Consider the following 1,153,433-nt stretch of genomic DNA (forward strand, 5'->3'; position numbering starts at 1 on the left):
GAAGGCAGCACTGCAGACTGGAGGTGGGAGTCCAGCACACCAGGAGGCCCTGGACCACATGGAGGAGATGGTCACAGCCGTCATCCCTGAGGAGATCGTCACAGGGATTCAAGGACAGGACAGCACAGACTACCACGAGACAACGCACATGCAGGGTAAGTCGCATGGGGAATTAAAATGCAATAATGTCAACTGTGAGCAGGGGTGGGAAATACCTACTACACATTGCCTGTAAGTCATCATATACATGGACTGGCATGGGTAAAGGGGTACTGCAGGGGGGCGTGGCCTGCACAAACAGAAGCTGGGGCACAACATTACACTACACCAACAACAGTCCCATGGGGGCATCCTGTCATGCCAACAATGGAGCAAAGGGAAAGCCTCAACAGGAGGGAAGGCCACTACGTCAAACTTACATCCTGGCACTCGTCAGCCAACATATCTCCTACATTAATTAGGGCCCTATCAGCATTCCTCTAGCCAAAACAACAACTGCAATGTAACTGCAACAACAGTTGACACTACCACCTCTGATCTCTGTGCAGCTATAGTAGCCAATGGCAGTAACCTCCCCATGGAATATACCTACCTAAATTAGGGGGTGAGGATGACATCTGCAACAATCTCCTGAAACAAGACAAAGCCCCCAGTACACTCAAATGTCAATGTCCATAGGTGTCACAAATATCAGCCAATGTAAACAACAATAGGAGTGGCACAGCACTAAGGACACACCCATGCTGCATATGTCAGGGTCCATCCTATGCCTGGCAAACAAGGCAACATCACAAATGTCATACTGCTCAGACAACAGCATTGAGGAGGGGACACATGGAACTGGTCACAGAAATACACCTGCACAGTCAGAGGGGGAAATAGGACACTGATACGATTATCAGGGCAATACAATGTAACACACATTACCCAACATCAGCAGGACACATTAACAATGTCAACATCCATATCAGATCATAACATTGCCATGCATAGGATATGCTACATGTCAATTACATTTAAGTCAATGTGAACAATCAGGGATTGGTGCAGGTCCTGAGAGGCAATTGTGCTGCCAGGACCATCAGAACACCCACAGCCAGTGAAAGATCTCACCATGAGAATGGATATACACGGAGGGTCGAGGAGGACAAAAAGGTGGCTATTCTCTATTTGGTATAAAGCAACACCTAGAGGCAAGTAGGCAGACAAGTCTGATAACTCAATAACATACATGTGACACACAGGTGGGCCATAGGCCTATAACAATGTCCATATGAAGGACAGCAGATACCAATACCAAACAAGATCATAAAGTGAATTCATCAAAAGGCAGGCATGTTACGTCAAAATTGTCACAACACAGACACACTAATTGTACCCTGTTTCATTGCAGAGGAAGATGGATCTCCTGCCGATATGCCTGTCCCAGATTTACCTGACGACATGGATGACGAGCCCATAAACATTCCCCAGGAGACCATCCAAAAGGTCCTAGAAACCCTCCAGACCCCACCTTCAGTCACAAGGAGGAGCACAGAACAAGCAGCCATCAGAGAAGATCCACCCACCACCCCAATTGCAAGACCTGCCAGCTCCAATACAGCTGAGGACTCTGACGACACTGGCACCAGCTTTGAAAGAACTGTAGTTGGAGTACAGCGGGAGCTGGCCAAGGAGGTGCGGGTGGGGATGCAAACTATGGCAGCCAGCCTTGAGGGGGTGCGCTCGTGCATGATGTCATCTGCAGATCAGGCAGCAGCTATGCAAGCCCTAACATCCATACTGCAAGGACTACAAGAAACTGTCAAAGAATTCACCACTGCAGTACGGGAGTTGCCACAACACCTCGCACCCCAAACTTTCCAATGCATGCTCGAATGCAATTATGACTCCCTCAGGGCTGACCTGGCTGCCTACCATCGTGATGTGGCTGCTATTCTCAGGAACCAGCAGATCCTCCTTGCTGCAGTACTGCCCTTAAGAACTTCACACGGAGCAGCCACCGGGATGTCTGACTCCATGTCTTCTAACACTGAGGTGTGTGTTGCCCCTTCACAACCAACAACAACAAGGACGAAGCAGGCAACACACACATCAGAAGATGAAGACATAGAACAGATCACATTCACAAGGAAGAGTACCCGGAAGCACTAGTCCCTGCACCATGGCCTACTTCGACCAAGGTCCTACGTATTGTCAAATGCTAGTCTCACTACAACTATACTCAATGACTGTTCTGCTAACCATCTGTATAACTTGTCAGCATTGCCAGTGAATGTCTCTCTCCTACTAATTGGCAAATCCTGTCCCTCTGCACTGTCGGTAACATCACCCCAGCATGTCAGGAGCATTATCCACATCCCCTCTGTAGGATCACCATGTAAGATTTCACTAGAACGGACTCAGCAAACATGTACATATTGCACTACAGCAACTATCAATAAATAGCACTTGCACACCTAATATGTCTCTGTGTAATTTGACACATCAACTGTGCAGTAGATAACACAAAAGTGCCAAAGTGCCTGTGTGACAACCATGTAGCTTGTCAATACAACTGTCCTGACATCATGTAGTCAGATACATCTGTGCAGTGGCCAGGATTGCATCATAGCCTGCCCATCCTGAGGAGAATAACTGATGAAGGGAGAAACCACACACAATCATGCTGTGTTGGACAGAATAATGCTTCATCAAGAGAAATCAAAGTCTACTAATAGTGGCTGATAAATGTTGTCACCATGCAATACTAATACTTTGAATTATGCAGTCTAATCTAAGCAAACACAACTAAACACAGCAACAATCAACCTTTCTGAGTAAACTTCCAAACAGGTAATCATGCTGATTTTTTGCACACATGATCTATGCCAGTAATGTAGACAAGAAGACAAGAGTGTTAACAACACCTCATCTTCAAAGATGTCCCTGAACATCACACTGCAGTCCGACCTAAAAAATTCCCCACAATACCAAGTCTGGAAGCACACTTTGTGATGCACAAAACATACTCATCGACACAAATCCTTTGTGATCCATGTAAACTCCGAATGGTGGTTCTATCAAATGGTGGATACTTACCAAGTTAGCACAGGGGTAGCTGCCATTTTAATCCTCTTTTTTCTTTGGTTTGTAGCATAGGACACAAATGTCATAGAACAACAATCACTTACACTGATGGCAAGGCCATGATCTAGTAGCAGTTAACACATAATGCAAAGGGTTAACTATATATTTATTCATAAGTGATCACACCAGAGGCAACTAAGGGAAAAGTTATACCTACACTAATCTAACCTGACTACTCCTTACCCACAACTGTCCCTAACTAACCTAATCTAAACTTATTCTACACATATAACGAATCGATCTAAACATCAACCCCCCACCCACCATTATGAGACAGGACACATGCAGGACAACACATACTAACCTACACACATACTATACTATCCTAAACAATCATATATTTCTTTTTTTTTTTTAATTTCTTTTTTTCTATACACACAGGAACCCCAACATTGACCCCCACCCACCCACACACTTAATAATGAAAAGTAGAAAGAATAAGGACCCCCCATCCTCATCCCTAACACTAACTAAGCTAACAACCTATACTAACCTAACACTAATCACCCAAGCCCACTAATCATGATAAAAAGGAAAGAGGAGGGAGGGGAGGGATTAATGTAAATTGACAATATCAGTCCTAGAGGTTGGCCCTCCGGAGGGTCCGCCTGATGGACCTGACCCGCTTCTTTATGTAGGCCACATCCTGGCTCAGCTTGTCCACCTTCCTTATACATTTGTCCATTTTGCGGTCTAAAGCCTGGAATGCCGCAGGGTCAATTGGAGGTGCTGCTGCTGTCTGGGTCCCGGCAGAGGTGCTCTGTGTGGGTGTTGAGCCTAGCCCACTGGACTGTCCTGCAGCTCTCATAATTATGGGTCCTGGTTGTGCTGCAGAGGCAGGGACAACTGTCCCCGCCGTGGCTGGGGCCACTTGGGGAGAACCGGTGGTTGTGGTGGTGGTTGCTGTAATGGGCAACGTTGGGCCACCCTGTGGTGAAGCCCACCATGCTCCGGAGGCCCGATCCGCCTGGTATTTGCGGGCCATACGTCGGAACCCCGACTGCACCTGCAGGATGTGTTGGTACCTCATGGCCCGCCTCTCAAATTCATGCCTCTGTGCGGCACTCATGTTTGCAGCTGTGAAGAGAAAGGGCAACTATTTACCATATGAACTGCATTGTGTGGAATAGCACAAGTGGTCAATCGGAAATTACATTTACTGTAGTTGTAACAGCTCATATCACCATATAGATCATTGAAAGTCTCAGAGGAAGTACATGGGAAGCCTGCATACAAAGGTCATCTCACACATAGCATATACAATAATCTACATGATGGGTAACATCAGCCAAAACTTGTCATCATAAAAATTACAAATGCAGCCAACAATGATGCTGCACCTCCTCCGCCTATTGCCTGGACTACATATGTCAGTGTATGTGATAACAATCACAAACCTCAAGATCTGCAATTTGTAACGGGATTCGCTAGTATAGAAATCATGTGCCATAACCGAGTGTGTACACTAGGTTCAAAACAAAGTTTCAAATGGTCACAAGTATGTGTAACATACTGGTTGCTTCAGTCCTAGGTACCCTATTCCCAAACACATGCCTGTCTTTGAGGGGGGGTGGGAAGAACAACCAACAATCCCAAAATAGATGTACACCCAGGAGTGTATAGAAAGATCAACATGTCTTTGCCTCCACAAACACACCACCAGTGAAGGGCTGTCAACAAATTGGAGTCAGCTAAACCTTGTCCTATCCAAGGTCCACACATGTCAAAATGTACTGACCTAGGCCAACATCACATACTTCCAGTGAGGCATATTTTTCCACAGACACAGAGGAGCAAGAACACCCATGATCATGAATAGCATGCACACCTAGGCTGTTGCACTCTAGTCCCACACACTTCTAGTACAACTTGTGGAAGTACATGCCCCCGGAAGATCCAACCTTCAGTGTACTCAGTACATCGGTTACTAGGGAAGCAGCAGATTTCAGACAAGCCATTTGCAGAAGCTATCTGGGAGAATGTCAGTCTGACATGCAGACTCAGTCCGAGACGAGTCCCAGTGCAACTCTTACATTAACTAGTGTATTCAACATGACTCACCCCATTTCCCATAGCGGGCCTTACAGGAATGGCCTACAGACCCAAAATCAGACAAATGGATAAGCATAGGTCAACTCAAAATGAAGTGATAACTGAAATCCCACTAATGGAACAAGACTAATGATTGGGCAGCGCATCAAACCTTGCAATGTGTTCAACACACAGTAGTCCATCACGCATCAACAGCAAACACAAAAAATACCACACATGCAACACTCACTGTAGGTGTCGGGGTCCTCAAAATGAGCCACCTCTCCCACTGTTTACGGTGCAGGTCCACCTGTAAAGCATGGAAGGAAGAATATACTCAGAATCCGTGCATTGACAAACAATTGCAAATACAAACACAATGTGATAATATTAGATGAGTAATGAAACACTTTCACACATGATCATACTGCATGGAATTATTCATGCGCAACATTTACATCGGATGAGTCTCCTGCTACAGTTACACACAGTTCTACACACATGCAGTGGCCCAGACTGTCATGTGGTGGCAAAGATGCACCTTCATTAGTATGCAGCAACAATATAGGTGTGCATTCATCTCTTCATGTGCATCCAAGAGAGACATCCAAAAGCTGGTTACTTGAGGACTGCCTGACCTGTCAAACAGCCTATGTGGTCATGACACATATGTGACAGATAGGTACATGGTACAGAGGGCCAGGTACTTTGATAATACCTCATGTTGTTACAGTTTCATACATTGATGTGTCCAAACAATGGTGATTGGCACCAAACATAGATGTTTGTACCCTTGTCCATACCTTTGGACTGCCATCCCTATTCTGATTTGTGCACAAGTGACAATAAATACCTGTCTAATATGTTAGCTGAGGGCACCTGAGTCCTTTACAAATATGTTTCATGCTCAGATCTGGCATGTAACAATTAAATGTGAAGGAGCACATTTATCACGACAAGGCATGGCACTTCCGTGAACCTTTTCCCTACACACCAACCAGACACACATGTGACATATGTGCAAGCCACATTGCTAACTTCAATTGACGTGAAGGCAGCACTCTTTTTCAGCATTATGTAGGGTTTACAAATGTCAGTCTAGCTATAGCGTCAACATATGTAGGTATGATGTTTCTACATCCATACTTCACTGGCTATTGTGACCTGTAGAGTCCTGATTGCATCATGAATGTGTCGCTTGTCTGACACAAAGGTGGCACTACATTACATTCTGCTACAAGCAACCTGTATGTGTTGAAAACATGAGCTACCTGACTGCTAGCATTTGTCATCCTTCACATAGTGCATCAATTACCTTGTTTTTTTCCCTTCCATTACACACAGTCAGCTACTTATCTGGCAGATTGGGTAACAATCATCACATGTCACAACACTGCTTTAAATTGTGCACATTTACATGATCTGTACTCACCAACATGGCCACCAGTCCTAATTCCCAGGTGGTCCAGCAGATCTTGCTCCCTGGAGATCAGATCAGCCAAGCGGTTCTTCAATTGATGGTCATTCCGTTGGCTACCATATAGACGCACCAAGTGATGGCGCACCTTCCCCCACCGGGCTTTTCGGGCCTCCGTGTGATACCCCTGTATCACCCTACCCCCAGCCTCCAGCATAAGTGGGAGGAAATGGCAAACAAGCAATATAAACCCCCCCAGTTCCTCCTCACCCATCCTGGAAAGCCATGGCCTACCAGACATTTCAGCACTGAAAAAGGGGAAAAAGTAGTAGAAAAAAGGAAAAGGGGGAAATGGGGAAAGTTAGAGTGGGGAAATACAAAGAAAACTTAACAAAAAGAAAAGCCCAACTATCCCCTATATCACAGTACCCACAACAGACTCCCACAGACAATATATACAACACTGGACTTGACAAATTTATACAACACAGACTCAGACAGTATTCTACAACAAGATAATGATGACAAAAGAACAAGTGAGATGGCACACTGGACACAAAAGCACTAATACACAGGACAACACTTTGCACACAGCCACACAGTCTAGAATAATCAGAGACTGCAAAGTGAAAGTGAAAGTACACCCACTGTACAGAATCTGTAAACAGGATATCCTATTACATCACATCCTGCATAAAATGGCTGCAGTTTTTTTCCATTATGCGTCATATTTTCACGCATACAGCTTGTGCGTCATATTTTTTGACGCACGGGAGTGCAAATAATGCAGAGTCAAAATATTTTTCATAATTGGGATATAATATTTGTTTGAGGCATATTTTACAGTTCTAGAGGTGAAAATTAAGCCGCAGCAAATTATGATATCTATTTATTAAAATTATTTTTGACTCAGCATTATCTGCACTCCTGTGCGTCAAAAAGTATGACGCACAAGCTGTATGCGTGGAAATATGACGCATAATGGAAAAAAACGGCGACCATGTTATGCAGGATATTATGATATCTATTTATCAAATATATTCTTGACTCTTCATTATCTGCACTCCTGTGCGTAAAAAAATTTGACGCACAAGCTGTATGCGTGAAAATATGACGCATTATGACAAACATATATTTCATTGGTCCAAATGAGAAATGAATTTTGGCATGACCAAACGGTGCTAAGTGAAAAACTTTGGGGTTAGCTATAGCAAATGTCCCTTATAGGATGTATAGAAGGTATTCGCAGTGCAATAGTAATGATTGGCCAGAATGGATATTGCTCATAATTGTGCACATATGTAGGTAATTTTTTATTGCTAATTTCAAAATATGAAAGAGATACCAGGATGTATTCCTTAGCAAAATTCTGTCCACATGTATCAAGCTATTCCAAATTGCATAAAGGCCAATTAGGTAGTGCAATTGTCGCCTAAACCTTTTTTGGGGGTAACCATGTCCTAATTACGAGCTAATGTATCTAAAATGTGTTTCACTATTGACATGTAGGGCACACATGCGCCTTATGCATGTGTGTGCTTCACATGTGCATAAAAAAAGGATATTTGGGGTGCAGCAGAGGGGGACTTAGGCCCCCAGCACCCTGGGGTTTGCTGTTCCTGACTTGCAACTTTATCCAACGTTTTCCTAAATTCAGTAATGTCAAACCATTGGCAGCAGGCCCATGGAAGCAAATTGGGTATGATTCCCTGTTTGGTAATCTGTAATCCCATTTGACCATTTGACGTTTGCCCTATTGATTCTTTAGAGAATTCTGACATACCATTTAGCATTGATTTAATAGCAAAATCTCAACGTTCCTTATGTCATGATAGCAAATAGGTTGTTGATGTATGTGGCCCTTTATGCATTACCTGGTTTAGTGGCATATTTCATTCTTCCTGCTAGGTTACAACTGGGACACTACTGTGATAGGCTGCTTGCAAACATTTTGTTTATTGGATGGTACATGTACATGTGTGTGGTCCATATTTGATCCAGTATCAACTGTTAAGGTGTATGTTGTCACTGTAACGTCCACCTCTCCTCATGAGTTAGTGGTAGCTAATCGTGTATCTAATGAGTATCGTTTGTAGCTAAATGTGAGAAAAGTCATTGAGGACATGGTAACCTACACCTGGATGGTCCCACCCTGTCACTGAAGACGTGTAATGAGATTTTCAACTGGGCAACCTTGGTGTGCTGAGTGAGAGAATGTCTCAGGTGTCTGGATCCGGCATGTGTCATTGCAACATTTGTACTCAAGTTGGCCTCTGTGGATGGTAATGTATCAAGAGACATCATAGCCTCTGTGCAGAAGTAAATGGCTGGTATTCAGCACACACGACTCATCTCTATTATTTGAACAATGTAACTCAGCGTGTGAACTGTCAGGGTCCTCATATGTGTTGACTTTTCATGCACATTATCTGAGTTTGCTGGTTCGGCTGGAGGCCACGTACACCATCAAACGCTATGGTCCAGGTACACTGTCACACTTTGTAGTTTAGGCATTAATGAGGGCCAGACAACGGAAGGGCCATGATTTAGCTATTCAAGGGCACTGTCACAAATATGATAGAAATAACAGTGAGATGATGCTATACTATGTATTTGAGTATACACTGATGAGGCAAATGACAAATTAGTCTCTGAGGTACAAGAGGTTTTGGACAGCACGTGTGGTCCATAGGTCGAGGCCAGGTATCTTTAGGGTGACCCACGGACAGGTGCCAGTCAGGCTGACAGGATGCTGGGTCAATCAGGAGCCAGCTCTTTCACAAATCACATGATCAGTGGTCTGACTAGGACTGGTCAGAGGGAGGAGTAGACAGTTGACATGTCACACTGTGTATGTCCTGTGTTGTCTTGAAGGTGACACATGAAGCCTGATAAAGTGTTACACGGCAACATTAGTAGCAATGGTTAATGATGTAATTGCCCAAATGCCAACATCTATGCTGTAGGAGGCATCAGCAGGGACGGGGCATGTACATTTGGGTGGTGTGCATGGAGGGGATCACTGGTGTGGCCTCCATCAGTGTCTCACTAGTCCTGTAGGATGAGATTTGCTGAAAATTAGCCTACAGTCCCTTTCACACAAGAATCAATCTACAGGTGATACCAGGCCTTAAAAACTGCAAGCCAGGGAATTATATGAGCTGTGTTCCATGCAGTGAGATGGTTCTATGACAATGGTATACCATAGGAAAGGGTGTGGCACACTGGATGACTCTTGTGAGTGTGTGTGTGTAGATGAGGGAATCTCAGTGTACACATATCAGTATTCCAGGGACCTCTTCAGACAGGTGTGGTGTGACCAGCCGCATGTGTGTGTAATGTTTTTAGAAAAGGTCTGACATGTAGATGGGATGTGATGTGCTGGATGCTTGTCATATGTGTGGCACTTGTGCTGTGTATGTTCTGCTTATGTGTAACTCTAGTGACAGATAGTCATTCCAAAGATTGTAAGTAGTTGGAATTACTGCTGCCAAGAGTCTGGTAATACATTCCTGTTCCTGAGGCATAAGCATGTCAACTGCCTGATGTATGAGGCCTGTTTTCCCCTAGTTGAGTGAGGTGTTTTAGTTGTGTGCCATCTGCTGCGATGAACCATGTTTCCTACATGTATGTGTGTAATGGGTGTGGTCCTCAGCTATTGCCCTTCAAAGGTGAACTTTACAGGATGTCAGTCATTTACATTGTGTGTGTATGTGACCATTGTATGATGGGCATTACATGTGTTGTGTGTTGTTCTGTGTCCTGATTGTTATATCATTATTGCTCCATGAGACGACATTCTTCTTCTGATATTTAATGGTAAAGGTGGGCAGAAATGAATAGGCCAAACCATGATGTGGTGTTTGTTATCAGTGTTTATTTACAATAGTGCATTAAGTGGTGATGGTGATAATTGTGAAAAGAAATTATTTACAATCTGTTGGCGCCTACGCACTCCAGCAGCCGTGTTTGGTTGTTCCCCCTCCTGTTGCAGGGCAGCATCCTCCTCTTCCTCGTCTTCAGGCATGTATGGGTCTGGTTCGAGGAGGGGAATGTTCCCTTTGACACAAATGTTGTGCAACATTGCACATGTTAGTATGATCCTACAGACCATCTCGGGGGAATATAGTAGGCTACCACCAGTGATGTCGAGGCAGCGGAACCTTGACTTGAGTATGCCGAAGGTCCGCTCGACAATGCTGCATGTCCTCTTATGGGTGTCGTTGTATGCCCGCTCTGCAGCAGTACTCGGGTTCCCAAATGGTGTCATTAGCCATGGCTGGATGCCATACCCCTGATCAGCTGCAAGAAAAAAAACAATGGGATCATGTTGATCTAGCTTGCATTATTAAAAAGACCGTTCATGGCAGTAGCTGTCTTGTGTTGTCTGTGACTCTTTTGTGTACTGATGTGACATCCTATACTTGTAGGTTATACCATCTGCATTGTGTTTTTACGTTGGCTGAGCACATGTTTGTCTGCTAACCGTTTGTCATCAGTATGTTTTGTGATTTTCAGTGCAGTGTGCCCTCCATAACATTGTGACTTGTGATACAGGTGTCCTTGTGTCTTCACTTGGGGTGAGTAGATAGTTCAATGTAGAGTTTAAGTTATAAGTGTTGTTAGCACGTTCATATGAAGGTACTCTGGACATCCCATACCTTTAGACTTAGGCAGTGTATTAATGTAAAGGTCATTGTGACACTTACAATTTGCAAGGTGACATTTCGGCTACCACACTCATTAATGTCTTCACATTAGGCTGTACAGTAAATTCCAATGTGTGACAGGTTCAATGGTGACTTAAGAAACATGGCTAGTGATGTCAGGACCTTAGTGTGTTCCTGTTGACATGTTGCTGTTGTGGTGTATGTGTTGTGTGTTCTAGAGCGTTGCTGTGCAGTGTGTGAATAAGTAGGTTTTAGCACTTACCAACAAGTAGTCCATTGCCATACCGTCCATCCTGGAAGTGTTGGTTGATGGTGCAGTGACGGAAGATGAATGAGTCATGTACACTCCCAGGATATTTAGCCACGATGTTTGTGAACATTCCTTGGTGATCAACTATGGCCTGCACGTTGATTGAATGTGTGTGCTTCCTGTTGCGGTAGAGGTGTTCAGTCGCAGCAGGTGGCACAAGGCGTACATGTGTGCAGTCGATTGCACCAAGGACGTGTGGGAAGCCACTGATTGCGTAGAACCCCTGTTTAGTTTAATGCTGCTTCTGCAGTGTGTTAGGGAAGCAGATGTGGCGGGATGTCAGGCAAATTATGGCATCCAGTACTTTTGGCAGAAATGCGGAGAATGATGGTTGTGATATTCCGCCAACCAGGGCACCAGTTGTTTGAAATGAGCCACTTGCCAGCATGTGAAGTACGGCAAGCAGCTTTGTTTCTGTTGGTATGGTGCGGGGTGTCACCAAAGTGGGGGCCAACTGCTGTTCAATGTTTCGCAGCTGCTGCTGGATGGCCTGCCAGTTCAACCGGTACCTCTGTATGATGTTGTGTTCCCTGAGGCCCTGAAGGGTTGTTCTTGGGCGGAATATCCTCTCCTGCCTTCTGCGCCGCCTTTGGGGTCCCTGCTGGTGTTGTGGTAGCTGCTGTTGTTGCTGCTGGGCTCTGCGTCTGCGTGCACGCTGGATAAGAATCACCTCCATGGCTCCCTGTTGCTGCTCTGCTGCTCTGCTGTTTGTTCTGTGTGTTCTGATTAAATACAGGTGTGTTTGCCCCATTTTAATTCCTGCCCTGAACCAGGCGTTAAATTTTGACGCAAATCGGGCTGTGCGTCATTTTCTGGCTCCGCCTCCAGGCCGTGCGTCATTTTTGCCCAGAAGCATAAATACGACGCACGGCCGTGTGCGTCGTTTTTTGGACGGGAATGCCTACCCTGCATATCATTAACGCAGGGTGGGTTGCCGCATCCAAGAAATGACGCACACGGCGGAATTTTATCGTCCGCGGGCTCGGGCGTCAGAGTTTAAATATGGGGCAACGTTTGCGCTGATTGTGCGTCAAATTTTTTGACGCACAATCGCCGAAAACGGAGTATAAATATGCCCCTTAATTTTTTCAATCCTTCATTTTGTCATAATTTTTCATATCACTTTCGGGACACTAGCATATTTTTTTTGCTCACTATAGTAGGGGGGAGGAACTCATAATTTACAGAGGGAGAATTGACAGTCATGGTGGATGAATTTATTATGGTAGAGTCACAAATGTTTGGAGCGCAAGTACAAAATACTACCATATCTCAGAAAAGGTAAATTTCGGACAGAATAATCAACTGACTGAATGTTATATCTATCAACCTACGCACATATGAGGAAATTAGTAAGAGGTTGAATGACCTGCAGGGGAGAGTCCATTCCCTGGCTTCTAAGCATCACCTGGATCCCAGAGGACTGGTCATGGTTCTCTCAGCTCCCCATTACACCTCTTTCCCTGGGAGGGAAAACGTCTTGCAAATCCTACATCCTGAAGGCTTGACAGGAATCCCTGGTGGAGTGGAGACTGTTAAGTAACACCTATGCATGTCTCACTAATCACAAATAGAATCATTGTCCTTAACTTAGCTGTTCAGAATGTTTCTAGACACCTATTAAAACATAAATATTTAAACTTCATTTTCCAGAATTCCTTGTGTTATCCAAATTAGTTGCATGATGGCTGTTTCTATCTATTTAAAAATGAACAATCTCTATTGTCAGATTGCGTGATGTTCTCCATGGATCATCCCTTGCTTTTGCCTAGTCCTTTGCTGCATCTCAATGTGGAATATTGTCCCTCATAAAATAGGTTCTAAACTCCATCCATATGCACATGAAGGTATTGTGCTTGTAAGTATTCTCTGAACATATTCACAGTATACACAAATGTGTACATATCATAAATGTGTGTTTATTTTCACTGCATTTATATCGGTATGTGTTACTCATTTTTAACAAGTATTAGCAATGTTGTTTACAAATCACTACAACTACCATGATGTCCTACCTTTGTCTCTGTAAAGCGATAGTTCAATGTGATGTTGACAAACCTCTCTTTCCTTCCACGTATGCACAAAAGTAAAAGCTTTATGTAGTTGTCATTCACCATTTAATGATCTGTATCAAACATCATATGCTGTGTTGATCCAGTCTGTCACCTTTCAGTTACTCCATTGAACTATTCTACTTGTTCTAGTTGCTTGCATAAATCAAAGTTTGTGTATTCAAAGATGTCCAACCGTATTCTGTGGCATGCTGATTACAAGTAACATTGATATACAATTTATTCTGCAGTGTTCCTATGATGACCAATCCCATTTAATCCAATAAGGTGTACCATGGTTTGCTTTTGAGGCTACAAAGCAATGAAATGACTCAGCGCTCAAATCACCTCTCTACTGTGTTGAGTTGCATGTCTGGCACATGTAATGCACACATTCTAAATAAGAGTTTACATGTCATGACATCTCTCCATCATTGTTATTGAAGTGTGCACCTGTGTACATTACCCTGCATGAATAAAAAGTTAAAAATCACAAAAAGGCCTAAACATTCTATTAATTATATATTTATTTTTAGCTTGCTTCAGTTGTAGCTGAAGACACTGAGGTACAATACATACCTTTAATGTCCCTTTTTTGTAATTCATGTTAGGACCATCACTCAGGGCCAGTGTACCATTATATGCAACTGAAGAAACCTCCACTCCAGGCCATGATCAAGTATTCAGTGAAGACGCCACTCCTGACTGTCTGGATGATGAGGGGATGTCTGGCCCATCTGGTCTGTCTGAGAAGACAGCCCCAGTGAGTCGCTCTAGGCACAGACCTATACTTCCCATCCCAGCTGCTACAGCAACTCTGTCTTTGGAAACCTCTATTTCCTGTGTCTAGAGAAATACAACTCCCATCTTGTGTCCCCAAATCCTGGCTACTGTTGAGCACCCACCACCAAGTCACAAAAGAGAGTACGGGGTTTTTTGGAATTACAAAAGGGTTGATAGTGTGCTAATTGCGTCACTATACCAATCCTGAATCTCGACTAGAGATGACACGAGGGGTGGTAGGTTTTTGGTCTGTGGAGGGGGATTTCCTTTACGGACTAGGTGGTCCTACACACTATGGCCCTCATTCTGACCTTGGCGGGCGGCGGAGGCCGCCCGCCAAAGTCCCGCCGTCAGGTTACCGTTCCGCGGTCGAAAGACCGCGGCGGTAATTCTGACTTTCCCGCTGGGCTGGCGGGCGGTCTCGTTCAGACCGCCAGCCAGCCCAGCGGGAAAGACGCTTCCACGATGAAGCCGGCTCGGAATCGAGCCGGCGGAGTGGAAGCTGTGCGACGGGTGCAGTTGCACCCGTCGCGTATTTCACTGTCTGCGCAGCAGACAGTGAAATACATGTAGGGGCCCTCTTACGGGGGCCCCTGCAATGCCCATGCCAGTGGCATGGGCACTGCAGGGGCCCCCAGGGGCCCCGCGACCCCCCCTACCGCCATCCGGATCTCGGCGGTCCGACCGCCGGGATCTGGATGGCGGTAGGGGGGGTCAGAATCCCCGCGGCGGTGCAGCAAGCTGCGCCGCCGCGGAGGATTCAATGGGGCCGCGGTACACTGGCGGGACCCCGCCAGTGGTGCCGGTCCGACCGCGGCTTTACCGCCGCGGTCGGAATCCCCATTGAAGCACCGCCGGCTTGTCGGCGGTGCTCCCGCGGTCCTCCGCCCTGGCGGTCAAAGACCGCCAGGGTCAGAATGAGGGCCTATATAGTGTCATGCATCATCATATGACCACCTAGCCCCACCCAGGTAGGACAGTACCACCTGGGCGGACTCAACCTCGCTGTTAAAGGAACAGGAGGGAGTGCGTAAATTAGTTTGATTTCTGGAAAGTAGGGATCCAGCTAAGCTATGGGAATAAAAACACCTACACAGATACCAAGGTGAATTTAATAGGAGGTTCTGTGTGGCGTGATTAAAGGAAGTGGGAGACCAATGTGAGAACAATGACTCACAAGGTCACCTATCTAGCCGACATGTTTCTGCCCTTGTGATTGAGCTATGGAGGGTCTCTGGGCATTCTTCAGGGCGTTGGATCCCTGTTGCAGAAGCTTATAGCGCGCTGCAGTTTAAATCGCAGTAGGAGAAAAACGTGGGAAGGGATGGAAGGGCCTACCTTAGCCAAGGGAATACCTGGGGAGGACCTATGATAAAATACAATAACATAAACAGACCAAAAATGGCGGTGAGAAGATAATTCACGGCAAACCACAGCACACGTGACACAATTTCATGCATAACACAGTGGTACTGATTGCAGATAAAACGTTTCGCAGCAATGCAGGTTATGCGCGGCGAGTGGTAGGTAGGGAAGACAATTCCTTACCCTAACAATCAAGGCTACTAGCCTCTGGTATCCTGGAGAGGGAGCGTCCCCTTATAGTCAGACTCTAGGGTTAGAAGGAAGAGACCAGAAAAGGAGTGAAGATAAAGAAGGGAAGAGGAAGATGAAGAGGAAGAAGACGAAGAAGAAAAAGGGAACGAAGAAGAAAGGAGGGGAAAACAAGGGGGAGAAAAAAGGGAAAGAGAAGAGGGAGGGGGCCAAGAAATGGAGAGGGAATATTTCAGACATAAGAAAGAGAAGGAAAGAAAGAAAGATAGGAAGAAAACAATGAAACAAAGTCAAAGAAAAGGAAAAAGAAAAAGAAAAAAGAAAAAAGAGGAAGAAAAAAGAAAAAAGAGAAAAGGGAAGAAAAAGAAAGAGAAAAAGAAGAAAAAAGAAAAAAGAAAAAAGAAAAAAGAAAAAAGAAAAAAGAGAAAAGGGAAGAAAAAGAAAGAAAAAAAGGGAAGAAAAGGAAGCAAAAGAAGAAAAAAAGGAAAAAGAAAGAGAGGGAGGCAGCTGGGAAAAAAAGGGGGAGGTTGGCAAAGTAAAGCAAAGAGAAAAGAGAAAAAGGGAAGAGAGAAGAGAGGTTTTCTTATCTGTGTATCCATCGATGGTAGACTCACTGCATCAAAGGTGGGCGCTCACTGTGCGCCTATACCGACCTCTCTATCAGGACCGCTTGGGTAAAGTGACCTGAGAGCCCTTGGTTTATATAGTATTGTTGGTGAGAAGGATTGCCTGCAGCTGTAGTTAATCATCGCCGCGGCCCGGGGGCCGGAAGTAACACGAGTAGTCAACGTTGGATGCCCCGGTTTGTGGTCCGGAAATGGCCAAACATGTCCCAAAGTGGGTGTGGCCGCCACATAATCAGCCCCCACCGCGAGGGCCGATGCATCCGCGGTGCGCGACTGCGGCTTTTGCGGGCGGGAGGCGCGGGCTCGCGCGTGCTGCCGGGAAACGTAGTTCCCGGGCAGCCAAGCGTGTAGCCTGCACTCGCGGCCGGGAAACTTGGTATCCCGGCCGCGAATGAGAAAAAAGCCGCTAGGAAGAAGGACATAGGTAACGGGCGCTCACAGTAAGTCCATGCAGTCGAGTTCACAGATTATTTATGTCATGGTGCTCATGACAGGAGGATCTTCCTAACTCCTCCAATGTTTCAAAGGAAACTGACAGTAACAACAAACAGCTGTCAGAGCACTCACAAGAGTAAAGTTTTAAGAGTATGGTGATGTAATAAATCCTCTGTGTGAAAGGCAATCACGCCAGGCTCTGGTTCAGGATAAATTTATTTCTTGAAGTAGTTCAATCATAATAGGGAAATGTCCTTGAAATCATGTACAATTAGCCTCCACAGCCAACACGTGTTTCGTCCAATGAGAGATCCCTCTCACGGACTTCATCAGGGCTTAAAGTCAGGTACGGCCTGTGTTCAACGGTACTATTATCGTGGTCTAGGAAATCTCGTGTGATGAACGCAGTTAATTATCACATCCCAGTTTAGTACTGCAGGAATCCTAATATGTTATCTTAATCAAATATGCTAGTACCTTTATGGGAACATCGTAGCCGTGGTCAGATCATTGCACGGCGTTCCCTGTGACCGAGATCTATCCGCCACATAATCAGCCCCCACCGCGAGGGCCGATGCATCCGCGGTGCGCGACTGCGGCTTTTGCGGGCGGGAGGCGCGGGCTCGCGCGTGCTGCCGGGAAACGTAGTTCCCGGGCAGCCAAGCGTGTAGCCTGCACTCGCGGCCGGGAAACTTGGTATCCCGGCCGCGAATGAGGCTAGAAAGAAGCCAGGGAAAGGGGTAGGGAGTAGAGGGGGCGAGTGGCAGCGGCTCGGGGCGGGGGGAAAAAAAGAAAGAAAGGGAAAAAGGGAGGGGAAAAAAACAAGGAAGGGAGGGGGGCGAGGGGAAGAAAAGGAGAAAACAGGGGAAGCGGGGACAAAGAGATGAAAAGGGAGAAAAATGGAGAAAATTTAAAAATGTGACAAAAGTGAATAAAATAATTACAAGGAAAATAACCATCTAAAACAAAATAAATACTGATAAGAAAGGGGGGGGAGGAAAAAAGGAAAGAATCGAGGTGGGGGTGTTTAGAAAGAAGGCAATGAACAAAATAAATACTGATAAGAAAGGGGGGGAGGAGAAAAGGAGTGGAGGTGGGGGTGTTTGGAAAGAAGGGATTGAGGAGGGCAGATCTGGGAAAGGAGGAGTCAGTAAGGGAAAGGGTGAAGAAAGAACCAGCAGAAAGGGGGAAACAAAAAGGAGAAAGGGGGGGAAAAAAGGGGGAGGGGGAAAAGACAAGGGGGGAAAAGGGGAAAAGGGGGGAGGGTGGAAAAAGAGAGGGGCGGGGCAGGGAAGGGGATGTTGAGAAAGGACCAAGGAAAAAGGAAGGTTCAAGGAGAGACTGCAGGGGAGAGGAAAAGAAAGGAAAGGAATAGCCTCCAGTTGTGCTAGGACTCACTGGGATGGGTCATACTGCCTCAATGGCACAGGGTCATGCAAGGAGATCAGTGAGCCAGAGAAGTGAGGCCACTAGCATCATTAACACCCAGACCACCATTGACCAAGTCTTGGGAGAACTATAACAGTCCCAAGATGTGTTGGGCCAGGTTCTAACAGAGATCCGGAACCTTAAACAGGTGCAGCGGGAGCAAATTCTTGAGCTGCAGAATCATAACTCCAATATGTGCTCCTTGATTGGGGTGATGTTTGGCATTTATCATCACATGTGTAGGGTTTTGTCCTGTACCATCCACCCCTGTCCTTGGTCTTTCAATGTCAGGTCACAATACACCTTCCTGAGCCACAGACAGGGAAGCCCTGCCACAACAGGAAAATGCTCCACCCACCCCAGTTGCTGCACCTGTGCCACCTACCCCCTAGAAGGGGACATTTATCCAGACCACCAGGAGAGGATAGCAAGACCTCCACCACCACCTCCAAGGGATGGCAAACCTAATTTCCTCCAGTGTGTGCTTACCAATCTATGTGAACTATTTCATGAACACAATTACCTTTTTGAGGAGAGTTGTATTTTGTAATTTGGACTCTAAACAATTTGTGTTCAACAAGCACAGTTTCATCAATAATGATGGACTTTAGTTTTTAATTCTTGTTCTTTTTCACACTGGTACTTTGTTCAAAATAAATGCACATAAAACAAAGTCAAAGACTGGTGTATTTATTGTGGTAATTAATTTTCTCTGTCTTCTATACACCATATATTTTTTTAAACTGTCAAACATTATGATTCTAAAACAAATAATGGATACCAACTTGGTAACGTGTTCCCAATGTAAAAATAAGAGAAATAATGAAATTACAATGTATAGGTGTCATACATTTGTAGGTACCAAGTCTGAGACACAATCAAATAAGTTTTTCACAAACCAAACAGAGACCAAACAGGCTGTGCCATTTATGAAGATGACACTCCAGAACATTGACACCATGGAGGAATAATTCATAAAACCAAAATAATTAGGCAAACTATTATTGATTCATGACTTCAGCTGGAGCAGGCATCCTCCCCTTGTAATAGGAATCCCATATCAAGAACACCAATAGTCTACATCATGGCAGTAACAAATATTGAGGCCACATGACAATTACAGGACACTGTGGCCAATATGAAGGGAGACCAGTAGTCTATGGCTTGACATATACATGTGGTTAGAGCAAGTTAAGCTATACATATTGCATTGGTGGCAACATCAAACAGAAAACAGGTCTGAAACAATCTAAAAAATGTCCATGTAATGCAATGAAAGTTGTCTATGTGGTTGTCTATCACAGAATCAACCCATGCTCCCTTTGTGCTCTCCAACAGCAACATATCACTGCCAATGTCACAACTTTGAAATGTCTAAATGAATACGCATGGTGAAAGATCCTAAAAAAAGAATACCAAGGGAAAATTATTGATTTCACATATTAAATTTGACATGTGATAAGTTAGGAGAAAACATATACTTAGCACAAGCAAATATAATCTATGCCAATAAATATAGTAATCAATGTATCTACAAACATCCTTGCCTTGGAATTTCCTGAACTGACCATTCCTACAAAATTACCTTCACAGACTGATATGTTCAGTATGTCACAAGTTGTTCTGACATTGGATGTTCCAATATGTAAGAGTAGACTTACACTCAGGTGAAGGAGTGGTCAATGACATCTTGACATAGCTCAATTCCTTCCTCTTCACCACATTCATCTTCATTCGGCATTTCAACATTTTCACCCGGTGGCTCTCCATGGTCTCCATCCTGTGCTATGCTTGTGATGTTTCATTGCATGGTGATGTTGTGCAACATCTAGCAGGCAACTGTGATTTGACACACCTTATTAGATGAGTGGAAAAGGGCTCCACTGCTCTTGTCAAGTCACCAACATGTGGCCTTCAGGAGCCCAAAAGCCGTTCCACTGGCCTTTGTGTTCTTCCTTTGCCTTCCTTGAAGCATATGTCACCTGAAATTGTTGGATTCTTCTGTGGTGTCAACAACCATGGTCAGTTAGGATAAACTGAGGCCCTCATTAGGATATTGGCAGTAATGACAGCCTACCGCCGCAGCGACAGCCGCCAAAACACAGAGGAGGACGGCATTAGTCCACCGCAGACCGTATCATGATCTATGATACGGCCTGGCGGTGTTCTGCTGGAGGACGCTGCTGCTGGCAGCAGTGCCACGTCCCGTCTCCTGCCGGAGGACCCCCTGCAAGCAGATAATTTGGGTGCTCTGAGAGGGGAGGGGGTGGGGGATGTTGTGTGTGTGTGGAGGTGTGGGTATATGTGTTTGTGTGCGTGCATGCGAGTGTGTGGTGTGTGGAATGAGTGTGTACATGAATGCGTGTGTGTGCATGTATGCTGTGTGGAGAATATGTGTGTGTGCTAGAATGTATGTCAGTGTGTGTGGATGTGTGTTTGAATGAATGTTTGCTTGTGTGGGCGAATGTGGGTATGAGTGTGTGTAAGCGGGTGTATGTTGGTGGGTGAATGTGTCTGTATGTCGGGGTTGGGAGGGGGATGGGGAGGATGGGGGAGGACTCTGGGGAGGGAGATGGTGGTGAGGGAGACCCCTATCAGTGTCAGGGAGGGAATTCGAATTCCCTGGCACTGATAGGTCCTACAGCCATGATTTTCGTGGTGGTAATATTGACACGAAAACCATGGCAGTAGGCGGGGTCATAATCCCGCCGGTGGGACAGTGAACGCCGCCTGGCTGAAGACTGAAGTCTCCAGCCCGACGGCTGTTACCGCCCTGGCTGACAGAGTGGTACATTGGCGGTTTGGCCTGAGCCAAACCGCCAATGTCATATTTTGGGGAAAGTTACCACCAGCCTGTTGGCAGTACCTTTCTCCAAAATACTGCCTTCCGCCAAGGTCATAATGAGGGCCTGAGTCTCTTACATAGAAGTAACAAATTGACAGATTAAAATCATATCAAGCCATTGAACATTCCTAAACTAGGATTAAAGCAAATGATCATCAAGTCATATTGTACTCACCAACAAGCCAGGCCCTCCCAGGTCCAAGTTGTGACATTTGTAGGAATCATGTGTTTTCCCAGGAAAGCGGGAACACAAATTTGAAATGTATAAATCAGGAATGCAGACAACTTGTACATTTTGTAATGGAAGTTCTTCCGATTGTAGTAGACCTGTTCCCTGGTGTGTGGTGACACCAAGGCAGCATGTGTGCCATCATGTGCTTCATCCACATGTGGTAGGCCACTCATATCATAACATCTTCCCTTCACATTGTCTAAATCTTGAGCTCTTGGAACCTGGAAGCTGTTGATGTGTCTCAAGCACTGAAGCACACCATTTAAGGTTGGCTGTGACATGCCTCCTGACACTGCCACAGTGTATTGAAAGGATCCAGAGGTCACAAAATAAAGTACTGCCATGAGTTTCACTATTGGTGTTATTGTTGTTGTAGTCCTATTGTGAGGCAGGAGATCAGGCTCCGGTTAATGGCGAAAATCCAGATGTTTGGCTATTTAATCAGAACTTTTTTATGATGTCACTTTCCTCCATGCTGGCAAGGTCTGGAAATGGTCTGCAGACTTTAGGATGCCTTCTTCTAACTATCCCTGGGTTTATATTTCTGCATGTAAGAAAACCAGAAAACTATCACTTAAAGTTGTCACACAATACTTTCACAATCAACACATATCTTATGTCTTGGTTAGATTAGTGATCTTACTGTGTCATATTTGCTTCTATAATTTTAAAACATTTTTGCCACTACAAATCTGTATTTGAATAAATAATGTGTAAATAATACATTTGACATTTATTATTTTCACATTATTGTTTTTACAATGACTGTCAATGTAAGTATAACATACACACAGCTCCAGCAATGTCAAACACAGTACAGTAACAGTTTACCTCTTTTATGTGTCATATTTTAGCAAAAACAGTGTTGTATGTATCTGAGATAAGTATACATAGTAGCTACCATTTTGAGTGCTGGTGATGCGCAAACAACTTAAAAATATACAGCTTCACATCCTAAAATGGAGGCTTCCTGATGTTACTACCAAGACATTGGCTGTGTGATAGCAGTTGGTGGAAGTTGACAGCGTAGTAGGTGGAACATTCCACGAAAGCGCTGCTTTAGGCTAACCTTTGTGATAGTTCCATGAAAGAGTCAATGGCTGTGTCTGTCTCCACTGCAGAGTCTAAACCGTGTTTTTGAACCTAGCATCTGGAAAAACACTCACTTGCCACCTAACACTGTACCCAACAACACCGTCTCAACTTTTGCTGCTGTTACTGACCTCTGGGAGCCAGGATGCCAGGTACAGTCGGTGACAGGGCCCCTGCATTTTCCTCTAAAGTGTTGGAGCTCCTCATAGGTAACTGTCCGAGTGGGAAATGCAGGCCCCATTCTTCCAGTGGCCAGTATATACTGTACCATTAGTATAAGTGAAAACATACGCCCCTTTTGAAATGAGTGAAATGTAAAGTGCAAGAATCTTCAAAGTTGTAGACTTGTCTGATGCTGTTCTGTCAAGTGAAATTACATCCCATTATTTACAATAGGAGTGTCTGTATGTTTCAAACATGTCATGGCACCACATATGGGGAAAGCTATTTCCTGGGCTGCAAGTCTAAATGGCACAGGCTCTCAATCATAAATACAAGTATGTCCTATGACTACACACACTTGTTCATACATTACCCAAAACCATGGTCTCACTGACACAAGGCAGCCCTTCCATACTGTCATTAGTCACTATATGTGGTGCAACCATAGTATCTGGCGCCTAGAAGCTTATACATAATGTCAATGTAGCGGTGCATGAGGTTATGCACAAATATTGTACAGGTTGTTTGGACTTTAATAGCTCACAATGACTTAGAATAATCAGAGTGTCTCTCACTACACCTAAGGTTTCATACTCCTGGTCTAGATGATGTTTGTGGCCTAGATTGGAAACAATAGGAGATAGACAGTGTTGAGGGTTCTCAACAGATCAATGCAGATTAGTATTTCTGTGGAACTTTTACATGTTTGAAAATAATCTGTACTGTTTTGGGAATGCATGTGAGGGGTTGCAAAATTGTGTCACAACACTACAGACAAGCAAATTCACTCAAAACCTCTTTTGTTGCTATTTTTCTCATCCATATAGGTCAATACTCATCAAATTTGGACATATGAAAGCCCATCTCAAAGAAGGTATAGACCCTGGGGGTCCATAAGAGACACTGCCTGCATTGCAGGAAGAGGTAGGGGCACCTCCGATGCTGGGCCAGAAAGTCAGGCAGAGTCCAGCTCATCTAGGCCTCCCAAAGAGACAAGCAGGTGCTGCACCTGAACCCCCTAATCATTCCGGTGGCCTACACACAGCTTGATGGGCAGTTGAGGGGCCAAAAGCAGCATCAAGGGAGTGAGGTATTTATCATATGTAGCTATTCTTGTTGTTTAATGTTTTAGTTTACAGCAATGTTGCTTGGCATCAACATAAAGGCTGATACACATCCATTGAAGACGAGTATTTCTGGAGGTGTAAGTTTTTCAGACAGTGTCTGATGCTGTGTTTTGTGAATTACTTTGTGCTAAAGATTGTCACTAGATTCCTCATCACAAGTCAAGTACTGTTTTCAGCAGACCATATACTATACGTGCCCCATTTGAGGACTGGGTCAGGTGTGGTACTCCATCACAAATGTTAGTAGGTAATGTAGGCCCTATTACTGCTGACCTGGGATAGTAAGCACCTATGATACAGTTGATTTTTCAGATTTTACATTGGGAAGTTGGTGCAATGACAATATGAGCATGAGTATCTGCACCAAAAGTAATGGAAACATGCGTACAATGTCATCAATCTTTATCTGAACAATTTTAGAAATATATTTCAACAGCAAGATTCAAGTCAGGCATGAAGACAGTAGCAGGTTGTCATGAAGCCTTAGTCCTTCACAATTGTGCATTTAAGCTAGTCTGTGTAAACCAACATGAACTCTTCTTCCAAACTTTATTGAGTGAAACAGACAAGAATGTGTTCACATTGGTGACTATTGGAAAGTAGATTATTGGTAAGGGCAGGTAGGTACATACACTTAGAAATAAGCCACAACTCCCCCACATAGGTCCAGTCAGGGTCTCAATAAATTAATCCAGGTTCAACCCTTGGTTAGTTTGGTAATCAGCAAGAAGGCTTCATTTAGCAGACAAAGGGCCTGATTATGACCTTGGCAGATGGGATACTCCATCCCAATGTGAATGCTATCCCGTCCGCCATAATATAAGTTCCATTATATCCTATGGAACTTGAAAAACAGCGGCCAGGATATCCGTCATGTTTGTGACTGAGTGTCCCATCCGCCAAGGTTGTAATCAGGCCCAAAGTGTGAACAGCATTCAAAAATCGCAAAACAGTAATTAAATAAAACCCAGGAAACAGTTTAAAAATCCAAAACCACTTTGCCAAATTAGATTATATTTTTATCTTTAATTTGACACTAAAACAATAAAATTGGACAGGGGAACAAGAGATATGAATTTTGAAATATGAAGGCCCTCATTATGACATTGGTGGTAAATCCCACTTACCGCCACGCTGACTGCCGCCAACTTACCGCCACTGTGTCGGATATCCCTTCACCATATTATGACACACATACACCAATCCGTCACTCTTCAGCCATATACACAATTCCCCCAGCCCAAAGGTCAGTGATAAACTGGTGGAATCAAAACCCATACCGTTACGCCAACAGAACAACGCCCACAACATTATGACCAACGAATCACCAAGACGGACATTCAGTGGCAGTAAACCATTGGCGGTACATACCGCTGTGCTCAAAATATACATGCACACAAAAAAAACACCACCACATTGGGCAAATCAAATAACACACACCTGACACCCATACACACAACACACCCACACACTCACACCACTATAAAACACACACACATTACCCACAGCCCTTTACAAACATGAAAGAAAGCAAAGAGACAGACACCAAGACCACAGACCAAACCATAGACCAAGACCACAGACAAAACCAGAACCACACACCACATACAAATATACACCACCCACGCACCCCACATCACACAGCCCAACACATTACCCAACACACCCTCACCTACACACCTCACACAACAACCATGGCACCACAAAGAAACCCCCGATTCACAGGAGAGGAGCTAAGGGTCATGGTGGAGGAAATCATCAGGGTAGAGCCACAGCTCTTTGGAGCACAGGTGCAGCAGATATCGATAGCTAGAAAGATTGAGCTATGGTGGAGAATCGTGGACAGGGTCAACGCCGTGGGACAACACCCAAGCTATAGGGATGACATCAGGAAGAGGTGGAATGACCTACGGGGGAAGGTACGTTCCATTGCAGCAAGACACCAACTCGCTGTACAGAGGACTGGCGGTAGACCCCCACCTCCTCACCCACAACTCACACAACATGGGAGGAGCAAGTCTTGGCAATTATGCATCCTGAGGGTCTGGCTGGAGTAGGAGGAGAACTGGACTCTGGTAAGTCAACTCTCCACTATTATCACCTCCCTACCTGCATGCCATCACATACCCTCACCCTCACTCCCATCACTCCACCACCTCCCACACACACACCCCACCATCACATCTCACTTATCCCAATGCCAAGCCCTGCATGCCATACCAATGCATGGACACCACTCACAGCCCTGCATTGATACATATCACTAAAGCATGCACACTAGGGAGAATCAGCTATCCCACCATATACCAACTTCTACAAGTGAAAGCTGCCAGGGCAAATACAAACAAAGAGGGCAAGCCACGGATGCACAATATGTCAGCCACAGAAACAATAACACATCTTTTACATCCACAGAGGTACCCCAGCCAATGTCACCAGAAAGGAGGTGCCAGAACTATCCCGTTCCCTAACAGAAGAGTTCTACAGTGATGACAGCAATTCTGGTCTTCTGGATCTGGATGACCAACCTGGCCCAACAGCGACCTCTGGACAGCCTGTTACCCGGGCGCAGTCACACACCTTCACAGAGGCTCCCCATTCAGGAAACACCACCGCAGCACCCACCCAGTGCACCCACACCTCTGTCCCCAAGACACGTCAATCAGCAGTGTGTCCACCTCTACAGGGTCCCCAGGATACACCTCATACCCAATACAATCAGGGACCTGGGGTCAGTGTCAGTGGACACATGGTTCAGGGGACAGAGGCAAAGGCCAACAGGAAAACTGGGAGGACTGCTGTGTGTCAAAGGGAGGACAGGCCCAGGGAACTGACTCTCCAGGAGCCACTTGCAGAGATCCTGGGAGCCTATCAACATTCCCAGGACACAATGGGCCAGATACTGGACAATGTGCAGGAGAACAGGTGGCTGCAGGAGGGACAGTACCAGGGGATCAGGGAGGACTTGCAGGCCATCAACACTACCCTGGTATCCATAGCAGGGGTGCTGGTAAGACATGGCCAATATTATGAGGGAGGCAGTAACACAACAGTGGGCCCCTGAAACTAGCCAGACATCTGAAAAGCCTTCCACCTCCACTGCCGCTAGTGGACAGGAGGGTCCGCCACAGGATGAACAGGCCACCAGCACCCCTCCCCCTGCAGAAGATGAACCACCGCGCAAATGTTCCTTGCGAGCCAGACAGAAGCCAGAGACACTTGCCAAGACCCCAGCCAGGAAATGAGACTCTCCTGATTGTCACCCTTGTGTCCCACCCTGTCACCCTATCCACCTTGAACTGCCATTGCTCCCCTTCCAATGTCCCCTTGGACAATGCACCTGTGCTACAAATAGACTGGAACAGTACCCTGCACTTTCCTCCATCATCACCCCAGCCCATTGCACTTGCCCCTCTGTATTTTAGCCCTTCAATAAATACCCTTGGAAAAAAAAAAGAAGTATGGAGTATGTCATGTGTTTCAATTATGTATTTATTGAAACAGGTACAAACATTGGAATTCAACTGTGCAGAAAATGAGCATAGATTAATGACCTGTAACTGGCTGCAGTGATCACACCAGGAGTGTAAGTGACGTCACCAACATCTGAGACAAGATTTGCCAGAGGGAACAGTAAGTGGGCATAGAAGTGGGAAATATCAGCATGCCAGTGCCACAGAAATACAAACAAATGTCACTGATGTTCCGCTGTCCTCATCCTCATCCTCTGCCTCCTAATCCTCACTGTCCACAGGGTCCACTGTTGCCACACAGGCATCTCCAGCCTCCTCCCCCTGCAGAAAAGGCACATGGCGTCTCAGGGCAACGTTATACAACATGCAGCATGCCACTATTATCTGGCAGACCTTCTTAGGTGAGTAGCACAGGGATCCACCTGTTTGATGGAGGCACCTGAACCTGGCCTTCAGGAGGCCAAAGGACCCTTCTATTATCCTTCTAGTTCTCCCATGTGCCTCATTTTAATGTTCTTCTGCCCTTGTCCTGGCATTCCTCACATGGGTCAGCAGCCATGAGAGGTTTGGGTAACCAGAGTCACCTGCAATATTGAGGGACAACATGTAGCCACACACCATACCCGTACACCAACATATGCTGGGTGGGGACCAGGGCTCACCTATTAGCCACACCCTGTGCCTCTGTAGTTGGCCCATCACATTTCGGATGCTGCTATTCCTCAGGACAAGGCATCAGGCACCGACCCAGTATACTTAGCATTGACGTGGGAGATGTCCGCCAAGCACACCATCTGTACATTCATACAGTGGAAACTCTTGTGATTTCTGAGCACCTATTCATTTTGTTGGGGGGACCAATGAAATGTGTGTTCCATTAATCACCCCAATTATGTTAGGGATATGACCCATTGCATAGAACTCGGTCTTCACTGTGGCCAAATCTTCAACCTGGGTAGGTAGAAAAAATATTTTATTAGTTAATGAAAAACATAAAAAAGGAACACATCTAGAGAATACATCAAATACAGTTGAAGAATGACCTAAAACAGTGTACAATAAAATATAGACAACATTAAAAAATAAATAATAAAACTGGAGTGAACCCCTCTTGGTAACCACAGGTGTGCCCATGTGCAATTAGGCCCCAAAAACATATACTTTTTGGGCAGGTAGACGAAATGAGCTAAACTAACACTAGACAGGGCCGCCTATTCACCAGAGGATGCATTCAGGGTTGGCCGAGCCCCTCACATCACCGATAGCTGGTATCCACGGGGTGAGTTCTAGTATTATAGGACTGAACAATTGTCTTTTACTAAACTGGATTTACTGGGACCCTTCAAGGGAGTGACGATTCTCAGAAACTGGATTAGTCTGGTATTTAGTTTCCCATTGCTTGGGTCAAGGGCTGTTATAACGGACGACCTGCATGACCGGACTCCTAAGATGTTGAATTCATTCTTCAACAGTTCCCTTCTCTGGCGTCCCAAGGCTTGGCAGATGCAACCCACATGGTTTAGGGACTCCCTGGTCTGATGACATAGTCTGCAAACCTTTGTTTGCCATCCTGCCTCACTTTTCCATTTCGGGGGGAAGTCCAAAGTTGGTAGATCTCCCAACCTCATCCGTAGGAGGGCCAGCCTGGTTTCCTGTGCTAATGTGGTGGATAGGATACGGGGTTCCTTATCCCGCACACATGAATCAAGGACTAGCCATCCATGCAATCAGTTTGATAGCGCCTCCATATCTTCTAGACGGCTTAAAATCTTAGCCGATTTGTTTGCTCCTTTTCTGAAGGCTCGTGCTGGTAATGTGCTGTCCCACAAATCACTCAGTTTAAGCTGGGCTATGCTTTTATCTATGTGGACCTTAAAATTATTGTTACCCCTCCCAAGGGTGCTTTCGTGCCAGACTAGGTTTGCTAAAGTCCCCATGGGAACGGAATAGAGTTTATAGCAGCCATTACCAAAAGCTGCCAACCTTGCCAATGATTGCTTTGTTAGGGAAAACTCCAGTCTGACCTGGGCTGGAGATGACTATCTAGGTAGCTGGAAGACTTGCTTATAGGATTTCACTGATAACTTGTCCAGTATGATTACCTCCGCCCTCCTAATTATCTCTGTCCATATGCAAGGGTTGGCAATATTTTTGCTCACATGATCATGGTCATTGGCTTTAGGGGCCGCCCTAGAGTGGATTTTGCCAGGATACCAAAAGCCCGGCTCAGAGCTTGTGCCTTCTCTCTTATTGCTTCTTTGTGAGATGAGAATGTGCTCCTGGAGTCAAACCTGACCCCTACATATATATACCGCTACCACTTCAATGTACTGCCTATTTAGCCACCACATACGGTGCGAGGTTAGTTTACGGTAAAGGGAGATTATTTTAGACTTCCCATAGTTAATTTCTAAGTCGTTAGCTAGCGCATAACCTCCTAGGCAGTTCAGGAGTTTCTGTAAGCCTACCCTGCTGTTGCTAAGCAACAGCAGGTCATCTGCGTAGAGTAGGTTAGACACTTGACGACCCCCTAAGCTTGGTGGTTGGGCTGACTGCTTGTCCAATGCTGGGGATAGGTCTGATATATACAGATTAAAGAAAAGCGGTGTTAATACACAACCCGGTTTCAGGCCAACAGTAGTTTTGAAGGGCCTAGATAGAAAGTTTGATTTTAACCCAAGTGTCAGAGTAGAGCATGATGACAGCATTCAATAAATTAATCAGCAGCCCCCACTGCTGTAGTTTTAACCATAGTTTTTCTCTACAAACGCAATCAAATACAGCCTTAAAATCCACAAAGCACATATAAAGGGGTGTTCCTGTGGCCCTTGCCCTATTATGGTGGCACTGACTATGGGACCAGTGTTAAACATTCTGTCTACGTTGACGCCAACCGGTACGGCGGAGAACACTGCCACCAGCACCGCCACCTGCACCGCCACATGCACCGCCACCAGCACCGCAGTCCCTGAGCCCGCTACCAGCACCACAGTCACAGAGCCCGCCACCAGCATCGCCGCCACTGAGCCCGCCGCCAGCACCGATGCCACAGAGGCCGCTGCAAGCACCGCTGCCACAGAGACCGTCACCAGCACCGATGCCACAGAGGCCGCCGCAAGCACCGCTGCCACAGAGTCCCCCGCCAGCACCAATGCCACAGAGGCCGCCGCAAGCACCGCCACTACTGACACCACCGCAAGCACCACCAGCGGCCCCGCGAATTCCTGAGCCAGTGGCACAACCGCAGACATGGTTGCCATACCCAGTGGTCAGTCGACCGACCCTGGTGGTCAGTTCCAGGAGCCTGGGCAGCTTCCATGATGCAACACCTTCAGTGGAGAAAGGCATCCACTACCTCAGTCCTTGGCAGGATGAAGCACTCTGAGCACAAAGCCCCCTCCAGAACCAGTGGAGTATCAGATCCACTAACTCAGTCCTTGGCAGGATGAAGCACTCTGGGCACAAAGCTCCTTCCAGAACCAGTGGAGAAAGATATCCACTACCTCAGTCCTTGGCAGGATGAAGCACTCTGGGCACAAAGCCCCCTCCAGAACCAGTGGAGTATCACATCCACTACCTCAGTCCTTGGCAGGATGAAGCATTCTGGGCACAAAGCTCCCTCCAGAACCAGTGGAGAAAGGCATCCACTACCTCAGTCCTTGGCAGGATGAACCAGTGGAGACTGTTATCCAATTGAGAGACTCCCCAGGATGAAGCAGTGGGCAAACCACCCACTGGAGAGACTTGAGAGACTGTGGCTTTGCACTCCCCTGGATAAAGCAGTGGGCAACCCACCCACTGGAGAGACTTGAGAGATTGTGGCTCTGCACTCCCCAGGATAAAGCAGTGGGCAAACCACCCACTGGAGAGACTTGAGAGACTGTGGCTTTGCACTCCCCAGGATAAAGCAGTGGGCAAACCACCCACTGGAGGGACTTGAAAGACTGTGGCTTTGCACTACCCAGGATACAGCAGTGGGCATGGAGCCCCCTCGTGGAGCAGTGGCATCGTGCACTCATCAGGCTGAGGTGCCCCCCTTCCCTTCCCCCTGAGGTGCCTGTTTCATTTCAATCTGATGCCCCTGCAGTGTTCTCTCCGTTTGTTGTCCGGTATCGAGTGTGGGCCTCGCCCATGCATTTTGGGCCCAGTGGTCCACGGACAATAATTAGTGCACTATCCAGACTTGTGTAGTTGGTGTACATAATTGTATATACTGTATTTCGAGTTTTGACTACTGGATTTTTCATGATGACAATCGTTCAACTCATTTCCTTTTGTCCTTGCGTTCTTGAAGGGGGTGAGGGGTTTTTCAATTTAATGTTGCATCATGTATTTGTGTGTATGTTGTAGTGGGTGAGGGTGGGGGTGGGGGTGTTGCGTGTTGCGTGTGTGTGTCACTCTCTTTTCCCTCCCCCTCCCTTGTGTTGTAGGTGCAGTACTCACCGTGGTGGTTGCCGCCTTCTTTGTTGCTCCTGATAGAGGAGCAGGAATACCATCCCAGGGAGTATTTGAAGATCTGGCTCCATGGCGTCCTGGTTCCTCATGGGGTGTGGAGAGGTGAGTGTTTTCCCTGTTCCCGCCATGTTTTTGTTCGCGTTGGTTCCACCCCGGAAAAGGTGTCGGATTGGCCTCTCATAATAGTGTGGGCGGTACATTGTCTTCCGCCTGTCTGTTGGCGGTGACCGCCGCGCTGTTTGTTTGTACCGCCGTGGCAGTCAGAGTGTAAAGCAGCTGTCTATGTTGGCAGTTTCCGCCACGGTCGTGATTCCCTTTTTTTTCCGCCGGCTTGTTGGCGGTATTACCGCTGCTTTAACACCGACCGCCAAGGTTGTAATGAGGGCCTAAGTCTCTTGTGATGGAATACTGCCATACAATTCTTTCTGACATCAAAAATTGGTCTAAAATTCCTTCTTTTAGCACTTGAAATGGCTTTATACTGTACCTAGAATGTACACAACAGTGTGTTTCAAAAAAAATAATGGGCACAGCATCTCAAGTTCTGCCCAATGCTTCTGTTACCCAATAATATCACACTTATAATTGTATGTGTACCACTACACACAAGTCACAAAAATGATTGAAATTCATGATTCTGTTTATCACTAGCCATGCCCTCTAGGGACTAAGTATGTGCACTTCTGCTTCTATAGCCGTTCCACAGTAAGGATTCCAAAGGTTTCAGCTGGAAATAACCCAATTCACAAGGAGAGCAAGTATACAGAGCGACCTTCAATGCTATGTTGTCTGAAGAATATTGTAGGACAGTGAGCAATGCAGACAGGATGTGTTCGCCTTTCACAGCAGTCACATTTGTTTTTTTTAAAAGGGACTTACCTTTGTGGCTGATGAGACTGAAAGAGTTAACACGTGTGAGTTGTACTCAAAAGTCAGAATCTGGACATTTTTACTAGACATGCTAGTCAGCAAAGTCTCCCAGCCACAACCGAGCAAAGGAGATCATAGTAATGCCCCAGGCCTGTGACATTGATCCTACCTGTTGTACTAGGACCTTTCTGAGGGTCATCCCCAAACATTATGCCTCCAACCTCCTGTTCTCTGAATCCATTTTTGTTGGCTTTAAGGACGCTGTACACAAGGGAAACTAGTGCTGAAGTGCTTTTGTTCTCTCCTTTAAACAGGGCGATAGTGGTACACACTCCCTTTTGGCACATTTAATTTACTTGTATGTCCCTAGTAAAGTGCTACTATGTGTAACCAAGGCCTGTACTTTAATGCCTCTAGTGGGGCTGCCTCACTTTGCGACACCCACTTAAGGAGATTTTTAAACATGTCTCAGGCCTGCCATTGTAGCCTGTGTGTGCAGTTTCACCTGCCATTTCAACCTGGCAAAATAAAACATTTGCTAGACCTAAAACTTCCTTTTTAATGCATATGACAACCCTAGGGTAGGCTTAAACAGCCTATAGGGCGGAGGTCAGTGTTTTTAGAAGCTGGACATGTACATTTACCTTTTACATGTCCTGGTAGTGAAAACCTCTTACATTTGTGTTTCACTACTGTAAGACCTACTATTCCCTTTGGATAGCATTGGGTTTGCTTATTACATTTAGTAAGTAACAACTTTCAATTGGAAGAAGGTAGGAATGTCAAGTTTGCTGTTCAGAGAATTGTAATTTAAAACCCTTGTGTAATGGCAAAGCCGGATTCTGTGTCACAATTCTAAAAATACTACTTTTTTTAAGTTTTTTTATTTTTTACTTTTCTTTTATTGTTAATAACACAATATGATACAGAGTCAGTGGGATCAGGGTCCCGTCAATCGGGAGTAATTACACATCAGTGATATTAGGAAACCGAAGGAGAAGAAAAAACTCGTAAGGCACAAACAAGGTATCAGTCATAATATAAAAACTTGAGGTAGAGTTCACTTCCAACATATTTTAGGCTATGTGGGGGGGTTTAAAGAGGGTAAAGATATGAGGGTAAAGGGTAGGTTGTGCCTGTTCAGACGAAAGGACCGGGGAGTGCCACCCTGGGAAGCGAGGGATGTTGCTGCACGGATAATGGGTGTTGCAGCTCATGTCAACTCTGTGGTCAATTTCGGTTGGGACCAGGTGACTAGCAGACGACATAGGAAAAAGGATCTACCATGGAGGTCTGTTTGGAGCGTTGCTGGAAGGCGATGTTCGGACTCTAGTGGGTATTTTAAAAAGAGACGTGGGGATAAGGGGCGAGAGGAAGAGAGAGAGAGAGAGAGAGGAAAGAAAGTAAGAAAGAGGGGAAAGGAGAAAAGAAGAAGAAACAGTAGGAAAAGGGAGAGGGAGAGGGGGAAGAAGAGGAAAAAAAAGGAAGAGTGGGAGAGGAGAAAAGAATAGAAAAGAGAGGAAGAGAAGGGGAGATAAGGAGGGGGAGAGGGGGGAAAATACAGAGGGAGGGGGAGGTACGGGAGCGAGGGGGAGAGGGGGGAAGAGACGCATGTGGGGGAGGGTGGGGAAAGGGAAGGGAGAAGGGAACAGTGGTGGTTCCGGGTAGGGCACTATTGCCCCCTTGTGAGGAAGGGAGCCCATACCTGTAGGAATAATTGAGCTTGGTCTTGTAAGTTATAGATGATCCGTTCATGCATAGCAGTGCGGATCATGGCTGTAATCCATTCCTCCGGGCTTGGGGGGGTCTCTGACCGCCAGTGTCTGAGTATGCAAATTTTTGCAGTAGCTAACGCTGTGTGCAACAGTCTCTTGTGTGGTCTAGGGAGGTCTGGTAGGGAGGTCGTATCTTGCAGAAGTATAAGGGCAGGAGGAAGTGGTGATGGAAGTGACATTACTTCAGCCAGAGTGGAGCTCACAGCATCCCAGAGTGGTCGTACTGTTCTACAGTTTACTAAGATATGTATCAGGTCACAGGATGTTTCTGGACATCGCCAGCAGTTCGCATGCAGGAGGAGTCCGGTCCTATGCAGTTTCGCTGGGGACCAGTGCCATTCATGTAAGATTTTGAAGAGGCAGAATTTCAAGCGTGCTTCCCGGGTGCCTCTGTCTAGTGTCTCTAGGGTAGCTTCCCAATCATCTGGGTCTAGATCCTGATGCAGCCTGGTTTGCCACCGTAGACGTAGTTTGTCCATTAGCGGTTGGGAGTAAAGCCGTCGAATAATTAGATCATATAGACCCGACATTACTCCCTTGCATTGTCCCCATTGCTACAGGTAAGCCACTATCGGTGAGGGCAGGGATCCCCGCTGTGGAGGTGTACTCCCTTGGGAGAGACAATGCTTGAGTTGTATGTATCTCCATTCCTGGTTCGGGTGTAGGCCGAACTCCTCCCGTAGCTTGGGGAAGGGTTTGTTCTCCAGGACCTGTGAGAGGGTGAGGATGCCTGCCTGTTTCCATTGCGGCCAATGGAGTACCTCGCCACCTATGCGTAGGCCACTGTTGTGCCACAGGGGCGCTTGGGCATGTATGAGGGGGTGGACCCCAAACAGTCGGTGGGCCCTTTGCCAGGATGCCCTGGTCGCCGCCAGGATAGGATTCACTGAGTTAGTGGCTGGGAGGTCTGCACGGTAGGGTCCACTGAGTCCTTCGTTCGCAGTCAGGAGTCGTTTTTCCACTGCTATCCACAAGGGGGGATCTGGTATATTCTATAGTGTATTGGATAACTGAGACATTTGGAGGGGTAAAGAGTAGTGTTCCACTGATGGGAGTCCCATTCCCCCGTTTATGCGGCGGGCCAAAAGCTTGGCTGGTGATAGCCGCGGCCGCATTGTGCCCCACACGAATGATCTAATTAGTGCATCAATGCCTCTTAGTATGGAGAGGGGCACTTGTAAGGGCAGGAGACCTAGGATATAGGTGAAACAGGGTACCGTCACCATTCTAACCGCTTGTACTCTGCCCCACATGGAAAGGCCTAACTGGGTCCATTTCGCAAAGTCCAGTTTCATCCGCGTGATGAGAGGGTCAATGTTGTCCGCAACCATGTGTGCCAGTCCAGGGTTAACAAGCACTCCTAGGTATTTAAGATGTTTTGGCGTCCACCAGAATGGGTAGCCTAGGAGTGCCGCTTTTGTGGTTACTCGCAATAGCGGAAGTGCCTCGCTTTTGTCCCAGTTAATACGGTATCCTGATAGGGCTGCAAAGTCCTCGATTACCTCTAATAGGGCCGGTATGAATCTTTCCAGGTCCGTGAGTGTTAAGAGGATATCGTCAGCATAGAGGTATATCTTGGAGGTGCCTTCGGGTAGTGGTAGGCCGGTTAAGGAGGGGGAGGACCGGATGGCTGCCGCCAAGTGCTCCATCACCAAAAGGAACAGGAGAGGTGAAAGGGGGCACCCCTGCCGTGTACCCCTTCGGATAGGGAAAGGGTCTGAGAGGAAGCCTCTACAGTTGACTCTGGCCGCGGGTTGATCATAGAGCAGTCTTACCATGGAGATAAATTTGTTGCCTAGGCCAAATCTCTCTAAGGCTGCAAATAGGTAGGGCCATTCTATGCGGTCAAACGCTTTTTCGGCGTCTAATGACAGGGCCAGCGCCGACTCCGGGGAGTCTCTGGCCGCCCATAAGGAATGGCATAGGGTTCGTAGGTGGTTCCTAGACGTGCGACCCGGTAAAAACCCCACCTGTGTATAGTGTATTAAGGACGGGATTACTTTACGTAGTCTGTTTGCCAGGACGCTTGCTAGAATTTTGATGTCCCCGTTTAGTAGAGAGATGGGTCGGTAGCTGCCGCATAATAAAGGATCTCTCCCAGGCTTCGGTATGACAGCTATTGTGGCATTGTTGGATATGGCCCCTAATGTCTGTGTTTCGCAGGCTTCATTGAGGGCTTCGCATAGGATATCAATTGTCTCTGCCCCTACCCATTTGTAAAATTCTGCAGGGTATCCATCCTCTCCGGGTGATTTGTGGTACGGGAGGTCAGAGATGACTTTATCTATCTCCTGTCTGCTTATTTCCCCTTCTAATAGGCTACGGCCCTCGTCTGTTAGGGAGGGGAGGTCTAGCTTCTTTAAAAAGGTGGTAGCTTGCGCTAGGTTAGTCGTGGTTTCCGGCGTGTAAAGGTGTATATAGAATTGGGCAAATTTGTTTGCAATGGCCTACGGGTGGGTCAGTATGTCCCCGGAGGGAGAGCGAATGGCTGGGATGGCTAGGGCGGCTGCTCTTTGACGGAGTTGGGCTGCGAGCAGTCGTCCCGCCTTCTCACCCTGTTCATAGTGTCTCCCTTGGAGTCTCTGTAATGCGAATTCGGCCTGGGTGGTGTATAGCTCATTAAGGGCCATTTGTGCTTGCTCTAAACTTTGGCGGCCTGGAAGGGAGGGGTGTGCCTTATATTGTCTGGTTAGTCGGCGTATGTCGAGTTCCAGAGCCGCTTGTTGCTCTTTTCTGTCTTTGTTCGCTATCGCTGCATCCCGCATGAGCTGTCCCCGTATCGAGGCTTTGGCTGCAGCCCACATAGTTCGACCCGAATCAACCGTACCAAGGTTGTCTTGGGCGAAAGTGGTCGCATGATCCTGTAGCTGCAACTTACCTTGGGGGGATCAATATCGATGGATCGCTAATCTCCAGGGTTTTCGGCCCGGGGATAGCAGGCCTAAGCGGATGGCTATAAGGAATGGGGAGTGGTCTGATAGGCCTCTCTCCAGTATATCGTCCTCCAAGGTGTGGGCCATAAGATTGTGGGATAGGAGAAAGTAATCGATCCGTGATTGGGTACCGTGCACCGGCGAGAGAAAGGTAAATTCTCTGTCCGTTAGGTGAGTCAGCCTCCAGTGGTCAACCAAACCGTTATCCGCGAGTATATCAGACTGGATGGCCCTGTCTGCGTTGTTACTCGTGTCTAGAGGCCCCATCCTGTCCAATGCTGCGTCCCTTGCTAGGTTCCAGTCTCCTCCTATAACGTAACGGGATGCCCCTATCTCGGTTAGAAGTCGATTGAGCTGGAGAAAGAAGAGGCGTTTGGGAGCTGTTGGTGCATAGACTGATCCCACACACAATGTTGAGTCCCCGATTTTCAGTTTGGTAAATATGTATCGGCCCTCGGGGTCTGTCCACGATTTGACGACCGTGAAAGGGAGGGTTTTGCGTAAGAGGATCGCCACCCCGCTATTTCTTGGGACATTCTCCGTATCGGGAGTGGGTGGGGTGCAACTAAACAACACGGTTCCCACCCAGTCACGTCGTAATCTATCAGATTCAAGACTGTCTAGGTGTGTCTCTTGTAATAAGGCGATGTCTGCCTGCTTAGAATTAAGGTAGGATAGGACTTTCTTCCGTTTGATAAAGTGGGTAAGGCCGTTTACGTTCCATGATATCACCCTGAGGGGAACTACTGGTGCTCCCATCTGGTTGGGTATCCTTGTTTCCTGTGTCCGCCCACCCGGGGGTATGAGCTCGGGGGAGTGGGGTGGACTCTGTGAACTGAAGAGGATGTCGGGGAGAGGGAAGGGGGGGAAGGGTGGGTGGCGGGCGCGTTGGATACGAAGAGGAGTTGAAAAGAGAATGAAGAGAAGACAGTGGGGGGGAGAAAAAAAAAAAAGAAGGTAAAGAGGGGAGACCGGGATACAAATCCCGAAGTACACGAACTTTGACCGGCGGGTCTAAAACCTAGGCCGAATGAGCTTCGACGCCCGGCCAGCGGGCCCCGCGCCGGGGGGGGCGGGGGTGGGCTTCTCCCACGAGGCGCCCCAGACCTCCGCGTGGGTGCATCCAATTATGTCCGGGGGGTGTGGAATGTATTTGTGACCAGAGGATGGGGGGGAGGAGGGGAGGTTGCATGTTGGCCGCGTCCCTTTGCAGGGGGGATGGGGGAAGCACGAGGAAAGGACAGGGGCAAGTATTGTTGTTACTGAGGTCGCTTCCCCTTGGTTATTCTGAGGGGTTGTGGTATGTATATGCTCTGGGACTTGGCATCTGTGGTCTGTTCTGCTTTGCACCAACGCCCATCATTATGTCACTATTGCGTTTGTTAGTAGATTGGGGTCTAGAGCTCAAAATCCAGTTCAGAATCGTTTTGCCCCAACCCTGCCAGGGAAAGCCAGTAGTGTGCAAGGGTATTGCGTCAGTTCCCATATTTTCCAGAGGACGTTATGGATCCTGATTCTAGAAGGGAGAAGTGATACAGGACATGGAAAGTGTTACCCGGCATGAAAGGGAGGGACGATGAGAAACAAAAGTAATCGGGGGCCAACAAAAACTATCGCACAATCCGAACAGTCTAAGCAGTCCGAGGCGGTTAAAGCCTTCTGGGGGGGGGGTCCTCCGTGGTTCCATGTCTGAGGAGTGTATATTAAAGTAGAGTACTCATCATGTCTCTGTGTCTGGGCTTTTTCATGAAAGTTCCTATGTTTCCTGCAACTTTCTATGGCAGTCTGTGGTTGTAGATATCGAGGGCTTGTAGGAAAACTGTGTCCATGTTGGTTTCAGGTAGTAGGCACCTAGGGTTTCAAAGGGGATCGGGACTTGTCTCTGTCCGGCAGTTGTGTGTGCATCGCCACCGCCTGTAGGACTTGGCCCCTGTCATCAAAACTTTTTGTTAACCTCTCCAGGTCTCTGCCCCTGGTTTGGGGGTCTGTAGTAGGTCTTCCGTCGGTGTCCAGAGCAATTTCCGATTGGCCCATTCCCCTGGTTTGGTTTTGTGTGTCTTGGGGGGGTTGGGTTGTTAATTCCATGGATTGTGTCGGATCATGCAGCCCCTCTAGGAATGACTTCAAATCCTCTGGGTCATAGAAGGTTCGTGACTCTCCGTTCTTAGTTATCCACATCCTGGCTGGCTCGAAGAGGCCGAATTTAACGTCCAGATGGCGAAGGCGAGGGCGGAAGGAGAGAAAGGCTCTTCTTCGATCTGCTGTTTGTTTGGAGAAGTCTGCTGAAAAGCGGATTTCGAGGGGGCCGAGCCGGAGTGGGCCTTGCCTTCGGGACAGCTGTAGCAATTGGCGGACCTGCCCGTGCCGGAGGAAGCAGGCTATGATTGGACGAGGACAATCTTGTCCGTTTTGTGTCTTGAGACCAAGTCTATGCGCTCTTTGAAATTCCAGAGGGGGGTCAAATGTTATGTCGGCTAGTTTGGGAAGCCTGTCTCGCAGGTAAGAGAGGATATCTGTACCCTCAATGCCTTCCGGAAATCCAAGGAAGCGGATGTTGTTTCTGCGGCTTCGGTCCTCAAGGTCGGTTAACTTGCTGCAAAGGTACAAGAGTTCCTGATCTCTGTCAGTCTGTGAGACCACTTGACTTTCCACGGCCACTACTCGATGGTCCAGTCCGGAGATTTGTGACTGGAAGCCCGCTATTTCCAAGCGCATGGATCTCGTTTCCGCTGTTAATGCTGACATGGCAGTGTCCATACCTTCCAGTTTGCGGCCTACTGCCGATATCTCCTGCAGTATACGATCCATCGATGCTCCTTGAGTATTGTCTGACATGGTGTCGTGTGAGGGGGCGGAGAGGCTGCGGGAGCAGGATGTTTCTGTTGACGCAGGGCTTCAGAGAAGAGTAGTTGGCGAGCGGGTTTACACGGTGCTTTACCTGCCGTCTTGCCTCTGGGCATTGCGGGTTTCTCCCTGCAGGTGAGGATCCAAGGGGGTGCCTGTCCGTGTCTCAATGAGGGCGATCAGCGTGGGTGGCAGAGGAGAGAGGGTGGCGGGTGGGGTTCAGAGTTCAGAGGGGTACCTCTCTAAGTGGCCTCCTGTGGAGGGCTGTCGTTGGTGTATATGTACGAGGGGAAGGATCACGGTGTTGGCTCTATAGCGTTCAGCGTCCCGCAGGGCTGTTCCGTGGAGAGAGGGGTTGTTTTGGAGCCGAGCCGAGGTCCGATGTTACTCCTGGCCCTCTTTGCTCTTCATGCCTCGTTAGTTCCTGTTAGTGTGGTATTGCTTCTTTTGTTGTTGTGTTTGTGTTGATCGTTTTCCTTTCTCTTTTTTTTTTCTTCTTTTTCTCCTCTCTTTTTTTTTGTTTTCTTACTCTTTGCCCCCTCTTGTGCTTGCCCCTCTTTTTATTAGGTAGTTTGCTCCTTTACTCTTTGCCTTCTCCTCTTCCTTTCGTCCTCCTCCTCTCTCCGCTCGTTGTTATATTCCTCTCTCTCTCTCCCCACTCCCGGCCCCTCTCTCACTCATCCACCACCCTCATCTCCGTACGTCTCTCATCCTCTCTGACTCACCGGCTCTCACCTCTCCATCCTCTTCGGGACCTCTGTCGTTTCTCAGGGGGTATTCTCTGGAGCAGGTAAGGCTGGGGGAGTGGGGGTAGCCGTCCGCTGCGCTCCGCTGGTGGTGAGGCCTCTTGTCGCCGATCCCGTCACCCCCGGCAGAAAGGGGGAGGGTGGAGAGGCACTGGGAGACGCCTCCTCAGCATCGGGCCACCTCCTGTTGTTGTTCCGGGCCCTGATGGTGGTCGGCTCCGTTCTCCCCCTTCGGCAGCTATCGATCAGGAGGGAGGGAGGGGTCAGGCGGCGTCCCGGCCTGTTGCCGGCTCCGGGAGCCGCAGTTGAGCCGCTGTCAAGGCGCGGGTAGGGACGAAGGGCACACTCTCTCCCACTTCAGGCTTCAGCGAGGGACGCGTCTCTCCGCGTCGGGGTGATTCCACACTCGAGGCCGCGGCTCAGAGGCCTGCCGTAGGCCTCAGGCCTGCTCCCCTCGCTCCGTTCGGCACCTCCGGGGAGGGTGCTCCCCCCGCGTCACGGACGTCGGTCGTTCACTGTCTCCAACTCCTATGTCGGCCCCCGCTGCATTCGAGGGTCCCGTGGAGCGCCTCCAGAGCCGCCGCCACCGCCGCGTGGCCCGCCGCCGTGCGGAGCTCGGCTCTCAGGTGGCCATCATGGATCGCGGCCAGACCACGCCCCCCCAAGTTGTATTTTCTTATCCCAACCATTTGGAGTCTGCAGCCTGTTTCCTTGGTCATATGAAGAGGTGTACTGGGCAATCGGTCTTTGTATATTGCTCCCAGACAGTGGGGGTATAGGTGTTGGCAGGATGGACCATCATTGACTTAATGAGGGGGAAAAACTGTCACCTACCACAGTTGCACATCACAAGGGCACTGCCTGAGCATACTCACAAAGGGTTTGGCACTAGTCTATTGTGAGCCCCAGACAAGCAGGGGCCAAGGCAGGGAGGCAGAACCTTTTCCTACTTCACAGTGCACATCAGGTATAAATAATGGATCTCCAGGCCCAACTCTTCAATATATCTCTGTGCCTTTGAAAGTTTCAGGAGGACTCTTGGACTACTCTGCAAGAAGGACTGCTACTCTGTTGCCCTGCTGCCCAAGCAAAGGGAATGGACCTGCTTCTTCAACCTAGAACCACCAAAGTGATTATATAGGCTGATTGGCTGGCCTCCGAATCAGAGTCTGAGAGACCCAAAAGGCTCCAATCACCTTAAACCCACTGCTGGACTCAGACTGCTGTGAGTCATGCCGCCCACCCAGGTGGTAGCACTCCATTCCTAGATCCTTTGAAGTGGGGCTGAAGATGATCTGCCAGATCAGCTGTGGTGCTGTTGGCAGAACCAATGCAGCACAACACATCTACTCTCAGGTCTGCTCACAGTTACTGCTGTAAGGTCTATCCTCGATGCAGGCCTTCGCGTTGCAAGCCTCTCATCTACAGAATCCTGGACAATGATGCAGGACTCCACATTGTAGCCCAGCAGGTTCTTCAGAACTGCAGGTGCACAATGCATCTTTGACACAGGACCTTGCATTGCAAGTGCCTTGCAACGGCATCCTCAATGACAACACAAGACCTTACATTGCAGCCTCACAGCTCCTCGTAACTGCTGCTTAGCAACACATCCTCAACTCGGGATCACGCAGTGCTCAGCAATCAAGTGATAGTTACTTCATTCAGTAGACCTAACTTAATCCATGTGTCCAGCCTGTGCTCCTTTGCCATCGGCCTGAACTTGTGACTTTGTCCTGGTCCAGCATTATTAAATAGCCACAGATAGCTATTTCTGCTTTTCTGCTCTAATTTTACTGACATTTTTAAAAGCTGCATATCTCCAGTTCTACTGATTAAAATTTTGTTGTTTTGGTCTCAATTAATTTATTAAATTTTACTCTATCTTTCGAAATTGGTGTGGGGTGTTTTTTTGTGTTGTGTTATCACTATCACTGTTTGAAGTGCTACATAAAATTTTTACACATTGCCTCTGATTTAAGCCAGACTGCTTTGTGCCAGCCAATCAAAGGGTTGAGCTCAGGTTAATTTATGGTTTCCTTTTGAATTCACCCTGACAGAAATTGTGGTTGCTACTTGTTGTTTTATCCCCTCCCCCCCCCCCCCCACCCAACGAATAACCCAATTTCCAAAGCTGCCAAAGGGACCTGACCTCAGGAGGTGAGAGGGTCTGGCACCATAGTCAGGGCAATGTCAGTTGAGATGAGCCTAGAAAAAACCTACGTTCAAAATCATCAGCTCACATTTTCCTTTAATCTGTGGTGTAAATCCAAAACTTAGCACTGAACAACCGTGGTACTTTGTAATTTGCAATAACATATATGTATTGATTTTGTCTCCATCACATTCCTTCCTCAAAATAATATTTTTCAAAGACAAGACCACAGCACGACTGATATAATGTAAAGAATGCTGGGGTTCATACCATACTCATGTTTTATACAAATTACTATTAATATGACTAGCTTGCACAAGTGAAAATAAAACAGTTGATTTTAACACGATTCCTGTGTAGGACGCCGTTTAATTTCAGAACACTTCCTAGTGAATCATGAGCTCATGATGCTATTCATAAAATAAATGAATTGCATCATGAGCTCATGATTTACTAGGAAGTGAAACAAAAATGTTTATTGAAGCATAACCAAAACGATAGTATCATAAGCTATTTAATTCTTGCCACTTTGAAATGAAAGAGAAAGAAAGACTCATCCTCTTAAAACTTCTAACACGATAGTTAACAAACAAACAGAAAAATGATTGCCTCGTTCTTTTTAAGAACAGGAAAAGTACATGTCAATGGGACTTTCTTTTATTATTCCGACACTCATGAATTATTCACATTATTTCTTTATGTAAATCGGGACGGGAATACCACAATGACCTGAAAGCTGCTTAATTGTGAATGCACTCTAACATAATCTGCCGGTAGTCCAATTATCTCGTTAATAATGTAATGGGCTTTACCTATTAGAAGAACACAGCCAGGAAGAACACAATTATTTATAATAGTGGTAGCAGAAGGCCTTTTCTATAAGGGGCTCCTCAAAAGTAGAGTGTTCTACATTCGACACCACAACCAATGATTATCTGACATAGAGAAATATATTTGCTTCGGCCTAAGCGCAGTTATCTGAGGACTTTGTAACGCAAATGATTTTAGGAGTTTCTAAGTTACAAATTACAGATTGAGAAGTATGTATAGGTATCTAATGCACTAAAAGGCCCAGGGGGCTTGGTGATTGTTTATCTTTCAAAGAAATAGAACGGGGCAAGTAATTTTAATTTAAAAATGTAAGTCAAATGCCTTAAAATGCAACGAGAATGGCATCTCTGGCAAAGAAAGGGGGTTGTACACCTGAATTAAAAGCAATAAGATGTGCACGTATTAATTCAGCTCGAGATATTTGGTTCACTGAGATAAAAAAAAAAATACATGATGTGAAATAAAATAGGCAGTGGCTATTTACCGAGGCCCTGAATTTTCTCTGCTATTTCCCGGGCCTCTGGCTAAATATAAAAACATTTTTAGTGTTTGGCCAGCGGCCTTAAACATAGTAGAGAAATGTTACTGTTTACCTCATAGCTGGCTACATAAAAGAGACTCTGCACTGTTTGTCCGGGGGGCGTGCAAATAGAAAAACAACTTCACCATTTACCCATTAGGTGGCTAAAAGGTAGAAGTTCTGCATTGTTTAGCAGGCGGTTGTGCAAATAGAAAAATAACTTACTATTTACTAGACCACTAGCCTAAATAGTCAAGATTCTGCACTCTTCGGCTGGCGGCCGTGCAAATAGCAGAAAAACTGGTCTATTTACCTTGCTAAATGGTAGAGATTCTGGACTCTTTGGCCAGCAGTTGCACAAATAACAAGGACACTTCACTATTTACCTGGCCACTGGCTAAATAGCCAAGGTTTTGTACTATTTACCCAGCAATCAAGTAAACAAATAAAAATTCATTCATTTCCCAGCTGCTGGAAAAACTGCAGATATGTACAATTAGACCAGCAGCCATGCAAAAAGTAAATAATCCAAAATATTTATGTGGCTGCTTGTTAAATAACAGACCATTTATAATATTCGACCAGTAGCCAGGCAAGTAGCAAAGAAATGTAAGTATTTACCCAGAGCTGGCTAAATAGCAGACATGGGGTAATGCATGGTTATGGCTTTGCAAATACCTTGAAAATAAACCTCATCGTTTATCTGGTGGTTGGCTAGAGAGTACACAGTGTGCAAAACCTGGCAAGTGACCATGTTAATAGAAGAGGACGTTCAATATTTAACATTCTGCTGTCTAAACAGCTTACATTTTATTTTAATACGCCTAGTGCAGATTTGAACAGATACTTATACCAGGTAGGACAATTGGCATCAAACTCCTTATGAAATTTAGGGTCATGATGTGTTATTATATGTTTGCAAAAACTGGTCACAAATGCCACACATACGTGTTGCAAATGGAATAGTAATTTATAAATGGACATATGTACAGTTAGGTCGGTTTATAAAATAATGAATCACATGGGATGCAGAATGACCTGCTTAATTAAAATTCACTTAGGAAGGTTCCAATTTGCAACCCTCTTTGATTGGCTGTAGTCACAGAGATGGGGGCCTGCAACAGACAGCACATCACCATCTCTATCATTGTATTCTAAAACAGAAAACATTTTGTTTCTAATCAGCACATGCTCCTTAAAAGAACCAGTGCTGATTTTTCAGTTTGGGAAAACTTGCCCCCCTGAAGCTGCCAACATGATTTCCCAAAAGGAACGTGGTCTTAAGGGGACCCCTTCCCTTTTAAAATGTTCTTTGAAAAACAAAAAATGCTAATTGTCCCTTGCACACGTTGAAGGTTATCTCCCAGAGGGAAGGGGTCATTATTTATTTTCGTGTCCCTTACAGCCAGGTTTTACTCTAAATAGGGTGGACAGTATAAACTCCTTCTTTCAACAGCCCCTACTCTATTTGGACATCATAGGAAGTATTCTGTCAAGGAGCCAGCAGCAAAGGAATGGGCTATAAATGATTAAACTTAATGTTATTGGAATATTAATGAATTTTACCAGTAAACATAGAAAGATTCATAAGCATCAAATCCCCAAAAGAAAAAAAAAAACAGTGATTGTTACTCATTGACGTTATCACAAATATTGTCAGAAATATGACATTGAATAAACAGAGACATTTTGTTACCTCCTATCTTGCGACCTATGGATCAATCATTTCACAGATCCACTTTAATCCAGACAGAGGATGTTGATCTACAATAGAGGTTTCAAAATTATTTTGGGGTGATTCTCTTCAAGTATCATTTTTTAGTTGTAGCTCAGAAACAGCCTAGGTGGTATGTGATGGCACTCACAACAGCAGCAACGGTGCTGCCTTCAAGCAAAAGTATCAAAAACAATAACACAATGAAGCAAGAGATCTCAGCAGCTGGCTGTCACTATCGTTCCTGAACAGTCATCAGGCACAGACAAAAGAGCTGCCCTTATTAGAAACTGTGACACCTTTAACAAGAGAAACGTATGACCTACCCATAATTCTGTCCATCTGCTATATGTAGTCACTTAGGAAGAATTAATCAGCATCCCTTTTCTTACAAGGCCATCAAATAATTCCTTTGGGTAGCCTTTTCTGCACTCTCGGTCACTTCAATTCTGTGTCCCCAACCTCCATTCATAGGGATGCAGTCAATAAACAACCAATGTGTAGGGAAGCAGCATCTACTCTCCATCATTTTATACATGGTCCATGCACCTAGACTTACATCACACAAGGATTCTTGAGACCTCCTACTTACTGCATACTCACTGCACACACAGGTGAATGGAATGTCAGTGCAAAGATTTAGGAACCACACAAAATCCCTCTTTGAACCATCTGCGGTGAGCCATCTGGATCCTCCATCAACCTCTATTCTGCTCATCAGAGCTTTCTTATGATCCTGAGCTCCCCTTTGCTGATCGCCATAGCCCTTTGTCCCCTTTGTTAGACATTAACCATTTTTCCTGACTTTAACCATCTGAGTTTCTCAAACCCTATCTGCCATCCTTCACGGACAACACTCATTTTCACGCATCCACCTTTAAACTCTTCTGCCAAATTTAAGTCCCAATGCCCTCAGACCTACCCTCAGACTACTGTGCCTGTATCAGACAGCTTCTTCTATCACTCAGAGATAAGAGTGTGACAGTCTTGGCTTTTTATTTGCTTGAATGAATTTTCAGCAAATGCGTACCAATTGTATACTTGGGCTGACAAGGTGAGGGTTTCTCAGGATTGGTAGCATAGGAAATATGAATAAGAACTATTTATAAAAGGGACCTCTTCGGCTGTGCATGGTCATTTTGGTATTTCCGTCCTGATCTGGTCCTATTGATCCTTGGGGCTCTGGTTGTCCTGTTTCCCCTGATCCTTGGCAGACTGTTCTAATACTCCAATTCCTTTTCCTTCACCTGGAACGTCAGGTCCTGGTTTCTGTGGTTCTGAAATCCATGGTCCTCCGAGATCTTTTCCTGCTTTTTCAGGCCCTTCTAGTCCACCTAAACATCCCTCATCGGATCTCTAGTCTTAATGGCCCTAGTCCACCTGCATCTGTCCTACAAGGTTTTCCTGGTCCTCCTCCAACATGTCACAATACTCCTAAACCTTGTCCTTCTACTCATTGCCATCCTGGACTAACTTGTCCACTTTCTCCTGATCTTTCCTGTTCGGGCCATATTGTTCTTAGCCACCCAGCTTGGTCATCATGGCTTCTGTCATCCTGACAATTCTTATCCCGGTTCTCCTTTTCCCCCTCGTTCTGGTCCTCCTTCTCTTGGTATGGCAGGTCCTGATACCCTTGGGTCTCTATGACTTGAGCCTTCTGTTCTCCTCTGGTTGCAGTCCCACTGGTCCTTCTTGCCCTGGTCCTTTTAGTTATTGTAATTTTGGCTCTTATTGTCTGACCATCTCCTCTTGATTCAACAGGTCCTGCTGTCCTAGTCTTCCTCAATCTCAGTCTGGTTTGACTAGCAATGGTCTTCCTATTCCAGGTCCTCAAGGCCTGTATTCTATGATTTATTTTGTGACCCCTAGACTTTATCCTTTGTGTCTAGTCCTCCTTGTTTGGGTTTTTGTATGCCTAATCCTCTTGGTTCTGGTCCTTCTGGACATCTTGGTCCTTTTAGTCTCCTTTCTCCTTATTCTACCTTTTCTTTCTTGATCCTATAGACCCCCATCCATTTGACCTGGGTATTCTGATTCTTCTAACTCTGCTCCTCTGATTGCTAGTACATCAATTTCTGGTCCCTCTGGACCCTTCCATCTACCTGGTATCCTGTGCACTTGACCTCATAGGTCTTCCCTTTTAGACCTTGTCTTCCTGGTTTGTATCATCCTTGTCCTCCTGGCCCTGAGCCTTGTCCTCATTGTCCTCACTCCACAGAATGGTGTGAGCCCTCTTATTCAAGGTTCTCTTTGTGTCCATCAGATCCTTGTCTTTTTGGTCCTGAACTTCCTGGACATTCAGGCCCAGTCCATTTAGTCTTGCTGATCTGGTCCTCCTGATCCTCCTCATCCTGTTTCTGCTACCACCAGGCCTTTGTCTTTCCACTCCACTTGGTACTATGGGTCTGGGTCCTCTGCCCATGATCCCCCTAGCACTCCTAGAACTGTTCCAAGTCCTTTTGGTGGTTATCATTTTAATTTTCCTTGCTCTGGACCTATTCCTTGTGGCTCTGGTCCTCCTGGAATTTTTGGTACTGTTCCCCTCATTTTACTTGATTATTCTGGCCCCTCGATCATATTTGCATCATTCTGGTCTTCCTGGATTTGGTCCTGATACTCCTGGCCCTATTCTTCCTGCTCCTTATTCCGTGAGTCTACACAAACTCATCATGATTCCTGTTTATATGGTTCTCCTGTGCCTGGACATCTTGGTACACATCTTCCTGGCCATCCTGTTTCTAGCCCTGTGGCCTGAACCTCCTGTCTTTGATCATCCTGGTCCCAATGACCCTGGTCCTGATCCTCGTTAACTGGTCCTCCAGGTCCTGGTACTAAGGTCCTTATTCTTTTCCCTTGATCTTCCTACTACCTTAGCACTTTGTGTCCTGGTTGTAGGAAATGGGGTTTCTGCTTGAGGGGATTAAACCCTACTCAGGCACCAATCACAGTTCTTTATTAGGGTAAAGTAACAAGGAAACCCTAAATTAACCTGGGCTCAACCCTTTGGTAGCTTAGTACATAGTCGGGTGTAACCTAGAGACAATGTGTAAAGTATTTATGGAGCAATTCACACAGTAATAAAGTGAAACACACCATCTTAGACAACTAGTTAAGACAGAAACAGCAAAAATCCAATCAGTAGAACTGCAGATACGCAGTTTTATAAATTTAGGTGAAAATAGCACCAAAAAATCAATAGCAGCAAAAACACAAAGCACCAACAGTTCAGGCCAACTGTAATGGTGAGTGGGCCAGCTACAGGGACATCATTAGGCCCACTGAGCAAAGGTACCTTAAATCCTGGTTGCAAAGCGCTATGAACTCCTGCATAGAGGATGTGTAGCACAGCAGTATTTCCTAGGAACTGCAAAACTGCAATATGATGTCCTGCATCATCATCGAGGATGCCTCAAACAAGGAGCTTGCTAGCCAAAGTCCTGTTTCTGTCATAGTTTGGACCCTTGCTCTAGGCAAGACTGCTGATTAAAGGATGACAGTACTTTTGTTTGTAGGCGACTATGCCTATCCTACAACAAGTCGCAACTGTTGTCCCAACCTTACCGGCTCACTAGCGACACCTCACCAGAAACACAATAGTAAAAGGTGATTTGTGGCAGCCTTTATGCATGGACTCAAGAATAAGACATCTCAGGGAGTGTCGTGGTTACCCCTTTCTCACAGATTTATCATGTCTCATATAAACACAGGCAATGGCAAAGATGCAGTAAAGTGTCAATAGCTTTATTTAACATAACTGCAATTTGCGATAACTTGCATGGGCTGCAATGATTAGGATAATGAATAATGCAAGGAACAGAATTGTGAAGACGAGAGTCATTATTACAAAGACCCCCACCATCTTGCAATGCATAAGAAAGACATACAAGATGTAATATGCCCTATTACCCTAATGTGAGAGGCCTAACCTCCTACCTAAAGGAGAGCTGGGTTTGCTAAACCTAATCTGCCAATGCCATGTCCATGAGAGGAGCCCCCAACCCTCGTTACCTTGGAATGAGGTCTCTATCTGAGACTCCGCAGGGTCACGAAGACTGGGTCAGCGTCAAGATGACGTGCAGCATCGATATCAGTGATGGTGGCGATGCCCTCTGGTCGGAATCCCTGTGATTATCTGTCTAAAGTGCAATGTATTTATACAGATCTGCCAGGACCCCTGACATAGGTGTGTTCCCAAACAATAGATAACAGACATGCTTGGTACAGCAATTAATATAAACAATCCCTCGAAAGTATAGAGAGGGAAAAATCCCTAAGTGTGAACACCTACTGTTTGTTTGTCTTTGTTGCTTGATCTTGACGCCTTAACGCGGTGACACTGATAATGCAAAGCATAACAAGTGGCCTAACTATAAACAAGGCAGCAATCTTAGAAGAATTAAATAATTAAATGAGCTAAGACAGAGCAAGCTAAGTAGGTTAAAAGTCACTAGGTGACGGGGGCACACGCCTGTAAGCCAGTGGCCAAGCTAACTCCTGTTATCCCACTAAAAAGAACTAGGATTCACTACATTTCAAGATGTGTCAAGCACTGGCTGGTTCAAAGGAAGCTGCAGGGTTTGCAATGTGAAGTCCAATGTCATCGCAAATGATTCCGTTGACAAGGTGTTTACGATGCAAAGGCCTGTGTCAATGATGCGTTGTGCAGCAGCGATTCCAGGAAGTCTGCGGATGCTGATGCGATTTTCTGTACTGTGGACATTGTGCTCCGGATCTAATGTATCAGTTCTGCTGTGACAACAGTTGGGGATGGTAGAGTACCTACAGGCCCACTTCCAAGGGTCCAGGACTGGGGTGGCACCACTTGGGAGAGTAGGACTCACACCTGACAGAGTCTAGGTGCTAAGTAGAAGATGGGGGAAGCCTGTTCTGTCCTTGAGGCTTCTGATAAGGAGGCGAGGAATTTAGGGGCATATTTATACTCCGTTTGCGCCGAAATTGCGATGTTTTTTTTGACGCAATTTCGACGCAAAACTAACTCCATATTTATACTTTGGCGTTAGACGCGTCTAGCGCCAAAGTCCATGGAGTTAGCGTCATTTTTTAGCGTGGACACCTACTTTGCGTTAATTATATGCAAGGTAGGCGTTCCCGTCTAAAAAATCGACTCCGAGGCATGTGCGTGGGATTTATACTCCCGGGCAAAAATCACGCCGGGAGTGGGCGGGTCAAAAAAAATGACGTATGGCCGCTTTTGCGCCGTTTTTTAGCGCCTGCAAAAGGCAGGCGTTAAGGGACCTGTGGGCTCTGAAGGAGCCCAGAGGTGCCCCCCCATGCCCCCAGGGACACCCCCTGTCACCCATGCCCACCCCAGGAGGACACCCAAGGCTGGAGGGACCCATACCAGGGACATTAAGGTAAGTTCAGGTAAGTGTTTTTTTTTTTTTTTTTTGTGGCATAGGGGGGCCTGATTTGTGCCCCCCTACATGCCACTATGCCCAATGACCATGCCCAGGGGACAGAAGTCCCCTGGGCATGGCCATTGGGCAAGGGGGTATGACTCCTGTCTTTGCTAAGACAGGAGTCATTTCTATGGGGGTTGGGAGTGAAAAAAAATGGCGCAAATCGGGTTGAGGCGAAAAAATTGCCTCAACCTGACTTGCCCCATTTCTTGACGCCCAAGCTCCATATCCCCCTACGCCGGCGCTGCCTGGTGTACGTCGTTTTTTTTAACGCACACCAGACGGCGCCGGCGGCTAACGCCGGCTAACGTCATTCAATAAATACTGCGCCCGCATGGCGCTTCAGAATGGCGTTAGCCGGCGCTAATTTTTTTGACGCAAAACTGCGTTGGCGCAGTTTTGCGTCAAAAAGTATAAATATGGGCCTTAGTCCATTGAGTCACTCTGGTGCTCCTGGGTTCAAGATGCAAGTCTAGTCCTTCACTGAGGTAGGAGGACTATAGGACAGCACTCCAGGGCAGCAGAGGGGCAGTCATTCTTGCAACAGAAAAGCACAATAATCCTTCAGAGTCTTTCTCTGCTCCAGATTTGTGCGGAAGTGCTGGGTTCTGAGGACCAATATTTATTCCTTTTGCCCACTTTGATGTAGGAGAAATGCTCCTCCATCCAGAGGTACTTGGAATTTCCTGTCCTGGCCCCAGATTTTCTGGGGTCACAATAGACTAGGGCCAAACCCTTTGTTGAAGTGGCCATACAGGGCCTCTTTGATGTGCAACTGTGGTAGGTGACAGCCCCTCCATCTTAATAACTCAGAGTTTCCCATTATACCAACACCTAGCTTCTCTTTGTCTCACTGCCTGGAAGCACTACACAAAAACTAACTGCCAACGACACCTAGTCATGTGACCCAGGAGCCAGACGACAAGTTGTTGGGCCAAGAAAATCAAACTTTCTAAATGTGTCATTTTTGGCATTGGGGCTAAAATTCTGACTTTAACCTTTTTTAATTACAATTCTTTAGATAGCAAACTCAACCTGTCTACACAATGGCTCCCAGTTGAAAGTTAGCAATTACTAAATGTAATAAGATAACTCAACGTGATCCTATGGGAAGAGAAGGCCTTACAGTAGTGAAAAATGAATGTGGGAATGTTTTACTACCAGCACATGTAAAACTCAAAAGTACATGTCCCACTTTTTAAATACACTGTACCATGCATCCTGGGCTGTGTAAGGCCTAACTCAGGGGTGACATGTATGAAAAAGGTATGTTTGGGCTTGGCAAGACTTTTATCTTGCCAGGTCGAAATGGCAGTTTAAAACTGCACACATAGGCTGCACTATTTTGAAGGGCTACTTAAGTAGGTGGCACAATCAGTACTTCAGGCATGCTGGTAGCATTTCATTTACAGGCCCTGGGTGCATGTAGTACCAATTTACTAGGGACGTATAAGTAAATTCTATTTGCCAATCAGGTATGAGTCAATCTCACCACTCAACACCAATGTTTTGCATTGTGCAGCAGCGGCTCGGGGAACTTCAAATTTCTGTGTTGTTGTCAAGGATGACATAGATGGGGTTTGCGATACGAAGGTCTGTGACAAGGATGCATAGATCAGTAGCACTTCTGAGAAAGCTGCCGTCTGTGTGGCGAAGCCTTGGCCAGGACATGTTGCACAGCTGCAATTAAGATGAGACTGCAAGATGTGTCTCATTGTATCAGTTCTGCTCACAGCACCACAAGGGAAGGGTTGTATGTGGAATTTCATTATTTTTACTTGGTGACCACTTTGAAATAGGGCAAGGTTCTGGAGAGTTCATCCCTCAGAAATGTGTGTTTTATAATGCTCACCTGCCCTTGCTTCTGTGTGTCTGGGAGTCACAATACACTAGTGTCAAACACTTTTTTTTCTCAGACAGATCCTTTGTGATGTGTAAGTGAGGCCGATGACAACTCCTCCCCCTCGTTAGGTCAGTGTTGGCCCATCCTGCCAACACCAATGCTCCTTGGTCTCGCTGTCTGGGAGCAAGCGGTTGGGATAAGAAAATGAGAACTTTTAAAAAGTGGCATTTTTAGATCTGTGACATGAAATCTGGCTTTACCACTACACAAGGGCTTTAAATTACAATTCTTTAAACGCCAAACTTAAGATCCCTACCTGCTCCCAGTTGAAAGATGCTACATACTAAATGTAATAAGTTAATCGAATGTTATCCTATGGGAGAGGTAGGCCTTGCAGTAATTTGTAAGAGTGTTTCACTACTAGGACAGGTACAAGTTGAAAACATTGTCCAACTTTTTAAGTCCAATACACCCTGTACTATGGGCTATTTTGGGCCTACCCTAGGGATGACTATTATGTATTGAAAAGGAATAGTTAGGGCTGATAAAAAGGTTTAATTTGCCAGGTCAAAATGGCAGTTAAAACAGCACACAGAGGCTTCAATGGTAGGCCCGAGACATGGTTAAAACAGGTACTTAATTGTCTGGCACAATAAGTTCTGCAGGTCCACTAGTACCATTTAATTGAAAGACCCTGGCTACATGTTCTACCACTTTACTAGGGGCTTACAAGAACATTAAATGTGACAATTGGTGGTAAGGCAATTGTATCATGTTTGAAGAGAGAGCACAATGCACTTTTGTAACTGTGGTGAAGTGTGCAAACTCCTAAGGCCAACAAAAATAAGTTCAACAAAGATTGAAGGAGTAAGGCAAAAAGTCTAGGGGAAGACTACCCAAAGGCTGAATTGTCTAACAACTATTAATCACCATTTGCCGGCATGCAATAATAACATTCAATAAATGGTTGTCTAATCTGAGCTTTTACTTTAGAAAAGAAATAGTATATTTATGACATGTCCACTACTACATGCAATGCATTAATTTACAAATACCTGCATAAGGCTAATTTATACATGCTGGCTAATTAGAAGACCTCAAATAACATTAACAAGGAAGGCAGTGAATGTTAAGCAATGGGGGTCTGCAAGCCACTTGTTGTATACAAAATCTCTTGCAAACAAAAGCAACTCTATGGTATGATACTGAGTAACGATCTATGGATGAATAACATTGGTGTACGTGTACTGGGGATTTTGAAAATATTTTCTATAATCAGTGGATTCTTTTCATTTTCTTTTCATGTAATCTTTTTTCTGTCTCCTATGTCTTTTCTTTCTTTTTTAGTATTTTCTAACTTATTTCTCTGAAAGGTTAAATTAGTAGCCCCTATCCCTTGTTTTGTTTGGTTAATATCATTTGCTATATAGGGGGACATTCTGACCCTGGCGGTCCATGACCGCCATGGTGGAGGGCGGCGGAAGCACCGCCAACAGGCTGGCGGTGCTTCCTGGGCGATTCTGACCGCGGCGGTAAAGCCGCGGTCAGAAAAGGGGAGCTGGCGGTTTCCCGCCGGTTTCCCGCTGGCCCAGGGAATCGGCCATGGCGGCGCTGCTTGCAGCACCGCCATGGGGATTCCGACCGCCTTCCCGCCAGCCTGTTTCTGCCGGTGTCCACCGCCAGAACCAGGATGGCGGGAACGGGTGCTGTGGGGCCCCCTATTAGGGCCCCACAAAGATTTTCACTGTCTGCTATGCAGACAGTGAAAATCGCGACGGGTGCCACTGCACCCGTCGCACCCCTTCAACTCCGCCGGCTCCATTCGGAGCCGGCTTCATTGTTGAAGGGGCTTTCCCGCTGGGCCGGCCGGCGGTCTTCTGGCGGTCGCCCGCCGGCCCAGCGGGAAAGCCGGAATGGCCGCTGCGGTCTTTGGGCGGGAACCGCTTGGCGGGCGGCGACCGCCGACCGCCGTGGTCAGAATGACCGTCATAGTCTGGCCTATGAATCAGAAACAGTTTATTTGCTGTAAGTGATAGGAATAGTTTAATCTATGTACAATATTATTATGTTTGTAATGTTGTTGGATTCATTTAAAACATATTGGGGACATGAGTGTGTGACACCATTACCACAATATGAGTTTTGTACAAATTTCCTATATGATTTGTGTTACACTTGTTCCTTTTTGCCAATTCTGCTGGACAGTTAAATGATGAAGACTATGAAAGTTGTGTTTGCTATTTCTGTTTTAGTTATGAAACCTGCGATTTTGGGTCCCCCTTCACATGTCATGCTTTTTTTAGATTTTTGATGATGTTATTACTTCTTTTCATGTGTAATGATGTAGGTGGTCATTATGGCGTTGGTAGTGACTATTAAAGTGGTGGTAATACCACCAACAGGCTGGCGGTAATTACTACCAAATTAAGACCAGGGCGGTGATAACTCCCATAGACATCCAATGACCACACCATCCGCCAGGATGTTAACACCACTCTCCACGGCGGTAGCCATCAACAGCCAGGCAGAAGACAAGGCACCGCCCTCCATATCATGACACAGCAAACTGCCACGATTTCTGGGGCGGTACTAATATTATCAAACACGTGGTGGAAAAACAACACAGAAGACCAAAGACTCACTATCAGAGACACGGAGAACATCAATGCCGCCATGGAACCGGAACTGCAAGTCTTCCCAATGCTTTTCTATGCCATGCTCCACCTGGAACACCAATGGCAATGAAGACGATAACGGTGAGTAAAGCTGCCTAGCACACAAGGGAGGGAGGGAGGAAATGGAGAGTGTCACACACAAGCACAACACACCATACACACAACAAGCTGCAGACAAAAAAACAATGTCATAGGACACATCTCATAATAATGCAAGGACAACAGTAAGGCAAAATTGAAAATGTGCTTGCATGCCAACAACCATAAGTACCGAAGTAACAAATAATATACATGAACAATTGTCCTGAAAGGGCCAGTGCCCAGTCCAAAGTACAAAATGCCCATATAGCCACAGGGCACCGTCCAAACCCCAACTTGATCTTTACATTTTCCGTACCAAACTGTGCAGGGCAACATGGTGGAAGTGGGCAGGCACCTCAGCTGAAGTGGAGAACTTGCCCACTAGTTCTGGTGGGGGCTCCATGCCCGTTTCCCAATGCTGGGGAGTGCAAGGTCACAGTCTCTGAGGTGGGGAACTCGTCCACTGCTTCTGGAGGGGGATCCTTGTTCAACAGTCCCTGGAGGTTAGCCTACATGCCCTCTGCTTGAGGTGATGGCTGCATTGTCTCTGCTGGGGGAGGTGTCCCCTGGGCATCCTCTGCTGGAGGTGAGGGTTGTGTTGTCTCTGTTGGGGGAGGTGTCCTCTGGGCAGCCTCTGCTGGAGGTGAGGGCTGCATATTGTCTCAGCTGGAAGAGGTGTCCCACTGGGCAGCCTCTGCTGGAGGTGAGGGCTGCTGTGTCTCAGCTGGAGGTGAGGGCTTCTTGCCTTTCATTAGTGGTTGAGTGGGAACCATTCTTGTCATTGTTGGTTGAGTGGGAACCTCTCCTGTCATTGGTGGTTGAGTGGGAACCTCTCCTGTCAATGGTGGTTGAGCGGGAACGGCTCCTGCCATTGGTGGTTAAGTGGGAACCTTTCCCTTCCTGGCTGGTGGAGTGGGATCATTCCTTTTCCTGGCTGGTAGAGTGGGATCTTTCCCTTTTCTGGCTGGTGGAGTGGGATCCTTCCCTTTCCTGGCTGGTGGAGTGGGATCCTTCACTTTCTTGTCTCCATGACTAGGAGGTGCCTCGACTGTCCCTGTGGACTCTTTGGCTGAGGTGCTGGGCTGGGACATTGGGAACCTGCTCTTATGGGCAGGACGGGGAAGTCAAGTTGGGCAAGGAAAAGCTTCTTAGGGATGGTGGGATGGGATGAGGGAGGAGGGGGGAGTGGAGCATGAGGGAGTGATTGTTGGAGGGGTATGCCTGTTGGACTTGGGTGCAGGTGCATGGGCAGTGTGCTGATGTGAGGTGGATGGCTGTTGGGTGTCTGAGTGCCTGCATTTGTGTTGCATGGATGGATGTTCTGGAGGTGTCTGCTAGTGAGGCGAGTGTGCTGCTTGGTGTGGTGATGGTGGTGCTGGCTGTTGAAGCAGTGCATGCAGGTGTGAATATGGATGTGACTGTGAAGGAGGAAGAGGAGGGGAGACAGTGCAGCCAGTGGATGTTGTTTTGTGTGTCACTGTCTGTTTGTGAGAGTGGTTGTGGCCTGAAGTGTGCTGCCAGCATTTGACTGTGCTACTCTTGTCTAATGTTTTGTGTGCATGCTTGTCTGTATGTGTGCATGGGATGGATTGGGATTGAGGAGACTGGGACTGGGAAGTGGTAGTTGGAGGGGGGACGGTAGGAACAGGGACAATGTCTGCCATCAGAGAGGAAGCCAGAGCTTGGGACGATCTCTGTTGGGCCGCCAGTCCACTGTGGATGCCCTCCAGGAATCCATTGCATTGCTGCATCTGGGATGCCAGCCCCTGGATGGCATTCACTATGGTTGACTGCCTTACAACGATGGTTCTCAGGAGATCAATAGCCTCCTCACTCAGGGCTGAAGGGCTCACTGGGGCAAGGCCTGAAGTGCCTGGGGCAAAGGAGATGCCCACCCTCTTGGGTGAGCAGGCACATGCAACTAGGTGAGGGGCAACTGGGAGGGCGGTGCTGGTACAGTGGTTGGCGGCTGTACCTGTAGCTGGGGTGGTCCCAGTGGATTCCACCACCACCAGGGAGCTCCCATGAGAGGAGATATCAGAGTCTGTATTGTCCCCTCCAGTTTCCGCCGTGGTGCTCTCCTTGCCCTCTGTCCCACTGGTGCTCTCAGCATCGGTGGACTCTGTCTCCAGGGTCTTTTGGGATTTAGCTCCCTCCGTCACTGGTGCCTCTGCTCCTCTGCCAGATGATGCTAATGCACATAAGGACAGGATGACAAAACAAGAAAGGGGATAGAGAGACAAAGGATACACTGGGTCAGTGACTGCAACAACACTACCATTGGTGTACACAGCACCCTCACACACGGGGTACAGGCCTACGCTATGCATTGCACTACCAGTGATATTGCTCGCCACCAAGGCATGAGAGGCACACACTGCCAACTGCAGTACACCTGGGACCCATGCAGCCTCGACCAGTAGAGGATGATAACAAGTTAAGTAGGCAGTATTTCCCCTGCAGACCGTTAGCCACCAGAGGACCTATGCTGCTATGTCTGGCCTGGCCTAGGGGTACACACTGACACACAACCACCACCTGAACATCACCCCACCAGGCGTAAGTTGTAATGATAGCCACTGTACTCAACCCCCTTGTGGCTGCTGTATTGCCCTTAAGCGCCCATTCAGCTCTGGATAGGCCACTGTCAGTATGCAGGCCATCGGGGGTCAGGGTTCGACGAGCACCTCTTCCTCATTGGGAGGCCATCCCCAGCTGGGCCTCAGCAGACTTCCGTGCCCAGCGTCTCAGGTCCTCTCACCGTTTGCGACAGTGGGTATTCAGCCTGCCCTAGACCCCCAGGGTCCACACCTCCTTGGTCGATGGCACACCATGTACCCTTCTTCTGATGGGTGCTGACCAGCAGAGGCAATACAGACAGAACACTATTAGCCAAACAGTCCAGACAGTTATACAAACGGCCCACCACACTCATTTACATCACTATTGGCACACAAATAGCCCAGCACTCAATATGTACCCAGCCAGGAGGACATCCCTCCCCCCTTACACGATGCCTTCACACACACCTCCACATATGCATGCCACATGCATCGTGCCCACAGTGTACTCACCTGTTGGGCTGGAGGCCTTTACAGCAGTCTGTACTGGGGTAGGACCCCCTCCACCAGTCTCTCCAATTCCTCTGAAGTGAAGGCTGGGGCCCTTTCCCCAGTCACATGGGCCATTGTAGGTTCCAGACACAAGTCACAGCTGCACATGCAGTCTAGGTAATCTCCTATGGAAGGTCAGGAAACAAGTGAGGAATCAGACAGAAAATGGTGGTCACGTCCATGGTGGTGCATACCGTCACCGCTGGCGTAGATCCCCATTGGCCACTGTAGCCCAGAGGGCCCAGTATTAACCAATGAGGAACTGCACAGCAGTTCCCGACCGCCTCCCATCACGGCGGCCAACGTCAGCAGCATTACCTCACTTCCACCTGTCCCTCCACACATGACAGGCGGACACCATTTCAGAGGGGGCAACAGGCCTACGGAATAACGCTGCATCACAGGAGAAATAGGCACATACTGTACAGATCACACTGACCCATTTCATGTATACCGCTTGCAAACTCCTGTTGTGGCTACATTGTTCAGTTTGTGACAGGCTCCTCACTCTTTTGTCCCTTAGATTCCTACCGCTGCAGAAGAATCGAAGAATGAGACATATCCCTGTGTACAGATCTCTTGTGGACTTGGCTACACTGGAGGACAGGCACATAATGTTCACCTATAAACTGTACAGGGCCACAATCACAGAGCTGTGTGCACAATTGTAGCCAGACCTGATATCTGCTATCTGTCACCCCACTGGGATCCCCCCTCTTGTGCAAGTTCTATCAGTGCTCCATTTTCTGGCAACTGGTTCTTTCCAAGTGACAGTGGGCTTGGCAGCCGCAATGTCACAGCCAGTGTTCCTAATAGTGCTGACAAGAGTGGTGTCTGCCATGATAAAACACATTTACAGCTACATTACATTCCCCCAGGTTGAGGATTTGGCCACTGTGAAGGCCGAGTTGTATGCAATGGGATATATCCCCAATATATTTGGGGTGATTGACGGAACACATATTGCATTTGTACCCCCACCAGAATGAACGGGTGTTCAGGAATCGTAAAAGTTTCCACTCTATGAATGTATAGATGGTGTGCTTGGCGGACCAGTATATCTCCCGCATCAGTGCTACATATGCTGGGTCAGTGCAGGATGCCTTTGTCCTGAGGAATAGCAGCATCCCAAATGTAATGGCCTACTATAGAGGCATAGGGTGTGTCTAATAGGTGAGCCTTGGGTCACAACCAGTATATGTTGGTGTATGGGTATGGTGTTGGCCATATAGGATAGTGTATTTAAATGTTGTCCCTCAATATTTTCAGGTGACTCTGGTTACACCAACCTATCATGGCTTCTAACCCCTGGGAGGAACGCAGGGACAAGGGCAGAAAGATGTTATAATGAAGCACATGGGTGAACCAGAAGAATAATTGAGAGAACCTTTGGCCTCCTGAAGGCCAGGTTCTGGTGCCTCCATCTAACAGGTGGATCCCTGTACTACTCACCAAGAAGGTCTGCCAGATAGTAGTGGCATGCTGCATGTTGCACAACCTGGCCTTCAGATGCCATATCCCTTTTCTGCAGGAGGAGGAGAATAGAGATGCCCCTGTGGCAGCAGTTGATCCTGTGGACAGTAAGGATGAGGAGGCAGAGGATGAGGATGAAGACAACAGACAACTGTAATCCATCAGTACGTCTAATGACACACAGGTGAGACAGTGTAACTTTACATTTCAATGACTTTGGTTGTATTCTGTGTGGCATTAGCATGCTGGTATTTCCCACTTCTATGCCAACTTACTGTTTTCTCTGGCCATTCATTTTGCAGATGTTATTGATATGACAATTACTCCTGGTGTGATCACAACAGCCAGCTGCAGGTCATTAATTATATACTCATTCTATGTACAGTTAATTTGCACTGGGTGTACTTGTTTCAATAATTACATATTTGAAATACATGACATACTCGAAATCGGTTTTTATCAAAGGGTGTTTATTGAAATGCTACCATATAGGGGAAAAGTGCAATAGGATGGGGTGATGATGCAGGAACATCCAGACTGTTGTCTGTTTGTAGCACAGGTGCATTGTCCAAAGAGACATCGGAAGGGAGCAATTGCAGTTCAAGGTGGACAGGGTGACTGTGTGGGACACAATGGGGACAATCAGGAGAGTCTCATTTCCTTGGGGCGTTCTTGGCAAGTGTCTCTGGCTTCTGTCTGGATCGCAGGGAACGTTTTTGGGGTGGTTCACCTTCTGCAGGTGGAGGGGTGCTGGTGGCCTGTGAGTCATGTGGCAGGTCCTCCTGGCCACTAGCGGCAGTGGAAATGGAAGGCTGTTCAGTTGACTGATCAGTGTGTTGTTGATGGACTGCAAGTCCTCCCTGATCCCCTGGGACTGTCCCACCTGCAGCCACCTGGTCTCCTGCACGTTGTCCGGAATTTGGCCCATCATGTCCTGTTAATATTGGTAGGCTCCCAGGATCTTGAACAGTGCCTACTGGAGAGTCGGTTCCCTGGGCCTTTCCTCCCCCTGGTGCACAGCAGTCCTCCCAGTGTCCCCTTTGGCCTGTGCCTCTGTCCCCTGACCCGTGTGCCCACTACCACTGACCCCAGGAGCCTGATTGTCTTGGGTGCGAAGTGTATCCTGGGGTCCCTGTACAGGTGAGAACACTGCTGATTGACGTGTCCTGGGGAAAGAGGTTTGGGTATGCTGGGTGGGTGCTGTGGTTTTGCTTCCTGATGAGGGATGCTCTGTGGTGGTCTGTGACTGGGCCTGGGTAACTGACTGTCCAGTGGTCCCTGATAGGCCAGCTAGATCATCCTGATCCTGAAGACCAGACTTATTGTCATCACTGTGGTCTTCTTCAGTTGGGGGGCTGGATAGTGCTGGTCCCTCCTCTCTGGTGACATTGGCTGGGGTACATGTGGGGATGCAAATGATGTGTTATGGTTAATGTGAATGACATATTGTACATTCCTGACTTCCCCTCTATGGATGGAGTTGCCCTGCCAGCTTTTACTTGTGTATGTTGGTATATGGTGGGATTGTTAGTTCTCTATGCTATGCATGCTTTAGTGATCGGTGTCCATGCAGGGCTGTGAGAGGTGTCCATGCATTGTTACATCATGCAGACCTTGGCATTGGGATTTGAGAGATGTGATGGTGGAGTGTGTGGGATGTAGTGGAGTGGTGGGAGTGAGGGTGAGGGTATGTGACGGCATGCAGGTAGGGGGTGATAATTGTTGAAAGTTGTCTTACCAGAGTTCAGTCCTTCTCCGGCCAGGCCCTCAGGATGTGGTATTGCCAAGACTTGCTCCTCCCATGGTGTGAGTTGTGGGGAAGAAGGTGGGAGTCCACCGCCAGTCCTCTGGATAGCGGGCTGGAGTCTTGCTGCTATGGAACGTACCTTCCCCGTAGGTTGTTTCACCTCTTCCTGATGTTGTCCCTTGTTCTTGGGTGCTTTCCCACGGCGTTGACCCTGTCCATCATTCTCCCCCATAGCTAAATCTTCCTTGCAATGGATATCTGCTGCACCTCTGCTCCAAATAGCTGTGGCTCTACCCTGACGATTTCCTCCACCATGACCCTTAACTCCTCCTCTGTGAAACGGGGGTGTCTTTGTGGTGCCATGGGTGTTATGTGAGGTGTGTTGGTATGGGTGTGTTGGGTTATGTTTTGGGGTGTGTGATGTGTAGTGCGTGAGTGGTGAATGGGTGTGAGTGGTGTGTAGCTCTAGTTGGCTAGGTGGTCTTAGTGTCAGTCTCGTACCAATGAATTGTGATCCTAAAGGGTTGTGGGTAATGTGTGTGTGTGTTTTATATGTAGTGGTGTGTGGGTGTGGTGTGTGTGTATGTGTGTGCGCGTTGTTTGAATTGTCCAATGTGGTGTTGTTTTGTCTGTGGGTGTCCATTGTGAGTGCGGCAGGATGTACCGCCAATGGTTTATAGTCGTTGAATGTCCACCGTGGTGATTTGTAGGTCATAATGTGATAGGTGTTGTTCTGTTGGCCTAACAGTGTGGGTTTTGATACCGCCAGTTTATCACTGACCTTTGGTCTGGCGGATTTGTGTATGTGGTTGAATTCGGTCAGATTGGTGTATGTGTGTCATAATATGGTGAAAGGATATCAGCTGCAGTAAGTTGGCGCCGGTCAGCGTGGCAGTAAGCAGGATTTACTGCCAATGTCATAATGAGGGCCAAAATGTTGCCACTTACACCGTCGGACACACAAAACACCGAATGTCTATCTTGTGGGCTGATACAGGTTGTGAGTGACACTGGCAACAAAGTTAATAGCTGAAGCCGCTGACCCCGTCTAAGGCCTAAATAATGAGTTGGGCATATGTAAGTGGAGAGATTCCATGTTATTGGAGAGCCCCTGTTTTTCCAGGCAGAAATCCACATAGATATTTGCATGAAATTCCCAATTCAATGGGATTTTCCACTGACATTTACCACCTACCCAGTCTATCAGGTGGACAATACTTTAGTTACATAGGGAGGATGGTCAAATAAAGGGAGGATGTTACACTGGTGGAGGGTCAGGTGAGGAAGAGGAATTGACAATTTCAGTGCAATTTTACCATCAACGGGGGTTAACATCAACCCACTTATAATTGACTGGAGTGGGATTCCACATGGGTACTCCGCTCCACTCAACTCAGACTCATGTATGTTAACTGTGGCAGAACTAATATTTGAATTACATTTTCAGCCAGCAATGACTCAATTGTCTAACTCAAAGAGCCATTCATCCATCTATCCATCTATCCATCCGTCCAGGATAATATAATAATAAGATTATTTTAGTAGTAGCCCTGTTGTAATTTAATAGCGATTAGATTAAGCATTAGCAGAAGACATCTTGTATTTAGCAACTATTGTGAACATTTGGCGGAATCTATTTTGTATTCATGGCAGCCATTTTCTCTGCCATGTGCTCACCATGTTCTCTGTCCTACCTTTCTGTTAACTACTCTTGAAAATCTGTCTAGTGACAAGTTATATTTAGCATCTCCCACTTTCGCACACGCCCAGTAAGATCTGCAGCTGTTAGTAATCAGTAACAGACAGTAATGTGTCAACTAGTCCTTGAAACTGTTAGCCCCTCCTACCTGTCGACTGTGCATTTCCATATGACCTTACATGTATGTAAGTCTTGCTTCTATAATGTACCACCTTCTTTTAGCCCATGCGTGGGTATAAAAGGACCATGCTCTCTTAGTTCAGTGTGCTACTTCAAACATTACCAAAGGGTGCTGTTTGAAATGTAGTACCACATCATGAGGTTGAATAAACGTCTTTTATTTCAGTTTCTGTGCCAACTACTTCCTATATGGTCTGAAGACTTTGTGCAGAGAAGGGTGAACCCCTTGCACTAGTAGGCCTTGCTGAGGCTTACTTCAACAAATTGGCGCCCGAACAGGGACTCATCGGCGACTCGGACGCCCGACGGATTGGTCGCAACGAAGGATTGGGATCTCGCTGCGTACGATGAATGCCTGAGGAGACCCGAGTGTTCATTCGTCATGCAGTGACCATTTGGTCGATTTTAGAACTTGGCAGATGGAACCTGGACACCCTGTGATTGGTAAGAGCTGTTTTACAGCACTTGCTGTGGGTTTTGATGCCTTTGTTTGGTAATGAAGTTTAGCACTACTTACTGTGGCTCTCGTGTTTTGGGTGACTAGTCAATTTGTGTCCTTTGAATTGATATATAAATTGCAATTTATATAGGCAGGTAATGAGGAGAATTTTCTCCAATTTAATTTTGATTTGAACGGCACCTTAAGTGCTACTTTGATTATAATATTGCATATTCAGCACTATTTTTGGCATGCCTGTTTTTAGCGCACTTCGTAGTGTGTTGCTTTTGTAATCGTACCAATTTGAAACTGGAAGAATCGCAACTGGCACCCCCAGAGGGGACGCCCAATAGAGATATGTATGTTAAACATGGTCTTTCTTCTATAATGTACAGCACATTATGGAATAAATACACTCGTGTGGATCCTAAGTTATGTTGGCCTATGCATGGGTCATTTGATTTGCGAAAGATTGAGTATGTGGAACAATGTATGTGTAAGCGAAGGTCTAGGCAAGATATGTTTGACTGTGTACGAATGTGGGAGAAAGAAGTGCGTGGACGAGTGAAGCGTGAGCAAGCCTTGCTTGAGAAAGAGCAGCAGAAGAATGTATATGTGAAAGCATTGGAAATGAGAAAGAAAGAAACAAATGACTTAAAGGAGCTAGAAGAAAAAGAACGTAAATTACAGGTAACTGGCCAATACACTGTTAGGCAACCTCTCTATCCTATCCTTAATAAACCACACAATGATTTTTTGTTACTATATCGCCCTCCACCTCCGTATGTCGTTCCTTCTGCCCCTCATGAGTTAGCTAAGGTCTCCAGTTCGGAGCAACAGAAGATACGAGACAGTCGCTCTATGTTGCCTGCTGACCGTGCGTCTGAGCTTAGATCTATTGCTCATAAAACAATTCATAGCGTTGTCTCTGCTTCTGAACTTTTAGACAACATGAAAGGGTGGACGGGAAAGGAGCAGCTATATTTTACTGAGGCATTTGGCACAGAAGTTATTGAACTATATCGGAAATATTCTGATGAGTTAGAGCCCTATGATGCAGCAGCTGATCATAAGCGAATGCGTGATGGTCTTTTTGTTTTCTCCCAGGTGTCTGATGCAATCAGGCGTTTGGGGAAATTATGTGTTGTAGCAGTCTGTTTGCAGGAGGAGAAAAGGGCCGTGGACGTAGTTGCACGTACATCTCAGACCGGCGGGGTGCAAGCTTCCATCTTCGGAACAGATAAGACTATGATAGTTCACGCGAAACCAATGCGGGAGGCCGCGCCTTTGTATGTTCCTCCTAAAGGATCGGGTACAAGTGATGATAAAACTTCTATTGATGCTAAGGGTTATTTTATTTATAATTGGGTGTATACTCCTTGGAATAGGGCAGATGTAATGGCACTTAAAACAGCATTACCTGACCCGCGGAAAAATCCAGCCGCCTTTTATGAGGAAGTTGACGGAGCAATTAGTTCTTGTACTATGACTTTGGCTGACATTGATTTATTTTTCGGATTGATATTACCGCCAGATATGTGGAGAACTGTTCGTAAAGTTGATGATCGTGTAGTTTTTGGGGCGTCATGGAAAGAATTAGAACAAATGGACGGGGATAGGGAACCAGCGAAAAAGCCATATCAGTTGATTCTATATCTTTCCGCAGCCATATTAGTTAAGTTAAAAACTATTATTCCCCCTAAAAAGATAGATTGGACTGTTTTAGCGTCTTGTGAGCAAAAGGCAGATTAATCGGTCTCGGATTTCTTTACACGCTTTGAAGAAGCATTTCATGATTTTAGCGGCCAGTTATTGTCAGATGATACGGGCAGACATTTGTTTGTCGATAAATATGTCGCAAATCTTTTACCAGGAATAGCTAGTCGTCTAAAAGCTAGTGAAAGTTCATGGACTACCTCTACTCCGGTTTCTCTTTTGACTATGGCTCAGTATTATGAACGTCAGGAATTAGAAGCCAAAGGTAGCGAGGATAAAAAGATTCAAGAATTAAAGACGAAGATTATGTTGGCTCAAGCTTATGGTCCGCCTTTTAGAGGTAGTGATAGAGGTGGACGTGGATCTAATGGTTCTTCTTACACTCGTTTGAATTTGTCTGTTTATCAGTGTGCGTATTGTAAGAAATTTGGGCATTGGGCTGCAGATTGTCGAGCACTACGTGTTCAGCAGTGTTCACATGGTCGGGGACAAATGAGAAATCGCTCAGGATATTCAGGGCCTAGAAGAAGCACGAATGATCATGCTAGGGTTGATGCTAATGTACGAGGGCAGGATGGGTTTAACACTTTTGATAGACGGAACCAATACCAGATGTCTAACTATGTGCAGCCTGATTTCCAAGATTCTGCTTATGCATAGGATTGCCTAGGATGGGGTAAGGAATCAGTTGAAGTTCCAGTAGATTAGAGGGGTCCCTATGTTACAGCACATGTTTTGGGTTCTACTGATCAGTTTCTGGTTGATACAGGAGCTACTTGTAGTGCCTTGTCTAAACAATTGATTCCAAGGGCACACTGTCTGGCTTAATCTTTACTTCGATAGGTTTCGATGGAACACCTTCCCCTAGCCCATTGTCACAACCACTTGCATTCCATGTTGGTAAATTTACTGCTCCATGTCCATTTTTGCTTTCTCCAAATACACCAGACAATATTGTGGGTCTTGATATGCTCAAGTATTTCAGGGCTACAATACGATGCTCTCCTGAAGGGGTGCATGTTATTTTAAATGATAATCATCCTGTGATGGAAAGAGTTTGTCTTGTTAAAGAGGATATTGCATTAGCTTCACTCTCTAGTACTTTGTGGGCTACTTCAGATACTGATGTGGGATAAATGATTATTCTACAAGTACATATTAGTGTCAAGGAGGGAGCTGTATTGCCACGTTTGCCTCAATACAAAATTTCACAGGATGGCAAAGAAGCACTCATACGAATTGTGCATGATCTTATTGCAGTTGGAGTTGTTGAGGAAGTTCTGTATAATGTTTGTAACAGTCCGATTCTTCCTATTCTGAAAAAGGATACTGATACTAGGATTTACCAATTCATTATTGATTTACGAGAAGTCATTAAGATTGTGATACCACAATATCCTGTGGTATCTGACATCACAACACTTCTTACTTTGGTTCCCCCGACAGAAACGACTTTCTCTATGATAGACTTGAAGAATGCTTTCTTTTTGATCCCTATTCATCCTGATAGCCGATATTTGTTTGGTTTTACTTTGAATAAACGATCATTTAGATTTTGCAGAGTTCCTCAAGGCTATACTGAGAGTCCTAGTATTTATAGTCAAGCGTTAAAACAACAACTTGATTCTTATGTTCTGCCTGAAGGTGTGGCTCTCATACAATATGTTGATGATATTTTGTTGGCAGCTGATACCCCTGAGCAATGTGAAAAGTGCACTTTGTCCTTACTTTCTTTTGTTGCTTCACACCATCATAAAGTGTCACAAAAGAAATTGAAATATTGTAGACCAAAGGTAACCTATTTAGGTCACCTTTTGTCTAAGGAGGGCCGTGCACTTACATCAGATCGTATTCAAGCAATTTTAGACACACCAGTACCCTCTACTCAGGAAGATGTTTGTGCATTCCTTGGTCTTACTTCTTTTTGTAGGCAATGGATATTAGGGTTTTCACACATTGTCAAACCTTTGCTAGCACTTTTGACTAAAGATACTCCAATGCCCCTCCCATGGACAGATGAATGTGAGAATGCTTTCCGGCAGCTACAACAAGCCCTTTGTTCAGCACCAGTGTTAGGTACTCCAGATTACATGAAGCCTTTTGCACTTTACGTACATGAGAAAGATGGATGTGCATTGTCAGTTTTAGTACAGACACATGGCGATAAGCAGCGTCCCTGTGCATATTTTTCAGCAGTACTTGATCCTGTCGCTCGAGCGTTGCCTGGGTGTTTTCGTTAAGTTGCCACAACAGCTGTGTCAATACGTCAGAGTGAAGGGATAGTTTCACATAAGCTGTTGGTGTTTGTACCCCATGCAGTTGATGCTCTTTTAAATCAAACGAAGACACAACATTTAACTAGCGCTCGCCTGACAGGATATGAATTGACATTACTGGCTCCTCACATTACACTGAAGAGATGTGCAACACTAAATCCAGCCACTTTGTTGCCATATCCAGTGACTCAGCCTCAGTCACAAGAAACACATGATTGTATATTCCTTACCGAAGAACAGACAAAGGGTCATATTGATTTATAAGATACGCACCTTCCAGATGTAGACGGGGAATGGTGGGTTGATGGGTCTTGTTTGAAGTTGCCAGACGGTACGACCTCAGCTGCATATGCAATCTCCAAAATACACACGGTAGTGGAGACAGCTCGTATACCACAGAAGTCAGCTCAAGCAGCTGAACTTATAGCTTTGACACGAGCATGTGAGCTTAGTACTGACTTATGTGTGAACATTTATACAGACAGCCGCTATGCTTTTGGAGTGGCTCATGATTTTGGTTTGCTTTGGAAGGAGAGAGGCTTTCTCACATCCCACAGGATGGAGATAATGCCCAGAGAATTAGTGCATAACCTCTTGACTGCATTGACATATCCAAAGAAACTAGCTATTGTGAAATGTAGTGCACACAAGAAAGTGACCGATAAGATAGGGCAAGGTAATGCCCTTGCGGACCGCGTAGCACGTGATACTGCGATGCAGCAAAGTACTACTTCTATGTATGTAGTGAAGTCACAAGCTGAACGTTGGCGTAATGCTAGACAAGACGTATTAGATATACTGAAATCTGCTTCTGTGAAAGAACGTGAGCAATGGTCTGAAGAAGGAGAATTGGATGATGAGGGCTGTTGGCGGAATAAGCAGATGGATGAATGGAAATTGCCTATAGCTTTTGTACAACCTATGGTTCAAATGTCACATGGGCTGGCACATGTTGGAGCTTCAACAATAACGAAGTTGCTTACGCAAAGATACAGTCTTCAACATTCTTAACTTGGCCGGATGCATTACCGTTGGCATTATTGTCTATTAGGTAAGTGCCACACTCTCGAATCGGCCTTACTCCTTACGAAATAGTGTTTGGAAGGCCAATGAACATTTGGGGAGTTCCTAAGCCAAATTCGGTATATGATGTACCTTGTGTCCTGATGAATGATTATTTGGCACAGTTAACCGACAATTTGGTTTCTATTCATCAACAGGTTCGAGAAGCACTTCCTGACAGATCTACAGGTGAAGGCCATGAACTCCGACCTGGTGACCAGGTGATGATTAAGTCCTTTGAAAGATCAAGCAGCTTGGAACCAAGGTGGCGAGGCCCAGAACATGTGCTCCTTGCGACAAGGACAGCAGTTCGAGTGACGAACCGAAAGAATTGGGTCCATAGTACTCACTGCAAGAGAGTGCTACCTACCTTGGTGGAACCTGCTATGCTGACCGATCATCGAGAGATTTTGACTACGGAGAAAGGCCGTGCTATATCACCTGACGAATCTGCGCAGTTCTTCCCCGACCATACAATTTCTGGAGTGTCGCGATATAATTTGAGACCGAGGAAAGACCCCGTAGTGCTGGAGAAAATTGGTTGAGCTACCGCCCTGGGTTAGTGAAACGGAGAGCCAATGTGGCAAGGGGGGGGATCAGACATGCATTAGAGTAGTGACACCCGTCTTGGCCCGTGGTGAAGAAATCAGTGGCTGCCCAGGGATAAGAGCTCCAACAAATGCTTTTAATTAATTTCGGAAAGGGTTGATCGTCACTTTTGCTAAAATGAATAACAAACTGATCATTAGTACTATGGGGTTTGTTGTTGTTTTGGTGGTTATAGCAATAATCACCTGGTTTGTTGAAAAGAAGGCTCCTGCTCGTGAGTTTTTTGTTGCCACTACTCCAGTACCAGAGGATCACTATTACTTTACGCTTCCCTATCAGGAGCAGAAGCACCGTCAATCATACTTCAATAATACTTTCATTCAGATGTTGCATCATACTCATAATGGTACAAATACTACTAACTGTTGGGTATGTGGAATGATACCTTTGCATCAAAAGAAAGGAGAAACACCTTTCATTCCTCCTCCTTTTTCACACAATGGTTCTTGTCAAGCTTGTTATAAGCTTTTGTTTGCATCTGGAAAACGTAAAGAGGGTGGACTTCTCTTACGCCTTAATAAAGACAAAGATGGGTATCCCCAAGCTAAAGGAACTAAATGGGAATGGGAAGAGTATCAACCGGTCAATGTTTCAATACCATATGTCTTCACAAATATAAGAGACTCTGACAAGAAAGAACAATTTGTGATTTCTGTTACAAAAACTAAAGCAGATTTATGTATACGTAGCACTGGGCGAATTCCAGTAGGGATAAGTGATTGTACCTTGATTTTAACTATTGAGGGTGTAAATAATAGTAGTTTTACAGCTTCACATAATACATATTTTGTTTGTGGTAACTATGGATATTACCAACTACCTGTTGGGTGGTCAGGTGTGTGTTATGTATCTTTTCTATCACCCCCTGTGTTTTTGGCTCCTGCATCATATCAGCGAGATTTTAAACTGTTCAATGACATCATTATCAATAGATATAAAAGGGAAATAAGTACAAATGAGGTAGACCAAACGGATACTAGCCTACAACAATATGTTGATTTTAATTTAGGGTTGTTCTCCTTTGTGGGTGCTGCGTTAAACAGTAGGAAAGTGAGACAATTGACTAGGGTTGTGGAAGCTGTTACCAATCAGGAAGCTCTGGCACTTGGGAATATTACTGAGGAGCTCCAAATTGCAAGGATTGTATCGCTCCAAAATCGTATGGTACTAGATGTGATATTAGCTGATCGAGGTGGTGCATGTCACATCATCTGTAGTAGTTGCTGTGTTTTTATTCCAGATCACTCACCTTCAGTATATGATGCAATATCTAAATTGTATAAAATTGCTGCAGAAATCCACACAGAGACAGGTACTTGGACTTTTTCTGGATGGTTTTGGGCTCTTGTTTCCGCTTGGGGCTGGAAACTACTGACTATCCTGTGTGTAATGATTGCAATATTTTTCACATGCTGTATCTGTGTTCAGTGTGTTCCAATGTTCTGCTCCATGTGTATTACTGCTTGTATGCCTACCAAAATAAATATTACAGAAATGAAAGCACAACACATGTTAGATAAGGAAATAGCTGAAATGATGAGCATAAATATACATGATGAATATTTAGATTATCCCAGAAAGACGAATGTCTTCAGCTAATGCTGAAAGGGGCATCTCTTGTAATTTAATAGCAATTAGATTAAGCATTAGCAGAAGACATCTTGTATTTAGCAACTATTTTGAACATTTGGCGGAATCCATTTTGTATCCATGGCAGCCATTTTCTCTGCCATGTGCTCGCCATGTGCTCTGTCCTACCTTTCTGTTAACTACTCTTGAAAATCTGTCTAGTGACAAGTTATATTTAGCATCTCCCACTTTCGCACATGCCCATTAAGATCTGCAGCTGTTAGTAATCAGTAACAGACAGTAATGTGTCAACTAGTCCTTGAAACTGTCAGCCCCTCCTACCTGTTGACTGTGCATTTCCATATGACCTTACATGTATGTAAGTCTTGCTTCTATGATTGTACCACCTTCTTTTAGCCCCTGCGTGGGTATAAAAGGACCATGCTGTCTTAGTTCAGTGTTCTACTTCAAACATTACCGAAGGGTGCTGTTTGAACTGTAGTACCACCTCATGAGGTTTAATAAACTTTGTCTTTTATTTCAGTTTATGTGCCAATTTCTTCCTATATGGTCTGAGGACTTTGTGGAGAGAAGGCAAACCCCTTGCACTAGTAGGCCTTGCTGAGGCTTACTTCAACAGCCCTAGCAGTGGTATTAGTAGCAATATTGTTCATGTTTCAAACACATCTAGTAATACAGCTAATGCTGTCCTGTATACCATGAATAAATAGAAACTGCAGATCAGCATAAATGTAATGAATATAATGCTGCTAGCAAATTCATTGCTACTTTATAACACAAAACAGGTGGACAAATAACCTTTCAAAATAATAGCAGACACCAATTACACTATGTCTGATGTGGCCACATTCATTCAATTTGGCAGGGCAAGCCAAAGAGAAATAATTGCTGAAGAAAGGAATAGTTACATAGACTCATCATAAAGCAACAGCATACCTAAGAAAGTGTGTTAAAGTTGTATCCCATAGGATGGGCCCTACTCATCAAAGGCATTTTGGATTTATAAAGTCTACTCCAGACATACTACTTAAAATACTACACAAAACTTTGGCCAGAGATTTCTGTCTTCCCCTCTCCTCTTTTTTTTAATGGAGATCACAGCCTAATTGGACGAGATCTCCATACACATACGTATAGGATTCAGCGGTAAATGAGGATTTGTCCAGAGGGATGGAGGAGAATGTGGAATAATTAATACTAAATGAGATGGGTTAAACAAAGTTTGAAAGAAAGTTTAAAGACAGGTTTAGAAAGGTGAATGCTAATACTAAACACACAACCATAGATGTAGGACAGTTGCAATTCACAACATGCACTTCTAATTCTACGTCATTATAGTGACAAAACTGGCTCTAACCCATTCAAAAGTCTTTATTCTGGGAGATTTCAATATGTGGGCAGAGGGGGACCTATTGCTCCAATTCAAGGAACTGTAAGACTCCTATGAAATCTTAGGAGTGCAGCAGTTAGTACACGGCCCCAGGCACCAAAGTGGTTAGGCCCTGGATCTTATTTTTTCACCAGAGGAACTCATTATAGTAGATAACATTATGTCCATGTGCTGGACCGACTACACGTTAGTGGCCTTCCATATTAATATAAAGAAGTTAAATTGGCCAAAATGAGCCAAAAAAGAGCCTGGCATAAAGTGAATAGACTGACAAACGGAAAACTGTTCCATCTAGGCACATTGTATGATCATAGGGAAACAGTAGAAGACATTTATGAAACGGTAGTGGTAATAATTGGAAAACACTAGTGTTAACGCGTCCCTCTATGATAATTTATTACACATCAGGACTCGTTTTAGGCCAATGAATCTTTTGACCCAGTTGAGAGACACCTTAGGACGAGATAGCTAATCAACAAGTCAATCAATATGTCAATAATGTCATCAATATGTATCACAACAATGCATTTCACTTTAGTCAATGACATTTACTTAAGACAAGACAACACCATGACCTTTCAGTCATGAATAACCACACCAGTTTAAGATAATTTTAGTAATATTTATTACCTATTAATTACAATACTACTAGCATGTTTATTAATCTCAAAACCAATAAGCACAATAGCATAGTCACGATATGGCAACTCTGGTAAGATTTCATCAAAGCAAGAATCACAAACATCAGAACATAACAGAGTGTGAACATAGGCTATCCTTAGCAGAGTATCGTCAACAAAGCATTGATTCAGTCATTTTTCTATTTGCGTCAGTTTAGTGAACCCCTCTCAACTAACCTCTAATTAGCATTGGCATGTTGGACTTCATGCAAAACAATTTAGAACACCAATTTGGAAAACATCTAGCTATGGTCTCTGTCAAAAGAGAAGCAGTTTGTACCTAGAAAGGAAAAGCAAACAGACAATCACAATTTCATTGTCATATAGTTACCCCTCAAGGTTTGGGTCAGCACTCAGGTTCGGTCTTCGTGTTCAGGACATCAGTTGATTCGCCATCAGTCAGGAGCTCAGCTCTCAGGTAAGTAAGGGGCACTTCCCTCATAAGGAGGTAAAGTGTAAATGGGCAATCTAAGGACAAGTATGGTTCTAGATAAGTCGTAGTTTGGACTCTTGCTCTGGGCAAGTCTGCTGGTTTAAGGATGACAGTACTTTTGTTTGTAGGCAACTGCGTCTTTCCTACAACAAGTCGCAACTGTTATCCCAACCTTACCGGCTCACTAGCAGCACCTCACCAGAAACAAAATAGTAAAAGGTGATTTATGGCAGCCATTTACGCATGGACTCAAAAATACGACATCTCAGGGAGTGTCGTGGTTAAACGGAGATTACCCTTTTCTCACAGATATATTTTGTCTCATACAAACACAGGCAATGACACAGATGCAGTAAAGTTGTAATAGCTTTTTATTTAAGATAACTGCAATTTGCGATAAGTTGCATGGACTGCAATGATTAGGATAATGAATATAGCAAGTAACAGTATTGTGAAGACAAGAGTCATTGTTACGAAGACCCCCACCATTTTGCAATACATAGAAAAGATATATTGTAATTGTATTGTAATAGTATTTATATAGCGCTTACTACCCCTGACGAGGCGCCGAAGTGCTTTTCGGCGAGTAGAACGCTACTCCGGAACCCAAAAGGAATTAGTGCTGGATTAGTATAAGGAAATATGAGTAGTTTTAGTATTATTATGAGTTAATTTGAGCCGCGGATATGAGAGTTTGTTACTTAGATTGACTGGAGTAATGGAGGGGTGGAGGAGGGAAGAATCCAGAAGTGTTAATTGGGAGTTTATGGTAATAGGGTTTAGGCTCGGGATGAGTAAAGGGGGGATGGAGGTGGGAAGAGTCTGTGGAAAGGGTTAGGGAGATCATAGTAGCAGGGTGATATAAATGAGGGAGAATATATCTAATAACATTTTATCTCATTAGACAAACGTTTCTTTTTTATTGTACTCGCAACAGGTGGAACTGAAAGTTTTACATGCAAGGCTTTGAATTGCCGCACATAAGTAAGCTGAGAACCTGGAGGTCAGGTGACCCTGCTAACAAACAGGAGCTCTAAGCATGTGCCCTCAGTCGAGTTCCACACTTGGCACAGCGCTGCCTGCTCATTTCAATTCACTTTAGACAGGAGTCGTCAGGCAATCTCAGAAAGTAACTTTCCCATTCAAAATGGGCTGGGCGCCCCCTTCTATCTCTCGACGCTCTTTATTACTGCCACGCCCCAACTTAACAGCCCGCCTACTGATAACATTTCCTCTCACCATCTTTCCCTACCCTGCACCCCCCAACGCTCTGCCTCCTTTGAGAATATACCACTTCCCTCACTCCCCTCCCCTCTCCTCCCCTCTCCTCTCCTCCACCCCTGCATTCACCCACAGCCCAAGCAGGAGCTCGGTCTTCCACAGCAACTGCCTAATTCACTAGTTACCTCCCATTTACTTATACAACAAACACGTGCTCACATGTACCAATAAGTCTTTTCACCAAATTCCAAACAGTAGTGGGTCGGAACCCTCATCAATATTCGTGAGGTAGTTCATACATCAAGACTAACTACACTTGATAGCCATGGCAGGGATGGTTACCTGCTGGGGTAGGCAGAACAGATCTCTTTTTATGAATGTATTTATTTGTTAAATGCATCTCGTTTTCCTTAAAGGACACCAGGCTGCTTAAAAAAAATGCATACTTTAAAAGAAAATACGTTTGTGATCACTGCCTTCTCCCAAACAAACTTTATTTTACATTCACAAAAAGAAAGGGGTGTCAAGTGCCCCATACCCTTATGCTAATGGCATACCACTAGTCGCAAAATACTGATATATATATTCTAAAACCAGTTTATGATCCCATAACCGGTTAAAGAATTTCAAAATAGGTTTAGTACATTTCAAAAAGCCATTTGGCATTCACAACCCTTGTGATTGGGCAAATAGCAGGATTTGTGATCACTAACGAGCTTCTAAATCTGACCCAATGCTCCTTATTCCATTCAACTGTTGCAATGGGTCAGAAAAAAAACTTACTACAGGACTGCATGAATGTGCCTCGAGCACTGATGACTCTTCCCCACCACAACCCCACATCACGCCCGTCCTCAGTGTTGTCAGTAGAAAGACACCACTTCCACCATAACCTTACAACATACAGTAATTGGGAGCTTTACCATAAATTGCCATTTCCTAATTAAATTATAATGGTTTATGTATGGAGCATCAATTTAGTGACGACAAACTTTGAAAGGTCTGAGCCAGTTTTACCAGGATGAAACCGTCAGCCTGTAAAATAAATGTAGCCAGTGTTCAACCAATTACACTACCTGAGCACACAGGCAAAGAATATGGCAATGTCGGCATATGGCATATAGCTGGGAAAGTTTAATTTGAAATGCACTCAGATTGAAACTTTTAATTAAAAAAATAAGGTGGAAACGTGTTTTTCGGAAACTCAAACTTTAACAATTGCCACAATTTATCAAGCTCTAATCTAGCGCACAAACTGTGAATGCCTGGTGTTAGAATAGTTGCAATTATGACACAAAAAAGAAAACGACAAGAACAAAGTCATGGCCAGCTTGGAGTTGAAAGAAAACTAAAATCTATTTCACAAATGAACATAGAAAACATCCTTCTCTGGTTGTTTGGTCCAAGACATTTCGCTGTTCTTCCCACCCAACTGTCCTAGTCTGTGCCACAACTCGGTGGAGGGTATCAAATAGGGATTCGCCATCATTTCTCAGGAGAAAGTAAAAATTAAATAGATTCACGCTGCCATTTTCTATATTGTGAATGCAGCACTCTGAAAACAGACAATAGCCAACACTTTCTCTTATGTAAATCGGTAATCTACAAACCTCTTGTAACAAACAGAGGACGATAGGTTTAAAAAAAATTCAACTGCTAAATATCCAAAGTCATTGTTTGGAGTTAAACATGAGTGACCTGATTTAATGGCAGAAAAAGGGCAGGCGGAAGGGTCCCAATTGGTGGCACTATCCACTAACTGAATCAGGATACAGTTGATGACCCTCCTGCACAGTAGGGTGTGTTTTAGATTTCTTTACTAGTAATGACAGGGCTATTAAAGATCTCAAAGTTAACAGACTGCACTTGATGTCTCCATCAATGACCTCTTGGAAAAAGCCACCAGCAATTAATATAAGGTCATCCTCATAATTAGTTTAAACCTGAAGAAGCAGGAACCTGAATAACCTTACTTTGGAAAACATTCATCCTTTGCTGAATGCCGACTTGGCTTTCACCTACAAAAAACAAAGAAAATTGGCAATTTCAATAAAGAAATGAACAATATTACCAACCTTCTAGAGATGAGTGTTTTTGTTTTTATCTCTCGCTCTTTCTTTAAAGAGAGCACACCAGATGACATCCATTTAGGGTTTGATGTACAAAATGAAAGCCTGAGATATTGCAAGTTCTCTTTAGTGGTCTGTTTCGTAATCCTCATCTCCTCTGCAGTTTCATATTGCATTAAAAAGTCAAATATAAATATATTTTTGATCAGTGTATATTCTGCTCGTTTTTACCTCGGATACCCACGGTCTTTTAAGAGCGCCATCCCTTCTTCGTGCCCTTTTGTTTCCTTGCTACTTCTTTTTTGGTTTCAGACACAAATGAGGCTGCAGTCCCAATAACCCCCAATTACAAAATCCTTCCCAGATTCACAGGATTATATATTTTCTTTTATCTATGAGAACCCTAGCTCTGCTCCTGGCAACCCCTCTTCAAACTGCTGGGATGGGTTGAAACCACAACATCTGCTCTGGAATGAGGTGAAGAACTAAGCCTATGGGGTAAGATGTATGTAGCTGGAAACCAAGTTTGCAAAAACGTCTGACTAAAGTGGCTCCAGTTTAACTTCTTGCATGGAACACATTCAACGTCAGTAGAGCTGCATAGGACAAGCGTTGATCTCACACTTTCCGGTGGTAGCAAAAAGCAGAATACATAAAACCATATGGGGAAGTGAGTTATAGTACAAAGATTTTACCACTCGATAAAATGGAACAAAAAAGGGAGAAAACATGCTCGCCTTGAGGATTCCAAGAGAAAGCTTTGGAAGAAGATTATGCTCATAGATTATAGCGGGTGCTGGCTGAAGACATACAAATGGCCCAAGTGTTCCTGATGGATTCTTGAAATCCAAGATGCACAAATGACCTAAGCAACTGAATGGCTGCTGAACTGTTAGCTTTGAAAGCGGACATAGATATTGGTACCATTCAAGTGGCAGCAGCTGACTGGAGGAGAGGATTCCGACAACAATTTTATTTCATAGATGAACTGGGTTCATTAACCCCATCTCCCACACACTACAGGGGATAAGTGGATAATGGGAGATGGAAAGCGAATGGGTCCTCCTCCTATTCCTGGCATACTTTGTTCTCGGACTGTAGGTGTGAGGAATGATGACCAATCCGTAGCACGTAGCAACTCTGTGACTGCTCTTCAACATTAGGTTGCCAATCAGGCCTGAGGTATGTTATACAACGGTATACAATAAAGATATACGAAACATAAAAATTGGAAACAGAGTTTAGAAAGTTGGTGCAAATACTCAGAGCATCTAGCTCACACTGTAAAATAGTCTGATTCCACACAGGATTCTCAAAGCCAAGGGCTCTTTTGTTGCTACCTGTTGGAATGGGAATGTCCGTGGCATGGTGCAGGAGTATGGTCTCCTGTTCCAAGTGCCTGGCTGAGTGTTTCTCTGCTAGCCTGACCTTTATCTTGGCCCTGACATTGTGCATGCACTAATCTAGCATGTGCACGAAGGATCAGGTCTGTCCCAGACAATGCCAGGTCCAGGATCTGGCCTGTGACCGGGATTGGAGTGCTGGGGATACACCAGGTATTCCGTCATAGTGGGCAGAGGAATGTGGTAGGGGCTGAGGGTAATACTTCAGTTCTCCTTTCAAGATGAGGAACTTTCTAGGATAGGCTTGTTCTTTTGTTGTGCCAGATTACTGCTTTTAAAAGGCTGTAGACATCCAAGTGCAGAGAACTCACACTTCCCTGTGTCTATGTGGTGGGTGCTGTGCTCTGTGTGATGCATCGCTTAACATACAGGATGTGTCTGGGAACAGCTTAAGTCCTGTCTCAAGTTCTTCTTGATCAAGTAAGGCAGTGCTCCACAACCCATCTGAAAAGCTGCTGTATAACAAGGGTTGTTGTCGGTCTTGACAGTCAGTCTCCCCGAGGAGAGGGACAGCTTTAAAAGCCTTCATTTTTTGCTGGAGGGGCCAGGGTCTACCTGGTGTCTAGAAGTCCGCCTCCTGGCTAAGACAGGGAAGGAGCGTGCCTGATCATGCAGGAGTAGAGACTGTCTAGGAGGAGACGTCCATCGTTTTCCTAGAGAAAGCAAACACTATCAGAGCAAAGCCAAGAATAAGCCATATTGAGAGTGGGTCCCACAGTACCACTGTCTGGTACATAACTGAGAACTGCTCCAAAGACTACACCACATCAAACGTGTGTCAGCCTGAGATTAGCGTCTCAGCAACCGATGCTAGAAGATCAAGTAGGCATCTTGCCGCTGTGAGGCTGATTGACCTGGGAGGCCACAACTGCACCTTTCCAATGTGCATCTGATAGGCCCAGTAGGTAGCCCCTGCATCTCACTACTGTGAACCTAATTGACTGGGAGGCTGAAACTCCACATCAGTGCTGTAAGCCTGGTCAGTCTGAGAGGGCACAACTGCTGGAGGATCCATACAGGAGTTTTGGAGCAGCTGTGCTGCCTTCACCCAATGATGCTGCCACCAAAGAAAGGCTAGTACAAAGACAGAAGGCAAAGGCAGTGCGAGCTCACCATTCGATCTGTGAGAATAGATGCTCAGGCATCGCGAGGATTCCCTGTAGCAAAAGGACTGATGTGCTCCATCAAAGTCAGCCGTGTAGACCTGAGATTTTCTGCCTAAAATAAACAAAGGACAAGAACAGGTGACCGAGTTGCTGTCTAAGCCCCATGGGGGTAACAGTGAAAATATGTGCCTGTGCCTAATACACGTCTCTGCCACCAGATATTGGAGACTTCAGATACTAACCCGGGTGGGGAGAGGATACTGGAAAGGGATGGTGTAGAATCATCTCTAGAATCCATTCAGGAATAAGCCTATTAATTTACTTACCATAAATGGAAAAGTATATTATTTAGTTTTGTTGTGTGATTAAAGTTCTTGCTTTAAAAAAAAAAAAAAAAAGGACAAGCACAGGGCTGGGCAGTCAGTTGGTGTCTACTGGTTGACTGTTGAGTTCTGAGCTCTTGTCTTACACACTACCTCCCTTGGAAGTATGTGACTGAACGTCCTCAGAGAGTCAAGTTCAGAAAGGGCTAAACTTTGTACAATCTGCAGAGCCATAGCAGGATAGACACCAGTGGCAAAGAACTTCAACCACCACTGTTAGGGCCCAGTATCCCCTATCCTCCCTATGGCTCCCATGAACGGAGTCTGGCAACCCCCTTAAACTCCACAATTAGAGTGTGTAAAGTCTAATAAACACTGCCCTTTCTTTGTGAAATTTCATCAAATACCCAGAAGCAGTAGTAGGCAGATCTACTTTAAACTTCTGATTATACATGCCTTCTGAAATAACATCTCTCTTATTTCCACATAAAGATGAATCCTTGGGCGACTCCCCCCACCTTTCTGTAATTTACAATATGTTGCTGGTTTGCAATCAATTTTTGAGTGACCTTCAATAATCTATAGCCCATCCATAAATATAGAGGGAGGTACTGTGAACTATTCAACAAAAAGGTTGTTAAAACCCTCATCAAATTATACACAGTGGGCAAAAGAACCCATGTCTCTTGAGGGAAAATCTATTGGTCTCACAGAGAATATTTTGAGAGAAAAAAGGAGCAAAAGATACATTTCACAACACATTATAGTAATAGCCTCTAAGAAAATGCATGGAAATCTAGGCATTGACATGGAATTCTGAAGGAGTCTGAAGAACAAACTCAGGATGTAATAAGATCAGCCACAACAAAACAGAACTGCATGGTGCATTTTACTGCACAATATCCCAATTATACCGGCTGCAAAGTTGAAATTTTACACAAAACTCCTACAATTTCTTAAAGTATGTAAAGCACATTGTATCCAATTATTTACTTCGACCACCCGTTTAACACTTTCACACATTTTCCCTTCCAAGTAAACTACCAGTCATATAGTATGAACAAGAATATCATCGGAAGGGAAAGGATGGGGAAAATTAATAGTTTCATAGATGCCATAATAAAATGCTTTGAACAGCAGACATGGTATATGTTCATGCAGGAAAGCTAAAGAGCATTAATCCCTATCTCAGAGTCTCAGACTTCAGCTAGAGAGTAGTAGGGTTCTATGAAAACTACCTAGGTAAATCGCGCAATGCTGTCAGGAAAGTTCAGAAATTATAGATGTGGCAGCAAAAAGTGCCCTATGTGATTAAAGAAATAATGCCACCCCAATCACTACGTATTACCAGTCCACCATCAACTTGAAATATTTTAATATTCACTTAAACATACTACGTTGTCTTTTTCAATAAATGCACTCATTTTGTTAAGATAGCATTCTTTACATTTTGAGAGGTGTGTGAATAAATAACACCTAATATCTGATATTCTAAATGCTGCAAATACCAGATGCTATTACCATAATTCATCATACTCCATTATTCAACCTTAATGAATGAAAGTATAAAGACTTGCAATCCAGACTACATGCCAACACAGTGCTTAACACCCTAAGACAGCATATCGGGTTTGCTATTGTGTTCCCAATCCATGCAACTAATTACCATCATATGTTTGTGTAGCCCCTCACCTAGTAGGCATTACCATTCTAGGTCTTGATAACTTCTACCAAATGACAGCTTTCAAAGGCACCTTGTACCCCAAACCGTATGCTTGTCAATGGAACTGCATCTAGGTTCTTGTCAGATATGAGTGAAAGCCAACATGTACCACTGCTTTTTTACATATGCTGCTCAATGCCCAGGTGTGGACTCCATCCCACATAAGCTAGTTAAAATTATATGATGCGCCGTAGCTATCAATCCAAATAACGCTGTCCCTAGTTATCCCATATTTTCCAATCAATGCACTGACACACCATTGCTATACTCAGTATGTCGGCCAGTACTACAAGGTACACCCTTTAGCACATTACAGTTAATGCTTGTTGGAAAATGGGTTATTGGTAGGGCAGGTAGGTACCTACACCTAGCAACAAGCCACTAACCTCCACATAGGTACAGTTAGGTCTCAGTAAATTAATCCCAGCTCAACCCTTGGTAGCTTGGCAACGAGCGTCAAGGCTTAACTTAGGAGACAAAGTGTAAAGCATTCAAATATCACAAAACAGTAATTAAATAAAACACAAGAAACAGTTTAAAAATCCAAAACCAATTTATAAAAATAGTTTATATTTTTATCTTTAAAATGACACAAAAACGATTAAAATCGGTTCAGGGGAACCGGAGATATGAATTTTTAAAGAATTATTACTTTTCTAGCGCTTAGAAACAAAAAGCGCCAATCGGGTCATCTGGTTGCACCTCGACCGGGGCAAAGTCAAACTTTCAGGCCGACCGCGATGAAGCCCTGCTCGGCTACAGGTCGCGGGAGGCCTCGGTTAAAAAGTTACCTTCTGACTTAGTCTTTATTTAGAAGTTTTTCTTCACTGGGACGAACCTGCCAGTTGAATCCGACCTCCTGGAGCCCTTGTCCGGATACGCGATATGGGTTTCCTCGGTGGAGACTTTTACCTTCGGACTTAGTCGTTTTTTCGAGATGAAAATCCTTCGACCGGGGTAAACCTGGATCTTGATCCAACGTCCATGGAGCCCTTCTCTGATACGATGGCTGGGAGGTCCCGGTCAACTTTTTACGTTCGGACTTAGTCTCTTTTTTTGGATGTTTTTCTTTACCGGGACGAACCACGAAGTCAGGCCGGGTCGCGGTTGAGGCAAGCAGGCTAGAATTTCCGCGGCGGGTCGGTCCCTCTCTGGAGCTTTTTTAAAAAAATTCTCAAATCTTTTCCAAACTTCTGGGGCTTCACCCAGATGTTCTTTTAAGGTTCTTTTGGGGTCCACAGCTCACCCCAAGGGTCCAGAAGTTCTGTGATGGTCCTTGGGGGGTGCGGACTTCAACTCCCAGAATGCACCTGGCGCAAACTCCTTTTTGGCCACTGGACAGTGGTCAGCTGGTCGCTTTCTTCAGGAGTTGGTGCAGGGGACTCTGGTTTAGCAATTTTTCACCTGTAGCAAACAGGGAGTCCCTCCTTGAACCAGTTGAAGCCAGGCAAAGTCCTTCTTGTGGTGAAGCCCAAGTGTGCAGCTGGTGCAGTCCTTCTGAGTGCAGGGTCCAGGTGCAGGCCAGGGGTCCAGCAGGGCAGTCCTTCTTCTTCTTTAGTTCCTTTCTTGTTGAATTCTGGAGGGGATCTGAGGCGTGGGTGCAGGTCTGCCAGTTTTATCCTTGCTCCTGGGTGAAAAGCAGGGGGGCCCTGGTTCTCCAATCAGGGACAGGGTCGTCCCCCTGTGATGACCACTTCCTGGGAAGTGTGGCAAAAATCCATCCCAGAAGGCAACAGTCTCTAAAAATCCAACATGGATGAATCTGATTTTTGGAGGTTACATCTGGCTGAGCCCACCCACTGGTGTGGCTAAAAATCATAAACACACCCCTCTCCTGCCCTCTCCTAATCTAATCAAGGGGGCACCTAATTGTCTGGGGTTGCAGGATGTGGGGGTGTTGCTGGGTGCTCCAAATGTCCTTCTCTGCCTTTGAAGACCAGTTTGGCAGCCCTCCCCCTTCCTGCCTCACCATCTGCTGAGGGGAGATTCTCTCCCCCAAGCACATTCCTTTGTGTGAAGCCAGGCCACTTCACACCTAATCAAGGCAGCCTGGCAGAAGCTGCTGCAGGCTGGCCAATCAGATCACAGCAGCAAAAACAATGCAGAGCTGAAATTGGCAACTTTTTAGGTAAAGTCTAAACTTTTTACCTGAACAAGTTATATTAAATCCAACAACTGGAAGTTGTGGGATTTATTACAACAATCAATTTGATACCAAATTCTTGGTATGTAACATTTAAGGAGACTTTAAAATTTAAAATAAAGTCTACCCATTCTAGCCTATGAAGGCCATTTACTTCAATGAGGGAAAAACAAATTTGGCTGTTTTTACCTCACCAGGGCTTATAAATCTATTTTTATAAAGTCCCTGCTTATAGTTACATGGCACCCAGCCCTAGGGGCACATAGGGCACACCTTAGGGGTGACTTATATGTAAAAATAAGGTAGTTTAAGACTTTGGAAGTACCTTTAATTCCAAAGTCGAATTTGCATATAACTTTAATTTAAAAGCAGCCAGCAAGGCAGGCTTGCTTTTAAAATGACACTGGGCACCTCAGCAGTGCACCTAGGTGTGCACCACCTATGCTGTGGTCCCTAAACCTACATGCCCTACCATATACTAGGGACTTATAGGTAGGTTAACTTAGCCAATTATAATTAGCCTAATTTGCATATCCATTTTACACAGAGCACAGGCCCTGGGACTGGTTAGCAGTACCCATGGCACCATCAAAGTCAGGAAAACACCAGCAAAAAGAGGAAAATGGGGGCAAAAAGTTATGGGGCCTCTGCAATCAGCCCTGTTTTCTCACACAACCCACCCCCAGCCCACACGCCCAGGAGACTCAGCCCAACCCTGGGAGAGTCTTCCTGACTTGTTAGGCGAGGAAGACAGTGAAGAAAACTGGCTGTCCCTTTGCAGGGCCTACTCTGCCTTATATCCTCCTGTCAGGGTCACTCCCTATGGGTAGTGAAGCCATCCCAACAGTAAAAGGACCCAACTCAAACTGAAACTTTCCTCTAGGGGGGTCTTCCTCCTTTCTCTCTGCCAACTTGGGTAGTGAGGTGCCCACCTCCCCTACTCCAAACTTTGCTAGGGCAACACCTAGCTTACCCAAAGAGGTCACCCAACACTTGAGCAACCCCACCATGACCAACAGGGTCAGGGGGCCTACTTTGCTATTGGCCCTGGGGTCTGCCTCCCAGGCCAAGTACAGTGCTGCCAGGAAGGTTAGCACCCAGCAGAGGCTACTGACAGCTGTCAGTACCCAGAACCACACCCTAAGCTCTCCACTGACAGGTGGCTGAGCTGCTTTAGGGGCAATTGTGAGGTCCTGGCACCCCTCTTGCTGTCTAGAGTGGGGGGCTACCACTTCCTGTGGCAGACACCCTCCTTCCACTCTCCCTTCTGTCAGTGCAGGGGCAACACCTTGCATCTGGACAGCTGCCTGACTACTCAGGACTTCTTTGGGGTCAGGTGAGGCCTCACCAGTGCCAACTCTGGGCTTCCCCCCTACTGGGGCAGAAGGCCTTTGGCTCCCTGGAACTCTCTTTAAGAGTGGCCCACCCTTCCTTTTTTTCTTTCCTTTTCTTGGGGACCCCTGTCTCCTAACTGTAGGGACTGACTCCCCAGGACTTTGGGTTGGGGGGGCGCCCTGGGCGACCACCCCATCTGTGACCAGACTCACCTCTGGGAGGTCATTGCCCAGGATACAATCTAGGGGAAGGTCAGCACTGACTACCACCCTAATCCAGTCAAGGATACCCTCCCTCTCTAGGGGCACTATGGCTACAGGTTTGGAGGTGACCTCCCCTGTGGCTATCCTGACTTTCTTTGTCTTTCCTGGGACATACATGTCTGGGGTCACTAACCGGTCACTCACTATAGTGTGACTGGCACAGGTGTCTCTCAGGCCAGTGGTAGGGATCCCATTCACTTGAATGTGGTGGAAGTGCCTACTCCCACCCTCAGGGATCACCAGCTTACCATCTGGTCCTGTCTCCCAGCTAAATGCTAGGAGGACTTCATCATCTGAGGAATCCTCCTCTATGGCTACACTGGACAGCCCAGTGCTAACCACCTTCTTTGGACAGGCTGCATCTCCTCTGAAGTGACCTGTCTGCTGACAGTCAAAGCAAGCCCTACTGTCCAAGAGCTTTTTTAACCCTGGGTCTAACTGTCTCTGCTGGTCAGAGTGGGATTTACTAACCTCCTTCTTAGGGTTCTGGGGTACAGAGGGAGTCTCTGTGGTGGGCTTACCACCTCCCTCCTTAGGTTTTTGGGGACCTGTCCCCCCCTTCTTGGAGTCTCCCCCCTGGGACTTGACAACCACCCTGGTTCTCAACCACTCATCAGCTGCCTCCCCTAGCACTCTAGGGTTGGTCTGCTTAGAGTCCACTAGATGCTGGCGTAACCTTTCTTGGGTACAATTGGTCAAGATGTGCCCTCTCATGATCAGATTGTATAACCCCTCATAAGTATCTACTTTGTTACCAATAATCCAGCCCTCTAGTGCCTTTAGTGAAATGTCCACAAAGTCAACCCAAGACTGGGTACTGACCTTCTGGGTGTCCCTGAACTTCATTCTATATTGCTCTGGGGTCAGACCAAACTTCTTGGCTAAGCACCTCTTCATACTAGGGAATGAATCTGCCTCCTCCCCCCTTAAGGTCAGAAGCCTATCCCTCCCTGAGTTGGGGACCAACTCCCACAAAAGGGAACCCCAGTATTGAGGCCTAACCCTTCTCATTTGCAGTGCCCTCTCAAAGGCCCCTAGCCACTTATCTATGTCATCCTCCTCTACATAGGCAGGAACCACCCCTTTGGGTAATCTGGGGCAAACTCCCCCACCCATGGACACTTCAGCTTCTTTATCGCTGCTTCCATCTCTTTTCTCTTTGTATGCCCACTTTTTCTTTTCTAGGGCCAGCTTCTCTGCTTCCAAAGCTATGTATGCTAGCTGGGCCTCCAGCTCTCTTTCTCTGATGGATGGGTTCTCTCCTCCTGAAAGGACCCCCTTCCCACCACTAGCTTTGGATCTGCCCCTAGTGACTGTATTTACTGAGGACCGTTCTTCCTCATCCTCACTTGGGCTCAGATGCCTTCCCTCCCCTGAGTGGTTAGAGCTTGCATCCTCCCTTCTTTCTCCCTCCTCTGGAGCTTCTTCTGACTCTACCTCTTGGGCCTCAGCCTATGCTGTCAGGGATGTGATCAGGATTTGCTTCCTGAGATCAGTGGTTGCAGGCAACCCTCTTTCAATACACAACCCCCTAAGCTGGACTACTGTCAGTGTGGGTAGGCTAGCCAGATCAAGCTCCATGGTTCCCTAGTTTTGTGTCAACAAAAACTTTTTGCACAAATTGGAAACAAGAATTTAGAAAAATTACAAAAATTCAATAATTGAAATTAATCCAAATTAAAAATTAAAATCAATTTTTGCACTAGGACAATTTAAAGGATTTTTAATTTGTTTTACCTAAAACTGTAACGTGATATTGAACACAAGTACAGGATCCCGTCGCTGCTTCCAATTATGTTGGAAAATGGGTTATTGGTAGGGCAGGTAGGTACCTACACCTAGCAACAAGCCACTAACCTCCACATAGGTACAGTTAGGTCTCAGTAAATTAATCCCAGCTCAACCCTTGGTAGCTTGGCAACGAGCGTCAAGGCTTAACTTAGGAGACAAAGTGTAAAGCATTCAAATATCACAAAACAGTAATTAAATAAAACACAAGAAACAGTTTAAAAATCCAAAACCAATTTATAAAAATAGTTTATATTTTTATCTTTAAAATGACACAAAAACGATTAAAATCGGTTCAGGGGAACCGGAGATATGAATTTTTAAAGAATTATTACTTTTCTAGCGCTTAGAAACAAAAAGCGCCAATCGGGTCATCTGGTTGCACCTCGACCGGGACAAAGTCAAACTTTCAGGCCGACCGCGATGGAGCCCTGCTCGGCTACAGGTCGCGGGAGGCCTCGGTTAAAAAGTTACCTTCTGACTTAGGGCCTGATTCTGATTCTGGCGGGCGGCGGAGGCCGCCGGCAGAATTCCGCCCTCCAAAATACCGCGCCGCGGTCAAAAGACCGCGGCGGGTATTTCAAGTTTTCCCCTGGGCTGGCGGACGGACGCCAAAAGGCCGCCCGCCAGCCCAGGGGAAAACGACCTTCCCACGAGGATGCCGGCTCGTAATCGAGCCGGCGGAGTGGGAAGGTGCGACGGGTGCATTTGCACCCGTCGCGTATTTCACTGTCTCCCAAGCAGACAGTGAAATACTTGTAGGGGCCCTCTTACGGGGGCCCCTGCCGTGCCCATGCCATTGGCATGGGCACGGCAGGGGCCCCCAGGGGCCCCGCGGCACCCCCTACCGCCATCCTGTTCATGGCGGGTTTCCCGCCATGAACAGGATGGCGGTAGGGGCTGTCAGAATCCTCCTCCGCCGCCATGAAGGATTCCCCCGAGCAGCGGTAAGTCGGCGGGAGCCCGCCGACTTGCCGCTTCTGACCGCGGCTGAACCGCCGCGGTCAGAATGCTCGTGGGAGCACCGCCAGCCTGTTGGCGGTGCTCCCGTGGTCGGTGGCCCTGGCGGCCACCGGCCGCCAGGGTCAGAATGACCCCCTTAGTCTTTATTTAGAAGTTTTTCTTCACCGGGACGAACCTGCCAGTTGAATCCGACCTCCTGGAGCCCTTGTCCGGATACGCGATGTGGGTTTCCTCGGTGGAGACTTTTACCTTCGGACTTAGTCGTTTTTTCAAGATGAAAATCCTTCGACCGGGGTAAACCTGGATCTTGATCCGACGTCCATGGAGCCCTTCTCGGATACGATGGCTGGGAGGTCCCGGTCAACTTTTTATGTTCGGACTTAGTCTCTTTTTTTGGATGTTTTTCTTTACCGGGACGAACCACGAAGTCAGGCCGGGTCGCGGTTGAGGCAAGCCGGCTAGAATTTCCGCGGCGGGTCGGTCCCTCTCTGGAGCTTTTTTCCAAAAATTCTCAAATCTTTTCCAAACTTCTGGGGCTTCACCCAGATGTTCTTTTAAGGTTCTTTTGGGGTCCACAGCTCACCCCAAGGGTCCAGAAGTTCTGCGATGGTCCTTGGGGGTGCGGACTTCAACTCCCAGAATGCACCTGGCGCAAACTCCTTTTTGGCCACTGGACAGTGGTCAGCTGGTCGCTTTCTTCAGGAGTTGGTGCAAGGGACTCTGGTTTAGCAATTTTTCACCTGTAGCAAACAGGGAGTCCCTTCTTGAACCAGTTGAAGCCAGGCAAAGTCCTTCTTGTGGTGAAGCCCAAGTGTGCAGCTGGTGCAGTCCTTCTGAGTGCAGGGTCCAGGTGCAGGCCAGGGGTCCAGCAGTGCAGTCCTTCTTCTTCTTTAGTTCCTTTCTTGTTGAATTCTGGAGGGGATCTGAGGCGTGGGTGCAGGTCTGCCAGTTTTATCCTTGCTCCTGGGTGAAAAGCAGGGGGGCCCTGGTTCTCCAATCAGGGACAGGGTCGTCCCCCTGTGATGACCACTTCCTGGGAAGTGTGGCAAAAATCCATCCCAGAAGGCAACAGTCTCTAAAAATCCAACATGGATGAATCTGATTTTTGGAGGTTACATCTGGCTGAGCCCACCCACTGGTGTGGCTAAAAATCATAAACACACCCCTCTCCTGCCCTCTCCTAATCTAATCAAGGGGGCACCTAATTGTCTGGGGTTGCAGGATGTGGGGGTGTTGCTGGGTGCTGCAAATGTCCTTCTCTGCCTTTGAAGACCAGTTTGGCAGCCCTCCCCCTTCCTGCCTCACCATCTGCTGAGGGGAGATTCTCTCCCCCAAGCACATTCCTTTGTGTGAAGCCAGGCCACTTCACACCTAATCAAGGCAGCCTGGCAGAAGCTGCTGCAGGCTGGCCAATCAGAGCACAGCAGCAAAAACAATGCAGAGCTGAAATTGGCAACTTTTTAGGTAAAGTCTAAACTTTTTACCTGAACAAGTTATATTAAATCCAACAACTGGAAGTTGTGGGATTTATTACAACAATCAATTTGATACCAAATTCTTGGTATGTAACATTTAAGGAGACTTTAAAATTTAAAATAAAGTCTACCCATTCTAGCCTATGAAGGCCATTTACTTCAATGAGGGAAAAACGAATTTGGCTGTTTTTACCTCACCAGGGCCTATAAATCTATTTTTATAAAGTCCCTGCTTATAGTTACATGGCACCCAGCCCTAGGGGCACATAGGGCACACCTTAGGGGTGACTTATATGTAAAAATAAGGTAGTTTAAGACTTTGGAAGTACCTTTAATTCCAAAGTCGAATTTGCATATAACTTTAATTTAAAAGCAGCCAGCAAGGCAGGCTTGCTTTTAAAATGACACTGGGCACCTCAGCAGTGCACCTAGGTGTGCACCACCTATGCTGTGGTCCCTAAACCTACATGCCCTACCATATACTAGGGACTTATAGGTAGGTTAACTTAGCCAATTATAATTAGCCTAATTTGCATATCCATTTTACACAGAGCACAGGCCCTGGGACTGGTTAGCAGTACCCATGGCACCATCAAAGTCAGGAAAACACCAGCAAAAAGAGGAAAATGGGGGCAAAAAGTTATTGGGCCTCTGCAATCAGCCCTGTTTTCTCACAATGCTACAATATACAAGTTTTCATTTAGGTCAGTCCAAGATGGGATGCACTTGCATTCCACTCTATCTGTCAATGCCACCAAGAAATCCCATTCCCACATACAAATGCATAGACACAGAATCACGTACACTACTCAGGCTCCTCCCAACCCTGAGATTCCCATCGCACTGATGCATCTCATTAGCCTTGTGTTTTGGCATGGACCATTCACTGTAGGATGGGGAGAGTTGAGGAAACAGGTCAGGGACATTGTGTGGCACTGTATGGCGTTCCGGGCCCTGCAGGAAGAGAATTACAAACCTATGTTCTCCTTAAGTGGGTACTTCTAGTCTACAATTGTAACACGTGCATTTAATAGCAGTTAATGTGAACACTCCTCAGTATCATTAACAAAATAGACGTCTGAACTAGCTACTATTGATAGACGATAAAAAGAACACAAATTCTAAATTCATATTGATTCAATCTATGTACCTAGGTATTCACTGAAAAAATGTAAAAGAAAAAAAAAACAGGCATTTGTTAAAATTAAAGATTCAAAACCACTCTCACTTGAGCTGCTAATACCATCATAATACAACAGGCTTGTTGGGGTGTGTGGCCAAGATGGCAGCCGCATCTGACGCTTAACTAAGAGCTCCGCTGCTGGCCCAATCAAAATCCTTTGGTTCTCGCACCCATCCAGCCATATTGCACCTACACCGGTTGCCAAGTTCCTCTCCGGCATGCCAGGCTGCCACATGTTCCTGAATCGCTGAGCCATCACGCTGCAACACTGACCAACTGAAGGTGCAACCAGGATAGTAAACCTTGTGGGTGGTCTGGGCCGCGGAACACGGACACCCACCAGCATCCTTCATGACTGGGAGGCTGGCGTTGGAAGCTTAGAGCCCTGGACTACCTGACGCTGCATTTGGGACACTGCAGTGGTCCTACTGGACCAAGGACGAAGTCCTCAGTTCCTTCCAAGAGGGTAAAGCAGACTAATTTGCACTGCCCGCCGCACTACTGCACTACTCCCCTGAGAGCCTCCCACCTTCCAGGTGAGAAACGTGCTGCTTCACGCTCCCTGCACTCATGCATGATTTAAGCAAAGACAGCCTCATTTACGTCTGCTGCAGCTCGAGCCGGGGAAGTGGCGTGAGCTGGCAGCCTGGCGTGCATAAGCGGCACCAAGATTCCCTGCTACTTGCTGCACTCTGACACACCCTTGGAAGGGTTGTGCGCGGCTCCATATGACAATTTAGGAAAGGGGCTGGGAGGAGAACTAAGCCCTGAGCTCCACAATTATTAATCTGTCCGCATTACTGGTGCGGAGCATCTTTGCGCCTCCAGCTGCACTCAGCTAATTCAGCTCTGCCGGGAGGACGCGTTTCCACTACAAGGCACCCAAACATAATTGAGCATGTTGGGACCTCTCAGACGGATCCAACCACATTGCTTATGGTCCTCCATCTCACTGTGACCCACATGAGGAGCGGCACTGGAAAGAGGGGGGCGCGATCTGTGCCTTTTCTGTCCCGTGACTAAGTTTGGAGGTGCAGTTTTCACCTTCTGTGTCGGCCTGGTCTGTTCACTCTTCTGCTTTCCTTGTATATCCAGCAAACTGGGAATGACACAGCGCTTCTTTCCCTGATATACTGACAAACTGGAGTGGGGACTGAGCGGACATGGAGGGATGCAGACCTCCACTGGAACCACTGGGTTGCCCCCGACTGTACTCCCCGAACGCAATATTTATAATTCTCCCTGTTCACACCAGAGGCCCTACCATACTCAGTCATGGTGGTGAATCATGTCTTTACTGAGGCTCACTCAACCAGACAGCTACCAGACACCATGTGGGGAGCAATAACTGTGGTCCTCCCTAAACTTGGGCATGACCCATTGGATGTGGACTCCTACTGTCCACTATCCCTCCTTAACCTGGACTGCAAAGTACTGGGAAAAGTTCTTGCCAACAGACTGCTTCCTCTAATCACGACCCTGATACATGCTAATCAATCAGGTTTTATACCTCGAAATAGCACCTTCCTTAATATCAGATGTTTACTGAAGCGAATACATGCTAAACCACTGTAAGCACATGACCAGGTGGTGATATTCAGAAGGCTTTCAACACCCTCATTTGGACCTTTTTTTAAGCCACACTTAAAAACACATGTTTTCTGGGATGGCTGTGTACACTGTACTCCAGCCAAACCATCTAGGCAAAAATGGGTCAGATGGTGTCCGATAGCTTTCTCATCCAACGGACCACTCATCAGGGACGTCCTCTCTCACCAATACTCTTCACCATAGCTATGGATCCGCTGGCCTGCCATCTGCGCCTTTGTTCCCAGAACTGGACGTTAAACATGTAGTATCTTTATACATGTATTGACACCCTGGTCTGTATGTGTGAGGTCAGGACGTCGCTCCCAGCCTTGATTCAACTGCTGGATGACTGCTGCCTGGGCTCTGAGTCAAGTGGTCTGAATCTTGTTTGTTACCGCTAGCTCCCACACTTGAGCCTCGTACAGACACAGGTCTGGTGCTTCGTCTCCAGTGGTGCCACAACACCATTAAATATCTAGGCATCCACATATACTGCTCCAACACAGTCCTAGAAGAGGGCAACATGGTCAGAGCCTTGAGTTTGGTCTGTGGATCCCTCCCCTCATGGTGCTCCCTATCCCTCTGCGCCAACGAGACGAGTAGCAGTTGCTAAGATGTTAATCTTATCCAGACTACTACTGTACTTCTTTGAGCACTCTCACTAGTACATTCCAAAACCTTCTTTGGAGAACTCAATGGAATTCTATTGGACTTAATCTGGGGGTTAGGCCAGCGCCAGTTCACCTCGACTATTGCACTGCTGCCACTGTTGAAGGAAGGACTGGGCACCTCCAACTTTGAACTGTATTACACTGCCTCTCAGCTCAAATTGGCGATGCGCTGGCTGGCTGACACTCCCAGCCCTCAGTGGGCTGCAGTCTGGAGTGTCCAGTGTGACACCAGTATCTAATGCTAGCTTGTGGGTTTAGTCTGTCGTCTGCCACATGTCCCGCACCAGATGGCAATGGCGCACACATGCTGGCGCTGCTATGTTCAGGGCAAGGGCACCTTTGCCCCATACTCACCACTGGGGCAGATTCCGGGCATCTGTCAACTGGCACGAGGTCATGATCGATCACCTTGGCAGGAAGCAGGGATTGCTCACTTGGGTTATCCTGGTATTACATGTGGATCATACTTTTACATCTGTAATGTTCTAAAAAAACAAGAAAACTCAATATATATATGAGATGTAAGATTCCCTACTATCCTAAGAAAAAGGCCTAACCTCCTACCTAAAGGAGAGCTGGGTTTGTTAAACCTAATCTGCCAATGCCGTGTCCATGAGAGGAGCCCCCCAACCCTCGTTACCTTGGAATGAGGTCTCTATCTCAGACTCCGCAGGGACACGAAGACTGGGTCAGCGTCAAGACGACTGCAGCATTGGTATCAGCGATGGTGGCGATGCCCTCTGGTCGGAATCCCTCTGATTATCTGTCTAAAGTGTGATGCATTTATACAGATCTAGAAGGTCCCCTGACGTAGGTGTGTTCCTAAACAATAGATAACAGGCATGCTTGGGACGGCAATTAATATCAACAATCCCTCGAAAGTAACACCTACTGTTTGTTTGTCTTTGGTGCTTGATCTTGACGCCTTGGCACGGTGACACTGATAATGTAACTCATAACAAGTGGCCTAACTATAAACAAGGCAGCCATCTTAGAAGCCATCTTAGAAGAAATAAATAATTAATAATAATAATAATTAAATGGGCTAAGACAGAGCAAGCTAAGTAGGTTAAAAGTCCCTAGGTGACGGGGGCACAAGTCTACAAGCCAGAGGCTAAGCTAACTCCTGTTATCCCATTAAAACGACTAGGATTCACTACAGTTTCTGGATCATAAAATATAGCATCAGCATTTCCCCCTCTCCTAGTCTCTTACTACCTAGTTCTAATTTACTTCCTGGTGACATGGGTTTTTATCTCCTTTTCGTTGTACATTCCCCTAAAATTTGGTTGGACAAAAGTTGCACCCCACTATCTTTAACCAATTAGAAAACTCATTATGTCATTAAATCTTTCACCCCGCATTAGTTCTCAAGCATTTTATTGTTCCATATGATTGACGTCTTCAAAGGTAGAATGTCCGGTATGATTTCATCCTTTTGTAATTCTTTGCGCATCTTCGGTCAGTGGCTCCATTGTCTGTACCAGTTTGGTCGACCTTGTATTTAACATTAGTCTACACTGTTGCATTTAGCTAGTACATTTCTACAAGTAATATGAATTTCATGAGAACGGATCTACTATAGTTACATTCAGCTTCTGATTTGAAGAAAAAAAAACAAGAGTTAATGTCCTTTAGCGAGTCAGCACACTGCACGTTTAGAAAAACATATTTAATATGAGAGCCGGGCAACTAGGCTTCGACTCATGCTAACTGAAGGCCTACAAGCTTTATTAGCAAACTTTAATAACATAATTATTAATAAGTAGTACAAAACCATTTAAATACAATAATTCATAAACATTAGTCTCTTTCATTAATCCCCGTATACATTGGCGGCCACTCCCCGTGGTCACATTTCAAGTGCACGTTTTAGTAAAACATGTCAATACATTTTCTATGCGGCATTATTACACATTAGTTCATAAACATTTCATGTTAATATAGATTATATAAGCCACGCTCTCTCACTAGATAGAGAAATACCTGTGACAAATAATAAAACAAGACCTTCAGCCCCATGGTACAATACCGTATTAAAAATTCTAAACAAGCCCACAAGAAATTGGAAAGACAGTGGTGCAGGTACTAAATGGACAGGGACAAACACAACCTAAAGAACACACTAAGGGGGTCATTCTGACCTCGGCGGTAAAAGGCCCTTACCGCCGGTCAGAAGTCCGCCATTCTACCGCCGCGGCTGCGGTAAACCGCCACGGTCATTCTGACCACCAACTGTGAAACCGCCAACAATCCGACATCTAAGGAAGGCCGCCTCATCAGCGGGCCGCGGAAAACTGGAGATGACCAAACCTCCACCGTCACGCCAACACAAACACGCCCATGCCATTCTGACCCACGAATCCACGCGGCGGTCTTTCAACCACGGTATTCCATTGGCGATACACACCGCCGCGCTCAAAATACACACACAGCTCCAAAACACAGACACATTGGACAATTTGAAATACACACACCTGACACACATACAAACAACACTCCCACACATCCAATCAACTATAAAACACACACCCACATCACCCACAAACCCCCACTAGTTGGAAATCGGAGAGAAGGCGATAGAGATAGAGATAGAGAGAGCGAGCACAGCAATAGAAAACCCCAACACACACAGGAACCCAACTTCATCACCCACACCACATCTACGCACACATCACCACATATCACCACGCACATCACCACAAACACCACCCCACACCTCATCCACACCACCCAATGGCACCCCAAAGACACCCCAGGTTCTCGGACCAAGAACTCAGGGTCATGATGGAGGAAATTATAAAAGTTGAGCCCCAGCTCTTCGGCACACAGGTGCAGCACACCACTATAGCAAGGAAGGCTGAGCTATGGCAAAGGATCGTAGACAGGGTCAACGCTGTGGGACAGCATCCCAGAAATCGGGAAGATATCAGAAAGCGATGGAACGACCTACGGGGGAAGGTGCGCTCGATGATCTCAAGGCACAACATCGCTGTGCAGAAGACTGGCGGCGGACCCCCACCCACTCCACCCCAATTCACAGCATGGGAGCAAGAGGTGGTAAACATCCTGCATCCTGATGGCCTTGCTGGAGTACACGGAGGAATGGACTCTGGTAAGTCGAATCTCAACTACTTCACCCCCCCAACCACCAGCATGCCAACCCCCAATCTCAACCCCCCAGCACACAACCTCCCTGCCAATGTCTCACCAGCACAACCCACCCTAAACAACACCAACCCCTGAATGGCAACACAAACCATAGACAGCCACCACCAAAGCATGACCATTGCACATACCCATACACCCCCCCCACCACCCTCACAACACCTCCCACAAGGGAATGCCAGCACTGGGGGACAAGGGCACTCAAAATGCACGCCATGGCACACACAGAAACAATAACCATACTCCTTTACCCCTGCAGGGCCCGAACGCCAACACACCGCCACGGAGGGTCCAGATTTGTCCATCCCACCCCCAGAACAGGCCCCCAGCGAGGACAGCAGCTCTGTCGACCTAGAACCTGATGACCAGCCCGGACCATCGGGGACCTCTGGACAGTCGGTTCCCCACACACAGACACAGGCCACAGCAGACCCAACCCCCTCTGGGAACACCAGCACAGCTCCCACCCAGCGGGCCCATGCCTCTGTCTCGCGGTCGCGTCAATCAGCGGTGTGTCTGCCACTACAGGGCACCCAGGCTGACCCAACACCCCAACAACAACAGGGACCTGGGGGCAGTGGTAGTGGGCACACCGTCCAGGGGACAGAGGCCCGGGGAAACAGGGCAACTGGGAGGGCTGCTGTGCGAGAGGGGGGGAGGACAGGCCCAGGGAACCGACTCTCCAAGAGGCCCTCACCACCATCATGGGAGCATACCATCACTCCCAGGAGACGATGGCGACGGTACTGGCCAGGTTCACCGAGATCCAGGCACAGCAGGAGGAACGGTACATGGGGTTCAGCAATGAACTCAGGAACATCGCTACCGCTATGGGGACCATAGTCCAGGCCCTCAACCGGATAGAAACCACATTGCGGGACCATGTGGCACCACAAAGGGCCCCTGTCACTAGCCAGGAACAGCCTACCACCTCCGCCGGCGCTAGTGGTCAGGAGGCCCCCACAGAACGACGGCCCACCAGAACTCCACCTCCTGCTGAAGAACAACCACCCCGCAAGAGGAACCTGAGATCTCAAAGGAAGACAGAGTAGGATGCCAAGACCCCCGCCAGCCTAATATCCCCCCGGATGTCATTCCACTGTCCCACAGTGTCACCCTGTCCAACCTTGAACTGCCCCTGCTCCATCCTTCCACAGGCATATGGACAATGCACCTGTGCGACCGAGAACTGGACTCTGCCATGGACATAACTCCACCCTCACCCATCACCGTTTTAATATCATGTACCAATATCTAGCACTAAAAATAAATCACTCATTGCACTGAAATCATTCAGGAGTCAGCCTGTATTATTTACAAATGTATAACACATTACTGATCAATAATGTTCTGTTATTTTTGTGATGACAGCATACCGATGTCAATAAGCATTAGTCCATGGGCTAACCAAGCAGAAGTCACGCAGTGGGTCATACAGCACTGAAAAGGGAAGGGAAAATCAAACATCAGTTTAAAAGAACTGGGGGGAAATACACAAAGTAAAGATGCAGGGGGCTTTCAGTAAATGTTAAATGGCGTGGGTGATTCTTACCTGTGTGCTACTGAAAATACTGTTGGATAACTCTGTCCCTGTTGTCTGGGTCGTCCTCTTCGTCTTCCTCCTCTTCACTCTCCGCAGGCTCCACAGCTGCTTCAGCACCACCATCTGGACCATCCTCCTGCAGTAAAGGCACCTGACGTCGCAATGCCAGATTGTGAAGCATACAGCAGGCCACGATGATCTGGCACACCTTCTTTGGTTAGTACATCAGGGATCCCCCTGTCATATGCAGGCACCTAAACCTGGCCTTCAGGAGGCCAAAGGTTCTTTCTATGATCCTCCTAGTTCGCCCATGGGCCTCACTGTACCGTTCCTCTGCCCTGGTCCGGGGATTCCTCACTGGGGTCAATAGCCAAGGCAGGTTGGGGTAACCAGAGTCACCAATTAGCCACACACGGTGTCTCTGTAGCTGTTCCATCACATAAGGGATGCTGCTATTTCGCATCACATACGCGTCATGCACTGACCCAGGGAACTTGGCATTCACATGGGAGATGTACTGGTCAGCCAAACAGACCACCTGGACGTTCATAGAATGGTAACTTTTCCTGTTTCTGTACACCTGCTCATCGTCTTTTGGGGGTACTAAAGCCACATGGGTCCCATCAATGGCACCAATTGTGTTGGGGATATGTCCAAGGGCATAAAAATCACCCTTCACAGTGGCCAAATCAACCTCCTCAGGGAATACAATGTAGCTCCGCATGTGTTTCGTCAGGGCAGACAACACTCTAGACAATATTTTTGAAAACATAGGCTGAGACATTCCAGATGACATGGCCACTGTTGTCTGGAATGAGCCACTTGCCAAAAAATGGAGGACTGACAGAACCTGCACTAGAGGGGGAATTCCTGTGGGTTGGCGAATGGGGGACATCAGGGCTGGCTCCATTTGGGCACACAGTTCATGTATAGTGGCTCGGTCAAGTCGGTATCGTAGTATGATATGGCGTTCTTCCATTGTCGACAGGTCCACCAGCGGTCGGTACACGCGAGGATTCATCCTTCTCCTCGCAAGTCCCAGCGGACGGTGCCTAGGAAGGACAACATGGAGCACGGAGTCAAGCAAATCACAGGTACGTTCACCACAGCATGCATAGCACACGATTATCTATGTATTGAAAGGCGTGTATGTGTGGCAATGCAAGGCCTAGGCCTGTGTGACGCAGTACAAATTATGCCATGTGGGCCCTTGAAATGGCGGCTGCCTGACCTGTGAAGTGGGACAATGGGATCTGAGGTCAATGCGCTGGCGTGGCACACCGTGGCGGTAGGCGGTCGAAGACCGCTATACGAAGCCGCATTGGCTAACATTGAAGCCTATGGGTTTCAGGAGCCAATGACGAGGTGCGCCGGCGGTCGCTGTACGCACTGCCGCGGTACGCACCGCCGTGGCCGTGACCGCCATTTTCTATCTGCTTAATCACTCGAGACCTGATCATCCACAGGAGAGGACCTATACTGCAAGTGCTGCTGTGACCTCGGTCTGGAAGTGACAATGGCTGCTGTGACTGGGGAAAGGGCCCCTGCCTTCACGTCTGAGGAGTTGGAGAAACTTGTGGATGGGGTCCTCCCCCAGTATGCGTTACTCTACGGTCCTCCAGACCAACAGGTAAGTACACTGGGTGCACATTGAATGGGCTATGCCTGTGTGGAGTGGGGTGGATGTAAGTTGGTGGGGTGGGGGGCGAATGAGGAGTGCAACGCACGACAGATGAGAGCATGTGCCATATGGCAAGGTTGGGGAGGGGGGCCAATCGCATCTAACATGCAGAAAATTGATGAATTTTTCCTTCCCACCATGTACATGTCAAATAGGTCAGCGCCCATCAGAAAATGGACATTTGGTGTGCCATTGCCAAGGAAGTCCGGGCCCTGGGGGTCCACGTCAGACGGGGCACCCACTGCCGCAAGAGGTGGGAGGACATCCGCCGCGGGACCAGGAAGACCGCCGAGTCACTGCTGGGGATGGCCTCCCAACCTAGGAGGGGTGCCAGTCGTACCCTGACCCCCCTGATGTCCCGGATCCTGGCGGTGGCCTACCCTGATTTGGATGGGCGCTTGAGGACATCACAGCAGACACAAGGGGGTGAGTATCAGCACATTCTGCTATCTCTCTGCGCAGTGGAGGCGTCTGGGTGGGGGAGGAGGGTTGTGGGTGACATTAGGCCAGGGCGCTTTCTGTAGTGTAGTCCTCTCCTTTAGGCATGGCCCTGTGCTCCCGGCCCCCACCTCTGTAGGGTGACAAGTACAGCTATCGATGGTCCAGCATCACACATGTGCGCGTTTGTCGTCTCTAGACCTGTTGTCCTAGTCAGAAGTACTGAGTAGTGTACCCCGAATGCGCGGCTTAGTGCATGAGGCTCCTGTGTCTGTCCTCTCCGCCAACGGTGTTGACATTGCATGCACTCAACCTGGTCTTCGTTTTTCTCCCCCCACCCTTCTTCTTCATCTTCTTGTGCATGTGTGCATTAGCATCATCAGGCGGAGGAGAATTGGCATCGGAGCACGAGGGAGCTGCAAGTCACAAGGCCCCGGTGGGACCAGGAACAGACACCGAGGGCACCAGTGATCCGGAGGGCGAGGGGAGCACCACAACGGGGACCGGTGGTGACACCAGCGACACCGACACGTCCTCGGATGGGAGCTCCCTAGCGGTGGTGGCAACATCCGGGCCCCCCGCCTCTACAGGTACAGCCGCCACCCAGCACACCAGCCCCGCCCTCCCAGCAGCCCCTCAGCCTACGCTCCGTGCCCGCTTGCCCAGGAAGGCGGGCGTCTCCCTCGCCCCAGGCACCTCAGCCCCTGCCCCTGTTACCCCTGCTGCCCTCAGTGAGGAGGTCATTGACCTCCTTCAGACCATCATTGTTGGGCAGACTACACTTTTGAATGCCAGGGGGTAGAAAGGGAGGTGCATCGGAGCAATGCCTACCTGGAGGGCATTCATTCGGGTCAGGCTGCCCATCAACGATCGTTCAATGCTCTGGCCTCAGCACTGACGGCAGCCATTGTCCCTGTTTCCAGCCTCCCTCTTCTGACTGCCTCCACCCTGTCTCTGTCTCCTGTTCCGCAGCCTATCCCATCCACACCATCAGACCAGCCTGCACACACCTCAACACCCAAGGGCAGCTCATCCAGACACAAGCACCACAGAACCCACAAGCATTCACGCAAGCAACACCCAGATGCAGACATTCCAACAGTCACTACCACCTCTGTGTCCCCCTCCTCCTCGTCTCCCTCCTCCCTCCCTGTGACGTCTACACTCACACCTGCATGCACACCACCATCAGCCAGTGCTTCCATCACCAGCACACCCTCCAGTACAGTCCGCACACGTGCAGTCACCACCCCCACTACCATTTACAAGTCCCCTGTGTCCTCTCCCACTGTGTCTGTCACCCCCTCTTCCAAGACACACAAACGCAGGCAGACACCCACCCAACAGCCATCCACCTCACGACAGCCTCCAGCACAAGCACCTGCACCCAAAGACAGCACACCTGACTCTCCTACAACCACATCCTCTTCCTCCACTCCCATCACCACTTCTCCTACCTTTTACCTTGGTCCTAAGAAAGTTTTCCTCGCTAATCTTGACCTCTTTCCCTCCACTGACCCACCCCCTCCATCTGCAAAGAGTCCCAAGAGCACCTCAGCCACCACCAGCCCAGCTTCGAGTGTCACTGTGGTGCATGGGTTCTGGAGTCCACCCTTTGCCAGCAGTGACACTTCAATCAGCAGCAAGGGGACAGCCAGCCCCCCACCAGGCAAGAGGACCAGGAAACTAAAGGGCCGCCGTGAGAGGACTGACACGGCTGCCCCCAAGGAGCAAAGTTCGCCCACTTCACCAGCCACAACATCTAGGGGAGGCAAGGGCCCGAGAGCCCCATCTAAGGAGCCAAAGGCCAGCAGGGCGGAGAAGTCAGCCAGCAGGAGCGCGGAGCAGGAGGGGCCCACAAGCCCCATCCCGGGTGTTAGGGAGGACACCAAAGGGCCCAGGGCTCTGTCACCGAAGGGTCCAGCAACAGCACGGTCGGAGGGCGACTGAGCAGGGAGTCCAGGCCAGGTCTGGCTCCCTTGACTTACTGGACGAGCACCGCTGAACAGGGCCCCGCCGTGCACAAGAGCACCGCTGAAGAGGGCCCCGCCGTGCAGAAGAGCACCGCTGAAGAGGGCCCCGCCGTGCAGAAGAGCACGCTGAAGAGGGCCCCGCCGTGCAGAAGAGCACCGCTGAACAGGGCCCCGCCGTGCAGAAGAGCACCGCTGAAGAGGGCCCCGCCGTGCAGAAGAGCACCGCTGAAGAGGGCCCCGCCGTGCAGAAGAGCACCGCTGAACAGGGCCCCGCCGTGCAGAAGAGCACTGTTGAAGAGGGCCCGCCGTGCAGAGGAGCACCGCTCCGCTGGGCCCCGCCGTCTCAAGCACCGCTCCGCTGGGCCCCGCCGTCTCAAGCACCGCTCCGCTGGGCCCTTCCTGTCAAGCACCGCTCCGCTGGGCCCTTCCTGTCAAGCACCGCTCCACTGGGCCCCGCCGTCTCGAGCACCGCTCCGCTGGGCCCCGCCGTCTCGAGCACCGCTCCGCTGGGCCCCGCCGTCTCGAGCACCGCTCCGCTGGGCCCCGCCGTCTCATGCACCGCTCCGCTGGGCCCCGCCGTCTCAAGCACCGCTCCGCTGGGCCCCGCCGTCTCATGCACCGCTCCGCTGGGCCCCGCCGACTCAAGCACCGCTCCTCTGGGCCCCGCCGTCTCAAGCACCGCCCCGCTGGGCCTCACCGTCTCATGCACCGCTCCGCTGGGCCCCGCCTTCTCAAGCACCGCTCCGCTGGGCCCCGCCGTCTCAAGCACCGCTCTGCTGGGCCCCGCCGTCTCATGCACCACTCCGCTGGGCCCCGCCGACTCAAGCACCGCTCCGCTGGGCCCCGCCGTCTCAAGCACCGCCCCGCTGGGCCCCGCCGTCTCATGCACCGCTCCGCTGGGCCCCGCCGTCTCATGCACCGCTCCGCTGGGCCCCGCCGTCTCAAGCACCGCTCCGCTGGGCCCTTCCTGTCAAGCACCGCTCCGCTGGGCCCCGCTGTCTCAAGCACCGCTCCGCTGGGCCCTTCCTGCATGCACTGTTAACGGTTCACTGTGCCCACCATGCCTCCTCCTCGACCAGTGGAGACTGTAATCCACCTGATGGACTGTGGCTTTGCACTCCCCAGGATGGAACAGTGGGCAACCCACCAACTGTAGAGACTTGAGAGACTGTGGCTTTGCACTCCCCAGGATGGCACAGTAGGCATGGTGGCCCCTTCGTGGATCTGGCGTCGTGGACTCATGTGGCTGTGGTGCACCCCCCTTCCCTTCCCCCCGAGGTGCCTGTAGTTTTTTCATCAGATGCCCCTGCAGTGTTCTCTCCAGAGGACTCAGGTCTCCTGTGTGGGTTTTGCCCTTGTGTTGTTACACTTTGGCCCACGGACACTTCGATTTTCTTTTGATGTGCCGGACTAATTGCCTCGGTTATCCATTGCACTGTATATGGAATTATTTTGATATTGATTATTTGGCTAGTTGACCATTACTTTTCAGAGCCTATTTTGTACATACATTTTTATTCACAATTTAATTATGTCTTTGCATTTTTCTGGGGGGTTTGGGTGGTGTCACTGTGACTTGTTGCTCTGCATTCGTGTGTACATAGTTTGGGGGGGTGGGGGTCGCATATGTGTGTGCCGTAAGCTTTCCTCCTCCCCCCTCCCGTGTGTCGTAGGTGCAGTACTCACCGTTGTCGTCTTCGCCGGCGTTCGTACTCGTGGTAGATGAGCAGGTAGACGAGAGCAGGTAGGATGTTTAATTCGGGTTCCATGCTGTCCTCCTTCCTCGTGGAGTGTGTAGAGGTGAGCGTTTTCCCGTTCGTAGTCTGTTTCCGCCGTGTTTTTATCGGCGGTGCTCCCGCCCCGGAAAAGGTGGCGGATTGGCCGGTCATAATAGTGTGGGCGGTACATTGTCTGCCGCCTGTCTGTTGGCGGTGACCGCCGCGCTGTTTGTTTGTACCGCCGTGGCGGTCGGAGTGTTAATGTGGCGGGCTGTGTTGGCGGTTCCTGCCAGGGTCAGAATTCCATTTTTTGGACCGCCGGCCTGTTGGCGGGTTGGCCTCTGCTTTATCACCGACCGCCAGGGTTAGAATCACCCCCTAAGTAAATATAAGAACAAGGTCTGTAACTATTTTGTGAATGCAATTCATCAAGCCCCTAAAAGTGTTAAAAGAGTGTTTGATATCATGCACAAACGAACTAACCTAGAGTGTACGAAGCATGCAATGAACTCTCACAGGTATTACGTAATAATCTTGCAGAATTCTTTGATAGTAAGATCAAAAAGCTAATTGAAGACATTGAGCCTGCTAAACAAATTATCGATCCTGGCCCCAAAGACTTTCCTGCCAGCCATATCAATAAGTTAGATTCTTGAACCTTTGACTGATGAGTGCTTTAAAGCATTAGCATTGTCGACAACATCTGGGTCGCCCCTAGATCCAGTACCCCACAGAGTTTGGAAAGACATGACAGATGAACTGCTCCCCCAGTATTAAAGATATGCAGTCAATCATTGGAATCTGGTATTGCTCCACAGGAATGTAAAAAAAAACATAGTCACCTGCCTCCTGAAGAAACCCTCCTCGGACCCTTTGATCCTTAGTAAATATAGGCCAACATCATTATTTCCCTGTCTTGCAAAAATCCTAGAATGCATCTTCAATAAAAATCTGGAAGTCTAAAATCTCCTGTAGTGAGAACAACTTGGATTCAGACCAGGGCATGGTACAGAGTCTGATCTGCTCTGCCCATGGCCATAGATGAGTTGCAGATGAGGGTGGCCAGTCAGCAGTATTGATATTACTTGATCTATCAATCAGTTTCGATATAGTGAATCACAACTACTGGTAAGATTAGTCAGGTTTGAGATCAGCAATACAGTACTGAGCTGGATGTGCTCCTACCGGTCAGATCGATGTAAAGCAGTTTTATGGTCTCCTTACTGCTGACTTCAAAACCATTCGAGCATGAATTCCCACAGGGATCAGCACTAAGCCCAATTTTATTTTACATTTACAAGAGGCCTCTAATAACACTTATTAAGTCCCACAACATCAGGCTGGTGAGTCACGCTGATGATACACATTTGATCTTGTCCATTGAAAGCAACAAGTTGGGTACTCTAATCTCCTTTTATAACTGCATAATTGACATTGTCAATTGGCTAGACAGAAATTCTTTAAAATTCAATGGGGACAAAACCGAGGTTCTGTTTCTGTGCTGCCCAGCAACCAAACTCGCCATGTCTCTCCCCCTAAACGTCTGGCCACTGACTAAGGAAAATGAACTAAAACAACCAGACACAATGTGTAATTTGGAAGTCAACTTTGATAACAAACTATCCTTGGAAAGCCATCTAAATAAGTTATTAAGAATTTGCTATGCCCATGTCAGAGGCTTCAGGAAACGTTTTACAGTGCTGCTCTTTCATTCCAAAACCCTGATCATATGAAATGTGATATTAAGCAGGCTTGACTATCGTACCCACTGTTAATTAGAGTACCGGAATACTAATAAAGAAACTGTATTGAGTCCAAGCTTCAGCTGTAAAGCTGGCATTAAACAGGACAAGGAGCTCCTCTTCCTCAAGTGCTAAGAAGGAACTGAATTGGCTCCCGCTAAATCAGAGGATAGCCTTTAATTCTCATAATTTTCAAAGCACTTCAGGAAAGGGGCCCCCTGCACCTCCAAATAAGATTACAAAGATATGTGCCAGGGAGATGCTTCATTCAGCAACTGCGAAACTTATTTTGCATTGCAAAATTCAGTTAAAAAAAGACAGGGCATCAAGTCTTTAGTGTGAAAGCGGCTCAACTGTGAAATAATATTCGATCCACTCTAAGATCTGCAACTGACCTATTATACTTCAGAAAAGCCTTAAGAACCTGGGCCCATATTTATACTTTTTGATGCAAAACTGCGCCAACGCAGTTTTGCGTCAAAAAAGATAGCGCCGGCTAACGCCATTCTGAAGCGCCATGCGGGCGCCGTATTTATTGAATGACGTTAGCCGGCGTTAGCCGCCGGCGCTGTCTGGTGTGCATTAAAAAAAACGACTTACACCAGGCAGCGCCGGCGTAGTGGGAAAATGGCGTATGGGTGTCCACAAATGGTGCAAGTCAGGCTGAGGCCAAAAAATCGCCACAACCCGATTTGCGCCATTTTTTTACGACGCCCATCCCCCATTGAAATGACTCCTGTCTTAGCAAAGACAGGAGTCATGCCCCCTTGCCCAATGGCCATGCCCAGGGGACTTATGTCCCCTGGACATGGTCATTGGGCATAGTGGCATGTAGGGGGGCACAAATCAGGCCCCCCTATGCCACAAAAAAAATACTTACATGGACTTACCTTAATGTCCCTGGGGTGGGTCCCTCCATCCTTGGGTGTCCTCCTGGGGTGGGCAAGGGTGGCAGGGGGTGTCCCTGGGGGCAGGGGAGGGCACCTCTGGGCTCATTCTGAGCCCACAGGTCCCTTAACGCCTGCCCTGACCCAGGCGCTAAAATCCGGCGCTAATGCGGGTTTTTTAGACCCGCCCACTCCCGGGCGTCATTTTTGCCCGGGAGTATAAATCCGACGCATATGCATCAGAGTCATTTTTTAAGACGGGAATGCCTACCTTGCATATCATTAACGCAAGGAAGGTATTCACGCAAAAAAATGACGCTAACTCCATAAACTTTGGCGCTAGACGCGTCTAACGCCAAAGTATAAATATGGAGTTAGTTTTGCGTCTAATTTGCGTCGAAAAAAACGACGCCAATTTGGCGCAAACGGAGTATAAATATGCCCCCTGGTTCTTCTCTGTCTAACTCTATGGTCACTGATTATGTTCCCTTGATAGCAATATGCACCTTATCTAGGCATAGGCCTTCAGTGCCAGGATACCACTGAGCTGATAGTGCACTTTGTAAGTGTTATAAATTAAGCTCCGGGTTTTATGGTATTTATTTTTATAATTTCCATCTGTATTTATCCATATTTAATATTTGTTTATCTTATTGGTATTTTTCCAAATGTAGTTTGTGTTTTGAGAATAAATGGAGATGAAAATGCTATATTGCTGCATTTATTTAACCATAAACATGCCCTCATACTTCAATGTCTATCATGTTTTAGTTAATTAAGCAGCCAAAGAAAACAAAACATTACACCAACAGGTACATTTTATCATTACATATTAATATTTGTCAACAAAGCCCGTATTTAACCCCTTTGCTGCCAGGCCTTCTCCCCCTCAGGTGCCAGGGTTTTTTTTTGGCTATTTGGGGCAGTTTCATGCTTAGGCCCTCATAACTTTTTTATCCACATAAGTTACTCACGCCAAATTTGCATCCTTTTTTTTCCAACATCCTAAGGCTTCTAGAGGTACCCAGAGATTGTGGGTTCCCCTTGAGGAGACCAAGAAATTAGCAAAAATACAACAAAATTCATTTTTTTTTTAAAAGGGTAAAAAGGGCTACAGAAGAATGCTGGTGTTTTTTTCCCTGAAAACGGCATCAAGTTCCTAGCTGTGGATTTTGGCCTCTAGCTCAGCCACCACGTAGGGAAACCTACCAAACCTACACATTTTTTAAAAACACACTTAGTGGAATTCAGAATGGGGAGACTTGCGGGGCTCTCACCAGGTTCTGTTACCCAGTACCCTTTGAAAACCTCAAAATCTGTAAAAAAAAAAAACTTTTTCCTCACGTTTCGGTAACAGAAAGTGATGGAATCTGAGAGGAACCACAAATTTCCATCCACCTAGCACTCCCCCAAGTCTCCCATAAAAAAGGTACCTCAATTGTGTGGGTAGGCCTTGTTCCCGTGACAGGAAATGCACCAAAACACAACATGGACACATCACATTTTCACAAAGAAAACTGACCTGTTTTTTTTTGCAAATTGCCTAGCTGTAGATTTTGAGCTCTAGCTCCACCGGCACCTAGGGAAACTTACCAAACATGTGCATTTTTGAAAACTAGACACCATGGGGAATCCAGGATGGGGTAACTTGTGGCGCTCTCACCAGGTTCTGTTACCCGGAATCCTTAGCAAACCTCAAAATTTGGCAAAAAAAACAGTTTTTCCTCAAATTTTGGTGCTGCAAAATTCTGGAATCTGAGGAGTGCCACAAACTTCCATCTACACAGCGTTCTCCCAATAAAAATGGTATCTCACTTGTGAAGGTAGACCTAGTGCCTGCGACAGGAAATGCCCCAAAACATACCTTTTTTTACGGGAGTCACCTGCGTTTTTGGTCCTGGGCTCAGCAGCCATCTAGGGAAAACTACCAAAACCAAGCATTGGTGCAAACTAGACATCTGAGGGAGTCCAGTGAGGTGTGACTTGCATGTATCCCCTAGTGTTTTCTTTCCCAGAATCCTCCGCAAATCTCAAATTTAGCTAAAAAATCACATTTCCCCAGATTTCAGTGTGGGATCACCACACCGGCACAATTTTCCTACCACCCAATGTTCCCCTCAGTCTCCCGGTAAAAATTATACCTCACTTGCATAGGTGGCCCAATTACCTGTGACAGGGAAGAGCTAAAAACATGTTGATAATAAGGGGGAACCAAAGCGGGTCCTAAAGGGCAGTGTGAAAAAAAAAAAATTTAGGCTGACAAATGGGGCAGAATTGTTATTGCTATAGATGCGACAATGCTGAATGGTAGGAATTTTGTGGATTTCTGCAGATTCCGGAAGGTTCCATCACAAAAAAAGTGGGAAAAATGTGTGATTTCAAGCAAATTTGGAGGTTTGCAGGGCATTGTGGGTAAGAAAATGGTGAGAGGTGCCTGTGAAACACACCACTCTGGACTCACCCAAATGTTTAGTTCTCAGATGTGTCTATCTCTCGTAGATTTGTCTACATGGCAACATCCCATTGTCCAAAAACTGCAGCCCTAGCTACTCCAAGTGGGATGATTTTGAGAGACAATCTCTCATCGCCCAAATGTAAAACCAAAACTCAGAGTAATCAAATGTCCTCTTGCTTGCTGTGGGATAAGATGTTTTAGGTTTTGGGGGAGAGCTGAAAGACTATTACCCCCTTTAGTTGGGGTGGGGGTATAACCATGCTCATACTGGTTGGTAGCCACCACCCCACTATTTTTTATTTATTTCCTGGCATCTAGTAGGCTTTCTCCCGCCCCCGGGAGTGCATCAGGGGTAATTGCCCCATCTGCCTACTGGTGGGCAGAACAACTTTGTCATCATTTATTTGGGGTGGGGGTATGGTCAGACCCGACCCTATTTTTTTAAAAAAATCTTCACTGGTCCCTGGTGGGCTTCGTGCCACCCCTTGAGGGTAGATCGGCCTTACAGAAATACGGCAATCTGCCCCCAAGTCAGGCAGAAATGGCCTAAAATAAATTTTGCCTCACAGGAAAGAGACCCTTGCGTAGGGGTTGCTCCCCATGTGTGAAATTGTCACAAAAAATCCCTGGTGTCCAGTGGTTTCTGCCTCCCCTTGGGGGCAGATTGGCCTAAGTAAAATAGCCCGATCAGACCCCAAGGTGGGCAGAAATGGCCTAAAATAAAATTGCTCCCCACTTGCCTAAGAAGTCTCTCCCTATCTGTAAAAAAAGAAAAAAAGAATCCCTGGCGCCTAGTGGTTTCTTCCCCCCTTGGGAGCAGATCGGCTTAACAGTCTAATCAACATAGGCTGATCTGCCTCTGTGGGGGGCAGAAAAGGCCTAATAAAAAAAATTGCCCCCTGGGGAGCGACCCTTGCTAAAGGGTCACTCCCCTTATCAATGTAAACAAAAACAAAAAATCAATCCCTGGTGTTTAGTAGTTACTCCCACCCGGGGGCAGATCGGCCTAATTAATATAGGCCAGTCTGCCCCATAGGGGGGGAAGAAAAGGCCTAATAAACAAATTTACCCCCTGGGATGCGACCCTTGCTTAAGGGGTCGCTCCCCTTACCAATATAAACAAAAAAAATATCCCTGGTGTGTAGTGGCTTCTGCCCCCCCCGGAGGCAGATCGGCCTAATTAATGTAGGCCGATCTACCCCCGGAGGGGAGAAATGGCCTTAGAAAAGATGCCTCCCTTGCGGAGAGACCTTGGGGAGTGATTCCCCTTCCATCCCTGCCCATGGGAGGGGTGTATGAGGCCCTCAGGGGGAGTGCTAGCGCTTCCCATGAGGGCTGGTACCAGGACAAGGTGGTCTCGTCCTCAGCACATGGCAACTGTGGCCGAGACCACCTAGTCCTTGGTACCCTAGGGGTTAAGATAATTTAATCCTGTTTTTCTATCTCTACATGATCTCTATCTGCTCAAGAGTTGACCTAGAATTCATGAAAAACAGCATTGAAAGTCACTCACAAGTAGCACAATCTTCTGCATTTTTCCACTTTCAAAAATAAATACAGACAGGAATTGTTGTTTTCTGCATGTATTTATTGGTAAAAACAGTATAAATGTAAGACTGGGAGCCTTCGCTACAAATTAATAAAATAAATAAATGAATGTACCAAAGCACAACCATGGAGTAATTCAATCACTACACCTGGCCAACCACTGCACTGCAAAACACTCTCATAGAAAATAATGGAGGCAGGCAGTTATACTGTGATAGATGGCTTATGTGATCTCAGCAGGAGTAGAATGCTCACAATGCTTTGCCTCAGGCTGAGGTCACATATGATCTCATGATAGAATGTAGAATGTTGGTGCGGGCTGGAGGAGACCAGAGAGGAGAGCTGGTTGTACAGGGCTGTTGGTGGATGGGATGCTTCAATAAAGAACCTACAATATTCTTGAAGAATTTGGAGATCTCTTTTTCACATATACTAATATCCCGTAAGAAATAATCTCAAATAAATTAAATGATTTCAAAATATTATGTTTATTCACTGAAAAAAACAATAGTTAAAGTGTCGTGATATGTGAGGAGATTTTGAGAAATTAAGGTTAAAAATATTTGTACATCTGGAATGTTTGGTACGTGAGAGGCTCAAGATACACTTGAGGAGCACAGAGCACTCATATTGACCCAGTGAGCTTTTTAACCATGGGCCATCTTGCTCCTGCCAAAGTCATACTCACATTGGCAATCCGGGTGGTCCTACCACTCAATAACCCGCAGTGGACCACCGTTCCTGCCAGGAACAGTGTTCTCGATGGGCTGATGGTGGTCTTGGTTGTAGTAAGACAAGGCAGCGCTGTACTCAGCGCCGTCTGGCTGATTACACCCTTGTTCTCTGTCAGCCTTTCCATGGCGTTTTCCCCATCATGAAAAGGCTGGCGCAGAACAAGTGCAGGGGACCACAGGGAGGCCTGCAGAGTGTGTGTGAGTATAAGCATGAGCGTGTGAGTGACAATAAAGGTCAAATGGCATGTGATGTCACTAGTTCAGCCACTGGCATTTTGGTGAATTGACACCCATGGGCCCAGAGCCATGTGGTTTAAATAAGGGGAGGGGGCATGCAGCCACCCTCCTCAAGCCATTGTAGGCCCAGGGAAGCCAGCATTGATGAGAGGAGGGGGTACATGCTTCCTCTTCCTGAGCCATGATAAGCCCAGGGAGCCCACCCCCAGGACCGCATTTTATAAATGGAGGCAGGTGTGTGACCCTGCTCCTTGAACTATTATAGGCCCCAGGGAGCCCACCCCAGGACCAAAATGTGTCAGAAAGGAAATAGGGCCACACAATCTTACTTCCAGTGCCCTGGAGACCTAATCCCCTGGGCCACTATATACATTAAAAGGGAGGGGACTTCCAAGGGCCTTTTAAAAGCCTCTAATGCCATACTAATTAAAAGAGTAATGTGTACAAAAGAAGCTTGGATAATGACATCAGTGATGACACCAATGAAGTAATTTGGGATGTCATCAGCGAAGTCATAATTGATATGATAGATATTTTACCCCTACAATGATCACCTATACCTTATGTTTTTGTTATTTTCAGGACACATTGACCTAGTCCCCATGGACTGTAATGTCAGTTGCAACACGTCTCTTTCTATAGTTGCCAGCCAAGCAGAGGTTGAGCTCTTGTGGAAGTGAAACAGGTGATGGGAAAAAAGCCCCCCTCGACAAATCAGATCACTCTAATATATGAGGATGACTGTCTGTGGGACTCCTGTAGGAGTTCTACATATTAAGTAGTTAAGATGTCCATACATTTTGAACCTTCATTTCCCAAAGACTGCTGAATAGATTTACACTGAATCATAAAAAGCACAATTTCTGGTAAAGTTGTAAAGATCTATCTTTCTGACAACTTTGGTGTAATTCTGTTCAGATCTTTTGGCTGTAGTGGTGTTAAAAAATCCCCATAGAGATTGCATGGAGAAATTATGTTTTGAGATTTTCACCCCCCACCTTTTTTTAAGGCTTCGACTTGACAGACCACCCCAATGTTCCAGAAAGGAGCTGAGGTGAAAGAACTTGTGGTGAAATATGTCAGTGATATTCTGTCCCACAGATCACTGCATCTTTTTCTATGGGTTTAGTAGGTCATCTCAGTCTAGTCCACATCAACTTTGAGGTCAGTGACAAAGGAGGTCTAATTTTTCAATTCCGCAATGTTCACTTTTCAGTACACAGATGTCAGTATTATTAAAAACTAAGCAGAATTGCAGAATTTGCAGTATCACTCCTCCATGAGAACCCACAAACTCTGGGTACAGTTAGAATCCCAAGGATGTTGGCAAATTTGGAGTGGATATCATATGTAGACAAAAAGTTATGAAAGCCTAAGCACGAACTACCCCAAATAGCTAAAAAAGGGCTCAGCATTGGGGGGGGGGGAGGCCCAGCAGCTAAGGGATTAAAGATATGATGACCCTCTCTCTCTCTCTTTCTCTGCATCATCCCCGGCGGGTGAAAGAGATGGGGCACAGCCGAGTGGGGAAGCTGCTGGTCATGGGACCCGGAGTGCTGATACCACCAACACCGAGGAATCCGGTAGCCCAGAGGGCAAGCGGAGTGCCACATGGAGAATGGATCCAGTTCTTTATCATCAGAAACCACCTCCACTGGACACTCCTCGGTAGTGACAGACTCATTACTACTACCCCCCTCATTGTAGCCCTGCGGATGCTCAGCCAACAGAGTGGGTGTCTCCTTTGCTGCAGCCCCTGCCCCTGTCAGCCCTGCTGCACTCAGTGAAGAGGCTATTTACTTCCTGAGGTCCATATCTGTGGATCAGTCGACCATCATTAATGTCATCCAAGGACTTGCAACTCATGTTCAACAGAGTAATACGTTCCTGGAGGTTATTCACGGTGCACTGGCTGGCCTACAGAGATCCTTTCAGACTCAAACCGCCACACTGATGGCATCCAGTCATCCTTTGTCTCCCGTCCTCCCTACCTTCCTCTTCCTAATCCCAAACCCCTCTTCCCTGGCCCAGCCAAAGCACACAGACAGACAAGCATGCATCCACATCAACATTCAAGGGTACCTCTGACAAACACAAACACCACAAGACACACCACCGGCATTCACAGAAGGAACATACACCTGTACACTCAGCAACAGTCACAACCTGTCCTGACACCCCCACCATCCCCAGCATCACTGACTACACACCTAACACACCTGCAGACACCACACTAGCATTCACAGATCCAGTCACTACACTTATCTTACCTTCAGACATCCACCTCAATCACTACACCCACAGACACCAAAACAACATACACACCTACGTTCAGCACATCTACCATAACTATAGTCACCACCCAAATAGACACTGACCCACCCACCAAAGCTTCCCCAGCACCTCTACCCCCTTCTCCCAAGACACATAAACACCCAAGCTCACCCACCCACCAGACACCCACCACCCACAAGCATACCTCGCAGAAACATGCACCCAAGACATCCACACCAACACCTCAGACAACCACTCCCCCTTCCTCCAGACCCAAACCATTTTGCCATGACAGTCTCTGTGTATCTAAATCAGCTTTCCTTTCAGAGATTGCCCTTCTCCCTACTCTTCTCCTATCCTGTGATACCCCTAAAAGGTCTGTGTCCCTCCCCAAGTCCGACCCTTCTACCTCCAAGACCTCCCCTGACCCCCTGAAAGTTCCCATGCACCTTTTCCTGTTAAGAAGTCTATCCCTCTACGTAAGAGCCAATCCTCCCTGAAACCTAAGTCCAAGCCCAAACCCCCTTCCCAAGCCAAATCCCAAAGGCCCCTTCCAAGACCTAAACCCAATCCCTCTATGCCCTCCAGATAACTACTGAGGAGCCTGTCTGCCCCATAGATGCTCCTTCCTGTGGACGTTGCATGACATTCAAGAGTCATGTTTGGGACATACATACGTGCAACGTGTGCAGTGTGACATTGGACTAAAAGACTGTCCAAGGGCCTTTACTTTTATTATTTCATGCCTAAAAAAATTACTTGAACCAACCAATTGGTGGTTTTCTGGTTACAGCTTTGTCACACATTCCTTTACCTAGTATGGAGTTGTTTCTGGCTGACATTAGTTGTGTGTCTGTTTGTGTGTGTGTGTGTCCTGCTTGGGCTACATGTGTTGTGTAGGCAGTATGTGAGGTTGTGTCCAGTGATTTTGTCAGAAAGTGGTAGGATATGTGTTGTGTGATGTACATTTGTGTGTTCAAGGGGTTTTGTTGTGTTGGTATTGTATGTTGTTTGTGTTGTGATGTGTTTGTTGGTGTGTTGTATGGCTTTGTGCGCATTGACTGTGTGCGTGTTATGTGTATGAAATGTTGGACACAGAGCTCATTGTAGGTTGATCGGTAAGTTGTATGATTATGTATTTGCATATGTTTTTTGCCTGTTGGTGTTATGTTGTGCAGTATGTGTGATGTGTCCTGGGTAGTGTCTCTTGTGGGTCCGTGCCAATTGATTGGAGATGGTGATGTTGTCTTGTGTTTGAGATGTGTTGTAGGATTGTGTGATACTGTGTGAGTGTGGCCTGTGCAGTGTTTCTGTGTGTACCTGTTTGTGTTAGTGACGTGTGTATGTGTGTGGTGGGGTGTTTGTTGTGTATATGTGAGTGTGTGTGTGGCTGTGAGTGTGCATGTTAGTGTGTACTTATATGTGAGTGTCACCCTCGCATTCCGTTCCCAAATGTATGTTGTATGTGCATGTGCACAACATTTGACAATATACAACAATAACAGGTAAGAATGTGTACTCATGGATGCTGTCTTTGTCGTCGTCACAGATTCTAAAGTCTTTGGGCAAGCAGGAGCAGGGGTAAGGCATGTAGTTCTGGTTCCATAGCTGCTCTGGAAGAGTATGGGTTCATGAAGGTTTTATGCAGTTGGTTTCCACCTGGGTTTCCATGCTGGAGCAACCGCTGCGGAAACTTTGGCGGTGTGCAACCTCATAATCTGTCTGGTGAAAACATGGTCTCCGCCGGCCTGCAGGTGGCTACCATTGTCCATGACGGCCAGATCTCAGTGACAGGACTGGCGGTACTTTGGTTTTATTCCATTGGAAATAACATAATGGTCATAATTTCGTGGTCTTCTCCATCAGACTGTTGGTGGTAAGACCACCACTGTCAACATGGCGGCCCTGGGACTGCCAAACTCATAATGACTCCTTTTGTGTTCTTATTTTGGGTTGATGCAAGGTTGCTAAATAGGCCAATGCAGAGCAAATATTGTCATACTGTGTAAAAGCAGAAGGCAATGAAAAAGCCAAAGAGAAGGGGCCCCTGATGCAAGAGAGAAAAAAGGTTTGCATCTGTAATTTAGCACGCCAAATGTCTGTTGTTGTGTTCCAGATTGTAAAGAAGATCTAAACTTTTTTGAACACGTATTATTTAGTTGTGGGTCTTGCAGAGAGCTAAGTCAAAAAACGTACAGACTAAAAGCCACACTGCATCCAACATTCTTGTCAACCATGCAGTCCACAAGGGTGCCCAGAATCACAATGCAAATCAGAGTACATCACGTATTTCCCAGTGTATTAAGCAATGTATAAATAAGAGAGGACCAAACAACCACATCCCTGTTTCCACTCGATAGCCCATACAAGTGGTGAGGTGTAGATGGGGGCTTCTTAGTGGTGGCAAGGGTTATGGCACCTGGCCTGGCCAAGGCCATCTGCCCCATTACATTGTGAGGTTTCTAGAGGAGGTTAGACAAGTGGGGAAGAAGAGATAGTGAATGCTACCCTTCACTGTGATGTTAACAGATGAATTTAGTCAAGGGCATAGCTATTTTTGCTACATCAAGTGCAAAGACATTGCGGTGAGAGGAAAGTTTGCAATATGTCTAACCACTGGCAATTATTCAGGGTTGCATTCCAACTCATTGTTCTTCCCCCTACCATGCCCCCTCAGTTGAACCCAGTCATATGGAAATCAGTTTTGACCCTACTCCAATATGAACATTCCAGGAACAGTCTAGTCTGAACTACCAGGCCAGGTCCTCCTTGAATCGAAACACAAACAATCCAAGACCAGTTTTTCCCTGATTGGGGCTCTTCAATCGTGTGTAGCTTGGGTCTAGTGGGAAGGTGAGCAAGAAGCCATATCTTGACACATTCCTGGCCTCTTAGTGCATTACATCAAACACACAAAAGGAGATGGGAGGAAAACTTGCAATAGGTCTAACCACTGACAATCACTCAGGGTTGAATTTTAAACCATCATTCTTTTCTTTAACATGCCAACTCAACTGGGACCCATGAATATGCAAATCATCCTTGACCCTGCTCTAATAGGAACAGTCCAACCAAACTGCCAGGCTGTATGTTCCCTGAACCAGAACAGAGCAACCGAAGTCCAATTTCACCCTAGTTTTCTTAAGAATATTTGAAGTGTTTCCCTGAGTTTATCTCAGTGTGGTCTCTTCTCGTGAGAGGTAGGGGGAGAGTCATTGAAACAGAGAGTGAAAGCGGTCCTGGCAGCCACTGGTAAATTTTAGAACAGAGGAGACAGTGGATCAGAGGTCAAACATTCCTTCAATGGGTCATTCAGGAGCATGCCATAAGGTAGAAAAGAAGACAAGGAGACAGGGTGGACTGTGATTGATGAGGCAAAATGGCAGTAGAAATGAAGAATAACAGGAGGGTGAAATGAAATAGAGGTGGCTAGAAAGAGGTTAGGAGGAGGAGGTCAACTGTGGAGGCAAGATATTAAGAATAGAGGTGGTGAGACTGGCATGAGAAGTAGAGAGAATAAAGAAAGAGCAGAGCGAGCATCAGAAAAAGGAGATAATAGAGAGGGAAGGGAAATAAAGACGGGAGAGTAGAGCAAAGATTAAAAGATAAGAATTGGGATTAGAAAGAAGGAAAGGGTACTGGAAATGAAAGGAGAACAATAATAGGAAGGAGGGGAGGAAAGCAGATTTGGGAGTGTGAGGGAGAGTGAAGATTTAACTGTAGAGAGCAAAGGAAGCATGCATGAAGATGATGAGCTATGGAAGTGAGACAGAAAAAGGAAAAAGTTAAAAAGCAATAAATGAAGAGGAAATAAAAGAAAGGTGAGTTAAATATAGACAGGACACAAAAAGGGCGGGAGAAATATGTAAGGAAAGGATGACAAAGCAATCAAAAGGGAATAAGTAGACCAAGAGGTGACAAACAAGGAGCTGGAGACAAGAAGAGTAACGAGATGAATGAAAGAGAATCGTGGTCAAGATATTGATTTCATGGAGTAATTTTGGAATGAGAGAGAAAATAGATATTAAAGAGAGTTTGTGGGAGAGAAAAGTATCTGAAGAAGACTGAAGAGAGGAGACAGGATGAGGGAGAAGTGGAGCAGAGGAGAAATAGACAACGGTAATTGGGTAAGGTAAGGAGGGACCAGAAGAAAAGAAAAAAACTATAAAAGGGAAGAAGTAGATGAGGAAAAACAATTTAGATTGAGTATAAGTAGATAGGCATAAGAACACGTGTGAGGAGGAGATAAAAGTGGCTGGTTGATAGCAAATATTGAGGGATTGTAGGTAGAATGATGAGGGTGCAAGATGCAGTGGCGTCCATGGAGAGGGGTGCAAGGAGCCCACTGCGCCCCTGTTATGGGTGTCTTTTAATACGAACCCAGAGGTGAGGGGAGCATTTATTTTCTGATTTGCATTAGGGCCATGGCACCTTTACTATGCCACTGATTTTGGTAGTTTGCAGACCACAAACGCTTGAATATTAAGTTGTTGCTTGGCTTCAGTGCATGGTGCCTTAGCTGCAGTCCACAGAGCACTACCAGCCAAGGAGGAAAACAATTAGAAGGGACATTTGTCTGACACCAGGGCTAGGATGAAAGGGGGACCTGTGCAGTTCAAGGAATACTTTGAAGTTTCCCCCACTGCAAAGGCACTTTGGGTACAAGTACTAGGGCTCTGTCCCCCTTAAATCAGATCACTACTGCAATTAGGAAGACCTATGCTGGAGTAAAGAATGCTGTGCTGTAAGGAATGCCACTCTGACTGGACTGACTGTTCACAGGAACCGCTTCTCTCCTTTTGTTCCCTGGTGGTCTCTGCTCTGCTGAGGACAAGAACTGGACCCATCATGATGACCCAGATGAATGAAATTCACTTTTTGAATTTAGAGACTTTTGCACTTTTGCTATAAGCCGTTTTGAAGGTGTTTCTAAACTTAAGTGATGCAGGACTCACTAGTTACTTTGTTTCTTTAACATCAATTAACCTTTAAATAAATACTTGCCAGTTTATTGTACATTTTTTTATGTTTAGTGCTTAGTCCCGTAAATAGCAGATCGGTGCTGCAGTGGACCAGGGGGCCATATATAAAGATCAGGAGGGCTTGATATGGCCCCTGGGATGTACTTTGAGTATCAATGGTTTAGAGTGATGCCCTTTGGCTTGAAGAAGACCTCTGCCACCTTCCAGATTTTGGTGAACCAGGTCCTTGGTGAGCTGGTGGCCTTTTCAGCTGCCTATCTAGATGACATAGTTGTCTTCAGTAGCAGCTCGGAAGGCCATCTGTTTCAGCTGTGGGAAGTGTGTCAGGCTCTGCAACAGGCAGTTCTTACTATCTGCACCAGTAAATGCAAGATAGGGCAGCTGCCAGTGTTATGAAACTGTCATGGCCTGGAAGCCCTCCCAAAATGATGTCTGAGGTTAGAGAATTCTTTGGCCTCACTGGGTACAATAGGAGGTTTGTCAATGGTGCCATATGGCACCATTGTTGCCTCCATGACTGAGCTGACTTCCAAGAAGCAGTCCAGAAATGTGATTTGGTCAGGGCATACCAAAAAGCATTTGACTCCCTGAAGTAATCCATGTGCACAGCCTTTGTGCTCAAGGCCCCTGACTTCACCAAGAAGTTTATTGATGCCTCAGATCATGGCATAGGGGCAGTTTTATCACAGCTCAATAAAGAATGCCTGGACCAACCTGTAGCCTTCATCTCTTGGAGGTTACTTTACCGGGAACAGAGGTGGAGTCCTATTGAGGGAGAAGCTTTTGCTTATTTGGGCCTTGATGAAGTTGTGGCTATACCTGTTTGGCACTTGTTTCTGGATTAAGACTGAACAGAGGCCCCTCAAGTGGCTCATGCAAATGGAGAGAAAATCCCAAACAGTTGAGATAGTCCATTTTCCCACAGGGGAATCACAGACCTGGGGTTGGTCACACCAATGTTGATGGTCTAGCTAGGTTTTGCTACGTTGGCGATCAGAACTCCCTACAGGCTGGGTAGCTCTCCCCACTTTCAGTTGGATGGACACATTCAGACATGGCATCCTTAGGGTGGTCTGACCCCGGACGTTTTTGCCTTTTACCTCCTGTTTTGCTATAACATTTTGTTGACCTTAGGACTCTGAACACTTCACCCCTGCTAACCAGTGCTAAAGTGCATGTGCTTCTCTACTAAACAGAGTAACATTGGTGCTTCCACAACTAGATTTATTTTATTTTTAAGTCCCTTGTAAAGTGGCATACCATATACCCAGGGTCTGTAAATTAAATGTTACTACTGGGCATGCAGTACAGACTGCACCACCCATTCAAGTCACCCTATAAACATGTCTCAGGCCTGCCATTGCAGAGCCTGTGTGTGCAGTTTTCAGACTGTTTCAAGCCTTAAACTCACATTTTATTACATATAAGCCACCTCTAAGGTTTGCCCTAGGTAACCCATTGGGCAGGCCAATACATAAGTTAAAGGCAGGAAATGTTCCTTTGCGTTTTACATGTCCTGGTAATGAAATAATTCCCAAAGTTGTTTTTCATTACTGTGAGCCCTACTCCTCTCATAGGCGAGCATTGGGTGTTGCTTAATATACTTTTAAGATGTAATGCCTGATCAGAAAGGAATAGCTACAACATGTGACTTATTGTTGGAATGGTAATAACAAATCCTTTTTAAAGGTAAAGTCGGATATAACATTGCTATTTTAGAAATGCCACTTTTAGAAAGTGGGCTTTGTGCCTTGCAGCCTGTTGCTGATACACACCTGGGCTACGGGACAGCTACACTTTGTGCATTCCTCTTAGACAGCCACAAACACAGGAAAAGTGGGTGTGACAAATGAGTCATCTGCATTCATGTGCATTCTGATGGGTCCTCCTAGGCTGAAGTAGGAAAGTGCCTGTTCCCACACAAAGGGCTGATTACCCCCTACTGATTGTCTGGAGCCAGGTCTGGAATGTAAGGGGGGGCCTGTGTACTTCAATGAACTGCTTTGAAGACACCCCCACTTCAAAGGCACTTTTGGGTATAAGCAATGAGGCTCTCCTTCCCTGGAATTAGATTACTACTGGACTTGGGAATGACTCTGCTGAAGTAAAGACTGCTGTGTTGTAAGGATTGCCACTCTGCCTAGACTGACTGTTACATGGAACTGTTACTCTGCTTTGCTTTGCTGCCCTACTGCCTGCTGATCTCTGTCCTGCTGAGGACAAAGACTGGATCCACTCCTGCTGACCCAGATTGACTCCAAGGTCTTGATGGCTTGCCCCCATGTTCTCCTACAGTCTCAGGGACATTAGAAATTGTCTGCAGCTTTCCTGGTGCTTCTGGACTCTTCTATTTGTGAGTCCGACCCTTATCTGATATGCTCCTTTGCAGTCCTGGACCTCAGAAGCGGGCTCTGCAGCTGATTCCTGCAAAAACAAATACCGCCTCAAGAGCATGTAAACGTTTGCTGCATTGCCCTTTGACACATAGGCTGCTCAACGACAGTGGATTCACAACCTGTGTGGATGAATGGCTACTCATCACATTCGCGTCAGTAGAGTTTGATGACAACCCAATGACCTGTCTACATGGAAAGTACTGCCAAATCAAGCCCTCGACATTGATACTTAGCTCCATAATATGCACAGTTTCAGAGAACCCTGCATGGGTTCTGTAGCCGGCCTACTGTCCATCGCCATTGTCCTGAACTTTGGATTTACACCGGTCCCTTGCAATCTAACCTTTTGACCACTAGTGATTTCCAAGCTCTATTTCTGATTTAATATTTTAAAAATCATATCTAAACCTCCACTGATTAAATTTTTGTCTATTTGGTCTTGTCTTACTAAGCAAATTTCTGTATTTTCTAAACCTGTGTAGAGTTTTTTGCGATGTTTTCATTTTGTTATGGTGTATATGTGTGTTGCACAAATATTTTACTCATTGCTTCTAAGGTAAGCCAGCCTGCTTTGTGCAGAGCTGCAGGAGGGTGAGCACAGGTTAAAGTGTGTATCTGACTAACCTGACTAGGATTGTAATCTCTACTTGGACAGGGTGCATACCTCTGCCAACTAGATACCCACTTTCTAACACTAATATTTCTAAATCATGTTTAATTGTGCATTTTCTACAACATTTCTGTGTTGTGTCTATGTCTATGTCCAAATCAGAGTTTGTGATTAGAAAGATTTATTTCCAATTTACATATCCCAAAAAGCTTAAAATGGGGTTGCAAATCAATACTTTAAGGGGCATGTTGTAGGCTTCCCCTGAAATAGTGAATCAGTATGTGATGTATCAGTGTTTTCTGAATGCAATCAGGTTGCAAAACATTGAAAAATAACTGACTCTGGAGATGGGGCTGTAGCATACTTCCCAGCCCAGGAGCATGTAAATGATCTTGCCAGACACAGGGATCTGCAACAGACGTCTTTATTCTCCATCATACTATGGCATGTTCTTCACACATCGCATCATAACTTTTATATTCACACCTTAATACCTCCCATCCAATTAATTAATTCCAATTTAGAGTCCATCCAGGACCTCAAGGACCTTAGTGTGTATGATATAAAAGACACTACATGGCATATTTACAAGAAAGGGATGCATCCGTCCCCATGCACCATTTTTGTTGCGTCACCCCGGCCCCACCTAACAACACCATGCCTGTGCCATATTTAAAATATTGCACACCATGGTGGTCATTAGGACAAAAGCATCAATATTTTTTATGCTATTCTGGTGCTTTGCTGCACTAGTGTAAAAAATGTTGACATTAGTGCAGCAAAGCGCAGCACAGGGAGGCCCATTGATCACAATGGGTGTGTCATTTTACTGCATGCTCTGAGCAGCCATTAAAAATGATGGAAAAAATAGGCCACTGAAATTTTGTAAATTTCACTGCACCTTTTTTACAGGCCTCCCTGAGTCGGAATGCCCCCCCTGCATACGTATGCCTGGTGCAGGCATAATGTGGCATAAGGGTTTACAAAGTAGCGCAATGTAAGCATTGTGCCTCTTTGTAAATAAGGTACAGGAGAAAGGCCTCCTTAAGGCCACCTTAGCATCCAAAAAAATTAATCTTGAAAGGTGCAAGGTGGCGGTTGGGGCTTGTAAATATGCCCCAACATATCCCCATTAAATTAAAAGTATAAACAACAGTAGCATCATATTTCCTCAATGAGTCATTGAGTCGCTTGCACTGGTCTGCGATATCGGGTGCTATGATGTAGTTGAGTTGCACTGTCATCATTCATCGAGGGCATAGGCTCAGGTGTGTGACCTGGGTATTGAGGCAGTGTCTCCTTGCTTGTGATTTCAGAAGCTGAGAACCAGTAAAGTAGGTGTTTGAAGTATGATCAGTCCTGTATGATGGATTTTCCGGGATGATGCACTGTCACCATGTGTCACGTTACAACCCTCAAATGGGTGACAGCAAACGCAGTATCTGTTTTACATTTCTGTTTGACCAGCACCAAGTCCCCTTTCTCAAAGACTGCTTCCTGGGCACATCAGCACTGACCAATATATGTTTTCATTTTGCACTTTTGAGAAGCGTCCGTGATAAGAACCTTATTCACATTCACTGCTTGGCTGTATTTCCATTGCTGTAGTTTGGTTCTGATGGCGCACCGAAACAACAAGGTAGCAGGGCCATCACCAGGTGTGGAGTGGTGAGTTGATCGATAAGCAGAAAGTGCTTGGCACAGGGCTTGATTTAGATTGGTTCCTCCATCAATGCTCACTGAATTACCCTCTTGATGGTGCCCATAAATTGTTTAACAATACCATTTGTACCATTTTGGTTCTTAACATTGAGTCAATCAAGAAACTCCTTGAATTCTTTGTTATTGAAAGGCAGGCCATTGTAAGATCTGACAATACCAGGGATGCCCCATGCTGCAAAGATGTCATCAAACCTCTCAATGACTTTATCATGGGTTGCTGATGATAAGTCTTCCACCAAAGGAAAATGCAATTATTCATCAATGACTACTATGAGGTGATGTCCATTTCCTAGAGGCCCACAGAAATCAACTACAACTCTCTCACAGGCATGCACAAGGAGGTCAGACACTGTCACTGGGTCCTGTGTCACCTTGAGGGATAAACAGTTACAAAGATGGCATGCTTTTAGCTCTCTCTCAACTCGATTGTCTAAGCAAGGGAACCACAACCAATGATGTCCTTCGTGGGCTGGCTCAATAACTTGCTACCTCAAGCTCTCAAGTATGATGATTCTCAAGCTTCTCCATATGATACCATCTTGAGTGTTGAATAGTTCAGTCCGAATATTTTTGAACTTTTAGAATTCAACATCATCAGGAAATAGTCGCACACTTGTCTTCTAAGATTAGATTGTAATGAGGTCTTTGAGAGTGAGCATATCTTTATCTGCTCTTGTAGCAAAAATAATCTGTTCAATGGATAGAGCTGTTGGTGTGGTGGACCTCACAATGAAATTGAGATACTCTCCAGCCACTTTGGATGTCAAACTGTGGCGATGTAGCTGCACTCACGAAAAGTAGTATGCAGGGATTTTGCCCTTTTCCAGATTGTGTGCAGTCACGTAATCATACTCTTACATTTGTAACCCCCATCTCTTGATGCAAGGAGTTATCTTAGTGCTTTTGAGTTTCCAAAGATAGTGAGCAATACTTGGTGGTCAGTGATGATAGTGAAATACATGAAAATGTTCACCGGCCCACACTACAGCCAGAATCTCCTTATGCGACTGAGAGAAGGCACATTAAAAATGTAATAACCTACAGTTCTCTTCCAGCTTGAGTTAATGGTATCCTTTGTTCAGGTCGAGATGTGAAAACTTTGGCTCCGTTCAGCTGAATGCTCATGCCCGCTATGTGGGGACCAAGATGTATTTCTCTCTTGATTGCTTTGTTGGCCTAGCGCATATATGCACACCCACCTCCACTGTCCTTTTTTGGCACCACAACTGTGGGTGAAACCCGCGCCATAGGACCAGTGGAGCTTTCAATTATGTCATGTTTCAACAGTATTTCTAGTTCTTTCACATCATCTGGTTGTAAGTGAAAAGCAACTCAGCAGTGCTATTGGGCAACAGGTCGAATGTCCTCATTAATATTAAGGTGCACTTTTTAAGTCTTCCCAGGCCATAAAACAGTGACAGGAACTGAGCATGGATGTTGTTGTTGAAAGATATCAGTCCAATGTCAGCAGCAGTGGCCAAACTTAGCAGACATGCATTAGATAAAATTCCTTTAAGGACATGCATTGGCTCTTGCAATGACATAATTTTGTGTCAGAAAGTTGCTATGAATGGAACCTGTCTCTGTAATGAATAAAGCAGCCCATGTGTGTAGCTTCCTGTTTGGCAGAGTAAGGTGTGACACAGGAGGCAAGTTCTTGAGCTTCTCTTTTGGCATGATGTTAATTAAAGCACCATGATCTATAATGAATGTCATGATGCAACCGTTCACTTTTGATGTGATTTTAGGACAATGTCCAAATACATTTTGTTGCTATGGTTTGTGACTTTCTTTTGATTTTGATCTTATTTGCAAGTGTCCCCCTTCCTAATTGCGAGTTGCAAAGCAATCGCAGTTTGCACCCATTTGAAATGGGTGGTAACCCATTCGCAGAAGAGAAGGGGTCCCCATGGGACCCTTCCCCGTTGTGAATGGAACTGCAAACATTTATTCAGAGCAGGCAGTGGTCCTATGGACCACTGCCTGCTCTGAAAAAGTGAAACAAAAATATTTCATTCTTCGTTTTTGTAATGCATCTCATTTTCCTTTAAGGAAAACGGGCTGCATTACAAAAAAATAAAAACTGATTTATTAAAAAGCACTCACAGACATGGTGGTCTGCTGTCCACCCAGGCCACCATCCATGTGAATGCCGCCACTCGCAAGGGGGTCACAAATTGCGACCCACCTCATGGATGTTAATGAGGTGGGCTTTTGCGACCCCCTTGCGAGTCGCACATGGTGTCAGGGACACCATCTTACATTCCGATTTGCGAGTCGCACATTGAGAGTCGCTCTGACTCACAATTTGCAAGTCGCAATTCCGAACCTACCTACATGTGGCCCTAAGATCCTTGCAAGCTGTATAAACAATGAAGTGAGAAAATAATTGGTTATACTGTTGATAGTCTTTCACCTGTACAATAGGGTGGTTATTTTATAATAGAGTTCATGAAAGCATCTGGTCTGTCAAAAGTTCTGAGGGTCCATTTTTAAGAATGTATTTATTTAGCAACTGTATGTGGCACAGCATCACCGAAAATGTATTACCACACTTTGAATGAGAACAATCACATGCAAACCGATCAGCTGTATCAGATTTGAGTTTCCAAAGGATGGATACCACAAGTTAGATCCATCAGTCAAAATAAAATCTGTGAGTCAATCAATTAATCAGTCAATCAAACAGACTGTACTTGTAAAGCGTTTATTGTCATCCAAGAGGTTGTCAAAGCCCTTGCTGATGGTGTTCATTTGAAGAGCCATGCTTTTAGCTCCTTTCTAAATTGGGTCAATGCTGGTGCAGTGTGAAGGTGGAGAGGGGAGGTCGCTCCAGGCCTTGGAGGTGCAGTGTGAGTGAATGTGTTTTTGTTTAAAACAAACCTGGAGGCCTCACCTGAGTATGTGCTTCAGTAGAACAGATGTTTAAACTCACATTGCCGGTGTAGAGAGATGAATGCTGCTCTTATATTCTGTTTTATCAAACAGGCTCACTGATCTGACTTTCAAAGCCTGATTTACCTGCTCCAAATATGCGTTCCTAGTTCAATTGGGTTTCTCTAAATAAAATTTTAATTATTTGTAAAGTCAGGTTTCCCTTTTATAAACTTCAGGAATTATTAAGGAAAAGTTTGGGATGATAAGGTCCACTGGGGGTTAAGTTATGTTCCAATATAGGCATTCCAGCCACACAACTCATTTAACCCTTGCAAGATAGTTCCAGTACACTTCAAGATGCAAACACTCCACGTAACGAGGGATTAGGTAATCTTTTTTTATCTCTCTACCTGAATTCCATTTTCTCAGGAAGCCGTTAGGTCCATTAATATCATTCAGCCGGATTTATAAAGAATTAATTATGCACAAGTATTACTTTCTGTTTAATAAGTATCACATTTTAATTTCTTATAAACCTTTAAATAAAGAGAACATCAACATCTGATTGTCCGTGGACATATTAGTTTGTGGTGTTACTGAGGTTATCAAGGATGTTAATGGTGATGTGATATATGTGGCTACCAGAGAGCTATCACTTGTGACCCATGAGTGAGTTTCTCAGCAGTACTCTTGGGAATTAACGGTTTTGAAAATACCTCAGTCTAACATTCCAGAGGGTCTTATGCTCTAAATTATAATCATAATGTCCCTTTTATGAACAATAATGTCCCTTTTTTAAGGCAATGTGTTTGACTTTTGATTAGACATATAGGGCCTTATTGAGGAGGCCAGTGGCACAGGGCAGCCCAGCAAGTGCCGTGCTGCATCACCCTCCACCACCGGGAAAGGGCAGAAATGCACCTTATCTACCAAATACCACATATTTATGTCCTCTCCCCCTGCACTGGCAAACAAATTGCTGCTTCACACCAATGCAGGCACCCTTGTACCATGGTGTGAGGATGCCTGAATTGCAGGGATGATTGTTTTGTAGAAGAAGGAACACCTTTCTACACAAAAACAATCACAAGAAGTGTTTTCCTCCTTCTATGTGTTGGCATAGGAATCTGCTGCATACTTAGATTTGTAAATCTGGGAATGTATCCGATTTCTTCCGGTTTCATTGGTGCTGCATGGGAACACCCCAAGCAATGGAGCATCAAATAAAATGATGCCCCTCTGGCACAGTGTGCCGTAGGGGCCAGTAAATGAGGCCCATAGAATGTAGCTACTGACCATAACTTTCCTTTTTCTAGGAGTTTTCAGTGAATTTAAAATTCTTCAGAAAGCAGATTTCCTTTTGGAAGAATCTATGGCAAATCCTGTCTGTGCAGGGGATCCTTGCACCCCTGAAAGCTTCTTGAATTTGGAAGACACCATCCAGAATCATTGCTAGGTTTGATCAGTTTTGCCTCTCAGCCTGGTCATTGTACCTATGGCTCAGAGCAGGGTTTTGAAATTTCGGTCTTATAGAAACCTATGGGCTTCCATGCACTTTGCTACAGTTGCGTCAACATTTTTGATGCTAGTGTAGCAAAGCGCTGCAATAGCATGAAAAATTTTGACGCTATTGTGCTAATGGCCACTATGGTGCACCGTATTATAAATACGGTGCCACCATGGTGTCATTGGATGATGGTAGGGGGTACAGAAAAAGTGGCACATCAGCTCTGTTGTGCCACCTTTTCTTTAAATGTGTAAAAAACAGACATGTTAGTGGCCCGTGGGATCTATATTGTCGACATACTGGCTATGTCAACTAACACCATGCCCTGTGCCAACTTCTGTTTTGAAGACCTTAAGTATCATGATCGATAGACCTTTGAAACTATCAACTACTGACAATCTGATCTTGATGATCGTGTCATTCTCCTATTACCACTTTATCATTCAACTATAGTCCTACCTCTTTCAACAGAGCAGGGGAAAACATTAGGAGTGTCAGCTATTGTTAGGAAAGTACCATCTTGCCTGGCATGTTACCCCCATTTTTACTAGTATGTATGTTTGTTTTTGCCTGTGTCACTGGGATCCTGCTAGCCAGGACCCCAGTGCTCATAAAGTATGCCCTGTATGTGTTCCCTGTGTGGTGCCTAACTGTATCACTGAGGCTCTGCTAACCAGAACCTCAGTGTTTATGCTCTCTCTGCTTTTAAAATTGAAACTGCAGACTAGTGACTAATTTTACCAATTCTGATTGGCACACTGGAACACCCTTATAATTCCCTAGTATATAGTACCTAGGTGCCCAAGGTATTGGGGTTCCAAGAGATCACTATGGGCTGCAGCATTTCTTTTGCCACCGATAGGGAGCTCAGACAATTCTTACACAGGACTGCCACTGCAGCCTTAGTGATAAATGTGCACGTTATTTAACAGCCATTTTACACTGCACTTAAGTAGCTTATAAGTCACCTATATGTCTAACCCTCACTTAGTGAAGGTTGGGTGCAAAGTTACTTAGTGTGAGGGCACCCTGGCACTAGCCAAGGTGCCTCCACATTGTTCAGGGCAATTTCCCCGGACTTTGTGAGCGCAGGGACACCATTACACGTGTGCACTACATGTAGGTCAATACCTATATGTAGCGTCACCATGGTAACTCCGAACATGGCCATGTAACATGTCTAGGTTCATGGAATTGTCACCCCAATAACATTCTGGTATTGGGGGGGACAATTCCATGCATCCCCGGGTCTCCAGCATAGAGCCCGGGTACTGGCAAACTAACTTTCTGGGGTTTTCTCAGCAGCTACCGCTGCTGCCAACCCTCAGACAAGTTTCTGCCTCCCTGGGGTCTGGGCAGCCCAGTCCCAGGAAGGCAGAACAAAGGATTTCCTCTGAGAGAGGGTGTTACACCCTCTCCCTTTGAAAATAGGTGTGAAGGGCCTGAGAGGGGTAGCCTCTCCTAGCCTCTGGAAATGCTTTGAAGGGCACAGATGGTGCCCTCCTTGCATACGTCAGTCTACACCGGTTCAGGGATCCCCGCCAGCCCTGCTCTGGCGTGAAACTAGACATAGGAAAGGGGAGTGACCACTCCCCTGACCAGCACCTCCCAGGGGAGGTGCCCAGAGCTCCTCTATTGTGTCCCAGACCTCTGTCATCTTGGATGCAGAGGTGTGACGGCACAATGGACAACTCTGAGTGGCCAGTGCCACCAGGTGACGTCAGAGACCCCTCCTGATAGGTGCTTACCTTTCTCTGTAGCCAATCCTCTTCTGAAGGTTATTTAGGGTCTCTCCTGTGGGTATCTCAGCAGATAACGAATGCAAGAGCTCACCAGAGTTCCTCTGCACTTCCCTCTTCGACTTCTGCCAAGGATCGACCGCTGACTGCTCCAGGACACCTGCAAAACTGCAACAAAGTAGCAAGAAGACTACCAGTAACATTGTAGTGCCTCCTCCTGATGGCTTTCTCAACTGTTTCCTGGTGGTGCATGCTCTGAGGGCTGTCTGCCTTCACCCTGCACTGGAAGCCAAGAAGAAATCTCCTACTGGTTGACTGAATCTTCCCCCTGCCAATGCAGGCACCAAACGTCTGCATCACCGGTCCTCTGGGTCCCCTCTTATCTTGATGAGCATGGTCCCTGGAACCCTGGAGGTAAGTCCTTGCCTTCACATGCCAGACAGTAAACCTGTGTACTGCGTGAACTGCAGCTGCTCGGGCTTCTGTGCACTTTTGCAAGACTTCCTTTGTGCACAGCCTAGCCCAGGTCCCCAGCACTCCATCCTGCATTACCCAACTCGCTGAGTTGGACTCCGACTTAGTGGGACCCTCTTTTGTTGTGCTTCCGCATGAGCTCTCCGTGTTGCTGAGCGCCCTCTTTGTCTCCTCCTCCAAAGGGCGACCTCCTGGTCCTTCCTGGGCCCTGGCAGCACCCAAAAACCTTAACCATGACTCTTGCAGCTAGCAAGGCTTGTTTGCGGTCTCTCTGCGTGGAAATAACTCTGCATCCTCCAGCACGCCGAGGGACATCTTCTTAACAAGGAGAAGTTCCTGGCACCTTCCGTTGTTGCAGAATCCTTGGCTTCTTCCACCCAAAGGCAGCCCTTTTGCACCTTTATCCCGGGTTTAGTGGGCTCCTGCCCCCCCTGGACACTTGCGTTTTTCTTGGACTTGGTCCCCTTCATTTACAGGTACTCATGTCCAGGAATCCGTCTTCAGTGCTTTGCAGTCAGTTGTTGTCCTTGCAGAATCCTCTGTCTCAACTTTATTGTCTTTCTGGGGTAGTAGGGTAACTTTACTCCCACTTTTCAGGGTCTTGGGAGGGGTATCTTGGACACCCTTATGTTTTCTTACACTCCTAGGGACCCTCTACACACTACCCTAGGCCTGGGGTCCATTTGTGGTTCGCATTCCACTTTTGGAGTATATGGTTTGTGTTGCCCCTAGGCCTATTGTCTCCTATTGCATTCTATTGTGTTCTACACTGTTTGCACTACTTTTCTAACTGTTTACTTACCTGATTTTGGTTGTGTGTGTATATTTTGTGTATATTACTTACCTCCTAAGGGAGTATATCCTCTGAGATACTTTTGGCATATTGTCAATAAAATAAAAGTACCTTTATTTTTAGTAACTCAGAGTATTGTGTTTTTTTATGATTTAGTACTAAGTGATATCAGTGGTATAGCAGGAGCTTTGCATGTCTCCTAGTTCAGCCTAAGCTGCTCTGCTATAGCTACCTCTATCAGCCTAAACTGCTAGAACACTTCTAATCTACTAATAAGGGATCACTGGACCTGGCACAAGGTGTAAGTACCACAAGGTACCCACTATAAGCCAAGCCAGCCTCCTACAGCAACAGCCCTGCCAAGGTTAGAATATGCCCATGAGTTACATCTTGGATTCACACAAAACTGTCTTAAGAAATTGTAAGTTGTTCAAACAGCAGTGACTAAACTAACCTTAACAATCAACAAAAAAGAGAGGGGGGCTTAACAGAGGTGGGACGTTCAGAAAAAAATCCTGGTCCTGTGTGTACTTCTCCCTACAAAGTTTTAATCAAAAAGATGTACACAGTTCCATACAAAGTGTCTCTGAAGATGACAGGTAGCCTGAAATATGAAATATTTGGAGCAAGAGCCCTCACTCACCTTGTGGTGACATGCTTCATCATAGGGCTATGCTCCTCGTCAGGCCGGCACTGCAATGCCTTATGGGCCCCACGCCATTCCAAAGCGCCATGCGGGCGCCTTATTTATGGAATAACGTTAGCCGGCGGAGCTGACTGGTGTGCGTAAAAAAAAATGACCCACACCAGGCAGCGCCGGCGTAGGGGAAAATGGAGCTTGGGCGTCAAAGAATGGGGCAAGTCGGTCTGAGGCAAAAAATCTGCCTCAACCCGATTAGCGCCATTTTTTTTGACTCCCACCCTCCATTGACATGACTCCTGTCTTAGCACAGACAGGAGTCATGCCCCATTGCCCAATGGCCATGCCCAGGGGACTTCTGTCCCCTGGGCATGGTCATTGGGCATAGTGGCATGTAGGGGGGCACAAATCAGGCCCCCCTATGCCACACAAAAAAAACAAAAAAAATACTTACCTGAACTTACCTTAAGTTCCCTGGGATGGGTCCCTCCATCCTTGGGCGTCCTCCTGGGGTGGGCAAGGGTGGCAGGGGGTGTCCCTGGGGGCATGGGAGGGCACCTCTGGGCTCCTTCCGAGCCCACAGGTCCCTTAACGCCTGCCCTGACCAGTCGTTAAGAAATGACGCAAAAGCGGCTGGACGTCATTTTTTTAACCCGCCCACTCCCGGGCGTCATTTTTGCCCGGGAGTATAAATACGGCGCACATGCCTCGGAGTCATTTTTTAGAAGGGAACGCCTACCTTGCATATCATTAACGCAAGGAAGGTGTGCACGCTAAAAAATGACGCAAACTTCAAGATCTTTGGCGCTAGACGGGTCTAACGCCAAAGTATAAATATGGAGTTAGGTTTGCGTCGGATTTGCGTAAAAAAAAACAACGCAATTCCGGCGCAAACAGTGTATAAATATGCCCCTTAGGGCCTTTTTTTATACTTTTTGGTGCAAAACTGCACTAAGGCAGTTTTGCCCCAAAAAGTTTTGCACCGGCTTGCACCATTTTTTAGCACCAGCTGGGCACCATATTTATGGAATGGTGCAAGCCGGTGCAAAGGGTAGGCTAGATTTTTTTAAAATGACTTTAGTCGGGTGGGGCTGCCAGTATCCCCTGTGCTACTTCTAGAGCAGTCAAGTCTAGTTTTTCTACTGCAGCTCCTATCCAAATGTATAAACTTAAAGATATTTTGGCCCTCATTACAAGATTTGAGGCAAACCGCCTATCGCCACAGCAACAGCCACCAACATACCATCACTGTGGCTACTGACTGTCCATCTTATTAGGAGCGTAGCCGGAATTCTGCCAGAAGGCTGGTGGAATTCCAGCTATGGTCATGGTGGCGGACGGCGGTAAGGTGGCACTGCTGCCAGCAGCAGCGCCACGCCAGCGCCACGCCGCCTACCGTATCATGTCCCATGATACGGCCTGGCAGTGTTTTGCTGGTGGACGCTGCTGTTAGCAGCAGCGCCATGTCTCGTCTCCTGCTGGAGGACCCCTTGCAAGCAGGTAAGTCAGGTTCTCTGACAGGAGAGTGGGGAGTTGTGTGTGTGTGTGTCACAAGGTTTGAATGTGTGCATGTGTGTGCAATGTGTGTGTGCAAGAGTGGGTGGGTGTGTACGCACATGTTGTGTTGTGTGATTGTGTGTGTGCCTGGATGTATATTTGTGAGAGTTGCTCTGAGTGTTTATGAATGTATGCATGCGTGGGTGAATGTGTGTAGGTGTGTGTATAGGTGTGTATGTATGCACATGTATGTGGGGGGTCAGGAGTGGGAGGGGGAGGGTAGGGGAGGGTAGGGGAGGTCTCTGGGGAGGGGAGAGGGACAGGGGAGACCCCTATCAGTGCCAGGGAACAAATTCCCTGGCACTGAAAGTGCCTACCGCCATGGTTTCCGTGGCGGTACAGAAACCATGTAAACCATGGTGGTGGGTGGGGTGAAAATGCCATGGGAGGCCTAGTGTCGCCCGCCGGGCTGGAGACGGTTGTTACCCGTGGAGGTCAGTGTGTTAACTTGGCAGTTTGGCTTTGTAATAATAGTGGAGGTATGTACCACCAGCCTATTACACCGACCGCCGGGGTCAAAATGACCCCCTTTGTTTCCAGTGGTGTAACACAAAATGGCACCCTCCCAGCAGAATGTGATGAAAAGCTTGTGAGTCTCCCACATCTCACAGTTATTCATTGGCTTTGGCTGAATAAGGCTCCCCCTGAAAAATTAGGGCCCCCTGTAGGCTTGTTTCCCCCTGCACTGCAAGGGCTGCAAGGGCCTGCACTATGCCCTTTTTTTTGTCACCCTTAAAGTTCTTTACAAACAATCCTTGAGATTTCTTAGGAAGAGGATAAAGAGATAATATTGCAGTCATATATGGCAAACATCTGTAAAGAACTTGCTGAAAGTTCCTAACCGTAGAAAGCTAAAATGGGATGTTGACGTTTTTCATTTGGTGCTCCTAAAATCTGGGATGAGTTGACAGATTCCCTAAAGGCAAATTCTGACGACATGTGTTTTCAAAAGAGAGCTGAAAACTTGGCTCTTCAAATAGGGAATCCTTGCTTACTATATGTTCCTAATCTTTCTTACTGGTCAATTCCATGAAACCATTTGGATTACGAGTCCCCATTCCACCAGCCTTCGCATGGCGGTAGCCCCGCAATGCAAAGGATGGCGGAAAGGGGGTACCGGGAGCCGCAGGGGGCCCCTGTACTGCCCAGGCACTTGGCATGGGCAAAGCAGGGGCCCCCATGGACAGCCCAGTTGCGCTTTCCACTGACAGAATCACGGGCAGTGGAAAGCTTGACAGGTTGCTGCTGCACCTGCTGCACCGCCACAATGACACCGTCAATGTTAAGGCCCTGTTCACTGCAGGACCAGCAGCTGAAACGCTGTTTCCGCCCGCTGGAACTGCAGTGAACTTTTTATAGGGCTGGCGATGTTCAGCCTGCACAGGCGGCCTAATGGTGGAATGAGTTTGGCAGGCAGCCTCCGCCACCTGCCAAACTTCTAATGGGGGCCTTAGTGTACAGGCTCTGTATAAATAGTAATAACATTAATAGATTTTGCTCATACCTGTGCCAAACCACTCCTGCTTCCAGATTTGTCCACACATGGCATTAGCCTTGTCCAATTGCCACAAGAAATTGAGCTTGGTCTTTGAGCGCACCCTGCTCCCAAATTCTGGCCATGCCATGCAACCCGACATTAGCTACATTTATGATCCTACTTCCCTGAGCACATTTTTCTCAGACTTTGTCCATGCACAATAATCTCAATGTATTTCCTATGACCACCTTATGTCTACTCTTTCTCTAAAGACCGTTTGCCTGCCTTGCAACTAAGCACAGTGGGTCAAAGAACATGGTGTGCACTTTGGCTATGCCAACACCCAACCCATCTGGTCTCATAGCATCCTGCAATGATTAACAGCTATGTGCAGTGGTCAAAAGGCACTATCTTTAGCCACTGCTTGTTCACATAGCCTTGTGCTTTAGACCACGTATAGGCCCGTATTTATACTTTTTGACGCTAAACTGCGCTAACGCAGTTTAGCGGCAAAAAATCTTGCGCCGGCTAACGCCATTCTGAAGCGCCATGCGGGCGCCGTATTTATTGAATGGCGTTAGCCGGCGCAAGCAGACCGGCGCTGCCTGGTGTGCGTGGAAAAAAAACACGTACACCAGGCAGCGCCGGCGTAGGGAAAAATGGCGTTAGGGCGTCTTAAAAATGGCGCAAGTCAGGTTGACGCTAAAAAATCGTCTTAACCCGATTTGCGCCATTTTAAACGACGCCCAGACGCCATTTACATGACTCCTGTCTTAGTAAAGACAGGAGTCATGCCCCCTTGCCCAATGGCCATGCCCAGGGGACTTATGTCCCCTGGGCATGGTCATTGGGCATTGTGGCATGTAGGGGGGCACAAATCAGGCCCCCCTATGCCAAAAAAAATATATATAAAAAAAATGTTTATACTTACCTGAACTTACCTGAATGTCCCTGGGGTGGGTCCCTCCATCCTTGGGTGTCCTCCTGGGGTGGGCAAGGGTGGCAGGGGGGGTCCCTGGGGGCATGGGAGGGCAGCTGTGGGCTCATTTTGAGCCCACAGGTCCCTTAACGCCTGCCCTGACCCAGGCGTTAAAAAGTGGCGCAAATGCGGGGTTTTCGGCCCCGCCAACTCCCGGGCGTGATTTTTGCCCAGGAGTATAAATACGACGCATTTGCGTCGCCGTCATTTTTTTAGACGGGAACGCCTTCCTTGCATCTCATTAACGCAAGGAAGGCGTTCACGCTAAAAAATGACGCTATTTGCCCATACTTTGGCGCTAGACGCGTCTAACGCCAAAGTATAAATATGGCGTTAGTTTTGCGCCGAATTTGCGTCGAAAAAAACGACGCACATTCGGCGCAAACGGAGTATAAATATGCCCCATAGTGTCATGTTCTGTAGTTCCACAGAGCTGATAACAGATTGTGAACACTCCCTCTCCTCAGCACCCTGGACTGCATGGCAGAGCACATGACATTAGACTGTCTGCTGTTACACAAAATACGGGTTGTATCATTCAACCATAGCCTGTTCCTCTCCCATGTAGTCCTAATTAGCTGTACATCATCCACTCTAGACTCAGAATATAGGGCATAGCTAAAGGCCAAGTCCTGCACCCAGTAATTTAGTCCCACATAAGAGTGCACACTGTCATCAATTATACTAGTATGCTTCCACCATAGGACATGGCTAGCAGCCATCCCCTGTGCCTAGACCTCTTGCTATGATGCTCAAATAAATTCAGTGTGGACTTTTCTGAGTATTGCTTGATGTTGTTGACAATTTTACAGGTATTATCACCTTTTTCAGTAACCACATTTGCAGCTCACAAGCCGCATGCTCTACTTATGGGTGTTTATTTTAAAGGCCTTATCTCCCTCTTCACTGACCAGTTGTACATTTTTCATCTTTTCACCTGTCATAGTTTTTTTTTGTAACATGGATTTAACAAATGTTTTGAAAGCTGCCATGCATTGTGTGATATCAGAGAAAAAAAACATTTTAAGGTTGCAACAGCAAATCAGATGAGGTTTTTATAAATATGGTTGAGGTTTGTGACCACCATAATGTATGTCAGGGAAAACATTCTTGTGCAATCAGATCATTTAGCATTTTTAAAAGGTGTTTTGCAATCTGATAGCAAATGGTTTGCAAATTTAAAAGACATATATTCATAAAATGAACCATTTTAAAGGGAATAAAGTATGTAGACCTGGCTTGTGAGACTGGTACAAATACAGCTACTGCTTGATTTACACAATTAAAGTATGTTTCCAAAAAAAGAGGGCTAGAGCTTGAAAAACGTGCACAATGTCCATCTGTATTCAAAAGCTAACCTCTTATTAGGGCTGTGTAGAAATCACAAGGCACAGGAAAGGTGTAAACAAGTTTATTAAATTTTTCTGTCACCTATCAGTAACATAGAACTGACCTTTTTCTACCCTATACCTTCAACATTTCACAGTGAGCACAAGGTTTAACACTCACTGACATAATGGAAATGAATAAAGGGCTATCACAATACATATCGATATATCTTAATAACATGTATATATATATATATATATATAGAGAGAGAGAGAGATAGAGAGAGAGAGAGAGAGAGAGAGAAAGAGAGAGAGAGATTATAGATACTACATCATCTCTGTTTCTTTAAAGACATTACAATATTGCAAAATCCATTAGATCCTTGGATAATGGAGGAAAACATGGTTCCATTACCATACCTGTGGGAACATAATGCAGCATTAGACACATGTGATTGTACTTCATAAGCAACACTAACTTGGTCACTATCCAGGGCTTCCCTTATACTTTCAGCAATACTAGAAGAAACATGTGTTCCATGTGCCATGCTCCACCACCATCCATTCTCCAGCCAGATGGCTGACCCAGATTTTCTGACAATTTTAAGAGGCTCTCCAAATGTTGTTATACGTGCTTTATTTCTAGGGCATCTGATCCTAGCATTATCACTATCATTAATGATAGTTTGTGTCACAGCCTTTCTCATGTCATAATATTTCTTCATTTTGCTTTGTTTACTTTCTACCACTTCAGGTACCTTATTTTTCTTATTTTTAATGTTTTCAGTTCAAGTGCTTTTTGGTTTGACTACATTATGTGCACTTAACTTAGTTGTAGGCTTCCTTACACTCAGTACTTTAAAGAGAGTAACACCTGTAAGGCTTTGAGAAGTGGAATGCTAACCCCATACGCGGTTTTGTAAGGCATCCCGCAGTGGCATCTTATTTCTCAAAGCCAGTTGAATGGTTTCCTTAATGATACAGTTAGGATTGTTCTACTTGGCCATTGCCTTGTAGATTATATAAAGAAGACTTATAATGAAAGATACCTGAAATTTGTAAAAATGCATCAATTTCTGCTGATAGGAATTGTGATCCATTGTCATTTACTAAACAGTGTGGTATACCTTCTCTAGCAAAAACTGTTTTTAGAAATATAATGACATTACTGGTTGTAGGATTATCCATAAACTCTAATTCAATCAATTCACTGTAGTAATATATGCCTACAATAGCAAATTTAATTTCATTCAGCAATTTGTACATTGGACCAATGACGTAAATTCCACGGTCCATCAGGTAATGGTACCGGCATTGATGGACATGACCATGACAATTCTGTAGCAATTTCCCAGGATAATGGTCCATACAGGGCCACCAGTAGATAGATATTAATCTTTTCTTTGTTCCAGTCATACTTATGTGACCCTCATGAGCTAACCTAAGAGGTTATCTATGATGTTGGAAGGAGGGGCTAATTTTATTTCTTAGAATAATGGTTACATTCAGGGTTAACTCATCATTAATTTTCCAATAAGTTTGCAGGGAATCCCTCAACATATTTTCTTTAGGCTATCGTTTAACAACATAATCAGACACAAGATGATATTCAACAGTATGACTGATAGCTTCAAGCCATTACTATTTACTGATTGCACAAATATCGTCCAAACCATCTGACAAGTAAGCAACAACCAAACAATCATCATTTCATCCATGTCATCTTTATCATCAACATTACAATCAGCTGTAACATTGGATTTTCTCGTAAAATACTCAACATCAATTACATATTCATGGAATTTGCATGCCAGCTGGGTGATACGTGGTGATACTTTATCTGTTCTACATTTACTTAATATGCTTACTAATGGGCTTATGATGAGTACAAATCAAAAATGTTTGCCCCACAAAAAAAATTGAACTTTGCCTCTACCCCCACACAGGTCAGTATCTCTCTCTCTCGCTTACAGAGTATCTTGTCTCCGGTTCTGTCAGTTTGTGTGATGCAAAGGCAATCAATTGACTTCCTTGGTGTTTTTGTGGACTCAAAACATTTAAAAGACCTACTTAACTTGCATCAACAGTGACTATTCACACTTGTCCCACTCATTACTCCAATTGAAATCAACATCTTTTTTAGTTAATTTGTGCATCCACTCAATTTTGTCAGAGTAATTCTGAATACATTTTGCATAAAATTCACATAGACCTAAGAATGATCTCAGCTCATCCTTATCATAGGTTTTGGAGTATTGATTATTGATGCAACCAGACTTGGTTTTGGTTTGACACTTTCAGCACTTATGGTGTGGCCTAAATAAACCACCTCATTCTCACAAGGTTTACACTTGTTTTTATGAACAGTTAGACCACAAAGTTGTATGCATTTGAGCACCTCCTTTAAAATTACATTTCGTCCTTTGAAAAGATCTAAATGTCATCTTGGAATCCCTTTACTTCTGACATTCTATCAAACAACTTCTTCATTATCTTTTTGAATACAGCAAATGCAGAACATAGTCCAAAAGGCATACAACAGAATCTAAAGGACCCCATTAACCTTATGAATTAAGTGAGATCAATTAAGTCTGGGTGTAATAACACTTGGTGGTAGGCTGTTTTGAAAGGTAGAGAATACCATGGCATCACCAAGGGTTGCCATTAATTCATTAATATTTGGTAAAGGTTGATTCTCCACCATCACTTGTTGATTTAACTGTCTCAAACCGATGCATAACCTAATGTCATCAGACAATAGGAGATAACCAAGATGATGCATCTATTGGCTCAATTCTCCCTTTTTTCTGCTACTTATCTAGAATGATCTTCACTTCTTCTCAGGTAAAAAGGTATTTTGCATACTTTTTGCTTTACAGGAGTGGAGCCCTGGGGTGGTGACGAGAGTTCCTCCAGTGTGTGCTTGGTGTTAGCCATCTTGTTTCCAAACAAGTGGGGACACTCTGGAGATCTCTGAGTGGCCAGTGCCAGCAGATGACATCAGAGACCCCTCCTGATATGTGCATGCCTGGATAGGTAGCCTATCCCCTCTCAGAGCTATTTAGGGTCTCTCCTGCTGCTTCCTCTTCAGATTCACATTGCAAGACTCCTACAGGAACCCTCTGCATCCTCTGCTTCAGCTTCTGACTGTCAGATCAACTGCAGACTGCTCCAGGAACTGCTGTAACTGCAACAAAGTATCCAGGACGACTCCTGTGACCTGCAACTTCAGCTCCAGACAGTTTCCATGGTGTACACACTCTGAGGACTCCCTGTCTTCACCCTGCACCAGAAGAATCTTCTATGGAGTGACAGAGTCACTTCCCTGCTCCTGCAGGCACCTTCCAAGATGAAGACTGGTTCTCTGGGACTCCTCTACTGACAATGAGCGTACTCCCTGGAAAACAGGTGGTGGACCAACCCAGACTGTCCTAAGGTCCAGCTGTCCAAGTTTGGTGGAGGTAAGAGCTTGCCTTCCTGGTTTGCGACAGTACCCCTGGCACTGCAACATCTCCAGCTCCTTAGGCTCCTGTGTACTTCTTCCAAAAATCCTTTGTGCACAGTGTAGTCGAGGTTCCCAGCACTCTGTCCTATGATTCACAGCTCATTGAGTTGTTCTCCCGCAGCGTGGAACCTTCTTTTGTTGTGCTGCACCAACCACAATTTGCACCTTCTTTGTCCCCATGTCCTGGGACTCCCGTGAGTGCTGCATGGTAATATATGGGCTCTCTCCAGTGTTGGGAGCCCCATCTGTCTCCTCAGTCTGAGTTGAGGCCCCCAGGTCCCTCCTGGGTCCAGGCAGCACCATTTTGACGCAAACCACAACCTTTTTGAACCAAGGCTTGTTGGACGAATCCAGCCTGCATCCAACTTCTTGACGTGGGACATCTCCTGCACCATGCAGGAACCCGCAGCCATCTTCTTTGTTTCTCTTCTGCAGACTTCTTCTAACTGGAGAATCCTCTTTTGCACCATCTTCTAGGTTGGCAGAGGATCCTGTCCTTCCTGGAATCTTCTGTGACGTCTGGACTTGGTCTCCTCTCTTCACAAGTCTTCAGGTTGAGGAATCCACTATTTGTTGCTTGCAGTCTTGCTTGGTTCTTGCAATAACTCTTATCACAACTTGTAGTGTGGCCTGAGGAGGCTTGCAGTACTTTATTCCTAATTTCCTGAGCCCTGGGGTGGGGTAGTTTACTTACCTTTGGTGCTCTCTTACACTCCCAGCTCCCCTCTTTACACTACATTTTCCTAGGGGGGAATTCATGATTCATATTCCTCTTTCTTAGTATATGGTTTATATTGCCCCTAAGCCTATTGCATTCTATTGAATTTTCTTCTATTTACACTATTCTATGACTATTTACTTACCTGATTGTGTTCTCTAGTGGACATATTATGTATAATACTTACCTCCAGAAGGGGTATTGCTTCTAAGATATGTTTGGACTTGTGTCACTAAAATAAAGTACCTTTGTTTTTGGTAACACTGAGTATTGTCTTTTTTTGTGTAAAAGTACAGTGTAACTATACTGGTATTGCAGGGGCTTTGCATGTCTCCTAGTTTAGCATAAGCTGCTCTGCTTCAGCTACCTCTAGACAGCCTAAGCTGCTAGAACACTGCCTACATTTCACTAATAAGGGATAGCTGGACCTGGTATAAGGTTTAAGTACCTGAGGTACCCACTACAAACCAGGCCAGCCTCCTACAACTTCTTTGTGGTGTACTTCTGTTAATACAAACACTTAAGGTGCCTTACAAGGATTTATCACCATGCACAATTGCTTTTGTTCAGATCAACCCAGAATAATCACAACTTGATTTACCACACATACATTTTTGTTTTGGTGATTCTACCTTGGAAGTCAATGTTGGCTTCAAAGACTCCTTTGAGATTAATTTTATGCCCTCCATATTCTCCTGGCACATTTCTACTGGGTTGTAAAGGTGCCTTGTAAAGGTGACTTGTCTTGTATTTGGTCATAATCCTTTCCAGATATAATTGTTATACGTGATCCTCAATCCACCTAAATCCCCAACATATGATCATCCACTCGAACCATGCACTGATGTTTGTCTGGCTGATCTAGTTCATTGATGGAACTCACCATCAATATCAAGACTTCTAGATGTTTCTCCAACTCATTATCTTCACAATACTCCTTTTGTATACTCATCACCTTCTTGAAACTTGACCCTGCCCAACACACTTTAGCAAAATGATCTTTTTTGCCACATTTTCAACATACTTTGCCAAAGGCATGCAACTTCCACATGAAGCCACATGGTTGATTGATCTAAATTTGTAATACTCAGTCTTTGTGCATTCATTGCGTTTTTGCACAGGCATGTCTGCTTTGTTTTTTGCTCTTAGTGTAGCATCTTTATCATTCTTCGTTTATCCACTAAATTAACTTCATTAGGAGCCACATTAGATTTATGTAACATTTTGATTCCTTTTGCTGATCTTTCTTAATTGTGCTTATCGCTGTATCCATGCAGGATTTTCATAACATAATGAGTTCTCCTGTGCCTTGGCACATGTAGTGCGCATTACCAATGATCCCAGATTATGTTGTCGGGACTAGGAAAGACACGTAATGATGCAAGCATGCGTAATGTACCTTCATAATACTCCGCTGATTCACCAGGTGCTTGATATCTATAATAGAAGTTGAGTCTCTCTATTGAATGCTAATAGTCACACATCCTACTTTGTGTTTCAATGTATGCATCCCAGTTTTTTTCTCATTCAGGTTTAACAGTTGGTCTGACATTATCACAAATATGGTTCTGAATTAAATGGAAATCAATATATTCGAAGCAAGAGCCCTCACTCACCTTCCGGTGACATGCTTCTTCATAGGGCTATGCTCCTCGTCAGGCCGGCGCTGCAATACCTGACGGGGCCTACAAGGGGGCTCTTTGCCGGAGATCTTTTGAGAATAATGCACAACCAATCAAAAGTAATTTGAGGATTGGTATCAGGGTGCTTAAAAATGCCTAGGGGTAAAAAATGCTATTTATTATGGTACTAATACCTCTGACATGATTAAAAACGACAAAAGGGGATATGGTAAAATAATGTCTACACTCCCCAAGTGAAAACAAATAATGTAATCACTAAATCCCACAGTGGAGAATAATAAAGGTAAACCCAGGATCCCCTGTGTTACTCTGTATAATAGGTCAACATGTTTCTCGCTATTCAGTCAATAAATGATCTTGTGCGATTCGTCAGGACCTTGTGACGTACTAAATCCTTTAAGCAATTAGAAACCCATACTAGGGAAATCAGAAACCTAAAAAATACAGAAGAAAAAAACAATCATCAAAGAATTTCTTTGTCATTTTAAGTTACGTGTACACAGTGTCCTAAGTCACTAACCCATACACTCGTGAGAAGTCCCATAGGTGCCATGTGACAAAGGTACAAAAAGTGAATTTAAAAGTGAAAAGAGAGGACCAACTTGACGAATGTACCACAATGCTTACCCTCTAAATATTAAAGGTAGGGCCTCATCAGGGAAATCATCAGGCTTGAGAAATCCACTCAGGTCTAAATACATATACAGAGAGAGCCTTCAATAACAAATTACTTTGATTGGTTATTTTACTGTATAGAATATGCATGAAGACCTAGATGTAACGTTACAGCCAAGGTGCGGTATCAAGACACAGACTCATATCTATAATAGCAAGGAATATATCAGGAAAGTCCTGCTGTAATGACGAAATTAGAGCTAAATAAAAAGGTTGGTGAGGCTGACTGTAGAACTCACAATGTGGTATAGTGCAGGACATTAAAGGTGGTAAACTCAGGCCAGGAAAGGGAATGGGAAAAATACACACTGCTCATGGACAGATAAATAAGCAGTGTCCTAAAGGAACATTGGTCTGAAAAATAACATTTAGCTCTAATTTCGTCATTACAGCATGACTTTCCTGATATATTCCTTGTCACCGGAAGGTGAGTGAGGGCTCTTGCTTCGAATATATTGATTTACATTTAATTCAGAACCATTATTTTGAAAGAAACCCTCTTGTGTTTTGGAACTGTGTGTATACTATTTTTTGATTTGTTAACTATTGGGAGCCATACACACAGGACCAGGAGATTTTCCCTCCGAATCCCCCACTTATACCCCTCCCTGGTGCTGTTTGATGATTATCACAAATATGTCTGCCCTCTGTTCCCAGACTTTCATACAGCAAAGAAGTTTTATGATGAATGCTGAACTCTAGACCATCAGTAGCCACCAATCCTTATCTATTGTCCCCACCATTCTTTGGGCACTCCAGGCACATCCAAAACATTTGCTGGCATAGAAATGGCATTCATCACACCTGCCATTGTATTAGGGTATGCTACACTGTCTTTCTATTATCAGAATCTGCTTGAAGGAATCACAATTTTTAAAAAATCCACAATAACTGAAGAGATTACTATTTTTTCACTCTTGTTTAACTTTGGTTTTGTTGAATTGTAGTGGTGTGGTGAATCAGCACTCATTTATTTGATTTTCATTAACTCCTTTAATTTGGTTTGGAATCATCTTATACAAATTAGAAGTTTGCCACCATGGAACGAAGAACATAACACATGCCTAACAGGCTGAATGAGTCATCAACATTGTTTGCCGGGCAAGGTACGCCCTGCTGACAGGAATTTGGTGCCTCACACAAGAATGATGACAGGGCTCAGCAGGCCAGCCCTCTCCCACAACTAGGGTTGCAGACGGGGAACTGAAGGAAGGTGAGCACACACATGTGGAGACACCCCTTACATCAGGTGTTTATATTCAGACTTAACAAGCAACGGCACAAGGATCCACAGAGCGCGGTAAAAACAAAACCATTATATATACATTTTTCCAAAAGAGTGTCAGCTTGATACTTGTTGCACACAGAAAGTTGGGGTGGTCTAAAAAGTTGTGTTTCCCATGTGAGTTTGAATAGGACATTTAGACATGTCTATAGCCCAAACCACTGGACGGAATTAGACCAAATTTGGTTGAAAACTAGCTTTAGGTACGTAGATTGGTCTTTTGCTTATTTGGTGTAAATCATTTCAGTAATACCTGAGAAATTAAGGGGATACAAATTTGTATGTATCTGGCCGCAAAGTAATCGTGAAAAAAGATGAGTTTGTGCAAGGAATTGCACAACTTTGATAGGCTGTCAACACTTCAAACCAGGAAGTGTTTTTGAGCTGAGTTCCAGTAAAAAAGAAAAAAAGTTAAAAGGGAAAAAAAAAGGAAAAGGGGCCAGGGTATAGATCCTGACCCCTTAGCTCTGGTGGTGGGGTCCCAGAAAGACAACACAGAGCAAAAAAAAATATTTGTAATTTTATTGCTGCAAAATCATGATATTCGCAAACTTGCAGCCCAAAAAAAGTGTGGCTCCCTCACTTGTTTTTTGATAAGCCCTCGGGTGCGCCAGGTCCCAGGGGCATTTATACATTTATATGTTGAGATACCTCATGGGCCCCCCAGAGCCCTGGGGACCACTATCTCCCCAGAGACAATTTTGTGATATATGGTGAGGGTCCATGGCACTTGCACGGTGGTGACCACCACCTTTCCGGGACAAAATGCGTAATTGTGTGGGGGAGGCCCGTTGAATTTTCCCTCAGTCCCGGGGACCACAACTTCCCCAGGACAAATTTTTATATTCTGTGCGGTGGTTCCATACAGCCCCCCACTGCCCTGGGGACTGCCACCTTCCCAGGGCATATAATATATTCCGTGCAGGAGGGCTGCATAGCTACCCCGCAGCCCCGGGAACCATCACCTCCCCAGGGCATATATTATATTTTATTTTGTGAGGGGGTGCATGCTACCCCCACTGCGCCAGGGACAACTACCTCCCTGGGGCTTTTGTGTAATATGGTGCAAGGGGCCAAGTTGTTCCCTGCAGCACCCGGGACCACCATGCCCCTGGGGCAAATAGTAAACAAAGTGAAGGAGATTTGTTTTAGACCTCCAAGCCCCGGGAACCATCACCTCCCTGGGATAATGTCCATGCTGGAGGGCGGGCTGCCTGGCCTCCTTTAAGGAGCCACTGATGGTCCTGGGTACCACGACCCGCTAGGGCTGGCTCTTGCTATGTTCGGGGTTGCCTCCCCGGGACATAGCTGTTTGCTGTGGCTTGGCTGCAGCTTTGAAGCTTTTTAAAAGTACAAATGTTCAAAGGTCAAATAAAAGGTGATTTTACATTTTTTTAAATAACAAATATACTTTTCTTTTTAAATTGTCCAAAAATATCTCATTTTAGTCATACATCAAAGCCTGAAAACGTCTCTATCCCTCCCTCTCTCTCTCTCTCCCTCTCTCTCTCACTCTCGCTCTCTTTCAATCTCTTTCACCCACTCCCACTTCCACTCAGACACTTAAACACCCACTCAGAAATCCACTCAGACACTCACACACCCACTCATAGACCGACTGAGATCGTTGTGCATCCACTCAAAGCCCCGGTCAGACCCATACCCACCCACACACAGACCTACTCAGACAGTTATGCACCCACACTAAGACCCACTCAGACTCTCACACACCCACTCACAGACTCACTGACGCCCTCATGCACCCACTCACAGACCTGCGCACGCACTAACATACCCACTAAAACACTGTGGACTCTCTGTCTTTTCAGGCAGCCTAGCCTCTTTTAAAGTGGTGTTTGTTTCAAAATCGTTTTTGCTGTGACTGTGTGAATTCCCTTGCTAGTTTGTGGCTCCACCCCCCCCCCCTTTTTTTCCCCCCCTCTGCCTCCCTTTTTTCACCCCTATTCTTAGTAAAAAGACTACATAGATCTTTCAGAGTGTGGTTTTAGGAGACTGTTTTTAATCTGTTTGTGTGATTTAAATTGTGCTTAAAAGCTGTCTGCCCCCCTGTATTTTTTGCCTTAAAAAAGCCCGATTTTAGAGTGTGCGCCCAGAACTATTGCAGTGTTTGTCTCTTAAACAATCTCCCCCTTACCTGAAAAGTAGACTCTGCTAGCTTGGAAGTGTGGATTCAGCCTGTCTGTATCCAAGGAGATACTGAATAGAGCAGCAGTAGCCTCCCCCCAGGCCACAGGGACTGGACTTTTAGTTAACTTGCTCCTTATATAGGTTCCTCGTGGTTGTTGCATATACTGTTGTGATTGGTTTTTGGAAGATGGTGTTTCATTGGTTGCTAGCTCCAGGGATGCATTTATGATTGGTGGATAGGGCTAGGATTCTGATTGGCTGTTGGTTTCTAGGGCTGTGATTGGTGGATAGGGCTAGGATTCTGATTGGCTGTTGGTTCTAGGGCTATGATTGGTGGATAGGGCTGGGATTCTGATTGGCTGTTGGTTCTAGGGCTATGATTGGTGGATAGGGCTAGGATTCTGATTGGCTGTTGGTTCTAGGGCTATGATTGGTGGATAGGGCTGGGATTCTGATTGGCTGTTGGTTCTAGGGCTATGATTGGTGGATAGGGCTGGGATTCTGATTGGCTGTTGGTTCTAGGGCTATGATTGGTGGATAGGGCTGGGATTCTGATTGGCTGTTAGTTCTAGGGCTATGATTGGTGGATAGGGCTGGGATTCTGATTGGCTGTTGGTTCTAGGGCTATGATTGGTGGATAGGGCTGGGTTTCTGATTGGCTGTTGGTTGTAGGGCTGGGGCTGTGATTGGGGGTCAGGAAATAGGGCTGTGACTGGTGATTAGGGCTGGGTCTCCCATTAGTTGGCTAAATCAGGGTTTAAAATCGGATTGGCTAGGGTTAGGACCAGCTTCTTAGTGGCCAGTAGGGCTATAAAAGGCTAGGATTCAGGGCGTCTGAGCCCGGGCGTCGAGGCAAAGGGCGGAGAGGACAAGGGCAGTTGCCTGTTTGGGCCTGTTCGGGACAGGTAGGGACTAGGGACTAGGACCAAAAATGCTGCCCGAATCTCATTCCACCAGGAATGGTTTCTACCCCAACACATCCCTCAACATGCAAACACATTGGCCCTCATTCTGACCTTGGCGGTCTTTTCGCAAGACCGCCGAGTTACCGCCGCGGTGAAGACCGCCGACCGCGGCGGTATGCCGCTGTGCGCATTCTGACCGCTGGGAGCGTTCCGCCGGAAAACCGCCAGCAGCCACACTGGCGGTCGGCGGGAAAGTGGAGACTGGTCAACCTCCACCGCCACGCCAGCAGAACACCGCCCACAGAATTACGACCCACATTTCTGTGTGGCGGTCTTCTGTTGGCGGTCTTCTGTTGGCGGTCACCTCCCCATGGCTCCCGTCGCCTCCCGGAGGACCAACGCACAAGGTAAGTTGACCGTCCGTGAGGGGAGGGGGTGGGGGGGTGTTGTGTGATGTGGGCGCGCATGGGGGTGTGCGTGTGAGTGTGTAGAGGGGGTGTGTGAGTGCGTGTATGCGGGCGGGGGGTGCTGCTGTGTCTATGGGTAATGTGTGCTGTTCGGCAGGTGCGCATGTCTGCATGTATGTGTGCGGGTATGTGTCCCCGTTGTGTATGTGTGTGTAGGGGGTGTGTATATGTGCATGTTGGGGGTGTGTGCATGTCGGGGTGCATGTATGTGCATGTCGGGGTGGGGGTGGGGAGGGGGTTCGTACCACCTCTGGGGGGTGGCAGGGGGGTGGAGGGTGTGGGGGGAGGACTCGGGTGGGTAGTGGGGGGTGGGGGAGACCCCTATCAGTGCCAGGGAAGGAATTCCCTGGCCCCGATAGTGCTTACCGCCATGGTTCGCACGGCGGTTCCCGCCCGCAAGAAACCGCGGCGGTAGGCAGGGTCATAATACCCTTGGCGGTCTTGGGACGACCGCCGGGCCGGAGTGCGCAAACTCCAGCCCCGCGGTCATGACCGCCGTGGCGGTCGGAGTGGAGAAGTGGCGGTCGGTCGCGGCGGGGACCGCCGCGGTCAGAATGCCATTTTTAATACCGCCGGTCTGTTCGCGGTCCGACCGCCGTCTCTCCGCCGACCGCCAGGGTCAGAATGAGGGCCATTATCTGCAAAGATATCCAACTCATGCATCACAAACTGACCACAGACATATTGCATTGCCCCACCACCCAACACAATACCCTACATACAACACATATACACATACACCCCATAACTACTACAGTCAAACACCTTCATACTCACAGCAAACACTCCTCTGTCCCCTCCCACTAACACTACCTGCCACCGCCCACACAATACAAAACTACAACATACAATTCTCTCAGTTTCAGTCTCCCAGATACACACTCTCTACACATACTAACCAAAAACACTATCCGCTGTTCGCTTCACACAGACCGCCTGAACTCATAACAATGCCAAAACCCTGCCTTCATAAACATCATCTACACACACTCTTCCCCCCTGCTCACCAATTACACACAACCATACAATCCCCACATTTCACTCCACCACACATATTACCTCTTCCAGTCATCTCAACTAATACTTATCTCCCTGACACACATCCATCACCTCATATACACCTCATACATTCATCTCCAAAACACATCAACACCCCATCTAACACTCAAATTCCACTTAACAGCACTAACTCACATACAAATCCCTCACCAAAAACAACTACACCAATAGCCCCTCTCATTATTCCAAAAAAACAATACCAACCACAAACATCAGCACATCAAAGCAACACAAACTTACATTACACTCATCATCATACCCACTCTCACCCCCAAGACTACACAAAGGATACAAATTCCACCCTATCTCCACCCCTACCCCCCCACTCTTCACAAACACCTACCACAAGCACCCCATCACAGCAACCTTCATTCAGTCGCCTCTCCTCCATTGCACAATTTAGAGCCTTACATCATGATCCACATGCTCCTCCACCACCCCTAACCCATACTCCATCCACACTAAACAAACGCAAACAAAATAAAAAACATGCCACTCAGAGCAACCTCGCATCCCCTTGTTTGTTTCATAATAAAACTACCCTACAAAAAACACTACACTCCTCATGGCTCTCTCAGCCACCAAGTTCACCACCCACACACACAGACCCAACAAAATGCCTCCTTAACCTGCTGGAAGAGGAACACTATGTTGAAAAGCAAGACTATTGTGAGCCTCAAACAGTTAACACAACTAGCAACACTCCTGCTTCAAGCTCACATTATACTACTTACCCTTCTACTAAACAAAACAACACTACCACTAACACACCCTATCTAAACTGCCAGCTCATAAATGCTTGATCACTCTAAAAAAACAAGCACCACATCTACGACCTTCTCACAGACACACAACCTGACTTACTATTCATTACGGAAACCTGGTTGGGAGATGACATGGCACCAGTATTGCACGAAGCCCTTCCTCCAGGCTATCAAACCATCACACAAAACCGTATAGGCAAGAGAGGAGGTGGACTAGCTATTATATTCAAACAGGCAATAAACCTCAGTAAAACAGACAACATCTCCATACAAGGTTGTGAAGCCCTCCTTACCAGATGCCACCCTACTCCAACTTCCACCTGTAACTTTCTCCTCCTTTACAGACCTCCACCTAACAACTCCACTTTCCCAGATGCCTTTCTTGACATAGTCTCAAACCTTATTACACTATACTCCAATCTATGCATTCTTGGGGATCTAAACATTTGGTTTGACAAACCCAATATGCCCCATCCAAAAGCTATCACCACTGGCCTACTCGCATTGAATCTACATCAGATTGTACACAATCCCACACACATCGCTGGTCACATCCTAGATGTAATTTTTGCTAAGCCTGAACTTGTTACTATTCATAGCATCACACCAACCACCTGGTCAGACCACCATCTGATAACTTTCCGACAGATAACTCCACAAATCAACACACCCCACAACCACTTACATACATACACCTATCGACCATGGAGAAAACTCAATTTGGATCACTTAGAAACACAACTAACAGCAAACACAGATCTAGATACAATCAATTCTGTACCTAAACTTTATGAGTGGCTACAGGAAGCTTTTGATGTCCTAATACCACTCAGAAAAACTAAACATGACAAAAGAAAACCAACACCTTGGAGAAACACAGAACTTAAAAAGATAAAGAAACAAATCAGAAAGTTGCAGCGGACCTGGCTCAAAACAAACAACAGTCAAGACAAACTGCAGCTACACAAACTTAACAGGATATACAAATCATCAATCAAAAAAGCTAAAAAATGATACTACTCAGACAGAATTCTAAATGCTCAATCTACAACCAAGGAATTTTACAAAATTCTCAATGAATTTCGAAAACCCACATGCATGGAAGGAAGTCATCCCACCACTCAAGATTTCACAAACAAATTGGCAACTCACTACACAACCAAGGCAGACACATTGGACTCCTATTTAAAACAGAAGAAAACCATCAGCACCAACCCCTTTACTAAAATACCCTTTAAGAATAAACCATCCCAACCTCTACAGTCCTTCAAACAAATATTCCAGGATGAATTTATGGATTTGGTCAAAGCAAGCAGACCTTCTGGTTGCCCTTCTGACTCTTGCCCACCACAGATCTTCAAGAACATCCTGCTATCTACTTCCACTGCCACACCTGTAAGAAGAATCATCAACAACTCTTTAACTTCAGGAACTTTTCCTACAGACCTGAAAAAGGCATACATACGACCATTATTAAAGAAAACAAATCTAGACCCGCAAGACCCCAACAACTACAGACCTATCACAAATGGACCTTTCCTGGGCAAATTGATAGAAAGAGCAGCATTCGCCCAGATGTTACAATTCATTGAAGACAATTCTATACTTTCAGACTTCCAAACTGGATTCCACCCAGGAAGAAGCACTGAATCGGCACTCATGGCAATCTGGGACGATCTTAAAAACACAGTTGACCGAAATGGAGTTGCTGCACTACTTCTCTTGGACCTCTCAGCTGCCTTTGATACGGTTGACCATGACACCCTAACTCAAAGACTCCACGAAGCCGGCATACAAGGGATTGCGCTCGACTGGATTACTTCCTATCTCCAAAAAAGAGCAAATATCATCCACTCACCCCCCTTCTCATCCGAACCCTACCTCACAAAAACCGGGGTCCCCCAAGGGTCAATACTCTCACCTTTGCTTTTTAACATCTACATGATATCATTACCAGAACTGATCAATGATTTCCATGCTACAACTATGCAGATGACACACAAATACTACTTCAATTAGAAGACCCCAAAAACATTGAAAACTCTCAAATCTTCAGTTGCCTCAGAGCCGTTGATCAGTGGATGACCTGGAGCCATCTCAAACTAAATACCTCCAAAACTGAAATACTCATATGTGGAGACTGGAAACATTATGACCCTCTGTGCGTCTGGCCTGACGATCTGGGACCACCTCCTCAATTATCCAAGGAAGTGAAAAACCTCGGAATCACCATGGATTCCAAACTAACTATGAATGCCCAAGTAGACAAATTAGCACGCACAAGCTTCATCACCTTAAAGACTTTACGACGCATTTTCCCTCACCTCGGATTTCCACACAAGGTGCAAGCTACTATCTCACTTGTATTATCCAAACTGGATTATGCCAATAGCCTCTACCATGGATCATCTCTATCTGTTATGAAAAAACTACAACGTATCCAGAATTCCGCAGCCAGGCTACTATAACATATAAAGCCGCAAGCCCACATCTCCCCTGCCTTAAGAGCACTACACTGGTTATCCGTTGCCAGAAGATGCACTTTCAAGCTGCTTTGTATCACCCACAAAGCTATACATGGAACAGGACCGCTTTTCATCAGAAAGAAAATTACCAAATACATCCAACAAAGAACCCTCCGCTCAAGACTGGCACCCCGCCTCAGAACACCACCATACAAGAAAAAGAATGTAGGTGGTACATCCTTCTCCGTCCAAGCAGCCAAACTATGGAATTCATTACCCCCAACCATAAGAGCCACAGATAACTTTCTTGTTTTCAGGAAACTACTCAAGAGTTGGCTCTTTCCTTCATAACCACCTTTTTCAAACAACTATGAACTGCATATGCCTATGTGGATAATTTTTTTTTTTCAGATTATATGTATATTTCTATTTATTTATAGTTTCTTTGGAAACTAAAGCAAGGCTGTGCGCTCAGAGATCCCATAGCAGAAAAAAATCTAGAATCCATCCTGGAGGTGAACTGATGATGTACTGGAGCGTAATCAGTATCTGACTGAGACGGGCGGGTTCTATCTTCCTCTGCTGGAGACACAGAGTAGAAGGTTCTCCCTTTATAAAGCACCTGTAAGCTCCGCCCGCTGAGCCACGCCCTGTCCACCCTCGAAGTAGGTAAAGGAATCCCGCCTTTTTACCAGGATGATGGACAGCTTTCCAAAACGACCCCAATGCGTTTACCGCCGATTCCGGTGGTGCGTTGTTGATGCTCAGAAGCACAAGGACATCTCCACAAAGACGCACTAGTAACAATCACATTGCCAAAGGCACACAAGGTTGCTGGAGACGTTTACCCAGTGGCCCAACACGTACCCTTAGTGTACAATATAAACGGGGGGTATAAAAACATGCTAGGTAACGCTTACTGACATACTCGTAGAAAATACTCCGGTTGGGTAGGCCACGATGCTCATTTTACAGAAACTAAACCTCAAAGGAAGCACTTCCAAATATAAACGTAGCAGGTGCCGCAGTTGAAGCTCAGCTTCTGGAAAGGACAAGCCACCCTAACTCTTGGGCTTGGCAAAGATAAAGCAAGGCTGTGCGCTCAGAGATCCCATAGCAGAAAAGATCTAGAATCCTTCCTGGAGGTGAACTGATGATGTACTGGAGCGTAATCTGTATCTGACTGTGACGCGCGGGTTCTATCTTCCTCTGCTGGAGACACAGAGTAGAAGGTTCGCCCTTTATAAAGCACCTGTAAGCTCCGCCCGCTGAGCCACGCCCGTCCACCCTCGAAGTAGGTAAAGGAATTCCCGCCTTTTACCACGATGATGGACAGCTTTCCAAAACGACCCCACTGCGTTTACCGCCGATTCTCGTGGTGCGTTGTTGATGCGCAGAAGCACGAGGACATCTCCACAAAGACGCACTAGTAACAATAACATTGCCAAAGGCACACAAGGTTGCTGGAGACGTTTACCTCGTGGCCCATCACGTACCCCTAGTGTACAATATAAACGTAGCAGGTGCCGCAGTTGAAGCTCAGCTTCTGGAAAGGACAAGCCACCCTAACTCTTGGGCTTGGCATAGATAAAGCACGGCTGTGCGCTCAGAGATCCCATATCAGAAAAGATCTAGAAACCTTCCTGGAGGTGAACTGATGATGTACTGGAGCGCAATCTGTATCTGACTGTGACGCGTGGGTTCTATCTTCCTCTCCTGGAGACACAGAGTAGAAGGTTCTCCCTTCATGAAGCACCTGTAAGCTCCGCCCGCTGAGCCACGCCCCGTCCACCCTCGAAGTAGGTAAAGGAATTCCCGCCTTTTACCAGGATGATGGACAGCTTTCCAAAACGACCCCACTGCATTTACCGCCGATTCACGTGGTGCGTTGTTGATGCGCAGAAGCACGAGGACATCTCCACAAAGACGCACTAGTAACAATAACATTGCCAAAGGCACACAAGTTTGCTGGAGACGTTTACCCCGTGGCCCATCACGTACCCCTAGTGTACAATATAAACGTAGCAGGTGCCGCAGTTAAAGCCCAGCTTCTGGAAAGGACAAGCCACCCTAACTCTTGGGCTTGGCAAAGATAAAGCACGGCTGTGCGCTCAGAGATCCCATATCAGAAAAGATCTAGAATCCTTCCTGGAGGTGAACTGATGATGTACTGGAGCGTAATCTGTATCTGACTGTGACGCGCAGGTTCTATCTTCCTCTCCTGGAGACACAGAATAGAAGGTTCTCCCTTCATAAAGCACCTGTAAGCTCCACCCGCTGAGCCACGCCCCGTCCACCCTCGAAGTAGGTAAAGGAATTCCCGCCTCTTACCAGGATGATGGACAGCTTTCCAAAACGACCCCACTGCGTTTACCGCCGATTCAGGTGGTGCGTTGTTGATGCGCAGAAGCACGAGGACATCTCCACAAAGACGCACTAGTAACAATGACATTGCCAAAGGCACACAAGGTTGCTGGAGACGTTTACCCCGTGGCCCATCACGTACCCCTAGAGTACAATATAAACAGGGCGTATAAAACATGATAGGTAACGCTTACTGACATACTCGTAGAAAATACTCCGGTTGGGTAGACCACGATGCTCATTTTACAGAAACTAAACCTCAACAGAAAGCACTTAGAAATATAAACGTAGCAGGTGCCGCAGTTGAAGCTCAGCTTCTGGAAAGGACAAGCCACCCTAACTCTTGGCCTTGGCAAAGATAAAGCAAGGCTGTGCGCTCAGAGATCCCATAGCAGAAAAAGATATAGAATCCTTCCTGGAGGTGAACTGATGATGTACTGGAGCGTAATCTGTATCTGACTTTCGACGCTCGGGTTCTATCTTCCTCTGCTGGAGACACAGAGTAGAAGGTTCTCCCTTTATAAAGCCCCTGTAAGCTCCGCCCGCTGAGCCACGCCCCGTCCACCCTCGAAGTAGGTAAAGGAATTCCCGCCTTTTACCAGGATGATGGACAGCTTTCCAAAACGACCCCAATGCGTTTACCGCCGATTCCGGTGGTGCGTTGTTAATGCTCAGAAGCACGAGGACATCTCCACAAAGACGCACTAGTAACAATCATATTGCCAAAGGAACACAAGGTTGCTGGAGACGTTTACCCCGTGGCCCATCACGTACCCTTAGTGTACAATATAAACGGGGCGTATAAAACCTGCTAGGTTACGCTTACTGACATACTCGTAGAAAATACTCCGGTTGGGTAGGCCACAATGCTCTTTTTACAGAAACTAAACCTCAAAGGAAGCACTTACAAATATAATCGTAGCAGGTGCCGCAGTTGAAGCTCAGCTTCTGGAAAGGACAAGCCACCCTAACTCTTGGGCTTGGCAAAGATAAAGCAAGGCTGTGCGCTCAGAGATCCCATAGCAGAAAAAGATCTAGAATCCATCCTGGAGGTGAACTGATGATCTACTGGAGCGTAATCTGTATCTGACTGTGACGCGCGGGTTCTATCTTCCTCTGCTGGAGACACAGAGTAGAAGGTTCTCCCTTTATAAAGCACCTGTAAGCTCCGCCCACTGAACCACGCCCCGTCCACCCTCGAAGTAGGTAAAGGAATTCCCGCCTTTTACCACGATGATGGACAGCTTTCCAAAACGACCCCACTGCGTTTACCGCCGATTCAGGTGGTGCGTTGTTGATGCGCAGAAGCACGAGGACATCTCCACAAAGACGCACTAGTAACAATCACATTGCCAAAGGCACACAAGGTTGCTGGAGACGTTTTTACCCCGTGGCCCATCACGTACCCTTAGCGTACAATATAAACGGGGTATATAAAACATGCTAGGTAACGCCTACTGACATACTCGTAGAAAATACTCCGGTTGGGTAGACCACGATGCTCATTTTACAGAAACTAAACCTCAAAGGAAGCACTTAGAAATATAAACGTAGCAGGTGCCGCAGTTGAAGCTCAGCTTCTGGAAAGGACAAGCCACCCTAACTCTTGGGCTTGGCAAAGATAAAGCAAGCCTGTGCGCTCAGAGATCCCATAGCAGAAAAAGATCTAGAATCCTTCCTGGAGGTGAACTGATTATGTACTGGAGCGTAATCTGTATCTGACTGTGACGCGCGGGTTCTATCTTCCTCTGCTGGAGACACAGAGTAGAAGGTTCTCCCTTTATAAAGCACCTGTAAGCTCCACCCGCTGAGCCACGCCCCGTCCACCCTCGAAGTAGGTAAAGGAATTCCCGCCTTTTACCAGGATGATGGACAGCTTTCCAAAACAACCCCAATGCGTTTACCGCCGATTCCGGTGGTGCGTTGTTGATGCTCAGAAGCACAAGGACATCTCCACAAAGACGCACTAGTAACAATCACATTGCCAAAGGCACACAAGGTTGCTGGAGACGTTTTTACCCCGTGGCCCATCATGTACCCTTAGTGTACAATATAAACGGGACGTATAAAACATGCTAGGTTACGCTTACTGACATACTCGTAGAAAATACTCCGGTTGGGTAGACCACGATGCTCATTTTACAGAAACTAAACCTCAAAGGAAGCACTTACAAATATAATCGTAGCAGGTGCCGCAGTTGAAGCTCAGCTTCTGGAAAGGACAAGCCACCCTAACTCTTGGGCTTGGCAAAGATAAAGCAAGCCTGTGCGCTCAGAGATCCCATAGCAGAAAAAGATCTAGAATCCATCCGGGAGGTGAACTGATGATGTACTGGAGCGTAATCTGTATCTGACTGAGACGCGCGGGTTCTATCTTCCTCTGCTGGAGACACAGAGTAGAAGGTTCTCCCTTTATAAAGCACCTGTAAGCTCCGCCCGCTGAGCCACGCCCCGTCCACCCTCGAAGTAGGTAAAGGAATTCCCGCCTTTTACCAGAATGATGGACAGCTTTCCAAAACGACCCCAATGCGTTTACCGCCGATTCCGGTGGTGCGTTGTTGATGCTCAGAAGCACAAGGACATCTCCACAAAGACGCACTAGTAACAATCACATTGCCAAAGGCACACAAGGTTGCTGGAGATGTTTACCCCGTGGCCCATCACGTACCCTTAGTGTACAATATAAACGGGGCGTATAAAACATGCTAGGTAACGCTTACTGACATACTCGTAGAAAGTACTCCGGTTGGGTAGGCCACGATGCTCATTTTACACAAACTAAACCAATAACAATAAAATACACACACACTCTTTTAAACCTGTCTGACTAAGTATTTTTTACCCATGATTCCAATTATGTATTGTATGTGCATATGTGTGTGTATTCATGTGTGTGTGTGTATAAATATATATATATATGTGTATGTATGTGTATATGTTGTTTCTGTGCCTGGCATGTTTGTGGATCATTGCATGGCTCCTGGGTTTTTTGGGTTGTTATACTAGATATCTATGAATTTCTGCTCTCTTTTTATCACACTTATCTACTCATCACTCTTATGTCATGTCTCTATCAAACTATCCTCCATTCTCACTCGGACTCATCCCAAATCCCTTCGACCACTTTCATCTCCTAAATATCTCTGCCTAAGCTCTTCCCTCCACCTCCACATCTAACTCACCAAACCTCACTCTACCTCTGTGACCTCCCACACAACCCTACTAAATTTTCCTGCATTCATCTCACCCTGCTACAATGCTCTCCCTAACCCTTCCACATCCTCTTTCCCCTCCGCTCCCCTTTTATTCATCTCAAGCCTCTGGATTGAGTAAATGAAGGATAAACTCCCAATTAACACTTCTGGATTTCTTTCCTCCTCCACCCCTCCATTACTCCAGTCAATCTAACTAACAAACTCTCATATCCGCAACTCAAATTAACTCATAATAATACTAAAACTGTACTCCTTATTAAATTATACTAATCCATCACTAATTCTTGTTGGGTACCGGAGTAGCGTGCTACTCATCGAAAAGCGCTTCGACGCCTCGTCAGGGGTAGTAAGCGCTATATAAATACGATTACAATTACAATTACAATTTGACCTTATATGTATATAAGTCTTGCTTCTATAATTGTACCACCTTCTTTTTAGCCCCTGCGTGGGTATAAAAGGACCATGCTCTCTTAGTTCAGTGTGCTACTTCAAACATTACCGAAGGGTGCTGTTTGAACTGTAGTACCACCTCTTGAGGTTTAATAAACTTTGTCTTTTTATTTCAGTTTCTGTGCCAACTTCTTCCTATATGGTCTGAGGACTTTGTGCAGAGAAGGGCGAACCCCTTGCACTAGTAGGCCTTGCTGAGGCTTACTTCGACAGAGTGGAATGGCGTGTTCTACAGTAGAGTGCATTGAAGTACAGTAGAGTGGAGAAGCATAGTGTAAAGTTGAGTCAAGTGTCAAAAATGTGAGTGTTGACTTGTGCAGTGCAGTAGGGTGGGGTGTTGTGGAGTGCTGTACAGTGGAGTGTATGAGCATAGAGTGGACTAAAGGGTTTTACAGTATAGTGTAGGGACATAGAGTTGAGTGCAATGTGGTACACTGAAATAGGTTACAGTGGAGTGGAGTTCATGAGAGTGAATTAGATTGAAGTGGCATACAGTGGAATAGTGTAGCATGGCGCACAGTATAATAGCGTAGAGTGAGGTAGTGTACAGTGGAGTTACATACAGTAGGTGGCAACGACTGGAATGGCATAGAGTGGAGTAGTGTAGATTGTAATAGCAAATATTAGAGTGGCATAGAATATAGAATATAATTGTATACAGTGGAATAGTATACAGTGGCAGTGGAGTGGTAGAGACTGCAGTAGTATACAGCAGAGTGGTGTAGAATGGAAAAGCATAGAGTGGATGGAGTACAATGGAGTGGGGTTCAGTGGACTGTCATGCAGTTGAATAGCATAGATGGGGGGTTACGTGCAGTAGAGTGGCATTGAGTGAAGTGGAATAGAGTGGAATAACATAGAGTGGGTGGCATAGAATACAGTTGCATATCGTGAAATAGCTTACAGTGGAGTGATGTAGAGCATAGTGGTGTACAAAGGAGTACCGTAGACTGAAGTGGCATACAGTGGAGTGGTGTATAGAGTAATAGCATACATTGGAGTGGTGTAGAGTAGAGTGTGCTGAGGTGGAGTGGTGTACAGTGGAATAGAGTAGAGTGGAGTGGCATTGAGTGGAGTGGCATTGAGTGGAGTGGCATAGAGTCAATTGACAGAGTGGAATAGCATGAAAAACAGTGGCATTGAGTGTGCTGGCATAGATTGGAGTGAGGTGGCATAGGGTGTAGTGAGGTATACAGTGTAGTGGAGCACAGTGGAATGACACAAACTGAAGTGGGTAGAGGTGAGTGGAAAAAAACTGGAGTGGAGTAGAGCGGTGTGGCATAGAGTGAAATAGAGTACAGCTGTGGTGTGTTCAAAATGGCCCTTTCTGCAGGGTTATGCCCAAACTTTTGCTTTCCTCCTCCTATTGCTCAGACCCTCTTTTTGGTTGGCTTTAGGACTCTGGGAACTTTATCACTGCTAATCAGTGCTAAAGTGCAGGTGCTCTCTCCCCTAAAACTTGGTATAGTTGGATTACACATATTTGGCTTATTTAATTTAGCTGTAAGTCTCTTGTAAAGTGGCATACCATATACCCAGGGCCTATAAATTAAATTCTACCAGTGGACTGCAGCGCTGATTGCACCACTCACAGAAGTAGCCTTTCAATCTTGTGTCAGGCCTACCACTGCAGTGCCTGTGTGTGCAGTTTATTGTCACATTGACTTGCCAAGTCAAACTACATGCCAAGGTCTGCACTTCCTTATTACTACACCTAAGTCACTCCTAAGGTATGCTCTAGGCAGCCCTATGGGCAGGGTGCTGTTTATGTAAAAAAGTAAGACAAATATATTTATGTGTTACTGTTTTGCTTTCACTAATGACCGAGCTGCCAAAAATCTCTGGAATGCACTTCTTAGTTTAAAGAAGAAATGTATTATTACTTCACCACGAGGTTCCTGAGAGAGATTAGTAGGTTGGAGGCACACGTTTAAAAATAGTCACAGCAATGAAAGCAAAATATATCAAAATGATTCTCAACTGCAATGTACAAATCAAATATATGTGATTATATTATAGCATAACTGCCAAGCAAAGAATAAAGTCAAAATTCATCACTGTAGGGCCTATCACTGCTCTTCATCTTTATTGTGCCAGCAAGTTGATGACCCCTGTTCAACTGCTAGAAAGAGTTTTTCCACCCTCACGGCAGGTCAGGCGGTTGACGTCCACTCCTGACTGAAGTCTCTGAAGATTCCCCTCGGTGCTGCCCAGGGACACCTTTTATAGATTAATTATTCAAAAATGCTGGCTTATTTAGGTAAACCTTGACAGGAATGTGTTTAAAGCTAGCCACCATTTTGAGACACAACCCTCAAGGTCAGACTGTTTTCTGCACTAAAGAAAAACACTAAAATATGCGCTTAGATATCATGCTATCGTGTTCGGTGAGAGAAAATACGAAAAACACAAGCTTAGTTTGCCATGTGGAAAAACACAGCTCATCTGCAATGTCTAACACCACGATAAAGCCAATAGGCAGCTAAACTGAATACAAAATGTAATGTCTAACACCACGATAACGCCAATAAGCAGCTAAACTGAATACAAAATGTAATGTCTAACACCACATTAAAGCCAATAGGCAGCTAAACTGAATACAAAATATAATATGCTACTGGTGAACATTGAACAACTAATATGCACAGTGATGAAACACAAAGTCAGTGGTCAAACATACTTATTTTCACTACAGTTACATGTCCTAGTAGTCACAAACTGCCTATTTCATTTTTCACTGCTGTGAATGCTGTTCCTCTGATAGGTAAGCATTGGGAATTCCTGTAAAGGTATTTAAGTAGTTATTTCTGATCTGTGAGGAGTAGTATTGGCATGTTTGTAATGGTAGTAAGAAATGCTGCTTATTGGTTTAGTTGGATTTATTATTACTATTTTGGAAATGTAACTTTTAGAAAGTGGCCATTTCACTGTGCTTATAACTATGCAGCTTTGCAGCATGACTCCAATCCATATCTAGGGTACAGTGACAGCTAGGCTTTTTGCCTACTTTCCAGACAGCCATCACACAGAGAGGGTGGAGATGTAACTGGATTACAACTGCATACTGAATGGTCTTCCTGGGCTGGGAGAGAGGGAGGCGGGCACATTTACATTTGTATTGGGTGTGTCATGCCCTCGCACACAAAAGGCTTGTTTAGCCCCCCTGATATCTGGAGCCATGTCTGGGATTGCAAGGGGGTGTTGTTCACTTCTAAAGTTCTTTTGAAGTATCCCCCAAATCAAATACATTTTGAATATAAATACAATGGTTGTGTCCCATGTTTTTCGACACTGCATGGACTTGTAACCTGATGCTGTTGGTTCTGCACACTGCCTGAAAGAACTGTTATGCTGCTGGGAGGTACCACCATTAGAACTGACCTGCTTGTGCTGCTGACCTGTGGCCTACTGGGTCACAAGAGCTACTGCCTCTTCACCCCAAGGACCCTGATGTGCTGGCCTGCTGTTGGTACCTTGTTTCTGTGTTCCCCCAGTGATCTCCCAGGAGCCAGTATAGGATTACTCAGTTACAAATGCTGCCCCTGACCCTGCTGTTATAGCACACTGGGAGTGGTGTAGTTCTTATTGGAGCACATGTTGAGCACTTTGTTTTTTTTTCTTTGCAAGACCTCCTGTGGCAATGGGACAGCACCAGGGGAGCACTGCTGATTGCCTTGCATGGTACAGGATGAGCTTACCTCTGTTCACTGAGTGGCAGGTGTTTCTCTGTTTGAGCCCATGATGTGTGGAACAGGTTGCTGGTGGTGCTGACGAAGCATGCACCACTTAGTGTCCCTGGGACACAAGCAGGCATCCGCTTTGGGCACTGGAGGACTGAGGGCTGTAGCACCCCACTCAGCTGTTTCCTGGATGCTCTCACCGCCGGGGCTGAAGACACAGGAAGAAGGAGTCCCGATGGAGACAGCCAATAAGGCACCTCAATGGAGATACCATGGGGCTCCTGTGGCTGGATCGCCTCACAGGGATTAAGACAGTAGTCTGGGAGACACTGGAGGGCTCCAAGTGTGCTGTTGGCCCAAGGCAGATTGGGAGACAGAGGTTGTCAGCCACACCACGCAGATGCAGTTGGTTGTTTCTTGTTCTGCCACATGAAGTGGGGACCTTGATGAGGTTTCCCCACTGTTTGGGACATCTGTGTGCCCCCCTCCTTCCTGTGGCATTCATTCATGACAAGGCTGGCAGGACGGAAGGGAATCCTCAATGCAGGCCTCATTCCTACTGAGCCCATTGGGACGATAATTATGGTTGTAGGCGTGCAGGAATCTCTGTGTCTTACGCTGTGGAGTCCAAGCTACTGTATTGAACCTAGTAGGCCAACAGGTTATTAGGCAGTTGATTCATGTGTATACTCTCCCTCACCTAATTGCTACATTTCATGACCTCATGTTATGGCGTATGTTGTTTTTGCCCTGTGAGAATAATGAGTATATTTCAGGATCTGCCTTTTATGCACAGGGAGGGTGTTTCTCAAGATGAGTGCAACCTATAAGTCTTTTTGCACTACCTATGATGGTTTGGCAATAGCCTAATTAGTAAAGAATTCATTGTTTTATGATCTCTTGGTCTACAGTTTTTGTATTATATATTTTTATATATCATTGCGTGGAGTCGCATTTGGGGTGTATTTATAATGTCACTGGTGTATGGTTCTCATTACAACCCTGGCGGTCGGTGATAAAGCAGTGGTAATACTGCCAACAGGCTGGCGGTAACAAAAATTTAATTATGACCACAGCAGAAACGCTCAGACAGACAGCCACTTTAACATACCGACCGCCACGGCAGTAGCAACAAGCACCACGGCAGTAACTGCCAACAGCCAGGCGGAAGACAATGTACCGTCCACTGTTTTACAACAGGTCTATCCACCACCTTTTCCAGGGCGGTACCAACGACATCAAAAGCACAGTGGAAACAGTGCACAGAAGGCAAAGGACTCAACTCTGGAGACTCAAGGAAGATCCATGACACCATGGAGCCCGAGATTCACAATTTCCCCATGATTGTATACCTTCTCATTCACTACGAAAAGCAACGCTGGTGAAGAGGACCACGGTGAGTACTGCCGCCTAGCACACAAGAGAGCGGGGAAGAAAAAGAGAGTGACACACACACAACATGCAACACCCCCATCCCTAACACCCTACACACAAACAGATGCAGTGACATTACATATACACCCCATACCCCTCAGGAATAATGCAAGGACAAAAGGACTTGATTAAAGTGAGTGTAATAAGATAAAGTTATAGAAAATTGTGATTCAAAATCAAAACAGTATAAACATATATACAAATGGAGGAACCCTGCCCAGTCCTCAATGTCCGTGGATCACAAGGCCACATCACATAGGCCAAGGCCCCACTTGACTCCTGCAACAACACAGAGAGAACACTGCAGGGGCATCAGTTCAAAAATACAGAGGCACCTTAGGGGGACTGGGAATGGGGGGGGAACCTCAGCCGGAAGATGGTATAACACCATTAGTCCTGGAGGGGGATACATGCCCTGTGCGATGTCCTGGGGAGTGCAAAGCCACAGTCTCTCAAGTGGGAGGTTTCCCCACTGCTTTGTCCTGGGGAGTGCAAAGCCACAGTCTCTCAAGTGGGTGGTTTGCCCATTGCTTGGTCCTGGGAGTGCAAAGCCACAGTCCCTCAAGTGGGTGGTTTGCCCACTGCTTGGTCCTGGGGAGTGAAAAGCCACAGTCTCTCTAGTGGTTCTGAGGGGGCATTGTGCCCTGTGATGCAGCACCTGGGGAGTGCAAGGTGACAGTCAGTCACAGGGTGTCACACCTACAGGATTTGCATGCTCCAGGACGCACTACAGCCCGTGTAGACACGACTACACACTGCCCGCTGGCGGTAGCAGCTGCTAAGTGATGGCAGTGGCAGTGCTGGTTTCGGTGCTGGAAGTGGTGGGGGATGCTCCAGCCATTCCCCTGTAGCCGCGGACGGCTGCCCACTGGGGATGCTGCTGCTGGCAGTGGTGCTGGTAACGGTGCTGGCAGTGGTGGGGGGAGGATCAAGCCCTTCCCCTGCAGCCTGGGATGGCTGCCCACTGGGGCTGCTGCTGCTGGCAGTGGTGCTGGTGGCAGTGCTGGTGGCGGTGCTGTTTTTGGGGATGCCAGTTGTGGGAGGAGGCTCCAGCCCTTCCCCTGCAGCCTCGGACGGCTGAACTGCCATGGTTAGTGGTGGGGGCTCAGTATCATTGCCAGCACCAGGCCTCCTGTCCTTCCTGCCTGCAGGCCCTTTGCCCTTCCCCTTGGCAGCTGGTGGTGCCTCCTTGCCCTTCCCCTTGGCAGGTGATGGTGCCTTCTTGTCCTTCCCCTTGGCAGGTGATGGTGCCTCCTTACCCTTCCCCTTGGCAGGTGGTGGCACCTCCTTGCCCTTCCCCTTAGCAGCTAGTGCAGGCACACTGTCAGTGCTGATGGTTGGTTCCCTGGATCCTCTCCCACCTGCAGTAGCTGCCAACACTACTGTGGTTGTGGACTGGGTGGCTGAGGTGCTAGCCTGGGTTTTGACCTCCCTGGCCCGACGTGAAGGATGGGGGGGTAGGGAAAAGGTCAACGGCGGAGAGGAAAAGCTTGTTAGGACACTGGGGTGGGAAGAGTGTGAAGGTTTGGGAGTGGAGGAAGAGGGAGTGGTTGTTGGAGGTGTCTGTCTGCTGTGTTTGGGCTGGATGCTGTTGTGGGGTGGATGGCTTTTTGGTGTCTGAGGGCTTGGGAGGGGGCACAGACACAGTGGGTGAGTACACAGGGGACGTGTGCATGGAAGTGGGGGTGGTGACTGCCAGTGAGGGGTGTGTAGTGATAGGTGTGATGGTGTTGGGGGCAGTGGATGAGGATGTAGTGCATGCAGGTGTGAGTGGAGACGCTACTGGGAAGGCGGTGGACGAGGAGGAGGAGGGGGACACAGTGGAGACAGTGGATGTTGTTATGTCGGCATCTGGATGGTGTTTGTGTGAATGCCTGTGGGATGATGTGTGGTGCTTGTGTTTGCCTGAGCCACTCCTGTGTGTTGTTTTGGGTGCATGGTGGTCTGAATGTGTGCTTGGGATAGGTTGGGGTTGAGGTGAATGGTACTGGGTAGAGGAAGTTGGAGGTGGGAGGCTAGAGACAGGGACAATGGCTGCCTTTAGGGAGGAGGCCAGAGCCTGGATTGATCACTGTTGGGCCGCCATGCCAGAGTAAATGCCCTCCAGGAATGCATTTGTTTGTTGCAAATGGGCTGCCAGCCCCTGGATGGCATTCACTATGGTTGACTGGCCAACAGAGAAGGATCACAGGAGGCCTCTACACTCAGGGCAGCAGGGCTAACTGGGGCAGGGCCTGAGGTGGCTGGGGCGAAGGAGATGTCCACCCTCCTGGGTGAGCGGGCACAGGAAACATGCTGAGGGGCTGCTGGGAGGGTAGTGCTGGTATGTGGGGTGGCAGCTGTACCTGTAGTTGGGGTGGGCACAAAGGTGTCCGCCACCACCAGGGAGCTTCCATCGGAGGAGGTATCACTGTCAGAACTGTACCCTCCTGTCTCCGCCGTGGTGGTTCCCTCAACCTCCGTCCCACTGGTGCCCTCACCGTCGGTGGATTCGGCTTCCAGGGCCATGTTGGATGCAGCTCCCTCCGTATCCGGTGCCTCTTCTCCTGCCTAATGCACATAAGGAGACGGTGAAAAACAAAAAGGGGGGGGAAGAGATAAAGGACACACACACATAGGGAACAGCCCTACGCACTAGGCAATGCACTACCAGTCACAATGCTAGTCACCAGACAATGGACAAGAATACCTAATGCCAATAGCAGCATACCAGGCACTCACAGACCCCTGCCCTGTAGTTGATGCCTATTAACTTGTTAGGAGGTGGTGTTCATCAGCCCCTGCCCAACATGGAATCTACCCTGCAATGTCCGGCCTGGCCTAGGGGAACCCACAGGCCCACATCCCCCACCCTGAGACCACTACACCACGCGCAAGTAGTATATTGTGAAACTGTACTCACCCCCTTGTGGCTGGTGTGATGCCCTCAAGTGCCCATCTAGCTCCGGATAGGCCACCACCAGTATGCAGGCCATCAGGGGGGTCAGGGTTCGACGGGCACCCCTTCCTCATTGGGAGGCCATCCCCAGCTGGGCCTCTGCCGTCTTCCTTTACCAGCGTCTCAGGTCCTCCAACCATTTGCGACAATGGGTGTTCCACCTGCCGTAGACCCCCAGGGTCTGCACGTCCTTGGTGATGGCACGCCATATACCCTTTTTCTGATGGTCACTGACCTGCAGAAAAAGATACATAGAAAAAGATATTAGTCATACCGTCCGGCCTGTTACAGTCATGGTCCACCATAACCCTCACATCCCCTTACTCACAGACATTGCCCACCATACATGCATCACACTGCCCAGAACCCTTCCACCAACCCCCCCACATGAGGCCCTCACACACAGCACTTCATGCATCTGAGCCCCTTTCATTGTGCTCACAGTGTACTCACCTGTTGGTCTGGAGGCCCATAAAGCATTCGGTACTGGGGTAGGAGCCCATCAACCAGTTTCTCAAACTCCACAGTGGCCCCATCCCCAGTGACACGAGCCATGGTTGATTCCAGACACAGGTCACAGCAGCACTTGCAGTGTAGGTCTTCTCCTGTTAAAGGTCAGGTAGAAAGTGAGTTAACAGATAGGAAATGGCTGTCACGTCCGCGGCGGTGAATACAGTCACCGCCAGTGTACATCACCATTGGCCACTGTAACCCATAGGGCCCAATGATAACCAATGAGGAGTTGCACAGAGGAACTCTACCGCCTCCCACAACAATACACATATGCACCATTTGGGCCTATCCAACAACATACTGTTATTGTCACAACATGCAATGCAGTGTAGTGTTTGGAAATGTGGAATACGGACAAGCTGCTCCCCATTTTGCCCCCTAAATTACAACCGCTGTGGATGAATAGGAGATGGAGACATCACACCGTGTACAGGCCGCTGGTGGACTTGGGACAGGCACATTATCCTCACCTACAAACTTGACAGGGCCACAATCATATAGCTGTGTGCCCAATTGGAGCCTGACCTGATCTCTGCTATCCATCACCCCACCAGGATCCCCCTCTTGTGAAAGTCCTCTCTGTGCTCCATTTTTTGGCAACTGGCTCCTTCCAAGTGACAGTGGGCTTGGCAGCAGGAATGTCGCAGTCAATGTTCTCAATAGTGCCAACCAGAGTGTTGTCTGCCCTGATTAAACACATGCGCATCTACATAGTTTTCCCCCAGGTGGAGGATTTGGCCACAATAAAAGCTGACTTCTATGCAATGGGACATATCCCCAACATTATTGGGGCAATTGACGGTATACATATTGCATTTGTCCTCCCCCAGACAAATGAACAGGTGTTCAGAAATTGAAAGAGCTTTCACTCCATGAATTTGCAGATAATGTGTCTGGCGGACCAATACATCTCCCATGTCAATGCAAAGTATTCTGGCTCTGTGCATGATGCCTATATCCTGAGGAATAGCAGCATTCTATATGTGGTGGCTCAACTCCAGAGGCACCAGGTGTTGCTAATAGGTGAGCCCTGGTTCTCACCCAGTGCATGTTGGTGTATGGTTATGTTGTGGTCCCTAAGGCTTAATGTGTAGCTAACAGTTGTCCCTCTATATTTGCAGGTGACTCTGGTTACCCCAACCTCTCATGGCTACTGACCCCTGTGAGGAATCCCGGCACAGCAGCAGAGGAACGTTACAATGAGGAACATGGGCAAACAAGGAAAAATAATAGAGAGGACATTCGGCCTCCTGAAAGCCAGGTTTCGTGCCTGCATCTAACAGGTGGATCCCTGTGCTACTCACCCAAAAAGGTGTGCCAGATAATCATGGCATGCTGCATGTTGCATAACCTTGCCTTGAGACACCAGGTGCCTTTTTTGCAGGAGGATGAGGCTGGAGATGGGCATGTGGCAGTAGTAGAACCTGTGGACATTGAAGATGAGGAGGCAGAGGATGAGGATGAGGACAACAGAACAGCTATTATACAACAGTACTTCCAGTGACACACAGGTAAGTCAATGTGACTTCACTTTTCATTGACAGTTTTGTATTTTACATTGTACATGGCATGCAGATTCTCCAAATTCTATGGCCACTTACTGTACCCTTTGGCATCTCCATTTTCAGATATCTGTGACCCAATCCGGCACCTGGTGTGTTGACTGCAGCCAACTACAGGTCATTACTACGTATACATTACTGTTCAGTTGTATTGCAGTTTTCAAACCTTGTTAAACTAATACATAGTTAAATCATTTGACATACTCCTTACTCTGTTTTCAAAGGGTGTTTAGTTAAGTTCTAAGAGGTAGAAGAGGATGTACAATGGGCTGGGGGGATGATGGAGGTAAGTCCAGAATAGAGTCCAGTCTATGTGTATCACAGATGCATTGTCCAACGGGGTACAGGAAGGGAAGAAATGGCAGTTCAAGGTGGACAGGGTGACAGAGTGGGACAAAAGGATGACAATCAGGAGAGTCTTATTTCCTGGCGGGGGTCTTGGCAATGTTCTCTGGCTTCTGCCCGGACCGCAGGGACTGTTTGCAGGGTGGCTCTCCTTCTGCAGGGTGAGGGGTGCTGGTGGCCTGTTGTTCCTGTGGCGGGGCCTCCTGTCCTCTAGCAGCAGCGAAGGTGAAGGGCTGTTCATCGATGTTTCTATTGTCAGGGGCCTAGTGGTGTGACACTGCCTCCGTAATGGTGTTGGCCATGTCTGCCAGCACCCCTGCAATGGTGACCAGGGTGGTGTGGATGTCCTTCAGGTCCTCCCTGATCCCCAGGTATTGTCACTCCTGTAGCCGCTGGTTCTCCTGCAACTTGTCCAGTATCTGGCCCATCGTCAACTGGGAATGGTTGTATGCTCCCAGGATGTTGGTGAGTGCCTTGTGGAGAGTTGGTTCACTGGGCCTGTCCTCCCCCTGTCGCACAGCAGTCCTCCCAGCTTCCCTGTTGTCCTGTGACTATGTTCCGTGTGCCCACTGCCACTGACCGCAGGTCCCTGATCGTCCTATGTTTGTGGGGTGTCCTGGTGTCCCTGTAGAGGTGGACACACTTCTGATTGACGTGTCCTGGGGACAGAGGTGTGGGCCTGCTGGGTGGGTGTTGTGCTGGTATTTCCTAAGGGGGAGGCTCTGTGGTTTTATGGGACTGTGCTTGGGTAATCGACTGTCCGGAGATCATGATGGGACAGGTTGTTCATCCTGTTCTAGGCAAGCAGAGCTACTGTCATCACTCTGGGCCTCTTCTGGGGGGGGGGGGAACTGGATGTTGCTGGTACCTCCTCTCCGGTGACGTTGGGTGGGGGACCCGTGGGGATGTAAATGATGGTATGTAAATGAGGTGTAATAGTTTCTGCATGTGACATCTTGTGCATGGGTGTGTTGCCCTGTATGGTTAAGATTGCCCTGACAGCTTTGCCTTGTGTGAGTAGTGATTTTGTGGGCTAGTTGATTCTCTCTAATATGCATGCTTTAGTGATGGGTGTCCATGCAGGTCTGTGATGGGGGCCCATGCAAAGAGTTGACTTACCAGAGTCCAGTCCTCCTGCTACTCCTTCCAGGCCCTCAGGATGCCGTATTGCCAAGACTTACTCCTCCCATGTTGCTAGTTGTGGGGAAGGAGGTGGGGGTCCACCGCCAGTCCTCTGTACAGCTATCTGGTGTCTTGAAACCACAGAAAGTACTTTCCCCCATAGGTTGTTGCACCTCTTCCAGATGTCCTCCCTTGTTCTGGGGTGCTGTCCACAATTCTTCGTCATAGCTCTATCTTCCTGGAAATGGACGTCTGCTGCACCTGTGCTCCAAATAGCTGTGGCTGTACCCATATGATTTCCTCCACCATGATCCTTGGCTCCCCCTCTGAGAACCTGGGGTGTCTTTGTGGTGCCATGGGTGTAGTGTAAGTGGTGTATGTGAGGGTGTGTGGGATGATGTATTGGGGTGTGTGCTGTGTGTTGAGTGGATGGTGTATGGGTCATGGTGTTCTGTGGATCTGGTTCTGTGGGTGCTCTTGGTGTGTCTCTCTCTCTCAGTTGTCAATTTTTTTGAGTTGAGAGTTGTGGGTAATGTGTGTTTTATAGTGGTGTGGGTGTGCGGTTGTAGTGTGTGTATGTGTGTCAGGTGTGTGTAGTTTGAATTGTCTAATGCAGTGTTGTTTTGTATGTGTGTGTGTATTTTGAACGTGGCGGTATGTACCGCCACTGGTTTACCGCGGTTGAATGTCCGCTGTAGTGATTCGTGGGTCATAATGTTGTGGCTGTCGTTCTGTTGACGTAACGGTGTGGGTTTTGCTACTACCAGTTTATCACTGACCTTTGAGCTGGCGGACTTGTGTGTGTGTCTGTATAGTGATGGATTGCTCTGTGTGTGCTGGCGGTATGTTGGCAGCAGTCGGCATGGCAGTAAGCGGTGCTTACCGCCAATGTCATAATGAGGGCCTATGTGTGTTTTACAAGCACTTTGCACATTGCCTCTCCGATACGCCTGACTCCTCTGGCTAAGATATAAAGGAGGTGAGCAGGGGTTATCTTGGGTGCGTAGCCTCCTTAGCCTGACTAGAGTGGTTGGGTCTGCTTGGCTTAGGTGCATACCCTAGCTAATCGGAAACCCCATTTCTAACAAAGTGGCATTGAGTGAAGTGTGGTAGATTAGAATGGGGTACAGTGGAGTAGTGTTCAGTGGAATGCCAAAGACTGGAGTGTTGTAGAGTGCAATAGCACAAGAAGAGTAGCATAGTGGAGTGAAATAATGTTGAGTGGAGTGGTATAAAGTGGAGTGGCATAGAGTCAAATAGTATACGTTTGAGTGGCATAACTTGGAGGGACGTAGAGTGAAATAGTGTAGAGCAAAGTGGAATATAGTAGAGTTGTGCACAGTGAAAATGCACAAAATATAATAGCATAGAGTGTAGTGGTGCACAGTGTAGTGGCATAGATTGGAGTGGCATGCAGAGGAATATGGTAGAGTGTAATTGGGTAGAGGTGAGTGAAGTCTAATGGAGTGGGGTAGAGTGGAGTGGCTTTGGGTGGAGAGGCATACAGTGGAGTGGCCTACAGTGGAATAGCATACTGCGTAATGGCATCAGTTGAGTTACATAGAGTGGATCAGCATGGATTGTAGTGACATAGAGCAGAGTTGAAGAGTGTAAATGGCAGAGTGGAGTGTCGTTGAGTGGAGTGGTATACACTGTAGTGACATGGACTGGAGTGGCAAAGAACGGAGTGTTGGAAAGTGGAGTGGCGGGTGCAGAGTGGAATAACATAGAATGGAGTTTTGTTGAGTGGAGTGCGGAGGAGTGGAGTGAGGTTACATGGAGTGGGGTAGAGTGTAATGGCATACAGTGTAAAAGCACTGAGAGGAGTGGATTAGAGTGGAGTAGTGTAGATTGTAGTGGTAGGGAATGTACTAGTGTAGGAAGTAGGGGCATAGAATGGAGTGACATAGAGTGGAATAGCATAGAGTGGACTAGCATAGAGTGGAGAGCAGAATGGTGTAGAGTGGAATAGCTTTGAATGTAGTGTCATTCAGTGAAGTGATAAAGAGTGAAGTGACATGTAGTGGAATAGCATAGAGTGGCATATATTGTAGTGGCATAGAGTGAAGAGCCTTAGAGTGGAGTGACATAGTGGAGCACCTTAGACTGGAGTGCCCTGAGTGGAGTGGCATTGAGTGAATGGGGTACATTGTAGTGGTGTACAGTGGATTAGCATAGAGTGGAGTGCTATAGAGTGGAGGGGCATACATGGGAGTGGTATAGATTGGAGTATCATATGCTGGAGCAGCGAACAGTGGATTAACATAGAGTGGAGTGACGTAGGGAAGAGTGGTGTAGAGTGGAATAAAATATAGTGGATTGGCATAGAGTGGAGTGGCATATTATAGAGTGGCATAGAGACATGGCTTGAACGTAGTGAATGGATGTAGATGTAATGTGGCAGGACTATAGATTATGGAGTGTAAATGTTAATTTTTTTGTTAAGAGTGTAAACAGTTTAAGAAGTGTTAAAATTAAAAGCCTCAAAATATGTATTTATATATTGTGCAGCGGTATACCATGTTAACTTCTTGGTATACCACAGTACATGCTGATGCCAGGCAACATGATTGGCGGATTTTTTTCTTTACAAAACGTAAAAGGCAGCCTTGCAGTTTTCAGCACACTTTGGTTACATTCTGGGTTAGGGACTTAGATATCGGTAAGCAGTCAATTGTATTGTTGTTCCCTTCCTATTTCCACTTTGTTTCAGTGGTAATAGGTAGTGAAATGTATTTATATATATTTTTTAAACCGTTTACAGAGAACAGACTAGTACCTACAAAATACTGTGGTAGTTACAGGAAAACTAAGGAAATAATTAGTGAAAACTAAAAGTACACTGAAGTGCACTATATTTGTGAAATATATTGTAGTACAGTGAATTTTTCATTTTAATGTTCTCAGTTGTACAGCAGTACTCTGTAAAATCTTTTTAAAATATATAGAAATGTATAAATAATTTCTCTACCTATTGCCACTCTAATAAAGTGGTAATAAGTTGGGAAAAATATATAACCTAATAATTACCTATATCTAAGCTCCTAATGCAGAACATAGCTAGTGCACTTATAACAACATTCCATACTACCCAATAGCAGTAGCAGAACAAAAGCAATTTTTTGCTGGCTTAGAAGATTGGCACCATTTTTTAATCTTGACGAAACCTTCTCAAAAGAAAAGTTCTTCTACCTCAGCTCCAGCTCGAACATTTTTGGAGTGATCCATCAAACAGGGGCCAAGAAAAAGGAGGAGGGGTACCAAAATGCATTTTCTCTGTTCATTTTTCAATGAACAATATAGACACAGGTTCATCCCAAATGGCTGATCAAATTATACCAAATTTGACAGAAAGCTAAATCTTATTCTAGAAAGGTTACTTTTAGTGATTTGGTGCAAATCTGTTCAGTAGTTTTAGTGGTATTAAGGCTCAAAACATATTTCAAGCCTCAGTAGGTCCTAAGATACACTAGGTGTAATGGATGAGGATCTGATGATGAAGCATGCGACAGGTGGTACCTGTGGGTGTGGATCCTTAAAAATAATCTAATGAATACCTAGGGTCCCTATTATAACCGCAAGTCAGGGGGCGTACAATATAGGATAACCCTCTCATTTTGATGGGACCAGTAAATACTGGGAAGTAGAAGGCTTTCTTAGTTCTACTACGTCTCTACCCCCCACACCCCCTGGTGCACCTTTACATTTGAGAAAATCATTTTTTCAAGTAGGCAGTCATAGGAGCAGATAAAGCAGGCAGTGTGACTAATATCACTCTAACGAGAATGTAACCTTTCCTAATTTCCGCAAATACCAGGTAGCACAGAAATGACAAGCTTGAATCACTACAAACCGAGATAGCTATTTATTTGCTTAAAACCAAACATCGAAATGCTGAAGTAGCAAAATATAAAACAGACACAGCCCAATTGTTACACTCATTAAAAAAGTGTTCCTAAATAAAAATGTCAGATCGTGCCTCCAAAAGAAAAATGATGTTGTCCTCACTAGTCAGTAAATTAATATACTGATTTTGACCATTAACAAGAGCATAAGAGTGTTTTTTTATAAAATACCCTGAACTGCTTCTGCTAGTAGATCATCACAGCTAGCTTATGACCAAACAAATAATGCCAGCAGCCTGAATTGTCCATCGTACTGTGAGATCTTCTTAATAGGAAACCACAGTTCGTCCCTGTGCAGCAGCTGGTGAAGGAACACCATGTAATGCATCCAAAGAAATCTGTGCTAAATGCCTCTTAAATTTAATTGGCATACTTGGCAAAAGGGAATAGCTGCCATTTTAAAGGTAACTTGTTCAGAGTTTAGCATCTGTGGATGTTTTAGTTTCTGCAGAAAATGACTATCAAAGCGGTAGCTTTTTCATTTTGCGTTTTCTAAATAAATTATTCAATATAGTCTAACCTAACAAAAATAAAATATTCATGCGCCATAACAAATGGGTCGTTTTTTAGTGGTAAACACGGAATCGGTAATCCTAGGGGTCGGTGGGGAAAATTGCTCCTCGTTGCTGTGTAGTGATAACCACCAAATGGGACTCTCCCTAAAACTCCCACTTCCGTGCATTTTTATAAATTTTACGAAGAATTCCACGCCAACATTTCAACTGTATTGGGCTGGCGAATGGACAGGCAAGAAAACAGACACCAACTACCACCGGACAGGTAAATAGAGATAACAGAAGAGAAATAATGAATGTCTTTTTTTATTTAAGAGAGATATACATGGAGTACAGGAGGGACAGAGAAGTATTATTACTAGGATGAATACACGTACACATGTGAGGTTTAGAAAAGCACTGAAACTATACATCCGCTTATATTGTGGACCTTCAGAAAAAATGCGCTGTGGTAGATCGTTACTCAAATGTTCTCTATAGAACAGAAACCTATTTGTATTACTCAATTGAACACTACAGAGATGACAGATTTATACAATTCAATAAAGTAAAAGAGGAAATAGCAAAAAGCTGTTTTGTAACACAGCAATGCCTGATGAAAATTAAGAGCAAACAACAATTACTGTGCTTGACATCTAGTTTAAATAATAGACCTATTCATTCAGGGTAATCGTGACTTTTAAGATGTGATTGTTTTGGTGATCGATTCATTTTCCTTTTTTTACATGCCCCTTTCAACAAAAAACAAAGAATGACTGTCAAGTAAGACGGGTACGGACATTTTTGAATGATGCTATTTGATGTCCTTGGTGGTATTTTAAGTCAGTGCTTAGTGTAAACCCCCTTTAACTAAAATATTGTAAAAATAGGTTTCTGCAGGTAGTGATTATTTTTGTCCATGTGTTTTTTGTGGCTTTTTAACATAGTGGTGATAGTTTCCGTTGTTTTTGTGCTGCTGTGTTTTTGTGTAACGTTATTGAAGTTATTGCAATATAATGTTGCTGTCTTTTACTGTAGCTGTTGTGCTGGGTTCAGTTTTCAATGCTTTATTGTAATTTGTGGCCTTAATTATCACTCCAGTGTTTATGTACTATTGCTCAAATGTATTGGTCTTTTTCTATGCTTTTAAGCCATTGGGTCACCGGACTGTCAATTCCCATTTTTGTGAGGCAGCCTGGTGGAATGAAATGCTTGTCTACAGAGGAAGTATGGGACAAACGCTCAACTGCAGGGCCAAATCTATGGGTGTGGGAGTTGGTCCTGAAGCAGTGCTATAACAATCAAATGTTTCATTGAACAAGTTTCTAATTCTGACCTAACGTGGTGTTTTGACTGAGTCCTTTCCGCTGGATTAAAAGTATTCCACAGAAATGGGCACTGTACGCTGATGGATGCCGCTACCTCCATACCGATTCTGAAAAAACCTTTTCTTGGAGGATTGTGTGACAGAATGTTCTTTTTTCAGATTTAAGAGGGATTAGTTTCTGTAATTATTTCCTTGAGTAACATGTATCCTTTCGTCAGAAGACCTATGCACCATGCTTGTATACTGAGTATTATACTTTATATTTATATTTCAAAAATATATTGGTGGTTTTGCATTTTTAGGTTAAGGTAAAATATGGAGCCTTAATGTGAACACAACGAAAGATCAATAACAAAAGCTGCCTCAAAATGGTAAGTAATAGGAAAATCCCTACCCAGTTGTTTCATAATATAAAAAGGAGAGCTATAGTAGCAATATACAAAGCAGAGAAACACACAAACTATTACTTACAAATCCTTTCATTTTTTTTACATTTACATTTTTTTCCTAAATTAATACAAAATAAAGAATCACAGTATAGGAGTCACACTATGTGATCTGGGTCACAGCACACCGTCACTCTTAACATACTGAAGAATACACAAACATCCGTACCAATCATAACACACCTCTTCAACACACCAATCATACATTGTCACATACAAATTACAGAATTACATTAAACATGCGACGATAAATGCCCTAGTGAGGTCACTCCTTCTTGACAGGGGGCCACATGCATGTTTCTTCGGGTCAAAACTACATATACATTTTAATAAACTTTATCATCACACAAATATACAATTAGCTATTAAATGTTATTTGCTCTTGCTAATACCCTCGTCAAATGTCCTAATATTGGGACAGTCCTTATTAATAAGTATCAAATGGTCTCCAATACACCTGTACTCTACAAGGAAGATGATCTCACTAATGTCCCACAAAGCGCTAACTAATCCTTGACAGATTGTAGATCTTTTTTCTCTGCAGCTAATAGAGATGATATTGGAATTGCCTCTCTGACTATAACATAACAAGTACAATCAGGGTGATCATATGATTTCAAGCTTAATCTGAAGCTCAAACCCCTCCTGTTATACCGATATGTTCACTCTTTTGTTGTGTTGGGTTGTATTGTATTTTGCAAGACTAGAAGGTATTAAGTTTAAGTGTAAATCTAGAGCTGTTCAGATAATTATGAAGTCCATAGCACATTCATCATGTGTGTGCTGTGGACGCAGGTGATATTTTTGTGGGAACGCAGTGTTACATTAGTTTGTAGGTATTTGAACTACCTGCTTTAATTGAAACAAACCTATTTGCAAAAAATTCCAACCATCCTCAATCATCAAATCTTAAACTTCAAGATAATTGGACCCAAGCTGGCCACTATGAATGCCTCACAGATGGTTTCCAAACTGTAAAAGCAGGCTCACTAAATAAATAAATCGGGATTGGACGAAGTTTCCAAAAGCATCTGGCCAACACAATAACATCTCTGGGTGCAAAATTTGACTTTTCCTGCGCTGAGTGATTTCAACAAAACCAATGACTTCAGTGGAACCTCACTCACATCTTATCCGAATTTGATGAAACCTTGCTGAGAGATTTTGATTTCCATTTTGCAGACTTATTGCCTGATTTAGATATTGGTCAATAAGTTACTCCATCACAAAGGTGAAAGATGTCTTGTCTGCTGAAATCTAAAACCCATGGATATAATGAAATTTAGATATCAGCAGACGGGAAATCCGTCACCGTTGTAATGCAGTAACTTCTCTGCCAATATCTAAATCAGACCCTATGTCAGGAGATAAAATCATTGACCAGTCTTCCTGTTTGGTGCATCCAACCTTGGGATCGATTGACCTCAAAGTGCCCCTAGGTCCCACTGTAACCAATCGCTTAGAGCTCTTTGGAACCATTTTCACTTAAAGGTAAAAAAAAAAAAAAAAAAAAAAATATATATATATATATATATATATATATATATATATATATATATATATATGTGTATATATATGTGTATATATATAAAAATTATATGGTTATATGGTGCCAGTTACTTTGTTGTTTTGGTGTCATTTTGTTTTTTTAAATTTACTCTAGTTTTCTAATATGTTTTGTGATTAATATTTTCTTGTGTTTTGAATTTATTACTCTTTTGGAACTTCATAAATACTTTGCAAATTGCTTTAAGTTAGCCTATCTGCTGTGTGCAATAGTTAACTGGTAGTTGAGCTCAGTTTAATTTAGTAACTTTTGGGTAAACCCTGAGAAAGTAGCTCCATTATTCTCTGCAGAGGCGACTGTCCACCCCACATAATAATCCACTTTCTTTTAATATTCACTTGCCAAATAATACTGCCTCACAATATAAGCATGTTTTGTTACTCCAACTGCGTTAATAGATAAACCAACTCACTATTCATCCATAGTCTATTAAGGACCGGAAAATCTTTCAAAGAAAGATTAAAACTGATTTGTTCATGAAGTCTGTCTTGAATTTTTTTTTTTGTGTTGTAATTTTTTATTCAAAAATAACACCCTTACATAAGTACAGAACACATTATACCCCTTCATTTCACATATAGAGAGAAAAGGAAAGAACAGTGAAGGGGAATCACCCCAGTTAATCCCCAGCTCAGAGAAGAGAGAGACAGAGAAAGGGAAATTTAAGAAAAGAAGGGAGGGGAAAGAGGAGCAGCAAGAAGGGAGAAGCAATTCATGAGGACTATGAATCAAAAGGCAGTATTGACATACGAAGAGGAGGGTGTCCTAGGTTCTGGTAGTTAGCCCCAGATAGTTACACATGTGTTCACATTTGTTCTGGCTTTCGAGGCAGGCTGAAGCAGCTGTCCTCTCGCTGATAGCTGGAGAGGGGGAAAGGAAGGGGCATCGTTGCCTCCTTTGTTGCCAGGCCTCGCAATGATCTCTATGGAGGTAGGATGGGAGGGGATATGGGTGGAGACCAGAAGGTAGGGAGTGCGCAGGTTTAGAAGAGTAGTTACTAGAATACCAGAATAGAACAGCAAAGCACGAGGATAGGCAGAGAGAATCTATTGTAAAAAGAAGAATGATAGAGGTCAATTGGAGGGGAAAAGAGGAGGTAAAGGGAGAGGAAGGAGAAGGTGTAGTGATGCACCCAGCAATGAATGGAGTGGGGGAGGAGTGGAGGTGAGGGATATGGATGAAAACACTTACGGTGTAGTAGCGTAAACAGTCTTAGCATTGAGGGTCGTAATCAGGATTACGGTGAGAGTGTTGAAGTGATCAATGGGGCATTAGATGGGTCCCCAGGAAGGAAGGGTGCCCAGATCTGAGTGAATAGGGCATATTGATCCTGTAGGTTATAGATGACACGTTCATGGGCAGCCATATGTATCATCGGCAGTAGCCACTCCTCCGAGGTAGGTGGGGCAGTAGATCTCCAGTGATGGAGGATACAGATCTTTGCCGTCCCCAGAGCAGTGTGTAGCAATCAGCACTGCGGTCTAGACAAGTCGGACAAATTTCTGAAGTCATGAAAAAGGATAAGAGAAGGGGGGAGCGGCTGGCTAATGCCGATGGAGCCCCCAAGGGTATTTCCCAACTCCTCCCACAAGGGCTGTATTGTGGGGCAGTCACATAGAATATGGGTGAGATCGCACATGTCTCCGTACACCTCCAACAGTTCTTATGAGGTAGGATACCAGTTCTGTGCAGTTTTGCAGGGGTCCAATACCAGTCTTGCATTATTTTGAAAAGACAGAACTTCAGACGAGCTTCCCTGGTTCCCTTGTCTAAGGCTGTCATAATATCAGCCTAGTCCTCCTCTTCAATTTCCATTCAGAGGCAGAATTGCCGCGTAGAGCGTAAGTTGTCCAGGACGGGTCATGAGTATAACTGCTGTGTGAGCACTTCATAAAGACCAGACATCACTCCTTTGAATCTACCCCACATCACTAGATAGGATAAATCTGGGTAGGGCTGGAGGTTCCCTGGATGGGCACACTTAATGCACCGGAGGCAGTGCTGAAGTTGTAAGTACCTCCATGCTTGGTCTGGTGGCAGGCCGTATGCCTCACGTAGTGTCTCAAATGACTTGAGTTCACCTTTTTTGATAACCTGGTCTAGGAGTTCTATGCCAGCTCTCTTCCATTGTGCCCAATGCATGGTAACCCCACCTATGCGAGTGCTTTCATTGTCCCATAGAGGGGCCTTTATGTGAAGATAAGGGTGGGAACTGAGTAGGCGATGAGCCCAGCACCAGGACGCTTGTGTTGCCTCCAGCCCGGGATTATTAGTATGGAGCCTATAGGCACTGGGTCGGTAAAGTGAACTAAGACCGCCATGGCTGGCGAGCATCATATGTTCTGCCCGAACCTATTGTGGCGGGTCTGGCGCTTCAGGTATCAAATGTGCCAGTTGAGATAAATGAAGAGCTAGAGCATATTGCTCCATTGATGGGAGCCCAATGCCACCGCATGAGTGACAGGCCATGGGTTTAGCAGACAAATGGCGGGGGGAGCCCCACACGAAAGTTCAAACCTTTGCGTCAATTTATCTAATGGTCAATAGGGGTACCGTCATAGGTAACATACCCAACATATAGGTGAAGCGCAGCAGTGTGACCATCCTCACTGTCTGGACTCTACCCCACATAGAAAGTCCCAAGTGGGTCCATTTCTCGAAATCGCGTGACATGCACATTGTAAGATGGTCCAGATTGTCTGACACCATACCATCTAGTCCCCGGTTTACAAGGATCCCCAAATATTTGAGACGGGATGGCATCCAGCGGAAGGTGAAACTGTGGATCGCCACCCTTGTGGTTTGAGTGGAAAGGGGTAGGGCATCACTCTTGTCCCAGTTCACTCTGTACCCTGGTATAGCCACAAATCCATCAATGCTGTCTAGCAAAGCCGGGTTGGAGTGATCCAAGTTCGTTAGAGTGAGTAGAATATCTTTACATTAAAGGTATATCTTGGCCTCCGTCCCTTGCATGTGGGGTCCAGTAATGAGCTGAGATTGATGAATGGTGGCCGCTGACGGTTCCATGGCTAAGAGGAATAGGAGAGGTGAGAGCGGACATCCCTGTCTCGTCCCTCTACGGATCGGAAAAGGCTCAGATATGAAGCTGCCGCAATTAACCTGTGCTGTGGGACAATCATTGAGTAATCGAACCGAGACTATGAAAGGGTCACCTAGTCCATATTTCTGTAACATTGCGAACAAGTAGTCCCACTCAGTAGGGTCAAACGCTTTTTCAGCGTCAAGGCACAGTGTTAGAGATTCCTCTGGCTTGTCCCTGGTTTTCCATAAGACATGGGAAAGGAGACGGGGAAGATTTCTGGAGGTGCGTCCGTGGGATGAATTAAGACAGGCAGGACTCTTCGTAGGCGGGATGCCAGGATGCTGGCGAGAATTTTGACATCACTATTTAAGAGTGAAATAGGGCGGTAGCTGCGCACAAGAGAGGGTCTCGTCCTGGCTTAGGGAGGACCACTATCACTGCTCTGTTGGAGAGAGAGCCAATAGACCTCTCATTTCATTAAAGTCTCTCTATGTTTGCCTATGGAGTCCATTCACTACAATGGTGAAAAACAAATTTGACTATTTTGCCCTCACCAGGGCTTTTAAAACATTGTTTATAAAGTCTCTGCTTATAATTACTCTGCAACCACACTGGGGGCACTTAGGGCATGCCTTACGGGTGACATATGTAAAAATAATGTAGTTTAGGGCTTTGGGAGCACTATTCATTCCAAAGTTAAAATTGGGGTTAACTTTAACTTAAAAGCAGTCAGCAATGCAGGCCTGCTTTTAAAATGACACTTGGCACCACAGCAGTGCACCTATGGGTGTACTATCTATTCTGGGGTTCCTCAATCTACATGCCCTACCATATACTAGGAATTTATAGCAAGGTTGGGGTTGCCAATTATCATTAGCCTAATTTGCATACATAATTTTAATCAGAGCACATGCCCTGGGACTATTTAACTGTGCCCAGGGCACCATCAGAGTCAGGAAAATACCAGTAGGAGTGAAAAATAGGGGCAAAAAGTGAGGGGGCTTCTGCAATCTGGCAGGTTTTCCCACATTATTTCATTTATTCATTTATTCTTTTTGGAGCGGGTGTGACTTTTCAGAACTCCTCCATCCTTTCACAGTTATCGATAGGGGTTCATATTTAGCTGTCCAGTAGTGTAGTTAAGCTTCTTCATTGCCTTGCTCTGAGAGAAAGGTTTCTAGAAAATTATCCCTTTTCACTGCCATGGAGATTTTCCTAAATACTCATGACTATTCTCTATGTAGGGATGAGCTTTCCACTTTTACCCATTTTTATACCCAGTTTTTCCACAGTGGAAAGGAGGGGACAGTGGCAGACTTCCACAACATAGCTAATGCTCTTTTTGTAATAAGAAGTGCCAGGTCTAAAAATCTAGTGTCTTCTTTCTATTACTTGGTTTGTGAGAAACAACCCAGTAAGCAACTTTCTGGTGTGTCTAGACCTGATCTATCTGTTAGTATTTCAAGTATTTTTGCTATGTCCTTCCAATATTGCTTAAGGAGTGGACAACTTCATACCATAGGGAAGAAACCATCTTCATTTTGTGATTAACTTAGACACGTGAAGGGAATACGATTAGCTAACCTGAGTAGTTTTCATGAGGTTAAGTATGTCCTACTAATGAATGTGAGCAACTTAACCTTGGACACCTTCCTTTGTGTCTGCGTAGTATATTTGCATTCCCATGTATTTGACATTCTCAGCTCTTGTTCTGTCCTGCTTCAGAGGGGTTTCATTGAATATGTTGCTGTGGGCATGAAAATATGTTTTGACTAGTTCACCCTTAGACTAGTTAAATTGCCCACTTTTTTCATCAGTCAGTCTATGGCATCTATCTCTTGACCACCATCCTGTGTCAATAATATTGGATTTCTTGCATATAATGTATCATGTTCAATTTGACCTTCAGTAATATGCTGTTTATGTCACTAATATGTCTAATCTGTTCATTTAGGGATTCCATTGCAAGGGAAATAACACAGGGGACGGAGGCTCCCCCAGTCTGGCATCCCTGTGTATGCTAAATGTCTAGAATATCAATGGTCAGGTGCATACTATGGCAGTGAGAGAGGTATCTAAGAGTTGAACCCACCGTATCTGGCATTGGATTGTTTGGAGGTAGGCCCAGTGTAAAGTATCAAACCCTTTTCGAGGTCTATTGATTTAATTGTTGGATTATCAAAATCATCAGGGGTTCGATTTATAATTCTGGTAGTTCTCATGTTCAGATCAGTGTTGCATTCAAGATGAACCCATTTTGGTCTTGATGGATTGCAATAGGTAGAAATCTATAGACTCTCTTAGCTAATACTTTTATAGTCTGAATTTAGCAGGGTCTTGTCTGGTTTTAGGCAGGAGAACTATTACAGTGTCTTGGATTAATTCTGAATGTTGTTTCTCTTCTAATGTCATCACATACATTTTCTGGAGTTTTGGAGCTAGTATGTAGTATAATTCAGTGGGGACTCCCTTTGCTCATGGGGTTAAACCAGCTGCCATGCTTCATGTAGCGTCTTTTGCTTAGTTTTCAGTGATAGGGAGGTTGATTATATCTAGTTGTTCCTTTTGTAGTCTAGTTAGTGGTATGTAGTCCAAACACTTGTATAAGTCCATTTTATTGTTTTTCCAGGGGCTTTGCATACTGTAGTGTAACATTTCATGGATGTTTTATTTATTTCCTTTGGGTGTATGCTGGTCTTTTAAAGTTTTTTCTTAGTACTACTGTGGGAGAACCTCTTAGTTCTAGTCTGGACTTCTAGACCAGCAAGTACCCAGTTTTAGCACCTTCCAGTGTTTACAAGGCAGTCTTTATAGTTCAAACATCTCAGGCTTTGTAGGACCACCACATACCTTTCTTTCTCAGGTAATGTTTATTCAAATGTATGTGGATTAATTTTTGGATTGTTTGACACCTATCTTCATTTAATGGTGGCTGGGGCACACAGCTGAAAGTGCTCCACCGCAGGACACATTTGCTGTTCATACCTCATTGTGGAGCTTTTATAAATCTTTTTAAAGATTGGGTGTTCATTTTTACATTTATATTTTTGTTAAGTTTCACTCTGACTTTTTAATTAATTTTAACTTTTGAAATGCTTACAATGGAGGAAGAGTGGGGAATCATTGATTCTAACTGACCCCACTTTCCTAAGAGTTTGTAGAAGGTTGGTGCTCCAATGGTTCAGCGCCTATTTTCATTTAATGGCAGCAGGGTGGGTGGGGTGCACTGGTGAGTGCGCTGCTCCATGGAGCACAGTTGTTCTTCGTACCTTATTGTGGAGCATTTTTAAATCTTTTTAAACATCGGGTGTTAATTTTTAAGTTTAGATTTTTGCCAAGCTTCACTGTGAAATTTTATTTACTTTTAACTTTTGAATTGCTTACAAAGTAGGGAGGGTGAGGAATCATTGAGTCTACCTGACCTCACTTACCACAGAGTGGCTGGAAGGTTGGGGCTTTAGTGGTTCAATGCCTATCTTCATTAAGTGGCAGCTGGGGCATGGGCACACCACTGGCATGCTGAAGGTGCACCAAAGGCAAGCCTATCTGCACTCGTCCATGCTGGAGCAGGTCCAGCGACCAGGAACCCTATAAGATACTCAGCACAACAACTCCTTTCACTTAGACCATTACCTATCACTCTGTTATGGGCCCTTATTATTTTGGATAATGGTGAAACTCAGTGCTGTACCTGCAGCTACCCTTGGAAAGTTAAGGAAATCCCCAATGAGGCAATTGCACATCCATTGACGGGGAGGGACAGATGGAAGATGGGCCTACTTAACTGCAAGTCTTTACAATGCCTTAAAATAGAGATTAGACTTCTACTAGAGGAAAAACGAATGTATCTTTTGTTCTTCACTGAAACCTATCTTTTTGAGAGCACAAATCCTGACATTTTGATGCCTCTACCACTGGGTTACCATATTTCTAGACTTGATGGTATTGGCAGATCAGGGAACAGAATTGCAATCATTCTCAAAGATAAACATAGATGTCTAACCACTCCTTTACTAATCTCTGAGTGTGAACATCTCCAGTTTGATATTACTTTATCTCCTACCTACACATTTTCTTTTGTTATACGTTATAAACTGCCAGGCTCATGCACTAAATTAACAGATGCTTTCCCAGATGCATTAGTTAGCCTGTTGGAAAAAGTTTTCTCACAATCTCAGGATATCTCAGTATACACTTAGATGAGATTAATAACTCTGTGGCAGCAAGATTAATTCAGGACCTGGAGGCCATTCGGCTACTACTAAAAATAGATTCCCTGACACATGAGAAAAGACATCTTTTGATCCGATCTTTAGCAATGACCCAAAGAGTCAGTTACATCTGGCAGCTTCTTTTTCTTTTACAGATTACTTTTTTATCCTAATCATTGTGGAGAATTCGTCAGTTGGAGAAGCAAGCAATTCTTTCTTGAGATTGGAGCGTAGATGAGCCAAACTATCTCCCAATGATTGGATGTTGGCCTTACAAGCCACATTACCTTTTCATGGCTGCATTCCAATATCGGAGATACCCTGAAAAGCAAACTCTAAAACTGCTCCATGGTTCAACAGCAATCTTACAAAATTACTACACCTCTGCCATCAGGCACTATCACAATCAAATTAAAAAGGGACAGGCATCTTACAATACGAAGAAAATGAATCACGCCTCAAACTCCCTAGAGGAACTGTTCAAGATTGCCAAATCACTGATCAATGTTGATCAGGGGAGTCCTCTTCTGCCATCCACTGGGGCCTGCTGAAATGAACAAGAGGCCTTTTGTCAGAAAAAGGTCACAGACATCTATGATTCAATGTTAGGCAACCTAGCCCAACCCTCTATTAGTATTAACTCCTCACCAAACTGCAGTCACAATGGAACTGGTGTCTTTTCCAGTGGTTAATGAGGAGAAAGTTCATACATCCATAGAAAAGGTTATATCAAGTTTGCCTCAGTAAGTAATTATTTATTTGTTGTGGTCTACAGTGCTAAAAACAATTTCCAAATAGCATGCTGCTCACACTCAGAGGTATGTTAAGTGCTATCTAATCGTACTTGGCGGCAGAAATTTTCTCTTGCGCTGATTATTTAAGAAGTCATACAGACTCTGTCCTGTCACTGAGATAGTGGTAGTTGTGATGTTAGTGAGTTAGCATTTTCTGTGCCTTTCCTTATGTAGCTCATACAGTGTTAATCTTCCAGTGATGTGTGGTATGCCTCTATGCATTGAAAAGAGGGACTGAGTTGGCCAATCAAACAGGGTTGAGAATCAAACATCATTTGTTGCAAATGCAAGGCATTAGTAATTCCAAATGTAGATTAGGAAATTAGCAACATTGCTTAGGTTAAGGTAATTAGGAATAGATCAACACAATATTAATACTGAAGGTGATCTGATTTAGAAAAGTATAATGTTACTGCATTTACCTTTCCCAGTCAAAATAGCTTTTAGGAGTGTAACGGGGTTGGTGCCAGAAAACCAGAACAAGTCAGCTGCACGCATCGCGACTCCTCGAGTTGCCCCGGGGGCACTGTGAAGAGTATGCGCATCAGAAGCAAGTAGGAGTGCTTCCAGGGGAGGAGAGGCAAAAAAGAGGAAAAGAAGAACGACAATGGTGTGAGCGGAGAAGAAGAAGACATGGGAGACAAGGTCAAAATGCAAAAGAGCTGACGAAAAAGACACGGGACCCGTGATGCTGGAAGGTGATATAAACAGCCAGGAAGACATGGACGCTGAGAGGAGGAAGGCAGTGATACCCCATGAGAAAGACCCTGGAGCAGAAAGGACCATACCCTGGAGCAGAAAGGACCATACCATACATACCATACCATACCGGAGCGAGATGCCGGAGCGGAAGAGCTGAGAATGGTCAGGAAAGTGAGAGGAGGAGGAATGGCCCACAGACCCAGCCACGTTCCTGGAGGAGCGTGGCTAAACAAGGTACGGTCATACCTAAAGAAGGGCATGTGCACAGAGGGCAAAGAGAGGGTGGTGAGTGAGAGATAGAGAAGGGGATGTTGGATGGTTAATGGCACATTTTGAATCAGGGAGGTGAAGACTTAACATACGCTGGTAATACAGTAGCAATGCATGCTGGCCATATTCAATAACCAATCAACCCAGATGGTAGGCCCCCTCTTTCCCTCACAAGCACCCCTATTTTCCACCCAAGATTCCCTGGAATAAATACCTACCTGATTCTGAATATTTTTCATTTCGTTCGAGGTGGGCTGACGGCGGGTCAGCAGACCAAGCGAGGAGACGACAAACCTGTGGGGAAAAATAAACAGCAGAAGGAAAGAAATTACTAGAGAGGAACACCAAGAGAAGAAAAGCCAATGTCATACAGACAGTTAAGTGACAAGAGTAAAAGACAAGGAAAAGAAATAAAGAAATTAATGACAACCCTAAATCAGTCTTTTAACCCTTCTTCTACAAGATAAGCCACCACAGTGGTGGTAGAAGAGGAATGTAATCATTCCTTTATTGATATCTGAACCCGGAAACACTTATTCAATACTGCGATGGAGGATTTGATACTCCAATTGGCAGAGGGCCGGAGACACTTACAACTGGTGATAGAGGACCAAGCGAAAATGGCTGAAAGAGCCAGAGAACAGTTATAGGAGATCATAAAAAGTCAGGCTACTATAATAGCCAATAACCAATTGGTTCATGAAACTGCCCTTCAGAGGTTGACAGAGACAATTGCAAGTACCAAAGTTCACCCTAACGTACAGAGTTTGGTATTACAGAAATATCAGCAGGGGAAGATCCCGACACATTTTTAATTAATTGTGAGATGGTAGCTATTTTAGCCACCTGGCCCAAGGAACAGTGGGGTCAATATATTACACCTCTGTTAACAGGTGAACTGCAGTCGGCCTATCGAGCTGCAAATCCAGGAGGGACAAACCCGTACGATGAGATAAAGCAAGTGATATTAGAGAGGCTCAGATTTAACGAGGAGCATTATAGGCTGAAATTCAAGAAATAAAAATGGGAAGTCACAATAATCCATGGGTGCTATTTTACAGAATCCAGGACCTTGATCTGCGGTGGTTAAAACCAGAAGAGACCACAAAGGAAGGACAGATCAATAAAATATTATTGGAGTGGCATCTGGAAGCTCTTCCGAACTCCACCCAACATTGGATCTGACAACATCCAAAGGTCACAGTACAGGAAGCAATTGAGTTAGCCAGTGCTTTTCATCAGACAACAGAGAGTAGAGGTTACTTGTCTCGAGGATCTCTGGTTCCATCGTCCGGAGAAAGAACCATCACTGGGGAACTACCACAGAGGGGAGTTCTAGAAACCCCAAACTACCATTACAGCAGGGAAAGGAACCAATACACCAACCACAGTGTTATAATTGTGCGGAATGGGGGCGCATTGCTCGAAATTGCCCTCGTCGGGCCCAAAGTCCTGAACCTATGGAAGTAGGCTCGGTAAAAGGGAAAGTAGTCTGTACCACCAGTGGAATCTCTAAATATGTTGTTTGAATGAAAATCAATGGGCAACCTGCCCAAGCCTTGATAGATTCAAGCTGTCGACAGTCTGTTATTTCGGCAGAAAAGGTTTTTCCCCAACAGTGGAGAAAAGGTGAAAAGATAGCCATCACATGCTTCCACTGGGAAACCAAAACCCATCCAATAGTGCAAGTGAAGGTGGACTGGAGAGGGCATGGGGAGTTCCTTAATGTAGGTGGTATACCCGACCTAACTGAAGACCTTGTTATAGGGACTGATTATAGCAACTTCTCACTCCTGTTAAATAAAGTAATCAAACAGGAGGGTACCCCGAGTTGGCTTTCATAGGCCCCCTCTCATGGGGAAGAGGTAGAAACCAGTAAAGAAAGGAGGATAATGAGTTGTAGAGAGAAAAGAGAAAATAGGAAGAACTATGGAATGTCTTCTGTACCACATATATTTCTTCCTCTTCCACAGTATCCAATGGCGAGACTCCCCCGGGGAATTTTTGAGCCTGTCACCCTCAAAAACGGCTGTGCCCAGGTTGTCACAGAGATCCCGGATAAGGTAGTACAGGAACATAAAACGTTCCAACAACTCAGAAACCCAACTTTTAGTTCCTACTCTATATAGATCACAAGTCCTACACCTAGCCCATAGTCACATGGGGGACGACGTTAGGGCTGGAAAAAGACAGAAACCTATATACTAAGCCCTTTTTATTGGCCAGGTGTCTATGTAGACATTCAAGACATTCGAAGATTTTGTTCAGCTTGTACACGCTGTCAACTAACCAATACTCCCCAAGTTCCAAAAGCCCCATTATTACCCCTTCCAATAATCGGCATCCCCTTTTCTAGGGAAGGTATGGATCTAGTAGGATCCTTACTCCCATCTTTCAGAGGTTATTGATATATTTTAGTACTGATCAATTATGCCACCCGATGCCCCTATGCTATACCCTTTAAAAACATGACCACTCGACTGGTGGTGCAAGCCATGATTGACTTCTTTTTTAGAGCAGGTTATCCTAAGGAATTACTTAATAATCAGCGTACCCCTTTCATGTAAAAATGAATGAGTCAAATATGTAGCCTCCTTGGTATCAAACAGTTAAACACGTCTGTCTACCATCCTCAGACAGATGGCCTTGTGGAAAGATACATTAGAACCATTAAATCGCTATTAAAGAAAAACATTTCTGACTTTGCTCAAGGTTTGGACAACAAATTACCACTTGATTTATCTGCTATTTGCACCCATACTCAGTCATTCACCGGCCACAGTCCGTTCAAACTGGTCTTCGGACGACAATCTAGAACTCTCTTAGACATGGCTGTGGAACCGTGGGAGAAGGAAGAAGACAAGGGAAAGGACTTACTAGAATATGCCTGCAACCTTAGAGAAAACTTACAATCTTTATGGGCAGAGGTACGAAATAAGATGGAAAGAGCCCAAGAGAAACAGAAATGCTGCTATGACCAGAGTAGTAAATTGAGAGAGCTCTGAGTGGTATTAAAGTACTCATACTACTTCCCAGCTCGGATAATAAGCTCCTCGCAAAATGTTAAGGACCCTGTGTAGTGCCATAAAAAGTTCCCCTGTCACCTACAATGTAGCTATTCCACATGTTGGAAAAAATGAGCAAATATACCACATCAATTTGCTAAAAGAATGGAAGGAGCCGGAGACAAACCCCTCAGTACCCTCTCTGGTGTCACTTATAACCAACAATCTCCCTACTGAAATACATCTAAATCCCCCATGTCTAGAATCGAAAGGAAATATACCGGAAATAAGTAATACACTTACTGGAAAACAGAGGAGAAAATTATTGGACTTGTTAGATCAACATAGAGATGTCTTTTCCCCTATCCCAGGATATTGGCAAATACCTTTATCCCTACGCGATCATGAAAAAATCACATTCTCCACCCCATCTGGTCTCTATCATTTCAGGGTAATGCCTTTTGGACTACATTTGGCACCCGCTATATTCCAAAGATTGATGGACAGACTTCTCAAGAACCATAAAACACATGTCAACGCCTAACTTGATGATATTGTCATTGTTAGTCTTCATGGGAGACTCACCTCCAACACCTGAAAGCACTTTTAAATGCCAGGTGGCCCAAGAGTCCATACAATATCTGGGTTAAGATATCAGGAGTGGTAGACAAAGTAAAATTAATTAAGGTATACTCAGAACCCACCACAAAAAAAAAACAAATCTGATCCTTTTTAGGGCCAGTTGGATACTCTTGTAGCTTCATTCCCCACTTTTCGGATAAGGCAGCCCCTCTTAGTGATCTGATACAGAACAAAAGCTTCAACAAAATAACATTGCTAACAACCCCACAAAGGAAGAGTTTCAACATTCTCAAAGACGCTTTATGTACTGATCCTGTTCTCTGTTGCCCGGATTTCTCCAAACACTTTATTTTGCAGGCAGACGCATCTAGTTTAGGATTGGAGGGTGTACTGCTACAACCAGACAACTTAAGTGACTTACACCCAATAGTGTTTATAAGTCATAAACTGTTACCCCGAGAACAAAACTACCCAACCATAGAGAAGGAGTGTTCATGCATTAAATTTGACATGGCTTTCACTAATTCCAGAATCTTACTCTGGTTCTTAGCATTGCAACCCTTCCTCTTTCAGACAATCCATCTCCCAGGGAGAAAACAAATCACAGCTGACTTCCTGTCCTGAACACCTGGCCCCTCATGGTCCGATCGGCCATGCCTGGAAGGGGGGTCATGAAACGGGGTTGGTGCCAGAAAAATGGGAGCGAGTTGGCTGCGCGCATCGCAACTCCTTGAGTTTCTCCAGGTGCACTGTGAAGAGCATGCGCGACGGAAGCAAGGAGGAGTGCTTCCGGGGGACAAGAGGCAGAAAAGAGGAAGAGGAAAATGATGACAGTGGGAGCTAAGAACACGCAGGAGACTAAATTGAAAGGAAAAGAGCAGACAAAGAAGACGCAGGACCAGTGACGCTGGAAGTTGATAGAAACAGCCAGGAAGACGTGGATTCTGAGAGGAGTAAGGCAGGGAGATCCCACAGGGAGCCTAATTGTACCACTTATCTATATTTTTATCTTTTTTTATTTCATACATCAGCACCCAAGGGCAAGAAGAGTGTTGGGTGTGCCGTGTATACTGCTTCCCAGCTGAGTAGTCACTTTAAGAAGGCGGAACACGTAGACTTTAAGGAATGACTGCTCATTGTTTAGGAAGTTTTCCCTGCCAGCAGTACTCACCTTTATCCTGTTACTGGCACAGGGGACCGCATCCCTAAGTTTTGCCTTTCTCTGCATCTCTCTTCTGTCTGGTTGCTATTGTGTTCATTTTATCTGCTGTGTTCGTGTCGGCAACCTCTACGATTTGATAGTGCTCTGTCAGGACTTTTGGGAAAATACTGCAATTGGGATTTTTGACATTCTGCATTACACCTATCAAAAAAAGGAGAAGGAATTTTAGGTAAATCTATGAAGTAACTGTATCATAATAACCCTTATAATACAAGCAGTCAGCAGTACTAAATGGTGATTATTATCTTGTAGAAGCTGAGAAGAGGTCAGACAATCCAAAAGAAGTGATTGGCAGCCTGGTGTTAATCAGTTATCATCCCTTCATCTCGGTAGGCCAGGCTGAGTTCTTACTTTCAGGTCTGCTTGGTCTGCGAGAAAGTAGGAAATGTTTATCATGCCCATTTCACTCCTGTAAGCAGGTATGAACCTGACAAAGAGGGCATCATCAACAGCACGTCAGGATGGGGCTGTCACCATCAGTGACACAGCCAGTTAAAGTACCACCACTACCAGCGCCGCGGTCGATGGCTCTGCTGGCCCCAGTGAGTTCTCCTGGTATTATTATTATTATTATTATTATTATTATTATTATAGTTGTTGTTGTTATTAATATTATGTTGTTGTTATTATCATTATTTTTATTATTGTTATTGTTTCTGTTGTTATTATTATTATTTCCCTAATGTTTACCTCTCCCCACTATTCAACTAATTTTGCCCTGTTTATTCTTTTTACACTGTCTCCTTTTTTTAACTCCTCTCCTATCTAATGTTTGTTAAATTCTTCTTATCCATCCATTATCTTTTTTTTTCTCTGTTTCATGTTTCTGTAGCTGATTTCCTCCTGTCTGTACTAGTAGTCTGTAGCTTTATTCTGCTTTTTTAGTAAAGTTTATGTTTCCCTTTAATCATGTGGACTGGTACTGTAAGACTAGGAAACAGATTTTAGGTACTCTACTGTGAAGTACAGGCCCAAGTAAACTATTTTTCTCTATGCATGTTTGTTGAGAAGGCTTTCTATTTTTTTTCTCATGCTCAAACAGTAAAATGAGAAAGCGCCCATGGTCATGGTGTACACCCCATATGTTGTGTTGTGTTATTGTTCACTTTATACCAGCAGTTTCCATGGCAGTGCAGCATGGCAAGAAAGTAGTATGAGGTCCAATTGCATTTGCCAACCAAGACCATATGTCCTTCATTGACCACTTTATTCCACCTCTTCATTGCTCTCTAATGACTCAGAGTCATCGTAGTTCTGCCTCTCTATTGTGAAAAGATTTTGCTTGACATGACTACCTGACTTTTCTAACATTGTCAACCAACAAAATGCCCAAATTGATATTTGCAATAGAAGATACTGCTAACCAAATTGTAGTGATGTATTGCAGTCATATTTGGTTAAAAATAAATAATAAGAGGTGGCACATTTTGCATCTTAAATGTGTAATATTTTTCTGGCTACACAGACCACCAGTACCTGGGCTAGCGGCAAAGCCAGTATAAGAAACGCAGAGGTGGTTGGAGGGGAGTACCAGATAGGTCAGGGACTAGTGGTGGTAAGTCACATTGCTTGCTTATTGACAAATTACTAGTTTACTCACTGTATTTGTTAAGTGAGGCAGATATGTATCCCTTCTATCATCAATCATTACCCCTCTGCCCATAATATTTCGCCACCCATGACTTAACTGCCACTTGGTTCAAACTGGCACTGCAGTGCTGGCTGTGTAATGTGCATCTACTTCAGTTAATGCACCATTTACAAAGTTTCAGTGCAATGTAAACTGAAAACTGGATGTGTTTCCCTTCCCTCCTAGTGCCCACTCAGTAACCTCCTGGTACTTCACTCATTTATTCTTTCCCATGTTTTGTACTAGCCTACCAAAAAATTGAAAAATCCATTCTTGGCATGTGCAACATTTTTCTGGCCAAGTTATTCATATATTTCATGGCTTCCATTATGGATTTTCAGCTGTTTAAATGTTTCCGTTCTGACATTTGTCAACTAAAGTGACTGACTGAGCCAAAGCTTAGGCACGTGATGGTGATCAGTGACACCCCACTATTCTATAGCTACAACCTCTATCTGCCCAGCCCAATGCCTCTAACTTAACTTAAAGTAGATAATATTTCATTTGCTTACTGCAAAGTGAATATATTTGTAAAGGGAGTTAAGTGGGACTAAGTGCCTGATTTTGAGATTCGCAGATGGGATACTCTGTGAAAAATATTCTGATACTTTATGCCTGAAGTCATTTTTTGTGTTTTACTTTTACTTTGCACTGCTACTTTTTTACGCAGCCTGTTTTTTAGCCAGCTTATCAAAGTGTATACCAGTTAGTTATAGTTAGCTATATTCTTGTCCTGCTACCATCTGTAACGGTATTGTTCATTGGAGGGTATGCTGCCATTGTCCATATTGCGACAACAACCTAGATAAACAAGACATTACTTATCTGCAGTATAAGTGAGTAATTTACTAACTAAAGTAGTTAACTTCACTCCATAGTTCTCTTGCTTCAATAGATGAAGTGATGGCGGTTACCTCTCTTAGGGGGTCATTCTGACTCCCGCCGGCCGCGGTAACCGCAGGGCCGGCGGGAGCCGCCAGAATACCGCTGTGCGGTCAGAAGACCGCCGCGGTTATTCTGAGTTTCCCGCCGGGCGGGCGGGCGACCGCCAGAAGGCCGCCCGCCCGCCCAGCGGGAAACCCCCTTCCACGAGGATGCCGGCTCCGAATGGAGCCGGCGGAGTGGGAAGGGTGCGACGGGTGCAGTGGCACCCGTCGCGATTTTCAGTGTCTGCAAAGCAGACACTGAAAATCTTTGTGGGGCCCTGTTAGGGGGCCCCTGCAGTGCCCATGCCATTGGAATGGGCACTGCAGGGGCCCCCAGGGGCCCCACGACACCCCTTACTGCCATCCTGTTCCTGACGGCCAAAACTGCCAGGAACAGGATGGCGGTAAGGGGGTCGGAATGACCCCCTTAATCTTCTAAAACCTTGCTGCAGGGGTTCCAAAGATACCTTCATAATGGTGGTGTTAGTAGTAGCTGGGTAGTGCACTAACAGGGAAGGCATCATAAGCAAGGTCCCATTCCCACCGAGGTCATCTCCAACTGTAGAATTAATCAAAAGGGATACCCTAATAGGCAACTACATCAAAAGAAAAACAGAGGATTCATGGGTTATATTCATATCATACCTTTACAAAGACTGAGACCAGTCTACTACTACCAATACACAACAAAAAGAATGTCTGGTATTTTAACAAAAAACTAGCAATAGTAACTTCTTCTGAGCAATGGAGAGCAAGTATTTAACTGAAACTGAAGCTACGGAATCCTCAAGTCAGGAGAAATTTACTCAGGTTCAGGAGTGGACAGGGTTAAGCATTTACACAACACAAGGTCCGAATGATGACATTGTCAAACAATGTTCTATATCTAAAATATGGATTCCGTTTATGCGTGGGTGGGAAAGTGGGGCTGGTGTGGGCAATGCTCAGTTAATAGAAGATCCTGCAGTGACTTGGTCTCACTTTCACCACATCCACCCCACCAAGTGTATGATCAATTTATGGTGTAAATTAAATCACACCTAAACAAATCACACAGCCGGGGCAAGAGGGTTAGGGTTTTGATTAACAATGGGAAAAAGGATTTGGGAAAATGTGTGACAAAGACAAACACTACACAACAGCTAAATTCATCAGGGTCTCCATCATCAATCTGCTGTAGAAGGAAATGAAAGGATGGTATAGTTCAGTTAAATGCATTGCAAACAGCCCTTCAGCCCCAGAGACACAAATTATTATATATCTGAATGTTCTGTCATCTAGGTATGAAAAATACAAATTTAAGAGTGAAGTGAACCTACACAGTTCTTAAAAGTATAACTGTTAAAAGAAAAATGATACTGTATTGACTGGCTGAACTGGTGCAGTAAGCTGAGCAGGAGCTTTATGGAGCTTTTGCCTTTTTTGCAGAAGAAGAGAAGGCCTGCGGACTGTAAAACAGGAATGATATTGTAGAGTCAAGGAGAAGGTAAGCTTCATAAGGAATGTACCAAAAAGACTTAAAGGCAGAGCAAGAGCATATGCTGCAGCAGTCATTCATTTTATGACTCATGTGGGATTGATTAACTGAGAAGTGAGAGCAATTTACAACCACTCATGGACAAGTAGCTGCATGTAACGGGCTGGTCAATCTCACAACAGTCATTATACAATCTAGCCCAATGTGTGCATCATGTGATGATGTGGCATCTCAGGTTTGCCTCCATTTTCAAGCAACAGGCCCCCCATCACAATCACATTGAGGAGTTTCATATTTGAACCAGCACACACACACTCAGCAACATTTCCTAAATCAACATACCTGTCTCCAGTCCACAGAGCTTAGTGGGCATCATCATGTGGGTTTGCCTTTGAAGTCGATAACTTACTTCTTCTGGCTGTTGAGGTAGTCCCACCCTGAATGCTGCCATTTTCCTGCTGTAATGAATCAACAACAAATCAGTCCAACTCCATCCCAACCAGAGCTAGATAGACCTGTAGTGCACTGTTGTTAAAGGACAAGAAAAGAAACAGAATTTGAGTATTTTGCGTAAACTTTGTCTTAGTTAAATAAAGCAACTGTTCTTGCCTCTGAAGAACCAGAAAAAAAGGAGTTGACCCTCCAATTAAATCTCACTAAGTGTGAAAAGTCCAATCATGTTCAGGAAAAATGAGAACACCTTACCTCACTGTCTGCCATCACATGAGCAGTCATCACTCAATAATTTGCACTCATTGGTGCAAATGTTACCTGTTTCAATCTAAGCATGGTGGTAGGTACTCAATTGTATCTCCTTAAAAGCAGCACATTGGAATTTGTTAGCCCTATAAAAAATAGCTTTACTGGGGCAACCCTGCTATTTGATGGAAAAAAGAAGGATAGACATGGGAGTGAGGGAGGCGGACACTGTCTCCAATGCTCTGAAGGGAATGATGAGGCTTCTTCACTGCACAGTCTTCCAACTCCAATCCGGCCATTACACATGCCTTAAAATGATAGGGTTACAAAAGTCAGACATAAACAAAATACATAATGTTCCTGTAGCAAAATCCATTATTTTGGCAAAGCACTAAGCAGTTTGATAATGAATAATTCAAAAATTATATGGTGGCCTACTCAGTCAGGGAAGCGATGTTTATTCTCAAACTCAGGGGTTCACCCAGAAGTTGGTCAGCTAACACACTTGAGTCTGACCAATCAACCTCATCTTCTTCCTCTTTCTGTAGTGTTTGAGGAACAGTGTAATTGTGTTATATGCAGTGTGATATGCAGTGTTGGTTCATTTTGATCATAGATAATCATGGTCAATGTCTCCACTTTTTGAGGGGAAAGAACTGTCCTTCTGACAGTGACAACTGCCCCAGCAGCGCTGAAATGAAACTGAACAGAAACAATGTCTATGAGACAAGCCAGATACTTTATTGCCAACCTGCTGAGCTCTAGCCATTGGTGCATCTTCCCTTAGCAATAGACCAATGGGTTTTGATCCACGTACACCTCTTTTGGATCCTCCAGATAGTCCTGGAACATACTCTGAATGGTCATTTGTGCTGCCACTTGCTCACCCTCTTTTGCCTTTCCCTCTGCATTTGACTTAAGTCCTCCCACTTGAAACTAAGCCATTACAGATGTCGGATCCAATTATTCTGTTTCTCTTGTTGCTGGTGTTCTTGTTGCTGGGAGATAACAGCAGTACCTGCTCTGTAGGTTGAAGGCTACATTGCAGAACTTCTCCCCAGCCTCTTTCTGTCCTGCTATTTTTCTTCCAGGTCTCTCGCTTGCTCAGCATTCCACATCTTGAATAGTAAAACATTCCCTTCCGAAAAAGGAATGAAAGTGGCCAGTATTTTTTGGTACTCTGGATCAGGTATTGTGGCACAGATGCATGCTCAAGAGGACACAATGGGGGTCATTCTAACTCTGGCGGGCGGCGGAGGCCGCCCGCCAGAGTTCCCCCTCCAGAACACCGCTCCGCGGTCCGAAGACCGCCGCGGTGATTCTGTGTTTCCCGCTTGGCTGGCGGGCGACCGCCAGCCCAGCGGGAAACCCCTTCCCACGAGGAAGCCGGCTCCGAATGGAGCCGGCGGAGTGGGAAGGGTGCGATGGGTGCAGTTGCACTGTCGCGAATTTCAGTGTCTGCTAAGCAGACACTGAAATTCTTTGTGGGGCCCTCTTACGGGGGGCCCCCCAGGGGCCCCACGACACCCCATACCGCCATCCTGTTCCTGGCGGCCGAACCGCCAGGAACAGGATGGCGGTATGGGGTGTCGGAATCCCCATGGAGGATTCCTAAGGGCAGCGGAAAACCGGCGGGAGACCGCCGGTTTTCCCTTTCTGACCGCGGTCAAACCGCCGCGGTCAGAATGCCCTTGAGAGCACCGCCAGCCTGTTGGCGGTGCTCTCGCGGTCATTGACACTGGCGGTCAATGACCGCCAGGGTCAGAATGACCCCCAATGTCTCCTTGCAGTTTAGGATTATCAGTGAAGAGAAGGATTATGCTCTCAACCAACTCATGCACTGCTTTGTTGCTGTTCACACTGGTGAACATTTGCAACACCTTTTGTAACTGGTCCTGTAGCAAATGCAGCAATGTGATTGATTAACTCATAGTACAGTCCTCCTTGCTGACTTCCCCTGTGAAAACCTCAAAAGGAAGTAGCATCTGTGGCAGGTATTTGAGTAGGCTCCAATTATCCCCATCCACAGTCATGCTTTAACTATTGCATCCCCCCCTCAATGAATGACATAATCATTGATCGGTCTCTACTGCTCAAACAAATGTCACAAAATGGAATAGGTTGAATTCTAATGTTTAGGCACATTCTGTATGAGGGCTTTAATTGATACTCTATTAGTACACTGAATGATCCTCAAATGCTTCCAAGCTTAAGAAGAATGGCTGAAATGAGTACAGATTCTTCTGCAGATGGTCAGTATATTGCTGACTATGGCCCTCATCGGTCAAAACAGTTGACCGCCAAAGGTATGACAGCCAGTAGACTGCCAGTGATTGCGGTTTTGAGACCACCATATTATAACTCCTAGCAGCTCTCTGCCATAGATTGGGCGGAGAGCAGCCAGCAGCCATACTAGCAGTCAGTGGCCTAATAGAGGTTGCTCCGCTGGCACCGCCACGTCATAACAACACCGCCCACCGTATTACAACCTTGTAATCGGCGTGGTGGTGTTGTGGTGAGAGGGTGGTGCCAGTGGAGCAGGCACCATGGACCCCATTCCCTCCCGTGAGCAGGTAAGGTGATCGTCCGAGAGGGGAGGAGGGGTTAGTAGAGGGGTGTTGAGTGTTGTGTGCGTGAATAGGGGTGTGAGTGTTTGTGAATGAAGGGGAGGGTGTTTGTGTGCGTGTATGTGCATGTATCTGTGTGAATGTGTGAATGCGTGTCAGCAGGGGGTGTTGTGAATGTGGTGTGTGCATGTATGAGTGAATGGTGTGTGCATGTATGGATCGGGGTGGGGAGCTGCATGTGTGCATGAATGCGGGGGTGTGGGGACTGTCATGGATGCATGTATGTGTGAGTGTGTGTGTGTTTGTGGTGTGTGCATGCATGGATGGGAGGCAGGGGTATGTATGGGCTTCGGGGATGATGTCTATGGGGTTCAGGGGGTTGGAGGGGGCTTCAAGGGGGTGGGGAAGTCACATACTGATGACAGGAATGTTAATTTCTGTCACCAGTATCCTTTCCGCCAGGGAATTCTTGGCGGGGTTACTGCCAGAAAATCCCAGGCGGAAAGGAGACTCATAATACCATTGGTGAGATAAGGTGGCCCGCCGGGCCTAATGTGGTACACTTTCGGGCTGGCGGTCCCACCTCCATGGCGGTACAGGTGGTGAACTGGCTGCTCTGTAGCCCATTCACAGCCGTGATCATAATTTGGTGGTCCTGCTCCGCCACACTGTCAGCGGTGTTACCGTCACCACCGGTGTGGCGGAGCAGAACCGCTACACTCATAATGACTACCTCTGTCTTCTTTTTTAAGAAAGACCTGCAGAACCAGGTTCATGCAATGTGCCAGCCACAGGACCCTGAAATAGCCACCATCTGCTATGGTCTTAACTATATTAATGCCATTGTCTGTGGCAACAAACCAAATTGTAAGACCTCTGGATTGCAGGCTTGCAGATAAAGGGGGTGATTCTAACCCTGGCAGTCGGTGATAAAGCGGCGGCCAAACCGCCAACAGGCCGGCGGTCCAAAAAATGGAATTCTGACCCTGGCGGGAACCGCCAACACAGCCCGCCACTTTAACACTCCGACCGCCACGGCGGGACGGACAAACAGCGCGGCGGTCATCGCCAACAGCCAGGCGGCAGACAATGTACCGCCCACACTATCACAACTCACCAATCCACCACCTTTTCCGGGGCGGGAGCACCGCCGATAAAAACACGGCGGAAACAGACTACAAACGGGAAAACGCTCACCTCTACGCACTCCACGAGTACGGAGGACAGCATGGAACCCGAATTAAACATCCTACCTGCTCTCGTCTACCTTCTCATCTACCACGAGTACGAAGTCCGGCGCAGACGACAACGGTGAGTACTGCACCTACGACACACGGGAGGGGGGAGGAGGAAAGGTTACGGGCACACACATATGCGACACACCCACCCCCCCCAAGATGTACACACCAATGCAGAGCAACAACTCACAGTGACACCACCCAAACACCCGTAAAAAATCCAATGACATAACCAAATTGAGAACAAATATTTATGTACAAAATAGCTTCAGAAAAGTCTTATTCAACCATCAAAAAATATTTCATTAAAAAAAAGTATTTACACAGCAGTGGATAACTGAAGCAAGTAGTCCTGCACATCTTACGAATTCATCATGTCCGTGGGCCAAAGTGTAGCGAAACAAGGGCAAAGCCCACACAGGAGACCTAAGTCCTTTGGAGAGAACACTGCAGGGGCATCTGGTGACAAAACTACAGGCACCTCAGGGGGAAGGGAAAGGGGGGGCACCACAGCCACATGAGTCCACGACGCCAGATCCACAAAGGGCCCACCATGCCCACTGACATATCCTGGGGAGTGCAAAGCCACAGTCTCTCAAAGTCTCTACAGTGGGTGGGTTGCCCACTGTGCCATCCTGGGGAGTGCAAAGCCACAGTCCATCAGGTGGATAACAGAGTCCACTGGGTATGGAGGATGCATGGTGGGCACAGTGAACCGTGAACAGTGCTTGACAGGAAGGGCCCAGCTGAGCGGTGCTTGAGACGGCGGGGCCCAGCAGAGCGGTGCTTGACAGGAAGGGCCCAGCGGAGCGGTGCTTGAGACGGCGGGGCCCAGCAGAGCGGTGCTTGACAGGAAGGGCCCAGCGGAGCGGTGCTTGAGACGGCGGGGCCCAGCGGAGCGGTGCTTGACAGGAAGGGCCCAGCGGAGCGGTGCTTGACAGGAAGGGCCCAGCGGAGCATTGCGTGAGACGGCGGGGCCCAGCGGAGCGGTGCTTGACAGGAAGGGCCCAGAGGAGCGGTGCTTGAGACAGCGGGGCCCAGCGGAGCGGTGCTTGACAGGAAGGGCCCAGCGGAGCGGTGCTTGAGACGGCGGGGCCCAGCGGAGCGGTGCTTGACAGGAAGGGCCCAGCGGAGCGGTGCTTGACAGGAAGGGCCCAGCGGAGCGGTGCTTGACAGGAAGGGCGGAGCGGTGCGTGAGACGGCGGGGCCCAGCGGAGCGGTGCTTGAGACGGCGGGGCCCAGCGGAGCGGTGCTTGACAGGAAGGGCCCAGCGGAGCGGTGCTTGAGATGGCTGGGCCCAGCGGAGCGGTGTTTGACAGGAAGGGCCCAGCGGAGCGGTGCTTGACAGGAAGGGCCCAGCGGAGCGGTGCGTGAGACGGCGGGGCCCAGCGGAGCGGTGCTTGACAGGAAGGGCCCAGCGGAGCGGTGCTTGACAGGAAGGGCCCAGCGGAGCGGTGCTTGACAGGAAGGGCCCAGCGGAGCGGTGCGTGAGACGGCGGGGCCCAGCGGAGCGGTGCTTGACAGGAAGGGCCCAGCGGAGCGGTGCTTGAGACGGCGGGGCCCAGCTGAGCGGTGCTTAACAGGAAGGGTCCAGCGGAGCGGTGCTTGAGACGGCGGGGCCCAGCAGAGCGGTGCTTGACAGGAAGGGCCCAGCGGAGCGGTGCTTGAGACGGCGGGGCCCAGCGGAGCGGTGCTTGACAGGAAGGGCCCAGCGGAGCGGTGCTTGACAGGAAGGGCCCAGCGGAGCGGTGCTTGAGATGGCGGGGCCCAGCGGAGCGGTGCTTGACAGGAAGGGCCCAGCGGAGCGGTGCTTGAGACGGCGGGGCCCAGCGGAGCGGTGCTTGACAGGAAGGGCCCAGCGGAGCGGTGCTTGACAGGAAGGGCCCAGCGGAGCGGTGCGTGAGACGGCGGGGCCCTGTTCAGCGGTGCTCCTCTGCACGGCGGGGCCCTGTTCAGCGGTGCTTGTCTTCATGGCGGGGCCCTGTTCAGCGGTGCTTGTCTTCATGGCGGGGCCCTGTTCAGCGGTGCTCTTCTGCACGGCGGGGCCCTGTTCAGCGGTGCTTGTCTTCATGGCGGGGCCCTGTTCAGCGGTGCTCTTCCAGTCAGTGTAGGGAGTCAGACCTGGCCTTGACAACCTGCTCACTCGCCCTCCGAACGTGCAGTGTCAGGCCCCTTCGGAGACGGAGTCCTGGGCCCTTTGGTGTCGTCCCTTGCAGGCGGGATGGGGCGTGTGGGGCCCTCCTGCTCCGCGCTCCTGCTGGCTGGCCTCTCCGCCCTGCTGCCCTTCCGCTCCTTAGATGGGGCTCTCGGGCCCTTGCCTCCCCTGGCTATTGTGGCAGGTGAAGTGGCCGGAGTTACCTCCTTGGGGGCAGCCGTCTCAGTCCGCTCACTGCGGCCCTTCACTTTCCAGGTCCTCTTGCCTGGGGGGGGGCTGGCAGTCCCCTTGCTGCTCAGTGAAGTGTCACTGCCGCCAAAGGGTGGGCTCCATAATCCATGCACCACTTGTACCTTAGCAGCTGGGCTGGTGGTGGCTGAGGTGCCTTTGGGACTTTTCCCAGATGGAGGGGGTGGGTCAGGGGAGGGAAAGAGGTTAAGATTGGAGAGGTAATATTTCTTTGGACCAAGGTAAAGGGTAGGAGTAGTGGTGATAGAAGTGGAGGAAGAGGATCTGGTTGTAGGAGAGTCAGGTGTGCTGTCCTTGGGTGCAGGTGACTGGGACGTAGGCTGTCGCGAGGTGGTTGGCTGTTGCTTGGGTGGCTGCCTGCGTTTGAGTGTCTTGGAAGAGGGGGTGACAGACACAGTGGGAGAGGACACAGGGGACGTGTAGATGGCAGTGGGGGTGGTGACTGCACGTGTGAGGACTGTAGTGGAGGGTGTGCTGGTGATGGAAGAACTGGCTGATGTTGGTGTGCACGCAGGTGTGAGTGTAGACGTCACAGGGAGGGAGGAGGGAGACGAGGAGGTGGGGGACACAGAGGCGGTAGTGAATGCTGGTGTGTCTGCATCTGGGTGTTGCTTGGGTGAATGCTTGTGTGTTCTGTGGTGCTTATGTTTGGATGAGCTGGCCTTGGGTGTTGAGGTGTGTGCAGGCTGGTCTGATGGTGTGGATGGGATAGGCTGAGGAACAGGAGACAGAGAAAGGGTGGGGGCAGTTAGAAGAGGGAGACTGGAGACAGGGACAATGGCTGCCGTCAGTGCTGAGGCCAGAGAAGTGAACGCTCGTTGATGGGCAGCCTGACCCGAATGAATGCCCTCCAGGTAGGCATTGCTCTGTTGCACCTCCCTTTGCACCCCCTGGATGGCATTCAAAAGGGTAGTCTGCCCAACAATGAGCGTCCTCACCAGGTCAATGAGCTCCGCACTGAGGGCAGCAGGGGTAACAGAGGCAGGGGCTGAGGTGCCTGGGGCGAAGGAGACGCGCGCCTTCCTGGGCGAACGGGCACGGAGCGAAGACTGAGGGGCTGCTGGGAGGGTGGTGCTGGTGCGCTGGGTGGCGGCTGTACCTGTTGTTGTGGGGGGCACAGATGTTGCCGCCCCCGCTAGGGAGCTCCCAAACGAGGACGTGTCCGTGTCGCTGGTGTCTCCACCGGCCCCCGTTGTGGTGCTCCCCTCGCCCTCCGGATCACTGGTGCCCTCGGTGTCTGTGTCAGTGCCCACCGGGGCCTGGTGACCTGCAGCTCCCTCGTGCTCCGATGCCAATTCTCCTCCGCCTGATGATGCTAATGCACAAGAAAACAAAGAATAAGGGTGGGGGGAGAAATAAAACAACGTTGAGTGTATGCCTTGTCAATACCCTTGGCGGAGAGGACAGACACAGGTGCCTCGTGCACTAAGCCGCGAACTTGGGGTATACTACTCAGTACTTCTGACTAGGCCAACAGGTCTAGGGACAACAGACGCGCACATGGGTGATGGAGGACCATGGATAGCTGCACTTGGCACCCTACAGAGGTGGGGGCGGGGGCACAGGGCCATGTCTAAGGGAGGGGACTACACTACGGAAAGCGCCCTGGCCTACTGTCACACACAGGCCTCCTCCCCCACCCAGACGCCTCAACTGCGCGTAAGGATAGCAGAATGTGCTGATACTCACCCCCTTGTGTCTGCTGTGCTGTCCTCAAGCGCCCATCCAACTCAGGGTAGGCCACCGCCAGGATCCGGGACATCAGGGGGGTCAGGGTACGACTGGCTCGGGTCGGGAGGCCATCCCCAGCAGTGTCTTTGCGGTCTTACGGGTTCCGCGGCGGATGTCCTCCCACCTCTTCCGACAGTGGGTGCCCCGTCTGGTGTAGACCCCCAGGGCCCGGACTTCCTTGGCGATGGCACGCCAAATATCGATTTTCTGATGGGCGCTCACCTGTTTGACATGTACAGGGTGGGAAAGAGAAAACGTCACATTTCTGCATGTATGGAGTAAATGCCCCCCCCTCCCCAACCTTGCCATGTGGCCCATTCTCACATCTGTTGTGCGTTGCACTCCTCATTTTCTCCCCACCCCACCAACTGACAGCCACCCCACTCCACACAGGCATAGACCATTCAAGGAGCACTCAGTGTACTCACCTGTTGGTCTGGAGGACCGTAGAGTAGCGCATACTGGGGGAGGACCCCATCCACAAGTTTCTCCAACTCTTCAGACGTGAAGGCAGGGGCCCTTTCCCCAGTCGCAGCAGCCATTGTCACTTCCAGACCGAGTTCACAGCAGCACTTGCAGTATAGGTCCTCTCCTGTGGATGATCAGGTCTCGAGTGATTAATCAGATAGAAAATGGCGGTCACGCCCGCGGCGGTGCGTACCGCGGCGGTGCGTACCGCGACCGCCGGCGCACATCGTCATTGGCTCCTGAATCCCATAGGGTTCAATGTTAACCAATACGACTCCGTACAGCGGTCTTCGACCGCCTACCGCCACGGTGTGCCACGCCAGCGCATTGACCTCACATCCCATTGTCCCACTTCACAGGTCAGGCAGCCGCCATTTCAAGGGCCCACATGGCTTAAAATTGACTGCGTCACACAGGCCTAGTCCTTGCATTGCCACACATACACGCCTTTCAATGCATTGCGATTCTTTAACTGTGCAAGCTGTGTGAACGTACCTGTGGTTTGCCTGACTCGGTGCTCCATGTTGTCCTTCCTAGGCACCGTCCACTGGGACTTCCGAGGAGAAGGATGAATCCTCGCGTGTACCGTCCGCTGGTGGACCTGTCGACAATGGAAGAACGCCATATAATACTACGCTACAGACTTGACCGTGCCACTATACATGAACTGTGTGCCCAGCTGGAGCCAGCCCTGATGTCCCCCATCCGCCAACCCACAGGCATTCCCCCTCTGGTGCAGGTTCTGTCAGTCCTCCATTTTTTGGCAAGTGGGTCATTCCAGACAACAGTGGCCATGTCATCTGGAATGTCTCAGCCTATGTTTTCCAAGATTTTGTCCAGAGTGTTGTCTGCCCTGATGAAACTCATGCGGAGCTACATCATTTTCCCAGAGGAGGGTGATTTGCCTACAGTGAAGGGTGATTTCTATGCCCTTGGACATATCCCCAACATCATTGGTGCCATTGATGGGACCCATGTGGCTTTGGTGCCCCCAAAAGACGATGAGCAGGTGTACAGAAACAGGAAAAGTTACCATTCGATGAATGTCCAGGTGGTCTGTTTGGCTGACCAGTACATATCCCATGTAAATGCCAAGTTCCCTGGGTCAGTCCATGACGCGTATGTTATGCAAAATAGCAGCATCCCCTATGTGATGGAGCAGCTACAGAGACAACGTGTGTGGCTAATAGGTGACTCTGGTTACCCCAACCTGCCTTGGCTACTGACCCCAGTGAGGAATCCCCGGACAAGGACAGAGGAACGGTACAATGAGGCCCATGGGTGAACTAGGAGGATCATAGAAAGGACATTTGGCCTCCTGAAGGCCAGGTTTAGGTGCCTGCATATGACAGGGGGATCCCTGATGTACTCACCAAAGAAGGTGTGCCATATCATCGTGGCCTGCTGTATGCTTCACAATCTGGAATTGCGACGTCAGGTTCCTTTCCTGCAGGAGTATGGTGCAGATGGTGGTGTTGAAGCAGCTGTGGAGCCTGCGGAGAGTGAAGAGGAGGAAGACTCAGAAGACGACACAGACAACAGGGACAGAGTAATAGAACAGTATTTTCAGTAGCACACAGGTAAGAATCACCCATGCCATTTTACATTTCCTTAAAGCCTCCTGCATCTCAACTTTGTCTATTTCCCCCCAGAACTTTAAAACTGATGTTTGATTTTCCGTTCCCTTTTCAGTGCTGTATGACCCACTGCGTGACTTCTGCTTGGTTAGACCATGGACTAATGCTAAGTGACCTCAGTATGTGTTCAGCACAAAGTTAACAGAATGTAATTGATATGTAATGTGTTATACATTTGTAAATAATACAGGCTGAGTCCTGATTGATTTCAGGGCAATGAGTGATTTATTTTTAGTGCAAGATGATGGTACATTCTAGTCAAACGGTGATGGGTGGGGGTGGAGTGATGTCCATGGCGGAGTCCAGTTCTCAGTCTCACAGGTGCATTGTCCATATGCCTGTGGAAGGATGGAGCAGGGGCAGTTCAAGGTTTGACAGGGTGGCAATGTGGGACAGTGGGAGGACTTCAGGGGGTATCTGATGCTGGCGGGGGTGTTGACATCCTACTCTGTCGATTTTTTGGATCTCAGGCTCCTCTTGCGGGGTGGTTGTTGTTCAGCAGGAGGTGGGGTTCTGGTGGCCTGTCGGTGTGGTGGGGCCTCCTGTCCACTAGCGCCGGCGGAGGTGGTAGGCTGTTCCTGTTCCGGGCTAGTGACAGGGGCCCTGTGTGATGCCACATGGTCCCGAAACGTGTCCTCTTTACGGTTGAGGGCCTGGACTATGCTCCCCATAGCGGTAGAGATGTTGGTTAGTTGGTCGCTGAACCCCATGTAGCGTTCCTCCTGCTGTGCCTGGATCTCCTGGAACCTGGCCAGTACCGTCGCCATCGTCTCTTGTGAGTGGTGGTAGGCTGCCATGATGGTGGTGAGGGCCTCTTGGAGAGTGGGTTCCCTGGGCCTCTCCTCCCCCCCCTGTCGCACAGCAGCCCTCCGAGTTGCCCGGTTTCCCTCGGCCTCTGTCCCCTGGACGGTGTGCCCACTACCACTGCCCCCAGGTCCCTGTTGTTGTTGGGGTGGTGGGTTACCCTGGGTGCCCTGTAGTGCAGACACACCGCTGATTGACCTGTCCTAGAGACAGAGGCATGGGCCCGCTGGGTGGGAGCTGTGCTGTTGTTCCCAGAGGGGGTTGGGTCTGCAGTGGCCTGTGGCTGCCTGAGGGGAACCAACTGTCCAGAGGTCCCCGATGGTCCGGGCTGGTCATCAGGGTCCAGGTCGACAGAGCTGCTGTCATCACTAGGGGCCTCTTCCGGGGGTGGGATGGACATTTCTGGTCCCTCCTGACCGGTGTGTTGTCGTTCGGGTCCTGCATGGGGTAAGAGAGTATGGTTATTGTTTCTGTGTGTGCAATTGCGTGCGATTTATGGGTGCCCTTGTCCCCCAGTGCTGGCATTCCCTTGGGGGAGGTGTTGTGTGGGTGTTTTGGGGGGGGGGGATAGGTATGTGCAGTGGTCATGCTTAGGTGATGGGTGTCCATAGTTTGTGGTGGCATGCAGGGGTTGGTGTTGGGTGGGTTGTGCTGGAGAGACATTCTCAGGGAGGATGTGTGATGGGGGGTTGGGTGTGAGGGTGGGGGTGGTGGTTAGCATGCTGGGGGGGGAGAAGTAGTTGAGCTTGTACTTACCAGAGTCCATTCCTCTGGATACTCCAGCGAGGCCATCAGGATGCAGGATGTTTAGTACCTCTTGCTCCCATGCTGTGAATTCGGGTGGTGTGGGTGGTGGTCCTCCGCCAGTCTTCTGCACTGCGATGTTGTGTCGCGAGACCATCGAGCGCACCTTCCCCCGTAGGTCGTTCCAGCGTTTGCGGATGTCGTCCCTATTTCTGGGATGCTGTCCCACCGCGTTGACCCTGTCCACGATCCGCTGCCATAGCTCCGCCTTCCTGGCTATGGTGGTGTGCTGCACCTGTGAGCCGAAGAGCTGCGGTTCAACTCTTATAATTTCCTCCACCATGACCCGGAGTTCTTGGTCCGAAAAGCGTGGGTGCCTTTGGGGTGCCATGGGGTGGTGTGTATGAGGTGTGGGGTGTTGTATGTGGTGATGTGTGTGTTGGTGTGTGGTGCTTTGTGCTTCTATGTGGTGTGTGTGATGGTGTAGTGTGCCTCGGTGTGATGTAGCTCTCTATTCTGTGATGTTTCTCTCTCTCCTTCGTCTCTGATTTTTGTTAGTAGGGGTTTGTGGGTGATGTGGGTGTGTGTTTTATATTTTATTGGGTGTGTGGGTGTGGTGTGTGTATGTGTTTCAGGTGTGTGCCTTTCACATTGTCCAATGTGGTAGAGTTTTGTAAAGGTGTGTGTATTTTGAGCGCGGCGGTGTGTACCGCCAATGGACTCCCGCGTTTGAAAGACCGCCGCGTGGATTTGCGGGTCGTAATGGCATGGGCGTATTTCTGTTGGCGTGGCGGTGGAGGTTTGGTCATCTCCAGTTTACCACTGCCCGCTGATGTGGCAGACTGCAGTGGAGGTCGGATTTTTGGAGGTTTTGAAGTTGTGGGTCAGAATGTCCGTAGCGGCTAACCGCGGCCGCGGCGGTACTGTATTGTGGCGGCCTTCTGACCGGCGGTAAACGCCTTTTACCGCCAAGGTCAGAATGACCCCCAAAGTCTTTTAAGGTGTTTGCAGCTGTATGGGATTTCTCCATGGTGAACATGGCTACTGTTGCATGCCACCAAAGGCCATTAACATTTTCTTCAGTACTGAGACCTGTAGATAGCTGTTGCCTAACCCTTGGAAAAGAAATACAGTGTGCAGTCATAAACACGTAATCAGTTGCTTGACAACTGGTTTACATGTCTGTCATCAGGTGGATAGTGTGAACAGCACTCTGTTGCAAAGCTGGTAAAAGTAATTGCAGCTGGAATAGCAACTCTGACAAAATAGGTCCAACTGGGAGCCTTCCGTTTTGGGCAGATGGCCACACAGATTCTAAAAATCCCACTCCTTCTACAAAAGAAAATGGTAGGAGGTGCAGGGCTAACTTTTAATCCAGCTTCCCATGGTACAAATGTGCCATTAAGTGTTTGCATTTGTAGGGGCCTCCTGCCTAAACATGCCTGTAATAGTAGCCTGGATTTTTTTTCCTATTCTGGTGTCACTAACGCAGGTGGCGTCAGAGAACTAAAAGGTGGTAGATTAATGTGCATCTTGGGGCAGTCTCTGTATGCTGTGGTGTCTCCTTCTGACCCTTGTGCCATTTTGACGTAGATGAGGTAGGTGATACTGGCACACTGCTAGGGACAAGGCTGCTTTGTACAAAGTCACTGTCTTCTTGCTCATAACTTTCATCTCCCAACATGATTACAGCTGATTCTCCTGCAGCAGTTCTTTTAAGGTGCTCGTCCCACCAGGTTACGTGATATTTGTTCACATGGGTCGTTTGACCGCCAGTACCATAGTGTGAACCAGTCTTACCTGGATGAACGCTCACATTACAAATAGAGCTTATTACAATGTCATTGTCCTGCTTGTTAATTGTAAAGAAGTCCCAAATTGAGAAGGAGAACTTGTTTACTGGACCATTGGTGTCACTGCCAAGGCCTGAAGAACTGAAAGTAGGTGAGTGTGTGACGATTGCCTCTCAGCAGGGTGTACTTCGACTAAGCTAGTGGTATATGGAGGTCTCAGCGGGGCCCTTACTAATATGGAGGCTGGTGGTGGTGATGGTTGTGATACCAGTGCCACATCCCTTAGAGCAGATTGAATAGGAAGTGTAATGCCTGTGTGTCCTAAGCCAGCGTCTATGACAATGACTGGCTTGTCCTCCTCATCCCCTTCCATAATTTTAAAGCTTTCAAGAACTTTCCTTTTCCCTTGTCAGTTGTGGCGGGTCTCAGACTCACCCCGTATTCAATCCATGTCCAGATCATCAGAAGGGGTGCTTGGAGAAGATGGTAGAGTACCCTTCTTTGTTCTTCCTTGAGATCGCAAAGCTAATAGTTCAAGAAGAGATCAGCAGGAAGCCTAACCTATTCTGCTCCTACTTCAGGAAGATCTACTGTTGCTGGATGTGGCTCCTATTGTCCACTTTGCTCAGTTTCTTGAGACGATTGGGTACTAGTTTGTGGCTCCAGTTCAGACTCACTGCTTGTTGCCATGATTGCAATGGCTGTCTTACTGAGAGACATAGCTCTGGGTTCTGGTTGGGGTGGTGCAGTTGATGCAGGAGTGCTACTCCCAGCTTGCTGACAGGAGGATGGTGCAGCAGATACACGCTTCCTGAAAAAGGTTTGCAGTGGCACGCCAGTTTGGAAATAGACTTCTACTCTTCCTCCCTGGCCACTTTCTTGGCAGCACCATTCTTTGGGGCCATCTTCAATCTCTGTCTATTGGCAGTGGCACTTAGCTACACAAGTGGAAGAGACTGGAGGAATGATGTGCTGTGGTCATGTCCCTTTGTGTCAGCCTTCTGTCTGGCAGTAGGAAAATGAGCAATGCCAATTTTTAAAAATGAAAGCTGGTGTGCAAAAGGCGCGTATGGCATGCAAGGGGTGGATAGAGGAAAAATGTTTTTAAAGCATTAAAAAATAAAGTAAATGAAAAAATGAAAGTATTGCTGGTGTACTAGAGGGCAATGAGGAACCCATTAGAATTTGGGAAGGAAGAAGGTGCAGGTGAAAAATATAAAGAAATTGCATATAATATTAAACATTGTTCATTCATATACTATAGTGATCCTCGCTCATATTAACTAAACTGATATAAAAGAACACACGCAGGCCAATTTAAAAGTACACTGACTTGCTGAACAGAATGAGCACTGGTCACATGGTCAAACAACAACAATAGGAAGGAAGTAGGCACTGCAGAACAAAGGATACATGCAGGCCTTCGGAAAAAGCACACTGGCTGGCTGCACAAAATGGTCGGTGCCTACATGGCCAAACAAGAACAACAGCAAGCAAGGAGGCATAGATAACAAAAAACACATGCAGGCCTATGGACACTGACTAAACAGAATGCCCCCCAGACACATGGCGTGGAGAACAAAATGGTGGCCTATGGCAAAGACACACACAGGGCAGACAAAGGAGGCACGGTAACAATGAAGAAAACACTACAATTAATTTAGAATTGCCAAAAAAATGAAAGCTAAGCGACCTAAAAAACCTGCATTCTCCCTATCAAATATTACCCCACCAAAATAGACTTTTTGCAGAAAAAAGTGACATACAAAAAAACTCACATCCTTGGTTTAAATGATGTTTTAAAACAACGCATACCGCAGAAACAGATGTTTTGTATACCCTTGACAAGTACTTGCTAGATTGTCCCTGGGCATATTAGCCCACAATCCACAAAGTGAATAAAATGAATGGTGCAAATTTGACAAACATGGTGAAAATGTACTGAACTGTGCAATATTTTTCCCTTACAAAAGATTTAAAAAATTTAATGCAAAATAATACCTAGGCCCCTACTGAAAACCCAGGCCACCCACTACAAACACAATCAAATTTGAATAAAAGTACAAATAAATATTGGTGCATCCCCTCTAATAAACAATCAACACCATAATGCAAAGGTTTTTTAATTTACAATATCACAAAAACAAAGGGGCATATTTATACTATGTTTGTACCGAATGTGCATCAAACATTTTGACGGACATTTGATGCACACCTTGCCCCATATTGAAACTTTGACACCCGCGAACGCCAAAATTCTGCCGTGTGCATCATTTTCTGGATGCGGGAAACTGTCTTGCGTTAATTACATGCAAGGTTTCCTGTCCAAAAAATGACATAAACACCTGTGCGCCATATTTATCCAACTGTGCAAAAATCCTGCACGGCTGGGAGGCGGAAAATGATAGACGGCCCGGTTTGCGTCAAAAAATAACACTTGGGTCAGGGAAGGCGTTAAAATGGGGCAAACGCACCAGTACTTAAGGAAAAAACACAGAAGCAACAACAGTGCTCCAAAAGGAAGACATGGAGGTCCTTTTCATCCAGCATGCACGCAGACGCAGAGCACAGGACCAACAACAGCAGCTTCTACCAAACCAGCAGGGACCCCAAAGGCAACACAGAAGGCAGGAGAGGATATTCCGCACCAGGACAACCCTTCTGGGACTCCGACAACAAGACATCATCCAGAGGTACAGGCTCAACTGGCAAGCCATTCAGCAGCTGCTGCGCAACATTGAGCCACAGTTGCCACCCAGCTTGCAGACACCCCACACCATTCCACCAGAAAACAAGCTGCTAGCTGTACTCCACATGTTGGCAAGCGGCTCCTTTCAAACTACACGTGTCCTGGTTGCCGGGATCTCACATCCCTCATTCTCTGTCTTCATAGCTAAGGTACTGGATGCCATCATCTCCCTCAAACCCCACCACATCAGCTTCCCCAAAACACAGCAGAAGCAGCAGGAGACCAAACAGGGCTTCTATCAAATCAACAGCTTCCCACACATGCTTGGTGCCATTGACTGCACACATGTATGCCTTGTGCCACCTGCTGCAACCGAACATCTATACCGCAACAGGAAGGACACACACTCCATCAATGTGCAGGACATTGTCAATCACTGAGGATTGATCGCCAACATCGTGGCAAAGTATCCTGGGAGTGTACATGATTCATTCATCTTCGGCCACTGCACCATTAATCAACACCTCCAGTATGGACAATATGGAAATGGCCTACTTGTTGGTAAGTACAGAAACCTACTTATATACACACAGCACAGCAACCCTGTAAGACACACAGCACATACAGCACTACATTGACATGTGGCCAAGAAGACAATGAGGTTGTGACAGTGCGAGGCATGTGTGATATCCTGACCCATTTGGATACACACCTATGGACAAATGACAGAACCAAATAACAACAGATGCCACTCCACAGACAAAAGGGAACAATTAAAAAAAAACACAATGACAATGACATGGCCTCAACTGGCAGTACAACTTGGAAGGTTAATCTTTCAATATCACATCAATAACACTCAATCAAACACCCTTACAACCAATACGTACTGTGTAAGGGGTATGTAATGTGTTTTGCTGCAGGTCAAACACCATGACACACATAGCATGATGATGATTACAATGAAGGTGGCATGGAATCATTGAGGCTGTACCAATATCTCACATCACTCATGCTCTCACATTACCCACTACCAATAAGCAAGTGGACTGTGTGAAGAACACATATTGATGTGTCAATATTGAAAGTGCACATTCCTACACATATGGATTGAGACAATTTCACACACACACAACAGATGTACAGGCATACGGACCTTCTGACACTCCAAATGACAACCTCACAACCAAGTTAGCCAGCTGAACTAGAATATGTTCAGTAGTATAGCTACACGTTAGAATCGGAGTCAACTTTGCAAGGGAAGAGAAATAGGTCTGCAGAGAATTTGTCACACATGTGAAATTTGTGCATAGTCAGTTGTCAACACGTCAGTGCTGACAACGTATGGAGATGTGTTGTACATTGTCCCCTAGCCAAATCTAAGGTTCTCAAGGATGTTTAACTAATTCTATTGCATATGTGAAATTGGATGGGATGTCCAGGGTACATAGATGCCACCACTGTGGAATTGATTCTGTGTATGGAAGTATCATGTCACCCCCAGTTAAGACACATGGACACTTCTTTCACATGACATAATGCAAGGGAGTACACAAAGTAATGCAAGTCTACAAAATTACTGCTGGCATCCTATCAATCAGCCCAACACCCGTTCAGATAAGGAAACAACCCAATGTTGATGGTACATCCTAGAGGCCTAGGATTCCACACAATAACACAAACACAGATGACTCACAGACAACACAAGAGAACAACTGCCATGCAAAGGGATAATCATGGTGCAAGCAACATCAACATGTTCTCACTCATTTTCTCTTTCAGCTGATCAGGGGTATGGGATCCAGCCATGGATCATGACCCCATTTGCAAACCCAAGCACAGCATCAGAGCGTGCCTATAATGAGGCACATTGGAGGACATGCACCACAGTCGAGAGGATATTTGGCACCCTGATGTCAAGATTCAGGTGCCTCGACATCACTGGAGGCAGCGTCCTATACTCACCTGAAATTGTGTGTAAAATCATTTTGACCTGTGCCATCCTGCATAACAGATGTGTAAGAAGAAACATTCCCCTATATGAACCCGACCCACAAATGCCTGAAGAAGAGGAAGAGGAGGATGCTGTCCATCAACATGAGGGGGACCATCCAAACACAGCTGCAGGATTGTGTCGGAGACAACATATTGTCCAAACTTTCTTTTAACTGTACTCATCCATCACCACTGTCTTACCATATGTCAATAAACATGTATAATATTCACTATATCATGGTCTCAGTAATCATTTTTGCATTACATTATCCCTAACGATCAGAATCAGAGTGTAGCCTCATGGAGCATTGCAGAATTACAGATTAGGATACCGAAAAATCCACATCATTTTTGATGGGTATGAATATACACCCACCTTCACACACATTGCAAATGACATATATCCTGTTCACATTTGAAGGGCAATATCAGAGGAGCACAGCTATTTCACACATACATGTTTGCAACATGGTTCATTTCGGCATATGGCACACAACTAAGACACCATCAGTCAATAAGGTAACAAAATGCCCCACACATGAGGCAGTGGATGTGCTATTGCATTGGTGACAAGAAGGTAGGACCAGACCCTTGACTTCAGTAAGTGTTACATCAGCTATCTTTGCAAGAAGTATGTGTGACAAGAATTCCATATAAGCAACAAATGGCTAGTACGAGTGCCCCAGGTATGACTAGCGTTGCTCACAAGACATCCCCTGCACATGCCAGCCCAGGTCTTAATTCCCGCCACTGCCATGTTCCCTGTCTCACCCCCCCCCTTCTTCAGAGTGCCCTTGAAATGGAATATGTGTACCCAGATAATCCATAATCTACACACACCCAGACTCCGATTCTGAATCCAGTGTGCTTCCCTCTTTAGTATGGTATGCCATAGTCATTGTTCTTCTGTCTGCATGGACGTCTGGTTGAATAATGCACTGCCTTGTAGTCTGTAGGACCTGTAATCACCTGTACATTGCTTCCCATGTGAAATGTACTATTGGCCCTTTGAACTTGATTCTCACCTACAGGACTTGTGAAAGACTGAAGCTGCACACACCTGTGAACACCTCCATGCAGACCAACCATTTGAACATGCATTGCCGTATAAATCACTTGTGTAACACAGGCCTTGGGTTATTGTGCTACGTTCCAACACACAGGACAAGCACAGTTTTCATTTTCCACAGTGTTGTTCCAGCTTTGACCAGTCTCAGTTTGCTCACTGTGTATTTGCCTTCTTAAATGTTTGTTCCTGATTGAGCCTGCATCCTGTTAGCCTGACTGATTCCAGTCTTTGCGTTACCATAAAGGTTCCATGTGGCTATATTTGTCTCATAGTTGCTTTCCAAGCCCTCACTTTCCTCCTGGGGTATTGTGTCAGGTAGGTCTACAATGAATACTCAAATACATTGTATAGTATAATCAGTTTATTTATCGTCTCATGGGGTGGAACTTATCTTCAAATAGCCTAATCATGGCCCACCCTTGTCTGGGTTTCATGTATGCATGAGTGACAAATAGTGACAGTGTACCATGGCTGTATGCATGGACTGGGTATGGTGCCTCCAGCACAACACACAACATCAGATAATGTGCATGAAAGGTCTACACATGTTAGGACCCTGACAGTCCACACGTTGATTCCAATTGCCCCCAACATATTGATTGGGCTTCGCATGGCGAATAGCTGTGGGATTAATCAGCACAGAGGCACTGATATTCCCAGCTGCAGTGGGAATTTTTGTGGCCATCCTGTGTACAAATGTTGTGAGTAAACCTGCCGGTTTAAAATTCCTGATCCATTAACTTTGTCAGCACACCAAGGTTGCCCTGTTGTCAGTCTCATAACAAGTCTGCAGTGCCATAGCTGTACTATCCCCATGTGTGTTCTCAATTCCTCTTCGGCTTTCCTTCAATTCAGCTGTGAAGGATACTTTGTAAATGCAGGAAATGGCTCCACCGACTCATGACTAGACCTGCACGTAACTGTGACAACATGGACCCCAATAACGACTCAGGCTACACATGGTCCCACACACTTGAACCGGACACCTTTGTGCAATTAACCACTGGAAATATGTGCACACATGCTGCTTGGTCTCCTGGCCCTCCACTGCCACAGGAGAAACATGGCTCATATATATAACTCCAACTGTGGCGTGACATGACATTTGTGGATTGTATTTGGGACTCGGTGTCACAAACACTGTACCCACATAGCATTATCCAATGCCTGACTCCTGTGTAGTATACAAACAAGTGCATAGGAAGTAGTATCCAACATTCTAGGACATGTGATGGCTTAGTCTTGGAACATTGCCATGATCAACTGTCTTCTATCTATTCTATGCATGGCTTGTCATTCATGATGCTCATGTTCCAAAACACATAGGAAGTTCACACAGCATTTGTTGCTACGTGTATTACAAACACATTTCCTTTCTTATTTCCACACTGAATATCATCTGATGGTTGGACACATTGGTGGTCATTCTGACCCTGGCGGTCTTTGACCGCCAGGGCGGAGGACCGCGGGAGCACCGCCGACAGGCCGGCGGTGCTCCAATGGGGATTCCGACCGCGGCGGTAAAGCCGCGGTCGGACCGGCACCACTGGCGGGGTCCCGCCAGTGTACCGCGGCCCCATTGAATCCTCCGCGGCGGCGCAGCTTGCTGCACCGCCGCGGGGATTCCGACCCCCCCTACCGCCATCCAGATCCCGGCGGTCGGACCGCCGAGATCCGGATGGCGGTAGGGGGGGTCGCGGGGCCCCTGGGGGCCCCTGCAGTGCCCATGCCACTGGCATGGGCATTGCAGGGGCCCCCGTAAGAGGGCCCCTAAATGTATTTCACTGTCTGCTGCGCAGACAGTGAAATACGCGACGGGTGCAACTGCACCCGTCGCACAGCTTCCACTCCGCCGGCTCGATTCCGAGCCGGCTTCATCGTGGAAGCCTCTTTCCCGCTGGGCTGGCTGGCGGTCTGAAGGCGACCGCCCGCCAGCCCAGCGGGAAAGTCAGAATTACCGCCGCGGTCTTTCGACCGCGGAACGGTAACCTGACGGCGGGACTTTGGCGGTCGGCCTCCGCCGCCCGCCAAGGTCAGAATGAGGGCCATTGACTCCACATGCATGCAAGCAGATTTGAGAAAACGCGTATTGTGATGTTCACACAGTGGGACAACTACATTAGTAAGAGCAAATTCACACACATTGACACATAGGCATTGAGTTACTGTATTGAGTTGCGTAGCCTTGTTATCGCACAACATGCCCAAACTAGGTAATACCTATTTGTATTCCACACGTTTGGCCATCTACTGCGTCAGTGAAGAGTGCAAATTCGGTACAACAACTAGAGGATCATGGTCCGCAGTAGTATGATCTGTCACATGTGCCCATACACCGGAATGCACAATGTAAGTGCAATAAAAAATGATGCATATGCATCGAAAAATGACACTCATTGCCATGACACATCCATTGACCCTGAGCGGTAATTCCCACACTGTACTCCATGAAATTGGTTAAGTATGAAACATAATTAAAAATATGGATGTTGGGTTATTTCTAAGCATGTGCGTAAAAAAAACAAATGCCGCACAGACTGTAAGCGTTTTAATATTTTGACACATAAGAATAAAAACGCCCCACATTTGAGAGAGGAAGTGATGTAAAAGGATATCCTGTTTACAGAATTGGTACAGTGGGTGTACTTTCACTTTCACTTTGCAGTTTGTAATATTTCCTGACTGTGTGGCTGTGTTTTGACTTGTCTCTCTGTGCATTTTGTAATTTTATCTCCTGTGTGGTCTTTAATTTGTCTTTTTGTGTTTCCTAAGTGTCTGTGGCATCCTGTGTAAGTGTATTTTTTGTCATTTCTGGTGTATAAATTTGTCTTTGTACTGTTGGGAGTCTGTTGTGGGTAGTGTTAGTTTGGGGATAGTTAGGCTGTTTTCTGTTATTTTTATTTTCATTTCCCTCTCCTACTTTTCCTTCATTCTCCTCTGTACCCCTTTGTTCTCTTTGTTTTTTGCAAGCATGTTGGGAAGGCCTCGTCTTGGCAGGATGGGAGAGGAGGAGCTGGGGGGATTTATTTGGCTGGTGTGCCACTTCCTACCCTTAATGATAGAAGCAGGTGGGTGTGTGATACAGGGGTATCACACAGAGGTAAGGAGCCTCCGGTGGGCAAAGGTCCTGTACCATCTCAAGCAAATCTACAACACACCACGCAACGACCACCAACTGAAACACCGTTGGGCTGACCTGGTTGCCAGGGAGCAAGACCTGCTGGACCACCTGGGGATTGTGATTGGTGGCCCTGTTGGTGAGTACAATTCAGAGTAATGTGCACGTTTAAATGCTCTGTTTTGACAGAAGCAGATTTGTTCATATGCTGCAGGCAATGTTTTTGGACATGTAGATTGTAAGTTAAACATACAGTTGCCATGAGTTATACAATAATTCCTACACATTACCATCATTTGTTGACGCAACAGCTGCACTAACTTACAAAACACACCAGGAGCCTGTTAATTAGTGCTGCCTTCATGTCAATAGATGATGCAAATGTGGCTCTAACATATGTTTTATGCATGGTCTGTGAGTGTACCAGGAAAGACATGTTTTTAATCCAGATATTTTCAAGAAATAATGAACCTCATTACAACCCTGGCGGTCGGTGTTCAAGCGGCGGTAACACCGCCAACAGGCCGGCGAAAAAAAAAATGGAATCACGACCATGGCGGAAATCGCCAACATATTCAACCACTTTAACACTCCGACCGCCACGGCGGTAGAAACAAACACAGCGGCGGTCACCACCAACAGACAGGCGGAAGACAAAGTACCGCCCATTGTATTTTAAGACGCCTATCGCCACCTTTTCCGGGGCGGTACCAACGCGATCAAAAGCACAGTGAAAATGGTAAACAGAAGGGAAAACACTCACCTCTCGACACCCAATGAGGAACAAGGACACCATGGAGCCCGAGTTACACGTACTGCCCATGCCGGTGTATCTTCTCATCTACCAGGAGTACGAACGGGGCGCGACGACCACAGTGAGTACTGCACCTACAACACAGGGAAGGGGGGGAGGAAAGAGAGTGACAGACACACGCAACACGCAATACCCCCAACCCCACCCTCACCCACAACAACATATACACAAATACATGCAACAACATTACATATACATCCCCCCCCGGAAGAATGCAAGAACAAAAGGAAATTATTGTAACCAGTGTAATCATGAAAAATCAGTATATACAAATATGTACACCAACTACACAAGTCTGGCTAGTGTACCAATCATTGTCCGTGGACCACTGGGCCCAAAATGCATGGGTGAAGCCCACCATGATACTTGACTCGAGACGGAGAGAACACTGCTGGGGCATCAGACTGAAAATATACAGGTACCTCAGGGGGAGGGGGGGGAACCTCAGCCAGATGAAATCACGATGCCACTGCTGCACGAGGGGGCTCCATGCCTGCCACAGTTTCTCAAGTCTCTCCAGTGGGTGGTTTGCCCACTGTTTTATCCTGGGGAGTGCAAAGCCACAGTCTCTCAAGTCTTTCCAGCGGGTGGTTTGCCCACTGCTTTATCCTGGGGAGTGCAAAGCCACAGTCTCTCAAGTCTTTCCAGTGGCACAGGTCCTTCCTTCGTTTACAGCAGTGGGTGCTCCGTCTGTGGTAGACCCGAGGGTCAGGACGTCCTTGACGATGGCATGCCAAATACCCTTCTTCTGGTGGGCGCTGACCTAGAGGAATGGTACAGGGGGAAAGTAAGTTACTCAGCCGTCCGGACTGTCATAGTCATTGCCCACCAGTTCCCACCCATGCTCTGACGGATATACACTCACCATCCGCACATGCAGGCCTCAGATCCTCCCCCCATGTATCTACCATTCAAAGCAGGCATTGCATATGCAGCATGATCACAGTGTACTCACCTGTTTGTCTGGAGGACCGTACAGTTGCATGTTCTGGGGGAGGACACCATCCACTAGTTTCTCCAACTCCGCTGAAGTGAAGGCAGGGGTCCTTTCCCCAGGCACTGTAGCCATCGTCGCTTCCAGACACAGGGAACAGCAGCACTTGCAGTGTAGGTCCTCTCCTGTTAAAGGTCAGGTATCAAGTGAGTGAAAAGACAGAAAATGGCAGTCACGTCCACGGCGGTGTATACCGTCACCACTGGCGTACATCGTCATTGGCTCCTGAGACCCATAGGGCCCGATGTTAACCAATGCAGAATTACGCTGCAGTCTTCGACCGCCCACCGCGATGGTATACAACGCCAGCGCAGTTACCTCATATCCCCTTGTCCCACCTTACAGGTCAGGCAGCCACCATTTCAGGGGGCCACATGGCATGGAAATAAACTGCGTCACACCTATCTAGGCCGGGAACACAGACAGATACCGGGATATAGCAGATTACTAACATTTCTGCAAATAACACATTGTGATACCTCAGTGTTGGATGACTCTCTGCTCGCTGTTCTCCTCCATAGGGCACATCTGCTGGGGCAGGTGATGAGATGGCGGCATCCTCCGGTGTACACACCGCTAGTGGACCTGTCGACAATGGAAGAGAGACACATAATTATCACATACAGACTTGATCGTGCAACAATCCAGGAACTGTGTGCCCAGTTGGAGCCAGACCTGATGTCAGCTATCCGCCATCCCGTAGCGATACCCCATGTAGTGCAGGTCCTGTCTGTACTCCAATTCCTGGCCAGTTGGTCTCTTCAAACAACAGTGGCCATGGCATCAGGGATGTCACAGCCAATGTTCTCTAACGTGTTGTCCAGAGTGTTGTCTGCCCTGCTGAAACACATGCGCAGCTTCATCATTTTTCCCCCAGGTGGAGGATTTGCCCAGAGTGAAAGGTGACTTCTATGCTCTGGGACATATCCCTAACATCATTGGTGCCATTGATGGGACACATGTGGCATTTTTTCCCCCGCAGGAATGAACAGGTGTACAGAAACCAGAAGAGCTACCATTCGATGAATGTGCAGATGGTGTGTTTGGCAGACCACTACATCTCCCATGTCAATGCCAAGTATCCTGGCTCTGTGCATGACGCTTACATTTTGAGGAATAGCAGCATCCCTTATGTGATGGGGCAACTCCAGAGGCACCGTGTGTGGCTAATAGGTGAGCCCAAGGTCCCAATACAGTTCACATAGGTGTCTGGGTTTGGGGTTGTTCCTAAGGGTTAGTGTGTGTCTAACAGTTGTCCCTCCACATTTGCAGGTGACTCTGGTTACCCCAACCTGTCATGGCTACTGACCCCAGTGAGGAATCCCTGGACAAGGGCAGAGGAACGCTACAATGAGGCACATGGGCAAACTAGGAGGATAATCGAACGCACCTTCGACCTCTTGAAGGCCAGATTCCGGTGACTCCATCTGACAGGTGGTTCCCTATACTACTCACCGAAGAAGGTGTGCCAGATAATCGTAGCCTGCTGTATGCTGCACAACCTGGCTTTGTGACGCCAGGTGCCTTTTGTGCAGGAGGATGGGCCAGATGGCGGTCTTGTGGCAGCGGTGGAGCCTGTGGACAGTGAAGTAGAGGAGGCAGAAAAAGAGGATATCAACAACTGAAGCAACATCATCATGCAATACTTCCAGTGAGACACAGGTAAGAAGATGTTACTGCTTCCCACAACTCATACTATTGGTGGAGCTAGCATACGTCTGTCATATTCACTCAGTGTATGGATCCTGACTTGTCACTTTGACTTTCCATTTCACAGAACTGGGTCCCACTTTGTGCCCTCTGCTATGTTTACTTCTGGCCTACAGCTGTGTTACATTGGTATGTGAACAAGTAAATTGACATTGCTATATTCCATAGATAGTGCAATTACACATTTGTGAAAGCACAGACTGACTCCAGATTGTTTTGTGATTGAAGTGTGTTTATTCCTGTGCAAATAAGTGGAGGGGTTGTAAAATGGGCTTGGGTGATGGTGGAGGTATGTCCATGGTAGAGTCCAGTCTATTTGTATCACAGGTGCATTGTCCAAAGGGGCATAGTAAGTGGAGCAATGGCAGTTTAAGGATGGACAGGGTGACATAGTAGGACAGAAGGGGGACATTTAGGGGGTCATTATTTCCTGGCGGGGGTCTTGGTAATGTTCTCTGTCTTGTTCCTGGATCTCAGGGACCGTTTGCGGGGTGGTTCTCCATCTGCAGGGGGTGGGGTGCTGGTGGCCTGTTGTTCCTGTGGTGGTGCCTCCTGTCCACTAGCGCCGGTGGAGGTGGAGGGCTGTTTATCATCCAGGCTAGTGTCAAGGGCCCGTTGGTGTGCCACTGTGTCCCTCATGGTGTTGACAAGGTCTGCCTGCACCCCTGCAATGATGACCAGGGTGGTGTTGATGGACTTCAAGTCCTCCCTGATCCCCAGGTAGTGTTCCTCCTGCAGCTGCTGGGTCTCCTGAAACTTGGCCAGTACCGTGCCCATGGTCTCCTGGGAATGGTGGTAAGCTCCCATGATACTGGAGAGTGCCTCATGGAGAGTGGGCTCCCAGGGCCTGTCCTCCCCCTGTCGCACAGCAGTCCTCCCAGCTTCCCTGTTATCCTGTGCCTCTGTACCCTGAACCGTGTGCCCACTGCCACTGCCCCCAGGTCACAGATCATCCTGTGTTAGTGGGGTTGCCTGGGTTCCCTGTAGTGGTGGACACACTGCTGATTGACGTGTCCTGGGGACAGAGGGATGGGACCGCTGGGTAGGTGCTGTGCTGTTGTTTCCTGAGGGGGGAGGCTCTGTGGTGGTTTGTGACTGTGTCGGGGGAACCAACTGTCCCAAGGTACCTGATGGGGCGGGCTGGTCATCTTGATCCAGGCGTGCAGAGCTGCTGTCATCACTGTGGGTCTCTTCTGTGGGGGGACTGGATGTTGCTTGCACCTCCTGTCCGGTGACGTTGGGTATGGGTCCTGTTGGTGTGTAAATGCATAGTTATTGTATCTGTGTGTGCCATCTTGTGCAATGCGTGAGTGACACTCTACTCCTGGATTGCTTTATTGGCTTGGTCCTTGTGTGACTGGTGAGTTTGGGGCATGAGTGAGTCTCTGTAGTGGAATGCTTTGGTGATGGGTGTCCATGCATTGGTGTTACATGCAGGGCTTGGTTTTGGGATGTGTGGGTTGTGTTAGTGGGGTATCTGTGGGTTGTTGGGGTGATGGGTGTGAGGGTAAGGGTAGGGGTGGGGGTATGTGATGGCATGCAGGTGAGGTGTGGGGGATAAAGTAGTAAAGATATGTCTTACCCGAGTCCAGTCCTCCTGCTACTCCTGCGAGGCACTTAGGATGCATAATTGCCAAGACTTGCTCCTCCCATGTTGTTAGTTGTGGGGGAGGAGGTGGGGGTCCACCGCCAGTCCTCCGTACGGCAATCTGGTGTCTGGATACCATGGAACGTACCTTCCCCCGTAGGTCGTTACACCTGTTCCTGATGTCATCCCGTGTTCTTGGATGCTGCCCCACTGCGTTCACCCTGTCGACGATTCTCCGCCATAGCTCCATCCCTAGTCATGGATGCCTGCTGCACCTGTGATCCGAATAGCTGTGGCTCTACCCAGATGATTTCCTCCACGATGACCCTGATATCCTCCTCAGAAAACCTGGGGTGTCGTTGAGGTGCCATGATGTGGTGTCTGTGATGTGTGAGGTGGTGTCTGTTATGATGTGTGAGGGGATGTGTTGGTGTGTGTTGTTTGAGGTCCGTGGATATTGTGTAAGTGATGGTGTTGTGTGTCTGTGGGTGCTGGTGTTGTTTTAGGTAGTGTCTCTCTCTGGCTTTCTTTCTAAAATTTTGTAGTAAGGGTTTGTGGGTGATGTGGGTGTGTGTTTTATATTGGATTGGGTGTGTGGGAGTGGTGTGTGTATGTGTATCAGGTGTGTGTATTTTGAATTGTGCAATGTGGTTGTGTTTTGTAAATGTGTGTGTATTTTGAGCATGGCGGTGTGTACCGCCAATGGAATACCGCAGTTGAAAGACCGCCACGTTGATTCGTGCGTCGTGATACTGTGGGCGTATTCCTGTTGGCATGACGGTGTCGGTTTTGTGATCGCCAGTTTATCACTGACCTTTGGTGTGGCGGACTTGTGTGGGTGTCTGTATTGTGACGGAATATGGGATGTGGGTCGTAATACCTATAGCAGAATTCCTCGGCTGCTGCTGTATGTTAGCAGTCTTCTACACGGCAGAAAGTGGGATTTACCGCCAGGGTTGTAATGAGGGCCAATGTGCCCCTCAATTTTTTGGGATACATGACTGAACTGGATTCTGACACATACGTAATAAGTTATGGCTGACCTCAGGTAACCTCTTAGACTGATATTTGGACTTTGTTGTGCCACAATTAAATTAGGGATGGATGCCAAAAGTAATGCACACGGGTTCATATCTCAATGTTTGGTGAAACTTACCATAGCTGTGGCACATAAAATGAAGCAAATTATACAAATTGAGGGATAACAACTGTCCATGGCCCTCTGTAAATTGTACCTGTGTGTTTTATATTGGTCTTAGTCACAATAGCTGGGTGACTGGTATTACAGTCCTCCAGGAAAGTTGTGTTGCATGTCTCTCATGGATACACATGATGAGAGGAATACACTCCAGGAATGAGTCTGCAAACAAATGATGGAGCATGTTTGTCACCACATGATAGTTAGGGCCACTGCATGTGTGCATATATGTGTGTATAACTCAAAGGTGTGCCCGGGTCTGTACATGTTTGCAGTGGTATGTCGGATGCAGTATCATCATGTCTGAGAGGTTTGACTTTCTGATTTAATCTTACACATAGTATTTGTATTTGGAAGTGTTGTACAGTGCACAGACATTGAGCACGTTTCTCCCTTCCATGCTTTACAGGTGGACCTGCCCCCTACAGCATCGGAGAGGTGGCTCGATTTGTAGACCTAGACACCTACAGTAAGTGTTGATATTTCTGTTCTGTGTTGTGTTTGCTGCTGTTGTGTGATTAACTCTTGTGTGTTGGACACATAGCAAGGTGTGATGCGCTGGTCAATGATCGGATATGTTCCTTGAATGGAGTATCATTTTTTTCCCATCTTTGAGTTGGGCAATCATTAGCGTTTAGTCATAATTTGGGATTATAGGGCAGTCCTGTAGGCATGGCCATGTGAATAGGGTAACTTTTGTGGATAAAACTTAAATTCAGAAAATGTAGCAGAGGACCATATTTGTGATTTAGTCAGCAAGTCAGACCCTGATTCCCACAGAATAGGGATGCCAAACTCTTACCCACAGACTTCAGCTTCGCTATTCACTAATGAACATGTTTGACTGTATGTTTGACTTCCTAGTAGCATGTAGCTCCACATGGTGTGCTACGTGTATGAGGCACTTGAGTACAATGGACTAGGTATGCATGCAGCTCATGGCCAGATGTGTGGTTGCATCTATCTGCTTGTTGTAAGTCTTGTGTTACTGGTAGGAAATGATGTTGACAATTGTCTGCATATCCAAACATAAGTGTGGATGGAATAGTCCAAGGTTTGGGTGTATCCTAGTTTGACATCCTCCTTACCTGTGGTGGACTGTCCAAATCCATGTACAGCTGTCTAAAGCTTCCTGGGTGTCCTTAATGTTTGAAAGTATTTGTTGCTTGTCCACCCCCTCTCAGGCAAAGGCGTAGGGTTGTGAAAAGTGTACCTAGGACTGATGATCCAAGTTTCATACACAGACATGCAAATCTGTAAGTCACTTGTCCAAATGTAGGATACCCACTCATGATTAGCAACTGCATTCTATCCTGGCAATTCCACTTACAACACACAGATCTTGTGGCCCTTGATTGTCATCCAGAAGATCGTCATTAGTTGGCCTGTCACTGGTGGAGGACTTGCAACATTTTTTTTACGTGACAAATGGCTGAACAATGATGCATAGGTCATTCAAGTTGTTACCCATCTTTTAGAGTATTGCTGTGCTGTTTGATGGGACATGTGTAGGCTGCATTGGCATGTACTTCCTCATGGACAATCAGTGATCTGTATGATGATATGGGCTGTTTCTGGTACATTAGATGTATTGTCTTATTTACTTCTGGAGCCACATCACACAATGAAGTACCTAAAGTTTAGTTTTATATTTGTTTTAACAGCTGCCAATATGAATCCCATCCAGACTCGGGTGTTTCAGCGCAGGGCGATGCGTTACTGCCACATTCTGGATGTGGAGTCTGGGTTCCGCAACATGGCAAGGCTTTATCGCCATGAAAGAGCCTCCGGAGTGTGGAGGGCATTTGCCCAAGGAGGCCCTTCTGTGTCAACCACATCCCCCACCACCAGCACCACCACTACCCCTCAGATGGCACCAACTTTAGCAGGAACCTTTGCATGACCGTCAACCTCCACTGCTCCAGGACCTGTCACAGCACCACCTTCACCTCCTCCTACAGGCATGGCACCTACAAGGGTACAAACTTCTTGAAATGGCACCCAGACCATCCCTGCTGCATTCATTGACCCAGCAGAGATTCAGCGGATGCAACAGAACTTGGACCGCATGTTGAGGGAAATGACGAGGCTGCAACAGGAGGTGGCACAAGTGAATAGGAGGGTGCGTGCCATAAAAAAGCCCCTGCAGAGAGTGAACTTGTAAACAATATACCCTCAGCCATGATTCCCTCCCTCCTCTTTCCTGGTACCTTTCATTAGTGCGTTAAAGGGGCTTAGTGATAGGTTAGAATAGGCTGTTAGTTTAGTTTGTAGTAGTGGGTGGGGGTTGGGGGTATGATACTTTTAATGTCTGTTTTTAATATGTGTGTGGGTGGGTGGGTAGTTGGGGGATGATGCTGGGTTTTTGTGTTTTAAAAACAAAAACAAAACATATATATATATATACATAAAATATAAAAATACAAAAAAATATATATTTGTTCAGTATAAGATAGTATGTGTTTAGGTTAGTATATGTTGTCCTCCATGTGTCCCGTCTTATAAGGGGGTGGGGGGGTTGATGTTTAGAGCATTTCGTTAAATGTGATAAGTAAGTTTAGCTTAGGTTAGTTAGGGCCAGTTGTGGGTAATATGTAGTTAGGATAGGTTAGGTTAGGAAAGGTGTTTCCCCTGCTTTTAGCTTATGTTTTTACTGTTTAATACATATTTAGGTAACCCCTTACAGTATGTGTCACATGCTTGGGGATCAGGGCCTTGACATGAGTGGACAGTGTCTCTTTAGTATTAGCTTTTGTGTCCCATCTTGCAACCAAATCCCAACTGAGCAGTTACATTGGCAGCTACACCAAAGCTACTTTGCTATGATTCTGCCATCCATTGCACCCACCACTCAAGGTTACTATGGATCCAAAAGTGTTGTTAAATTTTGATGTATGTTTTCAATGTCACATACTTTGCTACCAGAACTGGTATTGAGGACACTGTGTTAAGTCTGCCTGCAGCCTGATGTCCAAGCCAATCCTTATAAGGTGAGTGGTAGTATACTCTCATGTAGTATGGCATACATAACTCACACCTATCATTTGTTACAATGTTCAGCCCAGTTATATATTTGTACGTAAACTCATATACATCCATTCATGCAGTATGGTGTGTGTTAGGTAAAATTTAGGTCAAATGTCACATACGTAAGTTCAGGCATGAAGAAATAGTTGAAGGCAATAATTTGTGGCTTAGACATCCCTTGAGGAAGAGTTAATCTGTCTAACACAGCATAATGGTGTATAGTTTTTATTTCCCTCAGTATTAACCCTCAGGAAGGGCAGATGATGGTACAATCCAGGCCACTGTGCATAGTTATCAGCCAATATTCTTTCAGGTCTGGTGTAGTGACAATCTACAATCATTGACCTGCGGTAAACATCACTGATCTCCCTCACGGTTGATGTGTCACATTACAGAGACAAAGTTGTTGTGTAAGTGCTATTTATTTGAAAGTGTCTTAGTGCTATCTGTACATTGTCCATGCTTGTGAGTCCATTAGTGTGACACCTTCCATTGTGATCCTACACAAGTGCAAAAGGACATGTCATTGGACATGCTGGGGTGAAGTTTCAGACAGTGCAGAGGGACAGGATTTGACAATGAGTTAGTGAGAGACAATCACAGGGCAGGGTGACAAGGTAAACAGTGGGCTGAAAAACGGTGCTTGAGTACAGTTGTTGCTAAACTGGCATGTTACAAAGCACAAGACCTTGGCAATAGGTGGCCATGTGGCAGGGACTAGTGCTACTAGGTACTCTTACGGGTGAAGCGGATCTGTTCCACGTCTTCATCTTCTGATGTGTGTGTTGTCGCCTCTGCCCTTGGTGGTGGTGGTTGTGAAGGGGCAACACACACCTCAGTGTTTGAAGACGTGGAGTCAGACATCCCGGTAGCTGCTAACTGTGGGGCTATGAAGGGCAGTACTGCAGCAAGGAGGAGCTGCTGGATCTTAAGTATAGTACTCTGCAAACCAAGATTTGAGATACTTTGGGGCAGATTTAAGAGCTCCTTGCTCCCTCTAACAACACAGCATCATTAGCATCATTTTTTCTGCTAATGTGGTGTTACATGGCCAAATACACTGCACCAGATCTACAAAGTGACGCAATGCATGCATTGCACCACTTTGTAACCCTTTGTGCTACATCATGCATGTGCCATGCATAATGTATGCAAATGGGACGTTCCTCAATTGGGGGGGCAGAAAATGGTGTAAAGAAGTCTAAGTGATCTCTTTATCATTTAATTCGGCACTTTTAACACCTTCTCAGAGCAGGCACTAAAAGGAGGCACACCATTATTCATAATGGGCCTAAATGGGCTTTGCAGGGTTAGCATCAACGTTTTTGATGCTAATCCTGAAAAGCTCCAAACTAGTGTCAAAAATGTTGACGCTAGTTCTCTAACTACTGCCATGGTGCACCATATCTCAGATTGAGAGCACACATGGTGGCCTTAGGGGGCTGCTAAGGGGCACAAGAAAAGTAGTGCTGCACTATGTGTAGCGCCACTTTTCTTAAATCTGGCCCTTTGATCATCGGGCCTAAGTGAGGCACTGTAGCTTGCCCGTGCTCCATCACTGTTGGCCTAAAAATGAGACTTTTCCCCAATCCGGCATGACCAGACTCCACAGTTGGCATTGTGTGCTTTTTGGTGCTATCTCACAAAAAAATAAAAATAAAAACTTGAATTTCTCAGGTTCTAGTGATTGGAATTTTGTTAATTTGATCTGGTTTTATTTATTGGAAATTACTCTCTTTCTCTATACTGGTGTGAGTTGCTTTTGAATGAAGAAATAATGAATGAATGGATGAATGAATAAATGAGAGGGAGTTGTAGAGAATGCAGCTACTCAAAAGGGTATGGTGGAGCTAACAGACAGTGCCTAGATACTCAACCCCAGAGAACTTACTGCCCCCAGGAAAAAAAACAGGTTTTGAGTTTTTTTTAGAAAGTGAGCTCAGAAAAGATCAGGAGCAATTTGCAAGTGAGCTCTTTCCAAGTCTTAGCCGCAAGGAAGGAAAAGGCTTTACAGCCTCTTCAGGCATGTTTGAAGCACAGGATTACCAGAAGTGAGGTAAAAGAGGAATGCAGTGCTCTAGCAGGAATATAGTGGGCGAATCTCACAGCCGCGTACCCGGGACAAGATGGATGAACTGCTCTGTGAACCAAAGCTTAGAGCTCTTAGAGCAGCTGTGAATGAAGAGACAAAGAGGACTGATCAGTGGCACATATCTCCTAATTTGAGCACTATAACACACCTGTTGCCATGATATTCAAGACTGAAACCCGGAGACTGCCCAGGCCAGTTAATCACAGAGAATACTAAATAGTGGAGCACTCACCATGTACATTTCTACATATCCATTGGTACATCATGCTACGTACAACATTTGAAATTTAGATAATGTAGAAATTATGTCTTACAAATTACTTCAAACAATCAGAGAATGAATATCTTCTTTAACTTAACCCCAATGTCACAAAAAAAATTATACATAATGGGCTTGATTCACAAAGGTAAACTTATACCAAAAGTATAAGTTATCAAAAGTGTAAGTTTACACCTAAAGTCTAACTTTACTCTTAGTAAAGTTAGACTTTTGGTCTAAGTTTAGACTTTTGGGCCAAGTTTAGACTTTTGGGCCAAGTTTAGACCAAGTGTAAAGTTAGACCAATGGTCTAACTTTACTATGAGTAAGGTTAGACATTTGGTCTAAATTTACACTTTTGGTGTGAACTTGGACTTTTGGTCTAAGTTTACCTTTGTGAATCAGGACCATTATCTTCATCTCATACTTGATTATATGATCTGTCCCTTAGGTATAAATACAAATGTTTGCTAATAATTAACAAACATATTGTAATGTACTCCTAAATACAAATATAGCGTGGAGATGTTGCTGTTAATTTCTCATGGATGATCTCAGCCTACATGTTTTTCATCCTTAATAGGACTTTCCCCAAGACTAATTAAAGTAATATATAAGCACACAAGAACATTAAAATGTAATATTCAATAAATGCAAATATTGAAAAGTTACCATGGTATGGTGTAGTATAATATTCATAAAGTACATGTGTTTCTTAGGATATTGTGATGAATCCCAAATAGAAGGAAAGAAAGTTAGTATAGTTCTTCCACCAATTCCAACCATCCATTAGGGTACACAGATAATCATAAAATAACCCATCCCTTAAAACATGGCAACATTTGCATAGGTAACATATTGTGCAAAAAACACGTAAATGTACAAATCTATTCGAAAATTCACCTTACAACTTTAGCAGATGATCACCTAGCACAGTATTTCTGACTAAAATCGACAGCTGATGAGCAACTAACATTAACGCTATGTAATAAAGTGATGCAGTAGACATAACATTATTTCAAATATAAATATGCTTTAAAAAGTAATTACTAGAACTTCTTCCTTCATTATGTTGACCACATATATAATAGCATCGCCCCTGAAGCCCCAAGGTTCATAGTTATGTTTTATAGCAACAAATATATAACTTATGAACATTAAACGTATTGAGGCTGAACCTACAAGGAGATCGACAGTGGAAGATGCCTCCCACGCTCAGGCAGACTGCATCACTGATGCAGTTTAGGAAGGACCTCAAGACCTGGCTCTTCGACTGAACAGTACACCCACAAACAGCGGCCTGAGACCCTATGGGTGATTAGCCACGCTTTACAAATCCATGATTGATTGATTCATTGAGCAATTCTATGCATGCCTTCCCATTCAAACACAATGCAACCATAGCACAATGTAGGTTAATAGAAAAAAGTCCAGAAATAAGTCTCTTCGGCTGATCCCAATGGTATTATCAAGTCTTCTGTGTTTCAAAAAAATTATACCATTTGTATTCAGTCCATATATAATTATCTTGTTTTATTCAGAGGAAAATAAAGTTTCAGTTCATATTTTACATACATATCTTCATTCCAGATGTTTATATGGACAGCCAACACATGTTTCGTCACCAATGTGACTTTGTCAAGGCTGTAAGATATACAAATCTTCAAATGTATATGCAATAAATGTATAGAATATGACAAACTGGCTAAATGTGAAGTTCATTGTTGATGATATTTAATAGGCCACCACTCACTGTGGAGGAGAAGATGGCAAAAAATAATTATAAATAAGAAGAAGAGAAGAAAGAAGAAGAGAGTGAGAAAAAAGGGGAATATGTATCACCCAAACGTGTATATAAGTATTAGTATGCGAGATGTAGTACATGCATAAAAAAGGATATATGAATATGTGTAAAGACGTAACTATCCTCATGTAGTGCATCAGAGAAAAAAGAGTAGGGCCGTAAGTGCGTCAGAAATGAATATTTACAAAAAATATGAGTCCTGATATAAGAAGGAGAGAAAGATTATGAACAGCAGAATTAGTAAGATTCTCGAAGCCAGCGCTTTTCTGTATAGCACGTCTGGTCAACAAAGTAAAAAGTTCCAAGTAAATGAGGGAATTCCGCCTGTCCAGTAATAATTGCGCAGCAGAGTAAATGAGATAAATCTTCTCAAGGGTACGTATGAAGAAATACAAATTAGTAGGGTTTAGTTTGCATGGGCCATGGTAAGCCGTGCAAAAATGGCAATATCTTATAAGTCAAGTCATAACAGCTAACATTCAGATTGCACAGATAAACATTTGGCCATGGCCCAGCATACCAACATATTGTTACACTGCATATTTAACCATTTCAAATCTCTAAAACGGCATCCCTGAAACTTATTAAACACTGGTAATAACATACTACATTTTATATTGCTAAAGGAGAGACAGAAGACAAGAATATGCACCAATGAGAGTGTTTCCAGCTGACAGAAAGGACATGGATCTCAAGCTGACCCCACCTGGCTAATTCTCTTCCACCTAAGAAAGGAGGGGACTTGGCCCAGCCTGACTTTCAAGGTCCACAGCCGGACCAACCTGCTCTTAATATCCTTCAGATACGGCTGTAAATGAACCCTGTATTATTCCTCCCAAGTGTTGCGACTTAATTCTCTTGTAGATGTCAGCTACATCGCTATTATAAACCCATGCTTTTATTATTCCTTTTTAATAATTTAATGCATGTTTTTCGATGGAACACTGACATATTCAAGGGAGTATACTTTTCTGGCAGATTAAGAGATGTCTCAATGGACTGTACATTATTTACCAATTCACACAGATGTTTCTCTTGTAGATGCAATTTTTATTAAAAACCTTAGAGTCCCTTCTTCGGCTGTCAGGAACCCAGTCCAATAGTTAAGGACCCTTTTTCTATATTTGAATAATATGTCAGATGATTCATCTGGGTTTCCACTGCTCCAAAATAGAGGGCATTCACCTACTCTAAATGCGAAGTGATGAAACCATGGATCACAGCTCATCTTCCCTTCAAAGGCAGGTTGTGTTTTCACTTTGTTACTGTTTGACAATTTGCACAAATGTTTACACATTGCCTCTGAGTTAAGACTGACTGCTGTATGTCCAGTTACCTGAGCACAGTACACCTTAGGGTCTGCTTGTGCCTCACCCTGACAATGAGTGTGGCTCCTGCTTGAATAGGGTTTCACTCCTACAACCAGTAACCCAATTTCTTAGTCAATTCTATAAGAAATAAAATGTATCAATGTAAACTGTAAATGAAATATTAAAGCTGTAAAACCTCAGAAAACACATTCACTAAAAATAACATAAACATTAAAATAAAATGAAAAAAACAAATAATATAAAATTTAAAAAACAGAAACAAGTAATGCTGTAAAATCTATTATACCAATATTATGAAAATTATTGAAGCCTAAAAATAATAAATATACTATTCGTACTTATGTAAGTGTTGAACTTCAGAGGTGTTAAATTTACTATTCCCACTCCAGCCCAAGCAACTACATCGGAGTGTTGTGCTTCACAGGGGAGACATTTGCTATCACCACTCCATTCTAAAAACAATAGAGAAAGTGTTGGACTTCAGAGGGGTTAAATTTACTATTCCAACTCCAAACAGTGTAACAATAGAGAAAGTGTTTGATTTCAGAGAGGTAAACAGCAGGGAAATTGTTGAACTGCGTAGAGGTTGACTTTGAAATTGCTACGGCAGTCTACAAAAGAGTAGGGAAAGGTACTTCATTTCAAACATATTACATATATAGGTATGTCCATGAATCAGAGAAAAAATACTAAACTTTTAATATAAAAAAATTAATTAACATGAAAAATATATATTAAAAACTACAAACAATTAATGTACATAATTTATATTCAATTATCAATTAAATAATACTTCTTATTCCCATACAAACCTACCATTTCACAACTAAAACAGAAGTAAAAAATAAGTTACATAATTAAAATAGATTACATAATTAATTAACAATGAAAGATGGATTTTAAATTCATTATTTTTTAAGTTCCCACCATAGACCTTTACAAACTTAGCAGCCTACAAGTAAAATACATAAGTATTCAGTGAAATGCATAAAAATGTATTGAAAAATGAATGCCAAAATAGTAATAGTTAATTAATTATTACCTAATAAACTCACCACCCTATCTCCCTACACATCCACCATCCTGCTCCAACACTATACATTAAAAACAACTTCTAAATCACTCAAAATTACAAGCTATATTAAAAAAAAAATACCATTTATATAAACAATAGTAACAAATACAATTAATATATTAACTAAAACACATTCAAATTAATAAAAACTAATTTCTTGCCATTATATTATTGAAAATTACATTAAGAACATCAAGATTATTTAAAATGATATTCTTGTCTCCCGATTTTTTAGCTGAAAAGTTTGTTCAAACACCCATTCAAAACACTACTGCTTGCTTTTGGATTTGTGTTTTGCACTCCAAAATTACCCAACTAGTTTGACTGGATAAAACAATCTACTTGAATCCCACTTGCATTAAAAAATTACAGAATGGTACTCTTTGCTGGAAACCTTTTCCTCAAAATTACACAATGTAGCTTATGACACAATCTCTATAAATGTGCATAATTTTCATTAGGTGAATTTACCAAAATTACACTAGCATAATTACATTTTCACCCAGACTAATTCACTAGCTTCCAGTAAATTGTATTAGTGAGTAGTGGTGTGGTTTATCACCCCACCCATAGGTTCTTTAGTAGCTTATCAGGTAATTGTTACTGGTGCAGATTCATGGTCTGTTCCATGTTCAAAAACAAAGAGGGAGAAGGAGGTTGTGGGGCTGGGTCTGTCCTCCTTATAGCCTATATAACATTACAAAAGAGGCTTAGCTAAAAGAATTACCACAGAATGGACAGGAAGAAGGAGTTTCCTGTTAGAAAAACCCTCACCCACCAGGGTTACCCCTTGCTGGCATGCTTCATCATTGGGTTTCGTCCCGTTCTGCTATGGAGTGGGCGTGTTACAACCTACGGGTTACAAGGGAGCACTGATGTAGTTTCGTCAATGTGAATCACAGGAGGGATAGGAGTGGTGGGGTCTTGGGTGAGTTAAAAATACCTCTCTCCTAGTAATTCTAAGGTGGACTCCATGGTGCCACTCATTCTTTGACTACCGCTAATGAAAGCATAAATAATACATGCTCTGTGATATGGTGCAATTCACCTTACTAATGTGGTGTCATAAGATGATACCTATCATTTATGGTGTCTGTCATTGATACTTGGTAGTATTTGGATTCTCATATCGTAGCTCCTCTGGGAGTGGGGTGTGCTTGTAGCCACTCTTTCCTCAAAGTGACACTCCTGCTCTGTACCTAATGCTCGCCTCCCTGGGGTCTGTTCTGTGTTCATCATCTCTGGGGAAACAATGGTTCTCCTACTGAAGTTGTTGTGACAGAATAGGTTTTTATGTGCATCATGGAGTGAGCAATGAAGCAATGCCATGTTCTCAGGGACGTAACACAGATTAGATGAGGTCCCAGAAATTACACATTCCTATGGCTTTGCTGTCCCTCTCTGGAATGGTCTTGGGCCCTCAGGGGCAGGCTGGTAGTTTTCCTTTCAAGAACGGGTGTCCTCAGTAAGGAGAACCCTAATGAGAGTACTTTCATTGTACGTTTACTCTCATTTACTCTCTTGCTGTGGATCCCCAATGGGCCCACCATCCTGGGCACTTGGCCTAAGCTCTTTCAGTAGTGTGTTGTACCCAGGGCCAATTACACTCTGTGTCTTCCCCGCATTTCCTATCGTGTGCCGGTGGTTAAGAACCCCCCAGACTGCTGTCCTGTCTCCTTTGTATCCCTCCCTTTGCACAGTGACAGGTCTCATAAACCAGTCACTACCACATTGAGTAGCAGTGAAGCCCGAACATCCATATTTATTTGTAGTTACAATTAATCAATGTTGGATTCTCTGGGGACAGTCGTGTGGCATATATTCACTCTATAGCAGCTGCTGCAGTAGCAAAACCTGTTTTGAGAACACCTTTGTCAGCAGCTTGCTGACATGCCATAGGAACTTTACCATATTTGCCTCAGGCTGTTACTTGATTACTTCCAGCTTATGTCCAGGAGTACAAAATTCTCACCCTCTCCCCATGGTCATCGTATGCCAGCAATCAGGCCTTGCTCAGTTGCCATGCTGTTTTCTTTTTGCTACCCATTTCATTTGAGGCCAGTTCTCCTGTTCTGGTCACCACCACCATAAGATAAAACCAGGCTTGAGTGACTGATCTCAGTCTGGCAGAATCTTCTCACTGCTCCTGTCAACTTGTCTTTTTGCTTCTTTCTGGTAAAGAAGAGTAACATAAGCAGATTTGTGTGCTTGTGGTCTTTTTTCATCAGAATTAATTGATTTATTCCTGCAGTAGCTGGGGAGGCTTGACCAAATCCTTCCTTCCAAGAAGGCAAAGTTGACCGCTGTGAACTGTACCCAGCACGATCTCTGACTGGAGAGAGTACTGGTGTCTGGAAGCCTCCTCTGTGGACCTGCGGTGAGACAGGAGTGGCAATAAATGTTTTTTCCAGCACCAGGAACTGATTGGAAGTTAGTCATTTTTCCAGCCTTTGAGAACAGGGCAAGGAACAGTGGCTATCCCAGAGGTGATATATTTTTCTCAGGCAATATATTCAGGTTTATCCTACTTGGATATTTTGCCACCAAAAATATGGTTCAGGTGGGACCTCGCATAACTGCATCTGTCGGAGTCCTGCCAGTTTACAGTTTCAACCCTTGACCCCTGGGGGATTTTTAGAACAAAAAAGTACCTAAGCGGCATATTTACAAGCCTCTTGTGCCCCTTAGCACTGCTGTATTGTTAATTTATTTACCCTTCGGCAAGGGCTAAACAGGCCCTCACCCTGGGCTGTATTTACAAAGTTGTGCAATGATACCATTGCACCACTTTATAAACCCTTGTGCCACATTATACCTGCACCAGGTATAATGTATACAAGGGAGGCGTACCCACGCAGGGAGGCCAAAATAATGGTGCAGTAAAATCTATAAGATTTTACTGTGCCATTCCATGGTAATTATTTTAATGCCTGCCCAGAACAAGTGTTAAACTGATGCTAGTTCTATATTCTATGAGCCTCTCTGAGCTTTGCTGGATTAGCCCCACAATTATTGATGCTAGTCTAGCAAAGCACCACAACTGCACCACAAATGTTGGCACAGTTGTCCTAACGAGCTCCAATGTGAACTGTATTGTAAATACAGCACTGCCATGGTGTCGTTAGGGGGGTGCAGGGCAGTGCAAGGAAAATGGTGCATCAGAGCCAATGTGCCAGTTCCTTGTAAATATGCCCCTTAGTCTGATGGAAACCCCATGAAAAACAAGACAGCAAATATACTGTAGATACAAAGCTATGAAATCCTTCTTTGTACCTTCCAATCTTTTTGCATCAATACTGTGGCTTCAAAAAGAGCTTGCAATGACATATCACCTTCAAGGGACCCATGTGACTTTAGCTTCATTTTTGTTTCACCGAAAGATTCAGAATTGAAGAAAAACTTTTAAGTCAGAAGGTAAAAACCTCGATAGGTGTCACCTGCATTACTTATGTGACCGCCATTCCATCACAGTCAGCCTGAAATTGTGACTCTGGCCGAGTCCAACGAAGCTGTTACTTGAAATTGCTGGCCTGTGTTCTCTTAGCACTTTTTTGTCTTAAAACATTTTTCTTATTTTTATTAAAAGGTTTGGAAATTGTATTGTGTTATTACTTCACTTTAAAATTGCTATGTGTAGCTATGTACTGCTTGAATATACCTCACATTTCTCTGGAGAATTGTCTGCTGTGTGTGCTACTGCTTCAAGTTCTTTTAGAAGTTTGAAGTGATTTAACTGGGTTGGTGATATTAATTTATTAGGGATACCCCCTTCAAGATTACCCTTATTTCTTGGGATGTGCTTTCACCTCCTATGCCCTGGGACTTTCATACCTTCATGACTAATGGACTTTCTGAAGGGTGGAAACCCAGAACACAGCAATAAATAAAATAATGTTCAATAAATGATTGTCCAGGTAGTGTTTGGTCTTTAAATAATACACTCATAATGTATAATATGCACAAATGTACTAATATGTACAATCTTGTAGGTGCAATTACCAATTGGAACCTAATATAAAGAGGCCCCACAGAACAGTATGAGTTTAACTTGTATACTCTGAACAAACATCATGGGGTAGCTACTCCCCTTAATCTAGTCTGTTCATGTTATCCTCAAGGTACCATATTGCACGTTGTGCACCAGCCAGCCTTGCAGAAAAAACAATAATAACTATATATGCTTGGGTCAAAGATATATGCAATACTTTTTTACTATTGAAAAGGCAGTCCTACTACCCTTTTAAAAGTATTCAAATACAAAACATCAGTCCAGCTGTTTTAGACAATGAATATTTCACTTTAGACCATATACTTATTGGCATTATCATAACATACAAAACCTTTTGTCACAGCATGCACAAATCAAGCCTAGTGGCTTTCAAATTAGTTTTTACATATTAATATGAGGTCTAAATAATTTAACATGAGTATTCATGTGATACACAGGTTACATAGTAACCCCTCCCTGTCCCCCAACAATGAGGCCACAATTAAGAGTTAGACCTAGTTATAATTTATAATGGCAAGGTAAATATTGCATTAATTTACCAACCTGTCTGATCACAAGGCTAAAAATTTTACTCTCTGATTATCGCATTAACTTTCAACTTCATTTCTGTGGTCCATGTGCACTATTTTTATCCTTTTCTATTTACCACAGTTAACATTTACCACATGTGAAAAGTGATTAAAACCCAATTGCAAATATGAGAGGTCACTGAAAATCACTGGACAATATTGTCTTAAATACCTCCAGGCAAAAGAAGGTAGTAAATGTTCCTGAAGAGGAGGTGTTGGACTTTGGGTCTCTAGTTGGCAGAAGTACACACCCTGTCCAAGTAGGGACCACAATCCTAGCCAGTGTAGGTCAGATAGATGCCCTAACTAACCCAATGCACACCCTCTTGTAGCTTGGCACAGAGCCGTTAGGCTTAACGTAAGAGGCTATGTGTAAATTATTTGTGCAACACTGAAATCACAGGAACACAGTGAAAACACTGCTAAAAGACTCCAGACAAGTTTAAAGAAAAATAGAGAATATTTATCTGAGTAAAACAAGAACAAAACAGCAAAAATCCAAGAAGTAGAACCCACATATTAATTTGTAAAGAATAGATTGCAATTTGGTGATTAGGAGACATTAGCCAAAATGTTATTTGAGGTTGTGCTAAACCAGGATTAATCCAATGCTCAGGCCAAATGCAATGGAGGGCAGGCCAACTACATGACCCATGGAGGGCACACTCAATAGTACCTTGAATGGAGGATAGCTTTGACTTCGAGGAGGCAATGCTGAGGAAATACATCAGTTTCAATCCAGTCAGACCGAGGGATGCATCACCATTAAGCCACATATTGGATGAAGCGCCGTCCTTCAAGTGCAGCACCGAACCCTGGGGGATGAAAGAGATCATCATTGAGCCATGCAGGAAAGGCGATGAGATAGAGCTGGTGGTGACATCAGTGGTGATGGGTCAGCGTTAAGGGAGGATGCAGCAGTTGTGATTAGTGCAACAGTGTTGATGCATCTTGTTTTTGCAGAAAACAGCAGCAGAATCCTCTTTCAAAGCCCAGGGCTTGTTTGGCACCTCTTGACAGGGCAGGACTCACAGTTGGCAGAGACAAGCAGCTGAAGAGGAGTTGGAGGAAGTCTTTGATGGCCCTGAGACTTCAAAACAGGAGGCAAGCCAGCACGTCCTTGGAGTCACTTAGTTCTGGGGATGAAGAGATGCAGGTCAAGTCCTTCTCACTCCAAGGATAGGAGGGTAGCAGGCAGAAGGACAGGCACAGCAAAGCAGGAGTTGAGCAAAGTCTAGCAGAGTTCTGCTGAGGGTACTCACTGAGATACTTTTGGCGTATTGTCATAAAAATAAAGTACCTTTATTTTTAGTATATCTGTGTATTGTGTTTTCTTATGATATTGTGCATATGACACAAGTGGTACTGTAGGAGCTTCACTCGTCTCCTAGTTCAGCCTAAGCTGCTCTGCTAAGCTACCATTATCTATCATCCTAAGCTGCTAGACACCCTATACACTAATAAGGGATACCTGGGCCTGGTGCAAGGTGTAAGTACCCCTTGGTACTCACTACAAGCCAGTCCAGCCTCCTAGAGTCACCCCACCCAGTCCTGTATTGGAGGCAGGCAGCAGGCACATAGGGGGTCATTACAACATTGGTGGTAAATCCTACTTACTGCCATGCAGAAGACTGCCAACACACCGCCGCGGAATTATGCCACAGCTATTATGACCCACAGCTTGGAATCTGCCAAAATCTAGCCACCCACACAAGTCCGCTACACCAAAGGTCAGTGATAACCTGGCGAGAACGAAACTTCCACCGTCACGCGAACAGGAATACGCCCACACTATCATGACCCACGAATCCACGTGGCGGTCTTTCAATCGCGGTAAACCATTCGCGGTAGACACCGCTGCGCTCAAAATACACACACATTTACAAAACAATACCACATTGGACAATTCCAAATACACACACCTGATACACATACACACACCACTCAAACACACACACCACTATAAAACACCCGCCCACATCACCCACAAACCCTTACTACCTATAATATTGACGAAGGCCAGAGAGACAGCACAGCAAAGACAACACCACCATACAGAGGCACACAACACCATCACACATACACATCCACGCACAAAACACCACACACCCCTAAACATTACCCCACACATCACAACACACACCACCTCACACATCACCCACACCACCCCATGGCACCGCAAATACACTCCAGGTTTTCTGAGGATGAGCTTAGGGTCATGGTGGAGGAAATCATCTGGGTAGAGCCACAGCTGTTCGGATCACAGGTGCAGCACACCACCATAGCTAGGAAGATGGAGCTATGGTGCAGAATCGTGGACAGGGTCAATGCTGTGGGACAGCACCCAAGATCAGGAAGAGGTGGAACGACCTACGGGGGAAGGTGCATTCCGTGGTATCCAGAAACTACATCGCGGTTCAGAGGACTGGCGGCAGACCCCTACCTCCTCCCCCACAACTAACAATATGGGAGGAGCTGGTCTTGGCTGTACTGCATCCTGAGGGCCTCGCAGGAGTAGCAGGAGGAATGGACTCTGGTAAGTCAACTCTTAACTATTACATCCCCCACCCCACCTGCATGCTAACACATCCCCCCACCCTCACCCTCACCCATCACTAAAACTCCTCACAAATGTCCCACTATCACAAACCACACATCCCAACACCAAGCCCTGCATGCAACACCAAAGAATGGACACCCATCACCAATGCATGTCCACTGCACATACCCACACAGACCACTAAACAATTAGCACACAAGGTCCTACACAGGAATGCAAGCACTGGGGCACAGGGTCACCCAGCCATTGCACACCATGCCACACACATATACTAAAACTATGCCTTTACACCCCTGCAGGACCCCTACCCAACATCACCGGACAGGAGGTTCCAGACATGTCCACTCCCCCCACAGAAGAGGCCCACAGTGATGACAGCAGCTCTGTCCAGCTGGATCGAGATGACCAGCCCGGCCCATCTGGGACCTCGGGACAGTCGGTTTCCCTCACACTGGCACAAGCCACAACAGAGCCTCCCCCCTCTGGAAACACCAGCACAGCACTCACCCAGCGGGCCCATACCTCTGTCCCCAGGACACGTCAAGCAGCAGTGTGTCCACCACTACAGGGAACCCAGGCTAACCCACAAACCCAAGAACAGCAGGGGACAGAGGCCCAGGAATACAGGGGAACTGGGAGGGCTGCTGTGTGACAGGGTGAGGACAGGCCCAGGGAACCCACTCTCCACAACTCCCTCTCCAACTTCATGGGACCCTACCACCATTCCCAGGAGACAATGGCAACGGTACTGACCAAGTTTCAGGAGACCCAGCGGCTGCAGGAGGATCAGTATTTGGGGTTCAGGGAGGAACTCAAATCCATCAATACCACCCTGGGCACCATTGTAGGGGTGCTGAAGGAACTCGTGAACACCAGGAGGGACACTGTGGCATCACAAGGGGCCCCTGACACCAGCCTGGACGATTAACTGCCCACCACCTCCACCGGCGCTAGTGGACAGGAGACACCGCCACAGGACCACAACACCAGCATCCCACCCCCTGCAGATGGAGAACCACCCCGCAAGCAGTTCCTGAGATCCAGGACAAGGACAGAGAACAATGCCAAGACCCCCGTCAGGAAATGAGACCACCCTGATTGTCATCCTTCTGTCCCACTTTGTCACCCTGTCCATCCATCAACTGCCCCAGCTCCACTTCCTATGCCCCTTTGGACAATGCACCTGTGAGACAAATAGACTGGACTCTGCCATGGACATTCCTCCACCATCACCCCTGCCCATTTTACAACCCCCTCCACTATTTAGCACTTAAATAAACACCCTTAAATTACAAAACTATCTGGAGTCAGTCTGTGCATTCACAAATGTGTATTTGCAATAACTGAGGGAAATAGCAATATCCATTGTATTTTCAACATACCTATGTCACACAGCTCTAGTACATGAGGAAACATAGCAGAGGTCACACAGTGGGTCCCACATCTGTGAAATGGAAAGGGAAAGTGACAAATCAGGGTCCATACACTGGGTGAAAGTGACAGACAGATGAGAGGCAGAACAAGTGTATCAGATGTAGCAGGCAGTGATGTCTTCTTACCTGTGTCTCAATGGAAGTATGGCTGAATCACGGTGTTTCTGTTGTCGATATCCTCTTCTTCTGCTTCCTCTTGTTTACTGTCCACAGGCTCCACAGCTGCCACAACACCTCCTTTAGGACCATCCTCCTGCAGAAAAGGCACCTGTCGTCGCAAAGCCAAGTTGTGGAGCATACAGCAGGGCACGATGCTCTGGCACACCTTCTTTGGTGAGTAGAATTGGGAACCACCTGTCATATGGAGGAACCTGAACCTGGCCTTCAGGAGGCCGAAGGTCCTCTCTATAACCCTCCTAGTTCGCCCATGTGCCTCATTGTAGCATTCCTCTACCCTTGTCCTGGGATTCCTCACTGGGGTCAGTAGCCATGACAGGTTGGGGTAGCCAGAGTCACCTGCAAATGTGGAGGGACAACTGTTAGACACACACTAACCCTTGGGGACAACCCCAGACACCTATTCACACTGTATAGGGTCCATGTCCTAATAGCCACACACAGTGCCTCTGTAGTTGCCCCATCACATAAGGGATGCTGCTATTCCTCAGAATGTAAGCGTCATGCACTGAGCCAGGAAATTTGGCATTCACACGGGAGATGTACTGGTCGGCCAAACACACCATCTGCACATTCATAGAATGGTAACTCTTCCGGTTTCTGTACACCTGTTCACTCCTGCGGGGGGGACCAAGGCCACATGTGTCCCATCAATGGCACCTGTGATGTTGGGGATATGTCCCAAAGCATAGAAGTCACCTTTCACTGTAGGCAAATCCTCCACCTGAGGGAACACGATGTAGCTGCGCATGTGTTTCAGCAGGGCAGACATCACTCTGAACAACACGTTGGAGAACATAGGCTGGGACATCCCTGATGCTTTGGCCACTGTCGTCTGAAAAGTCTCACTTGCCAGGAAATGGAGTACTGACAACACCTGTACTAGAGGGGGTTTCCCTGTGGGATGGCAGATAGCTGACATCAGGTCCTGCTCCAACTGGGCACACAGTTCATGGATTGTGGCACAGTCCAGTCTGTAGGTGACAATTACATGTCGCTCTTCCATTGTGGACAGGTCCACCAGCGGTCTGTACACCGGAGGATGTCGCCATCTCCTCACCTGCCCCAGCAGACGTGCTGTATGGAGGAGAAAAGCGAGCAGAGTGTCAGCCAACCCTGAGGTACGAAAACACAACTTAATTGCACACATTTTTCAATCCGCTATTGGCCTGTCTTAGTGTGTATGCAAGGCCTAGATATGTGTGACGCAATTCAAAATTATGCCATGTGGCCCCCTGAAATGGCGGCTGCCCGACCTGTAAGGTGGGACAATGGGATCTGAGGTAACTGCACTGGCATTTTACACCGTCCCGGTAGGCGGTCAAAGACTGCAGCGCAATCCTGCATTGGTTAACATTGGGGCCTATGGGACCGAGGAGCCAATGACTATGTACGACGGCGGTGACGGTACGCACCGCCATGGACGTGACCGCCACTTTCTATCTGTTCACTCACTTCATACCTGATCTTCGACAGGAGAGGACCTACACTGCAAGTGCTGCTGTGACCTCAGTCTGGAAGCGACAATGGCTCATGTGTCTGGGGAAAGGGCCCCTGCCTTCACCACGGAGGAGTTGTAGAAACTAGTGGATGGGGTCCTCCGCCAGTACACGCTACTCTACGGTCCTCCAGACAAACAGGTTAGTACACTGTGAGCATGCTGCATGGGCACTGCCTGTGTGGAGTGGTGTGGATGTAAGATACGGGGGGAGAATGAGGCATGCATGAAACAACGGTGAGTGTATGTGCATCATGGCAAGGGTAGGAATGCAGGCCAATGACTGTGACGGTCCGGACGGTTATATCTTCTCCTTTTCCCCTGTACTATTCCTGTAGGTCAGCGCCCACCAGAAGAAGGATATTTGGCATGCCATCGCCAAGGCAGTCTGGACCCTGGGGGTCCACCACAGACAGAGCACCCACTGCTGTAAAAGATGGGAGGACATTCGCGGCTGGAGCAAGAAGACGGCGGAGGCCCAGCTGGGGATGGCCTCCCAACGTGGGAGGGGTGCCTGTCGCACCATGACCCCCCTGATGTTCCGGATCCTGGCGGTGGCGTACCCGGAGTTGGATGGGCGCTTGAGAGCATCACAGCAGCCACAAGGGGGTGAGTACACTCTCATTCAGCTGAATCAGCGTGCATTGGAGGTGTCTGGGTGGGGGAGGTGGGCTGTGGGTACCCCTAGGCCAGGGCGAGTTTTGTAGGTAAGGTCCCTTTGTAAGGCAGGCCATGTGGCACCCCACCCCACCAGTGTTAAGAGCCAACTACACCTAGTCAGGATCCTGTGATGTCCATGTGTACAGCAATCGGGCATAGGCCTTGTACCCCATGGCCCTGTGATTAATGAGGGAACTCTAGGTGCATGGCGTAGTGCAGAGGGCTGCTGTGTCTGCAGTGTCCGCCAACGGTAGCGGTATTGCTTGCACTGAACATGTCTTTCTTCTGTCTCCCCCCCCCCTTATGTGGTCTCCCTGTTCTTGTGTGCAATAGCATCATCAGGCGGAGGAGCTGTGGCACCGTATCAGGAGGGAGCTGCATCCCACATGGCCCTGGAGGGTGAGACAACGAACTCTGAATTCACCAGTGGGACGGAGGGCGAGGGGAGCTCCACGGCGGGGACAGGAGCTGAGACCAGCGACATGGACTCCTCCTCTGATGGGAGCTCCCTTGCAGTGGTGGGTCCCTCTGTGCCCCCCGCATCTACAGGTACAGCTACCACATCCCCTACCAGCACCACCCTCCCAGAACCCCCTTAGCGTGTGCCAGGTGGCCTCTCACACAGGAGGGTGGGCATCTCCTTCGCCCCAGGCACCTCAGCCCCTGCCCCTGTCAGCCCTGCTGCCCTCAGTGAGGAGGCCATTGACCTCCTCAGATCCCTCACTGATAGCCAGTCTACCATTCTGAATACCATCCAGAGTGTAGAGAGGCAGATGCAACAGACGAATGCATACCTGGAGGGCATTAATTCTTGTCAGGCAGCCCAACAGCGAGCTTTTCAGACTCTGGCCTCAGCACTGATGGCAGCCATTGTCCCTGTGTCTAGCCTCCCCACTCCAACTTCCTCCACCCAGCCCCAATCCCCTGTACCTCAGCCTATCCCAAGCACACCATCAGACCAGCATGCACACACCTCAACACACAAGGGTAACTCTGGCAAACATAAGCACCACACATCCCACAGGCACTCATACAAGCATCTTACCCATGCACACATACCAACATCCACTGCCTCCACTGTGTCCCCCTCCTCCTCGTCTCCCTCCTCCCTCCCTGTCACTTCTCCACCCACACCTGCATGCACTACATCTTCAGCCACAGCAAGCCCATCGCCACACACCGCTCATGTGCACTTACCACCCACACTACCATTCACACATCCCCTGTGTCCTCTCCCAGTGTGTCTGTGAGCCCACCTCCCAAAGTACACAAACGCAGTCACACACCCACCCAACAGCCATCCACCTCACGGCAGCCTCCAGCCCATGCACCTTCACCAAAATTCAGCAAATGTACACCTCATACAACCACTACCTCTTCCTCCACTCCCAAACCCCCTCCATCTACCCATTCCAGTGTGTCTAAAAAACGTTTCCTCTTATATGTTGACCTCTTCCCTACACCTCCCCCACCCCTTCCGTCCCATAGGGCACGCTTTTCCAGGTCACAACCCAGCACCTCAGCCACCACATCACCGGGAAAAGTGGTGCCAGCAGTAACCGGCTTCTGGAGTGCGCCAAGCAGCAGGGCAGCCAGTGTGCCACGGAGCCAGACCACGGACAGTCCCCCACCTCAGAAACATAAGAAGTTGGCCACAGCCCGGAGGGAGAAGGGCAAAACACCTGCCACCAAGGGCTCTTCCAGGACTACAGTTGGGAGTGGCAAGACAGCTGCGCCACCATCCAAGGTGGGGAAGGGGCAGAGAAAGAAAGGGAAGTCGCCGCCAACCTGCACGGTGGACAAGACCGCCATCAGCACCGCTACCAAGGACACCGCCACCACCAGCACCGCTGCCAAGGACACCGCCGCCACCAGCACTGCTGCCAAGCACACCACCACCAGCAGAACCTCTGCCAAGGACACCACCACCACCAGCACGCTCACTGAGCCACCCACCAGCACCGCAGGCCTATGAGTGCAGTAAGAACCGCTGCTACTGAGGCCGCCGCAAGCACTGCCAGCAGCCACACCACATCATGTGCCAGTGGCACCACCACAGACATGGCTGCCATCCCCAGTGGTCAGTACGAAGCTGGTGGTCAGTTTCAGGGGCCTGGATATGTTCCATGTAGGTCCACAGTCAGTGGAGAAAGGCATCCACTACCTCAGTCCTTGCCAGGATAAAGCACTCTGGGCACAAGTACCCCTCCAGAAACAGTGGAGAAAGGCATCCACTACCTCAGTCCTTGGCAGGATGAAGCACTCTGGGCACAAAGCACCCTCCAGAACCAGTGGAGAGTTACATCCACTACCTCAGTCCTTGGCATGATGAAGCATTCTGGGCACAAAGCCCCCTCTAGAACCAGTGGAGAAAGGCATCCACTACCTCTGTCCTTGGCAGGATGAAGCACTCTGGGCACAAAGCCCCCTCCAGAACCAGTGGAGAAAGGCATCCACTACCTCCGTCCTTGGCAGGATGAAGCACTCTGGGCACAAAGCCCCCTCCAGAACCAGTGGAGAAAGGCATCCAATACCTCAGTCCTTGGCAGGACGAAGCACTCTGGGCACAAAGCCCCCTCCAGAACCAGTGGAGAGTTACATCCACTACCTCAGTCCTTGGCAGGATGAAGCACTCTGGGCACAAACTCCCCTCCAGAACCAGTGGAGAAAGGTATCCACTACCTCAGTCCTTGGCAGGATGAAGCACTCTGGACACAAAGCCCCCTCCAGAACCAGTAGAGAGTTACATCCACTACCTCAGTCCTTGGCAGGATGAAGCACTCTCGGCACAAAGCCCCCTCCAGAACCAGTGAAGAAAGGCATCCACTACCTCAGTCCTTGGCAGGATGAAGCACTCTGGGCACAAATCCCCCTCCAGAACCAGTGGAGAGTTACATCCACTACCTCGGTCCTTGGCAGGATGAAGCACTCTGGGCACAAAGCCCCCTCCAGAACCAGTGGAGAAAGGGATCCACTACCTCTGTCCTTGGCAGGATGAAGCACTCTGGGCACAAAGCCCCCTCCACTACCAGTGGAGAAAGGCATCCACTTGAGAGACTGTGGCTTTGCACTACCCAGGATGCAGCAGTGGGCAACCCACCCACTGTAAAGACTTGTGAGACTGTGGCTTTGCACTCCCCAGGATACAGCAGTGGGCAACCCACCCACTGTAAAGACTTGTGAGACTGTGGCTTTGCACTCCCCAGGATGCAGCAGTGGGCAACCCACCCACTGTAAAGGCTTGTGAGACTGTGGCTTTGCACTCCCCAGGATAAAGCAGTGGGCAACCCACCCACTGTAAATACTTGTGAGACTGTGGCTTTGCACTCCCCAGGATGCAGCAGTGGGCAACCCACCCACTATAAAGACTTGTGAGACTGTGGCTTTGCACTCCCCAGGATGCAGCAGTGGGCAAACCACCCACTGTAAAGACTTGTAAGACTGTGGCTTTGTACTCCCCAGGATAAAGCAGTAGGCAAACCACCAACTGTAAAGACTTGTGAGACTGTGGCTTTGCACTCCCAAGGATGCAGCAGTGGGCAACCCACCCACTGTAAAGACTTGTGAGACTGTGGCTTTGCACTCCCCAGGATGCAGCAGTGGGCAACCCACCCACTGTAAAGACTTGTGAGACTGTGGCTTTGCACTCCCCAGGATGCAGCAGTGGGCAACCCACCCACTGTAAAGGCTTGTGAAACTGTGGCTTTGCACTCCCCAGGATAAAGCAGTGGGCAACCCACCCACTGTAAAGACTTGTGAGACTGTGGCTTTGCACTCCCCAGGATACATCAATGGGCATGGAGCCCCCTCATGGATCTGGCTTTGTGCACTCATCCGGATGAGGTACCCCCCCTTCCCTTCCCCCTGAGGTGCCTGTTTTATTTAGATCTGATGCCCCTGCAGTGTTCTCTCCGTTTTGGTCGGGTACCTTGTATGGGCCTCGCCCATGCATTTTGGGCCCAGTGGTCCATGGACTATGTATGTGCAGTACATGGACTTGAATTCTTTGTGTATATATTTGTTAATAGTGTATATATATTTTATGAGTACTGGATTTTTATTGATTACAATCGTTCAACTCATTTCCTTTTGTCATTGTGTTCTTCCAGGGAGGGTTGGGGGGTGTGAATGTAATGTTTCAGCATGTATTGGTGTGTGTGTTGTTGTAGGTGAGGGTGGGGGTGTTGCGTGCTGCATGTGTGTGTCACTCTCTTTTCCCTCCCCCCTCCCCTGTGTCATAGGTGCAGTACTTACTGTGGTCTTCGCCGCCGGCGTTCGTGCTCCTGGTAGAGGAGGAGGAAAACAATTGCAGGGAGTATTTGGAGTTCAGGCTCCATGGCGTCCTGGTTCCATGTGGAATGTGTAGAGGTGATTGTTCTCCCTTCCAAGTCCTGTTTCCGCCGTGTTTTTGTTCGCGTTGAATCCACCCCTGAAAAGGTGGGCGATTGGCCTGCTATAATAGTGTGGGCGGTACATTGTCTTCCGCCTGTCTGTTGGCGGTGACCGCCATGCTGTTTGTTTGTACTGCCGCAGCAGTCGGAGTGTTAAAGTGGTTGTCTATGTTGGCAGTTTCCGCCATTGTCATAGTTCCATTTTTTTTACCGTCGGCCTGTTGGCGGTATGACCGCCGCTTTACCACCAACCGCCAGGGTTGCAATGAGGGACAATGTTACTATGTTTAAGAGAGAGAGCATGTGCACTCCAGAAGTGATAATCAGTGGTAAAGAGTGCAGAGTCCTAGTGCCAGCAAAAATGAGGTCAGAAAAAGGGAAGGAGGAAGGCAAAAAGTTTGGGGGTGCCCCTGTAGAGAGCCCATTTCCAACAACAACTTTCTAAAAGTGGCTTTATAAAAGTTGTAACCATAAATCGAACTTTACCATTAAAGATAATTTATTATTACAAGTTCATTGTTACAGAACACAACAGTACTACTCCTTCTCCATGAGCATAGTAGACAGCCATAGGCCCTCATTACGACTCTGGCAGTCAGTGATAAAGTGGCAGTACAATTATGACAATGGCAGTGATATCACTGAAAGACAGCCAATGTACCACGCCAACCGCTAGGGCGGAAACAATAGTCACCACAGCAGTAGCCACCTACAGCCAGGTGGAAGACAAAATTCCGCCCACCATATTATGACATGCCAAACCACCACCTTTTCTGGGGTGGTACCAACGCCATCAAAAGCCTGGCAGAAACAGAGCTCAGAAGTGAAAGGATTCACTGCTGGAGACTCAGGGAAGAACCACGCCTCCATGGAACCAGAACTGCAAGTCTTTCCAATGATCGTCTACATTATGCTCCACCACGAACACCAACGCTGGTGAAGATGACCATGGTGAGTACAGCTGCCTAGCACACAAGGGAGGGGGGAGAAAAAAAAGAGTGACACACACACATGCACACGTGATTGTAATAACATCCAAAATAATAAGTCGATAATGCAATGTAACAGATATGTACAAATGTACAAAAAAGGGACACTGCCCAGGCCATAGTTCACAGGGGCCACATGGCCACAGGGAAAAGTCCAATGTCCCACCCGATCCCTGCACCAATATGAAGAGAACACGGCAGGGGAATCAGTTGACAAATAGGCAGGCACCTCAGGAGGAGAGGGGGGCATCTCAGCCAGATGAGGAAACAAGACCGCTGGTTCTGGAGGGGGCAACATGCCCTGTGCTTGGTCCTGGGGAGTGCAAGGTTACAGTCTCTCAGATGGGTGACTTGCCCACTGGTTCTGGCGGGGGCAATATGCCCTGTATTGGTCCTGGGGAGTGATGGGCCACAGTTTCTGGAATGGTTGACTTGACCACTAGTTCTGGAGGGGGAAACATGCCCTGAGTTTGGTCCTGGGGAGTGCAAGGTGCATTCTTTCAGGTGGGTGAATACCCCACTGGTTCTGGAGGGGGCAACATGCCCTGTGCTTGGTCCTGGGGAGTGATGGGCCACAGACTTTCAGGTGGTTGACTTGCCCACTGGTTCTGGAGGGGGCAACATGCCCTGTGCTTGGTCCTAAGGAGCGATGGGCCACAGTCTCTCAGGTGGGTGAATACCCCACTGGTTCTGGTGGGGGCAGGCTGCACAGCAGCCCATGGAGGCTGGATTATATGGCGTCCATTGGCGGTGACGGCTGCACTGTGGTGGTGGTAGTGGGAGGCTCCTGCTCAGCCCCTGCACCCTCTGATGGCTGCACTGTGGTGGTGGTAGTTGGAGGCTCCTGCTCAGCCCCTGCACGCTACGATGGCTTCACTGTAGTGGTGGTAGTGGGAGGCCCCTGCTCAACCCCTGCACCCGCCGATGGCTGCACTGTGCTGGTGGTTGTGGGAGGCTCATGCTCAGCCCCTGCACTCACTGATGGCTGCACAACCACAGCTGGCGGTGGGGGCTCTGTGACAGCTTTCCCTTATTGCTGACTGGTGCAGGCCCCTTCCCCTTCTTGCGGGCTGTTGCAGGCTCCTTCCACTTTTTGCTGGCTGGTACAGGCTCCTTCCCCTTCTTGTTGGCTGGTGTAGGCTCCTTCCCCTTCTTGCTGGCTGGTGCAGGCTCCTTCCCCTTTTTGCTGGGTGGTGCAGGCTCCTTCCCATTCTTGCTGGCTGGTACAGGCTCCTTCCGCTTCTTACTGGCTGGTGCATGCTCCTTCACCTTTTTGCTGGCTGGTGCATGCTCCTTTCCCTTCAGTATTTGTGGCCTGGAATCCTTTCCACCACGAGAAGGTGCTGATAAAACTGGGCCCGTGGACTGTTTGGCTGAGGTGCTTGGCTGGGTTCTTGATACCCTAGCCATACATGCAGGACACGGGGTCGAGAAGAGGTCAATCTGGGAAAGGAAAAGCTTTTTAGGGACATTGGGGTGGGAAGAGGGAGAAGTAATGGGAGTGGAGGATGAGGGAGTGGTTGTTGGAGGTGTTTGTCTGCTGGATTTGGGTGCAGGTGCATGGGATGTATGCTGTTGTCAGGTGGATGGCTGTTAGGTGTCTCAGTGCTTGCATTTGTGTACTTTAGGGGGGGCAGACAGGTTGGGAGAGGACACAGGAGATGTGTGCATGGATGTTGTGGAAGTGTCTGCCAGTGGGACAGTCCAGCCTGTAGCACGAATGACCCACCATACCCGTTTTCATCACTATTGGCACACACATAGCCCAGCACTCAACGTGTTCCCAAGCCAAGAGGACAGCCCCCCCCCTTACACGAAGCCTTCACACACATCTCTATACTTTCATGCCACATGCATCGTGCCCACAGTGTACTCACCTGTTGGTCTGGAGGCCCATACAGCAGTCCGTACTGGGGTAGGACTCCATCCACCAGTCTCTCCAATTCCTCTGAAGTGAAGGCTGGGGCCCTTTCCCTGGTCACACAGGCCATGGTAGGTTCCTGATACAGGTCACAGCAGCACATGCAGTGTAGGTCCTCTCCTATGGAAGGTAAGGAAACAAATGAGGAATCTGATGGAAAATGGCAGTCACGTCCGGGGCGGTGCAAACCGTCACCGCCGGCGTAGATCACCATTGGCCACTGTACCCCATAGTGCCCAATATTAACCAAGGAGGAATTGCACGGCGGTTCAGGACCGACTACAGCCATGGCGCACAATGTCAGCGGCATTACCTCACTTTCACCTGTCCCTCCACACAGGAACGGCGGACGTCATTTCAGTGGGTGGGGGGCAGGCCTAAGGAATAATGCTGCATCACAGGATGAATAGGCACATACTTGACAAATCACACTGTCCCAAAACATGTTTACAGATTGCAGACTACTGTTGTGGCTCCATTGTTCAGTTTGAGACAGCCTCCACACTTTTTTGTCACTTAAATTCCTACCTCTGTGCATGAATAGGAGATGGAGACATACCGCCGGGTACAGACCCCTGGTGGACTTGGCTACACTGGAGGACAGGCACATAATACTCACTTATAAACTGGACAGGGCCACAATCACAGAGCTGTGTACCCAATTGGAGCCTGACCTAATATCTGCTACCTGTCAACCCACTGGGATCCCGCCTCTTGTGCAAGTGCTATCAGTTCTCAATTTCCTGGCAACTGGCAACTGGTTCTTTCCAAGTGGCAGCAGGAATGTCACAGCCAATGTTCTCAGTAGTGCTGACAAGAGTGTTGTCTGCCTTGATAAAACACATGTGCAGCTACATTGCATTCCCCCAGGTTGAGGATTTGGCCAATGTGAAGGCCGGGTTTTATGCAATGGGACGTATCCCTAATATAATCAATGCGATTACCGGAACACATGATGCATTTATCCCCCCGCCAGAATGAACAGGTGTTCAGGAATCGTAAGCGTTTCCACTCTATGAATGTGCAGTATCTTGGGTCGGTGCATGATGCCTTTGTCCTAAGGATTAGCAGCATTCCAAATGTGATGGCCCAACTACAGAGGCATAGGGTGTGGCTAACAGGTGAACCCTGGCTCCCATCCAGTATATGTTATATGGCTATGGTGTTGGCTATATGGGATAGTGTGTGGCTAAATGTTGTCCCTCAATATTTGCAGGTGACTCTGGTTACCCAAACCTATCATGGCTGCTGACTCCTATGAGGAATGCCAGGACAAGGGCAGAAGAACGTTATAATGAGGCACATGGGCAAACCAGAAGGATCTTTAAAAGGACCTTTGGCATCCTGAAGGTCAGGTTCCGGTGCCTCCATCTACCAGGTAGATCCCTGAGCTACTCACCCAAGAAGATCTGCCAGTTAGTGGTGGCATGCTTCATGTTACACAACCTGGCCCTCAGATGCCATGTCCCTTTTCTGCAGGAGGAGGAGACTGGAGATGCCCCTGTGGCAGCAGTGGACCCTGTGGATGGGGAGGACGAGGAGGGAGAGGATGAGGATATGGACAACAGAACATCTGTAATCTGTCAGTACTTCCAATGACACAGGTGAGACAGTACAACTTTACATTTCAATGACTTTGGTTGTATTCTGTGTGGCATTGGCATGCTGGTATTTCCCACTTCTATGACCACTTGCTGTTCCCTCTTGCTATTCTTTTTGAAGATGTTGGTGATATGACAAATACTCCTGGTGTGATCACAACACCCAGCTACAGGTCAGTAATTCTATGCTCATTCTATGTACCGTTCATTTGCAATGGTTCTACCTGTTTCAATCAATACATGTGTGAAATACATGACATAGTTTAAATCGATTTTCATCAAGGGGTGTTTATTATAGTGCTAATATATAGAGGGGAAAGTGCAATGGGATAGGGTGATGATGGCAGAAAGTTCAGGGTATTGTTCCAGTCTGTTTGTAGCACTGGTGCATTGTCCATGGGGACATAGGAAGGAGATCAATGGTAGTTCAAGGTGGAGAGGCCGACTGAGTGGAAAACAAGGGGGACAATCAGGAGAGTCTCATTTCCTTGCGGGGTCTTGGCAAGTGTCTCTGGTGTCTGTCTAGATCACAGGGAACATTTGCGGGGTGGTTCACCTTCTGCAGGGGGGCTGGTGCTGGTGGCCTGTAAGTCCTGTGGCAGGGCCTCCTGGCCACTAGCAGCAGCGGAAGTGGAAGGCTGTTCAGATGACTGGCTAGTGGCAGGGGCCCACTGGTATGACAATGACTCCCTCATAATGTTGGCCATCTCTGCCAGCACCCCTGCTAGGGAGATCAGGGTGTTGTTGATGGCCTGCAAGTCCTCGGGTACTGTCCCTCCTGCAGCCACCTGTTCTCCTGCACGTTGTCTAGGATCTGGCCCATCGTGTCCTTGGAATGTTGATAGGCTCCCAGGATCTCAAAGAGTGCCTCCTAGAGAGTCAGTTCACTGGCCCTGTCCTCCCCCTGGCGCACAGCAGTCCTCCCAGTGTCCCTGGTGGCATGTGCTTTTGTCCCCTGAACCGTGTGCTCACTGCCACTGACCCCCAGGTCCCTGATTATCTTGTGTGCGAGGTGTGGCCTGGGGTCCCTGTACAGGTGGACATATTGCTTATTGACATGTCCTGGGGACAGAGGTTTGGGGATGCTGGGTGGGTGCTGTGATGTTGGTTCCTGATGGGGGAGGCTCTGTGGTGGTCTTTGACTGGCCTTGGGTAACCAGCTGTCCAGTGGTCCCTGATGGGCCAAGTAGATCATCCAGATCCTGAAGACCAGAGTTAGTGTCATCACTGTGGGCGTCTTCAGTTGGGGAACTGGATAGTGCTGACACCTCCTCTCCGATGACATTGGCTAGGGTACCTGTGGGGATGTAAACAATGTATTTTAGTTAATTTGTATGACATATTGTACACGCCTGGCTTCCCCTCTATGGTTGGTGTTGCCCTGCCAGCTTTTACCGGTGTATGTTGGTGTATAGTGGGATTGTTAGTTCTCTATGCTATGTATGCTTTAGTAATGAGTGTCCATGCAGGGCTGTGAGTGGTGTCAATGCATTGGTACAGCATGCAGGGCTTAGCACTGGGATTGAAGATATGTGATGGTGGAGTGTGTGGTATGTAGTGGAGTGATGGGAGTGAGGGTGTGGGTAAGTGATGGCATGCAGGTAGGGGCATGATAATAGTAGAGAGTTGACTTACCAGAGTCCAGTCCTCCTCTGACTCCAGCCAGGCCCTCAGAATGCAGTATTGACAAGACTTGCTCCTCCCATGCTGTGAGTTGTAGGGGAGGAGGTGGGGGTTCACCACCAGTCCTCTAGATAGTGAGCTGGTGTCTTGCTGCTATGGAACATATCTTCCCCTCAGGTCGTTCCACCTCTTCCTGATGTCGTCCCTTGTCCTGGGGTGCTGTCCCACGGCATTGACCCTGTCCACTATTCTCCACCATAGGTCCATCTTCCTGGCTATTGATATCTGCTGCACCTGTGCTCCAAATAGCTGTAGCTCTACCCTGACAATTTCTTCCACCATGACCCTTAACTCCTCCTCTGTGAAATGAGGGTGCCTTTGTGGTGCATGGGTGTTATGTGATGTGTGTTGGTGAGGGTGTACTGGGTAATGTGTTTCAGTGTGTGAAGTGGGGTACATGAGGGATGTATGGATGTATGTGGTGTCTAAATGTAGTTGTGTCAGTGGTCTTGGTGTCAGTCTCGTGCCAATGATTTGTAATCGTAAAAGGTTGTGGGTAATGTGGTGTTATGCTATTAATTGTGTTTGACCAATGACTTTGTGTTTCACCACTGTGCATATTAGTTGTTCAATGTTCACCAGCAGCACATTACATGTTGTTTTCAGTTTGCTGCCTATTGGCTTTAACATGGCATTAGACATTACATTTGGTATTTAGGTTAGCTGCCTATTGGCTTTAACATGGCATTAGACATTACATTCTGTATTTAGGCTAGCTGCCTCTTAGCTTTAACGTGGAGTTAGACATTGCAGTTGAGACATTGCAGATGAGCCTTGTTTTTTAAAGCTGTGTTTTTCCACATGGTAAACCAAGCTGTGTTTTTCAAATTGAATTCACACGAACCCTAACGTGATAAGAGAGTGTATATTTGGTGTTTTCCTTTCTCCTCAGCCTTGGGAAGACGAGTGGCCTAGGAGATCTGGCCAGTCTCCAATGGCTTGTTTTCCTTTTCCCGAGTCTGAGAGGAAGGGGGAACGATGGCCCTGGGCAGCAGCAAGGAGAGATCTTTCAGGACTTCAGACAGGAGCGGACGTCAGCTGTCTGTCTCCCTTTTGGGTGGAAAGTCTCTTTCTCGCAGTTGAACCGGAGTCATCAACTTGAGGCTAGGAGAAGGATGACAAGCAGAGATAGGACCTACGGTGATGCAATTTTGACTTTTATGCTTTGCTTTGAAGTTATGCTGTAATAATATCACATGTATTTGCTGTGTACATTGCAACTGAGAAGTACTTTTTTTATATTTTGCTTTCATTGCTGCGACTACTTTTAAACGTGTGCTTCCAACCTACTAATCTCGTCTTTCAGGAACCTCGTAGTGAAGTAATAATAACAATAAATGTCTTCTTTAAACTAAGAAGTGCATTGCAGAGAAGTTTTGTAAGCTCGGTCATAAGATAAGAGAAGGAAAGCAAAACATGTGGGTGTGTGTTTTATAGTGGTGTGGGTGTGGTGTGTGTATGGTTGTCAGGTGTGTGTTGTTTGAATTGTCCAATGTGGTGTTGTTTTGTCTGTGGGTGTCTATTGTGAGCGCAGCTGTAAGTACCGCCAATGGTTTACTGCCGTTGAATGTCCGCTGTGGTGATTCGTGGGTCATAATGTGATAGGCGTTATTCTGTTGGTGTAACAGTGTGGGTTTTGACACCCCCACTTTATCACTGACCTTTGGTCTGGTGGACTTGTGTCTGTGGCTGAATTCTGTTGGATTGGTGTGTGTGGGTCATAATATGCAGAATGGATATCGGCCATTGCAGCAGTAAGTTGGCAGCCGTCAGCATGGCGGTAAGTGGGATTTACCGCCAATGTCATAATGAGGGCCATAGTGTCTTACCACCTCCTTGGCTAGTGATGATGCTCTGAGCCCATATTTTTATTTCTCTTCTTCCGATAGACCTTTCTAGAATGCTTGAGAGATAAAGGAGAGTTAAAATCAACATTTTGATTCAATACACAGTGCAACCTAATTGGTCACACGTTAAAATTCAGGAAAGGGTTTAAAGGTTTAAAAGCTTATCAAAAATTAGGAGCCAAACTGATGTAAATGAATCCCAAAAGCATGCTATATATTTACAAAATCATCAAAGGTGAGGTAAAGCATTGAATGAAGTTAAATCATATAAGCATGACACACGCAAGAATTTTAGTTGAGGCAGCACAAAAGATGAGGAACATCTATTCCACCTGTGCTATCTCTATCTATTTCAGATTTAGACTCTATATCCCTCCTTCGTTCTTCCACTGAATTCAAAAATAATTTTTTCTCTACTTCTTTCATTTCACATGTCAAATTATGTCTATGTCTATATGCAGTGTCTAGTGTTGTGACTAGTACATAATATTTACTTGATATTTCTGTGCCTTTAAAACAAGGATTTTTATTCAAATGTTTAAAAAAGTAACTTAGGGAAGAACTAAATCATAATTTGAGAAGTAATATTGAAAGCTATTCTGGCCATAAAATCTACTCAATAAAAGGCCCTAAGAAACTCCTTAGGTCAAAGGAATGTGGTGATATGTGTTAACTTCTGAAACTGAAGCAGGTAATTGCATAAAAACATAGCAATCACTTGCATTCGTAGTGTCAATATTCTCATAAAGCAATTTAAAATACACATTTGCAGAATAGTATCCTCTAGAATCATCTATGTCCAAAGCCTTATCATCTTATGTGTATGAGCAATTATCTATAGGACTCAGTGTTTGCGGGAGAACACTAGACTGAAACTCATTTACTACAGAAGGTATATGGGAAACAATCTTACCAATAAAGCAATGAATACAAATTATACAAAACAAACATCCAGCACTGCACCTAATAAGTATTTGTATCCACAGGTTTTGATAGTTTCCATAAATTCTCCAAAATCAGGTCATGTGGTGGAATATAGCAGCAGCAGAGTGTTCTGTATCAAGTTCAACCTGTGCAAAGTAGCAAAACAAAGTCCAAGCGCTATACCAAGAAATTATTTACAAGGTCTTCATGAGTCTTCCCTAGCCCTACTCTAAGTTCTTCTAAATAACACCCTCATGCCCCTTCTGTAATGCCTCTGGACTGGGTACTCATCTTAATTATTTTATTTCACAAAGTCTGTTTTTTTCTAAAAAAAAAAAAGTCAATTTCAGTTGAAATGATCAGGATTTTTTAAATTGAAATGTTTAAGAGAAGTGCAACATGGGACTCAGTTCAGGTTCAGGTTCACTGGGGCACAATTGAGTTTGCAGCGTTATCCCAAAACTCCCAGAATTTTCTCTCCCAGTCTTTTACAGCAAAGTGTGTCAGGTAAAGGTCTTCTGACAGGGCACTCTAGTTCTTTTAGATCTCCCCAGTGCCAATCCTTTGTTTTCTCATTGAATAAGCTCAGAGTTCTCAGTGTACTCTGGAATTGTTTGAGACACACACTCCTTGGGTAGATTGAGTTTCTCTCTTTCATGCCCTTTGGGCCAAAGGTCTCTAGCTTTTCTTTACTTTCTCACAGCACTCGGTCCTTAGGGTCTAAATCTGAACTTTACTCATTGACCACTATAGGACAAGACTCTTCTGTCTCAGCTTTAATGGCTGATCTCTCCGGACCCCCCTCAGACGGAACATGTGCGGTTTCAGGCTCTCTTTGATCCAAAACAGCGTGACTAACCCGCCCCGTTGTTCCTCTGCCACCACCGGTATTTCTGGCATAGGTGCTGTCACATCAATGGGACACTCAAATCTGCGAGTATGGGAAGAGTGTATCCAGTTAGGAAGACCTCTACATTTAACAGCTGTCATTTTTACAACAATGACTTAATATGACCCACCCCAATGAGGCTCTACTCACGTCTTCCTTGCGTGTTTCTTCATCAAAACCCAGTCATTGGTACTGAAGTCATGGCACTCATCCTGGGTCTGGGTCTGCTCTGATCTGATGAGGCACAGAACATACCACGTCAGCTAGACCTTTGCAGTCATCAAGCATCATATCATCTGTAAAGATCACAAGTGTATTCACAAGTATAGCAGGCAATCTCATAGCTTTGCACATGATTATTTCATTAGGAGACAGTTTCTGTCCTCAGATCAGGTACACTATGAAGACTCATCAACACAAGGGCAAAACATCAGGCCTTTTCAAAGATATAGAAGCACACACTTTTGCCAATCTGGATTTCAGTGTCCCACTCACCTCTTTGACAAGGCCTGAAGTATCAGGTCAATAGCTGAATGTAGTCCCTGTTTCACTTGCAGTGCTGTGCACAAGAATCTCAGGGCCTCATTATTAAAATTAGGTCCTCTGTCTGATCCTAGAGAGATCGGGAAACCAAATCTAGGAATGTGTCCTCTTAGCAACAATTTAGCTACCATGAGACTGTCATTTCTACTGGTTGGGTAAGATTCGTACCAATTGGAGAAGATGCTCTCAAGTATCAGGACATATCTAAGTCCCTTACACATAGGCAACCCAATAAAGCTCAGCTGAACCCTATTAAAGGGACCTCCTGCTCTTCCTATGCAACATAGGGCTGAATTTAAGAAAAGTAGAGCTGCATTCAATGCAGCTCCACTTTTCTTGAGCCCCTTGCCCTCCTCCAATGCCACCAAGTGCGTGCTGTATTTATGATATAGTGCACTCTGGCAGTAGGACAATAGCTTCAACATTTTTGACACAATTGTGGCGCTTTGCTACACTAGAGTCAAAAAATGTTTACACTACTATAGCAAAGTGCATGGAGGTCCATTCATTTAAATGAGTGTGTCATAAGGCAATAAAATGAACGAAACAATGGTGCAGCAAATCCTTTTAAGTTTCACTGTGCCATTTTTTTGAGCATCTTAACAAGGGAACGCCCCCTTGAATACATTATGCCTGACTCAGGCATAATGTGGCGCAAGGGTTTACAAAGTGGCACAATGCATGCACTGGGCCACTTTGTAAATATGGTGTGGCATTTTTGCCAAACTAATGCCACATTAGCATAAAAAATGAACAAATGTTGTGCAAGATGGCTCAAGGGGCTCATAAATATCCCCCCTAGTGTTACTGCAGTTCTCATGACAACATTGTCCTGCTGGCATGCAAGACATAAAGATTAAGAAATGTTTATTTAAACAATCCTACCATGCCATCTCTCCAGACTCAAGCTGGATGTTGGAAATGCCGGGTCATTGGAGACAACAGTCTATTTGACAACACAGGTCTTCCATCCATTGAAACCCAAATTTTGTCCTCTCTACCTACTCTGACCTAATCCTGCTGTTCTTCCTCTGTCGTCTTTTCCTGAAGCCTCTTTAGCTCATCCCATGCCTCTGCCAAAGGTTGTAACTGGTCCTATCCATTCCCTCATTTGTCTATTCTCCATTAAAGGTACAGCCATTGTGGACACAGTACTTTGTGACTTTATGAGCATATTGTTTGCCCAAAGGTACATGATCATCTCCACTACAATATTCAGGGCACTTGGTCACTGCAACTTGAGCAGGCATCTGTAATGCCTCTAGAAGATTCCTCACTTGTTCACCATTCTGGAGAGGTGATCTGGAAGAGTTCATGAACCTCCTCTGGGACCAAAGCTGTCTGAAGTCATGCACAACACCAAAGCCTTACTGCCTGTCAGATAAAATTATCTCCTTCAGCTGTTCTGAAACACAGAAGGCTCTAATAAGAGCAATCAATTTAGCCACTTGTGCAGAAAATATTCCCTGAAGCCAGGAAGCTTGAACAACTGAAATTGTGCAGACTGCATAGGCAGCTCTCAGACTTCCTCCATTGTCTTGTAAACCTGAGCCATCCACATATAATACATAGGGACAGATTTATGAAATGTGGTGCTGCAACTAGTGCAGTGCCACTTTTCTTGTACCCCTTGGTGCCCCCCTAATGCTACCATCTGTGCAATGTATATAAAATATGGTGCACCATGGCGGAAGTTAGGGAACTAACATCATAATGTTTTACACTAGTTTGGCGCTTTGCAGGACTAGTGTCAAAAATGTTGAGGCTAATCCTGCAAAGCACTCAGAGGCCTAATGAAACCAATGGGAGCCTCCTTTTAATGCCTGCTCTGAGCAGGAGTTAAAAATCCCAGAAAAAAATGAGGCAAAAAAATATTTTAGATTTCTTTGTGACATTTTTTCGGCCCCCCTAACTGACACAGGCATAATGTGGGACATGAGGTTACAGAGTGGTGCAATGCATGCAGTACACCACTTTATAAATATGGCACAGCGTTTTTGGTCTCCCAACACCACTATAGCATAAAAAACAAAAGATGCTAATGTGATGTTGGAATGGCGCTAGGCCTCTTAAATCTGAGCAATGATCAGAAAGGGGTAGAGGCTCATCTTGTATATCTGGTGTCCGATGTGGCATCCTTGGTGTGGTCTCCCCTGTCATTTTTGCCTCTGCTGTTTTGACTGTGTGCTGGACTCTGTTTTTGCTGGTTTTGTTACTCAGGGCACTTTACCACTGCTGACCAGTGCTAAAGTACAAGTGATCCCTGTTTAAATTGTATTTGTAATTGGCTTTTTTGTGATTGGCACATTTTATTTACTAGTAAGTCCCTGGTAAAGTGCACTAGAGGTGCCAGGGCCTGTACATAAAATGCTACTAGTGGGCATGTAGCACTGGTTGTGCCACCCACATGAGTATCCTTGTAAACATGGCTCAGACCTGCCACTGCAGTGTCTGTGTGTGTGCAGTTTTAAACTACTAATTCGACCTGGCAAATGTACCCACTCATCAGGCCCAAACCTATCCTTTTGGTACATGTAAGCACCCCTAAGGTAGGCCCTAGATAGCCCCTTGGGCAAGGTGAAGTATATATTAAAGGTGGGACATGTACTGATGTGCTTTATCTGTCCTAACAGTGAAATACTGCCAAATTCGGTTTTCACTGTTGCAAGGCTTATCTCTCTCGTAGGTTAACATGGGGGCTGCCTTAAAATATCTTTTAAATGTAGATTCTCTTTGGGAGTAGATAGAGATATGGAGTCTCAGGTCTCTGAACTTACAATTTAAAAACGCATCTTTTGGTAAAGTTGTTTTTTAAATTGTCAGTTTGAAAATGCCACTTGTAGAAAATGGGAATTTTCTTGCTTAAATCATTCTGTGACTCTGCCTGCTTGTGTATTCCCTGTCTGGGTCAGACTGACAGTTAAGCTGTTTGTGAATCTCCACTAGACAGTGACACAGAGGGCGCTGGGGTGTATCCTGCATATCCTGATGAGCCATCTTGGCTACAGTGAGGGAGGAGTGGTCACTTACACCTAAGTAAGCTATTCCTGCCCTCACACGATGTAGTCTCCAACCCCCTGGTGTGAGTCTGGAGCCAGGCCTAGGCAAGGCAGGATCTTGTGAACAACATAGACTTCCCTTTAAAGTTTGCCTACTTCAAAGGCAGAAAAGGATATAAGTAGTGGATCCAAAACCACAGATTTTCAGATTACTTCTGGAACCAAGAGGAACCTCTGCCTAGAAGAAGAGCTGAAGAGATAGAGGAGGAGTACTGCCCCTTTGTCTGTGACTGTGCTTGGGTGGGTTGGCCTGCCGTTGCTGCTTCTGCCTGAAAGAGGACAAAGACTGGACTTTGTGGTATATTCCTGCTTGTGAAGTGTCTCCAAGGGCTTGGACTGAGCTTGCCTCCTGTTTTGAAGTCTCAGGGCCTTCAAAGACTTCCTCTGGCAGCATGTGGATTCCTTGCTGAGACTCCTGCCCTGCCAAGTGGTGCCCTATCCAGTCCCTGGGCCCTTGAAAGGTGAAGCTTGTAGAATATGGACCAAAATCCATGCACCGGAAGCTGTGTGGGGAAAATGCTGACACACCACCTGCAAAGCGGCTTTAAAAATGACGTGCCACCTGCCTTGCGATTGAAATTGACGCACCACCTGCATCGCAGCTTGGAAATCAACGCATCACCTGTATCGCTGTTGGAGAAACGACACAACACCCGCTTACGGCTGCTAAAATTGAGGCAAACCCCACATAGCCTGGGTTTTCATCACAGTGCAGCCTGATTTCGCATGCATCATCATTAGGCATCAAAATCAACGTGAACCTGCACAGATCCCAAGTGCCCATAAATTGATGCATCACTGACTTTGCCGACGCACGCTCGCCTGTGGAGCTTAATTTTTTATGCAGACTAGGTACTTTGTGTAACAACAATGCTTCCATTGTTTTCTATGCAGTAAGACTCTTTTTACTTTAAAAAAATCATATGTTGACTTGTGTATGTTGGATCTTTGTTGTTTTGGTCTCGTTTGATTTTGATAAATATTGGCCATTTTTTTCTAAAGTGGTGTGGTGTCTATTTTGTATTGTTGTCACTGTATCACTGTGTGTTTTTGTACAAATAATTCATACCTTGCCTTTGAGATAAGCCTGACTGCTTGTGCCAAGCTACCAAGGGGGTGAGCAGGGGTTATCTGAAGTAAGTATCTCCCTTGCCCTGACTAGAGAAATTATCTCTGCCTCAACAGAGTTCAAACTGACTGCCAACCAAAGACCCCATTTCTAACATCTAGTCTTGGTGCATAGCTCACTGATATCCAGACAGTCATGCTCCACTTCACAATCATAATTTTCATTATCTGGTATGGGCAACAAAGTAACAGGACTTAGAACAGCACAGTGCTTGACAATCACATTTTCAGCCACAAGCATGGTTTGTTCATACTTAAGGCCTGATTTAGATCTTGGTGGAGGTGAATACCCCAATCATAAATGTGACAGATATCCCGTTCCCTGTATTACAATCCATTACATCCTATGGAGATTGTAATACTGCGGATGGGATATCCGTCACATTTGTGAAAGAGTATTCCATCCCCCTAGATCTACATCACGCCCTTAGTAAGGCAGCTACTTGCCAAGTGATTGGCTTCAGTCCTTGTTAACAACAACTCAACAGAATGAGGAACATTAACAATTAATGGGGGACCCATGACTATGTTTTCACATCTCTCTATCCTGACACTGATTGCCGCCACCACTTTAAGGCAACCTGGCAGAGCAAATGCTATGAGATAAAGAGTAGCAGAAAAGTAGACCACAGGCGTACTGCCATTTCTTTGTAACTGTGTAAGCACTGAGAGGGTACAACGCTCCTTCTCACTACAGAAAAGTACAAATGCTTTATCGTGATCAGGCGTTCCCAGTGCTGGGGCATGACAGACTTTCTCTCAGCTCTAGGAAGGCAATCACGCAATCATTAGCCCAAGGTACCACATCAGATACATCCTTGTGTGTTTGCCTCTGTAAAGCCTTGGCCATTATGGAAAAGTTGAGTATCCACTGGCCCACTATTCCCAAAAACATCCTGATTTAACTCTGGGTAGTTGGCGGATTCATTTTCACAATTGCTGAAATCCTCTCTTGTGTCACTTTCCTTGCACCTTTCTCAATGTGATGTCCAATACATTGGACCTCTTTCTTACAGTATTGGAATTTGATAGAGGGCACTTAGGGGCATATTTATACTCTGTTTGCGCCGGATTTGCGTCTTTTTTTTTACGCAAATCCGACGCAAAGCTAACACCATATTTATACTTTGGCGTTAGACCCGTCTAGCGCCAAAGATCTTGGAGTTTGCGTCATTTTTTAGCGTGGACACCTACCTTGCGTTAATGATATGCAAGGTAGGCGTTCCTTTCTAAAAAATGACTCTAAGGCATGTGCGCCTTATTTAAACTCCCGTGCAAAAATGACGCACAGGAGTGGACGGGCCTTAAAAAATGATGTCCAGCCGCTTTTGCGTCATTTTTTAACGCCTGGTCAGGGCAGGCGTTAAGGGACCTGTGGGCTCGGAAGGAGCCCAGAGGTGCCCTCCCATGCCCCCAGGGACACCCCCTGCCACCCTTGCCCACCCCAGGAGGACGCCCAAGGATGGAGGGACCCATCCCAGGGAACTTAAGGTAAGGTCAGGTAAGTATTTTTTTTGTTTTTTTTTGTGGCATTGGGGGGCCTGATTTGTGCCCCCCTACATGCCACTATGCCCAATGACCATGCCCAGGGGACATAAGTCCCCTGGGCATGGCCATTGGGCAAGGGGGCATGACTCCTGTCTGTGCTAAGACAGGAGTCATTTCAATGGGGGTTGGGAGTAAAAAAAAATGGCGCAAATCGGGTGGAGGCCAATATTTTGCCTCAGACCTGACTTGCCCCATTTTTTGACGCCCAAGCTCCATTTTCCCCTACGCCGGCGCTGCCTGGTGTGGGTCATTTTTTTTTACGCACACCAGTCAGCTGCGCCGGCTAACGTCATTCAATAAATAAGGCGCCCGCATGGCGCTTTGGAATGGCGTTAGCCGGCGTTAACATTTTTGACGCACAACTGCATTGGCGCAGTTGTGCGTCAAAAAGTATAAATATGGCCCCTAATGTCAATCCTCAGTCAGGTGATCTAGCAATGGATTACTATCTTATTTACAGGCTTACCGAATTGCAAGGCAGGACCAGGAAGGTCTTCTTCAGAATCTGGTCAAGGTTGGAGATCCTCTCAGTGTACCCTTGTGGGAGTCGACACTATGCCAAAACAAGACTGCAGAGCCAAAAAACAAAGCGGAACGGACTGTCCTCATGCAGCAGTATGGAAAAGAAAGCCTGGCACAAATCCTAAACAGTGAACCACTTAGCCTCACAGTGAATCTGAAACAAAATCATAGCTGGATTCAGTACGAAGGGACAACATGGAACAACAATGTTGTTAACTTTTCTCAAATCTTGAATAATAGAATACTTACCTTTAACCCCTTCACTGCTAGAGCTTTTCCCCTCCTGTGCTGAGCCCTTTTTTTTGGCTATTTGAGGAAGTTCGCGCTAAGGCCCTCATAACTTTTTCTCCACATAAGCTACCCATGCCAAATTTGCGTCCTCGTTTTCCAACATCCTAGGGATTTTGGAGGTACCCAGACTGTGTGGGTTTCTCTGAAGGAGACAAAGAAATTAGCCAAAATACAGCCACTATTTCATTTTTTTCAAAAAAATTAGAAAAAAGCGCTTCAGAAGAAGGCCCGTGGATTTTTCCTTGAAAATGACATCAACAAAGGGTTTGCAGTGGTAAAATCACCATCTTCCCAGCTTTCAGGAACAGGCAGACTTGAATTAGAAAACCCAATTTCAACACAATTTTGACATTTTACTGGTCCATACCCCATTTTTACTATTTTTTGTGCTTTCAGCCTCCTTACAGTTAGTAACAGAAATTTGGTGAGAAACCAATGCTGGATCCCAGAAAGCTAAACATTTCTGAAAAGTAGTCAAAATTCTAAATTCAGCAAAGTATCATTTATATAGATCCTACAAGTGTTTCCTACACAAAATAACAGCTGACTAAAAGAATATTGAAATCATGGTGAAAAAAAGCAGCCATTTTTCTCCACTGTTTGCTCTGTAACTTTTTCCTGCAATGTCAGATTTTGAAAGCAATATACCGTTACGTCAGCTGGACTCTTCTGGTTGCGGGGATATATAGGGCTTGTAGGTTCATCAAGAACTCTAGGTACGCAGAGCCAATAAATGAGCTGCACCTTACAATGGCTTTTCATTCTATACCGAGTATACAGCAATTCATTTGCTGAAATATAAAAAGTGAAAATAGGTATCAAGAAAACCTTTCTATTTCCGAAATGGCCACAAGATAAGGTGTTCAGAAGCAGTGGTTCTTTGGACATCTCTAAATTCTGGGGTGCCCATACTAGCATGTGAATTACAGGGCATTTCTCAAATAGACGTCTTTTTTACACGCTGTCTTACACTTGGGAGGAAAAAATGTAGAAAAAGACAAAGGGCAATAAAACTTGTTTTGCTATTCTGTGTTCCCCCAACTTTCCCAATATAAATGGTACCTCAGTTGCATGGGTAGGCCTAGCGCCCGAGGCAGGAAATGCCCCAAAACACAACGTGGACACATCACATTTTCACAAAGAAAACAGAGCTGTTTTTTGCAAAGTGCCTAGCTATGAATTTTGGCCTCCAGCTCAGCCGCCACCTAGGGAAACCTAGCAAACCTGCACAGTTTAGAAAATTAGACACCTAGGGGAATCCAAGATGGGGTGACTTGTGGGGCTCTGCCCAGGTTATGGCACCCAGAATTCTTTGCAAACCTCGAAATTTGGCCAAAAAAATGCTTTTTCCTCTCATTTCAGTGACAGAAAGTTCTGGAATCAGAGAGAAGCCACAAATTCCCTTCCACCCAGCGTTCCCCTAAGTCTCCCGATAAAAATGGTACCTCACTTGCGGGGGTAGGCCTAGCGCCCGAGACAGGAAATGCCCCAAAACACAACGTGGACACATCACATTCCCACAAAGAAAACAGAGCTGTTTTTGCAAAGTGCCTAGCTGTGGATTTTGGCCTCTACTTCAGCCGGCACCTAGGGAAACCTAGCAAACCTGCGCAGTTTTAAAAACTAGACACCTAGTGGAATCCAAGATGGGGTGGCTTGTGGGTCTCTGACCAGGTTCTGTTAGCCAGAATCCTTTGCAAACCTCAAAATGTGGCCAAAAAAACACTTTTTTCCTCTCATTTCGGTGACAGAAAGTTCTGGAATCAGGGAGGAGCCACAACTTTCCTTCCACTGAGATTTCCCCCAAGTCTCCCAATAAAAATGGTACCTAACTTTTGTGGGTAGGCCTACTGTCAGCGAAAGGAAATGCCTCAAAACACTATCTGGACAAATCAAAATTATCAAATACAAAACTACCTGTTTTTGCGGGGGCGGCACCTGTGTTTTTGGTTCTGGGCTCAGGAGCCATCTAGGGAAACCTACAAAACCCAGACATTTCTGAAAACTAGACACCCGAGGGAGGTGTGACCTGCGTGGATCCCCCAATGTTTTCTTACCCAGAATCCTCACCAAACCTCAAATTTAACTAAAAAATCACAATTTTCCCACATTTCTGTGTGGGATCACCGCACTGGGACAAATTTCATACCACCCAACGTTCCCCTCAGTCTCTCTGTAAAAATGATACCTCATTTGTGTAGATGGGCACAGTGCTTATGACAGGGAAGAACCAAAAACATGTTGAAATTGAGGGGGAACCAAAGCGGGTCCAAAAGGGCAGTTTGGAAAAAATAAATTTTTAGGCTGACAAGTGTAGCAGAATTTTTATTGGTATAGATGAGACAATGTTGGGTGGTAGAAATTTTGTGGATTCCTGCAGATTCCGGAAGGTTCCATCACAAAAACATGGGAAAAATGTGTGATTTCCAGCAAAGTTGGAGGTTTGCAGGGCATTGTGGGTAAGAAAATGGTGTGGGGTGCATGTGAAACACACCACCCTAGAATCACCCAGATGTTTAGTTTTCAGATGTGTCTAGGTCTTGTGGATTTTTCTATATGGCAGCATCCCAAAGTCCATAAAGTGGAGCCCTCACCATTCCAAGTAGGACGATTTTGAGAATTAGCCAAGCTCTCATGGTCCAAATGTATAACCAAAAGCCAAAATAATTAAATGTCTTCTTGCTTGCTGTGGGATAAGATGTTTTTTAGAGTGTGGGGGAGAGCTGAAAGACTGTTACCCCTTCAGTTGGGGTGGGGGCATTATCAGGCCCATACTGGTTTGTAGCCACCACCCCACTATTTATTTTATTTTATTTTTAATTTCCTGGTATTTAGTAGACTTTCTACCGCCCCGGGGTTTGGATCAGGGGTAATTGTCCCATCTGCCCACTGGTGGGCAGAACAACTTTGGCCCCATTTATTTGAGGTGGGGGTATGAAAAAAAAGCTTCCCTGGTCTCTGCTGGGCTTTCTGCCCAGATATGGCCAACAGAAATGTGCCCCCATGGGGAGCGACCCTTACCCAAGGGGCTGCCCCCCTAAAGAAAACACACACACCAATCCCTGGTGCCTAAGTGGTTGCTGCCCACCCTGGGGGTAGATCGGCCTAATAGAAATAGGCCGATCTGCCCCCAAGGCAAGCAGAAATTACCAAAAATAAACGTGCCTCCTCAGTGGAGCGACCCTTGCCTAAGAGGTTGCTCCCCACCTCTAAAAAACAAAAAAAGAATATAAATTATCCCTGGGGCCTAGAGGTTTCTGCCCCCCCCCCGGGGGCAGATCGGCCTAATAACAATAGACTGAAATGCCCCGGGGGGGCAGAAATGGCCTAAAATAAATTTGCTCCCCTTGGGGAGTGATCCGTGCCTAAGGGGTCGCTCCGCTAGCATTAAATTGGTGCAAAAACAAATCACCGGTGCCTAGTGGTTTCTGCGCCCCTTGGGGGCAGATTGGCATAACAAAAATCGTCTGATCTGCCCCCAAGGGGGGTAGAAATGGTCTAAGTACAATTTGCCCCCCACCTCTAAAAAACAAAAAACAAAACAAAACAAAAAAAAATGATCCCTGGCGCCTAGAGGTTTCCCCCCCCCGGGGGCAGATCGGCCTAATAACAATAGGCTGATCTGCCCTGGGGGGGCAGAAATGGTCTAAAATAAATTTGCCCCCCCCTGGGCAGCGACCCTTGCCTAAGTAGTCGCTCCCCTTACGTGAATTCGCCATTAAAAAAAAAATCTCCCTAGTGTCTAGTGGTTTTTGCCCCCCTTGGGGGCAGACTGGCCTCATATAAATAGGCCGATCTGCCCCCAAGGGGGGCATAAATGGCTTAAACAGAATTTGCCCTTGCCTAAGGGGTCACTTCCCAACTCTAAAAAAGAAAAAGAAAAAAAAATGTACCCCTGGTGCCTACTGGTTTCTGCTGAGCTTCCAGCGTGATGGGGAAGTGGCCTCTGATGAATGCGCTGATGTCATCAGACGTCACTGGGGAGATCGGGGGGTCACAGGTGGAAGGGGAATGGCTTCCCCTTCCATCCCTGCCTTTTAAGCCCACAGAGGGAGAGCTAGCGCTCCCTCTGAGCTCCATGCCGAGGACATAATGGTTACGTCCTCGGCACAGGAACACTGTGCTGGTGGACGTAACCATTACATCCCCGGCACAAGAGGGGTTAAGTTTCTGTAAGCCCATAAGGAGTGAATTGCATGGGCTCCCCATAATCTCTTTCAGAATACCTTATGAATCATAGACTAATTTTCCGGGGTACTTTCAGCAATCACCTCAGGTGCCACATTACATTGGGGTGCTCCCGGATATTCAGCACTGGGCTTCACTGTCATTTGAACAGGTTCAACACCTTTGATCAAACCTATGTCCTTTCTTGAAAAACTCGCAAACCTCAGACCTGACTGAGTTTTTAAGTACTGACATCAAGTCATCAATGGTCACCATGGTAAACAAATCAACATAAGAACCGTCATTCACCAGTTTGAAGGCGACATCCACATCATGAGCCTGCGTTTCTACAACTTTTGGTGTACAACAGATTACACAGTTGAGCATGCAAAGAAGTTCTCTCCCCAAGAGACTCACTAGACTAGAATCACATCACATACTACCAAAAATTGGCAATGTTCCTCAAAACACTCTATTTTCACAGTCACTTCTGTTGTTTCTAGGATTGTTATTTGTTTATTCGCAGCTCCTGTGACTTGGATCATTTTTCCCAAGAGGGGTAGATTTGGAGCTTCTACTGTTCTCAGAGTAGAACGGTTAGCACGAGTGTCAACCAAGAACGACACAGGGTGGCCATTCACTTCACCTTCCAAGAATGGACCACTCTGGTTTACTTCCAAAACTGCACCAAGTACACAATCTTCCTCCCACCTCAGGCACCATCAGGCTGACCAGAGCTATAGCTGATCAGCAGAGCTGTTCAGTGCTATAGTTCTCATAAGTCTCGAACACAGGATCATGTTGCAAGGGATTATCATCTTGAAGTGCATTCAAATTCATGTTTTTAACTTGAATAGAATTCAATCTAGGGCCATTTGCATTTTGCTGTGATATCGTGCTCTGTGGAACCTGCATCATTGTAACTTGTTGTACATTTAAATTCTGCCCTCTCTATCGCTGCACATTTTGAATCAGTATGGGGTTGGAAGCTGTGAAAACCCTTTATTCTGGAGTTGATTAGCTGGATCAAGATGTCATTCCCTCTTCCAATGCCCCAATCCTTTATTCTGGAGTTGATTAGCTGGATCAAGATGTCATTCCCTCTTCCAATGCCCCAACTTGTTGTAATAATGACAAGGGTCTGTCTTCTTCAGACTACCCACATCCATCCCTATCCTGGGACCATTTAGGCCACCTCGACTAGTAGTCTGCATTGCAGCAGTTCCCTGCTAATACACCTCTTGCATAGTACCAACGTTCCCTACAAAATACTCGATCTTACTACTTCTCTGAGCAACCTTCATATGAGAAACCATTAACTTTTCCTTCCGGTTCTTCTGTTTCATCTCTATTTCATTACTACAGTACTTCCATATCTCAGAATTTTGTCAACTGATTTGCTCTGCCAACAAATCAAATGCTGCTGAATCATCATGCTAATTTGAGGACACAATCCTGTCACAAACCTCAACACAAAATGTCCCATATACTTTGATTCAAGCGTCCATTCCATTTTACTACTTGAACGCTTGCAACAATCTCTCATAGTAAACATGAATTGACTTCTTGTGTTCCTGAGTCATCCTGTCAATCTTAACCCAATCAATATCTTTGTCATCACCTGCTGATACCTTTTCTTCACCAATGGCGAAGGGCCTTTTTTCACTGGGTTCCTTATTACTTCTTTTTCAGGCAATTTAATGGTTATCCTACACATTGCTCACAAGTCGCTTGGAACCACAATGTCAAACAGACTATTCAAACTGACCCACAATACTTGTGAAATCTTCAAAGCTTGCTAAAGCAACTTGTACTACTCTACTGGATTTCCCTTCTGCTCCGGAAAGTTGTTAGTGAATGATGCAAGATCACTTCTATTCCAAGGCACATGAACATAGCCTCCACTTGGCACTTCTCTGAACAGGAAATTTGATCTGCTCATCTCCCCTTCTATAAGAAGAGATGGTTCACCTGTCTGTCCTTTTGGTTCATTCTTTCTCACCAATTGACTTCTCATTTGTCTAACTCATTCAGTTTCCGAATGTTCTGCATTAGCTCTTTAATTTGTATGTTCATCCCTGAGGTTCTTATACAGACTACGCCTTACTCATTAAAGCATACACGATAACTCTTCTGCATGGCTTTGGTCTTGTTAAAGTCTATCTCATATTTTTGATAGTTTGTCATATACTTGCCCCACACATCTGGTAACATTCTTACACATAAATATGAGCTCATTCTCTTTATAAGAGTCTAAGGGGCACATGTGTGTACCATTTTTCCTGTTGCAAACGTCCCGATTCGCATAATCGGACCGTTTGTGATAGGAAAAAAACATTTTGGTATGTACAGACCCTATTTTATGATTTGGTAATCTATTTACCGAATAGCAAAATAGGTTTGCGAATCGCAATTAGGAAGGGGCGTTCCCTTCATAATTGCGAGTCGCAGCGTGTTGTAGCATTGTTTTGTGACTGTGACTGCAGTCACAAAACAATCACAGTTAACACCAGTTTCAAACTGGTGCTAACCCATTCGCAAATGGGAAGGTGTTCCCACGAGACCCCTTCCCCTTTGTGAATGGCAGTGAACATATTTTTGTGGTCCCAGGGACCACTGCCTGCTCTGAAAAAATGAAAAGAAAATTTTTCATTTTTGTTTTTGAAATGTATCTAGTTTTTCAGGAAGGAAAACGGGCTGCATTTTATTTTACAAAACAGCTTTATTTAAAAGCAGTCACAGACATGGTGGTCTGCTGACCCTTGCAGGCCACCATCCCTGTGATTCCCTGACTCAACTCAGAGCTCCTGCTATCACTCAAAGGACTATTAAAAGCTTTCACAAACTCATTAATTTCCTTAGCACTAAGACTCTGTGTGAGAACGTAGGCCCATATTTATAATTTTTTAGTGCCACATTTGTGCCGCTTTTTGATGCAAAAGTGTCAGAAACTAACAAAATAGAAATGTATTTTGTAAGTTTGCGCCACTTTTACATCAAAAAATGACGCAAATGCGGGGCTAAAAAAGTATAAATATGGGCCTTAAGGCAGTTGGTGAACTGGGATATGAGCCGTGGTCAAGCAATAGCCACAAAAAGTCACTAATTTGACCTGTGCTTAACCCTGGGTAACTTGGCACAAAAACAGTCTAGCTAAACTTAGTGACAATGTGTTAAGTGTTTATGCAGTACACAAACAGCAATACAGTGACAACATAACACAATACACATCTATAAAAACTTAGGAAAATAGAGAACATTTTAATAAATTGTTTGACACCAAAGCAATCAAAATCCAATTAGTAGAACCAGAGTTATGAATGTTTAAAGTTTAAGGTTAAAAATATCAAGACCTCAGTTTTGAAAAATGCCCACCTCTGCACCTTTAGCACCACGACCAAGGGTCCAGGAGTGGATGAAAACCTCTTGGGGGTTCAAGACTCACTCAGGCTGGGCCCAGGTGTGGGTTAAAGATGAAGGGAGCCTATTATGTCCCTGTGGCTCTGAACAGGAGGCCAGCTAAACTAGCCTTTGGAGTCACTCCCGAAGTCCTGGGTGCAGGCAAACATGCACGGCTCCACAGCAGGGCTGGCCTCTTAACATTCAAGGCAGGCTCCAGGCAGCAAAGCAGTCCTTCCAGGTACAGAAGCAGTCTGGTAGAATGCACAGCAGGTCACAGCAGCATGCAGTCCTCTGAGAGTCCTTCCGCAGGTCCAGAAGTAAACTGAACAGTGGGTCTGAGAGCCCTATTTTGATCCTTTGGTGCCCTGATCCTAGAAGTTGGGAGGAGTTTCCAGAAGGATTTGCTGAAGTTGCAGGAGCTTCTGGGCTCTCCTGCCATGGCTCCTAGCTGACTGCACTGACAATAGAGGGTTGTTAAGCCTATTGTGTGGCAGCAGAGCTCAGCCTATTCAAGTGTAAGTGGGGCTGTGCTTGACTACCCCCACCCATTCTGCCAGTGGAAAGACATTTCAGGCCCTGCTAATCCCATTTTTGTGTGACTGTCTGGGGTGAATTCACAAAGTCTCAACTGTCAGTTACACCCAGTCATGTTACCGAAGGCAGGTTGCAGGCACAGAGGGTTAAGGACAAGAAAATACCAACTTTTTAAAGTGGCATTTTCAAATTTGTGATACTTAAACCGACTTTACCATGAAAGAGGGCTATCATCACAAGTTCATAGGTACCAAACATGACATATATGCTACCTCTGGTTTAGGAATTTCAATGTGTTAAATCTAGTAATGAATCTCCAATGTTATCCTATGGGAGGGGTAGGCCTCACAGTAGTGGCAAAACACATTTGGGAGTTTTTCACTACTAGGACACGAAAAATGAAAAAAGTACATGTTCTACATTTTAATTACACAGCATCCTGCCCTATGGCCTACCTAAGGCCTAGCTTTGGGGTGATTTGTATGTAATAAATGGGGAGATTACGGCTTGGCAAGGGGTTTTAAATGCTAAGTCAACCTGGCAGTGGGATACAGGCCTGGGACAAGTTGTAAGGTGCTACATAAGTGCTTAAGTGGACGGCACAACATTTGCTGCAAGACCACTGGCAGCATTTAATTTTCAGGCCCTGGGTATGTACTATACCGCTCTACAAGGGACTTATATGTAAATGAAATATGACAGTCAGGTACATGTCAGTCAAATAATGTTTAAGCGAAACAGCACAAGCACTTTAGCACTGGTTAGCAGTGATAAAGTGCACAGGTGAACATGCAGGAAACCAGCACAAAGTAGGAAGAGGAAGGCAAAATGTTTGGGGGGTAACCCTATAGAGAGAGACATTTTCAACACTCTGTGACACCAAAGGGACATTAACTATATTCCCATGTCCATGGGTATTGCTACTTGAATTTAAAGGCAGCTCCAGTACTAGTGTACCAGAAGTTGCCATTTTCTGAAGTGTACCTATGGAACTGCAGCAGTATGATTCAAAGTCGAATCAGCACTTGCCACCCATTAAGAGCTAGTGTTTGTTGGGACTAAAGAAACACATCTTCTTGTATTGGGACTTACAGCAGCATTACCTGAAGCACCTGCTGCACCGGGGACAACCAAGTTATAAGTTATTTTTCCTTGGATATCAGGCTTATACATGGGACCACAGGACCAATAGTAACTGGGACAGTAGAAGCATCAGCAGTGTTTGGGGTAGTAAAGTTAGCAAGAACACAATATCCTGAACCTTCTCCCTTCGGTTCACAATTTACAATCATCGGAGTAACCCTCACTGAACTAAGGGGCATATTTATACTCAGTTTGTGCCGAATGTGCGTCAAAATGTTTGACGCACATTTGGCGCAAACCTTGCTCCATATTTAAACTTTAATGCCGAGCCCGCGGACGTCAAAATTCCTCCGTGTGAGTCATTTTTGGGATGCGGGAAACTACCTTGCGTTAATGACATGCAAGGTAGGCGTTCCCACCCAAAAAATTACTTTATGGCCTGTGCGCCTTATTTATACTCCTGCGTCATTTTGACGCACAGGAGAGGGCGGACCTTTAAAAACGGCGGCACAGCCTGATGTGCGCTGTTTTTTAACCCCTGGGTCAGGGCAGGCGTTAAGGGATCTGTGGCCTCACTTCCATGGTCTCTGACCATGGAAGGAGTCCAGAGGTGCCCTTCCCTGACCCCAGTGGCACCCCCTGCCACCCTCGCCCACCCCTGGAGGACACCATGGATGGTGGGACCCATCCCAGGTAAGTTCAGGTAAGTTGAGGTAAGTTGAGGTAAGTTGAGGTAAGTTGAGGTAAGTATATTTTTTTTATTTTTTTTAAGTGGCATATGGGGGCCTATTTTGGGCCCCCTACATGCCTTTGCGCCCAATGGCCATGCCCAGGGGACAGACGTGCCCTGGGCATGGCCATTGGGCAAGGGGGCATGACTCCTGTCTTTGCTAAGACAGGAGTCATCTCAATGGGGTTTGTGCATCAAAAAATGGCGCAAGTCCGGTTTGAGGCATGATTTTTGACTCACACCTGACTTGCACCTTTTTTCTACGAACAACCCCCATTTTCCCCTACGCCGGCACTGCCTGGTTTGAGTCTTTTTGTTTTTACTCTTACCAGTCCGCAGCACCGGCTAACGTAATTCGTTAAATAAGGTGCCCGCATGGCGCGTAGGAATGGCATTAGTTGGCGGTAATATTTTTGACGCAAACCAGCGCTGGTGCTGGTTTGCGTCAAAAAGTATAAATATGGGCCTATGACTTACGTTTATTGGGGCACCATTAGTGCTATCTCCAACCTCCACTCATCTCATTATAAGGAGGCGGACATTCTGACAATAATGCGTTTAAAAGGCTATCACCAGAATCACTGTCACTGATCTCACTCACATCATCTGCCTCCTTTCGCTTTCCATTTTTTGCTTTCTTGTCCTTTTTCTTTGACTTCTCTCTCTCTCTAATGCTTCACTTGTTAAGGCTGTGTAGAATCTAACTCCCTCTTTCATGTCAGTTCTCCACTTTTTTTGTTCAGCATCCCATCCAGCATTGACATAAGTACACACTATGTTTTGAGCTCTTCCCTGATACTTCTCTTTCTCTCTAGCAAGAGCAGCACGTTCCCATGATTTTAGCACCTCAAAAGGTGCAGGTCTAGGAGGTGGTTTCATCTCAAATAATACCCTCTTCAAGTTTTCAATAATTCTCAGATTAAATGTGCCATAACATGGAAACTTCAATGCACCATCCTTTTCTGTGATCTTGTGCCTTTGACCAAGCCAAATACATGTGTGGAACCCTACATTGCCATATAATGATCTGGGGTATTTTCAGTCAGTGCCTCTTCTCCCTCTCTAATAGGTACAGCTACAATTCCTCTAAACAAGTCTAATTTCCCTTTAAAATATCAATCATCACAGATAGAGTTTTGTTCCAAACTAGAAAATAACTCTTTGTCCACAGTTCTTGTTCAGCTGCAACAACCAATCACAGTGGGCCCCCTTGTGATGTAACCAACCAGTAACAGTTCAGCACTACACAAACCGACCAATATCAATGCAGTATGATGTGACGCCAATCTCACTCCTTGCAGTGGTTCACCCTCTTTTACAATCTGCAAACATACATGAAATCTTCTCAGTAACAAACAAACATACCAAAATACAATACAAATACATTTTGTCTGCTCCACAACAAATTTGACAGTATTCAGTCACATAAGAGTCACGCACTTTGAATGAGCAGTCGACCTTCGGGGTATCAGTCAGGTTGATACAGATGCACCCAGCGTATTAGGATCCACACTTCACATTCATGCAAAGGCAAATATCTCTATCTCAACTGTGCCGCCACCAATGTCTCATGACAAGCACCACCAAACTTAGCAGACAATTACAATATAGGCCCTCATTATGACTTTGGCGGTCGATTCTGTAGACCACAGAAGTCACCGCCGCCATACAACAGCCAGTATTGGTGGTCTTCAGACTGCCATATTATGGGCGCTGGCTGCGCTCTTCCACTATTTGGTGGGGAAGCCGCCAGCAGCCTTACTGGTCGTCAGCAGTCTAGTGGAGCTTGGTCCGTTGCCACTGCCACATCAACACAACACCGCCTGCTGTATTACTACACCAGGTAAGGTGATCATCCGACAGGGGAGGGGGGATGTTGAGTGTTGTGTGCGTGAATGGGGGTATGTGTGCGTGTGAATGGAGGGGTTGAGAGGTGTTGTGTGTGTTTGTGTGCATGTGTGTGCAAGTGTCTGTGTGCTTGTCTGAATGCGTGTATGTTGGGGTGTGGGGTGTTGTGGCCGTGTGTTCATGTGTGTGAATGAGTGAGCGTTGATGTGTGCGTGTATGTATGTAAGTGTGTGAGTGCATGGATCAGGTGTGTGGGGGGATTGGGATCAGTAGGGGGAAGGAGGGTGGAGGGTCAGTACGGTGATGGGGAGGGGGCATTACTGTTTAGGTGGGTGGGGGGCTTCTGATGGGTTCAGGGCTCTCCTATATGGAGGGGGGTTGGGGAGTCCTATTGTGGCTACAGGAATTAATATTCCTGTCGCCAGTATCCTTACTGCCAGGGATTTCGTGGCAGGCTGCTTCCACGGAATCCCCAGTGGTAAGGATACTCATTATACCGCGGGCAGTGTTAGTGGACCGCCGGATTGATGGTGGTCAAATTGATATTTTCTACTCCCTTGGCACAACTCCCTCCATTTTCCAGTGTCTGGTACACAAACAGGAATGTTTTCTTCCCAGTACATTTGCGCCCCTTGTCCTTGCCAAAGTATCCTCCCATACCCCAATATCTTCAACACACAATATGCCTTTCCTTAACTGTAGAATCGCACAAAAGCACCTGCAAATAAAGAATATTGCAACATAAGCAAAAATCCATGTGGAAGGTTAAACACAAGGGACCAAGGCCTATATTATACTTTTATTGCGCCGCATTTGTATAATTTTTTGACGCAGAAGTGGCACAAACTTACACAATTTAATGGTATTTTGTAAGTGTGCACCGATTTTGCATAAAAAAATGATGCAAATGCGGCGCAAAAACGTATAAATATGGGCCCAAATCTTTCAGGTCTTTTATTATGTTAACTTAAAAGAAAATTCATATTGGAATAATCATTGTTGATGCACACAATGGTACATTCATATATAAGTAAAAAATCACATCACAATTATTAAATTCCCCCGTCTTGAACTCTCCCTCAGCCCCAACTCCAAAGTACGTGGTCAGACAGGCTCTGAGACCTAGGCCTCTGGTTACTGGCTGACATGTCACAGGTCGAGTGGTGGGTGGCTGACAGACAAATGCACAAACAGGAATCTTAAATAAATCCAACAGATAGATGCAGCAACACCACAATGACCCAGGGAAATTGGCCCCAATAAAACACACATAGTCAGAGGGGTGCGCACATTACCAACAAATCATAAAGTCAGATGCCAAATGAATTTAGGAACATACGTCCAATCAGAGCACAGCACCCACCGTAACACGCAGTGATCACGTGCCGCTCAGGCCGGATAGATGAACACATTACCCGCTGGCCCACTTTGTGTCTACACAAGGTCGAGGCCCACCTGCATTTGTTATCGGGAACTTATGTATGACTCCAAGAGTACTGCACACATTCTTTACCCAAAAAGGAATGTTTTAATTGTTTTACTCAAGTGGAGTGTACTATGAGACAGTCCTCAGACCCCGATTCTATAACAGTTCTCTCAGCCAAACTGTTTAATTAAACAAACTTTCCTGTTTTGCCAAACATCTCTTCCTTTCATTTTTTCAAGTTAAATTCACATTTGAGCAACAAAAACACCCAATGCACCTTTGAAATACGTGATCATACGTGCATCTTGCAATTAGAAATGAAAGCAGGAATTCTAAATGGAATGTGATTATATGAAATTCATCATAGCAATAGAAATCAAAATAAATGAATATATATTTGCATGAGTACTGCAATGCAGCATGGTAAAGTCAAACTTTAGAACACACATATATATAATCAACTTTCCCTCTACTATGGATGCATCTTCAATAACACAATGAAGATGCTGAACTTCACATTAGTAATGTTAATGCATACGATAAATGATTTTTTTAATTATGTTATTGTGTCACTCTTATAACCATGATGGCACAACCAAATTATGGGGCAGATTTAAGAAAAGTGGTGCTGTACCCAGTGCAGCGTCACTTTTCTTGTGCCCCTCAGCACCCCACTCCTGCCACCATGTGTGTGCTATATTTAAAACATGGTGCACCATGGCACAAGGAAGGGGGCAATACCATCAACATTTTTGACGCTATTGATGTACTGTCCAGGATTAGCACCAAACTTTTGGCCCTAACCCTGAACAGTACGTAGGGGCCCATAGTAACCAATGGTGTGTCCCCTTTTAATGCCTGCTCTGAGCAGGTGTTAAAAGTAGCCACAAAAGTGACGCAGTGGAATCTCTTAGATTCCACTGCACCATTTTTGCAGTCCCTCTAATAGGGGAACCTCCTATTTGCACACATTCTGCATGGCACATGCATAATGTGGTGTAAAGAGTTACAACATGGCAAAATGATTTTTGAAGCTTATCACCACATTAGCATCAGAAAATGATGTTAATGAGGTGCTAGTGCTTCTTAAATATGGGCCTATGTGTCAGCACCAGAACCTCTGACTCACACATTCATAAACTTGTACTTTCTTTTCTCGCTAGGTATAAAGCTGATGGAAGAGTTTGGCAGGTTTCTGCTTGTGATAATTGAGTGATCACAGATGATGAAAATGTAATCTGCTTGTCTTGCTTTAAGGTATTCTGAACCTGGGCAATTAGTGATGTTTTGTGCATCTTTTATTTATAGGCTCAGTATTTACCACACCCAGTAAACAACATACATTCAGTATTTAACACATGCAGTAATTATTGATTCCGTAGGACACAGTAAAACACATGATCACTGTTTCTGAGTGCACCCTTTATCGAACCCAGCAGAAATTGAATTTACGTAATGAGGTAGGTTGGTAGTTTTTTTAGTATGGCAGTTGCACTAACAGAAGACTGTGAGCAGTGCTGCTGGCACTGCCAGGTAGGACAGGCCACTGTGGTCATGAGGAAGCACAAACAGACCTGCGGAGCCTGTGTTGCTGACAGACTAATTACGAGTTTGTACACCGCCAGTGTGACTGTAATGGTCCAACCACCACTTATCAGAAGATGGAAATGGAAAGTATAAAGGGAGACACTCACCTGCAGGTAGACTTACAAGTCTGGTACTGCCATGGAGACCTTCACGAACATTATGCTGCTTCTCCTGCTCATCCAAAGACAACAACATCCATATCACCGTGGACACCACCAATCGTAAGTACACACACCTACCTGTATCATTGACCTTTAAAACATTGTTTTGTGCGTGCTTACACATAGGGAGGGGGATGCCACGGGCAGCAGGTACACATTGCAAACCACACCCACCTACAAACATACATCAACACAGACACACGCCCAGTCACTATAGGCCCCCTTTGGCCAGCACACACACACACTTAACCTCAACATTATATATATCGAAGTGGCATTGGAACACAAACAACATCACCATGGAAACCACCCTGCAATGGGCACACACATCACACAACAATGGGAGTGCAATTGCATGCACTAAACACAAATAGACAAAGAAAACATGACAACTGTACCTGCACAAATAGGGGGGCATCTGGCACACCCAGAGAAGGGTACTGCACTGGGGCATACATGACCTCAAACAGGCCTCTCAAATAACATGTGTACAGGAAATAGCCCTACATGGGTCCTGGGGACAAAAATAGTAAACCCAATTGTCATGCATATGTGCACAATGGGGAGGGGCAAGTCAACAAAGCACATACAACTGCTACCGCATGGGACATACCCCTATAGGAACTAGCTGCAAGAGACACACACTTAAATGGACACATGCACAGAGAAAATTCAAACACACCAAGCTCAACTGAACACACTCCATGTCTGCACAAACAAAACTCAAGATGACACAGATCAGATACATACAGAAGCCTTATCAGGGGGACACGTTGAACACCATACACGCCCACACAGCACAACACAAAAAGAAATACTTACCATACCAAATACTACACAATGCTATGACACCAACATTGCAATCATACACACATACCTATACAAACAACATATACTCTTCTAATGGAGACACCAGCACTGCCCATAAAATCACATACTGCAAACAACAGCACATGGAGCAGCGAGCAGTTCCAAACACACACAATTGCAGGCACACAACATAAATTAAGCAGGAGCAACACAATGGTATTAAAGGAAGTGCAGGACAAATGTGTACCCAAAAAAAAAGAATTGTTTGAGTTTATTAAGTTAAAAAGTTCCTTAAGTTCAAAGTCCATTGGCCACTCCAAAATCTTTCAAATACAGCACAATGGTGTTCATAAACTTGACTCCCAACTGCCAGGGACCCTTCACAGAAAGGGGCATCAAGGATGCAAGCAGGCACCTCAGGGATTATCTGGGGGATGGTGTTTTTTCTTGGGAGGGGTGGACTTCTTTTTGGTGGGGTGGGGTATGGGTACTTGCATGGAGGGCAGAGGTGGCCTTGGAGGGGGAAGGGATGGAATTGGAGCTTGGTAAGGTCCTTCTGGGTATGGTCTGGGGGACAGTGGTAAGGTAAAGTTCACAGAGGAGTGTTTGTTCAGACACACAGGGACGGTCATCATAGGGGGTCGGGATTTAGAAGTTGAGGGATAGGTTGTCTAATGGTAGGGGTGGATGTCATGCGTGTGTGAATATGCAAGGTATGCTTGTGTATGGTGGGTGTCTATTGAGTGGGTGAGTGAGGGTTTTTATGTGTCTTATGAGTATGAGGGGCTGGAGGTGCTTGGGGATGTTATGGATGTCTGTTGGGGTGGTGACTACATGTATGGTGGATGTATGTGTGTCTGTAGCTATGATGTCTGTGGGTGTGGTGCTTGTGGTGGATGTCTGCAAGTCTGCTGTGGTGGTATCTGCATGTAGGATGAGTGTAGTGGTTGTGTTAGTGATTGTTATAGTCCTGTCTGTTGTTATGTTTGATGGATGCCATGTGTGTGATGCTGTGGGTGGTGGGGGTATCAAGGCAAGTTGTTACTGTTGTTTGTGTCTATAAGTAGATGTTGTTTGTATACATGCCAGTGTGTCTTGTGGTGCTAGTGTTTGTGTGCACTTGTCTGTTGAGGTGGATGTCTGCAGATCTGGTTGTGTGCTTTGCGTAGGTAGGGGCAGGGGGGATTTGGACTTGGAAGAGGCAGGTGGAGGGTTCGGAAGATAAGGGTGACAGGCTGCCATCAGTGTGGAGACAAGCGCTTGAAAAGATCTCTGAAGGCCGGCCATTGCACCATGAAAGCCTTAAAGGAACGTGTTAGTTTGTTGCAGTTGGGTCACTAGTCCCTGGGCAGCGCTCACAATGTCTGAGAGACCCACAGAGATACTTCTCAGGAAATCAATAGACTCTTCATTGAGGGCAGCAGGGGGAACAGGGGCTGGAGTGGAGGTGCCGGTGTCGAAGGAGATGCCCACCCCCTTGGGTGAGTGGGCACGGCCAACTGGGTGAGGACCACCAGGGAGGGCAGTGACAGAACGGGCGGTGGGGACAAAGATGGTACTGGGGATACCCCGATGGGCCCACCACCACTAGGGAGTGGCCACTGAAGGAGGAATCCAAGGATGATTGTGCAGATCCGGTCTCCTCAGTGGCACTCCCTTTGCTCTCCAGGACACTGGGTCCCTCTGTGTCACTAGTCTCCTGACGCGAAGTTCCCTGCCAGATGCGTCGCAACTTGGCTCGGCCCCATTTCCTCCTCTTGTCTATGCTGATGCTGCAAGGACAAAGAGGAATATGGTCATCACATGTCCATGAAAACAACTGAACCACAATTCAGATTGACTAACAATGCCATCAATTCTAGTAGGCCCCAGCAAAACTACTCATCTAAGTGGTACACACATGTGCCATGACATATGCATGCATGCCCATCAGGATGTTCTACAGTGGCCCACAGAAAAATCAGGACCACGGACAACTACTATTGCATGGGTGAAGTCTTGGAACCACACTAACCATACAACAACTAGGAGTTCTCTTAATCCTCTAAGTTGCCCCATATGCAGCAGACCTCAGTCAACTAATGGCAAACAACAGTATCCCATTGTAAATTCCATTCCCACATATCCAACACAAGGCCATGCACACATCTATTTGGCACATACATAATGAACCTACAATTAGAAATGAGGCTCTGAAATCCTCCTGTGTGGATACCAAAAGATCTATATCCTGGAGTATGTGACATGGAAATAACCATGTCACACAGGAAACATTTCAGCAATGTACACTTCAATAAGTGACATCTGTTACAATAGATTGAAGGAGGTAGTATCAATGTACCTCAGATAGGCTTCACATGTGGCATTGAAAGGAATATGGTTGATCACAGGTAAAATATGTCAGGGATAGATGTCCCCAGAATAAACAAAACAACGATTTTGCAAAACCCAGGATAGTCATTATTAATGTCTGACACCCATAAAAATGACATCCTGTAAGGGTTTCTGTAGCAGACATCTGTCCTTTGCATGTTGGGGAGACACAGAACTTTAACATAACATTAGAAGATCCTCAACCTGTTGCCCACTAAGCACCAACATCACTAACCACATCGTGGACATCCCAATCCTGGTGTCTGTCTGTGGATGAATGCCTGTACCCAAACACATGATGTAAACATCACTGCAACTCATTCCATGATGCATGGCCACAGTCAGGACACTATCCTCAATAATTACTCATGTGCAGTGCACTTTTACACATGATTCCACATCAAGGACATAGATAAACACAAAGTGGTTCCACACTCTGGGCCTACCTGTCACCTCCCTCATAGCTACTGCAGTTCAACATGCTAAATGACATACTATAACACATGAAGGTATATGTCAGACAATGAACAATGGTGACACACTCTTGTCTGTGGCACCACATGAAATGGACGCCCATTGCAGATTCACCATGCCACTAACAGTTTTCCATGTATATATATATATATATATATATATATATATGTGAGACATCATCCCATCAATATAGGTAGAACATGCATGGAACTGTAGCATGATAGATGCTAAGATGTAGGCACAAGTAATGCTGGTAACAGTGATGACACATCATTCATGTCAATAGACATTCTCCACTTACAAAGGAAACATAGTTTGCTACGGCTGCAAGCACATAGCAATGTAAGCCATGTACATGCACAGAAGATAACTAGCTCCTGGGTGGCAGAAGTCTACATACACATAGACCCAGACACATGGCAGAGTACAGTGATCCACAACCTACTTACCTTAGGCCTGTAACCGGTAGACAGAGTGATCTGTGGAAAAGAAATTAGACACACTAGAATAAAAATCTGTAAATTAATGATTAATGAATGATGATCACTGTTCACAGCCAATTGTGTTCCCTTCTGAGCAAATGGTCTGAGTTTTGTCCTAGGTCTGAGGTCCAAAAGACAAGGCACACCAGTTTGTTGTATATGATATGTCACCACAAGAATCTCCCATTTACTACGTGACACATGGCTCATCCCTTATTGTTAGGGGGAGCAAACAGTACCTCACTCAATCACCTGGCAATGGGACATGTAGGGATTTTCTGTGTACTCACGCCCTTGTGGCGGCTGTGCTGCCCCCAAACGCCCATCCACCTCCACGTAGGCTACCATCAGAATGCGGGCCATTAGGGGGGGTCATAGTCTGAAGAGCATCCCGTCCCCATTGGGATGACACCCCCTGCTGGGTCTCTGCAATCTCTGAGCCCAATATCTCAGGTCCTCCCACTGTGTGTGGCAGTGGGCTCTCCGCCGGCTGTGAATCCCCAGGGTCCGCACCTTCTGGGCAATGGCTCTCCAAACCTCTTTCTTCTAATGGACGTTGACTTGCATGGATGCAAAAGACAGGACAAGAAATTAGGTCAAGAAGTCCTAACCAAAATCACATACATTTCAGTATACCAAGATAAGAACATCCGGGCTTGACCATACTGCCCAAGTGTGGCATATAGCAGTCTTTGAATACAGGGAGACGACTACAAACACTTCCTGATATGCAGCCCTACCCACCTCTCAGCCCAGGCCCTGCACTAACTAGGTAGGTCAACTGACATCTTGTGGGACATGATCTAGCAATCTGACAGAGATTAGAAACACTATTAGACACATTATTCCTATGTGGCTTCTAGAAGGTAAACTCGTCAGCCATGAATGCATTAAAACACTCATAATCTGTGAGAATGATCCTCTGCATACAGTCTCCACAGGCTGCTGCCATGGTACAAACATTTACATAACACATGGGTAACAAAGAAGGGATTGGCATGGCGGGCACAGAAAAGGTCTAGCCTGTTCTTGTGTGGACATGTGCAAATACGGATGCAGACTCATGCACTTCAGGGAGCAGGAGTCTGTATTTCTCTTCATCAACACAAAACACACTTTCTTTTTTTACATATGTGTACATAATACATAGATTACCTTCAAAATAACATAGGTACGCATTGTATATTTTCTGCAATGTGACCAGAGAACTGAGTCACATATCATGGGTTATCAGTAAACAACACACTGTTTGCACTTATGCAATGTCAGAAATGCAATGAGCCTGCACAGGACACATGTGACATTCTGGGCAATGGCTCTCCAAACGCCTTTCTTCTAATGGCCATTGACTTGCATGGATGCAAAAGACAGGACAAGAAATTAGGTCAAGAAGTCCTAACCAAAGTCACATACATTTCAGTATACCAAGATAAGAACATCCCGGCTTGCCCATACTGCCCAAGTGTGGCACATAGCAGTCTTTGAATACAGGGGACGACTACAAACACTTCATGATATGCAGCCCTACCCACCTCTCAGCCCAGGCCCTGCACTGACTAGGTAAGTCAACTGACATCTTGTGCGACATGATCTAGCAATCTGACAGAGATCAGAAACACTGTTAGACACATTACTCCTATGTGGCTTCTAGAAGGTAAACTCGTCAGCCATGAATACATCAAAACACTCACAATCTGGGAGAATGATCCTCTGCATACCGTCTCTACAGGCTACTGCCATGGTACAAACATTTATACAACACCTGGGTAACAAAGAAGGGATTGGCATGGCGGGAACAGAAAGAGTCTGTGTTGACATGTGCAAATACGGATGCAGACTCATGCACTTCAGGGAGCGGAAGTCTGTTTCTCTTCATCAACAGAAAACACACTCTTTTTATATATGTGTACATAATACATAGATTACCTTTAAAATAACATAGGCATGCATTGTATATTTTCTGCAATGTGACCAGAGAACTGAGTCACATATCATGGGTTATCAGTAAACAACACACTGTTTGCACTTATGCAATGTCAGAAATGCAATGAGCCTGCACAGGACATATGTGACCTGTATGAAGGTGAGAACTGCTGTGGCATAAAGTGACCTGTCAAGGCTCTGAAACACACATTGACAGAGATACCAAGTCACAGATCATCAACTCTCCCCTAATATCGTGTACATTCACATCAGAGGATAGGGCCTCAATATGTTGCATATTAGCTCTGAGGCCAGATTTGACCTCATAACATGTTTTGCTTGGTGTTAGACCTAACAGTCTTAGAGTGGTTACCCCTAACTTTTTGCCGGCCTCCCTTCATTTTTTACACAGTTTTTGCTGGTTTTAGGACTCTGTGTACTTTACCACTGCTATCCAGTGCTAAAGTGAATATGCTCTCTCCCTTAAAACATGGTGACATTGGCTCATACCCAATTGCCATATTTAATTTACTTGTAAATCCCTAGTCAAGTACATTACATGTGTCCAGGGCCTGTAAATTAAATGTAACTAGTGGGCCTGCAGCACTGATTGTGCCACCCACCTAAGTAGCCCTTAACCATGTCGCAGGCCTGCTATTTCAAGGCCTGTGTTTGCAGTTTCACTGCCACTTCGACTTGGCATTTAAAAGTACTTGCCAAGCCTTAAACTCCCCTTTTTCTACATAATAATTACCCCAAAGGAAGGTCCCAGATAACCCAGAGGGCAGGGTGCTGTGTATGTAAAAGGCAGGACATATATCTGTGTGTTTTATATGTCTTTGTAGTGGAAAACTACTGACTTAGGGGGTCATTACGACCTCAGCGGTAAAAGGCGCATACCGCCAGACAGAAGACCGCCATAACACCGCCGCGGTCGCGGTAAACCGCCACGGTCATTCTGACCCACAACAGGCAAACCGCCAAAATACCCACATCCACAAAAGTCCGCCACACCAAAGGTCAGCGATAAACTGGCGATGACCAAACCTCCACCGTCACGCCAACAGAAATACGCCCATGCCATTACATTACGACCCACGAATCCACGCGGCGGTCTTTCAACCGCGGTATTCTATTGGCGGTACACACCGCCGCGGTCGAAATACACATACTCGTACAAAACACTACCACATTGGCCAATTCGAAATACACACACCTGATACACATACACACACCACTCCCACACACCCAATACAATATAAAACACACACCCACATCATCCACAAACCCCTACGACCAAAAATCCCGAACGAAGACCAGAGAGAGACACCACAGTCAACTACCAACAGGCACAGGCACACAATACCAATACCCACAGAACTTCCACGCACCTCACACAACACACCACTAAATAGTACCCCACCTATCACTACACACTCCAACCCACACATCATCAACACCACCCCATGGCACCCCAAAGACTCCCCAGGTTCTCAGATGATGAACTCAGGGTCATGGTGGAGGAAATCGTACGAGTAGAGCCCCAGCTGTTCGGGACACAGGTGCAGCACACCACCATTGCCAGGAAGATGGAGCTATGGAGCAGAATAGTTGACAGGGTCAACGCTGTGGGACAGCACCCAAGAAATAGGGACGACATCAGGAAGAGGTGGAACGACCTATGGGGGAAGGTGCGTTCCATGGTATCAAGGCACAACATCGCGGTACAGCGGACTGGCGGCAGACCCCCACCTCCTCCCCCAGAATTTACAACATGGGAGGAGCAAGTCTTGAACATCCTGCATCCTGAGGGCCTCGCAGAGTCGGTGGAGGAATGGACTCTGGTAAGTCTCATCTTCACTACTTCATCCCCCCCACCCCACCTGCATGCCAACTCATACCCCCACCTTCAACCCCACCCCCATCACAACTACCCCTTGCAAATGTCTCACCATCACAACCCACCCATCTCAAAACTTAGCCCTGCATGCGGCCCCAAAGCATGGACACCAATCACCAAAGCATGCCCAATGCACATACCCATCACCCCCCCCCAAAACACTGTCACAACAGCCCCCACAAAGGAATGCCAGCACTGGGGTACACGGGCACCCACCCATTGCACGCCATTGGCACACACAGAAGCAATAACCATACTTTTATACCCCTGCAGGACCCGAACGCCAGGTCACCGCGCAGGAGGGTCCACAAATGTCCACTCCACCCCAGAAGAGGCCCACAGTGATGACAGCAGCTCTGTCTCCCTGGATCTAGATGACCAGCCCGGTCCATCGGGGACCTCGGGACAGTCGGTTCCCCTCAGACAGTCACAGGCCACAGCAGACCTTCCCCCCTCTGGGAACACCAGCACAGCACCCACCCGGCGGGCCCATACCTCTGTCCCCAGGACACGTCAATCAGCGGTGTGTCCACCACTACAGGGAACCCAGGTTAACCCACCACCCCAACAACAACAGGGACCTGGGGGCAGTGGTAGTGGGCACACGGTCCAAGGGACGGAGGCCCAGGGAAACAGGGGAACTGTGAGGGCTGCTGTGCGACAGGTGGGGGACAGGCCAAGGGAACCCACTCTCCATGAGGCCCTCTCCTCCATCATGGGAGCATACCACCGCTCCCAGGAGACGATGGTCACGGTCCTGGCCAGGTTTCAGGAAATCCAGCTTCTGCACGAGCAACAGTATATGGGGTTCAGGGAGGAACTAAGAAACATCAGTTCCGCCATGGGTACCATCGGAGTGGCCCTGAATGAGTTAATCACCACATTGCGGAACACTGTGGCACCTCAAAGGGCCCCTGTCACTAGCATGGACCAAGAACTGGCTACCACCTCCGCCGGCGCTAGTGGACAGGAGGCCCGACACAAGACCAACAGGCCACCAGAACCCCACCCCCTGCAGAAGGAGAACCACCCCGCAAGCGGGCCCTGAGATCCAGGAAGAAGACAGAGTAACATGTCAAGACCCCCGCCAGCAAAGGATACAGCCCTGATTGTCAGCCCACTGTCCCACATTGTCACCCTGTCCAACTTTAAACTGCCCCTGCTCCACTTTCCACAGGCATTTGGACAATGCACCTGTGAACCTGATAGTCTGGACTCTGCCATGGACAATCCTCCACCATCACCCCTCACCGTTTTGCAACCACCCATCCAAATTAGAGCACTTGAATAAACACACATTGCACATAAACAATCTGGAGTCTGTCTGTGATTTTAACAAATGTATTAGACATGACAGTGCCAACATTTTTATTCACATTGTGATGCCAACAAACCGCTGTCACACAGCTGTAGTCCATGGGGAAACAAAGCAGATGTCACGCAGTGGGGCCCACAGCTCTGAAAACAGAAGGGAAAGTCACAACACAGTTACCATACACTGGGGGAAAAAGTCAGACAGTAGAGAGGTAGGAGTCTTTAAGTAAATGTAATATGCCGGTGTGTACTCTTACCTGTGTGTCATTGAAAATATTGCTCTATTACTGTGTTCCTGTTGTCTATGTCATTCTCTTCGGCTTCCTCTTCTTCACTCTCCACAGGCTCCACAGCTGCTACAACACCACCATCTGGACCATACTCCTGCAGAAAAGGCACCTGGCGGCGCAAAGCCAGGTTGTGAAGCATACAGCAGGCCACGATGATCTGGCACACCTTCTTTGGTGAGTACATTAGGGATCCACCTGTCATATGGAGGCACCTGAACCTGGCCTTCAGGAGGCCAAAGGTGCGTTCGATCACCCTCCTAGTCCGCCCATGGGCCTCATTGTAGCGTTCCTCTGCCCTGGTCCTGGGATTCCTCACTGGGGTCAGTAGCCAGGACAGGTTGGGGTAACCAGAGTCCCCTAATAGCCACACCCAGTGCCTCTGGAGTTGACCCATCACATACGGGATGCTGTTATTCCGCAGGATGTAGGCGTCATGCAATGAGCCAGTGAACTTGGCATTAACATGGGAGATGTACTGGTCTGCCAAACAGACCATCTGTACATTCATCGAATGATAACTTTTCCTGTTCCTGTACACCTGTTCACTCCTGCTGGGGGGTACCAAAGCCACATGTGTCCCATCAATGGCACCTATGATGTTGGGGATATGTCCAAGGGCATAGAAATCACCCTTCACTGTAGGCAAATCCCCCACCTCAGGGAAAACGATGTAGCTCTGCATGTGTTTGAGCAGGGCAGACAACACTCTGGACAACACCTTGGAAAACATAGGTTGAGACATCCCTGATGATATTGCCACTGTTGTTTGAAATGACCCACTTGCTAAGAAATGGAGTACTGACAGCACCTGCACTAGAGGGGGGATCCCTGTGGGTTGGCGGATGGGTGACATCAGGTCTGCCTCCAGCTGGGCACACAGTTCATGTATAGTGGCTCGGTCAAGCCTGTATGTCAGAATGACATGTCGTTCCTCCATTGTCGACAGGTCCACCAGCGGTCTGTACACGGGAAGATTCCTCCATCTCCTCGCATTGCCCAGCGGACGGTGCCTAGGAAGGACAACAGCGAGCACAGAGTCAATCAACCCACAGGTACGTTCCCACAGCTTGCACACAACACGATTCACTATGCATTGAATGGTTTGTATGAGTGTTGAGGAAAGGCCTAGGTATGTGTGACGCAGTAGAAATTAAGCCATGTGGGCCCTTGAAATGGCGGCTGCCTGACCTGTGAAGTGTGACAATGGGATGTGAGGTCAATGCGCTGGCGTGGCACACCATTGCGGTATGCGGTCGAAGACCGCAGCGCAAAGCTGCATTGGTTAACATTGAACCCTATGGGTTTCACGAGCCAATGACGATGTGCGCCGGCGGTCGCCGTACGCACCACCGCGGGCGTGACCGCCATTTTCTATCTACTTAATCACTCGATACCTGATCTTCCACAGGAGAGGACCTACACTGCAAGTGCTGCTGTGACCTCGGTCTGGAAGAGACAATGGCTGCTGCGACTGGGGAAAGGGCCCCTGCCTTCACTTCTGAAGAATTGGAGAAACTCGTGGATGGGGTCCTCCCCCAGTATGCGCTACTCTACGGTCCTCCAGACCAACAGGTAAGTACACTGGGACCATGCTTTGTGGGCAATGCCTGGGTTGAGTTGGGTGGATGAAAGATGGTAGGGAGGGGAGCGATTGAGGCATGCATCAGACGACAGATGAGAGCATTGGCCACATGGCAAGGGTGGGGATGGGGGGCCACTCACATCAAGCATGCAGAAGGTGATCATTTTTTTTCTCCCCCTGTACATGTCACATAGGTCAGTGCCCACCAGAAAGTCGCTATTTGGCGTGCCATCGCCAAGGACGGCCGGACCCTGAGGGTCCTCAACAGACGGGGCACCCACTGCCGGAAGAGGTGGGAGGACATCCGACGCTGGAGCAGGAAGACGGCAGAGGCTCAGCTGGGGATGGCCTCCCAACGTAGGAGGGGCCTACACCGATTTGGATGGGCGCGTGAGGACATCACAGCAGACACAAGGGGGTGAGTACACTCTCATTCTGGTGACTTTGCGCGCAGTGGAGGTGTCTGGGTGGGGGAGGTGGGCTGTGGGTATCCCTAGGCCAGGGCGATTTCTGTAGGCTAGGCCCCTCCGTAAGGCATGGCCCTGTGCCCCCGCCCCCCACCTCTGTAGGGTGCCAAGTACAGCTATTCATGGCCCTGTGTCATCTATGTGTGCAGTTGTCGTCCATAGGCTTGTAGGCCATGTCCCACTGATTGAGTAGTGGACCCCAAGTGCGCAGCGTAGTGCAGGGGGCTTCTTTGTCTGTCCTCTCCGCCAACGGTGTCGCCTATGCATGCACTCAACATGTCTTTCTTTCTCCCCCGCCCTTTTTTGTGGTATTCCTGTTCATGTGTGCATTAGCATCATCAGGCGGAGGAGAAGTGGCATCGGAGCACGAGGGAGCTGCATCCCACATGGCCCTGGAGGGCCATGCAACGGACTCTGAGTACACCAGTGGGACGGAGGGCGAGGGGAGCTCCACAGCGGGGACTCGTGCTGATGTCAGTGGCAGCGACTCGTCCTCTGAATGGAGCTCCCTTGTGGTGGCGGCAACATCCGTGCCCCCCGCAACAACAGGTACAGCCGCCACCCAGCGCACCAGAAGCGCCCTCCCAGCAGCCCCTCAGCATTTGCCCTGTGCCCGCTCACCCAGGAAGGGGGGCATCTCCTTCGCCCCAGGCACCTCAGGCCCTGCCCCTGTCACCCCTGCTGCCCTCAGTGAGGAGGTCATTGACCTCCTGAGGACCATCATTGTTTGGCAGTCTACCCTTTTGAATGCCTTCCAGGGTGTAGAAAGGGAGGTGCACCGGAGTAATGCATACCTGGAGGGCATTCATTCGGGTCAGGCTGCCCATCAGCGATCGTTCAACGCTCTGGCCTCAGCACTGATGGCAGCAATTGTCCCTGTCTCTAGCCTCCCCCCTCCAACTTCCTCCACCCAGACCCAATCCCCTGTACCTCTGCCTATCCCAGACACACCTACAGACCAGCCTGCACACACCTCAACACCTAAGGGAAGCTCATCCAGACATAAGCACCACACATCACACAAGCATTCACACAAGCAACATCCACATGCAGACACACCAACACCCACTGCCTCCACTGTGTCCCCCTCCTCCTCTTCTCCCTCCTCCCTCCCTGTGACGTCTCCACTCACACTTGCATGCACAACATCTTCAGCCACTACGTCCATCACCAGCACACCCACCAGAACACTCCGCACACGTGCAGTCACCACCCCCACTACCATTTACACGTCCCCTGTGTCCTCTCCCAGTGTGTCTGTCACCCCCTCTTCCAAACCACACAAACGCAGGCAGCCACCCACCCAACAGCCATCCACCTCACGACAGCCTCCAGCCCAAGCACCTGCACCCAAAGACACCAGACTTCACACTCCTACAACCACATCCTCTTCCTCCACTCCCATACCCACTACACCTAGCCGTCCCTCTCTTTCCAAATTGATTTTCCTTTCCAAACTTGACCTCTTTCCAACAACTCCCCCACCCCATCCATCTCATAAGACTGCAATCAGCACCTCAGCCACCACCAAACCAGGACCGATCAAGACTGTTGTCCAAGGACTGTGGAGTCCCCCACCCTCAAGGGCAACTAGTTCTGCTAGGAGCCAAGGCACGGCCAGCCCACCCCCGGAAAAACACCCAAAGATTACCAGTGCCCGGCGCGAGAGGCCAAGGACACCAGGGACCAAAATCCCTACCCTGGCTCCGGCTGGAAGTTTGGTGCCACCTGGCACACCGCCAAAGGTGGGAAAGGGCCACAGACGACCAGGGAAGGGTGGGAAGGGCAGCACGCCTGACAAGTCCGGCAGCAGGCCAGCTGCCCAGGAGGGCCCCACCAGCCCCATCCCAGGTGTGCAGGAGGACACCCAGAGGCCCGGTACGGCAGGCCAGGAGGGCCCCGGAAGCCAACAGACAGATGGGCAGGAAGGCCCCGCCAGCCACATGTCAGGTGGCGAGTGACATCCATGCCTGGGCCGGAACCGCTGCACTGGACACTCATCTCAAGCACCGCTGAACTGGGCCCTTTCACTCAAGCACCGCTCTGCTGGGCACCGCCGTCTCAAGCACCGCTGAACAGGGCACCGCCGTCTCAAGCACCGCTGCACTGGGCCCTTCATCTCAAGCACCGCTGCACTGGGCCCTTTCACTCAAGCACCGCTCCGCTGGGCACCGCCGTCTCAAGCACCGCTGAACAGGGCACCGCCGTCTCAAGCACCCCTGCACTGGGCCCTTCATCTCAAGAACCGCTGCACTGGGCCCTTCACCTCAAGCACCGCTGCACTCGGCCCTTCATCTCAAGCACCGCTCCGCTGGGCACCGCCGTCTCAAGCACCGCTGAACAGGGCACCGCCGTCTCAAGCACCGCTGCACTGGGCCCTTCATCTCAAGCACCGCTCCGCTGGGCACCGCCGTCTCAAGCACCGCTGCACTGGGCCCTTCATCTCAAGAACCGCTGCACTGGGCCCTTCACCTCAAGCACCGCTGCACTCGGCCCTTCATCTCAAGCACCGCTCCGCTGGGCACCGCCGTCTCAAGCACCGCTGAACAGGGCACCGCCGTCCCAAGCACCGCTGCACTGGGCCCTTCATCTCAAGCACCGCTGCACTGGGCCCTTCATCTCAAGCACCGCTGCACTGGGCCCTTTCACTCAAGCACCGCTCCGCTGGGCACCGCCGTTTCAAGCACCGCTGAACAGGGCACCGCTGTCTCAAGCACCGCTGCACTGGGCCCTTCATCTCAAGCACCGCTGCACTGGGCACCGCCGTCTCAAGCACCGCTGAACAGGGCACCGCCGTCTCAAGCACCGCTGCACTGGGCCCTTCATCTCAAGCACCGCTGCACTGGGCCCTTTCACTCAAGCACCGCTCCGCTGGGCACCGCCGTCTCAAGCACCGCTGAACAGGGCACCGCCGTCTCAAGCACCGCTGCACTGGGCCCTTCATCTCAACCACCGCTGCACTGGGCCCTTTCACTCAAGCACCGCTCCGCTGGGCACCGCCGTCTTTAAGCACCGCTGAACAGGGCACCGCCGTCTCAAGCACCGCTGAACAGGGCACCGCCGTCTCAAGCACCGCTGCACTGGTCCCTTCATCTCAAGCACCGCTGCACTGGGCCCTTCATCTCAAGCACCGCTGCACTGGGCCCTTCATCTCAAGCACCGCTGCACTGGGCCCTTTCACTCAAGCACCGCTCCGCTGGGCACCGCCATCTCAAGCACCGCTGAACAGGTCACCGCCGTCTCAAGCACCGCTGCACTGGGCCCTTCATCTCAAGCACCGCTCCGCTGGGCACCGCCGTCTCAAGCACCGCTGAACAGGGCACTGCTGTCTCAAGCACCGCTGCACTGGGCCCTTCATCTCAAGCACCGCTGCACTGGGCCCTTTCACTCAAGCACCGCTCCGCTGGGCACTGCCGTCTCAAGCACCGCTGAACAGGGCACCGCCGTCTCAAGCACCGCTGCACTGGGCCCTTCATCTCATGCACCGCTCCGCTGGGCACCGCCGTCTCAAGCACCGCTGAACAGGGCACCGCCGTCTCAAGCACCGCTGCCCTGGGCCCTTCATCTCAAGCACCGCTGCACTGGGCACCGCCGTCTCAAGCACCGCTGAACAGTGCACCGCCGTCTCAAGCACCGCTGAACTGGGCCCTTTCACTCAAGCACCGCTCCGCTGGGCACTGCCGTCTCAAGCACCGCTGAACAGGGCACCGCCGTCTCAAGCACCGCTGCACTGGGCCCTTCATCTCAAGCACCGCTGCACTGGGCCCTTCATCTAAAGCACCGCTGCACTGGGCCCTTCATCTCAAGCACCGCTCCGCTGGGCACCGCCGTCTCAAGCACCGCTGAACAGGGCACTGCCATCTCAAGCACCGCTGCACTGGGCCCTTCATCTCAAGCACCGCTCCGCTGGGCACCGCCGTCTCAAGCACCGCTGCACTGGGCCCTTCATCTCAAGCACCGCTGGCCCATTGGCGGAAGGGGCAGTGCCGCATCTGTGTCGGGCTGTGCTGCACGAAGCACTCTGGGCACCAGTCCCCCTCCAGAACCAGTGGACACTGTCATCCACTTGAGAGACTGTGGCTTTGCACTCCCCAGGATGGTACAGTGGGCAAGCCACCCACTGTATGGACTTGTGAGACTGTGGCTTTGCACTCCCCAGGATGGTACAGTGGGCAAGCCACCCACTGTATGGACTTGAGAGACTGTGGCTTTGCACTCCCCAGAATGGGACAGTGGCCATGGAGGCCCCTCGTGGATCTGGCGTCGTGCACTCATGTGGCTGAGGTGCCCCCCCTTCCCCCTGAGGTGCCTGTAGTTTTTCTATCTGATGCCCCTGCAGAGTTCTCTCCGTTGGTGTCAGGTATCCTGTGTGGGCCTTGCCCATGTGATTTGGGCCCAGTGGTCCACGGACAATGACTGCTAAAAGTATCGGACTTTTAATATTTATGTATATATTAGTTTTAAATGTGTGATATTTTTAGATGCCAATAATACAATATATTTGATTGTTTATGATCATTTCATTTTGTCTTTGCATTCTTCCGGGGGTTTGGGGGTTGTAACAGTGATGTATTGCTATTCATTGATGTGTGTGTTGTAGTGGGTGAGGGTGGTGGTGGGTGTGTAGCGTATGTGTGCCCGTAATATTTTCTCCTCCCCCCTCCCCTGTGTCGTAGGTGCAGTACTCACGTAGTCTTCTGCACCGGCGTTTGTGCTCCTGGTAGAGGAGCAGGAATACAATAGCTGGTAGGATGTGTAGTTCGGGTTCCATGCTGTCCAGATTCCTCGTGGGGTGTATGGAGGTGAGCGTTTTCCGTTTGAAATGTCTGTTTCCGCCGTGTTTTTATCGGCGGGGCTACCACCCCAGAAAAGGTGGCGGATTGGTGGGTTGTGATAGGGTGGGCAGTACATTGACTCCCGCCTGTCTGTTGGCGGTGACCGCCGCGCTATTTGTTTGCCCCGCCGTGGCGGTCGGAGTGTTAATGTGGCGGTCTCTGTTGGCGGTTTCCGCCAGTGTCAGAATTCCATTTTTTTAACCGCCAGCCTGTTGGCGGGTTAGCCGCCGCTTTAACACCGACCGCCAGGGTTGGAATGACCCCCTTAATTTTCACTGCTGTGAGGCCTGCTCCTTTCATAGGCTGACATTAGGGCTACCCTCATAAACTGTTTGATCGGTAGATTCTGATTTTAAAGGGGTAAATATGTCATATTTATTATGGCCAGAATGGTAATACCAAATCCTGCTGACTGGTGAGGTTGGATTTAATATTACTATTTTAGAAATGCCACTTTTAGAAAGTGAGCATTTCGCTGCACTAAAAATCCTTCGGTGCCTTACAGCCGGTTTCCAATCCACGACATGGCTGGGCTTGTTGACAGCTCCCTTGTGTATTTCACCTGGACAACCAAAAACACAAGATGCTCAGTCACTGCTGCACACATCTGCATACTAATTGGGTCTTCTTGGGCTGGAAGGGTGGAGGGCCTGACACTTCCATTTCAAAGGACAGTGGCCTGCCCTCACGCAATGGACTGCCAACCCCCCTTCAAGGGACCCTGGCAGATAGGATTGTCCTGAAAGGGGACCTTGTACACTTCTAAGCCACTCTTTGAGGCCTCCTCCACTTCAAAGGAACATTTGGGTGTATAAACTGGTTCCCTGATCCTATCAAACAAGACACTTCTTGGCACAGACACTCTGGCTCTGCTGAGAAGTGCTCTCCAAGGGCTTGGATTGAGGTTGCTTCCTTTTCCTGAAGTCTCAGGGCCAAAAAGACTTCAACCCTGCAAAGAAACTCCTTGTGTGGCAAAAATTGATGCACAGCCTGCCAGAATTGATGCACAGCCTGACCAGTGGTGAGAAAATCACTGCATCACCGAAGCAGAATGAGGCAGCCTGGCTCCCCAAGTGGAGATCGAGGCAGTGCCAATGTTGAGACTGGAACAGCCGCATTGCTTAGCCAGAATGATACAGCCCAACTTCCTACAAGAGGAATTGATGTAGTGCCAGCCGTGTGGCAGAAACTTCCCTGCTTCGCCCACTGGATCGACGCAGCACCTGAGATTTAGTCCAGCTTGCTGAGGATTTCTCCGCATCATCCCTGGGTGTCAAAAGACCACGCATTGCAAAGAGGATTCAAGCCTGCACGTCGGAATTCGACACAAAGCACTTGCCGTGGAGAAAGAAATCCATGCATCTTCTGTGTGTGCCCGGAAATCTGACGCACACCCTTAATTTCCATGCATCGCCTCCTCTGCAGACTTCATGCGTGTAATTTTGACGCAAACCAGGTACTTTGTGCTTGCAAGAGACCATTGTTGCTTTTAAGAACTAAAGACTCTTCTTATCATTTCAAAAGTGATATTTTAATGTGTACTTCAGATAAATATCCTATATTTTTTTAGACCTGTGTGGTGTCTTTCTGTGGTGTTTTCACTGTGTTATTGCATGATTTATTGCACAAATACTTTACACATTGTCTTCTAAGTTAAGCCTGACTGCTCAGTGCCAAGCTACCAGAGGGTGGGCACAGGATAATTTGGACAGTGTGTGACTTACCCTGACTAATATTGTGATCCCTATTTGGACAAGGGTGTATACCTCTGCCAGCTAGAGACCCCATTGTTAACACTGGGATATAGGGCATGGCACAGTGCCACAGTTGCATAAAAAAAAGTGATTCAGACCATATAATTTGACAGGCTCGGTCTCTGCAGGCTGAGGAAATAAACTACATGAAACTTCTTTCCCAACATTTCCATGCATGACAGTAAATCTTGTAACCAACAGCCAACTGGCATGTGGTGTTTTTGTACCAATTTGACTGGCAGAGTAAACGGGATATGCCTTCCAAACAACAGATTAGCAAAAGAAGATGTGGTTTAAAATGTCTGTGGCACTATACACATAGCTCACATTGCACACAAACAACACATACAACATGCATACAAGCCTTATGCTGTCATTCAAATACATGTGCCCTCACATTGATGACATCCATGAAGTAAGAGATGTCTGGGGATGGCTGTTATGTCACCTCACATAGTTATGTGCTCCAAACACAAGGTGGATCAGGGTACACTCAATACACACACACACCACAATGTATAAGAACTCAACACCTGGCACTAAACACAAATATATGCACATTGACTCCTCCATTGATGCATACTGACCTATGCACCTACTAGGCTTAGGGTTCACATTCTGTCACATATAACCATATGAGGTCTAGCCTGTGAGGAGGGAATATATGTTGAAGTACAGAGAATGTTGTGCACATGAGGCACTTACCTACTTCTCTGGTGCACCATAGAGCTGTTCATAAAGGGGTGGACCCTCAGACACTAGTTTTTCCAACTCCTCTGGTGAGAAGCCTGGGGCTCTATCTCCTGCTGGATGTGGTATGATTGCTCCCAGAGGTATGGAGGTCTTGCTGGCAGCAGTGTCAGGAGTCACATGAGGGATTTTGCAGAAACATAGCAGTCATATCCACCATGTACACCGCCGGAAGAAACAGCTATTGGCCTCTTTCTGACACTGGCATCAATATTAGCCTATGGCCGTGGTTGCAACCATCTACCGCCATGACAACTACCGCCGGCGGTCGCTGGCGGTTCCTAATGTCCTGCGGAGTAGGTCAGGCATCCACCATCTTTGAGGCCTGAAATGTGTTATATGGATCTGACAAATGAGTCACACCTCTGAAATTGTTGGATTTTGCAACATTAACTGCTTGGCTTTTCCAGTCATGTAGCTCCTACTACTCAAACACCATTGGTGTATATTGCTAGGCATATATGGCGACAAAGGTAATTTTAATGGTTGGGACATCAAGTCGCAGTCCAAGAGGCATAATTTGTTGCACAATTGTTGATGACCATTCACATGATGTGTAAACATGCATGGCAAAGTAAGGGGGTGACATGTGACTGCTGTGTCATTATCAGTTATGAGATGGCACTGCGTATCATGTCCAAACGTCAATATATGCCTTTTCACACTTTAACATTGAGATGCATCCCGTATGTTGCAAGGCAACACATTGAATAATGGCAATACTCATGTCTTGTCATACCTAGGTAACCAGGGAGGTAAGGATCAGACAATCTCCTGTCTAATGTCTACTGCCAGACCACCAGACCATGGAAGAATGCCACATCCTCCAGATCGACCGTCTGAATTGGCTAAGAGTTGTGGACCTATGTCGTCTGTTGGAGCCAGATGTGATGCCTGCCATTCGTCATCCAAATAGCATTCCACCATTGCACAAGTTATGGCAGTTTTGCACTTCCTGGCACGTGGTCCTTCCAAAATACAGTGGCCCTATCTGGTGGAATGTCAAAGCCTATGTTCAGTCTTCTTTTGAAGGATGTACTCTCAGTAATGTTGAAACACCTGGATAGATATATTCGCCTTCCTCAACATGAGGATTTGACCCATGTGAAGGCTGACTGCGGTAGTTTGGCACACATCCCACATGTGGTGGGATCCATTGATGGCATACATGTTACCTTGGTCCTACTGCATGTCAATGAGCAAGGGTAACACAACAGAGCTACCATTCCATCAATGTCCAAGTGGTTTGTTTGGGAGATCGCTACATTTCAGAGAGGGAATGGCTGGTTGGTAAGTCAAATTTGTCCTGTTTGTGTGTTTGCAATGTCTGCTGCTTTAAATCCAATGAGAGGGGCTCATAGTTGCACATATGTTCCATTCCATAACAGGGGACTCTGCAAACCCGAACCGTCCATGGTTGTTGACGCCAGTAAGGAACCCAATTACGCCAGGGGAAGTCTGTTTCAACGATGCCCATGGAAGAACTTGGTGTTTCTTGGAGTGGGCTTTTGGGCTCCTGCAGGCCAGATTTAGGTGTCTGGACAAGACAGGTGGAACACTCCTCTACTCACCATAAAAAGTGTGTAAGATCATGTGGGCCTTGCTGCATGTTCCACAATATTGCCCTGCGAAGGAATATCCCAAATATTCCAGATGAGGGGGAGCCAGCAGTGCCCCTGGGTGAGAATCCTGAAACCAAGTGAGCATGACAGTGATGAAGAGGAAGGTGAAGACTTGCAGGCAGATCTCATCAATCACTACTTTACCTTAGTGTAAGTATTGTTATGTTGCATTGACTCTATATGTGGAACTGTAATTGTCAGGATGTGTGGACTAGGGTGTTTTACCTACAGATTGTGGATATAGGCCTTCATTATGACATTGGGGGTCAGCTGACCGCCACGCCAGCAATGGTAGTAGTACCCTAGCCAGGCTGGCGGTGAAGATCGCCAAATTATGACCATGGTGGTGATCCCTCCCATAGACAGCCAATGTTCCACCCGAACCGCCAGTGCGGTCTGTCCATTGACCACGGCAGTCGGCACCTTCAGGCTGGAGGAAGACAATGACCCGCTCACCATATTATGGCATAGCAGACAGCCAGAATTTCTGGGGGGGACCACTGACCACCAAACGCCTATGGGAAAGACATCATATATAATATAAAAGGAGACACTCACATCCAGGGACACAGAGCAGTCTGTGGCCACCATGGAATCCGAACTGGAAGTCCTGCCGGTGCTGTACCACGCAATTGCAGTCCAGGAGCAGCAACGTTGAAGAAGACGACAGTGAGTACAGTCACCTAGCACACATGGGAGGTAGGGGAGAGTGACACACCCACACACACAACACAGACCATACACACATACCCCACACCGAGAACCATCTGCAGAGTTAATCAACAACAACATAACCCAGAAGCAAAGAAAGCAACAACACATACCTCTGTTCCAACCACTGTAATTATGTGGGAACAGAGACCTAAAAAAAAAAATATATATATATATATATACCAGTCCATTGTCAATAAATGGTCATAGGGCAACGTCCAAGGCCCAACTTAACTCCTGAAAGCCCAAGTCACTCCACTGGGCAGGGGCATCATGGTGATGTTAGGTAGGCACCTCAGGGGACAGGGGGGTGGGGCATTTCTTCTTGGGAGGGGAGTCCTTGCACTTGGGTTTGGGAGGGGGTGGTTCTTTACTCTTTTGCTTAGGGGGTGGAGGAGTGGGCTTGGGGCAGGGGGCCGGAGTGCCACTCTTGTGGCCCTTAGTGGCAGTGTAGCTTGAGGAGGAGGATCAGGAGTTTACTGGGTGCTGGAAGTACTGGGCTGTGGGAGAGGGATCTTTCTCTTATGAGCAGGATGGGGGAGAAGGGAAGAGGTCAAGGTGTAAAAGTAAAAGTTTCTTAGGACCAATGTGGCGGGTTGTGGGAGGAGGTTTGGGAGTGGAGGTAGAGGGAGTGGTTGTAGGAGAAGTAGGTGTACTGGACTTAAATGCAGGTGCATGGACAGTGTGCATGTGTGAGGTGGATGGTTGTTGAGTGTCTGTTTGGGAGTGTTTATGTTATGTGTAAATGGAGGGGGGCAGACAGGGTAGGAGAAGATAAACAGAGCATGTGTATGTATGTTGTGGTGGTTTCTGCAAGTGAGGTGGGTGTACTGCATGAGGTTGTGATGGTGGTAATAGTGACTGCGCATGTGGTGTGTGAAGTGCTTGTCTGCATGTCTGCTGTTGTGGTGACAGTAGGCAAGGCTGTACAGGTGGCAGGATCTGAGACTGATGATGCAGTTCATGCAGGTGTGAGTGTTGATGTGACTGTGACAGAGGAGGAAGAGGGGGTGACAGTGGAGGCAGTGGCTGTTGTTGTATGTGCATCTGTATGTTGACTGTGTGGGTGCATGTGGAGTGAAGTGTGCTGCCTGCGATTGTCAATCAATCAGGGGATTTGTAAAGCGCACTACTCACCCGTGAGTGTCTCAAGGTGCTGAGGGGGGCTGCTACTGCTCGAACAGCCATGTCTTGAGATGTCTCCTGAAGGGAAGGAGGCCCTTAGTCTGACAGAGGTGGGTGGGAAGAGTGGTACACGTCTTGGAGGTGAGGTGAGAGAATGATCGTCTGACACAGGTTGTTCTGCAGATGCGTGGGACGGTGGTGAGGGCAAGGTCGACAGAGCGAAGCTGTCAGGTTGGGATGTAGAAGGAGATCCGTCAGTTGAGGTATTCCTGTCCGGTGTTGTGTAGTGCCTTGTGAGCGTGGGTGAGGAGTTTGAAGGTGATTCTCTAATTGATGGGAAACAATCAGGGGATTTGTAGGCACACTACTCACCCGTGAGTGTCTCAAGATGCTGAGGGGGGCTGCTACTGCTCGAACAGCCATGTCTTGAGATATCTCCTGAAGGGAAGGAGGTCCTTAGTCTGACAGAGGTGGGTGGGAAGAGTGTTACACGTCTTGGAGGTGAGGTGCGAGAATGATCAGCTGACACAGGTTGTTCTGCAGATGCGTGGGACAGTGGTGAGGGCAAGGTCGGCAGAGCAAAGCTGTCTGGTCGGGGTGTAGAAGGAGATCCGTCAGTTGAGGTATTCTTGTCCGGTGTTGTGTAGTGCCTTGTGAGCGTGGGTGAGGAGTTTGAAGGTGATTCTCTAATTGACGGGAAACAAATGCAGGTCACTCAGGTGGGCTGTGATGTGGCAGTGGCAGGGGATGTCCAGGATGAGGTGTGCGGAGGTGTTCTGGATGCATTGCAGTAGTTTCTGGAGTTTGGCCGCAGTTCCTGCCTAGAGGGCAATGCCGTAGTCCAGTTTGCTGCTTATGAGGGATGGATGACTGTTCTTCTAGTTTCAGTTGGGATCCATTTGTAGATCTTCTGGAGCATGCGGAGGGTGCTGAAGCAGGACGAGGAGATGGCATTGACTTGCTGGGTCACGGATAGTGAAGAGTCCAGGATGAATCCCAGGTTGCGTCCGTGGTCGGTGGGTGTCTGTGCGGTTCCCAGTGTGGCAGGCCACAGGAGTTATCCCATGTGGACTGGGTGGAGCCAAAGATGGCTCTCAGGTCAATAGCCTCCTCAGTGAGGGCAGCAGAGCTGACTACGGCAGGGCCTGAGGTGCCGGGGGCAAAGGAGATGCCCACCCTCTGGGGTGAGCGGGCACAGGCAAATGGGTGGGGGGCTACTGGGAGGGCGGTGCTGGTACAGGGTGGCATAAGATCTTGTAGCTGGGCTGGTCCCATAGGGGTCCACCACCAACAGGAGGCTTCCATTGGCGGAGGAATCTGAGTCAGTTGTCATTGCTCCTGTCTCCCCCCTCGGTGGCTCCCCTTGTCCTCCAACCCACTGGTCCCCTCTGCATTGGTGGACTCTGCCTCCCAGGTCCCATGGGCTGCAGCTCTCCACTCACCAGTGCCCCTGCTCCTTCACCAGATGATGCTAATGCACACAAGGACAGGACAGCAAAAGGAGAGAGGGTGAGGGAGAACAAAAGTGAGCACAGGGTCAATCACAGCACCAACAGCACAAATGGCATACACATCACAATCACTCCATGGGACTTACATTACACAGTATGGACCACAGTGACAAACCATTTCCTAGGTACCACAGCAGGCAGGGACCCAAACACTACCATCTGCACAACTACTGGGACCAACTAAGCCCTGTCTGCCATGGTATGCTAGCTACTTACCAATACCAAATATACATACCTCCCCACATTGCTAAGCAGGACCACACAAGAATAGGTAAACCATCATACTGGGGCATCCACTGAATAGAACCTTGCATCCAAACCCCATGACAGGCAACAAAAACAAAATACTGCACAGTCTCTACTCACCCCTTTGTGGCTGCTGTGCTTCCCTCAAGCACTCATCCAACTCAGGATTGGCCACCGTCAGTATGCGGGCCATTAGGGGGGAGTCAGGGTCCAAAAGGGATCCCTCCCTCATTGGTAGGCCGTCCCCAGCTGGGCCTCCGCTGTCTTCCGGGCCCACTGTCTCAGGTCCTCCTACCGTTTCCTGCAGTGGGTGCTCCGCCGGCTATGGACTCTCAGGGTCCGCATGTCCTTGGCGACGGCATGCCACAACCCTTTCTTTTGATGGGTGCTGACCTCCAAAGGAGACACAGACAGAAGGAAACCATGAACTTAACACTCCATTCTGTAAGACAATTGGCTCACATACTGCATAAGACCAACATTTTACACACACACATGACCCATACCTCTGCATCCACATCGCATGCAGACAAACCCCCCAAATGACACACTTCCAGCACACATACATCTTCATGCAGCCATGTTGCATCCATCGTACCCATGATGTACTCACCTGTTGGTCTGGAGGCCCATAGAACCGCCCATACAGGGGTAGGACCCCATCCAGAAGCTTCTCTAACTCCTCGGATGTGAAGGCTTTGGCCCTTTTCCCTGCAACATAGGCCATCGCAGGTTCCAGACAGAGGACACCGCAGCACACGCAGTGGAGATGTTGAACCGGAGAGACTCAGGAATCAAGTGAAGTGGTACAGAGAAAATGGTGATCAAGTCCGCAGCGGTCAACACCGTCACTGCCAGTGTTGATCATCATTGGTTCCTGTACTCCATAGAGCTCCATGTTAACCAATGAGGAGTTGCACAGCGGTGCAGACACCTTCTGCCATGATGCCAAACGCCAGCGGAGTGAGGTCATTTCCACCTGTCCCTGCATACAGGACATGCCGTTGTAACTTCCTGATACTGGTACTTATGTCGGACACATTTATGTGCATCATAGGTTTTGAATGTACACACCAAGACAATTTCAGTCTTCTACATAGATACATGTGCTGTGTACTGTGATATTATGTAACCAAACTTCCTGTAGTTACACACATCTCATGTTTGTCTCACTTAGATACCAACCACAGGGGGAGGAGGAGGAGGCAAACACCCATGTACAGACCCCTAGGGGGCTAGGCAGGTGATGGCATGAATACAGAGGAACAGAGGGTGGCTCATAGGTGAGCTTGAGCCTTCACACAGTGTATGTCATTGTATGCCAACTGGAGTTGTACTCCATGACATTGTACATGAGTAATGTGTGTCCCTGACTACTTCCACATGACTCCGGATACCCAAAGCTAGCCTGGCTGTTGACCCCTGTGAGGAATCCATGAACAGGGGCTGAAAATTGGTACAATGAAGGACATGGCCGTACCAGGAGGGCTGTAGAAGGCACATTTGGTCTACTGAAAGCCAGGTTCCGGTGCCTCCATTTAACAGGTGGATCCCTATGCTATACCCCTAAGAAGGTCTGCCAGATAGTGGTTGCTTGCTGCATGGTGCACAATTTGGCTCTCTGACATCATGTGCCCTACCTGCAGGAGGAGGGGGGAGACAATGCACGTGTGGCAGCAGAGGACACTGAAGACAGTGATGAGAAGGAGGATGTAGACAACAGGACACATATCACACAACACTACTTCAAATGACACTCAGGTAAGACTGTAATTCTGTTCCTATCTCCATTTCAGTTAAGTGCTGTGTTCCAGTTGTGTTGTGCTAATCACTACCTTTTCATCTCAATCGACTGTCACTTATGCCTTCTCTTTTTGCAGATGTTGGTGTTGTCACAACTGTGTACTGATGTGATGACTACAGACTGCTTAAACACATTTGTTGGATGGATTCACACCTTACAGGACATTTGCACAGGATGATAGAGTCCAATACATTGCAATTTTCTGTATGATGAAGCACAAATACTCCAGTTGTGTTCAAGGGTGTTTATTGAAGTGACAAAAAGGAAGGAATAGTGCAGTAGAGTAGGGTGATGGTGGATGAAAATTTTAGTGTGGTGGCCCAGTTGCTTTGTGGCACAGGTCCAGTGTCCATGGGGCCACAGGAAAAGGAGCAATGGCTGTCCAAAGTTAACAGGGTGATTCAGTGGCACACAAGGGGGACATTCTGGAGGGGCTCATTTCCTGGTGGTCTTAGTCTTGGCAAGTGTCTCTGGTGTCTCTCTGGGTTGCAGGAAATGTTTAAGGGATGGTTCACCTTCTGCAGGGGGGAGGTGCTGTTGACCTGTGGGTGGGGATTAAGGTTTTCCTGTCCACTAGCTGAAGCAGATGTTGATGGCTTGTGAGTAGACTGGCTAGTGGAAGTGGACCGCTGGCGTGCTTTGTTCTTCCGCATGGTGATGGCCATGTCACCCAGCACACCTACAGTGGAGGCCATGTTAGCATTTAGGCCCTGAAATTGCTGCAAGACCTCCTGGTGATGTTCTCCCTGCAGCCGCTGGTTCTCCTGCAAGATAGTGATCACACGGCCCATCCTGTTCTGGGATATTTGGTATGCCCCCAGGACATGTGTGAGTGCCTCCTGGGAAGTCAGTTTCCTGGGCCTGGCCTCCCCCTGTGCACAGCTGACCTCCCACTGTCCCTGGCCCCTGTGTCTATGTTCCCTGAATTGTGTGCTGTTAGAAATGGGATCTTTGGTTGACAGTCAGGATACCCCCATTCAAGCAAGGACCCTCACTCTAATCAGGGTAAAAAGAGAATCACCCTCAGCTAACCCCTGCTTCACCCCCTTGGTAGCAGGGCAGAGCAGTAGGCGTAACTTCAGAGTGCTAGGTGTAAAGTATTTGTACCAACACACACAGTAACTTAATGAAAACACTACAAAATGACACAACACAGGTTTAGAAAAATAGGAAATATTTATCTAAACAAAACAAGACCAAAACAACAAAAATCTACAATACACAAGTCAAGTTATGAGTTAAAAAGCAAAAAGAGTCTTTACAAAGTTTCAAACGCACACTAACACTATTAGCGTGAAAATGTACCTTAGGTGCATCACAAATAACCCCTCACGGGCGAGTGTGCATCAAAAAGGGCTTGCTATGCATCGATTCCACTCACGAGCGGGACCTTGCATCATTTCTCCTTTTGTCGGGTCGGGGCGCGTACTCCCTTCTCTCTGCAGGAAAGTGATGCGTCGATCTGGTCAGCACTCTTGGGTCAGGGCAGGCCTTGAGTTGTTTTTATACGCCCAGCGGTACTTGCATCGGAAATCCAGCCACACAATGATTAAAAAACCACACACTGCGGGTTTCGATCTCCGAGTCTCCGTCAGCGATCGTTTCTCCTGCTCCGTGCTTCGATCTCTTACTCTGGCAAAAGCAGCAACTGCAGGATAGCTTCAAAAAGCACAGTCACAGGCAGGTCAGCTCTTCTTCCTAAGCTCCTCAGCTGTTCTCAGGCAGAGGTTCCTCTTGTTTCCAGAAGTGTTTCTAAAGTCTGTGGTTTTGGGTGCCCTTCTTATACCCAATTTCGCCTTTGAAGTAGGCCTACTTCAAAGTAAAGTCTCTTTTGAATGTGAAATCCTACCTTGCCCAGGCCAGGGCCCAGACACTCAACAGGGGGTTGGAGACTGCATTGTGTGAGGACAGGCACAGCCCTTTCAGGTGTGAGTGACCACTGCTCCCCAACCTCCTAGCACATATGGCTCATCAGGATATGCAGGCTACACCACAGCTCCCTTTGTGTCACTGTCTAGTGTGAGGTGCAACCAGCACAACTGTCAAACTGACCCAGACAGGGAATCCACAAACAGGCAGAGTCACAGAAGTGGTATAAGCAAAAAAAGGCTCACTTTCTAAAAGTGGCATTTTCAAACACACAATCGTAAAATCAACTTTACTAAAAGATGTATTTTTAAATTGTGAGCTCAGAGACCCCAAACTCCACATATCCATCTGCTCCCAAGGGGAATCTACACTTTAATCAGATTTAAAGGTAGCCCCCATTTTAACCTATGAGAGGGACATGCCTTGCAACAGTGAAAAACGAATTTTTCATTGTCAGGACATATAAAATATATTACTATGGTGGTAAATCCTGCTTACCGCCGTGCAGAAGACCGCCAATACACTGCTGCGGCGGCGGAATTCCGCTAAAGCTATTATGACCCACAGCCTGGAATCCGCCAAAATCCAGACACCTACACAAGTCCGCCACACCAAAGGTCAGTGAAAAACTGGCAATAGCAAAACCAACACCGTCACGCCACACGGAATACGCCCACACTATCACAACCCACAAATCCACATGGCGGTCTTTCAACCACGGTAAACCATTGGTGGTACACACCGCTGCGCTCAAAATACACACACATTTACAAAACACAACCACATTGAACAATTCGAAATACACACACCTGATACACATACGCACACCACTCCCACACACCCAATCCAATATAAAACACACACCCACAAACCCTTACGACCAAAATTGAGAAAGAAGCCCAGAGAGAGACACCACCAGAAACAACACTAGAAATCCACAGGCACACAACACCATCACACACACAGGGGCATATTTATACTCCGTTTGCGCCGAATTTGCGTCATTTTTTTCGACGCAAATTCGACGCAAAACTAACTCCATATTTATACTTTGGCATTAGACGCGTCTAGCGCCAAAGTTCATGGAGTTAGCGTCATTTTTTGGCGTGAACACCTTCCTTGCGTTAATGAGATGCAAGGTAGGCGTTCCCGTCTTAAAAAATGACTCCCAGGCATGTGCGTGGTATTTATACTCCCGGGCAAAAATCACGCCCGGGAGTGGGCGGGGCAAAAAACCCTGCATTTGCGCCTCTTTTTAACGCCTGGGTCAGGGCAGGCGTTAAGGGACCTGTGGGCTCAGAATGAGCCCAGAGGTGCCCTCCCCTGCCCCCAGGGACACCCCCTGCCACCCTTGCTCACCCCAGGAGGACACCCAAGGATGGAGGGACCCATCCCAGGGAAGAAAAGGTAAGTTGTGGTAAGTATTATTTTTTTTTTTTTTTTGTGGCATAGGGGGGCCTGATTTGTGCCCCCCTACATGCCACTATGCCCAATGACAATGCCCAGGGGACAGAAGTCCCCTGGGCATGGCCATTGGGCAAGGGGGCATGACTCCTGTCTTTGCTAAGACAGGAGTCATGTTAATGGCATCTGGGAGGCAAAAAAAAAATGGCGCAAATCGGGTTAAGACGATTTTTTTGCCTCAGCCTGACTTGCCCCATTTTTGGATGCCCAAACGCCATTTTTCCCTACGCCGGCGCTGCCTGGTGTACGTGTTTTTTTTTCACGCACACCAGGCAGCACCGGTCGGCTAACGCCGGCTAACGCCATTCAATAAATACGGCGCCCGCATGGCGCTTCAGAATGGCGTTAGCCGGCGCTAATTTTTTTAGCGCAAAACTGCGTTAGTGCAGTTTTGCGTCAAAAAGTATAAATATGGCCCACAATATCCACACACCTCAGACAACACACACAAACACATCCCCTCACACAACTCAACCGACACCACCTCACGCATCAACCACACCACATCATGTCACCTCAATGACACCCCAGGTTCTCTGAGGAGGAGCTCAGGTTCATGGTGGAGGAAATTGTCCGGGTAGAGCCAGAGCTATTCGGATCACAGGTGCAGCACACCTCCATTGCTATGAAGATGGAGCTATGGCGCAGAATCGTAGACAGGGTCAACGCAGTGGGACAGCATCCAAGAACACGGGATGACATCAGGAAGAGGTGGCACGACCTACGGGGAAGGTGCGTTCCGTGGTCTCAAGACACCAGATTGAAGTACAGAGGACTGGCTGCGGACCCCCACCTCCTCCCCACCAACTAACAACATGGGAGGAGCAAGTCTTGGCTATACTGCATCCTGAGGGCCTCGCAGGGGTAGCAGGAGGAATGGACTCTGGGAAGTCAGATCTTAACTATTACATCCCCCACCCTACCTGCATGCCATCACATACCCCTCCCTCACCCTCACCCCATCACTCCAACACCTCACATATACCCCACTATCACAACCCACCCATCCCAACACCAGGCCCTGCATGCAACACCAAAGCATGGACACCCATCACTAAAGCATGTCCACTACAGATACCCACACAGACCCCAAACCAATTATCACACAAGGTCCTAGACAAGAATGCAAGCACTGGAGTACAGGGTCACCCACCCATTGCACACGATGGCACACACAGATGCAATAATCATGCCTTTACAGCCCTGCAGGACCCTTACCCAACGTCACCAGACAGGAGGTTCCAGACATGTCCACTCCCCCCACAGAAGAGGCCCACAGTGATGACAGCAGCTCTGTTCAACTGGATCAAGATGACCAGCTCAGCCCATCTGGGACATCGGGACAGTTGGTTCCCCTGACACTGCACATGCCACCATAGAGCCTCCCCCTCAGGAAACACCAGCACAGCACCCACCCAGTGGACCCATCCCTCTGTCCCAGGACACGTCAAGCAGCAGTGTGTCCACCACTACAGGGAACCCAGACAAACCCACCACCCCAAGAAAATCAGGGACCTGGGGGCAGTGGCACTGGGCACACGGTTCAGGGGACAGAGGCACAGGAAAACAGGGGAACTGTGAGGACTGCTGTGCGACAGGGGAACCCACTCTTCACGAGGCCCTCTCCAACATCATGGGAGCATACCATCATTCCCAGGAGACAATGGCAACGGAACAGGCCAACTTTCAGGAGACCCAGCAGCTGCAGGAGGAACAGTATCTGGGGATAAGGGAGGAACTCAAGTCCATCAACACCAACCTGGACACCATTGTAGGGGTGCTGAAGGACCTTGTGAACACCAGGAGGGACACTGTGGCGCAACAAGGGGCCCCTGACACTAGCCTGGATGACGAACAGCCCACCACCTCCGCCGGCACTAGTGGACAGGAGGCACCGCCACAAGTCCACAACACCAGCAGCCCACCCCCTGCAGATGGAGAAGCACCCTGCAAACGGTCCCTGAGATCCAGGGCAAAGACAGAGAACAATGACAAGACCCCCGCCAGGAAATGAGACCGCCCTGAATGTCATCCATCTGTCCCACTTTGTCACCCTGTCCATCCATCAACTGCCCTAGCTCCACTTCTTATGCCCCTTTGGACAATGCACCTGTGAAACAAATAGACTGGACTCTGCCATGGACATTTCTACACCATCACCCCTGCCCATTTTACAACCCCCTCCACTAATTAGCACTGAAATAAACACCCTTGAATCACAAAACAATCTGGAGTCAGTCTGTGCTTTCACAAATGTGCATTTGCAATAACTATGGAATATAGGAATGTCAATTGTATAGTCAACATACCGATGTAACACAGCTCTAGTCCATGAGGTAATATAGCAGAGGTCACAAAGTGGGACCCACATCTATGAAATGGAAAGGCAAAGTGACAAGTCAGGGTCCATACAGTGGGTTAAAGTGACAGATTATGCTAGCTCAAACAATAGTATGAGATGTGTGAGGCAGTGACATCTTCTTACCTGTGTCTCACTGGAAGTATTGCTGGATAACATTGTTTCTTTTGTCGATATCCTCTTCTTCTGCCTCCTCTTCTTCACTGTCCACAGCCTCCACAGCTGCCACAAGACCTCCTTCTGGACCATCCTCCTGCAGAAAAGGCACCTATCGTCGCAATGCCAGGTTGTGTAGCATACAGCAGGCCACGATGATCTGGCACACCTTATTTGGTGAGTAGTAGAGAGAACCACCTGTCATATGAAGGCACCAGAACCTGGCCTTCAGGAGGCCAAAGGTCCTTTCGATCACTCTCCTATTTCGCCAATGTGCCTCATTATAGCGTTCCTCTGCCCTTTTCCTGGGATTTCTCCCTGGGGTCAGTAGCCATGACAGGTTGGGGTAACCAGAGTCACCTGCAAATGTCGAGGGACAACAGTTAGACACACACTAACCCTTAGGGACAACCCCAGACCCAGACAATTATTGACAGGGTATGGGGTCCTTCTCCTCACCTATTAGCCACACACGGTGCCTCTGGAGTTGCCCCATCACATAAGGGAGGCTGCTATTCCTCAGAATGTAAGCGTCATGCACAGAGCCAGGAAACTTGGAATTCACATGGGAGATGTACTGGTTGGCCAAACACACCATCTGCACATTCATTGAATGGTAGCTCTTCCGGTTTCTGTACACCTGTTCACTCCTGCGGGGGGTACCAAGGCCACATGTGTCCCATCAGTGGCACCTATGATGTTGGGGATATGTCACAGGGCATAGAAGTCACAGTTCACTGTTGGCTAATCCTTCACCTGAGGGAAAACGATGTAGCTGTGCATATGTTTCAGCAGGGCAGACAACATTCTGGACAACACATTTGAGAACATAGGCTGGGACATCCCTGATGCAATGGCCACTGTTGTTTGAAAAGACCCACTTTCCAGGAAATGGAGTACTGACAGGACCTGCACTAGAGGGGGGATTCCTGTGGGATGGCGGATTGCTGACATCAGGTCTGGCTCCAACTGGGTACACAGTTCATGGATTGTTGCACGATCAAGTCTGTAGGTGACTATTACGTGTCTCTCTTCCATTGTCGACAGGTCCACCAGCGGTCTCTACACCGGAGGATGCCGCCACCTCACCACCTGCCCCAGCAGACGTGTCCTATGGAGGAGAACAGCAACCAGAGAGTCAGCCAACACCGAGGTATAACTAAATGTCATTAGCAAACACTTGTAAATCCTCAATGTGCCTGTTACTGTGTGTATGCAAGGCGTAGATAGGTGTGACGCAGTTATTATTAATGCCATGTGACCCCCTGGAATGGCGGCTACCTGACCTGTAAGGTGGGACAAGCGGATATGAGGTAACTGCGCTGGCGTTGCACACCATCGAGGTAGGCGGTCGAAGACTGCAGTGCAATCCTGCATTGGTTAACATTGGACCCTATGGGTCCCAGGAGCCAATGACGATGTATGCCAGCGGTGACGATACGCACCGCCGCGGACGTGACTGCCATTTTCTGTCTGTTCACTCACTTGATACCTGACCTTTGACAGGAGAGGACCTACACTGCATGTGCTGCTGTGACCTCAGTCTGGAAGTGGCGATGGCTCATGTGTGTGGGGAAAGGGCCCCTGCCTTCACTTCGGAGGAGTTGCAGAAGTTAGTGGATGGGGTCATCCCCTAGTACATGCTACTCTACGGTCCTCCAGACAAACAGGTGAGTACATTGTGAGCATGCTGCATGGGCAATGCCTGTTTGGAGTGGTGTGGAAGGAAGATACATGCAGGGGACTGAGGCCTGCATGTGCGTCAGGGCAAGGGTGGGAATGTGGGCCAATGACTATGAAGGTCCGAACAGTTAAAGTTTTTCCTTTTCCCCTGTACTATTCCTGTAGGTCAGCGCCCACCAGAAGAAGGATATTTGGCGTGCCATCACCAAGGACGTTCGGTCCCTGGGGGTCCACCGCAGACGTAGCACCCACTGCCATAAAATATGGGAGGACATTTGCAGCTGGAGCAATAAGACGGCGGAGGCCCAGCTGGAGATGGCCTCCCAACGTGGGAGGGGTGCCCGTCGCACCATGACCCCCCTGATGTTCCGGATCCTGGCGGTGGCATATCCGGAGTTGGATGGGAGCTTGAGGGCATCACAACAGCCACAAGGGGGTGAGTACTGTCACATCCATCTGACTCTGCGCGCATTACGAGGTGCCTGGGTGGGGGAGGTGGCCTGTGGGTTACCCTATGCCATGGCGAGCTTTGTAGGCAAGGCCCCTTTGTGAGGCAGGCTATGTGGCACCCCAACCCCACCAGTGGGGAGAGCCATCTACACCTAGTCAGGCTCCTGTGACTTCCATGTGTGCAGCAATTGGGCATAGGCCTTGTACCCCATGGCCCTGTGATTACTCTAGGAACCCTAAGTGCATGGCGTAGTGCAGAGGGCTGCTGTGTTTGTAGTGTCTGCCAACGGTAGTGGTATTGCATGCACTGAACATGTCTTTCTTCTGTCTTTCCCCCACCCTTTTTTTGGTCTCCCTGTTCTTGTGTGCAATAGCATCATCAGGCGGAGGAGCAGTGGCACCGGAGCAGGAGGGAGCTGCATCCCACTTGGCCCTGGAGTGCGAGACAACGGAGTGTGAAGCCACCAGTGGGACAGAGGGTGAGGGGAGCTCCCCGGCAGGGACAGGAGGTGACTTCAGTGACAGCCACTCCTCCTCTGATGGGAGCTCGCTTGCAGTGGCGGGCCCCTCTGTGCCCACCGCATCAACAGGTACAGCCGCCACCCCCCCTACCAGCACCACCCTCCTAGCAGCACCTCAGGGTGTGTCCCGTGGCCGCTCACCCAGAAGGGTGGGCATCTCCTTCGCCCCAGGCACCTCAGGCCCTGCCCTAGTCAGCCCTGCTGCCCTCAGTGAGGAGGCTATTGACCTCCAGAGATCCCTCACTGTTGGGCAATCTACCATTGTGAATGCCATCCAGGGTGTCGAGAGGCATTTGCAACAAACAAATGCATACCTGGAGGGCATTCATTCTGGCCAGGCAGCCCAAGAGAGAATTTCAGGCTCTGACCTCAGCACTGATGGCAGCCATTGTCCCTGTGCCCAGCCTCCCCCCTTCAACTTCCTCCACCCAGAGCCAATCCCCTGTACCTCAGCCTTCAGACCATCATGCACACTCATCAACACACAAGAGTGGACATGACAAACATAAGCACCACACATTCCACAGGCACTCACACAGGCATCATTCCCATGCAGACATACAATCATCCACTGCCTCCACTGTGTCCATCCCCTCCACGTCGTCCTCCTCCCTCCCTGTCTCGTCTCCCCTCACACCTGCATGCACTACATCCTCAGCCACTACCTCCATCACCAGCACGCCCATCACCACACACCGCTCACGTGCACTCACCATCCCCACTACCATTTACCCATCCCCTGTGTCCTCTACCAGTGTGCCTGTGAGCCCACATCTTAAAGTACAAAAATGCAGGCACACACCCACTTAACAACCATCCACCTCACAACAGCCTCCGGCCCATGCACCTTCACCCAAATTCAGCATTCCTACACCTCCTACAACCACTACCCCTTCCTCCACTCCCAAACCCACTCCATCTACCCGTCCCAGTGTGTCTAAAAAACATTTCCTGTCTAACATTGACCTCTTCCCTACACCTCCCCCCGTCCGTCCCCTAGGGCCAGGCTTTCCAGGTCCCAACCCAGCACCTCAGCCACCACATCACCGTGCACAGTGGTCCCAGCAACAGTGGGCTTTTGGAGTGCGCCAAGCATCAGGGCAGCCAGTGTACCACGTAGAGAGGGCAAGGACATTCCGCCACCTGCGAAAGTAAAAAAGTTTGCCACATCCTGGAGGGAGAAGGCGAAAACACCTGCCACCAAGGGCTCAGGGAACACAAAAGGGGATGGTGGCAAGACAGCTGCGCCACCATCCAAGGAGAGGAAGGGCCAGAAAATCAAGGGCAGGTCAGAAGAGGGCATGGTGGCACCGACTATGGGACCAGTGTCACACCTTCTGTCCATGTCGATGCCAACTGGTACGGCCTGCACCACCACATGCACCGCCACCAGCACCGCAGTCACTGAGCCCGCCACCAGCACCGCAGTCACTGAGCCCCGCCACCAGCACCGCCACCACAGAGCCCGCCACCAGCACCGCCGCCACAGAGTCCACCACCAGCATCGCCGCCACAAAGTCCGCCACCAGCACCGATGCCACAGAGGCCGCCGCAAGCACCGCTGCCACAGAGTCCGCTGCCAGCACCAATGCCACAGGGGCCGCCACCAGCACCCATGCCACAGAGGCCAAAGCAAGCACCACTGCCACAGAGTCTTCCGCCAGCACCGATGCCACAGAGGCTGCCGCAAGCACCGCTGCCACAGAGTCCGCCGCCAGCACAGATGCCACAGAGGTGGACGCCATCACTGCCGCTACTTACACCGCCGCAAGCACCGCCAGCGGCCCCGTGACATCCTGAGCCAGTGGCACCACCGCAGACATGGCTGCCATCCCCAGTGGTCAGTTGACCGAGCCTGGTGGTCAGTTCCAGGAGCTTCCATGATGCACCACCTTCAGTGGAGAAAGGCATCCACTACCTCTGTCCTTGGCAGGATGAAGCACTCTGGGCACAAAGCCCCCTCCAGAACCAGTGGAGTATCACATCCACTACCTCTGTCCTTGGCAGGATGAAGCACTCTGGGCACAAAGCCCCCTCCGAGAACCAGTGGAGTATCACATCCACTACCTCAGTCCTTGGCAGGATGAAGCCCTCTAGGCACAAAGTCCCCTCCAGAACCAGTGGAGTATCACATCCACTACCTCTGTCCTTGTCAGGATGAAGCACTCTGGGCACAAAGCCCCCTTCATAACCAGTGGAGTTGTCAACACCAGAGCAGTACGCGCTCTATTGGCGACCAAAATGCAAAAACCCAGCACTCTAAAAACAACGTAATTTATGCATTGTGCTGATATGTTGTGGTTTAACCTTTTGCATTGCAGGGTTCAATCCTGAAAACTTATTTTTAATATGTTTACAAATACTGTTCCTTTGCAATGTATTGCTGCAGGTTTTCAGAGTGTGTTCTGGACTGGGCCAAGACTCTATAAAAGAGAGCCAGCCCAACTCCCAGTGCTCACTATTCAGAGGTCCCGGTGCAGGGCAGCAGTTTCTTCCTGAGCTCCTGTCCCGGCGGCCTATTTGGATCTTTCAGTCTTCTGCCCTTCATCCTTCATTGGTGATCATTGTTCCAGGCGGTAAGACGGTGGTTGGACTGTTCCGACACCGTTATTGATCATTTTCATATTCTTGGTTTAATTCTTAAATGAGTAACAGATTACTTGCGCGCTACCATTTCTTGACATTTATATAGTAGTTTACAAATAGGCAAGACACGCAATTTGTTTCATAAAGGTTTGACTTTGCTATTCATTGCGTGCTACCATTTCTTGACATTGGCTTGTTGGCTTAAGAATCGGCAAGACGCGCAATTCGTTTTATGGTGTTTAAACATTGTTGTCCATTGCGCGCTACTATTTCTTGACATTTACATGATGTTTTACGAATTGGCAAGACGCTCAACTCGTTTCATGAGGATTTAACTTTGTTTTTCATTGCGCGCTACCATTTCTTGACATTTACATGGTGGCTTAAGAATTGGCAAAAGAAGCACGATTCGTTTAATTGTAGTTTGATCTTGTTATTTATTGTGAGCTGTTATTTCTTGACATTTACATCGTGTTTTACGAATCGGCAAGACGCGTGATTCGATTAATGATGATTTGACTTTGATATTCACTGCATGCTACCATTTCTTGGTATTTTACATGGTGACACTTGAATCGGCAAGACGCACAATTCTCTCCTCAAGTTTATTTCATGTTGTTTATTGTATGCCACTATTCTAAGATATTTATTATGTAATATTTGAGTTGACAAGTTATGTGATTTGTTTCCTGAATCCATATTGTGTTATTCCTGGTGCACAATCCTTTTATGGTGTTTACTATATATATATATATATATATATATATATATATATATATATATATATATATATATATGCAATATGCGCAATTTGTGTTGAAACATTTTAAGAGTACACAGAAGGCCAGAGTTTCTAGATGCAATATTGTATGGTCCTAGTATACATTCTCAAAACAGGATTTATATGACTGGTTTAAAATTTAGTCAGAATGTTTTTTCTGATTCTCATGTAAAGGAAAGTACTTGAATAAGAAAGTTTTCATTTAATTCATTTTGATTCCCTTACAGGTATCCGGCCATCTTGAAACTTAGTCATTTTAAACTTAACTTTAGATTGTTCATGTTTTCAGAGTGACTAGGCTTAGAATCATAGTCTAGTATTGATTTCAGGAGATATAATTTTCATATCGTGTGTTCTAACCTTTTTCTTACTACAGGTCTCCTTCCCAGCTGTTCCCTTCCTAATTACCATCTTCCCCTCTTGAACTCTCTCAGTCTCTGTGTTTTATCTATCAGAGTCTTGGAGCTGTTCAGTGGTGGACGTGTTGGGAACGTGCACAGACCCCGAGGATCTGGTGACTCTGACAGGAGTATCACATCCACTACCTCTGTCCTTGATACTCTGGGCACAAAGCCCCCTCCAGAACCAGTGGAGTATCACATCCACTACCTCTGTCCTTGGCAGGATGAAGCTCTCTGGGCACAAAGCCCCGTCCAGAACCAGTGGAGAAAGGCATTCACATGAGAGACTGTGGCTTTGCACTCCCCAGGATGAAGCAGTGGAAAACCACCCAGTGGAGAGACTTGAGAGACTGTGGCTTTGCACTCCCCAGGATAAAGCAGTGGGCAAACCACCCACTTGAGAGACTTGAGACACTGTGTCTTTGCACTCCCCAGGATAAAGCAGTGGGCAAACCACCAAGTTGAGAGACTTGAGAGACTGTGGCTTTGCACTCCCCAGGATAAAGCAGTGGGCAAACCACCCACTGGAAAGACTTGAGAGACTGTGGCTTTGCACTCCCCAGGATAAAGCAGTGGGCAAATCACCCACTGGAGAGACTTGAGAGACTGTGGCTTTGAACTCCCCAGGATACATCAATGGGCATGGAGCCCCCTCGTGGAGCAGTGGCGTCGTGCACTCATCCGGCTGAGGTGCCCCCCTTTCCCTTTCCCCTGAGGTGCCTGTTTCTTTTCAATCTGATGCCCCTGCAGTGTTCTCTCCTTTTAAAGTCTGGTATCGAGTGTGGGCCTCGCCCATGCATTTTGGGCCCAGTGGTCCACGGACAATAATTGGTTCACTATACGGACTTGTGTAGTTGGTATACATAATTGTATATACTGTATTTCGAGTTTTGACTACTGTTTTTTTCATGACTACAATCGTTCAACTCATTTTGTTCTGTCCTTGCGTTCTTGTAGGGGGGGTGTAAATGTAATGTTGCAGCATGTATTTGTGTGTATGTTGTAGTGGGTGAGGGTCGGGTGAGGATGTTGCGTGTTGCATGTGTGTGTCACTCTCTTTTCCCTCCCTTTCCCCTGTGTTGTAGGTGCAGTACTCACCGTGGTTGTTGCAGCCATCTTTGTTGCTCCTGATAGAGGAGCAGGAATACCATTGCAGGGAGTATTTGGAGTTCTGGATCCATGGGGTCCTGGTTCCTCATGGGGTGTGGAGAGGTGTGTGTTTTCCCTTCCAAGTCCTGTTTCCGCCGTGTTTTTGTTCGCGTTGGTTTCGCCCTGGAAAAGGTGGCGGATTGGTCTCTCATAATAGTGTGGGCGGTACATTGTCTTCCGCCTGTCTGTTGGTGGTGACCACCAAGCTGTTTGTTTGTACCGCAGTAGTGGTCGGAGTGTTAAAGTGGCTGTCTATGTTGGCGGTTTCCGCCATGGTCGTGATTCCATTTTTTTTCCGCCGGTCTGTTGGCGGTATTACCGTTGCTTCGACCGCCAAGGTTGTAATGAGGGCCTTTATGTGTATGTTGGCCCGGGACAAAGTCAAAGTTTTAGGTCAACCACAATTGTGCGCAGGTTGGATAGGTTGAATGTGAGGTCCTAGTCAAAAGTTTACCATTGGACCTAGGGCCTAATTACGAGTTTGCCGGACTTGCGACCGGCAAACTTCAGGTGACTGCACTTCTGACGATCTGACTGCCGGATTACAACCAAACCATCACCACCACCAGGATTAGTGATCCCGACAGGCTGGAGGAGGTTGAAGTCATGGTCAGCCATGGCGGCACTAACTTCTGCACCGCCATGCTGATCACAACTTCCCTTTCCACCATCCTTTTCATGCCGGGGTCCTGGCCATGAAAAGGTTGGTGAAAAGGGGCAGTGCTGGGGACCACGGGGGCCCCTGCACTGCCCATGTCTATATCAAGGGAAGTGCAGGGGCTCCCCTGCTCAGCACCCTCTTAATATCAACTTTCTGCTATGGCAGACTGTGCACATTTCAAGGGTGCTGAGGGCACCCTTGTGAGATGGTATTGGCCTCCGATCCCTGAGGAGTCGAGGCCAATGCCGCTGCACGGTTTCCACTGGGCTGACCATCAGAAACCTTCTTAAATTGTTTTGTGCTGGTGGAGACGTCCAGCTCTGGTTTGCCTCTTGAGGGCTGGGTGGGACTCACTCTCCCACAGTGCACCTATGCAGTCCAGGAAAATCCTGTGTATCTGGTCAGCTGGGGTAGTTCTCTCTTTAACTCATGCAGGTGATGTCTTCCAGCACTTCTGTACCTGTTAATGCTCAGAGAGTCCACTCCTTTCCTTTGAGTCAGGCACATCCTTTCCTTGATGAGCCTTGAGAGAGCATCAGGTGGAGTCCTTCTGAGTGCAAGCCTTCTATGGTGCAGTCCAAGGGTCCAGCAGGGCAGTTCCTCTCCCTCTGATGTTCCAGGCAGTGATATGAGGAGCTCCTGCTGCTCTGCCATATTTATCCTTCATTCTGGGCTGGCAGGAGTGGGGCACCCCAAACAGTAATGGTACAGCTACCGCCCTCTTGTATGATCACTTCCTGCGAAGTGCAGCATATTTTTTTGACCCATAATGCACTGTTCTCCAAAAAATCAAGAAGGTGTATGTAACTGTGTAGCCCAACCCAGAGATGTGACTAACGTCTCACTACAATCCCCTTTCATCCCCACTACTAATTTAATTAGGGGGTCTGTCCTCTATCTGGCTGGCGATCAAGAAGGTGGAGGCTGGCTTGGGTCCTATGACATCTGTTCTCCTGCCTTTGAGGTCTAGATAATCCCCCCAGGCCACTTCCTCTCCCTGGGTTTTCCAGGAAGCAAACCACCTAATGGCTGCATTATTTCAACCACAGCCCTCTTCACACCTACTCAAGTAACAGCTTGGTTCAGGCTATAAAATGCTGACCATTCAGAAGAGACTGCTACATGACTGCTTTAGGTAACTTCAGAATACTAAATTCTATATTCCTGCAATAGTTATAATAAATCTGACCTTGCCAAGTTGTTGTATTTATTATAACCATTATTTTGATACTTTGAATGATATGTTTAGCTAGCTCCAATCAAACGTTAGACGCTATTAAGTTTAGTAAAGTCTTCCCACGTTAGCCTATGAGATTAGCAGCACCACAATTGGGAAAACAACTTTAGCTATTTTTCCTCACCAGAGCTTATAAAAACATATTTTATACTGTCCCTGCTTTTCAGAACAATGTGTCCTACCCTTGGGGCACCTAGGGCAGACTTTAGGGGTGATTTACAAGCTATAAACCTTGGAAGTAATTTCCTTTCCAAAGTTAAATGAGGGCAGTTTTATTTTAAATCCAGCCTGCAAGGCAGGCCTGGCAAATGGATGAAGAATGTTTCACTGCATGGGGCTATTTTGCATGTCTCTTTGCAGGAGAATATAATTAACTGTTTTCTGAGACCTCTGGGCCAGATGTATCAAAAGGCTGGCTGACAAAAGTGGTCACAAATTGTGCGCTGACATTTTGTAGTGAGTGTTTAGTTTTGTGTTGCGACTACTGTAATAATAGGTTGCATCTCAAAATAACCAGTGGTCAGGGGTGCAGGATCTGGTAATGAATACTGATCAAAGAGGTTGTTATTTGTAACCCCTGGTGACTGGTGACCACCAGATGGATGTTATGTATCAAGGAACAGCAGGCCACCTTCCATGTGTTTGTATTCCTGAATGGAAAAGATCTTCTTTAAAGACACCGTCATTTTTTAAGGAATCCATGCAGATTGGAAAAAAACAAAGTTGCCTGTTTGGAAAAACGTTTGGGGGAGCAGGTTGTGATTCCCTGTATAAGTACCTGAACCCTCTAGGACTGCTGACACCATTCTCAAAAAAGAAAAGTTTCTCAATGGACACCTACTACTTTGTGATCAGTTACTACCTTCTCTGAGTTGTTGATAACTGATTAGTGGTTGATCAATGCCTACATGCAATCTTAAATCGCAGTTGGGAAGAAATGCCCCTTTCTTACCTCTTCCTAACTGTGATTCAGCACTGGTCAGAAGGCACATTTTGCTATTAGTAAAAGATTTTCCCCTAAAATGGGTTTCAAACATACCCAAAAAGAAAGTTGTGCCGGCACACCCTGTGCTTTTGTGTATCGGAGGGTTACGATCATTAAATAGATTAGTACATCTGCTCCCATATCTTCTGCAAGATCATTTAAATGACGATGTTTGCCACATATATTGCCCCAAAATTCAGGATTTGCAGGCACGTGATTTAAACCAAGAACTGTGACAAGACTGTCAGAGGTGCAAACTTTTACAAATACTTTCATAAAGAATGAAATAGCTATGTAACGTGTGCATACTTAATTGAATCATTTCAGATAATGCTATACAATCGACAGTACGTCTCTAGTGTTCCTGTAAAAATACGAACGTGAGCCACGTGATTCAAATTTATAGTTTATGGATAAATTAGCTATTTATGTAAAAAAAAGTAAGTTTATGAACATGCAAATTCTTGCATTTTTTTGGTTTAAAAAGCTTTACATATGTTACCTTGAATTTATTTTGTGAGGTCTGGCTACCGAACAAAGAAACAGTCAATAAAACGACATTGTTTGTGCACAAATAGTGTGGACGCTGTGATTTCGACTTAAATCAGAAATGGCAACAATTCAGTTTTATCATTTTTTTATGTGTGAAATATCGGCTGCAAAGTTGTTACTATCTAACAATACCCACCTGAATGTAATCCATGGGGAAAGGATACACAATTGCATATAAAAATTGAAATAAGCAATGCAGCCTCCTTTTGTGGACCCTTGTTTTATTGTATTATGAAAAGGTTTCTTTTTTGCTTCACGCCTTACTGTCCAATTAATAAGCAGAACTGTGAGCCCTTTGTCATTGCGTACAAAACCACGCAGCAGTTGGCTTTGGAACACAATGAAAGCTTTGAACTTCCTGCCTCAATCTGCAGATAAGGAAGTGTTAAGTAAGGATATTGAAAATAATACTTACATGTATGCCAGAGCCATATGAAAATAAACGTTCATACCATACAAATATTTTTGAAAACATTTTACTTAAGGTGATATAGCAAACTTTCAATAAATAAAATACTTATATGTTTTATGTATTTTAATGAAAGGCTGTTAGTTAACGAACAAAATGAGTGGGAAGGAGCACACGAATGTACGGACACAAAAAAAGGGACAGTTATTCCAAGTAAGGAAATCGTTGGACAGAAAAACAATATCTATTGAAACGCAGCCAAAACCTAGCAGTGAACACATGCAGCTGAAGGGATCACGGGCTTCTTTCTGAAAAATGTGGGATTTACTGTCTTGACAAAAATGAGGGCCCAAATGATGGGGAGGTTAAAACGTGTATAGTTTCCCTAATATATCAAATGATATTATAGCAAATCCATATACACAGATAGCCATTGCCTCTGTAACAGTTATGAGAAGGGGCGTTGGTCAGCAACATCAATTCACTGAAGAATTTGGGGCCTATTTACACACTGCATTATTTAGTACATTTAGTAGTACTAAATTAGTGCTACTAACATACTCCAAAATGCCAATCACAGACCTACGTGCCAAGGTTCTGCTTCCAACTCTCCTAGATTTTTCTGTGTGGAGAACTCTGCCCTGACTGCAGTGTCTCTTCACATGTAAATATACATTTAAGTAGTAAATGTGAGAGAGAGTGGCTGGAAAGTGGGGAATACTTACTACAAAAGTAGGAGTTAGGTGATGGTCGGGGAGTGCAACCACCCACAGAAGGGTAACCCATTCGTAATCAAACTACTCTTCTTAAGAAACTTCAGCCAAAATAACCCAAAACAGTCATAGATGTGCTCCAACTTGGCCTGGAGTCAGTCCAGCACCACACATGGCCAACCACTAGTACCGCAAAACCGTCTTATGGAAAATATTGGTGGTAGGGACTTGAAATAATACCCTATAGGAAATTATGTCAACTTAAAATAAATCATTTAAAGTACTCAAGATTATTCATAAATTTAATTTAATGTTCAAAAGTTATGTAAAAATAAAATATGTTTTAATTTTAATTCTAAATATTACAAGTTAATTTAACTATAATTTGCATTACAGTATAATTAAATTACATGTAATCAATTGAAATATTAAGTAATTTTTAACACAAAATGTCAGAACTCTTTTTTACATTAGATTTTTTTTTAGTAATTTAAAATGCAGATTTTATTTTACATTTAAGCTAATACATTCAGAATTTTTATGTTTTAAATTTACATTTTTATGAACGCTGTAACATTTATATTTCTCTAAAATTAAAATAAATATATAAAACAAATTAATATTATTAATATCATAGGGAGGTATATTTCTTAAATAGAATTTTACACTTTTACTATAATTTACAACACAAAAATCCCCACCAGGTGACAGAGACCTCTGCCCATGTGTGAAACAGTAATAGTAGCAACTTTCAACTATTTTTTAAATACATATTATATTACTTTAACTATAATACATGAAATATAATAAATACAAATATTTATTTTAAAAGATCCCACATGAAGTACAATGTTTGTATTTATTAACTATGTATTATTAAATAAAAAATATACAGAATTAATTTAAATTCATTTTATGTTCAATAAAGTTATACTTATGTTTCACCACAAAACGTTATCAAGACAATATTAAAATAACTAATAGTTAATTTTAAATATGTATGATTGTTGGCTTTCTATGAGAAGGTTTTATAGTAGAGGTGGTTGGTCGTGTGTGGTGCTGGGCTGACTACTGTTCCTTTTTGGCTGTAGTAAATTTACACTTGTGAATTAGGCTCCACTATCTGTTCAAGAGGTGGAGACTTGTAATCCTGCACTTTTGAGCCATTTTAGACTCGTAAATGGTGAATAGCCAAACCAAAATTACTCAAAACTGTAAGACTAAAGCAACACGTAAATATTTACTCACATATACTCACATATCTTAGTGAATAAGACCCATAGAGTTGTGAAAAATCAAAGGAGACTAATGGGTACATGTATCTATTGAGGGATTTCTAGTTAGTACAATGGGGAGAAGTGCGAGGTCCGGTAGTGCATTTTGGAGCACATGTTGACATACGCACATCTCAAATGTGTCATGTAGGTTATTTACTTGAAATTTGTGCTTGGATTAAGATTACAGTTTATGTGATAATAATACAACACTATTTCACAGCACACGTTTTGTTAGATAAAACCTGGCATAATTTGAATGGGGGGATTGAGCAAAAATGTGAGTTTTGCAATTCAGAACAGGGTAAAATATGTTTTTACCATGTTTTCTCGCATTCAGAGGTGTAGAACCTGGAATGTATAGGTAATACCACATCACAGATTTATGTACTGGATGTGGTATTAGCCCCTCAAATAGTGCAGTCCTCATAACAAGCTCAGTTGTGTTTCAGTGTTATTTTTAATATTTAAAAAGATCCATTTTTCAAAAAAGATGATATTTGAATCATGGTATAAGATAGAAATGCCACAGTCTTCTACTTTCAAACTCTCCTGTACACCAGTGAGAGTGTGACTAAGGCCTTCAATTTTAAGTTAAAGTAAAGAAGATACACAATGTTTTAAAGAATTATCAGATGCTGGCTAGAAGAAGGTGCCTGATAGCTGACTGTTATTGAATATGTTGATTGTTGTAAGACAAACATGTAAAGGCATCTTTGTTTTTAATTTTCAATTTGAACTCATTCAAGGTATTCTAGGGTCCTTGAGCACACTCTGTTTGCCTAGTTCCAGCCACCATGGCAGCTAGCCATTTTAACCAGCTGCTGCATTGTCAGGATAGTTTATTCAACATATCAAATGAGCACCAGCAGTCTGGACCATTTGCAGATATTCCATGTGTAGCTGTTGTAAGTACAGCAAATGATGAGTAATAGCAGTCTATTTGGACAATCACTACTGTGCCCACCTCATTTATTTTCCTTCTGTGTGCCAGAGCCTAGTTAATATTATGCGAGAAACTTCCTTTCTTGAAAAGTCCTTTACTTAAAAATATGTAATACAACTTTCTGACTACAGTAAAGTATTAGGATATTGCACATTAAAAGAAAATTAAAGGCATACGTAAAACACTTTCACCAACACACTAAGCACTCTGCACCTCACAATTATTTTACTCCCGGGAAATACTTCCATTCAGCTCTTGTGGGGATGTTGTAGTGGAAACCAAAAGCAACACTTTCATTTCATAGAGTCATCAAGCTTACTTGAGATGGCTCTGTCAAGCCTGAAACACGTTTCAGCTGCTAAATGATATGCAGCAAGATTTTGACTTCTGCATTTTCTGCTGTAAGATGTTTCCATGAAACAAGAGCATGGACTAAAGATGTAAAGTATTATGGATTTTTGACAATGTAAGAAATTGCCACAATCCCTTGCAGGGTGAACAGTAAAAAGTCACTAGATTAGTCTCATCTTAACCTCGGGTAGCTGGGCACAAAAAGCAGTCAGACTTAGCTTCGAGGCAATGTGTGAAGTATTTATGCAGCACATAATCTAATAAAGTGAAAACACATCATAAGAAAAATCCTAAACCAATTTTAAAAAAATATAGTCAATTTTAATTAACTTTTTGACACGAAAATGGCAAAACATAGAATCCATAGAACCTGAGATATGAATTTTTAAAGTTTATGGTTCAAAATAGCACCTAAAAAATATTATTAGCGCCAACTATGGCCATTTGGTCATGCAGGACAGGGTTAATGGCGAAAGTTAAATTCGACCTTGATGGAGCATTATTTGGATACAAGGAGTGAATTGGCCTCAGTTGGTACTTATCTTCTGACTTTGAATAATTTTGGAAGTAAATGTCTGAAAAGGTAGAAGTTTAGCAGGGAAGGCTGCAAGAGTGTGCAAGGAAGGAACGTCATCGTCCCATGGCCATGAAGAGAAGCTTCAATAAAGATTTTTACCTTCAAACTTAGTCATCGAAATGTAAGTTGAAAATCTCTAGCAGGACAAAGCAGAGGGCTGTAGCTGAAGACAGTTCCATGAGGTCAGACAACCGTTTGGAAAAGGACCACTGAAACAAATTTGCTGCTGCAGAGAAAGATGTATTGGGAGAAGCTGTGAAGTCAATCCAACTAGTGATACACTTCAGGCGAGCAAGTTGGTCCTGGTCATCTCCTGGTTCTCACAACACTTTTGGCCAAATATTGTTCTCATTTTTAGAAATGGGTCACCTGGACACCTTTAGCACACCGACGGAGGGGCCTTGATTAATGGGACACCTATTGTGGGTTCAAGACTCACTCAGGCTAGATCTATGTGGAGGCGCAAGGTGGTGGAAGCCTGTTATGTCCCTGTGGTTCTAAACAAGAGGCCAGCAAACTAGCCCTTGGAGTCACTTCTGGTAGCGTTGGGTAGATATGTCAATGTGGCACTCAACAGCAGGGCTGGTCTCTGAAGGTTCAAAGCAAGCTACAGTCAGGAAAGCAGTCATTCCAGGTTCATCAGCAGTCTGACAGAGTGCACAGCATGTCACAGCAGCAGGCAATCCTCTGAGTTTCCTTCTGCAGGCCTTGAAGTGAAGTGAAGTGAAGAGTAGGTCTAAAAGTCTTATTTTTATAACCTGGTACCCTTCTGATAGACGGTGGTAGGAGTTTCTAGAAAGGTTCTTTGAGGTTCTTGGAATTTCCTGACTCCCCTGCCCTGACTCCCAGCTGGCTGCATTGACAGTACAGGGTTGTTAGGCCTATTGTGAAGAGACAGGACACAGCTTATTCAGATGCAAGTGGGGGTGTGTTCTGTTCCACCCCCCTCCCCATTCTGCTAGGTGATGGCCCATTGAGGCACACCTACTCCCTCTATTGTGTGATGGTCTTGGGGACACAAAGGCTAAGGAAAGGAAAATGCTAACTTTCTAAAAGAGGAATTGTCAAAATTGTAATAAAAAATCGAAATCTGCCTTTTTCTTTAAAGAGGGCTTATCATTACTACTCCATAAGAACCAAACATGAGATATCGACCTCCTCTCAATAACAGCTTATAAAATGTAATAAGGAATCCCCAATGTTATCCTATGGGAGGGATAGGCCTCCTAGCACTGTAAAAAATGAATTTGGGACTTTTTCACCACCAGAACATGTAAAACTTGAAACTACATGTCCTACTTTTTAATTGTACAGCACTGGGCTACCTGGGGCCTACCTTAGGGGTGACATATATCCAATAAAAGGGGAGATTAAGGCTTGATGAGGGGTTTAAATTCCAAGTCTACATGGCAGTGAGACACTGGAGTCAGGTTGCATTGGCAGGCCTGGGACAAGTTTTAGAGTGCTACTTTGCTGGGTGGCAAAATAAAGCCTGAACTTTATGACTGATTCACACCCAGTGGGAGTTTATGTATCTGTGTTAAAATTGCATTGTCCTTTTTTTTATACGGGAGTAACTGACTAGCATTGGATGTGCTGAATGAAAAGGACTAAGCAGTGCTTTTCTAACAGGTTGATGTTGAAAGCAACAATTATTGTGATTCAATCCACTTTGACACATTGTCCTGAGGATAGTCTCATGGACGGTGTGAGCCTTGGGAGACCAAAACGTTTACCTTGCACTCTGCATGATGCAATTCATTGCATGATCAGCTGGAGTCCATCAGGAGAGATCTCTGATTGTTTGAAAGACTACATATAGGACTGAAAACTTTTGTGGTTGGAGAGTCAGGAGGGTTGTTGATCTCCTTCTGTCCCTTGAATGTAAAGGGATTGGGGACTAGAGGGGTCACCAGTGCGTTTGTATAAAAATGATAATAATTCTCTTTGTTGCTTTGCTTTATTGATGACTATATTATTAGTGACACTCTAGGGGGATGGACACTGTATTGTGTGAGGGCATGCACAGCCCTTTCAAGTGCATGTATAAGCTCCTCTATCCCACTCTAGCTCAGGAAGTCTCATCAGGACATGCAGGACACATTTCAGCTCAATTTGTGTCATGGTCTAGAGTGAATTCATAAACAGAACAACTGTCAGTCTGACCCAGGCATGTATTACGCAGCCAGATAGAGGCACAGAACGGTTAAGAAAGAAAATGCCCACTTTCTAAAAGTGGCATTTTGTAACTTACAATCTAAAAACAAACTTCACAAAAGATGGATTTTTCAATGGTGAGTTCAGAGACCCCAAACTCCAGTCTAGATCTGCTTTCAATAGGAAACTGCACTTAGAAGATATTCCAAGGCAATCCCCATGCTAACCTATGGGAGAGATAGGTCTTGCAAAAGTGAAAAACGAATTTGGCAGTCTTTCACTATCAGGACATGTAAAACACACAAGTACATGTCCTACCTTTTTAAATAGACTGCATCCTGCTCATGGGGCTGCCTTGGGCCTAGCTTAGGGTGGCCTTACATATAGTAAAAAGGAAGGTTTGGGCCTGGCAAGTGGGTACTCTTTCCAGGTCGAAAAGGCCATTTAAAACTTCACACACAGACAATGCAGTGAGATGTTTCCAGGGCTACTCATATGGGTGGCACAATCAGTGCTGCAGGCCCACTAGTAGCATTTGATTTACAGCCCCTGGGCACCTCTTGTGCACTTTACTAGGGATTTACTAGCACAGCAGGTATGCCAATCAGGGATAACCAATCATAATCACCATTTACGCATGCATTGTGCCACTTTGTAACCCTTTGCACTGCATTAAGCCTGACCCAGGCATAATGTATGCAAAGAGGGTGTTGCCCCATTGGGGGGGCCTAAAAATGGTGCAAAGAAATTTAAGAGATTTCTTTGCATCATTTTTTTCACCACTTTTAATGACTCAGAGCAGGCTTTAAAAGGAGGCACACCATTGTTTAGAATGGGTCTCAAAGTGCTCTGCAGGATTAGTGTCAACATTTTTGAATTTAAAGAATTTCTATGCTTATTTTTTAATTCTTTTTCCTACCTATAACATCCCTGTAACCCTTGTTTTTTTCAGTGAAATTTTATTGTTTTTTTAACATATAGTAATTTTCTTTATTATACGTTAATCCAACCACTCCCTTTGGCCAGGCCCTGGGGCCCCCTATTAACACCCAACCTTGCACCATTCACGGCTTTTGCCTGTGTTCAGTGGAGGTTGTCTGTAAAACCTGGCATGAAGCCTGACCCTAAGCCAACCTCCCCTAACCAGCTAACCACATGCTGTGCACAGCCCTTTGGCCGTGAACAGTGGAAGATGGCTGCAGCACCTCTGTGTGTCAGAATAGATGTGGGAGGGTATGTTTGTGGGTGAGAGTGGCTATGAGAGTGTCTGTATGGGTGTGAGAATTCATTCATTAGTAATTTAGTGGGTGTGACAATGTATGCACAGGTCAGTGAGTGGGTGCATAAGACTGTCAGTGGGTCTGAGAGTGAGTGTGAGAGTCTGAGTGGGTCTGTGAGTCTGTGCGCAACTGTCTGAGTGGGTCTGTGAGTGGGTGTATGAGAGTCTGACTGGGGCTGTGAGTAGGTTCAAGAGGGTCTGAGTGGGTGCATGAGTGTCTGAGTGTGTCTGTGAGTGGCTGCGTAAGTGTCTGAGTGGGTGTGTGAGTGGGAGAAATTGATTGAAAGAGATGCAGAGAGAGAAACAAAGTGAGGAGACACATAGAGTGTATTTTAGGCTTTGATATATGATTTACTTACAATGAGAAGTTTCTCTACAATTTAAAATGAAAAATGTATTTGTCATTTTCAAAAATAAAACTAATGTGTTTAAAAAAAAAAAAAAAAAAAAAAAAAAGCAAAACATGTTTGGTTTCAACCCTGACTGCTCAGTGTGAAGGTATAGCGACCTTCACACTGAGCTATAGGTTATTATTGTTTTTAATTATTTTCTGAGCCCTTTATGGGCTAATTGGGATCACAGGAAAGTCCTCAAGCAACCCCCTGTGGCCCCTCCATATTTATTTATTTGAATATATTTTATAAAAATGTCCTTACAGGCTATCTGGCAGCATGAGGGAAGACGTAAGGCTAGGCTTCAGCAGGCATCTAGCTGCTTTCACAGTTACTTACTCAAAGTGATTTACTGTGGCATGAAAATATAATCCCTTAACGCATAGTGTCTGAATATGTGTGTTTTAGGGCCTTTGCAAACACTCAGGGGCATATTTAAGAGTCCCAAGAGCCACTTTAGCACCGCCGTAGTGTCATTTTATTTATGATAAGGCAGCATTGAGTGGCTTATTCCCGGCAGCAAATTTACAAAGTAGCACAATGCATGCATTGCACCACTTTGTAAACCTTGCGCTACATTATGTCTGCACCAGGCATAACGTATGCAAGGGGTTGTTCCTGCTCCAGGAGGCCCTAACAAATGGTGCAGTGAAATTTAACATATATCACTGTGCCATTTTTGGCACCATTTAAGGTCTGCTCAGCAGGCGTTAAAATGATGCTCCCAGAGAAATCTATGGGCTTCCTTGCACTTTGCTACAATAGCGTCTCCATTTTTGATGGTAGTGTAGCAAAGCTCCAAAATAGCATTAAAAAGTTTGACAGAATTCTGCTAACAACCACCATGGTGCATCATTTTATAAATACAGTACAACTATGGTGTAGGGGCGCAGAAAGTGGCGCAACAGCTCTGATGCTCCACTTTTTCTTACAAACGGGCCTATGAATTTTACGTGGTAACAAGTTCTCATTGAATGTGTTCAAATTCTGTGCATTTGAAGTGCTTGAGAGTTTTCAATTTTCTTTTCATGGGAAGCATTGATGGTTTCCACCATAAATGACATCAGAGCACATATTTAAAAAATACTTTGCATTGTCCTTACACCAAGCAAGGTGATGCAAGGACAACACAAATGCTTCAGTAATATTTACAAAGGCATGCATGGCCTAATTTATGTGGCTTTGTGTGGCTTTGTAAAGAAATGTAATGCAATGCAGCTGCTTGTGCTGCAGGACATTTTTCCTTGGGAGGCATTCTATGAGTAGGATATGGGTGTTCCAATGCATCCACCTATGGATGCAACAGAGCACAGACATTTTTCTTGCTGCTCTGCATTGTGTGAAAGTTTGTTTAATGAGCCCCCAGGATTTTAACCTCCTCCATTAAATCCTTTAATGTAAGTGGTGTTGGTGTTTGAGAAGGATGATATACAGTTATTATTAGATCCCCTTAAATAGTTTTTCCGACCCATCATTGTGGCTGTAATGGAGCCGCTATGAATAGGGATATTTGAACCTTGACTGTCCTATTTATAGGTATTAGAAATAGGATTCTGCAATTCATGTTAAAAAAATGAAGGAGATGTGTAGCATAGGGGCACTCTTCTGGTTCTAGTCTTGACTTTCCATGTTTTTCCATTAATATTTATTAAACATGTGACAGTAATTATACTTTTCTCGTAACTACATTCAAGTAATATCAGAATCACAGCAACTAAATGGTACATCATCTATACAGTCAGGAATAAGATCAAACATCCTTCATATTGGCTCAGCAATTTGAACTGACAAATAAATATTCAAAAGTACTACAAGTGCACTTTTGAAGAACTAAGGGCCAGACTTATGAGATGTGGTGCAGAGCTGAATTGCAGCAGTGTGGCATCAAAAAAGTGGGCTTTTTTGAGCCATATCCTAGCAACAAGAATGTGCCATATCTATGAAATGGCGCGCCATGTTATACGGTCTGAAGCTGCAACAAAATTTATGATGCATCATGGCATAAGGCAACTGGCCCTTACATCATGCATAGCTGATTGGCGTGTCTTGTAAAGCACAAGAGTCGCAAATCAGCATTACGATGTGTAGGAGCGCTTTGCATTCAGGGATGAGTAAGCAAATCAAAAAAAATGCAGAGAATGGAGGTAACAGAATCTACAAGTCAGGAAGACAACAATCCCAACCCTTGCCAAGATGACAAGGTAGCAGTCCAGGGGAGGAGGGAGAATAAGGGCAATTTCAATGAGAAAGTGAAACAAATATTAACAGCTGAGGTAAGAAAAAATGTAAAAAATAAACATCTTCTCTTTGTTACCTCTAAATTGCCATTAGGGAAGAATGAAGGCATTTGACCGTCCATTATGGAAAAGACCAACAGTGTTGGTCAAGCAAAAAGGACAGTGTCAGAGCTGAAAAAACGTGGCATGGCTATAAGTGCAGAACCAAGCCAAGAACATACAGACTGGAGGACCAAGAGAAGCTTGACCCATTGGAGGAGCAGGTGGCATCACTCATCCCAACAGAGTTGGTGGCAGAAGTAGCTAGACAGGACAGTGCTGTGGTTGACAACCAGGAAGATCTACAGAAAAAGGCCCATACTTATACTTCTGTTGTGCCAAATTTGCGTCATCTCTTTCACGCAAATCGGTACAAACCTAACTCCATATTTATAGTTTGATGTTAGACACGTCTAACGTCAAAATAATGGAGTTTACAACATTTTTTGGATTTGTGCACCTACCTTGCCTCAAGAGAAGCAAGGTAGGCATTCCCATCTAAAAAATGGTGTATCACCATAGCCCCATATTTATCCCCCCTGCTAAAATGACCCACAGATGGAAGGAGGGGTAAATAATGGTGCAAACCTTGCTTCGCACCATTATTTAACGCCTGGGTCAGACCAGGCGTTAGGGGACCTGTGGACCCATTTCCATATTAAACACCATGGAATGGGTCCACAGGTGCCCTCCCCAAGCCCCAGGAACACCCACTCCCCCACCAGAGGGACACCTGAGGATGGGGGACCCCATCCCAGGTAAGTAGGGTAAGTATTTTAATTATTATTATTATTTTGTTTTGCCATCAGGGGCCCTAACTTAGGGCAATGGTCATGCCCAGGCGACACTTGTCCCTTGTGCTAGCCATTAGAGTGGTGGGCATGACTCCTGTTTTTTGTGGTTGTGTGCCAGGAAATGACGCCAGTCTGGTTAGAGGCATTTTTTGCCTCTAACCAGGCTAGCATCATTTTCTGACAACCTCTTCCTTCCCTACTGCCACCCCCACATGGCTAGTGTCTTCTTCTGAGAAGTTAGCCCAAGTTTAGCACCGGCTTGCACCATTCAATAACTACAGCACCTGGCTGGCATTATTAAATGATGCAAGCTGGCACTCAACTTTTTGCTGCAAAACTCTGTTGCGCACTTTTGAGGCAAAAAGCATAAATATAGGCCTAAGTGTTATCAATTCACAATGCGATTAAACGTGTCATACAGTGCAGTGCGGCAACAAACTTTTCTGTGCTGTGTGCAAGGGGAAGGGTAGAAACACCTAACATGTCAACCCATACATCATATAAATGTAAGTTTTTTGCCCAGCAACAATTTGTCCAGGCCAGTTCAGTTCCTCATGTCCCTGAGTGATATGCTGCCCTGTCCATGTTGTCCTTTAAATACTGCAACTTGTGGTCTAATGTTTCAAATGAGTGACCAGGACTGCAAGTTCCATAGTACAAAGCAAAAAATCAGGACTGGAGCAGCACATCATGCATGGTTAATAAGAAACCTATCCAACCTTACTGTGACAATTAAGGCCCCTTGCACCATGAGGCAAATGTGTTTGTCTTGAGGCTGCACAGTCAAAGTGTAGTGTGAACTAATGGAATAGAATTGGGTTGCCAGAGGATCACCTTTTCATCTTAGAGGGGATTCTGGGCTTTAGTATGTGGAGTAACTCCAAGTAGGATCATGTGAAGAGCCATGTGTACAGTCACTAGCATGAAACCACATTGTTTGCAGCTGTCCTGATATGCTAGATTAGATCTCACAGATATTGTCTGCCACTACATCCTGTTTTGTACAAAAGGATATTGTGGATGGGGTGAATTCAAGTGATGCACACTAGAGGTCCATGAGTGTATGTCTGGAGCATAGATAGTGCATGAGCTCTAGTGCACCCGCTATGGTCTCCATCCCCTCCTCCACCTCATCAACACTCTGCAGCTGGACGCCCATCTCTTGCCGTTGGAAGACAAGTAGGGAGTCCTCAGAGTCCACAGCTAGGCTTGGACTGGCAAATGGTGCATGCTCTGTAGGTGGTGGTTCCTCTGGAGACCTGAAGTGCTGTGATCCCTTGTCATGTCCAGGGAAGGAGATACAATGAAGTCCAGGCGTTGCTGGATGGTACAATTCTCCATGGGGAGCAGAATGTCATTTGGTTGCGTCCCTAGCTGCCATTGCTGGTTTCATGAGGCAGAGACAAAAAACAGTCTGTGACACCTGACACCAGTGATGTTGCCACCAAGCTGGCAACCATCATTTACATCATGGCTTCTATGGAGCTCAAGTTGGACCCTTACATAGCAACAACGAGTGCCTTCCATAGAGACAATGTTGCATTGCTGAGAAGCCATCAGATCCTTGTCAGCACTGTCATGCCTTCCTTGCTGATACATACAAATTCTGCCAGGGACAGGGGAGCTACATCTTTGGTCCCTGATATGTGTTTGTCTCAGATGCCTCACACACAAATACCACCAACTTCAGATGAGGCACAACACTCACCTGAGGAGGAAGATATGGACCTTTCCAAATTCCATCAGAGAACTCCCTGGTAACATTTGTCTATGCCACCTGTACAGCTCCCCAGTAGTCCTGTGTCTATCATCCTGACACATATTTGTAGCTCAATGAACATGACAAGGTGATGAATGAAGCACATATGATAGTCTCAATGCTTACACTGAAGGGACCCCAAGGAAGTTAAACTATGCTTGCAATGATAATATGCAGATAATCAAGCCAAGACTCCTTCTGAATTAGCATTATACCTTTGTTGCACAAGGATGTACTGGGCCAGCCCAACACTTTGGATGTCAGTAAGTATAAAATGCAACTAAATATTTGTGCAGTCCAATTTCAAATGATAAATTGTTTTGAAAGGTCTACTGGCATACATATGCTAAATACGTTCCTCTGTCTCTGAGAGGAGTCAGAGGACAGGCACTGGAACAAAGTAACACATCCCAAGGTGAGAGGAAATGGGAGGCCTATGGTTTTCAAACTTTGCAAGTAGTTCCATAAAGTTACATGCAGCTATTTCATGCTGATCAAGTACTCAATGCCGAGGACAAATGAGGTTTTCAAGGCAGGTGGGGGTCACAGTCATGACTAGTAAGCAACTAAAAACAATGACCTATTTGCATACTAGTGCAAGGGTGTGTGCGCTAGTGGCAGACACCAGTGTGTGTCTCTGCACAGCCCGGAGTATGTAATGTGTTGTGACTAAACCATCCAAATTATACATGCTGTATCTCTTATACACATTGTGTTACAGTAACTGACTATCTATGTTGGACTGCATGTCAACTCACACTAAGATGACCATTTACAATGCATTAAGAATGTCAATTAATCCTTAAGTGACTCAAATGAGAGATACATTAACTATTGACCATAAGCTTTTCACAAGCCAACATATACCTATACAGACATCAGGGCAATAGCTACTTCATGTACTAAACTCAACATTCCCAATGTTAGAATCTTGCAACAATCATGATGTTATGAAAGCATAAAAAGTTTTACTAATTACAAATCTATTAAAACAAATGACCTATCCTACACTTACCAACCTAAATACTACCTTCTACTATTTAAACGTATCCTAAACTACCTACATCTACTATCCTAAACTAACCAACCTCAACCATACCCTACACTAACTTAACATATTCTAACCTATCTTAACATCTAAAAACAAATTGCATGTTAAACATCAACCCCCAACAGCCGCTACACCTAATCATAAATGAACTACACATGTAAACCTAAACAAATATAGATTTTTTGGGTATTTTAATTTTTATATTTTTTTGTTTTTTAAACAAATACTAAGCATCAACCCACACCCACTGAAAACCTTAAAAAGAGAGAAAAAGATATAAAACATTTACCTATAAAAACTATTAAAAGCCAAAGCCTAGCTAAACTAAACCTATCCTAAACCTAACTAACTACATGCCTAACTATTAAATTACAAAACTATAAATGTAAAAAAAAGACATTGTCTAATATAATGTGTATAATAGTTGGGAGACCTGCACCAGGACCTCCTTCATATTGTCCACTTGGTGTGCAGGCTCACCTGCCCCCCTCTGAAAACCATCAGGTTTCGCTTTCTATGTTCTACATCTTCTGGGCCCCCTGGCCCCTGGGGTTATTGGCTGGGTGGTTGCAGCTGTAGCTAGTAGTATCTGGAGCTGGAATAGCTTTTGCTGTCTTTGATCCTGTTGTGGTTTGGGTCGTATAGCAAGGGGTTGCCCTTATATTTACTATTTCTTTGAGGCAAGAAATGTTTCCTAACAAAACAAGAAGGTGAGAAACAGGACCAATCACTTCATAAATCATTCCTCAAACAAACACCATAAAAATGTGTTTGCAAAAAGCAACAGTCAATTTACATTAAGAATTAATCACATGTTTCAGCTACATAAGTTCCAAAATCCAGCAATAGTGCACTTTGTATTAAGTTTTGTATTTCTAAACTGGATAGAGTAAATATATATTTTTGCTTATTCGTTCACCTTCCTCATAGATTTAAAGGAAGTGGTTGTTTTGCTTTGCCCGATACAAATAAGGATGAACACAGGTACCATCAGGTCATTTTCTTGGTGTCGGCCAGAAAAATACACAGTTCTGAAAATGTAGAAATTCTAAGGGATATCAATCTGTGTACCTGCACAGCACAATCTAGCACACATTGAGTATTTCACATAAATGGAGTTGGGACACAGATCTCCTGCATAGCCCTCAGCAGTGGGTGCTCAGGCAATTGAGAAGCATCCCCTGGTCATGCATGGATGTTAACTAAGAAAACACTCAAAATTCTATGCATTTTCATTTATAAATACCACCCACTAACTATTGTAACAACCCCTTGTAGGTATGGGAATGGAGCAAAAGGCCATTTTGTTTGCTTTATGTTTGATGAATGTAGGTAGTCTGAAGCACACAAAGTTTGCTTATTTTTCCTCATTTCTTTGTATGGATTTTTCTGATATCTTGCATTCTGCAATGTGAAGAAAAAAAACTACATAAATGATATACAATCCATTTTTATGTTTGGCATTACTGATAAAGCTACAGAACAAAATGCAGAAGGAACATACACACTTAGCTAAGGTTCCGCCAATCACCAGCCGAAGGAAATCAATGACATTAGCCTTCTATGCAACCACATCAGCCGATCTATGCTTAATCTGGGCAGTGTTCTGAGCAACCTTAAATGTCTTCTGATGGTGTCAGCGCACATGCTTCCAACAATCCTTTTTATGCTAGGCGGGTTAGCCCTGGCTCACCCTCCCCCTAGCTGCCAGCATCCAGGGCAGGTAATGGACATTTAGCCATATAAGCCTTACCAACTCAGCCTCTCAAAGGTTTTTCCCCCTCCCAGACATGTCCCTATCATTCCCAAACACACACATCAAACTAAAAAAAACTCCCAAACTACCCCTAGAAACTGTAACTACTCCCAACAGAATAAACTCAAAAGACAAACTCCCAACAAGAGAATGACAAATGTTTAGACAAAACAATAAAACAGACAAAAATGTTGACAAAGGCACGAGACAGTGACAGAGGACACATTGGCAAAACCAAAATACTCTACAGTCACTCAGACACTCTAAAAGACCTGCAGCACAAACTAACAGAGAGTAAGAGAAAATGATAACATCACACTTCCTAGTTTACAGCCTGCCACACCCACTACATCACTTCCTGATGTATCCCGCCTGTTTTTGAGAAATATGTTGTTTTTTATGATGCATCAGTAATGAAATTGCAATTGAGTGATGAACGCACAGCGCATTAGCACTTATGCAGTTTTTTCCCCGCATTGGCGTCAATGCGCAGCTTATGACTGGCATAATGGGTGCAATGGGCCAAGCACTGGGTCAATGAGTGTGTTCATGCCCATACAACAGGCCTGTTGAATGGGATTCATTGTACAGGATTGTACAATGCCAGAAAACACCCTTTTATTAGTCCTGATTTTTTACCAGACAAGATTAATATTTGCTGATGTGTGACTTTTCAGAGGTCATAGTGTGCTTATGTGTGCCATTTTACCTTGTTAAATGTGACATACTGAGGGACAGTTTATTGTGATGGAAAACATAGCATAAACACAATATTGTAATGTATCAAGACATTTACAAATGCATCATGCTTTTGTGGTTTGTTGTAGGCTTGGGTGGATGTAGGTGGCAGGAGTGAAGACAGACGAATGTCATATATACATTTCTTTACTACACCTATGTGCAATGTTTTCATATTCCCTATACTGCTCAATGTAAGTATTCAGTCAATCTGCCAGGATTCCTGTCATAACATGTGCTACTGATGCAACACACACTTAGGGAAGCACAGAGACAGGCTGGATCACCCATTCTATAGTGTATGTGCCAGCCAGTTTACAGACTTACTTGATAAATAGAAACAATATGGTGCAATTCCAACATGGCACACGTGATTGTCAGGCAACCATGTATTTACACACAAAGCTAGGCAAGTTCCACCATGTAATGATGTGGTTTACACACTTCTGCACTCAGGGCCATAAGTCTGAACCAATATGTGTGGCACTTGACAATGCACCAGGGCAAATGCGCTTGGCAAATCTGTTTGTCTATTGTTTGAGCCTAGCAAGGCCAGCTTGAGTGACCCAGATAAGTGTCATTAATCACAAGTGACACAGTATATAGCAAATCACTGCATGTCATTGCTGTGCACCAGAGAGTGGCTTCTTGATTCTTGCATGTGGGTAGCCATTCACATCTGATGGTTATATGTGCATTAACAAACTTACAACACTAGCCAAACCTTGATATGTGCCAGTAAGTTCCTAACTCCCAGGAGTTTTTATCTATGTGTCCTGTGTTCAGCAGCACAATAGATGGTTGAATATGGCTCACAGGATATCTTAGTTAGAAGTACACTGCACCATCATGCTTGTGTTCGTTGCATCCTTGCACCATGGTGCAAGTGTGCCTGTGTTGGGCCTACGCAGCCAAAACAGCTCCAGCACTGGGGAAAAGGCATGATGTTTACAAATTAAGTTAGTTACAGAACATTACGTACAATTTACTTTCACACATAGCCATGCAGTAGGGATCTATCTGTGCTGCACAGAGTGGCCGTGATCAATATATGCCAATTTGTTTACAGTCACAGGACATTGTGGAAACTATACTGTGATCCACATAAGTAGGACAGAAAAGAACATCATGATGTGCAGTACACACACTCAATCATTGCATACTGTTTGGAGCTACACACCCTTCGGAATGTGCTAGAGGTTCTGAAGGTGAACATACTCTTGCAGCACGCACACTATCAGAATGTGCACACTCGTCCACATTGGAACCTTTCTGTTCTGTATCTCTTGCACATGCACATGTGTTCTGTACATGGTGTTCTCATGCACATATTTTTAACCACATGATGTTTGGTAGGGGTGAGTGTGACAGAAAGTAACAGACCTTTGAAATAGGTGGGAGACCATTAGGCCTCATTGCAGTGGACCTGGGTCACATAGTCATTATCACTACTGAGGTTTAATTAAGATAACACTGCCAAACACACATGATCTCTGTCTTGTCCCCATCAATGTTAATAGCAGTACTTCTACTGTGATAGCAGGGCTATGTATGGCCCGCTGGACTAGGGAGACCGGATTCCCTGATATAGGCATATGAAATGGGACACAGTTAATTCATATTTCTCCTTTCCTCAACTATGCACTGGTACGCTCAGGTCTGAGGTAAATTACTCTTGCCATGAAGAGGTAAGTTCATATCCAAATACCTACATCATACCATGTTTAAAGAGTTAGGCCCATATTTATACTTTTTTTGCGCCGCATTTGCGTCGTTTTTTTACGCAAAAACGGCGCAAACTTGCAAAATGCCATTGTATTTTGTAGGTTTGCGCCGTTTTGCGTCAAAAAGTGGCGCAAATGCGGCGCTAAAAAAAGTATAAATACGGGCCTTAGTATGTGTACACTTAGAGTTTTGTGTATATTTTGACATGTACACTTCACACTCTTGACATCTCTGTATTCTTCAGTTGAAATTCTCAGGGAAATTCCTCACACTGTAGCATCATCTGCTCAAAATGTTGTGTTATAGAACTCTAAGGCCCTCATTATAACCATGGTGGTCCAAAGACTGCCAGGGCTGCGGTGGCGGTCTCACCGCTGATGGGTCGGCGGTGAATACCACCAAATTAGGAGTTTGGCTGTATGGCTGAGCCTCCACCCTTCCCACTAGATTTCAACATTCCGCTGATCTAGAGTGACCACCTCCACCACGGTGGATGGCGTGATACCACTATTGGTATCACGAGGCTGGAGACTGCCAGCATTTTTCTGTCAGTCACACTGCTGGCGGTCTTGTACCCTGGCAATGGGAATAAGCATTCCTGTCGCCAGGATACACTCGCACACACGTCCACATACCTGCACACATGCACCCACATACTCCCAAACATAAACAAACACATCCCCACTCACCTATGTACTTGCATCATACACCCACATTCACACTAACATACAGAAATACCACACTCACTTATGCATTCACATCTGCTTTCCCTTCCCCCAGAGCATACATATATTCACCCCTCCTCCCTAGTGCATACATACATTCACACACCCTCCCCGCACCACATATGTGCACTCACCCACTCTCCCCGTCCACTGACACACACGCACCTGCTCTCCCCATTCACTCACACAAACATGCACCCCCTCCCCTGTTCACTCACCCAAACATGCACCCCACTCCCATGTTTACTCACACAAACATGCACCCTTTCCCCATCCACTTACATACACATGCACACGCATACACTCATTCACCCCTTCCACCCCTTCAATGGCACTCGCACTCAATAGCCCACACCCGCACACACACACTCATGCACTCACCTCCTCCCAATGGACAAACAATCACTCACCCCCTTCGCCCCGTCCACAATCACACATGCATACACTCATTCACCCCTTCCACCTCTTCAATGGCACTCGCACTCAATCGCCCACACCCGCACACACACACTCATGCACTCACCTCCTCCCAATCCACAAACACTTACTCACCACCTTCACCCCGTCCACAATCACACACGCAGACACGCACCCACAAACACCCTCTCTCCCTCCCCCCACAAAAAGCTGGCGGTCTTGTACCCTGGCGACAGGAATGCTCATTCCTGTCGCCAGGATACACTCGCACACACATCCACATACCTTCACACATGCAGCCACATACTCCCAAACATAAACAAACACATCCCCACTCACCCAAGCACTTGCGTCATACACCCCCATTCACATTAACATACAGAAATACTGCACTCACTTATGCATTGAGGAGGTCGTCCGGGAGGGGATGGGCCCTGGAGTTTCTATTGCCAGCAGAGCCTCGCCATCTGGACATTGCCACACCTTGGTATGGGTTGTAATACGGTGTGCGGTCTCTTTTTGGCATGGTGGTACCGGTGGTGGTATTGCCTCTGCACTGCCGACCACCAGCACGACTGTTCTCAGAATTCCACCCGATGTCCGGGTGGTCTTAAGACTGCAGCGGTTTCGGCGGCCTGCTTAAAATACAGCTGAAGCCGTAATGAGGCCCTAAATCTCATCGGTGTGCAATGTCTTTGTAATGTGTACTTTGACGACTGTGGCCTGAAGTGGTTTATATGACAATGTGTCCAGGAATTGACTCACATTTGTAGTGTTTTGAAGATCCACAGACATGCATTCTAAGCATACAACATTTTAACTTGTACACCATATACTTGCCCTCTGTCCATGGCAACTGACAATCATGATCTGTGAAGTTATGTGCTACAACATTTGCTCCAGCAATGTGCTGACATTCTGTATCCTACCACATTGGGGAGACACAGAGTTTGTCAGAGATAAGCATTTATTAGGTGATTTATTTTACAATACACATTGAGTACCATAAGAAACACACTTTGGTGCTGCAGAACACAACAAGACTGCTAATTGTGCAGCACTACTTTGCTGAAGAGCGTGAGAATAAAAATGTACAATTTAAATGGGAATTTGTCGCAAGCCTGCCCTAACCCTTAGATGGAGTACACCTCATTTTATTGCAACTAAGAGTAAGTCTAAACATGTATCAATCAAGTTGTGTAACTAACTATATGTATACATTGACTGTGACATACAAACAACACAATGAATGAGTTCAAACATTTATTTCCATGTTGTACATTGAACATTTTTCAGGCATTTTGTCCATTGTGGAAAATGTTTAGGAGAAGAAATTTGACACAATGTTGCTTCACTGACATCTTGCCATAGTGTGTTGGAAGTCTCTAACATTTTCATCCTCCTGCTCCATTGTCTCACTCTCCTCTGGATCAAAGTCCCATGACACACTTCTCTGGACACAAATGTTGTGTAATATGGCATATACTGAGATGTTCTAGCATGCCATAGGGGTGAGTAACCTGACTTATCCAGGCACTGGCACCTGGACTTCCACACGCTGAATGTACGTTCCACAAAATTACAAGTTCTGGTCAGTGCATGGTTGTATCTTTTTTCTGCCTCTGTCTGGGGAATGGGGTCATGGCCCATGGCTTCAAACCATAGCCTTGGTGTTAGAAATGGGGTCTCTAGTTGGCAGTCGGTTTGCACCCTGTCCAAGTTGGGACCCTCCCTCTAGTCAGGATAAGGGAGATACCCACTCAGATAACCCCTGCTCAGCCCCTTGGTAGCTTGGCATGAGCAGTCAGGCTTATCTCAGAAGCAATGTGTGAAGCATTTGCACTTAAAACACAGTAACACAGTGAAAACACTACAAAAGGACACCACACCAGTTTTAGAAAAAGAGCCTATATTTATCAATATAAAACAAGACCAAATATGATACAAATCCAAAATACAGTAATACATATTAGAATTTTGTGAAATTTAGCTTGAAAATACAGTTCCTTCAAGTCGATAGCTCCACTTGGGGGTGTCACGGTGTTGTGATCAATAAAACCAACAGTTCAGGCCAGCCGTGGTGTCGCGGGCCAATTACGGTGTCGGGCAGACCTGCAAATAGTATCTTTGGAATTACAGGGCATTGTGATCCTCGCAGTGGGATCCAGAGAGCGTCGTCTCTGGCATTGCGGTGTCGGTTCCGGAGTCAGCGCAGGGGTCGTTGAGCCCTTGAAGTCACACGTCTTGCGGATTGAACTTTGGACTGGTGAAGTCAGGATCGATGGCATGGATGTAGTTGGGGCTTCGGTGCGAAGCAGGACAATGCAGCGCGCAGTGCCCACAAGCTGCTTGGTGATGGTGTCCAGCGGTGTCGGTGAGACCAGGGTTGTGGTGTGAAGTGGGGCGGTGCGATGTGAGGTGTCACCAGGTCACAGTGCAGGCAGTGGTGTTGTCGCTGCTGTAGCACTGTCGCTGGTAGGCCCAAGTTGGTGGTTTGGCATGGGACGGCACTGGGTGGCATCTACGGGTCGCGGGGCAGACATAGACACCTGTTGATGACACTGGAGTCAATGGTGCTGGCGTTGGTGAACCGGGGCTGCTGTGCAGGATGAGACGGTGCTTCGTGTACCTCATGAGCAGTGTTCACAGGCCCCGTTGCAGGCAGCGGCATCAATGTCAGCAGGAGCGACAGTGTCGAGGATGCCCCGGCTGCAGTGTGAGCACGGCGATGCCGGAGTGCAGGGCCCACAGGTCGCGTGCGAGCAGCGGCTCGGTGAAGTCATCCGAAGATAGCGTCGGTGAGACCAGGGTCATGGTGCCAAAACGGGGCAGTGTGGCTCTGTGCAGCATCGGCAGGTCACAGTGCAGGCCAGCGGTGTTGTTGATGGCATTGCAGTGGTTTTTCTCCTTGAACAATACAAAACACACAGTTCCCAGTGCTGTAGGCAAGCTCTACTCCAAGCCCTTAGAGAAATTTCACAAGCAAGATACATAGCAAAGTTCACCGTTTTCTGTCATTTAAGACAGAAGCAGCAACTGTAGGCCAATCCAGCAAAGCAACACAGGAAAGGGACAGTATTCCTCCTCCAGCTCTTCAGCTCTTCTCCTTGGCAGAGGCTCCTCTTCACTCCAGAAAAATTCTAAAAGTCTGTGGCTTTGAGTCCACTACTTATTCCCAGTTCTGCCTTTGAAGTATGCAAACTTCAAAGGAACGTCTCTGTTGTTTACAAGATCCTGCCTTGCCCAAGTCTGGCCCCAGACACACTCCAGGGAGTCAGAGACTGCATTGTGAGAGGGCAGACACAGCACTTTCAAGTGTAAGTAACCACACCTCTCTTCACTCTAGCCCAGATGGGTCATCAGGATATGCAGGCTACCCACAGCACCCTTTGTGTCACTGTCTAGAAGGAATGCACAAACAGCCCAACTGTCAAACTGACCCAGACAGGGAATCCACAAACAGGCAGAGTCACAGAATGGTTTAAACAGGAAAATGCCCACTTTCTAAAAGTGCAGTTTTCAAAATAACAATCTAAAAACCAACTTTGCTATGAGATGTATTTTTAAATTATGAGTTTAGACACCCAAAACTCTCTCCTTCTATCTGTTCTCAAAGGGAATCATCACCTTAACGCTATTTAAAGCCAGCACCCATGTAACTTATGAGAGAGATAGGCCTTGCAACAGTGAAAACCAAATTTGGCAGTATTTCACTGTTAGGACATGTAAACAACATCAGTACATGCCCCACCTTTAATATACATTGCATCCTGCCCATGGGGCTAACTAGGGTCTACCGTAGGGGTATCTTACATGTAGTAAAAGGGAAGGTTTGAACCTGGCAAGTGGGAACACTTGCCAGGTCGAATTGGCAGTTTAAAACTGTACACACAGACACTACAATGGCAGGTCTGAGACATGTTCACAGGGCTACTTAGTGGGTGGCACAATTAGTGTTCCAAGCCCACTAGTAGCATTTTATTTACAAGCCCTGGGCACCTCTAGTGCACTTTACTAGGGATTTACTAGTAAATCAAATGTGCCGACCATGGATAAACCAATCAACAATACAATTTACACAGAGAGCCTATGAATTTTAGCACTGGTTAGAGTCCTAAAGCCAACAAAAAATGGTCAGAAAAAATAGGAGGAAGGAGGCAAAAAGTTTAGGAATGACCCTGCAAAAAGGGCCACTTCTAAACATTGGTCAGTTGAAATTAGAAAAAATGTGTTAGTTATCATATCATTGTTACAAAGACATATGCGAGTTATGTATATTGACAAACTCATTGATATTTCCTACTGTATGGAACTTCATGGGTTATAGATATAATTGGCAATGATTTGTCACATGTATCTACCAGTTATCTGTGCCAACACTAATGTTGTCCATGTCATGATACTTTAGGCAATAACACAAAATAAAATGATGGACAGAGTGTTGAAACTTTTCAAACACTCACCCCCAGTCACAGATCTGGGCTTAATCCATTGTTATTTTGCTTGCCATGTCACCCCAGTTTGGACCACGCTTTATGCAAATCAGGCTTGACCCCGCTCCTAATGGTAGAAGTTCAGCCCAAACTAACAAACCAGGTCCTCCCTGGGCAGAATTCAAGCAATCTGGGACTGGTCTCAGAGTATCACCCTTCATCAGCCAGGCTGACTTGAATCCAGTGGCACAGCAAGCAAGGCATGTTGGCATGTTGCGTACTTCAAATTTACTTACCATCAAGTAGGCCATTCCTGCTGGAAAATGTAGGCATCATGAGCACTTCCAGTGTACTTGGCCAGCACATTGGTGAAGATCCCCAGATGGTCCATGATGGCCTAGATGTTGATAGACAATGTATGTTTTCTATTCCGGAACAGGTGTGCTGTTTCTGCTGGGGGAACCAATTTCACATGTGTGCAATCCATAGCACCCAAGATATGTGGAAACCCTGCAGTGGCATAGAAGCCTTGCTTAATCTCCAGCTGTTGTTGGTGGGGTTTAGGTAAGAGAAGGTACTGGCCTGTGAGGAGTATGATATCACCCAGGACAGTGGGCTAGAAGGCAGAAAATGATGCCTGGGATATTCTTCCCACACTTATGACCTGGAATGACCCAGAAACCAGCATGTGGAGCACATCCATCACTTTTACATGGGGAGGAATATTGGCGGGCCTCACAGTTGGTGGTAGCAGACTTGGCTGAATGCTCTGGAGAATTTCCATTATGGACTCCCTCCTGAGCCTATAGAATTTCATCACCTCATCCTCACTAGGTGATGAGGGAGATGCGCTGCTGGAATCCACACTCCCTCCTCCTTTACTGCCTATGTGGTAGCAGTGGTGGTCTCCTTGCGACAATGAGCTGCAGGATCACAACATCCGTGGTGTAGGTGAGCTTGACAATGTGGTTTTGGATGTTTGGATTTTCATACCAAAGCTACTGCAGGATTCCTACCTCCTGGGCTACTGATTAGCAGTTCAGGCTTTGTGAGCCGCATCCATATGATGCATCACACTTTGCCAAATCCATCAAAATCACTGTGTTCGTTTTGCATGATATTGTACGGGAACTCCTACTTTGCATATTTTAATTTGTGTGTGGCACAGCTGGTTTAGGCAAAATTGCCCAATGCAAGCCTTAAAAAATGACACATTTGGGCAAATGTGTCATCTCATAGATATAGAGTAATGCTTGCTCTGCCTTTGCATTAAAACGTTTGCCACAACGGGGACACAATCATCTCATAAATATACCCCTATTTTTCTACCTTTCTTTAATTCTGTAAGAGGGTAATTTGGGGCTAGTTCTCTAATATGATTAGCAATGGCATCACAAATATGAATACAATGCTTAAACACAAACTAACATATTTTAAGCTCTTCTGTAGTAGCCCTCTTCCTCAAAGAAATAGTTCTACAACTTTCTATGAATAAACCATTGTTTATTTCCTGTCTTCTAAAGTAGAATACACTCACCTTAAATGGCAGCCATATACAAGGAATATCAAGGCATCTCAATTTTGCCCCAGAGAGGTAATTTCTGCCTCTGAAAAACATGCAAATGGTTTCTTTAGCCACTCTGTCATTATGCCCTTTCTACACTGTTTCTTGCAAAACATGTGCCTCCCTTTTTGATAAATGGAACAGCTGCTCAGCACTAATATTTAGTGGCCGTAGTCAGGGGCCTTCAATCTATGACCCCATCAAATAACTTTATTATCAGGTTATGCATCTTGGCATTCAAATGTGGTGAAAGGTACTGTCACACAATTGTATTGATAGACAATGTTGAAATGTATACTGAAAATAAGAAAATGTGCACACTGCAGATGGATGACATTGTATATATTTTTTCAAACATGTCACAGAGTACTTATTGAAGATGACTTCATTTTTTAATAATCTCAGAACTAATGTTACTTTGAGCTCTACAAATCCAGTGGGGGTCTGACTGTCCCTTTTATATTTATATAATGCTTGAACCTTATTCATATTTACCGATCTTGTTTCTTTCCAAAACACTTGTTTTCAAGCATTTTTAATTTTCTAATGTTGTGTCTGAAATACACATTAGGAATTGTGCTTGCCTAAATTAAAAGTATGTGTCCTGTTCCCATAAACAGGTGAGCATTTTTGCCAAACAAAAAAGATGTATACAGAATAAATCCTTTATAGGTTTATTGTAGACCTTATTTAATATGAAAAACGCACCAACTATATATGGATTGCACACACAGAGGTAAGTGAGGAATGACAAAGAGAGACAGAGTGTGAAAGAGACATGTAAACCTGGGCTCATATTTAGGTGATTTTGGCGCAGGCCAGTGCAGCAAGTCACCTTGGTGCACTGCCCTGCCTACAAGGGAAAGGACAGAAATGCACTGTATCTATGGTATATGGCACATTTCTGTCCTTTCCACCTGTGCAGGTGCCATTTTGGCAGCCTAGCATCAACACAGGTACCCTTGTACTATGGTGCAAGGGTGCCTGCATTGCATGCAGGACAAAAACAGTCCAGGGAGGCTTTTTCCTCTTTCTATGTGTGCTGCATTTGTATGTGTGCACCTCTAATGGGGATGTGTAAGGTGCATCCCCAGGTTTACAAGGTGTCGTATATCTGGGGATGCATCAAAATCCACCCACCGCCACGCCCATGGAACGCCTCTCCAACAAAGAGCAAGGCAACGTAGCGATTTGCACTGCCTTGCCATTCTCCATATCTATGAGGCCATTCAAAGGGGAAAGATCTGGAACAACACGTCCGGAACCACACCTGTGTTGTTCATGCAAGTGGAACAACGCTTGCCTGAACAACGCAGGCCTTTTTCTCTCCCTTAACCATGCACGTGATGAACAACGCATATGCATGGTAAAGGAAGAGAAAAAGAAGATCCATCGGGAGAGGACGCGGTCAGGTAAATGGGGCATGGGTGGGGTATTTTTTAGGGGTGGGGCGGGAGTGAAGGTTTTTTTTTAAGGGGCGGTGGTATAGGTTTTTAGGGCGGGATGGGGGTCTGGTTATTTTGTTTTTAGTGGCGGAGTGGGGGGCCGGGGTAATTTTGTATTTGGTGGGAAGGGGTAATTATGTTTTTAGTGTGGGTGGGTTTTTAGGGGTGGGGATCGGGGGTAATTTTGTATTTAGGGCGGGTGCGGGGTTGGATCGTTAGGGGTGGGGTGGGGTTTTTGGATAATTTTGTATTTAGGGTGGGTGGAATGCGGGTTATTAGGGGTGGTGGTTGGGGTAATTTTGTATTTAGGGCAGAGGCAGGTTTTTAGTGGTGGGTGTCAGGGTAATTTTGTACTCAGGGTGGGTGGGGGGATGGGTTTTTAGGGGCGGGGTGGTGGGTTGGGTTCATTTTGTATTTAGGGCGGGGCGGTGGGTTATTAGGGGTGAGGGGGTCAGGGTAATTTTGTATTGAGGGCAAGCTGGGGGTCAGGTTTTTAGGGGTGGGAGTGGGGAGTCAGGGTAATTTTGTTTTTAGGGGTTGGGTAGTTTTCTTTTTGAGGGGGTGGGGGTCGGTTGTAGGGTTCAGGGTGGTTTGGGGATATCAGGGTAATTTTTGAAGGTGGGGGCTGCGGTACTTCTGTTTATAGGGGAGGGGTGGGGTAATTTTGTTTTTAGGTTTTGGGTTTGTTTTATTTTTGGGGGTGGGGGTTGGTTTTAGGGCTCAAGGTGGGTGGGGGTATCTGGGTAGTTTTTAATGGAGGTGGTTCGTGGTACTTCTGTTTTTAGGGGTGGGGCGGGGGTTGGGGTAATTTTGTTTTTAGGGGTTGGGTTGTTTTATTTTTGTGGTTGGGTGTCGGCTTTAAGGCTCAGGGTGGGTGTGAGGGCATTGGGTTAGGTTTTAAGGGTGGGGGGTTGAGGTACTTCTGTTTTTAGGGTGAGGGGTGGCATGCAACAACCACGTATGCCGTTTCCACACATGCCTTTACTAGGCATGCCTTTTCAATGAAAAATCATTGTAAAGGCATGTATGGTAAAGGCATGTGTGGAAACAATGTGGTCATTGTTCCGACCGTGTTGTTCAGGCCTGCGTGGTTGCCGCATGTGTGGTTCCATCATACAACCCATTTAAAGCCATGCAAAGTTGCTTTGCACGGACTCATAGATATGATTTAAAGGTTTGCACCACCTATATATCACAAAAAGTGACATATTGGCAGCGCAAGGGGCTCGTAGACATGCCCCAAAGAGAGAACGAAAAACAGAAACAGAGAACAGTAATATGTCAATAACAGAGACTTCAAAGTGAAGCTCTACAGAACGGCCTTTTCATAATATCTTTGCATAAACCACCTTAGGTTTTTATCAGTTATCAGCTACTGCCTATATTAAATCAAGTCCTATCATCGACTATTTGATAAACTGTGCTCTATTCACAAATCAGGTTGTCTGAGGAAACATTAATCAGTAAAACACTAATTTTAAGTATAATAGATGTTGTTTTCTTTTTTTTTTATCCAACATGACAAATTATTACAAAAAATATTGAGAAAGAAGAAGAAAGAGTTAGTGAGAAAGAGAGAGGGAGCAACTCCAAGGCAAAACAGGTTGAGATTGCAGAACAACAGCGGGCAAAGTTCAAAAGTGTGGTAAGCGTAGTAAGTAAAACAGTGAGATGAAAATAGAGATGCAAAGAGACAGCGTGACACAGAGAAGGAAACAGGTGAATGTTTACAGATTGCAAAAGGAAGAGAATAGAGAGAAGATAGGGAAGGTGAATGATAGCCGCAGTGTCACGGTTTCGGGTGGGTCTGATCAGGACTCTGGTTGGGACACCCCTTGAGGTCACCGAATATCCTAAAGAGGTAGTGTACTGGGGCAGAAGAGCAGCTAAAGGCATACACAGAAAGGACAGCTATGGACAGACACAGAAAACAGGAAAGTAAAAGCAGAGCAACCCTTGTGTGAACAAATAGGAAACGGATTACTAGTGGACAAACACACTGGGGTTGTACACAGAGTAAGGCGCAGAACCTCCCACAGTGACAGGGAATCTCAATGCCTCTGTGTAGTTTGCTCTTACAGATAGTCACTCTGCCAGCCCCATAGAAAGGTGGCAGCAGACGTGATTGTGTCTCTGGACCCTAGAGCACAAACAAGGATAGTACTTACATACACAGGACACACTCTTGTGGGTCCAGCTGGAAACACAATGGCGATTCCTGAGAAAAAAGCAATAGCACACTGTCACTGTTAGGCACGAAAGACAACATATAACAATAAACAAGGATGGGGGCTGGAATTGCCTCCTGGAAACCAGGAGCCAACCCCAGTACAAAGGAGGACACTTATACACTGGTGAAGACTGATAGAACACTTACCAGACACAAAGAACCAAGAAGAAACAGAAACAGAAGGGAACAAACAAAGAGGCATAGCCAAGAACTAGGAAGAGGCTCAGGCTGAAGCAAAGGCCGGACTAGAACTTGAAAACAGGGTGCAAACTTCTGGCTGGAACAAACAGAGATAGGACTGGGAAACTGAGAGCAGGTTCTGGCTGGAACAGGCAAGGACAGGACTGGCATACAGGGAGTAGGAATGAGTAATAAACAGTCCTGGGAAACAGAGAGCAGGTTCAGGCCGAAACAAGGCAGGAGCAGGGCAGAGAAACAGGGAGCAGGCTCTGGAAGAAACAAACAGGTACAAGGCTAAGAGATAGGGGGTAGACTCTGGCTGGAACAATCAGGAGCAGGGGAGAGAAACAGCAAACAGGATCAAGCTGAAATAGAACAGGAACAAAACTGGAACACCAGCCGATAAGGGGTCTGTAACACAAAGGAATCAAACTCCAATGCATGACGGGGATCTTGAGGAAATGGCTGCTTAAAAGCAGTTCCAAGCTGGGCTGCACAGGAGAGGTCTCAGGTGTGTATAATTTCAGACACTTGCAAGTCCTGGAGGAGATGATCCGGTGAAAAGGAGCAAATGGACTTCTCCCATAGAAAACAATGGGAAACAGAATCCAGGTTTTCCTGACTACCAGGCTGTGCATTATGGGATTTGCAGTCCCAGGAAGCAAATGTAGGACTACGCAAGTGTACCATGGAAAAAAGAGAAAAAACAGGAGTCAGCAAGGGACTCTAGATAAGTGTTCAAGGTGATTCCCATGCTACCAAGAGTCCCCTTACAGCACCCCCTAGAAATGGGACGACAGAGTCGTAACACGCAGAGGGAGGTTTAGGTAGGAGATGCACAAACAAAGGATTGTGGAGACAGAAATGAAGTGTGAGAATGGGACAAACACCAAGGAGAGATTCTGTTTTTAAAATAAAAAAGAGAAATTGAAGAACGTCTGTTTAAACTTTTTACATTGTCATATTCCATGGTTTAGCGTCTGTACTGGAAAGCAGGAAGAGAGAGAGCCTCAGAGATTCAGAAAATGAGCGCAAGCAAAGGAATGAGCACTGAAGACATTGAATTAAAAGAGAAATAGAGAGCCGGAGCCAATCAACTGGGAGTAATGGAGATAGACATAGAGATATGTGGACAAACTAAAGGGAAATGAAAGCACCTTTTTGCAGAGTAAATTACAGTTTCTCTTACCTTTTACGATAACTATTGAAAGTAGCAACTTGTAAATGTCTGCCCCTCACCAACAGCTTTTGCCTCGAATATTTAAGGATGTGTGTTGAAATCGAATGAATAAAGAAGCACTTGCCTTATAGTTACCTTTTCAGACAAGCAAAGAAGCCAAGTTCCTTCACTAAACTTGGCATGACATTCATAACTCCATTCAATAGTTGAAGCGGGCCGTTTTATTTACAACTATATTAAATGGTATATGATATGTCCTATGTGCACTACCTGTATTTAGGCGAAAGTGTCAGTTTAACTTATCACTTTGAAATAGAGACATATTTCAAATAGATTGGCCATGTTGGACATACACTCGATGACACCATAACATAGGTGAGTTCCACTGTTTTGAATGATGATATAGGGGGTCATTCGCCAAACTTACCCCGCCGAATGACGGCTCCGCGGTCATAAGACCGCGGGGGCCATTCAGACTTTCCCGCTGGGCCGGCGGGCGCCCGCCAAGGGAGCGCCCGCCGGCCCAGCGGGAAAGGCCCTTGCAACATTGAAGCCGGCTCCGTATGGAGCCGGCGGTGTTGCAGGGGTACGACAGGTGCAGTTGCACCCGTCACGATTTTCACTGTCTGCAATGCAGACAGTGAAAATCTTGCAAGGGCCCTGTTAGGGGGCCCCTGCACTGCCCATGCCAGTGGAATGGGCAGTGCAGGGGCCCCCAGGGGCCCCACGACACCCGTTCCCGCCATCCTGTTTCTGGCGGTGAAAACCGCCAGAAACAGGCTGGCGGGAAGGGGGTCGGAATCCCCATGGCAGCACTGCTTGCAGGGCCGCCATGGAGGATTCTCCCAGCCGGGGGTAATCCGGCGGGAAACCACCGGACCCGGCTGGGCGACCGCGGCTGTCGGAATGCCATATGAAGCACCGCCAGCCTGTTGGCGGTGCTTCCGGCGACCTCCACCCTGGCGGTCATAGACCGCCAGGGTTGGAATGAGGCCCATAGTGTGTTGAATATTTCAAAGCAACCTTCTAGTGATCCCTTTTTTACGTGAAAAGTCAACTAGTTTGTTGTTAAAAAGTATGAAAGGAAATTGTTTTGTTTGAACTACATTTGGCCTTTTAACTCCTTCCAAGAAGAGTATCTTTCTGCAAACCACTTTCCCTCTGGGATGACGGGCGGAAACCAAGGTTAAAACCCATCAGCCCGGCGGTAGAGTGGTAGCAGCATTGTGGCTGGCTCCTAATCGAGTCAGCAGCAATGCTGCTGCCTCCGCAGGGCTCACTAGAACCCTTGTAATGCACACTGTTTGAACAGCAGATAATGCACATTACAAGGGTGCTGTTCCGGGGTACTGCTGCACTGGCCATGCCATGGGCTTGGTCAGTACAGGGGCCCTCGTATGGCCCCCTGCACCTGTTCTCGGGCAGCTTTTTCGAGGCAGTGAAGCCGCCATAAAAAGGCTGGCGAAGAACCAGGTCATAATCAGCAGGGCGGCGCTGACTTCAGTGCCACCCTGGCTGATTAAGACCTACACAACGGGCAGCCCGTTTGGAACATTGGAACATTGTTCCTGGCGGAGACGGCAGTCGTTGGTGCTCCAACCGCCAAAGTCTTAGGCCCAAATTTATGAGGGGCCTAGCGCAAACTATTGCCACATTAGCATGATTTGTTTGATGCTAATGTTGCAATAGTGTGGCAAAAACACTGCACCATATTTGCAAAGTGGCACAATGCACACATTGGGCCACATTGTAAAAACTTGTGCCACATCATGCCTACACAAGGCATAATGTTTGCAAGGGGGGCATTTTTAACAACTGCACAGACCAGGACTTAAAAAGAGGCACACCATTATTTTTAATGGGCCTCTATGTACTTTGCAGGGTTAGTGCCAGCATTTTTGGCGTTAATCCTGTAAAGTACAACAATAGCGTAAAAAATTATGACACTATTGTCCGTAACCTGCGACATAGTGCGCTGTATGTTAAATACAGTACACACATGGTGGCGTTAGGAGGGTGCAATATGCCACAAGAAAAGTGGCGCTGAAGCAATTAATTTAGCGGCTGGAGTGTTAACAATGAACTGTAGGCTTTACCTCTTGAGTTGAATTAACCATGATATTAACATAACATTTGAAAACCTGGTCCTCTCCTGTTGAAGGTCAGGTAGCAAGTGAGTGAACAGATAGAAAATGGCAGTCACGTCCGCGGCGGTACGAACCATCACTGCCGGCGTACATCGCCTTTGGCTCCTGGAACCCATAGGGCCCAATGATAACCAATGTGAAATTGCACTGCAGCCATCGACCGCCTACCGCGACGGCGCACAACACCAGCACAATTATCTCATTTCCACTTGTCCCTCCTCACAGGTCAGGCAGCCCCCATTTCAGGTGTGCACAGGGTATGGCACCTAACTGCGTCACAGCACACATTGGCACAGCAACTGACTCTCGAGTTCACATACTGTTTCTGTAAAGTAAAAAAATACAGATTGTTTTCTACGCTTCTCTTCTGTTTCTCAATACTTGGCAAAGACAAAGACGCAAATATTTCAACTGCTTCTGCCACAGATAAAGAAAGCAAATAAAAAGGTTAGCAAGGCAATTTGAGCAGACCAATGAAACTGTTGGCAGTTATTCTAAGAAATCAGCAACTCTAATTTCAATATGAAATATGTCTTTCCTAAAGCGGGACACGTAAAAAACTTCAAAGAATTAGAGTTGCTTCCGCAAAATATTCACAAATGTATTAAACATTTGCTCTGAGTCATTTTTATTTTAACATTAAGGTAGCTGCCCTTTTCATGCCTTATCCTCTCTAATGAATGTGATATATACTTTTTCCTTGCAAATATTTTTGGTGCCATTTGATTCAGAATCCTCTGTGATTTCCATTGTTAATTTTAAATTAATATATGGTCTTTGGTGTTCACCCGAGCACCCAAGAATCTAGCAAGATAATTTGAAACTTCTCTATAAAAGTAACAAGTCAATATACTTTTTAAATACTTCCCTACATCACTCCCAATGGTAAATTTGCCTCCTTTTGTATGATTTTTGGGAAAATCTAACGTGTGCAATTGCTCCCCAGAACTGAAATTATGTTGGAACCCTGGTTCTATTTTGGAACTGAAGCTCCTTCATGTTCTTGGAAGCACTCGTTTCATTATAAATGCCAAAATTAATCCGTCATTTCACATGGAGCCTCATGTGAACTGTGTTTTTTTCTGAAAGAACATGTTTCTCTTTTTGCAAATACAAGGGCGCATATTTAACTGAAAATGACAGAGCTCGACGCTGCGCAAAAATTGGCAGCGCTGCACTCATTTTCAGAATGCAGGGATGCACTGTATTCAATTGAAGACGGCGCACCCCTGTGTTGTCCCCTGCACTGGCACTAAATAAAAATGCCAGTGCCAACGCAGACATCCTTGCACCGTGCAAGGATGTCTGCATAGAGAAGTGTGATTGTTTATGTGTGGGAAGGTGTCCCTTCCTGCGCATAAAGAATCATTAATGTTATTTGGCACTTCTATATGTGCTGCAGAAAGCAGCACACACAGAAGTGCCAAAGTGTAATTTTGAAGTGATTGTTTAAGTGCAGGAAGGGACATCTTCCCACACATAAACAGTGGAATAAAAGTATTCCTCCTAGCTGGGCCTTGCTTACACCACCCTTGGAGTGGCATTAGATTTTGGTGCTGCTTCAGGTTTATGAAAACTCAAAAATCTGAGGCAGCATCAAAATGCAATGGGTGTTGCTGTGGCACGCCCACAGCAACACCCATTGCACACCCCTTCCATGCAAAAGGCTGCGTGTGAAGGGGTCGTATTTACAAGGTGGCATAAAGCTACAAAATTGGCTTAACGCCACCTTACAAACACGGCGCAGGGCATATCGCCACTAGAGCATCATGAAAAGTGATGCTCCAGTGACGGTAGGGGCTCATAAATGTGCCCCCAAATTTGAAGTGACTAGAATTTTGGATTCTTTCATGATGCTCTGTCGTCTCAGTAAGCATGAGTTGAGTTGACCTTCATGACCTTCACGAATCTGCACAATCATGTTTTATGCATAAAAGATACAGGGCACAGAGTACATGCAAATTACAGTGGAACCAACCCCCACTATGTATCGCACAGTGAGGTTGAGACCCTATTCCCATTCAACAATAGGTGCACACCCCCAGTTTTTATGGCCTTCAGATGGATTGAGTGCCTGTACTTAAAGCTCTGCTCAGAAATCTATGGCCTATGCCTTTTAACATCTGCGCATCAAATACCATGAATTTATAGTCTTGAATTGACCTCATGGCTCTTCCTTCCACTATTAGACAAAACTTGCTAATCCACCTCGCTTGCAGATGTCTTCTTTCTCCCTCTGCGATGGTTTTCCAGTCTTTCTCTTACTAGTTCTTTCCCCTTCAAGTGTTTTCACTGTCTTGCTCACAGTCAATGTCAGATGAGAAAAATTAGTGTCTGACCCCTAACAGGAGTGCTGGTGTGCCCCACCTGCAACTAGCAGCTCAGTTTAAGCACTGAGCATAATGCCTGCCTGAAGGCTTCAGCTTTCAGGGGTGAAGCACCGTCACAACCATGCACAGGTCAGAAAGGGCATAGGGTACATGCAACCTAACGTGGGATCAACTCGCACTGTGTGTAGCGAAAGGCCATGACACAGTGGAGTTGGCTCCAAGCCCTAGCTTACAGCCAGACCATATTCCAATTAAGCCACACGTGCAAAACCCACTATTCATGGTCTTAAGTCAGGCACTAAGAAATTTTGCAAAGGCCATGCCTAAAGGCCTGAAGGAACCCGCCTCTATCTCAACGATAGAAATAAAGAGAATAGTACTCTCTCTTTCTCTTCTTTCCCTCCATATCTCTCTATAGTTATAAAAAGATTAATAATATAAAATAACAAACATAACATCAAACACACTTTCGCATAATGATTGACCAATAAATGGACCCGTACCCTAGTAAAACGTTTTATAGAGCCTGAGCTGCATCCAAAAACTAAAAGAAGAACAACAGAGAAAGCAAACACAGAGAAAGATAAAAAAAAGATAAAACATATGTTATCACTACAATGGGACTATTCACAAACTTACTTTTGTAGTAAGTTTTTGTAGTACTACTATAGTACAACTTGCTATTCACTAACCCATATGTGGAACTCTCAACCTCTGCTTCTCATATTTTAAAAAATGCAGTGATCTCTGCCTCAACTGCTGAGATCGCTACACAGTTACACATACGTTTTTACAGTAAATGTGAGAAGAGATGGGGAAGTGGCAGGAAATTGGGAAATACTGCAAAATGGGAAAGGTTTAAGGAGAGCTAATGAGTGAATGAAAGGACACCCACCCAACCACAAATGAGTACGCCTATTCCTTTTCACAAACTGCTTTACTAAAGTTACTACTGCCAAAAAGACCCCAAATATTTGTAAATAGACTTCAGCTCTGTCCTGGAGTACATCCAGTGCTACACTTGAACAACTACTGGTACTGCAATACCCTCCGATAGAAACTAATGGAGGCAGGCATTTATAATAACAACACATAGGAAATAATGGAAATAATGTTGAAATATATATATATATATATATATATATATATATATATATATATATTGACTTTTGAAAAATATATACATTTAATGGTATGTTAAATAATATATATGATTTTTTTTATTGTAAACAAGTTCAATAACAATTTTAAATTTAAAAATAATGTTACTATTTGCTTAATATAATTTATTCCATACATACCTTTTAGTAAATTTTACTGCTTAGTAAAAAAATATAAACATTTTACTAGACGTGTAATATTTTTAATAGTGTTTTAACATATATTTTAAACTAAACTGTTATATTTAAATTAAGTTAGTAGTGTTGGAGTTCTTTTTATTTTGTTCTAGATATCAAATAAATGTATAACTTTACATTACATTAATAACTAGTATGGGACATTTTTACTTTAAAAAAAAAAGTTTGTTAAACTTTTTTAAATTTCCCAATACTATTGGAATATCTTATCCCAGTGAGAAAGAACTCTGCCTACATTTAAAAAATTACTATTATTAATATTATATTTGGCTCCACCCCCGTGATTCAGCGGGTGAGGGGCATGTAAGTCTCCACCCAATGTAAGTTTACATTTGGAAATGGTAAATAACCAAAATAGTACATTTAATACAAAGTGTAAGAGTGAATTTGCATACTAGTAGATTTATTCACATGTGAATTCAACTTTATGAATAGGTCCCTTCTTTTATTTTAATCATATCCTATGCTCCATCAACTGCATGGGGAAGCAGGGATGTTAAACTGTACGTTTGTCATCTGGGCAATGAACATGCTGATGTAGCACAAAGAGCACTTTTGCTTAGTGAGCTCAGATAAACATGTTAAATATAAGAGGATGTGTTAGACCTGGCATCCTTGGCATGGTCTCCCAGGTCTCCCATGTCTTTTTGCTTTTGCTTCCTGCATTTTTGAATATGTACTGGATTTCATTTTTGCTGGTTTTGGTACTCTGGGTACTTTACAACTGCTGACCACTGTGAAGTCCAAGTGCTCTCTATCTAAATTGTGACTATGACTGTGTATCCCTGATTGGCATATTTGAGTTGCTAGTAAGTCCCTAGTAAAGTGCCCTAGAGGTGCCCAGGGCACGTAAATCAAATGCTACTAGTGGACCTACAGCACTGATTGTGCCACCCACATGAGTAGCCCTGTAAACATGTTTCAGACCTGCCATTGCAGTGTCTGTATGTGCAGTCTTAAACTGCCATGTCGACCTGGCAAGTGCGAACACTTGCCAGGCCCAAACCTTCCCTATTAGTACCTATAAGTCACCCCTAAGGTAGGCCCTAGATAGCCTTGAACTGGGTGCAGTGTATTTAAAAGGTAGGTCATGCACTGATGTGTTTTACATGTCCTGATAGTGAAATACTGCCAAATTCATTTTTCACTATTACACGGCCTATCTCTGCCATTGGCTAACATGGGGATTGCCTTTAAATATTTTTACATTTATTTTCCTAATGGGAGCAGATAGAGATTTGGAGTTTGGAGTCCATAAACTCACAATTTCAAAATACATATTTTGGTAAAGTTGGTTTTTAGATTGTCTGTTTGAAAATGCCACTTTTAGAAAGTAGGCATTTTCTTGTGTAACACTTCTGTTCTTCTGCTTGGCTGATGAATCCATGTCTGGGTCAGAATGACAGTTGGGCTGTTTGTGAACTCACTCTAGATTGTGAGACAAAGGGAGCTGAGTTGTGTCCTGCATATCCTGATGAGTGTTCCTGGGACAAAGTGGGAGGGAGAAGCTGACACCTGCACTTGAAAGGGCTGAGTCTGACTTACACAATAGAGTCTCCAACCCCCTAGAGTGTGGTTGGGGCAGGGCAAGGAAGAGGCAGGGACTTGTGCACTACAAAGACTTTCCTTTGAAGTTTGCCTACTTTGAAGGCAGAAAAGGGTACAAGTATTAGACTGTTGATCTCACAACTTTAGAACACTTCTGGATCAAAAGGAACCTCTGCAAAGGAGAATAGCTGAAAGGAGGAGGAGTACTGCCCCTTTCCTGTGTGTGCTTTGCTGGGTTGTCCTGCAGTTGCTGCTTCTGCCTTAGAGAGGACAAAGTGTAGACTTTTCTGTATATCCTGCATGTCAAGATTCTCCAGGGGCTTGGACTGAGCTTTCCTCCTGTTAAGAAGTCGCATGGGCCTCAAAGATTTCACCTGCCAGCACCTGGGCTCCCTTGCTGAGACCCCGACTTGCTAATTGGTGCCACATGCAGTCTATGGGTCCTTGGAAGGAGAAGCTGGTAGAACCTAAAAGACAATCCATGCACCAGAGCCGAGCAACAGTAAAATTGACTCAACACCTGCACCACAGCTGGAAAATCTGTGCAGTGCTGGTAAAATGGACACATCACCCGCTGAGCACAGGTTTATCATTGGATACATCTGGATTTTTGATGCATCATCAGTGGGCATCAAATCTTCAATATCACCACTTGTGAGTAAGGAATCAATGCATCACTTGTTTTCTGATGCACCCTCACCCATGCTGCTTTATTTTTGACACATACCAGGTACTTTGTGCTAAAGCAAGGTATCAATTGATCCTTATGGATTCAGACTCTTTTTATTTTAACATTTGATATCTTTACTTGTATATGTTGGATTTTTATCATTTTAGTATTGTTTGACTTAGATTAATATTGGCTATATTTCTAAACTGGTGTGGAGTCCTTTTGTGGTCTTTTCACTGTGTTACTTTATGTGTTTGTGCAAATACTTTACACATTCCCTTTGAGATAAGCCTAACTGCTTGTGCCAAGCTACCAAGGTGGTGATCAGGGATTATCTGAGCAGTGTATCTCCCTTATCCTGACTAGAGTGAGTGTCCCTACATGGACAGGGTATAATCTGACTGCCAACTAGAGACCCCATTTCTAACAGTGGGGACAATGGTTGCAGGAGTATTTCTGTCTCTGTCAACAGTCCAATATTCTAACAACATTGTCTATGCTGAATTGATATAGAACAGAATAAAATAGAAGAATAGAATAGAATAGAATAGAATAGAGTAGAATAGAATAGAAAAGAACAGAATAGAATTGATAGATGACTTTATAAAGAATTCATGGTGTGGGGTAAGGGATACAGTTATTCCAAGTAATGTGGATATTGTTAGAAAGTGGTGAAAGACCCACTCAAGTAGCAACCACAATTCTTGTCTTAGTTAACAACAAAAGTCGCTAAATTAACCTGTGTTTAACCCTTTGTTGGCTTGGCACAAAAGCAGTCAGGCTTAGCTTAGATGTAATGTGTAAAATATGTTTGCATCATACCAACAGTAATAAAGTGAAAACACAACACAAAACAAAACCCCCCAGAAACAGGTAAAATGTAGAGTAGATTATATTGGAACAAATGACACTAAAATGATGAAAATCCAATCAGGAGAACTGAGGATATGAGTTTTTAAAGATTTAAATTTAAATTAAAATAACTCTAAATGACGTGCCACACCAAGTGTGGGTATCTAGCCATGCTGGAGAGGGAACAAAGTCACAAGTTCAAGCTGACTGTGTTGGAATGCAGGTCAGGTACAGGACCATGTTTGTCCCACTGGAAATGTTACCTTAGGTCCTAGATGTGAGGTCTGTGATACAGTTCTATTCCTAGGTCTGATAAATCTTTATTTTCTCTGTTCAAGGGTATGAGGAGACATATTCACTCTTCCAATATGACTCTCTTCTGAATCACCATGATTCTGCTGATCTTCCAAATCTTGATACGAGCATCTAAATTGGACATTTGGGACTGACTGTTCTAGAGCCTAGTTCCAGTTCTCCTCACTGCAGAAAGAGATCCATCCTTGTTGTTACCATCTGATCCAACTCTGGGCTCCGTTTTAAATCTTAGGTCTGATTAACCTTTCTTTTCTCTGCTCTAAGAGGTGAGAAGGCATACTTTAAAACTTTCTCTGCAAATTACAGTATAACACAAAGCCACACATTAAAACTAGGGAACACAATAAAGTTCCAAGTTTTGCATTTAGACTAAAAGTCAAACTTAAATATATGAGTCTCAAAATCATAGTATAAATGTACAAAATCAGAAAAGGAGCATTAAAACATTGCACAATATGACATTTGACTAACATATAAAACACCACCAAAATTCAATAGCGATAATGGAGAAAATAAAAAAAAATGTTTGATGCATTAAATTCAAATCCAAGTTTTCCTGCCTAACAATTTACTCTAAAATTCTAACCATCCTAATATCTGTGGGGTTCAGAAAGAAAATTGGCCAACTTGACAGAACTTCTGTAGAAGTTTCCATGAAGAGGTGTATGGCACATGATGCCTCATAAGAATTAAAGTTAAATTGATGTATCTCAATAAAGTCCGCTCTCAGCAAAGGACAGAGGGAATCTGAATCTTACTGCTAACTAATCCATACTTAAATTTTGATTTTTCCAAGGGTTATCTCATAGGCAAATACATTTCCCAGTCCAAAAACAACCACAGATCACAAGTTGCTAATTGACATTTTAGCCTTCTGAAGACTTTGTCGTTTGACCTTGGTGCACACTTGTGCTTTGGAATTTCACAAGAGCTACAGCTGCCAGTCAGGATAGCCCTCCTGTCCTTGATAAGCGTTCCTCTGGATCTTCTTAACTTCCTGCACAATGAGCTCCCTATTTCCTTGATCTCAGATTCTGACACCAGCAGCTTTAGGAAAACATGCAAAAAACAAACTTCACATTGAAGGTTGAAACACATGAAAAATACGAGCCTTCAGTCCGGCCAAGCTAATTAAACACAAATACACTTTTCAGGTTAGATTACTTCTATATGCCTCTCATGTCAAAATATAAATCAATTACAAAGAATAATGTTGCTAAAATACTATAACATAAACATTCTTTCAAAAGTATGAAAAAATATAACGTACATGAAACATTACATTCTTCTGTGCACTTTACTCATATGTATTGCTGTGCACCACTATTAAATGAAGTGTTTTTAACGTTGTACAGAAAAAAACACCCCTTCATTTCATGTTTTAAGGGATATAATGGCACAGTCAAGTTACACTCATTCAACTTCCCTCTATTGACTTTTAGAGTCATCATTAATCCCTTTAATTCTTGAATGAGACTCTCTAAAACATGGTACATAATATTTACACTGCCTATTTTCCAGTTCAACCTCTGCTCTCTTTCTCTGCTGACCTCTCTGAACATTCCTTCTATGAAAGATGTTGTATACATTCAGCAGAACTATTCCCACAACTGAAATAAGCAAGAATGTCACTAACACAAAACGTATAATTCCACTCTCTAAATTCCTAAACCATCTGCCTATAGGAGAAAATCCATTTTCAATAGTTTCCCATGCACCAGTCACTTACAACTCCTTCAAATCATTTGTCAAACCTGGAATGTTCTGAATATACTTCTGCAAATGCTTGCTCTTATCCAGAATGAATGTACAACACTGTTGGACCTTCAGCATCCAACAGACTCTTATCTGTGTGGCATTGTTTTGCAGGGTTACGCGTCTCTTGTCTTCCGTTCAGATTAATCTTTCAGCTGGGCTTCAAGGCATTATGGGGGTTCGCATTGCTAAAAGTTGAATCAGATGATGCCTTCAGGTAGGAATGGCACAGTTCTGTGGGCCATAGTGTTGCTCTGCCTTTGATCCAGTGAAGCTTTCAGACTGGCTCTGTCCTGCATTGATCTGTGATGTTTTGCATTGCTCAGCAGAAAATTCTGTGAAGCCTTCACTTGTGAACTCTGTGGCCTTGAAGGACCCTTCTCTGCTTTGTGCTGGATCTGATGGAACACACAGTTAGAGAGGAGTTCTCTCTGATGCCAACCAAGGGTCCAGGGCAGGGAGGGGGCACTTCTCAGAGATCAAGGCTCACACCAGTAGGGGCCAGAAGCAGGACTCAGGCAGGTACAGACAGTTCCAGTTGGTGCTGGTCAACTGGGCAATTGCACGGCATGTCTCTGGAAGCTTGCTGTGACTTTGTTGCTCAAGCAGGAAGTCAGTTATTTGACCCGTAGAGTCACTCTTGGTAGTCTGGTATCTAGGCAAGCAGGTATAATCTATTTTATGATGACATGGCAGTTCTTCGCGTAGCAGGGCAGTCTGTCCCATAGTTAGACAATCCTTCTTCCACAGATCCAGGAGTGTTCTGATTAGTGGTTTTGAAGGTCATAATTTTATGCCTGCTGATCCCAGTCTTTATGTGGGAGAATTCCCTGACCTAAACCAAACATGCTTCTGGTCAGTTCATCAACTACTCCTGGTCCCAACCTCCCTGGGTGACAAAAGGCATAGAAGGCTTGGTGTCAGGTCATTTTGTGTGTGCTGCAAGAAGAGTTCTTGGAAATGTAATCAGGGCAAGGGGACATCGCTTCCCCAGCCATCTTGTTCGGAAGACCCTCTCCTCTTGCTCCTAGGTTTCGTTTGCCTCACTGTCTGGAAGCAATCAACAAACTCTGACAGCAGAGCCATGCATAGTCATGTGACCCAGGACACTGGCTGAAAGGTACACTTGGTTGGGGAAACAAATGTAAACTTTCTGAATGTTTCATTTTCAAAATTGTAAATTTAAATCTGACCAGAATAAAATAGTATTTTACAAATATTTTGAGTGTAAACAGCATATCTCTATTGTCTCCCAATCTGAGGTTAGCACATATTCAATATAATAAAGTATCCCAGTGTTAGCCTATGGGAGTGAAAGGCCTTGCAACATTAGAAAACAATGTTTGGAGTGTTTCACTGTCAAGGTATGTAAAATGTAAACACACATGTCCTACTTTTAAAATATCATGCACCACATTCTTTAATCCTTCTAAAAAAGGAAGGTTTAGGCCTGGCAAAGGTTTATTTTGCCAGGTCGGAATGGCAGTTCAAAAATGCACTACAGGCTGCAGTGGCAGGCCTGAGGCATGTTTTAAAAGCTACTTTAGTGGGTGCCACAATCAGTAGCACTTAAATACAGGCTTTCTGTACATGTTGTACAACTTACTAGGCTCTTACAAGTAAATCAAATGTGCTGATTAGAAGTAGGCCAGTTTTACCAGTTTTTAAGGAGAGCACAAGACATTTACAAATGATTAGCAGGAAAACAGTGCACAGAGTCATAAAAGCCAACAAAAATGAGTTCATCAAAGAAAGGAGGTGGAAGACAAAAATCTGGTGCGACCCAACAGAGGTGGCCTGGTCCAACAGTTATATTAATACCTAAAATGTTAATTTCCAAGCTTTTTAGTTTTAATGTTGTACCAACTATTATCATACTGTCAATCTGAACTGAGCTATTTTTATATCAATAGACGCTATTTCAAATTCGCAAAATGTAGTCAAAGAACCCATCCACCCCACCCCTGAGCAGCTACTGTGCACAGTGTGCAAATGTGCCTAGTCCTCATTTCTGCAAAGCAAGTGAGCACAGCATTTAGCTACATGTAGAAAGCTTTAGGCATGAATGTTGGCTTATAGTCATACCGTGGATCTGGTTATCAAGCCCCAAAAGGCACTGCTTATGACATTTTACCATGAACAATGGCAATTGGGTCAGGGTGTGTCATTCCATCATGCCATGCATCTTCCTCTTTTTCTCACTGACAAGTTAGACAGACGATTTCCACATTAATACCAAACTGGCAATTGCACTACTGAAATCAAAGTGCAGGTAGAGAACAAACATAATTTTAATGTGCTCATAACAAATTTAAAATAGTGTTGCACCTCAAATCAGTTTGAGAACTCCTGCCATCTTAAGATTTTTGCAAATACTTTTAAGTTGTGGATGTAGTACAAATATATGGTACAACAAGCTGAAATTGTGTGGTATTGTTGATTTTTTTTTAAACTCTATACAGTGTGTATTTAAGGTGTCTTTGTTGTGTGGCTAGCAGAACAATTATGCTCGCTCCATTGTTGTATCTCTATGACATATCTATTTATGACTGTTGTGCATTTCACCTTCTAGAATTGGTCTCTCCATGAAATGTATTTATACCTCTCTCCAGGCAGTTGATTCTGGACATTTGTAGTGACAGCTGGCTGGTGTGGGCTCTGTTGATTAACATTCATTTCTGTGTACCTCCTGCTCCTTCACTTCTTTTTAACAATTGGAAATTTCAGTGGTTTAGTGGAGAGGATGAACAAATTTCTCAGGGAGGGTATCGAAACAGGTCTGGTGATGTTAAACGTTTTTTTAAGGGAGAAAGTTTGGGCTTTATCGGTCACCCCACATATCTCCACTGCATTTCACCTTTGAAAATTCTTTGGAACAGGACTCCTTGATCCAAGGTCAGCCCTGATGGGATCATGGATCTGATCAAAAGTACCATTGGTCCTATTGAGCAGGCCAAATTTGTAATTGTCATCCACTCTGCACAGCAGAAAAATAATGTCAAGTGTAATATTGACAAAACACATCATATCAAAGCTGTGAACCTGGCCATGGGTGATTGGGTCTTCATTAAGAAACCCAACAGAGGAAAAACAGGTGAATCAAGTGTTATGAATCCTGTGCAGGTTGTGAGGTTGTCAAATGGTTCTGTATTCATTTCCAGTTGGGGATGGTGGCGTATAAGAAGCGTAGTCAATCTCCCTCAAGAACAGGCACAAAAAAAGCTTGGCGGCTAAAGTGAGTAATGTTGCGGTAAGTAATTCTGGGTCTACTATTGTCGATTTATGGTGGCTCAAGCCCCATTGTTCAGTTTCTCACTTGCCCAATGTATCTTCAAAGCAATCTCATCACCTGTCACTTCACGTTTTGGTCCAGCTACCTCCAATTTGGCTAATCATTTAATTTCCAGTCCACCAAGAATTTTGTCCACCTCGGAAAATGATCCTGACGGAGCTGGATTTTCTATATCTCAATTTTCAAGTGCAATCATTAAATAACCACTGGCCACCGACAGGTGTAATCATTAAATAACCACTGTTCATTGACAAGGAGAAGTAAACGGAGCACTCATCTTCATTAACCATATAGTAATGAATAGTTAAAAGGATTTCAGTACAGTCAATAAAGAGAGTTTGTGTGAGTTTAAGGATTTTATTTTCAACTCTTTTTTAAGATTTCATTTTTTTATTCAGTAATAGTTTAATCTTGAGTTTTAAGCATTAAACATTAATGCAATCCAATTATCGGTATTTCAATGGAAGGAAAATGCAATATTGGTTAGGATAGCATTAATATTGTAATAGTGCAGCACGTGTGTTCCACAATGGAAGTTCCCTAGTCTAAATTAAAACGGAATGAGGTAGAATAAAGTGTCAGTTCACATAGTCAATAAATAGTTCCGATCTGAGAATCAATGCATAAGCATAAATTCTTTGTAAGTCAAGCTGAGAAGTATTCTCAGCTATAAATCAGCAGACATCAAAGAATTTGGCTAAGTAACCTATAATTTGGAGAGATTTAAGAAACTTAAAAGATAAATCCACAGCCCGTGCGAGTGAGAAAAGCTTGAGGAAAAAAACCTAACCTGCCGTAAGCCAGAGAGTCAGCTAACCAGCCGTAAGCCAGAGAGTCAGGAAAGGAATCCAGCTCCTGCTCTAGGAACACACACTAATATAAACACATAATATTCTGGGTGGCGACGTGTTGTCTTTTGTTTTTTGCTTCTTCCAATAAGATTTCAATAAACTCATGGGAATAAGCAAACCCCCCATTTTCTCAACTATTTGCAATGGTCTATAGAAGATAGAGCTTTGAAAGATACATTGTCTACAGTTTGTGGTCCAGAAAACTCTTTTCATCAGTCATCCTTCCTCTCACCTCCTCTGCTCCCTGTCAGTTTTCTAATACAAAACAAGTGCCTATTCCCTAACTAACAGAAGGCTTGTGGAAAGTTACAACATCTGCAGCAAAAGAGAAACATCTTGTGGAAAATAAAGGTTCAATATGGAAACGAATGAAATGAATGTTAATGTATACATTTCAGATAACATGGTATCGGCAACTAGGCTAACTTAAATCAACACTTTTTTACTTCACTTGCAGGATTATAGCATTTAAATAGGGCTACCTACTACAAAATGTGCATTTAGTTTATGCTCTTATTTCAGCTGTCCCATGGCATTCCCATCCAACTTAAACAAAATACAAGGAAAACGAACAGCTTTTCCCTACACACAGAATAGAACAGTTTTTTTATTTATTTTTTTGTTTTCTTAATAGTAGTGTCATCATCACATTATGCGATAATGCAGCCTTCTCGCTATATTTGCTGATTCCCCGGGCAGTATCATAGCTTGTGATTTAAACATATAAAAGGAAAAATATGTTATTATCAGTGCTTAATTTGTAAATAGTAAAGGTGCCGGTGCCCAAAGCCCTCCTCTTAAACACGCAGTGTGGAACACGGAAAACTGAGGCAGCGTAATCCCAAAGACATCTCAGGCCTCTTCAATTCATTTAGGGCCAGATTTAGCAAAGGTTTTTACCCATTCTGTGTCTATGGGAAAAAGCGTTCGTACATATGGCCCTTAAAACCACTCCCGGCCCCTTCAGCTCACAGCTGCTGCTTTTTGCTCTCATGTGACGCTTTTTCTTTTTTGTTTTCCTCCGTCTTTCCCAAACGTGTCTTTTGCTCTCAGTAAATGCATGAGGCAGAAGACTAAGCGCCGGCCCTCAAAAACAACAATCACAAATTAAGCACTGGTTATTATATGTATTTAACAATTTGCCTATTTGGACAGTTCTGCTAGGTGAGGATTACCCGAAGCACAGACTTCCCGAGGGCAGCAGAAGATTGCTTTTGGCCCTGACCCACCCCATAATTAAAGTTGCATTTTGGCTTCATTGAAGGGCTTGGAAGAATTCACAGTGTCCTTAAAATTACTCCACTTCCATCCAGCTTGTGCTATGTCTGGGGCCAGATGTGCTTCACAGCTGGTCAATCTTCACTTATGCCACATAGATTTTCATAATAGAGCAATTGTTCTATTGTTAGAAGTGTGTCTTCTCTCCCCATATTGTTTTATGGGGAAGGTGGACTGGGCAGCAGAGAGTTGCCACAAAGTATGTTCACAGTTCCGAAAATGCACTGACGCCACTGCCAGTGGTCCTATATACATTAAAAGAGCAGGCTGGATGCTGGATTGGGAAAAACGCCTTTACCACATATGAATAGATTCTGATTTGCATGTCGTGTATCACTAATAAGCCAGATTAAGTATTATACTAGGGGTGTGTATCACTTTACAAAGATGCCACAACATGCAATAATTATACTACCTAACAGAGGCCAGCACTATACCACTTGTGGACATCATCACTCTATGGATGCTCACAAAATGCATGAAATATCAGTATTAAACCAGAGATAGAATTACCGCAACAGTAGGAATTATGATGTACTACATGGCCATGGCATGCGAAGAAAAATTATCATTGCATAAGGGTAAGCATGGTACCAGCAGTGGCCACCATAGTTGCATTAAGGCTCACACTATTCTAAGTATTATCACTGTTATGTCCGGACTACATTAGGGGTCAGTACAAAATCTATAACATACGTGGAGAACATTATTGTTGGAAAATGGGTCATTGGTAAGGGCAGGTAGGTACCTACACTTAGCAATAGGCCACTAACCTCCACTAAGGTCCAGTTAGGTCTCAGTAAATTATCCCCAGCTCAACCCTTGGTAGCTTGGCAACGAGCGTCAAAGCTTAACTTAGGAGACAGAGTGTAAAGCATTCAAATATCACAAAACAGAATTTAAATAAAACACAGGAAACAGTTTAAAAATCCAAAACCAATTTATAAACATAGATTATATTTTTATCTTTAAAATGACACCAAGACGAATAAAATCGGATAAGGGGAACCGGAGATATGAATTTTTAAAGAATTATTATTTTTTAGTGCCTAGAAACAAAAAACGCCAATCGGGTCATCTGGTTGCACCTCAACCGGGTCAAAGTCAAAGTTTAAGGCCAACCGGGATGGAGCCCTGCTAGGCTACAGGCCGCAGGAGGCCTTGGTTAAAAGTTTACCTTCACACTTTGTCTCTTTTTTGATGCTTTTCTTCAGCAGGACTAACCTGCCAGTCCAATCCGACCTCCTGGAGCCCTTCTCCGGATACGCGATGCGGGAATCCTCGGTGGAGGTTTTAACCTTCGGACCTAGTCGTTTTTTTGAGGTGAAAATCCTTCAACCGGGGTAAACCTGGATCTTGATCCGACGTCCCTGGAGCCCTCCTCGGATATGCTGGCTGGGAGGTCCCGGTCAACTTTTTACCTTCGGACTTAGTCTCTTTTTCAGAGATTTTCTTTACCGGGACAAACCAGCAAATAAGGCCGGGTCGCGGTTGAGGCAAGCCGGCTAGAGTTGCCGTGGTGGGTCGGTCCCTCTATGGAGCTTTTTTTCAAAAGTTCTCCAAACTTCTCCAAACTTCTGGGACTTCTCCCAGATGTCCTTTTAAGGTTCTTTTGAAGTCCACAGCTCACTCCAAGGGTCCAGAAGTTCTGAGATGGTCCTTGGGGGGTGTGGACTACAACTCCCAGAATGCACCTGGCACAAACTTATTTTTGGTCACTGGACAGTGGTCAGCTGGTCGCTTTCTGCAGGAGTTGGTGCAGGGGACTCTGGTTAGCAATTTTTCACCTGTAGCAAACAGGGAGTCCCTTCTTGAACCAGTTGAAGCCAGGCAAAGTCCTTCTTGTGGTGAAGCCCAAGTGTGCAGCTGCTGCAGTCCTTCTGAGTCCAGGTTCCAGGTGCAGGCCAGGGGTCCAGCAGGGCAGTCCTTCTTCTCCTTTAATTCTTCCTTGTTGGAATCTGATGGGGATCTGAGGTGTTGGTGCAGGTCTGCCAGTTTTATCCTTGCTCCTGGGTGAAAAGCAGGGGGGTCCTGGTTCTCCAATCAGGTGCACAGTCCTTCCCCCTGTGATGACCACTTCCTGGGAAGTGTGGCAAAAATCAATCCCAGGAGGCAACATTCTCCAAAAATCCATCATGGCTGAATCTGATTTTTGGAAGTTACATCTGGCTGAGCCCACCCACTGGTGTGGCTAAAAATCATAAACACACCCCTCTCCTGCCCTCTCCTAATCTAATCAAGGGGACACCTAGTTGTCTAGGGTTGCAGGATGTGGGGGTGTTGCTGGTTGCTGCAAATGTCCTTCTCTGCCTTTGAAGACCAGGTTGGCAGCCCTCCCCCTTCCTGCCTCACCATCTGCTGAGGGGAGATTCCCTCCCACAGGCACATTCCTTTGTGTGAAGCCAGGCCACTTCACGCCTCATCAAGGCAGCCTGGCCAGGCTGCTAGGGGCTGGCCAATCAGAGCACAGCAGCAAAACCAATGCAGGGCTGAAATTGTCAACTTTTCAGGTAAAGTTTAAAACTCTTTACCTGAACAAGTTATATTAAATCCCACAACTGGAAAATGTGGGATTTATTACAACAATTAATTTAATACCAAACTCTTGGTATCCATCATTTAAGGAGACTTTAAAAATAAAAATAAAGTTTCCCCATTCTAGCCTATGAAGCCCATTTACTACAATGAGGGAAAAACAAATTTGGCTGTTTGTACCTCACCAGGGCTTATAAAACTATTTTTATAAGGTCCCTGCTTATAGGTATATGGCACCCAGCCCTAGGGGCACATAGGGCACACCTTAGGGGTGACTTATATGTAAAAATAAGGTAGTTTAAGACTTTGAAACTACTTTTAATTCCAAAGTCGAATTTGCATATAACTTTAATTTAAAAGCAGCCAGCAAGGCAGGCCTGCCTTTAAAATGACATTGGGCATCTCAGCAGTGCACCTATGGGTGCACTACCTATGCTGTGGTCCCTAAACCTACATGCCCTACCATATACTAGGGACTTATAGGTAGGTTAATTATAATTAGTATAATTTGCCTATCCATTTTACACAGAGCACAGGCCCTGGGACTGGTTAGCAGTACCCAGGGCACCATCAGAGTCAGGAAAACACCAGCAAAAAGTGGAAAATGGGGGCAAAAAGTTAGGGGGCCTCTGCAATCAGCCCAGTTTTTTCACACATATCATCAATACACACAATATGTCACGGATTGCTAGCATTATACCACGGTCAGCATTATCCTAAGAGATTTTGCCATTATGGCAGGAATGTCCATACTATGCTAAGAATAAAAAGTGTTATGCCAGGACCAATATTTATAGCAAGTGTCAGCCGTATGCACATTAACCTTACACACACACACAAAAGCACATACACTTGCACATACAGACAGATATACACAGGAGCAGCACATTGTTTTGTATTTACCTGCACCCCATTCATTCTATCTCTATATCAGACTTTAAGCTTGTCTCTAAGTTCCCACCTACTTTGCTTCTGTCCATGGCTACATATATTCTCAATGCATGCCAGCCCTATCTCATAAAGGTTTATTGATAGTACAGGCTAGAATAGAGACACTAAACTTTGAATAACTCTGCATAGGCGACACAGGGCCTTCTATTGCATTCTGATATCTGACATTAACAAGTATGCCTGATTGGTTGAGCATGTACTCCTGGTCCATCAGACATTAGCATGTTACTTACTCAAAGAGAAACTGGAGCTGTGACGCAGAGAAATACGCTGTTCCTTTAGACTATCAGGAAAACATGTGAAAAGATAATGTTCAAGCGCTGTCTGAACATCTGAAAGGGTGAGCACCGCTTACTCCATTTGATTAATCATGCATCAGTAAAATCCTCCAAGATGTGGCTGCCAAACCATGCAACAAAGCCTCTGCCTCCGTTGTCTCTGGTTTCACTTGCAGAAGTGGCTAGACACCCTCATGCGTATGCAGTTCCGGTTTCCTGCTGTCTTTTCACTAAGAATACCACCGACACACTAATCATTCTCACATTAGCTCTTGTTTGTTGCATGAACTCCCCCTTTTCTAGATTGTGGCACCCGCTGGAGCTAGTACCAACATGGGTAGTCAGAGGAGTTGATGTTGGGGGCAGCTCGGCGGGAAGTAGAGTAACAGTGTACATACTCGCTTCTGCTGTAGAAACAGGCGTGGAGGTGGCATCTGGTGGCATCTGGTGTAGCTCGTTGTCTCTGGTCTGATTGCCTCTGACAGCTTCTGCGAGTGCCAGTTTGCTTGTTTGTATTGTTCCGCTTATTGGCTTGATAAATATTTACTGGACACAGCAGCTATATATCAAGAGTCTTTTGGGAATTGCTGGATGGCTCCATTGGTCAGACTAAAAAAGAGATCAGTGCAATATCTGAAATTGCTAAAGACTGTAGATATTTGCTGCTCGGTCTAGTGGCAAATGCACAGATGCCTGCTAGAGGCTGCCTCTAGAAGCTGCTCACAGTGAGACATTCTGTTTGGTTATTCTAAAGAGAATACATTACATCATATTATACATTGTCTTAATTTGAATCTGATCTGTTACTGGCTGATAAATGTAAACATTTCAGATATCTAGGTGTATGGGCGTTATTGAATGCTTCAACTTTAAACCATTTAATCTAAATAAATGCCTCTAGTGTGGGCTGTCTCTTGACCATGATGACCTTAAAAACACAGCATCCCAACAATTGTTATAGTACCCTCAGATGAGACTACTGAGTCAAATCTAACATAATTATACTGCCCAATAAAGCATTTAAGGGCAAATTTAAATCTAAGGGGCATATTTATACTGTTTGCGCCGAATGTGCGTAAAAAAAATTGACGCACAATCGGCGCAAACCCTGCCCCATATTTATACTTTGACGTCCGACCCCGCGGGCGTCAAAATTCCACCATGTGCGTCATTTTTTGGAAGGGGGAACCAGCCTTGCGTTAATTATATGCAAGGTAGGCGTTCCCTTCCCAAAAATGACTTTAAGGCCTGTGCCCCATATTTATACTCTGACGTCATTTTGACGCACAGGAGAGGGTGGGCCTTAAAAAACGATGCACAGCCTGATGGGCGCTGTTTTTTAACGCCTGGGTCAGGGCAGGCGTTAAGGGACCTATGGGCTCGGAAGGAGCACAGAGGTGCCCTCCCCTGCCCCAGGGACACCCCCTGCCACCCTTGCCCACCCCAGTAGGACACCCAAGGATGGAGGGACCCATCCCAGGAAGGAAAGGTAAGTTTGGGTAAGTATTTTTTTCCGAATTTTTTTGTGGCATAGGGGGCCTGATTTGGGGCCCCCTACATGCCAATATGCCCAATTACCATGCCCAGGGGACATAAGTCCCCTGGGCATGGCCATTGGGCAAGGGGGCATGACTCCTGTCTTTGCTAAGACAGGAGTCATGTCAATGGAGGTTGGGCGTCAAAAGAAATTGCGCAAATCCGGTTTGAGGCCTGAATTTTGCCTCAGACCTGACTTGCCCCATTTTTTTACGCACAACCCCCATTTTCACATACACCGGCGCTGCCTGGTGTGAGTCATTTTTTTTTATGCACACCAGTCCACAGCGCCGGCTAACGTCATTCCATAAATAAGGCGCCCGCATGGTGCGTTGGAATGGCGTTAGCCGGCGGTAAACTTTTTGACACACAACTGCGTTGGCGCAGTTGTGCGTCAAAAAGTATAAATATGGGCCTAAATGCTGCTCACTTTCTACCACCTACCAGGCATACAGTGGCTCATTCCCCTTCTGGATAAACAAGTTAACAGCAAAAAACAACTTCCCAAGAGGCTTCGGACACAGGAAGGAAGGAGTTGGGGACAAGTAGTATGAAGTCCTAATCGAAAGAAAAAAAATAAGAGGCATCAGTTGAGAACAGATGAAGAAATATTTACTAAAACTGAGCAACTAAGGGGCATATTTATACTTTTTGGTGTAAAACTGCACTAACGCAGTTTTGCACCAAAAAGTTTAGCACCGACTTGCACCATTCCTGAGCGAAAGCCGGTGCAAAGCGTGAGCTAGCATTAAAAACAAATGACGTTAGATGGGTGGGAGTGCCGGTTTGGAAGAAGGGGGTTTTGCAACAGAAAATGACGTTAGGCTGGTTATAGTAAAAAAAGATGACTCTAGCCAGCCTAGCATAATTTTCTGTCGCAAAACCATCCATACCATTGACCCCTGTCTTAGAAAAGAAAGGAGTAATGCCCAGCATCCCAAAGGCCAGCACAGGGGACCAGTGTCCCCTGGGCATGGTAATTGCACTCTGTGCCATGCAGGGGGCCCCAAGTTGGGCCCGATGGCACTTGAATTTTTTTTTAATTACTTACCTATACTTACCCTACTTACCTGGGATGGGGTCCCCCATCCTCCGGTGTCCCTCTGGTGTGGAGCGGGGGTGTTTCTGGGGGTTGAGGAAGGCATCTGTGGACCCATTCCATGGTGTTTAACCATGGAAATGGGTCCACAGGTCCCTTAACACCTGGCCTGATCCAGGCATTAAATAATGGTGCAAAGCAAGATTAGCATAATTATTTAGCCCCTCCTCCCACCCGTGCATCATTTTAGCATGGGGGATAAACATGGGGATATAAGGTTAGCACCTTTTTTTAGATGGGAACGCCTACCTTGCATCTCATTGACGCAAGGTAGGTGCGCTCATCAAAAAATGGTACAAACTCCAATATTGACGCTAGACGGGTCTAATGTCAAAATATAAATATGGAGTTCGTTTTTGACCTGAATTTGCGTTAAAAAAATGATAATTTGGCACAAATGGGGTATAAATATGCCCCTAAATTCCCAAGTCATTCATTTATGTACTGCAGTTTTATAGTATAAACTCAATCCAATAATATTTGAGCACTTTCCATGAACACCAGCTACATTAAACAATATCACAATATTTTCGTTTCTGTTTTTTTAGGGAAAAGAAGATCAAGCAATTTGCCCAGAATCACAGGATGCTTAGCTGATGCTGAGTTTAGAACCTGGATTCCTACTTCCAAAGTCAGCAGCTCTGGCCATAGTACCACATCCTCCCCAGAACCAGTCATTATTAATATGAAGCAAGAGACATAGGTGGTCATTCTGACCTCGGCGGTAAAAGGCGCTTACCGCCGGTCAGAAATCCTCCATAATTCCGCCGCGGTCGCGGTAATCCGCCACGGTCATTCTGACCCACAGCAGCCAAACCGCCGAAAATCCGACAGCCACAACAGACCGCCAGACCAGCGGTCGGCGGAAAAGTGGAGGTGACCAAACCTCCACCGTCACGCCAACAGAAATACGCCCATGCCATTCTGACCCACGAATCCACGCGGCGGTCTTTCAAACGCGGTTTTCCATTGGCGGTACACACCGCCGCGGTCAGAATACACACAAACGAACAAAACTCAGCAACATTGGACGATTTGAATTCCACACACCTGATACACATACACACACCACTCCCACACACACAATACAATATAAAACACACACCCACATCACCCACAAACCCCTTCGACCAAAATCCAAAAAGAAGCACTGAGAGACACAGCAGCGATCATAGAACACCATCACACAGAGGCACACTACACCATCACCCACACAATATCCACACACAAAACAACACACACCACCACACTCAACACACTTAACTACACATACTCCACCCCACACATCATACACACCACTCCATGGCACCCCAAAGACACCCCCGCTTCTCAGACGAAGAACTCAGGGTCATGGTGGAGGAAATCGTTCGGGTAGAGCCCCAGCTCTTCGGCACACAGGTCCAATACACCAGCATTGCCCGGAGGACGGAGCTATGGCAGAGGATTGTCGACAGGGTCAACGCTGTGGGACAGCACCCCAGAAATCGGGAAGACATCAGGAAGCGATGGAACGACCTACGGGGGAAGGTGCGTTCCATGGTATCCAGGCACAACATCGCCGTGCAGAAGACTGGCGGAGGACCCCCACCTCAACCCCCACAATTTACAACATGGGAGGAGGAAGTCTTGAACATCCTGCATCCTGACGGCCTCGCAGGAGTCGGCGGAGGAATGGATTCTGGTAAGTTGAAGCTTCAATACTGCTTCCCCCCCACCTGCATGCCAAATCATACCCCAACCCTCACCCCCATCCTCGAACCCCACCCTCACCCCCAACCCCATCCTCACCCCCACCCTCACCCCCACCATCCACCATCCTCACCCCCACCCCCAGCACACCTATTCCCTGCCAATGTCTCACCATCACAACCCACACATCCCAAAACCTTGTCCTGCATGCGTCCACTAAGCATGGACACCCATCACCAAAGCATGCCCAATGCATATACACATCCCCCCCACAAGCCACCCTCACCAAAGCCCTCACACACGAATGCCAGCACTTGGGGACACGGGAACCCACAGATACACCCATATGGCACACATTGAAACTATAACCATACCTCTATACCCCTGCAGGACCCGACCGCCAACACACCGCCACGGAGGGCCCAGAATTCTCCACACCCCCCACCCAAGAGGCCGTCAGCGATGACAGCAGCTCTGTCGACCTGGACACTGATGACCAGCCCGGACCATCGGGGACCTCTGGACAGTCGGTTCCCCTCAGACAGCCACAGGCCACTACAGACCCAAACCCCTCTGGGAACACCAGCACAGCTCCCACCCAGCGGGCCCATGCCTCTGTCTCCAGGGCGCGTCAATCAGCGGTGTGTCTACCACTACAGGGCACCCAGGATAACCCACCACCCCAACAACAACAGGGACCTGGGGGCAGTGGTAGTGGGCACACCGGCCAGGGGGCAGAGGCCCAGGGAAACAGGGGAACTGGGAGGGCAGCTGTGTGACAGGGGGGGGACGGGCCCAGGGAACCCACTCTCCACGAGGCCCTCACCACCATCATGGGAGCATACAACCGCTCCCAGGAGACGATGGCGATGGTACTGGCCAGGTTCCAGGAGATCCAGGTACTGCAGGAGGAACACTATTGGGGGTACAGGGAGGACATCAGAGCCCTCACCTCCACCCTGGTTACCATGGTAGGGCTGCTGCAGGAACTCATCAACACCAGGACGGACACTCAACAACAACAAAGGGCCCCTGCCACTAGCCTGGACCAAGAACAGCCAACCACCTCCGCCGGCGCTAGTGGACAGGAGGCCCCCGCACAACAGCAGCCCACCAGACCCCCACCTCCTGCAGGAGAAGAACCACCCCGCAAGAGGGCCCTGAGATCTCGCAAGAAGACAGAGTAGGATGTCAAGACCCCCGCCAGCAAAGGATACCACCTGATGTCATCCCATTGTCCCACATTGTCACCCTGTCCATCCTTGAACTGCCCATGCTCCATCTCTCCACAGGCCTATGGACAATGCACCTGTGTGACTGTTACTCTGGACTCTGCCATGGACATTCCTTCACCATAGCCCCCACCCACTTGAAACCACCCATCCCATTTTGAGCACTGAAATAAACACCTATTTTGCACAAAACTATCTGGAGTCTGGCTGTGATTTCAAAATATTGTAATTGACATGACAGTGCAAATATGTCCTTGTACATAGTGAAGTCAACAAACAGCTGCCACAAAGCTGTAGTCCATGGGGAAACGAAGCACAGGACTCGTAGTGGGGACCCCAGATCTGAAATAGGGAGGGAAAAGCCACAACTCAGTCATCATACACTGGGGCAAATAGACAGGCAGCAGAGATGCAGGAGAGTAGTTTACATTTACTAAATTATGTTTGAATTGTTACCTGTGTCCTATTGGAAGTACTGTGCAATGATTCTGTCCCTGTTGTCTGTTTCAGCCCCGTCGTCTTCCTCCTCGTCACTCTCCACAGGTTCCACAGCTGCCACAACACCACCGTCTCGACCATCCTCCTGCAGGAAAGGCACCTGGCGGCGCAAAGCCAGGTTGTGAAGCATGCAGCAGGCCACGATGATGTGACACACCTTCTTAGGTGAGTACATTAGGGATCCACCTGTCATATGCAGGCACCGAAACCTGGCCTTTAGGAGGCCGAAGGTGCGTTCGATCACCCTCCTAGTACTCCCATGGGCCTCATTGTACCGTTCCTCTGCCCTGGTCCGGGGATTCCTTACTGGGGTCAGTAGCCACGACAGGTTGGGGTACCCAGAGTCCCCCAATAGCCATACACGGTGTCTCTCTAGCTGTTCCATCACGTAAGGGATGCTGCTATTCCTTAGGATGTAGGCGTCATGCACTGACCCAGGGAATTTGGCATTTACATGCGAGATGTACTGGTCAGCCAAACACACCACCTGGATGTTCATGGAATGGTAACTTTTTATGTTCCTGTACACCTGCTCACTGTCTCTTGGGGGAACCAAAGCTACATGGGTCCCATCAATGGCACAAATGACGTTGGGAATATGTCCAAGGGCATAGAAATCACCCTTCACTGTAGCCAATTCGCCCACCTCAGGGAAAAGGATGTAGCTCCTCATGTATTTCATCAGGGCAGACAACACTCTGGATAACACCTTCGAAAACATGGGCTGAGACATCCCAGAAGCAATTCCCACTGTTGTCTGAAATGACCCACTTGCCAAGAAATGGAGTACTGACAGGACCTGCACCAGAGGGGTAATCCCTGTGGGTTGGCGGATGGGAGGACATCAGGTCGGGCTCCAGCTGGGCACACAGTTCATGTATAGTGGCACGGTCAAGCCGGTAGGTCAGGATAATGTGGCGTGCTTCCATTGTCGACAGGTCCACCAGCGGTCTGTACACAGGAGGATTCCTCCTTCTCCTCGCCAAACCCAGCGGACGGTGCCTAGGAAGGACAACATGGAGCACACAGTCAAGCAACCCACAGGTACGTACTCACAGCTTGCACAGTAAACGATTCTCTATGCAGTGAATGGCGTGTATGAGTGGCTATGCAAGGCCTAGGCCTGTGTGACGCAGTTGAAATTGAGCCATGTGGACCCTCGAAATGGCGGCTGCCTGACCTGTGAAGTGTGACAATGGGATGTGAGGTCAATGCGCTGGCGTGGCACACCGCGGCGGTCGGCGGTCGAAGACCGCGGCGCGAAGCCGCATTGGTTAACATTGAAGCCTATGGGTTTCAGGAGCCAATGGCGAAGGGCGCCGGCGGTGGCGGTACGCACCGCCGCGGTACGCACCGCCGCGGGCGTGACCGCCATTTTCTATCTACTTATTCACTCGCGACTTGAACTTTCACAGGAGAGGACCTATACTGCAAGTGTTGCTGTGACCTCGGTCTGGAAGGGACAATGGCTGCTGCGCCTGGGGAAAGGGCCCCTGCCTTCACTGGAGAAGAGTTGGAGAAACTTGTGGATGGGGTCCTCCCCCAGGATGCGCTACTCTACGGTCCTCCAGACCAACAAGTGAGTTTAATTCAATATGGATTTGGGGCCACTGGCTGGCTTGGGGGCCTGGCGGGGGGCCTGGCGGGGATGGGGGGCATGTTGGGCCTGGCGGGGGGCCTGGCGGGGGGCATGGCGGGGATGGGGGGCATGTTGGGCCTGGCGGGGGGCCTGGCGGGGGGCCTGGCGGGGATGGGGGCATGTTGGGCCTGGCGGGGGGCATGGCGGGGGGCCTGGCGGGGATGGGGGGCGTTGGGCCACTGGCAACGAAAATGCAGACAAACTTGAACGTGGTATTTCTCCCTCCCTGTACGTGTCACATAGGTCCGCGCCCATGAGAAGATCGGGATTTGGCGTGCCATCGCCAAGGAAGTCCGGACCCTGGGGGTCCACCAGCGACGGGGCACCCACTGCCGCAAGAGGTGGGAGGACATCCGCCGCGGGACCAAGAAGACGGCTGAGTCTCTGCTGGGGATGGCCTCCCAACGTAGGCGGGGTGCCTGCCGTCAACTGACCCCCCTGATGTTCCGGATCCTGGCGGTGGCCTACCCTGATTTGGATGGGCGCGTGAGGGCAGCACAGCAGACACAAGGGGGTGAGTACAAGCATAATCTACTCTGTTGTCGCGCAGTGGAGGTGTCTGGGTGGGGGAGGAGGGCTGTGGGTCCCCCTAGGCCAGGGCGATATCTGTAGGCTGGGCACCCCCATAAGCCCCTGTGTCCCCAGCCACCACCCTCAGTAGTGTGCCAGTACAGCCATCCCTGGGCCGTGTCATCCATGGGTGCAGTTGTCAACTCTAGGCGTGTAGGGCATGTTCCACGGAATGCGTAGCGGACCCCAAGTGCGCAACTTAGTGCAGGGGGCATCTGTGTTTGTCATGTCCGCTAACTGTACCGGTGATCCATGTACTCAAAATCTCTTTATTTCTCTCTCCCCCCCCCTTTTTGTTTGTCTTTCTGTGCTTGTGTGCATCAGCATCATCAGGCGGAGGAGAAGTGGCATTGGGGCAGGAGGGAGCTGCATCTCACATGGCCCAGGAGGGCCATGCCACAGAGTCTGACTGGACCAGTGAGACGGAGGGCGAGGGGAGCTCCACAACGGGGACGACTGGAGCCTGCAGCGACACGGACACGTCCTCGGAAGGGAGCTCCCTTGCGGGGGTGGCACCATCCGTGCCCCCCTCCATTACAGGTACAGCCGCCACCCAGCGCACCATCTCCGCCCTCCCAGCAGCCCCTCAGCATTCGCCCCGTGCCCGCTCTGCCAGAAAGCCGGGCATCTCCTTCGCCCCAGGCACCTCAGGCCCTGCCCCTGTTACCCCCGCTGCCCTCAGTGAGGAGGTCATTGACCTCCTCCGAACGCTCATTGTTGGGCAGTCTACCCTTTTGAATGCCATCCAGGGGGTGGAGAGGGAGGTTCATCGCAGCAATGCGTACCTGGAGGGCATTCATTCGGGTCAGGCTGCCCATCAGCGATCGTTCCAGGCTCTGGCCTCAGCACTGACGGCAGCCATTGTCCCTGTCTCCTGCCTCCCTCTACTAACTCCCTCCTCCCAGTCTCCTGTTCCTCTGCCTGTCCCACCCACACCATCAGACCAGCCTGCACACACCTCAACACCCAAGAGCAGCTCATCCAAACATAAGCACCACAGATCACGCAGACATTCACACGAGCAACATTCCGATGCAGACATGCCAGCAGTCACTACCACCTCTGTGACCCACACCTTCTCGTCTCCCTCCTCCCTCCCTGTGACGTCTACACTCACACCTTCATTCACCTCACCATCAGCCAGTGTTTCCATCACCAGCACACCCTCCAGTACAGTCCGCACACGTGCAGTCACCACCCACACTGCCATTTACACGTCCCCTGTGTCCTCTCCCACTGTGTCTGTCACCCCCTCTTCCACACCACACAAACGCAGCCACCCACCCACCCAACAGCCATCCACCTCACGACAGCCTATCCCTCCTGCACCTGCACCCAAAGACAGCAAACGTGACTCACCTACAACCACATCCTCTCCCTCCACTCCCATTCCCACTGTACCTACCACTCTCCATTGTCCCAAGAAAATCTTTCTCGCTACTGCTAACTTCTTTCCTGACCCTGAGCCCCCCCCTCCTTCTCGTCGGGGTAAGAAGAGCACCTCAGCCACCACCAGCCCTGCAGCCCCCTTGACAAGGGTGCAGGGGTATTGGAGCCCACCAGCCGCATGTCTGGATCTTCGCCCAGCAGCAAGGGGACAGGCAGCCCACCCCCTGGGAAGAGGAGCAGAAGGCGGAAGGGCCGTCGCAGGAGCCCGGGTTCTATATCCCCCCAGGACACTAGCCAGCCACCGTCAACAGCCACAGCTCCAAAGGGAGGAAAGGGCCACAGACTCCCGACTAAGGAGGGCAAGGGCAGCAAGGCGGAGAAGTCAGGCAGCAGGCCTGCTGCCCATGGAGGACCCGTCACAGCTGCCCAGGAGGAGCCCACAACCCCCATAGCCGCTGCCCAGGGAGGAACCGTCACAGCTGCCCAGGGAGAGCCCACCACCCCCATAGCCGCTGCCCAGGGAGGACCCAGCCCAGCTGGCCAGGAGGGCCCCACCACCCACAGCCCAGGTGGGCATTGAAGGAGCACCATCCCCGCTGCCCAGGAGGGCACCACCAGGCAATGAGCAGTTGGCCATAGAATGGCCGCCGTCTCCAGCACCGCTCCGCTGGGGACCGCCGTCTCAAGAACCGCTGAACTGGGCCCTTCAAGGCAAGAACCGCTGAACTGGGCCCCGCCGTCTCCAGCACCGCTCCGCTGGGGACCGCCGTCTCAAGAACCGCTGAACTGGGCCCTTCAAGGCAAGAACCGCTGAACTGGGCCCTTCAAGGCAAGAACCGCTGAACTGGGCCCTTCAAGGCAAGAACCGCTGAACTGGGCCCTTCAAGGCAAGAACCGCTGAACTGGGCCCCGCCGTCTCCAGCACCGCTCCGCTGGGGACCGCCGTCTCAAGAACCGCTGAACTGGGCCCTTCAAGGCAAGAACCGCTGAACTGGGCCCTTCAAGGCAAGAACCGCTGAACTGGGCCCCGCCGTCTCCAGCACCACTCCGCTGGGGACCGCCGTCTCAAGAACCGCTGAACTGGGCCCTTCAAGGCAAGAACCGCTGAACTGGGCCCTTCAAGGCAAGAACCGCTGAACTGGGCCCTTCAAGGCAAGAACCGCTGAACTGGGCCCCGCCGTCTCCAGCACCGCTCCGCTGGGGACCGCCGTCTCAAGAACCGCTGAACTGGGCCCTTCAAGGCAAGAACCGCTGAACTGGGCCCTTCAAGGCAAGAACCGCTGAACTGGGCCCTTCAAGGCAAGAACCGCTGAACTGGGCCCCGCCGTCTCCAGCACCGCTCCGCTGGGGACCGCCGTCTCAAGAACCGCTGAACTGGGCCCTTCAAGGCAAGAACCGCTGAACTGGGCCCTTCAAGGCAAGAACCGCTGAACTGGGCCCCGCCGTCTCCAGCACCGCTCCGCTGGGGACCGCCGTCTCAAGAACCGCTGAACTGGGCCCTTCAAGGCAAGAACCGCTGAACTGGGCCCTTCAAGGCAAGAACCGCTGAACTGGGCCCCGCCGTCTCCAGCACCGCTCCGCTGGAGACCGCCGTCTCAAGAACCGCTGAACTGGGCCCTTCAAGGCAAGAACCGCTGAACTGGGCCCTTCAAGGCAAGAACCGCTGAACTGGGCCCCGCCGTCTCCAGCACCGCTCCGCTGGGGACCGCCGTCTCAAGAACCGCTGAACTGGGCCCTTCAAGGCAAGAACCGCTGAACTGGGCCCTTCAAGGCAAGAGCCGCTGAACTGGGCCCTTCAAGGCAAGAACCGCTGGCCATTTGGCAGACGTGGCAGGGCAGGATCTGTCTCGGGCAGGGCTGCAGGATGTCCTCTGGCCAACATGCCTCCTCCAGTGGCAGTGGAGTCTGTTATGGACTGTTTGGACTGTGGCTTTGCACTCCCCAGGATGGCCCAGTGGGCAGGCCCCCCACTGTATGGACTGTATGGACTGTGGCTTTGCACTCCCCAGGATGGCCCAGTGGGCAGGCCACCCACTGTATGGACTGTTTGGACTGTGGCATTGCACTCCCCAGGATGGCCCAGTGGGCAGGCCACCCACTGTATGGACTGTATGGACTGTGGCTTTGCACTCCCCAGGATGGCCCAGTGGGCAGGCCACCCACTGTATGGACTGTATGGACTGTGGCTTTGCTCTCCCCAGGATGGCCCAGTGGGCAGGCCACCCACTGTATGGACTGTATGGACTGTGGCTTTGCACTCCCCAGGATGGCCCAGTGGGCAGGCCACCCACTGTATGGACTGTATGGACTGTGGCTTTGCTCTCCCCAGGATGGCCCAATGGGCAGGCCACCCACTGTATGGACTGTATGGACTGTGGCTTTGCACTCCCCAGGATGGCCCAGTGGGCAGGCCACCCACTGTATGGACTGTATGGACTGTGGCTTTGCTCTCCCCAGGATGGCCCAGTCGGCAGGCCACCCACTGTATGGACTGTATGGACTGTGGCTTTGCACTCCCCAGGATGGCCCAGTGGGCAGGCCACCCACTGTATGGACTGTATGGACTGTGGCTTTGCACTCCCCAGGATGGCCCAGTGGGCAGGCCACCCACTGTATGGACTGTATGGACTGTGGCTTTGCACTCCCCAGGATGGCCCAGTGGGCAGGCCACCCACTGTATGGACTGTGGCTTTGCTCTCCCCAGGATGGGCCAGTGGTCATGGAGTCCCCTCGTGGATCTGGCGTCGTGTACTCAAGTGGCTGAGGTGCCCCCCCTTCCCTTCCCCCTGAGGTGCCTGTCCTTTTTTCTTTCTGATGCCCCTGCAGTGTTCTCTCCGTGGAGTTCTTGTCGTGGGACTGGGCCTTGCCCCTTTGCTCAGGACCCCTGTGGTCCACGGACAGTTGTTGGACTACATATAGTAGATGTATATATTTTGTACATAGTTTATTTATTTATTTGGATTACTGCTGTCCATTTTTCAATATATCTGCCCGTTTAAGATTTCTTCTTTTGGTCTTTGCATTATTTCGGAGGGGGGGGTTTGTGGGTTGTGACAGTGATCTGTGGGAATGCATTGATGTGTGTGTTGTAGTGGGTGTGGGTGGGTGGGTGTGTGCCGGTAATCTTTTCCCTCCCCTGTGTCGTAGGTGCAGTACTCACCGATGTCTTCCGCGCCGCCAGGCGTGCTCCTGGTACAGGAGCAGGTATAGGAGTGTGGGGATGACCTGTAACTCGGGTTCCATACTGCCGGAATCTCGCGTGGAGTATGTGGAGGTGAGCGTTTTCCCGTTCGTAGTCTGTTTCTGCCGTGTTTTTATCGGCGGGGCTCCCGCCCCGGAAAAGGTGGCGGATTGGTGGGTCGTTATCGGGTAGGCGGTACATTGTCTCCCGCCGGGCTGTTGGCGGTGACCGCCAGGCTGTTTGTTTGTACCGCCGTGGCGGTCGGAGTGTTGAAGCGGCGGTCTCTGTTGGCGGTAACCGCCAGGGTCAGAATTCCATTTTTTGGACCGCCAGCCTGTCGGCGGTATGGTCGCGGCTTTAACACCGACCGCCAGGGTTGGAATGAGGGCCATAGTTAATAGACCTGATATAAATGGGCATATAAACAACACATGTATAAAGATTTTTTAAAAAAATTATATTAGCCTTATTTAGTCATGTACAGTCTGAAACGATGTGTCTTTATTAGTTGGAGAAAATACTTTAGTAACTGACAGCAGTATGTAAATCCTGCTCAGTCCAGAAAGAAGTAAATTAAATTGTTGAGGGAATCATGACATATACAAACGCCATATAAATATTAAGCTGATGAAAAACAGTTCCGGTGTGCATTACACGAGCCCTCATCCAAAAAGTCATATAAGAGATTCTGGGATTGATAGCTCAAAAAGTGGGATCTAAGATCACATGCTCTAATACTGCTTTCCCAAAAGGGTATAAACGGAATGTGAAGGAGGTGTTGGGCTGCTCCAAATGTCCTTCCTTCCCTTTAAAGACCAGTTTGGCCACCCTCCCCCATTCCTGCTTCCCCATATGCTGAGGCAGATCTCTTACACCAAGCACATCCTTTGTGTTCAGCCCAGGCCACTTCAAGCCTCATCAAGGCAGCATGGCCAGGCTGCCAGAGACTGGCCAATCAGAGAAGGACACTACAGAGCTGAAGTTGGAAAATTTCAGGTGGAGTTTTAAAACTCTTTACCTGAACTAGTTATATTAAATCCAACAATTATAAGTTGTGGGATTTATTATAATAATTACTATGATACCAAACTCAAGGTATTTGACACTTAAGGGGAATGTATTAATTAAAATAAATTCTCCCTATTTTAGCCTATGGAGGCCATTCACTACGGTGAGGGAAAAATGAATTTGGCTATTTTACCTCACCAAGGCTTATAAAACTATTTTTATTAGGTCCCTGCTTATAGTTACATGGCACCCAACCCTAGGAGCACAAAGGGCACACCTAAGGGGTGACATATATGTAAGAATAAGGTTGACTTGGGAAGTACTTAAAATTCTAAAGTCGAATTTGCACATAACTTTAGTTTAAATAGGTGCACTACTTATGCAGAGAGGTCCCTAAACCTAAATGCTCTACAATATATCAGGGACTTATAGGTAGGTTGACATAGCCAATTATAATTAGCCTGATTTGCATACTCATTTTACCCAGAGCACATGACATGGGACTGGTTAGCAGTACTCAGGGCACCACTAGAGTCAGGAAACATCCAGCAAAAAGTGAAAAATTGGGGCAAAAAGCTAGGGGGGCCCGCAATTAGTCCTGTTTTCTCACAATTCAATCCTTTGTGAAGAGACCATCATATGTGGAAATTCTTTCTAGATCTGTGTGTTGAAGGTTTATCGCTTAGAATTAACAATAGCAACATTTATGGTAACAAGGCAAACAGTTGTATCTGTTCGCAGTGCTTCACATTGTGCATGATACATACATGTAAAGATTGTTGTTGCGTCATTGTTTTTTTTAAAATATCTTTTTAAGGAATGGGATATGCAGCATGCAGATCGCTCTAAAGTGGATTTATGTTCCTCCTACAATAATAGACTGTTACAGGATTTACAAATATTTTAGCCCGTTGTGGATTAGTACTAAATTAAATATTTTTTTAGAAATGTATCTATAGATATATTTGTATTTCCTAGTGTAATTGCCATACATTTTACTTGTTGATAATTATAGCATTGCATTGTTTGCCAACCTTCTTGGGAGATTTTATCAAATAAAATACAAAAAAAATTTTTTTGCCATGAAACAGTGGGACATTGCAGTTCCTGACAAACGCAGAGTAATGAATTCAGATGTTCGACCAGCATACTTTTATGAAGTTCAGAATAATTACCAAGTTGTTGAACATAGCTTGGGCTGTAGAAAAATATAGGGGCTTATTTACAAGGCTCTTTCACCACCAATGTGACAAATGTTTTGATGCATTGGCAGCACAGTCAATACTCCATATTTACAAGGTGACACATCTAGGAAGATGTGTCATTTTTAATCGTCCTGCATCAAAAGTGTTCTGCGCCTGATCCTGCTAAGTATTAATGTAAGGAAGGTGTTCCTACATATGTTTTACAGCAAAACTGATTCATGGATATGTATAAGGAAAATGAAAAGTGGCGCATTGGATTGAATTTTACAGCACATGCGTCAAAATTCTGTGCATCAGTAACCGAGGCATAGGAAATGATGCATTGGCAGTGGAACTTAAAGAGAACACAGACAGAACAGTCTGGTAAGCCCAGTGACAACATGGAGCTCCTCATCTTGCAGCTGAAAGTTTAATGGAGAAGACTACAACTTGTGTACCACCAACCACATGCACTTCCACCCACCCCCTCACCACAAAGGGTGTGCAGGAGATGGGAGTGTGTATATTGTCAGCGGGTTAGCATCCTTGACCTAAAGGAGGATGAGGTAATCACCCACTACCAGCTACAGAGGCAATCAATTGTCTATTTGTTACACCAGATAGCACCTAGGTTCCAAACAAGAACAGCCTGGGTCACCAATATCCAGCCACAGGTGGAGATCATGGCCGTGCTCTACATGTTGGTATTGGGGTGTTCCAACCCACCACAGCCAGAAAGACAGGTATCTCCCAGTCATGATTCTCCACGTGCTTCCCTCAATATTGTCCTGGATGCCATTGTATCCTTAACACCATAGTACCTCATATTCCTCAACACAACAAATGCAGCTGGAGGCAAAACAAAGATTATGCACCATTGCTGCCTTTCCACATGTGCTGGGTGCCAGGGATGCACAAAGGTGCAACTTGCTCCTTCAGCAGCTACGGCACACAAATACCACAACAGGAAACATATGCTGTCCATGAATGACCAGGGCATTGTGGATCATTGTGGCTTATTTACCAACATCCTGCCCAAATATCCGGGAAGTGTGCATGATGTATAAGTCTTCCGCCACTCATTCATCAACAAGGGATTTCAGAATGGCCAATATGGGAATGGCCTACTGGTTGGTAAGCACATAGTAAGCAACAACAGCAAATGTGGAATGGCCCAATGGACACATCTGTGTTTGATAACCCACACAGGTCATCCTATCCAACATAGTTTGTGCAGGGCAGTGCTGCAGGGCCTAATACAGCACTACATTCCCTTACAAATTAAGGACAGGAATGTGCCACATCAGTTAGATATTGATGCAGTCGTGTCCCTACTGCATGTGCAGGTGCATACATTGGTGGCTAGTGCCAACACAGACACATGTGCACCATGGTGCAAGGGTGTCTGCATTGTTGGTACGATTGTCTTTGTGCAGGACCAGACATTTTCCTGCATAAAAACATCTATTTGAGGGCCCATCATCTTCGTATGTGTGCTGCAGAAAGCAGCACACATGGAAAGAGTTTAAAACAAGGGGTAAAACAGATAGTCCGCTATGCTCCATCTCCCTGAGGGGCGACAATTTACAGAAGCTTAAACAGGTCTACAGATAATTGAACATCTGATAATGCATCAAAAACCATGAGTGTTTCATCGGAAAAACCCCTGCAACACCCATGCAAGGACACGTGTGATGTAGTTTAAGGTAACTCAGCAACTTAAGGTGTCCAGCCATACTCCATAAATACAAGATCAGGAAAAGCTGTGTAAAGTAGATTTGCTTGGCTATGTACAGATGGCTCCGCCTCATGAGCTGCAGGTGCCTCCCAAAAAGTCAAGCACCAGTGATGCCAGTTGCTTTGAAATAAGCCCCACAGTCCACAGGTAGGAGGTGTGTACTTTATACTGGTACCATATATCAGGACATACCTCGAATGCATGCATCAATTATACATATCACAAGACATGCAAAACCAAGTGCCCTTAACTGCCCCACCACCCTTGCCACTTCATGTAGTCCATACTATACTTGGGTCTGGCAGAAATGCAGTGCAGAACAATATTGACATTTACCGGAGGCTGGCAGGCCTAGAACTACACGTTGCCACTGTGTTCGCTAAACTGGACAGACTGACAAAAGTCAGTAGACACTATTGTGGCCCAACTGTAGTGAACCTGAACATGTTGACCATTCCCTGTTTTGTTGTTTTCTTATGTTATTCTGATGTGCGCATAGTATAGTGTAGGGATTAGAATAGTATTAGATTAGGTAGTTTTTGAGGGTAATTAGTTTTTAATATTTCCTAATTGTTACGTTTGGAATTAGGTTGTTAGTTTATTTAGTCGGTGGGGGGGTTGATGTCTAGTGTGTGTATATTAGAAAAACAAACAAAATTCTAAAATGTTAAAAAAACTATACAAAATACAAATTTGTCTAGGCGTCTATGTTTAGTCAGTTTAAGTGTAGGTTTAGTGTAGGTTTAGTATATATGTGCCACTTTTCCTATTGTGTATTAAGGTGGGGGGGTTGAAGTTTAATAGGTCTGGTGTGCTTATGTGTAGGTAGGCATAAATTAATGATAGTTAGTTTAGGTTGTTTGTAGGTTAAGATTGGATAGAATAGTTAGCATAGATATAGATATGGGGGCATATTTATACTCTGGTTGTGCCGGAATTGCGTCGTTTTTTTTTACGCAAATCCGACGCAAAACTAACTCCATATTTATACTTTGGTGTTAGATCCGTCTAGCGCCAAAGATCTTGGAGTTTGCGTCATTTTTTAGCGTGGACACCTTCCTTGCGTTAATGATATGCAAGGTAGGCGTTCCCGTCTAAAAAATGACTCCGAGGCATTTGCGCCGTATTTATACTCCTGGGCAAAAATGACGCCCGGGAGTGGGCGGGTCAAAAAAAATGACGTCCGGCCGCTTTTGCGCCGTTTTTTAGCGCCTGGTCAGGGCAGGCGTTAAGGGATCTGTGGGCTCGGAAGGAGGACACCCCCTGCCACCCTTGCCCACCCCAGGAGGACACCCAAGGCTGGAGGGACCCATCCCAGGGACATTAAGGTAAGTTCAGGTAAGTTTTTATTTTTATTTTTTTGTGGCATAGGGGGGCCTGATTTGTGCCCCCCTACATGCCACTATGCCCAATGACCATGCCCAGGGGACCGAAGTCCCCTGGGCATGGCCATTGGGCAAGGGGGCATGACTCCTGTCTTTGCTAAGACAGGAGTCATGTCAATGGAGGGTGGGAGTCAAAATAAATGGCGCAACTCGGGTTGAGGCAGATTTTTTGCCTCAGACCGACTTGCCCCATTTTTTGACGCCCAAGCTCCATTTTCCCCTACGCCGGCGCTGCCTGGTGTAAGTCATTTTTTTTTACGCACACCAGGCAGCTCCGCCGGCTAACGTCATTCCATAAATAAGGCGCCCGCATGGCGCTTTGGAATGGCGTTAGCCGGCGTTAAATTTTTTGACGCACAACTGCGATAGCGCAGTTGTGCGCCAAAAAGTATAAATACGGCCCATGGTGTATCTCTTCCCTTTCCCTGTGTTGCGCGGCGGTGCAGCATGGCACTTACTCTGCCTTCGTGCACCTCAGGCCTTGTAAATGAGACCCTTAAAATGTAAGCCTGTTGCGAAGTGTCATTTGAATGCGATCTGAAGTTACTAGGCCTCTTTTATTAGCCTCTGCCTGCTGAATCTCAGATCTTCTGACTACATGAGTATGAGTGACTGCCTTCTGTAGTAAACTGAAAGTCAAAACAAATTTACTGTCCTGTAGTAACACTTTCGAGAGCCGGTTATTCCTCGAGTCTTGTTCTCCCTGCCTTTGAATCCCATGTGACAATCTCAGCACCACTTTGCATTGCACTGAATTTCAAATGTACATTATCCATGTTCTTTATATTAATTGAACGAAAGGATTTTATATTAATGTGTAATTATTAGTGTGGGAAATCTAAAAAAAGTATGTTTGAATTAATTCAATTGTTTTGATTTAAATAGGTGGGAAACGAGGTTGGCAAGTCGTTGAATCTCCATAAGATTGTTACAATAACTGTGCATCAATTTTGATCCACCGCACTTTTGAATTTTAGAGCTGAGATGCCTTGCTCCTCGCTATTTCCTAATATAATGTTCTCTGAAAAGTAGTAATGGAAACATATAAATGCTCAGTTACTCTCAGCCACTCTTTATCTGTCGGCGCCTGGTTGTTGGAAACCAGCAGACATATGGACACTTCTACCAATGGAAAATGTGCTGATAATGTGTGAATATATTTTTCCTATAATGCCATCCACACGTCTTACAGGAACTTTTTAAACTTTGGAGTAGTTAAGTATTTAACACCCTGTCATTACATCTAATTGCACAAAGACTGATGCTATTTATATTGCTTCGATGTAGTCCTTTTGTAATATCTTTCTGTATTTTATTACGTTGACCTCAAGGTACACGAAGCAGCGACACTCTTTTCTGATTCATGAATGTAAGTATCATTGGTTGTTAAATATGTTATTAAGGATATTCAAGAAAACAAGACATTTAGGCCCATATTTATACTTTTTTGCAGTTTTGCGTCAAAAAAATTAGCGCCGGCTAACGCCATTCTGAAGCGCCATGCGGGCGCCGTATTTATTGAATGACGTTAGCCGGCGTTAGCCGCTGGCGCCGTCTGGTGTGCGTTAAAAAAAACGACGTACACCAGGCAGCGCCGGCGTAGGGGGATATGGGGCTTGGGCGTCAAGAAATGGGGCAAGTCAGGTTGAGGCAATGTTTTCGCCTCAACCCGATTTGCGCCATTTTTTTTCACTCCCAACCCCCATAGAAATGACTCCTGTCTTAGCAAAGACAGGAGTCATGGCGCCTTGCCCAATGGCCATGCCCAGGGGACTTCTGTCCCCTGGGCATGGTCATTGGGCATAGTGGCATGTAGGGGGGCACAAATCAGGCCCCCCTATGCCACAAAAAAATTAAAAATAAAATACTTACCTTAATGTCCCTGGGATGGGTCCCTCCAGCCTTGGGTGTCCTCCTGGGGTGGGCAAGGGTGACAGGGGGTGTCCCTGGGGGCATGGGAGGGCACCTCTGGGCTCCTTCAGAGCCCACAGGTCCCTTAACGCCTGCCTTTTGCAGGCGCTAAAAAACGGCGCAAAAGCGGCCGTACGTCATTTTTTTTGACCCGCCCACTCCCAGGCGTGAATTTTGCCCGGGAGTATAAATCCGACGCACATGCCTCGGAGTCGATTTTTTAGACGGGAACGCCTACCTTGCATATAATTAACGCAAAGTAGGTGTCCACGCTAAAAAATGACGCTAACTCCATGGACTTTGGCGCTAGACGCGTCTAACGCCAAAGTATAAATATGGAGTTAGTTTTGCGTCAAAATTGCGTCAAAAAAAACGACGCAATTCCAGCGCAAACGGAGTATAAATATGCCCCTTAACTCTTATGGAGCCAGAATGTCTGACTCTTAAGCAAACGGTGTGGAATGTTGGAATTACTTGGAATGCTTTACCATCAGATTACTTGTATTCTCACATGCTGAATATAATTTGCAATTTGACGAACTCAAATACAAGCACTGTGGTTGTGCTTTTTCCATCATGTTTCATTGCTGTAGCTTTTTTTCCCGTTTATTAAATATTTGCAATGCTTTTGGGGACCTTACCTTTTGGAAACCACTGAAACGTGACAGGAGTGTATACCTTTGACAACTAGAGACACCATTTCTAACCCTGTGCTTCCCAGGGATACCCTTTGGGTACCGTTTGTGTACCCTGTGAATGAGGAGAACCGTCATTGTGGTCTCAAAAGTAACTCACCCTTTGCATGCCTTAGTTAGTGGCTCCTGATTACCAATTTTAGATTGCCCTACTGTACCCAGAAGAAGTACCTATTGACATTTCCGTTTATCTTTGGGTTCATATTTTTCATTCATATGGCTGGTAAGCCTGGACTTCGGCACAGCGTGAGTGTTAATTTCTTAATCAGATCTGAATGGTTGTGTACAAGTAGGAAATATTCTTGGTCGTCGTCTGTTTGGCTGTGAACCTCAGTGTGTAGAAATAGTTGGAAAAGTTTACGAAGATACATATAAAACACGTAGCTCCCTGACAGAGGAACCTCAATTTAGACTATTGGAACGCATGGTAAATTATAATGTGTGAACGTTTTAAATGTAAATAATTGACTTTTTGGTGAAGTAAACAACCCCCTGCAAATAAAATTGTGAGTACAATTATCTCGGAGAAATACAGAACATCATTTTTAGGGCTTGCATAGATAGGGCATGCACTATCTCTTCCAGACATTTTGTTTACACTTTAGTGGGCTACAGCCAGCTTACCATTGGCTATCTGTAGTGCTGCTTTCAATTGCTTCTTTTCTAGTTGTTTCTGCCATGCGTGTGTGGTGTCATCTCTTGAATTTGTCCATCTGTTTGGAGCAAAGACCAAGTTCTTGTGTCTTTCGCTGTTCCAGTTTTTAGAGGTACTTTTTTTTTTGGTTTTCAAGCGCTCCATATGAATGCTTGTGTTTTCAGGCCCACCCTTTACTTCTCCACGACCGCCCACCCTCCTTGTTTCATCTCAGCCCCCCAGGCGCCCTGTCTCTGTTTCTTCTCTCTCCATAAGCCAATAAGCTCCTTCTAAAAGCGTTTTAATAGTTCAAGCCAAGCCATGCTTTATTGACACGAGGTGTGTCCATCTAAATGCAAACAGTTAACAATGAATTAGATAAGATACTAACCTGGTCACAGCAACTCGCTACTTCCTGACTCGTAGCGCCACTAACCTGGTGGGCATAACAGCTATTCGAGTGTACCACAACAGCTTTCCAAGGGTAACAGTAATTCATGGTGATTATTATAAGTGATATAATCAACCTGTGAATATTAAGATGACTGTAATGTATAAACCCAGCGGAAGCGCAATTGGAAGTTATCTGTATTAACTTCCTCCGAGGTACATCAAAAACAAATAGAATGTTGCAATGCTGTTAGTGCTCCAGTATATACATTAAGAACTTTACAAATAAACGTGCAGCACAAGTTGATCTGCAAAATAATTATGTTCTGCAGTCTTGCAGACCACTCATTAAACAAAATGTTTGTGAATTATATCCCTTATCGAATTAATCAATGCTATGCCAGATGCATAGAATTACTCTTCTATCTTTTTATGTGTGCCAGCTGTAAATTGTCCATATTAGTAAAGTCTCGTTGGTTAGAAACATATCAGATGTGAGGAATGCTCTCTAATTCTTATTTTGAACCCGGTTTCCATTGCAGGTAAATTGAATGCCTGCTATTTTCCGATGGCGATCTCTTCCGCAAGTTTCAGTCATGGTCGTTTCACACTAGTATTGTCAACTCGGCAGCTCCGCCCTTTATAAAGCAGACAGTGCTTGAAATAAAAGAGGTGCATAAAGCTTGCTCTCTTTTGCTCAGGACGCATGTCAACTAAAACTTCTGTCCCAGCAGTAACTAACTTCCACAAATTCTTGCGCCGCTGACTCAGGGCACAGGAAGTTCGAGTTTTCAAAATAAAGTAGTCATTTGTTATTTATGAGCAGCTATTTTCCTAACGCATTTTGCCGATCTAGGAGCTGCACCAGCATCATTTTTAGAACATTTCCTGAACTTCTGTTTTGTCCGCATTCAATGCTCTAGTTCGAACTCACTATGCTATGCGTTTTCATTGTTCTATCCAAATGTCAGCCTTACTTTGTGAACAGCATAAATCACACCATTCTTTTAGGATTCCCGCATCTCTGTGCTAAAACCCTCATCTTGCAATCAATCTATATGGTTGTCATGTTACATTAAAAAGCTGGACAGGTTTTGGGGCATATTTAAGGAAAGTGATGCTGCACCTAGTGCCGGACCACTTTCTTTGCGCCCCTTAGCGCTCCCCTACCACCACCATGTGTGCGCCTTATCTAAGATTTGACGCACCATGGCGCAGGGCAGGGGGCAATAGCGTCATTTTTATTGATGCTATAAATGTAATCTGAATGAGTAGTGCCAGAATATTGGCACTACTCCTGCAGAGTACTTTGGGGCCCATTATAAATAATGCAAGCCCCCTTTTAGCACCTGCTCTGAGCAGGCGTTAAAAGTGCCACACAAAATGACGCAAGGAAATCTGTTAGGTTTCCTTGTGCCTTTTTCGGCCCCCCAACAGGGGAATGACCCCTTTACATACATTATGCCTGGGGCAGGCATAAGGTAGTGCATAGGATTACAAAGTGGTGCAATGCATGCATTGTGCCACTTTGTAAATATGGCGTGAGGAGTTTGGCCTTGTTAGGCCACATTAGCATCAAATAAAATAACGCTAATGTGGCTCAAGGTGGCGCTAGGGGCTTATAAATATGCCCCTTGGTCTTATTTTCAAGAACTATCCTAATAAATCTCTTTTAAAGTGCTCCAAACAGGCTAGTTGCTGAGTATCTGCTCAATTGGATAACATCAAAGTAGCTAGTGAGGTAATCAGTGGGGTTTTAGTCGATAAATGAGTTTAATAGGCTAATTACAAAGATTTGTACCATACATGCATATGTTCTCATGCCCTAAGGCTTATCATGGTCGTATGGGCTATCTAGTCCACAGAACGGATGTCTACGAACATATTCTCCATATTGTTAAGGTTTTTTCTTCGCACTAGAACCATCTATTTTACCTACAATATAACCTGGACATTATGGGGGTCATTCCAACCCTGGCGGTCGGTGTTAAAGCGGCGGCCAACCCGCCAACAGGCAGGCGGTAAAAAAAATGGAATTCTGACCCTGGCGGGAACCGCCAACAGAGACCGCCACTTTAACACTCCGACCGCCACGGCGGGACAAACAAACAGCGCGGCGGTCACCGCCAACAGACAGGCGGGAGACAATGTACCGCCCACCCTATCACAACCCACCAATCCGCCACCTTTTCCGTGGCAGTAGCCCCGCCGATAAAAACACGGCGGAAACAGACATTACGAATGGAAAACGCTCACCTCTACACACTCCACGAGGAATCTGGACAGCATGGAACCCGAACTACACATCCTACCAGCTATTGTCTTCCTGCTCCTCTACCAGGAGCACGAACGCCGGCGCAGAAGACACCGGTGAGTACTGCACCTACGACACAGGGGAGGGGGGAGGCAAAAAATTACGGGCGCACACATATGCGACACACCCACCCTCACCCTCACCCACAACTACATACACATCAATGCAGAGCAACAACTCAGAGTGACACCCCCCAAACCCCCCGGAAGAATGCAAAGACAAAATAAAATGTTCATGAATTTTGAAGTATATTGAACGGCTAAGTAAAAAAATATATCCAACATCTATAACTATATATACAAATGTAAATTGTCCTGTGCAAATTGGGTATCAGTCATTGTTCGTGGGCCAATGGGCCTAAACACATGGGCAAAGCCCACACACGATACCCGAATCCATTGGAGAGAACACTGCAGGGGAATCAGATAGCAAAACTAAAGGCACCTCAGGCGGAAGGGAAGGGTGGGCACCTCAGCCAGATGAGTCCACGACGCCAGATCCACGAGGGGCCTCCATGCCCACTGTTCAATCCTGGGGAGTGCAAAGCCACAGTCTCACAAGTCCAGACAGTGGGTGGATTGCCCACTGTGTCATCCTGGGGAGTGCAAAGCCACAGTCTCACAAGTCCAGACAGTGGGTGGATTGCCCACTGTGCCATCCTGGGGAGTGCAAAGCCACAGTCTCACAAGTCCAGACAGTGGGTGGATTGCCCACTGTGCCATCCTGGGGAGTGCAAATCCACAGTCTTTCAAGTCTCTACAGTGGTTGGATTGCCCACTGTGCCATCCTGGGGAGTGCAAAGCCACAGTCTCACAAGTCTCTACAGTGGGTGGATTGCCCACTGTGCCATCCTGGGGAGTGCAAAGCCACAGTCTCACAAGTCCAGACAGTGGGTGGATTGCCCACTGTGCCATCCTGGGGAGTGCAAAGCCACAGTCAATCAAGTGGATTACAGACTCCACTGGTTCTGGAGGAGGCATGGTGCCCAGAGTGCTTCGTGCAGCCCTGCCCGACACAGATCCGGCCCTGCCCCTTTTGCCAATGGGCCAGCGGTGCATGGGACTGCGGTGCCCTGCCAAGCGGTGCTTGACTTGAAGGGCCCAGCGGAGCGGTGCAGAGACGGCGATGCCCAGCGGCGCGGTGCTTGACTTGAAGGGCCCAGCGGAGCGGTGCTTGACTTGAAGGGCCCAGCGGAGCGGTGCAGAGACGGCGGTGCCCAGTGGAGCGGTGCTTGACTTGAAGGGCCCAGCGGAGCGGTGCTTCACTTGAAGGGCCGGGCGGAGCAGTGCAGAGACGGCGGTGCCCAGCGGAGCGGTGCTTGACTTGAAGGGCCCTGTTCAGCGGTTCTTGAGACGGCGGTGCCCTGTTCAGCGGTGCTTGTCTTGAAGGGCCCTGTTCAGCGGTTCTTGAGACGGCGGTGCCCTGTTCAGCGGTGCTTGTCTTGGAGGGCCCTGTTCAGCGGTTCTTGAGACGGCGGTGCCCTGTTCAGCGGTGCTTGTCTCGAAGGGCCCTGTTCAGCGGTTCTTGAGACGGCGGTGCCCTGTTCAGCGGTGCTTGTCTTGGAGGGCCCTGTTCAGAGGTTCTTGAGACGGCGGTGCCCTGTTCAGCGGTGCTTGTCTTGGAGGGCCCTGTTCAGCGGTTCTTGAGACGGCGGTGCCCTGTTCAGCGGTGCTTGTCTTGGAGGGCCCTGTTCAGCGGTTCTTGAGACGGCGGTGCCCTGTTCAGCGGTGCTTGTCTTGGAGGGCCCTGTTCAGCGGTTCTTGAGACGGCGGTGCCCTGTTCAGCGGTGCTTGTCTTGAAGGGCCCTGTTCAGCGGTTCTTGAGACGGCGGTGCCCTGTTCAGCGGTGCTTGTCTTGAAGGGCCCTGTTCAGCGATTCTTGAGACGGCGGTGCCCTGTCCAGCGGTGCTTGACTTGAAGGGCCCTGTTCAGCGGTGCTTGACATGTGTCTCCAGGGCACCAGATCCGGCCATGACATGGATCTCACTCGCCACCCGACATGTGGCTGCCGTGCCCTTCGTGCACATCTGTCTTCTCGCTTGCGGGGCCCTCCTGTGCTGCCGTCCCAGGCCCGTGGGTGTCCTCCTTCACCCCTGGAATGGGGCTGGTGGGGCCCTCCTGGGCAGCTCGCCTGCTGCCGGACTTGTCAGGCGTGCTGCCCTTGCCACCCTTCCCTGCTCCTCTGTGGCCCTTTCCTCCCTTTGTCGGTGTGCCAGGTGGCACCCCACTTCCTGACGGTGCCAGGGTAGTGCCCTTGGAGCCTGCTGTCTCTGGCCTCTCGTGCCGGGCACTGGCTTTTTTGGCTTTCTTTCCAGGGGGTGGGCTGGCTGTATCTTTACTGCTAGCCGAAGTAGCTGGCCTTGAAGGTGTTGGACTCCAAAGTCCTTGGACTATTGTCCTTGTAGGTCCAGGTTTTGTGGTGGCTGAGGTGCTGGTTGGAGTCTTATGAGATGGAGGGGGTGGGTCAGGTGATGGAAAGAGATTAATTATGGACAGGAAAAACTTTTTGGGAGCAGTGGGAAGGGTAGGTGTAGTGGGTATGGGAGTGGAGGAAGAGGATGTGGTTGTAGGTGAGTCAAGTCTGGTGTCTTTGGGTGCAGGTGCTTGTGCTGGAGGCTGTCATGAGGTGGATGGCTGTTGGGTGGGTGGCTGCCTGCGTTTGTGTGGTTTGGAAGAGGGGTTGACAGACACACTGGGAGAGGACACAGGGGATGTGTAAATGGTAGTGGGGGTGGTGACTGCACGTGTGCGGAGTGTTCTGGTGGGTGTGCTGGTGATGGACGTAGTGCTTGATGATGTTGTGCATGCAAGTGTGAGTGGAGACGTCACAAGGAGGGAGGAGGGAGACGAGGAGGAGGGGGACACAGAGGAGGCAGTGGCAGTTGGCATGTCTGCATGTGGCTGTTGCTTGGGTGAATGCTTGTGTGATGTGTGGTGCTTATGTCTGGATGAGCTTCCCTTGGGTGTTGAGGTGTGTGCAGGCTGGTCTGTAGGTGTGTCTGGGATAGGCAGAGGTACAGGGGAGTGGGACTGGGTTGAGGAAGTTGGAGGAGGGAGGCAGGAGACAGGGACAATTGCTGCCGTCAGTGCTGAGGCCAGAGCATTGAACGATCGCTGATGGGCAGCCTGACCCGAATGAATGCCCTCCAGGTATGCATTACTCCGGTGCACCTCCCTTTCTACACCCTGGATGGCATTCAAAAGGGTAGACTGCCCAACAATGAGCATCCTCAGGAGGTCAATGACCTCCTCACTGAGGGCAGCAGGGGTAACTGGGGCAGGGCCTGAGGTGCCTGGGGCGAAGGAGATGCCCACCTTCCTGGGTGAGCGGGCACGGGGCGAAGGCTGAGGGGCTGCTGGGAGGCCAGAGCTGGTGCGCTGGGTGGCGGCTGTACCTGTTGTTGCGGTGGGCACGGATCTTGCCGCCACCACAAGGGAGCTCCCTTCCGAGGACGTGTCTGTGTCGCTGGTGTCACCACGTGTCCCCACTGTGGAGGTCCCCTCGCCCTCCATCTCACTGGTGAACTCCGAGTCGGTTGCATGGCCCTCCATGGCCATGTGAGATGCAGCTCCCTCGTGCTCCGATGCCACTTCTCCTCTGCCTGATGATGCTAATGCACACATGAACAGGAAGACCACCAAAAAAAGGGGGGGGGGATAAATAAAGACATGTTGAGTGCATGCATTGGCGACACAGTTGGCGGAGAGGACAGACACAGAAGCCCCCTGCACTACACCGCGCACTTGGGGTACACTACTCAATCCGTGGGACATGGCCTACAAGCCTATGGACGACAAATCCACACATAGGTGACACAGGGCCATGATTAGCTGTACTAGGCAACCTACAGAGGTGGGGGGTGGGGGCACAGGGCCATGCCTAACGGAGGGGCCTAGCCTACGGAAATCGCCCTGGCCTAGGGTTAGCCACAGCCCTCCTCCCCCACCCAGACACCTCCACTGCGCGCAAAGTCAGCAGAATGTATTTGTACTCACCCCCTTGTGTCTGCTGTGATGTCCTCACGTGCCCATCCAAATCGGGGTAGGCCACCGCCAGGATCCGGGACATCAGGGGGGTCAATTGACGAGGTCCACCCCTCCTACGTTGGGAGGCCATCCCCAGCAGAGCCTCCGCGGTCTTCCTGCTCCCGCGGCGGATGTCCTCCCACCTCTTGCGGCAGTGGGTGCCCCGTCTGTTGTGGACCCCCAGGGTCCGGACGTCCTTGGCGATGGCACGCCAAATGTCGATTTTCTGATGGGCGCTGACCTATGTGACATGTACAGGGGGAGAAAAATAAACAATCATTTTCTGCATGCTCAATGTGAGTGGCCCCCCATCCCCACCCTTGCCATGTGGCACATGCTCTCATCTGTCGTTTGATGCATGCCTCATTCACTCCCCTCCCCACCATCGTTCATTCACCCCACTCAACCCAGGCATTGGCCACAAAGCATGGTCCCAGTGTACTTACCTGTTGGTCTGGAGGACTGTAGAGTAGCGCATACTGGGGGAGGACCCCATCCACGAGTTTCTCCAATTCTTCAGAAGTGAAGGCAGGGGCCCTTTCCCCAGTCGCAGCAGCCATTGTCTCTTCCAGACCGAGGTCACAGCAGCACTTGCAGTATAGGTCCTCTCCTGTGGATGATCAGGTATTGAGTGATTAAGCAGATAGAAAATGGCGGTCACGCCCGCGGCGGTGCGTACCGCGACCGCCGGCGCACATCGTCATTGGCTCCTGAGACCCATAGGGTTCAATGTTAACCAATGCGGCTTTGCGCCGCGGTCTTCGACCGCCTCCCGCCACGGTGTGCCACGCCAGCGCATTGACCTTACGTCCCACTGTCGCACTTCACAGGTCAGGCAGCCGCCATTTCAAGGGCCCACATGGCTTAAAATCTACTGCGTCACACATTCCTAGGCCTTGCATCAACACTCATACAAGCCATTTAATGCATTGAGAATCGTGTACTGTGCAAGCTGTGGGAACGTACCTGTGGGTTGATTGACTCTGTGCTCCATGTTGTCCTTCCTAGCCACCGTCCGCTGGGACTTGCGAGGAGATGGAGGAATCTTCCCGTGTACAGACCGCTGGTGGACCTGTCGACAATGGAAGAAAGACATGTCATACTGACATACAGGCTTGACAGAGCCACTATACAGGAACTGTGTGCCCAACTGGAGCCAGACCTGATGTCACCCATCCGCCAACCCACAGGGATTCCCCCTCTAGTGCAGGTTCTGTCAGTACTCCATTTCTTGGCAAGTGGGTCATTCCAAACTACAGTGGCCATTTCATCAGGGATGTCACAGCCTATGTTTTCCAAGTTGTTGTCCAGAGTGTTGTCTGCCCTGTTGAAATACATGCGGAGCTACATTGTTTTCCCTGAGGTGGGCTATTTGGCTACGGTGAAGGGTGATTTCTATGCGCTTGGACATATTCCCAACATCATTGGTGCAATTGATGGGACACATGTTGCTTTGGTCCCCCCCAGCACGAGTGAACAGGTGTACAGGAACAGAAAAAGTTATCATTCCATGAATGTCCAGGTGGTCTGTTTGGCTCACCAGTACATCTCCCATGTAAATGGCAAGTTCCCTGGGTCAGTGCATGACGCGTACATCATGCGAAATAGCAGCATCCCTTACCTGATGGAACTACTTCAGAGACACCGTGTGTGGCTAATTGGTGACTCTGGTTACCCTAACCTGTCATGGCTACTGACCCCAGTGAGGAATCCTAGGACAAGGGCAGAGGAACGGTACAATGAGGCCCATGGGCGTACTAGGAGCGTGATCGAGCGGACCTTCGGCCTCCTGAAGGCCAGGTTTAGGTGCCTCCATATGACAGGTGGATCCCTAATGTACTCACCAAAGAAGGTGTGCTATATCATCGTGGCCTGCTGTATGCTTCACAACCTGGCTTTGCGCCGCCAGGTGCTTTTCCTGCAGGAGGATGGTCCAGATGGTGGTGTTGTGGCAGCTGTGGAGCCTGCGGAGAGTGAAGAGGAGGAAGACGAAGAGGACGACACAGACAACAGGGACAGAGTAATACAGCAGTATTTTCAATAATATACAGGTAAGAATCAACACTGGAATTTACATTTACTTAAAGTCTCCTGCCTCTCTACTGTCTGAGTTTCCACCCAGTGTATGTTCACTGAGTTGTGTCTTTCCCTTCCAATTTCAGAGATGTGGGCCCCACTCCGTGACCTCTGCTTTGTTTCCCCATGGACTACAGCTGCGTGACAGTGGTATGTTGTTATCACAATGTAACTGGACATTTTGGCACGGTTCTGTGTAATACATTTGTTCAAAAATACAGGCAGACTCCTGATTATTTTTGTGCAATAAGTGTGTTTATTAAAGTGCTCAAATTTGGGTAATGGTTGCAATTCGGTGATGGGTGATGGTGGAGGAATGTCCATGGCAGAGTCCAGATTTTGAGTCTCACAGGTGCATTGTCCATATGCCTGTGGAAGGTGGAGCAGGGGCAGTTTAAGGTTGGACAGGGTGACAGTGTGGGACAGTGGGATGACAATCAGGGGGTATCCTTTCCTGGCGGGGGTTTTGGCATCCTACTCTGTCTTCTTCCTAGATCTCAGGCACCGCTTGCGGGGTGGTTCTCCTTCTGCAGGGGGTGGGGTTCTGGTGGCCTGTTGTTCTTGTGTCGGGGCCTCCTGTCCACTAGCGCCGGCGGAGGTGGTAGCCTGTTCTTGGTCCATGCTAGTGACAGGGGCCCTTTGTGGTGCCACATGGTCCCGCAATGTGCTGACAATCTGATTGAGAGCCACAACGATGGTGCCCATTGCGGAACTGATATTTCTGAGTTCATCCCTGAACCCCATAAACTGTTCCTCCTGCAGTACCTGGATCTCCTGGAACCTGGCCAGGACCGTCGCCATCGTCTCCTGGGAGCAGTGGTATGCTCCCTTGATGGAGGATAGGGCCTCGTGGAGAGTGGGTTCCCTTGGCCTGTCCTCCCCCTGTCGCACAGTAGCCCTCCCAGTTGCCCTGTTTCCCTGGGCCTCTGTCCCCTGGACCGTGTGCCCACTACCACTGCCCCCTGGTCCCTGTTGTTGTTGGGGTGGTGGGTTAACCTGGGTGCCCTGTAGTGGTGGACACACCTCTGATTGACGTTTCCTGGAGACAGAGGCATGGGCCCGCTGGGTGGGTGCTGTGCTGGTGTTCCCAGAGGGGGGTAGGTCTGCTGTGGCCTGTGGCTGTCTGAGGGGAACCGACTGTCCCGAGGTCCCCGATGGGCCGGGCTGGTCATCTGGGTCCAGGGAGACAGAGCTGCTGTCATCACTGTGGGCCTCTGCTGGGGGTGGAATGGACATTTCTGGACCCTCCTGGGCGGTGTTGTGGCGTTTGGGTCCTGCAGGGGTATAAGAGTATGGTTATTGCTTCTGTGTGTGCCATAGCGTGCAATGGGTGGGTGCCCGTGTACCCCAGTGCTGGCATTCCCTTTTGGGGGCTGTTGTGATGGTGGTTTGGGGGGGATGGGTATGTGCAGTGGGCATGCTTAGGTGAGGGGTGTCCATGGTTTGTGGTCGCATGCAGGGCTTGGTGTTGGGATGGGTGGGTTGTGATGGTGAGACATTAGCAAGGAGGATGTGTGATGGGGTGGGGGGGGAGGGTGGGTCTATGATTTGGCATGCCGGTGGGTGGGGGGGGATGAAGTAGTTGAGATTAAACTTACCAGAGTCCATTCCTCTGCATACTCCAGCGAGGCCCTCAGGATGCAGTATCGCCAAGACCTGTTCCTCTCATGTTGTGAATTCTGGGGGTTGAGGTGGGGGTCCGCCGCCAGTCTTCTGCACCGCAATGTTGTGTCTGGATACCATGGAACGCACCTTCCCCCGTAGGTCGTTCCACCGCTTCCTGATGTCGTCCCGATTTCGTGGATGCTGTCCCACAGCGTTGACCCTGTCGATTATTCTTTGCCATAGCTCCATCTTCCTGGCAATGGTGGTGTGCTGCACCTGTGCCCCGAAGAGCTGGTGCTCTACCCGAACTATTTCCTCCACCATGACCCTGAGTTTAGCATCTGAAAACCTGGGGTGTCTTTGGGGTGCCATGGGGTGGTGTGGATGAGGTGTGGGGTGGCGTTTGTGGTGATGAGTGTGGTGAGTGTGGTGGTGTGTGGTGTTTTGTGCGTGGATGTTGTGTGAGTGATGGTGTTATGTGCCTGTGAATGCTCTGTACTAGCTGGTGGTGTCTCTCTCTGGCCTTAGTCAATAAAAGGTGGTCGTAGGGGTTTGTGGGTGATGTGGGTGTGTGTTTTATATTGGGTTGGGTGTGTGGGAGTGGTGTTAGTATGTGTATCAGGTGTGTGTGTTTCAAAATGACCAATGTGACAGTGTTTTGGAGATGTGTGTGTATTTTGACCGCGGCGGTGTGTACCGCCAATGGAATACCGCGGTTGAAAGACCGCCGCGTGGATTCGTGGGTCGGAATGGAATGAGCATATTTCTGTTGGCGTGACGGTGGAGGTTTGGTCATCGCCAGTTTCTCGCTGGCCGTTGGTGTGGCGGACTTTTGTGGATGTCAGGTTTTTGGCGGTTTGCCTGTTGCGGGTCAGAATGACCGTGGCGGTTTCCCGCGGCCGCGGCGGTGTTATGGCGGTCTTCTGACCGGCAGTAAGCGCCTTTTACCGCCGAGGTCAGAAAGACCCCCTATGTATGCATGTCTATGCTCGGGCCTTGAAAAAGTCTTGTTGACGAAACATGTGTTGGCTGTTGCATTCCTGCACTTATGATGTCTGTTTTCCTCATGAACTATTGGAAGGAACAATAAAGAATTGCTATCTTATACTTACCTCGAACTACTGTTTTTTGACATCTGCAAGAAGGAATGGACTTTCATGGTGTGCCCTGGTTTGACAATATTGAGTTTAATAGGCTACGTGCCTGCTGAGGAGCTCGAAGGTCGCATATTTGAATCCCAATATGGATAACTTACAATCTAGTACTTTTTAAATAACTTTTATTGCTTTTTTTTAAAATAACTTTTAGTAATGCTGCACAGCAACCATGCTGCTCTACAACAAGGCTAAAAGATATTGAGAAAAGCCAAGAGCACTCCCATAAGCGAGACCTATTGGCTTTGCCAATGCTTGTTACACATACTTTCAACTTATCTATTGGAAGTTAATATCGTATGAAAATGTGGAGCATTGTGCCAAACATGCAAATATTTACTTTTGCGTTGTTTTCAAATGTAAAAGATTATTGATAAATGTTTTGAATAGATGAAGAAGTCTCAATAATGCCAAAGGATGCATCATCGTTCTCACAGACTTTGTAAAATGGATTGTAGCTCTGTTAGTTAAAGGATGCAAACCCAACACTATAACCAACTTTATCAAACCCACAAATAATAATGATGTTTGAAGTGCCAAAAAGCATCCAGCCTAATTCACTGAGCATTTTGCGACACCTAAGTCCAATGTGAAGGTGCAAAATATAATTTCCAAAGGATAAATCACAATTCTATCAATGCAAATAGCATTTAAATATTGAAGTACTGTCATGACAGTGAGGTTCATGCAATGAAAGTATTGGGGATGGTTGGTTTGTGAGCATTCCTAGGTGAATCTGACTAAGGCAACAAATAACCACAAACATGTAGGTTTCTGATTTTTCACTTATCAATAGAATAGGTTGGAGCATAGAATTCTCATTAAGATTAATAAAATATGCCTTTATCATTCTGATGCAATATTACACATCCCAAACCTTATTATAAATGGACTGAGTTACATAAAGTGACTTTCCCACATAACGAAAGCCTTGAATGACCAGATCTATCTCTCGATATACCAGTTGAGTTTTTAGAATCAGTTTAGTTGTGTCATTGCACATAGAGATGGATGGTAACAAAACCTTACACAGGCCAGCATCACAAGTGGTCGGGACTTACCACACAGTAAAGTATCCTGCGGGTAAATTCCCCATGCACTATTATTTAAGGGACATTTTACCCTGAGATTGTGACGTAAAGGGATGTAATGTATACTAACATACAGATGCTTTTTCAACGTACCTCCTAAATGAACAGTTAACGCATTAAAAAACTTAATTTGCTCATATAAATTCCCCCAGGTAACACCTAGAGGAATTTATGTGGCGAGAAACCAAAGAGTACTGCCCTGAATTTGATTTAGCACCCCATTTGTGCTGAGGGCCAGGGTATGTGACACAGCAGGAGGGTATGCAGACAAAATGGATCGGGGAAGAGAAAGCCCTACCTCCAATGAGGGACACATTACACCGATAGAAGGGGCATGGGGTTAAATCTGTAATTCTTCATTTGCTTCAATGAGAAAAACAAATGACAATGGTCAGCTACATTTAAGCTAAGAAAGCAGACTCAGCAACAGTCGGGTGTGTTAAACAAAATGGTTTTCTAGCAAATATAAACGTTGTGACAGACTCATGTACAGTGAGTGATAGACCAGGAGGGAGTAATGAGAACAGGATGAGGATGAGAATAAATGAGTGATGATGCATAGGGAAAAGTGTGCTTGACACCATCACAGTCAAGTCTTGTACCTTTCTTAGCCACAGAGTTTAAGTAAGGGCAAGTTCACCAGCAGTGTGGAACCCCATTTCCAGGTAAAAGGGCCTTTGTGACAGTCCATTATTCCAATGGGGAAGCAGAGAAAGCTGAGTGACAGACCAGATGTTGATTGCAGACAGACTTTAAGGAACAGATCTTAAGTGCAGAGAAGTGTTCACCTTCTAAAAGTGGCATTTCTAAAATAGTAATATAAAATCCAACCTCTCCAACAAGCACGATTTTCCATTACTTCTCTTGCCATACTAAATATGGCCTGGCTATCCCGTTCAGATCAGAATCTACCACTCAAAAGGTATACGAGGGCAGAGATAATGCTAGTCTATGAAAGGAGCCGGCCTCACAGTAGTGGAAAATGAATTTAGGAGTTTTTCACTACCAGGATATCTAAACACATATGTACATGTCCTGCCTTTTACCTACATAGCACCCTGCCCTATGGGTTACCCAAGGCCTTTCTTAGGGGTGACTGATATGTAGGAAAAGGGGAGTTTCAAGGCTTGGTAAGTACTTTCAAATGCTGAGTCGAAGTGGCAGTGAAACTGCACACACAGGCCTTGCAATGGCAAATCTGAGACATGGTTATGGGGCTACTTATGTGGGTGCCGGCACATTAGTAGCATTTAATTTACAGGCCCTGGGCACATGTAGTGCACTTTGTTGGGGACTTATAAGTACATCAAATATGCCAACTGGGGATGAACCAATGTTTCCATGTTTAAGGGAGAGAGCATATACACTTTGGCACTGGTTAGCAGTGGTAAAGTGTCAAGAATCCTAAAGCCAGCAAAAATAAGGTCAGGAAAATGAGAGGAGGAAGGCAAACGTTTTATGCTGTCCCTTCAGTGAGGCCATTTTCAAACAACCATTCATTCTCTCAATTTGCTATGGAAACAACTCGATTACCTAGAAATAGCTCATGTACTTTGGAAGGTTGTATGATGGAACCATGCATGCGGCAACCACGCATGCATGCAACAACCATGTTGTTTTCACGCATGCCTTTATCACGCATGCCTTTACAATGGTTTTTCGTTGTAAAGGCATGCCATGTGTGGAAATGACATGTGTGCTTGTTGCATGCCACCCCCAACCCTAAAAACAAAAGTACCCCAACCCTGACCCTTAAAAACTACTCTGATACCCCCACCCACTCTGAGCCCTCAAACCAACCCCCACTCCAAAAATAAAACAACCCAACCCCTAAAAACAAAATGACCCCGATCCCCCACCCCTGAAAACAGAAATACCCTGACCTCCCACCTTTAAAAACTACCCTGATACCCCCACCCACCCTGAGACCAAAAATCGACCCCCACCCCCAAAAATAAAACAACTCAACCCCTAAAAACAAAACTACCCCAACCCCCACCCGTGCCCCTAAAAACAGAAGTACCCCGACCCCCCACCTTTAAAAACTACCCCGATACCCCCGCACCCTGAGCCCTAAAACCGATCCCCACCCCCAAAAATAAAACCTACCCAACCCCTAAAAACAAAATTACCAAGACCCCCCACCTCCCTAAAAACCTGACCCCCGTCTGCCCAGAATATAAAATACACCAACCTCCCACCCCTGCTCCTAAAAACCTGACTCCCGAACCGCCCTAAATACAAAATTACCCCGACCCCCACCCCTAAACTCCTGCACCCACCATAAATAGAAAATTACCCGACCAACCCACCCCTAATAACCCACCCCCACCCACCTTAAACACAAAATTTACCAAACCCACACCCCTGCCCCTAAAAACCCAACCCCCCACATGCCCTGAATACAAAATTATCCCACCCCTAAAAACCCTCTTCCGCCCTAAATACAAAATTACACCTAGCCCCCACCCCTAATAAAGCCCCACCCACCCTAAATAAAAAATTATACAAACCCCCACCTTGCCACTAAAAACCCGACCCCCCACCCACCCTAAATACAAAATTACCCAGACCTCAACCCCTAAAGACCCGCCCCCACCCACCCTAAAATCATAATTACCACAACCTCTCCAAATACAAAATTTCCCTGAACCCCTACCCGCCCCTCAAAACCCAACACTCCACCTGCCCTAAATACAAAATTACCCTGATCCACCGATCCTAAAAATCCAACACCCCCACTCCCTAAATACAAAAGTACCCTGTCCCCCACCCCGCCCCTAAAAGCAAAATGACCCCGACACCCCCACCCCTCCCCCTTAAAAAAAAAAAAAAAACCTAACCACCACAACCCCTTCAAACTTCGGCCCTACACCCACCCCTGAAAACGACATCCAACCCTACCCAAGCCCCACTTACCTGACCACGTCCTCTCCCAATGGGTCTTCCTTTTTCTCTGCCTTTACCACGCATGTGCGTTGTTCAGCACATGCGTGGTTAAGGCAAAGAAAATGGCCTGCGTTGTTCAGGCAAGCGTTGTTCCGCTTGAGTGAACAACGCAGACATGGTTCTGGATACGTTGTTTCAGCTCTTTCCCACTGTGGAAAGAGTGTCCTTATTCAGAAAAATATATGAGAAAACACCTTTATGAAGTAGCCTTTCCTCAAAAGGAATATTGATGATCAGCAATTTGGGGAACAATTAGCATACAGGCCCTGATTTATAGTTTTTGGTGCAAAGCTGCACCAAAGCAGTATTGCACCAAACCATTTAGCACCAGCTTGCACCATTTCTGAGCACCAGCCGGGCACCATATTTAAGGAATGGTGCAAGCTGGTGCAAAAGGTAGGCTAGCGTAAAAAAAAATAATGACGTCATCCGGTTGTGGCTTGTGGTATGGAAGAAAGGGGTTTTGCACCAAAAAATGATGTTAGGCAGGTTAGAGTCAGAAAAAAAGGCTCTAACCAGCTTAGCATCATTTTCTGACGCAAAACCATCCATACCACAGGACTCCTGTCTTAGAAAAGACAGGAGTCATGCCCACCACCCCAATGGCCAGCACAGGGGACCATGGTCCCCTGGCATGGCCATTGCACCCAGTGACATATAGGAGGGCCCACGTCAGGGCACCCAATGGCACTTTAAAAAGAAATACTTACCTGTACATTTCCTTTACTTACTTGGGATGGGGTCACCCATCCTCTGCTGTCCCACTGGTGTGGGTGAGGCTGTCCCTGGGGCCTGGAGAGGGCACCTGTGGCCTTATTCCATCGTGTTCGACCATGGAAATAGGCCCACAGTTCCCTAACACCTGACCTGACTCAGGCGTTAAATAATGGTGCAAAGCAAGCTCCTGCACTCTTCATTTATTTTGCCTATGGGTGGGCTAGGTCCCGTGCCATTGCTGGCTCATAAAAGGAGGGGGAGTACATGGGCTCCCTCTCCTCTGGTCTTTTAGTTGCCCCTGGGACTACCACCTCTTTGGGCTATTATTCCAAAACATGGAGCGCAACAAAGCCCTTCTCACCCCAGGGACAAAGCCCAAAAATGCAGGGGGAAGCAGGCCCCCCATGCCATGGGGACTGCCACCTCGCGGGGGCAATAAATAAATATGCGGAAAGTGCTGCTCTGGGGCCTGCTCACCAGGTACCACCACCTCCCAGGGGCCGAAAACTTTTACCTTCATAGGGGGAGGTCATGCTGACCCCCTGGGTCCCAGGGACATCCACCTCCTTGGGGCTTACTTTTGATAGTATGCAGGGTGGATGTGTGCACTCCTCCCCACACCTGGGACCACCACCTCCCCAAGGCAAAATAGTATTATCTTAAAAGAAGGGTCCTGTGGCTAGCCACCTCTGTGGGTCTCAAATAAGTTTAAGGGAGGGCATCTGGTGTGGACCCCCAGCCCCGGGGACCAGCATCATCTCAGGGCACAATTGAAATGAAGAAGTGGGGTGCATTATCCCCCTTGTAGAGCCATACATGGCCCAGCGACCATCAACCCCCAGGATCAACTGCTCCTACCTTCCAAGTTGTCCAACCTCAGGAGGTAACTGTTTACTTTTGCTTGGAGGGACTGACAGCCCCCACTAGTCTAAAACAAACATAACTCCACTTTCAACAAGTGGGACCTGTCAGCTCCTACTTACTGAAAGCAGAATTTTCATCTCTTTCCCTGTACGCAAACGTGCTCAGGGAAAGAGGTGAAAACATTGCTCCCGCAAGCGGGGATCTTCTATTTAAAGCAGCTCCTTATTTGCAGGTGCAATGCTGCTTCCCACAGGAGATGGAATCCAGCTGGGACTGCAAGGACCTCAAGGGCCTTGAGGCTCCCACTGCGGTCCTGTAACTTTATTTCTGGAATAGAAAGAGAGAGAGAAAGAGAGAGAGAGAGAGAGAGAGAGAGAGAGAGAGAGAGATTGTTATTTCAATTGCCTCTCCATACAATGATTTCAAAGCGTCACATTAGCAAGATGTTTGGTTGAAATGTTTTAGTTACATTCTCATGGAGGGCAGAGCAGAGTCACCTCTGGCCTACTGGCTCTTGGACTGTCACTCAGTAGGTTGAAGGTTCAAATCCTGGTATCTCATGGCAGCGTGCATGTTTATTTACTCGTGTTTTGAATGTTAAATATTCCTAGTGATGGAACATTTACATTTTGTTCCTATCAGCATGTCGTGAGGAGTCACTTGTGTCCTAGTGGTTAAGTTGTCGGACCCTCACAAAGACGGTTGAGGGTTCCAGTCAAGTTGTATCAGTAGTCATTTGTGAGCTTTAAATTCTTTTCAACTTCAAATATTTAAGGTGCATACAGAAAGACGATCTCACTCTTTCTACTTGTCAAATACATTTTTTGTTTAATTTGAAAGAACATTTCTCATCCTAAGTGGCACAGGGTTGGACGGTTGTAAAGGATTGGCTTCAGGGCCTGGCAACAGGCCAGGCCCTGCGGCCCACCCTGCTGCACATGGCCAAAGGCTGTGTATGGCACTGGGTTGGGTAGTTTAGGGAGTTGGCCGCAGGGCCTGGTCATAGACCATTTCCTGCTGCACACGGCCAAAGGTCGTACGTGTCACGGGGTTGGGTAGTTGTAGGACCATGTGCAGCAGAGGTTGAATTAACGTATAGTAGTTGAAATTACTTTACATTAAAAAACAGAGAATTTCACTGAAAAAAAACAAAGGCTCCAGGGACAATATAGTTAAGAAATACAATTTTTAAAAACATAGAAATTCACTTGAAACAACCAAAGTTTATAGGAACGTTATAGCTAGACTCACATTTTAAACATTCAAAACCATAGAAATTCAGTGGTTATAACTGGAGTTATTTCAATTAACTATAACTTGTGCCCTAAGGTAACTATATCTCGCACCCTCACTGTAAACTGCTAATTACCCCACATAATGCAACACTCGAGACATCTTTGATAACATCATTGATCATATCAACGTAATATTTGCAGTAAACTGCTGAGGAGGAAACTGTGCATGGCGCGGGTGCAAGTTATATTTAACTTAGGACACAAATTATAGTTACTTGAAATACCTCTAACTATAACTGCTGAATTTCTATATTTTTACACGGGGAAGTCTGTACAAGAATAATACTATTTCCTAAAATAAAGTTACATGTAACAGAAGTCACAAGATAATTTTTTATGTTAATGTTACTGCTGATTCACCTAATTTAATGAGATCAAGTTTAGATGAAGCTCAGCTCATCAATTGTAACAATTAAATTATTAACAACAATAAGAGGTGTTAGTGCTGCAGTACTTACATCTCCTTGAGTTATAATTTTTCAAGGAGAAATATGGGATGTGAATCACCGCTTCAGACAGCCAAGTTCTATGACTGTTATTGACCTTCAGTTTCTGTGGAACCATTCCAACAAGAATAACACATCCTTTTAATTTATAGTGTCTGTTGGATAAGTGAATTTATTCAATTTCTTGTACTAAAATTCAAATTCATGAAACAATGGAACTCAAAGCATTGACCTTTGATACTAAACAGAAGAGAAAAGGATATAATCCGACAGAGGCCGAACTGCACAATTTACAACCAGGCTATTCGACCTCAAAACCCAGCTTCTCCATTTGACCAAAGGGTGTAATCCATGGCACATCACTTTAAATAACTTTGTATCATTTTCCTTATATAACCAGTTTAAGAGTTCTTTGCATTAATTCAGTTCAGAATCTTCACTATTATAAAGGCAATATAAAATTATTTTACTACACATTTAATAAACATATAGGCCTTATAACTTATTACTATGGCAAATTGAAAAATTATTCGTGACTTTTGGCAATGTCTTCAAAGCATAGATGGATTTCTGAATGCTTCATGGCTAGAACAATGTTGCTTTCAATAAATGTAACTCAATATTGTTACTGTAACTGATATAGTAATGGGTAAACATAAAGGTTGGAAAACATATATGTTATTATTAATTTAGAGAGTCTTTTTCGCACTTTGTCATGACATTTGCTGCCTGATTTAAATCTTTAGATGGCTTGTCTTGTGCTTTAGCTCTTAGAGCTGAGTCACTTCCCTAAGGCTGTCTGCGTCTCCCCCAGACATTTAGGGGCAGATGTAAGGAAAGTTGCGCTGCACCCAGTAAAGTGACACTATCCGTGCACCCCTCAGTGCCCCCTACCGCCATCATGTGTGCTCCGTATTTAAAATATGGTGCACCATGGCGCAGGGTAGGGGCAATAGTATCATTTTATGTGACACTACTGAGGTACTCTGCAGGAGTAATGCAAAACTTTTGGCACTACTCCTGCACTGTACATAGAGGCCCATTCTAAATGATGGTATGCCCTCTTTCAACGCCTGCCCTGAGCAGGCGTTAAAAGTGCCGAAAAAAATGGCACAAAGAAATCTCATAGATTCCCACATGCCATTTTTTCAGGCCCCTAACAGGAGAATGCCCCCCTTGCAAACCTAATGTGCTGCAAGTGTTTACAAAGTGGTGCAATGCAAGCATTGCATCACCTTGTAAATATGGTGCATGAGGAATCCCACCTTAATGTCACATTTGCATCTAAACAAATGCCACAAATGTGGTGCCAGGTGGTGTTAGGGCCTTGCAAATATGCCACTAATTGTATTCCTATGCCCGTGTCTCATCCATACAAAGCAGGTACCGCCTGAAAAAAATAATTTTCTGAAAGGTCCCCCCTACACCATTACAAATGGTCTGCTATTGTGTGGAATTACATGTTGCAACCATTTTAGTAACATTTGATAAGTTTGGGCTGGTAATAGTTTAGTGCAGGAAAGCCATAGTTTTGAAGACAATTCCAGTGTCACAGAAAGACACAGTGTCAGTGGCCCTGTGTATATTAATGTCAGATAGTTTCGGGTGATTCCTTGCCACTGGCCACTGGCCTACGATGACATAATTTTTTTCTAAACTTGTAAGAGGTCTGGACAGGTTGTTAGTTTCTAGGCTCTCTTTACTTCTACGTGTGATGATGAAGGGGAGAAATTCTACAATGCTCAATTAGGTCAAGCGATTTTAGCAAGTTACAATTTTACAATTGTGTCACACTTGCATTACGCTTGCCATCCTTGCCATTTTCCATACAGGAAATGGTCTTTGTTGAAAGCTATGCCAATCCATAATGTCCACATGAAGTATGGTTCACCTTGTCAGAGTAGGCACTAGGGGTCTAACGGGAGCTACTTACAAGAAGGAATGTGCCACATCTTGGGTATTTGAAAATTGTAACACGTATTTTATAGCACTTAGAAATGACAGAAATGTCATATGTTGCATGAAGGAGAATATAGGCCAGACTTTGTGTACAGTTGTGTAACTGGCCTGCATTTACATATCTTCCTGGTGACTAAGAATAAAGAAGATGTGTTGAAACAGGTAAGGACTTCAGTTCAAATCTTTTGGAACCAGCTATGATGAATGAGTTATTAATTTAAAGAAATGTACACAACCCTTGGTTAGATTCCTGGAGATGCAGGTCACTCACACACACCCATTTCGCACCTTGACATCCATATCTCAATCCATCTTGTTAATGTGCCTCAGACAGTCAGATGATTGAAGACATGTGCAATGGTAGAAAATATTGTCTGAAATGTCTACAATGGTGCTGTGAGAGGGGCATGATATTTGTAATGCATAGTCATGTTTGCTGGCTCTATGGTTAGTACGTACTCTTTAAAGTTGTAAGACTGTAGATAATAAGTAAAACCTGAGTATAAGGGGAAAAACAGGCAAGTTGGGTCCCTTATTTGGTCCCCTGGGCCCAGGTACATTCATCTGTTCTTTCTCATCTTCTCAGTGACGCAGTTCTTGAAGCTCCAGGCACAAGAATGCCTTCTGCATAGTCTATGCTTCTGATAACTTGCCCCTTATGATCATCCCAGTTCACAGACTTTTTATTGATCTGGGTCATCATTCCCTCTTCTCTGGTCTTGGTTCCAATTCATGTGAGAGACAACAGGATTCCCTTCCGATGATGAAATCTTCCAGCTACCCGGCAATCATAACCATACCTGCTCCAAAGCTCCATACTTTCCAAAGCACTTTGCTTGAATTCCACTCCTTCTACTTTGTATTCAATTGTGGTGAGTTTTTTCTTTCATACAAAGTGGGTATATCTTAATTTCCTCAAGCTATCTTCATAACAGACAGAATGTAAACTGGAAATTGAAGCACTCTAGACAAACTTGTTCTGTTAATGTGTAAGGAAGAGTCCACTATCGCTGCCCCTGCAGAATCTGTTTAGCACATGTACAAGGGATGTTTGCCTGCCGATACCCTACTGGTGATTGGTGTGTTTTTTGTGTGTTTGTGTGTTTGTGTGTGTGTGCGTCTATATGGACGCATGTGAATCTTGAACAGCCAATGTCCATATAGTTATTCCTAACTGGCAGACTGAGTATCCACTCCACAAGGACCACAGTACCTGTCCTCCATAAGTGTGAGGGAAGCTTACACTGCCAATGTCATACCTATTCTGTCAGTGCAATGGAAATGTGTACTGGTGTTTCACATGTGTTAAGTTATGTTGATTTGTATAGTGCACTAATCACCTAGGAGGGTATCCAGGTGCCTGAACAGGTGAATAGGTATGTGGTCCCAATAGAGTTATTCAAAGGGCCAGGTCTTCAGCTTCTTGCAGAACTCCAGAAGTGATGAGGATGCTCTGATGTGTTTTGGGAAGTTCCATGTTTTGGGTGTAATGTAGGAGAATGAATAACATCCTGCTCTGCTTTTTGAATGTGTGTGGGAAGGAACAAGCGAGAGTGAGGCTGAGTGTATGTGTCTGGCAGGTTGGCAAAAGGGTATATGACATGTGGGCTCCTTTTCTCTCTGTATTCGTGGGAGGAAATCTTCCACTGCTCATGTCCGAGTGGTGCCTGTTTTCATTGCAGTTCAGGTAAATGTTGCATTTATGCTGCCAGTGTGGTACCTGGCTTCTCTATCTGTTGCAATCTGGATGTCTGTGAAGGATCTCTTCTACGTATTTAATGGAAGCTAGCTCTGTTGATGTCTCGATGGTATCTGCTGCCTATGTACCTTTTTTGTGTGTGCAAAACTTGCACTAAGGTTGTTTTCTGTATACTACACAGCTGATGATTTATTGGTATCAATTTGCGTGTGTGTAAATAAGCTTGAACCCTGCACTCCCCTTTAAACAATGCCCCACTGGAATCCATCTCCCTTTGCAATGATAGTTCTGTTGGTGTTTGTGTAGTGGAATGCTAGTAGCAAAAACTTCACTATCACACAACAAATTTACTGTATATGCAGCTGCAATAATATTTTCCTTAACACAATGGACATTTGAAGGACATATGGTAGTAATGTATCTCTCTCTCTTTCTCTTTCTCTTTCTCTCTCTCTCTCTCTCTCTCTCTCTCTCTCTCTCGCTCTCTCCCTTTCTGTCTCTCTCTCTTTCTATCTCTAATTCTTCCACACTCAAAAAAGAGACACACAGACACACATGAAAAAGCTAGAAATGTGACAAATAATTATTTACTATTGAACACAAGGGCTACCTCCTATATGGTAATGAAGTTTACCACTATATTTTCATTATGGAAAAAATAATTTGTTAATTCCAATCTTTATGTTGTTCTCCCTTTGTATTTTGAGCAGCACTGTAATGCTGCCACCTTCACAACAGCCCTCCATGCGATCATAGTATGTGTTTCTGGTAAGTAATGCTAACTATACAAGTACTGAAACATATCAGTATTACTGGAGCAATGTTTATGATGTGTGGCATCAGAGCAGCACATTTAGAGCTCATCAGCACAGAGTATCATATTGACTGTATCTGTATAACTTCCCATTTACTTTCTTCACATAGAAAACATCCTTGTCACTGTTGCAGGAGCAAAAAGATACCTAAAAATGTAGACACCCCTACATTTTACCTAAATCAAATCTCCCTCATTTATTGGATTGTAGGCAGTGTTAAACCACAATTTCATGAGCCAATATGCGCCTGTGTTAAGGCATTTCCCAAAACAGCAAAACTAGCAACGTAAAAAAAAAAATCTAATAATGACATCTACCTAATAACTGTGCTAGATCAATGAAAATCTAAAGGGATGTATTATAAAAAAAAACAAAATTAAGTGGTTCAGGGCCAATGCAAGAAAGGCTGTCAGCTGTAAAGATTTACAGAGTATGTAAACATCAGAAAATATTCTAAGTCCTAAAGGGCAGCATCCCGAATAGAACAGGAATCTTCGCACTCACCCCATAAAAATCAAAGGTTTTTATACACAATTCTTGCTAATGAAATCAACAGTTTTGCAGTATCATGGTGGTGTGAGAAAATGATTTATGTCTTCAGCAAATCAGAGCACATAGAAAATAAGTGGCATATTGCCTTAGTACCTAAGCACTAACCAGTGTTATTAATAATAATTTAACACCCTGTATGCTAAAGTCATCCAGAGATATTCAAACAAAATATAAAACACTGACAATGAGACTTTCTTCGAGTGAATAGGTCCAGTGAAGAAACAGAAGATGTAGTTACAAGAAACAATTTTAAGTCCCATGGAAAGTCTTTTGTGAGCAATGCAATACAGCAATGAAAATAAACTAATATGTCCTCAGGTTCACTGTGGTCTGTGGAGCCTGTCGTGAGAGGATGTGCACAAGGGAGTCAGCCTGAGTGAATGACAGAAATAGCTTCCATCATGTTCAAGAAGGCTTCAAACAGAAATGTGACATAACCTACAACATTATTGTTAGACCTGACAGCTTTACAATGGTCTTCCCACAAACATTTCGCCTGTTTGCCTCACATTTGTGCTGAGTTCTTTTATTTGGCCTTAAGACTCTGAGCACTTTACCACTGCTGACCAATCCTAAAGTGCATGTGTTCTCTTACCTAAACATGGTTTGATTGGTACATCCAAACTGGCATGTTTAATTTAATTATAAGTCCCTAGTATAGTTCAATACATGTGCCAGGGGCCTGCAAATTGACTGCAGCATTGCATGTGCCAACCATTCAAGTAGTCCTTAAACATGTATCAGGCCTGCCATTGTTACACTGCCACGTCGACTTGGCTTTTAAAACTTCCTGCCCAGCCTTAAACTCTCCTTTTATTATACATAAATCAAACCTAATGAAGGCCCTAGGTAGCCCAAAGGCCAGGGTCCCATGTAATTACAAGGCAGGACATATACATTTAAGTTTTACATGTCTTGGTAGTGAAGAACTCCAAAATGTATTTACACTACTGTGCGGCCTACTCCCTGTCATAGGTTAGTTTTAGGGATTCCTTATTGTCCGTTATAAGCTGTAATTCCTAATTTAGAAGTAGACATGTTATGTTTAGTTCCTATGGAGTTGAAATAATAAATCCTCTTTAATGGTAGAGTTGGAATAATTGTTACAATTTTGAAAATGCCATGTTTAGAAAGTTGGTATTTTCATGTTTTTAGCTCTTTGTACCTGCACTCTGCCTCCAAAACATGTCTGGGCTGGGTGACATGTGGACATTGTATATTCCCTCTAGAAAGCCACACAGAAAGGGAGCTTAGGTAAACTGATGGGCCATCAACATCCAGATAGCCCATCCTGGGCAGGATGGCAGGGCGTAGCTGGTACTCACACCTGAATGTGCAGTGTCATGCTCCAATACAAAGGGCTGCACAACACCCTGTAGTATGTCTGGAGCGAGGGCAGGAATAAATGGAATTTGTGTACTCCAAAGAACCTTCTTTGAAGTCACCCCTACTTCAAAGTCACAATTGAGCATAAGTACTGGACCTCTGACCCTACCATCTCAGTACACTACTGGACCAGTGAAGACCTTTGCCAGGAAGGACTGCTGTGCTGCTACAATGACTGTCACTATGGACTGCTGCTCTGTAAGACCTGCTGCCCTCTGCCCTTCTGAGGAAAGACTGAACCAATCTCAGTAGAACCCAGTGTGACTACAAGGACTTGCTGGCTTGCCTCGTGTTCTTCTGGAGTCTCAGGAACACAAATGACTTCCAACTCATAATCAAAGCAAAAGCACCTGGACTTTTCTTGCTGCAAGTCTTGCCCTGCCAAGTGGTGCAAATCCAGTCCTAAGCCCTTAGAAGTGGGTATAAAATACTGCAAGTGCCAGAACTGTGCATTAACGTAATTGTGCCAATCCAAACTGGTGCACCTTCATCAACACTGATGCACCACCACTGTTGTGAGGGTCAGGAGCACCGAATTGTTGACTGCGCAACACATGGCCTCCATTTCCAGTGCACTTCCTATTTTGCGTGGCTCAGACCCCATATACCCCATACTTCTTCGGGACTGACGCCAAAGCAATGCCTCCCTTGCTCTTAACATCTTGTTCTTGAGGTTGATGCATCTCCAAACCAAGGTAGTGTTTCAGCGCAACAAGACTGGTCCTTGTATCAGACCTGCGCTCAATCATGGTAGTCCTGACTTTTCAGATCTGCCCCAGTCTAGCGTGACCAGACAGCCCCATTTGGCTCTTTATGCTTCTAACCACTCCAACTAAGTTTATTCTTCAAAAAGTCATATCTTGACTTCTACTTATTATTTTTTGTTGTTTTGGTCCTGGGCTGTTCATAAAAAATGCAATCCATCTTTCTAATCTGGTGTGGTGTTTTTACTGAGTTACTGGTTGCAGTACTCCACAAATAATTTACACATTGCCTCTTAAGTGAAGCCTTCTGACTCTGCCAAGCTACCAGAGGGTGAGCACGGGTTAATTTATGGTGTGCATCTGACTTTCCCTGACTAGGAGTGTGGATCCTGCTTGGACAGGGTGCATACCTTTGCCAACCAGAAATCCAATTTCTAACTATTATTAAATACAATTCAATGTATCATAGGAAATCAGGACCTGATTCCCAGAGGTAGACTTAGACCCAAAGTAGAAGTTTACAACTTTCAATATTCACAAAGGTAAGTTATGAGTAGTATATTTCTGTCTGCACTCAGGGCAGAGTTTCCATACTCTGCGTAGAATCACCTCACTGGGGACAGAGACACCTCACTCAGAACGGAAACGCCTCGCTCAGGGCAGAGACTCTGCATTTGGGCTGGAACACAAACAATTTAGATGTAGAAAAAAAGTAGCACAAAATACACCACTGAAAATGTGAAAGCTACATATAGTCACTGGGCAGTTACTTATGTGGATGCATAGGTTGTGTATTGCATTGGTAACTGTTATGTCAAAAATGCACGCTATTAGAAGAATTCTGAAAAACATCAGAAGTTCAAAAATATATTTTCTACACTTTCACAACTAACCCACATGCAAGGGTCATGTAAAATATCCACAAACAGTCAAATCAGAAAAGTAATATATCCCTCTAAATCCACGAACAAACATCACATTCCTAAGTTTCTCCCAAACATACCACACACACCTGTGTCAATACTTACCATCCCTCAGCCCAACTGGAAGTTGTTAGCCTGTCACAGACTGGCTGAGATATAGAATTTGAGCTGCCACACACAAACCCTTTTAGACCTTGTTACATCATTGAATGTGTCTGTCGGATCCCCTTGTCATGCAACAGAATGATGTGAGGAGAAGGAGGAGGAGGGCAGAGAGGATCTTCAGACAAAGGATTAACCTCTTTAGGATGTCCATCCAGGAAATCAGGTACAGATTCCGTTATCTCCTTTATGTCAGCTAGTAAATGGTTTTTAAGTGAGAGCAAGATCTTGACTCTGTGACCTGCCTCTCCTACGCCATCCCAGTCTATGCCAAGATCATAGCAGCTCTCCATTTTTTTGCCACTGGCTCCAGTGACATTTTGACCATTTCCCAGGCAAGCCAGCCCTGATGCTTGCATCAGGTTCTTAGCTGCATAAATGGGGGAGTGCTACAGTACATATGTGTTTGAAATGGTGTCTCTAGTTGGTAGAGGTATACACCCTTGACCAAATGGGGACCACAATCCTAGTCAGGGTAAGTCACACACAATCCAAATTATCCTTTGCTCACCCTCTGGTAGCTTGCCACTGAGCAGTCAGGCTTAACTTAGAAGGCAATGTGTGAAGTATTTATGCAAATAATCATGCAATAACACAGTGAGAACACTACAAAAAGACACCACACAAGTTTAACAAAATATAAGGTCAAATAAAGTTGAAATGTTACTTTTGTAATGATAAGAAGAGTCTTTAGTTCTTAGAAGCAACAATTGTCTCTTGCACGCACAAAGTACCTGGTTTGTGAAAAAATTACACACACGAAGACCGCATAGGAGGAGATGCGTGGAAAAAGGTAGATGTGTGTCAGGGGCAAACAGATGATGCGTTGGTTCATTTCCACTCAACAAGGACTTTGCGTCAAATTCCAGCACGCAGGCTTGAATCATCTTTGTAATGCAGAGTTTTTGACACCCAGGAACGATGCTTGGAAATCCTGGGTGTGTGGGACGAAGTCACAGTGGTTGCATCAATCCGGTGGTCAAGCGGAGGAGTTTCTGTTTCATGTCTGGTGTTGATTGCTCTTGCAGGAGGCCAGGCTGCGTCGTTCCGGCTCAGTAATGCGTTGATCCTGTGGGCTGTGCATCAAAGTTCTGTTCACAACGCTGGCGGGGAGCCTGGCTGCATCATTCCGGTTCAGCGGTGCAGTGATTTTCTCACTGCTGGAGAGGCTGTGCATCGACTCCAGCAGGTGGTGCATTGATTTGTACCACAAAAGGAGCTTCTTTGCAGAGATTAAGGGGGTCATTACAACCCTGGCGGACGGTGTTAAAGGTGCGGTAATACCGCAAACAGGCCGGCGGACAAAAAAAGGGAATCTTGACCGTGGCGGAAACCGCCAACAAAGACAGCCACTTAAACACACCGCCCGCCACGGCAGTACAGACAAGCAGCGCGGCGGTCACCGCCATCAGACAGGCAGCAGACAATGTACCGCCCATAGTATCACAACCCGCCAATCCGCAACCTTTTCCGGGGCGGATTCACCATGGATAAAAACACGGCGGAAACAGTTTCTGCAATGGGAAAACGCTCACCTTAACACATCCCACGAGGAAGGACGACACCATGGAGCCGGAATTACAAATCCTACCTGCCCTTGTATTCCTACTCATCAGCAGCGGCGGCAGCGGCGGCAGCTGCGGCTGCGGCGGCGGCGAAGACAACAGTGAGTACTGCACCTATGACATAGGGGAGGGGGGATGCAAAAGTTAGGGGGACACACATGCAACACCCCCACCCCCACCCTCGCATATTACAACACACACACCAATGCATTTACAAACAGCACTGTAACAACCCACAACCCCCCGGAAGAAAGCAAGGACAAAACGAAATCAGTGCAAACACTGTAATGTATTAAAATACATGCGTCAAATATATACAGATATATATAAACTCATACAAAGGTATATACATTACGAGAAGTAGTGCAGATATGCACATCTCAATGTCCGTGCACCACTAGGCCAAAAATGCATGGGCGAGGCCCACACAAGATACCTGTCCACAAATGGAGAGAACTCTGCCGGGGCATCAGAGAGAAAAACAACAGGCACCTCAGGGGGAAGGGAAGGGGGGGGCACCTCAGCCGGATTACAGCACCACGCCACATCCACGACGAGGCTCCATGCCCATTGATGTATCCTGGGGAGTGCAAAGCCACAGTCTCACAAGTCACTACAGTGGTTGGTTTGGCCACTGTTCAATCCTGGGGAGTGCAAAGCCACAGTCTCACAAGTCTCTACAGAGGTTGGTTTGGCCACTGTACAATTCTGGGGAGTGCAAAGCCGCAGTCTCACAAGTCTCTACAGTGGTTGGTTTGCCCACTGTTCAATCCTGGGGAGTGCAAAGCCACAGTCTCACAAGTAGATAACTGGTTCTGGAGGGGGACTGGTGGCCAGAGTGATACATCCTGTGAAGGACAGAGGTAGTGGATGGATCTCTCCACTGGTCTCGGAGGGGGACTGGTGCCCAGAGTGCTACATCCTGTGAAGGACAGAGGTAGTGGATGGATCTCTCCACTGGTTCTGGAGGGGGACTGGTGCCTAGACTGGAATAGTCTCCCCGTGACAGTTCATGTCCAGTCACTGTCCCAGCTGCACATGGGATAACGATGCTTGATGTGGCGGTCTTTTCCTTCTTCAGCGGTGCATGACCTGTTTAGTGGTGCTTGTCCATGGCGGTCTCTGGACTGTTCAGCGGTGCTTCGCCATGGCAGTCTCAGGACTGTTCAGCGGTGCTTACCCTGTTCAGTGGTGCTTCGCCATGGCAGTCTCAGGACTGTTCAGCGGTGCTTACCCTGTTCAGTGGTGCTTTGGCATGGCGGTCTCAGGACTGTTCAGCGGTGCTTGCCCTGTTCAGCGGTGCTTTGACATGGCGGTCTCAGGACTGTTTAGCGGTGCTTCGCCATGGCGGTCTCTGGACTGTTCAGCGGTGCTTGCCCTATTCAGCGGTGTTTTGGCATGGCGGTCTCTGGACTGTTCAGCGGTGCTTGCCCTGTTCAGCAGTGCTTTGGCATGGCGGTCTCTGGACTGTTCAGCGGTGCTTCGCCATGGCGGTCTCTGGACTGTTCAGCAGTGCTTTGGCATGGCGGTCTCTGGACTGTTCAGCGGTGCTTGCCCTGTTCAGCGGTGCTTTGGCATGGTGGTCTCAGGACTGTTCAGCGGTGCTTGCCTTGTTCAGCAGTGCTTTGGCATGGCGGTCTCTTGACTGTTCAGCCGTGCTTCGCCATGGCGGTCTCTGGACTGTTCAGCAGTGCTTGCCCTGTTCAGCGGTGCTTTGGCATGGCGGTCTCTGGACTGTTCAGCGGTGCTTCGCCATGGCGGTCTCTGGACTGTTCAGCGGTGCTTGCCCTGTTCAGCGGTGCTTTGGCATGGCGGTCTCAGGACTGTTCAGCAGTGCTTGCCCTGTTCAGCGGTGAATTGGCATGGCGGTCTCAGGACTGTTCAGCGGTGCTTGCCCTGTTCAGCGGTGCTTTGGCATGGCGGTCTCTGGACTGTTCAGCGGTGCTTCGCCATGGCGGTCTCTGGACTGTTCAGTGGTGCTTGCCCTGTTCAGCGGTGCTTTGGCATGGCGGTCTCAGGACTGTTCAGCGGTGCTTGCCCTGTTCAGCGGTGCTTTGGCATGGCGGTCTCAGGATTGTTCAGTGGTGCTTGCTCTGTTCAGCGGTGCTTTGGCTTGGCGGTCTCTGGACTGTTCAGCGGTGCTTCGCCATGGCGGTCTCAGGACTGTTCAGCGGTGCTTCACCATGGCGGTCTCAGGACTGTTCAGCGGTGCTTGCCCTGTTCAGCGGTGCTTCGCCATGGTGGTCTCAGGACTGTTCAGCGGTGCTTGCCCTGTTCAGCGTTGCTTTGGCATGGCGGTCTCAGGACTGTTCAGCAGTGCTTGCCCTGTTCAGCGGTGCTTTGCCATGGCGGTCTCTGACCTGTGCATTGGTGTGTGGCATGACGGTCCCTCATTGCCCAGCGGGGCTGTGGCTGCCGGGGCCCTCCTGGGCACTGACTCCGGCGGTGGTCTCCTGACCAGTGACGATACTTGTGCCCTCCTGGGCAATGACTCTGGCAGTGGTCTCCTGACCAGTGACGATACTTGTGCCCTCCTGGGCACTGGCTCCGGCGGTGGTCTCCTGACCAGTGACAATACTTGTGCCCTCCTAGGCAATGACTCTGGCTGTGGTCTCCTGACCAGTGACGATACTTGTGCCCTCCTGGGCAATGACTCTGGCGGTGGTCTCCTGACCAGTGACGACGGTGCTGGTGGTGGCGTCCCGGCCGCCGGAAAGGATGCCGCCCTTCTCCACCGTGATGCTCACACCAGGCTGTGCAGACTTCTTCGGGCCCTTCCCCACCTTTGGAGGAGTCACAGCTGACTCTGCAATCCCCCTGGGACCCCTGTGAGTTGTTTTGCCTCCAGGAGACTTCACCCGGTCCCGTCGGCCACTTTCCAACTTCAGAGCCTTTACAGGGGGTGGACTGGCAGTGCCTTGGCTCCGTGTCACACTGTCTGCCGTGGTGGCCGGTGCACTCCACACACCTGTAACACGCACCACTGGTACGGGAGGCTTTTTGGCTGAGGCGCTACGACCGGACTGATGAATTGGAGGGGTGGGGGCAAAAAGGTCAGCTTTGCAGGGGGACAGTTTCTGAGGAACACTGGGATGGGTAGCTGGAGGGGGTCTGGGAGTGGAGGAAGAGGAGGTGGTTGTAGGAGGTGTCACTTTAGGTGTTTTGGGTGCAGGTGCAGGTACTGGAGGATGTCGTGAGGTGGATGGATGTTGGGTGTGTGGGTGCCCGCGTTTGTGTACTATGGGAGGGGGCTTCACAGACACACTGGGAAAGGACACAGGGGACGTGTAAATGGTAGTGGGGGTGGTGAGTGCAGGTGAGCGGGGTGTGGTGCTGGGTGTTCTGGTGCGAGTCCTGGTACCTGTAGATGTAGTGCATGCAGGTGAGAGTGTACACAAGACTTGGAGGGAGGAGGCAGATGACGACGAGGGGGACACAGTGGAGGCAGTGGATGTTGCTGTGTCTGCATGTGGGTGATGCTTGTGTGTGTGCCTGTGGGTTGTGTGGTGCCTATGTTTGCCTGAGCTACTTTTGTGTGTTGAGGTGTATGCATGCTTGTCTGATGGTGTGCTTGGGACAGGCTGGGGTACAGGGGATTGGGTCTGGGTGGAGGGAGTTGGAAGGGGGAGGCTAGAGACCGGGACAATGGCTGCAATCAGTGCTGAGGCCAGAGATTGCAGGGTTCGATGATGGGCAGCCTGACCAGAATGAATGCCCTCCAGGAATACAATAGTGTGTTGCAACTGCCTTTCTACACCCTGCATGGCATTCACAATGGTAGACTGCCCAACAGTGAGTGACCTGAGGAGGCCAATGGCCTCCTCACTGAGGGCAGCAGGGGTGACTGGGGCAGGGCCTGAGGTGCCTGGGGCGAAGGTGATGCCCACCCTCCTGGGTGAGCGGGCACGGGGCAAACGCTGAGGGGCTGCTGGGAGGGTGGTGCTGGTAGGAGAGGTGGCGGCTGTACCTGTAGAAGTGGGGTGCACAGATGGTGCCGCCACCACAAGGGAGCTCCCATCGGCGGACGAGTTTGTGTTGCTGCTTGGTGATCCGGTGACCGACGTGTAGCTCCCCTCGCCCTCCGTCCCACTGGTGCATTCTGAGTCCGTGGTGTGGCCCTCCATGGCCATGTGGGATGCAGCTCCCTCGTGCTCCGGTGCCACTGTACGTCCGCCTCATGATGCTGATGCACACAAGAACAGGGAGACCACAAAAAGGGGGAGGGGACGACAGAAGAAAGACAGGTTGAGTCCATGGCTTACCGCTACCGTTGGCGGACAATACAGACACAGCAGCACCCTGCACTATGCCGTGCTCTTGGCCTCTACCGAAGCAAATCCTGGGATCTGGCCTACATGGCTATGGTGGACATCTGCACACATGGATGCCACAGGGGCATCTATACCTGTACTTGGCCCACTACTGAGGTGGGGTGGAGTGCCACATGCCCTGCATTACGGAGGGACCTAGCCTACGTATTTCTGCCTGGCCTAGGTACACCCACAGCCCTCCTCCCTCAGCCAGCCCCTCAACTGCGCGCCAAGTACCCAGAATGAGGTTGTACTCACCCCCTTGTGTCTGCTGTGATGCCCTCAAGCGCCCATCCAACTCAGGGTAGGCCACCGCCAGGATCCAGAACATCAGGGGGGTCATGGTGCGACGGGCACCCCTCCCACGTTAGGAGGCCATCCCCAGCTGAGCCTCCGCCATCTTCTTGCTCCAGTGGCGAATGTCTTCCCATCTTTTTCAGCAGTGGGTGCCCTGTCTCTGGTGGACCCCCAGGGTCCGTACATCCTGGACGATGGCACGCCAAATGTCCTTCTTCTGGTGGGCGCTGACCTACATGACAAGCACAAGGGAAGAAGAGACGTCATTACCAAATGCACCGTCGATGTGAGTGTCCCCCCTCCCTACCCTAGCCATGTGCCACATTCATTCACATGCATTCATGTTCCCTGAATTCTGCCCCCTTCCCTCTTACAACCAGCCCTCTCCACCCAGGTGTAGCCCATACAACGTGCTCCCTGTGTACTAGCCTGTTGGTCTGGAGGACCGTAGAGTAGCGTGTACTGGGGGAGGACCCCGTCTACTAGTTTCTCCAACTCCTAAGCAGTGAAGGCAGGGGTCCTTTCCCCAGACCCAGTAGCCATCGTCCCTTCCAGACCGAGGTCACAGCAGCACTTGCAGTGTAGGTCCTCTCCTGTCGAAGATCAGGTATCTAGTGATTGAACAGATAGAAAATGGTGGTGATGTCCGCGGCGGTGACGTCCGCGGTGGTGCGTATCATCACCGGCAGCGCACTTCTTCATTGGCTCCTGGGACCCATAGGGTCCAATGTTAACCAATGCAGCATTGCGCCGCGGTCTACGACCACCTATCGCGACGGTGTGCAACACCAGCGCAGTTACCTCACAATTCCATTGTCCCAGTTTAGAGGTCAGACAGCCGCAATTTCAGGGGCCCACATGGCTTCATTTACTTCTGCGTCACACATAGCTAGGCCTACACTCAACACACATACAGGAAGGTTTTTGTGTTTGGTGTCGTGTTCTGTGTATCTGTGGGTACATACCTGGAAAAAAGTTGACTCTGTGGTCGCTGCTGTCCTTCCTAGGCACCGTCAGCTGGGACAATTGAGAAGATGGCGGAATCCTCCGGTGTACCGACCGCTGGTGGACCTGTTGACAATGGAGGAGCGACATTTAATCATCACCTACAGGTCTGACCGTGCCACTATCCAGGAACTCTGTACCCAGTTGGAGCCAGACCTGATGTCACCAATCCGCCATCCCACTGGAATCCCCCCTGACGTGCAGGTGCTGTCAGTGCTGCATTTCCTTGCAAGTGGGTCTTTTCAGACAACAGTAGCCATGGCATCAGGGATGTCCCAGCCTATGTTTTCCAACGTACTGTCCAGAGTGTTGGCTGCCCTGCTGAAACACGTAAGGAGATACATCATTTTCCCTGAGGTGGAAGATTTGGCTACAGTTAAAGGTGACTTCTATGCCCTTGGACATATCCCCAACATCATAGATGCTATTGATGGAACCCATGTAGCTCTGGTCCCCCCGCACAGGAGTGAACAGGTGTACAGGAACCGGAAGAGTTATCATTCTATAAACGTACAGATGGTATGTTTGGCAGACCAGTACATCTCTCAGGTAAATGCTATGTTTCCTGGCTCAGTGCATGACGCCTACATCCTGCGGAATAGCAGCATCCCTGATATGATGGGTCAAATCCAGAGGCACCGTGTGTGGCTATTAGGAGACTCTGGTTACCCCAACCTGTCCTGGCTATTGACCCCAGTGAGGAATCCCAGGACCAGGGCAGAGGAACGCTACAATGAGGCCCATGGGCGGACTAGGAGGGTGATCGAACGGGCCATCGGCCTCCTGAAGGCCAGGTTCAGGTGCCTCCATATGACAGGTGGTTCCCTATTCTACTCACCGAAGAAGGTGTGCCAGATCATCATCGCCTGCTCGATTCTTCACAATCTTGCATTGCGACGCCAGGTGCCTTTTCTGCAGGAGGATGGTCCAGATGACGGTGTTGTGGCAGCTGTGGAGCCTGTGGAGCCTGTGGACAGTGATGACGAGGAAGCTGAAGAAGAAGACATCGACAACAGGGAGTCAGTCATACAGCAATATTTCCAGTGACACACAGGTGAGAACATTTTAATTTTTACCATTACATTCACTGTCACACGTCTTCCTCTATCCTGTGTGTAATTTCATAGCATTATTTGGTAACTGAGTTGTACCTTTCCATTACGGTTTCACAGGTGTGGTTACCAACGTGTGTCATCTGCATGCATCCTTCAAGGACTTGTGATGTGTGACATAGGTATGTTGGCTTTACAACTAGAAACGCATTTTGACAGTGTCATTGATAATACATTTTACCAAATCACAGACTGACTCCAGATTGTTTTGTGGTTCAAGGGTGTTTATTTAAGTGCTAAAAAAAGGAGGGGGGTTGTAATATGGTGATAGGTGACGGTGGAGGAATGTCCATGGCAGAGTCCAGTCTATTGGTCACACAGGTGCACTGCCCATATGGGCAAAGGAAGTGGAGCTGGGGCAGTTAAAGTATGGACAGGGTAACAAAGTGGGACAGTGGGAGAACAATCTGGGTAGTCTCATTTCCTGGCGGGGGTATTGCCATTTTGCTCTGTCCTGTTCCTGGATCTCAGGGACCGCTTGCGTGGTGGTTGTCCGTCTGCAGGGGGTGGGGTGCTGGTGTGGTGGTCCTGTGGCGGGGCGTCCTGTCCACTAGCACTGGCGGAGGTGGTGGGCAGTTCATCATCCAGGCTAGTGTCCGGAGCCCCTTGGAGTGCCACGGTGTCCCTCAAGGTCTGCTGTATGTCCTTTAGCACCCATACAATGGTGCGCAGGGCGGAGCTGATGGTCCTGAGCTCCTCTCTGAACCCCAAATACTGGTCCTCCTGCAGGCGCTGGGTCTCCTGAAACTAGTCCAGGACCGTCGCCATCGTCTCCTGGGAGTGGTGGTATGCTCCCATGATGGAGGAGAGGGCCTTGTGGAGAGTGGGTTCCCTTGGCCTGTCCGCCCCCTGTCGCACAGCAGCCCTCCCAGTTCCCCTGTGTTCCTGTGCCTCCGTCCCCTGACCGTGTGCCCACTACCACTGCCCCCAGGTCCCTGTTGTTGTTGGGGTGGTGGGTTATCCTGGGTTCTCTGTAGTGGTGGACACACCTCTGAGTGACCTGTCCTGGGTACGGAGGTTTGGGCCCGCTGGGGGGTGCTGTGCTGGTGATACCAGAGGGTGGAAGGTCAGTGTTGGGCTGTGCCTATGCAAGGGGAACCAACTGTCCCGAGGCCCACGATGGTCCGGGATGGTCATCAGGATCCAGTAGGGCAGAGCTGCTATCGTCACTGTGGGCCTCTTCTGTGGGTGGAGTGGAGTTGTCTGGACCCTCCGGAGTGGTGACGGTCCTTCGTGATCCTGCAGGGGCATTAGAGCATGATTATTGCATGTGTGTGTCTCATGGTGTTGGGATGTGTGGTTTGTGTTATTAGTACATTAGTGAGGAGTTTGAGTGATAGGGGAGGGGGTGAGGGTGGGGGTTTGTGATAACATGCAGGTAGGGTGGGGGATATGATAGTGAAGATTTGACTTACCAGTGTCCATTCCTCCACCAACTCCTCCGAGGCCCTCTGGATGCATGATGGTCAAGACTTGCTCCCATGTTGTTAGTTGTGGGGGAGGAGGTGGGGGTCCGCCGCCAGTCCGCTGAACCGCGATGTTGTGCCTGGAGACCGCTGCACGCACCTTCCCCCGTAGGTCGTTCGACCTCTTCCTGATGTCCTCCCGATTTCTTGGATGCTGTCCCACAGCGTTGACCCTGTCCACTATTCTGCGCCATGGCTCCATCTTCCTGGCTATGGATGTGTGCTGCACCTGTGAGCAAAATAGCTGTGGCTCTACACGTAGGATTTCCTCCACCATGACCCGGAGCTCCTCCTCCGAAAACCGGGGTTGTCTTTGGCGTGACATGGGGTGGTGTGGGTGATGTGTGGGGTGGTGTCAGTGTTGATGTGTGTGGTGATGTGTAGTGGTGTGTGCTGTTTTGTGCGTGGATGTTGTGTGGGTGATGGTGTTGTGAGCCTCTGTGTGGTGGGATTGTCTATTCTGTGCTCTCACTCTGGCCTTCGTGATTCATTTTTGGCCGTAGGGGTTTGTGGGTGATGTGGGTGTGTGTTTTATATTGTGTTGGGTGTGTGGGAGTGGTGTGTGTATGTGTATCAGGTGTGTGTATTTGGAATTGTCCAATGTGGCAGTGTTTTGGAGATGTGTGTGTATTTTGAGCGCGGCGGTGTGCACCGCCAATGGAATACCGCGGTTGAAAGACCGCCGCGTGGATTTGTGGGTCGTAATAGCATGGCCGTGTTTCTGTTGGCGTGGAGGTAGAGGATTTGTTTTCGCCAGTTTAAAACTGACCTTTGGTGTGGTGGACTTGTGTGGGTGTCTGAATTTCGGCGGATTCCGAGATGTGTGTCATAATAGCTGTGGCGGAGTTCCGCGGCAGCAGCGGTGTATTGGCGGTCTTCTGCACGGCGGTATGCGCCTTTTACCGCCAATGTTGTAATGACCACCTAAGTCTTTTGGCCCTGAGACTTCAGGAAACAGGAGGCAAGCTCAATTCAAGCCCTTGGAGATCACTTCTCAGCAGAGCCAGAAGCCAGCAAGGCAGCAGGGCAACAGGAAGGCAGCAGTCCTTTACAGCAAAGCAGTCCAGGTGAGTCATTTGGGCAGCCAGGCAGCTTCTCTTGGTAGGTTGCAGGTTCTGGTGCAGAATGTCTTCCCAAGAAGTGTCTGATTTGGTAGGGTCAGGGACCCAGTTTATATACCCAAAAGTGCTTTTGAAGTGGGGGAGACTTCAAAGAGTGGTTTTGAAGTGCACAAGATACCCTTTCAGTACAACCCTGTCTGCAAGGGTCTCAGTAGGGGGTTTGACAGTCCTTTGTGTGGAAGCAGACCACTGTCCTTTGAAATGTAAGTGTCAGGCCCTCCACCCTTCCAGCCCAGGAAGACCCATTCAGTATGGAGATGTGTGCAGGTGTGACTGAGCATCCTGTGCTTGTGGTTTTCTGGGTGAAATGCATAAGGGTGCAGTCAACCAGCACAGATCAGACATGGATTGGAGACAGGCTGTAAGGCACAGAAGGATTTAAGGGCCAGATGTAGCAAAAAAGCATTTTGCGAGTTGCAAATTTTGAGTAATAGCGACTCGCAATTTGCAACTCGCAAAATGTTATGCAGAAAGGTGTCTCAGACACCTTCTGCGACTCACTATTCGGTCACAAAGACCCACCTCATGAATATTAATGAGGTCGGTCGCAGTTTGCAACCCCATTGCGAGTCCAGGCACTCACAGGGATGGTGGCCTGCTGGAGACAGCAGACCACAATGTCCGTGACTGCTTTTTGAATAAAGCAGTTTTTTTCTTTTCTTTTTGCAGCCCGTTTTCCTTAAAGGAAAACGAGCTGCAAAAAGAAAGAATTTCGAAACCATTTAGTTTCGGTTTTTTCAGAGTAGGCAGTGGTCCATGGGACCACTGCCTGCTCTGAAAAAATATTTTTAGTGGCATTCACAAATGGGAAGGGGTCCCTTGGGGACCCCTTCCCTTTTGCGAATGAGTTACCATCCACTTTAAGTGGATGGTAACTGCAAATTGGTTTGCGACCGCATTCGCGGTCCCAAAGCAACTCAGCATGGCGATGCGGTCGCAAATAGGAAGGGAACACCCCTTACCATTTGCGAGTCGCAGCCTCAAATTGCGAGTCGGTACCGACTCGCAATTTGCAGTTGTGCATCGCGTTTGGCCTTTTGCGCCTCGCAAACTGCGTTTTTCGCAGTTTGCGAGGTGCAAAAGGCTTCCTACATCTGGCCCTAAGTGCAGAGAAATGCTCACTCTCTAAAAGTAGCATTTCTAAAACAGTAATATAAAATCCAACCTCACCAGTCATCGGGATTTTGTATTACCATTCTGGCCATACTAAATATGACCTGTTTACCCCTTTCTAATCGGAATCTTCCACTCAAACAATCAATGAGGGTAGCCCTAATGTTAGCCTATGAAAGGAGCAGGCCTCACTGCAGTGGAAAATGAATTTAGGAGTTTTCCACTACCAGTGTCGAAGTAAGCCTCAGCAAGGCCTACTAGTGCAAGGAGTTCGCCCTTCTCTGCACAAAGTCCTCAGACCATATAGGAAGAAGTTGGCACAGAAACTGAAATAAAAGACAAAGTTTATTAAACCTCATGAGGTGGTACCACAGTTCAAACAGCACCCTTCGGTAATGTTTGAAGTAGCACACTGAACTAAGAGAGCATGGTCCTTTTTATACCCACGCAGGGGCTAAAAGAAGATGGTACAGTTATAGAAGCAAGACTTATGTACATATAAGGTCATATGGAAATGCACAGTTGACAGGTAGGAGGGGCTAACAGTTTTCAAGGACTAGTAGACACATTACTGTTGGTTACTAATTACTAACAGCTGCAGACCTTACTGGGCATGTGCAAAGTGGGAGATGCTAAATATAACTTGTCACTAAACAGATTTTCAAGAGTAGTTAACAGGAAGGTAGGACAGAGCACAAGGCGAGCACATGGCAGCATGTGAGAGAGATAATGGCTGCCATGAATACAAAATGGATTCCGCAAAATGTTCACAATAGTTGCTAAATACAAGATGTCTTCTGCTAATGCTTAATCTAATCGCTACTAAATTACAACACCAGGACATATAAAACAAACAGATATATGTCCTGCCTTTTACTTACTCAGCACCCTGCCCTGTGGGTTAACTAGGGCGTACCTTAGGGGTGATTCATATGTAGAGAAAGGGGAGTTTAAGGCTTGACAAATACTTTTAAATGCCAAGTCGAAGTGGCAGTGAAACCGCACACAGAGGCCATGCAATGGCAGGCCTGATACATTGTTAAGGGGCTACTTATGTGGGTGGCACAACCAGTGCTGCAGGCCCACTAGTAGCATTCGATATACAAGCCCGGGTACATGTAGTGTACTTTACTAGGGACTTACAAGTAGATTAAATATGCCAATTGGGTATGAACCAATGCTACCATGTTTTAAGGGAGAGATCATATGCACTTTAGCACTGGTTAGCAGTAGTAAAGTGTGCATAGTCCTAAAACCAGCAAAAACAGTGTCACAAAGTGGAGGGAGGCAGGCACAAAGTTGGGGGTGACCACCCTAAGGCTGTCTGGTCAAACAGCACCCCTAGAGCAGCGATTCAGATACGAAGAAGACCCAAGGATTGAGAACTGAAGTCCTGCTGCATCAAGAAAAAGGTACCAAACACTACCTGGTGCACCCAGGACATGGGGTTGCTCAAAAATTGGACAGAATCTCAAAACCCCCAGAGGACCTCTACTCTTCTGAAAATCACTGGCATCCCTTTTTTGCATCAAGGACCCAAAAGCCAGTGAAGTCCAGTTCACTGACTGGCTGGTGACCAAGGAACCGGACACTGCAGCCAGACCAAGTTTCACCCAGCAGACTCGGAGGATGAAACCTGTAAGTGTGCCAAGTTTGGTGGCATTGAATTATCCAGTGGCTGAACCGCACAATAGCCAGTGGTACTGGAATCCCATCATTGAAAATTCATAATTTAAAAAGTACTTACCTGATTTTGATTATCTTGATCTTAAAAATGTTATAAAAATCTGACTTTTTTTGTAAATTGGTCTTGAGTTATTAGGTGCTCTAGTTTTTACCTCTGTGAACCAAAATGTGGTTGCCCGGACCTTCTGCACAGTGTACAGCGTTTTGCATGCTGCACACCCTACAATACCCTTTTCCATAAAAGAGAGGCCTGTGTCACAGGATGCCTCCAGTGGGAAGATGAAGCAGGGATGAGCTGCACTGGCAGAGTTTGATGTAGGCTTGACAGTCTGCTACATGAAGGGAGAATAAGTGCAGCAATCCCCGAAGCAGGCTCTTTACTACTGAGTTGTCGATGTCGGCTCACAGCAGTAATTTGGCTCTAGAGGGCAGACTACATTGATGCTTTGACACTGACGAAGCTCCCGTTATCAAGGCAAACCCACTGGGCTGCATTGGAAAGGTTTCCTTCGGCACTGTGGCATCCCTTAGTAAATCAGGGAGCTTGCACTGTGGTGTCCCTCAGTACAGCAGAGAGTTTGATCTTGGAGGAGAAAAAGCACTTGTTCTCTTCTCCACGCAAAGTGCTTACTATACAGTAGCAAAAGCTGGCAACCTGGCACAATGAGTTCCTTTACAAGTATAGTTGCCGGACTTATGAATGTAAGAGTCCCACAGCAGAAGCAGCGCAGCGAAGTCTTTCACACAGAACAGTAAGAGCAGAGAAATTACCACTTTCTAAAAGTGGCATTTCTAAAATAGTAATGTTAAGTCTGACTTTACCGCTAAATAGGATGTATCACTATCAGGACATGTAAAACTCAAAAGTACCTGTTGTGCCGTTTACTTACATAGCAGCATGCCCTATGGGCTACATTGTGTCTACGTTAGGGTTGGCATATGTAATAGGTGGGGAGTTTAATGCTTGGAAAGAGGTGTTAAATGCCAAGTTGAAGTGGCAGTGAAACTGCAAATAAAGGTTACATAGTGGCAGGCCTGAGACATGTCCAAAGAGCTACTTAAGTGGGTGACACAATCAGTGCTGCAGGCCGAATAGTAGCATTTAATTTACAGGCCCTGGTTATAAGGTATACTACTTTACAAGGGGTTTATGAGTAGAATACATATGCCAATTGTTCACACACCAATGTCACCATGTTTAGAAGAGAGGCACATGTACTTTAGCACTGGTCAGCAGTGGTAAAGTGCTCAGAGTCCTAAGGCCAACAAAAAAGATACAGCAAAAATGTGAGGTGAAAGGCAAAACGTTGATGGAAGGTCACCCTATGGCTGTCAGATCTAACAGCAAAATCTTCCACAACTTCATCTCATTTGCCAGTGATCCTGGAAAGCACTGGTTTCAACAGGCTCCATAATGCACACTTTGCATTTAGTTGCAAAGAGCGAGCATGTAGCTGACCACATCCTGGGGTTGCATCCTGAGAGATTGCACCCACCCCTCTTTTACCAGGCTAAGAGGTCCCCTGACAGGATGGCCATAAAGGACTTTAATGGGGCTAACCCCCAATCCTTTCTGTGGTACCTCCCTGTAGGCAAAAAAGGCATGACAGCAGGACACCCCACTTATGCCTCGTGAGCTCTGGTAGGCCAATTATTATGTCCTTCAAGGTCTTGATCAATCTCTCCAAAAGATCATTTGTTTGGGGGTGATAGGGTACGGTGAACTTATAAGTTATACCACACTCATCCTACATATAGATGAACACAGGCATGATATTAGTGTCAAATACTACCTCTTTAGGGAGCCCCACACAGGTAAAAATACCCATCAGTGCCCTGGCCACAGTAGGTGCAGTCACTGACATCAGGCAGGTTGACTCTGGATAGCAAGATCATTTGTTTGGGGGTGATAGGATACAGAGAACTTATAAGTTATGCCACACTCATCCTACATAGACTTCATGTACGCAGGTATGACATTAGCGCCTCTGTCAGACACTACCTCTTTAGGGAACCCTACACAGGAAATCCCCATCAGTGCTCTGGCCATGGTAGGTGCAGTCATGGACCTCAGACAGATGGACTCTGGTTATAAAGTTGTGTGGTTCTCCAAGGACAGAACAAATCTGTTGACTAAAGCTGCCTTGGGGACCAAGCGTCCAATGATGTTGATGCCTACCCTCTTAAACTTAAAGGGTGCACCTATGACAAGTAATGAGGTTAGGGGAGCCTTGAGCTTCTTCTCTGACTTCCCACTGGCCTGGCAGTTGGGACCGGCCCTACAGAATGCATCTGGGCTGTTTTCCTGCAGGGCCAATAGAAGTGGATAGCAAGCCTTACAAAGGTCTTGTCTTGCCCTAGATGTCCTACCAGGGATATACCATGAGCCATACCCAATAATACTGGGGACCACCATCCCACAGGCTGCCCTAAAGCCAGGTACTTTAGGGTCATTATATTGAAGGCCATTCTTCCAGTAGATCAGGTGATCCCCCGAGTTGTCATCAACTGCCTGGGCCTCAGCTTGCCGTCTTAAAATCTCTTGAGCGTGCACTCTTTCCATGCCTTTCAGTACTCCTCTCTCGTGGACTCACCCTCAACTCTCCAACCAGCAATCTCAGGCTGGTTAACTAGGGTGACAATGTCCTCCCCTGTTGGCTAATGGGGCATCCTAATTCGGTGTCCCATCAACCCTGGACTATGGGAACTTCATTGTCTGATTTCCTGTGCCCCCTGCTTTTTGGTGTTTTCTGGGCCATTGTTCCAGATTCCAGCCATCTTCATAGAAACCCATTCATCAATCCCAACATCTCAAAGTGTAACCTGAGCTCTACCTCCTTCCAGATAGTGTGCCCCAGGCCATTGCCCAACAGACAATCTACAATCATGGTATGGGTCACAGCTACTTTTAGAGAATCGCAGACCCCCTCTCTCAAAGGGACCCAGAGTCACCAATTGAAGGCTCTCAGGATTGTCAACAACTGACTGGGTGGAATATGTTTGGGAAGACCTGCTATAAAGACACCAGCTGACACTTCTCAATAGTCATGCTGGTTCTTGTGCCTTTCAAAGCCTCCACCAGGTGCTCATTGATGATGACCCACTGCCTGTACTTAGATATACTGGCAGGCACATGGGCTTTTAGCACGATCTCCTTATCCCCAAGGGAAACCCAGGTGTCCATTCACCAGTGGAGGGCTGTGACCTCTTGGGACATTTGGAGTTGTCCTTAGAGAACATATACTAGTAGCACTCAGTATGTTGGGGTACAAACCTACCTGTCTGCTTATCAAAGAGCCTCTTCTTCTTAGGCTCAGACTGGGACTTACCTCTACCCCCTTATGATTTATTTTGGGGGCCTAATGAGAACTCCTTATTTTTAAGTTTTTCTCCCCACTCTTTCTTCTGGTGGGATCCCTGACAACCCTTGTGGAAATCCCCCTAGATACCTTTTTGGAAACCCTGGTACAGGCCCAGATGTCAGCCTCCTCAGCAACATCCTGGGGTCAGTCAACTTGCTGTTAACTAGTTGCTGGTGTCTCTCTGGCACAACTCTGCAAATCAAATTCTACAACCCAGCTTAATCAGTAATGTTGGTGCCTCAAACCTTTCATTCAGTGCCTTGCTGGAGTAATCAGTATTGGTTGGGTAGCTTCTGGCTGTCCCTGAACCTTTGACAATACTTTTTTTAGGGTCAGCCCAAACTTAACAATCAAGATGGCTTTCATTGCAGTGTACCTGGTTTGGTCACCAACATCTATGGTGAGAAGTATGTCCCATTCTACAGTAAACAAGTGCTTCCAAAGGCTACCTCCCAGTGCTCTCCTGGGATCTTGTGAACCCTCAGGATGATCTCATAGGCAGAAAAACATTTGCCTATATCATCATCCACCACACAACTGGACACCCGACCCTTGGGAAAGCAAACTCTTTATTCTCCTTCAGACAATGTAAGCATGCTGCCTATGTCACTACTAGACTCTGCCTGCCTGCCCTTGATGTCCATCTCTTTCAGAGTTAGTTCATGATCCAAAAATATTTTCTTTTCCTCAAGAGTCTTTTTGACTTTATCTCCTCCATCTTTAATTTGGCCATTTGCAAAATTCCAGTTTTGGTAAGAAGACAGCTGTATTTTGTGCGGCACCACCCAGCATGGGGGACTGAGTTTAATCTCACACGATGTGACAGCTGTCAGCTTAACCATTTCTGGCTAGTTAGCAGGACCTCACAAGTACCAGAGTTTGGAGTCATGTGTGGCAGTTTATCACATGGCACTCACACTCCTCAGGGAAGTCATATTGGAGCAGATCTCATCCTTTTCTCTCAGTTATACAAATCTTGTACATGCAAAGACACATCAGAAGCAGAATCTTCATTCAATAGTTTTTATTGAAACAACTGTCTTCTATATTGAAAGGCATTAATTGTGATTATGATGATAATGAAACACATTATTAGGACAGCAATGACCAAAAGAGTGAAACCCAAGAAAAGTCCCACCATATTGTCATAATAGAGTGATTAGCATTCCTACCTACACTACTAAATTTCTACATGAGAGCAAGAAAAAGTGGTAGCCCTAATCTGCCTTTCTGGTCCTGTGAAGGAAGCCCAACCCCCATACCTGTGCTGAGGTAGAGAAGAGGTCTGCCAGTTTGCTGAGAGGTCTCACCACATAGGCAAAGAGGAACCAATTCAGCAGAAACTTCAACAACATCCAGCATAAGATGGCAAACTGGCTACAATGTTTCCTCTCGAGTGGATGTTCCTGCTTGTACAGGATGCATACTCTGCCAGCCAGAACCCCCATTTCTAACAGGAGTCCTCATACTTAGTGGATCAGAAGACCCCTAGAAACCCCTTAAGGGTGCTCCACGTGTAATGCTTCAAGCCACACTTTGAGAGGTCTGAAGCGTTAGAAATTGGGTTGTTGGTTGACTAGGGTGGAGTCCTGGTCAAGCAGCAACCACAGTTCTAGTCAGAGTTATGCACTAGCAAACACTAAATTAACCAATGCTAATCCTCTGATAGCTTGGCACAAGACAGTCAGGCTTAATTTAGAGGCAATGTGTAAAGTATTTGTGCAACACTTCAAACAGTAAAACATGATAAACACAATACAAAAATATTCTACACCAAGTTAGAGAAAAATAACTTAATTTAATAAGTAAAAGAAGATCAAAATGATAGAAATTCAATCATTAGAACTTGAGTTTTGAATTTAAAAAAAAATAAACTGTAAAATAGTGCTTTGAAGCAAGAACTACCATCCAGGCATATCTGGTCACACCAGATTGGGACAAAGTCAAAACTTCATGCAAACAACAATGGTTTGACCCCGGCTACAGGAAACCAGTAAACCCAGCTGAACCAAAGTATATTTAATTCTTATTTGTGTGGATCCAAAACAGAAATGTGTTGTGCAGCTGAGGCAATGCGTTGGTTCTGAGATGCAGCGAGGCTGTGGTGCAAGACCCTGATGCATTAAAGTCAAGGATCCTGTTGACAGGGTTTGTGATGTAAAGACCAATATTGTGGATGCATGGTGCAGTCAAGATAATGCATTGGTTCTGATCCACACAGTAGTGGCAATGCAGAGGTACAGGTTCATCCTCAAGGTTGCTGTCAACAAGGGATGCGAGGAGCTTGCGCCAGCGAAAGTGTTGCACATTGGCAGTTCCAAATGTGATGTGCTGGTGGCAAGATGCAGAGATAGTGGTGCATCAGTTCTGCTTGTGCAACAGCAGTGATGTATCAGTTCTGCTTCTGAAGCAGAGGATGCGTTGGTTCTGCTGGAGCAAACAACTTAGGTCCACTTCCAAGGGTTCAGGGCACCACTTGTCAGGATAGAATCACTGGGGGCAGAGTCCAGGTCCAGTAGCAGGATGGTTGGCAGTCTCCTATGTACCTGAGACTTCAGATCAGGAGCCAGACTACTAGCCCTTGAAGTCAATCTGGATCCTGAGTGGAGAGATGCAGGTCTAGTCCTTCTCACTCCCAGGATAGAGCGGAGCAGGCACATGCCAGAACAGCAGAGGGGGAGTCCAGCAAAACAGCAGTCAGACAGAGTGCAGGCCTTTAGCAGCACAGCATTCATTCCTACTAGCAGAGCATCCACAGGGCCAGAAGTGTACTGAAGTGGTTGTGTCTGAGGTTCAGTATTGATACTTTGGTGCCTTGGTTCTGGAATGTGCAAAAAGCTTCTAGACAGTGACTTTGAAGTGCAAGACATCCCATTTATCACCCGCCCTCCCTCCAAGCTGGGTGGAGTGACAACACAGGGTTGTTAAATGCCCTTTGTGGGTGGACAGGACACTGCCTATTCTTGTGTAAGTGAGGCTTTGTCTAGATCCTCCCATTCATCCTGCCCAGGATGGTCCATTAAGTCAGACCCAAGCTCCCATGTGACTGCATGTAGTCGGCTGCTGGACTTTGTGTATTCCTCCTAGAAAGCCACACACAATGGGAGATTAGGTGTAATTTGATTGGCCATTCTGGGCAGAATGGGAGGGAGGAGCTTGGCATAGCCTTATTTACACCTGAACACTCTGGGGGTCATTCTGACCCTGGCGGCCGGTGACCGCCAGGGTCACCGACCACGGGAGCACCGCCAACAGGCTGGCGGTGCTCCCTCGAGCATTCTGACCTCGGCGGTTCAGCCGCGGTCAGAAACGGAAAGTCAGTGGTCTCCCGCCGACTTTCCGCTGCTCGGATGAATCCTCCATGGCTGCGGAGCGCGCTCCGCAGCCATGGGGATTCTGACACCCCCTACCGCCAGAGACCCGCCAGGAACAGGATGGCAGTAGGGGGTGCCGCGTGGCCCCTGGGGGCCCCTGCAGTGCCCATGCCCATGGCATGGGCACTGCAGGGGCCCCCGTAAGAGGGCCCCACTGTGTATTTCAGTGTCTGCAAAGCAGTCACTGAAATACGCGACGGGTGCAACTGCACCCGTCGCACCTTCCCACTACGCCGGCTCCATTCGGAGCTGGCGTCCTCGTGGGAAGGTAGATTTGCCCTGGGCTAGCGGGCGGCCTTTTGGCGGCCGCCCGCCAGCCCAGGGCAAATCTCAAAATACCCTCAGCGGTCTTGTGACCGCGGAGCGGTATTTTGACGGGGGAACATTGGCGGGCGGCCTCCGCCGCCCGCCAATGTTAGAATGACCCCCTCTGTGTCCTGTCCCCACGCAAAGGCTGCATACCCATTGTAGTTAGTCTGGAGCCAAGGCAGGGACACCAGGACATCTAGGCTTTTTAAAGGCATGTCATTGAATTCTCCCCCACTTTAAAGGCACCATTAAGCCTAATAAGTGGACTTCAGTACTCTTTGGTACCTGTTTGAAGTGTTGTACAAATACTTTAATGCTCAATGCCAAGCTACCAGTAGTTGAGCGCAGGTAAATGTGGGGATTGCTTGTTTCTTATTCTGACAAGGATTGTGGTTGCTGCTTAATAAGGGTTCAGACCCCAGTCAATCAACAACCCAATTTCATACAGTGATACGGCCCAATGTGGCAACAGAAAGTGGAGAAAATTATCATAGCTGCGAGTAGCCCAGAGCAACTGATTAAATAAGTGATGAGATTCCATTTATTAAGAGGATATTTTAAACAGGGCTTGATTAGCCAAAATCATGCTTGACCACGATGACAGCATTCTTTGATCCATCAATGTTCAGCTGGAGGATTTGAAGCCTTGACCATTGAGTGTCCTGAATTGAAATACGCTATATTTCACTCTATGAATGATGATGATGAAGGGCTAAATAGATAAAAGCTCACATTAGTGCCATATTTCCAGACAATGTAGGTGTTCCCAGAGGCAGACAAGACATGACATGACATTATATTAATGGCTGAGCACAACTACAATAACCTAAATTAAACCAAACCTAACTTAATTAAACCTCAGTAAGCATAACTAAATAGAACTAAATATAACAAAAAATATTTAGGAATGGTGTTTATTCATTTTTGCTTTCAGAAAAATAATGTTATTGTAATGCTTAAGTGCAAATATTGAAACCAACATGATGCATTAACACCACTACCATTAATACTACTAAAAGTACGCAAACGCATTTGCACATTGGCAGTTCTAAATTTAACATCTGGGATTGTGGCAAAATTACATAGCCCAATCCTGTTCTCTTTTAAATAACGTTACGTTTCATTACCGACCGTAATCAAGTCATCTTTATCTTTACAGAGTAGTTCAAAAAGGCTAATATAGCATTTGAGTGTTGTGCCATTGGCTTGATAAGACTGCGCTTTCGTGTACAGCTGAAATATTTCAAATGTTCAGGAGTTCAGCATTGTGTGTAAGTCTGAATCAATTTACAAAGAGATGTTTATTTATAAATTATTAAATCCCAGGTGCTTTAGAAATAGAAACTTAAAAAATTGCCTGTTCCAGGGTTAATCTATTACATACTTTTATGTGGTGTGTGTTTACCAAGCTATCAGAAAAGGTGAAAATGACTTAACGCGCAGTACAAGGACACTTCTTTATGTTGAGGAGAGTAATTGCCACTTGAATTCATATGAATTTTAGAGTTCATGTCCTATTTTTGAAATATGTTATTTTGTAAAGAGTGACAATTCACTGCGAGAACGTTCTGCGTCTGTCTGAATTATTTTCAGACATCCCAAGGCAGTTTGTATAATGACTTAATGACGACTTAATAATGGTAGTGGCGAAGGAGAGAGATTGTTTAGTCAAAAATGTAATGTTTAAATGTTATTACTAAATAAGATCACATTAAAAGGGGTTCGCCTAGAGATTAAACAGATAATTTGGGAGCCTTAAATCCTGGGTCACATTACTGGCTTCACCGTTTCACCAACTATCGTGATTCTAAATACATCTCTTCACTGGTCTGTGCAAGATACTGTAAAAATGTATTATTTCTAATGTGCATTGAAAACAAAAATGTGCATGCTCAACTTTATTTATTCAATGCCTTTCCAGATCTTATTGTGGGTTCTTCTTAGGTTCACCAGCTCCCAGACGAAATTAGAATCCATGTACATAGTCTCAAAATGCAGATGTTCCTAATACTGTAAAATGTTCAATTTCGAAGCATTGATGACCTTACTGGCTATGCTCTCGGGACAAATGGTTCTAACTAAAATGTTCTAATTTTTAATAAAATATCATGTATTTTAACAAAGAAGACTATATATAATCGGTGCTTAAATTCAGATCTCTTTTATACCCTGCTAAATTTAAAGTTATACAGTGTCTGAATTCCTTAGGAGCTTAACTGTTTCTCCATCAAACTCATAAAAATCAATTCATAGCAGTACTTATAACACAGAAAATCTTGATGTTGTTCTCAAAGCTTCCCTTTGTGCTTAATGGCAACTGCTCTTTCTCTAATGTCTCTGTATTAAAAGTAGGCCTCGAGCATGTGCTTGGAGTATCTGATCAAGGGAAAAAGTCTTTAGTGTGTTCATGAATCAGCTACCCTGCTTATTCCGCTGGGGCCATGGCGTATAAATATTTCAAATAGAGCATTCAGGTCTCAAGTAGGTCTGACGTAACATGCAACAAGTTCTCTTTGAAAGGATTGATTACGGACTTTTGTACTTTAAAGAACAGAGCTCAGCAGGAGTCTATGCTACGAAAGGAATTCTGTATCGCCTTAGACATGGCAAACAATTTACACTTAAACAAGCGAAAGAGAAAACAACAGCTCCAAATAGCAAAGGATTGATTGGTGTCTTTTACATGCGTAAACACGGATGAACTTTGAGCAGCAACCTCAGACAAGGTATGGTCAGGAAATTCATGATTCAGTGGCATTTACAAGCAGAATATATTTAGGTGTTTTGTGGTGCTTATCACTGGTGGCATGTGATTTTTACTGGGCAGCAAGTCATTTTACGAGGGCACTTTACTTTACCAGGGCCTGTTAGAGCCCATGGCCATCTTCCTGGCAGCCATTTTGTGGTGCCATTACACTTGTTCACTAAATCAAGGGACATGCTCTAGTGTTGGCACTCCCTTGGTTTTGGATGAGCTGCACATTGACATTTAAACACACTTATGCACAGATGTGCGCAGTGGGTGCGCCACTTGTGCGCCGAAGACACACCCAGTGCAAGCCCGTCTATGCCTGTCCACATCTAGATGGAGCCAGGGATGCTGCTGGTGTAAACATAGATATACAGAGAGTGAATTACTCAAGAGAGTCCCTTTTGAAGCTCCAGCAGAAGGAGAGGTGTGGGAGAGGGGTGGAGGGGAAAAAGAAAATGATGGACCTTTGGGTAGAGGGAGGCTGGTGTTGTACCTTACGCAAGTGGTCGTCTGGGAGGACAGAGCAGAATGGGGGGGGCTCTCCCTGGAGAGTATGCCTCCATGGAATCCGAGGAAAGAGCACACAGGGAGGGCATTAAGGTAGGGGTAAGTCCTGTGCTGTGCTTTGGTCAATGTGTGCTCTCTTATTCAACACAGCCCGGAAATTTCTGAGTTGATTGAGTCTGCTCAGCTTGATTGTGTTGACACAGATATGCTAATTAGAAATTATTAATGAATGTTTATGTGTTTTGATTAATGAACAGTTTGTAGAGAAATTAATCGTAGAGAAAATAATGTGCACATTTGAAAATGTGCCCACGAAAAATGGTAGATACCTATACGAAAGTTGTAGTAAAAATTAACTAAAAATGAATGAAATACTGAAAATATATAAGAATAATGAAGTAATATGTCATATTGAGATGTATAACCTATGTTTTGCCTTAATTTGTAGAATTAACTTAGGTGAAGTTGTGGCCTATTTGCCAGGCCTCTTACAGAAGCTGATTTAGTAGAACATGTTGGAGGAAAGCAACAATGCTGACCTGACCCTGAAGCACCCCATGTTAAAGTTGTTCAGCTAGAATTTTCTGTAATGTACTGATGGAAAGAAGATTATGAAGTCAATTTGATACAATTATGTGTAGAGTAGGCTAAATGTACTTTCCCAGGACTTCAACAAAGAGAGAACTGACTGAAGAGGAACATGCAACATTTTCGATACCTGAAGAGCCGGATGATGAAGACATTGTACAGTGGACCAATTCATGAACTGAAAAAGAAGAAATATTAGAATTCATAGATTTGTAAAATTAATAATATAGGTTAGAGTCATATCTGCTGATTGACTGACCAATTAGGAATTAGGGGGATGGACTGAAAACTCTTGACAAAGGGCTAAAACTTCAGATGCAAGGGCATATTCGTGATTCTAGGGACATTTGATGACACCAAGAGACGCAGTTCGGGATTCTTTCGTTGGGCTCATACTCTTGAGAGCTTAGTGGGTTGCTGATATATTGATGAGCTGAAGACGAAGACTGACTTTGTTGTTGATCCATTCCATGGATAGGTAGCTATGACAATGTGACTGATTAGCTTTTGTGCCTTTTCTTCTAGGTACCAATTGCGCTATTTTATAGTTTCCCTCTTAGCTACTTGTTTTTTTTTTTCAAATTCCTGTTTCCCACATTGTTTTAGCATGAAGTTCCTAATGCTAATCTGGGTTAGGTAAGATTATCTTGGGTGACGCTGACAGTGACAAATTATGACAAATTGATTGCTGAACTCTGCTATTAATGATTACTTATTCATCTTTGCTAGCTTATGTTGAAGCTTTAGAGCAAATGTTTTCACAAGTATTGATTAGATTATGTTATTGGGGGTCACTAATGAACTGTTATTGAGCTGATTAATTAAAGTTTGAATTAACGACATGCCTTAGTATTGTAAAAATTGTTAAAAGCTATATTGAGTTGTGGTTATTTATGAAATGTTGGTTATAATTGTCTCTTTATTAATGATTCTCTTAGTGGTTATTGATTGTATATTGATTACACTGGTCACTACATGGCTAGGATACAAGAGGTTTATCTGCCTATATGCGTCCTCTTGTAAGTTTACTTACTAATGACCAGGCGAGCTAACAATTGTCTATTTCTTTGAGAGACCTGGGTGAAGGAGGATTCAGGTCCAGATTTTGTTGCTGCTATGCCACCAGGGCACATGGTGGCGAAACTCGACAGAGGCACACGCAGTGAGGGAGGACTCGCAGTTATTTTTAGAGCAGTTGAACTGTATTCTAGAGGCAATCAATACCATAGTAGAAAGCAGCAAGTTGGGCTTGTTTCAAATTAAAAACAAACATTCAGTAGTTTTAGCAGGTCTACTGATTTATCACCCACCAGGAACTAAAAAACAATTCAACTCAAAATGGTACTACATACTAAAAACACACATTACACGGGACAAACTTACCATTTTTGGGGGGACTTTAAACTCCATTTGGAGGAGATGACAAACAGTGACACCAGGACGTTTTTATGATCAATTTTAGCCTCTGCCAGCTTGTCAAGTCCCTTACCCATAGAGCTAGACACACGCCAGATGGGATTTTTGTCAATTCAGCTACTTTGACAGTTGATGAGTGTACATCACTCAGCTGGTTAGACCACAGTGTGGTGACGTTTAGGTGCACATAATACATAGGGTAGAAAGCACATTGAGCTTGGTGAGGAGCTTCAGCAAATGGGGAAAATTTCAGACAGATAATTTTGCAGAGGCCCTAGAGCACTGTTAAGATAAAGACTCTAGAGACCTGGGCTCTGTGGTAGAGAACTTTATTAATTTGGTGAACTCAGCAATTGAGGTGGTTGCCCCTTTGCAAAGGGGCAGCTGGAAGGGAAAGAAGAAGCCATCTGCCCCTTGGTTCTCTGAGGAACTTAGGGGCAGATTTAAGAGCCCCTCACACTTTTTTATGTTAATGTGGGCCAATGAGGCCAAAAACACAGTGCCAAATTTACAAAGTGGAGCAATGCATGCATTGTGCCACTTTGCAACTCTTGGCACCACATTATTCCTGCACCAGGCATAATGTATGGAAAGGGGGCATCCCTCCATTAGGGGAACCTAACAAATGACGCAAAGAAATCTAAGAGATTTAATTGCACCATTTGTTTGTCACGTTTAACACCTGCTCAGAGCAGGCATTAAAAGGAGGCACACCATTATTAACAATGGGCCTCAATGGACTTTCCAGGATTAGCATCAACATTTTTTACACTACTCCTGCAAAGCTCCGAACTAGCATCAAAAAGTTTGATGCATGTGCAGTTTTAACTGTGAATTCGACTTGGCAAGTGTACCCACTTGCCAGGTCTAAACCTTCCCTTTTCTTACATGTCAGACAGCCCTAAGGTAGGCCCTAGGTAGCCCCAAGGGCAGGGTGCAGTGTATGGTTAATGTAGGACATCTAGTTATGTGTTTTATATGTGCTGACAGTGAAATATTGTTAAATTTGTTTTTCAATGTGGCAAGGCCTGTCCCTCTCCTAGGTTAACATGGGGGCTACCTTTAAATCTGATTAAAGTGTAGATTCCCTTTGGGAGCGGATGGATATGTTGAGTTCGGGGTCTCTGAGCTCACAATTTAAAAATACATATTTTAATAAAGTTGATTTTAAGATTGTGTGTTTGAAAATGCCACTTTTAGAAAGTGAGCATTTTCTTGCTTATACCATTTCTGGGATTCTGCCTGTTTGTGGAATTTCCTGTCTGGGTCAGTTTGACGGTTGGGGTGGCTGCACCTCACACTAGAAAGTGACACAAAGGGAGATGGGTGTAGTCTGCATTTCCTAATGAGCCATCTGTGCTAGGAGGGAGGGGAGGAGTGGTCACTCACACCTGAAACGGCTGTGCCTGCCCTCACACAATACAGTCTCCAACCCCCTGGTGAGTGTCTGGGGCCTGGAATGACCAGGGCAGGTTTTCACATTCAAAACAGACTTTACTTTGAAGTAGGCCTACTTCAAAAGAGAAATTGGGTATAAGAAGGACACCCAAAACCACGGACTTTAGAACACTTCTGTAAACAAGAGGAACCTCTGCCTGGAGGAAAGCTGAAGAGCTGAGGAAGAAGAGCTGCCCTGCCTGTGACTGTGCTTTGTGGAGTTACCCTCCAGTTGCTGCTTCTGACAGAGTAAGAGGGCAAAGACTGGACTTTGTGTGCCTTCCTTCTTGTGAAGAAATCTCCAAGGGCTTCATTTAGAGCTTGCCTCCTGTTGTTTGAAGCCTCAGGGACCGCAAAGTCTTCTGGAGGGACTCCTGCTCTTCCCTGTGGTGCCCATCCAGTTCCTGGGACCCTGAAAGGAGAAGCTGGCAGTCTAATAGGAGGAAATCCACGCATAGAATGTCGTACGGGGAAAAGATTGATGCAACTCCAATCTGCGGCTGAAGAAATCACGCACCACCTGCTCCACAGATGAAATTCGATGCTCGCCGGAAATGCAACCAAAGAATCAACGCATGGAGCTGGTGAAATGTCGCGCAGCATCGCTGACGGAGACTATAAGATCGAAACCCATGCTGCATGGTTTTGGATCATCGTGTGGCTGGATTTCCGACGCAAACACCACTGGAAATGTAAAAACAATGCAAGGCCTGCCAGGCACAGAGAGTGCTGACCAGATCGACGCATCACTCTCCTGCAGAGAGAAGCAATGATGCACCCGACCCGACGAAAGGAGAAACGACGCATGGTCTTTTGAGTGAGTGAAATCGATGCATCGCAAGCCCTTTTTGATGCCCATGCAGGGGTTATTTTTGACACACCCAAGCTACATTTGTGTGCTTACAGTGTTAGTGTGTGTTTTAAACTACATAAAGACTCTTTTTGCTTTTTAATAGATAACTTGACTTGTGTATTTTGGATCTTTGTCATTTTGGTCTTGTTTTGTTTCGATACATACTTCCTATTTTCTAAACCTGTGTTGTGTCATTTTGTAGTGTTTTCACTAAGTTACTGTGTGTGTTGGTACACATACTTTACACCTAGCACTCTGAAGTTAAGCCTACTGCTCTCCCAAGCTACCAAGGGGGTAAGCAGGGGTTAGCTGAGGGTGATTCTCTTTTACCCTGACTAGAGTGAGGGTCCTTGCTTGAACAGGGGTAAGCTGACTGTCAACCAAAGACCCCATTTCTAACAGTGCCGTTAGGGGACGCTAAGGGGGCAAAAAAAGTGATGCTGCACTGGGTGCAGCACAATTTTTCTTAAATCTAGCCCTTAAGGACTTGCAAAGGCAGTGCAGGAGACAAGAGAGTTAATGGAAACTGTCCCTTAAGATGGAGGAGAAAAATTTGCATAGGATGCTTATTCTTAACTATAAAAGCATGATCAGGTAAGCTAAATATGTGTACTTTTCCCCAAAAATGAATTCTGCCATCAATGCTCCTAAAGAACTGTTTATTACAGTACACACTGTAGGTATGCCACACATACACCAGGCACTAGAAAATGTTCAAGATTTCTGCAACAAGAAAAAATTATGAAAATTTACACACACTTTCCTGAATAATCCCAGGATTCCAACAAGTTTAGAATAGCAGAAGGAGTGGGGGGTCTCTGGTGTCTGTGAAAGCCATCCTCAGAGGTCTTTCCTGTTTTTCCCCTTTACTGGCAGCTAAAATTAAAAAATTATGAGATAAATCCATTGCAGGTTCTTCAAATGAACCCTGTCCTTCCAGGATCTTGCAGCTAGTACCAGACCTAATGGCAGAGTCCTTGGGGAAAGTACACTTCCAGATCCTGGTGTCAGGAGTGTGGCCGCAGGGGTGAAAGGAGCCAGAGATCATCCCTTTGGGAAAAAAAGGCAAATGGAAGCTAAAGATCCTGGAGAAGCACATGAATCATGAGTTGGCCCAGTATACCTCAGATCATGATCTTTTAGACACTTCATTGAATGCTTTTATGAAGAATCATAGTACCGAATCAGCACTTATAGCAACTACTGATTCTATTCACATGCAAGTTGATAAGGGAGGGGTGCTATTTTTGAATTATTAGATCTCTCTAAAGATACCATTTCTCTATATGTATTGGTGAAAAAGCTGAAGCAAGCAGGCCTGAGGGATTCAGCTCTGAACCTACTGGAGTCCTTTCTGAGGTATAGAACTCTCATAGCTGTGGAAATTTCAGATCCAACACTTTCCAGCTCTCCTGTGGCGTTCCAAAGGCGTCTTCCCTCAGTCCTACTTTATTTACCTTATATGTGGTGACCCTAGAAAAATTGGTGCAATCCTTTAGGTTCCAAGTGTCCTGTATGCAGATGACACTCAGATCATTGTGTCCTTCAATAATGATTGGAGAGAGTTGGCACATAGATTCAGGAAGTGCATGTTAGAAGTCAGCAAGTGGATGAAAGAGAACTGGCTCAAGATGAATCAGGAGAAAATAGAGGTTTTGGTCTTTAATATGAACAAAGCAATGTGGTCTATCTGCTGGTGGCTAGCTTCCTGTGGCACGCTACTAGTTCAGGAATTCATAGTCAAAGATTTGGTTGAGATGTTTGATGACACACTGACTTTCAACACCAAGGTCAATAAGACACTGCACTCCTTTTTCTGGATTATTAAGACCCAAGGAAAAATTAGCCTTTTCTCCCTTGAGAACTTAGGGTAGCGGTTGTCATTGCATTGATTACATCCTGTTTAGATGCCTCTTTCTTAATGCCAGTAAACATTCACTGAACAAGCTCCAAACTATTTAGAATGTGGCTTCATGTCTGGTTTTGCCTTGGTCCTAATTTTGTTCATTCAGAGAAGGTTTGAGATCCCTTCACTGGCTGCTGGTGCAGAAACTGGTGTTTTTTAAAGCGCTTAGTCTGACATATAGGGCTCTCTACCTTCAAGGGTTGCTCCATTTGAGAATGGCCTTTAATTGGTATGTTCCTAGAAGTGCCTTGTGACTGGTAGGATGCATAAAGGTGGAAATACCAGGAAGTTGGAAAATTAGGTGGAAGGATTGGGTCTTTCCTGTGGCAACAGCCAGGCTTTGGAACTCCCTCCCAGAAAACTTAGGAGAATAAATTCATAACTGATGTTCCGGAGACAGGTAAAATCCTGATTACTCTCAACTTAGCCACCGAGATCTTGGCTTTTCCTGCTAGGGTCAGTATCTTCATTATAGTCTTCTTCCTGCTTCAATGCCAATGTCTATGGCAGTGGTTCCTAGCCTTTTTACTTCTCTGAGCCCAAACTTTATCATTACTTGAACCCTGGGACCCCCACTGTATCATTATTCGAATCCGGGAGTTCCCCCACTGGTTGTGAACGAATGGTCTATGGGATTTATGTGCTCTATAAATGCCACAGATACAAATAGACAGAATAATTTGCTGCACTAGGTCCGAAGCTGTTTATTAGTATTTGTTTTAGGGACATCAAGGTTTCGTCCAACATACCATATCGAAGTGATGAAGTTGGTGAACATAATGCACAACTAGAACAGAGAAACATGCACTGTATCTTGAATTTGAAAGAACCATTGTCTGTATTGCCAGTAGGTGTGCTTGGATAGAGCCGAGCTTTACTCCTTTCTTAAAAATGTTACTCTGTCCAAACCAAAAAACATTTATCTGATACATTTTCCTAGTTAGTGCATGAGCCAATCTGAACCCTGTTGGTTCTAAGGGGATAACAAAAACAGATGCAGATAACATCATCTTGCTTTTGGCCTTGGAAGAGGACAAGTTCTCCACTTGCAACAAAGGACAGGAAGTGACTTCCAAGGATCACTTGTCTGGACCTTGGCATTGGCTCAGGGACAAACAAAGGCTAAAGAAGTACTCCATGCTTCTGAGAAAGAACCAGCTTTCCAACTGGGAATGTTTTGCACCTGTTCCTTTTTAAGCCCCAGCTGGACAGAGACATGAACTCTAACTGCCATTCTTGGAAGCCTGGGTGCTGAATGTGTGCAGCAGACCCAGGGGTAAGTGTGCTAACATAATAAAACGTTTGTTACTCATGACTGTAGTCCAAAGTGAGGTGGAAAAGGTATGTCTCACCTTTGAACTGTGACTGGAGTTCCTTAGATGACCAGCAGAAAGAATGAAAGCTTTTGTGTATACAAGCCTGAAAGTTATCGGACACTGCCCTGACACTGCATTCGGACACAACAGTTTCCTGGTAAATGTAAACGTTTCTGGTGGCAGATTTTGTCAATGCATACAGAGTTACAGTGACTGTTACATTTTTATTGTTTATTTTTGACACGTTCTTCAGAAACCCCTATATTTGGTTCACTTAAGATTTCTCAACCATGTTCATGTAATTTTGCAACTTTTTGTCTTCTTGATGTTGATTGGGTCTGTAATTTTGCTTAGTTCTGCTTAAGACTATCAAGTAGTTCTCTGGGAGAATAGCCTCCTACTTGGGTTGTGCCGTAGATATAGACTAAGCAGAGTTTTTTTTAGCAATTTGTTGTAACCTAACACAACTATGTTTTATCAGGCTAATAAGCCACAATTATTAGTTCTATTACACCCAGTGGCATCATTCCTGATAACTGCATACTTTTAGCCTTTAATGTGGAAAGGGCACTAAAGAGAATAGTTTGAGAATCTGGATATGTATGTCATCCAGATTATGTAGGCATGGATTGGAAATATGATAAAGAAAATAGAAGTGCATAAAAGGTTTTTTCACCTGTCAGGTTACACAATAATCATCATTATTAGACTTTTTGACTTGTAAGTTACAAAGAATTGCATTCTTGAAAATGTATATTTATTTTATAGGATGCCCACCACAAGAGAAACACCTTTGATGTGAATGTGTTCTTTACTTCCTTGGGATGTGCGAACATAATGATGTTTGCTTTCAGACCTTTTGTTGAAGAGCTGAATTCATGTATGTTCAATCCTGTGTAAGGACCTGGTAGAAGGGCAGATGTGTTAGATACTCTGGATACAATGGGAGGATTGCACTCTTCCACCTCTCACTGCCACTACCAATGATTTTATACACTGAGAACACAAGGACAGAGCAGAAATCTGAAAAGGAGAATGGGTTAAAAGAGAAAATGGGGAGAAAAAATCCCTCTGGTTCCTCACATTCGCAGGGCAGTGATTGCTCTATGTCAAAGCGGGTATTTAAAGCTAACAAGAGATATCTTAGTTATTTGCCCTGAAAGTTCTGCATCTATGCATAGCAGCTAAAATAATATAACTTCTGTGAAACTCTATGTAACCAATTCTCACTGTTATGATATGAAGACTGCTATTGCTGAAACAGAGGCATAACCAGAGATTAGTGCTTTAGACATATTTCTCAACAATTATCCCCCATTTGGAAAAAAAACCTACCTCAACATTTGTAAATATGTGTATTCTCATAAAGATAAGCTTAGTTTCTATTTGACTCTTGTGCCACTGCAAAGGAAATTAAGAGAGTTGTTAATGGCCTGTTGTCATATTAGTACTAGTACATATATCAGTTGTTAAATCCTAATAACATCAGCATTATCATATGTACTATATACATGTGGATCATTTTTCATTTTCATTTGTGCAGACCCTACTCATGTATGTTGACTTTTTACAGACACACCACATATTGTATGGTCATCTTAGATTTGTAATATTCGTATACATCGATTAAACATGTGGATGGCCTGAAGGTATCTGAGCACTACCTCAGGGTCAGACTAATTAATTTATTTGAACACACTGGGATGATTTTACAAATGTTTGAATTCTGCCTATAAAACAATGTATCTGTGAGAGTGTAGTTTATATACAATTACAAGGAAGAGCCATTGGCACCTGTTTCACCCTGAGCTATGCAAACTTACTGTTGGGCTAGTAGGACGACCAGGTGTCCTCAGACTCAGGTCTGGCACCTTATATGCAAGATAGTTTTCAGACTGCAACATATTGATGGTTTGTTTTGGATTTGGAAGGGAAGTGTGGATCAGTTAACAGAGTTTCTTAAGCACTTAAACCAAAGTTCAGTAGGTCTAGCCTTTTCTACCACAACATACAAAGTCCAAATACCATTATTTTGGATTTGGAATTAATACTACAAAATGACATGCTAACCATTCGTCTACATAGAAAGTTGACAGTGGGAAACAGCATTTTATATGTTTTCAATAGCCATCCTGCGCATATGAAGAGGAGTATACTATGCAGAGAATCATAAAGCACAAGTTCAGTTGATGGAGCGCAGGCTAGATACGGCGACCACCGCAAAAATGTATCTTAAATTCTGGTTGCAAAGCACTGGGAGATCCCACATTGAGGAAATGTCCTGTAAGGACTGCTACTGGGCAACAATGCTAAAATGCTGGGTCCTGCATCATTGGCAGTTGTGCTCAAAGGACCACAGTTGGGCTGGCAAATCACCAGCAGGCCCACTTCCAAGGCTCCATAACTGAAGTGGCACCACCTGGGGGGGGGTAGTAATCACAGCAGACAGAGTACAGATGCTGAGTTCAAGGATAGGTGGAGCTCTTTCTGTCCCTGAGGCTCTGATCAGGGGGCCAGCAAGCCAGCCCTTGGGGTCACTCTAGTAGTCCTGGGTTCAAGATGCAAGTACAGCCATTCTCACTCAGGCAGCAGCAGAATGGAGCCCTCCTTGCAGAGCAGCACAGCAGAGCTTCTGAGCATTCCATGGGTCCAGAGGTGTACTGATGACCTGATAGTTATACCTGGTGCCAGCTTTGAAGTAGAAGAGGGTTATGGAGGTTTCCGCCCTTAGAGGTGTTTGGAATCTCCTGTCTAACTTCCCCAGCCCAAAGTTGTTTGGGGCACAAAAGACTAGTGTCAGTCCCTTTGTGAGTGTATTCAGGTTGAGGGTTTGTAAAGTGCAAGTGGGGTAGGCGACAGCCCATTCTCTCTATCAAGTCAGAGCTGGCCCATCCAACCAACACCCATTCTGTCACATCTCACTCGCTAGGAGCAATACATAGAGACCAACTGCCAGCTATCTGGTCATGTGAACCAGGATACAAGCTGTATGCACCAAATGCCACATTCTAAAACTGTTGTTTTATGAATTGTGAAGTAAAATCCAATTTTACCATTAAAGAGGGTTTTAAATTGCAATTCTTTAGATAACAAACAGAACATTCCTCCTTACTCCAAATTAAAAGCTAGCAATTATTAAATTCTATGAGAGAGGTAGGCATTGCAGGAATAACACATTAATGTAATAGTTTTCTCTACCAGGACATTTAAAACCTAACAGTACATGTCCAACGTTTCAAATGAACCGCACCCTGTGCTCTGGGCTGTTTAGAGACTACCGTAAGGGTAATTTATATATTAAAACATAAGGTTTAGGCATGGCAAAGGTTCATTTTGCTAGGTTGAAACAGGCTGCACAAACAGACTGTCTGTGACTGCTTTTTAAATAACACAGTTCACCATCACATAAGATTTATTCGGTCATATTTAACCATCAAAGAAAAATAAAATCACAATAAATAAAATAGTAAAATACACATAAATACAGAGCTAAAAGGAAAATAAAATCAACAATCATACAAATATACTGGCCAGCTGTGAGGGAAAAGGAAACTGCCTCGCACCAGCTTCCTATTTACACTTTCAGTATCTCATATAACTTTTCCCCCATCAGCCAGAGAAAGGTCATAATGGTCATAATCTTAGGTAAATAGTTAATAAATAATAAGTTAAGAACAATGATCATTTAAGGGCAAGTCGTTTTGATTTTTTTTAAAACAAGTACGTATACACCATGCGGCAGCAAGGAACTTGCTGACCGCACAGATTAAAAAGGGAGAAGTGTCTCTCGTCAGCAGCCTTAGTGCAACTTTACAGTGTCTCAAACCAATATTCCTACAAGCTGGGTGAATCCACTTCCTACGAGCAATCCCATAAGCTGGGCAAATAAACATAAAATGTACTGTATTTTCCGGGGTGCAATTACAACTAGGGCATAAATCTGTGATCGGGGCAGGTCACCAGATGCTTGTTAGTGATTTCAATGGTAAGCACCCATACCTGAAGCTGGCATACAGGCTTTTGCCAGAAATTGTGTTGTCAATCGACCATACGACGTGCATATCAATTGCTTATTCATAACATAAGACCAATAGACTGACTTCTGGTGTTGCTTCTGGGCCCTCCTTAAATGATGAGGTTGTCTCCAGAAATCCCCAAATCCCAAGGGGTGAAACCATCCAGAGACATGCTTAAGCCAGGGAATAGAAAGCGCATTTGATCTATCTAAGATGTCTTGTAAAGATTCCTTATATTAAACTAGCTCAGGGGTAGTCCAAATGCGTACTCAAAAAAGCAATGGTCTCAAAGCTATTACATCTGAAATGCGGGAAAACCTGAGATCCAGGAACACTGGAATCAATGGGGTGTTACGAGGACATGCAAGGAGAGAGATTGTAAAATAATTTTCCCCTACAGATAGTTTGCTGACATTCGAGAATCCCCAAATCTCGACACCATAAAACGCCGCTCCCAGAGCCTTTGCTAAAAAAAATTTAATGGCTGGAGAAACAGCTTTCATAGTAGTAGAATTATAAAAACGTAGAATAGCCCCAGATCTATGCTGTGAAAGTGCACTGCTCTTATTGATCTGGGCCTCCCATTGAATATATTATTGTTAATTCTTATCCCCAGGTAATCAATAGAGCATACCTTGCTTAAAGGAGCCTCATTAAGTGAAATAGTGCATCCTCTGGTGGGGCCTCTACTAAAAATCATGAACTTCGTTTTACTAGAATTAAGCTCTAGTCCATGGTATGCACAAAAAGCACTAAACCTATTCACTAAGACGTGAAGGCCCATAGGGGTTTTGGAGATCAAAAGAGAATCATCAGCAAATAATAAAATCTGAATTATTTGACCATTCAAAGAAGGGGCATCGTTTTGGCTATCAGATATAACTTGCACCACTTCATTGATAAACAAGGAGAAAAGAGTAGGGGCGAGGACGCAGCCATGACGTACCCCCACCTAATGTCTATTCAATCAGTGAGTTCACCCTGATGGCCCCATCTCACTCGTGCATAGATATTCTCATGCATCCTCTGGACTAGATTAACTAAATTCTCCGGGGCACCTATTTTATGCAAGACTTCCCATAACTTCCCTCTAGGGACTAGGTCAAAGGCAGATCTTAAATCCACAAAAGCAACATACAATTTCTGTTTTGCTAAGGTGACATATTTCCAGAATAGCAGGAGTAGCCTAAACACCTGATCTATGGCACTGTTTTTTGGGCGAAACCCGGCCTGAAGAGGGGATAATACCTGGTTGTCTTGAACCTATTCCATAAGCCTGTCTAAGACTTGCTTAGCAAAAATTTTTTGCAAATTGTCAATAAGACTGATTGGTCTGTAATTAACAGGTGAACCCACGTCACCTTTTTTATATATAGGAATTATATCCGCCTGAACCACGTATCCGGGATAGGACCACCTGCTGCTATGGCATTCGCTGATGTGTTTATATACCAAGCCCAGATGATTGGTTCAGATTTAAACAAATCCCCCGATATCTTATCTGGACCCGGTACCTTGGCAGATCTCAAAGAATTGATGGCAGCTGTGATTTCACCTATAGTGAAGACAATGTCCTCCACAGAGCCATCAGCAGAAATTCTATAGTCATCGTCCCCATAGCACACAGGATCCTGTTGTGCAGGTGAGGCATAAATCTCAGAGAAATGGGCCACTCATTTTTCAGGCTGGATATGCGCACTAATGGTGTCATTACCCTCTCTATATCTACTGGCCATCAGCTTCCACAAGGACCTGTTATCATGGTTCTTAATTGCATCAAGCATCCTCTGCCAAATATTGTGTTCCCAATCTTTCTTCGCTAGTTTCAGGGCCTTGTTGTAAATGAGTCTAGAATTCCTAATCTCCCCCTGGGAGTGCGTTTTGAGAGCTAATTTAAGATTGGACTTCGCAAGAATACAGTCCTTATTAAACCATTCCTTGGATTGAGTGTTATCAGGGGATGGCCTGGAAGTGGTTTCCTTATAAAAAATACCCCGTAAAATACATGCCATTTCTGCATGAATGCTCAGGATTGGAATATTACCAACCTCTGGCTCATTGAAGCTGGAAAAAAAGTTTTAAAAAGATTGAATACATTTCCTTGACCAGATATGGGTTTGACATTACTTTAGGCCAGCTAACACGGGTTTGTCTATGATTCAGAAGAGGACTCGGAAAATCAGTGGTCTCAGCATTCTGAACTCTCCTAAATGCTTGACTAGTTAAAGTGAGACACAAGGGGTTGTGATCACTATCATCACGAGGTTCTACCTTCATATCCACGGAACTTGACCAAAGCCTTATATGCACCAGGAAATAATCAATAGTACTGGACGAGGACCCACACTTGAAGGTGGGAACATGATTTAAATCGGTTCTAGTACGGCCATTGCATGCTCTTAGTCCAAATCTAAAACAGAGGGAAGCAACTGCGAGGCAGCGCAAGAGCCAATACAATGGGGATTTTCTTCTGGTTGCGGAATACCCCAAAGTTCATCCTCCTCAGTTATCAAATTATTAGTAAAATTGTTGGTTGCAAGAGTACAATTCATGTCTCCCGCAAACACCAGGAAACCTGATGGATGCAGGTGCTCCATGTATTCAGCTAAATGGGCAAGTACCCTGGACTCTATATCTCGTGAGACAGACCTTGCGTACACATTGATCAAAATCACTTGAAAACCAGGTTGAAATATAAGTTGAACACCCAGTAAGTCAAGTGAATTAAAGCATAGTGCTGAGTTATTGCATTTAAATTTTTTATTCAACAGGATCAAAAGACCCCCTTTCGGTCTACCAAAACCCCCTGATGCGGGTTGGGCCGAAGAGAAATATGTTGTGAACCCATCTAGATAGATCACCTCTTCAACACAGTTAATTACGAATTGCAATCCCTATTTTGTGAGTAGGTATTTACATGCCGGCATGCAAAATATTGATGGTACTTTGGAAAAGGCTATTTCGTTGTCTCAGAGGTGAAATTCATATTTCGCGACCACAACATTACATTGTACATCGGGCTCATGGTATCCATTTTGGAGTTGTATAATCACAAGTTAAATATGAGGAGATCCTTATCCAATGTGAATGTGTTGAGATTTGTTTTTAATCCTTATAGATTCAAAGAGAATTCTGCTCCCAGATGTACATACACAGTCAGTCAACAGGGTACGAATTCAAGCACATATTAATTTGCAATTTCATGGAACATGCAGGTTTATGTATGTTGATGTACTTACAATATCTTTTTATGCATAATTAATTGTGCGCTCACCTTGAAATATGGAAATGTACTGCATTAGTGCAATTGATTAACCCTTAGATGTTCATATTTTGTTTTAATATTGTCTTGCATTGAAAGAAAGACTTTGATGATCGACAATGTTAATCACATGATATTTATAGAGGTTACAGCAAGATGGTGCCATTCCATGAGAAACTCTCCTTAAGAGCCATAGGGGCATATTTAGACTCTGTTTGTGCTGAGTTTGCGTCACAATTTTTTACGCAAATTTGGCGCAAACCTAACACCATATTTATACTTTGACGCCCTGAGCCCGCAAACATCAAAATTCAGCATTGTGCATCATTTTCTGGATGCGGGAAACCGCCTTGCGTTAATGACCTGCAAGGTAGACTTTCCCATCCAAAAAATGACTTAAACACCAGTGCGCCTTCTTTATACTCCTGCGTCATTTTGACACACAGGAGGGTGCGGGCCTTAAAAAATGGTGCACATCTTGATGTGCACCGTTTTTTAACGCCTGGGTCAGGGCAGGAGTTAAGGGACCTGTGGGCTCAATTCTATGGTCTCTGACCATGGAAGCAGTCCACAGGTGCCCTTCCCTGCCCTCAGGGACACCCCCAGCCACCCCCACCCACCTCTGGAGAACACCCATGGATGGGGGGACCCATCCCAGGTAAGTACAGGTAAGTTGAGGTAACAGTTTTTTTTTTTTTAAGTGCCATATGGGGGCCTAACCTGGGCCCCCTACATGCCACTGTCCCCAGTGGCCATGTCCAGGGGACAGAAGTCCCCTGGACATGGCCATTGGGCAGGGGGGCATGACTCCTGTCTTTGCTAAGACAGGAGTTATTTCAATGGGGGTTGTGCATCAAAAAATGGCGCAAGTCCGGTTAGAGCCATCATTTTTTACTCTAACCTGACCTGCACCATTTTTTGATGCACAACCCCCATTCTTCCCTATGCCGGCGCTGCCTGGTTAGGGTCATTTTTTTTTTACTCTGACCAGCCCGCAGCGCCGGCTAACGTCAATCCGTAAAATAAGGCACCCGTCTGGCGCGTTGGAATGGCGTTAGCTGTCGGTAAATTTTTTGACGCAAACCAGCGCCGCCGCTGGTTTGCGTCAAAAAGTATAAATATGGGCCATAATGTGTTAGGTCCATTACCTGCAATAGAAAAAAAGCAACATCCATCACTGGCACCTGGGCATTGTGGTCTTTTTGTTACGGAGGAGAAAGAGTGAAATAATGCTTGCAGACTTCCCCGAATCCACGTCCATGCATCATTTCATAAGGGCATAGTCTGTTAGTAATCTTTGGGTCTTTGCCACTCAATGATCATATATACATATCATGTGTAACATTACTTGTGCACAAGACTTCTTCCTGATCCATCACAAGATCAAACCCAAACTTTAAACAGAACAATTCCTTAAGCTTTAGCAGTGCTCAAAGTCAATTATTCAAAATAGGTAAACGTTTGTTTTGTAACATGATTCAATTTTCAGAATACTTCTTTATATTCATCAATATCCTTAAAGAAACTCGCAAAGAAACAACTCTTCTTTGCAAAATTAAAGACTGAATGCTAGTAGCAAGGTCCTGGCTGCAGAAACAGTGTAGCACAGTTGCTTAGCAAAGGACTATGTGAATCATGAGGCAAGTTACACCCAGTAATCCAGATCACTGCTGCCATATCCAAACAACTTGAAAGTGCAGGCAAAATGCAGTTCATTGTTGGATTGCCATCAGTTTGTGCATTCTCCAAACGTATGATGGCTCACAAAAGTCAATGGCAACACTCTGATCCCTACAAGCCCTTCCTTATCAGAAATGGATTTGATATGAGCGGTTTTGGAGCCTTTACTTCCCGGATTCCACTGAGCCATAATATTTAAGCCATACTTCCTGACATGCATCGTGACAGAGAACATTTTTCATGCTGAATAATCTTCTTTTGCATCATTGTGAGCCGCATTACATATTATTTATTTTTTAATTCAGATTTCTATGTCAAGTCTGGAGAGCTTGAGCAGTACTTTATTTTCAAAATATAGATTCCAATTTCAATAAAATGCAAGTCTTAAGAGGAGGCCTAGGGATAACCCAGGAACTGTGTGACTTAAACATTTTGAGAATTCTTTAGCGTGTGTTTGGGTTTGGGTTTAATTTGACACAAGCTTTATTCGATAAAATAGATCATCAAAGCGAACATACAATAAATAATAAAATCAAAAAAGTATAAAATGCAATTCAATAAAACCCATACAAGCAATACACAATAAAAGGACTTATCCACTCATATTTAAAACTCATTGCTGATAGCAGAGTTACGCATGCGCCATGCTGCTAGCAAATACTTGTAACAGCATGTATTAAAACTGTAGAATGATGACTTTTTAAGATCCTCAGAGCAGAGGCGCAGTCTCTAATTCCCAATTCCCGACACATGTTACGGATCCACTTTGACCTGGGAGAAGAATAGGCAGGGCAGAAAAACATGAAATGTTCGACTGTTTCAGATGTTGTGCCACATACGGGACATGTATCAGTTACTTTTTTTGTACCCCAACTACACATCAAAGACTTCAGTGGCAACGACCCGAAGCGGAATCTGGCATATAGACTTTTGCCTAAGATATCGGGTATAGTGTCTAAATATGATTCAAATTGTGGGTGCCACTTAAGATCTAAGAAGAGATTTGTTAGACAGACGTGGGATCTACGAATAATGTAATCATTCCATACATAGGACCAGTATACGCGCTTCAACACTTTGGAATGGGCTTTCTCAAGTTTGTGGGTTTTTTCCCAGAAATCTCCAAGGCCCAGGTTGCTAAACCATCTGGATACATGTTTTACCCAGGAAATAGAAGTTGAGTTGGGGCACTTTAGCAGATCTAAAAGTGAGGACTTTTAAACATCCAGTTCTGGTACAGTCCATAGCCTAACCTAATATAGAAGTGGTCTTAAAATGATTAGGTCAGCTATCCGTCTCAGGCCCAGATCTAAAAACAATGGAATCAGTGGAGTGCTTGGAGGGCAGGCACATAGAGCCCTCGCAAAGATATTCTCTCCAATAGTTAACCTATTGCAGTCACAAAAGCCCCAGACCTTCGCTCCATAGACGGCAGCTCCCTGTGCTCTGGCAATATAGATCTTAATTGCCATGGACAGTTTTTGCTGTTGTACCCCCAAAAAAACGCAGGATAGATGCTGCGTCATGTTGCAAGCGGCCAGCACTTTTGTTGACCTGATCTGCCCAGTGCATATTATCGGTGATCCTCACACCCAAGTAATCAATGGAGCTGACCTTATCCAAGGGGTTGCTTTCTAGGCTGATAGTACATTTCTTCCGCACTCCAAAACGGAGTGCCATTAACTTGGTTTTCTTGTGATTCAACTCTAGGCCGTACTCATGGCAGAAGGAATTAAGGGCCAGATGTATCAAAGGGTTTTTCCCATTCTGTGTCAATGGGAAAATGTGTTCGTACATATGGCCCTAAGTCTATTGATAAGAATTTGTAGGCCCATTGGGGATTTAGAAATGAGAAGGGAATCATCTGCAAAAAGAAGAATCGGGATTTTCTGAGCACACAGGTTGGGAGCATCATTCTGGCATGCCATTAAAACCTGTACCACCTTATTAATAAAAATTAAAAATAAAAACGGTGCCAGTACACAACCCTGGCGAACGCCTCTATTTATGGTGATTTTTTCTGTTAGTTCGCCTAGGTTGCCCCATCTCACTTGCGCATAAGTGTCTTCATGCAGTCTCTTCAAAAGTTGGATAATATTAGCTGGAGTCCCTATTCTGTGTAGCACCTCCCATAACTTCTCCCTTGGAACCAGGTCGAAGGCTGATCTCAAATCAACAAAGGCAATGTATATAGGTTGTTTTGCAAGAGCTGTATATTTCCAGTACAACACGGACAGCCTAAAGAACTGATCCACTGTGCTGATCCTAGATCGAAACCCTGCTTGGAGTGGAGAAAGGATCTGATGATCCGTGGCCCGATTAGTTAATCTGCGTAAAAGTTGCTTGGCAAAAATCTTTTGAAGGTTGTCTATGAGACTAATCGGCCTATAGTTTGTTGGGAGGTTTGCATTGCCCTTTTTGTGGATGGGAATAATTTCGGCACCCTTCCATGTCGTAGGGATCTGCCCCCATTCAGTGATTTTATTGGAAAGTGCATTGATATACCAGGTCCAAATAGCTGGCTCAGATATATAGAGATCCCCCAAAATTTTGTCTGGACCTGGTGCATTTCCAGATTTTAGCGAGCGGATAGCCTCGGCAGTTTCTTCAGTGGAAAAACGGATGTGGCCCTCAAAAATCTGTGAGCCCCCTTCTATAGGAACGAGGCTGGGGGTCGCATCCGGGATGGAGGGAAGATCTTGCCCCATTTCCCTGCTAGTGGGGGTCATGGAGGTATCAATTTTATCATAAAGGCATGAGAAGTGTTCAACCCATTTTTCTGGCTGTATATGATTTCTTAGGCTAGTTCTACCCTCTTTCCCTCGCTTGCTCAACAGTTCCCAGAAAAACTTGATATTGTTGGATTGTGTGGCGTCCAGGAGCTCCTGCCAGATTGTTTCTTCCCAAGATTTTTTAGCTCGAGAGATGGATTCCTTATAAGTGTGTCTAGCTAGTTGTATCTCCCCGGAGTTCCCTTTCATAATGGCATTTTTTAATCCTGTCTTGGCCCTATAGCAGGATTCATCAAACCATGAATTACTGGCCGAGGTGCCTCCTTGCTGTCTTACTCCAACCTTCATGTAAAAGATACTTTGCAGTCTGGTAACCATGTTTTCATGTATGGATAAAAGTGGGATATCATTAAAATCACAATTATAGTATGGGGCCAAATTGTCAATAAAAGCTAAATAAATCTCACGTAACAAATAAGGATTCAACTGCACCCTCGGCCACCTGACCTTCGTGGACAGATTGTTCAAGATGGGAGTGGGGACTATAGTAACTTGGTTGTTTGAAGTTCTACCAAAGACGTCCCCTGATATGGAAAGTAACAAAGGATAATGGTCACTTTCACTTCTTACATCCACCTTCATATCTCTCAACAGGGGCCACAGTCTTACGTCCACTAAAAAATAGTCTATTACACTAGTGGATGGTTTGTGTTTGTGTAGGGTGTTTGATGAACTGATTTTGTGCATTTCATGATGCCATCTTATTTAGCAACGTAAAAATGCAAACTGTTTTGATGGGTTATGTTTTTTTTGCTATTCCTCTCATCTAATGAATAGCAGGGATCTTCTTCCAGTTTCTTATGATGTCAGGGATATTTAGGGAGCATAAATTTAAGTGGGAGATATTCGGGCATTAGAAAGTAGAATTCTCATATTTTATGCAGACTACTCAATTCTCGCACTGTCTGTAGATGAAGAACCAGTATCAGCATATCGGCTGTCCCATAACTGCAATTATTACTTTGTCTCTTGCTGTTAACATGAATTTATGATTTTTTCGGAGATCGTTGGGCCTGGTCAGTCCTTTTTCAATTAAGGTTCTGAAGTCATACAGTGAAAGTGGCTAGTGCAGCACATGCAACCGTGACACACAGCCAGATATAGCGTTCCCTACTAAATAATTTCCACTCCAACATGTCTTCTATTGTTGGAAAGTATACATAAGAAGTAACCAGGTGAAACTATTTACACAAAATATGCATCCGTCAAAAAATGGGAACTATGTAAGATTGGATGCAATTGCATACAAAATTAGCACAGATATGAAGCTGACTGCAGCCTTATTAGTTGGCACATGCAAAAGAAAACAATGATGTGCTTTGATTGCACATTGAGTTTTTGCCTGTGACGACCCTTTGTTGCATAACAGTATTCTCTGTAAGGATTTAGAATACTGCTCTTTCTTTTCTCTATGGGGCTAAAGCAAGGACCTGATGAATCTCTGTTCATCTGCCTATCAGCTGCTGCTCTCTTTGAAGAAAGTGGATGTCCACACAACCCTAAAAAAACGTGCACAAGAGAAAGCATGTAATTACCATACTTTGTTGGATCCTTCAAAACAAATAGAGGTAGGTGTAAATTCATCCTCGTACTCATTGGACACAAGTGGCCAGAAACTGATCGCTTCACTCCCAGATAAGTGATTGAAATAGGATTCTGAGAAATCAACCCAATAACTGTATTTAAGATTGGGATGACTCACCTTGTCTAGCACACTACTTTCTGCACCATATTTGTTTTTGAATTTTATGCATTTCTTTACTGTCTTCCTTTGACCCTCTGTGTGTGGCATCCAACAACCATTTTACTAGTCAGCTAGATAGACCCAGAGAACTTGGGGGCAGATTTAAGGAAAGTGGCGCTGCACCCAGTGCAGCGTGACTTTCCTTGTGCCCTTTAGCGCCCCCTAGCCACCACCATGCGTACGCCACATTTAAAATATGGTGCACCAGGGCGCTGGGAAGGGGTAATAGCATCATTTTTTGTGACGCTATTGATGTACTCTGAAGGAGTAGCACCAAAATGTTGCTGCTACTCCTGCAGAGTACCTGGAGGGCCCATTATAAACAATGGTAAGCCCCCTTTCAATGCCTGCTCTGAGTGGGAGTTAAAAGTGCCGAAATAAATGGTGCAAGGAAATGTCTTAGATTTCCTTGCAACATTTTTTCAGCCCCTCTTGCCTACATCATGCCTGGTGCATGCATAATGTGACACAAGGATTTACAAAGTGGAGCAATGCAAGCATTGCACACTTTGTAAATATGGTGCATGGGAAATGCCACCTTCATGCCACCTTTGCGTCAAATTAAATGCTGCATTTGCGTCAAAATAAGTGCTGCAAATGTGGTGCAAGGTTGTGCTAGCGGCTTACAAATATGACCATGGGTGTTGCACTCTAAGCCTCATGAACACATCAGAAGTTACTTCTGTTTGACCATTGGCAGTTCTTCTGTTGGTGTACTTCCACAGTAACCAACTGCATATGTCTGAACTCTGATCTACTATCTCCTTGCCTTACAGGTAGCAGTGATGCGGTTACTGCTGTGTTTGCTGTTTTAGCCTTGTTAAAATGATAGCAAAGCATTGGGATAGCATGCACTGTTTAAAAGAGATTGAGGTTCAAAGTATCCCATTTTGATGGAAATGTTTTACAGACCTCCATTTTGTTGAACAGTGTCTTCATGATACTATATCTATACCGCATTGTAGCATGGTACTTTTAGGTTTCAAGTTATTTCATGTATGTAACGGAGTTAGCAATCACTAGAGTATTGCACACATTGGAAATCTGCGAATATAAGAGTTTCTATTCACAGAATAGTGTATTTAGCCAGCAGTGATTAGTTTCAGAACTTTCGTTTTTCCAAGCGTGCTAATTGTGTCCAGTGCCCTTTCTAGAGTTCTATCCCTCTGATAGCATCATCACTGTTTCACTCTAGTGTTGCTGCGTATAGTATTGTTGTGTTTTTCTACTTGTTGTTTGTTCTGAACTCTGTATACTGTGAACAAAATTCATAAAATTTTTATTATTGAAAGCATTGTATATGCAAACATTGGTTGAACATTGTTATTGCTTTGAGTACTGTGGTACACTGAACCTAGGCTCACTTCCACACTCTCTCTTGAGTGAAATTTTGGACTGCTTTCACTTTAGAGCAATTATTTGACAATATTTTCTGTTGTGGAATTACCCCCTCATTTAGGTTTTGGCAGACGGACCCCCATCAGCCGGGGTAGCATAAATAATAACCTCCACAATGCTGGTGGACTATCACCCACCATATTTAGAGATCTCTTAGTGGAGCTCTCTGTGCCTTCACAGGAACAATCACCATGGTGGCTTCTCTGAAGGCAGCAAGGCTCAGATTTAAGAGGACCTAGCTTCTCCTTGCTCCACATTAGGGTAATTTTTTTATGTCAATGTGGTTCCTACAAGACCAAAATCGCTGTGCCAGATTTACAAAGTGGCTGTAGTCGGGTGCCGGAACTCATGGCTACATACCCTGCCGATTCGCAGACCAATAAGTGCCCCGGGGGTCCCACAGAGAGAGACGTTGCAGAAGCCGGGAACCCGGATATCCGGGTTCCCACAAGCCTGAAAAAAGAAGACGGACAACATGCGCGCAGCGCACATACAGAGGAAGAAGCGGAGGAGAAAGACGTCGGGATACACAAGGAGAACAAGAACGAAGAGGACGCGAACAAGAGCAATTTAAACATCGAGGAAGGAGAACCAGAGAACCGAGGTCTGTTGACCTCCAGAGACGGTCCCGCAGAGGGACAAGAAGGTCCCAGAAGGCAGCAGCTCCGCCACGTCCCTGGAGTGGCGTGGCTCCAGCAGGTACGGTCCTGTCTGAAGGACAGAATAAGGGATATAGTGGGAAGGGAGGAGGGTGGAGAGGGCGAGTAGAGGGAGGTTGGGAAGGGATTTGGGGAAAGCCAAAGTATCAGCACGAGGGGAGCACTAACCACCTAACACAGAACAAAAGTGGTTCTATTGTTGAGAAGGAAGTTTTGGGAACCACAGGGGTGAAGGAACGGCCCTTTAAACTATAGCCATCCTTTTTATATATTTTTATCTTTTCTTCTCCCATGGACTGGAGTCTTACACTAGATAACCACCACTCACTCCCCCCCTCTCTCTCTCTCTCTCTCTGCACCCTCTCCTCACACTAACTCATACAAACCAGTCACCCAGGCATACAACTTACCTACCTTTCGTTCCTTTTTCCGGTCTAACTGACACCATCACCGCTGGGGAAACACCGCCAACTACCGGGAACCCTGAGAAAGAAGAGAATAAAGGAGATCACCAACACATAAGGAGGAAAGACAGTGACTGTTACAAGTACATCTGTACTTTACAAATAAAACCACTTCTATTCAATCATCCACCTGAGTGTCTCATTAATCCCTATCGCTATACCCACTTCCACAGTGGTGTCAGAAGTGGGATTAGAAGTAGCGATAGAGGACAGCCCACCGAGAACATCATGGAAGTGAAGCCCACCATAGAGGATATGATCCAACAACTCGCCGAAGGCCAACGTCATCTTCAAATGGTATGGGAGGCCCAACAAAGGGAAGCCAAGGAGGATAGAGAGGCCCTCCAGAATGCACTAAAAAGCCAGGCCACCATTATGGCAAATAATCAGTTGGTGCACGAGACAGCCCTACAAAAGTTAACGGACACCATTGCCGCCAGTAATGTTCACCCCAACGTACCAAGTTCGGTCCTCCAAAAGTTTCAAGAAGGGGAGGACTCCGATGCGTTCTTTACAAACTTTAAAAGGGTGGCTTCCTCCGCCCAATGGCCCGAAGAGCGATGGGGTCAGTACGTGGCTCCCTTATTAACGGGCATGTTACAAACTGCATATCAGGCAGCCAATCCGGATGGGACCACACCATACAACAAAATCAAGAAGAGTATCCTGGAACGTGTGGGGCACGACACGGAGTACTACCGCCTAAGATTCCGTAAAATAAAGTGGGCCCCTACCGAAGACCCCAGGACATTGTATTATAAGGTAAAGGACCTAGGACTTAAATGGCTAGGGCCCATAGGAACGGAAAGGGAAGACATCATAAAAGCAGTCCTTCTGGAACAGTATTTAGAATCCCTTCCCCCTCTCACACATAGCTGGATCCGACAGCACCCTAAAGTCGATACCACCATGGCAGTTGACCTGGCCTGCGCCTACCATCGGTCGACTGAATTTAAGTGTGGACCCTCCAAAATGACAAGCCCTTCTACCCAACCTCAAACAGAATCTGCTCGACCCCTTTTTCGAAAGACTGTCGAAGACGCTTCATTTCCCAGAGCAGGTGAAAAGCCTCCTATGCAGCAACCCCAATGCTACAATTGTGGCGAATGGGGGCACATAGCACGGGCATGCCCTCGCAAGGAGGACAAGACAGAGCCTATGGAGATCGGGATAACACGGGGATGAGTCCTATGCACAGGGAGAGGCAACCCTAGATATATGCAGGAGATAAGGGTCAATGGCAAAACCATTAAAGCCCTAGTAGACTCAGGATGTAGTCAGTCAGTCCTTAGAACCGGTTTGGTTGAACTACCGGAACACCAGCCACAACAATGGGTTTCCATATGCTGTATCCACGGAGACAAGAGGGACTACCCCCTGACCTTAGTTCTCCTCGAGTGGGAAGGGAAACTGGCTGAGGTCCCAATGGGGATTATGGACCGCCTGGTCGAAGAGTGTATCCTAGGTACAGATTATATACATTTTCCTGAACTATTACAGAAGGTAAAAACAAGAATCCAGTTAGACTTGTGGTGGGCAGAGGCTCCCTTTTGGGACATCCAAATAGAAAGTGAACTTCTTCATTATAAACCTACTAAACGGGAAAAGAGGCGCGAGAAACAACTATATTGGACACAGGAGAAGGAAGAGAACTCAAGGAAGGTTTTGGGCACTACCCCCTCCCCCTTACCCTCCTTCCGTAGCAGTCAACGGGAAGACCCATCCCTTCAACATGTATGGAGAGGAGCCAAAACAGAAAGTACAGGCGAGGTGGGTCCATATTTTCTTATATGCAAAAACCTCCTGTACCGAATCACCAAACACGACAATCACGAAAAAAGACAATTAGTATTACCCAAGCCCTACCGAACACAGGTGCTCTACCTTGCTCACAACCAACCGTGGGGGGGACATTATGGTAGAGAGAAAACGGAGGAATACTTATTACGTCGATTTTATTGGCTGGGAGTTTATGCTCACATCCGACGGTTTTGTACCCAATGTCCCAAATGCCAACTAGTAGACCCCGGACCCCAGAGGAAAGTATCCTTACACCCCTTGCCAATAATAGACATTCCCTTTTCCAGAGTTGGAATGGACTTGATAGGCCCCCTCCTCCCATCCACCAAAGGACATACCTACATACTAGTCCTTGTCGATTACGCCACCAGATATCCAGAAGCCATACCTCTCACCAGTATGACAATCAGGAATGTAGCCCAGGCCATGATTGGCTTCTTTTCCCGAGTCGGGTTCCCTAGTGAAATCTTAACTGATCAGGGTACCCCATTCATGTCAGCCTTAATGGCACACATCTGTAAAATATTGGGAGTCAAACAACTTAAAACATCGGTATACCATCCACAAACTGAAGGCCTCGTCGAAAGGTATAATCATACCATAAAATCATAGTTGAAGAAAACCGTCTCGGAATCAGGGCGAGACTGGGATAGGAAGCTCCCACTGGTCCTCTATGCCATAGGGGCCCACGAAGAAGCCTCTACGGTGTAGTGTGGTCAGTTTTACGTATCCTTTGCGCATTAGCTTCAGGCTTTAGGCCGTTGTGCATTTTGCCCTGGATGTATTTTATTCCTTTGCTCGTAGCTTAGAGCCTTCGTGCACTTTGCTCTAAATGCTGTTTATTCGGCTTCGTACTGTTATTTTTCAAATAGCCAGTTCTACGGTCTTGTTTTATATTTCATATCACACTGTTTAGCCTACTTCAGCACTGGAGTTCTCCATAACGCATTACTCTGTGCTTCAGTCAAGGATACAGTCTGGTACATTGCCGATAGACGTGGTAGGAGTTTAGTCTTTGGCATTCCTGCGTAGGGACATTTTGTGATCACGCTGACATGTTACTTATAAAAATACTTCCTTGTCCCAATACACGCAAGAGGGAGATTCCGACCAGGGAACCACAACTAGATGCTGACTGCCTCGTTGCAGATGCTGAACCTGATCACAGGCCTTTGCTCAGGTATGAGGGCTTATGTCTCCCGAGGGATACAGAAAGGCAAGTTAGTAGCTTAACATGCTGTGCTCGAAATAGAACTAGCTGAGAGAGAGAGAGTAGAAATTGTTAAACACCATGATAGCGTTATTCTTATGTTTCACTCTCCTCGTGACTATTTCAATCCTACTGTGTTGTATGGTTCTGGTTCTGGTTACTGCGGCTCACGCCTTACTATCTAAAATGCAGTCGTTTTATTAAAACATTATATAAAACTTATACTGCCTTTGTCATTTGTATATGAGATCATACTGTAAATGAGAGAGTTGGTTTGGATCTGAGTGACCACGATTTCCCTGAGAAGTTCCAAAGATGTCATGCGCTCGGCTGCCCAATCATCTCTTCCCTTTGGGAGAAATGAGGCACTGCTAGTTAGCCGGAGCAAACCCGGATTTAGGGTGACAGAGGTCCTTCCAAGTGGGTCAGACTCAGTCCCCCACACCGTGAAAGATCCTGCTGCCTAGAAATCCAGTAGTCTCATTTAGGATAATGAGAGCCCACGCGACATGGCGCCGCCAACGATTGGTCTGGCTCTAATTTTTGGGGTCCGGCTGACTCTCTCGGTCTCATATATATTTTGACTCCTCGGTTCCGTAAGCTGAGACATCCGTGGGGCTGAGGATTTCCGCCGCCATGGGATAGGTACATCCTATTGCTTAGTGGTCGGTTGTTCAAGCTTGAACTTTGAAAGGAAAAACCCCGTTATTGGTGTGCCTTCTCTACCCAGGTGCTGTTTTTCTCTAGATGGCGAATCCTCAGGTGGTGCACGTAGCGCTTAATATGCGCCAACCGCTCACAGGACATCTGTTAGCACATGGCCTGACGGTCCAGGGGGGTCCGGTCACTTTTGTGGTGGACGCCCATGCAGCCTATAGAACTGAACTTTTTTATTCTTGGGTCGTATTTCCAGCAGTTGTACAAACACTTTTCACGAATACACTGTTGCGAATGTCCCTGGACAGTACAGGGCATATGCATACTTAGAGATACCTTTATCTTATCAAGAATACCATAATTGGCTTGATGGTGCCCTCCAACACACAGTAGCACAAGTAAGGTTAGGTCCACTGAGTAATGATGGTCCGACCTGGCCTTTCTTGGCTACTTACACACCATATACTGCGGTTGCTAACTTGGCAGTGGCTTACATTCGTCGTTTATATATAGACTTAGCAACTACATACAGAAGACTGGTTCAGTTTGTAATGCAGGCATTAAATACTAATGCAGTGCATGCTGCTCCGGCGCACCCACAGGCGGTGGTTCCGGGTATCAATCCGGCCACCGTACACTCAGTTATGGGTAAGGTACCGGCTAAACGTGAGGAAATTCCATTTTGGCTCGCGCAAAAAATTAATACGCTGGAAGCAGTATTTCCCCATACGGGACCTCAGGATAAACATAGGATATTGACAATGTGTTTGCCGTATGGAATGGTTCCTCCAGTGGACCTTTGTAATACCTGGGGCACGGTGTTTGCCGCGCTCTACACTACAGCACATGGTACACCAACATTAGCTAATTTACCGGAAGTGCTTAAACAAATTCAAGATGAATATGGGGCTGCCCCCGCCTTAGATTTAGGCATGCAGCTGATGGGCAATTTTGCCGCAGTTTCTTCTATTATTTTGAGTAATCTCAAGGGAGAGGCAGTGGCGCTAGCCATGCGTATGCGTCTTCGAGACATTCCGCAGATTAATCAGGAGCGGGAACTCCCGAGAATAATAGCAGAAACATATTCCAGTATTGGTCGAGATAGCCTAAGGGCTAGACCACAAAAACCCCAATTACAGGGTAAAAATAGTAAAGATAATGCTAAACAACAGCAGCCTGAGGGTACTAAGAAGCGCTGGGAAAAGAAACAGCAAACACCTAAGAAAGATGGGGGACAGTCTCCGCAACCAGAGACCCCGCAGAATAGGTACAATCTCAGGCATAGGGATAATTTGAAGACGCCTGATAGATATCAATATACTGATACACGCCAATCTCGTTCCTTTCAGGACTCCTCGGACAAGAGAAGTGAGAGAGGTGGGCGGTCAGAGCGGAGAACAGAGTACGTGAAACTGAGACAGGAATCACAACTCTCAACGGAGGTTTCTGTTAAACCGGAAGAGAAACAGCTCCAACAAAAGCAACAACTTAAAAAGAAGAAAGTGGCAGCAGTCTCAGTTAGACATGCCGCAGTCTCAGTTAGACATGCCGCTCAAGAAGAGAGTTCTCTTGGCGAACAAGACATGGGCGTTAGCACTGTTAGACAGCGCGGCAGAGGTCACAATAGTTCGCCGGAGTCTTCTAGAGCATCTGGAGGTGAAAGCAACTGATGACTTCATACAAGTCGAAACGGTAGATATGCGTGTCTCTGATCCCGATAGAGTATATAAAGTAACTTTGCAATTAGAAGGGGACATTGACCGCATTGTACACGCCATCTTTTGGGACCATGTGGTAATATCATATGACGATCTGCTGGCCGAACAAGATTGGCCACCTGACTTTGTTCGCGACTGTCCGGTTGGGGAGGAGGTTATTACACCTTCGTTCTCACCACTTGTTCCGAGAGAACTAGCGGAGTCCTATAGTAAATCATGGGCTCTAGCACAGGCCCCCGCCCTATATAGAAATAACGTGGGGTGGGATAGACAATCACCTTATCATGTAATTCCAATGAAAGGGCGAACCTCAGCTGCAACCGCAGTATCCTATCAAATTTGAGGCAAGGGCATCGGTTAGGAAGATTCTTACACAATTGGAGTACCAGGGTGTAATTGAACCCTGTGTCTCGCCGATGAATAATCCCTTATTTCCAGTTGCTAAACCGGACCATTCATATAGGATAGTGGTGGATTACAGACACTTAAATGGACATACACGCACATATGCAATACAGAATTCACACAGCGCAGCGCTTATGAATAATATAGTGCGTAAAAAATACAAAACAACATTAGATATCTCGAATGGATTTTTCTGCCAAAATATAGTTCCCGAAAGTCGGGACTATACCAGTTTCAGTGCGTTTGGCTCTCAGAAAAAGTTTTGTCGTTTGCCTCAGGGGTATAAGAATAGCCCAGGACTATTTTCGGCTCGTGTAACTATAATTCTGCACGAGTTGGACCCTAAAGCGTTATCATATGTTGATGACATATATTTGACAGACAATGAGATTCTGCAACATCTAAGGCGTGTAGCACGCATTGTTGTGGGGTTTGCTGAAATTGGCTATAAGTTTAATTTTAAGAAATCGAAGATTGCCTTCCTCAGCGTCATTTTCCTGGGATATGAGTTGTCGAATGAGGGCAAGAGCTTAGCGCCACATTTTTTGGAGTAATTTGCTCAATTGCAGCCTCCTAATACGGTTCGGAAGCTCCAGTCATTGTTGGGGTTTCTGAATTTTGGCAGAACTTACATTCCTGATTATGCTATGCGTATAAAACCCTTATACGAGTTGATTCGTCCAAATTTTTCGAGTAGATTTTGGACGATTGAGCATAGACATATTCTTCGAGATCTACAAACTGATCTCTTAGCAGTTAAACATTTACACACTAGGGACAATAAAACACATCTGGTCATCAGGGTAATACCTGGTGCCGTTGGGTTTACATATGTCACCTTTAATGAGGGTGAGACAGTCCCAATAGCATACAAGTCCCACTTGTATTCTGCTACAGAACAACGATTTGCACAGACTGAGAAGATACTCACTGCTGTACAGATGGCTGTAATTAAAGAAAGACCTCTTGCCCAGGGCCAACGCATTATTGTTGTTTCCCCGATTCCAGCCTTAGAGGCTGTTACAAAAGCGAGTGTTCCTAATTCGAAAGCTTTACACCCGCAATGGATACAATGGGCTACGTCTTTGACAGCCACTAATGTATATTACATATTTGACCCTAAACTGCAGACTCAAGAATTTCTTCAATATGAAATGGAGTACCCAGTTCCCGCTGGCACATTGCCTATATCAGGTGGTCATGTACACCGATGGCTCTGTGCAACCAGTGGTTGGGACTAAACAACAGTATTCTGCTGCATGTGCGGTGGTGAGCGGCACTATGGAGGGGGAAGTGTTCTTCCCCCGACATACTTATACGCAGACCTTGGGAGATGGTACAGCACAGTTGGCTGAGCTCAAAGCTCTATTGTTAGCCTTGGAGCACGCGGATCCGGCTATATTAACCTTGCTGGTCTGTGACTCCTACTACTGTGTTCAGTCTTTCAATGAATATTTACACTACTGGAGGTTGAATGGGTTCAGAGATTCTAAAGGCAACACCATTAAACACAAATTGCTGTGGGGGAAGTTTGCGAATCTGAAGGAGACGCTTCCTAAAGTCCATGTTGTACATACACTAGGACACCAGCACGTTGGAATACACGTTGCTGGAAATACTTTGGCTGATGAAGCCGCGAAGTCGGCAGTGGCAGTTGCCACTGTGACTGCTGTGACTCGTTCGAGTTCCAAACCAGACACAGAGATTTCGGCTGCCATAAAAGCTACGGCTGATGGCATGCCATTTCCTAAAGGATTCCCTTCTAAATATAGTTACTGCTTGGGTAGTATGCTAAATGCTGTTGTTAAAATTCCAGGCGTTGGTGTACGTGAAATGCCCAATAAAGTTGAGAGACCTCGATTAATATCTGCAGCACATGAGGGGGCGGCATCTGCACATGCTGGTGTGGCTGCCACGATTTCACTTTTACAGGCACGTTACTGGTGGCCTGGTCTCTATAAGGAGACAAAGCAGTATGTCCTTTGTTGTGACGTCTGTCAACAAATTAAAGCATCGACGGCTAGACGCCCGCAGCAGACGCCCCTTCTGATTTCTAATAAGCCTTTACAGTGTGTGTACTTGGATCATTGTGGTCCTCTGACGCCTGATAGTGCATACAAATATATTTTGGTTGCTGTAGATTCGTGCTCCAGATTTGTGTGGGTCTGGCCACAGTGCTCGGCTGACGCTCAGACTGTTATTAAAGATTTGCGCATTTTTGTCGATACATTTGCAGTTGCGGCTTTTCATTCAGACCAGGGCCCTGCTTTTGCCTCTAAGGCATTCAGGGACACCATGGCTTCATTGGGAGTCCAACTCCAATTCTCGTCTACATTTCATCCTGAGGGAAATTCTGTCGTGGAGCGTTTAAATCGTGATTTAAAGCAATCCTTAACGGCCAGAGTTATAGGTATGGGTCATAGTTGGCTAGCCCACCTGTATGGAGTACAGAGAGCACTTAGGCCCATATTTATACTTTTTGACGCTAAACTGCGCTAACGCAGTTTAGCGTCAAAAAGTTTTGCGCCGGCTAACGCCATTCTGAAGCGCCATGCGGGTGCCGTATTTATTGAATGGCGTTAGCCGGCGCAAGCAGACCGGCGCTGCCTGGTGTGCGCGAGAAAAACCACGTACACCAGGCAGCGCCGGCGTAGGGGGAAAATGGCGCATGGGCGTCTTAAAATGGGGCAAGTCAGGTTACGTCGAAAAAATCGTCGTAACCCGACTTGCGCCATTTATTTTCGACGCCCATCCCCCATCAACATGACTCCTATCATTGTAAAGATAGGAGTCATGCCCCCTTGCCCAATGGCCATGCCCAGGGGACTTCTGTCCCCTGGGCATGGTCATTGGGCATTGTGGCATGTAGGGGGGCACAAATCAGGCCCCCCTATGCCAAAAAAAATTATTAAAAAAAAAAAAAAAAATACTTACCTGAATTTCCCTGGGGTGGGTCCCTCCAGCCTTGGGTGTCCTCCTGGGGTGGCCAAGGGTGGCAGGGGGGGTCCCTGGGAGCAGGGGAGGGCACTGTGGGCTCATTTTGAGCCCACTTGTCCCTTAACGCCATGCCTGACCCAGGCGTTAAAAAGCGGCGCAAATGCGCCGTTTTTAGCCACGCCCACTCCCGGGCGTCTCTTTTGCCCGGGAGTATAAATACCACGTAAAGGCCTGGGAGTCATTTTTTAGACGGGAACGCCTCCCTTGCATATCATTAACGCAAGGAAGGGGTTCACGCTAAAAAATGACGCACATTCCGGGAACTTTGGCGCTATTCGCCTCTAACGCCATAGTATAAATATGGCGTTAGTTGGCGTTAGTTTAGCGTCGAATTTGCGTCGAAAAAAACGACGCAAATTCGGCGCAACCAGAGTATAAATACGGCCCTTAATAACTTGCCTAGAAGGTCCCTGGGGGGTCGTACTTCATATGAGTGCCTGTTTGGAACACAAATGTAAGTTCCTGATCTAGATGGTCCTGGTGTGGAGGCGGCAGATACGCCCTTTGACATAAATGATCGTGTCACTGTTTTGCAGGATTTACAACAATTCTGTGAAGATAACTCTTCTGCAAGTGCTGCCTCCACAGGAATTAAGGATGAGACAGTAACACCTACTGGTTGGATACCCAGGATTGGGGATCTAGTGCGTGAAAAGGTCACAGTAAAGAAAGAATTTGGTCCTTCTTATCGAGCACCAGTCCTTGTGTTAGAGGTTAGTGGCACGAGAACTGTAATTTTACTGCCGCTGCACGGGGCCAAAGGAAATCGCTTTGTTTCCATTGATAATGTCAAGTTACAACATGTGGCCGATTCTGCACAGCAGACCAAGGGGGACACCCAGTAGTTCCAGAATCCCTCTCACTACTGGGGAAGAAGTCCCGCTGCAGGTGATTTGCACCAATGCTGTTTCCTCTCCGAGCTTGGGGAGGGTGGAAGATGATCTTGTGATTGTTCCACAGACGACGATTAGTTTGGAGTCTTTTGATCAAGTTGCTGTACGTTCTACTGATATTGCTGAACATGTGGTTTATAGCGTGCCAAGGCGAGAGCCACCATCTGCTTCTTTGTTTACGGTTGCACCTTTTGCAAGAACTGCCTCTGGCTGCTTCAACGACACTGATGATGCCGTGTCAGACTCCTCGTCCTCACTATCTTCAATCCGACATCCACGTAAGCTGCTGTATTGGATTAAACACACATATTTTGTTTTTCCTTGGAACTATTTGTGGCTTTTTATGGCTGTAATGACTGTTTTCTTGTGTTTAGGATTTGTGGTTACCTTTTTCTTGGTGATACATGGTCATTTTCTTCCTGAACGATCTGACATTGAGCACGTGGAGACGGTGTTGAAACCACATTTTTTGTCTCATATGGTTCGAAGAGACTTGTCCAATGTGAACATTTCTGCAATACCGATTCCGGATGGGATTGTGTGGGATAAAGTGATGTCTGATATATATGGTCTCACTGAATTGATTCAAATACCGTATGTTCTAAAGTTATCGATGAATGATATTGTTATACCAGGCATTGTTTCTGATGATTGGGATGTGAAGACAGTAGATTCTATGCTGACAGATTTACAATATTATACTGTCTACGATGATGAAGATGCTTACCTGTTTAGAGATAATCATGGTGACATGTTTTGCTACAATTATTATGGACACCACTTTATTCATAAAGCAAGTAGCCCTAAGTCGATATTTGATTATGTGCAATGGGAACATTGCCCGACTCCTCCACAGGGGAGTTCTAAAACGTATTATGATAAATTTGCGTATTTTTCTGCGCATAATCAACAGAATGCCAAGTCCTATTATTTTAAAGTTACTCCATATGCTAATAAGCAAATGTTATTGACCAGTACTAAATTACTGTATTCAAATTTATTTGTATCTAAACTTTCGGTTGAGGGGTATGACTATTGGTTTAAGACTGTTGATTTAAAAAGTGTCTGGGGAACGAAAAATTGGCAAATGCAAGGCAGGGACACATTATTTAGGGCATGTATTATCCCTGTGCAGATGATTTTCCTCAACGACACGGTACAACAGACTAGCTGTTTGGGCTTAGCAACGATTAGAGAGTTGAATTTGCCTGGTATACCTGTCCCTTCCAAATTGAACAATTGGCAGCGATACGTGAATGCCACGTTTAGTGAGTTTACACACTGGGTCCAGAATGGTACGCTTAACACTTCATTGATACATCCAGGCGGGTGGTTATTATGGCCCATAGACACTAATAAGTGTCATCAACGTTTTGTCACCTCTTCAGGGGGGTTCAGGACTAGTAGGGCGGACCCTCGCTACATATCACCAGAACATGCTGATATCATAACTACATACAGCGTGGCAAAGCTTTGTCAGCAATGATTAAAATCATCCACGCTGGATGCAGTTAAATCACATCTCACGTTGCTGTCTAATGATACTGACTTGCAAGATTTTTTGTCAGGACCAAAGATGCCACGGAAGAAACGTTTTTTATATGAAGTATATAATGAGATTTGGAAGCTTTCACAACAGGAGGCGGCGGCCCGGTTGAGACAAATTGATTGGAAAATCTGATACAGGCTTTGTCTGTTGTGGATAATGGGAATCATACCCTTTCAGACCAGGTTTACACAATTGACAACATCGTTTCCTCTGCTATAGACATTATTAAATCAGATATGTCTTCTTTATATCATGGGCAGAGTCAGACGCGGTCTATCATGCAGCTGGGTTGAACTCTACAGACCTTAAAGGCAGGTCGCGTCCCGTGGCAGCACATTCGTGCCAGGGAGATCTTTGTTTCTTTTAATTTGACTCGTCAACAGCAGCTGATGGCTAAAAAGGAAGCAACGTATGTTATGTTAAATATTGAAAAATTTGAGAAACTGCCTTTTACGGTTGCTGAGATTCCGTCAGCTGAGTGGTTGATTCATGGGGTTATTAATCTGCCTATTTCCACTCTGCAATTTACTTCTTGTTTGAAGCACATTCCAGTGGGTAGATACGAACGGTTGGGAGAGAGTTACATACACGAGGTGTGGAAGCTTCCCTTTCTATGCAGATGTATTAATGGTTAGAGGGAGGTTTTTCTTAGCGGTAGCGAATGCGAAACTTCTGTCAGCCATTCCATGGTTTGAAAACAGCTGTCCTTGCACGGGACGTGTAATGCTTCGATTGCTAACTTAGCTTGTTATCTGAAGGGAGTTCCAGTCCCAGTTATTAAAAACACTTTCCAGGTGCTTTCTAATGGCAGTTACATTATTCTTAACAGCGAACACTGTTGTGGCATGCGTGCCGGAATAGTTTACGTAGTCGTTGTCACCAAGGCCGTTACGTGCTGCGGGAATGTGTTGTTTCCCCCCACTCAAATTAGGGAGGTAGCGGACATCTGGCCTCATATTGCTACTTCCAAGGTAAATTTCGACAAGTTGAGTCGATTAAAGGCTCTATTGTTTCAAAAGCATGTGGCCCTTACATCTGCTAGCGAGACCTACGCACTTCAGGTGGCAAGGTCATCGGCGGAAATACAGTCCCTTTTGAATACTAACTTTCCGGGCACTTTGGTGAACTTGTGGGACGTATATTTAATGCATCCAGCACTACTGGAATTGCACATTTTTTCAAAGCCGTTGGTGTTGGTTTTGCTCATACCTTCTCTTCCATATTCGGTTTAATACCTTCGGCTATTCACTCTATTTTCGGAAGCATTTTTGGGGGTTTCCCGATTACTTTGGCTTTATTAGCTGGGGTCTTGCTATTACTGCTGTTCTTCCGCAATGGCTGTCCTGCCACGACGAGATCCCATATTGATGCTCCCGTCGGCGCAGCTGTGTCGTGAACACATGATGCAGCATTTTGGAGCAACACTCCTGGGACATTTGGAGTGTGACTGGTCTCTGACATTCCGGCCGGTTTTGGATTGTGTGCAACCCGTGTTTCGGTGCCTCCGGTGCTCGTTTGAACATTCACTGTCTCTCTGTCTCTCACTGCAGCGCTCTCCAGTGGTTGATGCTGATCTGTTGATGTTCCCGATTAGGGCTCATTCCCAGACTTGTGCACTACGGTTGCGTTTGCTTCGTGAGGCAGTTTATGAGATTCCCTTCCTGGAGGAAGATGGTATTGTCTCATTCATAGGCCCTGCACGGGGTACCGCCCTGAATGGTTTTGGGGCTTTGGAACACACCTGCTCCATGGTACTTTTTGGCGTGGATCTTCCGATATTGACATATATCGAAGTGGAGGAACTCCTGCTTTCCATTGCTTCTGTCTGACAATTAGATTTTTTCTTCTCAATGAAGCAGAAATTGACATTACATTGAATTTGGCTTTATCGTTGCATGCTTCCCAAATTTATGACTTTGTTGTCCTCTGACCTTGTCGAAATGTATCTTGTTCTGTTTTGTTTATATCTGGGGCATATTTTTATTTTCATTAGAACCACTTGCTACCGACAACGGGAGGGTGTAGTGTGGTCAGTTTTACGTATCCTTTGCGCATTAGCTTCAGGCTTTAGGCCTTTGTGCATTTTGCCCTGGATGTATTTTATTCCTTTGCTCGTAGCTTAGAGCCTTCGTGCACTTTGCTCTAAATGCTGTTTATTCGGCTTCGTACTGTTATTTTTCAAATAGCCAGTTCTACGGTCTTGTTTTATATTTCATATCACACTGTTTAGCCTACTTCAGCACTGGAGTTCTCCATAACACATTACTCTGTGCTTCAGTCAAGGATACAGTCTGGTACATTGCCGATAGACGTGGTAGGAGTTTAGTCTTTGGCATTCCTGCGTAGGGACATTTTGTGATCACATTGACATGTTAGTTATAAAAACACTTCCTTGTCCCAATACACGCAAGAGGGAGTTTCCGACAAGGGAACCACAACTAGATGCTGACTGCCTCGTTGCAGATGCTGAACCAGATCACTGACCTTTGCTCAGGTATGAGGGCTTATGTCTCCCGTGGGATACAGAAAGGCAAGTTAGTAGCTTAACATGCTGTGCTCGAATTAGAGCTAGCTGAGAGAGAGAGTAGAAATTGTTAAACACCATGATAGCGTTATTCTTATGTTTCACTCCCCTCGTGACTATTTCAATCCTACTGTGTTGTATGGTTCTGGTTATTGCGGCTCACGCCTTATTATCTAAAATGCAGTCGTTTTATTAAAACATTATATAAAACTTATACTGCCTTTGTCATTTGTATATGAGATCATACTGTAAATGAGAGAGTTGGTTTGGATCTGAGTGACCACGATTTCCCTGAGAAGTTCCAAAGATGTCATACGCTCGGCTGCCCAATCATCTCTTCCCTTTGGGAGAAATGAGGCACTGCTAGTTAGCTGGAGCAACCCCGGATTTAGGGTGACAGAGGTCCTTCCAAGTGGGTCAGACTCAGTCCCCCACACCGTGAAAGATCCTGCTGCCTAGAAATCCAGTAGTCTCATTTAGGATAATGAAGGCCCACGCGACAACGGGACATAATCCTTTCAAGCTGGTCTTCGGGCGACAGCCCTGTAGTTTATTAGATATGGCGGCCGAGACATGGGAAGAAGAAGAAGGGGGCGAAAAACCCTTATTAGAATACATCCAAGATCTCAAATCTCAACTGCAAACGGCATAGGAAGATGTTCGCAATCACATGGAAAGGGCCCAGGGCATGCAAAGGAATTATTACAATCAGGGAGCGAAAGCAAGACAACTCCAGCCCAACGATAAAGTCCTCATATTACATCCCAGTTCCGACAACAAGTTATTAGCCAAATGGCAAGGCCCCTATAAAGTTGAAAAACCAGTCTCCCCTGTTACATATCTCATAAAATTATCTCAGAACCCAAAAAGAGTACAGATTTATCATATCAACTTGCTAAAGAAGTGGGAAGAACCCACTATTCTCTTACCCCCTGTAGTGACGGGTTTTATGATAACACCCGAGAAACCCTTAGATATTGAGTTATGCCCCACAACCCCAGATACATCCTCGGAACGTCCCCAGATCAATCCTAATATACCAAAAACCCAACAAAGACAGGTGAATTGCCTCCTGGCGCAGCATACCAGCTTCTTTTTAGGAAAGCCCGGTAAGACAACATTAATACAACATCATATCGAAACCCCAGAGGGTCAAACCGTACATCTCCGACCCTACCGTATCCCAGAGCCCCGATGGCATCTAATTGAGCAAGAAGTACAAACCATGCTATGAATGAAAGTAATAGAACCATCCGTCAGCCCCTGGTTTTCACTGATCGTATTAGTATGGAAACCGGACGGCTCGATCCATTTCTGTATTGACTTTCGCTGGTTAAATGCCATATCCCAATTTGATACATACCCAATTCCCAGAGTCGACGATCTACTTGAAAAATTAGGCAAGGCCCGATATATTTTAATCCTCGATCTAACCAAGGGATACTGGCAAATACCGCTGGCCCCAGCGGACTGAGAAAAGACGGCTTTCTCGACACCCTGAGGGCTTTACCAGTTCACAGTGCTTCTGTTTGGCCTGCATGGTGCTCCTGCTACCTTCCAGAGGTTAATGGACCACCTTCTAAGACCCCTCCAACATTGTGCGGCCGCCTATTTAGATGATATAGTGGTCTTTAGCGAGTCTTGGGAAGCCCATCTCGACCATCTAGTCCGCGTTTTCCATATCCTAAGTGCGGCAGGCCTTACAGCTAACCCGGCAAAGTGTCACTTAGCCCATGACCACATTGCATACCTCGGGTATTTTATAGGGAAGGGACAACTGCGGCCTCAGAAAAATCAAGTGGAGGCTATCCAGCGGGGCCCAGTTCCAACAACAAAAAAAGAACTCTGTTCCTTTTTAGGGTTAATAGGCTATTACAGGCGGTTCATACCCAATTATTCCACATTGGCAACACCCCTTACCGACCTCCTACAGAAAAGCCAACCATCCAAACTATCAGTCTTGAATGCGCACCAACTCTCTAGTTTTCAACATTTAAAATCCCGCCTTATGACTGAACCGGTCTTGAGATGTCCCGACATTACTAAACCCTATCACCTACAAACCAATGCCTCGGACGTAGGGTTAGGGGCAGTATTATCCCAAACAGACGATAACGGACATAATCACCCTAAAGTGTTCATTAGTAGAAAGCTGTTGCCCCGGGAACGGCATTATCCAATAATCGAGAGGGAGTATCTAGCCATTAAGTGGGCCATTGAGAATCTACAGTATTACCTTCTGGGTCATCCCTTTATTCTGTATACCGACCATGCTCCTCTCACCTGGTTGGCCTCCCACAAGAATACGAACTCTCGCATCCTACGGTGGTTTATGGAACTCTAACCCTTTTCATTTCAGGTTTGTCACATCCCAGGGAATCACCAATATACTGTAGTCTATCTATCCCGTTATCCTTGGACCACGTGACTCCATCAGTCCCGTTCTTGGGAAGGGAGATGTAACCGGGTGCCGGAACTCCCGGCTACATACCCTGCCGATTCGCAGACCGATAAGTGACCCGGGGGTCCCACAGAAAGAGACGTCGCAGAAGCCGGGAACCCGTTCCCGCAAGCCTGAAAAAGGAAGATGGACAACGCACGCACAGCGCACAGACAGGGGAAGACGTGGAGGAGAAAGACGCCGGGACACACAAGGAGAACAAGAACGAAGAGGACGCAAATGAGAGAAATTTAAACATCGAGGAAGGAGAACCAGAGAACCGAGGTCTGTTGACCTCCAGAGATGACCCCACGGAGGGACAAGGAGGTCCCAGAAGGCAGCAGCTCCACCACGTCCCTGGAGGGGCGTGGCTCCAGCAGGTACGGTCCTGCCTGAAGGACAGAATAAGGGCTATAGTGGGAAGGGAGGAGGGTGGAGAGGGCGAGTAGAGGGAGGTTGGGAAGGGATTTTGGGAAAGCCAAAGTATCAGCACGAGGGGAGCACTAACCACCTAACACAGAACAAAAGTGGTTCTATTGTTGAGAAGAAAGTTTTGGGAACCACAGAGGTGAAGGAATGGGGCCCTATAAACTATACCAATCCTTTTTATATATTTGTATCTTTTCCTCTCCCTTGGACTGGAGTCTTACACTAGATCACCACCACTCACTGCCCCCCTCTCTCTCTCTCTCTGCACCCTCTCCTCACACTAACTCATACAAACCAGTCACCCAGGCATACAACTTACCTACCTTTTGTTCCTTTTTCCGGTATACCTGACAACATCACCGCCGGGGAAACACCTCCAACTACCGGGAACCCTGAGAAAGAAGAGAATAAAGGAGATCACCAACACATAAGGAGGAAAGACAGTGACTGTTACAAGGACATCTGTACTTTACAAAAAAAAAACACTTCTATTCAATCATCCACCTGAGTGTCTCATTAATCCCTATCGCTATACCCACTGCCACAGTAGCCCAATGCATGCATTGCGCTAATTTGTAACCCCTAGCACCATATTATGCCTGCGCCAGATATAATGTTTGCAAGGGGGGGTGTTCTCCGTTAGGGGTGCCAAACAAATGGTGCAAAGAAACCTAAAAGATTTCTTTGCGCCATTTTTTCAGCATTTTTAGTGCGTGCTCAGAGCAGGCATTAAAAGGCGGGACACCATTGGTTACAATGGGCCCCCATGTACTGTTCAGGGTTAGCGCCAAAATGTTGGCACTAACCCTGATCAGTACATCAATAGCATAAAAAATAATGATGCTGTTTACCCCCTATACTGCGCCATGATGCGCCGTATTTTAAATATGGTGCACACATGGTGGTGGTAGGAGGGTGCTAAGGGGTGCAAAGAAAGTGGCGCAGCACTGGGTGCAGTACCACTTTTCTTAATTCTGCCCCCAGATGTTTACTGAGTGGCTACTATGCTTCATCTAGCCACTCAGAAAACTTTTTTGTTTTACAAAAACAAACTGCCATAGTGGGATATTGTTTTTGTAAAACAAAATATTAATGGCCACTATGGGAGTTTTCACCCAGGGTGATGGGTTTATTATTTTTTCTGTTTGGGACTGCCATGATTTTCCGGGTGGCCCAGGCAGTAAAAAGTATATCAGAACGTTTGCCCTTCAAAGAGTGGACAGTCTAATGTACTTACACAGATGCCCCAAGGCCGTCAGACCATTGATGTAAGGTTTCTCTGGCTGAGCCAGTTTGGGCATGACCAGCGTTAGCACGACGGTCCAACCAACCCTTTGAACAGCAGATGAGCTGTTTTTTTGGGCTGGCAGGGTATTCCCACAGGTTTGTAGAAAAGTAAGCTGAGTGCCAATTTGTAAATACCCCCATAGTACCGTAAGCTCTAAGTACGCTTGACTCCTCCTTTAGAAAGTTCAATGGTCTCTGTAACTGACAACTCCACAGAACTCAGCTTGAGACAAGGTGAGTGAATTAGTTTTTTACATCACCGTTTTACATTTAGAAAAGCATATTAAATAAAGTAAAGAAGTAAGGTCCAGATGTAGGAAAGGTTTAGCGACTCACAAACGGCGAAAAACGCCGTTTGCGAGTCACTAAACCCCATCTAGTATGTAGAAATGCATTATGCAATTCCATTTGCGAACGCGTTAACAAAAGGTTTCCGTTTATTTTTCAAAGTGCAGCTCCTTTAAGGAAAACGGGTTGCACTTTGAATAAAAAAACTGCTTTATTTAAAAGCAGTCACGGACATGGAGGTCTGCTGTTCCCAAATTGCGACCCACCTCATTAATATTAATGAGGTGGGTCTTTGCGACCCCATAGCGACTCGCAGAAGGTGTCTGAGACACCTTTCTGCATCCCAAATTGCGACTTGCAATTTGCGAGTCGCAGGGACTCGCAAATTCCAAGTCGCAATTTGGGAGTTTCCTACATCTGGCCATAGATTCCCATACCTCCAGGGATCTCATTTTGTGTTCGCCAATCACTGTTATTGCTTCAAATGCAACGTGTGGAATTGAAATCAGTGGTGGTTCAACATGCCTGTGTAGCTCCATCCATATTCAGCATAAGCACAGCTGCACAGTTTTAATTTTAACACATCTGAAAGTTTTAAAGAACAATACTGAATCACCTTATGCAGTTTTGACATCCTCATTGACATACTGACCTGAGCAGACCATGGGCTATCCATTGGAAGTCAATGAAAATTCAGGATCGTGCCACACACTTAACAAGATATTTCCAATACTCGGATCTATGCTCAAAATCCTTTGAATAATTTCATAGATCACTGAGTTTACATTCAGATAGCTACAGTAAATGAGATATGGCTACCGTAGATCATACTATCATGGTCCTCGTGTTGCGGCCTTAGTGGTTGTGCAAATAAAAGACAGTGAATATCAGCAGTGTACCGTATGAAATGAGTAATCAACTGTATTCATGTTCTGCATAAGCAGAACTGTGTAATATTCATTTTTACTACGTTGAAATGGAAAACAACGGTATTAGCACCATTTGTGAAATTAGGAATTAAGAAATAATAATTACTATGCCGTGGCTAACTCCAATAGGTATGAACTCTGACCTGCTGTGTCCAGCCAGACACAGTGGCATAGCTAGTGTGTCAAGGGCCTTCCTCCAAAGCAGGAACTAGCCCCCTGGCCGATGTTTCAATTATGAAATACAGCAGTAATCAGGACCCAGTGGGCTTCAGGGACCTGCCGCACCAATGGAAGATACGACCCTGACACCATCTACCCAATGAGATGAAATGAATATTCAGGATCTGGTATTCATGTTGTTCCTGTAAATTAATTAAGGACCTGGTAGTACAGCACATGTCTTGGTTGTCTTGCCATTCCAAAAAGCATGTAGTATAGTCAATTACTTTATTTGCACCTGAGGTGCCAGTGCAAATCTGTGCAGCATGCTTTCAGATACCTTAGTCTTCATATGTTGTCTCTTTCCTCAAGGACCAAAGCATAAAGATAATAATACAGTTTACAATGTGCCCAATAAAGAGATTTTACCTTATGAACGTACATAATGGAAATGTCTCTGCGTTTAAATCAGAAATTGTAAATGATGTAAAATAATTTAAAATTCAAGCATTATTATGCTGAGGGTCATATTTACAAGCTCCTTGTGCCACCGATGCCTCAATTTTTTGGATGCACCAGATGTGCACACTGCAAACCCATATCTACTAGGCCAGGCAAAGCCACTTTGTGTAACTTTTCGTGACCTTGTAGATATGGAGTAAAGCACGGCAGCGCAAGTCGCTGAGGTGCCTTACTGTGCATCAGGAGGGCCTGCCATGGGCATTGCAGTTGGTTTTCCCATGAAAAAAAAGCAGGGAGTTTGGTGCATTCCCAGATGTACAATGCATTGTGAACCTGGGAATTCATTCAAACCTTCCCAGGGAAGGAGCAACAGGGAGAAATATCTTTATTTCTCCTTGTTTTTCCTGTTTCCATGTTTGTTGCATTCAGCGGCACACACAGAATGAGCAAAAAGCCTCCATGGAATATTTTTGTGCAGGAATGTGTCCCTTCCTGCACAGAAACAATTCTGTCTGCACACGGGCATCCTTGCACCATGGTGCAAGGGTGTCTGCTTTAGCGCTAGGCAACCCATTGTGCAGCAGCTCAAGGGGAAAGGATAGAAATGTGATGCATCTTGTAGATGCAGGGCATTTCTGCCCTTTCCCTGTTGCGCAGGGCAGCACATCAAGATCACTTGCTGCATTGCCCTGCGGCAAGGGTCTTGTAAATAAGCCCCTTAGAGTAGAATGCAGACACTGTATATACTCATGTGCTTGCGGGGGAAAGTACCACTTGGAAGGGCACTAGAAGTAGCATTGAATGTAAAGGGCTGCAATGCTGTTTATAGATGCTAGTTGCCATTAATTTGCACCATACTGTAAAAGAGGAGCAACTAATATCATTGCCCAGGCTCATTGCAAGGTGGGCACTAAAAGGTTGCCAAAGTCTGATGGCAAGAAGCTCTCTCACGAAATTACTTTTAAAATTAAAGATATTATGACAAAGATTTACCCTTCATTCTTTACCAGCAAGTACAGTTTCATCTCTTTTCCTTTAAGTCATTCGGCATGTTTTTATTGCAATGATTTAAGTATAGATAGAAATACTCTGCGTTCCCCAGTTCTGACAGTGCAGATTACAGAGCTGATGGACTTTAACTTTTATTAGCTTGCAGTGGTGTACTGTAGTACAGCTCTGCTGGGGATTGTTAAATGGCATTACTGCAGAGAGCTTGAGTGCATATGATGAGCTACTTCAAGTGTCCTTCTGAGTGCTCATTCAGATTTCAAGCTAAAATCACTTAAACTAATGCACTAGAAATGTGAAAAATAGCCGCAGAAACTCCACTTCAAAGTTGCATTTTGGATTGTAAAATAATATAATAGCTACCGTGTCAGGCAAATGCAATTTTATTCCTTCTCAGAACATCTTCAGAATCTGTTTCACAATAGTGAACTATTTGTTATAGTTTTTAATGGAGTCTAATGGCTGTAGAAATGTATCATTCAGTTAACGCGCTGAGAAATCGCACATTAGCTTCACATTGGATAAAAGCTGGCCAGTGCACGCAAATCTATTTTCATATGAAACCTAGACAGAAGAAGAATGGGTTATTGTATTACTACCTATATAGAATAACAGTGTAACTGTAATCATTTTTAGTATCCAAATATATGATATTTACATATCTATTTCTGCTGTGTGAATATTGATTTGCTATAAGTATTTAAGCTATTCACATAAAGGAAACCGGGCATTAAAGAGTTGAGGTATGTGTGAGTTTTAAGGAGTACACAAAGTCGCGTTCTGCATTAGATAAATGACCTGATTACGAGTTTGGTGGTGGGACTGCCAGACCACCATAGTGGTGGCTGACAAGAGACCGCCATTTTGGCGGTCATACAGACTGCTGTATTACGAGTTACAAAGCCAGTTCCACCAAAAGCCAGCCAAAGAAATGACACCACCAGTATGTTGGAGGGTGGGAAATAGGCGGCCTGACCACCAGCACCGACAGCCCATTAACCAACCATTGAACCTATTAAGTTCAAAATTGCAGTGGCGGTCATGCCATGGGTCCTCCAATGGTGGTCTGAACCACAGCCGTTAGTGGCCACCATAATAATACACAACATCACATTGGATGAATTTAAAAACAACACAGCTGAAACCCCTGCAAACCACACTACAAAACACCCCCTTCCCACACCACAGTCCTTTGCAACTTCCACACAAAATACACCATCCAGAGTGCCCCAAAAAAAGAAAAATTCCACCTTAATTGGCACCCTTCTATCTCTCACTGAGCAAATGTCTCACACCCTCAACACACCCACATCAAACCCATTTGCACCCATTCATTTACTCCCTGTCACCTTCTCATTTCCCAGCACCTAGGTTTATTGTTGAAAAATCCCTGTTTCAAAGAGGATGAGTTAAGAGTCATGGTGGATGAAATCATTAGAGTAGAGCCACATCTATTTGGAGCCCAAGTCCAGCACACTACTATCAGCCTGAAAATAGAAGTGTGGCAAAGATTAGTCAAAAGAGTGAATTCTGTAGACCCCACCGCGCGCACAAGGGACGACATCAGGGAGAAGTGGGATGACCTCAGTGGGAAGGTCCGTTCCCTGACATCCAGGCACAAATTTCACCTCCAAAAGCCTAGAGGTGGTCCCCCTCCTCCCCCCTTACAGCTCACATCATGGGAGGAGAAGGTCTTGGCCGTCCTGCATCCAGAGGGCTTGACAGGAATAGCTGGGGAAGTGGAGTCGGGTAAGTCACAACAATAAAAATGACACCAAAATGTATTGACATGCATGTTCACTGCTTAACTCTTGCCACCTTTATTGTCACCCCACTCAACAGTCCAGTGTCCTCCTGCCCATAGACCCCTGTCTGGCCTCCAACATGTGAAGTAGACTCAACTGGGGGAACTACATTTCTGTATATTGTGTGTAGTACAGGGATTAACAGCACTACAATTCCCAGCAGGCACTGTTCCAACATTACTAAAACCAGAACAGTGTAGTATACTCAAAATTAACACTTATTACATGCAGTGGCAATCGTGGGTCAATGGCTGTGTCTGCCAGCGGTAGTGGCCGCATATGTGGGGGATGTGACTGCCATGCTCTGAAAAATCCCTCGCTTGACTCCTGACACTGCTGCCAGCAAGACCTCCATGACCTGAGCTGCTGTGTACAGCCTCTGGGAGCAATTGTGCTATGTCCAACAGGTGATAGGGCCTCTGCCTTTTCCTGGAGGAGTTGGAATAGCTGGTAGAGGGGGTCCTACCTCTGTATGAACATCTTTATGGTGCACCAGAGGAGCAGTTAGGTGCCTCATTTCCACTTTTCCCCTGTACTTCACCATATATTCCCTCCTCACAGGCTAGATTGTGCCCATGTGTGCCAACATTTGTAGTAAAGGACATGGAGATGCAGCCGCTGTGGCATCGGAAGCACAGAGTTGTGTCCCATAGTTTCTTAAATCTCTGTCAGAATGCCAGGGCATATCCCATAAGATGTCAGTTAATCAACCTAGTTAGTGGTGGGTTGAGCAGGGTGGAGGTTTGGTCTGCATACTGGGAAATGTTTATAGTCTTGTCCATGTACTCAGTGACTGGTATGTGCCCCATTTGGGCATTTTGAGCAAAACAGACTGGTCATTGCAGTGTGAACTGACATGTATGTGACTCTGCCATTTTGTATGTGATATGGGGACATAATTTCTTGTCTTGTGCTTGTGCATCCATGCAGGTCAATGCCCATCAAAAGAAAGGGTTTTGGAGAGCCATTGCTAAGAAACTGCAGACCCTGGGGATGCACAGCGGGCAGAGCGCCCACTGTAGAAAGAGATGGGAGGACCAGAGACGCTGGGCCCAGAAGGTCACAGAGGCCCAGCTGGGGCTGGCCTCCCAACGGTGGCCGGGTACCCGTCAGTCCATGGCCCACATTTCAGCGGTGGCCTACCCAGAGTTGAATGGGCATTTGAGGGGAGCTGAGCAGCAAAAAGATTATTACACAGATAATTCCTACTTGTCCATTGCAGGTGATTGTGTGGGAGTACTGACTGCTCCCCCCTGTGAAGGGTTCAAAAATGGCTGTGTCCACTCTTCATTCATGTACCATTTGTTGTTCTAGTGGGTGTTATTTGTGAGTCAAAAATCACTTCCCCTGAATGTCACAGACTAAAGCGAATTGTATTATGGATCACTGTCCTCTGACATATGTCTGGGCATATGTCTATGTAGACATCTGATACTCTAAAGCAAGTTATCCTCAGTATATGATGGGTACTGATGCCTCACTGCAGTCTGTGGTGTGTTGGTGCCCATCATATATGTGACATGGCTTACCTGGATAATTGTTTGCAGATGTAGCAAACAAATTTCCCTTTGTAAGAGGAGAATGTCCACTGCTAGTGAAAGACACAACACTGGCATGGACATGTTGCGTAGGTTCTCATTATCCTAATGAGACTGCTGGATTCGGGTGGCAGAATCACTTGCATTGCTGGGGACTAAGTCTGAACCCACACCAGGTCACACCTGTTGGCCCAATCCAGGTTTTCTTCTGGCTAACTGGCAGTGCCTCATCTCCACCCAAGACCAGGGATGATTGGGCAACCAGGCGCATGACACAAATGACTACACAAGAAATTGTGGTCACTCAGATCTCATCCGTTTCTCTCAGTCACATTGGTCTCACATATGCAAGGACAATCAGAGGCAGAATATAGTTCAATAAGGGTTTTATTGAAGTGACTGCATCTTAGATGGTAAAGCATGTATTGCAATAACTAGGACAATGAAGCATGACAAGATTAAAATTGTGACGAGGAGAGTAAAACACAAAAATAACACTACCATGTTGTCACTACAGTTTTTAAGAATAGTTCCTACTTTAACTATGTTAGAGCATAGCATTTTAAGCATTTTAAGCTCTAATTCTGCCCTTCAGGTCCCCCTTGGAAGACATCATCCCTCATACCTGAGCAAGAGGCCTGTCTACATAAGCAGCTGCAGTGAAGCACTCAGCAATCAGCGAACAGCCGTGGTCATCTGGCTGGAATCTCCCTCTAATGTACATGGGTCAAAGGAGTGTTTTTATAATGAAACAGCTTATGTTCCAATAAATGATCCACACGTAAGAGTGTGTATGTTTCTATGAACATTGGAGACAAAGCGTACCACTTTTGCTGGCAACCTATCTCACTGCAGCCTTGAGAAAGTGCAGAGTGAAATAAATGTCTTTATTTAAGAATGCAATGCTGACCTAGGCAAGGAACAGAAAATAAAACAAGACCGCAAATGTAGCTATTATTAAAATAATATAACAAAGCTAGAATAAAACATATCTAGATTAAAGTGCACAGCGACGGGCCTAGTTTGCTAAAATAACGTGTAGAAAGCTATAGCTAAAATGGCTACACAACAGACACAAACAACAACAACCTGCAGACAGACCAGCAGTGACTACTTTCCCTGACATTCCTACCACCTCCAGCATCAGACACACAACATCATGCATACGTACAGACAGCACCACAACAGTCACAGATACAGCCACCACACCCATTCTACCCAGACACCACCCCAGCACACCTGCAAACATCCACCCCAAACATCACACCCGTAGACACCACAACTACTGACACACCTACATCCAGCACATCCACCATACCTGCAGTTTCCACTCCAACAGACAAACACCCACCCACCACGGTATTCCTCAGCACCTCTATCCCCCAAAGCCCAAGATGCATAAACCCCTGACCCCCTTCTAATGTCTGTCCCCATGTGTCCAAAAAACTTTTTCTTTGTGACCTAGACCTTATCCCTGTTCTTCTCCTCCACACCATACTCAAAAGGTCCTCAACCATCTCCAAGGCCATCCCTTCCAACTCGAAGGCCTCCCCTGCATAACCCATACCCCTCCCCCAAGAAGAGGCCTACCCCTCCCAAAAAGGAGCACCCCTCCCAAGCCCAAACCCAATGCCCCCCCAATCTGATTCCTCCATACCCCCACCCCGGATAATCCTTGAAGTGCCTGCCTGCCCTCTTGATGCCCTTTCCTAAGGTTGCATGGCAGTTAGGAGCCAAGTTTGGGCACAACAATGCCATGTTTTGGACAATAATTGGACCGGCCAATTGCCTCATTGTTGTTGGCATTAAACCCAAAGAGTTGATTTACCTTTGTCCTGCAATTCCTTTCCTAACTTTATGTTGTTCCTGAGTGGCTTTTGACGTGTGCCTCCAGTTCTGTGTGTGTGTGTGCCTGTTTGCTGCTCCATGTGCTGATGTCTGCAGAATGTGAGTTTGTGTGCAGTGCTGTTGTCACCCAATAGAAGGGTATATGATGTGTGTTAGGTATGTGTGTGCATATGCAATGTTGGTTTCATGGCATTGTGCACTTTTAGGTATGGTATTTCTTTTTGTGTTGTCCAATGTGAGCATGTATGTAGTTAGACTTGTCACCCTGATATGGCTATTCTATACATGTGATGTGTGCATCCTTGAATTGTTTTAGTGCAGACATGGAGTGTGTTCAGTTATGCTAGGTTGCTTTGCATTTGGATGTGCATGTGTCCATTTATGATGTCCATAGAGTGTGTCCCTTGCTGCTAGTTCATGTAGAGGTATGTCTCATAGTGTAAGAGTTGTATGTGCTTTGTTGACTTGCCCTTTCTCATTGTGTAGCTTTGCATGACAATTGGTTTTGGTATTGTTTGTCCCTGGGATCCAGGTAGGACCATTTCCTGTACGCATGTTGTTTGAGGGGCCTGTTCAATGTGACAGGTGTCCCACTGCAGCCTCCTTCCATGTATGCTCCAGATGCTACCATCCCAACTGTGCAGGTATTGTTGCTATGGTGCTCTTTGTCTATTTTGTCTATTTGTCTATGTGTCTATTGTGTATACCACATTGCTTCCATTGTTGTGTGATGTGTGTGTCCATTGCAGGGTTGTTTCATCGTGGTGTAGTATGTATTCCAAGCCACATCGATGGATATGTGGCTGTATGTGTGAACACTCTCTAGCAAGTGTTGAATGTGAGTGTGATTTGTATTTGTATATGTGCTGAGGGTGTGTTGTTGTTGCTGTGTGTGACAATGCTGTGTAGCCGTTAGTGTCCCTGTGTCTGAGCTGTGTGGTCATATGTATTTGTGTATTGTTGCAGTTCAGTGTGAGTGTGGTGGCCAAAGTGTGTGTATTGTGAGTGTGTAGGTGTCCATGTTGCTGTATGTCACTGAATGTATATAGTTTGAGATGCGTACCTGCTACCTGTGGTGTACCCCCTGTGATGCCAGCACTACAAGCTGTTTTTTAAGGTTAATGATACAGGTAGGTGTGTACTTACAGTTGCTGTCATCCATGGCAGTGTTGATTTCGTTATCTTTCATTGAGCAAGAGCAGTGGCATGATGTTTGTGAAGGGCTCCATGGCACTCCGGACATGTGAAGCTGTCTGCAGGTGAATGTCTCCCTTTATACTGTCCATTTCTGACAGCTTCTCCCTGGTGGTTGGACTGCCATGGTCAAATTAACGGTGTGCAACCTAGTAATGGATCCAGCCGAAACACATGCTCCACTGGCCTGTTTGTGCTTCCGGGTGACCGTGGAAGTCTGTGTTGGCTGGTGGTGCAGGTGGACCACTGGTGGTCTTCTGTTTCTATGACCACCAAACTTGCAATACAGCGTCTGCTCCTCTAGATCATTGGCGGTCGGACCACCACTGGCAATATGGCGGTCACATGAACACCAAACTCATAATGAGGCCCAAAGTATTAACACTTCTTCATTCTCCTAATTTGTATTTGCCTGAAGAGGGCTAACCACCTCTGCAATAGGCACCATGTTGTCATAAATTTGTTCAATAGTTGTTCCCCATAACAGATTGTAGGGAACATGCCTTTTCTGCATCGTCAGAACTTAACTTTTGCTACAACCTATTTATGTTGCTGGTTCGTACCGATCAGTCACAAATTGCACCTAAGTCCCAGTCTACCGCAACCATTTACTAACACTGGTGCTTTGTGCTTTATGACACTATTGCTACTTAAAACTTTACAGATTCATGGCTCTGGATCCCCGTATTGCATTTTTGTCATTTATTAAATACATTTTACTCTATTTATCTCATTCAGTTTAGGATTTTGTTTGCTTTGTTTTTTTACTTTCTTACAGTTTTGTTCTGCATAAATACTTTCAACATTGTCCTGAGTTAAGCCTTTCTGGTGAGTGCCTGTTAAACTTGGCATCCTTGGTGTGGTCTCCGCTAACTTTTTGCATCTGTTTCCCATGTTGTTGATGTATGCTGGACTCTGTTTTTGCTGTTTTTGTTACTCTGGGCACTTTATCACTGCTATCCAGTGATAAAGTGCAAGTGTTTCTATATCAAATGTATGTGTAATTGACTTTCCATGATTGGCATATTGATTTACTAGTAAGTCCCTAGTACAGTGCACTAGAGGTGCCCAGGGCCTCTAAATCAAATGCTACTAGTGGGCCTGCAGCACTAGTTGTGCCACCCACCTTAGCAGCCCTGTAAACATGGCTCAGACCTGCTGCAGCAGTGTCTGTATGTGCAGTATTAAACTACAAATTCGACTTGGCAAGTATACCCACTTGCCAGGCCTAAACGTTCCCTTTTTATACATATAAGGCACCCCTAGGGTAGGCCCTAGGTAGCCCCAATGGAAGGGTGCTGTGTATGTTAAAGGTGGGACATGTACTTATGTGTTTTACATGTTCTGACAGTGAAATACTGCCAAATTAATTTTTTACTGTTGCAAGACCTATCTCTCTCATAGGTTAACATGGGGGCTACCTTTAAATAAATATTAAAGTGCAGATTCCCTTTGGGAGCAGATAGAAATATGGAGTTTAGGGTGTCTGAGCTCACAATTTAAAAATACATCCTTTAGTGAAGTTGGTTTTTAGATTGTGTGTTTGAAAATGTCACTTTTAGAAAGCAGGCATGTTCTTGCTTAAACCATTCTGTGATTCTGCCTGTTTGTGGATTCAATGTCTGTGTCAGTTTGACAGTTGGGCTGTTTGCACTTCTCTCTAGACAGTGACACAAAGGGAGCTGGGGTGTAACCTGCATATCCTGATAAGCCATCTGTGCTGGGAGGGAGGGGAGGAGTGGTCACTTATACCTGAAAGGGCTGTGCCTGCCCTCACACAATGCACTCTCCAACCCCCTGGTGTGTGTCTGGGGCTTGGCCTCGGCAAGGCAGGATCTTGAAAACAACAGAGACTTCTCTCTGAACTAGGCCTACTTAAAAGGCAGAAAGGGGTATAAGAAGGGCACCCAAAACTTCTGAAAATTAAAACGCTTCTGGAATCAAGAGGAACCTTTGCCAAGGAGAAGATCTGAAGAGCTGAAGTGAAGTCTTGCCCCTGCCCTGTGACTGTGCTTTGTTGGGCTAACCTGCAGTTGCTGTTTCTGCCTGTGAAAGGGGACAAAGAGTAGACTTTGTTGTGCATTCCTGCTTGAGAGGAATCTCCAAGGGCTTGAACTGAGCTTGCCTCCTGTTGTTGGAGTCTAAGGGCCATCAAAGACATCCCCTGCCAGCACCTGGACTCTCTGCTGAGACTCCTGCCCTGCCAAGTGGTGCCCTATCCAGTCCCTGGGCCCTTGAGAGGTGACGCTGGCAGCTATGAACTGAAAATCCACGCAAAGACCTCCGTGTAGGGAAACTTTCGATGCACCACCCGCCTCGTGGCTGATAAACAATGCGCCACCAGCCTCGCAGCCAAAATCGACACTCCACCTCCATTGCGGCTGGTAGATCGATGCAACACGGCTGGAGAAACAACACGCAACACCCGCAGCAGCTGCTGTTAATGACGCATTCCCAACACAGCATGGTTTCTTGACACCATGCAACCGGATTTCATTACAACATCTCTGAGTGTGGAAAATCAAAGCAAAGCCTGCCCAGACCCGAGGTGTCCATCCGGATCAACTCATCGATCTTTTGCAGGACAGAAGAAATGACGCACACTGACCCGACTGAAGGAGGAACTACGCATGTTCTCGCTTGTTGGTGAGAAACTGACGCATCGCTGGCCTTTTTCAATGCACCCTCGCGGCTTTATTTTGATGCTAACCAGGTATTTTGTGTAACAACAGCATTCTCATTGTTTTCTGAGGAATAAGACTCTTAGGGCCTCATTATGACCCTGGCGGGCGGCGGAGGCCGCCCGCCAGGATCCCGCCCGCCAGGATCCCGCCCTCCAAATTACCGCGCCGCGGTCAAAAGACCGCGGCGGGTATTACGAGTTTTCCCCTGGGCTGGCGGGCGGTTCCAGTTAAACCGCCCGCCAGCCCAGGGGAAAACGACCTTCCCACGAGGATGCCGGCTCGTAATCGAGCCGGCGGAGTGGGAAGGTGCGACGGGTGCTACTGCACCCGTCGCGTATTTCACTGTCTGCAAGGCAGACAGTGAAATACATTTTGGGGCCCTCTTACGGGGGCCCCTGCCGTGCCCATGCCATTGGCATGGGCACGGCAGGGGCCCCCAGGGGCCCCGCGACCCCCCCTACCGCCATCCTGTTCATGGCGGCTTTCCCGCCATGAACTGGATGGCGGTAGGGGGGTCAGAATCCTCATGGCTGCGGAGTGCACTCCGCAGCCATGGAGGATTCCAATGAGCAGCGGAAAGTCAGCGGGAGACCGCTGACTTTCCGCTTCTGACCGCGGCTGAACCGCCGCGGTCAGAATGCTCATTGGAGCACCGCCAGCCTGTCGGCGGTGCTCCCGTGGTCGGTGGCCCTGGCGGCCACCGGCCGCCAGGGTCAGAATGACCCTCTTATTCTTTTGAAATTCATATCTTGACTCGTGTACATTGGATTTTTGTTGTTTTGGTCTTGTTTTGTTTAGATAAATATTGTCTATTTTTCTAAACCTGTGTTGTGTCATTTTGTAGTGTTTTCACTGAGTTACTGCGTGTGTTGATACATATACTTTACACATTGCTTCTGAAGTTAAGCCTGCCTTCTCGTGCCAAGCTACCAAGGGGGTGAGCAGGGTTAACCGAGTGTGATTCTCCTTTACCCAGGCTAGGACAGGGGGTAACCTGATTGCCAACCAAAGACCCCATTTCTAACACTGCCATAGCTAGTGGAGAGGCTGACCTTAGATTAATTTAGTAACTTTTAGGGTTCATCCTGATAAGGGCTGTGATTATACTTGAGCTAGGTAGTTAATTATTCCAAATAATATTCCAAATTCTTTCATAGATAATAAAGGACCCTCTTCCGAGAGGTCTTACTCATCACTTTCTAGTCAAAGACAGATATTGGGGGGTTGTTTTGACTGAAGCTGTGAACACTTCAATGCACTCCCATTCCCAGTGGGTAAAGAATGGGTTCCTTCTGGGAATGCCCTGCTGACTGTTAGGTCTAGTTATAGTCTTGACAGGAAGGGTCTGCTCATCAAAACATCCCAATATATATGCAGGGCTTATGATTGGTGGTTTTCTTACCATGCTTGTGTGCCTGGAGTCATAAGAAGTGTGCCACAAATGTCATGCTAGCCAAAGCAGGGTTGTTGATGGACAGACTTTAAGGTTTAGAGTCCCAGTAGTGCAGGTGATTTCTTGAGTGATAACCTAAAAAGGTGCAAACTGCAACTCTCTTGAGAGATAAAAGAAGTCCCGGGCACATTTACATCAAGAACACACTTTGAGGCCATTTTGAACGGAACTGTGGACTCTACTTTCTTCCACTCTGCTTCATGTGCATTTACTACAAAGAGCTGACCATGGACCAGGTAGAAATATTCGTCTTGTACACCCTAGATAGTGATATTTAAAGACACCAAGAATTAAGGAAGGATGAGTAGGAGGTCTATCACTGTTTGTATATTGATTGATCAGAATGGAGGGTGACAAATGAAAGGTTTGAAAGAGAAGTTCCTGTCATAATTGTAATAAATACCCAAACTGGGAGTCTAATTGAAGGATGCAATGATAGTAGGTCAAAGAAGACAAAATCTCACCTTACCTTTATTTGTTCATTAAACAGGGACTACCAGATTAAATTATTTTACATTCATCCTGCATCTGATGTAATCTTAACTATCTATTCAGTATGAATGACTGGATCATAATACCTGTAGGTATGCATTGGACATATATGGCCTCATTACGAGTTTGGCACTCTGACTGCAAGACAGCTGCAGTGGCAGCTGTCAAAAGACCACCATGTTGGAAGTCACACAGACCGCTGTACTACGAGTTACACAGTCAGGACCGCCAAAACCCAGCCACAAAACCGACACCGTAGTACTCGGTAGGGCAAGAAATAGGTGGTCCAACCCCCAGCACTCTCAGACCATCAACCTACCACTGAACCTATTACGAGTCACAAATCACAATGGCAGTACTTCAATTGTGGTCCTCCAATGGTGCTTTGAACCATGGCAGTCCACGGTCATTCCCATACAATACAACACCACATTGAATGGATTTGAAAACAACACAGCTGTCACACATACACACCCGATACCTACAAACTGCACTATAAAACACACCCCTTCACAAACCACAGTCCTATGCAACTATTACACCACACGGAAACAGATAGAGGCTAGAAACAATACCGAAAACAAAGAATAGGCACCCCTCTGACTTTCTCAACCACATATCCCATCCCACAGAATACACCCACCACACACAATAGTACCAGGTCATAGCCATTAGCCCCTCACCACACAGCACCTACACCTCTTAACATTTGTCTGGTGTCCCACTACCATGTCACCACAAACACATCCCCCTTTCGCAAGTGATGAGTTAAGAGTCATGGTGGATGAAATTATCAAAGTAAAACCACAACTCTTTGGAGCACAAATCCAGCAGACCACTATGTAAGGAAATGCCTCCTTGGCATGGTTACCCCCTGACTTTTTGCCTTTGCTGATGCCAAGTTATGATTTGAAAGTGTGCTGAGGCCTGCTAACCAGGCCCCAGCACCAGTGTTCTTTCCCTAATCTGTACTTTTGTTTCCACAATTGGCACACCCTGGCATCCAGGTAAGTCCCTTGTAACTGGTACCCCTGGTACCAAGGTCCCTGATGCCAGGGAAGGTCTCTAAGGGCTGCAACATGTCTTATGCCACCCTGGGGACCCCTCACTTAGCACAGACACACTGTTTGCCAGCTTGTGTGTGCTGGTGGGGAGAAAATGACTAAGTCGACATGGCACTCCGCCTCAGGGTGCCATGCCAACCTCACACTGCCTATAGGTATAGATAAGTCACCCCTCTAGCAGGCCTTACAGCCCTAAGGCAGGGTGCACTATGCCATAGGTGAGGGCATAAGTGCATGAGCACTATGCCCCTACAGTGTCTAAGGAAAACCTTAGACATTGTAAGTGCAGGGTAGCCATAAGAGTATATGGTCTGGGAGTCTGTCATGCACGAACTCCACAGCACCATAATGGCTACACTGAAAACTGGGAAGTTTGGTATCAAACTTCTCAGCACAATAAATGCACACTGATGCCAGTGTACATTTTATTGTGAAATGCCCCACAGAGGGCATCTTAGAGATGCCCCCTGAAACCTTACCCGACTACCAGTGTGGGCTGACTAGTTTTAGCAGCCTGCCACACACCAGACATGTTGCTGGCCACATGGGGAGAGTGCCTTTGTCACTCTGTGGCTAGTAACAAAGCCTGTACTGGGTGTAGGTGCTTCTCACCTCCCCCTGCAGGAAATGTAACACCTGCCGGTGAGCCTCAAAGGCTCACCCCCTTTGTTACAGCACCCCAGGGCACTCCAGCTAGTGGAGTTGCCCGCCCCCTCTGCCACGGCCCCACTTTTGGCGGCAAGGCCGGAGGAGATAATGAGAAAAACAAGGAGGAGTCACTGGCCAGTCAGGACAGCCCCTAAAGTGTCCTGAGCTGAGGTGACTCTGACTTTTAGAAATCCTCCATATGTTCCCCCAATAGGATTAGGGATGGGCCCCCCTCCCCTCAGGGAAGAGGCACAAAGAGGGTGTAGCCACCCTCAGGGCTAGTAGGCATTGGCTGCTAACCCCCCAGACCTAAACACCCCCCTAAATCGAGTATTTAGGGGCTCCCAGAACCTAGGTAACTAGATTGCTGCAACCTAAGACGAAGAAGGACTGCTCAGCTGAAAAACCTGCAGAGAAGACGGAGACACCAACTGCTTTGGCTTTAGCTCTACCGGCCTGTCTCCCCACTTCAAAAGAACTGCTCCAGCTACGCGTTCCACAGGGTCCAGCAACCTCTGAAGCCTCAGAGGACTACCCTGCATCTAAAAGGACCAAGAACTCCCGAGGACAGCAGCTCTGCTCCAAGGAAGAAGCATCTTTTGCAACAAAGAAGCAACTTTGAAAGAACACACATTTCCTGCCGGAAGCGTGAGACTTTGCACTCTGCACCCGACGCCCCGGCTCGACTTGTGGAGAACCAACGCTACAGGGAGGACTCCCCGGCGACTGCAAGCCCGTGAGTAGCCAGAGTTGACCCCCCCTGCCCCTCACAGCGACGCCTGCAGAGAGAATCCAGAGGCTCCCCCTGACCGCGACTGCCTGCTTCTAAGAACCCGACGCCTGGTAAGGACACTGCACCCGCAGCCCCCAGGACGTGAAGGATCCGACCTCCAGTGCAGGAGCGACCCCCAGGTGGCCCTCTCCCTTGCCCAGGTGGTGGCTACCCCGAGGAGCCCCCCCTATCCTGCCTGCATCACTGAAGAGACCCCTAGGTCTCCCATTGAACTACATTGCAAACCTGACGCCTGTTTGCACACTGCCCCCGGCCGCCCCGTGCCGCTGAGGGTGTACCTTTTGTGCTGACTTGTGTCCCCCCCGGTGCCCTACAAAACCCCCCTGGTCTGCCCTCCGAAGACGCGGGTACTTACCTGCTGGCAGACTGGAACCGGGGCACCCCCTTCTCCATTGAAGCCTATGCGTTTTGGGCACCACTTTGACCTCTGCACCTGACCGGCCCTGAGCTGCTGGTGTGGTAACTTAGGGGTTGCCCTGAACCCCCAATGGTGGGCTACCTTGGACCCAACTTTGAACCCTGTAGGTGGTTTACTTACCTGCAAAACTAACAAACACTTACCTCCCCCAGGAACTGTTGAAAATTGCACTGTGTCCAGTTTTAAAATAGCTTATTGCCATTTGTGTGAAAACTGTATATGCAATTTTGCTAATTCAAAGTTCCTAAAGTTCCTAAGTGAAATACCTTTCATTTAAAGTATTGTTTGTAAATCTTGAACCTGTGGTTCTCAAAATAAACTGAGAAAATATATTTTTCTATATAAAAACCTATCGGCCTGGAATTGTCTTTGAGTGAGTGTTCCCCATTTATTGCCTGTATGTGTACAACACATGCTTAACACTACCCTCTGATAAGCCTACTGCTCGACCACACTACCACAAAATAGAGCATTAGAATTATCTCTTTTTGACACTATCTTACCTCTAAGGGGAACCCTTCGACTCTGTGCATGCAATTTCTTACTTTGAAATAGTACATACAGAGCCAACTTCCTACATTGGTGGATCAGCAGTGGGGTACAAGACTTTGCATTTGCTGGACTACTCAGCCAATACCTGATCACACGACTAAATTCAAAAAATTGTCATTAGAAACTGATTTTTTAAATTTGAGCTATTTTTCTAAATTTGTAAAAGTCCTGCTAGGGCCTTGTGTTAGTCCCTGTTAGCATTTCTTTTACAGTTTAACAGTTTTGTAAAAGTTTGAATTAAGTTCTAGAGATAGTTTTAGATTCTTAAAAAGTATTCCAACTTTTAGAAACATAGGCCCTCATTCTTTCCCTGGCGGTTTGAAACCGCCAGGGCAGAGGAAGCACCGCCAACAGGCTGGCGGTGCTTCTTGGGCCATTCTGACCGCGGCGGTAAAGCTGCGGTCAGAAAAGGGGAACCGGCGGTTTCCCGCCGGTTTACCCCTGGCCCAGGGAATCCTCCATGGCGGCGCTGCTTGCAGCGCCTCCATGGGGATTCCGACCCCCTTCCCGCCATCCTGTTCCTGGCGGTTTTTACCGCCAGGAACAGGATGGTGGGAACAGGTGTCGTGGGGCCCCTGGGGGCCCCTGCACTGCCCATGCCACTGGCATGGGCAGTGCAGGGGCCCCCTAACAGGGCCCCATAATGATTTTCAGTGTCTGCTTTGCAGACACTGAAAATCGCAACGGGTGCCAGTGCACCCGTCGCACCCCTACAACTCCGCCGGCTCCATTCGGAGCCGGCTTCATTGTTGAGGGGGGTTTCCCGCTGGGCCGGCGGACGGCCTTCTGGCGGTCGCCCGCCAGCCCAGCGGGAAAGCCAGAATGGCCGCCGCGGTCTTTTGACGGAACTCAACCTCACCCCTTACCTGCATCTTAGGATGTCAGAGCTAAGGTCTCTCTGCAAAATCAAAAAGATTAAAACTGGTTCAAACCCTACCAAAGTACAGCTCCAGGAGCTTTTGGCAGAGTTTGCTAAAAACAACCCCTCTGATGATACCTTCCCAGAGGGGGAAGCTAGTGATGTGGAGGATTTCCCACCCCCCACTCCTAGTTAGGGAGAACAGGGTCCATCAAACCCTGTCTCCACAAGTGATAGTCAGAGATGCTGCTTCTCTCACAGGAGAGTCCAACAACTCTGGAAGCATTGAGGGCAGCCTCAATGAAGAGGACCTCCTGCTAGCCAGGATGGCCAAAAGATTGGCTTTAGAGAGACAGCTCCTAGCCATAGAAAGGGAAAGACAAAAGATGGGTTTTGGTCCCATCAATGGTGGCAGCAACATAAATAGGGTCAGAGATTCTCCTGACATGTTGAAAATCCCAAAAGGGATTGTAACTAAATATGAAGATGGTGATGACATCACCAAATGGTTCACAGCTTTTGAGAGGGCTTGTGCAACCAGAAAAGTAAACAGATCTCACTGGGGTGCTCTCCTTTGGGAAATGTTCACTGAGAAAGTGTAGGGATAGACTCCTCACACTCTCTGGAAAAGATGCAGAATCCTATGACCTCATGAAGGCTGCCATGTTTAAGGGCTTTGGATTCTCCACTGAGGAGTATAGAATTAGGTTCATGGGGGCTCAAAAATCCTCGAGTCAGACCTGGGTTTATTTTGTTGACTACTCAGTGAAAACACTGGATGGTTGGATTCATGGCAGTGGTATAAATGATTATGATGGGCTGTACAAATTATTTGTGAAAGAACACCTGTTAAGTAATTGTTTCAATGATAAACTGCATCAGCATCTGGTAGACCTAGGACCAATTTCTCCCCAAGAATAGGGAAAGAAGGCGGACCATTGGGTCAAGACTAGGGTGACCAAGACTTCCACAGGGGGTGACCAAAAGAAAGGGGTCACAAAGACCCCCCAGGGGAAGAGTGTTGAGACATCCAAGTGAAAAAGTAAAGAGTCTTCTATAGGGCCCCAAAAACCTGCTCAGGAGGGAGGGCCCACAGCCTCTTCACAATCCAATTTTGGGTACAAGGGTAAAAACTTTGATCCCAAAAAGGCCTGGTGTTGTAGCTGTAATCAGCAAGGACACCAAACTGGAGACAAGGCCTGTCCCAAGAAAGGTTCCACTTCTAACTCTACTCCAGCTAACACTGGAATGACCAGTCTCCAAGTGGGATCACAGTGTGCCCAGAGCAAATCAGGGTTCACACTGAAGCTACATTAGTCTCTGAGGGTGGGGTGGACCTGACGGGTACATAGCGCGCTTTATAAATACTATGATTGATTGATTGATTGATTGATTGATTTAGCCACACTGGCTGCCTGGCCCCCTAACATGCAGAAATACAGGCAGCAACTCTTAATTAATGGGACAAGTGTAGAAGGCCTGAGGGATACAGGTGCCAGTGTCACCATGGTGACAGAGAAACTGGTTTCCCCTGGTCAATACCTGGCTGGACAAACTTATCCAGTCACCAACGCTGACAATCAGACTAAAGTACATCCCATGGCTATGGTAACTTTAGAGTGGGGAGGGGTCAATGGCCTGAAACAGGTGGTTGTCTCCTCAAATATCCCTGTAGACTGTTTGCTTGGAAATTACCTGGAGTCCTCAGCATGGACTGCAGTAGAACTCAAAACCCATGCAGCCATGCTGGGTATCCCTGAACTGGTGTGTGTCAAGACAAGGGCACAGTGCAAAGCTCAGGGTGAAAAAGTGGTGTTGGAGCCTGGTAAAAGGGCCCAACCCTCCAAGAGAAAAGGAAAGAAGACTGGGGAACCAGCTTCAACACAACAAGAGAAAGAGAACCTCTCTTCCCAGGAAGAAGTTCTGTCCTCTGAGGGAACTGAGCCCATGGAGTTAGAACCTTATCAGGTTGAGCTCCTAGGCCCAGGGGGACCCTCAAGGGAACAGTTGTGTAAGGGGCAAGAAACCTGTCCCTCTCTTGAAGGCCTTAGGCAGCAAGCTGCTGAAGATTCCAAAGGAAAAATAACAGGAACACATAGAGTCAATTGGGAAGATGGACTCCTTTACACTGAGGCAAGAGATCCCAAACCTGGTGCCACTAGGAGAGTGGTAGTGCCTCAGGAGTTTAGGGAGTTCATTCTGACCTTAGCTCATGATATTCCTCTTGCTGGGCATTTGGGACAGACCAAGATGTGGGAGAGATTAGTCAACCACTTCTATTGGCCCAACATGTCCCAGAAGGTCAAGGAGTTTTGTGTCTCCTGTGCCACCGGTCAAGCCAGTGGTAAGACAGGTGGACACCCAAAGGGCCCCCTCATTCCACTTCCAGTGGTGGGGGTCCCCTTTGAAAGAGTGGGAGTGGACATAGTGGGTCCACTTGAACCTTCCACAGCCTCAGGGAACCAATACATACTAGTAGTAGTGGATCATGCTGCTAGATACCCTGAAGCAATTCCCCTTAGGTCGACTACTGCCCCTGCAGTAGCCAAAGCACTCATTGGTATTTTTACCAGAGTGGGATTTCCTAAGGAGGTGGTGTCTGACAGAGGTACCAACTTCATGTTAGCATACCTGAAACATATGTGGAATGAGTGTGGGGTGACTTACAAATTCACCACACCATACCACCCACAAACCAATGGTCTTGTTGAAAGATTAAACAAGACATTGAAAGGCATGATCATGGGGCACCCTGAAAAACTCAAAAGGAGATGGGATGTCCTCTTGCCATGTCTGCTTTTAGCCTACAGAGAGGTGCCTCAGAAGGGAGTAGGGTTTTCCCCCTTTGAACTTCTGTTTGGCCATCCTGTAAGGGGACCACTAGCTCTTGTAAAAGAAGGCTGGGAGAGACCTCTTCATGAGCCTAAACAAGATATAGTGGACTATGTACTAGGCCTACGTTCAAGGATGGCAGAGTATATGGAAAAGGCAAGTAAAAACCTTGAGGCCAGCCAACAACTCCAGAAGATGTGGTATGACCAAAAGGCTGGTATGGTTGAGTTTCAGCCAGGGCAGAAAGTCTGGGTTCTGGAGCCTGTGGCTCATAGGCCACTTCAGGAAAGATGGAGTGGCCCTTACCCAGTGCTAGAGAGGAAAAGTCAGGTCACCTACCTGGTAGACCTAGGCACTAGCAGGACCCCCAAAAGGGTGATCCATGTGAACCGCCTCAAACTCTTCCATGACAGGGCAGATGTGAATCTGTTGATGGTAACAGATGAGGACCAGGAAGCTGAGAGTGAACCTCTCCCTGATCTCCTCTTCACAGACCCAAAAGATGGTTCAGTAGATGGAGTGATCTATTCCGACACCCTCTCTGGCCAACAACAATCTGACTGTAGGAAGGTCCTGCAACAGTTTGCTGAGCTCTTTTCCCTAAGCCCTGGTCAGACACACCTGTGTACCCATGATCTGGACACAGGAGACAGCATGCCTGTCAAAAACAAAATTTTCAGACAGTCTGACCAAGTTAAGGAAAGCATCAAAGTGGAAGTCCACAGGATGCTGGAATTGGGAGTCATTGAGCACTCTGACAGCACCTGGGCTAGCCCAGTGGTCTTAGTCCCCAAACCTCACACCAAAGATGGAAAGAGAGAGATGAGGTTTTGTGTGGACTACAGAGGACTTAATTCTATCACCAAGACAGATGCCCATCCCATTCCAAGAGCTGATGAATTGATTGATAAGCTAGGTGCTGCCAGATACTTAAGTCCCTTTGACTTGACAGCAGGGTACTGGCAAATCAAAATGGCACCAGGAGCAAAAGAAAAGACAGCATTCTCCACACCTGATGGACACTATCAGTTCACTGTGATGCCCTTTGGTTTAAAGAATGCCCCTGCCACCTTCCAAAGGTTGGTGAATCAAGTCCTTGCTGGCTTGGAGTCCTTTAGTGCAGCTTATCTTGGCGATATTGCTGTCTTTAGCTCCAGCTGGCAGGATCACCTGGTCCACCTGAAGAAGGTTTTGAAGGCTCTGCAAGCAGCAGGCCTCTCTATCAAGGCATCCAAATGCCAGATAGGGCAGGGAACTGTGGTTTACTTGGGACACCTAGTAGGTGGAGGCCAAGTTCAGCCACTCCATCCCAAGATCCAGACTATTCTGGACTGGGCAGCTCCAAAAACCCAGACTCAAGTCAGGGCATTCCTTGGCTTGACTGGGTACTACAGGAGGTTTGTGAAGGGATATGGATCCATAGTGACACCCCTCACAGAACTTACCTCCAAGAAAATGCCCAAGAAGGTAAACTGGACTGTAGAATGCCAACAGGCCTTTGACACCCTGAAACAAGCAATGTGCACAGCACCAGTTCTCAAAGCTCCAGATTACTCCAAGCAGTTCATTGTGCAGACTGATGCTTCTGAACATGGGATAGGGGCAGTTTTGTCCCAAACAAATGATGATGGCCTTGACCAGCCTGTTGGAGTGCCATTGGGAGGGAGGCCTTTGCTGTGGTTTGGTCCCTGAAGAAGCTGACACCATACCTCTTTGGTACTCACTTTGTAGTTCAAACTGACCACAGACCTCTCAGATGGCTAATGCAAATGAAAGGTGAAAATCCAAAACTGTTGAAGTGGTCCATCTCCCTACAGGGAATGGACTTTATAGTGGAACACAGACCTGGGACTGCCCATGCCAATGCAGATGGCCTTTCCAGGTTCTTCCACTAAGAAAATGAAGACTATCTTGGGAAAGGTTAGTCTCATCCTCTTTCGTTTGGGGGGGGGTGTAAGGAAATGTCTCCTTGGCATGGTTACCCCCTGACTTTTTGCCTTTGCTGATGCCAAGTTATGATTTGAAAGTGTGCTGAGGCCTGCTAACCAGGCCCCAGCACCAGTGTTCTTTCCCTAACCTGTACTTTTGTTTCCACAATTGGCACACCCTGGCATCCAGGTAAGTCCCTTGTAACTGGTACCCCTGGTACCAAGGGCCCTGATGCCAGGGAAGGTCTCTAAGGGCTGCAGCATGTCTTATGCCACCCTGCAGACCCCTCACTCAGCACCAACATACTGCTTGCCAGCTTGTGTGTGCTGGTGGGGAGAAAATGACTAAGTCGACATGGCACTCCCCTCAGGGTGCCATGCCAACCTCACACTGCCTATAGGTATAGATAAGTCACCCCTCTAGCAGGCCTTACAGCCCTAAGGCAGGGTACACTATACCATAGGTGAGGGCATAAGTGCATGAGCACTATGCCCCTACAGTGTCTAAGCAAAACCTTAGACATTGTAAGTGCAGGGTAGCCATAGGAGTATATGGTCTGGGAGTCTGTCATGCACGAACTCCACAGCACCATAATGGCTACACTGAAAACTGGAAAGTTTGGTATCAAACTTCTCAGCACAATAAATGCACACTGATGCCAGTGTACATTTTATTGTGAAATGCACTACAGAGGGCATCTTAGAGATGCCCCCTGAAACCATACCCGACTACCAGTGTGGGCTGACTAGTTTTAGCAGCCTGCCACACACCAGACATGTTGCTGGCCACATGGGGAGAGTGCCTTTGTCACTCTGTGGCTAGTAACAAAGCCTGTACTGAGTGGAGGTGCTTCTCACCTCCCCCTGCAGGAACTGTAAAACCTGGCGGTGAGCCTCAAAGGCTCACCCCCTTTGTTACAGCACCCCAGGGCACTCCAGCTAGTGGAGTTGCCCGCCCCCTCCGGCCACAGCCCCACTTTTGGCGGCAAGGCCGGAGGAGATAATGAGAAAAACAAGGAGGAGTCACTGGCCAGTCAGGACAGCCCCTAAGGTGTCCTGAGCTAAGGTGACTCTGACTTTTAGAAATCTTCCATCTTGCAGATGGAGGATTCCCCCAATAGGATTAGGGATGGGCCCCCCTCCCCTCAGGGAGGTAGTACAAAGAGGGTGTAGCCACCCTCGGGGCTAGTAGCCATTGGCTACTGACCCCCCAGACCTAAACACACCCCTAAATTGAGTATTTAGAGGCTCCCAGAACCTAGGTAACTAGATTCCTGCAACCTAAGACGAAGAAGGACTGCTGAGCTGAAAAACCTGCAGAGAAGACGGAGACACCAACTGCTTTGGCCCCAGCTCTACTGGCCTGTCTCCCCACTTCAAAAGAACTGCTCCAGCGACGCATTCCACAGGATCCAGCAACCTCTGAAGCCTCAGAGGACTACCCTGCATTTAAAAGGACCAAGAACTCCAAATGACAGCGGCTCTGCTCCAAGGAAGAAGCATCTTTTGCAACAAAAAAGCAACTTTGAAAGAACACACGTTTCCCGCCGGAAGCGTGAGACTTTGCACTCTGCACCCGACGCCCCGGCTCGACTTGTGGAGAACCAACGGTACAGGGAGGACTCCCCGGCGACTGCGAGCCCGTGAGTAGCCAGAGTTGACACCCCTGAGCCCCCACAGCGATGCCTGCAGAGGGAATTCAGAAGCTCCCCCTGACCGCGACTGCCTGCTTCTAAGAACCCGACGCCTGGTAAGGACACTGTACCCGCAGCCCCCAGGACCTGAAGGATCCGACCTCCAGTGCAGGAGCGACCCCCAGGTGGCCCTCTCCCTTGCCCAGGTGGTGGCTACCCCAAGGAGCACCCCCCTTGCCTGCCTGCATCGCTGACTTGTGTCCCCCCCGGAGCCATACAAAACCCCCCTGGTCTGCCCTCCGAAGACGCGGGTACTTACCTGCTGGCAGACAGGAACCGGGGCATCCCCTTCTCCATTGAAGCCTATGCGTTTTGGGCACCACTTTGACCTCTGCACCTGACCGGCCCTGAGCTGCTGGTGTGGTAACTTTGGGGTTGCCCTGAACCCCCAACGGTGGGCTACCTTGGACCCAACTTTGAACCCTGTAGGTGGTTTACTTACCTGCAAAACTAACAAACACTTACCTCCCCCAGGAACTGTTGAAAATTGCAGTGTCCAGTCTTAAAATAGCTTATTGCCATTTGTGTGAAAACTGTATATGCTATTTTGTTAATTCAAAGTTCCTGAAGTTCCTAAGTGAAATACCTTTCATTTAAAGTATTGTTTGTAAATCTTGAACCTGTGGTTCATAAAATAAACTAAGAAAATATATTTTTCTATATAAAAACCTATTGGCCTGGAAATGTCTTTGAGTGTGTGTTCCCCATTTATTGCCTGTATGTGTACAACAAATGCTTCACACTACCCTCTGATAAGCCTACTGCTCGACCACACTACCACAAAATAGAGCATTAGAATTATCTCTTTTTGCCACTATCTTACCTCTAAGGGAACCCTTGGACTCTGTGCATGCTATTTCTTACTTTGAAATAGTACATACAGAGCCAACTTCCTACACACTATTGCTAGGAAAATGGAAATGTGCAAAGGATAGTTGACAGGGTAAATTCTGCAGGCAGCTACCCAAGTACAAGTGAGGACATCAGGAAGAGGTGGGACGTCCCCAGGGGGAAGGTGCCCCTGGCACCTGCTGACAGTACACAAGACTGGCGGTTTTCCCTCACCTCCTCCCCCACAGTTCACAGAATGGAAGGAGAAGGTCTTAGACATCCTGCATCCTGAGGGACTGACAGGAATACCTGGGGGAATGGAGGCATGTAAGTCCATATACCAACAATGTCACCTAAATGTATTTGCATGCATGCTCACTGATCACCGTTTGCCAACTTCACTGTCACACCACTCACCACCCCTGTGTACAACTGTCCAATGACTCTTGTCTGTCATCTCACATGTGGAGAGAACTCACTTAGGGACACAGTGTCTTGGTGTGGTGTAGGTATTGCAAGGACTGATAGCACTGCAACTTCCAGCAGGCTATGTTTCACCATAACCAAAATCACAACTGTGTACCAATTTGTAATAGGCATGCTCAGAAACTTAATAATGGAGAATACTCAAATGAATTGTTCATATCAGTATACACTGTGGGTACAGCACAGGCAATGTCAACAATGCAATGGACAGCTGCCTATACAAAAACACTTACACACTGCTACAGCTGTGTCCTGTGCTACTCTGTCCCTTCTACCTTTTATCACCCATAGAGCTGTACTCACCGGGGGGGGGGATAATTGTATAGTCTGTGGGCAGAGAACACCTAATGACAGGAATGCTAAGGACAGCTGCCACTGGGATACTACTTACACCCTGCTACTACTGTGTCCAGTGATACACTGTGTAGGAAAGTACCCTCTTTCTGGCATGGTTACCCCCACTTTTGACCATTTGTCAGTATGTTTTGACTGTGTTCACTGGGATCATGATTACCACAAACCGAGTGACTATGCTCTCTTCCTTTAAACTTGGTGGCTTGAACCACATACACCTCACATTTAGCATGCTGGTGTCCCCTTGTAAGCCCCTAGTATATGGTACCAAGGTACCCAGGGCTTTAGGATACCAGGGGTCCCCCATAGGCTGCAGCATGTATTGTGCCACCCATGAGGATCCCATGCAAAGTATATCTGCAGGCCTGCCATTGCAGCCTGCCTAAAAGGGTGCATGCACCCTTTTCACTACAGGTCACTGCACCAGGTCACTGTAAGTCACCCCCATGGAAGCTCCCCCTAGCCCAGAGGGCAGGGTTCAAGTACCTGAGTGTGAGGGCACCCCTGCATAAGCAGTGGTGCCCCCACAAACTCCAGCTCCATTTTCATGTACTGCGTGAGTGTGGGGATGTCATTTTACACATGTAATGGACATAGGTCACTACCTATGTCCAGCCACTTAATGGTAACTCTGAACCTAGGCATGTTTGGTATCAAACATGTCAGAATCATGCCTCAATACTGTTGCCAGTATTGGAAGTATGATTCCATGCACTCTGGGGGCTTCTTAGAGGCTCCTACCAGCTCTCTGGGTTTTTTCTGTGCTCCCATCCCTCAGACAGGTTTCTGCCCTCCTGCTGTTTGACCAGCTCAAGCCCAGGAAGGTAGAACAAAGGATTTCCTTTGGGAGAGGGGGATAACACCCTCTCCCTTTGGAAATAGGTGTTGCATGACTTGGGAGGGGTGGCCTCCCCAAGCCACTGGTATGCTTTGAAGGGCCCATTTGGTGCCCTCCTTGCATAGACCAGTCTGCAGTGCTTCAGGGACCTCCAGTTCCTGCTCTGGCGTGAAACTGGACAATGGAAAGGGGAGTGACCACTCCCCTGTCTATTAGCAATCCAGGGGTGGTGCCCAGATCTCCTCCAGAGGGTCCCTTGGTTCTGCCATCTTGAATCAAAGGTGAGCAGAGGCCTCTGGAAGCATCTGAGTGGCCAGGTCAGGCAGATGATGTCAGAGCCCCCTCCTGAAAGGTGGTTACCTGGCTATGTGACCAATCCCCCTTCCAAGGCTATTTAGGGTCTCCCTTTTGGATGGGTCCTTAGATTTGGCTTACAAGATTCCAGCAGGAATCCTCTGTAACGTCTACTTTGACTTCTAGCCACTGGGTCTGCAACTTGACCCTAGAGGAACCGACAATCTGCATCATCACTGCTTGCAGCATTGTTTCCACGGCTCCTTCCAGCTTCTGCAACATTTCCCTGGCTGTGCAACCTCTGAGGGCAGAAAGTCTTCAGTCTGCATGAAAAGGAAGAAGGAATTTCCCTTGGAGTGAAGGAGTCATTCCAATGCATCTGCAGGCACAAACAGCATTAATGTACTGCATCACAGGTGGTGGTCTGGAGAAGTCATCTTGGTCCTCTCTGCCCGCTGAACAACTTTGGTGAAAGTAAGCCCTTGCCCTCCCATGTAAGACTGTACCCCCGTTCACTGCATCTTTTGCAGCTACCCAGGCTTATTGGCATATCTTCCTAGGGATCTTCAGGCATCATGTAGCCCTAGCCCCCAGCACTCTTTCCTGTGACACACAGCCCTCTGTGTGCTTCTCCAGCTTTGTGAGACCCTTCTTCAGTAGCGCTGCATGGGTTTCTCTGCGACTCCTGGGTCATCATTCAGTGGGTCTCCTGTGGGGACTGCCTTTTCTTCTGTGGACTCTCTGCATTGCTGAGGGTCCCCTGAGACAACTCCCCCTGTGGGTTGAGTAATCCTGGGCCTTGCTGGTCTCTGTGAGCTCCACTTATGTTCTACTGGGAGTCTTGATTTTGTCAAACCTTGTCCATGCCACAGACAGACTGCAATCTTCCATCCGGCGTGGGACGTCGACTGACTCCTCCAGGAACTCTTCACTGACTCCAGGGCTGCATTGATGACCGTGTTGTTCCTACTGTCATCCAACTCATGCAATCATTGACTGGTGGGAAGCATCGCAACTTCACTATCTGTTTTCAGCATCAGCACGGGTAGGCGAAGGAGACTGGGCACAGTGGAGTGTGGAAGCTTCTGGCACGGGACCTCTGGTCAAGACACCACAGACCAAGAGGGACCCAGTGGACCAGCGGGCAAAGAGAATGCCACAGAGAAGACCAGATCTTCCACTTCAATTTCGGAATCCTCCTCCAGTGGCCACTCCCTAGTGGTGGCGGACCCGTCGGGGACCGTCCCAGTACTATCTCTGTCCACCACCCCATTCTATCACTGCCCTCCCAGTAGCTCCCCACCCAGTTGTCCGTGCCAGCTCACAGAAGAGGGTGGGAATCTCCTTTGCTTCAGGCACCTCTGCTCCTGCCACTTTTAGCCCTGCTGCCCTCAGTGAGGAGGTTATTGACCTTGTTGGAAATGAGGTCTTTAGTTGGCAGTCAGGTTGCCCTCTGTCCAAACAAGGACCCTCACTCTAGCCAGGGTAAAGGAGAATCTGACTTGGTAGCTTGGCACGAACAGGCAGGCTTAACTCAGAGGCAATGTGTTAAGTATTTGTACCAACCTACACAGAATTACAGCGAACCGCTACAAAATAACACAACACAGGTTTAGAAAAATGGTACATATTGTATCTAAATAAACAAGACCAAATATGATAAAAATCCACAATACACCATTAACATTTTTATTTTAGCACTTAAGAACACAAAAATAGAGCCTAGAAGCAGAAATGCTTCAATTTGATATTAAGCGGCGTTGTGATGGAATTGTTTCCTACAATGCAATGCCACTGGCACCGTTTCTGGAGTTGTACAGGGCAGAGGAGCAGAGGCGTTATTCAGCGGCTTCAGGTCCTTACTGCAGAGCAGTGGAAGTGCCCTTGGATCAGGCAGATATGATGTCTGATGAAGTCACGATGCTGCAGAGCGACCTCACGGAGTCGCGATGATGTCACAGGGCCACAGGCACTGCGATGACATCAGGTGTCACATACGTTGGGCTTACGACACTCGATCTCAGCGAATTTGTGCGGGGTTAGCGGGGACCCGAAGCCTGCGGAGTTGTTGGTTCATCACGCTTCTGCAAGGTCAACAGCGTCGCGGTTTCCATGCAGTGGCATCCTTAGCAAATTCACATGAAGTCGAGAAGTGGATGGTGAAACCTTTGCTGTCCCTGAGGCTTCAAAAGAGGAGGCAAGCTCCACTCCAAGCCCTTTGGGATACCTCTCAAGCAGGAATGCACAACAAAGTCCAGTCTTTGTCCCCTTGCACAGGCAGAAGCAGCAACTTCAGGATTGCCCAACAAAGCACAGTCACAGGCCAGGGAAGCACTTCTCCTCAGCTTTTCAGCTCTTCTTCTTGGCAGAGGTTCCTCTTGAATCCTTGAAGTAATCTAAAGTGTGGGGTGTTAGGTCTAATGCTTATACCCAGTTCTGCCTTTGAAGTTCCCCAACTTCAAAGAAAAGTCACAGTTGTTCACCAGATCCTGCCTTTGCCAGAGCAGGCCCCCGACATACACCAGGGGGTTGGAGACTGCATTGTGTGAGGGCAGGTGCAGCTCTTTCAGGTGTGAGTGACCACTTCTCCGTCCACTCTAGCACAGATGGCTCATCAGGATATGCAGGCTACACCCCAGCACCCTTTGTATCACTGTTGAGAGGAGATGCACAAGCAGCCCAACTACCAAACTGACCCAGACAGGGAATCAACAGACAGGCAGTTACAGAATGGTTTAAGCAAGAAAATGCCTACTTTCTAAAAGTGGCATTTTCAAACCAACCAACTTCACTAAAAGATGTATTTTTAAATTGTGAGTTCAGAAACCCCAAACTCCACATTTTTATCTGCTCTCAGAGGAAATCTTCACTTTAATAATATTTAAAGGCAACCCCAATGTTAACCTTTGAGAGAGATAGTCCTTGCACAGTGATAACCGAATTTGCAGTATTTCACTGTCAGGACATGCAAAACACATCAGTACATGTCCCACGTTTAACATACACTGCACCCTGCCCATGGGGTTACCCAGGGCCTAACTTAGGGGTGCCTTACATGTGTAAAAAGGGAACTTTTGGGCCTGGCAAGTTGGTACACCTACCAAGTCGAACTGGCAGCTTAAACTGCACACAAAGACACTGCAGTGGCAGGTTTGAGCCATGTCTACAAGGTTATTCAAGTGCTGCAGGCCCAATAGTAGGATTTGACTTGCAGGCTCTCAGCACTTCTAGTGCACTTTACTAGGGACATATTAGTAAATGAAATATGCTAATTATGGAAAAGCCAATTACACATATAATTTCACATAGGGAGCACTTGCACTTTAGCACTGGTCAGCAGTGGTAAAGTGCCCAGAGTAACAAAAACAGCAAAAACAGAGTCCAGCACACAGAAACAACCTGGGAAGTAGAGGCAAAAAGTTAGTGGAGACCATGCCAAGGATGCCATGTCTAACAGGTCGAACTCTGTGGGTCAGTCCACCATTGTGAATGCCATCCAAAGACAGGCAAGCCAGATCCAACAGAGCAATGCGTTCCTGGAGGGCACTCATGGTGCAATGGCTGGACCACAGAGATCATTTCAGGCTTTGTCCTCCACGCTGAAGCAACCAGTCACCCCTTGTCTTCCGCCCCCTCCACCCTCCTTTTCCCAGTCCCAGTCGCACCCAAACTCTATCATGCCATCAACCACTCCTTCAAAACTGTCACCTTCCCAGAGCGTTGGAAACACGCAGAGATCAAACCTCTACTGAAGAAACCCACCGCCGACCAGACATACCTCAAGAACTACTGGCCAATCTCCCTGCTCCCCTTTCTGTCCAAAGTCATTGAGAAGGCAGTCAACAAACAAGTCACTGCCTTCCTGGAAGCCAACAACATCCTGGACCCCTCTCAGTCAGGATTCAGAAGTAACCATAGCACCAGGACCACCCTCCTCGCCGCAACAGATGTCATCCACACCCTCCTCAACCGAGGTGAGACCGTCCCCTCATCTTCCTGAACCTTTCGGACACCTTCGACACAGTCTCACACGACACACTACACACCTAACTCCACAACACTGGCATCTGTGACTCAGCAGTGCAATGGCTCTCATTGTTCCTCACCGGCAGAACACAGAAGGTCTGCCTTCTCCCCTTTCTCTCGGAAGCCACCAAGATCACCTGCGGCGTCCCCCAAGGAACCTCGCTGAGTCCCACCCTTTTCAAACTCTACATGACCCCACTAGCCTCCGTCGTCAGAAGCAACGCACTCAACGACTTCTCCTATGCCGAGGACACCCAACTGATAGTCTCCTTTACCAACAACCGACCACCGCCAAAAACAAAGTTTATGAAGGAATGAAAGCAGTTGCCGTCTGGATGAAAGATAGTTGCCTCTAAACTGAGCTCGGACAAAACAAAAGTCCTCATCCTCAGCTCCACACCCTTCACCTGGAACGAGTCCTGGTGGTCCACCACCCTTGGAAACGCCCCCAACCCCACCGACCATGCTGGCAACCTCAGCGTCATCTTAGTTTCATTGAGTTGCTTCTACACCCTGCGCATGCTTTAAAAAATCTACAAGGGGATCCCCACCAAAGCCAGAAGGGCAGTCACCTAGGTCCTTGTCAGCAGCCGCCTCGACTACGGTAATTCACTCTACACCGGAACCACTGCCAAGACCCAGAAAAGACTACAATGCCTCCAGAACACCTCCGCCCATCTCATCAAGAATGCTTCACAACACAGCCACACCTCCGCCCTTCTAAGAGACCTACACTGTCTGCCTACCAACAAGAGAATCACCTTCAAGCTCCTGACCCACTCTTACTAGGCCCTATACAACGCCGGACCAGCCTACCTCAACCACAGACCTGGCTCTTCGACTGATCATCAGCCCCTCCATTCTCCCCCTGCACCTTGAGACCCTCATGGGTGAGTAGCCACGCTTTACAAATCCCTGATTGATTGATTGATTGGTTGATTAAAATCCCCTCTTTCCTGACCCAACCAAAACACAAAGACAGATTTGCAATCATCCACCTCAACAGACAAGAGAACTGCCTGCAAGCACCACAAGATGCACCACAGGCATGCACACAAACAACATCCACCTGCAGACACATCAACAGTCACAACCTTCTCTGACACCCCAGCATCACAGACACATAACACCAGGAACACCTACAGACACCACACCAACATTCACTGATCCAGCCACCACACCCATCCCAACAGACCCTCAGACATACACCCCAGTCACTGCACCAGCAGATACCACAACCACAAATACTCCTACATGCAGCACATTCACCATACCTGCAGTCACCACCCCAACAGACAGCCACCCACCCACCACAGCATCCTTTAGCACCTCTCACCCCTCAGTCCAAGACACATAAACTCCCTCACTCACCCACCCAAAAGACACCCACCACACACAAGCACACCTCCCATAAACAAGCACCCAAAACATCCACACCTACGCATGAAACAACCACTCTCTCATCCTCCACACCCAAACCCCCTTGTGATGACCGTCCCTGTATGTCCAAGAAAGTCTTACTAAGTAATCTTGACCCTTTCCCTACTCTGCCCCCGTGTCACCCCCAAAAGATCGATCACCCTCCCAAAGGCCATCCCATCCACCTCTAAGGCCTCTGCATCCCTCCTGCTGCTAGACAACTTTGTTTTCTGGTTGTAAAAAAAATGCTTGTTGATTGACTGGAGTCTGAGCCCTGGTCTAGCATAAATCACAATCCTTGTAATGTTGAGGAACAAGCCAACCCTAAATTAACATGTGCTCAACCCTCTGGCAGCTTGGCACAGAGCAGTCAGTCTTAATTTAGAGACAATATGTAAAGCATTTGTGCAACACTTCAAACAGTAATACAGTAAAAACACCACATTAAAGGATCTCAGACCAGGTTAGAAAAATGCAGGTATTTATAATAAATAAAACAAGAACAAAACAACAAAAATCGAATCAGAACTGGATATGTACAATTTTAAAGCTTTCAATGGAAATAGCCCTTAATAGCATAAAGCGCCAACTGTGGATATCTGGGCACACTGAATGAGGACAAAGATACAAATTTAGGTTGAACACAATGGATCAAGGACAGGCTACAGAAACCCTGTTAGGCTTACTGCACAAAGTATCTAAAATCCTGGTTTGTCGTGTCCACTTCGAAAATGTGTCATGCAGCCAAAGCAATGCATCAATTCTGAGTCGTAGGCATGCTGCAATTTGAAGGCCTGCATCACTGGTGAGGATCATGTTGACGGGGTTTGCGATGTGAAGTCCAGGGCTGAGGATGAGTTGTGCAGTCAGGAAGATGCACAGGTTCTGAGGAACTGCGAAGCCGTTTTGCTGACTACTGTATCATCACTGAGACCACAGTCAATGAGGGATGGGAGGGCCTGCACCAATGACGCATTGTGGTGCAGCGGTTCTGATGAGGTGGTAGGCAGAGGTTTCTGCTATGGGACACATTCCACATGTGGTTGGAGCGGTGGGTAGCACCCATGTAGTGTTGGTTCTCTCCAGTGACAATGAATAGGTGTATAGGAACAGGAAAAACTACCACTCCATAAATGTTCAGGTGGTGTATCTGCTAGACAAGTCCGTTTCACAAGTCAGTGCCAAGTACCCAGGATCAGTCCTGCCATTATGATTTCTTCATAATGCAGAACAGCAATGTCCCACTGCTGATGACATGACTGCACACAGAAATGGCCTGGCTGGTTGGTAAGTTACTATGGAAATTTGTGTTTACAATGTATGTCTCCTGCCATCACATTGTTGCATGTCCCACATATATTTGTGTGCCATTCTAACAAATTGTTTACAGGTGACTCTGACTATCTAAACCATCCTTGGTTGTTGACACCAGTGTGGTACCCAACCACACCAGGGGAAGTCTGGTACAATGAGGCCCACGGGAGGACAAGACATGTCATTGAGCAGAATTTTGGGCTCCTGAAGGCAAGATTTAGACGCTTGGACATATCAAGAGGAACCCTCCTCTGCTCACCCACCAGGGATGTCAAATAATAGTTGCCTGCTAAATGCTCTACAATCTTTCCCTGAGACGACAGATACAATTTATACCAGATGAGGTGGAGCCAGCAGAATCTGTGGGTGGAAATGCAGATTTGACAAGTGATGAAGAGCCAGAGGAAGATGAAGTAGGAAAATCTAGGGCTGATCTCATCAATCAGTACTTCAACTGACTAAAAGGTATGTGAAGTAGATGTAAAGTTCTGGTTCAAATTTGCAACCTGAAGTAGATGGGTAACATGTCACCTCCTATCTTGCATCCTCTGTGGGGGTGTAGATAGCTTCAAAGCCTATGAGTGAGCTATGCATGCAAACTGTAATTTGTATTGTGTACAGAACAGAGTGGTCAACAGTCTCATTTACTGAAATAGCCGATGTCAAATTACTTTTCTAAATATGGCTTCTCTGATTTAAGGAGTGTATTCTGCTCTGACTCACCCCTCTTCTCTTACAAACACAGATTTACCTAGATCCTGTTTGGCTGATCAACCTTGGCAAACTACTGACAGTGCCAGAATCGGATGGGAATTGCAGACAGACATGAGAAGTGGACGTGGGTAATACCAGGTATATGAGGTTGGCCAAAGCTGTTATTTGTATCTGAATACGTGTCTTACTCATGTGTATATGTAGTACCATAGCCTCTTCTTGCATATTGGTAACAGTTTTATGTAGCCTAACTTGAATCTAGGTGTCAGTGTGTTCCTACTTTGCAGACCAATGTGCATGTCACTTTGGACTGACATAGGTGAGTGACAAATCTACAGGTATATGACCAATGCAAGTGAAAGTTTCCAGGTATCGGTAGATTAGTACTGATCTCTGTCTGTACAAAGGGATATGTACATTTGGAAGCTATGGTATGGGTATGTGATAAGGCTTTGCCAGGTGATACAAAGAACCAATGTTTGTACCTCCTGCCTTGTTGGTATAGTGGCATGGTCCTAACTTCTGTATCGTGTAGTTAAGCTTTGTGTTCAACCTATGCAGACATCCAAATGCTACTCTCAGTCATGCTCTTAATGTGCTAGCATATATTTCACTGATTGATTGTGTGTAGCTTTAGTTTACAACCTAATTGTCATCTGTCCTGTTACAATCGTATTGACATGAGTCTCCTGCTGATGATTCGATGTATGGGGTCGATAACAATGGGTATACAATACAGAGGGACATGATCAGTCTAGCGTTACATGCTTAAATATTGTGTATATTTGACAAATGAAACATGGAGAGGACCTGTGTTAAAGTGTGATTTATTGTGGAAATTTAAAAAAATATGTCACCATGAACATTCAACACACACAAACAAATGGTAATAGGTTTAGTCATGGTGGATGACATCAACAGGGTAGCTGCTACACCATTTGGGAACACAGATTGGTTACAGAATAGTCAACAAGGTGTATCTGTGGCTAACAAGGGGAACAGTTCAGGAGAGGTTTACTTCCTGGCAATGGGTTTGGTCTTGGCATATGCTCCAGCTGGATGTCTGGGTGGACATCCACGTTTGTGTGTGTGAGGGTTTCTTCAGCTACAGAGGGTTGGGTGACTGAGGCATGTCCTTACCCTGGCGGGGCCTCCATTCCACTAGCAGCCGCAGATGTAGGAGGGCCTGATGTGTCATTGCTAGTGGAAGGGGCCAGATGTTGGGTGCAAGCCCGACTCAGTGTGATATAAAAGTCTCTCAACACCCCTGTAATAGAAGCAGGCATTTTGTGCCTGCCACTGCTGCATGATTTCCTGGTGGTTGTCCCTCTGCAGCTTTTGGATTTCCCCAGACATGGTGATAGCTTGGCCCATCATGCCTTGGGAATTTTGGTAGGCTCCCAAGACTTGGGAAATAGTTTCCTGGTCAGTAGTGTCACTTTGAGCCTGCATCCTCTGGCCCACAAAATCCCTCCCACACACCCTGCCCCCTTGTGCAGGTGCCCCTGGCATAGTATGCCCAGTCCCAGTGGTTGCAGGTCTATCATTGTCAGGGGTTGCAAGGTGAAACTCAGGTACCTGTACTGTGGGGCACACAATGGATGGTACAGTCCTTGGGAAACAGGTTGGGGGTAAATGGTTACCTGGGATGTAGAAGTAAAAGGGCTGGCAGCAGTTGATATGGGCAGAATGAGCTAACAGTTGTTGACTGACCAGTTGTCCCAGATGGGCCAGGTTCTTTGTCAGTGTCCAGACATCCAGGGGTGTTGTCCTCACTGGGCCTTCATCCAGAGGCGTAGTGGCAGTCTCTGGTATCCTCTCCATGTTGACAATGGCAAGGTAACCTGTGGAGGGAGTGGAACACAGAGTTCAGGTTACAAAGGGGGTATTGTAGCAGTTGTGTGAGATGCAGATAGTGCTTTGACATCATCCCCTGCAATGATATTGACAGCTGATGCACTATGTAACTTGGTGCAACATGAAACTCTGTAACTTCAATTCCATACACCATGTTTTATGCTATTAAACTACGCTATTTGCACCTGATATTGTCTGATAATCAACATGGCTGTTCACCTCTGTTACCTAGGGAACTGTCTGGCATGATTGCTGGAACAGATAAGAGCTGTAGAATGCCCACTGGTGTCCTTGTAGGAACACAGTATGTGATTTTACAATGGACATTGACCTGTATCTTGTTGTAATGCATGTGCATCCACTCAGCCATCTGACGTTCGAAATCAGGGGGGTATATTTGTAGCTTGGGATCTTTGATCTGTGGCCTTTATATATGGGCACTGAGCTATAGCTGTGTTTTGCTTGGGATGTTAGTGTGTGTGGGCCATTGCATTGCTGTCATCGTCATGTACTATTTCACACAAGCACAATCAAGATGGGTTAGATTGGATATTGGTTTGACATGCATGATATTTGGTGCAGTGTACTGGTGTTGAATATGTTGGGATTTTGCATTCTGGGAGTTGTAGTGCAATCATTAGCAAGTGCTTCATGTGCCATTTCCAAGGGTTGTGGGGCTCGATATGTTTAGCGGACATGTGGCATTCCAGGGAGGAGTATTAGGTGATTAGGAGAGACTTGTAGAGGGTGGAGTGTTATTTAGGTTGGGTATGGGTGGTGAGGGAGCATGCAGGACAAGACAATTGTGTGACATGAATGTTGTTGGTACTTACCAGACTCCACTCCCCCAGATATTCATGTCAGGCCTTCAGAATGCAGGATGTTCGAGACCTTCTCCTCCCAAGATGTGATAGTAGGGGAAGGAGGTGGGGGCCCACCACCAGTCTTCAGCACCGCAAGTTGGTACCTAGATCCCATGGAACAGACCTTCCCCCTGAGGTTGTTCTACCTCTTCCTGATGTCCTCCCTTTTGTGAGGAAAACTGGATAACTACCTACAGAATTCATCCTGTCGACTATCATTTCCCACAACTTCACTTTCCTGGCAATAGATGTTTGTTGTACCTGTGCTCCGAACAGGTGTGGCTCTACCCTTACAATTTCATTCACCGTGACCCTCAACTCCTCATCCATGAAACGTGGGTGTTTTTGTTGGGACACTGTAGTGGTTGTGCAGACAGTGTGTTTGTGTGCAAAGTGTATGGGTGCAGAGTTTGGAAAATTGTGAGGTGTAGGTGCTGTGATGTGAGTGTGTGTCAGGTGTTGTGGATTGTGTGTGGTATTGATGTGTGAGTTAAGTATGTTGTGTAGGTGCGTGATGTGAGCATAGTGAAGTGTCATTTGGTACCTATTCTTGCTATTTTGAACTCTCAGGGATGTTGGTTGTGTGTGGTTGTGTGGCGTTTTGTTTGCAAAGGATTGTGGGTTGTGTTGGGGTGTGTTATATAGTGCAGTAAGTAGGTGTGTCTGGTGTGTGGATGTGTATTAGGTGTGCAGTATTCAAACTATCCATGGTGGTGTGGTTATCTTACAGAAGTGAGTTGAGACCGCCGCGGTTCGCACCACCAATGGTTTTCCCCCATGGAAGAACTGCTCTCATCATTTTTGCATCATAATCTGATGGGTGGATTTTTGTCGGGCTGGTGGTGCTGGTGGTGGAACCGTCTCTTTTCTGTCCTCCAGTGTCCTGGTGGTTTCGGGAATTTGGCTGTTTTTTGGCAAACCTCACCGTGTGACTCTTAATACAGTGGTCAGATTACCACCAAACTTGCGGTCTTTTGGCAGTCACCACTGCAGTAGTCTTGACGAAAGACCACCAAAGTCAGAATGAAGCCCCTGTGTTCTGCATTTTCAGAAAGATAGCTAAGTGTAAGTTCTGGCAGCATCTCTTCTACAGGGGCAGTTAGTAATATTCAGGGTGTATTATTTAATCATGGTTGGTTCGTCATTGATAGAAGGGCATGACATTAACCAACCCAGGGTACTACACTTGGCATTGTGGCAGTTAAGACTTGAAGTAGTCTTGAAGACCACTCATGAGACTTAACATTAGCATCAATCATTTAAAGTTCTGGAGAGTTTTTGCCTCTCTACTGTCCAATGTTACCCAACATATTTTTGCTCAAATCTGGTTCCTGATTTATGCAAACTGATTCATCTTTTACTTTTGATTTCTTATGGGTAAGAAGATTGTTTTCTTTCCTCTCAAATTTATTTTAAAATAACACCTAACTTTTACACAATGTTGATGTCAGAATAGTGCTGGTGATTTATATGGAGTGCAATGATACAGACTTTTTATAGGCAGACTGGGTTTGAGATATTCTGAGGCCTATTCAAATAGGCATTTTTGAAATGCATAAAGTAGTAGTAGTAAAAGTAGTAGTCACTTTGCTGCACAAAACAAAAGATTCATACTCATACAGACATGCAGAAAGCATCTGTAAGGGATTTCTCTATCTATCTATCTATCTATCTATCTATCTATCTATCTATCTATCTATTGGAGTTCCATGTGGAGCATGGCGTAGAAGAGCATCGGGATGACTTGCAGTTCCGGTTCCATGGCGGCGTTGGTCTTCTCTGTGTGTCTGTAGGTGAGTCTTTCGTCTTCTGTGTTCTGTTTCCGCTTGGGTTTTGATGGTGTTAGTTCCGCCCCGGAAATTGTGGCGGCGTGCTGTATTGTGATATGGTGGGTGGTACTTTGTCTTTTGCCTAGTTGTTGATGGCTACCGCCGTGGTGCGTGCTGTTAACATCCTGGCGGATGGTGTGGTACATTGGCTGTCTATGGGAGTTCTCACCGCAATGGTCATAATTTGGCGGTAATTACCGCTGGCCTGCTGGCGGTATTCCTGCCACTTTATCACTGACCGCCAATGTCATGATGAGGGCCATAATGTTGCATCACAATATTTTCAAACAATATTATAATCATTGACCCTATCAATGTTAATGGCTGCCTGATACAGTGGAGCTAAATTCAAAGGAATTTTGGAGTATGTGAAGCAGTAATCAGGTAGTATTTTTATATTCTCTTACATGTGTATTTGAATAGGCGCCAAAACATGTAAAATAGGAATGAATTGGGATATTCAAGAAATATTCAAATACAATTGGCACAACTTATAGACCACTTCTATAGTACTACTTTTTGTAATAATAATAGCAGTAGTAGTAATACTAATAATCCTAATAAGACTAACAATGTTATTATTAATAATAATAATAATAATAATAATAATAATAACAATAATAATAATTTATTTACATTAATATGTCCGTAAATAATACACCTTGTGAATATACAAGTTCAAACAATTATTCTATATACTTAGGCAGTAACACAACAATGTAAAAGCAGTAACATTTCATACAGTGATATGTTTTAAAAGATAATGAAAGAGACATGCAAAGCTTTTTACATGTATTAAAAAACAGAGCAACCACAATATCCACAACATCTGCCAATGAGTGTCTGTTGGACCCCGCTTCTTAGAACAAGGAATGGATGCAATATTACCTGTGCTTTGTGTGTGAGCTATTTAATATTTCTTTTGAGATGGGCCAGGTCCCTCAGCCCTAGAAACATGCCACCATAGGTCCACTCCTTAAAAAAAGTAAATAGATCCCAAAACGGAAAATTTTAGGCCCATCTCATTGCTTCCCTTTTTCTCTAAAGTAGCAGATAAACATATTAATCAACAGGTGTTGTCCTTTATTGAGAGAAAAGAGCTTCTTCATAGTACCGAGTCAGACTTTCTCCCTCTGTACAACCCAGAGGGCCTCATTACGAGTTTGGTGGTCTTTTGGCAAGACCGTCATGGTGGCGGCCCGCAAAAGACTAACATGTTGTTGGTGATCTGACCGCCGTATTGAGTCACACAGCAAACTCTGCCAAAATACATCTAAAATACCAAAACCACCAGGACACTCCCAGGCAGGAAAAAGGCGGTCCCACCACCAGCACCTCAAGCCCGCCAAAAAACCTCAGATCCTATTACGATCCACAGATCATGAGAGTGGTTCTTCCTTGGCACAAATTAATTGGCGGTATGAATGGCAGCAGTTGGCATTCACCACAGTAATACACCACATTGAATAGTTTGAAAAGTCCACACCTACACACATTTACACACACGAAACACCTACTAACTACACTATAAAACACATACCTTCACATCCCACAATCCTTTGAAGCTAAAATGCAAAACACAGTCAGGGAGAAGCCAAAGTAGAAAACATTTTAAACCACACAATAGGTACCCCTACACATTTCACTCAGCACTATCCCACACCTGCACAACACAACATACACAATTTAGTTCCACACACAATACACAATAACCGTTAACCACTCACAAAACAGTACCAGCACCTCAACACCTATTCATGTTTCTCCCCATTTTTCACTAGCTCGCTGTCTCGTCCACCACTACCATGTCCCCACAAAAACTTCCATGTTCCAATGATGATGAGTTGAGAGTCATGGTGGACGCAATTACCAGAGTAGAGCCATATATCTTTGGAGCATAGGTCCAGCAAATATCAATAGCCAGGAAAATGGAGTTGTGGCAACGGATAGTCGATACGGTGAATTCAGTTGGTAGTTACCCACGCATATGGGAGGACATCAGGAAGAGGTGGAAGGACCTCAGGGAGAAGGTCTATTTCATGGCTGCCAGGTACTAGCTGATGGTCCTCAAGACTGGTGGTGGGCCCCCATCTCCTCCCCCTACTTTCACATCATGGGAGGAGAAGGTCTTGGACATCCTGCATCCTGAGGGCTTGACAGTAATTCCTGGGGGAGTGGAGTCAGATAAGTCACTACACCATTTATTTTACCAACATTTTACCCTGTGAGGAAAAGTTACAAGTCAAACATAAATCTTGGACATCCACATATCTGGTATCAGGTAAAGGTTACAGACACACATGACATATATGACTTACCATGCAGTCAGGCCCTCTCTGTGTATTGTCATGTCTTTAGCAGTGGGATATTGCTGTTCCACATAATGAAGGAATCATGAACTGACCCAGGATACTTTGCACAAACTTGTGATATGTAGAGGTCAGCCAAACAGACCACTTGGACAGTGATGGAGTGGAAGTTTTTCCTGTTCCTATACACCCGTTCATTGGCATTTGTGGGGACCTAGACTATATGGGTGCCATCTATGGCTCCAGCCACATGTGGAATGTGTCCCAAAGCAGAAAAATCAGCCTTTACATGGGCCAAATCTTCACGATGTGGAAAATGGATGTAGCTGTCCAGTTGTTTCAACAATGCAACCAGTACAGCCTTTAGTACGAGACTGAACATAGGCTGAGACCTTCCTGCAGTTAGGGCCACTGTATTTTGAAAGGACACAGTGGCCAAGAAGTGTAGCACTGACATGACTTGTACAATGGGAAGTATGTTATTGGGATTAAGAATGGCAGGCATCAGATCCGGCTCCATCTGACGACAAAGATCCAGATTGTCTGCCTATCCAGGTGGTATATTTGATTCCCAGGTCGCTCCTCCATGGTCTGCAGGGCTGCTAGTGGACGGTACAATGGAGGTTGTATTTCTCTTCTCATGCCAGGGTAACTATGTGGGACAACACCAGAATGTATGTATATCACTCAATCTATACAGCATAAGTTTGATCATACCTACCTCACATATAATGCTACATTTATATTCAGCACATACCATTTGAGTAATAACTGCATTCAGATCCCCAAAACCCCTATCATATTCTTTAAATGGAGAGACATGTCACTGACAGTAAATTTGACATTAACTTACGTAACATGGTGAACATATTTGATACACCAATACTATTTTCAGATTGTCATTATTTTGTTGATAATACTATTTCATGCACATAACTCAAAATACATCATTGTAACCTCCACTTATGATACATGCACATTTCTACATGTTTGCATAAAGCCAGCAGTTAACACACTGTGGTACATGCATTTCACAGTTAGTGACGCACCTTTCAGAATCTTAGCGTTCATACATGAGCATTAAAATGGCAGTTGCCTGACCTTTGGCCTACTGGACATTAGGAAGTGGTCTAACTCCGCTGGGGGATGTCGTTATGGCGGTAGGCGGATACTACTGCGGTGGATATTGCCATTGGAACACATTGCTGCCTTTGGTGGACTTAAACTAATGGCGACGTCCACCGGCGGTGATGGTACTGTACGTGGCGGACATGACTGCCATCTCATACTTAATTCCTCATTTGAATCCTGACACTACTGCCAGCAATATGTCCACGACCTGAGGTGCTGTGTACTGCCTCTAGGAACAATCATGCCACGTCCTACAGATGATAGGGTCCCTGCCAATGAGCTGAACAAGCTACCCCTGTATGGACAGCTCTATGGTCCACCAGAGGAGCAGGTAAGTGCAATGCAATGCCAATGTTTGAAATACTGAGTGTATGATGATATTCAGGAAATATGGTTGAATGAAGGGTTGGTTAATATGTGTGGCATAGCTAGATTCTGAGTCCTAGTACATACTAGGGAGAGTGTGATATATGTACCTTGACCCACCTACAGACTGTATAACATGTTAATTGAAGGTGGTTTAAAAAATACTTGGAGAGATATACCATGTTTAAAGATATGATTGTGGTCTGGTCATATGTTTCTAGCTGACACCTGGTGCTGGATATGCATGTTGTCTGCCTGACTCAACTTCACACTTGGTCTGACTACAGATGGTCATTCCACATAGAAGGGGATGTTGGAAGAAGTGTGTGAATGACTACTTGCACCAACCTTTATTTTCCCCCTTCTTGTTTTGGTATCGTACATGTGTACATTACTTTTTCCTTTTGCCTGTGTCATCCATGCGGGCCAACGCCCATCAGAAAAAGGGAATTTGGCAAGCCATTACCAAGAAAGTGTGGACCCTAGGGGTCCACAGCTGTCAGGGCACCCACTGTAGGAAGCGGTGGGAGGACCTGAGGTGCTGGGCCTGGAAGACCGCAGAGGCCCAGCTGGGGATGTCCTCCCAAGGAGGACGGGGTGCCTTTCGGACCTTGACCCCCCCTAATGGCCTGCATATTGGTGATGACCTACCCTGAGTTGGATGAGCATTTGAGGGGAACACAGCAGCCACAAGGGGGTAAGTACAGACTTCACACATTTCATCCCTCTGCCAGGTCTGTGTATTAAGTGATATAATCTAAGCTGTGAGAATGTGGTAAGTGCAAAGGGTCAATGAACTCCAAGGAACATATAGATGTACAGTCCTCAAGACTGGTACACTGGTGTGCACATTCTACTGTGCATAGGGACATAATACCCATATATGTTATCCCCTCTGTACAGGTGCATATGATGATGCACATATGACAGTGTCATATGTGTACCACTATCAATCAATCAAAAAAATGTATAGAGCGCGCGACTCACCCGTGAGGGTCTCAAGGCGCTGGGCGGGGGTGAACAGGAGGGGGACAGGGAGGGTCACTGATCGAACAACCATGTCTTGAGCTTCTTTCTGAAGACCAGGAGGACTTTGGTTTTGCGAAGGTCGTGGGGAGAGAGTTCCAGATTTTGGGGGCGAGGTAGGAGAAGTACCTGCCTCCTGTGGTGGTGCGTTGGATGCGGGGGACTGTGGCTAGGGCGAGGTCGGCTGATCGGAGGTTGCGAGTGGGAGGGTTGAAGTTAACTCTTTCGTTGAGGTAGATTGGGCCAGTGTTATGGAGGGATTTGTGTGCGTGGATGAGGATCTTGAATGTGATTCTCTTGTCTATGGGGAGCCAGTAAAGGGATTTTAGGTGTGGTGAGATTCGTTTGTGGCGGGGGAGGCCAAGGACGAGGCGTGCGGCTGTGTTCTGGATTCTCTGGAGTTTCCGTTTGAGTTTGAGTGTGGTGCCGGCGTAGAGGGCGTTACTATAGCCCAGTCTGCTGCTGATGAGTGCGTGGGTGACTCTCTTTCTGGTTTCTAGGGGAATCCATTTGAAGGATTTTTTTAGAGTGCGGAGTGTGTGGAAGCAGGAGGAGGTTAGAGCTTTGATTTGCTGTGTCATGGAGAGGGAGGGGTCTAGGATGATGCCGAGGTTGCGTGTGTGGTTTGCGGGGGTGGGTGCGGGGCCTAGGGCGGTGGGCCACCAGGAGTCGTCCCATGTGGTTTTGTTGGGGCAGAAGATGATGATCTCGGTTTTGTTTGAGTTGAGCTTGATGTGGTTGGTGGTCATCCAGTTGGCGGTGTCGAGGAGAGTGGCGTGTAGGTTGGTTTTGGCGGTGGTGGGGTTGCGGGTGAGGGAGAGGATGAGTTGGGTGTCATCTGCATAGGAGAGGATAGTGATTCCGTGTGCTCGGAGAATGCTAGCTAGGGGGGTCATGTAGATGTTGAAGAGTGTGGGGCTGAGGGAGGACCCTTGGGGGACTTCGCAGGTGATCTTGGTAGTGTTGGAGTGGAAGGGTGGAAGGCGGACTCTCTGGGTCCGGTCGGTGAGGAAGGACGTGAGCCAGTCTAAGGCTTTGTGGCCAATTCCTATGTTGTGGAGGCGTGTGCGGAGTGTGTGGTGGCAGACGGTGTCAAAGGCTGTGGAGAGGTCTACAAGGATGAGTGCGACAGTCTCGCCCTTGTCGACTTTGGTCCTGATGTGTCAGAGAATGCGATGAGGGCGGTTTCCGTACTGTGGTTTTTGCGGAACCCGGATTGTGAGGGGTGAAGAGTGTTGCTTTCTCTGCAACCTTGGCGGGGAAAGGGAGGAGGGAGATGGGGCGGTAGTTGGAGAGGATCTCTGGGTCGGCTTGTTATTTTTTAGGAGGGCGGTGTTTTCCATTTGCTTCCAGGGGTCTGGGTAGGTGGTGGAGTTGAAAGAGGAGTTGATTATGTTGTAGTGTATGGGGGCGATGGTTGGGCTAGCTTTGTTGTAGATGCGGTGTGGGCAGGGGTCGGAGGGGGAACCGGAGTGGATGGAGTTCATGGTTTTTTCGGTTTCTTTGTGTGTGGTGGGGGTCCATGTGGAGAGTGTGGTGGGGGGTCATGAGTGGGGGTTGGGTTGGGTGAGTGAGGGGTGTGTGTGGTGGGTGTGTGTGGTATGAAGCTGTTGTGGATGTCCAGGATTTTGTGGAGGAAGTGTTTGGAAAGGGCGTCACATAGGGGCTGTGTGTGTGTGGAGTCTATGGGGGTGATTCCATATGGCCGCTCCGCCAGCCCAGCGGGAAACCCCTCCCCACGAGGAAGCCGGCTCCGAATGGATCCGGCGGAGTGGGTATGTGCGACAGGTGCAGTTTGCACCCGTCGCGTATTTCAGTGTCTGCATTGCAGACACTGAAATACACAGTGGGGCCCTCTTACGGGGGCCCCGCAGCACCCCCTACCGCCATCCTGTTCCTGGCGGGAGACCCGCCAGGAACAGGATGGCGGTAGGGGGTGTCAGAATCCCCATAGGATTCTCCCGAGCAGCGGAAAGTCGGCGGGAGACCGCCGACTTTCCGTTTCTGACCGCGGCTGAACCGCCGCGGTCAGAATGCTCGACGGAGCACCGCCACCCTGTTGGCGGTGCTCCCGTGGTCGGTGACCGCCAGGGATCAGAATGACCCCCTATGTTGCTGGCTTTGGGTTTGACAAGTTCATTGATGATGGTGAAGAGTTCTTTGCTGTTTTGAAAGTTGTTGTAGAGGCGTGCCTTGTAGTGATCTCTTTTGGTGGTGCGCATGAGTTGGTGATGGGTGCCAATGGTGGTTTTGAGGGTGGAGAAGTTGGTTGTGGAAGGTTCTAGTCGCCATATTTTCTCAGCTTGGTGGCATTTGTGCTTGGAGTCTTGGAGTTCAGGGGTGAGCCATGGGGCGTTCTTGATGTTGCGGGTGGCGATGTGTTTTCTGAGGGGGGCTAGTGTGTCTGCACAGGTAGTGATCCATTTGGAGAGGTTGTGTGCTCCTGTGTTGGGGTCGTTGGCGTGGGGGGGGGTGTTATAGGCCAGTTGGGAGTTTAGTCGTTCTGTGGGGATCTTGTGCCACATGCGGTAGGGGGTGGTGTGTTGTTGGTAGTGTGTGGGCGGTTTGGTGAAGAAGAAGTGGACGCAGTGGTGGTTAGTCCAGAGGAGTTCGGTGGTGTGGGTGTAGGCTATGTGTTGGCTTGCGGTGAAAATTGCGTCAAGCGTGTGTCCTGCTGAGTGGGTGGGTGCAGTGACCAGTTGTTTGAGTCCGAGGTTGGTGAGGTTGTCTATGAGGGAGGTGGTGTTGTGGACTTGTAGGTTTTCTATGTGAAAGTTGAAATCACTGAGGATGATGTAGTCTGTGGAGGTGCGGGCGTGCGAGCTGATGCTGTCGGCGATGGTGTCGCAGAAGACGGGGCATGGTCCCGGTGGTCTGTAGATTAGTGTTCATCTGAGGGTGGAGTTGTTGTTAATGTGGAGGAGGAAGTGCATGTGTTCAGTGTTGTCGATAGTGTCTTGGGAGCTGGTGGTGACTTTGATGGTGTCTCGGTGTAGGATGGCGATGCCACCGCCTGGCCTGTTGAGGCGGTCTTTGTGTTGGAGTTTGTATCCCTTGGGGGTGGCGATGGCTATGTCGGGTTCTGAGGAGGGGTTGGTCTAGGTTTCCGTGAGAAAGGCAATGTCAGGTGATTGTGATGTGATGAGGTCCCAGAGTTCTATGGCATGTTTGTGAAGGGAGCGGATGTTGAGGATCAGGCAGTTGAGGTGGTTGTGGGGGGTGGCGTTGGTGTGGTGCGTGAGGGTTTTGTTGCGGGGTGTGTTCTGGTTGTGGGCTGGTATGTGGCGGGGTTGGCTGGTTGGCTTCGCGGGACGTGCATTGAGGACGTCGGCTGCGGCTGGGGGCGGGACCTTGGCCCCTTTAAACTTGTTTTGCGTGCCCGCTGGCCCGTCCTGCGCCCGTCATCGACCGTTAGACGCTGGGCTGGGCCACCCCCCTTTCATCTTGCCAGGGATGGTGAGGTTTTTTTTCTTTGGTGACTACCTATTGTTTTAGTGCCTGGAGACTTTTCTGCACAAAGCCCTTGCTCAAAGTGTGTATTCTGCTGCTGCCCTTGGTGAGGAGCTATTGCTTTCTAAATGGGGTGGAAAAAGGGCCAACTATCTGGAGCCATGAGTGGTGGAGGTGGCAGGCAGGGGAATGTAAATACAACTCTGGACTCCTTTCTTGCGAGATCGGTTGGGGTCGTGACCAAGGAAATTGACTTGGCGGAGAGGAGGCTATCTATGGAGATAGAGGATTGGGGTCATGTCTCGTTAGTCAGTGATCCCTCAGTGGTTTTGGAGGAGGAGGAGAGCTGTGTGCTGCATCAGAGCGTGACCATGCAGAGAAATTAGGGGACTCTGCCGACCCAGGGCCTTCGAGAAGAAGCAAAAGACTTCTGTTGTCTTCTCCTGTGGCCTGTTCTATGGATAAGTGCAGCCCCTCGCCAAGGAAAAAAAAGACACTGAAGAAATCTGTCCCTAAACCGAAAGCTTCTCTTGTGGACAGTTCCAAGGAGTTATATGGTGATATAAAATCCAGCGAGCCAATGGGCTGTGATACAACCATTCTTTTGCTAAAGCTTAAGGAAATGATTGAGGGTATCTTGACACCTGTGATGGCAAAATTATCAGTGATAGAAAAAACAGTTGCTCGGCTAGGTGATTTGAGAAGCCAAGGGAGCCATCTTATGGGGGGGGTGTAAGGTCCTGTGTTGTGTATCTCATCCTAGCGTGGATGAGAATCAACAGGAGGAAAATGCTGGGCCCTTGGGAAGTTTGCTTCAGCATCCAGTTAACTTGTTGAGTGCTGGGGGTCAAGGTGCATGCATTCAGTCTGTGTCGGCCCCAACTACCGCCCCACCAATGGGCAGTGGGGCCTTGAATGGTCTTAGCCTTGGAAGTCAGTCTGACCGTGGTTCTGCTGTGGTTGGGGGGGCCTGCCCACAGCTGGTTGGGAAGCCCAATCAGAATCAGTTGAGTAAAAAGTCGTCATTGGCCCATCTGGATCTCCCCCCGGCATGTGCCCCATATGTGGTAGTACTGACAAATGTTCCTGCTCTTGCCCGTGGGATAACAGAATCTACGGCCCAACTAAAAAATAAAACTGGCCATTGGCTGAGTAAAAACTGAAATTTTTTGTGTAAGGATCTTGAGGATGTCTTGTTTGTTCGAAGAATTGACTGGATTGGGCCAAGGGAAAAAGAAGGGGGTGAGGATTGTGTTATTATAAATGTCAGATACCCGTGCCTAGCCCAACAGCTTCTCTCCTTATATAGTCAGGCCTATCTAAGGGCAGATTCAATTGGTATGGCCCCCCTGGGATACTTTTACAACCATATGCGACTGGGCGCTGATCCCTCTCCTGACCCTGGTAGGATCCCCGCTTTAGGCCAGAATGCCCTGTGGAAAATTTGTAGGATAACAGATTACAATACAACCTCGGACTTGGCAGGGGTGGATTGACAATGCATTAAGACTGTGATTGCGTTGGAGGGGGTGGGTTCGAAGTGCAACCTTATCTCTTGGAATATTGCGGGGTATGATGCCAAGATATCTGACCAGGACTGGGTTAGGCGTGTGGCTGACTATGATATTATTATGCTGCAGGAAACATGGTCTGAGGGGCTAGCTGCTTGGGATGGATATGATAGATTCGCCATCCCAGCAGCTCAGTCCCTCGGAGGTCGTTCGAAAGGGGGCCTGGTTACCTTAATACGGTTCGCCAAGATAGTGGCTGCTTTCCAAATTGATTGTAATCTCCAGGGTATACTGCTTGTCTGGGTAATTTTTTCTAACAATTTTAATATTTTGTTGGTTAATTTTTATAATGTGGTATGGGACAGGGGGTGTCAAATTGGGATTCTTTTCTCCATTCTCCATGTGCTGAAATATAGAATGGAGGAGGTGGGACTGGAATTCTGTGCCATTGTATTGGGTGATTTTAATGCTAAGTTAGGCCGTATCAGTACAATGGTAAATCCCTTCGATTATGACTGTGGGGATTACTTGGTGGATGACATTCAGGATATGAGAGGTAGGGTTCTGACCAAGGAACTTAGGAAGTTGGGCCTTTTGAACTTCCGGGATAGTGAAGCAGTGGATTTTCACCAGCTCCCAACATTTGTGGATAGAGGGTCTGGGACCACAATTGATTACATCTTCGTGTCTCCGTCATTGAAAAATATGATTACTGGTGGAGAGGTGCTTGGTGAATGTATGAGTGATCATAACCCCCTCACAGTGTGTTTCAAACTTCCAGGGGCTCTAAGTAAATTAGGGCGGGATGGTCCTGTAACAGTAAAGATAAGAGACCAGGGTAGGTAGCTTGGCTGGAAACGGGTAGATGCTCAACAAGTCATTGAGAGGGTGGTGGGGGAAACTTACCCCTGTTTATGGACATACTTTTGAGAGAGACTCCGATCCCAAAGGAAGTGATGGATGCAATAGCTGAATTAAATATAGTAGCTAGAGACTGTCTATTTTTGATAGACTGCCGTCCTAACAAGCCCAGAGGTGGCTGGTTCGATAAGGTTTGTTACGATGCCAGGGCAAACATGAAAACGACCCTCAAAAGAAATCCCAGAGATAGGCCCGTGGTGAAAGCAGCAAGAATTGAGTACAAAAGGGCTCTGAGGGAAAGCAAGGGTAGATTTAAAGCAAAGGCCTGGAAAGATTTGGAGCGCGCCTCAGTCCTGAAGGATCCTGGCTTGTTCTGGAAGGTGGTAAACAGAGGTTCCTTTGCCAAAGAGACATCCGAGGGCTTGGGTTGCAATATTGCCCCGGAGGATTGGGTAAATTATTTCTGTAGAATTCTTGAGGGAACCCCTATAAGAAATAATTGGGAAAAAGAGTCTATGGTGGTTCCCAATTTAGCGATTAGATTTTTGCTTCAGGAAGTTATGGATGCACTCCAGGGCAGTGCTAGTAATAAAGCCCCGGATTCCATACCTATGGATTTGTACAAATCATGCCCTCAGTTATGGGCACCTGTTCTTTTAAATGTTCTTAACGCAGCATTTACTGTGGGAATCCCTGCCTCTTGGAGGAGGGCCTGTATCATTCCAGTTTTTAAAAAGGGGGATCGGAATGACCCGAAGTCCTATCGCCCTATCTCCCTACTTGACTCCTCTGGGAAGATTTTGGGGCGGATCATCTTAAGGCGTATTGAGGCTTGGATGGTAGAAAAGGATATTTGGAGCCGGGATCAGTATGGCTTTAGGGAAGGTCTTGGCACACGTGAGCAGTGCCTCAATCTTCTGATGATGATTGGGAAATATACGCAAGCTATGAAGGGCACCCTCTATCTTGCCTTCATGGATCTCAGCTGTGCCTTCGATAAGGTAAATCGGTCCTTATTGTGGGAAAGGTTAAGTCAGTTAGGGATGGATCCTGATACTGTGGAGCTGCTTCGGTACCTCCACTCAGGATTGGTTGCCAACGTGAGGGTGGGGGCAAATGGGGAATGTTCAGAGACTTTTGGGCTCACCAAGGGTGTTCGCCAGGGGTGTGTGTTGGCTCCTACTCTGTTTCTCTTATATACTAATGGACTGTCTGATTTCTTGGTGGAGCACTGTAGGGATGTCCCAAAGGTGAATGGCACTAGTGTCCCGGTACTGACATATGCGGATGATGCGGTCCTTATGGCCCGCACTATGAACAGTCTCCGAAAAGCTGTTAGAGCCTATGCATCTTATATGTCAGGCTTGGGCCTAGAGATAAATTATAAGAAATCGCATTTTATGGTATGTGGTAAATCTCTGAGCAGGGTTGGGGAGCTAAAGGTTGATGATCAAACTATGAGCAGGGTCAATGAATTCCCATATTTAGGGGTAATCTTTGACGATAAAGGCTCATGGAAACCTTCTATTGCAAGAAGGAGTATGCTCTTCCATGCCTCAATTGGTGCATCTTTTGATTTTGCTGTAAGAGTAGGAAGCAAACCCATGAAGCCCCTGCTTGAAATCTATAGGCAGAAATGTCTCCCTGTTCTGTTGTATGGTGCAGCACTTTGGGGGTATATGGACACCTGAGTGCCCATTATTGAAGAAAATCATTTTTGCAGAAGACTATTGGACGTTGGTCAAAATACCTCTGGTTTCTGCCTACATCTAGAACTAGATCTTGAGGGTGTGCAAGACACTATTCAGTTGGCTCCCCTTTTGTTATGGATTTCGATTCGGAGAAATGATTTTGCTATTATTAATAAAGAGATTTTAAGGGATTGTTGGCCTGTGATAATGTAAAATGCATTCCCTGGCTGATGTATATAAGAAAAGTAGCACAGGAGTTGGGGCAGCTGGATTTGTTTTACTCTCCCGAGGGTTTGACCAGCCAGGATAAGAATTGGGTGAAGGAGAATTTTTTAAGAATGCGGAGGGCTGAAAGAGAGGGAAAGGAATTAGGGACACAATCGGTCAGGGATTTTATTATGTTAAAGATGGGGGTGGGTCCTGAGCCCTATCTCCTAGCAATAAATGACCTGAGGGAAAGGACTCTTATTACTCAATTCCGTTTGGGGGTCATTAGGAATAATCTCTGTTTCCTGTTAGGTCAGTATGGTGTAAAATCTATCAGACCGTGTCCCTGTGACGGGGTGTCCCTGCAGACCTTGTCCCATTTTACATTATTCTGTGTTTTTTATGCACCTTTTAGAAGACGTTTTTTACTACCCCTGCTGAGGCCAAAGGGATTTGTGCAATTTCGCCCTGCTTTTATGTGGCTGCAAATGGCCTCAGATGCATTGGTATGGAGGGGTTTGGGATTGTTTTTGAGGGGAGCCATTGCCTGGCGTAATAACTTATAGTTTTTTTAAGGGATGTTTTTAGATTATTATTCTTGAAAATGACGTCTGACCTGCTTTTAAATTATGATTATGCTGATTTTACTGTTTTTATTGATATTATGCTTATTTATTGTTGTCTATGTAATTTAAGGGTTGAATTATTTCATACCGAATACAGTTCTTCAACTAGTGCAGTGCTTTTGTCCCCCAGGGATAGGGTATGTGTTGTGTAATGGGCTAGTGTTTGTTGCTGAGATGTTTTTGTGATGGTATTGTGTGTGTTTGTGTTCACATGTGCTTGTTGTTGTGGTGTGTGGCTTTGTGTGCTTTGACTGTGTGAGTGTGCGTGTATTGTGCATGGTATGATAGGTACGATGTGCTGTGTGATTTTTGATGTGTATGTGTCGATTGATAATTTGTATGATTGTGAAACTGTGTGTGTTCATTCCCTGTTGGTCATACGTTGTGTTGTATGTGTAATGTGTCCCTGGGTAGTGTCTATTGTGAGTGCTTGCTAATGTGTTAATGATGGTGCAGTTGTGGTGTTGTTGTGAGGTGCTGTGGTGTTGTATGGGATTGTGTGAGAATGGGCCTGTGCTGTGTTGCCGTGCGTAAGTGTTTGTTCCTGATGTGTGGTGTGTGTATGTGTGGTGGGTGTACTGCATGTGCTGTGTATGTGTGGGTGTATGTAAGTGTGCATATCAGTGTACTGCTATGAGTGAGTATAGCCCTTGCACCCCTTTCCTTATGGTATGTTATATAAGTGTACACATTTTGACAATCTACAAATGTAACAGGTGAGTGTTTGTACTTACGATTGCTGTTGTTATCGTTGGTGAAGACTCCGTAGTAGTCTTTCGGTGAGCAGGAACAGCAGAATGATGTCTAGTTCTGATTCCATAGCAGCTCCAGATGACTAAGGCTTCCTGAAAGTGAGTGTCTCCTTTTATACAGTTTGTTTCCACCTGGGTCTCTGTGGTGGTCACAGCGCGGCAGAAATCTTGGTGGTGTGTAGGCTCCTAATATGTCCATGGAAACATGGTCCCTGTTGGCCTGCTGGTGCCTTTAGTCATCCGTGGTAGTCTGACTGCAGTGGCGGTACCTACAGTGCTTTGGCTGTATTCTCAGGGGATTATCACCAATGTCATAATTTGTCTCCGCCAGCCTGTTGGCGGTATGACCACCACCGCCAACATAGCGGTCATGGGACCGCCAGACTCGTAATGAGGCCCAGAGTCTGCGTTATTGTTTGCCTCTGAATCTATTCGCCAAGTTGTTGACAGAGGTGAAACTGTGTGCTGATGTTGGACCTAAGTGCAGCCTTTGACACAGTCTCCCACAGTCTTCTTCTTGAGAGACTGTGGGGATGCGGTAGTGGCTCTAAGGCTTTGCGTTGACTTGCAGAGCTGCACTTTTAAGGTGTCACAAAAATCTCTTACATCTAAGGTTTTTTCATTGCAGCAGATAGTGCTCAGGGCTCCTTACTGAGCCCTACTTTATTTAATCTCTACATCTGTCCATAGGCTGATATCATTGAGCATTACAGCATTGACATCATGTTGTATGCTGATGATACACAACTAATCATCACCTTATCTCAGGATGACGCTAACATTGTGCCTGTCAGAAGTTGCTGAGTGGATGGACCTCAGCTGTCTTACGCTGAATGCTGAGAAAACCGAGGTCCTTATCGTAGGTGAGCAGTCTTCACTTTGGTCCTCTGCTTGGTGGCCTGATTTGTTAGGGCCGTTACCAGTCCCTAAATGAAAAGTCAAGAACCTTGGCATCTGGTTTGATACAAAGCTCATGTATGACAGACAGATTACAATTCTGTCTGGAAAATGCTTCGGAAACTTAAAAACTCTTAAAAAGATTATTTGACTTCTTCCAGAGGCTGCTAGAAAGGCAATGGCCCGGGCCCTAGTCACATCCAGGCTGGACTCATCTAATGTCTTGTATCTTGGAGTCTCACAGTCTAAATTGTTGAGACTCCAGCGCATACAGAATGCAGCAGGTTGATTATTGATGAATCTTCCAAGGCGATCATCTTCTGGCCCAGCTAAACTGCATTGGCTGCCTTTGAGAGAAAGGCACTTTTGAAGCAAGGTATCATTGTTATTGAATTAATAACAATAAAAGCCCGCGTTATCTGCAATCTCTGGGTACACCTTATTTTCCCAAAGGAATTTAAGATCAGCCAGAGCTTATCTGGCTTGTATTCCTGCTGTAAAATGAGCATGCATCAGGAGCTGCTCTTTTAGTTTATTGGCATCCAAAATGTGGAATGCTCTTCCCCTTTCTCTCAGCAGGAAAAACTGAAAGGTCACTTTGCAAAAACTTTAAAAACCTGGTTATTTAGATCGATCTGATTGGGGCTGTTTGTGGTAGTCACTTTGACCTGTTTTTGGGAGCTATTTATCATCGCAGGGACACTTCCTAAGAAGCTACTAGGTGCTCTTTAAATGAAATTATTAATAGGATTATGATTATGATTATGATTATTATTATTATTATTATTATTATTGTAAGCCCATGAGACAAGCATTTTCAAGGTTTTCAGATATATACCATTTTAATCAGTATTATTTTATAACTAGGGCATACAAGTATAACATGTTTTCACTCATTCAGTGTCCAATTTTGCAATTACATTTTGCCAGGACATAAATATCAGATTACTCTGCCAGTGAGTTTTCATCCCATACAAAATAAGAGAAGCTCATGACTAAAGTGGGATCAGGCACTTTATTCAAATAGGCAGCTACTCCTGGGGTCCCTTTACCATTTGGAAAATGAACCATATTTTTATTTTTATTTTCAAATTATTCTCTGTGAATCAAAGCTACACATCTGTCTTGTATTAATGCCTAAACTTAATTTGCTTTTGCATGTATGTGCATCATTAATTGCATGTATTAATTGAACTATTGAATATTACCTCAACTCGTCAGTGAGATGGAAATTCTATATTGGTGAATTGGAAAATATCTATTACCTACTGGGGGTTGCCTTTAGGTACTTATAGTTATGACCTAGTTTCCATTGAAAACGTGTTTTTTGACATGCCTTGATCTTTGGTACCTTTCAATGAATGTTCAAAAACATATCCAAAAAAGGTGCTCCCTAAAATAATTTTTTATTATTTTTTATTGAGGTTGTAAATATGCACAATAGCATGTGATGAAATACATGTCTGTTGTGTAGTCAAGCAAAAATCAAAATTCATCCCAGGCATATAAGATGTATCATTTGCAAAACAACAACAAAAAAACCTTTGAAAGAATGAAAGAGAAGACAAACCCTAGGGGAACTGGTGGTCGTGACCAGACTTTAAATGAATGGGAAGCCACCTAAATGGCTCCATTGTCTTCCTGAGACAGTGATGCCACTCACTGTTATCAATAACTGGGCATTCAAGAAGGTCCATATTAATAAATGCATGTCACCAGAGCAGCAGATTAGGATCCTGGTCTCACACTCAGTATCTGGTCTGAATCAATTGAACTAGAACAAAAGCACAAAAATAAATACCACTTAAATGGCTCGGTATAAGAGGTGAATGGCTGAGTATAATTAGTGGGGCATCCCACCTCAGGGTGATCAGACAGAGCAGACTAGCTTTATCAAAAATTGTCTGAAAATAATAAAAGGCAGCAGGGCGGTCAGCAAAATTATGAATGGAATCAGCCCAGCCACCAGAGCATCAAAAGCACTTGGAGTCTGCCCTAAGATTCATGATAGATAGACAGTGGGGAGTATAATAGAGATCAATAATGAATTTAAACTGATCTATTTTAAAATGAAAAATATTCAAAACTGTATAGGATAAGACATTAGTATGGCTCATGTCATCGGATGTCACAAGAATTCCAAGATACTGGCTCCATTTTTCCAACAAATTCTGGAAAAAGTCCACCCATTGTTGGACCTCCACTGCCTGAATCAGTTTGTAGGCCCAGCTAATACCCTTTTTGGGGGTCTTCTCCACTGATGGTCAAGAAAAGTATTAGCGGAGCAATCAATATCAGCCCCCTGCAGACTCATTATTACGTGGCAAATTGGCAAAACGAGGAAAACCCCTGAGCAGGGGAGCAAGAATCGCTGGGACAGTGTCTGAAAAGAAAGAAAACATTCTCCCTCGAAAAAAGAGGCCAATGTGAGTTGATACAGCTGTCATACACCAGTCGTGGAAAAGTAGGATTGTAACCTAGATAGGAGTATGCATTAAAATATGTAAACCCCAAAATTGTTGTTTTTAAAGCGGCCCAAATAGAATTAAAGACCTTCAGTGTCTTGAAACAGATCTGCTTGAAGTAGACCCTGTCAATAGTGCCATTATGTGGTGTAATCGCACTCCCCCAGGGGAGATATTCCATAAACACATGTCCTAGCCCGATGGTTCCCACCCCAGCTCTTTGACTAGCTGAGATATAAATGCCACTAAAAAATAAAAATGCAGATTGGGTAGCGAAAGCCCCCCTTTGGTTCTAGGCTGCTGCAACATCCATATGTTTGCCCAGGGCTTTTTATATCCCCCAAATGAATCTTTGCCATATCACTTCCAGCATTGTAAAAAATGCTTTAGGTAGATACAGGTATAATCACCAAAAAAGATATCAATAGTGAGGAAGAATAATCATCTTAATTAAGTTGCATCATCCTATTAAACTGATATGTAAGCACTGCCACTCAATAAATGTTTATAGAGTTCTTCTGCAGAGTGCCTCAAAGTTAAATTCAATTGCATCCTACATTTTCAAAAAGATTTCCACCCATAAATACTCTACAGATTTAAAACAATGGCCATCATCTCCGGTAGTCCACTCGGACTAGGACTAGTCTGGCTTGGACCAAAGTTATTTTAAGATTAAGTTTGTGACCCAAAATAGCTCCAAAATTGTTATCCACTTGCTCAATAGTGACCTGTGAATCCTCCAGGGCAGAAGTCATGATAACAAGATCATCTGCTTAGGGGAACACTTTGAGTTCAAGTTGGTGAATCTGCAATGAGATGATATCCCTCGGGCTCCTCAAGGCTTGAATATAAGGATTGATATACAGCACAAGCAGTAGAAGAAAAAGAGGGCACCCTTCATGAGTCCCAGGGATTATATGGATTTTAGCAGTAGGCAAGCCTAGACATAACACTTGGGCCATAAGATTCTGAAAGAGCTGTTGAACCCGGGTAATAAAATGAAGACCAAACCATGATACAGCCATAACAGCCCAAAGAAACAACCATGACACCCGGTCTAAAGCATTTACTGTGCTCTCCCACCCTGGAACAAAACCAAGTTGATTCTCATCAACAAGATCTGAAATGATCTTTGCCAGCCTGTTGGCCAAGATTCGAATGTACATTTTGTGATCTACATTGATCAAAGATATATGTCTAAAAGAGCTACAAAGTAAGGTATCCCTATCTTCTTTAGGAAAAAGGACAATATTGGTTTCTGTCCATGACCCTGGATTCCCAAGTGATTCAAAATAGTTAAGTAAAGGACCGGAACCACAAGATGTAATAGTCAAGAATAGAGTTTAAGCAGCAGTTGATCTGGATCACCATACCTCATGCCAACTGGCCAGTGTCAACCTTCTACTTCAGAAGCTAATATTGGTGCCTCTAACTTGAGCCACTGTGCAGTGGACAGTTTTCAATGATGATACATCCAAAGATACTGATCAATTGCCTCTGCAGAAGGGATTACTTCCTCATCATAAAGTTTTTGACAGTAGCATTGGAACTCCTCCCTGATGAGAGCTGAATCAGCCACTACATCCCCACAAGGGGTCTTAATCCCAGAGATAACAAATTAATTGGCTCTATCACTAACCTGAAATGACAGTATGCAGCCCATTTCCTTACTGTTTTCAAAAAAAGTTAGTTGTTTAGCCTCGGCCTTCATCATAACACTTTCTAGCATACGTTGATTAAGAGAAGATGAAGCTATTATGAACTGATCCATCAAGGATGCAAAAGATTGCCAATCTTGAGCGATTGCCCTGTTAGCCATAAAATAGTCCAGATGGATAAGGGTAAACCGAATATTGGTCTATGCCAATGTAGCCTGCTTCTGAAGAAAGGCAGTGTAATTAATGCAAAAAGCTTTAAAGGTGTCCCATACATACGTGCATACATATTTACATGCACATGCCCCAGGAAGGAACTGCCCCCTCTGGGGTGTAAATGCATGTATGTATGCAGGGACCCACATAGCCCCTCATGCCCTAGGGACCACCACTTTCTCAGGGCAAATGCTGATAAATAATGTATGTGGGGTGCCCATACGGGCCAACCACTCTGGGGACCGCAACCTCCTCGGTGCTAAGTGATGTTTAATGTATGTGGGGGGGCACACACAGCCCCACATTGTCCCAGGGACCGCCACTTCCCAGGGGCAGTCAATGTTAATATGTATATAGAAAAGAATGGGTAGTGGTGATAAATATGGTACACTTTTCAAACGTTATAGTAGTATGGAAATGACACTGGGTCCATAACAACAAGCAGTACAGTAGATTGAGCTCCACTACCCTAGAGTTTACTGTGGTGTTCAAGGGAAACACCACATAAGGTGAGTTACAGATACCGCAGCACTCAAGGAAATTCATAAAAAGCAAGTCCTTGAACAGAGTTCAGTAGTAGTAGGTTATTTTATTCAAAGGAAACAGCAAATATCCATCCAGGAATCATTGTGCCATAACCATAGCCATTGTATTCAAATGGAAAAACATCATTGTAAAGGCAAGCCAACACATGATTCGTCACATAGTGACTTTCTCAAGGTAACAGATGTACATCCAAAGTAGACAAGGTAAGTCAGAAGATTGTGTTAGGAGTCTTGTTCATATTGATGTAGAGACAAATTGGGAGACTATGTTAAGTCTCCTGCTTCGGAAGCGAAGGCTGAGGGAGCACAGCCCCCAGTGCCCCGAGGGACTGCCACCTCCTCTGAAGGCTGAGACCAAGTGTCAAAAGGTCTGCCAATGCTTCCTGGTTAAGTGTTGGCAGCCAATCAGATCTCTGCACGAGATCAGCAGTATTTGTGAATTTATAGGGACCCTACATATACAAACTTGGCTTTCTCTAATTATTTTGAAAACTACTAATTGGATTTGCAGCAAATAACAGAATTCAATCTTTCTGTACCAAGAGCTACCTTCCTGCCAAATTTAGTATAATTCCGTCCAGCAGTTTGGGCTGTAGTTATGTCTAAAATCTCAATGGGAATTCAAATGGAAATGCAGTTTTTTGACCCTTTGCCTTTTTCTCAGCCCGCCACTTGACGGATCACCCTGAAACTTTGCATGCACAACAAGATTCTAGGGAGCAGTTGGGGTTATCTTTTTTGTCACCTGAACTCTTTTCAGGGATGGGGTTGATGGCTGCAGAGCAACAGAACAAAAAAGATGTTATATGCCTTAATGCTTCTTCTGAAAAGGTGTTATGCAGAACGATTCTTCATTGCTTAACTGGGTGTGCTGGATGTCTGTTCGAATATGTTAAGGCCTAGCCAAGGGGTGGTCTTGACCAGCAAGTTCGTATTCCTTCTTGGAATACAAATGGTCTGAAAGCATCCCATACACCAGAGCTAATTAAAGAGGAGCTACATTATCTTCATCTGCATTTAGTTGGGTTACAGGAAACTCATCTCCACCCTACACACAGACTTCTCTGGTGGAAGACTTGGGGTACTAGGTCCTGGTTTTAGCCTGTTTTGCTTCTTCGCAGACATGGATTGCTTTATTGTCTCACGATAAGAGCTGGACACTTATAGGCCATCATATAGACGCAAGTGGTTGTTGGCTTATTGAAATTGTTAATAAAGGCCAACTCAGCTTCACACTGTGTGTCTTGTATGGGGCCAACAATGATGATTGTGTTTTTTTAATTGCTTGCTGTTTGAAGTACATCTATGGCCTGCACCTCTCATAATTTGTGGCAGTTTTAATTTCACTCTTAATACACGTATTGACTCCTCTTATTGTGTTCAAGGGGATAACTCCTCAAGGACGACTATCTATAAGTCTAAGAAGTTGGTTAGAGCTGTCCTGCTTCAAATAATTGACTTCTATGCTCTAAAAGATGTTTGACGTCATCTTCAAAACAAAGAACATGGGTTCACATACTTCTCTGCCTAATGTGAGTCCTTCTCTTGGATAGATATGTTCCTTGCCAGTCATTCTCTCATGGGTTACCTTAGGATTCTTTTGAATCCTAGGAATATATTGGATCAAAATTACTTGACTCTTTTTGTTCGAGTAGAGGGGACGTTATTAAATCTCAAATCGCGTACTTGGACGTTTGACCATAAACCTCTTTTGGATGAAGCATATAATCAATCTACGTAGAAGGAATCTGAGTTTTTTTTTATTATGAGGGCTCTAAGTCTATTCTTAAAGGCCAATGCCGTTGCACTGCTTCCACCAGGTTGACCTGTGGAAACATCATAATACAATGATTCCACCAGTCATCTCGGTGGAAACATTGTAATACGATGGGGAATGAGACCCCCGGTATGATAGCAGCCTCAACCCCATGGGTTTGGTAGTCTGACGGTTGAACCACCAAACTCGTAATGAGCCCCATAGTGTCAATTCTATAAGGGGCAATTAGAGACATAAGTGGAGCATATAAATGTTAAACAGTGCTGGACTTACGGAAAAGCCCTGAGGCAGACCCATCCTAATCTTTTTTTATGGAGAGAAAAATTGACCAAATGATACTTATTATGTTGTTTAGTCAAAAAAGATTTTAACAAGTTTAAGACATTGTCAGAAATTCCAGCATTTTGAATCTGTTGTAGTAAGATGGAATTTGTGGTGGTGTCAAATGCAGTGGATAAGTCTAACAATATCAACACTGCATTGGTCCTGCATCCAAAGTCATTATGATAAATTCTGAGACCTTTAGAAGTGATGATTCAGTTGAATGCTTAAGCCTAAAACCAGAATGTTGAAAATGTAGTATGTTAGAATTCTCAAGAAAAGGCATACGTTGTTGATTAAAAAAAAAATCCAGAATTTTACGTATCATAGGAAGGAGGGAAAGGGGCTTTAGATTGGAGAGAATGGTCAGGTCTGACAAAAATGTATTTTGTAAAGGTTTAACGATCATCATTTTCCACTCACCGGGAACTGTCTCTTTGTTTAGTGAGGTATTGATTATGTGGTTAACAATAGATTTACCACATGGATGGCTACATGAAAGATTACTGGAGGACAAGGATCAAGTGGAGATCCTGACATATGTGAAGGAATCATCTTGAACGAATGAATTAGAGAGATCTTATGAAATTGGGTTAGCCCCTGCTTTAGAAGGGTATTGCTAACCTTTGTAGACAGATCATTTAGGGGATTATTTACAAGGAATTGGAGCCACTGCAGCATCATTTGTTTTGATGCAGCAGTGATGCTAAAACAACTCCATATTTACAAAGTGAACAAGAGGCCTCTAGCGTTACTTTTTCCACACCAGTGTCATTTTCTAACTTTGTCGGATCTGGCTGCATGGGATATCGACAATTATATGCATGATAGGTTTTCCCCCTTAAGAAATGGCGATGCTTTGACGCAGCAATATTTACTAACTTTCCAAAAAATGGCGCACGCTAAGGAAAAGTCATGCTAAGTCTGACTAGCATCAAAAGTTTAATGCCTGGTCAGACCAGCCAGTCAAATCACTCTTTGGCACAGGTACACAAGGAGAACACACACAAAGCACTCTAGAAACCTGGAGGGCAACATGGATTTACTCCTACTACAGATTGGGGTACCAAGAAGACCACTGCAACCCCCACCATCACCACCAAATCGACCAACACCACCACAATCACCACCACCCACACCACGGAGGCGGTGCAGGAGAATCACCATCTATCACCAGCAGATATCTCTGATTGCCCTCAGGGAAGAAGAGGTAATCACCTTCTACCGGCTGTGCAGGGAGTCCATCATACAACTGCTCCACATCATTTTACCCAGACTGCAGGCTAAGGTTGACCAGGTGACCAACATACCACCACTGAACAAGTTCCTGGCCATACTACATATGCTTGCATCTGGCTCCTTCCAGACCACTGCACTATGAGTGGGATTAGTATCACAGCCATCCCTGTCAGCATTGCCCCCCTCTGTCCTGGATGCTATCATCCGCCTAACACCCTGCCACATCCTCTTCCCTAACACCCATCAACTGCAGCAGGATATAAAACAAGGCTTCTATGCCATTGTTGGATTTCCACATGTGCTGGTTGCCATGTACTGCACACATGTGCAACTCATTCCTCCTGCTGCAAGTGAACACTTATACAGGAACAGTTAACATACCCACTCAATGAATGTACAGGCCATCGTTGACCATCATGGGTTGATCCTGACTGTGGTGGCCAAATCCGTGGGCAGTGTACATGATGCCTACATCGTCTGGCAGTCCATCATCAAACAAAAATTCCAGGATGGATAATATGGTAATTGCTTGCTTGTAGGTAAGCAAACAGCAAGTGCCTAACTGACACAATATTAACAATTACATATGGGGGATAAAGTATACAGATAACTGTCTGGCTGCACAGATAGGGACTGCAGAATGAGGCCTCTTACACATATGTGCACCATGCTCCAGTACACATATGTAATGCAAAACATCCTGACATACAAGTGAAGACATCTCAACCCAGTTTTACACATGTTGCATGACGTAAAGGCACACAGCCATGCATGGCAGCTAGGAAATCTGGTCAACATCTCTGTGTGCAAGGGAGGTGTATCATCTACACTGGGGGGTGGTCACATACAACACACTTCGGCCATGAACGATGTCATGGTTCACACATCAGGGACAGGGAGCCTCATGTACAAGTCCTTACTGGCACAATGTGCCACCTGAGCAACATTTTACTCATGCTACGGTGGCACAGTGTGCCAGTTCATTTTTACAGGGCCATGCAAAACCACCTTGCATGGCCTTTCATGGCCTAGTAAATATTTACACCTTTCATGAACAAAACTGTGGGAAAGGGGCTTTCCATGACTGTTTCTTATGGTGTACCCATGCCATACCCATGGTAGCTGAAGGAGGCTGATAAATTCCCGGATTTGCAAGGCTGAGAATGCAGCAGAATCTTATGCCACATCTGACGTGATGCAACAGGGAAAAATCTTTGTTTCTCCCTGTATCATTCTCTTACTAGGTGTGCTGCATTCTTCAGCACACATAGAAAGAGGGAAACACCTCTTATGATGGATTTTGGGCAGGAAGATGTCCCCTCCTGCAAAAAAATAATCATCCCCACAATGCAGGCACACTTGCACCATGGTGCAAAACTGCCTACATTGACGATAGGCGCCACTGCAGGGGAGAGGACAGAAAGGCTCCATATCCTCAAGATAAGGTACATTTATGCTCTTTGCCAGGTGGCGCATGGCAGTACAGCAAAGCACTTGCTCCACTGTCCTGTGCCATGAGACCTATAAATGAGGCCCTAAGTGCTAGATGACAAACCGTGGCCCATGGGCAGGTGACAGGTAACTGTTCAATTGTATAATGGTATGTAAACTATCTCTCATCTGACATGTGTAAAGTGTAATGTTACACACAGACATCACTTACCATGCTTCTGAGGTAGCAGTCTTGGTAGAAAGTTGCTCCCACATACACAAATTCTATCCTGAGAGCAAATTAGAACACCTGCAACCCTTGATACAAGTGTGAGCGTGTATCCGCTAGCCAATGTGTGTGTGTAAGTCTAGTTGTATCAACCCCACATCTAAAGGAGACCCCAAGTATTGTGTACCAATTCCACTTCTGAGAGATGTAGCACAATGCAGGAAGTTGTTTAGTTGAGCTGCAGATGACCACCAACAAATTAGCAGGATAAATGTGTTGTGTGCACAAATTGGGCACAATGCCGTCACACATGTACACAATGTCTCCTCACCGTGACATGCATCCAGGGATTGGGAAATGGCAGTTGCCACATCATGTCACTCTGTTGGGATATGTGAGTGCATGCTGTGTGGATGGCATCAGGTCAACTTTCTTGGACAATGTAGGACAATAAAAGGCATGAACAAATGTAATTTATGACAATACCAATATCTGGGGATGAGCATGGCACATGAGACATGTGTCTGTGTCATCCATGCCTGCTGTGAAACCAGCAATCTAGGTTGATCTACAAAAAAGATTCACATCCATATTCTGTCACATTGCACATATATTGTGAACATAAAACATTGAGTGGACTTGAGTGATGGGAATCGGCCATCATCATAATCTGCTGGAGAAATATGACAGTCAGGAAGTTGAATTGTATGTTGTGTCTGCTCATGCACTGCATTTGACATATCATACAGTGAGTGAACAGGTCCCTGGAAACAGCAGTACACTGGCATGATCAGCATATCATGTGGTCATAATTGGGAGAAGTGCATGATAAAGCCAAGACACATGACACACTTGGACAGGACGTATGTAAATTCAGTAATCCAAAACAATGACATTGTTTCTTTTCTTTTGCATTTCAGATGACCAAGGATATGGCATCCACCAGCGGGGCATGACACAGTTTGAAAATCCACATACTGAGAAATACAAGGCCTACAACCAGTCGTACGAGAAACATTGATAATCGGACCTTAGTTTGCCCAAGGGCCAGTTTCGCTGCCTGGATGTTTCAGGTGGTATCGTGTAGCCCCCCCCCCCCCCCGGTCTGAAAATAATATTGGCCTGAGCAATACTGCACAATATTTGTGTCAGGACAAATGTCCCTTGGGGAAACGAACAGAAGGCACCAGGGGAAGAAAAGGAGGGTTTGCCACCACATCAACCTGACCTCCAGAACACTGTTGCAACTACACAGAGACATGCACACATCGTGCATAATTTCTTTAGTTAAGCACATGTGACTGAGTGCATGCCTGTCAAACATGTAAATAGATGCGTCAATCTAACACATATCTTGGGGTGTTTGTCACAGTTCCACTTAAAAAATAACACTTCCATATTCAGTAAACCATAAGTAGGCTACAACAGTTGTCAGTCAAGTGTGAACACTGTTGTCATCCTCAATGTACGAGACACAATGCACTGATCTCTGAAAAGTGTGGTGTGTAATGTGTGCATTGCCTGTCAAACAAACATTGTGAACTGAAAATACTCAGATCTGACAATTAATTGTTGGTACTAAAGGGAATTGGAAATATATGAATCACTATATGATGCATTAGGGCTACAATGTATGCCAAGGTATGTAACTAGCAGTCATAAACTGCAATAGTGGATTAGTGTGAATATGTCAACTCAGTGGGTGAAAGATTCATGACACTGGTGACAAGTCACAACATGCACTTCTTTTTCACCTACATGTATGACAAATTTTAAATTTATCTCAGTATACAGTACACCTGTATGTGTAGCACAGTGTCTGACAAATCTGTGATCATTTTGCATGTATGCCAATCAATTTCATAGCACGTCACATACTGTTGCCATTATGTCTGAGTAGATATTGCCACAGAATGACTTGTAAAGGTATGTGGGACCATTAGCTGTAATAACCATTCCCCCAATCTACCCCTACTCACAGTGCTTCTGACAAAGGATATAGACTGCAGCTGTGGGTGAATACTCCTCATAAATACACCCATACCTAAGCTCAGCAGAGTCATAACCATGTTCCTAAACAGGACCTGCTACATTGTAGAGGGGATGTCCAGAGTATACAAATATTACTTCAGGAGTCAGGATATGTGTGGGGGCAATTAGCCTATTTGCTACCAGGAGCAACTAAACCAATACAATTATGTAGCAAATGGCAGAACGCATGTGCAGGGCATAATCTCCAAAGGCCGAATGACAATGAGGAGCATGAAGAATGAGGGGATGTGTATGGCAAAGATGGGGAACAAGCACAAGATGTAACTTCAATAGCAGCAACATTCCTGATGTACCATATACTAGTCATGTGTGTGGTACATATGTGAATGACTCACACAATGTCAGAAGAGTATGACTACAAGAAAATGTGTATCTATGTAAGATAACACATATCATCACAATCAGTGTATAGCCAAATTACCTGCCTAGTCACAGTCTGAGAAAGTCATCCTGTTTGCATATACAACCAAATTTGACTGACAATGTTGGTAACTGACCCAGGATGTACCCTGGGTTTGCTAACCAGGCCTAGGGCCACCACTCTGACTAAAATGCATATGCAGAAGTGGTCTAAGTGCAGCTGCCCATGACAGACTCCTGTAAGATAATAGGGTAGGTAATTGGTTAAAATCCACTCTACGTAAAATGTAATACCAGCTGCAGAGCCAATCTCTAGAGGCAAACTGGCAGTGTGTCAGCAGGCTCTTGGATGGTGGGAACATGAGCAAATGGCACCATTCACATATCCTTTCACATGTGTGTGCTAGCTACCACAACACGTGCCTGCACTGGAGACTGTAATCCCCTACCCCACATTCCCTGACAGCATGATGTCTGCATTGTGGGACACAGTACATATTGGCTGGTGTCTGCTCTGTCCTAGATGTTGGTGTGTGACCCACATTCCAGGGCAAGTCCATAGTATACCTGAGGGTAAACTAAGCAATGGATTCAGGTGCCAACACACAGGTGGCACATGGGGCAACCCTTCAAATCTGTAGTGTCATCAAAACATATGAAAAGGGCCCTAGGCATGGTCTGATCCCTGTAATGCATGTACTTTCACCCACATACGCTTACAAAACATACATTGGACACATAGAAACATACAACAAAACAATCCATATGAGTATAGAAATGAATACCACATGACACCATACACAGATACACATATTTCATCTATTGTGTCATCAAAAGAATCAATGCTTTGCCCCAATTCGTACTTTTTCAGCAATCGCAAATGGCAAAAATTGACACATCCCATGCAAAGCTTCGGGACTTCCTCATAGTTCTTCGTCATGTATACTAAAAAATCCACGCATTGAAGTGTAGGGTAAAAAAAACGATGCATTGGCTCAAAACATGCCACATCAGCACAGGAAGTGATACAATGGATCAGCCATGTTGAAAACCAGGAACTGTAAAGCTACATTCCCTTTCTCTTGCACTCACAGTATTTGGGGCACATTCACAAAGGTAAACTTAGACCAAAAGTCTAACTTTACTCAGAGCAACCTTAGACTTTCGGTTTAAGTTTAGACTTTTGGTCTAAGTTTAGACCAAAAGACTAAACTTAAACCAAAAGTCTAACTTCACTCATAGTAAAGTTAGACTTTTGGTCTAAGTTTAGACTTTTGGCCTAAACTTAGACTTTGGTCTAAGTTTACCTTTGTAAATTGGGGCCTTTGAGTCTGTGATTGTGAGAGTTTGTGTGGTGCTGAAGTTCTGTTGAGGAGTGCTGTTACAATAGTCTTTTGTGCTGTGTGCTGTCTCTGTTGTGTCCCTGATGTCTGTTTTGTTGTGTCTCTTTGTATATTGTATTGTAATTTACTGTGTATTGTCCGGTGTTTGTTTTTGGGGTAGATTAGTCCGTCGGGGTAGTTGGGGGTAGTTTGGGGTTTTCTTTTTGCATTTGGTTAATCGTGGGTTTGGGATGGGACATGTCGGGGAAGGGCCCATGGCATGTGTACGGAGAAGTTGGGGGGCTTCATCTGGCTCATCACCCACTACCTGCCAACTATGGTGGCCACGGGCAGGGGAGCGATCCTGGGTTACAGAACAGAGGCACACAAGCTGTGGTGGGGGGAAGTCCGCTTCCACATGCAGTGGATGTTCAAGGAAGATCGGACAACCCACCAACTTAAACATCGATGGGCAGACATTATCTCACAGGAACGTGACCTCCTGAACTACCTCGGGATAGAGGTCGTGGATATGTTGGTAAGTTCTCAGTCTTTGCAAGTGATTCCTTTATCGCATTTGCATGTAGATGTCTGCTGCCCACAGGTCCTCCTTTGCTAAGTCATGTTGCCTCACTAAACAACGTCCCTGACAAGTGCAGAAATGAGCTGTAAGTATGACATATGGCAAATTCTTGTACTTCTCCCCTGTGCTAACCCACAAATTGCTGATGAGTACCAATGCAGGCACCCTTGTGTCTTGTTCTAAGGGTACGTGGTTGCCAGGGATGAGTGTACATGTGCAGGAAGGGACAACCGCCTGCCCATACACAATCAATGGTGTTGTCCTTTGTCTATGTGTAGTGTAGATAGCAGCACACATAGGAGGCAGGTAAATGTGGATAAATAATGCATTTCATCCCCATGGGGCCACTGCGACGCTTCCCCTGAGGTGACATATGACTCTTGTGCATTACCAGCCTTCTGACCATGGCCCGACACACTGTGCCACATAAACTCACCAGACATGTCGCTCTGGCAGTGCAGGCTAAATCTTGAGCTGGTAAATGTGGCCCATTGGGTCAGTGGTTGACATATGTGAGTACTCAAATGCCATCACACCCCAAAAAAGTAATTTCAAAGATAAAGCATGAAACAAAGGTTTCTGAAAACTGGGCTGTCATGCCCCCACACTGAGCAGTGTCCCTAGCATACATGTCAGACACTTTCCTGTTAGCACCATAGTGCACATGTCACCAGATGTGCTGTCAGCAGCCTTAGGAAGTGTGCACAATTCTAATATTTGGCCTGCTGCTATGGCATATGTCAACATGTGCCACCCTGGGAGATGTCCCTTAGCATTGGAGATCCAAATTTGAGCCACTTCAGTGGATCATGTCTCATGTAGATGAGGCATAATGTATGTGACTATAAACATATTTAAAACATGTTGCATGTCATACACATGTATATGTCACACACATGGTTGTACCTGAAATGAAAAACTACTAGTTTGGGGATAAAGAAAACATGTATGTTCATTGTCTTTAAACATGCAGCAATTACATTTAATGTTGTCTATTAAATGAGGGGACATGGATGTCTAACTACTGTTGTATGTTGCATTGTCATGTACATGTGATGACAAGAGTGAGACAGGAGTATTGATAGCCATGGCTGAGTGTGTTCTGTGAGTCATGTAGGTGCAGAGTGCCATTGTACTCAGCAAGCTTTGACAAATCCTGGGGTAGTAAGTCATTTGAAAGACTTACACTATGTACCTGAGACTTGTATGCATGGTACCACTCATATGTGTACATATCAGCCTGGCCTATCAATGTATGATACTGAGACATTTCCAGTGGCCCGTTTCAGTTGTTACAATCATAAAGCTTTTATAGTCATTTGCAAGTCATGTGTAATGTGCAATATTTGACACAGTGTTCATTGTTCAACATTCACAGTGCTATGGCATGTTATATCTTGCAGGTGGACCTGTGCCGCATACCACTGAAGAGGTGGAAATCTTATTTAACCCTGATGCTACCAGTGAATGTCATCCTTTATGTGTAATGGGTAGTGCAAGGATTGTGTGTGATGTTGTATGTTATGTGCAATGCCAATGAACCAAGATGGAGGTTGGGTCCAAGATGTGCCTCTGCATCTACCTAATGTCAAGGTGTTTCCAATTGCTATCACTGAAGGCCCACAAATATGCTTTTATGACCAAAGAGCAATGACCACAATGCCAGGATCTGTGAACATTTATGGAATAATAACTGAACATGGCAGGGTACTGTATACCTCAGTAAAGCTTTTCATATGCACAAATAGGCTGTTGCTACTCACAGTGCAATCTATGTCTGATCTGTCTGGCTAGCCCACACATGGTGTATGAGTCAAAACACAGTGATGACAGTAAGAACCTGTGCCTGAAGTACAGGGTCCTACAGATCTATGCAGGATTACAATATGTGGTTCACAGAACACGTACCTGCTGTATGTGCCACAGGAACATCACAGCAAATCATGCACTTCCAGGACTGAGGACCGTGTGCATATGGCCCTACGATTAGCAGGATAGTGGTCAACATACCACCCTTGGATTTGCAGTTGAATTGCCCACTAATGTGGTGTGGTGCCCCATACTCTATGTTGTGTGTAATAACATTGCTATCACCTGTCATCTTCAAAGTTCTGGAAATGTGTGTTATACTAGAGGGATGTCTGTAGAACAGTGCCATACAACATATAAATATCAGATTCAGCTTCAGATAGTGCTGTCCCTGATAGTCTACTGAATGTAATGCAAAAAGGTGCATACAATGAACAGCATTAGCCGTTGCTGTTCCAAGATCCCTTTGCAGATGAGATGTAAGTCAAGCATGCACCCATCTATTAATCCCTGTGCTGCGTGCTGGTGTGCAGCAAGGTGACATAAACTGTGCACTGATGTGTACAGGTAAGGGGCTGCATAGTAGGATACATACAGTTACTCAAGAAGTATGCTAGGAGTTATGGCACGGCCCACCATGTACTTACATGAGTGGATATAGGAGTAGTTTCATGCATCTCTCAGTGGTGTGAGTGAGCTATCCACCCTCCATTCTCACATGTGATACCTGGCACATTTATATTCCATGTCGCAATGTGTCGAGATATTTGTCCTTGCCATATCAGGCTCATAATGTTGTGAGACGTGCCATATACCGTATAGTCCTTGCTCAGATGACTTTGCTAAATGCCACTGGATCCAAGGGCATTGGAGTATGCAGAAGGGACATGATGAGCAATACAACATGAAGTGTGTGCCATACCATGATCACAAAACAGCATTTATCATAACCATAGTCAATGATGACATGGTCATTCAAAGATGTCCCAAGACAGGGCATTGCTATTATGTAACATTCGCTTGACCTTGATATCATGACCATGATCATTATGGAGATGCCTATTCTCTTTGCCCTCCAAAATAGTATTGTGATTTGTGATGTGCAACATGTGATGTCTGTAGATAGCATTTACATGGAATGCGTTTGCCAAATGAACCTTTGTATGGCATGTATTCCTTCTGTTTACTCAGGAGACATAAACCCATCCCAGAAGAGGAATTTAAAAGAAAGAGCTGACCACTATTGCCACATCTGCCATGTGTGAAAGGCCTTCAAGAGGATGGGGAAGACATATGACTGGGACAGAGCATTGGAGTTCTGGAGTGCCTTTCCCTACAGGGCTCCTGCCATGGGACCAGCCACCTCTACCCACCATGGAAAGTACAATGTTCAGGCCAAAGATAGGGGTGGACCTGCAAGGGCAGGTCAATTCACATCCCCACCACAACAACTGCCCCATCCACACCACAGGCCCCACCAAATGTACTTTGGGCAGATTCGAGCTGGACACTCAGCAGGAAGTGACAGACATGAAGTTGTGGTTGTCTAGCCTGGAGGACAAGCATGACCAGGTGATCATCATGCTCCAGGAGATCAAGGAAGCTGTGGTCAGGCAATGAGGAGCAGGATAGCCCAAGTGGACACTTACCTTCCTTCCCCTTCTATATAGGTTTTTATTGTTGAGATTTTTAGATAGCTAGTGTTAGCTAAGTTAGTGTACTGTAGGGTAGTTTTATTACATAGTAGTTTTTATTAGGGGTGGGTACTTTAATTGGGGTTTCTTATTGTTGGATGTTATTAGGGGGGTGATGTTTTAGGTCTGTGCACTTAAAAAAAATCAAAAACATTTTCACAAAAATACAAAAATATTATATCTTTGTTTAGGCCTAGATGTTTAGTTAGTTTATGTGTAGCTGTAGTTACTGCTGTCCTTGTCTACAGATGTGTTTTAGGAGGGTGGGGAGTTCATGTTTATCATGTGGCCTTAACTTTATAGGAAAGTTAAGTTAGTTGTAGTTATAAATTAGTTTAAGGTAGGGTAGGATAGGTAAGGATAGTTAGGTTTTTTTGTTTAGGTAGTTTTTAGTGAAAGATTCATAGGTCCTCATTATGAGTTTGGCGGTCGGACAAGCCGACTGCCAAACTGACGAAGATGATACCACTGTCAACTTGGCGGCCTCACCCCCTGTCATATTATGATATTCCTGCTTGGCTGACCAGTGGGAACATCGTATTATGTTTTTCCTGATGGTCATCGTGATGTGAACAGTGCTACAGTATTGTTCTCGGCTTTCTTAAGGAATCTGAGGTAAATACTGTAGCACTACTGCATTCTTAGTGTGCTGGGCAGGGGTGTCCCTGCACTGCTCAGGACATGGACGTGGGCAGTGCAGGGGCCCCCTGTATACCCAGCACAGCCTTGAACTGCAATGGAAAGGCAGGTGAAAAGGGGACTCAGCACAGCTGTGGCTGAGCACAACTCTGACTGTCGTCAGCCAGTCATGAACCATGTTTCTGGCTGGGACAGAGGTCCACTGGCGGTCCGACCACCAGGGTCACAATGTGGCAGTCGGACTGCCTGGAGTACACGAGTCACCATGACCTAGGTGGTCCTCAGAATTCCAAAATTTTAATGAGGGCCATAGTTTTATTACATTTTGTTGTTTCATACCTTATGGTCTCCATCACAATTTACTGTCTAGGATTTAGCATGTCTGCACAGGTTATGTTAGGTACATGCATTTGGCTTTGCAAGCAGAATTTGAAAACGTGTGACAAGGTGTATTCTTTCTGGGCAAGTATGTGTCAGGTTGGCAATGGTATCCCATCAGTTATCTAGAAACATTATTGAGCAATGTAAGTGACTATCTGGATGTGAATGGATACACATGCAATAACAAGTATTAAAATGCATTTGCTCTGTGTTGGTAGGTCATGGACATGCATTTGTAGAATGTTGTTGTTATTGCACTAACCATAAATCATGGATTTGTTACTGACACACTTATGCCTGCCCCTCACACACTTAAACCTCCCTCATTTGGTTGTCATCTCAATGTAAGATTGTTGCTACTGTCTTTGCTTAGATCAGTTACTTGTGGTGTGTGTTACATCAGCTGTCAAAATGACTGCATGATACCTGTTGCATTACATGCTTGGGAGCTTGTTGATTAAAGTACATATCATATTCATCAAGTATGTTCACTCAATCTGAGTGGCTTTGACTCGAACTGGAATCCACACATATCCATTTGGTAAGCAGTCAGTGTATTTGCTTCACACAATGCAACATGTTCATGTTGTTCCTGCTTCGAACATCCATACAACACCAAGGTTGTAGTAAGTGATTTTATTTACATGTTTTAATTTGCATGTAGTAGTGATGTACATCCCATGTAAGAAGAACCCCAACATATGTATTTAGCCATTGGATGTCCAGACAGAGTCCATGGGGGTGAACAGGTCATGGGATATGTGTAGGATAGTAGTGCTTTAGTGCTGAGGAGAACCACATTGCCATTATGGAAGATTGGCCACAATGACAGTCCACATATGTGAGAGGTCAAAAGGGGGAGATTCTAATTGAGGACTGTGCCAGATATTTTGATACTAGCATGATCTTACACACAGAGCAAAGTTGAAAGGGGCCATGTGCCACAGAGAAAATCTACAAGGCAGTTTTTCTGGTGGAAGCTGCTCCATCCACATCTTCATCCTATGATGTATGTGGTGCCTCCTGTGACAGGGGTGTTGTAGGTGCTGAAGTAGAGGGAGACACCCACACATCTGGGGCTGAAGATGTGGATGCAGTGTCTATGGCAGTTATTATCTGTTGGAACACATGAGGCAGCACAACAGGAAGGAGGAGCTGCAGGTGGTGGAACTCTGCAGCAACATCATGATGAAGGAGTCCTGCTTCTGCTCCATGGACCCCAAGACAATTTGTGTTGCTCCCAGCCTGTTGGCAACTTTGCTAGTAGTACTTTGGCTGGGCATTTGCTCATGCCTCTGCCTTATGAAATCGATGATGTCAGCCAGGAACTGCTTGAGGCTACAAAGTGAAGACAAGGTATATGGAAGCCACTTTCTCCTTATTCAGACTGAGGCTCCTCTGAACTGCATCTAAGGTAACTGCCACAATCTCCATCCCCACGAGCACCGTATCTGCCAGCTCCCACTGGACTCCTACTGCAGTTTTTTTTTATGTAAGTCCTGGGTCCTGGGAGTCCAGGGTTCCGGTTGAAGTGGCAGGTGGTGTATGTGGGATGTTGGGTGGACTGTCTGAAGACCTTGAACACTGTCTAGCCTCCCTGTGACCAGAGATGGCGTCTGGATGGCACCCAGGATTTGTTCAAAGTCAGGCAGCTGGCCTGGAGATATGGTGTCATCCTCTGCAATGAAATTAAGGTAAGTTAATGCTGGGCTCTGCTAGATGTTGACATGAGTGATCAAGTTTACAATCAAGGTTTCCAAGAGAGCACTTTAAAGGCATCATTTTCAAGGCCCTAGCAGAACTCTGCACAACTGGATTGTCATTGAATTTGATGCTCCAAGGGCACAGTGTGCAGGCTCCTAATTTACAAGGCCACACCAGTCACCTTGTGTCACTTGTCATGGCCCTATAAGTGTGTACTACTTTCACATATTCCATGCATAAAAGGTGAGTTCCATGGGTGTTGCTGTGGATGTTCCCCCACAACACCCATTGAATCCAAAGGAATGTGACACATTCACAGATTTAGATATCTGGAAATGAGTCAGATTCCTACTCAACATCTGGGGTGGCATTGGAGTGGTGCAACTGAGAGAACTGACATTTTAGCCCCCATAATTACCTATTTCAATGTGTGCTGCAGAATGCAGCACACATAGAATGTGGAAGATGCCATTCATGGTTGTTCATGTTCAGGAAAGTGTCCCTTTCAGTACATGAACAATCAGCCCTGCAATGCAGGCACCCTTATACCATGGTGCAATGGTGCCTGTGTTGGCGCTATGAAGCAGTCAGTACACCACCACTGAAGAGAGTACGGGTATGTGTTGCATTTTGGTAAATACAATGCATCCCTGCACTTCCAAAATGATTCAGCACAGGAGAGCAGCTGGCTTGTAGCACCACATTGCATCATTTCATTATACATGAGGCACTGAGTGAAACAGTGATGTGTAGTACACCTGTTGGGCATGAGTATTGATGCACAGTTTCCCAAGATTTATATTACAAATGGATTGTTCTCACAGGCGCTGTGTGCCTGCTCTGAGGGAATGGGCTCTGTTCTAATGTGTAGTTTAGCTCACTTACATTTCCCCCATGAGATCCAGATGTGACTTGTTTATCTGGTGAGTGTCACATGTCATGTGACTCAGGTGCACCCCATTGTATGTCTACAAACCTCCTCAGATACCCACTTATAGTCCTGGTACACAGGTAAGAGGCACACAGTGATCCTACCCAAATCATACATTCATTCTCACATGCTTATGTCAATCATGCATGTCCATATTAAGTGGAACTACATGTTATTTTGGTATAGACAGCAATTGTTGATGCCTCTCCCCAAATTGAAGTGGTGGTGTGATTGGTGGCAAGTCCCTACATCTGAATCCTGCATCAGTAGACTCACTCACTTTAGCCTGAGTTCCTCCATTTGTAGTAGCTAGGTGTTTCTTGGTATCCCTTTGTCATATCCCTGTTTGACATCCAGCAAATTGTACAAGTGGCACCATGAGACATTGTTGCATCATACTCCTGCCTTGCATGCGCAACATGCTTTCCCTGGTCCACATGTAGGTTGTGGTCCACCAAGGGGTTTTTCTCTGCCAAACCTTCCCAGGTGTGCCACAAGCATTGCCCAGTCAGACCCGATGGCACATGTGTATTTGTGTAGGCACCATGCAATACACATGTCCATTCCATCTCCCCACTATGCAGAGAATCCCCATTCGAACCAAATTTAATTTTGCCATGCGGAGTCAGCACCTACCATGCAGAGCAGTAGCAGTGTCCCACCTTGCCCACACAAAATCATTAGTTTGTACAGACATGGTCCAATATTGTGCATTTTTCACATCACTTACCCTCCAATTGATTATTTGCGATGAGTTCCTGTGGTACCACTCATGGCAGCTGACACCCGTGTCTACTCCCCTGCCATGTCAGCAGGGTGCAATTTAACATCATGCTAGGTACAATAGTCATGTCTCTTGCCTTGTCCCTATGTATGTATGGCTCCCATCTCCCACACCTCATCTACCTCAGATAAATTGTTTGTCCTGTGACACAACCATTCCATTCAGAGGATTTACATCCTAGATTAGTGCGCATAAGCCCAAGTGAGACTGAGTATCTGCATGGTGCAAGGATGCCTGCATTGGAGCAAGTCAGCAGTTTGTGCGCCATCACTGAGGAAAGTACAGGGATGAATTTAATTTCAGTGAATACAACACATCCCTGCACTTTCTACATGACACAGCACAGCCAGCATGCTGGCTGTGCTGTGCTGCACGGTGCCATTTCCTCATACATGAGACACAAAAAGAGGTAAATGTGAAATGATGCAGAACTTTACACAATGAAGACAGTGAGGTGATGGTTCCCTCCTGGGACGTGCTAATTGTGGGTGGTCAGTGCACATTACATCTCTTTGCTGTTTAACCATACGTGTGCCAGCATACTGCCCTAACACCTGCAGACAGTGCATTTTAATGCTGGGACCTAGCAGCCTCCCCCTTTTGAGATTGCATACTTACCACATTCACCCCCCACTGCAACTTGACCTTGTGGTTGTTGTAGTTCATCATGTGCTGCACTGTCGTGTCCTGGGACTCCTGTCACCAACTCCTTAAGGATGACTACTACCACTATCTCCTCCAAATCACCCAGCCGCTCCTGGGGTGCTGGACTTCCACCTCTTGTCTCCAATGCTACCTTGTAGTTGCTGTCCAGTTTCTCCTTTGTTCTGTGCTTGCCAGTGCTTCTTACAGTCAATGACTGTCCTCTTCACTACTGCCACACTGTTGACTTTGTCCACTCTGGACCGCCATATGGCCACTTCCTTCCCTACATGCAATTGGGAGGTAACGAAAAGCTGTTGTTGATGCTGCATCACTTCAATGATCAAGATGTTCTGCTTCTCACTGAACCTGCACTTCCTCTTTCTCTTCCACTTCTTCTGGGAGTCTGCCTGGACATCCTGGCTGGGGCTGGGGTTGTTGGGGTTGTCCTGTGGTCTCTTGTCTCTTGGATTGTCCACTTCTATTTCTGCAGTATCCCCTGTTTGTTATTTTTCCTTACAAAGCAGCAGTTTGCAGCTGTTTTTCTGACCCTTTTTGGCGCAAAAGTAACACTAGACTGGCTAGCATCACATTAAGGCCCTCATTCTGACCTTGGCGGGCGGCGGAGGCCGCCCGCCAAAGTCCCGCCGTCAGGTTACCGTTCCGCGGTCGAAAGACCGCGGCGGTAATTCTGACTTTCCCGCTGGGCTGGCGGGCGGTCGCCTTCAGACCGCCCGCCAGCCCAGCGGGAAAGAGGCTTCCACGAGGAAGCCGGCTCGGAATCGAGCCGGCGGAGTGGAAGCTGTGCGACGGGTGCAGTTGCACCCGTCGCGTATTTCACTGTCTTTCGCAGCAGACAGTGAAATACATGTAGGGGCCCTCTTACGGGGGCCCCTGCAATGCCCATGCCAGTGGCATGGGCACTGCAGGGGCCCCCAGGGGCCCCGCGCCCCCCCCTACCGCCATCCGGATCTCGGCGGTCCGACCGCCGGGATCTGGATGGCGGTAGGGGGGGTCGGAATCCCCGCGGCGGTGCAGCAAGCTGCGCCGCCGCGGAGGATTCAATGGGGCCGCGGTACACTGGCGGGACCCCGCCAGTGGTGCCGGTCCGACCGCGGCTTTACCGCCGCGGTCGGAATCCCCATTGGAGCACCGCCGGCCTGTCGGCGGTGCTCCCGCGGTCCTCCGCCCTGGCGGTCAAAGACCGCCAGGGTCAGAATGACCACCTAAATGTTGTTAATGAGGCTAATATCATTGTTGCAGCACTAGGATCTTTTTTTTTCATGACGCAGAGCACAGGCTAGCATCATTTTATTTTATGTTGCCCCAATCCCATCACCATGGTGCACCAAATACAGCGCAGGCATGGCGTTAGGATCTGTCATTACACAGCGATAAATATTTGACGCAATGCTAAACTGCGGAAGCGGTGCATCGTTTTTTTTTTGTAAATAAGGCTCTCAGTGCATTGGTCCTTGAAGTAAGACTGAATCCTTGTTGAATGGCCGAGATCTTGTCCTTGAAAAAATTCTGAAATATGATCTCAAAGAGACTGGGAAGGGGGAATATGCTTAGCTAATGCTTTCGTTGTTGTGCCCCTGACCCCTCCCTCCTGCCCTTCATAGTCTGTTATGATGCAACTCTCCCTCCTGTCTGTCAGCATTATCTGCTTGCTGCCCTTGCCTTTTTCGACTCTACTCTCTGTTGTCAATGTGCATGGCCCTGTTCCCTCCCTATGGCTTTCCATGGTCCGTTGTGCTGCACTGTCACCCCGCTTGCCCTGTGTAATGTATTGTGCTGCTGTAACACCTTACGCTTGCCCTGTAATGTCTGATTGGTGCCTCTGCCTATCTCCTTCCTGCCCTCTGTTAACAAAGTTCATATCCCTACCCCATTCCTCCTTCCCTCAGTTATCCAATGTACCATACTTGCCAACATTTTGAACTTAGTAAAGGGGAGATTTATATTGAAAAAGAAGCAATTTTAGGAAGGAGACAGATAAACTAAAGCTCTTTTGGACTTAAAAACATTGGGAGTCTCCTGCCTGAATTGGGTCATTTGGCATGTATCGTTGTACTGCCCCTGCCTCTTCCTTCTGCCCTCAATGGTCTGTCATATTGCCACAATCTCTCTTGCTCATCCTGCATGATTGTTTTGTTGCCCTTGACCCCCTTCCCCCTGCCCTTCATGGTCCGTTGTGCTGCCACTGCCTCTCTCGCCTGCCCAGCATGGTCAACTGGTTCCCTCTGCGCCCTCCTCCTGGCCCTCAATTAACAATGTCCATGCCCCTGAAATCTGCCCCCACTGCATTCTAATGAACAACTAGATTGCTAACATTCTAAATCTATTACAAATCTATGGAACGCCTGACTTCATCTTGACGTAATCAAAACTGTAATACTCAAAGCATTTTAGAAATTAAAAAAATGAGAGGGCTTATTCCCATAGAAATCATGGTTAGTGCTCTAAAAAATTAAAATAAGAAAATATGTCCTAAGTTCTCAAAAAGTGAGAAAGCACTTTTAAATTACTTGCTATCTTGATGTATTTTTTTTTTATCCAGTTCATCACTTGATTTTATGTGACTCTAAGGGTAGAGAAAGTGGTATTATGGCCAGAGGTGCAGACTTTGCAATTTGGGAACCAGGTTTGAGTTTCAATGTCAGCTAGACATCCTGTGACTCTGGGAAAATCACTTAGGGCCAGATGTATCAAACACTTTTGCGACCACAAACAGCCCAACGGCCTGTTTGCGATCGCAAAAATGTGTTTTGGTATGTAACAAGTCTAATTTGCGATTCGGTAACCAATTTGGTATTAGGAAGGGGTGTTTCAAGGGCGTCTCTTCCTAATACCGAATCGCAGAGGTATGTATAATTGTTTTGTGACCGTGAATGCAGTTGCAAAACAATTGCAGTTACCACCTACTTCAAGTAGGTGGTAACCCATTCGCAAAGGGGAAGAGCTCCACAAGGAACCCCTTCCCCTTTGTGAATACTTGCAAAAATGTTTTTTAAGAGCAGGCAGTGGTCTGTGGGACTCTTACAAAATGAAAAGAAAACTTTTCATTTTTCATTTTTAAACATATTTAAAAACATAAAAGATTGCTTAATTGAAAATCAATCACAGACATGGTGGTCTGCTGAGCCCAGCAAATTGCGACCTACCTCATGAATATTAATGAGATAGGTGCATTAGCAAGCCATTGCGAATTGCAGTATGAAACTCCTGGAGTTTCATACATTCCAATAGTGATTACCTAATTGCGATTCGCAAAAAATTGTAATTAGGTAATCGCTATTGTTAAGAATACATCTGACCCTTAATCTCCCCGTACCTAAAACCTCAAAAGAATGTGTCCTTGTGTAATGTAACTGATGCTTATGTCAATCACTCCAATACCTTCGGCTCTAGTCTCCACTATGTAAAACTGCAAAAAAATAAAATAAAAAATGAAGTGCTGCATTCAATGCAGCACCACTTTTCTTGCATCCCCTGGTGACCCCCTCCTGCCACCAGTTGTGAGCTGTATTTAATATAAGGCACAGCATGGTGCAGAGTAGGGGCAATAGCATAAATGCCATTGATGTACTGTGTAGGATTAGCACCAAACTTTTGGCACTAATCCTGCACAGTACATAGGGATCCATTGAAAGCAATGGTGTGCCCCCTTTTAATGCCTTTTTTGTGCAGGCATTAAAAGTAGCCTCAAAAAATGAAAAGATGGAATCTCTTAGATTCCACTGCGACATTTTTGCAGTTCCCCCAATGGGGGAATGCCCCACTTGCATACATTATGCCTGGCACAGGCATAATGTGGTGCAAGGGGTTAACATGATGCGCAAAACATGGCACAGCAATTTTGGCCTTGTTGGACCACATTAGCAAAATAAAATATGAAGCTAATCTGGTGCAAGGAGGTGGTTGGGCCTCTTAAATCTGGGCCTAAGTGTTTTGCACACTTCAGTCATTGGTCTATACTTGGGCTACATTTGGTTGATATTTGTGCTACATCTAGGCTCCTTAATCTCTGGTGGTCACTTGGGAGACTTATTTGTTATGAAGCTCCCTAATATCCTCATTCACTGCAGTAAAAATTATTTTAGTTTTCCACTTTGATTCCATCAAGGTTGCGGTCAGATTTGCTACACTGTTTGGTATAAATTCCAAATGTCAGCACTCAAGTTCCTCATTAGAACACTCGAGTAAACTGCTGATCACCAGGAAGTTAACTGGCAATCTGCTGCTGGTGTTGAAAGTGCATGCTTCAGTCTACATGTCAGAAAGTTTTAATGAAATAGATGAGGACGATGTTTGAAAACTCACTTAAAATGTGTCCTAATTTTTTTTCTACAGCATGAGCCATAATTTCTATGACAAAATGAAACCCCTCATTTTGTTCCTTTCTAAAATACATGTTTTAAGTTTTACTAGTTTGAATCAATTAGTTGTGCCACACTTTCATCATGATTGATGAAATCTAATCCCTTCCTACTCCATTTCTTTCCCTAATGTTGCTTAATTTGGAGACGGAAAAGTAATTTTACCCCTTCAATTTTCAACACTTTTTGCCTTTGCTTAAGTTCGAGTGGAAAACAATAAATCTAACCCATCCAAAGTCCAACATCTTCACAACTTTTGCTTAAGTTAGATTTAGAATATTAAATGTGATGCCCTTGACGTCCTTCATTTTCATTAGTGTTTATTTTTTGGGACTGTTGTTGTTTTGTGTATTGGTTTTATTTTTGTTAAAAATGTTATATGTGTTCTTGTTACTATACGTTTGTTAAGATATTGTTAATATTTTAGAAGATTTTTTAATTGTATACAACTTGTTTTTTAAATATGTTTAATTCATGCTAATAATTAAGATGCGTTTAAAAAAAATATATTGTTAAGCTTAGTTTCATATATGTTTTTCTCAAATATACATATGTATTTGTTAAGTTTAACAAAATTATAGTTAATTATTTTAATTGATGCTCATGTAAAGTCTCCTTGGTGGCCCCATAGACTAATTCAAGGGCAATGGTAATGCCCTAGGTTGGTTAGAGTCATGGCCTTCTATCAAGGACATACTAACCATGGTTACATAAAAGAAAACCCTGAATATTGCTATTTGCACCTGGAGATGAGATGCTGCACACATAGCAGTTGGCTATTCTCCTGAAAATGCAAAATATAGAATATTCATAGCCCCAGAAGCAGAACTTTTCTTTCTCTGGCACAAAGTGCAGCAGAACACAACAGCTAATGGTACACCAATGCTTTTTGAGTGAAGGAAATTCAATGGCTCTCTCTAGACATCCAGTCTTATAGATTCAGATTCTGGTAAGACTGTGGTAACAGTGACTGGGATGTGAAGAGGCATGCACTAATGGAGAACAAACACTCGTTAAGGACAGTTATTTCTGGGAGTGAGTGAGAATGGAGTAAATGCATATAGGAGAGTCATTGGATCACCCAATGAAGAGGGTGCACCCATTACACTCACTTTTCCTCAAAACAGATATAATCCAGCTAACTAGTGTATTCTTTCCATCGCTGAACAAATTGATTACTGGTTTAGAGAGTGGAAAGCCTTTTCCTTGACAGGCCATAATTCTTAAAGTACAAAGAAAATGTAACTATCCTATCTATACACTCACCACAGTATTGCATGAATGGCTGATGAAAAAGAACATTTCTGTTGATCAGCGTATCTTAAAGATGACTTCTGCTACATTTCCTGAATGGAGTTCTCTTTGTCTGTTGTGAACTGCTGTAACTGTTGGCTTCCCGGAAGATTCTCACAGATTCCAGAGATTAAATTTGAGGTCTTGAAAATGCCTCTTTTGAGTTTTCAGATTGAGTTACCATACACATGGAACTGTGACTAATGCCTCTGCATGGGATTTTCTTTTACAAAGTTGACCCTGGTGTGTATATATGTAGAAGATCAAACAAGTGTTGGACTTGGCCCTTTCTGCAGGATCATCCCCAGATGTTTTGCCTTTACTCCTCCATTCCTGCTGGTTTTAGGATTCTGTGCTGTGCACATTAACCCTGCTAACCAATGATAAATTGTTTGTGCTGTCTCTTTGAAACATGGTAGAATTGGCTTATACCCAATAGGCATATTTAATTTACCTATAGGCAGTAGCATCACCGCACTGGATAAGAGCCAGCAGCAGAAAAATAAAACTTAATTTGAATATTGTTTTATTTTTCTGCTGCTGGCCTTTTAAACATGTCTCAAGTCGGCAATTGCAGCCTGTGTGTGAAGTTTGAACTGCCATTTTGACCTGGCAAAGTCAACCTTTAGCAGGACCAAACATTCCTTTTTAATACATATAAGTGACCACATCCTTTGCCCTCTTCACAATATGAGTACACAGCTTGGTTTTTGTAAAGCCATGTAGCACAGGGGACTAGCTTTCAAAAGTCTTCTACGCATAACATTAATTCTCTGTAGAGCTCTCACTTTGGGCCAGATGTACAAAGCCATTTTTAATTTCTTAATAGTCTAAATTGCTGTTTCGAGCCGTTAAGAAATTAAAAATGGGCTTTTCTAATGTTGAAAGCCCTTTTAGGAATCACAAATTGTTTGTGATCCCCTGAATAGGAATTCACAATTAGGGATTATGTATTTGCAATTCCTAATCAAATGTACAAAGCATTTCCTAAATGTGAATTGGGCATTTAGGAAATGCAATTACCATTGACTTCAAGTCGATGGTAACCATGTGCAATTTAAATAGAAGCATCCCAAGAAGCTTTGTTTAAAGTGCAATAGAGCACACACATATCCCTTGGACATATGTGTACTCTACATGTGCACTACTAATTTTGGGGTGCACTAAGGGGGACCTTTTGCCCATAGCCATCCTTGGTTTTGCATTTTGCTAATAGTGATTTCCTAACAGGAAATCACTATTTGAGATGTGCAAAACTGGCCCATTGTCTCAAAAGGCATGGGATTTCTAATTTGTGATTTCCTAATAAAGATTCCTACAAAGTAGGAATCACTATTAGGAAATCAGTATCTTTGTACGTAGCATTTTGCATTTCCCAAATAGCAATTTCTTTGAAGTTGCTATTTAGGAAATGTAAAATTGCATTTAGTACATCTGGCCCTTAAAGAGGCTGCAGTTACAGGTTTGTAAGAGAGAGGATCACTGATCAGAATGTGCAGCATGCTCAAAAATACTTGCTCAGTGGCTACTTTTTCTGTTAATGCTTTTGCAGAGACTTTTTATTCTGCTCAGAGGAATCCTTAGAGACGGTGGTGTGATTGTACTGAACTAAGCACCCTATTCATTCAGACAATACATATCCAGAGAGAGACAACTTTATCAGTAAAGCCTTTCACAGGCAGTGGTCACTGTGAACAGATGTGTCAACAGAGAGGTTACGTTGTCGTAAAAGAGAAAGCTACACTTGAAACGGAACTATAGAGAATCTGTGGCTTGATAAACTGAGCTAACACCAGGCCTACTGTTTACATAGATCTGTCTACATGCATCTTTTATCCACTTCAGAAATGTCAATGCACAGGTTGGGCTCTCTAATCAGAATCAAACAGTGTTCACTGTGTAAAAATATCTGTTGAGAGACATGGGCCTATGACTGAATCCCTTCACACTCAGAGGCTTATTTATAAGCCCCTTGCGGTGCCAGTTTGTTACTTTTTATATGGGATAAAGTGATGCTCCGGCAGCACAAGGGGCTTGCAAATATGCCCCTTAGTGTCTAAGGCTACAGGGCTGCCAGGGGAGGTGGTGTGCTGTTTTGAAAGTCAACCATTCACTTTGTATGGGTTGTATAATAGGGAGTTAATCTTTTATGAAAGAATACCACAAATAAAGTGCAGCCTGCTTAAAACGGGAAGCAGAGGGACTAGTGCTTGTCAAACACCTCCACAATAACCATTTACTGTCTTTAGAGGTATCAGTAGAGGCTTTCCTGTCTGTAAACTGATTCATACACCATGCTCTCTCACAGAACAAACCTTTGTGCACAGGTGAACTACTCATTAAACAGTTTTTTACATGCAACCTTCATCCTCTGTAGACCTGTTAGTAGAGAGTTGCAATGTTCTGATACCAAAGAGGTAATCACTATCTATAAAATATATTACTTATATCGCTAAGCTTTGGTTTGATATCAAAATTATTATCCCTGATATTCCCTCTGGAAAAATGAAATAGCACTGGGGCTAATGCTTGTCTGAGGCCTTTTAGACATACCCTTTACTGAGGTCAGAGATATTAGTAGACACCTTGCTGTTTCTAAAGCCATGTAGTGCAGGAAGTACTAGCTCTAAACGGCCTTCTAAACTAAATAGTTGGTGTCTTGTTGAGTTGTGACCTAGAGGGACTGCTGTTACAGGGTAGTATGAGATAGGATCAGTGTTTGATGAAACTGTGCCCTGGAGACTGTGCAACGTGCTGACATGTAGTACCAAAGCCGACCTTCAATTCATTAGTAAATACTTTTTTTAAAAAAACAAAAGCAGGAATAAATAACCTGTGTTTTTTATTGTTTCTATAGGGTTTCCAGTCAGATTAAGATGCCAACAAAACAATAGGATTAAAAAAAAGACAAAACAACAGTGCTACAAAACATGAGGCATACGTAAAGAAAGAAAGAGATGGTAAAGGAAAATTCAAATCTAGTAAGAGTACCAAATGTTTTTTAAAAGAATAATAACATAATGTAAACTGTTTTCATTAGGTGGGAGTAAAATGCAAAATGTGTTAACATCTAACAAAAACTTGTATTAGTCTTCAAGAAAAGATAATGCCACAAAAGACAGCTCAGCCACACAGGTGTAAGAAAAAGAAATGTAAAGATCATCGCCAGAAGTTCTTTCATAGAAGAGTAGTATGTAACAATATGAGAAACAGTAAATGGTACAAAGCAAAAGAGCATTGCAAAACCAGAGAAATGTTGTTCAGTGTCCAGTTGACAAGCCTTTTCTATTAAAAATAAAGTTATTTATTCTTATTTTGAACAGAATGAGATGTTTAGATGAACTGATTAATCAACAAAGAAGATAATGTCACCAGAAGGTTCAAGTGAGTAAAGCCAACTTCTGCAGTATTTTCCCGGAAAAGTGGAAGCACACCTTCAGTATTAGGGCATTTTTTATTGCAGAGAGTTATTTGCAATAAACTCAATTAGAGTTTGCAATTGACGGAGATGGTCATGGATATGAAATCATCAAAAGTACACCAATTGAAAAATGAGTGCCTAGAAATGTTGAAGAAGAGCTAGCTAATGAAGTATTAGGTCAACGCCCTCAAACTCCCATTTGTGAGTGGAAATGTAGAGACTTATGCAATGGAACAGTCTATTGACAAACTTAGACTGTTCTTAACCAAATACAGCAGAATAACTTTAAAATAAAAATGAAACTACTCCAAAGCCTTGATCCTTGTCAAGTAAGGAAACTTCAAAACCATCAAGGATATTCAGTGGCTTGTTTATCACAGCAAATCTGTGACAGTACTTTCCATGCTGTCTATGCATCATGCTAAAATGTGCAATTGAGTAAGAAGATGGTATTTTGTAAAAAGTCCGGGTCTGCAGCTTCAGAAACTAAATGATATACTATTAAGAGGTACTTATTCTTATATAATTTCTGTAATAGATGACACTCAGATGTAATACTTTGGCCTGAAAGGCCAAGTGAAGAGACTGAGATGGTCATTGAGAACAATACTGACAATTCTAATGCTAGCACTGTGTAAGATAATTAAAAAAAAAAAATTGATGTATTTGGAAGAACAACTGCAGAAATTCCAGACAAGGTGTGTCATCAGAGATCTCACCAAATATGTCATTTGAGATGTCATCAGTGTTGTCATCAGAGATGTTGTCAATGATGTCAATTGAGATGTCATCAGTGATGTCATAAATCATGTCACAGAATATGTCATTAGTGATGTCATATGTGAGGTCATAAGCAGTGCAAAGCAGGGGCATAAGTTTTAGTGCTGCTAACTATAACTGGTGAATTTCTGTGTTTTACAATACATTAACATTGCCACTGAGAAATTCACCTAACGATAACCTTACTTTTACCCTTGGTTTTGTTTCAGTGAATTTCTAAGGTTTTTTTATATTTACTTTTTTATTAAAAACAGATATTTTATTACATTTAACTATAATGTTACTTTCACCTTCGTTTTTTTTCAGTGAATACAATTTATTTTTGACTGGAACTTTTATTTTCAATATGACTGATTTTCAAATTTTTACATACTTATTTGAACTTTATATTTGTAGTATGGACCATGAATCATGAGGCAATGTGATTCTTAGGGTCTGCAAAATTCACAAAACGTGTTAACAATTGGCAATTTTTTTTCACTGGTGATTTATTTAAGCAGAAAATGTCTCCTGGAAGATGGTTTGAGCAGAAAAAGTCTTGAAAAATACATTTTCTCCTTGAGCCATTCCTGTTACCTGCACCTTGCATCACATTTGAACTGGAGGTATGTCTTCCATTGTCTTCTCTATTGCCATGGTGCTCAGGTCCCAGGGTTAACTGGCCAGCTCTGTACGTTTATTGTAGCTGCAAATGTAGTAAACACACATGAAGCACACATTTGCATAACAAACCAAGCACAATGTAAACTGTCAACCTATGAGACTACAGTTTCAAATCTACATTTGGACATTAATTGTAAAAGGGAGGGAAGTTCGAAATACAAGGATTAACAAAACTATTCATGGTGTAGGTGCCAACTTCTGCTTTAGGATGGACATTATTCTACTGTGATCAGTGTCTATCCTAAATAATTACCTGCTTAATAAAATAAGGCTAGTGAAAAATGTATAATGCCTTTAAATTCCCGTGTATTCAACCATGTACCTCCTTTCTTACCTCCACATCTATCATAATATTTAAAAACCCATTTTCAGGTTTGAAATTTTCAAGATTTAACAATTGATGCTTAAAACAGTCTGACATATTCATGTTTGCTTTGGGGAAAAATGCATTGATGTGTTTATGATGAAATAATAGATCACATTTAAAATCGTTTCTGAATGAAGTCTTTGCCAGGTATGTCTGATTTTAGTGAACTAGGATGTAGAGCAACTGAAAATATGACTTTGAAATTACGCATGTTGAGAGCTGTTGCTAAAATATGATCTGAAAATGTGGCTTTGTATTGCTTTTTTAAAAACGTCTCAAACCTTTGCATGTTGATATTACTCAGGAACATAATGCTCAAGGGCTTAAGTGGGATTTAAAGATATACCTCTGTAAGCATAGTTCAGCTAAAATATATTCTATCTAGTGATGGAACTGCATTACTCCGACACTAAAAATCATACATTTAGGGGCGTATTTACAAGGAAGTTGCACAACGCAGCAAACAACGTTGCTCTTCTGCTCTGCATTGCATCACCTAGTAAGAGCAAAACTGCGCCATGTCGTCAAGGAAATGGCACAGTTTTGCTCTCTTCATGTGCTATAGTGCTTTGTGCTATCTAGCGAGAAAGCAAGCACCCTTGCACCTTTGCCAAGGGTGCCTGCATTGTGGTCAGGATAGGTTTTGTGAAGGAAGGAGTACCTTTCTACAGAAAAACTATCCTTAGGGTCTATTTTCTCTTTGTATGTCTGCTGCTGAATGCAGCACACATGCAAAGAGGAAATAACAAGGAGACATAAGGATATTTCTCCTTATGCCAGCGTCAGGCAGGCACACCTTTTTGGCACAAAGCCATGTCTACATCTCTTTGTAAATATGGCTGGGCTTTAAAATCCGTGGGTGAATGCATGGGAACGTACATGGTCCACTCATGAACTACCTACCTATACAAAGTAACACAAATAAGCGCAATGGACTACCTTGTGTGATACAACATTGTCAGTAGTTCCTTTATGTTTTCATACATTTTATTAATAATGTAGATGAGTGTTTAAAGCGTCAAGACTGTGATTGTCTTAAGGGTAATGGAACTCTAGTCCCTATGAGATTGATGCTCATGGTGCCGTCCTAACGAGCACAAAAAATGGTGGTGTCTTGGCTTGTTCAGTGTCTATTTTTGAAAGTTGCTGTAGACGGAAAGGATTTCAACCATATGTTGCCACGTGTAAGGTTCTTATTGCCGGGAACAAATATATGTTTCAGAAAATATTTAAATTGCACGAGATAGTATTCAAAATTTTGATAACTTCGAATACTTGAGCTTGCATTTTAGTAGGTAGCAGAATCGAAATGAGGAGTAAATTATTTGATAAATATTAATTATGACACATTAGATATTAGAACAAAAGTGAGCAATGCTCTGCTAACAGCGCTGTTAAAGATTCAAATAGCCAAGATCACCACTGGGGCACTGTAGATGGTCGAAATGTAGATCTGTTTGAACCGGAATTCTGTGGTATTATCCCAAACTGGATTTCTGACAAGAATTTCACAAATTCCCAAATCTACTCCAATGCAATTAGGACAGTTCCAGGTGGTCCCTCAGTCACCAAATAGTGCATTAAACCTAATAACTAAGAGGCATATTTATACTTGTTTTACGCCAAATTTGTGTCATTTTTTTATGCAAATTTAACTCCATATTTAAACTTTGGCGCTAGACCCATCTAGCGCCAAATTTATGGAGTTAAAGTCATATTTTGGAAGTGGAAAACTACTTTGCGTCAATGAGATGCAAAGTAGGCGTTTCCATGCAAAAAATGACTCTATGGCCTTAGCGCCATATTTATACCCCGTGCTAAAATCACACACCTGGGGGAGGAGGGGCCAAATAATGATGCAAAGCTTGCTTTGCACCATTATTTAACGCCTGGGTCATGGCAGGTGTTAGGGACCCTGTGGGCCTATTTACATGGTGGAACACAATGGAGTAAGCCCACAGGTGCCCTCCACAGGCCGTAGGGACACCCTCAACCACACCAGAGGGACAATAGAGGATGGGGGACCCCATCCCAGGTAAGTAGAGGTAAGTACAGGTAAGTATTTTTTTTAAGTGCTATTGGGGGCCCTGAAGTGGGCCCCCAACATGGCACTGGGTGCAATGGCCATGCCCAGGGGAGCCTGGTCTCCTGTGCTGGCCATTGGGGTGGTGGGCATGATTCCTGTCTTTTCTAAGACAGGAGTCATGTGGTATGGATGGTTTTGCATCAGAAAATGATGCTAGGCTGGTTAGAGTTATTTTATTTTACTCTAACCTGCCTAACGTCATTTTTTGGTGCAAAACCCCTTCTTCCATACCCCCAGCCCCAACTGGCTAACATCTTTTTTTTTTTTACACTAGCCTACCCTTTGCACCGGCTTGCACCATTCCATAAATATGGTGCCCGGCTGGTGCTCAGAAATGGTGCATGTCGGTGCTAAACTTTTTGGTGCAGAACTGCGTTGGTGCGGTTTTGCACCAAAAATATAAATCAGGGCCTAAATGTTCCTAGACAATTTGTTCAAATGTGATAGTGCCCTTAGACTTGCCTGGAATATCCAGACCTCAACACCACTTCTGATCACTAGATATAATGCATTAGGACCTGAACCTGGTAGTATAACTAAAGCTAATATTAACTTGAAACACAGGTTTAGAGATCACATGTTCCTAAAAGATTTAAATGATATTCGTAAAATGCCTCTAGGATCAAGTTATCTATGCCATAAACTGTGAACTGGACAGTAAGATTGCTTGAATGGAATGGCGTCCATGCTTATGCATAATTTATAACTCGGATTCTAATCAGGCATGTTTCAATTGCTCAGTTTTATTTCCACGTAGTCTTCTGAAATTTCTAATAATTCATTTTGTAATTTGGAGCAGCCTGAAAATAAAAAGTATTTTTGCTTTGTCTTTTACATATAAGGATGAGGACGTTTTGGTTTATTTGTAAGGTCACGTTCAGAAGAGGCACTTTTTGTAAGAAACTTGGCATTACTTTTATTCAATTTTGCACCTCAAACTTGTTTTTTTGGACATGGTTGTAAAGGAAGCAGACTCTTCAGATATAAAAGGTTACAACATTTTAGATTGCTGTGTAACAGCTTAGAACACTTTTCACCTCTAGTACAGGTGAACTTCAAGTATGATTCTATGGGGCATATTTAAGTGCCCCTAATGCCACCCACGTGTCAGTTTCAGTGACGGTCCGGTGGCACTATGCAGTGCACCGTATTTACAAGGTCGCGTTAACGGACCTCCCCCCCACAGATGCAGCAGAACCTCCATTCAATTGCAGCATCTGCTCAGCTTTCCTTGTTCTACACATGTGAATCTGTCTGAGTGTGGTCCCCTTCCTACTGTTGCAGTCAGGTCCGAGGAACCAATCACCTTCTGGCTGGCTCGTCAAAATGCTGCTCAAATGTGAGTTTACCTTTAAAATACAAAAGGCAAGAGGTGTCTTGCAAAGCAGGAACAGTTTGTTTAATTAAACATTGCGGCCAGGAGAGCATTTACAGAACCAGGGTCTGAGGACTGTCTCTCAATGGTCATCAGTTCAGATTGGTGGTGTTTTATACATGTCTCTGAGTACCATAAAATAATTAAAACATTCCTTTCTTGGTTAAGAATGCAAACAGTTGTCATGGACTCATATATAAGGCTCTGAGAACATGAGCAGGTGGGCCTCGACCTTGCAAGGACACAAGGTAGGCCAGCGTTGTAATGTTTTCAGATGTCTGGCCTGAGGGGCATGTGTTTGCTGTGTGTGCTCTGCTCTGATTGGCTAAGTGTTCCTAAATACATGTGGCATCTATCTTTATGGTGTTTTTGAGTATGCACGCACTCTTCTGGCCATGTTTGTTATATTGGGCCCAATTTCCTGGGACCATTGTGGTGTTGCTGCACCTATCTGTGGGTTTTGATTTCTTGTTTGCACAATTGTCTGCCAGCTACATACCACCCCAACTCACCTGTGACATGTTAGTCAGTAACCTCAGGCCTAGGTCTCAGACCCTGTCTGACCACATACCTATATGTAGGGGTTGATGGAGAGTTCACGACAGGGGGAATCTAATAGTGATGACACAAGTTAGTCCTTATTTATGAATGTGTTGATGTGCGCATTGGCATCAGTTATTCTGATGTTAACAATGTGGTACCCCAATGGGCTCTTTTCTGTCATCTCTTCCAAGCTGCAACACAAGTTTGACTCTACCAGGTACGGCAGTGCATGTGTATTGGTCAGGCTACCTTGCAGAACACGTGAACATTCTAATCTCCTTGCTATGCACTTCTCCCCATTCAGACACAGTAGAAGTTCAACCTACTCAGACAATGCATACAATGCACTGCACAACCAGATGCCCACAAGGACCACACAATATCTTGGGTTTCAACAAACATGGTCCTCTGGTGTGCGTCACTTGTATTCACCCCTGCCCAGTCTAATTTTGTACATGACATGAGTTCTGGTGGTCCCTACTATGGCAGCTGACACCTGTGTGGTCTCATCCCGCACTGGACATCTGCGTGCTATGTATTGTCATGCCAGTTAATATACAAGTGGCTCTTGGAACGTTCCTATACGTTGATACTTCAAATGCCTCACAATTGACCCCCTTCTCAAGTAAGCTGTTTCTCCTCTAACAAACACATTGGATTCCATTGCTTTCCATTTCAAATTTGTGTGCTTGGTCTCAATTAAGACAGAGTAGCTTAATGGTGCTAGGTAGCCTGCAATTTTACCGTCAGGGTGTGAAAAGTTCAAGGGTCCACGCATGATGTGTTGTTCCAGGCCATGTTTTTTACTTTGTACTAAGGGACTTGTAGTTTTGGTGACTCATGTTGTACATTCCACTACACGTGTACCTGGACTGGTGCTGCATGTCACAAATGGAATAGAGAAACATGACCGAGCATGACTGTGCGATGCAACATGTAACTGGGCAGTGTGATTGGCATTTATGTGAAGTTTAAGGGAACACGAGCCAGATTCCTGCCCTTTGCCCTGCACACAGCTGAGTGGAGCGCTAAGACAAATCTGGCTGCACTCAACAACTGCACTACACAACATGTCCTTTTTGCCCACATTGTCACTTGTTGATAAATACCCTGTGGTTTCTTGTGTGCTACACTGTTGTGTTCTGGTACTCCAGCTACCAACCTGTCTGGTATGACAGCTGCCACCTGCTTCTCCAAGGCATCCAGCTCCTCCTGGGGCACTGGGCTCCCTCCTTCAGTCTGCATTGCTACCTTCAGGTTGTTGGCTAGTTTCTCCTTAGTCCGACACTTGTAATCAAGCCAGCATTTCTTGCTGTCAGTGACAGTGACAGTTTTCTTTGCTTTCCCACACTGTTGATCGCCTTCACTATAGACTGCCAAATAGCATCTTTACTCCCTAGTGGCAATTTAGAGTTGAGAAAGAGCTGATGTTGTTGCTCTGTCCCTTCAGTGGTCAAGATGTCATTTTTCTCCTCCTCATTTTCCTCCTCACTAAAATTGCACTTCCTCGCCCTATTCCCCTTGGAATCTGTGTGGATATCCTGACTTGTGCTGGGGTCGTTGTCCTTGCTTCTGTTGTCTGCTCCATGGCTGACTTCTGTGAGGTGTGCCAGTTTTTTCCCCCGATGCATCATTTTTTATACTTTTTTTTAACGCATTCTGTGCTCAAAAGTGATGCAGCAGGTGATTAGCATTTCTTTATGTGCCCCAAGTCAGCCCTGCATCACTTTTGCAGCAGGAGTATCAGAGTTCCTTACGACATGGCGCACACAGATGAGTAATTTTTTTTTATGCACCCATGATCCTTAAGCCATGGTGCACTGTGTTGTAAATACAACACATCCATTGTGTAGGATTCTATTGTACCGAATCTTAAGTTATTTTCACTCATTGCTGCTGCATTGCAGCGATGAGTCAATTCTTGTAAGTGAGGCACTGAAAGTCCATTACTGTTTGGAAACGTAACTCATAACATGCACAGTTTTAAATTGTGAGGGTCACTCCATCAATTAGAAAAGAGCAACAAATTAGCAATTGTTGGATTCTGCCCTCCCTGCAGGGTCACCCCAAACATTTTGTCTTCATTCCTCCTCCTTTCCAAAATTGTTTATGTTGGCATTTGGACTCCATGCACTTTAACACTGCTAACCAGTTCTAAAGTGCCTGTTCTCTCTCCCTTAAAGACGGTAACATTGGCCTACACCTTATTGGCACATATCATTTACTTGTATGTCTCTAGTAAAGTGATACTACATGTACCTAGGGCCTGTAAAATAAATGCTCGAAGTGGCCCTGCAACACTCATTGTGCCCACTGTAAAGTAGTATTTTAAAATCTCTGAGACATGCCAGTGCAGCCTGTAGAGCAGTTTTAAACTGTCATTTTAACCTGGATAAATAATCTTTTCACCAGGTGTGAACATTCCTTTTTAATACATGTCACCCTAAGGTAGGCTCTAAAGGGCCATAAGGCAGGTTGCACTGTGTTTAAAAAGTGGGACATATGAGGTTAAGTTTTACATGCTGTGGCAGTGAAGAACACCAAAACTTTGCTACTCTAGGACCTATCTCTGCCATTGCATAACTTAATGTTGACAAATTACACATATTAAGTGCTAACTTTTAATTGGGAACAAATTAAAAGTTTATGTTTGGAGTCAAATTAATTGTACTTTAAAATCCTCTTAATCGGGAAAGTCCGATTTTAAGTCACAATTCCAAAAATGACACTTTTAGAAAGTTGTCATTTTCTTGTCCTAAATATTTGAAGGCAGATTTATGAAAACTAGCGCTGCACCTAGTGCAGCTCCACTTTTCTTGCACCCATTAGCATCCCCTAACATTTCCATGTGTGCACCATATTTAAAATACGGTACACCATAGCTGTAGTGAGGGGTAGTAGTGTCACCATTTTTTATGCTTGTCTGCCGCTTTGCAGGATTAGCATCAATAATTTTGAAGCTAATCCTACAAAGCACCAAGAGGCAAATAGAAACCAATGGAATCCTCCTTTTATTACCTGCTCTGAGTACATTATGGCTGGCACAGGCATAATGCTGCACAAAGGGTTTCGAAAGTGGCACAACGAATGCATTGCACCACTTTGTAAATATATGACACAGCGTTTTTTTGGCCTTCTAACACCACATAAGCGTAAAAAAATTACGCTAATGTGGCATTAGAAATATTCAAGGCCCTCTTAAATCTGGGCCTTGGTGTCTGTTGCCAGTGCTCTGGGTTGTAGTACTATGAATGGCTCTGCTGTTAAGGTCTGTGTATTCCTGTCAGGCAGTGTGGCAAATGGGACTGGGTAAGGTAGGATGCACCATCCTGTCAGGATTCCTGGGGGCCAAGCAGATTCCTACTGCACTTAGATTTCAAAGACGTTTGCCTCCAGTGCCAGAAGTGATTGCGCATCAACAACAAAGGAGGAGGACCAGTCGGGACTGTGGGAAATATGCCAATGGCAGGACCCTGGGATGAGGGCTGGGCATCTAAGTGTCAGAGTGTCGGAGTGTCAGAGTTCCGGGGTGGCAGTCAAAGGTTAGGAGGGCCCCCCCGGTACCTCGCAAGCTGCAAGGGCTTGCCATTACCCTTGAACTCACCCATCCACCCACTTGCTGCAGGAGGTTGCAGATGCCACTCCAGGGCCTCCGTCATCACCACTGCTCATCTGTTACCCATCATACCACAGGTATTCCCCCCGCCTGTGAGTGCAAGTGCTGGTAGCGTGGTGCAGCAAACTGCTCTCAGACTCTGGCATGCTGAGAGTAGGGTAGGGTGGGAGGGGAGGTCCTCCTTGGTCCACCCGCACCTGCAGGAGAGGTTGCGAGTATGGCAGAGTGAGGCCTGAGGTGGGGGAGTAGACTTAGAGCTGCGGATCCTGCTGGAGGAGCAGAAGCAGCCAGCAATATGATGGTGTGGCTTGTGCCTGTGGCAGTCCAACCCCACCACCCCCCTCACTTTTAAGTGTTTGCATTATAATCATCACCAAATACCCCCCAAGTGACGTTGAAAAAGAAAGGGGGAAGAGAAGTTGGGTGGAGTAGTTGGGTGAAAGCTGGTTGACAACTGGCCTTAAATGGTTCACCAAGGCCTTCAAATAATATTATCTCTGCACAAAGCAGGAATCTGAACACTGGTGATACCTCTCTTTGCTCCTGCCCCTCCACTGTTGCAATAGTCCAGGATGCAAGGAGGTGAGGTGGTGCAGAAAGAGTTATTTCATCTTTTGAAATCCTGCCAATAAGGAGCTGCCACGAGGGGGGGTTCAGGAACTTAAGTGGTTGCGGTTGCCATAAGCACAACTTTTGCGACAATAGTGAAATGGAAGTGATTAGCACAGAAAAGGTCCTTGGGAGATGGAATACTGAATGAAGGGCCACCTCAATCTTTCACCCTTGACCCTACCAGTCTACCTAGCCCCTGTCCTGTATCCACAGGTTGGTGCAAGGGCTGTGTTCTTTCTCCACATTTGGTGCCACCTTCTCAAATAACTCAATTAGACACTATTTAAGGCAATGGAACTAGTTGCAAAGGTTCAAGAAGATATGCTGGATATTGGACCTACTGGGGTTCTTCACAACATCTTGGAGTGCTCTGACAGTAGTTTGCCCAGGCCATCCCAAGAACTTCAAGAACCTAAAAAGACAGTCAAATGAAAAGTGGCCAATGCAGGGTCTCTGCCAAGTATAGTCCCAACCTAGGATCGTGCGAGCCTCCCACTGACTTGACAATAGATTCTCCTCTGCGCCCTGACCTTCCTCTACCTGTTTTCAGTGATTACTATAAAGAAGGGCTGGAGCAGACCCAATGGCTGATGTCTGCCACATGCCTGTGTTTTGCTCAGGCCAGCCCTTCTTGTGACGTAGGTAATGTAAGTAACATAGACAATGTTGCTAATGTAGGTAGCTTGCCAGTTTTAACAAGTGTAGCCTCAGGAACATCCCCAAGATCAAATGTGATGACTACACAAGTCCATCGCCCCCTGGATTGGCCTTTGGAGTTGAGAAGCTCTATGGCCTCGCCATCCCAAACAAGTGACCCCTTACCAATCCAAGGGGCTGTTAGCCACACAGGATACACTAGCTATAACTCTCTTATGGCAGTCAAGTAAAATGGTATTGCAACTTGATTTGATTCGAACATTGGTAAACCACCTTACCGAAATTGGTGCTAAGCATAACCTTCTGGAAACAGAGTTAACATGCTTGTGAATAACAAATCTTGCCTGTGTTCCCCAATTGTTAACAAGCTGAATATACTACCTGACATGTTGGAGAATCTGGTTGGTTCACTTAAGGCTTCTATGACCAATAAAGCTCCCCAGGTTAAGTCACAGATTGTTACTATGGCTGTGAAGATTGAATAGGAGGCTAATAGTGACTCGCCTAAGGTGGCCATTCCCCCAATTGTCTACCATCAACAACTTGATGCACAGAAGCAGGTGGGAAGTTCTTCTTTTTTCTTTAACATCTCACTAGCCTGTCAAAGGGATCAGCTGGCCAAGGTTGCTCCAGAGAGTAAAGAGGTGGCTACTGCAACAGGATGTCAAGCAACAACAGAAACAGAAACCGGATCTCCATCTGAGCCACACCCATCTTCCTACCTGTCAAGAAGGGCAAAAAAGTGAAAAAAAGCAATCAAAGCAGAGCTTGCTTTAAAGAAACCCTCCCTCTGGTAAACCAGCTGGAAATAACAAAATAAAAGTCCTCACGATCTTGAATCCTGGAAATTTCTATCCAATTTTTGCCCCTCCACCCCACGCAACATCTCAACTCTTGCCATTAATTAGTATACCGGTCACAGCCTCCCTGGATGCCCCTGCATAATTCAAACCTAAGAGTCAAGTCAGATCAGGAGGGACCGAGAAACAGACGACAATCCAGTGCACAAGCTTACTGAAGAATTGGAAAATCAGGAGTCCAGAATGCTAGGTCAAGGCATCTGCACTCTCAATAGAGGAAGCAAACTTAAAGGAACAACCGAGATGCCCGTCACGCCAAGTGAAAAGGTGGACCAATGTACTCAATCTGAATGGGAGAACCAGGATCTGCCAGACTTCAGTTTGAGGGCCCAATTAAAGGACTTATCAACACATAGACTTATATCCGACCACGTTACTGGGAGAGTCTCAGTTGATTTGTGGAACTATATCTGCCCCCTTGGTATATGGGAGAGGGAGGCCCTCCTGGTTTATGGAAAATTCCAGGCTACATCTGGTTTCAGCCTGTCAGGAAGCATTGCTTGGTGAGCAACAAAGAACTGACTCCTATATTTGAACTGACAATAGCCCCCCGGTCCAGCTTCCTCCCACCTATTTGGGTCCTCCTCCAGTACAGTCTGAGGATCACTATGGTTCAATTTTCCCCAAGTGTGACGCAGAGGAGAGACCTGGATTAACACTCCTCTTTATTCTTCGATTCACTCCCAAGAGCTTGGTAGACACCCTCGACCCAGAGAACTCGTTGCTGTTGTTTTCTCATGTTCCAAACAAACATAACTTCTGATGACCTGGATTGGGTCAAATTTTATCCATCTCTGTGAAACTCAACTGGGGTTGTCACCAAGACACTTTGGAAATGAGCAGCCCAATGGAATGCTGTTTTTGAAGATTGGAGCATCGATCTCCATATTCCTGCACCAGTTAAGTATCCACACATTCTCTTAAAACTCTCTCGAACCAAAATCTCAGCTTGCATTCTGAAGGAGGCTATTGGGGGAATCCATGGCGTGGCTCCGATTGCTGAAAGCCAAAGGCCACTTTCTATTCATCAAAGGCACAATTCGAGCGAGGTTTTCCTTTATACATAAGGCCCGACTGTCTCATGAAAGATAGGTAATTGTAGGTCAAGTCCATCTTGCAGGTCCCCTGACTATATCCATGAATATCCTGTCAATAACCTCCTAGAATACTATGGGGCTGGATCCCAAGCTCATCCAAAAGGATTGGAGGGAATTTATAGATTATGCTGGTACAATCTTACTTCAGCAAACCTTGAAAACTTTGCCTGTATACAGGTCCAGTTTTAAAACAATCCACGTTCCAGCATGTGAGTCTAAATCATGTAGAATCTCTGCAGGGTTACTAATTTGGATGGTCTTTTATGGTTTCACATTTCCCAATTAACCTGTAACTCTCCTGACCTGCTCAGCATTAAGATTTCCACTCCCACAACGTGTTTTTAACATATATAGTAGGAGTGTTTCCAAAACCACTGATTCCCCTGTCCTTCACCTTTTGAGTGATTATTTTCCACTCTATCAAGGAACTAAGCAGTCGTGATTGTGGCTGGGGATTTCAATGTATGGTTCAAACTATCTGCACTCTATTTCAAAGTAGTTGGAGATGAAGAGAATTTTTGGGGCATTTTGTAAATTCCGAGCCCATGGTTGCCTATGCTCCCGCAGGCGACCTTGCAAGTGTTAGATCTTTATATGGGTTGTTGTCTGAGGACATGCAATGGTAGATCTAAATTCAATTCAGAATTATGCCCCACTTTTAATAGGAACAATTACCTGAGCTGCATTGATTGATTTTTACAACATACCCAATTTTGGGGGAATCTTATCAATATGGAAGTTCTGCCTAGATGTGAGAGCGACCACTTCCCTCTTCACCTCTCGCTTTACGTGAGTTGCGAGGGGGGGGATAAGACTTTCTGACTTCCTCGTGACATCTCTGGGTCAGTAACAACTGGAGGAGAATTAAGTGGAAGAATATTATGACCAATGAGTATAAGTATGCCTTGTAGTCCTGAGAGCTAGTTTCTATTTTGTCATGTATGGCTGACCTAGAGGTAGCCTCGGATATGATTATGGAAGCTCATCTTAAATATTTTGAAAACCTAAAAGTGAGTCACTTCACTAATTTTTTCCCATGTAAGACCATTTCTTTGAGAGGAAACTCCACATGGTATGACAAGAGGTGCAGGTTAGCCAAGAATAAAGACCTCAGAGCTGTTTAAAGTGGATTTATGAAGGACATAAATTTAGCAAGAGCGGATTATAAATTATTTTTAAAGCAAGCAAAATCTGCTTGGGACAGTGCTATCTGGAGTGATATTTTGTCTCCAACACACTTATGTGATCAGGTAACTTTTTGGAATATAATAGCTCATGGTGCTAAAACCTGTGGGATGAAACAGAATCTCATATTCTTCCCCAAGACTGGGTGATTCACGTTGAATCTTTATATGGTTGAAGTCCCTCGACTGTAGCTACCCCTGGAATCTGCGATTCTTAACAAACCCCTGTGTCCCCTAAATTAACGTTTAACTCAGAAACTCTTAATGAAGGTTGGTCATTTACAGTGGCTGAAGTGGATCGAGCTGGAAGATCTCAGAAGGTAGGGAAGGAGCCTGAGTTAGACCGAATACCGTTGAATATAGGCAACCTACCTTGCACATGTTTTTAATGCCATCTTAGCAGGATGTGAGATCCCAACCTCTCGGAAAGGGGCAGAGCGTGCTCCTATACATAAGAAAGGTTCAAAGACTGATCCATCCAATTATCGTCCAATCAGCCTTATTGACTCAAGATAAAAAATATTCTGTAAACTTCTATTAGATCAGCTTCTTATTTGTGTCAAAATTAATACAATTTAAACATATTTTCAGGCTGGTTTTGTCCCAAAATTAGTACAGTTGATCACGTTTTTAGGCTTCAGGTAATAAGGTGGAAAGGGATATATATAAAAAAGAGGTAGCCTTTATTGTTGACCTCAAAGTGGCTTTTGACATGGTTCCTAGGGATAAGATATGGTGCACACTAGCCAACTTAGGACTTCCTTGGCCTCTTCTTGACCTATTTGTCAGTCTTCACCAGGACAGGTTTCCTCAAGTCAGATGGGGTAAAAATGGGGAAGATACTGACCATTTTAAGATTGCAAAAGGAGTCAGGGAAGGATGTGTCCTCGCCCGCACCTTGTTCTTGCTGTTTGTAAATAGTTGCATTGATTACCTTCTGGGATGTGTGAATGATTCTGTTGTCCTAGGGGGAACAAATATACCCACTTTACTATTTGCGGTTGACACTCTATTAGTGTCAAAAGCCCACAAGGGCCTAGAAATCTTATTGAACAACTTAAAAGGACCATGGGTTGGTAATCGACGCGAGTAAGCCAAAATCCGTGGCCATCCTCCCTCAAAGAGAATTTGGAGGTCAATGAAAATTAGACAGGGAGGGATTGGAGAAGGTGCTAGACTTCGATTATCTTGGCATTCGCCTTTCTAGCTCAAACACTTGGAGAACCCAGGATACCAAAAGTACCAATATTTTAAAACATATGGCTCTAGCCATCTTAAAACTTACAAATAGGACCTTGTTTAACCCAATCTCCCCATTAATTGAGGTCTGGAGTACTAAAGCCATTGCTGACACAGTATATGGGACAGAATCCTGGGGACACGTCAACTTAAAAAATCTGGAGGTGGGCGAGAATACATTTCTTAGAGATGCCCTCATATTGCCTCAAGGTATGCCACTGATCTTTAAGCATGGTCTAGGCTTCCTGTCTATTGTCCCCGTGTGCATTAAACCCATCTTGTACTAGCTATAAATTTGGTCAACACCCAAGGCCCAAGCTGGTAGAATATAGGGTGGGCTTAAGAGAAGTTGTGGATAAATCCTAAAGAGGGGTCTGGCTACCCTGGCTGGAATAATTTAAACAGTCAGCATGAGTACTGGCAGTTCCCTGATATGATTCCATCTTCTGCAGATACCAAACTGAAGGCTACTCACTGGGAGTTTGAGGAGGCTAAATTGTTTAGTCAGGTAGTCTTGACCAAATGACTGACCATTTCTTAAGTTTCATCCCCACCTGGTAACATGAAAATTATATGAACTACATCAAGTCATCTTTGACAAAAAGCCTTTATATAAGATTCAGGGTAGGTTCTCTACCGCTTGCCACTTTGACTGTAAATTCAAAAGGTCAGCAAGGAGGTGGCAAAATTTGCACTGTTTGCAAAAGCACCAAAGAAACAGATGTTCACCTTTTATTTCTTTACCTGTGATATTCAAAGCAGCATAGGTGCGGGACTGTTCCCGTATATCTCCTTTTAGGTATAGCCCATTATAGGCTAGAGTTAGAAATGGGATCTCTTGTTGACAGTCAGTTTGCACTCTGTCGAAGCAGGGACCCTAAGTCTAGTCAGGGCAATGGAGATACACACTTAAGATAACCCCTGTTCACACCCCGTGGTAGCTTGGAACGAGCAATCAGGCTTATCTTATCTTATAGGAAATGTGTAAAGAATTTGTTACCAACACACAAAGTAATAGAGTGAGAAACAGTACAAAATGGACACCAGACCTGTTTAGAAAAATAGACAATATTTCTTCAAATCAAACAAGACCAAAACAACAGACATTCAACATACACAAGTAGATTAATGAATTTTTTAATTAAAGAAGTCTTACTCCATAGAAAACAATGGATGTCTTGATGTAACACAAAGTACCTAGTTTGCATCAAAAATAAAGCCTTATGGGTAAGCGTGCGTCAGAAAAGTCAGCATTGGTTTGATTCCTTACTTGCAAGTGAAGTTGTGTGTTGTTTCTTCTCCAGTCAGGTGGTTATGAGTACTTTTTCTCTGATGCAAGAGAGCGATACGTTGATTTCCAGGCGGACACCTTGGACCCTGGCAGGTTCACGTTGATTTTGATGCCCAGCGACAATGCATGCTAAACACATCCACACTGTGATGAGTATCCACGCTGCATGGGGGTTGTGTCGATTCCAGCAGCCGCAAGGGGGTGTTGCGTGATTTCTCCAGCCACGATGCAGGTGATGCTTCGATTTCCCAGTCGCGATGCAGGGGGTGCATCTATTTCTCAGCCGCAATGCAGTTGGTACATAGTTTTTACAGTCACATTGAAGGTGGTGCATCAAACTTTTCCCAACACGGCTCATGTGTGTGAATTTCTGCCTTGGTTCCATCAGCTTCATCTTTCAAGGGCCAAAGTACTGGAGTGGCACCACTTGGCATGGTAGGAGTCCCAGCAGAGAGTCCAGGTGCTGGCCGAGGAAGTGGGACTTCAAAACACAAGGCAAGCTCATTCCAAGCCCTTGGAGACACTTCACAAGTTGGAATATACAAAATCCAGTCTTTGCCCTCTTTCAGGCAGAAGCAGCAACTGCAGGCCAACCAAGCAAAGTACAGTCACAGGCAAAGGGGCAGTACTCCTCCTCCAGCTCTTCAGCTCTTCTCCTTGGCAGGGGTTCCTCTTGAGTCCAGAAGTAATCTATACATCTGGGGTTTCAGGTCCACTACTTATACCCCTTTCTGCCTTTGAAGTAGGCAAACTTCAAATGAAAGTCTCTGTTGTTCACAAGATCCTGCCATGCCCAGACACACACCAGGGGATTGGACACTGCATTGTGTGGGGGCATGCAAAGCCCATTCAGGTGTAAGTGTAAGCTCTTTCCTCCCCACTCTATCCCAGGAGACTCATCAGGATATGCAGGCTACACCCCAGCTCCCTTTGTGTCACTGTCTAGAGGGAATTCACAAGAACCCAACTGTCAGTCTGAAACAGACAGGGAATACACAAGCAGTCCGTAGCACAGAATGGTTAAGCAAGAAAATACCCACTTTCTAAAAGTGGCATTCTCAAACTAACAATCTGAAAAAAACAACTTTACCAAAAGGTGTATTTTTAAATTGTGAGTTCAGAGACCCAAAACTCCATGTCTCTATCTGCCCCAAAGGGAAAATGCACTTAAAAAATATTTAGAGGAAGCCCCTATGTAAACCTATGAGAGAGATAAGCCTTGCAACAGTGAATAACGAATTGGGCAGTATTTCACTGTCAGGACATGTAAAACACATCACTACATGTCCTACCTTTAAAACACACTGCACCTGCTCATGGGACTACCTAGGGCTTACCTTCGGGGCACCTTACATGTACAAAAAGAGAAGATTTGGGCCTGGTGAGTGGGTACGCTTGTCGGGTCGAATTGGCAGTGTAAAACTGCACACACAGACACTGCAGTGGCAGGTCTGAGCCCTGTTTATAGGGCTGCTCATGTGGGTGGCACAATCAGTGCTGCAGGCCCACTAGTAGCATTTTATTTACAGGCAATGGCCACCTCTAGTACACTTTACTAGGGACTTAATAGTAATTCAAATATGCCAGTCATGGAAAAGCCAATCACACATACAATTTGTACAGAGAGCACTTCCTCTTTAGTACTCGTCAGCAGTAGTAGAGTGCCCAGAGTCCCAAAATCAGCAAAAGCAAAGTCCAGCACACAGTCAAAACCTAATAAGCAGAGGCAAAAAAAGACAGATGAGACCACGCCAAGGATGCCAAGTCTAACAGGTATCAATTAGATTATACAGAGTGGACACCTCTTTGGTCGTTGTTTTTGCTGTTGCTAAGTACTTGGAGAGTGTATGGCCGATCGAACAAAAAAATTAACCCTTCAATTTTTACTCCGCTCTCTGTTTAGTGCCAACTTTTTTCCTTACAGCATTCTACAGTCCCACTGCCTTTAGAGAGTTTATTTTAACTGAATTGTCATTAGAGCACTTGCACTTTACTTTGTTAAGTTGTACCACCAATTAGGATTAGGCTTGTACCGTTACTATATCTTGGGATTTATCAATTTCCTGTACTTTGTGTCTATCTTTATGCCTCATGCACATTCTGATGTAATTTTTTCTATCTGAATATCTGCTTGCTAAAGACATTAGTTTGGTCTGTAGTTTTGCAAATATTCTTGTATTTACAGTATGACGTGCATAAACTATATTTCCAGGCATAGCCCCATATCTGGTATTTGCCTATTCACCTGGTTGCGCACTTAGGCTAAGAGTAGATACCTTTATGACTCCCACATGCATGGCATCTGCACATTTCATACATGATATTGCATTTTTTTCTTGTACTAATTGCACTTAGACTAAGCATGGATATCTTTTGCATTTTATGACTGGTATTTGTATATTTTTTATACTTGATATTGTGTTATTATTTTTTTATTGCTCTTATGGCCATTGGCCAAACTTAAGTAAATAAAGGAACTTGACACTAGTTTTTTTTCACCCCACACTACTTTGAGCTTTTTCAGGGGAAGGTAAGATTTTTCCCCAACTAGACTTGGGTGGAGCTCAAGATGCTCCCCCTCTTTAAAAGCTTGCACTAGGTATAAATATTGGACCCTTAGAATATTACTTCAGGTCACTCCTCCACATGCGCAAAACTTCATAAGACCTGCTTGGACCCCCAGAAGACTGCCCTGATGCTACCAAAGGACTTTCCTACTGCTTGAAAGCCTACCTTGCTACTGGAAGGAGAAATGGACAATTTCCTTGAACCCGGGGCCACGAAAAGTGACTCCTGTGGCTAGGAGGATGGTCTCCTATGTGAGTTACAGGGTCACAACCACTTCCAGAGACCTTGAATCCCACACCTGGCCTCTGCTGGATTGAGTCCCAATGCCCCCCCATTGGTAACCCCCAGGTGTTGGACCCTTGAAAGTGGTGTTAGGGAAGATGCTGCTTAATCCTAAAAATCAGGACTTAAACATTTTTTCCACAGAAATGTCCTGAAAAAAACAGGACCTACCTGCCAGTTGATCCACCAAAGGTGAATTGCCGGCCAGACTGATATTGTGGTAGTTCCTGGTACCATCTTGTCTGAAGCAGTAAATCCCGTTCAGTGGGACCTCTCAGCAACGGTATCCGGCCTGGTGGAGCGCTATATGGCTGCAGCCTACAGCTGTGCTTGCTAAAAGTTTTCAACTTAGAGTTGGTAAAAATCTACACCAGGCTCAATGACTGCTGATTCTCCATCGACAATAACAGCCTCCTCAGCCTGGAATTCCAGCTTTTCCCACTCAGAGCATTTTCCAGGCATTGTCAATTTCTTCACCGATTCCTCATATAGAGGCTCCCCAGTGATAACAATACCTTGGACAGAGCCTGCAGCCTTGCCCCGCTTAACTTTACCTTCTCAGTAACTTTTCTTCAACATATTTTCTATTTACCTTGTGTATCCAACCCACGCTCCATTGGGGTCAGCCTTAACTTTTGACTTTAGCCTGGCCTTGTGTAACAAGATACTCATGGCTGGTGTTTTGATCTTTTAGGCAATATGTTAAATTCATAACTCCACTTTTACTGATTGGATTAGATTTGTTTTGGTGACATTTTATTTGTTAAAGCTTACTTCATTTTTTAAATTGGTTTGGGAGTTTTCTTTTACCTTATTGCTATTTGTTTGCTGCAAAAATACTTTACAGATTGCCTCTAAATTAAGCTCCTAGAGGGTTAGGCATAGGTTAATTTAGTGACTTTTGTGGTTTACCTTGACAAGAATTGTGGTTTTTACTTCAGGGTGGTAGCTTCTACCCTCCTCAAAAAATAAGCCAATTTCTTAGACCAACTTACCTTGGTCTGAATTGTAACTAAAATAATTTGCTTTATTTAGAGGTGAAAAATGATAAGTAGGGTTTAAACCCTGGTTTAGCACAATATAATTCCTTACAGAAGATTTTGGGACTCCACATGTTAGGAGAAAAGTTCAACAAAGTGGGCAAATTGTCTTTAACCCCACTGCTTCCAATTGCTTGTGATCTCCCTGATTTTACACCCGTATTTAAGAGATAGCTAAACTTTGGAATCATCAAGAACTTGTTCAGTCTCATTCAGTTGAATGTACTTCTAAAATGTTTTTACTCCTTTTAGAAACGTATGAATAAAGCTGAATTGAATTTAATTGAATTGAATATACTTTTGCAATAAAAACAGTAGTAGTATACAACAAGATGGAAATGCAATACATTAAAGGTGCTAGCCTAACCCTATCCTCTAGTTAAACCAAGTCAATGTCTTAATGACAGGCATAGTTGGTAGTGCTTTGTAGTATAACTATATATTTTTCAGAATTAGTTTTGCCTCTTAGGTGACAGTGTTATTATTGCCCTAGACCACAGCTGTATAGGTAGCCTTGGAAATATTTCTGCATTCATAAACATCCAGCATGCACTTTGTGGGCTTTCTTCCTAGTCTGGAGGCAAACTAAAATATTACACACAGAGACTGACAAAACTGGAGCATGGTTCAGGATCCAATGTCATCAAATGCACTCCCTCATAGTTCACAAGCATTAGCCATCTCTCTACGACCATTACATTAAACTGATAAATTGGATTTTATATTTAAATTGTCCATAAAGAACACAGAATGTTCCAGTAGTCTTTTGAAGGCCATTAGCTTCTATGTGCAATGATCGCTGCATCATCTGCACATAGTAAAAGAGGAACCTCCCTTATTGCTTCTGTAGGTTTATTTTGATGTAGAGATTTAAAAAATCTTTTCCATCTATGAATGTGCAAAACAGAGAGGAGGCAAGGGACAGTATACAGCCACAGCCCAAGGCAAGTGTAGCATTCCCTTTTCACCCCATATTTGACAAAGGCTGTCAGATCAGTATTTAGTTTATATAGGAAGGCTATATTTCCTATTTGATACGAATATTAGCCAAAATGGACAAAGGTTTTGCCTTTTTTCACATAATCAAAAGCAGAACAATATCCATGAATTCTAAATATAGTCTAACATTGTGTTTCTCTGTGTACCTTAGTATATTTGCTGAACATCCCATAGGAAATAATGGGATTTATATTTCAGTGGATGTGACATCCGTCACAGTAGTGACGTATAACCTGTCCACCAAAATCTAAGTCAGACGCTTAGTTGTATATTGTGTCAAGATAACTTTAAGGTACACCACATTACATGGTGATGAGAAGGAATTATATTGTTTTCAGCACACTCTCATTGCATTCAGGGTTATTGGCTTAGACATGAATGAAATGCCACTTATAAAGCACAATCACCTCGAAGGGCATGTCAGCACTTAAATCAAACAAAGAAAACTTCTACAGCCTCAAATTATGGGTCCTAAAAAAGTAAAAAGAGAAAAAAGAAAGAAGCCCTTTAGTACTGGGAGCTAAGCCACGTTTTGAGGAACTTTCTAAAGGCATTAATATTGGAAGCAAGTTTCAAAGCACGAAGAAAGTGATCCCAAGCCTTTGCCCCAAAAACAGAAATGGATCTCCCACCAATAGCTTGTAACCTAAACTTTGGGATAAATAGCAATTTCATATCAGCAGATGTTAGCTCTCTATAAGGGGAGTGAGGCACAAATCAATCTAAAAGAAACTTGGGACCAGTATGATGAAATTACTTGTAAACAACTGTTAGGGATTTAGAGAAAATCAGTTTTTGACAGAAAGCCAGTGAAGATGCTGTTAACTCTTGGCAGTAGAACTAGTGTGAGGATGTCTCTGGACCAATCTTACAGCCACATTGTGAACCACCTGAAACTTCTTGATTAAACATTTAGGCAAACCCAAATAAAGACTGTTACAGGAGTCAATTCTTGAAGTGAATACCCATTTAAACTGATCACTGATATTCTGTGCTGCAATGCTATTAAGCACAGATGGAGATGCCTCTTTAAATTGCTTTTCCTATGTGAGGACCCAGAGTGGGCATTACTAACTGAAATAAACATGGATGCTGATCAGAAGAGGATCTGTAGGTATCTTATCACCTGTGACAGGTGTATCCTCTTTCAGAAGACCAGCATAAAAAGGTACTGCCCAGACCCACCCAAGATCAAAGCAGGCAAAGAATTAATATAGCAACTCCTGCAAGAAACCAGAGAATTAAAGCACAATGGATAGCTATCATACGCAGGTGACCTACAGATTAGGAAAAGGGGTAAATTATATGTCTCTGGACACATATGCAGGCATGGTGACAGGGGAAATGTAAGGGGACTGGACTGGACACAGTATATATAGTGTGAACAAGGCCTATTGTCCTTGATTCTATTTGTGCAAAACAAAGAGAAATTAGGGTGATACCTGGGAAGGACAGAAGTTGGGAACTCACTGCTTCACTGCATGTACATCAGAGACTTTTTATTAGTGAAGAGATTATTATTGGTTTTAGGCCTTATATGAGTTTCTGTATGTATTTGGGGATTATAGGATTTCTTGTGAGACCACAACCCGTCAGATGACATACTGTACCCACTGACTCTTTCAAGTGAGAATGCCCATTCAGATAATCCATCACGTTAAGATGAATGCAGCATAAGATATCATTAAAGGTTGCCTCTTATATTATAGAAGGTCACAACTATAAAGTTAAGTGTTTGAGTATCTACAAAGAGGTTGTAGACCTTGCAGTGCAAATGGTTCTAGCAGATGCACGTACTTGTAAAAAAAAAGAAATGCATGAGATCCATTTCTTCCCCATACAGTATTATGGCTCTGAATTATGAACATCAGTTAAAGTGGTGATGCTAGTGAAGGAACAACATGCCTTTTTAGTGAAGAGGGCTAAGTAATATAATTAGAAAATTATGAGACACCATGGATAAATGTTAGAGTAAATGAGCAATGTTTTGATAGAGTCCAGATCCATAGAAGAACATGTTAGGGGTTCCTATTGTCTCTTCTCCTACACTTCTCCTTACACTAGAGCAAGAGTTAGAGACAGCATTCTGATCAAGGATTTCAGATACTGCCAAGACAGCTTTAAGCTAACAGCTTTTGCTGATGACCTTTAGGTGTCACTGGAAGACCCCTGCCTGTCTCTAAGGACTGTTGCCAGAGTAAGTGAACCTCCAGAGCGTACTGGGCCTTCAAATTAACCCCTCAAGTTGGAGTGACTGATCATAGCAGGGGGACCCACAATAATAAAACAAATACAAACCTTCACTACATTCTGGGGGCCACCAATAAGGATACACTATTTTGGTGTGAGATTGACCCCACGCTTGCAGGAAAATGGTTTTGATGTGCAGGTTCTGGCAGTTGCAGCATGTTGTACCCACTTCCTAGGGCCCAGGCCTGGATTGGCACCACCTGGTGAGGCAAGATGTGCAGCAAGAAAAGCCCAGATGCTGTAGGTGATGATGGGTTGATGTCCTTTGTGTCCCTGATGCTTCAGAAAAACAGGAGGCCAACCAGCAAGCCCTTGGAGTCACTCTTGGTTCAAGTGAGATGGGTCCAGTCCTTCCTCAGAAGGGCAGATCACAGCAAGGAGCAGGGCAGCACAGCAGAAAGTAGTTCTTCCAGAGCAACAGTCCAGAGTAGCAGTTCTTGTACAGCACAGCAGTCCTTCTTCTGGAAGAGTTTGTCACAGCTCTAGGCCTTGCCAATCCTTGTTTTTACTGTACATGTACATGCAAATGGCAGTTGGATACTTACATGCTGTTTTTAGCTGTGCTGTGTTTGGCCGTAGGCCACCCAAATGTATTTTCTCTCATTGCTTATACATTTTACCAATTTCTGCAATATGGTACCTTCCATGGCAATGTAAGAGCTCTCAAATGCATACTGAACCACCTCTATGTACTCTTACTTTTGGCACATAAGGAAACCCAGGTACAGGTATGCAGAAGATTGTGCTATTTGTTGAATGGGAAGTCAAGATTCAAACAGAGGTTTCCTGGGCCCCATACATTCTAGGCAACGCATTATGCATAGGAAAGTATATTTTTACTAGTGGCACATGGGCAACACCACACTAAGTGGTCTGATTAAGAATATCTATGATGCGGAACTGCAAATGTGAAAGAAGGAAACATGTTTTCATCATAGGGATTATAGCACTTTAGTGTTCATTTATTATTTGTTGGTTTCCTCACAGACCATTTTTCTGAGGACTTCATTGATTTATGTTTTTTGTGAAGCAAGGAGCACACAGTTAGAACTTTCACCCCTATTTTGTAAATTACCTGTTGGTTTACTCTGCTGTCACCCGTGCATGTGTAGTGGTGGATGAAATATTCTGCTCTGCTGGCGGATCTGGAGGAGTTTTGGTGACGCTGCATTATTCTTGTAATGCTGAGTCCGGCCAATTTCCGTCAATTTCTGCATGGCAATTTCTTTTTCATGCACAGCTCCAGGACTGTACATTAGCAGGTGTGAGCGAGATTTGACATCCCCTAGTGCAATTTATGGGTGCTAGGAGGGCATCTGGCAAGATTTTTTTAACGTGGGCAGGCATGATAGTTGAAGATCAGAGGGCTGCCACTCGAGTGGAAAATCTAGCTGTGGGACACCCAGGGAACTGGAGGTGGACCATCCACTGCCCCCCTGCAGTGTGTGGCTTTGGGTCCCTTGACACGCATGTACCCCCACCAACCACCACCCACTGCTAAGTGTAATATTTCTGATACTTTAACATTGGTCCCAAAATCCTGCTGGCCATAAACATGCAACACACGCTCTCCCATATGCCTGGATCGTCTGTGTAGAAGAGCAAAATTACACGACTGGTGCATTATGGGACATGTAGTCATGTACAGAAATAGTGCTGGTAATGTCAGACAGCAGTTGAGTAATGTAGTACAACCAATGTGCCAGTGTTTCACAAATTCATTTTATTTTTTAACCCATTCACAACATAGAAACACCTGGTGAACCACAGGAAGGGGAGGATGATGAGGGAGCGATCTAGGAGCCGTCCAGATGGAGAAAAGACTGGATGATGTGCTCCAGAGTCTGTCAGGAAACTCACAGGTCATGCCACTGCTGCATTCAGCACACCCTAATCAGCTGCAGGTGAGAGTCCGATAGTCCTGCAGCAAACCACTCCTCAATGCATCCATGTGACCACGGTCTGGGGGCTGCACCCGACACAATAGGCTTGAAAGTGCCAGCAAGCCAGCCAGGCCTCTCACTCCCAGGCAGGATCCAGCAAGCAGGAAGGTTTTGATGGGCTAGAATAGGCCATGCTGCAACTTCAGCACCTGCAACAAAAACAGATAAGAATGATCAACTACAAAGTCACTCTGGGTTTTGGCAACATCACCCAGCAGATGTCTGCTAACCAGGCATGGCTGGATGCCAAATTTGATGCCCTCACATGTGCGATTGCCAAATCTGCACAGAGATGGCAGAGGGCAGACACCTGCTAAAGAGCCCGAAGAACAGTTGATCCACAAGTTTGGACGCAGCGGCCAGGGCAATTGACAGGGTAGCCCAGGCTACCACCCAACACACCAGATGCAAAATCATCCTGCAGATCGAGATGGGCCACTTCAGTGGTGATGTAGCTACGGGCCTACAACAGATCACTGCAGCTGTGGAGGCATGCCAGACAGCCATCATTGCCAGTGGGGTGACAGGTGACTCACCAGACAGTGAGGAGTTCAGCCTGAGCAGTGTGTCTGCTGCAGGCACATGTGTCCTGCAAAGGAGCAGCAGCCACCAACCAGAACCTTCAACAGCCAGCACCCCACATGCCGGACGTAGCTCACAGAAGTGACTGCACACTGATAGTGAGCCTTGGTTGCTCTTTTTCATTTATGTGTCACTGGGTGGTGAAGTAACAGCACAACATATGCAACACTATTACATATTTCACTTCTGATAGACAGGGTGTTCATCCTTGTTACTGCGTACTCTGAAATTAAAGGCTTGTTTATTTTGATGTAACTAAAAAGTTGTTTAGTCTTTTATGGAGGATATTGGGTACATGTAGATTTCTTACGATGCAAAATAGTGTCTTGTTATGTAGCCCCTGAGCCTTCTCCTCTCTGCTGCTCTGCTTTCCTCGACCGGCTCTTTGACAGGTAGAGCAGGGTTAGATCCGGGTATCTCTACGTGTAAACCTCGCCTGGAGGCAATGTTTGGCAGTATTGTGCAGGATGCCATAATCTTGGACACAGTTTCAAGTGCATACTGCAAGGCGCCTCTACTCTTGTGTAGACACCATAAGCATGACTACAGGATGAAAAACATATGTTCTATCATGGACCTGGTGTCCCTATGTGCCATGTTGTAGCACCTTTCCTTGGGACAATTGTGAGATAAGTAGAGTGCCAGGATCCAAGAACACAGGGCATATGCGCTGTCACCTGGTGAGACACATATGAAGGTTAGACAACGTACAATGTTTGTACCATAATATGTTACTGTGCACCATCCATTCCAGTACCTAGTAAAAATCCCTCATCAAAATCCCCACTTTCTAGTTGCTGATATATGCCACTGTGCCTGAATATATATAATTCATGTGTTTTCCCTGGATATTTGGCTACAAGGTCTGTGATGATGTTCTGGACATTGAAGATGACTTGTTTGTTCCCGGAAAGTGTGTTTTTATGGTTCCGGAAAATGTATTTCAGCCGGGACGGGGGACAGATGAGCAAATTGATCCTGTCTATACAGCCGATGACTTGTGAGAATGTGGCTATCTGGAAGAATTGTGTTTTCGTATTCTGCATATCCAAGTCATCCATGGGCAGGTAGATGTGCTGATGTATGTGTTGGAGCATGGCATCCAGGAATTTGTTCAGGAAACATGACAGCAAACTCTGTAGCACCCCTCCAGCCAGTTAAATGGCATGCTGATAACTACCACTGTACAATAGATGGAGGGACCACAAGACCTGGACATCAGTGGAGATTTCATTGCTGCGCTTTGTAGTGCTCTCCAGGTATGGCTTAAGGTAACTATTAGCTCCAGGAGCACATTGCTACTCAGCCTGTACTGCTCAAATATCTCCTCCTCTGACTTCTTAAACAGGGCCAGCGTTATGCTGAATATCATCTCCTGTCTCAGTCTCCTCTGCTGGACAGCCAGTATCCACCTCTTCCTCACTATCAGGTACATCGTGGGCCTGTTTTTATAGGTTGGTTCCAGTTAACACCTGTTTTGAATTGGTGTTAGATTGCCTGTGCAAACTGGCATTTTTGCGTCCACTCACAAATTGCGACTCGTTTGTACATGCAGTTTTGCAACTCGCAATTAGAGAATTCCTAATTGTGAGTTGCTATTTTTTACCAACTCTCAAACCGCTTACATCGCAATTTTGGCTTTGCTAGTGCTTGTCGTGCATCGCGTACAGATGTTTTTGCATTCATAAAGCAGATAGCGACCATTTCGTGAGTTGCAAATCGGTTGTAAATTAGGCCCATGGTTTCCACTTTCACCAATAATGTAACATTTTATTACATGACCATACAGACAGTACAGGGGATGCAAAAATGGTGTAGATAGAATGTAAGATTACATAGGAGCTATGGCATTTGAAAAAATCTATTATTTATTAAAGCAATAAACATAATACATTCTCATAGAATTTGACAAATATCAGAAGATTAAATTGCAAAATGGAAAAGAAAAAAAACAAAAGAAAAGAAAAAAACAGATCTATGTTGAGTGATTAAACACTTCACTGCAAAGTACCTTAGAATGAAATTTGAAAGACGTCAATGATTAGAACTTTGAAAAATATGCAGTGTGAAGTCTATTTGTTTTTATCTCCTTTCATGCTTCACCGTAAGTCTCCTTTACATGGAAAACATATCTGTTCGGAACCTGTTTTTGAATATTAAGCTTATGGACACTGCACTTTTTGTAATATGTGGGCCTTTACCTTAGTTTAATTAACACAAAGGGACAGTTTTATCAAAAAGTCATGTAATACAGCAAGACAGCTTGGTTTGCAGTGTTGAGTGACAAGGAGCTAGCAGAAATGTGCTCTTTCTACTAAGATATCCTGCATTCTTAATCTCTCCTTGAACTGGCACAATGCGTTCACAGTAGAACTGAAATCGGCCAAAAGCAAATGCCGCCAACTAGAAAGAAAGAGGTGCACTGTAAAGAGCCTTTGGACCATACAACCTTTAAGGCAACACTAAACCATTACCAATGCCTCCTGAAAGAAACAAAGAAGAACACCCTAGCAGACTGCATAGAAGACAGCACAAACCGCAGCAAGGATCTCTTCACCATTGTGAAGGAGTTCTCCAGCCCGCAGCTGCCAAGAATGACATTACCCCCTCCTAAGAACTCTGTGACACACCGGTGGTCATCTTCCATGACAAGATCTCAGGCACCAACAGAAACTTCCAAACCCAAGCTGCTGCTCCTGACAGCATCAGCCTGCTAACACCCATGAACACAAACCCCAAACACCTGCTCACCCATTGGGACCCTCACACAACCCAAGCCAAAATTGCCATCATATACTCAGGAGCACCCAAGGACACCTGTCCAGACCACATCTTCAACTTCAGAAGAAAGGCAATTGGTGACGAACTCAAGAAAGTCCTGAACACTTCAATCACTGTGGCCACCTTCTCTGAAGACTGTAAAAAGGCTGACATGAGGCCCCTCCGGAGGAAATCAACAAACTCAAAATAACCCACCTTCATTATTGGTTCCAAAATAACAGAATCCCCAAATAAAAAGATGATTCATCAAGCCAAAAACGTTCAATATACATTCATATCTATATATTTCATATCGATAATTGTATTTTACAATTTATAATTTCATTCATTTAGATATTGAATTGATGTGTATTATACAAAATTTCCTATAACTCCTGGGGAAAAACAGAATAAAAACTCACATGCACACAAACAATCAAACAAATTAAAAAGCAGGCATGACAAAATATATATATAGATGACAATCTAAGGACAGATAGGAAACTCCCCCATAGAGGAGACAAAAAAATAAAGCAGCTGCTCCTCCAACATCAATGGGACAATCTTGTCCCTATATAACAATACGGCTTGGTTACAACTCTTCGATATTAAAATCTTCAATATTCAGAAAATGCACTGTTTTAAAGAATCCTCTATTCCTGATTTAATGCTTTTACTTCGTAATGATTTCTTATTTGTTGATTAAAGTTTATTTCCATAAGCCATAGATCTCACAAGTCGTAATAGAGGGGAGTTAAAGTCCAATAGAACATCTTTGTCCTTAGCAATGGGAAACCATCCATAGACCTAGCAGAACCAAAGAACTACCAATCCATCTACGTGCTCCCCTTTCTAGTGAAGGTTCTTGAGAAGGCAATCAACCAGCAGCTCACCAAACACCTGGAACATAACAACCTCTTCAACCCCCCTAAATCCAGATTCCAACCCAACCACAAAATCGAGACATGCCTAATCACAGCCACTGACAACATTAAGCCCTCTTGGACCACAACGAAACAGGGGTCCTCATCCTTCTGGACATGTCATTTGCCTTCAACACTGTCTCTCCTCACATCTTGATCAACACACTCCACCACATAAGAATCCAGGGAAGTGCCCTCAAATGGATCATATACCTCACTGGAAGAACCCAAAGACTCGGTCTCCCACTGTTTACCTTGGAACCTAAGAAAATCATCTGCGGTGCCCTTTAGGAATCATCCCTCAACCCCACCCTCTTCAACGCATACATGACTCCCCCTGCCAGCAACCTCAGAGCACATGGCCTCAATATCATCTTCTACGCTGATGACACCCAGCTCATCCTCTTGCTGTCCGAAGACCCCTCCACCACCAGAGCGACTTCCACAGATGTATGTTGAACGTCACAGACTGCTTGAAGAATAACTGTCTCAAGCTAAACATGTAGAAGACAGACGTTTTCATCTTCAGGATCAACACCTCGTCATGGAATGCCGCTTGGTGGCCTGCAGAACTTGGGCCATCCCCCACCCCAACAGGCCATGCCCACAACCTCGGCATCATCATAGACAGCAAGCTATCTATGGCGAAACAGGTAAATGCAGTCTCATCTGCCTGCTTACCCACACTACACATGTTCTGCAAGATCTTCAGGTGGCTTCTAGTCAACACCAGAAAGACCATAACACATGCCCTCATCACCAGCAGGCTGGACCACAGGAACACACTCTACGTGAGAATCACCGCACACCTCCTGAAGAGACTACAAACAATGCAAAACTCAATGAAAGACGTGCTCGACCTCCGAGACAGACTGACATCACTCCCTACCTCAAGAAGCTACACTGGCTCCTGATCCAGTAGAGATGCCTGTTTAACATGCTGATCCACACATACAAAGCCCTGCACAATGAAGGACCAACTTACATCAACAAATGCAAGTCTATAAAGTTACTACAGTCAAAACAAACTCAGGGATATTTAAGTCTTTCACAGATGGAAACAGGCTGTTGAAAACAACTGTTTATCTGCCTGCCACCTTGGATAGTCATCCATCCTATTTCATTTATTTATTTGACTTCATAAAGAGCAAGAACTTTGATGCTAGCGGGAATACCTATCTTCCTCCCTGCATGGATAGCCGGTCGATAAATGAAGATATCTGTCATTCTTCTTCAACAAAATAGTGATTTATCATTGGAGTACAGATTCAATCAGTAAATAACTCTTCCAGTTCTTCATGTATTTGCTTTCATTTTGATCCTTCAAAAATGAGACATTCTGATTGAAAATGGAATGTATAATATTTTTTAAAAGGTTGAAATGAGAAAGGTTAAAGAGGTAGACACCTAGGGACATGCCTATGAAGGTTTTGTGTCACCCTTGCACCATTCAAGGGAGCGCAAAGGTGACGCAAGACCTAAGTCAGATATATCAAGCCACAAAAGGCCACCTTGCATGACCCTGCATGACTTGATAAATCAGGAATAAATCTATTCAGCACAAATCACTGCCTTGCGTTCCTCTTCAACAGGAAGCCATTCCATAGGTGGTGCATGGGCTTTCCCTACATCTATCCATGGGTTTTGGTGCATTCTCATATATACCAGCACTGGTAACAATGGGAATGCTTGGAAATACTACACCTCCCCATGGGAGAGATAACAAGGAGAAATATCTGTAGTCTGCAATTCTGCAAAGAAATGTAATGAATCTTCCTGCCCTTGACGGAGGAATAAACGTGCATCTTTGTTGGTCACATATATGTTGTTTTGTTTTGTTAACTTGGCTAATATTTCATACATTATCTTTGAAATCTGTATTTTGCTTTTTCATTTGTGGTTATATATCAAGAATTTGTAAATTTATCATCTGAACTGATTGAATCTGTAGTCCAATGACAATCACTATTTCATTGGAGAAGAATGACAGATGTCTATATTTATCCCCTTGGAGAACCATGTTGTCTTTCATGTGATTCAATGAAAGATGGTTTGCTATCATCCAGCCTTGGACGTCTAACATACAAGAGCTGAAATGTATGACTTCAGCACTGGGGTCCCATCGAAGGTGAAAAGGATTTGCATGCCATTGGTATACATCAAAGCTGTCAGATCAAATGATTCTGTTAGCGGTCATAGTGGGATTTTGTATAGATGAAACAATATGGTTGACAAAACAGAACCTTGAGGGACAAACTGGATAACTTTATCTTCTAAGAGACAAACGGTCCCATTTTGCGCTGGATTTCTCTATCATTGACAAAACTCTGAAACGAACTCCAGTCTGTTCCTTCTACACCCATTCCTTAAAGCTGATTCAACAGCATCTGATGGTCTACGGTCTCGAACGCAATTAGAGGTCAAGTAATATTAGAGTTGTTGAAATATCCAGGGAGTCATTTCGGGGTCACCAGGGGTCGCACCTGCGATACCTGCCTTTCCCTTTGCGATTCCTGGTGGTGCCTTTGTGACCCCTGGTTTCGGGGGTGGCATTTTCAGTGCCTGGACCATAGTGGAAGCTCGTCCGTATGGACGTCAGTTAGGACTGAAGTCTCTTTGTTTTCTGTCAATTTGTATTACTCTAATAGTGAGTAATAACATATTATTCACTAGAAGTATTATACAAATGGGGTGCAATTAGCTGGGAATATGCTCTTCCATGGCAGCTGACTGAGGTAAGTAAAAATGCTTTTAAATGTATGTTGTGTGTGTGCATGCGGGTAAGAGTGTGTTTATGTGAGAGAGAGTGTGGGTAAATGTGAATTGGTTTGTATATGTAAGTATGTGTGTGAGTGAAAGTGGAGGTCCAAGGGAACGTGTTGTCACTTCCAATACCCCTGGGATTTTGGTGAACTGACGTCCACGGTAATGACTATTAGCCAGCTGTCGAAATCCATCCAAGGTGGTTGTTGCCACTTTTCATGCTGCACCCGACTCGAAAACCTGCTTGCAGCTGGTGCTAAAGTTCAATGTAACAAACAAAAATTAAATGTCAATTTAAAACTAGTTGTTTGAGTAATATTGATGGATAACACAGTTACGAGGTAGGTCTGAAATTTTCTAATGCACTGTAGTTTAATGTAGGTTTCTTAATTAGGGGACTGATTCATACGGTTTACAAGTCATCCGGGACAATTCTCATGCTCAGAGAAGCATTAATAATGCTTAACGCTAGCAAGCGATTGACGACAAACACTTATTCTTATTCTCACAGGTAAATGTCATTTACAAAGCCTGAGGTTTTACACATTTAATTGTCTCAATTGCTTACTCTCTATTAATCTCAGGCGGGTAAATTTTCAAAACACTCATATATTCTGTACCAGTTTTGTTGTCTCTCGTATTTGTTAGAGTACTTAATACTAGAAAGGATTTATTATTATTTATTTTATTTATAGAATAGTTGGCAAATTGATTAAGTCTGACCATATAGTATGCCCCTACATTCTATCCTAGGGACTCCTTCATTGCACCTGCTGTCTGAAATAATGGATTTGCCACATTAGAGCTTTTACATGTTAATTGGAATAATAGACATATTTTAGCTTTTTAAGGGCTTTTTGGTATTCATTATTCATTTTAAACCAATTTAACTTCCCCTCATGCAGATAATCTTTTTTTCCAGACATGCTTCAGCTATCAAGTTTTCCTTTTGTTTCCTTTAGCTCATAGTTAAACCAGTTATTTACTTTGTGTAACGTCCTATGTCTTCTTTCTTAGAGATGCCATTTCCTCTATACAGTGTGAGATTATCCTGATACAGCACTGTATTTGTGTAATATTCTAGGCCTTTACGAGCTATATCTCTCTCCACTCTCTGTCCTATAATGAAACATTTATCTCTGTCCTATTCCTGAACTGGCAGGAATTTGTATGTACCGATTTACCCTTCTTTTCCTCTAGTTGGTGCCAATTAAATGGCACAAAAAATAGCCAGTCCAAGGAAATTCAAGTGCTTCCTGGACAACAAATCTTTCTGAATCGCAAAATATTATCAATTGTGAGTCCAGCTCTATGTGTAGGAACTCCGGGGCATATTTATACTCTGTTCGCGCCGGATTTGCGTCGTTTTTTTTTACGCAAATCCGACGCAAAACTAACTCCATATTTATACTTTGGCGTTAGACCCGTCTAGCGCCAAAGATCTAGGAGTTTGCGTAATTTTTTAGCGTGGACACCTTCCTTGCGTTAATGATATGCAAGGTAGGCGTTCCCATCTAAAAAATGACTCCGAGGCATGTGCGCCGTATTTACACTCCCGGGCAAAAATGACGCCCGGGAGTGGGTGGGTCAAAAAAAATGACGTCCAGCCGCTTTAGCGTAATTTTTTAACGCCTGGTCAGGTCAGGCGTTAAGGGACCTGTGGGCTCGGAAGGAGCCCAGAGGTGCCACCCCCTGCCACCCTTGCCCACCCCAGGAGGACGCCCAAGGATGGAGGGACCCATCCCAGGGAACTTAAGGTAAGTTCAGGTAAGTATTATTTATTTTTTTTGGGTGGCATAGGGGGGCCTGATTTGTGCCCCCCTACATGCCACTATGCCCAATGACCATGCCCAGGGGACATAAGTCCCCTGGGCATGGCCATTGGGCAAGGGGGCATGACTCCTGTCTTTGCTAAGACAGGAGTCATTTAAATGGGGGTTGGGAGTCCAAAAAAATGGCGCTAATCGGGTTGAGGCGAAAATTTTGCCTCCGCCTGACTTGCCCCATTTTTTGCCACCCAAGCTCCATTTTCCCCTACGCCGGCGCTGCCTGGTGTAAGTCATTTTTTTTTACGCACACCAGGCAGCTCCGCTGGCTAACGTCATTCCATAAATAAGGCGACCGCATGGCGCATTGGAATGGCGTTAGCCGGCGTTACATTTTTTGACGCACAACTGCGTTGGCGCAGTTGTGCGCCAAAAAGTATAAATACGGCCCTCCGTTTCTAACCAGGAAATTAAACATTACCAGAGTCTCTCAGAATTTTGCCTGGATTTTATCTGATATGTCATTAAATTGAATGTTCCTATCCCCAAGAGGAATATTTTTCGTGTTTATGAATGTTATACCTACCTACTTTTGTGGACTGTAACATAGAAGCATCTAACAATTAATATTGTCTAAATCAGTTAATCGTATTTGTAAGACTTCAAAATTGACACCAATGGTCCCCAAACAGCATTTACTTTGATAATATTCGCTAAATCTTCTCACTTCCTTTCCCTAGTTGCTGTGATTTTTCTAAAATTAGCCAGCATCAGGTTAGCATTGTTACTAGGGGTGGGTGTAGCTTGTGTAATTCCTTACATTTAAATTACACGTCACTTTGAAATAGTCTCTGATGTGATCCAGGGAGATTGAGACCAAAAAGCACTCCACTTCTGCGGTGACAGATTGCTCAATATATTGGCAGAGGGATCCATTGAGCATAAGTGTGCAGAAGCCACTGATGTAAAGTGAACTGCGAAGGTAGCACTGTCCATTGTGCTAGATGTCATTGGAGCCAGTAGATACACCAGTGGTGGCTGATAAGATTCATGGCTTCATTCCACAACAGCTTTGATCATTCAGAAGCACATAGCTTCCAAGAGAAGGTATCTGAAATACTGGACGAATGGAAGAGATGGGAGTACCCTTCAGAGAGCATGCCAAATTCATGGCCTCCACATTAAAAAAAGTTGTGCAAGGACACCTGCTTACAGACTATAGAATGACTAACAGCAGTCTCACTTTCACTTCCCCTAAGATAGACCACTATTTTGCTGTTCAGAAACTTGCATTCAAAAGGCAACTCCCTGTATGTGACTTTCTCCTAGCCACTCAAACCTGCCTACTGCAAAATGCATTAAGCATTTCATGAAACAAAGGGTAGAAATGGGCATGTATTACTCTATGTAACAATCAAGCTGTTGAGTGTGATTATACAACACAAAAGGATGATGGATGGAGTGCTGAACAATGCAAACACTCACCCCCAATCACAGATCTGGGTTTAATCCATCATTCTTTTGCTCACCATGCCACCCCAGTTTGGACCCAGCCATATGCAAATCAGTCTTGATCCTGTACCTCATGGGAACAGTCCAGCCCGAACTGCCAAGCCAGGTCCTCACTGGACCGGAAACAAGCATCCTGGGACCGGTTTCAGAATTTCACCCTTCATCAGCCAGGCTAGCTTGAATCTGGTGGCACAGTGAGCAAGGGACCCACGTCTGGGCATACCCTTCCCACTTAGGGCAACTTTAGCAACACAAAAGGATGATGGACGGAGTGCTGAACAATGCAAACACTCACCCCCGTCACAGATCTGGGACTGACTGTTCCACCATGGAAATAGGCCCACAGGTCCCTTAACGCCTGCCCTGACCCAGGCTTTAAAAAATGGGGCAAAGCAAGCTTTGCCCCATTTTTTGACCCCTCCTCCCTCCCTTGCACCATTTTTGCATGGGAGTATAAATATGGCGTTAAGGCCATAGAGTCATTTTTTGCACGGGAACGCCTACCTTGCATCTCATTAAGGCAAGGTAGGTTTCCACTTCCAAAAAATGACTTTAACTCCATAAATTTGGCGCTAGACGGATCTAGCACCAAAGCATAAATATGGAGTTAGTTTTGCACTGAATTAGAGTTTTAAAAAAATGACGCTAATTCAGTGCAAGCAGAGTATAAATATGCCCCTTAGCATAAAAAAATGATGCTAATCTGGTCAGAATCATTTATTTTGACTCAAACCTGCCTAATGTCGTTTTTTTTTTAAGCTAGCCTAACCTTTGCACTGGCTTGCACCATTCCATAAATATGGTGCCCAGCTGGTGCTAAAAAATGGTGCAAGCTGGTGCAAAACTTTTTGGGGCAAAACTGCCTTAGTGTAGTTTTGCAACAAAAAGTATAAATAAGGCCCTTAGCTAGTGTGGGGATACTGGGTGCACTGAGTTCTTTTACTTTTGCTAACTCCAAACAGGATGTTTGCATGATGGTGTCATTTAAAAATATAATTTGCAGAGGAATAAGGCATGCTCTAAACAAAGCTTCCCTACTCCGTACCTGCCAATCTTTTGTTCCCCGTACACTCTTCAACTCAATAGTGTTTTTCCAATACTCATATCCTTCAACAGGAAGCAGGGAAACCAAGGAATCTGAGTAGATCAATTGTGTGCCGGTTAGCAGTATTTTCCTTGCTCTAGAAGGTGGCATTTGGAAATAATATGACTCAGCATTTCTAGTGTCATGCCCAGTAAAATACGCAAGTTTATTTACATATGTTTTGGAACTCCCCACAGGGGGAGTTGAACAATGTTCCCATTGTGTGTAATTCTAAACTAATCTTGGAGTACTAGCTCAGTGCAGAAATTAATGTCCATAATAGCTGTGACAGAACATTTCCCTATAATTTGCTGTGTTCATATACACATCTTCACTTTCAAATAAAACACTATTCAAGCTCAGAAAGGACTGAATCAACTGTTTTAACATCTCAGTCATGGAAAACAATACCAGGTGTAATAACATCACTAATTGAAATTTTGAACACAAGTGAACTTGAATGACCTCAGTAGGGCTGTAAAAATATCAAATGGTACTTTATCCCAAACAATCCTATCTGGAATTGGAACTGAAAAAAAGTTCACAAGGGGAAAAGTCTCTTTGAAGCTTATGGGAAGATAGGTAAGGTGTCAAAACCTCATCCCCTGGCTTGATGGCAGCGTGTTCAGGAAGATAATTACCATTTATCAAGAGAAAGAAGACAATAACCAAACCAATCCAAAGCAGAAAGGCAAGCAATATCACTGGCATCCACAGTTAATATCATGAATAAATGAAGTGATTATTTTTAAGCCACATGAACAGCTTACAAGTCTTCGATACAATTTCAGTTGCAGATGAGTTAGAAGAAAAGTCATCAATGTTGATGAATTAACCAGAAGCAGTCTGTGCAAACACATCAGCTGGTCCAGAGCTGGTGGATGGACCCATTTCTTCTGGTGGTTCATAGTAGACAATGTCATACACCTGTGTTGAATTGGAATAATAAAGTTCAACATCTCGGATGTTTCTTGTAAATGAAGTGGTAATAGGAATCAGCAGAAGCTCAGTCTCCACCCTCTCCATGCTCATGGAGGCCATTTGAGCATTGGTACTTGCAGTAGAATGGTTTACTGCTTGCAGAGGTATATCCTGTTGGGTACTTCCCAAAGGACCTCTTGGTCTACAATGCAGAATCGGCCACATGGTGCAATTTGACATTATCAATTAAAATAAATGTGTTATCCTTGGAACCAGTCAGCCATTGTAGGATGACAATTCTGGTACCGTGTTCTCCCAGGACTAGAACCTGTTCACTGTACGATGGGTAAAACTCATTTTTCACAGCAATTTTGTTCACAAACTAGATCCTCGGATTTAGGAATCCAACCTGCAGATGTTGCTGGCAAATCCCTCAGTCCCAAGGTGACGACACATTCATGTATGTCAAACGGTGTGTCTGCCACCACCGCACCAGGGCCATAAAGATCTGGGTCATACATAGATATCCCAAATAGGACCTCACATGGGGTGCGACCTCCACAGACCTTCTGGGCAGATTATTTAGTGTGCTCTGGATCCCATATAGGTGATGAAGCTAACCACGGCCTGAATACCCTTACTGTTAAAGACTGCTTTAGGTTTCGGTACTCCTCTCCACTACACTATTTGCATCAGGATGATAGGGTGAGGAGTATTAGAGCTGAACACCCATCGTCCCAATGGTGTCCCTGAATGCCCTAGAGGCACAAGCAGGGCCTTGGTCTGAGTGGAATGCTGCAACCACATATGTGCCGAAAGGTACTTGCATATCATTAATATCAGACTGAGCATCAGCAGACCATTATGGCCATATCCACAATAATTTTGAACTGGAATCAACAGCAACTAAAATGTATTTTTCTGCACCAGGAGGTTCTAAGGGACCACAGTGGTCCAGATACACTCATTGTAAACGTCTGTTGAAAATCAGGATGAATGTCTGCGGTGGTTGTTTGATGGTGGACCCTTTGATTTGTTGGCAAATGTTGCAACAAATGATATATAGCTTGTACAGACCTGGATACCTAAAGCATTTTTGTAATAGAAATATTGTAGCTGCCACAACTGCATGAGCAGAAATTACACCCTCATGCACTGCTCTGAAGAGATCTAATCTATGGTCTTGGTTAGGGATCACACGATCACCCACTCCTGGACTGGTTGTGAATGCAATGTTTTGGGTACTCCAATGGTAGGAAGATTTAGCAGGGTATGCTTTCGGTAAAGGCTTCCTGTCAGTTAAAGGGTTAACTGCAACCAGTGTCTCATTATCCAACTTTTGTATGAGAATAAGTTACTGCAGAAACAGAAGCCGTAGCTACTGCAGATTTGGCAGCTTTATTAGCCAAAGTGTTTTCATTCAATGTGTACTCCTACACATTTATGGCTTAATGTATATACTATATGAGCTTTTAGTAGTCTGTCCTGAAGATGAGCTGACCCCACTAGTTTTTGTGTTTGATGGTATTCCCTTTAGAATCTCTGAAGCTGTTTAGGCACTAGTGATTTTGGTAATCATTATAGGACTGAACACAATAGTACAAATCACAATTAGAGTTGATTTGTAGGGATCCGTATGTTCCAGTGCCAAGGCAATGGCCTTAAGTTCTGCCAGTTGTGTCATGCAGACCCTAGGTTCTGCGTGTAGGTGTTTTGAGGGTGGAAGGTATTATCCATCATCACCCTGCTTACAGCTGCGCAAACAGCTGAGTAGTAATGTTTAGTATCTACAGCTTGTTGTGCTGAACCATCAGTGTAAATGATAGTTCAGTACTGGTCAAGTGGTAATATATTACTAAGTGCGGGGTACTCCTGTTCATACTAGAGGAATTCTTGTGTCTGAAGTTTTGGGTCAAATATGTGATCTACATCAGTGGCAGTCAGGGAGGTTGCCCATTCAATCCAATGTGGATAGAATGCTTTGGCATTCGGAATGCTGGCTTTGGTGACCGCTTTAACCACTGGCACTGTGGTAATGACAGTAATGTGCTTCCATTTGGCAATTGGCCTCTCCTTGAAGGCAGCCATCAGTACAGCAGCCAGTATTTTTTTTGTGGGAGCACAAATGAGATTTGAATGCTATGGGTGTGGTGTCACCCTCATTAAAAGTGACACAGGTGAACCCAATGGTACCAGAAATTATTCCAAGGCCCTCATTACAACCCTGGCAGTAAATCCCGCTTTCTGCCGTGCTGAAGACCGCCAACATACCGTTGTGGCGATGGAAATCCGCTACAGGTATTACGACCCACATCTCAGAATTCGCCACAATACAGACACCCACACAAGTCTGCCACACAAAAGGTCAGTGATAAACTGGCGATACCAAAACCAACACCGTCACGCCAACAAGAATACGCCCACACTATCACGACCCATGAATCAACGCGGCAGTCTTTAAACCGCGGAGGTACACACCGTTGCACTCAAAATACACACACACTTACAAAAAAAAACCACAATATAAAAATACACACAGCTGATACCAGACACACACCACACCCACACACCCAATCTAATATAAAGCACACACCCACATTACCCACAAACCCTTACAACCAAAAATTTAGAAGAAGGCCAGAGAGGGAGATTAGCTAACACAACACCAGCATCCACAGACACACAACACCATCACTTATACAACATCCACACACCTCAAACAACACACACAAACACATCCCCCCACACATCACAACAGACAGCACCTCACACATCACTCACACCACATCATGACACCTCAAAGACCCCCCAGGTTTTTAGAGGAGGAGCTCAGGGTCATGGTGGAGGAAATCATCCGGGTAGAGCCACAGCTATTCAGATCATAGGTGCAGCAGACATCCATTGCAAGGAAGATGGAGCTATGGCGGAGAATTGTCGACAGCATCCAAGCATCCAAGAACACGGGATGACATTGTGAAGATGGGGAACGACCTACTGGGGAAGGTACGTTCCGTGGTATCCAGACACCAGATTGCTGTACAGAGGACTGGCAGTGGACCCCCACCTCCTCCCCCACAACTAACAACATGGGAGGAGCACGTCTTGGCAATAATGCATCCTGAGGGCCTTGCAGGAGTAGCAGGAGGTCTGGACTCTGGTAAGTCATATCTTAACTACTTCATCCCTCCCACCCCACCTGCATGCCATCACATACTCCCACTCTTACCCTCACCCCATCACACCATCAACTCCATATGTCCCACTATCACAACACACACATCTCAATACAAAGGCCCTGCATGCAACATCTATGCATGGGCCACCATCACCAAAGCATGTCCAGTACAGAAACCCACACAGACCCCAAACCAACTATCACAAAAGGGCTAACACAATGACGCAAGCACAGGAGTAGAGGGTACCTCACCCAATGCACAAGATGGCATACACAGATACTACAATTATGCATTTACACCCCAACAGGACCACTACCCAACGTCACCGGACAGGAGGTGGCAGACATATCCAGTCCCCCCAAAGAAGAAGCCCACAGTGATGAAAGCAGCTCTGCACGCCTGGATCAAGATGACCAGCCCGGCCCATCAGGGACCTCAGGACAGTCGGTTCCCCTGACACAGTCCCAAACAACCACAGGGCCTCCCCCCTCAGGAAACACCAGCACACGGGCCCATCCCTCTGTCACCAGGACACATGAATCAGCAGTGGGCACACGGTTCAGGGGACAGAGGCACAGGATAACAGGGAAGCTGGGAGGACTGCTGTGCGACAGGGGGAGGACAGGCCCAGGGAACCCACTCTCCACGAGGCACTCTCCAACATCATGGGAGCATACCACCATTCCCAGGAGACCATGGGCACGGTACTGGCCAAGTTTCAGGAGACCCAGTGGCTGCAGGAGGAACACTACCTGGGAATCAGGGAGGACTTGAAGTCCATTAACACCACCCTGGTCACCATTGCAGGGGTGCTGGCAGACCTTGTCAACACCATGAGGGACACAGTGGCACACAAACGGGCCCCTGACATTAGTCTGGACGATGAACAGCCCTCCACCTCTGCCGGCGCTAGTGGACAAGAGGCACCGCCACAGGACCAACAGGCCACCAGCACCCCACCCCCTGCAGAAGGAGAACCACCCCGCAAACAATCCCTGAGATCCAGGAACAAGACAGAGAACATTGCCAAGACCCCGCCAGGAAATAACACCCTCCTGAATGTCACCCTTCTGTCCCACTTTGTCACTCTGTCCACCTTAAACTGCCATTGCACCCCTTCCTATGCCCCATTGGACAATGCACCTGTGAGTCCAAGAGACTGGACTCAACCCTGGACATTCCTCCACCATCACCCAAGCCCATTGCACACCCCCCTCCACCTATGAGCACAAAAATAAACACCCTTGAATCACAAATCAATATGGAGTCAGTCTGTGCTTTCACAAATGTGTAATTGCAAAATCTCTGGAATATAGCAATGTCACTGTACTTGTTCACATACCAATGTTACACAGCTGTAGGCCAGGAGTAAACATAGCAGAGGGCACAAATTGGGTCCCAAATCTGTGAAATGGAAAGCCAAAGTGACAAGTCAGGGACCATACACAGAGTGAAAAAGGCAGACTTATGCTAGGTCCTACAATAGTATGAGATGTGGGAAGCAGTTCCATCTTCTTACCTGTGTCTCACTGGAAGTATTGCATGCTGATGTTGTTTCGGTTGTGTGCATCTTCTTCTGCCTTTTCTTCTTCACTATCCACAGGCTCCACAGCTGCCACAAGACCACTATCAGGCCCATCCTCCTGCAGAAAAGGCACCTGGCATCACAAAGCCAGGTTGTGCAACATACAGCAGGCCACGATGATCTGCCACACCTTCTTCGGTGAGTAGCATAGGGATCCACCTGTCAGATGGAGGCACCGGAATCTGGCTTTCAGGAGGCTGAAGGTGCACTCTATTATCCCCCTAGTTCACCCATGTGCCTCATTGTAGCGTTCCTCTGTCCTTGTCTTGGGATTCCTCACTAGGGTCAGTAGCCATGACAGGTTGGGGTAACCAGAGTCACCTGCAAATATCGAGGGACAGCTGTTAGACATCCTCCAAACATTAGGGAATCTCCCATACCCAGACACCAAATGAAACTGTGTGGGGACTTTAGGCTCACCTATTAGCCACACACAGTGCCTCTGGAGTTGCCCCATCACATAAGAGATGCTGCTATTTCTCAAAATGTAAGCGTCATGCACTGAGCCAGGATACTTGGCATTCACATGGGAGATGTACTGGTCTGCCAAACGCACCATCTGCACATTCATTGAATGGTAGCTTTTCTGGTTTCTGTAGACCTGTTCATTCCTGCGGGGGGGACAACTGCCACATGTGTACCATCAATGGCACCAATGATGTTGGGGATATGTCCCCAGGCATAGAAGTCACCTTTCACTGTGGGCAAATCCTCCACTTGAGGGAAAACAATGTAGCTGAGCATGTGTTGCAGCAGGGCAGACAACACTCTGGACAACACGTTAGAGAACATTGGCTGGGATATCCCTGATGCCATGGCCACTGTTGTTTGAAAAGACCCACTGGCCAGGAAATGGAGTACAGACAGGACCTGCACTAGATGGGGTATCCCTGTGGGATGGCGGATAGCTGAAATCAGGTCTGGCTCCAACTGGGCACACAGTTCCTGGATTGTTGCACGATCAAGTCTGTAAGTGATAATTATGTGTATCTCTTCCATTGTTGACAGGTCCACCAGGGGTCTGTACACCGGAGGATGCTGCCATCTCATCACCTGCCCCAGCGGACGTGCCCTATGGAGGAGAACAGTGAGCAGAGGGTAATACAACACTTACGTATCACAATTTTGTTTTGCAAAAATGTTACAATGTCTCCATGTGCCTTTGTCTGTCCATATTCCTGGCCTAAATAGGTGTGACTCAGTTATTTGGCCTGCCATGTGGCCCCCTGAAATGGCGGCTGCCTGACCTGTAAGGTGGGACAAGGGGAAATGAGGTAACTGCGCTGGCGTTGTACACCATCGCGGTAGGAGGTCGAAGACTGCGGTGCAATTCAGCATTGGTTAACATTGGGCCTTGTGGGTTCCAGGAGCCAATGATGATGTACGCTGGCGGTGACGGTACGCTCCGCCGTGGATATGGCCGCCATTTTCTAACTGTTCACTCACTTGATACCTGACTTTCAACAGGAGCGGACCTACACTGCAAGTGCTGCTGTGACGTGTGTTTGGAAGAGACGATGGCTACAGTGTCTGGGGAAAGGGCCCCTGCCTTCACGTTGGAGGAGTTGGAGAAACTAGTGGATGGGGTCCTCCCCCAGTACACGCAACTGTACGGTCCTCCAGACAAACAGGTGAGTACACTGTGAGCATGGTGGATGGCACATGATTGTATGGAGTGTCGTGAATGGAAGAGGGAGGGGAGGGGGACAGCCCAGCATGTAAGGATAGTGTGTGTGTATGTATATCTGGGCCAGGGTGGGAGGTTTGTAGGCAATGCGTGAGAAGAACTGAACGGGATAGTAACGTCCATTCTTACTTCACTTTTCCTCTAGGTCAGCGCCCACCAGAAGAAGGGTATTTGGCGTGCCATTGCCAAGTAAGTGCAGACCCTGGGGGTCTACCATAGACAGAGCACCCACTGCCAGAAAAGATGGGAGGACCTGCGGCGCTGGAGCAAGAAGAAGGTGGAAGCAAAGCTGGGGATGGCCTTCCAATGTGGGTCATGGTGCCCGTCGCACCATGACCCCCCTGATGTACCGGATGCTGGCGGTGGCATATCCTGAGTTGGATGGGTGCTTGAGGGAATCACAGAAGCCCCAAGGGGGTGAGTACACGCTCATTCAGCAAACTCTGCGCACTTGACGAGGTGTCTGGGTGGGAGTGGTGGCCTGTGGGTTCCCCTAGGCAAGGGCATACACGCAAAGGTAGATCCATTGTTTTGCAGCCTCATTCCCAGTCCAAACCCAAAGGTGGTATTTGTCCTCTACACCTAGTCAGGCTCCCATGGGTGCCATCTGTGCATGAAATGGGTCTAGACAGAGTTACCCTTGGGTATGTGCTTTTCCCCTGCACTGTTAGTGCATGGCTTAGTGCATAGGGCTGCTCCCTGTTTGTTATGTCCGTCAACGGCAGTGGTGTTGCATGTACCGACCATGTGTATCTTCTGTCTTCCCCCCCTTTTTATTTTGTCACCCTGTTCTTGCGTGCATTAGCATCATCTGGTGGAGGAGCAATGGCACCGGAGCAGGAGGGAGCTGCATCCCACATGGCCCTGGAGGGTGAAGTAACGGAATCTGAAGGCACCAGTGGGACGGAGGGCGAGGGGAGCTCCACGAGGGAGACAGGAGCATACCCCAGCGACAGCGACTCTTCCTCTGATGGGAGCTCCTGTACGGTGGTGGGCACCTCTGTGCCAACCACATCAACAGGCACAGCCGCCACCCCCCCACCAGCACCACCATCCCAGCAGCCCCTCAGCGTGTGTCCCGTGCCCGCTCACCCAGAAGGGTGGGCATCTCCTTTGCCCCAGGCACCTCAGGCACTGCCCCAGTCAGCCCTGCTGCCCTCAGTGAGGAGGCTATTGACCTCCTGAGATCTCTCACTGTTGGGCAATCTACCATTTTGAATGCCATCCGGGGTGTTGAGAGGCATTTGCAGAAAACAAATGCATACCTGGAGGGCATTCATTCTGGGCTGTCGGTCCAACAGAGAGCATTTCAGGCTCTGGACTCAGCACTGATGGCGGCCATTGTCCCTGTGCCCAGCCTCCTCCCTCCAACTTCCTCCACCCAGACCCAATTCCCTCTACCTCAGCCTATCACAAGCACACCATCAGACCAGCATGCAGACTGATCAACACACGAGTGGACATGACAAACATAAGCACCACACATCCCACAGCACTCACACATGCACCATCCCCATGCAGACACACCAACATCCACTGCCTCCACTGTGTCCCCCTCCTCCATGTCCTCCTCCTCCCTCCCTGTCTCGTCTCCACTCACACCTGCATGCACTGCATCCTCAGCCACTACCTCCATCACCAGCACGCCCATCACCACACACCACTCACGTGCAATCGCCACCCCCACTACCATTCACACATCCTCTGTGTCCTCTCCCAGTGTGTCTGTGAGCCCTCCTCTCAAAGTACACAAACAAAGGCACACACCCACCCAACAGCCATCCACCTCACAACAGCCTCCGGCCCATGCACCTTCACCCAAATTCAGCAAACGTACACCTCCTACAACCACTACCTCTTCCTCCACTCCCAAACCCCCTCCATCTTCCCATCCCAGTGTGTCTATGAAACTTTTCCTGGCTAACATTGACCTCTTCCCTACACCTCCACCCCTGTCCTTCCCCTAAGGTCAGGCTTTCCAGGTCCCAGCCCAGCACCTCAGCCACCAAATCCCCAAGCACAGTGGTCCCAGCAACTCCAGTCTCATTGCGGGCGCCACCCATCAGGGCTGCCAGTGTGCCACCTAGTGAGGCCAAGGAGCAGGCCATTCTGCCACCTGCCAAGGTGAAGAAGGTGCCCACATGCCGGAGGGAGAAGCCGCACCTACCAGCAAGCAAGAGCTCCTCCAAACCAAAAAGGTACATTGGAGAGACACCAGCAGCAACATCAAAGGTGGGGAAGGGACACAAGCCGAAAAGCAGGTCAAGACAGGGCACAGTGCCTCCGACTGAGGGACCAGAGTCACCCCTTCTGTCAACCACTACACCAACCTGTACGGCGGTGGACACCGTCACCTGCACCGCCACCAGCACCGCCACCAGCACCACCACCTGAACGTCTGCTGCCTCAGCAACAGTCCCCAGCATCATCCCCAGTGGGCAGCCGTCCGAGGCTGCAAGAGACGTCCTGCTGTGTCTCTCAACAGGGGCAGGCACATGCACCACCGCCAGCACCTCCGCCACAGACACCGCTGCAACCACCGCCACCAGCCCCGCGTCGTGCTCAGACAGTGCCACCACAGCTGAGATGGCAATCATCCCCAGTGGGCAGCGGTCCAACGCTGCAGGAGACGTCCTGGACCCTGCCCAGCATGCATGAGGCATGACTCTCAGCACTGTTTGTACCTGCAGGTGGCAGGCGAAGTCACAGCATGGTGGAGTGTGTCTCTGCCTCCATGGCGTATCATGCTACCTGTTCCCAGGCAATCTCGTGACACACACACCCATGTGAGGGAATGGGACCTGCCACACTGAATGTGAAGCACTCTGGGCACCAAGCCCCTTCCAGAACCAGTGGAGAGATACATCCACTTCCTCAGTCCTTGGTAGGATGAGGCACTCTGGGCACCAAGCCCCCTCCAGAACCAGTGGAGAGTCACATCCACTACCTCAGTCCTTGGCAGGATGAAGCACTATGGGCACCAACCCCCCTCCAGAACCAGTGGAGAGATACATCCACTTCCTCAGTCCTTGGCAGAATGAAGCAGTCTGGGCACCAAGCCCCCTCCAGAACCAGTGGAGAGATACATCCACTTCCTCAGTCCTTGGCAGGATGAAGCACTCTGGGCACAAAGCCCCCTTCAGAACCAGTGGAGACTGACATCCACTTGTGAGACTGTGGCTTTGCACTCCTCAGGATAGAGCAGTGGGCAAACCACCCACTGGAAAGACTTGTGAGACTGTGGCTTTGCTTCCCCAGGATAGAGCAGTGGGCAAACCACTCACTGGAAAGACTTGTGAGACTGCATTTTGGGACACTGATCCATGGACGATGTTTGATTAATACCCGCACTTGGATAGTTGGTGTACTTATTTGTATGTACTGATTTTTGCAATTGCACTATCTGATTTATATTGATTACAATCGTTACAATCATTTCCTTTTGTCCTTGCGTTCTTTCAGGGGGTGAAGGGGTGTATATGTCATGTTGCTGCATGTATTTGGGTGTATGGTGTTGTGGGTGAGGGTGGGGGTGGAGGTATTGCATGTTGCGTGTGTGTGTCACTCTCTTTTCCCTCCCACCCTCCCCTGTGTTGTAGGTGCAGTACTCATCGTGGTCGTCAACGGTGTCTTTCTTGCTCCTGATACAGAAGGAGGAAGACCAGCATGGGCAGGACCTGTAGTTCGGGCTCCATGGAGTCCTGGTTCCTCGTTGGGTGTCGAGAGGTGAGTGGTTTCTGTTCCAATTCCTGTTTCCGCTGTGCTTTTGATAGCGTTGGTACCGCCCCAGAAAAGGTGGTGGATTGGCCTCTTGTAATAGTGTGGGCGGTACTTTGTCCTCCGCCTGTCTGCTGGTGGTTACCACCGCAGTGTTTTTTTCTACCGCCGTGGTGGTCGGAGTGTTAAAGTGGCTGTCTATGTTGGCAGTTTCCGCCATGGTCGTGATTCAATTTATTTTTCCTCCGGACTGTTGGTGGTATTACCGCTGCTTTATCACCGACCGCCAGGGTTGTAATGAGGGCCCAAGTTTGTTGTCACATGTTTGTGTAAGTGTTTAATTTCTAACATGTTCTGCTGCAGTTCTCTAAGAATGCATGTGTGTTCTGCTGTTGAGTGTTTGGTTGAAAACTCTGAATTAATTAGATCATAGACTGGTTCTATCTGTTGTGCATAATCAAATATGTATTTTCTCTCAAAGTTAAAGAAACCCAGCAATGACTGCATGTTCTAATTGGTATTTGGAAGTTGAAGTCTAGCGCATTTTTCGAGAAAGTGCAGGGGCAGGCTCCTGCTTCCATCTGAAAGCTTGCATCCTAGTAATAGGGACACTGAAGAAAGCAATTTTCGTTTTCCTAAAATGTATTTTGTAGCCCTGGCAGCAGATATTAACACAATCCAATCCACAGATGTCTGTTGAGGTCGTCATCTGTGAGATAGATGTCATCCTCATAGGACAATGCCTCAGGATCAATATCATGTAATATTGATATTACTCAGCCTGAAAACAACCCTGGTCTGTTCCCTTGTAGAAAGCAACAAAAGTGCAATTGCAGTTACATGAGCTAAAAGTGCTTCAATCCCGACTTTCAGGCACTCGATTTTTGCAGAAAAGAAAATTGGAAATATCCAAGATTGTTCTGTATTTTTTGTACACTATGGCCCTTATTATGACATTGTCGGTAAATCTCACTTATCGTCATGCTGACTGCTGCCAACATACCGCCAACTCGGCGGATATCCGCTAACCATATTATGACACATACATAACAATCCGTCACTATACAGCCACACACACAGGTCCGCCAGCCCAAAGGTCAGTGATAAAGTGGTGGTATCAAAACCCACACCGTTAGGCCAACAGAAATGCGTCCACAACATTATGACCCACGAATCACCATGGAGGACATTCAATAGTGGTAAACCATTGGCGGTACATACCGCCGCGCTCAAAATACACACACACTAACAAAACAACATCACATTGGACAATTCAAACTACGCACACCTGACACAAATACACACACCACACCCACACACCCACACACCCACACCACTATAAAACACACAACACCGTGGGACAGCACCCCAGAACAAGGAATGATATCAGAAAGAGGTGGAACGACCTACAGGGGAAGGTGTGTTCCATTGCAGCAAGACACCAACTCGCTGTGCAGAGGAAAGGCAGTGGCCCCCCACCTCCTCCCCCACAACTAACAACATGGGAGGAGCAAGTCTTGGCACTCATGCATCCTGAGGGCCTGGCAGGAGGACTGAACTCTGGTAAATCAACTTTCTATTTCTATCACTCCCCTACCTGCATGCCATCACATACCCCCACCCTCACCCTCACCCTCACTCCCATCACTCCACCACCTTCTACACACCCAACCATCACAACCCACTCATCCCAATGCCAAGACCTGCATGCTCTACCAATGCATGGACACCACTCACAGACCTGCATGGACACCTATCACCACAGCATACACACTAGAGAGACTCGCCCAGCCTACCAAATAACAACTCACACAAGGCAAAGCTGGCAGGACAATAACAACCATAGAGGGCAACACACCCATGCACAATATGTCACACGCAGAAACAATAACACTGCATTTACATCCCCACAGGTAACCCAGCCAGTGTCCCTGGCAAAGTGGTGCTAGCAACATCCAGTTCCCCCCAGAAGAGGCCTACAGTGATGACAGTAGCTCTGCTCGCCTGGATCTGGATGACCAACCTGGCCCATCAGGGACCTCCAGACAGTCAGTTACCCAGCCACAGTCTCACACCACCACAGAGCCTCCCCCTCAGGAAACACCACCACAGCACCCACCAAGCGGGCCCATTCCTCTGTCCCCAGGACTTGTCAATCAGCACTATGTCTACTATTACACGGACCCCAGGCTACCCCACAAACACAGGACAATCAAGGACCTAGGGTCAGTGGCAGTGGGCACACAGTTCAGGGAACAGAGGCACAGCATGCACACTAGAGAGACTCGCCCAGCCCACCAAATAACATTCACACAAGGCAAAGCTGCCAGGGCAATAACAACCATAGAGGGCAACACACCCATGCACAATATGTCACACGCAGAAACAATAACACTGCATTTACATCCCCACAGGTAACCCAGCCAATTTCACCGGCAAAGTGGTGCTAGCAACATCCAGTTCCCCCAGAAGAGGCTTACAGTGATGACAGCAGCTCTGCTCGCCTGGATCTGGATGACCAACCTGGCCCATCAGGGACCTCTGGACAGTCAGTTACCCAGCCACAGTCTCACACCACCACAGAGCCTCCCCCTCAGGAAACACCACCACAGCACCCACCCAGCGGGCCCATACCTCTGTCCCCAGGATATGTCAATCAGCACTATGTCCACCATTACAGGGACCCCAGGCTACCCCACAAACACAGGACAATCAGGGACCTAGGGTCAGTGGCAGTGGGCACACGGTTCAGGGAACAGAGGCACAGGACAACAGGGAAGCTGGGAAGCCTGGATGACTGTGTGCGACAGGGGGAGGACAGGCACAGGGAACCGACCCTCCAGGAGGCAATCACTGCGATCCTGAGAGCATACCAACATTCCCAGGATACTCTGGGCCAGATCTTGGACAAGAAGCAAGAGAACATGTGGCTGCAGGAGGGACAGTACCTGGGGATCAGGGAGGACTTGAAGGCCATTAACACCACCCTGGTCTCGATTGCAGTTGTGCTGGCAGACATGGCCAACAGTATGAGGGAGGCAGTGGCACACCAGTCGTCCCTGACACTAGCCAGACTACTGAACAGACCTCCACCTCCGCTGCCGCTAGTGTACAGGAGGCCCCGCCACAGGACCAACAGGCCACCAGCACCTCTCCCCCTGCAGAAAGAGAACCACCCCGCAAACGTTCCCTGTGATCCAGGCAGAAGCCAGAGACTATTGCCAAGACCCCCACCAGGAAATAAGACTCTCCTGATTGTCACCCTTGTGTCCCACTCTGTCAACCTGTCCACCTTGAACTACCATTGCTCCCCTTCCTATGTCCCCTTGGACACTGCACCTGTGATACAAATAGACTGGACTCTAACCTGGACTTTCCTCCATATTCACCCCAGCCCATTGCACTACCCCCTCTTCTCCAGAGCACTGCATTAAACACACTTTGATAAAATACAAGTATGGTGTATGTCAAATGTTTTCAAAGTGTATTCGTTTAACCAGGTCCAAACATTGCAATTCAACTGTGCAGTAATGTTTACAAAGGAAAGACCTGTAGTTGGCTACACTGAACACACCAGGAGCAATAGTGGGGCACCAACATCTTCAAAAAGAGCTGCAAAAGTGTACAGTGAGTGGGCATAGAAGTAGTAATTCACAGCCTGCCAATGACAATGTCACACATCAAACTGTCAATTATGTGTGAAATAACACTGTCTTACCGGTGTCTCATTGGAAGTATTGAAGAATAACTGCAATTGTGTTGTCCTCATCCTCTTCCTCTGCCTCCTGATCTTCACTGTCCACAGGGTCCACTGCTGCCACACGGCCATCCCCCTCCTCCTCGTCCTGCAGAAAAGGCACATGGCAGTGCAAGGCAAGGTTGTGCAACATACAGCCTCCCATGATGATCTGGCAGACCTTCTTGGGTGAGTAACACAGGGATCCACCTGTTAGATGGAGGCACCAAAACCTGGCCTTCAGGAGGCTTAAGGTCCTCTCTATAATCCTTCTTGTTTACCCATGTGGCTCATTGTTACGTTCCTCTGCCCTTGTCCTGACATTCCTCACAGGGGTCAGTAGCCATGAGAGGTTGGGGTAACCAGAGTCACCTGCAAATATCGAGGGATAACTGTTAGCCACACACTAACCATTATGGCCCACACCATACCCATGCACCAACATCCACTGGATGGGAACCAGGGCTCACCTATTAGCCACTCCCTGTGCCTATGGTGTTGGCCCATCACATTTGGGATGCTGCCATTCCTCAGAATAAAAGCCTCTTGCACTGATTTAGGATACCTAGCATTGAAATGGGAGATGTACTGGTCCGCCAAACACACCATCTGCGCATTTATCGAGTGAAAACCTTTTCGATTTCGGAAGACCTGTTCATTTCGCCGGGTGGAGCAAATGCTGTATGTGTTCCATTAATAGCCCCAATAATGTTTGGGATATGTTCCATTGTATAGAAGTCAGCTTTCACTGTGGCCATATCCTCCACCTGAGGGAAAATGATGTAGCTGCACATGTGTTTAATCAGGGCAGCTAACACTCCGGTCAGCACTATTGAGAACATTGGCTGTGACATTCCTGCTGCCAAGCCCACTGTCACTTGGAAAGAACCAGTTGCCAGGAAATGGAGCACCTATAGGACTTGCACAAGTGGTGGGATCCTGGTGGGGTGATGGATAGCAGATATTAGGTCAGGCTCCAATTGGGCACACAGCTCAGTGATTGTGGCCCTGTCAAGTCTATAGGTGAGTATAATGTGCCTGTCCTCCATTGTTGTCAAGTCCACCAGGGATATGTACACTGGGGGATGTCTCCATCTCCTATTCATCTGCAGTGGTTGCAACCTATGGGGCAAAAGAGAGAGCAGCTGGTCATTATTTGCACATTTTAACCACTAACGCAGGCACCAAACTATTGCATCACCGGTCCTCTGGGTCCCCTCTCATCTTGACGAGTGTGGTCCCTGGAACTCAGGAGCTGGATCCAAGTGTCCCCGACAGTCCAGTGGCCCTTCTGTCCAAATTTGGTGGAGGTAAGTCCTTGCCTCCCCACGCCAGACAGTATTCATGCGTATTGCGTGAACTGCAGCTGCTCGGGCATCTGTGCACTTTTGCAAGACTTCCTTTGTGCACAGCCTATCTCAGGTCCCCAGCACTCCATCCTGCATTGCCCAACTCGCTGAGTTGGACTCCGACTTCATGGGACCCTCTTTTGTTGTGCTGAGTTGACCATCGTGCTCAGATCTTCTGAATGCCTGTTCAGGTGCTTCTGTGGGTGCTGCCTGCTTCTTCGTGGGCTCTCTGTGTTGCTGAGTACCCCCTCTGTCACCTTCTCCAAGGAGTGACCTCCTGGTCCTTTTTGGGCCCTTGCAACACCCAAAATCCTCAACTAAGACTTTTGCAGCTAGCAAGGCTTGTTTGCGGTCTTTCTGCATGGAAATAACTCGGCGTCCTCCAGCACACCGTGGGACATCTTCTGACCAAAGGAAAACTTCCTGGCACCTTCCATTGGTGCAAAATCTTTGGCTTCTTCCACCCGGAGGCAGCCTGAAGAACCAGAACCTTATGGGCCTGGCGGCGCAGGGTACGCCTGAAATCTCCTTGGATTCACCTGCCTCAACTAACAGAGACACGGGACACTCTGTCAGGCGTAAAAGATCAGATTTTATTAGCTGCAGCTAGTACAGTTGTCCAAGAAGTACACAAGGTATGTTCTCAGGAGACTGCCACTTTACTTTGTGGCGCGCAATCTTATATACCGTATAAAAACCATTTATTAACTACATACACTCCCAGAACACATAGAAAGGAGCCAGTAAGAATAATGTAAAGATAGAACAGAGCCAATAGAAATGTCGGAAAACAAGACAGCACCAATAGAAGGAATTAGAAAACAAAGTATCAAGTGACTTAAGGTTGCCTCCCCTCCAGCTGTGTTTGTCACCCCTCCCTTGAACTAATTCATTAACCGATCCACAACGAAGTTGCATGTGGTGTGATAAGTTTGTGTGCGTTTAGAGGACAGTTGTGAAATGAGAGAATACTAGCAAAGGACAGCGAAGGCCAGACGATAAGATAAGATCGGCGGAGAATAGTGTGAGCCTACAGATAGTTGAAACAAGGATTAGAAAACCAGACAGGGATTAGTGTACTCGGTCAGACCTTAATACCAGCCTTGTAAAGATAGAGGCAGAAGGCTGTTTTGAACACCATGTTGCAGAATAAGCAGAAAAGGCAGAATGGACTTCGTTCGCTGTGCTGCCTGAGTGAAGGCAACATAAAATGGCGGCGGGTCACAAAATGGCGGGTCGATACGATCGTATTAAAAATCGAATTTCCTCAGACCCTCCTTTTGCCAGAACTCAGGCAAGATACACAAACTCATGTTAATCTGAGTCGATGTCTATGGCCATGAGGTCATCAAGCTGTTGCTGTACCATCATTTTGATATTCTCTGCTCTTTGTGACTTGGGTTTGGGAATACATGCAGTAGCACATAGGTTGCAGATGGCAGGACCGCAGTGCATACAAAGACAACAAGAGAATATAAAAGCTAAAATTACTCCAAAGAATGTCAATACCTTCCAACCCCATTTGGACAGTAATCCCCAAAACCACTCTGAAAAGGACCAATCTCCTTCGTCCTGATGAATCGACTTGGAGATTATGTGTAACTTAGAGATAGCTTGGTATACTGTCGGAGCGTCATTAGGTATGAAAATACAGCAACTTGATCCGATCAATTTGCATACTCCACCACGGTCCGCAAGAACAAAGTCTAAGGCAACACGGTTCTGCAAGGTCATAAGACGATCAGCCTGTAGTTCAGCTGTAATGTTACTTAAAGCTCCTACAGTGATGTCTATGGTGGTTTCTACGACACGAACCAATTGCCTTATATTTCTGCTGTTGGCCATTGGACCCCAGAAGGGAAGAAATCCTTTGAGGAAATCTCCTCCCTCTTGTCCTGCTGTGTCTTTCGAATCCACAATCCCTCTGCCATATCTATTTTTATGATGGTTCGCAGGAGCGGTGTATGTAGGGGGAAGAAGAAAGGCTATATAACAAGTACCAGAGAAATCAGCTGGCAACCATGTATAAGCCCTATCGTGGCAAACGAAGTATGTACCTTGAGATGGTACTAACGGCAGTGAATTCAGGGCTGAATAAACATATGTATGGGAACATAAACTTTCTCTTTGTCCGGTGTTTGGAGTTCTACCATTTATTTGCAGACAGAAATTTCCTTGTTGGGGTATGACCCGTATCGGAGGAGATTTTCCTTGCTCAACCTTATCATTGAGGCTGGAAATGTAATTAGTTATGTTCCAATTGGTATATGCTTTTCTTTCATCTATGGAAGCTTCACTTTTTTCCATGATTTTAGCCATAGCTACCATTCCCTTTATCAATAAACTATGACTGAAATCTGAACCAACACTATGTGAACTGACAGGTTGTTTAATTTTACTTTGATATGCATTATTGAAAATGACAAAATAAGCCCAAGCGGAACCTTCATAGGAGAATGGAAGAACTAAATATGGCATTCCTTTTTCTACCGTATGTGGTATGAGTCCACACACCCAACAGTCAGTTGTATTGATCACTAACTGATGTTGATGTAACAACTGGACGAAGGAATTGTTAAAGTATTCAGTTCTTCTGATGAGTTCATGCTGGGGAAGAGTGTGAAATAGGTGCGGAGAGATAGTAGAAGAAGATGTAGAGGTAGGAGAAGAGACAACTTTTTGCTGCAGAGTAATAATGATCCAGTTTACAGATGCCAAAAGAATACACGACAATATAATGACGCATAGAGCAATACTAAAACGACTATATATTTCTTTACAATTATTCTTTACATTTTTACTTTCTCTTTTATCTAATGTAGCCTCCATCTTTCTAAGTGGATGCTCACGGCAATCTTCCTCAATCACTGTAGTCACGATTATCTACCGTCCTATGACACTGTGAGGTCCTGCAGGCCTATTGCCACTTACTCAGGTCGTAACTAAGACTCCTACCGTGACCCTGCAACCGGGATAGAGTACTACATAGGAGAGAAATTTACAAGTTCTTTGGTCTTGGTCTCAAATTATAGTGTTCCTGTCCAGAGGCAGTCTGGTTTTGAAACAATGTTCCTGGATTTGTCGTGTTCAAGCGACGATGCGATGGTATTGCTTCTTGAAGGATGTCGTCGTCCTTTTTCTCAGAAAGTGTTCCAATTAGACGCGCATCACTGAATGGTACAAATTGCGGAACTTTCTCACTTTCAGAGTCACTGATGCCTCTACGGACCCACTGATCGAAAGGCAAGGGCAAAGGCACTTTCTTGCAGTGCACGGCATGCACCCAGTTTTTCTTTCCTTCGACTTTAACTGCTGTTCTTGTGGTCAAAAGAACCAGGCGTGGCTCTCTCCATCTGGGCTCCAAATTTCTCTGTCGTTGGAAATTTTTCGTGCAGACCCAGTCACCTGGTCGGATGGAATGACCTGGGTCTGTGGAAGCCTCTGGTAGAGCACTCTGAACCTGTTGATGAAGAACACGCAATTTAGTTGTAAGGTCATGCAAGTAGTCAATCAACATCGGGTATGGCAAGTCTGAGTATTTCTTAGGGCGAGGAACTCCCCATACATTAGCTGGGCGACCAAATATCACTTCGTAAGGGCTAAGCCCCAAACGAGAGTGTACTGCTGTTCTGGTGGACAGAAGAGCCAATGGTAAAGCATCAGGCCAATTAAGTCCTGTGCTAGCTTGCACCTTAGCAATTTTAAGCTTCAAGGTTCCATTGTAGCATTCTACTAAACCAGCCGACTGTGGGTGATTCGCCGCGTGGAACTTCTGTTTTATGCCAAGACCTGCACAAACTTTTTGCATGACTTGACCCACAAATTCGCTCCCATTGTCACTCCAGACAATGCGCGGCAAACCAAACCTAGGGAAGAATTCTTTCAAAAGTATTTTGGCAGTTGATAAAGCAGTATTGTCCTTCAGAGGGTAGGCTTCTACCCATCTAGAAAAAGCACATACTACCACCAGAACATATTTGAGGTTGTTGCATCGTTCCATGTGAATATAATCGATCTGCAACACCTCAAATGGATATGTTGGAGGAGCAAAATGACCTGCTGGAGTTGGGGTTCCCTTTCCCGGATTGTACATCAAGCAAACAATACAATGTTTTACTACATTATTTGCACACTTTGGGATCCCCTCATTTTGCCACACTGGAGCCAGAAGTTTACATATTCCTTTTGCACTTAGGTGAGCTGGACCATGTGCCATAGTAACTACAGGTAGTACATAAGCATCTGGTAACAGCCAACGTTGATGTTCTGATAATTCAACCCAACATCCCATCTCATCTAACATTCCTGTACTTTCCTTCCACTTTCTCAACTCATTCTCCGTAGCCTCTCCTTGAATTGATTTCACACTCTCTACTGTATCTTCACACATTCCCTTTTCTCTTACGCAGTTTGCGGGACCTGCAACATACATTCGACTTGTGTTGTCTCTGGCTGTCTTTTTCGCTACCTCATCTGCAAATGCATTTCCTCGACCAACATCGTCCACAATCTTTTTGTGTGCACTACACTTCACGATCGCTATCTGAGTAGGCATTGTAAGTGACTCAAGAAGTTCAGTCACTAATTGACCATGTTGTATCTTAGTACCATGGAAAGTAAAGAATCCTCTTTCCTTCCATAAACGCCCAAAGTTAAACGCTACACCAAAAGCGTATTGGCTATCAGTGTACACGTTTACTCTTTTTCCTTTGGATAACACACACGCTCTAGTTAAGGCTATCAATTCAGCTGCCTGAGCTGAATTATGTCTAATGCGTGCTGTCTCCACAATCGTATGCAAAGTAGTAATAGCGTAGGCTGAAACTGTATCTCCATTCGGGAGCTTGAAACAAGAACCATCTACCCATAGTGTTCCATCTGGATTCACTAATGGCGTGTCTTTTAGGTCAATTCTACCCTTAGTCTCTTCTTCAGTACGGAGAAAACAATCATGCTGTTCAGAGACATCTCTCTCTTCTGGAAGAGGCAACAAAGTAGCTGGATTCAGGGTATTACATCGTTTGATGTGTATGTGACTAGCCAAAAGCGTCAGCTCATATCCGGACAACCGAGCACTCGTAAGATGCTGCGTTTTTGTCCAATTTAGTAAAGTATCCACTGCATGTGGCACCATAACAATGAGAGTATTATCTAGCACTACTCCAGCAGACTGTCGAATAGAAATTGCTGCTGCCGCTGTCGCCTTAAGACAACTAGGCAATGCTTTAGCTACTGGATCTAACGTAGCTGAGAAATATGCGCATGGTCGCTGTTGATCTCCAAAACGCTGCGTTAAGACTGACAATGCACAACCCTCTCTTTCGTGGACATAGAGCGTAAAGGGCTTACTGTAATCAGGAGTACCCAATACAGGAGCAGAACACAAAGCAATACGCAAATCAGTAAAACTCTTCTGACACTCGTCAGTCCACGGAAGAGGCTGAGGCGTATCTTTTAAAGTTAGCGCCAACAGCGGTTTAGCCAATAAAGAGAAACTCGGAATCCACTGTCTACAATAAGAAGTAATGCCCAGAAAAGCACGTACCTCTCTTTGTGTGGATGGCACTGACATTTGTGCAATTGCCTGAATTCGTTCGGGGGTCAATCGTCGTCCCTCCTTTGACAAGAGATGACCCAAATAAGTCACCTCGCGACAGACATATTGTAATTTAGAAGGAGAAACCTTGTGATTCAGATCAAACAAATGACGCAACAGTGCAACGGTCACGTTTTTGCAAATCTCCTCTGAATCAGCGGCAACTAATAAGTCATCCATGTACTGAATGAGAGCGGCACCGGACGGTAAGGAAAAGGCATCAAGATGACATTTTAGAGCTTGACTGTAAATAGAGGGACTTTCACAATAACCTTGAGGTGCGCGTTTAAACCGGAAGCTTCGGCCTCCGAGGGAAAAACCAAACATATCTCTACTCTCTTCGGCGATGGGAATACTAAAGAAAGCATTCTTTAGATCAATAACTGAAAACCAAGTCGCTGTAGAAGGTATCATCGTCAACAGAGCAGTGATATCTGGGACTACAGGAAACTGCGGTACGACAATCTTGTTTACCTCCCGAAGATCAATTACAAAACGATAAACAGGAGGCTGAGAAGGATCAGTGCGTTTAAGAACCGGAAGAACAGGACTGTTACATGTATTTCCTCTCGTTTCCTCAACCACACCCTTCTGAATCAAATCATGGACAATTTCCAGAAGTGCTTTCTCACCTTCAGTAGAGATTCTGTATTGCGGAATACGTGGCATTTCAGCATTGGGCTTAAGAGTAACAACATAAGGTGGGATCTCAAGACAACCAACGTCATTCGGACCCGTAGCCCAAAGCGTTTCGGGAAGAGAAAGCAATTCAGGTGGGAATTGATCTTTTGATAAGTACATTGGACTAGTCATTTTCTGTCCTAGAGTGAGGTATACACCAGAAGGTGAACAATATATCGTAGCATGCATTCTTTTTAATAGATCTAAACCCAACAGATTTTCACCACAACCATTCGTCAGAAGAAGCGGAGCTTCTAAATCATAAGGGCCTATTGAAACAGGCAAAGGGCAAGAAACTGGATTGCGAACAGGGGCGCCAGAAAATCCTACAGATACATTCGTTAAGCCAGACAAAGGTGCGCCAGGGAGTTTAGAATGAATGATAGAGCTTCTCATGGCACCAGTATCTAAAAGAAATGGCTCTGAAACACCCATTGTAGTGACATTAACATAAGGTCCATTCTGATCCACTGGAATTGACGTAACCCCCTTACTTTGTCCATGGCTGTCCTATTCAAAATGAAGACTTTCATTCCCTCCTTCAATATACTGATCCTCACTGTAATACTGTGTAGACCTAACATTTTGCTGGTCAAAGTAATTTCCGGAATTTGGAGGAACAAAAGAACGCTGCTCTTGGGTTAACACACCTCGACCTCTACCTCTATTTGCTGACTGAAGACCACCACGACCTCGTGAAGCAGATGTTGCTCCATTACGCTGCAACAATGCCGGACAACTGTTCTTAAAATGACCTTCCTCCCTACAATAAGCACATTGATTGGGACCTAGCAAAGGTCTTGGAATGAATGGTTCAGGCTTTTGATACAACCTCTGAAACTGCGGAGGCTGTTGAAACTGAGGCTGAACATAACGAGGAGGATAAGCCTGTTGCAAGAGAACTTTAGTTTTTAATTCTTTCGTCTTTTTCTCTTGTTTTTCCCTTTCTTCTTTGTCTCTATTTTCATAATATTGTGCAGTAGCCAATATCTGGGCGGAAGAAGAAACTGCCCATGAACTCTCGGAGTCTTTTAGCTTGTGTGATAGTTCAGGAAGCAAGTTATATACGAACTTATCCACAAATAATCGCTGTCCCCCTTCTGTAGCCATATCTTGACCACTGTGATCAATGAATGTCTCCTCGAATCGGGTAAAGAAATCGGAAACACTTTCATCTTTCTTTTGTTTACATACTGCTAGCTTATCCCAATTAACTCTCAAAGCAGGCATCATTGTTTTCATTAATGTAATAATCCTACCAGGGAGTTCTGAGATCAAAGCGTCGGGCTTTGCACCACCTACTTGACCTCTATCTGCGGCAATAATAGCGTTCCAATCGCCGCCTAATTCTTGAGCGTGATCCTCTCTACGAATTTTAGCCCATATTGTCTGTGGAACTACATTTCCCATCAACATGTCAATATCTGCTAGATTCATAGTACATGCATCAACTGTTTGCGACAACTCTTTATAGTAACCAGCAGGATTTTTGCGTGAATCTGGTAGTGACTGTTTAAGTGCTAAAACTTCAGACCTTTTCCAGGGGACATGTATCCATATGCGCTGAAAATGCGCAGGAATAGCTGGATTAGCACCTGCTGCTGCAACTTCTTCCTTCCATATTGGAGAAACCTCTCTCATGGGATAGTTTTTCAGCGCTGTCCTAACTGAAGGATCAGAATCAGGAAAAGTCTGTGAGAACAATAGGGATCTGAAAGAAATAAGTGTTCTGACAGCGTTTTCAACCTTAGGACCCACAATAAGTCCTTTGTCAAAGTCAGCCTGAACATCTAACAGATCCTGTGGGACCGAACCCAAATTCATATCCTCCCATTCTTTAGCGAGAGTATCGCACATAACTTTAAAAACATATCTCTGCGTAGGTGCATTCCATTGCAGAAAGGTGGACATAATATCAGACGTACTATATTGGGGACCCTTCTTGATCCATCTACAAGCAAGTGAGTCCAATTTTTCTCGCTCTTCGGAGTCTGGGAATTGACTACGAGACTGTCTTCGAGAAAAAGCTGGAGACACGTTTAAAGCTTCAAAGAAAGGTGATAAGAGACCAGAGACAGTATCGGCAAATCGCTTACGCATAGATGGAGAATTTGACATAAGGATAGGGGACAAGGTATTAGGTGAATTAACTAAAGGAGCATTAGAAATTGCCAAAGGAGCAGAAGGCAAAGGAGTTAAAGGCAAAGCTGGCATAGGCAATACTTGAGGAGGCAAATGTGGAAAAGCTGAAGCAGGCGGAAGCACAACTGGCGGCTGAACAGGCTGTAACATCGGGGGTGCATTAGAACCTTGTACATAGTGCGGAGGCAATTTCAATAAGTGGGACATTAAGGAATCTTCCTCAAAATCTTTTCTCTTATCAAGGGAAGAGATAGGCAACGTCGGATAGCATTTATCTATTGCCATTCGATGCTGTCTGTCTGAAATTTCCATTGCATTATCTATTTCATCATCTTTGAATTGCTGAGCAGCCTGTATAATCGTCATTCCCTGTGTTTTCCTATCTCGTTTCGCTTGTTTAATTTCTCTCTGTTTGGCTTCCTTACGCCAAAGGCGAAAAGAGTCAAACATTGCCGGCCGGGCTTTTCTTTTAAATAACGTTGCTTCTAAATTATCTAGCACATCAGTTTCGAAACTACCATTTTCTGGCCATTTTAAAACACCATCTTTCTTTGTATATCGGGTCCATGTCTTATTAAAGGCAATAGGACCAACACCATGTTTAGAATAGAGCTCATATGTGGGAGTTCCAACCGAAGGAATCGGACAGGAGTCCTCAAGCTGGGAGTCCCTATTACAACCAAAGCAACAAAGTTTTCCAAACTTAGTCAGACCAGATATCTCACGATTTTTACTGGCTGTTCACAAACATCAAGGGGGTCAAACTTTCAGTTTACACAGCACAAATGCACTTACCCCTCGGCTTTGGCCACTGCAATGGCCAAATCTAAGGACCTAAGGACAAAACAAAGACCAAAATTTGTGGGCGCGACCCACCAAATACTTAACTAAGGATGTCTTCTTACACCAACAGAGGCCCGTCTATCGTCTCGCTTTACCATACATCATCAAAGAAAGGGCCAAGGCAGGGCGGCAGTCAGGGCAGCAGTCGTCAGTAGCCGTCAGGAAGGAGTAACCGCGCTGAAAAAGACCTTCGGACCACTTCGACATACAGGGGTCGCTTGACGTGGCTCGCGATTCCTCCAGAATTTTCTTGCGGGGTTCCTCACGACCTTCAGGCAGAACCGGTACCGCTGAAGCCGCCCCACGTTGGGCGCCAGTTGAAGAACCAGAACCTTATGGGCCTGGCGGCGCAGGGTACGCCTGAAATCTCCTTGGATTCACCTGCCTCAACTAACAGAGACACGGGACACTCTGTCAGGCGTAAAAGATCAGATTTTATTAGCTGCAGCTAGTACAGTTGTCCAAGAAGTACACAAGGTATGTTCTCAGGAGACTGCCCCTTTACTTTGTGGCGCACAATCTTATATACCGTATAAAAACCATTTATTAACTACATACACTCCCAGAACACATAGAAAGGAGCCAGTAAGAATAATGTAAAGATAGAACAGAGCCAATAGAAATGTCGGAAAACAAGACAGCACCAATAGAAGGAATTGGAAAACAAAGTATCAAGTGACTTAAGGTTGCCTCCCCTCCAGCTGTGTTTGTCACCCCTCCCTTGAACTAATTCATTAACCGATCCACAACGAAGTTGCATGTGGTGTGATAAGTTTGTGTGCGTTTAGAGGACAGTTGTGAAATGAGAGAATACTAGCAAAGGACAGCGAAGGCCAGACGATAAGATAAGATCGGCGGAGAATAGTGTGAGCCTACAGATAGTTGAAACAAGGATTAGAAAACCAGACAGGGATTAGTGTACTCGGTCAGACCTTAATACCAGCCTTGTAAAGATAGAGGCAGAAGGCTGTTTTGAACACCATGTTGCAGAATAAGCAGAAAAGGCAGAATGGACTTCGTTCGCTGTGCTGCCTGAGTGAAGGCAACATAAAATGGCGGCGGGCCACAAAATGGCGGGTCGATACGATCGTATTAAAAATCGAATTTCCTCAAGCCCTTTTGCTCCTTTATCTGGGGTTTAGTGGGCTCCTGCCCCCCCGGACACTTGCGTGACTCTTGGACTTGGTCCCATTCCTTTGCAGGTCCTCAGTTCCAGGAATCAGTCTTCAGTGCTTTGCAGTCAGTTGTTGCCTTTGCAGAATCCCCTATTTCGACTTTACTGTCTTTCTGGGGTAGTAGGGTAACTTTACTCCTACTGTTCAGGGTCTTGGGGTGGGGTATCTTGGACACCCTTAGTGTTTTCTTATACTCCCAGCAACCCTCTACACACTACACTAGGCCTGTTCGTGGTTCGCATTCCACATTTGGAGTATATGGTTTGTATTGCCCCTAGGCCTATTACATTCTACTGTGTTCTAAAGTATTTTCAGTACTTTGCTAACTGTTTACTTACCTGATTTTGGCTTGTGTGTATATTTTGTGTATATTACTTACTTCCTAAGGGTGTATATCCTCTGAGATACTTTTGGCATATTGTCACTATAATAAAGTACCTTGATTTTTAGTAACTCTGAGTATTGTGTTTTCTTGTGATATAGTGCTAAGTGATATAAGTGGTATCGTTGGAATTTTGCATGTCTCCTAGGTCAGCCTAAGCTGCTCTGCTATAGCTACCTCTATCAGCCTAAGCTGCTAGAACACTTCTAATCTATTAATAAGGGATAACTGGACCTGGCACAAAGTGTAAGTACCACTAGGTACCTAGCCATTGTCCCCAACCTATCCCAAGCACACAGTCAGACAAGCATACACCCAGGACAACACACAAGAGTGGATATGGCAAACACAAGCACCACACTTCATCCCACAGGCACTCACACAAACACCATCCAGAAGCAGACATACCAACATCTACTGCCACCACTGTGGCCCCCTCCTCCTCGTCCACCTCCCTCCCAGTAGTGTCTCCACTCACACCTGCATGCACTACATCCTCAGCAACTACCACCACCACCAGCACACCTGTCAGTACACACCCCTCACTGGCAATCACAACCCCCACATCCATGCACACGTCTCCTGTGTCCTCTCCCACTGTGTATGTGCCCCCTCCTCCCAAAGTACACAATCGCAAGCACTCAGACACCGAACAGCCATCCACCTCACAACAGCATCCAGCCCATGCACCTGCACCCATACACAGCAGACTGACACCTCCTACCACCACCCCCTCTTCCTCCACTCCCAAACCATCTCCCTCTTCCCACCCCAATGTCCCTAAAAAACTTTTCCTTGCCACCATTGACCTCTTCCCTAGCCCTCCCCATCCCTCATGTCAGGCTAGGGTGGTCAATACCCAGGCAAGCACCTCAGCCACCCAGTCCACGGGCACAGTAGTGTCTCCAGCAACTCCTGGTGGGAAAGGATCCCGGCCACCAGCCAGCCAGATGGAAAGAGTGCATGCCCCAAGTGCTTCATGGAAGGGCCAGGAGCCAGTCCCAACTGCAGGAAGGAAGGGCAAGGAGCCAGCCCCTGCAACAGTATGGAAGGTCAAGCAGCCAGCCCCAGCTGCAGGAAGGAAGGGCAAAGAGCCAACCCCAGCAGCAGGAAAGAAGGGCAAGGAGCTAGCCCCAGCAGCAGGAAGGAAGGGCAAGGAGCCAGCCCCAGCTGCAGGAAGGAAAGGCAAGGAGCCAGCCCCAGCAGCAGGATTAAAGGGCAAGGAGCCCGCCCCAGCTGCAGGAAGGAAGGGCAAGGGGCCTGCAACAGGAGGCAGTAGAGACAAGGGGCCTGGTGTTGGGACTCAGTCGGAGCCCCCACCACCAACCATGGTGGTGCAGCCATCCGAGGCTGAAAGGGATGGGCTGGATCCTCCCCCACCACTATCAACGCCACCAGCAGCACCGCCACCTGCCCCAGTGGGCAGCTGCTGTTCGGGGCTGCAGGGGATGGGCTGGAGCCTCCCCCCACCACTACTAACTCCACCAGCAGCACCGCCACCAGCATCGCCACCTGCCCCAGTGGGCAGCCATCCGAGGCTGCAGAGGATGGGCTGGAGCCTCCCCCCACCACTACCAACTCAACCAGAAGCACTGCCACCAGTACCGCCACCTGCCCCAGTAGGCAAACGTCCCAGGCTGCAGCGGATGGGCCAGAGCCTCTCCCCACCAAAACCAGCACCACCACCTGCCCTAGTGGGCAGCCATCTGAGGCTGCAGGGGATGGGCTGGGGCCTCCCCACCACTGCCAACTCCATCAGAAGCACCGCCACCAGCACCACCACCTGCCCCAGTTGGCAGCAATCTGAGGCTGCAGGGGATGGGCTGCAGCCTCCCCCCACCACTACCAGCACCGCTGCCTGCCCCAGTGGGCATTCGTCTGAAGTTGCAGGGGATGGGCTGGAGTCTTCCCCCACCACTACCAACACCACCACCAGCACCACCACCTACCCCAGTGGGCAGCTGTCCGAGGCTGTAGGGGATGGGCTGGAGCATCTCCCCACCACTACCAACTCCACCAGAAGCACCACCCCCAACACCACCACCAGCACCGCCACCTGCCCCAGTGGGCAGTCGTCCGAGGCTACAGGGGATGTGCTGGAGCCTCCCCCCACCACTACCAGCAAAGCCACCTGCCCCAGTGGGCAGCTGTCCGAGGCTGGAAGGGATGGGCTGGAGCCTACCCCCTCCACTACCAACTCCACCAGCAGCACGGCCACCAGCACCTCCAACTGTCCCAGTGGGCAGCCGTCTGAGGCTGCAGGGAATGGGCTGGGCCGCCCCCACCACTACCAACTCCACCAGCAGCACCGCCACCAGTACCACCACCTGCCCCTGTGGGCAGCCATGCAAGCCTGTAGGGGATGGTCTGGAGCCTCCCCCCACCTCTACCAGCACTACCACCTGCACCAGTGGGCAGCCATCCGAGGCTGTAGGGGATGGGCTGCAGCCTCCCCTCACCACTACCAGCAGCACCACCACCACTGCCACCACTGAACAGCCGTCACTGCCGGGAGACAGTGTCTAGTCCTGCGTACATGGAATGTAGTGTGGCCTGGCCCATGCAAATACTTTGGGTATGACACCCAGCTGAGAGACTGTGACCCTGCACTCCCCAAGATCTGCATCACAGGGTACGATGCCCCCTCCACAACCAGTGAAGAAGTCATCCCCTCACTGCATCCTCCCCAGGATGAAGCTCACTGGGCACGATACCCCCTCCAGAACCAGTGGAGAAGCCATCTACTCACCCCCATCTTCCCCAGGATAAAGCTCACCCGGCATGTTGCTCCCTCTAGAGCCAGTAGGCAAGTCACCCAGATGAGAGACTGTGGCCTTGCACTCCCCAGGACCAAGCAGTGGGCAAGTCAACGACTTGAGAGATTGTGGCCTTGCACTCCCCAGGACCAAGCAGTGGGCATGTTGACTCCTCCAGAGCCAGTGGGCAAGTCACCAACTTGAGAGACTGTGGCCTTGCACTCCCCAGGACCAAGCAGTGGGCAAGTCACCCACTTGAGAGACTGTGGCCTTGCACTTTCAGGATGAAGCTCACTGGGCATGTTGCCCTCTCCAGAACCAGTGGGAGAGTTACCCACTTAAGAGACTGTGGCCTTGCACTCCCCAGGACCAAGCGGTGGGCAAGTCATCCACTTGAGAGACTGTGGCCTTGCTCTCCCATGACCAAGCATAGGGCATGTTGCCCCCTTCAGAGCCAGCGGGCAAGTCACCCACTTGAGAGACTGTGGCCTTGCACTCCCCAGAACCAGGAACAGGGCATGTTGCCTCCTCCAGAGCCAGTGGGCAAGTCACCCACTTAAGAGACTGTGGCCTTGCACTCCCCAGGACAGAGAAATTGGGCATGTTGCCCCCTCCAAGACTGGTGGCGTTGTGCCATTTTTCAGCTGAGGTGCCCCCCACCGTTACCCATCCCCCTGAGGTGCCTGGCTAGTTTTGACCTGAGGCCCCTGCAGTGTTCTCTCCGTGTTGTTGCAGGAGTGAGGTGGGGCTTTGGACTTTGTGATGTGGCCCTTTGGCCCACGAACATTGAGGACTGGGCAGTGTCCCTTGATTTGTACAATGTATATACTTTTTGATTTGGATGCAGGTATTACTGCTATATTTATCTTAATACACTCTTATTACTCTATTGTTGTTGTCCTTGCATTATTCCTGAGGGGTACGGGGTAAATATGTTATGTTACTACATCTGCTTGTGTGTATGGGGTTGGGGGTGTTGCATGTGTGTGTCACTCTCTTTTTCCTCCCTCCCTCTTCTGTGTGCTAGGCAGCAGTACTTACCATGGTCGTCTTCGCCGTTGTTGGTGTTCGTAGTGGAGCAGCAAATAGAAGAGCATGGGGAAGACATGCAACTCGGACTCCATGGCGGCGTGGTTCTTCACAGAGTCTCCACATGTGAGTTGTTTCCCTTCTGTCTGTTTCCACCAGGCCTTTGATGTTGTTGGTACTGCCCCGGAAAAGGTGGCAGATTGGTGTTTCATAATACAGTGGGCGGAACATTGTCTTCCGTCTGGCTGTAGGCGGTTACCGCCATGGTACCTGTTGATTACGCCCTGGCGATCGGTGTGTTAAAGTGGCTGTCTGTCCGAGCTGTTCCCGCTGTGGTCATAATTTTGCAGTTATTACCACTGGCCTGTTGGTGGTATTACTGCCACTTTATCACCGACCGCCAGGGTTGTAATGAGGGCCTATGTTGCTAATTAGTGCTGTGCTGTGTGCATTTTGTATTGCATAAGTATGTGTGACTGTTCAAGTGGCTGTAGTCTGGCACTCTGGCAACAGGTGATGGTGCCTCCTGGCCTACTTCTGCTGGCAGTGAGGGCTCCGTGACCACAGGTGGTGGCATTGGTGGTGGTGGTTTCACCCTCCCAGCCTCTAATGGAGTTAAGGCCTTCATCCCCTTCCTGGCTGTTTGTGCTGTGGGCTCCTTCCCCTTCCTGGCTGTTTGTGTTGTGGGCTCCTTCCACTTCCTGGGTGTTTGTGTTGTGGGCTCCTTCCCCTTCCTGGCTGTATGTGTTGTGGGCTCCTTCCCCTTCCTGGCTATAGATGTTGTGGGCTCCTTCCCCTTTCTAGCTGTTGGAGTGGAATCCCTCACAGTCCTGCCTCCACGACTAGGAGGTGCCTCCACTGTCCCCGTGGACTGTTTCGCAGATGTGCTGGGCTGGCTGGTTGGCACCCTGGTTCTCTGGGCAGGACAGGGGGAGGGGGAGAGTAGAGGTGAAATTGGGCAAGGAATAGCTTCTTAGGGATGGTGGGTAGGAGGAGGGTTTGGAGTGAAGGTGGAGGGAGTGGTTGTTGGAGGTGTATGTCTGCTGGACTTGGTTGCAGGTGCATGGGGGTTTACATGTGTGAGGTGGATGGCTGTTGGCTTCCTGCATGCTTGCGTTTGTGTCCTTTAGGAGGTGGGTACAGACACAGTGAGAGAGGACACAGGGGACAAGTGGATGGATGTTGTGTAGGTGTCTGCTAGCAAGGTGTGTGTGCTGCTTGGTGTGGTGATGCTGCTGGTGGATGTTGAGGCAGTGCATGCAGGTGTGAGTGTGGACATGATTGGGAGGGAGGTGGAGGAGACGGAGAAGGGGGAGACAGTGGAGGTAGTGGATGCGGTTGTGTCTGCAACTGTCTGGTGTTTGCGTGAGTGCTTGTGGGATGAATTGTGGTGCTTGTGTCTGCTTGTGCCGCGCTTGGGTGTTGTCTTGTGTGCATGCTCGTCAGTATCTGTGCCTGGGATGGGTTGTTGTTGAGGTGAATGGAGCTGGGAAATGGTAGTTGAAGGGTGGATGGTATAAACAGGGACAATGGCTGCTATCAGAGAGGAGGCCAGAGCCTGAATTGATCTCTGTTGGGCCGCAATCCACCATGAATGCCCTCCAGGACTGTATTGTATTTACTCATCTGGGACGCCAGATTCTGGATGGCATTCACAGTAGTTGATTTCCCTACAGAGATGGATCTCAGGAGGTCAATAGCCTCCTCACTCAGGGTAGCTGGGCTCATTGGGGCAGGGCCTGGGGTGCCTGGGAGACGGAGATGCCCACCCTCCTGGATAAGCGGGTGCGGGAAACTCGCTGAGGGGATACTGGGAGGGCGGTGTTGGGTCGGGTGGCGGCTGTACCTGCAGCTGGGGTGGTCACAGAGGTGTCCAACACCACCAGGGAGCTTCCATCGAAGGAGGTATCTGACTCTGTGTTGTCTCCTCCAGTCTCCGCCGTGGTGCTCCCCTCACCCTCTGTCCCACTGGTTCCCTCGGCGTCAGTGGACTCTGCCTCCTGGGTCCTGTGGGATGCAGCTCCCTCTGTTGCCGGTGCCTCTGCTCCTCCGCCAGATGATGCTAATGCACACAAGGACAGGATGACAAAACAAGAAAGGAGGGGAGACAAAGGATACACTGAGCCAATGACTGCACCAACACCACTATTGGCATGCACATCACTGTCACACACAGGGAACAGGCTTATGCACTATGCATTGCACTACCAGTGATGTGGCTAGTCACTAAGGCAAGAGGACCACACACCGCCAACTGCAGCACTCCTGGGATGATACCAACTGTACTCACCCCCTTGTGGCTCCTGTGATTCCCTCAAGCACCCATCCTGCTCAGGGTAGGCCACCACCAGTATGCGGGCCATCAGGGGGGTCAGGGTCCAACGGGCACCCCTTTCTCAATGGGAGGCCATCCCCAGCTGGGCCTCCGCAGTCTTCCGTGCCCAGCGTCTCAGGTCCTCCCAGGGTTTCCGACAGTGGGTGCTCTGCCTGCTATAGACCCCCCAAGGTCTGCACATCCTTGGCTATGGCACGCCATATTCCCTTCTTTTGATGGGCGCTGACCTGCAGAGGCAATACAGACAGGAGAACACCATTAGACAAACAGTCCAGCCCTGTCACACAAATGGTCCACCATACCCTTTTCCATCTCCATTGGCACACACATAGCCCAGCGCACACCATGTACACTGCCACTAGACATTCCACACACCGCTCGACCCCTTACACGATGCTTGCAGACACATCTCCATGCAGCCTTCCGACATGCATTGTGCCCAAAATGTACTCACCTTTTGGTCGGGAGGCCCATACAGCTGTCCTTACTGGGGTGGGACCCCATCCGAAGTGAAGGCTGGGGCCCTTTACCCAATCACACGGGCCATGGTAGGTTCCAGACAGAGGTCACAGCAGCACATGCAGTGTAGGTGTTGTCCTGTTGAAGGTCAGGAAACAAGTGAGGAATCAGATGGAAAATGGTGGTCATGTCCATGGGAGTGTGCACCCTCACCACCAGCATACATCCCCATTGGCCACTGTACTCCATAGAGCCACATATTATCCAATGAGGAATTGCACGGCGGTGCAGGACCGCCTTCCGCCACAGCGGCCAATGTTGGTGGAATTACCTCACTTCCATCTGTCCCTCCATACAGGACAGGTGGTCACCATTTTGGAGGGGAGGGAACAGGCCTATTGAAAATTACTGTGTCACAGAGAAGATTGGCACATACTACGCCATTTACACTGCCCCAATACATAAGTGCACCATGTGGAACGCAGTTGTGGTTTTGTTGTTCCAATTGTGACACCCTACTCACTCTTCTGTTCCTTAGAGACCTACCGCTGTGGATGAATTGGAGGTGGAGACATACCCCAGTGTTCATACCTTTGGTGGACTTTGCTACACTGGACTACAGGCACATAATACTCACCTATAGACTGGACAGGGCCACAATCACCGAGCTGTGTGCCCAGTTAGAGCCTGACCTGATATCAGCTATCCTTCATCCGACTGGGACCCCCCCTCATGTGCAAGTGCTATCAGTGCTCAATTTCCTGGCAACTGGTTTGTTACAAGTGACAGTGGGCTTGGAAGCAGGAATGTCAAAACCAATGTTTTCAATTGTGCTGGCAAGAGTTTTGTCTGCCCTGGTAAAACACTTGTGCAGCTACATAGCTTTTCCCCCGGTGGAAGATTTGGCTACTGTGAAGGCCGGATTCTATGCAATGGGACATATCCCCAATATTATTGGGGCGGTTGATAGGACAGATATTGCGTTTGTCCCCCAGCCAGAAGGAACAGATGCACAGTAATCGTTTAAGAGTTTCCACTCAATGAATGTGCAGATGGTGTGCCTAGCAGACTAGTACATCTCCATGTCAAAGCTAAGTATCCTGGGTCAGGGTATGATGTCTTTGTCCTGAGGAATAGCAGCATCCCAAATGTGATGGGACAACTACAGAGGCACAGGGTATGGCTAATAGGTGAGCCTTGGTCCCCAAACACTTTGTGTTAGTGTATGCCTTTGGTGTCAACCCCATAGGATTGTTTGTGGCTAAATGTTGTCCCTCAATACTTGCAGGTGACTCTGGCTACCCAAACCTATCGAGGCTGCTGCCCCCTGTGAGGAATGCCAGGACAAGGGCTGAAGAATGTTATAATGAGGCACATGGGTGAGCCACCTGGATCGTCGAGAGGACCTTCAGCCTCCTGAAGGCCAGGTACAGGTGCCTCCATCTGACAGGTAGATCCCTGTGCTACTCACCAGAGAATGTCTGCCAGATAGTAGTAGCATACTGCATGTTGCACAACCTGGCCCTCAGATGAGGATGAGGACAACAGAATATCAGTTATGTGTCAGAACTTCCAATGACACACAGGTGAGACAGTGCAAATTCTATGACTATTGGTGCATTCTCTGTGGCTGTGGCATGATGTCATTCACTTCCTTTTACCTCTACTTACTGTCACCTATGGTTTATCATTTTGCAGATGTTGGTGATATAACAACTGTGTACTGATGTGCTGACTACAGCCAGCTACAGGTCATTATTTCTATGCTCTCACAATGTACAGTATATTTGCAATGGACGAAACTGTTTCCATAAATACACATTTTCAACACATGACATACAAGTAGTCATGTTCTGTCCAAGGGTGTTTCTTGTAGTGCTCAGAAATTGAGGGGAAAGTGCAATGGAATCGGGTAATGATGGAGGAAAGTCCAGGGTACTGTTCCAGTCTGTTTGTAGCACAGGTCCAGTGTCCAAGGGGCCATAGGAAGGGGAGAAACAGCAGTTCAAAGTGGACAAGGTTGCAGTGTGGGATACAAGGGGGAGAATCAGGAGAGTCCAATTTCCTGGTGGTGGTCATGGCAAATGTCTCTGTCTTCTGTCTGGGTCACAGGGAACGGTTGCGGGGTGGTTCACCTTCTGCATGGGGGGTGCTGGTGGCCTGTGGGTACTGTTGCGAGGCCTCCAGCCCACTAGCGGCAGCAGAAGTGGAGGGTTGGTCGATGGACTGGCTAGTGGTAGGGGCCTGCTGCTGTGCTGTTGCCTCCCTCATGATATTGGTCATGTCCTCCAGCACCCCTGCTATGGAGATCAGGGTAGTGTTAATGGCCTTCAAGTCCTCCCTAATCCCTGATACTGTTCCTCCTGCAGCCGCCTGTTCTCCTGCACATTGTCTAGAATCTGGCCCATCGTGTCCTGGGAATGTTGGTAGGCTCCCAGGATCTCTGAGAGTGCCTCCTGGAGAGTCGGTATTCTGCTCCTGTCCTCCACCTGGCACACAGCAGTCCTCTCAGTGTCCCTGTTGGCCTGTGCCTGTGTCCCCTGAACGGTGTGCCTACAGCCACTGACCCCAGGTCCCTGATTGTATTGGGGTTGAGGTGTGGACTGGGGTCCCTCTACAGGTGGGCACACTGCTGATTGACCTGTCCTTGGCACAGAGGTGTGGGTACGCTGGGTGGGTGCAGTGTGTTGGATCATGATGGGGGAAGCTCTGTGGTGTTCTGTGAGTGGGCTTGGGTGACCGGCTGTCCAGTGGTCCCTGATGGGCCAGGTAAGTCATCCATATCCTGAAGTCCAGAGTTACTGTCATCACTGGGGGCATCTTCTGTTGGAGGACTGGATAGTCGTGGTAACTCCTCTCCACTGACTTTGGCTGGAGTAACTGTGGGGATGTAAGTGATGTATTATGCTTCATGTGTATGACATATTGCTCCTCGCTAGCTTCCCCTCTAAGGTTGCTGTTGCCCTGCCACCTTTTGTTTGTGTATGGTGATGTATTGTGGTATTGTTAGTTTCCCTATGATGTGCATGCTTTGATGATGGATGTCCATACAGGGCTGGGAGGGCTGTCCATGGATTGATATAGCATGCAGGGATTGGCATTGGGGTTAGTCATATGTGTAGGTGGAGTGTGTGGGATGGAGTGGAGTGATGGGAGTGAGGGTTTGAGATGGCATGCAGGTATGGGGGGGTGATAGGTAGTCAATGTTGACTTACCAGTGTCCAGTCCTCCGGCTACTTCAGCAAGTCCCTCAGGATGCAGTAATGCCATGACTTGCTCCTCCCATGCTGTGAACTGTGGGGTAAGAGGTGGGGATACACCGCCAGTCCTCTGTATGGCGAGCTGGTGCCTTGATGCTATATAACGTACCTTCCACCATAGGTTGTTCCACCTCTTCTTGATGTTGTCCCTTGTTCTTGGGTGCTGTCCAACGGCGTTTACCCTGTCCACGATTCTCTACCATAGTTCCATTTTTCAGGCAATGGAAATCTGCTGTGGCTCTACCCTGGCAATTTCCTCCACAATGACCCTTCACTCCTCCTCAGTGAAACATGTGTGCCTTTGTGGGGCCATGGGTGTTGTATGTTGTGTGTTGGTGAGAGTGTGTTGAGTAATGTGGTGGGGTCTGTGATGTGGGGTGCATGAGGGATATATGGGTGTAAGTGGTGTATGTGTAGTTGTCTCTGTGATGTCAATGGCTAGCTCTTGCAGTCTTTTGGTTTTGGCAAAGGGTTGTAGGTAATGTGGGTGTGTGTTTTATAGTCTTGTGGGGGTGTGGGTGAGGTGTGTGTATGAGTGTCAGGTGTGTGTTTTTATTATTGGCAAATGTAGTGTTTTTGCATGTGGGTGTCCATTCTGAGCACAGTGGTATGTACCGCCAATGGTTAAGCGCCATTGAATGTCCGCCGTGGTGATGCGTGTGTCACAATGTGGTGGGCATTGTTTTGTTGGTGTAATGGTATGGGCGTTGGTACCGACAATTTACCACTGACCTTTGGGCTGGCGGATTTGTGAGTGCAGCAGTATTCTGTTGGATTGGTGTGTGTGTGTGTCTGTGTCCTAATATGGAGAATGGATATCTGCCACTGCTGCAGTATGTTGGCAGCCATCAGCATGGTGGTAAGCGTCATTTACCACCAATGTCATAATGACTGCCTGTATCTTCTCTCAGAGGTCTCCGGTTGGGGAGATTCTCCTCTCTGACTTCTTCTGTCCTTGTTTTGTTTTTGTTTATCCCAGTGTTTTTTAGAACCCTTTTGTGCTTTCTAAGTACCTTACTTAGGGGTAGAAATCTGAATGTGTTTATTAGTTGGTCTGGTCCCCAGACTATCCTGTCTTGTGCTGGTATAGGTTTTGGAGATAATCTTTGGCAGCTCGCTCTTCTGTACTTGTTGAAAAAGCTCCTGGAGCTGTTACTTCCCCTTTAATGTTGCTTAAAAGAATTGAGGACACTGTGTCATAATTGTGCATCAGTTTCATTCCCAAGTCCAGGCCCGGGGTGGCCTTGTGTTGATTTTGAATTTGTTTTAACACTTCCAGTAAACTGACATGTGTGAGGGTTCCATGTGTGGGAGTTCAAATTGTGGCAAAGAATGTACACTAATCGTTACAGTCGTCTATTGAGGGAACCATACCAAGTGGCAAGCACATTGTGAGAATTCTATATTTGTCTTGGGGTCCCATATGGGGAAGCATTGCTTCCAGCTGATTTGTTTTTCATGCAATCCAGAACGGAATCTTCTCCCACTCCCTTATTGAGTGGACTGTTTGTGTATTAATTCCTGTAATGGCCAATTGATGAACAGCTGTAGCAGCCCTTGCTTGTATTCAAAGTCTGTATTACAAATTGTATTACACATCGATATATTGCTACTAGCTCATTGTAATGTGTGCATACTTCAGCTACTGCCATAGATTGCACATTGGGATGTGGTGTGTAGGTGCCAAGTGTGGGCCATGTTACTTGAAGGCCCTATTCTCACAGGTTGTGTTACATGTGGAAGGGCACCATTGGACACGTTTTGAGGTTCTTTATGTGAAGAGATACTGTTGTGGTATGTTTGCTATTCTATATGTATGAAATGTATGTGTATTTGCATCTGTTTGAGGGAAGGTGAGCCAAGAGTAAAATATTTCTATTCTATATGCATTGTGGACTTCCACAATGAATGTAACTTTCCCGCCCTTTGCAATTAAGCCATTTTCTAAAAGAAACTGTGTGAGTGGATGTCTGCAGTTCTCCTGAGTATTTTTTGCATTTGCCATATTAAAGAATAGGTATCAGAGTCGGGAACACCAATGGGAAAAAAATCCTTTTAAAGTTCAAGTTTGAACAACCTTCACCTTAGATAGGTATTCAGCCGAGGAGGATTGTCCCTAAGACCACAGGTGTCTCTGTATAATGGTATTTAGGATACCTTCAGTGTGTGTGAGACAGAGATACTCAGGATACTCATAGAATTTGTGCCTACACCATCGTTGGTTGCACCAGGTCGTAAGGACTCTTGTATCTCAATGAGACTACAGGATTAACAGAAACAACACCCCTGCTTGTAGGCGACTGAGTCACTCCCACTCCAGTTGGCAGCTGTCAGCCCAAACCTCCCGGCTCTTTAGCAGCACCTCACCCAAACCCAAACAGTAAAGGTGATTTGTGGTAGCCTAGTACATGGAACTCTGAAGACCCCTCAGGGAGATCGTGGTGAACAAGCCTTAGCCTTTTCTCTCCAATCTACATGTCTCTTACAAATACACACACACACACACAGGCAAGAAAGAAGATGCAGATAGTTTTCAATATGTTTATCAAAAAGACTGCAATCTATCATAAAAGTGCATGAGCTGAAGTAATTAGGACAATGAGAAATAACAAAATCAGGACTGTGAATATTAGAGATATAAAGATGAACAACCCCAACATTTTGAAATAAACATGAACATATAATTCCTACATAAAGCCATATTTCTAGCCTCTAGCAAGAGCATGGCAGTGTAAGCCAAATCTGTCCATGCACCCTATCACCTTAGTACAAGGTCGGCCTCCAGTCTCCAGACCAGGTTCCGTAGAGACACAAAGGCTGAGGTTGGCTGCAAACTGGCATACAATGACGATGGAAAATCATGACTTGAACCCCCTCTAATACCCTTTGTCCTAAGGTGTTAAATAAGCTTGGTGCAGATGTGTAAGAAGTGTTAGACTGTTTGTGTAGTCAATATCAAACTGTTATCCAGTGTTCTTTGCATTCTGTTCTTGTCAACCCAGGGCAAAAGAACACAATGAGAATATGTCATGCATAACACTGATAATGACACTCTTACAGAATTGCAAGTGATTATGGAAATAAAACATCACTACTAGAGTAAGTTGTGCTGAAATGAAAATCAAATAAATGGAAACAGAAATATTATTCCGGTGAAAGGGCACAGGCCACAGGCCTAAGCTAAGCCAAATACTGTACCCAGGCAAGGAGCTAAAATGGACCCACAACAAAATTTCCACTCAACCATGGTGTGCTGGCAATTTACATAAGTTTCATCTAAGGTACTTGACACATAGGGCCTCACTATGAGTCTGGCAGTCTACCGCCCGACCCACGGTGGCGGTCGGAACACGTGGTTCTGGCGGTCCAACCACCACATTATGACCATGTCGGAGCAGCCACGGCCTTACCGTTGACACCACCAGGCTGCTGCCAGCCAACATGCATGCAGCGCTGCCCTGAGGATTACGAGACCCGATACCGCCAGCCTTTCCACAGCGGTTTACAATGCCATGGAAAGGCTGGCAAAATGTGGGTGTCGGGGGGCCCCTCTGGGCCTCTGTGCTGCCCATGCACTTGACATGGTCAGTGCAGGGGTCCCTATGCACAGCCCCATTGCGCATTCCACTGCCTGAATTACGTGCAGTGGAATATGCAACGGTTGCTGCTTAAGCCGCCGCACTGCCACATTGGCGCAGGCTCCATCAGGAGCCGGAGTCAATGTTAAGGCCCTGTTCACTGTAGGGCCAGCAGGCAGAAACGCTGTTCCCGCCTGCCAGCCCTGCAGTGAACTCTTAATAGGGCTGGTGGTGTTCAGGCTGCACATGTGGCCTGATGGAGTAACATGTTTAAATGAACATTTTGTCACACCTAAGGTAGGCCCTAAAGACCCGTAAGGCAGGGTGCATTGTATTCACAAAATATGACATGTGGTTTACATTTTACATGTCCTAGCAGTGAAAAATCCATAAATTGGTGTTCACTATTGCAAGGCCTATCCCTCCTATTGACTAACAATGGGTTACATTAATACATTTAATGAGTGATAACTTTTGATTGGGAACAGATAGAGATATAAGCCCTCATTATGACATTGGTAGTAAGTTCTGCTTACCACCATGCCAACTGCCGCCAACATAACACTGGGGCGGTGGTTTACTGCTACCCATATTATGACCCACCCATAGCAATCTGTCACTATACAGCCTCACACACAAGTCCGCCAGACCAAAGGCCAGTGATAAACTGGCAGTAGAAAAACCCACACCATTATGCCAACAAAACTACGCCCACAGCATTATAACCCACGAATCACTGCAGCGGACATTCAACTGCAGTAAACCAATGGCGGTACATACCGCTGCGCTCAAAATACACACAACCTAACAAAACAACACTACATTGGACAATTCAAATTATACACACATGACACACATTCACGCATTACACCCATACCTCCACACCAATATAACACACACACACACACTACCCACAACCCTTTACGACTCAATAAAATTGACAACAGAGGGAGAGAGACACTAAGAGCACCCACAGAACCAGAGCTACAGAACACCATCACCAATACACCATCCACGCACCTTACAGCACACACCCCAACACATCACCCCACACACCCTCACACACACCACACACACTACACCCATGGCACCACAACAACACCCCAGTTTCTCAGAGGAGGAGCTAAGGGTCATGGTGGGGGAAATCATCCGGGTAGAGCCACAGCTATTCGGATCACAGATGCAGCAAACATCCATTGCTAGGAAGATGGAGCTATGGTGGAGAATCGTGGAAAGGGTCAACGCTGTGGGACAGCACCCCAGAACAAGGGATGACATCAGGAAGAGGTTGAACGACTTACGGGGAAAGGTAGGTTCTGTGGTAGCAAGACACCAGATAGCTGTACAGAGGACCGGCAGTGGACTCCTACCTCCTCCCCCCCAACTAACAACATGGGAGGAGCAAGTCTTTGCAATACTGCATCCTGAGGGCCTGGCAGGAGTAGCAGGAGGACTGAACTCTGGAAAGTCAACTCTCTACTACTACTACCCCCCAACCTGCATGCCATCACATAACCCCACCATTACCCTCACTCCCATCACTTCACCACCTCCCACATACCCCATCATCATGGCCCACTCATCCCAATACCAAGCCCTGCATGTAACACCAATGCATGGACACCCATCACAGACCTGCATGGACACACATCACTAAAGCATGCACTCTAGAGACAATGGGGGTCATTACAACATTGGCGGTAAAAGCCGCTTACCGCCGCGCAGAAGACCGCCAAAACACTGCTGTGTCCGCGGAATTCCGCCACAGCTATTATGACACACATCTCGGAATCCACCGAAATTCAGATACCCACACAAGTCCGCCACACCAAAGGTCAGTGATAAACTGGCGATAACAAAACCTCCACTGTCACGCCAACAGAAACACGCCCATGCTATCACGACCCGCAAATCCATGCGGCGGTCTTTCAACCGCGGTATTCCATTGGTGGTACACACCGCCGCGCTCAAAATACATACACATCTCCAAAACACCGCCACATTGGACAATTCCAAATACACACACCTGATACACATACACCCACCACTCCCACACACCCAACACAATATAAAACACACACCCACATCACCCACAAGCCCCTACGACCACAATTGTGATAGAAGGCCAGAGAGACAGAGAGCACAGCAACTGAGAACCCCACCACACAGAGGCACACAACACCATCACCCATACAACATTACACGCACAATACACCACACACCACTACACATTACCACACACATCAACACTGACACCACCCCACACATCACCCAAACCACCCTAAGTCACGCCAAAGACACCCCCGGTTTTCCGAGGAGGAGCTCCGGGTCATGGTGGAGGAAATACTACGGGTAGAGCCACAGCTATTTGGCTCACAGGTGTAGCACACATCCATAGCCAGGAAGATGGAGCTATGGCGCAGAATAGTCGACAGGGTCAACGCAGTGGGACAGCATCCAAGAAATCGGGAGGACATCAGGAAGAGGTGGAACGACCTACGGGGGAAGGTGTGTTCAGTGGTCTCCAGGCACAACATTGCGGTTCAGCCGACTGGCGGCGGACCCCCACCTCCTCTCCCACAACTAACAACATGGGAGGAGCAAGTCTTGACCATCATGCATCCAGAGGGCCTCGGAGGAGTCGGTGGAGGAATGGACACTGGTAAGTCAAATCTCAACTGTCATATCCCCCACCCTACCTGTATGCTCTCACACACCCCCACCCTCCCCCCCTCCCCTATCACTACAACTCCTCACTAATGTACTCATAACACAAACCACACATCCCATCACCAAGCCCTGCATGACACAACTAAGCATGGTCACCCCTCACCAAAGCATGCTCACTGCACATACCCATAACAACCCCCTAACCATCATCACACAAACCCACACACACAGGAATGCTTGCACTGGGGTACACAAACACCCACCCATTGCACACCATGACACACACACATGCAATAATCATGCTCTTATATCCCTGCAGGTTCACTAAGGAACGTCACCCCACAGGAGGGTCCAGACATCTCCACTCCACCCACAGAAGAGGCCCACAGTGACGACAGCAGCTCTGCCCTACTGGATCCTGATGACCAGCCCGGACCATCATGGGCCTCGGGACAGTCGGTTCCTCTTGCACAGGCACAGCCCAACACTGACCTTCCACCCTCTGGTAACACCAGCACAGCACCCACCCAGCAGGCCCATACCTCCGTACCCAGTGCACGTCAATCAGCGGTGTGTCCACAACTACAGGGAATCCAGGATAACCCACCACCCCAACAACAACAGGGACCTGGGGGCAGTGGTAGGGGGCACACTGTCCAGGGGACGGAGGCACAGGAACACAGGGGAACTGGGAGGGCTGCTGTGCGACAGGGGGCAGACAGGCCAAGGGAACCCAATCTCCACGAGGCCCTCTCCTCCATCATGGGAGCATACCACCACTCCCAGGAGACGATGGCGACGGTCCTGGACAAGTTTCAGGAGACCCAGTGCCTGCAGGAGGAACAGTATTGGGGCTTCAGGGAGGAGCTCAGGACCATCAGCTCCGCCCTGGGCACCATCGTAGGGGTGCTGAAGAACATACAAAAGACTATGAGGGACACCGTGGCACTCCAAGGGGCTCCTGACACTGGCCTGGACGATGAACTGCCCACCACCTCCGCCGGCGCTAGTGGACAGGACGCCCCGCCACAGGACCACCACACCAGCACCCCACCCACTGCAGACGGACAACCACCACGCAAGCGGTCCCTGAGATCCAGGAACAGGACGGAGCAAGATGGCAAGACCCCGCCAGGAAATGAGACCACCCTGATTGACCTCCCACTGTCCCACTTTGTTACCCTGTCCATACTTAAACTGCCCCAGCTCCACTTCCTATGCCCATATGGGCAGTGCACCTGTGTGACCAATAGACTGGACTCTGCCATGGACATTCCTCCACCGTCCCCCATCACCATTTTACAACCCCCCTCTATTTTTGAGCACTTAAATAAACACCCTTGAACCCCAAAACATTCTGGAGTCAGTCTGTGATATGGTAAATGTGTATTATCAATGACAGTGACAAAATGTGTGCTCAATTGTAAAGCCAACATACCTATGTCACACATCACAAGTCCTTGAAGGATGCAAGCAGATGACACACATTGGTAACCGCACCTGTGAAACCGTAATGGAAAGGTACAACTCAGTGACCAAATACTGCTAGTAAATAACAGACAGGATAGAGGTAGAAGTGTGAAAGTGATTGTAATGTTAAAAAATAAGATGTTCTCACCTGTGTGTCACTGGAAATATTGCTGTATGACTGACTCCCTGTTGTCCATGTCTTCTTCCTCAGCTTCATCCTCATCATTGTTCACAGGCTCCACAGCTGCCACAACACTGCCATCTGGACCATCCTCCTGCAGAAAAGGCACTTGGCGTCGCAAAGCAAGATTGTGAAGCATTGAGCAGGCGATGATGATCTGGCACACCTTCTTCGGTGAGTAGAATAGGGAACCACCTGTCATATGGAGGCACCTGAACCTGGCCTTCAGGAGGCCGAAGGTGCGTTCGATCACCCTCCTAGTCCGCCCATGGTCCTCATTGTAGCGTTCCTCTGCCCTAGTCCTCGGATTCCTCACTGGGGTCAATAGCCAGGAAAGATTGGGGTAACCAGAGTCCCCTAATAGCCACACACGGTGCCTCTGGAGTTGACCCATCATATAAGGGATGATGCTATTCCGCAGGATGTAGGCGTCATGCACTGAGCCAGGGAACATAGCATTTACCTGCGAGATGTACTGGTCTGCCAAACATACCATCTGTACATTCATCGAATGATAACTCTTCCGGTTCCTGTACACCTGTTCACTCCTGTGGGGGGGACCAGAGCTACATGGGTCCCATCAATGGCACCTATGATGTTGGGGATATGTCCACGGGCAAAGTCACCTTTCACTGTGGCCAAATCCTCCACCTCAGGGAAAACAATGTATCTCCTTACGTGTTTCAGCAGGGCAGCCAACACTCTGGACAACACGTTGGAAAACATAGGCTGGGACATCCCTGATGCCATGGCCACTGTTGTCTGAAAAGACCCACTAGCAAGGAAATGGGGCACTGACAGCACTTGCACGTCAGGGGGGATTCCAGTGAGATGGCGGATTGGTGACATCAGGTCTGGCTCCAACTGGGTACATAGTTCCTGGATAGCAGCACGGTCAAACCTGTAGGTGACGATTAAATGTCACTCCTCCATTGTCAACAGGTCCACCAGTGGTCGGTACACCGGAGGATTCCGCCATCTTCTCAAATGTCCCAGCTGACGGTGCCTAGGAAGGACAACAGCGACCACAGAGTCAAAAAATTCTCAGGTATGTACCCACAGATACACAGAACACGACACCAAACACAAAACTCTTCCTGTATGTGTGTTGAGTGTAGGCCTAGCTATGTGTGACACAGTACTAAATGAAGCCATGTGGGCCCCTGAAATGGCGGCTGCCTGACCTCTAAACTGGGACAATGGGAATGTGAGGTATCTGCGCTGGCGTTGTACACCGTCGCGGTAGGCGGTCGTAGACTGCGGCGCAATGCTGCATTGGTTAACATTGGACCCTATGGGTCCCAGGAGCCAATGACGAAGTGCGCCGGCGGTGATGATACGCACCGCCGTGGACGTCACCGCTGCGGACGTGACCACCATTTTCTATCTGTTCAATCACTCAATACCTGATCTTCGACAGGAGAGGACCTACACTGCAAGTGCTGCTGTGACCTCGGTCTGGTAGAGACAATGGCTGCTGCGTCTGGGGAAAGGGCCCCTGCCTTCACTGCTCAGGAGTTGGAGAAGCTAGTAGACGGGGTCCTCCCCCAGTACACGCTACTCTACGGTCCTCCAGACCAACAGGTAAGTACACAGAGAGCACGTTGTATGGGCTATGCCTGGGTCGGAGGGCTGGTTGTAAGAGGGAAGGGGGTAGAGTGCAGGGAACATGAAGGACTGTGAATGCATGTGCCACATGGCAAGGTTAGGATGGGGGCCACTCACATTGACGGTGCAGTTGGTAATGACTTCTCTTCTTCCCCTGTGCATGTCATGTAGGTCAGCGCCCACCAGAAGAAGGACATTTGGCATGCCATCGCCAAGAAAGTCCGGACCCTGGGGGTCCACCAGAGACGGGGCACCCACTGCCGGAAAAGATGGGAGGACATTCGCCGCTGGAGCAAGAAGATGGCGGAGGCTCAGCTGGGATGGCCTCCCAACGCGGGAGGGGTGCCCGTCGCACCATGACCCCCCTGATGTTCAGGATCCTGGCGGTGGCCTACCCGGAGTTGGATGGGCGCTTGAGGGCATCACAGCAGACTCAAGGGGGTGAGTACATTCTCATTCTGCTGACTTTGCGCGCAGTGGAGTTGTCTGGGTAGGGGAGGAGGGCTGTGGGTGTACCTAGGCCAGTCAGAAATACGTAGGCTAAGCCCCTCTGTAATGCAGGGCATGTGGCACTCCCCCCCACCTCAGTATTGGGCCAAGTACAGGTATAGATGCCCCTTTGGCATCCATGTGTGCAGATGTCCACCATAGCCATGTAGGCCATATCCCAGCAATTCCATATGTAGAGGCCAAGTGCACGGCGTAGTGGAGGGGGCTGCTGTGTCTGTATTGTCCGCCAGCGGTAGCGGTAAGCCATGCACTCAACCTGTCTTTCTTCTGTCGTCCCGCCCCCTTTTTGTGGTCTCCATGTTCTTGTGTGCATCAGCATCACCAGGCGGAGGTACAGTGGCACCGGAGCACGAGGGAGCTGCATCCCACATGGCCATGGAGGGCCACACCATGGACTCAGAATGCACCAGTGGGACGGAGGGCGAGGGGAGCTTCACGTCGGTCACCGGATCACCAACCAGCGACACAGACTCGTCCGCTGATGGAAGCTCCCTTGTGGTGGCGGCACCATCTGTGCCCCCCACTTCTACAGGTACAGCCGCCACCTCCCCTACCAGCACCACCCTCCCAGCAGCCCCTCAGCGTTTGGCCCGTGCCCGCTCACCCAGGAGGGTGGGCATCACCTTCGCCCCAGGCACCTCAGCCCCTCCCCCAGTCACCCCTGCTGCCCTCAGTGAGGCCTCCGGTCACTCACTGTTGGACAGTCTACCATTGTGAATGACATCCAGGGTGTAGAAAGGGAGTTGCAATACACTAATGCATTCCTGGAGGGCATTCATTCTGGTCAGGCTGCCCATCATCGAACCCTTCAATCTCTGGCCTCAGCACTGATGGCAGCCATTGTCCCTGTCTCTAGCCTCCCCCTTCCAAATTCCTCCACCCAGACCCAATCCCCTGTACCCCAGCCTGTCCCAAGCACACCATCAGACAAGCATGCATACACCTCAACACCCAAAAGTAGCTCAGGCAAACATAAGCACCACACAACCCACAGGCACTCACACAAGCATCACACACATGCAGACACAGCAACATCCACTGCCTCCACTGTGTCCCCCTCCTCGTCATCTCCCTCCTCCCTCGCAGTATCGTCTACACTCTCACCTGCATGCACTACATCTACAGGCACTAGGACTTGCACCAGAACACCCCGCTCACCTGCACTCACCACCCCTACTTCCATTTACATGTCCCCTTTGTCCTCTCCCAGTGTGTCTGTGGCGCCCCCTCCCAAAGTACACAAACGCGGGCACCCACACACCCAACATCCATCCACCTCACGACAGCCTCCAGTACCTGCACCTGCACCCAAAACACCTAAAGTGACACCTCCTACAACCACCTCCTCTTTCTCCACTCCCAGACCCCCTCCAGCTACCCATCCCAGTGTCTGTCAGAAACTGTCCCTCTGCAACGTTGACCTCTTTGCCCCCACCCCTCCAATTCATCAGTCCCGTAGTAGCGCCTCAGCCAAAAAGACACCAGTACAAGTGGTGCGTGTTACAGGTGTGTGGAGTGCACCGGCCACCAGGGCAGGAAGTGTGACACAGAGCCAAGGGACTGCCAGTCCACCCCCTGTAAAGCATCTCAAGTTGGAAAGTGGCCGACAGGACCGGGTGAAGACTCCTGGAGGCAAAACTACTCACAAGGGTCCCAGGGGGATTGCAGAGTCAGCTGTGACTCCTCCAAAGCTGGTGAAGTGAGCCTCATGAGAGCATCACGGCGGAGAAGGGTGGCATCCTCCCCGGCAGACGGTATGCCACCGCCAGCACCGTCGTCACTGGTCAGGAGACCACCGCCGGAGTCAGTGCCCAGGAGGGCAGAAGTATCGTCACTGGTCAGGAGACTACCGCCGGAGTCAATGCCCAGGAGGGCACAGGTATCGTAACTGGTCAAGAGACCACCGCCGGAGTCAGTGCCCAGGAGGGCCCCGGCTGCCACAGCCCCGCTGGGCAATGAGGGACTGTCATGCCACACACCAATGCACATGTCAGAGACCGCCATGGCAAAGCACCGCTGAACATGGCAAGCACCGCTGAACAGGCCAGAGACCACCATGGCACAGCACCGCTGAACATGGCAAGCACCGCTGAACAGGCCAGAGACCGCCATGGCAAAGCACCGCTGAACAGTCCAGAGACCGCCATGGCACAGCACCACTGAACATGGCAAGCACCGCTGAACAGGCCAGAGACCGCCATGGCAAAGCACCGCTGAACAGGGCAGAGCACCGCTGAACATGGCAAGCACCGCTGAACAGGCCAGAGACCACCATGGCACAGCACCGCTGAACATGGCAAGCACCGCTGAACAGGCCAGAGACCGCCATGGCACAGCACCGCTGAACATGGCAAAGCACCGCTGAACAGGGCAGAGCACCGCTGAACATTGCAAGCACCGCTGAACAGGCCAGAGACCGCCATGGCACAGCACCGCTGAACATGGCAAGCACCGCTGAACAGGCCAGAGACCGCCATGGCAAAGCACCACTGAACAGGCCAGAGACCGCCATGGCAAAGCACCGCTGAACAGGGCAGAGCACCGCTGAACATGGCAAGCACCGCTGAACAGGCCAGAGACCGCCATGGCAAAGCACCGCTGAACATGGCAAGCACCGCTGAACAGGCCAGAGACTGCCATGGCAAAGCACCGCTGAACAGGCCAGAGACCGCCATGGCAAAGCACCGCTGAACAGGCCAGAGACCGCCATGGTAAAGCACCGCTGAACAAGGCAAAGCACCGCTGAACATGGCAGCACCACTGAACAGGGAAGAGCACTGCTGCAGAAGGAAAACACCGCCACATCAAGCATCGTTATCCCATGTACAGCTGGGACAGTGACGGGACAGGAACTGTCACAGGGAGCCTAATCCAGTCTAGGCACAATTCCCCCTCCAGAACCAGTGGAGAGATCCATACACTCCGTCTGTCCTTAACAGGATGAAGCACTCTGGGCACCAGTCCCCCTCCAGAAGCAGTGGAGACTGTTATCCACTAGAGAGACTGTGGCTTTGCACTCCCCAGGATGGTACAGTGGGCAACCCACCCACTGTAGAGACTTGAGAGACTGTGGCTTTGCACTCCCCAGGACATGGCAGTGGGCAACCCACCCACTGTAGAGACTTGAGAGACTGTGGCTTTGCACTCCCCATGATATGGCAGTGGGCAACCCACCCACTGTAGAGACTTGAGAGACTGTGGCTTTGCACTCCCCAGGATACATCAATGGGCATGGAGCCCCGATCTGGCGTGGTACTGTAATCCGGCTGAGGTGCCCCCCCATCCCTTCCCCCTGAGGTGCCTGTTGTATTTCTATCTGATGCCCCGGCAGTGTTCTCTCCGTTTGTGGACAGGTATCTTGTGTGGGCCTCGCCCATGCATTTTTGGCCCAGTGGTGCACGGACATTGATATGTGCATATCTGCACTACTTCTCCTAATGTATATACTTTTGGATGTGTTTATATATATCTGTATATATTTGGTAACTGTATTTTGATACATTACAATGTTTGAACTGATTTCCTTTTGTCTTTGCATTCTTCCGGGGGGTTTGGGGGTTGTTACTGTGATGTTTCGAAATGCATTGGTGTGTGTGTTATAATGTGCGAGGGTGCGGGTGGGGGTGTTGCATGTGTGTGTCCCCCTGACTTTTGCCTCCCCCTCCCCTATGTCGTAGGTGCAGTACTCACCGTTGTCTTCGCCGCCGCTGGTGTTCGTAGATGAATATGAAGACAAGGGCAGGTGGATTTGTAATTCCGGCTCCATGGCGTCCTCCTTCCTCGTGGGATGTGTAAAGGTGAGCGTTTTCCCATTGCAAAAGCTGTTTCCGCCGTGTTTTTATCCACGGTGAATCCGCCCCGGAAAAGGTGGCGGATTGGCGGGTTGTGATACTGTGGGCGGTACATTGTCTTCGCCTGTCTGTTGGCGGTGACCGCCGCACTGCTTGTCTGTACCACCGTGGCGGTCGGAGTGTTAAAGTGGCTGTCTTTTTTGGCGGTTTCCGCCACGGTCATAATTTCCTTTTTTTGTCCGCTGGCCTGTTTGTGGTATTACCGCACCATTAACACCGTCCGCCAGGGTTGTAATGACCACCAATGTGTGGATGGACATGTGGAAATTAGGTAATGCTGCTGACGTTGTGTGCTGTTGCGGCAGGCGGTCAAGTACCGCCGTGCAACTCCTCATTGGTTGTCATTGGGCCCTATAGGTTACAGTGGCCAATCGTGAAGTATGCTGGCAGTGACGGTATGCAGCGCCGTGGACGTGACTGCCATTTTCTATCTGTTCTCTCATTTTCTACCTGACATTCAACAGAAGAGGACCTACACTGCAAGTGCTGATGTGACCTGTGTCTGGAACCGACCATGGCTCGAGTCACTGGGGAAAGGGCCCCTGCCTTAACCGCTGCGGAGTTGGAGAGACTGGTGGATGGGGTCCTACCCAACTACCAAATGCTATATGGGCCTCCAGACCAACAGGTGAGTACACTGTGAGCACGATGCAAGGGGCCTGAATGCATGCAGTGCTGTGTGTGTTAGGGCCTGGTGTAGGGTGGGTTGGTGAAAGGGTTCTGGATAGCATGCTGCATGTATGGTGGGCACTGACTGTGCGTAAGGGGATGGGAGGGCTATGGTGAGCCATGAGTGTAACAGGCCGGACGGTATGACTGATACCTTTGTCTATGTTTATTTTCCTACAAGTCAGTGCCCATCAGAAAAAAGGTATATGGGGTGCCACCTCCAAGGACGTACGGACCCTGGGGGTCTACGGCAGACGAAGCACCCACTGTCGTAAACGGTGGGAGGACCTGAGACGCTGGGCAAGGAAGACAGCGGAGGCCCAGCTGGGGATGGCCTTTCAATGAGGAAGGGGTGCCTGTCAAACCCTGACCCCCCTGATGGCGCGCATACAGGCGGTGGCCTCTGCAGAGCTCGATGGGTGCTTGAGGGCATCACAGCAGCCACAAGGGAGTGAGTACAGTTTCCCAATATACTACTTGCGTGTGGTGGGGTGGTCTCCGGATGGGGGATGTGGGCCTGTGGGTGCCCCTAGCCCAGGCCAGACATTGCAGGGTAGGTCCCATGTTGGGCAGGGGCTGATGAACACCACCTCCTACCAAGTTAGTAGGCATCCACTACTGGGCAGGGGTCTGTGGGTGTCAGGTATGCTGCTATTGGCATTAGGTATTCCTGTCAATGGCCTTGCGATTAGCATTGTGACTGGTAGTGCGTTGCCTAGTGTGTAGGGCTGTTCCCTGTGTGTGTGTGTATGTGGTGTCCGCCAATGGTGGTGTTGTTGCTGCCATGACCAAGTGTATCCTTTGTCTATTCCCTCCTTTTTGTTTTGTCATTCTGTCCTTATGTGCATTTACATTATCTGGTAGAGGAGCAGAGGCACTGGCGATGGCGGGAGCTGCATCCCACAGGCCCAGGAGGCCAAATCCACTGACGGTGAGGGCACCAGTGGGGTGGAGGGTGAGGGCAGCACCATGGCGGAGACTGTAGGGGAAAGTTCTGACAGTGATACCTCCTCCAATGGAAGATCCGTTATGGTGGCAGACACCTCTGTAGCCACCTCAACTACAGGTACATCCGCCACCCCTGTACCAGCACCGCCCTCCCAGCAGCCCCTCCTGCGATCCATCTCTGTTGGGCAGTCAACCATAGTGAATGCCATCCAGGGGCTGGCAGCCCATTTGAAACAAACAAATGCATTCCTGGAGGGCATTCACTGTGGCATGGCGGCCCAACAGAGATCAATCCAGGCTCTTGCCTCCTCCCTGATGGCAGCCATTGTCCTTGTTTCTAGCCTCCCCCCTCCAACTTCCTCTACCCTGTCCCATTCCCCTCAACCTATCCCAAGCACACATTCAGACCAGCATGCACCCAAGACAACACAAAGGAGTGGCTCAGGTAAACACAAGCACCACACATCATCCCACAGGCACTCACACAAACACCATCCAGAATGAGACATACCAACATCCACTGCCTCCACTGTGTCCCCCTCCTCGTCCACCACCCTCCCATTAGCATCTCCACTTACACCTGAATGTACTACATCCTCATCCACTACCTCCATCACCATTTCGTCTATCACTACACACACCTCACTGGCAGTCAACACCCCCACATCCATGCACACATCCCCTGTGTCCTCTTCAACTGTGCCTGAGCCCCCTGCTCCCAAAGTACACAAACGCAAGCACTGAGACACCCAACATCCATCCACCTCACAATAGCATCAGAGACTACAGGGGAAGGACTGGAGCCTCCCCCCACCACTGCCTGCACTGCCACCATAACCACCACCAGCAGCAGCAGCCCCAGTGGACAGCCGTCCAAGGCTGCAGGGGAAGGGCTGGAGCCTCCATCTACCACTGGCATCCCTGACACTAGCACCGCCACTGCCACTACTGATCAGCCATGACCGCCGGTAGGCAGTGTGTAGTCCTGCCTCCATGGGCTGTAGTGCATCCTGGACCCTGCAAATCCTGTAGGTGTGACACCCAGGTGAGAGACTGCGACCTGGCACTCCGCAAGTGCTGCATCACAGGGCACAAGGCCCCCTCCAGCACCAGTAGAAGAAGCCATCCACTCAACCCCTCCTTGCCAGGATGAAGCACACTGGGCAAAAGGACCCCTCCAGAACAAGTGGAAGAAGCCATCCACTCACCCTCTCCTTGCCGGGATGAAGCACACCTTGGCAAAAAGCCCCCTCCAGAGCCAATGAAAGAAGCCATCCACTCACGTCCTCCTTACCAGGATGAAGCACACTGGGCACAAGGCCCCCTCCATAAACAGTGGAAGAAGCCATCCACTCACCCCGTCCTTGCAAGGATGAATCTCACGGGGCACAAGGCCCCCCAGAACCAGAGGAAGAAGCCATCCACTCACCCTCTCCTTGCCAGGATGAAGCACACCGGGCACAAGCCCCCCCCCCAGAACCAGAAGAAGAAGCCATCTACTCACCCCGTCCTTGCCAGGATGAAGCACACCGGGCACAAGGCCCCCTCCCGGATAAGTGGAAGAAGCCATCCACTCACCTTCTCCCTTCCAGGATAAAGCACACTGGGCACAGGGACCCCTCCAGAACCAGTGGAAAAGCCATCCACTCACCCCCTCCTTGCCAGGATGAAGCACATTCGGCACAAGGCCCCCTCCAGAACCAGTGGGCAAATCACCCACTAGGGAGACTATGGCCTTGCACTACCCAGGACCAAGCAGTGGGCAAACCACCCACTTGAGAGACTGTGTCCTTGCACTGTCCAGGACCAAGCAGTGGGCAAACCACCCACTAAAGAGACTGTGGCCTTCCACTCCCCATGACCAAGCTGTGGGCAAACCACCCACAAAAGAGACTGTGGCCTTGCACTCCCCATGACCAAGAAGTGGGCAAACCACTCACGAGAGAGACTGTGGCTTTGCACTCCCCAGGACCAAGCAGTGGGCAAAGCACCCACTTGAGAAACTATGGCCTTGCACTCCCCAGGACTAAGCTGTGGGCAAACCGCCCACTAGAGTGACTGTGGTTTCACACTTCCCAGGACCAAGCAGTAGCCAAACCACCCACTTGAGAGACTGTGGCCTTGCACTCCCCTGGACCAAGCAGTGGGCAAACCACCTACTAGAGCGACTGTGGCCTTGCAATCCCTAGGACCAAGCAGTGAGCAAACCACTCACGAGAGAGACTGTGGCTTTGCACTCCCAGGACCAAGCAGTGGGCAATCCACCCACTTAAGAGACTGTGGCCTTACACTCACCAGGACATCACCCAGGGCATGTAGCCCTCTCCAGAACAAGTGGTGTTGTACCATCTTCTGGCTGAGGCGCCCCACCATTCCCCTACCCCTGAGGTGCCTGTGTATTTTTGACCTGAAGCTCCGGCAGTGTTCTATCTGTGTTGTTGCAGGAGTGAGCTGGGGACTTGGCCTATGTGATGTGGCCCTGTGGCCCACGGACATTGAGGACTGGGCATTGTCCTTCCATTTGGATATACTGTTTTGATTTTGAAGCACTTACTTTAATCAATTTCTTTTGTCCTTGCATTATTCCTGGAGGGTACGGGCAGATATGTGATGTTATTGCATCTGTTTGTGTGTATGGTGTTGAGGGTGTTGTGTGCTGCTTGCACGTGTCACTCTCTTTTTCCTCCCCCTCCCTTGCGTGCTAGACGGCAGCACTCAGCGTGGTCATCTTCGCCGGCGTTGATGTTTGTAATGCATGAAGAGTTATAGCAGCACGGGGAAGATGTACAACTCGGGCTCCATGGTGTCGTGGTTCTTCCTTGAGTCTCCAGAGGTGAGTAATTTGCCTCCTGTGTACTGTTTCCACCTTGCTTTTGATGTCGTTGGTACCGCCCCGGAAAAGGTGGGGGATAGGTTTGCCATATTACTGTTGGCGGAACATTGTCTTCTACCTGGCTGTTGGCGGTTACTGCTGCAGTGTTTGTTGCTATCACCGTGGCGGTCGGTGTATTAAAGTGGCTGTCTGAGTGTGCGGTTTCCGCCATGGTTATAATTCCATTTGTTTTACCGCTGGCCTGTTGGCAGTATTACCGCCGCTTTATCACCGACCGCCAGGGTTGTAATGAGGGCCATAGTGTGTACAATAAAAGTAATTTTAATTTAAAGTCTTCTTTAATGGTGAAGTTGGATTTTAAGTCAATTCTGAAAATGCCACTTTCCTATCCTAACCACATGTGCTGTCTGCCAGTGTCCTGGGTCACATGACTGTGAATGGTTCTGTTATTGGGGTTTGCGTATTCTTCCCAGACAAAGAAAGCAAAGGGGACTACATGTGGGCAAGATGGACCATCCTGCCAGGATGGCAGGGGAAAGAGCTGATCCTTGTCCCACTTTTACTTTAAAGGACTTACTTGTAGCACACACAGATGAACCTGACACACCTCTTTTGTCACCAAGGCTTCGTGGGGCCTTGACAGGGGAAAGGAAGCATTTTCCAGAAACAGAGGCTGGGATAGTACAGGGAATCCCCCAATTTTAAAGGCTGGCAACAGGTATAAATATTGGACCTCCTGAGCCACTCTTCAGTATATGTCTGGACCTGTAGAAGACTTCAGGAGGACTGTTTAGACTGCCAAAGAGTTGCCATGACTATTGAGGGCTGCTTTGTATTGCAGAGGACTACTTTGTTGCTTCCAAAGGCCTACAATGCTGCTTAAGATTGATCTTGCTCTCCAGAGAGCTCCCCAGCTACTAGAGGCCTGCCTTAGGGATTGACCTTAGGACTACCAGAGTGACTCCAAGGACTAGTTGAGTGGCCTCCTGTGAATACTACAGGAATAATAAGCTCAAGAGTCCTTTAGGCCTGTATCTGGCCTCGGCTAGATATAGTCCTAATCCCCCAATGTTGTATTTTTAGGCCTTTGGAAGTGGTTTTAGAAGTGATTCTCCCACCTAACTCTAAAAGCTAGGACTTAAAGCATTTTTCATCAAAAAGTGCTAGAAGAATTGACAGAAGACTGGGATCTACCTGCCAGCTGATACACGCAAGATGAATCACTGGTTGGCTTGAATTTTCAGTAGCTGCACTGCGTTCTTCTCCACAGCAGAAAATCCTGTTTAGCGGGACCTGAGAGAAATGGTATTTAGCTTTTTAAGTCCTCTTTGGCTATGGCTTGCAACTTCATCTCATTGGAGGTTTTTGACTTCCAAAAAAATTGTTTAAGTCTGAAGGTATAAATCTTCACTGGGCTGAAAGGACACTGGCTCCCCATACACGAAGATGACCTCCTTGGCCTGGAAATCCAGCTTCTTCTGCTTGGAACTTTGCCCATCATCGATGATAGCTTCGCAGACACCTCCTTGCACACATTTTGCTGCTTTGGCCCACTGACCTCTACCTTCTCATGGACTTTTCTTTAAAATGTCTTCTGAGTCTGAATATAAACTAAGACCGGGTCCAATCCACCTTGTGCATCCGAAACATGCTCCATCACAGTTAGCCTTAACGTTTGGCTTTGCCTCTGTCTTACATGACTAGATACTTGTAGTTGGCTCTTTTATCATTTAGGCTATACATTTCACCAAAATAAACTTTTAAAATTCAGGACTTTGGTTCTACTGATCAGATTCAATTAATTTTGGTGTCATATTATTTAATACATTTTCCTTATTTTTCTAAATTAGTTTTGGATTTTTCTTGTGTTATATTTTCACTTTATCACTGTTTCTGTGCTGCATAAATACTTTACATCTTGTCTCTAAGTTAAGCCTGACTCATTTAGTGCCAATATGCCAGACCTACCAGAGGGTTATGCACAGGTTAATTTAGTGAAGTTTGTTGCTCACCCTGACAAGGATTGTGGTTGTTGCTTGAGTAGGGTTTTTGCCCCCTCGATAAATAACCCAATTTCTTACAAATAGTTAGATGGAAAATCAATGATGATTGTTGGAAATGGCCCTTTTTCCAGGGTTATGCCAAACCTTTTACCTTCTGCTTCGCCTTTTTATGACCTTGGTTTTGTTGGCTTCATGTCTCTGAGCACTTTACCATTGTAAACCTTAGCTGAAGTGCAGGTGCTCGCTTCTCTAAACATGGTAACATTGGTTTACTTTACTTGTAAGTCCCTTGTAAGGTATTATACAATAAACAAGGGCCTGTGAATAAAATGCTACTAGTGGGCCTACAGCACTGATTATGCCACTGACTTGAGTAGCCCTTAATTATGCCTCAGGCATGCCACTGCAGAGCCTGTGTATGCAGAGTCTGTGTGTGCAGTTTCATTGCCATTTCAACTTGACATTTAAAACCTCTGTTCAAGCCTTAACATTCCTCTTTTATGATATATAACTCAACCCTAATTTACGGCATTTTTAGGCAGAATGCTATGGACATAAAAGGGTAGGACTTGTACTTTTAAGTTTTTCTTGACCTAGTAATGAAAACCTCCCAAAGTCATTTTTCTTTAATGTGAGGCCTGCTCCTCTCATAGGTCTGCATTGGGAATTCCTCAATGTTGGAAAATGGGTTATTGGTAGGGCAGGTAGGTACCTACACCTAGCAACAAGCCACTAACCTCCACATAGGTACAGTTAGGTCTCAGTAAATTAATCCCAGCTCAACCCTTGGTAGCTTGGCAACGAGCGTCAAGGCTTAACTTAGGAGACAAAGTGTAAAGCATTCAAATATCACAAAACAGTAATTAAATAAAACACAGGAAACAGTTTAAAAATCCAAAACCAATTTATAAAAATAGATTATATTTTTATCTTTAAAATGACAAAAAAACGATTAAAATCGGTTCAGGGGAACCGGAGATATGAATTTTTAAAGAATTATTACTTTTCTAGCGCTTAGAAACAAAAAGCGCCAATCGGGTCATCTGGTTGCACCTCGACCGGGGCAAAGTCAAACTTTCAGGCCGACCGCGATGGAGCCCTGCTCGGCTACAGGTCGCGGGAGGCCTCGGTTAAAAAGTTACCTTCTGACTTAGTCTTTATTTTGAAGTTTTTCTTCACCGGGACGAACCTGCCAGTTGAATCCGACCTCCTGGAGCCCTTGTCCGGATACGCGATGTGGGTTTCCTCGGTGGAGACTTTTACCTTCGGACTTAGTCGTTTTTTCGAGATGAAAATCCTTCGACCGGGGTAAACCTGGATCTTGATCCGACGTCCATGGAGCCCTTCTCGGATACGATGGCTGGGAGGTCCCGGTCAACTTTTTACGTTCGGACTTAGTCTCTTTTTTGGATGTTTTTCTTTACCGGGACGAACCACGAAGTCAGGCCGGGTCGCGGTTGAGGCAAGCCGGCTAGAATTTCCGCGGCGGGTCGGTCCCTCTCTGGAGCTTTTTTCCAAAAATTCTCAAATCTTTTCCAAACTTCTGGGGCTTCACCCAGATGTTCTTTTAAGGTTCTTTTGGGGTCCACAGCTCACCCCAAGGGTCCAGAAGTTCTGTGATGGTCCTTGGGGGGTGCGGACTTCAACTCCCAGAATGCACCTGGCGCAAACTCCTTTTTGGCCACTGGACAGTGGTCAGCTGGTCGCTTTCTTCAGGAGTTGGTGCAGGGGACTCTGGTTTAGCAATTTTTCACCTGTAGCAAACAGGGAGTCCCTCCTTGAACCAGTTGAAGCCAGGTAAAGTCCTTCTTGTGGTGAAGCCCAAGTGTGCAGCTGGTGCAGTCCTTCTGAGTGCAGGGTCCAGGTGCAGGCCAGGGGTCCAGCAGGGCAGTCCTTCTTCTTCTTTAGTTCCTTTCTTGTTGATTTCTGGAGGGGATCTGAGGCGTGGGTGCAGGTCTGCCAGTTTTATCCTTGCTCCTGGGTGAAAAGCAGGGGGGCCCTGGTTCTCCAATCAGGGACAGGGTCGTCCCCCTGTGATGACCACTTCCTGGGAAGTGTGGCAAAAATCCATCCCAGAAGGCAACAGTCTCTAAAAATCCAACATGGATGAATCTGATTTTTGGAGGTTACATCTGGCTGAGCCCACCCACTGGTGTGGCTAAAAATCATAAACACACCCCTCTCCTGCCCTCTCCTAATCTAATCAAGGGGGCACCTAATTGTCTGGGGTTGCAGGATGTGGGGGTGTTGCTGGGTGCTGCAAATGTCCTTCTCTGCCTTTGAAGACCAGTTTGGCAGCCCTCCCCCTTCCTGCCTCACCATCTGCTGAGGGGAGATTCTCTCCCCCAAGCACATTCCTTTGTGTGAAGCCAGGCCACTTCACACCTCATTAAGGCAGCCTGGCAGAAGCTGCTGCAGGCTGGCCAATCAGAGCACAGCAGCAAAAACAATGCAGAGCTGAAATTGGCAACTTTTTAGGTAAAGTCTAAACTTTTTACCTGGACAAGTTATATTAAATCCAACAACTGGAACAATCAATTTGATACCAAATTCTTGGTATGTAACATTTAAGGAGACTTTAAAATTTAAAATAAAGTCTGCCCATTCTAGCCTATGAAGGCCATTTACTTCAATGAGGGAAAAACGAATTTGTCTGTTTTTACCTCACCAGGGCTTATAAATCTATTTTTTATAAAGTCCCTGCTTATAGTTACATGGCACCCAGCCCTAGGGGCACATAGGGCACACCTTAGGGGTGACTTATATGTAAAAATAAGGATATGTAAAAATAAGGTAGTTTAAGACTTTGGAAGTACCTTTAATTCCAAAGTCGAATTTGCATATAAATTTAATTTAAAAGCAGCCAGCAAGGCAGGCTTGCTTTTAAAATGACACTGGGCACCTCAGCAGTGCACCTAGGTGTGCACCACCTATGCTGTGGTCCCTAAACCTACATGCCCTACCATATACTAGGGACTTATAGGTAGGTTAACTTAGCCAATTATAATTAGCCTAATTTGCATATCCATTTTACACAGAGCACAGGCCCTGGGACTGGTTAGCAGTACCCAGGGCACCAACAAAGTCAGGAAAACACCAGCAAAAAGAGGAAAATGGGGGCAAAAAGTTATGGGGCCTCTGCAATCAGCCCTGTTTTCTCACACTCAACATACTTTTAAGCTGTAATTCCTGATCAGAAAGGAGTAGCTATGTCATGTTTTATATCAATGGAATGGTAATGATAAATCCTTTTTTAATTGTAAAGTCAGATTTAACATTACTATTTAAGAAATGCCACTTTTGAAAGTGTGCATTTTTCTGCCTTATTGCTTCATGTGCCTTGCACCTTGTGTTCAAAACACATCTGGGCTAGGTGACAGCCAAACCTTGAGCATTCCCTCTAGACAGCCATATAAGCAGAAAGAGTGGGTGTGACAAAGGAATCAACTGTATTCATCTGCATTCTGATGGGCCTTCACAGGAAGCAGGGGGTTCTACTGAGTGTGAAGCTATAGACAGCCTCACAGAATGTGTGCCCAGCCTTCCTGTGGCAGCAGCCCAGCTAGTACTGGGTGTGGCTTTCAGGTAGTCGTCTGTACCCTACTCAGTGCCTCCTCCTCCCCTCCTGTGCTGTGGTGCTCTGTGTCCCTGTGTGGAAGTGTCCTCCCATGAGGTGTGCTTGAGGTCCTATATAATCCTTCCTAGGTCTCCTAGTAACCATCAAATGAGGACACAAGGGGAGTGGATGTTACTGAGCACTGTGAACCACCCTGCTGGAGTCAGAGCAGACGGGTATGACTAAGCTTGCACTGATGTCTAAAAAGAGGACGCTTACCTGAAGGAAGGAGGCCACTTCTTTCCCCCCTCATTGCCATCATTTATCACCACCTACGTGCCTGATATCACAGCCATCTGTACTCCCATGCTAGGAGAATATGCGCTGCAGCTCCCCCAGGTGCTGATCAGTGAGTTCTTCAGCAAAGCCCAGCCACAGGAGAGTCAGACAATGTGTTTATATTTTCCATCAACCTTTCCGGATTCAATAAAAACACCCAAATACCACAGGTAGCAAACGCACCACAGGTACTCCAAGCTGCATAACCAGCAACCTGTCATCAGCGGTGTCAACAGCTGCCACCTAGTCCTCCTTTCTGTCTGAACCAAGGATGGAGAAACCTAGATAACACAGGTCATCCCGTTCCTGCCAATACTTCTGTCAGAGGCACTCCGTCTAAGGGTTTTGCACTACAGGAATCAGAAACTGTAGGTGACAATCAACCTCCCTGTGCAGGAGGCTCTAGGTTTAATGGAGGCTTGTCAAGTTCCCAGGGTGCACACATAGCACTAATCACTACCACTCAGGTGCATAAGTATGGTTGAGCCCTCCTCCCGACAAACCCCCCAGGGTCTCTCACTGGTCTCCCAGCTGGACATCAACACAACCAAGGGACCAACGAAAAGGGTAAAAAAGGAAAGCATTTCTGATCAGCAATTAGACGATTTATCAGATCGCTTCCCAGCCACACTGCAAAATCAGATTGAAGCCTCATTGGCTTTACCTCCAGCCTTAAGTAGGGAGCCTTAAACCTGTTCAAGCAGCTCTGCACAACCTGTGATACTCCAAGTCCCTCCTCTGTTTTGTTGGCATCCTCACAATTAAGTATGACACAATTGCCAGTGCTCTCCTATGACAATCCCAGAAGATGGAATTGCAGATAGAGTTGATCCAATCAATTGCTTCAAGCTTAGCTGAGCTTGGTTGAGGGCTAACTTCCTTATAGAACCTCACAGCCTTCTGGGAAGGGGCGACAATATGTCCCTGTTCACCTCTGATTAACAAACTTAGTTTCCTCCCAGAAATACTACGCTTATTAGTAGACACTGTCAGGAGGAATACTGGTGGTGGAAATAAAATGACAAACAAACTGGGAGAAATTGTTTCATCTTTAACATCTGACAATCAAAGCGCTGCCTTGGTACAAAAAAGGGACTCCTCACCCTCCGCAAAAGTGATCCCTCCACTGTCATGAACCAACCAGCGTCCCATCTGGACCCCAGCCTTCATCTAGAAAACCCGTTAACTGGGGCATCAGAAGTGGCCCTTGCCCACAATGGCTGTCTTGAAGCTATGCCCCAGCTATGTAAGATTATAGAAGACATGCCAGTGTTATAAAAGAAACCCTTATCTCCAGTATCTGCTCCATGCTCTCTTATTTCCTCTAGAAGAGCAAAAAAGAAATAAAAAAAAACAGATAAAAAAGCAATGCCTCAACAATAGGATATCCCTTATCTTTGTAGCAGGCAATAACGGCAAGGCAGACCCTGAACAAGGGCTAGTAAAACCCTTTCCCATATTTAATCTAAGGTGGAAACCAAGAACAGTGTCTCGATCCTGAGCACAACTCGCATCACAAAAGACCTATTCACCACCGTACAAGCGCTGCCTGAGCCAAGCACCCTGGAAACAGAGGTAGCTAAGCCTCTACTACCTAAAACAGATACACGAAAGGAACACAACAAGCATCTGACTGGATAAATCACTCTAGGTGGAAGGAGGGAGTAGGAGGCAACCCCCCTCATTAGAAGCTAGCCAGGAGAAGTTGGGTTTGTGACCCTCCTTAAAGTGAATCTAGAAAAACAAACAAATGACATAAGCACTAACATAAAACTGTTTTATATAGATCCAACCAGCTCATTTGCTGGAAAAACACTACATCAACAGTGCCACTCACAACCATGCACTCCCTTCCCTTAATTTCCCATTGTGCTCCAATCAGATTCAAGGAGGATGCACCCTGAGCAGTCAGTCAAGGTTTTAAGCTGGGCTGGGGTTACACCATCATCCTTCCCCACCCGATGACTTGTCCCGCTGGAGTTCAAAGGCTCCAACCTTTTCAGTCCTTAAACAGTTTACAGTTTAATCCCCTGACTACCAGTCCACTGGAGAACAAAGGGCCCAATTTTTCTAATCCTTTAACCCTTCACAGTTTCCTCTCCCAGGTCGTGGCTTGCTCTGTAGAGAAGGCTCCTTGGAACCACATGAACTGGTTTTTATCCCACACTACCCTCCATGGGCGCACATGATACACTCAACAGGGGCAACCTGTTACGCCTATTCAAGCATATTCTAGCCCTGAATGAGCTGTCCTTCTATGATCTAACATCGATAAAGTGCACTCAAATCCCTGTTAAAGGATTCTTGGAGTTCACCATTACTGCATGGTTAAGTGTGAATGTAAGAGACACTATCCTAGGTGATGGAAGTACCTTTGGGGCCTGAGGCATCAAGCACCTGATGCCACAGCCACCGAAAGATCCACATGTGCTGTTACCACAAGACATCCTGATCCTCCACAAGAGCATGTTAAGGAGTGAACGGGGTGCTACTCACAACTGGCTCCCAAGCTCATCAAAAGCTGAAAACAGCATTAATGTTTCATGCATTAACAACCACAGAAGGGTAAGATGTATGCTCAGCACTAACAAGACCTCCACCGGAGAGCTCCACTTGGGCCCTTCCCAAATTGGAACAGCTGGGTTATATTCCTAGCTCGAACCTCTTTGGCTGCTCACAAGGAAAGGCTGCACCATTGAGGCCCAATTATATAATTACTGAATGGAACGTGGTTGGCATCAGGTCAACTTTGACAAGCAAATCCACGCTGACATACTTGGGGAGGACTGACATTCTCTGCCTACAGGAGACATAGGCTCTCACTCTATCAGTGTGAGATTGCTACTATGAACTTTTTAACCCAGCAAAACAGACCAGTCTTTTTGGCCATTCAGGGTCCTCACTATTTATTGCACACTCCTGCAAGATCAGGGCTGTGCCTCTAGGTAAAATTTCTCCATCCTGGCAAACAGTGCTAATTTCTGGCATATCATGCGATAGCAAACGTTTTTTATTTTCTGTTAATAAACTTTTACCACAATACCTTCAAAACAGCCAAACTGCCTGCCATTAAACCCCTACATGACAGCTTAGAGAATGTTTTACTGGAGTTTGCCTCACATGAGGTCCTGCTAGTTGGAGACTTCAACATCAAGGGAATTGGGAGTTCTAACATTTCCTCATGTAAAACCAAAGAGCGGGATACAATGAACAACTTGCTGTTCAACTATACCTAAGTCTCTGCAGAACACAACTTCCGGACACAGGACCCCCATATACAGCTCCCTGCTACCTACAGAGGGATTTCAACCATTGATCACATCTTTGTATCTGCCACCTTAGCCAGCCACCAGGTGAATTTGGGGATTTTCGATCGCCCAGAAAGTGACCACAATCCCTTGACCGTAAGGCTTGATCTAAATGCAGTGACAGTGGATAGTCTCCAAGAAGTGGAAGGCTGAAGCCTTTAAGCTAGTCAGGAGAATTAAATGGCGACCACAGACACTATCAAGGTGGGCGAGTAGCTAGAAGAGGCTACCTCAGCACCTAAATCCAACCTTCACCATGTATGTGATGTCTGAATTAACAAGCTAAGAGCTCACTTTGTTGGAACTTGGCTCCCTCCAACATTGCCCCATGACGTCTGCAAAGGGGCAGCCCTAATAGCCACATAACAGAGCCATTATTTCAGCCCAAAGAGTGTGAAAAAGGGGACTTTGTACTCATCAATCAAATCACACTTTAAAAACCTAGCACACAAGGGAGGGTTGGAGGAAAAAGAGGTGACACACACGCAACATGCAACACGTCCACGCCCACCCCCACCCCCAACACCATACACACAAACAGATGCAATAACATTACATATCCACCCAGGAACCCTCAGGAATAATGCAAGGACAAAAGGAAGTAAGTAAAGTCAGTGTAATAAAATACATTTAGAGAAATACGTCCTCAAAGCACAAAACAGTATCTACAATATATACAAATGGAGGGACACTGCCCAGTCCAAAATGTCAATGGCCCACAGGGCCACATCCCATAGGCCAAGGCCCCACTTGACTCCTGCCTTAATACGGAGAGAACACTGCTGGGGCATCAGGTCGAAAACACAGAGGCACCTCAGGGGGAAGGGGGGCACCTCAGCCAGAAGATGGTACAATGGCATTGCTGCTGGAGGGGGCTACATGTCCTCTGCGATGTCCTGGGGAGTGCAAGGCCACAGTCTCTCAAGCTGGTGGTTTGCCCACTGCTTGGTCCCGTGGAGTGCAAAGCCACAGTCTCTCTAGTGGGTGGTTTGCCCACTGCTTGGTCCTGGGGAGTGCAAAGCCACAGTCTCTCAAGTGGGTGGTTTGCCCACTGCTTGATCCTGGGGAGTGCAAAGCCACAGTCTCTCTAGTGGATGGTTTGCCCACTGCTTGGTCCTTGGGATTACAAGGTCACAGTCTCTCAAGTGGGTAGTTTGCCCATTGCTTGGTCCTGGGTCCTGGGCTACAGTCTCTCTAGTGGATGCCTTCTTCCAGTGGTTCTGGAGGGGGCTTTGTGCCCAGTGTGCTTCACCCTGGCAAGGAGGGGGTGAGTGGATGCCTTCTTCCACTGTTTCTGGAAGGGGCCTTGTGCCCGGTGTGCTTCATCCTCAGCAAGGAGGGGGTGAGTGGATACCTTCTTCCACTGGTTCTGGAACAGGCCTTGTGCCCGGTGTGCTTCATCCTGGCAAGGAGAGGGTGAGTGGATGCCTTCTTCCACTGGATCTGGGGGGGTCTTGTGCCCAGTGTGCTTCATCCTGGCAAGGAGGGGGTGAGTGGATGCCTTCTTCCACTGGTTCTGGAGGGGGCCTTGTTCCCAGTTTGCTTCATCCTGGCAAGGAGGAGGTGAGTGGATGCCTTCATCCACTGGTTCTGGAGGGGGCCTGGTGCCCAGTATGCTTCATCCTGGCAAGGAGGGGGTGAGTGGATGCCTTTTTCCACTGGTTCTGGAGGGGGCTTTGTGCCAGTGTGCTTCATCCTGGCAAGGAGGGGGGCTTTGTGCCCAGTGTGCTTCATCCTGGAAAGGAGGGGGTGAGTGGATGCCTTCTTCCACTGGTTCTGGAGGGGGCCTTGTGCCCAGAAATGCAGATCTTGGAGGGTGCAAGGTCACAGTCTCTCACCTGGGTGTCACACCTACAGTTTTTTCAGGGGCCAGGATGCACTACAGCCCATGGAGGCACGACTACACACTGCCTGCTGGCGGTGATGGCTGCTCAGTGGTGGCAGTGGCAGGACTGGCGTCAGTGCTGCCTGTGGTGGGGGGAGGCTCCAGCACTTCCCAGGCAGCCTCGGATGTCTGCCCACTGGGGCTGCTGCTGCTTGCAGTGGTGGCGGCAGCGGTGCTGGTGGCGGTGCTGGTGGCGGTGCTGCCTGTGGTTGGGGAGGCTCAAGCCCTTCATCCACAGCCTCGGACAGCTGCCCACTGGGGCTGCTGCTGCTGGCAATGCTGGTGGCAGTGGTACAGGTGGTGGTGCAGATGGCGGTGCTGGCGGAGGTGCTGTAGGCGGTTCTGCCTGTGGTGGGGGAGGCTCCAACCTTCTTAGGCAGCCTCGGACGTCTGCCCACTGGGGCTGCTGCTGCTTGCAGTGGTGGCGGCAGTGGTGCTGGTGGCGGTGCTGCCTGTGGTTGGGGGAGGCTCAAGCCCTTCATCTACAGCCTCAGACGGCTGCCCACTGGGGATGCTGCTGCTGGCAGTGGTGGTGGCAGTGGTGCTGGTGGCAGTGCAGGTGGCGGTGCTAGTGGTGGTGCTGGCGGCAGTACTGCCTGTGGTGGGGGGAGGCTCCAGCCCTTCCCCCACAGCCTCAGACAGCTGAAGTGCCATGGCTGGTGTTGTTTGCCCAGATGCTTCTCCAGCACCAGGCTCCATATCCATCCTGGCTGCGGAGTCTTTGCCTTTGTCATTGCCCTTGGCAGCTGGTGTTCCCTTCCTGCCCTTGGCAGCTGATGGTGCCTCCTTGCTTCTGCCAGCTGGTGGTGCCTCCTTGCTTCTTCCAGCTGGTGGTGCCTCCTTGTGTTTGCCAGCTGGTGCTCCCTTTTTGACCTTGGCAGCTGGTGCAGGCACACTGGCTGTGTGGACGGGTGTCTTCACGGTGCCTCTCTCAACTGCAGTGGCTGCAGAAACGACAGTGGCCATAGACTGGGTGGCTGAGGTGCTTGCCTGGGTCCTGATCACCCTGGCCCAAAGTGAAGGACGGGGGAGGGGCAGGGAATAGGTCAAGGGTAGAGAGGAAAAGCTTTTTAGGGACACTGGGGATGGAAGAGGGTGAAGGTTTGGGAGTGGAGGAAGAGGGAGTGATGGTAGGAGGAGTCTGTCTGCTGTGTTTGGGTGCAGGTGCATGGGCTGGATGCTGTTGTGAGGTGGATGGCTGTTGGGTGTCTGAGTGCTTGCGTTTTTGTGCTATGGGAGGAGGGGGCACACAGTGGGAGAGGACACAGGGGATGTGAGCATGGATGTGGTGGTGGTGACTGCCAGTGAGGGGCGTGTAGTGATAGGCGTGATGGTGATGGGGGTAGTGGATGAGGATGTAGTGCATGCAGGTGTGAGTGGAGACGCTACTGGGAGGGAGGTGGACGAGGAGGAGGAGGGGGACACAGTGGAGGCAGTGGGTGTTGGTGTGTCTGCATCGGGATGGTGCTTGTGTGAGTGCCTGTGGGTTGAAGTGTGGTGCTTGTGTTTTCCTGAGCCATTTCTGTGTGTTGATTTGGGTGCATGCTTATCTGAATGTGCTTGGGACAGGCTGGGGTTGAGGAAATGGGACTGGGTAGAGGAAGTTGGAGGGGGGAGGCTAGAGACAGGGACAATGGCTGCCATCAGGAAGGAGGACAGAGCTTGGAATTATCTCTGTTGTGCCACCACACCAGTGTGAATGCCCTCCAGGAATGCATTTGTTTCTTGCAAATGCAAATGCCCTGCAAGACCCTGGATGGCATTCACTGTGGTTGACTGCCCACAGAGATGGATCTCAGGAGGTCAACAGACTCCTCACTGAGGGCAGCAGGGCTGACTGGGACAGGGCCTGAGGTGCCTGGGGCGAAGGAGATGCCCACCCTCCTGGGTGAGCAGGCACGGGAAACACAATGAGGTGCTGCTGGGAGGGCGGTGCTGGTACTGGGGATGGCGGCTGTACCTGTAGTTGGTGTGGCCACAGAGGTGTCCGCCACCACCAAGGAGCTTCCATCGGAGGAGTTGTCACTGTCCGAACTGTCCCCTCCAGTCTCCGCCGAGTGCTCCCCTCGCCCTCCGTTCCACTGGTGCCCTCACCATCAGTGGATTCGGCCTCATGGGCCATGTGGGATGCAGCTCCCTCCATTGCCAGTGCCTCTGCTCCTCCGCCAGATGATGCTAATGCACACAAGGACAGGGTGACAAAACTAAAAGGGGGGTGGAAGAGACAGAGGATACACTTTGTCAATGCCAGAAACAACACCACCATTGGCGTACACATCACAAAGGGAACAGCCCTATGCACTAGGCCATGCACTACCAGTTACAATGCTAGTCACCAGGCCATGGAGAACAATGGCGAATGCCAATAGCAGCACAGCTGAAACCCACAGGACCCTGCCTAGTAGTAGATGCCCACTAGCATATTTGGGGTTGGAGTGCATCAGACCCTGCCCATCATGGAACCTACCCTGCCATGTTCGTCCTGGCCTAGGGGCACCAACAGACCCACATCCCCCACATGGATAACACCTCAAAACGTGCAATTTACATAATCTGAAACAGCACTCACCCTCTTGTGGCTGCTGTGATGCCTTCAAGCGCCCATCTAACTCCGGGTAGGCCACCGCCAGGATGCTTAACATAAGGGGGGTCAGGGTACGACAGGTACCCCTTCCACATTGGGAGACCATCACCAGCTGGGCCTCCGCTGTCTTCCTTGCCCAGCGGCGCAGGTCCTCCCACCGTTTGTGACAGTGGGTGCTCCGCCTGTCAAAGACCCCCAGGGTCCGCACTTCCTTGGCGATGGCACACCAAATACCCTTTTTCTGATGGGCTCTGACCTGCAGAAAAAGATACATAGAAAAAGGTATTAGTCATGCCGTCTGGCCTGTTTCATTTATGGCCCACAATATCCCTCCTATGCCCTTACACACAGACATTGACCACCATACATGCAGCACTCAGCCCAAGACCCCTCAGCCACCCCCCCTTACACGAGGCTTACACACACAGCACTCCATGCATTCGTTCCCCATGCATCATGCTCACAGTGTACTCACCTGTTGGTCTGGAGGACCATAAAGTAAACAATACTGGGGTAGGACCCCATCCACCAGTCTCTCCAACTCCTCCGAAGTGAAGGCAGGGGCCCTTTCCCTAGACACTCGAGCCATGGTAACTTCCAGACAGACATGACACAGCAGCACTTCCAGTGTAGGTCCTATCCTGTTGAAGGTCAGGTAGCAAGTGAGTGAACAGATAGAAAATGGCGGTCACATCCACGGCGGTGTGTACCGTCACCGCCGGCGTTCATCACCATTGGCCACTGGAACCAATAGGGCCTAATGATAACCAATGAGGTTTTGCACGGTGGTCGTCGACCGCCTCCTGCAACTGCGCACAACATCAGTGGAATTACCTCATTTCCTCTTGTCCCTCCACACAGGTCAGGCGGCCGCCATTTCAGGGGGGAACAGGCCATGGCACCTAACTGCATCACAGCAGACATAGGCACTTTTGTGGAACTACACATTCACATTCTGTTTCTGTCACAACATGCAGGGCATTTTACTCTGAGGATATGTATGAATATGACCATCTGCTCACCGTTTTTCACCCTAGAGTTCAACCGCTGAGGATGAATAGGAGGTGGAGACACCCCCGTGTACAGACCCCTGGTGGGCCTGGCAACAATGAAGGACAACCACATTATCCACACCTATAGACAAACCAAGAGCTGTGTGCCCAATTGGAGCCAGACCTGATCTCAGCTGTCCGTCACCCCACTTGGATCCCCCCTCTTGTGCAAGTCCTATCAGTGCTCCATTTCTTGGAAAGTGGCTCCTTCCAAGCGACAGTGGCCATGGTCATAGCCTATGTTCTCAAACGTAATGCAGGGCATGTGGCACTCCCCCCCAACTCAGTATTGGGCCAAGTACAGGTATAGATGCCCCTGTGGCATCCATGTGTGCAGATGTCCACCATAGCCATGTAGGCCATATCCCAGCAATTCCATATGTAGAGGCCAAGTGCACGGCGTAGTGGAGGGGGCTACTGTGTCTGTATTGTCCGCCAGCGGTAGCGGTAAGCCATGCACTCAACCTGTCTTTCTTCTGTCGTCCCCGCCCCCTTTTTGTGGTCTCCATGTTCTTGTGTGCATCAGCATCATCAGGCGGAGGTACAGTGGCACCGGAGCACGAGGGAGCTGCATCCCACATGGCCATGGAGGGCCACACCATGGACTCAGAATGCACCAGTGGGACGGAGGGCGAGGGGAGCTTCACGTCGGTCACCGGATCACCAACCAGCGACACAGACTCGTCCGCTGATGGAAGCTCCCTTGTGGTGGCGGCACCATCTGTGCCCCCCACTTCTACAGGTACAGCCGCCACCTCCCCTACCAGCACCACCCTCCCAGCAGCCCCTCAGCTTTTGGCCCGTGCCCGCTCACCCAGGAGGGTGGGCATCACCTTCGCCCCAGGCACCTCAGCCCCTGCCCCAGTCACCCCTGCTGCCCTCAGTGAGGCCTCCGGTCACTCACTGTTGGACAGTCTACCATTGTGAATGCCATCCAGGGTGTAGAAAGGGAGTTGCAATACACTAATGCATTCCTGGAGGGCATTCATTCTGGTCAGGCTGCCCATCATCGAACCCTTCAATCTCTGGCCTCAGCACTGATGGCAGCCATTGTCCCTGTCTCTAGCCTCCCCCTTCCAAATTCCTCCACCCAGACCCAATCCCCTGTACCCCAGCCTGTCCCAAGCACACCATCAGACAAGCATGCATACACCTCAACACCCAAAAGTAGCTCAAGCAAACATAAGCACCACACAACCCACAGGCACTCACACAAGCATCACACACATGCAGACACAGCAACATCCACTGCCTCCACTGTGTCCCCCTCCTCGTCGTCTCCCTCCTCCCTCGCAGTATCGTCTACACTCTCACCTGCATGCACTACATCTACAGGCACTAGGACTCGCACCAGAAGACCCCGCTTACCTGCACTCACCACCCCCACTTCCATTTACATGTCCCCTGTGTCCTCTCCCAGTGTGTCTGTGACGCCCCCTCCCAAAGTACACAAACGCGGGCACCCACACACCCAACATCCATCCACCTCACGACAGCCTCCAGTACCTGCACCTGCACCCAAAACACCTAAAGTGACACCTCCTACAACCACCTCCTCTTTCTCCACTCCCAGACCCCCTCCAGCTACCCATCCCAGTGTCTGTCAGAAACTGTCCCTCTGCAACGTTGACCTCTTTGCCCCCACCCCTCCAATTCATCAGTCCCGTAGTAGCGCCTCAGCCAAAAAGACACCAGTACAAGTGGTGCGTGTTACAGGTGTGTGGAGTGCACCAGCCACCAGGGCAGGAAGTGTGACACAGAGCCAAGGGACTGCCAGTCCACCCCCTGTAAAGCATCTCAAGTTGGAAAGTGGCCGACGGGACCTGGTGAAGACTCCTGGAGGCAAAACTACTCACAAGGGTCCCAGGGGGATTGCAGAGTCAGCTGTGACTCCTCCAAAGCTGGTGAAGTGAGCCTCATGAGAGCATCACGGCGGAGAAGGGTGGCATCCTCCCCGGCAGACGGTATGCCACCGCCAGCACCGTCGTCACTGGTCAGGAGACCACCGCCGGAGTCAGTGCCCAGGAGGGCAGAAGTATCGTCACTGGTCAGGAGACCACCGCCGGAGTCAATGCCCAGGAGGGCACAGGTATCGTAACTGGTCAAGAGACCACCGCCGGAGTCAGTGCCCAGGAGGGCCCCGGCTGCCACAGCCCCGCTGGGCAATGAGGGACTGTCATGCCACACACCAATGCACATGTCAGAGACCGCCATGGCAAAGCACCGCTGAACATGGCAAGCACCGCTGAACAGGCCAGAGACCGCCATGGCACAGCACCGCTGAACATGGCAAGCACCGCTGAACAGGCCAGAGACCGCCATGGCAAAGCACCGCTGAACAGTCCAGAGACCGCCATGGCACAGCACCACTGAACATGGCAAGCACCGCTGAACAGGCCAGAGACCGCCATGGCAAAGCACCGCTGAACAGGGCAGAGCACCGCTGAACATGGCAAGCACCGCTGAACAGGCCAGAGACCGCCATGGCACAGCACCGCTGAACATGGCAAGCACCGCTGAACAGGCCAGAGACCGCCATGGCACAGCACCGCTGAACATGGCAAAGCACCGCTGAACAGGGCAGAGCACCGCTGAACATGGCAAGCACCGCTGAACAGGCCAGAGACCGCCATGGCACAGCACCGCTGAACATGGCAAGCACCGCTGAACAGGCCAGAGACCGCCATGGCAAAGCACCGCTGAACAGGCCAGAGACCGCCATGGCAAAGCACCGCTGAACAGGGCAGAGCACCGCTGAACATGGCAAGCACCGCTGAACAGGCCAGAGACCGCCATGGCAAAGCACCGCTGAACATGGCAAGCACCGCTGAACAGGCCAGAGACTGCCATGGCAAAGCACCGCTGAACAGGCCAGAGACCGCCATGGCAAAACACCGCTGAACAGGCCAGAGACCGCCATGGCAAAGCACCGCTGAACAAGGCAAAGCACCGCTGAACATGGCAAGCACCACTGAACAGGGAAGAGCACCGCTGCAGAAGGAAAACACCGCCACATCAAGCATCGTTATCCCATGTACAGCTGGGACAGTGACGGGACAGGAACTGTCACGGGGAGCCTAATCCAGTCTAGGCACGATTCCCCCTCCAGAACCAGTGGAGAGATCCATACACTCCGTCTGTCCTTAACAGGATGAAGCACTCTGGGCACCAGTCCCCCTCCAGAAGCAGTGGAGACTGTTATCCACTAGAGAGACTGTGGCTTTGCACTCCCCAGGATGGTACAGTGGGCAACCCACCCACTGTAGAGACTTGAGAGACTGTGGCTTTGCACTCCCCAGGACATGGCAGTGGGCAACCCACCCACTGTAGAGACTTGAGAGACTGTGGCTTTGCACTCCCCAGGATATGGCAGTGGGCAACCCACCCACTGTAGAGACTTGAGAGACTGTGGCTTTGCACTCCCCAGGATACATCAATGGGCATGGAGCCCCGATCTGGCGTGGTACTGTAATCCGGCTGAGGTGCCCCCCCATCCCTTCCCCCTGAGGTGCCTGTTGTATTTCTATCTGATGCCCCGGCAGTGTTCTCTCCGTTTGTGGACAGGTATCTTGTGTGGGCCTCGCCCATGCATTTTTGGCCCAGTGGTGCACGGACATTGATATGTGCATATCTGCACTACTTCTCGTAATGTATATACTTTTGGATGTGTTTATATATATCTGTATATATTTGGTAACTGTAATTTGATACATTACAATGTTTGAACTGATTTCCTTTTGTCTTTGCATTCTTCCGGGGGGTTTGGGGGTTGTTACTGTGATGTTTGGAAATGCATTGGTGTGTGTGTTGTAATGTGCGAGGGTGCGGGTGGGGGTGTTGCATGTGTGTGTCCCCCTGAATTTTGCCTCCCCCTCCCCTATGTCGTAGGTGCAGTACTCACCGTTGTCTTCGCCGCCGCCGCCGCTGGTGTTCGTAGATGAGTAGGAAGACAAGGGCAGGTGGATTTGTAATTCTGGCTCCATGGTGTCCTCCTTCCTCGTGGGAAGTGTAAAGGTGAGCGTTTTCCCATTGCAAAAGCTGTTTCCGCCGTGTTTTTATCCACGGTGAATCCGCCCCGGAAAAGGTGGCGGATTGGCGGGTTGTGATACTGTGGGCGGTACATTGTCTTCGCCTGTCTGTTGGCGGTGACCGCCACACTGCTTGTCTGTACCACCGTGGCGGTCGGAGTGTTAAAGTGGCTGTCTTTTTTGGCGGTTTCCGCCACGGTTATAATTTCCTTTTTTTGTCCGCTGGCCTGTTTGTGGTATTACCGCACCATTAACACCGTCCGCCAGGGTTGTAATGACCACCAATGTGTGGATGGACATGTGGAAATTAGGTAATGCTGCTGACGTTGTGTGCTGTTGCGGCAGGCGGTCAAGTACCGCCGTGCAACTCCTCATTGGTTGTCATTGGGCCCTATAGGTTACAGTGGCCAATCGTGAAGTATGCTGGCAGTGACGGTATGCAGCGCCGTGGACGTGACTGCCATTTTCTATCTGTTCTCTCATTTTCTACCTGACATTCAACAGAAGAGGACCTACACTGCAAGTGCTGATGTGACCTGTGTCTGGAACCGACCATGGCTCGAGTCACTGGGGAAAGGGCCCCTGCCTTAACCGCTGCGGAGTTGGAGAGACTGGTGGATGGGGTCCTACCCAACTACCAAATGCTATATGGGCCTCCAGACCAACAGGTGAGTACACTGTGAGCACGATGCAAGGGGCCTGAATGCATGGAGTGCTGTGTGTGTTAGGGCCTGGTGTAGGGTGAGTTGGTGAAAGGGTTCTGGACAGCATGCTGCATGTATGGTGGGCACTGACTGTGCGTAAGGGGATGGGAGGGCTATGGTGGGCCATGAGTGTAACAGGCCGGACGGTATGACTGATACCTTTGTCTATGTTTATTTTCCTACAAGTCAGTGCCCATCAGAAAAAAGGTATATGGTGTGCCACCTCCAAGGACGTACGGACCCTGGGGGTCTACGGCAGACGAAGCACCCACTGTCGTAAACGGTGGGAGGACCTGAGACGCTGGGCAAGGAAGACAGCGGAGGCCCAGCTGGGGATGGCCTTTCAATGAGGAAGGGGTGCCTGTCAAACCCTGACCCCCCTGATGGCGCGCATACAGGCGGTGGCCTCTGCAGAGCTCGATGGGTGCTTGAGGGCATCACAGCAGCCACAAGGGAGTGAGTACAGTTTCCCAATATACTACTTGCGTGTGGTGGGGTGGTCTCCGGATGGGGGATGTGGGCCTGTGGGTGCCCCTAGCCCAGGCCAGACATTGCAGGGTAGGTCCCATGTTGGGCAGGGGCAGATGAACACCACCTCCTACCAAGTTAGTAGGCATCCACTACTGGGCAGGGGTCTGTGGGTGTCAGGTATGCTGCTATTGGCATTAGGTATTCCTGTCAATGGCCTGGCGATTAGCATTGTGACTGGTAGTGCGTTGCCTAGTGTGTAGGGCTGTTCCCTGTGTGTGTGTGTATGTGGTGTCCGCCAATGGTGGTGTTGTTGCTGCCATGACCAAGTGTATCCTTTGTCTATTCCCTCCTTTTTGTTTTGTCATTCTGTCCTTATGTGCATTTACATTATCTGGTAGAGGAGCAGAGGCGATGGCGGGAGCTGCATCCCACAGGCCCAGGAGGCCAAATCCACTGACGGTGAGGGCACCAGTGGGATGGAGGGTGAGGGCAGCACCATGGCGGAGACTGTAGGGGAAAGTTCTGACAGTGATACCTCCTCCAATGGAAGATCCGTTATGGTGGCACACACCTCTGTACCCACCTCAACTACAGGTACATCCGCCACCCCTGTACCAGCACCGCCCTCCCAGCAGCCCCTCCTGCGATCCATCTCTGTTGGGCAGTCAACCATAGTGAATGCCATCCAGGGGCTGGCAGCCAATTTGAAACAAACAAATGCATTCCTGGAGGGCATTCACTGTGGCATGGCGGCCCAACAGAGATCAATCCAGGCTCTTGCCTCCTCCCTGATGGCAGCCATTGTCCTTGTTTCTAGCCTCCCCCCTCCAACTTCCTCTACCCTGTCCCATTCCCCTCAACTCCAACCTATCCCAAGCACACATTCAGACCAGCATGCACGCAAGACAACACAAAGGAGTGGCTCAGGTAAATACAAGCACCACACATCATCCCACAGGCACTCACACAAACACCATCCAGAATGAGACATACCAACGTCCACTGCCTCCACTGTGTCCCCCTCCTCGTCCACCACCCTCCCATTAGCATCTCCACTCACACCTGAATGCACTACATCCTCATCCACTACCTCCATCACCATTACGTCTATCACTACACACACCTCACTGGCAGTCAACACCCCCGCATCCACGCACACATCCCCTGTGTCCTCTTCAACTGTGCCTGAGCCCCCTCCTCCCAAAGTACTCAAACGCAAGCACTGAGACACCCAACATCCATCCACCTCACAATAGCATCAGAGACTACAGGGGAAGGACTGGAGCCTCCCCCCACCACTGCCTGCACTGCCACCATAACCGCCACCAGCAGCAGCAGCCCCAGTGGACAGCCGTCCAAGGCTGCAGGGGAAGGGCTGGAGCCTCCATCTACCACTGGCATCCCTGACACTAGCACCGCCACTGCCACTACTGAGCAGCCATGACCGCCGGTAGGCAGTGTGTAGTCCTGCCTCCATGGGCTGTAGTGCATCCTGGACCCTGCAAATCCTGTAGGTGTGACACCCAGGTGAGAGACTGCGACCTGGCACTCCGCAAGTGCTGCATCACAGGGCACAAGGCCCCCTCCAGCACCAGTAGAAGAAGCCATCCACTCAACCCCTCCTTGCCAGGATGAAGCACACTGGGCAAAAGGACCCCTCCAGAACCAGTGGAAGAAGCCATCCACTCACCCTCTCCTTGCCGGGATGAAGCACACCTTGGCAAAAAGCCCCCTCCAGAGCCAATGAAAGAAGACATCCACTCACGTCCTCCTTACCAGGATGAAGCACACTGGGCACAAGGCCCCCTCCATAAACAGTGGAAGAAGCCATCCACTCACCCCGTCCTTGCAAGGATGAATCTCACAGGGCACAAGGCCCCCCAGAACCAGAGGAAGAAGCCATCCACTCACCCTCTCCTTGCCAGGATGAAGCACACCGGGCACAAGCCCCCCCCCAGAACCAGAAGAAGAAGCAATCTACTCACCCCGTCCTTGCCAGGATGAAGCACACCGGGCACAAGGCCCAATCCCGGATAAGTGGAAGAAGCCATCCACTCACCTTCTCCCTTCCAGGATAAAGCACACTGGGCACAGGGACCCCTCCAGAACCAGTGGAAAAGCCATCCACTCACCCCCTCCTTGCCAGGATGAAGCACATTCGGCACAAGGCCCCCTCCAGAACCAGTGGGCAAATCACCCACTAGGGAGACTATGGCCTTGCACTACCCAGGACCAAGCAGTGGGCAAACCACCCACTTGAGAGACTGTGTCCTTGCACTGTCCAGGACCAAGCAGTGGGCAAACCACCCACTAAAGAGACTGTGGCCTTCCACTCCCCATGACCAAGCAGTGGGCAAACCACCCACTAAAGAGACTGTGGCCTTGCACTCCCCATGACCAAGAAGTGGGCAAACCACTCACGAGAGAGACTGTGGCTTTGCACTCCCCAGGACCAAGCAGTGGGCAAAGCACCCACTTGAGAAACTATGGCCTTGCACTCCCCAGGACTAAGCAGTGGGCAAACCGCCCACTAGAGAGACTGTGGTTTCACACTTCCCAGGACCAAGCAGTAGCCAAACCACCCACTTGAGAGACTGTGGCCTTGCACTCCCCTGGACCAAGCAGTGGGCAAACCACCTACTAGAGCGGCTGTGGCCTTGCAATCCCTAGGACCAAGCAGTGAGCAAACCACTCACGAGAGAGACTGTGGCTTTGCACTCCCAGGACCAAGCAGTGGGCAATCCACCCACTTGAGAGACTGTGGCCTTACACTCACCAGGACATCACCCAGGGCATGTAGCCCTCTCCAGAACAAGTGGTGTTGTACCATCTTCTGGCTGAGGTGCCCCACCATTCCCCTACCCCTGAGGTGCCTGTGTATTTTTGACCTGATGCCCCGGCAGTGTTCTATCTGTGTTGTTGCAGGAGTGAGCTGGGGACTTGGCCTATGTGATGTGGCCCTGTGGCCCACGGACATTGAGGACTGGGCATTGTCCTTCCATTTGGATATACTGTTTTGATTTTGAAGCACTTACTTTAATCAATTTCTTTTGTCCTTGCATTATTCCTGGAGGGTACGGGCAGATATGTGATGTTATTGCATCTGTTTGTGTGTATGGTGTTGAGGGTGTTGTGTGCTGCTTGCACTTGTCTCTCTCTTTTTCCTCCCCCTCCCTTGCGTGCTAGACGGCAGCACTCACCGTGGTCATCTTGGCCGGCGTTGATGTTTGTAATGCATGAAGAGTTATAGCAGCACGGGGAAGATGTACAACTCGGGCTCCATGGTGTCGTGGTTGTTCCTTGAGTCTCCAGAGGTGAGTAATTTGCCTCCTGTGTACTGTTTCCACCTTGCTTTTTATGTCGTTGGTACCGCCCCGGAAAAGGTGGGGGATGGGTTTGCCATATTACTGTTGGCAGAACATTGTCTTCTACCTGGCTGTTGGCGGTTACTGCTGCAGTGTTTGTTGCTATCACCGTGGCGGTCGGTGTATTAAAGTGGCTGTCTGAGTGTGCGGTTTCCGCCATGGTTATAATTCCATTTGTTTTACCGCTGGCCTGTTGGCAGTATTACCGCCGTTTTATCACCGACCGCCAGGGTTGTAATGAGGGCCATAGTGTGTACAATAAAAGTAATTTTAATTTAAAGTCTTCTTTAATGGTGAAGTTGGATTTTAAGTCAATTCTGAAAATGCCACTTTCCTATCCTAACCACATGTGCTGTCTGCCAGTGTCCTGGGTCACATGACTGTGAATGGTTCTGTTATTGGGGTTTGCGTATTCTTCCCAGACAAAGAAAGCAAAGGGGACTACATGTGGGCAAGATGGACCATCCTGCCAGGATGGCAGGGGAAAGAGCTGATCCTTGTCCCACTTTTACTTTAAAGGACTTACTTGTAGCACACACAGATGAACCTGACACACCTATTTTGTCACCAAGGCTTCGTGGGGCCTTGACAGGGGAAAGGAAGCACTTTCCAGAAACAGAGGCTGGGGTAGTACAGGGAATCCCCCAATTTTAAAGGCTGGCAACAGGTATAAATATTGGACCTCCTGAGCCACTCTTCAGTATATGTCTGGACCTGTAGAAGACTTCAGGAGGACTGTTTAGACTGCCAAAGAGTTGCCATGACTATTGAGGGCTGCTTTGTATTGCAGAGGACTACTTTGTTGCTTCCAAAGGCCTACAATGCTGCTTAAGATTGATCTTGCTCTCCAGAGAGCTCCCCAGCTACTAGAGGCCTGCCTTAGGGATTGACCTTAGGACTACCAGAGTGACTCCAAGGACTAGTTGAGTGGCCTCCTGTGAATACTACAGGAATAATAAGCTCAAGAGTCCTTTAGCCCTGTATCTGACCTCGGCTAGATATAGTCCTAATCCCCCCATGTTGTATTTTTAGGCCTTTGGAAGTGGTTTTAGAAGTGATTCTCCCACCTAACTCTAAAAGCTAGGACTTAAAGCATTTTTCATCAAAAAGTGCTAGAAGAATTGACAGAAGACTGGGATCTACCTGCCAGCTGATACACGCAAGATGAATCGCTGGTTGGCTTGAATTTTCAGTAGCTGCACTGCGTTCTTCTCCACAGCAGAAAATCCTGTTTAGCGGGACCTGAGAGAAATGGTATTTAGCTTTTTAAGTCCTATTTGGCTATGGCTTACAACTTCATCTCATTGGAGGTTTTTGACTTCCAAAAAAATTGTTTAAGTCTGAAGGTATAAATCTTCACTGGGCTGAAAGGACACTGGCTCCCCATACACGAAGATGACCTCCTTGGCCTGGAAATCCAGCTTCTTCTGCTTGGAACTTTGCCCATCATCGATGATAGCTTCGCAGACACCTCCTTGCACACATTTTGCTGCTTTGGCCCACTGACCTCTACCTTCTCATGGACTTTTCTTTAAAATGTCTTCTGAGCCTGAATATAAACTAAGACCGGGTCCAATCCACCTTGTGCATCCGAAACATGCTCCATCACAGTTAGCCTTAACGTTTGGCTTTGCCTCTGTCTTACATGACTAGATACTTGTAGTTGGCTCTTTTATCATTTAGGCTATACATTTCACCAAAATAAACTTTTAAAATTCAGGACTTTGGTTCTACTGATCAGATTCAATTAATTTTGGTGTCATATTATTTAATACATTTTCCTTATTTTTCTAAATTAGTTTTGGATTTTTCTTGTGTTATATTTTCACGTTATCACTGTTTCTGTGCTGCATAAATACTTTACATCTTGTCTCTAAGTTAAGCCTGACTCATTTAGTGCCAATATGCCAGACCTACCAGAGGGTTATGCACAGGTTAATTTAGTGAAGTTTGTTGCTCACCCTGACAAGGATTGTGGTTGTTGCTTGAGTAGGGTTTTTGCCCCCTCGATAAATAACCCAATTTCTTACAAATAGTTAGATGGAAAATCAATGATGATTGTTGGAAATGGCCCTTTTTCCAGGGTTATGCCAAACCTTTTACCTTCTGCTTCGCCTTTTTATGACCTTGGTTTTGTTGGCTTCATGTCTCTGAGCACTTTACCATTGTAAACCTTAGCTGAAGTGCAGGTGCTCGCTTCTCTAAACATGGTAACATTGGTTTACTTTACTTGTAAGTCCCTTGTAAGGTATTATACCATAAACAAGGGCCTGTGAATAAAATGCTACTAGTGGGCCTACAGCACTGATTATGCCACTGACTTGAGTAGCCCTTAATTATGCCTCAGGCATGCCACTGCAGAGCCTGTGTATGCAGAGTCTGTGTGTGCAGTTTTATTGCCACTTCAACTTGACATTTAAAACCTCTGTTCAAGCCTTAACATTCCTCTTTAATGATATATAACTCAACCCTAATTTACGGCATTTTTAGGCAGAATGCTATGGACAAAAAAGGGACTCCTCACCCTCCCGCAAAAGTGATCCCTCCACTGTCATGAACCAACCAGCGTCCCATCTGGACCCCAGCCTTCATCTAGAAACCCCGTTAACTGGGGCATCAGAAGTGGCCCTTGCCCACAATGGCTGTCTTGAAGCTATGCCCCAGCTATGTAAGATTATAGAAGACATGCCAGTATTATAAAAGAAACCCTTATCTCCAGTATCTGCTCCATGCTCTCTTATTTCCTCTAGAAGAGCAAAAAAGAAATTAAAAAAAACAGATAAAAAAGCAATGCCTCAACAATAGGATATCCCTTATCTTTGTAGCAGGCAATAACGGCAAGGCAGACCCTGAACAAGGGCTAGTAAAACCCTTTCCCATATTTAATCTAAGGTGGAAACCAAGAACAGTGTCTCGATCCTGAGCACAACTCGCATCACAAAAGACCTATTCACCACCGTACAAGCGCTGCCTGAGCCAAGCACCCTGGAAACAGAGGTAGCTAAACCTCTACTACCTAAAACAGGTACACGAAAGGAACACAACAAGCATCTGACTGGATAAATCACTCTAGGTGGAAGAAGGGAGTAGGAGGCAACCCCCCTCATTAGAAGCTAGCCAGGAGAAGTTGGGTTTGTGACCCTCCTTAAAGTGAATCTAGAAAAACAAACAAATGACATAAGCACTAACATAAAACTGTTTTATATAGATCCAACCAGCTCATTTGCTGGAAAAACACTACATCAACAGTGCCACTCACAACCATGCACTCCCTTCCCTTAATTTCCCATTGTGCTCCAATCAGATTCAAGGAGGATGCACCCTGAGCAGTCAGTCAAGGTTTTAAGCTGGGCTGGGGTTACACCATCATCCTTCCCCACCCGATGACTTGTCCCGCTGGAGTTCAAAGGCTCCAACCTTTTCAGTCCTTAAACAGTTTACAGTTTAATCCCCTGACTACCAGTCCACTGGAGAACAAAGGGCCCAATTTTTCTAATCCTTTAACCCTTCACAGTTTCCTCTCCCAGGTCGTGGCTTGCTCTGTAGAGAAGGCTCCTTGGAACCACATGAACTGGTTTTTATCCCACACTACCCTCCATGGGCGCACATGATACACTCAACAGGGGCAACCTGTTACGCCTATTCAAGCATATTCTAGCCCTGAATGAGCTGTCCTTCTATGATCTAACATCGATAAAGTGCACTCAAATCCCTGTTAAAGGATTCTTGGAGTTCACCATTACTGCATGGTTAAGTGTGAATGTAAGAGACACTATCCTAGGTGATGGAAGTACCTTTGGGGCCTGAGGCATCAAGCACCTGATGCCACAGCCACCGAAAGATCCACATGTGCTGTTACCACAAGACATCCTGATCCTCCACAAGAGCATGTTAAGGAGTGAACGGGGTGCTACTCACAACTGGCTCCCAAGCTCATCAAAAGCTGAAAACAGCATTAATGTTTCATGCATTAACAACCACAGAAGGGTAAGATGTATGCTCAGCACTAACAAGACCTCCACCAGAGAGCTCCACTTGGGCCCTTCCCAAATTGGAACAGCTGGATTATATTCCTAGCTCGAACCTCTTTGGCTGCTCACAAGGAAAGGCTGCACCATTGAGGCCCAATTATATAATTACTGAATGGAACGTGGTTGGCATCAGGTCAACTTTGACAAGCAAATCCATGCAGACATACTTGGGGAGGACTGACATTCTCTGCCTACAGGAGACATAGGCTCTCACTCTATCAGTGTGAGATTGCTACTATGAACTTTTTAACCCAGCAAAACAGACCAGTCTTTTTGGCCATTCAGGGTCCTCACTATTTATTGCACACTCCTGCAAGATCAGGGCTGTGCCTCTAGGTCAAATTTCTCCATCCTGGCAAACAGTGCTAATTTCTGGCATATCATGCGATAGCAAACGTTTTTTATTTTCTGTTAATAAACTTTTACCACAATACCTTCAAAACAGCCAAACTGCCTGCCATTAAACCCCTACATGACAGCTTAGAGAATGTTTTACTGGAGTTTGCCTCACATGAGGTCCTGCTAGTTGGAGACTTCAACATCAAGGGAATTGGGAGTTCTAACATTTCCTCATGTAAAACCAAAGAGCGGGATACAATGAACAACTTGCTGTTCAACTATACCTAAGTCTCTGCAGAACACAACTTCCGGACACAGGACCCCCATATACAGCTCCCTGCTACCTACAGAGGGATTTCAACCATTGATCACATCTTTGTATCTGCCACCTTAGCCAGCCACCAGGTGAATTTGGGGATTTTCGATCGCCCAGAAAGTGACCACAATCCCTTGACCGTAAGGCTTGATCTAAATGCAGTGACAGTGGATAGTCTCCAAGAAGTGGAAGGCTGAAGCCTTTAAGCTAGTCAGGAGAATTAAATGGCGACCACAGACACTATCAAGGTGGGCGAGTAGATAGAAGAGGCTACCTCAGCACCTAAATCCAACCTTCACCATGTATGTGATGTCTGAATTAACAAGCTAAGAGCTCACTTTGTTGGAACTTGGCTCCCTCCAACATTGCCCCATGACGTCTGCAAAGGGGCAGCCCTAATAGCCACATAACAGAGCCATTATTTCAGCACAAAGAGTGTGAAAAAGGGGACTTTGTACTCATCAATCAAATCACACTTTAAAAACCTAGCACACAAGGGAGGGTTGGAGGAAAAAGAGGTGACACACACGCAACATGCAACACGTCCACGCCCACCCCCAACACCATACACACAAACAGATGCAATAACATTACATATCCAACCAGTAACCCTCAGGAATAACGCAAGGACAAAAGGAAGTAAGTAAAGTCAGTGTAATAAAATACATTTAGAGAAATACGTCCTCAAAGCACAAAACAGTATCTACAATATATACAAATGGAGGGACACTGCCCAGTCCAAAATGTCAATGGCCCACAGGGCCACATCCCATAGGCCAAGGCCCCACTTGACTCCTGCCTTAATACGGAGAGAACACTGCTGGGGCATCAGGTCGAAAACACAGAGGCACCTCAGGGGGAAGGGGGGCACCTCAGCCAGAAGATGGTACAATGGCATTGCTGCTGGAGGGGGCTACATGTCCTCTGCGATGTCCTGGGGAGTGCAAGGCCACAGTCTCTCAAGCTGGTGGTTTGCCCACTGCTTGGTCCCGTGGAGTGCAAAGCCACAGTCTCTCTAGTGGGTGGTTTGCCCACTGCTTGGTCCTGGGGAGTGCAAAGCCACAGTCTCTCAAGTGGGTGGTTTGCCCACTGCTTGATCCTGGGGAGTGCAAAGCCACAGTCTCTCTAGTGGATGGTTTGCCCACTGCTTGGTCCTTGGGATTACAAGGCCACAGTCTCTCAAGTGGGTAGTTTGCCCATTGCTTGGTCCTGGGTCCTGGGCTACAGTCTCTCTAGTGGATGCCTTCTTCCAGTGGTTCTGGAGGGGGCTTTGTGCCCAGTGTGCTTCACCCTGGCAAGGAAGGGGTGAGTGGATGCCTTCTTCCACTGTTTCTGGAAGGGGCCTTGTGCCCGGTGTGCTTCATCCTCAGCAAGGAGGGGGTGAGTGGATGCCTTCTTCCACTGGTTCTGGAACGGGCCTTGTGCCCGGTGTGCTTCATCCTGGCAAGGAGAGGGTGAGTGGATGCCTTCTTCTACTGGATCTGGGGGGGTCTTGTGCCCAGTGTGCTTCATCCTGGCAAGGAGGGGGTGAGTGGATGCCTTCTTCCACTGGTTCTGGAGGGGGCCTTGTTCCCAGTTTGCTTCATCCTAGCAAGGAGCGGGTGAGTGGATGCCTTCTTCCACTGGTTCTGGAGGGGGCTTTGTGCCCAGTGTGCTTCATCCTGGCAAGGAGGGGGTGAGTGGATGCCTTCATCCACTGGTTCTGGAGGGGGCCTGGTGCCCAGTATGCTTCATCCTGGCAAGGAGGGGGTGAGTGGATGCCTTTTTCCACTGGTTCTGGAGGGGGCTTTGTGCCCAGTGTGCTTCATCCTAGCAAGGAGGGGGGCTTTGTGCCCAGTGTGCTTCATCCTGGAAAGGAGGGGGTGAGTGGATGCCTTCTTCCACTGGTTCTGGAGGGGGCCTTGTGCCCAGCAATGCAGATCTTGGAGGGTGCAAGGTCACAGTCTCTCACCTGGGTGTCACACCTACAGTTTTTTCAGGGGCCAGGATGCACTACAGCCCATGGAGGCACGACTACACACTGCCTGCCGGCGGTGATGGCTGCTCAGTGGTGGCAGTGGCAGGACTGGCATCAGTGCTGCCTGTGGTGGGGGGAGGCTCCAGCACTTCCCAGGCAGCCTCGGACGTCTGCCCACTGGGGCTGCTGCTGCTTGCAGTGGTGGCGGCAGCGGTGCTGGTGGCGGTGCTGGTGGCGGTGCTGCCTGTGGTTGGGGAGGCTCAAGCCCTTCATCCACAGCCTCGGACAGCTGCCCACTGGGGCTGCTGCTGCTGGCAATGCTGGTGGCAGTGGTACAGGTGGTGGTGCAGATGGCGGTGCTGGCGGAGGTGCTGTAGGCGGTTCTGCCTGTGGTGGGGGAGGCTCCAACCTTCCCAGGCAGCCTCGGACGTCTGCCCACTGGGGCTGCTGCTGCTTGCAGTGGTGGCGGCAGTGGTGCTGGTGGCGGTGCTGGTGGCGGTGCTGCCTGTGGTTGGGGGAGGCTCAAGCCCTTCATCCACAGCCTCAGACGGCTGCCCACTGGGGATGCTGCTGCTGGCAGTGGTGGTGGCAGTGGTGCTGGTGGCAGTGCAGGTGGCGGTGCTAGTGGTGGTGCTGGCGGCGGTACTGCCTGTGGTGGGGGGAGGCTCCAGCCCTTCCCCCACAGCCTCAGACAGCTGAAGTGCCATGGCTGGTGTTGTTTGCCCAGATGCTTCTCCAGCACCAGGCTCCATATCCATCCTGGCTGCGGAGTCTTTGCCTTTGTCATTGCCCTTGGCAGCTGGTGTTCCCTTCCTGCCCTTGGCAGCTGATGGTGCCTCCTTGCTTCTGCTGCTGGTGGTGTCTCCTTGCTTCTTCCAGCTGGTGGTGCCTCCTTGTGTTTGCCAGCTGGTGCTCCCTTTTTGACCTTGGCAGCTGGTGCAGGCACACTGGCTGTGTGGACGGGTGTCTTCACGGTGCCTCTCACAACTGCAGTGGCTGCAGAAACGACAGTGGCCATAGACTGGGTGGCTGAGGTGCTTGCCTGGGTCCTGATCACCCTGGCCCAAAGTGAAGGACGGGGGAGGGGCAGGGAATAGGTCAAGGGTAGAGAGGAAAAGCTTTTTAGGGACACTGGGGATGGAAGAGGGTGAAGGTTTGGGAGTGGAGGAAGAGGGAGTGATGGTAGGAGGAGTCTGTCTGCTGTGTTTGGGTGCAGGTGCATGGGCTGGATGCTGTTGTGAGGTGGATGGCTGTTGGGTGTCTGAGTGCTTGCGTTTTTGTGCTATGGGAGGAGGGGGCGCACAGTGGGAGAGGACACAGGGGATGTGAGCATGGATGTGGGGGTGGTGACTGCCAGTGAGGGGCGTGTAGTGATAGGCGTGATGGTGGTAGTGGATGAGGATGTAGTGCATGCAGGTGTGAGTGGAGACGCTACTGGGAGGGAGGTGGACGAGGAGGGGGACACAGTGGAGGTAATGGGTGTTGGTGTGTCTGCATCGGGATGGTGCTTGTGTGAGTGCCTGTGGGTTGAAGTGTGGTGCTTGTGTTTTCCTGAGCCATTTCTGTGTGTTGATTTGGGTGCATGCTTATCTGAAGGTGTGCTTGGGACAGGCTGGGGTTGAGGAAATGGGACTGGGTAGAGGAAGTTGGAGGGGGGAGGCTAGAGACAGGGACAATGGCTGCCATCAGGAAGGAGGACAGAGCTTGGAATTATCTCTGTTGTGCCACCACACCAGTGTGAATGCCCTCCAGGAATGCATTTGTTTGTTGCAAATGCCCTGCAAGACCCTGGATGGCATTCACTGTGGTTGAGTGCCCACAGAGATGGATCTCAGGAGGTCAACAGACTCCTCACTGAGGGCAGCAGGGCTGACTGGGACAGGGCCTGAGGTGCCTGGGGCGAAGGAGATGCCCACCCTCCTGGGTGAGCAGGCACGGGAAACACAATGAGGTGCTGCTGGGAGGGCGGTGCTGGTACTGGGGATGGCGGCTGTACCTGTAGTTGGTGTGGCCACAGAGGTGTCCGCCACCGCCAAGGAGCTTCCATCGGAGGAGTTGTCACTGTCCGAACTGTCCCCTCCAGTCTCCGCCGAGTGCTCCCCTCGCCCTCCGTTCCACTGGTGCCCTCACCATCAGTGGATTCGGGCCTCATGGGCCATGTGGGATGCAGCTCCCTCCTTTGCCAGTGCCTCTGCTCCTCCGCCAGATGATGCTAATGCACACAAGGACAGGGTGACAAAACTAAAAGGGGGGTGGAAGAGACAGAGGATACACTTTGTCAATGCCAGAAACAACACCACCGTTGGCATACACATCACAAAGGGAACAGCCCTATGCACTAGGCCATGCACTACCAGTTACAATGCTAGTCACCAGGCCATGGAGAACAATGGCGAATGCCAATAGCAGCACAGCTGAAACCCACAGGACCCTGCCTAGTAGTAGATGCCCACTAGCATATTTGGGGTTGGAGTGCATCAGACCCTGCCCATCATGGAACCTACCCTGCCATGTTCGTCCTGGCCTAGGGGCACCAACAGACCCACATCCCCCACATGGATAACACCTCAAAGCGTGCAATTTACATAATCTGAAACAGCACTCACCCCCTTGTGGCTGCTGTGATGCCTTCAAGCGCCCATCTAACTCCGGGTTGGCCACTGCCAGGATGCTTAACATAAGGGGGGTCAGGGTACGACAGGCACCCCTTCCTCATTGGGAGACCATCACCAGCTGGGCCTCCGCTGTCTTCCTTGCCCAGCGGCGCAGGTCCTCCCACCGTTTGTGACAGTGGGTGCTCCGCCTGTCAAAGACCCCCAGGGTCCGCACTTCCTTGGCGATGGCACACCAAATACCCTTTTTCTGATGGGCTCTGACCTGCAGAAAAAGATACATAGAAAAAGGTATTAGTCATGCCGTCTGGCCTGTTTCATTTATGGCCCACAATATCCCTCCCATGCCCTTACACACAGACATTGACCACCATACATGCAGCACTCAGCCCAAGACCCCTCAGCCACCCCCCCTTACACGAGGCTTACACACACAGCACTCCATGCATTCGTTCCCCATGCATCATGCTCACAGTGTACTCACCTGTTGGTCTGGAGGACCATAAAGTAAACAGTACTGGGGTAGGACCCCATCCACCAGTCTCTCCAACTCCTCCGAAGTGAAGGCAGGGGCCCTTTCCCTAGACACTCGAGCCATGGTCGCTTCCAGACAGACATGACACAGCAGCACTTCCAGTGTAGGACCTATCCTGTTGAAGGTCAGGTAGCAAGTGAGTGAACAGATAGAAAATGGCGGTCACATCCACGGCGGTGTGTACCGTCACCGCCGGCGTTCATCACCATTGGCCACTGGAACCAATAGGGCCTAATGATAACCAATGAGGTGTTGCACGGTGGTCGTCGACCGCCTCCTGCAACTGCGCACAACATCAGTGGAATTACCTCATTTCCTCTTGTCCCTCCACACAGGTCAGGCGGCCGCCATTTCAGGGGGGAACAGGCCATGGCACCTAACTGCATCACAGCAGACATAGGCACTTTTGTGGAACTACACATTCACATTCTGTTTCTGTCACAACATGCAGGGCATTTTACTCTGAGGATATGTATGAATATGACCATCTGCTCACCGTTTTTCACCCTAGAGTTCAACCGCTGAGGATGAATAGGAGGTGGAGACACCCCCGTGTACAGACCCCTGGTGGGCCTGGCAACAATGAAGGACAACCACATTATCCACACCTATAGACAAACCAAGAGCTGTGTGCCCAATTGGAGCCAGACCTGATCTCAGCTGTCCGTCACCCCACTTGGATCCCCCCTCTTGTGCAAGTCCTATCAGTGCTCCATTTCTTGGAAAGTGGCTCCTTCCAAGCGACAGTGGCCATGGTCATAGCCTATGTTCTCAAACGTGCTGACCAGAGTGTTGTCTGCCCAGATGAAACACATGCACAGCTACATCGTTTTCCCCCAGGTGGAGGATTTGGCCACAGTGAAAGCTGACTTCTATGCACTTGGACATATCCCCAACATCATTGGTGCTATTGATGCTACACATATTGCCTTTGTCCCCGACCGGAGAAATGAACAGGTGTTCAGAAATCGGAAGAACTTTCACTCTATGAATGTGCATAGAGTGTGCCTGGTGGACCAGTGCATCTCCCATGTGAATGCCAAGTATACTGGGTCTGTGCATGATGCCTTTATCCTGAAGAATAGCTGCATCCCATATGTGATGGCTTAACTCCAGAGGCACAGAGTGTGGCTAATAGGTGAGCCCATGGTCCCCACCTAGTGTCTGTTGGAATATGGGTGTGGGGTTGGCCCTAAGGGTGAGTGTCTGGCTAACAGGTATCCCTCGATAGTTACAGGTGGGCCAACACCAGAGGCACAGGGAGTGGCTAATAGGTGAGCCCTGGTTCCCATCCAGTGGATGTTGGTGCATGGGTATGGTGTGGGCCATAATGGTTAGTGTGTGGCTAACAGTTGTCCCTCGATATTTGCAGGTGACTCTGGTTACCCCAACCTCTCATGGCTACTGACCCCAGTGAGGAATGTCATGACATCGGCAGAGAAACTTTACAATGAGGCACATGGGCGAACAAGGATGATCATTGAGCGCACCTTTGGCCTCCTGAATGCCAGGTTCAGTGCGTCCATCTGACAGATGGATCCCTGGGCTACTCACCCAAGAAAGTCTGCCAGATCACTGTTGCATGTTGCATGTAGCACAACCTGGCCTTGAGACGCCAGGTGCCTTTTCTGCAGGAGGATGAGGCTGGAGATGGTCATGTGGCAGCGGTGGAGCCTGTGGACAGTGACAAAGAGGAGGCAGAGGAAGAGGATATGGACAACAGAACAACTATAATACAACAGTACTTCCAGTAACACACAGGGAAGACACTGTAACCTCACCTTCCATTGCTGGTTTGTGAACTGAATTTTCTCTGGCTGGCTGCTGTTCCCACTTCAAATGCCACTTATTGTACCCTTTTACATGTCTATTTGCAGATATTTGTGCCCTCATGTGGCTCCTGGTGTATTGACTGCAGCACGTTACAGGTCATAACTATGTATACATCACTGTACTGTCTATTTACAATGTCTACAGACTGTTAAACAACTACATCCTTGAATCATTTGACATACTCCATACTTGATTTTTACAAGGGTATTTATTTCAGTGCTGAGAAGAAAATAGGGATGTGCAATGGGCTTGGGTGATGGTGGAGGAGAGTCCAGGATAGGGTCCAGTTTATTGGTATCACCGGTGCATTGTCCAGGGGGGCATAGAAAGGGGAGCAATGTCAGTTCAAGGTGGACAAGGTGGACAAGGTGACAGAGTGGAACACAAGAGTGACAATCAGGAGAGTCTTATTTCCTGGCGGAGGTCTTGGCAATGTTCTCTGGCATCTGTTTGAATCCCAAGGACCGTTTGCGGGGTGGTTCTCCTTCTGCAGGGGGTGGGGTGCTGGTGGCCTGTTGTTCCTCTGGCAGGACCTCAAGTCCACTAGCGGCAGCAGAGGTGGAAGGCTGTTCATCAGTGTGGCTAGTGTCAGGGTCCCGTTGGTGTGCCACTGCCTCCCTCATGGTGTTGGCCATATCTGCCAGCACCCCTGCAATGTTGACCAGGGTGGTATGGATGTTCTTCAGGGACTGTGCTTGGGTAACCGACTTGCCAGAGGTCCCTGATGGGCCAGGTTAGTCATCCATATCCAGGCGTGCAGAGCTGCTGTCATCACTGTGGGCCACTTCTGGGGGTGGACTGGATGTTGCTGGCACCTCCTCTCCACTGATGTTGCGTGGGAGTCCTGTGGGTATGTAAATGCAGTGTTATTGTTACTGCGTGTGACATCATGTGCATTGGCGTGTGTCCCTCTATGGTTGTAATTACCAAGGCAGCTTTGGCTTGTGTGAGTTGTCATTTGGTTGGCTGAGTGATTGTCACTACTGTGCGTGCTGTGGTGATGGGTGTCCATGCAGGGCTCTGAGTGGTGTACATGCATTGTTGTTGCATGCAGTGCTGGGCACTGGAATGGGTGCGTTGTGATGGTGGGGTGTATGTGAGGTGGTTGGGTGATGGGGTGAGGGTAGGGGTGGGTGTATGTGATGGCATGCAGGTAGGGGGGTGAAAGTAGTTAAGATTTGTCATACCAGAGACCAGTCCTCCTGCTACTCCTGCGAGACCCTCAGGTTGCATTACTGTATTACCAAGACTTGCTCCTCCCATGTTGTTAGTTGTGGAGGAGGGGGTGGAGGTTCACCGCCAGTCCTAGGTCATTCCACCTCTTCCTGATGTCTTCTCTGGTTCTTGGGTGCTGTCCCACAGCATTGACCCTGTCCATGACTCTCCACCATAGATCCATCTTCCAAGCAATGGATGTCTGCTGCACCTGTGATCCGAATAGCTGTGGCTCTACCCAGATAACTTCCTACAGTATGAACCTTAGCTCCTCCTCAGAGAATCTGGGGTGTCTTTGTGGTGCAATCGGTGTAGTGTATGTGGTGTGTGTGAGGGTGTGTGGGGTGATGTGTAGGGGTGTATGCTGTGAGGTGCGTGGTAGTGTATGGGTGATGGTGTTCTGTGGCTCTGGTTCTGGGGGTGCTCCTGGCATGTCTCTCTCTCTCTCTCTCTCTCTGTTGTAAATTGTTTGTAGTGGTAAAGGGTTGTGGTAATGTGTGTGTGTTCTATAGTGGTATGGGTGTTTGGGTGTGGTGTGTGTATGTGTGCCAGGTGTTTGTAGTTTGAATGGACCAATGTGGTGCTGTTTTGTTAGGTTGTGTGTATTTTGAGCATGACGGTATGTACTGCCTATGGTTTACCGCGGTTGATTGCCCACCACGGTGATTCATGGGTCATAATGCTGTGGGCGTAGTTCTGTTGCCGCAACGGTGTGGGTTTTACTACTAACATTTTATCACTGACCTTTGGTGTGGCGGACTTGTGTGTGTGTGTCTGTAGTGTGGCGGATGTCTATGTGTGGGTCATAATACGTGTAGCGGTATACTGCTGCAGTCGCGGTATGTTGGCAGCAGTCAGCATGGCGGTAAGCGACACTTACCGCCAATGTCATAATGAGGGTCACAGTAATGTGTTTTATATGTCCTGACAGTGAAATATTGCTAAATTCGTTTTTCCCTGTTGGAAGGCCTGTCCCTCTCATAGGTTAACATGGGGGCTACCTTTAAATATGATTAAAGTGTAGATTCCCTTTGGGGGTGGATAGACATATGGAGTTTGGGGTCTCTAAGCTCACAGTTTAAAAATACATCTTTTAGTAAAGTTGATTTTAAGATTGTGTGTTTGAAAATGCCACTTTTAGAAAGTGAGCATTTTCTTTCTTAAACCATTTCTGTGACTCTGCCTGTTTGTGGATTCTCTGTCTAGGTCAGTTGGGCTGGTTGCACCTCTCACTAGACAGTGACACAAAGGGAGCTGGGGTGTAGACTACATTTCCTGATGAGCCATCTGTGCTAGGAGGGAGGGGAGGAGTGGTCTCTCATACCTGAAAGAGCTGTGCCTGCCCTCACACAATGCAGTCTCCAACCCCCTGGTGAGTGTCTGGAGCCTGGCCTGGGCAAAGCAGGATTTCATAATCAAGAGAGACTTTGCTTTGAAGTAGGCCTACTTCAAAGTGGGACATGGGTATAAGAAGGGCACCCAAAACCACAGACTTTAGAACACTTCTGGAAACAAAGAGGAAACTCTGCCTGGAGAAGAGCTGAAGAGCTGAGGAAGAAGAGCTGCCCTGTCTGTGACTGTGCTTTGTAGAGCTCTCCTGCAGTTGCTGCTTCTGCCTGTGCTAGAGGACAAAGACTGGACTTTGTGTTGCCTTCCTTCTTTTGAACATCTCCAAGGGCTTGATTTAGAGCTTGCCTCCTGTTGTTTGAAGTCTCAGGGACAGCAAAGACTTCTCTCAGCCAGCACCTGGAGCCTCTGGAGAGACTCCTACCCTGCCAAGTGGTGCCCATTAGGTTCCAGGGACCCTGAAAGGAGAATCTGGCAGCCCAAGAGTAAGAAATCTACCCACAGAACGCTGTGAGGGGAAAAGATCAATGCAACTCTGATCTGCGACTGAAAAATCGATGCGCCACTGCCTTTGCGGCGGGAAATCAATGCTCGCCTGCAACGAGACCTGAAGATCGACGCCCGAGGCTGGAGAAATTATGCACAACATCGCTGATGGAAGCTGGTGAGATCTCAACCTGCGCTGCGTGGCTTTCGGATCATCGTGCGGCTGGATTTCAGACGCAAACACTGTTGGGTGTGTAAAAACGACGCAAGGCCTGCCCGGACCCAAGAGTGCTGACCGGATTGATGCATCGCTGTTCTGCCAAGAGAAGAAACGACGCCCGTAACCCGACTAAAGGAGAAACAACGCAAGGTCTCGCTTGTGAGTAAAATCAAAGCATCGCAAGCCCTTTTTGATGCACACTCACCTGTGCGGGGTTATTTTTGATGCACCCAAGGTATATTTTCATGCAAACAGTGTTAGCATTGTGTTTAAAATTACATGAAGACTATTTTTGCATTTTTAGTGATAACTTGACTTGTGTATTGTGGATTTTTGTCATTTTAGTCTTGTTTTGTTTAGAGAAATATTTTCTATTTTTCTAAACCTGTGTTGTGTCATTTTGTAGTGTTTTCATAAAGTTACTGTGTGTGTTGGTACAAATACTTTACACCTTGTACTCTGAAGTTAAACCTACTGCTGCTGCCAAGCTACCAAGGGGGTAAGCAGGGTTTAGGTGAGAGTGATTCTCTTTTACCCTGACTAGAGTGAGGGTCCTTGCTTGAACAGGGGGTAACCTGACTGCCAACCAAAGACCCCATTTCTAACATTGGTGATCAGCGGATTGAATTGGACTTGTATTTGTACTTGACATGCAGTAATTAAGTGTACACTACTGTTTTGAGTTCAGACCACTACGTGACCACATACTACTTGTCTTGTGATTTTCTCTTTTCTCTTTGGGACTTCTTTTTGTTCTACTTCTTGCTGATCCCTTAATTGACTTTTTGTTTTGAAACTTCATTTTGGAACTTGTTTTTCTGCCTTTGGAATTTTGCACTTTTTAATTTTTCATCATGTCTCAATCTGGAGATGCATCAGCTGGAGTTGCCTTTAACAAAGAGAAAGTGGAGAGCTACACAGTAGCTCAGTTGAAGCAATTCTGCAAGGATTTTGCCTGTCCCATTAAGAGCTCATCCAAGAAGGAGGAGCTGAAAAAGGCATTGAGGGCCTGGGTGATAGCCAAACAAGCTGAGGAGCACACAGATGTTGAGTAAGAAGGGGAGGAAGAGGAGCAAGTCACTCACAATGATGCAGTTGGTGGGCCTGGTCTGTCTAGGGAGAGAGTCTCTAAGGCAGGTAGCAGTGTGTCCTCCAAGGATCTGACACCTGATGAGTTGCAGGATAGACAGGCTGAAAGAGAGTACCAATTGGAGCTGAAGAAGCTCAGTCTAGAGATGGAAGAGAGAAGGATGGCCTTTGAGGAAAAATATCTACTTCTGGCTCATGACCTTAGGTTGAAGGAGTTAGATCATAGGAGCCAGACTAGTGGAGATGGTGGCAGCAACAGTATAGTGCAGCCTAAAAGAAGGGTACACATCCCAAAAGACCTAGTGAAGAATTAAAAGAGGGAGGATGACATATACGTGTGGCTCAGGGGTATGAGGCTGCTCTCCACAAGAACTTGGGCCCTGAAGCTCATTGAGGGGTGGGTCTGTGGAAGCACTTTGAGGTAGAGGGGAGGGATACACTGACAGCCTTAGGGGATGCTCAGAATCTCACCTACACTATGATGAAGGATGCCCTACTCACAAGATATGGTCTCACCCCTGAGCAGTATAAGGATAAGTTTAGGTCCTATAAGAAGAAGGAATCCCAAACATGGTTGGAATGTGTTGATTGTTATGGTAGGTCACTGGATTGTTGGGTAAAGGGCAGTAAGGTAACTACTTACGAGGGGATTTACAATCTGATTGCTTGGGAGCACTTGTACAGTTTATGTTTTCCAGAGCTGCACCAACACCTAATTGACAGCAACCTGACTGATCCCAGGAAGATTGCACAGGAAGCAGACTGCTGGGAGAGCTCAGGGTCCAGAAGAGGTATGGGGGAGACCATGTCAAGGGTGGGCAGAGTCCCTCTCAGAAGAAAGTGGGGGTAAGGGTAAACAGGGGAAGTTTTCTAAAGGGTCCCAAACTGATTCCCAGGGTAAGGATTCCCAAACCCCCAGTGAGAAAAGCCATGGTTCTTCAAAGGGAAGCTAGTGGCAGGTGGTCCCCCACATAAGTGCTATGCATGTGACCAAGTGGGTCATGTGAGGGAGGACTCCAAATGCCCCAAAAGTACACTGGCACCCACTGGTGTGTCGTCCCAGGGTTTGGCCAGTGTAGCTCTTGGGGAGCAGTTGGTTCCAGGTGGGTGGGAGCCAGCTGAGATGAGCCTTGTCTCACTAGGGGACAGTGAGATGGTCCAGAGAACCCTCATGCCTAAGAACACCAAGAAGTACAGGCAGTGGGTGACCATCAATGGACAGAGGGTGGAGGCTCTGAGAGACACAGGAGCCAGTGTGACTACAGTGAGGAGTCACCCGGTGTCTGAAGAGAAGATTGATCCCCGGGTACTTCACCAAGTAGTTGCAATGGAGAACTCAGAGCACCTGTGCAGAGTGGCACAGGTTCCCTTTGAATGGGAGGGTCTCAGGTTCCTTGAAGGTAGCTGTGAGTCCAACCATGCCGATTGTTGATTGTTTGCTAGGCAATGACCTAGAGGATTCCCCTTGGAAGGAAGTGGAACACAGGTCTCACTTGGAGATGTTGGGTCTGCCTGGGTGGGTCTACGTATCCACACGGTCAATGGCAACCCGTCAGGGTGGTCAAGAGCCCCTGGAGTCTCAAACAATGGCTCAGCGCCCGCCAAGAAGAGGAAGGGCATGCGGTGCGGGAAACCAGCCCCAGAATTTCCCACTGTCTGGGAGGAGGCGGAGCCTGAGGGTGATGCTGTAGGAAAGTACCATCTTGCCTGGCATGTTACCCCATTTTTTACTTGTATGTATGTTTGTTTTTGCCTGTGTCACTGGGATCCTGCCGGCCAGGACCCCGGTGCGCATATAATGTGTCCTGTATGTATTCCCTGTGTGGTGCCTTACTGTATCACTGAGGCTCTGCTAACCAGAACCACAGTGTTTATTCTCTCTCTGCTTTTAAAATTGTCACTGCAGGCTAGTGACTAATTTTACCAATTCTGATTGGCACACTGGAACACCCTTATAATTCCTGAGGTTATGGTACCTAGGTACCCATGGTATTGGGGTTCCAGGAGATCCCTATGGGCTGCAGCTTTTCTTTTGCCACCCATAGGGAGCTCAGACGATTCTTACACAGGACTGCCACTGCAGCTTGAGTGAAATGACATCTATGTTATTTCACATCCATTTTACACTGCACTTAAGTAACTTATAAGTCACCTATATGTCTAACCCTCACTTAGTGAAGGTTAGGTGCAAAGTTACTAAGTGTGAGGGCACCCTGGCACGAGCCAAGGTACCCCCACATTGTTCAGGGCAATTCCCCCGGACTTCGTGAGTGCGGGGACACCATTACATGCGTGAACTACATATAGGTCAGTACCTATGTGTAGCTTCACAATGGTAACTCTGAACATGGCCATGTAACATGTCTAAGATCATGGAACTGTCCAGCCAATACCATTCTTGTATTGGGGAGCCAATCCCATGCATCCCCGGGGCTCCAGCATGGACCCTGGGCACTGCCAAACTAGCTCTCTGGGGTTTTCTCTGCAGCTACCACTGCTGCCAACCCTCAGACAGGTTTCTGCCCTCCTGGGGTCTGGGCAGTCCAGTCCCAGGAAGGCAGAACAAAGGATTTCCTCTGAGAGAGGATGTTATACCCTCTCCCTTTGGAAATAGGTGTTCAGGGCTGGGGAGGAGTAGCCTCCCCCAGCCTCTGGAACAGCTTTGAAGGGCACAGATGGGGCCCTCCTTGCATAAGCCAGTCTACAACAGTTCAGGGATCCCCCAGCCCCTGCTCTGGCACAAAACTGGACAAAGGAAAGGGGAGTGACCACTCACCTGTCCATCACCACCCCAGGGGTGGTGCCCAGAGCTCCTCCAGTGTGTCCCAGACCTCTGCCATCTTGAATGCAGAGGCGTGAGGGCACAATGGAGACCTCTGAGTGGCCAGTGCCAGCAGGTGATGTCAGAGACCCATCCTGATAGGCTCTTACCTGCTAGGTAGCCAATCCTCTTCTGAGGGCTATTTAGGGTCTCTCCTGTGGGTTTCTCTTCAGACCATGAATGCAAGCGCTCACCAGAGTTCCTCTGCACTTCTCTCTTCAACTTCTGCCAATGATCGACCACTGACTGGTATAGGAAGCCTGCAAAACCACCACAAGGTAGTAAGAAGACTACCAGTAACATTGTAGCACCTAATCCTGCCAGCTTTCTCAACTGTTTCCTGGTGGTGCATGCTCTGAGGGCTGTCTGCCTTCACCCTGCACTGGAAGCCAAGAAGAAATCTCCTGTGGGTGACGGAATCTTCCCCCTGCTAACGCAGGCACCAAACTTTTGCATCACCGGTCCTCTGGGTCCCCTCTCATCTTGACAAGCGTGGTACCTGGAACATAGTAGCTGGATCCAAGTGACCCCGACAGTCCAGTTGTCCCTCTGTCCAAATTTTGCAGAGGTAAGTCCTTGTCTCCCCACGTCAGACAGTAATCCTGTGTACTGCATGATCTGCAGCTGCTAGGGCTTCTGGGCACTTTTGCAAGACTTCCGTCATGCACAGCACAGCCCAGGTCCCCAGCTCTCCGTCCTGCATTGCTCAACTTGCTGAGTTGACCTCCAACTTCTTGGGTCCCTCTTTTAATGTGCTGAGACGACTGCCATGCTCAGATTTTCTGAACACCTGTTCAGGTGCCTCTGCGGGTGCTGCCTGCTTCTGCATGGGCTCCCTCTGTTGCTGAGCGCCCCCTCTGTTGCCTCTTCCAAGGGGCGACCTCCTGGTCCTTCCTGAGCCCTGGCAACACCCAAAATGTGACTCTTGCAGCTAGCAAGGGTGGTTTGCAGTCTTTCTGCATGGAAACAACTCTGCATCCTCTAGCACACAGAGGGACATCTTCTGACCAAAGGAGAAGTTCCTGGCACTTTCTGTTGTTGCAGAATCTTTGACTTCTTCCACCCGGAGGCAGCCTTTTTGCACCTTCATCCGGGGTTTAGTGGACTCCTGACCCCCCTGGACACTAGCATGACTCTTAAAGTTGGTCCACTTCCCTTACAGGTCCTCAGGTCCAGGAATCCATCTTCAGTGCTTTGCAGTCAGTTGTTGCCTTTGCAGAATTTCCTATCTCAACTTTATTGTCTTTCTGGGGTAGTAGGGTAACTTTACTCCTACTTTTTAGGGTCTTGGGGTGGGGTATCTTTGACACCCTTTGTGTTTTCTTACACTCCCAGCGACCCTCTACACACTACACTAGGCCTGGGGTCCATTCGTGGTTCGCATTCCGCTTTTCGAGTATATGGTTTGTGTTGCCCCTAGGCCTATTTTCTCCCAATTGCATTCTATTGTGTTCTACAGTGTTTGCACTACTTTTCTGTTTACTTACCTGATTTGGTTTGTGTGTGTATATTCTGTGTATAGTACTTACCTCCTAAGGCAGTATATCCTCTGAGATACTTTTAGCATATTGTCACTAAAATAAAGTACCTTTATTTTTAGTAACTCTGAGTATTGTGTTTTCTTATGACAGTGCTATATGATATAAATGGTATAGTAGGAGCTTTGCATGTCTCCTAGTTCAGCCTAAGCTGCTCTGCTATAGCTACCTCTATCAGCCTAAGCTGCTAGAACACTAATAATCTACTACTAAGGGATACCTGGACCTGGCACAAGGTGTAAGTACCATCAGGTACCCACTATAAGCCAGGCCAGCCTCCTACAGATGCCCTGAAGCCTACAGGGGAACAGGTGGCTGAACTAGGGTGGTCCCTGAGCTGTCGCAGTGGCAGCAGGAAGGGGGACCCACTAGGGAGGCATTCTGTGAAGCACAGAAAACTTGCCCTACTCTAGATGGACTGCGAAAGCAGGTTGCAGCACAGGCGGCTAGCGAGGAGCCCAATACTCGCCTGATCTATTGGAAGGATGGCCTCCTGTATAGTGAGCCTAAGGTTCCTGAGCCTGGGTCAACTTGTATGCTGGTGGTACCCCAGTGCTTCAGGGCCTTCCTACTGGGGTTGGCTCATGATGTGCCTTCACCAGGACATCTGGGGAAGGGCAAGACCTATAAGAGGCTTGTCTCCCACTTCTATTGGCCCCAGATGCACAAGCATTCTGCTGCTCACTGTAGGTCTTGCCCAACTTGTCAGGCAAGTGGCAAGAGTGGGGGGAAATGTAAGGCTCCCCTCCAACTTTCACCTGTGGTTGGTAATCCCTTTAAGAGGGTAGGTATTGACATTGTGGGGCCTCTGGACACCACAACAGCCTTCAGCAACAGGTTCATCCTGGTCTTGATGGACCATGCCAGCCAGTAACCAGAAGCCATTCCTCTGAGGTCATTCACTTCCCCTGTGGTGGGTCGTGCACTGATGGGGGTTTTTACCCCCATGGAGTTCCCCAAAGAAGTGGTATCTGATAGGGGTACCAACTTCATATCCACGTATATGAAGTCTCTGTGGAAAGTGTGTGGTGACCTACAAGTTCACCACACCATACCACCCCCAAAGTAATGGTCTGGTTGAGAGATTTAACCACACCTTGAAAGGCATGCTTCACGTCCTGTCAGAGACCTTGAGGCGGAAGTGGGACGTCCCCTTGTTATGCCTTCTGTCCGCTTACAGGGAGGTACCTCAAAGGGGTCTTGGGATTAGTCCCTTTGGGCTCATCTATGGCCACCCTGTGAGGGGACCTTTGAGTCTGGTGAAGGAGGCTTTGGAGAAAGCTCCTAGTAAACCCCCTCAGGATGTATTTAGCTACATCCTGGCTTTGAGAAACCAGACTGCCCCTTCAGGAGTCTCAGACAGGAGAACCTAGAAGCAAGCCAGGAGAATATGAAACGGTGGTGTGACCGGAATGTCACTCTGGTCGAGTTTCAACCTGGTCAGAAAGTGTGGGTGATGGTGCCAGTGGAGCCTAGGGCACTCCAGGATAAGTGGACTAAGCCATTTGAGGTGGTGGAGCGCAACAGTGAAGTCACCTACCTGGTGGACTTGAAGTCTCCAGGAAACCCTTGAAGGGTCCTGCATGTCAACCGCCTAAAGCCGCACTTTGAGCGGACTGAATTGTCCATGCTTCTTGCGACAGATGATGGGGTGGAGGAGGAGAGTGAGCCTCTTCCTTACCTCCTTTCTGCAGGAGAGAAAGATGCGTCTGTGGAGGGAGTGATCCTCTCCCCCTCCCTGACTGAGGAGCAGCAGGGTGACTGTTTTCACGTGTTGGGACAGTTTGCCTCACTGTTTTCCCTGATACCAGGAGTCACACACTTGTGCACACATGATGTGGACGCTGGGCACAGTTCACCTATTGAACAAAAGGTTTACAGGGTAACTGGCAGGGTCAGGGCTTGCAATAAGGTTAAGTATCCAAAATGTTAACCTGAGGGGTTATTGAGCACTCCAGCAGTCCTTTGGCCAGCCCAGTGGTATTGGTCCCAAACGCTGCTGCACCTGGTGCCACTTCATAACTCAGGTTCTGTGTGGACTACTAGGGACTCAATGTGGTCAGCAAGACTGACGCACACCCCATCCCCAAAGCTGATGACCTCATTGACCGGTTAGGAGCTGCCAAGTACCTCAGTACGTTTGACTTAACACCTGGGTACTGGCAGATTGCCTTATCTGAGGGGGCCAAGGAGACGTCAGCATTTTCTATCGCAGATAGACACTTTCATTTTAAAGTCATGCCATTTGGATTGAAGAATGCCCCTGCCACCTTTCAGAGGTTGGTCAACCAGGTGTTGGCTGGGCTGGATGAGGTCAGTGCCGCATACCTGGATGACATTGCTGTGTTTAGTTCTACATGGGAGGAACACCTGCAACACCTCTGGCGAGTGTTAGAGGCTCTGCAGAAGGCAGGCCTCACTATTAAGGTGAGCAAGTGCAGTGGTGTACTTGAGACACCAGGTGGGGAGTGGCCAGGTGGCACCCCTACAGCCAAAGATTGATATAATTCTGGCTTCGGAGCCTCCCAAGACCCAGACTGAAGTGAGAGTTTTCTTAGGTCTCACAGGATACTACAGGAGGTTTGTCAAGGGATATGGTACCATGGTTACCCCCTTGACTGAGTTGACTTCTAAGAAGCAACCCAGGAAAGTGATCTGGACAGAGGCTTGCCAGAACGCTTTTGATGCCCTGAAGGCTGCCATGTGCACAGCACCTGTGCTGAAGGCACCTGACTGCTCCAAGGAGTTTGTTGAGCAAACAAATATCTCAAGCATGGTATTGGAGCAGTACTCTTGCAGCTTAATGAAGAGGGCCTAGATCAACCCGTAGCTTTCACTAGCAGGAGATTACTTCCCAGGGAACGTAGGTGGAGTTCCTTAGAACGTGAAGCATTTCCTGTGGTCTAGGCGCAGAAGAAGCTAAGACCCTACTTGTTTGATACTCACTTCCGGGTTCAAACTGACCACAGGGCCCTCAGATGGTTACTGCAGATGAGGGGTGAGAATCCAAAACTGCTGAGGTGGTCCATTTCCCGACAGGGGATGTACTTTATTGTGGAACACCGTCCTGGTACAGAACACACCAATGCTGATGGTCTGTCCAGGTTCTTCCGCCTTAGTGATAAGAACTCCCATGAGGTTGGGTAGTTGCTCCCCACTTTCAGCTTGGTGGGACACGTGTTAGACTTTTCATCCTTGTTGTGGTCTCCCTTAACTTTTTGCCTCTGTTTCCCAGGTTGTTAATGTGTGCTGGACTCTATTTCTGCTGTTTTTGTTACTCTGCTAAACAGTGCTAAAGTGGAAGTGCTCCTTTACAAAATGTGTATGTAATTGGTTCATCCATGATTGGCATATTTGATTTACTAGTAATTCCCTAGTGCAGTGCACTAAAGGTGCCCAGGGCCTGTAAATTAAATGCTTCTAGTGGGCCTCCAGCACTGGTTATGCCATCCACATAAGTAGCTCTGTAATCCTGTCTCAGACCTGCCACTGTGTGTGCAGTTTTAACTGTAAATTTGACTAAACAAGTGCACCCACTTGCAAGGCCTGAACCTTCCTTTTTCTTACATGTAAGGCACCCCTAAGGTAGGCCCTAGGGAGCCCTAAGGGGAGAGTGCATAGTATGGTTGAGGTAGCACTCATTACAACCCTGGCGATCGGTGTTAAAGCGGTGATAAAACTGGCAACAGACCGGCGATTAAAAAAATGGGATCACGACCACGGCGGAAACTGCCAACACATACAGCCACTTTAACACTCCAACCACCACGGCGGTAGCAACAAACACCGCAGCGGTAACTGCCAACAGACAGGCGGAAGTCAATGTACCGCCCACCCCATTACAACCCACTCATCCACCAGCTTTTTCCGGGGAGGTACCAACGCCATCAAAAGCACGGTGGAAACAGTACACAGAAGGGAAACCACTCACCTCCCGACACTCAACGAAGAACCAGAGTGGATGCATATCTCCACTGGTCCTGGAGGGGGCTTTGTGCCCAGTGTGCTTCATCCTGCCAAGGATAGGGTGAGTGGATGGCTTCTTCCCCTGGTTCTGGAGGGGGCTTTGTGCCCAGTGGGCTTCATCCTGCCAAGGATAGGGTGAGTGGATGGCTTCTTCCACTGGTTCTGGAGGGGGCTTTGTGCCCAGTGTGCTTCATCCTGCCAAGGATAGGGTGAGTGGATGCATATCTCCACTGGTTCTGGAGGGGGCTTTGTGCCCAGTGATGCAACACTTGGGGTGTGGCAGTTCACAGTCCCTCACCTTGGTGTCTGAGGCACAAGATTTGCAGGGACCAGGTTGCATGATAGTCCGTGGAGGCAGGGCTAGACTCCATCCGGTGGCAGCTACTGCTGCAAACTGGTGGTAGAGCCGGTGCTGGTGGGGGTGCTGCCAGTAGTGGAGGGAGACTCCAGCCCTTCTACTCAAACGGCTGCCCACTGGGGCTGCTGCTGCTGATAGTGGTGCTACTGTCAGCTGTGCAGGTGGCAGTGCTTGCAGCGGTGCCTGCAGCAGTGCTAGCGGCGGTGCAGGTGGCGGTGCTGGCCGCGGTACAGGTGCTGCCAGGTGCTGCCAGTGATGGAGGGAGGCTCTAGCCCTTCTCCTGCAGCCTCAGATGACTGCCCACTGGGGCTGCTGCTGCTGACAGTTGTGGTGCTTGTGGCGGTGCAGGTGTCAGTGCATGTGGTGGTGCTAGCGGCGGGGCTGCTGGCAGTGCTGGCTGCGGTGCAGGTGGCGGTGCTGGCCGTTGTGCTGGTAGCCACCAGGCCTTCACCTGCAGCCTCGGACGGCTGAAGTGCCTTGCCTGGTGTTTTGTGCTCCTTCCTCACCTTGGCATATGGTGGTGTGACCTTGGGTCTGTAGTCTTTGAGGTGGCCTTGCTGAGTGGTTGTGACTCCTTCCCCTTGCTGGATGCTGTCCCCCTCTTCACCTTGCCAGGTGGAAGAATGGTTTTGGCCTTGGCAGGGGTTGGTGGCACACTGGCTGGGCTGACGGGTGCCCCCTTTGAGCCTCTGATAGCTGCAGGAACCACAGCGGCCACGGACTTGGTGGCTGAGGTGCTGGGCTGGGTTCTAGTCACACTGGCCTGAGGGGGAGGAAGGGGGGTAGGGGTAGGGAAGAGGTGATTGTTTGCCAGGAAAAGCTTCGCAGGGATACTGGGGCGGGAAGAGGGAGAGGGTTTGGAAGTGGAGGAAGAGGGAGTGGTTGTAGGAGGTGTCTGCTGAGTTTAGGTGCAGGGGCATGGGCTGGATGCTGTTGTGAGGTGGATGGCTGTTGGGTGGGTGGGTGCTTGCGTTTGTGTACTTTGGGAGGAGAGGTCACAGACACAGTGGGAGAGGACACAGGGTACGTGTGCATGTATGTGGGGTTGGTGACTGCCAGTGAGGGGTGTGTAGTGATGGGCGTACTGGTGATGGAGGTGGTGGATGAGGATGTAGTGCATGCAGGTGTGCATGGAGACACTACTGGGAGGGAGGTGGATGACGAGGAAGAGGGAAACACACTGGAGGCAGTGGATGTTGGTGTGTCTGCATCGGGGTGGTGCTTGTATGAGTGCCTGTGAGATGAAGTGTGTTCAATCCAAAAAACGTTGTGTCACCGATTTCCAACAGAAAAACTACACCAAGTTCTCATTTTTTTAAAACAGCAGACCTGGCCTTGTCTCCAATAGCAATGACACACAGGGGCTACAGTCACCACTAATTCCATCGATTTTCACTCATGCAGGAGAAACCCTCCTATCAAGAAACAATTCCGCCATAACGGGGGATTCCTCAAGCCCAATCTTTGCTCAACCTCCCGCAGCTAGCACAGTCTCGACACCTCTGGGGCAATCTGCCATACTCGCCAGGGCAGATGTGCATGAGGAGCCCAGACGGACTCCAGCGAAGCCATGGTGGACCTCCCCCCAACAAAGTGCAGCCCACCAAATTCACCTGGCGCTACATGGACTGAAAGCGACACAGCCCAACTTTGAGAACAAGGTGCGACAGCAGTCTACAGATGGTTTGGCCTTTCCTCTGAAGGTCTCCGACGATGACTGCCTGGAAAGTACATCAAAAGATGGATCTCCGGGCCTCTCCCCTCCACCTCCCTTAGTAAAAATGATATCAGAGGGGCTCCACACAAGAGCAGATGCAGAAACCCTATCTTACCAAAATACACAGGAGTGGGAAGATATGGTTGTTGCATATTCTCAAGACTCCTCTTCTGTCACTAGACTCACCCCAGAGCCTAGCCAGCATTCTCCAGACGACGAGCCAATGAACAACCAGGCCGTTCCACTTCCAAGCCAACCATCTCCCAATGACGGTGCAAGGATCAGTGCAAGCATGAACACTAGCGCCACATCAACAACTGGACAGGACCCTGCCTCAAACCGTCTCAATCTGCACATGGATGGCACCTGAGCCTCCCTGCTCAACACCTTGTAGCTCCTAGTCGAAGCACTCCACTACCAATCGGACAAAATGGATGTTCAGGTAACCCTACTCAACACCTTGGCAGTATTTGTAGCAGGTATTGACGAGAAATTAGGCGACCTCAAATCCCTCCTTATGCAACCACTAGAAAACTCCACAAACTTCTCTACAAGCTGCCTATGTGGCTCCATAATTGACAAACTACATTTGATGCTAATCAACCTCTGTGCATCTTCAAAGATGGGAGCCTCCTGCCAGCATTCACACTTGCATCCCTCTCCGGGCCCTACCATACTACTCTAGGGAAAGACGCACTCGGAGTCACTCAAGGCCACAACCATCGGCCTGGGATTAAAAAGCAATGACAGAGCAAAAGGCCCCTTCCAGGAGACTCCAGTGATTGCAAACTCTTGCAATCCGACTCCAACAGTAACTGCACCATCACCTTCAAGGGACATACTCTTATCTGGCAGCCCTGGGGACAGCAATGCCACGGTGAAACTCAACACCAAGCAGAGACGCATTCAACGGAGGAAAGGCCGTAAGAAGCGTATCGCAGGGATCAGAGCAATCCCAGCTGCAGCACCTAAACTAACAATACCGGACATCTGGGCCTCGAAAGAAGTTACGTCCCCCGGGTCACCTGCCCTAACAATAATCTCGGCGGTTCCATCCTTGAACTTGGCCACAAAACAAAAGAACCCTGCCAAAAGCAATCACCCTTGGTCTGTAGAAGGGACGGACAACACCAGGGAACTCCGCACTGCACCTTCTGGAAGTCACGGTCAATCCACACAAGTAAATTCCCCCACACAAGTAACTTCCCCCATCCCCTCCCTGGTCCAGTCAACAACGACTCCTCCTCAGGCCCTGGGAGCATCCATTAAGCTTCCTAGCCCTACATATCACGCACAAGCGGAAAAATGTACAATCAGCAGGACTAACAGTTGTTAGAACCAGGGAGAAGACACCAGCCCAGGGTCCCTTCGGCATCCTCTGCAGAAATTCAAGACTCCACCAGATTCGGCCACCACCAACTCATACATTTTTCACCCGTATTATAAATCCAAAGGATCTGGCGACATTCTGAACAGGGGGAACATTCTTTGGCTACTCCCACATATCCCCTTCACAAGCTGCCTCAATTCAACTGATCTTCTAGCAGTTGAATTTCTCCATCCAATAAACACCACTGCTCCCGAACCCACTAAAGCCACATGGAAGACAAGCCTGATTGCCCAAACAATCCTAGGAGAAAGTACAACCTTCGAACGCTGGGGTATCAGTATTACTACGTACTGTGAGGTTGGCTAGCCAACTCCACTGCTACCACCAGATCCCGCTTTAGAACAAGGCCCCCAGTGCCGGGAAACACGATCCGTACTCAGGAGCGCTCAAGCTGCTCTCCGGTAAACTCAAGTTCCTCCAGGACTGCTAGAGGGGAATCTCAGCCCCTAAAATCCATCACCTTGGTCAACCTCATCTCAAACAATGAAGACTTGAGGTGGTTTTCAAAAACAATCAACAACTGCAACAGGCAAGGGTTACAAACCTTAGATAAAAAGATGGGCTTTACATCTATAAAGGAGACCCTCCATATGTGCGCATGGAGCGTCAATGGCCTCCTCTCCAAAGTACAGGACTCTGATTTTATCCAATAGATCAGCACCTTTGACATCATATTGATGCAGGAAACATGGCTGGAGGAACCATTACACTTGCAGGGCTATATTTGTTTCATTACCCCAGCAATCAGGATAGCGAAGTATGGGCATCTGCAAGGTGGCCTTGCCACTTATGTCTCCTTACGACTATCAGCTAGAGTCACCCCTTCGCATTCCACCTGCTACTCCATCCATACGGTGTCAATTGCCGCTACAACAAGTGCGTCCGCAGTAGAGATATTTCTTGTAAACACCTACCTTCACCCTAAAACTAAACTCAGTGAAGCCAATAATTTAGTGGCTCTCCTCACAAACTTCATAAACAGCGTCGTCATAGCTGAAGCGGCCGACATCATCGTCTCAGGGGACTTCAATCTGCACCTGCTAGGAACCTCAACAGATGAAGTTACAACTGCTCTTTCAAGTGCCTGGGACCTCCCCGCACAAGGGGCTAACATACATGGCCGTCCAACAAAGATCAGCAGGATGCTGCTCCATGGCTTGGAACTGTTACAGCTAAGAACCCTGAATGGCAGATTTACTCTTTCACCATTCAAGCAAGTAGCCTCTTTTCAGCTAGGCAACAGGTGCGAGAGTGATCACTGCCCACAGGAAGTATCCATCAAACTGGGGATAACCAAAATGGAGAGAACGAACATTGCACAAATCACCACTTTTACCACAAATTGCAAGCGTGTCAACTGTGGGCAATCAAGCATTGATCAACTCATCAAAGCAGCAACGGATCTTGCACTCGAACGTGAAACAACTAACGATAGCGAAGTGCACAAAAGGGAACAATTCACAACCAGGCTTAGAGGAATGTTTGCGGTACCAATTACCAACAGGTGACCACCACCTCCTGCAGCAGAAACTCACCTGGCGCAAGCCCACAGGTCAGCACTGCGAGATGCAAAGAGAAAAATCAACTCCAGCATAAGGCGACTCCGTGGCAGCCTGGGTAATCCCGAACTTCTGACAAACCGAAGGCACCCCACACAGGAACTGAAAAAAATTAAATGGGCAATCAATAGGAGCTGCAATGAAGACTTGTGGGCCAGGCTACCGCCGTCTTCCTTGCCCAGCGGCACAGGTACTCCCACCGTTTGCGGCAGTGGGTGCTCTGCCTGTCAAAGACCCTCAGGATCCGCACCTCCTTGGCGATGGCACGCCAAATACCCTTTTTCTGATGGGCGCTGACCTGCTGGAAAAAGACTTCAGAAAACGGAAATTAGCTAACCGTCCAGACCGTCAAATTCATGGCCCACCATATCCCTCCCGTCCCCTGACGCACATACATTGACCACCATACATGCAGCACTCTGCCCAGGACACCTCAGCTCCCCCTATATGTGACTTACACACACAGCAGTCCATACATTCATGGTCCACACATCATGTTCACAGTGTACTCACCTGTTTGTCTGGAGGACCGTAGAGTAACGTGTACTGTGGGAGGACCCCATCCACCAGTCTTTCCAACTCCCCAACAGTGAAGGCAGGGGCCCTTTCCCCAGACACATGAGCCATTGTTGCTTCCAGACACAGGTCACAGCAGCACCTGCAATGTAAGTCCTCTCCTGTTGAAGGTCAGGTAGCAAGTGAGTGAATAGATAGAAAATGGCGGTCATGTCCACAGTGGTGCGTACTGTCACCGCCGGCATACATCGCCATTGGCTCCTGGAGTCCATTTTGCCCATTGGTAACCAATGAGAAGTTGCGCGGAGGTCGTCGACCGCCTACCGCAACGGCGCACAATGCCACGGAATTACCTCATTTCCACTTTTTCCTCCTCACAGATCAGGCTGCCGCCATTTCAGGGGGGCACGGGCCATGGCACCTAACTGCGTCACAGTAGACATTATCACAGCAACTGACTTTCGGATTCACATACTGGTTCTGTAAAGGAAAAGATGCATCATTATTTCAATAGATGTGTGAATATGACTCTCTGCTCACCGTTTTCCTCCATAGGCTTCAACCGCTGAGGATGAATATGAGATGGAGATATCCTCCAGTGTACAGACCCCTGGAGGACCTTGCGACAGTGGAGGACAGACACATTATACTAACATACAGGCTTGATCGGGCCACAGTCTAAGAACTGTGTGCCCAATTGGAGCCGGACCTGATGTCAGCTAACCACCAGCCCACAGGTATCCCCTCTCTAGTGCAGGTCTTGTCAGTGCTCCATTTCCTGGCAAGTGGTTCCTTCCAAACAACAGTGGCGATGGCATCAGGGATGTCTCAGCCAATGTTCCCCAACGTGTTGACCAGAGTGTTGTCAGCCCTGCTGAAACACCTGCGCAGCTACATCGTATTCCCCCAGGTGGAGGATTTGGTGACAGTGAAAGCTGAGTTTTATGCCCTGGGACATATCCCCAACATAACTGGTGCCATTGATGGTACACATGTAGCATTTGTCCCCCCCCAGAGAAATGAACAAGTGTTCAGGAATAGAAAAAGCTATCACTCTATGAATGTGGAGATAGTGTGTTTGGCGGACCAGTACACCTCCCATGTGAATGCCAAGTATCCTGGCTCTGTTCATGACGCATTTATCTTGAAGAGTAGCAGCATCCCATATGTGACGGGCCAACTCCAGAGGCCCCAGGTGTGGCTAATAGGTGAGCCCAACGTCCCCACCCAGTATAGGTTGGTGTCTGTGTATGGGGTTGTCCCTAAGGGTTAGTGTGTGTCTCACAGGTATCCCTCAATATATGCAGGTGACTCTGGTTACCCCAACCTCTCATGGCTACTGACCCCATTGAGGAATGCCAGGACAAGGGCAAAAGAACGTTACAGTGACGCACATGGGCGAACAAGGAGGATAATTCAAAGAACTTTTGGCCTCCTGAAGGCCAGGTTCCGGTGCCTCCATCTGACAGGTGGATCCCTGTACTACTCACCCAAGAAGGTGTGCCAGATCACTGTTGCATGTTGCACAACCTGGCCTTGAGATGCCAGGTGCCTTTTCTGCAGGAGGATGAGCGTGGAGATGGTCTTGTGGCAGCGGTGAAGCCTGTGGACAGTGAGGAAGAGGAGGCAAAGGAAGAAGATGTGGACAACAGAAGTAATATTATACAGCAGTACTTCCAGTGATACACAGGTAAGACACTGTAACTTCATTCAACTTTTCAGTTTTCTGCTGGACATTGTACATGGCAGCCTGATTTCCCTACGTCTATGGCCACTTACTCTACCCTTTGGCATCTCTATTTTCAGATCTCTGTGGCCCACTCTGGCTCCTGGTATGTTTACTGCTGCCCACTAAAGGTCATTCCAATGTAATATAACTGTACATATGACTTGCAATGCTTTGATAATGTTGTAATAATACATATTTGAATCATTTGACAGACTCCAGATTTGTATTTGTTCCAAGAGTGTTTATTTAAGTGCTCATAAGTAGAGTGGGATGTGCAATGGGCTGGGGTGATGGTGGTTGAATGTCCAGTTAGAGTCCAGTCTGTTGGTATCACATGTGCATTGTCCAAGGGGGCATAAGAAGGGGAGCAATGGCAGTTCAAGGTGGACAGGGTAACAGAGTGGAACAGAAGGGTGACAATTAGGAGAGTCTGATTTCCTGGTGGGGGTCTTGGCAATGTTCTCTGGCTTCTGCCTGGATCGCAGGGACCGTTTGCAGGGTGGTTCTCCTTCTGCAGGGGATGGGGTGTTGGTGGCCTGTTGTTCCTGTGGCGGGGCCTCCAGTCCACTAGCGGCAGCGGAGGTGGAGGGCTGTTCTTTGGTATGGCTAGTGTCAGGGGCCAGTTGGTGTGCCACTGCCTCCCTCATGGTGTTGGCCATATCGGCCAGCACCCCTGCAATGGTGTCCAGGATGGTGTAGATGTGTTTGAGTTCCTCCCTGATCCCCAGGTACTGTCCCTCCTTCAGCCGCTGGGTCTCCTGCAACTTGGCCAGTACCTGGCTCATCATCTCCTGGGAATGGTGGTATGCTCCTAGGATGTTGGTGAGTGCCTCCTGCAGAGTGGGTTCCCTGGGCCTGTCCTCCCCCTGTCGCACAGCAGTCCTCCCAGCTTCTCTGTTGTCCTGTGCCTCTATCCCCTGAACCGTGTGCCCAATGCCACTGACCCCAGGTCCCTGATCATCCTGGGTTTGTGGGGTTGACTGGGGTCCCTGTAATGGTGGACACACTGCTGAATGATGTGCCCTGGGGACAGTGGCATGGGCCTGCTGGGTGGGTGCTGTGGTGGTGTTTCCTGAGGGGGGAGGCTCTGTGGGGGTTGGGACTGTGGCAGGGTAACCGACTGTCCAGAGGTCCCTGATAGGCCAGGTTGGTCTTCGTGATCCAGGCGTGCAGAGCTGCTGTCGTCACTGTGGGCTCTTCCGGGGGGTACTGGATCTTGCTGGCAAATCCTCTCTGGTGACGTTAAGTAGGGGTCCTGTGGAGATGCAAATGCAGTGTTATTGTATCTGCGTGTGCCATCTTGTGCATGGGTGTGTTTCCCTCTATGGTTGTGATTTCCCTTTCAGCTTTGCCTTGTGTGCGTGGTGATTTTGTGGGCTAGTGAGTCTCTGTACTGGGCATGCTGTGGTGATTGGTGTCCATGCAGGTCTGTGATGGGGGTCCATGTATTGGTGTGGCATGCAGGGCTTGGTATTGGGATGGGTGGGTTGTGAAATTGGGGTATGTGTGAGGTGGTGGAGTGATGGGACTGAGGGTGAGGGTAGGGGTATGTGATGGCATGCAGGTTGGGGGGTGATAGTAGTAAAAATTTGACTTACCAGAGTCTAGTCCTCCTGCTACTCCTGAGAGGCACTCAGGATGCATGATCGCCAAGACTTGCTCCTTCCATGTTGTTAGTTGTGGGGGAGGAGGTGGGGGTCCACCGCCAGTCCTCTGTACAGCTACCTGGTGTCTTACAACCACGGAACGTACCTTCCCCATAGGTCGTTCCACCTCTTCCAGATGTCATCCCTTGTTCTGGGGTGCTGTCCCATGGCGCTGACCCTGTTCACGATTCCTCTGAAAACCTGGGGAGTCTTTGGGGTGCCATGAATGTGGTGTGAGTGGTATGTGTGAGGATGTGTGGGGTGATGTGTGGGGTGATGTGTTGGCGTGTGTGGTGTGAGGTGCGTGGATGGTGTATGGGTGATGGTGTTTTGTGGCTCTGATTGTGTGGGTACTCCTGGCTTGTCTCTCTCTGTTTGCTATCTTTTTTTTCGTTGAAAGGGTTGTGGGTAATGTGGGTGTGTGTTTTATTGTGGTGTGGGTGTGTGGGTGTGGTGTGTGTATGTGTGTCAGGTGTGTGTAGTTTGAATTGTCCAATGTGGTGGTGTTTTGTAAGTGTGTGTGTATTTTGAGTGCAGTGATGTGTACCGCCAATAGTTTACCATGGTTGAAAGACCACCACAGTGATTCATGGGTTCTGATACTGTTGGCGTATTCCTGTTGGTGGGACGGTGTGGGTTTTGGTACTGCCGATTTATCACTGACCTTTAGTCTGGCGGACTTGTGTGGGTGTCTGTATAGTGGCGGATTTCTCTGTGTGGGTCATAATACCCGTAGCAGAATACCACCGCGGTCACGATATGTTGGTGGTTATCAGCACAGCGGTAGGCGGCATTTACCACCAGGGTTGTAATGAGGGCCATAGTAATGTGTTTTATACATTCCTGACAGTAAATTATTGCTAAATTCGTTCTTCACTGTTGCAAGGCCTGTCCCTCTCATAGGTTAACATAGGGTCTACCTTTAAATATGATTAAAGTATAGATTCCCTTTGGGAGTGGATAGACTTGTGGAGTTTGGGGTCTCTGAATTCACAGTTTAAAAATACTTCTTTTAGTAAAGTTGATTTTAAGATTGTATGTTTGAAAACGCTACTTTTAGAAAGTGAGCATTTTCTTGCTTAAACCATTTCTGTGACAATGCCTGTTTGTGGATTCCTTGTCTGGGTCAGTTTGAAAGTTGGGCTGGTTTTCCTGATGAGCCATCTGTGCTAGGAGGGAGGGGAAAAGTGGTCACTCACACCTGAAAGGGCTGTGCCTGCCCTCACACAATGGAGTCTCCAACCCCGGGGTGAGTGTCTGGGGCCTGGCCAAGGCAAAAGTTAAGCCTACTGCTCGTATCAAGCTACCAAGGAGGTAAGCAGGGGTTAGCTGAGGGTGATTTTCGTTTTCACCCCGACTAGAGTAAGGTTCCTTGCTTGGACAGGGGGTAACCTAACTGCCGACCAAAGACCCCATTTATAACACCCGGTAACTACTTGGCGCCATTATTTCACTCTATGTCAACACCTAGATTGGGGGAAAAGTGGTCACTCACACCTGAAAGGGCTGTGCCTGTCCTCACACAATGCAGTCTCCAACCCCCTGGTGAGTGTCTGGGGCTTGGCAAGGCAGAATTTAAGCCTACTGCTCATATGAAGCTACCAAGGGGGTAAGCATGGGGTTAGTTGAGGGTGATTTTCTTTTACCCTGACTAGAGTGAGGGTCCTTGCTTTGGACAGGGGTAACCTGACTGCCAACCAAAGTCCCCATTTATAACACCCGGTAACTACTTGGTGCCATTATTACACTATATGTCAACACCTAGATTAGTGTGAGAACTGTCCCCAACACAGTAACCCCCTAAAATTGCAAAAAGGTTGGCCTGAATCAAGGGTGTGTCCTCGCTCCTCTACTCTTCAACTTATATACTGCTAGTTTGAGCAAATGTTTTGGACAGTAGTTGCCTGATTCCTCCATCACTCAGTAATTCAAAAGTCATGATACAAGATGCTAATTCTATGTGTTTTTGGACCACTATAAAGCAGGTCTCCAGCAGGGCCTAAATAAACTCCAGGAATACAATGATGCAAATGTCCTCACTATCAAGCAGGATAAAACTAAAGTCCCTATCTTTGGCCTCTAAAAAAAGAAAGATCTTCAAATAAAAGAATAAAAGCTGGAGCTAATACATATAGCCTGATTCGTCTTAACAAGATCTTGCATTGTGCATCAGGTGCTCCTCTATTGAAGGTCATGAAGGCTGCACTCCTCCCCACAGTCCACTATAGGCAATTGGCTTCCCGGAGAAAATATCCAATGTACAGCCTTTAAGAGGGTATTTGAACTGCCCAGATGTGTAAGGAGGTCCAGACTACGCTTGGAACTTGCTCTCCCAAGACAATCGCTCACATGTGAGGCTGACACCCTGAATGTTTATATGGTGGTTCTTAAGGCTCCCCCAAATACTCTAGAAGCCCATCAAAAAGAGACATTTGAGACCCCAGGAACCCCTGGCAATGACAAGTTCAAAAGGTGTTAACATTCCTCCAAATAGAGTGCCTTGCACTGAATTCTGAGGATGTTCCCTGCTTAGTTTAGAAGAGGGCCATCAATAGGCAGCTGACTACAATCACATATTCATGGGACTTCCACACTTTAAAGTCTTCAAACTTGCTTGAACTATTCATATTTTATGCGGAAGTCACAACCATATCTTCTTGAAGATTTAAACAGACAAGTTTGCAATAACATACTAATCATGTGACTCTTGGGTCTTCAAGTGGTGGATTTTAACTGTTGGGATCCTCTAGATCATGAGAGGCCCTTCAGACCTTGCAACTACAAAAAGGAATCCTGGCTACATCTCTTGTGTTGCTGTCCTAAGCTTCATGCTTCCAGGAGACCCTTCCTGAGACCAATATACCTAAAGATCGGAATCCATTCTTGCTTGGAGGCCTCTTTGCTGCACTTTTCCTGCGTAGATATAAGATTTCTATCGAGGTGCAACAAATATTTCAGATTGCTTGAAGAACGGCTTCTTCCCCATAGAGCAGAGCCCTATCATCGCAGTTTTCTCAAAAATGAATACAGGACTACTTTAGATTCAATGACAGAACTAAGCCTAGGCATGGTATGGACTTTCCCTGTTAAGCCTAACACTTTAGCTGGAGTAGTGGCTTTCTTTGTCATCGTTTGTGGTCAGTTCCACTAAAATATGCTGTGCTAAACTGAGCTCAACAAGCACATATCCTTTTACACCCCTTGGTGGTAGAGGAACGACTTAATTTTTTTGTAACTATGTATTGATAAGTAGGAGCAGACTGGTCAACTACCTCTTTTTTAGAATTATTTATATTTCATTTATTTTAATGTAACATTGCTGTGGGTTTAACTAACTGACCAATAAACGTATTAATTTATTCATTCATACACTTCAATAGAGAGTGCCTGTTCCCACACAAAGCGCTGATTATCCACTACTGGTAGTCTGGAGCCAGGGATAGGAAGAAAAAGTGTCTGTGCACTTCACAGAGCTGCTTGGAAGTCGCCCCCACCTCAAAGGCACATTGCGGTATAAGTACTGTGGCTCTGACCCTACAAAATCAGTGCACTTCTGGACCTGAAAAGAAGTCTGCTGGAGTAAAGGATGCTGTGCTGGAGGATTGCCAATCTACTGTGACGGAGTGCTCTGAGGGACTGCTTCCCTGCTTTGTTGAAATGCCCTGATGCCTGCTGATCTCTGGCCTGTTAAAGACCAAGGACTAAACCCACAGTGACTCCAAGGGCTTGTTGGCTTGCCCTCTGCTCTCCCCAAGGTCTCAGGGACATCAAAGACTTTGCTTCCGTAGGAACAAGCGCTTCACCAGATTCTGCCATGGGACTCCATTCTGTAAGAATCCCGACCTTCACCCAGCACCTACTGCAGCCCTGAGCCAGTCAGCCAGCAGGTGTGTCTCAACCTCATCAGCAGGAATGAGAATTTCCAATGTGGTACTGTGGCAAAGCATCCAGTGTCTATTTCCCCTCAACACTGAGTGCTGGGGAAGATGTCTGTGTTGTATGGCCCCATCAGGTGGTCTGGGTGACTGTCAGTACTTCAGACGCTAAGGATACCTACACATAGTTTATCCAACTTGTGTTCCTGCAACTTTGAGAAATGTACTGTGTTTGTGTAGGAACCAAGGGTGATAAGTCTGTGCACCTGCACTCTTGCAGACCCCATAACTCTCCTTACACACCCTGGACCTGTTTGACCCATGCAGAACTCATCAACAAGTGCTGCATTTGCATGTTGGGTGCCTGTGTACACCCCGGTAACCTCTGTTGTGATCAGGAACACCCCTTAGGTCAGCCTTTGTCTGTCAGGTGCCTATGTACACACTGCGATCTCTTGTTGGAATCAAGAGCATTTCTTCCCAGCTGCACTTATGTAAACACCTCAATCAGAGTGTAAGGGCACCCGAATATTGCAATTGCTTATATACTTGAATTCAGTATAACTTGAGAAGTACTTATCCTTTTTCCAATATAGAAACCTATTTTACTAAACCTGTGTGGAGTCTCTTTTTGTAACATATTCATTGTAGTGCTGGGTCTGTAAGTTGCACAAATACTTTGCACATTTCCTCTGATGATAAGCCTGCCTGCTGTGCACCAAGCTACAAGAGGGCGAGCACAAATTATATTTAATGTGTATCTATCTTGCCCTGAGTAGAGTGGTGGGTCCTTAGACAACCAGAAGTACCATTCTAACAATGAGTCATATTGCATAGATTATATGCAATCCTTTTCCAGGCAACAGTCTATGATTTAATGTAAAATCCAAGACAGAGGGGGCACAGCCCTAAAAAAAGAAATAAGTGAATGCTAAAGAGAATGTCTGGCAATATGGACTGTTTTAACTCTTTCAGTTGACCCATTATTTTGCATCGTTGTTGCCATTTCCTCACACTGTCTTGGACTGATCTTTGTTTTTCCATCTGCTATAGTTTTACACTGACCTCTGACTTCTCCAGCAAGTTGGCTTTAAGAACTTGAACCCCACGTTTTTGCCTTGCTATGGATTTTCCCTACTAATCTACCTTCCAGTAGAGAGCTGTTCATTTCATCTTTGGTTCTTGGGAAAGTTTTCTTCCCGGAGAAGTTATGGTGATTCCTCCTCTTACACCGGGTTAGCTGCACCATGAGTTTTCAAATCATATTTATCTATTTTAGAATTCCTATTCTATATTTCAATACTAACTGTCTTCTTCCCCTCTTGACAGAGAATCATGGTGCACATTAACAATGCTGCACCATTCTGTACCTCAAAGATTCGATTCCAGGTCTTCTAACAACCACCCTGCAGGAAATAAGGGTCTCATTGTCTCTTTCTCTAATCTCTCAACTCCCTCTTCCTGTTCCATAACAGGTGTTATATACTCTCCAGGAAACTGATACAGAGGATGGGACCACTTATAAGGTGAGAAGGTGAGATTACCTTCTCTGTCCTTTAAGCTATATCATAAGGGGCATGCACCACCAAAAATGTAGAGTCAGGGCAATCGGAAGATACACCCGGAGATCATTTTGGGCCCTCTGGATATCATTATAGGCTCCCATGTGATCATTCTGGGCATTGAAGACATAAATAATCTGACCCACCTGATCATCCTGACCCTATAGCCACGTAGTGAAACCCATCAGGCCTCTCTCACACCAACCAGGTCATCCTCAGGAGAGCTGCTGCCACTGAGGGCCTGAGGTCTGGATTTCCCAGAGAGAGTGAAAACATGCTTTTGAAGGTGATGACTTTGATCTTGCAGCATCACTTTGAAGAAAAATATTGAAATCATGTTTTGTTTAAAATGCAATGTTATATTTAACCTTTAATGATGTTTAAAACGTTAGACTGCTCACCAGTGATTTTTGCAACATACGTTTTCTCTAAATTTATAAAAAAAAAAAAAAACATCTACAGTCCTCCTTATTGGATGTTTAGCATTTTGGTGTAAAGTTTATTAAATATTACCATATTGTTATAAATTAGACTGTGTTTTTACTGAGGATGTGTTGTTGACTTTCTGTTTAGGTTCTTTGAAATGCTTTAAACATTTTCTGTAAGTTAAGCCTGTCTGCTAGGTGCCATAACTGCCAGAGGAGAAACTTGGGTTTAAACTACTGAACCCTCTCCCTGGCCCTAACATCCTTGTGATTTTATTACTTCTATTGGACTACTATCCACCCGATCTAGTAATTAACTTTCCTACACTTCCCAAAGGGAACAGAAGAACATTACGATTAACAACAAGTTGAAAGTACAACAGAGAACAACTGAGGATTTACATTGTACATAGAAAATATGATGCCATTTATATATTCCGTTTGAGTGAATTGTCAACAATGTGCAATACAGTTGCTTTTATCATGAAACTTGCCACATGTTTCTAAAACATGTGTACTAGTGAACTAGTGAACTCATGCAAATAATTTAGGTAAAGAATGATACACAGAGTCGGGTATGAATAATGTCTTAGCCAACCTCTTTGGGACAAAGGAGTATTTGCATTGTGTATATGGAAATGTTATGTGCATGTGTAGAAATATGGCACCCATATTGTTTGTCATTCTTACCTGTGCAGATTATAACTGGGGTTATCTACATGACATCTCATTGACCACCAATGTACAATTTAAAACCACAGGGTATCTCTGTTTGTTACACCCTGCTAATGTGGCCAGGTACTTTCACAGGAATTCATGGCAATGAATCACTGTATATGAATCAATAAAAATACATATTTGGGAAACGTTAAACATGTCTGGTAGAACAAATATCAAGTTAGAGGTGCACCACATATTCATATACTGCAGAGGCCCAATATTTTCAGAGGGTGGTGATGAGACAATAACATCAGACAAGTCCCTGACCATTACAAACAGGAAACCAAGGGTTGCTTGAAAAAGGGTGGATGTTTCTGACATTCTAATATGCAAAATACTGTCACTGTAGATTCAGACAGAAAGTGAAGTACTACATCACATGCTCATACAGAATGTCCAGACCAGTACATAACAACAAAGGCAAAGGAAACAAAACACATCCCTACTCCAGCAATACATGTTGGGTGCAAATTTCCAAACACAAATGGAGTGAACTGTTATGCAGAATTCACAATAAATGTGCTGTTTGATTTATCAGAAGTTAAGATCCATAACCAAGAAGTAACTTCTAATGTCTGAGTTGAGGACATTATTGGGGAAATTGGCAGTGAATGGGGGCACCATTCAGGGTTGGACTTAGGCATAAAATAGGTCCAGGCACCAAATTAAAAGTGTCTCCATTACTAACTAAGATAGCTAAAAAAAGTAGCTCACATTTGAAAATCAGGGCAGTTTATACTAGTAAAGACAAGTTACAGGGATGTTTTGAAAACTATGAGTGACTGCATACATTTGTGGTTACTGCAAGTAATGTTTATAGTAATATCAGGAGCGTGACCAGTAGGAACTGCCTTACCATATCATAAAATGGTCTTAGAAACTGACAAATAAGGAGCCGCTATTCTCATCTGTCGGACCAGCCCTCCAGACACTGCCTGATTGCCTTACAGGCCAATCACACCCTGCCACTATTGAAAGTACGGTGTGCATATGAAAAATGTGTTTTTATCTGCCAGAACTAGCAATAGCAACATAACAACAAAAAGATGTATGAGAGAAACATATTTTGAAAGAGCTGAAAGATTAAGATGCCCCAATTGAAAGACTGGAGTGGATCATATGTGGGAGCATGAGTGCACTGCACGTGGCCACCAATGCTGGACAGATATAGGGCAAGAAATTGTTATAGTTGCCAATTTACAGAATGCAATTGAAGTTTAATTTGAAGGTCTCACCAAACAAACAAAACACCACATTGTGTATCACATGTACAGGTAGAAGCTCAAACCAGTTTGTGCATTAGCAAAATGGGTATAAGTGCAAACTAATTCTATTGAGATACAATGCGGGTGAAACAGTAAAAAAATATTGAATAATTTCCAGTATAGTCAGATGTGGGGGTGGGCATAACTCCCAGAGTTTCACTCTGCGGAATTCAGCACAGTTGTATTAAAACTGTGCAAAATTCCACTGAGTTTCTTAAGCGGATGGATATCAACATGTTGCTCTGACCGCTAGCAATGACGATTTATTGTGCCGGGAGCTTGGTCTGAGCTGAGAAATCAGAATACAATGCACCAGAGAGTGCTGCTACTCGAGTTTGTTTTGCTGCCTCTTGAGTAGATTTTCAATTCAAGTGGCAGCTTTCCCAACATGAACAATTGCAACCTCCTGTAAACCCCCACACTGGGAAAATCTCATCAGGTATATTCCTAGAGCCCCAAAATTAGGGTAAGGGGGGACCAATTCTTTCTTGCACTTGCCGTTGGTGAGCCACAAGCAAGAAGAAACTCTGCCTAGTGGGGGATATAGGGCAGATGTCTGCATTACATAGATTAAATGGAGTGGCCAAAACTATGTAAAGTCCGCATGCAGAGCAGAATTTATCACCCACCCCTGGTTGGGTGCTTTTAGACGATGTAACATATACAGCACTGGCCACCAATTACCATAAACGTCTCTGAATATGTTCAGAATGCTCTATAGAATATGACAAAGTAAGGCAGAGTGGGCGGAATGCAACAATATAATCATTATAATAAGAAACTTTGGTCCAGATGCACGTAGATGCATAGAAACAGCTATTTAGGAAATGCAAAATGCTACGTACCAAAATTATAATACCGTTAACAAAGTAGGAATTGCTATTAGGTAATTGCAAATAAGAAATCCCATACCATGTGTGACAATGCCTGTTTTGCATTTCCCAAATAGCAATTTCCTATTTGGGAAATTCAAAACCAAGGATGGCTATGGACAAAAGGCCCCCCGAAATGTACCCCAAAAATAATGGTGCATAGGTAGAGTATACATAAGCCCAAGGAAGTATGTGTGTGCTCTATTGCACTTAAAAAAATAATTTTGGGTTGAATTTTTTAAATTGCACATGGTTACTATCGACTTGAAGTAATTGGTAATTGCATTTCCGAAATGCCCAATTCACATTTAGGAAATGGTTGGTACATCTGAATAGGAATTGCAAATAAGTAATACCTTGTGATTTCTTCTGGGTAGAAATTGCAAAGGGCTTTTCTACATCTGGAAAGCCCATTTTGCATTTCTTAACAGCCCGAAATAGTGATTCGGACCGTTAAGAAAAGCAAAATGGCTTTGTACATCTGGCCCTTTGTGAGAAAAAACGTTACTCCCATAATATCATTTTTTTTTTTTTTAAAGCCACCGACAATACCATAGAAACTGTACTAATGTGGAGTGTGACCATCTTCTGCTGTTCAAGCCTGCAACAGTGCAAAGCAAGGTTGGGTGAGTAACAGATAACTCACAGGGCCAGTCTCTAATCACACTGCACAAAGCTGTTGGTCTCTGGGTACAGGCTTTGCATGTAAAACATGACTGCAAGATTTGCTCTAAGGCTTTGAGGAGCTGGTGTTGGTAGCAGGACCATGTCCCAAGTTTAGGCATCTTTTTCCATTTGTCACCCTAAGTGGGAAGGGTATTTCCAGATGTGGGTCCTGTGCTCTCTAAGCCACCAGCTCCTAGCTAGCCTGACTGATGAGGGGTGATACCCTGAAACCGGTCCCAGGATGCTTGTTGCTGGTCCAGGGAGGTCCTGGCCTGGCAGTTCAGGCTAGACTGATCCAATTGACTGATTTGCATACGGCTGGGTCCAAATTGGAATGGCATGGCAAGCACAAAACCTGATGGATGAAACCCAGATCTATGACTGGGGGTTAGTGTTCGATTTGTTCCGCATTTCGACCATCATCTGTTCTTTTTCCATGTTTAGGTAGGGGCAAATTATTGCATACTTTCCCATTGTGAAAATTATATGAAATGCCTGAAAATGCTTCAAAATTATGTTTTATTACATGAAATGCAGGGACAGCATTTTACAATATCTTTTTAGCTGAAAATGTGCCCTCATTTCAAGCATGGATGCAAAGATGCATTTCACAGTAAAAAGAAGTAGTGCAAAATTGTGCATGATGTGTTCCACATATACGCGATTTTATCATCTATCATTCCATTTGATATGTTATCAGTGATGTCATCAATTATGTCATTGAACATGTCACCTGTGAGGCCATAAACAGAGGATGGTGGGGGTACACATAGCTCAGTAAACTACAGCTGGTGAATTTCAGTGTTTTTTGAGCTACAAATTTTACATTTTAACTGACATTTTCATCCAACTATAATGTTACGTTAAACTGCTTTTTTCTGCGATGCTCAGAGTTTTTTTTAATGCAAATATAATATTAACATACCTAATTATAACAACATTATAAGCTTTGTATTTATTTGATAAATTTTAGGAAGATCTTATTAACACAAACAAACTCCGACGAGCAGCCAAACCACTGCTGAAAGCAGCCTTTGGGTGTGCATAAAGTAGAGATGGGTGCAGGTTCTGGTTTGTGTGGCTTGGCCTCCACCCACCAACACCTAGATGGGTGACCAACCCCCCTCAGACATCAACCCACATTTCCTTGTTCCTTGGATGTCTGGGGTAGTCCCACAGCAACCCCCAAAAATGTTTTAATTTTGGGCTCAGAAGAATGGGCCAGGGAATTCCTACCATGCCCCTATGTCTCAGAACAGGGAGCCAAGTCCCCATGTCCTGTAATGACCAACACAGAATTGCTTTTCATGTTGTAGCCCGCCAATCAGATTGCGCACTTTGAAGAAAAAACATCAGCCATTTAGAAGGCTTGAATTTTTTAATCCCAACCCCATAGTCCAGATATCTAGATTTTTGGAACCTTAATTTAACAAAACTTCTAATCAGATTTATACTAAATCATGCTTTCTGAATAAAGATGTAGCTTTCTGACAACCTTGGTCATGAGTGATGTCATATTTTGGGTATTTAGCTTTCCATGGTGAGGGCTGTAGGAGGCTGGCCTGGCTTGTAGTGGCTACCAGAGGTACCTACACCTTGTGCAAGGTCCAGTTATCCCTTTTTAGTGTAGAAGAGGTGTTTCTAGCAGCTTAGACTGATAGAAGGTAGCTATGGCAAAGCAGCTTAGGGTGAACTAGGATACATGCAAACTTCCTACTATACCACTTATATCATATGTACAATATTATAAGAAAACACAATACACAGTTACTAAAAATAAAGCAACTTTATTTTTATGACAATATGCCAAAAGTATCTCAGTGAGTACCCTCAGTAAGAAGGTAAGTAATATACACAAGTTATATGTACATATACCACAATTAGGTAGGTAAGAGCAAGAAAAGTAATGCAAACAGTGTTGAAATACAATAGGTTGCAATAAGAACACATAGGTATAGGAGCAACACAAACCATATACTCCAAAAGTGGAATGCGAACCACGAATGGACCCCAAACCTATGTGACCTTGTAGAGGGTCGCTGGGACTATTAGAAAATAGTGAGAGTTAGAAAAATAACCCTCCCCAAGACCCTGAAAAGTGAGTGCAAAGTGCACTAAAGTTCCCCTAAGGACAAAGTAGTCGTGTTAGAGGAATAATGCAGGAAAGACACAAACCAGCAATGCAACAACTGTGGATTTCCAATCTAGGGTACCTGTGGAACAAGGGGACCAAGTCCAAAAGTCACAAGCAAGTCGGAGATGGGCAGGTGCCCAGGAAATGCCAGCTGCGGGTGCAAAGAAGCTTCGACTGGACAGAAGAAGCTGAGGTTTCTGCAGGAACGAAAAGGGCTAGAGACTTCCCCTTTCTTGGACGGATCCCTCTCGCCTTGGAGAGTCGTGCAGAAGTGTTTTCCCGCTGAAAGAACACCAACAAGCCTTGCTAGTTGCAAATCGTGCGTTTGGCGTTTTTGGACGCTGCCGGGGCCCAGGAGGGACCAGGAGGTGGCAAATTGGACCTGAAGAGAGAGGGAACGTAGAGCAAAACAAAGAGCTCTCACTGAAGCAGGTAGCACCCAGAGAAGTGCCAGAAACAGGCATTACGAGGATGCGTGAAACGGTGCTCGCCGAAGTTGCACAAAGGAGTCCCACGTCGCCGGAGACCAACTTAGAAAGTCGTGCAATGCAGGTTAGAGTGCCGTGGACCCAGGCTTGGCTGTGCACAAAGGATTTCTGCCGGAAGTGCACAGGGGCCGGAGTAGCTGCAAAGTCGCAGTTCCCAGCAATGCAGCCCAGCGAGGTGAGGCAAGGACTTACCTCCACCAAACTTGGGCTGAAGAGTCACTGGACTGTGGGAGTCACTTGGACAGAGTTGCTGGATTCGAGGGACCTCGCTCGTCATGCTGAGAGGAGACCCAAGGGACCGGTGATGCAGCTTTTTGGTGCCTGCGGTAGCAGGGGGAAGATTCCGTCGACCCACGGGAGATTTCTTCGAAGCTTCTGGTGAAGAGAGGAGGCAGGCTACCCCCACAGCATGCACAAGCAGGAAAACAGTCGAGAAGGCGGCAGGATCAGCGTTACAGAGTTGCAGTAGTCGTCTTTGCTACTATGTTGCAGGTTTGCAGGCTTCCAGCGCGGTCAGCGGTCGTTTCCTTATCAGAAGGTGAAGAGACAGATGCAGAGGAACTCGGCTGAGCTCATGCATTCGTTATCTATAGTTTCCCCAGAGACAGAGACCCTAAATAGCCAGAAAAGAGGGTTTGGATACCTAGGAGAGAGGATAGGCTACTAGCACCTGAAGGAGCCTATCAGCAGGAGTCTCTGACGTCACCTGGGGGCACTGGCCACTCAGAGCAGTCCAGTGTGCCAGCAGCACCTCTGTTTCCAAGATGGCAGAGGTCTGGAGCACACTGGAGGAGCTCTGGACACCTCCCAGGGGAGGTGCAGGTCAGGGAGTGGTCACTCCCCTTTCCTTTGTCCAGTTTCGCGCCAGAGCAGGGGCTAAGGGGTCCCTGAACCGGTGTAGACTGGCTTATGCAGAATTGGGCACCTCTGTGCCCAACAAAGCATTTCCAGAGGCTGGGGGAGGCTACTCCTCCCCTGCCTTCACACCATTTTCCAAAGGGAGAGGGTGTCACACCCTCTCTCAGAGGAAGTTCTTTGTTCTGCCATCCTGGGCCAGGCCTGGCTGGACCCCAGGAGGGCAGCTGCCTGTCTGAGGGGTTGGCAGCAGCAGCAGCTGCAGTGAAACCCCAGGAAGGGCAGTTTGGCAGTAGCAGGGTCTGTGCTACAGACCACTGGGATCATGGGATTGTGCCAACTATGCCAGGATGGCATAGAGGGGGCAATTCCATGATCATAGACATGTTACATGGCCATATTCGGAGTTGCCATGGTGAAGCTACATATAGGTAGTCACCTATATGTAGTGCACGCGTGTAATGGTGTCCCCGCACTCACAAAGTTCAGGGAATTGGCTCTGAACAATGTGGGGGCACCTTGGCTAGTGCCAGGGTGCCCTCACACTAAGTAACTTTGCACCTAACCTTTACCAGGTAAAGGTTAGACATATAGGTGACTTATAAGTTACTTAAGTGCAGTGTAAAATGGCTGTGAAATAACGTGGACGTTATTTCACTCAGGCTGCAGTGGCAGGCCTGTGTAAGAATTGTCAGAGCTCCCTATGGGTGGCAAAAGAAATGCTGCAGCCCATAGGGATCTCCTGGAACCCCAATACCCTGGTTACCTCAGTACCATATACTAGGGAATTATAAGGGTGTTCCAGTAAGCCAATGTAAATTGGTAAAAATGGTCACTAGCCTGTTAGTGACAATTTGGAAAGAAATGAGAGAGCATAACCACTGAGGTTCTGGTTAGCAGAGCCTCAGTGAGACAGTTAGTCACTACACAGGTAACACATTCAGGCACACTTATGAGCACTGGGGCCCTGGGTTACCAGGGTCCCAGTGACACATACAACTAAAACAACATATATACAGTGAAAAATGGGGGTAACATGCCAGGCAAGATGGTACTTTCCTACACAACCCCCCCCCCCAAACGAAGGACAATAAGACTAGCCATGACCTGATGAGTCTTCATTGTCTAAGTGGAAATATCTGGAGAGTCCATCTGCATTGGAGTGGCTACTCCCAGGTCTATGTTCCACTGTATAGTCCATTCCCTGTAGGGATATGGACCACCTCAACAATTTAGGATTTTCACCTTTCATTTGTTTTAGCCAAAGTAGAGGTTTGTGGTCTGTCTGAACAATGAAGTGAGTGCCAAACAGGTATGGCCTCAACTTCTTCAGAGCCCAGACCACAGCAAAGGCCTCCCTCTCAATGGCAGACCAACGCTTTTCTCTAGGGTCAACCTCCTACTAATAAAAGCAACAGGTTGATCCTGGCCCTCAGAATTAAGTTGTGATAGAACTGCCCCTACTCCTAATTCAGATGCATCAGTTTGGACATAGAATTTTTTAGAGTAACAAGGGCTTTTCAGGACAGGTGCAGAGCACATGGCCTGCTTCAGCTCCTCAAAAGCTTTCTGACAGTTTGCTGTCCATAATACCTTTTTAGGCATTTTCTTGGATGTGAGGTCATTAAGAGGGGCTGCAATGGAGCCATAGTTCTTAATGAACCTCCTGTAATACCCAGTGAGGCCTAGGAAGGCTCTCACCTGAGTCTGAGTGGTAGGGGGAACCCAATCAATAATAGTTTGGATTTTCCCCTGAAGTGGTGCAATCTGTTCCCCACCAACAAGGTGTCCCAGATAAACCACCTTATCCTGCCCTATCTGGCACTTTGAAGCCTTGATAGTGAGGCCTGCCTTTTGCAGGGCCTCCAAAACTTTCCATACGTGGACCAGGTGATCATCCCAGCTGGAGCTAAAGACAGCTATATCGTCCAAATATGCTGCACTGAAAGCTTCCAGCCCTTGCAGGACTGTGTTCACCAACCTCTGAAAAGTGGCAGGTGCATTTTTCAAACCAAAAGGCATTACAGTAAACTGGTAATGTCCTCCAATGGTAGAAAATGCAGTCTTAGGTTTAGCATCTTCTGATAATTTGATCTGCCAATACCCTGCAGTCAAATCAAAAGTGCTTAGATACTTGGCAGATGTCAGTGTATCTATAAGCTCATCTGCCCTGGGTATAGGGTGAGCATCAGTTTTGGTTACCAAGTTGAGACTTCTATAGTCTACACAAAACCGCATTTCTTTCTTTCCATCTTTAGAATTGGGTTTTGGTACCAGCACCACAGGAGAAGCCCATGGACTGTCAGAGTGCTCAACCACTCCTAGTTCCAACATTTTCTGAACTTCTTGCTTTATGCAGTCCCTGACATGGTCAGGCTGCCTATAGATCTTACTTTTGACAGGTAAACTGTCTCCAGTATCTATAGTGTGCTCACACCAAGAAGTGGTGCCTGGCACAGTAGAGAAGAGTTCTAAAAAATGTCCTAGGAGATTTATGCAATTATCTTTCTGCTCAGCAGTAAGACAATCAGCCAAAACTACACCTTCCACAAGAGCATCTTGTTCTGTGGAAGAGAAGAGATCAGGTAGAGGATCACTGTCTTCTTCCTGTCCCTCATCAGTTGACATGAGCAGGGTGAGATCAGCCCTGTCATAGTAGGGTTTCAGGCGGTTGACATGGAGCACCCTAAGGGGACTCCTGGCAGTGCCTAAGTCAACTAAATAGGTGACTTCTCCCTTCTTTTCAACAATTGTGTGGGGACCACTCCATTTATCTTGGAGTGCTCTTGGGGCCACAGGCTCCAAGACCCACACTTTCTGCCCTGGTTGGTACTGAACCAAAACAGCCTTCTGATCATGCCATTGCTTCTGGAGCTCTTGGCTGACCTGAAGGTTTTTACTGGCCTTTTTCATGTACTCAGCCATCCTTGATCTGAGGCCAAGTACATAATCCACAATATCCTGCTTAGGAGCTTTTAAAGGTTGTTCCCAACCCTCCTTTACAAGTGTGAGTGGACCCCTAACAGGGTGTCCAAAAAGAAGTTCAAAGGGGCTGAAGCCCACTCCTTTCTGGGGTACCTCCCTGTAGGCAAAAAGGAGGCATGGTAGAAGGATATCCCATCTCCTACGGAGTTTTTCAGGGAGACCCATAATCATGCCTTTGAGAGTTTTATTAAATCTCTCCACCAGTCCATTTGTTTGTGGATGATAGGGTGTTGTGAACTTGTAAGTTACACCACACTCCTTCCACATGGCCTTTAAGTATGCAGACATGAAATTGCTTCCCCTGTCTGATACTACTTCCTTTGGGAAGCCCACCCTGGAAAATATTCCTAGGAGGGCCTTTGCCACTGCAGGTGCTGTAGTGGTCCTTAAAGGAATAGCTTCAGGATATCTTGTGGCATGGTCCACTACCACTAAGATAAACCTATTGCCTGAAGCAGTAGGAGGGTCAAGGGGGCCAACTATGTCAACCCCTACCCTTTCAAAGGGAACCCCAACCACAGGCAGTGGGATAAGGGGTGCCTTTGGAGTGCCACCTGTCTTGCCACTGGCTTGACAGGTTTCACAGGACTTACAAAATTCCTTTGTGTCCTCAGACATCCTAGGCCAATGAAACAATGGAACCAATCTGTCCCAAGTTTTCATTTGTCCTAGGTGCCCAGCTAAGGGAATGTCATGTGCCAGTGTTAGGAGGAACTTTCTGTACTCCTGAGGAATCACTAATCTCCTGGCAGCTCCAGGTTTAGGATCCCTATGCTCAGTGTACAAGAGGTTGTCCTCCCAGTAAACTCTGTGAGAGTCACTGACATCCCCATTAGCCTGTTTGACAGCTTGCTGTCTGAGACCCTCTAATGTGGGACAGGTTTGCTGTGCCACACTCAGCTCCTCTCTGGCAGGCCCCCCTTCACCCAAAAGCTCAGCAGTGTCTGCTTCCAGCTCCTCTGGTGTAGGTTCTGCACAGGGAGGGAATTCTTCTTCCTCAGAATTAGAATCCACTGTAGAGGGAGGGATAGTAGGAAGTGGTTTGCTTCTACTAGCCCTAGCTTTAGGGAGCACTTGGTCCATTGTTCCAGGATCCAAGCTTCCCTGTCCTTTTTGCTTTTTGGCCTGAGCCCTTGTCAAAGCAAAAATATGCCCTGGGATGCCCAGCATTGCTGCATGGGCCTCCAACTCCACATCTGACCAAGCTGATGTCTCCAAATGATTCCCTAATAGACAGTCTACAGGTAAATCTGAAGCTACAACAACTTTCTTTGGACCAGTTACCCCCCCCAGTTGAGATTTACAACAGCCATGGGGTGGCTTTGTGTTATGTTGTGAGCATCGGTTACTTGGTACTGGTGTCCAAGTATGTGTTGTTCAGGGTGCACCAGTTTCTCAATCACCATTGTGACACTGGCACCTGTGTCCCTGTAGGCCTGGACCTCAACACCATTTATTAGGGTTAGTTGCTTGTACTTCTCCAAGTTATGGGGGCAAGCAACCAAAGTGGCTAAATCAATAGCCCCTTCAGAGACTAAAGTAGCCTCTGTGGTCTCCCTAATCAGACCAACCCCAACTAAATTACCAAAAGTGAGCCCAGCTACTCCCTTGGATTGGCTATTAGTAGGTTTGCTCCCACCACCACTGCTATTAGTAGGGACACTAGGTGTAGCAGTAGGGGTTGTAGTGGTAGGAGCTGTGGTGCCTTTCTTTGGACAACTGGGATCTGTTGTCCAATGGCCTTTTATTTTACATAAATAGCACCATGGTTTCTTTTCCTTGTTCTGATTAAAGGAGGATTTGGACCCACCACCCCCACCAGAGTGTTTTTGTGGGCCTGATGAAGACTCATTTTTAGATTTGTCCCCACCCTTGTCAGAAGACTTACCATCCTTCTTTTTGTTGCCATCTTTGTCACCCCCTGTATGAACTTTTCTGTTCACTCTTGTTCTGACCCATTTGTCTGCCTTCTTTCCCAATTCTTGGGGAGAGGTCAGATCAGAGTCCACCAAGTACTGGTGCAACAAATCAGACACACAGTTATTAAGAATATGCTCTCTCAGGATCAAGTTATACAGGCTGTCATAATCAGTAACTTTACTGCCATGTAACCACCCCTCCAAGGCCTTCACTGAATGGTCAATGAAATCAACCCAGTCTTGTGAAGACTCCTTTTTGGTCTCTCTGAACTTTATCCTGTACTGTTCAGTGGTTAAGCCATAACCATCCAGGAGTGCATTCTTAAGAACTTGGAAATTATTAGCATCATTTTCTTTCACAGTAAGGAGCCTATCCCTACCTTTTCCACTAAATGATAGCCATAGGATAGCAGCCCACTGCCTTTGAGGGACATCCTGTACAACACAGGCCCTCTCAAGTGCAGCAAACCACTTGTTAATGTCATCCCCCTCCTTATAAGGGGGAACTATCTTGTGCAGATTCCTGGAATCATGCTCTTTTACAGGATGACTATGGGGAATACTGCTGCTGCCACCATGGGTTTCTAAACCCAACTTCTGTCTTTCCTTCTCTAATTCAAAAGACTGTCTATCCAAATCCAGCTGTTGCTTTTTAAGCTTCAGTCTGGTTTGTTCCACCCTCAACTTATTGAGTTCCCTCTCTAACATTCTGTCATCAGGGTTGGTGGGAGGGACATTTCTAGAAACAGAGCTATGATGGGAATGAACAGAAGGAGACCTGTCCCTTACAGAAGCCAACTTAACAGCTTGGTTTACAGAAACATTACTACCAGTATGGTGAGAATAAATGCTTTTGCTATGATGTGAGACAGCACTATTTATTTGGTGTGGCTCATCATCATTACCATCTATGCTAGATTGTCTAGTAATGGGCAGGCTAGGAAGTTTCTTTCCTGAATCTTTTCCTGGGGGAGTCCCTGAATCAGATTGGGAACTATTAGGTACTTTTTCAACAGATGGGGCACCTATGGCCTTATCCTGTTCTCTAAGCATGTTAAGTAACAGTTCCAAGGAAGGATTCTTCCCTACACTCAAACCTCTCTCTATACAGAGACTCCTTGCTCTTTTCCAGCTAAGGTTGTCATATGCAAGTTTGGACAGATCAACACTTTGGCCTGTGCCAGACATTTTTTAGAGAGAGTTAAAGTGATAGAAAAAGACAAAAAAGTTTTCAGAACTTTTTGGAAAGACAGAAAAAAAAACTTTTTAAACTTTTAAGAACTTTTTGAAAGTTTAGAGGTACTTTTCAGCACTTAGAAAAGAGTGAAAAGAGGAAATGCAAAACTTTTTGGCTATGTGTATATACACTGACCTTGTTTTGTATATTTTTCTCTTATGAAAAGTAGAATGACAAGAGTGGTAAGTAGTCTCAAGCACCTATCCCACCACTGCACAACCAATGTAGGAGGCTGGACTGGCTTGTAGTGAGTACCAAGGGGTACTTGCACCTTGCACCAGGCCCAGTTATCCCTTATTAGTGTATAGGGTGTCTAGCAGCTTAGGCTGATAGATAATGGTAGCTTAGCAGAGCAGCTTAGGCTGAACTAGGAGACGTGTGAAGCTACTACAGTACCACAAGTGTCACTTGCACAATATCATAAGAAAACACAATACACAGTTATACTAAAAATAAAGGTACTTTATTTTTATGACAATATGCCAAAGTATCTTAGAGTGTACCCTCAGTGAGAGGATAGGAAATATACACAAGATATATATACACAATAGCAAAAATATGCAGTATAGTCTTAGAAAACAGTGCAAACAATGTATAGTTACAATAGGATGCAATGGGGAAACATAGGGATAGGGGCAACACAAACCATATACTCCAAAAGTGGAATGCGAACCATGAATGGACCCCAAACCTATGTGACCTTGTAGAGGGTCGCTGGGACTATTAGAAAATAGTGAGAGTTAGAAAAATAACCCTCCCCAAGACCCTTAAAAGTGAGTGCAAAGTGCACTAAAGTTCCCCTAAGGACAAAGTAGTCGTGTTAGAGGAATAATGCAGGAAAGACACAAACCAGCAATGCAACAACTGTGGATTTCCAATCTAGGGTACCTGTGGAACAAGGGGACCAAGTCCAAAAGTCACAAGCAAGTCGGAGATGGGCAGGTGCCCAGGAAATGCCAGCTGCGGGTGCAAAGAAGCTTCGACTGGACAGAAGAAGCTGAGGTTTCTGCAGGAACGAAAAGGGCTAGAGACTTCCCCTTTGGTAGACGGATCCCTCTCGCCTTGGAGAGTCGTGCAGAAGTGTTTTCCCGCTGAAAGAATGCCAACAAGCCTTGCTAGTCACAAATCGTGCCTTTGGCGTTTTTGGACGCTGCCGGGGCCCAGGAGGGACCAGGAGGTCGCAAATTGGACCTGAAGAGAGAAGGGACGTAGAGCAAGACAAAGAGCTCTCACTGAAGCAGGTAGCACCCGGAGAAGTGCCAGAAACAGGCACTACGAGGATGCGTGAAACGGTGCTCGCCAAAGTTGCACAAAGGAGTCCCACGTCGCCGGAGACCAACTTAGAAAGTCGTGCAATGCAGGTTAGAGTGCCGTGGACCCAGGCTTGGCTGTGCACAAAGGATTTCCGCCGGAAGTGCACAGGGGCCGGAGTAGCTGCAAAGTCGCGGTTCCCAGCAATGCAGCCCAGCGAGGTGAGGCAAGGACTTACCTCCACCAAACTTGGGCTGAAGAGTCACTGGACTGTGGGGGTCACTTGGACAGAGTTGCTGGATTCGAGGGACCTCGCTCGTCGTGCTGAGAGGAGAACCAAGGGACCGGTGATGCAGCTTTTTGGGGCCTGCGGTTGCAAGGGGAAGATTCCGTCGACCCACGGGAGATTTCTTCGGAGCTTCTGGTGCAGAGAGGAGGCAGGCTACCCCCACAGCATGCACAAGCAGGAAAACAGTCGAGAAGGCGGCAGGATCAGCGTTACAGAGTTGCAGTAGTCGTCTTTGCTACTATGTTGCAGGTTTGCAGGCTTCCAGCGCGGTCAACGGTCGTTTCCTTATCAGAAGGTGAAGAGAGAGATGCAGAGGAACTTGGCTGAGCTCATGCATTCGTTATCTAAAGTTTCCCCAGAGACAGGAGTCTCTGACGTCACCTGGTGGCACTGGCCACTCAGAGCAGTCCAGTGTTGCAGCAGCACCTCTGTTTCCAAGATGGCAGAGGTCTGGAGCACACTGGAGGAGCTCTGGACACCTCCCAGGGGAGGTGCAGGTCAGGGGATTGGTCACTCCCCTTTCCTTTGTCCAGTTTCGCGCCAGAGCAGGGGCTAAGGGGTCCCTGAACCGGTGTAGACTGGCTTATGCAGAATTGGGCACCTCTGTGCCCAACAAAGCATTTCCAGAGGCTGGGGGAGGCTACTCCTCCCCTGCCTTCACACCATTTTCCAAAGGGAGAGGGTGTCACACCCTCTCTCAGAGGAAGTTCTTTGTTCTGCCATCCTGGGCCAGGCCTGGCTGGACCCCAGGAGGGCAGCTGCCTGTCTGAGGGGTTGGCAGCAGCAGCAGCTGCAGTGAAACCCCAGGAAGGGCAGTTTGGCAGTACCAGGGTCTGTGCTACAGACCACTGGGATCATGGGATTGTGCCAACTATGCCAGGATGGCATAGAGGGGGCAATTCCATGATCATAGACATGTTACATGGCCATATTCGGAGTTACCATGGTGAAGCTACATATAGGTAGTCACCTATATGTAGTGCACGCGTGTAATGGTGTCCCCGCACTCACAAAGTTCAGGGAATTGGCTCTGAACAATGTGGGGGCACCTTGGCTAGTGCCAGGGTGCCCTCACACTAAGTAACTTTGCACCTAACCTTTACCAGGTAAAGGTTAGACATATAGGTGACTTATAAGTTACTTAAGTGCAGTGTAAAATGGCTGTGAAATAACGTGGACGTTATTTCACTCAGGCTGCAGTGGCAGGCCTGTGTAAGAATTGTCAGAGCTCCCTATGGGTGGCAAAAGAAATGCTGCAGCCCATAGGGATCTCCTGGAACCCCAATACCCTGGGTACCTCAGTACCATATACTAGGGAATTATAAGGGTGTTCCAGTAAGCCAATGTAAATTGGTAAAAATGGTCACTAGCCTGTCAGTGACAATTTGGAAAGAAATGAGAGAGCATAACCACTGAGGTTCTGGTTAGCAGAGCCTCAGTGAGACAGTTAGTCACTACACAGGTAACACATTCAGGCACACTTATGAGCACTGGGGCCCTGGGTTACCAGGGTCCCAGTGACACATACAACTAAAACAACATATATACAGTGAAAAATGGGGGTAACATGCCAGGCAAGATGGTACTTTCCTACATTACTCATTTTGGTGTCCTTGTGCCCACCCAGGACACCATATTTTTTAAAGAAATGATTGTTGAGATGGCCTGCAGCCCCCTCCTTGAGCCTTTATGGCCCCAGGGATCCCATCTCCATGCCTTTCTTTGAACTAAGGGGAGGGGCCTACAGCATCCCTACCCAAGACACACTTGCCCTGGGACCCCATCCCTTGGGTTTTTTTTTTTTTTTTAAGGGCTTCTAGATCCCCCTTCCTCAGCCATTTTGGGCCCCAGGGACCACATTCCTTGAGACCTTTGCTTTTTTCAATGGAACGGGGTACACATGACCACCCTCCATGAGCCAAAAGTGTCCCTGGGCACTCCTTACTCAGTGCTTCTGATGGATAGCCCAGTGCCCTCCTGCTACACCCACAAAACACTATGTTGGAGGAAGTAAGGGGCACACCAAGGCCACACGGCCCCAGCTGACTCCCAGGCCAGCAACATATTGAGTACTGTTGGGAGTCAGCTTCTTTCCTTTGCTCCAAACAGCCGAGAGCAACCTGTTTCCACTGCTCGCCACTTGGTGTTGGGCCTATCCCACTCCTTCACACTCATATAGTATGTTCATTACTCGCATACGGTGTACTCTTCCTCAAATATAATTCTTCAGTTTTTGTGCGCATCCCGCCAAGCACAGTATGATCTAGTGATTTTCCATTTTTATATACTCACGCGTATGTGACTACTCTTTGTCACACGGGGCACTGGTGGTTGGGTCTAACCCCCCCCGCTTGGTTACTTTACTTAATGTTGGTTATCTCTGTGTTCACGTTCCATTTCATGCTTTGGTATTTATGTTCATCTATTTCACAGCCTTGACAAAGTCTGGAAGACAAAACACGAGTCGGCTGTTTTTGCTGTCTTGGACTTATATTATATATGGTCATTTGACTGGAACTGTGACCACTTGCTTTCACTTTCAATAAAATATCCTGTGTCCCCTACTTACCTGGACTTTGACTGAATTCTTGCATCACCACTTGGATATACTACACAAATATGATACGTTTGGTGTGCCCTGGCCTTTGTGTTCTTACCTCCCACTTTTTGTCCGGAGCCAAGGCTGACCTGAGAGGGGGGACCTGTGCACTTCACAGAACTCTTTGTAGTCTTCCCCCCAAATCAAAGGCACTTTCTAGTACAAGTATTTGGTCTCTGACCCACTAAAATCATTACACTTCTGGACTCAAGAAGACACTACTAGAGTAAAGACTGCTGTGTGGCAGGATTGCCACTCTGACAGGATTGACTTCTCTCAGGAACTACTGCTCTGCTTTACTGTGCCACCCTGCTGCCTGCTGATCTCTGCCCGGTAGCCCAAGGCTCATTATCCAAACCCATAATGACATTTGAGTAGATTTTCTACATGAGCGGCAGCTTCCGCAATGCGAATATCTAGTTTCTGAATAGGAGAGGTAGTGACTTGCCGTGACCGCCTGCATTGATAAATCTCACTGGGAGGTGGACTAGCATGTGATTTTCCTAACACTGGTGAGCCATGAGAGAGAAAAAACTCCACTCCTCAGAGTTCTTTTAAACTCCCCACTCCATACAGTGCGGAGTGGGCAAAACTGTGGAAATTCTGCTGACAGAGCGAAATTCATCGCCCATTCATAGACAGGGGGAAACACATGGATGGTCAGGACTCACTTCAGGCTGGGTCATGGTGTTCTCTAATAATTGTTGAAGATTTTTGTGCCCCTTTAGTTCTGAACAGAAGACTAGCAAACTAGGCCTTTAAATTAGTCTGGTGATCCTGGGTCCAAGCTGAAGGGCTGTCCTGTCATGGGCATTAACATGTATGAACTCCTTGCCATTTCTATGAAGTCTAAAGCCCAGTATGAGCTTCCCAGTAAGGATTCCTGGACAGGCCTAGTTTGCCAGTGACGTTTTCACACAGGGTGAGGAAGGAACCTCCAGGGCTGGCAAATTAAGGGGCACATTTATACTTTTTGACGCAAAACTGCACAAACGCAGTTTTGCATCAAAAAGTTTCTGAGAGACAACAGGGCTGATTTCAGAGCCCCCATTTTGCACTTTTTGCTGGTGTTTTCCTGACTCTGATGGTGCCCTGGGTACTACTAACCAGTCCCAGGGCCTGTGCTCTGTGTAAAATCAGTATGCAAATTAGGCTAATGATAATTGGCTAAGTCAACTTACCTATAAGTCCCTAGTATATGGTAGGGCATGTAGGTTTAGAGACCCCAGCATAGGTAGTGCACCCATAGGTGCACTGCTGAGGTGCCCAGTGTCATTTTAAAGGCAGGCCTGCATTGCTGGCTGCTTTTAAATTAAAGTTACATGCAAATTCGACTTTGGAATTAAAAGTAGTTCCAAAGCCTTAAACTACTGTATGTTTACATATAAGTCACCCCTAAGGTCACCCCTAAGGTGTGCCCTATGTGCCTTATACAAATAGTCTTATAAGCCCTGGTAAGGTAAAACAGCCAAATTTGTTTTTCCCTCATTGTAATGAATGGCCTCCATAGGCTAGAATGGGGAGACTTTATTTTGATTAAAAAAAATCCCCTTAAGTCACAGATACTACACGTTTGGTATCACATTAATTGTTATAATAAATCCTACAACTTCCAGTTGTTGGATTTAATATAACTTGTTCAGGTAAAGAGCTTTAAACTTTACCTGAAAAGTTGCCAACTACAGCCCTGTAGTGTTTTTGCTGCTTTGCTCTGATTGGCCAGCCTCTGGCAGCCTGGCCAGGCCGCCTTGATGAGGTGTGAAGTGGCCTGGCTCCACACAAAGAGATGTGCCTGGGGGAGGAGATCTCCCCTCCGCAGATGGGGAAGCAGGAAGGGGGAGGGCTGCCAAACTGGTCTTCAAAGGCAGAGAAGGACATTTGGAGCAACCCAGCAACACCCTCACATCCTGCAAACCCAGACAATTAGGTGCCCCCTTGATTAGATTAGGAGAGGGCAGGAGAGGGGTGTATTTAGGATTTTTAGCCACACCAGTGCGTGGGCTCAGCCAGATATAACCTCCAAAAATCACTTTCAGCCATGATGGATTTTTGAGGAATGTTGCTCCCTGGTATTGATTTTTGCCACACTTCCCAGGAAGTGGTCATCACAGTGGGAAGGATCCTGCCCCTGAATGGAAACCAGGACCCCCCTGTTTTCCACCCAGCAGCAAAGATAAAACTGGCAGACCTGCACCCACACCTCAGTTTCCTACCAGATCCCTAACAGGGAGAACTACAGAAGAAGAAGGACTGCCCTGCTAGACCCGTGACCTGCACCTGGACACTGCACTCTGAAGGACTGCACCAGCTGCACACTTGGGCTTCACCACAAGAATGACTTTGCATGGCTTCAACTGATTGAAGGAGGGACTCCCTGTTTGCTACATGGGAAAACTTGCTAACCAGAGTCCCCTGCCCCAACTCCTGAAGAAACCAACCAGCTGACCACTGCCTAGTGGGCAAAAAGGAGTTTGCACCAGGTGCATTCTGGGAGTTGTAGTCCACACCCCCAAGAAGCATCTCAGAGCTTCTGGAACCTTGGGGTGAACTGTAGACCTCAAAAGGACCTTAAAGGAACATCTGGAAGAAGATCCAGAAGTTTGGAGAACTTTGGAGAACTTTTAGAAAAAAGCTCCATAGATGGACCAACCCGCCACGGCATCTCTAGCCGGCTTGCCTCAACTGCGAGCCGACCTGACTTGCAGGTTCGTCCCGGTGAAGAAAATCTCCAAAAAAGAGACCAAGTATGAACGTAGGAAGTTGACCGGGACCTCACAGCCAGCGTTTCCGAGGAGGGCTCCAAGGATGTCGGATCAAGATTCAGGTTTGCCCCAGTCAAAGGATTTTCATCTCGAAAAAACGACTAAGACCGAAGGTAAAAATCTCCACCGAGGGCTCCAGCGACACGTATCCGAGGAAGAGTTCCAGGAGGTCGGATTGGACTGGCAGTTTCGTCCCGCTGAAGAAAATCTCCCGAAAAACGACCAAGTCCTAAGGTAAACTTTTGACCGAGGCCTCCCGCGGGATGTAGCTGAGCCAGGCTCCATTGCGGTCGCCTTAAACTTTGACTTTGCCCCGGTCAAGGTGCGACCAGATGACCAGATTGGCACTTTTTGTTTCTATGCGCTAGAAAGCAATACTTCTTTAAAAATTCATATCTCTGGTTCCCCTTATCCGATTTTATTCGTTTTGGTGTCATTTTAGAGCTAAATATATTCCCTATTTTTATAAATTGATTTTGGATTTTCAAACTGTTTCCTGTGTTTTATTTAATTATTGTTTTGTGATATTTGAATGTTTTAAGCTTTGTCTCCTAAGATAAGCCTTGTCGCTCGTTGCCAATCTACCAAGGGTTGAGCTGGGTTTAATTTACTGAGACCTAACTGGACCTAAGTGGAGGTTAGTGGCCTATTGCTAAGTGTAGGTACTTACCTGCCCTTATCAATAACCCATTTTCCAACAGTTTCGTGCTGGCTTGTGCCATTTTTTAGCACCACCCGGGCATCATGTTTATACTATGATGCAGAATGGTGCTAAAAATTGGTAACAGTCAGAAATGTTGACGTTAACCCTTGCGCCCTGTCGTAAGGCAAACTGACATTAACAGCTTCTATGCCTTGGACGAGATGATCACGTCCAAGGCTACAGTTCCCCTGTGCCTTGGACAAGATCATCTCGTCCTAGGCACAGGGGAACTTGGGGGAGCGCTAGCGCGCCCCCCATGCACCCCCGTTCCCCCCCCAGGCGGGGATGGAAGGGGAACACCTTCCCCTTCCACCCCCGCCCCCCCCACGTCAATCCAATGATGTCAGCGCGCGCATAGCGCGCTGACGTCATCTAGTGTAGCCGGGCGCGCTGGAAGCCATTTGCTTCCAGCGCGTATTCGGAGAAGGACCCAAAAGGTGAGTCCTTTCCGTTTTTGGGGGGCGGGGGTGGTGAAAACAGACACGGGGGGAAAGGAAAGGGTTTTACCTTTCCCCCTGTGCCTGTTTTCACAAGATTCCTGCTCCACGATCGCGGGCCCTGCAGGAGCAGGAATCTCCACTAGGACACCAGGGATTTTCTTTTTTGTTTATTTTGGGGGCGACCCCTTGGGCAAGGGTCGCCCCCCGGGGGCAATTGTTTTTAGTATTTCGCCCCCCCCCCTGGGGGCAGATCTGCCGATTTTTCGGCGGATCTGCCCCAGGGGGGGGGGCGAAAACCACTAGACACCAGGGATGTTGTTTTTGATGTGTATTTTGGGGGCGACCCATTGGACAAGGGTCGCCCCCTCCGGGGGCAATTTTATTTTGTATTTCGCCCCCCCGGGGGCAGAGGGGGCGAAAACCACTAGACACCATGTATGTTATTTTTCGTGTGTATTTTGGGGGCGACCCCTTGGGCAAGGGTCGCCCCCCAGGGAGCAATTTTATTTTGTATTTAACCCCCCCTGGGGGCAGATCCGCCGATTGGACGATCTGGCCCCCGGGGGGGGGTGGAAGCACACTAGGCGCCAGGGATTGTGTGGTGTGTGTGTGTGGTGTGTGTTTGGGGGCACCCCTTGGGCAACGGTCGCCCCCCTAAGGTGGGGAAAATTCGTATTGGCCATCTCTGCCCCTAATTTTGTAGGCCCATCTGCCCCCAAGGAGGGCAGAGCCACCAATACGGCAGGGATTTTTTTGTTTTGTTTTGTGTTGTGCTGGGGGTGCCCCCTTTGGGAAGGGTCGCCCCCTAAAAGGGGGCACAGAGGGGGCAGATTGGCCAATTTGTTTACGCCCATCTACCCCGAGGGGGGCAGGATCCACTTAGGTACCAGGGACAACTTCTAAGTTCTAGGTGGTGTCTTGGTGCTGGGGTGTTTGTCAACTGGCAAAGTATTTGTATTTGTGATTATAACAATTTATTTCTTCTTTTTCTTCTAGTTCAACGCTTTTGCTTCCTTTGCTGTGGATCTTTGCGGTTTTGGCAGTAGTTGTCCTGCGGTTTGCATAGTTGCATGTTTTAGGTAAGTGAAAGCAATTTACTCCAAAGGAGTATTGTTGACATGCATGAATGACATGTTTGTAGGTGGTGTACTAAATGCAGTATTGTGTGTTTGACATTGTCCTTAGATTTGAGCACAGTGATGTTTGTGTTGTCATATGTCTAATTTGCTTTTTTCTTTTTTCTTTTTAGTGGGATATCATTGGTGATTGCTGTGTCTGTGCAGAGTAGTTGCTTGGTGAGTAGCTATTCCAGGCAACTGAGTGGTATAGTTTTTTGTAGTACATAACTCTTTGTGATAAAGCTACACTTTGTTTATTACTTATTTTAGTGCTAGTTGTTGTTGGCAATCCATTTGTTGTTAGGATCATGGCTAGCCGCAAAGTGACCGCTCAGCAGGTTGTTCTCATGCTCTTTGAGTCATCTTCAGACCATGATTACGACACTGACTCCGCATCTGAAGCAGAGGAGGAAGCAGGAGATTCTGGAAGTGAGTTTTCTGTCCGAGAGTATTCTTCTGATGAGGAAGCTACTCTCAGTGCAGATGAAGGGCCTGTGTTAGAGGAGGACATTGATGTGCCAAGAGTGCAGCAGCTTGGGGCTGCAGGGTTTCCCATTGGAAGACCTGACACCTGGATTGCCCCAAACATGGAGCAGCCACAGTTACCTGCATTTACTGGTCTCCCAGGGTGTAGAGTTAATACGGAAATCTTTTTGCCTGTCCATTTCTTTCACTTGTTTATGGACGATGTATTTTTGGAAGAGATTGTGGAGCAGACAAATGTGTATGCAGAGCAATATTTGCGGGACAACGCTGCCAGACTTAAGCCTCAGTCTAGAGCTACTCAGTGGGTTCCCACATATCTGGAAGAGATGAAAAGGTTTTTAGGTTTGTCTTTTTTGATGGGGTTGATCAGCAAGCCGTCGCTGGCTTCTTATTGGTCTACTAGTCCCTTGATGGCAACTGCTATATTTCCTGCAACTATGACACGTAATCGGTATTTGCTTCTTCTTAATATGCTGCATTTTGTAGACAATGCTTTAGCTTTGCCACTAGATCACCCTGATTGTGACCGCCTTTTTAAGATTAGGCCTGTCCTTGATCATTTTGTGGATCGGTTTTCAGAGGTCTATGTTCCAGGCAAAGAGATAAGTGTGGATGAGTCTTTGGTCCTTTTCAAGGGGCGTTTAGTTTTTAAGCAGTACATTCCTAGTAAGAGGGCACGGTATGGGATTAAATTGTATCTGCTGTCAGAAAGCAGTACAGGATATGTGTATAATTTCCGGGTCTACACTGGAAGGGATTCCAGTATTGACCCTCCTGGTTGTCCGGCCACTTTTGGCGTTAGGGAAAAAATTGTGTGGGAACTTGCTAGACGGCTGTTTAACAAAGGTCACCATTTGTACATAGATAATTTCTACACTGGAGTGCAGTTGTTCAAGGAGTTGTTTAGGGTGGACACTGTTGCTTGTGGCACAATCCGTTCTAACCGGAAAGGCTATCCAAGGGAGCTTGTCTGTAAAAAACTTGAGAGGGGACAGTGCAGTGCCTTGCGGAATAATGAGCTGCTAGCTCTGAAATTTTCAGACAGGAGGGATGTGTACATGCTATCGACCATCCATGATGAGAGTACTTCCCCTATGGCTGTTTGGGGTCAGGTTGCGGAAGTGCGCAAACCTGCGTGCATTTTGGACTACAATAGGCAGATGGGTGGTGTTGATAGAGTAGATCAGAGGTTGGAACCTTACACTGCTCTTCGTAAGTCTTATGTGTGGTATAAAAAGTTGGCCCTACATTTATTTCATTTGGCAACTTTTAATGCCTTTATTGTATACAAGGATTGTTCACCTGAGTCAAGGATGACATTTTTAAATTTTAGGAGTCGGTGATAGAAAGCCTTATTGTGGTGGAACTGGCAAGAGTTCCTAGAGTAAAAGTGGTGGAGGATGTGGCTAGATTGAAAGATCGGCACTTTCCAGATCACATTCCTCCCACTCCCAAAAAAGACATGCCCACAAAGAAATGTAGAGTATGTGCCCGGAGATTAATCCGGAGGGAGAGCTGGATGTACTGCCCCGAATGCCCTTCAAAGCCTGGGCTGTTTGTGCCCGGCTGTTACAGAAGTTACCATACCAAAAAAAAAATCTGGGAAATACCTTGAGCGTAAGCTGTCTGTTTTATATTTTCATATGTTTCACGGTTGGCATCTCTGTCATGTATTTAGTTAGAGCTTTTGTGTTTGTAGTTTTGTGCTTTTTTAATAATTAGTGGTTTCTTTGTTGTTTATAAACAAAAAAATTGATGGTGGTGTGCTTGGGGTGACGCTTGGCTGGCGGTGTGCTTGGGGTGGCGCTTGGCTGGCTGTGTGCGTGCGGTGGCACTTGGCTGGCGGTGTGCGTGGGGTGGCGCTTGGCTGGCGGTGTGCGTGGGGTGACGCTTGGCTGGCGGTGTGCGTGGGGTGGCGCTTGGCTGGCGGTGTGCTTGGGGTGGCGCTTGGCTGGCGGTGTGCTTGGGGTGGCGCTTGGCTGGCAGTGTGCGTGGGGTGGCGCTTGGCTGGTAGTGTGCGTGGGGTGGCGCTTGGCTGGCGGTGCCAGCCAAACGGCAGTCCACACTCCCATCAGCTGGTGTGATTCTGGTATCAGGCATGTGGGCGTATGTAAGTGATGGGCCCTTGAGTGGTGCGGTCTGTCGATGTGAGTGTTGTAATGTGCTGGGCCTGTGGCTGGCGGTGTGAATGGTCTTGTGCGTGTCATGTATGAAAGGTGTGTGAATGGACTGTAAAGCGGTTGGTGCCTTGTCGCGGCTTTACAGCTCACGAGCTGTGAGTCATTGGTTCAGTTTTTTGCCTTTCGGTTATTGGCAGTGCATTTCATTTTTGTGAAATCTCTTGTTAATAAAATTTGATCCACTGAACCATCACTCACCCTCGTGCCAAATCCAACCAGTATGTGTGGTAAAAATGACAAAACCTGCTCCGCTGTAATCAGGCGTTGCAGCACACCTGTGACACGCTAGGTGCCTCGGTGGGACCCCAATGATGAAGCATGCCACAAACTTGGTTGGTGGGTGAGGGGTCTTCTTCACATAACCTAAGTGTGTTTCTTTTCACAATTTTAGTGTTTGGCACATCACGGACGTATGTGCACACATCAATATGATATATTACAAAAATACCTGTTTTGGGGGGGGGAGGGCCCACCTATGTTTTTGGTCATGGGTGCGGCCTTCATCTAGGGAAACCTACAAAACCCAGACATTTTTTAAAACTAGACACCCCAAGGAGTCCAGGGAGGTGTGGCTTGCGTGGCTCCCCCAACATTTTCTTACACAGACTCCTCTGTAAACCTCAAAATTTGCATAAAAAATTATATTTTCCTGACTTTTCTTAGAAGGATCACCGCTCCAGCACAAAATTCCTACTCCCCAGTTTTCCCCTCAGTCTCTCAAGTAAAATGACACCTCACTTATGTGGGTCCCCAAAGCAGAGTCCGTCTAAAGATGTATAAAAGAATATGCCCTTATAAACTCGCTGTGCTATCCCTTCTATCTCTTCAAGTTTTGGGCCTTATTCTGTTGCAGGCACCTGGCCCACCCACACAAGTGAGGTATCATTTTTATCGGGAGACTTGGGGGAACGCAGGGTGGAAGGAGATTTGTGGCTCCTCTCAGATTCCAGAACTTTCTGTCACCGAAATGAGAGGAAAGGGTGTTTTTTTAGCCAAACTTTGAGGTTTGCAAAGGATTCTGGGTAACAGAACCTGGTCCAAGCCCCACAAGTCACCTCATCTTGGATTCCCCTAGGTCTCTAGTTTTCAAACATGCACAGGGTTGGTAGGTTTCCCTAGGTGCCAGCTGAGCTACAGGCCAAAATCCACAAGAAGGCACTGTTTTCTTTAAAAAAATCTGATGTGTCCACGTTGCGCTTTGGGGCGTTTCCTGTCGCGGGGGCTAGGCCTACCCACACAAGTGAGGTATAATTTTTATCGGGATACTTGGGGGAACGCTGGGTGGATGGAAATTTGTGGCTCCTCTCAGATTCCAGAACTTTCTGCCACAGAAATGTGAGGAACATGTGTTTTTTTAGCCAAATTTTGAGGTTTGCAAAGGATTCTGGGTAACAGAACATGGTCCGAGCCCCGCAAGTCACCCCTCCTTGGATTCCCCTAGGTCTCTAGTTTTCAGAAATGCACAGGTTTGGTAGGTTTCCCTAGGTGCCGGCTGAATTAGAGGCCAAAATATACAGGTAGGCACTTCGCAAAAAACACCTCTGTTTTCTTCCAAAAATTTGGATGTGTCCACGTTGCGCTTTGGGGCGTTTCCTGTTGCGGGCGCTAGGCCTACCCACACAAGTGAGGTATCATTTTTATTGGGAGACTTGGGGGAACGCTGGGTGGAAGGAAATTTGTGGCTCCTGTCAGATTCCAGAACTTTCTGCCACAGAAATGTGAGGAACATGTGTTTGTTTAGCCAAATGTTGAGGTTTGCAAAGGATTCTGGGTAACAGAACCTGGTCCAAGCCCCACAAGTCACCCCTCCTTGGATTCCCCTAGGTCTTTAGTTTTCAGAAATGCACAGGTTTGGTAGGTTTCCCTAGGTGCCGGCTGAGCTAGAGGCCAAAACCTACAGGTAGGCACTTCGCAAAAAACACCTCTGTTTTCTTCCAAAAATTTGGATGTGTCCACGTTGCGCTTTGGGGCGTTTCCTGTCGCGGGCACTAGGCCTACCCACACAAGTGAGGTATCATTTTTATCGGGAGACTTGGGGGAACGCTGGGTGGAAGGACATTTATGGCTCCTCTCAGATTCCAGAACTTTATGCCACAGAAATGTGAGGAACATGTGTTTTTTTAGCCAAATTTTGAGGTTTGCAAAGGATTCTGGGTAACAGAACCTGGTCCGAAACCTGCAAGTCACCCCTCCTTGGATTCCCCTAGGTCTCTAGTTTTCAGAAATGCACAGGTTTGGTATGTTTCCCTAGGTGCCGGCTGAGCTAGAGGGCAAAATCTACAGGTAGGCACTTCGCAAAAAACACCTCTGTTTTCTTCCAAAAATTTGGATGTGTCCACGTTGCGCTTTGGGGCGTTTCCTGTCGCGGGTGCTAGGCCTACCCCCACAAGTGAGGTATCATTTTTATCGGGAGACTAGGGGGAACGCTGGGTGGAAGGAAATTTGTGGCTCCTCTCAGATTCCAGAACTTTCTGCCACAGAAATGTGAGGAACATGTGTTTTTTTAGACAAATTTTGAGGTTTGCAAAGGATTCTGGGTAACAGAACCTGGTCCGAGCCCCGCAAGTCACCCCTCCTTGGATTCCCCTATGTCTCTAGTTTTCAGAAATGCACAGGTTTGGTAGGTTTACCTAGGTGCCGGCTGAGCTAGAGGCCAAAATCTACAGGTAGGCACTTCACAAAAACACCTCTGTTTTCTTCCAAAAATGTGGATGTGTCCACGTTGCGCTTTGGGGCATTTCCTGTCGCGGGCGCTAGGCCTACCCACACAAGTGAGGTATCATTTTTATCGGGAGACTTGGGGGAACGCTGGGTGGAAGGAAATTTGTGGCTCCTGTCAGATTCCAGAACTTTCTGCCACAGAAATGTGAGGAACATGTGTTTGTTTTGCCAAATGTTGAGGTTTGCAAAGGATTCTGGGTAACAGAACCTGGTCCGAGCTCCACAAGTCACCCCTCCTTGGATTCCCCTAGGTCTCTAGTTTTCAGAAATGCACAGGTTTGGTAGGTTTACCTAGGTGCCGGCTGAGCTAGAGGCCAGAATCTACAGGTAGGCACTTCGCAAAAAACACCTCTGTTTTCTTCCAAAAATTTGGATGTGTCCACGTTGCGCTTTGGGGTGTTTCCTGTCGCGGGCGCTAGGCCTACCCACACAAGTGAGGTATCATTTTTATCGGGAGACTTGGGGGAACGCTGGGTGGAAGGAAATTTGTGGCTCCTCTCAGATTCCAGAACTTTCTGCCACAGAAATGTGAGGAACATGTGTTTTTTTAAGCCATATTTTGAGGTTTGCAAAGGATTCTGGGTAACAGAACCTGGTCCGAGCCCCGCAAGTCACCCCTCCTTGAATTCCCCTAGGTCTCTAGTTTTCAGAAATGCACAGGTTTGGTAGGTTTCCCTAGGTGCCGGCTGAGCTAGAGGCCAAAATCTACAGGTAGGCAATTCGCAAAAAACACCTCTGTTTTCTTCCAAAAATTTGAATGTGTCCACGTTGCGCTTTGGGGCGTTTCCTGTCGCGGGCGCTAGGCCTACCCACACAAGTGAGGTATCATTTTTATCGGGAGACTTGGTGGAATGCAGAGTAGAAGGAAATTTGTGGCTCCTCTCAGATTCCAGAACTTTCTGCCACAGAAATGTGAGGAACATGTGTTTTTTTAGCCAAATTTTGAGGTTTGCAAAGGATTCTGGGTAACAGAACCTCGTTCGAGCACCGCAAGTCACCCCTCCTTGGATTCCCCTACGTCTCTAGTTTTCAGAAATGCACAGGTTTGGTATGTTTCCCTAGGTGCCGGCTGAGCTAGAGGCCAAAATCTACAGGTAGGCACTTCGCAAAAAACACCTCGGTTTTCTTCCAAAAATTTGGATGTGTCCACGTTGCGCTTTGGGGCGTTTCCTGTCGCGGGCACTAGGCCTACCCACACAAGTGAGGTATCATTTTTATCGGGAGACTTGGGGGAACGCTGGGTGGAAGGAAATTTGTGGCTCCTCTCAGATTCCAGAACTTTCTGCCACAGAAATGTGAGGAACATGTGTTTTTTTAGCCAAATTGTGAGGTTTGCAAAGGATTCTGGGTAACAGAACGTGGTCCGAGCCCCGCAAGTCACCTCTCCTTGGATTCCCCTAGGTCTCTAGTTTTCAGAAATGCACAGGTTTGGTAGGTTTCCCTAGGTGCCGGGTGAGCTAGAGGCCAAAATCTACAGGTAGGCACTTCGCAAAAAACACCTCTGTTTTCTTCCAAAAATTTGGATGTGTCCACGTTGCGCTTTGGGGCGTTTCCTGTCGGGGGCGCTAGGCCTACCCACACAAGTGAGGTATCATTTTTATCGGGAGACTTGGGGGAACGCTGGGTGGGAGGAAATTTGTGGCTCCTCTCAGATTCCAGAACTTTCTGCCACAGAAATGTGAGGAACATGTGTTTTTTTAGACAAATTTTTAGGTTTGCAAAGGATTCTGGGTAACAGAACCTGGTCCGAGCCCCGCAAGTCACCCCTCCTTGGATTCCCCTAGGTCTATAGTTTTCAGAAATGAACGGGTTTGGTAGGTTTTCCTATGTGCCGGCTGAGCTAGAGGGCAAAATCTACAGGTAGGCACTTCGCAAAAAACACCTCTGTTTTCTTCCAAAAATTTGGATGTGTCCACGTTGCGCATTGGGGCGTTTCCTGTCGCGGGCACTAGGCCTACCCACACAAGTGAGGTATCATTTTTATCGAGAGACTTGGGGGAACGCTGTGTGGAAGGAAATTTGTGGCTCCTTTCAGATTCCAGAACTTTCTGCCACAGAAATGTGAGGAACATGTGTTTTTTTAGCCAAATTCTGAGGTTTGCAAAGGATTCTGGGTAACAGAACCTGGTCCGAGCCCCGCAAGTCACCCCTCCTTGGATTCCCCTATGTCTCTAGTTTTCAGAAATGCACAGGTTTGGTAAGTTTCCCTAGGTGCCGGCTGAGCTAGAGGCCAAAATCTACAGGTAGGCACTTCGCAAAAAACACCTCTGTTTTCTTCCAAAAATTTGGATGTGTCCACGTTGCGCTTTGGTGCGTTTCCTGTCGCGGGCGCTAGGCCTACCCACACAAGTGAGGTATCATTTTTATCGGGAGACTTGGGGGAACGCTGGGTGGAAGGAAATTTGTGGCTCCTCTTAGATTCCAGAACTTTCTGCCACAAAAATGTGAGGAACATGTGTTTTTTTAGACACATTTTTAGGTTTGCAAAGGATTCTGGGTAACAGAACCTGGTCCGAGCCCCGCAAGTCACTCCTCCTTGGATTCCCCTAGGTCTCTAGTTTTCAGAAGTGAACAGGTTTGGTAGGTTTCCCTATGTGCCGGCTGAGCTAGAGGGCAAAATCTACAGGTAGGCACTTCGCAAAAAACACCTCTGTTTTCTTCCAAAAATTTGGATGTGTCCACGTTGCGCTTTGGGGCGTTTCCTGTCGCGGGCACTAGGCCTACCCACACAAGTGAGGTATCATTTTTATCGGGAGACTTGGGGGAACGCTGGGTGGAAGGAAATTTGTGGCTCCTTTCAGATTCCAGAACTTTCTGCCACAGAAATGTGAGGAACATGTGTTTTTTTAGCCAAATTCTGAGGTTTGCAAAGGATTCTGGGTAACAGAACCTGGTCTGAGCCCCGCAAGTCACCCCTCCTTGGATTCCCCTATGTCTCTAGTTTTCAGAAATGCACAGGTTTGGTAGGTTTACCTAGGTGCCGGCTGAGCTAGAGGCCAAAATCTACAGGTAGGCACTTCGCAAAAAACACCTCTGTTTTCTTCCAAAAATTTGGATGTGTCCACGTTGCGCTTTGGGGCGTTTCCTGTCGCGGGCGCTCGGCCTACCCACACAAGTGAGGTATCATTTTTATCGGGATACTTGGGGGAACGCTGGGTGGATGGAAATTTGTGGCTCCTCTCAGATTCCAGAACTTTCTGCCACAGAAATGTGAGGAACATGTGTTTTTTTAGCCACATTTTGAGGTTTGCAAAGGATTCTGGGTAACAGAACCTGGTCCGAGCCCCGCAAGTCACCCCTCCTTGGATTCCCCTAGGTCTCTAGTTTTCAGAAATGCACAGGTTTGGTAGGTTTACCTAGGTGCTGGCTGAGCTATAGGCCAAAATCTACAGGTAGGCACTTCGCAAAAAACACCTCTGTTTTCTTCCAAAAATTTGGATGTCTCCACGTTGCGCTTTGGGGCGTTTCCTGTCGCGGGCGCTAGGCCTACCCACACAAGTGATGTATCATTTTTATTGGGAGACTTGGGGGAACGCTGGATAGAAGGAAATTTGTGGCTCCTCTCAGATTCCAGAACTTTCTGCCACAGAAATGTGAGGAACATGTGTTTTTTTAGCCACATTTTGAGGTTTGCAAAGGATTCTGGGTAACAGAACCTGGTCCGAGCCCCGCAAGTCACCCCTCCTTGGATTCCCCTAGGTCTCTAGTTTTCATAAATGCACAGGTTTGGTAGGTTTACCTAGGTGCTGGCTGAGCTATAGGCCAAAATCTACAGGTAGGCACTTCGCAAAAAACACCTCTGTTTTCTTCCAAAAATTTGGATGTGTCCACGTTGCGCTTTGGGGCGTTTCCTGTCGGGGGCGCTAGGCCTACCCATACAAGTGAGGTATCATTTTTATCGGGAGACTTGGGGGAACGCTGGGTGGAAGGAAATTTGTGGCTCCTCTCAGATTCCAGAACTTTCTGCCACAGAAATGTGAGGAACATGTGTTTTTTTAGACAAATTTTTAGGTTTGCAAAGGATTCTGGGTAACAGAACCTGGTCCGAGCCCCGCAAGTCACCCCTCCTTGGATTCCCCTAGGTCTCTAGTTTTCAGAAATGAACAGGTTTGGTAGGTTTCCCTATGTGCCGGCTGAGCTAGAGGGCAAAATCTACAGGTAGGCACTTCGCAAAAAACACCTCTGTTTTCTTCCAAAAATTTGGATGTCTCCACGTTGCGCTTTGGGGCGTTTCCTGTCGCGGGCGCTAGGCCTACCCACACAAGTGATGTATCATTTTTATCGGGAGACTTGGGGGAACGCTGGATAGAAGGAAATTTGTGGCTCCTCTCAGATTCCAGAACTTTCTGTCACAGAAATGTGAGGAACATGTGTTTTTTTAGCCACATTTTGAGGTTTGCAAAGGATTCTGGGTAACAGAACCTGGTCCGAGCCCCGCAAGTCACCCCTCCTTGGATTTCCCTAGGTCTCTAGTTTTCAGAAATGCACAGGTTTGGTAGGTTTCCCTAGGTGCCGGCTGAGCTAGAGGCCAAAATCTACAGGTAGGCACTTCGCAAAAAACACCTATGTTTTCTTCCAAAAATTTGGATGTGTCCACATTGCGCTTTGGGGCGTTTCCTGTCGCGGGCGCTAGGCCTACCCACACAAGTGAGGTATCATTTTTATCGGGAGACTTGGTGGAACGCTGGGTGGAAGGAAATTTGTGGCTTCTCTCAGATTCCAGAACTTTCTGCCACAGAAATGTGAGAAACATGTGTTTTTTTAGCCAAATTATAAGGTTTGCAAAGGATTCTGGGTAACAGAACCTGGTCCGAGCACCGCAAGTCACCCCTCCTTTGATTCCCCTAGGTCTCTAGTTTTCAGAAATGCACAGGTTTGGTAAGTTTCCCTAGGTGCCGGCTGAGCTAGAGTCCAAAATCTACAGGTAGGCACTTCGCAAAAAACACCTCTGTTTTCTTCCAAAAATTTGGATGTGTCCACGTTGCGCTTTGGGGCGTTTCCTGTCGCGGGCGCTAGGCCTACCCACACAAGTGAGGTATCATTTTTATCAAGAGACTTGGGGGAACGCTGGGTGGAAGGAAATTTGTGGCTCCTTTCAGATTCCAGAACTTTCTGCCACAGAAATGTGAGGAACATGTGTTTTTTTAGCCAAATTCTGAGGTTTGCAAAGGATTCTGGGTAACAGAACCTGGTCCGTGCTCCGCAAATCTCCCCTCCTTGGATTCCCCTATGCCTCTAGTTTTCAGAAATGCACAGGTTTGGTAGGTTTACCTAGGTGCCGGCTGACCTAGAGGCCAAAATCTACAGGTAGGCACTTCGCAAAAAACACCTCTGTTTTCTTCGAAAAATGTGGATGTGTCCACGTTGCGCTTTGGGGCGTTTCCTGTCGCGGGCGCTAGGCCTACCCACACAAGTGAGGTATCATTTTTATCGGGATACTTGGGGGAACGCTGGGTGAATGGAAATTTGTGGCTCCTCTCAGATTCCAGAACTTTCTGCCACAGAAATGTGAGGAACATGTGTTTTTTTAGCCACATTTTGAGGTTTGCAAAGGATTCTGGGTAACAGAACCTGGTCCGAGCCCCACAAGTCACCCCTCCTTGGATTCATCTAGGTCTCTAGTTTTCAGAAATGCACAGGTTTGGTAGGTTTACCTAGGTGTCGGCTGAGCTATAGGCCAAAATCTACAGGTAGGCACTTCGCAAAAAACACCTCTGTTTTCTTCCAAAAATTTGGATGTGTCCACGTTGCGCTTTGGGGCGTTTCCTGTCGCGGGCGCTAGGCCTACCCACACAAGTGAGGTATCATTTTTATCGGGAGACTTGGGGGAACGCTGGATGGAAGGAAATTTGTGACTCCTCTCAGATTCCAGAACTTTCTGTCACAGAAATATGAGGAACATGTGTTTTTTTAGCCACATTTTGAGGTTTGCAAAGGATTCTGGGTAACAGAACCTGGTCCGAGCCCCGCAAGTCACCCCTCCTTGGATTTCCCTACGTCTCTAGTTTTCAGAAATGCAGAGGTTTGGTAGGTTTCCCTAGGTGCCGGCTGAGCTAGAGGCCAAAATCTACAGGTAGGCACTTCGCAAAAAACACCTCTGTTTTCTTCCAAAAATTTGGCTGTGTCCACGTTGCGCTTTGGGGCGTTTCCTGTCGCGGGCGCTAGGCCTACCCACACAAGTGAGGTATAATTTTTATCGGGAGACTTGGTGGAACGCTGGGTGGAAGGAAATTTGTGACTCCTCTCAGATTCCAGAACTTTCTGCCACAGAAATGTGAGGAAAATGTGTTTTTTTAGCCAAATTTTAAGGTTTGCAAAGGATTCTGGGTAACAGAACCTGGTCCGAGCACTGCAAGTCACCCCTCCTTTAATTCCCCTAGGTCTCTAGTTTTCAGAAATGCACAGGTTTGGTAGGTTTCCCTAGGTGCCGGCTGAGTTAGAGTCCAAAATCTACAGGTAGGCACTTCGCAGAAAACACCTCTGTTTTCTTCCAAAATTTGGATGTGTCCACGTTGTGCTTTGGGGCGTTTCCTGTCGCGGGCGCTAGGCCTACCCACACAAGTGAGGTACCATTTTTATCAGGAGACTTGGGGGAACGCTGGGTGGAAGGAAATTTGTGGCTCCTCTCAGATTCCAGAACTTTCTGCCACAGAAATGTGAGGAACATGTGTTTTCTTAGCCAAATTTTGAGGTTTGCAAAGGATTCTGGGTAACAGAACCTGGTCCGAGCCCCGCAAGTCACCCCTCCTTGGATTCCCCTAGGTCTCTAGTTTTCAGAAATGCACAGGTTTGGTAGGTTTTCCTATGTGTCGGCTGAGCTAGAGGCCAAAATCTACAGGTAGGCACTTCGCAAAAAACACCTCTGTTTTCTTCCCAAAATTTGGATGTGTCCACGTTGCGCTTTGGGGCGGTTCCTGTCGCGGGCGCTAGGCCTACCCACACAAGTGAGGTATCATTTTTATCGGGAGACTTGGGGGAACATAGATTAGCAAAACAAGTGTTATTGCCCCTTGTCTTTCTCTACATTTTTTCCTTCCAAATATAGGAGAGTGTGTAAAAATAGACTTCTATTTGAGAAATGCCCTGTAATTCACATGCTAGTATGGCCACCCCGGAATTCAGAGATGTGAAAATAACCACTGCTCCTCAACACCTTATCTTGTGCCCTTTTTGGAAATACAAAGGTTTTCTTGATAGCAATTTTTTACTCTTTATATTTCAGCAAATGAATTGCTGTATACCCGGTATAGAATGAAAATGCACTGCAGGGTGCAGCTCATTTATTGGCTCTGGGTTCCTTGGGTTCTTGATGAACCTACAAGCCCTATATATCCCCGCAACCAGAGGCGTCCAGCAGACGTAACGGTATATTGCTTTCGATAATCTGACATTGCAGGGAAAAGTTACAGAGTAAAACGTAGAGAAACATTTATGTTTTTTTCACCTCAATTTCAATATATTTCTTTTTCAGTTGTTATTTTCTGTAGGAAACCCGTGTAGGATCTACACAAATGACCCCTTGCTGAATTCAGAATGTTGTCTACTTTTCAGAAATATTTAGGTTTCTGGGATCCAGCATTGGTTTCATGCCCATTTCTGTCACTGACTGGAAGGAGGCAGAAAGCACAAAAAATTGCAAAAATGGGGTATGTCCCAGTAAAATGCCAAAATTGTGTTGTAAAATTGGGTTTTCTGATTCAAGTCTGCCTGTTCCTGAAAGCTGGGAAGCTGCTGAGTTTAGCAATGCAAACCCTTTGTTGATGCCATTTTCAGGGGAAAAACCACAAGCCTTCTTCTGCAGTCACTCTTTTCCAGTTTTTTTGAAAAAAACGAAATTTTCTCTGTATTTTGGCCAATTTCTTGGCCTCCTTCAGGGGAACCCACAAAGTCTGGGTACCTCTAGAATCCCTATGATGTTGGAAAAAAAGGACGCAAATTTGGCTTGGTTAGCTTATGTGGACAAAAAGTTATGAGGGCCTAAGCGCGAACTGCCCCAAATAGGCAAAAAAAGGCCTGGCACAGGAGGGGGAAAAGGCCTGGCAGCGAAGGGGTTAACGCTGCAAAATGGACTAGCCCATTTTACAGCACCTAAACTTGTTGCAAAACCCATTTTAGCCCAGCATTTGCATCAACTTTAGATGCGAATGCAAGAAAGTTTGCAAAGCAGAGGGAAAATGGAACTAGCAGGCCAGGAGAAACCCCAGGGTGACCACATACACCCAGGAACCAGCCAGGAGGACACACAGAAGTCCCAGTGGAAGGAAAAGTAAAAGAGAACATGCCGGTTTAGTGCGGAGGAGAATGAAATCCTTGTGACGAAGCACCAACATCAGCTATTTGTCACCTCCAAATTGCCAATTGGCAAGAGAGAGTCAATATAGCATCAAATAGTGGACAAAATTAACAGTGTGGCAGAGGTGAAGAGAACTGTAACTGAGTGCAAGAAATGCTGGCATGATTGTAAGTGAAGAACTAAGGAGAAAACGGCAAGGAACAGAAAGGCAGCACTGCAAACTGGAGATGGAAGTCCAGCATCACAGGAGGACCTGGATGAGATGGAGGATATGGTTGCAGCAGTTATCCCAGAGGAAATGGTCACTGGAATCGCAGGACAGGACAGCTCAGACTACCAGGAACCACCACAAATAGAGGGTAAGTCGCACGGGCTAAATAAATGCAAAATTAACAAATACAAGAAGGGGGAGGCACATAGGACACATTCAATGCATGTGAAAAGAGTCTAGAGAGACACATTGCCCATGAATCAAGTGGCACCATTCAAACATAAGCAACACATGCACACAGCCCTTGGTTGTGCCACAGACCACAACACATACACAGCCTGGACCATGGCTACATACCAACATGTACATGTGCAGCAAATACGTTGGAAGGCATGTCTACTTACTGTGCCTGTGGTTGTGTTATCACAACACCCCTTGCACATATTGAAACAAACCCTACCAACACAACTAAGACATCAGAGACTAGGAAGTCAGTCAATACCATTCCTGGGGTTACATCATGGTGGTGTCTCTTCCAGAAACACTTTGCAACTTCCTTGTCCCATTGCCCAAACACATGTGTGCTGCATCTTACAGCACACATTAAAAAGGCACCTTAGCTAACATTACTCAGACATGTGCAGGGAGCACCACCACCCCGCAAATAAACAACACATTCTCATAAGGCAGACACTTCTCCATCATGCAGTAAGGATGATTGTCTGAGTGCAGGGAAAAGTAATCTGTGCAGCTGCTGAGGGAATTGCAGAGTGGTCCTGTGTCATAGGAAACATGGCACTCCCCAGTGTAACTAACCTGGTGCAGTGTAGAGCCACACATATTGACGCTGATCAGAACTGTGGCACTAGAGAAAATATGCACTACAGATTGCAATCTGTAGATCAAAACACATACAGGATGAGCCCACATCAACTATACACAACAATGTGAGCCACATAGGATTAGGGAAACAATCATATAAACACAACATCTAGGGCCGTATTTATCCTTTTTGGCGCACAACTGCGCCAACGCAGTTGTGCGTCAAAAAATTTAACGCCGGCTAACGCCATTCCAAAGCGCCATGCGGGCGCCTTATTTATGGAATGACGTTAGCCAGCGGAGCTGCCTGGTGTGCGTAAAAAAAAATGACTTACACCAGGCAGCGCCGGCGTAGGGGAAAATGGAGCTTGGGCGTCCAAAAATGGGGCAAGTCAGGCTGAGGCAAAATTTTCGCCTCAACCCGATTAGCGTCATTTTTTTTTACTCCCAACCCCCATTTAAATGACTCCTGTCTTAGCAAAGACAGGAGTCATGCCCCCTTGCCCAATGGCCATGCCCAGGGGACTTATGTCCCCTGGGCATGGTCATTGGGCATAGTGGCATGTAGGGGGGCACAAATCAGGCCCCCCTATGCCACCCAAAAATAAAAATAAAATACTTACCTTAAGTTCCCAGGGATGGGTCCCTCCATCCTTGGGCGTCCTACCTGGGGTGGGCAAGGGTGGCAGGGGGTGTCCCTGGGGGCATGGGAGGGCACCTCTGGGCTCCTTCCGAGCCCACAGGTCCCTTAACGCCTGCCCTGACCAGGCGTTAAAAAATGACGCTAAAGCGGCTGGACGTCATTTTTTTTGACCCGCCCACTCCCGGGCGTCATTTTTGTCCGGGAGTGTAAATACGGCGCACATGCCTCGGAGTCATTTTTTAGATGGGAATGCCTACCTTGCATATCATTAACGCAAGGAAGGTGTCCACGCTAAAAAATGACGCAAACTCCAAGATCTTTGGCGCTAGACGGGTCTAACGCCAAAGTATAAATATGGAGTTAGTTTTGAGTCAAATTTGCGTAAAAAAAAACTACGCAAATCCGGCGCAAACAGAGTATAAATATGCCCCCTAGTGTATATTTGTGAACATCATGATGTACAATTTCACACACTGACGGGCAGGGGATGGTGCATGGGCAAGTCTGGCGTTGGTAAGACTGCTAGTGCAGTGTACCCTTTGCGGTTGGCAGTATGAGTAACACGCTGGTATGGCTCCTCATGTCAGCTCTATGGGGCAGTTACCACTACATTGTTGATGCATCAAATAGAGTCTGCACCCATCTTGGGGTGCATTGGGTGAGACAGCACATGCTGCTCTTATCACTGTAAATCAGGCAGTGGAAAGCACAAAGGACCTGGGCATGGGGCCCCGTGCACTGCCCATGCCAGGCGCCTGGGCACCCAGGGGCACACCACACCAACCTTTGCATGGGAGTTTGACCACCATGCAAAGGCTGGCAGAAAAGCGGGAGCATACTGGAGGTAGCACAGATCGTAATACTGGTCTGGTGCCACAAGACAGGTGGCATTGCCAATCTGTAAGCTGCCGGCAACCTACCAGTGCCAGGCCATTGGTCCATGGGATATTTCCCATGGACAACATGTACCACTTCCACCTGCACTGTTGGCTGTGATCATATTGCCAATGTCAGTCTGGTGGTCATAGGACTGCCAGACATGTAATGAGGGTCCATGTATGCACTAGTACAACTACTTGCAAAATCTCCATCAAACTAGCCCAAGGCCCATGTCTAAGCTCATCATTAGTCAACTGGCTGTGTAAATATTTTGTGGCATCAGGCACTGTCATATAGAAAATGATGTTCACACCAGCAAATAATACCCATGCTGGCCATCCCAGGGTCCACCCCTGTGCCAGCGTCAAATGAGCTGCACTGCCACATGCTGCATCTCTCACACCATAGTGCAAGGATAGCTGCATTGAGGGGGAGATCATAGTTGAGTAGGAAGGAGCACCTTCCAGCACAACCAGAAACTGAAATGGCAATCTGCTAGGTCAATGTGTGCTGTGCAATGTAGCACACATACACATACATCAACGTGAGTAGCAATCAAAGTAAATAACAATATAGCGCCTTGGTAATGCCATCCCAGGGGTAGTATAAGTTTAGATGCCGCCCTGGTGTATGAAAAACATGTAAAACTGAGACGGGCATATTGCAATGTGTGTTGGTGTGGCTTGACCACTGCAACAGCCATTGCAAGGCCCTGCCATGCAAATGCATGCATAGGAAGGGTTCACAATAACAAAATGGTGTCAAGCCACCAAAAGGAAATACATCACACCTTGTAAATATGACGCAGCCTATTTTCGCCACCTGAGCTTCCCTTTACGAGACAATTAGGTGGGGCAAAGGGCCGATAAATTGCACCCATAATGTACAAGAACAATGTTTGGGCTATAAGTTGTCACTGAGCTTCCAATAGCAATTCAGTGATGTGACATCTCAACTGCCACAACATAGAAAGACTGATTTTACACCATCTCATTGCAGAGGAACAATGGTCTCCTGCTGATCTGTCTGTCCTGGAGTTCTTCATTGACCTGGATGACCAGAAACAACCATCAGCCAAGAGACTCTCCAGGATGTCCCAGTATACCTGCAGACCCCACCTCCAGTTGCAAGGAGGGCAACCAATGTAGCAGCCATCCAAGGTGACCCACCCAACACCCAACATTTACAACCTGCCAGCACTGACACATCTCAGGACTCTGGGGACCCAGGGACAAGTTTCCAGAGGACAGTGGTAGGAGTCCAGTGGAAGTTGGTCAAGCAGATGCGGGGGGAATGAAGACTGTACAGCCAGCCTAGAGGTAATGTGGATGTGCCTCATGACAGCTAATGAACACACAGCTGTCAACCGAGACACACACTCTCCACTGTGTGGAGTCCAGTAGTGTCTGATGGACATAGCTGCTGCCTTGAGGGAGAGGCAACAACTGCCCTCACAAACTGGCAGAAGCGTGATTGATAACAAGCTGGACTCCATTTAGATTGAAATGGCTTTCATCAGGGCAGACACAGCTGCCTACCACCGGGATGTTGCGGCAGTCCTGAAAAATCAGCAGTTCCATAAGTAGCAGCTGCCGGGAATTGGGACTCCACATCTTCAACCACTGAAGTGAGTGTGGCCGCCTCTACCTCTCCACCACTACCACCAATGGCTCAAGAGACACCACACACATCGGAGGATGAAGATGTGGAACAGATCACATTTACTCGGAAGAGTACCGGCAGCACCAGCCTATGCCACATGGGTAGTGTTCTCCTTAGCTCTGGCTAAAGAGCATGCCAGTATTATCACAGTAGGATATGTGCACTCTTCCACCACACACTGTTGACCTGTCTGCTATGGACTGTCATTGTCTCTCACTTATCAATTGGCAATTATTGTTCCTCTACACTCATCAAAACTACTCCTAAGCATGTCCCATGACATGTCCCTCAACCCTGAACTTGTGTCCTGTCACAAATATATGGATTTCACAAATGGGATCACTGACATGGATATTGTAAATATCTCACTACAACTCTTCCACTTGTAAATAAACACCTTGTACACAATTAGCATGTCTACGTCCATTATGATCTATCGACTCAGCTAAATGATTGTAATGTGTGAATTCATGTAATTGGTCACAGAATATCAGTACAAGAGTGCAGGACTGAGGGGGCACAAAGTTACACACGAGGTTCCTAACATGACAAATGTGTATGCTAGTCTCATCACCTACAAGCAATTCAATGAGTATGTCACGAATGAAGGGCACATATATGGTTCCCTCACCACATACGGCAGGTATGGTTGAAAAGCAAGTCTAGGGCAATATTGTCTGCTGGGATTACCAGAAGAACTCATTGGTGTGGTACAGAGGTAGCTAACCTCTTTAGTGTTGGTCACTGGTCAGTTTTGCAGGATAGAGTTCCAAATGTGGCTGTTGTCCGATGTGCCACAGTTCCTATTATTCCTAAATACAGGACCCCAACACTGACAGCTGAAGTACCAGACCTACCTGTCCAATACAAAGTAGACATAGGCCCTCATTATGACATTGGTGGTAAATCCCACTTACCGCCATTCTGACTGCCGCCAACATACCACCACGGCGGATATCCACTTACCATATTATTACACACACATACCAATCCGTCACTATACAGTACAGCCACAGACACAACTTAGTCACACTAAAGGTCAGTGACAATCTGGTGGGATCAAAGCCCACACCATTATGCCAACAAAGCAATGCCCATCACATTATGATCCATGAATCACCACAGGGGACATTCAACGACGGTAAAGCATTGGCGGTACATACCGCCACACTCAAAATACACACACTCAAACAAAACAACACCACATTGGACAATTCAAACTACACACACCTGACCCTAATACAAACACCACACCCACACCACTATAAAAAACACACCTACATCACCCACAACCCTTTATGAATACAAACCATTGCCAACAGAGAGAGACAGCAAGAGCACCCACACATCAAGAGCCACATAACACGATCACCTATATACCACCCACGCACCTCACAACACACACCCAATACATCACCCTACACACCCTCACCCACACTACTCACACAACACCCATGGCACCACAACGACACCCCAGATTCTCTGAGGAGGATCTGAGGGTCATGGTGGAGGAAATCATCCCGGTAGAGCCTGAGCTATTTAGATCACAGGTGCAGCAGATATCCAATGCTAAGAAGATGGAATTGTGGACAGGATCAACGCTGTGGGACAGTACCCCAGAACAAGGGATGCCATCAGGAAGAGGTAGAACGACCTACGGGAAAGGTATGTTCTGTGGCAGCAAGCCACCAACTGGATGTACAGAGGACTGGCGGTGGACCCCCACCTCCTCCCCTACAACTAACAAAATGGAAAGAGCAAATCTTGTCAATCATGCGTCCTGACGGCCTGGCAGAAGTAGTAGGATGACTGAACTCTGGTAAGTCAACTCTCAACTATTTCTATCACCCCCCCACCTGCATGCCATCACATACCCCCATCCTCACTCCCATCACTCCACCACCTCCCACACACCCCACAATCACATCTCCCCCATTCCAATCATAAGCCCTGCATGCACCACCAATGCATGGACACCACTCACAAACCTGCATGGACACCTATCACTAAAGCATGCACTTTAGAGGGAAACAGCTGGCCTACCAATAATAACTCACACATGGCAAAGCTGCCAGGGCAATAACAACCATTGAGGGCAACCCATCCTTTCACAATATGTCACACACAGAAACAACAACGCTGCATTTACATCCCCATAGGTATCCCTGCCAATGTCACAGGAGAAGAGGTGCCAGCAACATTCAGTCCCCCCACAGAAGAGTCCCACAGCGATGACAGCAGCTCTGCTCACCTGGATCTGGATGACCAACCTGGCCCATAAGGGACCTCCAGACAGTTGGTTACCCAAGCACAGTCACACACCACCACAGAGCCTCCCCCTCAGGAAACACCACCACAGCATCCACCCAGCAGGCCCATACCTCTGTCCCCAGGACACGTCAATCAGCAGTGTGTCCACCTCTACAGGAACCCCAGGGCACCTGACAAACCCAGGACATTCAGGGACATGGGGTCCATGGCAGTGGGCACACGGTTCAGGGGACAGAGGCACAGGACAAAAGGGAAGCAGGGACGACTGTTGTGTCCTAGGGGGAGGACATGCCCAGGGAACCGACTCTCCATGAGGCACTTACCGCAAACCTGGAAGCATACCAACATTCCCAGTATACGTTGGGCCAGATCATGGACAAGTTGCAGGAGAACATGCGGCTGCAGGAGGGACAGTACCTGGGGATCAGGGAGGACTTGAAGTCCATTACACTACCCTGGTCTCTATTGCAGGGGTGCTGGCAGACATGGCCAACATTATGAGAGAGGCAGTGTCACACCAGTGGGCCCCTGCCACTAGCCAGACTACTGAACAGCCCTCCACCTCTGCTGCCGCTAGGGGACAGGAGGACCCGCCACAGGACCAACAGGCCACCAGCACCCCTCCCCCTGAAGAAGGAGAACCACCACGCAAACCTTCCCTGTGATCCAGGCAGAAGCCAGAGACTATTGTGAAGAAATAGGACTCTCCTGATTGTCACCCTTGTGCCCCACTCTGTCACCCTGTCCACCTTGAACTGCCATTGCTCCCCTTCTTATGCCCCCTTGGACAATGCACAGCTGCTACTAATACACCAAACTGTACCCAGGACGTTCCTCCAGCATCAACCCAACCCATTGCACTTCCCACTTTTCTTCAGAGGACTGCAATAAAACCACTTTGAAAAAATACAAGGATTGAGTATGTCAAATGATTTAAGCATGTATTCATTTAACAAGGTTTAAACATTGAAATTCAACTGTACAGTAATATATATATAGGAAAGAACTGTAGTGGGCCGCAGTGAAAACACCAGGAGAGATAGTGGGGCACCAATATCTGCAAATAGAGATGCCAAAGGGTACAGTGAGTGGCCATAGACGTAGGAAGTCACAGCCTGCCAGTGACAATGTCAACCATTAAACTGTCAATGAATTGTGAAGCTAGATTGTCTTATCTGTGTGTCATTGGAAGTATTGACATATCACTGCAGTTCTGTTGTCCTTATCCTCATCCTCTGCCTCCTCATCTTCACTGTCCACAGGGTCCACTTCTGTCACATGGCCACCTCCAGCCTCCTCCTCCTGCAGAAAAGACACATGGCATCTTAAGGGCAATGTTGTGCAACATACAGCAAGTCACGATGATCTGGCAGACCTTCTTGCGTGAGTAGCACAGGGATCCACCTGTTAGATGGAGGCACTGAAACCTGGCCTTCAGGAGGCCAAATGTATGCTCAATTATCCTTCTTGTTCGCCCATTTGCCTCATTTTAACGTTCCTCTGCCTTTGTCCTGGCATTCCTCACAGGGTCAGTAGCCATGAGAGGTTGGGGTAACCAGAGTCATCTGCAAATATTGAGGGACAACTGCTTGCCACACACTAACCATAATGGCCAACACCATACCCATACACCAACATCCACTGGGTGGGAATCAGGGCTCACCTATTAGCCACACCCTGTGCCTCTGGTGTTGGCCCATCACATTTGGGATGCTGCTATTCCTCAGAATAAAAGCATCATGCACTGACCCAGGATACTTAACATTGACATGTGAAATGCACTGGTCCGCAAAACACACCATCTGCACATTTATCGAGTGAAAACCTTTTCGATTTCTGAAGACCTGTTAATTTCACCGGGGCGGGACAAATACCATGGCCCGCATTTAAACCTCAACACTCTTTTTCCAAGACTGCTGAGGTTCCGTCGGGCCGAAGACCGCCAGTGGTGACGGTATTCCGCCAACCATATCATGACTGCTGGCAGCTCTCCGCCCTTTTGCGGAGCTAGAGCTGCCAGCAGCCATACTGGCGGTCGGTGGTGAAGTGGAGGCTGCTCCACCATCACCGCCACGTCATCAGAACACCGCCCACCGTGATACGAGGCAGTATTCAGCGTGGCGGTGTTCTGGTGACGGGGTGCTGGCGGCGGAGCAGCCCCCATGGATCCCGTTCCCTCCCAGAGGATCACCGGAACATGTAAGGTGATGATCCGTTAGGGGAGGGGAGTGGGGGGGGTTTGTGTGGTGTTTGCGTGCATGGGGGTGTGCGTGTGAATGTGTAGAAGGGTTGTGTGAGTGCATGTATGCATGCAGGGGGTGTAATGTGTGTATGGGAAATGTGACGTGTATGTATGTGTGCATGTATGTGTGCGTGTATGAGTGTGAGTGGTGTGAGCGTGCGTGTAGGGGGTGTGGGGGTGTGTGTGGGGGTTTCTCTGGGTCTGTGGGTGCGGGGGAGTCCTACCACCTTTGGGGATGGTAGTGAGGTCGTGGGTGTTGGGGAAGGACTCAGGGAGGGGAGGGGGAAGGGGAGACCCCAGTCAGTGCCAGGGAAGGAATTCCCTGGCACTGATAGTGCCTACCCCCATGGATTTCATGGTGGTACAAAACCCCACAAAATCCATGACGGTACGCGGGGTCCTTATACCGCCGGCGGTCTAGTGACGGCCGCCGGGCTGGAGACCAAAGTCTCCAGCCCAGCGGTCGTTACCACCCTGGCGGTCGATGCTTTAAAGTGACGGTTTTGGATGGCGGTTTCCACCATGGTCAAAATCCAATTTTTTTTTACCGCCGGCCTGTTGACAGTCTTACTGCCGCTTTTACACCGACCGACAGGGTTTTAATGAGAGCCTATATGTGTTCCATCAATAGCCCCAATAATGTTGGGGATATGTCCCATTGCATAGAAGTCACCCTTCACTGTGGCCAAATCCTCAATCTGGGGGAAAACGATGTAGCTGCACATGTGTTTAATCAGGGCAGACAACACTCTGGTCAGCATGACAGAAAACATTGGCTGTGACATTCCTGCTGCCAAGCCCACTGTCACTTAGAAAGAACCAGTTGCCAAGAAATGGAGCACAGATATGACTTGCACAAGAGGGGGGATCCCAGTGGAGTGAAGGATAGCAGATATCAGGTCAGGCTCCAATTGGGCACACAGCTCAGTGATTGTGGCCTTGTCAAGTCCATTTTTGCCAAGTCCACCAAGGGTCTGTACATGGGGGATGTCTCCATCTCATCTGCAGCGGTTGCAATCTACGGGGTAAAAGAGTGAGAAGCAGGTCATTATCTGTACATTGTAACCACTACAGTTCAATGCATGATGTGATTTTTATAATTTATTAGTGGCATATGTCCTGAATGTACAATTGTGATGCATTTAGGATCCATGGCCTGCCCCCCCACCCTGAAATGGCATCTGCTTGTCCTGTATGGAGGGACAGGGGAAGTGAGGTAATTCCGCTGATGTTGTGCGACGTTGCGGGAGGTGGACGGGAACGTCTTTTGTTATCATTGGGCCCTATGGGGTACAGTGGCCAATGGTGCTGTACGCCGGCGGTGACGGTATGCACCGCCGTGGATGTCACCGCCATTTTCTATGTGTACACTCACTTGCTACCTGACCTTCAACAGGAGACGACCTACACTGCATGTGCTGCTGTGACCTGTGTCTGGAACCTATCATGCCCCGTGTAACTGGGGAAGGGGCCCCTGCCTTTTCGTCAGAGGACTTGGAGAGACTGGTGGAAGGGGTCCTACCCCAATACCGACTGCTGTATGGGCCTTCAGACCAACAGGTGAGTACACTGTGAGCACGACGCATGTGGCATGAATGCATGGAGTGGTGTGTGTGGAGGCCTCGTGTTGGGGAGGTTGGTGGATGGGTCGTGGGCAACATGCAGAATTTATGCTGGGCCATTTCTGTGCTTAAGGGGAATGAGAAGGGGTATGGTGGACCATGAGTGTTACAGGCAGGATGGTCTAATACCTTTCCCTCTCTAGATTTCCTCTGCAGGTCAGCGTCCATCAAAAGAAGGGTTTATGGCATGCCATTGCCAAGGACATGCGGACCTTGGTGGTCTCCGGCAGGTAGAGCACCCACTGTCAGAAACAGTGGGAGGACCTGAGATGCAGGGCATCGAAGACGGCGGAGGCTCAGCTGGGGATGGACTCCCAAAGAGGAAGGGGTGCCCGTTGATCCCTGAATCCCTGATGGCCCACTTGCTTGTGGTGGCCTACCCGGAGCTGGATGGGCACTTGGAGGCATCACAGCAGCCACAAGGGAGTGAGTACAGTGACCATCATCATTACGTACGCCTGGTGGGGTTGTATCTGTGTGGAGGATAGGTGCATGTGGGTGCCTCTAGGTCAGGCCTGACATTGCAGAGTAGGTTCCATGTTGGGCAGGGTTCTGATGTGAATTTTCTTCACCCCAGCTAGTAGGCATCCACTACTGGTCAGGGCTGTGTGGGTCCCAGATGTGCTGCAGTTGGCAGTTTGTGTCCCTTCCCATGCCCTGGGGACTAGCATTGTTACTGGTAGTGCATTGCCTAGTGCGTAGGGCTGTTCCCTGTGTGTGAGTGTTTTGTGTACGCCAACAGTAGTGTTGGAGCAGCAATTGACCAAATGTATCCTTTGTCTATCCCCACCCTATTGTTTTGTCACCCTGTCCTTATGTGCATTAGCATCATCTGGCAGAGGAGCAGTGGTACCTGCGATGGAGGGAGCTGCACCCCACAGGACCCAGGAGACAAAAGTGAGGGCACCAGTGGGATGGAGGGCGAGGGGAGCATCACAGCGGAGACAGACGGTGGCAGTTCGGACACAGCTACCTCCTCCGATGGAAGCTCCCTGGTGGTGGCGAACACCTCTGTTCCCCCCCTAGCTAAAGGTACATCCACCACCCCTTGTACCAGCACCGCCCTCCCAGCAGCCCCTCAGGGAGGTACCGTGCCTGCTCACCCAGGAGGGTGGGCATCTCCTTCACCACAGGCACCTCAGGCCCTGCCCAAGTGACCCCTGCTGCCCTGAGTGAGAAGGCTATTGACCTCCTGAGATCCATCTCTGTTGGGCAGTCAACCATTGTGAATGCCATCCAGGGGCTGGCAGCCCAAATGCAAAAGACCAATGCATTTCTGGAGGGCATTCACACTGGCTTGGCGGCCCAACAGAGATCAATCCAGGTTCTGGCCTCCTCTATGATGGCATCCATTGTCCCTGTTTCTACCCTCCCCCTCCAACTTCTTTTACCCAGTCCCATTCCACTCAAACCCAACCTATCCCAAGCACACAGGCAGGCGTGCATGCACACAGGACAAAACACAAGAGTGGCACAGGCAACCACAAGCACCACACATCATCCCACAGGCACTCACACAAATACCATCCATATGCAGACATACCAACATCCATTGCCTCCACTGTGTCCCCCTCCTCCTTCTCCTCCTCCACCTCCCTCCCAGTTGCGTCTACACTCACACCTGCATGCACTACACCATCATCAACTACCCTCATCATCACCACACCTAGCAGGACACACACCTCAACTGCAGACACCACCCCAACAGCCATGCACATGTCCCCTGTGCCTCACTTACTGTGTCTGTGCCCCGCCAAGGGAAGCACTCAGACAGCCAACAGCCATCCACCTCACAACAACATCCAGCCCATGCACCTGTACCCAAACACAGCAGACAGATGTCCCCTACAACCACTCCCTCTCCCTCCACTCCAAAACCTTCTCCCTCTTCCCGCCCCAATGTCCCTAAGAAGCTTTTCCTCTCCACCGTTGACCTCTACCCCATCCCTCCTCCCCTCCGTCCTTCACGTCTGGCCAGGGTGTGTAAAACCCAGGCAAGCACCTCAGCCACCCAGTCCACAGGCCCAGTAGTGTCCACAGCAGCTTCTGGTGGGAAAGGATCCAGGACACCAGGCAGCCACACGGAAAGGGTGCCTGTCTCAAGGGCTGCCAAGAAGGCAAGGTGCCACCCCCAGCTGCTGAAAGGAAGGGAAAGATGCCATCCCTAGCTGCTGAAAGGAAGGAAAAGGTGCCACCCCCAGCTCTTGTAAGGAAGGGCAAGGAGGAATCCCCAGCTGCTGCCAGGAAGGGGAAGGAGGAATCCCCAGCTGCTGCCAGGAAGGGCAAAGGGCCTGCACCAGCAGGCAGAAAGGACAAGGGGCCTGGTGCTGGGACTCAGTGGGAGCCCACACCACCAGTCATGATGGTGCAGCCATTTGAGGCTTTAGGAGATGGGCTCGACCCTCCCCACCACCAGCTCCAACAGCAGCACCACCACCAGCAGCATCAGGACCAGTGGGCTGCCATCTGAGGCTGCAGGCGATGGCCTGGAGCCTCCCCCATCACTACCAGCATCAACAGCACCACCACTACCACCAGCTGATGGACAGTGTGTAGTCCTGTATCCATGGGCTGTTGTGCGGCCTGCCCCTGCAATCCTGTGGGTATGACACCCAGCTGAGAGACTGTCACCTTCTACTCCCCAAGACCGGCATCACGGGGCACAATAGAACCAGTGGAGAAGCCATCCACTCACCCCATCCTCCCCAGGATGAAGATCACAGGGCACAATGCCCCCACCAGAACCAGTGGAGAAGCCATCCACTCACCCCATCCTCCCCAGGATGAAGGTCACAGAGCACAATGTCCCCTCCAGAACCAGTGGAGAAGCCATCCACTCACCCAATCATCGCCAGGATGAACAGTACAGGTCACGGTGCCCACTCCAGAACCAGTGGGTAAGCCACCCACCAACCCCAGCATCCCCAGGATCAAGAGCTCAGGTCATGTTGCCCCCTCCAGAGCATGTGGGCAAGTCACCCACTTGAGTGACTGTTGCCTTGCACTCATCAGGACTAATCACAAGGCATGTTGCCTCCTCTAGAGCATGTGGGCAAGTCACCCACTTGAGAGACTGTGGCCTTGCACTCCCCAGGACCAAGCACAGGGCATGTTGCCCCCTCCAGAGCCAGTGGGCAAGTTACCCACTTGAGAGACTGTGGCCTTGCACTCCCCAGACCAAACACAGGGCACGTTGCCCCCTCCGGGACCAGTGGATTTGTTCCATCTTCCGGCTGAGGTGCCCCCGTTGCCTGCCCCTCTGTGGTGCCTGCCTATTTTCGAACAGATGTCCCTGCAGTGTTCTCTCCATGTTGTTGCAGGAGACAAGTGGGGCCTTGGACTTTGTATAGTGGCCCTGTGGCCCATGAACATTGAGGACTGGGCAGTGCCTATTCATTTGTAAATATGTATATAGTTTTCAATTTGGATGAATGTATTTCTACTATATTTATCTTATTACACTCACTTTCATCTATTGCTATTGTCCTTGCATTATTACTGAGGGATATGGGGTAAATATGTCATGTTACTGCATCTGTTTGTGTGTATGGTGTTGGGGTGGGGGCGTTGCATGTTGGTATGTGTCACTCCCTTTTTCGTCCCTCCCTCCCCTGTGTGCTAGGCGGCAGTACTCACCGTGGTCATCTTCACCGGCGTTGATGTTCATGGTGGACCAGGACGTAGGAGAGCATTGGGAAGATATGCAGCTCGGGCTCCATGGCGACGTACTTGTTCCCAAGTCTCCACACATGAGTCGTTTCCCTTCTGTGCATTGTTTCCGCCAGGCTTTTGATGTTGTTGATAGCGCCCCAGAAAAGGTGGCAGATTGATGTGTCGTAATACAGTGGGCGGAACATTAACTTCTGCCGGGGTGTAGGTGGCTACCGCCGCGGTATCTGTCGATTCCGCCCTGGCGATCAATGTGTTAAAGTGGCTGTCAATCAATAATAACCTTATTTCGGCTAAGAAATCCATAAAAGTATGCAATGAACACCATATTATAATTATACAATAAAATATTACGAGAAACAGATAGACAAGAAGTGGCAAGTAATACATTAGGAGACCCTGCGTGAGTTATAAAATCACATACTTGTTAAAATAGCGCAAAGCAGACATTAATCTTAAAATCTTAAAATCCTAAAATATTAAAATGTTAAGATATTAAAATATAATGGGCCACTATATCTTAAGTCCAATCAATTAACAGCTGCTACATTAAATAGTTCTAAAATCAATTTGTTAAAATACACAATTATAACAATTCTCTGGTTCTTATAGCCCATGCGTTTTGCAGGTATCTCACGACTGAAAAGACTACCTTGTCAGTTGTATCAGTTGTCAAAATGCGTAATGATGTCTTGTATTCCCTTATCCCCATTAACCTACATAACGGGATAATCCACTTCTTCCTGGGGGCCAAATATCTAGGACAAAAGAACATAAAGTGTGCAAGTGTCTCTGGTTTCTCCTGGCAGTAATGACAGAAGGTCAGGTTGCAATCCTCCACGCTCCATCTCGCAGTGAATGTCTTGAGCGGGAGAATCCCTAATCTAAACTTAATAAAGAGGGTTTTGGTGTGAGGAGGATTTACATTATCCATATAGGCCTCAAACTTAGGGCTACATTTGTGGTCCAAAAACTGTAGGGTCCGGATACCTTGAGTTTTTTTAGACCAAATTTACACCAAAATGTTCTCCCAGTAGGACCTACTTATGCACACTTTTACTTCCTTGGTCAAGTTGTGAGGATCTCTCCACACCTCCTCCATTTTAAGGAGTTTACACATGTCTCTGATACATCTAAACCAGGGGATTTTAAATGCACAATCATCCACAAGAAGCTCATCTGTTGCTGTTTGGAAGGTGGACAAATACTCAGAAGTCCAGAGACGGACCCAGTACATAAGAGGTCTTAAAGCGATTTCATTGTGAACCTCGTTTAGGGCTAAATCAAATCTAAGGGGTATAAGAGGGGTACTCATCAGCAGCCGCAACAAATTACGTATAAAGTGGTTTTCTACCGTCATCAAGCACCTAGAATTAGAGTGCCCCCAAAGCTCGGCACCATAAGTTGAAGCTGCCACTGCTGCTGCTTGGTAGACTGTAATGGCGGGTGAGATTTTCCCTTCCAAAATATTGGCAATTTCCTTCCCTATCACTGCTGACCTCTGTCTAAGGACTGACAAACTCTTCCCAATCTGCGCCGACCACTGTTGATCATCTGCTAACCTAAGCCCCAGATAGTCAAATTGACTAACTCTCTCTACCGGGTGGCCTGCTATGGTCATTTTCCCCCTGAATGATTTATGTGGATTAAAAGCCATGAACTTTGATTTGGTTGGATTTATTTCAAGTCCTCTACTGGAGAAAAATTGTAAAAAACATCCAGTTTGTTTTGTAGGCCCATTGGAGTTCTTGAAATTAATAAAGTATCATCAGCGAACATTAAAGTGGGGACAGGGGCTCCTGCTAACTTTGGAGCATCGTGGTTACAGTGTAATAACTGGTCCACCGCACCATTGATAAAAAGATTGAAAAATGTAGGGGCCAGGACGCACGCCTGTCTGACCCCCCTATTGACAGGTATAGCTTCTGTTAGATCACCACTTTGAGACCAACGTAACTGAGCGTGAGTCCCCTCGTGTAGGTACCTAATCAATCTTAGTAATTCTCTATCGAGTTGGTAGCTCTCCAGAACATTCCACAATAAGTCCTGTGGAACCAATTCAAAGGCAGCTTTTAGATTGATAAAAGCCACATACAAGTGGCTCTTATTGAGTGACAGGTATTTCCAGCAAAGAAGATTGAACCTGAACACTTGGTCTATTGTACTCACTCCTTTCCTAAATCCTGCTTGAAAGTCAGAAAGGATGTGAGAATCCTCTATCCATGCCTGTAGTCTGTTCAGTACCTGCTTGCAGAATATTTTTTGGCTAACATCGATTAGACTTACTGGCCTGTAATTAGTTGGTTCTTCCCTAGGCCCTTTCTTGAAAATAGGGACTATGATTGCTCCATGCCACGTCGGAGGAAGTCCTCCACCCCTCAGCATCTCGTTACTGAGGGCATTTAGATATAAAGACCAGGTTGTTGGTCGAGACAAGTATAAGTCGCCTGGGATACCATCTAGCCCGGGGGCCTTCCCTTTATGTACTGATTGGAGAGCCAAAGTTGTTTCTTTTAGAGAAAAGAAATCCAAGTCAAATTTAGGTGGTGTAACTAGCTCACCGTTTGGTATATGGGAAATAAAAGGCCCATTAGGTTTTAATAAAGGGACAGTAATGCTACTAATTGGAGCCACTCTATATAAGTTTTTAAAATGTGACACCCAAAGTGGCTGTCTGTCTGAGCTGTTTCCGCCATGATCATAATTTGGCGGTATTTACCGCCAGCCTGTTGGCGGTATTACCACTGCTTTATCACCGACCGCCAGGGTTATAATGAGGGCCGTAATCATCATGAGTGGTGGGTACACTGGATGGCCCACCACTCATGGCAGATGCATGGACTAGTAGATGTGATGTTGGAGTCAACGTGATAGCTCTGTTGTCAATAGTGATTATGCATGGTAAATGAGGCTTTTGTAGGCAGGGCGGATTCCATAGGCCATTTCCCCAATTTGGCCAGTACACACATGGGGAGAACCCTGAGACTCACACTAATTACACAAACTGTTTTCAAGGTAACAGAATATTTATTATAAAAAAGGATCAACTCAAAAACAACTAAAACCTACACTATCCTAAACTAACCTATACTGTCTATAATTATCATACAACTAAACTATCAAACCTATGCTAAACTTAACTTACACATTAAACACTACACTCTAAACATTAGCCCCACTCCCCCCTTAAGATACAAAAAACAAGTAGGACAACAATGACTATAACTATACATGTACTAACTAATCCTATGACCTAACTAAAAATATAGGCGGTCATTACAACATTGGCGGTAAAAGCCGATCACCGCCGTGCAGAAGACCGCCAACACACCACCACGGCAGCAGAAATACACCACAGCTATTATGACCCACAGCACGGAATCCGCCAAAATTCGGACACCCACACAAGTCCGCCACATCAAAGGTCAGTGATAAACTGGCGAAAACAAATCCTCCACCGTTACGCCAACAGAAATAAGCCCACACTATCACGACCCACAAATCCACGTAGCGGTCTTTCAACCGCGGTATTCCATTGGCGGTACACACCGCCGCGCTCAAAATACACACACATATACAAAACACTACCACATTGGACAATTCCAAATACACACACCTGATACACATACACACACCACTCCCACACACCCAATACAATATAAAACACACACCCACATCACCCACAAACCCCTGCAACAACAATTACTGAGAGAAGGCAGAGAGAGACACCGCCATCAACAATACTAGCATCCACAGGCACATAAAACCATCACCCACATAACTTCTACGCACCTCACACTACACACCACTACATATCAGCACACTTATCACCCCACACACCACCCCACACATCACCTATACCACCCCATGGCACGGCAAAGACACCCCAGGTTCTCGGAGGAGGAGCTCAGGGTCATGGTGGAGGAAATCGTCCGGGTAGAGCCACAGCTATTCGGAACACAGGTGCAGCACACCTCCATAGCTAGGAAGATGGAGCTATGGTGAAGAATAGAGGATAGGGTGAACGCAGTGGGACAGCACCCAAGAAATCGGGAGGACATCAGGAAGAGGTGGAACGACCTACGGGGGAAGGTGCGTTCCGTGGTCTCAAGACACCACCTGGTGGTTCAGCGGACTGGCAGCGGACCACCACCTCCTCCCCCACAACTAACAACATGGGAGGAGCAGGTCTTGGCGATTCTGTATCCCGAGGGCCTTGTAGGAGTAGGTGGAGGAATGGACTCTGGTAAGTCAAATCTTAACTATTACATCCCCAACCCTAACTGCACGCCAGCACATACCCCCACCCTCACCCCCATCACTCTAACTCCTCACAAATGTCCCAACATCACAAACCACACATCCTAACACCAAGCCCTGCATGCAACAACAAAGCATGGACACCCATCACTAAAGCATGCCCACTGCACATACCCATACACCCCCCTAAACCACAATCACACAAGGTCCCACACAGTGTGCCTGTGTCTTGCCTCCCCCCTCAAACTTCCTCCACCCAGACCCAATCCCCTGTACCCCAGCCTCTCCCAAGCACACCTCTAGACCAGAATGCACACACGTCAACACACAAGGGAAGCTCAGGCAAACATAAGCACCACACATCCCACAGGCACTAACACAAGCATCAGACACATGCAGACACACCAACATCCACTGCCTCCACTGTGTCCCCCTCCTCCTTGTTTCCCTCCCCCCTACCACTCTCGTCTACACTCACACCTGCATGCACTACCTCTACAGCCACTACTACCATCACCAGCACACCCACCACCACACCCCGCTCACTTGCAGTCACCACCCCCACTACCATTCACACGCCCCCTGTGTCCTCTCCCAGTGTGTTTGTGATGCCCCCTCCCAAGATACACAAATGCAGGCACACACCCACCCAACAGCCATCCACCTCACGACAGCCTCAATCGCATGCACCTTCACCCAAAGTCAGCAAACGAAGACCTCCTACAACCACAACCTCTTCCTCCACTACCAAACCCCCTCCAGCTACCCGTCCCAGTGTCTCCAAAAAACGTTTCCTGTCCAACCTTGACCTCTTTCCCACACCTCCCTCACCCCGTCCGTCTCCTAGGTCCTGAACTAGCACCTCAGCCACAATATCTCCGGGACCAGTGGTGACTGTAGTCACCGGAATCTGGAGTGCACCGGCCACCAGGGCAGCCAGTGTGGCACGGAGCCACAGCACAGACAGTCCTCCACCTGTGAAGCATTAGAAGTTGGCCAGTGGCCGGCGGGAGAGGGGGAAGACTCCAGCCACCAAGCCGCTCCCAGGGGTCCCGGTGGGAGTGTGGAGTCAGCTGCGACACCTTCCAAGGTGGGGAAGGGCCACAAGAAACCAGGAAAGTCTGGGAAGAGCAGCACGGCGGAGGAGACCGGCATCATCCCCACTGCCCAGGAGGCCACAGCCGTCATCCCCGCTGACCAGGAGGCCACAGCCATCATCCCCGCTGACACAGAGAGGGCGGCCAGCACAAGCCCTGCTGGGCTAGAGAGGACCGCCATCACAAGCCCCGCTGGGACAGAGAGGACCGCCAGCACAAGGCCCGCTGGGACAGAGAGGACCGCCAGCACAAGCCCCGCTGGGACAGAGAGGACCGCCAGCACAAGCCCCGCTGGGACAGAGAGGACCACCAGCAGAAGCCCCGCTGGGCTAGAGAGGACCACCAGCACAAGCCCCGCTGGGCCATGAAGCACCGCCAGCACAAGCCCCGCTGGGCCATGGAGGATCGCCAGTAGCTGAGTCACTGCAAAGGAGCCCGCCGCTTCAAGCACCACTGAACAGGGCACCGCCGTCTCAAGCACCGCTGAACAGGACACCGTCGTCTCAAGCACCGCTGAACAGGGCACCGCCATCTCAAGCACTGCTGAACAGGGCACCGCCGTCTCAAGCACCGCTGAACAGTGCACTGCCGTCTCAAGCAACGCTGAACAGGGCACCGCCGTCTCAAGCACCGCTGGCCCATGAGCGCCAAGGGCACTGACGCTACTGAGTCCATCACAGGCAGAATGAAGCACTCTGGGCACAATGCCCCCTCCAGAACAAGTGGAGATTGACATCCACTACCTCTGTTGTTAGCAGGATGAAGCACTCTAGGCACCATGCCCCCTCCAGAACCAGTGGAGAGATCCATCCACTACCTCTGTCCTTAGCAGGATGAAGCACTCTGGGCACAATGCCCCCTCCAGAACCGGTGGAGACTGTTATCCACTTGAGAGACTGTGGCTTTGCACTCCCCAGGATTGAACAGTGGGCAAACCACCCACTGTATAGACTTGTGAGACTGTGGCTTTGCACCCCCCAGGATGGAACAGTGGGCAAACCACCCACTGTAGAGACTTGAGAGACTGTGGCTTTGCACTCCCCAGGATTGAACAGTGGGCAAACCACCCACTGTAGAAACTTGAGAGACTGTGGCTTTGCACTACCCAGGATGGAACAGTGGGCAAACCACCCACTGTAGAGACTTGAGAGACTGTGGCTTTGCACTCCCCAGGATGGTACAGTGGGCAACCCACCCACTGTAGAGACTTGAGAGACTGTGGCTTTGCACTCCCCAGGATGGAATAGTGGGCAAACCACCCACTGTATAGACTTGAGAGACTGTGGCTTTGCACACCCCAGGACGTAACAGTGGGCATGTGGCCCTCTCGTGGATTTGGTGTTGTGCACTCAACCGGCTGAGGTGGCCCCCCTTTCCCTCTCCCTGAGGTGCCTGTTTTTTTGCTCTCTGATGCCCCTGCAGTGTTATCTCCGTCATGGTCGGGGATCTTGTGTGGGACTCGCCCATACCGTGTGGGCCCAGTGTTACACAGACTTAATTGGAGCACCACCTGGACTACTATGCTTGGTGTATATTTTGTTAATGGTGTATATATGTATTTTTGCCTACTTGCTTATTACAATGGTTACACTCATTTTCTTTTGTCTTTGCATTCTTCCTGGGGGTTTGGGAGGTATAACTGTGATGTATCAATATGTATTAGTGTGTGTGTTGTAGTGGGTGAGGGTGAGGGTGGGGGTGTTGCATGTGTGTGTCCCAGTTTTTTCCCTCCCCCTTACCCTGTGTCGTAGGTGCAGTACTCACGTGGTCTTCGCCGCCGGTGTTCATGCTCCTGGAGGAGCAGGAAGACTATCGCAGGGAGAATTTGGAGTTCCGGCTCCATGGTGTCCTAGTTCCTCGTGGGGTGTGTAGAGGTGAGCGTTTTCCCTTCGGAATCCTGTTTCCGCCGTGTTTTTATCCGCAGTGAATCCACCCCGGAAAAGGTGGCGGATTGGTAGGTTGTGATACTGTGGGCGGTACTTTGTCCTCCGCCTGTCTGTTGGCGGTGACCGCCGCTCTGTTTGTTTGTACCGCCGTGGCGGTCGGAGTGTTAAAGTGGCTGTCTTTTTTGGTGTTTTCCGCCACGGTCGTAATTGCAAAATTTTTACCGTCAGCCTGCTTTAACACCGACCGCCAGGGTTGTAACGACCGTTTTTTTTTTTTTTTCTTCATATTAACACATATAAACCCCAACAAGATCCCCCACCCAACAACCCACCAACAAAAACCTAAGAATAGAAACCCAACTACACTTATCCTAACTATTGGCAACACTACATTAACCAATCACTAACTACATAAAATCCAAACTAAAATATGGTACAACTTTAAAAGAGAGGGGAAGGAATTAGGAGGTGGTCCATCACAGCCTAAGTTCATTTGCATGACTTCTTGACCTTTTTTATGTACTTGAGGAATATGAGTTCCTCTGCCAGTGCCTCCGCCATCCAGACAAAACACTACAGTATCAGGGTGATGTCCCAAAGTAAGTCTAGTTCCAATTGTGATGGCCTAGTAGCTGGTGGTGGCAAAACTGGAACGGGAGTGGTGACTGGTTGTGCAGATGTGGATGGGGTGGGTGCATCTGGGAGCCCCAGTGTTGGATAAGTTCCTGCTCCATCCTTTGTTTCGGTGGGTGAGTGGGTCCCCCGTGTGGAAATGCACACCATTCTCCAGATGCTTTCTCTGAATGGAAATGGCGTGCCATGCAGTGGTAACCTGCGTACACCTCCAGAATGTGGCAGTACCGTTCTGACCTGCGATGGAACTGACATCTTTCCTCATTGGTCATGTTGGCAGCTGCAAAATGAGTATAAGCAACCATCAGTATCAGCATTGTGTGGATTGTGTACAGATTTGTAACTTGCACTGCTGCAGCTGATTAAACATACAGTCCTACACATGTGCCTCAAAAAAAGTGTATTGCACCTCACCTGCCTCTATATCCAACCATACATCACCAGTATCTTGAGCATGTCAGTGGGATGACGTCAATCCATTGGAAATCATGGTGTCCCACAGCTGATAAGAACTAACAATGGACCGCTCAACATCACTCTCATCTACACTTTAAGCATCAGGTGTCCCAACAAGTATGGATTTCCTGTCTCCCTGAGCTGAAATGGGGTTGAGCATGCAATCCATCAGCTCAACACCCCTGGTGATGATCCAAGGTCCTGAGCACCCATCATGGAGTGTAGGAGTGGGTCAATTGTTAAGGGGGCTGCCAATCACAAACCTTCTATTCTATGTTACAGTACATCTACATTCATTTGTCCAGGTTTAAAACCTGGTCTGAGCCCACATAACTGGAGTCCAGCTGCATTTCCCATGCTGTGACCACATGTACAACTTATGCTACCTTGATATGAGAAAGATTGTGCAAACCCTGACCTGCACAATCACTGTTGTCAAGACATTACAGCACTGAAGCCCCCTAACCTGTGTCTTGTAGTTACGTGTGTTCAATTGCACGGGCATGGTGGCTGTATGGATGCCCAGAAGGCAACAGCAATCGTGTCAAAGCTTTGTGCACTGCAACTGTATCCGGGAGTGTTTCACATCATCAGCAGATGCATGTCAGATATTCTCACAGTACTAGATACACACACAGCATTGCCTTCTCATGCATCTGTGATGTGACCTACATCAGTCACAATTTACATGGTGGTTGCACCATATTGGTTACACTGCTGACATCTGGTGTTAGGAGATTAGTAGACTTTTACCTGAAGCATCTTGAGTGGAGTTGTTCACACATTGTGTATACAGATTACTGCAGTTCAGGACATTATGGTGGTCATTACGACCCTGGCGGATTACGTCCGCCAGGGCCGCGGGACGCGGTGGCACCGCCGACAGGCCGGCGGTGCCCCGCGGGGCATTCTGACCGCGGCGGCTTAGCCGCGGTCAGAGAAGGGAAACCGGCGGTCTCCCGCCGGTTTCCCGCTGCCCCCAAGGAATCCTCCAAGCCGGCGCAGCTTGCTGCGCCGGCTTGGGGATTCCGACTCCCCCACCCGCCATCCAGTTCCAGGCGGTTCTCCCGCCGGGAACCGGATGGCGGGAGGGGTGTCGCGGGGCCCCCGTAAGAGGGCCCCAAAATGTATTTCGCTGTCTGCCTTGCAGACAGTGAAATACGCGACGGGTGCAACAGCACCCGTCGCACCTTCCCACTCCGCCGGCTCTATTACGAGCCGGCATCCTCGTGGGAAGGGAGTTTTTCCCTGGGCTGGCGGGCGGTCTTTTGGAGACCGCCCGCCAGCCCAGGGAAAAACTCATAATACCCTCCGCGGTCTTCTGACCGCGGAGCGGTATTATGGAGGGCGGAATTCTGGCGGGCGGCCTCCGCCGCCCGCCGGAATCGTAATGAGGGCCTATGGCTCCTTGCTCTACCACTACCTCATCATCTCGGGAGGGTACTGTGGCACCTGTGGTGTGTGTATGTCTCCGACAGGCTCCCCCTAGAGAGTAATGCAGTTGGAACCCAAAATCTGTAGTATCTTCTCATCAAGTGTGAGCTATGTGTGGCTCACATTGCTGATTATGGTGCTATGACAATTCTGTTATCAACAGGCATGCTATATACATATACAGCTGGCCTGTGACCTATGATGGCAGACACCCATAAATATGTGGTCAGCCATTACTAATCTTTTTACACAAAATTCCATGTCAGCACATGTTGCCCTTAGAACTACATGCAACATACATGATAGAAATGTGACGGAGCACCATGCTGACGGACAATTGCCAGCGCAGCACTCTGACAAATTCAAAACACAGGGATGAGCCGTATTGGATAGGAAAGGGCACATTACTGTGTTTTCACCTATGCCTGAGATAATCTTGCTTCCAGTACTCGAACCAGCCACCGTTCCCCCAAGGTGCTTAGCTGGCTGTGTTGAACAGGAGATAGTCTTTGTGCATGGAGGGACACCCTCCAACACAATCAAAATCTCTGCACTTTTGATGTGTGAGGTCAAATGCAGCACCTATTGAAAGAGCAAAGTATAAAAGGCAGAGCAACATATATGTTAGCCTGTTGTGACCTGCTAAAGCCACACCTTGGTGTGTTTGCAGGATTTGCTACAGCCTCTAGTGAAAGGAAATGTGTAGGTCTAGGACAACGCAGACACTGAAAATGCCACTGCACCCGTCGCACACCAGCAACTCCGCCGGCTCCATTCGGAGCCGGCTTCATCGTTGCTGGGGCATTCCCGCTGGGCCGGCGGGCGGCCTTCTGGCGGTCTCCCGCCGGCCCAGCGGGAAAGTCAGAATGACCGCCACGGTCATTTGACCGCGGTACGGTCTTTTGGCGGTTCCCGCCAGGCGGGCGGCTTCCGCTTCCCGCCGGGGTCGGAATGACCCCCACAATATGGCACTTACTGGCTGCATCTGGGTCTTCAAATAATGCCACCTCTCCAATGGTGTAAGGGGCAGGTCCACCTGTAAGTTATGAATGTAAAACATTGCTTACTGTAAATCTTACTTAATGCAAATGGACAACATAGTTCAGTGTATTCTGCTGACTGATTCACAATACAAAGGTCAAATGGAACTGCCAGCAGTCAGACCCAGTGCATGTTCAGGCTCCCTAACATAGCCATACAAAATTACACTAAGAGGACGATAAGACTACAGTATTGCAGCACCTATAGCATCTATACTGTCCTTGTGGGCCTTGGTGCACCCCTTACTCACATCCATGTGTGTGCGTAGTCATTACTAAGTCACGGCATGCTGGCAGTGTGGGCCAACATTATGTTTACATGTGAAGGCGAATGATGCACTAAGCAGGAGATGCTACAGATCATGGAAACTCCTGCTGAGTACATAGGGGCCCTTCTCAGGCATTTCTATGCACAGAATTTACACCTTCACTCAGCAGCATTACAAAGGTCTAGATTTTGCCCCCCCTAACTAATTTTTACACTTCCTTTCATGCCTGTTTAATGGCACAGGCATCATTCCTAGCTGAATAATTAGAAAGTTGTGCTGTGCATGCATCACTACACTTGGGGCCATAGATATGGAAGTGGAGCAGCACCTAGTGCTGGGCCTGTTGAAGTGCGGGCCCTAGCGCACTTCTGATACCACCATGTGTGTGCTGTCTGTAATAGACTGCTCATCATGGTGGTAGTTAGGGGGAGTAGGGTCAAACTTTTTGACAGTAGTATGGCACTTTGCAGTAATAGCATCATTATCTATTTTCCTGAGTCCTGCTTAGCACCCAGGTGCCCATTGATCTTGATGGGAGCTTAAGTTTAATGGCAGCAAAGAACAGGTGTTAGGAAATCTGCCACAAATGGGGTGCAGCAGTCTCTTTGACTTCTTTTTGCGAATATAGAGGCCCCTTTTGCACCAGAACACCCCCCTTGCATACATTGTGGCTGGCACAGCCATGATGTGTATCAAGCCTTGAAAAAGTGGTGCAATGCATGCATTGTGCCACTTTGTACAGACTCAGGGGGTCATTACGACCCCGGCGGTTAGTGCAATAGTGGAGGTATTACCGGCAACAGGCTGGCGGTACATACCACTACTATTATGACATTGGCGGTTTAGCCAAAGCCAAACCGCCAAGTTAACACACCAACTGCCACGGAGGTAATGAGTGCCAGGCTGGAGACTACAGTCTGCAGCCTGGCAGCCGTCACTAGGCCGCCCATGACATTTTGACCTCACCCACCGCCACAGAAACCATGGCAGTAGGCACTATCAGTGCCAGGGAATTCCTTCCCTGGCACTGATAGTGGTCTCCCCCACTTCCCCAGAGTCCTACCCCCCCACCCCCTCCTGCCCCTCCAAAAATACACACATACATGCACATACATACACACCCATACACACACACATACCCATATTCACCCACACATGCATACATTCATACACACTCACAGCAAAACTAATGAACATACATCCAGGCACAACCGCAATCACATGACACAACATGCATGTACACACACACCCTATCATACACACGAATGCATGCAGTCACACACACACCCACACACGCGTACAACACCCCCTTCTCCTTTCGGAGAACCCAACTTTCCAGCTTGCAGGGGGTCCTCCGGCAGGAGATGGGACGCAGCGCTGCTGCCAGCAGCAGCATCCATGGGCAAAACACCGGCAGGCCGTATAATGGATACAAAAAGATAAAAGATACGGTAGGTGGTATTTTGCTGGCGTGGTGCTGCTGCTGGCAGCCGCATCACCTTACTGCCATCTGACGCCATGACCATCGCTGGATTTCCGCCAGCCTCCTGGTGGAATTCCGGCTACGGTCATAATTCCATGGACGGTCGGTAGCCACATCGATGGTATGTTGCCGGCTGTCGCTGTGGCGGTAGGCGGCCTTTGCAACCAATGTCATAATGAGGACCCAAGTAGGGTAAATGGCAGGTTAGCACTGCATTACCGTCAATCATATGATACAATGCTAGCACGAAGGTTGTGCTAGGGGCACTTACATATGCCCCTTTGTGATGGTTATGCAGTGTTCATCATGCATGTGTCCTGCATTGTCTAAATTGTATGAAATTTGATCTGCAGGCCTCAAGTGGGACAGAGACTCCTCATACAGGTTCCATACAACATGTGCACAACCATTACAAGCAGCATTCAGAATTATCTTCAACTGCCAGTCAAATGCTAATTGCAGCTGCTCCCTTGCCACCAGATCTGCCCACCGATGCTTGTGCTGGTGCTTATTAAGTCCGGTCTTGAAGATTCTCACCAGATGATACATGACCTTGCCTCACTGCAGACGCCTTGCCTTGTGGGGTAGCCCAGGATCACCCGGCCACCTAGTTGCAGAATGAGGGGCAGGTAATGGGTCGCCAACTAGATGAACCCCCCCAGTTAATCAGGAGACATTCTCCCCATCCTACCCTTCCAGACATGACAAAAGGGTACAGGACGTTACCCAAAAAAATATGATAAAGGAAACTTAAACCCAAATCTACCCCAAACTCCCAAAACTACCCCAACAGCTAAACTACCCCAGACACCCCACAATACAATGACAAAAAACAGTACACAATTAATACAAATAACAAGTAAATGGACAATTTATACACCAAAAATACAGGACACAGCACAGGGGACAGATCAAGACTTCCAAATCCACCACAAATCCACCAGTACCTCCAAAACACAACCACACACAGTCACAGGGGAAGAGACTGTGAACTGAAAGTGAAACTACACTTACTGTACCATGCTTGGAGGAAGTATATCATTGTACATCACTTCCTGGGCGTGTGCAGCACTTTTTTTGCATCATGCGTGTATTTTCGTGACGCATGAGAGTCATGCATCGATTTTTCTTCATGGTGCACTGAGAGTAGAGGTAATGTTGAATTGGCACTCAGGGCCCAGGTGTCATTTTCACATATCGAAAAAGCGCCAATTTTTTCCATTGTAAACCTTGAATGCACCCTGAGTAATTTTACATGTTACATGGGCTGTTATACTATGTGCTATATGTTTTTTTGTCTACATGTGAATGTCATTGTGCTGTCATTGGTATGTGCAACCAATACGTGTTTTGACTCAGCTGTAGGCACTCACTCATACCTTGTGCATATGTGGATGTGCCCTACAATGTGTTCACATGTATGTCTGCACATGTGTACTATGTGTTCACATATGTGTATGACTATTGAGTAGCAGGTCGAGTACATAATTATGTCTGTGGGCAATACATGTCTACATACCTAAAAAAGAAAAATTGGCCCATTCTAAATTCCCTCACATTGTCAGAAGGAGTTCTACCTAAACAGCCCAAAATAGTCTATTGTAAGGGTAAAACATTAAAGGACACATTGTGTCCCAGCTATATAAAAGACAACCAGAAAAAGTCAGAAGTAGAGACATGGCTACTGGGCAAACCTTTAGGTTTTTATACTGTGGCGGATGTTCTATATGCAAAATAGATGTTAACAAAATATAGAGATTTAATCATAACACTAAAGTAGAATATACAACCAATTCCTTTATGAACTGTAATACCACATATTTGATATATTTGATAGGTTGCTCATGTGGGAAATTATCTATGGGCAGCAGCATTCAAAGTCTTAAAACAAGGTTGTTAGAACATGTGAGAGCTATAAAAAATTGTGATATTAGATATCCTGTTGCTCTTCACATACAGCAGTGCCATCCTACTAACACTCAGATTTGGTTTCATGGTGTTGAATATGTGCCCCAATGTGAGGCAGGAGGTAACAGGGAACTTATACTTAGGCAGGCTGAGGCAAGATGGATATGCAGTTTGCGAACTGTAAATGAAGGATTGAATGTAAATAGTGAATTTCGTTCTTTTTTAGGAATTTGAAGATAAGAAAAATCTGAAGATTTATGTTGATTTTAGAGTGATGTATATGTTGAACAGCAACCTAAAGATAGTATCAACTTACTTCACATTCTGTAGATTCTAACAAAATTGAGTGGTGCTAATGGGGGAGTTTTGAATTTAATTTGATTTATCTTTGCGCCTGTGTCTAACAACTTATGCGCAATGATTAGTATAGGAAGAACATATACATATATAATACATGAGTAAGAGATTAAGGGAGATCGACTACAACTGAGTAAGGTTGTATAGTCGGAATAACATAATATAGTTAATATTGATGTAATTATTCCATGAGGAATCAAGAGAGATTGACTACAATCATGTAAGGTTTAATAGTTGGAATTGGAACATAAAATACTTACCATAGATATAATCATATTATAGGGTAATAAATTAACATGGAGAAGGTATTCCCATGACTCCCTTTGCTGACTGACAAATTATGTGAATTTAAAACGGCCATTTTAAATACATGTATTAAAATACTGAAATTGAGTCATGGAGATGCGTTACCTATTCCAATATTTCCGTTGGATTCACAAATAATGATGTGAGCTTAAATAGACTTGTATAAGCAAGAGAATGAAGACGCGTTACCTATTCCAATATTTCTGTTGGATTCACAAATAGTAATGTGAGCCTAAATATACGTATACAAGTGAGAGAATGAAATCACACAATAATTAAACTTTTCAGCAAATTATCGCATCATTTAATATAATAAGATCAAAACTGCTTGAAAAATGTGATTTGAGCGACGCATTGCACACTTCAAGATGTCTGCCGAAATCGTACCTATTTATGTTAGTTTCAAAACCTTAAGTGTGATGTATTGCACACTCTAAGATGTCTGCCGAAATTGAATTCATTGATGCGACTCCTAAAAACATCTAGACATTGCGAAGAGACTGAAGGGAAATTACAAATTGGCAGCTATGAGCAGGTACACATTATGTTTTGGTTTTGTAAATATGAGGGACGGTCGGACACAATAATTTTTTAATTGACGATTTAAATAGGCAGTTAACTCAACTTTGGTGATGTTTTTATTCAATCAGATTTTATTCTGAAATAATTGAGCCATCTGAATTGTGAAACGAATGAATGTGCTATACATCTTAAGATGTCTGCCAGCTTTGTATATACAAACATTGGTTCTATGGAACCCGAACAGGTGACAGCAATGAAGGTATAGTATAAAGACGGCGCATTAGAACGAGAGAAGTTTTGCTTCTCTGTCGCCGTATCGGATTTATTTGGAAGGAAGAATCCATTTAACCCCTCCACTGCGGACCTCCCTAGTGTGGGTCACGACCAGTGGCCGACACCAGGGAGGGGGTTACTAAATGCTCGGGTGCGTCGCACCTGAGGATTTATTTATTTATTTGTTTGCCCCAGGGAGACATGGAAGCTCTTCCGTGTCTCCCCCTGCTCCCCACCACCCACCCGCCCCTTTGTGACGCGCGCTGACGTAACAAAGTTGATTTCCCCCTCGGAGCAGGAAGCAGCCTTGCGGCCGCTTCCTGCTCCAATGGGGAAAACGGCCTTCCCCACGTTCGGGAAGGCCTCGTAAGAAAGGGGAGAGTCTCCCCTTTCTTACGAGGCCTTCTGAAAGTGTTTCCTGGCACAGCTGCGATCGGGGGCCAGGAAACACCACTAGATTTCACTTGGGGGGTCGGCCCCCTCGGATAACGGGCGGATACATCATCCATCCCCGGCCCCAACGGGGCCTTTTTTTTTTTTTTTAAAGGTAGGTCCCCCCCCCCCTCCCAGGGCCAATTTTCTTTTTTTTAAATAAAATAAAATAAAATAAAATAAATGGACGGGGGGTCGTCCGTAGGTAGGGCGACCCACTGTGGGGGCAATATTTGTTGTTGTTGTTGTAGGGTTTCCCTGGGGGCCTTTTTGGCCCCCAAGGAAACCATTCAACAACAAAAATATATATATATATATATATATATATATAGATTTATATATGTAGATATATCTATGTACATGGATAGATCTATAGATATATATCACTTTTGTCAATATGTGTGTGGTTTCCCTCGGGGCTGCGATCGGCCCCCAGGAAAACCAAACCGACATATAAAAGTGATATATATATATATATATATATTTATTTATTTATATATATATATATATATATATATATATATATATATAGAGAGAGAGAGAGAGAGAGAGAGATTTGCCACCAGTTGTCTTGCAGTTGCAGCTTGCGTCTCCAAAGCAATGCACATACTTCAACTGACGCATTTCACCTGTAGCTTTTAGGCAGCAATAAAAAAGTCAAGTAAGTATTGTGATTATGTTTCTGCTACGAAAGGATCAGACTTTTGTCTAGTGGCAGTTTTAGTGCCATAAAGAAGCGCAGAAGGTTTATATGCCTACTGCAAAGAGCAAATCTGTATTTTATGTCAATAGCTGAGTACATTAGTAAAGTTAGCCATTACCTGCGCTATAATACAAATGAAATGTATGTGCGGGGCGACTATGGAGAGATGAAGGGCACTTTTGCTGGGTGGTAATGAGGGAATCCGAGGAGGAGGGAGTGGGAGCACCAATAATGATTGTTGGACTGGGCGCAGGAGGAGCTAAAGACTGTGACGAATGGTATGTGACAAGGTGTTTTTTGAGTGTCTTGAAAGAACGTGCTGATTGAGGGAAGAAGCGCAGGTAAGGTGGCCTCTACTGTTGCACGTATCTCACACACACCATCGATTTTGTGACTGTCTACATTGGCTAGTGTTTTAGAGCAACAGTTTAGCCAATAGCAGAGATGGCATCTTGATGGATGACTGCTGCCGGCACTCGGGTTATAGAGGACAGCTCTGACATAGGATCAGAGACATCAGATACTGAGACAGCATCTGAGGGATAGGACAATGACACTGACTCTGGGAGTGATTTTTCAGTCGGAAGAGTCCCATTCGATAACTCCTCTTCCAGTAAATTATGAGGGAGGTGATGAGGACAGTCCTGCTGTCCCTTCGCAAGCAGTCTGTGCAACTGGGTAATAGTGGGTTAGCCCAACCCGGAGAGCAGGTGAATGCGGCGGCAAGCAGAGAGAGAGAGAGAGAGTGATCTCTTGGGAGCTCCCCAATTTAGTTTGGCCCCCAATTCCACTGCCCAAATCGTATTGTGGAGACATCAAAATTATCTATCGCAAAACAAACTGGTTTTGTAAGGCAGGCACCTGTGTTTTTGGTCCTGGGTTCGGCGGCCATATAGAGAAACGCACTAAACCCAAACATTTCTGGAAACTAGACATTCGGGGGAGTCCACAGAGGTGTGACTTGTGTGGATTCCCCAAAGTTTTCTTACCCAGAATACCCTGCAAAGCTGAAATGTTGAATAAAAACTCTATTTTTCTCGCATTTCTGTCACACAAACTACAGGAATATGCTGGGATCCACAAAATTCCTACCACCCAGTGATTCCTCACCTGTCCTGATAAAAATACTACCCCATTTGAGTGCCTACAATTAGTGCCTGCATCAGGAATGGATCACCCCAGGGTCAACAGCTGCCTCATGTAAGGACCAACATTGACCGTTGTGTGATCTATTCCTGTTGCGGCCTACCCACGCAAGTGAGGTACCATTTTTATCGGGAGACTTGGGGGAGTGCTGGGTGGAAGGAAATGTGTGGCTCCTCTCAGATTCAACAACTTTCTGTCACCGAAATGAGAGGAAAAAGTGTTTTTTTGGCCACATTTTGATGTTTGCAAAGGATTCTGGGTAACAGAACCTGGTCAGAGCCCCACAAGTCACCCCATCTTGGATTTCCCTGGGTTTCTAGTTTTCAAAAATGCGCTGGTTTGCTAGGTTTTCACAGGTGCCGGCTGAGCTAGAGGCCAAAATCCACAGGTAGGCACTGTTTTCTATGAAAAAATGTGATGTGTCCACGTTGTGTTTTGGGGCATTTCCTGTCGCGGGCGCTAGGCCTACCCACACAAGTGAGGTATCATTTTTATCGGGAGACTTAGGGGAACGCTGGGTGGAAGGAAATTTGTGGCTTGTCTCAGATTCCAGAACTTTCTGTCACCGAAATGTGAGGAACACGTGTTTTTTTAGTCACATTTTGAGGTTTGCAAAGGATTCAGGGTAACAGAACCTGGTCAGAGCCCCACAAGTCACCCCATCTTGGATTCCCCTAGGTCTCTAGTTTTGAAAAATGCACAGGTTTGGTAGTTTTCCCTAGGTGCCGGCTGAGCTAGAGGCCAAAATCTACAGATAGGCACTTTGCAAAAAACAGCTCTGTTGACTGTAAAAAAATGTGATGTGTCCACGTTGTGTTTTGGGGCATTTCCTGTCGCGGGCGCTAGGCCTACCGACACAAGTGAGGCATCATTTTTATCAGGAGACTTGGGGGAACGCTGGGTGGAAGGAAATTTGTGGCTCCTCTCAGATTCCAGAACTTTCTGTCACCGAAATGTGAGGAAAATGTGTTTTTTAGCCACATTTTGAGGTTTGCAAAGGATTCTGGGTAACAGAACCTGGTGATAGCCCCACAAGTCACCCCATCGTGGATTCTCCTAGGTCTCTAGTTTTAAAAAATGCACAGGTTTGATCGGTTTCCCTAGGTGCCGGCTGAGCTATAGGCCAAAATCTACAGGTAGGCACTTTGCAAAAAACAGCTCTGTTTTCTGTCAAAAAATGGGATGTGTCCACGTTGTGTTTTGGAGCATTTCCTGTCACGGGCTCTAGGCCTACCCACACAAGTGAGGTATCATTTTTATCAGGAGACTTGGGGGAACGCTGGGTGGAAGGAAATTTGGGGCTCCTCTCAGATTCCAGAACTTTCTGTCACCGAAATGTGAGGAAAATGTGTTTTTTAGCCACATTTTGAGGTTTGCAAAGGATTCTGGGTAACAGAACCTGGTGAGAGCCCCACAAGTCACCCCATCGTGGATTCTCCTAGGTCTCTAGTTTTAAAAAATGCACAGGTCTGATCGGTTTCCCTAGGTGCCGGCTGAGCTATAGGCCAAAATCTACAGGTAGGCACTTTGCAAAAAACAGCTCTGTTTTCTGTCAAAAAATGGGATGTGTCCACGTTGTGTTTTGGAGCATTTCCTGTCACGGGCTCTAGGCCTACCCACACAAGTGAGGTATCATTTTTATCAGGAGACTTGGGGGAACGCTGGGTGGAAGAAATTTTGGGGCTCCTCTCAGATTCCAGAACTTTCTGTCACTGAAATGTGAGGAAAACGTGTTTCTTTAGCCACGTTTTGAGGTTTGCAAAGGATTCTGGGTAACAGAACCTGGTGAGAGCCCCACAAGTCACCCCATCTTGGATTCCCCTAGGTCTCTAGTTTTCAAAAATGCACAGGTTTGATAGGTTTCCCCAGGTGCCGGCTGAGCTATAGGCCAAAATCTACAGGTAGGCACTTTGCAAAAAACAGCTCTGTTTTCTGTCAAAAAATGGGATGTGTCCACGTTGTGTTTTGGGGCATTTCCTGTCGCGGGCTCTAGTCCTACCCACACAAGTGAGGTATAATTTTTATCGGGAGACTTGGGGGAACGCTGGGTGGCAGGAAATTTGTGGCTTCTCTCAGATTCCAGAACTTTCTGTCACTGAAATGTGAGGAAAACGTGTTTCTTTAGCCACGTTTTGAGGTTTGCAAAGGATTCTGGGTAACAGAACCTGGTCAGAGCCCCACAAGTCACCCCATTTTGGATTCCCCTAGGTCTCTAGTTTTCAAAAATGCACAGGTTTGATAGGTTTCCCTAGGTGCCGGCTGAGCTAGAGGCCAAAATCTACAGGTAGGCACTTTGCAAAAAACAGCTCTGTTTTCTGTCAAAAAATGGGATGTGTCCACGGTATATTTTGGAGCTCTTCCTGTCGCGGGTGCTAGGCCTACCCACACATGTGAGGTATCATTTTTATCGGGAGACTTGGGGGAACGCTGGGTGGAAGGAATTTCGTGGCTCCTCTCAGATTCCAGAACTTTCTGTCACTGAAATGTGAGGAAAACGTGTTTTCTTAGCCACATTTTGAGGTTTGCAAAGGATTCTGGGTAACAGAACCTGGTCAGAGCCCCACAAGTCACCCCATCTTGGATTCCCCTAGGTCTCTAGTTTTAAAAAATGAACAGGTTTGGTAGGTTTCCCTAGGTGCCGGCTGAGCTAGAGGCCAAAATCTACAAGTAGGCACTTTGCAAAAAACAGCTCTGTTTTCTGTCAAAAAATGGGATGTGTCCACGTTGTGTTTTGGAGCACTTCCTGTCGCGGGCGCTAGGCCTACCCACACAAGTGAGGTATCATTTTTATCGGGAGACTTGGGGGATCGCTGGGTGGAAGGAAATTTGTGGTTCCTCTCAGATTCCAGAACTTTCTGTCACCGAAATGAGAAGAAAATGTGTTTTTTTAACCACATTTTGAGGTTTGCAAAGGATTCTGGGTAACAGAACATTTGAGTGCCTACAATTAGTGCCTGCATCAGGAATGGGTCACCCCAGGGTCAACAGCTGCCTCATGTAAGGACCAACATTGACCGTTGTGTGATCTATTCCTGTTGCGGCCTACCCACGCAAGTGAGGTACCATTTTTATCGGGAGACTTGGGGGAGTGCTGGGTGGAAGGAAATGTGTGGCTCCTCTCAGATTCAACAACTTTCTGTCACCGAAATGAGAGGAAAAAGTGTTTTTTTGGCCACATTTTGATGTTTGCAAAGGATTCTGGGTAACAGAACCTGGTCAGAGCCCCACAAGTCACCCCGTCTTGGATTCCCCTAGGTCTCTAGTTTTCAAAAATGCACAGGGTTGGTAGGTTTCCCTAGGTGCCGGCTGAGCTAGAGGCCAAAATCCACAGCTAGGCACTTTGCAAAAAACAGCTCTGTTTTCTGTAAAAAAAAAGGGATGTGTCCACGTTGTGTTTTGGGGCATTTCCTGTTGCGGGCACTAGGCCTACCCACACAAGTGAGGTATCATTTTTATCGGGAGACGTGGGGGAATATAGAATAGCAAAACAAGTGTTATTGCCCCTTATCTTTCTCTACATTTTTTCCTTCCAAATATAAGAGAGTGTGTAAAAAATACGTCTATTTGAGAAATACCCTGCAGTTCACATGCTAGTATGGGCACCCCGGAATCCAGAAATGTGCAAATGACCACTGCTCCTCAAAACCTTATCTTGAGCCCATTTTGGAAATGCAAAGGTTTTCTTGATACCTATTTTTCACTCTTCATATTTCAGCAAATGAATTGCTGTATACCCAGTATAGAATGAAAACCAACAGCAGGGTGCATCTCATTTATTGGCTCTGGGTACCTAGGGTTCTTGATGAACCTACAAGCCCTATATATCCCCGCAACCAGAAGAGTACAGCAGATATAACGGTATATTGCTTTCAAAAATCTGACATCGCAGGAAAAAGTTACAGAGTAAAACATAAAGAAAAATGGCTGTTGTTTTCAACTCAATTTCAATATTTTTTTATTTCAGCTGTTATTTTCTGTAGGAAAACCTTGTAGGAGCTACACAAATGACCCCTTGCTGAATTCAGAATTTTGGCTAGTTTTCAGAAATGATTATCTTTCCGGGATCTAGCATTGGTTTCACAACCATTCCTGTCACTAACTGGAAGGAGGCTGAAAGCACCAAAAATTTTAAAAATTGGGTATGTCCCAGTAAAATGCCAAATTTTTGTTGAAAAAAGTGGTTTTCTGATTCAAGTCTGACAGTTCCTGAAATGTGGGAAGATGGTGATTTCAGCACCAGAAACCCTTTGTTGATGGCATTTTCAGGGAAAAAACCACAAGCCTTCTTCGGCAGCCCTTTTTTCAAATTTTTTGGGAAAAAACAAAATTTTCACTGTATTTTGGCTAATTTCTTGGTCTCCTCCAGGGGAAACCACAAACTCTGGGTACCATTAGAATCCCTAGGATGTTGGAAAAAAGGATGCAAATTTGGCATGGATAGCTTATGTGGACAAAAAGTTATGAAGGCCTAAGCGCGAACCACCCCAAATAGCCAAAAAAGGGCTCAGCACTGGGGGGGAGGAGGGGGGGAAGGCCCAGTAGCTAAGAGGTTAATCTTCTGAGGTATGAATTGGGTTATTTACGTTTTTAAGATGTCCTCGTTAGTTCTAACTTCAGAATACCATCAATATGGGAAACGTATCGCGAGGATAACATATTTAGTTCTGATGAGAAATAGATGGGAGATACGATTGTTGAACACATTTTAGTGTCATGTCTTGTTGATTATTGACAATATTTTGTTAGCAGCATTGTTTATTTGAAAACAATTTGAATTTGAATAATATCGACATTCCATTGCTTCGCGCACATTTTAATTTCGAGTTCGAATTGAATGAGGTTGCTGTTTATTATCTGTGATGTTTCTAATATGAAAAATAAAAAGTAAAATGTAGATGATTCATTTGGAGCACTCTCACTTTCAAGTAATAGTAATAGATATTCTAGAATCTCACCATATAGCATTTAACATTACAATTCATATATATCTCATACATAAAGACAAACATATAAAAATGTACAATGGAATGGACAATTGATGTATCAGTGCTTTTTAGGAACATTATGGTTTGGATTGTAATTTGATAGGAGAGCTATCCATTAGAGGTTGATGTCTTTTCACATGGGTTTCAATTTAAGAATAGAATGGGAATAACTGTATGTGTAACTCGTAAACCAATATATAGGCGACAGAAATTTGGTGAATATCAAAATAATTGAAGAAGTATAGATTCAATTATTCAAATGTTTAATATTTTTTTTCATATTTTTTTGTTTGTGGTGGTGTTTAATTTTCTTTATTAATTTATGGTTATTTATATTTGTATGTTTTTAGCCCTGAAGAAGTCCTGAGGGACGATACGCATTGGCTATGGCATTGTTTTTTATCACACATGGAGTTTTATATAGACACTCAGAAGTGAACTAATCTCAATGTTTATGATCAAAGAAAATTTGACTGATGGAATGACATATACACACAATATTTCCCAATGATGTAAAGATACTTAAGGAGGTCTTCCCTTGTCTACACTTTGGATTAAGTTTGTGCTGAGTCTTGGTCCATTATTATAGCACCATTTTGGTGATTGAGGATTAGGAGGTTGATCTTCTAGACTAGTGCACAACTCTCCCATAGAAAGAGACTCAAGTTTTATATATGACTAAAGGGAAAGGTGCGGCCACATGTGCCTCGGCCCCAGAGCTGTTTGCATAGAACATACCTACAAACATATTTTTATTTTGGCCCTGTGTCATACACATGCTAGGGCATGTGTAAACCATTACATTTTGTACTCAGAGTGTGCAGTGGACTGGGACTGCATTGACATCACATATCACCTGAGTGTGCATGTGTGTCTACTCACTGGTTACGTCTGCTAATTACCTAGTTGTAGGAAAACGACACATGTGCCATGTATTCTCCTTTGCATCTTAGTTGCTGCAGATGTTATGGTCATGTGTGTTGGTGAAATATGCTATACGCCATGTGTCTGTATGGACATGTGTTTTGTCATTTGTGTCATAAGTCACAACATTGCTGTGTCAAGGGGATGTGCAAGCTCACATTGACATCTTCCTGCATAGATAGAAGTTGCCAATTTAACTATTGCCTGTGTAGTCACTGGCACATATGTATTTTACGTCAGTACACAATTGATGGGTACATTCATACTCTCTCAGTTTTTGTAACACCTATGCCATTATGTTACTGCTAGGTTAACTTTTGTAGTGAATCCATTCACATTAACATGGCTGGCAAATTATGGTGGTACGTGTGTGCACAGATCTTCGGGATATGTGTGTCTGCCTCCATTTGTGTTTTCTGATCTGTCAACGTCATGTCAGTCATGACTGTCACATAAAATACCATACCACTGTGTTGCAGTGTAGGATAGATTGTAGGCCTACCCATCTACATCAATATGTGAGTTTGTGTGGCAACACAAACCCATGGTTGCATGTGGAGGTGCAGGTTTATGGTGGTCCACTTTACTCTGCCCTCTATGCACGTGCATCAAGCATCTGACATTATCATACATTGATGTTGTCAGAGCAGTGACACTTGCGGTTATTGAGCTGGTATCTCTATTGTTTATGATAGCTAATTTCCAGACTGTGCACACTCCCTAGTGGATGGAGACATGCACAAATGTGGACATGCAGATCTGGTTGTGACTAATTACAATGCAGTATGAGATGTCCGCCTTCCCCTCTCAGGTACCAAGGTTGTGTGCTTACCCATGTCGGACATGTATGGATGTTTAGGAGTCTAAAGTTGTGTCCATGTTCAGCCTGCTTAGGGGTTGCATGACTGGTGTGATGTAAAGGTTGGACACATTAAATGGTTAAGATTGAATTGTATATGACTGTCTCCTGTTCTGGTACCATGTAAAGTGCAATTGCCATGATATGGTGGTGGCAAACATGACTGGGTCATGTACTAATGTCCCCACCCTCTCTGTGCATCAGTTAGAGTTTGTCATGTAGACATTGGTGTCTTACAGTGTCTGTTTTGGTGTTTGCCTGGTCATTATCCCTTTTGTCTGCTATGACTGGTGAGGTATGTTTGTGTCCTCCATTGCTCCCAGTCTTTTGTCTGCTAGCACTTTGTACACATCTTCCACAGCAACATTGTCAGGTGATATTGGGACAGGATACTACATGTGGCTTGTGTAATGTGGAAATATTCCCTACTCCTACAACTGTCAAGTTAGTTGTCAATGTCCCATTGGCAATATTAGTGAGATGGAATGAGTGCCAGACACTCATGACATTGCACATGCCACAGCACTTGAGTAATCTCCACGTGACATGGCATGTTGTATCAGCACACATGTGTGGGTATCTCAGAACTATAAATCAACCGTTGCACATGACAATGCAATTCTCCCAGTATGCCACAACCTAGCTGACGCTTACCATGACTGACTGATGTTGAGGTGTGTAATCTCCTTAGTGCTGTATTAATCCTTTGCCAGATGCTGATGATATAGTTATGTCTACTCGCAGTTAGTGTGATGTGGGTCTCCGACTGTATTGGAGAATGCTGCACATGTTAACACATGCCAAACATGACTGGGATATTGGAGGCCATTACATGCATGAGCAAGTTAGTTATATTTGGTACAATGCAATGGATCTGTCATGTAAGTGACAATGAGTGGTTTGTATTGCTATATGGTGTGTAATGTTGTTATACGAGGCATACTGTGGAGACATTCAGACACAGGTCAATCATTGTGGACAATGGCATAGCCGTTACTACCTAGGATGGACAATGGACACCCATACATTAGTCTACACGTATTTCTCATTATTAGCAGTGGGAATGTTTGACTAAACCCTATTTGTGTGACCAGTATGCATCCTATGTAGATGGGTATGTCACACACTCTGTCTACATTCCAACCAGACTACCATTTGGAAGACGCATTCTCCCATTGTAAATCATAGGCAATGCAATCTGTAATGTGTTTTTATATGGAATTAACACCCCTAGGTGCTTTATGTCACTGCCAAGCCGTTGACCATTCACCAGCCAATGTGTATGTGCCATACATGATTTACAGTCCTCCGTGTGTCAGAGGTGTGGCCTATTGTATTGTCAGTATATTTTCCCATGGACATACTGTGCAGGCTCAGTTTCCAACATTGACTAATTACCGTGGGCAATTACTGAACAAGAAACGTTACTGTTAGACCTGACAGCCTTAGGGTGGTCACCCTTAACTTTTTGCCTGCCTCCACTTTTTGGACACTGTTTTTGCTGGTCTTTAGACTCTGCGCACTTTACCACTGCTAACCAGTGCTAAAGTGCATATGCTCTCTTTAAACATGGTAACATTGGATCATACCCAATTGGGCTACTTAATTTACTTATAAGTCCCTAGTACTGTGCAATGTCTGTGCCCAGGGCTTGTAGATTAAATGCTACTAGTGGGCCTGCAGCAGTGATTGTGCCACCCACTTAAGTAGCCCCTCAACCTTGTCTCAGGCCTGCCATTGCGAGGCCTGTGTGTGCAGTTTCACTGCCACTTTGACTTGGCATTTAAAATACTTGCCAAGCCTAAAACTCCCCTCTTTCTACATATGTCACCCCTAAGGTGTGCCCTAGGTAACCCATAGGGCAGGGTGCGGTGTGGGTAAAAGGCAGGACATGTACTTGTGTAGTTTATATGTCCTGGTAGTGTAAAACTCCTAAATTTGTTTTTACACTACTGTGAGGCCTGCTCCCTTCATAGGCTAACAATGGTGCTGCCCTCATACATTATTGAAGTGGTAGCTGCTGATCTGAAAGGAGTAGGAAGGTCATATTTAGTATGGCCAGAATGCTAATACAAAATCCTGCTGACTGGTGAAGTTGGATTTAATATTACTATTTTAGAAATGCCACTTTTAGAAAGTGAGCATTTCTCTGCATTTAAATCTTTCTGTGCCTTACAATCAACGTCTGGCTGGGTTTGACAGCTCCTTGTGCATTCACTCAGATACACCCCAAACACAGGATACTCGGCCTCACTTGCAAACATCTGCATTTTGAATGGGTCTTCCTGGGCTGGGAGAGTGGAGGGCCTGCTCTCACACAAAGGACTGCCACACCCCCTACCGGGACCCTGGCAGACAGGATTGAACTGAAAGGGGACCTGGTGCACTTCTAAGCCACTCTTTGAAGTCTCCCCCACTTCAAAGGCACATTTGGGTATAAAATCAGTGCCTCTGCCCTACCACCTCAGACACTTCCTGGAGAAGAAACTTGTAACCAGAATCTGCATCCTGCCAAGAAGAACTGCCTGGCTGCCCAAAGGACTCACCTGACTGCTTTCTCTAAAGGACTGCTGCCTTGCTGTTGCCCTGCTGCCTTGCTGCTCCCTGACTGTGGTGAAGAAGTGCTCTCCAAGGGCTTGGATACAGCTTGCCTCCTGTTCCCTGAAGTCTCAGGACCAAAAAGACTTCTCCCTTGCAACTGGACTCCTTGTGTGGCGAAAGTCCGCCCCACAGCTTGCTAAAAACAATGCACAGCCTGTTCCGCGGTGAAAAATTCACTGCACGCCGAACCGGGACGCCAACGCCTGACTTTGCAAGGAAAAGATCGACGCGGCACCTGCGGTGCGACTGGAACTTCGACTCACGGCCCACCAGATCGACGCACAGCCGTCCTGGGATGACGCCATCCGACTTCCAGAGGGGAAATCGACGCAGGGCCTGCCGTGAGGGAGAAATTTCCCTGCACCGCCCACCGGAACAATGCAGAGCTTGTCAACAAGCCCAGGATTCTACGCACAGACCCTGGGCATCTGAAAATCCCGCAACCCGAAGAGGATCCACGACCAAGTGCCAGAAATTAACACCCAGTCGTCCCTGCGTGGAAACTAAACGACGCATCGACCGTGTGCGGCCCGAGAAATCGACGCACACCCCTTTGTTTACACGCTTCTCCTCCTCTGCGGCCCTTTGCGGAGATTCTTCACCCGAACCATGTACTTTATGCTTGAAAGAGACTTTGGGGGTTATTCCAACTTTGGAGGAGGTGGTAATCCGTCCCAAATGTGACGGATTTACCACCAGCCGTATTACGAGTTCCATAGGATATAATGGACTTGTAATACGGCTGATGGTATATCCGTCACTTTATCGTCACTTTTGGGACGGATTACCACTTCCTCCAAAGTTGGAATAACCCCCTTTGTTTGCTTTTAAAAGACTTAAGAAACTTTATATCACTTTTCAGTGATATCTCTACATTTCATTATTGCATCTTTTATCGTTTTGACCTACAATTATCCAGATAAATATTATATATTTTTCTAAACACTATGTTGTGTATTTTTGTGGTGCGATATGGTGTTATTGTATGATTTATTGCACAAATACTTTACACATTGCCTTCTAAGTTAAGCCTGACTGCTCAGTGCCAAGCTATCAGAGGGTGGGCACAGGATAGTTTGGATTGTGTGTGACTTACCATGACTAGAGTGAAGGTCCTTGCTTGGACAGTGGGTAACCTGACTGCAAACCAAAGACCCCATTTCTAACATTAGTGATCATCGGTGAGGATAGGACTTGTATTTGTGCAGTGACATACAGTAGCTAAGTATTTCACTACCTACCCACAGTTGAAGGTCAACTTGATTTTTATATTCTTTCTGCAATTTTATTTTTCCTGTCAATTTTTTGACCAAAATCCTCGCTCAACATGTCTCAGGCTTGGTCTCAAACAGGAGATTTTGACCTAGCCCTACTGGAGACATACACTGTCAAACAGCTGAAAGGATTCTGCAGGGATAAGGGAGTACCCACCCAAGGTGCCTCCAGAAAGGAGGAATTTCAAAAGGCGCTTAGGGCCTGGGCAGAAGCACATTCAGAGGAGGGTGCTGAGGAGGAGGAGCCAGAAGATGGCTCCCAATGATTTTCTGATGTCCTCCCTTTGACACACGTGTATGGTGCAGGCCAAGCTACTCTCACACAGTGTTGTGACAGTGTTCAGTTCTGACAATACTTTACTTTCATTTCTTGACAGCCCCTACCTTATGTGTGGTCCCCTTGCATGCTACTTGTTAGGGATGGTGTTGTGTTGGTGAATGGCCCATGAAATTGCACATTGCCCACATGATGTAACAATATATGTAGTGGTGCATGGGTCTTGGCCTTCAGAAGTCACATGCCAGGGATTTGGGGGTCACTGATATGTGAGATGTAGTCTGTAGAACCCTTGAATCACCAAAGATGTGTGTACCATACTTGTTGTTTCTGTGTTTCTGACACACTCCCTGAGGTTAGATTCACATTCCAAAAATATATGTATTGGACAATGAGGAGACAAAGAATTATGTTGTTGAACAAAATGTATTTGAGGTGTTTAGAGAGTACTTTTTTGATTGACTATGTATAAAAAATTTCAATAATTGTCTGTCACCTGAGGACTTCTGCCACTGTGTTTGGTAGGTCCCCCTTAAGATGCTCAGCCCCATCCTCCTCCTCATAATCGACATCTACTTATCCATCCAAGGGGATATTGTTTCTGACACACATGTTGTGCAGGATATCACATACCAGTATGATCTTGCATACCAGTGGGGGAGCATATAGGAGGCTTCCTCCTGTCATGTCCAGGCTCCTGAACCGGGATTTGAGAAGGCCAAAGCTCCTCTCCACCACATTGCGTGTTTTCTGGTGTGCTTCATTGTAGGCATGCTGTTCATTGGTATCTGGATTTCCAAATAGGGTCATGACCCACTGCTGTATGCCATAACCTTGGTCAGCTGCAAAGATAAGAGGGAGAAATTTAGTGAAGAGTTGAGAGAGACCATGAATATTCCATGTCAGTAGCTGGTTGCAGTTTGAGTGGTGACTTAAGGGTGTTTGTGGTGTTGTGTTTATTCTAGGTTTTGTAATATGGTTCAATTTGACTTTGTTGATGAACATATCATTGTTGCATACTGACTCAAGGACCTGTATGTGACCATCTGGATTCCAATATATGTGCTCATCATGTATGTAACATGTTTTGTGTAGTCCATTTTAGTAGCAGGGTCCTCGTATTAGATGAAGGCTACTACCTCCTTGCAGCACAATGGGATCAGATGTGTGGCCAGCATAGTTGTCGTGCAAAGCCAACCTACTCCTTTGATATAGGATTGTGGCATTATGTATGCAGTGCAACACTTAGTGGCCTTAGTGGCAGATGGTGGTTGTGTAAACCATCTTGGCACTCATTGCAAATCTGGTATTCTCAATTATGCCAGACTCACAGTGACAGTTAATCCGCTGCGGTCGTGGCAGTATGACCGCCACATTATGACCGTGGTGGACCCACCAAGTTTGGACCGCCAACATTTCCAGTTTGCCACCAGCCAGCTGCCTGGCAGTCCCAGAGGTCTTAACCTGCCAGGGCAGCACTGCAAGCAGCACAGCCCTCCAGATTTGGACTCCCAAATCTGCCAGCCATTGCATGGTAGTTCCACCGACATGCAAGGGCTGTTGGAATGGGGGTGTCAGGTGCCCCCCTGGAGGACTCCTGCACTGGTCATGCACTTTTCAATGCACAAATTACATGTAGTAATAACCGCTACCGTATGATTCTGCCCCATTGTCCATAATGGCAGGTACATTAGTCTTCCAATGTGTGCAATACAATGCATTTGACAGATATATGTGCAGCCTACAGGTATGTCAGGCATGTGAAGATGGGATGTAGTTGTGGTTGGCACTACTTGGGTGTCATTTGATGTGGATTGTGTCTGAGTCTTGCACACCATAAATGAGGTAGGGATGTGCCTAGGTATGACTTTCTTTACATGCTCAAACCATAGGCCATTGACATGGCGGAGCTATTGATGGTTTGGTCTAATGTTTGAGAAGTATACTTAGTAGTCAACTAGTGGACACTTTTAGTGGTTTGTGGTCTTATTCTGTGTGCTCCTCCTGTCCTTCATGTGGTGTGGCTGTTAGTTTGAGGCTGTCTTGGGTACATGTGGGTGTCTGCGCTTGTGATGTCCAATCATTGTGGTGTACTGCGGCATGTTGCATATGTGTTGTTTCCAGTATTTCTGTGGTAATTCTGTGGTCCCATGCCCATGGATCTTTGTTGTGGTATATATGTTGTTTGTCCTACCGGGTTGGTGTGTTATGTGTGCATTGATTGATTGGTTGACTTACCAACAAGTAGGCCATTGCCATTTTGTCCATCCTGGAACCGATCCTTGATGGTGGAGTGCCAGAATATGTAAGCATCATAGATGCTGCAGGGTACTTGGCTGAGATTTTGGTGAAGAGCCCACACTGATCCACAATGGCCTACACATTTATCAAATGTGTGTGCTTGCTGTTCCTCTATAGGTGTTCCGTAGCTTCAGGTGGCACCAGTTGCACATGGGTGTAGTCCATTGCACCTAGTACATGCGGAAACCCAGCAATCAGATAGAATCCTGGTTTGGTCTCCTGTTGCAGTTGCTGGGTGTTTGGGAAGCTGATGTGGTGGGGTGTCAGGCAGATGATGGCATCTAGGACCTTAGGCAGGTAAACAGATATTGATGGCTGGGAGACACCAGCCAGTAGTGCCCCTGTTGTCTGAAATGATCCAGAAGCCAGCATATGCAGAACAGTGAGGAGCTTTGTGATGGGTGGTATGTTGTAGGGAGTTTTATAATTCTATAATTCATGAAGAATTTCCAATTATCTTCTCACAAGTGCTTTATGACTTAAATATTGCACACAATGCTACCATTACTGGTGGTCTGAAAAATAAATCGAGATGGGTTCCTAAGCTCATTGGTAATAATAAACTCAATATTTTCTTTGACTTAGTATGTAAAGATCTGGACAAGGTCAAACCACACTTTGCCTGCCCTAACCTTAGTCAAGGAGAGAGGAAGGCTCTTGAAGAACTTCAACATAATAATGAAATCATTATAAGACCTGCGGATAAAGGGGGAAATGTGGTAATAATGAACACATGCGATTATGAGGCAGAAATTATCTCTCAACTGCAGGATATATGTTGTTATGAGATACTTATGTATAATCCCATTCCCGGTCTGACCAATAATATACAGAAAAAATTGAAACAATGGCACGAACGAAAATTATTGGATAAAGATGAATATCAGTACCTACTAGTGGCCACACTGAGATACCCATGCGTTTACACTGTACCAAAAATACACAAGCAATTACCATTCCCTCCAGGGAGGCCGATCATTTCGGGAATCTCGGGGCCCACAGAAAAAATATCTGAATATGTAGATGTTTTCCTCCAACCTATGGTTAACAATATACCATCATTCATTAAAAACACCACACATATTTTAAGTGTTCTAAGTGACTTGGAATGGGATGATAATATGACACTTGTTACTTTGGATGTGGTCTCTTTATACGCATGCATTAGACATGAGGTGGGTTTAAAGGCAGTTGAGACCTTTCTCAACAAAAAATCAGTCACCCTTTGGGAGCACACGAGAATGATACTTGACATGATTGAACTTATTTTGAACAACAACTATTTTTTTTCAAGAGAAATTGGTATAGACAAAAACAGGGAGTGGCTATAGTCTCGAGATTCTCCCCTTCTTACGCCAACCTATTCATGGGTTGGTTTGAGGAGAGGTGGGTCTGGGGCCCTAATGCCGCCAAATGGCACTCTGACAGTTTATATTGGGGTCGTTATATAGACGACTGCTTGATGATATGGACAGGAAATGTGGAACAACTCACTGAATTTTGTGAATATCTAAATGCAAATGATATGAATGTAAAATTCACGTATCAACATAGTAAACATTCTATTGACTTTTTGGATGTACAACTATATGTTAATAATAACAAAATTCATAGCAGGCTATATAGAAAATCAACTGCCTGCAACTCTATACTACATGCTGCAAGTGCTCTTCCGCATCACCAAATATCAGCAATCCCATATGGTGAAATGATCAGGGCGAGACGCAATTGCAGTGAGGATAAGGACTTTGAAGAATGTATTGAGGATATGTGTCAACGTTTTGAGCAAAGGGGATATAACAGAAGTATCATCAATAGTGCAAAACGGCGAGCTAAAAACATACAAAGAGAATATACACTGAAGCCTAAGAAAAATTCCATTAAAAATAAACAAGGAAAGGTTAGACTTATTACAGACTATACACAGAACGCAAAATTAGTGCGCAAGTATATACACAAATATTGGTATATTCTATCACAAGATGATTCCTTAAAAGACATTATTGGTGAAAAACCTGAGATTACATACCGTAGGGGTAAAACACTAAGAAGTATCTGAAGTCCTAGTTATCCCCCAAATGACACTAAGGAGGATTGGTTGTCATCCCGAATAATTGGCTTCCACAAGTGTGGTCACTGTAGTGTTTGTAAGTGGGCTAGCGGTAAGAGAACAGAATTTGCAGATATGTCTGGAAAAATCTTTAAGATCACAACATATATTAACTGTGGTACCCCCTTTGTGATATATATGGTGCTCTGCAAATGTAAACGGTATTATGTGGGAAGTACAATTCGTCCGTTAAGAATCAGAATAGGTCAACACACAAGGGCACTTGCACATGAAGATTATAGGTACCCATTGATTGCACATATATTGTCATGTAAACTACAAGGACATTATAAATCACTCGAGTTCTTTGGTATTGACCATATTAGTACTGATCCAAGAGGAGGAAATAGGGAATTGACACTAAGGAGAAGGGAGGCCATGTGGATACTACGATTGAAAGCAGTGGAAATTGGTCTCAACGCGGACAGGGAACTTGAATATTTTCTTGGAAACTAGGTGGCGGGGTAAAAATAAGATTATTGGTATATGTATAATGAGCATAACCGATTGGGTTGATACATATCCCTTACCACCAGATATGATTTAGATTAACAACACCATTATATATATATGGATATATGATAAGTACTTTTGATTATCAGATGACTGTATTGACTGTGTACTCAAAGTACAGAAAACATGTTTGTTATTGTTCTGGAACATTGTCAATTGACCTTATATTCTATATTATGTAATTTATGCACAATAAGATTTGTTGCCTAAAAATGTAGATAGGATCATTGGAATATTGTTAAATGTCAACGTCTATTCCTGTTGCATGAAAGTATGACTATTGGAGGGGTTCACATGTCACCAGATCATGATTACTACCCCAGGTTCACTTATCCCTAACCATATCTTGCTCCAGCACTTACTAACCTCCTTCTTAATAAATGGATATATTGCTTAACTGAGTAATTTTATGGCCCCTGATGGTGATGTATTATAACCGTGCTGACAGGCACAACTTTAAAAGAACCCAAGTTTGTAAGCCCATCGTCTATTTGGAATCCATAAATCCAATAATTTCAGTGAATTAGCAAGATCATTTTGATTCAAACCTCTCTGTTCCCTTCAATTGATTTTGAAACCAATATACAACTTCTAGTATGACCACCGGCCTACAAATCCTTTTTCTTTATCGATATATAAACATAAAGTAGTAATTAGTATTAAAACGAAATGGATAGCACAACGGAGTAGATATCAATTCATCGGTACTTTCTTACCACCAATATGGCGGCCGGGATCCGTTCGTTCCTTTTTTATGCAGCCTTTCATTAACCAAGCGCACATGACTGCAAGCGCCGCCCCAGCACCCCATCCCCTGATCTCTTATAGGGAGGGGAATGCCGCCTGCAACGTTTGGCTGACGCGTCTTACAGCGCCACGCGTACTCGCGTAGGGCTGTTATATATGACTCCACATGTACCTGAGCAATCAATATACCAGCAGGTGAGCCTTCAGCAGAGCAGGGTATTTAGGTTCTGTATGTAGGACAGCAAATACCATTATGGTTATCCTGAAGAGGAGCCATAACAGTTCATTTTCAATACATTATTTTTCTTTATTTGGATATTTGTTTTTTAGATTAAGACATGAAGTAATGTGATTTATTTACGATAAATTATATCACTACAGCTGATTAAATTAGCAAGATTTGTAATGTTCTATCTTACGTAGAGGTGCTCACATATACAAAAAGAATAGAGTTGACTGGCCGGTGAATCATACTCTAATCACTAATTGTGGAAGCAGAAATTTATGTTGTGTACACATATATAAGATTTTACAAAGTGAAACCTTACTTACTAACGTTGACATATCCACATAATAGTTATTTATTTGATCCCTGTATATTCTATAATAGACAAATCCAATTGGGTTACGATAACAAGTTATATATAACACACTTAATTCTGGACCTACTCACCATAGGGAAGAAATCAGGTTCGCATGATTATAATGTCACCAGGGGTATCACAGAATTATTTAATAATTTAATGTGATTCATTAAATCATATCCCTCTAACGTACACATATGGATTTATCTCTATCGGATACACCATACTCTATGACTCTATTCTAGCTAGAACAATTTCTAAGACAGCTCTAAATAAGCATGTTCTATCCCACCGTACATAGCACAATGGTGTTGGTATCTATTTTTTTAACTAATTCAGCACAAACAGAGTATACCTATGGGCCTAGAGGTGATGTTCATGACAGAATATAGAATGAAAGGTAACCCATACAACAAGAAAGTACTCATATGTATGCACAGGTGTCTCCATTCAGGCAATGCAATAAAGTGCTCCATATAAACAAGAAAGTACACACATGTATGGCTGAGCATGTGCAAATAACGTGCTGCATATAGTCAGAACTCAGATCCCAACAAGTCTCAGCTGAGACTACCTTCACACAAGGTAGCGCATGACTTGAAACACTGGCAGCCACTTTACCAGTGGAAGAGTATAAAGACCAATCCCATCAAATGCACCTCTGGCTAGGCAATCTGTACCTTCAAGATGGTAAACTGCATTTCCAGCTCCCACTTTCCACCCAGCCGTCAAACAAGGGGGTGATTCTCATGACCTCTGCTAGAAATGGGGTCTTTGGTTGGCAGTCAATTTACCCCCTGTCCAAGCAAGGACCTTCACTCGAGTAAGAGTAAAGGAGAATCACCCTCAGTTAACCCCCGCTCACCCCCTTGGTAGCTTGGCACAAGCAGGCTGGCTTAACTTCAGACACTACAAAATTAAACAAAACAGGTTTAGAAAAATAGGAAATATTTATCCAAACAAAATAAGACCAAAATGACAAAAATCCAACATACACAAGTCAAATTATTAATTTTAAAAGCAAAAGATTCTTAAATCCTTTAGTAAACAGTAAAAACATTGTTAGTGTTGAAAAGTACCTGGGTAGCGTCAAAATAGCATGCACGGGTGAGTGTGCATCGAAAAAGGTAAGCGGTGCACAAGAAAGCAAGAAAGACCGTGCGTCGTTTCTCCTTCTCTGGTCGGGTTGGCGTGCGTCATTTTTCCTCCCCACAGGGGAGCAATGTGTCGATCCAAGCAGCACTCGGTCCGGAAGGCGTTGTGTCGTTTTTCCTCACCCAACAAGGTTTGTGTAAAAAATCTTGCCGCATGGTTTCAGCAAAACCACACAGTGTGGGTTGCAACGTTATCAGCCTCCATCAGCGGGTATTGAGTGTCATTCTTCCAGCTACGTGCATCAATTTTCCAGCCGCAATGCTGGTGGAGCATCGATTTTTTTTCCATGAAGCTGGCGGTGCATCGTTTTTCAGCTCTCTCTCAGATGGTGCATCAATATTTTCAACGCACGGCGGTCTGTGCATGGACTTTCAGTCTAGGTCTACAAGCTTCACCTTCCAAGGCCCCAGGAACTGGATAGGGTACCACTTGGCAGAGCAGGAGTCTCAGCAGAGATTCCAGGTGCTGGCAGAAGAAGTTTTTGATGGCCCTGAGACTTCAACAACAGGAGGCAAGCTCAGAACAAACAGGAAGGTATACAAATTCCAGTCTTTGTCCTCTGGCACAGGCAGAAAAAACTGCAGGATAGCTCCACAAAGCACAGTCTCAGGCAGGGCAGCACTTGTCAGATTTTCCGCTCTTCTCCAGACAGAGGTTCCTCTTGATGCCCAGAAGTGATCTAAAGTCTGGGGTTTTGGGTGTCATTCTTATACCCATTTTGGTCTTTGAAGTAGGCCTGCATCAAAGGAAAGTCTCTCTTGTTTGTGAAATCCTGCCTTGCCCAGCCCAGGCCCCAGACACTCACCAGGGGGTTGGAGACTGCATTGTGTGAGGGCAGGCACAGCCCTTTCAGGTGTGAGTGACCACTCCTGCCCTCCCTCCTGGCACAGATGGGTCATCAGGATATGCAGGCTACACCCCAGCTCCCTTTCTTTCACTGTCTAGAGAGAAGTGCAAAAAGACCAACTGTCAAACTGACCCAGACAGGGAATCCACAAACAGGAAGAGTCACAGAATGATTTAAGGAAGAAAATGCTCACTTTCTAAAAGTGGCATTTTCAAACACACAATCTAAAAAAATAACTTTACTGAAAGATGTATTTTTAGATTGTGAGTTCAGAAACCCCAAACTCCAAATGTCTATCTGCTCCAAAAGCAAATCTATGCTTTAATCATATCTAAAGGCAGCCCCCATGTTAACCTATGAGAGGGATAGGCCTTGCAACAGTGAAAAACGAATTTAGCAGTATTTCACTGTTAGGACATATAAAAACATTAGTATATGTCTTACCTTAAACATACACTGCACCTTGCCCATGGGGATACCTAGGGCCTACCTTAGGGGTGTCTTACATGTGAGAAAAGGGAAGGTTTAGGCCTGGCAAGTGGGTACACTTACCAAGTTGAATTGGCAGTTTAAAACTGCACACACAGGTGGTCATTACAACCCTGGCGGACGGTGTGAAAGCGGCGGTAAGACCGCCAACAGGCCGGCGGTAAAAAAATAGCAATTACGACTGTGGCGGAAACCGCCAACAAAGACAGCCACTTTAACACTCCAACCGCCACGACGGCACAAACAAACAGCATGGCGGTCACCGCCAACAGACAGGCGGGAGACAATGTACCGCCCACACTATTATGACAGGCCAATCCGCCACCTTTTCCGGGGCGGATACACCGCGGATAAAAAACACAGTGGAAACAGGAATTTCGAAGGGAAAACGCTCACCTCTACACACTCCACAAGGAACGAGGACACCATGGAACCGAAACTCCAAATCCTACCTGCGATAGGCTTCCTGCTCCTCTACCAGGAGCACGAACGCCGGCGGCGAAGACCGCAGTGAGTACTGCACCTACGACAGAGGGGAGGGGGAGTCAAAAAACAGGGACACAGACATGCAACACCCCCACCCTCACCCACTACAACACACACACTAATGCATATCAAAACATCACAGTTACACCCCCCAAACCCCCCCGGAAGAATGCAAAGACCAAAGAAAATGAGTGTAACCATCGGAATATATTACAAACAAGTAGGCAGAAATATATATATACACCATGTACAAAATATATACCAGACATAGAAGTCCAGGTACTGCACAAAGAAAGTCCATGGAACACTGGGACCACACGGTATGGGCGAGGCCCACACAAGATCCCCGACCATGACGGAGAGCACACTGCAGAGGCATCAGATACCAAGAAAACAGGCACCTCAGGGGGAGGGAAAAGGGGGCACCTCAGCCGCTTGAGTGCACAACGCCAAATCCACGAGGGGGCCTCATGCCCACTGTTCCATCCTGGGGAGTGCAAAGCCACGGTCTCTCAAGTCTCTACAGTGGGTGGGTTGCCCACTGTAACATCCTGGGGAGTGCAAAGCCACAGTCTCTCAAGTCTCTACAGTGGGTGGTGTGCCCACTGTAACATCCTGGGGAGTGCAAAGCCACAGTCTCTCAAGTCTCTACAGTGGGTGGGTTGCCCACTGCAACATCCTGGGGAGTGCAAAGCCACAGTCTCTCAAGTCTCTACAGTGGGTGGTTTGCCCACTGTTCAATCCTGGGGAGTGCAAAGCCACAGTCTCTCAAGTCTCTACAGTGGGTGGGTTGCCCACTGTTCAATCCTGGGGAGTGCAAAGCCACAGTCTCACAAGTGGATAACAGTCTCCACTGGTTCTGGAGGGGGCATGGTGCCCAGAGTGCTTCATCCTGTGAAGAACAGAGGTAGTGGATGGATGTCTCCACTGGTTCTGGAAGGGGCATGGTGCCCAGAGTGCTTCATCCTGTGAAGGACAGAGGTAGTGGATGGATGTCTCCACTGGTTCTGGAGGGGGACTGGTGCCCAGAGTTCTTCATCCTGTGAAGGACAGAGGTAGTGGATGCATATCTCCCCTGGTTCTGGAGGGGGACTGGTGCCAAGAGTGCTTCATCCTGTGAAGGACAGAGGTAGTGGATGGATGTCTCCACTGGTTCTGGAGGGGGACTGGTGCCCAGAGTGCATCACTCACCCTGTGACTAACTCAGTTGTGTCAGTGTGCCTGCCGCTCATGGGCTAGCGGTGCTTGATTTGGCGGTGCCCTGTTCAGCGGTGTTTGATTTGGCGGTACCCTGTTCAGCGGTGCTTGAGTTGGCGGTGCCCTGTTCAGCGGTGCTTGAGTAGGCGGTGCCCTGTTCAGCGGTGCTTGAGTTGGCGGTGCCCTGTTCAGCGGTGCTTGAGTAGGCGGTGCCCTGTTCAGCGATGCTTGAGTAGGCGGTGCCCTGTTCAGCGGTGCTTGAGTAGGCGGTGCCCTGTTCAGCGGTGCTTGATTTGGTGGTGCCCTGTTCAGCGGTGCTTGAGTAGGCAATGCCCTGTTCAGCGGTGCTTGAGTTGGCGGTGCCCTGTTCAGTGGTGCTTGAGTTGGCGGTCCTTCATGGGCCAGCGGGGCTTGAGTTGGCGGTCCTTCATGGGCCAGCGGGGCTTGAGTTGGCGGTCCTTCATGGCCCAGCGGGGCTTGTGTTGGCGGTCCTTCATGGCCCAGCGGGGCTTGTGCTAGCGGTCCTTCAATGCCCAGCGGGGCTTGTGCTGGCGGTCCTTCATGGCCCAGCGGGGCTTGTGCTGGCGGTCCTTCATGGCCCAGCGGGGCTTGTGCTGGCAGTCCTTCATGGATCAGCTGTGCTGGTGCTGGCGGTGGCCTTCTGGGCAGCTGTGCTGGGGCTGGCGGTGGCCTCCTGGGCAGCTGTGCTGGGGCTGGCGGTGGCCTCCTGGGCAGCTGGGCTGGGGCTGGCGGTGGCCTCCTGGGCAGCTGGGCTGGGGCTGGCTGTGGCCTCCTGGGCAGCTGGGCTGGGGCTGGTGGTGGCCTCCTGGGCAGCGGGAATGATGGCGGTCTTCGCCGCCGTGTAGCCCTTCCCAGACTTGCCGGGATTCTTGTGGCCCTCCCCACCTTGGAAGGTGTCACAGCTGACTCCACACTCCCAACGGGACCCCTGGGAGCGGCTTTGGTGGCTGGAGTCTTCCCCCTCTCCTGCCGGGCACTGGCCAACTTCTGATGCTTCACAGGTGGGGGACTGGCTGTGCTGTGGCTCCGTGCCACACTGGCTGTCCTGGTGGCCGGTGCACTCCACATACCTGTGACTACAGGCACCACTGGTCCCGGAGATGTTGTGGCTGAGGTGCTACTTCGGGACCTATGAGATGGACGGGGTGGGGGAGGTGTGGGAAAAAGGTCAAGGCTGGACAGGAAAATTATTTTGGACACACTGGGATGGGTAGCTGGAGGGGGTTTGGGAGTGGAGGAAGAGGTGGTGGTAGTAGGAGGTGTACGTTTGGTGACTTTGGGTGCAGGTGCATACGCTGGAGGCTGTCGTGAGGTGGATGGCTGTTGGGTGGGTGTGTGCCTGGGTTTGTATATCTTGGGAGGGGGCGTCACAGACACACTGGGAGAGGACACAGGGGACGTGTGAATGGTAGTGGGGGTGGTGACTGCACGTGAGCGGGGTGTGCTGGTGTGTGTGCTGGTGATGGCAGTAGTGGCTGTAGAGGTAGTGCATGCAGGTGTGAGTGTAGATGAGACTGGGAGGGAGGAGGGAGACAACGAGGAGGGGGACACAGTGGAGGCAGTGGATGTTGGTGTGTCTGCATGTGTGTGTTGCTTGCGTGAGTGCCTGTGTGATGTGTGGTGCCTATGTTTGCCTGAGTTTCCATTGTGTGTTGACGTGTGTGCATGCTGGTCTGAAGGTGTGCTTGGGATAGGCTGAGGTAGAGGGGATTGGGTCTGGGTGGAGGAAGTTGGAGGGGGGAGGCTAGACACGGAGACAATGGCTGCCATCAGTGCTGAGGCCAGAGTCGGAAAAGCTCGCTGAAGGGCCGCCTGACCAGAATGAATGCCCTCCAGGAATGCATTTGTTTGTTGCAACTGCCTTTCTACACCCTGGATGGCATTCAAAATGGTAGACTGCCCAACAGTGAGGGACCTGAGGAGGTCAATGGCCTCCTCACTGAACGCAGCAGGGGTGACTGGGGCACGGCCTGAGGTGCCTGGGGCGATGGTGATGCCCACCCTCCTGGGTGAGCGGGCACGGGGCAAAGGCTGAGGGGCTGCTGGGAGGGCGGTGCTGGTAGGGGGGGTGGTGGCTGTACCTGTAGATGCGGGGGGAACAGATGTTGCCACCACCACAAGGGACCTCCCATCAGAGGACGAGTCCGTGTCACTGGTGTCAGCTCCTGTCCCCGCCGTGGAGCTCCCCTCACCCTCCGTCCCACTGGTGAACTCCGAGTCTTTAGTCTCGCCCTCCAGGGCCATGTGGGATGCAGCTCCCTCCTGCTCCGGTGCCACTGCTCCTCCGCCTGATTATGCTAATGCACACAAGAAAAGGGAGACCACAAAAAGGGGGGGGAACGACAGAAGAAAGACATGTTGAGTGCATGCATTACCGCTACCATTGGCGGAGACGACAGACACAGAAGCCCCCTGCACTACACTGCGCACTTGGGCTCCACTGTTCAATCCCTGGGACATGGCCTACAAGGCTATGGACGACATCTGCACACATGGATGACACAGGAGCCTGACTAGGTGTACTTGGCACTGTACACAAGTGGGGTGAGGTGTCACAGGTTATCCAGAACAAGGGGACCTAACTAGCGCACTCGCCCTGGCCTAGGGAAACCCACAGCCCACCTCCCCCACCCAGACACCTCCACTGCGCTCAAAATCAGCAGAATGGAAGTGTACTCACCCCCTTGTGGCTGCTGTGATGCCCCCAAGTGCCCATCCAACTCCGGTACGCCACCGCTAGGATCCTGAACATCAGGGGGGTCATGGTGCGACGGGCACCCCTCTCACGTTGGGAGGCCAACCCCATATTGGCCTCCGCTGTCTTCTTGCTCCAGTGGCGAATGTCCTCCCATCTCTTACGGCAGTGGGTGCTCCGTCTGTGGTAGACCGCCAGGGTACGGACGTCCTTGGCGATGGCACGCCAAATATCTTTTTTCTGGTGGGCGCTGACCTACATGAAATGTACAGGGGGAAAAGAAAAGTTATTACCAAATGCACAGTCAGTCATTGGCCGCCATCCCTACCCTTGCCATGATGCACATGCACTCACTGTCGTTTCATGCACGCCTCAATCTCCTCCCACATCTTTCATCCACCCCACTCCACACAGGCATAGCCCACACAGCATGCTCCCAGTATATTTACCTGTTTGTCTGGAGGACGGTAGAGTAGCATGTACTGGGGGAGGACCCCATCCACGAGTTTCTCCAACTCCTCCGATGTGAAGGCAGGGGCCCTTTCCCCAGACGTACAAGCCATTGTCTCTTCCAGACCGAGGCCACAGCAACACTTGCAGTGTAGGTTCTCTCCTGTCGAAGATCAGATTGAACAGATAGAAAATGGCGGTCACGTCCGCGGCGGTGCGTACATCGTCATTGGCTCCTGAGGCCCATCGGGTCCAATGTTAACCAATGCATCATTGCGCCGCGGTCTTCGACTGCCTACCGCGACGGTGTACAACGCCAGTGCAGTTACCTCACATCCCCTTGTCCCACTTTACAGATCAGGCAGCCACCATTTCAGGGGCCCACATGGCTTAATTTTGAACTGCGTCACACATACCTAGGCCTTGCCTCAACACTCATACATGCCAATTTTCGGATTATGATTAGTGTTCGGTGTAAGCTGTGGGTACGTACCTCTGAGTTGGTTCACTCTGTGCTCGCTGTTGTCCTTCATAGGCACCCTCCGCTGGCACATGTGAGGAGATGGCGGCATCCTCCGGTGTACAGACCTCTGGTGGACCTGTCGACAATTGAGGAAAGACATGTGATCATCACCTACAGGCTTGACCATGCCACAATCCAGGAACCATGTGTCCAGCTGGAGCCAGACCTGATGTCAGCTATCCGCCATCCCACAGGAATCCCCCCTCAAGTGCAGGTGCTGTCAGTACTCCATTTCCTTGCAAGTGGGTCATTTCAAACAACAGTGGCCATAACATCAGGGATGTCCCAGCCTATGTTTTCCAACGTGTTGTCCAGAGTGTTGTCTGCCCTGCTGAAACACATGCGGAGCTACATCGTTTAACCTCAGGTGCAGGATTTGCCTACAGCGAAAGGAGACTTCTATGCCCTGGGACATATCCCCAACATCATAGGTGCCATTGATGGGACACATGTGGCTTTGGCAGCCCCCCGCAGGAGTGAACAGGTGTACAGAAACCGGAAGAGTTATCATTCCATGAATGTGCAGATGGTGTGTTTGGCAGACCAGTACATCTCCCATGTTAATGCCAAATTCCCTGGCTCAGTGCATGACGCTTACATCCTGCGAAATAGCAGCATCCCTTATCTGATGGGTCAACTCGAGAGGCACCGTGTGTGGCTATTAGGTGACCACCTGGAAGCAAGTCAGTGGGAATGGTTGTCTGGGTCTGGGGATATCCCTACAGGTTAGTGTGTGTCTAGCAGTTGTCTCTCGGCATTTGCAGGTGACTCTGGTTACCCCAACCTGACATGGCTACTGACCCCAGTGAGGAATCCCAGGACAAGGGCAGAGGAACGCTACAATGAGGCACATGGACGAACTCGGCGGATAATAGAGGGGACCTTCGGCCTCCTGAAGGCCAGGTTCAGGTGCCTCCATATGACAGGTGGATCCCTATTCTACTCACCAAAGAAGGTGTGTGTGCCAGAGCATCGTGGCCTGCTGTATGCTTCACAACTTAGCTTTGTGACAACAGGTGCCTTTTCTGCAGGAGGATGGTCCAGATGGCGGTGTTGTGGCAGCTGTGGAGCCTGTGGACAGTGAAGACGAAGAAGCAGAAGAAGAGGACATGGACACCAGAAACTCGTGATCCTGCAATTTTTCCAGTGAGACACAGGTAAGAATACAAACCTGCCTACTACATGTACTTTAACACTACAACCTCTCTACTGTCTGTCGTTTTCACCCAGTGTATGGTCACTGAGTTGTCACTTTCCCTTACGATTTCACAGATGTGTGTCCCACAGTGTGACATCTGCTTTGTTTCCTCATGGACTAGAGCTGTGTGGCATAGGTATGTTGACATTACAATTGAAAGAACATTTTGCCACTGTAATTGCTAATACAGTATTTTGAAATCACATCTGACTCCAGATTGTTTTGTGCTTCAAGGGTGTTTATTTAAGTGCTCAATATTGGAGGGGGTTGTAAAATGGTGAGGGGTGATGGTGGAGGAATGTCCATGACAGAGTCCAGTCTATTAGTCTCACAGGTGCATTTCCCAAATGGGCATAGGAAGTGGAGCTGGGGCTGTTTTAGGATGGACAGGGTGACAAAGTGGGACAGAAGGATGACATTCAGGGTGGTCTCATTTCTTGGCGGGGGTCTTGGCATCGTTCTCTGTCTTTGTCCTGGATCTCAGGGACCGTTTGCGTGGTGGTTTTCCCTCTGCAGGGGGTGGGGTGCTGGTGTGGTGGTCCTGTGGCGATGCCTCCTGTCCACTAGCGCCGGTAGAGGTGCTGGGCAGTTCATCGTCCAGGCTAGTGTCAGGGGCTCCTTGTTGTGCCACAGTGTTCCTCCTGGTGTTGAGTACTTCCTTCAGCACCCCTACGATGGTGCCCAGGGTGGAATTGATGGCTCTGAGTTCCTCCCTGAAGCCCAAATACTGTTCCTCCTGCAGGCCCTGGGTCTCCTGAAACTTGGCCATTACCGTTGCCATCATCTCCTGGGAGTGGTGGTAGGCTCCCATGATGGAGGAGATGGCCTTGTGGAGAGTGGGTTCCCTTGGCCTGTCCTCCACCTGTCGCACAGCAGCCCTCCCAGTTCCCCTGTGTTCCTGGGCCTCCGCCCCCTGGACCGTGTGCCCCCAGGTCCCTGTTGTTGTTGGGGTGGTGGGTTAGCCTGGGTTCCCTGTAGTGGTGGACACACTACTGATTGCCGTGTCCTTGGGACAGAGGTATGGGCCCGCTGGTTGGGTGCTGTGCTGGTGTTTCCAGAGGGGGGAAGCTCTGTAGTGGCCTGTGACTGTGTCAGGGGAACCGACTGTCCTGAGGTCCCCGATGGGCCGGGCTGGTCATCTAGATCCAGTTGGACAGAGCTGCTGTCATCACTGTGGGCCTCTTCTGTTGGTGGTGTGGACATGTGTGGACCCTCCTGTCCTGACGTTGGGGGGGTCCTGCAGGGGTATAAAAGCATGTTTATTACATCTGTGTGTGCCATGGTGTGCAATAGGTGGGTGACCGTGTACCCCAGTGCTTGCATTCTTGTGTCGGACCTTGTGTGATGGTGGTTTAGAGGGGTGTATGGGTATGTACAGTGGCCATGCTTTGGTGATGGGTGTCCATGCTTTGTTGTTGCATGCAGGGCTTGGTGTTGGGATGGGTGGGTTGTGATAGTGGGACATTTGTGAGGAGTAGGAGTGGTGGGGTGGGTTGAGGGTGGGGGTATGTGATAGCATGCAGGTAGTGTGGGGGATATAATAGTAAAGCTTTGCCTTACCAGAGTCCATTCCTCCATCTACTCCTGGGGGGCCCTCATGGTGCAGAATCACCAAGATCTGCTCCTCCCACGTTGTTAGTTGTGGGGGTCCGCCGCCAGTCCGCTGAACCGCAAGGTGGTGTCTTCAGACCACGGAACGCACCTTCCCCCGTGGTTCGTTCCACCTCTTCCTGATGTCATCCCGATTTCTTGGGTGCTGTCCCACTGCATTAACCCTGTCCACTATTCTTCGCCATAGCTCCATCTTCCTAGCTATGGAGGTGTGCTGCACCTGTGATCCGAATAGCTAGGGCTCTACCCAGACGATTTCCTCCACCATGACCCCGAGCTCCTCCTCAGAGAACCTGGGGTGTCTTTGCCGTGCCATGGGGTGGTGTGGGTGATGTGTGGGGTGTTGTGTGTAGTGATAAGTGGGGTAATATTTAGTGGTGTGTTGTGTGAGGTGCGTGGATGTTGTGTGGATGCTAGGTAGTTGTTTGTGGTGTCTCTCTCTAGCCTTCTCTCAGTAATTGTGGTTGTAGGGGATTGTGGGTGATGTGGGTATGTGTTTTATATTGTAATGGGTATGTGGGAGTGGTGTGTGTATGTGTATCAGGTGTGTGTATTTGGAATTGTCCAATGTGGTAGTGTTATGTAGATGTGTATGTATTTTGAGCGCGGCGGTGTGTACCGCCAATGGAATACTGCTGTTGAAAGACCGCTGCGTGGATTTGTGGGTTGTGATAGTGTGGGCGTATTTCTGTTGGCGTGACAGTGGAGGTTTTGTTTTCGCCAGTTTATCACTGACCTTTGGTGTGGCGGACTTGTGTGGGTGTCTGAATGTAGGCGGATTCCGAGCTGTGGGTCATAATAGCTGTGGTGGAACTCTGCGGCCGTGGGGGTGTGTTGGCAGTCTTCTGCACGGTGGTAAGCAGCTTTTACCGCCAATGATGTAATGAGGGCCTAAGTCTTTTTGGTCCTGAGACTTCAGGGAACAGGAGGCAAGCTCTATCCAAGCCCTTGGAGAGCACTTCTTCACCACAGTAAGGCAGCACATCAACAGCAAGGCAGCAGTCCTTCACAGGAAGCAGCAAGGTGAGCCCTTTGGGCAGCCAGGCAGTTCTTCTTGGCAGGATGCAGGTTCTAGTTACAAGTTTCTTCTCCAGGAAGTGTCTGTGAGGTAGAGTGTCTACCCCAAGAAGTGTCTGAGTTGGTAGGGGCAGAGGCCCTGTTTATATACCCAAATGTGCCTTTGAAGTAGGGGAGACTTCAAAGAGTGGCTTAGAAGTGCACCAGGCCCCCTTTCAGTTCAATCCTGTCTGCCAGGGTCCCAGTAGGGGGTGTGGCAGTCCTTTGTGTGAAGGCAGGCCCTCCACCCTCCAAGCCCAGGAAGACCCGTTCAAAATGCAGATGTATGCAAGTGAGGCTGAGTATCCTGTGTTTGGGGTGTGTCTGAGTGAATGCACAAGTAGCTGTCAATTAAACCCAGCCAGACGCGGATTGTAAGGCACATAAAGATTTAAGTGCATAGAAATGCTCACGTTCTAAAAGTGGCATTTCTAAAATAGTAATATTAAATCCAACTTCAACAGTCAGCAGGATTTTATATCACGATTCTGGTCATACTAAATATGAACTTCCTACTCCTTTCAGATCAGCAGCTACCACTCAAACAATGTATGAGGGCAGCCCCAATGTTAACGTATGAAGGGAGCAGGCCTCACAGCAGTGTAAAGTGATTTTAGGAGTTTTACACTACCAGGACATGTAAACGACATAGGTACATGTCCTGCTTTTTGCCTACACAGCAGCCTGCCCTATGGGTTACCTAGGGCATACCTTAGGGGTGCCTTATGTGTAGAATGTGGGGAGTTTTAGGCTTGGCTAGTACTTTTTAAATGGCAAGTTGAATTGGCAGTGAAACTGCACACACAGGCCTTGCAATGCAGGCCTGAGACAAGGTTAAGGTGCTACTTAAGTGGGTGGCACAACCAGTGCTGCAGGCCCACTGGTAGCATTTAGTGCACTCTAAAGGGGACTTATAAGTAAATTTAATAGTCCAATTGGGTATGAGCCAATTTTACCATGTTTTAAGGACCGATTAGCAGTCCTAAAGCCAGCAAAAATTAGGTCAGAAAAAGAGAAGGAGGAAGGCAAATAGTCTGGGGATGACCCTGCAGAAAGGCCATTTCCAACAGTGGTGTAACTTCCATTAAATGGTTGTTGATTAAGTGGTGTAGTGTGCCCCTGGGTGGCCCTGCACATCCCATGTACTTGGCATGGGCAGTGCAGAGTGTTGCATACCTCGGCTCTTTTCCCTTTTCACTGCCTGATTTGCAGGGCTGTTTGCAGCGTGTCCTATTACACCCAATGCAGGCCACAACTGGCACTGACTCCATTTGATCCATCTATATTGTCTAGTGTGTGCCCCACAGAGCTAGCATGTGCAGACACAATACCAGCCCCCATCCCAACGTGTGACTCATACTGCCAAGTGCAGTGGGTACACTGCACTGGTAGTCTTACCACCACCTTAGAGGTGATGAAGAGTTGATTTTGATGCTCCGTCACCTCTCTCACTAGTATTTCGTGCTCCTCTATGCTGAAACAACACTTCCTCTTTTTCTTCTCCTTCCCCTGTGTCTTGTCTGTGTCCTGTTTGCTGGTTCCTGGTTGACTGGGGTCTCCCTGGGGGTCTCTGCTGCCTTCTGGGATCCAGTTTGGGGCTCCTTTGCACTGTTTGCTCCGTTTCTGTCTCTTTTTGATGCTATTGCAGGCAAAAATGGCACATTTCCGTTTTGCAATGTGTTTCCATGCCCTAAACTGGATTAGAGTCATTTTTCCTCCATTAACGTCATTTTGCCTTATGACAAGGCGCAATGGTTAATGGGGAAATAAATTACTCTAAACATTTTTTTGCGCCACCCAGCGTCAAACTATAAATTTTACGCCCGAATGGGGTTAAAGAATGGCGCTAGTCAGCTCTAATCTTTTTGACACAAAACTGCATTAGCGCAGTTTTGCATCAAAAAGTCTAAATCAGGGCCTTACTTTTGTGAAGTCAAATTAGCAGTATACAACTGCACACAGGATCTAAATGCAATTCTAAGACATGTGAAGTGGCTACTTCAGTGGGTGGCACTATAAGTGCTGCAGGCCCTAAATTAGCATTTGATTCATCAGTCCTGTGCATGGTATACTTTTTTACTAGGTATTTATAAGTAAATTATATATGCCAATCAGACTTAAGCCAAATTTACCAGGTTTTAGGGAGTGCGTACAAGCAGTTTAGCACTGGTTAGTAGTGGTAAAGAGAACAGAGTCCTAAGGCCACCATAAACAAATTCAGCAAAACAGGAATGGAGAATGCAAAGGTTTTTAGGGGAAGAGCATCCTAAAACTTAAAGGGCTAACACTATTCTAAAAATATCTACCCTTTAACTCTAGTTTTGTTCAGTAAATGTCATTTTTTTGAAAATATATTGCATCCACCTTCTATGAAATTTTTCACTTCCATATACCATGGCCTTCTCTTATTCATAAGGTGATGGGTTCAGGGCCTGGCACTTATCCACAACTTGCACTGAGCCCTCCATGGATGTACAACCCCATTACAAACCATGTTTGATTCCATTACCCAAAATGAATGATGGGTAAGAACGCTATTTAATGCATTCACATCTGATTAATTTTTGGATCCATGGATGGAACACACATTGGATTCATTCACCATCCTCAAACTCTATCCAGTTATCACTATTTGTTTCCTCTCGAGCCCTTCCAACACAGTTTTTAACACTAAAGCAGCATTTATCATTTTCACTTTCAAAGGGGTCTCTGTGCTCCACTGCAGAACAAATGCTGAATGAAACCACAATAACAGTTGCATGACATTGGAACTTTACTCAGGAAATATCTTTGCTTGATCAGGTGCACGTCCATTCAGAATTATTCTCAAAATAAGGATTCAAAATGTACGGGTGGGCTTCAAATGGATAAAATGTTACTGATAATGACTGCTACAAATAATATTATTTTTTTCATTCACCCATAACTTCAGCATTGTTTGATACATTTCCTTGCAACATGTCAGGAGTTCATTTGTGAAAAAATGTGTCATTATTTAATGAATTCACAACTAATTCATCTAACATTTAGTGTGTTTTGTCTTTTGTATGTGCTGTAAATTTTGTGCAGCCTCACAAGTGAGGGGGAATTAAAAGGAAGGTCAAAAAATATTTTTGTGTGCTAATAACTTTGAGGCTCTTTATTGTATTTGCGGTCTACTTGGCAGGCAAAATGAAAATTTCAGATTTTATGCAATTACAGCAAAGGGAAGGGAGCAAAGTTAAAGAGGATGGACAAAAAGTCATTGCTGATACAATTGTTTAGCTGACTCTTTATCTTCTGATTTTTCTTCAAAAAAAGAAGTGTTTATCATTTTAACTCCCATAACAATCTTTGCTCTCTGACATAGGAAAAAGAAAAATGTTGAAGAAATGTCACTAAACTTAGTGAGATATTAGATCTTTACTCACCGGGTAGCATGGCCAAGCTTCTGACCAAGATGGCAGTGTGGATCTGAAGCTCCGGGCCAGTCACCCACCCAACACTGCCATCACCTGCCATCTCAGCCAGATGGGGTCCCCCACCACACTACTGGTGCCTGCTGTGACAAATTGCCCATGAAAATGCTGTGCCACCCATGTTTGGGCTGGCTATGGACCTGCAAATCTTCAAGCCCGTTACCAAGGCCTGATGCATCCTTTGGAGGCCCTGCAGGAGCAGGGCTTGTTGCCGAGCCTGAGGGCGGGGCTGCAGCAGATGCAGTAAATACAGCTGCTGGTGCTGGTCTGGGCTTACTGCCTGCAATTTGGAGGCCTGACTGCATCAGGGCACCCTCAGTGGGTACCGCTTGCTGTGTCCACCTGGGCCATCGACTGTGCTGGAGTTGGCTGCATTTAACGGAGCCGGAGTCGGGCAGTGCACTATACCTGCATTACCTTGAGTGCCCCTCTGCTGCATAACTTTTGAGAGCCACAGTAGGAGATGTGCAGCCCTGCTGGTGTGCCTGTACTATTGATGCAGCTTCCCTTCCTGCCTCTGATGCCCTAGTGACAGCTCACCATTGTGGCAGACCCTGGGCCATGTATACCCATGCTTCATGCCCCTCTGCCTTGCTAATATAGGCGGTATCTCTGTCCAGATGTGTCTACAGGCCTTTCTGTCAGGTTCACGCCAACACCAATTGACAGGAGCCACTTGGATGAACTGTCTGCTCTAACACATGTGCTCCTTTTGCCCCTTTAGCGGACAGTAATTGTGAGAGATTTCTTCATTTCTACACCCTCTTTACATAAATGTACTATTCAGAAAATGCAAAAAATAAAGATCTAAAAGCTCGGTTCTTCCACAACAACTTACGTATTACTTGCTTGGCGAGACAACTAACACCGGCCGTATGGATCTTTTCATAGAGAGTTGTTTGGGAGAGAGTCCCTCACAGATATCTTCATGGTCCAGAGAGCCCATCGAACACTTGCGCCACACCATACCAGGGGTGCTCCTCGCTCAGTCATTGCCAAGCTTCTCAATTACAGGGATTGAGACATGGCCTTGATGTGGGTGTGGAAGCGGTGTCTGCTACAATACGAGGGCACCACCCTATTTATATACCCAGACTTCACTAAGCTGGTACAGGATGTCCAACACAAGTTTACAGATGTGAAGAGATCTCTCCAAGGGCAGGGATTTATATATGGCATGCTGTATCCAGAAAAACTCTGTGTGGAGGTGGATGGCCGATTCCACAACTTTGCTACCCAAGCTGAGGCACACAGCTTTTGCAAGAAATATTGAGCAGATAAACCTCCATCGTCCTGTTCATCTGCTGCTGGCTCTCCAACTCCGGATCTATCCAGTACACCTTTAGGGCCCTGTTTGGAAGGCCTTGTCGGCTCCATTCCTTCCTCTACTATATGCTTGTCATCGACCTGTGATGTCTTGCTGGTGGTACAGTGGACTACCCATCATCCTGCAGGGTGTTCCGAACTAACATTAGATATCTTCTATTGTTGAACTGGCCCACGTATGTGGTGTTACTCTTCCCCGTATTGAACATGGCCAACAATGGGACCGCTTCTACTGTTGAGGATCCTTTGATGGCACTTACAAACTCCATTTGTTTCCTGTCCTACAATTGGGCAAAAAGACCCCTTTTGTCACATCCCCTAGGAATGTATGATGATGCTTATGTCAGGGGCCTCAATAATCAAAGGAAGAGGAAACAACTTCTGGCCTATCTGATTAGACACAGTGTAAAACTGGCCTTTTTGCAAGAGACTCATTTACCCCAGAATCGTGATAGCACTTTTGCCTTAATTTGACTTAATTATTAATAATTATTAATAATTGCTACTTTTCCCATTTCAGCACATATTCATAGGGTGTCTGCATAGTAATACACAAGGACATATTGTTCACCCTACACAAATGTGTTTCTGACCCTGATGGTCGCTATGTACTGGTCCCATGTAGACTTACAGATAAATTAATAATACTAGTAAATGTCTACCTCTGAACACCAATGCCCCAGAATTCTTTCACAGCCTGTCATCTTTAATACATAGCCATCCGGCTCACCATGTGGTACTTGGTGGGGATTTTACCATCAATCTCACTTCCCTCCGAGACTCTACTGGCTCCATGAGAGTATCTAAACCACATTCATTTAGTGTTTTTACAGATCTCTAAGACACGTTCCAATTGGTCGAACCCTGGTGATCTCACCATCCCTCCGGGAGAGACTTTACATACTACTCAGTGACTGGACTCGCATAGACTACTGGTCTATGTCTCTAGCCATACTGCTGTGGTTGACTAATCTTGGGCATCTTCCCCACCCATTATCATACCACATCCCTGTCAAAGTCACCCTGCCAATACCTAGCACCCTACCACTATTATGGCCCTGGCGTTTCCCTGCAAACACCCTTCTCAATTAGGTTTTCTGAGTAGAAATTTGCCAAGCTATATTACAATACTTGACTTTGAATGCTGTTACAGTGCAAATGTATTCAGCATTCTGGGAGAACTTCAAGGCCTACATCAGGAGTATTTGCATTGGTAAGCATGCTGGAGTATTATGTAGCATCCGTAATGATCTAGCTTGAGTAGAGAAATGTCTTAGTGACCTCGATGCATCACTGGCATCAACAGCAGACCCCTCATCTCTACACACTAGATCTGAACTACTAAAATAATTCAATGTCCAGACTTTACGAGAGGTTAACTACCTAGATAAATAGGCAATGGCACAACGATATAGTGAAGACAAAAAACCTTGCCGGACTTTGACCAACCTGCTTAAGCCCTCTTATCATAGCACTTGTATCACCCAACTCCAGCGATCAGACAGCTCGGCCATCATGGATGGCCCTACCATAGTAGAGGAATTCTCAACTTGTTATAAACATCTCTATACCTCCTGTGTGTCATATATCGATGCAGCCTTAGCCCAATATCTACAACAGTTTCTCACAGCCCCCATCACATGCAAGGAAATTATTCAGGCTATCGTCTCCCTCAATGGCTCCAAAGCCCCCAGGCTTGATGGCATTACGGGCGATTTTTGTAAGGCCTTCAAGATGAATGGGCCCCACATCTACTAGAGGTCTATGCTGAATCATTCCCCCCCACAATGAGTGAGGCATTCATTACCCTACTGCTCAAACCCAATAGACCTCTTCAGCATTGAACCTTCTACCGACCACTGTTGCTTTTAAACTATGTCAATAAAATACTTGTCAAAGCCCGAGGCACACAAATTTTGCTCTTATTTGGCTGCAGTCTCTCCCTCATGCAATTTGGCTTTATTTCACACCACTCCACTCCCATCAAACTCTGTACTGTTTTCACAGTCATCAACCAAATTTCACATACTCACCCCACAGTTGCAGTACTACAGTACGCTGAAAAGAATTTGACTGCCTTGAATGGTCTTTCCTCGCTGACACATTAGCGAATGACCCGATGGCCTACATCTGAATTAACAGCTCCCTTCTGAACAATTTAAATTGACAGGAGGTACCAGACAAGGATGCCCTCTCTCCCCCCTTCCCTGCTTTTCATCACTGCCATGCTATCCTACGAACAGTATGGCTTCAAAGTATGACTTCAAAGGAGACTGTGTAGGTGCAGGCCAGTGATTTTTGGCTGGATTCAAAGGGGATGATGTGCAGCCTAGCTGCATGCTGGTGAAATTTGTGGACAAACTCGGGAGCCAGCTCCTGGAGATCTAGAGCTCTGGACATGTGAGCACAATTAGTCAGGAAGCAATTCTGTAATACTCCACAATCAATTTTCATATTTTAACTTCAAATCTGCCTTTTTTGTATTTTATGATCTTTTATCTGTATATTGATTGTGTAATGGATTTAATTAACCAAACATTGCTAAATAAAATTACAAAATTACATATCACTGTTATGGATCCTTTGTTCCGCCAACTACAAGACAAGACTGCAATATGGAGCGAGGCCTTGCTTTCCCCAGTGGTCGGTTACTGGCATGCCTGTATGCTGATGATGTGCTGCTAATTATCCAAAACCCACCTGTCAATATTTCCCCCATTATACAAGAGGGGATTTACTTTGGTGCCTTTTTGGGTTTATCCATTAATTGGAATAAGTCTGCGATTTTCCCTCTAAGGAACCTGACGGCCCATTGTCCTTTAGACTTCCCTCTCCACTGGCGTACCCATAGCAGTAAATACCTAAGCAGCCAGGTACACACACATGGGACTGAGGTTTTATTGCGAAATTACGGTCCTGCTGTTGAAAAACTCTCGCTTCAAATAGACCAATGGATCACGTTGTCCCTTACATTAGCCTGGAGATTGGCCCTCACTTTCTTTATTTATTGTGAAATATCCCCATTGCTCTGACAATGATTTTATTTGAAACTCTGAGATACTCTGAGAAGCTTGCTTATGAGGTTGGTTTGGGCCAGATGTCACCCGCCCATTAAGTGGAGCATTTTGACACACCCATTTGACAGTGAAGGATTCCGGGTCCCCGACCTGTAGCTCTACTACATGGTGGCTCAAACACCTTTGCCTACTATTGGTACCATTCTGACACCAGACTCCCCTATCTTAATCCTGAATGTGCATCTTCTTTCCTCTCTCTTTCCACGAGGACTCCCTTGCAATCCTGCCGAAATACAAACATTGCCTACCACGTGCTGGCCTTGGTCTACCCACCTTGTACTTTCCTCAACTTCCTCTTATGAACAATCCCTGGTCTCCTCTCACACAGAAACGGGTGGTAAGATGTAAACGTACAACATCGGATTTACGCACTGTTGGAAACTTGTTCTTGGATAGCATGCTGCGCTCTATAACCTCTCTGCTGGAAGGGACTCCAACTAACCCCATGGATGGTTTTATAATACAATTACTACTATTTACCCTTTGTGATATCTTGCCTGCCTATCCGGAGGAACCTCCACAATGCACCCCGCTTACAACACTGTTCACTGCACCAGATAGTTAAAACCTCACCTCCCAACTTTACCACTTTGCAGTACAGTTGAATCCTACTGGCTTTGAGCTATCAGGGTCTGCATAGAAATGGGATTTGGGGTATCCTATCCAGACATTACCTGGTACTATTGTTGCACCCAGACCAAAATTGTCTTTAAAAACCATAAGCATAAACACCTGCGCTACAAATTCCTACACAGGGTCTATGCTACCCCTGAACTACTGGCACAGCTTGACCCATCCAGGCCCCATCATTGTCCCACAAGCAAGGTGGAACAAGCAGATTTCACATGGACCTGAACACAGATACAAACATATTCCAGGAGAATCTTTGCCACATTGTCCCTTATTCTTGAAAATCCCGTTGTCCCAGACCCTTTTATGGCACTACTTGGCTATGTTAAGCCACTACCTACTGGCTCAAGGCGACTTGCCGCCATTACATTTCTTTTGGCAAAGCAACATTTAGCGCTACACTGGGGCACTTCTGTACTTCCCCCTCTTGCAGAATGGCTATGAGATATGTCATACTGCGATACAACTACTGAGTTGTACTCAGCATTACAACCGATAACCTCCAGGCCTAAGGACATTTGGCCACCACTTCATGATTATCTATTATCAACGACTCCAGCCTACTGAGACCTTAAAGCTCTCACTGTATGACCCCCCTCTACAGTTAATTTTAAGGATGTGAGCCGGTCCTTGTCTCTCTCAAACTGCTCTCACTTTCCCTTTTCCTCCACTGATTGCTCCCTCCACTACTTTATTTACCTGCATGCTTTGTTATTTATTTACTCTATGGATACGGAGCACTGGCTGTCTCTGTTGCTACTTGTGGTTGTATTGTTAATGTTATAAAAATCATCATTCAATAATATTTTTATTTTTTTAAAGATCTGCACTCAGAGAGGTACCTTTGGTTAGTGTGGTGTGGTGCAATTTTGTTTGAGACTTTCCAAGAACTTACCAAACAAAGGGGGTGATTCTAACCCTGGCGGTCGGTGATAAAGCGGCGGCCAACCCGCCAACAGGCCGGCGGTCCAAAAAATGGAATTCTGACCCTGGCGGGAACCGCCAACACAGCCCGCCACATTAACACTCCGACCGCCACCGCGGTACAGACAAACAGCGCGGCGGTCACCGCCAACAGGCAGGCGGCAGACAATGTACCGCCCACAGTATCACAACTCACCAATCCGCCACCTTTTCCGGGGCGGGAGCCCCGCGATAAAAACACGGCGGAAACAGACTACGGACGGGAAAACGCTCACCAAAACACACTCCACGAGTACGGAGGACAGCATGGAACCCGAATTAAACATCCTACCTGCACTCGTCTACCTGCTCATCTACCACGAGTACGAACTCCGGCGCAGACGACAACGGTGAGTACTGCACCTACGACACACGGGAGGGGGGAGGAGGAAAGGTTACGGGCACACACATATGCGACCCCCACCCCCCCAAACTATGTACACACCAATGCAGAGCAACAATGCACAGTGACACCACCCAAACCCCCCTGAAAAATGCAAAGACATAATTAAATTGTGAACCAAATTTTTATATAAAAAATAGACTCTGAGACGTATCGGCAACTAAGCAAAATATCCATAACAAAATAATACTGTACACACTGCCATGGCGAACCGAGGCAATTAGTCCGCTACATCCAAGTCAAATGGAACAGTCCGTGGGCTACAGTGTAGCGACACAAGGGCAAAGCCCACACAGGAGACCTGAGTCCTTTGGAGAGAACACTGCAGGGGCATCTGATGAAAATACTACAGGCACCTCAGGGGGAAGGGAAGGGGGGGGCACCACAGCCACATGAGTCCACGACGCAAGATCCACGAAGGGGCCACCATGCCCACTGTGCCATCCTGGGGAGTGCAAAGCCACAGTCTCTCAAGTCTCTACAGTGGGTGGCTTGCCCACTGTACCATCCTGGGGAGTGCAAAGCCACAGTCTCTCAAGTCTCTACAGTGGGTGGCTTTCCCACTGTACCATCCTGGGGAGTGCAAAGCCACAGTCTCTCAAGGCTATACAGTGGGTGGCTTGCCCACTGTACCATTCTGGGGAGTGCAAAGCCACAGTCTCTCAAGTCTCTACAGTGGGTGGCTTGCCCACTGTACCATCCTGGGGAGTGCAAAGCCACAGTCTCTCAAGTCTCTACAGTGGGTGGCTTGCCCACTGTACCATCCTGGGGAGTGCAAAGCCACAGTCTCTCAAGTGGCTAACAGTCTCCACTGGTCAAGGAGGAGGCATGGTGGGCACAGTGAACCATAAACAGTGCTTGAGATGAAGGGGCCCAGCGGAGCGGTGCTTGAGACGGCGGGGCCCAGCGGAGCGGTGCTTGAGAAGAAGGGGCCCAGCGGAGCGGTGCTTGAGAAGAAGGGGCCCAGCGGAGCGGTGCTTGAGATGAAGGGGCCCAGCGGAGCGGTGCTTGAGACGGCGGGGCCCAGCGGAGCGGTGCTTGAGACGGCGGGGCCCAGCGGAGCGGTGCTTGAGAAGAAGGGGCCCAGCGGAGCAGTGCTTGAGATGAAGGGGCCCAGCGGAGCGGTGCTTGAGACAGCGGGGCCCAGCGGAGCGGTGCTTGAGACGGCGGGGCCCAGCGGAGGGGTGCTTGAGAAGAAGGGGCCCAGCGGAGCGGTGCTTGAGAAGAAGGGGCCCAGCGGAGCGGTGCTTGAGATGAAGGGGCCCAGCGGAGCGGTGCTTGAGATGAAGGGGCCCAGCGGTGCTTGAGATGAAGGGGCCCAGCGGAGCGGTGCTTGAGATGAAGGGTTCCCAGCGGAGCGGTGCTTGAGAGGAAGGGGCCCAGCGGAGCGGTGCTTGAGAAGAAGGGGCCCAGCGGAGCGGTGCTTGAGATGAAGGGGCCCAGCGGAGCGGTGCTTGAGACGGAGGGGCCCAGCGGAGCGGTGCTTGAGATGAAGGGGCCCAGCGGAGCGGTGCTTGAGACGGCGGGCCCAGCGGAGCGGTGCTTGAGAAGAAGGGGCCCAGCGGAGCGGTGCTTGAGACGGCGGGGCCCAGCGGAGCGGTGCTTGAGACGGCGGGGCCCAGCGGAGCGGTGCTTGAGATGAAGGGGCCCAGCGGAGCGGTGCTTGAGATGAAGGGGCCCAGCGGAGCGGTGCTTGAGACGGCGGGGCCCAGCGGAGCGGTGCTTGAGAGAAGGGGCCCAGCGGAGCGGTGCTTGAGATGAAGGGGCCCAGCGGAGCGGTGCTCTTCTGCACGGAGGGCCCTGTTCAGCGGTGCTCTTCTGCACGGCGGGCCCTGTTCAGCGGTGCTCTTCTCCACGGCGGGCCCTGTTCAGCGGTGCTCTTCTGCACGGTGGGCCCCTGTTCAGCGGTGCCTATCTTCAAGGCGGGCCCTGTTCAGCGGTGCTCTTCTCCACGGCGGGCCCTGTTCAGCGGTGCTCTTCTGCACGGCGGGCCCTGTTCAGCGTTGCTCTTCTCCACGGCGGGCCCTGTTCAGCGGTGCTCTTCTGCACGGCGGGCCCCTGTTCAGCGGTGCTCTTCTGCACGGCGGGCCCCTGTTCAGCAGTGCCTATCTTCACGGCGGGCCCTGTTCAGCGGTGCTCTTCTCCACGGCGGGCCCTGTTCAGCGGTGCTCTTCTGCACGGCGGGCCCTGTTCAGCGGTGGCTATCTTCACGGCGGGCCCTGTTCAGTGGTGCTCTTCTGCACGGCGGGCCCTGTTCAGCGGTGCTCTTCTGCACGGCTGGCCCTGTTCAGCGGGGCTCTTCTCCACGGCGGGCCCTGTTCAGCGGTGCTCTTCTGCACGGCGGGCCCCTGTTCAGCGGTGCCTATCTTCACGGCGGGCCCTGTTCAGCGGTGCTCTTCTCCACGGCGGGCCCTGTTCAGCGATGCTCTTCTGCACGGCGGGCCCTGTTCAGCGGTGCTCTTCTCCACGGCGGGCCCTGTTCAGCGGTGCTCTTCTGCACGACGGGCCCCTGTTCAGCGGTGCCTATCTTCACGGCGGGCCCTGTTCAGCGGTGCTCTTCTCCACGGCGGGCCCTGTTCAGTGGTGCTCTTCTCCACGGCGGGCCCTGTTCAGCGGTGCTCTTCTCCACGGCGGGCCCTGTTCAGCGGTGCTCTTCTCCACGGCGGGCCCTGTTCAGCGGTGCACATCCAGTAGGTTCAAGGGAGCCAGACCTGGCCTGGACTCCGTGCTCAGACGCCCTCCAGCCGTGATGTTCCTGGGCCCTTCGGTGACGGGGTCCTGGGCCCTTTGGTGTCCTCCTTTCCAGCTGGGATGTGGCATGTGGGGCCCACCTGCTCCGCGCTCCTGCTGGCTGACGTCTCCGCCCTGTTGCCCTTACGCTCCTTAGATGGGGCTCTCGGGCCCTTGCCTCCCCTAGACGTTGTGGCTGGTGAAGTGGGCGAACTCTGCTCCTTGGGGGCAGCCGTGTCAGTCTTCGCACGGCGGCCCTTGTGTTTCCTGGTCCTCTTGCCGGGGGGGGGGGCTGGATGTGTCCTTGCTGCTGATGGAGTTGTCACTGCTGGCAAAGGGTGGGCTCCAGAACCCATGCACAACAGTGACACCCGAAGTTGGGCTGGTGGTGGCTGTGGTGCTCTTGGGATTCTTTTCAGATGGAGGGGGTAGGTCATCGGAGGGGAAGAGGTCAAGATTAGCCAGGAAAAGTTTTTTAGGGCCAAGGTAAAAGGTAGGAGAAGTGGAGATGGAAGTGGAGGAAGAGGATGTGGTTGTAGGAGAGTCAGGTGTGCTGTCATTGGGTGAAGGTGAAGGTGCTGTAGGCTGTTGTGAGGTGGATGTATGTTGGGTGGGTGTCTGCCTGCGTTTGTGTGTCTTGGAAGGGTGGTGACAGACACAGTGGGAGAGGACACAGGGGACGTGTAAATGGCAGTGGGGGTGGTGACTGCATGCGTGCGGACTGTACAGGAGGGTGTGGTGGTGATGGAAGCACTGGCTGATGTTGGTGTGCATCCAGGTGTGAGTGGAGACGTCACAGGGAGGGAGGAGGGAGACGAGGAGGAGGGGGACACAGGGGTGGTAGTGACTGTTGGTATGTCTGCATCTGTGTGTTGCTTGGGTGAGTGTTTGTGGGATCTGTGGTGCTTGTGTCTGGATGAGCTGCCCTTGGGTGTTGAGGTGTGTGCAGGCTGGTCAGATGGTGTGGATGGGATAGGCTGAGGAACAGGAGACAGAGACAGGGTGGAGGCAGTCAGAAGAGGGAGGCTGGAAACAGGGACAATGGCTGCCGTCAGTGCTGAGGCCAGAGCATTGAACGATCGTTGATGGGCAGCCTGACCCGAATGAATGCCCTCCAGGTAGGCATTGCTCCGATGCACCTCCCTTTCTACCCCCTGGATGGCATTCAAAAGGGTAGTCTGCCCAACAATGATGGTCTGAAGGATGTCAATGACCTCCTCACTGAGGGCAGCAGGGGTGACAGGGGCAGGGGCTGAGGTGCCTGGGGCGAAGGAGACGCCCGCCTTCCTGGGCGAGCGGGCACGGAGCGTAGGCTGAGGGGCTGCTGGGAGGGCGGGGCTGGTGCGCTGGGTGGCGGCTGTACCTGTAGAGGCGGAGGGCCCGGATGTTGCCGCCACCGCTAGGGAGCTCCCATCCGAGGACGTGTCGGTGTCGCTGGTGTCACCACCGGTCCCCGTTGTGGTGCTCCCCTCGCCCTCCGGATCACTGGTGCCCTCGTGTCTGTTCCTGGGCCCACCGGGGCCTTGTGACTTGCAGCTCCCTCGTGCTCCGATGCCAATTCTCCTCCGCCTGATAATGCTAATGCACACATGCACAAGAAGATGAAGAAGAAGGGTGGGGGTAGAAAAACGAATACCAGGTTGAGTGCATGCAATGTCAACACCGTTGGCGGAGAGGACAGACACAGGAGCCTCATGCACTAAGCTGCGCATTCGGGGTACACTACTCAGTACTTCTGACTAGGACAACAGGTCTAGAGACGACAAACGCGCACATGTGTGATGCTGGACCATCGATAGCTGTACTTGTCACCCTACAGAGGTGGGGGCCGGGAGCACAGGACCATGCCTAAAGGAGAGGACTACACTACAGAAAGCGCCCTGGCCTAATGTCACCCACAACCCTCCTCCCCCACCCAGACGCCTCCACTGCGCAGAAAGATAGCAGAATGTGCTGATACTCACCCCCTTGTGTCTTCTGTGATGTCCTCAAGCGCCCATCCAAATCAGGGTAGGCCACCGCCAGGATCCGGGACATCAGGGGGGTCAGGGTACGACTGGCACCCCTCCTAGGTTGGGAGGCCATCCCCAGCAGTGACTCGGCGGTCTTCCTGGTTCCGCGGCGGATGTCCTCCCACCTCTTGCGGCAGTGGGTGCCCCGTCTGAGGTGGACCCCCAGGGCCCGGACTTCCTTGGTGATGGCATGCCAAATCCCGACTTTCTGATGGGCGTTGACCTATGTGACATGTACAGGGTAGGAAGGAAACAATCATCAACTTACTGCATGTTAGATGTGATTGGCCCCCCTCCCCAACCTGGCAATATAGCACATGCTCTCATCTGTCGTGCGTTGCACTCCTCATTCGCCCCCCACCAACTTACATCCACCCCACTCCACACAGGCATCGCCCATTCCATGTGCACCCAGTGTACTCACCTGTTGGTCTGGAGGACCGTAGAGTAACGCATACTGGGGGAGGACCCCATCCACGAGCTTCTCCAACTCTTCAGACGTGAAGGCAGGGGCCCTTTCCCCAGTCGCAGCAGCCATTGTCACTTCCAGACCGAGTTCACAGCAGCACTTGCAGTATAGGTCCTCTCCTGTGGATGATCAGGTCTCGAGTGATTAAGCAGATAGAAAATGGCGGTCACGCCCGCGGCGGTGCGTACCGCGGCGGTGCGTGTCGCGACCGCCGGCGAACATCGTCATTGGCTCCTGAAACCCATAGGCTTCAATGTTATCCAATGCGGCTCCGTATAGCGGTCTTCGACCGCCTACCGCCACGGTGTGCTCCGCCAGCGCAGTGACCTCACATCCCATTGTCCCACTTCACAGGTCAGGCAGCCGCTATTTCAAGGGCCCACATGGCATAATTTCTACTGCGACACACAGGCCTAGGCCTGGCATTGCCACACATACACGCCTTTCAATACCTAGATAACCGTGTGCCATGCAAGCAGTGGTGAACGTACCAGTGATTATCTTGACTCTGTGCTCCATGTTGTCCTTCCTAGGCACCGTCCGCTGGGATTTGCGAGGAGAAGGATGAAAACTCGCGTGTACCGACCGCTGGTGGACCTGTCGACAATGGAAGAACGCCACATCATACTACGATACCGACTTGACCGTGCCACCATCCATGAACTGTGTGCCCAGCTGGAGCCAGCCCTGATGTCCCCCATCCGCCAACCCACAGGAATTCCCCCTCTGGTGCAGGTGCTGTCAGTCCTCCATTTTCTTGCAAGTGGCTCATTCCAGACAACAGTGGCCATGTCATCTGGAATGTCTCAGCCAATGTTTTCTAAGGTGTTGTCTAGAGTGTTGTCTGCCCTGACGAAACACATGCGGAGTTACATTGTATTCCCAGAGGAGGTTGATTTGCCCACTGTGAAGGGTGATTTTTATGCCCTTGGACATATTCCCAACATAATTGGTGCCATTGATGGGACCCATGTAGCCTTAGTCCCCCCAAAAGACGATGAGCAGGTGTACAGAAACAGGAAGAGTTACCATTCGATGAACGTCCAGGTGGTCTGTTTGGCTGACCAGTACATCTCCCATGTGAATGCCATGTTCCCTGGGTCAGTGCATGACGCGTATGTGATGCGTAATAGCAGCATCCCTTTTGTGATGGAACAGCTACAGAGACAACGTGTGTGGCTAATAGGTGACTCTGGTTACCCCAACCTGCCTTGGCTATTGACCCCAGTGAGGAATCCCCGGACCAGGGCTGAGGAACGGTACAATGAGGCCCATGGGCGAACTAGGAGGGTCATTGAAAGAACCTTTGGCCTCCTGAAGGCCAGGTTTAGGTGTCTGCATATGACAGGGGGATCCCTGATGTACTCTCCAAAGAAGGTGTGCCAGATCATCGTGGCCTACTGTATGCTTCACAATCTGGCATTGCGACGTCAGGTGCCTTTCCTGCAGGAGGATGGTCCAGATGGTGGTGTTGAAGCAGCTGTAGAGCCTGTGGAGAGTGAAGAGGAGGAAGACTCAGAGGACGACCCAGACAACAGGGACAGGGTTATCCAACAGTATTTTCAGTAGCACACAGGTAAGAATCACACACGCCATTTTAATTTTCCTGACTGCCTCGTTTTTCTCAACTTTGTCTATGACCCCCCAGTTATTTGAAACTGATGTTTGATTCTCCCTTCCCTTTTCAGTGCTGTATGACCCACTGCGTGACTTCTGCTTGGTTAGCCCATGGACTAATGCTTATTGATCTCGGTATGTGTTCAGCACAAAGTTTACAGAACAGAATTGATCGGTAATGTGTTTTACATTTGTAAATAATACAAACTGACTCCAGCATGATTTCAGTGCATTGAGTGATTTATTTTTGGTGCTAGATTATGGTACATGATATAAACACGGTGATGGGTGGGGGTGGAGTAATGGCCATGGCAGAGTCCAGTTCTCAGTCTCACAGGTGCATTGTCCATATGCCTGTGGAAGGATGGAGCAGGGGCAGTTCAAGGTTGGACAGGGTGGCAATGTGGGAGAGTGGGATGACTTCAGGGGGTATCTCATGCTGGCGGGGGTCTTGACATCCTACTCTGTCGATTTTTTTGATCTCAGGCTCCTCTTGCGGGGTGGTTGTTCTTCAGCAGGAGGTGGGGTTCTGGTGGCCTGTCGTTGTGGTGGGGCCTCCTGTCCACTAGCGCCGGCGGAGGTGGTAGGCTGTTCCTGGTCCGGGCTAGTGACAGGGGCCCTGTGTGGTGCCACATGGTCCCGCATCGTGTCTTCTATCCAGTGGAGGGCCTGGACTAGGCTCCCCATGGCGGTAGAGATGGTGGTGAGATGATTGTTGAACCCCATGTAGCGTTCCTCCTGCTGTGCCTGGATCTCCTGGAACCTGGCCAGTACCGTCGCCATCGTCTCTTGTGAGCGGTGGTAGGCTGCCATGATGGTGGTGAGGGCCTCTTGGAGAGTCGGTTCCCTGGGCCTCTCCTCCCCCCCCTGTCGCACAGCAGCCCTCCGAGTTGCCCTGTTTCCCCCGGACTCTGTCCCCTGGACGGTGTGCCCACTACCACTGCCCCCAGGTCCCTGTTGTTGTTGGGGGGGGGATGGACATTTCTGGACCCTCCTGGCCGGTGTGTTGGCGTTCGGTCCTGCATGGGGTAAGAGAGTATGGTTATTGTTTCTGTGTGTGCTATTGTGTGCGATTTATGGGTGCCCTTGTCCCCCGGTGCTGTCATTCCCTTGGGGGAGGTGTTGTGGGGGTGTTGGGGGGGGGTATGTGCAGTGGTCATGCTTAGGTGATGGGTGTCCATCGTTTGTGGTGGCATGCAGGGGTTGGTGTTGGGTGGGTTGTGCTGGGGAGACATTCTCAGGGAGGATGTGTGATGGGGGGTTGGGGGTGAGGGTGGTGGTGGGGGTTGGCATGCTGGGGGGGGTGAAGTAGTTGAGATTGTACTTACCAGAGTCCATTCCTCCGTGTACTCCAGCGAAGCCATCAGGATGCAGGATGTTTAGTACCTCTTGCTCCCATGCTGTGAATTCGGGTGGTGTGGGTGGGGGTCCCCCGCCAGTCTTCTGCACTGCGATGTTGTGTCGCGAGACCATCGAGCGCACCTTTCCCCGTAAGTCGTTCCAACGTTTGCGGATGTCCTCTCGATTTCTGGGATGCTGTCACACCGCGTTGACCCTGTCCACGATCCGCTGCCATAGCTATGCCTTCCTGGCTATAGTGGTGTGCTGCACCTGTGAGCCGAAGAGCTGGGGTTCGACTCTTATGATCTCCTCCACCATGACCCGGAGTTCTTGGTCCGAAAAGCGTGGGTGCCTTTGGGGTGCCATGGGGTGGTGTGGATGAGGTGTGGGGTGGTGTATATGGTGAAGAGTGTGTTGGTGTGTGGTGCTTTGTGCTTCTATGTGGTGTGTGTGATGGTGTAGTGTGCCTCTGTGTGATGTAGCTCTCTATTCTGTGATGTGTCTCTCTCTCCTTCGTCTATGATCTTCGGTCGTAGGGGTTTGTGGGTGATGTGGGTGTGTGTTTTATAGTTGGTTGGATGTGTGGGAGTGTTGTTTGTATGTGTGTCAGGTGTGTGTATTTCAAATTGTCCAATGTGGCAGTGTTTTGGAGCTGTGTGTGTATTTTGACCGCGGCGGTGTGTCCCGCCAATGGAATACCGTGGTTGAAAGACCGCCGCGTGGATTCGTGGGTCAGAATGGCATGGGTGTGTTTGTGTTGGCGTGGCGGTGGAGGTTTGGTCATCTCCAGTTTCCCGCGGCCCGCTGATGTGGCGGCCTTTCTTGGATGTCGGGATTTTTGCGGTTCCGCCGTTGTGGGTCAGAATGACCGTGGCTGTTTACCGCGGCCGCGGCGGTAGAATGGCGGACTTCTGACCGGCGGTAAGGGCCTTTTACCGCCGAGGTCAGAATGACCCCCAAAATGTGTTGGGTTGTCTTGCAAGTAAGAAAGGTTAGATATATATAGGCCATTATTATTCAGACAATGCTCCTATCTGGGTGCACAGACTGCCCATGGATAGAAATTTTAAAAATATAAGCCTCCAATTGGACAATAGAGTTTTTATGCTCCTGTCATCAATGTCATGTTATCAGTTTCAAAGTTGGTTCATGGACCCGAAGGTTCTGATTAGCTGGCCACAACAGAAAGTTCCTGTTGCATCTTAATTTACAGGATGTTAGGCTCTGTTTTGGCACCCTGTGCAAGAATTGAGAAAAGCGGGACAGGGAGAGTATCTACTGATCAACTGGCCCATGTGGGGACCCACTCTCAAAGTAAAAAAGCAAATTTAAAACAAGCACATTTTGCTGTGGGTTTGTGCACCCTGAGTCTGGATTCATGAATGTTTGATCAAAACTATGATGTTGACAAACTTTTCTCTTAGGACCCCCAGTGAGTACTTTTGAACAAGTGTTGGTGCCCACTTTTGGTTTTGTAAACCCATATTCAGGTTTGTGTACCTTGTAAATGTGCAGAACATTTGAAAGGGGCTGTAAAATTGTGGGTTTTGAAAGTGTGGAGCAGATTTTGGTGGGTCACAAAAGTCTGAGTAATAATTAATGACACAATGATATTCTGTATTCATCTTGTCAAATTTACTGTGCTTTAATGACACATGTCAAAAGTCAGGCTACATCTTCTGACAAATTGCTGATTTTTTTGTTGGCACAGGGATTTATGTTTACAAACATCTCTCACTTTGCAGTCAGAGAAAGACAAGTAAAGTGAAATATGTGAACATCTTACTAAGGTGCAAGGAATGTGAAAGGAAAGGCTGTCTGTAGGATGTAATTTGTTTTTAACACACAACAAAAAGTTAATACCTGTAAACAAAACAATCAAGACATATTTCTTGCTTATGCACAAATGATAAGTATTCACTGGAACCTGATTTGAACACCTTATAATTTGTGTGAAATATAGTTTTGTCAGTAAAACTGAAAGTCTGTGTACAGTTAGTGTAAATGTGCTGCCTATAATTACAGTGTGCTAACACATCATGCTTTACTTACATTTAAAAAATTGTCTGTCTCATGTCCATTAAAACTAGGTATGTCACAAAGGTTTCTTGTTGTGATTCTACAATGTTTGGCAAGCACTGCTGTAAGGGATTGCATACACCCAAAAATAAAAATACAAAACTAAATCAGTGCTAGTGTAATATGTATAGTAAAATAATAAATAAAATGGGATAAACACTACTTGGCCATCTGCAATGGGCTGAATACACAATGCCTGGTCATACGCCAGGCCCAGTGCCCAACCTCCGCTGTGAACACATTTTTTTACACTCTCATTTTTACCTTGTCCACCCCAGTTCGATCCCATTCAAACATGGAATCCTTTCCTGGGATTTACTTGCTAACAACCTGCAAAATTGAATGCAGAATGATTTAATAGCACCATACCTTTTATCAGATAATACTTTCTTGACCCTCTGTTTCTGCGCCCCTGTTAGACCTGGCATCCTTGGCGTAGTCTCCCCTAACTTTTTGCTTCTGCTTCCCAGGTTGTGGACTGTGTGCTGGACTCTGTTTTTGCTGTTTTTGTTACTCTTGGCACTTTACCACTGCTGATTAGTGCTAAAGTCCAAGGGCTCCTTATGTGAAATTATATGTGTGATTGGTTGGCATTTTTGTTTTACTAGTAATTCCTTGGTAAAGTGCACTAGAAGTGCCTATGGCCTGTAAATCAAATGCTACTAATGGGCCTGCAGCACTGATTGTGCCACCCATAAGTAGCCCAGTAAACATATCTCAGACCTTCCGCTGCATTGTATGTGGGTGTAGTTTTGCACTGCCAATTCGACTTGGCACGTGTACCCAATTGCCAGGTGCAAACCTTCCTTTTTTGTACATGTAAGGCACCCCTAAGGTAGGCCCTAGGTAGCCTCATAGGCAGGGTGCAGTGTATGTTAAAGGTGGGACATGTACTTGTGTGGTTTTACATATCCCAACAGTGAAATATTGCTAAAATCAGTTACAGGTTAACATGGGGGCTGCCTTTAAATATCCTTAAAGTTCAGTTTCCCTTTGACAGCAGATATAAATGTGGAGTTTGGGGTCTCTGACCTCACAATTTAAAAATACATTGTTTAGTGAAGTTGTTTTTTAGATTGTTAGTTTGAAAATGCCACTTTTTTGCATAATCCATTCTGTGACTGCCAGTTTGTGGATTCCCTATCTGGGTCAGACTGACAGTTGGGCTTTTTATGAATCTCCTCTAGACAGTGACACAAAGGGACACAAAGGGAGATGGGGTGGTAGCCCCCATACCCTGATGAGACACCTGAGCTAGAGTGGAGGGAGGAGTGGACACTTACACCTGAATGTGCTGTGCCTGCCCTCACACAATGCAGTCTCCAACCCCCTTGTGTGTGTCTGGGGCCGGGCCTGGGAAAAGCAGGATCTTGTGAATAGAGACTTTCCTTTGAAGCTTGCCTACTTCAAAGACAGAAATAGGTATAAATGGTGGACCCAAAACCCCAGACTTTAGACCACTTCTGGAATCAAGAGGAACCTCTGCCCAGGAGAAAAGTTGAAGAGCTGAGGAGAAGTGTTGCCCCTGCCTGTGACTTTGTTTTGTTGGTCTATCCTGCAGTTGCTGCTTCTGCCTGCGAAAGGGGATAAAGACTGGACGTTGTTGTGCATTCCTGCTTGAGGAAGAATCTCTAAGGGCGTGAGCTGAGCTTGCCTCCTATTTTGAAGTCTCAGGGCTATCAAAGACCTACTCTGCCAGCACCTGGACTCTCTGGCGAGACTCCTGCCCTGCCAAGTGGTCCCCTAGCCAGTCGCTGGGCCCTTGAAAGGTGAAGTTGACAGAACAAGGACAGAAATCTATGCACAAGATGCAGTGCAGGGAAATTTTCGATACACCATCTGCAACGCGGCTGATAAATGAATTGCCACCGGCTTTGCTGCCAAAATTGACGCTCCACCTGAATAGCGGCTGGGAGATCACCACATCGCGGCTGGAGAAACGACTCAACATCCACTTGTGGCTGCTGATAATGACGCAAACCAAATGCAGCATGGTTTTCTAACACAGTGCAATAGGATTTCTCACGCATCGTCACTGTGTATCAAAGTAATTCTGAACTTGGGTGGATCCAAGGTGCCCAGTCCGGAAATCGACACATCGCTCTCTTGCGTGGGAGAAAAATTACACATTGCTGACCCAACCGGAGAAGAAAATGATGCTCGGCCTCACTTATGAGTAAGGAAGTGACGTATCGCGGACTTTTCTGACACACGCTCGCTCGTGCGGCTTTATTTTTGAAGCAAACCAGGTACTGTGTGTAAAATCAACGTTTCCATTGTTCTCTATGGAGTAAGACTCTTATTCTTTTTAAAAAATTTAAAAATTGCGTTTGTTGTAATTTTGTCATTTTGTTTGATTTAGAGAAATATTACCTATTTTTCACTCTGTGCGTGTATGCAAGTGTCTGTGTGGTTGTGTGAATGCCTATATGCGGTGGGTGGAGGGGTGTCGTGGCTGTGTACATGTGTGTGAATGAGTGAGCGTGGATATGTGCATGTATGTATGTGTGGTGTCTGCTTGCATTGATGGAGGGTGGGGTACAGTATGGGGAGGGGGCGTCGCTGCTTGGGGGAGTGGGGGGGATTCTGAAGGGGTTGGGGGGTTCCCACATGGAGGGGGGTTTCAGAGTCCTGTAGTGGTGAGAGGAATGAGTATTCCCTGGTGATAATGATACTCAAAATACCACAGGTGGTGTTTGGTGGACCGCCGGGTGGAAGGTGGACAACCTTCGGCCAAGTGGTCCTACCCCTCTGGCGGTACAGGTGGTCAACTTGCTGCAATGCAGCCAGTTCACTACCCTTGTCATAATTTGGCAGTCCTGCAACTCCACGCTGTTGGCGGTCTGGCCGCCCACCGCCGGCTTTGCGGGGCAGGACCGCCAGGGTCATAATGACCCCATTGCTCCTTAAAAGTTTTGACACAAGTATATTAGGCTCACGGAACATCGTTGAATAGTTTATTTTTTTACGTTTGCATCAATGTCTCTAAAAGTACTAATCTAAAGCAATATTTTAATTAGATATCCAAGGGGCACAGAAAGACAATGCTCATCTGTAAAGAAACACAGATAAGGCACTAGGGGAATAAATAAAAAGCCAGTTCCAATATTCTGCAGCATTCATGTAAATTAAATAGCTATCTAATAACTGCTAGCTAGTGCTGCTTTGGAACACATAAAAACGTGTCTTCATTTTGACACTCACCGAAAAACGGGACCTGCCCCAAAATTGCAGAAATCGACAGTGGGCGAAAAACTGAGATTGTCTCGGCAAATCCGGGACACCTGGTGACCCTAATTAAATAATATAATCCTACACTGCAAAGAAAAGGATCACCGATATATATATGCCTGATTTCATGATGTGGAGTAACATATCCGGTAGATATGTTTTCTCTCTCTTTTAATGCTCTCCGAGGACCATGCACGTTTTTAATAATGTCACATTTTAAGGAGTTAATTTCACAAACTGCTTCAGAAAGCGTAGTTTATTAGTGATACCTAGGACCTCCTACTGTATATATCAAATTACCCAGCTTCTAACATTCCGTTGTCAAAACAAAAGTTTGCATTTGTGCTTATCAACATTTCTCAATTTCAGGTTTGCGGGCACAAAGTATGCATTAAGTAAGTGTCGATCTCAGTTGTGTATTCCTAACAGGGAAGAGATAGAATTCTGGATTGTAGCTCCTTTTCTATGACCTAAACATTCCTATATTGGGCCCTTATTTTAAGCGGCCAGACATTGCAGTAAACATATCAGAAGGCAGGAAATACGTTTACCTGTAGGTATCTGTGCCGCAAAGCCTCACCATTGTGAGTTTTTACCCCAGAATGGAGAATAACTTCGTTCATAAAGATTTATCAGGTGTTTCCAATCAGTTTTTAATATTTTCTCATGTATGGTTTTCTTTGAGAACATTGCTTCATGGTTAAATAAACTGAAAGGAGCAAATAAAAACACAACTTTGCAAAGCACAACTTGATTTTTGTATTATTTGCAGATATACAAACAGAATTTCCAAACCATGTAAAGAATTGAAAACAACACATCTTTGCTTGTACAAGCAAACGTGCTACTAATTTGATAGGCTCATCTTTAAGTAGCTGCTTACATGTAATCAGTAAAGCCAGATATTACAACCTAGCAACTTACACCCTATGCATAGGCACCGAAGAAGATATGATAGGCTCGGGTTGGATTCCTGCTGTCCAGAATGTAATTTTCCGTCTGTGTTCCGAAATTGCCAGATGAACAAAAACGTGTGCATTCGATATTTCACGACTAACATTATGCAAATGGCGATATAGGGCAGGCTTTCATGGTCATAGATACTAAAGTAAAGCGGATGTACAGATTGAAAATCTGCTGTTTCTGGCCCAACCTTGAATCAGTGCATTTATGTGCTATTTCTACTCAGAGCAAAGTCCCAGCATATTGTCAAATGCTGCAGCACATATTTTAAATGCTAATCCGATAGAGAAGACAAATGTTCCAGAGCATTTGCAAAATGCAGTGTCTTTCATGCCAAAATACATTTTCTTAGTAGCAAGGCCAGAATGTCGCAGCAAATACCATAACATTTTTCTAAAGAGTTTGAACAACGAGTAAAGCTGAAATTCCTTTAAAAAACATAAAGGCAATATATTTGTCGAACAGTACCCACAATGAGATGCTTGCTGTTGGTAAAAACCTCAGTGTGTGCCTTTTCTTACATCACAAAGACCACTGTCTCGTCTCTGCAAATTAAATCCAGAGATAAGACATTAAGGACTGTTGTATCATTATGAATTGCTACGCAGACATACACTTTAGAAATATTTAAAAGACTGTATGAATGAGCAGCACAGCTTCTTCCTCATGGCTCTATGATATTTTTTTTTGCATAACACAACACTGAACTGCGTGAAACAATTTGTGAAACTGTGACCATAAAAACGACTTTTTATTTCTACCGCTGCCTGGGTCGGAACTGGAACCTTAAACAGCCCTGGCAAGATGTTCCAGCAAGCACCAGTCCCCTTCCTGTCTCTTTCCTAACTATTTCTTCCTGTGCAATTTCACTCACTCCCTCACTCTCATTGTATTCGCTCTCTCTCCTTCTTTACCTGCTGTGCCTGTTGCTTTAAACCCTGCGGATCTGGAGGCGAAGGGAGCAGTTACCGACCCTCAAAACCTGCCATCCAATAGCTTCATCCCTCCGGAGATGTGGCCAATGCAATAAAAGGCTAATCCGGCCGTACGTACCGCTGTTAAGTATGTAATGAACTGGCTTATAGGTCAATTCACCAAAATGCCAGGGGCAGCGGAAGGGACTTCTCACGTCCTTTGGCCTTCGATTTCACGCACACACACTACTTACACATTTACGAATTCACACACATTCTCATGTAAACACACACTTACCCCCAAGCTTCCACATAACATACATTTTTTTTTTTTTTTACTTACCTCAGCTGCCAGTGAGGGCCCTAGTCCAGCTAATTCGACTCCATTTTTTAATACTCTAATAGTGAATAATTAAACATTATTCACTATTAGTGTAATAAATAATGAAACAAAAAACAAAGAGAAAGTAGCTCCAACCCACGTCCATAAGGACGAGCTGCCACTGGGCTCCCGGCACTGATTTTGCCACCTCTGAATCTAGGAGTCGCAAAACCAGTGCTAGGGGCCACAGAGGTCAAGCCAGGGTCGTAGATGTGACCCCTCAATGACGTCCATGTCCATATGCCTGATGGGCTGGTCTGACCGTTCAGTTTATTGGATGTTTTTTTATCACTTTGTGGACCTGTTTTATTGTCTGCTGGGCTTATTGTTGATTTCACTAATATCACCTCAAACATTGTTTGCAACAAACACAAATGCATGCTTTCTCCCATACCTTGAAAATACTTAATCAGCATGTCTTTACAGCTCAAAACTGGAGTGACATGAAAATGTGGGCCGTTTTTTATTTCTATATGGGTCGCTAAATGGGGTAACTTTTTTTGTAATGCTCAAGCCTATTTTGTGTCCCAGTACGACTCTGGTTCTGACTATGGGATAAATACCACCCAATTACACATTTTTGGTGGATAACAAGTAGAATTTGGTATTTAACACAATCCTCATGTTTCAGTGAATACCAGGCACTTTTCACCAATTATTTATCAAGAAACCCATTATTGGGATATCTGAGGTAATAGATACACACATCACATATCACAACAAAACAAACTGCTCGTAATAAGGGCCTAGATCTCTTCCTCTTCATAAACGGGGATTTTTAACATTATATATATATATATATATATGTATATATATATATATATACACGTTTGATTTATTATTTTAGCAAAAACTTGACTGAATGAGTTTTTAGGCCCGACATTCATATGACTCTGGCAGAGGACATCATCCACAAAAATAAAACCTATGAGCAGGACAATGGAATCTCTGTTAATTTCAAGAAGTGTTGTGGTGACACAGTACAGGCTTGCAAACTTAATAATGTTACTTGTGTTTTCGTCAGTTCCATTTTCTTCAATGTAATGCCCTCATGGTGTCATTGGAATACTTCTTACACATTGTTGCCAGGCCAGTATCCGAGCATCTATGGTGATTTTTCTAGGTAACTTCAATATGAATGATAATGTAGCTGACCAGTCTGCACATGATACTGTAACCAAAATTTTCTTCAATCATTCTAAATCAATTTGTAAAATCTTCAACCCACTGCAAATGTAACAGATCACATCTTATTTTCACCTGCATAGATCTTGACCATTGCCATCAACCACATCTTTTTACCTGACAATGACTGCATGATGCCATTTGGAATTATTGTGCCCAAGCAGAATAAGAACATCTACATACATCAAGCACGCCCTTGACAAAAATAAATAAAGATGCTCTGTTCAGCCATGTCAAAGTACCACTGTGGAAAAAACAAATTTTACCCTTGCTAGTAATAACAAGCTAGTTCTTGATCATGTCACCGTTGTGAAAAAATTTAGGCCCTCATTGGAGGAAAGTACTGCCAACAGGCTGGTGGTACTTTTCTCCATATTAAGACATTGGTGGATTGGCTCAAGCCAAACCGCCAATGTACCACACCACCCGCCACGGCAGTAACGTCTGCTGTGCTGGAGACTTCAGTCTCCGGCCCGGCAGCCATCACTGGCCCGCTTGCAGGATTATGACCCCCGCCTACTGCCATAGTTTTTGTGGCTTCCTTGCCACAACAAACCCTGTCACTGATCGTGGTCTTCCGCGCCCCACCCCATGTTTCTCCTCACCCCTCCCCTCCCTCTCCAGACCCCCCTTCATTCATGCACCATTATTCACACATGCACACATGCATTCACATACTCATTCCCACATTCATCCACACATGCAGACATCCATTCACACACAAATCCACACACACTTACATATATACAAGCACACACACATACACACAACACAACATACACGCACTGACACATCCATACATGCACACACACACACAACACACACCTGCATTCACGCACGCACAGACACACACACCCACACACACACACACACACAACACCTCCCACCCCCCCTCCCCTGTCAGAGCACCCGACTTACCTTTTGTGAGGGGGTCCTCCAGCAGGAGACGGGACAGGGCGCTGCTGACAGCAGCAGCGTCTGCCAGTACAACACCACCAGGCCGTATCATGGGTCATGATACGGTCTGCGGTGGTCTACTGGCTTGGTGCTGCTGCTGTGGACCTTACCGCCATCTGCCAGCATGGCCACAGCTGGATTTCCACCATCCTTCTGGCAGAAATCCAGCTGTGGTCATAATAGGGTGGACGGTTGTTAGCCGGGGCGACAGACTTTTGGCACTCGGTAGGCGGTTTCTACCATCAGGGTCAAAATTATACCCTTAATTTTGCCAAATGTAAGTAAATAAATAATGCCTGGTTTGACTATGCCCTCAAAGAATAACTTATGTCTCTGCATCAACAGGAAGGAAAATGGGGGAGGAACTATACTGAGTCATAAATCAAACCCTGTAAGGCTAAGACAAAAACTTACAGATAACAATTGACCTGCCGCAGAGCAGTATTTCTAAAGAAACAAATACGTTCTACCCAAAATTCCACCAGAAAACTTTTTGTACTAGTAAGGAGTTTTTTTCATCCATGTGGGAGCCTCAATTACTATCAACCCAGCCCAAATATTGTATTGATTTAGCCTTTTTTTCTGCTTATAAAATAAGAAATTTAGCATGCTCAAAATGCTAATCGTGTTAGACATCATTATTTTCAACAACTCACAGATGGTCAAACCTCATCCGCACAACACTGGATCAAGCAAATTATGTGCATAGTTTGATCACATCAGTTATTGCTCTTTAACGTTTCTGGCTAATATAGAAAAAAAAAGATAGTGGTGACACATTTCACTACTCACTTGGTGAACAACAGTCTCCTAGATAACTATCAAATGGGGTTCCACCACAAATGAAGTACGGAGACTCTCCTCCTTTCTGGACTTGATGATCTGAGACTTGTGGTGAGTTAGTGTGGCTCTTCCCCACTGGTATTCTTAGGCCTCCCTGTGACACTTTACACAATAGAATACAGTATAATGATGGACTACCTTGAGGAATAAGGACTTAAGAGGACAGTTGCTCAGTTGCACGGCTCTTTAATAAAAGAGTGTTTTTAGACACCAGTTCATCTCTAAGATCCCAGGGAACCATGGTGTTCCTCATGTTTCTTCATTGTCTTTGACTCTCTTTAACATCTATGACAAACCTCTAATAGCACTTTTTTAAGTAATTAGAACTGTCTGACATATCTTATGCCAATGGCATTCAGTTATTAATTCATTTAGGTCAAAATATCTCCTTGTTTATGACTAATGCCATGTTATGTCTCAAGGATGTTCCTGTCTGGTTGAGCTCAATTATGACATACATTTTTTTTCAAGTTGAATGGTGGAAAAGCAAAGCTATTACTCATTTGAAAAAAAATACTCATATGGGAAATATGGCTCTTGAGCCTTCCACTAAGGATATCCTACCATGCCAATTACTACAAGTCAGATCTCTAGAAATTCTCATTGACAACAACCTCTTTCTAGTTTGCCAAATTAAAAGATTTGCATGAATTCTCTGAAGAAAATTAGTAAGGTCTTTCCATTTGTCACAAATAATAACCACATCAAAAGTAATTTCTCTTGTGTGACATTTAGTTTAGTCTATTGCACATGTCTATAACTAGGCTGTCCTGTTGTTTTTCAAATTCACAGAGGATTCACAATATTGTGCTCAGTAAGTCAATTGGACTAAAAAATTTTGATCACAACATGGGAGCAAGAATGAGTATTCATCAGCTTCCTAGAAGGCAGGAAATGTCTGATACACAAGGTTTTCTACAACATTAGTAGATAATATCTCTTCACAGGACGTATCAGGAATTCTACTAATAAAATATTCTAATCAGACTCTGCTGTTTTGTTAAAGGTGCTGAGAGTTAAGCCCAGAAGAGCTGACAGTAGGTCAACTAGATATGCTGGGCCTGAAATTTGCCAGCTTATTTATGTCATTCCCGATATCCCATTCCCTTCACAAAGTTTCTAACAATACAAGCCATTTTATTATATTGGATACATTTGATTGCCCTGCTGCCGACTATCGACTCAATTAGAAAACAATTGGATACTGGAGGAGGTGCTATTCTAATCCTGCTGGATCTGTCTGTGGCTTTTGATACAATCTCACCCCTGAGATTAATTGACCATCTTTCTCAGTTTGATTTGAGAGGACCAGCCTTAAAGATGCTTACATCTTTTTACCAGGACAGGTCACTAGTAGTCAAATGTGGTGATCATAATTCGGACCCATTCCAGCTCCCCTGTGGAGTTCCTCAGGGTTCCGCTCTTAGCCCAACATTGTTTAATCTGTATGTCGCACCTTTATCAGACCTGGTACGCTCCTTTGGCTTTCAGGTATCCTCCTATGCGGATGACACACAAATTATTGTCACCTTTCGAGACAGGACTCAGGACATAGCTAAACAATTTCAGTCTTGCATGCTAGAAGTAAATAATTGGATGGACAGCAACTGGCTTAAGCTGAATTGAGAAAAAACTGAGGTCATTATCTTTGGGTCCAATTCATCTATATGGGATTCAAACTGGAGGCCAGAGTCATATGGGATATTACCGGTCCCCTACCCGCAGTTGAAAACCTTGGAATAGACTGTGACTCTACCTTAACCTTCGATACCCAGGTCAATAAAATCACCAATTCATGCATTTGGATTATTAAGATGCTGAAAAAAATTCTCCTTTTTATACCTCAGGATCTGAGAGCAACAGTAGTTCTAGCCTTGATTGGTTCCATACTGGATTACTGTAATACTCTTTATCTTAACATCAATCAAGCATCACTTAATAAGCTACAACTTATTCAGAATCAAAGTGCGCAGCTGGTTCTAGGCCTAGATAAGTTTGCACCCGCCAAAGATAGTTTGAATAAATTCCATTGGCTACCGATTAGGAAGCACATTATTTTTAAAGCATTTTGTTTAGCTCACAAGTCCCTTTACCTACAGGGTCCTTACTTGCCTCTTCCAGCAATTAAGTGGTACACACCTAGACGGACCCTTCAATCAGCCGACCTTAAGTTAGACTACGCTCCTAGGAGAAAGATAGTGAAATGGGGGTACAGAGCTTTCTCAACTGCAGCTGTTACATTATGGAACTCTCTTCCCTTTAAAATTAGGAATACTCTCCTCCTTCTGCTTTTTCGCAAACAGCCCACAACTTGGTTATTTCAGTCCTAATTAAGAGAGACAGCAGAATTCCTGTTTTACCTACGTAGCGCTTTGATACCTATGGTCGAAATGCACTTTACTAAATACTCTATACATACATACATACAAACATACATACATACATGCCTGTTGTCTTCTGACTGAACCTGCACTTTATAAATACTAATCCTATCCACTCCAATCCAATCTGATCCAATCTAACTATAGGCTAAGTGTGCACATGCAAAAACGTCTATAATACTACACACTGGTGAAACATATTCATCTTATGATGAACTGAACATTGACTTTAAATGGCTGAATTAAAAGGGGATCCTAATTCTAAACCATAAATGTATTTCCTGAGCTTCTTCTCTCTGATAAACCAAGGAAGAAAAGCAACCATGCAGTAGCCTACTGATGTCTATAAAAGGAAATTCTCCTATGAGGTGAAAATATCCCCTCCAGAAAAAAACTTTACAGAACTTAGAGCGCCTTTGTTGAAACACTAAGGGGGGTCATTCTGACCTCGGCGGTAAAAGGCCCTTACCGCCGGTCAGAAGACCGCCATAACACCGCCGCGGCCGCGGTTAACCGCCACGGTCATTCTGACCCACAACGGCTAAACCTCCAAAAATCCGTCCTCCACTGCAGCCCGCCACATCAGCGGGCAGCGATAAACTGGAGATGACCAAACCTCCACCGTCACGCCAACAGAAATACGCCCATGCCATTACGACCCACGAATCCACACAGCGGTCATTCAAACGCGGTATTCCATTGGCGCTACACACCGCCGCGGTCAGAATACACACACATCACCAAAACACAGCCACATTTGACAATTTGAAATACACACACCTGATACACATACACACACCACTCCCACACAATCAACCAACTATAAAACACACACCCACATCACCCACAAACCCCTGCGACCATAATTACTGAGAGAAGGAGAGAGAGACACAGCAGACAATCCATAGCAAGACACACTGAGGCACACTACACCATCACACACACCACATAGTAGCACAAAGCACCACTCACCAACATACTCCTCATCACATACACCACCCCACACCTCACCCACACCACCCCATGGCACCCCAAAGGCACCCACGCTTTTCGGACCAAGAACTCCGGGTCATGGTGGAGGAAATCCTAAGAGTGGAACCCCAGCTCTTCGGCTCGCAGGTGCAGCACACCAGTATAGCCAGGAAGGCGGAGCTATGGCAGCGGATCGTGGACAGGGTCAACGCGGTGGGACAGCATCCCAGGAATAGGGAGGACATCCGCAAAAGATGGAACGACCTACGGGGGAAGGTCCGATCGATGGTCTCCAGGCACAACATCGCGGTCCAGAAGACTGGCGGCGGACCCCCACCCACCCCTCCCGAATTTACATCGTGGGAGCAAGACGTCTTGAACATCCTGCATCCTCAGGGCCTCGCTGGAGTAGCCGGAGGAATGGACTCTGGTAAGTCCAATCTCAACTACTATATCCCCCCCACCCCACCAGCATGCCAACCCACACCCCCACCCTCACCCCCAACCCCCAAGCACACATCCTCCCTGACAATGTCTCACCAGCACAACCCACCCATCCCAACACCAACTCCTGCATGCCAACACAAATCATGGGCACCCATCACCTAAGCATGACCACTGCACTAACCCCCCCACCCCAATAACTACCCTCACAACACCTCCCTCAAGGGAATGCCTGCACTGGGGGACAAGGGCACCCATAACACGCACGCTATTGCACACACAGAAACAATAACCAAACTCTATTACCCCATGCAGGACCCGAACGACAACACACCAGCCAGGAGGGTCCAGAAGTGTCCATCCCACCACCGGAACAGGCCCACACTGAGGATAGCAGCTCTGTCGACAGTGAACCTGATGACCAGCCCGGACCATCGGGGACCTCTGGGCAGTCGGTTCCCCTCAGGCAGCCACAGGCCACACCAGACCCGACCCCCTCTGCCAACACCAGCACAGCTCCCACCCAGCGGGCCCATGCCTCTGTCTCTAGGACAGCTCAATCAGCGGTGTGTCTGCCACTACAGGGCACCCAGGCTAACCCAACACCCCAACAACAACAGGGACCTGGGGGCAGTGGTAGCGGGCACACCGTCCAGGGGACAGAGGCCGGGGGAAACCGGGCAGCTCGGAGGGCTGCTGTGCGACAGGGGGGGGGGGAGAGGCCCAGGGAACCCACTCTCCAAGAGGCCCTCACCACCCTCATGGGGGCCTACCACCACTCCCAAGAAACGATGGCGACGGTACTGGCCAGGTTCACTGAGATCCAGGCACAGCAGGAGGAACGCTACATGGGGTTCAGGGAGGAGCTGAGAATCATCGGGACCGCAATGGGGACCATCGTCTTGGCCCTCAACAGGATAGAGGACGCGTTGCGGGACCATGGTGCACCACACAGGGCCCCTGTCACTAGCCCGGACCAGGAACAGCCTACCACCTCCGCCGGCGCTAGTGGACAGGAGGTCCCAACACCTCGACAGCCCCCCAGAACCCCACCTCCTGCTGAAGAACAACCACCCCGTAGAGGAGCCTGAGACCAAAAAAAAAGACAGAGTAGGATGTCAAGACCCCCGCCAGCAGGACATACCCCCTCAAGTCTTCCCACTGTCCCACATTGCCACCCTGTCCAACCATGAACTGCCTATGCTCCATCCTTCCACAGGCAAAAGGACAATGCACCTGTGAGACTGAGAACTGGACTCTGCCATGGATATTCCTCCACCCCCACCCATCACCCTTAGAATCACATGTACCGATATCTAGCACTGTAAATAAATCACATTTTGCACACAAATCTGTTTTGAGTCATGCTGTATTATTAACAAATGTATTACATATTACTGTTCAATTTCTGTTCTGTCAATTAGTCATGACAACATACCAATGTCAATACGCTGTATTTCATGGGCGAACCAAGCAGAAGTCAGGTACTGAGTCAGACAGCACTGAGAAGGGAAGGGAAAGGCAAAAATTAATGAAAAACATCTGTGGGGAACTACAGAAAGTAAAGATGCAGGAGGCTATAAGCAATTGTGAAATGTCGTGGGTGATTCTTACCTGTGTGTTACTGGAAATACTGTTGTATCACTCTGTCCCTATTGTCTGTGTCGTCCTCAGAGTCTTCCTCCTCTTCACTCTCCACAGGCTCCACGGCTTCTACAACACCACCATCTGGACCATCCTCCTGCAGGAAAGGCACCTGGCGTCGCAAAGCCAGGTTGTGAAGCACGCCACGATGATATGGCACACCTTCTTTGGTGAGTACATTAGGGATCCACCTGTCATATGCAGGCACCTAAATCTGGCCTTCAGGAGCCCAAAGGTTCGCTCAATCACCCTCCTAGTACGCCCATGGGCCTCATTGTACCGTTCCTCTGCCCTGGTCCTGGGATTCCTCACTGGGGTCAATAGCCACGGCAGGTTGGGGTAACCAGAGTCACCTATTAGCCGCACACGCTGTCTCTGTAGCTGGTCCATCACATAGGGAATGCTGTTATTTCGCATAACATACGCGTCATGCACTGACCCTGGGAACTTGGCATTTACATGGGAGATGTACTGGTCAGCCAAACAGACCACCTGGATATTCATTGAATGGTAATTCTTCCTGTTCCTGTACACCTGTTCATCGTCATTTGGGGGGACTAAAGCCACATGGGTCCCATCAATTGCACCAATGATGTTGGGAATGTGTCCAAGGGCATAGAAATCAGCTTTCACTGTAGGCAAATCACCCTCCTCTGGGAAAATGATGTAGCTCCGCATGAGTTTCATCAGGGCAGACAACACTCTGGATAAGATCTTGGAAAACATAGGCTGAGACATCCCAGATGACATGGCCACTGTTGTCTGGAATGAGCCAGTTGCAAAGAAATGGAGGACAGACAGAACCTGCACTAGAGGGGGAATTCCTGTGGGTTGGCGGATGGGGGACATCAGGGCTGGCTCCAGCTGGGCACACAGTTCATGGATGGAGGCTCGGTCAAGTCGTTATCGTAGTATTATATGGCGTTCTTCCATTGTCGACAGGTCCACCAGCGGCCGGTACACGCGAGGATTCCTCCTTCTCATTGCTAGTCCCAGCGGACGGTTCCTAGGAAGGAGAATATGGAGTACAGAGTCAATCCACTCACAGGTACGTACAACACAGCTTGCACAGTACAGGTAAATGTATGGTTTGATATGTTTGTATGTGTGCCATTGCAAGGCCTAGGCCTGTGTGACGCATTAGAAATAAAGCCATGTGGGCCCTTGAAATGGCCGATGCCTGACCTGTGAAGTGGGATAATGGGATGTGAGGTCACTGCGCTGGCGGGGCACACCGTGGCGGTAGGCGGTCGAAGACCGCTGTGCGAAGACGCATTGGTTAACATTGAAGCCTATGGGTTTCAGGAGCTAATGACGATGTGCGCCGGCGGTCGCGGTACGCACCGCCACGGTACGCACCGCCGCGGGCGTGACCGCCATTTTCTATCTGCTCAATCATTCGAGACCTGATCATCCACAGGAGAGGACCTATACTGCAAGTGCTGCTGTGAACTCGGTCTGGAAGTGACAATGGCTGATGCTACTGGTGAAAGGGCCCCCGCCTTCAGTTCAGAAGAGTTGGAGAAGCTCGTGGACGGGGTCCTCCCCCAGTATGCGCTACTCTACGGTCCTCCAGACCAACAGGTGAGTACACTCAGTGCACATTGAATGGGTTATGCCTGTGTGGAGTGGGGGGGATGTAAGTTGGTGGGGTGTGGAGGGAATGAGGAGTGCAACGCACGACAGATGAGAGAATGGGAACCATGGCAAGGTTGGGGAGGGGGGGGCATGTACTCCAAACATGCAGATATGTGACGGTTTCTCTTTCCCACCCTGTACATGTCAAACAGGTGAGCGCCCATCAGAAAATCGATATTTGGCGTGCCATCGCCAAGGAAGTCCGGAACTTGGGGGTCTACAACAGACGGGGCACCCACTGCCGCTAGAGGTGGGAGGACATCCGCCGCGGAACGAGGAGAACCGCAGAAACACTGCTGGGGATGGCCTCACGACCTAGGAGGGGTGCCAGTCGCACCATGACCCCCCTGATGTCCCGGATCCTGGCGGTGGCCTACCCTAATTTGGATGGGCGCTTGAGGACAGCACAGCAGACACAAGGGGGTGAGTATCTGCACATTCTCCTATCTGTATGCGCAGTGCAGGCGTCTGGGTGGGGGAGGAGGGCTGTGGGTGACATTAGGCCAGGGCGCTCTCTGTAGTGTAGTCCTCTCCCTTAGGCATGGCCCTGTGCCCCCGCCCCCCACCTCTGTAGGGTGCCAAGTGCAGCTACCCATGCTCCAGCATCACACATGTGCGCGTCTGTTGTCCCTAGACCTGTTTGCCTAGTCAGAAGTACTGAGTAGTGTACCCCAAGTTCGCGACTTAGTGCACGAGGCACCTGTGTCTGTCCTCTCCGCAAAGGGTATTGCTAAGGCATGCACTCAACTTTGTTTAATTTCTCCCCCCACCCTAAATCTTTGTCTTCTTGTGTTTTAGCATCATCAGGCGGAGGAGATTTGGCGTCGGAGCAGGAGGGAGCTGCAGGTCACCAGGCCCCGGTGGGCACTGACACAGATACCGAGGGCACCAGTGATCCGGAGGGCGAGGGGAGCACCACAACGGGGGCCGGTGGAGACACCAGCGACACGGACACGTCCTCGTTTGGGAGCTCCCTAGCGGTGGCGGCACCATCTGTGCCCCCCGCAACAACAGGTACAGCCGCCACCCAGCGCACCAGCACCGCCCTCCCAGCAGCCCCTCAGTCTTCGCTCCGTGGGCGCTCGGCCAGGAAGGCGCGCGTCTCCTTCGCCCCAGGCACCTCAGCCCCTGCCTCTGTTACCCCTGCTGCCCTCAGTGCGGAGCTCATTGACCTGGTGAGGACGGTCATTGTTGGGCAGACTACCCTTCTGAATGCCATCCAGGGGGTGGAAAGGGAGGTGCATCGGAGCAATGCCTACCTGGAGGGCATTCATTCGGGTCAGGCTGCCCATCAACGAGCGTTCACTGCTCTGGCCTCAGCACTGACGGCAGCCATTGTCCCTGTCTCCAGTCTCCCTCTTCTATCTGCCTCCACCCTTTCTCTGTCTCTTGTACCTCAACCTATCCCATCCACACCATCAGACCAGCCTGCACACACCTCAACACCCAAGGCCAGCTCATCCAAACATAAGCACCACAGAAAACACAAGCATTCACCCAAGCAACACACAGATGCAGACATATCAACAGTCACTACCACCTCTGTGTCCCCGTCCTCCTCGTCTCCCTCCTCCCTCCCTGTGACGTCTACACTCACACCTGCATGCACCCCAACATCAGCCAGTTCTTCCACCACCAGCAAACCCTCCACTACAGTCCGCACACCTGCAGTCACCACCCCCACTGGCATTTACACGTCCCCTGTATCCTCTCCCACTGTGTCTGTCACCCCCTCTTCCAAGACACATAAACGCAGGCAGACACCCAAACAACAGCCAACCACCTCACCACAGCCTACGTCCCAGTCACCTGCACCCAAGGACAGCACACCTGGCTCTCATACAACCACATCCTCTTCCTCCACTTCTCTCACCACTACTCCTACCCCTTACCTTGGTCCCAAGAAATATTACCTCTCCAATTTTGACCTCTTTCCCTCCCCCGACCCACCCCCTCCAACTGGGAAAAGTCCCAAGGGCAGCTCAGCCACCACCAGCCCAACTTCTACAGTGCAAGTGGTGCATGGCATGTGGAGTCCACCCTTTGGCGGCAGTAACACTTCGGTGAGCAGCAAGGGGACAGCCAGCCCCCCCCCAGGCAAGAGGACCCGGAAATTGAAGGGCCGCCGTGAGCGGACAGAGACGGCTGCCCCCAAGGAGGTGACTCCGGCCACTTCACCGGCCACAGCAGCCAGGGGAGGCAAGGGGCCGAGAGCCCCATCTAAGGAGCGGAAGGACAGCAGGGCGGAGAGGACAACCACCAGGAGCGCGGAGCAGGAGGGCCCCACAAGCCCCATCCCGGCTGCAAGGGACGACACCAATGGGCCCAGGACTCACTCCCCGAAGGAGCCTGACACAGCATGGTCGGAGGGCGAGTGAGCAGGGTGTCCAGGCCAGGTCTGACTCCCTTGACATACTGCAAGAGCACCGCTGAACAGGGCCCCGCCGTGAAGACAGGTACCGCTGAAGAGGGCCACGCCGTGCAGAAGAGCACCGCTGAACAGGGCCCCGCCGTGAAGACAGGTACCGCTGAACAGGGCCCCGCCGTGAAGATAGGTACCGCTGAACAGGGCCCCGCCGTGCAGAAGAGCACCGCTGAACAGGGCCCCACCGTGAAGACAGGTACCGCTGAACAGGGCCCCGCCGTGCAGAAGAGCACCGCTGAACAGGGCCCCGCCGTGAAGACAGGTACCGCTGAACAGGGCCCCGCCGTGCAGAAGAGCACCGCTGAACAGGGCCCCGCCGTGAAGACAGGTACCGCTGAACGGGGCCCCGCCGTGCAGAAGAGCACCGCTGAACAGGGCCCCGCCGTGAAGACAGGTACCGCTGAACGGGGCCCTGCCGTGCAGAAGAGCACCGATGAACAGGGCCCCGCCGTGAAGACAGGTACCGCTGAAGAGGGCCCCGCCGTGCAGAAGAGCACCGCTGAACAGGGCCCCGCCGTGAAGACAGGTACCGCTGAACAGGGCCCCGCCGTGCAGAAGAGCACCGCTGAACAGGGCCCCGCCGTGAAGACAGGTACCGCTGAACAGGGCCCTGCCGTGAAGACAGGTACCGCTGAACAGGGCCCCGCCGTGCAGAAGAGCACCGCTGAACAGGGCCCCGCCGTGAAGACAGGTACCGCTGAAGAGGGCCCCGCCGTGCAGAAGAGCACCGCTGAACAGGGCCCCGCCGTGAAGACAGGTACCGCTGAACAGGGCCCCGCCATGAAGACAGGTACCGCTGAAGAGGGCCCCGCCGTGCAGAAGAGCACCGCTGAACAGGGCCCCGCCGTGAAGACAGGTACCGCTGAACAGGGCCCCGCCGTGCAGAAGAGCACCGCTGAACAGGGCCCCGCCGTGAAGACAGGTACCGCTGAAGAGGGCCCCGCCGTGCAGAAGAGCACCGCTGAACAGGGCCCCGCCGTGAAGACAGGTACCGCTGAACAGGGCCCCGCCGTGCAGAAGAGCACCGCTGAACAGGGCCCCGCCGTGAAGACAGGTACCGCTGAACAGGGCCCCGCCGTGAAGACAGGTACCGCTGAAGAGGGCCCCGCCGTGCAGAAGAGCACCGCTGAACAGGGCCCCACCGTGAAGACAGGTACCGCTGAACAGGGCCCCGCCGTGAAGACAGGTACCGCTGAACAGGGCCCCGCCGTGCAGAAGAGCACCGCTGAACAGGGCCCGCCGTCTCAAGCACCGTTCCGCTGGGCCCTTCCTCTCAAGCACCGTTCCGCTGGGCCCTTCATCTCAAGCACCGCTCCGCTGGGCCCTTCATCTCAAGCACCGCTCTGCTGGGCCCTTCCTCTCAGGCACCGCTCCGCTGGGCCCTTCCTGTCAAGCACCGCTCCGCTGGGCCCTTCCTCTCAAGCACTGCTCCGCTGGGCCCTTCCTGTCAAGCACCGCTCCGCTGGGCCCTTCATCTCAAGCACCGCTCCGCTGGGCCCTTCATCTCAAGCACCGCTCCGCTGGACATCGCCATGTCATGCACCGCTGCGCTGGGTCCCGCCGTCTCAGGCACTGTTTATGGTTCACTGTGCCCAACATGCCTCCTCCTTGACCAGTGGAGACTGTCATCTACCGGATGGACTGTGGCTTTGCACTCCCCAGGATGGTGCAGTGGGCAGCCCACCCACTGTAGAGACATTGAGAGACTGTGGCTTTGCACTCCCCAGGATGGTGCAGTGGGCAGCCCACCCACTGTAGAGACATTGAGAGACTGTGGCTTTGCACTCCCCAGGATGGTGCAGTGGGCAGCCCACCCACTGTAGAGATGTGGAGTGGGCATGGTGGCTCCTCGTGGATCTGGCGTCGTGGACTCATGTGGCTGTGGTGCCCCCCCTTCCCTTCCCCCTGAGGTGCCTGTAGTTTTAACATCAGATGCCCCTGCAGTGTTCTCTCCAAAGGACTCAGGTCTCGTGTGTGGGCTTTGCCCTTGTTTCGCAGAACATTGGCCCACGGACATGTTAGATTCGTAGGATGTGCAGGACTTGTTACTTCAGTGATACACTGATGTGTATATATTTTTGGTTTTTGAAAATATTTTTCACGGTTGCTCAATTATTTCCAGGTGCTTTTTTTGTACATAAATATTTATTCCAAATTTGGTTGTGTCATTGTATTTTTAAAGGGTGTTTGTGTGGTGTCACTGTGACTTCCTGCTCTGCATTGGTGTGTACATATTGGGGGGGTCGCATATGTGTATGCCCGTAACCTTTCGTCCTCCCCCCTCCCGTGTGTCGTAGGTGCAGTACTCAGCGTTGACCGCTGCGCCGGAGTTCGTACTCGTGGTAGATGAGCAGGTAGACGAGAGCAGGTATGATGTTCAATTCGGGTTCCATGCTGTCCGGATTCCGCGTGGAGTGTCTCGAGGTGAGCGTTTTCCATTGAAAATGTCTGTTTCCGCCGTGTTTTTATCGGCGGGGCTCCCGCCCCGGAAAAGGTGGCGGATTGGTGGGTCGTGATAGGGTGGGCGGTACATTGTCTGCCGCCTGGCTGTTGGCGGTGACCGCCGCGCTGTTTGTTTGTTCCGCCGTGGTGGTCGGAGTGTTAATGCGTTGGGCTGTGTTGGCGGTTCCCGCCAGGGTCAGAATTGCATTTTTTTTACCGCCGGCCTGTTGGCGGGTTGGCCGCCGCTTTATCACCGACCGCCAGGGTTAGAATCACCCCCTAAGTCCCTCATTATGACATTGGTGGTAAATTCCACTTACCACTATGCTGACTGCTGCCAAAATACTGCTGCGGACATCTGTTCACCATATTATGACACACACACACCAATCCATCAATATTCATCCACATACACAATTCTGCCACACCAGAGGTCAGTGATAAAGTGGCGGTATCAAAACCAACACAGTCATGCCAACAGAGCTACGCCCGCACATTATGACCCACGAATCACCACAGCGGACATTCAATGGCAATAAACCATTGGTGGTACATACTACTGAGCTCAAAATACACACACACATACAAAACAACACCACATTGGACAATTCAAAAAACACACACCTGACACCCATACTCACGCCACACCCACACCACTATAAAACACACACCCACCTTACCTACAACCACTTACAACTACAAACAATTGGCACGAGACAAACACCATGACCACAGACAAGGCCAGAGCCACACAAAACCATCACCTATACATAATCCATGTACCCCACATCACATACCCCAACACATCACCCTAAACACCCTCACCCACACAACACCCATGTCACCACAAAGACTCCCCCGATTCTCAGTGGAGGAGCTAAGGGTCATGGTGGAGGAAATTATATGGGTAGAGCCACAGCTATTTGGAGCAGAGGTGCAGCAATATCCATTGCAAGGACGATGGAGCTATGGCGGAGGATCGTGGACACGGTCAACCCCGTGAGACAGCACCCAAGAAGGATGACATCAGGAAGAGGTGGAAGGACCTACGGGGGAAGGTGCATTCCATTGCAGCAAGATATCAACCCGCTGTACAGAGGACTGGCAGTGGCTCCCCACCTCCTCCCCCACAACTAACAACATGGGAGGAGCAAGTATTGGCAACCATGCATCCTGATGGCCTGGCCAGAGTAACAGGAGGACTGGACTCTGGTAAATCAACTCTCTATTACTATCACCCCCGTACCTGCATGCCATCACATACCCTCACCCTTACCATCACTCCCATCACTCCACCACCTCCCACACACCCCACCATCACATACCACTCATCCCAATGCCATGCCCTGCATACCATACCAATGCATGGACATCCCTCACAGACCTGCATGAACACCTCTAACTAAAGCATGCACACTAGAGAGAATCAGCTAGCCCACCACATACCAACTTACACAAGTTAAAGCTGCCAGGGCAAATACAAACAAAGAGGGCAACCTACCGATGCACAATGCACTGCATTTACATCCCCAGCCAATGTCAGCGGCGAAGAGGTGCCAGCACTATCCAGTACCCTAACAGAAGAGGCCCACAGTGAAGACAGCAACTCTAGTCGACTTGATCTGGATGACAAACCTGGCCCATCAGGGACCGCTGGACAGTTGGTTACCCAGGCACAGTCACACACCATCACAGAGCCTCCCCCACAGGAAACACCACCACAGCACCCACCCAGCGTACCCATACCTCTGTCCCCAGGACATGTCAATCAGCAGAGGGTCCACCACTACAGGGATCCCAGGGCACACCTCATACCCAAGACAATCAGGGACCTGGGGTCAGTGGCAGTGGGCACACTGTTCAGGGAACAGGACAACAGGGAAACTGGGAGGACTGCTGTGCACCAGGGAAAGGACAGGCCCAGGGAACTGATGCTCCAGGAGGCACTCACTGAGATCCTGGGAGCACACCAACATTCCTAGTATACACTGGATCAGAGCCTAGCCAACGTGCAGGAGAATTGGCGGCTGCCGGAGGGACAGTACCAGGGGATCAGGGAGGACTTGCAGTCCATCAACACCACCCTGGTCTCCATAGAAGGGGTGCTGGCAGACATGGCCAACATTATGAGGGAGGCAGCCTCAAAACAGCGGGCCCCTCAACTAGTCAGCCATCTGAACTGATTTCCACCTCTGCTGCAGCTAGAGGACAGGAGGCCCCGCCACAGGACCAACAGGCCACCGGCACCCCTCCCCCTGCAGAAGGTCAACCAACCCGCAAACGTTCCCCGCGATCCAGGCAGAAGCCAGAGACTATGGCCAAGACACCCGCCAGGAAATGAAACTCTCCTGATTGTCCCCCTTGTGTCCCACTCTGTCACCCTGTCCACCTTGAACTGCCATTTCTCCCCTTCCTATGTCCGCTTAGACAATGCACCTGTGCTACAAATAGACTGGAACAATACCCTGGACTTTCCTCCATCGTCACCCCATCCCAATGCACTTGCACCTCTACTTCTTAGCACTTAAATAAACACCCTTTGAAAAAATACAAGTATGGAGTATGTCAAACTTAGTATGTATTCGTTTAACCAGGTTCAAACATTGCATTCAAATGTACAGTAATGTTCAAATAGGAAGGACCTGTAGTTGGCTGCAGTGATCACACCAGGGGCGATAGTGGGGCACCAACATCTGCAAAATAAGTTGCCAAAGGATACAGGAAGTGGGCATAGAAGTGGGAAATAACAGCATGCCAGTGCCAAATATATACAAATAATTGACAATAAAATGTGAAGTAACACTGTCTTACCTGTGTGTCAGTGGAAGTATTGTCAAATCACTGGAGTTCTGTTGTCCTCATCCTCTACATCCTCATTATCACTGTCCACAGGGCCCACTGCTGCCACACAGTCATCTCCACCCTCCTCCTCCTTCAGAAAAGGCCAATGGTGTCTCAGGGCCAGGTTGTGCAACATGCAGCATGCCACGGTTATCTGGCAGATCTTCTTGGGTGAGTAGCACAGGGATCCACCTGTTAGATGGAGGCACCAAAACCTGGCCTTCAGGAGGCCAAAGGTACATTCAATAATCCTTCTTGTTCACCCATGTGCCTCATTGTAACGTTCTTCTGCCTTTGTCCTGGGATTCCTCACAAGGGTGAGTAGCCATGATAGGTCGGGGTAACCAGAGTCACCTGCAAATATTGAGGGACAACATTTAGACACACACTATCCCATATGGGCCACATAACACCCATATACCAACATCTACTGGGTGGGAACCAGGGCTCACCTATTAGCCACACCCTGTGCCTCTGTAGTTGGCCCATCACATTGGGGATGCTGCTATTCCTCAGGATAAAGGCATCATGCACCGACCCAGGATACTTAGCATTGACATGGGAGATGTACTGGTCCGCCAAGCACACCATCTGGACATTCATTGAGTGAAAACTTTCTTGATTTCTAAACACCTGTTCATTCTGCCAGGGGGGGCAACTGGAATATGTGTACCATCAATTGCCCCTATGATGTTGGGGATATGTCCCATCCCATTAATCAGGGCAGACAACAATCTGGTCAGCACTATTGAGAACATTGGCTGTGACATTCCTGCTGCCAAGCCCACTGTCACTTGGAAAGAACCAGTTGCCAAGAAAAGGAGTACAGATAGGACTTGCACAAGAGAGGGGATCCAAGTGGGGTGACAGATTGCCGATATATGGTCAGGCTGTAATTGGGCACACAGCTCAACGATTGTGGCCGTGTCAAGTCTATAGGTGAGGATAATGTGCCTGTCCTCCATTGTTGCCAAGTCCACCAGGGGTCTGAACACGGGGGTATGTCTCCATCTCTTATTTATCCACAGCGGTAGCAATCTATGGGGCAAAAGAGTGAGGAGCCAGTCAGAAACTGTACATCGTAGCCACAACAGTACAATGCATGATGTTAATTTTTAATGTATAAGTGGCATTTGTCCTGTATGTCCAATTGTGAACTGTGACGCAGTTATTATCCAGGGCTTGCCCCCCCCCATTGAAATGGCATCCGCCTGTCCTGTGGGAGGGACAGGTGGAAGTGAGGTAATTCCGCTGACGTTGTGCGCCGTTGCGCTAGGCGTTCGGGAACCGCCGTGCAACTCCTCATTGATTATTATTCAGCCCTATGGGGTACAGTGGCCAATGGTGATGTACACCAGCAGTGACGGTATGCACCGTCACGGATGTCACCACCATTTTCTATCTGATCACTCACTTGCTACCTGACCTTCAACAGGAGAGGACCTACACTGCATGTGCTGCTGTGACCTGTGTCTGGAACCTACCATGGCTCATGTGACTTTGAAAAGGGCCCCTGCCTTCACCTTGGCGGAGTTGGAGCGACTGGTGGATGGGGTTCTACCCCAGTACGGACTGCTGTATGGGCCTCCAGACCAACAGGTGAGTACACTGTGAGCACAATGCATGGGGCATGAATGCACGGAGTGGTGTGTGTGAAGGCGTCATGTGGGGGGGTTGGTGGATGTTCCCTGGGCGGCGTACAGCTTGTGTGCTGGGCCCTGTGTGTGCAAAATGCGATGTGAACGGGTATGGTGGGCCATAAGTATAACAGGCAGGACTGTCTGACTGATACCTTTTCCTGTGTGTATTTCTCTACAGGTTAGCGCCCATCTAAAGAAGGGTATATTACGTGCCATCGCCAAGGAGGTGCGGACCCTGGGGGTCTACGACAGGCAGAGCACCCACTGTCAGAAACAGTGAGAGGACCTGAGATGCTGGGCATGGAAGATGGCGGAGGCCCAGCTGGGGATGGCCTCCCAACGAGGAAGAGGTGCCTGTCGAACCCTGACCCCGCTGATGGCCCGCATACTGGCAGTGGCCTATCCAGAGCTGGATGGGCGCTTGAGGGCATCACAGCAGCCACAAGGGGGTGAGTACAGTCCCCATCATTACAACTTAAGCATGGTAAGGGGGGGCCCGTGTGGGGTATGTGTGTCAGTGGGTGCCTCTGGGCCAGGCCTGATATTGCAGAGTAGGTCCCATGTTGGGCAGGGTTCTGAAGTGATAATCCTTCTACCTAGCTTGTAGATATCCACTACTGGGCAGGGCTGTGTGGGTCCCAGGTGTGCTGCAGTTGGTGGTATACGCTCCTCCCCATGCCCTGGTGGCTAGCATTATTACTGGTAGTGCATTGCATAGTGCTTAGGGCTGTTCCCTGTGTGTGGCGGTGGTGAGTACGCCAACGGTGGTGTTGGTGCAGTCATTGACCCAGTGTATCCTTTGTCTCTTCCCCCCTTTCTGTTTTGCCATCCTGTCCTTATGTGTATTAGCATATTCTGGCAGAGGAGCAGAGGCACCGGCGACAGTGGGAGCTGCATCCCACAGGACCCAGGAGGCAGAGTCAACCGACGGTGAGGGCACCAGTGGGACGGAGGGGAGCACCACGGCAGAGACTGGAGGGAACAGTTCAGACACAGATACCTCCTCGGATGGAAGCTCCCTGGTGGTGGCAGAGACTTCTGTGACCACCCCAGCTACAGGTACAGCCGCTACCCCTGTACCAGCACCACCGTCCCATCAGCCCCTCAGCGAGTTCCCCATGACCGCTCACCCAGGAGGTTGGGCATCTCATTTGACCTCGGCACCTCAGGCCCTGCCCCTGTTAGCCCTGCTGCCCTGAGTGCGGAGGCTATTGACCTCCTGCCATCCATCTCTGTAGGGCAGTCAACCATTGTGAATGCCATCCAGGGGCTGGCAGCCCAATTGCAACAGACTAATACATTTCTGGAGGGCATTCACACTGGCTTGGCGGCCCAACAGAGATCAATCTAGGCTCTGGCCTCGTCTCTGATGGCAGCCATTGTTCCTGTTTCTAACGTCCCCCCTCCAACTTCCTCTTCCTAATCCCATTCCCCTCAACCCCAAACAATCCCAAGCACACAGGCAGTCGAGCATGCACACAGAAAAACACACAAGAGTGGCACAGGTAAACACAAGCACCACACATCATCCCACAGGCACTCACACAAACACTATACACATGCAGACATACCAACATCCACTGTGTCCCCCCTCTCCTCCTCCACCTCTCTCCCAATTTCATCTACACTCACACCTGCATGCAGTACATCCTCATCCACTACCGCCATCACCACCACACCTAGCAGAACACACACCTCACTGGCAGACACCACCACAACAGTCATGCACACGCCCCCTGTGTCCTCTCCCACTGTGTCCGTCAGCCCCTCCCAAGGGACACAAACGCAAGTACTCAGACACCCAACAGCCATCCACCTTACAACAGCATCCAGCCCATGCACCTGCATCCAAACACAGCAGACAGACACCTCCCACAACCACTCCCTCTTCTTACACTCCCAGTCCTTCTTCCTCTTCCCACCCCAATGTCCCTAAGAAACTTTTCCTCTCCACCATTGACCTCTTCCCTATCCCGCCCCCCATCCTTCACGTCTGACCAGGGTGGCAAAAACCCAGGCAAGCACCTCAGCCACCCAGTCCACGGGCCCAGTAGACTCCACACCCACTCGTCATGGGAAAAGATCTAGGGCACCAGGCAGCATCAAGGAAAGGGTGTCTGCCCCAAGTGCTGCCCGGAAGGGCAAGAAGCCATCCCCAGCTGCTGCCAGGAAGGGCAAGGAGCCAGCCCCAGCTGCTGCCAGGAAGGGCAAGGAGCCAGCCCCAGCTGCTGCCAGGAAGATCATGGGGCCTGCACTAGCAGGCAGAAAGGACAAGGGGGCTTGTGCAGGGACTCAGTCAGAGCCCTCACCACCAACCATGGTTGTGCAGCCGTCCGAGGCTGCAGGGGATGGACTGGAGCCTCCTGCCACCACCAGCAGCACCACCACCTTCAGTGGGCAGCCATCCCAGGCTGCAGGGGATGGGTTGAACCTCCCCCACCAGCAGCAGCAGCCCCACCACCAGCAGTAGGCAGCCGTCTGAGGCTGCAGGGTATGGGGTGGTGCCTCCCCCCACCACCACCAGCAGCAACAGCAGCTCCACCACTGAGCAGCCATCACCACCAGCAGACGGTCTGTAGTCCTGCCTCCATGGGCTGCTGTGCAGCCTGCCCCCTGCAAATTCTGTGGGAATGACACCCAGTTGAGAGACTGTGACCTTGCACTCCCCAGGATCAGAGGCACAGGGCACAATGCCCTATCCAGAACCAGTGGGTATGACACCCACTCACCCCATCCTCCCCAGGATCAGAAGCACAGGGCATGATGCCCCCTCCTGAACCAGTGGGCAAGTCACCCACTTGAGAAACTGTGGCCTTGCACTCCCCAGGACCAAGCACAGGGCATGTTGCCCCATGCAGAACCAGTGGGCAAGTCACCCTCTTGAGAGACCATGGCCTTGCACTCCCTAGGACCAAGCACAGGGCATGTTGTCCCCTCCAGAACCAGTGGACAAGTCACCCACTTGAGAGACTGTGGCCTTGCACTCCATAGGGCCAAGCACAGGGCATGTCTCCACGACCAGTGGTATTGTTCCATCTGCCGGCTGAGGTGCCCCCCGTTCCCCATCCCCCTGAGGTGCCTGCCTATTTTCCAACTGATGCCCACACATTGTTCTCTCGGCATTGCTGCAGGTGACAAGTGGGGGACTGGACTTTTGCCTGTGGCCCACTCACATTGGGGACTGGGCAGTCTCCCTTGAACTGTACATATCTAAATGCCATTAAATTTAATTTTCGTATTTCTACTGTATTTATATTATTACACTCACTTTCATCAATTCCTGTTGTCCTTGCATTACTCCTGAGGGGTACGGGGTAAATATGTTTTATTACTGCATCTGATTGTGTGTATGGTGTTTGGGGGTGGGGGTGTTGCGTGTTGTGTGTGTGCGTCACTCTTTTTTCCTCCCCCCCTCCCCTGTGTGCTAGGTGGCTGTACTCAACGTGGTCGTATTTGCCGGTGTTGGTGTTCATGGTGGAGTAGGACATAGAAAATCATTGGGAAGATCTGAAGTTCAGGCTCCATGGCGGCGTGGTTGCTCCCTGTGTCTCCAAAGGTGAGTGCTGCCCCTTCTGTGTTCTGATTCCGCCAGGCTTTTAATGACGTTGGTACCGCCCTAGAAAAGGTGGCAGATTTGTGTCTCTTAATACGATGTGTGGAACATTGACTTCCGCCTGGCTGTAGGTGGCTACCGCCGTGGTGGCTGTTGTTTCGGCCCTGGCGGTCGATGTGGTAAAGTGGCTGTCTCTCTGAGTTCGCACCGCCATGGTCATAATTTGGCGGTATTTACCGCCAGTCTGTTGGCGGGATTACCGCCACTTTATCACCGACCGCCAGGGTTGGAATGAGGGCCTAAGTAAGTTAATAGAGGAAAACTTCAAGTCCATTCACTCAAAATAGACACAAAAGCGTACAGATAATCGTAGCTGTTGAAATCAACAAAACCCAACAAAAAGGGTTTATGGTCTCCAGAGGGTAATTTCCAGACCTTGATTCTGAAAAGACACGGCTACTAAGAATGGGGAAGTACTTCCTTGATCTATTTCAACAACTGCAATAACTGAATGGACTGAGGTATAATCCACAAAAAACAAAAAAAACAAAAACAAATATAAAACAATGTAATGTTAATTGTAGATGTAAAGAAGCACCCATTCCCGAAATCCTTTGATGTGGATAATGCTACCAAGAAGAACTCATTATGAATCTGAATCCTTGTTAGTCTTCCTAAAGAAGGTAATCCAGAGAAAACAATCCAATTGCAAAATCCAAGACAGTTAAAAAAACACAGAAGTTTGCCTTAAATTACTAAACTTTCTAAAGACACTGAATGCACTGCAGAACAGTGAGGGCTTAAGGGGGCACTTAACAAAATGTTGTCATAAAATTCACCAGCAGGAATAATAAAACATTCCAGAAAATATAAATTATAAAAGGATTCCTCTTTCAGCATCTCCAACATAAACCAGTTTAAAAAATATGACTCCCATATTAATAAATTGAAGTTTCTCTTGGACAGAGTAAATGCCCTAGGATAACCGTCCAAAAGTACTCATTTATCCAACTTGGACACATTCATAACCCAAACCTTTTGGATGACAGAGTGCCAATTTCTTCTCCTTAAGATATATTTCTCCTCTACAGCTTACGCTTGATTGTACCCTGAGTGGATTTAGTCTGCCATTGGAAGGTGACAGTTTATAATCTAAAGAGTTCTGTGGTCCTCTTAACTACGTCAGCTCCCTTGGTGTAACAAGGGCCCCCACTGCCCCCACAGAGCAGGGGCACTGAGCCCCAGGGGCCCCCTCACCACATTACCCTGCTCTCAGAGCTTCTGGATGTGTCTGGAGCGGGGGCCCTCCATGTACTTTGCAGGGGGTCCCCCTCATGTTTTGTTAAACCACTGGTCAGCTTCTGTACTTCAGTTGCGATTATATGGTACAGAGGCCAATAATCCCCTGGAATCATAAAAGGCAGCAATCTAACTTGTAGTGCATTCTTTGCCTTGATGATGACCTCACATTAAGAGTGGTTGAAACTCTGTCAACATATACTTTTTGTTTTCTTTGTGTTTCCCTTTGCACCTTTGATCTTATTTCTTACAAGCGCTAGGTATTCACTTTGCACTCTTTGAAGCACTTTTTGATGCATATTTAATTCTTTCTTCGGTATATTCAGTTTGGATCAATACAAATTGAATCGGATCAGGGTGGTCTTTCACGGATCAGGGTGGTCTTTCACTCTTGGTATCTTGTGACCTCTAATGTGGTACATATTTAATTTTGTTAATTATCCCGCATGGGATACGGTTGTCTGATATAGAGTGTAAGCACAATCATTTTTCAAGAAGTGAACGACTAGGGTAACATTCCAGAATTCTCTATGTGACTGAAATGGAGGTCTCACCTAATTATGATGAAGGTTTATGAGTATCCTTTTCCAAAAATAAGAACAAATCAGCTGCTTACCATGACTAATATACTTGAGTTTAATGTCATTAGTTCTAGGTTGCTTCTCCACTTCTCTCATGATGTCAATGGGAGGAAGAATTAAACAAAACACTTTCTAAGCACAATACCATGTCATGGCCCAAATGTAACAATTTTCTGCACCGGGTACACATAGCAACTTGTATTAAAAAAACAAAAAACTGTGGCCTTCCTGGAGTAACACAATTGTATTCCCTAAAGAAGTCTGTTAGGATGAAGGTAACTGAATCAAGTTGGTGCCCAAGGAAGCAGGAAATGAATAATATGTAAGAATGTTTTAACTGAAGAATATTGGTCTGATCTCAAAGCAAAATAGATGACCCAAAGTGGTTGAGAAACTCTGTCTAGGGAGTTCCCAATTTTTTTTCAAACAGAACCTGTAGGCAAAACACTTTACCTATTAATAATCATTAAGAACTCTGTCCACAAGTTTAGTCACCTTCTGGGGCAGGAATATCTTGAATAAGTGGGCCAGAAAACAACCTGCACTAGCATGAAGCTTTCTAGTACCATAGAAACCTATGGGGGTCATAATGACCCCGGCGGATGGTGGTAAAATGGAGAAAAGTACTGCCAACAGGCTGACTGTACTTTTCCCCATATTAAGACATTGGCGGTACCACACCGTCCGCCATGGCGGTAATAACCGCCGGGCTGGAGACTTCGGTGTCCAGCCAGGCGGCCAACACTAGCCCGCCCTCGGGATTTATGACCCCGCCTACCGCCATGGTTTTCGTGGCTTCCTTACTACTTCGAAAACCATGGCGGTAGGCACTATCAGTGACAGTGAATTCCTGCCCTTTCACTGATACGGGTCTTCCCCTCCCCTCCCCAGGTTTCCCTTACGACCCACCCCCTCTCCAGACCCCCGACATACACGCACCTTCACTCACCAACGAACACACGCATGCACACACTCATACCTACATTCATCCATGCATGCATACATCCATTCACACACACATCCACACACACTGACATGCATACATGCACACAAGCATGCACACAACACAACATACATGCACTCATTCATCCATACATGCACACACAGACAACACGCATCACACACCTGCATACACACATGCACAAACATACACACACACACTCCCCCACACACACAACACCCCCACCTCCAACCCCTGTCGGAGCACCCAACTTACCTGATGTCAGTGGGTCCTCCGGCAGGAGACGGGACGGGCCTCTGCTGCCAGCAGCAGCGTCCGCCAGCAGCACACCGCCAGGCCATATCATGGGTCATGATACAGTCGTCGGCGGTCTACTGATGTGGCGCTGCTGCTGGCAGCAGCGCCACCTTACCGCAGCTGGATTTCCGCCATCCTTCTGACCGAAATCCTGCTATCGTCATAATCCGGCTGACTGCTGGTAGCCACGGCGACGGTCTTTTGGTGGCCGTCACCGCGGCAGTAGGCGGTATATACCGCCAATGTTATAATGAGGGCCTATGTGTCCCAACTTAACTACCTCCCTTTAAGAGCGACTTATAGGAGAGGTTTACTCATAATTAAATATTGAACCCAGAATACCTTTTAGTTGTGTGAGGCATGCAATAGTCTTTGTTAAGGACATATGCCTTTGTTAGTGCACCTCTTGGGGACTCTCACTGCCTACCAACAGGTGTCCCTTGCTACCCAGCTCAATGGCACCCATTCGATCAACCCCAGAAGGATGAAAGACCTGCTGGGATTTTACCATCGGACATTAAGTTCATAAGCAAGTTTCTGGAGAAACGTATTACTTCACTGAGCCATCAAACTCAGCCATAATGTATTAAAAAGCCATGTCTTGAAACTAGAAACAGAAGTGACGTAGATTTGCCACATGTTTTAAGTTAACTCTCAACTAGCATAGTCAGGGCACCCGTCCAATTCTCGTACTGTCGAGAAATATAGCAAGAGACACTTGTTCTGGACAACAATATGCTGAAACAAAATACGATAAAAAAGAGAAAGTCATATTTTCAAAGCTTGACTTCCCTTTTTATCTCAATGCTTGCAAGTTTATAACTGAATATCGGAGCATACAGAATCTCCTTCTACTCTTTATTAAAAATATCGTTTACGAAAAGATCAGTTACAATGACCAGTCTTTCTAGTGACTTTTCCCCCGCAGTCATTAAAAACAGTTAATTTATGGCCGCTAATTCAGAACCTGCAGTGATTTCTGAAACATTTTAATGGTAAAATAAAGTATTAAATAAATATATAAATAACATGTCGACATTTTAGCTGACTTTGGCACTCAAAAAGCTGAGCACAGTTCACCGCTTCTGAATATCAGAAAAAGGGGCTGGAAAACGTATTTGAATTAAGACTGTAAAATATGTATTGTGTAAATATATATTGCATAAATCTCATACCATATTGAAACATCCTAACAACTAAAGTCTCTTACAATACTGCAACGGTGGTACCATTCTACATGGTCAGATATAATGATGTTTTGCTGTTACCAATATCGAGGTACCCTCTGCGTCAGCCATGGAAGGATGCAAAGGCAAACGCACCCACCCAGATCTGAACTTGCAATCAAGAGAACAAACAGCAATCTCTTGGTTAAATGCATTATTACTGTCATAAACTCTGCCAGAAGATAAGGTTGACCCATAAGTCCCAAAAAAAAGTATCGAAGACCTCAGGAGATGAGACTTACACTCCTTCAATTTAAAACATACCAAGTGAAACACATGTAATTTCATCATGGCATCCTTCTTATACCTCTAAAGATAATCTTTCTGAGAAACTTAACAGTAGAATGGCTTCTCTATTGAAAATAAATTCACACCTCCATCAAGCATGGGACAATAAATGAGGAATAAACAGGCATGTCTCCAAAAATTAGGTTGGTTGCTCCGAATAATTTGTTTCTTTTATCCTTAACAGAACTGTAGAAAATAGCCCATAAATCTAAATAAACCTTACCCTGTAGTTCATCCCTTAGAAAACAACAAACTTTCCTTCAAAATACTAGAAAAGAAGATGCGACCCCTGGACCATCACCATTCTCCTTGTATGTATTATTATCTTTATTATTAACTAATAAAGGTAATAATAGCCAGTTAATAATTATTGTTGTCTTTAGTTACCTAGCTGAGAGGGAGAGGAACATTTCCCCACCTAGCAGGAAACCCCTCGATTGCACTGGAGCCCACTTACGACACCACTGATCTTGGTGCTTGAGGGAAACAGCAGTGGCCATAGTGTTGCTTACCACCTTAGGCCCCAAGGGTCATATTTACAAGAACTGACGCATCATCGTGGTAAGGCAGTGATGCTTCAGAAAAACTTTCCCTGCAGTGTAACAGTTCTAAATGCTTTTAATTTGTATGTATGGTATGGCACACCATGGTGAAGGTCCCATGGTGCTTCAAAAAAAATAATTCATCGAGGGACGGCTGTCATAGCGAAAAGTGACTCATGTGCAGCAAAAGTGATGCTAGCCTTCTTTGTGGCACGAAAATCAATGCAAATCAGCCATTCGTCACATTTGAGTGTGTAATGCATCAAAAATACAGCAAAAAGTGATGCATTTAAAAAATAAAACATATCCCCATATCTCAAAAGTAAGAGATGGATCAGGCATCAAGCAGCAGCAGCCAGGACAACAACCCCAACAATGATGTCGAGATAGACCCCAAGGGGAAGAGGACGCATAATTTTACTGAGGGGGAAAATCAAATCCTGAAAACAGAGATGACACAATATGAACAGCAACTCTTTTACACTTCAAAATTGCCATTAGGGCAGAAATAGGCTATTTGGCAGTCCATAGTGAACAAGGTCAAGGTCAAGGTCAGAGTGCAAGAAGTGCTGGCACAATTACAAGTGCAGGACCAAAGAGAAACTGGCCAGCAACCTGAAGGCAGCCATTTGGGCTGGAGGAGGAGGGCCTGAGGTTCCAGAGGATCTGACGACCTTGGAGGAGCCTTAGATGGAGTCCATAGGTGCCTCAGTCCTGATAAGTACACCTCTGTGAGAATAAGAGGCACCTACCCCCTGCTCCATAAATTGGAACAGTCCCTGGCTGACATCGCTGGTACCATGAGGCAGAGGAAAGAACAACAGCCCGGCCGATGTGACACCAGTGTGGTTCCCACCCAGCTGGGGGCTATACGCACCATCCTATATTTTATGGAGCAGAAGTAGGACTCCTATATTGCAACAATGGGTGCCTTTCACTGCAACATTTTTGCTGTTCTGAGCAGCCAGCAGGCTCTTGTCAGTTCTGTGCTGCCTTCCTTGTTGGCATAGACAAATGCTGCTGGGGACATTAGCCACATCTTCAGCCCCTGATGTGTGTGTGTCTCAGATGCCTCTGGCACAAACATCACAATTCTCAGGGGACACACACCGTCACACATCAGAGTAGAAAAATATGGACTTTACCAATTTCCAGAGGTGAACTAGCCAGTAACATTTGTTTGTGGCTATTGGCCAGTTTCCCATTAGACCTATGTTAATTATCATGCCATTGGCCTTGTCATCTGGTGCTGTGCCCTTTTTGTATGTCCACCTGTTAATCTAATTCATTTGTGGACTGTTGATGAGGCCTATCTTCCCTAATGACAATGTGGACCTCTTTCTCACTGGAATACTCCTCTACTCCACATGCCACATGACATGTATCTCCCATGGACTCTATCTGGACATCCTCTGGGTGTCTAACAGTGTTGGGGTTGTTGCTGCAAGAACTGCTACCACGACTCAGCCTGCAAGCACACCTGTAAATATGTTCACTACCTTGAATCTGTGTGTTGTATGTCTGTGGCAGATAGGACTAACTAGACCATAGTGGATGTGCATACCCAAAAGGCACTTCCTACCATTTACAGGAAATTGCACTACAGTCACTATCACATTCTCCTGTTGGACAAGGTCAAGCATCATTGACCTCCCCTGCCATGGCAATATGTTGCAAATCCCGTTGAACTATTGAACGTCATGGTGTAACAATAAGCATCTGCACCTTGAGTGCTTCACAGTGAAATAGGCCAGCTATTCACAAAATTGCTGGAATGTTCAAATGTGGTCCTGTGATGCAAGTGAGCCACAACACGTACTCACACATACCACAGATATTTAGCTCTGTTATCATGACAATGTCATCATGCACACATGTCAGCCACAATGCTTACATTGAAGCTATCCTATGACTACTATTATAATGCATGTACTGACAATATGTTGATAATACTGGCAAGGCGTCTTCAGTATAGCATCATATGTATTCTAATCAAGATTGTAGAAGATCAGTTCTACACCTTGTATGTCATTAAGCATGAACTGTAACTTCTACGTATTTGTGGCCCTGTGTCCATTCAAAAATGTATAGCAAGTGACACTGGGATATGTAGGGATATTGTGTCCCTTTGGCCGTGAGAGCCCTCACGTGGATTGAGTGTCAATAGAACCACACATGACATAAAGTTGTACTATATACACACATGACAAAATAAAGGAGCTGGACCACAGACCCTGGAACCAAGCTACACATCACTTGGCTAAGAGGAAATGCCAGTTAATTGTGTATTATAACATAGCAAGTATTTGCACTAATTCTCATGCAGGACGTGTTACACTTTGCAAGTAATCAATGCCAAGGATGATTGCTGTTTCTGGTCAGGTTGGGGCCACTTTCATGGAGACAAACCAGCAAACCACAATGACGTACAAATATAATGGTGCAAGGGTGAGTCCGTAAGTGCCAGGCACCAGTGTGTGTTCCAACACAGCCATGAATGTGTACCATGTGGTGCGACATCCATCCACTCAGTACATGTATCCTAACTTACACACAGTGCCACATTAGGTGACTATGGCCCTCATTACAACCCTGGCGGTCAGTGTTAAAGCGGCAGTAAGACCGCCAAGAGGCCGGTGGTAAAAAAATGGAATCACGACCATGGAGGAAACCTCCAACACAGACAGCCACTTCAACACTCCGACTGCCATGGCGGTAGAAACAAACACCACGGCGGTAACCACCAACAGACAGGCGGAGGACAATGAACCGCCCACTGTATTACAACAGGCCTATCTGCCACCTTTTCCAGTGCAGTACCAACGCCATCAAAAGCACAGTGGAAACAGTCTTTGGAATGGAAACCACTCACCTCTCGACACCCAACGAGGAACCAGGATGCCATGGAGCCCGAACTTCAGGTGCTACCAATGTTGGTTTACCTCCTCTTCGACCAGGAGCAGCAAAGATGGCAGTGACGACCACAGTGAGTACTGCACCTAGCACACAGGGGAGGGGGTAGGAAAGAGAGAGTGACACACACACACGCAACACGCAACACCCCCACCCCCACCCTCACCCACAACAACATACACACAAATACATGCAGCAACATTACATTTACACCCTGTCATCCCCTGGAAGAATGCAAGGACAAAATGAAATGATTGTAACAAGTGTAATCATCGAAAATTCAGATATGGAAACAGCTCTGTAACAGATCATTATATACAAATATGTACAGCAACTACACAAGTCCAGAGAGTGTTCCAATCATTGTCCGTGGACCAGTGGTCCCAAAATGCATGGGCGAAGCCCACACATGATACCTGACTCTAAACTGGGAGAGAACAGCGCTGGGGTATCAGCTCGAAAATAAACAGGCACCTCAGGGGGAAGGGGTGGGGGCACCTCAGCCGGTTGAAGGGACGACGCCACTGCTCCACGAGGGGGCTCCATGCCCACTGATTGGTCCTGGGGAGTGCAAAGCCACAGTCTCTCAAGTCTCTCATGTGGGTGGTTTGCACACTGCTTTTTCCTGGGGAGGTCAAAGACACCGTCTCTCAAGTCGGTGACATGTTCCACTGGTTCTGCAGGGGGCTTGGTGCCCAGAGTGCTTCATCCTGCCAAGGACTGGGGTAGTGGATGCTTTTCTCCACTGGTTCTGGAGGGGGCTTGGTGCCCAGAGTGCTTAATCCTGCCAAGGACTGGGGTAGTGGATGCTTTTCTCACCTGGTTCTGGAGGGGGCTAGGTGCCCAGAGTGCTGCACATGCAGTGTGGCAGCTCCCATTCCCTCACTTGGGTGTGTGTGCCACGAGATTGCCTGGGAACAGGTAGCATGATACTCCATAGAGTCAGAGACACACTCCACCCTGCTGCAACTTTGCTTGCCACCTGCTGGTACTAACAGTGCTGAGTGTGGTGCCTCATGTACACTGTGCAGGGTCCAGGATGTCTCCTGCCGCCTCGGACGGCTGTCCACTGGGAATGTTTGCCATGTCAGCTGTGGTGGCACTGTCTGTGCACGTCGCACGGCTGGTGGTGGTGGTTGCGGCGGTGTCTGTGACGGAGATGATGCCGTAGGTGCATGTGTCAGCACCTGTGGAGGGAGACAGCAGGACGTCTCCTGCAGCCTCAGATGGCTGCCCATTGGGGATGATGCAGGGGACTGATGCTGAGGCAGCCGACGTGCAGGTGGCAGTGCAGGTGGCTGTGTCCACCGCCGTACAGGTTGCTGTTCTGTTTACCAGAAGGGGTGACACCAGTCCCTCAGCCGGAGGCTCCATGCCCTGTGCTTACTTCCCCTTAGCCTTTTGTCCCTTCCCCAACCTGGATGTCACTGCTGGGGCCTTGGCACTGTCCCCTTTTGGCTTGGAGGAGGCCTTGGTGAATGGTTGGTGCGGCTTTTACTTATGGCATGTTGGCTTCTTCTTCACCTTGGCAGGTGGCGGAATGGGCTGATCCTTGGCCTCGCTAGGTGGCACACTGACAGCCCTGATGGGTGCTGCCTGTGATGTTACAGGACTTGCAAGGACCACAGTGCTGGAGGATTTGGTAGCTGAGGTGCTGGGCTGTGTCCTGGACACCCTGGCCCTAGAGGAAGGATGAGGGGTGGAGGTGTAGGAAAGAGGTCAATGTTAGCCAGGAAAAGTTTTTTAGACACACTGGGACGGGAAGATGGAGTGGGTTTGGGAGTGGATGAAGAAGTAGTGGTTGTAGGAGGTGTACGTCTGCTGAATTTGGGTGAAGGTGCATGGGCCGGAGGCTGTTGTGAGGTAGATGGCTGTTGAGTGGGTGTGTTCCTGCATTTGTGTAATTTGGGAGGAGGGCTCATAGAAACACTGGGAGAGGACACAGGGGACGTGTGCATGGTAGTGGGGGTGGTGAGTGCATGTGAGCGGTGTGTGGTGATAGGCGTGCTGGTGATGGAGGTAGTGGCTGAGGATGTAGTACATGCAGGTGTGAGGGGAGATGATATTGGGAGGGAGGAGGAGAACGTGAAGGAGGGGGACACAGTGGAGGAAGTGGATGTTGGTGTGTCTGCATGGGTCTGGTGCTTGTGTGAGTGCCTGTGGGATGTGTGGTGCTTATGTTTGCCATGTCCACTCTTGTGTGTTGATGAGTGTGCATGCTGGTCTGATGGTGTGCTTGGGATACGCTGAGGTACAGGGGATTGGGTATGGGTAGTGGAATTTGGAGGAGGGAGGCTGGACACAGGGACAATGGCTGCCATCAGTGCTGAGGCCAGAGCCTGAAATGCTCTCTGTTGGGCTGCCAATCCAGAATGAATGCCCTCCAGGTCTCCAGGTATGAATTTGTTTGCTGCAAATGCCTCTAGACACCCTGGATGGCATTCAAAATGATAGATTGCCCAACAGTGAGGGATCTCAGGAGGTCAATAGCCTCCTGACTGAGGGCAGCAGGACTGACTGGGGCAGAGCCTGAGGTGACTGGGGCGAAGGAGATGCCCATCCTCCTGGGTGGGCGGGCACAGGAAACTCGATGAGGGCCTGCTGGGAGGGTAGTGCTGGTAGGGGGGGTGGCGGCTGTACCTGTTGTTGCGGTGGGCACTGAGGTGCCTGCCAACACAAGGGAGCTCCCATCAGAGGAGGAGTCGCTGTCGCTGGTGTCTGCTCCTGTCCCTGTCGTGGAGCTCCCCTCGCCCTCCGTCCCACTGGTGCCTTCAGACTCCGTAAATTCACCCTCCTAGGCCATGTGGGTTGCAGTTCCCTCCTGCTCCAGTGCCAATGCTCCTCTGCCACATGATGCTAATGCACACAAGGACAGGGTGACAAAACAAAAAGGGGGGAAAGACAGAAGAGACACATGGTCAATGCCTGCAACACCACTACCGTTGGCAGACACAACACACAGGGAGCAGCCCTATGCATTAGCCCATGCACTAACAGTGCAGGGAAAAAGCACATGCCCATGGGGGACTCTGCCTAGACCCATTTGATTCACAGCTGGAACCCACATGATCCTGACTAGGTGTAGAGGGCCACTACCTCCTTCGGGGTTGGAGTGGCACTGAGCCTGCAAAACAATGGATCTACCTTGACGCGTCTGCCCTGGCCTAGGAGAACACACAGGCCACTTCCTCCACCCAGAAACCCCATGAAGAGTGATGAGTCAGCTGAATGAGACTGTATTCAGCCCCTTGTGGCTGCTGTGATGCCCTCAAGCGCCTGTCCAACTCAGGATATGGCACCGCCAAGATCCAGTACATCAGGGGAGTCATGGTGCGACGGGCACCCCTTCCACGTTGGGAGGCCATCCCCAGCTGGGCCTCCGCCGACTTCTTGGTCCAGTGGCGCAGGTCCTCCCATCTTTTGTGCCAATGGGTGCTCCGTCTACGGTAGACCCCCAGGGTCTGCACTTCCTTGGCGATGGCAAGCCAAATCCCCTTCTTCTGGTGGGCACTGACCTAGAGGAATAGTAAAGTAAGAATGGATGTTACTCCCCCATCCGGTTCTTCTTACTCATTGCCCACAAACCTCCCACCCTGGCCCAGAAAAACATACACTCACCATGCTGGCCTGTGCCCCCATCTCTTCCATCCACGACACTCCATACATTCATGTGCCATCCACCATGCAGGCAGTTTACTCACCTGTTTGTCTGGAGGACCGTAGAGTAGCGTGTACTGGGGAGGAACCCATCCACCAGTTTCTCCAACTCCTCCGCAGTGAAGGCAGGGGCCCTTTCCCAGACAGTGTAGCCATTGTCACTTCCAGACTCAGGTCACAGCAGCACTTGCAGTGTAGGTCCTCTTCTGTTGAATGTGAGGTATCAAGTGAGTGAACAGATAGAAAATGGCACCGCCGGCGTACATTGTCATTAGCTCCTGGAACCTATAGGGCCCAATGATAACCAATGCTGAATTGCGCTGCGGTCTTCAACCGCCTACCGCAACACTGCACAACGCCAGCACAGTTACCTCATTTCCCCTTGTCCCTCCTTACAGGTCAGACAGCCACCATTTCAGGGGGGCACATGGCAGGGCAACTACCTGTGTCACAGCACTTTTGGCCAGGAACACGGACAGACAAATCCACACACCGATTATATCATGATTGTTCTACACAGCCTTGTGAAACCTATGTGGTGTATGACCCTCTGCACACCCTTCTCCTCCATTGGGCACGTCCGCTGGGGCAGGTGATGAGATGGCATCATCCTCCGGGATATAGACCCCTGGTGGACCTGTCGACAATGGAAGACAGACACATCATTATCACCTACAGACTTGATCATGCCACAATCCAGGAACTGTGTGTCCAGTTGGAGGCAGACCTGATGTCAGCTATCCCACAGGAATCCCCCCTCTAGTGCAGGTCCTGTCAGTACTCCATTTCCTGGCCAGTGGGTCCTTTCAAACAACTGTGGCCATGGCATCAGGGATGTCACAGCCAATGTTCTCTAACATGTTGTCTAACGTGTTGTCTGCCCTGCTGAAACACATGCACAGCTACATCGTGTTCCCTCAGGTGGAGGATTTGCCCACAGTGAAAGGTGACTTCTATGCCCTTAGACATATTCCCAACATCATTGGTGCCTTTGATGGGACACATGTGGCATTTGTCCCCCCCCCCGCAGGACTGAACAGGTGTACAGAAACCGCAAAAGCTAACATTCTATGAATGTGCAGATCGTGTGTTTGGCAGACCAGTACATCTCCCATGTGAATGCCAAGTATCCCGGCTCAGTGCATGATGCCTACATTTTGAGGAATAGCAGCATCCCTTATGTGATGGGGCAACTCCAGAGTTACCGGGTGTGGCTAATAGGTGAGCCCAAGGTCCCAATACAGTTGACATAGGTGTCTGGGTATGGGAGAGTCCCTAAGGGTTAAAGGATGTCTAACAGTTGTCCCTTGATATTTGCAGGTAACTCTGGTTACCCCAACCTGTCATGGCTACTGACCCCAGTGCGGAATCCCAGGACAAGGGCAGAGGAATGCTACAATGAGGCACCTGGGCAACTCAGGAAGATAATAGAGCGCACCTTCGGCCTCCTGAATGCCAGATTCCGATGCCTCCATGTGACAGGTGGCTCCCTGTACTACTCACCGAAGAAGGTGTGCCAGATAATCATGGCATGCTGTATGTTGCACAACCTGGCTTTGCGACACCAGGTTCCTTTTCTGCAGGAAGATGGGCCTGATGCTGGTCTTGTGGCAGCTGTGGAGCCTGTGGACAGTGAAAAAGAGGAAGCAGAAGAAGAAGATATAGACAACCGAAACAACATCATAATGCAATACTTCCAGTGAGACACAGGTAAGAGGATGGCACTGCTTCTCACATATCATACTGCTGTAGGACATTGCATAAATCTGCCTTTTTACCTCTGTGGTTGGACCCTGAAATGTCACTTTGCCTTTCCATTTCACAGATCTGGGTCTCACTTTGTGCCCTCTGCTTTGTTTACTGCTGCCCAACAACTGTGTAACATTGGTATGTGAACATGAACATTGACATTGCTATATTTCTGAGAGGTTGCAATTACACATTCGTCAAAGTACAGACTGACTCCAGATTGATTTGTGATTCAAGGGTTTTTATTTCTATTCAAATAAGTGGAGGAGGTGTGCAATGGGCTGGGGTGATGGTGGAGGAATGTCCATGGTAGAGTCCAGCCTCTTGATGTCACAGGTGCATTGCCCAAGGGGGCATAGGAAGTGGAGTAATGGCAGTTCAAAGTTGTCAGGGTGACAAAGTGGGACAAAAGGGTGACAATCAGGAGAGTCTTATTTCCTGGTGGGGGTCTTGGCAATGTTCTCTGTCTTGTTCCTGGATCTCAGGGACCGTTTGCGGAGTGGTTCTCCTCCTGCAGGGGGAGGGGTGCTTGTGGCCTGTTGGTCCTGTGGCGGGACCTTCTGTCCACTAGCGCCGGCGGAAGTGGAAAGCTGTTCACCATTCAGGCTAGTGTCAGGGGCTCGTGTGTGTGCCACTGTGTCCCTCATGGTGATGTCCATGTGTGAGAAACTGGGGCTGATTGCAGAAGCCCCCTAACTTTTTGCCCCCATTTTCCACTTTATGCTGGTGTTTTCCTGACTCTGATGGTGCCCTGGGTACTGCTAACCAGTCCCAGGGCCTGTGCTCTGTGTAAAATGGATATGCAAATTAGGCTAATTATAATTGGCTAAGTTAACCTACCTATAAGTCCCTAGTATATGGTAGGGCATGTAGGTTTAGGGACCACAGCATAGGTGGTGCACACCTAGGTGCATTGCTGAGGTGCCCAGTGTCATTTTAAAAGCAAGCCTGCCTTGCTGGCTGCTTTTAAATTAAAGTTATATGCAAATTCGACTTTGGAATTAAAGGTACTTCCAAAGTCTTAAACTACCTTATTTTTACATATAAGTCACCCCTAAGGTGTGCCCTATGTGCCCCTAGGGCTGGGTGCCATGTAACTATAAGCAGGGACTTTATAAAAATAGATTTATAAGCCCTGGTGAGGTAAAAACAGCCAAATTCGTTTTTCCCTCATTGAAGTAAATGGCCTTCATAGGCTAGAATGGGCAGACTTTATTTAAAATTTTAAAGTCTCCTTAAATGTTACATACCAAGAATTTGGTATCAAATTGATTGTTATAATAAATCCCACAACTTCCAGTTGTTGGATTTAATATAACTAGTGCAGGTAAAAAGTTTAGACTTTACCTAAAAAGTTGCCAATTTCAGCTCTGCATTGTTTTTGCTGCTGTGCTCTGATTGGCCAGCCTGCAGCAGCTTCTGCCAGGCTACTTTAATGAGGTGTGAAGTGACCTGACTTCACACAAAGGAATGTGCTTGGGGGAGAGAATCTCCCCTCAGCAGATGGGGAAGCAGGAAGGGGGAGGGCTGCCAAACTGGTCTTCAAAGGCAGAGAAGGACATCTGGAGCACCCAGCAACACCCCCACATCCTGCAACCCAAGACAGCTAGGTGCCCCCTTGATTAGATTAGGAGAGGGCAGGAGAGGGGTGTGTTTATGATTTTTAGCCACACCAGTGGGTGGGCTCAGCCAGATCTCTCCTCCAAAAATCAGATTCATCCATTTTGGATTTTTAGAGACTATTGCCTTCTGGGATGGATTTTTGCCACACTTCCCAGGAAGTGGTCATCACAGGGGGACGACCCTGTCCCTGATTGGAGGACCAGGGCCCCCCTGCTTTTCACCCAGGAGCAAGGATAAAACTGGCAGACCTGCACCCACGCCTCAGATCCCCACCAAATTTCAAGAAGAAAGAACTACAAGGAGAAGAAGGACTGCCCTGCTGGACCCCTGGCCTGCACCTGGACCCTGCACTCAGAAAGACTGCACCAGCTGCACACTTGGGCTTCACCACAAGAAGGACTTTGCCTGGCTTCCACTGGTTCAAGGAGGGACTCCCTGTTTGCTACAGGTGAAAAATTGCTAACCAGAGTCCCCTGCACCAACTCCTGAAAAAGTGACCAGCTGACCACTGCCCAGTGGCCAAAAAGGAGTTTGCGCCAGGTGCACTCTGGGAGTTGAAGTCCGCACTTCCCAAGGACCATCACAGAACTTCTGGACCCTTGGGGTGAGCTGTGGACCCCAAAAGAACCTTAAAAGAACATCTGGGTGAAGCCCCAGAAGTTTGGAAAAGATTGGAGAAATTTTAGAAAAAAGCTCCATAAAGTGACCGCCTCGACGCGGAAATTCTAGCCGGCTTGCCTCAACCGCGACCCGGCCTGACTTCGTGGTTCGTCCCGGTCAAGAAAAACATCCGAAAAAAAGACTAAGTCCGAACGTAAAAAGTTGACCGGGACCTTCCAGCCATCGTATCCGAGAAGGGCTCCACGGACGTCGGATCAAGATCCAGGTTTACCCCGGTCGAAGGATTTTCATCTCGAAAAAACGACTAAGTCCGAAGGTAGAAATCACCACCGAGGAAACCGACTTCGCGTATCCGGACAAGGGCTCCAGGAGGTCGGATCCAACTGGCAGGTTCGTCCCGGTGAAGAAAAACTTCAAAATAAAGACTAAGTCAGAAGGTAACTTTTTAACCGAGGCTTCCCGCGACCTGTAGCCGAGCAGGGCTCCATCGCGGTCGGCCTGAAAGTTTGACTTTGTCCCGGTCCTGGTGCAACCAGATGACCCGATTGGCGCTTTTTGTTTCTATGCGCTAGAAAATAATAATACTTTAAAAATTCATATCTCCGGTTCCCCTGAACCGATTTTAATCGTTTTTGTGTCATTTTAAAGATAAAAATATAAGCTATTTTTATAAATTGGTTTTGGATTTTTAAACTGTTTCCTGTGTTTTATTTAATTACTGTTTTGTGATATTTGAATGCTTTACACTTTGTCTCCTAAGTTAAGCCTTGACGCTCGATGCTAAGCTACCAAGGGTAGAGCTGGGATTAATTTACTGAGACCTAACTGTACTTTTGTGGAGGTTTGTGGCTTGTTGCTAGGTGTAGGTACCTACCTGCCCTACCAATAACCCATTTTCCAACATAATTGGAAGCAGCGACGGGATCCTGTACTTGTGTTCAATATCACGTTACAGTTTTAGATAAAACAAATTAAAAATCCTTTAAATTGTCCTAGTGCAAAAATTGTTTTTAATTTTTAATTTTAATTTTTTTTTAAATTAATTTGGATTAATTTCAATTATTGAATTTTTGTAATTTTTCTAAATTCTTGTTTCCAATTTTTGCAAAAAGTTTTTGTTGACACAAAACTAGGGAACCATGGAGCTTGATCTGGCTAGCCTACCCACACTGACAGTAGTCCAGCTTAGGGGGTTGTGTATTGAGAGGGGGTTGCCTGCAACCACTAATCTCAGGAAGGAAATCCTGATTAAATCCCTGACAGCATGGGCTGAGGCCCAAGAGGTAGAGACAGAGGAAGCTCCAGAGGAGGAACCAAAAGAGGATGATGCTAACTCTAACCACTCAGGGGAGGAAAGGCATCAGACCCCAAGTGAGGAAGAGGAGGAACGGTCCTCACTGGACACAGTCACTAGGGGCAGACCCAAAGCTAGTGGTAGGAAGAGGGTCCTTTCAGGAGGAGAGAACCCATCCATCAGGGAAAGAGAGCTGGAAGCCCAGCTAGCCTACATAGCTTTGGAAGCAGAGAAGCTGGCCCTAGAGAAGAAAAAGTGGGCATACAAAGAAAAAAGAGATGGAAGCAGCGATAAAGAAGCTGAGGTGTCCATGGGTGGGGGAGTTTGCCCCAGATTACCCAAGGGGGTAGTTCCTGCTTATATAGAGGGGGATGACATAGATAAGTGGCTAGGGGCCTTTGAGAGGGCACTCCAAATGAGAAGGGTTAAGCCTCAATACTGGGGTTCCCTTTTGTGGGAGTTGGTCCCCAACTCAGGGAGGGATAGGCTTCTGACCTTAAGGGGGGAGGAGGCAGATTCATACCCTAGTATGAAGAGGTGCTTAGTCAAGAAGTTTGGTCTGACCCCAGAGCAATATAGAATGAAGTTCAGGGACACCCAGAAGGTCAGTACCCAGTCTTGGGTTGACTTTGTGGACACCTCACTAAAGGCACTAGAGGGCTGGATTATTGGCAACAAAGTAAATACTTATGAGGGGTTATACAATCTGATCATGAGAGAGCACATCTTGACCAATTGTATCCAAGAAAGGTTACGCCAGCATCTAGTGGACTCTAAGCTGACCAACCCTAGAGAGCTAGGGGAGGCAGCTGATGAGTGGTTGAGAACCAGGGTGGTTGTCAAGTCCCAGGGGGGAGACTCCAAGAAGGGGGGGACAGGTCCCCAAAAACCTAAGGAGGGAGGTGGTAAGCCCACCACAGAGACTCCCTCTGTACCCCAGAACCCTAAGAAGGAGGAGAGTAAATCCCACTCCCACTCTGACATGCAGAGACAGGGAGACCCAGGGTTAAAAAAGCTCTTGGACAGTAGGGCTTGCTTTGACTGTCAGCAGACAGGTCACTTCAGAGGAGATGCAGCCTGTCCAAAGAAGGTGGTTAGCACTGGGCTGTCCAGTGTAGCCATAGAGGAGGATTCCTCAGATGATGAAGTCCTCCTAGCATTGTGCTGGGAGACAGGACCAGATGGTAAGCTGGTGATCCCTGAGGGTGGGAGTAGGCACTTCCACCACATTCAAGTGAATGGGATCCCTACCACTGGCCTGAGAGACACCTGTGCCAGTCACACTGTAGTGAGTGACCGGTTAGTGACCCCAGACATGTATGTCCCAGGAAAGACAAAGAAAGTCAGGATAGCCACAGGGGAGGTCACCTCCAAACCTGTAGCCATAGTGCCCCTAGAGAGGGAGGGTATCCTTGACTGGATTAGGGTGGTAGTCAGTGCTGACCTTCCCCTAGATTGTATCCTGGGCAATGACCTCCCAGAGGTGAGTCTGGTCACAGATGGGGTGGTCGCCCAGGGCGCCCCCCCAACCCAAAGTCCTGGGGAGTCAGTCCCTACAGTTAGGAGACAGGGGTCCCCAAGAAAAGGAAAGAAGAAAAGGAAGGGTAGGCCACTCTTAAAGAGAGTTCCAAGGAGCCAAAGGCCTTCTGCCCCAGTAGGGGGGGAGCCCAGAGTTGGCACTGGTGAGGCCTCACCTGACCCCAAGGAAGTCCTGAGTAGTCAGGCAGCTGTCCAGATGCAGGGTGTTGCCCCTGCACTGACAGAAGGGAGAGTGGAAGGAGGGTGTCTGCCACAGGAGGTGGTAGCCCCCCACTCTAGACAGCAAGAGGGGTGCCAGGACCCCAAAGTTGCCCCTAAAGCAGCTCAGCCACCTGTCAGTGGAGAGCTTAGGGTGTGGTTCTGGGTACTGACAGCTGTCAGTAGCCTCTGCTGGGTGCTAGCCTTCCTGGCAGCACTGTACTTGGCCTGGGAGGCAGACCCCAGGGCCAATAGCAAAGTAGGCCCCCTGACCCTGTTGGTCATGGTGGGGTTGCTCAAGTGTTGGGTGACCTCTTTGGGTAAGCTAGGTGTTGCCCTAGCAAAGTTAGGAGTAGGGGAGGTGGGCACCTCACTACCCAAGTTGGCAGAGAGAGAGGAGGAAGACCCCCCTAGAGGGAAGTTTCAATTTGGGTTGGGTCCTTTTACTGTTGGGATGGCTTCACTACCCAGAGGGAGTGACCCTGACAGGAGGATATAAGGCAGAGTAGGCCCTGCAAAGGGACAGCCAGTTTTCTTCACTGTCTTCCTCGCCTAACAAGCCAGGAAGACTCTCCCAGGGTTGGGCTGAGTCTCCTGGGCGTGTGGGCTGGGGGGGGGTTGTGTGAGAAACTGGGGCTGATTGCAGAAGCCCCCTAACTTTTTGCCCCCATTTTCCACTTTATGCTGGTGTTTTCCTGACTCTGATGGTGCCCTGGGTACTGCTAACCAGTCCCAGGGCCTGTGCTCTGTGTAAAATGGATATGCAAATTAGGCTAATTATAATTGGCTAAGTTAACCTACCTATAAGTCCCTAGTATATGGTAGGGCATGTAGGTTTAGGGACCACAGCATAGGTGGTGCACACCTAGGTGCATTGCTGAGGTGCCCAGTGTCATTTTAAAAGCAAGCCTGCCTTGCTGGCTGCTTTTAAATTAAAGTTATATGCAAATTCGACTTTGGAATTAAAGGTACTTCCAAAGTCTTAAACTACCTTATTTTTACATATAAGTCACCCCTAAGGTGTGCCCTATGTGCCCCTAGGGCTGGGTGCCATGTAACTATAAGCAGGGACTTTATAAAAATAGATTTATAAGCCCTGGTGAGGTAAAAACAGCCAAATTCGTTTTTCCCTCATTGAAGTAAATGGCCTTCATAGGCTAGAATGGGCAGACTTTATTTAAAATTTTAAAGTCTCCTTAAATGTTACATACCAAGAATTTGGTATCAAATTGATTGTTATAATAAATCCCACAACTTCCAGTTGTTGGATTTAATATAACTAGTGCAGGTAAAAAGTTTAGACTTTACCTAAAAAGTTGCCAATTTCAGCTCTGCATTGTTTTTGCTGCTGTGCTCTGATTGGCCAGCCTGCAGCAGCTTCTGCCAGGCTACTTTAATGAGGTGTGAAGTGGCCTGACTTCACACAAAGGAATGTGCTTGGGGGAGAGAATCTCCCCTCAGCAGATGGGGAAGCAGGAAGGGGGAGGGCTGCCAAACTGGTCTTCAAAGGCAGAGAAGGACATCTGGAGCACCCAGCAACACCCCCACATCCTGCAACCCCAGACAGCTAGGTGCCCCCTTGATTAGATTAGGAGAGGGCAGGAGAGGGGTGTGTTTATGATTTTTAGCCACACCAGTGGGTGGGCTCAGCCAGATCTCTCCTCCAAAAATCAGATTCATCCATTTTGGATTTTTAGAGACTATTGCCTTCTGGGATGGATTTTTGCCACACTTCCCAGGAAGTGGTCATCACAGGGGGACGACCCTGTCCCTGATTGGAGGACCAGGGCCCCCCTGCTTTTCACCCAGGAGCAAGGATAAAACTGGCAGACCTGCACCCACGCCTCAGATCCCCACCAAATTTCAAGAAGAAAGAACTACAAGGAGAAGAAGGACTGCCCTGCTGGACCCCTGGCCTGCACCTGGACCCTGCACTCAGAAAGACTGCACCAGCTGCACACTTGGGCTTCACCACAAGAAGGACTTTGCCTGGCTTCCACTGGTTCAAGGAGGGACTCCCTGTTTGCTACAGGTGAAAAATTGCTAACCAGAGTCCCCTGCACCAACTCCTGAAAAAGTGACCAGCTGACCACTGCCCAGTGGCCAAAAAGGAGTTTGCGCCAGGTGCACTCTGGGAGTTGAAGTCCGCACTTCCCAAGGACCATCACAGAACTTCTGGACCCTTGGGGTGAGCTGTGGACCCCAAAAGAACCTTAAAAGAACATCTGGGTGAAGCCCCAGAAGTTTGGAAAAGATTGGAGAAATTTTAGAAAAAAGCTCCATAAAGTGACCGACTCGACGCGGAAATTCTAGCCGGCTTGCCTCAACCGCGACCCGGCCTGACTTCGTGGTTCGTCCCGGTCAAGAAAAACATCCGAAAAAAAGACTAAGTCCGAACGTAAAAAGTTGACCGGGACCTTCCAGCCATCGTATCCGAGAAGGGCTCCACGGACGTCGGATCAAGATCCAGGTTTACCCCGGTCGAAGGATTTTCATCTCGAAAAAACGACTAAGTCCGAAGGTAGAAATCACCACCGAGGAAACCGACTTCGCGTATCCGGACAAGGGCTCCAGGAGGTCGGATCCAACTGGCAGGTTCGTCCCGGTGAAGAAAAACTTCAAAATAAAGACTAAGTCAGAAGGTAACTTTTTAACCGAGGCTTCCCGCGACCTGTAGCCGAGCAGGGCTCCATCGCGGTCGGCCTGAAAGTTTGACTTTGTCCCGGTCCTGGTGCAACCAGATGACCCGATTGGCGCTTTTTGTTTCTATGCGCTAGAAAATAATAATACTTTAAAAATTCATATCTCCGGTTCCCCTGAACCGATTTTAATCGTTTTTGTGTCATTTTAAAGATAAAAATATAAGCTATTTTTATAAATTGGTTTTGGATTTTTAAACTGTTTCCTGTGTTTTATTTAATTACTGTTTTGTGATATTTGAATGCTTTACACTTTGTCTCCTAAGTTAAGCCTTGACGCTCGATGCTAAGCTACCAAGGGTAGAGCTGGGATTAATTTACTGAGACCTAACTGTACTTTTGTGGAGGTTTGTGGCTTGTTGCTAGGTGTAGGTACCTACCTGCCCTACCAATAACCCATTTTCCAACACCATGTCTGCCAGAACCCCTGCAATGGTGACCAGGGCGGTGTTGATGGACTTCAAATCCTCCCTGATCCCCAGGTAGTGTTCCTCCTGCAGCCGCTGTATCTCCTGAAACTTGGCCAGTACCGTGCCCATGGTCTCCTGGGGATGGTCATCCTGATCCAGGCGTGCAGAGCTGCTGTCGTCACTGTGGTCCTGGATGTCTGGCACCTCCTGTCCGGTGACATTGGGTATGGGTCCTGTTGGGGTGTAAATGCATAGTTATTGTATCTGTGTGTGCCATTTTGTACAATGGGTGAGTTACCCTCTACCGCTGTTCTTGCATTATAGTGTTTGCCCTTGTGTGATTAGTGTTTTGGGGTCTGTGTGGGTATCTGTACTGGACATGCTTTGGTAATGGGTGTCCATGCAGAGGTGTTGCATGCAGGGCTTGGTATTGGGATGGGTGGGTTGTGATGGTGTAACATATGTGGAGTGATGGGGGTGAGGGTGGGGGTATGTGAAGGCATGCAGGAGGGGTGGGGGGATATGGTAGTAATGATATGACTTACCAGAGTCCAGTCCTCCTGCTAGTCCTGCGAGGCCCTCAGGATGCAGTATTGCCAAGGCTTGCTCCTCCCATGTTGTTAGTTGTTGGGGAGGAGGTGCGGGTCCGCCGCCAGTCCTCTGTACTGCTACCTGGTGTTTGGATACCATGAAACGCATCTTCCCCCATAGGTCGTTCCACCTCTTCCTGATGTCATCCTGTGTTCTTGGATGCTGTCCCACTGCGTTGACCCTGTCGATGATTCTCCACCATAGCTCAATCTTTCTAGCAATAGAGGTGTGCTGCACCTGTGATCTGAAAAGCTGTGGCTCTACCTGGATGATTTCCTCCACCATGACCCTGAGCTCCTCCTCAGAAAACCTGGGGTGTCTTTGAGGTGCCATGGTGTGGTGTGGGTAATGTGTGAGGTGATGTTTGTTGTGCTGTGTGATGTGTTGTGTTGGGGTGTGTTGTTTGAGGTGCGTGGATGCTGTATGAGTGATGGGGTTGTGTGCTTGTGGATGCTGGTGCTGTGTTTGCTATTTTCTCTCTCTGCTTCTTCACAAAAATGTTGTTGTAAGGGGTTGTGGGTAATGTGGTGGTGTGTTTTATTGTGGTATGAGTGTGCGGGGGTGGTGTGTGTATGTGTATCAGGTGTGTGTATTTCGAATTGTCCAATGTGGTTGTGTTTTGTAAGTGTGTGTGTATTTTGAGCGCTGTGGTGTGTACCACCAATGGTTTACTGCAGTTAAAAGACCTCCGTATTGATTTGTGGGTCGTGATAGTGTGGGCGTATTCTTGTTGGCGTGACGGTGTGGGTTTTGGTATCGGCACGTTATCACTGACCTTTGGTGTGGCGGACTTGTGTGGGTGTCTGTATTGTGGTGGATTACGAGAATCATGACTATTCTCACGCAGTAAGGGGCATATTCATACTTTTTCATGCAAAACTGCACTAGCACATTTTTGCAACAATTGTTTAGCACCAGCTTGCGCCATTCCTGAGCACCAGACGGGCACCATAGTTAGGGAATGGCGCAAGGTGATGCAAAGGGTGGGCTAACGTAAAAAAAAAAAAAGACGTTAGCCAGGTGGGTGTGGCGGTATGTGAGAAGGGGGTTTTGCACCGAAAAATGACATTAGGCTGGTTAGGGGCTAAAAAAATGTCTCTTACTAGCCTAACGTAATTTTTTGATGAAAAACCATCTATACCACATGAATCCTGCCTTAAAAAAGACAGGAGTCATGCCCACATGGTCATTGCATCCTGTACCATGTAGGGGCCCCCATATTGGGCCCTGATGACACTTTCATTAAAAAATACTTACCTATACCTACCCTACTTACCTGGGATGGGGTCCCCCATCCTCCGGTGTCCCTCTACTGTGGGTGGGGTGTCCCTAGGGTTTGAGGAGGGCACCTTTGGACCCACTCAATGGTGTTTAATCATGGAAATGGGTCCACAGGTCCCAGGTCTGACCAAGGTGTTAAATAATGGTGCATCCTTTTAGCACAGGGGGATACATATGGGGCTGTGGGGTTAGCACCATTTTTTAGATGGGAACGCCTACATTGCATCTTATTAACTAAAACTAATTAGCATACACTACATAACACTCTCTGACCTCAGCCTAAAATAACTAACCTAACCTACCTATCCTACACTAACTTATCTTAACTCTAATTTACCCTATCTAACTTAGCCTAATGTATGCTACACATGTAGCACAATTGACATGTTAAACATAAACCCCAAACCCCTTCATACACATATCTCTGCACAACACAACACAAAAGACAAAAATATCCTAAACATACACTACCTAAACATACAAATCTAAACAAAAGATATATATTATTTTTTATAATTTAAAAAAAAATCATAAAACACACTCAATATAACAACCACCCACCACAAAAAACATATCCAAACCTATACACACCTAAAAACTACTCACTGTTGCATATTATACTAACTAATACCACCCTAACCAATTTTAAAACCTATTCTAACCTATGCTAAAAATACCAAACTATAGAAAATCGTGTTGAACAGCAGGTGAAAGAGAAAAGCCTGAGGGAGAATTAAATCTGGGTACTGATCCTGCCCAATGTCTGCTGCAAAGTCTGAATCACAGCCCACAAACTAGAGAATTCCCCCTTTATGGTTGCCATCTTCCACTTGAGTTCTTGTAGGTCCTTCAGTGTCTGTGTCTCAAAAGGTGAGCTCACTGCAGGGCTTGTGAGCATGGCCTGTATTGCTTGGCCCAGCTGTGCATATGATATGCCTAGAACTGCCACTGGAACTCCGCTCTGGTGGTGGGCCACATCCTGAGCTGTTGGTGCCTTGGAAGGTCCTGGTTGCCCCAGCCCTCCTGACTTTCAGGTACCAACTGCCTTTCCCTCCTCATAGATTCTCCCCATCCACCTGATGTGGCAGTAGCTATCCAGCCTGATGATATGGGCTTTCTCTTCCTATGTAGTCATGTTTTCTGGTGGCAACGAAGGAAATATGTATCAGACAAAGCTGTACTTATACATGCTGTCAGCAATAATAAGCTCTTATTTTCTAAACATCACATGTGGCATGTTCAACAAAAAACAAAATGTCGGAAAGATAAATGAGCAATTCTCCTTCCAAACATATACTTCTCCTAATGTACCAAGGCAAACATGCTCGAGTGCTGGCAGTGTAGGTATACGAAATGGCAGTGTCCACACAAATGAACTTATAACCATATCAATCCACTGAATTGGAAGCATGGTGTGGTGTACAGGTGACACTGAACACATGACCCAGATAGGGACATAGGGTGTTGGTTATGCAGCATGCAACAGGGTATACTGTATAGACAATAACATGTGAAATTAGTTATGTCAAGCAAGTACAGTTAGTGTGTCCCAGCATTTGTTAACTCATATGCCAAATAGGCCAAGCCACACACATTGTTGTAATGACGGACTATGTGCCAGATAATTACAACATAAATGGTGGGTGGGTAGATACCTCCAATAAAACAGACCTGTTGGATACTTCTCTGATATTGACTCAGGGAAATACCGGGAACCCTAACACATAGCTTATGGAATACAGTTTCTGCAATACCATTGGGACCTTTACATATCCTAGTGTCTGTCCACACATCAGCAAGATTTCTTTCCTCGATGCACATTAACAAAAAGCATATCCTTGTAATGATTGTGTGCATACATGCTGCAGAGGACATGTTTACAAGTACTTTGTGCTCCATCTTGCAAGTAATATTCTACCATGAGTCAAGGGTGACAGGTTTGGTGCTAGCCAGTAGGGTTAACACCACCAGTAGGTGAACTGTGGAATGGGCTGTATGCTATCGACACAGTGCAGACCTGCATGTGGTCAATTCCACATTGCATCTAAGTTGAAAAACTCACTGTAAAACTATGGTTATTTTCCCAGAATGGGGCATTGGGTATATGGGGCCATGAGTCAGGAATTTAACTGCATTCCCATGTGCAGACTGGTGACATGTGCCACATGTACCTGTACCTTATCTGTCTGCACTGAGGTAGGATTCCTCACATCTTGTAAGGACCTCTCAGGCCACATGCCCATCCCTTGCGGAAAACTACACTATCAATGTGCATCAGACAGGAAGTCTGAAGATGAACGGTGGAACCTCATGGTCAATTAGAGTTTCTCTCCTACACTCTTACATCCCCCATGCAATCTTGGTAAATAATCCTCTGTAACCCCAACTCACATCTTAACTATATGAAGTACTCTGAGGGATGCTCAGGTACACATGAGGCCAGATTGCAGTTGCCATACCTCAGGGTAATTGTGTGAATTAAAGCAAATGATTCCTACAGACAAGATACTTTCACCCTCACAGCAACACGCTGTGATATGCCATCTGGTCACTGTGATTACTCCAATCAATGATTATGTTCACCTTTGCCCTTTCACAACTTCATATGCATCAACCATCATAGGGAGAAATGTTTTTTCTTGATGCCTAGCCTGCTCACATGGCCACACGAGTTCATCTGATTGTGAAGTTTGGCTACACACCTAGCACTTGGTACATGAATGGATCACAGAATATATACTTTTTTAAACATCATGAGTTTCTGACAATACCTATAGTCTTTCACACTGTACTCATTTTGATAGCAAGGATAAACATATTCTGCATGTACGGGCATAGTATAATGCTAAATGTTGGAATCTTCCCTTATGCAGGGTCATCCCCAATCTTTCTGCCTCCTATTTTTTTCTGACCTGTTGCTGTTGGCTTTTGAACTCTGAGCACTTTACCACTGCTAGCCAGTGCTGAAGTGCATATGCTTGCTGTGTAAATTGTATGGTTGATTGGTTTATCCGTGATTGGCATATTTGATTTACTGGCAAGTCCTTAGTACAGTGCACTAGAGGTACCCAGGGCCTGTAAATCGAGTGCTACTAGTGGGCCTGCAGCACTGGCTGTGCCATCCACATTAGTATCCCTTTTAATCATGTCTCAGACCTGCCACTGCAGTGTCTGTGTGTGCAGTTGTAACCTGCCAATTCCATTTGGCAAGTGTACCCACTTGTCAGGCATAAACCTTCCCTTTTCTTACATATAAGACACTCCTAAGCTAGGCCCTAGGTAGCCCCATGGGCGGGGTGCATTGTATGTTTAAAGTATGACATATACTAATGTGTTTATATGTCCTAACAGTGAAATACTGCCAAAATTCAGTTTTCGCTGTTGCAAGGCAGATTTTACCCTCTTAGGGGTTAACATGGGGGCTGCCTTTAAATATGATTAAAATGTGGATTCCCTTTGGAAGCAGACCGACATGTGGAGTTTGGGATCTCTGAGCTCTCAATTTAAAAATACATATTTTAGTAAAGTTTATTTTGAGATTGTGTGTTTGAAAATGCCACTTTTAGAAAGTGAGCATTTTCGTGCTTAAACCATTCTGTGACTGCCTGTTTGTGGATTCCCTGTCTGTGTCAGTTTGCCAGTTGGGCTGTTTGCACCTCTCTCTAAACAGTGACACAAAGGAAGCTGGCGTGTAGCCTGCATATCCTGATGAACTATCTGTGCTAGGAGGGAGAGGAGGAGTGGTCACTCACACCTGAAAGGGCTGTGACTGCATACAATGCAGTCTCCAACCCCCTGGTGTGTGTCTGGGTCCTGGCCTGGGCAAGGCAGGATTTCACAAACAAGAGAGACTTTTCTTTGAAGTAAGCCTACTTCAAAGGGCAAAATGGGTATAAGAAGGGCACCCAAAACCACAGACTTTAGATCACTTATGGAAACCAAGAGGAACCTCTGCCTGGAAAAGAGCTGAGGAAGGAGAGGTGCCCTGCCTGTGACAGTGCTTTGTGGAGCTATCCTACAGTTGCTGCTTCTCCCTGTGCTAGAGGACAAAGATTGGACTTTGTGTGCCTTCCTTCTTGTGAAGAACTCTCCAAAGGCTTGAATTAGAGCTTGCCTCCTGTTGTTTGAAGTCTCAGGGGCAGCAAAGACGTCTCTCTGGAAGCACCTAGAGCTTCTGCTGAGACTCCTACCCTGCCAAGTGGTGCCCATCCAGTTCCTGGGACCCTGAAAGGAGAAGCTGGCAGAACAAGAGTAAGAAATCCACTTACAGACCGCTGTGTAGGGAAAAGATCAATGCAACTCCGAGATGCGGCTGAAAAATCGATGCGCGCCAGCTTTGCGGTTTAAATTGATAATCGCCTGCAGCGCAGCTGGAAGATCGATGCATGGGGCTGGAGAAATGACACGCAGCATCGCTGATGGAGGCTGGTGAGATCGTTAACTGCGCTGTGTGGTTTTCGAATCATCGTGCAGCAGGATTTCCGACGCAAACATCGCTGGCCATGTAAAAATTATGCAAGGCCTGCCCGGACGCCTCGCAAGCCCCTTGTGACGCACACTCGCCCGTGTGGGGTTATTTTTTACGCACCCAGGTAAATTTCAATGCTAACAGCGTTATCGTTGTGTTTAAAATTACATGAAGTCTCTTTTTGGTTTTTAACTGATAACTTGACTTGTGTATTGTGTATATTTGTCATTTTGGTCTTGTTTTGTTTAGATAAAAACTCTCTATTTTTCTGAACCTGTGTTTTGTCATTTTGTAGTGTTTTCATTAAGTTACTGTGTGTGTGTTGGTACAAATACTTTACACATAGCACTCTGAAGTTAAGCCTACCTGCTCGTGTCAAGCTACCAAGGGGATGAGCAGGGGTTAGCCGAGGGTGATTCTCTTTCACCCTGACTAGAGTGAGTGTCCTTGCTTGGACAGGGGGTAACCTGACTGCCAACCAAAGACCCCATTTCTAACACTAAACAATAACAGAAGTATTATTTTAGTAAAAATGTTAATTGTGTATAGTATTCTATGACCCTACAAAGTTGACAATTGTTAATGTCGTATTGGATATGTGATACAGCACCCCCCCACCTATTGCATACTCAAATTTGGACAAAGGCAAGCATATTGTGTCCTGAAAAGCTCAGCCTATCTTATGCCACTTTTCTGTAACATATTTTGGATCAATATTTTAGACTTTTTTTTTCCACGGTATGGGTGCTAGAACTTAAACTTCTGATCATCCGTAGCTATTAGGGCTGGTGATAGTATACATGCCTTAAGCACCCAAACTGTAGTTGGCCAAACATTACCACGGCAGATAATGAGCTATCAATCATGTGGGTCTGCATACATTGCCACTACAAGCACATTGAGATTTGTCCTAATCCATTTCACGTTACTGTGTGCTATTTCATTTGTTAATTGACATGTATTGTAAATTGACTACAGACAAATCATACATGGTACCACATACATATCACAAGTTTAATAACATCATATATCACAGACAATAATTACATAGCTAAAAACACATTCTAATGACACTAGCATTGGTATCCTTGAAGGACTCCACCTCAGTACTTTGCTTTGTGAATATTAAACATGTACACTGTGTATATATGAAGCAGAGTGCAGTGACTTCACCAAAATCTGGGATTCCCCACACGTTGAACACATAGCAAGTGGCAAAGTTGACATGGCTTAAAATGAAGTGATATGTGCCATATGGAAGTCTTTAAGGACAACATCAAACTAATCATGTAACTGGTGCACAGAGTGCAGAGTATGTACAAAACATCCCTTCTAGCTACATGGTGCAAAAGTGCATGCCTTCGATGGCTATATCAACATTCCATTTTGGAATGACCAAACTCTGGAGTTATTAAATTGGCAAGGGTGTGCCCAGCTCTATATGTGTGCTGAACAATGCACCACACATCAGACAGTCAACATAATAGGTGATTTTCATTACTTTGCTCCAGTCCTTCCATGTTACAAGTGCAGGTATTTCAACATTAAACATTCCTGCTCTGTAAAGGCTTGTTTGGGAATTAAAGTAATGCATGCAAATACATGCATGTGAAATTATTTGGTGTGAACCAAACACCAAGTTCAGCCAAAAGCATGACCAAATGTGAGTGGCACCCCTGCAATGTACGTGGTGGGTGGCACCCACGTTCTAGATCCAGTCATGAACTCTCAGGGCAAGTGCCAACACTCCCTACACAGTGCTGGAGCGGGCCCCTGGAACCTCTGAGCCTCCCCCATGCTGCAGGATCTGCAGGGGCCATTTTTAGGCCACTGTGAACAGGCCCCTGGGGCATGGTGTTATCATTTGACAGATTTGGCATGTGTCATGGCACAATGGTTCTCCAAATATCAGCCTCTTCCTGTAGGTAAATCAATTACATAATTTTTCAAAACACACATAACAATAAACAGACGCTGAATATGTACTTACCAATGGGGTCACCAACTCCTATGCCAAGGTGATCGAATAGTTCAGCCTTGCGGTTCACAATATATGCCCGTTGGTGCTTCAGCTGATATATGGTGTGATCGACATCAAAAGCCTGGCTCATATGACAGTGCACTTTCTCCCAAAGCTACTTGTTCTCCTTTGTGAGGTAGCCTTTGCTGACCCTACCCCACTGTTGTAAGCCACTCACCTGAATCTCCAGTTGATTCTAATGGGGCAAAATAAGCCCCAACTCCTTCTGAGGTTGCACACTGGTAGCAGTGTTAGTGTAACTGCCTCCATGGGGAGCACCAAAGGGCAGTGCGAGGTGAGAACAAGAGAGAGATGAGAAAATTACCACATCTTCTAGATGATGCCTGAGTTACTCAAAATAGGACGATATCATGTAAAGGAGGAGTTGCTGTGTCTAGTTCTGGGATTCACAACTTGTGTCACTTTATGTTTTAGGTGACTGGTATTTAGTAACAAAATCCTGTGGAAGATGGACAGATGTATATCATCACCTGATTACGCTAGCATTCTATTCAGCAGTTTGGCCAAATGATAGTCTTAGCAGTGTACAGTTTCTTACCATCAACTTTATATATACATTTTGTATACTGCCCTTTGAAAACTGGTTATGGAACAAGTGCTGAATACCTCTTTAACAATGTCTCTAGAAACTTTGAGTTAAGCCAAAAAAGTTCTCAGTGCACTACCAGCTAGCATACAATGACTGACTTTCAGTTCTCCTAATAGTGAGAATATACTGCTCATTAAAACTCGCAATCACTGAGTTTGAAAATGCTGACTCAAAGTATTGACGTATTTCCAGTTAAGGCCTTTTGTGCAGGGCCCAATGTTTGTTGTGCACAAGCTGCACCTGTAGCCCCTTCGGGCAGTCTGTGAAAAAGCAGCGTTAATACCGCCAACAGGCCGGCAGTAACAGAAATGGAATTATGACCACGGAGGTAACCGCTCAGAGAGACAGCCACTTTAACACACTGACCGCCACAGCGGAATCAACAAACTGTCACTGTCGGCGTACATCACCATTGGCCATTGTAACCGATAGGGCCCAATGGTAACCAATGAGGAGCTGCACTGCGGTTCTCGACTGCCTCCCGCAATCGCGCACAATGTCAGTGGAATTACCTCATTTCCACCTGTCCCTCCTAACAGGACAGGCGGGCGCCATTTCACGTGGGGGCAGGCCATGGTACCTGACTTCGTCACAGTACACATAAGCACCACATGGGCCTATCCAACAACATACCGTTACAGTCACAACAACGCAATGAAGTGTAGTGTTTGGAAATATGGGATACTGACCAGCTGCTCACCGTTTTGCCCCCTAGATTGCAACCGCTGTGGATGAATAGGAGATGGAGACATCCCCCTGTGTACAGGCCCCTGGCGGACTTGGCAACAATGGAGGGCAGGCACATTATCCTCACCTATAGACTGGACAGAGCCACAGAGCTGTGTGGCCAATTGGAGCCTGACCTGATATCTGGTATCCGTCACTCCACCGGGATCCCCCCTCTTGTGCAAGTCCTATCTGTGCTCCATTTCCTGGCAATGGGCTCCTTCCAAGTGAGACTGGGTTTGGCAGCAGAAATGTCACCGCCAATGTTCTCAATAGTGCTGACCAGAGTGTTGTCTGCCCTGATTAAACACATGCGCAGCTACATCGTTTTACCACAGGTGGAGGATTTGGCCACAGTAAAAGCTGATTTCTATGCAATGGGGCATATCCCCAACATTACTGGGGCTATTGATGATACCCATATTGCATTTGTCTCCCCCTCGAGAAATGAACAGGTGTTCAGAAATCGAAAGAGCTTTCACTCAATGGATGTGCAGATAGTGTGCCTGGCAGACCAGTAAATCTCCCATGTCAATACAAAGTATCCTGGGTCTGTGCATGATGCATTTATCCTGAGGAATAGCAGCATCCCATATGTGATGGCTCAACTCCAGAGGCACTAGGCTAATAGGTGAACCCTGGTTCCCACCCCGTGGATGTTGGTGTATGGGTATGGTGTGGGCCATAAGGGTTAGTGTGTGTCTAACAGTTGTCACTCGATATTTGCAGGTGACTCTGGTTACCCCAACCTCTCATGGCTACTGACCGCTGTGCAGAATCCCAGGACAAGGGCAAAGGAACGTTACAATGAGGCACAAAGGTAAACAAGAAGAATCATAGCGAAGACCTTTGGCCTCCTGAAGGCCAGGTTTCGTTGCCTCCATTTAACGGGTGGATCCCTGTACTACTCACCCAAGAAGGTTTGCCAGATCATCGTGGCATGCTGTTTGTTGCACAACCTTGCCTGACGTTGCCAGGGGCCTTTTCTGCAGGAGGATGAGGTTGGAAATGGGCCTGTGGCAGCAGTGGACCCTGTGGACAGTGAAGATGAGGAGGCAGAAGATGAGGATGAGGACAGCAGGAGTTCAATAATTCAACAATACTTCCAATGACACACAGGTAAGCCAGTGTAACCTCACTTTTAATTGACAGTTTTGTGTTTGACATTGTCACTGGCAGGCTGATTTTCCCACTTCTATGGCCAATCACTGTACCCTTTGGCATCTCTATTTGCAGATATTTGTGCCCCACTATCGCTCCTGGTGTGTTGACTGCAGCCAACTACAGGTCATTCATATGTATACATTACTGTACAGTTGTATTGCAGTGTTTAAAGCTTGTTAAATGAATACATAGTTCAATCATTTGACAGACGCCATAATTGTATTTTTTCAAATGGTGTTTATTTAGTTGCTAATACGTAGAGGGGGATCTGCAATTGGCTGGGGTGATGGTGGAAGAAAGTCCAGGATAGAGTCCAGTCTATGTGGATCAGAGGTGCATTGTCCAAGGGGGCATAGGAAGGGGAGCTGGGTATGTTTAACCTAATCTGCCAATGCCATGTTCATGAGAGGAGCCCCCAACCCTCGTTACCTTGGAATGAGGTCTCTATCTCAGACTCCGTAGGGACACGAAGACTGGGTCAGCATCAAGAGGACGTGCATCATCAATATCAGCGATGGTGGCGATGCCATATGGTCGCGAGGGGTGGGTTGTGATGGTGGGATGTGTGGGAGGTGGTGGAGTAATGGGAGTGAGGGAAAGGGTGGGGGTGTGTGATGGCATACAGGTAGGGGGGTGATAGTAGTAAAGAGCTGACTTACCAGAGTCCAGTCCTCCTGCTACTCTGGCCAGACCATCAGGATGCATGACTGCAAAAACTTGCTCCTCCCATGTTGATAGTTGTAGGGGAGGAGGTGGGAGTCCACTGCCAGTCCTCTGTACAGCTATTTGGTGTCTTTCCGCCATGTAACACACCTTTCCCCATAGGTCGTCCCACCTCTTCCTGATGTCATCCCTTGTTCTGGGGTGCTGTCCCACAGCGTTGACCCTGTCCACGATTCTCCACCATAGCTTCATCTTCCTAGCAATGGATGTCTGCTGTGGCTCTACCTGGACGATTTCTTCCCCCAAGACCCTTAGCTCCTCCTCTGAGAACCTGGGGTGCCGTTGTGATGCCATGGGTGTAGTGTGAGTGGTATGGGTGAGGGTGTGTGGGATGATGTGTTGGAGTGTGTGATGTAAGGTGCGTGGATGGTGTATAGGTGATGGTGGTGTGTGGCTGTGGTCTTGTCTGTGGTCTTGCTATCGCTCTTGTGGCACTTGTTTGTAGTCATAAAGGGTTGTGGGTAAGGTGGGTGTGTGTTTTATAGTGGTGTGGGTGTGTGCATGTGTGTCAGGTGTGGGTAGTTTGAATTGACCAATGTAGTGTTGTTTTGTTTGTGTGGTACCGATGGTTTACCACCATTGAATGTCCGCCGCGGTGATTTGTGAATCATAATGTTGTGGGCGTAGTTCTCTTGGTGTAACGGTGTGGGTTTTGCTACCGCCAGTTTATCACTGACCTTTGGGCTGGTGGATTTGTGTGTGTGGCTGTATAGTGTCCGATTGCTAATTGTGTGTTATAATATGGGTAGTGGTAATCCGCTGGGGCGGAGGTATGTTGGCAGCGGTCAGCATAGCAGTAAGTGGTACTTACCGCTAATGTCATAATGAGGACCTCAGTGTTCATTAGAGGGAATAATTCAGTTAATAGTTAACAGCATTGATTGCTTCCTTCAGTGCGTAGGATTAAAGTTTTTTTTAAAAACTGTCATGTTTTTTCTAGAATTACCTTAAACTCTCCGAAGTTATCTATAGAATGATCATTCAGAACGTACCTGCTTTTGAAGAACTAAGGGCCGTATTTATACTTTTTGGCGCACAACTGCGCCAACGCAGTTGTGCGTCAAAAAATGTAACGCCATTCCAAAGCGCCATGCGGGTGCCTTATTTATGGAATGATGTTAGCCGGCGGAGCTGCCTGGTGTGCGAAAAAAAAATGACTTACACCAGGCAGCGCCGGCGTAGGGGAAAATGGAGCTTGGGCGCCAAAAAATGGGGCAAGTCAGGCTGAGGCAAAATTTTCACCTCAACCCGATTAGTGCCATTTTTTTTGACTCCCAACCCCCATTTAAATGACTCCTGTCTTAGCAAAGACAGGAGTCATGCCCCCTTGCCCAATGGCCATGCCCAGGGGACTTATGTCCCCTGGGCATGGTCATTGGGCATAGTGGCATGTAGGGGGGCACAAATCAGGCCCCCCTATGCCACCCAAAATACAAATAAAAAATACTTACCTGAACTTACCTTCAGTTCCCTGGAATGGGTCCCTCCATCCATGGGCGTCCTCCTGGGGTGGGCAGGGGTGGCAGGGGGTGTCCCTGGGGGCATGGGAGGGCACCTCTGGGCTCCTTCTGAGCCCACAGGTCCCTTAACGCCTGCCCTGACCAGGCGTTAAAAAATGACGATAAAGCGGCTGGACGTCATTTTTTTTGACCCGCCTACTCCCGGGCGTCATTTGTGCCCGGGAGTGTAAATATGGCGCACATGCCTTGGAGTCATTTTTTAGACGGGAACGCCTACCTTGCATATCATTAATGCAAGGAAGGTGTCCACGCTAAAAAATGACGCAAACTCCAAGATCTTTGGCGCTAGACGGGTCTAATGCCAAAGTATAAATATGGAGTTAGTTTTGCGTCAGATTTGCGTAAAAAAAAACGACGCAAATCCGGCGCAAACAGAGTATAAATATGCCCCTAAGTGTACACTTTGAGACTTCTCAAAATTCAATACCTGATTGAGGTCCTTCTCCCTCTTTTCTTTGGCAGGAGGAATCGGAATCCAGGACATCCAGAGTGAAGAGACAGAGCTGGTGGAAGCTGGAGATGCAGGCGAGTGTTGATTTCCAAAGGAGGTTAAGCATTGGAGTACTGGTGGCTTTTCTGGTTGTAGCAGAACGGGTGTTTCCTTCACACGTGGGAAGATGGTGAATAAAGGCATGTGGGATTGTGGCATACCTGGGTTTTTGATTGACAGTTAGCATGTGCCATTGTTTGAATTCATGTGTTGCAGTAATGCCTTGTGTAAGTAAAACAGTAAGAATGCACTTTGGCTAAGATCCTATTTACAAGTACACATAGATAAACTTTTATATAACACGTAATACTTTCTAACAAGCACTCGTACAATGCATTATTAAATAAACAGTGGTACATACAATACCTTATCAAACATTCTCCTTAGTTTCAAGAGTGCGAGAGCACAGGATACCAGCATTTGAAAAAATGAGAAGGGTGTCTGAAGGGGTACTAGCCATCGTGACATGACCCGTGGGATTCCTAACATTCGGTAGTTATAATTTTTGGCCCATAATGCACCAGCAGCCAAAGCAGGCCCTCAAACGCTCCCTCAGACAGGTTTTTGGCTCTACACTTCCCTGCAGTGCCCTACCTGCACTATACGGCCTCAACACTTGCTAAACTTAAATGTAACTTTACCCCTACCACTAAAACTACAAAATCCCTAAATAGACTTACACCCAACAATACAGTGACTGTAACAATACAAATGACAAATACAACACAAAATTTAAAACATTTACACACATCAAGGACAGCGCATACATTGACAAGACCAACATTCTCCAAAAGCACCAAGAAAAAACACAAACATCCCGTACAGCCAGCAAGACAAAAAAACTGTAAGTGAAAGTAACTTCACATTTACTAGTTTGCAGCATGCCAGAGCCACTGTGTCATTTCCTGGGTGTGTCCTACCCGTTTTCAACAAATGCATCTTTTTCATGACACATCAGTACAGAAATAGTCAATGCATGATTAACTCACAACGCATGGCAATGCACAATGCATTGTTTTGATGCATTGGCATTGATGCAAGGCTTTTTTCTGAAGCTCAGGGAGCAATGCATTGCACAAATGGGCAATGTGCGGGGGATGACCCACACAACTGACCTATTATGTGTGACACAGTGTAGTGAATTGTGCAATGCAGGTTAACATGCCTTGGGTTCAATATCCTTACTCTTCTTTTCGTACCTGACAGACTTAAAGGCTGGGGATGTGTTGCATGTCTAAGGTAAAAGTGCACCTATGTTTGAGTAATTGTGTTTAAGTTACTGACACTATGATTGACAATATATTATTGTGAAAAACACATACACATTGTGATGTGCAGAGATATTATAATTCTTTTTTTGTCTTACAGTTTGTAATATTCTTGGGTGAGCATAGGTGGCAACGAAGTAGGCATCTTTTCATTTAATATATTGCAGTGCTATGCAAATGAAATGCACAGCTATATACATGAATATGCACAAATTCTAAATCTATACTATCTGTCTGTAGCCCACCCATAGGATGTGTTATGGATGCAATATACACTCAGGGAAGAACATACAGTGGCTGTTTCAGCCAGTCTACAGCGTATGTGGCATCCAGCTCAAAGATTAACTGGATAGATATCAAAGATATGGTGTTAGGCAAATATGACACCTGTGATTGTCGGGCACACAACATTTACCAATAGCTGAGGAGCACCTTGGAATGTTGTGGTAAAGACACATCTGCTATCTGGTTTTTGTGTCTGGAATAATATGTGTGCACATGCACAACACACCTGCGAAAAAGTGTTAGCTAAATCTGTTTGCCTATAGTTTGATCATCACAAGGCTAGCTTGAGTAGCCCAGACAAGTGTGATGAATCTCAAGAGCCACTATGTTGAGCTATCCTGTGAATTACAATATTCTGCAACAGAGAGGGAGTCCTTGAACTTTGAATGTGGCTAGCCATTCACACCAGATGGTCATATGTTCAGTTCACTGACAGATGACACACAACAAACCTGCAATGCATCACTGAATACTACCTTGACAGGGGCGATATTCCTTGTAGTCAGACCTTCACATCTTTACTTTGATTTTCCTTGAGTCTTGTTTTCATCAGTACAAATAGATGGAGCACTAGGACTCACAGCATTATTTGGTTTCCAGTAAGACACACCATCCCGGTCACATCCATTTCTGCATATAACAGTTGCATCCATGCCTCATGGGGCAAGTGTGCCTGCATTGGGCGTAGGGAGCCAAACCAGGCCTGGCACAGCTCAGGAGTCAACATTTATAATTGTTAGATAAGATACCGTACTAATCTTGCCATGTGCTTGCAAACATTGATGTGACATAGGAAAACTATCTGTGCTGTACTGTGTGGCCATGCACATTATATGCCCCTCCCTCTTAATACACTCAAAGGACAACATGTAAGCTATACTGTGAATGACCTACTGAAGCCGGCAACATAGGACAAGACACACATTCAGTCATTGCACACTTTTTACTGCTACACTCATTTTGAACTGTGGCAGAGGGTTTCACACTGAACACATTGTGGCAGAACACAGAATCTCTGCATGTGCAGACTCTCTACTGTGTAGTTGTACACTCAGGTTGGAAGTACCCAACTCTTGCCTTGCAAAGCAAAGTTCAACATTCCTCATCTAACCATGTGCAATGTGTTTGTATGCACACACAGCTTTGCTGGCTTTTGATCTAAGTGTTATCCCACTTTTGACATCGCAGTATTCTTCAAGTGTGCAGATGTTTGCATATCACCTATCTAATGCCATACTGATCTGCCTATTTATGGACTGTACAATGTCATCGGCTCATATTTTAATTGTACACGTCATTGTTCCTCATTGCTTTGCTGTGCAGTGCATGAGAAATGTGCCCATTATCTACCGTAGCATGGTGTGGTATATGTGACAATGTAGCCAGCAAAATGTTTACATAGTCTGTGTTTTTTGTAAAGCCAAACATGCATGTTTGCATTTGTTACAAGTGACAGCTTTTTCATGTTTGCATAAAATAGGGCTTTGTCTATGACAACTGTCACTCATTATCTCTGATGGTATCAGCACCAACATTAGTTCCAGCAAGATGCTGCCATTTGGTATCCTCGCTCATTTGTGAGACATACTACATTGTGAGGTTATTCTCTGTTATGGACATTGCTTGGTTGAGTGCAATCAGGTGATTCGCTGAAATCAGCAGCGAGGAGGGTGGCGCAACGTTTTTCAACTGCATTACAGGTGGTGCATCAAAATGTTACCCGCAAGGCTACCTGTGGGTGGATTTCAGTCCTTGTTCTAACTGCTTCCCCTCTCAAGGGCCCAGGGACTGTATAGGGCACAACTTGGCAGGGCAGGAGTTTCAGCAGAGAGTCCAGGTGCTGGCAAAGTAAGTGTTTTATGGCCCTAAAACATCAAAACAGAAAGCAAGCTCAAGACAAGCCCTTGGAGATTCTTCACAAAGAGGAATATACCACAAAGTAAAGTCTTTGTCTCCTTTCACGGGCAGAAGCAGCAACTGCAGGATAGCCCAACAAAGCACAGCCACAGGCAGGGGAAGCACTTCTCCTCAGCTCTTCAGCTCTTCTCCTTGGCAGAGGTTCCTCTTGGGTCCAGAAGTAAATCTAAAAATCTAGGGATTTTGGGCCATATGTACAAACACATTTTCCCATAGACACAGAATGGGTAAAACCCTTTGGTACATTTGGCCCTTGGGTCCACTACTTATACCCCGTTCTGCCTTTGAAGTAGGCATATTTCAAAGGGAAGTCTCTGTTGTTCACAAGATCCTGCTTGTCCAGGCCTGGCCCCAGACACACACCAGGTGGTTGGATACTGAATTGTGTGAGGGCAGGCACAGTCTATTCAGGTGTAAGTGACCACTCCTCCCTTCACCCTAACCCAGATGACCCATCAGGATATGCAGGCTACACCCCAGCACCCTTTGTGTCACTGTCTAGTAGAGATTCACAAACAGCCCCAGTCTGGCCCAGATAGGGAATACACACGCAAGCAGAGTCACAGATTGGTTTAAACAAGAAAATGCCCATTTTCTAAAAGTGGCATTTTCAAACTAACAATCTAAAAAACAACTTCACTAAACAATGTATTTTTAAATTGTGAGTTCAGAGACCCCAAACTCCATAGATCTCTATCTGCTCTCAAAGGGAAACTGCACTTGAAAGTTATTTAAAGGTAGCCCCCATGCTAACCTATGAGGAATATAGACTTTGCAACAGTGAAAACTGAATTTGGAAGTATTTCACTGTTGTCACACACTTAACATACACTGCACCCTGCCCATGGGGCTAGCTAGGGCCTAACTTAGGGGTGCCTTACAGGTATAAAAAGGGAAGGTTTAGGTCTGGCAAGTGGGTACCCTTGCCAGGTCGAATTGGCAGGTTAATCTGCACACACAGACACTGCAGTGGCAGGCCTGAGACATGTTTACAGGGCTACTCATGTGGGTGGCACAACCAGTGCTGCAGGCCCACTAGTGGCATTTGATTTACAGGCCGTGGGCACCTCTAGTGCACTTTACTAGGGATTAACTAGTAAATCAAATATGCCAATCAGGGATAAACCAATCACCAAGACAACTTACACAGAGAGCATATGCACTTTAGCACTGGTTAACAAAAACTAGTCAAAATAAATGTTGTTTTAGGGATAAAATGGCAAGAGATAGTGGCTATGCAAGGATCTCAGGAGGATCAAAGAAATGCATCCACTCCCATGGAGAGCAGAAACCGAGGGGCAGATTTATGGAAAGTGGTGCTGCACTGAGTGCAGCGCCAGTTTCCCTGCTCCCCTTAGCACCCCCCTGCCACCACCATGTGTGTGCCGTATTTAAAATACGGTACACACATGGTGCAAGGTAGGGGGCAATAGCAACATTTTTCATGATGCTATTGATGGACTCTGCAGGAGTAGTGCCAAAATATTGGTGCTAGACCTGCAGAATACATAGGGCCCCATTCTAACGAATGGAAGCCCCTTTTTAACGCTTGCTCTTGAACAGGTGTTAAAAGTGCTGTAAAAAATAGCACAAGAAAAACTCATAGATTTCCTTACACTATTTTTCCGGCTCCCCTAATAGGGGAGCGCCATCTTTGCATACATTATGCCTGGAGCAGGCACAATGTAGCACAAAGAGTTACAGAGTGGCACAATGCATGCATTGCGCCACCCTGTATATACAGCGCAGGGATTTCAGCCTTGTTGGGCCTAATTAACATAAAAAATAATGAGGTTAATGTGGCACAAGGTGATGCTAGGGCATTATAAATATGCCCCGAGTCTCTTCAATTCAGTACTTAATGGATACAACTCACTCAATAAGAGCACTTTGAGTTTCAAATACTCCAGAGCTTGACAAACACAAAAGCAAGGAGTAAAAACATTGAATCAAGAGTGAGTGCCCTCCTAATCTCTTCTCTCTGGGCTGAGGGCTGTTACTGATATTCCTTCACGGATCTGTGATAGGTTTGGAGCTTGTGGGGCATACTATCCATCTCTTGCTGCCTCTCGTTGTCTACTGTGTATTGCAGCTCCCCTTCTCTGTTAATTGGAAATGTGTGGCATGTTCTTTACTGGTTCCAAATGGGCTTTGGGGCCAATATTGAATTTGATTTGCCTGATAATGCTTTGGGCCTAGGGTGACTTTTTATACCCCTCCCTCCCATGCTGAAAGACCGCATCTGACTTTACCCCCATGTGTCACCAGAGACCCTTCTCTGATGGACAGGTGAGTTTTTTCACCTTTTACCCTAGAGTGTGGGCCAGTCTTAGACTACCTCATGTTCTCCCTGCTGCTTTTGGGGTTTGTAGGATTTGGGCTCTTCCTCTCTATCTCATGACCTCGCTTAATCAGAACTGTATGTTATTGGTTACAAACGTTATCATTGCCTTCATTTGCTCCCCATTCCAAATTAGGCTTTAAAATTGGAGTAATGCGATCAACACTAAGTAATTGAAGCATTGGCAGAAGCACCAACGGGCCATCACGATCCAACTTCACTGGTGTGGTAGAGATTTTGATATGGAAAGTCTGTATCACACCAGTGTGCAGGGTCCACATCATTTTGTGTTGCACAAACAACATATCCTATCACCAAATGAAAGAAAAAAATGAATATGAGAACTTGTTTCCTATGATATAATTGACACCAAAGTTCCTATTGTTTAATGTCCTTTGACAGGACATATGCTGAGACTTACAGTGCTGTCAGGGCTTCAAGTATTTTGTAAGCCACCTATGATTGCCCAATATAAATTTTCACCTACAAAATATGTTATCAAATAATGTGGTAAGATATGTATCATCTTCCTATAACAAATGCTAATAACTGGTTTTACTTACCTCTCAAATTTAAAACTTCAACGTAAATATTAAAAGTATTACAAAACTGTACTGAATATTGCAGAACTCCAACAAAATGAAACATTGTGCTACCTTATTTATTTTCCTTAATAATGCTATGTATGTAATTCAAGACAGGGAAATACTCTACAAGGAAATACATATTACTATCTCTGGTCCCCTACTAAATGCCTGAAATACGACCAGCTGCTAGGAAACCTTTAGCGCCTCATTTACTAAGAAGTGGCGCAGTGCAGGTCTGTGCCAAATTTGGTAGTGCCGTGCTGAGTCACTTCAGAAATGCAGGGATGCACTATATTTAATACAATAAGGCACACCCCTGTGTTTTCCCTAGAGCTGGCACTAAAATTAGCTGCCTAGTGCCAATGCAAGTACCCTTGCACTGTGCCTGCATTGCAGTGACTGATTGTTTATGTGCAGGAAGGTCCCCTGCCCTCATTGAGAAACTGTGGCTGTACTATTGACTGTATTGATACAAATACAAATACAAATGCAAGTAGTGACTTGTTGGGTTTTTAGAGTTTGTCAAAGGCAGGACATCCTCCCTATTTAGGTAATATTACCATGTATATGTTCTAATTAGCTAATTAGCTTAGATACCAATGTTTGACCCATGTCCTGCACCCATTCACCTCTAAGTAACCAATATGGTCTCTCTTATCTCATACAAAAATACAAATATTTTGGATCTAATTGCAAGAAGCAGAATTTGAACGGGCTAAAAATGAGAATGTTTGCCTGTATGAAAGAAGAAAAAATGCCACTTCATGCTTTGCCATGCAGTGAGACCCAGAATAACTGTATGAAGTTACTATATACCCCCAACACTTTTTTCTGATTTTTGATGCAACTATGACTGAAATGCACTGGGTTCCTGCTTACGAGGTACCCAGTGCCAGTGTTCCTTTACCAAAAGTAAGATACCTGGTTACTTGATTCCCAAGTGGCCAGACTCTGTAAGTCCCTAGTAAATGGTACTCCTGGTACCTAGGACATAGGTACTGATGAGGGCCCCTAAGAGCGACATCACACCTTGTGCCAATCTGAGGGACCCAGCACCAACCTCATGCATACTGCCTTTGCAGGCTGCATGACAAGGTGCTACCAAAAGTGAAAACACGACATGGCACACAGCCCATGTGTTATGTCCCCTAAACACTGAAGGTAATATTCATAATTCACCCCTACAGCAGGCCTCACAGCCCTAAGGCAGGGTATATTAAATCACATGTTTGGATATATCTGTGAGAGCAGATATGTACCTGCTATGTCTTTCTTGATTCTTAGAGAAAGTGAACAGGAAAGACCTTACAAATATGTCCTAGACACCGGTCAATATGAGTTCTCCCGCTACATGATGGCTTCACTGAAAATAGGGATGTTTGATATAAAAAATCTCATGTTAATAAACCCTCACTGATTCCAGTGATGGATTTATTGATACATGCTCCTAGAGGACACCTTAGAGGTGGCCCCTGAAATCATAGAAATTGCTGGTGGGTTCACTGACTAGTTCTAGCCAGCCTCCCACAAACAGATGAGATTCTGACCCCCAAGAGTTAGAGGCTTTGCTCTCTGGAGACCAGAAACTGAAACAAAGCCTTCTCTGGCAGGGCTGTTACACACCCCTTGCAACAGGATGACCTGCAAATCTGCATTCCAAGGCAGGAGGCTTCAAGAAGCCCACCGCTTTTGGTATGCAGACCTGGCCTTCCTCAGAGGAAGATGCCTCACCCCTTGACCTAGGGCCCATCTGACACCTGGACAAGTGGGAAAATTAGCAATGTAGGAGGCATGTTGCATTTCCAGGCTGGGCACACTTCTAGGGTGACCAGCCTGAAATGAACAGAGCCTTAAGAATTCAGCCATCTTGTGTGTGGTGGAACTAGGAATTCTGGGAAAGGTGATGCTCAGTCCCTGAAGTAAGTGGTCATCTATGGACACAGTGACCCCAAGGGTGAGTAGCCTATTGCTACTACCCTTCACTCTCCTTAACACCCCTTAAATTGAGTATTTAGGTGGACTCCCTGATACCAGGAAAACAGATCTTCGCTGGACCCAAAAGAAGGAGTGGAGAAGAAGCCTGCTGAACCTGAGAGCTGAGGAACACAATAGACTCAGGGCATATTTATAATGCCCTAGCGCCGCCTTGCACCAAATTAACATAATTATTTTTGACATTATTATGGCCCAACAAGGCCGAAATCCCTGTGGCATATTTACAGAGTAGCGCAATGCATGCATTGTGCCACTCTGTAACACTTTGCACTACATTATGCCTGTGCCAGGCATAATATATGCAAAGGGGGTGTTACCACGTTAGGAGAGCCAGAAAAAAGGCGTAAGGAAATCTATGAGATTTTCTTGCACCATTTTTTACGGCACTTTTAATGCCGCTCAAGAGCAGGTGGTAAAAGGGGGTTTCCATTCTTTAGAATGGGGCCCTATATACTCTGCAGGAGTTGCACCAATATTTTGATGCTATTCCTGCAGAGTACATCAATAGCGTTATGACAAGTTACACTATTGCCCCCTGCCCTGCGCCATGGTGCATCGTATTTTAAATATGGCACACACATAGTGGCGCTAGGGGCGTGCTAAGGGGAGCAGAGAAAGTGGCACTGCACTCAGTGCTGCAACATTTTCCAGAAATCTGCCCCTTAGCGCCAATCCTGCTAGCTGCCTGCTACACCCGACCCTTTAGGAGCAACTGACCTGTCCTGCCGCTGCAGCCTCCAAGAAACCGGGAGAGCTGCCAGTGCTTCACAAATCACCAAGAAGAACTTCCTTGGAGCAGAAGAGCTGCTTCCCTACATATGAAGGCAACCCAAGAAAGAAGTGTGCAGGACCAGGAACACCAAAAACCTGTTGCTTGATATCACCACTATACCTGAGCTGCCTAGCTCGAGCTGAAGTGGGCAAATGCTGTTGATGTGCTTCCAAAGCCCTCCAGAGAGGAAGCCCGCCTTGGGTTCACCCACAGTGGACATCTCAGTGGCATCTGCGGCTTGTTTCTGCAGACCCCTCCTTCACCACGACCACATTAGGTGATGAAGACCCAACGGTCCACTGCACCACAGCACCCTGATACCCCAGATTGAAGGGAAAAGAACTACTACTGTCCCTACATCCCCCAGGCTTCTGAATCCTGACCCCACTTTTTTGTTCAGTTATACTGGACCCCCAGTCTATGCACACAGACTGTTTCTGTGGGCTCCCTCCAACACGAACACCACCAGGGATTATAAACCGGGTAGCCCAAACTACCTCTGCAAGCAGAAGCCCTGAACAAATGAGAACAGGATGACTGGTGTCCCTACATTCCCTGAACATCACAAGAACTGAACCCCCTCGGTGGTTCACCTGGAATATACTCTCAGTCCACCGCTGCAGCATCTTTGTGACTGGCCAGTGCCCATAGACTAAGGTGGGGCACCCAATGCTGTACTGCACCACCAGGGTGCCCCAGTGCTGCCTGAGGTAGCCTGTTAGTGTGGCCTATGACCCTGTCCAACACCCAACGTAAGTTCAGAAGATTGGTACTGTAAGTTGCTGTGAAGTACCTGTCTGCCATGTATTTTTCTTTCCCATAAAGTAGTATTGCAGATTTTGAAAACTATAAAAATTCTCATCTCAAAAAGCACTCACCTGATTCTGGTGATCTTTGTATCCAAATTTATATTCCATGTTAGTTTTATAAGTTGGTGTCGGATTTTTTTATTTAGTGTGTGTCTCACTGCCTATGTGTGTGCCATACATACTTCGCATTACCCTCTGATATGCTCTACCCCACACTACCACAAAAGAGAACATTTGGAATGTAATGTGTGCTTCTGTGATAGCTTTGGGGTTTACCTTGACATTTTGCACAGTGTACTTATTTTATTATACAAATGGCCAGCTTCCTACAATAACCTCTTATAAAAGTAAGCACACAGTATACATGAGTGAGAACATACCGCTGCAGGACTTCAGGGCATTTTTGCAGTGTGATAAAATGGTCAATGAAGTAGCCATATTCTGTTGTATGCACTTCTGGGACCAAACACACAACACTACAATCACTGGTCATCAAAAGCAAGAGACACAAGAGAAGACTTCAGGAACAGCAGAACTGCAAAGGTCTGCAAAAAGCACAACCTCATTGAGAAATACAGACTCATTTCACTTCCCCAGGGAACAACACTTGGCTAAACAACTAGGTCTCGCATATGAGGCTATGGAGGTGGTTTGCTGTTACGGACCGAGCTGCTGACTGTGGGACAGGGAAACCTAGCTCAAGTCTTAGCATGGACTCAACATCCTGTGATTATGGGCAAATCCCTTAATCTCGCCATACCTAAAAAAATGAATATGACATTGTGTAATGCACAAGCACTCCAATACCTTCGGGTTATGTTTGTGCTGTATGAAACTGCAAAAAAAGAGCCCACATAGTATCCCAGCCCTGACAATATTCTGCATGTGAATAGTGCATAAACATCACAGTACCTCCTGCTCCCATGTGCTATGATAAGGTGTCTTCAAAGTCATAAAAGTGTTTTTCTTTTAATCCGCATAGGTGTTTCTCCTACTTTCATCAGCTAATATGAAAGATATACACTACAAGTGAGTTTTAAGCATGAACTGAGAAGCACTTTTTTTGGAAAATTGGTTATTGGTAAGGGCAGGTAAATACCTACACTTAGCAATAGGCCACTAACCTCCACTTCCAGTTAGGTCTCAGTATATTAAACCCACCTCAACCCTTGGTAGCTTGGCAATGAGCGACAAGGCTTAATTTAGGAGACAAAGCGTAAAGCATTTATATATCACAAAACAGTAATTAAATAAAACACAGGAACAGTTTATATTTGTATCTTTAAAATGACACCAAAACGAATAAAATTGGATAAGGGGAACCGGAGATATGAATTAATGCTTTCTAGCGCATAGAAGCAACTAGCGCTCAAAGGGTTAAAAAAGGTCACACTAGAAAGGAACAAAGTCCAGAGTTTAGGCCACCCATGAGGTAACACTGTCACACTTACTTTCAGAAGTGTTTGATTCAGGAAAGTGCTCCACAGCACAAGCCAAGGGTTCAGAGGCTCTGGTGTGCCTCTTGGGATCTGGGACTACAACTCCCACAATGCACCTCTTCAACTTATGGAGTTGCTCCAAACGTCTTCAAACTTCTGGATCTTCTTCCAGAGGTCCTTTTTGTGTCCTTGAAGTGTCCACAACTTGATCCAAGGTACCAGAAGCTCTGAGTTGCTCCTTGGGAGTTGGGACTACAATTCCCAGAATGCACCTGGTCAGAATCCTCTAATGGCCACTGGACGCTGGTCAGCTGGGCTCTGCTTGCAGAACTTGATGCAGGGGACTCTGGGCTGCTCCTTTGTACCTATAGCAAAGAGGGAGTCCCTTCTTGAAGCAGTAGAAGACAGGTAAAGTCCTTTTAGTGGTGAATCCCAAGTGTGCAGCAGGTGCAGTCCTCCAGAGTGCAGGGACCAGGTGCAGGTCAGGGGTCCAGCAGGGCAGTCCTTCTTCTCCTGTAGTTCTTCCTTATTGGAATCTGATAGGGATCTGAGGTGGGGGTGTAGGTCTGCCAGTTTTATCCCTGCTCCTTGGTGAAAAACAGGGGGGTCCTGGTTCTCCAATCAGGGGCAGGGTCCTTCCCCCTGTGATGACCACTTCCTGGGAAGTGTGGCAAAAATCAATCCCAGGGAGCAACATTCCTCAAAAATCCATCATGGCTGAAAGTGATTTTTGGAGGTTACATCTGGCTGAGCCCACCCACTGGTGTGGCTAAAAATCCTAATCACACCCCTCTCCTGACCGCTCCTAATCTAATCATGGGGGCACCTAATTGTCTGGGTTTGCAGGATGTGAGGGTGTTGCTGGGTTGCTCCAAATGTCCTTCTCTGCCTTTGAAGACCAGTTTGTCAGCCCTTCCCCTCCCTGCTTCCCCATCTTCTGAGGGGGAGATCTCCACCCCCAGGCACATCTCTTTGTGCTGAGCCAGGCCACTTCACACCTCATCAAGGCAGCCTAGCCAGGCTGCCAGAGGCTGGTCAATCAGAGTGCAGCAGCAAAAACACTGCAGGGCTGAAGTTGGCAACTTTTCAGGTAAAGTTGAAAACTCTTTACCTGAACAAGTTATATTAAATCCAACAAATGGAAGTTGTGGTATTTATTATAACAATTAATTTTATACCAAACTTCTGGTATCTGTTACTTTAGGGGATTTTTAAAATTAAAATAAAGTCTCCCTATTCTAGCCTATGGAGACCATTCACTACAATGAGGGAAAAAAGAATTTGGCTGTTTTACCTCACCAGGGCCAATAAACTACTTTTATAAGGCCCCTGTTTATAGTTACATGGCACCCAGCCCTAGGGGCACATAGGGCACACCTTAGAGGTGACTTATATGTAAAAATAAGGAAGTTTAAGACTTTGGAACTACTTTTAATTCCAAAGTCAAATTTGCATGTAACTTTAATTTAAAAGAAGCCAGCAAGGCAGGCCTGCCTTTAAAATGACACTGGGCACCTACGCAGTGCACCTATGGGTGCACTACCTATGCTAGGGTCCCTAAACCTACATGCCCTACCATATACTAGGGACTTATAGGTAGGTTGACTTAGCCAATTATAATTTGCCTAATTTGCATACTGATTTTACACAGAGCACAGGCCCTGGGACTGGTTAGCAGTACCCAGGGCACCATCAGAGTCAGGAAAACACCAGCAAAAAGTGGAAAACATTAGGGGCATTAGCCTATGCCAGTTAGTCTGCAATCAGCCCTGTTCTCACACATTTCTACCCTGGCCCTGATGACAATGTTATTAGCAAATTAAGGGGCATATTTATAAAGGTTTTGCTTCGCACTTGCACCATGCAAGGGATGCAAGCGCCACAGAAAACCTAAATGAGATTTCTCAAGCCACACAAGGTCACCTTGCATGGCCCTGAGTTGTTTCATAAATATAGAGTAAGGCTCAGCAGCACAATTGCCTTACTATGCGGCAGGTAGAAGTGCCATGAATGGACCTTGGATGTCCCCACACATGCACTCATTGATTCTGACAGTCACAGATTAACCAACAATGGTAGATCCTGGAATGTGTCAGATTATTCATCTCACCATCAGAGGTGCAACAAGGAGAAATATCTTTATTTAGCCTTATTGGTTCCTTATGAATTCTGCAACACGCTTCAAGGAAAATACCTGTGAGAATTGTTTTTGTGCAGGAAGGGTGCAGGAAGGGCAAAACAATCTTGCCAGCAACATGCAACATGGAATGGCCATGGCCACATGACCCCTGTCTTAGAAAAGTCAGAAGTCATGCCCACCACCCCAATGGCCAGCACAGAGGACAGGGGTCCCCTGGGCATGGCCATTGCACCCTGTGCCATGTATGGAGGCCCATTTCAGGGCCCCCTATGGCAATTTCAAAAATAAAATGCAATCTTACCTGTACTTACCTGGGATGGGGTCCCGCATCTCATTAAGGCAAGGTAGGTTTCCACTTCCAAAAAATGACTTTAACTTCATAAATTTGGTGCTAGACGGGTATAGCACCAAAGTATAAATATGGAGTTCGTTTTGCACCAAATTAGAGTAAAAACAATGACACTAATTTGGTGCAAACAGAGTATAAATATGCCCCGAAGCTTTCTAGTTCAGTAGTGTTTGTAAAACATTCATTTATCTGGTATGTTTCTTTAAGTGATTAGGAAGCTATAGGCACATTCCTTTTGTTTTTGGCTGCCCTCACGCAGTGTGTGTTTCTTACTAATTAACCTCTGGTCATTTTCTATATTGACTTGATGACTAATGTAAATAATGTTTTGCTAACAATGCACCTATTTTATTCAAAACTGGGATGTTTTAACTTGGCTTATGTGTGTGAGGGTAGGACAGAATATTGTGTGTGCAAATAAATGCATGTTGTATACGCCTATGCATGTTTGTAAATTTTTACCTGTTTACTCCATTTCCTAAATGTGTACATTGAAACAAAAATATGAACCTTTGGATCACTGGCAAAGGAATTCTTTTATTAGGACGTGTTTCCTGATCTACAGTTTGTTTTATACCTGAAAAAAAAACATTATGTGGAAAAAGCACGGTTTGCACAAAGACTGTAGTGCAGGGGTGTCCACAGTAGCTTCACAACAACCCAATTAATGCCTGAATTTCATGGTATTTACTTTTCTTATAAATGCTATTTATATTCACATTATGCACATTTATTTTATGTGTATCCTAAAAACCTTCTATGGGTCCAACACTCCTAAATCTGCACTAGAGGTCCCTCCTGTAGCACTTATAATTATCTTCCTGAAGATTGGGAGGTCAGCCAGACTTTAGTGGATGATGGTGTCTGTGATAGACTTTGCAACTAACTTAGTTTCCTCCGTATTATGTTTTGGGCTGACGTTCGTAATTCACTGTTTCTTAATTTTGGCCCATATTTATACTTTTTGACGCTAAACTGCGCTAACGCAGTTTAGCGTCAAAAAGTTTTGCGCCATCTAACGCCATTCTGAAGCGCCACGCGGGCGCCGTATTTATGGAATGGCGTTAGACGGCGCAATCAGACCGGCGCTGCCTGGTTTGCGTGGGAAAAAACCACGTAGACCAGACAGCGCCGGCGTAGGAGGAAAATGGCGCATGGGCGTCTTAAAATGGGGCAAGTCAGGTTACGTCGAAAAAATCGTCTTAACCCGACTTGCGCCATTTATTTTCGACGCCCATCCCCCATCAACATGACTCCTATCATTGTAAAGATAGGAGTCATGCCCCCTTGCCCAATGGCCATGCCCAGGGGACTTCTGTCCCCTGGGCATGGTCATTGGGCATAGTGGCATGTAGGGGGGCACAAATAAGGCCCCCCTATGCCACCAAAAAAAATATAAAAAATAAAAAATTATACTTACCTGAACTTACCTGAATGTCCCTGGGGTGGGTCCCTCCATCCTTGGGGGTCCTCCTGGGGTGGGCAAGGGTGGCAGGGAGGGTCCCTGGGGGCATGGGAGGGCACCTGTGGGCTCATTTTGAGCCCACAGGCCCCTTAACGCCTGCCCTGAGCAGGCGTTAAAAAGTGGCGCAAATGCGCCGTTTTTAGCCACGCCAACTCCCGGGCGTCTCTTTTGCCCGGGAGTATAAATACCACGTAAAGGCCTGGGAGTCATTTTTTAGACGGGAACGCCTCCCTTGCATATCATTAACGCAAGGAAGGGGTTCACGCTAAAAAATGACGCACATTCCGGGAACTTTGGCGCTATTCGCCTCTAACGCCATAGTATAAATATGGCGTTAGTTGGCGTTAGTTTTGCGTCGAAATTGCGTCAAAAAAAACGACGCAATTTCGGCGCAAACGGAGTATAAATATGGCCCTTTATGTGCACATATTGTCTGTCTGCATCAACAAGCCTCAATAAGACACCTATAGCAGGCATAGATTATATAAAGCGAATTGTAATATTAACATTTTAGTGCACCACGTGTTCCATTAGCAGCAGTACTGTCTTGGGAATGTGGGGTGCCTATGAGAAGTGAGGATAAAAGTGTTGTTGTAACAGTGTGCAGTGTGTCTGGTGCTTGCACGAAATGCGACTTGTGTGCCATGTAAAAGAGCATGTGTCCAATGATGCATGCAGGACTTTGTGAGGTGGTGTTCTGAGAGAGCACAGTGAATTTTCCATTGGCAATCTGCAGTGACCAGTATTTATGGTACACCCCGTGTGCCTCTGGAGCTGTGGCATGCACATACCTTCTAATGCCACCTGTTATTGTAATCTTTAAAGAAGTTGTTTACAACCCCTGTGGTGACTACCTTTCCGAAAATGGATACTCTTTGGCATATTGCTATTAAAATCGTGACACTTGTGTAGATTCTGTTGCATGATGCAGGTATGCTCTTACAAAAGTTATCTGTCTAGGGTACTATTGAGCTTTACTACCAATTAATATATCTGGATAAAAAGCATGTAAAGCAATAACCTGTTGTTTGAACTTGCCCTATGCCCACAGCACTTCATTAAAATTACCATGGCGAAAGTAGTTGTGAATACATTAAAGTTGCAAATCTTTATTAGTTTGTTAATTACTTTTGTAACTGGAGAGAAGTGTGGCCACAAAGTAAAGCACTTCAAACTCTTTTGAAAAATTCACTCTGTGTCTGATCTCTGCAAACCTACGTTTCCTAAGTAATAGGATGTTTTGGCCATGAATAAATTATTTTTCTCTAAAAATACAGCTTGGTTTTATATTTGTACAAATGAAGGTTGGTGAGCGTATTTTCGAATTTCCTTTAGATGATGTTTTTAATAGCAGCTGGCTTAGGTTTCATCCTCTGGACTACCATACGTTTGTGGGTGAGAGTGTGGGGATGATTAGTGGTTCACACCGGCACAGAGAAAATCTAACTGCGGCATCTAAGCACATGAATTTTGAAGAAGTGCACCATTAGGTTTTTGGAAACCGGACATACTCTTGAAAGGGACGTATGGTCTTCATCTCTTTCTTATCACTGGGAAAGAATTGTTCAAATACCATAGGTCATAAATGAAACAATCATTGCAAGAGCCAATAGGTTTCTGCTATGCAAGATCTTTTGTCTTTGTCAATGTTTGTAGTCCACGTTTTTGTGCAGCAAAGATAAAAAATAATAATAAAAAAAAGAAGCACAATAACATAGCCTGCGTTGTTGACCATGAGACAGTGCTTTTTCGTTTTCTTTCAGTTGCTGTACAATATGGCTAAAAAATTATTGACAAAGCCAATAAATGTTGCATCAGCAAGATCTATTGGCTTTGCCAATGCGTGTTTCAAATGAGAGATATATAAAGTGCAGAAAAATGTTTAATATTATGAAAATGTATGCAGAACCTTTTTCTGCACTTGAAATTGCTCCCATTTAAAGTACAAAATCAGTTGTATGTTTGTGTTACACATGCAATGTTGTGGTGCTTGGTGAAAGGAATGTCCAGTGCCAATTACATACAATAACAAAGCAATGGGGCACCCTGCAATCCATAGAACAAGGGTAATGAATCTACAAATGAACAAGTGCTCTTCAAGGATAGTCTATTTCTCATATCAAACCAAAAATGGACATGGCTTTCAAACAATATTTTTCTAAAATATCACAACATTTTCAGAACGCATCAACTCAAAAGCCTAGTTCATTGAACATTTTTTGTATTTTCACAGGGTATGCATTTGCAATCAGTTATAACAAGGGACTGATCAAAGATCCAAAAAGGTGCTCCAAGCAATGGCGCAGTAAGAAGTGAAAATCAGTATGGCATAAGCAAATAAATGAAATACATGCAATGGGAGTACAGTGCTGCAACTGTAAAATCCATTCACTGCCGCCATTGCTCCTGTCGGAACAGATGCATTGCCTTTGACGCCAACTCATCGCCTTTTCAGGAGACTTCTCATTGCCCGTTGCATGGCTCGATGAAGACACATCGTCTACAATCAAGAAATTCTGCCTACACCCATCCTCGATTGTGCAGTTTGGAACCGATGCATTGCCTACATCACCAGGAACAACAATGATGTATCTTTTCAGCTGCTCATCGCATCCTCCCACGATGCAACTCCGAAACAAGGTACTGATTTCAGCAGGTCACGGTTTGTCTCTGTATCTGACCCATGCTCAATAGCAGTCGGCCTGACTTTTCAGATTTGACCCAGTCTAGCATCACAAGATAGCCTCAGTTGGCGCTTTATGTTTCTAAGTACAATATTTGCAGATATTCTTTAAAATTTAAATGTCTGTAGGAGGCTGGCCTGGCTTGTAGTGGGTACCAGAGGTACTTACACCTTGTGCCAGGTCCAGTTATCCCTTATTAGTGTAGAAGAGGTGTTTCTAGCAGCTTAGGCTGATAGAAGATAGCTATAGCAGAGCAGCTTAGGCTGAACTAGGAGACATGCAAAGCTCCTACTATACCACTGGTGTCATATGCACAATATCATAAGAAAACACAATACACAGACATACTAAAAATAAAGGTACTTTATTTTTATGACAATATGCCAAAAGTATCTCAGTGAGTACCCTCAGTATGAGGATGCCAAATATACACAAGATATATGTACACAATACCAAAAATATGCAGTAATAGCAAAAGGAAGTAATGCAAGCAGTGTAAAGTTACAATAGATTGCAATAGGAGCACATAGGTATAGGGGCAACACAAACCATATACTCCAAAAGTGGAATGCGAACCACGAATGGACCCCAAACCTATGTGAGCTTGTAGAGGGTTGCTGGGACTGTAAGAAAACAGTGAGGGTTAGAAAAATAGCCCATCCCAAGACCTTGTACGGTAGGTGTAAAGTGCATCTACAACCCCCAGAGAGCAAAGAAGTCGTGATAGGGGGATTCTGCAAGGAAAACCAACACCAGCAATGCAACAACAGTGGATTTCCAGACCTGAGTACCTGGAAGACAAGGGGACCAAGTCCAAGAGTCGCAACAGTGTCGAGAATGGGCAGGAGCCCAGGAAATGCCAGCTGAGGGTGCAAGGAAGCTGCCACCAGATGGAAGAAGCTTGGTGTTTTGCAAGAACGAAGAGGACTAGGAACTTCCCCTTTGGAGGATGGATGTCCAACGTCGTGAAGAAGCTTGCAGATATGTTCCCAGGCAGAAAGACCACAAACAAGCCTTGCTAGCTGCAAGGGTCATGGTTAGGGTTTTTGGATGCTGCTGTGGCCCAGGAAGGACCAGGATGTTGTCACTTGGAAGAGGAGACAGACGGGGCACCCAGCAAGTCAGGGAGCCCTGACAGAAGCAGGCAGCACCCGCAGAAGTATTGGATCAGGTACTTAGAAGAGGAATGAACCGGAGTCCACCCAAAGTCAGAAAAGGGGTTGGCAGCAGCAGCAGCTGCAGTGGAGACCCCAGAAAGGCAGTTTGGCAGTACCCGGGTTCTGTGCTAGAGACCCGGGGGATCATGGAATTGTCTCCCCAATGCCAGAATGGCATTGGGGTGACAATTCCATGATCTTAGACATGTTACATGGCCATGTTCGGAGTTACCATTGTGACGCTATACATAGGTAGTGACCTATGTATAGTCCACACGTGTAATGGTGTCCCCGCACTCACAAAGTCCGGGGAATTTGCCCTGAACAATGTGGGGGCACCTTGGCTAGTGCCAGGGTTCCCACACACTAAGTAACTTTGCACCCAACCTTCACCAGGTGAAGGTTAGACATATTGGTGACTTATAAGTTACTTAAGTGCAGTGGTAAATGGCTGTGAAATAATGTGGACGTTCTTTCACTCAGGCTGCACTGGCAGGCCTGTGTAAGAATAGTCAGATCTCCCTATGGGTGGCAAAAGAAATGCTGCAGCCCATAGGGATCTCCTGGAACCCCAATACCCTGGGTACCTCAGTACCATATACTAGGGAATTATAAGGGTGTTCCAGTATGCCAATGTGAATTGGTGAAATTGGTCACTAGCCTGTTAGTGACAATTTGGAAAGCAGAGAGAGCATAACCACTGAGGGTCTGGTTAGCAGAGCCTCAGTGAGACAGTTAGTCATCACACAGGGAACACATACAGGGCACACTTATGAGCACTGGGGCCCTGCCTGGCAGGGACCCACTGACACATAGACTAAAACAACATATATACAGTGAAATATGGGGGTACAATGGGACACATAGACTTAAACAACATATATACAGTGAAATATGGGGGTACCATGCCAGGCAAGATGGTACTCTCCTACAATGTCAACTTCTACTCTTGTTTTGTTCATTAAATTAAATTCTATTTTTCTAACCAGGTGTGGTATCTTTTTGTATGGCGTTTTCACTGTTTTACTGTTTTTAGTGTAGCACAAATACTTCACACATTGCCTTGTGATTTAATCTCACCTGTTCTGTGCCGAGCTACCACCTAACCACGACTATGGTTCCTGCTTAGACGGAGTGCATGCCAACCACAAAACCATGTTCTAATAGCCTTTGTGTGTTCCTTCGAGACATTGACACCAAGTCGGACTCAATGTTGCCAGGATGGGCCATTCTGCCAGGATGGTAGGAGTGGAGTCTTGCACAACCCCAATTACATTTCCGAGGAGTTGGCTCAGCACCCTCACAGAGGACTTCACACTAGCCATTTATCACCCTAGACATCATGGGGTCAGGGCATGGAGGTTTCAAATCCCAGAAACTTCTGTTGGGGGGAACTTCAGACAGTTCTTCCACTTCATGGCTGGCACCAGGTATTAAACTATTATGCTCAGACCAATTCTTCATTACACCCCTTGACCTGTAGACCCTACAAAAGAAGGATTGTCCTACTGCCAAGAGACTGCCCTGCTGCTTGTGGCCTGCCCTGTTGGTCGAGAAGGAAGACTAGATCTGTTCCTTTCATCCCGGGATACATGAGTGCCTGGCCTCCTGTTTTGTGCTACAGGGACACAACAAGCTCCAGGGGCCACCCTGCAACTGCCCAGTGTTTCTGTTGTACTGGACCTAATAGACCTGCAACTGGACTTGCCTAAGTTCTACAGGCCTCTGCTGGAGTTAGTTCCTGATCTTCAGCAGCTGCCTCCTGATGACGTGGGCCCTTGTCTCTCATCAGAGAGGACTTCTCCTGGTCTAACTAAAAATTATTTCAGCTGCAAGCCTCATAAGAAGCAATGCAAAGCCCAACAGAACCTCTTCAAACAGCTTAGCAGATTTGCTGCCAGTGACTCAAAGCAGCACAAAGCCTTGCTGCACATCTAAAAGCTTAATTAGAGCTGATGCTGAATGATGCAAAACATCAGAAAGCCTTGCCGCACAGCTACAAACTTCATTGAAACAGCACAGAGTGATGCAAAGCCTCGCTGAACAGCTACAAACTTCATCAGAACTGACACAGAATGACACAAAGCCCTGCACAACCTCTCCACACATCTGAAAGCTTCAATGGAACCATTGCAGTATGAAACAAAGCCTTGCAAAGCAACGCCATGCAGACAGTGCACCGATGACGTAAGGTACAATCTTTAGCAGCCCAACCTTGGTTATGTGACTGGCCTGCACACCATCACTGGCTGCCTGAACTTGTGACTTTGTCCCGGACCAGGGTAACTATATACCCTCAGTTGGCATTTTGTGTATTTTAGCGCTACCTTTTATTTAAACATTTAAAATTCAATATCTCCAGTTCTACTGATTGGATTTTTCTTGTTTTAATTTCAGAATATTTATGAAACCACATTCTATCAGGTTTGGGATTTTTTCCATTTGTTCTATATTTTTTTCATTACTGCCGGTAATCTGCATAAGCACTTTTCACATTTCACCTAATTTGCGCCTGACTGTTTTTGTGCCAAGCTACTAAAGGGTTAAGCCCAGGTTAATTTGGTGACTTTCGCGGTTACTATGAAAGGGAATTTGGTTGTTGCTTCACAAGGGTCGACACCACTCAAATGAAAAACTCAAATTCTCTCAACATCTATGAACAATCTGAGTATAATAACTTTTTTCACACAACGCTGTAGATAAAACATGCTGCTAGAACCCAATTAGAAGTCCTCAAATTTGGTGGCCTGCTTTGGCTCGAAATCATGATATGCTGCTCATCACTTTGTGAAACTTGCTAGTCTCATTGAGCTATGAGTCCAACAGCTGGCAAGACAGTTTCACAGGTGGGAGTACGCTGCCACCTGACAAATCCTACACAAATAAATATTAAGGTCCTGAATTAGAATTTGGCAGATGGATTACTCCATCAGAAACATGACGAATATCTTTTTAGCCGTTAGACGATCTCCATAGGCTCTAAAGGCATTGTAACATGGTGGACGGTGTATGTATTATGTTTGTGATGGAGTAACTCTTCTGCCAAACTCTAAATCAAACCCTTTGTTGTTAAATATTTAATTGTGTTTATGCAATTTGCTTTAAATATGCACTGCTGACAAAAAATTATCATGGTAAGGTTTAAAAAATCGAGAGTTCACTGCCAAAATTGGTTGCGTCACCCACCAGGTTACTTCAAAATTTTGAGAGGTATGCATATGTCAAGAAGCCAACTCAGCCCATTGCGTGTCATGAACAGTGCCTCATTTGCATCAACTGCTGCTGTTACTCACATTTTTTATAGTCTTAAATGTCTTGGGACAAGTGAGGCATTCAGCAGAAGGAGACATTCTGCAACCCACTAATCTATGCCGGACCAGCCACCAGTGCTCATTCCTGTCTACATCCAAGTGCCTTAACATCTACTTTGTTAGAGCAGATCTGCAAGGCAAGATTTGGACTACTTCTTGGTTAGATATGAGAAAGAAGAGAGCTCAGAAATCTGCAAAAACTGGATCCAGAGATTTCATAGATTTTTTTTACAGTACTTGATGGACTGCCACACATGTCGGAGGTTCAAAGAAATCACCTGAGAAACCTTATAAGATTTGATACATTTTTTGTCTAAAATACATTAAACCACAACAGTATGCCAAGCATGGGAATGTGGCAGACTGAGTATACTGCTATTCTAGACCGCAGTGTGTTTTAAAATCTTCTTTTGGTAAACATATGTTTTAGTGACCTTGTCTCATCATAATTTAAACCCACCATTGCTAAACCTCCACCACACCTGCCCACAAGAATTCAAACATTATTGTACTATTACAAAGTTGTGTTGATACATCTTAAGGCAGAAGGCTTGCAAGAGATGGTTATCCTTGCCCATGTTCATGCAAAACAAGACTCAATAAGAAATAAAAGGCGAGCATTAACCTTTGTTAAAAACAAAAGATGATGTGGACACTTGTGCCCATGATACATTACTCGGCTCTCTTGTTGGTTCTACCAACTACATTTTTTAAAAAGGTTGAGGCAGGAGAACACACAGTGCATCTTTAAGACCCTCAACATTCATAAAGTCCCAATCGAAATCCTTCTGCATACACATTGAAACCACAGGCTCCTCTCAATCAGCATGTGCGGAACCTTGATCTCCACAAGCAAGGTTAAACCCACCTCATGCAAGACTTCTCACCCGGAATCCAACACATACATTTCATGTTAGTTTTCATGTACCGCCAATTATCACCACATTAGAATCATCACTTTTTACCCTAATGTGGTGATGGTGTGGCAAAATGCTGTGCCATATTAACACAGTCATGCATTGCAAAACATTGTAACCCTTGCACTACATTATGCCTGCGTCAGGCATAAAGTATGCAAAGGGGGCATTCCCCCTTTAGAGGACCCGCAAAAATGGTGCAGTGCAAACTATCAGATTCCACTGCATAATTTTGAATGCCATTTTTAACACCTGCACAGAGCAGGTGTGAAAAGGAGGCACACCATTATTTAAAACGGGCCTGTTTGTACTTTGCAGGATTAGCACCAAAATCTTTGGCGCTAATTCTGCATAGTACAACAACAGCGTCAAAAATTATGATGCTATTGTCCATAACCTGCGCCACAGTGTGCCTTATGGTATATACGGTGCAAACATGGTGGCATTAGGGGGGGGCGCAATGGGCCACAAGAAAAGTGGCGCTTTATGACATGAAGTGCCACTTTTCTTAACTCTGAGCCTTAGTCTTGCCGCTTTTACTGCCAACTTACTGTAATGGATTTCTCTGTGAACACAAGTGGATGGCAAAGGTGCAATCATAAGCTTTTCTGCGACAAGCATGGTTGCTGAATTACAGTTTTACAAAAGGAGATAGAGCCGGTAGTGGCAGTGAAAGAAACATTACCTCAATCACAGTGCGATCAGCGAATGGACACTAAGGCCCATATTTATACTTTTTTAGCACCGCATTTGCATAATTTTTTACGCAAAAGCGGTGCAAACTTACAAAATACAATTGTATTTGGTAAGTTTGCGCCAATTTTGCGTCAAAAATCCACGCAAATGCAGAGCTAAAAAATTATAAATAGGGGCCTAAATTAGATGAATCAATCGTGCTTAGTCCGTGCGCCATGGAAGAATTGGAAGTGATGAGGGAAAGAACGCCTGGCATACTGTGCCAAATTAGAAGGCAGCAAAGAAGAGTGCTAATCATGTCAAAGAATTGTAGGTAATGGGCAGGCTAAAAACTCTTTTTTAGAAGGTTTTTTGTTTTTTGTAGGAACAATATTGCAGTTTCCAAGCAACATCTCTCCACTTGGTAAATGTGCATCAGGTTCAAATTGGGCCTAGCTTTTTGGCAACCCAGTCTGTGTCTCCTATTGGCTGCAACCGAAGTCAGTTTACCTAATAACCAGGGATGCCTCCCACCCTCACAGCCACAGGCAAATCAACATTTTAATCTCTTTAGTCCCCATTTTTGAGTGATGTTCTACAGTGGAGACTGATCTATAACTTTGCCTGTCTTATCCTGGGAAAGCATATATATCAGAAGGTATTACTTCCTATGAATTCTATGTTACACAATATAGAGTTTATTACAAATAGGAAAAGTTTATAGTTGATATCATTTGGTTTGATTCAGAGCTTGGCAGAAAATTACTCTGTAACAAACATGAAAGCTATCCCGTCCCACTTATTAAATGTAGACACACGATAAAATTAAATTGTAATAAGAGGGACAGGGCATCCATGGACGCCATTTAGGAGTCGCAAACGTGACCCCCTAACTCGCACCTTGAAACCCATGGCACTGCCTTTGCGACCCCTGGCCTCTGAAATGGCAAAATCAGGGGCATCTCAGACATTGGTTGGGGTTCCACTGCCTTTGTTTGCAGATTTTTTTCTTATTACACTAATAGTGAATATTATTACATTATTCACTATTGGTATAATAAAAAGGGAGTAAAATTAACTGGAACATAACCTTCCCTGGCAGCTGAGGTAAGTAAGAAAATTCCTTTAAATGTATGCTGTGTGTATGCTTGTGAATAATGATGTTTATGTGGGAAAGTGTCTGTATGTGTAAATGTGCTTGTATGGGTAAGCGTGTATGTGAGTGAAAGTAAAGTTCAAAGAGTGTGTGATGTCACTTCCGCTGCCCCTGGCATTTTGGGGAATTGACCTTCATGGGGAATCTGTCACATATGTGACAGAGTAACTCATCTGTCAAATTCTAAATCAGGCCCATTCTTTTTAGAATAAATTTCTGAGCATTTGGTACAAATTTGGATCAACTTCTTTCCATTTTCTCCTTCCTTCCATCGCAAGACGTATTTCCTAGAAATTGGCGCTTCACTTGGTGAACATGTACATTAGGCATTAGGTTCTAATTGGGTCTAGATCTAGGTTGCCCAATCTGTTTTCTGGATCCAGGTCACCTAAAAACCTTTTTCTACCTAAACACATTCTTTAAGGCATCCAGCTCAAGCGTTTAGGTAAAGGATGAAAGGTTAGGAACACTGCTCGTTTTGGCCTGTTAGGGCCTATTAAAGAACAAGGGGCTTCATTTACAAGGTCCTAGCAGTACACCACACCACCAGAGTGTCATTTTATTTTGACGCCCCAGTGGCACGGTATGCCAGCCCATATTTACCATGCCATGTAAAGCCACCTTGCATGGCTTTTCATGGCCTTGTAAATATAGACCGCTTCCACACATAACAGTGGTGAAAGGGGTGTTCCATGGTTGTTGCTTGGGGTGGTCCCATGCAACACCTAGGGAACCTAAAGAAATCTGATGCATTCCCAGATTTACAAGTCCAGGCACATGTAAGATTCCTACTCCACCTCAGGGGTGGCATAAGAGTGACACAAAAGGGAGAAATATCTTTATTTTTCACTGTTTTAGACTCTTTCTATGTGTGCTGCAATCTGCAGCACACATAGAAAGAGGAAAATGCCTCTTGTGATTGCTTTTGTGCAGGAAGGCACGCCTTCCTGCACAAAACAATCATCCTCAAAATGCAAGCACCCTTGCTCCATGATGCAAGGGTGCCTGCTTTGCCACATGGCAGCAGTTTGTGCGCCAGCGCAGGGGGAGAGGACAGAAATGCACTGTATCTTGTAGATACAGCACATTTCTGCCCTTTCCCAGTGGCACAGGGTGGCACAGCAAGGCTCTTGCAGCACCTTCCTGTGCCACTGGCCTTGTAAATGAGTTCCTGGGGCTGGAACTCTGCCTTTATACCTCTAGACTACCAGATTAGCATCCAAGGAATAACTGCTACTGGGCTGTAGGGGATTAGCACAGTTTGGTACAAAGCCTCATGTACAACCACAGGGTGGGGATGTCTTGTATTTCACCTAGGGGACCGTCACCCCTAGAAACAGCAAACCTACTAGTTTCCAAACGATTTTCACTAGTGGTGTCAAACCACCTACCGGGCTCCAAGGGAATATCACTCCTGGCTACAAGTCACCTTTTGGGTTATAATTGACTATCACTCATAGTTACAGCTCATCTACTGTTGTTAGAAGGAACTTGGGGACCTCCAAAAGAAAGTAGACAAACTTTACCAATTGAGAAATGCAGCTATAAATTGCTGAGGTGCATACACAAATATGATTTGGTGAAGGCCTTATCGTAATGGATATCTGTTCTGGAGAATTTTCCAGTCTGGATTTTTCTGAAGTTCCAAGTATTTGAGCAATAGAAAGGTTATTTCCATTATTTTGAAAAGACTGTCTAAGCACTACTTGTGGGACATTTGGAGTTGTAATGCAAATTCCAGTATTGATTACTACCTGAAGTAATGAAGGGTACATTCCTGGATATTTATAGAGTGGTGCTGGCCCTCCCTATGTGGCTAAATAGATAATAGAAGGGTTTCATTAGAAATGTCACCTATATTCTTACATTCTATTAGCAATGATATTCTTGTTTTTTAAAGGATAATCACACAGGTATACTATTTGCCAAAAAGCCCAAGAATTCTAGTGAGAAGGGGGACATTTTTTGGTAAGCTGAATTTGAGGGAGGTGAACAGATTATTTATTTTAAACTTTGTATCAAGTACACTATGCTTATCATTTCTTTTTATTTTATTAGACACAGTCATATGCCGTAAGGACCAGAAAAATACAGTAAGGAGTATATGTGCATAGAAGGAATAGCGGAGGACAGTGTTCATTCTTTTATACGCTTCCCCTTTCCCCTGACTACTGGCACCATTAGATTCTTCCGTCAGGTCTCAGCTGGAGTCAGTGAATTTACCAAAAACAACATGAAGACCAAACATTATTTTACTATTGTTGCTTCCATGTTGTTTCCCTAGTATAGGCACCATATCAGATGCTGGACTGCTTGAAGGAACAGACGTTGTAAGCTGTGCCACTTCACTTAGGTAATCTTTTCCAAAGTTGATTAAGCAAATCTGTGAATGAAGTCCGCACATGTTTCATCATAAAATTACAGTACTTCTGGAATAAGAAATATTTGCATGACAGACAATTACACAAATTAGCTTTTAGTAGGATGAAGTGAATGAATAGTCAGAAGAGAGTGGAAGCACAGTGTATCACTACAACTGTCCCTAAATTGTGATATCGGCCAGACACTATTGGGGTTTAATAAAATTTGTAAGAAAAAGATAAAATGATTTCACCTTATCCAAAATCACAACCTATAGCTTCTCTCACCCCTCCACTGATGCCACTAGCATAGACAATAAATGTTCAAATGCTGACCAAAGCTCCTCACTCATCCCACTCGAGGATGCAGTGCACCAATGTACCACAGCTACGCAACAGCTTTTTAAGTTTCTTTTTCTTCATACTGTTTTGCTCTTGCCCCTCCTCTATCTGATTGGATTGATGTGTGTCTTAACCTCACTCTCCAGTTGCAATTGCCATTGGTTTCAAGGGACTGCCCACCTTTCTCTGGGCCTCACAGCCATGACGTGAAGCTGCTAGGTTGAATGCAGGAGTACTAACTCCCCTGGGCCTTGCAGCACTGATCCATGGCTGTGAGACACAGCGTAGGGTCCTCCTCTCCTGGACCTCATAGTCAATATGTAGCACTGCAAGGCCTATGAGATGGCCTCCCCCCTAGGCCTTAAAAGCTTGATCATAGATGTGACACCTCCTCCAATTGGAGTTGAAGTAGTAGGCATAGCTTTGAGGCAGAGGGTATGAGGCCCCTCTCAGTAGTGGTATTATCGGTGGTGTGGCAAGTGCAGTGGCACACTGACTTTGTAGGGTTGTGGGCCCAATGTATCCAATTTATGACTGTACTTTACTCCTCTAGTCTGTAGCTTTGCTTGCAAAATGACCTATTAAATAATTGATTATCACTCCATTGGCCTCCCTCACTTGAGGCTCTCAGACATGGTCCTCCTGTGCAAGGCTTAAGGGGGTGGTTACGCCCCAGGAACATGCAAAACGCAAATATGGCTGCGAGACTCAGGGGGTGAGGCAGCATGTTCAGATGCAATGGATCCCAGGGATGTTTTAAACCCCACTGAAGCACATTTATGGCTGTATTTCATGTACAGTCTGAAAATGCTTCTTCTTTATTGCCACCTTCATTTCTCTGGAGTTATGCTGCTGCTTTCTTTTTACTCAAGGCACTGGGTAACTGATAACCGGGCCGTCCTGCATGTGCCCTGACCCCTAAAACATGTCACAATTAACTACACCTCTAACCTAAATATATATGTCCCTGGTATATGGTACAGTAGTGTACCCAGGGTCTGTAAGTCAAACATCACTAATAGACTGCAGCACATATTGTGCCACCACTTAAGTGGCAATGCAAAGAATGTCTCTAGGCTTGCTCCTGCATACTTGGTAGGCACTTTAAAAACTGCCAGTTTTACCTGGCAAAATAAACCTTTGAGAATAGCCACCCCTCTAGTCGTGTGTGTCTGGGTTGAGTGGAATTTTGAGGGATACCAGTAAGAATGGAGGTGTTTGATAATCCTCTTTAAGAGGTAGGTTTCCTGGAGTAATGCCACATCAGCCTTTTTATGTGTGAGCTACTGGAGTCATGATCGCCATTTCCTTGGTGTGTTGAGGCCTTGTACTTTTATGGAAATTAATTTCAAGGGTGGCATAGTATTTGTGGTGGGACTTCAAATGGAAGAGTGTGCCTGACAGCCTGGTCAATTAGGAAGGGTAAGCCCTCAAGAGCTATCAACAGGGGTGAGCTGATGGAGCTTAGGCCCTGGTGAAGATGCCTGAGGGCTGTGTAAAGTCCCCTGGCGAATGCATTTGTGCTTTTACTCATGTGTAGTATGGGTTAGGGAAACTTATTGAAAAGAGTTGAAAGAACTAGGGAAGAGGAGTGGAGGAAATAGTTCCCATAAGGGCTAATGCGTGTGGGTGAACCTTGTAACCTGATAGGTTTGAGGGCCATTGATGAAGTGTACAAGGTGCGGCATGCTCAATTGATATTTGTGAGGTCCCTCCCCAATTTCTTAGATATATGCATTAATATCACCAGCATTAGATACTTGTCAACCAGTGGCAATCAATGTGCCAGCCACTTTGGGTATGTGAAGCCCTCTTTAAGGGCATTCTGTCACCGTCTATGGATTGACGGAGTTCCTTATTTTCCATGTAGTGTTGTTTCCGCATTGATCTTCAGACGACCTTGCAGGTTGAAATCGCCATTCACTTCCCTTGTCCGTCAGGTTTCCAGGGGTCTGTTCCTAGTCTGGGCACTGCTGGTGAGAGGGGAGACCTAGAATTATCTTGCTTCTTGCAGGTCTCTTGCCACATCATGTTTGTCTTTGTAGAACATAAGGAGTTGGAAGGGGAAGCTCAAGTGATACTCATGCAATATGGTACCTTTTCAGTTTGAAGGTGGTGACTGATTACACTGCAGTTCTTCTATTTCGTTAATATTTGGGATGACACATCTTGATATAGTAAAATGGAGTTACCTCAAAATGTTAAGGATTCTTGTTGGTGGTCCGCCATTAGGATCTTCTCTTTCAGATGGAAATAGTGGACTCGATTGTGTTACGACTCGGTCGTCCCATTTCCAGGGGGCGCTGTAAGGGGACTGTCAGAAGCCTGGGAATTACCTTGAACACCTATCTAGAGTCCCTTGCTGACTCCTGTTTGTTTCTCTTTTCTCCATGGTACACTTGTGTAGGACTACATTTGTTTCTTGGGACTGCAAATCCCATAATGCACATCTTGGTAGTCAGGAAAACCCAGATTCTGTTTCCCATTGTTTTCAATGGGAGAAGTCCAGTTGCTCCTTTTCACTGGATCCTCTCCTCCAGGACTTGCAAGTGTCCGAAACCACACACACCTGAAACCTCTCCTGTGCAGCCCAGCTTGGAACTGCTTATAAGCAGCCATTTCCTCAAACTCCCCGTCGTGCATCGGACTTCAATTCCTTTGTGTTACAGACCCTTTGTCGGATGGTGTTCCAGTTTTGTTCCTGTTCCTGTTCTGTTCCAGCTTGATCCTGTTTCCTGTTTCTCTGCCCTGCTCCTGATTGTTCCAGCCAGAGTCTGCTCCCTATTTCTTAGCCTTGTATCTGTTTGTTTCTTCCAAAGCCTTCTCCCTGTTTCTCTGCCCTGCCCCTGCCTTGTTTCAGCCTGAACCTTCTCTCTGTTTCCCAGTCCTGTTTACTGCTCATTTCCTACTCCCTGTATTCCAGTCCTGTCCTTGCCTGTTCCAGCCAGAGCCTGTTCTCAGTTTCCCAGTCCTGTCTCTGTTTGCCCCAGCCAGAAGTTTGCGCCCTGTTTTCAAGTCCTAGTCCCGCCTGAGCCTGTTCCTAGTTTTTGCCTCTGCCTCTTTGTTTGTTCCCTTCTGTTTCTGTTTCCTCTTGGTTCTTTGTGTCTGGTAAGTGTTCTATCAGTCTTCACCAGTGTATACATGTCCTCCTGTGTACTGGGGTTGGCTCCTGGTTTCCAGGAGGCAATTCCAGCCCCTATCCTTGTCCAGTGTTATACGTTGTATTTCGTGCCTAACATTGACAGTGTGCTATTGCTGTTTTCTCAGGAATCGCCACTGTGTTTCCAGCTGGACCCTCAAGAGCGTGTCTTGCGTATGTAAGTACTTTCCTTGTCTGTGCTCTAGGGTCCAGAGACAGAATCACTTCTGCTGCCTCCTTTCTATGGGGCTGGCAGGGTGACAATCTGTAAGAGCAAACTGCACAGAGGCATTGAGATTCCCTGTCACTGTGGGAGGTTCTGCGCCTTACTCTGTGTACAACCCCAGCGTGTTTGTCCACCGGTAATCCGTTTCCTGTTTGTTCACACAAGGGTTGCTCTACTTTTACTTTCCTGTTTCCTGTGCCTGTCCATAGTTGTCCTTTCCGTGTATGCCTTTAGCTGCTCTTCTGCCCCAGCACACTACCTCTCTAGGATATTCGGTGACCTCAAGGGGTGTCCCAACCAAAGTCCTGATCAGACCCGCCCGAAACCGTGACAGATTGAGCACATCAGGGAATAAGTTCAGTTTTTGCTGATAGGGCAAGTATACCCTGCGCGTTCAGTCTAGAAGAAGTGAGAGAACAGGGCCTGGACATGAGACTCGAGGCCTAGCATTAACATAGATGTAGCTATGCCCCGGATTCAAATATTGTTTTAGTGAGAAGGATTTTCCAGGTCATCAACCTTATCCTTAGCATATGCAGTTGACACTCCATCCTATCCAACCTGGAGGAGCGATCAATGTTCTACAGGGCGTGATAAGTCATGGTGGACTCCGTGCTATCCAGGAGTTACTCTGCAAGGGATGTGGATTGGTTCAGGTCTGGCAAAGCTCTGCTAAAGTGGTATCTGAAGGATGCACTATCTTTGAAAAACTCTGTGAGTAATGTGTGAACGTCCTTGTAATAAGACTCTGATGGCCCCGGTGGTCATGGGAATCATAGACCCGTTTTGGTGAACTGAAGAGTGCCACTGGGGTAATAGCGATGGTGGAAACACAAGTCCAGTCATCGTATGTCTTTACGCACAAGATGGCAACCAGACTGTGAAGAAAAGAACGCTGAGTCTAGAGAGGGTGCCGGGCAATGGAAGGATGTTAAGTCCAGAGAGGGTGCCAGAGAAGAGAGGATGCAGAGTCAGGAGGAGAGGCAGAATCAGGAGAAGACAATGAGCTGGAAGGGCATGAAGGAGAGCAGATCAGTAAAGAGGAGAGAAGGCGGAGGTCCCCAACAATGTGTGGAGCCAAAGAAAAGTGCAGTGAAGCAAGAAGAGACTGGAGCCGACCAGCTGGAAAACACATAGACCTTGGAGGTGAAGGACATGATACCCCACCATATCCCTGGAAGGACGTAGCTCCCTCAGGTACATGACCACATCCTCAGCCATAACAGGTTGTATATGGGAAGAGGGGGAAGTAAAGAGGGAGAGAAAAGACACCAGAAACAAGTACATGCTATCACAATTGGGCACAAAGACATGTGAAAAACAGTGTATAGCACCAGAATGTTTATAAATATGAAAGACAATGTGCACAGAGGGTATGGTGTATAACAGACCACTCACTCAATACCTCCCTCCCTTTTTAGTGTATCACAAGACTAACAGTAGGATAAAACACTTACCTTGAGTCCTATTCTGTTTCATCCTGAGGTCATGAGATCACCCTATCAGTGGGAGGCGGAGGTCAACCCTGAACCCTGAAAAGAAGAACATCACTCCAATTAGCAAAGGAACAATAATAACCAATATCAAGACAATATATATGTGTGTAGTTGTAGATACAAACATATAGAAGGAATTTAGGAAACTGAAGTGTTGTACATATATTGGTATCCCACAAGAGTGTAAGTAACATCCCCACTACAGTTGTTTTTGGTTGCTGGTATTTGGGAATCCAGGGTTGAGATTGAATTTGTTGTGGCAGGTTGAGGGCTGTTCCCCTGAAGCTAAAGAAGTTAGTCCAATTTCTGCAGGAGTTCCCTATGGTGGAAGTCTTGGTACTCTTCACTTTTGAGGTCACTTTTGAGGTTGCTGGAATTAGGATGGCTTTTCTTCTTACCTCAACAGGATTTCAGTACAGGAGTACTGCAGGAGGAGTAGGTACTCCCCATCTACCGCAAGGTTGAGTGCATGCCCCCAGCTTATGTTTCTAACTTGCCCACAAGGAGGTCTTCAATGGATGGCATAGATGCCCCTAGGAAGAAGCCAGCCACCGTAGGACGGTTGTGGAATTTGTGGAAGGGCACGCTCTAATTTGTACTGCCCGGGGAGCTACCATGAAATTTCCACAATATGTCCTGGACTGCCAGTCGCTTGTCCACTTCATAGCATCCAACCAGGTTTCAAAGTGGGTGACCTATGATCTCTGCCTGAGCAATGGGCTTGAGGAGTTCCCTGCCCCATTCTATAAGCTGGATGCAAATGGTCCCGCTGTCCATGCCAAACGCATCACTGCCCAGGCCTAGCTGCCACTCTCTTCCTCACCTCCAATGGGGGAATGTGGTATCATCTCACCCAGAGCCACAGCAAAGTCAGGTGTCCAGTCTCACAAGGCCTGGGCAGAGGCCCTATCATCAACACTGGCCTTGTACTCCTAGGCCACAGAAGGGGCTGGGGTTGATGGCCATGTGATCACCACCACTATAGGCTTGGTTAGGAGGCCCTCCATACTCCTTATACTTGTGGCATGGAAAGCTCGCTCAGAACGCAACAACACCAATCCTGAGGTGGGGCCGAGCTCCCCACTGGTGCACTGGATTCACAGGAATGGACAATTTGCCGCCATCTTAACTGGCTTGCCTCAATGTCTGAGGCCTAAGAGTTGTGGACGATATGCTTTCCAGGGATCCCAGGATCGTGTGAATTTTATGCAAGTAGGTTGGGGGTCATTAGAGCTATGTTTCAGCATACTGTGCTGGTGTTGGTTGTAATGGAAGGGGATTACAGGGCTTGACTTGCAGAGCTCAGGGGAGGCATGTCTTGCCTGATCTCCTCTATGGCCACTCCCTTAGGGTGCTGTATATTAAAAAGTAGAATATGTGTTTTTATATGTCCTAACAGTAGAAAGGTTAGTAATTCCATTGGCAAATTCAGATTTACACACTGACAACACAGCTGTGCTAACTTCTGAAACGGACTACTAACGTTGGTACTTCAAGATATGAAAACAATTGTTTGATTCCCAAGTCATAGTTAATCCAACTTTTGAGAGAAAGGCAACATTAGAAAGTTACCACTCTGTTGGCAAAGTTTTCCAGTAGCCATTTCTCCTGCTGGCCACAAAACAGCCTTCCAGCATCCTGGAGTGATGCAAAGGGGAGAAATACCTTTATTTCTTCTGTTCTTTCCTCTTTCTATGTGTGCTGCATATGCCCAGGGAATGGGGTCCCTGGGTGAGATGGGAACACAGGAATGGGGCCTCACACATGCCCTCACCCCACACATTTGTCACTGCAGCTTTCTTGCACTGTCTCTCCAGGCCGTGGTCCAACTCAGGGGAGATTGATGAAACAGCTGCGGAGCCCCACACATTTAGAGGAAAATTAGGTCAAAGGTAACAAAAATGTAAGGTGCCATAACTCAGTCCCCGTTTGGCCAATGTGGATGATTCTGGACTCATTGTACTCCTGGTGGTGAGCTCTTTCCATCAGTTGCAGTTGTAACAAACCTCCTCGCCTGCAAAGTGGTGCAGTCCTCCAAAGGCTGGTCCTTCTGGCTCCCTGCACCAGTTCTCTTTCGTGGCTTTATCGGTGGGTGCAGAAAAGTCCAGGGATTCCCCAAACTGGTCCTCCAGGTGAGTAAGGGGGCCAGAGTCACTGGCCCTTGAGGAAACCCATTGGTCTCGGTGTCAACTAATCCTAGGTCCTGAGTGGGGGTCAAGGGTTTCCTCCAGCAGAACAGTGGTTGCAAAATTAGCAAGCAAAAAAGTATTCCCCTTGTGCAAGAGTTTATAAGGGGGAGAGGAAGGTTCCAGAAGACAGGAACCCCTAACCAATTCTGTGGTGTCACATCACCTCTCCACCCCTGTCCTAACCCTCCTGTGCAGCATGTTGGGACAACCAAAAATGGCATCATCAAGGAGCTACTGATCACATCAGCTCCTGGGGTCTCAGCCCTAGCCCTTGCTGACATCACTGCTAGGGACCTGTACACTAGAATTTCAAAGGCAGCCCCCAGGGGGTTTGGCTCCAGTTGTCTGGGTACTCTCCTTTGTTCAGGGTGCTTGGGGAGCGCTGTCCTTGGTTCAGTGTGACAGTTGGGCGATTAATACAAAGCTTTCCACTCCACCTCTTTCCTCCTCAGGAGCAAGAGGAAACCGTGGTAATTGCTTCTTTTGTGTGGGGGAGGATTTTCTTTCTGCTCCTGCAGAGAATGTACTTACTTGATGCACCACGGTGACAATCGGCCTGGTATCAGATCCTGAGCTGAGCCAGGGGAATATGAAAACTCTGAAAGGCCAACAAGATGTACAGTTATCATTTTTGATTTTCCTGCACAGATTATACTTTAGTTCAAGACATCAATTTCCTCTCTGTGCCAAGGAGAAGGGAAACTACACTCTAAGGCAGTTTCCTCTCTAGGGCCCATATTTACAAATGGCCTCCTCTGCTGGTGCATCACTTTTTGTGATGCACAGGTGGTGCAACTGCTCACCCTTATCTAAAAGGCCAAGCAAAATCACTTTGCGTGGCTTTTTCTTGGCCTTGTGGATATGGAGTTTGCAACGCAGTGCAAGTTCCTGCGTTGGCTTACTTTGGGTCACAAAGACACTTCCATGCGTATTGCATGGGTGTTCCCACACAACATCCATGAATTTTGATGGATTCACAGATTTGCAAGGTTTTGTAAACCTGGGAATTTCTCAAAAACGTACGCCACCTCAGAGGTACGTAAGAATGACACAATAAGGTGAAATATCTTTATTTCTCCCTGTTTTTTCCTCCTTCTATGTGTGCAGCATTCTGTGGCTTAAAGAGAAGGAGGAAATCGCCTCCATTGAGTGTTTTTGTTCAGGAAGGTGTCCCTTCCTGCACAAAACAATCATTTTCACAACGCAGGCACCCTTGCACCATTGTGAATGGCAGCAATTTGTCTGCCAGCACAGAGGAAGAGAACAGAAATGAGACATATCTTGTAGAAAAAGAACAGATGATGGAGAGAATGCTGAGCAATACAAATATTCACCCCCAGTCACAAAGATCTGGGTTTAATCCACCATATTTTTGCTCACCACACCACCCCAGTTTGGACCCAGCCATTTAGAAATCATTCTTAACCCTGTTCCCCATGGGAACAGCACAGCCCGAACTGCCAAGCCAGGTCCTCCCTAGACTGGAAACAAGCATCCTAGGACCAGTTTCACGGTATCACCTTGTTATATACTAAGTTGAACAATCCTGAAAGAGTGATTTCTTAATATTAATTGCTTTTCTAAATAAAGAATTCTTAAGAACAAGTCATATTTGCAAACTACAAATGTTGCTATGGTAGTGAATGATGACATAATGAACCCAAGAAGTGTTTCATAACCAATCATTGAGAGCCTGGGAGAGGAGCAGGCTTTGGGATTTCTCCTAATATCTCTGAAGGCACGCATATGACAGCACATAGATGACAGCACATGAGCCACAGAAGGAGGCTTCCAGGTAGAAGAAAATAAAATGTAATGGCAAAGAGCTCAGTAGAGAAGTATGTGGCTGAAAATATATTCCTAACAGTGCCCAAAGCCATCAGAAACAAATTTGAAAATGAATTAAAATTAGACTCCATGTTGTTGGGATAACAGATGTGTTTAAGAAATCAGGAAAAGGTGGTTCAACCATAAGTTAAGAACCAAATAAAAACTAGCCTACGGGATGATGGATAATGTTGGTAATGGGTTGAGGATCAACCTTACAGTGTCACCCCAGTGTCATGAAGTAAGGAATCCAACGAAGAGTGTTGCGGTATTTAACTTGTTTATTATCTTCAATAAAGCCGCTTAAGTAAACAGTGTAAAAGGGGCACAGAGCAAGAAGAGAAGCGACTCTGAATCCGTGGGCGTCAAGTGGAATGTGCCGACATCATCGGCCTCGTCCGGAGATTCCATATGACACACACGAATTCTAGATCACATCACAACATCCCCCCTCTTTTAATAAAAAACAGTCTTCATTTAACCAATACAACCAATGAAAATAACAACATCACCCTGAACAACCAAAACTGATGTGTTAGTAAAACTATATACAAAGTCATTGTAAAACCTAATACAATGTAACAATCTACTAAAAGAATGTTGGCCATAGAAATAGTTTTCACGACATTACCAAATCACCAAACATATCCAGTCTACGACATTACATAATCACTGAACTTGGCCGGTCTATGGGACTCCCTGCGAAATTCCTTCTTACCCTTATGCTCTCTTTTACAGTAAGAGTCCCTCTTTGCACAATTAGAAGAGTTGTGAACAACAGTTTCATTGTTACTGGTTTGACAACCTTCATGCTCACCCCTCATTCGAACACTGGGATCTAAAGCTAAACGTGTGACTCCCCACCAGCATCCATCCGACAATCTAGCTGCATTTTTGCGTACTTCCAGAACTTGTTGGGGCTCTTTAAACTTCGAAAAACCCTTTCTGACTATCAAAGGATTTTTAACTCTCACCCAATCACCAACCTTGAGGACTTTTTTTTTCGGTGTAACCCTCCACCTATTTCTTCCCATTTCATCAGAATTACCTTTTGCTGACTGCCAAGCCTCCCACAGATTACTACCTTCATGAAGTAGATCAATCATCCAAAAAGGACATAGTTCTGAGGTCGCAATCCTACCCCTCATCAATTCAAAAGGAGTCTTGCCCGTGGCAACATGTGGTGTTGTGCGATGAGACCAAATCAATTCTTTAATGGCTTGCCCTACAGACATGTTAGATTTAATTGCTGCTTGGATACACTCAACAAGTACACGATTAAAGCGTTCAACAATACCATTACTTTGAGGATGATAGAGAGGGGTCCTTATGTGTTTGATGCCACACTTGTTCAAAAAATGGGTCATATCCGTAGATACAAATTGTACTCCGTTGTCCGTCATTATTTGTTCAGGTAATCCTTCCCTACTGAAAACATCTTTTAGACATTTAATAACACTTTGTGTAGTGGGAAGTCTTATAGGAAATACCTCAACCCATCTAGAAAGATGATCTACTATAACCATAAAATACCTCAAATCCGGAGGTAGTACATGATAAGGACCAAGAAAATCTAAACCAATTTTCTGCCAAGCTCTTTCTGGTGATGGAACAAAAGAATCACAACTTCCTTGAGTAACCAGAACTTTGTCACTTACACAACACCTGGGGCAACTCTTCACTAGCTCATCAATTTCCTTATCCATCCTTGGCCACCAGAAATCAGATCTTAATTTCCTTTTTGTGATAGTAGAACCAAGATGACCAATATGTGCTTTAAGAATTAGGTCTCTCCTAAGACACTCTGGTGGAATAAGTTTGTCACCTCTAATAAGTTTGTCACCCTCAACAGACAATTCCTCAGAAATTTTCCAAAAAGGTTGTAAATTAGGCGAGAGAGTCTTCTCTTTAGGCCACCCCATCTTCACATAATGAATGACATCGCACAACAGTTTGTCATTACGTAACGACTTAATCCACACATTTTCATCCAAAGACTCAGCAATGCATGCTATGAAACATTCTTCAACCTCAGTATCCCATTCAAGTTGTTCCTCTTCATCTGATATAGGTAAACGGGATAGGCAATCAGCCCTACTGTTTTTTCCTCCCGGAATATACTCAATCGAAAAATTAAACTCTAACAATTTGGCAGATAACCGTGCTATGCGAGCAGTTGAGCGTTTAATTTTCCTTCCTGATAAAATTTCCACCAGGGGACGGTGATCAGTTTTTAATGTAAAATGCCTACCCCAGAGGTATTGTTTTAATTTTTCCGCACTCCATACACAGGCCAGGAGTTCTTTTTCAATAACAGAATACTTCCGCTCAACTACCCGCAATGTCCTTGAAGCAAACCCAATGGTGCACTCCTTGCCCCCATCAGAAACCTGTGTTAACACTGCGCCCAACCCATATTCACATGCATCCACAGTTACAATGGTCTTTTTACTATCTGAAAAAGGTTGTAAAACTGGTGAGTTGACAATCTGTTGTTTAATGTGCTCAAAAGCCTTATTGCACTCTTTAGACCAAAAGAACAATTGCTTGCTTTTAAGCATAGCCCTAAAACATTCAGAAGTCTTAGCAAAATCCTTTAAAAACTTTGCATAAAATTCACATAATCCCAAAAAAGAAAGCAACTGTTCTTTAGTCTTGGGTGCAGGAGCATCGAGAATGCTCTTCACTAACTTAGGCCTGGGCTTGACACCGTGCTCAGATAAAACATGTCCTAAATACTCTATTTCCCGAGTTTTAAAGAGACATTTGTCTCTCCTTAAAGTAACACCTCTTTCTTCTAGAGTTTGCAAAACCCCTTCTAAAACTCTATCATGAACCACCTCAGTGTCAGCAAAGATTAGAATATCATCCTGAAACATGACTACATTGGGGTTGTCGGGGAACATGTCAGTCATTATTCTCTGAAAAGCAGCAGCCGCAGATGCCAAACCAACAGGTAATCTGCAAAACTGGAAAGTCCCATCAGGCGTTACAAAAGCTGTGAGATAACGAGAAATAGCATCAAGCTCTACCTGGTGGTATGCCAATCTAAGATCCAACTTCGTAAACCAACTAGCAGAACCCGCTTTTGCTATTAAATCATCAATCCTAGGCAACGGAAAACTATCAACCCAGATCGCTTCATTCACACTTCTTAAGTCCACACACAACCTCAGGTCACCAGAGCTTTTCTTCGCTAGAACAATAGGAGATAACCAAAGTGTGGCTTCAACCTTCTCTATTATGCCTTGTTCACACATATCCTTCAACAACCTAGACAATTCTGCCCTTACACTAAATGGAACATTCCTCAGTTTATGCTTCACAGGGACAACACCCTGTTTTTATTTTGATAGTGTGTGTGACATTAGATATTTTACCCAACTTGTCCTGGAACAATCCTTTAAACCTCCGTTGCCAAGGACAACCCACCTCAGAAGATGTTTTAATACAGTTGGTATTGCTCCTATCAATAGACACTGGTCTAATCCTTCCTGGTTTAATGATTAATTTAAAATCAGCTTGATGAATTAAGCCCAGAACGTTAATACCTTTCCTTGCCACATATACCTTCCCATGAATGGTCTCGCCAGAAATGGACAAAGTAGTCCAAAAATACCCAATCAAGTCAATCCTACTCCCTTCAAACGCCAAGGTAGTAACGTCGGGAGGGAAAAGAGTTTTGTCACTCCAAAACTCATTGAATTTGTCAAATGAGAGAATAGTAATTCGTGCTCCTGTATCCACTAACAACTTGACAGCAACACCTCCCACCAACACCTCAATGTCAGGATCCATGACCATTTTGCTAGCAGATGACATATTGTCCTTGACCACTAATACAAGTTCATTTTCATCCTGTTGCACCTTTCCCTCTTCAGCATCAATAACACAACGGACACTGCCTCTCTTCCCACCTCTGCAAACACGTGAAAAATGTCCCAGTTTGTTGCAGTTCCTGCATTGTTGGTTGACCGCAGGACAATTCCTGAAAGAGGAAACGTGGTTCAAAGATCCACATCTGTAACACATAGGCCCTCATTCTGACCTTGGCGGGCGGCGGAGGCCGCCCGCCAAAGTCCCGCTGTCAGGTTACCGTTCCGCGGTCGAAAGACCGCAGCGGTAATTCTGACTTTCCCGCTGGGCTGGCGGGCGGTCGCCTTCAGACCGCCAGCCAGCCCAGCGGGAAAGAGGCTTCCACGATGAAGCCGGCTCGGAATCGAGCCGGCGGAGTGGAAGCTGTGCGACGGGTGCAGTTGCACCCGTCGCGTATTTCACTGTCTGCGCAGCAGACAGTGAAATACATGTAGGGGCCCTCTTACGGGGGCCCCTGCAATGCCCATGCCAGTGGCATGGGCACTGCAGGGGCCCCCAGGGGCCCCGCGACCCCCCCTACCGCCATCCGGATCTCGGCGGTCCGACCGCCGGGATCTGGATGGCGGTAGGGGGGGTCGGAATCCCCGCGGCGGTGCAGCAAGCTGCGCCGCCGCGGAGGATTCAATGGGGCCGCGGTACACTGGCGGGACCCCGCCAGTGGTGCCGGTCCGACCGCGGCTTTACCGCCGCGGTCGGAATCCCCATTGGAGCACCGCCGGCCTGTCGGCGGTGCTCCCGCGGTCCTCCGCCCTGGCGGTCAAAGACCGCCAGGGTCAGAATGACCACCATAGTCTTTTGATTTCCTCTGGAAGATAAGGCATTTTTCGAAAGTGGAGTAAAATCTGTTTTTTTTCTCAGGACGAAACTGTTTCTTGTGATCATTGATCTGCGAATTCACCACTGCACCTGAAATGGAAACATTAGATAAAGACAATTCTAATTGCTTAGCATCTTCTAAAGAACACTCAATGCTCTTCGCTATGTCTATGGCTTTGTCCAAAGATGGATCTTTGCACGTTAACAATTTTTCTTGGATTCTTTTAGAGTAGCATCTTGCCACAAGTTGATCTCGTATCAATTGTGAGGTAAAATTTTCGAATTCACAATTGGCAGCTAACACTTTTAAAGCAGTAATGAAAGAATCCACACTTTCATTAGGATTTTGCACTCTGGTAAAGAATTTGTATCTATGTACTACAACATTCTTAGTTTTGATGAAATGCTTGTCCAGCTGCGCAACCGCCATTTCAAACTCATCTAATTCTTCTTCTTCACGTAATTCATAAACTGGTAGATGGTCAAAAATATTCTGTCCTTCCACACCCAAATAATAGTACATCAAACTTTTATTTCTCTCAGGCATAAATTTATGGCCGTCAATAGCTCCTAAATAGGCCTTGAATGAGCGTAACCATAATCGCCATTCCAAAGAAGGATCACCAGGGTCCTGTGAAAAAGGTGATGGTGGTAATACGTTTTGCATTTCTTTTTAAAGAAAGTAAAACAAAAAAACACTAAACAAAGGCAAAAGGACAAGGGAAAAAAAAAATGATGGTTGTGTATAAACAAAAATCCCACGAAAGATAGTCTTCCAGCAAGAAGTTAATTCTTTCCCCAATCTTTCCTGGTCCGATTTCTATTCTGATGATCAGAAGGTTTCAGCATAAGGTCCTTCTTCTCTGTTCCTTGTTCTTCATGCGAGTGCGAAGCAGCGAAAAAAACCAGAAAATCAGCACTCAATATTGACTGCACACGTAAGGTAGGAGCGCTGTACAAATTAATGCGATCCAGGCAATGAAAAAAAATCCACATGTGCGCTCATTGACGTTCGTCCGATGCACACGCGCCACTTGGAACACCAGTAATGTGCTGTGCTCACGCTAGAGATGCCGTTAGGATAACCGGTATCTCAAGGATCAAAAACACTCTGTGCCCCCAAGGTCAAGCTCCGAATACACGGAGACGTTTAGAAACGTTGAAAAATAGCAACAAGAAAAATAAATCAAAAGATAAGGAAACTGTCCCCGACCGTACCGCCGTATAACCGATGAGAAACAGGATCAGCTACTGCAGCCATCGCTTCATCCTCGTCGCCATAAATGAAGTAAGGAATCCAACGAAGAGTGTTGCGGTATTTAACTTGTTTATTATCTTCAATAAAGCCGCTTAAGTAAACAGTGTAAAAGGGGCACAGAGCAAGGAGAGAAGCGACTCTGAATCCGTGGGCGTCAAGTGGAATGTGCCGACATCATCGGCCTCGTCCGGAGATTCCATATGACACACACGAATTCTAGATCACATCACAACACAGATGTGTTTAAGAAATCAGGAAAAGGTGGTTCAACCATAAGTTAAGAACCAAATAAAAACTAGCCTACGGGATGACGGATAATGTTGGTAATGGGTTGAGGATCAACCTTACAGTGTCACCCTTGGAGCAATTAACTGAATCCATTCCCAAGCCTTAGGCAGTGGGAGAGGTTTCATATACAGACTCTTCGGCTCCAAGAATGAAAACTGAAGGAATGCATTTTCAACTTTTTAAGTTAAAAAGACACCCTATTCTTATGTAATATACATAATTATTGTTAAAAATTAAACATGCTATTCTTTATGATGATTCATGTCGAGTTTTATGGTAACCTCAGAAAATAATTATGATAATCGATTACTTTATTTTTCTTATTAAAAAACGTCATTTAAAATGTAAAACTTTTTACTTTAGCTTGATAAATCCATGAACATTCTTAAGAAACAATCTATTTACACAAGTCATGTGTTACCATACAAATCCACCTTCCCAGAGACCAAAATGTTGCTGAACACCTGACCTTAGAAATTGCCCCTAATTCTGGGAAGATTACATTCAGAAAGATATGGAATGTATCCAGATCAGGGTAAGAAGGATTCTGCCATTATGAATTTTGGCAGACCGGAGCACTGTGTTTAGGACTAAACCCTCAGTTAACAATGTCAAAGATAGAACTTTTTCCCTATTGGACTGACAATTTCCTCACTCTTAAGCTAATGCCAGGCATAAAAGTGGTACTTCTTTATGCGTTCTTCAGTACACCTCTAGATCCTGAGAAGACGGGGGAAGGGCTGCACATTCTGTACACTTTGGGCTTCAGAAAGAGGACTGCATGTACTGCAGCCTGTGGAGAGGAATCCAAAGAGCTTGGCCACTGGAACTAAGACAGAAGAGTGAACTTCAAAGGCTAGCCTTATATTAAGCAACAGAGACTTGGAAGCTTCAGGAAGCACACCTTGATGAAGAGCCCAGCAGACCAGTTGCAACTGGACTTTCCCTAGACCCTGCTAGTAGTTTATCCTGGAGTGAGTTTTGATCCCAAATGTTGTCCCTAAGGTCCTTGGGCCCTTGGATAAGTTTCAGAGTCTACTCCTGCCTAGCCCTAAAAGCAATTACTTTTTTCAAAGATTTTTGCCAAATGAACCCAAAGCCACTGGCGAGCTGCCACCAAGTTCCTAACTGCAACTCACAAACTTATTTTGCGATTCGTTAAATAGATTAAAGAATCGTAAAATAGGATCTGTACATACTAAAATACTTATTTCTTGTGGCAAACAGCCCGATTCTGCGAATTAGGTCATTTGCGACAAGAAAAAAGCTACGTACATGTGGCCCTTAAAGGCTGTGCATTGTTTCCTTCTCGGTCGGGTCAGGATGCGTTGTTTTTTTCCCTCGAAAGAGAGTGATGCGTCGACTTCCGGATAGGGCACCTTGGATCCGGACAGGCTTTGTGTAGATCTTTCCTGCCCAATGATGTTGCCTTGAAATCCAGTTGCATGGTGTCAGAAAACCACGCTGCGTGGTGCTTGCATCATTATCAGCCTCCGTAAGCGGGTGTTGCGCATCATTTCTCTAGCCACATTGCATCGATCTCCAAGCCACGATGCAGGTGGAGAATCGAGTTTAGCTGTGAAACCATTGGTGCGTCGTTTATCAGCTGTGTTGCGAAGGGTGCAATGAAAATTTCCTGTTTTGGAGTGTGCGTGGATTTCAGTCCTTTTGCACCAGCTTCACCTTTCAAGGGCCCAGGGCCTGGATGGGGCACCACTTAGCAGGGCAGGAATCTCACCAGTGAGTCCAGGTTCTGGCAGAGAGAAGTCTTTGATGGCCCTGAAACTTCAACAGCAGGAGGCAAGCTCAGTTCAAGCCCTTGGAGATATTTCTCAAGCAGGAATACACAATAAGTCCAGGCTTTGTCTCCATTCCCATGCAGGAGCAGCAACTGTAGGATAGCCCAACAAAGCACAGTTAAAGGCAGGGGCAGCACTTTTCTTCAGCTCTTCTCCTTGACAGAGGTTCCTCTTAAATCATTGAAGATATCAAAAAATGTGGGGTTTTGGGTCCACTATTCACACTCCTTTCTCCCTTTGAAGTTGGCAAACGTCAAAGGAAAGTCTCTGTTGTTCACAAGATTCAGCCTTGCCCAGGCCAGTCTTCAAGCTCACACCAGGGGGTTGGAGACTGCATTGTGTGAGGGCAGGCACAGCCCATTCAAGTGTAAGTGCCCACTCCTCCCTCTACTCTAGCTCAGATGGCCCATCAGGATATGCAGGCTTCTCCCCAGCTTCCTTTGTCTAACTGTCTAGAGGTAATTTATACCAGCCCAACTGTCAGTCTCACCCAGACAGGGAATCCACAAACAGGCAGAGTCACAGAATGGTTTAAGCAAAGAAATACCCACTTTCTAAAAGTGGCATTTTCAAACTGGCAATATAAAAAACAACTTTACGAAAATATGTAGTTTTCTATTGTGAGTTCAGAGGCACCAAACTCCATATTTCTATGTGCAGCCAAAGGGAATCTGCACTTAAATATCATTTAAGGACAGATCCCATGTTAACTTATTAGGTAGATAGGCCTTGCAACAGTGAACGCTGAGTTTATCCGAATTTCACTGTTAGGACATGTAAAACACACCAGTACATGTCCCCCCATTAACATACACTGTGCCCTGCACATGGGGGTAACTTGGGCCTATCTTAGGTGTGCTTTAAATGTAGAAAAGGGGAAGGGTTAGGTCTGGAAAGTGGGCACACTTGCCAGGTTGAATTGGCAGTTTAAAACTGCACACACAGACACTGCAGTGGCAGGTCGTAGCCATGTTTACAGGGTTACTCATGTGGGTGGCACAACCAGTGTTGCAGGCCCACAAGTAGCATTTGATTTACAGGCCCTGGGAACCTCTAGTGCACTTTACTAGGGACTTACCAGTAAATCAAAAGTGGCAATCAGGGATAAGCCAATTACAGAGATGATCTATACAGGAACACTTGCACTTTAGCGCTGTTCAGCAGTGGTAAAGTGCCAAAGTACCAAAAATAGCATTAACAGAGTCCAGCACACAGTCCAAACACGGGAAGCAGAGGCAAAAGAAGGCAGGGGAGACCACGCCAAGGATGCCAGGTCTAACAACTGATACCTAACTGGACCTAGTAATGAATAGTGCCATTATTACTTCAAGAGGACTACTATTCACTTGAAATAACGACTTTTCTCACAGTTACCCTTGTGAATCAAGTTATTGGAGTGTTTTTTCTTTGAAATCCAAAGAACTAAGTAAAGGGGACCATACTGACAGAGCATTCAGGCCATGAAGTTGGAGACCTTTTAATGTGGTTGTGGAGGGGGTCAAGTTCAATGTGGATTGGTGAGCTATCGTTTGTAACTCTTTCCAAGCCCACTTTCTCATCCAAGAAGGCTGATCCAATAATATGAATATTAATGAGTCATCTGAAACGTGAGTCTTTTGCTCTGTAAGGAGATTAATGGGACTGCCCTTCAGGGGAGTTGTCTGTTTAAAATCTTAAAGTAAAGTGTGAACATACTGATGTTTGAACCCAACTAGTGTAAGTATATTTGGGTCTGGATTCCTAGAGACATTGGATCTCTGCTTCCCCTTTGAGTTGAAGGTGATGTTTAAAGATTTTGTTCCAATTGACTATCAAGGTTTGATAGGTTCTGAATATATTTAAAGAATGCTACAGAAACTGTTTTTTTCTGAGGATTTTGTAAGGCTCCAGTGTACGGAGGAGTTTATCCTTAATGTGTCAGTTCTTTTTGTTTTCATCAAGGGGGACTCCTTCAGTTTTAATGTGCCTAGACCTCTTGCTAAACTTTTTGTGGCTCTTGATATTTTACGAAAAATGATCTTTTAAGTAATCATGAAATTTGCATAAGTTTGTATGCAGTTGTCTAATAATAATCTTGTTACAGATCCATTTATATTAAACATTGAAATTAGAAACATTTTTTATCTTAGTCAACATGAAAGATGTAGGTGTCCTCTTGCCTCTAAAGGGGCTATTCTTCACTGGTTTCTTGGATGCTATAGGTGTTAAAAGTTGTAGCTGAATTTCTGAGTGTCACTGGAGAGAAAGGGATCCATTTCAACCCCCAGCAGGAAATGGAAATGCCCCCACCCTCTGCTAATTAGCTTAGGAACTGGTTTTCTGTCACTGGAATCCAATTTGTACATTGCTAATTTTAATGAGACAGAATTTTTAATCTCTCCCCACCAGTCTAAAACACAAGCCCATTGTACCTCTAAAATACACAGAAAACATTGCCCTCCTAAGTAACACTCACATTGGACTTCAGAAAAAAATACAGGCACTTTACTTGACTAAGAACAGGATGAAAATAACAAAAGAAATGACTAACGTTCTGCCATTTGGCACACAGTTACAAATCACTCAACTTATTCCTTGAGGAGAAATTTGTTACAATTTCTCCTCACACATATTTAGAAGTGGCTTTCAATAACAGCAAAACTGCAAGGTCCACCTACAATCAAAAAGGTGAAAAGTGTGATCTTTGTTATTTGCTTTTAAATCTTCACACACAAATCTATGTTGTCTCTCATTGATCTCCTTGCTTACAGTAATCAACTGCTAGCGCATCCCCACACTTCTATCATTCAGAAATGATGCAAAGCTCTTGGATATTCAACAAGCTACTATTTTTAGGCATCTTTTCAAGCAGCAAACAAACATGTCACAGGCACAAATCCCTCATAAATTTGGCCTTGTAAAAAAACATTTGGCTGATCAGGGAGCCTTTATTACGTTATTTACAAAACTGTATGATGTTCCCAAAAATATACTAAACTGTCAATAATGGGCTAATTTTCAAGGAGCATTGGCTTCCCTAAAACTCAAGATGTTTGGGACATACCTGCTACGCAGTGCTTAATTTGTAAATAAAAAGGTGCCGGTGCCCAAAGCCCTCTTCTTAAACATGCGGCTGCTGCAATTGAAACTGCGAGCACGGAATACTGAGGCAGCTAATCCTGAAGCCATCTTGGGCCTCTTCAATCCATTTAAAGCCACTCCCTGCCCCTTTAGCTCACACCTGCAGCTTTCTGCTCTCTCTCATTGTGACACTTTTTAGTTTTTCTCTTCCTCTGTCTTTTCCAAACGTGTCTTTTGCCCGCTGCAAATGCTTGAGGCAGAAGGCTAAGCACCGGCCCTAAGAAATAAGTGCCGGTGCTCAGCACCGGAAACAACAAGCACAAATTAAGCACTGCAGCTATGCCAATGGCATTGGAAAAATAGTAAATGCAGCTGTGTAAAATCTTTCCTTCTCACAAGACAATGATTCGCTGGCTACCAAGTTGTATGCAACTAACTTCAAAATTGTATCTGAATACCAATTATTTACTTAATATCAAGCATGTTTCTTTCTTACAGATTGCGCTGCTTCCCAAAAAATTAACTGACACCGCAATGGAGGCAATCATGACCTACTCTGAACTGTAGGCTTTGCAGATGTAATGAAGAAACAGCCTTGCACATCTTGTGTCTGCGTCCATCTTTGATAAACATGTGCAAACAGTATCTCAAACAACCTTTTTATTTCTTAAACTTAAAAAACTGCACTTATTTGTGAAAAATATGGATCATGCCTTACGTCAGCCGGTGATCTAATGATCACCCCTACATTTTTTGTCTTTTAATATTTTTTTATGATCCACATTATTTCTTCTATGTATTTCAAATTCTGTTCAGTATCTTACAAATCTGTTAATAAAAAATAATTGGTGATTCTCTATTATTATGAACATTTCAGTTTGCTCCTATTTTAATGTTAACAGGACACACTTCATTTTATTGATTATTAATTTCTTATATTTGCTTGTAGCTGTTATTCACTGATGGAATATTTTTATAATCTTTTTCATTAACCATACAATTAAGAATTGCTCACATAAAATTAAAAATCAGTTGTAACATCTACTATTGTTAGATTCCACAAAAAACAAAGGGGCATATTTAAGAAAAGTGGCGCTGAACACAATGAAGCACAATTTTTCTTGCGCCCCTTAGCCCCCCCCCACTGCCACTATGTGTCCACTGTATTCAAAATAAGGCGCACCATGACGCAGAGTAGGGGGCAATAGTGTGATTTTTTTTTAATGACGCTATTGATGTACTCTGCAGGAGAAGCACCATAATGTTGGCGCTACTACGTCAGAGTACATAGGGGCCCATTGTATTCAATGGCATGCCCCCTTTTAACGCTCGCTCTGAGCATAAGTTAAAAGTGCTGAAATAAATGGTATAAGAAAATCTCATAGATTTCCTTATGCCATTTTTCTGGCTCACTATAAGGAAATGCCTCCTTGGCATGGTTACCCCCTGACTTTTTGCCTTTGCTGATGCTAAGGTTTGATTTGAAAGTGTGCTGAGGCCTGCTAATCATTCTTTCCCTAACCTGTACTTTTGTTTCCACAATTGGCACACCCTGGCATCCAGGTAAGTCCCTTGTAACTGGTACCAAGGGCCCTGATGCCAGGGAAGGTCTCTAAGGGCTGCAGCATATCTTATGCCACCCTGGGGACCCCTCACTCAGCACAGACACACTGCTTGCCAGCTTGTGTGTGCTAGTGGAGATAAAAAGACTAAGTCGACATGGCACTCCCCTCAGGGTGCCATGCCAACCTCACACTGCCTACAGGTATAGATAAGTCACCCCTCTAGCAGGCCTTACAGCCCTAAGGCAGTGTGCACTATACCATAGGTGAGGGCATAAGTGCATGAGCACTATGCCCCTACAGTGTCTAAGCAAAACCTTAGACATTGTAAGTGCAGGGTAGCCATAAGAGGATATGGTCTGGGAGTCTGTCATGCATTAACTCCACAGCACCATAATGGCTACACTGAAAACTGTGAAGTTTGGTATCAGCAAATCTCAGCACAATAAATGCACACTGATGCCAGTGTATATTTTATTGTAACATACACCCAAGAGGGCAACTTAGAGGTGCCCCCTAAAACCTTAACCGACTATCCGTGTAGGCTGACTAGTTTTAGCAGCCTGCCACACACCAGACATGTTGCTGGCCACATGGGGAGAGTGCCTTTGTCACTCTGTGGCTAGTAACAAAGCCTGTACTGGGTGGAGATGCTTATCACCTCCCCCTGCAGGAAATGTAACACCTGGCGGTGAGCCTCAAAGGCTCACCCCCATTGTTACAGCACCCCAGGGCATTCCAGCTAGTGGAGTTGCCCGCCCCCTCCGGCCACGGACCCACTTTTGGCGGCAAGGCCGGAGGAGATAATGAGAAAAACAAGGAGTCAATGGCCAGTAAGGCATCCTGAGCTGAGGTGACTCTGACATTTAGAAATCCTCCATCTTGCAGATGGAGGATTCCCCCAATAGGGATAGGAATGTGCCCCCCTCCCCTCAGGGAGGAGGCACAAAGAGGGTGTAGCCACCCTCAGGGCTAGTAGCCATTGGCTACTAACCCCCAGACCTAAACACACCACTAAATTCTGTATTTAGGGGCTCCCCAGAACCTAGGGACTCAGATTCCTGCAACCTAGGAAGAAGAGGACTGCTGAGCTGAAAAACCCTGCAGAGAAGACGGAGACACCAACTGCTTTGGCCCCAGCTCTACCGGCCTGTCTCCCCACTTCAAAAGACACTGCTCCAGCAACGCTTTCCACAGGGACCAGCGACCTCTGAAGCCTCAGAGGACTGCCCTGCATCTAGAAGGACCAAGAACTCCCGAGGACAGTGGCTCTGTTCACCAAAGACTGCAACTTTGCAACAAAGGAGCAACTTTGAAACAACATGCGTTTCCCGCCGGAAGCGTGAGGCTTGGCACTCTGCACCCGACGCCCCCGGCTCGACTTGTGGAAAACAATCACTTCAGGGAGGACTCCCCGGCAACTGCGAGACCGTGAGTAGCCAGAGTTGACCCCACTGAGCCCCCACAGCGACGCCTGCAGAGGGAATCCTGAGGCTCCCCCTGACCGCGACTGCCTGCTTCAAAGACCCGACACCTGGTAAAGGCACTGCATCCGCAGCCCCCAGGACCTGAAGGATCTGACCTCCACTGCAGGAGCGACCCCCAGGTGGCCCTCTCCCTTGCCCAGGTGGTGGCTACCCCGAGGAGCGCCCCCCTTGCCTGCCTGCATCGCTGAAGAGACCCCTTGGTCTCCCATTGATTTCTATTGCGAACCCGACGCTTGTTTGCACACTGCACCCGGCCACCCCCGTGCCGCTGAGGGTGTACTTTCTGTGTGGACTTGTGTCCCCCCCGGTGCCCTACAAAACCCCCCTGGTCTGCCCTCCGAAGACGTGGGTACTTACCTGCTGGCAGACTGGAACCGGGGCACCCCCTTCTCCATTGAAGCCTATGCGTTTTGGGCACCACTTTGACCTCTGCACCTGACCGGCCCTGAGCTGCTGGTGTGGTAACTTTGGGGTTGCTCTGAACCCCAACAGTGGGCTACCTTGGACCCAAACTTGAACCCTGTAGGTGGTTTACTTACCTGCAAAAACTAACAAACACTTACCTCCCCCAGGAACTGTTGAAAATTGCACTGTCTAGTTTTAAAATAGCTATATGTCATTTATGTGAAAACTGTATATGCTATTTTGCTAATTCAAAGTTCCTAAAGTACCTGAAATACATTTGAAGTATTACTTGTAAATCTTGAACCTTTGGTTCTTAAAATAAACTAAGAAAATATATTTTTCTATACAAAAACCTATTGGCCTGGAATTGTCTCTGAGTGTGTGTTCCTCATTTATTGCTTGTGTGTGTACAACAAATGCTTAACACTACTCCTTTGATAAGCCCACTGCTCGACCACACTACCACAAAATAGAGCATTAGAATTATCTCTTTTTGCCACTATCTTATCTCTAAGGGGAACCCTTGAAATAGTGCATACAGAGCCAACTTCCTACACTCACCGAACGGGGGAACGCTACCTTTACATACATTATGCCTGGTGCAGGCATAATGTAGCACAAAGGGTTACAGAGGTTACAGGGTTACAGAGTGGTGCAATGTATGCATTGCGCCACTCTGTAAATATGGCGCAGGGATTTAGGCCTCGTTGGGCCACAATAACATCAAAATAAATGACATTAACATTGCGCTAGGGGCCTATAAATATGCCCCCAAGTTTGCCAATAGACAAGAAGTAAATCCGTACAGTCACAGGCAAAACGAAAACAGCAGTTTTAAAGAACCAAGTGTGCTGAAAACCAAGATGTAAATTCATACAAACATGAATAGAGCAAAATAGCAGTTTAAAATACTATGTTTGCAGAAAAACAGAGAGCCAAATGTAAATAGACATGGGTAGGGAAAAATAACTTTTATAAACATTTCAAGAAAACTCAGAAAGTCTGTGATCTTACCACCTTCTTTGACTCATGCTCACTGGGCTGTTTAGGGCGCAGAGAAGCTGGGCTCAGAAAATGGAGGTGGCTATCTTGGGGTTCCCCTCATCAACCTAAAAGGCCAGTGCAGATGTGAGAGGAGGGCTTAGGTTGCCTGGACGCTAGAGTCAATCACCTAGCCCAGGCTGCTGGGGCAGAGGCAGGGAGTTGTTCCTCTATTCAGAATCTCCCTGGATAAAAACCGGCACAATCCACAATTTCTAGCTACAATATTCTACTTTTCAGGTAAGGGCCAATATTTACCTTTCACCATTCCCCAGGTCATTTTTTGTTCTGATGAGACCCTTGAATCCAGCATGATGGTCGAAACGTTGTTGACACATTAATCAGACAAGACCTCTTTGATTATTTTTTGAGTTATCAATCAATGTATTAACAATCATATTTCATAACTTAACAAGAGGCTGTCTTTGTGAGATACACCAAAGATCACGGAACTATAAGCAATGTCTTTATTGTTTATGGTGTGGTGTCTCTTTTCTAACTTGGGGATCAATTGTTTCAAGAATCCTTCTTTGTTTATTTTCCTGAAGTATGATTGTAAAAATGATTCACCACTATATGCTGATGCAGCATCCAAAGCATTAAAAACACGTTTTTCACATATGTGTTGGTACTGGAATCAGTGGAGTTTTTTTTAAAGATTCTAGACACATGATTTTAGGCTTCATTTAAGAATCCTTTGTATGAGTTAACCAGTAGCAAGATTTTTTTGCCATAATATTTAAATTGATTGAAAATGAGTTTTACATGGATATGTGTTTTGTGATTAATATGCACAGGTTCATGTGGACATTCTGGGATGATCTTGTATTTGTTTAGTGCATATACTTTTAGAGCACAGTTTAAACAACAGAGCAGATTAGGGAGTCCCCAAACACACTCTGGTTAGCCAATGAGGTGCATTTAGCCTTTTTAAAAACCCTGTAATTAGGGGCAAAGGTTGGGTTGGTGAGGCTTAATGTAGTCTTTGTGAAAAACTAGGAAAGCAATTCATGCTTTCATGGGAAGCACAGCAATAGCAGGCAAACCTATTGCATTTACCAATGTTTGTTATTTCGACACAGTTTGAACTGCTTTTACTAGTTACTGCTTCTAAACAATGAATGTGGTTTCATAGAAATAGATACCTTAATTTCTCAGTTATGTTTTTAAACAATAAGCAAGGTTTCTCACAACATATAGAAATGAATGTTTGTAGTGCTTTACTTATATTGTTTACTTGGAAAATGTTCAACGATATTCAGATAGAAAATATATACTGGAACAAAATGTAATTCAACAGAGAAGAGCTTCACTCCAGGGGTTCAAGATGGGGGTTTCACAGAAACAATGGACACTTATTCTTGCTGAAGGCTAAGGGGATGACATATCAGGCCTTCCACTCTGCTTAGTACCTGCTGACTCAAGGGCATAGGCACTGAGATGCAGACAGGGGCAGCAGCTGCTATTTCTTTCCTGAACATTCCATTGTCCAGAAAAGGTATGCTGCTGTGAACCATCTATTAAACTAAATGAGATCCCACTTTGTGCTAGGTTTATCTCAATTAGCCAAGGGAAAGGAGACATTAGGAATGTTGATGTAAAGAAGCCAAACAGTATCACTAAGTTCCAGTATTTTTTATTATTCTGCCTTCTGACAAGTATCATTACCACTATCTTGGTTATTTTTAAAATAGGTAATATTCATGTAGTGTGAACAAGGATAGGAGTTTTGCTAGACTTATCAGCCTTAGGTTGGCCTTCTTCCAAACCTTTTGCCTTTAACCTCCTATTTTTGTGATTTTTTTTTTCTGGCTTTAGAATTCTGAACACTTTACCACTGCTTCGTGCTAAAGTGCTAGTGCTCACTCCCTAAAACATGGTAAAATTGGTTTATCCTAGACGGGGATATTTAATTTACCTATAAATCCCTAGTAAAGTGGTATACCATATACCCAGTGCTGGTAAATTAAATGCTACCAGTGTGCCTGCAGAATTTATTGTGCCATCCACTTAAGTAGCTCCATAAACATGTCTCAGACCTTCCTTTAAACTGTCAGTTTGTATTGGCAAAAAAAGCTCCTTGCCAAGCCTTAAACTCCCATTCTATTACATATGTCACTCCCAAGGTAGACCCTAAGAAGCCCATAAGGCAGGGTGCATTGTGATTAGAAGGTTAAACACATACTTTTAAGTTTTACATGAGCTGCTAGTGAAAAACTCGCAAATCTATTTTCACTACTGTGAGGCCTACATCACCCATAGGATAAGGATAACATTGGTTTGTCTTATTACATTTAAAAAGTGTAAAATTGTGACTGGTAGCAAGTGGTATATTCACTTTTGGCGTCTAAGAAATTGTAATTTAAAATTCTCTTTCATGATAAAGTTCGGTTTTAAGTCACAATTTTGCAAGTGAAAGTTGGCATTTTTCTGCTCTGGCTATTTTGTACCTTCGGCCTGTTCCTGGAGCACATGAATGGGTGTAGTTGGCAGTAACATTTTGTATATTCCTCCCAGACAGCATGCAATAGAGGGATTAGGTATGCCTGGGTGGGCCCTCACTTGCAGGATGGGGAATGGAGCTGGGCACAGCCCTACTTGCAAATCAATAGGCTGCACCCTGCTGTAGGAAGTTGGCTTTTTATGTGGTATTTCAATAACTAGATACAGCGTGTAAACAGTTCCCCAATGAGTGGACAGGGCATGTTATGCAATCTCAAAGTGCTCTATTTGGAGGCAGTGTGTTTGAGCAGCCTTAAGTTTAACACAGAGGAGTGCAATACATTCACAAATACACACAATGGTCAATAAATGAGACATGTGACTCAAAAAGGACATCCAAAACAACTTATAAAACTAGCTAACTTTATATATGTTGAGGTATAGAGAAAAATTGTTCAGGTTCGCATATGCTTAAATACAAATTATTTTTTCTTTCAAAAGTGGACACTTTGCAGGTCCTGAGTTCTGCAATGTTATCCTATGGGAGGAAGAACAAGTGATGCAAACAAGTAATGTACAGTGATTTAGAAGACCAATCTTCAGGAGTTAGGGTGACTAGTGGCCAAGGTCCAAAGCAGCACCAGCAGTACACCACCAGTGGCATGGGGGCTGCGGGGTTCAGAGTGCAGAACAGTGTTGGGTGCCCAATGCATTTGAATAGAGATCGGTCACTGTGAAAAAAGGCTGCGGGCTCTGGCCAGGAAGCCAGTCGTGCTGAACCAACAATGGGGCTGAGGCATCATGATGCTCAGGTGCAGGTAGGCACCTTTTGTCCTCTTCTCCATGGCCAATGGGTGATGGGTGCACAGGTGTTTTCAGGCATCGGGTTTTCCTTACCGGAGCATTTGCGGTAGAGGGTGGGCTGCGTGCAGAGGCTGCAGGTGTTGTCAGGGAGCACAGGAGGGCTGCAACCATGATGGGCTTGGACTCTGGAGGGCTAGTGATCCTTGTTTCCCCTAGTGATCCACTTCGACTCAGGTCAGAGATGGCAGGTGCAGTTGTGACTTCAGGAATTGGGTTTTGGTGGTTCCGGAGGCTTCTGAGTCCCTTCTCTGGAGTTTGCAGGAGAACAGGTCCGCTGTTCATGGGAAGTCTTGAGTCTTTTCTAAGGCAGGCTGTCCTCCCGGGCATCTAGAGACACAGTTGCCGTATTAATTGACTTTGGTGCTTATTTTGACAAGGGGTGTAGACAGGCTTGCGGGGTTTGTACCAAGTGAACTGCATCTTTTCTCTTTTTCTGCTTTTGAGGCTCTTTTAGGTCCTGGGTCTTCTTAAATCATCCTGATCTACTTCTTTGGTGCCAGGGGCAACCGTAAATACTGAATTTAGGGGTGTTTCTGGGAGTGCATGGTAGTAGCCAATGATCTACTTACCCTTTGGGTCACTACAACCCCTTTATATGACCACATCCTGTGGGAAGTGGACATAACTCTGTCCCAGAATTCTAAATCTGACAACATCAAGATGGAATTTCTTGTCTGTCCAGGTGCCAAATGGACCCTGACGCAGAGAGGTCAGCATTTCCCTTGTGAGGGAAGCCAGATCTGCATACCAAGGGCAGAGGGCTTCTTTGAAGTTTCTTTCCATTGAATGTAGATTTGCAGGTCATACTGTTGGACAGGGATGTGCAACATCCCTCCCAGAGCAGGCTTTGTTTTTGACCCCCTGAGAGAAAAGGATCTTAACTTAGGGGGTCAGACTTGTGTTTGGTGGCGGCAGGCTGGCTCAAAGTAGTTCAGCAGGCACACCAGGGACTGGTAGGTTTTTAGAGGGCACCTCTAAGGTGCCCCTTGGGAGCATGCATTGATAAATCCATCACTGGGATCAGTGTGGGCTTATCAATACAAGATGTTTGATACCAAACAGCACTATCTTCAGTGAAGCCATCATGTAGTTGGGGAACTAGTATTGACCAGTGTCCAGCACATGCATTTTAAATGGCTTTCCTGTCCACTTACAATGTCTAAGAATCAACAAAGACATAGCAGGGAGATATCTGCTATTGCAAATATATCCTCACATTAATATAATGCACCCTGCTTTAGAGCTGTCAGGCCTGCTGTAGGGGTGACTTATATATCTTGCAGGCAGTGTTAGGGGACACAGCACACAGGGATGTGTGACATGTTGGGCCAGATTCACAAAGCTCTTGTGGTGACACGCAGTGCAAATTTGTTTTTTTGAGTTGTGCTCCGTGGCTTTAAAAATATAGCACTACGCCATATTTACAACCCCAGGCACTGCCAAGCTATGTGAGTACAAAAAAAGGTTTGCAACACAGCACAAAGTGTCAATGTGTCGTGCTAGCTAGAAAAATGCATGCACAAAGGTGCCAAACAGAAAGACAAATTCTGAATGCACCCATGGTGCAGAATGGGTGGGGAATCAACCTCATGAGGTGACATTAACTGAACATCAGGTGACCTAGGATTAAACCCAGAATGTCTCTCTTGAAGACTCACAGGATGGAAGACGAAAAAGGAAATACAAATTCACTGAGGAGGAGGTTAAAATGTTGATATCAGGAGTGAATACACAATATGTATTTGAAAAACATGTGACTGCAAGTTGTGAAAACACACAAAATAAGGACTTGACTAAGTATACACAGATTAAACACTGTGGCTTTGGTATGGTTGTTCTCTCAAATATTTCCTCAGCAGCCCCATCTCCTTCAAAATCTTTCTGAATATTTGCCAGCAGTAGAGCCAGAGCCAGAAGCACTAATCTATGCCATGCCTTCTGACATTGTGTGCTTGGATGAATGTGCATGTGCTTTGCCTCCACATTCACCTGTACTCTGTGACTCTGCTGCTCTCTCTTCCCTTTTCTCCATTCTGCCATCAACCATAGCCTGTAAATGTGTAGCTATATCTTTCATATGTTTCAGATGTGCCTTCTTTTTCTCCAGTATGCCCTTTGCACCAGCTTCAAGATTTACATCACCCCAAAATGAAACATGATCAAATAAAAAAAGAGGTGAAAACTCAGGTATTGATGGACACAATAAAATGGCAAGATATATGTACACTTCTGAGACATGGTTTCTCACTACATATAGCTGACATGAAACTAATGACATTTTAGTAAATAAATTAAGTCATACATGTAGGTAAAAATACCATAACATATTGTCAGACAAGTGTGAAGGTAGAAAAGGAATATTGCTGTCCCTGTACTTCATGGAGTGCGAGGTCTACAACCAATGATTGATAGTGCCAAACAACCACATATGTCACTTTCAAAACCCACATACACCTGAGTACTTAATATGAGTTGCATCATATACATGTGTGTATCACTTATATTGACTCACAATATAGATGCTGTCACACAACACTGTGGACTCAGAAAGCCCAACTCGATGGCAGGAGTAATCTGCTTATGCTTTGAAATTCAATATATTTGGTTCACAGTACATATATCTGCAACTTAATAGTAAGAGACAGTGTAGATCGCAGTTGCCCCTTATGTTTAGTAATTACCCATATTTGGCTGTTCAAGTGCCTTGTAAACTTCACAAGTAACATGTCATTAGCTGAACATTTTTAAAATATTGTTTTCATCTGTCAAATACTCTTCATGAGAAGGGTGGACCCTATTTCCCTATTTAACATCAGACACCAGCCCAGTAAGTCACATCACTGTACCCTGCACTCTGCCACCCTAACAGGACCTACTGTTTTGGAACTGGAACACAGATGTGGAGGGGACATGCACTGTGGCAGCCCTGCAGGCACACCTACGATATGCCAAAGGCAATCCCTTCTGTTCCTATTAGTGCCTGGACTGCGCATAGTCCCAGGAGTCCGGTTCAGATCATGACCCAGCGATACTCTTGAGCACTCCTTAGGATGCTCAACCACTGACACTGTTCCCCCAACAGCTCCTGAGTAGCACCTCACACCAAGGTAGGGTAGGACCTTTACAGTGGGGCTACTGACAGTTCTCTAGCAGCAACCTACACACTCCCTACTCATCAAAGTTTGGAACACCCACTCCCAACACACGTCACACAAGCACCAAAAACGCCTACACCCAACCCTAAAGCATGGACTACATCAATCCTGCATGTCAACACTCACTCACATGCATACATGCTTCTCGACACAATATCACTTAGCAAACAACCATTCAAAATATGGCACCTGCTGAGCAGTGACACACTCAACATCATCTCCATCACACATAGCTTCTTGAGCATTGTCATTACAATTCCAACGGCCTACAACATGCTCAACAGGACCACCTTCACAAGCCAGAAGGATGTACTTGTAGACAGTCAAGGTCAAAGCAAACACCTGTGTCAGGCAGTGCAATCGTGTGAAAGTGGGCCTTACAATAAATTGTACTATGGCTTTGTGAACATCCACTGTATTGCCTCTTTCAATGTGTACTGTGGAGAGCAGACCACATGAAAATCTGGAATTTTCATGAAAAATGAAGGGATTTGTCTTATTTTGATTCTGGCTTTCAGGTGGCATTCAATTCATGTCCACACCTTATCTATTGTTGCTCAATGCTTGAGCTTTGCTACAAAATTCCAGGGTTTGCGCACAGGATTTACCAACACGACAACCATGGAACAACCCCATGCATGCTGAGTGACGCAAAAGTGTTATTGGCTCTGATATGCCAAACTGTTGAATACCAAGATAAGGAAATGTCTATTATGGTATGGTTTGTAATTCCCTAAAAATTATTTGCTTTGGGTGTGTTTTACAAATGTTTTGAAAACATTAGCCCAATTTTTCGGGATGTTTGGTACTTTGTTATGTTTCACATATAGGGCAACAGGCTGACACACACATGAATGTACACCTGTCCAGTCACATATACCAGCATTGGGCTGCTATTCTCAAATCAATAACAATAAGTAAATCAACATTGGCTCCCACCACCATTGTACAGTAGCGTGTCTTAATAGTAAAGGGGAGTATGGAGAGTGACTGACTGGTATAAGTTAACATGGTCAAGAAACTGAATGTCAGCCATACAAAGTTATGTGTCAAGTTTACCACAAGGTGACTTAAAACGATAGCACCATAATACAAAAACGTTCACATGTATGATGAAAAAGATAATTAAATTGATTAAATACATTCATGTTTACCATCAGAAGAGGCCTCAACATGCAAATCCTCAGGATTGATAGGTTCTGATCCACCTTGAAATCAACATTAAGACTTATTTTATGAGTGATTGTGTCTTTCATTTATATACATCCTTAAAATATACATGGTAATAAGACACATAGGCCCTAATTCTGAAAGGAGTCACAGAATTCAGAGCAGAAGCCAACATTTCAGCCCTGTGTTGCGTGACAAGGATGTCGTGTGGGCTATCATTATCCTAATGAGGCTGCTGGATTCAGACGGCAGCATCACCTGAATTATGGGGAACAAAATTCAGACCCACACCATGTGACCACTGTTGTCCGAATTCGTTTTTGGCCAACTAGTAGCGCCTCATCTCTCCCCAAAAGCAGGGATAATCTGTGGCAACTGGGCGCATGACAAGAATGAATTCTCAGGGAAAACCTGGTGTACCAGATCTCATCCTTTTCTCTCAGTTACATTAGTATCACACATGCAAAGACAAACAGAGGCAGATGATGGTTCAATAAGATCAGCAAGATTTATTGAAACAACTGTCTTAGATAAAATGGGATGAATTGAAATAATTAGAATGATGAAACGAGAAAAGTGAAACACAGGAAAAGTTCCACCATACTGTCACTATCTGTAAGATATATGGTTCCTACCTAAGCTATGTTAGAGCACAGCCTGACAAGCACTAAGACGATTGTATTTTGTAAGTTTGCGCAGTTTTTGCGTCAAAAAGCGGCACAAATATGGTGCTATAAAAGTATAAATATGGGCCCAACAGCGTTAACGAAATGTACAATCTCACAAGTACTAGACGCATTAAAAATTCATCACACGAGTTCACAAAAGTGGCTTGGAAAGTTTGTATTTAAAAGGGACTGTATTTCTGCAAATGACCTTGCAACTGGAAGTGCATAGGTCTCGCTCGCAGATGTCAGGGCCACATGTTTTTGAAACAATAAAGCCTTTAGGGGCCGATTTAAGAGCCACTAGCACCTCCTTGCGCTAAGATCTAAGAGATTTCCTTGCGCCATTTATTCAGCACTTTTAATGTCTGTTCAGAGCAGGTGTTAATTAGTGTCATGCCATTGAATACATTAAGCCCCTATGTACTCTGCCGGAGTAGAGCCAAAATGTTTGCGCTACTCCTGCAAAGTACATCAATAGCGTCAGGAATTCTGATCCTATTGCTCCCTACCCTGCGCAGTATTTTAAATACAGTGCACAAATTGTGGTGGTAGGTGGCGCAAAGGGGTGTATGGAAAGTGGCACTGCACTGGGTGCAGTGCCACTTTTCTTAAATCAGCCGCTAAATTCACTGCCAAAGCGTTACTTGCCCAGTGCAAGGACAGCTGCTTACAAACCATAAAATGTCTCACAGAAGTCTTGCACTTACTGCTGCTAATAAAGGCCTCTTTCATGCCATTGAAACATTTGTGTGAAAAGGGGAGCTCCCATATCTTGTTTATGTAGGTATCTCCTAGCATTTGATATCTGCCTAATAGAATGTGTTTCAAGCAAGATGTGAATTGAAGTGTTGAAATAAACAGATTAATGACCCCGTGTATTAACCATTCAGCAGATGGTATTTCGGCCATAGTAAAAGGCAACTTTTTACATTTCTCGATGTTTAGCATAACATAATTTGCTTCCTTCTTAGCCATTATTTGTTGCTGCTGCGTCAGAATAAATGTATCCTTTGCGCTAATGTATTGCCAGGGAATGCAACCTGATTTCAGTGTTTGTATGTCCAACCCAACTGCATAATTGGCCTTAAATGGCTTTGTCCAAGTTGTAAAAATTACTTCACTTTGCACAATGTCTATTGCAGAAGAAAAAAAGGCCCTCATTTGATATTAACGGTAAAGGATCCGCCACGATGGTGATGGCAGACGTGCTGCCGCCAAGCTGGCGATGCAGACCGCCATATTATGATCACAGTGGTCAGCCCACTGAAACCTAGCCAATTTGCCGACAGTACCGCCAGTGCGGCTAGACTGCCGCTGATGGCAGTTGCCATCCCCAGGCTGGCGGTAGTCACTGCACCGCCCAGCCTAATACAACACTGCAGACCGCCATGATTTCCGGGGTGGAAAGCCTGCCACCCAAAGCCTGGCGGAAACAGCAAATACCTCCAGCGACGCAGACGACTCAGGTGAAGCCATGGACCGCCAACTTGAAATATTCTAAGCAGGTCTTCCTTTCCTTTATCCGCTATGACCACCAATGCTGATGCCATCAGTAAGTACACCTGGAAAGCACACAAGGGGGGGAAAGGGAGAGTGACACACCCATACAAAACAGACACAACATGCAGGGACTCCAGCACGCACACACGTTCATTCATGCAACACAACACCCATACCGAAACACACACAAAACACAGCCACGCTAAACACACATCACATACACACACCCCGGATGACAAGTACACAACCACACCAATAGCACAACAAGCAGAGACACACAAACCAATACAAAGACACAGCACTACACACAATGCCCAAATCCAAGAAAGAACAGTGAATTTGAATGACAAAAAATGCCTAGAAATGCACATTGAACAGCACATGATGGATGGCTGGAAATTCATCAGAGAAAAAAATACTCGACAACTGTATGTGAAGTAAACCAACAGGAATCCTGTATGATATATATATACATACATAAATATAAATGCCAAATGCATGTAAACAAGAACATAAAGCACCAAGGCCCAGTGGGCACAACTGTGCCTGCCAAAGGCCCCAACTTGACTCCTGACAGCCTCATGGCCTCCACAAAGTAGGGGCATCATTGGGACAGGCAGGCACCTCAAGGGCCTGGGGGTGGGGGTTTGGGTTTGGGAGGGAGGTCCTTGGGCTTTGGCTTTGGAGGGGGTGGGGGTTTCACCCTTGCTCTTGACGGAGGGGCAGGTGCCTTGGAACCATGTTTTGGGGCAGTTTTCTTCTTGGGGACAAGGGACGGCTTCTTCATGGGTGGAGGGGCAGCAGAGGTAGAAGGGGTCACACGAGGGCTTGGAGGTGGAGGGGTTAGGCCTGAGGAGGGAACCATGAGGGCGAGGGGCAACACGGGGTGGGACAGGGTCAGGGTGTTGAAGTAAGCCTCAGCAAGGCATACTAGTGCAAGGGGTTCACCTTTCTCTGCACAAAGTCCTCAGACCATGTAGGAAGAAGTTGGCACAGAAACTGAAATAAAAGACAAAGTTTATTAACCTCATGAGGTGGTACTACAGTTCAAACAGCACCCTTCGGTAATGTTTGAAGTAGCACACTGAACTGAGAGAGCATGGTCCTTTTATACCCACGCAGGGGCTAAAAGGAGGTGGTACAATTATAGAAGCAAGACTTGCATACATGTAAGGTCATGTAGAAAATGCACAGTCGACAGGTAGGAGGAGCTAACAGTTTTCAAGGACTAACAGCTGCAGACCTTACTGAGCATGTGCGAAAGTGGGAGATGCTGAATATAACTTGTCACTAGGCAGATTTTCAAGAGTAGTTAACAGAAAGGTAGGACAGAGCACATGGTGAGCACATGGCAGCATGTGGCAGAGAAAATGGCTGCCATGAATACAAAATGGATTCCGCTAAATGTTCACAATAGTTACTAAATACAAGATGTCTTCTGCTAATGCTTAATCTAATCGCTGCTAAACTACAACAGACGACCCTTTCAGCATTAGCTGAAGACATTCGTCTTTCTGGGATAATCTAAATATTCATCTTGTATATTTATGCTCATCATTTCAGCTATTTCCTTATCTAACATATGTTGTGCTTTCATTTCTGTAATATTTCTCTTGGTAGGCATACAAGCAGTAATACACATGGAGCAGAACATTGGACCACACTGAATACAGATACAGCATGTGAAAAATATTGCAATCATTACACACAGGATAGTCAGTAGTTTCCAGCCCCAGGCGGAAACAAGAGCCCAAAACCATCCAGAAAAAGTCCAAGTACCAGTCTCTGTGTGGATTTCTGCAGCAATTTTTTGCAATTTAGATATTGCATCATATACTGAAGGTGAGTGATTGGGAATAAAAACACAGCAACTACTACCGATGATGCAACATGCACCACCTCGGTCAGCTAATATCACATCTAGTACCATACGATTTTGGAGCGTTGCAATCCTCGCAATTTGGAGCTCCTCAGTAATGTTCCCAAGTGCCAGAGCTGCCTGATTGGTAACAGCTTCCACAACCCTAGTCAATCGTCTCGCTTTAATACTGTTTAACGCAGCACCCACAAAGGGGAATAACCCTAAATTAAAATCAACATATTGTTGCAGGCTAGTATCCGTTTGGTCTACCTCATTTGTACTTATTGCCCTTTTATATCTATTTTTAACGATGTCATTGAACAGTTTAAAATCTCGGTGATACGATGCAGGGGCCAAAAACACAGGGGGTAATAGAAAAGATACATAACACACACCTGACCACCCAACAGGTAGTTGGTAATATCCATAGTTACCACAAACAAAATATGTATTATGTGAAGCTGTATAACTACTATTATTTACACCCTCAATAGTTAAAATCAAGGTACAATCGCTTATCCCTACTGGAATTCGCCCAACACTACGAATACATAAATCTGCTTTAGTTTTTGTAACAGAAATCACAAATTGTTCTTTCTTGTCAGAGTTTCTTATATTTGTGAAGACATATGGTATTGAAACATTGTCCGGTTGATACTCTTCCCATTTCCATTTAGTTCCTTTGGCTTGGGGATACCCATCTTTGTCTTGGTAGCATACTTTATTAAGGCGAAAAATAATTCCGCCCTCTGTACGTTTTCCAGATGCAAACAAAAGCGCGTACCAAGCTTGACAAGAACCATTGTGTGAAAAAGGAAGAAGAATGAAAGGTGTTTCTCCTTTCTTTTGATGCGCAGGTATCATTCCACATACCCAACAGTTAGTAGTATTTGTAGCATTATGAGTATGATGCAACATCTGAATGAAAGCATTATTGAAGTACGATTGACGGTGCTTCTGCTCCTGATAGGGAAGCGTAAAGTAATAGTGATCCTTTGGTACTGGAGTGGTGGCAACAAAAAACTCACGAGCAGGAGCCTTCTTTTCAACAAACCAGGTGATTATTGCTATAACCACCAAAACAACAACAAACCCCATAGTACTAATGATCAGTTTGTTATTCATTTTAGCAACAGTGATAATCGACCCTTTCAGAAATGAATTAAAAACAATCGTTGGAGCTCTTATCCCTGGGCAGCCGCTGATTTCTTCACCACAGGCCAAGACGGGTGTCACTACTCTAATGCATGGCTGATCCAACCCCTTGCCACATTGGCTCTCCGTTTCACTAACCCAGGGCGGTAGCTCAACCATTTTTTTTCAAAACATTTTCAGATTCTTTCCTCGGTCTCAAATTATATCGCGACACTCCAGAAGTCGTATGGTCCGGGAAGACCTCTGCAGATTCGTCAGGTGATATAGCACGGCCTTTCTCCGTAGTCAAAATCTCTAGATGATTGGGCAGCACAGCAGGTTCCACAAAGGTAGTTAGCACTCTCTTGCAGTGAGTACTATGGACCCAATTCTTTCGGTTCGTCACTCGAACTGCTGTCCTTGTCGCAAGGAGCACCTGTTCTGGGCCTCGCCATCTTGGTTCCAAGCTGCTTGATCTTTCAAAGAACTTAATCATCACCTGGTCACCAGGTCGGAGATGAATAGAAACCAAATTGTCGGTTAACTGTGCCAAATAATCATTCATCAGGACACAAGGTACATCATATACAGAATTTGGCTTAGGAACTCCCCAAATATTCATTGGCCTTCCGAATACTATTTCATAGGGGGTCAGGCCTGTTCGAGAGTGTGGCACTGACCTAATAGACAATAATGCCAACAGTAATGCATCCGGCCAAGTTAAGGATGTGGAAGCCTGTATCTTCGCTAACTTCAGCTTCAAAGTAGCATTATACCTTTCCACCAACCCTGCTGATTGTGGGTGGAAAACTGCATGGAACTTCTGTTTGATCCCTAATCCTTTCAGGACATACTTAATAACTTCCCCAACAAAATGAGGTGCGTTATCATTCCATAAAAGTCTGCAAACACCAAACCTAGGGAAAAATTCTCTCTGGGGTACGCCTCTCTCCATTTACTGAAGGCACATACCACCTCCAAGACATACTTTAAATTGTTGCAGCGTTCATGCTGAATATAATCCATTTGCAGAACTTCAAAAGGTGCAGTTGGTGTAGCAAACCCTCCCACAGGAGTACGTGTCCCTTTTCCAGGATTGTATTGTAAACAGATCAAACAAGACTGTACTACTCTCTTAGCTGTACTGGAAATTTCTGGATGCTCCCAAACTTGCGTAAGCAACTTCGTTATTGTTGAAGCTCCAACATGTGCCAGCCCATGTGCCATCTGAACCACATTTGTACAAAAGCTATAAGCAATTTCCATTTATCCATCTGCTTATTCCACCAACAGCCCTCATCATCCAATTCTCCATCTTCAGACCATTGCTCACATTCTTTCACAGAAGCAGATTTCTGTATAGCTAATACGTCTTGTCTAGCATTATGCCAACGTTCAGCTTGTGACTTCACTACATACATAGAAGTAGTACATCGCTGCATCGCAGTCTCACGTACTACGCAGTCCGCAAGAGCATTACCTTGCCCTATCTTATCAGTCACTTTCTTATGTGCACTACATTTTACAATAGCTAGTTTCTTTGGATATGTCAATGCAGTCAAGAGGTTATGCACTAATTCTCCGTGCATTATCTGCATCCCGTGGGATGTGAGAAAGCCTCTCTCCTTCCAAAGCAAACCAAAATCATGAGCCACTCCAAAAGCATAGCGGCTGTCTGTATAAATGTTCACACATAAGTCAGTACTAAGCTCACATGCTCGTGTCAAAGCTATTAGTTCAGCTGCTTGAGCGGACTTCTGTGGTATACGAGCTGTCTCCACTACCGTGTGTATTGTGGTGATTGCATATGCAGCTGAGGTCATACCATCTGGCAACTTCAAACAAGACCCATCAACCCACAATTCCCCGTCTACATCTGGAAGGGGCGTAACTTGTAAATCAATACGACCCTTTGTCTGTTCTTTGGTAAGTAATATACAATCATGTGTTTCTTGTGACTGAGGCTGAGTCACCGGATATGGCAACAAAGTGGCTGGATTTAGTGTTGCACATCTCTTAAGTGTGATGTGAGGAGCCAGGAATGTTAACTCATATCCTATTATACGAGCGCTAGTTAAATGTTGTGTCTTTGTTTGATTTAAAAAGAGCATCAACCGCATGGGGTACTAACACCAACAGCTTATGTGACAAAACTATCCCTTCACTCTGACGTATTGACACAGCTGTTGCGGCAACTGAACGAAAACACCCAGGCAACGCTCAAGCGACAGGATCAAGTACTGCTGAAAAATATGCACAGGGACGCTGCTTATCGCCATGTGTCTGTACTAAAACTGACAATGTACATCCATCTTTCTCATGTACGTAATCTGGAGTACCTAACACTGGTGCTGAACAAAGGGCTTGTCGCAGCTGCCGGAAAGCAGTCTCACATTCATCTGTCCATGGGAGGGGCATTGAAGTATCTTTAGTCAAACGTGCTAGCCAAGGTTTGACAGTGTGTGAAAACCCTAATATCCATTGCCCACAAAAAGAAGTAAGACCAAGGAATGCCCGAACATCTTTCTGAGTAGAGGGTACTGGTGTGTCTAAAATTGCTTGAATACGATCTGATGTAAGTGCACGGCCCTCCTTAGACAAATGGTGACCTAAATAGGTTACCTTTGGTCTACAATATTGCAATTTCTTTCGTGACACTTAATGATGGTGTGAAGCAAGAAAAGAAAGTAAGGACAAAGTGCACTTTTCACATTGCTCAGGGGTATCAGCCGCCAACAAAATATCGTTGACATATTGTATGAGAGCCACACCTCCAGGCAAAACAAAAGAATTGAGTTGTCGTTTTAATGTTTGACTATAAATACTTGGACTCTCCGTATAGCCTTGAGGAACTCTGCAAAATCTAAATGATCATTTATTCAAAGTAAAACCAAACAAATATCGGCTGTCAGGATGAATAGGGATCGAAAAGAAAGCATTCTTCAAGTCTATCACAGAGAACGTAGTTGCTGTCGGGGGAACCAAAGTAAGAAGTGTTGTGATGTCAGATACCACAGGATATTGTGGTATCACAATCTTATTGACTTCTCGTAAATCAATAATGAATCGGTAAATCCTAGTATTAGTATCCTTTTTCAGAATAGGAAGAATCGGACTGTTACAAACATTATACAGAACTTCCTCAACAACTCCAACTGCGATAAGATCATGCACAATTCGTGTGAGTGCTTCTTCGCCCTCCTGTGAAATTTTGGATTGAGGCAAACATGGCAATACAGCTCCCTCCTTGACACTAATATGTACCGGTGGAATAATCATTTGTCCCACATCAGTATCTGAAGTAGCCCACAAAGTACTAGGGAGTGAAGCTAATGCAATATCCTCTTTAACAAGACAAACTCTTTCCATCACAGGATGATTATCATTTGAAATAACACACACCCCTTCAGGGGAGCATCGTATTGTAGCCCTGAAATAGTTGAGCATATCAAGACCCACAATATTGTCTGGTGTATTTGGAGAAAGCAAAAATGGACATGGAGCAGTACATTTATCAACATGAAATGCAAGTGGTTGTGACAATGGGCTAGGGGAAGGTGTTCCATCGAAACCTATCGATGTAATGGTTAAGCCAGACAGGGGAGCCCTTGGAATCAATTGTTTAGACAAGGCTCTACGAGTAGCTCCTGTATCAACCAGAAACTGATCAGTAGAACCCAAAACATGTGCTGTAACATAGGGACCCCTCTGATCTACTGGAACTTCAACTGATTCCTTACCCCATCCTAGGCAATCCTATGCATAAGCAGAATCTTGGAAATCAGGCTGCACATGGTTAGACATCTGGTATTGGTTCCGTCTATCAAAAGTGTTAAACCCATCCTGCCCTCGTACATTAGCATCAACCCTAGCATGATCATTCGTGCTTCTTCTTGGTACTGAATATCCTGAGCGATTTCTCATTTGTCCCCGACCACGTGAACACTGCTGAACACGTAGTGCTGGACAATCGCCAGCCCAATGCCCAAATTTCTTACAATACGCACACTGAACAACAGACAAATTCAAACGAGTGTAAGAAGAACCATAAGATCCACGTCCACCTCTATCACTACCTCTAAAAGGCGGACCATAAGCTTGAGCCAACATAACCTTCGTTTTTAATTCTTTATTCTTTTTATCCTCGCTACCTTTTGCTTCTAATTCCTGACGTTCATAATACTGAGCCATAGTCAAAAGAGAAACCGGAGTAGAGGTAGTCCATGAACTTTCACTAGCTTTTAGACGACTAGCTATTCCTGGTAACAGATTTGCGACATATTTATCGACAAACAAATGTCTGCCCATATCATCTGACAATAACTGACCGCTAAAATCATGAAATGCTTCTTCAAAGCGTGTAAAGAAATCAGAGACCGATTCATCTGCCTTTTGCTTACAAGACGCTAAAACAGTCCAATCTATCTTTTTAGGGGGAATAATCGTTTTTAACTTAACTAACATGGCTGCAGGAAGATCTAGAATCAAATGATATGGCTTTTACGCAGGTTCCCTATCCCCGTCCATCTGTTCTAATTCTTTCCATGAGGCCCCAAAACCTGCACGATCATAAATTTTACGAACAGTTCTCACCATATCTGGCGGTAATATCAATCCGAAAAATAAATCAATGTCAGCCAAAGTCATAGTACAAGAACTAATTGCTCCCTCAACTTCCTCATAAAAGGCGGCTGGATTTTTCCGCGGGTCAGGTAATGCTGTTTTAAGTGCCATTACATCTGCCCTATTCCAAGGAGTATACACCCAATTATAAATAAAATAACCCTTAGCATCAACAGAAGTTTTATCATCACTTGTACCCAATCCTTTAGGAGGAACATACAAAGGCGCGGCCTCCCGCATTGGTTTCGCGTTAACTATCATAGTCTTATCTGTTCCGAAGATGGAAGCTTGCACCCCACCGGTATGAAATGTCCATTCAACTACGTCCACAGCCCTTTTCTCCTCTTGCAAACGGACTGCCACAACACATAATTTCACCAAACGCCTGATTGCATCAGCCACCTGGGAGAAAACAAAAAGACTATCACGCATTTGCTTATGATCAGCTGCTACATCATCGGGCTCTAACTCATCAGAATATTTCCGATGTAGTTCAATAACCTCTGAGCCAAATACCTCAGTAAAATATAGCTGCTCCTTTTCCGTCCACCCTTTCATGTTGTCTAAAAGTTCAGAAGCAGAAACAACGCTACAAATTGTTTTACGAGCAATAGATCTAAGCTCAGACACACGGTCAGCAGGCAACATAGAGCGACTGTCTCGCATCTTCTGTTGCTCCGAACTGGAGGCCTTAACTAACTCATGAGGGGCAGAAGGAACGACATACGGAGGTGGAGGGCGATCTAATAACAATAAATCATCATGTGGTTTATTAAGGATAGGATAGAGAGGTTGCCTAACGGTGTATTGGCCAGTTACCTGTAATTTACGTTCTTTCTCTTCTAGCTCCTTTAAGTCATTTATTTCTTTCTTTCTCATTTCCAGTGGTTTCACATATACATTCTTCTGCTGCTCTTTCTCAAGCAAGGCTTGCTCACGCTTCACTCGTCCACGCACTTCTTTCTCCCACATTTGTACACAGTCAAACATATCTTGCCTAGACTTTCGCTTACACATACATTGTTCCACATACTCAATCTTTCGCAAATCAAATGACCCATGCATAGGCCAACGTAACTCAGGATCCGCACAAGTGTATTTATTCCATAATGTGCTGTACATTATAGAAGAAAGACCATGTTTAACATACATATCTCTATTTGGCGTCCCCTCTGGGGGTGCCGGTTGCGATTCTTCCAGTCTCAAATTGGTACCATTACAAAAGCAACACATCCTACGAAGTGCGCTAAAAACAGGCATGCCAAAAGTAGTGAAGAATATGCAATATTATAATCAAAGTAGCACTTAAGGTGCCGTTCAAATAAAAATTACATTGGAGAAAATTCTCCTCATTACCTGCCTATATAAATTGCAATTTATATAGCAATTCAAAAGACACAAATTGACTAGTCACCCAAAACACGAGAGCCACAGTAAGTAGTGCTAAACTACATTACCAAACAAAGGCATCAAAACCCACAGCAAGTGCCGTAAAACGGCTCTTACCAATCACAGGGTGTCCAGGTTCCAACTGCCAAGTTATAAAATCGACCAAATGGTCACTGCATGACGAATGAACAAAAAGGATCTCAGTCAAGGACCGGTGCCACCTGGATGGTCAAATCAGAAAGAAGGGAAAAACGCTGTGGTTGCCAAGACTCGGGTCTCCTCAGGCATTGATCGTCCGCAGCGAGATCCCAATCCTTTGTCGCGACCAATCCGTTGGGCATCCGAGTCGCCAATGAGTCCCTGTTCGGGCGCCAGTTTTGTTGAAGTAAGCCTCAGCAAGGCCTACTAGTTCAAGGGGTTCTCCTTTCTCTGCACAAAGTCCTCAGACCATGTAGGAAGAAGTTGGCACAGAAACTGAAATAAAAGACAAATTTTATTAACCTCATGAGGTGGTACTACAGTTCAAACAGCACCCTTCGTTAATGTTTGAAGTAGCACACTGAACTGAGAGAGCATGGTCCTTTTATGCCCACGCAGGGGCTAAAAGGAGGTGGTACAATTATAGAAGCAAGACTTGCATATATGTAAGGTCATGTGGAAAATGCACAGTCGACAAGTAGGAGGAGCTAACAGTTTTCAAGGACTAACAGCTGCAGACCTTACTGAGCATGTGCGAAAGTGGGAGATGCTAAATATAACTTGTCACTAGGCAGATTTTCAAGAGTAGTTAACAGAAAGGTAGGACAGAGCACATGGTGAGCACATGGCAGCATGTGGCAGAGAAAATGGCTGCCATGAATACAAAATGGATTCTGCGAAATATTGACAATAGTTACTAAATACAAGATGTCTTCTGCTAATGCTTCATCTAATCGCTGCTAAACTACAACAAGGTAATAGGTCAAGGCAGGCAAGGAAAAACTTCTAAGGAACAAGGCGGATGGATTGAAAAAAGTTTGGGAGTGTAGTTAGAGGGAGTGATTGTAGGATGTGTAGGTGTGCTGAATATGGGTGCAGATGTATTCAGAATGTGTATGTGTGAGGTGGAGGAATGTTGAGTGTCTGAGTGCAGGCGTTTATGTGTCTTTGGTGGAGGGGGGGTAAGAGAGGGTGAGAGTGGACAGACCGGTCGTATGGATGAATGTAGGGGTGGTGTCTGCATGTAAGGTGGTTGTGCTGCATGTGTGAGTGATCGTGGTTGTGTTGAGTGCAGATGTGGTGTATGGGGTGCATGTATTAGTGTCTGCTTTTGTGGTGACTGAGGGCAAAGTGGTGACAGAGCCTGAAATTATCTCTATAGACCAGTCAAGGCTCTGTGAATGCCCTCTAGGTAGGCAGTAGTATGCTGTATCTGGGATTCCAGGCCATGGATGGCATTCACAATGGTTGACTGCCCTCCAAAGATGGGCCTCAGGACGTCAATAGACTCAGCATTGAGGGCAGCAGGGCTGACTGCAGGGGCAGAGGTGCCTGAAGCGAAGGCGACGCCTACCTTCCTGGGTGAGGTCTCAGAAGGTGCTGCCAATGCCAAGCATCTTCCATCGGAGGAGGAATCTGCATCAGTGGTATCAGCTCCAGTCTCCCTCGTGGTGCCCCCGTCGCCCACTGTCCCTCTGGTCCCCTAGGCTTCGGTGGTCTCTGCCTCCTGGGTCCCATGGGCTGTAGCCTTCCCACTCACTGGTACCCTTACTCCTTCACCTGCTGATGCTAATGCACACAATTATAGGATAGTACTAATAAGAGGGGAGGGAGCGAAACAGATGAAAGCATAGAGTCAATATCAATCCCCATTGCGCATATGTACATTTCAACATGACTCTATGAACACTCCTGAATGCACTGTCTACAACGTCAATTGAGATTTCCCTCCAACGTACACTCTGCTGTGCATGCACTATCATGATACCACTGCAATTACACCTAGGTCCTACTCTACACTGTTAGGGCTCTTGTATACAGGACCATTACTGTGAGAATCCTGCCAATGAATGACGTTTGTACACTGTCGTACCTACCCATGACACCCGTTATGGACATGTATAAACAGGTATGGATACCAACTGAAGATCCTGTATGTCCCTGTGAAATCCAACAATTATGCACTGTAAAGATGACATGAAAACCTGTTGCTCAGATGCTCACCTATCACAGCTTCTTCTGTTCACAACACAACTGTATCCTACCTACATTAACTGGCATACATACAGTAGACATCCTTGATCCCATGGCTAACACACCCATCCAGTCCATAGCAAACTGTACAGGACATGTACTATGTCACTCTCCCCCTTGTGGCTGCTGTGTTGCCCTCAAGCGCCCATCCAACTCCGGGTAGGCCACCACCAGTTTGTGGGCCATCAGGGGGTCAGGGTCCGATGGGCACCCCTTCCTCGTTGGGAGGCCATCACCAACTGGGGCCACTGAGGTCTTCTGGGCCCAGCATCCTAGGTCCTCCCACTGCTTCCTGCAGTGAGTGCTTTGCCGGTTATGGACCCTCAGGGTCCGCACTTCCTGGCAATGGATTTCCACAAACTCTTCTTCTGATGGGTGTTGACCTGCATGGGAGACACAGAAGGAAAGGCACATTAATTTAGACCCAACAACCTATGACATTCATAGGCCTACCAACAGTACAACAAATCAACACTGTACATGACTTTATACTTCCACAACATTCCTAGCAGTCATATCCATAGGTACACCCTCCATTGTAACATCCTGCATACACGTACTATTACACACTTACATACCCATGTAGCAACATAGATAACCATAATGCAACCTACCTACTGTTCTGGAGCCACATACAGCTTTGTGTTCAGGGGTAGGACCCCATCCACAAGTTTCTCCAGTTCTTCCGAGGTGAAAGCGGGGGCCCTATCCCCTGTAACACGCACCATTGTGGCTCCCAGGAACACAACACAGCAGCACACTTAGTGGAGTTCTTGGTGGCTGGAGAGTCAGGAGTCAAGTGAGGTAGACTGTAGAAAATAGCAGTCATGGCCGCAGCCGTCTGCACCATCTCCACCAACAGTAATCGTCATAGGTCCCTGTATGCCATAGACATCAATGTTAACCAATGAGGAGTTGCATGGTGGTTCCGACCGCCTACCTCATTGACATCATATGCCGGCAGAATGAGCTCACTGACATCTGTCCCCTGCATGCAGGCCAGGCAGCAGCCATTTTGCACTACAACTGTAACACATACATTAATTCATACCATCACTAATCATTTCCATCATGGACATGTGATGAGTTACTCCTTGGGACAGTGTAAAGTACAATTAGGCAGCATGAACTTAGAGTGTGCACATATTCTGGTAATCACAACATGACTTTGTGGGAATTAACGTACATATTGATGGTGACTGTAGACTAGCAGTGACAGACATGCATCTCACTATTGTCATCCATAGTAAATCCCAGATGTATGTGCAACTGACATGGGAATTAAAACGCCTCGGCACATTGAAGTCTGCTTTGCATGAAACAAGTAGCAACATATGTGATGCTGATTCACCATTTGTCACTCTGCAGTAGGATGCATGAATGGTAATCGTTGTCATACTTGTGTTATATGCCATGTGTAGATACTGACCACTGTGGAGGGTGAGGCATGCACCTATGTACCGGTCCCTGGTTAATTTGGCATCGATGGAAGAACACCACATCATCTCCTACTATCGACTGAACCGTGCTACAATCATGGAGCTGTGTACCCAGTTGAATCTGCTGCCAGCCATTTGACAAGCTGCAGCCATTCCTCCAACTGTGTAGGTGGTATCCGTCCTCCATTTCTTGGCCACTGGCTCATTCCAGGGTATAGTGGAAATGGCAACAGATGTGTCTCAACCTCTACTCAGCAATCTGTTGAGGAATGTCTTGTCTCCCTTAGTCAAACATGTGGACAGCTACAATCAATTTCCCAAACATGTAGATTTGGCAGTGTGATGGCTGATTTCTATGCATTGGACATATTCCTCATATGATTGGGGCCATAGATGGCACACACATTTAATTAATACCACCCAGAGCTGATGAGCAAGTGTACAGGAACTGTCAGGGCTTTCACTCCATGAATGTGCAGATGGTCTGCTTAGCTGACCAGTACATCTCCAAGGTGACTTCAAGGTTTCCAGGGTCTGTACATGATTCGTACATGCTCTGGAATAGCAGTGTCCCATGGTTGATGGCACCTCATCGGTGAGTATGATAAGTGTATATGTCATTACTGTTATCTTACTACTCAGTCTATATGTGATATTGTGGAATATAAATGTTGGTTTACCCTATCCACAGGAGATTCAGGTTATCCCAATCTCTCCTGCCTACTGACACCGGTGAGGAATCTAAAGACCAGGGCTGAAGAACAGTATAATGAGCATCATGGGAGGAAAAGAAGGGCGGTTGAAAGGACATTTGGGGGGTCATTATGAACACGGTGGTAAACACCGCCATGTTCATGCTGGCGGTCTTTCCATAGACCGCCAGCCCCCCTGAGGCCCTGCCGGCCGCACAAAGTACATTCTGCTGGACTGGGACATTGCCGACGGCTCAACATGGAGCTGCCGTCAATGCCGCCGTGCGGCAGGTGCAGCAGCACCCGTCGCGCAGATCACTGCCCGTAAATCGGACAGTGACCTGCGCAACGAGGCACTGCACGGGGGGCCCCAGAGCACCCTTTCCGCCATCCTTTCTCTGGCTAAGGAACCTGCCAGGGAAAGGCTGGGGGAATCAGGGTACATTATCCGGAGGGCAGCGCTGCTCTGTCGGATAATGTAATCCGCCATCGTCAGGCTGCCTGGCGGCGGTAGCCTGGCGGTGGGGGAGGGGCACCACAGGCAGCCCTCCCTGTGTTGATACTATGGCGGTTCAGACCGCCATGCTGTTGGTGGTCTTTTCCACCATTGCCGGCATGGCGGTCTGAACCGCCAAGTTCATAATGAAGGCCTTGGTCTCTTGAAGGCAAGGTTCAAATATCTGCACATCTCTGGTGGTTGCCTGCAGTACTGACTGCAGAAGGTGTGCCAGATTGTGGTGGCCTGCTGCATGCTCAAAGGATAAATATCCCATTGCTGGAGGAGGTAGGAGTAGGGGACAACCCAGTGGCAGAGGAGGGAGGAAACATGAGTGACGAAGATGAGGATGAGGAAGATGGAGGCATAAGGACAGATCTCACCCAGCAGGACTACAGCTAAGCTTCAGGTTGGTACTTCTCTACGTTTGACATGTCACATGTTGGTGTACAGATTGGGTTTACTTCATTAACCATTCCCTGATATCAGTAGATGTTTGGGTTTCAGATGAGTGTATACAGGAGTGGTCTGACAAGTAGGTCTACACTGCCACTGTAATGTTAGCTAGTCCATCTGTCTGGGTTACATATAATTCTGACATCCTATCTACTTCTTCACACATTTGTGACTTCTTGATTCTGGAATCACATTTTTATTGGCATAGTTTGCTGCTTCTTGTGATTTCTCGTGCTGTCAATACTTGGCATCCAAGGGTGTGAGCTGTGGTAAAACTACAATGAGTGCCTATTACTCAGATCATTACTTTTAGATGTACCGATTTACATTTTTTTTTTTACCTGAACAGGGTTGTGGTCATGTGTGCAATAGCAATGGATTGTCTATCAGTGTGTGGACCTACAGTGTGAATCGTTTACCCATCATAATGTGCAGGTACATACTGTTGGCAAAAGTGCAAATAATGAGTGATGAACATTTTGTGCTATCAATTGCAGATGTACTATGGATGATGTTTCACCACTCTTCCCATTCTGCTACCTGAGTACCCAGGGATGTAAGGACACTGACTTTTCTGCAGGAAGCCGGATGACAGCATGATACATACACATCTTCACTGTGTTTTATGACTCAATTTCTGTGACAAGTCACACATTTGTTGCACTATTACAATGAGTAAACATGACACCAAAACTTGTGAATAAGTGCATTTATTGTGTATACCAAAGGGTGGGTAGGGTACACAGTAGTGGGACCATGGTGATCAATTACATCAGTCTGTCAGGTCCAGCAGTTGGGGGCACAGGTCCACTATCCATGTGGCATTTGCAAATGAAGCTATGACAGTGGGAAGTCAACAAGGTGTGTCAGTGGCACACAAGGGAGACAGTTCTTGGGAGGCTAAGTTCCTGGCAGCGGGTTGGTCTTGGATTCTCTCCCTGCAGGATTTCTGGGTCTGCAACCACATTTGTGTCTGGGTTCCTCAGCAACAGGGGGTGGCTCAGTGGTGGCTTGTGAGTCCTCAGGCATGATTATGATCCCACTAGCTGCAGCGGATGTAGAGAGCTGGTCAGTAGATTGGCGAGTGGAAGGGGCCTGGTGGTGGGTAGATTACTCACACAGGACTATGACGAGCTCCTGCATCAAGCCTTTCATGGAGGCCATGGTGGCACTGAGGGCATGCCACTCCTGCATGGCCTCTGGTGGTACTCCCTTTGTTGGCTCAGGTTTTCCCCAACAATTTTCCGTATTGTCCTGGGATTGGTTGTGTGCTCCCAGGACGTGTTCTATAGCCTCATGGGCAGGTGGGTCTCTGGGTTGCCCTGCCCTGTGACCCCAGGCTGCACTCCCACTTCTTCATCTTGTGTGGTGGATGCTGACTCAGGTCCCTCTACAGGTGGGCACAAGGTGGATTGATGTGGCCTTGAGACACTGGTGTGAGGGCGTTGGAAAACAGGTGTTGGGATGGCAGAAGTTGTGGGGGGCTCCATGGTGTCCTGGGTGAGGCTGGTGGATGTGGACTGCTCAGAGAGCCTGTATGGGCCTGGTAGGTCTTCCTGTTACAGACATCCTGTGCCACTGTCATCACTGGGGTCTTCATCAGGTCGTGGGCTGGCTGTAAGTAGTAATGGGTGTCTGATGACATTCTCAGTGGCACCTGTGGATGACAGGGATTGTTATTCACATCAGCCTGATGTACTTTACAGGGGCTGCGAGGTGAGTACTATGGCCCTCATTACGATCTTGGCGGGTGGCCTCCTGAGCGGCCGCCGGAAGCATTACAACATCCCCGCCGGCCCAGCAGGGATGTCGGCTGTAACATTACAGCCGGCTCCTAATGGAGCCGGCGGTGTTGCGGCGTGCTGCGGGTGCAGCTGCACCCATCGCGCTTTTCACTGTCTGCTGTGCAGACAGTGAAAAGCAGGGTGGGGCTGTGCCTGGGGGCATGGGCAGTGCAGGGGCCCCAAGGGGCCCCGCGACTCCCCTTCCCACCAGCCTTTCCATGGCAGTCTCTACCGCCATGGACAGGCTGGGAGGAAGGGGAGTCATAATCCCCAGGGCAGCGCTGCAAGCAGCACTGCCCTGGTGGATTATAACCTCCGGGACAACGATGGCGTGAAACCGCCGGTCATAATATGGCGATTTGTACCGCCAGCCTGTTGGCGGTACAATCGCCAAAATAACCCTGGCAGTCTTTGATCGCCAGGGTTGTAATGAGGGCCGATGTGTCATGCTTCAGGACTCAGGTGTAGTTATGCGAGGGGTGTTGGAAAATGGGTTATTGGTAAGGGCAGGTAGGTACCTACACCTAGCAACAAGCCACCAACCTCCACTTAGGTACAGTTAGGTCTCAGTAAATTAATCCCAGCTCAACCCTTGGTAGCTTGGCAACGAGCGTCAAGGCTTAACTTAGGAGACAGTGTGTAAAGCATTCAAATATCACAAAACAGTAATTAAATAAAACACAGGAAACAGTTTAAAAATCCAAAACCAATTTATAAAAATAGTTTATATTTTTATCTTTAAAATGACACAAAAACGAATAAAATCGGATAAAGGGAACCGGAGATATTAATTTTTAAAGAATCATTACTTTTCTAGCGCTTAGAAACAAAAAGCGCCAATCGGGTCATCTGGTTGTACCAGGACCGGGGCAAAGTCAAACTTTCAGGCCGACCGCGAGTGAGCCCTGCTCGGCTACAGGTCGCGGGAGGCCTCGGTCAAAAAGTTACCTTCTTAGTCTTTATTTTGAAGTTTTTCTTCACCGGGACGAACCTGCCAGTTGAATCCGACCTCCTGGAGCCCTTGTCCGGATACGCGATGTGGGTTTCCTCGGTGGAGATTTCTACCTTCGGACTTAGTTGTTTTTTCGAGTTGAAAATCCTTCGACCGGGGTAAACCTGGATCTTGATCCTACGTCCGTGGAGCCCTTCTCGGATACGATGGCTGGGAGGTCCCGGTCGACTTTTTACCTTCGGACTTAGTCTCTTTTTCAGAGGTTTTTCTTTACCGGGACGAACCACCAAGTCAGGCCGGGTCGCGGTTGAGGCAAGCCGGCTAGAATTTCCGCGGCTGGTCGGTCCCTCTCTGGAGCTTTTTTTCAAAAATTCTCAAATCTTTTCCAAACTTCTGGGGCTTCACCCAGATGTTCTTTTAAGGTTCTTTTGGGGTCCACAGCTCACCCCAAGGGTCCAGAAGTTCTGTGATGGTCCTTGGGGGGTGCGGACTTCAACTCCCAGAATGCACCTGGCGCAACCTCCTTTTTGGCCACTGGACAGAGGTCAGCTGGTCACTTTTCAGGAGTTGGTGCAGGGGGACTCTGGATAGCAATTTTTCACCTGTAGCAAACAGGGAGTCCCTCCTTGAACCAGTTGAAGCCAGGCAAAGACCTTCTTGTGGTGAAGCCCAAGTGTGCAGCTGGTGCAGTCCTTCTGAGTGCAGGTTCCAGGTGCAGGCCAGGGGTCGAGCAGGGCAGTCCTTCTTCTCCTTTAGTTCTTTTCTTCTTGAAATCTGGCGGGGATCTGAGGTGTGGGGGCAGGTCTGCCAGTTTTATCCTTGCTCCTGGGTGAAAAGCAGGGGGGTCCTGGTCCTCCAATCAGGTACAGGGTCGTCCCCCTGTGATGACCACTTCCTGGAAAGTGTGGCAAAAATCCATCCCAAAAGGCAACAGTCTCTAAAAATCCAACATGGCTGAATCTGATTTTTGGAGGTTACATCTGGCTAAGCCCACCCACTGGTGTGGCTAAAAATCATAAACACACCCCTCTCCTGCCCTCTCCTAATCTAATCAAGGGGCACCTAGTTGTCTGGGGTTGCAGGATGTGGGGGTGTTGCTGGGTGCTCCAGATGTCCTTCTCTGCCTTTGAAGACCAGTTTGGCAGCCCTCCCCCTTCCTGCCTCACCATCTGCTGAGGGGAGATTCTCTCCCCCAAGCACATTCCTTTGTGTGAAGCCAGGCCACTTCACACCTCATCAAGGCAGCTTGGCAAAAGCTGCTGCAGGCTGGCCAATCAGAGCACAGCAGCAAAAACAATGCAGAGCTGAAATTGGCAACTTTTTAGGTAAAGTCTAAACTTTTTACCTGAACAAGTTATATTAAATCCAACAACTGGAAGCTGTGGGATTTATTACAACAATTAATTTGATACCAAATTCTTGGTATGCAACATTTAAGGAGACTTTAAAATTTAAAATAAAGTCTCCCCATTCTAGCCTATGAAGGCCATTTACTTCAATGAGGGAAAAACGAATTTGTCTGTTTTTACCTCACCAGGGCTTATAAATCTATTTTTATAAAGTCCCTGCTTATAGTTACATGGCGGCCAGCCCTAGGGGCACATAGGGCACACCTTAGGGGTGACTTATATGTAAAAATAAGGTAGTTTAAGACTTTGGAAGTACTTTTAATTCCAAAGTCGAATTTGCATATAACTTTAATTTAAAAGCAGCCAGCAAGGCAGGCTTGCTTTTAAAATGACACTGGGCACTTCAGCAGTGCACCTAGGTGTGCACCACATATGCTGTGGTTCCTTAACCTACATGCCCTACCATATACTAGGGACTTATAGGTAGGTTAACTTAGCCAATTATAATTAGCCTAATTTGCATATTCATTTTACACAGAGCACTGGCCCTGGGACTGGTAAGCAGTACCCAGGGCACAGCCAAGAGTCAGTAACCACCAGTACCTATCCAAAAAGTGTGGAGGTGATCAGGCAAAAAAGGAGGACTTTCCTACAAGGGGAATGTGCATTGTTAGGTGGCTACATGGTGAAGCATTGTGGGAGTCATAGCGCTTCATGCTGTACATGCATTGGGTGCATTTGGAAGTGTGGACTTTGGGACTGGTGTTAGTGGGCAAGGGTGGGCATGCAGGGGATGGGGATGCATGCATTACAGGTATACTTCATACAGGGGGACTATAGGTCACTTACCAGTTTCCAGTCCTCTGGGGATTCCACTGAGAACCTCAGGGTGCAGGATCACCAAGACCTTCTCCTTCTATGACATGAGCTCCAGGGGAGGTAGTGGGGGCCCACCGCCAGGCTTCATGAAGGCAATTTGGTGTCCGAATGCCATAGAGCGGAGCTTCCCCCTTAGGTTGTTCCACCTCTTCCATATGTCGTCCTTTGTACATGGGTGGTTTCCCACTGAGTTCATCTTGTCGATGATCCTCCACCATAAGTCTATCTTCTTTGCCATTGACATTTGCTGGACTCAAGCCCCAAACAGCTGCGGCTGTACCCTGATGATTTCATCCACCATAGTTCTTAATTTGTCATCGGTGAAACGGGGTTCTTTTGTCAGGACACACTGAGTGTGATATGTGTGTGAATGTAATATATTTAAATGAAGTGTGATGCGTGTGATGGGTGCAGGTGCCTGTGATGTCTGTGTGCAGTGCGATCATCAGCATGGACGTGCAATGCATGTCAGTTATTTGTCATGGCAAGGGGTTGTGGGTTGAGTGTGTGTGTGTGTTTTATAGGGGGGGTGTGGTGTTTGTATGTTTTTCAGGTGTGGGGTATTCAAATTGGCCTATGTGGTGTTGTGTTGCAGTGGAGGTTTCATTTTGTCGGCCGCAGTCCTGACCGCCAAAGGATTACCACCGCGCTATGACAACTGTGCTGATTTGTGGGTCATATTGGGGGGTGCGGCCTTGTTCTTCTGTGGCACCACATCTCTGCCGTCATCGTTCGGCCTGATGGTGTCAGTTCTGTGTCTGTGTTCTGGTGATTTGTTTGTTGTGTGTTATAATTGAAGGGATGGATTGGTGCCGCCACTGCTGTCTTTTGGCAGCCGTCAGTGCAGTGGTCTTCGGGAAAGACCATCAATGTCAAAATGAGGGCCAATGTTACTTAAAGCATAGCTACGGTCAGGCAAGGTGTTAATTCCATTATCTACAACAATTAATGGATTCTGTAAGTGATCCTGATCTATTTGCCTTAACTGAACAGTGGCTTCTTGTTGTGAAAGTTTACAAATGTAATTATAAACAGCATATAAGAAGCGCTTTTTACATTGTCTTCTGGGGCCTAATAGGAAATCCAGCAAATCTGTGTTGTTAGACAGGACATTAAGGTGCTCTTTATCATCTAGTGAGGAACTTTTTAACCATTGCTGGCATAATTTCCCTACACTGTATGCTATTACTATACCCGAATATTCTAATGACACATAGCGAGGGTCTGACCTAAAACCAATCGTGGAGTTTACAAAACATACATGACAACCATTTGTGTCTGCTGGCTACAATAACCATCTGCCAGGACGTGAAAGTGATGTGTTAAATGCTCCATTTTGGACCCATTCATAGAGCTGATCTTTAGTTGCATTCATGTATTTTTGCCATTTTTAAAATTTAGCAGGAGCCTGTTGAGGAACATCCTGGTCTGTAGTGAGCAGGATTTGGGTAATACCCAGCAGTCCTCTAGGCCTGCTGTATAGGATCAGCCATTTGGTGTAGCTTGACATTGTTGATCAATAGAGACAAATCGATTTTCTTTGGAACTAGACAGTGTTGGCAGAATGACAGTTCTGGTACGTGTATTCCCAGGACTAGAACTGGAAGGGCCAAACTCCTTTCTCAGAAAATCTTTGCACACACTAGATCCTCAACTTTAGGAATCCAACCAGTATATGTTATTGGTGCATCCCCTAATCCCAAGGTGGCAGCACTGGCAGATGCATTGTTGTCACAAAACTTTTGTAAGTCCTGCAAGACAGTGGCATGCTCATTTCTGTCAAAAGGACTATCTGCCACCTCCACGCCAGTTTATCAAGAACTGGAACATACATTTGTGTTTTGGACAGGCATTCATTTGAGGTAGCCCCCAGCCCCACCCCTCCACCAAAGGACATTCTGGGCAGATTATTAAGTGCTCTCTGGACTCCATACAGGTAATTAAGCCAAATACGACCCATGCCTAGTACTCTGGCTGTTAAGGATTGCCTTAAATCCTGGTTTCTTTGCTCCACTACTCTATTTCCCTTGGAATGAAATGGAGACAAATAATACAGTTGGACATCTAGTGAAGCCATGGTGTCCCTGAATGCCCTTGAGGTAAAAGCAGGGCCATAGTGTGAGTGGAAAGCTGTAACTGCATATGTGCCTATAAAGACTTGCAAATCTTTAATAACAATTCAAACGTCAGCTGAACGTTGTTGCCAAGCCCATAGAAATCTGGAGCATGAGTCAACAGTGACTAAGATGTATTTGAATGTCAGGGGACCAGAATGGTCCAAGTAGACACATTGCAAAGGATTGTTGGAAATGAAGAGGGGTGCCTGCAGTGGGCATTTGATGGTGGACCCTTCCATAGACCTGGTTACCAATAGCGTGTTTGGGGCTTGTAACAGTAAAATAGTAGCCACCACCCCAACATGGGCAGAAGCAACTCCCTCATGCGCTGCTTTAATCAACTCTGGTCTTTGATCTTGGTTGGGGATCACACGATCACCCACCCCTGATATTGTTACTAGGGCAGTGTTGAGACTAGAAATGCAGGTAGAATACTTAGCAGAATATGCCTTTGCCATTCAACTGAAGCTTTCACAGCAGCCAGTGTTTCATCATCCAACCTCGTCCATGAATGAGTGATTGCAGAAAAAGAAGCCTTAGCTAGTGATGACTTGGCCTCTTCATCAGCACAGTATTGCCAGTAAGGTGTATTCCAACACATTGATGTCCCAATGAATGAACTACATGGGCGCTGGGTAGCGCTTCCTTCAGATCCACTACTTTCCCTCACAAGTGTATGTGTTTAATGGTGTTCCTTTTTGAATTTCTGAAACCATACTCGTGCCAGTAATGTAGATGTTCATTGAAGGACTGGACACAGTAATACAAATCACATAGGATTAATGTTAGCTGTTATGGATCTGTGTGTTCCAGTGCCATCATGAGAGCCTTGAGCTCTGCTAATTGTGTTGTGCAGCCCCCTAAGGTCTAACTGTAAGTGTTTTGTGGATGGAATTTGCCCCTTTTCATGTAGCCACTCATGACTGCGCAAGCGGTGGAGTATTGATGTTTAGTGCCTACTGCGGGCTGAGCTGAGCCATCAGTGTATATAATTATTTGATATTGTTCAATGGACAATGTATTTGCAGGAACTGGATATTCAAGTTAAAATTGTAGGAATTCTTAGGTTTGTAATTTTGGGTCAAAAACATAGTCAACATCAGTGGACATCAGAGACGCTGCCCATTGAATCCAACATGGATGTATTGCTTTAGCATTAGGAACAATGGCTTTGGTGACAGCCTCAAGGGCTGGGATCGGAGAAACAACAATGATGCGTTTCCCCTGGGCCAGAGGACTCTCTTTAATGACAGCCATCTAAACAGCAATCAGATTTTTTTCTGTTGAACCAAAGCATTGTTCAGCTGCAGAATACATGTGTGATTTGTATGCTATCGGAATAGTCTCACCCTTATTGAATTTTACATAGGTGAAACCAAGGGCTGTCCAATATTTGCTTGAAATGTCAGGATTTATTAAGTTGTGTAATGATTTAATGCATTGTGCATAGTCTGAATGTATGTTCTGCCAAAGTTTGAAAAGTCCAACAGTGACTGGAGCTTTTTGATAGTGTTTGGTGGTTGTAGTTGTGCACATTTTTCTAAAAATTGGGGATCTAGGCTTTTGCCTTTGTCTGATAATTTGCATCCCAAAAACAGGACACTAAGGAAGGCTATTTTTTTTTCATTGAATTTGTATTCTTATTTGGAAAATCCCACAACAATGCGGGCTACACGTCCTATATTTTGTATGAGATCATCATCCATAAGATAGATGTCTTCAACGCCTCAGGGTCAATGTCGTGTAAAATTGAAGGAACACAAGCTGAAAACAGTCTGGACTGTTCTGTACCCTTGTGGGAGACAGCAACATTTTTTCTGGGAGCCTAAGGTGCTAAAACTTGTTAATTCCCTACTTCCAGGGACTATTTTTTGGCAGAAAAACCCATTGGAAAAATCCAGGTTTGTTTTGTACTTTTTGGCACTATATTGTTAATGAGTGCAGTGCTGTGTGCACTTTGTATGGCAAATGTGTGTGTGGCTATTTAAAAGTCCGTAGTCTAAGACTTTTATATTTGAATGGTCCAGTTTGGCTATGGGGAACAATGGATTGTTCATTGGTGAGACACAGGGTTCGATTACGCCCTGCCCTGGTATTCTAGCTGTATGAGGATTTCCATCACATGTGCTTTAGCTTCATGCTTCATTGCATATTGGGGGTGAGGTTGGGATCTAATTGGCTTTGGAATCTTTATCCCACCCTACGTGGTTGCGATATAATGTGGGTGCCTGTGCCTCAGCACAATCAATGGCGTAAGCTTCCCTGAGCTCTTTGGGAACAAGGGACAAGAAAGAGGATTGAATTACTTCTTCCCTATATGGGAGATTATGGACAAATTCTGCTGGTCAATCCTTTTCGGCCAGTTAGATATAATAAATGATAATGACGCAATGCCAAAAGATGGTGTTTGGTGTGCTCTCAATGTCCCGTTCTAATTGTAATTTTAGTTTAATCACCCTATATGTTGTAGAGATGCTTATGTCTGCAGTTTCGACCTGTAAGAAGTCATCAGTTGCTCTAACTTTCAGATGCTCTTGAAGATTCCGACAAACTATTGTGACCTCTGCTGCACAGTCTAGCAGCGCTAGTGCCCACTTCCTGTTCTTTAGTAAAGCTCTCATCCTGAGTAACATTTCGTATAGAAATCGCTGCCACTTTTTTCTTTTTGAATTGTAGTTTATGTTGGGGAAGTTTCTCTTCTTTTTTAAAAGAAACTTCTGATGAACGTTGTGAATCCTTTCTCGGCTTCACGTACTCTTTTCATTGATCAGGCCTTTTTATATTATCTCTATTTCTAGGATTATAGTGCTTTTCAGGGGTCTCTGCTAAGATTCTCTCCTTTCTTTTTTAGGTATTTGTTTTTGTTTATCCCAACATTTTTATAAACCCTTGCCTGGTAGAAGTCTTATTGGATTTACCCTGTAAATGGGGTTTAGTATGTCTGGCTCCCACACTATCTCGACCAATACTAGAATAGGTCTCAGCGATAGTATTTGGCAGGTCGTGTCCTTGATCATGTGCAGGAACGTTCCACATAAGCACTGCTAGTGCAACTGCTTACCCTTTCAAGTTATGTAATATAATTGAGTTAATCTTTAGGTGCAAGCTTGGTGGAAGCCTTATTGGATTTACCCTGTAAATGTGGTTTAGTGCAACTGCTTCCCCTTTTAAGATACGCAACATAATTGAAGACATTGTGGCAAAATTGCCTATTAGTTGCATCCCTAAATCCAGGCTGCGGCAGCCCCAATATTCATCTTAAATTTGTTTTAACACGTCCGGAAGTTTGGTAAGTATCGGTGTACTGTGTGAGGTATTCGCGAGCGTGGCAAATACCGTGCCCGAAGTATTGCAGTTATCTACCGTAGTAAACATCCCAAATGGCAAGCACATAGTGAGTATTCTATGATTATCCTGAGTTCCTTTATGAGGAAAGCCTGCTTCTAGTGCATTTATTTTTTGAACTAACCAAAACCGAATCTCCTCCAGTTTGGTAGGTAGTTTACCCATGATCAAATGTACAGTCGCATGATTAATGCCTGTTGTGATTGCATGTGGTTGCGCTGGGGCAGCACGTGCCAGGATAGTGTTAAATGTCTGCATTACGAACTGTACCAACAGTCTGTATATTGCTGTAAGCTCAGCATATAAGCGGCAAACCTCAGCTCCCATTGAGGTTGCTGTATCAGGATGCGGCGTATATGTGGCCAATAAAGACCAGGTAAGACCATTATTGATCAGAGGACCTCACCTAATGTGTAGTATTGTGTGTGGTAGGGTGCCATCAATCCAGTTATTATGATCTTGATATGATAGACGTATCTCTAAATATGCATATGCTTTGTATTGTGCAAGTATGTTGGAAGGTGTGTAGAGATGAAATGTATTGGTGTTCCCATGAACTGCTGGAAAAGTGAACCAAGAGTAGGTTATTTCTGTTCTGTAGGATGGATGAGCCTCAAATACAAATGCACAGGACTCCCCAAAGCTGTGAGGCCATTTGCTAGCAAATGAGGAGTGAGAGGAGGTCACATGTTTGCTGTAATTAACACACGTTTGCCATGGTGGATATACCTGTTCAGAGAAATGGACACCAAAATGGGGACTAACCCTTTTAAGGATCAAGTTTGAACAACCTGCAGTGTTAGATAGGTACTACCTACCTAGCTGAGGAGGAATTCCTCAATACGACGGACGTCTCAGTGTATAGTATTCAGGTGCCTTTAGCACGTAGTGAGATAGAGATACTTAGGGGGATCTGAAAATCAGTGCCTGACCAAACAGCAGTAGCATGTCACATGGGCTCTCATTATCCTAATGAGGCTGCTGGATTTGGGTGGCAGGATCACCTGAATTGTGGGAGTCCAATCCCAGACCCTGTGACAAGTGTCAGCCTAATCCATTTCCAGCCAACTAACTTCACCTTATCTCTGCCCAAGAGCAGGGATGATCTGTGGCAACCAGGCGGATGACAAGAATGACTTCTCAGGCAAATCGTGGTGTATTAGATCTCATCCTTTTCTCTCAGTTACATTAGTATCACACATGCAAAGACAAACAGAGGTAGAGAATGATTCAATAAGATTTATTTAAACAATTGTGTTTTAGATTAAATGGGATGAATTGAAATAATTAGAATGATGAAACACGCTAGAAGCAAAATGGTGATGAGAAAAGTGAAACACAGGAAAAGCCCCACCATACCGACACTATGTCTACTCTATGTGGTTTCTACCTAAGCTATGTTAGAGCATAACATGATAAGCCCTAATCAGCCCTACAGGATTCCCCCCTTAGAATACATCATTCCCCATACCTGAGTAAGTGTCAGACTTGGCATCCTTGGCGTGGTCTCCCCTAATGTTTTGCCTCTGTTTCCCAGGTTGTTGATGTGTGCTGGACTCTGTTTTTGCTGTTTTTGTTACTCTAGGCACTTTACCACTGCTATCCAGTGCTACAGTGCAAGTGCTCCTATATAAAATGTGTATGTAATTGGCTTTCCATGATTGGCATATTTGATTTACTGGTAAGTCCCTAGTACAGTGCACTAGAGGTGCCCAGGGCCTGTAAATCAAACGCTACTAGTGGGCCTGCAGCACTGGTTGTGCCATCCACACGAGTAACCCTGTAATCATGTCTCAGACCTGCCACTGCAGTGTCTGTGTGTGCAGTTTTTAAACTGCCAATTCAACTTAGCAAGTGTACCCACTTTCCAGGCCTAAACCTTCCATTTTCATACATGTAAGACACCCCTAAGGTAGGCTCCATGTAGCCCCATGGGCAGGGTGCAGCGTGTGTTGAAGGTCGGACATATACTAATGTGTTTTATATGTCCTGACAGTGAAATACTGCCAAATTCGGTTTTCCCTGTTGCAAGGCCTATCTCTCTCCTAGGTTAACATGGGGGCTACCTTTAAATATGATTAAAGTGTAGATTCCCTTTATAAGCAGATGGACATGTGGAGTTTGGGGTCTCCGAACTCACAATTTAAAAACACATCTTTTAGTAAAGTTGGTTTTGAGATTGTGTGTTTGAAAATGCCACTTTTAAAAAGTAGGCATTTTCTTGCTTAAACCATTCTGTGACTCTGCCTGTTTGTGGATTCCCTGTCTGGGTTAGTTTGACAGCTGGGCTGTTTGCACCTCTCTCTAGACAGTGACACAAAGGGAGCTGGGATGTAGCCTGCATATCCTGATGAGCCACCTGTGCTAGGAGGGAGAGGAGGAGTCGTCACTTACACCTGAAAGGGCTGTGCCTGCTCTCACACAATGCATTCTCCAACCCCCTGATATGTGTCTGGGGCCTGGCCTGGGCAAGGCAGGATCTCACAAACAAGAGAGACTTTCCCTTTAAGTAGGCCTACCTCAAAGAACAAAATGGGTATAAGAAGAGCACCCAAACCCCTGAAAAAATAGATTACTTCAAGGATTCAAGAGGAATCTCTGCCTGTAGAAGAGCTGAGGAGAAGAGCTGCCCTGCCTGTGACTGTGCTTTGTGGAGCTATCCTGCAGTTGCTGCTTCTGCTTGTGCAAGTCGACAGAGAATGGACTTCGTTGCATTCCTGCTCGAGAAGTGACTCTAAAGGCTTGGAGTAGAGCTTGCCTCCTGTTTTGAAGCCTCAGGGACAACAAAGGCTTCACCCACCATACCTGAGTCTAATTGCTGTGGACTCCAGCTTGTCAGAGGGTACCATTAAAGTTCCTGGCCCCCTGAATGTGAATTCCTGGTGAAAAACCAGTCTACCGATGCCGGACGACGCCGTGCAACTTTGCAAAGGACGCTGCTGCCTGGAACCGCAACGTCGCTTGCCCCAAGTCTGTGGACCTCACTGAAGTGCGATACCCGATGACCCTGTGAGCTGATGCTGCTACCACGGAGCCACAACGCCGCCTGCCCCCAAGCTGTGGACTTCGTGGAAGCCTGATGACACGGTAGGCCTCGTGTCGCTGCAACTGCTGATTCTTCCCGACTTCGCTAACATCGGAGTGTCGTAAGTCCAACGTTTGTGATATCCCGATGCTTCGCGACACCTGCAGCCCTGTGACGTCATCGCAACCCCATGAGGTCGTGCCAAAGCATCGTAACTCCGCAGTACTCGCATCTGCTGGAATCAAGGGACTGACTTTGCATCTGATGCTGCTCACCTCCACCGGTCTGTAGTGAGGACCCGATGCCGCTGCACGACGTCGCCCTCTTGCTACCTTGTGGCACCAGAAACGACGCTGCATCAATTCCAGCGAAGAAGCTCTCTCCGACTCCGTGCACTGGCTTGTTTTCTACTTGTTCTAAAGGTACTGTACCTGGAGTCGACCGACTCTGTGAACGACTTTGTTATGATGCTGTGGTTTACCAAATTGCAGTGTTTTCTCCTCAGATCACTGTTTTCTTGCTTTTAAGTGCTAAATTCATATTTTTTACTGTATATTGTGGATTGTTATCGTATTTGGTCTTGTTTATTTAGATAAAATATTTCATATTTTTCTAAGCCTGTGTTGTCTCTTTTTGTAGTGGTTCACTGTATTACTGTGTGTCTTCGTACAAATACTTTACACCTAGACTCTGAAGTTAAGCCTGCCTGCTTGTGCTAAGCTACCAAGGGGGTGGGCAGGGGTTAACTAAGTGTGATTCTCCTTAACCCTGACTAGAGTGAAGGTCCTTGCTTGGACAGAGGGTAACCTGACTGCCAACCAAAGACCCCATTTCTACAGCAAGGAAGCCTGTTGTCTAGAGAGAAACCATCCCCATGTAGTCCAGGGAACCGGTGATCTCAGAAGGCAGCTATAGCAAAGTCAATCAGCATGTGGTCATGGTCATCTGGGTGGAACTTCCCTCTAACATGCCTGGGACAGACAAGTGTTTTTATAATAAAACTGCTGATTTCTGAGAAAATGTCCCCCGTAAGGGTGTTTATGTTTCTGGGAATGTTGGAGACGCAGTGTACCACTTTGCTGGCTACCCTATCTCTCTGCAACCTTTAGAAAAGCACAAAGTAAAAAGAATGTCTTCATTAGAAACACAATGCTTTCTTCTGTGAAAGAACAACTAGATAAAGAAAGTAAAACAGAATGTGGCTATTTCTGAAATAATAAAAATGAAGCAGAATAAAATGTAACTGGGGTAAAGGGCACAAGCAGCAGGCCTAGTTGCTAAAATAATGTGCCTTGAGACATTTTTTAAATGGCTATACAACAAGGAGAGAGCAGGAGAGTGACATGTTCACAATGCTATTGCTCACTGGTCTTCTTTCCCTAGCATTGGTACTGATTTCAGCTGCCAGGCACCAGTCATAGATTTTTGTGCCACAGTGATAGCGTGTGTGTCTGAGTCTAGCATAGGTTTTATGCAGAAAGGGTATCCTTCCTGTACAAAATACTATGCCTAGACAAGTGAAAACACTGTTTCCTACCCACTTCATATGTATGCTGTACAGTGCAGCACACATCCAAACTTTGATTAGCAAGGAGAAATTAACATATTTCTCTGTGGAACACCAGCTTTTCAGTGTAGGTTTTTTTTTGTGGCAATAAACCCTGCCAACTAATGTTAGTGAATATGGTTTTGCATCAAAAAAAATGTGTGCGTACATGGGAAAGCCCATTTACTACCCATGTAACACCCCCTTGATGCAAATCCACATTTTGCCCTTCAGTGTTACTTTTCCATATAAAGCAGCACAAATGCAAATTTGCATTGTTTTGTCAATTACCTAAAATGTTTAACATTAAACAAAGTAACGCAAACCAAACGCTAAAGCTTTGTGACTCTTGTGACTTTGGCCCTTGATTCTTAGGCAACTATTCAATATTTGGTATCCTTTGACTTTTGTAATATTTATCTAGCATTTACATACAATTGCAGTTGAAAAACAATTAGTTAAGCTGTCCATCAGGTCACGTAGTTCAAGGATGATTGAAACATGCATTTGTATAACCTACATTTTGTCATGAAACATTTTATTAATCATCTCAGTATGAGATCCAAAATGATGTGCATGTACTGTACATCATGGGACAATTACTATAATTGCTAAATATGATTAATACATTGTTTACCAAATCAGAAATTCTTATTGGCTATGTCATAATGATACCCTGGAGTTGAACATTCATTTCAATGCAACATGGTGCAGCAGATTCTCCTCTTGGGCAACATATGTCTCCCATCTATTCAAAGACTATGACATGGTTGTGTATAAAGACTTTTCTACGATATTTACTATATTTAGTTTGTACAATGTATGTGTGTAGGAAAGTACCATCTTGCCTGGCATGTTACCCCGATTTTCACTTGTGTGTTAGTTAACTGGGGTAGCATGGTGAGCAAAAGAACGATGGATTAAACCCAGATCTGTGACTGGGGGTGAGTGTTTGCATTGTTCAGCACTCCGCCCATCATCCTTCTGTTTTGCTAAAGTTGCCCTAAGTGGGAAGGGTATGCCCAGGCGTGGGTCTCTTGCTCACTGTGCCACTGGATTCAAGCTAGCCTGGCTGATGAAGGGTGATACCCTGAAACCGGTCGCAGGATGCTTGTTTCCGGTCCAGGGAGGACCTGGCTTGGCGGTTCGGGCTGGACTGTTCCCATGAGGAACAGGGTCAAGACTGATTTGTATAAGGTTGGGTCTAAACTGGGGTGGCATGGTGAGCAAAAGAACGATGGATTAAACCCAGATCTGTGACTGGGGATGAGTGTTTGCATTGTTCAGAACTCTGTCCATCATCCTTTTATGTTGCTAAAGTTGCCCTAAGTGGGAAGGGTATGCCCAGGCGTGGGTCCCTTGCTCACTGTGCCACTGGATTCAAGCTAGCCTGGCTGATGAAGGGTGATACCCTGAAACCGGTCCCAGGACGCTTGTTTCCGGTCCAGGGAGGACCTGGCTTGGCAGTTCGGGCTGGACTGTTCCCATCAGGAACAGGGTCAAGACTGATTTGCATATGGCTGGGTTCAAACTGGGGTGGCCTGGTGAGCAAAAGAACGATGGATTAAACCCAGATCTGTGACTGGGGGTGAGTGTTTGCATTGTTCAGCACTCCGTCCATCATCCTTTTGTGTTGCCTTAGTTTGTTTTTGCCTGTGTCACTGGGATCCTGCTAGCCAGGACCCCAGTGCTCATAGTTTGTGGCCTATATGTGTTCCCTGTGTGGTGCCTAACTGTGTCACTGAGACTCTGCTAACCAGAATCTCAGTGCTAATGCTCTCTCTGCTTTTTAAATTGTCACTGCAGGCTAGTGACCATTTTCACCAATTCTCATTGGCACACTGAAACACCCTTAAAATTCCCTAGTATATCGTACATAGGTACCCAGGGTATTGGGGTTCACGGAGATCCCTATGTGCTGCAGTATTTCTTTTGCCACCAATAGGGAGCTCAGACAATTCTTACACAGGACTGCCACTGCAGCCTGAGTGAAATAACGTCCACGTTATTTCACAGCCATTTTTACACTGCACTTAAGTAACGTATAGGTCACCTATATGTCTAACCCTCACTTGGTGAAGGTTAGGTGCAAAGTTACTAAGTGTGAGGGCACCCTGGCAATAGCCAAGGTGCCCTCACATTGTTCAGGGCAATTTCCCCGGACTTTGTGAGTGCGGTAACACCATTACACGTGTGCACTACAAATAGGTCAATACTTATATGTAGCTTCACAGTGGTAACTCCGAATATGGGCATGTAACACAAAATCATGGAATTGTCCCCCCATGCCAAATCTGGTATTGGGGTGCCAATCCTATGCATCCCCGGGGCTCCAGCATGGACCCCGGGCACTGCCAAACTAGCTCTCTGGGGTTTTCACTTCAGCTACTGCTGCTGCCAACCCACAGACAGGCTTCTGCCCTCCTGGGGTCTGGGCAGCCCAGTCCCAGGAAGGCAGAACAAAGGATTCCCTCTGAGAGAGGGTGTTACACCCTCTCCCTTTGGAAATAGGAGCTAAGGGCTGGAGATGAGTAGCCTCCCCCAGCCTCTGGAAATGCTTTGAAGGGCACAGATGGGGCCCTCCTTGCATAGGCCAGTCTACACTGGTTCAGGGATCCCCAGCTCCTGCTCTGGTGCGAAACTGGACAAAGGAAAGTAGAGGGACCACTCCCCTGTCCATCACCACCCCAGGGGTGGTGCCCAGAGCTCCTCCAGTGTGTCCCAGACCTCTGCCATCTTGAATGCAGAGGTGTGAGGACACAATGGAGGCCTCTGAGTGGCCAGTGCCAGCAGGTGACGTCAGGGACCCCTCCTGATAGGTGCCTACCTGGTTAGGTGGCCAATCCTCCTCTGAGGGCTACTTAGGGTCTCTCCTGTGGGTTTCTCTTCTGATACCGAATGCAAGAGCTCACCAGAGTTCCTCTGCATCTCCCTCTTTGATGTCTGCAAAGGTTCGACGGCTGACTTCTCCAGGACGCCTGCAAAACTGCAACAAAGTAGCAAGACAACTACCAGCAACATTGCAGCACCTAATCCTGCCGGCTTTCTCAACTGTTTCCTGGTGGTGCATGCTCTGAGGGCTGATGCCTTCACCCTGCACTGGAAGCCAAGAAGAAATCTCCCGTGGGTCGACAAAATCTTCCCCCTGCTAATGCAGGCACCAAACTTCTGCATCACCGGTCCTCTGGGTCCCCTCTCATCTTCATGAGATTGGTCCCTGGAACATAGCAGCTGGATCCAAGTGACCGCAACAGTCCAGTGGTCCTTCTGTACAAATTTGGTGGAGGTAAGTCCTTGCCTTCCCACGTTAGACAGTAATCCTGTGTACCGCATGATTTGTGGCTGCTTGGGCTTCTGTGCACTTTTGGATGGAATCCTTTGTGCACAGCATAGCCCAGGTCCCCAGTACTCTGTCCTGCATTTCTCAACTCGCTGAGTTGACCACCGGCTTGGTGGGACCCTCTTTTGTAGTGTTGAGACAACTGCTGTGCTCTGATTTCTTGAATGCCTGTTCAAGTGCTTCTGCGGGTGCTGCCTGCTTCTGCATGGACTCTCTGTGTTGCTGAGTGCCCCTTCTGTCTCCTCTTTCAAGGGGCCACCTCCTGGTCCTTCCTGGGCCCAGGCAGCACCCATTTTCTTTAACTGCAACTGTTGTAGCTAGCAAGGCTTGTTTGCAGTCTTTCTGTGTGGAAACAACTTTGCATCCTCCAGCACACCGTGGGACATCTTCTGTGCAAAGGAAAAGTTCCTGGCATCTTCCGTTGTTGCAGAATCTTTGGCTTCTTCTACCCAGAGGCAGCCCTTTTGCACCTTCATCAGGGGTTTAGTAAGCTCCTGCCCCCCCTGGACACTTTCGTGACTCTTGGACTTAGTCCCCTTCCTTTACAGGTCCTCAGGTCCAGGAATCCATCTTCAGTGCTTTGCAGTCAGTTGTTGTCCTTGCAAAATCTCCTATCAGGACTTTAGTGTGTTTCTGGGGTAGTAGGGTAACTTTACTCCTACTTTCCAGGGTCTTGGGGTGGGGTATCTTCGACACCCTTAGTGTTTTCTTACACTCCCAGCGACCCTCTACACACAATACTAGACCTGGGGTCCATTTGTGGTTCGCATTCCACTTTTAGAGTGTATGGTTTGTTTTGCCCCTAGGCCTATTGCATCCTATTGTATTCTACAGTGTTTGCACTACTTTTCTAACTGTTTACTTACCTGATATTGGTTTGTGTGTATATTTTGTGTATTTTACTTACCTCCTAAGGGAGTATATCCTCTGAGATATTTTTGGCACATTGTCACTAAAATAACGTACCTTTATTTTTAGTAACACTGAGGGGGTCATTCTGACCCTGGCGGTCGGTGATAAAGCGGCGGCCAACCCGCCAACAGGCCGGCGGACAAAAAAATGCAATTCTGACCCTGGCGGGAACCGCCAACACAGCCCGCCGCATTAACACTCCGACCGCCACGGCGGAACAAACAAACAGCGCGGCGGTCACCGCCAACAGCCAGGCGGCAGACAATGTACCGCCCACCCTATCACGACCCACCAATCCGCCACCTTTTCCGGGGCGGGAGCCCCGCCGATAAAAACACGGCGGAAACAGACATTTCTAATGGAAAACGCTCACCTCGAGACACTCCACGCGGAATCCGGACAGCGTGGAACCCGAATTGAACATCATACCTGCTCTCGTCTACCTGCTCATCTACCACGAGTACGAACTCCGGCGCAGACGTCAACGGTGAGTACTGCACCTACGACACACGGGAGGGGGGAGGAAGAAAGGTTACGGGCATACACATATGCGACCACCCCACCCCCCCAATATGTACACACCAATGCAGAGCAGGAAGTCACAGTGACACCACACAAAGACCCTTTAAAAATACAATGACACAACCAAATTTGGAATAAATTTTCATGTACAAAAAAAGCACCTGGAAATAATTGAGCAACCGTGAAAAATATTTACAAAAACCAAAAAGATATACACATCAGTGTATCACTGAAGTAACAAGTCCTGCACATCCTACGAATCTAACATGTCCGTAGGCCAAGGTTCTGCGAAACAAGGGCAAAGCCCACTCACGAGACCTGAGTCCTTTGGAGAGAACACTGCAGGGGCATCTGATGTCAAAACTACAGGCACCTCAGGGGGAAGGGAAGGGGGGGCCACCACAGCCACATGAGTCCACGACGCCAGATCCACGAGGAGCCACCATGCCCACTGTACCATCCTGGGGAGTGCAAAGCCACAGTCTCTCAAGTCTCTGCAGTGGGTGGGTTGCCCACTGGACCATCCTGGGGAGTGCAAACCACAGTCTCTCAATGTCTCTACAGTGGGTGGGTTGCCCACTGTACCATCCTGGGGAGTGCAAAGCCACAGTCTCTCAATGTCTCTACAGTGGGTGGGTTGCCCACTGTACCATCCTGGGGAGTGCAAAGCCACAGTCTCTCAATGTCTCTACAGTGGGTGGATTGCCCACTGGACCATCCTGGGGAGTGCAAAGCCACAGTCTCTCAAGTCTCTACAGTGGGTGGATTGCCCACTGTGCCATCCTGGGGAGTGCAAAGCCACAGTCTCTCAGGTGGATTACAGAGTCCACTGGTCAAGGAGGAGGCATGGTGGGCACAGTGAACCATAAACAGTGCCTGAGACGGCGGGACCCAGCGCAGCGGTGCATGACATGGCGATGTCCAGCGGAGCGGTGCTTGAGAGGAAGGGCCCAGCGGAGCGGTGCTTGAGAGGAAGGGCCCAGCGGAGCGGTGCTTGACAGGAAGGGCCCAGCGGAGTGGTGCTTGAGACGGCGGGGCCCTGTTCAGCGGTACCTGTCTTCATGGCGGGGCCCTGTTCAGCGGTGCTCTTCTGCACGGCGGGGCCCTGTTCAGCGGTACCTGTCTTCATGGCGGGGCCCTGTTCAGCGGTACCTGTCTTCACGGCGGGGCCCTGTTCAGCGGTACCTGTCTTCACGGCAGGGCCCTGTTCAGCGGTACCTGTCTTCACGGCGGGGCCCTGTTCAGCGGTACCTGTCTTCACGGCGGGGCCCTGTTCAGCGGTGCTCTTCTGCACGGCGGGGCCCTGTTCAGCGGTACCTGTCTTCACGGCGGGGCCCTGTTCAGCGGTACCTGTCTTCACGGCGGGGCCCTGTTCAGCGGTGCTCTTCTGCACGGCGGGGCCCTGTTCAGCGGTGCTCTTCTGCACGGCGGGGCCCTGTTCAGCGGTACCTGTCTTCACGGCGGGGCCCTGTTCAGCGGTGCTCTTCTGCACGGCGGGGCCCTGTTCAGCGGTACCTGTCTTCACGGCGGGGCCCTGTTCAGCGGTACCTGTCTTCACGGCGGGGCCCTGTTTAGCGGTACCTGTCTTCACGGCGGGGCCCTGTTCAGCGGTGCTCTTCTGCACGGCGGGGCCCTGTTCAGCGGTACCTGTCTTCACGGCAGGGCCCTGTTCAGCAGTACCTGTCTTCACGGCGGGGCCCTGTTCAGCGGTGCTCTTCTGCATGGCGGGGCCCTGTTCAGCGGTGCTCTTCTGCACGGCGGGGCCCTGTTCAGCGGTACCTGTCTTCACGGCGGGGCCCTGTTCAGCGGTGCTCTTCTGCACGGCGGGGCCCTGTTCAGCGGTACCTGTCTTCACGGCGGGTCCTGTTCAGCGGTACCTGTCTTCACGGCGGGGCCCTGTTCAGCGGTACCTGTCTTCACGGCGGGGCCCTGTTCAGCGGTACCTGTCATCACGGCGGGGCCCTGTTCAGCGGTACCTGTCTTCACGGCGGGGCCCTGTTCAGCGGTACCTGTCTTCACGGCGGGGCCCTGTTCAGCGGTACCTGTCTTCACGGCGGGGCCCTGTTCAGCGGTACCTGTCTTCACGGCGGGGCCCTGTTCAGCGGTACCTGTCTTCACGGCGGGGCCCTGTTCAGCGGTACCTGTCTTCACGGCGGGGCCCTGTTCAGCGGTGCTCTTCTGCACGGCGGGGCCCTGTTCAGCAGTACCTGTCTTCACGGCGGGGCCCTGTTCAGCGGTACCTGTCTTCACGGCGGGGCCCTGTTCAGCGGTGCTCTTCTGCACGGCGGGGCCCTGTTCAGCGGTGCTCTTCTGCACGGCGGGGCCCTGTTCAGCGGTACCTGTCTTCACGGCGGGGCCCTGTTCAGCGGTACCTGTCTTCACGGCGGGGCCCTGTTCAGTGGTACCTGTCTTCACGGCGGGGCCCTGTTCAGCGGTACGTGTCTTCACGGCGGGGCCCTGTTCAGCGGTGCTCTTGCAGTATGTCAAGGGAGTCATACCTGGCCTGGACACCCTGCTCACTCGCCCTCCGACCGTGCTGTGTCAGGCCCCTTCGGGGAGTGAGTCCTGGGCCCTTTGGTGTCGTTCCTTGCAGCCGGGATGGGGCTTGTGGGGCCCTCCTGCTCCGCGCTCCTGGTGGTTGTCCTCTCCGCCCTGCTGTCCTTCCGCTCGTTAGATGGGGCTCTCGGGCCCTTGCCTCCCCTGGCTGCTGTGGCCGGTGAAGTGGCCGGAGTCACCTCCTTGGGGGCAGCCGTCTCTGTCCGCTCACGGCGGCCCTTCAATTTCCGGGTCCTCTTGCCTGGGGGGGGGCTGGCTGTCCCCTTGCTGCTCACCGAAGTGTTACTGCCGCCAAAGGGTGGACTCCACATGCCATGCACCACTTGCACTGTAGAAGTTGGGCTGGTGGTGGCTGAGGTGCCCTTGGGACTTTTCCCAGTTGGAGGGGGTGGGTCGGGGGAGGGAAAGAGGTCAAAACTGGAGAGGTAAATTTTCTTGGGACCAAGGTAAGGGGTAGGAGTAGTGGTGAGAGAAGTGGAGGAAGAGGATGTGGTTGTATGAGAGCCAGGTGTGCTGTCCTTGGGTGCAGGTGACTGGGACGTAGGCTGTGGTGAGGTGGTTGGCTGTTGTTTGGGTGTCTGCCTGCGTTTATGTGTCTTGGAAGAGGGGGTGACAGACACAGTGGGAGAGGACACAGGGGACGTGTAAATGCCAGTGGGGGTGGTGACTGCAGGTGTGCGGACTGTAGTGGAGGGTTTGCTGGTGGTGGAAGAACTGGCTGATGTTGGGGTGCATGCAGGTGTGAGTGTAGACGTCACAGGGAGGGAGGAGGGAGACGAGGAGGACGGGGACACAGAGGTGGTAGTGACTGTTGATATGTCTGCATCTGTGTGTTGCTTGGGTGAATGCTTGTGTTTTCTGTGGTGCTTATGTTTGGATGAGCTGGCCTTGGGTGTTGAGGTGTGTGCAGGCTGGTCTGATGGTGTGGATGGGATAGGTTGAGGTACAGGAGACAGAGAAAGGGTGGAGGCAGATAGAAGAGGGAGACTGGAGACAGGGACAATGGCTGCCGTCAGTGCTGAGGCCAGAGCAGTGAACGCTCGTTGATGGGCAGCCTGACCCGAATGAATGCCCTCCAGGTAGGCATTGCTCCGATGCACCTCCCTTTCCACCCCCTGGATGGCATTCAGAAGGGTAGTCTGCCCAACAATGACCGTCCTCACCAGGTCAATGAGCTCCGCACTGAGGGCAGCAGGGGTAACAGAGGCAGGGGCTGAGGTGCCTGGGGCGAAGGAGACGCGCGCCTTCCTGGCCGAGCGGCCACGGAGCGAAGACTGAGGGGCTGCTGGGAGGGCGGTGCTGGTGCGCTGGGTGGCGGCTGTACCTGTTGTTGCGGGGGGCACAGATGGTGCCGCCACCGCTAGGGAGCTCCCAAACGAGGACGTGTCCGTGTCACTGGTGTCTCCACCGGCCCCCGTTGTGGTGCTCCCCTCGCCCTCCGGATCACTGGTGCCCTCGGTGTCTGTGTCAGTGCCCACCGGGCCCTGGTGACCTGCAGCTCCCTCCTGCTCCGACGCCAAATCTCCTCCGCCTGATGATGCTAAAACACAAGAAGACAAAGATTTAGGGTGGGGGGAGAAATGAAACAAAGTTGAGTGCATGCCATAGCAATACCCTTTGCGGAGAGGACAGACACAGGTGCCTCGTGCACTAAGTCGCGAACTTGGGGTACACTACTCAGTACTTCTGACTAGGCAAACAGGTCTAGGGACAACACACGCGCACATGTGTGATGCTGGAGCATGGGTAGCTGCACTTGGCACCCTACAGAGGTGGGGGGTGGGGGCACAGGGCCATGCCTAAGGGAGCGGACTACACTACAGAGAGCGCCCTGGCCTAATGTCACCCACAGCCCTCCTCCCCCACCCAGACGCCTCCAATGCGCATACAGATAGGAGAATGTGCGGATACTCACCCCCTTGTGTCTGCTGTGCTGTCCTCAAGCGCCCATCCAAATTAGGGTAGGCCACCGCCAGGATCCGGGACATCAGGGGGGTCATGGTGCGACTGGCACCCCTCCTAGGTCGGGAGGCCATCCCCAGCAGTGTTTCTGCGGTCTTCCTCGTTCCGCGGCGGATGTCCTCCCACCTCTTGCGGCAGTGGGTGCCCCGTCTGTTGTAGACCCCCAAGTTCCAGACTTCCTTGGCGATGGCACGCCAAATATCGATTTTCTGGTGGGCGCTCACCTGTTTGACATGTACAGGGTGGGAAAGAGAAACCGTCACATATCTGCATGTTTGGAGTACATGCCCCCCCCTCCCCAACCTTGTCATGGTTCCCATTCTCTCATCTGTCGTGCGTTGCACTCCTCATTCCCTCCACACCCCACCAACTTACATCCCCCCCCCTCCACACAGGCATAACCCATTCAATGTGCACTGAGTGTACTCACCTGTTGGTCTGGAGGACCGTAGAGTAGCGCATACTGGGGGAGGACCCCGTCCACGAGCTTCTCCAACTCTTCTGAACTGAAGGCGGGGGCCCTTTCACCAGTAGCAGCAGCCATTGTCACTTCCAGACCGAGTTCACAGCAGCACTTGCAGTATAGGTCCTCTCCTGTGGATGATCAGGTCTCGAATGATTGAGCAGATAGAAAATGGCGGTCACGCCCGCGGCGGTGCGTACCGCAGCGGTGCGTCCCGCGACCGCCGGCGCACATCGTCATTGGCTCCTGAAACCCATAGGCTTCAATGTTAACCAATGCGTCTTCGCACAGCGGTCTTCGACCGCCTACCGCCACGGTGTGCCCCGCCAGCGCAGTGACCTCACATCCCATTGTCCCACTTCACAGGTCAGGCATCGGCCATTTCAAGGGCCCACATGGCTTAATTTCTAATGCGTCACACAGGCCTAGGCCTTGCAATGGCACACATACAAACATATCAAACCATACATTTACCTGTACTGTGCAAGCTGTGTTGTACGTACCTGTGAGTGGATTGACTCCATATTCTCCTTCCTAGGCACCGTCCGCTGGGACTAGCGATGAGAAGGAGGAATCCTCGCGTGTACCGGCCGCTGGTGGACCTGTCCACAATGGAAGAACGCAACATATTACTATGATACCGACTTGACCGAGCCTCCATCCATGAACTGTGTGCCCAGCTGGAGCCAGCCCTGATGTCCCCCATCCGCCAACCCACAGGAATTCCCCCTCTAGTGCAGGTTCTGTCTGTCCTCCATTTCTTTGCAACTGGCTCATTCCAGACAACAGTGGCCATGTCATCTGGGATGTCTCAGCCTATGTTTTCCAAGATCTTATCCAGAGTGTTGTCTGCCCTGATGAAACTCATGCGGAGCTACATCATTTTCCCAGAGGAGGGTGATTTGCCTACAGTGAAAGCTGATTTCTATGCCCTTGGACACATCCCCAACATCATTGGTGCAATTGATGGGACCCATGTGGCTTTAGTCCCCCCAAATGACGATGAACAGGTGTACAGGAACAGGAAGAATTACCATTCAATGAATATCCAGGTGGTCTGTTTGGCTGACCAGTACATCTCCCATGTAAATGCCAAGTTCCCAGGGTCAGTGCATGACGCGTATGTTATGCGAAATAGCAGCATTCCCTATGTGATGGAACAGCTACAGAGACAGCGTGTGTGGCTAATAGGGGACTCTGGTTACCCCAACCTGCCGTGGCTATTGACCCCAGTGAGGAATCCCAGGACCAGGGCAGAGGAACGGTACAATGAGGCCCATGGGCGTACTAGGAGGGTGATTGAGCGAACCTTTGGGCTCCTGAAGGCCAGGTTTAGGTGCCTGCATATGACAGGTGGATCCCTAATGTACTCACCAAAGAAGGTGTGCCATATCATCGTGGCGTGCTGTATGCTCCACAACCTGGCTTTGCAACGCCAGGTGCCTTTCCTGCAGGAGGATGGTCCAGATGGTGGTGTTGTAGAAGCCGTGGAGCCTGTGGAGAGTGAAGAGGAGGAAGACTCTGAGGATGACACAGACAATAGGGACAGAGTGATACAACAGTATTTCCAGTAACACACAGGTAAGAATCACCCACCCCATTTCACAATTGCTTATAGCCTCCTGCATCTGTACTTTCTGTAGTTCCCCACAGATGTTTTTCATTAATTTTTGCCTTTCCCTTCCCTTCTCAGTGCTGTCTGACTCAGTACCTGACTTCTGCTTGGTTCGCCCATGAAATACAGCGTATTGACATTGGTATGTTGTCATGACTAATTGACAGAACAGAAATTGAACAGTAATATGTAATACATTTGTTAATAATACAGCATGACTCAAAACAGATTTGTGTGCAAAATGTGATTTATTTACAGTGCTAGATATCGGTACATGTGATTCTAAGGGTGATGGGTGGGGGTGGAGGAATATCCATGGCATAGTCCAGTTCTCAGTCTCACAGGTGCATTGTCCTTTTGCCTGTGGAAGGATGGAGCATAGGCAGTTCATGGTTGGACAGGGTGGCAATGTGGGACAGTGGGAAGACTTGAGGGGGTATGTCCTGCTGGCGGGGGTCTTGACATCCTACTCTTTCTTTTTTTTTGGTCTCAGGCTCCTCTTACGGGGTGGTTGTTCTTCAGCAGGAGGTGGGGTTCTGGGGGGCTGTCGAGGTGTTGGGACCTCCTGTCCACTAGCGCCGGCGGAGGTGGTAGGCTGTTCCTGGTCCGGGCTAGTGACAGGGGCCCTGTGTGGTGCACCATGGTCCTGCAACGCGTCCTCTATCCTGTGGAGGGCCAGGACGATGGTCCCCATTGCGGTCCCGATGATTCTCAGCTCCTCCCTGAACCCCATGTAGCGTTCCTCCTGCTGTGCCTGGATCTCAGTGAACCTGGCCAGTACCGTCGCCATCGTTTCTTGGGAGTGGTGGTATGCCCCCATGAGGGTGGTGAGGGCCTCTTGGAGAGTGGGTTCCCTGGGCCTCTCCTCCCCCTCCTGTCGCACAGCAGCCCTCCGAGCTGCCCGGTTTCCCCCGGCCTCTGTCCCCTGGACGGTGTGCCCGCTACCACTGCCCCCAGGTCCCTGTTGTTGTTGGGGTGTTGGGTTAGCCTGGGTGCCCTGTAGTGGCAGACACACCGCTGATTGAGCTGTCCTAGAGACAGAGGCATGGGCCCGCTGGGTGGGAGCTGTGCTGGTGTTGGCAGAGGGGGTTGGGTCTGGTGTGGCCTGTGGCTGCCTGAGGGGAACCGACTGCCCAGAGGTCCCCGATGGTCCGGGCTGGTCATCAGGTTCACTGTCGACAGAGCTGCTATCCTCAGTGTGGGCCTGTTCCGGTGGTGGGATGGACACTTCTGGACCCTCCTGGCTGGTGTGTTGTCGTTCGAGTCCTGCATGGGGTAAGAGAGTTTGGTTATTGTTTCTGTGTGTGCAATAGCGTGCGTGTTATGGGTGCCCTTGTCCCCCAGTGCAGGCATTCCCTTGAGGGAGGTGTTGTGAGGGTAGTTAGTGGGGGGGGGGTTTAGTGCAGTGGTCATGCTTGAGTGATGGGTGCCCATGATTTGTGTTGGCATGCAGGAGTTGGTGTTGGGATGGGTGGGTTGTGCTGGTGAGACATTGTCAGGGAGGATGTGTGCTGGGGGGTTGGGGGTGAGGATGGGGGTGTGGGTTGGCATGCTGGTGGGGTGGGGGGGATATAGTAGTTGAGATTGGACTTACCAGAGTCCATTCCTCCGGCTACTCCTGCGAGGCCCTGAGGATGCAGGATGTTCAAGACCTCTTGCTCCCACGATGTGAATTCGGGAGGGGTGGGTGGGGGTCCGCCGCCAGTCTTCTGGACTGCGATGTTGTGCCTGGAGACCATCGATCGGACCTTCCCCCGTAGGTCGTTCCATCTTTTGCGGATGTCCTCCCTATTCCTGGGATGCTGTCCCACCGCGTTGACCCTGTCCACGATCCGCTGCCATAGCTCCGCCTTCCTAGCTATACTGGTGTGCTGCAGCTGCGAGCAGAAGAGCTGGGGTTCCACTCTTAGGATTTCCTCCACCATGACCCGGAGTTCTTGGTCCGAAAAGCGTGGGTGCCTTTGGGGTGCCATGGGGTGGTGTGGGTGAGGTGTGGGGTGGTGTATGTGATGATAAGTATGTTGGTGAGTGGTGCTTTGTGCTACTATGTGGTGTGTGTGATGGTGTAGTGTGCCTCAGTGTGTCTTGCTATGGATTGTCTGCTGTGTCTCTCTCTCCTTCTCTCAGGAATTATGGTCGCAGGGGTTTGTGGGTGATGTGGGTGTGTGTTTTATAGTTGGTTGATTGTGTGGGAGTGGTGTGTGTATGTGTATCAGGTGTGTGTATTTCAAATTGTCCAATGTGGCTGTGTTTTGGTGCTGTGTGTGTATTCTGACCGCGGCGGTGTGTAGCGCCAATGGAATACCGCGTTTGAATGACCGCCGTGTGGATTCGTGGGTCGTAATGGCATGGGCGTATTTCTGTTGGCGTGACGGTGGAGGTTTGCTCATCTCCAGTTTCTCGCTGCCCGCTGATGTGGCGGGCTGCAGTGGAGGACGGATTTTTGGAGGTTTGGCCGTTGTGGGTCAGAATGACCCCCTGAGTATTGTGACTCTTATGATATAATGCTATATGATATAAGCTGTATAGAAGGAGCTTTGCATGTCTCCTAGTTCAGCCTAAGCTGCTCTGCTATAGCTACCTCTATCAGCCTAAGCTACTAGAACACTACTAATCTACTATTAAGGGATAACTGGACCTGGCACAAGGTGCAATTACCATCAGGTACCCACTATAAGCCAGGCCAGCCTCATGCAATGTGTTATCATTTCAATTGTTTCTTAATAGGTCACTCCACTATGTATTTGTGCACGTGAAGAAATTATGTCGTAATGGAAACACTCAGAACATATTGATTCAAAACTAGAGGTATCTGTAAGTACTCATATTTAGGCCCAGAATCTTGAACTAGTCACAGAGCGCAGCTCCCCAAAAAGCTGCACTGTTTTGCGGGACAGGGGGGAAGCAGGAGAGGGCTCGATTCAGAGACATATGGCACTCTCATCCCCCATCCTTAGGTAGGGTGCATGATTTAGCTGCTGTGCGCTATGCACAGACCTTAGGACCATAATATTAATGTGTGTGCCTGAGTCCATCATGAATTTTATAAGAGAAGGGCACCCTACTGGTACAAAATACTATGCCTAGCAAGCTTTAAATCTGTTCCTACTTAGTATGTGTGCTGCCCAGTGCACCACACAATCAAATTTTGCAATGGACAAGGGAATGGAAACAATTAGCCATTTATCGCCTGCTTTGAAAAAAACTTTTTTTAACAAGAAACCCTGTGCATTAACATTACCAGATAGGGTTTAGATTCAATAAGCCTAGGTGGCTGCATGGGAATGCCCATGTACCACTGATGTTACGTCCCCATGGAGGTACGTATCACAAAACAGTGCTTAGCACTGCCTGGCATTACTCTTTGGGTACTTTGCAGTGCAAAACCATTTATGTAATAGAAGGTAAATAGGCAAAAGTAACATTTTGTGCCTGTTAGCATCACTTTAGTGATGCTTAAGTACCCATCAATTTTTGACATTATTCCCCTAAGTCTAAATTTGTACCGGAAATGTATGGGATTCAATGGTACATACATACTATACATATTTGTTAGGAATAAAGTTGTTAATTGAGGAGTGTGTTAACCCACTAGGATGTCTGCATTTACCCTCTACTTAACCCCCTGCTACCACAACACAAAAACAGTCTTTGACAACTTAGATGGAATGTCTAACATGTTAATGCAACACACAGGCAGTGGTGTATTGCAAACATAACACAAGACAAATCCCACAACAATTTAGCTGAAATAGCTTTAAATGTAGTACGTTTCTTAACAGAATAACTATAAACAGTTATAATGGTAGGACAAGGCTTATGATCTTTACAACTTTAAGGTTATTGACTGTTGCATTACATATCCAAGTACCAAACACACCTGTTTTGCATGTAACCAAGTCAAAGTCTTAAAATATGGGCAGCCGCTATGGGGGGCAAGTCAATACAAGGAGTGGATTCCTGTCTGTTGGAGCTGACCCTCATAATTTGAAAAAATTTGGTGATAATTGGAAGTCAAATAGGGCATGACTACAGGCGGAGTCTAAGGAGGAAGCATATTTATTGGAGAGCTGTGGGACAGTGATTCGATTTGCTTGCACTTAGTCTCTTTCTTAGAAGTGTTAAAAGTCCAGTGGGGCACAGCTGGAATATGTAGCCAACAAGAGTTCCACAAGATTGGACAGATGTTTGGGAAAGAAGTGGTTGAGAGCATTTGCTTTCATCAGAAGGCCAGCCTACTAGGCCTTGGAGTCACTGTGGTAGTCCTGGGTTAATCATGAGGACCTCTTTGAGACAGCAGGTCTGTCATCACTGTTCCAGGGAGGCTTGAGGCAGCAATATAAACCCCTTTAGGTATAACAAAACAGTCTTCTGCAGTACACAGCAGGCCACAGCAGTAGCCATCCCTCTGAGATACGTTCTGCAGGTCCAGTAACATACATGTGCAGTGGGACCAAGAGCTTTATTGGCACACCTGGTGCGTCCTTGGAAGTAGGGTAAGTTTCTTGAAAATTCAATTTGTTGTCCTTGATGTTAACTACTCACCCTGGCCTGCCTCCAAGATGTCTGCATGTATAATGCAGGGGTGACAAGCCATTTGAATCAATACAGAGCACAGCCAGTTCAATTGCAATTGCAGTTGGGGGAAGCTCCCCCACCTCTCCTGCCCATTGGTGGCCCATCCAGGCATGCCCAATACTTTAAAGATATGGATGTGTGTGAGTTATGTGCAGAGTCAAACTTGCTGCTACATCTAGTCCTGTGACTCAGGACCAGGCTACAAGTGACAAACAAAGACTTGGGACATGTCTATCTATCTATCTATCTATCTATCTATCTATCTATCTATCTATCTATCTATCTATCTATCTATCTATCTATCTATCTATCTATCTATCTATCTATCTACCTATCTCTACATATCTATATCTATCTATCTATCTATCTATCTATCTATCTATCTATCTATCTATCTATCTATCTATCTATCTATCTATCTATCTGTCTATATATATATATATATATATATATATATATATATAGCCAAGACACATCTCAATACTTAGTTGAGGAAGTGAAGAAATGCAACACAGCATTACACTGTATAACTCATAAACATTACTTTATTTATCAATGACACAAAATAAATGTTACATATGCCACAGGCATTTTCTCACTGTTAGGTTCCTATGCATTGGCATACAGAAGTACACACTTAATAACATTGAGGTAAAAATGATGTAATAATTTGCATTACAAGGATGCATGTGTTTACACATGTACATAACCTAGATTAGTAGATTTCTCAAGTAATGAAATGTTTTTGAAAATTATCATTTGCCCATTTTTAATAATGCACATATACCTGGCAATTACATATTTCTGTTCATTGATAGGCAAACACATTTCTTTACATTTCTACACAACATAAAGTAAAGTATATGTACTTACAAGTTATAAAATGAAATAAATTGTCAACACAATATTTTCATTGCCTTACACCTTCTTGAGATTCTATGGCTTGTTACTCATCTGGATTGATGACATCTTCAACACCGCTGTTATTGCTGCAACTTTATTCATCTACATCTAATGACCGTTTCACAGCTAGTTTGTGTACGTTATAACACACTACAACAATCTTAGCAACAATATATGGTTTATACAAAAGCCTACCCTCAGACAAATCTAAGCATCTGAACCTGTACTTGAATATTCCAAAGGTCTGTTCAATTATGTAACGGGTCCCATGATACACAGCATTATAAGCTTTTTCTGATGGTGTTTTTGCTTTAGCAAATGTTGTTACCAGACAAGGGTGTTGTGCATAGCCCATATTACCTGAAAATCAATTCAGACAACAAATTAGTTCTATAGTTTATGATTTTGCTTGAAATAATTTACTACAAATGTGGAACTTTGACATTTCTGTATGATCTATATATCTGTTTATTTACTAATATTAATGGTTTAATTATGTAATATATATCAATCGTGAGCACTGCCTAGAACCTTGGCTACTACATTTGTGAAGCAGTACATGTCATCACATTTCCCTTTCACCTTAATGGAGTATGCTGGCTTCCTATTTCAATACAGATGGGCAAGTTGACATATGTGGAGTCAAAGGCACACAGGACATTTGGAAATTGCACAATTTGACATAATCCTTGCTCCACATGTCTCAGTTCAATTGTTGTTTTGGGAAAAGTCTGCTAGTGGGGCATTATTGGGATGATGGCATCCAAAACATATCTGAGACATTTCGGTACTGCACTCTGGGAAACACCTACATATGCCCCTGAGGTACTCTGGAAAGATCTTGATGCTAGTAGATGTAGTACTGCCATGGCCTTTAAATGTAGTGGTAAGGTATGTGCCCTGCCAGTGCTTGACTTAAGCGCTTTTCCAGTCTGCTGAGGGAGAGTGATTATAATTTGCTTGGTGAGCTGGTGTAGGAAGCTGGCCTGGTGTGTGGTGAGAACCTAAGGTACTTACACCTTATACCAGGTCCAGGTATCCCCTTTTAGTGAAGTGTAGGCAGTGTCTAGAAGCCAGGCTCTCTAGAGGTAGCTGCCAAGGCTTATCTAGGAGACATGCAAAGCTCATGCAATACCATTGTAGTCACACAGCACTTAAACACATGAAAGAATATACTCAATGTTACAGTAGGTACATTATTATGGTAACACAACACCAAAATTACTATAGAGGCAATACTCCCTTAGGAGGTACGTAATACACTAGTTGTCACAAATAGGCATAGGAATAGTTAGAAAACAGTGCAAATAGTGTAACACACAATAGAGATTTGTGGACCTAGGGGGAGCACAAACCATATACTAAAAACATGGAATACGAGAATGCCACCCCCACCTAGATAAGTTGAGTGTGTAGAGGGTTGCTGGGGGTACTAGGAAAGAACAAAGGTAAGTACCATAACAACCCCTAGCAATGAGGAAAGCAGGTATTTGTTACTAGAATTTCCCCAGAACACCCACTTAGAAGAAAGGAAGAGAATTGCAAACCTACCCCAGATTCTACTCTGGACTCAAATGTGAACTCAACTACAGCTTTGGGCTGACTACTGCCAGTAGTCCCACCACTATTACTACTACTACTACTAGAGGCACTAAGAGTGGAGGTAGTAGTGGTGGATGGCTCAGGGTCTTTACCTGGACTGGATTTGTTCCCTGGCCTTTATTTCTGCACACATAGCACCAATGCTTTTGACTGTGTGCAGAGGAGGAAGAAGAGGTTTTATTCCCACCCCAGAGGAGTTTTGTGGACCTGATGAGGAGTCTTTACTTTTATCTTTGTCCCCACCCTTGTTCTGAGACTTACCTGTCTCCTTTTTCGTATCTTTGTTAACCCCTGTATAAGGTTTTCTCCTCACCCTTGTTGTGATCCATTTGTCTGCCTCCTTTCCCAATTCTTGGGGAGAGGTAAGATCTGAGTCTACTAAGTATTGGTGTAACAAATCTGACACACAATTATTAAGTATATGCTCTCTCAGAAGTAAGTTGTATAGACCCTCGTAATCAGGCACTTTGCTGCCTTGTAACCAGCCTTCCAAAGAATGAACAGAACAGTCCACAAAGTCTATCCAGTCTTATGAGGATTCTTTTCTGGGCTACATGAACTTTATTTTATATTGCTCAGTGGTGAGACCAAACCCTTCTAAGAGTGCTGACTTAAGAATATTGAGGTAGTCTACATCCTCTTCTCTGAGAGTGAGAAGTCTATCCTTCCCCTTGTCAGAGAAGGACAACAAGAGGGTAGCAGCCCACTGCCTTTGAGGGGCACTCTGAACTTTACAGACCCACTCAAGTGCAGCAAACCACTTGTAACTATCATCCCCAGCCTTGTAGGAGGGAACAATTTTGTGCAAGTTGCTAGTGTTAAGAATCCTCCCTGACCCTGTATTCTCTAAAACCTGAGCTGCTGCCACCAAGGGGTGTGAGCCCGAACTCCTACCTTTCCCTTTCAACGTCTAAGGCCTCACTATGTAGGGCTAGCTGTGGCTGCTGCAGCCTCATCCTGGCCTCTTCCAATTTCAGTTTCCTGAGCTCCCTGTCTATGGAGTATCCCTCTGGGTTGGGACAGTTGGTCTCCTCAGACACTGAGGTGATATAGGAATGGACAGAGGAGGATCCGTCCCTAGGCTTACTGACCCTTACCTCTAGCCCTCTGGGTGTAAAGGGAATCCTACCAGTCTGGCTTTGACTCCCATGTCTTGAAGTGCTTCCAGCTATGTTAGTGGGTCTGCTATGGACTTTGTGACCCTGTGAGGAATCCTGCTGATCCTCCCTCAGATCTAGAATATCTTTTTCTACCTCTGAGGAGTTAGAATCTACTCTCTCCTCCTCCTCCTGGTCGCCAGCTTGTTCCTGGCCATCCTGAAGGAGAAGGCTTAAGAGTGGGCTCTTATTAGGATTCCTCCCCATGTCTAACTTCCATTCTGCACACATCCCTTTCAATTCTCTGAAGGTCAGGTTCTCATAAGGAGAATCCATGGCCTCAGAGGTGTGCCCATTTGCAGACATGGTATGTGTTAGAGTGGTGTAGGGTGTGCCTAACCTCCCTAACTTCAAGTCTCTCTGATGAAATTTGGAGCAATTGCTATAACTAGACCCCTAGATTACCCAAACCCAGAGACTAGATTCATAACACTAGGTACTATGTGTACATCTAAGTAAAGAGTGGTCTTTCCTATGGAAAGTACCAGGTGACAGAGTGATAAGGCAATTGCAAGTGTTTATCCCACCTATGCACCACCAATGTAGGAAGTTGGCCTGGTGTGTGGTGGGCACCTAAGGTACTTACCAGTTCCAGGTATCCCCTGTTAGTGAAATGCAGTCAGTGTCTAAAAACCAGGCTCTCTAGAGGTAGCTGTGGGTGAGGTAGCTTATCTAGGGGACATGCAAAGCTCACACAATACCACTGTAGTCACACAGCACTTACACGCATGAAAGTATTTTACTTAGTACAATGTACTTTACAATGGTAACACAACACCAACATTTCTATGGAGGCAATACTCCGTTCTAAGATAAGTAATACACAAGTTATAAATACGAGTTGTCAGAAATAGGCATAGGAATAGTTAGAAAACAGTGCAAACAGTGTAAAACTCAATAGAGAATAGTGGACCTGGGGGAGCACAAAACAATGGAATGCAAGAATGTCAACCCCACCCAGGTAAGTAAAGTGTGTAGATGGTTGCTTGGGGGTACCAGGAAAGCACAAATGTAAGTACCACAACATCCCAAAGCAACCAGGAAAGCAGGAGTAAATTACTAGAATTTCCCCAGAACACCCACTTAGAAGAAAATAAGAGAATTGCAAAACCCAGAGATGACTGCAGGAAACCAATGGTGGTTTCCAGAAGAGAAAGGCCTGTGGAAAGAGAGGACTAAGTCCAGAAGACACAGCAGAGACAAGTGGTGGCAGGAGCCCCTGCCCACCAAGCTGAGGATTGTAGGAGTTGGTTGACGATGAAGAAGGAAATCAGCACTGCAACTCTAGAGTTGGAGTCGAGTTCCTGGAGGATGCAGGTGATGTCCCACACAGGAAGGAAGACTGCAGTTGGGTTTGCGTGTCCGGATTCCACCAATAAGCCTTGGCACTGGCAAAACTTGCGGAAGGTGGAAAGTGGTGCTGACAGGGATCCACAAGGCTCAGGAGTACTCAAGTCAGGAGGGGAAGTCAGAGGAGACCCTCAGCATCGCAAAGAGCCCACAGGAGCACAGGCAGCACACACAGGAGTCCCACAGGATGGGGATAGAGGGTGCAAATGGAGCCCATGCAACAATACAAAAACAAGTCCCACGCCGCAGGAAAGTCAATCAGGGAGCTGTGCATCGCAGGAAGGCGTGCTGGGGGCTGGAGACCCCCTGCAAGAAGTGCCAACAAGCCTTGGTAGCTGCAAAGGATGCAGTGCACTGAGATACTGTCCTGCATGGGGAGACAAGGGCTTACATCCACCAAAGTTGGACAGCTGGTAGAGAGGATTGTCTGGACCACTTCTCACTACTACCCATGTTGCAGGATTCACACAGCTCAGCAGGAGAGGGGATCCACCCAGCCGTCCATCGGTGCTGTTGGTGCCTTCAGATGCGGGAGCATGATTCCTTCACTCCAAGGGAGTTTCCTTCTTCTTTCCTGTGCAGACTGAAGATGGCCTGTCCTCAGAGGATGCACTACTGAGGAAATGTTGCAAAAGCTGGAAGGAGCCGGAAAAACAATGTTGGGTCACCACCTACAGGCCAAAAGTGGGGGTAACCAAGCTAGAAAGAGGCTACTTTCTTACAGTTGGTATCTCTTCACAATTTGCTCTTCACTCTGTTCAAAGAGAGAAATACTCTGCTTGCAGTTTGTCCTTTCCACTGTTTGCAACTTCTTGACACAGCAAGTAAAAGCTGTCAAGGTATTATTAGTATAGCAAAGTTCAGGTACCTTAGGGTAGGTGGTTAACTAAATAGCCCAACATTTGCCCCTGCTATTGAGGTGCTCTATCTTTTCAGACACTTCTCTTTCATTCTGTTTCACGTCTCTGTGTGTGGTTTATGAGAATGCTTTTAGCACTATTTCTCATCAGTACTTGTGTGGGTTCCACCCCACCATGTCCACAATGCATACATGTTGGAAACTAGACTATTGGTAAGGGCAGGTAGGTACCTACATTTAGCAAAAGGCCACTAACCTTCACTCAGGTCCAGTTAGGCCTCACTAAATTAAACCCATCTCAACCCTTGGTAACTTGGCAACGAGCAACAAGGCTTAACTTAGGAGACAAGTGTGTAAAGCATTTTACAATCACAAAACAGTAAATAAGTAAAACACAAAACGTAATAAAAATCTAACAATTTATAAGCATAGATTATATTTGCATCTTTAAAATGATACCAAAATGATTACAATTGGATAAGAGGAAACAGAGATATGAATGTTAAAATAATTAGTCCCTCATTACGAACCTGGCGGTCAACAGTAATATGGTGGTAAGTACTGCCAACAGGCTGGCAGTACTTACCACCATAATATGACATTGGCGGGTTGGCTGAAGCCAACCCGCCAATGTATCTCTCCGACCGCCACGGCAGTAACAGCCTCTGTGCTGGAGATATCCATCTCCAGCCAGGCGGCCGTTATTGTTCCACCTGCGGGATCATAACCACACCCACTGTCATGGCTTTCGTGGCTCCCTTACCTCCACAAAAACCATGGAGGTAGGCACTATCAGTGACAGGGAATCCCTTCCCTGTCACTGATTGGGGTCTCCCCCCTCTAATTACCCCCATCCTCCTTGCCTCTCCAAAGCCCCTCCATACCCCCATACATTCATGCCCCCTTCACATACACACACACATACACACACACATTCCCACAAAATCCACACATGCATACAACCACTCACACACACATCTGCACACACTTTCAAACATACACGCAGACACACAGTCACATAACACATCATACACGCACTCACACCTCCATACATGCACACTCGCATCCAATATGCAACACACACCCGCATCCACGCACACACAAACCTTCCCACACACCCACACACACACACAACACCCCCCACCCCTCTCCTCTGTCAGAGACCTGACTTACCTGTGTTCAGGGGGTCCTCTGGCAAGAGACAGGATGGGGCGCTGCTGCCACCAGCAGCGTCTGCCAGCAGCACACTGCCAGGCTGTACTGTGGTCCTAATACGGTTGGCAGTGGTATGGCGCTGCTGGTGGCAGCAGCGCCTCCTTACCGCCATCCGCAGGCATGGCCACAGCCATGTGCTGGACTATGTTTTTGCTGTTTTTGTTACTCAGAGCGGTCTGGCACCGGCATATAGGTACTCTCCACGGTAATCCCTTTGGAGTGAGTGTGACTACAAGGGAATACCCCTCCCCCGGCGCTACCCAGACCAGAGGCTAGTCGCCCCCTACCCCGGGCCATTATAGTCCTACCACACCATGAACCACCTGTTCAGGTAGGCTCTTTATTATTCAATTTGAGCACCTCACTTATTGTTAGTGCTCCGGGATCCTAGACCCTGACGAATGCCCCTGACCTACCAGCACTTTGAGAGGGCAGAAACATGTTGGTCATACGTTTTCCTTTGTAGACTCTAAGAGACATAATTCTCCAGTGAGCCTCCTCCCCTGTTCTTAATCTTACCAACATGCACCCCCATTAAAACTCAACTAGCAGCGATCGGTGACATCTATGGTAATTTTTTCTCCACCTCATCTGGATCCCTGTAATTTATCCAGCCAGTTTAATTTCAGCACTCCCTCTGGTTCTTTTAACCAAGAGGTTGAGTCCGCCCAAGTAGTACCATCTTACTTGGGTGGGGCTTGGTGGTCAAATGATGAAGCAAGACACTATTATGTGTGAGACCACCTAGTCCGTAAGGGAACTCCCCCCTCCCTCCCCCCCCAGGACAACACAGTTTTTCTTTCCTGAGACACTCTTCATTCATGCTTTCTCCGTCTCGTATTTCAAAGCGACCAAATTGATACCTCCTATTGAGGGAACACTGATCCAGCTCCACCCTCAACCCCTACTACCCCACACCCTTAGTGGTTATATAGATTTTTCTTGGGAGGTGGTGTGGGATAGCAATACTCCCAGTACTCTCTTTTTGTGTTTCATATACAGTATATATATATGACTCTGGGCACTTTACCACTGTGATCCACTGCTAAAGTTCAAGTGCTCCTATGTAAAATATATCTGTAATTGACTTTCCATGATTGGCATATTTTATTTACTAGTACATCCCTAATAAAATGCACGAGAGGTGCCCAGGACCCATAAATCAAATGCTACTAGTATGCCTGAAGCACTGGTTGGGCCACTGACGTAAGTAGCCCTGTAAACATGGCTCAGACCTGCCACCTCAGTCTATGTGTGTGCAGTTTTAAACTGTCCCATTTTCCAGGCCTAAACCTTCCCTTTTTATACATGTAAGGCACCCCTAAAGTAGGCCCTAGGTATCCCCATTGGCACGGTGCAGTGTATTTAAAAGGAGGGACATGTACTTATGTGTTTTACATGTCCCAGCAGTGAAATACTACCAAATGTGGTTTTCCCTGTTGCAAGGCCTTTCTCTCTCATAGGTTAACATGGGGTATGCCTTTAAATATTATTAAAGTGCAGATTCATTTTAGGAGCAGATAGAAAGGAAGAGTTTAGGGTTTTTGAGCTCACAATTTAAAAATACATGTTTTAGTGAAGTTGGTTTTTGGATTGTGTGTTTGAAAATGCCACTTTTAGAAAACAGACATTTTCTTGCTTAAACCATTCTGTGACTCTGCCTGTTTGTGGATTTCCTGTCTGGGTCAGTTTGACAGTTGGGCTGTTTGCACCTCTTCTCTAGACAGTGACACAAAGGGAGCTGGGGTGTAGCCTGCATATCCTGATGAGCCATCTGTGCTGGGAGGGAGAGGAGGAGTGGTCAGACACATCTGAAAGGGCTGTGCCTGCACTCACACAATGCACTCTCCAACCCCCTGGTGTGTGTCTGGGGCCTGGCCTGGGCAAGGCGGGACTTACAAACAAGAGAGACTTTCCTTTGAAGTACGTCTACTTCAAAGGCAGAAAGGGTTATACGAAGGGCACCCAAACCCCTGAAATTTAGATCACTTCTGGAATAAAATGGAACCTCAGCCAAGGAGAATAGCTGAAGAGATGTGGAGAGGTGCTTCCCCTGCTTGCGACTGTGCTTTGTTTGGCCATCCTGCAGTTGCTGCTTCTGCCTATGAAAGGGGACAAAGACTGGACTTTGTTGCATATTCCTGCTTGAGAAGAATCTCCAAGGGCTTGGACTGAGCTTGCTCCCTGTTATGAAGTCTCAGGGCCATCATAAACTTCCCCTACTAACCCCTGGACTCTTTGCAGAGACTACTGCCCTGACAAGTGGTGCCATATCCAGTCTCTGAGCCCTTGAAAGGAGAAGCTGGTGAAAATCCAAGAAAACTGACTTTGGATGACTCCGGACTGACGCCGCTGCCGGATCCCATGACGCTGCCTGCAACCAACTCTGTGCTCCTCGCTAGAGTGCGATGACCCTCGCAGGCCCGATATCACTGCAGCTCCACCAAAGTCCGCGACTCCATGGAAGTCGCTGCACCACGTCGTAACGACTCTGCCCGAAGTGCACGCATTCAATGCTTCGCCTGATGCGCCTCACCTCAACCGCTCGACGCAAAGACCCGACACCTCTTCGTGACACCTCTGCTCCTTTGCCCCGCAGCAACGGAACTGACCCTGCCTTGGATCCAGCAACGCCGCGATCCCCGACCTGTACTGTATCTGGGGGACTGAGGGGCATATTTATACTCCGTTTGCGCTGAATTTGCGTAGTTTTTTTCGACGCAAATTCGACGCAAAACTAACTCCATATTTATACTTTGGCGTTAGACGCGTCTAGCGCCAAAGTTCATGGAGTTAGCGTCATTTTTTTGCGTGAACACCTTCCTTGCATTAATGATATGCAAGGTAGGCGTTCCCGTCTTAAAAAATGACTCCGATGCATATGCGTCGTATTTATACTACCGGGCAAAAATGACGCCCGGGAGTGGGCGGGTCTAAAAAACCCGCATTAGCGCCGGATTTTAACGCCTGGGTCAGGGCAGGCGTTAAGGGACCTGTGGGCTCAGAATGAGCCCAGAGGTGCCCTCCCCTGCCCCCAGGGACACCCCCTGCCACCCTTGCCCACCCCAGGAGGACACCCAAGGATGGAGGGACCCACCCCAGGGACATTAAGGTAAGTTCAGGTAAGTATATATATTTTTTTTTTTTGTGGCATAGGGGGGCCTGATTTGTGCCCCCCTACATGCCACTATGCCCAATGACCATGCCCAGGGGACAGAAGTCCCCTGGGCATGGCCATTGGGCAAGGGGGCATGACTCCTGTCTTTGCTAAGACAGGAGTCATTTCAATGGGGGTTGGGCATCGTAAAAAAATTGCGCAAATCGGGTTGAGGCGATTTTTTTGCCTCAGCCTGACTTGCACCATTTGTGGACGCCCATACTCCATTTTCCCCCTACGCCGGCGCTGCCTGGTGTACGTCGTTTTTTTTAACGCACACCAGACAGCACCGGCGGCTAACGCCGGCTAACGTCATTGAATAAATACGGCGCCCGCATGGCGCTTCAGAATGGCGTTAGACGGCGCTAATTTTTTTGGCGCAAAACTGCGTTAGCGCATTTTTGCGTCAAAAAGTATAAATATGGCCCTGAGTGACTCCGTACCCTGCGCCATTGGTGTTGGATTGTTGGGAACGACTCCGTCACAATGCCATGTTATCATCTCATTGAAGCATTTTGTGTTTGTAAGTGCTATTTCTGAGTTTAATATTTAAAAATTCATAACTTGACTTGTGTATGTCGGATATTTGTTGTTTTGGTCTTGTTTTGTTAAGTAAAATATTAACTATTTGTCTAAACCTGTGTTGAGTCATAATGTGGTGTTTTTACTGTATTACTGTGTGTGTTGGTACAAATACTTTACACCTTTTCCCAGAAGTTAAACCTGCCTGCTCATGCCAAGCTACCAAGGGGTAAGTGGGGGTTAACTGAATGTTATTATCCTTTACCCTGACTAGAGTGAAGATCCTTGCTTGGACAGGGGTAACCTGACTGCCAACCAAAGACCCAATTTCTAACACTTACTTTCAGAAGTGTTTCTTGATTCAGGAAAGTGGTCCGAAGCACCAGCCAAGGGTTCAGAGGCTCTGGCTTGCCTCTTGGGGTCTGGGACTACAACTCCCAAAATGCACCTCTTCAACTTACGGAGTTGCTCCAAACGTCTCCAAACTTCTGGATCTTCATCCAGATGTCCTTTTTGGGTCTTTCAAGTGTCCACAACTTTATCCAAGGTTCCAGAAGTTCTGAGTTGCTCCTTGGGAGTTGGGACTACAGTTCCCAGAGTGCACCTGGTCAGAATCTGCAAATGGCCACAGGACACTGGTCAGCTGGGCTCTGCTTGCAGGACTTGATGCAGGAGACTCTTGGCAGCTCCTCTTTACATGTAGCAAACAGGCAGCCCCTTCTTGAAGCAGTAGAAGACAGGTAAAGTCCTTTCAGTGTTGAAGCCAAAGTGCGCAGCTTGTCCAGTGCTTCAGAGTGCAATGTCCAGGTGCAGGTCAGGGGTCCAGCAGGTTAGTCCTTCTTCTTCTTTGGCTTGTCCCTTGTAGGGATCTGAGGTGTGGGTGCAGCTCTGCCTTATTTATCATTGCTCCTGGGTGGAAAGCAGGGAGGGTCCTGCGTATCCAATCACAGGCATGCTCCTTCCCCCTTTGATGACCACTTCCAGGGAAGTGTGGCAAGAAATCCATCCCAGGGAACAACATTCTTCAAAAATCCAACATGGCTGAAAGTGATTTTTAGAGGTTAGATCTGACGGAGTCCACCCACTGGTGTGGCTAAAAATCCTAAACACACCCCTTTCCTGCCCGCTCCTGATCTAATCAAGAAGGCACCGAATTGTCTGAGGTTACAACATGTGAGGGAGGTGCTGAACTGCTCCAAATGTCCTTCCTTGCCCTTGAAGACCAGTTTGGCCACTCTTCCCCTTTCTGCTTAACCATCTGCTGAGGCAGATCTCCTCCCCCAGGCACATCCTTTGTGCTTAGCCCCGGCCACTTCACAACTCATCAAGGCCAATCAGAGAAGGGCGCAACAGAGATAAAGTTGCCAACTTTCAGGGAGAGATTTAAAACTCTTTCCCTGAACTAGTTATATTAAGTCCAAAATTGTAAGTTGTGGGATTTATTATAACAATTAATTTGATACCAAACTGAAAGTATTTGACACTGAAGGGGACTTTATTAAATTAAGATAAAGGGGCATATTTATACTCCGTCTGTGCCGATTGTGCGTCAAAAACTTTGACGCACAATCAGCGCAAACGTTGCAACCGTATTTAAACTTTGATGCCCGCGGACGACAAAATTCCGCCGTGTGTGTCATTTTTTGGATGCGGCAACCCGCCTTGCGTTAATTATATGCAAGGTAGGCGTTCCTGTCCAAAAAATGGCTTAAACGGCTGTGCGTCGTATTTATGCTTTTGGGCAAAAATGACGCACGACTGGAAGGAGGAGCCAGAAAATGACGCACAGCCCAATTTGCGTCAAAAATTAACGCCTGGGTCAGGGCAGGCGTTAAAATGGGGCAAACACACCTGTATTTAATCAGAACACACAGAACAGAGCAGCAACAGGGAGCCATGGAGGTGATTCTAATCCAGCGTGCACACAGACGCAGAGCCCAGCAGCAACAACAGCAGCTACAACAACACCAGCATGGACCCCAAAGGCAGCGCAGAAGGCAGGAGAGGATATTCCGCCCAAGAACAACCCTTCAGGGCCTCAGGGAACACGACATCATACAGAGGTACCAGTTGAACTGGCAGGCCATTCAGCAGCTGCTGTGAAACATTGAACAGCAGTTGGCCCCCACTTTGGTGACACCCCGCACCATCTCAACAGAAACAAAGCTGCTTGCCATACTTCACATGCTGGCAAGTGGCTCCTTTCAAACAACTGGTGCCCTGGTTGGCGGAATATCACAACCATCATTCTCCGCCTTTTTGCCTTTTTGCCCAAAGTACTGGATGCCATCATTCGACTGACACCCCGCCACATCTGCCTCCCTAACACACTGCAGAAGCAGCAGGAAACAAAACAGGGGTTCTACGCAATCAGTGGCTTCCCACACGTCCTTGGTGCAATCGACTGCACACATGTACGCCTTGTGCCACCTGCTGCAACTGAACACCTCTACCGCAACAGAAAGCACACACATTCCATCAACGTGCAGGCCATAGTCGATCACCAAGGACTGATCACCAACATCGTGGCTAAATATCCTGGGAGTGTACATGACTCATGCATCTTCCAGCACTGCACCATCAATGAACACTTCCAGGATGGACAGTATGGCAATGGACTACTTGTTGGTAAGTACAAAAACCTACTTATATACACACTGCACAGCAGCCCTCTAGGACACACAACACATACACCACAACAGCAACATGTGAACAGGAACACACTGAGGTCATGACATCGCTAGCCATGTTTCTTAAGTCACCATTGAACCTGTCACACATTGGAAATTACTGTACAGCCTAATGTGAAGACGTTAATGAGTGTGGTTGCCTAAATGTCACCTTGCAAATTGTAAGTGTCCCAATGACCTTTACATTAATACATTGCATACGTTTCATGGTATGGGATGTCCAGGGTACTTTGATATGAACGTGTTGACAACACTTTCAATTTTAACTGTGCATGGAACTATCATCTCACCCCCAGTGAAGACACACGGACACCTGTATCACAAGTCACAATGCTAGGGAGGGCACACTGTACTGCAAATCCCAAAACATACTGATGACAAACTGTCAGCAGACAAACACTCGTTCAGCCAAGGAAACGAAACAATGCAGATGGTACAGCCTACAAGCATAGGATGTCACATTAGTACACAAAAGAGTCACAGACAACACAAGACAACTACTGCCATTAAAGGTCTTTTCAATAGTGCCAGCTACATCAACATGATCCCATTCATTTTCTCTTGCTGATCAGGGGTATGACATCCAGCCATGGATTATGACACCATTTGGCAACCCAAGTACCGCTGCAGAGCGTGCATACAACGAGGCCCATAGGAGGACACGCAGCATTGTCGAGCGGACCTTTGGCATCCTCAAGTCAAGGTTCCGCTGCCTCGACATCACTGGTGGTAGCCTCCTATATTCCCCTGAGATGGTCTGTAGGATCATCCACACATGTGCAATATTGCACAACATTTGTATCAGAAGAAACATTCCCCTCCTGGAACCAGAGCCACACATGCCTGAAGAGGAGGAAGAGGAGGATGCTGGCCTGCAACAGGAGGGGGAACTACAGAACACAGCTGCTGGTATATGCAGGCGGCAACAGATTGTAAATAATTTCTTCTGAATATGTTCACCTTCACCACTTTAGTTAACTAATTTAAATAAACACCTATTCTAATCACCATATCATGGTCTGGCTATTCCTTTTTGCACACCATCATCTCTACTTATCAGAATAAGAGTGTTGCCTCATGGAGCATTGCGGAGATACTGAGTAGGACACAGAACATCCCAGAGCTAATGTGATGCTTAACATACAATGGTCACATACACACACACTCTTAATGACATATATCATATACATATCTCCTTTGAAGGCCAATAGCAGAGGACCACAACTATTTCACACATACATGTTGAAGGCAATGTCCAACGCAGCATATGGCACACAACTATGACACCATCACTCAATAAGGGGAAAAAAAGCCTCATACATGAGGCAGTCAATGTGCTTTGGCATCACTAACAGGAAAGTCTGACAAGACCCTTGACAGCAGTTAGTCCAACTGCATCCAATATTTGCAAGGAATATCTGTGACTAGAGTTCCATAGAAGCAGAACATAGACAGCACAAGTGCCACACATATGACATGCATTGCGCACATGACATTCCATGCACATGTAAGCCCATTTCCTAACTCCTGACACACCCATGCACCTGGTTACAACCCACCTGTCGGAAGAGGTCCCTGGAATACTAAGATGTGTACCCTGATAATACCTCCTCTACACACACAGACCAACATTAGCAAACCAGTGTGCTACACCCTTTCCTAAGGTATGCCATTGTCATAGAACATCTGACTGCATGGACGTCAGGTCAATTTATACACGGTCTACTAGTTTCAAAGCCCTGTTAGTACATGTAGATTGCTTCCCCTTGTGAAAATGTCTGTTGGCCCTTAGAATGCAAGTCTCACCTACAGGACTGGTGAGAAACAGATGCAGCCCACACCTGTGATCACCTCCATGCACACTACCCATTTCAAAAAGCACTGCCCCTGATGATGCCTGGAACAGCATAGGAGTTGCCATTATGTCAAATACACCGTCAAGCATTGATACTAATTAAGCCGTGTAACACAGCCCTTGGGTTCATTTGTCACCTTCAAAAACACAGGACGTACAGAGTTTGACATGTCAACTGTCTAGTTTGTCTTCCAAACAGTCTCAGTCAGACCACCGATTATGTAACTTGTCCAGTAGCTGGCTCCTGAATCACCTTGCATTCCATCAGCCTGACTGGCAACTGTCTGTGCGTCACACTAAAGTATCCCTGTGTCTACATATGTACCACACGTGCGTAAGAAAACCTCCCATTCATCAGGGGGCATTGGGCATGGGCTTCTTCCATGCATACCCAAATACATTGGATAGCATCATCTGCCTTTTAACTGTACCATTTGAGTTACATCCTCTTGGAAATGCAAAATTCATGGCCCATCCCTTGTCTGGGTTGCATTTATGCATGAATGACAAAGTGTGACATTGTCCCAGGGTCATAGGCAGGGATTGGGTACGGGGCTTTCAGCACAACCAGCAACCTCTGATAATGTACATGAATAATAGACAAATGTCAGAACCATGACAGTTCACACACAGCATCACAGTGCGCACAACATAGTGATGGGCCGTGTGTGGTGAATAGCTGAGAGAATAAACAGCACAGAGGCTATAATGTTCCCAGATGCAGTGGGAAGTGCAGAGGCCAACCTGTGTACAAATGTTGTAATGACACCTGCCGGAACATGACACCTGAGGCATTATCTCACTCAGCACACCAAGGTTGCCCTGTTGACTGTCTCATTACACGTCTTTAGTGACAGGGTCGGACCATCCACATGTTGGTTCACATGTCCACATCTACTTTACTCACATTGATCAACAAAGGATACTCAGTAGTTACAGGAATAGCTGCCACTGACTCATGATGAGTCCTGGTCTGAACTCTGACAAATTACACCCCAAACAATCTACAGGATCATCATTGGACCACACACATGAACAAGACACCTATGTGCAATTGATCACTGGAAATATGTGGACACATGCTGTCTTGTATGCTGGTCCACCACAGTCACTTGATAGTTGGGGCTTACTTCTATGGCCTCAACTGTGGTGTCATCATACATATGAGATTGACCCTTGTCTGTCTGTGCAAACAACATGTTACCCACTTCCTCAATGCATGTGTATGACTCACTGTGGGATTCATCAACTAGTGCCTAGGAAGCTCTTACCAATACTCTAGGACAAAGGATGTAGAAAATGTGGACCATTGACATGAACATGGGTCTGCCATCCACCTGGTGCATGCCATGTCACATGTGGTGTCTACGTGACCCTAAAACTTGGAAGTATACTTTACGGGTGTTGTTACACGTATGACTAACACATGCCCTTGCTCATTACAAATTTGACTTGCATCTTAGGATTGGACACATGGACATCATATTCATACAACCATATGTACAATAATGCTTCATGTGATATACACACACACTTGGTCAACCAACACATTAGTTGTCAAATCACACACTTTGAGCCAAAGGCATTTAGGTATTGTACATATGTGCGTCACATTGCTATCCTCTCCTTATGACAAAAATGCACAATTTGTGCCACACATATATGTAGGCCACACTTATGACCATCTATGATGTCAGCCAACTGTACACATACTGTGAAGGATGTAGTGGATGATGTTCCGCTGCAGTATGATGTTACACATGTGAACATACACCATCAACACCATACTGTCTTCAGTTAGCCAATATCTGATGTGTTCCAAATGTAAAATTACCACAAAACAAGTAAAAATACCCCAAACCAGTTAATGCGCGGTAATTTTGAAGTCCCTAGCGGTGTGCGTCATTTTTTGTTTACCAAAACTGTATTTGCGCCATTTTTTTGGACGCACAGGAGTGAAATTTACCCCGCATCCAGATATTTGTACAGTCCATGTATCATTATGTGGATGCGGGTTAATATTCACGTCTGTGCGTCAAAAAAAATGACGCAAATACTGTTTTGTGCAACAAAAAATGACGCATAACGCAAAAAAGGCGGGACTTTACATACAGGAAGTGATATAATAGGATAACCTGTTTACAGATCATGTACAGTGGGTTTACTTTCACTTTCACTTTGCAGTCTATGATCCTTCTAGACTGTGTGGCTGTGTAGAGAGTGTTGTCCAGAGATTTTGTGCTGTATTTGTCCTGTGTGCTATCTGTAAAGTCCTTATGTGAAATAAATATTGTTTGTGTATACTGTAGTACTGTGTTTTGTCTACATTTGTCCATTTATCTTGTGTTTTTCTTGTTTGTGGGAGTCTGTTGTGGGTAGTGTTAGTTTGGAGATAGTTAGGCTCTTTTAGTGTTTAGGTTTACTTTTTTTCTGTCTTTTTACCCCTACTTTCACCCATTTCCCCTTTCTATTTCTTTTACCCCTATTCCTTATCTTCAACTATAAGTATGTCTGGTAGGCCACGTCTTGGCAGGATGGGGGAAGAGGAGTTGGGGGGCTTCATCTGGCTGGTGACACATTTCTTGCCGCTCATGATCCAGGCAGGGGGCAGGGTCATACAGGGGTACCCGACAGAGGCACGCAGAATCCGGTGGGGAAAGTTGCTGCACCACCTGCAGCGTGTGTATGCCAGCCAGAGGAGTGACCACCAGCTGAAGCACCGGTGGGCTGACCTCATCACCAGGGAGCAGGATCTCTTGTACCACCTGGGAATCATGATTGGTGGCACTGTTGGTGAGTACGACAATTGTTAATGTGCATGATTAAATGCTCTGTAGTGACATCAGGGGATTAGTGCAATGTCTGCCAGCTAACTTGATGACTGTGTGTAATGCTGGGGAAATATAAGGGGATCATTGATGCACTATGGCAAGGATCACAATTGCTAGCTGTCAGGTAGCACGTGCTCAGCAAACTTACAGGTAACTTTACCATGAAGGAAATTGGTGTGGCCTTTTTGTCAGAACAGCTAACAAAATAGGAGCCAATCATGTCTATATAGGGCATTATTGACAGAGAAGTACAGATGTACCAACATTTAGGCCAACTATGTTGACGCAATTGCTAGACTGTCTTTAGAATCACTACATGATGCTGAAAATGAGTGCTGCCTTCACGTCAATTGATAATAGCAAAGTGGCTCAAACATTGGTCTCATGTTAGTCTGGTGAGTATGGAAGGAAAGCGTTCACAGAAGTACTATGAATGTGTGGGATTATTGTGTTTCTTGATCTTTTTGGATACATGTCAGTTCATGATTTGAAAACATTGTGAAAAGGTGTAAGGTGCCTTCAGCTAACATCTTAAGATCTTTGTTGGAACTAGTTGAGCCACAATCCAAATATGGATGGTAGTCCAAGTGTATGCACATGGCTTCACATCTCCATGGTTGGTGCAAATCACCCTAGCTGGGCCACATCAATTGACTATACTGTAACAACAGGATGGCTTACAGGAGTCCCTGCCCCTCCCTCTGTACATTGGGCCTATGTGCAATAAATGTGTCATGGCCACAAAGCATGTTTGACTGGTGATGCAGTCCTCAAGTAACCAGGCGTTGGATGTTTCTCTTGGATGCACATGATGAGACGATTACACTCCATATTTTTTAGTGATCACCAATTATGAGGCAAGTTTGCAACCACATGATAGTTAGGGCAAATGTATGTGTGCAGATATGTGTGTAACTGTCACAGGAGACCCATGCTATGTACAAGTTGGCCATGAAATATCAGATGCAGTACCATCATATCTGAATGGCTGCCATGTCCTTATTCAGCCTACACATTGTAAATGATTATGAAATTGTTGCACTGTGCACAGATTTTGACCACATTTCTTCCTTCCATACCTTACAGGTGGACCGGCACCCTACACTGTGGGAGAGGTGGCGACATTTGAGGACCCCGACCACTCCAGTAATTGTTGATATGTCTCTTATATGTTGTGTTTGCTGGTTATGGACTCGTGTGAGTTGGACGCATAGCAAGGTGTGATGCGTTGGGCAAGTTTTTCACTTGTTCCATGAGTGTGAATGCAGTTCTCACATGTTTTGAGTTTGCCAATGCGTATCCAATGGTATCATGTAGGGATTGTAGGACATCCCTGTAGGCCCCACTGTGAGTATAGGGGATAGTCATGTGTCTGACACTTGTATCACCAAGAGTCGCAATGGAAGTCAGCCCCTATTTAGTCAGCCTGTCAGACCCACATTCTCTAAGATTGGTGGAGCTAATAGCTTCCCAATAGACATCTGCTTCACTATTTACCTACGTAAGTTTGGAACAGTAGGTAGAACCTCCTAGCAGCATGTACTTCCACATGTAGTGCTACAAGTATGTGGAACCTGAGTGTAATGGCCTAGGTGTGCATGCAATTCATGATCATGGGTGTTCTAGCAACTCTGTGTCTGATGTAAGTCAGGCCTCACTGGAAGTATATGTTGTGTACTAAGGGCCAGATGTAGGTAGGAAAAAAATAGCGACTCGCAAATTGCGAGCATTTGTAACTCGCAATTTGCGTGTCGATAACTGCAATGCAGGTAGAAAGTGCGCGGACAAATTGCGACTCGCACCCGGAGTCGCACCGCAGATAGCGAGTCCGCTGTTTGCGAGGTCGCTTTTTGCGACCGCGCAAAAAACGGACTCGCAATTTGCGAGTGGGTGTCGCAAATTGCGACTGTGCTGAAAATTGAAAGCAGGTGCTGCAGAACACTCTAGAAACCACTCCAGAACACTCAGGAAAATACTTCCTGGCACATGATGATGACATCACAGCTAGGAAGTTTACAAATACACCTGGGAGGAGGGAGGACCACACCCTTTTTAACTGCAGCACAGCTAACAGACCATCAACCATGGCTGACACTCCCAGGAAGAGAAAGCTCAAGTTTGCTGAGAAGGAGCTGGAGGTGCTAACGGATGAGTGCTGTCAGCACCATGATGAGCTGTTTGGCAAGGCAGCCCTCACTGTGCCAGACTCTGAAAAAAACCAAATTTGGCAGGATATCCAGGACAAGGTAAACTCCCTGGGGGTCAGCCACCGGAGTGTGGAAGAACTAAAGAAGAGGTGGTACGACCTACTCTCCCGGACCAAGGCGAGGGTGGCAGAGCGGCTCCGGGAGATGAGAGGCACAGGAGGGGGACCATCTACCATACCACCACCCACACCCCTGGAGGAAAAGGTTGAGGAGATCCCCCTTGAGTCGGAGGCTGTCACTGGATTTGGAGAACTGGACACCTCTGAGCCCGGACCATCAACCAGTGAGTACCATGTGATATGCTTGTACCCCCATCAATGCCATACCCCCACGCACCATGTACACAGGGGCATGCACAACCAAGATAGCTCCATTTCAGAGTAGCAAACACCAGAATGATGCATTATGGGCAATGTAGTCAAGTAGGCATTTCATAGGCTATTGTTTATTAGGAAGTTTTTAACTGATAGTAGACACTGACAGTGTTTTCCCCATGTCCCACAGGTCTCCCACAAGACACCCCCAGCAGCCCAAGCAGCCAGGTGCCAATGGTCAGCCAGCACAGAGAGGAGACAACAGGACCAGCGACCACTCCCACCTGCACCACCAACACCATCCCCTCTCAGGCAACACCTGTTGCAACACTGGTGTTGGAGCCTGCACCAGGTACAAGCCAGGTACAAGCCAGAGTGCCACATCAGACATTACAGGGCCTCCACCGCTGCACCGGTGACGCAGGATGACAGCAGAGCAGCAGGCAGAGTCAGGGCTTCCCTCCACAACACCAATGGAGGCCCAACTGCTACGGGGTCAGCGCCTGCAAAACCAACAGTTAAGGAGGATTAGTGGGGTTTTGCAGCGCTTTGAGAGGTACCATGCCAACAGCATGCAGCAGGTGCATTCACAACTGGAGGTCATTGGGAACAACACAGGTGACCTTGCCCTGTCTATGCGCGAACTGGTGGCTGGACTGCTAACGCAGAGTGACGGTGCGCGGCGCAGGGACCGCCAGCTGCTGCAACGGCTGGACAGGATGGCCTCCTCCATCGTCAGGCTGGCAGTTAACACAACTGGGCTGTCTAGGAGAACAGTCAACCTCCAGGTTGACATGGGCCACTTTGCGGGTGATGTGGCACGGGGACTGGGCCGGATCACCCATGCAATAGACCTCATGGAGGCACAGCAGGTGTCCAGGGGTACAGGTGACACCCCACAAGACAGTGAGGAGGGCTCCACTGTCAGCAGTGTCTCTGCCGGTGACACCAGGGTGCTACGGAGTGGGAGTACAAGGCAGAGCACTGCTGACCCACCTAGTACCAGCCAGGCTGGCCGAGCCCACCGTAGGGTGTGAGCTAAACACTGTCCCTGATGTTGGGGCACATGATGGCAATGTGTCCCATGCCAGGTGGACTATTGAAGTCCATGAACAGTTTTTTCTTGTATATAGTTTGGTAATTTGCACTTATTAAATCATTTGTTCGTTCCACTTAACACATGGACTGTTTGTTCTATTGGTGAGTATGGTAGAAGTTGGCACGTACCTTCCAAAGTATTGGTTTGCAATATGTTCCCGTCTCAGTCTGCCTTAATTTGCGATGCTCCTATCCCCATGATGGCGATGTGGTAGCTCTTGCTCTTCATCCTCCGAATCTGGGTCTGCAGGGGTGAGAGGTAGCCCACGTCGGGTGGCAATGTTGTGCAGGATAGCACATGCGACAACTATTTTGAATGCCGTTATGGGGGTATACTGGAGGACACCTCCACTTCGGTGGAGGCATCTGAACCTTGCTTTCAGGAGTCCGAAGGTTCTTTCGATTATGTTCCTGGTCCTCTTATGTGCACTGTTGTGTCGCCTCTCACATTCATTGCTGGGTGTTAAGTACGGAGTCAGTATCCATGGCCGTAGTGCATATGCACTGTCACCCGTACACAGTTAGCAAGGCATGGGTGGTTTGCACATTGATCTGTGTGCATGTCTACAAGGTGTATTCGGCTCTACCTAGGAGGTATCCGTCTCCAAACTCCCCACGTTCCAGGTGTTGGTGTATCCCACTGTGCCTAAAAATGTGGGAGTCAGGAGTACTGCCTGGAAATTTTGCAACCATGTCAGTGATGACATAATGGGCGTCACAAACCACCTGAATATTGAGTGAGTGTGTACACTTCCTATTGCGGAACAGATATTCCAGGTTTGCAGGAGGGCATATTTGATTATGTGTCCCGTCTACACACCCTATGACATGGGGAAAGTTGGCAATCCGGTAAAAGTCCAACTTGGTGCTGTTAATTTCTGCCTCATTCCTGGGTAGGTATATGTATCGGGACATATGTGTGAGTAAGGCATCTAGGAATGCCCTGAGGAACCTTGATAGTGCACTTTGGGATACCCCACCTGCCACAGCAATGACCCCCTGATAGCTACCCGAGGCCAAGAGGTGCAGTGAGCATAGCACTTGCACATGCATAGGGATGGCGCAGCCGCGCACAGTCTGGCATTCCAGCTGTGGTTTGAGTAAATCTATTAAATCTAGTATAGTTGCGCTGCTAAGTCTGTATTTGTCATAAATTTACTCCTCAGTTTGCTGGAAGAGTGTCTGCCTTGTTCTGTATATCTTCTCCTGTCTCTGGCTCCTCCTCCTCCTCTGCTGGGCTGCGTGGGCTCTCCTCCTCACTGCTATCAGGTATATCTCCGCCATCTTGAGTAACCCAGATGCCTTCTGGGTCTCCTTTTATACTTTGGTAATGGTTACCACCTGCTCTGAGTTAGTGGTAAATTGGAAGTGCAAAATGTTTTTTTTGCGACTAGTCGCAATTTGCGAGTTGCTATTGCATATGGTTTGCGACTCGCAAATTGCGACTCCCTAATTGCGGGTCGCAAAATGGGGTCGCAAATTTTGCGAGTCGGTACCGGCTCGCATCGCATTTTGCGAGTCGGAAATGGGATTTTTGCATCCCATTTCCGATTTTGCGGGGTCGCAAATAGCGAATCAGCCCATTTGCGACTCGCAAAAGTTTGCTACCTCTGGCCCTAAGTTCTGCATTCCCTGACATGTCTGACCCTATGAGTGCTCTAGGGTTTGCTGACTCCTAATTGTAGATAGACCTTACCTGTGGTGTGTCTGTAGAGACAAACATGTGTGGAGTTGCCTATACACTCCTCGGTGTACATGTTGTTGGCAAATTATAGTTGTGTATCCACCGCCCCCCCTCAAACACGGCCATGGGTTTGTGAATGGGGTTCCTAGTATTGAGGCTACCAGTATGTTACACATACCTGTGAATAAGTGACGGTTTGGTTGCATACTAGTATACACGCTCAGGTTTGGCACTTGGTACCATACTGGAAAGTCCAGTTACAACTTGCAGACCATGTGGCTTTAGTTTTGTTCTCCGTACACTGACATTTGTAGCCCAGCTCTTGGTGGAGGATATGCAGCATGATTCTTAGATGTTAACTGTCAGAACTCAGATTGCAAGTCAAAGCCAGTTATTACCCATCTTGTAGGTTATGGATGTGCTTTGTGTGATGTGACATTTGTTGTCTGACCTGCCATATACTTCCTCAGGGACATTCAATGCTCTGTATCGTGATATGAGCTGTTACAAGTACAGTAGATGTAATTTCAGATTAACTTGCTGTGCCGTTTCACACAATGCAGTTACTAATGTAGCATATCTGCATTTGTCTTCACAGCAGCTAACATGACTCCAGACCAGGTCCATGAATTTCAGCGTCGGGCCATGCGATACCAGCACATCCTGCTGGTGGAGTCGGGGTTCCGGAGGATGGCCCGGCGATATCGCCATGAACATGCCTCCGGGGCATGGCGAGCCTTCCCACAGGGTGGGCCTACTTTGCCCACCACAGCAACCACAGAAACAACCACCAATCAGAGCCAGGTGGCCCCACCCACAGCTGCCTCTGTTGATCCAACATCTGCGGGATTTCCTGGCCCCAGCATTGCCACCAGTGCAGGACAGCCCACACAGACCTCCTCCACCGGTACCCAGACTGCCACTGCTCCAGCTGTTGACCCTGCAGCCTTCAATAGACTTGAAAATAAGATGGACAAAGTGCTGCGCAAGGTGAGCCACCTGAGCCGGGACGTGCGGCACATTAAACGGCGGGTCAAGGATATAAAGAGGACCCTCGGAGGGCCAACCTCTAGACAGTTGAATTGATGGACATGATACCCTCCCCTCCCTCCTCTTTCCTAGTTCTTATAGTAAGTGGGCTTAGGGGGCTTAGTGTTAGGTTAGTATAGGCTGTTAGTTTAGTTAGTGTTAATGGGTGGGGGGTAGGGGGTCCTGCTTGTTTCTTTTTTGGCTTATTACATGTGTAAGGCTATGTTGGGGTTCTTGTGTGTAAAAAATAATATATATATATATATATATATATATATATATATATTTGTTTAGGATAGTATAGTATGTGTTTAGGTTAGTATGTGTTGTCCTCAATGTGTCCCGTCTCATAAGGGGGGTAGGGGGTAGATGTTTAGAACGTTTCGTTACATGTGATTAGTAAGTGTAGCTTAGGTTAGTTAGGGACAGTTGTGGGTAATGAGTAGTCAGGGTAGATTAGGGTAGGTAAGATTTTTCCTTCAGTTACCTCATATATGGTTGGCTTTTAATAAATATTTGGTTACCCCTTAATAGTATGTGTTGAATGGTACTTGATTGTGAGTTTGGATTCAGTGTACATCAATTTTGTACTATAACATCTGTGTCCTATGCTACAAACAAATCCCAACTGAGCTGTACGATTGGCAGCTAGCCCAGAGCTACCTTGCAAAGTGTCTACCCTTTGTTGCAACCACCAATCACAGTTAATATGGATCCCAATGTGTTTCTGTTGATAAGTGTGTTTTCAAAGACACTAACAGTGCTTCCAGACTTGATATTGGGGAAACAGTTTTAGGTATGACTGCAGTGTGATGATCATGCACACCCTTATAAGATGAGTTCTCATTGGCAATCTTGTATTCTTGTCTTCATGACCCTCATACATCATTTGTGACACAGTTCGGCATGATTACCTATTTGTATGTTAACTCAGACACCTTCATTTGTGCAGTTTTTTTTTGTATTTACTTAGATTAGTGAGGCATGTTTATTGTGTTATATTTGCATGTTGACAACATTTAGCGGGCACTATTTGATGACTTAGTTATCCCCTGAGGAAGCATTCTTCTGTCCTACACAGCATGGTGGTGTATGGTTTCTCACTTCATCAGATTATTCCCCTAGGATGGGCAGAGTATGATGCAATCATGGTCACTGTGCAGATTACTCAAACTACCTAATATCTGGACAGTTGTATTGACAAGCTACATAATTTGACAGTAGGCACATTTCAGTTATCTACTCTACAGTTGATATGTCACATTACCCAGAGCAGATTTGTTGTGTAAGTACTATTTATTGAAAAGTGCTGTAGTGCTATATGTACATTGTCCATGATTGTGAGTCCATTATAGTGATATCTTCAATTGTGATCCAACACAAGGGTTTACCAAAATGCTTTTGTCATGCTGGGGTTGTTGTTTCAGACAGTGCAGAGGGACAGACTTAGCCATTGAGTAGGAGAGAGACAATCACTGGGCTGGGTGACAAGATATACAGTGGTTTGCAGAACAGTGCTTGAGTACAGTTGTTGTAAGACCGTCATGTTTCAAAACGCAGGACTTTGGTAATAGTTGGCCATGTGGCAGGGACTAGTGCTTCTGGGTACTTTTCCTTGTGAATGTGATCTGTTCCATGTCTTCTTCTTCTGATGTGTGTGTTGCCTGCTTTGTCCTTGTTGGTGGTGGTTGTGAATGGGCAACATACACCTCAGCGTTAGAAGACGTGGAGTCAGACATCCCGGTCGCTGCTCCCTGTGAAGGTCTTAAGGGCAGTATTGCTGCAAGGAGGGCCTGCTGGTTCTTGAGAATAGCAGCCACATCACAATGGTAGGCAGCCAGGTCGGCCCTGAGGGGTTCAATGTTGCATTCGTGCACACGTTGACAGGATTGCTTTTGTAGGTGTTGGGTCAACTGTATTACAGCTGTGCTGATTTCCTTCTGGGTTTTCTGCAGTTCCTGCAAGATAGATGTTAGGGCTTGCATAGCTGCTGCCTGATCTGCATATGACATCATGCACGAACGCACCCCCATAGGCTGGCTGCCATATTTTGCATCCCCACCCGCACCTCCTTGGCCAGCTCCCGCTGTACTCCAACTACAGTTCTCCCAAAGCTGGTGCCAGTGTCGTCTGAGTCCTCAGCTGTATTGGAGCTGGCAGGTCTTACAATTGGGGTGGTGGGTGGGTCTTCTGCGATGGCTGCTTGTTCTGTGCTCCTCCTTGTGACAGAAGGTGGGTTCTGGAGGGTTTCAAGGACCTTTTGGATAGTCTCCTGGGGAATGTTTATCGGCTCGTCATCCATGTCATCAGGGAAATCTGGGACAGGCATATCGGCAGGAGATCCATCTTCCTCTGCAATGAAACAGGGTACAATTAGTGTGTCTGTGTTGTGGCAATTTTGATGTGACGTGCCTGCCTTTTGATGAATTCACTTTGTGATCTTGTTTTGTGTTAATATCTGCAGTCCTTCAGATGGGCATTGTTTCAGGCCTATGGCCCACCTGTGTGTCACATGTATGTTATTGAGTTATTAGACTTGTCAGCCTCATCGCCTCTAGGTGTTGATTTTAGTCAAATAGAGAATTGCCACCTTCTTTTCCTACTCGACCCTCCGTGTACATCCATTCTCATGGTGAGACCTTTCTCTGGCTGTGGGTGTTCTGATGGCCCTGGCAGCACACTTAACAATCTGGACCTGCCCCAATCCCTGATCGTTCACATCGACTTAAATGTAATTGACATGTGGCATATCCTATGCATGGCAACGTTATGATCCAATATGGATGTTGACATTGTTAATGGGTCCTGCTGATGTTGGGTAATGTGTGTTACATTGGATTGCCCTGATAGTCGTATCAGTGTCCTATTTCCTCCTCTGACTGTGCAGGTGTATTTCAGTGACCAGTTGCATGTGTCCCCTCCTCTATGCTGTTGTCTGAGTAGTATGACATTTGGGATGTTGCCTTGTTACCCAGGCACAGGATGGACCCTGACATATGCAGCATGGGTGTGTCCTTAGTGCTGTGTCGCTCCTATTGTTGTTTACTTTGGCTGATGTTTGTGACAACTTTAGGCATTGACATTTGAGTGTACTGGGGCCTTTGTCTTGTTTCAGGGGATTGTTGCAGATGTCATCCTCACCCCCTAATTTAGGTGTGTATGATCCATGGGGAGGTTACTGCCATTGGCTACTTGAGCTGCACACAGATCAGAGGTGGTAGTGGCAACTGTTGTCGCAGTTACGTTGCAGTTTTCGGTTTGTCTAGATGATTGCTAATAGGGCCCTAGTTAATGTAGGGGGTATGGTGGCTGACGTGTGCCAGGATGTCAGTTTGACGTTGTGCCTTCCCTCCTGGCGTGGCTTTCCCTTTGCTCCATCGTTGGCATGACAGCATGCCCCCATGGGACTGTTGTTGGTGTAGTGTAATGGTGTGCCCCAGCTTCTGTCTGTGCAGGCCATGCCCCAATGCCATGTCCCTTTACCCATGCCACTCCATGTATATGTTGACTTCCATGCATTTTGTGGTCGGTATCCCCCCTGGTTGCAGTTAACATTATTGCATTATAATTCCCCATGCGACCCTCCCTGCATGTGCGTTGTGTCCTGGTAGTCTGCGCTGTCCTGTCCTTGAATCCCTGTGACGATCTCCTCAGGGATGACGGCTGCGACCATCTCCTCCATGTGGTCCAGGGCCTCCTGGTGTGCTGGACTCCCCCCTTCAGTGCTGCCTTCCTGTTCCTTGCCATCTTTTCCTTGGTCCTGCGTTTGCAGTCATGCCAGCGTTTCTTGCACTCGATGACTGTTCAGCGTACTTCAGCCACACTGTTAATCTTGTCGAAAATTTGTTGCCATAGAGCCTCTCTCCTACTGATTGGCAACTTTGATGTGACAAACAGTTGGTGCTGGTGTTCCGTCACCTCTTTAACCAGAATTTCCTGCTCCTCTGCACTAAAGCGACACTTTCTTTTCTTCTTAAAAGTATCCTGGTTCTTGTGTGGGTCCTCCTGGCTGGTTCCTGGTCTGCTGTCATCTTCCTGAGGTCTGTAGTGGCATCTGGGATTCATTTTGGCTCTCCTCTGGTGAAATGGCTGTGTTCGCTGTGTTTTTTGACGCTGTTGCGTAAAAAAAAAGGCGCATATCCGGTTTGTGGTGTCGTGAATCGACCCACAGTCATTTCCGCCGCGTTAACGTCGTTTTCCTTTATGACTTGACGCCGCGGTGTGCATCAAAAATAATGACTCCCACCTGTTGTTTGCGCCACCGTGCGTCAAAGTATAAATATGACGCCCGCACGGCGTACCAAAATGGCATTAGCCGGCGGTAATATTTTTGACGCAAAACTGCGCCGGCGCAGTTTTGCGTCAAAAAGTATAAATATGGGCCAAAGTCTCCCCAATTTAGCCTATGGAAGCCATTCACTACAGTTAGGGAAAACAAATTTGGCTATTTTACCTCACCAGGGCACATTTTTATAAGGTCCCTGCTTATAGTTATGCGGCACCCAATCCTAGGGGAACATAGGGCACACCTTTTGGGTGACTTATATGTAAAAATAAGGTATTTTAAGACTTTGGAAGTACTTTTAATTCCAAAGTCAAATTTGCATATAACTTTAATTTAAAAGCAGCCAGCAAGGCAGGCCTTCCTTTAAAAACCCTAGGCACCTCAGCAGTGCACCTATGGGTGTACAACTTATGCTGGGGTCCCTAAACCTACATGCCCTACCATATACTAAGGACTTATAGGTATGTTGGCATAGACAATTATAATTAGCCTAATTTGCATGTCCATTTTACACAGACCAAAGACCCTGGGACTGGTAGCAGTACCCAGGGTACCATCAGAGTCAGGAAGACACCAGCAAAAAGTGAAAAATGGGCCAACAAGTTAGGGGCCTCTGCAATTAGCCCTGTTTTCTCACAATACATTATTTTGTTTTCAGCACAGAGTAATTTAAACTACATCCTGCGGAATGCATACATTGGAATGTGGTGCAAAATGTGATTTGCACCCAGAAGATAATGGCTAAAAGAATTTGTGACGCTTAGTCACATGTGTGCCAGCGAAAAACGTTTTAAGAATATAAGCTTTTGTCTGCATCAAGACACCCATCCTGTAATGACAGCCAGGCACGTGCTTGGTGAGGGGTTCCTTAGATTGGCACAATCTTGCTGCAGCTATTCAGGACCCTCTTATTACCTCCGGCCGAATGTACCAGGGGTACCATTTACTAGGAACTTACAGATGGTGCTAAACATGGTGCCAGTTGAGAGAAACGACTGACACTTTAAGGAAAGAGATCTGGCACTGGAGACATGGTTAGCAGGAACCCAGTGCACTTTCAGTTCAAATCACATGGGAAACGAGTTAACAAATTTGGATAACTATGTAAAAAAGAGGTACTTTCTTATACCTGCCTTCACACAAAGGAATTCACACTACCTCATGGTGCCTGTAGTTAGGCTGGAACCTCAGCAGGGAAGGAAATTCTAAGCACTTAAAAACAAAATCTCTATACACTTCTCTTGCCTCAAACAAAGCACCAGGTATAAAATTAAGACCCTCAGACCAACTCTTCAGTTCACTTTCTTGACATGCAGAAGGATTCTCAGAGAGCTGATGTGGCCTGCTAATTAGCTCAAAAGGCTACACCTGGAAGGACTGCTCTGCTGCCTGAGGTCTGCCTGGATTCCTCTGGGGCTGAGCCTATTACCTGAGCCCTGTTCCACCTCTTAAAATTCAGGACTACCAAAGTGATTCCAAGGTCTGATTTGCTGACCTCCTGATCAGAGCCTCTGGGACAGAAACGTTTCCAACCATCTTGCATCAGCACTAAGACCCATTCTGATTGAGCCCTGACCCTCCTCTTGTTCTGGACCCTAGGAAGTTGTGGTAATGGTGCCCAGGTAACCAACATCTACAACCTTGAACTTAGAATTTTTTTGGCTCAAAAGTGCTCTTAGAATTGAGGAAACTGAGACCAACCAACTCATTGACCTGCTCCAGGTGCATCGCTGGTCTGACTGACTTCATAGAGCTCCTGCTATGTTCTTCATGGCAGCAGCACATCCTATGCAGAGGTCCTTCACAGAAGTGTTATCCTGCCTTTTGGAGCCCTCACCGACTACAGGTTGCATTTGTGACTCATTGGAATTTTGGGCTTCCAAAACAGAGAGCCAAACATGGAAACTGTTAGAAATAGGGTTTCTGGTCAGTTAGGGTATACACCTAAGCCAGGCAGAACCCTGCCAATCTAGTCAGAGTAAGGGAGTTACACACCTAAGATAAACCCTGTTTACCCCCTTGGTAGCTTGGCGTGAGAAGTCAGGCCTATCTCAGAGGCAATGTGTAAAGTGTTCGTACAATACACACAACACATGTGATGCACACACAACACCGTGTAAACACGAAAATAAACTGTTTTGTACACAACATCATTAGACCAAACACAACATGTCACTAATACCCTGCCACCCAAGCAGTTGTCAGAATATTACACAGTACTATTACTTTGCAGAAATCAGCAGTAGTCACATATAACTCATAGGTTACTCATTATTCTGCAACATAAGCAGTATTCAGGAAAAACATTACTATAATGATGCACGCCACCAGATCCTCATAAATGCCCATACCAGGAACATTAGAACATTGGAGAACATATGACAAGTCATAAAAACAGGTTAGCACAACGTTCTCCGAATGTCCATAAAAGGAACATCAGAAAAACATGTGGCAAGTCAGGGAAACATATTAGCTTACATGCCCACAACAAACACGTTGTCACTAAAATTGTACCTCTCTTTTATGATGACAGCACCTCGAGTGCCACGGAGGAAAGGGGGCCCCCAAGACTCCTCTGCCCTAAAACGGGGGCTGTTTTATGATTGGGGAGGGGGGGCACACACCCCCTCCATGCTTATAGAGGGGCCCCTCCTGGGGCCTGCGCCTGAACTGAGGTACCCACAGTCCCTGAGCCCGCTCCAGGGCCACGAGTGAGCAGAGCAGTGCCTCTGGGGGCACGTGAGGGAGCTTGATTAAGACTCACTGAGGAATTTAGGATCGTGGTGGTGAACTTTCACTTGGCAATGCTGAAAATGCATTTTCAAAAGCGCTATAGTACAAAACAAAAAAGCGGAGAAGAGGAGGCATGTGAACATCTCCCTGACCTCCTATCATGTAAAGAGAAATATGGGTCAGTGGATGATGTCAACTTCTCCCCTACCCTGACACCAGAGTCAGTTTCGGGACAGTGTACCTCCCAGTTTTCTCTCACCTCTTGGCTAATACTTGTGTACTCATGACATAGAAATTGGAGACATTATGCATGTGAAGAATAAAATATACAGGTTGTCAACATACTGTTGGCCAGCACTATAAAAACTCTCCAAAATGCTTGAACTGACAGTGACTCAGTACCCCAGTAGTCCCTGTTCCTGCCCAGTGTTGCCGGCACCCAAAGCCGACCCATGGTGAACTGCCCCAAAACTCAGATTTCATGTGGACTACTCGAGGCTCAATTTACTCACCAAGACTGATGCTTACCCAATCACCCGAGTAGATGAGCTCATTGACATGTTAGGGGCTGCAAAGTTCCTGAGTACTTTTGATCCTACTTCAGGATACTGGCAGGTAGCCCTAACTTAGGGGTCTAGAGAGAGCTCAGCATCCCCAGCACCAGAGAGTCACTTTCAATTTAAAGTAATGCCCCTTGTATTGAAGAATGTCCCAGCCACATTCCAGATGTTGGTGAATCAGGTCTTAGCTGTGAAGGAGGGCTTCAGTGCTACCTGCTTGGATGACATAGCTGCCTAAGGTGGTAGCTGGGAAGAATACCTGTTTCACCTACGGGAAGTGCTTCAGAACCTACAAAAGGCAGTCCTGACTATCAAGGCCAGCAAGTGCCAGATAGTGCAGAGTTTTGTAGTGTACCTGGGACAGCTTGTCGGCGAGGGTAAGGTGCAGCCCCTCTAGGCCAAAATAGAGACTATCCTGGCTTTGGAGCTCTGAGAACCCAAACAGAAGTGAGTGTCTTCCTGGGCCTCACTGGATATTACAGAAGATATATTCAGGGATAGGGCACCATTGTTGTCCCCCCCCTAATTGTGCTGACTTACAAAAAGCTGCCCAAGAGAATGATCTGGCTATAGAACTGTCTGAAAGCCTTTGGTATCCTCAAATAGGCCAGTTGCACAGCCCCTGTGCTCAAGACCCCTCACCTTTCCCAGGAATCCGATATGTAAACTGATGCCACAGATTATGACCTAGATCAACCTGTAGCCTTCATCAGTAGGAGGTTACTTCCCAGGGAACAGAGGTCGAGTCTTGTTGAGAAAGAAGCCTTTGCTGTGGTATAGGCACTGAATAAACTGAAACCATTCTTATTTGAGACTCCCTTCCTGGTTCAGACAGACCAGAGGCAAAATAGAATGTTCATGCAGATGCTAGGTGAACTGATGAGGTGGTCCAACTCCCTGGAATGGATCATATGTTGAAACACCATCCAATGACAGACAACGCCAATGCTGATGATCTGTCCAGATTTTTCAGTCTTAGTGATGGGAACTCCCAGGAGGTTGGGTAGTGTTACCTATTTTCAACTGGGGCGAGAATGTTTTGGGGCTGTCAGACTGAGGGTGCTCTATATCCTGCACCTCCATGACAATGAAGCCTCCTCATCAGACCCCACCTGCAGCCTTGCCCCGCTGAACTTTACTTTCTCAGACAATTTTTGCTGAAATTTCTTCCAAGTTTGAAGGTAAGCGCCGACTGGGCCTAATCCACTTCTTGTATCCAACCTATATTTGCTGAGATTTTATGCTGTGTTCTATGCAAAATCATTTTTTACCTATTTTCTTTCCAGCGCAAAACTTGTTTTGCGCTGGAAAGTACCTGTGCTAAGGCCCAGGAAACATCGCAGCTCTGCCAATGTACAAGTCCCCCAGGGGGACTCCGGAGAACTTTTTCGATGTGAGCACGACAGAACGTGCTTACATCATTAGGAATCCACACGAAGAGAGAAAGGCCGGTAGGAGCGAGGAGAAGGTCGGCACAGAGACAGAGCAGCGTGAAAAAGAAGACGGATGAGGACTGAAGACAGAGAGACTGGAGGAAGGAAAATGACGTAAGATGGCGAGCAAAGGTTGGGAAGCTGAACCAGAGAGCCAGGATCTAGCTACAAGAAACGGGGAGAGTGAAGAAGCCAGCCACGTCCCAGGAGGGACGTGACTATTTCAGGTACCTGACCACTTATGCGGTCAGCTGTCAGAACTGTTGGGGAAGGTCGGGAGGGATAGGGGAGGAGGGCTGGGCACTACGGAGCACAGCACCAAGAGAGAGTAAGAGGGCAAAGCCCTCAGAAGCCACGGCCCGATAAAACAGAGCACCATTTTGAGCACTGGAACTTTATTTTTCATATTGTTTATTTTCTTTTCGAAAAAAATATAAAACTAATAATAAAGGAAGCACAATAGTCCTAGAACCAACAAGTAGATATCTAACCAGACACCAGATTCTTGGGCAGCACTAATTCCATTCATGTGTGAGCAAAACAAAAGGACTTTCTTCCTATTTCCTTTTTCTTTCCCTCCCCTCCTATCTCTAGCACACCCCAAACTACGTGCACGAAAGGAATAAAACAAAATAGTAGAACAGAAAGAGATAAAAAGAGTAAAACACTTACCTGATAGAGGCTTGTTGTTCTGATTTCTCCCCTTCTCTTGCTGCTACTTCGGAATGAAACACAGAACAGTCCCTAATGTCCTATTGAACAACCAAAGAAACGGTCACCAAGGGAAGGAAATGAGAGACACACAAATAACTCATCAGCATAAAAGAATCTGAAGAATCTTTAGAACTCCTTATTGAAAAATAGGCAGTCTGGTCAAACAGTACAGCATGTAGAGCATTCCATAGACTTGATAGAAGTACTACAAGACCTCCCTGGATACTCACTCGCCTATCACAGTACCCTAAAAGTCATGCAAAGCAGCATGAAGCACTGCTTTGCGTTACTTAGCACTAAGGAGGTGTTATATGGGTGGCACATGGGCAATCCCATGATACCACCCATACCTTTTGAGGCAGCAAAATACTATCTACAAAAAATAGTAGACAGGATTGTGTACCAAACATCAAGCCTAAGTGAAAATAGACATTAAGAGGAGTAATGTTTTTATTTCTCCTGTATTTTCTGACTTTGTATGCATGCTTCACTGTGCAGCACACATACAATGTAGGAAAAGTTTTAAAGTATGTCTATGCATAGTATTTTGTACTGGAAAGGTACAATTCGAGTATAAAACCTATGCTAGACTCATGCACACACCCTTGCACAAGGTGTGTGTGTGTGTGGCGCACAGCTAAAATCAGTGCTGGTGCTAGGGAGAGGGAAGGAGAGAGGCATGTTTCTGTAAATATTGCATTCTCCTGCTGTCTCCTTCTCACGCAGCACAGCACAGCATTTTCACTGCTGCACTGTGTTGCATGACTATTTAGCGAACCTGGGCCTAGGTGTCAGAGCTTCTAAATTAATCCTGACTGAATTTTTGCCAAGGTACTTCAGGGTTAGGCACAGGTTAATTTAGTGACTGTTGTGGTTCACCCTGACAGTGATCATGGCTGTTGCTTGCACAGGGTTAATACCAAACTCAACCAATAACCCAATTTATCACAACTTTGATTTCAATAAAAATGAAATTATATTACTAACTAGAGGTCGGTAATAAACTCTACAGTGGAGTACATGGATTTTTGTCCACTCCATTCTCCGCTTGAGTGTGGAGTTCTGGAAAAACTCTGCCAACCACTGTGAGGTGGAGTTTTTTTTTTTGTCTTGCGTGGCTCACCAATCTTAAATTGGCAGACGCGAAAATCAGGCACTAGAACTCCTCCCAGTGAGATATATTTGTAAAGGAGGTTGCAGCAGGTTACTACCATTCACTTTGAGAAAGCTGCCACTCGAGTAAATCTACTCTACTGACAGAAAGAAGTAGCACCCTCTGGTGCAGCACCTGGTGCCATTCATGCTGATTTTACAGAGCAGAACAAGCTCTCGGTGCTAAATATCAGCACAACAAGTGCAACATGTGGAATTCTGCTGCTTGCGGAATTCCATGGAATGTCACAGAGTTTTTAAGTAACTTCGCAGCATTCTGTGGAGTGAAATTCTGCAGGTTCCGCCCACCTCTATTACAAACACCCTAGTATTCATAAGCGTGCCTATTCATGGCGAGAAAGGTTTTGAGTTCCATTAGCTATCCTTGGGAAGTATTACAGGGCTGATTGTTATCTAAAATGTATCTCACTCAAGTAATGCTTAATAGGTTGCGTGATGGTTGCAGTCCACCAGCTTCTTTGTCTCATGTTGGTAAAGTGTCTAAGGGCCTGTTTTAGATTTCAGTGGAGGGGTTACTCCGTCACAACGGGGACAGATATACCATCAGCTGAAGCCTAAATCTCATAGGAAACAATTGAATTTCGGTTTTGGCAGATGAGATATCTGTCACTGTTGTGACAGAGCAACTGCTCTGCCAAAATCTAACTCAGGTCTTAAGTCCTTGGTTCCAGGAGGACTAAAAAGCCCATTCTGGGCCACATTCTTTAAAAGAGACTAGAAAACGTATCTGGCCTACACATATTTTTTTTAACATATAGGGGGTCATTCTGACCTCGGCGGTAAAAGTCGCTTACCGCCGGACAGAAGGCCGCCATAACACCGCCGCGGTAAACCTCCACGATCATTCTGACCCGCAACTGGCAAACCGCCAAAAACCCGACATCCATAATATTTCGCCACACCAAAGGTCAGCGGGAAACTGGCGATGACCAAACCTCCACCGTCACGCCAACAGAAATACGCCCATGCCATTCCGACCCACAAATCCCCGCAGCGGTCTTTCAACCGCGGTATTCCATTGGCGGTACACACCGCCGCTGTCAAAATACACACACCTTTACAAAACACATCCACATTGGATAATTCAAAATACACACACCTGAGACACATACACACACACCACTCCCACACACCCAATCCAGTATAAAACACACACCCACATCACCCACAAACTCCTACGACCACAATTGCGAGTGAAGGACAGAGAGAGAGAGCACAGCATAGAGTACACCATCACACAGAGGCAAATCACAACATCACCCACACACTTTCCACGCACAAAACACCATACACCACCACACTCACCACACTCTACAACACATACACCACCCCTCACCTCATCCACACCACCCCATGGCACCCCAAAGACACCCCAGGTTCTCTGACGCAGAACTCAGGGTCATGGTGGAGGAAATAGTATGTGTAGAGCCCCAGCTCTTCGGGGCACAGGTGCAGCACACCACCATTGCCAGGAAGATGGTGCTATGGAGCAGAATAGTGGACAGGGTCAACGCTGTGGGACAGAATCCACGCAATCGGGACAACATCAGGAAGCGGTGGAACGACCTACGGGGGAAGGTGCGTTCCATGGTATCAAGGCACAACATTGCGGTGCAGAAGACTGGCAGCGGACCCCCACCTACTCCCCCAGAATTCACAGCATGGGAGGAGGAAGTCTTGCACATCCTGCATCCTGAGGGCCTCGCAGGAGTAGGCGGAGGAATGGACTCTGGTAAGGCAAATCTTCACTACTTCATTCCCCCCACCCCACCTACATGCCAAATCATACCCCCACCCTCACCCCCACCCCCATCACACCAACTCCTTGCTAATGGCTCACCATCACAACCCACCCATCCCAAAACCCAGCCCTGCATGCCTCCCCAAAGCATGGACACCCATCCCCAAAGCATGCCCACTGCACACACCCATCACCCCCACAAGCTACCGTCACAAAATCCCACACAAGGGAATGCCAGCACTGGGGGACATGGCCACCCACCCATTACTCGAAATGCCACACACAGAAGCAATAACCATACTCTTATACCCCTGCAGGACCCGAAAGCCACCACACCGCCACGGATGGTCCAGAGATGTCCATCCCACCCCCAGAAGAGGCCCCCAGTGATGACAGCAGCTCTGTCTCCCTGGACCCTGATGACCAGCCCGGCCCATCGGGGACCTCGGGACAGTCGGTTCCCTACAGACAGCCACAGGCTACACCAGACCTAACCCCCTCTGGGAACACCAGCACAGCTCCCTCCCAGCGGGCCCATGCCTCTGTCTCCAGGACACGTCAATCAGCGGTGTGTCCACCACTACAGGGCACCCAGGTTGACCCACCACCCCAACAACAACAGGTACCTGGGGGCAGTGGTAGTGGCCACACCGTCCAGGGGACAGAGGCCCAGGGAAACAGGGCAACTGGGAGGGCTGCTGTGCGACAGGGGGGGGACAGGCCCAGGGAACCGACTCTCCAAGAGGCCCTCTCCTCCATCATGGGAGCATACCACCGCTCCCAGGAGACGATGGCTACGGTACTGGACAGGTTCCAGGAGATCCAGGTCATGCAGGAGCAACAGTACATGGGGTTCAGAGAGGAACTGAGGAACATTAGTGGCCCTAACCCAGATAGTCACCACATTGCGGGACCATGTGGCACCGCAAAGGGCCCCTGTCACTAGCCTGGACCAGGAACAGCCTACCCCCTCCGCCGGCGCTAGTGGACAGGAGGCCCCCACACAACGACGGGCCACCAGAACCCCACCTCCTGCAGAAGAAGAACCACCCCGCAAGCGGAACCTGAGATCTCACAAGAAGACAGAGTAGGATTGCAAGACCCCCGCCAGCAAACAATACCCCCTGATGTCATCCCACTGTCCCACATTGTCACCCTGTCCAACCTTGAACTGCCCCTGCTCCATCCTTCCACAGGCATATGGACAATGCACCTGTGCGACTGAGAACTGGACTCTGCCATGGGCATTACTCCACCATCACCCATCCCCGTTTTACAATCATGTTCCATAAATTTGGCACTTGAATTAAATCACTTTTTGCACTAAACAAATCTGGAGTCTGCTTGTAATTTGAACAAATGTATTAGACATAACGGTGCCAAAATGTTCAGTTACATTGTGATGACAACATACCACTGTCACACAGCTGTAGTACATGGGCAAACAAAGCAGAAGTCACGCAGTGGGGCCCACAGCTCTGAAAACGGAAGGGAAAGTCACAACTCAGTTAACAGGAACTGGGGGGAAACTCAGACAGTAGAGAGGTAGGAGACTTTAAGTAAATGTAAAATGGCGTGGTTGATTCGTACCTGTGTGCTACTGAAAATACTGTTGTATCACTGTGTCCCTGTTGTCTGTGTCGTCCCCGTCGTCCTCCTCCTCTTCATTCTCCACAGGCTCCACAGCTGCTACAACACCACCATCTGGACCATCCTCCTGCAGGAAAGGCACCTGGCGTCGCAAAGCCAGGTTGTGAAGCATACAGCAGGCCACAATGATATGGCACACCTCCTTTGGTGAGTACATTAGGGATCCCCCTGTCATATGCAGGCAGCTAAACCTGGCCTCAGGAGGCCAAAGGTTCTTTCTATAATCCTCCTAGTTCGCCCATGGGCCTCATTGTAGCGTTCCTCTGCCCTTGTCCTGGGATTCCTCACTGGGGTAAGTAGCCACGACAGGTTGGGGTAACCAGAGTCACCTATTAGCCACACATGGTGTCTCTGTAGCTGTTCCATCACATAAGGGATGCTGCTATTTCGCATGATGTACGCGTCATGCACTGACCCAGGGAACTTGGCATTTACATGGGAGATGTACTGGTCAGCCAAACAGACCACCTGGACATTCATAGAATGATAACTTTTTCTGTTCCTGTACACCTGCTCACTGCCACTGGGGGGAACCAAGGCCACATGTGTCCCATCAATGGCCCCAATGATGTTGGGTATATGTCCAAGGGCATAGAAATCACCCTTCACCGTAGCCAAATCGGCCACCTCAGGGAAAACAATGTAGCTCCGCATGTGTTTCATCAGGGCAGACAACACTCTGGACAAAACCTTAGAAAACATAGGTTGAGACATCCCTGATGATATGGCCACTGTTGTTTGGAATGATCCACTTGCCAAAAAATGGAGTACTGACAGAACCTGCACCAGAGGGGGAATCCCTGTGGGTTGGCGAATGGGGGACATCAGGTCTGGCTCCAGCTGGGCACACAGTTCATGTATAGTGGCTCGGTCAAGTCTGTATGTCAGTATGACATGTCGTTCTTCCATTGTCGACAGGTCCACCAGCGGTCTGTACACGGGAGGATTCCTCCATCTCCTTGCAAGTCCCAGCGGACGGTGCCTAGGAAGGAGAACATGGAGCACAGAGTCAAGCAACCCACAGGTACGTAACCACAGCTTGCACAGTACACGATTCGCTATGCATTGAATGGCTTGTATGAGTGGCAATGCAAGGCCTAGGCCTGTGTGACGCCGTAGAAATTCAGCCATGTGGGCCCTTGAAATGGTGGCTGCCTGACTTGTGAAGTGTGACAATGGGATGTGAGGTCAATGCGCTGGCGTGGCACACCGTGGCGGTAGGCGGTCGAAGACCGCGGCGCAAAGCAGCATTGGTTAACATAGAACCCTATGGGTCTCAGGAGCCAATGACGATGTGCGCCGGCGGTCGCGGTACGCACCGCCGCGGTACGCACCGCCGCGAGCGTGACCGCCATTTTCTAACTGCTTAATCACTCGAGACCTGATCATCCACAGGAGAGGACCTATACTGCAAGTGCTGCTGTGAACTCGGTCTGAAGAGACAATGGCTGCTGCGACTGGGGAAAGGGCCCCTGCCTTCACATCTGAGGAATTGGATAAACTCGTTGATGGGGTCCTCCCCCAGTATGCGCTACTCTACGGTCCTCCAGACCAACAGGTAAGTACACTGGGAGCACGTAGTATGGGCTATGCCTATGTTGAGTGGGGTGGATGTAAGATGGTGGGGAGGGGAGCGTATGAGGATAGCAACGCACGACAGATGAGAGCATGTGCCACATGGCAAGGTTGGGGAGGGGGGGCCACTCACATCGACCATGCAGAAAAGTGATGATATTTATTTTTCCACCCTGTCCATGTCACATAGGTCAGCGCCCATCAGAAGATCGACATTTGGCGTGCCATCGCCAAGGACGTCCGGGCCCTAGGAGTCCACAACAGACGTGGCACCCACTGCCGCAAGTGGTGGGAGGACATCCGCCGCGGGAGCAGAAAGACCGCCGAGGCTCTGCTGGGGATGGCCTCCCAACGGAGGAGGGGTGCCAGTCGTCAATTGACCCCCCTGATGTCCTGGATCCTGGCGGTGGCCTACGACGATTTGGATGGGCGCGTGAGGACATCACAGCAGACACAAGGGGGTGAGTATCAGCACATTCTGCTATATTAGCGCACAGTGGAGGCGTCTGGGTGGGGGAGGAGGGCTGTGGCTATCTCTAGGCCAGGGCGGTTTCTGTAGGCTAGGCCCCTCCGTTAGACATGGCCCTGTGCCCCCGCCCCCCACCTCTGTAGGGTGCTAAGTACAGCTATCCATGGCCCGGGCTCACCTATATGTGCATTTGTCGTCCATAGACTTGTAGGCCAAGTCACAATAATTGAGTAGTGTACCCCGAGTGCGCAGCGTAGTGCAGGGGTCTTCTGTGTCTGTCCTCTCCGCCAACTGTGCCGCCAATGCATGCACTCAACATGTCTTTCTTTCTTCTCTCCCCCCCTTATTTTTTGGTTTTCCTGCTCATGTGTGCATTAGCATCATCAGGCGGAGGAGAAGTGGCATCGGCGCACGAGGGAGCTGCATCTCACATGGGCCCGGAGGCCCCTGCAACCGACTCGGACTTAACCAGTGAGACGGAGGGCGAGAGGGGCTCCACAACGGGGACCCGTGGAGACGTCAGCGACACCGACACGTCCTCGGAAGGGAGCTCCCTAGTGGTGGCGGCACCATCCGTGCCCACCGCAAAAACAGGTACAGCCGCCACCCAGTGCACCAGCTCCGCCCTCCCAGCAGCCCCTCAGCTTTCGCCCCGTGCCCGCTCGGCCAGGAAGCCGGCCATCTCCTTCGCCCCTGGCACCTCAGGTCCTGCCCCACTTACCCCTGCTGCCCTCAGTGAGGAGGTCATTGACCTCCTCCAGACGCTCATTGTTGGGCAGTCTACCCTTTTGAATGCCATCCAGGGGGTGGAAAGGGAGGTGCATCGGAGCAATGCATACCTGGAGGGCATTCATTCGGGTCAGGCTGCCCATCAGCGATCGTTCAACGCTCTGGCCTCAGCACTGACGGAAGCAATTGTCCCTGTGTCTAGCCTCCCCCCTCCAACTTCCCCAACCCAGTCCCACTCCCCTGTTCCTCTGCCTATCACAGACACACCTACAGACCAGCCTGCACACACATCAACACCCAAGGGCAGCTCATCCAGACATAAGCACCACAGATCACACAAGCATTCACCCAAGCAACATCCACATGCAGACACAGCAACACCCACTGCCTCCACTGTGTCCCCCTCCTCCTCGTCTCCCTCCTCCCTCCCTGTGACGTCTCCACTCACACCTGCATGCACACCACCATCAGCCAGTACGTCCATCACCACCACACCCACCAGAACAGTCCGCACACGTGCAGTCACCACCCCCACTACCATTTACACGTCCCCTGTGTCCTCTCCCAGTGTGCCTGTCACCCCCTCTTCCAAACCACACACCCAACAGCCATCCACCTCACGACAGCCTCCGTCACAAGCACCTGCACCCAAAGACAGCACACTTGACTCTCCTACAACCACATCCTCTTCCTCCACTCCCATACCCACTACAAATACCCGTCCCTGTCTTTCGAAATTGATTTTCCTTTCCAACCTTGACCTCTTTCCAACAACTGACCCACCCCCTCCATCTCGTAAGAGTCCAACCAGCACCTCAGCCACCACAAGCCCTGCACCTACTAGGACCATTGTTCAGGGCTATTGGAGTCCACCAGCTCCTAGGGCAGGAACATCGGCCAGCAGCAAGGGGACAGCCAGCCCACCCCCTGGGAAAAGAAGCAAAAAAGTCAAGGGCTGGCGCCACAGGCCTGAGACGGCTGCCCCCAAGGACACCAGCCTTGCACCGTCACCTGGCCCATCCACCAAGGGAGGCAAGGGCCCCAGAGATTCTTCCAAGGAGGGCAAGGGCCCCAGAGATACTTCCAAGGGAGGCAAGGGCCCCAGAGATTCGTCCAAGGAGGGCAAGGGCCCCAGAGATACTTACAAGGGAGGCAAGGGCCCCAGAGATTCGTCCAAGGAGGGCAAGGGCCCCAGAGATACTTCCAAGGGAGGCAAGGGCCCCAGAGATTCGTCCAAGGAGGGCAAGGGCAGCAGGGCGAAGAAGTCCGGCAGCAGGCGAGCTGCCCAGGAGGGCCCCACCAGCCCCATTTGGGGTGTGACGGAGGACACCCACGGGCCCAGGAGTCCAACACAGGAGGGCCCCGCAAGCGATAGGTCGGATGGCGACTGAGCGTGAATGATTGCCCAGATCTGGTTCCCTAGGAACACAAGGCAAGCACCGCTGAACAGGGCCCCACCGTGAGAAGCCCCGCTCCGCTGGGCCCCACCGTGAGAAGAACCGCTGAACAGGGCCCCGCCGTGAGAAGCCCCGCTCCGCTGGGCCCCGCCGTGAGAAGAACCGCTGAACAGGGCCCCGCCATGAGAAGCCCCGCTCCGCTGGGTCCCGCCGTGAGAAGAACCGCTGAACAGGGCCCCCGCCGTGAGAAGCCCCGCTCCGCTGAGCCCTGCCGTGAGAAGAACTGCTGAACAGGGCCCCGCCGTGAGAAGCACCGCTCCGCTGGGCCCTTCCTCTCAAGCACCGCTCCGCTGGGCCCTTCATCTCAAGCACCGCTCCGCTGGGCCCTTCATCTCAAACACCGCTCCGCTGGGCCCTTCCTGTCAAGCACCGCTCCGCTGGGCCCTTCCTCTCAAGCACCACTCCGCTGTACCCCGCCGTCTCTGCACCGCTCCCCTGGGCCCTTCCTCTCAAGCACCGCTCCGCTGTGCCCCGCTGTCTCTGCACCACTCCGCTGGGCCCTTCCTGTCAAGCACCGCTCCGCTGGGCCCTTCCTCTCAAGCACCGCTCCGCTGTGCCCCGCCATCTTTGCACCGCTCCGCTGGGCCCTTCCTGTCAAGCACCGCTCCACTGGGCCCTTCCTCTCAAGCACCGCTCCGCTGGGCCCTTCCTCTCAAGCACCGCTCCGCTGGGCCCTTCCTCTCAAGCACCGCTCCCCTGGGCCCTTCCTCTCAAGCACCGCTCCGCTGGGCCCTTCCTCTCAAGCACCGCTCCGCTGTGCCCCACCGTCTCTGCACCGCTCCGCTGGGCCCTTCCTGTCAAGCACCGATCCACTGGGGCCTTCCTCTCAAGCACCGCTCCTCTGGGCCCCGCCGTCTTTGCACCGCTCCGCTGGGCCCTTCCTGTCAAGCACCGCTCCGCTGGGCCCTTCCTCTCAAGCACCGCTCCGCTGTGCCCCGCCGTCTCTGCACCGCTCCGCTGGGCCCTTCCTGTCAAGCACCGCTCCGCTGGGCCCTTCATCTCAAGCACCGCTCCGCTGGGCCCTTCCTGTCAAGCACCGCTCCGCTGGGCCCTTCCTCTCAAGCACCGCTCCGCTGTGCCCCGCCGTCTCTGCACCGCTCCGCTGGGCCCTTCCTGTCAAGCACCGCTCCGCTGGGCCCTTCATCTCAAGCACCGCTCCGCTGGGCCCTTCCTCTCAAGCACCGCTCCGCTGTGCCCCGCCATCTCTGCACCGCTCCGCTGGGCCCTTCCTGTCAAGCACCGCTCCGCTGGGCCCTTCCTCTCAAGCACCGCTCCGCTGGGGCCTTCATCTCAAGCACCGCTGGCCCATTGGCAGGGCCGGATCTGTGTCGGGCAGGGCTTCACGAAGCACTCTGGGCACCATGCCTCCTCCATAACCAGTGGAGTCTGTAATCCACCAGATGGACTGTGGCTTTGCACTCCCCAGGATGGTACAGTGGGCAATCCACCCACTGAAAAGACTTGTGAGAATGTGGCTTTGCACTCCCCAGGATGGTACAGTGGGCAATCCACCCACTGTAGAGACTTGTGAGACTGTGGCTTTGCACTCCCCAGGATGGTACAGTGGGCAATCCACCCACTGTAGAGACTTGTGAGACTGTGGCTTTGCACTCCCCAGGATGGTACAGTGGGCATGGAGGCCCCTCGTGAATCTGGCGTCATGGACTCATGTGGCATCGGTGCCCCCCCTTCCCTTCCCCCTGAGGTGCCTGTGGTTTTATTATCTGATGCCCCAGCAGTGTTCTCTCCAATGGAATCGGGTTTCGTGTGTGGGCTTTGCCCATGTGTTTATGCACATTGGCCCACGGACAATGGCATGTAGCCAATATGTGCCGGACTTTTGGACTATGTTCATATTCTTCATGTTGTGATTTATTTGTTTTAATAATCTAATATTTCACTTAAGTTCAAATATGCTTTAATATACTTCTATTTTAATGATCATTTTATTTTGTCTTTGAATTATTCCGGGGGGTTTGGGGGGGTGTAAATCTGACTTGTTGCTCTGCATTGGTTTGTGGGGATTTGGGGGGGGGGGTTGCGTATGTGTGTGCCTGTAATCTTTTCTCCTCCCCCCTCCCCTGTGTCGGAGGTGCAGTACTCACCGTTGTCTCCTGCGGCGGCGTTCGTGCTCCTGGTAGAGGAGCAGGTAGACAATCGCTGGTAGGATGTTTAATTCGGGTTCCATGCTGTCCAGATTCTTCGTGGAGTGTATAGAGGTGAGCGTTTTCCCGTTCGTGATCTGTTTCTGCCGTGTTTTTATCGGCGGGGCTCCCGCCCCGGAAAAGGTGGCGGATTGGTGGGTCGTGATAGGGTGGGCGGTACATTGTCTGCCACCTGTCTGTTGGCGGTGACCGCCGCGCTGTTTGTTTGCCCCGCCGTGGCGGTCGGAGTGTTAAAGTGGCGGGCTGTGTTGGCGGTTCCCGCCAGGGTCGGAATTCCATTTTTTTGACCGCCTGCCTGTTGGCGGGTTGGGCGCCGCTGTAAAACCCCCCCCGCCGGGGTCGGAATGACCCCCATAGTATGCCCCACCTGTGTACATTAAGCAAACAAGCTTGTGAGCCTAAATGGGAATTTAAGAATAACTTAACTAAACTATAAAATGTGATGTCCTACATGAGAAAACTCTTTTCCTGCCACCCGTTTCTGCAAGGAATTTAAATTAAAACTCCAGCCTAGCCTGGACACAATGTTGTCTCTCGGAGCCACTTTAGTCATATATATGGGTAGTACAAATATGTCTTGCAGCCCCCATTTAACATCAATGCAACTGATGCTTTCCACCACAAACTGACAATGATCTTACTTGAAAGTTAAATGAACCATTTGGGCTTAACCAATTCTACATTAGGGGTTGATGTACAAAATAGTCCGTGACTATTAAGTTACCTTACTATGATATATTATGTATTTGAAAACATGGGTTAGCTAAAAGAGCATAGCACACAGAATATCTCCTTTTTATCAATTAGATTGGACATTTCCTAAATTGTGATTTCTAATAAACATGATAATAACGTTTATTCGGTATGAAAAAATTCATCCATTACAATAAATATTCACCAATACATTTGTTAAAAATAGCAATAAAAACATAAATAATAAGAACACCCATCAAGAATAAAAACATATATAACCACATGCATAGAAACAATAAAATAGAAAGATTAATTCTAAAAACTCCACATTATTACGCCAAGTAATAGCTCCCTTCAGGAATGATCCCAGCCCCTTCCACACCAATACATCTGAGGCCATCTGCAGCCACATAAAAGCAGGACGATATTGCACGAAGCCATAGGGCCTTAGGAGAGGTAATAAAAAACAAGTTCTGAATGGTGCATAAAAAACACAAAACAAATTAAAATTCGGCAAGGTCTGTTGGGACACCCCATCACAGGGGCAGGGTCTAATACATTTGTCCCTATACTGACCTAACGGAAAACACAGATTACTTCTGATGATCCCCAAACGGAAACGGGTTATGAGAGACCTTTCCCTCACATCCTTTATCTCTAAAAGATAGCGCTCAGGACCTACCCACATCTTTAACATAATGAAATCCCTGATCGTTTTTTTCCCTAAAGCCTCCCCCTCTCTCCTGTTCTTCTGGATTCTTAAGCAATTCTCCTTGACCCATTTCTTATCACAACTGGTCAGGCCTTCAGGATAATCAACCAATTCCGGCCGCCCCAAATCACGAGCCATCTTCCTTATGTGCATCAACCAGGGAATATTCTTTACATTGTCACAGGCCAGACAGTCCCTTAAGATATCCCTATTCAAAGTGGCATGTTCGTTAGTCCAGATTGAGATCCATAGCAGAAGGGGAGCCAACTGAATAGTGTCCTGCACAAACTCAAGCTCCAGCTCCAAATGAAGGCTAAAACCAGGGATATTTGGTCCAACTCCCAATAGCCTTCTACAGAACCGATTTTCTTCCACCGTAAGGGCTCCGGTGTCCCTATACCCCCAAAGTGCAGCACCATACAGCAGAACAGGGAGGCATTTCCGCCTTTAAATTTCAAGCAAAGGTTTGATAGGTTTACTACCTACCCTTATGGCAAAGTCAAAAGTCGCTCCAACTGCTGCATGAAAAAGCGCACCCCTTCTGGCAATACAAGGTTTCCAAGATCCTTTCTCATCAAAAATGATCCCTACGTATGGAAACTCATGGACCCTACTAATAATTTGATCCTCCACCCTACTCAAGGGTCTTCCACACACCATAAAATGAGATTTCTTAAAATTGACCGCTAAACCCAAAGCTGACATAAAGGAGGCATAAGCTCTAACTATTTCCCGGAGACCATTCATAGTGCGGGCCATGAGGACTGCGTCATCCGCGTACGTCAGCACAGGGATATCAGTACCATTCACCTTTGGGACATCCCTACAATGTTTCATCAGACAGTCAGACAATCCATTTGTGTATAGAAGGAACAAAGTAGGAGCCAGAACACACCCCTGGCGCATACCCCTTGAAAGCTTAAAAGCCTCTGAGCATTCCCCATTAGACCCCACCCTCACATTTGCAACCGTCCCAGAATGTAGATATCGGAGCAGCTCTACAATATTAGGATCCAGCCCTAGCTGATTCAACCTTTCCAATAATATAGCCCAGTTCACCTTATCGAAGGCACAGCTAAGATCCATAAAAGCAAGAGAGAGCGTACCTTTACTGGCCTGCGTGTATTTACCGATCAACATCAGTAGGTTGAGACATTGATCTCGCGTGCCAAGGCCTTCCCTAAAACCATACTGGTCCCGGCTTAAAATATCATTCGCTATCATCCAGGACTCCAGACGCCTTAAAATAATCCGTCCCAGAATCTTCACTGAAGAGTCCAGTAGAGAAATAGGGAGATAGGACTTAGGATCATTTCGGTCGCCCTTTTTAAACACTGGGACAATACATGCCAGTCTCCAGGAGGCAGGGATACCCACAGTAACTGCTGCATTAAGGACATTTAAGAGAACAGGTGCCCATAACTGGGGGTTCGCTTTATACAAGTCCATAGGGATTGAATCCGGGCCCAGAGCATTATTACTCGCACTACTCTGTATCGCATCCATAACCTCCTGGAGCGAAAACCTAATTGCTAGGTTCTCCCGGTTGTTTCTTAGGGAGAACCCTCAAAAGTACTACAAAAGTGAATTACCCATTCTTCCGGGGCGATATTACAGCCAAGGCCCTCAGATGTATCTGTTCCAAAGAAACCTCTATTTACCACTTTCCAAAACAGGCCAGGATCCTTCAGAGTTATGGCACGTTCTAACTCTCCCCAGGCTTTATCTTTATGTTTTATCTTACTGTCCCTCAGGGCGCTCTTATATTTCATTCTAGCTTCTTTTACGAGGACCCAATCTCTAGGATGTTTCTTAGTGGCCATCATCAGGTTTGCCCTTGCAACAAAGCAGGTCTTATCATACCAACCACATTTACGTTTACTAGGTTGGGTGCCTACTGAAAAAAGGCAGTCTCTCACTGCTGCATTTCCTACTGTTATTGCATTCATAACAGTTTTAGGATTAGGAGCCTCTGTCAAGAGTGTGTCCATAAATAAATGTAAATTTTCCCCTACCACCCTTTCTACAACTTTTAGGGAATCCACTTGCTTCCACCCAAGCCGCCTACCCTGGTCCTTTATCTCCACTACTACCGGCCTACCTCGTCCTAATTTACGTTGGGCCCCAGGGAGTTTAAAGGATACTATAAGGGGATTATGGTCACTGAAACTCTCCCCCAGCACCTCCCCCCCAATCACCAGGTCTTTCATAGGTGGAGACATAAAAATATAGTCAATAGTGGATTCAGATCCTCTTCCCACATAGGTTGGGAGTTGATGAGTGCTTACGGCTTCTATATCACACAAATTCAGAAGGCCCATCTTCCTAAGTTCCTTGATTAGAACCCTGCCTCTAGAGTCCTGCAGACCATCCACTGAATAATCCTCGCAGTCAAAAGTAAAGGGATTAACCACAGTACTGAGCCTCCCCAACTTAGCATTAAAGTCTCCAGAGACAATAGCACAGAATTCTAACCCCATCTCCTCCATCCTGTGTTTCAAAACCTAAAGAACTGAAAACAGGGCCCCAATTTGGCACCCCACATCCCACACAGCGTTATAAAAGTTAACCAGTAAAATATTAAAATTATTAGAGAAAATTACCCATACCAGTAATATACCTTGGTGATTGCAGTTAATTTGAAAAGGACCCACTACCTTAGAGAGGCGGATTAGGGTAACCAAGCCACCTTTTGAGCGGCCACCAAGAGACTTCACAGCTGGAATTGTAAATCTGCTATACCCATCCCACACAGACAGCCCCTCCGACCAGGTTTCCTGTAGGATGATCACATCAAAGTTAGTCACACACCTAATCCACGCCTGATCAGATAGCTCAGCATCATAGCCCGCAATATTCCATGAAATAAGTTTACACTGTGGGGGCACCTCTTCCCGTATAGCCAGGGTCTTGGCGCGTTGTCAGTCCACCCCTTCCAAGGATACATTTCTGTTAGTGACAGTTCTTCTGCTGGTTGCCTGAAGACTATTCTGACCCAGGGGGGGAAACCTACCAGAACCCGGAGACACCCTGACACTCAATCGCATGTGGTCATAAAAATAACCCAAAGGGACCATACCTATTGTACCAGCTCTAAATACTGCAGGGCGGTAAGTAGAAAGGAGCCTTTGACTCAGGGCTGGGTATCTAACATTTATAATAATACAATCTTCATCCCCCACCTTATTTTTGGGCCCAACCCATCCAATTCTTCTGGCAAACAGAATATCATTGAAATCCTTACATGAGAAATCACAGTTCTTACTCAACCAATATCCAGCCTTGTTTGTGAGTTGGGCCATAGACTCAGTCACCCCAGGGGCAAGAGCAGGTCCATTCGTCAACACCACCACATAGGGGGCACAAGCTGGGGGGAGATCCAAACAGGTCGATGCAGGCCTGGCTGACGGGAGATTCAGATTATTATTCCCAACCAGCTGATGGTCATCCCCCCCCGCTACCACAAAATCAGGATCAGTCTGCCTACTACAGCTAGGCCTATTAACAATCCTATCCACCCTTAATATAGAAGTCGGTGCAGCCGGCACAATCTCAGCATGAGCGCCCTGACCCCCAGAATTTCCCAAATTAACCAATAACTGAGATGATTTTCCCAGAGGCCCCAATGGCCCCGCAGCATCCTCCGGCAGGAGGGACTCCTCACAGGGATGGGATCGCCTGGTCGGGGCCACACATCCACCTACACAGTGCCTCCCCTGACTTCCTTGCACAGATATCAGAGAAACTGCCTTTTCTATGGCCGATAGTTTCGCCACAATGGGGGATAGAATCTCCTGGATCATTTCACGAAGTTTTGACAATGAAATAGTAACATCACAACCCAGCTGCTGGCAAGGTGCAGGGTCACTACTTGTACCCTTAGGGAGTTCCAAGGGGGATGTTTTCGACTTGGGGATCGATTTCTTTGAAACCTTTTTTTTCCTCGGGGGTGCTACATCTATCCAGGGAGCACGCCGGGGGAGAAGATAATAAAAGTATTTTGCTTCTTCTAGAGGGGCCTTGGCCACCAGAACCCTCTGTTGTCTCTATTAGCTCAATTTGAGCCTGCTCATCAGCAACCATAACAGTACCTTGGTCTCCCCCCGGATAAGTCACCTCCACATCCACAACCTCACGAAGACCACTATCTATTGGGGCCAGACGTCAGTCCTCCAGTTCCATGGATAACCTCCTCTCTGCCAGCTCAATCTCCTTTGTTACGACCCCGACAGCTCTTGCGAGGAAGGAGTCCAATTTGGTGGTGCTGCTTCCCTGTCTACTACTGTCACCACCACCCCCCATGGGTCCAGTTAACGGACCTCTTTTCCTGCCCATATTAACAAAAAAAAAGTTTCAATACCAGAATCTAACAGAACAGACTAATGAATAAAAATTAAGAATATTAAAAACCCATTAGACCCACTAAAGAGGCTCCAAAATGTTCCCCAATATTAGTAAGTGTATAAATAGTCACCCTCCACTGGAGATGATAGAGGGGTGGCCCAGCCCAGCCTCAAACGGGCGATGACGGGCGCAAGACGGGCCCGCCCTTGGCCCGGGCTTTGCCCGGGCGCCATACGCGCGAATCCCGCAGATGCGGGAGCGCGAAACAAGATTTAAAGGGCTCCTGCCCCCTGTCACACTGACGCCGCCTCCGCCTCCAATGACGCACTTCCCGCGGATGCGGGAGCGCGAAACAAGATTAAAGGGCTCCTGCCCCCTGTCACACTGACGCCGCCTCCGCCTCCAATGATGCCCTTCCCGCGGATGCGGGAGCGCGAAACAAGATTAAAGGGCTCCTGCCCCCTGTCACACTGACACCGCCTCCACCTCCAATGACGCGCTTCTAATAAACAAATCACACATTGAAAGTAAAAAGCTGCTAATTGCAAGTAGTCATAAAAACAACAAACAGCATATGTGATTTACCATTTACTTGAAGCAGGTCGTAACCTAGTGCAAAGTCTAAACGTTTCCCAAAAGTATAAAAGTTTCACAATGACAGAGCTCTATGATATGTTGAGGAGGATATGCATCCTAGGAGAGCAACAAAGGAGGAGTAGGAGAAGAGAGTGAGAAGCATATTTATTAGAAAGTGACACAGTGCGTACAGCAAACTCTGCAGCACAGCAAAACCTGGAATTTAAATTGATTTCACACAGAACATAATCAATATGAGGGTTATGTACCTGGAGATGGAGCTCCTAGGGTGGCCCTAAATATTGGAGTGTCATTAAGGCAAAAACTTTTTTTTTTTTTACCTGACCATATTCACAAAACATACTCAGCTGTTCAGTTTGAAATGTTATCAATGTGGAAAATATCACAGACCATCTACAACTCTAACTGGTTCAGGTCTACTCTTCCAGCCCCAGGTGACCTTTTTTTGTGCTCTGCTACTTCTGCTCTCTACTGATAAAGGGCTAAACCCAGAAACATGTGTCTAGATATAACAGCATTACCTGCACCAACTTTGGTGGAAAATGACAGCAACTTTGATGAAAGCGTACTGCATTTACCAGGATGAAATGGGGTGGACTGTGCTGGGATGAGACGATTGCCTTTCTGCCAAGACCACTCACCTGAAACCAGGACTTCTACAGGCCTAAGTCCCTGTAGAATAATACCCAAAACATCCTTTGGATTCGTGCACTGGCAACTGCTCTCCAATTGATTGGAGATTTTTGAGAGAAGAGAGAGAGACAGTGAGATGAGGAAGGTTTGGTGATGGTTCTGGGATTAACCTTGTTAGGACAAGTGATATCTCATTATATTCATGCACTACAAAGCCAAGCTCATATTTCTAAAAAGTTGTTGGGCTTTCTTTCTTAATATGGATGTGACTTACCTTTCCTTTTCACACCAGTTTCCATTAAAATGACTGCTCCATTAACATCAGGACGTGGAGGGTTCTGTTTAATCTGTTCCTTTCTTGGCTGGACTTATCAGGTTCAATTTCACTGGCCATTGGCCTTCTACGTGCCTGTCGTTCCTTTCCCTGAGGGAACATATGAGTTTAAACTCTAGACTGAATTTTACATCTCTCTTCTTTCTTGCCTTTGATTGATGGTTAGATTCGTTGACTGATAAAACAATACAGTTGGTGCACTAACCTTGTAAATGTATTGATTCCTTTGAGTTCTTAGTTGAATCCTTAGTTTATTATTTAGAAATGTATATCCCTCAAAGTATATAAATTATATGTTTTCACCATACACCAATTTTTTTTTATCAACTTAATTTTACGTGGCCCAACTTAGTACATTTAAGAAAATAGGAATGAAATGAATGAAAATGGAATTCTCAAATTCAAAAAATATGAAGTGGTGTTATGAATTTGCTTTACGATCTAAAATTCAGGGGCATATTTACAAAACATTGTCATAGGGCTGTGCCACAAACATTTTTGCTGCCTTGCCCTACCCTATGCGAATTTGAAAGGGCAGAACTGCACCGTATTTGTAAGATACAGTACATTTCTGTCCTTTTCCTCTGACTTTTGCGTGCAATTTCTGCCTCGCACCAACGGAGACACCCTTGTGCCTTACACCATACCTACAAGACCATGAAAAGTCTTTGTGTGGCCTTCTAGATAAGGATCTGCCCTATACGCGCCGCTGGAGCGTCCAAAAAAGTTAAACAACGGTAGCACAACAGGCTTTATAATATGCACCTCAGTTTCATTATACTTATAGAAAGTCCTGTACATGTGTCAGTATTTGCATAATGGAACTTACTACTAATAAACTCCAAATCGAATCGCATTTCTGTTCCATGTAATTCACGAATTCATGCATTGAAAGCAGCGCGCATTTTCGGAAAAACAGCTCATTTTAGAGCTTTGGAAGTGAATTGCGATGCATTTGTTCCAAAAAAAGCGAAAGTGGAAAGACGGCTTTGACTTTATGATACCATCCATGGCTGCTTGACCGTTCTTTGTCATCAATTTCATTTTTTATGTCTCCTTTCCAGAAACGCGTTAAACAGCTGCGGTTACCAGCAGGGACAATTTGACAAAAGTGTCAGCCAGATGCTACGTTCTGGAAGGACCCACTGTATGTGTTCCCAACATCTCCGTCTAGGTCTGTTGCAAAGACTCTGAAACCGCCTCCATTGGCTCTCTCGCCAGGACATCTACTAGACTGGCAATTACAACAGCCGTAATATATTTGGAGACGTTGTGAGAAGCAGGCATCTGTGAAGTTGGCTTGACGTCAAAGCCCGTTGCTAATATTGTTCGTTTTCCATTTCAGAAAAATTCCACCTGATCAACATATAAGGATCAGGTTTTTCTGGCGTTGCCAGTGGTGCCTTTATACGGAGCGCAGTCGTGCTAAATTATGAAACTGCCTTTGGCTGGAAGTACGTGTTTGAATGCCAGATGCAGTGTACATTTGTTATGAATTGTATTCAATTAGCAGCACAGAGGCTCGCTTAGGCTGATAATATTTCTAACCCCGGCTCACTCATAAACATGCTCTTCCTTCGAATGTACCATTCCATCCCAATAGTTCCAAACAGACAGATTTGGTCGCAGAAAGGCACAGGTAATGAAAGGTTTCTGTTGCAGGTTTATTGCCCCGTTGCAAATCAATGAGAGGGTTTAATTCCTAACTCTATCACACGGAGCAAGAGGGAAATTTGAGCTGGCTGTAATAAAACATCATTGATTTGCATATATACTTGCAATCTATCCTTTTCGTAATAATTTCACTGTACGTACCTTGGAGTGCAGTGCTCTTTAAAACATTACTCATTTATCATCATTGGTCTTTCTTTGATGTAGGAGCCGTTCAACGATAAGCTTTTATTCCTGCTTTTTCTGATTGCAGTCTTAGAAATAAACTGCCAAGGATGTGAGTGGTTAACTCACTTCAAAGCCAGCACGTGTTTAGTTTTGAAAGGTACTTATATTGGACTCTGTGAGACAAAACCTTCACTTTACAAGCCATGTATCTTAGGGACGTGCGATTTTTTTTTTTTTTAATGTGAAATCATTTCTCAGTAAAAGAGCTTCTTTGTAAGGAAGCCAACCCAAATAAAACTGATTGTGAAATATCGACTTGGCCGTGAACAATATTGCATTTTGAGAATCACAGTTGAAAGCAATATAAAAAAAAAACACACAAACAGTGTTTGCATTTACTAAATGAACGTATAACTATGTTACAAATACATTACAAGTGGCCGGAAAAATGCCTGGTTACCATGATCCACCTGAGTTACTAATCATCACTGTCTGTAGGGTGGATGGAGTAATTGGGGACTGCGCGAAGGATCCTTGGGATACCCTAAGAGATTAGAATTTACCAGTGGATTCAGTAGTTTCTGTCCAGATTCCCTTAGTATTTCCTATTTTCCCATTTATATTTTACCAGGTTTTAGCCAGCGGGGATCTATGGGTAAAGCACTATATATCTGCGGAGTTGCCGATCCTGTAATGCAAATTTGGCTAATAATTCTAGACGACCTTGTAATGGGGTCCTTTTTGGTCGATTCAGGCTCTTTTTTGATTTAGATGGTAATGGCTAAAACTCCTGTTCGATGAAGTCCTGAATCCACCACTCTAGGATTCTCAGCCGGTGGATAAATTGCTAACAGAATCACGTCGTCGATGCTATTCCTAAGGCTAAGAGATTGCTGCTGACAGATTTTCTACCTCACAAAAATCTCTTAAAGGAGGTTCTAGCAGACAGCCCACTTGCAGCTGTGGAGATGAGGAAAAGTGGATCACAACAGAGTGCATTATATCACTTCCTTGGCTAGGATGCACAATCGCCCGTGCAGGGTTATTTTTGACAAACCCAAGATACATTTTCACGCTAACAGCGTTAGTGTGTGTTTAAAACTACATGAAGACTCTTTTTGCATTTTTAGTGATAACTTGACTTGTGTATTGTGGATTTTGTCATTTTGGTCTTGTTTTGTTTAGATAAATATGTTCTATTTTTCGGAACCTGTGTTGTGTAATTTTGTAGTGTTTTCATTAAGTTATTGTGTGTGTTGGAACAAATACTTTACACCTAGCACTCTGAAGTTAAGCCTACTGCTCGTGCCAAGCTACCAAGGGGGTAAGCAGGGGTTAGCTGAGGGTGATTCTCTTTTACCCTGACCAGAGTGAGGGTCCTTGCTTGGACAGGGGGTAACTTGACTGCCAACCAAAGACCTCATTTCTAACAAGCGCCAACAATTTTGATGCTAATCCTACAAAGTGAAAGGTGGTCCATTCAAAACAATGACGGTAAAAATGGAGCAGTGGAATCTCATAGATAGAGTTTCTGTGCTGGAACACACCCCCTTGCATATATTATGCCTGGAGCAGGCATAATGTGGCGTAAGGGTTTACAAAATGGCACAATGCATGAATTTTGCCACTTTGTAAATATGGCACTGCATTTTTGCCAACCTAACGCCACATTAGCCTAGAAAAATGACACTAGTGTGGTTCAAGGTGGTGCTAGGGCCTTCATAAGTATGTACTTCTGAATCAGTGAGAACCAAGAAGAATTAAACATCAGTCAAACTTCACCTGGCAATGGTTTTAAGTGAGTTCTCTTCTCATACACCAGTTTGCACCATTTGCTTTCCCTTAAGTTTTTAGTTTAGTTTCCCTTAGGATCCTTTCTGTAATTAGGGCAGCTCAGGATTATCTTCATTTCATTTAATGTCGTCCTGCCCATGAAAGTCAATTCACCGAAAGGATAGGGGTACCGGAAGTGACATCACACCCCATTTAACCCATACATTCACACATCCACAGATGTTTACCGCTATCACACATACACACACTTTATCAAACAAATACACTCTCATGGGCATGCATGCACGCAACATATATTTAAAAGCATTTTTATTTTTTTACCTCATCTGTCAGGAAGTGTTATATTTGAGCTAATTGTACTCCATTTGTTATCACACTAATAGTGAATAGTATGGTGTTATTCACTATTCCGGTAAATAAAAAAAAAGGCAAAAGACAAGGAACTTGGAGACCCAACCGATATCCATAAAGACGAAGTGCCCCTATGTTTCTGGCAATGATTTTGCCACCTCTGAGTTCAGGGGTTGCAAATGCAGTGCCAGGGGTCACAAGGGCCAAGCTAAGAGTTGCAGCTGCGACCCATGGCAACGCCTAAATTATGTCCATGTTCCTGCTGCTTAACTGTAGACTCTTCGAGTCATCCTGGTACCCATCATACCTTCTATTGGAGCATTCCTTTGCACTGGATTCCCAAACTGTATCCTGGTTATCTCGGGGATTACTACATTCACTCTGATTCCATCCACTCATGAGTGTGTTCTTTTGTCTGTTCCTCGCACTGCATTATCACCTTCTGCTTATATACCCAGACTGATGCTGTTTTTTTTTTTAAATATAATTAAAGGATTTGCCAACTAAACCATCACAGACCGAGGGCTCTTGGTCATAAGCCATGTGCTTATGTGTGTTGCAAAAAACCTCTGTCTGATATGCTGACATAGTGTTTCTTTTCTATCTTCCTTCCTATTTTCCCACTTACAGTATTGTCAGAGTCTGGCATTCAGTACACCTCTTGATTGATTGAAAGGGGAAGGAGTATGGTTAACATCAGAGCCCCTGGCATGACAATCATTGAAATGCTGACAAGAGTCCATCAATTGTATTACGTTCAATTAGATATCATCCATTCTCCTAATGATATTGTTGCTGTGATTTGATTGCTTTTCTCTAGGATTCCAGATTGTATTGTATTGATATTATATACACATAGATGGCTTCATGGCCATTTTAAACAACAGTTGTATTGCATGTTTGGCACTGTATGTTCTTGTTTCAGGATCTTTTGTTCATTATAAATGGCTATCTCAAGAGCCTTCCATTTAGTGGCAATCCTGATAGCATTCATGTGCTTGGGGATTCCACTGCTTCCAGTTGCGGGTGTTCACATTTTCTGTGTAATGGGCGCCGATGTCAATCTAGCTGTTGTGAAGTTCGATGAATTAAAGAGAAAGGACGAGGAGTCTGCAGCAAGCAACTAATTGACTACAGAATCCGGTATTTCCAGGTGGTCTCCCATCAAAGTACTAACCAGGCCTCCTCTGATAATTTTACAAGAATGGATGAAATAAGGCACATCAAGGGTTAGATTGCCGCAGTCATGGAAGGTTGTCATTTCAGGCATCTTATGCTTACATGGGCACTAGCTAAAAGCCTGCTCCTTCCACCATCCTTTGACACTTCCTTTTTTCGAAATGCCCTTGCTTCTACACATGCACACACATCTCTTATAAACATGTTATTTGCAGCCAAAAACAAGGACATCACCTTCCTTGGACTTGCTTCACATTTGTTTCATTTGCTCATCTACAGGGACACAGCCAGCAGTCCTTTAGACCTTAGAAGCAGCAGCTCAAGGTGTAGTAATAAAGCACAACGGCAGACTGCCAGCCCAGTTGCCTTGTGCATGTAACAATGAACCTAGTGACATTCCTGTGGTACAATAGAACCTAGGCACTTAAAGCTATAACAATTTGTAATTAGAGAGTTACAGAGCTTGGCATATTCTAGAATGTTTGACCTTCAAAAATATTGCAATATTAATAATCAAAATGAAAAACATAAATTAGGGAGGATCTATGTTTAGTCTCTGGCGAACGGCAAAATGACTACAAACCATTTTACTCCAAGATAGTTTCCAATGCTTAATATTACTCAGCTCTGCCATGCTTAGAGCCAGAGAACAGTGAAAATCCGGGGCTTTGATGGCAGAGTGGCCTCATTCATGGAAGATTGCCATTTCAGTCCTCATTTGCTGACACAGCAACAGCTCACAGCCTGCTGCTACCAATACCTTTTGCCACTCCCCTTTACACAATGCCCTACTTTTCTCATCCTCACACTCATCATTAGCCGTTGTGGACAGCCTAAAATAGGGAGGGTTCACTTGTTTCGTTTGCAAATGTATCTGGGCTTAACCAGCACTATTTTAGGACCAGCACTAGCTGCAGCAGTAGCTCTGTAGCATGAAGAGATGACTGTCATGATGTGGTGAGGAGAATGAGAGTACTATTGAACATAAAATGGAACCAATTCGTTATATTGGGGAAGATTTAAGAGCCCTTAGTGCCTCCTTGCGCCACATTAGCAGCAATTGTTTACTCAAATGTGGCCCAACGAAGCAAAATCGCTGCTCCAAGTTTACAAAGTGGTGCAACACATGCATTGTGCCACTTTGCAACCCTTTGAGCTACATTATGCCTGTGCCAGGCATATTGTATGTAAATGGGGTGTTTCCCCCATTAGGGAGGCCGAAAAATGGTGCAAAGAAATCTAAGAGATTTCTTTCTGTCATTTTTTGGGGCACTTTTATCACCTGCTCAGAGTAGGTGTTAAAAAGAGGCACACCATTGTTTACAATGCGCCTCAACGGGCTTTGCAGGATTAGCATACAAATATTTTACGCTAATCCTGCAAAGCTCCAAAAAAGCATAAAAAATGTTGATGCTAGTTCCCTAACTACCACCATAGTGCACCATATGTTATATATGGTGCATACATCGTGGCACTAGGGGGGTGCTAAGGGGCTCAATAAAAGTGGCGCTGAACTGGTTGCAGCGCCACTTTTCTGAAATCTGACCAATTGTTCCCTCTTATTTTTTTTTTCTCATTTGCAGTCGTCATTAGCTTCAGTATCATAGTTGTTAAGACACAGATTGCAACTGTACTTTTCTAGACCCGGATGAAATTATTCCTGTGTTAGAATACACATGAATTTTAACCCCAAATGTTTCTTCAAGAATAATTAGTGACAGTGTTTAAATTATGTAGATTGTAGTATGTAGTACTCTGATCTATGCCTGCAATAATATTTGATGTCATCAGAAGCATTATCAGGATCACATGTATTTTTACATATAAATAATGTAAATTAATGTTTAACAATATTTGAAAATCATATATACGCCAACAGGTAGCCTCCTCCTGCAAACTCACTACAATTTTGTAAGTTTCCCTTTCACATGATCCGGATTCAGGAGAGCAGCACTGTGGGTAGGGCGCATGCTCTTTATCCAATTGAATAAGCTTTGCATGAACACACCCTTTCATCCAGCATTAGCTCCTCTCACTCCATCTCTAGTTCCCAGTCATACACACCAACTATTTATTCATAACAAACAGAACTAAAATGGATAGTTTAGAAATATTGGACTCAGTTGCTTTTAAATGTATTAAATGGTGTCTCTTGTGACTGATTTTAATCAGTTCCTCGTTCTCCTCCGTTGAGTGTGTCCTGGGCCCTGCGTCTACAGCTGCTTTGTATTGTAACTCAGTATTACTCACCCCACCACCATGGAGGGGGGAGAGGAGAACTATGACTTTGACAGGCTGCAGCAATCCTCACAGGAGGCTGCATGGAGTACATGTTTATGGTGTGATTTTTACATCATTATTTTGGTCCTGTCTTCTTTTATCGTCCATCTTTGCATTTACAAGAAGTACTCCGAAGCAGCAGTAAAAGGTGATGACTTGGTTGGACGTCGGGAAAGATGCTGGGGTTAAAGGGATAAAAAGCGTTTTTGGGCTCTGATAAACTCCGCCATGTGGCAGTTAGTGGAGTTTTTGCCAAACTCCACTCTCTGAGTGAAGCACGGAGTGGCAAAACTCTGCAAACTCTGCAGGCGGAGCAACGTTTACCACCCTCCCCTATATTCTTTTAAAGAATGACCTGCCATATGTAATTTTCCCATATTCTAATTTGACCATCATTCTCCAATGGGATGCAGTAAGACTGTGCACCACAGCTCATTTTGTAACAGGAGAATACCACATGACAACAATCATACTTAGGTTGTGTACTGTCCCTGCAGGTGATTGACTTGAAATACTGAATGTAGTTACAATAATGCTGTCTTTTAATTGCTTTTTTTCTACAATGACATTCTTCTAGAAATACAATAACAAAGGTAAAAGAGCAGCATCCACATTATGCAAAAAGCTAAAATTCTCACTTTATGCTAAAGTTAAAACCCTTTTTATCCTATTTACACAATACCAGCAGACTTGAGATTCCTTTGAAAAAATGCAATATTTAACAAATGTTGAAAACAATACAAAATATCTGAATTAATCCATGAATCTGGAGAAAGTGGATACCTTAATAAAAGTATCATACCTGAATTAACCTAATATAGTTTCCAAGAGCTATTGCAATGCCTAAATGATTCAAAGACCATAAAGTGACCATAAAGTGACTTCTGCACAATTGTGTCTTCTTATCCCAAACTTTCTCAACACTGGAACAAAATGTTTTTTTCTCTTTTCGTAAAATTGGGACAGCCTAGGAGGAGATGCACCCCTCATTTTTCCAGTGGTCACTGTTAACTCTGAATCTGCAGCCATGCTCTTGACTGTGTGCCTTGGGAGTGAATGACTGTCCCAGTGAGTCTCCTAGAGGACTGCCACCTGCCTCTACTCCAGTGAGACCACCGGTGAGGTTTTCAGGAGCATTTCATACATTGGCAGTTTCTTCATCTGGGATGGTGTAGTGAGGTGAAACATCTAAGTGAAGGTAGGAGGAGCATATATGAGGAGTGGGCTAGTGCAGGAATGAACTGCATACATGTAGGTGGCACTTGCAGGTCTGTGGCTGTTGTGTTGTGGGTGGTGCTCGTTGTGGCTATGGAGAGGTTCTCGACCAAACCTTAATCAAATTGTTTGGTCAGTGTATTTGGTTCACAGGTTTACTGGTCAGCTTACTCACGATATCTCCTTTCATGCTAATAGTGGTGGCTTGCCAAAAGGCTTATCTAAAGTTCCTTTGTGTCAAACTACCCTCAATGTGAAAAACAGTTTACAAAAGATCTCTGCCTAAAAATGTAAACAGGCAACTGCAGTATCACTTATACCATCAGTCAATGCCGTGAAGGATGCAACTATAACTCTGTCAACCTCAGAGTTCCAGCTTTTTCACACCCAAAGCCCTGCATTGTGGGGGTTAAATCAAAGAAGCAAGTTCTGATCAAGGATTGCTTTCAGAGGTGGACTAGCTCACCCACAAGTGTGGAGCCAACTGACTCGACCACAGTCAATTCTCCAATGATTGTAGATCCTACCTCAAATTTCTGACACTTCTGATGCAGGGTCTATTCTCCCCCATTACTCACAACATAAGTTTACTTCAACACCTTTAATCAGCACTATACCTAAAAACATGCATTTATTTTTTGCAATTTCAACTCAGACTCCATTTTGTCCTTTGATTCACAGTTGGGAATATCTGGTGAATCTGAGGACTTGGTTAAAAAGATACAGAGTGATGTATGTGTAATACCACTCTTTCTTTAATCCATTGACTGTCTTGAGCTTGTTATCAGAACTGGCAAACCTGGATGAAATGGCTCCTACGGAAATGGTACCCAATTCAATCAATGCATTACTACATAAAGCAAATAACCGTACAAATTATTTTTTTCAATAAAAGAATAAACTCAAATTATCTACACCTCCTGTCTATTTAGTACTGTAGACAATGGGGGTTACTATAACAACCCTGACTAAAATGGATGATGCAATAGATAATCAATCAGCCAGCTGTGCAGAACAAACTTCGTTACTGAAAGACATAGAACATTAGCTTTATTTGGTGCACAACCTTCAGGGAATCTTTTGAAAAATCTAACATTCTTGGAAAAGCTGGTATCTTATCTTTGTAACCTTATGAAACTGGATGACATATGTAGCCAATTGCAATTGTTACCTGAAAGACTACAGTTAGTCAAATCTGATGTTTTACAATTAGAATCTTCCAAATCACAAAATCAGCAAACCCGAGAGGATGCTCAATATGTTAGTAATGAAGAGAATGATCGGGCTAATCACCAGTTCAGCTCATCATGCATTTTTAATGATCAGCCAACCTCAAATCCACATCAAACTGGGTAGGATGATACACCTGCACTTGAGGTAATAACTGTTGAGCCTGACTATAAACAAGTCACCACCACTCCCTTGACCAAGGATGACTTTCAGTCGCAGATCAGCAAATACTACTTAAAGAAATTAAGAAAAATCAATGAAAAACACTAACATTATGGTTTCTACCAATACACATTGGACCAAATGTCTAGTGAAACTGAAGTACATTTCTTCTCATAGTTAATCCAGAATAGGAAGATAATGTGAAGAAGCTTACAGCTCTTTCTCCAGCAGAGCTTATGAATAGCACAGGTGTTAACACCAGTAGGTCCACTAATCATGGTAGAGTGAACCCACAAATGCCAACTTTCCCCTCAAGCAGTGGCAAAGTTGTACTATGTTCAAAGTCTCAGCACGCCTTCACCCTGGATTTCCTCAGTAATAAACATCATAGGTAAGAAGACCATGATTATTCCCAAAACTATAGCAGAGGTCTTTACACCACTAGCAAAGGCTCTCTCTAGTGTATTCACAACTACAGGCATGAATAACAATCAGTCACTATTAGCTCCTCAGAAATACTCCCAAACTCAACTAATATTGACTGAGAGAGAGGAAAGAAACAATAATGATTGTGCAGGACAGGACAAGATGCCTGATGTTGTGGCAAGAAACCTTTAATCAGCTTTGCGAATCCCTGAAACAATATCATCATCCACTGTGAATCTTGATAATTATATTACTATCCTGGATTTTATACCAGAATATGTCTCACAGGAATTGCATGACATTCTCAATTGTCAAAATGTATTGAAATGATTACATCATTTTCTGGACCTGAGGAACATATCTTCTGCAGAGTTGGTCAGCGTAAGGTTTTTTCACAGCATTAGCACCCTAACTGAGCTTGCAAGAACAATTTGGTCAAAGGAATTAGTTGTACAAAAGATACTGGGAAAGGAGGCCAAGCTTGCTTCAGGGGGTATTCTGTTATCAAAACCTTCCAGATTAAAATATCTATTTATACTACAAGGGTGACACATACAACACGGGCCCATCAATACAATAAGTCATTTTCAAGGACCTTCATGAACCATTCAGGATGTTAGCTTAGGAATCAGTGTTACTGAACGTACCGTTACAATTGCCAGTCAATCAACATATTATGCTCCTCGGACCATAACTGCATCAACTCATTCCTTACTCATGGAGCATTAGAACCTTAAATTTGAATGAAACGATGCTCATTTGCTCCTGGAACACCAAAGGCTTTGAAAGCCAATCAAGCCTTGGCAGTGAGGATATGCTTTCAGGAAACCTGGCTAAGGAAACCCCTTCACTAAACGAACATTAGTTCACATACAATTCAAGCCTCTGCAATTCCTATGGGCTGTCCGTCGGGCTGGCTGATTACATCAATCCATAATAGTACCAATTTGAAAAGCTCCGTAATCAAGGCGAAATTTGAATGTATGCTAATACCATTATTGAGGACAGCAGAGAAAATCACATTTTATTAATTTATTTTTCTCTGTCTTTAGTGAAGAATAAAAATGACATTGAAGCAGCACTATGTGAGCTAGGATTAATTATTGATCAAAACACCACAATGATGAGATCGCCCTCCGGTGCAATTAAGATGGCCGCGAGATAGCGACGCTCCTGAACCGCCGAGGACGTTTTTTTCCCCTGTGGATCATTTATACGACGACTGGCACATTTCTTCTTCCAAATGTGCAATGTGAATATGCAGGGAGCAGTTTGGTGAGTTTTGTTATCTTTTAAACTCTGTTTTTTCACAGAGTTTACTTCTTTAAACCTGCTGCTCCCTTTCTCTCAGAAATGTTGCTGCCATTTTGTGAGGACCTCTTTTATCCTTAAAAATGTTTTTTTTCTTTTTTCTCCTTGGCCATGTGCTATATTACCCACTATTATTTTAATTAATGTACGGACCTCTATAATTTCTTTCTTTTTTACATTTTGAGATGTCGACTCTGAAATCATTTTTAGTCTTCATTTTGGATTTTCTTCTATAATTTTTAACATTTGTCCTTTGAGGTGACCTAACGACAGAGAGAGAACATCAATTAAAAATACTGTATTAAGTCTAAACTGCATCGCTAAAATGGAGATTCCTCATGCTTCAAAGGTATCCTCGGTATCTAATTCTAACGATTGCAAAGACTCCTTGGGTAACAAAAGAGCTAAAAAGGACCCATCCTCTCCAACTAAGTCTCCATTGCCTCTTACATTGAAAGACATTATGGATGAACTCAAGTTAATAAAGCCTTTAGTTATGGAAACAAATATTGCACTACAACGAATTGAGGAGAAATGGTAACGTCTGGATTCCCGACTTTCTGATGTGGAGCAGAGGATCAGCGACATGCAAGACACTACTATCACTACTACTACTAAAATTGATGATCTGAATAAATAAATCACACTACTTAAAAAACAGACAGAAGATTTGGAATATCATAATCGGCACCATAATCTTCGCATTTACGGCATCCTGGAAGGCCCAGAAGGCCAGGATTTGATGACGTTTTTGCAAACTCATATTCCGAAGATTGTTGGTTTGCAGAATACCACGGTCCTTAACATTCAGAGAGCCCATCGTATTGGTCCTTCTTCTACATCTAAACCAAGAGAAATGATCGTCCTCTTTCTACAATACTCAGATTTAATGAAAGTCTTAACCGCCGCCAAACAACATAAACCAATTTTGTGGTCGGGCCAAAAGATTTTCTTTAGCCAGGATGTGGCCACAGTGACAGCCAAAAGAAGAAAATAATTTCTGGATCTCCGACCAGCTTTAATATCTATGAACACTAGATTTGGCCTTGTTCATCCTTGTTTCTTTAAAGTTACCTTCAAGACTGAATAACTACTTTTGAAAATCCCTCTGATTTGAAACAATTTATATATACCCACAAAGGGGAGGCAATGGAACTCAGCAAGACTTGATTGGTTAATGTTGGATTCTTAAATCATTTTTTTTTTCTTTACAGGTATTGAAAACACTGAAATGTCAAGCAAAGAAAATCCCCTTTCTGATTGTGTCTACATTCTTGTATAGCTCGTCATCATAGTGTTCTTTCCCTTGTTGGAAAGTAACGTCGTCAGTTGTTTATATTGTAATGTATTTATTCTGTTTTCTCTTCTCCCTTTTGCTATATAATTATTTTAATTCCTCGGGTGTGTTGTTGCTGATTGGCCTCTAATTTTCTTGCTGCTCCCTTTCTCCCTTACAAAATATATTCTTCTTGTCAGGATAATTATGACTGAAGCCTTTTGGCTTTTCGTCATCTTGTTTTTCTTCTATCATTGGGGTGCTTTCACCACCTCTTTACTTCTTCATCTCTTTTGTCCTTTCTTCTTCTCCTTTTGTCTTTCTTTCTTCTTTTAGATTTCTTTTTGCCTTACAATGCAATGTTGGCTTTCACAAGCAACCTCAACTGGATATGTGTTCAGAATTTTCCCTTCCACCTTACTCTACGATTCATATGTTGTATGTCTCTTAGATTTCGTTAAGGGTCTGTTGTCTGTATGTCTTCCCCTAGTTAAATGACCAATCTCTGTATTATTTCATGGAATGTTAAGGGTTTGCGTAATCTAGTTAAGAAATAAAGAGTGCGCCAACATCTCTCTAAATTAAACTGTCAGGTTGCTCTTGTACAAGAATCACATCTTAAGGAACAGGACTTAAAAAGTTTAAATAAAAATTGGGTTGGTCATGTTTTTGGTTCCTCTGCAGTTCATAACAAAAATGGGGTCATAATTTTGTTTCATAAATCTTTACATATACAAGCTATAGAAGAGTTTAAAGATGTTACAGGTATGGATATTATCGACAGCTAAAATTCATGGGGTGCTGTACTCCATTTGCAATGTCTTTGGTCCAACTGGAGTAGAGCCTCAATTTTGGATTAAGTTTTCTTCTTTATTATTATCTTGTAATTCTGACAATCTTGTGGTAGGATGTGATTACAATCATCTTATGGATCCTTTTGTAGATCTTCGTTCTCAAACTTGTTATATCCCTAATCAATTGCAAAAAGCATTTCATCAAGCAATCTCCTCAAGAGGTTGATGTGATATATGGAGAATTGCACATCCAGATGTATTAGAATTTATGTTTTATTCTGCAGTACACCACTCATATTCTAGAACAGACTATATATTTGCTACACAAAAATGTTACAATCAATTTCACATACTGACATTGGGTCTATTCTTATATCAGATCACGCCCCAGTAATTATTGATTTGAACTTTCCAGGCACTTCCTCATCTTCTAATCGCTGGAGATTTAATAACGTCTTATTGGAAGACCATTTATTAATTGAACAATTTACAATGTTTTCTAAAGAACTTTTTAAGCCCAACTTATCTTCCGATACTCAGATGCATTTTATATGGGATGCATTCAAAGCTACTGCTAGAGGCTTTATTATAGATTATGTTGCCACTAAAAAGAAAGAAAATTCTAAAGTTTCCTCTTAATTATTTGCACAAATAAAGCGTCTAGAGCATAAATACTTCTCCTCTAACAAACCAGATACTCTGTCCAGGTTGATTGCTGCTAAATTATAATACAATAAGCAATCTTTGGATAGTGCATGTGGTACTCTACTCAAAATAAATTCCACATTTTATGGGGGGAAAATAAAGCGGGTAAACTGTTGGCAAACTACTTAAAGATCAAAAAACAAAAGTTAAAAATTACTGTTACCACAGAAACATTTGGAAACATTTGGAAACAGACACACTAATGACTTAAAAATTCTATAATGTTTTACTGATTACTATACCACATTATATACTCCCAAAAATACTTCTAATATATCTGAGGTTGATGATTTCTTCCACTCTATTCCTAAGACACATAAAGTAGACTTGTCTCTATTAGACTCTGGACTATCTGAGTTAGAAATTAAAAATGCTATCATCAAACTTCCTAAAGATAAGGCCCCGGGTCCTGATGGCTTTTCAATTGAATTTTACTCAACATTTGCATCCATTTTAGTTCCAAAGTTATTAACACTAATACAATATTTCTTATTGCATGATCAAGCAAGTGGCACTTTTCTGAAGTTATGTTATGCTTGATTCCTAAAAAAGAAAAATATTCATTCAAATGTGGTAATTACAGACCTATATCCCTTATCAATGTTGACGGTAACATTTTTGCAAAAGTCCTTGCCTTACAAATTATTCATTTTATCCCAGATTTAACCGCTAGTCAGATTTTGTCAAGGGGGGGTACATATCATATAATTCTAGAATTTTTCTCAACATTCTCCATCTTGCTTCTAAGTCCAGGGAATCTATAGCTGCTATAACTCTCGATGCTGAAAAAGCCTTTGATCAAGTTTGTTGGGATTTTATGTTTGGAGCTTTAAAATGACATAGTTTTAGTCCTCATATTATTAAACTCATTAGTATCTTATACTCCTTACCTTCTACATCTATTTTAGTCAATGGTAAACAATCCCATTACTTCCCTCTACACAGTGGTACAAGACAAGGTTGTCCTCTATCACCTCTTTTATTTATATTAGCCCTCGAACTTATTCTAGAGAAAATATGTAGGTCGTCTGATTTTTATGGCTTTAAGCACAAACACATAGAGATAAAATTTACAGCATGTGCTGACGATATTCTGCTCTTCATCTCTAATCCTCAACAGACTATTCCAGAATTTTTTCGCTTACTACGAGAATACTCAAATGTCTCAGGATATAAGCCTAATGTAGACAAATCAGAGGTTTTGCCATTAAATGCTTATTGTTTACCCGACATGTTTAAAGATATTGGATTTTCTTAGAACCCTAAGCATATTAAATTCCTGGGCATATCCTACTCCAATTCTATTAAAGACACTATTTGAATTAATCTCAAAGAAGTTAAGTCAAAGATTTTGAAAATGCTTGACAGATGGTACCCTCTTTATTTAACTTGCTGGGGACGATTGGCCACAATCAAAATTATGTTGTTGTTGCCCATTTTAAATTTTTATGTATCTATGCTCCCAGTTAAACTCCTATCTGTTTTTAAAAAAAACTATAAATACACTATTAATGACATTTTTATGGAACAAACATAAATCTTGTATATCTTTAATCAAACTTCAAGAACTTAGAGATAATGGAGTTGTAAAGTTTGCATGCCTTAAAAGATACCATTCTGCATTTGTTTTAAAACAAATCTGGATGTCCCTCTCTCCCACTTTTCACAATGGAACCTCTCTATGGAGTCAATTGGAACACTCACAAATTAAACCATTTACTCTTAGAGATGCAATTCAGCTTTCAAAACCCCCTAACCCCCTTCAATCTCCGATAATCACTCATTCTATCTCTATTGCCAAGCCACTACTTATTGCCTCTCACTCCTCATCTGAGAACCTTAGGCAAACTCCCACATGGTACAACAAGGATATTACAATTCATAATAGAATTTTAGTCTAGAAGGAGTGGATACACAAGGGCATTATAACTCTGGACCATTTAATTTTAGATAATACTGTGCTTGCATTTCAAGATATTCAACAGACAATTCATATTTCCTCTCATTACGCCGTGCACTACAAATCTCTCTCTGCTATCCTCTATAAAATGTTATCTCATACTTTGGATACTCCCTCTTCCACACAGCCTATTTCCCAGCCTTATAATTTTTCATCACAAGTCCCAGCATCATTTATATACAGAACTCTTACACATACCAGTCACGTGAGACCAAAGTCTAAAATAGCTTTGGCATGTGAAAAGTATTTTAATCAAAAGTTTCCTATATCCACATGGAAACAAATATGGTCAAAACTCCATACAACATCCCATTCAGCATCTACAACCCAAACATTATTTTATTTTTATAATCGGTTGTAATATACTCCTACAGATCTTTATAAATGTGAACTTATTACAGACAGTAAGTGCTGGTCGTTTTCTAAAGAAAAAAGCCATTATATTCATATGTTTTTTGAATGTCCTTCAGTCCATATTTTTTAGAACCAAGTTTGGGATAAAGTCAATCAAATTTTGTGCATCAACGCACCCTTCAGTTTATTACATATTTTTTTGGGTAGTACCTCACCTATTTGGTATTCCTAATCCCTGCTTGGCGAACTGGCTGATTTACTCATTGCTAGTGCACTGCAAATTATAACTTCGAATTGGAAAGATGCCACAAAAATATCTCTTGTAGCTTGGTGGAATCTGATTTGCTATTATCACAGAATGGATCGAGCAAATGCTAATACTACTCAACTGTTAATTAAAAGAGACAAGTTATGGCTTCCTCTTACATCTTTTCTTTCACAACACAAGACCTTTCATACTACTGTTAATACTGCTGCTTTTGAACCTCCTTGAATGTCCTTTATTTTGTTTGTGTTCTTTCTCTTTTTTCTTTTTTTTAAATGTATAATTAATGGTTGCTCTATTGAGAACATGTGATCTTCATTTTGCATTGTTTTCACTTTTCTTTTCTTTTTCTTTTCTCTCTACTCTTTCTTCTTTACTAAAAAACAACAAAAATGCTATTATTTTATGGTACAATATTTTATTCTGATTGTGTATATAAATTGTTTTATAGGTATAATTATCCTTATGACTTTTTTTGTTCCAATGTAGTTATCTTATTGTACTAATGTTTGTTAACTTATTTGATAAAGCATTATTAAACAATAAAAGTAAACACAGAATATTTTAACACAAATTTAATAGTCAATCGTCGGTCCTGTCTTTTTGATGGCAACTCTCTGGATTCAACCTGGAATATTCCAGACCCAGTGATTATCAATAGGTGGGATAATACCAAGTTATTCTATGTGAGGTGTTTTCTTTGACTCAAGTTTCCAGGCTTCAAATGGAATATTTCAATCACATCAACCAGCTAATACTACATTTGTATCAGCCACGTTAAAAAGTATCATTGATTTTACTAGTTTTACTGCATCTCTTTTTGCCTTTGCCGGGATTATTTAATACTACTTAGAGAAGAAATTGTTCATAATCTGCCACAGACGACCTAGCATACTTGGCGGTCAGAAGACCGATATTTAGTTGGTACCTGCACTTCAACTAATTCAAGCACAATAAAGTGGAATTCCAATTGCAATCAAAAACTAACATTATTAAGTAAGCAAAATGTTATCAATAGTTACTTTGCATCGAAATCTAGTTATTGGTGCAGTGAGTGGATGAACCTGTTACAAGATATATTTTATTTTATTTCAATCCATACGGTTAAGAGAACGTTTATTAGTCAAAAAATAATAATTGCTCTTTCACCAGCTCTGAGAGATCCTTTTCCCAATGCATGTATTGAGCTCCCATTTTTACATCTTCTGTGAAAATTATTATCCAATACTACTAGGAAACCTCTTTCTGAGGTTGTTGCTTATCTCTCACCTGCTCAAGAAAATCCTCCTGCACTGAGCCGGTCACCTCCAACAACTTTTGGGATGACCACCAAGAACTCAGCTGCAGGTACGTGACAAGGGCACCCTTCCTGAAGTCTCCCCAGGTGGAAAAGTTGCCATGCTAGAGAGTGTAACTAATTTTCTCTTTAAGCCACTCAGGAGTTCTGTGAGTTTCCCAAATTGGTGCCTGGTCAGTGTAGTAATGGATCATGAGAATTTTCCTCAAGAATGCCCACATCCTCAGGGCTGTTTTGAGTACCTAAATCCTCACCTGTTTAAAAAACTTTGGGCCCCCAAACATGAACAAAAATGTATTCTGGCATATATGAATCATCATACCTCTTACGTTTGGGCCATATGAGAAGTATCTAGCTCCCCAGCTGAAAGCCAAAAATTGATGAACTGGTGAGCATAACAATAGACTTAAAAATCCGGAAGAGCCAGCCCACAACTTTCTTCAATCTCCTCAGTCTCTTCTGGAGCTTTTCATACAGGAGGTTCTGGCTCCCTGGGTGCCTATATAAAGCTCCTGGCCCTCCCTTGCATGTCTTGCAAAGCGTTTTGGGGAAGTAAAGTGGTATAGTGTTGAAGAAGAAAGTCATCTTAGGAAGTACCAGCATCTTAATGATGTTCACCCTCCCATAGATGCTGAGTGGCTGTCCAGGTTTTGGGGTTTCTTCGAAGATGATGACACCCGCACAATCTGCAAACTTTGTTATGGAGAGTTTCCTGGAAGAGGGGAGAGCTCTCAAAATGGCAGCCTCTGAGAGTCAAGGTTGTCGCTCTATTGTTGTGACTGGAGGAGCTCTTGTGGATAGCTGAGTGATATGAAGTGCGCTCACAGCCTGCGAAGCAGCGCACTTCACTGAGGAGATTTGGAGAGACAGAAGCCTTTCTGGAGAAGTCGTGCCTTTGTTTTCCTGAGTCAATTGTTGCAGTCACGCAAGTATTCTGAAAGAGAATGAATTCTCAAGAATTCCGGTTTCAAGTCATAGAAACCCTTACTTCCTAGAACATTTATTTTAGTCATGAGAAAATAATAAGAGCAGAAAGAACAGTATTTTCAAGAACATTTGTTTTCTGTCATATTAAAAATAGAGAAGAACAGTTATTCCAAGAGCACTCGTTTAGTCCTCAGAAAACAGTACAGAGCAGGAAGAACAGTTAATTCTAGAACACTAATTTTCTGTCATATGCATTCCTAGAACATTAGTTTTAGTCATGAAAACATTGTAAAGAACAGGAAGAGCAGTTATTTCAAGAACATTAGTTTTAGTAATGAGAACACTGTAAAGAACAGGAAGAACAGTATTTTCAAGAACATTTGTTTTAGTTATGAGAAAACTGTGAAGAGCAGGAAGAGCAGTTATTTCAACAACATTTGTATTCTGTCATGTGAAAATTGTGAATAACAGGTTTTCTCCTACAATACTCATTTTCAATCAAATCCAGTATGCTGAGGAAGAGGAAAAGAATATGAAAGCAGACGTTGTGTAATCTCATACCAAAAAAAACTCCATAAGTAAAATTTCATTGCAATTTTTACCATTAATTGCAAACAAAGAAAAGAGAAGCTAACGCCTCTCTACACTGGGGTAGGTCACACTAAAAGTTACCTTCATGAATAAAAGATTATTCCTGGTTAAAAAGAATAGAGAAGGTAGGACTTAGTGACAGAGAGTATATATTAATGTTTTACTTTATCTTACAGCTCGAGTAACATAACCACTGAGTCCTCAAAAACAACAGGCGAAGTGGTAGATGAGTGCAGAGTAGAGGACGAGGCAGTCTCTTCTTTCATTACCAAACCCTTTCCCCTCTAAGAGTTTTTTTTGTCTCCAGATAAGAATATAAGTGGGGACTAAGAACTTTAGAGAGACATTGGGTTCAAGGGATCTTTTGCTCCTCTGAGCATTTGCAATAGATACTGCTTGTGATAGAGTGAAGTGCCCAAGATAAATTATTCACCCGAGCAGAATGGCTGAAGGATTCGATTTTAAAAATCTGGGAGGAATTCTAGAAATTATCCAAAAAGAATTAATAACAGGAGAATAAAAGCTTGAGGCAAGATTTAGCGGAGTCCAGAAAATAAACCACAAAATTAACTACTAAGTTAGGTGGGTACTTTTCAGGATTTAGTGCTACAAGCCCTTCACTAGACAGTCAGAGTTCCCTAACCACGCTAAAACCTAGAGATGCAACTCAGGTAGTTCACTCTTTGTCCCCAGTGATTCCATTGCCCCCCCAAAATGTTTTAATGAAGACCCCCAAAAGGCTCAAAGTTTCCTAACCCAATGTTCACTGCATTTCATGAACTGTCCCGTGATTTTCCCTGTTGCGCAATCCTGAGTGGCCTTCATGTTATCTTATCTCAGTTGAGATGCTGCTGCCTGGTCCATGCCACTAGTGTCTAAGGATGCACCTATTCTTTATAATTTTGAAGGATTCAAGAAAGAATTCCTGAGGATTATTGATAAGAGAAGAGTCTCCCAAGCCACTGATAACAAATTCTTGGAATTGCGGCAGGATTATAAGGAGCTGGTGACTAACATAGCCCAGTTCAATAAGTTGATAGTCGAGACCGATTGGCAAGAAGACAAGAGGGGAGCCTTGTTTTATAGAGAGTTGAAAGATGAACTCAAAGACATCTTATCGCAGATTCCGAATCGACCCATAGAGATTTCAGCATTAATAGATTTAGTTCTGGAAATAGACTATAGGCAAACAGAAAGGAGAGGCGAGAAGAAGAGAGATTTACGTCCAAGTGTTCCTAGATTTGATTGATTGAAGATACAAAGTTTAAGAACTTCAGCTAGTGGTTCTGTGGTGGAACCGAAGCAGATAGGTACAGTCAGGGACCTCTTTCTAAGGAAGAGAAAGAAAAAAGGAAAGTAAATAACCTTTGTATGTATTGTGTCGCAAGAGTCATTTTGTGAAGATCTGTCAAAAAAAACCAAAGCAATCGCCGAACGAAAACTTGCAGTACCACTAGTAGAAGGAGTTGGAGTGGTGAGTGCTATCAAAGACACAACTCCAAAGATTCATGAGCTGGACAACACCTTACAGTCATCTGCTCCATGTCTTACCTTATCCATGATGTTAAAATTCGGAGAGAAAATCCTACCCAATGTATCAGTAATGATTGAGTCAATCGCCACAGGGAACATTTGAAATATACAATTTGCTGCCATGATTGGTTTGAGAGCTATACGGAAGGCAAGAAGAATAGCTGTAAAAGCAGTAGATGGAACGAACCTCACCACTGGTCCAATAGTAAGTCATACTGAATGGGTGGCGCTCATTTCTAAAGAAAGGTATTGAGAAATCTTGTGATTTAATTTGAGAAACGCTCCTCAGTTCCAAATTATTTTGGGACTCCCGCAGCTCACTAAGCACAATCGCACCATAAAATGGGAAAAGAGATCTGTAGAAATGAATTCAGACTACTTCACAAGAAATTGTTTCAGTGAAGCTTCCCCATTCAGATGATCTACTCCAGCCGTTGTTTTATGTGAAGCTGGTTTAGCTATTTGTACGATACGCACTGGAGAAATTCCTAAAGAGATTGAAGATTTTGAAGATGTATTCAATTAAGTAGAGGCAGAGAAATTACCTCATCATCGGCCATACGACTGCAAAATAGAATTGGAGCAGGGGCTAATCTCCCTTGTAGCAGAATCTATGCCTTAGCAGAAAAGGAAAATGTACATGTAAGGAGTATATTCAAAAGCACTCAATGAGTGGGTTTATCTGTCCGTCACAGTCTCCTGCATCTTCTCCCCTATTCTTTGTACCCAAAATGGAAAGAGGAGATTTAAGAATCTGTATTGACCATAGAGCCTTTAAACAAATAACCAATAAAAACAGATATCCGTTACCAGTGATTTCAGTTCTTATTGAACAAATAAAAGGGGCTAAGGTGTATATAAAATTGGACTTGAGAGGAGCTTATCACCTTATTCGTATCCACGAAGGAGAATAATGGAAAACATATTTTAGAACTAAGTATGGGCTCTTTGAGTATCAAGTCATGCCATATGGTTTGTGCAAAGTTCACGCTGCCTTTCAACACTTTAGCAATGATGTGCTGAGTGAGTTCACAGATAAATGCACCATAGTTTACATAGATAGGCCCATATTTATACTTTTTGACGCAAAACTGCGCCAACGCAGTTTTGCGTCAAAAAAATTAGCGCCGGCTAACGCCATTCTGAAGCGCCATGCGGGCGCCGTATTTATTGAATGACGTTAGCCGGCGTTAGCCGCCGGCGCCGTCTGGTGTGCGTTAAAAAAAACAACGTACACCAGGCAGCGCCGGCGTAGGGGATATGGGGCTTGGGCGTCAAGAAATGGGGCAAGTGAGGTTGAGGCAATTTTTTCGCCTCAACCCGATTTGCGCCATTTTTTACGACTCCCAACCCCCATAGAAATTACTCCTGTCTTAGCAAAGACAGGAGTCATGCCCCCTTGCCCAATGGCCATGCCCAGGAGACTTATGTCCCCTGGGCATGGTCATTGGGCATAGTGGCATGTAGGGGGGCACAAATCAGGCCCCCCTATGCCCCCCCCCAAAAAAAAAAATACTTACCTGAACTTACCTTAATGTCCCTGGGTCCCTCCAGCCTTGGGTGTCATCCTGGGGTGGGCAAGGGTGACAGGGGGTGTCCCTGGGGGCATGGGAGGGCACCTCTGGGCTCCTTCAGAGCCCACAGGTCCCTTAACGCCTGCCTTTTGCAGGCGCTAAAAAACGGCGCAAAAGCGGCCGTACGTCATTTTTTTTGACCCGCCCACTCCCGGGCGTGATTTTTGCCCGGGAGTATAAATCCGACGCACATGCCTCGGAGTCGATTTTTTAGACGGGAACGCCTACCTTGCATATAATTAACGCAAAGTAGGTGTCCACGCTAAAAAATTACGCTAACTCCACGGACTTTGGCGCTAGACGCGTCTAACGCCAAAGTATAAATATGGAGTTAGTTTTGCGTCGAAATTGCGTCAAAAAAACTATGCAAATCCGGCGCAAACGGAGTATAAATATGCCCCATAATATTTTCATTTACTCGGCCTCAGAACAAGAGCACGATGAGCATGTGAGGGGCGTGTTACAATGCTTAAGTGAAAAATATCTGTATATGAAGCTAGAGAAATGCACCTTCGATGTTCGAAATATAGATTTCCTGGGGTTTATTCTTTCCCCAGAGGGATAATGTTAGAAACGGGGTCTTTGGTTTGGCAGTCAGATTACCCCCATCCAAGCAAGAACCCTCACTCTAGTCGGGATAGGTCACACACAATCCAAATTATCCTGTGCCCACCCCCTGGTAGCTTGGCACTGAGCAGTCAGGCTTAACTTAGAAGGCAATGTGTAAAGTATTTGTGCACTACATCCTGCAATCACACAGTATAGCACCACAAAAATACAACACACAGGTGGTCATTCTGACCTCGGCGGTAAAAGGCGCCTACCGCCGGTCAGAAATCCTCCATAATCCCGCCGCGGTCGCGGAAACCCGCCACGGTCATTCTGACCCGCAGAAGGCAAACCTCCGAAAATCCGACCGCCACAACAGACCGCCAGACCAGCGGTCGGCGGAAAAGTGGAGGTGACAAAACCTCCACCGTCACGCCTACAGAAATACGCCCATGCCATTACGACCCACGAATCCACGCGGCGGTCATTCAAACGCGGTATTCCATTGGCGGGACACACCGCCGCGGTCAGAATACACACAAACGAACAAAACTCAGCCACATTGGACGATTTGAATCCCACACACCTGATACACATACACACACCACTCCCACACACACAATACAATATAAAACACCCACCCACATCACCCACAAACCCCTACGCTAAAAAATTCGTAAAGAAGGCAAGAGCGAGACACCAGCATCCAGAAAATAACAGCCACAGCCACTCAACACCATCACCCACACACTATCCACACACAAAACAACACACACCACCACACTCAACTCACTTAAATACACATACTCCACCCCACACATCATACACACCACCCCATGGCACCCCAAAGACAACCCCGCTTCACAGACGAAGAACTCAGGGTCATGGTGGAGGAAATCGTTCGGGTAGAGCCCCAGCTGTTCGGCACACAGATACAATACACCAGCATTGCCCGGAGGACGGAGCTATGGCAGAGGATTGTCGACAGGGTGAACGCAGTGGGACAGCACCCCAGAAATCGGGAAGACATCAGGAAGCGATGGAACGACCTACGGGGGAAGGTGCGTTCCATGGTATCCAGGCACAACATCGCCGTGCAGAAGACTGGCGGAGGACCCCCACCTCAACCCCCACAATTCACATCATGGGAGGAGGAAGTCTTGAACATCCTGCATCCTGACGGCCTTGCAGGAGTCGGCGGAGGAATGGATACTGGTAAGTTGAAGCTTCAATACTGCTTCCCCCCCACCTGCATGCCAAATCATACCCCAACCCTCACCCCCATCCTCGAACCCCACCCTCACCCCCACCCCCATCCTCACCCCCACCCTCACCCCCACCACCATCCTCACCCCCACCACCATCCTCACCCCCACCCCCAGCACACCTATTCCCCGCCAATGTCTCACCATCACAACCCACACATCCCAAAACCTAGGCCTGCATGCGTCCACTAAGCATGGACACCCATCACCAAAGCATGCCCAATGCATATACACATCCCCCCCACAAGCCACCCTCACCAAAGCCCCCACACACAAATGCAAGCACTTGGGGACACGAGAACCCATAGATACACCCATATGCCACTCATTGAAACTATAACCATACCTCTATACCCCTGCAGGACCCGACCGTCAACACACCGAGGCGGAGGGGCCAGAATTCTCCACACCCCCCACCCAAGAGGCCGTCAGCGATGACAGCAGCTCTGTCGACCTGGACACCGTTGACCAGCCCGGACCATCGGGGACCTCTGGACAGTCGGTTCCCCTCACACAGGCCCAGGCCACTACAGACCCTAACCCCTCTGGGAACACCAGCACAGCTCCCACCCAGCGGGCCCATGCCTCTGTCTCCAGGGCGCGTCAATCTGCGGTGTGTCTACCACTACAGGGCACCCAGGATAACCCACCACCACAACAACAACAGGGACCTGGGGGCAGTGGTAGTGGGCACACCGGCCAGGGGGCAGAGGCCCAGGGAAACAGGGGAACTCGGAGGGCAGCTGTGCGACAGGGGGGGGAGGAGAGGCCCAGGGAACCCACTCTCCACGAGGTCCTCACCACCATCATGGGAGCATACAACCGCTCCCAGGAGACGATGGCGACGGTACTGGCCCGGTTCCAGGAGATCCAGGCACTGCAGGAGGAACACTATCGGGGGTACAGGGAGGACATCAGAGCCATCAACACCACCCTGGTTACCATGGTAGGGCTGCTGCAGGACCTCGTCAACACCAGGGCGGACACTGAACAACACCACATTGTCACCCTGTCCATCCTTGAACTGCCCATGCTCCATCTCTCCACAGGCCTCTGGACAATGCACCTGTGTGACTGTTACTCTGGACTCTGCCATGGACATTCCTTCACCATAGCCCCCACCCACTTGAAACCACCCATCCCATTTTGAGCACTTAAATAAACACCTATTTTGCACCAAAATATCTGGAGTCTGGCTGTGATTTCAATATATTGTAATTGACATGACAGTGCAAATATGTCCTTGTACATGGTGAAGTCAACAAACAGCTGCCACAAAGCTGTAGTCCATGGGGAAACGAAGCACAGGACTCGTAGTGGGGACCCCAGATCTGAAATAGGGAGGGAAAAGCCAAAACTCAGTCATCATACACTGGGGCAAATAGACAGGCAGCAGAGATGCAGGAGAGTAGTTAACATTTACTAAATTATCTTTGAAATGTTACCTGTGTCCTATTGGAAGTACTGTTCAATGATTCTGTCCCTGTTGTCTGTTTCAGCCCCGTCGTCTTCCTCCTCGTCACTCTCCTCAGGTTCCACCGCTGCCACAACACCACCGTCTCGACCATCCTCCTGCAGGAAAGGCACCTGGCGACGCAAAGCCAGGTTGTGAAGCATGCAGCAGGCCACGATGATGTGACACACCTTCTTAGGTGAGTACATTAGGGATCCACCTGTCATATGCAGGCACCTAAACCTGGCCTTTAGGAGGCCAAAGGTGCGTTCGATCACCCTCCTAGTACGCCCATGGGCCTCATTGTACCGTTCCTCTGCCCTGGTCCGGGGATTCCTTACTGGGGTCAGTAGCCACGACAGGTTGGGGTACCCAGAGTCCCCCACTAGCCATACACGGTGTCTCTGTAGCTGTTCCATCACGTAAGGGATGCTGCTATTCCTGAGGATGTAGGCGTCATGCACTGACCCTGGGAATTTGGCATTTACATGCGAGATGTACTGGTCAGCCAAACACACCACCTGGATGTTCATTGAATGGTAATTTTTTCTGTTCCTGTACACCTGCTCCCTGTCTCTTGGGGGAACCAAAGCCACAATGGTCCCATCAATGGCACCAATTACGTTGGGAATATGTCCAAGGGCGTAGAAATCACCCTTCACTGTAGCCAATTCGCCCACCTCAGGGAAAATGATGTAGCTCCTCACGGATTTCATCAGGGCAGACAACACTCTGGATAACACCTTCGAAAACATGGGCTGAGACATCCCAGAAGCAATTCACACGGTTGTCTGAAATGACCCACTTGCCAAGAAATGGAGTACTGAAATGACCTGCACCAGAGGGGGAATCCCTGTGGGTTGGCGGATGGGGGACATCAGGTCGGGCTCCAGCTGGGCACACAGTTCATGGATAGTGGCACGGTTAAGACGGTAGGTCAGGATAATGTGGCGTTCTTCCATTGTCGACAGGTCCACCAGCGGTCGGTACACGGGAGGATTCATCCGTCTCCTCGCCCAACCCAGCGGACGGTGCCTAGGAAGGACAACATGGAGCACACAGTCAAGCAACCCACAGGTACGTACTCACAGCTAGCACAGTAAACGATTCTCTATGCAGTGAATGGCGTGTCTGAGTGGCTATGCAAGGCCTAGGCCTGTGTGACGCAGTTGAAATTGAGCCATGTGGGCCCTGGAAATGGCGGCTGCCTGACCTGTGAAGTGTGACAATGGGATGTGAGGTCAATGCGCTGGCGTGGCACACCGCGGCGGGCGGCGGGCCAAGACCGCGGCGCCAAGCCGCATTGGTTAACATTGAAGCCTATGGGTTTCAGGAGCCAATGGCGAAGGGCGCCGGCGGTGGCGGGACGCACCGCCGCGCAGCGCACCGCCGCGGACGTGACCGCCATTTTCTATCTACTTATCCACTTGCGACTTGAACTTTCACAGGAGAGGACCTATACTGCAAGTGTTGCTGTGACCTCGGTCTGGAAGGGACAATGGCTGCTGCACCTGGGGAAAGGGCCCCTGCCTTCACTGGAGAGGAGTTGGAGAAACTTGTGGATGGGGTCCTCCCCCAGTATGCGCTACTCTACGGTCCTCCAGACCAACAAGTGAGTTTAATTCTATCTGGATTTGGGGCCGCTGGCTTGGGGGCCTGGCGGGGGGCCTGGCGGGGATGGGGGGCATGTTGGGCCTGGCGGGGGGCATGGCGGGGGGCCTGGCGGGGATGGGGGGCATGTTGGGCCTGGCGGGGGGCCTGGCGGGGATGGGGGGCATGTTGGGCCTGGCGGGGGGCATGGCGGGGGGCCTGGCGGGGATGGGGGGCATGTTGGGCCACTGGCAAGGAAAATGCTGACAAACTTGAACGTGGTATTTCTCCCTCCCTGTACGTGTCACATAGGTCCGCGCCCATGAGAAGATCGGGATTTGGCGTGCCATCGCCAAGGAAGTCCGGACCCTGGGGGTCCACCATCGACGGGGCACCCACTGCCGCAAGAGGTGGGAGGACATCCGCCGCGGGACCAAGAAGACCGCCGAGTCTCTGCTGGGGATGGCCTCCCAACGTAGGCGGGGTGCCTGCCGTCAACTGAGCCCCCTGATGTTCCGGATCCTGGCGGTGGCCTACCCTGATTTGGATGGGCGCGTGAGGGCAGCACAGCAGACACAAGGGGGTGAGTACAAGCATTATCTACTCTGTTGTCGCGCAGTGGAGGTGTCTGGGTGGGGGAGGAGGGCTGGGGGTCCCCCTAGGCCAGGGCGATATCTGTAGGCTGGGCACCCCCGTAAGCCCCTGTGTCCCCAGCTACCACCCTCAGTAGTTTGTCAGTACAGCCATCCCTGGGCCGTGTCATCCATGGGTGCAGTTGTCAACTCTAGGCGTGTAGGGCATGTTCCACGGAATGCGTAGCGGACCCCAAGTGCGCAACTTAGTGCAGGGGGCATCTGTGTCTGTCATGTCCGCTAACTGTACCGGAGATCCATGTAATCAATATCCCTTTATTTCTCTCTCCCCCCCCTTTTTGTTTGTCTTTCTGTGCTTGTGTGCATCAGCATCATCAGGCGGAGGAGAAGTGGCATCGGGGCAGGAGGGAGCTGCATCTCACATGGCCCAGGAGGGCCATGCCAGAGAGTCAGACTGGACCAATGAGACGGAGGGCGAGGGGAGCTCCACGACGGGGACGACTGGACCCTGCAGCGACACGGACACGTCCTCGGAAGGGGGCTCCCTTGCGGGGGTGGCACCATCCGTGCCCCCCGCCATTACAGGTACAGCCGCCACCCAGCGCACCATCACCGCCCTCCCAGCAGCCCCTCAGCGTTCGCCCCGTGCCCGCTCTGCCAGGAAGCCGGGCATCTCCTTCGCCCCAGGCACCTCAGGCCCTGCCCCTGTTACCCCCGCTGCCCTCAGTGAGGAGGTCATTGACCTCCTCCGAACGCTCATTGTTGGGCAGACTACCCTTTTGAATGCCATCCAGGGGGTGGAGAGGGAGGTTCATCGCAGCAATGCGTACCTGGAGGGCATTCATTCGGGTCAGGCTGCCCATCAGCGATCGTTCCAGGCTCTGGCCTCAGCACTGACGGCAGCCATTGTCCCTGTCTCCTGCCTGCCTCTACTAACTCCCTCCTCCCAGTCTCCTGTTCCTCTGCCTGTCCCACCCACACCATCAGACCAGCCTGCACACACCTCAACACCCAAGAGAAGCTCATCCAAACATAAGCACCACAGATCACGCAGACATTCACACATGCAACATTCCGATGCAGACATGCCAACAGTCACTACCACCTCTGTGACCCCCACCTCCTCGTCTCCCTCCTCCCTCCCTGTGATGTCTACACTCACACCTTCATTCACCTCACCATCAGCCAGTGTTTCCATCACCAGCACACCCTCCACTCCAGTCCGCACACGTGCAGTCACCACCCCCACTGCCATTTACACGTCCCCTGTGTCCTCTCCCACTGTGTCTGTCACCCCCTCTTCCACACCACACAAACGCAGCCACCCACCCACCCAACAGCCATCCACCTCACGACAGCCTATCCCTCCTGCACCTGCACCCAAAGACAGCAAACGTGACTCACCTACAACCACATCCTCTCCCTCCACTCCCATTCACACTGTACCTACCACTCTCCATTGTCCCAAGAAGCTCTTCCTCGCCACTACTAACTTCTTTCCTGACCCTGAGCCCCCCCCTCCTTCTCGTCGGGGTAAGAAGAGCACCTCAGCCACCACCAGCCCTGCAGCCCCCTTGACAAGGGTGCAGGGGTATTGGAGCCCGCCAGCCCGCATGTCTGGATCTTCGCCCAGCAGCAAGGGGACAGCCAGCCCACCCCCTGGGAAGAGGAGCAGAAGGCGGAAGGGGCGCCGCAGGAGCCCGCCTTCTACATCCCCCCCGGACACCACCCAGAGACAGTCACCAGCCACAGCTCCAAAGGGAGGAAAGGGCCACAGGCCCACGACTAAGGAGGGCAAGGGCAGCAAGTCGGAGAGGTCAGGCAGCAGGCCTGCTGCCCAGGAGGAGCCCACAACCCCCATAGCCGCTGCCCCGGGAGGAACCGGCACAGCTGCCCCGGGAGAGCCCACCACCCCCATAGCCGCTGCCCAGGGAGGACCCAGCCCAGCTGGCCAGGAGGGCCCCACCACCCACAGCCCAGGTGGGCATTGAAGGAGCACCATCCCCGCTGCCCAGGAGGGCACCACCAGGCAATGAACAGTTGGCCATAGACCGGCCGCCGTCTCCAGAACCGCTGAACTGGGCCCCGCCGTCTCAAGCACCGCTCCGCTGGGCCCCGCCGTCTCAAGTACCGCTGAACTGGGCCCCGCCGTCTCAAGCACCGCTCCGCTGGGCCCCGCCGTCTCAAGCACCGCTCCGCTGGGCCCCGCCGTCTCAAGAACCGCTGAACTGGGCCCTTCAAGGCAAGGAGCGCTGAACTGGGCCCCGCCGTCTCAAGCACCGCTCCGCTGGGCCCCGCCGTCTCAAGTACCGCTGAACTGGGCCCCGCCGTCTCAAGCACCGCTCCGCTGGGCCCCGCCGTCTCAAGCACCGCTCCGCTGGGCCCCGCCGTCTCAAGAACCGCTGAACTGGGCCCTTCAAGGCAAGGAGCGCTGAACTGGGCCCCGCCGTCTCAAGCACCGCTCCGCTGGGCCCCGCCGTCTCAAGAACCGCTGAACTGGGCCCTTCAAGGCAAGGAGCGCTGAACTGGGCCCCGCCGTCTCAAGCACCGCTCCGCTGGGCCCCGCCGTCTCAAGAACCGCTGAACTGGGCCCTTCAAGGCAAGGAGCGCTGAACTGGGCCCCGCCGTCTCAAGAACCGCTCCGCTGGGCCCCGCCGTCTCAAGAACCGCTGAACTGGGCCCTTCAAGGCAAGAACCGCTGGCCCTTTGGCAGACGTGGCAGGGCAGGATCTATCTCGGGCAGGGCTGCAGGATGTCCTCTGGCCAACTTGCCTCCTCCAGTGGCAGTGGGGTCTGTTATGGACTGTATGGACTGTGGCTTTGCTCTCCCCAGGATGGCCCAGTGGGCAGGCCACCCACTGTATGGACTGTATGGACTGTGGCTTTGCTCTCCCCAGGATGGCCCAGTGGGCAGGCCACCCACTGTATGGACTGTATGGACTGTGGCTTTGCTCTCCCCAGGATGGCCCAGTGGGCAGGCCACCCACTGTATGGACTGTATGGACTGTGGCTTTGCTCTCCCCAGGATGGCCCAGTGGGCAGGCCACCCACTGTATGGACTGTATGGACTGTGGCTTTGCTCTCCCCAGGATGGCACAGTGGGCAGGCCACCCACTGTATGGACTGTATGGACTGTGGCTTTGCTCTCCCCAGGATGGCCCAGTGGGCAGGCCACCCACTGTATGGACTGTATGGACTGTGGCTTTGCTCTCCCCAGGGTGGCCCAGTGGGCAGGCCACCCACTGTATGGACTGTTTGGACTGTGGCTTTGCTCTCCCCAGGGTGGCCCAGTGGGCAGGCCACCCACTGTATGGACTGTTTGGACTGTGGCTTTGCTCTCCCCAGGATGGCCCAGTGGTCATGGAGTCCCCTCGTGGATCTGGCGTCGTGTACTCAAGTGGCTGAGGTGCCCCCCCTTCCCTTCCCCCTGAGGTGCCTGTCCTATTTTCTTTCTGATGCCCCTGCAGTGTTCTCTCCGTGGAGTTCTTGTCGTGGGACTGGGCCTTGCCCCTTTGCACAGGACCCCTGTGATCCACGGACAGTGGTTGGACTACATTTAGTAGCTGTATATATTTTGTACATAGTTTATTTATTTATTGGGATTACTGGTGTCCATATTTCAATATATCTGCCCGTTTATGATCTCGTCTTTTGGTCTTTGCATTATTTCGGTGGGGGGTGGTTTGTGGGTTGTGACAGTGATCTGTGGGAATGCATTGATGTGTGTGTTGTAGTGGGTGTGGGTGGGTGGGTGTGTGCCGGTAATCTTTTCCCTCCCCTGTGTCGTAGGTGCAGTACTCACCGATGTCTTCCACGCCGCCGGGCGTGCTCCTGGTATATGAGCAGGTATAGGAGTGCGGGGATGACCTGCAACTCTGGTTCCATACTGCCGGAATCTCGCGTGGAGTGCGTAGAGGTGAGCGTTTTCCCGTTCGTAGTCTGTTTCCGCCGTGTTCTTATCGGCGGTGCTCCCGCCCCGGAAAAGGTGGCAGATTGGTGGGTCGTAATAGGGTGGGCGGTACATTGTCTGCCGCCTGGCTGTTGGCGGGAACCGCCGCGCTGTTTGTTTGTACCGCCGTGGCGGGCGGAGTGTTAAGTTGGCGGGCTGTGTTGGCGGTTCCCGCCAGGGTCAGAATTGCATATTTTAGACCGCCGGCCTGTTGGCGGCTTGGCCGCCGCTTTATCACCGACCGCCAGGGTCAGAATGAGGGCCACAGTGTTTAGAAAAATATATGCTATTTATCTGGATAAATGCAGGTCAAAACGATCAGGATGCCATAAGTATATTTTGAAATATCACTGTAAAAATGATATAAAGTGTCTATAGTCTTTTAAAGCAACAAATGTCTCTTGCAAGCACAAAGTACCTGGTTCACGTTCAAATTCTCCACAGGGGACCACAGAAGAGGAGATGCTTGGAAAACAGGGAGGTGTATGTAGATTTTTTTGGTGCACACAGATGATGAGTCATTGTGTTTTCATGCAGGGCAGGCTTTGCATTGATTTCCGACATTTAGACTGGAAATTCTCTTCAGGTAGCGGGGTGTTCGGACCCCCTGGGGACGATGCATTGAAATCTGGAGATTGGAGGACGAAGTCACAGGGGCTGCATCAATCCAGTGGGTGTTGCGTAGATGTTTCTACCGCATGACAGGTGATGCATCGATTCAGGAAGTCAGGCTGCATCGTTCTTGTTTGGCTTTGCATCGATCCAGTGGGCCGCGCATCAAGTTTCCAGTCGCTATGCTGGTGTTGCATCAATCTTCTTGCGCATTCGGGCTGCGTCATTCTGGTTTGGCATGCAGTGATTTTCTCACCACAGTGCAGGCTGTGCGTCGTTTCTTGCAGGCTGTGTGTCAATGTCTGCTGCACAGGAAGTTCTTCTTGCAGGAAGGAAGAGTCTTTTTGGTCCTAAGACTTCAGGGAACAGGAGGTAATCTCTATTCAAGCCCTTGGAGAGCACTTCTTCAGCACAACCAGAGAGCAGCAAGGCAGCATGGCAACAGCAAGGCAGCAGGCCCTCTCAGAAAAGTAGTCAGGTGAGTCCTTTGGGCAAACCAGGCAGTTCTTCTTGGCAGGTTGTAGGTTCTGATTTAGGTTCTTCTCCAGGAAGTGTCTGAGCTGGTTTGGGGCAGAGGCTGTGTTTAAATACCCAAATGTGCCTTTGAAGTGGGGGAGACTTCAAAGAGTGGCTTAGAATTGCACAAGGTCCCCTTTCAGTTCCATCCTGTCTGCCAGGTTCCCAGTAGGGGGTGTGGCAGTCCTTTGTGTGAGGGCAGGCTACTGTCCTTTGCCATATAAGTATCAGGCCCTCCACCCTCCCTGCCCAGGAAGACCCATTCAATATGCAGATGTATGCAAGTGTGACTGAGCATCCTATGTTTGGGGTTTGTCTGAGTGAATGCACAAGGGAGCTGTCAACCAAACCTAGCCAGATGTGGATTGGAAGGCACAGAAGGATTTAAGTGCAGAGAAATGCTCACTTTCTAAAAGTGGCATTTCTAAAATAGTAATATTAAATCCAACTGCACCAGTCAGCAGGATGATTTTGTATACCATTCTGGCCATACTAAATATGACCTTGCTACTCCTTTCAGATCAGCAGCTATCACTCAAACAGTATATGAGGGTAGCCCTAATGTTAGCCTATGAAAGGAGCAGGCCTCACAACAGTGCCAGCATATTTAGGAGTTTTACAGTACCAGGACATGTGAACTACACAGATGCATGTCTTGCCTTTTGTCTACACAGCACCCTGCCCTATGACTTACCTAGGGTCTACCTTAGGGGTGACTTATATGTAGAAAAGGGGAGTTTTAGGCTTTACAAGTACTTTTAAATGCCAAGTCGAATTGGCAGTGAAAACGCACACACAGGCCTTGCAATGGCAGGCTTGAGACATGGTTAAGGGGCTACTTAAGTGGGTGGCACAATCAGTGCTGCAGGCCCACTAGTAGCAGTTAATCTTCAGGCCATGGGCACATATAGTGCACTTTAATAGGGACTTATAAGTAAATGACATAATCCAATTGGGTATGATCCAATGTCATCATGTTTAAAGGGAGAGAGTATATGTACTTTAGCACTGTTAGCAGTGGTAAAGTATGCAGAGTCCTAAAACCAGCAAGAACAGTCTCCAAAAGTGAAGGTAGGCAGGCAAAAAGTTAGGGGTGACTACCCTAAGGCTGTCAAGTCTAACAGATAGACATTGATGAACAAAAGATCAATGCAGTAATTGACTGGTCGTCCCCAACATCAATGAAGGAAATTCAAAGTTTCATTGGGTTTGACAACTTCTACAGAAGGTTCATTACATAATTTTCCCAAAAGTTTATTCCACTTACGCGATTGTTGAGAAAAATAATTCTATTTGTCGGGTCAACAGAACCTGAGGAATCTTTTCAGTCCCTGAAGAAGAGTGTTACTCTACCCTGCTGCTTGCTGACCATACAGAAAAGTTTTATCTGGAGGCAGATGCTTCAGAATCTGGCAATTGGGGGTATTTTATCACAGAGTCCCAAAGAGACAGATCAGCTGCATCCAGTGACTTATAGATCTTGCAAGCTGTTACCAGCCAAAGTAAATTATACAATCACTGAAAAAGAACTGTTAGCCATAAAATATGCATTCAAAGAATGGAGACACTACCTGCTTGGAGCTAAACAGACAGTGACAGTGTTTACTGTCCACAAAGATTTATAATTTCTAAAATCTGCAAGAACTCTTATGCCTAAACAACTTTCATGGTCACTCTATTTTGCAGATTACAACTTTGTAATCATTTACTATCCTGGAAACAAAAATGGGAAAGCAGCTGCCTTGTCGAGAATAAACACTGAAAGACAGAAGGATCTTATCGACGATATAAAAATAATTCTGGAATCAAAGATAGTGGGAACAGTTTTCAGAGAGCTCTGGATGAAGAAATAAAAAAAAAGCACTTACCTTAGAAGAGGTGCAGAAGTGGGTAGATGAGAATCCTTCACAAGAAATTTTAAACCAATTGCCATACCATGGTGGAGCGTAGTATTTGCCCACTCCAGAGTTAAGAAAAAAGGCGCTGGGTGATTGTCATGATAATCCGCTGGCAGGTCACAAAGGAATTGGGAAAACTGAAGAATTGACTATGAGACAATTTTGGTGGGCAGGTGTCAGGAAAACTATTGCCAGCATTGTTAAGTTCTTCCCTCAGCAAAAATGTATCCCCTTTTCCTTGTACCCATGTTGGTTGCAGCTGCGTCCTCACTCCTGGTGGCTCTTGCGGAGGCTATTCTTAGAACGAGCTTCTTCAGGTTTAACTGCCACTCAATATGGTGGTTGCAAACCCATGTGAAGTCAGCGCTTTAGTGTTTCTACCTTAGTCTGGTGCTGAAGCTTCCCTCAAGCTGTTTCTTTCTAGGAGCCCTGCACTTTACCTGTCAGCCTGAGAAGAATGAGCAGTATTCCTGAGGCACTTTGTTTCATAGGGAATTCTTCCAGTTTTGAGTAATTAATTTTTTTTCTTGTTACAGTGTGCACACCAGCTACTTTTTCCCTTTTGAAGAAGCTGAATTTTTTCCTTCTTTCATCAACTGGCTGTCAGCTTTCTGTAAAGAATTTGTTTTTGCTTAACAGAACTTCAAGCAACTGCAGGAAGGAATCCTTTGCATGATTTCCAGATTTGCCAATATATATATATGTACATATATATTCAAGAACTCTTTGCTTTGCTGACTTGTCAGTCTTATAGACAAACCTCAGTGCTCAGACTAATTCCTAGAGACTGTGGGGCATATTTATACTCCGTTTGCGCCGAATGTGCGTCAAAATTTTTGACGCACAATCAGCGCAAACGTTGCCCCATATTTAAACCCTGAAGCCCGAGTCCGCGCAAGGGAAAAATCCGCAATGTGTGCCATTTTCTGGATGCGGCAACCCGCCCTGCGTTAATGATATGCAGGGTAGGCGTTCCCGTCCAAAAAACGAGGCACACAGCCGTGCGCCGTATTTATGCTTCCGGGCAAAAATGACTCTCGGCCGGGAGGCGGTGCAAAAAAATGACGCAAAGCCTGATTTGCGTCAAAATTTAACGCCTGGGTCAGGGCAGGCGTTAAAATGGGGCAAACACACCAGTATTTAATCAGAACACACAGAACAAACAACAGAGCAGCAGAGCAGCAGAGCAGCAACAGGGAGACATGGAGGTGATTTTCATTCAGCGTGCACGTCGACGCAGAGCCCGGCAGCAACAACAGCAGCTACAACAACAACAGCAGGGACCCCAAAGGCAGCGCAGAAGGCAGGAGAGGATATTCCGCCAAGAACAACCCTGCATGGCCTCAGGAAACACAACATCATCCAGAGGTACCGGTTGAACTGGCAGGCCATTCAGCAGCCGCTGAGAAATATTGAACAGCAGTTGGCCCCCACTTTGGTGACACCCCACACCATCCCAACAGAAACAAAGCTGCTTGCCGTACTTCACCTGCTGGCAAGTGGCTCGTTTCAGAAAACTGGTGCCCTGGTTGGTGGAATATCACAACCATCATTCTCCGCATTCCTGCCAAAAGTACTGGATGCCATCATTTGCCTGACACCCCTCCACATCTGCTTCCCTAACACACTGCAGAAGCAGCAGGAAACAAAACAGGGGTTCTACGCCATCAGTGGCTTCCCACATGTCCTTGGTGCAATCGACTGCACACACGTACGCTTTGTGCCACCTGCTGCAACAGAACACCTCTACCGCAACAGGAAGCACACACATTCAATCAATGTGCAGGCCATAGTCGATCACCAAGGATTGATCAGCAACATTGTGGCAAAATACCCTGGGAGTGTACATGACGCATTCATCTTCCGTCACTCTACCATCAACCAACACTTCCAGGATGGACGGTATGGCAATGGACTACTTGTTGGTAAGTACAAAAATCCAACTTATATACACACTGCACAGCAACCCTCTAGGACACACAACACATACACCACAATAGCAACACCTAGCCAGGAACACACTGAGGTCCTGACATCACTAGCCATTTTTCTGAAGTCACCATTGAACCTGTTGCACATTGGAATGTACTCCACAGCTGAATGTGAAGACATTAATGAGTGTGGTTGCCTAAATGTCACCTTGCAAATTGGAAGTGTCACAATAACCTGTACATTAATACATTGCATAAGTCTTAAGGTATGGGATGTCCAGGGTACTTTCATATGAACGTCTTAACTACACTTTCATGTGTTAACTCTGCATGGAACTATCATCTCACCCCCAGTGAAGACACACGGACACCTGTATCACAAGTCACAAGTCAAGGGAGGGCACACTGTAATGAAAATAAAAATACAGACTGCTGACAAACGGCTAGCTAACAAACACTTGCTCAGCCAAGGAAAAAACTCAATGCAAAACTTTTACCCTACAAGTATAGGTTGTCACATTAGTACACAAAAGAGTCACAGACAACACAAGACAACTACTGCAATCAAAGGTCTGTACAAGAGTGCTTTCTACATCTAATTGATCCCATTCTGTGTTTCTATTTCAGCTGATCAGGGGTATGGCATCCAGCCTTGGTTAATGACACCATTTGGGAACCCCACTACTGCTGCAGAGCGGGCATACAACGACGCCCATAAGAGGACACGCAGCATTGTTGAGCGGACCTTTGGGATCCTAAAGTCAAGGTTCCGCTGCCTTGACATCACTGGCAGTAGCCTACTCTATTCCCCAGAGATGGTCTGTAAGATCATACTCACTTGTGCCATATTGCACAACATTTGTGTAAAAAGGAACATTCCCCTCCTTGAACCAAACCCAGACATGCCTGAAGATGACGAAGAGGAGTATGCTGGCCTTCAACAGGAGGGGGAACAACCAAACACCGGCAGCAGGAGTGCGTAGGCGCCAACAGCTTGTAAATATTTTTTTTTCATAATTTCTTATATCAACACTTATTGCACAATTGTAAATAAACACAGATAACAAATACCACATCATGCTTTGGCCTATTCATTTCTGCCCACCTTTAGTTCAAAATTGCTGAAGAAGAATGTCGTCTCATTGAGCAATAATGATATAACAATCATGACACAAAAAAAAAACATCACGAATGTATGCACAGAGGGTAGGATGTTACATCATACATTACCATCCACAGAGGCCAACAGGAGTACAAATGTAGCAATTACACATGCCTGATCCAGACACCTGAGACAGTCTCTCACTCAGCACAAAAATGTAGCTCAATTGAAAGTCTCATTACACGTGTTCAGTGACAGGGTGGGACCATCCATGTGTACGTGACCATGTCCTCAATGGCTTCTCTCAAGTTTTTGATATGAACAATACCCAATTGGAACAACATTAGCTGCCACTAACTCATGAGGAGACCTTGAAGTTACAGTGACAACATACACTCAGACAGGTGATAGTGGATCCACATTCGCACACACATATAAACATATGTCATCCAATCAACCAAATATTTGCAAGCTGCCCATCACAGTAGTGTCCCAGTTTGAACCTAGCAGGAAGAATTTAACATGCCACTAAACAAGGTAATGCATAAAGGGCCACATACATCAACAATCTATTTGTCATCAGCACATGAGGAACGCTGAGATTTTGCAAACATAGTCATTGCAAAATGGTATGTCAGATTGCTCCAAATCATCAATATTGCAAATGTCAAATGGGCAAATGAGTTGAATGAATGGCTAACAGTGATTCATACCCTATGGCCTTACATTAGCCTGCTGCTGCAGGTTTTGCATAACAGAATAAATAAAAGCCATGGATACATTAGCAAATCTGGATGGGCAAACCCTAGGGTGCTGGGGCCTAAGTCCACCGCTACCGCCTCCCAAATATACAAGAATCATGTACTTGTGAACTAAACACATGCATAAGGCGCATGTGTGGCCTACATGTCAAAAGTCAAACACAAATCAGATACACAAAATCATAATAGGACATGGTTAGCCCCATAAAAACTGTAAGTGACTATTGCAATCCCTGTTTGGACTATAGATAAATGCCTTACCATGATAATTGTGGACACATTTTTGAGAAGGAATACATCATGGTATCCCATCCATCATTTCAAAATAGCCATCAGCAATTACCCAAAATATGTGTACAAATATGGTTAATACATTTTTTTAAGGTATCATAAATATTACAGTGTGAATGCCTTCTATACATCCAATAAGGGACATGTGTCATAGCTAACCACAAATGTGTATCACATAGCACCGTTTGGCCATGACAAATTTCCTTCCCCAACTTAAAAAAATGAAGACATAATTTAAAAATGCGTCAAAATTCCACGCATATAGCATGTGCGTCATAATTTTTTCACGTACAGGAGTGCACAGAATGCAGAGTCAAAAAATATAATATGAAAATTAATAAATTAATAAGGTACATGACATGTCCACCATATTGTCCATGTTGCGTCACATTTCCACGCATACAGCATGGGCGTCATAATTTTTTCACGTACAGGAGTGCACAGAATGCAGAGTCAAATATAAATTTTCATAAATGTTTCTCCTATTTTGCCATGAAATTATAATTTTCATATCATAATTTTTGACTCTGCATCCTGTGCACTCCTGTACGTGAAAAAATTATGACGCCCATGCTGTATGCGTGGAAATGTGACGCAACATGGACAATATGGTGGACATGTCATGTACCTTATTAATTTATTAATTTTCATATTATATTTTTTGACTCTGCATTCTGTGCACTCCTGTACGTGAAAAAATTATGACGCCCATGCTGTATGCGTGGAAATGTGACACAACATGGACAATATGGTGGACATGTCATGTACCTTATTAATTTATTAATATTCATATCATATTTTTTGACTCTGCATTCTGTGCACTCCTGTACGTGAAAAAATGATGACGCCCATGCTGTATGCGTGGAAATGTGACGCAACATGGACAATTTGGTGGACATGTCATGTACCTTATTAATTTATTAATTTTCATATCATATTTTTTGACTCTGCATTCTGTGCACTCCTGTACGTGAAAAAATTATGACACCCATGCTGTATGCGTGGAAATTTGACGCAACATGGACAATATGGTGGACATGTCATGTACCTTATTAATTTATTAATTTTCATATCATATTTAGTGACTCTGCATTCTGTGCACTCCTGTACGTGAAAAAATTATGACGCCCATGCTGTATGCGTGGAAATTTGAAGCAACATGGACAATATGGTGGACATGTCATGTACCTTATTAATTTATTACTTCTACACTAGAACTGTAAACTCAGCCTCACAATAATGTAAGGGAACAATGAAGAAATTAATTTTGACTCTGCATTATGTGCAATGTTATGCGTCAAAAAATATGACGCACAATGTGTATGCGTGAAAATATGACGCATAACGGGAAAATAAAAACGGCGGCCATTTTATGCAGGAAGTGATGTAATAGGATATCCTGTTTACAAAATCTGTATTGGGAGTTAACTTTCACTTTCACTTTGCAGTCTCAGATTTATCTAGACTGTGTGGTTGTCTGAAAAGTGTAGTCCTGTGTTTAACTGCTTTTGTGTCCTGTGTACCTTGTATTTTGTCTTTTTGTGATCCTACTCTTGTTGTCTAATATTGTCTCAGTCTGTTTAGTGTACTTTTGTCCAATCCTGTATTTGTTTGTATTGTCTGTGGGAGTCTGTTCTGGGTAGTTTAACTTTGGGGTTAGTTGGGCTATTTTTCTTAACTTTTCTTTTTCCTTCACTACTCTACCTTTCCCCATTTCCCACTTTTACTTGTTTGTCTCATTTTCTCCTTTAAATTAGTTAATATGTCAGGTAGGATTCGGCTTGCCAGGATGGGTGAGGAGGAATTGGGGGGATTCATTTGGCTCGTTTGCCATTTCCTCCCACTCATGCTGGAGGCTGGGGGCTGTGTGATACAGGGGTATCACACGGAGGCACGTAAAGTCCGGTGGGGGAAGGTGCGCCATCACCTGGTCCGGGTGTACGGGAGCATGAGGAATGAGCATCAACTAAAGCACCGCTGGGCTGATCTCATATCCAGGGAGCAGGACCTGCTGGACCACCTGGGAATCAGGATTGGTGGCCATGTTGGTGAGTACAAATCAATTACATGTGAATAAAAGAAATCTGTGTGGGGACATGTGATGATTGTTAGCCAATCTGCTAGATAAGTAGCTGACTGTGTGTAATGCTAGGGAAACCTAGGCCCATATTTATACTTTTTTGCGCCGCTTTTTGATGCAGAAACGGCGCAAACTTACGAAATACAATTGTATTTTGCAAGTTTGTGCAGTTTCTGCGTCAAAAAATGACGCAAATGCAGCGCAAAAAAAGTATAAATATGGGCCCTAATGTGTATTTGTTGCACAATGTGTAGGAAGGAAGGAAGACCAATGCTAGCAGTCAGATGGCTCATGTTTTCAACCCATACCGGATGCCTGTAGCTGTATGTAATGTAGTGTTGCCTTTGTGTCAGACAAGCGACACGTTAATGCCTCTATTTGAACTCTACAGGTCATATTGGCCAGTGTGAAAGTCATGTAGAAACAACATACCTACATATGTTGACGCCATAGCTAGACAGAAAATTGTAAACCCATGATGATGCTATAAATGTGTGGTGCCTTCACGTCACATGAAGTTAGCTATGTTGTCCACACATGTCACATGTGTGTCTGGTTGCTGTGTTTTGAAAATGTCCACCTAGCCTGTTTGATTGTGAGGGGTCATGCAGTCCTCAAGTAACCCGCTTTTGGATGTCTCTCTGGGATGCACATAATGAGATGTATTCAAGCCATTATTGTTGGGGCATACTAATGGAGGGGTATCTTTGACAACACCTGACTGTCCTGGCCACTGCATGTGTGTAGTAGGGTGTGTAACTGTAGCAGGAGACTCATCCAATGTTAATGTTGAATAAAAATTCATCCATGCAGTACGAGCATGTGGGAAAGTGTATCATTACCATGTCATATTCACACAGTGTCATAGTAACTGCAATTATTTGTCAGTGCACCGAGTCTGAGTATATTCTTCCTTTCATGCTTTACAGGTGGACCAGCACCGTACACCGTGGGAGAGGTGGCACATTTTGAGGACCCCGATACCTACAGTGAGTGTGGCCTGAGTGCTATATTTATTGTTTGCTAGTGATGCATGATGGACTACTGTGTGTTCAACAGAATTCATGATTTGTTGCGCTGGCCGTTCATTGGCATTGTTGCTTTAGTGGGATTTCACATATCACTTCTGTTTCTGTAGACCAATACTTAGCCATCTCTCAGATTTAGGGGCTGTAGGTCATTCCAGTTGGGCCGCTATGGGGAATGGGATGAGTCATGTGGAATATACTGGTTAATGTAAGAGTTGCTCTGGGACTTGGCTTGAACTGAGTCTGCATATCAGACTGACATTCTCCCAGATAGCTTTGGCAAATGGCTTGTATGAAATGTGCAGCTTCCTAGTTGAGGATGCACTGTGTACACTGTTGGTTGGATCTTCCAGGGGCATGTACTTTCACTAGTTGAACTAGAAGTGTGTCTGACTAGAGTGCAATGGCCTAGGTGTTCAGTCGACTCATGATCATGGGTGTTCTTGCTCCTCTGTGTGTGTTGTAAAACATGCCTCAATGATAGTATGTGATGTTGGCCTGAGTCAGAGCATTTTGACATGTGTGGACCTTGGATATGACAATGTTTGGCTGACTCCAACGTGTTGCTAGCCCTTCATTGGTGTTGTGTGTGAAGGCACATACTTGTTGACCTTTCTATACACTCCTGGGTGTGCATTGAATCTGGGATTGTTGGTTGTTCTTCCCACCCCACCCTAAAAGACTGCCATGTGATTGGGGATAGGGTACCTAGGACTGTAGCAACCAGTATGTTACACATACTTGTGACCTTTTGCAACTTTGTTTGGAACCTAGGGCCAGATGTAGCAAACAGTTTTCAAGTTGCAAACGGCAAATATCGCCCTTTGCGAGTGGCAAACGTCTGTTTGCTATGCAGAAATGCATTTTGTGAGTCGGAAACGACTCGCAAAATGCATTTCCGACTCGCAAATAGGAAGGGGTGTTCCCTTCCTAATTGCGACTTGCAGTGGTATGCAATTCCATTTGCGACCGAGTACGTGGTTGCAAAGGGAGTAGCAGTTACCATCCACTTGAAGTGGATGGTAACCCACTCGCAAACTGGAAGGGGCCCCCATAGGACCCCTTCCCCTTTGTGAGTGGACCCAAAAATATTTTGCCAGAGCAGGCAGTGGTCCAAGGGACCACTACCTGCCCTGAAAAAATCTGAAAATAAAGGTTTTGGTTTATTTTTCTAAGTGCAGCTCGTTTTCCTTTCAGGAAAACGGGCTACACTTGGGGAAATAAAAGACCTGCTTTATTTAAAAGCAGTCACGGACATGGTGGTCTGCTGTTCCCAGCAGGCCTCCATCCCCGTGAGTGCCCATAGTCGCTAAAGGGGCGCAAATTGGGACCCACCTCATTGATATTAATGAGGTGGGTCTTTGCGACCCCATAGCCACTCGCAGACGGTGTCGGAGACACCGTTCTGCATAGCAAATTGAAAGTCGCAATTTTCCATCTTCCTACATCTGGCCCCTAGTGTACACATTTGGTTATGGCCCATGGGTTCAATATTAGCAAACCACAAATTACAAATGGCATTGAGTGAGGGTTGTGATAGTTATCACATAGAGTGACATATGTAGTGAAGTCAGTATGCGGAAGAGGTTCAGCCATAATTTCAGATGCATTAGGCATTATTTGGATGAGTAGTTTAGGCTGATGTCATCCATCATGTAGAGATATGGATATGCTAGGTGTGAGATGCCCTTATGTATGCAGGCTTCACATGTACTTCCTCAGAGACTTTAAGTGAACTATGTTGTGACAATTGCTGCAACAAATACATTACAAGTAATGTACAAATAACCCATTGTGCTACTCCACCCAATGCAATTCCAAAGGTAAATATTTGCCATTTCTCTTCACAGCTGCAAACATGAGTGCCGCAGATAGACACCAATTTGAGAGGCGTGCCATGCGATACAGGCACATCCTGCAGGTGCAGTCGGGGTACCGGAGGATGGCCCGAAAATATCAATCAGATCGGGCCTGCGGGGCATGGTGGGCCTCACCACAGGGTGGGCCTACATTGCCCACAACAGCCACCAACACCACATCCACCAGGTCTCCCCAAGTGGCACCAGCAACGTCGGGCACAGTTGACCCTGGCTCCTCATCCAGACCTGGACCCAGCCATGTTCAACAACCAGGACAGTCCACTGGGCATTCAACTGCTGGCACAAGGTCCACCTCGGCCAGCACACAGGCAGCATCAGCCCCTCCTGTGGACCCAGCCGCATTCCTGGCATTGAGCTGTAAATTGGACAAGGTGTTTAATAAGGTGGACAAGCTGAGCCAGGATGTGGCGTATATAAAAAAAAAGGGTTCGCTCTATCAGGCGGACCCTACGGAGGACCAACCTCTAGGACATTTGCCTTGTTTTACTTTTACCCCTCCCCTCTCTCCTCTTTCCTATTTTGTACTGATAGTTGGGTTTTGGGGATTAGTATTAGGTTAGTATAGGTAATTAGCTTAGTTAGTGTTAGGGAAGAGGGTGGGGGGTCCTTATTCTTTCTCTCTTTATTTTTTGGGTGGGTGAGGGTCAATGTTGGGATTCCTGTTTCTTTGAAAAACAAAAAAATAAAAAAACATAAAAAATAAAAAAAATAAAAATATATGCTTGTTTAGGATAGTATAGTATGTGTGTAGGTTAGTAAGTGTTGTCCTGCATGTGTCCTGTCTCATAATGGTGGGTGGGGGGTTGATGTTTAGATCGTTTCGTTATATGTGTAGAGTAAGTTTAGCTTAGGTTAGTTAGGGACAGTTGTGGGTTAGTAGTAGTCAGGTTAGATTAGTGTAGATATTACTTTTCCCTTAGTTGCCTCTTGTGTGAATAAATAGTAATAAATATATAGTTAACCCTTTACATGATGCGTTAGGTGCTACTTTATCATGGCCTTGACATCAGTGTAGGTGAATGTTTTTGTATGACATTAGTGACCTATGCTAGCCATCCCCAGAAAATGGAGGTTTAACATGCCAGCTACCCCTGTGATCACTTGGTAACTATCCACCATTTGGGAGACCCACCATTGGTAGTTTGCATTGATCACCAAGGTTTTGTGTTGGTGAGTATGTATTCTACTTCACAAAGTGTGCTTCCAGACTTGTTATTGTGGGTAATTTCATAGGTCGGACTGCAGTGTGATGTTCAGGGAGATCATTGTAGATGAGGTGTTGTTAACACTCTTGTCTTGTTGCCTTCATTGCTGACCTACATCATGTGTGTGCTAATTCTGCATGACTTTCCTTCATGGAAGTATACTCAGAAAGGGTGATTGATGCAGTGTTATTTGTTTATGTTTGCTTACATTTTGCAGCATAATTTCATGTTTTACTATTGCATGGTGCCTACATATCTCAGCCACCATTAGTTGACTAGAATTGCTATAGATGGTGCATCATTCTGTCAAAACACCATGATTGTGTGTGGTTAGTCCCTTCATCAGTTATTCTCCTCAGTATGGTAAGGCTATGATGCAATCCTGGCCACTGCACAGATGTATCAGACTACATGATGTCAGGACAGTTGTATTGACAAGCTACATGGTTGCCACACAGGCACATTGGAGTTATGTACTGCACAGTTGAAGTGTGAAATAACACAGAGACATATTAGGTGTGCAAGTGCTATTTATTTATAGGTGCTGTAGTGCAAAATTGTCCATTGTCCATGATTGCTGGGTCCGTTCTGGTGCATTCTTCCATAGTGATCCTATAGAAGGGGTGTGAATGATGCTCCTGACATGCTGGGGTGATGTCACAGACAGTGCAGAGGGGCAGGAATTGGCAAATAGTAGGAGAGAGACATTCACTGGCAATGCTGACAAGTCATACAGTGGATTGCAGAACAGTCATTGAGTGTAGTTGTAGTGAGACTGGCATTTGTCAAAACGTAGGACCTTGGCCAAAGTAGGCCATGGTGCAGGGACTAGTGCTTCCGGGTACTCTTCCGTTTGAATGTGATCTGTTCCATGTCTTCTTCTTCTGATGTGTGTGTTGCCTGGTTTGTCCTTGTTGTTGTTGTTGTGAAGGGGCAACACACACCTCAGTGTTAGAAGACGTGGAGGCAGACATCCCGGGGGCTGCTCCCTGTGGAGTTATTAAGGGCAGTACTGCAGCAAGGAGGGCCTGCTGGTTTTTGAGAATGGCAGCCACATCACGATGGTAGGCAGCCAGGTCGGCCCTGAGGGGTTCAATGTTGCATTCGTGCACACGTTGACTGGATTGCAGTTGTAGGTGTTGTGTCAACTGGATGACAGCTGTGCTGATTTCCTTCAGTGTTTTGGCAAGTTCCTGCAAGAGAGATGTTCGGGCTTCCGTAGCAGCTGCCTGATCTGCAAATGACGTCATGCACGAACGCACCCCCTCAAGTCTGGCTGCCATGTTTTGCATCCCCACCCGCACCTCCTTGGCCAGCTCCCGCTGGACACCAACTACAGTTCTTTCAAAGCTGGTGCCAGTGTCGTTAGAGTCCTCAGCTGTGTTGGAGCTGGCAGGTCTCACAATTGGGGTGGTTCTTCTGTGATGGCTGCTTCTTCTGTGCTCCTCCTTGTGACTAAAGGTGGAGTCTGGAGGCTTTCAAGGACCTTTTGGATGGTCTCCTGGGAAATATTTATGGGCTCGTCATCCATGTCATCAGGGAATCCAGGGACAGGCATATCTGCAGGAGATCCATGTTCCTCTGCAATGAAAGAGGGTACAATTAGTGTGTCTGTGTTGTGACAATTGTGCCATAAGATGCAAGCCTTTGGATGACTTAACTTTGTGCTCTGGTTTGGTATTGGTATCTGCTGTCCTTCATATGGGCATTGTTATAGGCCTATGGCCCACCTGTGTGTCACATGTATGATAGTGAGTTATCAGACTTGTCTGCCTAATTGCCTCTAGGTGTTGCGTTGTCCAAATTTGGGAATAGCCATCTTTTTGTCCTACTCGTCCCTCCGTGTATATCTATTCTTATGGAGAGACATTTTGTCGCGTGGGCTCTCATTATCCTACATGAGATTACTGGATTTCTAGGCAGCAGGATAGCTAATGGTGTGGGGGACTGAGTCTGACCCACTTGTAAATAACTCTGTCACCCTAATTCTCTCTTTTTGCTCTGGCTAACTAGCAGTGCCTCATATCTCCCACGGCAAAGAAATAATTAGACAGCCGAGCGCATTACATCTTTGGAACTTCTCTGGGAAGTCGTGGTCACTCAGATGCAAACCAATTCTCTCTTTTCCAGTATGATCTCATATACAAATGACAAAGACCATATTGGTTTTATATGATGATTTCATAAAACAACTGACTTTTAGATAATTAGGTGTGAGCCACAATAACCCAAACAATACAACATGGTAGAATTGAAATAGTCACCAGGAGTGTAAAACATTTGAACAAAGCTATCATGGTGCCTAACTGTTTCTACTCTCCCTCTGTTTGTACTATTTAGAGCACAGCATGTTTAGCTTGGAGCTTGCCTGTCTGAATCACTGGGGAGACATCAGCCCTCATATCTGAGCAATGGCCTGTGATCTGGTTCAGCATCTGCAGCAAGGCGGGCAGCGTCTAGTTGTGGTTCACTGTTCGGAAACTCCCTCTTGCGTGTATTGGGACAAGGAAGTGATTTTATAAATAACATGTCATTGTGATGACAAAGTGTCCCTACGCAGGAACGCCAAATCTGAACTCCTACCACGTCTATCGGCAATGTACCAGACTGTATCCTTGACTGGAGCACAGAGTGAATATGTTCTGGAGAACTGCAGTGCTGAAGTAGGCAAAACAGTCTGATATGACTAAAAAACAACACCGTAGAATTGGCTATTTACAAAATTACTGATACGAAGCCTAATAAATAGCATTTAGTGCAAAGTGCACAGAGGCTCTAAGCTGTTAGCACACGAGTAAAAGTACATTCAGGGCAAGGTGCACAAAGGCCTAAAGCCTGAAGCTAATGTGCAAAGTATACGTAAAACTTACCACACTACACTTTGACTGGCTGTGGGTGTTGTGAATGCCCTGGCAGCACACCTGCCTCTCAGGACATGCCCCAAACACTTGTTATTCACATTGACCTAAATGTACGTGTTATGTGGCATATCCTATGCATGGCAATGTTAGGATGAGGTATGGATGTAAACATTGTTGATGTTTCGAGATGATGTTGGGTAATGTGTGTTTAATTGGATTGCCCTGTTTATCGTATCAAGATCCTATTTGGTTCTCAGACTGTGCAGGTGTGTTTCAGTGACCAGTTGCATGTGTCCCCTCCTCAATGTTGTTGTCTGAGCAGTATGACATTAGTGATGTTGCCTTGTTAGCCAGGCACGTGAGGGACCCTGACGTATGCAGCATGTGTGTGTCCTTAGTGCTGTGTGGCTCCTATTGCTATTTAATTTGGCTGATGTATGTGTCAAGTATGGACATTGGCATTTGAGTGTACTGGTGCCTTTGTCTTATTTCTATAAATAGTTGCAGATGTCATCCTCACCCCCTAATTTAGGTATGTATGTTCCATGGGGAGGTTCCTGCCATTTGCTACTATAGCTGCACAGAGATCAGAGGTGTTATTGTCAACTGTTGTCGCAGTTACATTGCAGTTGTTGTTTTGGCTACTGGATTACAGATGGGGACCTAGTTTATGTAGGATACATTTTGACTGATGAGTGCCTGGATCTAAGTTTGATGTAGTGGCCTTCCCACCTGTCGCTGCCTTCCCTTGGCTCCATTGTTGTGATTACAGGGTGGCCCCATGGGACTGTTGTTGGTGCTGTATTTTGTCGTGCCCGAGCTTCAGTCTGTGCTGGCCATGCCCCCCTGCCGTGCCCCTTTACCCATGCCACTTCATATATATGCTGAGTTACATGCATTGTGTAGTAGGTATTCCCCCCCCCGGTTGCAGTTATCATTATTGTATTATGATTCCCCATGCGACTTACCCTGCATGTGCGTTGTGTCGTGGTAGTCTGCGCTGTCCTGTCCTTGAATCCCTGTGACGATCTCCTCAGGGATGACGGCTGCGACCATCTCCTCCATGTGGTCCAGGGCCTCCTGGTGTGCTGGACTCCCCCCTCCAGTCTGCAGTGCTGCCTTCCTATTCCTGGCCATTTTTTCTTTTGTACTACGTTTGCAGTAATGCCAGCGTTTCTTACACTCGGTGACTGTTCTGCGTTCTTCAGCCACACTGTTGATCTTGTCCACAATTTGTTTCCATATGGTCTCTCTCCTACTGATAGGCAATTTAGAGGTGATGAACAATTGGTGCTGGTGTTCCGTCACCTCTTTAACCAGGATTTCCTGCTCCTCTGCACTGAAGCGACACTTTCTTTTTTTTCTGAACATGTCCTGGTTCCTGTATGGATCATCCTGGCTGGTTCCTGGTCTGCTGTCATCTTCCTGGGGTCTGTTGTGGCATCTGGGATCCATTTTGTCTCTCCTCTGCTAAAAGGGCAGTTTCCGCGGGTAAATTTGACGCAATTGCGTCAAAATAAACAGCGCTTTCCGGGTTGCGCTGTCGTAAATCAACCCACAGTCATTTGCGTCACGTTTACGTTGGTTTCCTTTACGACTTGACGCCGCTGTGTGCGTCACGAAATAATGACTCCCACCTGTTTGTTGCGCCGCCATGCGTCAAAGTATAAATTTGACGCCCGCACGGCGCATCGAAATGGCGTTAGCCGGCGCTAATTTGTTTGACGCAATACTGCGTTAGCGCAGTTTTGCGTCAAAAAGTATAAATATGGCCCTGTGATTGAGAAAACTGAACCTTGAGAAGGAGTTTTCATTTCCTGTAAAAGACATTAGTAGTTCATATATTTGTGAACTTCTGAACTGTTCTCCAGAGAACCTTGGAAATATCTGACTCCTGGAGAAAAGAAGATATCAAGTTGATATTGTGCTCTTAGAGAGAGGCTATTCTCTCAAAAGATCCAGGTTAGGAGAAGAATAGAAATGGGTGAATGTGAATGGCTGAACAGTTGAATGCACAGTAGGAATGTACTTATCTATGCTCTTATCTCCCGACTGCAGGTCCTACCTTTAAAGAAATCCCAATAAGAAGAATGGTGCAGGTTTTCAGAGACACACACTGAATAGCCTATCTTCAAGTGGGAAACACAGGCTGGAACTGGATCTGGAGGCGATCTCTCCTTTTCTATTCCCATTCCCCTTTCCCCCTAACGGATGCAGGGTTCAGATAATCAGTTAAAGTCTGAGCACGTATCTATTGGAGGGAGTTAGGTAAAAGGCATCTGCTCCTGTAGAAGTTTGATTTAATGAGTAATCTTCTGACACCAGACATGAGAGAAGATATCAAGCAATACATGGCCAGCTGTGGAATTTGTGCACAGGGAAAATCAACTAGACAAGCTCCGCAGAGGCTTTTACAACCATTACCAGTTCCCCCTCATCCTTGGCATACCATTACCATGGATCTAATTGTTAATTTACCCTCTATTCAAGGGAACAACACTATCTTGGTCTTGATAGATGCCTTTTCAAAGATGGCCCATATTGTTGCATTAAAGCATGTACCAAGTGCTAAGGAGCTGGCTCAATTATTCAATGTCCATATAGTCCGAGCCCCTGGGGGGCCTAAAATCATAATCTCTAACAGGGGCTTCCAATTCCTGTCCCATTTCTGGAGAACCTTGAACCTAGGGTTAAATATAGAGACTAGATACTCCACTAGTTATCACCCAGAGACAGATGAGCAATCTGAGAGGGTTAATCAGGAGCTAGAGCAGTTCTTGAGGCTATTACTTTTAGATCAAGAAGGAGACTGGTCAGATCTCCTTTGGGCAGACAAGTTTGTACATAACAATGCCAAGAACACCTCCACAGACTACATCCCATTTTTCTTGAATGATGGTAGGCACCCGAATAGCACAGTCAACACTATAGAGATTTCTGTTCCTGCAGTTAGGGATTTGATGCAACATTTAAAAACCATTCAGATACTGAGCTGCATCAATAGGAGAGCCTAGCTCCACATATGAATGCCCCATACGTTGGCCAGAATGCAAAGGGTAACTAGAAATGTTCACCTCATGTCCCAATTCCCATGTGTGCTGGGTGCAATTGATTGCACTCATGTGGCTCTTCAACCACCTTGCCACAGTGCACACATCTTCTACAAAATAAACCTCTACATTCCATCAATGTGCAGGGTGTCTGTGGTGCCAGTGGTAGCTTTATTGATGTGCAAGCAGTGTTCCCAAGTAGTACACATGACAGCTAGGTATTCCAAAGGTCACCTCTTGCCCAGCAGATGGCAGCAGGAAAATGTGGCAACATATGGCTACTGGGTAGATACCAAGCACTACACACGTATTATCTGTACAATTGTTTTTCAGTGTACACAACCAACATAAATCAATAATCCTTACGCTACCTAAGTGCCCCCAACAGACACAGCATGTAAAATTTCGTACATCATGTACTGTATAGGTGTGGGCAATGAATTCCGCTCTGCCAGAGGAGTTTGCAGAGCTTTGCCCACAAAGCACTCCTCCTAAAATGCATAGTTCTGAAAAACTCCACGGAGCGGAGCTTTTCCTTTCTTGCAGCTCGTCAAGGTTAACGTGGCAAGCTCAAACAGGAAAATCTCCCAGCAAGATTTCACAGTGAGGGCGGTCACAGCAGATCGCTACAGCTCGTGTTGAGGAAGCTGCCACGCAAGCTGCACATTTTGCAATTCGCGCTACTTTTACAGTGTGGGACAAACTAAAAATCAGCGCGAGAAGCGTGACTTACCACACTTGTCCGCTTGTAGATCTCCAGGTAGCGTGGCAGAGCTTTTTCGGTACTTCATGGAGATCCATTTAGCAGAACTATGCCAACTCTGCCCAGGCCTTGAACTATAAACAAGACACAAAGGGCCAGATGTATGAAAAGTTTTTGCACTCGCAAACGGTGCGAATCGCAAAAAACGTGGTCTGCGATGCTTGAAAGGCATTCGCAGACCAAAAATAAGAAATCGCTAAAATTGTGATTTTTTGCGTTGCGACCTGGTTTTGCGAGTCGCATTTTGTGATTCGGTATTTCCAGTAGGAAATTGCGAGGCGCAAAATGTGATTCGCAAATTCCAAGTCGCAAATAGATGCATCAAAAAATAGCAAATTGCGAATTTTCGCAGAATGGCATTTTGCACATGCAAAATACCACTAAGTGAAACCAGGTGGTAACCAGGTGCAACCTATGTAAAGAGGCACAGAATGCCTCAGACTCTTTTGCACAATGGCTGCACTCTACGTCATGGCGAGGAGGATGAGGATCTTGGCAGGTTTGAGGAGACAGGAGCGCATTTTCAGAGTGCGCATTACACTTTTTGACCTGACAGAGGAGGAAATATTTGAGAGGTATAGGTTGAACTCAGCCATGATACTCAATCTGATAGCTGAGCTACAACCCATACTGCAGAGCAGAACACTAAGGACTCACAGCATACCCACCCATGTGCAGGTATTATGCTCCCTACACCTACTTGCCTCAGGGAGCTATCAAGGGGTCATAGCAGCAGCTGGAGGGGTTTCACAGAGTACCCACTACAGATTTTTCAATGCATTTATCAACGCCATGCTAAGCAAACTCCAACAGTACATCAGATTCCCCCACACCCCACAGGAAATACAGCAGACAAAAATAGAGTTTTACCAGATAGCACAGTTCCCCCACGTCCTAGGTGCCATAGATGGCACACATGTGGCAATCTGTCCACCATCAGCCACAGAGTATGTGTACCGAAACCGTAAATACCAACATTCCATGAATATTCAGGTGATATGCAATGCCTCCTATATCATAACTGATCTTGTGGCCAGGTAGCCAGGGAGCACACATGATTCGTACATCTTTCGCCACAGCGGCATTCACACAAGACTGCTAGCTGGGGAGTTTGGTAAAGGATATCTACTAGGTAATGTCACTCTGTACACTGGTGCATAGATGGCGAACCCATGTCAGATGGCTCAGTTACTCATCACACCTTCTGTCCCTTCCAGGAGACAGTGCCTACGCAGTGCGCAGCTACATGATGACGCCCTACCTCAATCCCACAACACCAGCAGAACGGAGATACAATGCGGCACACAGGGCAACCCGCAACGTGGTTGAGCGCACATTTGGACTGCTGAAGAGTCGCTTCCGTTGCCTCCACAAAAGTGGAGGGGCACTACAGTACATTCCAGAAACCACATGTAGAATAGTGGCTAATTGTGCAATCTTGCACAATATAGCTACAACCAGGGGCATACCTAAAGAAATCAGTGACACTGAATCAGATGAGGATGACGATCCTATACCACCTCTACAGCCAGCAGACAGGACCAGTGCAGCAGAGGGAAGGCAAAGGCGTGCCGACATCACACACAACCATTTCAGACGTGAGTATGAATGACAAAAATCCACTGACAACTGTACCTGTAGTGATATAAATTTATTAGCTTACGTCAGGTAATGAATGATTGATAAATAAATTAAACAGGTGATGTTAGAAACACAAATAAACTAATGAACAGAGTCACGCACTATTCCCTCATAGTGGCAACAGCAGTGTAATGGCGGCAAGAGTCACTTTCTCCTCCCACGCACACCACTCGGGTGCCCAGTTAAGTCACTGGCACCTTGATTGTCACCTTCAGTGGCAGTGCTGAGCCTGGCACTGCGCCGTCTGGTGTTTGCTGCTGGTACGGCAACACTACTGAGGCTTGAACTGTCCTCAGTGTCCCCCAAGGCTACCTCACTGGGAGTGGCAGATCTCTGTCCCATTACATGTTCAATCACATTTGTGATGTGAACTAGTCCCTGGGCAACGTCCCTGCTGCTATGTGCAGCCTCCACTTGTGCCGCCACTGCGCGACGGGCGATTAGTGCAGTGGAATTCGCCATCCTGTTGGAGGACCTGCAGTAGCTGCCAAACATTGTCCGGAATCTGTGTTCCTGTCTGCGCCTGCTAACCCTTTCATGGCGCAGCTCCTGGCAGAGGTCACGGACAGCACTAGTTAGGTCCCTGGTGTCCTCTGAAGCCTGCACCTGTCCCTCACGCAGCTGTGAAATATTGCTATTTAGTGTGTCCAGTTGCCGATGCAGGCCCATCATGTGTCGGTTGTGCACTCGCAGGTTCCGGTCCAAACTAAGTATGCGCTTGTTTTGCAGGCGGTGCTGCTGCAACATAGCAGCCTCAAGGCCCCCGAATAAGGACGGACCCTCACCTGCCTCATGATGTTGCTGCTGGGACTCTGTTGCAATCCTGCGTGGTGCTGGCTGACCCCTGCCCTCCAGAATCCTACTGCGTCTGTCTGGTGCAGACGGTGTGCTTGGCCCTTACAAGTGCTCATCCAAGTCACCGCTGAACTCAGGCAGTGGTAGTGCCCTGGGCCTGCGGCGGACAGTGGATATGTGGAGGGACCCACTGGTGTTGATGTCCGAGGGCTGATGGGTGTCCGTCTCTCCTACACATAGACTGTGTGTGGCTGCTGGGCCTGGCCCACCTGCAACAACAATATGCAGCATGTCAGTTCTGTATGTTACATTATCTGTCAGAAAATGGCAATAAAGGTACAGGTACTGCTCTACACGGTGTTGTGTGTGTTGTGTTACCTTGGGTGTCACTATACTTCATTACATTGTTATGCTACGGTCTGTACTAGTTTGTGGACTGCCACTCCCATAATGCATTGTTGTGCTGCTTCTAAGATGTTGACTGGACTACTTCACACACTGCTTCACATTACATGCTAATTCCTAAGGGGCTTTTGTGCATACACATATCGGGTTCACAAACAACATAGCACTTACCTTGGCCGGTACTCGGTGTATCGGAGGTGTCAATGTCTGTGACCCCAGTCACAGCTTCAGGGAGGAGTGTTGATTCCACCAGGTCCTCCAATGGTGTGGATGGTGCTTCAGTTGGTGGTCCGCCACCTGTACCCCTGGCCGCCGCAAGTCTCCTTGCCACCCTCTCCTTTGCACGGGAGCGCAGGTCGTACCACCTTTTTTTAATTTCCTCTATGGAGGGCTGTGCCACTCCAATGGTGCAGATTTTTGCTTGAATGTCCAGCCATAATCTTCTTCTGAAGATTTCCCGAACAGACGGTCATGGTTTCTCACCACCTCTTCAGTCAGGACCTCAAGCTCCTGTTTACTAAATTTAAGCTTGCACTTCCTTTCTGCCTTCTCCTGTGATGGTCCTGGGGCCTCCATCCTGGCTCAGGTGTTTCTGCTCCTGCTGAGTGCTGCTCTGTGTGGGTGGGCTGCTCTCTCTCAGGATGCTGGTTTGGGTGTGGCACCTGAAACTGCCTGGGATGACTCATTTCCTGCTGGTGATGTCATCAGGCTCCTCCAGGTGTGCATTCTCGAACTTTCTCGCAATTGCGATTTTTTACAGAATCGCAAAAAAAACGCAAATTGCGAGAATGCAAATTGCGATTCGGTAAATGGGCCTCGCAAACCACAAATAGTGATTTTTAAGAAATCGATAATTCCGAATCACAATTTTGTTACATGGCCAATTGCGACTCGGAAATAGCGATTTCTTAAAAATCACTATTTGCGATTCGCAAGCTCATGTTTTCATACATATGGCCCAAAATGACAAAAACCCAGGAATTATTGGGCATCTCCTCTGAGCCCCATATGCACAGGCCTTGCCTTATACCACTGTACAGGAAGGTATTGAGGGCAGCCTGGCTGACCATCCATGCCCAGCTGGAGGGGTTTGAGCAAAGGAGACCTGGTAAGTGCATGGCTTGCATTATGTGTCTGGTAGTATGATGTGAGTGGTGAAAGAGCTCTAACATTGTCGCGTGGGCTCTCATTATCCTAAATGAGACTACTGGATTTCTAGGCAGCAGGATCGATAACGGTGTGGGGGACTGAGTCTGACCCACTTGTAACGAACTCTGTCACCCTAAATCCGGTTTTTGCTCCGGCTAACTAGCAGTGCCTCATTTCTCCCAGGGGGAAGAAATGATTAGGCAGCCGAGCGCATGACATCTTTGGAACTTCTCAGGGAAGTCGTGGTCACTCAGATCCAAACCAACTCTCTCATTTACAATATGGTCTCATATACAAATGACAAAGACAGTATAAGTTTTATATAATGTTTTAATATAACGACTGTATTTTAGATAATAAGGCGTGAGCCGCAATAACCAGAACAATACAACATAGTAGGATTGAAATAGTCACCAGGAGAGTAAAACATAAGAACAAAGCTATCATATTGCCTAACAGTTTCTACTCTCCCTCTGCTTGTTCTATTTAGAGCACAGCATGTTAAGCTTCTAGCTTGGCTTTCTGAATCACTGGGGAGACATAAGCCCTCATACCTGAGCAAAGGCCTGTGATCTGGTTCAGCATCTGCAACGAGGCAGTCAGCGTCTAGCTGTGGGTCTCTGGTCGGAATCTCCCTCTTGCATGTATTGGGACAAGGAAGTGATTTTATAACTAACATGTCATCGTGATCACAAAATGTCCCTACGCAGGAATGTCAAATCTAAACTCCTACCACGTCTATCGGCAATGTACCAGACTGTATCCTTGACTGAAGCACAGAGTGAATATGTTATGAAGAACTCCAGTGCTGAAGTAGGCAAAACAGTGTGATGTGAATAAAAAACAACACCGTAGAACTGGCTATTTGAAAAATAACAGTACGAAGCCTAATAAAAAGCATTTAGAGCAAAGTGCCAGAGGCTCTAAGCTGTCAGCAAATTAATAAAATACATTCAGGGCAAAGTGCACAAAGGCCTAAAGCCTGAAGCTAATGCGCAAAGTATACGTAAAACTAACCACACTACACCCTCCCCTTGTCGTTAGCAAATGGTTCCAATAATATAAAAGCATGCCCCAAATATAAACAAGATATACTTCGACAAGGTAAGAAGACAACAAAGTCATAAATTTAGGAAACATGTGACGATAAAGCCAAATTCAATATAGTGTCAATTTTGCCGAAGAAAAAAATCCAATTGTCAGACAGAAGCAATAGAACGTAGGAGCTCCTCCACTTCGATATATGTTAATATCGGAAGATCCACGCCACAAAGTACCATGGAGCAGGTGTGTTCCAAAGCCCCAAAACCATTCAGGGCGGCACCCCGTGCAGGGCCTATGAAAGAGACAATACCATCTTCCTCCAGGAAGGGAATCTCATAAACCGCCTCACGAAGCAAACGCAACCGTAGTGCACAAGTCTGGGAATGAGCCCTAATCGGGAACATCAACAGATGAGGATCGACCACCGGAGGGCGCTGCAGTGAGCGACAGAAAGCCAGGGCATGTTCAAACGAGCACCAAAGGCACCGAAACACGGGTTGCACACAATCCAAAACCGGTCTGAATGACAGAGACCAGTCACACTCCAAATGGCCCAGGAGTGTAGCTCCAAAATGCTGCATCATGCGTTCACGACACAGCTGCGCTGACGGGAGCAGCAATATAGGATCTCGTCGTGGCGGGACAGCCATTGCGAAAAAATAGCAATAATAGCAAGACTCCAGCCAACAAAGCTAAAGTAATCGGGAAACCCCCAAAAATGCTTCCGAAAATAGAGTGTATAGCCGAAGGTATCAAACCGAATATGGAAGAGAAGGTGTGAGCGAAACCAACACCAACGGCTTTGAAAAAATGAGCAATACCAGCAGTGCTGGATGCATTAAATATACGTCCCACAAGTTCACCGAAGTAACTTGGAAAGTTAGTATTCAAAAGGGACTGTATCTACGCCGATGACCTTGCCACCTGAAGTGCGTAGGTCTCGCTAGCAGATGTAAGGGCCACATGCTTTTGAAACAATAAAGCTTTCAGCCAACTCAACTTGTCGAAATCAACCTTGGAAGTAGCAATATGAGGCCAGATGTCCGCTACCTCCCCAATTTGAGTGGGGGGAAACAACACATTCCCGCAGCACGTAACGGCCTTGTTGACAACGACAACGTAAACTATTCCGGCACGCATGCCACAGCAGCGTTCGCTGTTAAGAACAATGTAACTGCCGTTAGAAAGCACCTGGAAAGTGTTTTTAATAACCGGGACTGGAACACCCTTCAAATAACAAGCTAAGTTAGCAATCAAAGCGTTACACGCTCCGTGCAAGGACAGCTGTTTACAAACCATGGAATGGCTGACAGAAGCTTCGCATTCGCTACCGCTAAGAAAAACCTCCCTCAAACCATTAACACATCTGTATTGAAAGGGAAGCTCCCACACCTCATGTATGTAACTGTCTCCCAATAGTTCATATCTACCCACCGGAATGTGCTTCAAACAAGAAGTAAATTGCAGAGTGGAGATAGGCAAATTAATAACCCCATGAATCAACCACTCAGCTGACGGAATCTCAGCCACCGTGAAAGGCAGTTTCTCCAATTTCTCAATATTCAACATAACATATGTTGCTTCCTTTTTAGCCATCAACTGTTGTTGACGAGTCAAATTAAAGGAGATAAAGATCTCTCTGGCACGAATGTGCTGCCATGGAACGCGACCCGCCTTCAAGGTTTGAAGAGTCCAACCCAGCTGCATGATGGACCGTGTCTGACTCTGCCCATGATATAAAGAAGACATGTCCGATTTAATAATGTCAATAGCAGAGGAAACAATGCTGTCAATCGTGAAAACACGGTCAGAAAGGGTATGCATGCCATTATCAACAACAGACAAAGGCGGTGATTCTAACCGCGGCGGGCGGCGGTCGCCGCCCGCCATGCGGTTACCGCCATGCGGTTACCGCCAAATGACCGCACTGCGGTCACAAGACCGCGGCGGCCATTCTGGCTTCCCCGCTGTGCTGGCGGGCGACCGCCAAAAGGCCGCCCGCCAGCACAGCGGGAAAGACCCAGCAACGATGAAGCCGGCTCCGAATGGAGCCGGCGGAGTTGCTGGAGTGCGACGGGTGCAGTAGCACCCGTCGGGAATTTCAGTGTCTGCTAGGCAGACACTGAAATTCCTTTTGGGGCCCTCTTACGGGGGCCCCTGCAGTGCCCATGCCATTGGCATGGGCACTGCAGGGGCCCCCAGGGGCCCCGCGGCACCCCCTACCGCCATCCTGTTCCTGGCGGGAGACCCGCCAGGAACAGGATGGCGGTAGGGGGTGTCAGAATCCCCATGGCGGCGGAGCGCGCTCCGCCGCCATGGAGGATTCTCAAGGGCAGCGGAAAGTCGGCGGGACACCGCCGACTTTCCGTTTCTGGCCGCGGCTGAACCGCCGCGGTCAGAATGCCCAGCGGTGCACCGCCAGCCTGTTGGCGGTGCTACCGCGGTCATTCGCCCTGGCGGTTTTTACCGCCAGGGTTAGAATGACCCCCAAAGTCTGCAGCAAATTTTCCTGATCAATCTGCCTCAACCGGGCTGCAGCCTCCTGTTGTGAAAGTTACCAAATCTCATTATAAACTTCGTATAAAAACCTTTTCTTCCGTGGTACCTTGGGACCTGACAAAAAATCTTGTAAATCAGTACCATTAGACAGTAACTTGAGATGTGACTTAACTGCATCCAGCGTGGATGACTTCAACCATTGTTGACAAAGCTTCCCCACGCTGTACGTAGTTATAATATCAGGACGTTCTGGTGAAATGTAACGAGGGTCTTCCCTACTAGTCCTGAACGTTGATGCCACTGGCTCAGGATGTCGTGGGGCCGCTGGCGGTGCTTGCGGCGGTGTCAGTCGCGGTGGTGCTTGCGGCAGGCTCTGTGGCATTGGTCCTGGCGGTGGACTCTGTGGCATCGGTGCTGGCGGTGGGCTCTGTGGCGGCGGTTCTGGTGGCGGGCTCAGTGACTGCGGTGCTGACGGCGGACTCTGTGGCAGCGGTGCTGGCCGACGACTCTGTGGCATCGGTGCTGGCGGCAGACTCTGTGCCAGCGGTGCTTGCAGCGGACTCTGTGGCGGCGATGCTGGCGGTGGGCTCTCTGGTGGCAGTGCTGGTGGCGGGCTCAGTGACTGCGATGCTGGTGGCGGGCTCCGTGACTGAGGTGCTGGTGGCGGACTCATTGACTGCGGTGGTGGTGGCGGTGCAGGTGGCGGTCTTCTCCGCCGTACAGGTTGGCGTCGACGTTGACAGAAGGTGTGACACTGGTCTCTTTGTCGGTGCCACCATGCCCTCTCCTGACCTGCCCTTGATTTTCTGGCCCTTCCCCACCTTGGATGGTGGCGCAGCTGTCTTGCCACTAGCCCCTTTTGTTTTCCCTGAGCCCTTGGTGGCAGGTGTTTTTGCCTTCTCCCTCTGGGATGTGGGCAACTTTTTTACTTTTGCAGGTTGCGGAATGTCCTTGCCCTCGCTCCGTGGCACACTGGCAGCCCTGATGCTTGGCGCACTCCAAAAGCCTGCAGTTTCTTTCACCACTGTGCCCGGTGATGTGGTGGCTGAGGTGCTGGGTTGGGACCTGGAAAGCCTGGCCCTAGGTGAAGGATGCGGGAGAGGTGTAGGGAAGAGGTCAATATTAGCCAGATAACGTTTTTTTGACACACTGGGATGGATAGATGGAGTGGGTTTGGGAGTAGAGGAAGAGGTTGTAGGAGGTGTACGTTTGCTGAATTTGGGTGAAGGTGCATGGGCTGGAGGCTGTTGTGAGGTGGATGGCTGTTGGGTGGGTGTGTGCCTATGTTTGTGTAATTTGAGAGGAGGGCTAACAGACACACTGGTAGAGGACACAGGGGATGTGTGAATGGTAGTGGGGGTGGTGAGTGCACGTGAGCGGTGTGTGGTGATGGGCGTGCTGGTGATGGAGGTTGTGGCTGAAGATGTAGTCCACGCAGGTGTGAGTGGAGACGAGACAGGGAAGGAGGAGGACGACGTGGAGGAGGGAGACACAGTGGAGACAGTGGATGTTGGTATGTGTGCATGGGTATGATGCTTGTGTGAGTGCCTGTGGGATGTGTGGTGCTTATGTTTTCCAGAGCCACCCTTATGTGTTGAGGTGTGTGCATGCTGGTCTGATGGTGTGCTTGGGATAGGCTGAGGTACATGGGATTGGGTCTGGGTGGAGGAAGTTGGAGGGGGGAGGCTGGACACAGGGACAATGGATGCCATCAGTTCTGAGGCCAGAGTCTGAAATGCTCTCTGTTGGGCTGCCTGCCCAGAATGAATGCCCTCCAGGTATGCATTAGTTTGTTGCAAATGCCTCTTGACACCTTGGATGGCATTCACAATGGTAGATTGCCCAACAGTGAGGGATCTCAGGGGGTCAATAGCCTCCTCACTGAGGGCAGCAGGGCTGACTGGGGCAGGGCCTGAGGTACCTGGGGCTAAGGAGATGCCCACCCTCCTGGGTGAGCTGCCATGGTACACACGCTGAGGGGCTGCTGGGAGGGTGGTGCTGGTGTGGGGGGGGTGGCGGCTGTACCTGTTGATGCGGGGGGCACAAAGGGGCCCGCCTCCACAAGGGAGCTCCCATCAGAGGAGGAGTCGCTGTCGCTGATGTGACCTACTGTCCCTGCCGTGGAGCTCCCCTCACCCTCTGTCCCACTGGTGGCTTCAGACTCCATTGTCTCGCCCTCCAGGGCCAAGTTGGATGCATCTCCCTCCTGCTCCGGTGCCACTGCTCCTCCGCCTGATGATGCTATTGCACACAAGGACAGGGAGATCACAAAAAGTGGGGGGAAGACAGAAGAAAGACATGTTCAGTGCATGCAATACCACTACCGTAGGTGGACACTTACAGACACACCAGCCCTCTGCACTACGTCATGCACTTATAGTTCCTAGATTAATCACATGCCTATGCCCGATTGCTGCACACATGGAAGTCACAGGAGCCTGACTAGGTGTAGATTGCTCTTACCACTGGTGGGGTTGGGGTGCCACATAGCCTGCCTCACAAAGGGTCCTTGCCTACAAAGCTTGCCCTGGCCTAGGGTAACCCACTGCCCACCTCCCCCACCCAGACACCTTGTAATGCGCGCAGAGTCAGATGGAAGTGACGGTACTCACCCCCTTGTGGCTGCTGTGATGCCCTCAAGTGCCCGTTCAACTCCGGATATGCCACCGCCAGGATCCGGAACAGCAGGGGGGGTCATGGTGCAACGGGCACCCCTCCCACGTTGGGATGCCATCCCCAGCTGGGCCACTGCAGTCTTCTTGCTCCAGCGGCGAATGTCCTCCCATCTTTAAAGCAGTGGGTGCTCCGTCTGTGGTGGACCCCCAGCATCCGGACGTCCTTGGGGATGGCACGCCAAATATCCTTCTTCTGGTGGGCGCTGACCTACAGGCATGGTACAGGGGAAAAGGAAAAACTTTAACCATCCGGACCGTCACAATCATTGGCCCACGTTCCCACCCTTGCCCTGACGCACATACATTCACCGTCCACTCATGCAGGGCTCAGTCCCCCCACCTGTATCTTCCATCCACACCACTCCAAACAGGCATTGCCCATGCAGCATGCTCACAGTGTACTCACCTGTTTGTCTGGAGGACCGTAGAGTAGCATGTACTGGGGGAGGACCCCATCCACTAACTTTTCCAACTCCTCCGAAGTGAAGGCAGGGGCCCTTTCCCCAAACACATGAGCCATTGTCGCTTCCAGACTGAGGTCACAGCAGCACTTGCAGTGTAGGTCCTCTCCTGTCGAAGGTCAGGTATCAAGTGAGTGAACAGACAGAAAATGGCGGTCACGTCTGCGCCGCTGCGTACCGTCACAGCCGGCGTACATCGTCATTGGCTCCTGGGACCCATAGGGTCCAATGTTATCCAATGCAGGATTGCGCTGCGGTCTTTGAACGCCTACCACCGCGGTGTAGAACGCCAGCGCAGTTACCTCACATCCCCTTGTCCCACCTTACTGGTCAGGCAGCCGCCATTTCAGGGGGCCACATGGCATTAATAATAACTGTGTCACACCTATCTAGGCCTTTCAAACACACAGTAACAGGTACATTGCAGATTTCCAAATGTGTGCTAATGACATTTTGTAATACCTCAGTGTTGGCTGACTCTCTGCTCGCTGTTCTCCTCCATAGGGCACGTCCGCTGGGGCAGGTGATGAGATGGCGGCATCCTCCAGTGTACAGACAGCTGGTGGACCTTTCGACAATGGAAGAGAGACACGTAATAGTCACCTACAGACTTGAACTGTGTACCCAGTTGGAGCCAGACCTGATGTCAGCAATCCACCATCTCACTGGGATCCCCCCTCTAGTGCAGGTCCTGTCAGTACTCCATTTCCTGGCAAGTGGGTCTCTTCAAACTACAGTGGCCATTGCATCAGGGATGTCCCAGCCTATGTTCTCAAACGTGTTGTCCAGAGTGTTGTCTGCCCTTCTGAAACACATGCACAGCTACATCGTGTTCACTCAGGTGGAGGATTTGCCTACAGTGAAAGGTGACTTCTATGCCCTGGGACATATCCCGATCATCATAGGTGCCCTTGATGGGACACATGTGGCCTTGGTACCCCCCAGCAGGAGTGAACAGGTGTACAGAAACCGGAAGAGCTACCATTCTATGAATGTGCAGATGGTGTGTTTGGCCGACCAGTACATCTCCCATGTGAATGCCAAGTTTGCTGGCTTAGTGCATGACGCTTACATTATGAGGAATAGCATCATCCCTTATGTGATGGGGCAATGCCAGAGGCACCGTGTGTGGGTAATAGGTGAGGACAAGGACCCTATACCCTGTGAATAGCTATCTGGGACTGGGGTTGTCCCTAAGGGTTAATGTGTGTCTAACAGTTGTCCCTCGACATTTGTAGGTGACTCTGGGTAACCCAACCTGTCATGGCTACTGACCCCAGTGAGAAATCCCAGGACAAGGGCAGAGGAACGCTACAATGAGGCACATGGGTGAACTAGGAGAGTGATTGAAAGGACCTTCGGCCTCCTGAAGGCCAGGTTCCGGTGCCTCCATATGACAGGTGGTTCTCTCCACTACTCACCAAAGAAGGTGTGCCAGATCATCGTGGCCTGCTCTATGTTGCACAACCTGGCTTTGTGATGACAGGTGCCTTTTCTGCAAGAGGATGGGCCAGAAGGAGGTCTTGTGGCAGCTGTGGCACCTGTGGACAGTGAAGAAGAGGAGGCAGAAGAAGAGGATATCGACAACAGAAACAACGTTATCCAGCAATACTTACAGTGAGACACAGGTAAGAAGATGTCACTGCCTCACACATCTCATACACTTGTTAGACCTATCATATGTCTGTCACTTTCACCCAGTGTATGGACCTTGACTTGTCACTTTGCCTTTTGATTTCACAGATGTGGGTCCCACTGTGTTACCTCTGCTATATTACCTCATGGACTAGAGCTGTGTTACATTGGTATGTTGACAATACAATCGACATTGCTATTTTCCATAGTTATTGCAAATATACATTTGTGAAAGCACAGACTGACTCCAGATTATTTTGTGATTCAAGGGTGTTTATTTCAGTGCAAATTAGTGGAGTGGGTTGTAAAATGGGGAGGGGTGATGGTGAAGGATTGTCCATGGCAGAGTCCAGTCTATTTGTTTCACAGGTGCATTGTCCAAAGGGGCATAGGAAGTGGAGCAAGGGCAGTTGATGGATGGACAGGGTGATGAAGTGGGACAGAAGGATGGCATTCAGGGAGGTCTCATTTCCTGGCGGGGGTCTTGGCATTGTTCTCTGTTGGTGCCCTGGATCTCGGGGACCGTTTGTGGGGTGGTTCTCCATCTGCAGCGGGTGGGGTGCTGGTGTTGTGGTCCTGTGGTGGTGCCTCCTGTCCACTAGCGCCGGAGGAGGTGGTGGGCTGTTCATCATCCAGGCTAGTGTCAGGGGCCTCTTGTTGTGCCACAGTGTCCCTCCTGGTGTTGACAAGGTCCTTCAGCACCCCTACAATGGTGACCAGGGTGGTGTTGATGGACTTGAGTTCCTCCCTGATCGCCAGATACTGTTCCTCCTGCAGGCGCTGGGTCTCCTGAAACTTGTCCAGTACCGTTGCCATCGTCTCCTGGGAATGATGGTACGCTCCCATGATGTTGGAGAGGGCCTCGTGGAGAGTGGGCTCCCTGGGCCTGTCCTTCCCCTGTCGCACAGCAGTCCTCCCAGTTCCCCTGTTTTCCTGTGCCTCTGTCCCCTGAATCGTGTGCCCACTGCCACTGCCCCCAGGTCCCTGATTTTCTTGGGGTGGTGGGTTTGCCTAGGTTTCCTGTAGTGGTGGACACACTGCTGCTTGATGTGTCCTGGGGACAGAGGGATGGGCCCGCTGGGTGGGTGCTGTGCTGATGTTTCCTGAGGGTGGAGGCTCTGTAGTGGCATGTGCCAGTGTCAGGGGAACCAACGGTCCTGAGGTCCCAGATGGGCTGGGCTGGGCTGGTCATCTTGATCCAGTTGGACAGAGCTGCTGTCATCAATGTGGGCCTCTTCTGGGGGGGGAGAGTGGATATGTCTGAAACCTCTTGTCCGGTGACGTTGGGTAGGGGTCCTGCAGGGGTGTAAAGGCATGATTATTTCATCTGTGTGTGCCATTGTGTGCAATGGGTGGGTGACCCTGTACTCCAGTGCTTGCATTCTTGTCTAGGACCTTGTGTGATAATTGGTTTGGGGTCTGTGTGGGTATCTGTAGTGGACATGCTTTGGTGATGGGTGTCCATGCTTTGGTGTTGCATGCAGGGCTTGGTGTTGGGATATGTGATTTGTGATAGTGGGACATTTGTGAGATGTTGGAGTGATGGGGTGAAGGTGGGGTATGTGATAGCATGCAGGTAGGGTGGTGGATGTAATAGTTAAGATTTGACTTACCAGAGTCCATTCCTCCTGCTAGTCCTGCGAGGGCCTCAGGATGGAGTATAGCCAAGACTTGCTCCTCCCATGTTGGTAGTTGTGGGGGAGGAGGTGGGGGTCCGCCGCCAGTCCTCTGTACTACAATCTGGTGTCTTAGACCACGGAACGCACCTTCCCCCGTAGGTCTTTCCACCTCTTCCTGATGTCATCCTGTGTTCTTGGATGCTGTCCCACTGCGTTGACCCTATCTACGATTCTGCACCATAGCTCAATTTTCCTCACAATGGAGGTGTGCTGCACCTGTGATCCGAATAGCTGTGGCTCTACCCGGACAATTTCCTCCACCATGACCCTGAGCTCCTCCTCAGAGAACCTGGGGTGTCTTTGAGGTGCCATGATGTGGTGTGGGTGATGTGTGAGGTGGTGTCGGTTGTGATGTGTGAGGGAATGTGTTTTTGTGTGTTGTATGAGGTGCGTGGATGTTGTGTGAGTGATGGTGTTGTGTGCCTGTGGATGCTAGTGTTGTTTCTGGTGGTGTCTCTCTATCTGGGCTTCTTTCTCAATTTTGGTCGTAAGCGTTTGTGGGTGATGTGGGTGTGTGTTTTATATTGGATTGGGTGTGTGGGAGTGGTGTATGTATGTGCATCAGGTGTGTGTATTTCGAATTGTCCAATGTGGTTGTGTTTTGTAAATTTGTGTGTATTTTGAGCGCAGCGGTGTGTACCGCCAATGGTTTACCGCAGTTGAAAGACCGCCGCGTAGGTTTATGGGTCATGATAGTGTGGGCGTATTCCTGTTGGCATGACAGTGGAGGTTTTGTTATCGCCAGTTTATCACTGACCTTTGGTGTGGCGGACTTGTGTGGGTGTCTGGATTTTGCCAGATTCCAGGCTGTGGGTCGTAATAGCTGTACGGTATTCCGCCGCTGCAGCGGTGTGTTGGCGGTCTTCTGCACGGCGGTAAGTGGGATTTACCACCAATGTAGTAATGAGGGCCTAAATGTGCTAAGACAGACCAAGCTAAGGAGGTTAAAAGTCACTAGGTGACGGGGGCATGAGTCTGCAAGCCAAAGGCTAAGCTAACTTCTGTAATCCCATTAAAACAAACTAGGATTCACTACACCCTGCCCATTGCCGTAACAGGTATGACGAAGGTACAGGAACCCAAACGCTAAAATTGCTCTGAACTAAAAGCTAAAAGCATAAAAACTAGATAAAAATATCTTTAAAATGTGTTAAAAGGAATAAAAACAGTTCAGCTAAAATACATACAGGGATGTTAATGTCAACCATGTCAAGCACAGCGTGCCAAAGCAAGTTCATTCAAAAGCATAATTTTAATCGGGAATTGCAAGCCAATTCATCAAATTATTTGCTGTATGCGTGATCTCAAAGAGTGTCATCAAAATCACCAAACAAGGACCTAAAAAATTAGTCAACATCATCTGATGTTAAATCAAGCACTGGGCAGACAAACGGATCCACAGAGCATTAGTGAGCAGTAGTCTCTAGTTTAAGGTCATCCGTTGCAGTGCCATCATCCATGGTAGACATTAAAATGGAAGGCTCATAGGTGGCCTTGGGGAGCAACCTCAGTCTCAAGGGGCATAACTGTGTATGAACCATCATCGGGGACATCAGCAGTTCGTGGTCCACATGAGATGTCAGTGCAACAGCAAGACAGACCATAGGCAGATGTTCAAAGAGGCACCATATGCAGTAGAAAACTGGTTGTACGCCCCAAAGAAGGGGCCAAAATGACAACGACCAGTCATGCTCCAGTTCCACCAGCAAGGGTGCACCGAAGATCCGAACCATGCATTCACGGCACAGCGGAGTTGGTGGGAGCAGCTCCATTGCTCTGCGTAGCTGGAGAAAAACAACCACTGCAAATCAGAAGAAATAGCAGTAGTAGTCCGCCAATCAAAGCCAAAATAATTAGAAAGCCACCAAACACACTTGAAAAGACCTCTGGATGACCAACAGGATGACTCCGAAGACAGTCTGGAAGATGGCCACGAAACCAGACCCGACAGCCTTAAAGAAATGGACAATCCCAGTAGTGCTCTAAGCATTGAATATTCTGGATACCAGTTCTCCAAAGTGCTTGGGGAAGTTGGTATTCAATAGGGATTGTATCTCGGTTGATGATCTCGCAATCTGGAGAGCATACGTCTCTTTTGCTGATGTCAAGGCGACCTGTTTTTGAAACAATAGCGCCTTTAGCCTGCTCAGCTTGTCATAGTTCACATTAATAGTATCTATGTGGGGCCACATGTCAGATACTTTTATCTCTCGTGTGGGGGGGAATAAAACATGTCCACAACACGTAATGACCTTCGAGACCGAGACTGCATAGGCAATTCCTGGTCGCATGCCGCAACAACTTTGATCGTTCAATACCACATAACTTCCATTGGAAAGTACATGAAATACCGGGCAAATCAAAGGGACAGGAGTACCCTTCAGTAAACAGGCCAAGTTCGCGACCCCTGCATTGAAAAGATCGTGGAGGAACACCTGCTTGCATATCATTGAATGACTAACAGCAGTCTCACATTCGCTTCTGCTAAGAAAGACCTCTGTTTCGCCGTTCAGACATTTATAATCAAAGGGCCACTCCCACTCTTCCTTAATATAGCTATCTCCTAGTTGCTCTACCTTCCCACCGCAAGATGTTTCAGGCAGCTTGAGAAACGAAAGGTCGAAATGGGTAAATTAATTATGCCATGTAAGAGCCAGCTAGTTGAAGCACTCTCTGCTACTGTGAAGGGCAACTTATCTAATTTTTCTATGTGAAGCATGGTGAAACTAGCCTCCCTTTTAGCCATTGTCTGTTGTTCTCTGGAAAAATTAAAAGCAGTGAAGAATTCACTCCTGTTAATATACTTCTTTGGAATACAGCCATTTTTCAGTGTCTATAGAGTCTAACCCAGCTGCATGATAGAAAGTAGCTGTGTCTGTCCGTGATAAAACCAGGACAAGTCCATCTGAGTAATATCAATAGCAGATGACACTATATTTGATAGTGAATAAATCCTGTTGGACAGAGTATTCATGCTGTTATCAACAATCGCTAAAGCCTTCTCTAAATTCTCCTTATCCAATTGCGTTAAACGGGCAGCAGCCTCAATCTGTGAAAGTTTCCAGATTTCATTGTACATAGCATATAGGAATCTTTTCGAGCGCTGTTTTCTAGGACCCAGTCGAAAATCCTGCAAGTCTACATCTTCAGAAAGAGTGTTCAGATGTTTCTTAACTGCAGCTAACGTGTTAGTCCGTACCCATTGCTGGCACAGTTTACCCACACTGTATGCGTAACTATACCTGTATGTTGACCTGATACAAAGCGAGGGTCTGGCCTGTTAATTGAAAAAAACCCTGAAGAGTTCAAGAAACGCGCTTGACACTCATTAGTGTCATTGGGCCATATTAACCACCAGCCGGGAATGGAAAGTGAAGAATTATAGGTACCAGCCTTAACCATTGCATCTAGCCTTTCCCCGGTGATATTAAGGAATTATTGCCAATCTTTAAACCTTGCCGGAGAGGGGATAATGGGTGTGTTCATGTCTTTAATTTTTGATAACCCCAGACATGACGTCTGCTGAATAGTGTCATTTGAAAAAATAATTTGCACAGGAATCAGTCATCCTCGAAATAAAGCTTCCCTACCCTGTATCTGCCAAGCTTGTGTTCCCCATACACTTTTCAAGTCAACATTGCTCTTCCAGTATTCGTAACCTTCAACTGTGAGCCGGGAAACAAAGGGATCTGAATAAATCAGTTTTGTGTCAGTTAGCAAAATTTTCCTAATTTGTGCTGGAGGTATTTTTAAATAATACGACTCTGCTTTTTTTGTTTCATGCCCAGAAAAATATGTAAATTCATCAGTATAGTATTTTGGGCTTCCCACTGGTGGTGTAGAACAGTTTCCCCATAATTCATTGTATGTTCATATACATCATCACTTTCAAAAGCGGAATAGTCCTTCATTTTAGTTAGCATGGAATCAACTGTTTGGACATCCCAATCATCAGAGACAACATCTGGTGTAATTACATCTGTCATAGATATTTTGAACACGCATGGTATTTGAATAATCTCTGTCTGCCGGTATAAATCAAAGGGAACTTTGTCCCACACAATCCCATCAGAAATCGGTATTGCTGTAACATTTACAGAGGACAAGTCTCTTCGGACCTTATGTGAGGAATGATATGGAGTTAAAACTTCATCAACCAGCTCAACAGATTAGCGGTCAGGAATATAGTGACCATTTATGAGCAAAAAGAAAACAGTCAGAAAACCAACCCATAAAAATAATGCTGAGAATGTCAGACAGAACCAGAAATAGTTCCACTGGTGTATTAAATAGTTCTTTTTAAGCCATTGATACAGCTTACTTCTTGTTGAAACATTGTCAATCACAGTAGGGGATGAGTCTGAAGAAAGGTCATCAATGTCAATGAAATAGCCAGAGGTAGTCTCTGCAAACACAGGAGCTGCTGCATTATCTGTACTTTGGTCCTCTTCACGTGGCTGCTCTTGTGTTGTGATGTGTTTGTGTAAAAAACAGCCAAATCTTGGACAGGAGTGGTCATCGAAGTGGTGACTGGAACTAGCAAGAGTTAATTGTCCACCCTCCCCATGATCGAGGAGGTATCTGGAACAGCGCTGGACCTTGTTGCATAGTCTGTAGTAGTGTTGTTCATTCTACTATGTAGATGTATGTCCTGTTGGGTAGTGAGAGGGGATCGGGAACCACCCAAGGGGCCTCTTGGTCTACTGTGAAGGATCGTCCGCATGGTGTAGTTTGATGTCATCAATGGAAATAAATCTGTTCGTTTGAGAGCCAGACAGTGGTGGTAAGATGACAGTCCTGGTACCTTGAATTCCCAAGACCGGTACAGGTGCTCTGTGTGATGGACCGAATTCCTTCTTCACAGCGATCTTCTCACAAACCAGATCCCCAACTTTAATAATCCAGTCAGTCGAAATTTTCTCTAAATCCCTTATTCCTAAAGGGCAGCACTGGTAGATGATTTATCTTCACAAAATTTCTTAAGCTCCTGTAAGACAGTGAGAGATTCTTTCATGTCAAATGGTGTTTCTGCTGCCAGCATACCAGAGGCATCAAGATCTGGGACATACATAGGTATCCCAAAGAGAACCTCATAAGGAGTGCGTCCCCCCAAGGACCGTCTTGGCAGATTATTCAGTGCTCTCTAGACCCCATATAGGAGATTTAACCAAATGCGGCCTGAACCTAATACTCAAGCTGTTAAGGACTGCTTTAGATCACGATTCTGCCTCTCCATGACCGAATTTCCCTCAGGATGGTATGGTGAGGAGTAATGGAGTTCAACACCCATTGTCCCACGGTGCCCCTGAATGCCTTAGAGGCAAATGCAGGGCCCTGGTTGAATGGAATGCTGCAACCGCATATGCACCGATAAAGATCAGCAAGTCTTTTATAACAGTCCGAGCGTCAGCCGACCGCTGTGGCCATACCCACAGGAATCTAGAACAAGAATCTACAGCGATGGTCCAGGTACACACACTGTAGTGGCCTGTTGTAGACGAAGAGGGATGTCTGCAGTGGGTGTTTGATACTAGAGCACTTTATCTGCTGGCAAATGTCACAGCAAAGGACATATTCCTTTGTCCGTCTGCATAGACCAGGCCACCAGAAGCGTTTCTGTAAGAGTGTTATTGTGGCCGATATACCAGCATGTGCAGAAGCTACACCCTCATGCGCTGCTTTTACTAGATCTAATCTCTGGTCTTCGTTGGGGATCACTCGATCTCCAACCCCAGGAATTGTTGGGTAGGCAACATTCTGTGCACTGATATGGTAAGTATAGTTTGTAGGGTATCCCTCTGGAAGGGAATTGCATGCAGCCGAAGCTTTTCACGGCAGTCAGTATTTCATTATCCAATCTCATTTGTGAATGAGTCACTGCAGCCACGGAAGCCGTAGCTACTGCTGCTTTGGCAGCTTCATCAGCCAATGTATTCCCAGTAACGTGTACTCCTACACGATGGTGGCCCAACATATGTAGATACATGGACACACAGTAGCTTATCCTTAAGATCAGCCACCCTCCCCCACAATATTTTGTGTTTAATGGTGTTTTCCTTTAGAATCTCTAAACCCGTTCAGCTTTTAATGATTAGGATAATTGTTGTATGACTGAACGCAGTAGTATGAGTCACAGACTATTAAATTCAGGCATCCTGGCTCAGTATGTTCGAGCGCTAGTATAAGAGCTTTAAGTTCAGCCAACTGGGCTGTGCAGTCCCCTAGGGTCTGCGTGTAGGGATTGTGATGGTGGAAGAGTCCATCTTCCATCACTCCGCTCATGGCTGCGCATGCTGCCGAGTATTGATGTTTAGTACCTACAGCTGGTTGTGCTGAACCATCAGTGTATATGACAGTATGGTATCTGTCTAGTGGCAAGATATTTAGTGGAGCGGGATACTCTTGTTCGCACTGGGGACACTCTTGTGTCTGAAGTTTTGGATGAAAAATGTAATCGACATCAGTGGCGGTCAGAGACGTTGCCCATTGAATTTAACGAGGATGTAATGCTTTAGCGGTAGGAATACTTGCTTTGGTGAGATCCTCTAAGGCCGGCACCGGGGAGACAACAATAATACGTTTCCCCTGGGCAAGTGGCCTTTCTTTTATGACGGTCATCTGAACTGCCGTCAGAATCTTTTCTGTAGGTGCAAAACGCCGTTCTGCATTAGAGTATAAATGTGATTTATATGCTATGGGCACTGTGTCACCTTCATTTAAGGTGACATGAGTAAATCCAATGGCACCAGGAATTATTCTGATGACCAAATTTGTTTTATTGTCATGTGTGTAAGTGTTTAGCTTCTAGCATGTCCTGTTGCATTTCCCTAAGGATGCGTGTGTGTTCAACTGTCCAGTGTCTGCTAAATAAATTAGGCTGAACCAAGTCATATAGTGGCTTGATACGTTGTGCATAATCTGGAATGAATGTTCTGCCAAAATTAAAGAAACCTAGTAATGACTGCAGTTTCTTAAGGGTGTTAGGAGGGTGAAGTTGAGCACATTTCTCTAGAAAGTGCGGGCCAGGCTCTTTCCCTCGTTTGATAGCTCATATCCCAGGAACATTACACTGAGAAAGGCTATTATACTCTTTTTAAAGTTGAATTTGTAACCAAGGTCTGCAAATCCCAAAATAATCCGATCTACCCTTGCAAGATTAATGTCCAGGTCGTTGTCTGTGAGATGTATATCATTCAAGTAGGATAACGCCTCGGAATCAATATCATGTAATATTGCTGTTACACAGGCCGAAAATAGCCCCAAGCTGTTCTTATAGCCTTGAGGTAAATGACAAAAACGTTTCTGAGAACCAAATGAGAATGCACTCAGGTCCTGACTTTCGTGTGATAAGTTCTAGCAGAAAAAGCCATTAGATATTTCTAATGTAGTTTTATATTTTTTACGCACTATGTTGTTGATTAGTGTTGTGCTATGTGAGTTTTGTATATCATATATGCGTGCATGACTATTTAAATATCTGTAATCAATGACTATTCTGTATGAATGGTCTGGCTTTGCAACGGGGAATAACGGGTTATTCATTGCAGATGTACAGGGCTCAATTACTCCCTGGTACTCAAGCTGGGTGTGGATTTCCCTCACCGGAGCTTTCGCTTCATGTTTGACAGGATACTGTGGTTCCGGTTGGGGTGTAGACCTAACGGGAATTACATGACAAGGAGACTCCTTGTCCCAACCTACATGATTGTGGAATAACGCAGGTGCCTGCACTAAAGCCGATTCAGCAGCATAGGCTTCTTTTTTCTGGTTCCGGAACAAGATCGGAGAAAGAAGGCAAAATTACATTTTCCCCATGCGGGAGCTTACGGACGTGTTCAGGTGGGCAGTCTCTTTCGGCCAGTAGGATATCACTAGTAAGTTCATCCCAAAAAATTACACTAATGGTGCGCTTCATGTCTCCCTCTATCTGAATTTTTAGATCATAAACCCTGTCCGGTGGGAGAACGCAGCCGTCTCCAGTTTCAACTGCGATAAAATCGATAGTTGCTGTCGCATGCCGATGATCTTTCAGACTCTGGCGACATATTGTGAGCTCTGCTGCACTGTCTAACAGAGACACTGCCCATGTCTTGTTCCTCAACAGTGTTCTCAAGTATACTGGCATTTTTAGCTGTCAGTGCTGCCCTTTTTCTTTTTAAAGTGTGGCTTTTGCTGAGGAGTCTTTTTTTCTTTTTTAATGGTAGACTCCGGCTAGTTTTTCTTTTGTTTTTACATAGTCAGGACGTTGATCAGGACGGCCCCTTCTCTCCGGTGCGTCCTGAAAGGAACGAGAGGGACGTGAATCAGTACATCTGTCTGGAGTTTTAATATTCTCCTTATTTCTGAGATTGTATCTCCTTTCGGAGTTCTCCGGTTGTGGAGAATCAGCTCCCTTATTTGTTCTATCTTTGAAATCTTTTTGTTTGTCCCAGCGCTTCTTAGGGCCCTCTTGTGCCTGCTTTGTACCCTCCTTCTGGGTGGTACCTTGTACCTCCAATTTCTTTGGCTTGGCTTCCAAAGTATCCTGCCCTATACTAGTATAGGTGTCGGAAATTATTTTCAGTAGCTGTCTCTCTTGTTCCTAGTGTGGAGTTTCCCAGAGACGCTGGTATATTGCCAGTGCTACTTCTTCCCCTTTAATATTACTGAGTATTAGTGAGGAAACTGCGTCAAAATTACACATTAATTTCATCCCCAACTACAAGGCTGGTGCAGCCCCGTGTTGATTCTGTATTTGTTTTAACACCTCCTGTAAATTGGCAAGTGTCGGGGTACCATGTGTGGTAGTGTATGTAGCAGCGAAGGCTGTACCCCATGTGGCACAGTCATCCACAGAGGGAAACATCCCAAAGGGCAAGCACATAGTGAGTAGTCTATGTTTTTGCTGTGGTCCCATATTTGGAAACACAGCTTCCAGCTGATTAGTTTTCTGGGCAATCCAGAACTGTATTTATTCCCGTTCTGTGGGTACTTTACTCATGATAGTATGCACTTTTTGTGGATTAATACCAGTAGCCAATTGGTAACCACCAGGTGCTGGCAGTGCTGGATGCGCTGGTATGGTGATCAAAGTTTGCATTAAGAATGGAACTAATCGTCTATATAATGTCACTAATTCATTATGTAAATCTCGCAGATCTGCTATTGTCATATTTTGTATGTCTGGGTGAGGGGTGTATGTGGCAAACATAGGCCACGTTGGTCCGTCATTACTTAAGTGACCTAGCCTCACTCTTTGTAGTACATGTGGTAGGGCGCCTTCAAACCAGTTCTGGTGCTCTTGGTATGTTAGTGATATTTCATGATACTGGTATGCTCGGAACCGTTGAGGTACGTTCACAATTTCATGTGTGTGGAATGTATGTGTTCTCTGGTCCACCTCAGGAAAGGTAACCAAACAATAAAACTTTTCTGTTTGGTATGCTTCATTAGTTTCTATTATAAGAGTAACATCCCCGCCCTCATCTGTAAGGCCATGCACTAATAAGCTTGTCTAGCATTTTCAGGAATGTCAATGGCGTAAGCCATATTTGTTTAGAAAAACGGAACACCAAAATGGGGAGTAAAGTCCTTTTATGAGTTTGTGCTCAAACAACCTACAGCTTAATCAGGTGTCACCTTTTCAGCTGAGGAGGATTTTCCCAAAGACCACGGACGTCTCCGTATAATGGTACGTAGGGTACCTGTTTTCTATTAGACCTTGATAGTCAGGGTATCCGTTGTTGGTGGTGCCATGTTGTAGTTTGGACTCTTGCTCTAGGCAAGACTGCTGGTACGAGGATGACAGTACTTTTGTTTGTAGGCGACTATGCCCATCCTACAACACGTCACAACTGTTGTCCCAACCTTACCGGCTCACTAGCAGCACCTCACCAAAAACACAATAGTAAGAGGTGATTTCTGGCAGCCTTTAAGCATGGACTCGAGAATAAGACATCTCAGGGAGTGTCGTGGTTAAACGGAGGTTACCCCTTTTTCATGGATATATCATATCTCATACAAACACAGGCAATGACAGTAAAGTTTCAATAGTTTTTGTTTAACACAACTGCAATTTGCGATATGTTGCATGGGCTGCAATGATTAGGATAATAGATAGTGCAAGAAACAGAATTGTGAAGACTAGAGTCATTATTACAAAGACCCCCACCATCTTGCAATGCATGTAAAAGACATACAAGGTGTAATATGCCCTAATACCCTAATGTGATAGGCCTAACCTCCTACCTAAAGGAGAGCTGGGATTGTAAAACCTAATCTGCAAATGCCATGTCAATGAGAGGAGCCCCCAACCCTTGTTACCTTGGAATGAGGTCTCTATCTCAGACACCGCAGTGTTGAACTAAGCCTCAGCAAGGCCTACTAGTGCAAGGGGTTCACCTTTCTCTGCACAAAGTCCTTAGACCATGTAGGAAGAAGTTGGCACAGGAATTGAAATAAAAGACAAAGGGGGTCATTCTGACCCCGGCGGGCGGCGGGAGCCGCCCGCCTGGAGGGAACCGCCAGAATACCGCTGCGCGGTCAAAAGACCGCCGCAGGTATTCTGGGTTTCCCACTGGGCTGGCGGGCGACCGCCAAAAGGCCGCCCGCCAGCCCAGTGGGAAACACCCCTCCATGAGGATGCCGGCTCCGAATGGAGCCGGCGGAGTGGAGGATGTGCGACAGGTGCAGTAGCACCCGTCGCGAATTTCAGTGTTTGCTAAGCAGACACTGAAATTCAGGGTGGGGCCCACTTACGGGGGCCCCTGCAGTGCCCATGCCATTAGCATGGGCACTGCAGGGGCCCCCAGGGACCCCACGACACCCCATACCGCCATCCTGTTACCGGCGGCCGAAGCCGCCAGGAACAGGATGGCGGTATGGGGGTCAGAATCCCCATGGCGGCGCAGCAAGCTGCGCCGCCATGGAGGATTCTACAGGGCAGTGGAAAACCGGCGGGAGACCGCCGGTTTTCCCTTTCTGGCCGCGGCTGAACCGCCGCGGTCAGAATACCCTGGGGAGAACCGCCAGCCTGTTGGCGGTGCTCCCGCCGACCCCGGCGGTCTTTGACCGCCGGGGTCGGAATGACCCCCAAAGTTTATTAACCTCATGAGGTGGGACTACAGTTCAAACGGCACCCTTAGGTAATGCTTGAAGTAGCACACTGAACTGAGAGAGCATGGTCCTTTTATACCCACGCAGGGGCTAAAAGGAGTTGGTACAATTATAGAAGCAAGACTTGTATACATGTAAGGTCATGTGGAAAATGCACAGTCGACAGGTAGGAGGAGCTAATAGTTTTCAAGGACTAACAGCTGCAAACCTTACTGAGCATGTGCGAAAGTGGGAGATGCTAAATATAACTTGTCACTAGGCAGATTTCAAGAGTAGTTAACAGAAAGGTAGGACAGAGCACATGGTGAGCACATGGCAGCATGTGGCAGAGAAAATGGCTGCCATGAATACAAAATGGATTCCGCGAAATGTTCACAATATTTACAAATACAAGATGTCTTCTGCTAATGTTTAATCTAATTGCTGCTAAACTACAACAGACGACCCTTTCAGCATTAGCTGAAGACATTCGTCTTTCTGGGATAATCTAAATATTCATCTTGTATATTTATGCTCATCATTTCAGCTATTTCTTTATCTAACATATGTTGTGCTTTTATTTCTGTAATATTTCTTTTGGTAGGCATACAAGCAGTATTACACATGGAGCAGAACATTGGACCACACTGAATACAGATACAGCATGTGAAAAATATTGCAATCATTACACACAGGATAGTCAATAGTTTCCAGCCCCAGGCGGAAACAAGAGCCCAAAACCATCCAGAAAAAGTCCAAGTACCAGTCTCTGTGTGGATTTCTGCAGCAATTTTATGCAATTTAGATATTGCATCATATACTGAAGGTGAGTGATCGGGAATGACAACACAGCAACTACTACCGATGATTCGACATGCACCACCTCAGTCAGCTAATATCACATCTAGTACCATACAATTTTGGAGCGCTACAATCCTCGCAGTTTGGAGCTCCTCAGTAATATTCCCAAGTGCCAGAGCTGCCTGATTGGTAACAGCTTCCACAACCCTAGTCAATCGTCTCACTTTCCTACTGTTTAACGCAGCACCCACAAAGGGGAACAATCCTAAATTAAAATCAACATATTGTTGCAGGCTAGTATCCGTTTGGTCTACCTCATTTGTACTTATTTCCCTTTTATATCTATTTTTAATGGTGTCATTGAACAGTTTTGAATCTCGGTGATATGATGCAGGGGCCCAAAAACACAGGGGGTAAAAGAAAAGATACATAACGCACACCTGACCACCCAACAGGTAGTTGGTAATATCCATAGTTACCACAAACAAAATATGTATTATGTGAAGCTGTAAAACTACTATTATTTACACCCTCAATAGTTAAAATCAAGGTACAATCGCTTATCCCTACTGGAATTCGCCCAATGCTACGTATACATAAATCTGCTTTAGTTTTTGTAACAGAAATCACAAATTGTTCTTTCTTGTCAGAGTCTCTTATATTTGTGAAGACATATGGTATTGAAACATTGTCCAGGTGATACTCTTCCCATTCCCATTTAGTTCCTTTGGCTTGGGGATACCCATCTTTGTCTTGGTAGCATACTTTATTAAGGCGAAAAAGAAGTCCGCCCTCTGTATGTTTTCCAGATGCAAACAAAAGCCAAGATTGACAAGAACCATTGTGTGAAAAAGGAAGAGGAATGAAAGGTGTTCCTCCTTTCTTTTGATGCGCAGGTATCATTCCTCATACCCAACAGTTAGTAGTATTTGTAGCATTATGAGTATGATGCAACATCTGAATGAAAGTATTATTGAAGTACGATTGACGGTGCTTCTGCTCCTGATAGGGAAGTGTAAAGTAATAGTGATCCTCTGGTACTGGAGTAGTGGCAACAAAAAACTCACGAGCAGGAGCCTTCTTTTCAACAAACCAGGTGATTGTTGCTGTAATCACCAAAACAACAACAAACCCCATAGTACTAATGATCAGTTTGTTATTCATTTTAGCAACAGTGATAATCGACCCTTTCAGAAATGGATTAAAAACAATCGTTGGAGTTCTTATCTCTGGGCAGCCGCTGATTTCTTCACCACGGGCCAAGACGGGTGTCACTACTCTACTGCATGGCTGATCCCCCCCCTTGCCACATTGGCTCTCTGTTTCACTAACCCAGGGCGGTAGCTCGACCAGTTTTTTTCAAAACATTTTCAGATTCTTTCCTCGGTCTCAAATTATATCGTGACTCTCCAGAAGTCATATGGTCCGGGAAGACCTCTGCAGATTCGTCAGGTGATATAGCCCGGCCTTTCTCCGAAGTCAAAATCTCTCGATGATCGGTCAGCACAGCAGGTTCCACCAAGGTAGGTAGCACTCTCTTGCAGTGAGTACTATGAACCCAATTCTTTCGGTTCGTCACTCGAACTGCTGTCCTTGTCGCAAGGAGCACCTGTTCTGGGCCTCGCCACCTTGGTTCCAAGCTGCTTGATCTTTCAAAAGACCTAATCATCACCTGGCCACCAGGTCGGAGTTCATGGCCTTCACCTGTAGATCTGTCAGGAAGTGCTTCTCGAACCTGTTGATGAATAGAAACCAAATTGTCGGTTAACTGTGCCAAATAATCATTCATCAGGACACAAGGTACATCATATACAGATTTTGGCTTAGGAACTCCCCAAATATTCATTGGCCTCCCAAATACTATTTCGTATGGGCTAAGGCCGAGTTGAGAGTGTGGCACTGACCTAATAGACAATAATGCCAATGGTAATGCATCCGGCCAAGTTAAGGATGTGGAAGCCTGTATCTTCGCTAACTTCAGCTTCAAAGTAGCATTAAACCTTTCCACCAACCCTGCTGATTGTGGGTGGAAAACCGCATGGAACTTCTGTTTGATCCCTAATCCTTTCAGGACATACTTAATAACTTCCCCAACAAAATGAGGTCCGTTATCACTCCATAAAAGTCTGCAAACACCAAACCTAGGGAAAAATTCTTTCAAAAGCACCTTCGCTGTGGTAATGGCAGTATTATCCTTTGTGGGGTACGCCTCTATCCATTTACTGAAGGCACAAACCACCACCAAGACATACTTTAAATTGTTGCAGCGTTCAAGCTGAATATAATCCATTTGTAGAACTTCAAAAGGTGCAGTTGGTGTAGCAAACCCTCCCGCAGGAGTACGTGTCCCGTTTCCAGGATTGTATTGTAAACAGATCAAACAAGACTGTGGTATGTGAGAAAGCCTCTCTCCTTCCAAAGCAAACCAAAATCATGAGCCACTCCAAAAGCATAGCTGCTGTCTGTATAAATGTTCACACATAAGTCAGTACAAAGCTCACATGCTCGTGTCAAAGCTATTAGTTCAGCTGCTTGATCTGACTTCTGTGGTATACGAGCTGTCTCCACTACTGTGTGTATTGTGGTGATTGCATATGCAGCTGAGGTCGTACCATCTGGCAACTTCAAACAAGACCCATCAACCCACAATTCCCTGTCTACATCTAAAAGGGGCGTATCTTGTAAATCAATACGACCCTTTGTCTGTTCTTCGGTAAGGAATATACAATCATGTGTTTCTTGTGACTGAGTCACAGGATATGGCAACAAAGTGGCTGGATTTAGTGTTGCACATCTCTTCAGTGTAATGTGAGGAGCCAGCAATGTCAACTCATTTCCTGTTATACGGGGGCTAGTTAAATGTTGTGTCTTTGTTTGATTTAAAAGAGCATCAACCGCATGGGGTACTAACACCAACAGCTTATGTGACAAAACTATCCCTTCACTCTGACGTATTAACACAGCTGTTGCGGCAACTGAACGAAAACACCCAGGCAACGCTCGAGCGACGGGATCAAGTACTGCTGAAAAATATGCACAGGGACACTGCTTATCGCCATGTGCTAAAACTGACAATGCACATCCATCTTTCTCATGTACGTAAAGTGCAAAAGGCTTCATGTAATCTGGAGTACCTAACACTGGTGCAGAACAAATGGCTTGTCGCAGCTGCCTGAAAGCAGTCTCACATTCATCTCTCCATGGGAGAGACATTGGAGTATCTTTAGTCAAAAGTGCTAGCAAAGGTTTGACAATGTGTGAAAACCCTAATATCCATTGCCTACAAAAGGAAGTAAGACCAAGGTATGCCCGAACATCTTTCTGAGTAGAGGGTACTGGTGTGTCTAAAATTGCTTGAATACGATCTGATGTAAGTGCACGGCCCTCCTTAGACAAAAGGTGACCTAAATAGGTTACCTTTGGTCTACAATATTGCAATTTCTTTCGTGACACTTTATGATGGTGTGAAGCAAGAAAAGAAAGTAAGGACAAAGTGCACTTTTCACATTGCTCAGGGGTATCAGCCGCCAACAAAATATCATCGACATATTGTATGAGAGCCACACCTTCAGGCAAAACAAAAGAATCAAGTTGTCGTTTTAACGCTTGACTATAAGTACTTCGACTGTCCGTATAGCCTTGAGGAACTCTGCAAAATCTTAAAGATTGTTTATTCAAAGTAAAACCAAACAAATATCGTCTGTCAGGATGAATAGGAATCGAAAAGAAAGCATTCTTCATGTCTATCACAGAGAACGTAGTTGCTGTCGGGGGAACCAAAGTAAGAAGTGTTGTGATGTCAGATACCACAGGATATTGTGGTATCACAATCTTATTGACTTCTCGTAAATCAATAAAGAATTGGTAAATCCTAGTATCAGTATCCTTTTTCAGAATAGGAAGAATCGGA

The sequence above is a fragment of the Pleurodeles waltl genome, chromosome 8 (assembly GCF_031143425.1).
Source record: "Pleurodeles waltl isolate 20211129_DDA chromosome 8, aPleWal1.hap1.20221129, whole genome shotgun sequence".
In the NCBI taxonomy this organism is placed as follows: domain Eukaryota; kingdom Metazoa; phylum Chordata; class Amphibia; order Caudata; family Salamandridae; genus Pleurodeles; species Pleurodeles waltl.